This window comes from Pleurodeles waltl, chromosome 3_1 (assembly GCF_031143425.1).
Source record: "Pleurodeles waltl isolate 20211129_DDA chromosome 3_1, aPleWal1.hap1.20221129, whole genome shotgun sequence".
Classification (NCBI taxonomy): Eukaryota; Metazoa; Chordata; class Amphibia; order Caudata; family Salamandridae; genus Pleurodeles; species Pleurodeles waltl.
Window position 1 is genome coordinate 1,960,801,931 of NC_090440.1, and position 1,153,433 is coordinate 1,961,955,363.

At 46.3% G+C, this 1,153,433-nt stretch overlaps 2 protein-coding genes across 2 annotated transcripts; one reads left to right on the top strand and one right to left on the bottom strand.

The window, feature by feature from the left end:
* The first annotated feature begins 75,887 nt into the window (after positions 1-75,887).
* LOC138285853 (polyubiquitin-C-like) lies at positions 75,888-81,257 on the top strand. The gene is made up of 2 exons (XM_069226327.1): positions 75,888-76,245; positions 77,904-81,257. The coding sequence occupies exon 2, from the start codon at positions 77,911-77,913 to the stop codon at positions 81,106-81,108; it is 3,198 nt and encodes a 1,065-aa protein (XP_069082428.1). The 5' UTR covers positions 75,888-76,245; positions 77,904-77,910; the 3' UTR covers positions 81,109-81,257.
* Positions 81,258-188,650: 107,393 nt separating this feature from the next.
* LOC138285854 (uncharacterized) lies at positions 188,651-680,742 on the bottom strand. Its single transcript, XM_069226328.1, has 17 exons — positions 680,657-680,742; positions 602,561-602,699; positions 597,059-597,201; positions 501,133-501,250; positions 499,862-499,990; positions 492,549-492,775; positions 461,511-461,613; positions 406,181-406,255; positions 401,407-401,546; positions 301,176-301,329; positions 290,251-290,323; positions 280,219-280,308; positions 251,781-251,871; positions 226,576-226,668; positions 223,321-223,349; positions 196,875-196,975; positions 188,651-189,160 (listed from the first exon to the last, which is right to left on the bottom strand). The coding sequence occupies exons 1-17, from the start codon at positions 680,720-680,722 to the stop codon at positions 189,102-189,104; spliced, it is 1,830 nt and encodes a 609-aa protein (XP_069082429.1). The 5' UTR covers positions 680,723-680,742; the 3' UTR covers positions 188,651-189,101.
* Positions 680,743-1,153,433: the final 472,691 nt, after the last annotated feature.

The window sequence follows — 1,153,433 nt, forward strand, 5'->3', positions numbered from 1 at the left end:
TTTTGAGTTTGCCTGTGGTTCCTGCGTAGAGGGCATTGCCGTAGTCCAGTTTGCTGCTTACGAGGGCTTGGGTGACTGTTCTTCTGGTTTCGGTGGGTATCCATTTGTAGACCTTTCGGAGCATGCAGAGGGTGTTGAAGCACGAGGAGGAGATGGCGTTGACTTGCTGGGTCATGGATAGTGAGGGGTCCAAGATGAATCCTAGGTTGCGTGCATGGTCGGTGGGAGTCGGAGCGGTTCCGAGAGTGGCAGGCCACCAGGAGTCCTCCCATGTTGAGGGGGTGGAGCCAAAGATGATGACTTCCGTCTCTTCATCTATTCGGCGATGGCCTTCATTCCTTTGTGGAGGTTGGTCTTGGCGGAGTCCTTGGTGAGGGAGAGGATCAGCTGGGTGTCGTCGGTGTATGAGATGATGTTGAGGTTGTGGGATCGGGCGATGTTAGCGATAGGGGCCATGTAGATGTTGAAGAGGGTCGGGCTGAGGGACAATCCCTGGGTTACGCCACAGATGATTTTCATGGCCTCTGAGCGGAATAGGGGGAGGCGGAGTCTCTGGGTTCTGCCGGTGAGAAAGGAGGTGACCCAGTCCAGGGCTCTGTTGCGGATTCTAGCATTGCTGAGGCATGAGCATAGGGTGTGGTGGCAGAAAGGTGTTGAACGCAACCAAGAGGTCCAAGAGGATGAGGGCCACAGTTTTGCCGCTGTCCAGTATGGTTCTGATCTCGTCGGTGGCGGCGATGAGGGCGTTTTCGGTGCTGTGGTTGCTGCGGAATCCAGATTGGGAAGAGTCCAAGATGCTGTAGTGCATTATGAAGATGTAATCGTTTTCACACTCGGTTTCACATGTATATATTTTTATCATTGCTGTTTATTGAGTTACTGAGAAAAAAACATACAAATCTACCTCATTCCTCATTCTCATTCCAGAGGCAAAAGACTACTATGTCATATGAAATAAGAAAAAGGGAAATCAAACCAATATCAAGAGAACAACTCCCCCTCCCACCTTCTACCCACCCTCCTGCACTCATTGCTGTTAAACACCGTATATATCACTGTAATTTCCAGTTATAGCCAGAGACTATGCAGCCCCAGTAATCTCTCTTTCATGGACTTTACCCACGGCTGGACTGGCTGTATTGGGCATCAAATGTTTCCCCAGAGGCTTGACGGGTTGGGGCCAATTTTCGTATTGGAAAGCCAGTTTTTCAGAAGTGCAGCAGTTTTATAAGCACTGCAGAGTTCCTTGTACACCCACATTTTCAGGCAACAATAAAAAGTGCCTAGATAATTCTGGTGCTTACAGTACCTGCTGGAGGGAGATTTGGGTTTTGTCTAGTGGCAGTTTCGACTCATCTACTGTAGCGCAGAGGTTAATATGTAAAATGTAAATGTAGATTTATATAGCGCGTCTTATCACCTGTGAGGGTCTCAAGGCGCTGTCCATGGGCACAGGGAGATTAAGTGATTTGCCCAGAATCACAGGATGTAGCGCTGTCGCAGAGGATCAAACCCTAATCTCTAGCTCCTGAGGCAGTCGCTCTGACAGCTGTGCTACATCCTCTCCCTCATATGCCTGCTGCAAAGGACGAGTACTATTCAGATCACAGAGCAGTCTTTTATGTGCAATGCTCAGTAGGATACAGTGTTTGTCACAGAAATCCTTTTGTTATTGTGCAGTTCATAAGGTACAATCACAATCTAGCACAGTGAGGTATTAACTGCCATCAAAGAGCTGCATGCAGACTGCATTGTACAGGTTAGAAAGTTATGTTTTTTCCCAGTCTTTGTTTATCCTAATTTTGCTAAAAAGGGTTTGTTTGGGTACAAATAATTTGTTATTAGTAAAAACAACCCTAACCACTTTGTTATGTTCTGAATTCTGAATTTACACTTTCCCAGACCAAGCATTCTTAAAAAATGCCTACCAGTATGGATGACATGTGAATCCTACACCTTGTAGTCCCCTTTGTCTTATGTAACATTTTCTGTACACTGATTTATACACGTAAGATTCATTGTCTCTGTAGGTGTGTGTGTGTGTGGGATGATGACTCCAACACCCTACGCTGTTAAAAGAGGCTATATAAAACAAATGAAATACATGTGAGAGAGAAGCTATGGAGAGATGAAAGGCACTGTTAGCGGGTGATGGGGAGGGCATCATTGAAGAGCCCCAATTAAGACTGCTGTATCCCGGTGCACTGTAAGGTCATTATTAACTGTTTTCAAAACTGATACAATTGATTATATAATGAACACATAAAATGGGAAATGGAGGATTTGTGTACCAAAGCTTTTGTCTATGTCATCGAATACCCTCCCTGATTATCACATGTATATTTTAAAATCACAGTATTTATGATTTACATAAATATTGATTCAGTTTCATTCTACACTACATTTGTGGAGACAGATATTTGTTAATTTGTATCTTTAAACCTGAAGAGTGCAGGCTTTATTGTTGTTACAGAAGGCAGAGGTGCTTTTATATAAGGACAGCTCAGTTCTGTATTTTGCTTGTGATGTACAAACTAACAGTTACTTTCTTGATTCTGAAAATGCTCTAAAGGGAATCTAGTTCAGTTCACCAACAAGGAACTCCAACAAACTAGCTTTCTAATACTAGTAAAGATCCTCTCTTAGGGCAGTGGTTTTCAAACCATTTAATACCTTGCCCTCCATAATGTAAAATAATTTCACCATGGCCTCCCAAAATGAAAAATATATTTTCTCACAATTCTATAAAACTTACATAAGCAAGCTAAATAAATTTTAGTGTACCTTCAGGCACATTCTCTAACAAATATAGTCAAAATCCATTTGCCTTGAGGCTTTACTATTTATCAGTGGAAGGAAATGCCTCTTTTTGTATGGTCACCCCGAGTGAGACACAGGTAAAACAAGTCTCTCAGTCTGCAATTTGCAGACTGGAAAAGTAGTTTGGAACTGCTAGTCGGACTTTGCAATTAAAGCAATTGCAAAGCCAAGCCTCCCCATGCAATATGTGTAAATCACCCCTATGGTAGGCTTACCGAACCCCTAAGGGAGGGTGTACAATATTTCATAGGCAGAACATGACAATAGAAATACAAAAGTGTTATTTTATGTGGAAGAATTTGGGTGCTCCATTGGTGAATGCAGGGTTAAATGCTGACCACCCAACTGTGCTAACTTCCGAACAATGCAAACAATGTGGATACTCCAAGGTATCAAACAACTATTTACCTTAAGCCCGAATAGATTCTCTTTCAGTCAAAATCAATGTAACATGTTGTGGTGTCCAACTTTTATAAAGTTGCCATCTGTTGCCTTTAATGTCTTGTGCCGTTAACAGTTTCACAAGGAGCATGTCCTCAAGAGAGCTTTATACCCTTGTAGGGAGATGTGCTAAAGAGTCATAGGAACGAAGATAATAGAAGCCTTCCCTGGAGAGAGGTGTTTCCTTTCTCCTGCAAGAAGCCACATGGGTGCCGGCCAAATAGTCGAGCTTCAAAAGAGAAGCTACCTTTGAATGGCAAATGGGTAACACTTGGGAGAGGAGCTGCTCCATTTTCTAGGTAGACAGGCTGGCACTAGGGACAGGGAAGAGGAAACCAGTTGCCAAACCGATTTCTCAGGGGCAGGTATCCCCCTTGGTAGCCACACCTCTGGGTTGGGCTAGGGAGCTCCTGACACTGAGAGAGGGGTTCTGCGATGTTGGGAGTAGGCAAAATGGTGCATTCTGGGATAGTCAGATGCCAAACTTCCCAGGAAGTGGTCATCAGAAGGAGGGAACCTAGTAGCCTTTTCCTAATGACAGTGTATACCCTGAGGGCACACTGAGCATAAAAAGGGCACCCCTTGCACCTAGAATTCAGACCTCAGCTGGACTGGAAAAAGTACCGAAGAAGGACTGCCCTGCTGCACAGTTGAACCAGCAAAGTGAGGCTGCACCGGCATGGACTGCGGCGGTTGAACTGGGTGGCTAAAAAAGGAAGAGGGACTGTGTCTGCTTTGTTCTGCTTGTAAACGAGTTGTTTCCAGAGCACAGTCGAAGCAAGAGATTTCTAGGGTCAGTTGACTGACCTCCTATTTGCAGCACAGGGCCACAACAGCTGAAGAAGCTTGCTGGGGAAGGTTTGTAGCCCAGAATCTTCATACTGTTGCCAAACTGCAGCCGTGAAGCACCAGAGAACAGAAACTTACTCTTAAAGTTGCACCGAGTACTCTGAACCTAGGAGAGTCCTTGAAGTGTAGCTTGCTCGCCTGGAAGACAAGTTATTGCCCAGTCAGTACCTAATTTGTAAAATAAATATGTGCCAGGGCTCTTGTCAGGATACCACTGCAGCTTGCACCCCCACATTGCCCGATCCATGCTGCCAGTGATAGCAACAACACATCTACTAAGCATCACACTCCTACAAGTGTGACAATTAAGACTATTCCAGGCCCCGAAAGCTATAAGAATGACATGGCAGCAGGTAATAATCATTTTTAATGTATACTGAATTAATAATTAATTGTTGTTGTGGTCATCTCTAAAATAGCCAGATAGTGCCACCTTGTGACAGACTGTCCCAAGCGCTCGTGTTGAGAATTAAGTGCTGTGCAGAGCACTGGAAAACACTGGCTCAAATTAATCACTGCACCCAGAGAAGGATTTGGATGTGACCACGATATCAGGCAACTGGTAGTCAAGTGGCGACTAGACTTCTGCCAGGACTGAGAGAACTTCGCCAACCGTGTGGCCAACGTGTTGCGGCAGCTATTACTAGACTATGGGACATGGTCCTCATTGAAATGGACTGTAGTGTATTCCAGGTTTTTAGGGTCATTAAAAGGGGTACATATAATGTGGGACTGCAGAATTCAATCACAATATAACCACTTTTTTGGTGGTGTTATACTTATTGTAGGTATTTTGGTGTGTTCTCATGTGATTTCACCTGTCGAAAAATGCTCATCATCTGGTGGAATTTGATGAACTATATTTGAGAAAAAACTGTTTTCTCTCATGATTTTCCTATAGAGTTTGTGAAACCTGCTTCAGATGCTAAAATGAAGAAAAAAACTTTTGTATAATATCACATAATCTTCCTCAGCCATGTAAGAATAAAGAGTGATATTCTGAGTGAAACATACTTCTGACAGCAGCAGCAGTCTGTCATTTGTTTCCTTAGTGTTCCACTCCACTGTGACTTCACCACAGTATTGTAATGAAAACTAGAGAGGTAGCATTCTGTACTTATGTCATGCACACCAGAGTGCAGCTTGATAGAAGAAAAGCTGTAAAACTAAAAGCATTTCCTTCAGGAATAAACAAAATGATGAAATTTGTTTTTTTTAAAAACAAAATATGGTCAGTGCTCTAGAAAGCTAAAACGAGGATACATTTTCTATAAATTCTCAAATGTATTCCTTGTCAATGTGAGAAAAAAAGTCTGGTATACTGAGTGAAATATGTACTTCCAATACCAGCAGCAGTTGATTCCCCAGTGTTCTAGCACCTTCACCACAAAGTTCTAATGAGCAACTAGAGTGCTAACATTCTGTATTTATAATGAAAGTATGACACACCTGGAAGCCACCTTCATGGAATCAAAGCAGTAAACCCAAATGCATTTCTTACAGAGGATACTGCAGTAAAGCAATAAATGAGGAGTTATGTTTGTCATATAAATTATGGTTAGTGCTCTAGGAAGCTGCTTAAAGAAGACACATTTTCTAAGAGTTCTCAACTATCTTCCTCATCCATGTCAGTAAAACATTCTGAAATGCAGAGAGAAACCTATAATTCCAACATCAGCAACATTATGCAAGTTAAATCCCTAGTGGTCAACTGAAATTTAACCTCAGAACTTTAATGCACATTTTCAATTTATGTCAAAATTGAGGTAAACCTGAACGCAATCTTGAGGGAACCAAAGCTGAAAAACTGAAAGGAATTTCCTACAGAGGATACTGCAGTAAATGAACAAAATGAAGGATTTCTTTTTGCTATACAAAATATGGATGCTGCTCTAGAAAGCTAAAATTGGAACTTATTTTCTGTGAATTCTCAAATATCTTCCTCATCCATTTCAGTAACACATTCTGACATTCAGAGTGAAAGTACTTCCAGCAGCAGTCTGGGTTCCTTCCTAGTAATCAATGAGGTTGTTGGATGTAATTCCTTTCCTGAGGAGCAGGTGGAGGTAAATGAGCATTGAGATGTTCATGCAGGTAAAAAACAGTGCTTTAGAAATGTGAGGTGACATATGGGTTCTAGTAATTTGAGGCATATTTTAAAAGGGGCTAACAATAGATAAAGAGAAAGACATCTGTATAAGCACAGCTTCTCTTTTCCACATCTGTGCACCCAGCTTACACATTTTCTCAGTTGCTTAATTCCCTATTTTCATTGTAGTAGCATTTTGGTAGACAAGAATATATATATATATATATATATATATATATATAAATAATGGTGGCACAAGTTAGTTCACTAAACTATAACTAGCATATTTCTGTTTTTTGTTTTATTTTAACATTAGCTTGTGTTTCATTCAAACACCTAAAAATAACATTACATGTTGTATTTCGCAGTGAATATACATATATGTGTATGTGTATATATATATATATATATATATATATATATACATATATATATATATATATATATATATACTAGATTTTATTCTAGTTTTTTTTTTGATAAAGACTTTTTATTTTATTTTGCAAAGAGAAAAGAAAAGGGTAAATACAATGGTACATACATAGAACAAGATGCCAACGTGCATCTAACAACAGCCGAGCCCATACTCCCAGACAGTACAATATGATTGGTGGCTATACTTTGTTTAATCTAAGGACCTGCGGCAGCCTCCCACTTCCCCCATATCTTATCATATTTGTTTGGACAGCCTCTGGCCTCATATACAAGTTTTTCATTCTGCGCACACCAGTCTACCCCTCTTCTCCATTTAGTCAGTGTTGGGGCACCTATAGCCTTCCAGCCCGCCACAATATCCCTCTTGGCTACCAGGCACGCCACCCCAAGGAAAACTCGGTCCGGTCTCCTCAACCCAGTGTCGCCCATGATCCCCAGAAGAAGGGGCAGAGGTCTCCTCTCTATGTCTTCCTGTAGGACCTCGGAGATTTCCTGCAAAACAGCTTCCCAGTATGCCACTATAACTGGACAGGTCCATACCATGTGGAAAAAGTTGGCTGTGGGGTTTCTGCAGCGAGGGCATTCCGCTGTGGGGCGTAAGCCCGCTCTGTGTAGTTTGATGGGTGTGAGATAGGCTGTGTGAAGGTAATATGTTTGTATCAATCGAAGGCGTGTGGCCATCGCTAGGGCGCGTGGGGCCATCAATGCTTCGTCCCAGTCCATCCCTTCCATGGGGCCCGTCCATCCCTCCCACCTTCGGCGGAGCCCCCCCAGAGAACCTGGGGTGCCGGCGACCAGGGCACGGTATATCTGGGAAACACCTCCCTTACCCAGGTCCCCCATCAGCACCCTGGCCTCCATAGGACTGTGCTCGGGTATGTCTTCTCCCATTTGGACATGTGCTAGTAGGGCGTGTCGGAGCTGGAGATATCTGTGGAACTGTGTCTTATTCAGGGAGAAATTTTTTGGGAGATCCTCAAAGGATCGCATATACGACCCTCTCCAGACGTCCCCCAGAGTAGAGATACCTATATTGTCCCAGTTTCGAAAACCCTCCAAGCCCGCCACCTGCGCCAAGTGTCTCCCATGCCATAGCGGGGTCTGTTGGGTGAGACGCCCCTCCCACCCCGTCAACCTCTGAGCAGTCCGCCATCCCTGTAAAATCACCTTAGTTACGTCCGGGACGTCTTGAGAGATTGGACCTCCGTAGAGGGTGCCAAAGATCCGAGGGTAACCCATGGACTGAAGTTCCAACCGGTATGCCGGGTCTGACCACCCACCCCCCACCCAGTCGTTAATTACAAGCAGCTGCGTCGCAAGATAGTAAAAGTGGACATTGGACATGCCTAAGCCCCCCTCTTATACATCTCTTTGGCAAGTTTTGAGCGCCAGTCGTGAGCGAGCTCCGCTCCATATAAATTGGCGCGCCAGTGAATCCATTTCCCTGAACCATTTTATGGGTATAGGGAACGGAAAATTTTGCAATAAGTAGAGGAGCATAGGGAGGATCATCATCTTGTAGAGCGCTATTTTGCCGAGCAAATTAAGGGGGAGGGTCTTCCAGCGCAGAAGATCAATCTTGATTTTCCGAGTTAACGGCGTAATGTTGAGTTCCCATGACAATTCGGGGAGGAGTGAGATGTGTATTCCCAAGTATTTAAAACTGTTTCTTCGTACTGGGATGTTTCGCTGCCAGTCCACACAGTCCCTAGAGCTGTGCAGGGGGACCAATAGGGACTTGGTGGGATTTAGGATCAATCCCGAGGCCTCCGCAAAGAGGCCTAGGATTTCCAGCACGCGGGGGCCGCTTTTGGCCGGGTTGGAAATATATAGGAGGACATCATCTGCGTATAACGCCACGCGATCCTCTAAGCAGGTGGGCCAGGACCAGCCCTCGATCAATGGGTCTCCTCGGAGTATTATCGCTAAGGGTTCTATTATCAATGCGAAGAGCAGGGGAGATAGTGGGCATCCCTGTCGGGTTCCACGGCCAATGGGGAATGGATCGGAAACCACTCCGTTCACCTGGACTCAGGCTGTCGGCCTGGAATATAGGAGTGTCACTAGGCTTCGAAATTTGGGGCCGAGCCTGTTTCTTTGCAGAACCTGTTCGAGGGAAGACCAGTCCACCGTATCAAAGGCTTTCTCGAAATCGAGTAGGAGTAGTGCCAAGGGTTTGTGCGACAGGGTCTTGTGGTGGGCCATGGCCAGATGTAGCCGCCTGATGCAGTGTCTGGTGCTGCGGGTGGGCATAAAGCCACATTGGTCAGGATGCACCAGAGTGGGCATTACTGTTTTCAATCTAGAGGCAAGGATCGAAGAGAGCACCTTGACCTCAGTGTTTAAGAGTGAGATGGGCCGGTACGCCGAACAATGTCGTGATGGGGGTTGGGTTTTGGGGATCACTACAATCGTGGCTTGATCGATCCCAACGGGGAAGCGGCCCAGTCTCTCAGCCTCCTCGTACATGTCAAGAAGGTGTGGACCCAGAATGTCACTGCATTTCCTGTATAACTCTGCTGGGAACCCGTCAGGACCAGGGGTCTTACCCGATGCCAGGCTGGAGATCGCGTTGGTGATTTCTTCGAGGCTAATAGTTTCATCCAGCCTGTCTCTTGTCTCCGAGGGGACCCTAGGAAGGGTAATGTCGTTTAGAAGGGGAGCATCTCTCTCAACGATCGGGCGGGGGTGCCTCGCATATAGGCTGGCATAATATGAGGCAAAACTCTGCGCAATATCAATAGGTGTTTTGGTGAGGGTGCCCGAGGCATCTAAAATCTCTGGGATAACTCTGTTGGCCAGAGGACGGGTGGCCAACCAATGCAAGAGCTTCCCATTTTTGTCTCCCCAGCCATATATTCGGGCAGTGGAAGCTCTCCAGATATGTTTAGCCGATTCTAGCATTATGTGTTTGATTTCACCTCTGACTAAGGTCAGTTGTCTCATGGTAGAGGCAGACGGCGAGGTCGCTTGTTGGCACTCCAGCCTTAAGGCCTTGGCCTCCAGCTTGGAGACCTGAGAATTTCGATCCCTTTCGCGGGAACGGAGGAGGTATTTAGCTTGCCCTCTAAGGGTGGCCTTACATGCTGCCCATAGTGTTCCTGGAGACTGGACTGATCCCGTATTTAGGTCGAATTATTGGGTAAGGTGAGTCGTGACCTCGTGGGCATAGTCTTTGTCCTGCAAATACCAGGCATTCAGTCGCCACACCGGGCGCCTGGAGGGGTCTGTTCCGCCCAAACGAACACGTACTGGAGCATGATCTGAGACTCCACGAGGGAGTATCTCTGCCCCCGTAACGCTCGGAAGGTCCGTGGCGGGCATGAATATAAAATCTATTCTGGATTGCGTTTGGTGGGCAGCCGATGTATGCGTGTATTGCCGCTCCCTGGGGTGCCAGATTCTCCATACGTCACATAGGCCTAGGCTCTCGGTCCAGCTGTTGAGGGCCGAAGCCCTATTGGATCTACTGGCAGTGGCCCCGCCAGACACATCCAGGTTGGGGTCGAGAACGGCATTGAAGTCTCCTCCCAACAGGGTGGCCCTCTGGGGGAGCTCCGCCGTCACGCGTCGGAGCGAGAGTAGGAAGGGGGACAGTCCCGCCGGAGGGGCGTACACACAAACAAGGTTTATTGGCGACCCGTGGAGCGTCCCTGTGGCCACTACGAATCTGCCCTGTGGATCGGATTGTGTGCCTGTAATCACCATGGGTAGGGAGCGGTGGAGTAGGATGGCCACACCCCTGGAGCCTCTAGAGAAGCCTGCATGGTATATTCTATCATAACCTCCTCGCATAAGCATGGGGCACCTAGTCCCGAGGAGGTGAGTTTCTTGCAAAAAAAACACTGAGGGAGAATATCTGCGAAGAGTGCTAAATACTGCTGACCTTTTGATCTTGTCTAGCAGGCCATTTACGTTCCAGGAGAGGACCTGAGTCAGTGTATGCCAATCGTGGGTTGCATAAGTATTGTACCAAATTGAGTGTCTGGTTGTGGATCTAGGGACGGCTGTTTTGAACTTAACAGTGAGATATTAAAATAACAAACGAGGTTAAGCGACTTGTTACGCTTTAAACTGGTTTCAAACCCCCCCCCCCTAACTGCCCCCCTCCCCATACTCCCACCCCGGAAGCATCTGTCGCCCACATACCCAACCAGAACTAGATAGCCAGAATGACTATCGTTGGGGTGGAGTGGTGGACCCCTCCATTTAACCGGATCAACTGCAATTAGCGGCCGTGTGCCGAGGTAAGGTGCTGTGCGTCAGAGGGGCACAGCGTGACCAACGACGGCCCCCAAGGGGCCCGCGCCTTAAAGGTTGAACAACCCGGGTCCCCCCCCGGGGGTCCCCCAGCATGGGTCAAGTATGTTTCATTGTCAGTATTAATCAAGTGCCGGGGACTGGCTCAAGCGTTCGTCGTCCATCGCCTGGGCCGAGGCCCGAGGCTCGGGAGGGTCCGCACTTCCCTCGGTCTGTGAGTCTAAGTTCCGGGCCGTCTCATTGTCCACCAGAGTGTCAGGATCTTTTCCTTTTTTCCCCCCCCTCCGGGACCTGGTACGTCTCCGGCTCCTCCGGGGCCCATCCGGGAGGGGGGGTCCCATCCGGGAGATCTTTTCAGTAGGACCCGGGGGGCCCCTCCGGGCTCCGACGCCCTCCTCTGTCAGCCAGTCCCATGCCTCTTCAGGTGTTTCAAAAAAATGAGCTTTCCCGGCCAAGAGGACTTTGAGTCTTGCGGGGAAGAGGAGCATGTAAGAGAGCTGCATTGCTCTAAGTTTTTGTTTAACCTGCTCATATGAACGACGGCGAGTCTGGACCTCACAGGTGTAGTCCGGGAAGATTAGGATCCTGTGGTTTTCCCAGTGGAGATCTTCCAGACGCCTAGCCTCCTTGAGGATGCTATCTCTGTCTTTAAATTTGAGGAAGCGAGCAATCATCGGGCGTTTTGGGCCGCCCGGAGGGGGACGAGGGGCAAGTGCCCTGTGGGCTCGCTCAACCACAAACCAGGGCGAGAGGGACTGTTCCGGCATCCAGGTTTTGATCCAATTCTCTAGGAATTCGGAGGCTCCGCCGTCCTCTATGCCCTCTGGAAAACCAATGAAGCGCAGGTTGTTGCGTCTTGACCGGTTCTCCGCGTCCTCAGCGCGGCGGTGCAACTCTCCGGATCGAGTCATCAGCTGGGTTACCTTGGCTTTAAGGTCGGATAGGTCGCTTTCAGTCTGGGAGACTCTGGCCTCGACCTCAGTGATCCGGCTCACTGCGTTTCTGAGGTCCTGCCTAACAAGGCCCACATCCTCCCGTACTTCCCCGATTTTGGTCTCTACAGCGGATTGCGAAGTTTGGATGGCCTGGAGGATGGCGCTCACTCCGTCCGGCGCCGGGCCCCCACTAGCCGTGTCCCCCTCTCCCCGCTGTCCTGTCGGCGTCGTGAACTGGTCGATCTTTTGCTGAGAGGGTGGAGGTTGTTTGTTCACCTTGTCTCTCCCCATCGTGGCGCAGGGGGGGGGAGTCGGACAGGTTAAATCTTGCCGTGTTTTGATTTAAATCTTGGGCCTTGGTTCACTTGTTATGATTGGGAATCCACAGGGGTGGCTCGGATCCAGTCTCCCTGGATGTCGCAGTGTCCCAGGGTCGGTTCACGGCCTGTTTTTAGTCGCGTTGGCGGTCGGGCCATTCAGGTCAGCGGCCCCGTCGGGGAGGTTGAGACTGGCCCGCCGGCCCGCTTGACGATAGCTGCTTGAAGAATTGATGGGGTCACCTCTGATCCCCCGCACGACTCAGGCATGCCACACGCTCCTGGCCCCCACCCCAAGTCAATCAAGGTACCGGGGTGGGGGGAGGGAATGGGAGCCGCGGGTGGGCATCCTCCTTACCACTGTCACGCTGTTCCTCCTCGTGCCAACAACGTCTCGCCTCCCCTCAGCGGGGTTCCGTGGGTCTTCTCCACCGACAGTTCAGTTGGGCGCCCGGAGGTAGTCCCGTTGGCGCAGGGCCCCTCTTCTTGGGCCGGGGCGGCGTTGCCTCCTCCAATCCGTGGGACTTCGCGCCCAGGGCGCAGCCCCAGTGCTCTCCAGGGTTCCCGGTGCGTCCCCCGTCCGGCGGGTTACCGCGGAGCCTCCTCGTCGATCGTCTCTGTGTGGGCACCCCGGGGCCGCCCTCTCGGTGCAGGGCCTCTCCCCCGAGCTGACGCCGTCCCCTCAGCCCGCGGGGTTCCGCGTGTGGGGGGCGCGGTCCCAATGCTCTCCCGGACTCCCGGCGTACTTCCGGTCCGGCGGGGCCCCGCGGGTCCCTCACTCCGGTGCCTTCGCGTGGGCACCCAGGGGCGGCCCGCTAACGTAGGGCCTTTTTCTCGGGCCGGGACAGGGCCGTCTCTTCCGTCCACGGGGCTCCACACGCGGAGCACGACCCAGCGCCCTCCAGGGCCCGCGAGGCGCCCCCAGCCCGCCGCCGCGGCGTCAGGAAGGGCAGCAGCGTCGGAGCCGAATCAGCCACGGAGACCCCGTCCCAGCCGCCATTTTATTTTTCTTTCCCCTCGGAGCCGGTCGGGCCGCGGCGACAGATCGGAGCCTGCCTTTCGCCACCGCTCACCTCCACCGGCTCCTCGGGATCCAGGGATCACGGGGAGAGTCGAAGCGGCATCCCCCGCTCGGCAAAACCGCGTTAGCTATGGGCGGATGACGGAGGGGTCCAGAGCACTCTCAGAGTGCGACCGCCATCTTGACGCCCGAAGCCACGCCCCTTATTCTAGTTTTACTTCTGTGTACCCTTGATGCAATATTAAAGAATTCAGAGAGATGGCCATTTTGATGAAGTTTGCAACATAAAACACTGGCCACAGTGATATGATACATGGAAGTTGATAAGGGGCTTGTGTCTTTCTTGAAGGTCCTACACTACAACCTCTCCGCCTTGTTAGATATGGGGGAAATGGAGAGTGTACTGAATTGTTTGGGCTGGGCTGGGGGGGTCAGACAGTGGTGTCTTCTTGCTACTATCCTTTTCCTACAATATATTAAAGGATTACATGATGTATTTTTTGCTAAGAATTGTGAGTTGCCAGTTATTAAGAATAGATCTATTCCAGTGCAAACATATGTGGACAATGCAGATTTTCCACAGTTTTAATAGGAAGAAAATCACGATTAAAAGGCACAGAGGCTAATATTATGCATATATCTTTATTGCTTTACACACTGCAGAAACAAGATTTTAGAATTCGAACTTCAACAAACAGTCTAGAATCTGTAGAACGTGCATATGAACCCTGAACATGCGGCCATCTTCCTTCTTTTTCTCAGTGAAACATCAAATGTTCAACTTGAAAGTCTTTTGTGAAACCAACAGTAGTTTTATCCAAACAATCTTGATAACTTTCAAGTCTCTGACGAAACAACTTTCTTAACTTTGTTCTGAAATATAAAAAATAAAACACATCAGCAGGGACGGGCAGAACAAAGGGAGGAATAAAATTAGCCTCCATGCCTTTCATAAAATACTGATTTTCTTTCCAATAAAAATGTTGAAAATCTGCATTTTATGACAAGGCTCGGAGGCCAAAAGTATGCATGTCCAAAGCTCATCCACAACTTTCTGTACCACCCATTTACCACAGGTTTAAAAGAACATTTTTTAAATGTTGAATAATTAGACCAATCTGGCTGATACCTGACAAAAAGCCCTTACTAGCCATTGCTCTTCCGGCTGAAAGTGTCCCAGATTAACTTGGCCCCATTCTTACTGTGGCGTTCAATTTGAAGCAACCCGATGCCTCGTTTAACAGGGAGGTCATCAAGGACTCGCAGTCCCGTGAAATTGTTTATCGGATCCCCTGGGTGATTTACATCAAGCTGAAGTTTAGGAATTTGGCAGACTGAATATTTTCTCCAAATCATGTGAATTATCAAAAATGGATAGGTCCTGAAAAAATCCTTTTGGGGTTGGAAGCAGCAGGAAAGGGGGGTGATATAGTTAACTAAGACCCGGAACTGGGAATGTGTTTTAATTCAAACCACACTAGGCTTGGAGCCGTATCTGGACCTTGTGACAAACTGATGGGAATAGGGCTCTTTTAATTAGATTTAGGTTGAGGTTTATAAGATGTTATCTAGGGTTTTCCCCTTGTTCAGTATGATCATTCATTTATTCTCATCATTCTCATCTGTCTTTGTGACGAAAGATCCTTACAAATTCTGCTCCATTTTACCTTTTTCAGATTTTATTCTAGTTTTACCAGATTTTTACTTCCTGCTTTGAGGGGTAAGGGCCTGTCTAAGTGTAGATGTGCTTTGCTGTATTTGCAGCTTTTAAATAAACGTGCTTTTCTGATCCAGGAGGGGTTTCTTTTTAATGCAATATTTTTTACTGTGATATTTATTTATCTTTTATGCAGAACTATCCGTTTTATAACTTTGATGACAATTGTACTAACTTATTATCATGACTTGTGCTAATATGCATTGTATCTGCTTTTATGATAATTATGTAATGCTCGAATAAAACTAGTTGATTGCTTGATATGTGAAACCTTACATGTTTAAAAGGTACATAAAGACAACTTACTTCAAGTGAAATATTAATTCTGAGATTTACTATAGTATTTGTTTCGTTTTGCTTTTGATTGTTTTATTTGCTATCATTGTTATTTTGTTCGAGAACATTACTACCTCAAAACATGCCTTCTATTGCCAGTTCTATTCGCAAATGGACCTATTTAACATGCCATTGAGCTCAATAGTAAGTAGCATGGTGATGTAATGTGATTCATGAAGCTGTCCTTACTCTGGTATTCCTGCTCCTCTACCTTTGCTATTTCGAGCCCGAGCCTTCCCTGTTTGTCTTTCTGTGGATCTGAGAGCACGTTGATATGAATAGATCTTGGATTTGAGGACATGCTCTTTAATACCACCTTGGTCAAGGGCGACTACCAAGGCTCAACTTTTGAAAGTTTATCTTTGTGCGAATTCTGCACGCATTTCTAAAGAACAGTGCCCGGTTTTATGCCATGGTACAAATGGTATCTTTTGTGTATCCAAAATCCTGCATAGCCCGTTGAGCAGCCAATTATTGAGAATATCTCTGTATATAATCCAAAGCGTTTGCAGGTACATCGTTGATTCAATTTCTCACATTGCAATAGCACAGTATTGTGTATTTTATTTCACACAAGAACCAACGTTCTATGTGCAGACCAATTCTGACAGCAGTCTTATTTCTAACAATGCACAATTACACCGGGAATAAAGTTTTATTTTAAAAGATATAGTTTTATTGGTTAATACCCGCATAAAGAAACAAAAGCAATGTTTTATACACTATGGGCCTCATTACGATTTCCGCGGACAGTTTAAGCCGTCTCTCAAAACTCTGATGAGGAGGTTGCTCACAATGTAGCTACCTCTCTGCCGGGCCCATTACAAGTTTCCTCCTAAGTCAATGGGTGGAAACCTGAGTTTCTGCCCACTGGCCTAGTGGGAAACACCCTACAGCATTGTTTGTGGCTCGTAATCGAGCCGCACCCATGCTGTAGAACGCAGGGTGCACTAACACCCTCGCAATGTTCACTGTTTGCAAGCAGACAGTGAACATTGTGACGGTGCTGGCCAGGGGGTTCCCTACACTGCCCATGCCAAGTACATGCCCCCATTCTCTGCCAGCCTTTTAATGGCAGTGCTACCACCATAAAATTGCTGACGGAGAACGAAGTCGTAATCCCCAGGGCGGCGCTGCCATGACCACCGGGATGACTAATCCTGGCTGTGCTGGGGGTCAGACTGCAGCAGGACTGCCACGGTGGTAATATATACGCTAGGACCGCCATCCACGTACCTGACGGTCATGAGACCGCCATATTCATAATGAGGGCCTATGTCTCTTTCTGGCTACCTACATTTTGAGGTAGAATACCAATTTTTGGCCTTTCAAGTGAGATAAACAATTCAACAATCTACTGTCAGATCAGACTCCATAGAATGCTAAAAGGCAGCTTAAGCTGCTCTTAAGAATGTTATAGGATAGGTTAACAATCTACAGAGAGGAGGTGTGGCTACGCTGCTGATCATGATGGTCGCTCTGCAAGAGAGCTCTGCTGCCCTTGCAGGCCATCCTCGACAAACCGCCGCTCCTTGGGACCTTCAACCGGGTTGAGCAATGCAGGTGGCTGCAATCATCACCAGCATGCTCGGACTGTCCGGTTCGGCAGGCAGTCACCCTAGACCAGTGGTCTCCGAACTTTTTAATGCCGTGCCCCCCAGTTCAAAAATAAAAATCATTGGGCCCCCCCTCAGAATTTCTCACAAATATTTTATGAACATGGCAATGTTTAAATATGTCTAGACATATTTAAACATTGCAGTTAAGTACTGTTACCTTTTTAAAAATGCAATAACATGTTTCTGCTTAAAACAAAACACTATTATCTGTGTAATGCTTATTTTGGCCAGAGACCGGTGCCCCCCCCTGGGATCACTTAAGGTCTTGAGGTCCTGGGATCACTTAAGGTCTTGAGGTCCCCTAGGGGGCCCGCCCCCCAGTTTAAAGACCCCTGCCCTAGACGTTTAAGCCGCATTTGGTGCTGCCACTGGTGTGGACAAAGGCAAGGCCGCGGCCGGACCCGCAAGGAGAGGTGCTGTGGTGGGCCGACCTGAGCCAGAAAGAGGACTGGTGGAGGGCTTCAGCTGGCACTTAGGGGGCCCCACCGCAATGCTGAAACTTTCCATGGTGGCGAGGCTGAACCTGAGGCATCCATGCAGGAGGGCGGGGTCAGATCCCTGAGCCCGGGATCGCAAACGATGAAGCTGCGAGGCACCCACCTGCTGGATTCTGCTTGCTGCGGGGCCCTGTTGGCCAAGAACTGTGTTGGCTGACAAGGCAGCAGGGAGCGACCGGTAAAGACTGGCCTAGGAGTGGAGGACAGAGTGTTGTGCCCAGATAACTGGTGAGTGCCGGTGGGAACCCCCCTAAAGACTGCAACATAGGAGAGAATACTGAGGGTGGCATCCACCAGGTCTGAAACATCAGAGACTATGGCCCTCATTCTGACCTTGGCGGGCGGCGGAGGCCGACCGCCAAAGTCCCGCCGTCAGGTTACCGTTCCGCGGTCGAAAGACCGCGGCGGTAATTCTGACTTTCCCGCTGGGCTGGCGGGCGGTCGCCTTCAGACCGCCAGCCAGCCCAGCGGGAAAGAGGCTTCCACGATGAAGCCGGCTCGGAATCGAGCCGGCGGAGTGGAAGCTGTGCGACGGGTGCAGTTGCACCCGTCGCGTATTTCACTGTCTGCGCAGCAGACAGTGAAATACATTTAGGGGCCCTCTTACGGGGGCCCCTGCAGTGCCCATGCCAGTGGCATGGGCACTGCAGGGGCCCCCAGGGGCCCCGCGACCCCCCCTACCGCCATCCGGATCTCGGCGGTCCGACCGCCGGGATCTGGATGGCGGTAGGGGGGGTCGGAATCCCCGCGGCGGTGCAGCAAGCTGCGCCGCCGCGGAGGATTCAATGGGGCCGCGGTACACTGGCGGGACCCCGCCAGTGGTGCCGGTCCGACCGCGGCTTTACCGCCGCGGTCGGAATCCCCATTGGAGCACCGCCGGCCTGTCGGCGGTGCTCCCGCAGTCCTCCGCCCTGGCGGTCAAAGACCGCCAGGGTCAGAATGACCACCTATATTTTTAAAAATAAAAAGGTCTACCCCTGGGGAGAGGAGAGAGCCAAGGAGCGGAAGGAGCATCTAGTCTGGCAACGCAGGAGGGAGGAGGCGGAAGAGGGGCCGGACACTGATGGTTCTCCAGAGGTGAAGCAGCACACAGAAAGAGCTAAGGGGCTCTCAAGAAATGATGGTGAAGAGGTAAAGGATGCAGGGGCCACCTTGTTGTTCTGTCCCCTGCTGAGAGTGGCGGGGCTCCCTCCATGCAGTTCGGTTTGCAGCTGTGACCAGGCCTCACCGGATTCTCTTAAACGGAGTGGTCGGGGAGAGAAGCTCGGTCCTCAGTGTTCCTCTGCCTACGCTCCCCACGACCCACCATTGAGGGTGAAGGGATATCCCATGGTTCCTGGTGACGAGGGGCCCTGCTGCAAGCATTGCGGTCTGGGAAGAATCCTGATTTTGGGGTCTGCTTGGCCTCCAGGGCTCACTTGATGAGAGTGTGCGGATTTGGACTACATTCTGCTGTTGCTTGGAGTATATACTCGAAAAGGATACGAAAGGAGGTGACCGGCCCTAGCAGCTGCTGGATTGGGTCCCCTCAATTACGCAGGCGCAGTATGGCACGTGATAAACCGACACTCCCTGCTGCTCAACAGAAACTTGACAAATATGATAAACGTAATGCAGGAGAGGCAGGAGTGCCGGTGAGAGTCACAGCTGTAGATGACAACACTCAGAAGCCTCTCATAATACAAGCTATCCAGGATCTCAAGGTCACCTTGGAGGGCAAGATGGGGGAACTCAAGGTGGACCTTGAACTAATCTAGCAAGACCCCCGCAATACCACACATAGGGTCACTGAAGTGCAAAGCTGGCTCTCTGAGACGGAAGACATGGTTAAGTCCCACAAAGAACACTTGGTGCAACTGCAGCAACTGTTGCGCTAGCTCAAGGTCAGGGCTAAGGATACAAAGGGGAGGTCCAAAAGGAACAATTTGTGGGTCGTGGGCATCCCGGAAAGGGGGGAGGGCTCCTTCCCCACCAAATTTATGTGGAACTGGTTGGTGAGCTGGGTCCCGCAGGAGGGAATATTAGCCTGCTTTATTGTTAAGCGTGCTCACGCGGTGCTGACCGCTAAGCCACCAATGGGTGCCCCCAATCATTCATTGTGAGAGTGCTCAATTACGCTGACCGGGACAGCATCCTCAGAGCGGCATGTAAGATGGATCAATTGTCGTATCAATACACCCTAGTGAGGATTTTCCTGGACTATGCGTTAAAAAGTTTAATAGCAGTTATGCTCCTTTTACAAGGCCAAACAAAAACTAAGGGCCATGGGTCTCACGTATATGCTCTTGTTTCCGGTCCACCTGAAGGTTATTTTTCAGGGTTAGTTCTTCTTTTTTGACTCCTTGGAGGTGGTCTGGAACTGGATTGAGAAGAGCCCATCTTGATAACCCATCAAGCCCCTGGCGCAAGGGGACCAGAGAGGGAACGGGGGCCAGCGGGACTGGCACACAGCCCTTCAGACGTGATCGAGACACAGGGAGAGGAGGGCTCGATCACTAGAGCCTTTGCAAACTGGTGCAAAGAAAGATATGGCTTCCTCACCTGCTGGCCCGGTCCCTCAGAACTGGAGCAGGAGCCATGGTTAACCCAACATCCTGAAAGACTGAGTTCAAATGTGGGTGATTTATTCCAATACTGCAAGGGGGGTTTGTAGTATAACTGGACTAGTAGCTATGTTTCCTATTAAGCTGGGGTTGAGTTTATTTGGGGAGGAGGGTTTAGACAAAGGGGGTAATACACATCACGTTAGCCTGGTTGGCTAGGTCCCTAGTTGTATCACAACATATATGGGGAGGGAGTTGTGGGAGGAGGGCTAGTGGGGAGCCGAGGGGTTTTGGCTCTTTTTCAGGTGTTGGTGTTAAGTACAGATGCACTCTAAACACAGACATGCATAGGACACAGCATTTAGACACGTGTTACATATGGCTGACTTAACCTCACCAGGGGCCAGCAGTTGCAAAACCGTGTCTTGGATGGATGGGTTATTGGACAAGATCAAAAGAGTGGCTATGGCACAGAGGCAGACATTGTACCCACCTCCTGGCCCGTATGGGTTATAGCCAGGTCTGGTACCAAAGGAGGTACAGGGGCACTGCCATTTTGATTAGGAGACATACTCCATTGGTGGCTTCCAAGGAATGGCAGGACGGCTTGGACCTTTATGTGGTGGTCACAGGCACCCTACATGGCCTTCCCTTGTCCTTGATTTGTGTGTATGCCCCACCCGTGCTTACAGTAGGATTCTTGGCTATTTTGGAGCACTTGGTGAGAGAGCTGCTGGAGGCACCATACATCTTGGGTGGAGATCTCAATTGGGTAAGGGATGTGAAACTGGATCATTCCGCAACTGGGGTCAGGGTGGTGGTGGATCCACGCTCCTTGCGACCTTCACACACAATCTAAGCCTGGTTGACCTGTGGAGAGCGCACAATCCTGATGAAAGAAGATATACCTTTTATTCAGGGACTCACTGTTCCTTCTCTCGGCTGGACTGTTTCTTCATGGATAGCCAAGAGTGCCATAGGGTTTTGGATGTTGGGCACCTTGCTAGGGGTTTGTCCGACCCCTCCCCGGTAGTGATGGTTTTGGCCTGGGGCCCAAGAGGTATGGGGACTGGCTGAAGACTAGATCACTGGCAACAGGACGAATTCAGGGACTTGTGTCAGCTGTTTCTTGCTACAGTCGGGGTTCCGTGTCTTCTCTGGGTGTGATGTGGGAGGCCCAATAGGCCACACTTCGAGGCCACATTCTTAGATATGCTAAGTGCCAAAAGGAGAAGTGTAGGAAGAAGGTCAAGGATCTCGAGGAGTGTATATTAGACCTAGAAAGTCGTTATGTGCTGTCGGGACAGGAGTTCATAGTAATTAAACACAGACTCCACTTCGGCAGGACCTCACACAGGAGGTGAGGGAAGCTTGGATGGCCACTCACAGCAGAATCTACCAATGGGTAGACAGGACCAGCAGGACTCTGCATTGGCTCTGCACCCACAGGGAAGTGGTGGCCCCGGTAGCTTACCTGTTGTCATGCGTATTGGGTTACAGGTGCTGCAGTTCCTGGGGGAAGAAAATAAAGTACAGTTTTAGAGGTAAGTACACGACTTACAGTTCCAGTCTCCGGGTTATAGGTAGTCCACCGTTTGGGGTTCGAGTCAACCCCAAACACCCACCACCAGCAACACGGGGCCGGCCGGGTGCAGAGGTCAAAGTTGAGCAATTTTAACGTGGGCTCCTATGCAGACAGGGGGTACTCGGAATTCGATGTGCTTAGCATAGGTGAGCTCTCCCCTCAACACTTGATTAATATAATGGGGGACTTCAAGCATACATTGTTTTCCGAGATGGTGGATGAAAAATATGAGGATTTGTTATCTGCTTTTAATATCGAAAGGGCTTGCTTGTCAGCAAACGAACTACAGGAAGAGACATAGCTCTGTTGGATTTTCTTACATAAAATGAGCTTGTGAGTTAGCAGACATTCCAACAAGGAAAACGTTCCAGTATAACATCCAGAATTGCCCAATAGACTGTGTGTTTGTGCAAGGACAAGCTTTTGATCCAATTAGAAAATCTGAGGTATTACAAAGAGAAGGGGGTGATCATTAGCCCTTAAGCAAACAAAGGTTCTCCTTTTAAAGATCAGATATCCGAAACGCTTAAGAACAAGAATCTCTGAGAAGCAGCTAAGTTTATGGAAGGCCCTCCAATATAGATATGAGGATTTTATATCTGGAGAGGCACCCTCTGACTTTCTGCCATAGTACGAGGGAATATTAAAAGAGGTGTTTGCATGCTTAAAAAAAGAACTGACGGTCTTTAATAATACACAAGATAAAATGTGTTCCATTCTGCAATCCAGGAATAGATGGTTTGATAATGAATGTACATTGGTAAAACTAAAAATAAGAAAGCCTGAAAGATATACAAGACTTATTAGAAAGAATTGAAAAATCTGGTGGCCAGCAAGAAGCGGGAATTTAAAACAAAATTCAGGAATGTAATAATTGAGACTAAAAATATTAAGAAAATTTCAGAAGAGATTTTTGGAGGAGACTTGTAACAAAGATGTTACACTCACCCATTGCCCAAAAAGATTTCTCAGAGAGGAAGAAACAAAGGAGAGGTTTTCAGTGCCAACAATTAAGAAAACAATTGAAATGTTAAAACTTACAAGGTCCTGATAATTTACCAGCAGTGATAATAAAAAGTAACATAGCCTAGTGGACCAGTTTGTTTCATCTCCTTTTTCGGAAAATGCTTATGACAGGAAGATTTCCGAATAGTTGGAAGGGGGTGATAATCAAACCCATAAATAAGAAAGGTGAGTATTCCCTCCCAGGAAACTATCGAAAAATAAATCTGTTGGACGTAAGTGGGAAGGCCTTCTCCGAAATCCTTCTGGGGATGTTGAGGTAGTGCACAGAAACAAATACAATCATCTCTCAAGAGCAAGGAGGTTTCAAGGAGGTCATTTGACGGTCGATCACTGTTTTAGTTTATGGCCCATTGCCAAGAAATTAATGGAGCAGTGTAGAGTATTGTTCTGCTGCTTTGTTAATTTTATCTTTGTGTTCGATTCAGTGGCTCTGCCTTTATTATGGGAAGTATTAAAGAATCTTGGTATTCCCAGTGATTTGCTGTTAATTTTACAAGAATTCCATAGGGATAACTGGGCCCAAGTAGAACTAGATCTTGAGGGATCTCTCTTTCCAAGAAGATTGACATAAGAAATGGTTTGAGACAGGAGTGCATTCTGGCACCGACTCTATTTTTCCTATACCTGGCTGACCACCCTATAGCACTCAGCCAAACACATAGGGCCTGAGTATGAGTTTGGCGACAGGGAGGTTGCCGCCATACTGGCTACCTCCCCGCCGGGCCCATTAAGAGTTTCAAGCTAGGTCGGCAGACAGAAACCTCAGTTTCCACCCACTGGCCTAGCGGGAAACAGCCTACTGCATTGTCTTGGGTGCCAGTGATGTAGCCCGCAGGGTGCACCAGCACCCTTGCACTGTTCACTGTTTGCAAAGCAGGCAGTGAACATTGCGCTGCTGCTGGCCAGGGGAGCCCCTGCACTGCCACACCAAGTGCATGGGCAGTGTAGGGGCTCCCCTGGGACCCGCTGCACCCATTCTCCACCAGCCTTTTCATGGCGGTGCTACTGCCATGAAATGGCTGATGGAGAACAAGGTCATAATCCCTGCTGCCCTGGCAGATTAGGACCACCACCTACCACCAGACTGCTGGGAACCCTGATCCTGGCAGAGCTGGCAGTCCCCAGGGGCCCGACTCCAAGAGTTGAAATATGGTGCAATGCGGCAGTCCGACCGCCAGACTCATAATGAGGGGCATCGTTTTGGCCCTAAAATGGATGGTATGCATGTCAGTTGTCTTTTATATGAGGACTACTGTAAAAATAAAAAAATAACATGGAAAAGACCAAAGTGCTTCCAATAGGGAAGAAGATAAGGTTGGGGTGATCAATAAATGAAGGCAAAATTGAGGCAGTCAGGAAATATAAATATATAGGGATGTGGTTCTCCCATGACCTACATTGGAAGGATCACTTAGTTCTACACAAGCTAAGGCACTCTCTTACGTGGGGGTGGGTGGCTGAAGAAATTTGATGATCGCTATGGGGGGCCCTCCTTGCATCCAGTGCTGGCAGCCTACCAGGGTCTGACAAGACTTCAGTTCCAGCACGATGCTGAGGTGGCCTGCATCAGTGGTAAAAAAAAAAGCTGGGATGCTGAAGAAGGAAGGTGTTTAAAAACATTGCTTTCTCTCCCATTGTCTACAATGGTGCAGGTAGTTAGAGTAGAGACAGGCCTGACAGGTTGGATTCATTTAGCACTTGTAGACATAATAACATTCTGGATACAAATTTCTCTTTTATGTAAAAGGGGATATTACAAAGTGAATTAACCTGGGTTAGAGGAATTAAAGGGAGAATCCTCAATTGCTGTAGGAAATTAAAAATAAATCCTGTGAATGGAATCCATCAGATGGGGTAAGGCTGAATTTAGGAGAATAGTAAAACAGGTCTCTAGAGAGGAGGCCACTCTATATTTAAAGAATAAGAAATCTATTTCCCACCTGATGATATCATGGATGGGAAATTAAACCTTCCCTATCTGGAGAAACTTCCCACTGTACAGATGCATCGAAGTCTCTGGAGACTTAGATGTGGGGTGAACCAAGTTGTGATGTCTGAGGTGCATGAAACTCTGTTAGATGAAGAGAGAATTTGTAAATGTGGCCTCAACAGGAAGGGAGATCTAATACACACTCTTGTGGACTGCCTGTAGTTCTTAGATCAACAAAAGTGGTTATTAATACCTGTTTTTATAAAGTATGATATCAAGGATAGGGGGCAAGCGATCAAATTACTTGTACAAATAAGATTTCTGGATGTAACGTGTGCTGTGGGGCAATTTTTATTGTCTAGATACATTTTTACGTTGAAATGACATTTTTATGTAAACGTTCATTTTTTTGTAGTTTCAGGATAAGTAGAATTATATATGGCTGGATGAATTGTGGTTTTGATGGTGTTTTATTGGGGTCATTGTTCATTTGAACCTTTGATCTTAATTATCATGGTGTTTTAAGAGTTTGCTGTTTAAAGACCAAGGTCTTAATAAACATGTGTTTTGACTAACTGTTTTGACTAACACCTTGGCTGTAAAATCAATAAAATATATACATTTAAAACAATCTAAAGAGTGACATGCATATTCTCATCTCATATACCACAAGAAGTGGACTGATCAAGAATGACACTGCAAAAAATAATAAATAGTTGGTGCTTTTGAATGCCAGAAAGGCTGGTGCTGAGTCAGTCCCTTGCCATGCATGCTTCAAATTTGATTGGACCCGATCCCAACCCCTTCAAACTTTCAGGAACACCAGTTTGTCTGGAAATGTTTAGAATATATCCACCTAGCCATTATTTGCTTAGGTTACCTTTTTTTCCAATTTGAGTTATCCTTCCCATCACAATTGTGACCAAATCAACAATAATGTGTGTTAGGGGCCTGCAGAACCTTCTAAATGTGTTCGAATAGTTACAAGAACATAATAATTTGCCCCAAATCCTATATTGGCTCAAGAGGCCGACCCAATGTTTGCTTGGATCCTCTTTTTGGAAGCCAGTTGCTCACCATCCTCCTGTTGGTAAGACATTGTTCAGATTGTTATATACGAGTTCCTTCTGATCAACTAAAAGCTGAGATCCGTCATAAGGAAAAGTTACATACCTGTAGTTCTAGTTCTGCATCGTAGGTATCTTCATTGAAGTCATAAGCAATAAATAATTTCCTGCAGCCTGCGTGGACCAGAGTTTGTGCAGGCTGTGGGGAATTGTGCAATGTTTATGACTATCAATGAAGATCCTACGATGCAGAAGGTAGGTTATAACCAAGCCTACAATTCCACAGTGGCTCCATACAAAGGGCTGTACAGAAATAGCACTTTGCTTCTTTTCTGGTCTCTGTCCTCCGCTACACCTCTTTCACTAGCTAGGCCCTCAGAAACCAGTCTCCAAACAACACATGCCTTAGGGTTCAACACATTTAAGCACACCGTTATTATGATGTGTATTTTACAGACAACTAAAGGTTCTTTAATACCCTACACCAAGTAAAAACTATGCATTGTGCTAAATATACAAGCATATCCAGGGGCACCAATGATTGCAGCCGGTGCTCTGCATTGGGGCCCAGAAGAGTGAGAAGCCATTATACCCTGCACCAGCTGGAGCTACTTTTTATGGGTGAGCGCAAAGTGCTCTGTCCATAAAGTAATCTCTCTTTGGGCTTCAAACCACACCCAGGTCACGTCAGTCTCTTTCATTGGTTCCTGGGCTTGCTCTTTAAAATCTGCTTGCTTTCATTTGTGAAAGGCATGCATACATCATGCCTTTTCCGGTGTTTAGCCCGCCTACACAGCACCGGTAAACTACTAGAAACATACGAGGCTCGATGTTTTGAGCCTGGTTGCTAGACTACTTTGTCTGTTCATTTTCCCCGCAGCGTGATCGCGTTGGGGTTTACATATTTAAGTTCTTTTAACTTAAATGATAAGAGAAGTTAGGTTAGGAGTTTACAACGCAAATAGCTCCAACTCGAGCAAATGCGAGCCCGTTGCATTGAAAATGCTTGTTTAAACCAGCAAGCTATGACTTTGTTTTAAGTGTCAATGTCTGCCTGTGGCCTAACTCTGTTTATTTTTGGGAAGGGTGGGGAGGCACACAAAGAAAAGCAGCAGAGATAGTCCCCAGGCAGACAACAGAGGATACTCTGTATTCCATGCAGGGGTGATCTCCCTAATGTCATGGTCAAGCTGCTTTATAATAGGGTGACCCTAAAGTCAGTCATTCAATTAACCAAGCAATAGAAAAGCCAGTAGGTTTTACCTTTGGGGGCATATTAGCTTTACCAATAGTTTGTAGCCATACTGTACAGCAGCCTCAATGCTGTGCAGCATGTCTAAAGAATGATATACATATCAAAAACTAGGATGCGGTCGTCAATGTTATTGTGTAAATGTATAACCATGCATTCACACACCTACAAAATGACAAGGGTTTTTTTTTTTATCTTTCTATTCACTGATCCAACTTGTACTGGAAAATAAAAAATAAAAAAGTGCAAAACGGTCTTTTAGGTTGAAGCCTAAGCCCCTCCACTCTACACCACTCTACACCACTCTACAACACTCCACATCAGTCCACAATATTCCACAACACTCTATGACACTCCATGACACTCTACACCACTCTACAACACTTTACTGTACTTTACACTGCTCTGCTACGCTCTACTCCGCTCCACTGTACTCCATGACACTCTATGGCATTCTCTCCCATTCTATGACACTCTACGCCACTCTACACCCCTCTAATCTTCAACATTGTACCCCCTCCACTCTATGCCAATCTACGTCACTCCACTCAAAAACACTCAAAACCACTTCACCCTAACCCACTCTACTCCATGCCGCTCTACTGTACTCCACTCCAACGCGTTACTCCATTATATGTGATGTCACTCTACTTTATAGCACTCGACTCAACGCCACTCCACAACACTTTATGCCATTCCATACCATGCCACTTTTCTCTACCCCACTAACTTTTAGCCATGCTGAACATCAGCCATGCTGGTGTACAAGATGGCTAAAACACATTGGCAGAGTCAAAAGCTCTTCCATAGGTGAGACCTATTAGCTTTACCAGTGCTTAAAAAGTGTTTAAAATGGATTACAGGAGGGAGAAGCAGCACAGAGTGTAGGATGGAAACAACACAGGGTAAGAAACAACACCTAGGCCCTAGGGCATCCCAAGAGTGGGTGTGGAAGGCAACAATGATGGTGCAGGTGAGGGTCAAAGTAAAACAAATGGGAGAGAGAAAGCAGTCTGGAGCACGGGGAGGGAGAAAAGCAAACGTGGGAGAGTGAGATCGTCATGGAGATGGGGGCGCAAAGCACACAGGCAAGAAAGCAGCACGGGAGGAGAAGCACAGAATAATTAGCACATCACGGAGGAGCTGGAGGAGAAGCACTTAAGTGGCAGAGACTAGCTTGGTGTGTAGAGGAGGAAAAGGAAGCACACTAGGGAGACAGCTTGAAGACAGGAGTGCTTCAGACATAAAAAGGACTTCTATAAAATTGAGCAGTAGAAGGACCCAAGTAAATTGGCAATGAGCTAGGGGAGGGACAGACACACGATGGACAAGGAAAGCCATTGAACAAGAAGTAGGCAAATGAGAATGACATTAAAGCCAACCAATGGTATTCAGTGGGCGAGTACAAGCTCCTCTAAGTTCTTGGTAAGCCCACAATACGTATTCAATTTGTGATATAAAAACAGTGCAGCTTCAGTCAGCATGAAGGTTGTCTGGCTAGCATAGCCGCCTAGGTGCACAAGCCAGTGGCAGGGGTAGAGCTTTAAATAGCACAAATTTTTTCAGTGCTCACCGCCGGCAGATATTAATTAAATGCTGACTTTGAAATGGGTCCTTACTGAACCCATAATTCATGCCCTTAACTTTACAGGCAAACACACCAATCGATTTCCTGAACATTTTTGTAAAACCCTTCCAGAGGTAGTCCTTAACAGTGATGCAATCCCTATTACATTTCAAATGTTTCACTTCTCTTTGAATTCCCTAAGACTTTTTGCTACATAAAGTTAATTTAGGCACCTCAAGGTACCTGAGTGGATTTAGTTTGTGGATGGGTGTTAATGACTGGGGCACAACTGAAAGCTCTAAAGTTGATGCTTAAAGCAGTACAATTTTCACACAGTACCTTGTAGAAGATCATGAACCGGGAAACAGGAAAACCTACCTTGATGAGAGGCAAGTGCTCGCACAATGCTGGTCCTGCTCGTTATAGGCATCCTAAAAAGAGGAAAAAGACAAGTAAACAGAGAGTGGTAGGAGGAAGGGTGGAGACATGACCGAGGAAAGGAAAAACTGAAGAAGGACTTGTTATGGCAGGAAAGTGGCAGAGCATCAGGGAAAAAAGGCTGGAAGGAGAAAGAGTTGTGGTGGGCGGAAGATGAGGAAGGTTAAAAGTGGGATAAGGTGGAGTAGGAGGGGATTCGGAAAGGAGGAGCTGAAAGGAAGGAACAGAGTTGGCATTGCAGAGAGGAGGTGGTAGACGATGGAGGAACAAGAGGGAGACAGAGAAGTTGTGCAGCCAGTGGAGATCTTGAGGCCGAAACTGGCAAAGGAGGGAAGGGCAAATGGGAGGCATGTACGTAGGAGTGGTGGACGCCACCGACAGATGCTTTACCTTCCACCACATCCCACGAGGGTTGTGGCTACCTTGGTGAGTCTGGTTACTTAGAGTAAATATCTGTCTAGAGAAATCAGGCATGATTTAACCTTTCAATGAGTGTGGTATGACATATGTGTGGTTTTCCTCCCTGATTTTTTTTAACACTGCACGATGGAAGGGTTGTTTTCTCTTTCTATGAGGGATGTCGGTGACCACAGAAAAAAGAAGGAAGAGCAAACTATTGGCTACATACCCTGAGAAGAGAAGTGGAAGAAAAGATTTCTTAAACACATTTTCTTGTTTTGTGTACTCACAATAAAACTATAATTCGTAAAAGCCTACCAGACAAGCCTCCTAGGCATTATTTCCGCTCATCCCTCCACATACTTGTCAATGGGTCATAAGGTGTTCAGAATATACTCATCCAATACTTGGCTTCTCTGCAGAACACACAGAATAATAGTCATGTATGTGCAACTGTAATGAACGTTCTATAGGAAAGTGAGTAAAGGAGGAATGCACAGGTGTTAAAATATTAGGTGTCAAAAGAAATGAAAATAGGGTACATGTGTATCAGAGGTATAGCTACAGTGGAACTGGGGCCACGAGGTAGGAGGATGCCCTGCATGTTCTCCTCTAGCTTCAGTTTATTTAACGGCCAGCCTGAGCTTTGTGATTTTTTGTTAGTGCCTGCCTGGGTAGAGGTCAAAGTGGGCAGGGAATTGGGGAAGGATGTTCACAAGCTTTACTATTTTGATCAAAACAACAATTCCTGAAATGGTTGAGTTGCAGCAGGTTGGACGGAAGAAGAGTCTCTTCTACAGTGAAATGGGAGAAGAGAGAGGCAGCTGAACAAGAAAAAAAACAAGCCTTCTCTTCAGGATGCCTGCTACCTGAAAGAAATGTAAATGTGTGCAATTGGTCAATCAGCAATTGGTTAATCAGTTCATAGAATCTGGAATTTGTCCTTTTAAAGGAAACCTATAAAAATGGTTTGCAGTAGGTACAGTCAGCGTCTTACATATAACTTTTGAAAGCAGTGTAAACATGTAAACAATCTTTTTGTAAATTTTGTGACAGCTTATTTATACAGTGTGCAACCTTGTGTGTGATATATATTTTAAACTAGTGGCACATATCTACAGTGCTTTCTGTTACTGGGTTGGACTTTTTAGCAATTTAAATACATGTCACTATTTCCCCAGTGCACTAACCAGAATTCAAATCAGTGAGTGACAAGTGGAGTGATCACATTAACCAACCGAGCAATCCTGCCAGAAAAATGAATTTCCCATAGATACATTAATGTCTGATTCACTTTTCTTTTAAGGAGTGAACATTATATTTTCTATTCAGTTACCTGTAGATTAAAGGCCAACAAAACCTAATATTTTGATCATTTTAGATCTGTCTTTGACCCGATCCCCACACTCGCTGCCCAGCCATATAGTACTCAGGATCACAGTTCCTATAAATTCTTATATGCATTTCGACTGCTCGCATGGGGCCTGGACTTGTGTTAACTCTTACTGGAATTCGTGTTACGAGGAGGGAGGCACAGAGGTGCAGAGGCACTTTATGAGCTTGTCCATGCGGGGCTGGCTGTTGCTTACAGGGAGTTTAGCTGTTTTTTAAGTGTATGGCTGAGGCGTCAGTCATCAAATTAGAAAATAGGTCAGACACAGGCAAGCAGTGGTGTAATAAAGGACCCCGCAGCCCCTGCTCCAGGGGGCCCCCTGACCACACCAGCCCGAGAGCTCCTGATTGAGTCTAAAGGGGGCTCTCCATGTTCTTTGCAGGGGGAGGGGGCATCCAGTTTTTATGCCACTGCAGACAAGTATGTGCTTTCAAGCACCAACTTGCAAAACTGCTAGTTGGTGTGAGTGAGCTCTGGAGGAGTATGGCTGCTGCAGCAAAATCCAACTATTATTAACATAGGCAATGGTGTAAGGAAACAACTTCTACTATATTATGAAAAAAGATAAGCTAACAAAATATTGTGGGCAAGAGAAGCAGTCTGTCATTTGAGTCTCATTTAATTTCTTGAAGATTTTAACCTACCAAGTGACATTGCTAATAAGAGGGCCCATTTCTGACGTAGAGCTTAACAGGTGCGTATGGTGTAACAGGTACAGTGGCACCGTGGGCCAGGGACCCACTGAACCCGTATTATAACTGTATTTCACCACCAATACAATAGCGGGGGTCCAGTTCCCTTGCTTGCACGAAGGCACATGATGACCTTGCTACATCACCGAGCATATCTTTTTCATAAGTTAAGAAGGCGCTTGTGTCACTAAATGTAAGTTTCAAATGTATAACTGTCATCCTGTATCACTTAAAAGCAATGTTGATAGTAACACGTAAATAAAATACCGAAGTCACACAGAATATGCAACAGCGTAACAAATAGGATTACTTAGGCGAATGGACTGGCATTTTTGTTCACTGTACTTTTACTATGGATGTGTAGGCCTCTATTGAGAGAGAACATGCCCTTCTACCTCCTTAGCAAACAATCTTAATCAACATTGTGCAGATGAGAGTGCAGCTATGGTGTGAGCAGGACTTCGTCTCTACCAGGGAGATGTTTTTTTGGCTATTAAAGGTTGAATTTGCAAGCACATGACAATTCACTTTTTGTTATTTTTTTAGGTGTTATGTATTTCCAACACCCTCTGTTGGTGCCATGAGCGTAATTACTCAAGTCAGAGAAGATCACGATTTTTTTCAAGAGGTCCTTCTGGCAGACGTTAGGATATGGTTTTAAATGTAAATCAAGCAAACCAATGGCATAAATGGTGAAGGCGTGTTTAAGGATCATTGGCATTTCTGGTTTACTGAGAATGTGAGCAGGGAGGGAACACTTTCACATTTATGAAAACCGCCCAGTCAGACGTACATGTAAATAAATGTTTTAAACATGAGTAACAAGCGTTTGGTTAGGAACATACATGCAGGAGAGTTTTAATCAAGTGCCCTGAGGCCCTGATTACGAGTGGCCCGGTGTTAGGGCTAATATTTATCGAACCTAATAGAATCTGAATCCCACGGCTTGTAGTTTATTGAGTAGGATGAATAACTCCTCCTAATTTCGAATTTGGCCCTGATAATGGGGGCTAACATGGTTTTGATTTTCAATGCATCAAATTTTGCATGCCTCAGTAATTATAAAACATTTTACCCAGGTAAATTTCTGCAGGATTGACCTGCCCACATTTTGCTGGGGACAACTGGTGCAGTGTGTTGTTAGCTACCAAACTCTTAATTGCACTACCTCAACTTAAGGGACCACTCGTAATGAAGGCCTTAGGAATTGGACTGACGCTTTGCAGGTGCTGGTTACATACCTAAGAAACTAAAAATTAACACAATTTAACCATAAAACTTTTAATCTGGTCTTTCTTATTTCTAAAGCAATCCACCAATCTTTCTGCAAAGAGACTGAGGAATTGTAAATAGGATCCTGGCCCACACTTAACAACCTTTCTGAGAAAATTTACCGACTCAAGCAAGCAAAATTTTAACTGGCCGATCAAAAGGTATGCCCGTTCATGTCTCTGCACGAATAGCAAACGTTGTGAATATTCAAATGCCAAAATTTCTGCTAAAATTAGAAGGACTGTCAATTTATTTTGTCTTGCAATGAGCTTTATGCAATAAAAATCAAGTTGACTTGGTAAAATGGTACAGACTGCGGATGTTACAGTATTTTGCTGGCCACGTAGGACTGGGAGCTAGCAAGTGGGTTCATTTGTATCAATGGATCCATTCTCAGGAGACCCAAATGGGCTAGCATGGCAGTGTACTTAATTACCCAGCAATATATTAGTTGTTTCCTTTTGAAACATTCTTATTTCCCAATGCACCTTTATACGGTTGTATGTCAGAATATCGACTACAGAATTATTATGCTACAACATTGTAACAAAAATATCAACAACAAAAAGTCATGGAGGTAAGTATAAATTTATTATTCTTAATTCCATCTCTACCTATCTTGAATATATAAATAGATATATATACTTTATGAAAGCAGAGGTTCAACTGGGGTACCTGCTTTGTTTATATTTGTAAGTGCTTCCCGTTGTGATTTAATTTCTATAAAATGAGCATTGGTACCAGGATGCATCCTGAGCTCCTTATTTATTCAAGGAGAGTCAACAGTTTTGCACAAAATGTCTATCCAACTAGAGTACTTTCTACTACCAAAAATTTAAAGTAACTAAATCTCGTGCCCCAAACATTAGTAAGTGCTACCTCGTTGGTTACATTTATAGTACATATTCCACACTATGGCTGCATAAAGGACCCCAAGGTAATGTCTCCAGTAACCTTCTGTGTCTGCAATTTTGGCAATGTGATTGTCCCTCGAGCGTTTTCATACTCGTAAAAAGAATCCTGCTGTGGAGAAGATGACAAGACTACAAAGAGTTGAATCTCCACCAAACAAGGGTACTTCTTCTTAATAAATGTAGTAAGTGCGTTTTTGTTTGGTGGCAATGTGCTCTTATTTCTTTGCATTAGGGGCTGTGTGGGGGGGTGAAGCCTGAATGCCCCCGCAGTCTCTGCCGGCTCCCAGCCTCCTGCCAGAGCCAGCATGGCTTCCAACACGCAGGTACCTGTTAAATATGCAGCTCCCTGTGTGCAGGGGCAATCCTTTCATCTGTTTCCATGCCCCCTTGACAACGGGCAGGGAAACGGATGAAAACTACGCTCCCAGCAACCAGGAGCAGTTTTCCTGCTGTCAAAGCTCCCACCAAGCGAAAGCAAATTGCTATCTCCCGAGGGTGGGTATCTCGGACATACCAGGAGCCAGCCCTTGCGGGGGGCTGTCCCCAGGGCAATCAGTAGCTGAAGGAGGGAGGGCCCCCTCCGTTGTTTCTAAGGGCCAGCCCCAGGGAGGTGGTGGTCTCTGGGGCAAAAAATGGTCCAGGAGGGTGGGCACGTGGCCCTCCTCTCTCTTTGTAGATTTGGCCATGCCCCTATAAAAACTAGGTCCTAACAATAACTACCTACTGGCGACAGCCAATAGGATATATATATATATATATATATATATATATATATATATATATATATATATTCATATATATATATTCACTTAAAAAAAACAAAAGGTTACAGGAACGTTATATAGTTACACACACATTTTAAACATACAAAACCATAGAAATTCACCTGTTATAGTTATAGTTATCTCAAGTAACTATAACTTGTGCCCTAAGGTAACTATAACTCACGAGACCCACCATGCACAGTTTTTTTCGTCAACATTTTTACTGCAAATGATATTATCAATTGTGTCATCTAAGATGTCATGAGTGCTGTAATTTGTGGATAATTAGCAGTGCATGGCGAGGGCGCGAGTAATAGTTACCTTAGGGCACAAGCTATAGTTACTCGAGATAACTCTAACAGGTGAATTTCTATGGTTTTGTATGTGTAAAATGTGAGTCTCACTATAAAATCCCTGTAACCTTTGTTTTTTTTAAGTGAATTTCTATGGTTTTTTAAATTCTATTTCTTAACTATAACGTCCCTGAAACCATTTCTTACGTGTACAGTCATTTTCATTACTGTACGTTAATCCAACTACCGCGGCTAGGCCCTGCGGCCAACCCCCCTATAACAACCCAACCTTGCACCACGCATTAACTTTGGCCGTGCGGGATGGGTTGGCCGCGGCCACTCCCTGCCACCACCTGCCCTAACCACCCAACCCTGAGAAAGTGGGAGAGATTGAGAGAGAGATAAAGAGCAATTTAGGCGTTAATGAATGATATACTTAGAATGAAATATTTCCTGACAAATTGAAAAGAAAAATGTTTTTGTCAATTAAAAAGAATGAGATCACCTTTCAGTATTTAACTTAAATGTTTATAGTTGAAAAGAAAAGCAGGAAATGACCATAGACTCACCTAAACTAGAACGCTTAACTTTTAGTGTGCATGTCTGAGACCTTCACCACTAGGCCAGCGGTGACTCCTTAGTGTGGTGTTGAGACTTAGCTATGACATTCAACACACAGAGTATGAGGGGGAAAAGAATTCAATTTTTTATCACTAGGAATGTTTACCAGTGAAAACACTAGAAAATATACAGACAAGCGCTGCCAAGCGATTCTAGGATTTGAACCTTCAGTCTACTGAGTGACAGCACAAGACCTTCACCATTAGGCCAGAAGTCACTCATGTTCTGCATTCAAACATAACTATAACATTCATACCAAACATCTTGCTAGTCTGACTCTTTGGAGTAACTATATGGAGGAACCACTGCAATGATAATCTCCCTCTTTCTTTCTCTCGCCAAGAGAGGGAGAGAGTAACAGGACCGTGGGGGGAGCCTCAAGGCCCCTGCGGTCCTAGCTGGCTCCCTGTGTCCTGCGTGTGCTGACATTTCTCCCACAAGCAGGAAGGTGCTTTAAATAGCAGCTCCCTGCTTGCGGGAGCAATGTTTTCATCTGTTTCCCTGCACAGATATTTGTGTGCAGGGAAACAGATGAAAACTTAACTTTCTGCAAGCAAGAGCTGTTTGACAGCTCTCAATTGCAGAAAGTGAAGTGTTTGCTCTGACTTGGCAGGAGCTGTCAAACCTCCCGCCAAGTCAGACTGAACAGCTATGTCCTGGGGGTGGGCACCCCTGGACATACTAGAAGCCAGCCCTAGGGGGTGGTGGTTCCCAGGGCCATCTATGGCTCCTCGAGGAGCCCGTGTGGTCCCCCTTCAATGATTCAGTTAGCCCCAGGGAGGTGGTGGTCCCCAGGGCTGTGAGGGGGCCGCACAGCCTCCACATTCTAATTCATTGAACCCCTGGGGAGGTGATGTGTCCCTGGGGCTGCAGGGGGGGTGCGCAGCTCCCCCCTGCATTCAATTACTTTCCGACTTCAGGGAGGTGTTGGCACCCAGGGCTGCTGGGTGGGGCGGGCGGCCCACTCGCATTCAAAATGTCAATGCCCCCGGGACCTGGCCCACGGGTGGGCTTCATTTAAAAAAGCGTGGGAGCCTGCGATTGTTGTTTTTTAAAAAATTTGCCGCGGATCCACTGCAAATTTGTAGCAACATTTTAAAAACTATGCTTTTAGCTCTGGCTGGGTCCCGCTGAGACCCCTGCACCAGAGCTGAGGGAGCAGGGTGTCCCTACCCTGGCCCCTTTTTGTTTTATCTTTTTTTGTGTGACTCGGCTGAAGCTGAGTCTCAAGATGGATGCCAACACTTCCTGGCTGAAGTGGTGGCAGCCAATTAGAGCTCTGCATTTCCCTGCATGAGATCCTTATTATTTGCAAACCATTCGCACCTCTAAATATTTATATTTACCTTTCTTTTAATATTTCAAAAGGTAGTGAACGGATTTACGCCAAATAAAAAAACACTCTTTCTGGACCAAGAGCTACCTTTCTGTCAAATTTGGTGTAATTCCGTCCAGTGGTTCGGGATGTAGTTGTGTCTAAAATCCCTGTGGGAAGTCTAAAGGGAAACGCATCTTTTTGATCCCCCCCTCTTTTTCTCAGCCCCTGCTTGATGGGTCCCCTGAAACTTCACATGTACAACAAGATTCACTGGAACAATTTTTTGGGGAAACTTTCTTGAAGATTCGTCAAACAGCACAAAAGATATAGGCAAGTAAAAAAATGCTTTCTCAATGGAAATATGGCCCTACCTAGAACTACCTACTGGCAACTGCCAGTAGGTATTATATATATATCAAAAGAAATGCCACTCCTCACGGCCATTGAAAAGACCGCACTCCACAGTTTCAATTGAAAATCAGCGTTTCGATCAACAGATCTTCTTCATAGCCAATACTACCCATAGTGCTCCCACCTGTTTAAAGAAACATCAACCACCCTCACATTGACATAGAAGTAATACCATATGTGCCTAAAACTGGTTGTGTGTTCTCTATTAAAAATCTATTAAAAATCAAGAAATAACAGGCATCATAATCCCAACATCAAATCAAATCATTAACATTTATAAAGCGCGCTACTCACCCGTGCGGGTCTCAAGGCGCTAGGGGAAAAAGGGGGGTTATCGCTGCTCGAACAGCCAAGTCTTTAGGAGTCTCCGGAAAGCGGAGTGGTCCTGGGTGGTCCTGAGGCTGGTGGGGAGGGAGTTCCAGGTCTTGGCCGCAAGGAAGGAGAAAGATCTCCCACCCGCCGTGGAGCGGCGGATGCGAGGGACAGCAGCGAGTGCGAGGCCAGAGGAGCGGAGGAGGCGGGTGGGGACGTAGAAGCTGAGGCGTCTGTTGAGGTATTCCGGTCCCTTGTCGTGGAGGGCTTTGTGTGCGTGGGTGAGAAGTCGGAAGGTGATCCTTTTGCTGACTGGGAGCCAATGCAGGTGTCTCAGGTGTGCGGAGATGTGGCTGCTGCGGGGTATGTCGAGGATGAGGCGGGCCGAGGCGTTTTGAATGCGTTGCAGGCGATTTTGGAGTTTGGCTGTGGTCCCGGCGTAGAGGGTGTTGCCGTAGTCCAGGCAGCTCGTGACAAGGGCGTGGGTCACGGTTTTTCTGGTGTCGGCGGGGATCCAGCGGAAGATCTTGCGGAGCATGCGGAGGGTGAGGAAGCAGGTGGAGGACACGGCGTTGACTTGCTTGGTCATGGTGAGAAGAGGGTCCAAGATGAAGCCGAGGTTGCGGGCGTGGTCTGTGGGGGTCGGTGCGGTGCCGAGGGCCGTGGGCCACCAGGAGTCGTCCCAGGCGGACGGGGTGTTGCCGAGGATGAGGACTTCCGTTTTTTCAGAGTTCAGCTTTAGGCGGCTGAGCCTCATCCAATCTGCGACGTCCTTCATACCCTCTTGTAGGTTGGTCTTGGCGCTGGCTGGGTCCTTGGTGAGGGAGAGTATAAGTTGGGTGTCGTCGGCGTAGGAGGTGATGATGATGTCGTGCTTGCGTACGATGTTGGCGAGGGGGCTCATGTAGACATTGAAGAGTGTCGGGCTGAGTGATGAGCCTTGGGGTACGCCGCAGATGATCTTGGTGGGTTCTGAGCGAAACGGAGGGAGGTAAACTCTTTGGGAACGGTTTGAGAGGAAGGAGGCGATCCAGTCCAGGGCCTGGCCTTGGATTCCGGTGGAGCGGAGGCGGGTGATTAGGGTGCGGTGACAGACGGTGTCAAAGGCAGCCGAGAGGTCGAGCAGAATGAGGGCGACTGTTTCACCGTTGTCCATCAGGGTTCTGATGTCGTCAGTGACTGAGATGAGGGCGGTTTCAGTGCTGTGGTTGGTTCGGAATCCGGTTTGTGAGGGGTCGAGCAGGTTGTTGTCTTCCAGGAAGGTGGTCAGCTGTTTGTTGACGGTCTTCTCTATTACTTTGGCTGGGAAAGGCAGAAGAGAGATGGGGCGGAAAAAAAATAATGAGATTCAACCTTCATTAGCCTTAACTTAAAAAAGAAATGTGTAAAAAAATCACCAAAACTTTAAAAATAAATGAAAAATTAAAATCATTAAAATCTAAGAGAAAATCGTAAAAAGGAAAAAAAAGAAAAAACATAACATTACCACTCAAGATTAATTCCATGAAAATGTCAAATGCATTAATTCACTCCTTCATCAATTTCTTAAATTTTCTATTATATAGACGATTTTTAGCATAAATTCGAGAAAAATTACATTTTAAACATAATGAAATGGAAACCTTTACTCATACCCTCTTTTTTTAATTTTCATTGGCCAAGTTATTAGAATTACATTTTAAACATAATGAAATAGAAACCTTTACTTATACCCTCTTTTTGAATTTACATTGTCCAAGTGGCCAAAATAATTTACATAGAGAAAACCAAACCAAATTATTTGGGTGTTAACACATCTATTCTTTAGATTTTGTATGGAACATTAATGATCTCATGTAGTATTCTTGTCCTAACTCTTGGAAAAAACAAAAATAAAAATACATTTTTGAAAATTTCAGACTCAACCTACATGTACAAAAAGCTCTTCATCCACATTAAACCCACTCGGGGTCCTACTCTTTTCCCTGTCGCCACCTCTGGCAGTGAGGAGTACCCAATCAATGCCAAAAAAATTATAGCATATCTGGATTTTGAGAATGCTTTCTTTCCAATGTCTTGCTACAGGGTAATTCTGATCATAATTCTTTATTGCCCTCAAATGTTCTAGGACTCGCTCTTTTACAGGAAAAATGGTGCTGCCCACATACATTAAACCACATGGGCAAGTAAAAACATAAACACAAAAGTCACTGTTACATGTAATTAATTTATCAATTCTCTTACCCTGACCATTTAGCAATACGAACGTTTTCACATTTTTACTACCCCTACATGCTTTACACTTTCCACATTTGTGGAAAGCTTTCTGTTCTGAAAACCAACCTTCCTGTTTAGTTTTCATACTTAAATTGCTCTGCACCAGCATATCTCTCAAAGACTTAGATTTACGATAAGTAATCAGTGGATATTGTGAGATCTTGTTCCTAATAACACGATCAGACTTGACCAGGTACCAGTATTTTGTGAGCATTCTCTTAATCTTCTCTGACTCCGAGTTGTAGGTGGTAATTAATCTAACTGCCTGTTGATCCTCTTTGGTGTGAATTTTATGGGTGAGAAGTTCTGGCCTACTTCGAGTTTTTACTTGATCTTTTGCAGCCTTTAATACATGCCCTGGATATCCTCTAGCTTTACATTTGTCTAGCATAGTTTCCTTTTCTTTCACAAATGCCTCCACAGTACTACGTTACGTTTGGCTCTAAGGAGTTCTCCATAGGGGACACTCCATTTAGGATTGATGGGATGATGACTGTTCGCATGTAATTAACTGCTGTCTTCTTCCGAAAAAGAGAAGTGCATACTTTATCACCTTTTATCTCAACATGTACAACCAAAAAATCAATTTCCGTACTATGTATCTAATTTGTGAATGTCAGATTTAACTTATTTCAGGAATCCTAGCAGTTGACTCCTTGGACCATCCCATATTACAAACAGATAATCAATATACCTGGTCCAAAGTATTATATGCTTAGTCCATCTGATGTTATCTTCTGTCCACCCATGTTGCTCTTCCCACCACCCCATGAAGATACCTGCAAAACATGAGCAAAGCAACTGCCCATTGCAATGCCGGTGACCTGTCTATACCAATGATCATTAAATAGGAAAAAGTTGTTCTCCAAACAAAACTTTAGCATTTCCAAAAGCATAATTGTATGATCATACAAGAAAATTGCCTTGTCTCGAAAGAAAAACCGACAAGCCCAAATACCTAATGAATTGTCAATAAATGTGTATAGTGAAACCACATCTATGGTCACCATCAGGTATGTGGGTTGCCAGGGTATAATCTCAATCTTTGAAATGGAATCAGCACTATCTCTGCAGTAAGAAGATAAATTCAGAACATATGGTAACAGATTAAAATCTAAATACATAGAAGTGGATTCTAAGAGACTACCATTCGGTGAAATAATAGGTCTGCCTGGAGGATTAACCTTATTCTTATGAATCTTAGGAAGCATATAAAAGCAAGGCCATTTGGATGCCAAAAGCGACGACCACTCTTCCAATAATTTTGGATTAGGGTTCTGATAGGTAGGGGTAATTAATATGCGTAGACCACATGGTACCCTACCAACTTCAATATAATTATCCAAGGAGGTAGACTCCCACCAACGATTTATCTCCTTTTGCAAAAGTTTTTCATATTGAAAACGTTTTTGTTTTAAACTCTTCACTTTGCCATTATTGCCAGTTGCTAAACCCTCTAAATCAGACATCTCTTCATCCTTTTCATTAAAGAGGTTATGTGCAGTCTCCGCACTTTTTGATCTTAGTTCTTCCATGATGATATATTTATCAAATGGACGACCTGGTAGTCTGTTCCAACAAATATGTTGTCAAATTGATAAAAAGCTCTTGTAACACAGGGTAACAAAATGTCTCAAAAATACCCAAAATGAAATTATAATAATTCCTTATCCAAATTCTGGTGTCGGGTAATTCAAAAGCCCATCATGCACATTTGTAATGTTATTTATCTGTGTGCCCTAACCAGTGTGATTGCTTAGTAGTAAACACGCAATACAAAGTAGCATTCGGTCTTTCCACTTCAAGAGACACTCTCTAGAAATGCACAATCCGCGTTACGTGCAAAGTTTACGGCATTTGGTGGACTTCCAAGATGTCAAATGCTCCAACTCGGATTTCCTGGCTTCCGAAGCTGCATGCCGTATGAAATATTGACATAGTTTGGAAAACTGAAGAGCTCTGGTAAATGTTGAAAGTTACAGTCCTTAAACAAAAATTGTACACGGGGAGAAATACTCGGCGTTTTGGTGCTCCCTAGAGTTGAGACATTGTTATTCCAGTTCCATGTGTATTTCCAAATTTAACTGTTGCCACTCGTTTTCCTTAATCGTCGAGCGGAACTCTGATTTTCAATTGAAACTGTGGAGTGCAGTATTTTCAATGCCCGTGAGGAGTGGCATTTCTTTTGTTATTAAATAATGGCTGCTGGTGGCCGTGACCTGCAGCGACCCCGAGAGGTGGAAGAAGCAGAGTAAACATCGGGATAATTTCATGGTTTACATATATATATATATATATATATATATATATATATATATATATATATATAAACATATACCTTTTTTTTCACTGAAAGAAACAAAGGTTGAAGTAACGTTATTTTGTTAAAAAATAAACCTTAGAACTTCATAAAAAAAAAAGGCTAAAGTGACGTTATAGTTAGGTGAATATGTCAGTGATGTGAACTCTGCTACTCTTGAAGTGTATGGCATAAGGTAAATGTTGCACATAACACAAACTTATTATACCTACAGGATTTGCATGTGTGATGGCATCACTAATGCTTCATATTATTCTGAGCCATTTTGTACTCACTTTGAGACCTCTAATGCCATACTCTTTTATAAAATACTGTGTACAAACGATGTTGGATGATGTAATCAGTGATGTCATTTGAGATGCCGTCAGTGATGTCATGAATGTCATAGAACATGCCATGATTGAAGTAATATGTAAGGTCATAAGCAGTGCATGGCGGGGCGCAAGTTAGAGTTAGCTCTGCTAACTATAACTGGTGATTTTCTGTGTTTTTTTTAGTTCAAAATGTTAATGCTGTAACTGATATTTTCACCTAACTATAACGTCACTTTAACCTTTGTGTTTTTTCAGTGAATTTCTACTTTTTTTTAAAGTAAAGTAATATTTTATTAGAGAACGTAAATCCAACAACCGGCCGTGCACAGCCTATGACCAACCCATCCGGAGGGAACCAAATCTATGCTTCTCACAGCTTTTCGCTGTGCATGACGTGGGATTGGCTGCAGGACCTGGCTTGCAGCCTGGCCCTCCGTCCAACTCCCCGCAGCCATTAGCCCTATGCTGCGTCCAGCCTTTGGTCGTGTGTGGTGTGTGGTTGGCTATAGGGACACAGTAAGTGATCTGGTCCTGGGGCCTTTAAAGGCTCAGGGTGGGGGGCCATGTGGCTCCTCTCCTTTTTAATTAAAGTAACGGCCCTGCGGAAAGAGGTCCTCAGTGTCTTTTCATGGCTCAGGCCCGGCCCCCTCCCCTTCTATTTACATTTTAGCCCTGAGGATGAGGACCCTGGGGCCTAAGTAGGCTCTGGGAAGTGGAGTGCGTGGTCCCCTCCCTTTATTTTATTACTCGCCCCGGGGCTGGTGTCCCTGGAGCCACCACTAGCTCGCTGAGAGGGAGGCACATACACCCTCCCCTTCACTACTATACACAGCTCCAGGGGATGCAGTCCCTGGGGCCCAAACTGGGTTGGGAATGGAAGGGTTCGGCTTATACACACATATACACACACACACACAGGATCGCTGCAAAAACTGATGATTTATTTTTGTTGTGGTCCTAGGGGGCGGTCCCACTGAGGGTCCAGAAGGGTAGGGTGTCCCTACTCTGTCCCCTCGCATCCTTTATTTTTATTAACTTCAGGAAAGGAGGCTAAGCTCCCAAGTCCTGTAATGGCTGCCAGCAACATTTTTCTCATGTTGCTGGCAGCAAATAAGAGCGCTGTCTCAAGCAGGGGTTTGACTTCTACAGGACAAGTTGGCCAAAAGGAAAAAGCTCCCTGGGCCAATCAGAACCCTCTGTTTTTAAACTAGTGACCCAGCATGACTCTTGCGGGAGTCCCTCAGACCCACCTGTCCAAATATGTAAATATTTATGTACCTTAATATTTAAAAAACTACTGAACAAATTTACACCAAATCACAAAAAGCACAAAATTGTAGCTTTCTGACAAATTTGGTGCAATTTCGTTCAGCAGTTTTTGAAATAGTGCTTCTTGAAGAAGTCTATTGAAAATGCATGGGGAGTTTGCATTTGGGGACCCACTTTTTTCTCAGCCACCTCTTGACGGATCACTCCGAAACTTTCCATGCATAAACTAGACAAAAAAAGGAAACTTTATGGAACATTTCTTGGAGATTCGTCAAACGGCGCCAAAGTGGTTTGCAAAACAAAAAAAAAGGTGTTTCCTATGGAAATGCTGACCTAACTATAAGAACCCAGTGGAGACATAGACCAGAATCACCCAGTTAGTGATGATTCTAGATTAGATGTGGATTGTTTCTTTGCAGTTTCTAGGTGAGGCAAAGGAAAAACAAATACTGATATGTGTTCTTTGCTATCGTGCAAGCAACATAGGCTAAAAATAGGTGACACCTGTGGACTGTTTCATAACCCTGGCTTATATTGACTGTGTAATTGAAATGTCAACTTGCAAGTCAATTTCGCTCACTGAAAACTTGTTTTAGAAATCAAATATCGAAGGTACAAATAGTCCTGAATGTGGAGTTAGGAAATCTTTACTCTGCAAAGTCAGTTCTTTTTACAAACATTTGTCAACTTTTCATATTTTGGTAAAGTCATCCATTATCTTTGCCTTTTTTCAAAATACAATGATTTTAGGATGCTCCCGCACATAAGCTAAATTAATTTCCCCAGGGCAGTTATACTCAGAATGACCTCATGGGAGATCTCAGATATTTGAATTTGAATGCCTAGTATTATCTTTCCAACTGTTGATCCCCCTGAGGTTGGTGCAAGGGCCACGAACAGTAGACTTACAAAACGTGCATCATAGCAGCTGGGTTCTATACCTCTGGACTTGTGTCCTTCACTACAAGCTCCTTTTTTGTTGATGAGCGTTTTCCATTGTGTGCCAAGGTTTTTTTTCCACTGCATTTGTTCCGGGGAACCTTAACCAAGAAGATTTGCTATTGCCTATTATGGACTTTACTTTGCCAGGCTTTTTGTTGATCTGACCTGCAGAGTAAGGTCCTGATTTAGATGTTGGCGGTAACGGTGCTGCCGTCGAGTTTTCGACTGCAAACCCATACGCCGTTGTGACGGTCTGCCTGCCTTATATAGATGTTGGCTGCCCTATAGCTGAAAGCCTATATTCTAACCGCCATCTCTGCTGACAAACACCACCGCTTCGACGGTAGGATAGGGAAAAGTGGCTCCCAAAGGGATGCCAGCTACCCTTACTGCCGTGCAGATTTGGATGTGCTTTACCGCCAAGCAAAATGTGTCAGTCCGATCTCCACATTTGAGTTGGTGGATTGGGGGAGAAAGGGATAAAAACTCGCCTTTTTTCCTGATTCTACCTCCGTTTGTGACTGGGCACGATTGGACAACACCTGCCATCCATGCTGCCACCAAACCATGGAGAAAATATAACCCCGCCGTCGCTGGACTCGAAGGTAGGGACGTTGCATTGCTGGGGTATATTGGGTGGACACTGTATGGGAGGTCAGGACCACTGCAGGCATATACATATCACAGTAATTATTTTAAATCACTGTGACTTGCATATGTCAGGGGGACAATTGTGTCACACATGACTGGGGACACACTGGCACAACACTCATATCGCCCACATACACAGCTGTCATTGTGGTCATTATTCATTGCCAAGTGAATGTTGGCACCACAGTGAAAGTACAATTACACTTGTCAACGGTGCCCATGTGCTGTACTCGTAAAGTTGTGCTATCTGTTGTGTATGCAACACAACCTGTACATGTCGAAACACATACTGACATACATCCATGACACAACACACAATGACAAATTGACACTGCACTCACACTCGACACAGCCACAACAACCAACACAACTACACAAACTCACACACAAGCACAACTACACACATCACATCTCCCAAACAACACTCACCTGAATGTGTCAGACAGCAACAAAAAAATACACAACATCGATCTTACATGGAAGTGACAAACATACAAACACAACCACACAACCCACTCCAACTCCTTCCACCTCAATTAGCCAGCCCCCACACAAGCATACTTTACCACTGCTGACCAGTGCTAAAGTGCATATGCCCTCTCCCCTAAACATGGTAACTTTGATTCCTACCAAACTGGCATATTTAATTTACCTGTAAGTCCCTACTACAGTGCACTACATGTGCCCAGGCCCCGTTAATTAAATGCCACTAGTGGGCCTGCTGCACTGATTGTGCACCCACATAAGTAGCCCCTTAACCATGTCTCAGGCCTGCCATTGCAAGGCCTGTGTCTGTGCAGTTTCACTGCCACTTAAACTTGGCATTTAAAACTACTTGCCAAGCCTTAAACTCCCCTTTTTTCTACATTTTAGTCACCCCTCAGGTAGGCCCTAGGTAACCCACAGGGCAGAGTGCTATGTAGGTAAACGACAGGACATGTACTACGTGTTTTACATGACCTGGTAATGAAAAACTCATAAATGCGTTTTCCATTACTGTGATGCCTGCTCCTCTCATAGTCTAGCTAATATTAGAACTGCCCTCATATAATTTTGAGTGGTAGATTCTGCGCTAGAAGGAGCTGCCCTGTCATGTTTAGTATGACCAGAATGGTAGTAGAAAATCCTGCCTACTGGTGAAAATGGATTTAATATTGCTATTTTAGAAATGCCACTTTTAGAGAGTGGGCGTTTCTCTGCAATTACTGCTAACTGTGCCTAACAGCCTGTTGTCAAATCACGGCTGGTCTGTGCTGGTTGATAGCTCCCCTGGCGCATTCCACCAAGACAGCCATAACCACAGGACAGTCAGTCACATCTGCATTCATCTGCATACTGAATAGGTCTGGAAGGGTGTAAGGGCTCCCTCTTACATTTCAAAGGCCAGTGGCTTACCCTCACACAAAGGACTGATAACCCCCCACAGGGATCCCGGCAGACAGGACTGGGCTGAAAGGGGAACATGTGCAATTCAAAACCACTCTTTGAATTTTCCCCCACTTCAAAGGCATTTTGGGTATATATACTAGATCTCTGACCCCACCAAATCAGACCTTTCTGGATCTACACCTGACCTGTCAGAGGAACTGCCTGCCTGCCCAAAGGACTCATCTGGGATGCTTTGCTGAGAAGGACTGCTGCCCTGCTTGTTGCCCTGCTGCCTGTTGGCCTCTGACTTTGCTGGAAGGACTCTGCCTTCCCCTAAAGTGCTCTCCAAGGGCTTGGATTGAGCTTGTCTTCTGTTCTGAAGTCGCAGGGCCAACAAAGATTTCACCTACTAGCTTCTAGCTAGTTTTCCGACTTCAGCGACTCCAGGACCGACTTTATCGACTCCAGCATAGAAGTCGCTGCCCAACGCCACACCGCTGCCTGCTCCGTGGTCCTGGCTGCACGCAATGACCGCAGCCTGCAACACAAGTCTGATGTTGCTGCGACGCCGCTGATATCCCGCAGTGTGAATGCGACATTGCGAAGTTGACTCATCACGTCTTGGCAGACTGAATTTATCGACCTCACCCGGTCACAAGGAACCAATGCCTCGTCACCGACGCCACACTAGTTTCCCTTGCAACTGGACGGAACTGGCGCCTCGCCTCCCCTGCCTCGCAGTTCGGAACCAACGCCTCACCTCCCCGGACGCCGTAAGGGACTGCCGCCGCATCGGCTCCAGCGACGCTTAATCTCCACGACTCTGTGTGACGTCTTTGTTTCTTTGTTTTTAAAGGTGCTGTGTGTGGGGGTCCGTGCGACTCCGTGACTGGTGCCTGTGGCGTCGGATTATTGGAAACGACTCTGCCAATGACGCCGTGGTAGCCCCAGTTGGAGCTATTGAGTTTCTAAGCACTTTCACTGGATTTAATCTTTTAAAATCTTTAAAATCTTTGCTTGTGTACATTGGATTTTCATTGTTTTTACCTTATTTTACTCAGATAAATATTATCTAGTTTTCTAAACCTGTGTGGTGTATTTTTGTGGTGTTTTCACTGTGCTACTGTATGAGTTATTGCACAAATACTTTCCATATTATCTTCTAAGTTAAGCCTGCCTGCTCTGTGCCACACTTCCAGAGGGTGAGCCCAGGATAATTTGGGCTGTGTTGTGACTTACCCTGATTAGGATTATGGTCCCTACTTGGACAAGGGTGTATACCTCTGCCAACTAGAGAACCAATTTCTAACATTTGTGATCAGCTTTGAGGATAAGACTAGTGTTTGTGCAGTGCCATACAATATCTATGTGTACACTACCTACACACAGTTAAAGGTCAATTTGATTTATTTTCTTTTTGCTACAATTTCCATGATTGACATTTTTTAATCAGTCATATACAACATGTCTCCGGCTGGGTCCACAAGAGGAGCTGGGGAGTTTACCCTGGCTAAGCTGGAGGAGTACACAGTTAACCAGCTGAAGGGCTTTTGCAAAGGAATGGGGGTACCTACCTGTGGAGCCTCTAAGAAGGAGCAGGAGTGCCAAAAAGTGCTGAGGGCCTGGGCAGAGTCCTGCTCTCAAGAGCATGATGAGTTGGGGGGGCCTGAGAAGGGCTCTTCCGAGAAGCTCCACCAGCAGAAGGGGATGACACCCCTGGATTTGTTCCTCCTACAAGACCAGGAAGTTGTGTTTCCAGTCATGGCCTGACCACAGAGGAGAGGAGAGAGAACTCAGGCTGCAGTTGGCAAAATTATAGATGGAAGAAGAGGAGAGGGAAGCGGAAAGAGCTGAAAGAAAAGCAAAAAGGCAGGCTGAGGCTGAAAGAGCCTCAGCTGAGAAGAAACGTATCTTGGCTCATGAACTGAGTCTGAAAGAGTTGGAGCTTAAGGCTAGGCAGTCTGAATCCAGCAGTGATAGTGGCTGCATACATGCAGGGCCTGCTGGAGACAAGAAAGTTTGTATACCCAAGGATTTGGTGCCCAAATATGTGGTGGGAGATGACATTGACAAGTGGTTTTCTGGTTATGAAATTGCATTAAAGGCCCATGGGGTTCCTGAAGAGCACTGGGGGGTGGGTCTGTGGAAACACATGCCTGCACGTAGGAGGGACACACTTCTGACGTTAGAGGTTGGGGACCAAAACAAGTACACTCCTATGAAAGCCATTTTAATTGACAAATTTGGATTGTCCCCTGGGAAGTATCGCCAAAGATTCAGGGACAGTAAGAATCTCCCCAGCCAGTCCTGGGTAGACTTCATTGCTTTTCCAGTAAGGCATTGAATGGCTGGGTGGGGGCAGCAAAGTCAGTGATTATGTTGGGTTGTACAATTTAATCCTGAGCGAGCACATGCTCAGTATTTGTTTTGTAGAGTTGTGCCAGCTCCTAGTTGATAGTAAGCTGACTAAGCCCAGGAAGCTTGCTGAGGAAGCGGACTTCTGGGTTAGCACCAGAGTGTCCAAAAAGGATCTGGGGGGGGAGGGTAGGGGGGCACCCACAAAGGTGGTCAGGGCTCCCAACAGAAGAAAGAGGAGGGAGAAAAACTTAAAAATAAGGAGTTCTCTAAAGGTCCCTAAAACAATTCCCAAGGGAATAGAGGTAACCAGTCCCAGTCTGATCCTAAGAAGAAAGGGTTCTTTGATCACAAGACAGGGAGATTTGTACCCCAAAGTGCAGAGTGCTCCAAGTATTGTCACTCTAAGGGCAACTCCAAATGTCTAAAGAGGACACAGCCCCCCACTGGTGGGCAGACACCTGGGCTGGCTAGTGTATCACTCGGGAAGGAGGTAGTCCCAGATTGTTTGGGAGAACAGACAGAGGTAACCCTAGTGTCCCTGGGGGAAGCAGATATGGTGCCAAAAGCTCACATGCCTGCCAATACTTCTAAGTATAGGCAGTGGGTCATTATTACTGGACGTTTGGAGGCTCTGCATGACACAGGAGCCAGCATTGCTACTGTCAAGAGTCAGCTGGTGTCAGCAGACCAGGTCCTACTAAACATATTCCACCAAGTTATAGTTGCTGACAATCGTGAGAGCCATCTACTGGTGGCGCTGGTTCCCTTTGAGGGGATGGGAGGTCCTCTGGTACTCTGAAAGTACCTGCGAGTCCTGCCATGCCTGTAGATTGTCTGTTAGGCAATGACCTAGAGCACACTACCTGGAGGGAGGTAGAGCTCACGTCTCACTTGGAAATGATGGGATTGCCTGAGTGGGTCTGTATGACCACACAGTCCATGGCTGCCCGGGAAGGGAGTCAAGGGCGTTTGGAGCCTGGAAGAATGGCCCAAACAGCTGGCAAGGTGAGGGGCATGGGGCACGGGAAACAGGCCCCAGAAGTTCCCATGGTAGAGGTTGACGGAGTACCTGAGGAGGAGGCCCCTGAGCCAACCGGGGAGGACATTGCGGCCTGGGCGACCTACTTGAGCTTGATGGCTGGCAAGGTGTGGGTGGGCCCACTAGGGAGGAGTTCTGCAAAGTGCAGAAAGGGTGTCCCACTCTTGAGGGGTTGAGGCAACTGGCCTCAGCTCATGCAGCAGGTGAAGCTTCTGGGGAACACCTGATTTACTAGGAGAATTATCTCCTATATAGTGAGCCTAAGGCTCCGGGTACTGGGGCAGCACATGAGGTGGTGGTTCCTCAGTGTTACCGGGCCTTCCTACTAGGGTTGGCTCATAACATACCTTGGAAAGACATTTAGGGCAAAACAAGACCTTTGCCAGGCTTGTCACCCACTTTTATTTGCCCTGAATGAGGAAAGCCTAAGATACATTCTGCAGGTCCTGTCCCACCTGCCAGGCAAGTGGGAAGTCAGGGAAAAAGCTGATGGCCCCCCTGATCCTACTTCCTGTCATTGGCACTACCTTTGAAAGGGTGGACATCGACGTCATTGTTCCAGTGGACTCCAAAACAGCCCTAGGCAACAGGTTTATTCTGGTCTTAGTGGACCATGCCACACGCTATCCAGAGGCAATCCCTCTGAGGACGGTGACTGCACCTGTGGTGACCAGAACTTTGATGGGGATCTTTACCTGTGTGAGGTTCCCCAAAGAGATAGTGTCTGACAAAGGCCCTAACTTCATGTCTGCATACATGAAGTCCATGTGGGATGCGTGCAGTATAACCTTCAAGTTCACCACACCCTACCACCCCCAATCCAACAGCCTAGTTGAGAGATTCAACGAGACCTTGAAGGGCATGATTGCAGGCCTACCTGAGGCTGTGATGTGTAAGTGGGACATCCTCTTGCCATGCCTTCTCTTTGTTTACAGAGAGGTGCCCCAGAAACGGGTGGGATTTAGTCCCTTTGAGCTTCTCTATGGTTACCCCGTAAGGGAGCCTTCAACCATTGTGAGGGAGGGGTGGGAGAAAGCTCCCAGGAACATCCCCCCACAGGATGTGATCAGTTACATGTTGGCCCTCTGCAACCAGAAGAACCACTTATGGAAAGAGGCCAAAAGCAATTTTGAAGACAGTCAGGAGGTAATGAAACGTTGGTATGACCAGAAGGCCCCCTGTGGAGTTTCAACTAGGTGACAAAGTATGGGTCATAGAACCAGTAGAGCCCGAGCTCTCCAGGACCGCTGGACTGGTCCATACGAAGTAAAGGAGCAGAAGGGGAGGGCACTTATTTAGTGGACCTCCAGACCCCCAGGAACCCCCAAGGGTGCTCCATGTAAACAGACTAAAGCCTCACTTTGAGAGATCTGAAGTTTGCATGCTTCTTGTGACAGATGAGGATGTGAAGGAGGGGAGTGAACCTCTCCCTGACCTCCTCTCTACACAGGAAAGTGATAGGCCAGTGGAGAGTGTCGACCTCTCTGACTCCCTGACCCTAAACCAGCGATGTGACTGTTACCAGTTAACTGGAACAGTTTTCCTCCCTGTTTTCCCTCACTCCTGGACTTACACATTTGTGCGTCCATGATGTTGACATGGGAGACTTCCCCCTGTAAAGAACAAAATGTACAGATTTTCAGACAGGGTGAAGGCCAGCATTGAGGAGGAAGTTGTCAAGATGCTAGCTTTAGGGGTGATTGAAACCTCTAACAGTCCCTGGTCCAGCCCATTGGTGCTGGTAGCTAAGGCTGCCCACGGGTGCCAAACCAGAACTTCAGTTCTGTGTGGACTACTGAGGTCTCAATTCCGTCACCAAGACTGACACATACCCCATCCCCCGAGCTGATGAGCTCATTGACCGGTTAGGCACTGCCAGGTTCCTCAGTACCTTTGATGTGACATCAGGGCACTGGCAGATAGCCTTGTCTGAATGGGGAAAAAGAGAGGTCAGCATTTTCAACCCCTGAGGGACATTACCAGTTCCCGGTAGTGCCCTTGGCTTGAAGAGTGCCCCTGCTATCTTCTAATGGTTGGTCAATAGGGTCCGGCCTGGTAAAGAGGCATACTGTGATGCCTACATAGACGACATTGCTGTCTACAGTGCCAAATGGGAGGGACACCTGCTTCACCTTCAAAAGGTGCTCCAGGCCCTGCAACAGGCAATCAAGACTAGTAATTGGGCAGGATTCCATGATGTATTTGGGACACCTGGTAGGTGGGGGCAAGTTGCAGCCCCTCCAGGGCAAGATTGAAACAACCATGGATTGGCAACCACCTAAAACCCAAACTGAGGTGAAAGCCTTCCTAGGCCTCACTGGTTACTACAGGAGATTTGTTAAGGGATATGGCACTGAGCTGACTTCTAAAAAGCAGCCCAGATTGGTGAACTGGACAGAGGTTTGCCAGAAAGCCTTTGATTCCTTCAAGGAAGACATGCGCACAGCACCTGTACTCAGGGCCCCTGATTACTCCAAGGAATTCGTAGTGCAGATGGACGCTTCAGAGCGTGGCATAGGGGCCGTCTTAGCACAGCTAAATAAGGAGGGTCTAGACCAACCATAGCCTTCATTAGCAGGAGGTTACTTCTACGGGAATAGAAGTGGAGTGCCATTGAAAGAGAAGCATTTGCTGTCATCTGGGCACTGAAGAAGTTGAGACCATACCTGTTTCAGATGCACTTCCGGGTTCAGACAGACCACAGGCCCCTCAGATGGCTCATGCAGACTGTGAGAAAGTAGCCTCTTTCTAGCCTTGTTACCCCCACTTTTGGCCTGTTTGTGAGTGTATGCCAGGGTGTTTTCACTGTCTCTCTGGGATCCTGCTAGCCAGGGCCCAGTGCTCATAGTGAAAACCCTATGTTTTCAGTATGTTTGTTATGTGTCACTGGGACCCTGCTAGTCAGGACCCCAGTGCTCATAAGTTTGTGGCCTATATGTATGTGTTCCCTGTGTAGTGCCTAACTGTCTCACTGAGGCTCTGCTAACCAGAACCTCAGTGGTTATGCTCTCTCATTTCTTCCAAATTGTCACTAACAGGCTAGTGACCAATTTTACCAATTTACATTGGCTTACTGGAACACCCTTATAATTCCCTAGTATATGGTACTAAGGTACCCAGGGTATTGGGGTTCCAGGAGATCCCTATGGGCTGCAGCATTTCTTTTGCCACCCATAGGGAGCTCTGACAATTCTTACACAGGCCTGCCACTGCAGCCTGAGTGAAATAACGTCCACGTTATTTCACAGCCATTTTACACTGCACTTAAGTAACTTATAAGTCACCTATATGTCTAACCTTAGTTACTTAGTGTGAGGGCACCCTGGCACTAGCCAAGGTGCCCCCACATTGTTCAGAGCCAATTCCCTGAACTTTGTGAGTGCGGGGACACCATTAAACGCGTGCACTACATATAGGTCACTACCTATATGTAGCTTCACAATGGTAAATCCGAATATGGCCATGTAACATGTCTATGATCATGGAATTGCCCCCTCTATGCCATCCTGGCATAGTTGGCACAATCCCATGATCCCAGTGGTCTGTAGCACAGACCCTGGTACTGCCAAACTGCCCTTCCTGGGGTTTCACTGCAGCTGCTGCTGCTGCCAACCCCTCAGACAGGCATCTGCCCTCCTGGGGTCCAGCCAGGCCTGGCCCAGGATGGCAGAACAAAGAACTTCCTCTGAGAGAGGGTGTGACACCCTCTCCCTTTGGAAAATGGTGTGAAGGCAGGGGAGGAGTAGCCTCCCCCAGCCTCTGGAAATGCTTTGTTGGGCACAGATGTGCCCAATTCTGCATAAGCCAGTCTACACTGGTTCAGGGACCCCTTAGCCCCTGCTCTGGCGCGAAACTGGACAAAGGAAAGGGGAGTGACCACTCCCCTGACCTGCACCTCCCCTGGGAGGTGTCCAGAGCTCCTCCAGTGTGCTCCAGACCTCTGCCATCTTGGAAACAGAGGTGCTGCTGGCACACTGGACTGCTCTGAGTGGCCAGTGCCACCAGGTGACGTCAGAGACTCCTGCTGATAGGCTCCTTCAGGTGTTAGTAGCCTATCCTCTCTCCTAGGTAGCCAAACCCTCTTTTCTGGCTATTTAGGGTCTCTGTCTCTGGGGAAACTTCAGATAACGAATGCAAGAGCTCATCCGAGTTCCTCTGCATCTCTCTCTTCACCTTCTGCCAAGGAATCGACTGCTGACCGCGCTGGAAGCCTGCAAACCTGCAACATAGTAGCAAAGACGACTACTGCAACTCTGTAACGCTGATCCTGCCGCCTTCTCGACTGTTTTCCTGCTTGTGCATGCTGTGGGGGTAGTCTGCCTCCTCTCTGCACCAGAAGCTCCGAAGAAATCTCCCGTGGGTCGACGGAATCTTCCCCCTGCAACCGCAGGCACCAAAAAGCTGCATTACCGGTCCCTTGGGTCTCCTCTCAGCACGACGAGCGAGGTCCCTCGAATCCAGCGACTCTGTCCAAGTGACCCCCACAGTCCAGTGACTCTTCAGTCCAAGTTTGGTGGAGGTAAGTCCTTGCCTCACCTCACTGGGCTGCATTGCTGGGAACCGCGACTTTTGCAGCTACTCCGGCCCCTGTGCACTTCCGGCAGAAATCCTTTGTGCACAGCCAAGCCTGGGTCCACGGCACTCTAACCTGCATTGCACGACTTTCTAAGTTGGTCTCCGGCGACGTGGGACTCCTTTGTGCAACTTCGGCGAGCACCGTTTCACGCATCCTCGTAGTGCCTGTTTCTGGCACTTCTCCGGGTGCTACCGGCTTCAGAGAGGGCTCTTTGTCTTGCTCGACGTCCCCTCTCTCTGCTGGTCCAATTTGCGACCTCCTGGTCCCTCCTGGGCCTCAGCAGCGTCCAAAAATGCTAACCGCACGATTTGCAGCTTGCAAGGCTTGTTGGCGTTCTTTCGGCGGGAAAACACTTCTGCACGACTCTCCACGGCGAGAGGGATCCGTCCACCAAAGGGGAAGTCTCTAGCCCTTTTCGTTCCTGCAGAAACCTCAGCTTCTTCTGTCCAGTAGAAGCTTCTTTGCACCCGCAGCTGGCATTTCCTGGGCATTTGCCCATCTCCGACTTGCTTGTGACTTTTGGACTTGGTCCCCTTGTTCCACAGGTACCCTAGATTGGAAATCCACAGTTGTTGCATTGTTGGTTTGTGTCTTTCCTGCATTATTCCTCTAACACGACTTCTTTGTCCTTAGGGGAACTTTAGTGCACTTTGCACTCACTTTTCAGGGTCTTGGGGAGGGTTATTTTTCTAACTCTCACTATTTTCTAATAGTCCCAGCGACCCTCTACAAGGTCACATAGGTTTGGGGTCCATTCGTGGTTCGCATTCCACTTTTGGAGTATATGGTTTGTGTTGCCCCTATCCCTATGTTTCCCCATTGCATCCTATTGTAACTATACATTGTTTGCACTGTTTTCTAAGACTATACTGCATATTTTTGCTATTGTGTATATATATCTTGTGTATATTTCCTATCCTCTCACTGAGGGTACACTCTAAGATACTTTGGCATATTGTCATAAAAATAAAGTACCTTTATTTTTAGTATAACTGTGTATTGTGTTTTCTTATGATATTGTGCATATGACACTAAGTGGTACTGTAGTAGCTTCACACGTCTCCTAGTTCAGCCTAAGCTGCTCTGCTAAGCTACCATTATCTATCAGCCTAAGCTGCTAGACACCCTATACACTAATAAGGGATAACTGGGCCTGGTGCAAGGTGCAAGTACCCCTTGGTACTCACTACAAGCCAGTCCAGCCTCTTACATTGGTTGTGCAGCGGTGGGATAAGTGCTTTGAGACTACTTACCACTCTTGTCATTGTACTTTTCATAAGAGAAAAATATACAAAACAAGTTCAGTGTATATACACATAGCCAAAAAGTTTTGCATTTCCTCTTTTCACTCTTTTCTAAGTGCTGAAAAGTACTTCTAACTTTCTAAAAAGTTCTAAAAAGTTTAAAAAGTTTTTTTTCTCTGTCTTTCTAAAAGCTCTGACAAACTTTTTATCTTTTACTATCACTTTAACTCTCTCTAAAAATGTCTGGCACAGGCCAAAATGTTGATCTGTCCAAACTTGCATATGATCACCTTAGCTGGAAAGGAGCAAGGAATCTCTGCATAGAGAGAGGTTTGAGTGTAGGGAAGAATCCTTCCTTAGAACTGTTAATTAACATGCTTAGAGTACAGGATAAGGCCATAAGTGCCCAATCTGTTGAAAAAGTAGCTAATGGTTCTCAATCAGATCCAGGGACTCCCCCAGGAAAAGATTCAGGAAAGAAACTTCCTAGCCTGTCCATTACTAGACAGTCTAGCATACAGTAGTTGGTAATGATGATGAGCCACACCATATAAATAGTGTTGTCTCACATCATAGCAAAAGCATTTATTCTCACCATACTGGTAGTGATGTTTCTGTTAGCCAAGCTGTTAGGGTGGCTTCTGTAAGGGACATGCCTCCTTCTGTCCATTCTCACCATACTTCTGTTTCAAGGCATGTCCCTCCCACCCACCCTGATGACAGATTGTTAGAAAGGGAGCTCAATAGATTGAGAGTGGAACAAACCAGACTGAAGCTCAAGAAGCAACAGCTGGATTTGGATAGACAGACTTTAGAAGTAGAGAAGGAGAGACAGAAACTGGGTTTAGAAACCCATGGTGGCAGCAGCAGTATTCCCCATAGTCATCCTGCAAAAGAGCATGATTCCAGGAATCTGCATAAGATAGTTCCCCCTTATAAGGAGGGGGATGACATTAACAAGTGGTTTGCTGCACTTGAGAGGGCCTGTGTTGTACAGGATGTCCCTCAAAGGCAGTGGGCTGCTATCCTATGGCTATCATTTAGTGGAAAAGGTAGGGATAGGCTCCTTACTGTGAAAGAAAGTGATGCCAATCATTTTACAGTTCTTAAGAATGCACTCCTGGATGGTTATGGCTTAACCACTGAACAATACAGGATAAAGTTCAGAGAGACCAAAAAGGAGTCTTCACAAGACTGGGTTGATTTCATTGACCATTCAGTGAAGGCCTTGGAGGGGTGGTTACATGGCAGTAAAGTTACTGATTATGAAAGCCTGTATAACACAATCCTGAGAGAGCATATACTTAATAATTGTGTGTCTGATTTGTTGCACCAGTACCTGGTAGACTCTGATCTGACCTCTCCCCAAGAATTGGGAAAGAAGGCAGACAAATGGGTCAGAACAAGGGTGAACAGAAAAGTTCATACAGGGGGTGACAAAGATGGCAATAAGAAGAAAGATGGTGAAAAATCTCAAGATAAGCATGGGGATAAGGGTAAAACCAAAGATCCCACTTCAAATCTTAAACACTCTTCAGAGGGTGGGGATAAAACAAATTCTTCCTCTTCTTCCCAACCTGCACACATTAAAAAGCCTTGGTGCTTTGTGTGTAAAAACAGAGGCCAAAGGCCAGGGGATAAGTCCTGTCCAGGTAAACCCCCTGAGCCTACCACCACTAATACATCAAGCTCTAGTGCCCCTAGCAGTAGTGGTACTAGTGGTGGGACTGCTGGCAACAGTCAAGTTAAGGGTGTAGTTGGGTTCACTTATGGGTCCATAGTAGAAACTGGGGTAGTCAGTCCCAAGACAGTTTCTGTCACACCTAGTGGCATTGACCTTGCCACACTGGCTGCTTGTCCCCTTACAATGGATAAGTACAGGCAGACAGTTTCAATAAATGGTGTTGAGGCCTTGGCCTACAGGGACACAGGTGCCAGTATCACTTTGGTGACTGAAAACCTAGTGCACCCTGATCAACACATCATTGGACAACAGTATAAGATTATTGATGTCCATAACTCCACTAAGTTTCTTCCCTTAGCTATAATTCAGTTTAGTTGGGGTGGAGTTACTGGCCCTAAGCAGGTGGTGGTATCACCTAGCTTACCTGTAGACTGTCTCTTAGGTAATGACCTAGAGGCCTCAGGTTGGGCTGATGTAGAGTTTTATGCCCATGCAGCCATGCTGGGCATCCCTGAGGAATTGTTCCCTCTCATTTCTACTGAAATGAAAAAGCAAAGGAGAGAAGGCCTGAAAACTCAGGATCCCTCTCCATCAACAGGTAAAAAGGGTATCACAGTATCCCCTAACCACCCTACCATTCAGGATACCATTCCTGTGGTGGGAGAAACCTCTCCTGGGGTGGCACCTGTTCCAAGGGAATCATCAGTTGGCAAAACTGTACTCCCTGAGGTGGAAGTATCTCTCTGTGGGATAACTAACATTGGTGAGAAAAAGAGCACCATTTTAGTTAACATGGAGCATCCCTCCAACCCTCCCAGAGAAACTTTAGTGCAGAAACTCTGCACTGCCTCACAACACTTAGGACAGCATCCCTGCCCTAGTGTGGAGCTCATAGGACAGCATCCCTGCCCTGCTCCAACTCAAGAGAAACAGCATCCCTGTTCTCTCTTCCAGCCATATGGACAAAGTTTTTGCCCAGCTATGGCTTTTCTGAGACAGCATCCCTGTCTGGCATTTCCATCACTACAAATAGGTTCAGTGGACAATTCCCACTGCTCTAACCTAAAACTTACTGATAGAACCTCTGAAAATACATCTTCACATTGTTGCTTAGCTAAAAAACTTCAAACCGTGTGGTTTACATCCCCACAGGGAAGTAACCATATAGTGGATGATAAAGGGAGTAACCAGTCTATTGCAGAGCTACTCTCTACTTATCACCACTTAGACAATAAAGTCTCAACTGGCCAAGGTTAGCCTTATTGTCCTTCGTTTGGGGGGGGGGTTGTGTGAGAAAGTAGCCTCTTTCTAGCCTTGTTACCCCCACTTTTGGCCTGTTTGTGAGTGTATGCCAGGGTGTTTTCACTGTCTCACTGGGATCCTGCTAGCCAGGGCCCAGTGCTCATAGTGAAAACCCTATGTTTTCAGTATGTTTGTTATGTGTCACTGGGACCCTGCAAGTCAGGACCCCAGTGCTCATAAGTTTGTGGCCTATATGTATGTGTTCCCTGTGTAGTGCCTAACTGTCTCACTGAGGCTCTGCTAACCAGAACCTCAGTGGTTATGCTCTCTCATTTCTTCCAAATTGTCACTAACAGGCTAGTGACCAATTTTACCAATTTACATTGGCTTACTGGAACACCCTTATAATTCCCTAGTATATGGTACTAAGGTACCCAGGGTATTGGGGTTCCAGGAGATCCCTATGGGCTGCAGCATTTCTTTTGCCACCCATAGGGAGCTCTGACAATTCTTACACAGGCCTGCCACTGCAGCCTGAGTGAAATAACGTCCACGTTATTTCACAGCCATTTTACACTGCACTTAAGTAACTTATAAGTCACCTATATGTCTAACCTTTACCTGGTAAAGGTTAGGTGCAAAGTTACTTAGTGTGAGGGCACCCTGGCACTAGCCAAGGTGCCCCCACATTGTTCAGAGCCAATTCCCTGAACTTTGTGAGTGCGGGGACACCATTAAACGCGTGCACTACATATAGGTCACTACCTATATGTAGCTTCACAATGGTAAATCCGAATATGGCCATGTAACATGTCTATGATCATGGAATTGCCCCCTCTATGCCATCCTGGCATAGTTGGCACAATCCCATGATCCCAGTGGTCTGTAGCACAGACCCTGGTACTGCCAAACTGCCCTTCCTGGGGTTTCACTGCAGCTGCTGCTGCTGCCAACCCCTCAGACAGGCATCTGCCCTCCTGGGGTCCAGCCAGGCCTGGCCCAGGATGGCAGAACAAAGAACTTCCTCTGAGAGAGGGTGTGACACCCTCTCCCTTTGGAAAATGGTGTGAAGGCAGGGGAGGAGTAGCCTCCCCCAGCCTCTGGAAATGCTTTGTTGGGCACAGATGTGCCCAATTCTGCATAAGCCAGTCTACACTGGTTCAGGGACCCCTTAGCCCCTGCTCTGGCGCGAAACTGGACAAAGGAAAGGGGAGTGACCACTCCCCTGACCTGCACCTCCCCTGGGAGGTGTCCAGAGCTCCTCCAGTGTGCTCCAGACCTCTGCCATCTTGGAAACAGAGGTGCTGCTGGCACACTGGACTGCTCTGAGTGGCCAGTGCCACCAGGTGACGTCAGAGACTCCTGCTGATAGGCTCCTTCAGGTGTTAGTAGCCTATCCTCTCTCCTAGGTAGCCAAACCCTCTTTTCTGGCTATTTAGGGTCTCTGTCTCTGGGGAAACTTCAGATAACGAATGCAAGAGCTCATCCGAGTTCCTCTGCATCTCTCTCTTCACCTTCTGCCAAGGAATCGACTGCTGACCGCGCTGGAAGCCTGCAAACCTGCAACATAGTAGCAAAGACGACTACTGCAACTCTGTAACGCTGATCCTGCCGCCTTCTCGACTGTTTTCCTGCTTGTGCATGCTGTGGGGGTAGTCTGCCTCCTCTCTGCACCAGAAGCTCCGAAGAAATCTCCCGTGGGTCGACGGAATCTTCCCCCTGCAACCGCAGGCACCAAAAAGCTGCATTACCGGTCCCTTGGGTCTCCTCTCAGCACGACGAGCGAGGTCCCTCGAATCCAGCGACTCTGTCCAAGTGACCCCCACAGTCCAGTGACTCTTCAGTCCAAGTTTGGTGGAGGTAAGTCCTTGCCTCACCTCACTGGGCTGCATTGCTGGGAACCGCGACTTTTGCAGCTACTCCGGCCCCTGTGCACTTCCGGCAGAAATCCTTTGTGCACAGCCAAGCCTGGGTCCACGGCACTCTAACCTGCATTGCACGACTTTCTAAGTTGGTCTCCGGCGACGTGGGACTCCTTTGTGCAACTTCGGCGAGCACCGTTTCACGCATCCTCGTAGTGCCTGTTTCTGGCACTTCTCCGGGTGCTACCGGCTTCAGAGAGGGCTCTTTGTCTTGCTCGACGTCCCCTCTCTCTGCTGGTCCAATTTGCGACCTCCTGGTCCCTCCTGGGCCTCAGCAGCGTCCAAAAATGCTAACCGCACGATTTGCAGCTTGCAAGGCTTGTTGGCGTTCTTTCGGCGGGAAAACACTTCTGCACGACTCTCCACGGCGAGAGGGATCCGTCCACCAAAGGGGAAGTCTCTAGCCCTTTTCGTTCCTGCAGAAACCTCAGCTTCTTCTGTCCAGTAGAAGCTTCTTTGCACCCGCAGCTGGCATTTCCTGGGCATTTGCCCATCTCCGACTTGCTTGTGACTTTTGGACTTGGTCCCCTTGTTCCACAGGTACCCTAGATTGGAAATCCACAGTTGTTGCATTGTTGGTTTGTGTCTTTCCTGCATTATTCCTCTAACACGACTTCTTTGTCCTTAGGGGAACTTTAGTGCACTTTGCACTCACTTTTCAGGGTCTTGGGGAGGGTTATTTTTCTAACTCTCACTATTTTCTAATAGTCCCAGCGACCCTCTACAAGGTCACATAGGTTTGGGGTCCATTCGTGGTTCGCATTCCACTTTTGGAGTATATGGTTTGTGTTGCCCCTATCCCTATGTTTCCCCATTGCATCCTATTGTAACTATACATTGTTTGCACTGTTTTCTAAGACTATACTGCATATTTTTGCTATTGTGTATATATATCTTGTGTATATTTCCTATCCTCTCACTGAGGGTACACTCTAAGATACTTTGGCATATTGTCATAAAAATAAAGTACCTTTATTTTTAGTATAACTGTGTATTGTGTTTTCTTATGATATTGTGCATATGACACTAAGTGGTACTGTAGTAGCTTCACACGTCTCCTAGTTCAGCCTAAGCTGCTCTGCTAAGCTACCATTATCTATCAGCCTAAGCTGCTAGACACCCTATACACTAATAAGGGATAACTGGGCCTGGTGCAAGGTGCAAGTACCCCTTGGTACTCACTACAAGCCAGTCCAGCCTCTTACATTGGTTGTGCAGCGGTGGGATAAGTGCTTTGAGACTACTTACCACTCTTGTCATTGTACTTTTCATAAGAGAAAAATATACAAAACAAGTTCAGTGTATATACACATAGCCAAAAAGTTTTGCATTTCCTCTTTTCACTCTTTTCTAAGTGCTGAAAAGTACTTCTAACTTTCTAAAAAGTTCTAAAAAGTTTAAAAAGTTTTTTTTCTCTGTCTTTCTAAAAGCTCTGACAAACTTTTTATCTTTTACTATCACTTTAACTCTCTCTAAAAATGTCTGGCACAGGCCAAAATGTTGATCTGTCCAAACTTGCATATGATCACCTTAGCTGGAAAGGAGCAAGGAATCTCTGCATAGAGAGAGGTTTGAGTGTAGGGAAGAATCCTTCCTTAGAACTGTTAATTAACATGCTTAGAGTACAGGATAAGGCCATAAGTGCCCAATCTGTTGAAAAAGTAGCTAATGGTTCTCAATCAGATCCAGGGACTCCCCCAGGAAAAGATTCAGGAAAGAAACTTCCTAGCCTGTCCATTACTAGACAGTCTAGCATACAGTAGTTGGTAATGATGATGAGCCACACCATATAAATAGTGTTGTCTCACATCATAGCAAAAGCATTTATTCTCACCATACTGGTAGTGATGTTTCTGTTAGCCAAGCTGTTAGGGTGGCTTCTGTAAGGGACATGCCTCCTTCTGTCCATTCTCACCATACTTCTGTTTCAAGGCATGTCCCTCCCACCCACCCTGATGACAGATTGTTAGAAAGGGAGCTCAATAGATTGAGAGTGGAACAAACCAGACTGAAGCTCAAGAAGCAACAGCTGGATTTGGATAGACAGACTTTAGAAGTAGAGAAGGAGAGACAGAAACTGGGTTTAGAAACCCATGGTGGCAGCAGCAGTATTCCCCATAGTCATCCTGCAAAAGAGCATGATTCCAGGAATCTGCATAAGATAGTTCCCCCTTATAAGGAGGGGGATGACATTAACAAGTGGTTTGCTGCACTTGAGAGGGCCTGTGTTGTACAGGATGTCCCTCAAAGGCAGTGGGCTGCTATCCTATGGCTATCATTTAGTGGAAAAGGTAGGGATAGGCTCCTTACTGTGAAAGAAAGTGATGCCAATCATTTTACAGTTCTTAAGAATGCACTCCTGGATGGTTATGGCTTAACCACTGAACAATACAGGATAAAGTTCAGAGAGACCAAAAAGGAGTCTTCACAAGACTGGGTTGATTTCATTGACCATTCAGTGAAGGCCTTGGAGGGGTGGTTACATGGCAGTAAAGTTACTGATTATGAAAGCCTGTATAACACAATCCTGAGAGAGCATATACTTAATAATTGTGTGTCTGATTTGTTGCACCAGTACCTGGTAGACTCTGATCTGACCTCTCCCCAAGAATTGGGAAAGAAGGCAGACAAATGGGTCAGAACAAGGGTGAACAGAAAAGTTCATACAGGGGGTGACAAAGATGGCAATAAGAAGAAAGATGGTGAAAAATCTCAAGATAAGCATGGGGATAAGGGTAAAACCAAAGATCCCACTTCAAATCTTAAACACTCTTCAGAGGGTGGGGATAAAACAAATTCTTCCTCTTCTTCCCAACCTGCACACATTAAAAAGCCTTGGTGCTTTGTGTGTAAAAACAGAGGCCAAAGGCCAGGGGATAAGTCCTGTCCAGGTAAACCCCCTGAGCCTACCACCACTAATACATCAAGCTCTAGTGCCCCTAGCAGTAGTGGTACTAGTGGTGGGACTGCTGGCAACAGTCAAGTTAAGGGTGTAGTTGGGTTCACTTATGGGTCCATAGTAGAAACTGGGGTAGTCAGTCCCAAGACAGTTTCTGTCACACCTAGTGGCATTGACCTTGCCACACTGGCTGCTTGTCCCCTTACAATGGATAAGTACAGGCAGACAGTTTCAATAAATGGTGTTGAGGCCTTGGCCTACAGGGACACAGGTGCCAGTATCACTTTGGTGACTGAAAACCTAGTGCACCCTGATCAACACATCATTGGACAACAGTATAAGATTATTGATGTCCATAACTCCACTAAGTTTCTTCCCTTAGCTGTAATTCAGTTTAGTTGGGGTGGAGTTACTGGCCCTAAGCAGGTGGTGGTATCACCTAGCTTACCTGTAGACTGTCTCTTAGGTAATGACCTAGAGGCCTCAGGTTGGGCTGATGTAGAGTTTTATGCCCATGCAGCCATGCTGGGCATCCCTGAGGAATTGTTCCCTCTCATTTCTACTGAAATGAAAAAGCAAAGGAGAGAAGGCCTGAAAACTCAGGATCCCTCTCCATCAACAGGTAAAAAGGGTATCACAGTATCCCCTAACCACCCTACCATTCAGGATACCATTCCTGTGGTGGGAGAAACCTCTCCTGGGGTGGCACCTGTTCCAAGGGAATCATCAGTTGGCAAAACTGTACTCCCTGAGGTGGAAGTATCTCTCTGTGGGATAACTAACATTGGTGAGAAAAAGAGCACCATTTTAGTTAACATGGAGCATCCCTCCAACCCTCCCAGAGAAACTTTAGTGCAGAAACTCTGCACTGCCTCACAACACTTAGGACAGCATCCCTGCCCTAGTGTGGAGCTCATAGGACAGCATCCCTGCCCTGCTCCAACTCAAGAGAAACAGCATCCCTGTTCTCTCTTCCAGCCATATGGACAAAGTTTTTGCCCAGCTATGGCTTTTCTGAGACAGCATCCCTGTCTGGCATTTCCATCACTACAAATAGGTTCAGTGGACAATTCCCACTGCTCTAACCTAAAACTTACTGATAGAACCTCTGAAAATACATCTTCACATTGTTGCTTAGCTAAAAAACTTCAAACCGTGTGGTTTACATCCCCACAGGGAAGTAACCATATAGTGGATGATAAAGGGAGTAACCAGTCTATTGCAGAGCTACTCTCTACTTATCACCACTTAGACAATAAAGTCTCAACTGGCCAAGGTTAGCCTTATTGTCCTTCGTTTGGGGGGGGGGTTGTGTGAGAAAGTAGCCTCTTTCTAGCCTTGTTACCCCCACTTTTGGCCTGTTTGTGAGTGTATGCCAGGGTGTTTTCACTGTCTCACTGGGATCCTGCTAGCCAGGGCCCAGTGCTCATAGTGAAAACCCTATGTTTTCAGTATGTTTGTTATGTGTCACTGGGACCCTGCAAGTCAGGACCCCAGTGCTCATAAGTTTGTGGCCTATATGTATGTGTTCCCTGTGTAGTGCCTAACTGTCTCACTGAGGCTCTGCTAACCAGAACCTCAGTGGTTATGCTCTCTCATTTCTTCCAAATTGTCACTAACAGGCTAGTGACCAATTTTACCAATTTACATTGGCTTACTGGAACACCCTTATAATTCCCTAGTATATGGTACTAAGGTACCCAGGGTATTGGGGTTCCAGGAGATCCCTATGGGCTGCAGCATTTCTTTTGCCACCCATAGGGAGCTCTGACAATTCTTACACAGGCCTGCCACTGCAGCCTGAGTGAAATAACGTCCACGTTATTTCACAGCCATTTTACACTGCACTTAAGTAACTTATAAGTCACCTATATGTCTAACCTTTACCTGGTAAAGGTTAGGTGCAAAGTTACTTAGTGTGAGGGCACCCTGGCACTAGCCAAGGTGCCCCCACATTGTTCAGAGCCAATTCCCTGAACTTTGTGAGTGCGGGGACACCATTAAACGCGTGCACTACATATAGGTCACTACCTATATGTAGCTTCACAATGGTAAATCCGAATATGGCCATGTAACATGTCTATGATCATGGAATTGCCCCCTCTATGCCATCCTGGCATAGTTGGCACAATCCCATGATCCCAGTGGTCTGTAGCACAGACCCTGGTACTGCCAAACTGCCCTTCCTGGGGTTTCACTGCAGCTGCTGCTGCTGCCAACCCCTCAGACAGGCATCTGCCCTCCTGGGGTCCAGCCAGGCCTGGCCCAGGATGGCAGAACAAAGAACTTCCTCTGAGAGAGGGTGTGACACCCTCTCCCTTTGGAAAATGGTGTGAAGGCAGGGGAGGAGTAGCCTCCCCCAGCCTCTGGAAATGCTTTGTTGGGCACAGATGTGCCCAATTCTGCATAAGCCAGTCTACACTGGTTCAGGGACCCCTTAGCCCCTGCTCTGGCGCGAAACTGGACAAAGGAAAGGGGAGTGACCACTCCCCTGACCTGCACCTCCCCTGGGAGGTGTCCAGAGCTCCTCCAGTGTGCTCCAGACCTCTGCCATCTTGGAAACAGAGGTGCTGCTGGCACACTGGACTGCTCTGAGTGGCCAGTGCCACCAGGTGACGTCAGAGACTCCTGCTGATAGGCTCCTTCAGGTGTTAGTAGCCTATCCTCTCTCCTAGGTAGCCAAACCCTCTTTTCTGGCTATTTAGGGTCTCTGTCTCTGGGGAAACTTCAGATAACGAATGCAAGAGCTCATCCGAGTTCCTCTGCATCTCTCTCTTCACCTTCTGCCAAGGAATCGACTGCTGACCGCGCTGGAAGCCTGCAAACCTGCAACATAGTAGCAAAGACGACTACTGCAACTCTGTAACGCTGATCCTGCCGCCTTCTCGACTGTTTTCCTGCTTGTGCATGCTGTGGGGGTAGTCTGCCTCCTCTCTGCACCAGAAGCTCCGAAGAAATCTCCCGTGGGTCGACGGAATCTTCCCCCTGCAACCGCAGGCACCAAAAAGCTGCATTACCGGTCCCTTGGGTCTCCTCTCAGCACGACGAGCGAGGTCCCTCGAATCCAGCGACTCTGTCCAAGTGACCCCCACAGTCCAGTGACTCTTCAGTCCAAGTTTGGTGGAGGTAAGTCCTTGCCTCACCTCACTGGGCTGCATTGCTGGGAACCGCGACTTTTGCAGCTACTCCGGCCCCTGTGCACTTCCGGCAAAAATCCTTTGTGCACAGCCAAGCCTGGGTCCACGGCACTCTAACCTGCATTGCACGACTTTCTAAGTTGGTCTCCGGCGACGTGGGACTCCTTTGTGCAACTTCGGCGAGCACCGTTTCACGCATCCTCGTAGTGCCTGTTTCTGGCACTTCTCCGGGTGCTACCGGCTTCAGAGAGGGCTCTTTGTCTTGCTCGACGTCCCCTCTCTCTGCTGGTCCAATTTGCGACCTCCTGGTCCCTCCTGGGCCTCAGCAGCGTCCAAAAATGCTAACCGCACGATTTGCAGCTTGCAAGGCTTGTTGGCGTTCTTTCGGCGGGAAAACACTTCTGCACGACTCTCCACGGCGAGAGGGATCCGTCCACCAAAGGGGAAGTCTCTAGCCCTTTTCGTTCCTGCAGAAACCTCAGCTTCTTCTGTCCAGTAGAAGCTTCTTTGCACCCGCAGCTGGCATTTCCTGGGCATTTGCCCATCTCCGACTTGCTTGTGACTTTTGGACTTGGTCCCCTTGTTCCACAGGTACCCTAGATTGGAAATCCACAGTTGTTGCATTGTTGGTTTGTGTCTTTCCTGCATTATTCCTCTAACACGACTTCTTTGTCCTTAGGGGAACTTTAGTGCACTTTGCACTCACTTTTCAGGGTCTTGGGGAGGGTTATTTTTCTAACTCTCACTATTTTCTAATAGTCCCAGCGACCCTCTACAAGGTCACATAGGTTTGGGGTCCATTCGTGGTTCGCATTCCACTTTTGGAGTATATGGTTTGTGTTGCCCCTATCCCTATGTTTCCCCATTGCATCCTATTGTAACTATACATTGTTTGCACTGTTTTCTAAGACTATACTGCATATTTTTGCTATTGTGTATATATATCTTGTGTATATTTCCTATCCTCTCACTGAGGGTACACTCTAAGATACTTTGGCATATTGTCATAAAAATAAAGTACCTTTATTTTTAGTATAACTGTGTATTGTGTTTTCTTATGATATTGTGCATATGACACTAAGTGGTACTGTAGTAGCTTCACACGTCTCCTAGTTCAGCCTAAGCTGCTCTGCTAAGCTACCATTATCTATCAGCCTAAGCTGCTAGACACCCTATACACTAATAAGGGATAACTGGGCCTGGTGCAAGGTGCAAGTACCCCTTGGTACTCACTACAAGCCAGTCCAGCCTCCTACACAGACGAGGAGTGAAAATCCTAAACTCTTGAGGTGGTCCATCTCCCTATAGGGTATGGACTTTATGTTGGAGCATCACCAGGGGACTGACCACACCAGTGCTGATTGTCTCTCCAGATTCTTTCGCCCTAGTGATGAGAGCTCCCAAGGGGTTGGGTAGCTTTCCCCACTTTCAACTGGGAGGGACACATCTTAGACCTCAGCCGTAGGATGGTCATCCCCAAACTTTTTGCCTCCCTCCCTCCCTCCCTCCATTTTTCTGACCCTATTTTTGCTGGTTTTAGGACTCTGCACATTTTACCATTGCTGGCCAGTGCTAAACTGCATATGATCTCTCCCCCAAGCATGATAACACTGGTTCCTACCCAACTGGCCTATTTAATTTACCTGTAAGTCCCTAGTAAAGTGCACTGCATGCGCCCAGGGCCTTTAAAGCGACCTGCCAAGCCTTAAACTGTCCTTTTTTCTACATATGCCACCTCTAAGGTGGACCCTAGGTAATCCATAGGGCATGGTTCTATGTAGGTAAAAGGCAGGACAAGTACTTTTTTCTACATATGCCACCTCTAAGGTGGACCCTAGGTAATCCATAGGGCATGGTGCTATGTAGGTAAAAGGCAGGACATGTACTATGTGTTTTACATGTCCTGGTAGTGAAAAACTCATAAATTTGTTTTCCACTAGTGTGAGGCCTGCGCCTCTCATAGACTAGCATTAGAACTGCCCTCATATACTTTAGAGTGGTAGATTCTGCGCTGGAAGGAGTGGCCCTGTCATGTTTAGTATGGCCAGAATGGTAATAGAAAATCCTGCTTAGCGGTGACGTTGGATTTAATATTACTATTTGAGAAAAAACACTTTTAAAAAGTGGGAATTTCTCTGCACATACTGCCATCTGTGCCTTGCAGCCTGTCTCCAATCCACGTCTGGTCGGTGCTGGTTGACAGCTCCCTGGTGCATCCCACCAAGACAGCCATAAACACAGGAGACTCAGTCACATCTGCATTCATCTGCATACTGAATGGGTCTCCCTGGGTAGGAAGGGTGGAAGGGCTCCCTCTTACATTTCAAAGGCCAGTGGCCTACCCTTACACAAAGGCCTGATAACCCCCTATAAGGATCCTGGCAGACAGGACTGGGCTGAAAGGGGAACTTGTACACTTCAAAACCACTCTTTGAAGTTTCCCCCACTTCAAAGGCATTTTTGGGTATATATACTGGGTCTCGGACCCCATCAAATCAGGCACTTCTGGTTCTACACCGGAACTCTGTCAGAGAAACTGCCTGGCTGCCCAAATTACTCATCTGGACAGCTCTGCTGTGAAGTACTGCTGCCCTGCTTGTTGCCCTGCTGTCTACTGGCTTCTGACTTTGCTGGAAGGACTCCGAGGGCTTGGATTGAGCTTGGCTCCTGCTCTGAAGTTTAGGAACCAAAGACTTCACCTACTAGTTTCTAGCTAGTTTTCCAACTTCAGCAACTCCAGGACTGACTTCAGCAACTCCAGAATAGATGCTGCTGCCTGCTCTGGCTCCGTGGTCCTCGCTGCATGCAATGACCGCGACCTGCAATGCAAGTCTGATGTTGCTGCAACGCCGCACTGCAAAGTTGACTCATCATGTCTTGACTGTCTGGATTCATCAACCCCGCCAAGTCACAAGGAACCGACGCCTTGCCACCGACGCTGCACCAGCTTCCCCTGCAACCGGATGGAACCGATGCCTCGCATCCCCTGCATCGCACTACAGAACTGACACCTCACCTCCCCGGATGCCGTAAGGGACTGACGCCACACCAGCTCCAGCGACGCTTCATCTTCACGACTCTGTGCAAAGTCTGTTTTTTCGTTTTTAAAGGTACTGTGCCTGGGGCTCCGTGCGACTCCATGACACCTGTGGTGTCAGATTATTGGGAACAACTCCCTCAACTACGCCATGATAGTCCCAGTTGGAGCTATTGAGTTTCTAATCGCTTTTGTGGGATTTAGGCCCTCATTATGAACTTGGTGAGAAATCCCGCCGAGTTCTGTGCTGGCGTTTGGAACATTGACCGCCAGCACGTTGAGGATCCTGCAGGTCCAATAAAGAATATTCTGCGGGGCCGGCGGATGGAAACAGTGTTTCCGCCAGCCCCCACAACGGAATGCTGGGCCTGTACATTGCAGACAGCTCCACATGGAGCAGTCGTCAATGTAGCAGTGTGGTGGGTGCAGCAGCACCAGTCGCGCATATGACTGCCCGTAAATCAGGCAGTGAGATGCGCGACGGGGCTGTGCACAGAGGCCCCTGCAGCTGTGCACAGAGGCCCCTGCACTGCCCATGCCAAATGCATGGGCAGTGCAGGGGCCCCCAGGGCACCCATTCCGCCAGCATTTCCCTGGCGGGGGAAACCGCCAGGGAAAGGCTGGGGGAACACAGGTTCTTTATCCAGCGGGCAGCGCTGCTTACAGCACTGCCCTGTCAGATAAGGAACTCCGCCATCCTCAGGCTGGCTGGCGGCGGTTGCGTGGCAGTGGCGGAGTTCCACCTGTGGGGGTCTCCCTGTGTTCAGAATATGACGGTCCAGACCGCAGTGCCGGTGGCGGTAATTTCCACAACCCGCAGCATGGCGGTCCGGACAGCCATGTTCATATTGAGGGCCTTAATCTTTAAAAATTCATAACTTTGCTTGTGTACATTGCATTTTCATTCTTTTGACTGTATTGTATTCAGTTAATTATTATCTAGTTTTCTAAACCTTTGTGGTGTATTTTTGTGTTGTTTTCACTGTGTTACTCTATGAGTTACTGCACAAATACTCAACACTTTGCCTTCTAAGTTAATCCTGCCTGCTCTGTGCCAAGCTACCAGAGGGTGAGCACAGGATAATTTGCGTTGTGCTGTGACCTACCCTGACTAGGATTTGTCCGTACTTGAACAAGGATGTATACCTCTGCCAACTAGAGACCCAATTTCTAACAGAGGGGCTGTTGATGTCTCCACTATATTGGGTGGGGGGTAGTTTTGCCTGTCCAGGTTGTTGCTGCCCAGCCTGTACCCATTCTGTGTAACTGAGGAAACGTGTACAACTGCTGCCCATATGGTACTTGTTTGGCTTGTCTGGGTGAGAATGAGTGGACCTGCATCTGTAGAACCCAGGACCCTAGAGTGACCCCAAGGGCTAATTGGCTGGCCTCCTGACTACAGCCTGAGGGACAGAAGGCTCCAACAGCCTTGAACCCTGCACCTGGACTCTGCTATCTGTGAGTCCCCCACTGTCCAGTGGTGCCACCCAGTCGTGGACCTTTGGAAGTGGGACTTAAGTTGCTCTGCCAGCCTATCTTTGGTTTCGGCAGAAATGAGGCATCTCCTCTGCTGCGCGGCACAACCCCTAGTAGGCCGACGCACTCCATCCGCTGCCTGGACTCTCACGATGCAAAGACTTTGCATTGCCGCCCACAGCCTTCCAGGACCGCCACTGCGTGACGCATCCTCGACGCAGACCTTTGCATCGCAAGCCCCTCGTTGACAGCATCCTCAATGACGCAGGACTCTGCATCGCTAGCACCACATCTTCCTTGGAACCAGCTGATGTGCGACACATCTCGACACAGGACTTAGCATCGCAAGCTCCTCGTTAACAGCATTCTTGACGATGCAGGACTTCATATTGCAGCTTCATAGGTCCTAGGAATTGCTGCTGTGTGACACATCCTTGAAGTAGGACTCCGAAATGCTCTGCAACCGCCAAGGCTCCTCTATCGTCTACCTTAAAAATAAAAATAAAAATAAAAATCCCACTGGTCACAATTTAACATAATTGAAAGAGTTTCAACACTGCTGCTAATAGGACTACTAATCTCGACACTGGATGCCAAAATTGAACTGGCTTGACTTCTATTAGGAATCTTGAAGGCGCGCTGTGGGTTTATACTTACAGGCAATGTTCCCTGAAAGGTGCGCGCGCAAGCGCGCGTGCACCTTTCCTTCCCCCATCGCGCAGGCCCCTTTGGCAAGCGCGCACGTTGCGCTGTTATCAAATGTTCCACCATTCCTATACTTTGTGGTAGTTTATATGCGTTATCACTTTCCAAGCCTAAATAAGCCTTTTAGAGCGATATACGTGCTCCCCTAAGGCAGATAATGCTCATATTTGAATCTGGATTGAAGTCAATGAAAACAGCGTTTAAATGCCGCGGGGAGTGTTTTAAACATCATTTGGCGTACTTTAGCATACAAGCGAGCAAGTGATATTTGTCTTGGAAATTAATGGTTAATGAGCTAGGAAATGCTTCAGAACAGTAGAAAATGTGCTGTTATCAAATGTTCCACCATTCCTATACTTTGTGGTAGTTTATATGCGTTATCACTTTCTAAGCCTAAATAAGCCTTTTAGAGCAATATACGTGCTCCCCTAACAGGTCATGTCCTTGGGGTGTGCAACCAGGTCACAAAACTGCCTTGATGCCCTATTGCATGGAGCAATGATATCCCTTTTTTGCTTTAGTGGCATGGAGAGGCTAATGCCAAAGATCTTGGCTAGTTATGCGAGGCGCGCGCGTGAATGGTCAATTTCTTGGCGCACGTATCCTTGGCTGCAGCGCACAGAGACCGCACACTGCCGCACACAGTGGAAAAAAATTAGAGGGAACACTGCTTACAGGTGCCATCACTTTGTTGGTTATGTTTTTCTATTCACGTTTAAGCATTGTTTGATATGTTGAATGTCTTAGTTATTAGTCAAAGTGAAGGGAAGACTCATAAGATAATAAATTGTTTTTTTATGATACACTGTATCTCTAGCCTATTTCAATATCCAATAATTTAGTGATAGTTAAATCCCCCTAGAACCTTTTCAATTAACTTACATTGTATTCCAGTTTGCTACTTCAACTTTGGGACTTTTGTTTGCATTTTAACTTTATTATGTTTTGGTACCGCATAAGTGCTTTACATGTTGCCCTAAGATTGTCTTCTCTGTGCCATCGCTATCAGGGGGTTGAGCTTAATTTGGTTTAGCACCAAGGGTTGAGATCATTCCTTGAGGTGGGTAGTCACCCACCCCAAATAATAAAGCAGTTTCTTACAAGTTGCATTAAAAGATTTCAGTAGCGGTTTCTCTCATATAGAAAAATAGCCATTATACAACTCAGTCAATGAGTTGCCCTCTTTCTGGCTTTTTCTATACCCATTATCTATTGGTTTGAATGACTCCTCGTGGTTCTTATTTAACACTTTTCTGATGTTGCGGATGTTGTGGCTGCTGCTTTAGCATGAACTGCAGCCATAGTGCCATCGTAAGGACTTTTAGGGCCCTGGGAAATATGCAATTTTGGGCCCCCTATTTAGAACAGCTTTGAATACAATAGACATTTTCAGATAATTCAGGCACTTGAGATGCCAAACAATACTGAATTCTACATTAAACGTTTAAAAATGGGGGCACAGTAAAACATCTGAAAGCTTCTCAGCATGAATGGAGGGAGGTGAGGAAAACAGTTGAAATAGAGAGAGTAAACACATACACATGTGGGCACAGATAGAGTGGAGAGGAAGGGTGAGGTAAAAGAGGAGAGGTGAAGTAATAAGAGAGCAAAAGGAGATGTTTGCCCCAGGTAAAGTGGGGTCTTTGGCAATTGCCTGCTTTTTCAATGCATTAGATCTGCTCTACAGACACCTGCCTCTTGTATATAGAGGCCTCCATAAGGCAGTGTGGGGAAAAACTTGGGTAACAGCAGCAGAACTTCACAAAACTCATACTGGGACCAGGAAATGCCTCCCAATCAGAGCACACCAATATCTTCTCTTGATAAGCTGCACTCAAGAAAAATGTGATTAGTTGACTGCTTGAATTCATCTCCGACACTGGTATTTATTCTGGGCTGCTAGCCAATGCATAATTGTTTTGCCCACCATACCACTTCAGAAAGGAACCAGTCGTATTCCAGTCAGTCTTGGTCCTGCTCTAGTAGGACCAGCCCAGCCCGAACTGCCAGGCCAAGTACCCCCTGAATCGAAAAACACAAGCAAACCAAGATCAGTTTCAGCCTATTTGGGCATATTTAGTAGGATGGAGCTTGAGTCCTTTGGCACAGTGAGCATGGGACCCACATCTAGGTGCCTGTCACTCTTTGGGCTTGAATTAAACTCAGCCACTGATAATCACGCTAGGCCGTACAATGCCACCTCAGCTAGGAACCAGCCATATGCAAATCAATCCGGGTCCTGCTCCAATAGAACAGTTGAGTCTAAATTGTGAGGCCAGGTCACTTCTGAACACAATCAACCCCAGACTGGTTATCTCTGTTGGTCAGTGGGAATACCTAGCGTGATACCTTGTCTTCTTTCAAATTCAGTTCTCTTCTACAGGGTGCAGCTTTAGTTCTATGACCCAATATCTTCTCTGGCACCCCTCACCTCCTGCCATTGATCAACAGGCAGATATTGGATCCCCAAGGTTCAGGTGTACCAAGAGGCTGTCCACCTTTTTCCTTGGTGCTTTCCCAGAGCAGACTCTGGTATAACCACCCAGCCAGCCTAACTTCACCACCCTTGACCAAGATGGCAGGATAACTAGCTGTTGTTTACCTTGCTTATGGGCTCAAACTGTATGGACATGGGGGAGGTGAAGGAAACGGCTCGAGTGAGCTATGCCTGACATGAACACTACCTTTATAGACCACAGAACAGACACTCTTCGATTCATGGCTCTCCTTCAGACTAGCATGGTAACCATCCGCACAGCACTTCAGCACCTCATCAGGGGTATGCAGTTGTTGTATAGGACAATACATCACATCCTTAAAACAACTCTGCACAGAGTAACCAACCAACTTTACACATCCACCGGTTGCAACTTTCCTTAAAATAGGCTTGAGCAGCGATCATTCTTTGTACTGTTAGCAGCCACACTGGCATTCTATTCACGTCCCTCTCTACTGCATTTCCCTAGAGCAAAGCTCTCACATTTTTCAGATTAATGTGCGAGTCCTGGTCCAGTCCCATTTTTTTATTTTTAAACAATTTGCATTCTGGGATTTATAGTCCCGTTTGTCTATTATAAAATAAAGACTAAAAGTACCAGGATTCACTAAAAACTCTGCAATTAATTAACTACTGATACATACACCTGGAAAACTGCAGAGCTCTTTTTTTGTAGCCCTGTTAGTCTCTATTGCTGGGAAGTGAAGGTCCCTCACGAGGACTCATAAGAGGGCATAAGGGAAAGAAATTAAAGGTGTGGGTTAAGGACTGTGAAACACTGATTATCTTGCTTATAAGGTACAAAGTGCTCAGTTGTCTTTCTCTTCTTCCACAGCTGTCATGTTTTCCAGGTCCTTGCGAAATGTGCTGCTCCAAGTCCGTTTTTTTTCTTTGAATTCTATGAATTGTACTAATTGTACCGGGGCAGCATGTCATGAATGGTCACGGGAAACTTGGAGGGGTTATTCCCCTCAAAAAGCTATCAAGAGGCTGCTGGTCCCCGGCACATTGCTTTCTGGTTTTCCAATTTCGTATGAGTAACTCGTTTTCAGGGGTTTTTTTCTCCTGGCGTTTCGGGGTTTGTAGTTCGGTTTATTCAGCAAAAAATCGGACTACACGCCACACAGCAAATTTTGGACTGGGTGATCTACACACGCATTGACATTGGAAAACTTCAGAGATCTGTTTTAATAATTTAAATAAATAAAAAAATCACACATCAGTTGTTGGCGCCATTGCTTCGTGACGCAGCAGTTTTCCCCCTCAATAGCAGAAGAGCAAAAATATGAAACGAGGGAGAACAATGTATGGATTACAACGGAAGCCGCGCTACATTCGGTGTAGTAACTACGCGAATAGTTTCCCCTTAGAGCGCCTGGATCTCCGTTACCCTATTTCTAATAAAACGACGCCCTCTCGCCTCAAAGCAGACATGCGCTGTTCTGCCACCGAAACCCAGCATGACCGAGACAAAAACAGAATAAAAAAAATCGTCACTTGGAGCGCTGCTATTTTGCTGAAAGCGTCAATCTGAAAATGCACTTTTTTAAATTACTTAAAAATGTTTGGTAAAAAAAATCTTTAATATACGTTAGAATTTAAAATAAATTAAGAAACGATCGAAGTAGACAAAATATTTCCCTTAAAAAAATCTTACAGTCGATATAAATAAATATAAAAATGGTACATTTTGAACAACGAAGCGAAAACAATTGCTCTAGAACCTGTCAGAAACCCCCGGCAACAGCAGCGTCACGGCTTTCCACCAATCAGCCATGACAATACTCAACCCTCCCTTAGAAACTGAGCGAAGCTTCCAGAGCATTTTGGTCAGCTGTTTGAATGTATTTTGTTAGTGATGTCCCTCCGCGGCATGTTTTCTACATTGTTCCTAGCAAACTGGACCGTTGCCTAGGAGCATTCTTGCATGGTATAAAAATACTCATGACTCGAGATAGATGGCATATATTTTTTTTAATTAATCTCACCTTTTCCAGCGTTTTCTGAAGGGACTATTTTGCATGACTAGTGCAAGGATATCTTTGTTGCGTAGAGATGTCGTCATCGCTCAGACGCAGTCAATAAAAGAAAGCGCGCACAGACTAGCTCAGTTTCAGATCAATTTGCGCGAGAAGAGGTTGTGGTATATTTCAAGAGCTACGCTGCTGTAGAAGCGGTAAGCAGAATTTTATATTTTTAAGGGATGCCATTAATATGGGGGTGGTCTGCACGCTACAAAAAGTTTATTTCTAGGATAACGTTAGTCTTCCGTCAAGGGGGATAAACTTGCATGATAAGCTATCGATCGACTGAGATCGACGATTCCGTCTCTCCACCTGGTTTCCTAACGTTTATTTTTAATACACGTTTAGAACCATGTACGAGACATGGCCCGCCGCATTGATTGATACAAGGGGATCTTGGGCACTTTCTAACTAACCAGAATTACATTTTTTGTTAAGCGTTTGGTTACTCTAGTCTTTCTGCTTTACCACGTGAGGTTTTTTTTTTAACGTTTTGTGTCCGTTTAGTGATGTATGATATGTTTTTAATATCCAGTAATGTTTGAGTATTTTTTTTTTCTTTTTTTCTCGCAAGTCATACAGTTGACTTCCACTCACTTTTTAGGATGGTTTAAAAACTACAATATATTTAACTCGTTAGTCTGGGCAGAAAGGCGACCGTTTGATGGGTGACCTATCGCCGTGCACTCAGTTAACGTACCTTTCGCTTTTTAAAATAACTATAGTCCGCATATTCTTTTTACCTCGTGGTTATCGCGTGACCACATTGACTGTGCATGCCTTTTACGACGCATTTCTCTTGATTAGATTAGTGTTTTTTTTTTATTTAAACAAAAGTTTTATATATGTTTATAAGCTTTCGTTCGCGATAAAGTACAACTGTACAGTAGTATCCTAACGCAAATGCCAAAAGCTTATCAGTGTCGATAATTCAAACCCCCGAATTTTCAGCAGGGTGTTCGCTTTTTGTGTGCATGTAATATACAGGGACAAAAGTCTTTTTACATATTCAGGTATTCTAAGTCGACTTTTAGTCTTTACGGAAAGTTTGTATTAACCGTGCTATCGTTTTCAATCGGTTAAACACAAACATTTGCTCTTCGATACTTTCATACTTAATTCTGGGTATTTTTGCGTGCTGAATGGATTCCAGAAGCAGTTCAAAATGGTGTTCGAGTTGATCTATCTGGGTCGTTGGATAGATAGCGGGCTAGAACGCCCGTATTTTAGCACCAAATATGAATGGCATATTCGGAGTATATGAGCCCCTCTTGCCTATGATCTTAATATATTTCATGTAGCGTATATCTTAGTTAATCTAAAATGTTTGAGTTAAAAGAAATATACCATAATATGAAGACAGCTCCGACTGTTGTTAGGAGCGCATTCTTCTTGGGTTCCCACCGGCTGATGTATTTTTGGGTGTGAACTAGCATTTTATGTGCACCCTGGGTCTGAACGCCACGCTCTAAAAAAGTGTGTGCATATAAGGGAACGGCGAAGCGTAAGTCCCTCCTACAGTAACTAGTATTTGTTGCGTAACATCAGTTAACTGCAGTTTAGGTTTGAGCCTATATAGGGTCTCCAGTTTGTAATCTCCAAACGTAAAGTAATGCTAGTTAACGAAGGTAGTGAACATGAACGATTTATATTGCTATTTTGTTAATTTACTTTTTTTATTACTTGTACAAGCCACTTAGTGGTGCTATGTGTGGTATGGAGGTGAAAATGTTGTGGGTTGGGAGGAACTGCTAATGTTTTGCCTGCACTGACATGGGCCCTTTAATTAATGTTTAATTTTGCTTTTCAGTTGCAACATGCAAATCTTCGTCAAAACGTTGACTGGGAAGACCATCACCCTAGAGGTGGAACCAAGTGACACTATAGAGAATGTCAAAGCAAAGATCCAAGACAAAGAAGGCATTCCCCCAGACCAGCAGAGATTGATCTTTGCAGGCAAACAGTTGGAAGATGGTCGCACTCTGTCCGACTACAATATCCAGAAAGAATCCACCCTTCATCTTGTCCTGCGTTTGAGAGGAGGTATGCAAATATTTGTGAAAACCTTGACTGGCAAGACCATAACCCTTGAGGTTGAACCCAGTGACACTATAGAGAATGTCAAAGCAAAGATCCAAGACAAAGAAGGCATTCCTCCAGACCAGCAGAGGTTGATCTTTGCAGGCAAACAGTTGGAAGATGGTCGCACTCTGTCAGACTACAATATCCAGAAAGAATCCACCCTTCATCTTGTCCTGCGTTTGAGAGGAGGTATGCAAATCTTTGTGAAAACCTTGACTGGCAAGACCATAACCCTTGAGGTTGAACCCAGTGACACTATAGAGAATGTAAAAGCAAAGATCCAAGACAAAGAAGGCATTCCTCCAGACCAGCAGAGGTTGATCTTTGCAGGCAAACAGTTGGAAGATGGTCGCACTCTGTCCGACTACAATATCCAGAAAGAATCCACCCTTCATCTTGTCCTGCGTCTGAGGGGTGGAATGCAGATCTTTGTAAAAACCCTCACTGGTAAAACAATAACCCTTGAGGTGGAACCCAGTGACACTATAGAGAATGTCAAAGCAAAGATCCAAGACAAAGAAGGCATTCCTCCAGACCAGCAGAGGTTGATCTTTGCAGGCAAACAGTTGGAAGATGGTCGCACTCTGTCAGACTACAATATCCAGAAAGAATCCACCCTTCATCTTGTCCTGCGTTTGAGAGGAGGTATGCAAATCTTTGTGAAAACCTTGACTGGCAAGACCATCACACTGGAAGTGGAACCTAGTGACACTATAGAGAATGTCAAAGCAAAGATCCAAGACAAAGAAGGTATTCCTCCAGACCAGCAAAGATTGATCTTTGCAGGCAAACAGTTGGAAGATGGTCGCACTCTGTCCGACTACAATATCCAGAAAGAATCCACCCTTCATCTTGTCCTGCGTCTGAGGGGTGGAATGCAGATCTTTGTAAAAACCCTCACTGGTAAAACAATAACCCTTGAGGTGGAACCCAGTGACACTATAGAGAATGTCAAAGCAAAGATCCAAGACAAAGAAGGCATTCCTCCAGACCAGCAGAGGTTGATCTTTGCAGGCAAACAGTTGGAAGATGGTCGCACTCTGTCAGACTACAATATCCAGAAAGAATCCACCCTTCATCTTGTCCTGCGTTTGAGAGGAGGTATGCAAATCTTTGTGAAAACCTTGACTGGCAAGACCATCACACTGGAAGTGGAACCTAGTGACACTATTGAGAACGTAAAAGCAAAGATCCAAGACAAAGAAGGCATTCCTCCAGACCAGCAGAGGTTGATCTTTGCAGGCAAACAGTTGGAAGATGGTCGCACTCTGTCAGACTACAATATCCAGAAAGAATCCACCCTTCATCTTGTCCTGCGTTTGAGAGGAGGTATGCAAATCTTTGTGAAAACCTTGACTGGCAAGACCATCACACTGGAAGTGGAACCTAGTGACACTATTGAGAACGTAAAAGCAAAGATCCAAGACAAAGAAGGCATTCCTCCAGACCAGCAGAGGTTGATCTTTGCAGGCAAACAGTTGGAAGATGGTCGCACTCTGTCAGACTACAATATCCAGAAAGAATCCACCCTTCATCTTGTCCTGCGTTTGAGAGGAGGTATGCAAATCTTTGTGAAAACCTTGACTGGCAAGACCATCACACTGGAAGTGGAACCTAGTGACACTATTGAGAATGTCAAAGCAAAGATCCAAGACAAAGAAGGCATTCCTCCAGACCAGCAGAGGTTGATCTTTGCAGGCAAACAGTTGGAAGATGGTCGCACTCTGTCAGACTACAATATCCAGAAAGAATCCACCCTTCATCTTGTCCTGCGTTTGAGAGGAGGTATGCAAATCTTTGTGAAAACCTTGACTGGCAAGACCATCACACTGGAAGTGGAACCTAGTGACACTATTGAGAACGTAAAAGCAAAGATCCAAGACAAAGAAGGCATTCCCCCAGACCAGCAAAGATTGATCTTTGCAGGCAAACAGTTGGAAGATGGTCGCACTCTGTCAGACTACAATATCCAGAAAGAATCCACCCTTCATCTTGTCCTGCGTTTGAGAGGAGGTATGCAAATATTTGTGAAAACCTTGACTGGCAAGACCATAACCCTTGAGGTTGAACCCAGTGACACTATAGAGAATGTCAAAGCAAAGATCCAAGACAAAGAAGGCATTCCTCCAGACCAGCAAAGATTGATCTTTGCAGGCAAACAGTTGGAAGATGGTCGCACTCTGTCTGACTATAATATCCAGAAAGAATCCACCCTTCATCTTGTCCTGCGTTTGAGAGGAGGTATGCAAATATTTGTGAAAACCTTGACTGGCAAGACCATAACCCTTGAGGTTGAACCCAGTGACACTATAGAGAATGTCAAAGCAAAGATCCAAGACAAAGAAGGCATTCCTCCAGACCAGCAAAGATTGATCTTTGCAGGCAAACAGTTGGAAGATGGTCGCACTCTGTCCGACTATAATATCCAGAAAGAATCCACCCTTCATCTTGTCCTGCGTTTGAGAGGAGGTATGCAAATATTTGTGAAAACCTTGACTGGCAAGACCATAACCCTTGAGGTTGAACCCAGTGACACTATAGAGAATGTCAAAGCAAAGATCCAAGACAAAGAAGGCATCCCTCCAGACCAGCAGAGGTTGATCTTTGCAGGCAAACAGTTGGAAGATGGTCGCACTCTGTCCGACTACAATATCCAGAAAGAATCCACCCTTCATCTTGTCCTGCGTTTGAGAGGAGGTATGCAAATATTTGTGAAAACCTTGACTGGCAAGACCATAACCCTTGAGGTTGAACCCAGTGACACTATAGAGAATGTCAAAGCAAAGATCCAAGACAAAGAAGGTATTCCTCCAGACCAGCAAAGATTGATCTTTGCCGGCAAACAGTTGGAAGATGGTCGCACATTATCAGACTACAACATTCAGAAAGAATCTACCCTTCATCTTGTTCTCCGTCTCAGGGGTGGCTTTTAAGCACTTATGTTCAATACTTTTAATTTAAGTTCCTAATAAATCAGCATTTGTTTGTTTGCACTGTATTGACTTGGTCTGGAATTTCTTTGATTTGGTCAACTCTGTAGCCAAGCTAATTTGTGAAGTTCAATAAAAGTTTGTTGCACTCACTTACTGCCAGGCAGCATCTTATTTAAAAATTGTCAATGTTCATTTTATGCAACAGGAAGAAAATAAGAAAGTTTTAAGTTGAGCCATTGCGGTTGATACACTGTATGCTGTATGTAGGAACTACAAATAGAAGTTGAGTATAAGATTGGAACTAGCCCTATTATGTGAAATGGCTACCTACTAGCCAATTTGGCAATATCTGCTTGGCGTGGAGCCATGTCTACAAGCAAAATGCTTCACATCAAGTACAAATCTTGTTCAGGGCTGTTTGGTGTCTAAACACACTGGAGTGGGCTACTCGCTATTTAAAAAAAAAAAAAAAAAATGGTCCATGGGGTTAGGGTAACTGCAATATCGTTTAGTAGAGCATCAACAACTAGAACTATTCAATAAGTAGAGTACGTGTTGGCCCCTTGAAATTGATCTTTCCCGAAGTGTTGTGATGCTTAAGGGCAACTGGGTGAATTGTACTTTTTTTTTTTTTTCCTGGGAATTACTGCCTTAGCACTTCCTTCTACTGGTGCCACATGATCACAGTATGTCCCTCTTCCTGCCCAGCATCCTCTTGGTAAGTCCAGAGTTTGGAAAGTTACTCTTAAATCCAGTGGCAACTACCTGTTCCGGTTCAGGTGCAGCTAGTTTTATTTGCTGCCGGAGTCCTTTCTTCAGTGGGTAGTGAAGCTGCATTTTGACTGCTCCTATCCCATTCATGACTTTGTTCCCACTGTAGTTCTTGGCATTGGTGGGGTACAGCAGCCCTTCTGACTACTCTGGATGCATGTCAATATGGATGAGTGATCTGTGTTGGGATCACACAGGTTGCATGTTCCTTCTCTGTTGCTAGGTCATTAGTAAGCAACTGCTAGCTCCTGGAGAAAGATTAGAGGGGCATAATGCCTCACTTGTGACATCTGTTCCCCTGACAGTTGCCCTTTTTATTAGGGCTGATCGTCCAGTCTTTTGGACGACTGGGTAGTTTGCAGACCAACATTTCCAAAAGGAGTTGTCTGCTCAGGTGTTGCAATAAGAGAGCCCAGGTACAGTGCATATCTGAGGATATGCTCAGTCTGTCACATCTAGGCTGCCTCTAGTCTTTTAGAACCCTGTATGCTGAAAGATGGCGCTCACTGAGGAGAGGAGAGGGGCTTGATTTGAGACATGAGGGGAAATGTGTGTTCTATCTTGATCGGTTATGGTGGTGGTTGATGGGATCAGACCATTCTTTTCCCAGCTATGCTTTTCTGTCCTGTTTTTGATGTGGGTTGCTGTGTAATCGCTAGCTAAAAAAAACATGCAACCTTATATTGCCTACAATTTCAGAGCCCTAATGCATTATGGCCTACATTAGCTATATGCAGTCAGTGGAATTCAGCACATGTGGAGTTTTCAGCATAATCGATTTGCAGCAGTTGCCACCTAACCATATACTAAATAATTTGCAGATTGTTAAAAGTTGCTTTCTGGCTTTAAGCCGAAAGGCTAAAACAAAAAAAATGGAAAAGCCTTTACAGGTTGAGTGGTCTATTGGTTATTGCTGTATTTGGATATTGAGTACTAATGATGTTCACAATGTAAACATCCACATTCTCAATCCTAGTGACCATAGTTGTGTTGTCCCTATTTAGAATACTTATCTGGACGGAAGTGTGAAAAGCTGCCCCCTCTATAAAATGTATACAGTACTTGTACACATCCTCCTAGTTGATTCCCGATTGATCTGATCATTTATGGAACAAATTGTTTAGTGATGTGTGCTGCCAGATTTGTTGCAGCATGATGCTATGTCACATTCTTAACCACAAAACGCCAGACCTGATCAAAGGAGCATGCTTACCTGGTAAGTGACTTCAATTGCATGATCTTTCCTGGATATGTTGTATGCCTCCCCTTTTCAACACTACTTAAGTCATGCACCTGTCAGTCAGTGTTTGGTGATCTAAAGTTAACATGCCTGGGTAGCCAAGCCACTGCTTCATTGGTATATAGATTTTCTGTTTTCTTTGCTGACCTGTACTTCTTGCCTCTTGAACCTGAAGTTACTCTGAGGCCCGTTCTTGGCAGGTTTTGTTTTAGGAAGACTAAAACTGCCAATAAATAACTGTTTTGAACTTTTTAGGTTGCGCGCAGAGTACTCTAACCTGTTAGTATCGTGGGCTTTTAACCACGCCCATCACTTTCACTTGTTTGTGGGCTTGCATTTCCTTTCAAAATCACTTGATAGTGTCAATGGTAAAATGTTTTTAAGTTTATCCCGCCTTAAGGCTGTATTTTAAATGCTTTGCAAGACTGCCCCTGTTGCATGGATTATAGCTGATGTACTTAATCGTGGGTGAACTACTTTATTCTCTCTCCCCTTTGTGCTGCATTGTGGCCATGGTGCTCACAACATGAATAGGCACAACAGTGTGAACTTGATTGGCGGTATTGAATCGCTTGCCTTATTATTGTTACCCAGTCGGTCATTCCTGCTGGCGCTCACCTATTGGTGAATGCTTTACATATTACAGTAATCCAGAAAGTGACTTTACCAGGACAGCTGCTACTATTTATTGCACTCTGAGAAAAATCGACCCATAATGCTTTGCAAACATTACTTTAGTCCATAACGCACCCTGTGGTGGTCCTAGGACAATGGGACCGCAACCAAAAACGTTCATCTAGGTCATCTTTGGCTCCCCTCACTCAATTAGTGGGGACTTAAGACTAACCCCTCCCACCCATCATGGTCTTATTAGACAATCCCATGGCTGGAATTAGGTTTTCAGCTGGGGATAGCGTACATTTTAAAAGCTTCATTTGTAATATAATTGTTGAAGGCCTCTTACACCCTGAAAATATGTAATGCACTCTGTACTCTCAGGGCTACATATGAGTAGTCTGCACTAATTATTGCTACTTTATTTTTGTATTTCTTGCCATTTTCTTTTTGTATGGTTATTGCCTTTAGTAGGGGCGAACTATGCATGACCATGTTTCTTAAAAAGAAGCTATTTTCATTGTGGTGTACTCTAAGGGCTGTTCTAAGCATCAGCTATATCTAACAAATAAAATATTCATGGCATGGAAACTTGCCCCATGTTTTGCAGGGTGTTAGTTTTACAAAACATTTTTGCTCCCAACTCAGCCTGTTTCAACAGCAGCACTGGGAATCAGCACACGATGTTAAACAGGCAAGCATTTGATTAAAGATCAATTGGTGTTAAGTAAAGGAAGCAACTAGGGAGTCCAACACATGTGACATAAGTACCTCTAATTTTAAAAACCTTGTGCAGCAAAAGCTTAAAAATATGATAAACCTATTACCAATTAACCTTTTTTTTTTTTTACTTTAGTTTTCAATGCACTTTATAATTTTAATATACTATCACTTTTTAAAAACATTAATATAGAATCTTGTCTTCTTTCCCCCACCCAGACAACAATGCCAGTAGTCCGTTGTGTGCACTCTTTGGGTGACCTTGGTTCCTTTTATATATGAACAGTATTTATTAAATCAAACACAGGTGAAGGTTTTGTACAGGGCATATCCTGGACTTATGTTTGAGGTCCTCGTTTATGTGATAAAGAAAAAGGGGACATTAAAATGAAACAATTGCTTAGGATCATGCTGTTTGGTAAAGTGGGGAAGCCAAGATTAATATCAGGTTTATTAGGCCCATATTGTGCAGTTCAGACATCAGATGTATATACTTTGCAGTAAGATGGATGTAGGGAAAGCAGATGCCACCCCACGTGACCAACACCCTGCTAACATCAATGCAGCTCTTTGGTTACATCAGACCATAATTTTTTGCCCCTGGGAAAATGTTTGGTAGTACCCATAAGATTGAGGAAGAGGGTAAATGGAAGTGCTTTAGTTATGCATGCCACTGGAATTATATGGCTGGAAAAGACAATTCTGAAGCAGGGTTGACGGATATATGTGGCAAGAAAAGTCCAGTTATGAATTTATAATGCCAGTTGCTCTAACTCCAGCAAATGCAAAACCCCATTTTGTTTGAACACAGTAAAGCTAAATCACTTGAGACCTTTGTATCTTTCTATTTGTCAACTTGCTACGTCAGAATGAAAATTTGACTAGGGCAATCCGGGCATCTTGAATACAAATTTCTCACCTATTTTGGGGGATTTGTGGAGGGGTGAGTTGGATGTCCAATCCATTTGAGGGCATAACTTAGGTGGCTGGTCAACAATAGTAGATCCCACAGCAGACCTTTACAAGTCTATAAATTTGATGTGCCTATTGAGGGATAAGGAGATCTGAACCTATTAAACAGGTCAGGTTTAACCAACATGTTATCAGTGTCTAGGTTTTCCTATAAATGTGACATTTTTTCAGAAACTGAGGTGGGGGTTTAATGTTACTAGGAGGACCCCCCCCCCCCCCCCCCCCCCCCCCCCTTACTGATGTGCAGCATGAAACATCTCAAGCACCTATTCCTATATAAATGCATCTTTTGGACTTTGGCTACCACATTTGTCATGCTTGCACCTATGTTGAGTGCACCAGGCTGCTCTTAAGGGTGTCGAGAAAGGTGCCTTTGTGCAGACTTTAAGGCTGTTGACTTCTTGGTTGAATTGAAGAGAGAATCATTCAGGTTCTTTTTTTTTTTTTTTTAGATTTATGTCATGAATGGTGTACTAAAGGTCACAACAGTGGTGGCCAGTAACTGCTGCTATCATAGGGTGAGACCCACATTCTGACAGGGCATTTAATACCACTTGGTGAATCCTGAATCTGAGTGTACCATTGTGGTGTAATTATTAAAATAAAACCTGATTGGGAGACTTTTGGGAATCTAGTGAACCCAAAAATGACGTAGTGTCACCTTGCTGTGCTGCTTGATAAGAGAAATGCATGGTGCATGTTTGTCGTGTTCCCCCCCCCCCCCTAATCCCCCCATAAACCGCCCCCCACCCCGGTGTTGCAGCAAAATTGCTGCTTTAGTGCCAATGCAAGGGTACCTATGTTGTAAGCAGGATTGTCTTTGTGTGGGATGGAACACCCTGAAAAACAAGAATTTTTTTCTGTTCCTATGTATGCTGCAGAGAGAAAAAAGGAAATACCTAGGAGAAATCAAGGTATTGCTCCTTATTACGTGTCACTTTTGACACATTCACAGGTCTACCAGTAATTGTAAATCAGGGAATGTGCCAAAATCCACAGGTGGATGCAAGGGAACACCTTCCCATGGCAGAGTAATGCAATGCAGCGATTTGTGCTGTGCTACATAACGTTTATCAAAGCCAGGCAAGACCCACACACATTAATGCACACACACCGTCCAGTCAATGCTTTTTCTTTGGGAAAGTACACTTATTCCACACTAATAAAAATATAACTGGGTGACATCCTTGAATCACATTTCATCTCTAGGTAGTCTTGAACCCCCATAATCACTACCACCCACCTTGACTCAACATCACCCTATAAGGGAGGTCATCACTCTGAGGAAGGTCTACTGGCTTTGTCAAGGGGTCACATTAATAGTGATCACGTTTCACCATTCCAGTGTTCACCAATAATTACCTGTTGGCATACCAAGACCGATAAGGCATCAAAACAGCTGCAAGGGTATTAGAATATACATTTTTGGGCAAAATAATGCAGCCATAGGATCAAATTACAAGAGTCACATTTCCAGCATTAAGATGGAAAAGTTAGATTTTGGGAATGTTGAAACTTAATGACTGTAAACAGTCTAGGATTCGCTGCGTCACCTTCTGCAGTCTCCCCACAAAACGATGCTTACACGTTGGAGGTGCCCCAACCCAGATGAGGGCACCACAAGTAGAAACACATCAACCATCCCTTGCATGTAATTATGGGGCGCGTGCCTTGCCAGGAACCACAAATAATTGATGATCTGCTCCTTCCACTCTGTTCCGTAGACTTTGCTTCTTAGTCTTTGTGTAATGCTTGGGTGCCTCTGGACACCCGGATACTGTGAGTTTGGGGCAGCATGGGAAGTTCACTGGTCACTCCTTCAGCCAGTTCCCTGGCTGGCAGTACTGGTTTCCAGCGTGGGACCCTGCATCTTCGTCCTGCTTGCTCCATGTGGGCAGGGGTGTCTGCTGTGGTGTGTGCTTAGCTCCCCCCGGGCAATTCATTCTCATTGAGGACTTTAGACATACTTAAGGGAGAGAGGATAAGTGTCAGGACTTAATGACAAAAGAGAGGAAGTCCAGAGCAAATGGAGACGCTACACTAGATTTAGAATTGAGGAAGTCTAAACCAATACATTATTGGCTCAAGATAACAGGATGGATTAGAGGGTGCCTCTGAAGGCATTGGTACAGGAAATGTTACAAGGTGATCTAGCTGAAACCAAGCTAGCCTGGGCGGGGAGATAACATCCCACAGAACAGAATGTTAGCCTAGATATGTATACACGAAAGTAAAAACAAAACAAAGTCTTCATAGTTTTGTACCTGGATAGGCACTGGAAGGAGATGTTAAAAACAGACTAGGGAGATAGCTGTTGCACTGCGTGTATTCATAGCAACAGATACATGGACAACCACGTTCATATTTGTTGGTTAGGGTCGAGCCTGCATCGCATGCGTTTCACTAAGCAAGACGCTTTAGGAATTAAAAAGGGCTCGGAGCCCTGTTCACGTCAGTGTCTTTCACTGGCTCATGGGCTTGTCTGTTAGAATCTGCTTGATTTCATTAGTGGAAGGCATGCATACGTCGTGCCTTTTCTGGTGGATAGCCCTCCTAGAGCGCATCAACCAAGTACAGAAAACATGCAAGGCTTGCTGTTTTCCGTCCGGCTCGTGGACTACTTTTTCTCTATTTTCCCAGCGCGATCTCGCTTGGCAGAAGTCAAGTGCTTTACATAATATCGACCCTGTTACACAGTTAATTGCACTTTTTCTGGTTACGTACATAAATGCACTTTTGCCGATAGGTTTCATTAAGAGTGAAAATTCGGGTTAGGAGTAAACGCGAGAACCGTTGCATTGCAAATGATTGTTTGGTATTTGTGATACATTCCTGAAATGCAAAGTTGTGTTATTTAAATATATGGACCTAATCAGGACAGTGAAGACACGTTGGAGGAGATCAGGCTGCTTCCAGTATAAAGAAGAGTTAAGGGCCAGGAGGATCAAAGACTAAGTTTGTATTTAACTGGCTATTGAAATACTTCGCAATTTAGGACGGTGAAAAACGTAGAGTCCCTCTTCCTGAGGCAGGCTCCGCACTGGCAGGAGCTGAGGTGCAGTAGGTAGAGGTACATTCAATAAAAAGCAAGTGCGGGGTTAACCACTCACTGAAGTGTTAGTTTTAACAAATGAAGACATCTCTAGAGTGGGAGGAGGGAAGGGCAATAAGAGTGGCCTTCTGGGCAACGGTCAGCACTCCAATTAGACTAAATGAGATGTAAAAGAATTTGGTGTACTACCCAAAAAAGCAGCAGACAGGTGAGTGAGGAGGGTTTGAAGTTTGGTTCAGAATGCCTTGTTCAGTCCTAGGGAAGGGATATGAGCAAAAAGCCTATATCGGAAAAAGAATTTAGGAACGTGCACAAACCTGAACACAGCAGGAGGGCACGAATAAAGCACACACATTCGGGAATTGAAAGGACTTCTTGGAAAAGGTGATTTCTAGGAAGACGTGAGCTAAGATTGGTGCAACAAATTCATTGACGTTTGAATTTTGCATGCAAGGTGGTTGCATAAGGCAGGGTGTTTTGCAGACAGATGGTGTTGAACATGATTGTGCAAGAGCGCTGTACCATAGAACCAGGATGATATTGAAGAGAGACATGATGATATGCCAGATATTTCTGAAGGAGTATAGTGGTGTAACTGCATTATGACTCGGGAATTTTTCAACCAGAAAACCTTTTTGGAAACGGCAGGTAGAAAGGAGTGGTTTTGTAGCATAGTGGAAAGCACAGATGAATAGCTTCAGTTCTGGAAGCACAGAACCATAACATACATTCCTGGAATTCTTTGCAGTGCATTTTGCATTGAGACTGTGGGAGAAGGAGCTAGTTACACAGTGAAGTTTATGGTGGACTATGAGGCAATTGTCAGAATCACAAGCAATATCACAGATGCATATCAACCTGCGTAGATGTTGAGTTCAGAATAGTAGTACATCACAATATTGTGTGTCCATATTCCGGATACACTTATGGTAGGGTGATATTTAAAATCTGTATTGTGGTACAACACCTGGAGGGTGAAATCAAGTTGACTTCAGCTGTTTGCAGTTAATCCACAGGAATGTAAGTTTTTTTTGGGGGGAATGCAGTTAATACAATATTGTACTGACTATTGCAGTTGGGTGATGGTCACTTGAGATGTTTTATTGGAGTGACTGTTTTTCTTGGACAAGGAAAACGACTGGTAGTTTAAAATCTTCTCAGTTTCAGAAGAGCTGAGCGCGCAAAAAGTGTTATTTTTGTGATGCCCGTGGTGCTGTGGGCTACTGTTATGTCTACATGAACACTTGTTTCAATTTTGACACTGAGGCGACCACAGTGATAGTGAACTTGGCCAAGAAGATATATATCGGACAACAACTGGGCACACTGTAATCCCTAGAAGAAGGGTATTCAAACGAAATATGTTCTACCAGGATTTCTTTTTTTCTTCCTGTGTAACTGTTTTAATGTATGGGCGAAGGATTTCCCTCCTCTGCCACGTGCGTTGCGTTTTGTTGTTGAGGATTCCATTATCAGATGAGCAGCTGGATTCTTCCACGGCGGCAGCTATGCTTTTGGTCATTTGGTGGGGGTATCTCGCCCTCGTCATTATCAGATATGGTAAACATCACTTACAACGCAGTCAATGCAACACAATGCATTTACCACACTGCCATTAACATGCATAGGCGTTTACTACTCATGCGTGGCGAAGAGAATAGTTTAGCTGTCCGGGTGGAACAGGAAGGAGGCCTAGAGCAGAGGAGGGAGAGGTAAGTGGGGCCGGGTTTTGGGTCGTTTTTTGGACCTGGCAGGGCCAGGGTAATTTTTACAAAAAGGTGGAGTAGGTTTTAGGTTTCAGGGTGGGGGCTGGTTGGGGTAGTTTTTAGGAGAGGGCGGAGTAGGGTTTAGGACAGGGGGTCGGGGTAGTTTTTAGACAGGGTGGGGTAGGTTTTTAGGGTTCAGGGCGGCTGGGGTAGTTTTTAAGACAGTGGAGTAAGTTTTACAGCTCAGAGCGGGGTTGGGTCGGGGTAGTTTTTAAGACATGGTGGGATAGGTTTTAGGGTTCAGAGTGGGGGGGCAGGGTAGTGTTTAGGGCAGGGTAGGTTCTAGGGTTCAGTGCAGGGGTTGGTGGGGTCAGGTAGTTTTTAGGTCTGGGTGGGGGTAGGTTTTAGGGTTCAAATTGGGGCTCAGGGTAGTTTTTAGGACAGGATGGGGTAGTTTTTAGGACAGGAGGGTTGGGTAGTTTTTAGGACAGGATAGGGTAGTTTTTAGGGTTTGGGGGTGGGCAGTTTTCTTAGGGTTCAGGGTGGGGTCAGTTTTTAGGATCTGGTGCGGTAGGTTTTAGGGTTGGGGAAGGCGGTCAGGGTGGTTTTTGAGAGAGTGGGGTAGGTTTTAGGGTTCAAATTGGGGGTTCAGGGTAGTTAGGACAGGATGGGGTAGGGTTTGGGGTAGTTTTTAGGACAGGGTGGGGTAGGGGTTAGGGTAGGAGGGTTGGACAGTTTTTAGGACGGGTGTAGTTTTTAGGGTTTGGGGGAGTAGTTCTTAGGGTTCAGGGTGGAGTCTGGAAAGTATTTAGGACAGTGCAGGGTTTTAGGGTTCAGGGCAGGGGGGGGGGTCAGGTCGTTTTTCATACAGCATGGGGTAGGTTTTAGGGTTCTGGGCAGAGGGGCCGGGTAGTTTTTAGGGCAGGGTGGGTTTTAGGGTTCAGTGCAGGGTTTGTGGGGGTCGGGTAGTTTTTAGGACCGGGTGGAGTAGGTTTTAGGGTTCAAATTGGGGGTCAAGGATAGTTCGTAGGACAGGGCTTGGTAGGTTTTAGGGTTCAGGGTAGTTTTTAGGGCAGTGACCAGGATTTAGGTTTCAGGGCGGTGGTTGGGGTAGTTTTTTAAATGAGGGCGGGGTCGTTTTTAAGGCTTGGGAGTAGTTTTTAGGGTTCAGGGTGGAGTCGGGGTAGTATTTATGACAGTACAGGGCAGGTTATAGGGTTCAGGGTTGGAGGGGTCAGGTTGTTTTTCATTCAGCATGGGGTTTGTTTTAGGCTTCCGGGCGGATGGTAGGGGTCAGTTTTAGGGTTCAGTGCGGGGTTTATGGGGTCAGGTAGTTTTTAGGACTGGGTGGAGTAGGTTTTAGGGTTCAAATTGGGGGTTCAGGGTGATTTGTAGGGTGGGGTAGGTTTTAGCGTTCAGGGTAGTCTTCTAGGACAGGGCGGAGTAGGTTTTAGGGTTCAGGGCTGGGTCAGGGTCGTTTTTAGGGCAGTGACCAGGTTTTAAGTTTCGGGGGGTGGGGTAGTTTTTAGGACAGGGCAGAGTTAATTTTAGGGCTCAGGGTGGGGGGGGAGTTAGGGCTCATGGCAGGGGGTGTAAGGGGTAGTTTTAAGGGCTTGGCAGAGTGGAGTATGGCATCAGGTGTAATGGTGGGAGTGTGGGGAAGAATTTATCACACATGTTCCTTTACTAAACATGCTTTTACAACAAAATTCGTTGTAAAGGAATGTCTAGTAAAGACGCAGTCGTTGTTGATACTACGTTGTTATGGCATGCGTAATTCAATCATACAACCAAAATGTGTATGGGATTCCCTTCAGGAAATCTGATCTTGATTTCTTCTGGTTTTGGTGTCTACCTTCTGTTGGTTCTGATGATGGCCCTGGAGGATTCATCCTAACTAGGGGTTGAAACGTCAGCTTAATTTATCACCCATGCTTAACTTATATTGTTGGATACAGGACTGTTGTATTATATCATGCTGGGTTAGCTCCCAGAATCTAGTAATTGGAGGGGGATTGGGTGTCCGTGGCACTACAGACTTTGTACATCTTGTGCGTGTGTGTGTGTGTGTATATATATATATATATATATATATATATATATGTGTGTGTTATGATTTACTGATTATCACTAGTTCACTGCACCATCACTCCAAGAACGTTTTTCTTTGTATTGAAACCATTTTGACATTTGGTGTATGTTATGATTTTTTTCAAAGGTTACAAATGAGTGAGACAATAGGTCAATACATCTTCCATGCTTTGTGATTAGTGTTTTTTTTTTTTTTGTGGGGGGTTCCCAGTGACGGCAGAAAAAAGATGAGCACTAGAGTGAAGGGGTGGATGGTGAATGTGATGGACAAAAATCGCAGGCGGATGAAATGAGAGTAACAAAGCCAGTTTTGCTGAGGAGTCTTTCATCTACTTGTTTAAAGATCATTTCGGTTTATGTTTGTTAACTGGCACAGGGGTGAAAAACTTTGTGTTCAGATTATTTGAAATGCATTTAACTGTAAGATAATAAATACATGGGTGAATAGGAATTTCATTTTAACGTGCATTTTTATGTCGTTCACGCAGAATGTCCTGGAATTGTAGAATGACATCAGGTGGCATTTGCATAGTCGTCTTTGAAGCTCTGTTGAAATACTCTCCAGAAGGAGAATTTACTGAATGGAATGAAACTTAAAACATTTTTTTGTAGCCTGTGAACTTTAATGGACAGTACTATCCATGTTGGGTTATCAGTCGTGCCTGCAGCTTGTCAAATCTCTGAAATCTCGAGTAAAACAACCAAACAACATTAGACTTCTTTTATGTGCTACAGTACAATTGCTTACACTGTTAATCACAGAAATATGAAAGTAGCCATGGTTCACCAGGGCTGATGGAGATAATATTACAACGTTCTCCTTCGTTACCTCTAACCCGAATTGGGATATCCTGAATGTGACCTGCAAGGTTTGACTGTTGGAGAATCTGGCAGAGTATAGTTGGAGAGTATGTTGTTTTTACTGCGTTATTATGGATTTGCTGCATTTGCTACACAACATCCTCTGCATAAGCTACAGATTTGACCCCCAAAAAGATTTTTTTTGCTGAAACGGCTCAAATGTTACTAAATTCTGTAATAGGTGTTGCTGTGCAGTGAAAGGACCTATGCAAAAGTTGACTGGTCCCTTTTCTGTTGCATTTTACTGTATGGTAAACTGGTACAAATTAGGTCATCCCTTTGCCCAGGTAGTACCAACGTGTTAAAAAATGATAAAATTATTATGCCACATTATGTTGCATAATTTAGTCCTTTCATGCTGCATAATCCCAATGGCCCTAGTAACGAATTTAAATTGCTTCTAGATAGATTCACATTCAGTGCACGACATGCTGTTAACTTTTCACATGTCCCTTCAGAACTCCTCCCCTAGTTTTTTGTATATGAAGGGGACACCATGCCTATGTTAAACAGGGCTCTCAAGTTTTAAGACTGCTTATGTGTGACATTTCATTGTTAGCAGCAGCTAATGTATGTCTTCAGTAGGGGTGGACAGAATTGGCTTAAGTTCATTCCTTGGAATTCCATTAAAGTTCTGTGGAATTCTGTAGCTGTGTGGAGTGTGCATTTGGCTCTATTTTCTTAGCACAAAATGCACCTTTACACCCACAAAAGGATGCATTTTGCGCTGAGATAGTGCTGCCAAGTACCAAATGCACTAGTGGATACCCCTTGACACCCTGACATACTCTGCAGTGATTGCTGCACAGTATGTAGGGTCGCCGAGGGATATGTACTGCTATGCATATCCCTTGGTGCCCCCACATACTCTGCAGTAATCACAGCAGAATATGCAAGGACACTGAGGGGAATGCAGTGTAGTGTATACCAGAGTGCATACAGTGGTTACTAAACGGGGCGAGAATAGGGTGCTGCTCCCCTGTTTAAAGATCATTGCAGATTAAACTTTAATCTGCAGTGTTTTTTTAAACCGAAGGACTGCTCCCTATTCCAGCCCTGTTTAATAACAAACTCTGCAGATGAATTCTGCTGATGGAGCAGCAGAATGTATTAGTAATTCTGCGTTGCAAGAGTAACATCGAATTACAAAATTACTGGGATTCCGCCAGCAGAATTATTAATTCCGCCCAGGCCTAGTGTTCACATTTGATCCCATGAGTGACACCTTGGGGGAAAACTTTGCCTTTGACCCAAGCAAATAATTTTTATGCACATGCAGCAGACTTTTTCCCTGAGGAACGTTCAAGGACCCTTTGCTGGTAGCTTACCCTAACTGTGTCAGGAATTGTACCTAGCAATACAAATTGACTACATTCAGACCTCTCAAAATATCATGACTCCCCTTTCGGAAATATTTCCCCTACGGCCACCTGGCATTATAATTACCTTCCCAATAAAATCATGTGCTTGGTCCCCTTCTTTGCAGGCCCATTGGCACTGCTTTGGTATCCTGGACTGCCTTGTAATATGTGAGAGAAGTATTTTAGTTTGGAAACGTAAGAAAACTGCTGCTGAACATTTCTGATATTCCAGTATGAAAACACAAACATACTTTGTGGAAACAACAACAGAAAAATCTTCCGTGCTGCATATGTGTACAAGAAATCATCCATTTGGACCTAACACAGTGACCGCGCATTTCTCCATTGCAGGTGTGAATAGTTGATACATTGCATTCCGGTAGTCCTGTCTATAACAGGAAAAGCAAAATAACAGGAACCAGGTTGCAAAAAAAAAGTACATGAAAGAGGTTGCGAGCTCTGCTTTATATAACTGCAAATTAATATGGTTATTTAAGTATTAAATTCACGCAATCTTTATGTAGCACAAAGGCAATCTGCTTTGTTGACTACTTTGGTTTAAACAAAAATAAATAAATACACAAAGAGCTTGTAAATATTTAAGTAAAGCTCACCACTTTCATTTTGTCAGTGCTGTGCTTTCATTCCTATATATTTGTCAATTATTTTTAAACTATATGTATTGCATATTGCTTTTAACTTTTGCCTGACACCTTATTCAAGGCATGCTGGAGGAAAACAAGAACTCTGGGTCTCTCTCCTGATCCTTTAATAGGAACATTGTGAAATCACTTCAATGACTAGCATTTAATATCCTTCCTGGCATTTTTCCCCTTATCAATACGTTAACGCTTAATGTAAGAAGAAAACACTTTAAAATGTTTTTTTCAGCCGTCCTGATGGTTCCTGACTGATAATGTAAGTAAACAAAGACAGAAAGGTCATGTTAAAATGAATACATATTAATTCATATGAAGTTCTACTCCAGAATCTTGTGCATGCCCTTGTAGAATTTTAAAACGTGAAGAAAGAGCTGCTATTTATCTCTGGGGAAAGGTGCCAACCCTACCTCTGCTGCAGTTAATTTCTGTCCTGCCGTTTCCCATACAAAACAAGCAGTCTGTGTCAAGGATGCTCTCCTTCAAGGGAGCCCACCCACTTATGTAAGGTGCCTGGCAGCTCAAATTGAAGAGAAACCAGTTATTTTGTCAGTCCAGTGTGGTGTCAGCTCACAGTATGCTGCACGCTGCAGCTTCTTTAGAGGGACACGCTGCACAGACATGCTGAGGAGCCCCCTTCATGTAGAGAAGACTGGGTACCCTCCTGCACTGTGGGGGTGTCCGTTATTCCCCTGAAACTCGATCTCGCCCTTACAGTTGCAGGTCAAGTTCCCTGCTTTTGGTTGTTTAGTGACAGGGCAAAGCCCCATGGGATGGAGCATTTGACAGCTTGTCTGGACCAAAGAACTGTCAGTTGCGAGTGTAGAGTGCTGAGCGTATGAGGGGGTGGGGTTGTGCAATGCTTATGATCTCCATCATATATAAGCTCAGTGGCTGCTGGGCACATGGTTTAAAACTTTTAGAAAACAACTGGAGAAAATTAACATCAACCATATTTTAAGCCTTTGCCTGATCAACCAGTTTCTAAGTAAAAGAGAGGGCTGCTGGAATCTACACAAAAATAAGTATTTTGGACTCTTAGCCAACATAAAGGAGCGTATGGAACAGTGCCAACGGTAGGCTTGATGAGCTACTTGCTAGCATAACGGTCTAGCAACATTTTGAAGTCTCACCATGGCCTGTGCAGGGGACCATTTTATTTGGGTATGAACCACTACCTAGCTTGGGCTCGACGGGCTGGAGATTGGGAGCATGTTTGGGGGCACGGACCTCTGCATGAATATGGATGGTGTCTCCCTAGAAAGGAATTTTTGGGAAAATCTTTAACTATATAAGGTGGCATAGGATCTGCTCATGTCACCAAATGGACTAATATAGCATTTGTTATTCTGTTCTTGTAGTGTATCAGTAAAGACCTGTTATTCCTGTGCTTAGATTAGCTCAATATCAAACATTTAATAATACAAATAAAATAATAATGACATCTATTGCGCTTGAATGTTTGACTGTCAGTTACAGTGTGCCCTGGTATATGATAGCCTCTGGGAATGTTCTTCCTTTGGTTTCAAATTGGGCTTTGTCCTGTGCCACCTCTCCTCTTCTGACGGCAATAGACAATCTTTTCCTCAGTTCTGTCTGTTTGGGTTCTATGAGATATTCGGGTTTTTGTGGGCTGAGCTTGTGACAAAGGATTCCAACCTGCAAAGGCAAAAAGTATTTTCAACTGACTTTCACAAGAAAAAGGAATTTGGGGATCTGATTATCATTTAAGAAAAACTATCTCCAATTTCTAATATCATAGGTAAAACATCATGATGCACGTTAACATTTGAAATAATAGCCTACATATTTCTAACTTACTTAAAGATAACTCTTGCAACTTTTTTAGAATATAGTGATTTAGAAGTATATTTGAAGTTCATAAATTTACAAGGTCTTTGTGGAAGTTGACATATTTAAAACGTCTTTGTAAAACTAAACCTGGCGGTGCTCTCCAATACTAAGTTTTGCATGGTTTGCCATTTGCTTCAAACTAGGTCAATGTTAGGGACCAATTACTTGAAAGTAAACTATCACACTGCTTCTAGTAAATCAAAACCAGAACAAAATGGACACTTATTGTGAGAAATTGTCAAAAATATTCATAGACTTAGCAACCACAGGGTATGCTGTAAGTGTGACTTACTAATGTTAGCAACGTTTCCTGGATTGTGCGTTAGCGTGCACCATGCAAAGGTCTGCAAAAATGGATGTACGGTCAAGATACTTAGGTATAAGGTACCCACATATTATTATCTGATCTTAAAAGAAGTCTGTCTTGACTGTGAAGTTTTCAACAACTTTCTTCCAGCATCATAGATCTGAGGAGTTGGTTAAACTGTTAAGATCCAAACACTGGCTGTTAGAAATTGGGTTACTGGTTAAGAGGAATAGACACTCCACTCAGGCAACAACCACAATCCTTGCCAGGGTGAACCACAAAAAAAAATCACTAAATTAACCTGTGCTTAACTCACTGGTAGCTTGGTACAAAAGCAGGCAGAATTAATTGAGAGGCAATATGTAAAGTATTTATGCAGTGTACATTTTAATAAATAACCTACGAACAACAAAAAGCCAACAAGTAAAACCAGAAATATTCAGTTTTAAAGTTCTTAGTGAAAATCGTGCCTAAAAGCACAGGCTAACCATGATTCCGCATGGGTTGGATACAGGGACCCGGTTACTCAAGCTGAAAAGTGACTTTCTAAGTCTGGTGCGAAAAGCTCTGTGTATAGTGGAGGAGCCTGCAAGGAGGAAGCTGAGTGCTGTGAACAGCCATCGCTGTATCGCAAAGAGCCGGTCGTGGGTGGTCGCCGTGGGCTATCATTGCTGTAGTGTGAGATACAGGACTCATGTTGTCAGTCACAGCAGTCTACTGTTGTTGGCAAAAAGATCACGTTTTGCTGAACGTTTGTGTTGGCGGTTGTCATAGGCGGCATGGCCTTAGTGCAAGCTGGACCGTTCATGAGGTGCCCAAACTTCAGGATTTTCTTCTTTTGTACAGGAGAAGTACACTCTGATGCCAGCCAAGGGTCCAGGCACCTCTTGTTTATCATAGGCTCAGTCCAGAAGAGGGCATTAAGACTCCGGCAGCTCCAGTTGCAGCAAGTCAGCTGGGCAGTTGCAGTGCTGAATCTCTGAAGATTGTTGTGTCCCTGTAGCCCACACACGAGATCAGCCAATGGACACTTTGAGTCACACAAAGTGCAGTCTTTATCAGACAGCAAGGCGGTCCTTCAAGTAGCATGATAGTTATCTGGCAGCAGGGCAGTCCTGTAACTTCCACGGGCCCAGGAGTGTTCTGATGAATGATGCAAGAGGCCCACTGTTTCTACAAGGTGCCAGCCTTTGTGTGGGAGGGGATTCCATGTCCTACCCCCAAATCCGATTCTGGAAAATTCTTCCCCTGTCAAGACTCCAAATTGTCAGGGGATGACAAAAGGCAGATGGGCTTGGTGTCAGATTCCTTTATTTGGGTAGGAGGCAAGGCCCTTTGAAGTGTAAGTGAGGCTGGGCACAACTCTTCTCCCAACCATACTGTTCACAGTTTATGATACTATCTGGAAGCAATACACAAACCCCTATACCCGAGTCATTCACAGTCAAGTGACCTAATACACTGGGAGAAGGCACAAATGGTTGGAACAAGAAAATACTAGTTTTCTACAATTGAAATGTTCGTAATTGTGACTTAAAAGCCAACTTTACCATTAAAGATGCTTTATATTACAATTAACTTGTATCTAAAACACATGTCTGTATCTGCTCCTAATCCAAAGTTATCACTTATTTTATGTAACAAGGTAGCCCAGTGTTAGCTAATGGGGGAGACAGGCCTTAACAACAGTGAAAAATCACTTTTGGAGTTTTTCACTGCCTGACCATGTAGGAAGGTAGCCTCTTTCTAGCCTTGTTACCCCCACTTTGGCCTGTTTGTGAGTATATGTCAGGGTGTTTTTACTGTCTCACTGGGATCCTGCTAGCCAGGGCCCAGTGCTCATAGTGAAAACCCTATGTTGTCAGTGTGTTTGATATGTGTCACTGGGATCCTGCTAGCCAGGACCCCAGTGCTCATAAGTTTGTGGCCTGTATGTGTTTCCTGTGTGGTGCCTAACTGTATCACTGAGGCTCTGCTAACCAGAACCTCAGTGTTTATGCTCTCTCTGCTTTTAAAATTGTCACTGCAGGCTAGTGACTAATTTTACCAATTCTCATTGGCACACTAGACCACCCTTCTAATTCCCTTGTGTATGGTACCTAGGTACCCAGGGCATTGGGGTTCCAGGAGATCCCTATGGGCTGCAGCATTTCTTTTGCCACCCATAGGGAGCTCAGACAATTCTTACACAGGACTGCCACTGCAGCCTGAGTGAAATAACGCCCACGTTATTTCACAGCCATTTTCACTGCACATAAGTAACTTATAAGTCACCTATATGTCTAACCCTCACTTAGTGAAGGTTGGGTGCCAAGTTACTTAGTGTGTGGGCACCCTGGCACTAGCCAAGGTGCCCCCACATTGTTCAGGGAAAATTCCCTGGAGTTTGTGAGTGCGGGGACACCATTACACGCGTGCACTACACATAGGTCAATACCTATATGTAGCGTCACCATGGTAACTCCGAACATGGCCTTGTAACATGTCTAGGATCATGGAATTGTCACCTCAATACCATTCTGGTATTGGGGGGACAATTCCATGCATCCCTGGGTCTCTAGCACAGAACCCGCGTACTACCAAACTGCTTTTCCGGGGTCTCCACTGCAGCTGTTGCTGCTGCCAACCCCTCAGACACGATTCTGCCCCCCTGGGGTCTGGGCAGCCCAGTCCCAGGAAGGGAGAACAAAGGATTTCCTCTGAGAGAGGGTGTTACACCCTCTCCCTTTGGAAATAGGTGTGAAGGGCTGGGGAGGAGTAGCCTCCCCCGGCCTCTGGAAATGCTTTGATGGGCACAGATGGTGCCCATCTCTGCATAAGCCAGTCTACACCGGTTCAGGGATCCCCCAGCCCTGCTCTCCCGCGAAACTGGACAAAGGAAAGGGGGGTGACCACTCCCCTGACCTGCACCTCCAAGGGGAGGTACCCAGAGCTCCTCCAGTGTGTCCCAGACCTCTGCCATCTTGGATTCAGAGGTGTTGGGGCACAATGGACTGCTCTGAGTGGCCAGTGCCAGCAGGTGACGTCAGAGACCCCTCCTGATAGGTGCTTACCTCTTTCAGTAGCCAAGCCTCCTTTCTTAGTAGCCAAACCTCCTTTTCTGGCTATTTAGGGTCTCTCCTCTGGGCTATCCTCAGATAACAAATGCAAGAGCTCACCAGAGTTCCTCTGCACTTCTGCCAAGGATTGACCGCTGACTGCTCCAGGACGCCTGCAAAACCGCAACAAAGTAGCAAGACGACTACCAGCAACATTGTAGCGACTCATCCTGCAGGCTTTCTCAACTGTTTCCTGGTGGTGCATGCTCTGAGGGCTGTCTGCCTTCACCCTGCACTTGAAGCCAAGAAGAAATCTCCCATGGGTCGACGGAATCTTCCCCCTGCCAACGCAGGCACCAAACTTCTGCATCACCGGTCCTCTGGGCCCCCTCTCATCCTGACGAGCGTAGTCCCTGGAACACAGGAGCTGGGTCCAAGTGTCTCCCACAGTCCAGTGGCCCTTCTGTCCAAATTTGGCGGAGGTAAGTCCTTGCCTCCCCACGCCAGACAGCAAACCTGTGTACTGCTTGATTTGCAGCTGCTCCGGCTTCTGTGCACTTATCCAAGGATTCCTTTGTGCACAGCCTAGCATGGGCCCCCAGCACTCCGTCCTGCATTGCCCAACTCGCTGAGTTGGACTCCGACGTTGTGGGACCCTCCTTTTGTGACTCTGAGTTCACAGATTTTCTAAGTGCCTGCTCCGGGTACTTCTGCGGGTGCTGCCTGCTTCTGCGGGGGCTATCGGAGTTGCTGAGTGCCCGCCCTGTGTCCTTCTCCAAGGGGCGACATCCTGGTCCTTCCTGGTCCCCAGCAGCACCCAAAATCCTCAACCGCGACTCTTGCAGCTAGCAAGGCTTGTTTGTGGTATTTCTGCCTGGAAACACTTCTGCAACATCCAGCACGCCGTGAGACATCTTCCATCCACAGGAGAAGTTGCTAGCCCTTTTCGTTGTTGCAGAATCTTCGGCTTCTTTCACCCAGAGGCAGCCCTTTTGCACCTTCATCCGGGGTTTAGTGGACACCTGCCCCCCCCCCCCCCCCCTGGACACTGCCGTGACTCTTGGACTTGGTCCCCTTCCTTTACAGGTCCTGAGGTCCAGGAATCCGTCTTCAGTATTTTGCTGGTGCTTGTGGTTCTTGCAGAATCCTCTATCACGACTATTCTGTCTTTCTGGGGTAGTAGGGTAACTTTACTCCTACTTTTCAGGGTCTTGGGGTGGGGCATTTTGGACACCCTTACTGTTTTCTTACAGTCCCAGCGACCCTCTACAACCTACCATAGGCCTGAGGTCTATTCGTGATTCACATTCCACTTTTGGAGTATATGGTTTGTGTTGACCTAGGCCTATTTCTACCTATTGCATCCTATTGTGATTCTACATTGTTTGCACTACTTTTCTTACTGTTACTTACTTGTTTTGGGTTTGTGTACATATAATTTGTGTATATTACTTACCTCCTAAGTGAGATACGTTTGGCATATTGTCACTAAAATAAAGTACCTTTATTTTTAGTAACTCTGAGTATTGTGTTTTCTTATGATATTGTGCTATATGATATAAGTGGTATAGTAGGAGCTTTGCATGTCTCCTAGTTCAGCCTAAGCTGCTTTGCCATAGCTACCTTCTATCAGCCTAAGCTCTGTTCAACTAATAAGGGATACCTGGACCTGGCACAGAGTGTAAGTACCACAAGGTACCCAATATAAGCCAGGCCAGCCTCCTACAGACCATATAAAACTTAAGTACATGTCCTACTTTTTAAACACAATGCACCCTGCCCTATGAACCTTTAAGACCTGCCTTGGAGGTGACTTATAAGTATTAAAAAGGAAGGGTTGGGCCAGGCAAAATGTTTCTTTTGCTAGTTCAAAGTGGCAGTTTGAAACTGCACTTCAGGCAGCAATGGCAGGCCTAAGACCGGTTTTAAAAGGCTACTTTAGTGGGTGGGACAATGAGTGCTGTGGGAACACTAATAGCATTTAATTTACACCCCCTGGGTACATGTAGTACCATTTACTAGGGACTTACAGGTAAATTAAATGTGGCAATTATGTGTAGGCCAATCTCACCATGTTTAAGGAGAGAGCACAAGCACATTAGCACTGGTAGTTCTAAAATGCGCATAATCCTAAAGCCAACGTGGATGTCCGGTCTAACACCGCCTGTTTATATCCTCTGACTTAACTTGCTTGATTCTACATGGTCTTGCTGTTGGCAACTTGGATATTCTCGAGCTGGAGATATGGTATGTGTCTTGGTAGGGATTTGCTAATACCATGTCCTTCTTACCCAGCTAGGTGTATTAACAATGGTGAAACCCTTGATCTGTTTTCCAATGAGAAGCCAGTGTAGTGGGCTAACTTTGGCAGAGTGTGTTCTCTAGGTCTCATTTTGAAAACCACCTTTGCAGCTCTCTTTTGGACTGTGTATTATCTCCCACTTGAGCCACTCTTGTATGAACTGCTACCATAATTGTGGAGATTTGGTTTGGGTGACAAGGAATTACATAATTTCCAGGACATAGATGACCCATTAAAAAAAAAAAAGTCCATCTGTAATTATCCATATTAATGTGTTCCTACATTTAGCAGTATTTTGCCATCCTTTTGTACTGATAGAAAATTAAAATCCAGCTACTAATATTCCACATTTATTTCAATGAAAAGTGTACACTTTCGATTGGGAGCCTGTTGGGTCTTGGCAATATATATAATTAGCTGTGTCCTTTATGTTCCATATATTTTAGGGGCACATCAGATTTATCCCTCTGATTGGACAGATTTCACAGGTTGATAGCAGATCTATACAGTCTCAGAAAGAAGATCTATATCATAGATTACATAGGTCTTGCTTTTAGAAGTGGAAAGGAAGGTGGGAATTGGGGGGGGGGTGAATACATATCATATGATTCTCATTTCTCCCCACTTCGCCCCTCTGGCAGGGATCCATTAACAGCTCATGCCGGGGGCTACAGAAATGGTTTCTTTGACAGACCTAAATCAGCATTTTAGTTAGTGTTTTGTTTTTGTTGGGACAAGAGTATGGGGTTAAGGTGGTGGAGGCTCCAAAAACATCATATTCATCTTCTACCTCAACCTTTTTTTTTTGTAAAAGGAATCATTCAAGATGGTCACCTTGTCTTCGATCTCTTCAGCTAGGTTTCTGGCTACATGCCTTCGAGCGTGTATCCAAGGTGCATATTTTCAAATTCCTATCTAGGACTCTCACAAGAAGTACACAAAGTTTATTGCTGGATCAACACACTGCAAGTACAAACGTCTCCTCTTTGGCTTCAACTCTATACACAGGGGGGCATATTTATACTCAGTTTGCGCCGAATTTGCGTCGTTTTTTTCGACGCAAATTCGACGCAAAACTAACTCCATATTTATACTTTGGTGTTAGACGCGTCTAGCGCCAAAGTTCCTGGAATTAGCGTCATTTTTTTGCGTGAACACCTTCCTTACGTTAATGATATGCAAGGTAGGCGTTCCCGTCTTAAAAAATGACTCCGATGCTATTGCGTCGGATTTATACTCCCGGGCAAAAATGACGCCCGGGAGTGTGCGGGTCTAAAAACCCGCATTTGCACCGGATTTTAGCGCCTGGGTCAGGGCAGGCGTTAAGGGACCTGTGGGCTCAGAATGAGCCCAGAGGTGCCCGCCCCTGCCCCCAGGGACACCCCCTGCCACCCTTGCCCACCCCAGGAGGACACCCAAGGATGGAGGGACCCACACCAGGGACATTAAGGTAAGTCCAGGTAAGTATTTAAAAAAAAAAAAAAATTGTGGCATAGGGGGGCCTGATTTGTGCCCCCCTACATGCCACTATGCCCAATGACCATGCCCAGGGGACATAAGTCCCCTGGGCATGGCCATTGGGCAAGGGGGCATGACTCCTGTCTTTGCTAAGACAGGAGTCATTTCAATGGGGGATGGGCGTCGTAAAAAAATGGCGCAAATCGGGTTAAGACGATTTTTTTGCCTCAGCCTGACTTGCCCCATTTTTAGACGCCCAAACGCCATTTTTCCCTACGCCGGCGCTGCCTGGTGTACGTGGTTTTTTTTTCACGCACACCAGGCAGCGCCGGTCGGCTAACGCCGGCTAACGCCATTCAATAAATACGGCGCCCGCATGGCGCTTCAGAATGGCGTTAGCCGGCGCTAATATTTTTGGTGCAAAACTGCGTTAGCGCAGTTTTGCGTCAAAAAGTATAAATATGGGCCAGGGTATTTCCCAAAGTCATTATGGTGAAGATAAAGGCCTGTATTTATACTTTTTTTGCGCCGCATTTGCGCCGCTTTTTGGCGCAAAAGCTGCACAAACTTACAAAATCCAATTGTATTTTGTAAGTTTGCGCCGCTTTTGAGTCAAAAAGCGGCGCAAATGCGGCGCTAAAAAAGTATAAATACGGGCCGAAGTATTTATATTAAAAGAGCATGTATGTACATCTGCATTGGGATGAGTGACTGGTGTGGACTTTTGCACTTTAAATTGTGGAATACTTTCTACTCTGAATTCACTGCTATTCAGTTTGGGACTTTAGGCCGAAACAGATGGAGGTGTCATTTCAGACCTCCTTTCATCACTATGATTCCCAATGTTGCTATCCAGCTCAGTTTGAGCCCCTTAAGACAGTATTTGAACCACAGTGGTTGCATTTCAACCGTTCAGTTGGTGTATGAACAATGGCATGGCGATTTGAGAACGTGCAAAGTATAATCAGATCCTAGTTTTAGGTGGGTACCTGTGCTTAACTCATGATGTCATACTTGACTACTACTATCTCGTTACAGGAACTGGTGCTAATCTTCAGTGGTACTTATCACCACTAAGTTGAAACTAGCTCAAAAATGATGGCCATTTGAGTACAACCAATTAGTTGCTGCAGGTATATCCTCAATGAAACTGGAGGTTTTCATGGACCCAATGGAGGATAGCTGGGAACCAGTATGGGAGGATGGTTGCTAGTGATGAAAACATTATTTGCGTCAGTCCTTGTGGAGTCTGATCTTAAGGGAAATATCTCTGATATGTACTATGTAAGAAAAAACCAAAGCAAACATTCTTGGACGGGCTTTGCCTTCTGACAGTGAGATGGTGTAGATGGTTACTAGAAAAAATAATATGTCCCTATAAGTCAGCTATTTGTCAGGCATTTGCATTTAGCAAGAGTACTGGCTCCAATGACAACCCCCGCCCCCTTTTCAACTCCATTCCCTCCCTTGAGCAGGAATTCCACAAAGAAATGGTTTCCTAATTTTGAGGTCCTGGGGAATAGCTCATAGACATGTTTGCAAAGCAGACTTAATCACTAGTAGTTCCTGGTGCGACAATCATTGCAATCATTGTTGGCACCTCCAACCCCTCCCACCCCCCTAAAAATTACCTCGTTCTCCACGGATTCCTTACCTGTTACTCTTTAATGGTGCCCCTCTCTCACGTGTATTTCACTTGTTTTAGAGCATTACCTAGATCAGTGTAGGGTGTCAGAGTACTTTACATCATACACACATTGTAACAAGGCAATGAATCGTGTGTTTAAACCAGCATACAGGAAATATTATATAACACAATGAGAACTATAAGGTGTAGGAGTACTGGTAGGCAGTATATTTTAAGAGTGTTCCGGTCTGTAGTAGCACAAAAATAATACAGTGATTTGAGTTAGTTTCACTAACAAAAGGATCTATGACAAAAGTAGTAACCCGCTGACTTAGCTACATAAAATACAGTTCTGTGATCTGCGATACACATACTTTGCAGCAGGCATAATAGCTGCACTACTTTATTATGAGTCAAAACCAGTTATCTTGACATTATATTATTCCCAGAAAATTGTTGGACACACAAGAAACTCTGCAGCAGGTGCCTTTAATCCTATAACATTTCTAAGCACAGCTTCCTACCCAACCACGTACCCACCCCTGCTCAGAGTGCTCGGTGCTGTGGACCTGTCAAACCGCCCTAAAGCTAATCCTGCATCTTTGCTTCTGAGACCTTGGCCGCATAGATAAACAGGGCCCCTTGCTCAATTCTTTAAGGCGGCATTGCAGTTCAACTGGGAAAGCATGTTTCAATATGCATTTCCTCCAGCTCCTCTCATACTGAAGCGTTTGAGAAAGCTGCAAATACTACTCTGTCCAGTTCCCGATCCTCCTGACTCATGGGATGTCTTGACCACAGTGTGGGGTTAGGGACAAACCTTTCGAACAGTAAAGGTAAGATATTTGAATGATGGGCCAGAGTCGATACTCCTTTCACAGACCCTAAACCCATATACTCCATCCAGTACGCTTTTGCTCAGCATTCTTTACCGTCTTCACTTGCCAAAGATCACGGACTACGCAAATGTTTCATAAAACCAAAAAGCTAAAGATTTCGATCATGTCAGTCTCTTTTCTCAAGCTGACCTATACTCGTTTATTTGCAGTGGCTGGAGTTGCTCACTCACTTTCTTTCAGGTTATTGAATAACAGAATTTCTTCTGGATTCTCCATTCCTTGAATATTGTAGGAGTTTACTGCATGAAAGCAGATGATGTGTATTGAGCCTCAGGTAAGTGTAGTCTTATGTTTTTTTACATCTCCAACCAGGTGCTCTATTCTTCCTGGGCACATTATTTTATCAATTTCTCAGGGAGATGCGAGCAAGTTTTAGTTTTATCAGGACAACCACAAGCTGCATCTTTGAAACCTACTTTAAAAACAACCTGTTTTCTATAGTGCTTAATGCAGCAGTTCTGCCATTTCTAAGTGCTGTAAGTGACAGGCGTTTCTATTATCCAATGTAATGGTACTCAGCTTACTGGCCTTGGAGAGATGGAAAGATGATCCAGCTTTGCTTAGATTCAAACTTGTGATCTGCAGATCACAACGTTTTATTACTAAGCGCTAAATCCACTGGGCCATCCTGCTGGCCTCTATGGTGCTTTCTGTGCGTTGCATTACTGTGTGAACCACACTGTCCTTATTGCTTAAACCCACTATGGCTTGCTCAGAGGTATCTCGATGGCCTAACTTTACTGGGGCATGCCCTAAAGTGTTGCACTGATCTAACCACTAAGGATCCAGTGAATAAGTGATGAGAGGCCTCTTCTTGGGGTCCTGGAATAGTCAGAGATTACTGGGGACTAACTCTGGACCGATCATGTCATATGGGCACAACACTGGTGCATCCCATTTGAATGACTAAGTCCTCCATTTTGCACTTGACTCGCTTATATTAGTGCCTTCTGGATCAAAGATGTACCCCCAGATGTTTCCTTAGTTCTCTCAAGCTAAACGTTAGAAATTAGATTAACTTTAATTCTTATGGCCAATATTAACATATGGGTATATCTGAGGCATTTTTGGGTCTTTTTGAACATGTTTGAGTCTCTTAGTAAAACATGGTGGTGACTGACGTGATGCAAGCTCTGATATTGGTACCCAGAATCTGTTGTGATCTAGCCTCCAGTAATAGCCATTGATGCTCCGGAATAAAAGCTGTGACCCTTTAATGTAGTCCAAGTCAATGGGGGAGGGAGGAGGATTAAGAAAAGAAAACACTTAACCTGCAGCTGCCAGACACTGTCTCTGTGCGCCTCTGCTCCTTCTACCTTGGTGCTTTTCTGCTCCCCTTCCTACCCAATCCAGACGTTCCTCTTATGCTGTTGCACAGCATGAGAGAAGCGCCAGGATTGGCATGGCCGGACTGAGATGTTGCTCAGTGAGGGAGTGACAGCCTGCGCTTGGTCTCCCTCTGCTTTGAAATACAGCTCAGGTGGAGAGTTATAAGTGCGAATGTCAGTTTGGCTGGTCTCAGAAGGCACTCCTCCTCCCTGGTGACATGGAGGATGCTGGCCCCGTCTCACCCTACAGTCCGCAGAGAAATAAAATGATAATAAAATGCTTTTATTATCATTTTATTTTTCTGACTTTCTGCAATGGTGCAACGCTCCACCCCCATAGCGGAGGGGCCACCCCTGCCATTGACCTGGTCATGACTTCTGGGCCCATGCACGCCACAGTGAAAGTGCCTTTCCTAACAAACGAGGGGCCTAACAACAAGAAACAAGTAGGCAGGCAAAGAAAAAGGGGAAAATAAATGGTGAACTCACCAAAGGATACTGGTGTTATCTCTGCATGATTGACTATCGTTCTGGGAAATGTCCCAGACCACTACTCAGAATGTCCTTGATCACCCAGGCCCATATTTATATCTTTTTAGCGCCGCATTTGTGTCGTTTTTTGACGCAAAATCGGCGCAAACTTACAAAATACCATTGTATTTTGTAAGTTTGCGCCGATTTTGCGTCAAAAAACGACGCAAATGCGGCGCTAAAAAAGTATAAATATGGGCCCCCGTGTCTGGTTAGGGGCACAGTTTAATTACCTGAGCTCCAACGACACTATAATGTATCATCTGCACTCTATACTAGGAACAGTGGTAGAACAGTGAGCCGGTTCCCACTGAAGCACCTTTAAGTCCTGATTTTATGTTGGTACCCATTGGACTTGAGCCCCCACAACCAACAACTGGACCGTAAGCTACTCTACATGGTGAGGCTCATACCTAATGCCTGCTCACACTTCTCAGTTTGCGATGGCGATGATGCAGCTCCTCGCGTCACATGATTCTCTTGCTTTTTCTGTCCAGTTGGGCTCAGGGGACCACAAGGCTCCCAGGTAGTCTCAGATCCTTGATTTGTCCTCACAATGGTTTTTCCATTCATCTAGGTTTTGGACTTTTTCAACGTAAATTATGTCACTCCTCCTGGCAGCTGGAGTCCATGTCAAGAAGCAATGAAATTCCAGAAGTATCTCTAACTTACACACAGTCTGCCTGGGGAATGGCAATCATGTAGATGTTCAACTTCTAATGTTTGTAATCTTTGGGCCATATTTATACTTTTTGACGCAAAACTGCGCTAACGCAGTTTTGCGCCAAAAAAATTAGCGCTGGCTAACGCCATTCTGAAGCGCCATGCGGGCGCCGTATTTATTGAATGGCGTTAGCCGACCGGCGCTGCCAGGTGTGCGTGAAAAAAAACGACGTACACCAGGCAGCGCCGGCGTAGGGAAAAATGGCGTTTGGGCGTCCCAAAATGGGGCAAGTCAGGCTGAGGCAAAAAAATCGTCTTAACCCGATTTGCGCCATTTTGTTTGGGCGCCCAGACGCCATTAACATGACTCCTGTCTTAGCAAAGACAGGAGTCATGCCCCCTTGCCCAATGGCCATGCCCAGGTGACTTGTGTCCCCTGGGCATGGTCATTGGGCATAGTGGCATGTAGGGGGGCACAAATCAGGCCCCCCTATGCCACAAAAATAAAATAAAAAAATACTTACCACAACTTACCTTTTCTTCCCTGGGATGGGTCCCTCCATCCTTGGGTGTCCTCCTGGGGTGGGCAAGGGTGGCAGGGGGTGTCCCTGGGGGCAGGTGAGGGCACCTCTGGGCTCATTCTGAGCCCACAGGTCCCTTAACGCCTGCCCTGACCCAGGCGTTAAAAAGAGGCGCAAATGCGGGGTTTTTTGCCCCGCCCACTCCCGGGCGTGATTTTTGCCCGGGAGTATAAATACCACGCACATGCCTGGGAGTCATTTTTTAAGACGGGAACGCCTACCTTGCATCTCATTAACGCAAGGAAGGTGTTCACGCAAAAAAATGACGCTAACTCCATGAACTTTGGCGCTAGACGCGTCCAACGCCAAAGTATAAATATGGAGTTAGTTTTGCATCGAATTTGCGTCGAAAAAAAACGACGCAAATTCGGCGCAAACAGAGTATAAATATGCCCCTAAATGTCTTGCACTGGCGCAATCTTACCCATGTCTCAAGTTGATATTTTGAACAAAATACTGACTGAAGAGGGCAGTATTCATCCATGTCTTATGGCTAAGGTGACCTCCCAAAGCAAGTCGGAGGGTTTGCAGTTTTCATAAGTTCATGGTCTTCTTGAGACCTCGGGGTGCCATCTTCCCGTTTTTGTTGGCCAGATTTTCAAGTCTCCTTCCCCTGCTCTCCTTACCAAGACCAGTTTGAGATGGTTCAGGTCAGATGCATATTTACATGTCTGGAAGCACCAGTGGTCAAGGGAGATGTCCCAGTGCTTAATTTGTAAATAAAAATGTGCCGGTTCCCAAAGCTCTCCTCTTAAACATGTGGCTTCTGCATTTAAATGTGCAAGCATAGAATCCTGAGGAAGCGTAATCCTGAAGCCATCTCCGGCCTCTTTAATCCATTTATAGCCACTCCCCGCCCTTTCAGATCACTCTTACAGCTTTCTCCTTTCTCCCTTTGTGACGCTTTTTCGTTTTTCTCTTCCTCCGTCTTTCCCATATGTGTCTTGCTCGCTGTAAGTACTTGAGGCAGACAAATAAGCGCCGGCCCTCAAAAATAAGTGCTGGTGCTCCGCACAAGAAACAACAAGCACAAATTAAGCACTGAGATGTCCACAACAATGGAAAAGAGGAAGCAATGCGTTTCACTCCAGAAGGCAAAGCCTGGGGAAAAACAAAGGTAAAAGGACTAGTTACCTACTATACTCACCACACATACCTGTGCCGGGCAGGGCAGTAGAGTGTATAAGTGCAGGCTGGAATGTCTGAAATGGACATTGTCAGCCAAGCACAAACGAGACCATTATTCTTTGCAGCACAGACATGTGAATACAATTGGTTGATTTCGTGTAAGTGGTTGCATGAGCCACACCTCTCATTATATTTCCCCTATCTCATGTGCCACTGGGCTACTTGGGGATGCACAACATTGATATTCCTGTACCAAGAAAGCACAATTTACTGGGAATTGATACATTTTTAATCAATTACAGTCACTGCATTTTTTTCTTATTTTAATAGATCTTCATCTAAAAAATTAAGTATTCTGATTAATGGGATCAATGCTAATCCCTTCAAAAGGACCATACAGTTTAGTTAGTTAAAAAAAAAAAATGGCCACCTCATTCCCAAATCTCTTACTGAGGTTCGTGAATGCAGTGGGTAACGAAGAAAAAGATGCAGTGATAACATAGAATAATGTGATGGAGGGTAAAATAAAGAGTGATGAGCAAAGAGAATGAGTGGCCATGCCATGGAAGTACACGAGGGAGTTTAGAATACAACACTCAAGCAATGGAGAAAAAGACAGGGATGCTATGGAAGAGTGAGTTGAAGAAACAGTAAAACACTTAGGCCCTCATTACGACTTTGGTGTTATTCACAGAAGACTGCCAAAGCGCAGGCTCCAGAAGACCGCCAGTGCTTGCAGTCTTCCACCCACCATATCACAGGTACTGCCGGATTTCTACCACTCTTTGGGTGGAAATCCAGCAATAGTCGTGTTGGTGGGCGGAGGTGCTTGGGCAGTTCTACCATTGGCCCACCCCGCCAGAAGGACTCCACCAGCCGTATTATGCTGGCGGTGGAAGTACCCCTTCCCTGCTGGACGACCTTCTCCCCGGACCAGCTAAGGTGATCGTCCGACAGGGAAGCGTGGGTGTTGTATGTGTGTGGTGTCTGCGTGTGTACATGAATGTGTGTACGTGTGTCTGAATGTTGAAGTGAGTGCGTGTATGCATGTTAGTGTGTATGCGTGAGTGTTGTGGTGAATGCATGTTTGGATGGGTGTGAGTTTGCGTGTTTGGATGGGTGTGAGTTTGCATGTTTGGATGGGTGTGAGTATGCATGCTTGAATGCTCGTATGAATGTTGACGTGAATGCATGTATTGATGAGTGAGAGTGAATGCGTGCATGTAAGTGTAGGTGAATGTATGCCTGGTGCGTGTGGGTGTCTGTGTGCGTGTGCATGTATGCGGGGAGGGGAGTGCTGTGTCAGAAGGAGGAGGTGGGGGAGGGAGGTTGCTGTGTCAGAAGGGGGACTGGGGGATGCAGTGGCTGGAGTGGGGGAGTCTAGTGCTTGCTGGTGGGGGAGTTGTCTACCGGTGACAGGGAAGGTTACCGCAGTGGAAACCATGGCGGAAAGCCGGCTCCTAATACCGCCGGCGGTCTTCTGTGGACCACCGGGTCGGAGATGATCATCTCCGGGCCGGTAGTTACGACCGTCATGGCGGTATGTGTGGAGATGTGGCGGGTTGACAGTGGCCAACTTGCCACACTCATAATGTTGCGGTCTGCACCGCCAGCCTGTTGGTGGTGGGAACGCCACATTTACTCAGGGGGGTCAAAAGACCACCAGGGTCATAATGATGGCCTAAGAGCCAGATTTACTCAAAAGTGGCGCATCACGGTGCTGCGCCAAAATTGGCAGTGCTGCACTGCGTCACTTTAGAATCGCAGGGATGCACCATATTTACTAGAACTCCCTTTTTATTACATACAAGTCACCCCGAAGGTAGGCCCTACGTAGCCAGTGGGGGAGAATGCTGTATGAGTAAAAGCAGTACATCTACTTTTTTTTCTTTTCTTTTTTTAAGTTTTACATGTGTTGGTAGTGAAAAACTCTCAAATTCATTTTTCGTTACTGTGAGGCCTACCTCTCTCATAGGATAACTGTGGATTTCTTATTCCATTTAATGAGCTGCAATTCCTGATTGAGAAGGGATAGAACCACCACCACCACCACCACCACCACCACCGACTGCTTAGCTCCCTCTAGAGCCAAGGCAGGAAGGGAGGACCTCTGTGCACTTCAAAGACCTTCTTTGCAATCTCCCAAACTTCAAAGGCACCACTGGGTATAGGAACTGGACCTCTGACCCTAACAACTCAGTACACTGCTGGACCTGTGGATACTCTGCCAGGAAGAAAGGCTGCTCTACTGCTACAAGGACTGCTACCCTGTTGGACTTCTGTCCCAAAAGAACTGACTTCTTGCTCTGCTGGCCAGCTGCCCTTCTTGCCAGAGTGAAGAGGGACTGGACCCACATCACTGGAACCCAAAAACCAGAGTGACTCCAGGGCTTGCTGGCTTGCCTCCTGCTTTCAGAAGATTCAGGAAGACAAACAACTTCCAACTCATCGCTTACAGAACCTGGACTCTGCCAATTGTGGGTCTTGCACTGTCAAGTGGTGCCAGTCCAATCCTGGGCCCGTGGAAGTAGATATAAAGTGCTGCTCCACTCCAAAACTAGAACATTGATGCTTTCGCACCGCTCAAAACCTGCGCATCAACAAGGCATCGCCCCTGCTGCTAGGATCAGGAGCATTGAATTGTCCACTGTGCAGTGCATCACCTCCATTTCTGATGCATTTCCTACCTTGTGCAGCTCGGAGCCGATCCATCCCCTCCATCCCAAGGATCGACGACGATGCATCGCCTCCCTCTGCTCCTTGCATTCGCTAACACGTTAACGCACAAAATACTGTTTCAGAGGGCCAATACTGGTCCCTGTATCAGACCCACGTTCCATCGCGGTCAGTCTGACTTTTCAGATTTGACCTGGTCCAGCACAACCAGATATGCTTTTAAGCACTACAATTCAGTTTAGTCTGTAAAAGTGAATATCTACTTGTTGGATTTTTGTCCTTTTGGTCTTGTTTTGCTCATTAAATTAAGCTCTATGGGCCATATTTATACTTTTTGACGCTAAACTGCGCTAACGCAGTTTAGCGTAAAAAAAATTAGCGCCGTCTAACGCCATTCTGAAGCGCCATGCGGGCGCCGTATTTATAGAATGGCGTTAGCCAGCGTTAGCCGACCGGCGCTGCCTGGTGTGCGTGGAAAAAAACCACGTACACCAGGCAGCGCCGGCGTAGGGGAAAATGGCGTATGGGCGTCTCAAAATGGGGCAAGTCAGGTTGAGTCCAAAAAATCGCCTTAACCTGATTTGCGCCATTTTTTTACGACGCCCATCCCCCATTAACATGACTCCTGTCTTAGCAAAGACAGGAGTCATGCCCCCTTGCCCAATGGCCATGCCCAGGGGACTTCTGTCCCCTGGGCATGGTCATTGGGCATAGTGGCATGTAGGGGGGCACAAATCAGGCCCCCCTATGCCACAAAAAAAACAAAAAAAAATACTTACCTGAACTTACCTTAATGTCCCTGGGGTGGGTCCCTCCATCCTTGGGTGTCCTCCTGGGGTGGGCAAGGGTGGCAGGGGGTGTCCCTGGGGGCAGGGGAGGGCACCTCTGGGCTCATTCTGAGCCCACAGGTCCCTTAACGCCTGCCCTGACCCAGGCGTTAAAATCCGGCGCAAATGCGGGGTTTTTTGCCCCGCCCACTCCCGGGCGTGATTTTTGCCCGGGAGTATAAATACCACGCACATGCCTGGGAGTCATTTTTTTAGACGGGAACGCCTACCTTGCATCTCATTAACGCAAGGAAGGTGTTCACGCAAAAAAATGACGCTAACTCCATGGACTTTGGCGCTAGACGCGTCTAACGCCAAAGTATAAATATGGAGTTAGTTTTGCGTCGAAATTGCGTAAAAAAAAACTACGCAATTTCGGCGCAAACGGAGTATAAATATGCCCCTATGTTTCTAACCAGGCGTGGTACCTTTTTGTGTGGTGTTTTCACTGTTTTACTGTTTGAAGTGTTGCACAAATACTTAACACATTGGCTTTTAGGTCAAGCCTGACTGCTCTGAGCCAAGCTACCATGGGGTGAGCACAGGTTAATTTAGGGTGTGTTTGCGACTTACCCTGACTAAGACTGTGGTTCCTGCTTGGACAGGGTGTACACCTCTGCCAAACAGAAACCCAATTTCTAACAGTGAAGGTATGGAAGAGTAAGAAAGACCAAAGAATTGAGTGGAGGTGTCATGTTATCTGAGGGCACGTACAGAGACAGAATAATGAGCAATTTATAATTATATCATTCACAAATAATATCTAAAATGCACTTAATGCAAGATGTCTGGAACCATTTTGGGGTCACAAACTGTGATTTCCAAAATGAAAGGGTTTGCAACAGCAAAATGGTTTGTGGCCATGTAGTAAGCTGCTTTTTATGACCCAGAAAGCCATCCCTATTTGCAAAAGGGATTTTGTGAATCATCCTGAATCAGCACTCAGGAGCGATCATGAAAGGGGCATCCACTCCTAATTGTGATGTGGAATGGTTTGTTACCGCAGTTGTGATTGCAAACCGTTGAAAATATACTGGCTGCTTAAAAGGGGTGTTAGCTGATTCACAATGGGTAAGCTATCCCTTTGAGGCAGCAAGTGGATTGTGTAGCTTAGGTAAAGGAGGAAAGATTGGACAGAACGTCAAAGATCACTTAAGTGCAAGGAGAGAGGGTATGCTGAAGCAGATGAGCGAGCTAAGACTGGTGTCATACAACTCTAAGAAGGATGTGTCTGTCTTTATGTTTGATCAGTGCGTGCTAGAGTATTAATAACTGATAATATATTGCTGCTATCTAGAATTTGAAGGTTAGTTCTTTATTGATAAGTACGGAACATTTATTAATTATTTTAGCTTCTAGCGCTTCTTTTTACTCATGTTGTGGACTTGATTTACTATACATTTGCACACAACTATGAATTTCAGTCTCTGCTAATTTGACAGTGTAGGGATGCAATCATTTGATTCAGTTGCTGTTGTCCTTTAAGAGCAATTAGGCTTTGAGCTCCTTTTCAGGAATCTTTGTATTTCTGCAACAAGTGTCACCAAGACCAAGGTTCAAAATGTTGCCACTCTGAAGCTACAAATTTGACTGAATGCATAAAGCTACAAAACCCCAAAGGGTTTCTTTTAAGGTTTGTGCACAGTACCTAATATGAATTTTTAAACTGTTTCTTTTCATTTGTTATTTGCACCAGTGGAGGTGGCAGAAGATAAGGGCAGTTACATGCAATCACACAATTTTGAAGAAGGGACAAGCTAGGAATAGGAGGAACTCCATCATCTTCACTGCAGGCCACCACTGACGCTACCATTAGAAATTCCATGTCAGCAGTGCATTGATGGGCAGATGTTGCACTGGGTTATTTTCTCAATTTATGGTTGCCTGTCTACCACCTTTTGCAGGTGCATCTCCAGTGATTAATTTGTGCCAGTGGCCACCACCAGAACGTACGTGGCACCACTTTCACATTTCTGTTTTCCCCAGAGTTGACAGTACCAAATATTAATTAAATATCGTAGCCCACTGTAGCTGTCCCATCTCCTTTGCATTGACCAATGCAGTTCCTAAGGTGTTGTAGACTTCTCTCTGTGGTTGCCTTGGTCTGTGAGCAGCACAAGCAGAGACTTAATGCTGTTGTACAGCTAGTAAGAGGTCTGCAGGGTTTGCTGAACACCTGAGTCTGCGGAGGACAGACTGGTGAAGTTCTGCTCATATGTGGCACATTGGTCCCCAACCACAGTGTGGCCCTGCATGGTGCATCACAGTTTAGTGGCTTTTGTCAGTGATTTTGGTATGTCCACTTTTGCACCACATAAACACCCAACTAGAAAGTGTGCACATTTTGTGGGTGGATTCATCAAATATTCATGCAGTGCAACAAGCCACCTTGCTGCGCTGTGCCTCATAAAAGAGAGAGGGCAGGAATGCACAGTATTTAACATTATGAAGTCCATTCCTGCTCTTTGCCTGTGCTAGCAGCATGGATCATGGCGCAGTGGTGCCTGCGTTGTAGGCAGGATTGTTTTTGTACAGCAAGGGACACCTTTTTCCTCTTTTGATGTGTGCTGCAGAATGCAGTACAAATAGAAGGAAAAACAAGGAGAACTTAAGCATATTTCTCCTCATTATGCCTCCCTTGGGGAGGCGTACGATTTTGACACATTCCCAGGTCTACCACTAATGGTAAATGCACCAAAATCCATGGATGGATGGAGAACACCCACGCTCCATTCATGGAACACCTCCCTGGAGCAGAGTAATGCAATGCAGAGCCTTTTGCTACTCTACATTTACCAAGCCACACAGGGCCATGAAAGGTGGGCTAATGTGGCTTGGTAAATGTCATTCTAGGTTTTGTGACACACTTGTGTCCCTGTGTGGCACAAGGGGGGAAACGCGCTCAACACCGACTCCTAAACAACAAAGTCCTGGTTAACGAAAGCGTAACAATGCTTTCCTTAACCACAACTTCGTTGTTTTGTGCCTTAACCACGCATGTGCTGAACAATGCACATGCGTGGTTAAGGCACAAACAAGGGAGTCGGCTGAGGAGGACGACGCAACGAGGCGACGACTCAGGTAAGTGGGGCAGGGGGGTGGGGGTTGTAGTTTTTTGGGGTGGGGGTGGGGGGGTCGGGGTTAAGGTTTAGGGCTGGGAGTCGGGGTTTAAGGTTTAGGGCCGGGGGTGGGGGAGGTCAGGGTATTTTCTGGTTTGGGGGGGCGGGGGGTTGGGGTTTAAGGTTTGGAGTCAGAGTATTTTCTGGTTTGGGGTAGTTTTCTGGTTTGGGGTGCGGGGTGGGGGGGTCGGGGTTTAAGGTCGGGTGGGGGCTAGGGGTATTTTCTGGTTTTGGGGCGGGGTAGGGGGGTGGGGGTTTAAGGTTTGGGGTCGGGTTTAAGGTTTAGGGTCGGGGTGGGGGGTAGGGGTATTTTCTGGTTTGTGGGCGAGGGTGGGGGGTCGGGGTTTAAGGTTTGGGGTGGGGGGTCGGGTTGTAAGGTTTAGGATCAGGGTGGGGGGTAGGGGTATTTTCTGGTTTGGGAGTGGGGTGGGTGATCGGGGTTTAAGGTTTGGTGTCGGGGTGGGGGGTCGGGTTTAGGGCTGGGGGTCGGGGTATTTTCTTGTTTGGGGGGCGGGGCGGGGGGGTCGGGGTTTTAGGTTTAGGGCCGGGGCTTGGGGTATTTTCTGGTTTAGGGCCAGGGGGCGGGGGTGGGGGGTTGGGTTTTTAGGGGTGGGTTGGGGGGTCGGGTAATTTTAGGGGCGGGGTGGGGGGTTGGGGGGTTTAGGTTTAGGGGCAGAGTGGGGGGCTCGGAGTAGTTTTAGTGGTGGGGGTACTTTAGGTTTCAGGGATGGCATGGGGGTTGAGGTTGTTTTAGGTTTTGGGGGTAGGGTGGGGGTCAGTTTTAGGGGCGGGGTAGTTTTAGGGACAAGGGTGGGGGGTGGGTGTGGTTTTAGGAGGGGGATGGGGGGTCACGGTAAATTTTAGGGGTGGGGAAGGGGGCCAGGGGGGACGCATGCAGGAACAATGGATGCCTATCACTAATGGCTTTACCAGGAATGCCTTTACAACGAAAAATCGTTGTTAAGGCATTCGTGGTAAAGGCATTAGTGGTAACAACAAGGTCGTTGTTCCGACCTCGTTGTTCAGGCACTCGTCGTTCCGACACACATCCGCACAAGGGTGACACAAAACCATGATAAATATACCCCTATATTTATAAAATTCACATGCGAGAATCGGTACAACCAAATTCTTTGTGATTTAACAGCATCTGAAAACTCACTGTTATTCAAATTGTCCATACCAGCCTGCTGGCCCAATTACCCAAAACGAAATGTGGTGAAGGTTCCTACTATCACATGTCGGCATTTAAAGAGCCTAAAAACGCATTATGGAGAACCTTGTATCCTCTGCCCCTCCTTAGCAGTTGAAATCAGGGGCAGATGATTTGGGAGGCCATACATAAAATTGTAGATGGGTAACAGTGAATTACAGGGATGGCTTTTAATCTCTGTGTTTTCATTGACATCATAGACAATTCGACCTTCACTCTTGTTGTCTATTTCATGTCACTCAGAAGCCCTCAGTGAACGTATCCCTGTAATTCACTGTTACCCATCTATAATTCTATACATATTAAATTTGGGTAGTTTGGGAGCACTCCCCACTTACCAGACGGTTGGGAATGAGTGCATGAAAGACAAGGTGAGGCAATATGAGCTCTCCTGGATTGTGTAAGGACTCTTGCTACTTTAGATTAGTTATTTTTCAGTGAATCAGTTTATTTTGTGTGCCTTCTCCTAAAGAGTCAAGAGTTCTAAATATATCAGGTAGTGACTCAAATGATATCTATCACTTTGTGTAGTTTCCTTCCTATTTATAAGTATACAAGTATTATTAGGAAAAGTTATTAGAATATCAGACTTACTAGGTTCAACCAAACATTCTTTTGCATTGTTTGGCTGGAAAACACTATACCCAGGACTTGTCCCATCTTCTACAGGACACAACTGGAGAGGTTTCTGAGCAGAAAGTTAAAACCTTGCTGACAACCTAGTCAGGGCACAAGTCCTAAAAAAAAGTGGGGGGACTAACCAAGCTACGCAGTATGCAAGTGACATCACGGTTTGTGACATTGCGTCTGATATCACAGTAAGTGGCATCATGACCCATGACCTCACAGGAAGTGCCATTACAAGAAGAGACAAAAGATCTTAAGACCTCCAACCTAAGCAGGTCTATCATGAGTACATTTGAGTGCATTACGAGATTTAATAAATTAAAGCTTATCAGTGCTTACGTCTGTGACTTCGGTTTCCTGCCCAAAGGAATTAAAAGCTCAAAAGTGGATGACATTTGGTGAAAAACTAACTACAGTATACAAAACACTAAGGTGGTCATTACAGCCCTGGCGGACGGTGTTAAAGCCGGGGTAAAACTGCGAACAGGCCTGCGGTAAAAAAATTGCAATTACGACCGAGGCGGAAACTGCCAACAAAGACAGCCACTTTAACACTCCGACCGCCACGGTGGTACAAACAAACAGCGTGGCGGTCACCGCCAACAGACAGGCAGGAGACAATGTACCGCCCACAGTATCACAACCTACCAATCCACCACCTTTTCCGGGGCGTAGTCACCACAGATAAAAAACATGGCGGAAACAGGAATTTCGAAGGGAAAACGCTCACCTCTACACACCCCACGAGGAACGAGGACACCATGGACCCGGAACTCCAAATTCTCCCTGCAATAGTCTTCCTGCTCCTCTACCAGGAGCACGAATGCCAGCGGCGAAGACCACAGTGAGTACTGCACCTATGACACAGGGGAGGGGGGAGGGAAAAAACAGGGACACACACACACACGCAACACCCTCACCCACTACAACACACACAAATGCAAATCTGTACATCACAGTAACACCCCCCAAACCTCCTGGAAGAATGCAAAGACAATAGAAAATTAGTGTAACCATTGTAATATATATTAAAAACAAGTAGGCAGAAATATATATATATATATACACCATGTACAAAATATATACCAAGCATAGTAGTCCAGGTAGTGCACTAAGATAGTCCGTGGAACACTGGGACCACATGGTATGGGCGAGGCCTACACAAGATCTCCGACCATGACGGAGAGAACACTGCAGGGGCATCAGAGAGCAAGAAAACAGGCACTTCGGGGAGGGGGGGCACCTCAGCCGGTTGAGTGCACGATGCCAAATCCACGAGGGGGCCACATGCCCACTGTTCCATCCTGGGGAGTGCAAAGCCACAGTTTCTCAAGTCTCTACAGTGGGTGGTCTGCCCACTGTTCAATCCTGGGGAGTGCAAAGCCACAGTCTCTCAAGTCTCTACAGTGGGTGGGTTGCCAACTGCCATATCCTGGGGAGTGCAAAGCCACAGTCTCACAAGTCTCTACAGTGGGTGGGTTGCCCACTGCCATATCCTGGGGAGTGCAAAGCCACAGTCTCACAAGTCTTTACAGTTGGTGGGTTGTCCACTGTTCCATCCTGGGGAGTGCAAAGCCACAGTATCTCAAGACTCTACAGTGGGTGGGTTGCCCACTGTTCCATCCTGGGGAGTGCAAAGCCACAGTCTCTCAAGTCTCTACAGTGGGTGGGTTGCCCACTGCCATATCCTGGGGAGTGCAAAGCCACAGTCTCACAAGTCGATGACAGTCTCCACTGGTTCTGGAGGGGGCATGGTGCCCAGAGTGCTTCATCCTGTTAAGGACAGAGGTAGTGGATTGTCATTCTCCACTGGTTCTGGAGGGGGCCTTGTGCCCAGAGTACTTCATCCTGCCAAGGACTGAGGTAGTGGATGCCTTTCTCCACTGGTTCTGGAGGGGGCTTTGTGCCCAGAGTGCTTCATCCTGTTAAGGACAGAGGTAGTGCATCATTCACCCTGTGATGGACTCAGTTACGTCAGTGCCCCTGTCGCTCATTAGCTAGCGGTGCTTGAGATGGCGGTGCCCTGTTCAGCGGTGCTTGAGATGGCGGTGCCCTGTTCAGCGGTGCTTCAGATGGCGGTGCCCTGTTCAGCGGTGCTTCAGATGGTGGTGCCCTGTTCAGCGGTGCCTCAGATGGCAGTCTCCATTGCAGGGTCTCAGCTGCTGGCGGTCCTTCATGGCCCAGCGGGGCTGGCGCTGGCGGTCCTTCATGGCCCAATGGGCCTTTTGCTGGCGGTCCTTCATGGCCAGCTGGGCTTGTGCTGGCGGTGGCCTCCTGGGCAGCTGGGCTTGGGCTGGCGGTGGCCTCCTGGGCAGCTGGGCTGGTGCTGGCAGTGGCCTCCTGGGCAGCTGGACTGGTGCTGGCAGTGGCCTGCTGGTGCTGGCGGTGGCCTCCTGGGCAGCGGGGATGATGGCGGTCTTCTCCGCCGTGCAGCTCTTTCCAGACTTGCCGGGTTTCTTGTGGCCCTTCCCCACCTTGGAAGATGTCACAGCTGACTCCACACTACCAACGGGACCCCTGGGAGCGGCTTTGGTGGCTGGAGTCTTCACCCTCTCCCGCCGGGCACTGGCCAACTTCTGATACTTCACAGGTGGGGTACTGTCTGTGCTGTGGCTCCGTGCCACACTGGCTGCCCTGGTGGCCGGTGCACTCCAGATTCCGGTGACTACAGGCACCACTGGTCCGGAGATGTTGTGGCTGAGGTGCTAGTTCGGGACCTATGAGATGGACGGGATGGGGGAGGTGTGGGAAAGAGGTCAAGGGTGGACAGGAAAAGTTATTTGGACACACTGGGACGGGTAGCTGGAGGGGGTTTGGGAGTGGAGGAAGAGGTGGTGGTTGTAGGAGGTGTACGTTTGGTGACTTTGGGTGAAGGTGCATGCGCTGGAGGCTGTCGTGAGGTTGATGGCTGTTGGGTGGGTGTATGCCGGCGTTTGTGTATCTTGGGAGGGGGCGTCACAGACACACTGGGAGAGGACAGAGGGGACGTGTGAATGGTAGTGGGGGTGGTGACTGCACATGAGTGGGGTGTGGGGTTGGGTGTGCTGGAGAGGGATGTAGTGGCTGTAGAGGTACTGCATGCAGGTGTGAGTGTAGACGAGACTGGGAGGGAGGAGGGAGACGAGGAGGAGGGGGACACAGTGGAGGCAGTGGATGTTGGTGTGTCTGCATGTGTGTGATGCTTGCGTGAGTGCCTGTGGGATGTGTGGTGCTTTTGTTTGCCTGAGCTTCCCTTGTGTGTTGAGGTGTGTGCATGTTGGTCTGTAGGTGTGCTTGGGATAGGCTGAGGTACAGGGGATTGGGTTGGGGTTGAGGAAGTTGGAGGGGGGAAGCTAGAGACGGGGACAATGGCTGCCATCAGTGCTGAGGCCAGAGTCTGAAAAGCTCGGTGAAGGGCCGCCTGACCAGAATGAATGCCCTCCAGGAATGCATTGGTTTGTTGCAACTGCCTCTCTACACCCTGGATGGCATTCAAAATGGTAGACTGCCCAACAGTGAGGGACCTGAGGAGGTCAATGGCCTCCTCACTGAGGACAGCAGGGGTGACTGGGGCAGGGCCTGAGGTGCCTGGGGTGAAGGTGATGCCCACCCTCCTGGGTAAGCGGGCACGGGGCAAAGGCTGAGGGGCTGCTGGGAGGGCGGTGCTGGTAGGGGGGCGTGGCGGCTGTACCTGTAGATGCGGGGGGCACAGATGTTGCTGCCACCACAAGGGAGCTCCCATCAGAGGACGTGTCCATGTCGCTCGTGTCAGCTCCTGTCCCCGCCGTGGAGTTCCCCTCGCCCTCCGTCCCACTGGTGACGTATTGTCGCCCTTCAGGGCCATGTGAGATGCAGCTCCCTCGTGCTCCGTTGCCACTGATCCTCCGCCTGATGATGCTAATGCACACAAGAACAGGGAGACCACAAAAAGGGGGGGGCAGACAGAAGAAAGACATGTTGAGTGCATGCATTACCGCTACCGATGGCGGACACGACAGACACAGAAGCCCCCTGCACTACGCCGCGTTCTTGGGCTCCACTGTTCAATTTCTGGGAAATGGCCTACAAGGCTATGGACGACCTCTGCACACATAGATGACACAGGGGCATGACTACCTGTACTTGGCACACTACAGAGGTGGGCTGGGGTGCCACATGGCCTGACATACGGAGGGGTCTTGCCTACGGAACTCGCCCTGGCCTAGGGAAACCCACAGCCCTCCTCCCCCACCCAGACACCTCCGTGCAAAGTCAGCAGAATGAGAGTGTACTCACCCCCTTGTGTCTGCTGTGATGCCCTCAAGCGCCCATCCAACTCCGCATAGGCCACTGCCAGGATCCTGAACATCAGTGGGGTCATGGTGCGACGGGCACCCCTCCCACGTTGGGAGGCCATCCCCAGCTGAGCCTCCGCCGTCTTCTTGCTCCAGCGGCGAATGTCCTCCCATCTTTTCCGGCAGTGGGTGCTCCGTCTGTGGTAGACCCCCAGGGTCCGGACGTCCTTGGCGATGGCACGCCAAATATCTTTCTTCTGGTGGGCGCTGACCTACATGAAATGTACAGGGGAAAAAGAGAAGTTATTACCAACTGCACCGTCGAAGTGATTGGCCCCCATCCCTACCCTTGCCATGTGGCACATGCATTCACCATCTTTCATGCACGCAGCACTCTCCCCCCTTCCTTCTTACATCCAGCCCTCTCCACACAGGCATAGCCTATACAGCATGCTCCCAGTGTACTTACCTGTTTGTCTGGAGGACCGTAGAGTAGCGTGTACTGGGGGAGGACCCCATCCACGAGTTTCTCCAACTCCTCCGATGTGAAGGCAGGGGCTCTTTCCCCAGACACTCGAGACATTGTCTCTTCCAGACCGAGGTCACAGCAGCACTTGCAGTGTAGGCCTCTCCTGTCGAAGATCAGGTATCAAGTGATTGAAGTGATAGAAAATGGCGGTCACGTCGTGGTGGTGCGTACCGTCACCGCCGGCGTACATCACCATTGGCTCCTGGAACCCATAGGGTCCAATGTTAACCAATGCAGCATTGCGCCGCGGTCTTCGACCTCCTACTGCGACGGTGTACAACGCCAGTGTAGTTACCTCACATCCCATTGTCCCACTTTAGAGGTCAGGCAGCCGCCCTTTCAGGGGCCCACATGGCTTCATTTCCAACTGCGTCACTCTTACCTAGGCCTAGACTCAACACATATACAGGCCACCTTTTGTGTATGATAGGTGTTCTGTGTAAACTGTGGGTACGTACCTCTGAGTTGTTTGACTCTGTGATCGCTGTTGTCCTTCATAGGCACCGTCCGCTGGGACATGTGAGGAGATGGCGGCATCCTCCGGTGTACCGACCGTTGGTGGACCTGTCGACAATGGAGGGGCGACATTTGATTATCACCTACAGGCTTGACCGTGCCACAATCCAGGAACTGTGTACCCAGTTGGAGCCAGACCTGATGTCAGCAATCCGCCATCCCACAGGAATCCCCCCTCAAATGCAGGTGCTGTCAGTGCTCCATTTCCTTGCAAGTGGTTCCTTTCAGACAACAGTGGCCATGGCATCAGGGATGTCCCAGCCTATGTTTTCCAACGTATTGTCCAGAGTGTTGTCTGCCCTTCTGAAACACATGTGGAGCTACATTGTTTTCCCTTAGGTGGAGGATTTGCCTACAGTGAAAGGTGATTTTTATGCCCTGGGACACATCCCCAACATCATAGGTGCCATTGATGGGACACATGTGGCTTTGGTCCCCCCCCACAGGAGTAAACAGGTGTACAGAAACCGGAAGAGTTATCATTCTATGAATGTACAGATGGTATGTTTGGCAGACCAGTACATCTCCCATGTGAATGCCAAATTCCCTGGCTCAGTGCATGACGCCTACATCCTGCGGAATAGCAGCATCTTTTATGGGATGGGTCAACTCCAGAGGCACTGTGTGTGGCTATTAGGTGAGCACCTGGAAGCAAGTCAGTGGGAATGATTGTCTGGGTCTGGGGATATCCCTCCAGGTTAGTGCGTGTCTAACAGTTGTCCCTCACCATTTGCAGGTGACTCTGGTTAGCCCAACCTGTCATGGCTACTGACCCCAGTGAGGAATCCCAGGACAAGGGCAGAGGAACGCTACAATGAGGCCCATGGGCGAACTAGGAGGGTGATCGAGCGGACCTTCGGCCTCCTGAAGGCCAGGTTCAGGTGCCTCCATATGACAGGTGGATCCCTATTCTTCTCACCAAAGAAGGTGTGCCAGATCATCGTGGCCTGCTGTATGCTTCATAACTTGGCTTTGCGACGACAGGTGCCTTTTCTGCAGGAGGATGGTCCAGATGGCGGTGTTGTTGCAGCTGTGGAGCCTGTGGACAGTGAAGACGAGGAAGCAGAGGAAGAAGATATGCACAACAGGGACTGAGTGATCCAGCAATATTTCCAGTGAGACACAGGTAAGAATACAGAGCTGCCTACTACATGTACTTTAACACTACTACCTCTCTTCTGTGTGTCCTTTTCACCCAGTGTATGGTCACTGAGTTGTCACTTTCCCTTACGATTTCACAGATGTGGGTCCCACTGTGTGACATCTGCTTAGATTCCTCCTGGACTAGAGCTGTGTGACATAGGTATGTTGACATTAAACTTGAAAGAGCATTTTGTCACTGTAATTGCTAATACACTATTTCGAAATCACAGACAGACTCCAGATTGTTTTGTGCTTTAAGTGTGTTTATTTAAGTGCTCAATATTGGAGGGGGTAGTGAAATGGTGAGGGGGGAGGTGGAGGAATGTCCATGGCAGAGTCCAGTCTATTAGTCTCACAGGTGCATTGCCCATATGGGCATAGGAAGTGGAGCTGGGGCAGTTTCAGTACGGACAGGGTGACAAAGTGGGACAGTAGGATGACAATCAGGGTGGTCTAATTTCTTGGTGGGGGTCTTGGCATCGTGCTCTGTCTTTGTCCTGGATCTCAGGGACCGTTTGCGGGGTTGGTTCTCCCTCTGCAGGCGGTGGGGTGCTGATGTGGTGGTCCTGTGGCGGTGCCTCCTGTCCACTAGCGCCGGCAGAGGTGGTGGGCAGTTCATTGTCCATGCTAGTGTCAGGGGTCCCTTGTAGTGCCACAGTGTCCCTCCTGGTGTTCACAAGTTCCTTCAGCACCCCTACGATGGTGCCCAGGGTGGAGCTGATGGTTCTGAGTTCCTCCCTGAAGCCCATATACTGTTCCTCCTGCAGGCGCTGGGTCTCCTGAAACTTGGCCAGTACTGTTGCCATCGTCTCCTGGGAGTGGTGGTAGGCTCCCATGATGCAGGAGGTGGCCTCGTGGAGAGTGGGTTCCCTTGGCCTGTCCACCCCCTGTCGCACAGCAGCCCTCCCAGTTCCCCTGTGTTCCTGGGCCTCCGTCCCCTGGACTGTGTGCCCACTACCACTGCCCCCAGGTCCCTGTTGTTGTTGGGGTGGTGGGTTATCCTGGGTTCCCTGTAGTGGTGGACACACAGCTGATTGATGTGTCCTGGGGACGGAGGTATGGGCGACGGAGGTATGGGCCCACTGGGTGGGTGCTGTGCTGGTGTTTCCAGAGGGTGGAAGGTCTGTAGTGGCCTGTGACTGGGTGATGGGAACCGACTGTCCCGAGGTCCCCGATGGGCCGGGCTGGTCATCTAGATCCAGTTGGACAGAGGTGCTGTCATCACTGTGGGCCTCTTCTGTTGGTGGTGTGGACATGTGTGGACCCTCCTGTCCGTTGACGTTGGGTAGGGATCCTGCAGGGGTATAAAAGGATGGTTATTACATCTGTGTGTGTCATGGTGTGCAATGGGTGGGTGACCGTGTACCCCAGTGCTTGCATTCCTGTGTGAGACCTTCTGTGAGGATGGTTTAGGGGGTTGTATGGGTATGTGCAGTGGGCATGCATAAGTGATGTGTGTCCATGCTTTGTTGTTGCATGCAGGGCTTGATGTTGGGATGGGTGGTTTGTGATATTGGGACATATGTGAGGAGTTGAGGTGCTGGGGGTGAGGGTGGGGGTATGTGATAGCATGCAGGTAGGGTGTGGGTTGTAATAGTTCAGATTTGACTTACCAGAGTCCATTCCTCCACCTACTCCTGCGAGGCCCTCAGGATGCAGAATCTCCAAGGCCTGCTCCTCCCATGTTAGTTGTGGGGGAAGAGGTGGGGGTCCGCCACCAGTCCGCTGAACCGCCAGGTGGTGTCTTGAGACCACGGAACACACCTTCCCCCGTAGGTCATTCCACCTCTTCCTGATGTCCCCCCGATTTCTTGGGTGCTGTCCCACTGCGTTGACCCTGTCCACTATTCTTCACCATAGCTCCATCTTCCTTGCAATGGCGATGTGCTGCACCTGTGATCCGAATAGCTGTGGCTCTACCCGGACGATTTCCTCCACCATGACCCTGAGCTCCTCCTCCGAGAACCTGGGGTGTCTTTGCCGTGCCATGGGGTGGTGTAAGTGATGTGTGGGTTGGAGTGTGTGGTGATATGTGTGCTGATATGTAGTGGTGTGGTGTGTGGAAGTTCTGTGAGTGATGGTGTTGTGTGCCTGTGGATGCTGTTGTTCTTGCTGGTGCTCTCTCTCTGGCCTTCTCTCAGTAATTGTGGTCGTAGGGGTTTGTGGGTGATGTGGGTGTGTGTTTTATATTGTATTGGGTGTGTGGGAGTGGTGTGTGTATGTGTATCAGGTGTGTGTATTTCAAATTGTCCAATGTGGTAGTGTTTTGTAAATGTGTGTGTATTTTGAGCGCAGCGGTGTGTACCGCCAATGGAATACCGCGGTTTAAAGACCGCCGCGTGGATTCGTGTGTCGTGATAGTGTGGGCGTATTTCTGTTGCCGTGACAGTGGAGGTTTTGTTTTCGCCAGTTTGTCACTGACCTTTGGTGTGGCGGACTTGTGTGGGTGTCTGAATTTTGGCGGATTCCAAAATGTGGGTCATAATAGCTGTGGCGGAATTCCACGGCCGCTGCAGTGTGTTGACGGTCTTCTGCATGGTGGTATGCGGCTTTTACCGCCAATGTTGTAATGACCGCCTAAGTGCTACAGGTTAGGCATACTAAACGTGACACCAAGGACAAAACATGAGTCATACATTGCATTAAAAATGCTGTAAACTATAATTGTGCTTATCAAAACTATACAAATTATTAACCTACCTAGCAAACAACCATTGTATTCGCTGCCAACTTTGACCATTGTCACAATAATGCAAGTTGAACACTGTATTTGGTATTCCGGCCCACTCCACCAGGTATACTATTCCATCAATCTAAGCCATATATAGGGTGCACATGACAATTGACTTGCATGTGGCTTCTGCCTGACACCCATACTCCAACTTCATGCAGCAATGATTAAAGACAAAGCATTAACCTTTAATGTAAAGCAGGAGAAATAAAAAGATGCCCATTTTTGGACTTTGTCCCCTCTGCAGGGTGACTCCCAAAGTGGTTACATTCACACCTCCTGTTTTCTGAAAACAATTTTGATGATTTTTAGGACTCTGTGCACTTTACCAATGCTAACCAGTGCTAAAGTGATTGTGAATGCTCCTGTAAGCATGGTAAAATTTGCTTATATCCACTCAGTTAATTTAATTTACTTGTAAGTCCCTAGTTAAAGTGGTACTACATGTACTCAGGGCCTGTAAATTAAATGCTATTAGTAGGCCTCCAGCACTTACTGTGCCATTCACTGAAGTAATCTTTTTAAACATGTCTCAGACCTGCCATTGCAGCCTGTACACAGTTTTAAACTACAATTTCTACCTGGCACAAAAAAACAGTCCTAATTCTCCGTTTTAAATATATATGTCACCCCTAGGGTAATCCCTAAGCAGACCATAGGGAAGAGTGCAGAGTACTTAAAAAGTCGACATGTAGTTTTAGGAGTTACATGTCCTGGGAGTGAACAACTCATAAATTTGTTTTTCACTTCTGTAAAGCCTGCGTCTCCATTAGGATAACCGTATTACATTTAATAAGTGATAACTTTTGTTTGGGAACAGGTTGGAATGTCTTTTTTGATCTCAAAAGAATTGCAATTTAAAACTCTCTTTAATAGTAAAGCCGCATTTTAAGTCTTAATTCTGAAAATGCCACTTCTAGAAAGTTGGCATGGGTGCCTGCAGCTTGTATCCTGGGTCACAAGACTAGGAATAGTTGGCAGTTGGCATTTGTGTATTTCTCCCAGACAGTATCACAAAGGGGGACTGGATGTTGGTAGGATGGGCCACCATGACCAGATAGGAGGGCGGAGTTATAACCTACCACACTTGCACTTCAAAGGAGTAGCCACAAATAACTTCACACTCACCTATTGTGACTCCAAACAGCCTGGGACCAGGGCAGGGGAAGGAAGCACACAATGTGAAAGCAGAAAACCTGGGATAATTCCCCGCTTAACCAAATTGTGTGACTCTTGGCAAAAATATGTCTTTTTTTTTATTTAATGGACTGCAGCTTTGATCTGTATGCAATGGGAACATGAATACAGCTGACCCCTTTAGTCCAACAATCTCTGTCGTGCTTCTTTCTTCTTATTTCTGTCCATGTGCAGTGTGTGCTCCAGCTCCAATGGAAGGCAAGGCTCAGGACGGCAAAGGCAGGTGTAGGGGGTCAGGAACAGAAAGACCAACATTTTGCTTTCCCATTTTAAATGTTGTGCAACAAATGTTGGTCTTCTGGCTTCCTGGCGTGCTGCATTCTGGGAGAATCAAAGAGTGGACATGTTTTATGTTCTTCCTGCTCATTCCTTACAGGCTTCTGCTGCAGGGAATGCTGTGAAAAATCACAGGACGGACACAAGGTAGACTTGAAACATTCTTCCTACCTTGCGTTTGACCTGTGCTTGATCCTTACATCAGTGGAGGAATTGGGAAAGCTTCACTCCGGGGACACATACATTGGAGGGTCTAGGTCTGTCAATGGAAAGAGGAGGTGGAATCACGAGGGCAAAGTCATAAATAGCAGTCCGAAGGTCAATGTATATATTTTTATTTTTTCAAACTCTGCTATCAAGAAATTGCCACAAGGGAGAAACAGTAAATCTGTTCTGGCTGAATTGGTTGTAAAAGCTGCATTCAAAAAATATCTTATGCGTCTAAGGTGCCTGCAGCAGATATCTTTGCGTGACAAACAAATCTCAGAGAATGATAGTAATAATAATGGTAAGATACCTCTTACAGTTAATGCACTTGCTGGAGAGATCTGTTGTTTGTCTAGTCAGAACTCATAAAGTAACGTAGATGTTTGATGTGTATTTTGCAAAACACATCTTTTGACATGCAGATGAGAATTTTTTATTTTATGTAGCTAGGTAAGTGCTTTTAACACTGCAATCCTTTTGTTACTTGCAATTCATACATTGCGATCCTAGTATAGCACAGTGAGCTATAAACTGGCATCAAGGACCTGCATGCAAACTGCAAAGCATGGGTTTAACGAGGGCCACTGGATTTGTGTGATTCCACAGCTGCAGCGTTTTTAACATATCCATGGATTTGCCACACTTTCCACATAATCCATAATAAAACATGCCTCCAAATGTAATTTCTGTTAAGTCCTTGTGAAGGGAGAAGTTGTGTGCCTTTCTTTCCTCCCGACTGTATAAGCATTTAGGTGTTAGGGTCCAGATAGCCTTCAGCCAACTGACGTTTGGAACAAAAGGAGGGATGATGGCTTATTAAACTGGGCCTTTGTTATGGGCAGAGCTGAACTCTCAGATAAGAAAGCCCCTTGCCGCTTGCACTGTGCTGCTTAGAACGGAAAAGGAGACAACATACAGGCGCTGCTGAATGTGTCCTGGTGTCGGAAAATTACATTAGGACACATTCAGCATGTTTCACTGTGGCCCAACTTTGTGACGGGGAACGGCACCCACCCTGTGAAAATAGTGGGGGGGACGCTGTCCACCCGCGTGTACCCCCAACTTGTGCCCTGAACCTAGTGCATGTATAACCCCTTCCATGATGCCTTCCACCATGTCTGCTGGCTTCTTTTGTGGTAGTGTTTTTTTCTTACCGAGATCAGGTATATTTGTTGCATGCCAAGCACTGGCCTTCAACCATGTGTAGAGGTAAGGCTAGGACATATTCAGACATGCAATATTATTTCTGGATGTTCAAAGCCAAAATCTTACTGCAAGGTTGCAATATAATGGATGTCAAATCTATCTGTGGTCCTTCTAGATCACCACCCTAAGACATTGCCTGGCTTCCTCCAACATCCTGAGGTGGAAATAGTTTTCACCTTATCCTTTCTTTGCTGCCACAGTGTTTCCCCACCTCGACTTTGGCCTTTGTGATATTAGGCTTCAAAGTAGAGCAGCTGGTATGATCCTGTTGCATTAAAACTAGGACTTTCATGGCAGCAGCTGGTACACTCTCCTGTTAGAATCACTGGGGTTCTCTGCTGCTGTCTTGAACTGTCTATGGCTCCAGTACCATGGTGGTTCGGACTATGGATGGGACGTTGACCCTTATGATTTTTGTGTTTATCATGGCCCAGTCTTGTCACACACCCTACTTCACCATATACCCTCAGTCTCGTTCGGCCACCCATGCAAAGATGATGCCCAATGAGATAAAACAATCAGTATCAGAGTTGCTGAAACAAGCACCTACACAACAGTCTTTAGTTTTTGTTGAGGCAAGTGAAATACGGGACTCATGGCCCATGTCTAAAGGAGAAATAATTATCACATAAGTAGTTGCTAAGGAATTCAATAGGTCAATTTAAGGCAAAATACTTTTATTCCAAAATGAAACAGGATGAATCTTGGGAAACAAAAATATGGCTGAGATGAAGAACACGTTTTCCACCCCATCATTTCTATATGATAGGAAGGCTTCCATGCCCCACATGGCCTGAAGGATAAGTGAGTTTGTTTTCTTCAATTAATTGCAAGACTGGAACATAAAGGGCTAAAGGAACCATTAATATTCAAACATATAGTCACAATGGGCTTGTGTATGAACCTTGACCAATTGAATTGAGTAAATCTGCAAAAAGGGCATTCAAACCTGTAAGTCTATGAAAACCACGCAGCCATTCTTGGCTTGTGGTCTAGGGTGATCAATACAGCAGTTACTTTAAATCTGGGGTTGTATGCTACTCATACTGAGCCTAGACCTCAGACCTGTTATCTCTGCTGCAAAAGTTCACATTGGACCATACTGGTAGTAATGTCTGCTCAAAAAATGATCTTGTAAATTTTGGTGAGTAAATTTTAGTGTCACCCACATAGGCTCCCAAAAATGATCCGTAGTACCCAAAAGAGAAAATTGTGAAGTGAAAATGGCCTTATGGGATGAAAATACTTCTTCCATTGTGTTCTATTGCCCAGAGAGACTGTGGGCCTGATTATGACCTTTGCCTATGGAACTTGTAACATGGCAGACGGGATATCCGTCAAATTTGGAACGGAGTAATCCCCTCCGCCAAGGTCGTAATCAGGCCCTATGTCAATAACCACTGGTTCAATTGAAATTCGATCTATACTTGGCATAACCTAGCTGGTCAGTCTTATCATCAATAAGTGCCACAGAACATACATAGAAAACTATAATTCATTAAAGGAGTTTACTACAGTGCTACTACATCTTGTCACTACTTCAGATTGTATGGTTACATTGGTGTCGTCACCTCTTGATCACTTGTAGCATATTTGAGTCCGAAACAAAAGTTGTACAGTTTCTCACATCAATGCATTTTTATTGATACTGGTTGCATAAATGTTGCTATATTTGACTAGGGGTGCCAGACCAGTTCTCCAGAGCCTGTGGCACTTCACAGCACTTAGGAAATCCTTGTGATACAAATTACTTCAGCCCTTCAAAACACAGGAATCAGATAGTACTGCGAGATTAGTGCATTTCCAAGTACTGGTTGTATGAAGGATAATATCTTGGAATTTACATAATTGCAAATAAATGTTTTAAAGTCTATATTTTGATACTACACTGAAGTACCTTTTCTTTAGGCTTAGACATTCAGGGAGTTGTGAGGCTGAACTGTCATGACTTACTCTTAGAGGGCAGTGTGGAGTAGAAAGACTAGCTCGGGTTGTACATTTATCACATGGACTCAAAATAATTTAAGCAGAGTTTGGTAACTTTAAGATGTTTTGTGACATAGTACTCACAATCTACATAGTTCCACCTCCATGTGCCCAGTGGGAAGGGGCTGGAAAGCTGCATGTGAAGAAACCATGGTTACAATCATGCATGCACTTAACTTAAAATTAGCCAAGCAGGGTCTGTTCGGGAGCCATCGCTTCATGTGTATATTTTATGATACAGTAGTCTCTTGCAAATGTTCAGGGTCTCTGATGAGTGTCAGGAAACTCTTTAGGATGTTCGAGTTTCTCCGATAGTGACACTGGGGCTCTTAGACATGTGGAGCAGTCTTGCAACACTGCACATGAGCTAGTGGTTTTGGGCTGCCTTTGGGGGATGCCAGATCTTCAGTGCACAAGTGCCTTAGAGGATAGGTGATTACAGGCAGAGGCTATGTTGGAACCCCACACTTCTTGTAGACAAACATGGGAGTACCAGGGAGAATATGACCCTCATTTTGACCCTGGCGGTCTTTTGACTGTCAGGGTTAATGTGGCGGTATCACCGCCAAAAGGCTGGCGGTGTATACTGCCACATTATGAGTGTGACAGTTTGGCTGATGCCAGCCCACTACATCTCCCCACATACTGCCATGGTAGCATGAACCGCCGGGCCGGAGATGTGCATTTCCGATCCGGCAGCCTACAGAAGACCACCGGCGACATTATGAGCTGGCCTACCGCCATGGTTTCCGCGACGGTAGCACCACCACGAAAACCATGGCGGTAGAGCTACCGGTGACAGGGAATTCTATCACTGTCACTGGTAGATGGCTCTCCCACCCCCTCATCATTCAACTGACCCCCTGCCCCCCTACAGTCACAATCCTAATACGGCTGACGGGGTCCTTCTGACAGAGTGGTGCATGTGATAGCACCACCCAGGCGCCGCTGTTCTCCAGCATGGCTACTGCCGGATTTATGCAATAAGTGTGGCGGAAATCAGGCAGTACCCATAATATGGCGGACTGAAGACCGCCAGCACTGGCGGTCTTCTGGTGCCCGTGGCTTTGGCGGTCTCGGTCGGAGACCGCCAAAGTCATAATGAGGGCCATAATATCTTTTCTTCAGTTTTCATTCTTTGAAGATAATGCTTGCTCTGAATGAGCGGCTGTGACTTAAATCACTGATGAGCCACAACTTGTCATGCAGTCATGCACAATGGCCTTCATTCTTTTGATGAAGTGACACAAAACAGTGATATGCCATTAACTTGCACATGTAACGTTGCTTTTAAACCGGCTACTTGAGTCTGTCAGTTTCTTCAGGTGCTGTAGGTACTACAGAATATCACATACTGACTATTGAGTTACACGAATATTGTGACCAAAGTATTGAGGACCAAAATATTGTAAACGTAAGTATACGTAGATTTTCTGAACTTCACATAAATGTTTCTTGAAAAATATATGTATACTTCCAAGTTATGGAGATGTGGAATTAAGAACAGTACATCTATACTTACCTATATGCACTTACCTCCTTGAAATTTTGGTCCTCAATACTTTGGTCATGATATTCTTGCAATGTGATATTCACTGGATGATATTCCAGATTAAAACCCTTCCAGTCTTGCTGGGCAGTGTCACCTCTGGTCTCAGTCTCGCTTAGTTATAATAAGTAACTCAGAGCTGTGTGGACACACTGATTGTCAGTATCTAGCGGTGCAAGGTAGGTTCTAAACGCAAAAGGCAGCCTACATCTTTATCAGCAGGGTACAGCAGTGTAGATTTCCTCCTCAGTTCTTGGCTGATAGTCCTTACAGCAGAGAAGGAATATAGCTAATGTTTTTGTCTATGGTTTATTGTATTTGCTACACCGGTGGGCAGTGATTTTTCAAGCAACCAGGTGACACTAGATATGTGGGAGGCGCAAAAGTATACACAGTTCTGTGGGGATTTGGTCCAAAACAACATGCGTGTCAGATTTGAAAGTAGTCCCAAACTATTTGGGATAACTAATCGGTGGGCTATAGCTACATGGCAATGATCTTCAAGTGAAACTTCCAATCTCAGGTTACAATAACAATATTTGTAGGTATGAATCTTTTTACATCCCAATAGCCATGGATTTTGCTGGATAGCTGTAGCATTGGGAATCTGTGGGACTCTACAGCTTCCAGTTTATTCCTCCATCTGCTCATCTAGACTTACATCTGTCAATAGCCACTGCTTTTTTATTTGAATAGTTAGATCCTGCTCATTTAATATTCAGTACTCTAGCAGGCCCTGCTCTTTCCTTCAAACCCTAAATTAATCGTTTCGCAGTTGAGGATCCTGGGAAATCAAACACTGAATGAGTGGGACCAGGCTCCAGCGTTGCTCATTTAGTAATAGGTATCTCAGACGATCTTACTCTTACCTCTTGTTCTAAAATAAGTGTGATTGCAGAGAAAATAAAATCAAAGTCAGTAGAGAAGTAGTGATCTGAAGGCCACCATTGCTGGTAAGAGTACTTTACAAAGTCTAAAGAAAAGAAACATACGGGACAAACACCTACAGTGCATGTACACTGCATGGCACCCCTTTTCCCTTTCTGATACAAGAGACAAGCTGCTCATAAACTGCCTCAGGATCGAGATGGTTTATTTATTACTATACTCAACTTAGACATTAATTTAAAGAAAACCAAATCTGTTGCCTGAAAGAGAAAGGTAGGGTCTCATACTGCCTGTGTCCTAACCTAAGTAATCTGACTCCGGCCACTGCAACCTCACAGGGGAGTTTTGGACTGGACCAGTGGCGTAGCGTGGGTTGTCAGCACCCGGGGCAAGGCAAGTAATTTGCGCCCCCTAACCCGGGCAAGGCAATTAATTTGCGCCCCCTAACCCGTGGATTTAGTCTCTTCCAAGATGTTGCGCCCGGCCCCCCCTGCACCCCCCATGCTACGCCACTGGACTGGACCCTCACAGGGAGTTGTGGACTAGTCTCCAAAGAGGAAACCGGATTGCAGTCAGCTGAGCTCAAGTAACTGTGGGTAATGAGGGCACCAGAGGTGTTCACTTTTAAGAAACAAAATAGGTTAAAGTAACTATTGATTTTATTACAAGACAGGAGGCTTTATTATGCAGGCTTTCTTCTTGCTGTTTATTAATATAGCATGTTCAAAGTAAAATTACATATTCCATAAACCTGCTTCCCTGTTCAGGAAGTGAACAACATAGACAAAGGACAACATATAGCATAAATAATTGTAGTCTATAATTACCTTCCTCTTTTCTTGCTGCTCCATGAGTTAAGTGCTGGTTGGAATTCAAGCATGTTTTTATGTGTGTTGCATTTTTAACGGTGTTAATGGCGGCTTGCTGAATGTTTAAATTGTGGTTTATGAAGGCATTTATATATTTATTTGTTTGTTATGGACTTGTAAAAAGCAACACGACTAGCCTGGCAGTTTCATTATTTTTAAGTCATGTATTGTTTATGATCAAACACTATCAATGGCTCTGTGAGAACGGAGCATGGTGTTTAATTGATTTCTTTTTCTTTTCATTTAAGAGTGTAGCTGTAGGCATTGCTAATTCAGTGGCAAATGCAATATACAGGTCTGTAGCTTTGCCCGCTGGGAGAAATAGGACACATCCCCAACAATTAGGGGAGATATACAGCCAAGGTGATAAAAAAAAGTTTCATAAAAAATAAACATGTTAATTTTAAGAAATTCCCATGGTAATAAGAATGATGTAAACTGTGGCAGTTCAATATCACAAAGGGAAATGACCTGTGGTCTACATGGCAGGACCCAGTTATTGGGTGCAGTTGGAAGCTGAAGCAAGAGACCATTTGAAGAGTTGAATAATCAATAATTTGGCAATTTTTAGTGAAGGATATTATCATGCTGCTGACGATGATATATTGATGGTAATATTTCTAAAAATATTAAACAGTTGACAAACTAGAGACAGGAAGTTCTGATGAATGAGGCAGCTCCATGTTTGACCCATGTTTGTTGCAATACCCACACTTCTCTGAATGGTTCCCCCCACCTTTTGTGGACAAACATATTAAATCTAGCATTAGGAATCCTATTTACAGGGCCACAAGGTCTAATATGAAGGTGGAATGCTCTAGGCCAATTATTGCAGATGAGGTGGCTACCTGTTCTGGATCCACAAATGGTCATGTTTTTGTGTTGAGAGGGGAAAGATCTCAGAAGGGGTGTGGACTGAGCCTAGGCTTCAAGCCAGAACAAGACATTGACACCTTCGGTCTGATCACAAATATATTGTGTTTGGCAGAGCAGGCAAAGAATGAAGGTGAACCTCGTGGTGCAGAGATATGGTAATTTCTAACTGGAGCCAAAGGGTTGTGTGTTTTTTGGGGAATGCAGATGCATACCTTTCATATGAAAGACATAAACAACTTTTTTTCAGGATAGACGGAAAGTGGGGGAGCTTGCTGGTTCTGAGGTTAGACTGAACAACCAGGAATCTCTGGTGATCACATAGAGAAACTGTAAGTTATGGATATGGGGGTTACTTTTTAAGCTGTTCAGCTTACTTCAGATATTCCTGGACGATGTTTCTCCCGCAAAGGAGAAGGGGGCATGTTTTAATGTCAATAGAGGACAATCAAGGAGAGGGGGAAGAAAAGGTAAACAATATTTCTTCTCCTCTTGTAAAAGTGGGAGCAGGTTAGTCCTTTTTGCACCAGAACGGGGGGCAATTTCAAATGATCCATGGGTTCTCCAAACTATCTGGAGGTATTGAATACATCTCTAAGCCATACCAGTGCAAACCAGATTTCCTACCCCAATACATTTTCCTTAGGAGGGAACAGATTTAATTTCATTTGAAGTATAGTAATTACTCTTGAAAGGAGTAATAGAAGCTTGCCTGTTGTACCCCAGACGTTTTGTGAGCAATATATTTTTGGTTCAGAAAAAGAAAAAATATTTTGACCAGTAATAAATGTAACATATCTCAATCGGTCTGTCCTCTACCAGCACTTCAAAATGGAGACAATAGTTAGTCTCCAAGATATTCTCCTTCTAGGGGACTGGCATGATGCATCTAGATCTGAAGGATGCTTATCTAACAGTGGCAGTTTTTCAATATGAGAAGAAAGTTTTAGTTCCTCTGGCAGAAGCAGGCCTCCAGGTTCACGTCCCAACCATCTGGCATATCTTCTGCTCCTAGGTGCAATCCAAGATGTTAAAACCACTTGCTGCAGCTCTGAGAGCCCAGGTGCTAAGGGTGATGGTGTCGTGGTCCCAGCTGTGAGCAGGGTTAGTCATGCCTTATCCCCCTCCCTTATCAGTGATATAAAAAATGGTGTTATGTTCTTTTCATCACAGTACCAGTTTGAATCATGTTATGCCTTTGAAACCTTGTGTAACTTGGCAACTCAGTTATTAGCATAATGGCAATGTTTGAAGCATTTCTAGACCAATGCTTCTTGTCAAGATAACTTCTGAACACCTTGGCCTCACCCAGGTAATCCAGGAATCCCATCTCAACTGTCAACAGCTGCCAGTTCTTTAATTGATCCTTCTAACGGAAAAAGACAGTTGAGAAACATCTGCAATTACAATAATGACTAACAAGTCCCTCTGTTTTCCCCATGTGTTTCCTTGCACCTGGTTCGGACCGGCTATTAAAGTTGGCATTTCAGACTAAAGCCTGCTTAGGTTTGTTTAAATTAAAAGCGACGCTCACCTGTTTCCAGTCTTCAGCAGTCTTGCCTTTGCAGTGGCAGTCCTCTCTTTGCATCGGCATCCATACCTTTACAGCAACAGCTCCTCGTAGCGACGTGCTTCCTGAGTTTCCGACCTAGTATTGGCAATCTTCTCCACAGTATATGTAAAAGGCGGGCAGCTTGCAATTCACCTCTCTTGTTGCGCTTTCTTGCGCTGGCAAAAAGACATGAGTCATCCCAAAAAAGTTAACACAAGTTTTTCTGTTCAATTTGTTTAATCAAACCTATGTCAAGCTAGCAATAATACTCTGATCAATCTTGTGACTGAAAAGACATTAGAGAAATGTCATATTTCTTGTAATAGCTGCGCCTTCCTTGATCTTGTGCTCATAGTTGGTTTTCAATACGTGTTTCCTCGATCAGAATCTGATGTTGGTGTTCTAAAGACTTTTGGGACAATTGAGAACTATAATCCGATTGTCTTTGCATATTTGCATACGGACCTTGAACTCTTGAGACTCTGAAGAATTTGAAGTTGTTTTGTTGTGATTAACCCAGTTATTTTCTCTCAGTGGAAATCCTTGTACATGATAATTCCAGTTCATGATAATTCCTGGATAATTATTGAATCACACTGGGGAATATTTCTAGTGTGAATTATTGGTATGTTGATTTGATGTTAGTTAATGCCAAAGATCTGTTTAGTTTTTCCTGTTTTAAAGTGTGGTTTCATTACATGGAACCCTTGTATCTGAATAATCCTGATTGCCAGTTTCCTAAATCCGGAACCAGAATCCCCAAATCCTTGAGCCCAACAATGCCCTGAGTAGAGAAATCCGAATACGCAGAAGTCCTGGTATTTCTCTCTTTCTCTCTCATCCCAACCCCTCTTCTCCTTGGAAACTCCTAGGGTTGTAGTTTGTCCTTCATTGCTGCCCTGCCAGTTCTCACTGGGATTCGGGGAATATCATCGCCCCATCAGAACCACCTGGAGTTTAGGTGAGTGGCTCGCAACAGATGGTACACCAGGATAACATATATTTCTGAACCAGGAGAAACACTTTTTATTGAAACAGGTGCAATTAGCTATAGAACTGATTTAAACACTGGCTTTCAATGTAGATATAGAGAAGTCAGATCTGATTGATTCAAGAAGGATTAACTTTATATGTTTTCTGGTGAATTCAGGAAGAAAGATAGCACTCAAGAAAAAGATGAGGCTGATGTTAGCCAAACAGCAGATTTCTTTCCAGCCCTTAACAAGACTGGTGGCCTTTTTGTCTTGTTTCATTCAAGCATTCTTTCCAGGACCCCTTTACTTTGGTCTTCCCTGGCTTAAAGACAAGACACTGACAAAGAGGTTTGGAATATTCAGAATTTATCCAATTTAATCTACATGTGCAAGAAGAGATAAAGTGGTGGCCAAGTCACAAAGACACATTGAAAATGGTTTAGACATTTTTCATATGTTCCCAGATAAGGTATTAGAATCAGATGCAAGTCTGTGGGGTTGAGGTACCCGATGTGGTAACTACTCTACTGGTGGAAGACGGTCCAAGAGAGAATTTTCAGTTCACATAAATTGTTTAGAGCTTCTTGCAAGGTCCTTTGCAGTCAGACATTTTGTAAAAACAGGGTGAGGCATTCAGGTGTACAAACAGATTGGGGGAACAAGAATGAAACGTTTAGTGGACATGTAGCAGACTGGTACTCTGACAACCTTTATGACAGCAGCAATTGGTGCCTGGCCTTTCAAGTTTTGAAAGCTCTGAATAAAGTTTGGGGACACTAGACCTGCTGATGTCGTGGTTGATAACTCAGTTACAGAGGCACTTCATTTGGAGACCAGATCTGGAAGCATTAGCAATGGATGCCTTTCGTCTGGATCGGTCTTGTGGAAATCTTTACGCTTTTCCACCCTTTCATTAGATGATACCCAAGTGCGTGGCACAGATTTGCAGACAATCAGCAAAGCTGGTCTTCATAGCACCCATTTGGAAGGTGATGCTTTAGTATTCCTCCTTTCTGGAAAGATGAGTGAACTGTCTAGTTCTTCTGTCTATATTTCTACAGTTATTGCTAACCCTTATAGACAATATTACAGTGTTGTTCTGGAGGGCACACTGACCCTGGTGGCAGGGAACCTTTTGGGTCACTTACAGATATGCTAGAACTTTCAGAATCATATTTTGGCTATATCAAGGCTCCTGGGGCACAGGTACAATTAGAGCCTGTAAGTCAGCCATGAATGTCTGGAGTAGCTGGTGAATGTAACAGGGTATATTGATTCTGGTATCTCAGGTGTCACAAAGGTTTACAAAGATAATGTGTTTCTCACTGAAAAAAATAAACTGGAACTTCTTTGCTATGTGAAATAGCACCACTTTCACAGTATTGCCACTTTCTATGCTGATATAGGATAGGTTGTGTAGCCCTGCAAATCCACATACATACTTGTCTACCTGACAAACTATGTCATGGATTTCAGTGTAACTACTGTCCCTTTCTTATTCTGTACTATAGCAATAGCAGTAGAAGGAAATGCTGTTTAGTAAAATAGACAATTATAACAACAAATTACAAATTCACCTAGCCACTTTGTGAAGGAGATTCTTGATTTTATTAAATACAAAGGTTGTGAATATTATGTAGTTGTCTCCTTTTTGCTTATTTATATGGCACATCCAAAGTAAAACTACATATGCCGTAATTGTGCTCTGCGTTAGTTGCAAAATCCCTGCTAGAGTTTGCCTGGAACGAAGACGATCCTTTCCTTCAAATTTAGGGTTGCAATGAAAATATATTTTGACCACTAAGTGGCAGTGTTGTGCCACTGCTGCAAACCAAAGTGTAGCTCTGATTTTGAGGCTGGAAAGCAGTTGAAGCTATAAATGTTCCAGCAAATTAGCTCCTTAATTAGGTGTTTTAAACTTCACTATCTTTTTTAATTTATTTGGAAGTGGAAGGTACAAAATCAGTACAAATTAAATACGTATGGGGCTACTCATAAGGTAACTTACCCATGTACTTTACACTTACACTTTAGAGTACTTTTACTACTTTTGGCAAGTCACTTAATCTGAGTATAAAGTTACTCAAAACTGTAGACTTGTATATCTCCACCACCTTACAAAGGGGGTAAAGTCAGATTTATAAGTGTAAGTTACTGCTGCCAAAAAAGAAACATTAGTAAATCCAGCACCACATATGGCCAACCACGGATACTGTAACATCCTTCCATACAGAATATTAGAGGTAGGGACTCAAAATAAAACCTCATAGGAAATAATGTTAAATTAATCTAAATTGTTTAAAATAGAAATATAAAAATATATAATTTCGTGTTAACAAATCTAAAAATAAAATATACTTATTGTTCAATTATGAAATATTTAACAACATTTTTAACCTATAAATTAGTGCAAGGGTTTTCAAACTTGAGGGCGGACACCCCTGGTGGGCCTCAAATTATCTTGGCAAGTGGGGTGAGGGGTGCCCGGCTCTGGCCAAAGGAAGCATTATGCTAATAACGGGGCTTTGTATTAAGCTGAAAAAAAAGCAGCCGTGACCCGCTCTGTAATGGGCCATCACTAACATGTTTTTTTTTAGTAATATTCAAGATGGGAGTATGTGTCAAAAGGGAAGGGACTCCAAACACTCTTCAAAACCCTCACCCCCACTTCTAATAATCACACTGTGGATACTTTTACACATTAGTAAGGCCTGCCTGACCAGAATAGTATGTTTAGCGTCATGTATTTTATTGCAAGTTTAAAACAGTACCAGAACGTAACTGCAATGTTTAAATAAGTGTTGTCATATTTAAACATTGCCAATTTAATAGAATAATTGTGAAAAATTTAGAGGGGGGCGGATGATTTTTATTTTCACTGGGGCGGTGGGGGTCAGCATTAGAAGTTTGAAGACCACTGAATTAATGTAACATCATTTTGTATTAAAATGTGATAAATTACTTTAAAACAATTCTATAGATCACTTTTAATAACTTATCAATGCATAGTAAAAAATATGTGTTTTACTTTAATGGGAATTTATTTCATAATTTACATTTCAGAAAAATAATTTTAATTTAATGTATTTAAAATAATTAAAGATTTATTTTAAAATTAAATTAGTAGTGTTATACCTTTTTCATTTTGTTCCACATTAAGAAAACTATACACAGTTAATATACATTAATAATTCCAAAATTATGTTTACTCATTTATTATAAAGTTTAGTAAACTGTTTTAATTGTCTCTATACTTTGCTGTCAGCAGATCATAGGGAAAACAGGCAATGTGAAAGGCTGGGGAAAAACAATGGAGTCTTGATTAAAACATTTTCTTAGAAAGCCTACTGTAGTAAAAAAGAAAAATACAACCAAAAACGATTGCTTACTGCCTACAATGCATGTAACAGACGTAGAATGTAACATGAAAATTAAGTGTACTTTTGGGATGTAAGATACATCCAGCTCTCCATATGAGGCAGAATAATGAACGAAACAACCAATACCACGAGGTGAGAAGGAAATACTTCTATGAGTGAAGAAAAATAACCCCTCTCTTCTTAGTTTGAAAAATCGGTAACAGTACAGTCACAGACCTAACAAGGTCTGTTGAAATTAGTCCTTACAGTGCTCTCCTGCTCTGCCCTCCATGGTCCCCAGCTTAAAAATAAAAACACAACTAAAAAAGAAAGGAAACACAAACCTGAGCGACAGACTTAGAATGAGACCTGGCTTGAATAAGGGGAGGAGGACATAGGAGTACCACTAGGATCAGGGATATGATGGCTAAGAGAAATTTGATCAGGAGAACAAGCACGATAAAGAGGACTTGAAGGACATGGAACAAGATAAACAGGAGGATGGTCAGGGCCACGGAAGGATGAACAGGTTCAAGATCAGGAGAACCAAAAAAGCCAAAAGGACCAGAACCATGAAGATAAGGACCAGGGGACCAGGGCCAGGACAATGAAGGCCATGATTATGAAGGCTATGATTTTGGTCAGGTGAACCAGGGCAGGGAAAAACAGGACCAGGTTCACTGGGACCATGGGTACCTGCAACAGAAGAGCTTCAACAGGCAGAGTATGATTAAGAAGGCCACAGGGAACCAGAGGAGAAGGTCCATGAATAGGAGTATGACCAGGACCAGGACCATAACCAGGGGGATCGAGACAAAAAAAAAATAAGGGGTGTACTTTTTAATAAAACTTGTTACACTAAGGAGTATGGCTGAGGAGAAGGATTTACCGCAGAAGGAGCATTGTGAAGAGATGTTCAGAAAACATTTTGAGGAAGGGTTGAAAAGTTCTAATAAGGAAGCGGTTGAGACTGCAATAACCAAGAGGAAGTGGAGGGCCCCTTCAGAGGAGGAGTACTTCTCTAACTCTGATGATGAAAGACCTACTAACCCCAGAAAGGGTGGTAAAGCCCTATGCAAAACAAGGCCTCTCTACAGGTCCAAAGACACTGGGTCGAGGACAAAGTGTGATGACACCCTGTCTTCAATGCGTGGTAGCCTGAGCGTTACCAGAGACCAAGGTAGCCACAGCACTACAAAAGACATTGGTGCTTGTTGCAGCACAAGAGAGCATGGTGTCCTTCACACCAAAATAGACAGCCAGGACTCGTTTAGCCTGGGTATGTTTGATGCCAATGACAATGATAAGGGCTTTAATGAGCTTGTCTTTGACACTGAAGAGGGCCCAGTCAACCTGGGCAGTTTAGCTGTTGATTTGCAGGGTACCTCCTTTACTAAACCTATTAAAGCCCCTTTGGGCAAATAAATGTTTAGTCCAGATTTCATTAAACAAACTTGCAGGTCCGAGTGGTGGCTACTTACGCATGCGGCAAGATTTATTAAGCAATGGGTTAGGAGACCCCTTGAGAGGCAACAAAGAAATGTAATGAGGGCTGAACTCCCCAGGTCGCTCATTGATGACAAGGCATGTCAGACGCCAAACTTGGATCCAGAACTGATTATGTTCCTATTGAAATCTGCAAGGACCCAAGGAAAGGCCTGGAACAGTGCCTGAAACTATGTTAGGACCATCTCTTAGATGTTATAGGTCCCTTGGCTTAAATTTTGGCTATGGCCGAGGAGGCACATATGCATGACTCTGAGATAAACCTGGACCTTATCAGGGGCTGGAGCCAAAGGGCAGTTTGCAAGTTGGGGAATACCAATGAAGCCCTCATAACCAAAAGAAAGAAGGCCATCCTTATGAGGATGAGCCCCAAACTTGCAGAGTTGGCTAATGAAGAGGAGAAAAGACGAGGTTGCATGGATCAATGTCAGAAGGTGGGTGGAACAATTTGCACTGGTTCTTCCCTAGTAAAGGTTGCCGGAAAATTGAAAATGTTTGTTCACAGATGAGGAGATGTAATAAATGATCCATGGGTTTTAGAAATCGTATCAGGCTTCAGCATAGGTTGCTGGGAGATTCCTTTTCAGACATCTCATCTCTGAGAAATTGTCTCCGACAAAGAGGAAATGGACCTAGTAGATGTGGAGGTTTCCCAGATGTTGCAAAAGAGCGCAATATTTTTGGTAAAAAATAAAGACAAGGGAGGTGCCCAGTGATAAATTTAAGAGAGCTAAACAACTATCTGGTCTATCGTCACTTCAAGATGGAGGGGATCCATCTGTTACGGGATATTTCACAGGAAAAGGATTGGCTAGTGAAGCTAGACTTGAAGGACACATATTTCACAATCCCAAAGGCAGAGAGTTCACAGAGATAACTCCACTTCAGATGGAGGGAAGTGTTGTACCAGTTCTGTTGTCTTCCCTTTGGTCTTTCCTGTGCTCTCTGGTGTTTTGCCAAGGAGGTCTTAAGACCTGCTGTGGCTTTTCTGAGGGAGAGAGGAATTTGTTTGATCATTTATTTGGATGGCATTCTGTTGATGAGTCACTTACATATGATAAGGGAACTCTTGGAGAGCCTGGGATTCATTGTCAATGTAGAAAAATAAGTTCTGGTTCCAAGTCAGTCATTGGAATTTCTAGGTTTTCAGTTAGATATCCTACAAGCGCTACTTCTTTTACTTCAGAGAAAGATAAACAAAATAAGAAAGGAGGTCAGATATTTAAGAAAGAGAGGTTGTGACTATCATGAGTTTTGCAAGTGCCCTTGGTCTTCTATACTTCTCGATTCAGGATATTTCACCAGGTTCCCTACATTAGAGGGCTCTACAAATATTGAAGACAATTGGTTTACCCAAGGTCTTTAGTATGCAGACCTAATAGATTTATCCTAAGAGGCTCATTCAGATCTGGAATGGTAGTTGAACAGCCTAGGCTGTTGGAATGGAAAAGCAATTTTTGGAAATGTGCCTGAGTTTACCTTAGAGACAGATGCAAGTTTTTTGGGCTGGGGAGCCCATTTGAACAATCTAGAAACAGGGAGAGATTGGGCAAATTTAGAGAGTTCTTTACACATAGATTATTTAGAGTTGACAGCAGGACTGAATGTTCTAAGGAGCTTCAAGACTCACTTGGCACACCGTGTGGTCCTGATTCACATGGACAATGTCTCAGCAGTTTACTATATCAGTCGCCTGGGGAATTAGAGATCAAGGAAGTTAGCGTAATTAGTGATATAAATTTGGTATTTCTGTTGGGAACACAGGATTCTCTTTACAGCAATCAATATTCCAGGCAAATTGAATCTGATGGCAGATTGGAATTCTCGTCACCTGAGGGACTTCAGCAAATGACAGTTGAATCCAGAAATCTTCTGGGGAATTCAGGAACTTTAGGGTCCAACAGATTAAGATTGTTTTGCCAGCAGGCTCACACATCAGGTCTTGAGATTTTTCAGCTGTAGGAGGACCCAGAGGACCCGGAAGCTCTGGCAGTAGATGCGTTTGTCCAGGATTTGAATTCAAGGAAGGGTTAGCCTTTCCACCATTCGTCATGATCCAGAGGGTACTCTGGAAGGTTCGGAAAGAGGAATGCAAATTAGTACTAGTCACCCCCTTTGGAGTTCACAGGTTTGGTTTTCAGGGGTGATGGAGCTAGTGGTGCAGGAACCTCATCTTATCCCAGTACATCAGGGTTTGCTGATAGGCCCAGATGGAGAAGAACATCCCTTACTGGTAGAAAAAAAGCTGGACCTTCTTGTTTGGAGAATATCAGGGGCTCCTCAAGATTCTCAGGCCTTTCAGGAAAGGCTAAGGATTTACTGGCCGAGTCATGGGCACCAGGAACTAGGAAAAGATATAGGGGGTTTTGTGCAAATGGTGTAGTTGGTGCATAGAAAGGAGTCTGGATCCCATGGACAGTTTTAGAAAATTATTTAGCTGAACTGTTTGTCAGGGTTATCTTACAGGACAATTAATTGTCATAGGTCGGGTGTTTCAGCTGGCCACGATTTAATAGTTGACACTATGATTGAGAATGACCCACTAGTCTGCAGGATGATGAAGGGTATAAGAATTAAAAGACCCCTAGGCCTCGCAATACTTCCCTATGGGATGTTAATGTAGTTTTCAAACATTTTGACTTGTGGTCAGGTAATTGTTATCTTTCCTTAAGACAAATTTCACAGAAATTGGCAACTCTTCTCTGTTTAATATTGTTTAGAAGGGTTTCTGATGTTAAAGTTTTGGAAATTTGTATCAGGATTTATTCATCAGATAGTGTTCATTTCGATATTTGGAAGAAAAAAAACAAAGAATGTGTCTGGTCATGTCTTCTGTACTTTATTCCAGGATTACCCCTAACTATGTGTGGTAAGTTGCATGAAGGTATATGAGCAGAGAATGTTGGAGCTTAGACATCATGGTTAAGATCAGCTTTTGATATCTTATGCAAAGCCACACAAAGCAGTTTCTACCACCGCTATAGCCAGGTGAACTAGAGCAATAATGAGTGAAGCAGGCATAGACCTATCACATTTTGGTTTTCATTCAGCAAGAGTTGCTATGGCCAGTAAGGTTTTTGGGCTGGTGGTGCTCTCTCTGAGATCCTTAAGGCGGCAGACTGGTTGAATGCTAACATGTTTGTAGCTGCGCACATTTTGGCAATTCTTGACTTCAGAGTACCATTCATTTGTTCTACAAGTCCTGATGCTTCTGGACGATAGCTGCAGTGAAGCTTCTGCTCAATGTTTAGTGCTGCACATAAGAGCTTGATCACTTTGTTGTTGAAGTGTGTTCCCCTATCTGATTCTAAAGAGATTGGAAATCCGAACCTTGGAATCAGTTCTCTAAGGAGTAGCTTTGCAACTGTAAGACTGTCATTTCTGCGTGTGGGGTATGCTTCAATCCAATGACTAAACACACACACAATCACCACCACATACTTCAATCCACCACAAGCAGGCATCTCAATGAAATCCAACTGCATTCTGCTGAATGGTCCTCCTGCTCTTCCAATGTGGCTCAAATTTACCACTGTCCCTTTTCCCACATTTAGTTGCTGACAGATTACACACCGGTGACACACTGCTTCAGCTGCTTGTCTAAATTTCAGATTGAACCAATCAACTTTAAACAACCTAATCATCCCTTCCAATATGTGCCTGACCATGGTAATACCAAGCCATCTGAGACAACCGACAATTCGGCAATACCATCTGACCCTCCTCAGATACCCAGATCTCATCTGGTCTCTGTACACACTTCAGCTTTGTCCACAGCTTTTTCTCTTCCTTGTCTGTGTTTTCTTGCAATGTTTTCAACTCCTCTAGGGTGTTAATCACTTTTAATGCAAAGTTTGCACAACTGGTTTCTTCTTCTTGCATTAGTTCCCACTTATCCTTAAACGATATACAGTTCAGGGTGCAAAACCTTGCTACCTGATCCGCATATCCATTTCCCAAGGAAATGTAATCTGTTTTCTGGTGTGCACTGCATTTAACTATGGCAATCTCATCTGGCAATTGTACTGCATACAGTAAGTCTTTTATCCTGTCGCCATTTCTCACTGGAGTTCCACTTGAGGTCATAAACCCTCTTTGCGACCACAATTGACCAAAATCATGAACAATTCCAAATCCATATTGACTATCTGTGTATATTGTCACTCGCAGCCTGGTAGAAACATAGCATACTCTAGTAAGAGCTACCAATTCCGGCACTTGTGCTGAATATACACCGGGAAGCCAAGATGCTTCTAGGGTTCCTGTAATTGTACATACAGCATATCCTGCCCTCAATGTGCCTGTCCCATCTCTGAGGCATGAACCATCAACAAAAACAATTTGATCATTTTCTTCTAATCAAGTATCTGTGATATCAGGTCTAGGTTTTGTTCACAACTCTGTCACCTCAAGACAATCATGTACTATGTCCTCCTCTTTTTCGATTACAGCAGTATTGGCAACAACGTTGCTGGATTCAACACTGTACATCTTTTCAAAGTTACATTTGGAGCTCCCAATATGCTCATCTCATACCGTGTCAGTCTGGCCCCGTCAAATGTTGTATTTTCGTTCTCGTCAGTAAGATTGCAACAGAATGTGGTACCATTACCGTCACTGGGTATCCCATGACTACCCCTTCACATTGGGAAAGGCTTTGACCAACTGCGGCTACTGCGCGCAGACAACCTGGTAAAGCTGCTGCAACTGGGTCCAAGGTAGCTGAAAAAAAGCTACTGGGCAATAAGCACCTCCATGGACCTGTGTCAAAACAGACAAAGAACAAGTATCACGTTCATGACAAAACAATGTGAAAGGCTTTGTGTAATCAGGCATTCCCAACACTGGAGCTTTGCACAAACTCTCTCTCAATTCAGTAAAAGCCCTCATCTGATCCTCATCTAAACTAATGGGATCTGTAACTCCTTTGTGTGTCAACTGCTATAATGGTTTTGCTATTTCAGCAAAATTCAGAATACATTGTCTACAATATCCTACCATTCCCAAAAACATGCGCACATCCTTCTGGGAAGTCAGAGGATTTCTCTGCAGAATCATTGAAATCCTTTCCTGGGAGATTTTTCTCAGCCCTTTCTCGATTTGGTGACCCAAATATTTAACAGACTTCTGACAGTACTGCAACTTTGCTGGTAAAACCTTGTGTCCAAACTCTCCCAAATGATTCAACAGGGTAATCGAGTAATGCTTACACTCATCCCTTGTTCTGGATGCAATCAATAAGTCATGAATGTACTGCACTAGAGTGGATTTACAAGGCAATTCTAAATACTCCAAATTCTTTTTCAAAATCTGATTGAACAAGGATGGACAGATCGACTACAGTGAACCACTCTGCCTCGCATGGAATCTGAAACAGTATCACTGCTGGATTGAGCACAATCGGACAACACTTAACCACCATGTCATTCACTTTTTGCAAATCCTGCACAATTCGCACTTTCCCACAAGGCTTTTTCAAACCCATTATTGGTGAATTACATGGGCTGCTCAATATTTCTTTTAGAACACCCTGCTTCAGGAAATCTCCAATTATCTGAGCCACTTTCATCATCACATCCTGTGCCATGTTATACTGTGGAAGTTTCGGGAACTCAACATTCGGCTTCAAGGTGATTTTAATTGGTTCCACTCCTTTGATCAATCCCACTTCTTTCCCTGTCAAATCCCAGACTTTTTCCTTTACTGTTCCCTGCAAGTCTGCGTGCAACTCCTTCAGTGTGAACATTGGGAAAATCTCAATCAATGGGTACTCTTCGAATACATCATTAGGAACCATGGCCAACGCCTGCTCCTCCTCATCATCACTGTTTGTCTGGACTTCTATCCATGCATCTGTACAATTTATGGAACATTTGGTCTTGCACAATAAGTCTCTGCCTAACAAAGATACAGGACTTGAATGGCATACGACAAATCTGTGCAGTCCCAAATAATTTCCGATTTCAATTTGCACTGGTTCTGTAATGGGATTCGTTAACTGCCTATTCTCCACTCCCACAACTTTAACTGTCCTTCCGGAAAGAGGTAAATCTGATACTTCCACACTCCTCACTGTAGAGCGCGTAGCTCCAATATCAACCAAGAATGAGACCTTATGTCCCATCACCTTTCCCTTCACAAAAGGCCCTCTCTAATCTACTTCTATGGATGCGGCAAGAATACAAGCTCCTTCATCTGAACTATCACTCATCCATTCATCGTTTATTTCATCCTCACTGTGAAATGGGAACTGGTGTACTGTATTGTTACTATTATCTGGTCTCTGACCTGTGACCTGTTGAGTAAGCATAACCTGTTGCTGCTCCATCGGGGCTTGGGGTATGTGCATTTGCTGTCTAGGTACCATAGGAATCTGCTGCTGTACTGGTGTTAAAGAAGTAGTTTGTGCTCGAGGCACCTGCATCTGTTGTACAGACAAGAAATTCTGAATTCGATTTTGAGCATTCGGGACTGGATCCCTCATTCTGGGGACTTTTACAGTTTGAACTGTACTGACATCGCTTGGCTGAACCATTCCTTCCTGCACCATCAATGGCCATTCCTGCTTCCAGTGTCCCACATTTCCACACAAATGACAACGCCTGCATGTCATTCTGAACAACCACGGTACTTAGGTCTGGACCTCGCATCACATCCATACCACGTCCTCTACCCCTTACTTGAGGCTGAAACATGACAGCTTTCTGCTGCGGCAGCATCGGCGGCACCAAAGCTCCTTGCACTCCTGATTGTGCTGCCTTACTCTGCAAAACCATTGCCTTTTCCTTCAACTTCTTTTGCTTCAATTCAATCTCATCGCTGCAATATTTAGCATACTGCAACACCTCATCATTCAGCTTTGCCTGCCAGCAAATCAAATGATTCTTAGTCATCTGCCCTACTTCAGGCCTCAACCCTTCAACAAAGCTGAACACAAAATGCAGCATGCCCTTTGGTTCGACCGCTTCCTTGCCACTGTACTCTTTGAAAGCCTTTAGCAATCTCTCATAATAAGTGTATTGACTCTTTGGTTTCCTGGACTGTCCTGTCAATCCTCTGCCAATCAATGTTTTTTGGAGAAATTCTAGTTTTCAGAAACTCAATTACCTTATAATAGTTTTTCATTACCTCTGGTGACGATGCGCCTAGAACCTTGTTCCTTTCAGGTTCACTTGTTGGCCAGCCTACTGCCCTCTCACACTCGGCCCACAAATCAGATGGCACAACTATCTTGAATAAGGTATTCAAGTTTTCCCACAAACATTTAGAGAGTTTCACAAACCTCTCAGTCTGCTGATACCATTCAACTGGTTTCTCTCTCAATTTAGGATAATCATTTGTAAAAGACAAGATGTCACTTCGGTGCCATGGGACATGAACAAACTGCCCCCCTGGAATCTCTCTCATTGGTAGCATTTTAACCGCTTCCCCTTTTTCTGCTCCCTCCGTCTCATCTTGAGAATCTCTTTTTTGTTTCTCTTTTTTCCTTGCCCATCTGCCTTCCCGCTTCTCTAATGCTCTCCAAATCTGCGCACTCTGCAGCAAGTCCCTCAAATGTGCTTTCATTCCCGCTGATCTCACGTGTTCAAAATCCTTTGCTTCAAAATCTAATGTGTTATTTCGTCTCAAATGCTTCGTAGTCTTAAGGTCAATGTCATGCTTCTCTGTTACTTCCGCTAACTTCTGGTGTATTTTCCCCACTTCTTTTGTAATCTTTGGGCACAAGTACCTCAACTATTCTTCGGTGTAGGACTCAAACCTATGCAATCCCATTGTTCCCTCAACCAACTCATTTGCTTCGATGTTCAGCCCCACTCGATTCAACTGATCTTCCCCTTTGGATACTCCTTGTGATGAATTTAGACTATCCAGCCAACTAGTTAACTACTGAGCTGTTAACCCTTGCAATGAGATGTTACTCGCATTAGTCGCTGGCAACTGTTGTGCCCCTGTTCCCAAGGCTTGTGGTGTCAAGAGTCTCAAACTCTGATTTGCATTAGAGACATTCGATGCATCTGGCAATGACACAAGAGGACTAAATCCCGCAGGAGATTTTAGCTCACCTGAACAAGTTCCTGAGGATGATGTCGAATGCACTGAGTCTCCCACTCCCCTTCTCACCAAACTCTGTGACATCTCTATCTGTCCTCCTACTTCTGTGTTCTTCTGAGCACATAAAGGTACCGCTGGAACAACAGTGATCGGTAGCGATTTTGCATCTGGGGTTGCTCTAGCACCTGTACCCTGTGTGAGGGGTACTCCCATTGCCCGATTCATAACTGGTGCGAGATCTACTGAAGTCCCTGTCAACTGATTAACCTTCGGCATACTCTGCGTTTGTGCTGGTGGCAATAACATTGGAGTCAGCTCATTCTGGACCAACATTGGCTGCGGGAGCACCTGCTCCCTCGGCACTATGATATTTGAGACAGCCTCAAGAACAGGCACACCTGGGTAAATCCCTGTTACCGATGGTGTATGTACCTGTGCGTGAGCTACTGCACTCGTTCCTGCAACTCTTGTACTCTGTACTGCCCCTGGCAACTGCCCTCCTTCTGCTTGCACAGCGCCCGCGGTTCCCTGAGATGTCCCAGGAGTAGCAGGAGGAGCTGTAGCACTAGTTCCTGAACCCCCTGCATAAGTCGTCATAGGTGGAGGTCTATCTCTTAACAACTGTGTAATGAGATCCTCAACATTAGAATCTTCATCGTCCACATAGGACTTCTTTCTTTTCTTCTTTCCCTCACTTTCCTCTTCCTTGGTATCATCCCCCTTATCTGACCCGTCACTCTCTGTGATTGCGGGAAACAACTTAATCTCCTTCATAGTTGCCATCCTCCATCTCTTTTGCTCCCAATCCCACCTAGCTTCAGCTAGTGAATTTTCTATCTTCTTTTTTCTTCTGTTGAACTTCAGCTCTTTCTGCTGTCTGGCCACTAACTCCCAAACTGCTAAAGCCTCAAACTGTGCTGGTCTCGGTAGCGGTCTCATGTCATACAGTGATAATCGCAACTGATGCAAAACTCTCAAATTGAACGTTCCATGCTCTGGAAAAGCTGCCAATCCGGTCGCGGCTCTTCTCACTAACCAACCTATCCCAGCGTGGCACACACTGACGTCAAACTGACTCACAGCGGCTGACAAAGTTTTGCGGCTTGTCTTCCTCAGCTCAATTTCTCTCAACTAATGCAATTTTTGCGAGCGTCTTCACAAATAATAACCAAAACAAACCTGCTGGTTTACTACAGCAAGGGACACAATCACTTCAGGGACCTTACAGATTTTCACTGATGGCGCTTCTTAGCTCCTTAGCTATTCCTCTTTCTCGGTCCCCCACATGCGCAAGTAAAATTCGACCCGCAAACTTTCCTCTCAACTGGTCTCTTGATCTGTCCTGGTGCCCGTAGAACTCACCAAGTCTCAGTCGGAGCTTCTTTTATTCATCTAATATTCACTCTGACTTGTTGACCATGCCCAATTAACCTACTAAACCAGACAGATTACAACATATACCCAAGTGTCTCCTACACTTGTCAATATACTCCGGAGTCTTAGACCACGCAGGGTCCGTACATCACCAACAACCATGTGGACAATTTTTGAGCACAAAGCGCCACACACATGTGAAGTTCGACGACTTCCCTACTCTCACACCTACTAACCCTAAACTGGAGTACGCAAACCCCCTACTTTAACTCGCATAAAACACAAATCACCTGCGATCTGCTTAAGCCTATGCAAGCGCAATCTACTACTCTCATACCATTTCAAAACACGACGAGAACATACTCAATCCTACCCACGGGATCCAGGACCTGGGAAAGTCATTTCTGAGCTTAACGGAACATCATCTTTGCTACCATTGCCATTTTAGAAAAAACAAAATTCAAACCTCATAAAATTTTAACAATTGTACTCAACTTTAAACTACTACCATAACCACTACTCACCACTTAACCAGTTCCCTAAGGAAACTAACCTTCAAGCTGCTACCGAAAACTGCTAGCGCGCCTTGTCGTTAGTAAGTAAACTTACAAGGGGGCGCGTATAGGTCGATGAATCTTTTGGATCGCATAGAGCATGGATACTCAAAGTACGGCCCGCGGGCCTCATGCGGCCCCTATGACCTTTACATGCGGCCCTTCGAGCAACAGGAGCACTGGGCAGCTGTTTGCTCGACTCTGCACTAACAATAAAAAATATGAAATACACTCACAATCATTTACTTCAAGCTCAATTGGTCATAAAGAAAGGAAGTAACTAGGGACTCCTGCACTTAACTTTAGAAAAGCCTTCATTTTTAAAGACATCTTGCAACACAAGTGTAAAACTAAGACAGCCTCTTCAAAATTTAAAAAGTGTATTTAGTTAACATGCAGAACCTTTTCGCCTTAATACAATTTATTTTATCAGTGCATTGAGATGTATCCATTTAAAAGTGATAGTTTTTAAACATGAATTTGGAAACATTAATTATTTCCCTAACCCTGAGAACATCACCAATAGTAAATTAAAGAGACAAGTCACTTGGTATGTGCGCTTTATGGGTGGCCTGGGTTCCTATCATACATGAACAACATTACACTTTAATAAATCAAACATAGAAGCAGGTTTTGTGAAGCACACCATGAATCAGGTATTTCGAGGTCATCTTAAATGTGATAATGCAGAAAAAGGAGGGAAAGAGAGACTAAACAATTGTCTAGGATCACACAATTTGGAAAAGTGGGTAAGCCAGGATTAGTGCCAGGTTTTCTGGTTTCCCATTGTTTATTTCAGCCACTAGATGTATATAATTTGCTTTTCCTACACCTACCTTGCCACCAATACCACCAGCCACCCCACCCGACCGCCACAGCCCTGGCATCAATGCGGCCCCCAGGCACGTCACAGACCAAACTTTTTGGCCCCTGGGAAAATGTTTGCGAGTACCCATGGCATAGAGTATCCTAGCCAAGTGACGAATAGGGAAACATCAGCAATAATTCTAACCAACATATAACACCAAAACTTAGTCTAATAACAAAACACCATCACTCTCAACGGGGTTAGTTCGTTTTATTCCCTATTAGTTACAATTCTAATCAAAAACCTTTATTTAACGAATCCATGGTTAATCAAATTTTATTAGCATCATGAGCAATAATTAATCAAGAATTATTAACAAGCAAAAACAACATCAATTTAAACTGGCAATTTTATAATCAATAATTAATTCAGCAATGCAAGTCAGTCAGTCAAAATTCAAAGTCACCATTTAGTCGCCCTTGACAGCCTACCTATCTCAGATTAGCAACAGCATGTGGGTATTCATGCGAAAAATAATTTAGTCAAAAGTATCAATTTGGAAAAATATCTAACTAAGAGAAAAACAATTTAAGCAGCGCAGTTGGTACCTAGAAGGAAAAAGCACACATTAGTCGGTCAATCATTTATAGCTACCTATCCAAGATAGATCAGCAATGAGTCAGTCTTCGTCTCCAGGTTATCAGTCATCAGCAAGGATCGGGCTCACAGGGAGCAAGCCCAAATTTCAGCACTTCGGACAGCATCTCCTGACGTCATCAACTTTCGCCTCTCCACTCTGATCTCCCTTCTTGTGTCATGACTTTTTATTAGGGTCTCTCAGTCCGTCCCACAATTTGCTAATTGGTCAACCTTATCAGGGGTTATGACTCTAACCTATAGTTTTTGTTTACCACTTGTCTGCGTCTGTACAAGCATCAAGTTCCATTAATATGATTGTTCCCTCCATCGATGAGTACATAATCCGGATCTTCAGGTAACAAAATTGTTGCTTACTGTCTCTTAGTCAGTGGCTTTATTGTTCAGATCCTGGGAAAGTACATTTAGCTTACTCTACACATAATTGTATCAATTTGTTCTGATCATCTCCCATCCGCTGGTGAATTTGCAGAAAATTCTAGCAGAGCTCTTCTCTGAACTCTGTACAGTTCATGGTCTTTTTTTCCAGTTTGTCCTCTGTGGCTCATTGCATCTTCCATGTTTAAGCAAGCAAGGCCCAGCGCTGACCAGGCCTCTAGTCAGGCTAAGTTAAGGATACGAAGCATCATAAAACATAGGTTATATCATCAGTTATGGCATATTATTACATTTTGTATACAAATTTTGCATTATTTTAGTATTGTTAACACTGATGGTGACCACTGCCCGTGGGCACATTTTGCACATTACAAATTATTTTCATTTATTAGTTTTCAAATGTCATTTTTCTCATTAGTATGAATACGCAAACCATTAGAATATTCCCATATTAGCATATCTGCTACAACAACCACAAGGGATTGTCTGCATGTCTTCCATGTTATTTCAAGTTCAAGTTTTTTCTTTGTGTCACAGCCAAAAAGAGGAAGATGGTTGTTGCTATGGATATATACGGTGTGCCAGGATTCCCACAATGGAATATTTTACTTTATGATGTATGTTTGTTCTTTAAAGGGCTGCATGTTGGGGCAGCATTAAAGGATTAATGCATAGTGATACCCTCCACTGTCTTTAATGAAATTGAGATTCTATCTGCATGTTAATTGGAGAATCATCATTCCTCAATAGGAGAAGAAGAACCTGGAAAAGGATTATCAGGAGAATAATTATTAGGAGGAGAAGGAACCAAGAGGAGGAGGTACAGAATGATCACGAGGAGGACCATTATGAAGAGGAGTGTACTATATGGTGAGTCCAGTGTGATTCTCTGCCACAAGTTTAAGGACAGAGAATATAGCCCATTGTTACAGAATCCATGTAGTGGTTGGGCAAGCCAGCATATGAACAAGGCGAGCCAAATCAGAGTGGAGAATAACATAAGTCAATCTGTCAACATATTTGGAATGTACCATGTGCACAAAATATTATGTAAAATATGATAAACACTTTTAAAATTAGAATTTTATTTCTTTAACATTCAGATACATTTCCCTTTAGTACATTAGGTTGTAGCTCTGCATTAAGTGGCATTTATTAGAAGTGATATTTCCTAAACACGAACTTAGAAACATTCATGCTGCCCACCACTCTGATGAGAATGCCGTTTGTCAACAATGAGGGAAGTCAGTTGTCACTTGTCTCCTTTGTGACTGAGATTATTATTATAGATGTAACAAAATAATACTATATTAAAACATACAAGAGAGGCTTTAATACAGTCCGCATCCTGAACTGATGTATTTCAAGGTGCTCTCAAATCTGATGATAAAGTAAAAGCAGGCAGAATTAAGGGCCTCATTACGACCCTGGTGGCCGGCAGTACACTGGCGGTAACACCGCCAACAGGCTGGCAGTGTACCGCCAGTGTATTATGACCATGGCGCATTAGCCACGGCCATACCGCTGGCCCCTCCACTTGACCGCCTGGCGGAATCCCCAACCGCGAGCCTGTCCATGGTGGTAAACACCACTATGAAAAGGCTGGCAATAAGAGGGACTCGGGGTGCCCCTTTGGGCCCCTGCACTGCCCATGCAGTGCAGGGGCCCCCAGGCACAGCCCCATCGTGCATTTCACTGCCCGAATTTTGGGCAGTGAATTGCGCAACGGGTGCTGCTGCACATCAACATTGCCGCCGGCTCCATTATGGGCCGGCAGCAATGTTAATGTGACTTTTCCGCTGGGCCAGCTGACGGAAACTCTGTTTCTGTCCGCTGGCCCAGAGGAAATGTCATAATAGGGAGCCACAAATTCTGCCAGCACATGCAGTATTGTGGTGCCCACTACTTCGGCGGTCTTTTTGTAAGACCACCAAAGTCATAATGAGGGCCTAAATAAGTTAATTGCCCAGGATCCCACAGCTTGGTGAAGCAAGGAAGCCAGGATTGATCCCAGGTTTCCTGGATTCATCCTGTGTAATTTCAAACGATTTCAGAAGAGGCTCAACACCTTCAATGAAGGCAATTACATGTATTAGGAAAACAAAGGCACATGGAGTTCACATCACATAAGTGAACTCAGCTACTAGCATACTTTCACAGACCGCCCACATCCTGGCTTTTTTGCTACTAAATTTGCATAGGCATGCAGTTTCACTGGTAAAACTATATAGTGAAAAAACGATAAAGTGTGGAAACTGGGTTTCAGCAAATATTTATCATTTGAAATTTAGATCGCCTGATTAGCAGGAACGTGTAGAGTGCTGTAAAAGTGCAAGGAGAAAAAATACTAGCATGACATCCCTTTCTGAGAATATCCACACCACTCTTCAGGGTCTTCCTTGTCAGTCTATCTGTGAATCAAACAGGATGCTGCTGTGTGCAGCTCCTCTTCTTCTATAGGAATGGCAGTGGAGGAACCCTGGTGATTGGTGTAGGAGGCTGCACTGGCTTGTAGTGAGTACCAAGGGGTACTTGCACCTTGCACCAGGCCCAGTTATCCCTTATTAGTGTATAGGGTGTCTAGCAGCTTAGGCTGATAGATAATGGTAGCTTAGCAAAGCAGCTCAGGCTGAACTAGGAGACGTGTGAAGCTACTACAGTACCACTTAGTGTCATATGCACAATATCATAAGAAAACACAATACACAGTTATACTAAAAATAAAGGTACTTTATTTTTATGACAATATGCCAAAGTATCTTAGAGTGTACCCTCAGTGAGAGGATAGGAAATATACACAAGATATATATACACAATAGCAAAAATATGCAGTATAGTCTTAGAAAACAGTGCAAACAATGTATAGTTACAATAGGATGCAATGGGGAAACATAGGGATAGGGGCAACACAAACCATATACTCCAGAAGTGGAATGCGAACCACGAATGGACCCCAAACCTATGTGACCTTGTAGAGGGTCGCTGGGACTATTAGAAAATAGTGAGAGTTAGCAAAATAACCCACCCCAAGACCCTGAAAAGTGAGTGCAAAGTGCACCAAAGTTCCCCTAAGGACAAAATAGTCGTGTTAGAGGGAGAATGCAAGGAAAACACAAATCAGCAATGCAACAACGATGGATTCCTGTCTGAGGGTACCTGTGGAACAAGGGGACCAAGTCCAAAAGTCACAAGCAGCTCGGAGATGGGCAGATGCCCAAGAAATGCCAGCGGTTGGTGCAAAGAAGCTCTTACTAGGCTGAAGAACTGTGAATACTGCAGGAACGACAAGGGCTAGAGACTTCCCCTTTGGAGGATGGATCCCCCACGCCTTGGAGAGTCGTGCAGAAGTGTTTTCCCGCCGGATGGACGCCAACAAGCCTTGCTACACGCAAATTGTGCGTTTGGCGTTTTTGGACGCTGCTGGGGCCCAGGAGGGACCAGGAGGTCGCAAATTGGACCTGCAGAGAGAGGGGACGTCGAGCAAGACAAAGAGCCCTCACTGAAGCAGGTAGCACCCGGAGAAGTGCCAGAAACAGGCACTACGAGGATGCGTGAAACGGTGCTCGCCGAAGTTGCACAAAGGAGTCCCACGTCGCCGGAGACCAACTTAGAAAGTCGTGCAATGCAGGTTAGAGTGCCGTGGACCCAGGCTTGGCTGTGCACACAGGATTTCCGCCGGAAGTGCACAGGGGCCGGAGAAGCTTGCAAAGTCGCGGTTCCCAGCAATGCAGCCCAGCGAGGTGAGGCAAGGACTTACCTCCACCAAACTTGGGCTGAAGAGTCACTGGACTGTGGGGGTCACTTGGACGGTGTCGCTGGATTCGAGGGACCTCGCTCGTCGTGCTGAGAGGAGACCCAAGGGACCGGTAATGCAGCTTTTTGGTGCCTGCGGTTGCAGGGGGAAGATTCCGTCGACCCACGGGAGATTTCTTCGGAGCTTCTGGTGCAGAGAGGAGGCAGACTACCCCCACAGCATGCACAAGCAGGAAAACAGTCGAGAAGGCGGCAGGATCAGCGTTACAGAGTTGCAGTAGTCGTCTTTGCTACTATGTTGCAGGTTTGCAGGCTTCCAGCGCGGTCAGCGGTCGATTCCTTATCAGAAGGTGAAGAGGGAGATGCAGAGGAACTCGGCTGAGCTCATGCATTCGTTATCTAAAGTTTCCCCAGAGACAGAGACCCTAAATAGCCAGAAAAGAGGGTTTGGCTACCTAGGAGAGAGGAAAGGCTACTAACACCTGAAGGAGCCTATCACAAGGAGTCTCTGACGTCACCTGGTGGCACTGGCCACTCAGAGCAGTCCAGTGTGCCAGCAGCACCTCTGTTTCCAAGATGGCAGAGGTCTGGAGCACACTGGAGGAGCTCTGGACACCTCCCAGGGGAGGTGCAGGTCAGGGGAGTGGTCACTCCCCTTTCCTTTGTCCAGTTTCGCGCCAGAGCAGGGGCTAAGGGGTCCCTGAACCGGTGTAGACTGGCTTATGCAGAATTGGGCACATCTGTGCCCAACAAAGCATTTCCAGAGGCTGGGGGAGGCTACTCCTCCCCTGCCTTCACACCATTTTCCAAAGGGAGAGGGTGTCACACCCTCTCTCAGAGGAAGTTCTTTGTTCTGCCATCCTGGGCCAGGCCTGGCTGGACCCCAGGAGGGCAGCTGCCTGTCTGAGGGGTTGGCAGCAGCAGCAGCTGCAGAGAAACCCCAGGAAGGGCAGTCTGGCAGTACCAGGGTCTGTGCTACAGACCACTGGGATCATGGAATTGTACCAACAATGCCAGGATGGCATAGAGGGGGAAATTCCATGATCATAGACATGTTACATGGCCATATTCGGAGTTACCATGGTGAAGCTACATATAGGTAGTGACCTATATGTAGTGCACGCGTGTAATGGTGTCCCCGCACTCACAAAGTTCAGTGAATTGGCTCTGAACAATGTGGGGGCACCTTGGCTAGTGCCAGGGTGCCCTCACACTAAGTAACTTTGCACCTAACCTTTACCAGGTAAAGGTTAGACATATAGGTGACTTATAAGTTACTTAAGTGCAGTGTAAAATGGCTGTGAAATAACGTGGACGTTATTTCACTCAGGCTGCAGTGGCAGGCCTGTGTAAGAATTGTCAGAGCTCCCTATGGGTGGCAAAAGAAATGCTGCAGCCCATAGGGATCTCCTGGAACCCCAATACCCTGGGTACCTCAGTACCATATACTAGGGAATTATAAGGGTGTTCCAGTAAGCCAATGTAAATTGGTAAAATTGGTCACTAGCCTGTTAGTGACAATTTGAAAGTAATGAGAGAGCATAACCACTGAGGTTCTGGTTAGCAGAGCCTCAGTGAGACAGTTAGGCACCACACAGGGAACATATACATGCACACCTATGAGCACTGGGGCCCTGTGTGACAGGGTCCCAGTGACACATACATATAGGCCACAAACCTATGAGCACTGGGGTCCTGACCAGCAGGATCCCAGTGACACATAACAACCATACTGAAAACATAGTGTTTTCACTATGAGCACTGAGGCCTGGCTATCAGGATCCCAGTGAGACAGTGAAAACAGTGACAAACACCCTGACATACACTCACAAACAGGCCAAAAGTGGGGGTAACAAGGCTAGAAAGAGTCTACCTTCTCACAATTGGGATAAGAGGATGGATGGCAGAAACTGCATAAAGGCTCAACTCATTTTTGGCTCAAAGGTCCAATAGGACATCAAGCTGAGCCAGAGCAAGGCATCTGGCACAAGCCTTCAGTGGCTCGCTCACCTTTGAAACTACACATCTTATGAATGAGTCTTAGTAACTCTTTCAAGCCACAGCCCCTTTAGAGAATCCCCTCACCTTCTTAAATCCACTTAAAGCAGCGCTAACTTCTGAACTATCTGAAATTTCAGACTGTGACTTATTAAGAAAAAACCGCTTTACTATCGCATTTTTCCTTGTGCTATTTTCTTTGGAGGTTGAGTGTGTCAAATTTAATGCACAAGTTGTCATTGGCCCTGCCCCTCACGACTCTTCCCTTTTTCTGTTGCACCCGATTTATGGACCCCTATCGCAAACTTTTTTATTTGCAGCACTGTACCACCACTAGGGTTGCTCAAGACTTAGTCAAGTCCCTGCTTGAGGCGGCTCCGTTAGATGGGAGGCTTTCTCCGTTCTCTATAGAAAATACAATGAATTATCTGAGTCATGGGTGATTAGCCAATATATGTCTGGTGCGTAACGTCCTGGAGAATTCCTCTAGCAGTGAATTTGTATGTCCACATCTGCCGCGCACTGTACAGAATTATGATGGTAGCTCCAAAGTACGATTGTCAAACCAATGAGTCTTTCTGCAAAATATATGTTAAAAGTGCAAAAAGAGCACATATATTGCAGACGTGCCAACGGGCTAGTCGTTGGCATGTTTACATTCTTCCTTGCTCTTACTATCATACGTGGAGTACTATTGACATTTTTTAATTTGGTTTGTTTTTATTGGTCACGACTGTCTAGCTGTAGGCAATGCTCTTCAGCAACCACATGGTGTCAGGGCAGCACCATATATGCATTAGAATGATGCACAATCGCTACTTGGCTTTGAATGGCTTTGATGATACTACCTAAACCATTTATCATCGACCAGTAAGTTTTTGCGTGATGAAAGGCCTCCCGTAATTTTTTCCACGGATTATCAAATGGAATAACAATTTCTGAAATATTAAAAACATGCAATGAAAATGTTGCTGGTACGTAAACTACTTGACGTGAAGATGGAAGTAAGATTATTAAAAAGCATTTTTGTAGCACTTCTTTTCCTGCAGTTGAGTAGTGTGTATGTTTTGCTAAGTAGTATGTATGTGGTCGAGTTGTGTGTGTGGTTAAGTAGTATATGCAGAGTGTGCGGCAATTAAGTGGACTATGTATTGTTTGTCCGTTGTATTTAAGTAGTTTGTGATTGATTGGTCTGTATGCTTGTGATTATGGATGTGGTGTGTCTCGGTCTCTATTGTCTGTTGTGTGTGTTTTGTTAAGAAGTGTATGTGTAGGATTGTGGTTAAGGGTGTGTTGTATGTGGATAGCCAGTAATTGTGTGTGTGGTGTTTTGGCAGTGTCTGTGTTAGAGGGTGTATTGTGTGTGGCTGTTTTGTGTTTGTTACATTTAGGGGCATATTTATACTCTGTTTGCGCCGGAATTGCGTCGTTTTTTTTTACGCAAATCCGACGTAAAGCTAACTCCATATTTATACTTTGGCGTTAGACCCGTCTAGCGCCAAAGATCTTGGTGTTTGCGTCATTTTTTAGCGTGGACACCTACCTTGCGTTAATGATATGCAAGGTAGGCGTTCCCGTCTAAAAAATGACTCCAAGGCATGTGCGCCTTATTTAAACTCCCGTGCAAAAATGACGCACGGGAATGGGCGGGTCAAAAAAAATGGCCTCCAGCCGTTTTTGCGTCATTTTTTAACGCCTGGTCAGGGCAGGCGTTAAGGGACCTGTGGGCTCGGAAGGAGCCCAGAGGGGCCCTCCCATGCCCCCAGGGACACCCCCTGCCACCCTTGCCCACCCCAGGAGGACGCCCAAGGATGGAGGGACCCATCCCAGGGAACTTAAGGTAAGTTCAGGTAAGTATTTTTTTTTTTTTTTTGTGGCATAGGGGGGCCTGATTTGTGCCCCCCTACATGCCACTATGCCCAATGACCATGCCCAGGGGACATAAGTCCCCTGGGCATGGCCATTGGGCAAGGGGGCATGACTCCTGTCTGTGCTAAGGCAGGAGTCATTTCAATGGGGGTTGGGAGTAAAAAAAAATGGCGCAAATCGGGTTGAGGCCAATATTTTGCCTCAGACCTGACTTGCCCCATTTTTTGACGCCCAAGATCCATTTTCCCGTACGCCGGCGCAGCCTGGTGTGGGTCTTTTTTTTTTTACGCACACCAGTCAGCTGCGCCGGCTAACGTCATTCCATAAATAAGGCGCCCGCATAGCGCTTTGGAATGGCGTTAGCCGGCGTTAAAATTTTTGACGCACAACTTCGTTGGCGCAGTTGTGCATCAAAAAGTATAAATATGGCCCTTAGTGCTTAAGCAGTGTGTGTTAGGTGCTTGTTGTTAAGCGTTGTGTGTGTGTTTAATTTGTTTAAATATTGTATGCATGGAGATTCACCATGTAGGGTGAACGTAGCTACAATGTAAGAGTGGTGTGTTTGTGCGTGTGGCTTCGGGCTAAGTGGATTATATAGTGTATATACAGTTGTGCAGTGTTAAAATGCCACTACATGGTGTTTCACTCTGTTTCACTCCGTTTTCTTTTATTAAAATATAGCAGTGTTTTCAGCATGGTGTTTATCCCTGTGTCCCAGCAGTGTGTGAACTGCCTTTTTTGACCTGAGCCTGGCAACAACCCCCCTCACCCCGCCCTCCTCCGCGATCAATTAAGGCCCCCGTGCCTGCGCACTACACAGTCTGAAGAGAGAGCGTGTAGTGGTCACTTTAATTTATTTGGTTAGCAACCACAGCATTTGAAATAGAAACGCTGTACAAGAGGACACTTTTAGTACAGGGGGTTTTAGTTATATACTGTGGCGAAACAATTTTGCCCAATATTTTGAGTCTCCAAGAAGGGTGAGATCGAGTAGTGTTGAAATCAATGGAGATATTATTGTTTTTGAAGGATGAGGGTGTTTTTCAGGGTAGTTGTCCCCATTCAACACAATGGCAAGCATTTTTTTTCTTATTCGGAGGGTGACGATTAGTTCAAGTCGGGTGCCTCCATCTTAGCGTCCGTGAGTTGAAATGTATAGTTGAACTTAGAACCAGAGCGTAGGACTAAGGTGTGGATTGTCGGTACTGTTGAATGGGGCAACGAACAAGTAAAACATCAATTCACTGTTCTACTTTTCTTACACATAAAAATATAACTATGTGTACACAAGTGCACAAATTAAGGGACGTATGTGGGTATGAGGGCAAAAGACAGGAGTTCTGTGGGCATATGAATGGGATTCCTCGTTTACTCGGTGTAGGGTCGGTCACAAATTGTATCAATGAGCTGTAATCCGTAAATAATAGCAGTCTTGCTTTTTATTGCTGTTTTAATATTTATTTTAGGGGTGGGCAAAAAATTCCGCTCCGCCGGCGTAGTTCGCGCAGTTTTCTCCACTCCGCGCGGAGTCCTGAAAAACTCAGCGAAGTGAGGCAGAGCGGAGTTTTTTCTCTTGCTCGGGCTCGCCACATTAAGTTAGCAAGCGAGAGCGAGAGAAATTGCTAATTTGGCGAGTGCAAGTGAGTTTTCTGAACGCGAGTGGTAGCCAGCAACCGCTCACGATGAGAAAGCTGCTGCTCGCATTGAGGAAGAAGTTAGCACCCTCTGGCGCTCCACGTGATGCAGTTCGCACTGATTTTACAGCACTGGAGAAACTCCCAGACTGAAAATCAGTGCAAACAGTGCAACTTACCCAGGCTCTGCCACTCATGGAACGCCGCACAGCACAGCAGAGTTTTTTCAGCACTCCGTGAACTCCACCAGGCCTAATTTATTTACAGTAGTAAATGTAGCCTGTAAGGGACAAAGATGAGAAGTTTATACTAGATTTGGTTTTCTGTTCTTGGGGCTCTGCTTTCTTGTGGAAGGCAGGAACTCATGGAAGACATGAATCCAAATATGAGTAGATGCACGCTTGCTTGTGCAGAAGAACTGCCAATAGTGCCAACACTTTGGTAAATATATGAAGGACAAATTGCAGGTCGAACAAAAGGCACTGCAAATTGGTAATGTTGCTGCTGAGCTGTGAGTTTCAGGCACCTTTTCTGGCTTGTATTAGTGGGGATGCAAAGATATGCATACTCTAATTCCAGGTGCCTTACATACCTTTGAGAGACTAATAGAATTACCTGTTTGGTCTCTAACCTGAAATGGATGGGCTTCAAAAAACAGTCTACCTGCTAGACATCCAGTACGAGTTGTAAACCTCCTGTAACTTTCTGCTCCCCTGACAGAAAAAGTCCTCGTAACATCCCTTTTACATGAATGGCATTCTTTGATATAGTAAATTCCTTTTAGCTTCGAACGGGGCAGCAGGAGTTCCAGTGCCCCCCCCTAGATACAGGAGAACTCAGTTATAGTAGGAGGCTATGTTGTGATGGAGGCAAGGTAAGCCAATAAAGATGTCTATTTCTTATTGCGAGAAGGTAGCCTCTTTCTAGCATTGTTACCCCCACTTTTGGCCTGTTTGTAAGTATATGTCAGTGTGTTTTTACTTTCTCACTGGGATCCTGCTAGCCAGGACCCCAGTGCTCATAGTGAAAACCCTATTTGTCAGTGTGTTTTGCCTGTCTCACTGGGACCCTGCTAGCCAGGATCCCAGTGCTCATAGTTTGTGGCGTAAATGTGTATGCCCTTGTAGTGCCTAAATGTGTCACTGAGGCTCTACTAATCAGAACCTCAGTGCTCATGCTCTATCTGCCTTTAAATTTGTCACTATAGGCTAGTGACTACGTTTACCAATTTCAATTGGCATACTGGACCCCCCTTATAAGTCCCTAGTATATGGTACCTAGGTACGCAGGGCATTGGGGTTCCAGGAGATCCATATGGGCTGCAGCATTTCTTTTGCCACCCATAGGGAGCTCAGACAAACCCTTACACAGGACTGCCATTGCAGCTCTGCATGAAATAACGCACATGTTATTTCACAGCCATTTTCACTACACTTAAGTAACTTATAAGTCACCTATATGTCTAACCTTCACTTGCTGAAGGTTAGGTGCAAATTAATAAGTGCGAGGGCACCCTTGCACTAGCAAAGGTGCCCCCACATAGTTCAGGGCCATTTCCCCGGACTTTGTGAGTGCGGGGACACCATTACACGTGTGCACTACATATAGGTCAATACCTATATGTAGCTTCACAATGGTAACTCCGAATATGGCCATGTAACATGTCTAAGATCATGGAATTGTCCCCCCATTCCAAATCTGGTGTTGGGGAGCCAATTGCATGTATCCTGGGGGCCCCAGTACTGCCAAACCAGCTCTCCGGGGGTTTCTCTGCAGCTACAGTTGCTGCCACCCCACAGACAGGGTTCAGCCCTCCTGGGGTCTGGCCTTGCTTTGAAGGGCACAGATGGTGCCCTCCTTGCATAAGACAGTCTACACCGGTTTAGGGAACCCCCATTCCCTGCTCTGGCGCGAAACTGGACAAAGGAAAGGGAAGTGACCACTCCCCTGTCCATCACCACCCCAGGGGTGGTGCCCAGAGCTCCTCCAGTGTGTCTCAGACCTCTGCCATTTAGTTTCCAGAGGTGTGGGGCACTCTGGAGGCCTCTGAGTGGCCAGTGCCAGCAGGTGACATCAGAGACCCCTCCTGATAGGCGCATACCTGACTAGGTAGCCAATCCTCTTCTGAGGGCTATTTAGGGTCTCTCCAGTGGGCTTTTCCTCAGATTACGACTTGCATGAATCCAGCAGCACCCCTATGCACTTCTCTCTTCGACTTCTGCCAAGGATCGAACCCTGACTGCTCTAGGGCACCTGCAAAACTGCAACAAAGTAGCAAGAAGACTACCAGCGACATTGTAGCGCCTAATCCTGCCGGCTTTCTCGACTGTTTCCTGGTGGTGCATGCTCTGGGGGCTGCCTGCCTTCACCCTGCACTGGAAGCAATGAAGAAATCTCCTGTGGGTCGACGGAATCTTCCCCCTGCTTCAGCAGGCACCAAACTTCAGCTTCACCTGTACTCTGGGTCCTCTCTCATCCTGACGAGCGTGGCCCCTGGAACACAGGTGGTGGACCCAAGTGACCCAGACTGTCCAGAGGTTCAACTGTCTGAATTTGGAGGAGGTAAGCCCTTGCCTCCCCTACCCAGACAGTAATCATGTGCACCGTGTGATCTGCAGCTACAAAGGCTTCTGTTCACATTTCCAAGAAATCCTGCATGCACAGCTGAGCGTAGGTCCCCAGCACTCCGTCCTGCGATGCTCAGCTTCCTGAGTTGACTTCCGGTGTCGTGGGACCTCTCTTTGCAGTGTTGAGACGACCGCTGTGTTCAGTATTCTTGAACCCGTGTTCAAGGACTTCTGTGGCTGCTCCCTTCCTGTCCATGGGCTCTCTACATTGCTGAGGGCCCCCTCTGTCTCCTCTCCCATGTGGCGACATCCTGGTCCTTCCTGGGCCCAGGCATCACCCTTTTTCTCCTACTGTGACTCTTGCAGGTAGCAAGCCTTGTTTGTGGTATTTTGCCAAGGAAACAACTCTGCATCCTTCAGCATGCCGTGGGACATCTTCTGCATGAAGAAGAACCTCCTACCTCCTTTCGGTGGTGCAAAACCAGCATCTTCTTCCAACTGGAGGCAGCCATTTTGAACCTTCATCAGGGGTTTAGCGGGCTCCTGCCCCCCCGGACACTTTAGCGACTCTTGGACTTGGTCCCCTTCCTTTGCAGGTCTTCAGGTCCAGGAATCCGTCTTCAGTGCTTTGCAGTTTGTTGTGGTCCTTGCAAAATCCTTTATCACAACGTTAGTGTGTTTTGGGGGAAATAGTAGTACTTTACTCCTACTTTCCAGGATCCTGGGGTGGGGTCTCATTTACACCCTTAGTGTTTTCTCACACTCCCAGCGACCCTCTACACACTACACTTGCCTAGGGGTGCAAACGTGGTTCGCATTCCACTTTCTTAGTATATGGTTTGTGTTGCCCCTAGGCCTATTGCATCCTATGGTGTTTTACAGTGTTTGCACTACTTTTTGACTGTTTTACTTACCTGATTTTGTTAGTTGTGTATATTTTGTGTAGGTTACCTCCTAAGGGAGTATATCCTCTGAGATATTTTTGGCACATTGTCACTAAAATAAAGTACCTTTTTTTTTTAGTAACTATGAGTATTGTCTTTCTTATGATATACTACCTATATGATATAAGTGGTATTGCATGAGCTTAGCATGTCTCCTAGTTCAGCCTTGGCTGCCCTGCATTAGCTACCTCTATCAGCCTAAACTGCTAGAACACTACTACACTCTACTAATAAGGGATAACTGGACCTGACATGAGGTGTAAGGTAAGTACCACTGGTACCCACTACAAGCCAGGCCAGCCTCCTACACTTATACCATAGAAAATGTAAATCTGGCTTTGATCAGCCAGAAAAATGATATTTGCTCGATTCATAATGATTCTTTTAGGTAATGTTCCAGAGCTCTGGAAGGTCCCTCTATTGGTGCCATTTAAAAAGATCTGTAGAAAGTATGCTGGTTTACCGTCAGATATATTTGGGACCATTTTCCTTCTTTACTGTGGTAATTTTGCATATGTGCAGCACAGCAACAGAGAAGAAACAACTGACAATGTTCTCCGGGAGCTGGATAGGTGTGTTGTCTGGTTTTCAGTCTCAAAGTGCAGCGGAAAGGAGTTAGGGGTAAGGGTGTTTCCCTGTGGGTTAACTGCAGCATCATTAAAATCCAACAGGGTAGAGAACGGAAGCTGTGGAAGACGAGGCAATAGGGAATTAGAAAGCTAGACTGCAAAGCTCCACAGATGTGGGAGCTTTCAGTTTGCAGTACACTTCCATGTCACACGTGGGCAGAACATACTCAATCTCACTTTACTGAAAGCCCCTTGCCTGGTAACAATTTGTATTAATATTCTCTTAGAACACGACCATGAGCTGCTGGTCCTTGGTCTTCAATGCCTGGCATCCTGGGGAGCTACGCCAATATCCAGGTCGATGTGGTCTCTCATGTTTGCCCAGGATTCGGGTAAGGTTGTAGTTACTGTTGGGGTTCTAACTATATTTACTACATATTAATACTGATTGCTTACCTCTTCCTCTCTCATACTCATTTAGCCTTTGCTAGTTTGCCATCTAAGAGCGATTGAATAACCCTGAAAGATATAGACTTCAAATCATTCAGATCTTGAACCAATTTGGTAGGTTCATCTAACTGCAAGTAAGTTGGCATATGTTCTGCCTTTATCCAATGAGAAAGGGTGAGAGAAGTGAAAGATTGGATCTGTCAAGCATGAATCCCAGTGACAAATAAAGGGAATTATATAACTGGGCATGTTCATGCCTGAGACAAGGTGCCCAATGTGGCAGTAGAATATAGGCCCTCTGTGTAAAAAACCTAAAGCGGTTTCCCACTGGAACACTGTGCTGATATCTGCATGGACCGGGCCGCGCTGTTTAAAATGATCGTGCTCCCGAAAATACTCTATACCTTGCATAATATCTGGTATAGGATCCCACCCAGATGCCTTAAAAACTTACATCTATGGCAGGAGGGTTTCTATGGTGTAACGCAATCCTAGGAATCAGTATTGTTGAATGATGAAATCCCCCTATAGTGGTGGTGTATTATTTAATTATCGTCTGATTGTAGCAAATTATGTGGCGTAACAGCCAGAGCTGCCCACTTTGCACTGTGGAACCAGGCTCAAGTCTCTGTCTTGGCTCAACTTCCTGCGATTCGACCAAATCATTTAATTTACTTGTGCCAAAAAAAAAAAAAAGTGTCCTTGTGTAATGATGTCACTGGTGCTCATGTAAAGCGTTCCAATACCTTCAGGTAGAGTTCGTCAATAATAAAACCGCAAAAAAAAGTGGATTTTTGCAACAAGATCTGAAGCCGGTATATGTCAATGAAAGGAAAGCTTTGGGCTGAGAAAATGTGCTACAATTCTTATATGAGAGAAAGCTGTCATACTTTACGTTCCCTGCAATCAGAAATGTAATTGCTATTTGAAAGGATGCATTGCTATCAATGGGATGGGACAAGTGATTGACACATATACCCCTTTGTGGGTGGAGACATGACTTTCAAATGTCAGTGACCCAGAGGGAATTACGGGGAGGGGATACTCTGGGGATCAGGCTGCTGGGAGATGTCTCAGCCAATAATGGCAATAAAACCTTTGAAAAACCTGCTGGAAGAGTATTGGCTCCTGCAATCTCCATTTTATCGTAATCTACAGTTACGATGTGCCCTGTTCTGATACATGATAAATGTTGATGATATCCCAGAGTAAAGTCATTTTGTGTCCAGACTTACTCCTTGTTAAAAACATACCCCACATTTTAAAAACGTAGATAATTCACATCTGCACACTTTTCTAAAACCGAGGAGCCAATAATACTCTTAAATGTCTTAACTAAATTGACATCACAAAATAACAAAAAGCGTTGGTGAGTCTAGAGTTGCCAAGTGGAATATTGCACAGATTCGGAAGCCCCCGAATTTTAAGTGGAGAGTGGGGATGGACCACTGTAAGATTTTCGAAAAACAAATTTACGGAATTAATTGATGTCTCAAGAAACATGATTCTATCTGGGGAGGTGGATGGAAATATTCGACAGCTGATTTGGTTGACAATCTGGCGGTCTGTGATTGGAAGTAATGTTGTATTATTCTCGGTTGGAAATATTGGAGAATGCCTGATTTTCTGATATGGAGAATTGCCTGCATTCAGTCTCTTCTGTTTGGTCTGAATTACCAACGGCAATTAAAAGACTTAGGGAAATGTGCAGGCCACAGTGCTCCATAGTGCCAAGTTCAAGCCCTTCAGGAGATTTCCTCTCTCTTGATGAAGGGAACACTGGGAGTTAACTCATACGAGGTTAAAGAGAAGTGACACGCTAGACTCGAGAGAACGTAGGCAATGTGCAGTGCATTTGTAAGACAATCCTCACCTTCGAGCAGAGGAGAAACGCGGATAGGACTCTGGTAAGAGCAATCTTATCCACTGCCTTTAGTTCATGTAAAATAGCATCTCAGACGAGGAATAAGGACTTGCTACGTCTAGTGCCAAGAATCTCATGGTCACTCTGATGTGGGACAGCATGTAAGCAAGAGCTTCTTTTGCAGTATATTCACTCTAGGGTTTCCTCTCCAGCGTTTCTTCCTCCTCCCTAGCAAAGGAGGAGGAAGAAATGCTGGTGTAAACACAATACATCTGAACCAGGGCTGGCTTTAGCACTGGTGGTGCCCTGTTCAACAGTTTTTTTTTTTTTTTGCACCCCTGCCCTATGACCCCCTCCTCGGATTCCCTCACTAACACCTGGCAAATGTGCCCCCCATATCTCAATAGCCCCCTTTTCAGGCACATTCATTTGTTTGAAAAGCGCCTGTAAGCTCAACAATCCACATAAAATACAGTTCTGTTCTTTGCAGCTGGCATATTAACCCTCTATGCTACTTTACGGCGAGTCAAAGCTGCCGCTAGACAAACCTCCTATCTCTCTCCCTAGCAGGAACATTAATCACAAGAGGTATCTTGACATTTTAATTGTTTCCTGAAGGCTGGAAGTACAAGACACTTTTCAGGAGGTACTTTTAAATTGCAAGTTTCTAAGTTATTGCTAAACACAGCACCCCATAATCCAGGCCAGCATAGAGTGTGACTGTACCGCTCGCACCGCCCTAAAGCCAGCCCTGATCTGAACAAGCCTATAAACAACACATTTTGCCCTTTACTGTAAATATTGTACCTACTGAGAAATTGAGGAATATCTATAATGTGTTGCTCAGACATGAAGATCCATGCTTCCTTGTGTTTTGCAAGCCTCTTTTTATGCCCTTTTGAAAGGACAAAGGAACAGAGGTCAAACGAGGAAGAAGTTCCTCTTTATTGGCATGGTGTTTAACGACATACAGCTACACACTCTCTCTCCTTTTCTTTCTCTCGCTTTCTCTCTCTCTTTCTCTTTCCTTCTCGCTTCCCCTCATCTGCCTTTCTGTACCTTGTATAATATGAGTGTTAGAGGTTGTTTTCTGGTTGGCAGATGTATGCAGAGGTATGCACCCTGTCCAAGCAGGAACTACAATCCTAGTCAGGGTAAATCACAAACACACCCTGGGTTAACCTGTGCTCACCCTCTGGTAACTTGGCACAGAGCAGGCAGGCTTAGCTTAAGAGGGACTGTATAAAGTATTTGTGCAACACTTCAAACAGTAACACAGTGAAACACCACAAAAATACCCTATTCCAGGTTATAAAATAGAGAATAATTTTATAAATAAGACAAGACTAAAATTGCACAGAGTCCTATGGTCATCAAAAACGAATTCACCAAAAAATGGAGGATAAAAGCAAAATGTTTGGGGGTGACCCTGCAGAGAGGGCTATTTCCAACAATGGGGATTTTCACATTCACAGATATCCCCAGGCAAACACGTCTCCATATATACGTACAGCCCCAGTGAACTGTACATTAACAGCATTTGTCCTGGGCAGGGTCAGGAGTTACCTTCACCCAGCCTCGCTCAGACATGTACAGCATCTGAGTAACATAGAAGACACCCACACATTCAGTGCCAGGTTGACTCATTCCTCAGAGGCATACTGCTGTCAGGATTCAGGAGCTGGGACATCTAAGCTCAATACTGGTACTGGGGACCTTCAAACCTGACTCAACCTGGGATACTTAACGTAGGAGAGTTTTTGGAGGGGTTCCATTCAGGCTGCAGACCTTGCATCACTGCAACACCCCCACGAGGAGGGTCTTCAGATGGTGAACCATAGTCCTAGCCCAGCAGGAACACTGGGCTACAGGAGTGCTTGTCTACATATGGAAACAGGAAAGACTGGAAAAAAGAGGAGGATTCTTGCAATACAATCCCCTTTTAGTTTACGTCAGGGGACTAGCGGGATTAGCATTGCTGAATATAATGGTAAGAGTTAACAGCTGAGGTTCGAGTCCCACAGGTGGGATACACTGCATCTTGTAAGGACTAGCTTGAAGAAGTGAATCATGGAGGTAATGCAAGAAAGATCCCTTTTGGGGATATGCTGGTACTGTTTTGGACTACCTGCCCTGGTGGGACTCAGTGTCCCAGGGCCCATCTCTTCTTCCTAATAACCCACAGCTGCTGCAAGGGGTAGGCGCCTGCCATCGTGCTGCAAGGCGCTGCCTCTCCCTCCTCAGGGTGGAACTTGCAGGTTTAGATTTGTACTGCCTGCCCTGGTGGGACTCTGTGTCCCAGGGCCCATCTCTTCTTCCTAAACGCCCACAGCTGCTGCTAGGTGCGCTTCATATAGGTGCCTCTGCTGTGCAGGACTTGCTGGTGAGGTTTTGGGATGCCTGACCTTATGGAATTTGGTGTCCCAGGGCTCATGTCTTCTTCTTAATCACCCACAGCCTCTGCTAGGGGGAGGTGCCTGCTGTCGCACTTCAAAGCCTTGCTTCTCCCTCCGCAGCCTGGGATTTGCTGGTGCTGTTTTGGGCTGCCTGCCCTGGTGGGGCTCGGAGTCCCAGAGCCCATCTTTCCTTCCTAATCACTCATGGCTGCTGCTAGTGAAGGGCAACTGCCATTGCACTTGATAGCGCTGCCTCTCCCTCTGCGGCGCAGGACTTGCTCGTGCTGTTTCGGGCTACCTGCCCTGGTTGGACTTGCTGTCCCAGGGCCCATTACTTCTTCTTAATCGCCCACAGCTGCTGCTAGGGGGAGCAGTCTGCCATCGTTCTTCATAGCGCTGCCTCTCCCTCCACAGTGCGGGACAAGCCTGGGCCATTCAGTGCCAGAAAGAGGCAGGGCAGGGCCACCCCCCTAACATGACGATCCCTTCTATAGGTAAGAGAAAGTCAACTAGTAAACAGTACACGGACCAGGAGACATTGCAATTCGCACAAATGTGCCTCCATTATGTCCTACATTACATCGGTGGTGGGGGCCTTAACTGAGGAAAACAGTCTGGGAATCGGGGTGGGCGAACGTGTGTCATTCTCCAACACTCCTGGCACCAATGTGTGTGCAAGTCTTGCTGAGGATCACTCTGGGCTTCCTGGTAAGGCTAAGAGGGCCCGTGTCCCAACTAATATTCAAGAAGAGCCTGTTGCTTCTAGTGAAGACCTCCCAAGTGGTAGCAATCTAAAATCAGCATCTATGGTGGGACAAAAAAGGGGAAGAAAACCAGAAGCTAAATGGTTCACAGGAGTCCATATCTGTCCTGCAGACTCTCAATAACGCCTTACACCTTGAGCGGACAAATCCCCCCTCCAGTACCCCTCGGATTAATATCATGGAGTTCGATGTCCAGTTAAAATCTCTCCTGGATGAGGCATTTAAGATGTTTTTTGAGGACATTGTTAAAACATTTCACAGTTCATTGGGGGCCATATTGTCAAAAGTGGAGGTTCTGGAATCAGCGGAGGAGGGTTGAAGCCCATGATTGCTGGTTGTGGGATTTCTTGTCTAGGTCAGGTGGCATCCAAGTGTCTTTAAGGGTGAACAGTGCATGGTGGCCTGTGGTAGCTTCTGACAGTTTGAACAGTCTCCCCCGTGCATTGCCTCTGTCTCCGCTGATGTAAGCCATGAGGCCCATAGTGGCAAAAGTGGTGGTCCCAGTAATTTCCAAAAGCACTTCTAAATTTTGATTTGCAATGGCAATTGAGGGGAGTGTATTGGGAAATACACCCATTACTACCCAAAATACAGGTGTGGTAATTCCCCAGGTTGAGAATGATAGGCCCATGCACATAAGTTCATCTCAAGTTAAAAACCCCATCAAGGTTTCTCTACTAGGTTACAGCTCCCGCCGAAGTCTACACCATTTGTTGTGATTTTGGGAGACGTTACCCAGCTGAAGGATGAGGGGGAAGAATCTATTTCTGAGCTAATGCAGAAGGCGAAGATCTGGTGTGACAGCTATATGGGGGATAACGAACTAGCCTCTTCATATTTAATCATGGCTAGAAAGGTGGGTTGGGTAGGCGTCAGGGCTAAAGACCTAGAGGGAGACTATTATTTTGAACTTTAGGCATGCATCTTTCACTAGAAGATTATTACATCATAGAGATAGCGGCCTTAAACCTACTTCTAGAATTAGAGTCCTCCCTCTACGTTTTTTTTACTGGCCTCTAGGGAAACTTGAAATGTGAACAATTCTTTTTTGTTGGATGGATTCTCCTCTTACTTTTGTGTTGTCATTCCTTCGAATCATGACCGAGCAGGAGGGGGGCTTATTACCCTAGTCTCTTTGAATGTCCGTGTTCTTCCCGCCAGTTGGTGACTGGTTGGAACAATGTGCTGGCAGGAGAGCTACTTTTTATGAAAGCCCCTTCCCTGATCGTGGTAAATGTTTATAATTCCTTTGTGCGGGCCAATCCAATGAGCATTTGTTGTGTTTGAAAGGTTTCCTGGATGAGGAGAGTCAGAATTCTCCTAATTCATTTCTCGTTTGAGGTGATTTTAATGTGCACCTGTGTGCCTCTGGCTGTGTTGTAGCTGACGATGTATTTTCTGGGCACTTCGAGGCCACTCACTTCGAGCATACCTTACAGGGTGAGGTCTTGGAGAGGATCCTCACTGAGGGTAATTTGCTACAGATCTCAAGTGAGGTGGATTTGGAGCCTACCCTCTCCTTTAGTGGGAGGGGATGTCAGTCAGTAATTGATTATATCAGTCTCTGCCATTCTGATTCATCAAGTTAAGTACTTCGAGAGCCACTGGACCCACCTTAGCGATCACAATCCAGTTGTGTTGCATCTGGAGTGGGACATAGAGATCACTGGGCGGACTGTTGCAGGGGTTGGAGCTGGGGAGTTAATGCCCAAGGATCAGAATTGTCAGATTAAATGTGGCTACACCATCACCGAGGTTTTTGTGAACAAACTTTATTGTGTTTGCTTTCAGGACTTTGTGATCAGTCTGAATAAGGCAACTTAAGACGAGGAGGTCTTACAAGCTTTCCATAGAATTTGTGGGCAGGTTGTAATGGAACTTAGAAGGGCCGCAGTTAAAATTGAAAACAAGGGGCCCAGATGGTTTGATCGCAATTGTTCGAGAGCCCATCGGTGTTTGATGAGGGTGCCTGAGTGTATACCTAGAGACAGAATCATGATTTCTAGGAGGAGGAAAGCCTAGAAACAAGCTCTGGCAGAGCAGAAAAAAGATATCAAATTAAAAGCCTGGGAGGACCTCCTGCAGGAATGTGTTTTGGCGAACAGTGTGTTCTGGGCTGTGATCAACAGGCCCTTTTTTAAAGAACACTTCAATGATGTGATGGACTCCCTCACTGCCCTGGATATTTGGGTTGCTCATTTCCAGGTAATTTATTACATGGCAGCTGGGGCTTCTCACCCTGTAGATGAGGCCATTCAGTGTGGCGATTACTCTTTATGTTTAATAGAGAATGTGTTATATGCCATTGTATTCATGCCTAAGGATAAAGCACTGGACCCTGACGGGGTGCCCGGAAATTTATTTAAAACAGAGCCATCAGTTTGGGCACCAAACATTACCCAAGTTGGGAACACGGTGTGCTGGGAAGACATCCCAAGGACCTGATCTTCGACTATTATTGTCCCCTTGTTTAAAAAAGGTTCCAGATCAGACCGGCCAATCTCCCTTTTAGACACAACTGTTAAAGTCTTAGGGAGAGTTGTCCTTAGAAGATTAATGAAGAGGTTGGAGCAGAATAATGTGATCTCCGAGCTTCAATATGCGTTCAGGGTTGGTAAGAGAACCATAGATCAGTGTCTGAACCTGCAACTGATTACTGGACAATACACAATAGTGAAGAAAGGCACATTGTTTATGGCTTTTCTGGACTCTACTTCTGCGTTTGATCATGTAAATAGGTCTAAATTGTGGTTAATACTAAAGGATCTTGGTGTGGACCTCAATATTGTTCACTTTTTACAGGAGCTACATACTGACCTTGTAGCTGTAGTACTGTATAATCGAGCCGGGTGCCTGTCGGGGCATGTTCATCTGTTGAGAGGGGTCAGACAGGGCTGTATTTTGGCCTCTATCTTATTCACTTTGGGGCATATTTATAATTTGTGACGCACAACTGCACCAACGCGCCATGTGGGCGCCTTATTTAAGGAATGACATTAGCTGGTGCTGCGGACTGGTCTGAGTAAAAAAAATGACGTACACCAGGCAGCGCCGTCGTAGGGGACAATGGGGGTTGTGCGTCAAAAAATGGTGCACGTCAGGTCAGAGGCAAAAATCAGGCCTCAAACCGGACTTGCGCCATTTTTTTTGACGCGCAACCCCCATTGACATGACTCCTGTCTTAGCAAAGACAGGAGTCATGCCCCCTTGCCCAATGGCCATAGTGGCATGTAGGGGGGCCCAAATTAGGCCCCCCATGCCACTTAAAAAAAACTTAAAAAAAATACTTACCTAAACTTACCTTTACTTACCTGGGATGGTTCCCCCCCCATCCATGGGTGTCCTCCAGGGGTGGGCGAGGGTGGCAGGGGGTGTCCCTGGGGGCAGTGGAGGGCACACCTGGACTCCTTCCGAGCCCACAGATCCCTTAACGCCTGCCCTGACCCAGGTGTTAAAAAACAGTGCACATCAGGCTGTGCGCCGTTTTTTAAAGCCCACCCCCTCCTGTGCGTCAAAATGACGCTGGGGTATAAATAAGGCGCACAGGCCTTAAAGTCATTTTTTGGAAGGGAACGCCTACCTTGCATATCATTAACGCAAGGCAGTTTCCCACTTCCAAAAAATGACGCACACGGTGGAATTCTGATGTCCGCGGGGTGGGGGGTCAAAGTTTAAATCCGGGGCAAGGTTTGCACCGAATGCGCGGCAAAATTTTTGACGCACATTCGGCGCAAACAGAGTATAAATATGCCCCTTTGTATATAAACTAGCTGGGTCCTGTGCTGTGTGAAGCTTGTAAGGATATTCCAAGGGCAGGTGTTTATTTATTGCCCGCACTCATATGCGGATGATGCAGTCCTTACTTCTAAGACTGCCGTGGGTTTGCAACAGCTGGTGAATTGTTTTGTCACTTATGAGTACTTTAGAGCACACATTTTTTAAATTCACATACCATGATTGTTGGCCTAAGGAAGTCCCCCCAAAAATGCTATGGTGGTGGTACTGAATGATCTAGGGTTCCTACTTTTGCATATCTTGGGGCCCTTTTTGATGACTGTGGTTCATGGGTTCCTCAAAGGAGGATGAAAAGGAAAGCCTTTTCAAGAGCAACATACCCTACTTCGACTCTGCCAGAAGGTTGGGGGCTGAGCCTGTGCAAGCCTTATTAAAAGTTTATCAGGCCAAATACATCACAATTGCTAGTTACAGGAGTGATATCTGGGGATGTGAAGGATGTACAGATTGTTGAGAATATCTTCCTTAGAAAATTGCTGGGTGTTACACAATCCGTTCCCTCTTACATTTTCTGTGAAGAACTGGGACTTCGTTGTATAGGGGACATATTTGTCCTTTGCTTAGATAGATTAGGGTGTGGTCTAGCCCCGTTTTAGCCCTAAATCATACAATAATTGAGGATTGTCTTATGTTAGAAAGAGCACGTCACATTCCATGGCTTAGATTTATAAGGGACTCAATGTGTAATTTGGGATGTCCCGAACTATTTGACCACCTACAGGCTATTACTAAGAGGGACTTGACTTCGGTGAAGGACCGTTTCCTTTCTAACAGGAGTTTAGCTAGAGAGGTGCAGGAACTCTCTCCAAACCTACGGTCGGGTCTTAAATTATGTTAACAACCAGTCTGTCCTTGGAGCCTTATCTGTTCACAGTCACGTCAGCCCAACATCATTTTCTATTTACCAGATTTGGGTGGAATATGTTACATTAGATATTTGCGATTCCCCAAAGCAAACACAAGGTGGAGTCTTGAGAACCCTGCTCTTGTGACAACATTTCCTTGCAAGATACCATGCATTTTATTTTTCTCTGTGATCACTACATCACCCTGCGCACATGGTACATAACTCCATTGTCTAAAGAGTATCCATTTGAGCAGATCAAACCAGCCTTGGTTAATCTATAGTTGTTGCCAAGCTCTTTTTAGTATCTCTTCTGGCATCGCACGGTTTTTAACAGGGGCTCTGCGGGTCTGGATGAGACTTTTAACTTGATATGATAATTTTAGAATTTGTGTAGGTTTTATGAATTCTGTACCCTGTTTTATGCGTGTGTTTTTGATGTCATGGATTGTGTATTTGTTGTATTCATTCTTTTATGGTTGTAATTAACCGAATAACGTAATTCTTACTAGCTGCCTGACTGGGTGCCAAAGTGAGAAGAAGAACTTTGCTAACCTTCCATGAGTTAGGAGACATGGAAAATGTACCTTATCCACCCCCCTCCCGATCCAGGTTTTTATCACAGTATTTTTAGGGTGAATAATGGGGTGAGCAGTGTGGATAAGCAGACCTGGCAATAGACCCTGAAATTGTGGAGGTGAATAATCATTCAAATACTAGAAGGTTGCCTGGAGTTTTGTCCATCATGCAGTGAAAAGTTAGGCTGTTAAAGGGGTAACTTGTTTTGGTGAACCTTACAGCCACAATTGATGTTCCATTAAAGTGGACCATTTTGTTGTCAGATTCCTACACCATGCTCCAACCTTTCTCTAGTTTTATAATACTCTTCTTGAATAGGAGGTGTAGCAAACCCATTGATAATCCCCTGAAATCCGATCTAGGAGTTGCAATTAGAAAAGCAAAGAATTAAATAATCCATGAATTATAGTGATGATGGATGAAGTATAACTGGTTCATCTAAACAACCCTGTGCTACCCTACAAACACCACTGACTACTCAAGAGTGCTCTCCAGCCATTGTGCTCCCTTTTGTATCCAAGGTGACAAACCCTGCAGTTATTCTATATGCCTGCTGTCAGTGGAAGCCCAAATTAACTCAATTTTGAGCTTATCATTTTCTTATCTCCCTCATGCATACTTGTTTGATATGGCTTGATCATCATCAGTAGCAAACGTAACATTATTATAACACTCTAGTCAGGCGCTTCATACAGCACACACAGTGGAGAAGTGTGGCTCAATGGTTAGAGCGGCAGACCCTGAAGCAGAGATCTGGCTCAAGACCAGGGTTCAAGTCCCGCTTCGGCAGGTCTTGGGCTCAATTCCCCTTGACCAGATAATTCTCGCCTCGGTGCCTAATCTAATTCATGGGTCCCACTCTGCAACTCTGGGCAATAGCTTGCTTAATCTCCACAACGGCCCCAACAGCGCTTGGATGCCTGGCTTCACCCTGGGGGTGCTCAGGAGTGGGCGCCTCACAGGGAAAAGCCAGGAGGGGTTCCATAGCGGTATGAGTACAGCGCCTTGAGACCCTAACGGGTGAGTAGTGCGCTATACAAGTGCTAATTTACATTTACATTTACACACAAACCGACCCTGGTTCTGTGGAACCCACAATGCTTTCCAGTGAAGATACTTTTATTAACTGAGCTTTCTACAGGAAAGCTCACTTTTACCTGAGGGGCCACATACCAACCATCTAGACTCCTACGCTTTGTCAGAGCTGGAGGCAAGGGTGTTTTCAACCATGATGCCAACAGGTGGAATGGCTGAACGTTGAATAACCTCATTAGGAAAAGCTGAGACAGTTTTATTCTATGGTATCTTCCATGTGTTATAATCTATCCCTGTCTTTGTTCAGTGCTTGGGTGCCCTTCCAAGCCCTATATTTCTTTAGAGGTATAATAGAATAGACTGGAACATCCTGGAACATCCTGGAACTGGACCTTTGACCCTGTCACCAGGCAGGTCGCTCCCCCCATCTGCCATGCAGCCCCCTGTGGGTTGAACCTCCGTTGCCACTTTTGCCGCCTGACTACTCGCTCCCTTTTTTCTATTCCCCTGAGCTTGTGCTTCTGTGCCACTTGTTTTTTCCATTCTGTGCCCCTGTGTTTTGCTTCTGTACCCCTGTGCTCTGTTGTCCCTCTCCCGCCATCTTTTCCCGCCGTTTTTTCCCTGGGTTTTCCCCTGGGTTTTTCCCTTGCTGCTGAGCCCCTGCTGCCCCGCCCCCTTCACTCCCATTGGCCGCCCCGCTCCCACCTCCCAGCTGCTCCTCCCTCCCTCTGCCCTCATATGGAGGGCGCGAAGCGGGAGCGCTGCTGACGCGCCCAGCGGGCGCGCCGCTGGCGCGCCGCTGGCGCGCCGAAGGCGTGCCTAAGGCAAGCCCGTCTGCGCCCGTCCGCGCCTGGACCACACCCAGCACCAGCACCAGAACCCCTGGAACCCGCACCCCCCGCAACGCCAGACTGCACTACGACGCAAGCACCCTCCACGCACTCAACACCAGACGAGACCAGCCCTGCTACCGGGCCACCCCGAAACGCACCCAGGGGCCTTTCACCTGCCGGAACTGCAGATTCTCCAGCATCCAACCCTCCACACCACCAGCCAGAGAACCCAACCACCTCCGCTGCATCCTCCTCAACACCCGCTCTGCTCGCAAGCACGCCATAGAACTTTGGGACCTCCTAGACTCCACTGCCCCTGACGTTGCCTTCCTGACGGAGACCTGGCTGAACGCCACCTCAGCACCAGACATTGCCATAGCCATCCCACAGGGCTACAAGATCTCCCGCAGAGACCGCACCAACGGAGTGGGAGGAGGAATCGCCATCATCCACAAAGACTCCATCAAAATCTCAACGAACACCGATGACACCCTCACCACCGCCGAGCACCTGCACTTCCAGATCCACACCGACCCCAACACCACCCTCAGAGGAACTCTCATCTACAGACCTCCCGGACCCCGCCCACAGTTCAGTGACACCATCGCTGACCTCATCAGCACCCATGCCCTCGCTTCCACGGACTACATCCTCCTCGGGGACCTGAACTTCCACCTCGAGAACAACAACGACGCCAACTCCACCGCCCTGATCGACAACCTCGCCAACCTCGGACTCAAACAGCTAGTAACGACACCCACTCACGCCGCTGGACACACGCTTGACCCCATCTTCTCCGCAAGCCCCCACGTCTCCTTCAACCACACCACTGAACCACACTGGACCGACCACAGATGCGTCCACTTCACCTTCAGAAAACCCACCACACACCCCCGCACCCAACAGCTACCACGCCGCTGCTGGGGCAAGGTCACCAGGGACCAACTGACTACCGCCCTCGCCCTGAGACCACCCACCAACCCCACCGACCCAGACACTGCCGCGACCAACCTCACACAGTGGATCAACGACTGCGCCAACACCCTCGCCCCTCTCAAGACCTTTACAACCAACCACACCAACAAGAAAGCCGCCTGGTTCACCGAGGACCTCCGTATCTCCAAGCACACCTGTCGGAAGCTGGAGAAGAAATGGCTCCACGACCGAACACCAGACAACCACACAGCCCTCAAGAGTGCCACCCGCAGACATCACCAACTCATCAGGACCGCCAAGAAGACCGCCTAGACAACAACGCACACAACACCAAAGAGCTCTTCAGCATCGTGAAAGAACTCTCCAACCCCAGCTCCATCACCAACGACATCCCGCCATCTCAAGACCTGTGCGACTCCCTGGCCACCTTCTTCCACCGCAAGATCACCGACATCCACGACAGATTCAACCCCGACCCCCCCTCACCCACCACCGAGTCCACCACCCCTGCGACTACCACTCGCACCAGTCGCCTGACCGCCTGGTCCAGCGTCAGCGACGAAGACACCATCAAAACCATCCACTCTGGATCCCCATCGGACCCCTGCCCTCACCACGTCTTCAACAAAGCCAGCGCAGCCATCGCGCCCCACCTCCGGAAAACAATCAACTGTTCTTTCGAGACAGCAACCTTCCCAGAAAGCTGGAAGCACGCCGAGATCAACGCCCTTCTGAAGAAGCCCAAGGCGGACCCCAAGGACCTCAAGAACTTCCGTCCCATCTCCCTGCTCCCTTTCCCGGCAAAAGTGACCGAGAAGATTGTCAACAAACAGCTGACCCGCTACCTCGAAGTCAACAACATCCTGGACCTGTCCCAATCTGGTTTTCGCAGTAACCACAGCACCGAGACCGCCCTCATCGCCGCCACTGACGACATCCGGACCCTGATGGACAAAGGAGAAACAGCTGCCCTCATCCTCCTGGACCTATCAGCAGCCTTTGACACGGTCTGCCACCGCACCCTATCAGCACGCCTCCATGACGCCGGTATCCAAGAGAAGGCCCTGGCCTGGACCACATCCTTCCTCTCCGGCAGAACCCAGAGCGTCCGCCTCCCACCCTTCCGCTCCAAAACCACTGAGATCATCTGCGGCGTCCCACAGGGATCCTCCCTCAGCCCGACACTGTTCAATATCTACATGGCCCCCCTCGCCCACGTCGCACGACAACACAACCTCAACATCATCTCCTACGCCGACGACACCCAGCTGATCATATCCCTCACCGAAGATCCCGAAACCGCCAAAGCTAACCTCCACCGAGGAATGAAGGCCATAGCCGACTGGATGAAGGACAGCAGACTGAAGCTGAACTCAGACAAGACGGAGGTCCTCATTCTCGGACCCACCCCATCAGCCTGGGACGACTCTTGGTGGCCCACGTCACTAGGCACAGCCCCGGAACCCACGGACCACGCACGCAACCTGGGGGTCATCCTCGACTCCACTCTCTCCATGACCAGGCAAGTCAACGCCATCTCCGCGTCCTGCTTCAACACCCTCTGTATGCTCCGCAGGATCTTCAAATGGATCCCCCTTGACACGAGAAAAACCGTTACCCAGGCCCTCATCACCAACAGACTCGACTACGGGAACGCCCTCTACTCAGGAACTACAAACAAGCTCCTGAGACGACTCCAACGCATCCAGAACGCCTCGGCCCGACTCATCCTCGATGACCCCCGCCGCAGCCACATCACACTCCACCTAAGAGGCCTGCACTGGCTCCCCATCAACAAAAGGATCACCTTCAAGCTCCTGAACCACGCACACAAAGCACTGCACAACACCGGACCCACCTACCTCAACAACCGACTCAGCTTCCACACCCCCACCCGAAGCCTCCGCTCATCCAACCTCGCCCTCGCCACAGTCCCCCGCATCCGAAAAACCACAGCCTGCGGCAGATCCTTCTCCTACCTCGCCGCCAAGACCTGGAACACTCTCCCCACCATCCTACGACAGACCCAGGACCTGCTGGCCTTCAGAAGACTCCTCAAGACCTGGCTCTTCGACCAGTAGCACCCCCCCTCCCCAGCGCCTTGAGACCCTTGCGGGTATGTAGCGCGCTTTACAAATGCAGTGATTGATTGATTGATTAACATCCTGTCCCGCCTCCCCATTACAGTATCTAATCATCAAAGGGGCCTCGTAATGCACATATCCCATTCTGTGACTTGTAGATGATGCTCTGTAATCAAAAGATACTAGGTTTGTAGCACTGGTATATGACTGGAAAAAAGTCAGTGGTAGAAAATGGTCTAGCTAAGTATCTGCATTACAAGCATAAAAGTGGCTAGATTAATCCTAGTGGTCTATGCTGTACTATGTTGTATCCTTTACATAACGTAGTCTTTAATGACCTGGGCAACGTCTTAGACCAAACATTCACATACTTTGGTAGTGTTAGAGAACATATAGAATATATGCAGAGCACTATATATGAGGTTCTGTGTTATGGGCAAGGCAGTGCCGAGGGCACTACAACATACTCTAGCATTGAAGCTGCTAATAGTTTGGACTTCGCATATTATTTATAACCCAAACCCAAACGGGCTTTGTGCGCCAAGCAATCCAATTATGCCAGACAAAAACCTTGTAAAAATATTCAGAAACCTTAACTTTCTGCACAAAAACCTCTTGTACACAAGCAAAATCACAGATTAAGAAATGGTGCCTCAACAGTGCTGTTCCACACTCTAAAATATATACTTTCAAAAGTATCCTTTTGCCAACCCCCCTCCCCCCCCACCCTCAACAAACTCCCTGTTAGCATACACTTGCAAACCTCGACCAAATACATAAGCTCTTTCAGAGACGATATGCTCACCCAGACATAACCGGACAAGACCACAGCATCTAACCAATTTAGTCAATTGACGTTCACATCTCAAAGCTAGAGGACAGTGGATGAAATTAACCATAAAGTAAACAAGCTAGACATCACATCCTGGCTCGGTGGCTTATGCCATTCAAAGTTAGGAAAGAAATTCACCTAAACACTATTCAAGTACAGCATTCAATTTTAGGCAGTTCCTTTGCACCCAACAACCTACAGTCTTGGAGGATGTGGAAGCTGTCTTTGAGGGTACCAAAGCCATCTTTAAAGGAAACAATAATTTACATATCTTAAGCATACGACATGAGAGAGGACCCATAGTTTTGTGTTATAGATGCCAGAGAGGAAACATAAATATTGCAGTAAGAAAGAAAGGCAGCAGGTCCCCGAGGACCACCACATAGGATTTTTCTGAAGTCTAAAAGAAAGGGAGGAAGGGACAGCTTGAGTCTTGTCAGAGAGAAAGGAGGGAATCAATTTGGGGGCAGATCCCCTAAATCCTAAGGAGAAAAGGAGAAAGAGTAAGGTGGTATGAGGCACTGTGTCAAATGCTGCTCTTAGGTCCAACAGAATCAGAGCACCTCACTACTTTTGATCGAGGATTAGGCAGACAGCATCAATGAATTGGGGGGAAGCTGGTTTGAGTAGGAGCTGAAAGAGAGTTTGTCTCGGAAAATGCAGAGATTTTCTCATTAATTCCAGTTTTGATGATCTTAATAGAAGGGGTGGGGGTGAAATATAGTGATATTGCTGGAAAATGATAGAGCAGTGTTCCCGGTGTGTGAGGTGGGGGAACAATATACCTTTTTGATTGCAAGGACTGAAGAGAGAGGTAGGTATAAGGGCGATGAGTAAGCTGAAGTTTTAGACCATAAAGACCGTCCACATGTCAAGAAGGGATCCCAACTTAGTGGAATTCAGGAGAGCAAGTGTTTGTTTCTAACAAGAGAAGAGCAAAGTGAGGGAGACAGGACTCAGAACAGTGGAAGAAGTGGGATAGAGATAAGGGGTGCCAAATAATTAATCATAAAATTGGAAAAGGTATTAAAAGAGTTTGAGAGGGGATAATAAGAATTGAAAGTACAGTGGGGTTAATAAGCTCTGTGACTATCTTGAAGAGAGTGCTGCCTGAATTGGCGGCTGAATTAACTTAGTTATAAAAGCAGTAAGCTTATGTGGTTTGTTTTTCTAACCTTCCAAAGTATTTGAGTATTTACACTATTTGACCTCGCCATAGGAGGGTCTCCACAAGCATTCCGGTTTTTTTTTACATTCGATGTTTGTGCCACCAGGTCTGACGTAAGCCAAGGTACCAATGGCTTGATATGGGCATAGGCAATCTTTTTTGTAGAATGTAAGTGCATGGAGCTCAAATAATTGTAGTGTCAGAAGCAGAGTGTACTGAAGTGGGGTTGAGCCTACTTAACGGGCAAGCCGTTGTAAGGGGGTGGGGCCATAGTGACACTCCAACATTACACACTGTGTAGTCCGAAGGCTGGAAGTGATATAAACAAGAGCTGCTGTGATATTGGGACGCCACTGACGTCAGTGGGCTTATTGTGACATTAGGGATGCATACTGTGATGTCAAGGGACCCGCTGTGATTTCAGTAAGGCCCACTGTGATGTCAGCGTGGCTTGTTCTTATGTCAGTGAAATTCCCTTAAGTCAGGGAGACCAACTATAATATCTGTCACAAAGACCATTTTGATGCGATGGAATGCCTGATGTCACAAAATATTGTGTGATGTTACGAAAACGTATGTGGTGTTGGAGATACTTAGTGATGTAGCACTATTGTTACGTTACAAAAATACTATTGTGATAGCATATAATTCTACTGTGATGTGAGGGCTAGAAAATCTTATTATAAGAACCTTTTCTAATCTGTACCCACCTATTGCATCTGATCTTCTAAGACCTGTACTACAAAAATACCACTATCTTTCTGAAGTCTTAAAATCCTTGTGATGTTTTCAAGGCCTGGTCTTTTGCATGTCCACTGTTATTCTAAGCCATTCTCTGTCAAGCACTTTACCACCCTGAGCCCAATGCACTCTATTAAGAATCTAAACAAATAAATAAAATTCAGGAAATCCTATTGTGGTCTTTAGAAATTATTTGAGATATCAATGAATCTTACTTGGGTGCCAGAGATGTTTTTATTTTATCAAGGAACTCCAATGTTAAACAAGTGAGTTGTTTGGTTCTCTGAGGTTGCGTAACGCCAAATGGTGCCCCTCCCCTGCAGGATATCATGAGGGGCTCCTAAGTCTCCCATATCTCACAGATAATGATTGGCCATTGGCTGAATTGGGGGCCTCCTGAAGGGTGGGCGATGCTCCAGCGCTGCAAGGGCTTGAGGAGCTGTGTTACGCCCCTGGATCTCTGTTGTGAGTTGTTCAGAGCACACACAGTACGTGCCATCTGTATGAAAAATAGAGCTGTTTTAAACAAGTTCCTGGCATTTCTACTTATGTGTGCAGCTCCCGTTTGCTGGTTGTGAAGCAATCCCTTCTTCAGTGTTGTTCTGACATTCTGTGGCTCAAGGCTCGCCTTACTTGACTGAGCAGATTGCATGAGCTGCGACATCAGGTCCAGAGTCACACTGCGGCTGCAGTCTTCCCACGTTCGTCCTGGGTCTGATGTGTGTCATCACCTACTACAGTAAAGAAAACAAACATTCATAGCTTACATAATATACTCATAAAAATAAATACAACATTCATGCCTTCTGTTCATCTTTGACTCTCACACAATGACTTCCTTAAAATGGCGCCACCCCAGCAGCCTGCACAGACAAGCAAGCTGAAGCATGTTTAACAACCATCATTTTATTCTTAGCCATCCCTGCCTCACAGCACAAACAAGGATAGTGTCAAATCGCTGATCTTTGATTGGATGCTGACAGAGGTGACTGGCCTGTATAGATACTTCGCCACCTCTTCCAACGAAGGTGGATGGTGAGAAAATTATATCAATAATAATGGTGGCACAGTGGTGGAGGGGTTAAGCCATGATGGATGAGTGAAAAAGCCAGGGGCAAATGAGAGGCTTTGGTGCAGCAGTGGACTGGAAAATTGATATACTGAGATTGACAAGTTGTAGAGCACAGATCATAAATGGAATTCTCTTGGTGTTCACACAATAGGTGTTATTATCACCCCACCCAACAACGCTTGTTTTCTTGATTTCAGAGAAGGACAAATTGGTGAGTTGGTCCTACCAGGATTCTGTCCTGCAGGATAGACCCACACATCCCATGGAGTGTTCGGCCTATTGTGGCAGATGTACAGGGCAGGGGCATGGGTGCTATTGTCACTAATGCAGGCAAGGGAAATTGGCCCCAGTCTCCCGGATGGGTAATAGGAGACAGCCATGATTGTTATGGAGTGGGCCTCTTACATAGCCTGATCCCGGTGCACTGCACCTGTTGCAAAAACTGTAGGTACACCTCCGGTGGTAAGCAGTTGTTACATGCAGACATTTTCAAGATTAGACTAAGGGGCACTGGACGTCTCCCGAGCCTCCCTTGCTAGTTTGCCCCGTTTTCTTTAGCTGAAGTTAGCTCCCTCATGTTCCAGCTAAATCTCACTCACTAGGGTACTCGAAGGACATGCTAAAATAGAGGTAGGCAAAGCCAACAAATTAACAAGGAGAGCAGAGCCCTGGATATATTTGCTGTGTAAATCAAGCAACAAACAGCATGTTAGAATGTTAGAATACAGTAAGGTGTCTTCAAAATGTTCATGTTTCACCTCAGTACATCAGATTGTAGCTCTTCCACGCAAAGTATTTATAAAAAGGTTTTTAAACAGAAACTGGGACACATTCCTCCCCCTGCCATGACAATGCTTTCAGTGAACTAAGAGGCAAGTGAGTTGTCATGGGTACCCTGTATGTGGCCTAGATTCTTATTATACAAAGAGAAACATGATAGTTTTTTATAAACCAAACACTCTGGAGGTTTTTGCACTGCGCACATCCTGAACTGAGGTAATTGAAGGTATTTTGATATGTGATAACGAACAAAAAGGAGGCTCAATGAAATAACGTGTTGCCTACAATCACACAATTTGGCCAAACAGGGAAGACCAGAATAATCCCAGATTTTCCAGTTTCACAGTGTGCAATTCAGACACTAGATGGGTATTTATTTTTGACATCAAAAGTTAGTGGTTTGGGTCTGAGTGATCACTCCGCACTGGAGGGGACATACTCTGGCAGACATCCGACAGGCGTTAAAGAGTGCAGGATGGCAACATGGAGACTAGTCAATAAAAAGAGATACGCCGTTTGAACAAAGCATCCAAACTCTACTTTAAAGAAAATTAAGGGAATGTACAGAGCAAGGTCATAGAATGGGAGGCATACAAGGCTACAATTCGGGGTATCATCATATCGGGGAAGTCAGAGACAGAAGGGAACGTTTGAAAAATTTGCTAGAGCTAAAGTAAGGCTAATGCAACTTGATAGGGAATATGTGACAAGACCTACACCACAGCTGGCGAGGGACTTAGAACTAACTAGAGAAGACTATCACTTGACAGCCCGAAACGAGGTAAAAACAGCATACATCGCCAGAGAAAAATACATTTACAAGCAGGAGATAAGGCTGGTAAGCTGCTGGTCTGGATAGGGAGCAAAGAAAACGAGAGATTATATGTGAGGGAAATCACCTTGGACACTAGGGACAGAGAGACAGGTAGCGAGAGAGTGGCATAGGTATTTGCCAAATATAAGGAGTCATTCTATAACATGAGGCCCTTAGTCCTCACTGAAGAAGTGAGGGGGTTTATTAAAGACTGCCCTGTAAAATGTCTAACATTGGAACAGAGGAAGGAAGTAGAAACTGATTTTACAGTAGAAGAAACAACACTCCCAATGGGACAAATGCAAACAGGAAAGGCTCCAGGACGTAACAGGTTACCTATAGAAATCTTTCGTAGGCTGTCCTGGAGGGATGAAAAAAACACTTTGAGAGGCTTACATGGAGGCGTTTAAAATGGGTGAGCTCTCAGAGGATCAGAAAACAGCCACTATAATCCTAATACTCAAAGCAGGCAAACCCAGAGACAGACGGGAGTCATATAGACCCATATCGCTAATAAACGCTGACACTAACATCTAGCAAAAGTCCTTGCAAACAGACTGCAAGAGGTAATCACTGAAGTAGTGCATCAAGGTCAAAATTGATTTATACCTGGCTGGTCAACTAAACTGAACCTTCATAGATTACACAGTTACATCACACAAGTGGAACGACAAGGTGACCCAAGAGTGATCATGTCCCTAGATGCTAACAAGGCATTCAACTCGATTGAATGGCCATACCTGTTTGGGCTTCTCGGAAAAATGTGATTCAGACACTTGTATATTAGATAGGTTAGACTCCTACATGCAAAACCTAGGGCCAGAGTGAAACTGAATGGTAGAATGTCAAAGGGATTCCTGGTGAAGCGGGGGGACTCGGCAAGGATGCCCCCTGTCATCAATGGTATTTGCGCTGCCGATAGAGGCACTGGCAGCATGGGTGAGCGTGGATGCACAAATATGGGGATGGTCGAGCGCAAGGGGATGGGAGGATTGTATTTCATTATACACAGATGATACCCTGCTATATCTAACAAACACCGACCAGTCATTAGTTAGATTGAGAGACATCCTTGAGATATTCGGTAGATACTCCGGATTCCAGATCAACTAGGACAAATCTCTATTGTTCCCAATGGTAAGATGGGATGGAGGGTGGGCGTCAGTGCTACTACTCCGGATAGAGCCCCAAAAGTTCAAATATCTAGGGATATGGATCATGAAAACCGCAGACACTCACTATGTGACCAATATGCGGCCTCTAATGCAAAGGTTGGAGGGAGACATCAAACACTGGAGTAGAATACCGCTGTTCATGATAGGCCGGGTGGCCATGTTAAAAATGATAGCACTACCCCGATTCCTCCATGTGCTCCACAACTCACCTTATAAAATACCAGACGCCTTCTTTAATAAAGTAGAAGTGCTGATTAGGACGCTGTTGTGGGATGGAGGACAGCCCAGCGTAACCATGAAAACAATCCAGTGCAGTACATTTGAGGGAGGCATAGCTCTGCCGAGCATTCGGGAGTATTATGAAGCAGCACATGTTGGAGTAGTAAATGACTGGGCACACCAGGAAAAGGAAGACCTCGTGTTTTGTCTGGATAGAGAGAGTATGGGAAATAAGAGTTACCTGCATGCCTTATATGGAAGGAAATTCAGGACACAGACAGGCCCTGCAACACAGAACGGAGATCACAAAAAGCCAGAAAATGCTGATTAATATGGGATGTATGGTACCAAATGGGACATAGCACAAATATGGTGGGACAGATGTCCTCCCAGATATGGCACCTGGATAACAGGACTGAAGTGCTGTAAAGTGTTGGAAAAAGAGATATATAAAGTGAGAGGATGCATGAAGAAATTCAAGAGAATATGGGGTACATGGGAAATGCAGAGCCTGTAGGGAAAGGAAGATAAACACAAGTGAGGGGAAGTGAAATGTGGAGACTCAGTAGTCAACGAGTAAAAACACTAGGGAAAAGAACCACAACCCAGGAAGGACTTGGATACCTGATGATCCCTGATGGAAGGCAGAGGTTTACTGGGCAGAGTTAAATACCCTATGGTTGACTTAGAGTGGGATCATTGGGAGGATGTGTATATGCCTGTTAATTTTCCTCTTGATTGTTGAGAGCCCATGGTGAAAGGAAGATTAACTGCCAAATGCACCGCCTGATCACCTATTGTTACTCTGTATATGATGCAAAGTTGTTCAACGTATTAGAGAAATAACAAAATAAATACAAACAAAAGTAAAAAAAAAAAAAAAAAAAGTTAATGCTTTGTCCTTAACATGTGGAAGAGGAAACGAGTGCATGCTTGACAGGCAGAACCCTCATTTTATTGTTGGCAGTTTCATGTACCGTGAACTTTTCCCTGGGACGTAAGAGCTCTTCACAGAGACAGACTACTTTATGTGCTTTGTCCTTAATTCTGGAAGAGGAGATTAGCATGTGTGACAGACAGAATAAGCATTTTATTGTTGCCAGTTTCACATGCTGCAAACTTTGCCCAGGGAGATATGAGCGCTTCACAACAGACACAGACTACTTATCTGTTCTTTACATGACACAAGAGATTTGCCAGGATTCACAGGATGTGGAGTGAAGGCCAGGATTCAAACCTGGTTCTCCACGTTGTATGGTACACAGCAATAGCTACTTAGGGACAGATGTATCAAACATTTTTGCGTTTGGAATTTTGGTATGTATCAAGTCCAATTTGTCATTCGGTAACTTGTTACCGAATCGCAAATTGGATTTGGGTCTACATACTGATTCAGTATTAGGAAGGGGCGTGTCAAGGGCATCCCTTCCTAATACTGAATTGCAGAGGTATGTATGATTGTTTTGTGACCGTGATTGCGGTCACAAAACAATCGCAGTTACCACCAATTTCAAATTGGTGGTAACCCTTTCGCAAAGGGGAAGGGGTCCCCAAGGGAATGCATGCAAAAACATTTTTTACGAGCCTCCTCTTAAAAAATGAAAAGAAAATTTTTCATTTTCCTTTTTAAAACACATCCTGTGTTCCTTTATGGAAAATGGGCTGCATTTAAAATAAAAAAAAAAAAAAAAAAAGATTGCTTTATTTAAAGTCAATCACAGACATGGAGGTCTGCCTAGCCCGGCAGGTGACCATCCCTGTGATTTTGGCCATTTGCAATGGGCCACAAATTGCTACCTACCTCATGAATATTAATGAGGTAGGTCCATTTGCGAGCCCTTGCGAATCGCTATATGATACCCCTAGAGTTTCATACATTCCAATTGTGATTACTTAATTGCGATTCGCAAAAAATCACAATTTGGTAATAGCTACTGGAATTAATGATACATCTGGCACCTAGTCACATAGCCTCTTGTGAAAGCTTGCCTTGTTTTGGGCATGTGGTTCTGAAAGGACCTCAGGCTGAGCCAGGGCCAAGCATCTGGCTTGAGCTTTCAGAGGCTTGGCCATCTCTAAAACCAGATCACTCCATATTTTCACACAAAATCAGTGACATTTTATGAAAGGTGATTTTAAATAATTTTAGCAACAGATTATTTTCCAAATAACTTGTTTGGAAATGCTTATAAATTTAAATGCGTGACATAACATAACTGACAACATTAAATGAACCATAGCAAACAACACAATATAGACCACAGTACAACATATGAATTCCCTCTAGTCTGAAACTCCGGCTTCTCACAGAAAGCCGGTAAATGTATGAATTAGTGTCCTCAAGTAAAGCCTAGCTATTTTTCGTCACTGAACAAATTATGTTCTTCTAGGCACGCGCTTGCAGAGTGCTTCCGCCGCCAACTGATCTATACTTCCACGCATGCACTGGAACGACTGGGAGAGGTTCGGAGGTTGATACATACATCATCATCTAAAAATGCTGAAAACCTATGATTAACAGATGCATAGACTAAAAGGCAAAATCACTTGTCTATCAGTTTACGTTTTCAGTTAAAGGGACTCCTTCGATAGTATAAATCGAAAAGGGAGGACAAGACCGGCTTAAGCAGGCGTCGAGCTTCAAGCTCTTTTAAAGGTGCTGCGGGGTACAGAGCACTGTATAGTCATGATATACGGTATGCCAGGAATAAGATGTTCGAAACAAAAAATAAAACGCGGGCCTGGTGTAATTTTCCACAAACCCCGGTTTTCCATTTAAATACAACATGCCTATGCTTCCTGGGAGGGACAAACACAAGACTGACAAACATGAATATGTATAAGAAGCAGGCAACTGAGAATGACAAGGAAAGGCAACCAATGGTAAACAATAGGCAGGTTCCAAGCCCCTTTATGTTCACGGTAAGCCACAATATGCTTTGCAACAGACAGTGCACACGCGGTATAATAGGCTTGTCCTAAAAACTACGGCCCATATTTATACTTTTTTAGCGCTGCATTTGCGCCGCTTTTTGACGCAAAAGCGGCGCAAACTTACAAAATACAAGAGGGGCATATTTATACTCTGTTTGCGCCGAATGTGCGTCAAAAATTTTGACGCACAATCGGCGCAAACCCTGCCCCATATTTATACTTTGACGTCCGACCCCGCGGGCGTCAAAATTCCACCATGTGCGTCATTTTTTGGAAGGGGGAACCAGCCTTGCGTTAATTATATGCAAGGAAGGCGTTCCCTTCCAAAAAATGACTTTAAGGCCTGTGCTCCATATTTATACTCTCACGTCATTTTGACGCACAGGAGGGGGTGGGCCTTAAAAAACGACGCACATCCTGATGGGCGCCGTTTTTTAACGCCTGGGTCAGGGCTGGCGTTAAGGGACCTGTGGGCTCGGAAGGAGCCCAGAGGTGCCCTCCCCTGCCCCCAGGGACACCCCCTGCCACCCTTGCCCACCCCAGGAGGACACCCAAGGATGGAGGGACCCATCCCAGGGAAGTAAAGGTAAGTTCGGGTAAGTATTTTTTTCAGATTTTTTTTGTGGCATAGGGGGGCCTGATTTGGGCCCCCCTACATGCCACTATGCCCAATGACCATGCCCAGGGGACCATGCCCAGGCGACAGTAGTCCCCTGGGCATGGCCATTGGGCAAGGGCGCATGACTCCTGTCTTTGCTAAGACAGGAGTCATGTCAATGGAGGTTGGGCGTACAAAAAAATGGCGCAAATCCGGTTTGAGGCCTGAATTTTGCCTTAGACCTGACTTGCCCCATTTTTTGACGCACAACCCCCATTTTCCCATACGCCGGCGCTGCCTGGTGTGAGTCATTTTTTTTTACGCACACCAGTCCGCAGCGCCGGCTAACGTCATTCCATAAATAAGGCGCCCGCATGGTGCGTTGGAATGGCGTTAGCCGGCGGTAAAATTTTTGACACACAACTGCGTTGGCGCAGTTGTGCGTCAAAAAGTATAAATATGGGCCAATTGTATTTTGTAACTTTGCGCCGCTTTTGCGTCAAAAAGTGGCGCAAATGCGGCGCTACATGTCTATACTCCAACTCAGGCCTCACTGCCTGAAATGTAGCTCTGATTTAGGCACACTAGCATCACTACAGAATATCACAGACAATGGCTAATAAATACCCAGAAGTGGGAAATATATTGTTATATGTATGTGACAGCATGTCAAGCAGCCATGCGTCCATGAAAACACCTGTAGCGAGTAAACCAATATAGTTTGCGTGTGAAGACATAAAATGTTATCTCAAGTCATTGTTGCGGCATGAATTCAGACTTGTCCTCTGAAGAAGGAGCTGGAATAAACATAGGTAAAGGTGTGGTGAATTGATCAGCAGCTGTGTCTTTTTCTTACCTGCAGGTGATGCCCTCTGGCTAAGAGGAGACTGGGACAGGGGCCGGCTTCTTGGAGGAGTTGGTGTCCTAGAGTGCTCCGAAGGTGGTGGCGCTGTAAGACTATGAAGCAAAAAATGAAACAAGCATTGGCCAGTCAGAGGCGTAGCAAGAGTGCCAGGGGCCCTAATTGAGGTAAGAAGAATGGGCCTCCAACCCACAGTGATTGGCAATTAAAATACAGCGTAATTGAAAAGAAATGGGTCCAATCACCCTCCGAGTCTCTTGTCGCTGAACCTCCTGCACTAAGGATAGCTTTGTTTTTGTTCTCTGTAGCATTTCACTCCCCAGTCCATGAAAGTCTCCAGACCCTTTCTCTCTTCCACTTTCTCCGTATCACACAACCTTCCATCTTTTCCTCACTGTCCTCCACTTTTCCTCTTCATTGTCCAATGATGTTCCACAAAGTAGCTGTCTGTTCGCCTCTCTCCCTTTTCCACCTGCATATCTCTTGCCTCTTTCACTCTCTGCCCCATATATCTTCATTTTGCCATGCTCGTCACTATTCTTGCCATGAACGGTCTTCCTCTTTCCAACTTTTACCCTCCACACACCCACCTGCATCTCTCCACTTTCAGCCCCACTTCATTGTAACCTCGTATTTCCCTTCTGCTCTGCCTCCAGCTTTTCTTCTCTCCTCTTTTCTCCTGCATTACTTTAGTTCTTTTATACTGCTCCCCCTTTTTCACCCTTCTCTTCACTCTCTCTTACATCCCCCAAGTCTTTTCTGTATCTCTGCACTCATCTGTTTCTAATTAGTCTATACTTTTCAGCCCCCTCCTATGTATCTCACGGTTCATGTTTCCCATTGCCGCTCCCCCTACCTGTCTCCCTACATCCTTTATTGTGTATCAACATCCTCCCCTTCTCTCTCTACCACAATAATACTCTACTTTCCTTCTTTCACCCTCCCTCCACTCTCCACTTTCTCTCCTCTGTCAATCCTGTTGTTTCTTTCAGTTCTCTTTCCTCCATCATTTTCACTTATCTCTCCCCCTTCAATCTGCACTTTCTCTCCCTCCTCTTGTATCTTTCCATTCTCCCTTGCTTCTGTTACTCTCCTCTCTTGATCTTATGCCCTGTACCATGTGACGTTTTCATTTGCTCTCCGTTTCGGCTCTCTTCTTTCCCCTGGTTCTCTTTATGCTCTGTTGTACCTCTCTCTCGTGCACCTCTCTATCCTTCTCTATATGTTCCATCCATGTTTGTACCACTCCATGATTACCAGCATGTCTCTATTCTCTCATGCATCTAATAACACCAGCATAACTCCATTACCCGTTCTCTGTCTTCCTCTGTTCCTTATCATTTTCTGCTTTATCTCTTCATTATCTGTTCATTCCCCTGGGTGTCTCCATTCTGTCCTCTACCTTTCCTTTCCCACCGGTCTCTCTTCATTCATCCTTTCCTTGCCCATGGACCAGTGTACAGGTCTCCCCTCCCCAGAAGCTCGCACCCCATTGTGTAGACAATCCAGGGCTCTGGGAATGCACACAGGATTCTCTGCGAGGGCGGCCTGTGACGTACAATGCAGCTGGTGCAGGGCAGGCTGCAGCCCCACCGCTATAGGCCCTGGTGCCACTGCACATACCTCACCGCCACGGCCAATAGGGTACAACTCTCCGAAAAGGCTGTCCTCTAATGTATTCCTCTTCAGCCCCCTGGTTTGCAGCCTACCTCGGAAATGCCATGGAGCCAGTTTGGCCAGTCCGGCTATGCATGCTCTTCTCCATCTATGTTATGCAAACTTTCTGATTTTATCAGTTAATTTTTTGAGAATTGTTGCTACCAGGTAGTGGACTCACTGGACTTAAAATCAAAGAGAGAATATGGATATGAGTAAACTTTTCATATAGCACCCACCGTAAGATAAATCTTTTCTTTGACTTTAGGCTGTATAACCCATGAAAGAGCCAGGTTTCAGAGCCCTGGGGGCTGAAGACCCCTGTGGCAGTGCAAACTATACTATCAATTAATGTGCACTAAGCTCATTCACGCCGTCTGTCCATGTTCAAGTTCCTAACGCTGTCTACTCATATGCCCCTATCTTCTGTGTCTGTCTATGCTCCCAGGATTCTTGCTCTTTCTGGATATGAACCCCAAGCGCCATACACTGTATCCATGAGTCCTCAGCTCTTCCCATTCTTAGTCCATGTGCCCCTAGCTCCAGCTGCACCTCAAAAACACATATAGAGCAGTGATTCTTAACCTTTTGACTTGTGTGGACCACCACTGAATCACTACCAGAATCCGGGAACCAATTTCTGCGACCTGAACTTCAAGCAGTACACAAAAACACAGAAACAAGACCCCATCAAATTAGCCATAAGTAAGGAGGTATTTCATTTTGTTTACAAAACATGCAAACATTGACACTTTAATGGGAAGGTGGAGCTTTTTAAAATGTACTTTTATCTCTAAAAGATGAAGTGATGTGTTAGACTTTAGCAAATAACCTTGTCTTTTTTGTTCAAATGCATGTTTTCTTTGTCAGTACAAACAAGTTCTTAATTGAGGAAACCAGTCGTCCCCACTAAATCCCATTCTCTCTACTCCTACCACAAATACAGATAATGATACCAAACTTACTTTTTAGCCTCCAATTTCAAATCTCTTCACATTTACCCACACACATTTATGATCACATTTACTGAGTGTTCCAAAAGGTTGAATTTAGCTTTTTTATGTATATGTATGTATTGAATATGTACTTTAAAATCTGCAACTATTATGTCATTAATCCACAGATCGCAGAATAAGAACCACTGGTACACAGAAATATTATCTTTTGGGACTGAAAAGTCCTCTGCATGGTGAGAAACATGTACCCCTGCCCTAAGTGGGTACATGTCTGGATCCCTAATGCTGATTTTTTGCCATAGGAGAAAAAAGATCATGCGTGTGCACCGTGAAATAGCCCTGTGTCATAGATTACACACTTGTTGGACTCGGAGGGGCGTCGAAAGTGCTACCTTCATAGTGGTGGAAGGCTACTGCCTTCACCAGGAGTTAAACGGCACAAGCGCAGTGGTACCGTGTAGTACTAATAAGCTTTATTTCGGTTTAAAGCCATAAAAACACACATGCAAACTTCCCGTTATGCAATACAGACTTCATAATTCTTAATACATCACTCAATTTGGAACATCATCGTGTAGTAATCAGCAGTTGTGACCAGGTGGTCCTTTTTAGGCCGCAGCCTGATTTTCTAAAGACATCTTGGGGACATTTAGAAAGCCGACCTAGAAATCCATTCTCCCCGTTGCTTGCCATTGAATTAATTAATGAAATGCAACTTGTAAAGTGCACAGCTACTCCGAGGAGTGTCCCGGCATCGAGCTTATCAGCCACCTAAAGTGCAGTGTGACCACCTATTCTTGTTGAAAAAGCCAGGTTTTCAGCTTTTTTTGAACAGGGAAATATCATCCACTGAGCGCAGTTAAACAGGGAGTTTGGGAAACTACTATTGGCTTTGTAGTTTGTAACTCACATTTTCTTGCTTTCTGTGTGCTGGCTTTATTTGTCTCAGGCTGTGCAGCTTTACTTCGTACCTTCCATTGGCCAAACCTTATTTACAGTTTCTTTCAGAGGGCTCCCTTTCAATAAACAAGCCTGTAATGAAAATGTCACTTACCCAGTGTACATCGGTTCGTGGCATCAGTCGCTGTAGATTCGCATGTTTTGCAATAGCTCGCCATCTGGTGTTGGGCCGGAGTGTTACAAGTTGTTTTTCTTCGAAGAAGTCTTTCGAGTCACGGGACCGAGTGACTCCTCCTTTTGTCTCCATTGCGCATGGGCGTCGACTCCATCTTCGATTGTTTTTCCCCGCAGAGGGTGAGGTAGGAGTTGAATTGTAGTAATAGTGCCCATGCAATGGAGTGACTAAGTATGTACCTATTTAAGGTTGAGATGATACATATACAAATAGTTGAAGGTAACTTCCAAACTGCTACAGGCTCCCGGGGAGGCGGGTGGGCACATGCGAATCTACAGCGACTGATGCCACAAACAGATGTACACTGGGTAAGTGACATTTTCAGTTCGATGGCATCTGTCGCTGTAGATACGCATGTTTTGCATAGACTAGTAAGCAGTTATCTCCCCAAAAGCGGTGGCTCAGCCTGTAGGAGTGGAAGTAGTTTGAAATAATGTTCTTAATACGGCTTGACCTACTGTGGCTTGTTGTGCGGATAACACATCTACACAGTAGTGCTTGGTGAATGTGTGAGGCGTAGACCATGTGGCTGCCTTACATATTTCTTGCATTGGGATGTTTCCTAGAAAGGCCATGGTAGCACCCTTCTTTCTGGTTGAGTGTGCCCTTGGTGTAATGGGCAGCTGTCGTTTAGCTTTAAGGTAGCAGATTTGGATGCATTTAACTATCCATCTGGCTATACCTTGTTTTGATATTGGGTTTCCTGCATGAGGTTTTTGAAATGCAATAAATAGTTGTTTAGTCTTTCTGATGTTCTTTGTTCTGTCAATGTAATACATTAATGCTCTTTTGACATCTAATGTATGTAGTGCCCTTTCAGCTACGGTATCTGGCTGTGGAAAGAACACTGGAAGTTCCACTGTTTGATTTAGATGGAACGGTGAAATAACCTTTGGCAAAAATTTAGGATTAGTCCTTAGTTCTTATTCTTGTGTAGTTGTATAAAAGGTTCTTGTATTGTAAACGCCTGAATCTCGCTTACTCTTCTTAGGGAAGTAATGGCGATGAGAAATGCAACGTTCCAGGTTAGGAACTGTATTTCGCAGGAGTGCATGGGTTCAAAAGGTGGACCCATAAGTCTAGTTAGGACAACATTTAGGTTCCATGAAGGAACAGGTGGTGTTCTTGGTGGTATAATTCTCCTAAGGCCCTCCATGAATGCTTTAATGACTGGTATCTTATATAGGGAAGTTGAATAGGTAGTCTGCAGGTATGCAGATATTGCTGCAAGGTGTATTTTAATGGAAGAGAAAGCCAGGTTAGATTTTTGTAAGTGAAGCAAGTAGCCCACTACATGTTCTGGAGTTGTGTGTAAAGGTTGTATTTGATTAATATGGCAGTAGCAAACAAACCTCTTCCATTTACTTGCATAGCAGTGCCTGGTGGATGGCCTTCTGGCTTGCTTTATGACTTCCATACATTCTTGGGTAAGTTGTAAGTGCCCGAATTCTAGGATCTCAGGAGCCAGATTGCTAGATTCAGCGATGCTGGATCTGGGTGTCTGATCTTTTGGTTGTGTTGTGTCAACAGATCTGGCCTGTTGGGCAATTTGATGTAGGGTACTACTGATAGGTCTAGCAGCGTTGTGTACCAGGGTTGCCTTGCCCAAGTTGGTGCTATCAATATGAGTTTGAGTTTGTTTTGACTGAGTTTGTTTACCAGGTAAAGAAGGAGAGGGAGAGGAGGAAAAGCGTAAGCAAATATCCCTGACCAGTTCATCCATAGGGCATTGCCTAGGGACTGTTTGTGTGGGTATCTGGATGCGAAGTTTTGGCATTTTGCGTTCTCCTTCGTCGCAAACAAGTCTATTTGAGGTGTTCCCCAGAGTTTGAAATAGGTGTTCAGAATTTGGGGGTGAATTTCCCATTCGTGGACCTGTTGGTGATCTCGAGAGAGGTTGTCTGCGAGTTGATTTTGGATCCCTGGTATAAATTGTGCTATTAGGCGAATTTGGTTGTGAATTGCCCAACGCCAAATTTTTTGTGCTAGCAGGCTTAACTGCGTGGAGTGTGTCCCCCCTTGCTTGTTTAGATAATACATTGTTGTCATGTTGTCTGTCTTGACGAGAATGTATTTGTGAACTATTATTGGTTGGAAAGCTTTTAGTGCTTGAAAAACTGCTAGTAGTTCTAGGTGATTTATATGCAGTTTTGTTTGATGTACGTTCCATTGTCCTTGTATGCTGTGTTGATCGAGGTGTGCTCCCCACCCTGTCATGGAAGCATCTGTTGTTATTACGTATTGTGGCACTGGGTCTTGGAAAAGCCGCCCCTTGTTTAAATTTATGTTGTTCCACCACAGAAGCGAGAGGTAAGTTTGGCGGTCTATTAACACCAGATCTAGAAGATGACCCTGTGCTTTAGACCACTGTGATGCTAGGCACTGTTGTAAGGGCCTCATGTGCAGTCTTGCGTTTGGGACAATGGCTATGCATGAAGACATCATGCCTAGGAGTTGTAATATCATCTTTGCTTGTATCTTTTGTGTTGGATACATGCGTTGTATGATGGTGTTGAAATTTTGAATTCTTTGGGGACTTGGAGTGGCTACTCCTTTTGTTGTGTCTATTATGGCTCCTAGGTATTGTTGTACCTTGCACGGCAGAATGTTGGATTTCGTGAAGTTGACGGTGAACCCTAGTTTGAAGAGGGTTTGTATGATCTGATTTGTGTGATTTGAGCACTCTACTAACGAATGGGCCTTGATTAGCCAGTCGTCTAGATATGGGAACACATGTATTTGCTGCCTTCTGATGTGTGCAGCGACTACCGCTAGACATTTGGTAAAGACTCTTGGTGCGGTTGTTAATCCGAAAGGCAGTACCTTGAATTGGTAATGTATTCCTTTGAATACAAACCTTAGGTATTTCCTGTGCGATGGGTGTATTGGTATATGGAAATACGCGTCCTTGAGGTCTAAAGTTGACATGTAGTCGTGTAGTTTTAGCAATGGTAATACTTCTTGTAGTGTGACCATGTGAAAGTGGTCTGATTTGATGAATGTGTTCACTATTCTGAGGTCTAGGATTGGTCTCAGCGTTTTGTCCTTCTTTGGTATCAGAAAGTACAGTGAGTAAACTCCTGTGTTTATTTGTGTGTTTGGCACTAATTCGATTGCATTCTTTTGCAATAGTGCCTGCACTTCTATCTCCAGGAGATTGGAATGATGTTTTGTCAAATTTTGTGCTTTTGGTGGTATGTTTGGAGGGAATTGTAGAAATTCTATGCAATAACCATGTTGGATAATTGCTAGAACCCAAGTGTCTGTAGTGATTTCCTCCCATGCTTTGTAATAATGACTTATTCTTCCCCCCACTGGTGTTGTGTGGAGGGGGTGAGTGACATGTGAGTCACTGCTTAGTAGTAGGGGTTTTGGGGCTTTGAAATTTTCCTCTATTCCTAGGGAATTGCCCTCCTCTATATTGTCCCCGAAAACCTCCTCTGTACTGTCCCTGGTAACTGGACGGTGTTGCCTGTGAGGTGCTGGCTTGTGTGCTTTGACCCCGAAACCCCCCTCTAAAGGGTGTTTTACGGAATGTGCTGTAATTCCCTCTGCTCTGCGGGGAGTAGAGTGCGCCCATGGCTTTAGCAGTGTCCGTGTCTTTTTTGAGTTTCTCAATCGCTGTGTCCACTTCTGGACCGAACAGTTCTTTTTCGTTAAAAGGCATATTGAGAACTGCTTGCTGAATCTCTGGTTTAAATCCAGACGTTTGGAGCCATGCATGCCTTCTGATAGTTACAGATGTATTAATTGTCCCTGCAGCTGTATCTGCAGCGTCCATGGAGGAGCGGATTTGGTTGTTGGAAATGGTCTGTCCCTCCTCAACCACTTGTTTTGCCCTATTTTGTAGGTCCTTGGGCAGATGGTCAATGAGATGTTGCATCTCATCCCAATGGGCTCTGTCATAGCGCGCAAGTAGTGCCTGGGAGTTAGCGATGCGCCACTGGTTTGCAGCTTGTGCTGCGACTCTTTTACCAGCTGCATCGAACTTGCGGCTTTCTTTATCTGGGGGTGGTGCATCTCCAGATGTGTGGGAGTTGGCCCTTTTCCTAGCTGCTCCTACAACGACAGAGTCTGGTGGCAGCTGTGTAGTGATGAAAGCCGGGTCTGTAGGAGGCGCCTTATACTTTTTTTCCACTCTTGGTGTGATTGCCCTACTTTTGACCGGCTCCTTAAAGATTTATTTTGCGTGCCGGAGCATACCAGGGAGCATAGGCAGGCTTTGGTAGGAGCTGTGGGTGGAGGAGAGTATGTTGAATAAAAAGTCATCCTCGACCTGTTCTGAGTGGAGGCTTACATTGTGAAATTGTGCTGCTCTAGCCACCACTTGAGAATACGCAGTGCTGTCCTCTGGTGGAGATGGCTTCGTAGGGTATGCCTCCGGACTGTTATCTGACACTGGGGCGTCGTATAAGTCCCATGCGTCTTGATCTTGGTCACCCTGGCTCATGGTGGTGTGAGCTGGGGAATGTGATGGAGTTTGTGCTGGTGAGACGTTAATCACAGGTGGAGGAGAGGGTGGTGGGGTAACTTTTTTCACCACTTTTGTTTGTGGTGTTTGTTCAGTTTGGAACTCCAATCTTCTCTTTCTTCTAATAGGGGGAAGGGTGCTTATTTTTCCTGTCCCCTGCTTTATGAAAATACACTTTTGCGTATGGTCTACATCCGTTGAGTGTAGTTCTTCCTCAAACCTATGCTTTTGCATTTGGGAGGTTAGCGAGTGCTCTTCTGTATAAGAGCCTGAAACTGGGTCGGTTGCAGTTTGTTTCGGCACCGAAACCCTGTCTGCATCTTTTTTCGGCTCCGAGGTGACTTTTTTCTTTTTCGGGGCCGAAACCTCTCGGCGTCGATCTTCTTCGGTGCCGCTGTCTCGGCGTCGAGCCGTGTCTACACCGGTATCTCGGTGTCGATGCTTGTCTCCAGCACTTTCTCGGTCCCGAGAAGGCTGCGTGCCGGTGTCTCGACCGGAGTCGGACGATCTCGGCACTGTTTGGGCCTTTTTCGGTGCCGATGGTCGGTCACTGAATTTATGGGTCGAGCCATGGCCTGATGGCAGTGGCGTCCCCTGGGCCTTGTAAATCTTCTTTTGAGTGGTTTTCGACGTCCTACTCACGGTTTGTGTATCGTCGAATCCTTCGGAGTCCGATTCTTGGATCGAAAAGGATCCCTCCTCTTCTTGTTCCTCGAACTCCCGGTGGGCTGTCGGCGCGGACGCCATCTGAAGTCTTCTGGCTCGACGGTCTCGGAGAGTTTTTCGGGACAGGAACGCACGACAGGCCTCGCAGGTGTCTTCGCTGTGCTCAGGTGACAGGCACAGGTTGCAGACCAAGTGTTGGTCTGTATAGGGGTATTTATTGTGGCATTTGGGACAGAAACGGAACGGGGTCCGTTCCATCGGCGTTCTTCTGCACGCGGTCGGGCCGACCAGGCCCCGACGGGGGATCGAAAAAATTACCCCGAAGGGCACCGGAGCTCTTCGATCTTAGACGCGGTGTTGAATCTAACTACGCCGACCCCGAACGCAACAATACCGACGAAAATCTTCTGTAATTAGCTATTTTTCCGTTCCGAAACTCGGAGCGACAGGAACACGTCCGAACCCGATGGCGGAAAAAAAACAATCGAAGATGGAGTCGACGCCCATGCGCAATGGAGACAAAAGGAGGAGTCACTCGGTCCCGTGACTCGAAAGACTTCTTCGAAGAAAAACAACTTGTAACACTCCGGCCCAACACCAGATGGCGAGCTATTGCAAAACATGCGTATCTACAGCGACAGATGCCATCGAACATATACTTCTTATCTCGTCACATTTGCTGTGCATTCAAAGACTGAAATCAAATGTCAGGTGCTGTCTCCTGAGGGCACTAGTTCACTTTTATTTCTCTGACTTCAAAGTGAGAGGTTTTATGTGACAATCTTGCTGGATACTGGAGTAGAAAAGAGTTTTTTCCTAGCACACGATAACATTTAAATGAACTGTGTAAGCACACTAGAATGAGTCAAAATTAGGAACACAAATGAAGCACATTTTTGTTATTTCTGGTGTGTTGGACATAAATACTTTTATATGATCAAAACAAATCATTACACTAGGTAATGCAATTTCCACACATTTTCGTTTATGCACTGTATAATTTTATTAGTAAAAATGCATCTTAAATGTATCTTGGTGCAAATGTAATGGTCATTTCAATTGAAAATGTGGTGTCTGTAATGGCAGTGTGCTACCACACCATGAATACTCCACCTTACACCACTCTACTCTGCACTGCTTCACACCACTGCACTCTTATATGCAACACTCCACTTGACACCACTCCATGCCAATGCACTCTGCACCCCTCCACTCTGCGCCACTGCACTCTATGACACTCTACTTTATCCTGTACCATTCTACTCTATGGAAATGCACTTTTTGTCTCTCTACTCTACACCACTGTGCTCTTCGCCACTGCACTTTACACCACTGCAGACTAGGTCACATCAATCTACTCTACACAATTCCACTCTATGCCACTGTACTCTATGCCACTCTGCACTCTATGCCAATGCACTTTACTCTGTAACATTCAACTCTATGCTCCTGCACTCTACTCTATACCAATCAACTGTACACCACTCTACCCTGCACTCTACACCATTTTATACCATTACACTCTGTGCCACTCTACGCAACTGCACGCTACCCTGCATCACACCACTTTACATCACTTCACTCTACTCTGAAACAATCTACTCTGTCACTGCACTCTACGTCATTCTACTCCACTCTGCACCACTCCATGCCACTGCCCTCTACTCTTAACCACTGCACTCTATGCCAGTGCATGCTACACAACTGCACTCAATGTCGCTGCGCTCTACTCTACATCACTGTACTTTACACCACTTCTCTGTACGCCACTCTACTCCACTCACACCATTGCACTCTGACACTCGGCTCTGCAACACTGCACTCTCCACTACTGAACTCTACTTCCCTCTCCTCTGCATTACTCCATTCCACACCACTGCACTCCATGGCGCCATACTCTACTCTGCACCACTCTATGCTACTTTACTCTGCACCACTCTACAACACTGCATTCTATGCCACTCAATTCTACTCTGCACTCTATGCCACTCAACTCTATGCCACTGCCCTCTGCGTCACTCAGCTCTGCACCACTCCACCCCACTCAACTCCATGCGCCACTGTAGTCTACGCCACTGTACCACTACACCACTGCACTGTACTTTGCACCACTCTACTCTGTGCCACTCTACTCTGCCCCACACTAGTCTGTGCCACTCCACTCTGCATCACTGCACTCTACTATGCACCACTCTAATTAATCTATACCACTACATTCTACGACGCTGCATTGTACACTACTGAATTTAATACCACTGCACTCTATGCCACAATACTCTGCAACATTTTACACCAATGCACTCTACACCATTCCACTCTATTCCATGCACCTCCAGTGTATGCCCCTCTATGCTACTCCACACTATGCCACTCCAATACACGACACTCTCTGCCACTCCACTCTAGAACACTCTATTCCACTCTTCTTTATTCCACTGTATGACACTTCACACAATGCTGCTCTATGGCACTAACTTTTGGCCATGCTGAACAGCAGCCATGGTGGTGTACACCGTGGCTAAAACACATTGGCTTTGTCAATAGCTCTTGCATAGGCGAGACCTATTGGCTTTGCCAATGCGTGTTACCCTGTGTCACTAGAGTGAGGTCTACAGGTTCACTCATCATTTTAAGAGTTCTGCTGCTGTGTGTTTATCTCATTCATGGCCTACATCAGGTTGATGTGGAAGTGCATGCTGAGTGCATATGTGCTCACAACAGGATACACTACACCTAGGGAAAAGGGTTGTACAGTGTGCACATAGTAAAAGTGTATGCACTGGCATTATGTGTTATATGTGACACACTCTGGCACAGTACAGAGGGATTGTAGTGCTGAACAGTGCCGCACAGACTGAGTGCGTGTGTTGCATGTGGATATGCTTGTGGTAACATAATGCACGAGTACAGTAATGCTGTGCAGTAAGTGTGCTGTGAATGTACACTGAGTGTAGAAGTGCCTGCACTGGTACATTACACGGGGACCTTGGGTTCCATTTGTGGAAGCCCAGGCCTGCCTGGTGAAAACATGAGGAGTAGAGGAAACCCCCAGACAGGATTGTATATTGCTGCATTCCTGTAGGCTGGGTGGGACAAGCACTGGATGAGGCTCTCCCTGTGCATTTCAAAGAGCTTTTCGAATTAGTGACAGATCACAGAGACGGCGCCTGGATACATCTCAGGAAGAGGGAGATGGGCTCATAGGAGAATAACAAGGGTAGGGCTGAGGGCCCAGGATTAACCTTTGATGCACTTATCTATGTGGCTGACATCCAGGTGTGAACTCTGGTCACTCCCATGAATCTTGTTGGGGGTTAATCAGTTTCGGAGTCCTGCCTGCTGTGACAGACATCATTCAAGAGGGCAAATAAAGGGATAAAGGGAAGAGATGCCCATTTCAAAGTAGCAGAAACCAAGCATAAAACTTGAAAGGTCCAGACCCTAAGTCACATTTTGCATCTGGAAAAGAACTATAAGTAGAGAAATCTGAGACCCCATACTGTGTCATCTGCTGTGCAGCCAGCCAGGCCCCACGGGGAGTGAAAGCTCTGCATGACTTCTGCCTGTGACTAGGGGCACAGCGTGCTAGACTCTCTACTGGGTGAGGGGACATCACCCAGGAAAACCAAGAGCACCTGCCCTGGAGTCTGGAACACCAGTACCTGCCTGCTCACCAAGACCGGTGTGGCTGTGCAGAAGAGGAACGTGTTGGAGGAAACAAGATCTGGGGGAGCCCAGATGTGTGGGGCTTCTGAGCGAGGTGTGAGGTGTGAGGTGCAGCGCTGCATCAATCAAGCCGTTGCCCGGGTGCTGCATTGGAAGTTTGGCGACCCTGTATGCCAGGAGGGGCTGCTGTGCAATCAGAGCATGCTACAACCAAGACATGGGAGGCTTTGTATCTGAGGATGCCTGAGGACAGAGAAGACGCCATCAGAGCCTGGTCGGAGCAAGGAGACTGCCCCAATCCCCGAGCAAGGAAGAAAAAAGACTTACTGTGTGTGGCTGGAGCAGGAGCAACTCCGATCATCAAGACGCTGGTAAGTGCGGCTCAGGAGAGAAAACTGGCGCCTGCCAGGAACTGCTTTTGTGAACGCATGCATGGCAACTTTACAGATTAGGGCCAGGACCACACTGCACTGCTGACATGTTTTGTACTGTTGGAGTGGGTAAGCTGAGAACTGGCCCTACTGGGCCCCAGGGGATATACCACCTTTGGTTTTTGCAGCCCTACTTGACTGTAAGTGACTACCCCTTACTAACTGACTCCGAGAGGGGGATACCCTGTGAACAGGACCTAATAGCTTACATTCCCTGGAATTTCCCGCATGTGAATGGGGAAAAACTGAACACCTGTTAAATGGGAGCTGGGTAGACCGCAAGTGGCTTGACAACTTCTTGTGTGCCTACGTCAAGCGGGAACTATTTTATTGCTTTGTAACTTTTGTTTACCTTTTCATGTGTATAGTTAGACTTAAAATACTTATTTTATACAAAATAAGTATTTGATTAGACATTGATTTATTATGTGTGCTACTTGCAGGTTGAATTATGAGTTTTGTTCACTGACCTGTATCTACACTTCCCGCCGAAGGAGCCTTAACTGCTCATGGTATGCTAACTGAGAGTCAGGTGCAGAAGGGGGTGCTTGACCCAGGTGAGCGGGATCCATGGGAGGGTGGGCCCCAGGACAGCAAAGGGTAAAAGGCCTCAACCTCCTCGGTTGGACTCAGTAACTTCTGAGTGCTGCGTGGCCACCGGTACGGGGTTCTGAAATCATCTAACATAAATACTGTGTCCTAAATATTGCTTAAAAATACATTCCATTGGTGCAGATTTTGTATTAACTCCAAAGGAGTTTTCCTGTGTCCCAGCTCTTCACATTGTATTAAGCTCCTCACATCGTCTATGTATCTCAGTCTCTTCAGAATGTACATGCGCTCTGATTGAAAGGCAGTGTTTGCTCATGGGGCCATGTACTCCTGACACTCTCTGACCATGTTGCTTAAGAGCCTCTTAAGGTGTCTGCCCATTCTCCCCTCACTCTCTGCCCATGTTTCCTGAGCTTCTCACACTAACCCAGTTCTTTGAGTTCCTGATGCTGTTCGTCTTCCTGTCCACCCATATGGTCTTAGCCACCACGGTCTGCACATGTCCCCCTCTCTTCATAAGCCATAAGACCTTTCCATGCTAGTCCTTGTGCACCACAATCCTTTAACTGTGGCATATAAACCCCAAGTTCTTTTAGGATAGTGGGCAAATGGCCCCAAGCACCTCATATTTAAACCAGTTGAAGGTGATCTGCTCTCCTGCACCCAGGACAGAGTAGTGACAGCAATTCTACTCTCCTGCACCCAGGAGAAAGTAGTGGCAGTGATTCAACTCTCTTGCACTCAGTAGGGACAGTGATTTTATTCCCCTGTACACACCTAAACTGTTGTGCTTAGATCCTTAGTAGATCTCAGAAGTATTCTTGAAAAATGGTTCTACGATGCCTTCAACATGGTTGACCATAGCAACTTGGTTACCCACATGAAGGAGGCAGGTATCTCCAGAACTGTCTTGAATTTAAATCCTTCTCGGAAGGGTGGGTTCAATCATTCAAACTGGAAAAATTATTTTCAGCAGATACAGTATCTATGTAAGGTGTCTCCCATGGTTCTTCTTAGTCTAGCTTTGTTTAATTTGTATGCCTGCTTCTAAGATAAGCCAGTTTTTTTGATGTATTCTTTTTTCATACACCAATGATCCTTAGTTGATGATTCATTTTGACTAGTAAGCTCCTGTTTTTCTATATTGCATCCATGACTACCTGCTGACAGTCATTAACAGATGGCCTAAAATTTCCAAAGGTTAAATGCCAACAAGAATGCGCTCCTAATATTGGGTACACATTAATGGCATGACTAAGAGTTTGGAGGACAGGCTACTCTGTCACAAACATGACAGATATCTCATCTGCCATAGTACAAGTGCCATAGCAAATAATGCACTAATAACATGGGGGGTGGGGTATCTGTTACATTTGTGACGGAGTAACCCATCCACTGAATCAGGCCTTAAGACCGCTAAGATTAGTCACTCTGGTAAATCAGTATAAGCCTGCCTCCTTCTCAGGCCAAAGGTTACATCCTTAGGTACCTTTGGATAAATTATGGATGCAAACACAAAATAATGTAGTTTGTAACTCTATCTACCATATTCAGCATTTGTTAGGATGTGCTTTACATTATCCCTCTGTGGAGACTGAAGCATATGATCTTTTCAAAATTAGACTATTGTAATGGTCTCTGCTTGGGACTATTTCCAGCGAGCCAACTGAAGCTTCAAAATTGCAAGATTCAGCAGTTCGTCACATCTGCCATCTCAGGAAATCTGATCACCTATCGGACGCTGCTGGCAGACAGCTTCGTTGGTTAGCACTCGAACAAAGGGTACAGTCTAAATGTCTTAATGTACCTAATGCATATTATCATCTGGGTCAATGCTGCTCAGCACATTTAATGGATGACTACACTCCTACGCCAGTCCCATTCATTACCGTTGCTCGTATGGCTACTCTTTGCAACAGAGTCCCTCAATACAAGTACTCAAATAGGAGGGCGCTCCTTCAGGTAAGTCAGGGTCGAGGTAAATAATCACCTCCTCTTCATCTGAGGAAGCCTGAACATGTTTATATGTTCAGAAAGGCCCTCAAGACAGCTTTTCCAATAAGTAGCTTTTCACGACTTTCTATAAAATAGCACACATGCTGATTTGTAAAGTTGCGTTTAAAAAAGCAACGTCTTCTCATGCTGAGTGTATTTCAGAAAAAAACAGGAATTTGATCTATCTATCTATCTATCTATCTATCTATCTATCTATCTATCTATGTCTGTTCTTATGTATTATGTGTATATTTATGTATGTGTGCGTATATTTAGTTATTTATATCACACACTGATGGAAGGAAACTGTAGCTAGACATAACACAGGCATATCACCTATCTTCCCAATAGAATAGGCAACTCTTACCCAGTTTTGAAAGGTCAGCAAGGATTGTTCTATGCTAATTTACAGTGGCCCAAGACTGACAACCTTCTGTTGTCCTGGGATATGCACTTAGTCCAAGGTTTATGTAACAGAAATTGATTAGAGCACTAAGAAGCCCTGATAGGGCGATGCCAGTTGACCTAAGAGGCATGACAGACTAGTACGAGCCCATGTAAATTGGCTCCCAAATCGAGATTCTGCAGTGTAAGATAATTCCATTAGCGGTATTACTGCATCACCACTGGGGTCTTTATAGTGGGGTTGATGGGGCCCATTGCCCCGACGCTATTTGTCCTATCCCAGCTCCCCCCTCCCGTTCTGCCTCATCCCCACAGGTGCTGAATGTGCCAGTAGGTGACAAAGAAAACAGACACTCCACCTCGACAAACACATTCATTTGTCCAACTACCTTTTATTGCTTAGCAATGTTGTTTACTGAAAATATTTAAATCTGACTTTGTGTGTATGTTTGTAAATATTTATATCTAAATGTACACACACACATATTTATATATACACATACTGTCAGCTTTAAACATTTTCAGCAAACATGTAGAGATATATGTATGTGTCAACTTAAACGTTTCGTATGGATAATACAAAAGGACGCGCACTCCTGAATCTTAGATGCTAGTGTTTTTTTTGTGGAAAATAGCCAAAGCCTACAGGTTTCGGCCAATGGACTTGATCTCGTGCCACAATAAAACGCTAGCATCTGGGATTCTGGAGTACATGTGCTTTTGCATTTTAGGTACAAAGGTTTTGAGTTGCTGTTTTACAGGATTTCCTATGTCCTGTTTTAATGCGTACAAGCTTCGTTGGGCAGTTCCGGGAGTAACATAAGGAAAACATATATAAATATATCACCTACTGATGATAGCCAGTAGCTTTTTACAATTAGGATCTAGTTTCCATAGGAAAATCACTTATTGTTTTGCCTAAAACTTCGGTGCTGTTTGACGAATTTTCACAAAACTTTCAAAACTAGAACCCCAGTCACTTTAGTTGCTATGTGGAAAGTTTCAGGGTAATTCGCCAAGCGGGGGCCGTGAAAAACCTGTTTCCTCATTCAATTTGCCATAGGGATTTTAGCCACGACTACAGCCCGAACCACTTGACAGAATTATACCAAATTTGTCAGAAAGTGTTGGCCCAGAAAGAGACGTTTTGGTTATTTGTTATAAATCCGTTCAGTAATTTTGGAGTGCTAAAAGAAATTTGTATATCTAGGGACGCGGATCCACTCACTGGGGATTCGCAGGAAAAGCAAGGCCCAATTGACTAACCTGAGAGGAAAGTTGCAGCGGCCATTTGCTCTCTCGTATCGGCTAGGAGAAGGAAAAGAACACTAACAAACTGACATAAGAGGTCAAGATACAGGTATCTTGACCCCATAGGAGGGATGGAGGCGTCCCTGAGGTACCTGTCCTAGGCACAAAATAGGCAATTTCTTTTTGACCTATCCATGAGTTATAGTTCCTTAACATAAGTGTAACTACCAGTATAACTATAACTGCTGAATTTCTGAGGTTTTGTATGGGTAAAACGTCAACCTAACTATAACTTGCCTGCAACCTTTGAACCTTTGCTTTTTTCAGTGTTTTATATATATATATATATATATATATATATATATATATATGGAAAATGTCACTTCGAGGAAGTCTTTTCGAGTCACGAGAGCGAGTGACTCCTCCCTCTTGGCTCCATTGCGCATGGGCGTCGACTCCATCTTAGATTGTTTTCCCCGCAGAGGATGAGGTAGGGGTTGTGAGTATACTAGAGGTGCCCATGCAATGGAGTAGTTATGTATGTACTTAATGTGTATCAAGAGAATATTTATTTACATATTTACAATTTTCATTCAACTAAGAACGGCTACAGGCTACTGGGGAGGTGGGAGGGCGCATGTGAATCTGCAGCGTCTCATGCCACGAACAGATGTACACTGGGTAAGTGACATTTTCCGTTCAGTGGCATGTGTAGCTGCAGATACACATGCTGTGCATAGACTAACAAGCAGTAATCTCCCCAAAAAGCGGTGGCTAGCCTGTAGGAGTTGAAGTTGTCTGAAATAATGTTCTTAATACAGCCTGTCCTACTGTGGCTTGTTGCATTGCTAACACATCTACACGGTAATGCTGAGTAAATGTATGAGGCGTAGACCAGGTGGCTGCCTTACAAATTTCTGTCATAGGTATATTCCCAAGAAAAGCCATTGTGGCGCCTTTTTTCCTAGTGGAATGTGCTCTTGGTGTAATAGGTAATTCTCTTTTTGCTTTAATAAAGCAAGTTTGAATATATTTAACTATCCATCTGGCGATGCCTTGTTTGGATATAGGATTACCTGCATGAGGTTTTTGGAAGGCTACAAACAATTGTTTTGTTTTACGAAATTGTTTTGTTCTGTCAATGTAATACATTAGTGCTCTTTTGATGTCTAATGTATGTAAGGCTCTTTCGGCTACTGAGTCTGGTTAGGAAAGAAGACTGGGAGTTCCACAGTTTGGTTTAGGTGGAATGGTGATATGACCTTTGGTAAGAATTTTGGATTTGTACGGAGAACCACTTTATGTTTATGTATTTGCATAAAGGGTTCTTGAATAGTAAATGCTTGTATCTCACTTACTCTTCTAAGTGATGTGATAGCTATTAGAAAGGCTACTTTCCAAGTCAGATATTGCATTTCACAAGAATGCATGGGTTCGAATGGTGGGCCCATGAGTCGTGTTAATACAATATTAAGGTTCCACGAAGGTACGGGTGGTGTCCTTGGGGGTATGATTCTTTTTAGTCCCTCCATAAATGCTTTAATGACTGGGATTCTAAAAAGTGATGTTGTATGTGTAATCTGCAGATAGGCAGATATTGCAGTGAGATAGATTTTAATAGAAAAGAATGCTAGATTAGACTTCTGTAAGTGTAAAAAGTAGCTTACAATGTCCTTTGTGGAGGCATGTAGTGGTTGGATCTGATTATTGTGGCAGTAGCAAACAAATCTTTTCCATTTGTTTGCGTAACAATGTCTTGTTGTAGGTTTTCTTGCTTGTTTAATGACCTCCATACACTCTTGTGTAAGATTTAAATGTCCGAATTCTAAGACTTCAGGAGCCAGATTGCTAGATTGAGCGATGCTGGATTCGGGTGTCTGATCTGTTGTTTGTGTTGTGTTAACAGATATGGAATGTTTGGTAATTTTATGTGGGGTACTACTGATAAGTCCAACAGTGTTGTGTACCACGGTTGGCGAGCCCAGGTTGGTGCTATGAGTATTAGTTTGAGTTTGCTTTGACTTAGTTTGTTGACCAGATAAGGAATGAGTGGGAGAGGGGGAAAAGCGTAAGCAAATATCCCTGACCAACTGATCCATAGTGCATTGCCCTTGGATTGAGGGTGTGGGTACCTGGACGCGAAGTTTTGGCATTTTGCGCTTTCTTTTGTTGCAAAAAGGTCTATGTTTGGTGTTCCCCAACGAAGGAAGTGATCCTGTAGGATCTGGGGATGCATTTCCTATTCGTGAGTTTGTTGGTGATCTTGACTGAGATTGTCGGCTAACTGATTCTGAATGCCTGGTATGTATTGTGCTATCAGGCGAATGTGATTGTGAATTGCCCAATGCCAAATCTTTTGTGCTAAGAGACACAGTTGTGACGCGTGTGTCCCCCCTTGTTTGTTGAGATGATACATTGTTGTCATGTTGTCGGTTTTGACAAGGATGTGTTTGTGGGCTACCAGTGGTTGAAATGCTTTTAATGCTAGAAACACCGCTAGCAGTTCCAAATGATTTATGTGAAGTTGTTTTTTCTGATTGTCCCATTAACCCTGTATACTGTGCTTGTTGAGGTGTGCTCCCCACCCCATCATGGAAGCATCTGTTGTGATAACAGATTGAGGCACTGGGTCTTGTAATGGCCGCCCTTTGTTTAAATTTATAGGGTTCCACCATTGAAGCGAGAAGTGTGTTTGGCGGTCTATCAACACTAGATCTTGAAGTTGACCCTGTGCTTGTGTCCATTGTTTTGCTAGGCATTGTTGTAAGGGCCTCATGTGTAATCTTGCATTTGGGACAATGACTATGCATGAACACATCATGCCTAGAAGTTTCATTACAAACCTTACTGGGTAGTGTTGGTTTGACTGTATGCTTGATGTTATATTTTGGAACGCTTGGACTCTTTGTGGACTTGGAGTGGCAATTGCTCTTTGTGTGTTGAGTGTTGCTCCCAAGTATTGTTGTATTTGGGATGGTTGCAGATTTGATTTCTGGTAGTTTATAGAGAACCCTAGTTTGTGTAGAGTTTCTATGACGTATTGCGTGTGAAGAAGACACTGTTGTTGAGTGTTGGTTTTTATTAGCCAGTTGTCTAAGTATGGGAATACGTGCATGTGCTGTCTCCTTATGTGAGCGGCTACTACTGCTAGGCATTTTGTGAATACCCTTGGGGCCGTTGTCATACCGAACGGTAGCACTTTGAATTGATAGTGTACGCCGTGCATTACAAACCTTAAGTATTTTCTGTGAGAAGAATGGATGGGTATGTGCAAATACGCATCTTTGAGATCCAATGTTGACATGTATTCCTCCTTTTTTAGTAAGGGAACCACGTCTTGAAGTGTTACCATGTGGAAATGGTCTGATTTGATGAAGAGATTCAGTGTTCTGAGATCTAAGATAGGTCTTAACGTTTTGTCCTTTTTTGGAATTAGGAAATATAGTGAGTAGACGCCTGTTCCTTTCTGATGATTGGGTACTAGTTCTATTGCTTGTTTTTGTAATAGTGCTTGGACCTGTATTTGTAATAGGTCTAAGTGTTGTTTGGACAGATTGTGTGTTCTTGGTGGCACATCTGGCGGGAATTTGGTGAATTCTATACAATAACCATGTTGGATAATTGATAGGACCCATGCGTCTATGGTAATAAGTGTCCAGTTTTGATAATATGCGGTTAGCCTCCCCCCACTGGTGATAAGTGTTGGGGTTTTGTGACATTGAAGTCACTGTTTGGTCTGGCTTGGTTTGGTTGCCTGGAACTTTCCCCTTCCTCTTGGGAATTGTCCTCTATAGGAACCACGAAACCCTCCCCTTTGATATCGTGCCTGATAGGTGGGTCTGGTTTGAGAGGTGGAAGGCTCTGATGTTTGCTGTCGAAAACCTCCTCTGAATTGTGGTTTCCTAAAGGTGCCTCTGACTTGTGGGGAATAGAGCGCGCCCATGGCTTTGGCAGTGTCCGTGTCTTTTTTAAACTTATCAATTGCTGTGTCAACTTCCGGCCCAAACAACTGTTCCTGATTAAATGGCATGTTCAACACCGCTTGGTGGATCTCTGGCTTGAATCCAGAACTTCTTAACCACGCATGCCTGCAAATGGTTACCGCCGTGTTGACTGTTCGTGCTGCCGTGTCTGCCGAGTCTAGTGCGGACCTAATCTGGTTGTTTGATATGGCCTGTCCTTCTTCCACAACCTGTTGAGCACGTTTCTGATGTTCCTTGGGCAAGTGCTGTATGATATGTTGCATCTCATCCCAGTGTGCCCTGTCGTAGCGAGCAAGTAGGGCTTGCGAATTAGCAATCCGCCATTGACTGGATGCTTGTGCTGCCACTCGTTTGCCCGCAGCATCAAACTTTCTGATCTCTTTGTCAGGCAGTGGAGTGTCTCCTGACGATTGAGAGTTTGCTCTCTTTCTTGCTGAATACTACAACCACTGAGTCCGGTGTAAGTTGTTGTGTTATGAACACAGGATCTGTTGGGGGAGGTTTGTACTTCTCAACCCTAGGCGTGATAGCCCTTCCCTTAACTGGCTCCTGGAAGACTTGTTTCGCGTGTTTGAGCATACTCTGATAGGAAGCGTGGGTGGATGCTAAGGTGTTAAACAGGAAATCATCCGCTATTGGTTCTGAGTGCATTGCTACGTTGTGGAACGTAGCTGCCCTGGATAGTACCTGCGTATATGCAGTACTGTCTTCTGGAGGTGATGGCTTTGTTGGATAACAATCCCGACTGTTATCCGATACTGGTGCATCATATAAGTCCCATGCATCAGCATCATCCTGTGTCATCCCTGTATGTGTGGGCGACTGCATTGGAGGTGTTCCCACTGGTGACAGTTGTGGTGAGTGCGGTGGGGACGGTTGTGGTGATACCCTTGGTGGTGGGGATTTCTCTCTAACCACCTTTGCCTTAGGCTGCATTTCTGTCTCCTGAAATGCAAGTTTCCTTTTAGATTTGATTGGAGGTAAAGTTTGTATTTTTCCAGTCTCTTTCTGGATATGTAACCTCCTTTGTGTATGGTCCGGTTCTTCCATACTTAATTCCTGCTCAAATCTATGTCTTTCCTTCATTTGGCTGGAAAGTCCTTGCTCTTCGGTATAAGAGCTTCTTTTCGGCTCCTAAGCCGCTTTTTTTGGTACCGAGCTTTCAGATATAGTCTTTCGGTTCCGAAGATATTTTTCTCACTTTGGGTGAGTCGAACTCTCGGTGTCGAGATCGTTCGGTGACGGAATCTCGACCGGAGTCGGAAGTCTTTGGCAAATCCCTGGCCTTTTTCGGTGCCGATGTTTGGTCACCTTCTTTTCAATGGGTTAAGCCATGGCCTGTTGGTGGTGGCATCCCCATGGCCTTAAATATTTTTGTGTGAGTTTTGGACGGGCAGGTTTACTCACTGTTTGCTGCACCGTTGAGGTTCGGTCACTTTCGGATTCGTTCGAGTCCGATCCCTGGATGGAAATGCTTTCCTCCTCTCCGACGTCGAGTTGCTCTCTCAGTGTCGACGCCATTTGCAGTCTTCTTGCTCGTCGATCTCTTAGGGTCTTTTTCGATTGAAACGCTCGACAAGCCTCACAAGTATCCTCCCTGTGTGCAGGTGATAAACACAGATTACAGACCAGGTGCTGGTCTGTATAAGGATACTTCGAATGACACTTAGGACAGAAGTGGAAGGGGGTCTGGTCCATTGGTCTGGAACGACAGGTGTGGTCGGGCCGACCAGGCCTCGGTGAAGAACGGAAGCCCCAAAGGGCCGCCGGAGCGCTCTTGATGACGGTGCCGATACAGTAACACTAACCCGGTCCGAACGATAACAATACAGTCGAATTTTAGATAATTTAGCTAACTTTCCAGATTCGAAATACGGAGCGAAGAGGAACACGTCCGAACCCGATGGCGGAAAGAAAACAATCTAAGATGGAGTCGACGCCCATGCGCAATGGAGCCGAAAGGGAGGAGTCACTCGGTCTTGTGACTCGAAAAGACTTCTTCGAAGAAAAACAACTTGTAACACTCCGAGCCCAACACTAGATGCCAGGATAATGCACAGCATGTGTATCTGCAGCTACACATGCCACCGAATATATATATATATATATATATTCCAACAAATACTGTGTACCCATCAATACAAAGGATTTATTCTGCTGGCTGACGCGTTTTGACCAGATGGTCTTTGTCAAAGCCACACATGATAGTGGAAAAGTGCCCAAGTTCCTTTAAAAACAATCCATCACCATAGACATAATAAAAAGATTGCATGCATCTCCACAGTGTTGTATTCATAATAACTTTTTTTGTTTGTAACCACACTGATCTTAATGATATGAGGCATCAACAAAACAATCAAAATAAGGGATTAAATCACACAAGATAAGTAAACTGCGATGGAGTTACTTACAAGAAAATAAATATTAAGATAACCTCAAAACAGAAATGCATAATGTAAACATTCCAGAGCTAAACACAGTCGCGGCTTGCTGCAGTCTGAAGGGGAGAGGTGGTGCGGGGGTGGGAAACATTTAATTAAAAAATAAGAATTAAAAAGTACCTGCTCCGCCACCGCGCCGCTCCTCTTTACCTCGTTGCTGCAGGCACAGGCTCCCAACCTGCCTTGCGGTCAATCCTGATGCTGCTCAAGGCAGTGCTAGGATTGGCTGGGAGTGCCCAGCCAGGGCGCTCCAGGCAGACTGGGAGCCTGTGCCTGCTCTCTCCCGATTGGCAGCACAGTGCAGGGCTGGATAGAGCATAGTGCGCATGTTTGTTTGGCCGGCCCGAGACGGCTGGCCAAACACACATGTGCACTGAGGGGAGTGCACAGTGCACTTCCCTCATCCCCTTCATCCCACATGGCCCCGCCCCTTGCACAACAAAAGGCTAATAAATTATTAGCCTTTTGTTGTAAAACGTTTGCAGCGTCTGCTGCTGGCGGGGAGCCACTGCTGGCTAAACATAACAATAGTACTCAACAGGCTTTTGAGGTGGAACAAAAAAGGATGGCAGCAAGGTTCATGTCTAGAGGGAACCCAGGGAAGGTGATGAGGGCAACTTGTTAGAAAGTATCAACAGTTTGCTAGTATCCAAAAAGAGAGATAAGGGCACCAATAAAGTCAGACTGATAACCACATTTAATGGTGAGTCGAACTCAGTCGAATGGTGAGGAAACATTGGAACCTGGTTAGGTCTGACCAAGTCATTGGCAATCTAGTCAGCCCTCGCCCTTTAGTAACCTATAGGAAGAGTAGATCTTTGAGGGACATGCTGCTGCATAGTTATCCCAGTTATCAACATGAACAGTCAGGGTCCTGGCTCAAGGAATAGCAAGGATTTTACAAATGTGGGAAATGTAAAGTTTGTGCCCACAGCACCAGTAAGAAAACATACACATTACCAACAGGTAGAACGGCCAGAATAAATAAATTTATAAACTGTAATAGTACCTTTGTAGACTTTGTTCTGGTCTGTCCCTGTCCAATTGAGTATTTGGGGAGTACAATTTTTCCTATGAAAAATAGAATCTTAGAGCACTTACATGCTATAAAAAAAGATCTAAGTTAGACCGTTGCATGGCACTACCATCAGTCCCATATCCCTAACACTGATGAGATTTTCTTCTTTGGTATTGACAGGGACCCATTTGGAGAAGAATGGAGTTAGAATATATAATCAGGCTTAATAGTAAACATTTATGGGGTCTCAAACAAGATGAAGAACTTTAGGTGCATGCTGGCTGAGATACTGGACGTTGTATATCATTTTTCCTGGTCATCTTGGATTAGCAAAAGTCTGCATGTGTTTCAACATTCCAAAGAGTCTCTTGCTCAAGGACTGATGATGGATATGGGTTTTATTGAGATGTCACTGTAACTCACCCCCTGGTTTTATGTTACGCTCTATTAACATACCCATTGTTTCATGTGTTTCTGTGAGGTTACTACTGCCACATATATTGTGCTTATTGTTGATGATGCCCTTACCGACTGGATTGTCATTTTCCATAAAATGTTTTCATTGTAGCACTTAATCTTCATGTGGAAATACATATTGTATTATTTATCGTATATGTATATACAACTTGGTATTCTTTTGCGAAAGTCATTTTGTTTATAGATCTGAGCCAGCCACTTTGCTAGGACACATCTGAGTGCAACGGTACATTATTGACGCACCTTTATAAACCAATGGACTTAAAAGCGCGATGGCTAACAAATGAGTTTATTTTTTCATTTTTTCAGCGCTGGCTGCAATAGGGACTGATATACTGGAATTAGTGACTTGTAAATGCGATGGTTAACAGAATTAGTATTTTCTTATTCATTTTGCCACTTGACAGTAACGTGGAATGTCTACATTATGCATTTCTGTTTTGAGATTATCTTAATATTTATTTTCTTGTGCATAACTCCATCACAGTTTATTTATATTATGTGATTTAATTTCTTATTTTGACTGTTCTGTTGATGGCTAATATCATTAAGATCGGTGCGATAACAAACAAAAAAGGCTATTATGTAAGCAACACTGTGAAGATGCAAGCAGTCTTTTTATTATGTCTATGCGACTGATTGTTTTTAAAGGAATTTGTGAACTTTTCCACTATCATGTGTGGCTTTGACAAAGACCGCTTGGTCGAAACACGTCAAGCAGCAGAATAAATCTTTGCAATAACTCACATCCTGGAATCCTGTGTTGGTTTCGAAACAGTGTTTGCTGAGAAGCTGCAGGGCAGCAGTTTGTGAAATATATATATATATATATATATATATATATATATATATATATATACATATATATATATATATATATATATATATATATATACACATATATATATATATATATATATATATATAGCCTTTGTAGATGGCCCCACCAGTTTATCTGTAGCCCAGTGTATCCCCCCTTAAAATTCACTTCTAGAAACGCCACAGTGCATCAGTGAGTCGCAGGTATTGTCATGTGCAATATAATTGAATCGTGGGACTTGATTCCCAGACTGAATGGTGTAAAACACGTTACTTTAGAAACATTTTAATAGCTTAGAAAATAGCATGCCTTTTAATACACCACTGGATGCACTACGGCGTTTCAACAATATAAATACATAAATTAATGTAACTACAGAAAAACTACAACCAAGTCATGCGACTGGCCGACACGTGCTGACTGGTTTTGCCACGGCCCGATGAGGAGCTTTCACCTCCTCTTTCAAAAATAAAATGTTATGTTTTTGCAAGCTGACATTTAACAATATGTGACTTACCTTTCAAGTGAATACCTGTCAGGGGACCTCTGAAAGAGAAACAGAAGGTCACATATTTAGCATTTTCTAACACATTCCACAGAGGGGGGTTTTGTGATGTAGGATGGAGCCTCGCTGATCTGAATGTATTCTGTCTGGAAGCATTCCTTATGTATGAATGAGTGCTGAGGGTACGTCCTACAAGCCCCTACATGAAGAAGACATTTTCCATCTTAGGTGGGCTCGCTGACTGATTTTCCCCTTAGGATAACGACTTCTACCAATTCTTGCACAAAAGGCTTATATGTGGGTGTTCACAGAGGGAGATGGCATCGGTCCCTACCCTAAATGACAAGATGAATGTTGTGTATGAAATTGATAAAAAGCTTAGAAAAGTCGTAAATCTACACACCGCAGGTTTCTTCCTGCTTTTTGTGTAGATTTTCAACATCTCCAGGAATACGCATGGAAAGGTACACACATTGTAGGTTTCTACATACTTCTGCTGTTCTATACTTAAGCCTGTGTATTGTCCACTATGCAAATGAGTTAGTTATGCAGGTAACCTTTCCCACTCCTCTTGGAAAATATTTCCCAGGTAGGAAAGTCCCTTCACCCACACCCTCCTAAAAAAATCAATGGATGCTTGTAATATTTGTATAAGGCAAGCAAGCTGAAAGGACATATTCACGCCCAGGATCCACAATTACGTCAACATATTTTGGCACAAAGGCACATATTTATACTTTGCCAGACAAAATTGGTGGCCTTCCTTTTCCAGATCACTGACACTTGCCTCCCTGTCGTCAATTACAAGAAGAGACAGAAGCAGGTTAACACCAATTAGATGGCATTAGCATCACCAGCGCCCCATCATCTTCCGGTCATAAAACAATCACACAATGTACATTACCTGGCAGGGAAGAAGGATGGTGCTGGCCAGTGGTGTAACTAGCCTATAGAGCTGGTGGAAGCCCTCAACCCCTTCCACTAGGCTGGGATTCCCAGATCCTGGTAAAGGTGGAGACAGCTTGCATAACGCCAGCGCACCAAAGTATTCTGATAATTCTTAGTAGTACCTTCCCAGGGGTGCCGAAGCACACCTAACAAAAGGGGATTCCAGGGGATTTCCATCAAACCTAAGTTCTTGCGGGCTCAGGTCATCAAACTGAAGCGAGTTCCTTCATAAGAGGAGAACCTATTTCAAAAATGTAAAATATGTCCTGTAGGCAGTGCTTAATTTGTAAATAAAAACATGCCAGTGCCCAAAGCCCTCCTCTTAAACACGCGGCTGCTGCAATTAAATGTCGAAACACGGAATACTAAGGAGGCGTAATCCTGAAGTCACCCCGGGCCTCCTAAATCCATATAAAGCTACATCCTGCCCCTGCTGCTCACTCTTGCAGCTTTCTGCTTTTTCCCTTTGTGACGCTTTTTCGTTTTTCTCTTCCTCCGTTTTTCCCATATTTCTCTTTTGCTTGCAGCAAATGCTTGAGGCAGAAGAATAAACCCCGGCCCTCAAAAATAAATACTGGTGCTCAGCACCGGAAACAACAAGCACAAATTAAGCACTGCCTGTAGGGAAAGAAAAAACACGGCAGATTCGAATTTGTTGACATCTAGTGGAATTCGCTATTTAGCTTCCCTGTTCTTAAGAATTTTTTTTTTTTTAAATCAGTAAGTAAATATGCTGTGGAGTGTGTGGCCTTAGAAATAATGAGTCATCTGCCCCCTCCTCCCTTTTGATGGGCCTGGGTTTCTTGCCAGTACAACATTCAGAGACTCCCCCTTCGCTGGAGTGTGCTTGTACACCACAGGGAAGAATGTTTCTAAACAGTACAAGGTGTCTGCAGCCTCGTGGAATGTCTAAGATTCCACTGTCGTGTTTCATGGGAGAGAGGGGGTGAAGGAATCCCAGAGAAATCCCATGGCAATGGGAACTTTGCCTCTGCCACAACACTCTTCCTTTATGCCCTCTGTCATTTGCATTATGGTTGTTGTAATCCTCAGTCCTGTCAATGAAAACAGTTGGACTAAACAACGTGTTTACATTGTTTCCTTCTTGGCATGAAGTTATATGGTAAGCACAATTTCTCCTCTATCTTTTATCCCAGTGGATTCTCTAATATCTGACCTGTCCTCACATATCACATCCCATTTTATTCACTTTTCAGGGGCGTAGCTTGGAGGACGGTGTTACACCCCTAATAAATGTGTTTTCAGATAAATAGTTGGGTGCAAGCACTTTCAGTCGGGTATTGTGAGAGGTCAGTCGGATTTCACCAGGGATGTTTACATACACACAGAGAAAAACGCACACAAACTCGCTCCCTCTCTGCTTTGAAAGTCCTCAAAATATTGGTTATTTCACAAAATATTGTGTTTTCTCTGTTAGTATTCCTACCAAAGCGCATTCCTCTACCTTTCCACTGCACCTTAGGCCTCTCTCATGGAACCAGCTAGTCGTATAATGCATTTAAACATTATGGCCCTGATTCTAAGCTTGGCGGGCGGCGGTAGCCGCCCGCCAAGCGGGAACCGCCAGAAGACCGTACCGCGGTCAAAAGACCGCGGCGGTCATTCTGGGTTTCCCACTGGGCTGGCGGGCGACCGCCGAAAGTCCGCCCGCCAGCCCAGCGGGAAACACCCTTCCCACGAGGAAGCCGGCTCAGAATGGAGCCGGCGGAGTGGGAAGGTGCGACGGGTGCAGTTGCACCCGTCGCGAATTTCAGTGTCTGCAAAGCAGACACTGAAATTCTTTGTGGGGCCCTCTTACGGGGGCCCCTGCAGTGCCCATGCCATTGGCATGGGCACTGCAGGGGCCCCCAGGGGCCCCACGACACCCCATACCGCCATCCTGTTCCTGGCGGGCGAACCGCCAGGAACAGGATGGCGGTATGGGGTGTCAGAATCCCCATGGCGGCGCAGATTCCCATGGGCAGCGGAAAGTCGGCGGTACACCGCCGGCTTTCCGCTTCTGGCCGCGGCTGTACCGCCGCGGTCAGAATACCCGGCGGAGCACCGCCAGCCTGTTGGCGGTGCTACCGCCAACCTCCGCCATGGCGGTATTTACCGCCAGGGTCAGAATGACCCCCTATACGTCAGTGCAATTATCGGAAAATGGGAAGCTCACCCCCACCCCAATCTTACTGACCAAGCTACGCCTCTCTCACTGTTAATGGCAGAGAAATATTTCCTGACCCTGGCGTTCTATGTAGCCCTCGGGCCTTGATAAAATGGACCATCCTTTGATAAGGCAAGTAGAGCTATTATTACCCTGCTCAGCTCCCGCAGTCTTCTGATCTCAGCCTGCAGCCCAGCAATCTGCTCCTCTGCCTTCCTCTGCAGCTCATAGCGGGACTGCTTCTCCTGCAAGAATGACACACTGCGTGAAAAGGACAGAATGGCACCTGAGAACATTCCATACAGCACTATTTGGTTGGAGTACAGTACACCTTGTGGTCAGCCACACATCACACTGCCCCCTTCTGTTTGCTAGATTTGAGCAGCAGCGTCTTCCCTCAGACCACATATAAAAATGTCACCAGTTTGAGAATGCCACCCTTACCTAATTAAGCCTTTGGGGACAGTTAAGCTTTGGTTACGAGCTGTTATCGGTCACGTTCATGAATCTGGCCACATACCTCGATGACACTGTGACCATCGAGATTAGCAAACTGTTGTAATGACCCCAGATTTGATGAAATTATAACAGAAAAAGCAAGATACTAAATCTAACATACTTAGCAGATGAATTAAATGAAAACTCTAAGTCTGTAATTGTTATGAAATGCCAATGAAACATATGTTAAAAACATAAGAACTTGTGTTATACTATCTATAGTGTTAAATCAGCGGATTTGCTTGACGCCCTTACATATACTGAGTCACAGTTTCAATAACAAATAAACGTCTCGGGTTCCAGAGCTTTCAAGGCATGTCTTTCTCCAGTGTGCTGCCTGTGTTTACTTCACGGAAAGCCCCCTCCTGGCCCGCGTTCAACCATGTCCAACTGTGGTGACACTCCAGCCCCCTCTCCATCACATTTCATTTCCAATCCTAAAACAATACATCTTTTTCTATAGTCCTCGGTGACAGAAATGTGTGAAGCAGTGAGCGTCAAACACGGTTGCAACCACCGAGTCTCCTCTTTTAATGTCTGATATTATTCAGCCAGTTTACCTCTTTTCTAACCTCCGTGCATTATACTGCTCGACATTCCTGTTCCTTTCCTGGAAAAACACAGGTATCTGGCACTGTACTAAAGCCACATTTCTGCATGGAGACCCTGGATTTTTCACCTTTTAAGGACCGCATTTTTGCTGGTATTATGATTCTGTGCTACGTGACTCTGCCTATCAGTGCCACAGTGCTTATGCACTCCCATTAAAATGACACCATAAAATTAATTTCTACCAATTGGATTATTTAACTCTAGAGAAAGGCCATTGCAAAATAGTGCAGAAAAGGTGGTGGGGGAATTCAATGCTGTATGTGGGCTGCAGTGTGTATTTTTTCCACTAAAGAGATGTGATAGAAATGTATGCCTTCATGGAGCACTGCGTTTGTCTGGCAAGGCTGCAGTTTAAAAACACTGCAGTGACACACAGCAGGAAAAAGTGTCTGTTCCATTTTTACATATTAGATTCACTGAAAAAACTAAAGGTTAGAGGAACGTTATAGTTCAAGCGTACAAAACCATAGAAATTCAGCAATTATAGTTAGAGTTACCTCAAGTAACTATAACTCATGCGCTAAGGTAACTATAGCCCGCGCCCCCGCCATGCACAGTTTTTTCCTAAAAAATGTTACTGCAAATATTATATTGGATATTGATATTGGATATAGGATATTGACCCAAGGGTAGGTCGCTCCCCCTGCCGCTGCAGCTCCTCCAGCTCCCTGAGTTCCTGAGACCCACCTCACAGTAAGTACCCCCCCACCTCCCAGCCCCTCGCCCTGCCCCGCGCTACTCACCCTCTCTCCTACTCCTTTTCTTCTTTTCTTCTTCTCTGTTCTTCCTCCTCGCTCCTCGCCTGTAATCTTCTTCTGTACTCTTCTTCTCCACGTCTTCTCTCTTCTTCTGTGTGCTTCTCTGCCTCTCCTGTCGCCTCTCTTCTTCTTCATCTTCTTCTGTACTCTTCTTCTCCACGTCTTCTCTCTTCTTCTGTGTGCTTCTCTGCCTCTCCTGTCGCCTCTCTTCTTCTTCATCTTCTTCTGAGGTCTTCTGCCTGTCTTCTGCCTTCTGTTCTTCGTATCTTCATCTGTGATCTTCTGCTCTTCTGTGAACTTCTGCTCTTCTGAGTTCTTCTGGACTCCTGTTTCTTCTGTTCTTCTGTTCTTCCGGTCTTCTGTTCTTCTGTTCTTCTGTTCTTCCGGTCTTCTGTTCTTCTGTTCTTCCGGTCTTCTGTTCTTCCGGTCTTCTGTTCTTCCGGTCTTCTGTTCTTCCGGTCTTCTGTTCTTCTGTTCTTCTGTTCTTCTGTTCTTCTGTCTTCGGCTCCTCTGCCCCCTCCGTCTTCTTCTCCCCGCGCCTGCCCTCCTGCTCCTGCCTCATCCCCCTCCCTCAGTCGCCTCCCCCTCTCTATCACCCCTATCTAACCCATTCGCTATCTACCTCCCTCTCTCCTCCTATCCACCTATCTCTCTATCTCTCTATCTCACTATCTAACTCCCTCACTCTCCACCTCCTCCTATCTACCTATCTCTCTATCTATCTATTTCTCTATCTATCGATTTCTCTATCTATCTATCCATTTTCTCTATCTATTTCTCTATCTCTCCCCCCCTTCCCGCCACCCCCTCTATTACCTATTCTTCCTATCCTCTCACTCTACCTCTCACCCTCACCCACCTCTACAACCCCCCCTCCCCTATCTTCACAACCCTACTCCTATCTCTCTTCCTAACCTCCCAAACCTCCTAACACTCTCCCCCCTCCACCCTTAAACCCCCCTTCCCCAGCTCTTCTCACTCTACCTGTCCCCCCCCTCCCTCGCGCTTTCCCGCCGCGACCTCCTGCACGCCCCCGCCCCCCCAGCTCCCATTCACCCCCAGCTGGCCCCTCCCCCCCTCCTACCTCATATGGCGGCCGCTGCGCGACAGTGGTAGCAACCCTTGACCCAAGGGTAGGTCGCTCCCCCTGCCGCTGCAGCTCCTCCAGCTCCTCCAGGTTCCTGAGTTCCTGAGACCCACCTCACAGTAAGTACCCCCCACCTCCCAGCCCCTCGCCCTGCCCCGCGCTACTCACCCTCTCTCCTGCTTCTTTTCTTCTTCTCTGTTCTTCCTCCTCGCTCCTCGCCTGTAATCTTCTTCTGTACTCTTCTTCTCCCTGTCTTCTCTCTTCTTCTGTGTGCTTCTCTGCCTCTCCTGTCGCCTCTCTTCTTCTTCATCTTCTTCTGAAGTCTTCTGCCTGTCTTCTGCCTTCTGTTCTTCGTATCTTCATCTGTGATCTTCTGCTCTTCTGTGAACTTCTGCTCTTCTGAGTTCTTCTGGACTTCTGTTCTTCTGTTCTTCCGGTCTTCCGTTCTTCCGGTCTTCCGTTCTTCCGGTCTTCCGTTCTTCCGTTCTTCTGTTCTTCTGTTCTTCTGTTCTTCTGTTCTTCTGTTCTTCTGTTCTTCTGTTCTTCTGTTCTTCTGTTCTTCTGTTCTTCTGTCTTCTGTCTTCTATCTTCTGTCTTCGGCTCCTCTGCCCCCTCCGTCTTCTTCTCCCCGCGCCTGCCCTCCTGCTCCTGCCTCATCCCCCTCCCTCAGTCGCCTCCCCCTCTCTATCACCCCTATCTAACCCATTCGCTATCTACCTCCCTCTCTCCTCCTATCCACCTATCTCTCTATCTCTCTATCTCACTATCTCACTATCTAACTCCCTCACTCTCCACCTCCTCCTATCTACCTATCTCTCTATCTATCTATTTCTCTATCTATCGATTTCTCCATCTATCGATTTCTCTATCTATCCATTTTCTCTATCTATTTCTCTATCTCTCCCCCTTCCCGCCACCCCCTCTATTACCTATTCTTCCTATCCTCTCACTCTACCTCTCACCCTCACCCACCTCTACAACCCCCCCTCCCCTATCTTCACAACCCTACTCCTATCTCTCTTCCTAACCTCCCAAACCTCCTAACACTCTCCCCCCTCCACCCTTAAATCCCCCTCCCCCAGCTCTTCTCACTCTACCTGTCCCCCCTCCCTCGCGCTTTCCCGCCGCGACCTCCAGCACGCCCCCGCCCCCCCAGCTCCCATTCGCCCCCAGCTGACCCCTCCCCCCCCTCCTACCTCATATGGCGGCTGCTGCGCCCGTCCGCGCCTGGCCCGCGCCCAGCGCCACGACCCCTGGTCCCCAGCTCTCCCAAGCCCCGCTGATCCGATACGACCCCACCGCCCTCCTCGCCCTCAACCCAGGACGCTCCAACACCTGCTTCCAAGCTCACCTCAAACGCACCCATGGACCCTTCGCCTGCAACTCCTGCAAACGCATCTTCCACCACACAACTACCACGACCACAAGCCCACGCGCCATCAACCACCTCAAGTGCATCCTGGTCAACGCTCGATCCGTCCACAAGCACGCCATTGAACTCTGGGACCTCCTGGACTCCACAGCACCGGACGTCGCCTTCATCACGGAGACCTGGATGAACGCCTCCTCTGCTCCAGACATCGCCACCGCCATCCCCGAAGGCTACAAGATCTCCAGAAAAGACCGCACCAACCAAGTAGGAGGAGGTATCGCCATCGTCTTCAAAGACTCCATCAGCGTCACCACCTCCACCGAAGACACCCCTCTCGCCACTGAACACCTGCATTTTCAGATTCGCACCGACCCGAGGACCACCCTCAGAGGATCCCTCGTCTACCGTCCTCCTGGACCGCGCGCCCCCTTCAGCGACACCATCGCCGACTTCATCTCCCCGCACGCCCTCGCCTCACCGGACTACATCCTCCTAGGCGACGTCAACTTCCATCTGGAACAAAACAACGACCCCAACACCACCACCCTGCTCGACAACCTCGGCCTCAAACAACTGGTGAACACCGCCACCCACATCGCCGGACACACGCTTGACCCTATCTTCTCCGCCAGCAAACACGTCTTCTTCAGCCACACCTCCGCTCTACACTGGACCGACCACAGCTGTGTCCACTTCACATTCCGACGCGAGACCTGCCACCTCCGCACTCAACCCATCCCTCGTCGACAGTGGAACAAGATCCCCGAAGAGCAACTCTTCTCAGCACTCGCCTCCAACCAACCCACCCTCACCACCGACCCCAACGACGCAGCCCTCAGCCTCACAAACTGGATCTCCAACTGCGCAGACAACCTTGCTCCCCTCAAACGCACGCATCGACAGACCAACACCAAAAAACCTCTCTGGTTCTCTGACACCCTCAAAGAATCAAAGAAAACTTGTTGCGCCCTCGAGAAGGCCTGGCGCAAGGACCATACCGCTGACAAGATGACCGCCCTCAAGAACGCTACCCGCGAACACCACCGCCTGATCCGCGCTGCTAAAAAGAACTTTTTCACCGACAGACTGGACAAAAACAGCCACAACAGCAGAGAACTCTTCAGCATCGTCAAGGAGTTCTCCAACCCCAACGCCAACGCCGTCACGCCCTCACAGGATTTGTGCGAATCCCTCGCCACTTTCTTCCATCGCAAGATCAGCGACCTCCACGACAGCTTCGGACACCAGACCCAACATAACACCACCGAACCCGCACCCCCGGCCATTACCCTCAACAACTGGACCCACATCAACACTGAAGAAACCAAATCCATCATGAACTCTATCCACTCCGGCGCCCCTTCGGACCCCTGCCCTCACTTCATCTTTAACAAAGCCGACGACATCATCGCCCCGCACCTCCAGACCGTCATCAACTCTTTTTTTTCTTCTGCTACCTTCCCCGAATGCTGGAAACACGCCGAAGTCAACGCCCTACTAAAGAAACCTACGGCTGACCCGAGCGACCTGAAAAACTTCCGCCCCATCTCTCTTCTGCCTTTCCCAGCCAAGGTAATAGAGAAGACCGTCAACAAACAGCTGACCACCTTCCTGGAAAACAACAACCTGCTCGACCCTTCACAAACCGGATTCTGAACCAACCACAGCACGGAAACCGCCCTCATCTCAGTCACTGACGACATCAGAACCCTGATGAACAACGGTGAAACAGTCGCCCTCATTCTCCTCGACCTCTCGGCTGCCTTTTACACCGTCTGTCACCGCACCCTAATCACCCGCCTCCGCTCCACTGGGATCCAAGGCCAGGCCCTGGACTGGATCGCCTCCTTCCTCTCAAACCGTTCCCAAAGAGTTTACCTCCCTCCGTTTCGCTCAGAGGCTCTCCTCATTGCAAACACCAATCAACAAACAAAATAAAAGTAGCCCACTTCACTCTCTTCAGGAACAAAGTAGCATCAGCTACCCCTGCACACACTGCACATCATTAAGCTGAATAATACTCATCAAGCCAGCCTGCATCACCATCAAAATGGGAGGGATGGCGGGGCGTGGCCAAGATGGCGACCGGAGCGGCAGCATAAACTGCAGCTCCGATCCCTGGCCCGAAAAAACATCCTGTTAGAGGCGACTGGGCCCCCCCCTGGAGTGGGTCCGCCCGTCGATAAGTGTGTTGCCAGGGGGCTGCATCGATGCCCCCGGCCGGAAATGGGCTACCGACACACAGTTGGCACTCGGCTAGATCGCGGCCGGCACCTGATTTTCAAACAACACGCTCGCAGAGGGCGCTGCACAGTGCCACTTGCGATCCGAAGCTGGAGCGCGGGCTTGCGCTCTGTCGATGAGGAGCACCATCGTTGATTTTACCCGGAGGTGAGAAGCGGTGTGGCGTGCCGGCCGGTCGCGAACACTCTGGTGGGGTGGTGCCGACCAGGCCACCTCCGTTACAGCGTCATCTTCATCGGGTTAAGCCCTGCCGAAATAGGCTTACCCGTTCGTCACCCAGCGAATGGGGCTCTCCGTGCCGGAGCTCCCCTGCTAACTTGTGGCAACACGGCGTCCCGCGGCCGGCCCGGAGGTCGCGCAGGATACGCCTCCTCTCGTTGGGGCCCGGGTTCGCGCTGCATGGATGGAGGGTGCCACCGCAGATTCTACCCGGAACTGAGCGCTGGCATTGCACGCCAGCCCATGTGGGACATATCGTGGGGGCAGCGGCGGCTGGAACTTCTTTGCTACAACGTGGCCCCTCGCGGGTGGAGACCTGTCGGGGTGGTGGGCCTCCCCCCCGCTCCACATTCAACGAGGTAGGCAGCTGGCGAGGGTGTCCATGTCCTGGCTCCCCCCGCTTACCTATATCTACACCGCGCCCCGCGCTCTGCCCAGTGGCTGGACCACGCAAAACCTCGCATCAACAGGTCCAACAAGCTGCGGCCAATACTCTTAAGCACTGCATCCTCTGCAAACAACAGCACCTAACTCTGCCATAAAAGGCCCACTGGTGCGCAGGAAGCGCCGCGGCACATCGCATTAGGGCGCATACCCCGAAAACTTACTTTGTGGCGTTGTTGAGTGGTGGCATCGACCTGTGGCATTCCTGCTCCCTGCATGGAGTGGCCTGCGGGAACAGGTTCACAAATTAATCGGTCCCAGCGTTGCAGGCTGTGCCGAACTATTACTCGCGTCCAATCAAACGCACTGATTCGACGTGGATTGCTGCACTAGCACACGGTGCCACAACCGTAGTCCCTGCTGTACGGATCCTTGCCCTGTATTGGCCCGAGCTCCACCTCTGGGGGACCGAGGTGTCAAGAACTCAGCTATTTGTGTGGGGAAAAAGCGCACAACGGATCTGGCCGTTTACGCGAGAAGAGCCTATCGGTGACAGTCATCGAGTCGTAGTGCGTACACGCATGAATCACCCCCCTTGGGACACAAGATAACCAGTGCAGCTGCAACCTCCATTATACTGCACAGTGTACTGCCCCTATCCCACTAGACCTACAAATTCACACCAGCACCGTAATTATTAAGATCCACAAGTGAGAGTAAATGTGCCAGGCTACTATTCATCTACAGTTTCGTTTGGTCCTCGCCTTACTCCTCCTCAACACCCAGGCTGAACTGGCAGGACACTTGACTTGGCCGCACACACTGCTTCGCGCTTTCTCAGCACGCTAACGTCTAAAGCGCTCCCGCACTTGCCAAATGGTCAAACCAAAAACCCCACGAGCACCTATGGGCAAGATGGACCACGCCACCTCATCCTCCTCAGAGCCCTACGCCACCATGCAAGTGGCTTTGCAGAAGCTAGAACTCACCCTGCAATCACACACATCACAATTTGAAAAGATACTACAAGCCATTCTAGACACTAAAACTACTCTAGAGGCTAAAATAGGTTCGGTAACAGAAGATCTTAACATACTTCGCACTGACCAACACGCACTAGCTGATAGAGTAACCGAACTTGAAAAAGACACTGTAACCCTCCCCCGCTCCGTGAAAGATCTCCAATCGCAACTAGCTCATTTATCAACAGAGGTGGATTCTTTAAAACGCAGAGCTGAGGATGCAGAAGGCAGATCTCGCCGCAACAATATCCGTATGGTGGGATTCCCCGAGCGGGCCGAGGGCCTCAGTGCTGAACTATTTATAGAGAAATTGGTCACTGATACTATTCTCAAAGATAACATCCCGAAGTTCTTTTCTGTCGAAAGGGCACACAGGATTCCCGCCAGGCCTCCCCTACCTGGCTCACAATCACGTCCGCTTATAGTAAGACTCCTTAATTACCGTGACAGAGACCTTATCCTACAGTTATTCTGCAAATCTGGCCCGGTAAGCTTCGAAGACGTTGTGATTACAGCCTACCCAGATTTTACAGCAGAAGTACAGAAGAAACGCAACTCTTTTTACCATGTTAAGGCATGTCTCCGAAAACACAACATTAAGTATGCGTTGATGTTCCCTGCCAGACTCCGGGTACAAGATGACACTCGTACACTCTTCTTTACTTCTCCAGAGGACGCCTGGACCTGGCTACATGCCAAGGGTCTAGCTGACCCGTTAGACACAAATGCTTTGGGAGACAATAGACCCTCCTCCACGCCGGGTCGGAGACAGTGCAAAAAACAAGGCGCGAAGCCCTCGCCTGAACAAGCGCAAACTGAACGCTCCTGCGGGCCACATCCAGATTCGTTAACACGCCACCAACTGCTTTCTCTATACAAGCGGACGTCGAGCAGGAACAAGATGCAAACTCTGACTCAGCTGAATCCACACGTGGTCCTACCCTCACACCACGCACAGCGGACGATATCTGCTAAGTAGTTGGGTTCTACTTGTTCTTACGAATTGAGGATAGCATCACAATTCTACTACACCTCCTTCTGGGCGCCGTCGACGTCTCCCTACTACATCGCGTGCTTCGTTTGTGCCCCTGGGCGGCGCACTCTGCATCACAAGTGAATCGGGCAGGGTAAACCCATGACTCTGCACCAATGCTCCCCGACGCCCCCCTGTTCCATATGGACCATTCTCTCGAGCCAGCAATTGCTGGAATTGATTTCTATCTTTTAATTCAGTTGTCATTATATTTTGTTTTAGTGTGCACCTTTCTATTTAGTTGTTGGTTCTGTCACATGCTAGTTAATTGTAAATGCAGCAGCAAACGTACATGTCATAATTATTATAGTAACAGGATTACAGCTCACAATATTGTAGTCACCAGCGGCCCAATCTTAGCGAGCGAGCATCACAATGTTTTCATGCCGTGGTCAGCAGACACCCATTCCCTTGGATACACGAAAACTACAAATATATCATGGCCACTCAAACTCATCAAAGCATTGTAAAATACAAGGTGCTCACGTGGAATATTAGAGGTATGGCAACTCCACGGAAGCGACAAAGGGTTTATGCCTTTCTCAAGAGGCATCAGATACACATAGCTCTACTACAAGAGACACATCTCTCTAAAACTACGCTAGAAAACACGCGCTCGAAATGGAAGGGGCAATTGCATGGCACAACTTCTTCATCATTTGCCCGCGGGGTGGCGATCTCGATCGCCCCCGGGGTCCCATTTACTGTGTCTCGTACACAATGGGACTTAAATGGGCGGCACGTGATAGTTGAGGGCATACTGGATGGGTCCCCTTTAGCCCTAGTTGCACTGTACTCCCCAAATGCAAACCAGCGCGATTTCCTATCCACACTTTCTACTGGTAACCTTAATGACCCCGCGTTGGAATGCATTTGGGGAGGAGACTTCAACAGTGTCTTAGATACTCAAATAGACCGCTCGTTCCCCCCGCTTACCTCAGCTCCTTCCAATCGCGCCTCTAAAGCACTAGCAAGTTGGGCTTTAAATAACGGCTTGAGGGAGGTATGGAGGACGGCCCACCCCACCCAACGGGAATACTCTTATTATTCCCCTGTACACAAGTTATATACCAGAATAGATATGATTTTTGTATCCGCAGCTGTAATTCAGAAAGTGTGCAGGTCTGAATACTTAGCGCGCACTATATCAGATCATAATCCTTTATGTGTAACAATGGCCTGGGGTCACATGCACACTCGTATACCAACATGGCGATTGCAGCCGGAAGCTCTTTTAGACCCCCCCTTTCAAACAGATATAGCTAAAAAATTAGCTGATTACTTCCTGCTAAATAAAAACACGACATCATCCCGCTCTATAGAATGGGACGCCCATAAAGCGGTGATACGGGGACACTGCCTTGCAGCCATGGTGGGGGTGAGAAAAGCACTTACCAAAGAACTACAAACATTAGAGGTAAAAATCTGCAATGCAGAGAATGTGGTTGTCAGGGACGAGTCCATACTAACAACACTGAACTCGCTCAGGGCTGCTCATAACGAAGCAGACACCAGACTAGGCAAACATGACTACAGACATTATATGGCAAGACAGCACGCTGAAGGAGACAGATCCGGTAGACTATTAGCCTGGCTGACCCGACAGCCCCCACAGCCAACGCCTATCGGCGCGATACGCCTAAACCCCGACGTTATCGTCAACACTCAGTCAGGCATCAACTAAGCCTTTTCCATATATTACCGCACACTTTACACGTCTCCTCCCCCTCCGCCGGAATCACACCTAACTGATATACTACAACTTGTCTCTCAAAACCAACTTATCCTCGATAATACCCCTACTCTGGATGGCCCCATTACCATTGAAGAACTGCGCTTAGCTTTGGCGCAAATGGCGCGCAGCAAAACCCCCGGATCGGATGGACTTCCGTTGAATACTTTAACTCCCATGCGAATCATCTCCTACTCCCGCTCGTAGAGGTGTTCAATGAAGCGTACCATAACTTACAACTGCCAGATTCTATGCGCAAAGCTTTAATAGTTGTCCTTCCAAAAGCTGGTCGGGACCCCCTTGATGTTAAATCATACAGACCGCTCTCCCTCCTCAATACAGACTGCAAACTATTAGGGAAAATATTAGCGAATAGGCTCCTCCCGTACTTACTAAGTCTGATACATCAAGACCAATCCGGCTTTATTCCTGGTAGGAGCACCTTCCTAAATATTAGGAGGCTGCTCCATATAATGTACAGCAACACAAACACCGAAGCGGTCGCCCTCTCCCTAGATATTGAAAAAGCGTTTGATACACTAAGCTGGAATTATCTTCTTTGCACACTCAAGGCGTTCGGTTTTGGACCTGGCTTCATCAGCTGGATCAAAACGCTATACTCTAAGCCCACAGCACGAGTAAAAAATGGCCGCATTATTTCCGAAGCATTCCCCATAAGCAGAGGCACCAGATAAGGCTGCCCATTGTCCCCCTTGTTATTTGCCATTGCCATGGAGCCCCTGGCAATTAAACTACGCAGCTGCGCACATATGTGGGGCATCCTGGAATCTAACACCTATCATATTATATCCCTATATGCAGATGATGCCCTGATTTACTTGCGTAATCACTCTACCTCCTTGGCAAAAGTGCTGAAATTGTTGGACTCCTTCGCCCTTGCCTCTGGACTGCACGTCAACTGGTCCAAGTCCAGTATCTTCCCTCTTGTCTCCATCCCGGCTGACACACATACAACACTACTGCAGTATAAACTACCGTGTTCACATACAACCATTAAATACCTCGGGGTGCAGATTTATCATTCTATTATAGATCTAAAAGAGGGCAACATTGACAGAGTATTGAGCTCCATCCGCAGCTCGATACCATTCTGGAGCTCACTCCCCTTATCCCCGATGGGCCGGGTAGCAATAGCCAAGATGCTTATCCTCCCGAGGTTCCTATATTATTTCACTGCCCTTCCAGTGTGCCTGCCACGCTCCTTCTTTAGTAAGTTGCATTCAATACTAACCGACCTACTATGGGGCAAAGATAGACGCAGAGTAGCGCTGACCATAACACAACATCCGCAGGAAATGGGCGGGCTGGGCATGCCCAACCATGAAAGATACTACGCAGCCGCACAATTGTCGTGGCTGTCTGCATGGCTTCGTGATGTCCCTTCCACCGAGGGCGTAATGCTGCAGTCATGTATGGCCCCGCAAGGGCTGCTGCCTACATTGTTATCTACCCCTCACTCCCTATCCTCGAAACTCATACTGATGGAGGCAGCTCACTTTTGTTGGCGCAGATATGTCCAGGGCAAGGCCCCCACCCCCCCCTTACTCACCCTTGCTACCGCTGTTTCAATTGCCGGGCACCCAAATTATTTCAACACATCATAACACACGTGACATAAATACACTGAAGGTGGGCGATCTATACTCCAATTCCACCCTGTACTCCTTTACGGAACTGGTGTCTGCCGGGGTGATGCACAATGGGGCCTTTTTGACATACAGCGCCATTAAACGGCTGCTAAATAAGCTTTGGGGTCTCGGCAATGACGAACCTCCTGAGTCCCCATTGCTCACCACTATCCTTACAATAGGTAGCGCAAAAGGAACAATAACTAAAATATACAAAATACTATTAGCAGCAGTCTGTACCACCCTGCCGCACGCTAAGGCACGCTGGGACATGGTCCTTTCTTCACCATTACCACAAAAAACCTGGATCGCAGCTCTTGCAATGATCAAATCAATATCCCGGAATCCTCGCTTACGTTACACCCAATTCAATTATATCCACCACTCTTACTTATCCCCAGCCCGCATTCTAAGAATATACCCGAACACAACTCCGACATGTCCAAGATGCGCTACCCCAGCAGCCGACTTTTACCACATGGTTTTCAGCTGCCACTCAATAAACTCGGCCTGGCACCGCGTCACAGACGTCACAGCAGATATCTCATCCCTTGCATTATCCCCCACACCAGAGTCCTGCTTATTGGGCATACGTCACCGTACTAGAGGAGATAAACAGATACACAGATTCATAGACCTAGCGTTTGTTGTCTTCAAACGTCTGATTGCAACACATTGGAAGGCTCCACATGTCCCATCCCACCTGGTTTGGCTACGAGACTTACACAGTCGCTCACAGGCCGAGGCGCAGACACTCAATCTACTACAACGCAAAGGTCTCATCGGGGAGGGCCCCGAAATCTGGAACACCTTTGTGGTGGCAATAGAAGCGTGTGATGACTTGCACCCCCGTGAATAGTGCACCATACATAACTCTTACAGCCAGGTGGATACGGTCAGCATGATACTTGAACTGCCTCAATCTCATTTGTTGTCATTGCTGGCATTCTCATTCTTATCCTCAAAGTATTAACGTAACACACCAGGCTGTTTTCACTAAGTGCAAGACTTTACGCAGGTCAAACCCAGCTCATTCAATGCCAATTCTGCTTAGCATCCCGTTGCAATCCGCAAAACATAATCCTCGTCCCACTTCTGTCCTCCGCTCTACACACACTTACATATATCAGCTGTACTCCTTCCTCTAACCTCTCCTTACCTCTGTCAGAGGTAGCAAATATCATAAATGACATTAACCGCGCTTAGCTGCATTGTTACTCGGCAAGTAGTTGTCGTACAGTATTTAAGCTGAATGTCTCTTCTTTTTTTTTTTGCTCTGTTAGCAATATCTTATGTTTGTTTATAGCTTGATTTCTCTTTTCTCTCTTTCATACAAGTCACTATGTAATAAGGCCGTGCAAGTTTATATATGTAGGCAAACAATTCGATAAATCATTAACAGCCAATGTACTGGTATGTGAATGTTATGCTTAATAAACAGATTTAAAAAAAAAAAAATGGTAGGGATGGCAAGAAACGAGGAAGAATGGACTCAGCGTTATAGACTTCCTAGTAAGTTTTTTAAACATTACTTCATCCATTTTCTCATTTTATTCATGATGAAATGAGGAATACCCAAGGTCAACAGTCAAGGGGAACTGAAAGTGAAAAGACAACAAAAACAAACTGAATATCCTGACAGACACAGATATTTGATGAAAAAGAGTCTGTACTTATTATGTTATAGCAGAGATTACTTTGGTACCAAAACCCTCACGAGAATCACCATGTAATGATATGTAGTGCTTCATAAAAGTTGAGGAATAGGCCCAGATAGCTGCTTGGCAGGCCTGAATTAAAGAAGCATCTTGGGATTCTATTCAAGAAGCAAACATGCCTCTTATCCAGCTTACCTGATTAACTAACAGACAAGGAAATGTCTGAATTTCGTATGCACAAGCAATCAGAGACCTGACCAAACAATGTATGGTCAGAGTTGAGGGCTTGCCAAACTTCTTGGCTGGACCACAGTTAACAAAGAGAGAATCAAACTATAGAAAACAACACAGCTTTTATAGATAGACTAAAAGTGCCCTTCTGACATCCAAATAATGTAGCTCAACTTCCAAGGAGACCAACAAAATTTAGGAATAAATCTTCTAGTCCAAATGCAAAGAAGTAGACACTTTAGGAATAAAGAAGGCACCAAGGGTAAAGACTACTCGTTCTGGAAAAATCCTCAGAAAAAGGATGTCTACAAGAAAGGGAACCTCATTTCCTCAGCCTCCTAGTTGAAGTAATAGTCAAGTGAAAACAAATGTTTTTAGAGTATGACTCCAGAGATCATCTGCCTTTAATGGATCAAAATAGGTTCTTCAAGAATTCAAGAACCAAAAGTATATCCAAACTATGGACTATAGATCTACATGAATGACATGCATTAGAACATCTCTTAAGAAGGCAAAGGTCAAGAGATTCAGTTTTCAACTTTACCCCTAGATTCTCTAAAATCCTTTATAAAGGCTCGTGGAACCCTAGGAGTGTCCACCTTTAGACCTAACTGAAAACCACCCTGAGGAAAGGAAATTTGGTGCACCTTCTCCCTTCAATGGATCTACACACTGGGATGGACACCAAAATCTAAAGCAATCCCAATGATGAGAGTAAGCATTAATGGTAGACTGTCTCTTAGATAGTTAAACTACAATGGTTAGCCCTCTGGATAATTCCTTTCTTGTAACCTACCCACTCAACCTCTAAGCCGATAATCAAAGTTGAATCTTGATGTCTTGAGGCAACTCTGAATACACCAAGGGAGATGGAAACATTGAAAATACCCAGTCCGGGCATGTTCTAATCAGAAGAGAATACCAAGAGGAGTGGGGACAAGCTATAGCAATCAGAACTGCTGAAACTCCATCCCTCCTTGTCCTCATGAAAACCCACAAGATCGGAGGAATACAGGGAGTGCAGAATTATTAGGCAAGTTGTATTTTTGAGGATTAATTTTATTATTGAACAACAACCATGTTCTCAATGAACCCAAAAAACTCATTAATATCAAAGCTGAAAGTTTTGGAAGTAGTTTTTAGTTTGTTTTTAGTTTTAGCTATGTTAGGGGGATATCTGTGTGTGCAGGTGACTATTACTGTGCATAATTATTAGGCAACTTAACAAAAAAAAATATATACCCATTTCAATTATTTATTATTACCAGTGAAACCAATATAACATCTCAACATTCACAAATATACATTTCTGACATTCAAAAACAAAACAAAAACAAATCAGTGACCAATATAGCCACCTTTCTTTGCAAGGACACTCAAAAGCCTGCCATCCATGGATTCTGTCAGTGTTTTGATCTGTTCACCATCAACATTGCGTGCAGCAGCAACCACAGCCTCCCAGACACTGTTCAGAGAGGTGTACTGTTTTCCCTCCTTGTAAATCTCACATTTGATGATGGACCACAGGTTCTCAATGGGGTTCAGATCAGGTGAACAAGGAGGCCATGTCATTAGATTTCCTTCTTTTATACCCTTTCTTGCCAGCCACGCTGTGGAGTACTTGGACGCGTGTGATGGAGCATTGTCCTGCATGAAAATCATGTTTTTCTTGAAGGATGCAGACTTCTTCCTGTACCACTGCTTGAAGAAGGTGTCTTCCAGGAACTGGCAGTAGGACTGGGAGTTGAGCTTGACTCCATCCTCAACCCGAAAAGGCCCCACAAGCTCATCTTTGATGATACCAGCCCAAACCAGTACTCCACCTCCACCTTTCTGGCGTCTCAGTCGGACTGGAGCTCTCTGCCCTTTACCAATCCAGCCACGGGCCCATCCATCTGGCCCATCAAGACTCACTCTCATTTCATCAGTCCATAAAACCTTAGGAAAATCAGTCTTGAGATATTTCTTGGCCCAGTCTTGACGTTTCAGCTTGTGTGTCTTGTTCAGTGGTGGTCGTCTTTCAGCCTTTCTTACCTTGGCCATGTCTCTGAGTATTGCACACCTTGTGCTTTTGGGCACTCCAGTGATGTTGCAGCTCTGAAATATGGCCAAACTGGTGGCAAGTGGCATAGTGGCAGCTGCACGCTTGACTTTTCTCAGTTTATGGGCAGTTAATTTGCGCCTTGGTTTTTCCACACGCTTCTTGCGACCCTGTTGACTATTTTGAATGAAATGCTTGATTGTTCGATGATCACGCTTCAGAAGCTTTGCAATTTTAAGAGTGCTGCATCCCTCTGCAAGATATCTCACTATTTTTTACTTTTCTGAGCCTGTCAAGTCCTTCTTTTGACCCATTTTGCCAAAGGAAAGGAAGTTGCCTAATAATTATGCACACCTGATATAGGGTGTTGATGTCATTAGACCACACCCCTTCTCATTACAGAGATGCACATCACCTAATATGCTTAATTGGTAGTAGGCTTTCGAGCCTATACAGCTTGGAGTAAGACAACATGCATAAAGAGGATGATGTGGTCAAAATACTCATTTTCCTAATAATTCTGCACTCCCTGTAGGGGAAAAGGAAAGTCATAATGAATATCCTGAGACCATGGATAAGACTGAACATCTACTCCCCAAGATCCAGCTTCCTCAACTCTTGAACAAACTCTCTGAAGTAGAGGATTTTTTTTCTCTTGCAAACACATCTAATGCCTGCAAACTACACTTCTGACAAAGGACCATAATTATCTTTAGACAATAATCTTGACAAGAAGGAAACTATCTGCTGAGATTGTCGGCTAAAACGTTTTGTACCTCTGAATTTGAACTGCATATAAGGATACAAAACCTATTTCTGCCCACAGGAAAATGGCAATAGCATTGTTACACAGAGACTGGAATCAAGTTTCCCTCTGTCTGTTTACATAAGTCTTAGCTGCCATGTTCTCCATCCTGATCAGAAGTGTCTTTACTGCTAGAGTCAGAGCAAAGTGAAGGACAGCAAGACTAATCACCTCCAACTCCCTTCATTTAGTAGGAGTGCTTCATTTACTAACGTGACCATCTACCAAGAAGAGTTTAATCCTCAATAAATGCGCCCCAGCCACGCCCACTGACATGGCCAGCACCGTCAAAACTGGGAGACTTAGAATAACTTCCTTCCTCAGATGGCATGGTTTCAGCCACCAATTCAGTACCTCCCAGACAACTTGCAGCATCGTCACTCTCTGGTCGAAGTCTTGAGACACTGAGGCCCTCATTACGACTATACTGCCATATTACGACTTCAGCAGTTTGGCCAAAGTCAAACTGCCGAAATGTCGCCCGTACCACCAGCACGGTCGTACCGCTGGGCCAGAGGTGAGCAGCTCTGGCCCGTCGGTAGCCGTAATATCGCCATCTGTATTGCAACTCGGCATAACACCAGCATTTTAGTGGCGGTTGCACTGCTGAAGTCCTGGCTTGAATAGTTGAGGAGGAACTAGTATGATTTCTATCTTTGAAAGCCTTGGTGACCATACAATCCAATTGTTTAACAAAGACCTTGTTGGCCAGAAAGGCAATCTCTAACACAACAGATTTTAATTCTGCTTCTCTTCTGTAGTTTCTCATCCAAATGTAGTGTCTGCCAACACAGCAGGAACAGAAGCTAAACAAATAGCTCATATAGCATCACAGGTAATATCGGATAGGAAATATGCTTGTTGCTCCATCTGAATTAACTGGCATAGTTTTAGACAGGTGTTCAAATCCTTAACTAAGGATTGAGCAGTGATTGTTATCTTCATAAGACTAGATCGGATTTCTTTATGGCATTCTCTATTCTCTTGCCCATTGACTCAGAGCAAGAATTAAAGATGCAAGGCAACCAGGGTAGCCAGAATTGAATCAATCCTAATGGAAAGAGGTAATACTTCCTCTGCCTCTTCCAAATGATCCAAATCATGCCACTTTGCAGAACTGAGGCTCTTATGTTCCCATGAAGAGGAAGAAGCAAGTTTGAAGGTCTATGCATACTTCTGAAAAAGACCCTGAGAATCATTTTTTGTTGACAGGTCTGGAAAACCAAGGTTCTCTCTTATATGATTTAATGACTAGGTTCACTCCTACTTCTGATATACTTCCAACAGGAAGTGAATCTGGTCTCTGCTTGACCAGATGAAGAGGACCAAGAGTCATTCAAAGCCTATTCTCCTCCAGAACTGTGGTGTTTTGGTGTTTTTTGATGTTTCTGAATTCAAGGCTTTGTCTGTTTCCTATATTATCTCCTAGATATCACTGGTTGAAATAATCCCAGAATAGTCAGGATCATGCAAAGAAGAAGAGCAGCTAGAACCTCCCTTGCAGTCTCTGTCTTCTCCTTCATCAGAAAACTGGTCTATACTTTCCTTTGATTTACCTTTTTCCCTCCCAAAAAATCAAAGCTTGGACATGTCAATGCAAAACTAGCTTTAGCCATTTTTAAGATTAACATTCATTGTATTGCAATTCTCTGATATTTTACTGCCTTTGTTAACTTTCTTCCTGCCATAGTCAATGAAAAAACAGGACATGAAATCCTTGGAATCAATGCAAATATTGCCAAGAAACTGTCACTTCCCATTACAATTGCTCACTGTGATGACATGATGCAAGACTACAGATTTTTCACAATCAACCATTGCTCAGGGAAAAAGCTGCAACACACTGCAGGCCGAAGGGAGGGCTCTCTCCCTCACTATACACCAAGCATTCCATGCTGCAAAGATTCTGGAAGCAAACACCTCTCGCTGTCCCTGCCATCCTCCGGTCCCATACTACACCACAAGCTCACTCAACCTCCATCCAAGCCTAAACGCAGTGATGCAGATGGCACCCTGCCCTTCATTACACTTCATTGAAACTTCTTTGGGGACTAAAGTAATCCTGTCCCCAGAATTACAACTTGTTTGTCAGACAGAAAAAAAACAGGAGGTACATGGGGCAGCTGGTTATTAGCCCCATTTGGAAATCAGCACTGCTGAGTTGTCAACGTGTAACTCAATACTCGTCAGTGGGGCTACTAGCCTTTCCACTGTAAAAATGACAGTGCAAAGTTTTTACTGTCAGGACATGTAAAGTCAATGAAACACAAGTCCTTGTTTTTAATATAACACACCCTGCCATTAAGGCTCAATAGGTGTACCTTAGGGGTGATTTATGAATACTAAAAAGGAAGGTCAGAGCTTTGCAATTGTTTTAAATGGAAAAGTTGAGTTAGAAGTTTACAACTGCTCTGCCAGTCTGCAACGGTGGAATGGGAGTCATGCTTTGCTTTGTCACACTCGTGGTGGCACAATAAGTACTGCAGTCCATGAGGGACTTTAAACTTATAGGCTCTTAGTACTCCTCGTATAATATACTAGGTGTAGGAAAGTAGCATCTTTCTAGCATAGATACCCCCACTTTGTGCCTGGTGTCAGGTTGTTTAAACTGTAGTACACTGGGATCCTGTTACTCAGGACCCCAGTGTCAGTGCTCTCGCCTCTAAATTTGGTTGTATGGTAACTTTTACACCCCAAAATTGGCATACTGGTGCACCCATGTAAGTTGCTAGTATATGGTACTTAGGTACCCAGGGCAATGGCACACGCGGGGTCTCTCATGGGCTGCAGCATATCTTATGCCACCCATTGAAGCCCATGCAAACTGTGTATGCAGGCCTGACCTTGCAGCAAGCGTGAAATGGTGCATGCACCTTTAACTTTAGATATAAGGCTCCCCTAATATATCGCGGTCACTGCACTTGGGCATTGTAAGTGACACCTATGGTAGGCCCTTCAACCCAAGGGCAGGGTGCATGGTCCTGAGTGTGAGTGCACCCCTGCACAAGCAGAGTTGCCCATACAAAACCCAGACTCCATTCCCTGGTCTTTGTAAGTGCGGGGAAGCCATTTTGAGGAATGTAGTGGACACTGGTCAACACAAGGCATGTCTGGTATCCAACATGTTGGAATCATTCAACTACACTGATTCCAGTGTCAGTTGCATGATGCCATGTACTCTGGGGGTTCCTTAGAGGAGGATCTGCATGCCAGCCAATGCTGCTGCTGACCCAAGACACTGTTCTGCCCTCCTGCTGATTAACCTAACTCATGCAGGGGAAGGCAAAACGAAGGATTTCCTGTAGGGAAGAGGTGTGACCACCTCTCCCTTTGAAATGGGTGTCTCTGGGCTGGGGTGGGGTGGGGTGGCCTCTCAGCACGACCACACTGATTTGAAGGGCACATTTGATGTACTCCTTGCATAAACTGGTTTGCACCAGTGCAGGAAACCCCGTTTCCCGCTCTGGTGTGAAACCACACAAAGGACAGGGGAGTGACCACCTCCCTGTACAGCTCCTCCCCTAGGGATGTGCACAGAGCTCTACCAGGTGGCCGCTTCATTCTGCCATCTTGGAAACAAGATGGGCAGAGGCACCTGGGAGCACCTGACTGGTTAGGCCAGCTAGGTGGGTGATGTCCCCGACACGTTCCGATAGATGGGTCACCGCAGACAGTGTCCAACCCCCTTTCTGGGTTACTTAAGGGCTCCCCTAAGGGCGGGACCCTAGATTTGTTGAGCATGACCCTACAAGGAACTCTCTGCAAGACACTTTCTGCAACCTGGCCTCCAGAACAGCTGCTGGTCTGCCTAAGGAACTGAAACAAGACTGTATCCAGTTGGGAGGGCTCCCACTGCACCATTGTTTCTCCAGCTCCTGCAAGATTTCTGCAACATCCATGGCTGTGCATCCTCCAGGGTCACGAGGACTCTGCATCAGGAAGCAAGAAGGAATTTTCCTTGGAGTGAAGGAGTCACCCCTCTGCATCCGCAGGCACCTCGACGACAAAGACCGGCTGGTGGATCCTGCTGTCCCCCTAACATCGAAAGGCTCTACAACACAGGTGGTGGTTCTATGGCCCTCTACTGGTCCAACTTGTCTTCTGAGCTACTTGGGAGACGTTAGGCCCTTGCTGTGGCCACTGGGATGGAACCCCTGTGCACCGCGTCTATTGCTGTTGCCAAGCCCTGTTGACTCTTCCTTCCAAGGATCTTCAAGCTCCAAGAAACCGCGCCCTCCAGCACCTTGCAACTCCAAAAACAGGGGCCTTCCTGCAACTCCTGTGGCGTGGGACTCCTTCTTTGTTGTGCTGCTGAGGCCTCTCTGCGACTCCCTTTGCCTGCTGCCAGTGGGTCCTCATGGGGGCACCAATGATTTCTGGCTTTCCTGCTTGTTGAGGGCCGGTCTTGACTCCCCTCCAAGGGTCGAGTCATTTGGACCTTGCTGGTACCCAAAATCCTGCACCTTCCCTGCAGCTTCTTCCTGCTTTTGCCAATGCTTGTTGGTGGTTATGCTGACCAATGACCCCTCAACAATCCGGCGACTGAAGTGAGACAGCTTGTGGGTGACTCCAAGGATCTTCCTGCATCACCTGGGCTCCGCAGCTGTACTCCTTCCATCACCGACCTGTAGGAACTTCTCCCCAAAAAGGGTCGGCATTGCCTACCTGCACCACCTGGACATCTCCGAGTGGTCTGGACTCTGTCCCTTTCTTTTCTAGATTCTTTCTGTCTGGAATCCGTCTTTGGGTTTCACGGACTTGGTCCATGGGTTGCGACAGCAGCTGGGTAAACAAGGCTCCCACTGACTCCAATGAAGGTTTCTGACGTCACTTCACTCCTATGAACCTGGGTTCTCTGGTGTAGGTACTCTACTTTCCTGGGTATCCATCAGTGGGGGTACTATCGAACTTTCTTTGTGCCAACTGGTTTCCTCAGGGTCTTCTGCTAAAGGTCTTGAATCTTGAAAGTTCCAACTGCGACGGTCCACTGTTATCCTATGGGACACCCGGCCTGGGGAATTCCTATTACTTAACTTGGGTAATTCCGTACTTCCCCAGCCCCTGGGATGCTAATCCACTTACCTTCATTGGACACCTTCATTTTTATACCGCTTTCTTAGTATATGGTTTGCACCCCCATAGGTTCCCATGTATTTCTATGCTTTTCCTGTTTGTTAATAAGTATATTTTTCGTGTGTAGATATCGCCACATGGTGATATACCAATGTTAGGATAGAACTAATGTTATAATAAAGAATACTTTATTTTTTTAACATTTGGTGCAGTTATTTCTTGGATAAACATCACTGACTGACTACTATGGTATTGTAAGTACTTTACTCTCCTCCCTCATAAGCCTGAGCTGCTCTCCACAGCTACCCCTAGAGAGCTTTGGTTATCTAGGCACCACAACACTATCACTAAAGGTTGCCTGGACTCAGTATAGAGTGCCACACCATAGGTGTACACCATACATTTAGACAACCTCCTACACTAGGGAGTTATAACTAAGTTAATTTATGTCAATTGCGGGTAAAACCAACTAACTAGCCCCCTTTTAAGGGTCAGACCTCTGGTCCATAGGCCTGTTTGGCAGGCCTCAGTGCAATTACAGAGTCGAAAAACCAGTAGCATCAGTCCAAAGATTCGTGAGTGATTATGCGAAAAAAGAGGCATTCCTTAAGTCCCTGAAGAAAGTAAGGAAGCATAATGCTTTTGTTTCTGCTGTTGGGAGTGTCGGTCTTTAGAAGGCAGAAAACACCTTATTTAGTCAGGGCTAACATAAATAAGTGCACAGAGAGGCCATTTGATGTTGATGTGGTGTCTTTCAAATTGTTTTTCCTCACCATGAATAGTTCTCTGAGCACTATTTTATTTTTTCCTGTTTATTGGATGCTTTGGTCATATGAAAACTCCAAACCTTTTAAACATGATTCTATGTAAATAATATTATGTTGTACTATAATTTAAAACATGTACTTAACTATACTAGGAATGCACCAGATGTCTCCAACCTGTTGATCACAAGCTACAGACGCCTTCAGAGTAGCTCAAATCCTTGAGTTCATTATTCAATAAGTACAGGGTCATGTTTTCCTTTTGAACTAAAGGGTAGCTTGTGTTTATTTTGCATTAGTATCATCACACTGCAGATAGCGAGGCCTGATAATGAGAAGTGCTTGAGTCAGATTCATGTCTGAATACAATTTATGACCCATGTGGGGCATAGATGTGAAGAAAATTGCAGCACTGTGGTATTTAACTCCTAAGTAAAAGATATTGTTAACTCAACATTATAGCAAAAACATGAGGTTTCTGCATGGTTTTAAATGGGAGGAAATTAAAAAGAAAAGTTAACTTAATGATTAAGTTAACTATTCATTTTTATTTTCTCCCATTTCAAAATGTCACATTTACAACCAGCAGACATCTTTCTCCCAGTGGCCAGTAGACACTGTGCCATATTTATAACTGAAAAATACAATCATTTTTTAAATAGGAGAAATTTAAAGTGAAGAAAAATATTTCTATGAAACATTGAGTCTTAATGTTTTTCTTCACTTTCAATCAAGCCAATTACATCTTAATATTTTATGAAACATGTTTCTTTACTTTAAATTTCCCCTATTAAAACAAAGGCTTTATTGTTCTTTTATAATTTTGGTGTTGTACATACAGGCCACTGAGCAAGATGCCTGATGTTTGTAAATGCAACACTTTGAAATGGGAGAAAATGTAAAGGATTCATTTTATGGTATTCATATAAACATAAATTTATCTCTTCAGTTTAATTTTCTCCCATTTCAAAGTTATGTATTTACACACAGCAGACATCTTGTTCCAAGCAGCTGGTAGACACGAAGTCATATATATAACAGAAAAATACAGCCATTTTATTAAGTGGGAGAAAGTTAAAGTACAGAAAAGTCGCATATTGTGAATGTTTTTGCAGAATATGTTTCTGCACTAAACATTTCTCCCATTTTTTTTTTTTTCAATTTTGGCACAGTGTAGACAGGCCACTGAGTACAAGATGCTTACTGTTTGTAAAAGCAACACTTTGAAATGGGAGAAAATGTAAAGGATGAGTTTTATGGAATTCATATCAACATAAATTTATCTCTTCAGTTTAATTTTCTCCCATTTCAAAGATACGTATTTAGACACAGCAGGCATCTTGCGCCAAGCAGCATGTAGACATGGAGTCATATATATATAACTGAAAAATACAGCCATTTTTTCAAGTGGGAGAATTTTAAAGTGCAGAAAAGTTACATACTATGAACGTTTTTGCTGAATATTTTTCTGCACTTTAAATTTCTCCTATTTAAAAAAAATAGTTGTATATTTATGTTATACATGTAGCGGTGCCACACATGGCAAAAGGTATGTCCTGTGCCACAAGTACATACAACGCAGGCTCTTATACACCCATAGACATATATCCCATTTATATGCACGTGTTCATACATTCCCATAGGCCACACTCTCAGTGACACACATGGTAGCCCTATCCTAGTGCCCCTGGTCAAAGTATTTTGTTCAAACTATAGTATCTGGCTCTATGGATATTAGGCTTAAAGTCAATGAAGCTGACCATGGGAGTGTCTGGTAATAATGCGCAAGTTGCTTGGCCCACGATGATTTTCACTGATCAGAAGTAGCTCTCACTACATAAAACGTTGGAGAACCCTCAATACACTATACATACGGCATGTAAATAATGTTATACTGTACTGCAAATGAAAACACATTATTTATATTATGTTGATAATGTATCTTAATGGAAAATCCTGAACACATATACGTTAATTCAATATATGATCTTTACACTGTACTATAATGTGTAACTTGAGATGCAACATTTATGAGATGCACAACGCTCTGAAACCTGCAAGGGTTGTGCATGTGCTTTACAAAACAATTCTAAAGAAAAATAAAAAAAAATAAAAGCAGTAGGTTAAAGGGTGATGTAAACAATATTTGCAACTATTTATTGATCCACACCGAACCTGGGAAAGCTGTTCTTCCATTTGACTCTTCTGTACTAACAATGTCTCCCTGGTGTCTTCCAGAAGCTTCTGCAACCTCAGCTCCTCCTGCCTAAATTTCAACCAAATGAACTGAGTTAGGCAGACAACCATACATGCAAAAAGAAGACAAAATTAATATAATTCTGATTGTTGTGTACACAGATGTTCAATAATGTGGAAGATATCAGCCTTTTCATTGATTGGAATTATGGAAATGGCTCTCGAAAGGGCAAACAAATGAAACTTCCCATTTCTTTACACACCTGGCCCAAAGAAATTCTCAAATCAAATTGTTGTTTTTTGAAGAGCTAGTTTTTGATTGCCCCCACCCCACATATAGAGGTCCTGTAGGCAGCCCACTAAGGTCTAGGATCACACAAGTGGAAATCTGGATTAATGAGAAGTCCTGGTTTCATGTTCTGCAATTCAGGTCTCAGTTTAGATCCACGCTTTATACTTTGTGACTAATTCTTTGAGCCTCTAAATCATTCCCTTGTGTTGAATGTATCTGGACTATTGCATGTTTCATAAGGATTGGTGGTAGTAGTGTTTGGGGATGGTGACCTTTTAATGCAGAAGCTGAAATGAAAACCAGAGCACATACCCTTGCTCAGTGCATTGAGATAATTTGATCCACAGAGCTAAAAGTCTTTATACATTGTCATCCATTCTTAAATTAATGAATCCACCTATTCATCATATCCAACTATTTATTCATTGAGCCATGAAGCCATGTCTCCAATCTCCATACATCCATTTAATGACTGGACAAGCTTCTATAAGGAAAACAGTGTTGTAAAATGCACCATATGAAAAAAAAATTCCTAAAAATTATTGGGGATAAAGCCTCCCCTCAACCTCCGGTGCCCAGGCTCACTGTAGGAAAGTACCATCTTGCCTGGCATGTTACCCCCATATTTCACTTTATATATGTTGTTTTAGTCTATGTGTCACTGGGACCCTGCCAGGCAGGGCCCCAGTGCTCATAAGTATGTGCCCTGTATGTGTTCCCTGTGTGATGCCTAACTGTCTCACTGAGGCTCTGCTAACCAGAACCTCAGTGGTTATGCTCTCTCTGCTTTCCAAATTTGTCACTAACAGGCTAGTGACTAAATTTACCAATTCACATTGGCATACTGGTACACCCATATAATTCCCTAGTATATGGTACTGAGGTACCCAGGGTATTGGGGTTCCAGGAGATCCCTATGGGCTGCAGCATTTCTTTTGCCACCCATAGGGAGCTCTGACAATTCTTACACAGGCCTGCCAGTGCAGCCTGAGTGAAATAACGTCCACGTTATTTCACAGCCATTTACCACTGCACTTAAGTAACTTATAAGTCACCTATATGTCTAACCTTCACCTGGTGAAGGTTGGGTGCAAAGTTACTTAGTGTGAGGACACCCTGGCACTAGCCAAGGTGCCCCCACATCGTTCAGGGCTAATTCCCCGGACTTTGTGAGTGCGGGGACACCATTACATGCGTGCACTGTACATAGGTCACTACCTATGTACAGCGTCACAATGGTAACTCCGAACATGGCCATGTAACATGTCTAAGATCATAGAATTGTCACTCCAATGCCATTCTGGCATTGGGGGGACAATTCTATGATCCCCCGGGTCTCTAGCACAGAACCTGGGTACTGCCAAACTGCCTTTCCGGGGTCTCCACTGCAGCTGCAGCTGCTGCTGCTGCCAACCCCTCAGACAGGTTTCTGCCCTCCTGGGGTCCAGGCAGCCCTGGCCCAGGAAGGCAGAACAAAGGACTTCCTCTGAGAGAGGGCGTAACACCCTCTCCCTTTGGAAATAGGTGTGAAGGCTGGGGAGGAGTAGCCTCCCCCAGCCTCTGGAAATGCTTTGATGGACACAGATGGTGCCCATCTCTGAATAAGCCAGTCTACACCGCTTCAGGGATCCCCCAGCCCTGCTCTGGCGTTAAACTGGACAAAGGAAAGGGGAGTGACCACTCCCCTGACCTGCACCTCCCAGGGGAGGTGCCCAGAGCTCCTCCAGTGTGTCCCAGACCTCTGCCATCTTGGAAACAGAGGTGTCTGTGGCACACTGGACTGCTCTGAGTGGCCAGTGCCAGCAGGTGACGTCAGAGGCTCCTTCTGATAGGCTCTTACCTCTCTTGGTAGCCAATCCTCCTTCCTAGGTAGCCAAACCTCCTTTTCTGGCTATTTAGGGTCTCTGCTTTGGGGATCTCCCCAGATAACGAATGCAAGAGCTCACCAGAGTTCCTCTGCATCTCCCTCTTCACCTTCTGCCAAAGGATCGACTGCTGACTGCTCAGGACGCCTGCAAAACCGCAACAAAGTAGCAAGACGACTACTAGCAACCTTGTATCGCTTCATCCTGCCGGCTTTCTCGACTGTTTCCAGGTGGTGCATGCTCTGGGGGTAGCCTGCCTCCTCTCTGCACCAGGAGCTCTGAAGAAATCTCCCGTGGGTCGACGGAATCTTCCTCCTGCAACCGCAGGCACCAAAAGACTGCATCACTGGTCCTCTGGGTCCCCTCTCAGCACGATGAGCGTGGTCCCTGGAACTCAGCAACTCTGTCCAAGTGACTCCCACAGTCTAGTGACTTTTCAGTCCACGTTTGGTGGAGGTAAGTCCTTGCCTCCCCACGCTAGACTGCATTGCTGGGTACCATGTGATTTGCAGCTGCTCTGGCTCCTGTGCACTCTTCCAGGATTTCCTTCGTGCACAGCCAAGCCTGGGTCCCGACACTCTAACCTGCAGTGCACAACCTTCTGAGTTGTCCTCCGGCATCGTGGGACTCCCTTTTGTGACTTCGGGTGGACTCCGGTTCACTTTTCTTCTAAGTGCCTGTTCAGGTACTTCTGCGGGTGCTGCCTGCTTCTGTGAGGGCTCCCTGACTTGCTGGGTGTCCCCTCTGTCTCCTCATCCAAGTGGCGACATCCTGGTCCCTCATGGGCCACAGCAGCATCCAAAAACCCTAACTGCGACCCTTGCAACTAGCAAGGCTTGTTTGCGGTCTTTCTGCAAGCTTCTTCACAAGGTGGGACATCCATCCTCCAAAGGGGAAGTTCCTAGTCCTCTTCGTTCTTGCAGAACACCAAGCTTCTTCCAACAGGTGGCGGCTTCCTTGCACCCTCAGCTGGCATTTCTTGGGCTCCTGCCCACTCTCGACACTGTCGCGACTCTTGGACTTGGTCCCCTTGTCTTACAGGTACTCAGGTAAAATCCACTGTTGTTGCATGGCTGGTGTTTGTTCTTCCTGCAGAATCCCCCTATCACGACTTCTGTGCTCTCTGGGGGTAGTAGGTGCACTTTACACCTACCTTTCAGGGTCTTGGGGTGGGCTATTTTTCTAACCCTCACTGTTTTCTTACAGTCTCAGTGACCCTCTACAAGCTCACATAGGTTTGGGGTCCACTCGTGGTTCGCATTCCACTTTTGGAGTATATGGTTTGTGTTGCCCCTATACCTATGTGCTCCTATTGCAATCTACTGAAACTTTACACTGCTTGCATTACTTTTCTTGCTATTACTTACCTAATTTTGGTTTGTGTACATATATCTTGTGTATATACCTTATCCTCATACTGAGAGTACTCACTGAGATACTTTTGGCATATTTATTTTTAGTATATCTGTGTATTGTGTTTTCTTATGATATTGTGCATATGACACCAGTGGTATAGTAGGAGCTTTACATGTCTCCTAGTTCAGCCTAAGCTGCTTTGCCATAGCTACCTTCTATAAGCTGCTAGAAACACCTCTTCTACACTAATAAGGGATAACTGGACCTGGCACAAGGTGTAAGTACCTCTGGTACCCACTTCAAGCCAGGCCAGCCTCCTACACTCACTCACTGTACTGACTCGCTATAAGTAGTTTGGAGACTGGTCTGACAAAATTTGCCAGGGCTGCTTTTGCTTCCCAGTCTAGGTCTGAATCTAATATTTCTAATACAAAATAACACAACTTCTCCCTTTAGCTAAGCTCTCTAGTGGTAGACTGTGGCTGGGACTGTATAAAGAGCAGAGTAGCACAAATGGGTCTAGCTCAATATTGAGGAGGGACATGCTAATGATCCTCTGTCTAACAGTTGCTGCATCCTTTGAACCGAATTGAACCGATGGAGTAAATGGGCCGGGTGCCACAATCCTGTGTAGGGTCTATAATCATAATAGTGAGAGGGACTAAATTAAAGAGGCTTCATGAGATCTATAAAGATGATTCTCGTAGGTGTGGCAATAACAATCTTTGTCAGTGGTTCACAGCAATGTTCTTGTTTGGTACTAATGATTATAGGGTTTTTGGAAAATACATTTTGGAAAATTAACTCATGTTCACATTTTACAGTAAATAAAGTAACACTTAAAAGTTTCGCATTCATTGCAAATATTATTGACAATTTATATAGTGAACTCAATGTCATTGCTCTGACCCTCAACAGGGAGCCTAAGAAGCCCCATGGAGGTATTCTTAAGAAAGGGGGCATGCCCCCTTCAGGGAAAGAAGGAGGGAGCAAGGATAAAAATAAAGAGACCTCTAAAGAGCCCCAAAAGAATGACAAGGAGGGGGAAACCTGAGCCCCATCCCATTTCAAGGAGAGGGGGTACCTTGGAAAGAACAATGGCCCTTTCAAGGCTGGGATGTGGGATTACTGTCACCAGCAAGGGCACAAGAGGGGAGGTGCTGTGTGCACCAAGAGGTCACCCACTGGTGATCATCCCAAGGGCATTGCCACTGTAGGGATGGAGGTGGAAGTTGTCCCGGGGAGTTTTAAGTGGTACACTCCGATCACCTTAGTTTCACTGAATGGGATAGAAATTGAACCCTTGGCTCACTGGCCTCCAAGCATGAAAAAGTATAGGCAGTGGCCAAGAATCAATGGGGTTGAAGTGAAGGCATCGAGGCGAACAGATGCTAGCACAAGCATGGTCTGCCTAAGCTGCTTTTCCCAGACCAAATAATTCAAGAGGTACACCAGGTATTCAGCTATGGCAATGATACAACTACAACTTCACATCCCATGGCTATGGTGGAATCTGAGTGGGGAAGTGTTACTGACCCAAAATGGTAGTTGTGTCTCCTGCCATCCCAGGGGACTGTCTGCTTGGAAATGATCTTGAACTTTCTGCCTGAGTAGAGGTTGATAGAAAGACTCATGCAAAAATGATGGGTCTCCCTAAGTGGTTGTGTCCCCCCACAAGAGCACAATAGACCTTGAGGAAAAGTCAAGGGACCGTGGAGTTTGGGGTAATGACCTAGGTCCCTAGTATCATCAGAAAGGGCAGGAAGGGATCCTGACCCTGAAGGAAAGGGCCTGGTGCCTGAAGAGAAGGTTGTTCCTTTGGTAAACGTGGCAGAACTTTAAGAAGCTTTAAGGAGCTCCCTCCAGAGAGGACTTGAGTGAGGGATAGAAGACTTGTTCCAGTCTAGAAGCCCTGAGACAGCTGGCTGCCATGCAAGAACAAGGAGATGTCAGTGGTACCTATAAGGTATACTGGGTCAAGGGATTCCAGTATAGTGAGGCAAAAGATCCCAAACCAGAGGCAATCAGGAAAGTGGCGGTCCTCAAACAATACATTGAATTCTCCTTAACCTGGTCACATGGAGGAGACTAAAACCTGAGAAAGGTTGGTCAGACACTTTTATTGCACCCCCCTGTCTCAGGGAGAAAGTGAAGGGGTTCTGTCGCTCCTCTATCACCTGTCAAGTCAGTGGCAAGACAGGGGGGCAAGCCAAAGGTTGTCCTGATACCACTCCCTATGTATGAGACTCCCTTTGAGAGAGTGGGGATTGATATTGTTGGTCCACTAGACTCACAAGCTGTATCTGGAAACAGGGTCAACCTAGTGGTAGTGAACCATGCCACTAGGTATCAAGACTCAATTCCACTCAGGACAAATACTCCTCCTGCTGTTGCTAGTGCCCTGCTTGGCCTATTCACCATAATAGGTTTCCCTAAAGAAGTCATCTCAGAAAAAGGGGCTAACGTTATGTCTGCTGATCTGAAAGCAATGTGGGATGAATGTGATATTACATAGAAGCTCACCACTGCATACCATCGCCAAGGAAATGGTCTGATCAACAAGACCACAAAAGGCAAGATTATGGGTTTACATGAGAAACCCAGAATGAGATGAAATGTTCTCCTACCGTGTCTGCTGTTTGCCTACAGGGTGGTAACTCAGAAAGGAGTTGACTTCAGCTCATTTGGCTATTATTTGGTGACCCTGTAAGAGGTGCACTACATTTAGTGAGAAATGGATGTGAAAGGCCCACCAAAGAACCCAAACAAGAAAATGTAGATTATGTACTTGGTCTATGGTCAAGGATGGCACACTACATGAAGAAGGCAAACCAGAATTTGGAGGTCATACAAGAACTTGTGAAGCACTGGTATGTCCAGAAGTCCTCAATGGTAGAGAACAAACTAGGACAGCTGGTGTGGGTTTTAGAGCCTGTGCTCCTAGGGCTCTCCTGGACAAGTGGACTGGAATCTACCCTGTTTTGTAAAAAAGGGAAGGTCACCTGTTTGATTGTCTTAGGCACTCAAAGAAACCCTCACAGGGTTATCCATGTGAACAGACTGAAACTCGAGCTTGACAGAGCAGATATGACTATGCACATGATGACAACTGGAAAGGAAGAAGAAGTAAGTGATCCTCACTCCTACCTACTGCCTATCGAGGTCAAAGATGGTTCACTGGATGGAGTAGTCCTCACCTCCACTTTAACAGGTAAGCAGCAGAACGATTGTTACAGGCTTATGCAACAGCCTACTGGTCTGTTTATAATGACCTCATGTCTAACAACTTGGTGTACCTGTGATATGGACACTGGTAAGAGCTTGCCTGTCAAAAGTAAGAGTTATAAGTTGTCAGAACAGGTCAAAGCTAGCATCAAAGCTGAGGATGCTAAGATGCTAAAGTTGAGGGTGATTCAGTCCTCTAGTAGTCCATGGGCTAACCCAGTGGTACTGGAGCCCAAAGCCAAACCTTGAAAGGTCAACCTGAGATGAGGTTCTGTGTAGACTACAAAGGCCTAAATGCAGTCACTAAGACTGATACTCGCCTCATACCCACAGCCGATGAGTTCATAGACAGGTTGGGTTAAGTACATTTGACCAGACTTCAAATTACTGGCAGATAGCACTCACCCTTTGGGTTGAAAAAATAAACCACTGCTTTCCAAAAGTTGGTGAAGAGTTTGTTCAGGGTTGGAAAGTTATAGTGCAGCCTATCTGGATGATATTGCTGTATTCAGTTCTGCCTGGGAGGAGCACCTGGTTCACCTAATGGAAGTGCTTCAGGCCCTGCAGAAAGCAGGACTGACTATCAAGGCAAGTAAGTGCGAGATAGAGCAAGGCTCAGTTGAGTACTTGAGCCACCAGGTAGGTGGAGGCCCTGTACAACCCCTCCAACCCAAGATCCAGACAATTGTGGCCTGGGAGGCTCCTAAGACACATACCCAGGCCAGAACATTTTTAGGTCTGACTGGGTACTATATAAGATTTGTGAAAGGTTATGGTACCATTATGGCACCATTGACAAAACTCACTTCACTTTCAAGAAACAATCCAGAAAAGTTATCTTACTGAGCAGCATCAAAAGGCATTTGACACCTTCAAGGAGAGCTTTACGCTCAGCACTTGTCCTAAAGGCACCTGATTTCAATAAAGAGTTTATTGTCCAGACAAATGCTTCTGAACATGAGAATGGGGCAGTCCTGGCACAGGAAAATGATGAGGTCCAAGAGCAAACATTTGCCTTTATTAGTAGGCAACTCCTCCCCCAGAGAGCAGAGCTGGAGTGCCATTGATAGAGAAGACTTTGCTGTGGTCCAGTCTCTGAAGAAGCTGAGTCCCTACTTGTTGGGGGATCACATCAGAGTTCAAACTGACCAAAGACTTCTCAAGTGTCTTATGCACATGAGAGGAGAGAACCCCAAACTGATGAGGTGGTCCATTTGCCTACAGAGTATGGGCTTCACAGTGGAGCACAGTTCTGGGAAATACTATGCCAAAGCAGCCGGCCTTCCCAGGTCCTTCCATTTAGATGATGAGAACTACCAGGGCTTATGTTAGTTACTTATCACCTTTCGCCTGCGGGGAGAGAATGTAAGGGAATGCCCCTTTTTTGCATAATTCCATTCAAGGTTTTCGACTGATGTTGCTGGTTTTTTCAACTCTGAAAGTGACTGATGCCTGCAAACCAGACCTCAATGCCAGTGCTCTGACCCTCAAAAGTGTTTGTTTGATTAGCTTGTACCCAACTTTCATAAGTTAACTTACTTAGAAGTCCCTAGGGTATGATGTATGGGTCCCTGTACGTTAAAGTGTCTCTCATAGGCTCCAGAACCTATGGTGCCACCCTGAGTGAGACAAAGTAAAATATGTCTTCCAGCCTGCCACTGCAGACTGGTAAAACAGTTTTAAACTGCTAACTTGACTTTGGCATTTGAACTAATGATAAAGTCACCTCTTTTTCAATATATATGTCACCTCTAAAGTAGGTCTATTCAGCCCTAAGGGAGGGTGCTACATACTAACAGGTAGGACATGTACTTTTATGTGTCCTAACAGTAAAAACCTCAAATTGTAATTTTTGCTGTGGAAAGGCTAGTAGCTCCATTTGCAAATACAGGTTAACACACTGACATCTCAGCTGTGCTAACTGCTGAATGGGACTACTAAAGTTGATACTTCAAGGTATCAAAAGAATCTTTACATTAAACCTGACTTGATACTCAAGTCGAACTTAATCTAACTTTTCATAAAGGCAACTTTAGAAGGTTGACACTTTGTTGCTGAAGATTTTCATTGGCCATTTGCAGATGCTGGCTATAAGACAGCCTTCTACCCTTCTAGGGGGAGGTGTGAACGACTCTGAGGAAAGGACACACTACAAGTCTGCAGTTTGAAAAGGTGTAACCTCTCCCTGGCTGGAAGCTACAATGGGTGTGAGCCTAAAAGGCGAGCTTCAGAGGGGAAGCAGTCTTTGAAGGGCAAATGGTGGACACACACAAGAGGAGCTGTTCTTGTGTTCTGATAGACAGGGTGGTGTTAGGGCTAGAGAGGGAAAACAGTTGTCAAACTGTTTTTCCTGTGAGTGTGATTTTCTCAGGTAGCCATGCATCTACGGTGGGGTACAAATTCCACAGAAAGAGAGGGATTCTGTCATTTTGGGAGTAGGAAGAGTATTGCACGCTGGGATAGCAAGATGGAACACGTTGCAGGAAGTCATCAACATGAGGGAGAGGATCTGGTAGCCAAATGTCCATTAGTCACCACATCCCCTTAGGGCAAGTTGTGGGTATCCAGATCTTGAATCAGATCTTTATTGGAGAGAGGACTGAAAAAGAACTGCTCTGCTGTTTCCTGGACCTGGCAAAGAGAATTTGCGCTAAAGACTGGACTGCGCCTGCTGCTCCTGGGCCAGTCGAGAGAGGACTGCCTGTGGTGCCCTGCTCAAGCCTCAGACAGAAGCAGTGAACTTCAAGAGTCAAATGGCTGAGTTCCTGTCACATGTCCAGGGTCATAAAAGCTGAAGAAACCGCCTTGGCAAAGTTGGTAGCCACAACTGCTTTTTTGCCGCTGAAGCCCAGCCCACAAGACTGAAACCTGGCACTCAAAAGTTGCACCCTAGTCGGCTGTACCCAGAAGAGTCATCAAAGTGCAGTTTGATCCCAAGAAGGACACTAGCCAAGTTAAAGGGAAACACTGTTTGTGCTGTGACTGGTGACCAGTAGACCAGTGGCAACTACTTTCTGGCTGGGCTTCAAGTGCCCTCGACCGCTGTGGCCAAGTCTCACCACCATGTTCGTGGATCAATGGGTTGCTCCAGAAAGACAGCAATCGACTGTATCAGCACCATCAACATATTCAGCATCTTGGATCCCTTGCTTGTCACTCTCCTTTCAATGCTCCTTAGTCGTGTCCCAGTTCGTCAATCTCGTGTTGGTCCCACCCCCTATGGAGCATTGCCTCTAATGTGTGTTTGTCCGGTGTCTGTGCTCGATGTCAGAGAACTCTTTTTTTTCTTTTTGACCAAACACTCTGATACACTGCATGTGTTTTCGAGCGTTCTCTCTTGTGTACTTCTCCCCACTTTGTGCTGCTGCCTGTCCCCGTGTGATTCTTTGTGCCCTCTTCCTGCTGGTCTCACACATGTGCTTCTCCGTGCTGCATCCACATACACCTGCTCTCCCTCCACGTTGTTTCCATCTACCCTGTCCTCCTTCGTGTTGCTTCCATGTCTCCCGCCCTCCCCACGATGCTTCTTTGTCCCTCCGCCCTCCCCTTTGTTGCTTCCGACCCCTGTTGCTTTGCCCAATTTGCTTCACCACCCCCATTGCTTCCAGTCTCCCCTGCACACTTTAAAAAATATATTTAAAAAATTATTTTGCGCGTTTAGTATTATGTTACCCATAGACTCAGATTGTAAAAAAAATAAAAAAAAGCGTCCACGTCATTTTGTCACGCATGCACGGTGAACTTGGCTGCAAAATAACGTAGGCAGCAACGTAAAAGCTTTTTTTGTTTGTTTTACTTTACCCATGCTGCACAGCATAATGGGTGCTGTGCAGTGTGGCTAAACACAATTGACAAATCCAGTAGGTCACAAAGGCAAGACTTATCAGCTTTGCCAATGCTTGTTATACACTGTTGCCTGTCTATACCTCAATAACGTTATTTCCATCTCCGGACATCAGCACACAGGAAGAAAAGTTATTTTTCGTGAGGAAATGCACCAACTGTATTTAAGTTGTGCAAGTGAAAGGGCATAATAGCAGATTTTCAGTTGAAAGTATTCAATACTGCTGCAGATACAACTTGGTAAAATTTTAATAAGATCAACCCTATTTTTCTGTGCAAAGAAACCAAACATCGGGACTCATGAAACCGGTCACCGCCTAGTTTCATTGCATAACCACTTTATGGCACGCCTCACGGCAACACTGCCCCAAACTCAGTGCTTTAAATGGTCCGGTACGGTCCGGTACTGAGTACCAGCACTTTTTTTTATTTTGAGAGGGAGAGTACCTGCACTTCTTGGGAAAAAACGTAATCCTTTTAAGTAGAGAGTACCGGCACTTCTCAGAAACAAGCAGGTACCCTGATACAGAGTACCTGCACTTCTATTTTTCCATTTCAAGCACTGCTCAGACCCACCAACATCCGAAGACCTTAGCAGACCACACTGAGCTCAGATAAACAGAGACAACCCCATTAAGATGCAACATCTCAGCTTCTAGAGGTGCGTGAACCCCCACCTCAGAGCCATGGTCAATCTGAGGGGGTCGAGAATCGCCTAAAAATGACCCTCTTCAGGTTAGGCCTCTGCAAATGGCTCGCCATTAGCGGGGCTGTCATCCCTGCCACACCCATCCTTGTCGTGTGTCGCAGAAAGTGCCATCCCTGTCACAGGGATTTCCACCATAACGGTATTTGGCAAACTATGTCCCACAAATTTGTCATAAGGGAACAAACGTAATAAATAAACACACAAATAAAAAATAATAAGGGTTATTCTAGCTCATATACAGGTTACACGTTTTCACACACGCGCCCAAGCGCTATTTTACTCGTCTCAGGACAAGATTAGTCACTCTTCAGGCCTGGGAAGGAATGTGATTCTCCGATAAAAGTTCCATGTCAAGATTTCATTTTTCTAATAACCTGTTACTGTTTGCCACAATCTAGAAATCATATTTATTGTAGATACTGCATTGGTACTTTTTAATCAAAAGCTGGGGCCGCGGGCAGCTATCAGATCGTCTGAGGAGAATTCTCTGAGAAGGACATCTCTGCATCAGCCCTGACAGCCCGCGCGCCTTATTGAATCAAAGTGCACTCTCTGGCCCAGCGGCCTTGCCCTAACTACATTAGGCTTGTTCTGTGTAGTCAGGAGTTTAAAAGAAGGGGCAAAGAGGCCCACGTTTATCTGATCAAGAGCGCACCCTAATGAAAACGTCAAAGGAATGCAATCCTTCATTTGCGTGCACACCACACACACTAAATGACGCATGTGGCTGCTGTGAAAAGCATTTGTACTTATTCCTGCTTTAGGTAAACTATTGGTATCCAACTAGGAGGCACTGTGGTGGCCAATACAGAACTGCGAGGCAGTAACTGGCGTCACTGCCCACTGGATGGCCCTGTGGGGCCCGGGGTGCATATCAATTAGGCTGTCACTTAACCCTCTCCCACCTTGTAAAAGGGTGGGTCACAAACCTCATTGTTCCCACCTCGTGGCACGTAGAGGATGGGGAGGAAAGTGGGAGGTTTAAAGCTGCAGCAAGCACAATACTTCAGCATAGTGCAGGCACTGCACAGGCTTCAACTTTCAGTTTCCCGCTTCAATGATTGAGGTAGGTGGGAGCTCTATTATTACGGCAGCGAGGGTCAGTGAGTACCCACAGCTAAGCATCTGAAGCAGACAAATAGCTTTGAAGGCCTCCCTTCTTTCATACATTAAAGTTCTGTTTCTCTTACTCCCTAAATGCCTGTACACCTCTACTCCTACATATCCACAAATTGTGTTTCACCACCTACACCGCTGAATGCTCCTGTGCTACGGCTGAGCCTCATTATATTGCTGTGTGTATTTGTAAAGCGCATTATCCTCCACGAGGGTGTAGGGAGCCACTCGGCCTCTACTATACTTTGTTACCGCACCTACCCCACGGTCTGGGCTCGCCCCAAGGGTATAAATAAATACACACAAGGTTGCTTGAGGCCTTCGCCGAGACATAAGCTAGTGAGTGCCCTACATTATTGCGCTTTTGTAAATAAGGCCACAGGCGGAGGTTCCCGATGCACCTATGGGGCCACACAACATTTGGCGATGAGGTTGTTCAGAGTGCTATCCCACCTGCGGTTCAACCCAGCCTGTGCGCTTCACCATAGGCGCTGTGTGTCTGGACCGATGCTGGGCCCGTGTGAGACAGCATGGGGCAGTGAACATCAAAGTAGGTGGCACTTGAAAGGTCGATCCTGTGGGCCGATCGGTGCGTCTCACCTGAGGTGCTGTCGCTGCTGGCCGGAGGAGACCGTCCCTGTGTAGGAGAGAGGTGTTTCCTCCTCCGGCCTTCTGAGGCCCTGGCACTGCCAGCCCCCCAACAATAATATAATGGACCAGGTGAACCTCCCAGGGGACAGCCCAGGCAAATCTCTGATCGGCATCCACCCAGTGGACGCCAAGGGGTGAGCCAGCATCAAAGAAAACAAGCATTTGCAATGCAATGGGTCTCGCGTTTTCTCGAGTTAGAGCAATTAGCGTTGTAAATTCTTAACTGGACTTTTCTTGCCACATAAATTAGAAATGAAAAGTAAAACAGTTGACATAAGCAAACCAATTCAAAGCCCCACGGACGGCATGAGCACGAAGGAGAGACACAAAGGAAAAAGAAGTTAACTCGCAGTCAAACGTAACGGCAAACGTGCAATTATCCATGTAACAAGGTCGATGGCCAAGGCGGTAACAAAACTGCCCCAAGGAGGGACAAATGTAAAGCATTTACCAATGATAACAAAGGACTTTTGAAAGGCAAACCCATTAACGAGTGTTAGTGATGGGTGCATGGTGGGCGTGGTTAAACGCCCAAAGATAGATTACAACAGGCCAGAGCACTTGCCCGGTCGACCTAAAAAAGAAAGAACAGTGTGCCACGCGCCCTGACTTACAGAGTGATCACAGACGCCTGAGTGTTTCAACATGTGCTTGTCCCCACAATGGAACCAGGCTCCTCCTACGCACACTCCAGGAACTCATGCCTCAGTCATGCCCCTGCCCCCGTTCAGTCAATTGTCAGACCCCGCTATGGTGGCACCGCAATGCACAATTGGCTGGGAAGACAGTGACACTACTTTCACGCCACAAGGGAAACGGATGGCACAGTAATAAAGTCGCTGTTGATGCACTTTGGGGCTGATGAAATGTATCAACTATTCAAGACTCTACCTACCACAGGCGATGATAATAATTTTGATGCAGCCTTTGCGGCCCTCAACCAGTAGTTCGACCTACAACTTAATCCGGACTACAAATGTTTCAAACTGCACCAAGCCTGTCAGACAGACACTAAGTCAACTGACATGTTTTATGCGTGGCTACGAAAGTTAGCGAGCATGTGCATTGGTCTCAACCAACATGAAGAAATCAGGGCCCAAATCATTCTAGAGTGTCACTAGCACTTGCTTTGAAAACCTATCCTCAGGCAGCCAGGCATACCTCTGGACGATATCTTGATCCTTGCCAGGCCGCATGACCTGTCCAACAGCCATGCCCAAGGCATGGTCACCACCCTAGTAAGTTTCACACCAACAATGAGTTTGTCAAACTCAGTGGCAGTGAAAGAAGAACATGTAGATGTCATCCATGAGCGGTGCCTGCCCACCAACGTTCCATAAGTATCTCTTGTCCAGGGAACGACACCTGTGGAAATTGTGGCCTTGTACACAAAATGCAAGGAGTGCGCCCCGCAAAGGGGAAGACATGCTTGGGATATGGTAAAATCAACCACTTTGCAAAGGTCTGTCGGAGTGCAAAGCCCTGGACTGTGTCCAGATCACCCAAGAGAGCACCGGCAGCCATACACCAGCTATCTATCGACAACGGTGCAACAAACACTGCCCTGGCAGCCGGCCCGTGGGGTTCCAAGATGAAGAAGAGGAAAATGAGGACATCTTTTTCATTTCCTTTCCCAGGTGGCTGGAGCAAAAGAAAAGACCACCTCCCATGTGCACAGTAGAAATCAGTGGCAGCAGGGGACCGCGCTCATTGATACCGTTGCATCCATGAAAGTCATGGACTCAGAACAATTCAAGAAACTGGTTACTCCTCTGCTGTTATCTCCAAGCAGATTGAGGGTCTACACCTATGGCGGAACTGAGCCTTTACCCCTCTGTGGCCTGATTGAAGGGACTGTAGTCAGTGAAAGCAGATCGACCAAAGCAAAGTTCCAGTCATGGAGGGTGGTAAAGGGATGGTATTAGGGTGCCACACAGCGGAGGATCTGGAGCTCGTGTTCTTCGTGAGGCAAATGCACCACTCACATGTGAACATTGTGCTGAAGGAATTTCTGCAGTTTTTCACAGGGCTTGGCAAGCTAAAAGGGAAACTGTTCCAGCTGCACATAGATCCATCCATCAGTCCAGCTGACTGCCCTACGACACCAGTGGGGACCCTTTCACCTACAGCCACAGGTGGAACGTGAACTACAGGCCTTAGAAGAGCAGGACACGATAGAGAAGGCGACCGTCTCCACTCCATGGGTCTCATTCCTTGTCATTGCCCTGAAGCAACTTGGACATTCACTCTGTGTGGACCTGAGGCTTCCCAACATGGCCATAAAGTGAAAAAGGCACATTATTCCAAAATAGCCGACTTGAATGGAGCCAAGTGGTTCTCAAAGTGGGAGCTTAACTCAGGCTACCATCAGCTGGAATTGGCACCCGAAAGTGGGTACATCACAACCTTCTCTACACACATCGGCCTCTGACGATACCAGATACTCAGCTTTGGCATCTCATCGGCAGCAGAGGTGTTCCAAAACACCATCCGCAAGACACTTTCAAGCTTCGTTGGCATCATCAACCTGAGCAATGACAGCTTGATTTTCTCTGAATCCCTGGAAGACCATCATGTGAGGCTCAAGGTGACACTTCAGAGGCTGTCAGAGGCAGGGCTAACACTGCACAAGAAGAAGTGCACTTTGTATTGGAACTCAGTGGATTTCTTCGGCTACATCTCCTCCTGCGAAGGTCTGCAGTTCGACCCCAAGAAAGCTGGGGCAATACACAATACTCCTGTTCTCCAAAACCCTTTGGAGGTACAGAGCTTTATGGGGATGTCCACTTACTGCGGGAGGTTTATCACAAACCTGGCAACATTGGTAGAAGTGCTCAGGCATCTCACCCGGTCCGGAGAGCCATGGAACTGGGACCCGGAAGCAGAGAGGGTGTTTAAGTCCATCAAAGATGCACTGTTAGATAAGGCCACCATGGCCTACTTTCACCCCAAGAGGAAGACTGAACTGGTGGTGGATGTAAGCCCAGTCGGGCTCAGAGCGGTACTACTCCAGGGGAGTTGAAGCCATGAGTAGATGCCAGGGGCTTACACGAGCCGTGCCCTCTTGGAGACTGAGGCTCTGTATGATCAAATTGAGAAGAAGGCCCTCGCCATCAGATGGGCCTGTCAACACTTTCAACTGTACCAGTGCTGTCACGACTTTCAAGTAATCACCGACCATAAGCTCCTGATCTCTCTGTTTGCTGGCACCATCTGTCTTGCGCCCCCAAGAATTGAACAGTGGACTGCGCACCTACAGCCCTACGAATTCCAAGTCGTCTACCGCCCTGGTGTCAATAACCCAGCTGACTACTTGTCATGTCACCCCAACAAGATAGATCCCAAAAGATGGAGGAAGACCAAGAAAACATGGAGTGTTTTGTATAGCTGCAATGTGCAAATGGCATGCCCAACTGCACTTACCGTGGTGGAAGTCAAAGAGGCAACCCAGGAGGATGCCAGCATCCAGAAAGTAAAGGAATCACTGGCCAAAAGGCAATATCAACGATTCCTCGAGGAGTCCAAGACCCTCACTTCGGAAGAACGGACAAAGACAGATGCTGTGAAGAGTGAGGAATGAACTGTCAGAGAGCTAAACTGGCCTACTTCTGCGTGGGCAAAAGACAGTTGTGCCCAGTAGTCTCTCGAATCTAATTGTTGACCTCGCCCACGAAGGTCACCTAGGGGCGGCAAAAACTGAGGCTTGTTTGCACAGTAAGGTGTGGTTCCCAGGGATGGACCCCCTGGTTGACGACACAGTACGAAGGTGCCAATCGTGCACTATTACGGCTGGAGATCCCATCCAGCTCCATGGATAACAGAAGAACCGAGCACCAAACAATGGGCTAAACTGAGAGTGGACTTTAGTAGTTTCCCTGATGGCAGTAATTATCGACTCCTTTACTCCGTTCCCAGTTGTAGAACTTGTGACGTCGATGGCTTTTGCACATGTGAAACCTGTAATTGAGAAAACCTTCTCCCTGCTGGGCCTTTCTGATGAAATCCAAAGTGACAACGGCCCTCTGTTCCAAGGCCAAGAATTTCAGGACTATCTAGCATTATTAGTGATTCGGCACCAGTGAATTGCCCTGCACTGGCTGCAGGCCAATGGAGACGTTGAGAGGTTTATGCTGAAGTTAAACCGAGCTATGAAAATTGAGGTGGAGCAAGGAGAGGATGCTGAATGGTGTTTCCACAAGTTCCTGCAAGCTTACCGTCAGACACCCCATAGCACCACTGGCTGCGCTCCAACTGCCTTTTTGTTCTGTCAACCCCCTGGACTGCATTTCAGCCAACACTGGCTGGCTGGCAGACTGCTGGCTTAAATGTGGAGGAGGCTCGAGAGCGACAGAAGACTACTAATGACAAGGCGAGTCTAGGAAGACATGTGCGAAGTCCAGACTTGCAAGTGGGGGACCGGGTCATCATGAAGGACCGACACCTGGTGTGGAAGTTTAGAACTCCCTATGAACTAGAGGTGTGGATTGTCACCAAAATAGATGGCACATGGTCACTGTATAGCAAAGAGGTAAAAATATAGCATATAATGTGTTGTGGTTTAAACGGATCGCTCTGATGGCTGCTCCATGAGAGCAGCACCTGGTGGAGGAGTGGGAAGGAGGAGCTGAAGGCGCTTATACGGGCAATAAGGAGACAGAAGTGGGCTCAATGGACGACAATGACCGGAAGAGGAGCTATTGTCCCGGAGTGACCCCAGATCGCAACGACCGCTGGGCCCGACTTCACCCCGATGTAGTCCTGAAGAGGAAGGTCTGAGTGAACAGGCGCCCAGCAGCCTTAAGTACAGCCTTCGTCCCAACCCTGCTCCCTGCCAACGATTACAAGACTGTTTGCCAAATATGAAGTTTTTGTGTCTGTGGTTTCAGTCCAGTAAAAGAAGGGAGAGAAGTATAGAGGCAATCGGCCTCTACTATACTTTGTTTACCACACTCACCCCATGGGCTGGAATCGGCCCAACGGTATGAATAAATGGGAGTAAGGTCGCACGTGGCCTGCATCGAGACATACAGCTGGTGTGCGCTCTGTATTACTGAGCTTATGTAAATTAGGCTGCCACGCCGTGCAAAAGGCACATCCCCCTACCACGGATAGCATAGTAGCCAACTTGAATAGAGCCAAGTGGTTCTCAAAGTTGGACCTTATCTAGGTTCCGGGTTTCCCTACTGGGACACACTACAGAGGGTATCCTGAAAAGCCTCATAAGCATCCTTGTTTGCTTCTTTTTTATGAAATGCTCTATATTCCTACACACTAACCCCGATTATGAGATGGGCCAATAAACAGGCAGAAGGGGCTTAGTGATTACACCATTATAAGCAGCCCGTTCGGCCATGTTTAGTGGTAGTCTGGGGAATAACCACAGGAAACATTGCTTGGGCTAGTAATTCTGCTGCTTCCCTCTCAGCAAAAAGCTGCTGAAGACATATTTGAGAATTACCGGGTGTTGGGTCGTTTAACTGGGAGACCTCCTGGTATAACTGCTGCATCTCCAGTACTACTGGAGATGTTTTCATATTGAGGTGGAGTGGAAAAAATGTCCATTAAAGCAACTCTCAGCCATTTTTTCACTCCACACAGTTACCAGCAAATGCGTAATTGTGCCCTAAATATCTTAACGTCCCTTTTCATACCGCATGCTTCTGTGTTTTACCTTTTATACAAGGAGGAGTTCTGTATTCCTCCTAAACATCTAAAGCAGCCATCTTTTTTCTTAAATGCCAAAGTCGTTTGTGTTCCACAGTCAATGTCAATTGTTGTTACTCTATTGGAAGGTGTTACATAGAAGTTGTACAAAACGTTTCCTCAGTAATAAAAGAATGGGCAGTTTTCAGTTCGGTCCGAGGGAACGCTCCTTGACCCCATCGCAGCATAGCTGTCCTTTCCCGGGGCCTTTACCTACTTCATCATTCTGTCCGTGTATCCGGGGAGCAGGGAAAGAGGCCGAGTAACCAGCAGAACCCTCGGTGGGTGGAACCTCAGACTGGGCGCCCTGAGGTAACAGATCACTTTTTTTTTTTTAGCAAACTACAAAAATGCTCGTAGTTTAATGTAACATAAAAGTCACAACACATCGTTTGACATGACTTTATAAAGTCTCCATCCTGCACATTATGCTATATTGTTTTACATAGCAAAAGTGCAATTTTAACAGGGTCTCTTGTTCCAAAATGTCTCCCCACTGAGCTTTCTGGGCGTGTTGCTCTGATCTTTCACAAACTAAGTAGAGGGAAGGGCATAGGTCATTCACGATGAAACGGCGTTGTCAGAGGCCTGCTGCATGTGGCACGACGTGCAGCAAGCATGTGTCTACCATGTGTCTGTGGATAGCGCGTACAAGACAGACAGGTGCATGCAACAAATGTGCGCCAACAAATGAGTTCTGTTCAGTGCCCACCGCCTGTCCAGCAGCTGCTGGCGAATCTCAGTGTTCATTACTAAGTGACCTGCACACCTGCTCGTTGAGTCGCGTGCGAGGGACGGCCACGGACTAGAAAACTCACAAAAACACACGTACAAATCCAAAGCTTTTGAAACCCCCGAAATTCCTGTTCCACTTTTTCGCTTCGTTTTTCAGAAATATGCAAAAGTAGACGAAGAAACTAGATTCGTTTATATACCACGCAAAACGGTTTTAAATGTGACTCTCATTCAATATAACGTCACGGTTTATTGGGTTCGTCGTCGAGAGGGGGGTTTGTGCATAGCAGTTTTCATGGAGAGGGGATGCTGCGTATACAGTTTGTGATGTCATCGACAGACGAAGCAGCACCTACCGCTTCTGACGTCATTTAGAGAGGAAGATGCACATTCCTCTAGTGATGTCATTGAGCGGGGATGCTGAGCATACCGCTTATGACGTCTTCTAGAGGGGAAGCACCGCACACTACACGTGACATCAGTAGGAGGGAAGCTGCGCATGCCGCTTGTGATGTCACTGAGAGTGTAAGTTTTGAGTATAGCTCAGATAGCCACAGCACTCTAGGTACAGCACTGACTTCCCCTTGAGGCCCGCATCATCACCACAAACAACAGCTCTACTTCCATAGCCAAAAAGCTAAACACCTTTGGCACACAGCGCCAAACAAGGAGCAAGGACATTACCAGAGTGGAGACGAAGAGACGTAAGAACGAATATGCATTCTCAAAGCCAGTACTTCCAGGGACATCTTAAGGATTTTGGGGGCCCTGGGCCAGGTGTATTTTGGGGGCCACTGTTTGGAACAGCTTTGAATTTTTGTCCCACTGTTAGCTCTTTCATGCCTTCTTTGGTCATGTCACTGGCAATGCACAAGCACACTGGGCCAAATTCTAAATGTGTTTACATCTAATATTCAGGGACAGTGATGTAGGTTTTCAATATTGTAACAAAGAAGCAGCTTACTAATGTCACTGCAAATAATCTCTTTGACACCCTCACTTTTCTCATATGTGAGTTCCTGTTTTGATTTAAAAGAAACCATTTTATGGATGTTGTATGAAACATAAACACAACATTTCTCTACAGAATGTCTGTAACAGACTCTTAGGTATCACCCAAATTAAAACATAAATGAAAGGAAAATGGCATTTAAAACAATCTATTTACAAATTATTCAAGGTCATCAGGGCAAGATTCTCTGCAGAACAGAAGCGGCTCTATGGAGTGGTGGGGGGGTTCTGAAAGGCTGTGGCCCATGCCTTAAAACAATACGCCTCACATTTGTGACTTATTGCCATTGCTAAAACATTTTTTAGGTCGAGCTCAGCAGCGAGCAAACACTGCTCTTCTCCACATGTTCTTTAAAAAATCCCTTTATGTCGTTGATAAATGCTTTACTTTTGTCCCACCTTGAGGCTGTTTTGTTACCGCCTTGAAGACTGACCCTGTTACATGAATTATTGCATGATTGGGCATGTACCTTAGTGTGGCACACTATTTTTTTCTTTTGCCTTGCTGCTTCGTGCTCATGGCGGTATGTTATTTCGTCCTCTTCCTTGGTTTCAGGCATCTTGCTGTTTCTTTGCGATATCTCCGGGGTCTTTCAATTTTTTTTCTCACAGTTTTATGTAGCGCAACTCGAAAAAATAGTGTTGGAGTGCTTTATTTATTTCTTGTTTTGCAGTTTTATATAGCGCAAACCCGATACAAAGGTATTACAGCGCTTTACATGACCACTGGTTACATTACACAAAAACACATTCATTTTTGGTAGCAATGGGAGATTAAGGGCCTGATTACGACCGTGGCGGAGGGGATTACTCCATCCCAGACTTGGCGGATATCCCGTCTGCTTTACTACAAGTTCCATTATATTCTATGGAGCTTGTAAAACAGCGGACGGTATATGTGTCACTTTTAGGATGGAGTAATCCCCTCCACCAAGGTTGTAATCATGCCCTAAGTGATTTGCCCAGAATCACAGGCTGTTGAGCCGGCGCCGAGACTCAAACTGTGTTCCACAGCTCCAAAGTCAGAAGCTCTGGCCCTTACACCACATCCTCTCCCCTAGGGTTCTTTGTCTGGTGCGTGTTGGGGCAGCTGGGAATAACTTGTTTTTTTACATAGCACTTGGTAATACAGGTTCTGCCATTTCATGGCGCTGCAAAGCAGGTGCCATTCTTAACACAATTGCTATAATTCATTTGCATCAATCTTGTAGCGATGAAGAGGTGAAAAACCTATGTCAGGATTGTAATCTCTGACATTCTCTTTCTGTCAAGACTTCTGCATTGGCCAACTGACTTGTGTAGAGCTTAACACTAACGACTGGATGTGTTCTTGATAACCTCCAGAGAGTCACCAACCAAGCACATAGGTTAGATCTAGGCAAAAAGATGGCGAAAGTTGTTGTCTTCAAAATGGTGAAAGAGGAGTTGTGACTCCAGACACAAGCAATTCACGGCCTCAAGCTTGATAGCAAAAAAAACATCTAGACTTTGGATGTAAATTGGGCCTCTTCAAATAGAGTTCAGTTAGCAGAGGCAGCTGTTTTGCTAACCCTGTAGCGCAAAGAAGCTAACACAAGATTGCCACAGTGAGAGGAGCAGCATATCACAGGGCACAAAAGTGGAGAACACTTCATCACTTTCTCCTCTCAGAATTCACTGGTGTCATGGCTTTGACAGTCCCCTCACAGCTACCGCGACCTTGCAGATGCCACTTCTGGAATCCAGTGTAAAACAGTGCTCCACTAGCACTGCTTCCTGTTTGAAGAGGCCCCACCTCGAATACCCCTCCCAGTTGCTGTCATAGGCACAAAGCGCTTTCCCATTATCCTCTGGACTACTGCGTAGAATGATCCACACATCGTCTGTCACAGTCCAGTAATGTTTAACCTGCTCTCCTTTCTTCAAACCCCAGGCTTCATGTAACCACTCCACTGAGTTCCCCTGCATCATTTTTGTAAACTCTATGCATTATTTCTGATTGCAGTGGTTACCAAGTACATGGAAAATCAATGTCAAGAAAATATCTTTCTGACCCCATCAAGTGGCCCTTTTCTCACTCCTGCTTCTACTGGTGTTCCTCTCAGTGCTTCAGCAAGCCTCCCCATGTCTATAGGAATATACATGTGTTTGTTTATATGGGTACACAACCCAAAGACTACATCTCAAAGTCAATCCTGGACAGTAACAGTAAAAACTCCTTGGGCAGGAGATGTTTTAAACAGGAGAACTATTGTTTCACAAATTGTGACTACCAGGACCAGCCACTGCTTGTACTTATGTATTGTTGTGACTTAAGTCTTTTTTGTATAAGACAACAAAGACTACAAATAGACGCTATGATGAGTCCAGATGTGTTGCTGACACAACATTGATAGGTTATTATAATAAGGCTCACACATGGCCACGGTGGAAAGACCCTAGATAATTGAAAAATTGGTCATCAAGTTGGTTTTTTACATAATTGCATCACATATTTTGTTCACATTACAAATATTTGAAATTTGAGGTCCCGGCATTTAAGTAAAGGTAGCCTGAATATGGCCTAAGGTAGCCCACAGGCCTAATGTGTCCTCAGCAAAGATCTGTTGACAGCATGGGTTAAATGTTTGATTCCCAAATGGGCTAGCTTGGCCTTTCATCTTCCAGGGTGATACCACCTGAGCTTTTGAATGATATATGACACCATCATTGCATGGAAGAGACAGACCGTCACTGAACTAACACACTGAGCCCAGACCACCACGATCCCAGTTAGTGAGAACTTTCAGAACCCAGAGGAAGGGGTGCCACAGCCACAGATGACACCAAACAGAAGGCAAAAGTGTGCAAATCAAACAGTGGGAAGATAATATATATGTTTTATCTTGTGTCTGTCTCTTGGTCCTTTCCTTGTCCTGGAGTCATGTCTTGTCATGGTTTTGTGTGTGATGCCATGTGGTTCCTCAGGATTCTGTATGTCAGCTGGAAACAGGAGAAGCTAATCAGGAAATAAGGTGATAAAATCACGCTGGTGGTAGGATAATGCCACATACATGACTGATCACCTTCCTTCTGTACTGATTTACATGGTAATAAATGCTTCAACATATGTATTTGCCTGCCTCATCTGCTGTGCATCTGTGTCTTCTCCTCAGATCACCCATTATCAGGGCCACTGGAATCATACAGTAAATGGCAGGCAAAAGTATGTGGCAGAGGTGCCTGAATTATGCGGCTAGCAAGTACAAATTATGCTGCTTAATGGTGCACATTCAGTGGCAACATTATTTTGCTGTTTTGTCATTTAACACACATTAAATATGGTCTGAGCAAAGATTTCTCCTTATTAGTATCAGTTTAACACATGACCACAAGAGTCAGCAACTAAAAAGTGACCAGATGACCTCCGCAAAGGATCTGCCTCTGCAGAATATGCCAGTCACAGAACTGTGGGCTACATAAATGATCATTACAATTTTATTATTATTGTTATTGCATTAGTTGTGTGACAGGGTTATGAAGAGGAATTCAACCTTACAACTGCACTACGGATACATGATGCAGCCTAGGTTTCCAAAACAGGAGTTAATATTTTCTCTAAAGTAATACATGATTCCTACTAATGACTTGTGAGGCTCTGAGAACTTGTGGCTGGCACAACATCTATTTATGCTTCACAGACTTGGATTAATCTGGTCTCAGCATCACCACAACATTGATCTGTTTCAGAGGAGCGGTTCACAGCATCTTCAATACACGCAAATATTCCTGTCATGTGCTTTAAGAGAGGTCAGAGCTGATTCACTGCCTGAAATGGACATGACTGTCTTAGCTTATTCTCATTGTGTGTTCTAGTACTACACACCAGAAGTACACTAATGGTGTATGCTTTATATTTGTTGCATTTGGGGATGCACAAGTTCCCCTTTAGAGGGTATATGGTCTAACCAAGCCCTGTGGTGTAAGAAAGGTGCCTTATGGAGTCACCTAGTAGTTAGGTAAAATTATTGCCAAATTACCTGAAAAACCTGTGTGTTTTGTCCGAGGAGCTAAAAATTGCACCGTTCCCTGGCCCAGCTGTTCCAACAGAATGTCCATTGCATGGCTGGGCCAAATGAATTCTCACATGGTTTGTCCCAGCCTGTAATGGAACAGACAAGCTAAAAACGATGGAGCAGAATGTGTCTCACCATGTCTCAGAATATTGTATTCAATATTACAATTCACGCAGAGCTGCTTGCCAGCTGGAAAAGGTCAGTGTGATATCTCATTTACGGCTGTGCCACACAACCAAACTGTGTCAAAACCGGAAAAGGGACCAAGCATCAGATATAACACAAGGCACCACCACTGCGGTATCCAGTGCCACAACAGTGACGTGGACAGTGGCCACCCTTGCCTGGATCAATGTCCACATCCAGGTCTGCAGGCATATTTTGAATGCAAACCTTTTCACAGCACCTAATTGGGCAACATGAGATTTACTTGCCAAATAATTTCTAGGGAAGTTGGGCTTATGTGCCCCATAGCACTCATTGTCCGATTCACAGTCATTTGCATGTATAGGTTCAACTTACTTGTGTAAATGGCCTGATTTACAAAGGTGGAATATGAATTTGAGCATTTAACTCAATTTACACACACATAATGTAACACCTGTATTATGTAACATTAGGTTGGAGTAAATCTGCTCTCGTGGGTGTGGAGTGTGCATTCCACGTTGGGGAGGCCATAGAGAGTTTGTGAACACTGACAAATGTATAAATTGGTAACTACTCACAAACATTCTCAGCCTGGAAAAGGTTAGAGACGCACTGTTGTTACAGATAGGAGTAAATCATTTCTCAGTAATGTAATGAGGGGAAACATCCCCAAAATTTGTGGAGTCGTAGGAGATGTGGCTTCTCCACTGGGAAAAACATTTTCCCAGTGGAAAATGAGGAAAAAAGTTAGAAAAGGTAAATGTCTCAGTAATCATTTTTTCTCATATGAAATTGTTTTCCATGAGCAGTTGTGTATGTGTAGCTGCTTACGATTGCAAGTACTTCTGAAAAGTTGTGCCTGTTGCAGGCTCCCAGGATTACTTCTGGAATTCTTCGAGAATTCCGAAATAAGAGTCGGAAATCTCCCCCCTAATGTAAGAGTAAACTTAAGACTGTAGGTTTTCTTAGTGAATGTGGCCCCTTGTGTCTGGGAAAAAAACAAGTGTAGAACATAGCTGGAGGAGCCATGACTCCAAGCCCAATGGCCTCTCCTCCCTGTGAATATTTATGTTGCTGTTTCGCTTTTGCAATTCTAACTTGCCATTTAAAATGAAGCCAGTGTTTTGTGGTCAGACAGTCTTTGTTTGCTTCTGTACCACAGAAGTCTGGCCCAGTTTGCAGGTTGCGTTCTGAAACAGTAATCTGCGGCTCTGGCTGCAAAACCATGGCTGCTTCATAGCATTTTCAGGATGGGTAACTTTTCACTTCATAATTCTTATGGGCCGAAGAAAGTACTTCGTTTTTAAATATCTTGAACACTGGATTCTTCTACTTGCTGGAAATGCTTGCTTTGGACCGTTATCGTCATTCTCCTCATGAGCTGATAGAGTGAGTGGCCTATTTATAGAACACGAGGTGATACAGGAAGCAGTGCACTGCACAGAAGTTTTCACTTTAATTTTTGAGTAGCGGTTCTTATGTGCTATGTACATATTACAGGTATATGTTGATGTTATTAGAATACTTTAGTGCATGTCATTATAGAACACGCATGTCCACTGAAGGACTGGGATGGCAGGTTCCATGCCAGGCTTGCAGGGTAACCACTGTGTAAATAAGTTCCATATAAATTATTTTTATGTAATTTATCTTACGTGGGTTTCAAGAAACTCCGACATGGTTCTAGATCTACCTTGGATTCCCAAGAAAAACATTTACTGTTGTGTACAGGAGTATTTAGTGCCTTTAGAAGGGACCGCACACCCTTCCTGCCTTGTGGCTGGCCCTGACAGACTACCTGCCGCTGTGTGGCACTCTGAAGTGTGCGCGTTCCAAGGGTTTGTTGGCTTGCTCCCTGTTCTCTGGTGGAGGTCTCAGTGACATCAAAGACCTCCTGCGAGAGACCTACACCTTATATCTGTGTCATTTGGAAAGCGGTGCCCTCCTAAGTGCCTACAGGGTCTGCTGGATTCCACCTGGTAGCAGAGGTGTGAACGTGGACTAAGTATTGAGCCTGGAGACCAGATTGCTTGGTGCAGAGCCTTCAAAGTAGTGCCCGAATTCAAGGAGTATGGCTCTTCATCATGGGGCTATGACAAGCATAAGGTTCCAGAGGTCCTTCCTGCTTTCCAGCTGACCAGCACCATTTGGACCTGACCTGGTCCCAACTGCTGGCATTTGCATGAGTGAGTCCTGACCCCCCAACACCATCCTCAAGGTCCTGGACCCTTGGCTGGACCCTTCGTACCCTTCTCACAGCTTAACTAAGGGTTTTACTGGATTTGGCAAAAATTGAGGCAGGGCCCTGCAAAGCCATGACACGCAGATCCCATCTGAGAGCTACACCTGATCCAATCCAGAGTGATGCCGAGCCCCACAGATCCATGCAGCTCCTACTCAAGGTTTCATCAGATTGACACCAAGCAATGTGAAGACCCACAAAGCCTCGCAGAGCAGATAAAAGTTTCACTGAATCCGATGCCAAGCACAGCAGAGCTCCACAAAGCAATGTCTTGCTGACCACATATCAAGGACAGAAGGTGCAACTTCCAGTGTCCTGAAATTAGTCCTGTACCGGGCCACGCTCCATCGCAGTGAGCTTGAACTTGTAACTGTGTCCAAGTCCAGCATGGCCAGATACCTGCAGTTGGCACTTGGGTCCTTTTGGGTGGCATTCTTTTCTAAAACTTGAGCAACTCATACCCCTGGTTCTACTAATTAGAGTTCTACCATTTTTGTGTCGATTTATTAATTCAAATATTCTCTATATTTCAGAATTGGCTTGGGAGTTTTCTTGTATTGTGTTTTCACGTTATTACTGTTTGATTAGTGTATAAATACTTTGTACATTAGCTCTACGTTAAGCCTAACAGCTTTTGTGCCATCCTACCAGAGGGTTAAGCACACGTTTATTTAGTGACTTTTTGCGGTCCACCCTGACAAAGATAGCATTTATTTTTCTTGTTTTTTATCACTTAGTGGGGCTTCCACCTCTCTAATAACCCAATTTCTTACACTCTTATTCACACTGCTTACTAACTCCTCATTGATAAGGACTAGGATGAAGTAGGGTAGAACTCAGCATAACGAAGATTACCAGAAAATAAGACATTGGTGTCTTGAGGAACGGGCAAAGGCAGAGCCGAACAACCTGCAGAGATGTCAACTGTTCAAACCGATGTGTTACCTGAATTTACATGTTTGTCAAATAATGGTCAGTTTCTAATGGGATCACTAGTAGGACGCTGCAGGGTTCTAGATTCATAACCTTTCCCCTTTATAGCTATTGTGGCACCTAATGTCACAACCTTTATTTGAACCTTTTTGAGAGCAAGTGGAATGCTTAACATGTGACATGTTCACCAACGTAGTTTCAGTTTTGTCCATTCCTATTAATCTTTTATTTAGTCTACAAAGCAGCATTCGTGTTATTACACAATCTACCAAACATTTTACCCCATGGCAGCTCCTGGTTTTTAGGTTACAGGACGGATGTCCACGGACATGTGTACAGGGAAACTGCCAACTTTTGTTTCCTGTGGACTTTGTCATCCTTCTGCATGGTCAGCCACAAAGAAGGACTTTTATGACAGGATGGCCGCACACATTAAAACTGAATGGTAACTGTAAATAAGAGCTTATCATGCATTACAAAACCAGACCTTCTGCACTGTGTGGCAATAAAGGCTGTCAACAATAACCCCTTCACATCACCGCTCGCTCTATGTACCGTTTTTGCTCTTCCTCTCTGATAAGTCTTTGATTTTCTGCTTCTTTGATTTTTTCCATGTATTGCCGTCGAAGCATGTCTCGTTCTTCCCTAGAAAAATTACAGAAATATATATATATATTTTTAAAGTGAATGAAAACGTAAATTAGAAACAAGAGATCTTAAGTATTTTCACCATGAATCATAGCCGTGCAACAAGTTGGTCATGGAAGCTCATGTCCCAGGCAGTGGGTCATTATATCACCAATCTCTTTGTGTGAGTTTCAATACACGTTGATACTGTCTTTGGGAGAGACAGCCATTAGCTGTAGGACATTACAAAGCCAGCAGGACATAGGCAACCTTGAACAGATAGGTTGTTAGACTTTTGGGGAACTTCCAGAAGTTCCTTTCATGTCAGTGATAGGTGGGGAGAAGCTCCAGAAAGTGGATGCATCTACCTCTAACCATCTGAGTTCTGACTCACCTTGAATTAGGACTGATTCCCCAGTCAAGACATTGTTTTGGCAAGGCGAGTACATGGGTTTGCACACTAATGCCCAACAAAGTCATAAGCATTAAGTTGCACACCCATTCTTGCGATACCCTAAATAACTGCTCCATTGTAAGCCACTCTAAGCTTTTTGAAATTTTTATGAACTCTCACTACAGTTTGCACCCATTCACAATGCATTAGCCTAATAGAACGATTCGATATTGCTTTGCTGTCGGTATTCTTTTACCTTTATTTACTTGCTCTTGGCCCCATCACAAGCGAATCGGCTGATCACCTTTGAGACTTGAGACCACCTTGAATTCAGGCCCAGTGGCGTAGCGTGGGTTGTCAGCACCCGGGGCAAGGCAAGTAATTTGCGCCCCCTAACCCGGGGCAAGGCAAGTAATTTGCGCCCCCTAACCTGTGGATTTAGGGCCGTATTTATACTTTTTGACGCAAAACTGCGCTAACGCAGTTTTGCGTCAAAAAAATTAGCGCCGGCTAACGCCATTCTGAAGCGCCATGCGGGCGCCGTATTTATTGAATGGCGTTAGCCGGCGCAAGCAGACCGGCGCTGCCTGGTGTGCGCGAGAAAAACCACGTACACCAGGCAGCGCCGGCGTAGGGGGAAAATGGCGCATGGGCGTCTTAAAATGGGGCAAGTCAGGTTGCGTCGAAAAAATCATCGTAACCCGACTTGCGCCATTTATTTTCGACGCCCATCCCCCATCAACATGACTCCTATCATTGTAAAGATAGGAGTCATGCCCCCTTGCCCAATGGCCATGCCCAGGGGACTTATGTCCCCTGGGCATGGTCATTGGGCATAGTGGCATGTAGGGGGGCACAAATCAGGCCCCCCTATGCCACAAAAAAAATAAAAAAAATACTTACCTGAACTTACCTTAATGTCCATGGGATGGGTCCCTCCGTCCTTGGGTGTCCTCCTGGGGTGGGCAAGGGTGGCAGGGGGGGTCCCTGGGGGCAGGGGAGGGCACTCTGGGCTCATTTTGAGCCCACTTGTCCCTTAACGCCATCCCTGACCCAGGCGTTAAAAAGCGGCGCAAATGCGCCGTTTTTGGCCACGCCCACTCCCGGGCGTCATTTTTGCCCGGGAGTATAAATACCACGTAAAGGCCTGGGAGTCATTTTTTAAGACGGGAACGCCTCCCTTGCATATCATTAACGCAAGGAAGGGGTTCACGCTAAAAAATGACGCACATTCCGGGAACTTTGGCGCTAGACGCGTCTAGCGCCAAAGTATAAATATGGCGTTAGTTTTGCGTCGAATTTGCGTCGAAAAAAACGACACAAATTCGGCGCAACCAGAGTATAAATATGCCCCTTAGTCTCTTCCAAGATGTTGCGCCCGGTGCGGCCGGCCCCCCCTGCACCCCCCACGCTACGCCACTGTTCAGGCCTATTCCCGCATCATGAAATCAGTGTAAAGTAAATATGTCCCCTGGTAATTACTTTAGCGCTGCACCATTGCACAAATATCTTGTTGGAAAAAGTGCGTGAACAAGGTGAACATTTCTATATATTTTTTAAAGTTTTACTAAAGAATAAACTGTATTGTTTTACTACAATTATGTCCTGGTAATTAATTATTTGGGATAACTGTCTCGCCCATTAGTATGGTAATGGTCAAGCAATACTGGATGAGAGTTGGCTGTGTACAAGGCATTAAATGTTCTTACCATCACACAGTCATTCTGTTATGCTCACTGCATTAAATGCAGAGCATTTGGTGGCTGGCCACTAGATAAGAGAGACACTGGAATTTCGGGGTTCACCTTAGAAATAGATTTTCTATTGTTCTACGTTGACAGTTTATTTTTGTTTGCTGCGTTTAATTTAATCCAATGCTTAATTTGAGCCGGTGGTTTCCGGGGCAGGGCACAGCACTTATTTTTCTAGCTCAAGCATTTAATGAAGGCAAAATATACATATGGGAAAGATGGAGGAAGAGAAAACGAAAATGCGTTACAAAGGGAGAAAACAGGAATCTGCCAAGAGTGAGCTGAAGGGGCGGGAGTGGCTTTATATGGATTGAAGAGGCCCGAGATGGCTTCGGGATTACGCTGCCTCAGTATTCCGTGTTCGCACAATTAAGTGCAGCAGTCGCGTGTTTCAGAGGAGAGCTCTGGGCACCCGCACGTTTTTATTTACAAATTAAGCACTGACTGTAAGGTGATATTCTGCTGTCGATAGCCTTGTATTTTGACATATTCTTGTTCTGACTTGCACCAGCATGCTGGCCTACACAACGTCTGTGTTCATGCACCTGTACCAATCAATCACATTCAAGGTCCTTCACGTTGTACATATGAATGCGAGGGGGTTTCTCATTACTGGTGGCTCGCTTTCAATGTTACATGCCTCATGTGATCACTGGGCAAGGGCCCGGTGATACTCCAGATCCACAATGGGTGGCTGAGCATTTGCTGTAGAGGCTACATCATTGTGGACTTCTATCCCAGTTGGAAAGCACAAGCTCACAAACCTGGCGCCAAGCCTTGAAAGCGTTTCACTTTGCCATGTAATAACATGGACTATGTTTAGATGTGGATTTCTTGCCTGGTACCTATTAGAAGAAATCCATGGTAGGTGGCTACTTTGTCTATAAATTATATGAAATTGTTAATCGGGGAAGAACTCATGCGATAAAACCGCTTATACCCAAAGATGATCCAGGCGGCATGGGTCTCCGCCCTTTGAATTACCACGATGATTTCGGTCAGTAGGTCTGTGTAGACAGTGTTGCAATCATCTGTGGCTGAAAATATTGTTGCGATAGCTAGTGAGGTCCAGTGCATCTGTGACAGAAGTGTAATACTAGCAAAATGCACACAATAGCTGAGCCTCTTTAGAATTTTTCAGGGCATTATTGTTTAATCTAATAGTGACTGTAAGAAACAAAAGAAACCGAATTGAAATGTCATTGTATTTACCCTAAATCCTGTCTCCAGAACTGTAAGGCTGATATCTTCAGGATGTACAATACATTTGATTAATCCGATCGCAAGGCTGTGGATTTGGGGAGAAAAAAAGATCTTATAAAGTCTGTTGGAGGTCTTTGGTCCTGAGTATTCATGACAGTGACAGCAGGTCACTGAAACAATTGAGAAGGTCTTGCATGGATATGATGACACTTAAGCAGTCCCGAGCAACATGGACCAAAGATCACATTATGAAGTAAGTTTGCGGTTCAAATCTGTTTTATTGTTTTCCCAGAGTTGAGGACAAAATTGTCTACAGTCAAGGGTCTCGTTCCAAAGGTGGGACTGGCCATGCCAAGGCAAGCTTCTGAAAGAAACAATGATTTCCCGACTACTCTCCTTCCCCATCCACCCCCACCCTAATACTTACTCTCCATTAGTTTGTGGGTAGGTCTAACCCTTCGTAAGACTCCTGCCCGGGCCTAATGGCCACTAACCACTGTGTGAATGTGGTCTCCCCCGAAGTCAAGCTCAGCAGTCGTAAATACTTGGGGCATGTCAGTTTGTTAAAGTCCGTGGAGAGTAACGGGATGCATATGGCCAAACAATCCTAGTAGGCCACTAGGTTATGGTTCGCCACCAGGGTCAGATTTTCCGTAGCCAGGATAAGCCATTTTCTGTGCAGCCAAGTTGTGTGAGTGGGGATTTTTGCTGTGCCCCAGTGGAAGAGCATTCCGTGGAGCATTGCGCCCAGGGCTAAACTTATGTGCCGACTCTGTCTGAATTTCAGGGGAAAGGTCGGGGGATTGGGGAGCCCCAGGATAATGTAGCCTGTGAAGCGTGGGAGCTGCGTTTCAAAATAAGTGCAAAGGGGTACCTATCACTCCACAGCCTCGCCAACAGTTTGCACTATGGGTGCGGTTTCCCCTATGTAACTAGCAGGGGTACGGTACCTTTATGTTGCGTTCTTGGTGGCTTTTTTGGAAGTTTGATGCGTCGCATGCTGTGTGGTATACCCTAACGCATATCTCCCCATGCTCTTTATGTGCAAAGGGTCCCCTCAGTCCTGGTTTCCACTGCCTCTGGCCCAGTGTTTTCTCCTCCTTATGGAGTTGTGTCAGAACACCCCTGAAGTCAGGGATGTTACACTTATCTCCGTCCTTAGAAGCCATTTTTCACATGGGGTGATCTGCCTCTGTGCTCCTTGCCGGATGCCGAGATGGGTTACCCAATGCCAGATCTGTAGATAATAGAGGCGGTCTGTCCATAGTCAGTGTTCAGTTGCTCAAATGGGATGGGCCCATTGGCATCGAAGAAGTGCCCCATGGATCTGCAGCCTGAACGCTGTCATTCAGAAAAGACTGTAGATGGCGGCTCGGGGATAAGTCTGGGCCACCCAGTGGGGGCGCCAGCGCAAAGGGGTTGGACTTCAGCTCTTTTAATGCGGCCACTCTACCAGACCGTGAGAGTGGCCCTGGTGACCAGTGAAGAGAACAGGCCCCAAGCTCTTTCCGAGGCAACCTGGGTATTTTCCAGAGGTGTTCTCCCACTATTGCCCAGTCCATAAAGCACCATTGCTTTTCAGTTTCCTGGCGGTTCCACTCTCCCAGGAAGTGGAGCTGTGCTGCTGGATAGTAGTGAGTGAGGCTCGGAACCCCCAAAAACCCTCCGCTGTGGGTCTGATTGCAGTTCATGTGTGGGTGCTTCCCTTCTCAGACAAAGCAGTTGAGCTCAGCCTGAAGCAATGTGAGCATGCCTATGGGATGTCAGTGGAAGGAATGGGGCCGTGAGAAAAAATCATTTTTAGAGCCGCTATTCTCCCGTGCCAGGGCAGGTAGTAATGCCTCCACTGGGTAATGCCTATCTTGACGTGGCAGAGTAAGATGTGATAGCTGATTGTTGCAGTGTTGATGACTGTGGGAGCAATCTGTACTCTGAGGTACAAGATTGAAGAGTCAGCACACGTTAGAGGGTAACAGGTGTCCAACTGGGGAGAAAGGGGCTTTATGTGACAGAAGAATTAAGGGCCTGTGACTTTGCAGATTGATGCTAAAGCATGAACCCTTCTAAAATTGCTTCAGCTCTTCTAGCAAGCCCAATAGTGAATGCAGGTTGTCGTTGAGCACCACTAGAACATATAAGCTTATTTTGTGCCCATCCCTCCTTGCACTCTGGTGACACACGGGCTGTCCCGGATTCTTTCCTCCATGGGTTCCATATATAAGGCAAACAACATGGGAGAAAGCAGACACCTGTGTCACGTCCCTATGTGTATGGAGATGGGGGCCAAGAGCATTCCGGTAACCCATACCACCGCTCTAGGATCACAGTAACTGCTCAGAATCCAGCAGCAGAATCTACTTCTAAATCCAAAGTGGCCTGGGGTCAGGTCCAGCTATGGCCAGTGCACTCTGTTGGATGCTTTTTCGCATTGATTGACAAGAGCATTACCTTCAACTGTGATTGTCGGACTTTGTCAGGGAGGTATAGGATTCTCTCAGTGCTGTCTCCTCACTGTTGGTGGGGTATAAAACCGGACTGGTCAGGGTCTATCAACGTTGGCATGAGAGGGCTGAGGTGTGCTGCCAGGATGCCGGTGAAGAGCTTGACATCCACATTTATGAGTGAGACAGAGAGGTAAAAACCACAGTGGCATTTGTCTATCCCAGGTTTGGGTATCACCAAGATCGAGGCCTCCAGCACAGAGCAAGGGAGGATATGGGTGTCTGCAAATGAGTTAAAGGGTCTGGTGAGTATTAGGGTGAGTGCCTAGCAGAAGGTTTTATAAAATAGGGTGGAGAAGACGTCAGGAACGGGAAACTTAAGGAGCTTTAGTCATGCGACTGCTGAGATGACTTCCTCAATTCAGAGGGGTTTGTCGAGGGAGTTGGCCTGCTGTGAGATCAGGGAAGGCATGCGCCTTGGAGGCATGCATGGGATTCTGCATCTTGTTGGTCCTGTCCCTCATAAAGAGATGTGTACAAGTCCCTGAAGGCTGACGCTATACGAGTGTAATCTGTGACCTCAAAACCGTCAGGGGTCAGGAGAGCACCGACCATATCGGCCTGATGTTTGGCTTGAAGTTTGAGGGCAAGGAGCCTACCACATATACAAAAGTTGTCTTGAAGTTGCAGCAGCCCTATCCAGAGCGAGGCTGTGTAGCTGAGTCCGCACGCACTCTAACTGCCACCAAATCCATGGGGCCCCTGTTCATTTGTGGATGGCCTTCAATTTTCACCCCTCCCCCTCTAGTTCACCTCTCTTGCCTTTACACAGCTTGTTTTTGTCTGCAGAGGAGCTCTCCTCTCTCCACTGCCTTCAGCATCTCCCATGAGGTGGTTATGAAGGTGTCCTCGGTAACATTGGCCGCCAATAAATGGGGAATGGTATGTGCGAGTTTGCGGACAGTGTCAGGCCAGTGAAGCAAGCTATCTCATAATTTCCATGGGCCGTTCACCCCCTTCGGGAGCTTGACCCACAGGGTGAGGGCCAGAGGGGTGTGATCAGGGACAGAGCCCTGAGTTTATTATCAATCTCCTTGATCTTAGACTGTATAGTGGGTGTTCCCAGGAAGTAGTTAAAGCGAGCATAGCTTTCATGTGTAGGGGAGTAGTAAATGTAATCCCGGGTGGGCATCTCTTGTTTTGCTCAGAATAGTTTCTTTGAGTAGAAAGTCGTAGACACATGCATGGATGTCTGGTGGGTGCCCTTTTCTAGTACCCAAGCCACCCACCCTGGGGACCCTGTCCAACTGTATACTTGTTTCCGCTATCAGGTCTAGGATCTGGTGGAAGAGGGCTAGTATATAGTGCATTATGTCTGATCCCTTATCCCCAGTCAGTGCTCCACAGCTTGTTTCACAGTTTGTTTCTGTGGAAGCGGTTTGCTAGAACCTCCACATGGGCCTATAGGGTTGCTTAATTCAAGCCCTGTGATGCCAAACAATATAGAATTCTGCAATAAAGATTAAGATAGAGAAATAGGAGTGAGACTGAGAAAAAGTTTACTTTTACAGAGGCCTCTTAGAAGGTGGTGGTCCTGGGCAATTGCCCACTTTGCCCATGCCTTAAAACGTCTCTGCTCTGAATGATTATGGAGGTGCTATGTGTGGATACAATAAAAAGATATCTGCAAGCGTGTCAGAATACACTGTTCATGGACCATCAATAAGTAATACTCTAGATTGAGGAGTATGGCAGATGAGGCTGTGGATTCCCGTGTCTGCTTACAGCAGAAGAGAAGCTTTGTGATAGGCACTTCACGGGATGTGCTAAGGCAAGGATGCCAAATAGGGAAGTCCAGTGATAGTTGCTGCTCACTACCCCTGGCTTGTCCTTTGATAGCCCTGGCACTGCTATTGCTGCCTCTGGATTCGGAGCCTCATGAAGGAAGGAGCAAGAAGGGAACATATATGGGCCCTTTACCAGCAAATAGGAGGCTGTTGAGAACGGAAACGTGGTTCAAGAGATCATTCCCGTGAAGTTTATGGAGGACCTGTTGGGGCTATCACTCTGCAGTAAAGGATAATACCCAGCAACCACAGACAACTTATGAATCTGGTAAAATTGTTCTGTGCACAGGACCGTAACGTTCAACATTGCAAATTATTAAGAGAAAGATTTGTTTTCCTCCAGTTGATGTGTATACAGGCGTGATCATTTTTGAGGAGGAGAAATTGACACGTCCACAAAAAAATAAGGGACATCTCCCATAAACGAAAGTTAGCTGGTGTCTGTGCAAAGTGAGTGGTTTCGTACATAACACTCACAAACTGTAATTTGGTGGCCAGCACAAACAACAACACTAACTAAAATCAGAGTGCGACCCATCCGCCATCCTTTCCTGGCTCATGCCAATTGCAGAAGTTGACCTTCCGCATGGTGGAGCTGCCACCAGTTCTGCCATAAGAAAGATGGCTCTAGAGCAACACCGGATGTCCAATTTAGGTTGGTAGTGGACCATTACTCCCGGTGATGCTACCTCTGTGCAAAACTGTCACGTAAACTATAAATCCTTCAAAATGCGGGTACTGGAACTGTGCCCCTAATTTTGAGATATACATACAGAACCCACTTCTGTGGAGGCAAAGTGGGACTTACTGCCATAGAGATTTTAACCTGGAAGCAAGTCTCACCTTGACAAAAGAGGAAAAAAAACACAAACCTAGCAATGGGTCTCAAAATCAGACAGACCATCCATGCCAGTGGGTTTTTTTCTGCCACATCTGCGTACTAGTTGCCTACCTCTAGAATCCTGAAGCAGGGCCAACACAGTTAAGACCTTTCAAATATTTTATTGAGATTTTTTTCATAAAAGCTTTTTAGACGGAAGAAACCTAGCACCAGGGGAAATGTGGTGCTGTACATTTACAGCAAAAGCGGAGAAAGACTGGTGCAGCAACTCATCTTTCGACGTGAGCAGATCCTATGCAACCTTTAAAGATGAGGACGTTTCCTGCTGCCTATTGCAGTGAGGTACCAGGGTCAAGAAGGCGGAGGCGTCCCTTAACTCCACTAATTCTGTGCAAGGCTGTTGGAGGCTTTCAGAGACACATCTTCAGCCGAGCAATGCTCTATATGCAATGCCACAGGAATTATGCAGCAGGGTAGAGTCAAATTATGTGGCAAGAAAAGGCAAATTATCCAGTGTAATGCGGCACATTTTGTGAAAGAGATTCTTCATTATTTTGTCATTTTTACACTCGTTCACACTGTCTGGAAGTTGGTGGCACCTCAGCAGCACCAGTTTAACACCCAAATATAGAAATAAGCAACTGAAAGGCGGCTAATCTTTGCAAAGGGCCTTCTGCTGCACAGCAACACATGTTGCTGCGTTTTTAGTAACTTTTGAACTGTTTGAGTTAGAAACAATTATTTTCTTGTTAAAATCTGCTGATTGTACAGCAGGTGCTGGATTATGTGGCAAATGCGGCAAATCTATAATTATGCAACAAAAGCTGCGGTCGAACTATTGCATGATTCCAGTGGCCCTGCTAATACCCGAGCTCCAGTAGTGCCCTCAACATGCCAGTGATAATCTCGAAACCACTGCTGGCCCTTCGTTCTAACAACTCCACAAACCCTGTATTTTTTCTTAATGTTGTGCTCATCTTATTGATATTTCCTGCTTTCCTGATACTCTGCATACTTTATTACTTCTGCATGACTTTGAATAAATGTGCTTTATATAGACAAATAAATAAACAACTACATAAAAAATGTCCTTCACACGGGCCACTCTTCTCGCCCTTTATTTCCCTACAAATCAATAAATATTTATAGATCACAGAAAACTTCACTACTTTCTTTTGCGGCAGGGAAACAAAATGTGCACCCTGATCCCCCTCCACCACGTCCCTCCGACCTCCACTTCTCCCTGTTCGAAAGAGCTGAAAGAGAGATCAAGGCAGCTCTCTACCACCAGGGCAAGATCCCTTTGCTTGAAGCAAGTTACAAGAAGGAGTCGCACATTTTACTCGACAAAGCAAAGCCTAAGATTACAGATATAATCCTGCAGTGCAGCGGTTTTGCTGGATTCTTCTGTGCATTGAAGCCAGAGAGCTTCTCCACGCCTCTACAAGGCGCTATTATGAATGATGTGGAATAGGTACAGTACCTTGCCTGCCTTCTGTCTTGAGGCCTGGTTCTGGGTAGCACTGCTGTTCGGGTTGCATGGCTCCACTGGGTCACTACGTAAAGGAAAGAGACCTTGGTTTGTAAAAGCAACAGAATTCAACAACAGTTTACCACTATCACTTTTAAAATGTTCCCTCAAAAGGTAGCTCTAAAGCCTACCTGTATGGCAACTATAGTTTATGCACGTTGGGCACAACAAATAATTCAAGTCTGTCAATGTACTGGGAAATAACCATCCAAGAATCACGTTTAACATTCAAGTAGGAGAGACTGTGTGGATCAAAGGCTACGGGGTCTCTCACTTTGCTTTGCGAGAATCGCATGGTTTCCCTGCTCTAGATTTGGGGGTTGGTCCCCTGTGTGAGGTTGTACTGTAGGAAGGCCTCGCTGCTTCTGCTGTACAATCGGAGAATCCACCTTGTGTGGGGCCACGGTCTGCGAGGGTCGCACTCTATATCTCGGATAATCTGTGCTATAGTGTAGGGGTACATCTATCGGTGTGAGGCCTTCTCTCTGGTTCCTGCGACAGACAGTCAATGATTACCTGACAGTATACGGGGGACTAAAAGACGGTTAAGAGTTCTGATATTTACCCCTGGCATTTCAAGACTTCCGGTATTACTCAGCTTCACTTGGCGAGCCAAATTGTTTCAGATGTATATTTAAGCTTCCAAGGGCAGCTATGGCTGCTTTACCCAAGGAAATAGGAGTAGGGTTTGAAGTCACAATCATTATGGCACAGTAAATCCATCCACAATGAACTCTATGTCCAGAACGGTGTACATCTCTTAAAAAGAAAAGATCCTCATTTTATTTACAAGGAGGTAGAAGAGGGCGGTGACACTAAACAACAAAAAGCAGACAGCTCTAGCAATTTCTAGAGATTTAAATCCAACGACACTTACAGGTGCTATAACCAAAATAATATAAACTTAACATCAAGTTAGCATACGAGGTAAGCCTCGAAGGAGTACCAACTTTTGGGCGCTAGCATATATTAGATGGCTCCTCGCAGACTGAGGGCCTGATTCACAAAGGGACTTAAGGCTATAAGTTACGCGTGCGGAGTCTCCACTCATGGTGAATCTCTGCACTCTGGGCGCTGAGCACTGCACTGCCGAGATTCTGCACTCAAGTGCGGGGATTCCGCCACAAGTAAGGAAACTCGACACTTGTAACTTTACAAGTCGTAAGTCCCTTTTCCGAACTGGGCCCTATGTGTCTCTTTGGCAGGGGTACCCACAGAACTAGGGGCACACGATCGATCCACTGGTTCTCAAATGGAGAAACTGGTAGTTAACGGATAGAAGCCCATTTCATCTGTACCATAATATCTCTAATACCAGATGACTTAAATAGATGATCCAAATACTTACGAAACTAAGGCGACCAGCCTAAGCCAAAGGGACACACCACACTTTAATCAAGGTAAATACATACTCATTCTTCTCTGGCTGAATACAGGGCCGTTAAGGTTCAAGCAAATCAAGACTGTCAAGGGACAGAACATGCTCATCAATATTTCCAGGTCTCCAATGGTCCAAATGCATCTTCAATCTTCATGTGAAGCAGATGCCATCTGGGTCAGTCATGGACAGACAGCAGAAGACTATCATAGCTCAAAGACAGGCCTGTTTTTTTTAGTCATCTTCACTTACATCCAGAAGAGTTGGCCTTCACTCTCGCTCTCAAGGTCAAGCAGGTCCTCTCACTCGGGGGCAGACAGCTCCAGTCTTCCCTCCAAGACACACCAGCAGGGCTCCTGCGATGTGCTAGATTCCGAGTCAGCCATGTGGGTGTGGAATAAGATATGGCAACACGAGCTGTTAAAATTCTCTTTATACGGGTGCTACAACAAACTCAAGGACGTGGCTCTGGATGGTCTTTTGTTATTTAGTTCCTGGTAGTACTGATACAAAACAAGTGCATTCAAAATATGTCCATGGTTGAACATCTTTAAATGGGCCGTTTCAGTGTAGGGCACACCTTTGTAGGTCTTTCCATAATATAAGCAATTACGTTTGGACCAAATGGTTAAAGGAACGTGCACTGCTAAAGAGAACGTGTACACTTCCTGAGTGGGGATGTCTAATTTCCAGACATCACTCAGTCTAGAACAAATGGATAGGCCGCCAAATACTTCTGGAATATGCATTAGAAGGATACAGTGGAGATATATAGATTAGGGGGAAGCTCTCTGGATGGACCAGGAAGGACATTTGATCATTTCTTCTGCATACTAGTGAAGCACATGATCTTAATGTGGATTCCTCCGAGCCCTAAAGGAAGTGCTTCAGGATAGGATGCAGGGGGAAGACTGCATGCTGGCAACTATGTACACTAGGCAGCCCAATGGAAATCATTGTCTCTCTGGAGAGGACACAATTCACCTGGCTCATAGAGGCAAAGCGTGTAATAGACAGCACAGACACAGTTCACAAGCTGAAAGGCCCCAGGTACAGGGAACTGAATGGACATCATCATAAGGAATTGGTAGACTGTTTCTCTACTAGGAGTATATAGAAACAGTCATGTGCCCCTTACTGGAATTTCAGCTGCCACAATCTGTCAGTCTGTGACACAACTCTCGGGTCCCTGTCTCATATTTCTTCTGACTGTCTAGGCATCCCATCACCAAGGCATCCCACTCTCCAAGCATCCTCAGCTAACAGCAGCTGAAGACAAGTTTGTTACCTGTTTGGCCTAGTTCAGGTCGGGAATGGCCAAGGGAGGAACACTTGTCCTTCAGGTAGGCCATCATCACACATAGCTACACCTCATATTCTACAATTATCTCCACACCACAGACAGCAAACCTACAAACTAAACACAACGTCAGACACAACATTAACGAACACTGCTTTGCTACCTGTAGGAAAGTACCATCTTGCCTGGCATGTTACCCCCATATTTCACTGTATGTATGTTGTTTTAGTCCTTGTGTCACTGGGACCCTGCCAGGCAGGGCCCCATTGCTCATAGTATGTGCCCTGTATGTGTTCCCTGTGTGGTGCCTAACTGTATCACTGAGGCTCTGCTAACCAGAACCTCAGTGTTTATGCTCTCTCTGCTTTCCAAATTTGTCACTACAGGCTAGTGACTAAATTTACCAATTCACACTGGCATACTGGTACACCCATATAATTCCCTTGTATATGGTACTGAGGTACCCAGGGTTTTGGGGTTCCAGGAAATCCCTATGGGCTGCAGCATTTCTTTTGCCACCCATTGGGAGCTCTGACAATTCTTACACAGGCGTGCCATTGCAGCCTGCGTGAAATAACGTCCACGTTATTTCACAGCCATTTACCACTGCACATAAGTAACTTATAAGTAACCTATATGTCTAACCTTCACCTGGTGAAGGTTGGGTGCAAAGTTACTTAGTGTGTGGGCACCCTGGCACTAGCCAAGGTGCCCCCACATCGTTCAGGGCAAATTCCCCAGACTTCGTGAGTGCGAGGACACCATTACACGTGTGCACTATACATAGGTCACTACCTATGTATAGCGTCACAATGGTAAGTCCAAACATGGCCATGTAACATGTCTAAGATCATGGAATTGTCACCCCAATACCATTCTGGTGTTGGGGGGACACTTCTATGACCCCCCCCCGGTCTCTAGCACAGAACCTGGGTACTGCCAAACTGCCTTTCCGGGGTCTCCACTGCATTGCTGTTGCCAATCCCTCAGACAGGTTTCAGCCCTCCTGGGGTCCAGACAGCCCTGGCCCAGGAAGGCAGAACAAAGGATTTCCTCTGAGAGAGGGTGTTAACCCTCTCTCCCTTTGGAAATAGGTGTGAAGGGCTTGGGAGGAGTAGTCTCCCCCAGCCTCTGGAAATGCTTTGATGGGCACAGATGGTGCCCATCTCTGCATAAGCCAGTCTACACCGGTTCAGGGATCCCCCAGCCCTGCTCTGGCGTGAAACTGGACAAAGGAAAGGGGAGTGACCACTCCCCTGACCAGTACCTCCCAAGGGATGTGCCCAAAGCTCCTCCAGTGTGTCCCAGACCTCTGCCATCTTGGAAACAGAGTTGTTGGGGGCACACTGGACTGCTCTGAGTCACCAGGGCCAGCAGGTGACGTCAGAGGCTCCTTCTGATAGGCTCTTACCTCTCTTGATAGCCAATCCTCCTAACTTGGTAGCCAAACCTCCTTTTCTGGCTATTTAGGGTCTCTGCTTTGGGGAATTCTTCAGATAACGAATGCAAGAGCTCACCAGAGATCGTCAGCATCTCCCTCTTCGACTTCTACCAAGGATTGACCGCTGACTGCTCCAGGACGCCTGCAAAACCGCAACAAAGTAGCAAGATGACTACCAGCAACATTGTAGTGCCTAATCCTGCTGGCTTTCTAGACTGTTTCCTGGTGGTGCATGCTCTGGGGGTAGCCTGCCTTCACCCTGCACCAGAAGCTCCGAAGAAATCTCCTGTGGGTCGACGGAATCTTCCCCCTGGCAACGCAGGCACCAAAAGACTGCATCACTGGTCCTCTGAGTCCCCTCTCATCCTGACGAGCGTGGTCCCTGGAACACAGCAACTCTGTCCAAGTGACTCCCACAGTCCAGTGACTCTTCAGTTCAAGTTTGGTGGAGGTAAGTACTTGCCTCCCCCCTCTAGACTGCAAAGCTGTGTACCGCGTGATTTGCAGCTGCTCCGGCTCCTGTTCACTCTTCCAGGATTTCCTTCGTGCACAGCCTAGCCTGGGTCCCCAGCACTCCGTCCTGCAGTGCACAACCCTCTGAGTTGGCCTCCGACGTCGTGGGACCCTCTTTTGTATCTTCGTGTGGACTCCGGTTCACTATTCTTCTAAGTGCCTGTTGGGGTACTTCTGCGGGTGATGTCTGCTTCTGTGAGGGCTCTCTGAGTTGCTGAACGCCCTTTCTGTCTCCTCCTCCAAAAGGCGACATCCTGGTCCTTCGTGGTCCTCAGCAGCACCCAAAAACCTCTACCGCGACCCTTGCAGCTAGCAAGGCTTGTTTGCGGTATTTCTGCGTGGGAACACTTCTGCAACCTTTATTGCGACGTGGGACATCTTTCTTCCAAAGGAGAAGTTCCTATTCCTCTTCGTTCTTGCATAAATCCAAGCATCTTCCATCCAGAGGCAGCTTCCTTGCACCTTCATCCGGGGTTTCCTGGGCTCCTTGCTCCCCCCCCCCCGGACACTGTCGCGACTATTGGACTTGGTCCCCTTGCCTTGCAGGTCTTAAGGTCCGGAAATCCATTGTCAGTGCACTGCTGGTGTTTGTTGTTCTTGCAGAATCCCCCTATCATGACTATTGTGCTCTTTTGGGGTAGTAGGTGCACTTTGTGCCTACTTTTCAGGGTCTTGGGGTGGGGTATCTTGTACACCCTGACTGTTTTCTTACAGTCCCAGCGACCCTCTACAAGCTCCCATAGGTCTGGGGTCCAATCGTGATTCGCATTCCACTTTTGGAGTATATGGTTTGTGTTGCCCCTATACCTATGCTTGCCTATTGCAACCGATTGTAATTCTACACTGTTTGCATTACTATTCTGACTCTTACTTACCTAATTTTTGGTTTGTGTACATATAACTTGTGTATATTACTTACCTTCTTACTGAGGGTACTCACTGAGATACTTGTGGCATATTGTCATAAAAATAAAGTACCTTTATTTTTAGTAACTCTGTGTATTGTGTTTTCTTATGATATTGTGCATATGAGATAAGTGGTATAGTAGGAACTTTGCATGTCTCCTAGTTCAGCCTAAGCTGCTTTGCCATAGCTACCTTCTATCAGCCTAAGCTGCTAGAAACACCTCTATTCTACTAATAAGGGATAACTGGACCTGGCACAAGGTGTAAGTACCTTTGGTACCCACTACAAGCCAGGCCAGCCTCCTACACTACCTACTTCCAATGTATCAACACAGGCTTAGCAGTTAGTCACATATCTGTCTGCTAACATCCCACAGCACAACCTTGATTCGATCTTCATCACAGAAACATGGCTCACAAACATACTTCCTCTATGTCTAACACATAGATCGCACACATAAGACAGGAGTGGGACTTGCGGTCAACCAGAATTCCTATATGCCCTTCACCCTTATCAACTATGAAACACCCAGATCATTCAAGCTCATCACCTGCCACTTCTTTCTTTCAGCATATCAGACAACCCCCTTCAATTTGATCTACAGAACCTTGCATCCAAAGAGAACTATATTGATGAAATCTCAGATCTCATCAGCTCAGTCTTGATCCAGCCTAGATTACTCAAAGTTTCAATCTGCTCGATGATTCCAGCACAAAGGCAATAAAGAAACCCTCTATACACCCCTCTGCTCTATTAATCTACTCATTCATTGTACCACACATTGATGCCTTCCAAAGCATTAATCAACCTGTTTAACACCTTCAAACCAGCCTCAAATGTCAACATTCACTTTGATGTCCACAACACAAGTTTGAACAGCTATCTAGATCTCATTATTCCACTTAAAACATCTTCTAAACCTAACGTGCCAGAGGCATGGACTCTTGAAGTGCACCATACGTAGACTGGATACAAAAAAATTAGACTGAAGAATATACTAGAACGCCTTACCCAACTCAGAGCAGTGCGCGCTGCTTGAAGATTACTTACACCCACAACTGAAGCCACCTTCAGCAAGATCAACAAAGCAACTAATAGAAGCATAGTTCTCTTTAAGGCTGTCAAGTCCTGTGTCAGTCTCAGACCACAACACCAATGTGTTACCCTTTAAAAACATTGGAAATGAAGAGGCATGCCTCCTCAGTGGAAAGAATGAAACAAGTATGGACACTCAAAGCATACCTGGCCAAGGAACGAACCATCTCAGGTTGAAACTGAAACACCTGCAGCCATTGCCAACTAAAGTCAAAGGAATACAAGAGGTAAAGAGTAAAGGAAAGCTTTCTTCTTCTTTGCATTCATCTATACTAACATCCTGTCACCATCAGGACTGCTTCAACCATCCTGCAATTCACAAATAAATCGAAGACACATCTCCTAAAAGAGTACTGCCACTACTAAACAGAAATATTACATACACCTTGCTAAATGTACATGGTCTCTCACCTGCTGTTCAGCGCTCCTTTGCTACCCAGCTAGGTTACTGATATACAAGTACCATAAGATACACACATATAATGCCACTTGAGAAAACATCTGAGTGAGGTATCCACTCAGTGTGAGGACCTACAATCACCTTTTGTGTCATTGTCTTACCATCCTCTTTCTGAAGAGTTAGAGACTCTTAATTTATGTAATCATGCACTGGGAGGTTCTCACTCACCTTTCGCTTTGGATTAGTGTATGAAATTGGGTTATTTCCTGAAGAGGGTGAAAACCCACTACAAGAAATAATCAGTCCTTTTCAGGGTGAAACACACATGCCAATAAATAAGCCTGTGCTTAATCCTCTGGTAGCTTGGCACAAAGCAGACAGGCTCAACTTAGAGGCAATATGTAAAGTATTTATACATTACTCAACCAGTAATAAAGTGAAAATATAACATAAGAAAACTCCCAAGCCAATTCTGAAAAAAAGAATATTTTAATTAATAAACTGACACCAAAATGGCAGAAATCCAATCAGTAGAACCAGAGGTATGACTTATTCCAGTTTCAGGTAAAAATAGCACAAAAAGACTGAAGTGCAGGGTATCTGGTAACACCGAACCTGGACAAAGTCACAAGTTCAAGCTCAATGCGATAGAGCACAGGCCAGGTACAGGACTGAGTTAGGTTCACTTGGAGTTGTACCTTTTGTCCTTGATGTGTGGTCAGCAAAACGTTGCTTTGTGAAGCTCTGAGATGCTTGTAATTAAACCCAGTGAAGCTATCATCTGCTCTGCGAGGCTTGGTGGTGCTTCGCATTGCTTGGTGTTGATCCAAGCAAACTTTGAGTAGGAACTGCACGGCTATTTGGGGCTTGACATTACTCTGTATTGTGTCCAGAGTAGCTTTCAGACAGGATCTGTGCGGTGTGGCTTTGCAGGGCCCTGATCGCTTCATGCCAGATCCAGTGAAACCTTTGCTTAAGCAGAGAAGAGCACTCTGACTCCAGCCAAGGGTCCAGGACCTTAAGGACAGCACTGGGGGGGGGGTCCGGATTAAATCATACAGAGGCTAGCAGTTGGTACCAGGTCAGGTCCAGACAGTACTGCTCACCTGGAAAGCAGGAAGGACCTCTGGAACCTGGTTATGTCCCTGTTGCTCTAACAGGAGGTCAGCCAACTGACTCTTGGAGTCACTTATGAGGTCCTAGGTTCAGGGCAAGCAGGTCCAGACTTCCTTCAGGTGTCAGGCAACAGGGCAGTCCTTCTTCTTTGTCTTCACAAGTCCAGAAGTGTTCTGAGAAGAGGTTCTGAGGGTTGCACTTTTTTACCTAGTGCCAGCCTGTGGGTGGTTGTCACTCCCTTTGTTTAATCTTATCGGGTTCTGGTCAGTTTATTCCTTTTCCAGAGTCTGGCTCCAGCCCAGCTAGGGAAACAAACAGCAGACAGACCCAGGTGTCAGCTGCATTTGCCAGTGACAAGCCAGGCATCTTCAGAATTTAGAAAGGGGCAAAGAACAGCCTTCAAGCTACCCTTTCAAGCTCAGAAAGGGTCTGAGCACAACCTCCCAGGCAACTGTGTCCAGAAAAGGAAACCCTCCCCACACCCAAGGCCTTTTAGTCCCTGCCTGGGAGGAATACACATCATACAACAAGAGAGCCATTAACAATCACGCAACAGTGGATACTTGCAGAAATGCAGATTTGGTTTAGGCAGAAAAATGCCAACTTTCTGAAAGTGGAATTTTCATAATAATAATCTAAAATCTGATATTACTGTTAAAGAGGATTTTAAATTGTAATTCAAATGAGTGGAACAAGTATTTCTCTAGCTGTTCCCAAACTGAAGTTATCACTTATTAAATGTAATGAGGTAGCCCAGTGTTAGTCTATGGGAGAGTTTCCTTGCTGCCGTCAAAAATTACTTTGGGGGTCTTCACTGCCAGGACAACTTTAAATATACATTTCCTACTTTTTAAATCATACATTTTAAATATATAAATTTCCTACATTTTAAATACCATGCGCCCTGTCCTATGAGCTTAAGGTGCCTACCTTAAAGGTGCCTTGGGAGTATTAAAAAGGAAGATGTGGGCCTAGTAAAAGGTTTGATTAGCTAGGTCGAAAGGGCAGTTTAGAACAACACTGCAGGCTGCAGTGGCAGGACTGAGGCATGTTTTATAGTCCTACTTTAGTGGGTGGCTTCAAGGAGTGCTGCAACCCTTTTGTAGCATTTAATCTACAGACCCTGGGTACAGGTAGTACCTTTTACTAGGGACTTATAAGCAAATTAAATATGCCATTTAGCTGTATACCAATTCTACCATGTTTGTAAGGACGAGAATAAGCACTTTACCACTCGTTAGCAGGGGAAAAGTGTGCAGAGTGCTACTGCCAACAGAAGCAAGTTCAGCAAAAAAATAGGGTAGCGAAGGCAAAAGTCTGGGGGAATATCAAATGAAAGATTGTCATTTCCAACAATTAGTATTATATTGTGTGAGGCTATCACTCTCCTTGCTGTAGATGTAATGAATGCTATTTTATGATTGCTCATATTCTGCCAGTCTCACACTTGTCACCACGACAGACTGAGAATGTCTTCATGTATGGGGTCATACTAAGAGAGGGTCTACCTCTCCTTTCGCCTTGGAGTTGAAGAATGTCTCCTTTGGTGGGCATGGTACCAAAACGTTACGTTTTTAATACTGACGTGCACATAAATCAACTTGCACTGTATTGTCAAAGTAGGTAGATATGGAGGTAGAATAGTAAATCTGTTCTTCCCTGTGCAAGCTAAAGATGATAATATAGAACTAGCCGATAATTTGGAATCAATGTAAGAAAACCCTTTGGTGGAATCACAGCCTGTTAGGGCCTCATTTCCTTCATTCCAGAGCTACAGAGTGTTAATTTGCATGGTATCAAATTACGAAACCACCTCATGCTCCCGCTGTAGAGTGTCTCCCTCCCCCCGTGCAGCATCATTGGATACTGTTACTGTCTGAAGTAGGAGCACCTTTGATGACCTCCTTCTGCTGTAGGAGTTGAAAAGGCCATGACAGAGAGGGGTCCTCACCTCTCCTCTTGCCCTGGAGTTGAAGAATGTCACCTTTGGTGGGCATGGCACCAAAACTTTAAGTTTTGGAGCTTACTTGCTATGCTGCCTGAGCACCTATTTGCCTACAGAAATATTAGTTATGATGGACTGTATCCCACATTACGGCATAGCTAGCAGACCTGATATCCAATCACTTATTAATTATGAGTCGCGGTTTCTTCTATTAGTGACAAGACACAGCACCTCGTCTTTCAGGGGTTTGTGAACTTTATAAGGCTATGACTCTCCTCTTGCTGAGCGTAGAGACAGAAGGTATCTTCATGCATGGGTAACGTAAGGAGTCGCCTCATGCCTTTCTATAAATAGACGCTTCTCTTGCACATTATCATGTTTATGAAGAGATGTGCCACTCACTGATGTAAAAGACAGCTTACCTTGCAAAGCTTTATGTATTTTATGAGGGGCTGTGTCGCTTCTTGATGTACAGAAGCTCTAACTTTGCAAAGTATCCTGTGTTTTAAGAAGAGCTGTGTCACCTTCTGCAATGCAGATGAACTCTCCTTGCCAGGGATCATGGATTACAACTAGCTTCTCCTCGTGCTCATGAGACAGGATTACTTTTGTTCAGAATTATGTATTTTACAAAGGGCGGAAATACATCTTGCTGTACCCAGAAACTCACTTTTCATGGCATTGTTTTGCAAGGTGTGCCCATGCCTCATGTTCTCTATTAATTTATTGTGTTGCTTTGCCTTACAGCCAATTCAGAGCTTTATACCAACAGGAAATCTCACCTTGCGTGGGATCGTGGATAATGAGGGGGCTCATGTCCTCTTTATTTAGCAGGCTGTAAAGGTCTCTGAAGAAGTGCTTGTTGATCACAGCCTGGAACTCTTGAATGGACAACACTGGCCCGTGTGTCTTCAGTGCTGCTTCTGCCTCACGTGGCTGAACAAGAGAATGCAGTGATGTGTGAGGTATTGATATATAAGTTACATGCATCATCACAGAATTTCATACAACACTAAGGACATGATTCACAAAGGCAAATATACATGTGAATAAGGAGTAGCGTAACAAAACTTGAGGGGGCACTCCTGCAACAGTACATGGAGGCTCCCCTCCGAACTTGCTCAGGAGCTCTCAGGCCAGGGTACTGTGCTGTAGGTGCCACTCTGGAGCTGGGGTGCCATTGTTACGCCACTGTGTATAAGTGAAAGGCGTCCAAGTGTAAGTCTTCAGATTTGTTTTGCTATTCGCCATTTCTGAGTAGAGACTTATACCTAGGTGTGTCCTCTTTCTCGTCAAATGAGGGAATGGAACCTCTTCATTATTTAAAAAAATAAAAATATTTTAATGTGAATCAGAATGTAAAATAATTTAACATACTTAATGTTACCCTGCAACTAATAAAATAAAATGTATCAGCACACTGACTTATCAAATCAAATGTGTAGAAAATGACACAATTACTTAAATATATTCATGTAATTTATAAATATTACATTTTAAACAATTGTTTAAAAAATACTCACTCTTACATTATTTCTATTTATTTAGTAGCAGACTTGCTTAAAAGTTCTATATTTAATTAATTAAAATACTTGTAACAGAAACTGTAATTTATTTTTTCATTTTTTTTTAAATTAAATTGCTCAATAACATTATATATATATATATATATATATATATATATATATATATATATATACACATATATATATATATATATATATATATATATATATATATATGGAAAATGTCACTTACCCAGTGTACATCTGTTCGTGGCATGAGACGCTGCAGATTCACATGCTGTGCATTATCCTGCCATCTAGTGTTGAGCTCGGAGTGTTACAAGTTATTTTTCTTCAAAGAAGTCTTTTCGAGTCACGGGACCAAGTGACTCCTCCCTTTCGGCTCCATTGCGCATGGGCGTCAACTCCATCTTAGATTGTTTTCCCCGCAGAGGGTGAGGTAGGAGTTGTGAGTATACCAGAGGTGCACATGCAATGGAGTAGTAATGTATGTACCTAATGTTTATTAAAATAATATTTATTTACATATTTACAATTTTCATGCAACTAAAAACGGCTCCAGGCTACCGGGGAGGTGGGAGGGCACATGTGAATCTGCAGCGTCTCATGCCACGAACAGATGTACACTGGGTAAGTGACATTTTCCGTTCGGTGGCATGTGTAGCTGCAGATACACATGCTGTGCATAGACTATCAAGCTGTAATCTCCCCAAAAAGCGGTGGTTTAGCCTGTAGGAGTTGAAGTTGTCTGAAATAATGTTCTTAATACGGCCTGTCCTACTGTGGCTTGTTGTGTTGCTAACACATCTACACAGTAATGCTTAGTAAATGTGTGAGGCGTAGACCAGGTGGCTGCCTTACAAATATCTGTCATAGGTATATTTCCAAGAAAAGCCATTGTGGCGCCTTTCTTTCTAGTGGAATGTGCTCTTGGTGTAATAGGTCATTCTCATTTTGCTTTAATATAGCAAGTTTGAATACATTTAACTATCCATCTGGCAATGCATTGTTTGGATATAGGATTACCTGCATGAGGTTTTTGGAAAGCTACAAACAATTGTTTTGTTTTACAAAATTGTTTCATTCTGTCAATGTAATACATTAGTGCTCTTTTTATGTCTAATGTATGCAAGGCCCTTTCAGCTACTGAGTCTGGTTGCGGAAAGAAGACTGGGAGTTCCACAGTTTGGTTTAGGTGGAATGGTGCTATGACCTTTGGTAAGAATTTTGGATTGGTACGGAGAACCACTTTATGTTTATGTATTTGTATAAAGGGTTCTTGAATAGTAAATGCTTGTATTTCACTTACTCTTCTAAGTGATGTGATAGCTATTAGAAATGCTACTTTCCAAGTCAGATATTGCATTTGACAAGAATGCATGGGTTCGAATGGTGGGCCCATGAGTCGTGTTAATACAATATAAAGGTTCCACGAAGGTACTGGTGGTGTCCTTGGGGGTATGATTCTTTTTAGTCCCGCCATAAATGCTTTAATGACTGGGATTCTAAAAAGTGATGTTGTATGTGTCATCTGCAGATAGGCAAATATTGCAGTGAGATGGATTTTAATGGAAGAGAATTCTAGATTAGACTTTTGTAAGTGTAATAAATAGCTTACAATGTCCTTTGTGGAGGCATGTAGTGGTTGAATTTGATTAGTGTGGCAGTAGCAAACGAATCTTTTAAACTTGTTTGCGTAACAATGTCTTGTTGTAGGTTTTCTCACTTGTTTAATGACCTCCATACACTCTTGTGTAAGATTTAAATGTCCGAATTCTAAGACTTCAGGAGCCAGATTGGTAGATTGAGCGATGCTGGATTCGGGTGTCTGATGTGTTGTGTTAACAGATCTGGTCTGTTTGGTAGTTTTATGTGGGGTACTACTGATAAGTCCAACAGTGTTGTGTACCACAGTTGACGGTTGGCGAGCCCAGGTTGGTGCTATGAATATTAGTTTGAGTTTGTTTTGACTTAGTTTGTTGACCAGATAAGGAATGAGTGGGAGAGGGGGAAAAGCGTAAGCAAATATCCCTGACCAACTGATCCATAGAGCATTGCCCTTGGACTGAGGGTGTCGGTACCTGGACGCGAAGTTTTGGCATTTTGCGGTTTCTTTTGTTGCGAATAGGTCTAAGTTTGGTGTTCCCCAGTGGTGGAAGTGATCCTGTAGGATCTGGGGATGTATTTCCCATTCGTGAGTTTGCTGGTAATCCCAACTGAGATTGTCGGCTAACTGATTCTGAATGCCTGGTATGTATTGTGCTATTAGGCAAATGTGGTTGTGAATTGCCCAATGCCAAATCTTTTGTGCTAAGAGACACAGTTGTGTCGAGTGTGTCCCCCCTTGTTTGTTGAGATAGTACATTGTTGTCATGTTGTCTGTTTTGACAAGAATGTGCTTGTGGGCTACTAGTGGTTGAAACGCTTTTAATGCTAGAAATACTGCTAGCAGTTCCAAGTGATTTAAGTGAAGTAGTTTTTGTTGATTGTCCCATTGACCCTGTATGCTGTGATTGTTGAGGTGTGCTCTCCACCCAACCATGGAAGCATCTGATGTGATAATAGCTTGAGGCACTGGGGCCCATATTTATACTTTTTGACGCAAAACTGCGCTAAGGCAGTTTTGCGTCAAAAAAATTAGCGCTGGCTAACGCCATTCTGAAGCGCCATGCGGGCGCCGTATTTATTGAATGACGTTAGCCGCCGGCGCCGTCTGGTGTGCGTTAAAAAAAATGACGTACACCAGGCAGCGCCGGCGTAGGGGGATATGGGGCTTGGGCGTCAAGAAATGGGGCAAGTCAGGTTGAGGCAATTTTTTCGCCTCAACCCGATTTGTGCCATTTTTTTTCACTCCCAACCCCCATAGAAATGACTCCTGTCTTAGCAAAGACAGGAGTCATGCCCCCTTGCCCAATGGCCATGCCCAGGGGACTTCTGTCCCCTGGGCATGGTCATTGGGCATAGTGGCATGTAGGGGGGCACAAATCAGGCCCCCCTATGCCACAAAAAAAAAAAAAAAATGACATACCTGAACTTACCTTAATGTCCCTGGGATGGGTCCCTCCAGCCTTGGGTGTCCTCCTGGGGTGGGCAAGGGTGACAGGGGGTGTCCCTGGGAGCATGGGAGGGCACCTCTGGTCTCCTTCAGAGCCCACAGGTCCCTTAACGCCTGCCTTTTGCAGGCGCTAAGAAACGGCGCAAAAGCGGCCGTACGTCATTTTTTTTGACCCGCCCACTCCCGGGTGTGAATTTTGCCCGGGAGTATAAATCCGACACACATGCCTCGGAGTCGATTTTTTAGACGGGAACGCCTACCTTGCATATAATTAACGCAAAGTAGGTGTCCACACTAAAAAATGACGCTAACTCCATTGACTTTGGCGCTAGACGCGTCTAACGCCAAAGTATAAATATGGAGTTAGTTTTGCGTCGGAATTGCGTCCCAAAAAACGACGCAATTCCGGCGCAAACGGAGTATAAATATGCCCCTGGGTCTTGGAATGGCCGCCCTTTGTTTCAATTTATAGGGTTCCACCATTGAAGCGAGGAGTGTGTTTGGCGGTCTATCAACACTAGATCTTGAAGTTGACCCTGTGCTTGCGTCTATTGTCTTACTAGGCACTGTTGTAAGGGCCGCATGTGCAATCTTGCATTTGGAACAATGGCTATGCATGAGGACATCATGCCTGGTAGTTTCATTACAAACTTTACCGTGTAGTGTTTGTTTGGTTGTATGCTTGATCTTACATTTTGGAACGATTGAACTCTTTGTGGACTTGGAGTGGCAATTGCCCTTTGTGTGTTGAGTGTTGCTCCCAAGTATTGTTGCATTTGGGATGGTTGCAGATGTGATTTTTGGTTGTTTATAGAGAACTCTAGTTTGTGTAGAGTTTCTATGACGTATTGCGTGTGAAAATGACATTGTTGTTCAGTGTTGGTTTTTATTAGCCAGTCATCCAAATATGGGAATACGTGCATGTGCTGTCTCCTTATGTGAGCGGCTACTACTGCTAGGCATTTCGGGAATACTCTGGGGGCTGTTGTTATCCCGAACGGTAGCACTTTGAATTGATAGTGTATGCCTTGCATTACAAACCTTAGGTATTTTCTGTGAGAAGGATGGATGGGTATGTGGAAATACGCATCCTTGAGATCCAATGTTGTCATGTATTCCTCCTTTTTTAGTAAGGGAACTACGTCTTGAAGTGTTACCATGTGGAAATGATCTGATTTGATGAAGAGATTCAGTGTTCTGAGATCTAAGATAGGTCTTAACGTTTTGTCCTTTTTTGGAATCAGGAAATATAGTGAGTAGACGCCTGTTTCTTATGGTGATTGGGTACGAGCTCTATTGCTTGTTTTTGTAGCAGTGCTTGGACCTCTATTTGTAATAGGTTTAAGTGTTGCTGAGACAGTCTGTGCGGTTTTGGTGGCACGTCTGGAGGGAATGTTGTGAATTCTATGCAATAACCATGTTGGATAATTGATAGGACCCATGCGTCTGTGGTAATATGTGTCCAGTTTTGGTAGTATGTGGTTAGTCTCCCCCCCCTACTGGTGACAAGTGTTGGGGTGTTGTGACATTGAAGTCACTGCTTGGTCTGGCTTGGTTTGGTTGGTTGGAATTTTGCCCTTCCTCTTGGGAATTGTCCTCTATAGGAACCACGAAACCGACCCCTTTGGTATTGTGATTGATAGCTGGGTCTGGTTTGAGAGGTGGAAGGTTCTGATGTTTGTTTTTGAAACCCCCCTCTGAATTGTGGTTTCCTAAAGGTGCCTCTGACTCGTGGGGAATAGAGCGCGCCCATGGCTTTGGCCATGTCCGTGTCTTTTTTCATTTTTTCAATGGCTGTGTCGACTTCCGGCCCAAACAACTGCTGTTGATTAAACGGCATATTTAACACCGCTTGTTGAATCTCTGGCTTGAATCCAGAACTTTGCAGCCATGCATGTCTGCGAATGGTTACAGCCATGTTGACAGTTCGTGCTGCCGTGTCTGCCGAGTCTAGTGCGGACCTTATCTGGTTGTTAGATATGGCCTGTCCCTCTTCCACTACTTGCTGGGCACGTTTCTGGTGTTCCTTGGGCAAGTGCTGTATGATGTCTTGCATCTCGTCCCAGTGTGCCCTGTCGTAGCGTGAAAGTAGGGCTTGTGAATTCGCAATTCACCATTGATTGGCTGCTTGTGATGCCACTCGCTTGCCTGCAGCGTCGAATTTCCGACTTTCTTTGTCAGGTGGTGGAGCATCTCCGGACGATTGAGAGTTTGCTCTTTTCCTTGCTGCCCCTACAACCACTGAGTCCGGTGTAAGCTGTTGTGTTATGAACACAGGATCTGTTGGGGGTGGCTTGTACTTTTTTTCAACTCTAGGCGTGATAGCTCTTCCCTTTACAGGCTCCTGGAAGACCTGCTGCGGGTGCTTGAGCATGCCTGGGAGCATTGGCAGACTCTGATAGGATGCGTGGGTGGATGCCAGAGTGTTAAAAAGGAAGTCATCCTCCACTGGCTCTGTGTGCATTGCTACGTTGTGGAACGTAGCTGCCCTGGATAGTACCTGCGTATATGCAGTACTGTCTTCTGGTGGTGATGGCTTAGTTGGATAACATTCTGGGCTCTTATCCGATACTGTTGGATCATATAAATCCCATGCATCGGCATCATCCTGGGTCATCCCAGTATGTGTGGGTGACTGCATTATAGGTGTTCCCACTGGTGACAATTGTGGCGAGTGCAGTGGGGATGGTTGTGGTGAGACCATTGGTGGTGGTGATTTGTCTCTAACCACCTTTGCCTTTGGTTGCATTTCTGTTTCCTGAAATGCAAGCTTCCTTTTCGATTTGAGTAGAGGTAAGGTCTGAATCTTGCCAGTCTCTTTTTGGATATGTAACCTCCGTTGTGTATGGTCAGGTTCTTCCATACCTAACTCTTGCTCGAATCGATGTCTTTCTTTGAGTTGGCTGGAAAGTCCTTGCTCTTCTGTATAAGAGCTTCTTTTCGGCTCTGCGGCCGCTTTTTTCGGTTGTTATTGACTTTTTCGGTTTTGAGGAGATCTTTTTGGGTATTGTCGATTCGATCACTTGGTGTCGAAATCGTTCGGTTCCGGAATCTCGACTGGAGTCGAAAGTCTTCGGCAACTCCTTGCCCTTTTTCGGTGACGATGTTTGGTCACCTTCCTTTCGGTGGGTTAAGCCATGGCCTGCTGGCAGTGGCGTCCCCATAGCCTTAAGTGCTTTGGTGTGACCCTGAGTTTGGGATGGGGCAGGTTTACTGACGATTCGTTGCACCGTCGAGGGTCGTTCACCTTCGGATTCATCAGAGTCCTTCTCTTGGATAGAGATACTTTCCTCCTCTTCGACGCCGAGCTGTTCTTTCAGTTTCGACGCCATTTGCAGTCTTCTTGCGCGTCGATCCCTCAAGGTCTTTTTGGATCAAAACGCTCGGCAAGCTTCGCAAGTATCCTCTCTGTGTTCGGGTGACAAACACAGATTACATACCCGGTGCTGGTCTGTATAAGGATACTTTGCGTGACACTTAGGACAGAAACGGAAGGGGGTCCGGTCCATTAGTCTGGGGTGACAGGTGTGGTCGGGCCGACGAGGCCTCGGTGAAGATTGGAAGCCCCGAAGGGCCGCCAAAGCGGTTTTGATGTCGGTGCCGATACACTAACACTAACCCGGTAAAGAGCGATAACAATACCGTCGAATTTTTGATACTTTAGCTAACTTTCCTGATTCGAAATACGGAGCAAAGAGGAACACGTCCGAAACCAATGGCGGAAAGAAAACAATCTAAGATGGAGTCGATGCCCATGCGCAATGGAGCCGAAAGGGAGGAGTCACTTGGTCCCGTGACTAGAAAAGACTTCTTCGAAGAAAAACAACTTGTAACACTCTGAGCCCAACACTAGATGGCAGGATAATGCACAGCATGTGTATCTGCAGCTACACATGCCACCGAACACACATATATATATATATATATATATATATATATATATATATATATATACACACACACATATATATACACATATATATATATGTATATACATACATATATACACAAACATATCTAAATACTTATCTATATCTATCTATTACCTACTGGCAGTCGTCAGGAGGTAGTTATAGTTAGGACCATGTTTCCGTAGGAAACGTGTTTTTTGACTTGCCTACATCTTTGGCACTGTTTAACAAATCTTCGCAACATTCTCCCAAAAATGTGTGCTTTTTGTTGCGCACAGAAGTTTTCAGGGAGATTTGCCAAGCGGGAGCCAAGAAAAATGGGGGTCACAAAACATGCGTTTCCCATGGTAATTCCCATAGGAGCTTTGAACACAACTACAGCTCGAACTGCAGGACGGAATTACACCAAATCTGGAAGAAAGGTAGGGTTCGGTGTGCAGATTACACTTTTGGATATTTGATGTAAATTTGTTCAATAGTTTTTTAGATAATAAAGGGGAAATAATGTCTAGGACCACGGATCTGTCACAATGTTTTCAAAGCGATTTTCGACATATTTGCGAATGCATGCGTCAGCAGGAATGCTGTGATTGACATTGTGCAACATGACCAGAAAGTTGCGACCGCCATTTAGGGTAACGGGACACGGTCCCCGGTGCTGAAAAATAAAAGGAAAAGTTGTATGAGGGGTCTGGGTGGAGGTACCCTGACCCCAAGGGTGTGATATAGGGGTCTTTGAGGGTGAAATGATTACCTTATTGTTGGACTTTTTGCCTTACGCGGGGTCATCCCCAGTCTTTTTGCCTCCTTCCTCCTGGTTTTTCTGACCTCTCGCTGTTGGCTCTAGGACTCTGAGCACTTTATCACTGCTGACCAGTGCTAAAGTGCAGGTGCTCTCCCATCTAAAGTTGGTATGATTGGCTTATACTCAATTGGCATATTTAATTTACCTATAAGTCCCTTGTACAGTGGTATCTCTATACCCAGGGCCTGTAAATTAAATACTACTAGTGGGCATGCAGCGCTGCTTGCGCCACACACTGAAGTAGACTTATATAGTAGACAGTTTTCTGTCACAGGGACCTGGCATCTAAACTTACTTGCCAGGCCCAGAACTCCCCTTTTACTACATGTAAGTCACCCCTAAGGTACGCCCTAGCTAGCCCTATGGGCTGGGTGCCATGTATGTAGAAAGGCAGGACATGTGCCATATTGCATGGCCTGTCCTAGTAGTGACAAACAGCCTAACTTGGTGTCTCACTGCTGTGAGTGCTGCCTTCTCATAGGGTTGCATTAGAAATGCCCTGCCTTATGTGTAAGGGGTATTGTCTGATTTATGAGGGGTAGCGTAGGCGTGTTTGGTATGGTTGTGATGGTGATAATAAATACTACTTACTGGTGTGGGTGTATTTTTTATTACTATCACAGAAATGCCACTTCTAGAAAGTGCGCATTTGTCTGTGCTTATGACTCTGGTGTTTTGCAGCTTGACTCCAATCCACGTCTGGGCAGAGTGACAGTTGGGGCTTTGTGCATACTTTTCAGACAGCCTGTACACAGGGAGGGTGGAGGTGTCACAGAGGTGCATCTGCATACTGAATAGTCTTCCTGGGCTGAGAGAAGGGAGAGGCGGGGCACACCTACATTTGTAAAGGCTGTGCCCTGGCCTCACACAATAGGGTCGTTAACCCCCCACTGATGTTTGGAGCCTGTGCTGAAAGGAGAGAGGGGGCACTCCCAGAACCAGTTGTAACTGGCTGGAACGTCCTCTCCCTACCATCGTAAAACACTGTAAGAATGGACTATAAGTACAGGGGAATTTTCCCCACAATTTGAACTCTCTTGGAATTTGAAACTGGACACAGAACTCTGATGAATGGACTCACCAGGAAACCACCTTGGACTGCTGCTGCTGTGCTGACCTGTGACCTACCTGGTCACTAGGAGGAACTGCCACCATCTGCACCCATTGTGCTGGCCTGTAGCTGGGCCCACCAGCCCTGTACCTTTTTCTTGCTTTATTGTTCCCAGGGGCAAGGTGCTGTGGCCCCTGACCCCTGCCACGATCTCTACAGCTGGGTCTGCAGCGCTTGGGAACCACGCTCTTTCTTGACCTACTGCAGAAAGATCACCGCCGCAGCCCGGGCTTTAACTTTTCCCTAGCGCTCCCCTGCTGCCAAGTTCACCGCCGCAGCCGGGTTTTTTAATTATTTCGGAGCGCGAGGATCGCGCTCATCTCAGTGCCCCCGGGACACACCAACAAAGCTGAGGAATCTGGAGCAAGTGTGCTCCTAGCGGTGCCCCCGGGGTAGGGACCGCTCGTTAGAGCTCCCCCGGGGCACCGGAAGGCCCTGTCTTGGGCCAGAGTGAGATTGGAGCATGAGGGAGAGGACGCCGCCTCTCCCTCGCCTGCTCAACCCCCGGAGGACTCTCTTGGAGCGTGCGGGCGGGGCGGCAGCCTCATCGGAGGCTTTCCCGCGCCACGGGATCTCTTTTGGGCCCCCCTCGTGGGCCAGTGGCACTGTTTGGGGGTCTCCCCCCTAGTAAGGGTCGGTGGAGGCCCGGGGAGACCCCAGGAGTTTGCGGGTCCCTGGAGGGGCCCGCTTTCAATTCGGAGAGGGTGCATAGCGCCCCCCCCCTTAAAGATTTCCCTGACCTGGGTCCCCCCCTCGAGAGGGCCGGTGGAGGCCTAGGGGGGCCCCCAGTTATCACGGTCCCCAGAGGGGCCCGTCCATGGTACAGGGGAGGTGCGTGCCGCCCTCCTCTCCTCCAGGGACGCCAGAGGCCCCCGATTTGCGCAGAAGAGCGCCGGGGGCCCCATTGATCATTCTAGGCACTGAAAGTGCCTCTTTATCATCCACCAGGTATTTTAAAGGGACAATATATATCAGGAGTTCTTATTAGAGACTTTATTGCATTATATATTGCCTACCTGTTTTATGATGTTTTTGTGTGCATATGCAGATGTTCCTTTTATGGGCATGACATGCTGATATGTATTTTCTAACTTGCCATATGTTTTCTAATGTTCCTACTATGGGCATTTTATGATATTCTTATGACAAGTGTTCTGATGTGATAACGTGTTTCCTGACTACTGCTTATGTTGCAGAATACTGAGTAACCTGTGACACATGTGTGACTACTGCTAGTTTGCAGAGTAACTAATGTGTAACGTTCTGACAACTGCTAAGGTAGCAGGATAGTACTGTTATGTGATGTTTGGTCTGATAATTGCGTTGTGTACAATACAGTATATTTTCGTATAATCTGGTGTTGTGTTTCCTTTGTGGTGGGGATATTGCGTCACATGTGTTGTGTGTGTTGCGCAAACGCTTTACACATTGCCTCCGGGTTAAGCCTGACTGCTCGTGCCAAGCTACCAAGGGGGTGAGCAGGGGTTATCTTGGACGTGTAACTCCCTTGCCCTGACTAGAGTGGGTAAGTTCTGCCTGGTTGAGGTGCATACCATAGCGAACCAGAAACCCCATTTCTAACACATGAAGATTTTTTTTTCCATGAAGTGCGATATTCCTTAGTATGTCAGCGTGGCCCCCTCTTGTAATGTTGAATTCACGAATATCGGCAACAACAAAAAAACATTCACAGAGTCATTCATACAATAATTCATTCACTCATAGTAGCACTCAGACCCTCATGCTCCCACTCACAGACCCACTCAGACCCTTGTGTACTCACTCACAGACCAACTCAGACACTCAAACACCCACTTACAGACCCAGACACTTACGCACCCAGTCACAGATCCACTGAGACACTGACACACCTACTCACAGACCCACTCAGACCCTCACACACCCACTCACCAACCCACTCAGACCCTCGTGCACCCACTCACAGACCCACTCAGACACTGATGCACCCACTCACAGACCCACTCAGACACTCACGCACCAACTCTCAGACCCTCATGCATCCATTCACACATCCACTCATATGCTGATGCACCCACTCACATAGCCACTGAGACACTGACGCACCCCTCACAGACCCATGCACCCACATACACACCCACTGACAGACTCATGCACTCATTCACCTACCTACTTAGAGACTTATGCACCCATTCATAGACCTACAAAACATCTCACTCACTGACAGATCCATACACCTACTCATACATCCACTTACCAACCTATATAAGCACTCATACACCCATTTTGAAACCATACAAATTATAGTTACAAAATACAATTTAAATTCATTAAAAAAATCAAAAGTTACAGGGGCGTTATAGTTAAGAAATAAAATGTAAATAACCATAAAATGAATAAAACAAAGGTGACAGGAAAGCTATAGTTATGAAATGTAATTAAGGCTCTCTGTTTTCCGTTTTTAGTGATTTTTACAGATAAATACAGACCGAAAGCCATTTATATTCCTGTCTGCATTTATTTTTAAATATGGATAGAAATGGAAATCAGGATCTTTTCTGAGCAGTTCTAAATACAGTCAGTCATGACTATTAGACCCATACAGGTAAAAAGGTTAGATTAAAAAAAATAGACAGTTTCATAACAATGCTTAAAGAGCAGTATGTATACATAAGGTTGATACTAAAAATTCCATATTCTCCTAAATGTGTATTGATTTATCATTTACAGATCTTATATAATTGAAAACTGGCAGACATTCAAATAAGAATGTACATTTTTGGTTAAATAAATATGGAAATATACAAGTTTCGACTTAATTTTTCCACAATACCTAAAATAAATACGGATAAATACAGATAAAATTTGCAAAAAATAACATGGATAAATACAGACGGAAATGTAAAAAAAAAAAATACCATAAAACCGGCGCTCTAAATATAATTAAAAGAAACCCTTTATAATTCACTGAAAAAAAACAAAAGTTACAGGGACGTTATAGTTAGGAAATAGACTTTAAAAAAACTTAGAAATTCACTGAAAAAAACAAAAGCTACAGAGACGTTATAGTGAAGCTCACATTTCACTGTACAAAACCAGTAAAATTCTGCAGTTATAGTTACCTGAGCTAACTATAACTTGCACCCCCATAATGCACTGCCTATGACCTCACATATTACATCACTCATGACATGGTCAGTGAAATCACTGATGACACCTCAAATAACACTGATGACATCACTGACCATCAGCCACACAACCACTCACACCCCCATACAAGCTGACATACATACACTCACAAATACTCACATCCCATTCACATGCCCATAAAGGTACTGACACCCACCCACTCATTCACAGCCACTGACACAACCACTCACTCATCTATTCAGAGACCCATGCAGCTACTCACACACCTAGTTACAGACCCATACAGCCACTCACACACTCATACACCATACAACCACTCACATACCCACTTACAGACTCACACAGCCACTGATACATCCACCCACTCACCCATACAACCACTCACACAACCACACACTCAGCCATACAGTCACTGACAAAGCCACTCACCACTCACACATACAATTGACACACCCACTCATTCACCCAAACAGCCACTCTCTCAGCCACTCATACACTTATACAACCACTCACACACCCACTGACTCAGATACAGTCACTGACAGAGACACTATCTCACACATACAGCCACTCACTCACTGATACAGCTACTCACACATTCACTCACTCTACCATACAGTCACTGACACAGCCTCTCACTTATGCATACAGTTACTCATACACCCACTCATTCACCCATATTGCCATTGACTCACCCAGTCACTCACACAGGCACTCACTCACCCACCCACACAGCTACTCACATACCTACGTATACACCCATACAGGCACTCACACATCCATAAGGGCACTCAGACACCCACTCACACACGGATATACACCAGCACACAGCCACTCACATATTATATGTTAATAAATAGTATCACTCATTAGTAGTACAGAAAATATACTATTTTACCTTTTGTAGTACCTTGGTATATTTGCTTAATACTCAAACTGTTAGAAAACACTCACATTCACTGGATGATGTCATCAGTGTTGTCATTTGAGATGTCATCAGTGATGTCATGCATGATGTCTCTGACCATGTCATGAGTGATGTAATATGTGAGGTCATAAGCAGTGCATTACAGGGACCCAAGTTATAGTTAGCTTAGGTAACTATAACTGCTAAATTTCACAGTTTTTTCACGAGTGAAATGTGAGCCTAACTATAACGTCTATGTAACCTTTGTTTTTTTCAGTGAATATATATATATATTAATATATATATATATATATACATATATATATATATATATATATATATATATATATATTTATATATACACGCACACACACACACACACACAGAATAAAACAAAAAGGTTAAGGGAATGTTATAGTTGGGTCAAAATGTCACTTAAAACGTACCATTTTAAATGACCAAAACCACTGAAATTCGCAAGTTATAGTTATCTCAAGTAACTATAACTTGTGCCCTAGAGTAACTATAACTTGTGACACACCATGCACAGTGTTGTTATAAATGTCATTTTAGAAGTCATTAAGAATGTTATCAATGCAGTGATTGAACATGTCATGAGTAATGTAATATGAGGGGGTAGAAGCAGTACGTGGCAAGGGTGCAAGTTATAGTCTGTGAATCCAGGCCCAACAGTGCAGCATGATGTGTGCCATCACCAAACGCCAGCGGACGCCTCATCCACCCTATTCAGAGTGCATATGTGCGTTTGTACTCTGAACAGGGTGGATGGGTCCCTTCTGCTTTATGGTAGATGCACTGCATTCTCCATCTACTGCTTTTTGGCAGATGTAGAGCATCTGCCCAATTCTAAATCAGAGCATTGGGCCTACCTGCTGACCTGGGAAGGGAAAGACACTGAATCCTCAGAAAAATGATGACACTTAAGTCTGTGTTTTGATTCAGTCACAGAAAGATTCACTTGGATCTTGAGAGGAAGGAACATATTATACTTATATATACCGTAAGTGAGGGATTCTCACAAACATTTAGGTAATGATTAAATAACTAACCCTATTTAGTAGTGCTCTGCGCAAATATAAAACGTGACGCGTGTTCCACCTAAATGTGATATGATTTGGTTTACTCCCAAATAGTGTATTCCGAGATACTGGGAATGGAGGTGGCAAAGCAAAGTATAAGCTTGAACAAAGAATATCAGCATCAAAATCTTTCAGGACAAGAATCGGCTGCTTATGTCAATCAGGCTTCACAAAAATGAAAAATGTACACGCAAAAGTAGAAGAGCAGACCTGCCTATGTGTTCTTGGTTTAGCCACTCAGGGCCTCATTCCAAATGAGCCAGTAGTCTCAATTCTGGCGCAAACAGAGCTATGTATCCGAGTTACTATTACAATTATTGCACAGAGGTGGTGGAACTCATAATTGGGATGTTCTACCGCGTTCCTGAAAAATTGTATTTCTGCAATGATATCACCAAAATACCGCCGTTTTGTTTTACAAAGCCACTTATGGTTTTCATTGTGGTGACACACATTTTAATGCATATAATGTCATGTTGTTAGGACACTAGGACCCTGCAGGGCAAAGTCCTCCAAGATCCAGAGCTATGAAAATGAACACCACTTCCTGCCCCAAGCACTGGACAGGAAATGTGGGGCGAAGCATAGAGTGGGATAGCGATGAGGGCCTGAGTATGAGTTGCTCGTAAAATGTCAATCCATGAGTAAACTCCTGTTTATGCATGCATTGGAATTACAAGTTTGGTTTTATTAGAGGCGTTAAATAACTCAACCTTTGTTAAATTTGAACAGGTCAAACTTGCTGAAATTTAACAAAGGAAAACATTCATTTATTGTATCATGCAGATTTTGGTGCATTAAACAACAAAATGTGCATGTTATTCCCCATTGACTTGTAATAGGTGTTATTTATCGCACCTAATAAAATAACGCACCCTGTGGTATTGTTATGTATCAGGGGTGAGATAATTCCTTAACTTGTAATCAGGGTCTATGGGTGGAGGCAAGGTCCCCCAGAAGTAGAACAATAACATGATAGGAAAGGCATGGTATATTGTATATAATTGTTGGCATAAGGTGCACCTGTGGCATGTGTGCATCTATGTCAAAATGTTGGCCCTGGCACAATGCAGATAATTGCTGACATATAAGAATACCCAATATATATTTTGAAATCACACATGGTTATCTCCTGGCTGTCTTCATTGACTTGGTACACCATTGATGTACTTCATTATTTAGAGGATACAGTTTCTTGAATATTTTGTCAGGGATCCTGTTAGAAGAGAATGGGCTCATTGCTTCGATCATTCTCTGGGATTCAAGGCAAGCATTACGCCCCACCACTTTAGGAAATTGCCAGGGACCACTTCAATACAACAATTGCAGACAGGCCGTGTCAAAACCAAAGCAATCTGAATTGAAAGCAGGGCTTGCTTTGAGCCAGTGGTTTCCAGTGGGGCCCACTGCCACTCATTTTTGGGGACTGGACATTTCCAGAGAGAAAGACAGGAAAAACATACGAAGGGGAAAGAAGGACGATGGAGAAAATGCCTCAAAGGGAGAAAGCAAGAACCTACAAGAGTGAGATAATGGGGTAGGGAGTGTCTGGTAGTCGATTAAAGAGGCACATGATGGATTCCAGGCTATGAAGCCTTGGTATTAGGTGTGCGGGCAGTGGACTTCTGAACACATCTTTGGGCACCAACACTTACTCTTCTTCTTCAAACTATGCACTGAATTAAAAATGCTTTGGCTCTGCAAGAGTGTCCCAAACTAGCCACTATGCCTGAAGGCAAATGTCCTGAAATTTCACTCCATACTGCAAAGTACTACCCCCAGTCACAGAGACCAATATACAGAATGTCAGACCCAGATTGAAATGGTGGCTGGTGTCACTGGTAGCTTTCTTCAAGTTGCAGGAGAAATGTGAGAAAAACGAATATGTCAGCTTCTGATCAAATTAGGGGGGTATGCAGGCTCCTTGTGCTTAATTTGTGAATGACAGAGTGCCGGAAACTCTGGTCAAAAGCCAGCAGCCACTGCAATTAAATGCTGGCGCACCACATACCAAGGCTCTTTAGTCTTTAATCCACTCCCAGATACTCCCTGCTCCTTTTTCTCACTCTTGCAGGTTCCTGCTTTCTCCCTTAATGACAGCCTTGCTGTCTTTCTATTCCTTTGTCTTATTGGTCTGTATTTTTTCCCTCTCTTGCACTCGGGACATATATGATGCAACCAAATAAGTGCTGGTCCCCAAAAATATGAGCACCACAACAAATAACTCAAATATGGAGACATGAAAGATGGAGACATGCAAAGTAGCACATTTCCACCCTAAAAAGAATGTGGACCACGAATATCATGTTTTCAACTAAGCACACCAGAACAACAGAAGGCAGGCAAATCTTTAGTTGCTTTTATTGCAAGGCTAGAAACCCTGGTCCAAACAATGCTCTTTTAACATATTCACGAACTAAGAAGTCATTGGACTGCAAATCATTGAGGGTTGACTGAAATCAAATACACAACACAAGTTCCTTGAGAAAAACGCTCTCCTCAAGGGAAATCCTCAAGACGGCAAAAGCAGAAGAGCCGTCTAAGTCAAACAATCACACCTCAAAACATTGATAAAAACAAAAAAAGCCTCTCACCCCATCGACAAAGATACAGGAGACTGAGAGGGAAGGAAAGGGGATTGAAGACAAAGGGAACTCGGAACAAAGATCAGCCAGCTCTTAGACATTACAGCCAAAGACTTAACACCCAGTGGCATCGTCCAACACATACATCAGAAGAGAGCAATACAGAGAACTGGTCATACTGGAAAGAGGCCAGTTGAGCTGCGGGAACACTAAGGTATTTTGTGTCACAGGGGACGTTCACCCTTACAGACACCACTGAGGAGGTGTCTAATAGTAGCACCTTCTATAAAAGTGCAACGTACAATAGCAGATCAAGAAAGACACCAGAAACCATTGAGAATTTGTCATTATAGCCACACCCCGAAACCAAGACACGTATGCACCCAACAAAAACTAAGCAAATGGGAAAGCACACTGAGATCATAATCAATCACACAAGGGTGGTAAGGAGAACAGATACACATTACACAAATTGACAAAACAACAGATTCCCATTAATTACATAAACAGCACTCTTCAAACCAGGGTGAGAAACAATGTGGGACTTTCAGACTTGAGCAAGATTTCCTAATCCGAAAAAACACCACAGGGTGGAACAGCATCTGAGAACAGCTAATGGGAGATAGCTAAATAAGCGTTTGGACTCAAGAAGCATCTCATCACAGTTTGTTGAATCAACTGTATCAGCTTTTGTACCATAGTCAAGACAACTTTCCTCTAGGAAATCACTTGATGCATATCAGCACAATCGCCCAGACCAACAGAACCAATAGTCATACCAAGTTCAAGAAAACACACCTACCGAGATCCACGAAAATACAGATCAGAGTATCTCGTCCATTCTGAGAGCAGTAGACCATATTCCAATTATTCAGACATGAACATCACACTATCCTCAGCAGTGGGAGGAGCAACGCTGACTGATCAAAATCTGAGTTTGTAAGACAGATGTGTGGGTAGACACCAAGAGGTTTTCTCAGGTGAGGAGAGGGGGGCTAACATTATATTGTCCTTCTTTAAGGAGATGTCATCTCAGAGATGTCTTAGTTTTGGCTAAGGAACACGGATATGTCATTTCGTGAGAACTCCCAGCCACAACAAAGCCACTAGAAACTAATTTCCGTCCCAGGCACAGGGCAGGAAGTCTGGGAGGGACTAGACCATTCCAGACCAGGGGACTGAAGGACAACATGGATGTAGATAAGCTACCCAGGAAGTAAAGGAACAAATGTTTTGGACACCGCAGCCATAACTGAGTATTAGTTTAACCCACATAACTTCCTCCGAGTCATATAGTCAGCCCTGCACCAAAGTACTTAACATAACATAGCATAACAGAACATAGTGTATTTTTATTACAGTGCTTTCATTTAGTGGTTTTCACTACGTTTCTTGGGTCAGTAACAAGCTCCTGTCAATGTCAGAAAAGTAACCACTGAACAAAATATAAATGTACAGTCAATTAATATTGCAAAGAGATTTGGACCCAGATTAGACCACAGTTCCTAGTTTAAGGCTAGATTTACTAATTGCCAGACAGCGCAGTGCTGCACGACAACATGCAATGCTGCATTCCATGCATGATAAAAGATTGCGCAGTGCCATAATTTGAGAGTCATGCACAGTTTATGTCATTGGCAGTGCACCGGCATAAAATGCCGTTTTTGTGCATGTAGTGCATGCATCACAGCAGGGAAAAAAGTCCGGCAGCAGGGTCCTGTACATGAAGTACACCTTTCAATGCAAATAGCCACTACACAATGACAACGGTACGCGAAATGTGTAGATTTAAACAAACGACATGTAATCTAAGGGAATATTACATAGTATTATACCTGTTTATTGCCTGTGCGTGGTTTTATTTGGCTCTAGGTTATGATACTTAATCCTAAAATCCTAGGGATGTTTGCGCTGTTTCCGCTCCTTTACATTTCCTTTATATCCACCATCAGGGGTTTGGTGCCACGGGATGAAACCTATTTGGTATTGCGCTTGCATCAACTTTTCAGTGCAAAATATATTTTGCGTTGTAGAGGTAATTGGGGCGGATGTTTGCTCTGGTTTGAGTCTTGCAACTGCCTGCGAAAACGCAGAAAATCTGGGCGTTAGTCACTAGCTCGCATCTTCCAAAGAGAGGAATGTTAGCCTAGAAAGAATACAAGAAATATAATATCCCAATATTAAAGTACCTGTGAAAGGCTGATGGAGCAGGGTCGTGAGCAGTCCTATGTATATGCATGAGCATTCCAAGGCCTGATAGAGAGTTTGGCGGACGGGTTACTCTGTCACTAACGAGACCGATATTCTGTGCGCTGAATTACAAGTGCCGCTGAATATAATGTATTGTAATAAGGCAGTCAAGATATCTGTCATGTTTGTCATGGAGTAATTTGTCTGCCAAACTTTATATCAGGCCCTTAATCCCAACCCTACTTCCTTTTCCGTACCGCTTGCTCAGGCTCCACCTAAGTCAGTAAGGGACAGTTTTACTAATAGTTTGCGCTGGGTTTCTTTCACTTACTTTTCTGTGCCAAACGTGTTTTGCGCAGGACCGTAGTCTGACAGTAACACAAGCTTTGCATTACTTAGCATCAATGCGGTGCTCCATATGTAGTAAATGGATGTTTCCATGCAACCACCCATAGAGTTTGATGCAAAACCCTATCTACCAAAAATGTGAGACAAAGATTTGCATAAAAAATGAATGCCACTTGAAATCAGGCATTAAAAGGAGAAATGTTTTCATATATCCTTTCTTTTTTACTTTTCCTGTGAGCTGCATTGTACAGCACATATACAAAGTACAAAACCTATGCTAGACTCACGCACACACCCTTGCACTATGGCACACAGGTGTGTGCGTAATGCTCGGCAGCAAAATTCTGCACCGGTGCTAGGGAGAAGGGAGGAGAGTGACATATTTCCATAATTATGGCCCTCTCATGCTCTCTCCCTGTCACACATTTTTGGTTGCTGTGCTGCTTTGGGTGACACTCTAGAAAATCTGTCCCTCAGTGTACTTCTTTGCAGGTATGATACTTGAGTTATTTACATATGTTACTTAATTTTCAGATTGACAGCAGCCAGCAAGTGCTTAGGGTCGAAGTAGTCCATTGTTCAGGATATGAACATAACTTGCTCTGCAGCAGAGGGCTTTAAATGCTCCAAGAAGCACACCCGCTAATATTATTAGACAAATAGATATCGAAACAGCGAGCACATGAAGACATTCTGGCTCTTACACAGAGCAGCACTGGTTCTGTTATTTGTCATTAGTCTTTGTATTTATCTTTCTTATAAACGTGCATTTAGCCCATATCAGCACTTTCAGTTTTGGCAGATAAGGCAGAGGAGGTGCAGAAGGGTAAAGTGATTTATCCTGCTTTGCACTATGGCCCTCCATAAGAATGGTCCTGTATTTGCTGTGATTATTCATCACCCTTGATAAATAATAATACCCTGGACATAATAATGGGGAATAACGTGCGGATGTGGGTTCCTCCTGCACTAAAACCCCTATGTTTGGGTAATTACACGTTTTTCCCTTAGTGAAGTTCGACAGGTTCCACCTGCTGAAATTGACCTAGAGAAACCTAGCCACGCAGTTGTCTCTACATTATGCATAATTTTGATATGTGTGGTGAATTTTACCGGGCCGCTCTAAATGAGGGTCAAAGTGGTTAAGTGCGAGAGCCAGGATTAGAACCAAGGCCACCTGTGAGTGGGACCTGCAAACAGCGCCACTTCACAACATCACTTCCCGTGTAGTGGCCTGCTGGGATAAAGGCAAAAGAGGAGATTTTCCCATCTGCGCTGGCACATGCTGATATGCCAACAGAGCCAGCTGTATGCATGTGTTTTATATGGCTGAATGCACCACAGCCCCATCCGCCATTTCAAATCTGCTAGTGAGTCTCTGCCTGAAAAGTGAAAATCTTTTGAGCTATAACTTGGGTTTCTATATGTGACATTGGCTATGTGTAGGACAGTGAGTCACGCTCTTGCTACTTAGATCTGTATGTAGTCTGCGCACCATGAGCACCACATGTTGGATCTCGACAGACTTTCACCCTTTCAAGGTTTATAAAAGAAGTCTATTCAGTTTGCTAATAGAAAGATCTGTTACGTGCTGTTCTAAGAAACGTCAAATTTACAGTAGCTAGTGCTATATACAGACCAGTTAAAATATTAATGCACCAAATATTCACCTCTAAAATGTAAACTACCACTTCTAGTAGATGTCGATTGATTATGTGTTTGTTGTACTTATCCGGATGTTTTGTAACAGAAGCGTAGGGTTTAATTAGTTATTCATGTTTACATTTAGCTAACATTAGTGAATGAGCTTTACCAACGACTGACCATGTAAAAACCCTAGTGGTGGTGCTGGTGGATTACGCTCTCGTTCACTTCAAGGATGCAAAGAGCAGCAAAGGCGGCTACAGGAGGTAACATTAATTAAAATAAAAACACATTAATACAGGACTAACTGCCCAATGAAGGCATCCAAGCACATCTATAACAAATTAGAACAGAAAACCTGTCCAAGGAAGAATAGAAAAACGAGTACTGGCAAAGCCGGTCGGTCTAGCCTTGGAAAACTGCTGAAATTGTTATTTTATTTTTCATTGTAAGCATATGCCATCAACAAAACAAAAAGTAGAAAAAGTGTGCTGCAGACAACTATTTGCAAAAAACATTTTTCATTTAAAATCTTTGTAGAACAGCACTTGTGCTTCCTAGAAACCAGACATCTTCAAAACAGGTAGGGAGAGACTTTTTAGTATAATGCACATCACATGAAAATATGATTCTTAGCGCTGCGAAGAAAAATTACTATTGGATTTGAACTACAGTAACCTGAAGACATAACTTAAACACACAAGGAGGACTAAAAAAATAAACAAGCATTGGCACAATCAATAAGTTTCTGATTAATATGCTAATACTTGCATTTTAAGCACATAAAAGCCAGACAATAAAAGTAAACTGTGCACTGTTTTGAAGGGTCCATTGCTTGCAATATAATCATTTTATTGATATCTCAAATAAAAAGGGCTGTAGTTGTAAACAAAAATCATCATGCAGTTCACATCAAGCACTCAAATGTAGGCGGAAAGATGATTCCAAACAGCCTCAGCATTAGGTGAGAAATGAATGCTCCACTAGGCTGAGCCAAGATGTGATTGACAAAGTCTTAAGCCAATGTATAAAAAACGTAGGTTGAATAACGCCAATGGCTGAAATCGACAGACCCAAAACCCACTTTAGGTATATTTCAAACAATAGCTCTATTTGACAGTTGTGCTGTCAAAACACAGATCTAAAATGATAAATAATGGAAAGATGAAAAGCATTTGCAAAAATATTGGCACACCAGCTCTGACACAGAAATGCACTTTTTTGGTGGATGCGCAAATGAGATCTGGAAAAATGCTGTCATTGACAGAGTGGAAAAAGCAATGGCTGAAGTGAGCTGACTAATTGCTCCCTGGGTCTATGTGGTCCACTCAGAAGTCATGTAGAGGCAACACAAAAGGAGCAAGAATTGCCACCACAGTAATGGGTATACTAGGACCACCCCATGGTACTCGCTCTTCTTTGCATTCAGGCACACTTTGGGCAGGCATGGAAAGATGTTTGAATTTTTTGCACATCTCAGGAAAATGTGATTCGTTTTGGTGCAAAGAAAATGTACTGTTGGGTTTGAATTATTGTAATGTGAAGACATAGTTTAAACACACAAAATGGAAAGAAAAAGCATTGTCAAAGTGAAATATTGGTCCACCAGCCCAGACACTGAAGTGCACTATTTTAGGTGGATGTGCAAATGTGATCAGAGAAAATGCAGTCACTGACAGTGCAACAGAGCCAATGCCTGTAATCAGCTGATCCATTGCTCTATAGGTCTATGCAACCCAAGGAAAACCTCAGGTGCCACAGTATTTGGTCTGTGGGGGTGACAAGAAGCGGTGAAGTCACAACACAAGGAAAACCACAGACACATAAGGAAAGCCATAGACCTCACACTAATGGGTTTATGGGGTCCACACAGAAGTGTTGAAGGTGCAACCCAAGGAAAACTACACATACCTGTGGCCCACCACACCACGGAAATGTGTTTAGGAGTCCATCCAGATGCATTCAGACAATTTCCACCTCCTAACAACACTCAAACAATCAAGCTCAACAGCCTTCTCCTCTCGACCCCAATGCAACTCAGATTCACTCCATCTGGCTTTGAGTTCAAACAAAAATTCACGACAATACAAGTTTTAATAAAATTAGCATTAAGCCAGTTCTTAAACCAACGTCCATGCAATGCACATGTATAATTCATGCAAATCGAAATGGTAAACATCTTGATTGTACTCTTTGTCAGTGGGATAACAAAGGCCCCCGTAGCCCCTGCGGGCGAGGCCCTCCTCAGCCCAGAACCCGGGCCTGAGAGCACCTGAGTAAGAGTGAAGGGAAGCCCTCCATGTACTTTGCAGGAGGGACCGCTCAAGTTTCGTTACGCGGCTTCTCTCTGGGTCCATGCTGTGTTATTGAAATCATATGGCATCATCAATCTGTCTTCATGTAACCACGCCCGCTCCACTGTTCTTATACACAGCTTTGTACTAAGTACAGCATTTCTTCTAGAAAGGCTGCTTTCCCACATAAATAACTAAAACACACGTGGCATTCTCCTCCAGCTCGAACCTTCAACAAATATTAGGGCGGCGCGCACTTCCTGGTTAGTTCCGGGTTGTTCCTACTGAGTACAGAGAGCAAGCTGTCACCCTTCTGTCGGGAAAAGCTTTAATAACTGTTTGCAGTCTATTGTTGGACTTTGGCTTCAGGGCTCTTCTGCTCGTGGTGTTTACTTAATCCGCTGTCATGGAAGCAGTTCACTCTCTCACCCACACTGCTCGCATGAGATCACATCTTGTGACTGCTCGTTCTGCGAATGCTGCAGGTTCTCACTGGTGTGCTGCCCCCAAATAAAGTATGCTTCATTTAACAAATGTTGAGCTTTTTCTTATGCATATTTTTTAACAATGAGAAAATATAAAACTTGGTGGGGATATGTAATGGTGGTTTGAGGTAGGTGAGAAGCGATCCATGGGGGGAAAACATATTTGTTAGGGGGAGGGGCATGCATGCACCCCCTCCCTGAGCCACAAGGGGTTCCGGGGACACACTGTGTGGGGCCAATACATATTTATTTAGCAGAGGGGGCGCACGGCTCTCCTCCCCAAACCAATACTGGCCCCAGGGACCCCATCCCGGGCCTCACTCTGTGTGCATGGGTGTCCTGGTTCCCACCCAGGGAACAAAGCTACTAGTAAGTTGGGGGCCGCAGAGGGAGCTCAAGAGCCCTTGTGGTCTCGGCGGGTCCCTGCCTACGCCCACCCTGGGTGCTGCAGGAGGCAGCATTGCTCCTGCCTGGTAGGAGCTACTGCTTTATCCTGTGGTATTGTTATTTACCAGGGATGAGATAATGCCATAACTTGGTAATCAGGGCCTGTGGGTGGAGGCAAGGTTCCCCAGAAGTAGAACAAGAACGTGGTAGGAAAGGCATGGTATATTGTATGTAATTCTTGGCATGAGGTGCACCTGTGTCATGTGTGCATCTTTGACAAAATGTTGGCCCTGGCACAATGCAGATAATTGCTGACATATGAGGATATCCAATTCGCATTTTGAAAATACACATGGTCATCTCCTGGCTGGCTTCATTGACTTGGTACACCATTAACGTACTTCATTATTTAAAGGCTATCCTTTCAGAGCCTATGGATTGTGAGCAAATTTATGTGAAACTTGCGCAATAAGATACACAATTTGACTCACTTTTAAAATATTTTGTCAGGGATCCTGTTAGAAGAGGTTGAGCTCATTGCTGCGATAATTCTCTGGGATTCAAGGCAAGCATTACGCCCACCACTTTCAGAAAACACCAGGGACCACTGCAATATGACAATTGCACACAGGATGTGTCAAAACCAAAGCAATCTGAATTGAAAGCAGTGCTTAATTTGAGCCTGTGGTTTCCAGCGGGGCCCACCGGAACTCATTTTTGGAGAGATGGGGTTGCCAGGGCCTCCTGAGGCTGAAGGGGGGTGAGGGTGGATGTGTATGGCACACTTCACTTTTTAATAATGACGCCCTGGGGGACGGCGGCCTTTGCAGGGTCATGGAAGGGTGCTGTGTGCTCTCCTTTGTTTCGATGATAGTCCATGGGGATGAGGTCCCCGTGGCCCATGAAGGGTCAGGGTAGGGCAGGCCACGTGCCCCCCTGCCGTTTACAATGATATTCAGAGTCAGGGAACCCAGGGCCTATGGAAGCTATGGGAGAGGGGCTGTGCACCTCCCTTCCTTTGTTTTGATGACGACCCCAGAGAATGGAGCCCCTGGAGCCTTCCAGAGATTCGTGGATGAGGGCCATGCCCCCCCTAAAATATGTTACTGCTGCCCCCTGGCCCAACCTGGGTGTATTTATTGCAGTAGGTGCAGGAGCTCTGCTTTTTTGTCTAAATTCTGCTGCAGATTTGCAGACCCTCCATGAATTTGCAGCACAATTTAAAAAAGAAAACCTTTTTGGCCCCAGGCGGAATCCCTCTGGGACCACCCAACTAGGCCCAGGGTGTCAGGGTATCCCTACCCTGTCCCCTTATGTCTTTTGTTTTACCTTTTTTGTAGAACTCTGGACTGAGTCACGAGTTCTAAAATGGCTGCTGCCAGATCCTTGTTGATGGGGTGGCAGGCAATACAATCTCATTTTGCAATCTGTCTGTCCTAGATTTCTGCCAAATTTGGTATAATTGCATTCAGCAGTTTTTGAAGTATTGCTGTTTTCTATAGAAAAATGAATGGGGAAAACATGCTTTAAGACCCCTTTTTCTTTGCCACCCATTTGATGGATCACCTCGAAACTGTCCAGGAAGAAGCAGAGGTGGATGGGTCTTTTTTGTTTTTTTTGAGGAAGGTTTATTGAAGAATCGTCAAAAGGTTCCAAAGCTATTAGGAAATTTATAACTAACACACACGCACACACACAAACACACACTACTCAACAATTTGGTCCTCAAAAGTTTGGCTACGATATTCTGATAAGTTCATATTCCATATTTGATTTTGTACCTACACATATAGGGTTATTACCAACTAGTTGAGTCCCAGTTAAACAGTGCACGTCAGGTACGAAATATTAGAATTATAAACTTTTTTAATGTAGTGCGCGTTGTTTTGTGCGGGTTCCGTTCTAAAAGCCTATGCTTTATTTCTCATACAAGAGGAGAAATTGAAAGTGGTGCCTTGTTTAACTTTTCACGCTAAGCAGATGGTGCGTGATTTACATGTGGGTGTAACAAGTTATCCATCATAAAGTATGCCAATTACTTATCTTAAATCTTCATCACTCATTTGCACATTACTTTTTCAATCCTATCTTGTCCCAGTCCTTGCAACATGAGGATATACCAAAAGAGTAGGAACCTAATACTCAACAAGGGAGCACAAAATTCCAGAGTAATACAACAGATCTATTTAATAAGTAAAATAACATTGAAGGAGACGCTCAATTGGAAAGAGCAGGAACAAGTTCTAAAGTCTGAGGACTTCTGATCCATCAAAATCCAAGCAATAGCATCTTACAAAAGTGAAGGGAACTACCCAAATTGTGGCTCAACCATGTCTAGTATGAACGGCTCACCGGCCCGTGCCCAAGAAGCAGCCATGCTTTTTAAGTAAAAAATCAGTCGGGGGGGGCTTCATCTAGAAGTTCAGAAGGCGTTGTAGGGCCTTAAGAACAGAAGGCAAGTCTCAAGATGGTACAAGTTACCTAACAGGCAGATGATGCAGAGAAAAACCTCATACAAACCAATTACTTAACTCTTCCACTACTGAAAGGCCCCCCATCTTAAGGTGCTTACACAGCCATCCACTGAACTTTGCGAGTGAAAGCTGGCAATCCTAGATGAACACCATTCTGGAGAAATTGCAGTACCCACCTTGACTCTCAACTACTGGGATCAGATAATCATTCTGAACACTAATAAGAAAATGAATCATAGTAACATTCATGGGACTGCTGAGTGGACTGATTGTGAGATTCCTGAACCGTAGCTGCCAGAGAGGAATAAAGCCCTAGCTGCTGAATCTTCATCCTCTCAACTGCCAAGCCAAAAGATGTGGATGCTGACAGGACACCTGATAAAGAAGATGACTCTGGAACAGACACTGATTTTTGGGCAGTATCCCATCTGGAGCCAAGCCATTTGTCTTAGCAAAGGGAAAGACCCATTTGAAGCCAGAATAAGACTATCAGGATCTGCCTTTTTCATGCTGAGCTGTGGAGCTGAATCAGCAGGCCTTGCATGGTGTGGAAGGTAGCTTTGGGCACCCATTGGGGTTTGGAGCCCACAGGGGTTTGGGAGCAAAGCCTGACAGCAGGGCAGCCCTGCATCTAACTCTGTATTGTGCATTCAAAAAGTATACTTACTGAGGAAGATGGAAGAATATTATCAAACATCCACAGAAATTCACTGAAAAACCCAAAGGGTAAATTGACGTTATAGATAGGTATGCTAACAAGATCTTACTTTACATTAAAAAACCTCAGAAACTAATTGAAAAAAAAGGTTAAAGTGATGTTATAATTGGGTATGATAATAATATCTAATTTTAAGTTTTAAAAAACCCTAGAAATTCACTGAAAAAAACAAAGGTTAAAGTGATGTTACAATTATAATTTCAAACTAAAAAAACTGAAACTCACCAGTTATAGTTTTGTGAGCTAATGTTTCATCACTGATATTCAATGGCATCATTAGCGACATCACTGATGAAATCTCAAAGGACATCACTGATGACAACATCCAATGAGTGTGGCAGTTTGCTAAACGCTTCTACCCTGAATGATATATATTGAGCTACACCAAGAGCAAATTTTATATAGCTTCTGGTTGCTAATGACTATATATAGTAAATAATGAATACTTTATTAGTGAAAGTTAATCCAAAAAGGATTAATGATCAGATAAGAGGTAAAGGAGGGCCCTTTGATGAATCAATCTATCTATCTATCTATCTATCTATCTATCTATCTATCTATCTTTACAGTGCAAGCCTTCACCATGAATGAAGGTCTCTTAGTGCTAAATAATTTTATAATTTTGAGAAGGAAGAATCACCTTAGGAAATAGATCTAACCATCTTTACAAGAAGACGTCAGGCAAGCAGACTTTTTTAAAAAATATTTTTTATTGAGTTTTCAATGCACATCCATACAACATGAATATGTGGTTACATTGGTAAGATTTTGTGGATCTGTTATGTCTTTACTTCCTCACTTAATAACAAAAGAGAGGAAGATACAACAAGGCAAGGAAAGAGAAAAAAGAATATATACACAATAAGAAAAACAAAAGAAAACCCCATCACACATATAACATAACTTAGGTCTTATTATTGCTTACAGTATATATATTTATCTGCCGTGCATAGTTGAAGGAGCATTCTTTGTGGCACCTGATTGTCCCATCTCAGGGCTCCTGGTTGATTTATACCCTGATAACACTTATTGGTTGTGTTGGGAGGAGGGAAGCTGAGCTTATGTCTGATTATTAAGTGTGGCGTGTTAGTGTACGTTGTGCGCGTGCTGTTTGTGCGTTCCTCACGGATTGCTCGCTATGAGTGACACCGACCTCTGATGAGTGGATGTGGGCACCCACCTCTTCCGCATGGTGTTCTGCGGGTATTATTTAGGTAAGCTGCCGCTGAGTGAGTGCTGGCCCGGTCAACACCCACACAAGGTCTCTATCTGGCTCAAGGTGGCCTCTCATTGTTTTTTGCCTCTAGTCGGGCTGCCAGTGTTTCCCAGGCTTCCTTCCCCGTGTGTTGTTGTCCCCCGCGTGTTGTTGTCCCCGCGTGCTAAGTTGCTCAGTACCTGGGATTCTGTCCGAGTCGAGCACAGAGTGAGGGAGTGTCAAGATTTCAGGTCGGGTGCCCTGGGCGCTTTCCAGTTCATCGCAATCAGCCTTTTGTACTTCACATATGCTAGGTCTACAAACTTATGTAAATACCTATGTTTCTTTTCTCTGGTTCTCAGCCCTAGCAAGCAGGATTTAGGGTCTGCTACAAGTGTAAGACCTGTCAGTTTCGAGACATCTTCTACCACTCCTCTCCATTCCCTGTATATGTGTGCACACTCCCATACCATATGGTAGAAGTGTGCCTCTGAGGCATCACACCGCGGACAGGCAGACGTCGAGCCAGGGAACATGTGGTGATTCCTAGCTGGAGATAGGTATGTTTGGTGCATGTAATTGAATTGCGTGTAGCGAAACCTGGGGTTTCTGGATACCCCCCGGGTGTGATAGAGGGCTTTCAGCCAATCTGCTTGCGATATCGGATCAGTGAGGACTGCGTTCCATCTATCCCTTGTTCTCTCCAAATTAAGCTCAGGGGGTTTATTCAGGGTTTTGTACAAATTTGTCACTACTTTTGTTTGGTCATCAAATTGCAGCATGTGGTGCAATGTGGGAGAAATCAAGGGTTCCTTATCTCCAGCCGCCCATGTCTTTTTAATTAGATGACATATGGCGTAGTAGGACAGGAAGAGCCTGGGGTTCACTGCCCTGAGGGCTTGGATGGATTCAAATGGCATCAGTTTCCCCTCTTCGAAGCAGTCCCCAACCATTGTTATTCCCGCCTCGGTCCAAGTCTTGAGTGAGTGTGCTCTCATTGCGTTAGCCCAACCCGGGATCAATCCCAATGGCAGGAGCGGCGAGTATGGAAGTGCTTTATAGCCCTTTTGTATACACCTTTGCCAGCACGAGTGCGCCGCCGCCATTAACGGGTTGCCAGGTTCCTCCCTCGGTATTTTATTCGTTAGCCATGTAATCAAGGGTGCCCCATTTAGCCGTGCCTGAAGCCATATGGACTCCGTTCAGTATCCACTGTAGCTGTGCGGCAGCATAATAGAGTTCAAAGTTGGGAGCTCCCAGCCCTCCCGCAACAAGCGGGTGCTGCAGTGTGGTGAGTGCGACCCTTATCCTGCCACCGCCCCATATAAGTTGCAGTAGAACTGTGTTCAGATCTCTAAAAAAGCTCCTGGGGACCCAGAGTGGCAGCGCCGCAAAGTAATATAATAACCTAGGCAGCAGCAACATATTTGCCACCGCTACTCTGCCCAGGGGCGACAGTGGAAGTTTGGTCCAGAACCGTAGCAATCCCTTCATAGAGGCTAGTGCTTTCCCTAGGTTCCCATCTCTAAGGTCTTCATTTCTGTGGTATATGTGCACCCCCAAGTATTTGAACGTATCAAAACACCATTTCAAGCGTCCAACCGGGGCATTCTCTTTTCTCGCCGGAGACCATCTAGTTAGCGGAAATATACACGATTTATCCCAGTTCACCACCAGCCCCGATAAGTCCCCATACTTGGTTAGGAGTGACATTACTAAGGGTATTGTCTCGTTTCCATTCCGCACATATATTAGGGCATCATCTGCGTACAGTGATATACTGTGGTGTAGCCCGCTCCTGCCCACTCCCCATCTCTCTTTCATAGCACGTATTTGGGTAGCCAGTGGCTCCATTGCTATGGCAAATAGCAAGGGGGACAAGGGACAGCCCTGTCTAGTGCCTCTTGTGATCAGAAAACTCTCAGATATGACCCCACCCGTTTTTACCCTGGCTTGTGGCTTGGCGTACAATGTCTGTACCCATTGTATATAGTTAGGCCCTATTCCCATGCTCTGCATAGTGGCAAACAGGAAATCCCACTCCAGGGTATCAATTGCCTTCTCAATATCTAACTACAGTACCATCTCGTCATGAGCCTCCGGGGGAGTGCCCCCCATGACCCTCAACAGCCTACGGATATTTAAGAAAGTGTTACGTTTTGGGATGAAGCCATTTTGGTCTTCATGTATCACAGTATGTATAAGGGGGGCCAACCTGTTGGCCAAGATTTTGCCTAGTATTTTGCAGTCTAGGTTCAGGAGGGATAATGGCCTGTAGGATTTAACTTTGGTGGGGTCGTGCCTTTGTTTAGGGAGGACTCCTACCATTGCCTCTCTTAATGTTGGAGGCAGACTTTTGCTAGACCATGCCTCCTCAAAAACTTTCAGCAAGTGCAGCTTCAAGTCTATGGAGTAAGTGGAGTAGTATTCTATTGGGAGTCCATCTGTTCCTGGGACTTTATTCCTGGGTATCTGCAACACTGCTCTATCTATTTCTTCCAGTGTTAGTGGAGCCTCTAGTGTCTGCCTGTCTGTCCGCGATAATTGCGCCATTGGGGAGCCCTCTAAAAAAGACCCCAGCTGTAGGGATGTGCATGTTGTGCGTTTGGTGTATAGGTTTGTGTAGTATTCCCTAAACGCCCCATTAATCTCTTCCTGTGTGGTGGACATTTTGCCTGCGTCTCCCCTTATGATCCCAATGGGGGAGTGCTGGCGATTTTCGCGGAGGAGCCACGCCAGCAGCCTGCCCGACCTGCCACCCTCTATATGTAAGCGCATTAAGTGGTATTTATGGTCGTGTCGCCGAAGGCGAAAGTCTGCTTCGTTGTATTTTGTTCGTACCTCTTTTAGCGCTGTATATGGAGTCTCGTTGCTTGCCACCGCTTTTTCCATTTCTCTCAGTTCCTTTTCTAATTTACCTCCACGTGTAGCGTGCGCCTGACTCCCCAGCTGGTTGAAATACAATGCCCTCTCACTACAACCTTGTGTGCTTCCCATTCTAATGCTCTGGAACTAGTAGATTCCTTATTAATTTCCCAATACTGCTTCACTACTGCGTTTAATCCTTCACTGAACGCCTGATCCTGGAGAGCCTCCCCCTGCATTTGCCAGGTGGGGATCTGCGAACATCTCCTGCCCCAGTTCAATGTTATTCTAAGTGGAGAGTGATCGGATAGTGTTTTGGCCAGGTATTCTGACTTATTTGTCAGATCGCAGATATCCCGGGTCCCCCACATTATATCTATTCTTGTGTATACTTTGTGGGGTATTGAGTAAAATGAGTATTCCCTCTGCTGCGGGTGTTTTGTACGCCATAAGTCAAATATTCTCATATCTGCCACCCAGGCAAGCAAGGGGCTTCTGGCGGTTCTATTCAGTGTTGCTTTTGGGGTAATGTTTGACCTGTCTGATTCTTAGGTATGCTATTAAAATCGCCACCCCAAATAGCTGGGGCTTCGGGGTTTACTAATAGTGCTGGGGTGAGTGTGCCCAGAAATTCAACTATCGCAATGTTGGGGGCATAGATGCCGATTGACAGTTGTTTCCGGTCTAGGTGCCCCTCTATTACCACATATCTACCCGCCTGATCTATTCTCTGTGAGGTTTGGACAAAGGGAACCCCGCCTGCTATCAATATCAACACTCCCCTGGTGAATGCAGAGTACGTTTGGCCCACCACCTGTCCGCCCCATCTTTCCCTTAGTTCCCGTAAGTCAGGTTCCAGGCAGTGTGTCTCTTGTAGAATGGCGATGTGTGCGCCCTGGCGTCTGAGGCGGTCATATACCCGAATTCTTTTCCTTGGTGCACCCAGGCCTCTCACATTCCACGTGATTATATCATATTGATGCACTGAGGGGTTTGCGTTTAACGCCATTTAGCATTGTGTGGAGCACCTGCCCGCAACGCCGTTCTGTTGTCTGTGTCCTCGCAAGTCCCATCCAACCCAATTCGGTGTGCACTTAAGTGTATCAGCACTAGCAGTGTTACCTGTATTTTGGACTGACCTTTTGAATTCAACTTAACTATAAATCCCCCTACACACCCTCTACCGAAACCCAGCACCAAACTGTTAACTAATGTCAAACTACCAAACACTCTATTACTTAATGAACTTTGTATCCATGTGAATACCTGTGGGGCAGCCATGTTGGCAACCAGATGCAGCTCACGTGCGGGGCACACATCTTTCCGCAGCCATGGACTGCGTGTACAACTGGGCGCTCCCGGACTGTCTTCCCCCACCCTGAGCGCATGATCAATGACATTAAACAATACTTTCATTAGGAGAAGTTGAATAGTCAAAAGATACTCGTGGTCAGTGACAGCGTCCTTCATCTACAGTTTGTACGCAGTTCTAGGCGTGAGTTTCGGCCCCGTAAGTGTTTCTGTGAGCGTGGAGACCGAGCTGACCGAGTCAGAATCTGGGCTGTCCACTGGGGCTTCCCGCAGAGCCTCAAAGGTGTTTTGCGTGTACAGAGGAGTTTCTTTCAAGGCTTTTGCCCTTTCCTCAGCTGCCTGCTGTTCAGTGGGCTGACCCTTGGTTCTTTTCTTGGGACACTTCCGCAATGGAGTGGTCAGCCATTCCTCTCCTTCGTCCGTCCGGCTTGGGGTCGCACCAGGCCTTTAGCATGCAGCCACGTTCAGGCATCCTCAGGAGAAGTGAATACATGGGTGCGTTCGTCTGATATTGTTCTCAGTTTAGCAGGGAACAGCAGGGCATATTTAATGTTATGCTCACGGAGGCGTTGTTTGATTTTCACATAGGAGTTGCGCTGTCTCTTTACTTCCTGAGTGAAGTCTGGGTAAGCATTAACTTCTGAGTCCTTGTGTCGAAATGGGCCTTGGCTGCGGAATTGCTGTAGAATTAGGTCACGGTCTCTGTAGTTTAAGAATCTCGCTATCAGCGGTCTAGGTGGCTGACCCGGGGCCGGGGGCCTCCCCGGTACCCTGTGTGCCCTTTCCACAGAGAAGAACTTCGACGGGGTCCCATTTAGCACCTCCTTGATCAGCCATTACTCTAAGAATATTTCTGTATTCTGCTCTGTTAGCTTTTCGAGGAATCCTAAGAAGCGTACATTATTCCGCCGGGATCTACCTTCCGCTTCTTCGGCGCGTCGCCATAGTATTTCTACCTCTGCATCCAGCCGTTGTATTTGTTTTTGGTTAGCCAAGACCGATGGATTCAAATCTTTTAGCTCCGCTTCCGTTAACTTCACTCTCTCCGCCAAGTTACGATGATCCACTCTAAGCAAATTCAGGTAGTGTCCATAATCGCTTGTAATACTTTTTCAAATTGGGTGGAGTGGGCCTGCAGTGTACTTTCCAGTGCTTGTAGAGTCGGTGCTAGCTGCTGGTCGCTTGTTGGCTGTCACTGCGTGAGTCGGTCTTGATTTTTCACGGATTTAGTTCTTCCGGCCATAATGTGCTATGGATGGGCAACTCGCAGTAAGCAGGGCGATGTAGCGGTGCGCTGGTTGGACGGTAAGTTCCACAATTAATACACTCGTGTGCCGCCAGACGGGATTCCCCCCGCGCCACAGCCAGCTCAGTTCGTGGTCCTCACCGTGCGGAGAAAGGGGGGGCGGCGGTTCAGCGCGGCCTGCAGGCTCTCCCTGTCTGCAATACTTCTAGGCCTCACTTTGGCCCACTCGGGACCCTTGGCCTGTCCACTCTGCTCCCCGCTGCTGTGCTTTACCCCGCCCCTCAGTAGGTGTGGGGGGGGGGGGGGAGCCAGAGCAACTCACAATGCAGCCAAAACCGGGGGGATGGTGGGGGAGGACCCAACTCCACCAAGGCCTGCCCCCCTCCCACGGCCAACCGCAGCAGCTACCTTCACCCACGCCGGGGGTAGAGGGATGCACCCCCCGATGGCAGTCCCCGGCCGCCTCCACGTCCTCACCTCGGTGTTGCCAGGTGGGTTTTTTACATGTGCCTTTAGTGTCGACCCGCACCTCCTCCGCTTCACTTTTGGTGTCCAGAGGGGCGCCGCGGTTTGGCGGGCACCCCTGGACGCCGCAGCCGCTCCCGCGCCCACCCGTGCCGAATCGGGGACGCCAGGACACTCCGCCGCACAGCCAGCAGTGCAACGGCAGCCGCTGGAGCACAAAGCAGGCAGTGGGGACAGGGGGAGGGGCGGCAAGCGCGCAGGCCTCCCCTCCGCATCAAGCTCCGCAAACAAGGGGGCACCCTCAAAGCCTCGCCCCTCACCTCAGATCGGGTCCCTCCGTGTGCGTGCCGCGGTGTCACCCGCGCGTCCCCATCTTCACCGTGCCGCCCAGAGAGGGCTACGATAATGCGGTCACCAGCTTCTCCGCGGCCCGCACAGCATCTCTCCTCACGCGTCGCCTCACACGAGCACACCCGGCTCCTGGGAACCGCCGAGTGCTCGTACCGACTTCCCCTGCATGTGAGCGCCTTACAGGATATTTTATGTGGGCTCGAGTCAGAGCTCTGATTTAGGCTTCCGTCCCGGCCGCCATTTTGGCTCCTCCCTCAAGCAGACTTTATTCTCCCATCATCATCTGTCTCCACAGGTTGCAACATCACTAGATTTCCCAGCATCCATCTGTACAGGAATCGACATCACTGGTTTCCAGTCAAAATTATCTTTCAAAGAAGAAGTCAAGAAAGCTGAATTCTTTCTCTTTCAATCATACCCACAGAAAGTAACATCACATGTTTCCAGCCAAAATCAACCATCTTTAAAAGCAAAGGCCAGGTAAGTGGACTCCATTCCCCAGCATCCATCTCCACAGGATGTGACTTCACTGCATTTTCCAGCATCTCTCCATATATAAAATTACATCATTTTCTGCCTTCTCCATTATTCAGTCAACTCCGCAGGAGTATCCAGCAGCAAATGGGAACTTACAGACAAGACCGCTGACATTTTGGGCCAGGAAGGGTCCTGGGCCAAACTCCAGTTCCACTGAAACGCACAACATAAGAAATAATCATGTGCCTAATGCAACACCCCATACTGCCAAACCCCAGAGTCACAACAAGATTAGATGACACAATCACATAGTATCCTCATAACACAAACTCAACTTCGTACACATCCTTCTAACTACCCCACACCCTCAAACTACAGAATACACATTCCAACACACGTGCATTAACACTTGCCTTGTGGTACACCACGCATCAGAGATCACAGACCTCAACACCTATCAGAAGTTTAATACACACTTCATCACAAAAATATGGTTCACAACCACATCCTCACAATCATACATTCCTCCCATAGGCTACAGCATCCATTGTGTGGATTGTGCACATAATAAGGCAGGAGGCCTCGCTGCCATCCATATATTCTCCTGGTTCTGCACCTTAGGTAAGCAAGTGATATTCAACTCCGTGGAGCTCCTGACGTGCTACACAAACTGCCATGTTCCATCTCATCTACAGGCCTCCATGGCAAAACAAGAAATTCATTAATGAATTCTCTGATCTCCTCGCCACCTCATTTAACATTCCACATCCACCCTCTCAGGTGACTTCACCTCTATGACTCTCCGTCGACGTTATCAACACATCAATGTGGTACAGCACATCACCAAAAAACACGATCTAAAGGCTACATCTTTGACCTTATCTTCTCAACAATCCATTGCAAACCACCCATGCACCCGGACTCGACTGACCACTTGCTTTTCCAGTCTCCATGCTTAGCACCCTACCAACAAACTAATGATAACCTCAAAGAGGAGACCAAACCTTCAGATTCTTCAAAGACTTCTCCACTGACAACCTAATGTTTGAACTCACCTCTCACTCTGCCAACTCCACATCCTACACTAATGCCCTTCTAAATTATTTCAACATTTATTTGGAATACTATATGAGCATCCACGCTCCCAATATAACATGCAAGTGCAAGCCAAAATATTTAGCACCCTTTTACTCTGATAATAAATGCTGTGTCTGCAGACGGAAAAGGCAATCAAAACCAGAACTCAAATGGCCTCATGATAATGAAGATAAGTGCAATGCAATGCTATCAAAATCTTCAGTGAAAAAATACAGAAGACCCGACATCATTTTCAATATCCCCAAGCCTGCTTCTTCTCTTACATCCACCTGTTCTTGTAGAATTCCTCAATGGCCACCCTTCAAAGCCCTCTTTCTCACAGATATCACCGACATACTCAACTCTGTGTAACCCACTTCCACCCCTTCTTGTACAACTCTGCACTGGTCATCCTTCAAAGCCCTATCTCTTGCAGATCTCGCTGATATATATTCAGCTTCCTGAAACCCACTTCCTATGAAGATGATATCAGCTTCACCCTTTATCAAAGTTCTCTGTGGGGAGGCTCTGTCACCCCTACTCAGCATTGTCAATGCCACCCTCACTCAAGGCACCTCTCCAGAAGCTCTCAAGGCAGGCCACTCCCACTTATGAAGAAACCTACACTAGACCCTGATTATGTCGGCAACTACTGCCCCATTACTTACTTGCCCTTCTTCAGCATGATGACTGAAAAAGCAGTTGATGCTTAAATTCAAGATCCCATCAATGTTAACTATCTCCTCCTCTGCTGCCTTTATGTTAGGTTTGACTCCCACCTGATAACTTAGGGTCCCAGGCAATTTTCCCTGTAACGTGCACCCTTCTTTCCTCCACCACGCAGGCCCCTTTGTCAAGCGCAATGTTTTTTCAATGTCACGTCGCTGCCTGCATCATGCGGGAGAGAGGATGTCAGCGCTCGTTTAAAAAATAGAAGCAGTGCGAAAACGGGGTCACTCTTCGCGGCCGAGCAGGACGAAAAACAACAGTGCAGCCATCTGAGGACAGTTCACTGCACAAAGGGAGCACCTGATTAAAGCAGGTAAGTGTATTTGCATGCGTGGTTGCCCTGGCAGTAAAGGTGGCCAGCAGAAACTTGATATAGCACACTTTCCTACCCTCGGTCATTCACACAAGCCCTCCTCCCCAGCCGCCGATTTAGGCCGCGCTTGAACCGCTGCCAATATAACAGGGGGAGGTGAAATGTCAGCAGGTTAACTCTCCTGACTTGAAGAGGGCCGGATTTGTAAAAGTATTTGTAAGACTTGTAATAATTCCACTAGCAAACATTCCAAACACGGCTCTCAACGGTGGGAAGAAGCGGTCTGTGCACCATCTTGCGTTTGCTAAGGGGATTACTGTCGGTGGCTAATAAATTGCCAACTTGCCTGAATTCCAAGAGTGTGTTTTCACCATTTTATATCAGATACGGTTGATCTTTATAATTTGCATATATTTGTGGATACAAAGCAATTGACATATGGGTAACAAGGATAAACCTAACCTAGAGAAGAAGCAAACACAGGTCCAGCAATTAGTCTCGTATACAACAGAGGAAGTAGATATGAAATAAGTACATTGGTGGCAACTGAAAAATCTGATTCATTACCACTGCTGAGTGCGAGAAGCCATTACGCAGTAGGTCCCATTTCTCTCAGTCACCTGTAAGCATATGTGTGAAATTAGACTTCCCACCAGAGCACACATAACTAATGGATGTGAAGACTGCTCCATAAGTCTTATGAATGAAACACTTCATTGATTCTCACCAAAGCAGATCTCTACATTGGTAACATTTTTCACGTTGCTGCATTTAGATTTTAAGTGTTATGGGCCCCTATTGAGAGAATAAACCAATGAATTACAGGGCACATATTTTCATCTAATTTTATTAAATAGATTGATTGCAATGTATGGACTATTGTTTTCTATCTAAAGTAAAATGATGTGTTTTAACAAAAACGATGCACTGAAGTTGATTTTGCCGTGGCCTCATCGACTTGTACAGGGTGGCAATGTAAACACTTGGGAATTGGGGTAGATACAATTAACCGAAAAATTAGGTGTTTCCACGGGTTCCTTCCTCTCCAGACAGATTTCTTTTTATACAAATGTGTTTTTATTTGCAAGCATTGGAAAAAAGAAGTATATTCTCAGTTGTAAACGAATTGATTCGCATTGATTTTCTTCGTCTTAAAACTGGCTATACCCTTATATTCACACTTTTTTAAAGGAGCCCCTTGAGCCTTAAAGACAACACCTAAATATTATTCAAATACGTATTCATGAAGATGGTTCAGTGCCTTGTGCTTAAAATAAAGTTGATCTCTGTAGCAGCCCGGACTTGGTAAAATCATTAATTATATAATTCATATTTTGTATTAGAAAAGGCAAGCATTTAAAATAATCTTTACTTTATGCTCCAGTGCAAGAGGTGCTAAGGTGTGCATTTTCTGCCATCTTCAGCCCAGCCTCTATTCTTGACTCATCAGATTTACCCATAGAATGGTCCCCAGATTCTATGAACTTTTTCATTCAGGCCTGCCTCCTTACAGCAAAAAAATGTTTAAATTAATTTGCTTTCATGTACGTCGGGTTTCATGTACCATCTGTATTTTACAACACTATTACAACATCACCATGAAGTATTATTACAAATTCAATGTTCCCTGTAAGGTGCGCGCGCATGCACCCTTCCTTCCACCACCGCGCAGGCCCCTTTGTCAAGCGTGCACGTTTTTGCAGCGTCACGTCGCTGCCTGCATCATGCGGGAGAGAGGACGTCAGCGCTGCGTTTAAAAAATCGAAACATCGCGTTGATGCAAAATGCACTGTCATTAGGTAACAAAGGCCATTACAACATAACACCCACACAGAAAGCTGTAAAGTACCCATAATTATGTTTATCAAATGTTCAAACAGCGTGTTCAATAAAAGGGAGCAATAGCTGACATCACAATTAGAAAATAAATCCTTGGTGCAGTGGATGATAACATTTAGCCTGGCTTTGGGGATGGATTCAATAAGTAAATATTAGCAATATTTAAATGTAATGATTTTAAAAAAAGATTATTTACATATTTGTTGGTCAGTCTAAAAACAAGTGGGTTTTTATATTTGAACTTGACAAACAGCCCTAAATGTAATAATATTAACATTTGCAGGAACACAACATTAAACACTCAGGTCAAGGCTTGCTAATGTTTCATGCAATGCAGTGCAGCATCCACATGCTGTGTTGTGCAAAGGGAAAAACACAATGAAGCTGCATATCTACAAAGAATGTTCATCTGCTCATATTTATGCACAGATTTCCCCTTGTTTGCTCCTCCTTCAAAAAAACCCTTAGCTTTTTTGTTTGGAAAATCTTGCTATCTTAGTAGATCATGATTTGCATCAAACCTATTGGTGTTAATGGTAATCTGCCTCTGTATCATCTCAGTAATCACTCCCTTGACACACCGCAAAAAAAAGTTTTTTTTCTGTAATGAAAAGTTCACTGTGAATTAATCTATAAGCAGATCATCACTGACTTTCATCTATGACAACCTGTCAGGCAAATAGGTCCATCCGTGCTCATTCACCATGCTTTCACGTGACACATTTTAAAACTGGTTCTCCAAACATGGCTCATTCACCTAAGCAACAATTTATCCTAGCTCCATAATGTCAAAAATCAGGCGACAAAAAGTCCAGATCTAACATCCTCTTAGTGCATCTAGCAACCCTAATCGTGGTTATAGATCTAATTTTCTATGCACCTAACATAGACGAATGGCTAACAACTGTACAACATACATAACTCTCACCCCCATGTTTATAATTTCTGGTGGGAGTACAATTGCTTCTCCCCCACTAAATGCCTCTCTCTTACCATAACACTTAAACAATGGAAAAGTAATTATCAAATTAACCAACCTAATCGACCAGATTCTTCCGCCTTAGTGATGAGAGCTCCCAGGGGGCTGGGTAGCTCTCCTCACTTTCAGCTGGGGGAGGGGGGAAGACACATGTTAGACCTGACAGTCTTAGGGTGGTCATCCCACAACTTTCTGCCTGCCTCCTTCCACTTTTTTGACACTGTTTTTACTGGTTTTAGTACTCTGTGCACAGTACCAGTGCTAACGTTCATATGCTCTTTCCCTTAATCAGGGTATCTTTGGTTCATTCCCAATTGGCATATTTTATTTACCTATAAGTCCCTAGTGAAGTGCACTACACGTGCGCAGGGCCTGTAAATTAAAAAAGTAAAAGGCAGGACTCTGTTTGCGCCAAATTAGCGTGATTCTTTTTACGCTAATTCGTCACAAACTGAACTCCACAGCACACTTTATTAAATCCGCTAACTTTGCAGTCAGAGCAGAAAAGTAACTATTAATCTCCAGGATAACATAAGCAGCAAATTGTAAGAAGACATAAGCTGGCACTGGACTTCTGTCGTTGAACCCACAGCAAATATGACAAGACAACAACAAGACTTGAAGGCACCTTCGTTGCTCATTCACTATCTGAATGAACAGAACACTTTTTTGTCAGCTTGCCAGAACGAGCCAGTAGGCCTAAAAATGGCTCACCCTTATAAATCCGATTAGTCTTCGCGAGTGACCGAGCAGATAACTTGAGGCCTGTAAAGGCTGCATCATCGAATGTCTAATGATGTAGGTTTCCAAATGGATGACAATATGGAACCAGAGTTCATCTAAACTGAAAGCCCAGGTAACTACTCAATTGCTCTGGAACTGTCATGCATAATGTTTTTGTAACTCCTATACCCTATGCTAAATATCTTCTTTCCAATTACAGCTGGTCAACATTTGGATTTGAACAGGCAGGCTTGAGTACAAAGGAAGACCAGGTAATTCTGTAGTCGTTCCAGGTGGGATTAAGGGTCTCTATATAAATCACATTCATGATCCACACCTTTGCTTCTATTACAAGTTTGTCAGACCAAGCGAGTTATTGATTTGAATGGACTGACATGTGTAGAAGCATAAGGACCAGGTAATTATTTGGTAGGTACCCCATCTGGGTCACCTGGCACATTATAATATGACAACATGCTGTAACCAACTATTAACCATCTTTTCTTTTGCTGCAGGCATCTCAGACAGTACTGGTCATAGATGAGGACGGGCAGACCGGAGTAGCAGCAGAAAGAGCAGATTATTATTTGCTAGTTTTTCCTTATGGTGCAACTGAGGCATTGAAACGTTCAGATGCTTTAAGCATTTTTTCCTCTTGTACAGGCATCTTAGACCCTGCTACACAAACTTGAACAGGCACACGTGAGTAGAAGCAGAAAGACAAGGTAATAATGTAGCAGATTTTCATGGTGGTGCACCTAGTACAGTGGAATATGACAACCTGCTTTAACCACCTTACCCACCCTTTCTTCTGTTGCAGGCATCGCCGACAGCGCTACTCATATAATACAAAAAGGTGCATGTGAGTGGAAGCAGAAAAACAATGCAATTATTTGGTAGATTTCACTTGTGATGCACCTAGTACATTATAAAATTAAAACATTCTTCAACTTTTTTTCTTTTCTTTTGTAGGCTTCTTAGACAGTGCTAACATTGGTTAGAAAAGGCAGACGTGACTACAAGCAGAAAGACCAGGCAATTATTTAGTAGTTTTTCCTTGTAGTACATCTGAAATACTGGAACACAAGCATGTTCTGTAACCATTTTTTGTCTTCTATTGCAGAGATGTTAGACAGTGTTACATATACAGGCAGGTGTGAGATCAAACAGAAAGGCCCAGGTAATTACTCGCTAGTCGCTACATTTTCCAAGAGATAGCTCAGTCTTGTCTGGAAGATTGCATTCAATAGCATAAAAAACAACTTTAAATAATGTTCCTCATTTTAAATAATGTCCCTCTTTTTTTTGCAGGCTTTGCGGCACTGTAGGCTCAGACTGATTGCCACCAAAATGTTCAGGCGCAAAGCCGTGACTTCTGCAGAGAGCAGTGCTTCACCACAAAAGGAAGAAATGCTGTCTTGAGTTCAAAGAAGAATAGCTGAAAGAAATTGTGGAGACAGACACAGAAGTCCCGGAGCAAGGTTCGCTTACAACTGGGAGAGCTATTTCTATACAATCCAGAAGTAGGCCTGAGTTGCAAAGTATGTGCAGAAGCAAAGATTGCAGGGGACTTTTCTACTGGGAAGAAATGGAGTGATGGCTGGAAGCTGGACTACTTGAAACGCCATCTATGTAGCAAAGTTCATGAATCTGCTTTGGTGACACTGAGAAATAAAAGTGCTGCTGCCAGGCTGGGTTGTGGAGTGCACACCATGCTAACGGAAACCGCCAGTGACAAAGCAAACAGACTAGAAGTGGTTGAACGGCAAAGATCCCTGCCTGAGGAGATAAAGATTCTCATCAACAATGTGTTGCTAGCAGTCAAAATTAATACGTCAAGGTTATCTGTTCAGGACATCCATGACCACGTCATATTGTATGGGAAGATACCAGACAGCTGGAGGAGCAAGAACTATGCCTTTGAGTTTTTGGAGGCCATCAACAGCGTGATACGCTCTGACTTCATGGCAAAACTTCGCAGTGCTGGGTATCACACATTGATAATTGATGAGAGCACAGATATTTCAGGTACAAAAATACTCATCCTCTACTTCAAGTTCCGATCTGTAACATCAACAGAGCACAAAACAGTGTTTGGGGGAATTGTAACTCTGAGTGCATGCAATGCGGAGGCTATCACTATAGCTGTAAAAGACTTCTACACTGCCAATAAGCTGGACCTTATGAAAATGGTCATGTTCACATCAGATGGTGCATCAGTGATGCTGGGAAAGAACAATGGTGTTGTTATCCGCCTCAAACAATCCATTCCCCATCTAGTTGAGCAGCACTGTGTTGCGCACAGAGAAGATTTGAGAGTTGATGATGCCTGGAAAAAAGTGCAGATGATCAGGGAAATGGAAACATTACTGTGGACTGGCTACACTGTGTTCTCCCGCTCTCCGTTAGGGAAGTCCAAGCTGGATGAAATTGCTTTGGTCACTGAATGTGAAGTGGTCTCCTTTCGGCCACTCAATGAGGTGCAGTGGCTTTCAAGGCATTTTGCTGTTGGTGCACTCTTGCGTAACTACAAGGTTGCTTTAAAATATTTTGATCATGAAAGAGTTGAGGAGAATGATCCAATTGCTAAATATTGCTACAAAAAACTATCTGACTCAAACTTCCACATTTCCTTTGCAGCACTAAATGACATTCTGGGTGAACTTGCATCTTTGTGCAAGTTGTTTCAGAAAAGCTCTTTGACCACCGTTGAAGCTGTACAGTATGCAAGAGCAAAAATTACCAAAATAAAGGAACAGTACTTGGGCGACACTGTCTTTTGGAGCAACACAGTAAGAGATCCGATGGCTTTGTGCAGAGAGGACCAAAAGTATGATAGTGAGCCGATGTTATCTTTCATTAAACTTCTTTGTGAGCCCATGAAAGAAGGTTCCCAGAAGATTAATTGAAGGAACGGACAAGCTTTGATTTCCATACAGTAACAACACAATCACAGTTTGATTTTGGGACTGAGAATGTACAAAGACTTGTTGAAAAGTATAAGAAGGTCTTGGTCCTGGGTGATTGTGACACCCGTGATGATGTTGTTCAGCAGTACAGAGATTATAAATATGTAGTGTCAGCGCATATAAAAAATGGATTGTTTAGGACCTTTCAAGATATGGTAATTTCACTCTACTGAATGCTGCACAATATAGTGTTGTATCTCAGTTTGTTGATGTCTGTGAAACTTTCCAGGCTTGAAGTGCAGACTGCGTACGAGGATTCAGCCTCATTAACTCAATCAAGTCCAAATTAAGAAACAGACTAGCGGAGCATCACTTAGATATGCTGGTGAGGACAAAGGCTTACCTCTCAAATGGGAAAGTTGACTTAGGCCGAGTTTGTCAGCACTGGAAGAATGGCAAGGACTGGCGAGAAAAACAAACATGTTACACATCTAATGTTGGCACCTGACTTGTCTAAACTATGATATGGCTCCTCCTACAGTCCAAGTGTGGGTGGGGTAGGAACATTTCTCAGATTGTATCTTGGCAGGGGCATCATGGCATTTATCAGCAGTGTGTTCATCAAATTGTAAATGTTAACTAATTATACAACTGACTGTATTTGATGTGCAGGGCCCTCTCCAGCACTCGGAGAGTATTCATTAAAGTTTCATAATGGTTCAACCTCCTGATTTCTGTTTTCTCTAACTGGGGTGTAGGTGGCACTTAACAGGTCATGTCTTTGGGGTGTGCAACCAGGTCACAAAACTGCCTTAATGCCCTATTGCATGGAGTAATGTTTATACAAATATCCCTTTTTTGCTTTAGTGGTATGGAGAGGCTAATGCCAAAGATCTTGATAGTTATGCCCTGCATTCGCGTGAATGATCAATTTTTTGGCGCACGTATACTTGGCTGCAGCGCACAGAGACCTCACACTGCCGCACACAGTGGAAAAAAATTAGAGGGAACATTGGTCCCAGGTAACCTGCTGTGGTACTCTTAGAAGCTAGAGTATTTAGCAGGAACGAGCACAATATTGTCTGGTTGAGCAACAAACCACCATGTGAAATCCTCTACCACAAAAAATATTTGCCCAGAATGACTTTTTTATATCCTAATCACAAGACACCACTTGATAGATTCACCAAACTAATAACTTTCTGCTCACCAATGATGTATGACAGAAATTGCTTGTGTTATCATTCTCCTTTCCATTTCAGCATCAGTATTCCATACTTCTGTATTGTGCACAGTGGTGTAGATCAATGGAAAGGGAAATGAGTAGCTACCAAATATAGTCCTGAAAAAATGTCAAAGCACGGGTAGAGCGCTTGAACCTTTGGCAATCACTTACAAAACAGAAAGGTGTACATTTATGGAATTTCTAAATAATACATCTCTGTGCAAATTTATATCAAGAGCCGTATGAATGATGTTGCATATCTTAAAGCCAGAGTAGGGCAGGGTGACCAGTGGATGTGTGTTGTGTATTGAAGCATAACAGCCATCAAAAAGCTCAGTGGAGGCCTAAAATAATATATATCAGTGAGTACCGACGATGGCGTGCGGAGTAATTTCTTTACTCATAGCCTGACACTAGGTGCTGAAGGTAGAACATGTACAGATATTTTGCAGTCACGACTTGCAAGGTCTGTAACCGCGAAATAGTTTTGTACAATGTACAATAACTCTTCTATGAATCAGAAAAGTTTTTCCTATTCATAAAAGGGCTTCTACAACACTTTACAAGTCGCAAACGGGAGAGGACATGAAAAAGGACTTTGTGAGTGGATAAGGAAAGAGTGAATGGTTTGTGACCGCAATTGCAAACCAATGACCAGTAACTGTCACTCGAGTGCCAGAAAGGTCTTGAGGAGGGACAGACGGAGGGACAGACGGAGATCCAGGGGACCACTAAATTCTTCCCCCGCCCTATCTTCCAAGCATATAACCATTTTCTTTTCAAAGCAGTACCATGCCCCTTGAGGGACACTGGCTGCCTTAAAAAAATATTCACTTGCTGGGAATCCGAATGAGGAGCGCTGTCTCTCACAGTCCTTCCTCCCTACATTTACAGATATTCACAGAGGGTCGCAAACTGCGACCTCCCTCATTGCCAATCATGAGGCAAGACGTTTTGGGATCCTCTACAAATTTATATTTTGTGATGCAACTAATTAGCACTGCGGTCGCACCGTAAAATGATAGTCTGGTCATGAAAAAAGACAGTGGCCAGTTAGCACCCACTATTTACGAACTGTCCAATGACACAGCAGCCCCTAAATGTGATCTGAAATGTAACCGTAGTTTCCTCAGCAGATTTCCTAAATGAGTAGATTATCCTGACTGAGTGTTGATGACGCAGAAAAAGAAGGTCCGACATATATTCATACATATCGAGTAATCAAAATATAATGAAGTGTGATTTTAGTAAAGAAAATAATGTACGAGGGAAATTGTGCCCTCGGGGTAGTTCGCCATCATTGTAAATGAGCTTTATTATTCATGAAGTATTGAAAATGTAGTAATCCGTCATAATTGCAAATGTATGCCATGATTTCTTGTTTGAAAACTGTTTTGCTTAGCTTAAATTTAGTACAGGCTTTGGCCTAGTTGCCTGGTTTCAAATTCTAACTGCGTGGTTTTTCCTTGAACTAATGAAACATATATTCTTGCTTGAAGTTGTATTTTTCCAGTAGAGCTGACTGATACACTTATCTCCAAGGTTTCGTACTGGGCCAGTTTCATCCCCTTTGATACAAGGTCAGTCTGCAGGTGCGGACAATGAAGGTACAGATAGTAAAATAATTGGCAACCCATGTTACAACTTGTGTTCCAAGGCTCCAAGGACAGTGTATGCATAAATGAGCGCTAGTAAAAGAGAATTTTCATTGGACAATTTGAAGCCAACCTATGTACCCTCCAATGGAAGACCCTGCAGAATTTGGAATGTTTCTTACTTAAACCCACTGGACAAAGAGAAGTCAGCCATTTTCCTCGATGCCAGTTTGAAGCCAGATGCCAGACTCCATTTTGGACGACATCCTGATGCCCTTTTCTCTTTTTGAGAGAAAGAGACTTTAAGAATTCTCACCCTAGAGACTTTAACTTTGATTTGCCCCATCTTGCCCATGCAGTAACTTTGCCCCATTCTCCTTGCCGCTGCAAGGAAGCTTGCCCTTAACTTTGCCCCTTTGAAATTTGCCCCATGCTGACCAACCGGTACTGAAGGACGAAGACCTTTCTTGAGTGCTGATTGTATTTGGTAAATATGAAAGGATAAATGTATTATGCATTGTGTTTTTCCTTTTAGGTACCAACTGCTATTTTGATAGGGTCCTAGTTAGAAGTTTTCCAAATTTGTGTTGACTAAATTCGTTTTGCATGAAGCCCCGCATGCCGATGCTAATTAGAGGTTAGTCGAGGTATTCATTCAATGTATCATGCTAAATTGAAATCTTGTTATGCTGACCAATGCATGAAATTAGTCAAATACAGTTAGTCATATTAGTGATTTGCATTGCGATAACTGAGTGTATCATCATCATCCAGATTTTGCGTAGATTGCGTTTCTTCCGCCGTTATGGACAGCTAGTAATTTTCATATACATATATCATTTGGTTTTGAGACTTATATACATCGTGTTAGCTTTGTTAATATAGGGAAATAAATTCACTAACTTTTAATAAACTGGTGTGGTTATTCATGACTGAAAGGTCATGGTGCGCCGAAATACCAACTGTTATTGATTTCTGATGTGCTATATTGATCTATTAATTGTGTATTGATTACCGATTGCAATAGTTATTGATTATTGATCTGAGTGACTCGACTATTTTAGGATGAGGAGAGCCCGACTCGGTTAAAAGATTCACCGACCTCCAACGTGTCCAGGTACAGGTAATTTATAAGGGCTGGACGCGTTATCAGTAGATGGTAGCAGAGATTGATGGTTTAGCCCTTTGGGACCGCATCCGAACAATAGACAGAGTCAAGTTAGAATTTTCTTTGATAAAACAAGTTGGAGAGATGATGATGCCCTAAGTCCCCAATGACTTTCCCGGAATCTCGGAGCTTGCGAATGAGGAACATGGAGGTATGAGAATGGTCTCAGCGTTTCTAGTGACGGTATGAGTGAAGTTAGGGTTTCGCGCTTGCACAGCTTATCGCCGCAGATTAATTGAGAAGTTTGTGAGGATTTTAAGGGGGGGTTAAAAGATATTAGAGGAGTGTTACTCCAAAGGTGTGAGAGTAGGGAAGTCGTCGAACTTCACGTGTTTGTTGCGCTTAGAGCAGAAAAAAAAAATTGTCCACGTGGTTGTTGATGTTGAGACGGGCCCTGCGAGGTCAAGAGACTACGGAGTATGTTGAAAAGTGTATGTGACACTTGTTTGATGTTGTGATCTGGTCAGGTTTAATAGGTTGATCGGGCGTGGTCAACAAGTCGGTATGAATGTTGCGGAGTGAAAGAAAACTTCGACTTTGAGATTTGACGAATTCTAAAGTGCACTAGAATAGTTCATTGATCAGTTGAGAGTAAAGTTTGCGGGTCAAATTTTGCTTGCGAAAGTGGGAATCCGAGAAAGATGGAATAACTGCTGAGGCTAGTGAAAAATCCCTAAGGTTTCTGAAGCGATTGTATTACCTTTCCTGTAGTAAACCGACAGATCTGTTTTATTCTTTTGGTTAAGTGCTCGCGTTATATTGCAGAAATTAGTTTATGAGTGAAGCCGAATGAAAAGAGGACAAGCTGCGGGACTTTGTCAGCTGCAGTGTGTGAGTGTGACGTCACTAGGAGCCGCGCTGGGATAGGTCAGTTGGTGAGAAGGGTCGCGCACGGATTGGACGCAGTCCGTGAAGCGCAATTGGAAGGGGAAAGGCAAGCGAAGAGTATTCCGGGAATTAAAGTCGCTTATTGATTACATATTTTAGAAAAACAAAAGACGGAAAGATGACATTTTTCAAAGCATTTAAGAGTGCCATGAGGGGAGATGTTTATATTAAAGCAAATGTAGGAGAAGAAACACCGCCTGAGGGTACACCAGCTTACATTGTCATTGAAGAAAAGGGTGTAGCGCCAGGTCTATGGTTAAAACAATGGTGCAAATTAACAGAAAAACATGGAAGTGTAGCGTTCCCTATCCACGGGTCGTTTAATCTAAGAGTTTTAGAAAATCTGAGATTTGCGCTATACGACATGAAAGTACCTCCAAGACCAGCACAGTTTGAGGCACTAGCAATTTGGGAGCTAATAGCTAGAAACCAACAACAAAAGAAATTTGAGACAAGAATAAGAAAAGTAGAAAAGACACTAGCGGATGCTAGATGGGACAGCACACAAAAGGTTTGGAGATCAGACGTATTGCAGGGGATTAAATTGTTTCCAGCGATTACTGATGAAGCGGAGACAGACGGAAGGAAAGCCACCTATAAGACAAACAGGAGTCAGTCCAGAGAGAGAGAGAGAACAATAGAAACTCGAAAAGGGGAGACGTGTCAGATGATGAAGAGTTCATTATACAATTGCTGAATGATCGCCCACCACCATATGTGGAAAGCGAAAAAGGCTCAAGCATTAGTACTGCCCCTCCAGAACCAATACAGGGTAATGTAACACCAAATTTGAGAATATCTCAGAGGCCGAGCAGCTCCGACATGCCTTTCTCACCACAAATACCACAGATTCAGAGAATATACCCCGACGTGCCTACATTGAAACCTGCTGATAACTATCAGCCACAGGTTCAAAGGCACTGCTGTGATGAGCATAACATGGGAATGACTTCTGATTCAATGGCGCAGGGAGGACAAAACTATCAGAGACCGACATTGATTCAAGCTGAATCAACACAGTTCTCGATGCCCCAAAAGCAAACACAAGAAGTGCGAGCAGTAGAAAGCCAGTTAGGTATGCCAGCAATGATGAACCACAATGTGGGGATTAACATGCCACAGAATTCGGGGAACAGACAGAATCCAGACGCAATATCTCTACCTATCACTGTAGGTCCACCAGTACCTCTGTACATACAGGCAAATTCAAGCACAAGCGACCAAGGGTTAATGATACAGAATGGGACAGGGAGAAGATGCATAGAAACCACTCCAGAGACAACTCCGATAGCGGCACTGCCAAATGGATCTGGGTCCTTGTCGGAATGTAGTCCAATTCCAATTTGTGCTCCGTCAACCGTGGTAAGGTCACATCCACCACTATTAGTACCGTTAAACTCACAGACTGAAACATTACAGAAACCGTCAGTGGCAGTTGATGTAACTGCTACACTGATGGGACTGAACGCGCAACAGTTAACACAATGGTTCAACAGCCTGAAATCCGCACAGAGTGCATCTAGCGGGAAGGGAGAAGAATACCTGAATAAAATAAGGTTGGGTATGGAGGCAGATGAACTGGTTGAGGGAACAATGGGTTTGAACAGATTAGAATCATACACAGAGGAAGAACTAAGATACATGTGCCCTAGGATTACAAGAGAAGTAAGCAGCATACATAAGAAGTTACAAGAAATTGCAGACAGAAACGAAATCGATATAAGTAAGACTAAACACCTGAGCAGAAGTTACAGGTTAGACTTTGAGACAAAAGATTTTGAACACATGAGATCCGCAGGGATGAAAACACACCTTAAAGAGATACTGCAGAGTGCACAGGTCTGGAGATGTTTAGACAAGTGGGAAAGCAGGTGGGTTAAGAAAAAGGACAAAAAGAAAGAAAATACTCCAGAGCGGAATGAGAAAAAACATGAGAATGACGACCTGATAACCATGTTACCAATGAGAGAGACAGCAGGGGGAAAACTTGTACATGTACCATGGCACAGGTGCGATATTCAATCCTTTACGGATGACTTTCCCAAATTGAGAGAGAAGCCGATTGAATGGTATCAACAAACAGATAGATTTGTGAAACTCGCGAAGTGTCTCTGGGAAGACCTGAATACTTTGTTTGAAATTGTGGTTCCGGCGGATTTGTGGGAAGATTGTAAAAGGGCTGTAGGTTGGCCGACGAGTGAACCAGAGAGAGATAGGGACACAGGTGCGCCATCACCTAAGGTAATGAGTTTGTACCACAAGGTGATCGAGCACTTGAAAACCAAGGTTGCGTCGAAAAATGTGGATTGGCAGAGGATTGACAGGACCGCCCAAGAGGTTAAAGAGTCTATACATGTGTATTATGAGAGGTTGTTGAAAGCGTTTAAAAATTATAGTGGCACAGAAACGATTGAGGCAAAGGACACGCTCCATTTTGTGTTCAGGTTTGTGGAAGGGTTGAGACCCGAAATCAGCCAGATGATTAAAACGCATTTGATTTGTTGGCAGTCGAAGACGATCGATGAAGTGTTGAATTATGCGAAATACTGCAGTGATGAAATTGAGACCAAACAGAAAAAGATTGAAAGAAAAGGTGATGGTGATGCAGCTCAGAGCAGCTCAGACAGGTTTACAAGGTTTGCAAGGTTTTCAACAACAGATGCCGCAGCAGCAGCAGCAGGGAAATGCTATGTTTCAGCCGCAGATGAGAGGCCGAGGAGGTTTTGTGAATAATGGTCCTGATTTGAATACCGTTATGATTCCAAATGGTATACAGGCAATGAAGAAGGTGATGCCATGTCACACGTGCGGAATTGTCGGGCATTGGAAACGGGAGTGCCCAATGATGGTGCAGGAAGGTGTAGGTCAGCAAAACAATGATGTCAATGCATTCCAGACTATGAGAGGACCGAAACTGAGAGGTCCAAACCCAAATTTCCAAAACAATATAAACCAGCTGCAGGGTTTACAACCCATGCAACCGCAACAGGTGCAAATGCCCCGTGTGCAAATGACACAATTGCAGCCAATGCAACAGCAGTTTCCTATGGTACCTAATCAGCAAATGCAAATACCCTTAGCACCAATGAATCAGCAGCAAGCAATGCTTCCTCAACAGGTCATGGGTTAGGGAATGAGTCAAAATGACACAGTACACCAATTCCCACTACACAGCGAGAATGGAATAAACGATGTATGGGAGAGTGGAAATTCAGATGAGGAGGGAAATTGTGTGCTTGCAGCATCTTTGGAAGTTGATCAAAAGGGTCCGTATATGGAGGGAAGAGTTATGGGTCATCGCGTTTCATTCTTGGTTGACACAGGAGCTACATGTTCCACTGTTGGGAGCATTGAAGTACCAAATTTGCCACTTTCAGGGAGAACAGTACAGGTAGTGGGAGTAGCAAACAGGTACCTGACAAACCCAATCACAGATCCAGTACAAGTCAGAATTGGTAACTATCAAGGGACACATAATTTTGTGGTATGTGACTCAAGCCCGATATCACTGGGAGAGACCTATTGTGCAAATTGGGATGTTCGATTATGTGTTCGAACGATGGAATTAGAATTCAGACGAGCAGTGATGGGGAAGAAGAGGACAGGGTAGAAGGGGATGAGATGGAGACTGTCGATGAAGAGTATCCCCTGATTACCCTTTATCCGATGATCACTGAAGCAGATATTCCTGCTGAGTTACAGGAAACAGTTGGAAAAGAAGTGTGGGATATGACAGGAAAAGAGGTGGGATTGGTGAAAGGAGTGGAACCAGTGAAAGTGACTGTAAAACCCAATGTAACCTTTCCCCAGACCCCACAGTACCATATGGCACAAGACACCCTCATGAAAGTTGCCCAACTCATTGACGAATTTGTAAAACAGGGAGTACTGAAAGAAGTGTTAAGCAGTCCATGTAATTCACCAATTATGGGACTAATAAAGCCAAGTGGAAAGGTCCGAATTGTGCAGGACTTGAGGAAAATAAATGACATAATAATAAAATGTTGCCCTGTAGTACCAAATCCAGCTGTGATAATGTTTCAAGTCCCTTGTGATGCTGAGTGGTTCTCAGTCATCGACTTGTCACAAGCATTCTTTTCGGTGCCTCTTCATGAGGACAGCCAATTTCTCTTTTGTTTCAAATTCTTAGACAGAGTTTACAGTTGGTGTCGAATTCCTCAAGGGTTTTTGGAGTCACCGTCAATTTTCAATCAGATTCTAAAGAAAGATTTGGAAGCGTTAGAATTGCCATTCGAGTCAACCCTAGTACAGTACATTGACGGCTTACTGATTGCATCCAAGACAGAAAGTGACTGCACAGCCGACACCATTGCCCTATTGAACCATTTGGGAAGGAATGGACTCAAGGTGTCTCCTTCAAAATTACAGTTCTGTCAGAAGAAAGTGAAATATTTGTGTCACCAAATAGAGAAAGGGTCACGGAGAATAATGAAGGAAAGAATAACAAGTGTACTTCAAATGAGTCCCCCAAAGACGAGGAGGGAGGTGAGGATGTTTTTGGGAACGGTGAGCTACTGTCGCCAATGGATCCCCAACTTCTCAACTCTAGCAAAACCTTTACTGAAATTGACCCAGAAGGATGCATTGGATGAAATTGAGCTGAAAGGAGATGAGATGGATGCTTTTATTGAATTGAAAGAATGCATGTGCAGGGCTCCAGCTTTAGGTATGCCTGACTAGACAAAGCCTTTCATATTGTTTTGTCATGAACGTGATGCATGTTCCTTGTCTGTCTTGACCCAAGCCCATGGTGGCGTAAACAGACCAGTAGCATATTTTTCAGCTACTTTGGATCCGGTCGCAGCAGCACTGCCAGGGTGTTTGCGCGCCGTAGCCGCAGTTGGTATCAGCCTCACTCAGAGTGAAGGAATAGTGATGGGACACCCTTTAACAGTCATGGTCCCTCACTCAGTCGAGATACTTTTGACACGTTCCCGAACACAGCACATGACTGGTGCTAGACTCACAAGGTATGAAACAATAATTCTGGGATCACCTAACGTGCAGCTGAAACAGTGCACTACGTTGAATCCAGCAACCTTGTTTCCCAGTGAAAATGCTGAAATTGAGAACGCTGAAGACATCGAGCACGACTGTTTTCAAGTGACTGAATTTTGCACCAAACCAAGACCTTATATCAAAGATACCCGACTGGAAGAAAATGATCAAATTATTTTTGTTGATGGTTCATGTTTAAGAGATGCACTGGGTATATTGAAAGCAGGGTACGCTGTATGTACAGTAACAGGTGTTTTGGAAGCATCTTGGCTTCAAGGAGTTTACTCTGCACAGGTAGCAGAATTGGTAGCCCTTACTAGAGCTTGCCAACTCTCTGCATTAATGAAAGTTACCATTTACACTGACAGCCAGTACGGGTTTGGAATAGTGCATGATTTCGGACAATTGTGGTCACAGAGAGGCTTCATGACCTCTTCAGGATCACCAGTGAAAAATGGTGAAAGATTAAGAGAATTGTTACATGCCATCCAACTACCAGGAGAAGTAGCAGTGGTAAAATGCAGTGCACACTCGAAGGGACAAGATTATGTTTCTCTGGGAAATGGATATGCGGATCAAGTCGCAAGGTTTTGCGCATTGAACTGTATATTGCTTAGGGATGAATGGAATTTGATAAGTGAACCAGAACTCGAACCAAGCGAAATATTTGCTCTAAAGGTGGTAGATACAATGGACGAATTGAAATCCTTACAGAATGATGTCAGTGAGGATGAGAAACTCTCGTGGACCAAATCACAATGTGTAAAGAGACTAGATGAATTATGGGTTTCAAGTGAAGGAAAATTCGTTCTTCCAAACAGCCTTTTGACACAGATAGCCAGATTTTACCATGGACAAGCTCATCTTGGGAGGGATGCCATGATTAGGTTGTTTAAAACTGATTGGTTTAACCCCAAATTCCGTCAAGTTGCTGAAGCAGTTTGCCACCGTTGCGTCATTTGCTAACAGATGAACGCAGGGAAGGGAACCGTAGTAAATTTGAGCCACATTGGAAGAGCAGGGGGTCCATTCAGCAGGATGCAAATGGACTTCATTGAGATGCCTGTGCATGGAGGCTTGAAGTATGTGTTGGTGGTTGTGTGCATTTTTAGTCACTGGATTGAAGCATACCCTACATGCAGAAATGACAGTCTCACAGTTGCAAAACTACTCTTGGGACAGTTAATACCACGTTTTGGATTCCCGATCTCTTTAGAATCAGATAGGGGCAGTCACTTCAATAATGAAGTAATAAAATTGCTTTGTGCAGCACTGAAAATTGAGCAAAAGCTGCATTGTAGCTACCGCCCTGAAGCATCAGGTCTAGGGGAGCAAATGAATGGCACATTGAAATCAAGAATGGCGAAAATATGCGCATCAACAAACTTGAAATGGCCTGACGCATTGCCTTTGGTACTAATGTCAATGAGAAACACCCCTGACAGAAAGACTGGACTGTCCCCACACGAGATTCTCATGGGCAGAGCTATGAGACTTCCAGCAGTTCCTGCAAATGTGCTTTTGAATATTACAGATGATATGGTGTTAGACTACTGCAAAGGTCTAGCTGATGTGGTTCGCTCTTTCTCTCACCAGGTGGAGGCAACCACCTTGCCACCGATCCAAGGTCCAGGACACGCCCTGAAAGCAGGTGACTGGGTCGTGATAAAGAAGCACGTGAGGAAGTCGTGTTTGGAACCCCGTTGGAAAGGACCTTTTCAAGTGATTTTGACGACTACCACCGCTGTGAAGTGTGCGGGAGTTCCCAACTGGATTCACACCAGTCACACAAAGAGGGTATTGTGTCCCACAGACGAGGAAGTTGAAGCGCTGAAGTTGCCAGTACCTGATAACAAAGTACCAAGCGCTGAGACAGAGCGAAAAAGAACTAGAAGCGAACAGGCAGAAATAGAGGGGGGAGAAATATTCTCTGAGGACGAAGCAACTGATTCACTTGGGGAAGACCAAGGAGGAGCCTCAGAAAGCGACGAAGCAGCTGAAGGTAACAAAGAGCCTGAAGCAGCTGAAAGTGAAAAAGAGCCTGAAGAAAGTAACGGTGACAAAGGGCTCGAAACAGGTGAAGAAGCAGGAGAGCCTGATCAGAGGAGGGCTTTCCCAGAAGCAGACGATACAGAAAAAGAAAAGGAAAACCTGATTGACTCCCCAGAAGGAGGGTACAAGGCAGAACAGAACGAAACTGCTCAAACTCCTTCAGAAGAGATTGCAGGTCCATCAAGTGGACACAGTGCAAAAAGAAGACCAAGCATATCGCCAGTAAAATTAAGAACTAGAGAAACGTTGAACGACAGTGAAGGGCCAAGAGTGAAAGAGAAAAGAAAGGAAGTGTCTGTCGTAGTACCAACACCAAGTGAAGAAAAGGACTTGGCCAAAGAGGAAAGTACCAGTGAGAAAGAATCAAAGAGAGATGCAAAATAGAAAAGAAAAAGGATACCGAGCAGGAGGTATTCCGGTCCGGAGTGGGCATACGTAGCCAATAACGATTGGTCAGACAAATTCGTATCCCTCAGTCTTGAGAACGAAGAGGCAGAACTTCATTTTGGAAATAAAAACTTTATGGACTCTGTTGATTGAAGACATTGATCACCTGATTGACTTTTCAACCGGCTAAGACATTGCTAACTTGATTGACTTTGAAACCGATTTTGAGACAACGCTGCTAACCGATAAGAGACTAAGCTGCTAAAGAAAACTGTGTGAACATTGAACTCGTTCAGCTTTGTAAATACCTGCAAATACGCTTTGATAATGTTTCTTCAACTTTCTGATTCTATACAGATCATGACTAGCTTCACTACACAGGGGCGTAAGATGAAGTGTTGTAAATACATGTGTATCGGTCTAATAACCGCATGCGTACTAATCATTGTAGCAATAGTTCTTGGAATGCATGGTAAAAATGAGAGTGAGACGAATGATGCTTCTACTTCTAAACCTATTATCGTTACTGAACTAACAGCTCTGAAGAGACTCGAGCAAGACGAGAGACACTTGCATTATAAGAAGGAACTTTCATCTAACGTTTTCTATCGCTTACTGAGTGAGTATGTTGAGACCATGGATGCGAAAGATTGTTATGTGTGTACACAAATACCTACCTCAGTAGTGGAAGGGGTAACGTATCACAGCATGCCTCTTACGTATGGAATTACATGTAGTATAATAGCTTCCAGATTTTATGGTCAAAAGGACATTCATTATTTCTACACTAATTATGACGTTACTTTTGCATATGTCCCCATAATAGGGCACCTAAGTAAAATAGCTAGAGATTATTATGCCAAATTAATGAGGGAATTCTTCGAACCGATGTCACCTTTTCACACAGCTCACGCACATAGAGAGAACCTTACATGCTTGCTTTCACCAGTAGAAATACATTTTTTAGACCGCACTGATGATAGGAAGAATGAAATGAAGGAGAAATTAGAGAGGGAATTACACGAAAGAACATCTGTAGATAATTATGCTTTTGCTGCAATAAAGACACAAGGGAAAATAGCTTTAGATACATTGCACATAGGGAGATTTTGTATATATAGAGCTGAATCATATTATGACACAGTTTTTGTGGGAACGAGTGAATGCAAACATACGTATGCATTTAAACCTAAGTGGACGTTCATGCTGAATGGACAAGACCCAGTTATTCCTGGAATATATTATATTTGTGGACTCAACGCCTATTATCGTCTTCCTAAAGGATGGTATGGGAGGTGTTATTTGGGAATAGTGTTCCCAAAGGTTTACCAACTAGACGACTTAAAGAAATTTCCAAGGCTGTCTGAATCACATCATGTTCAGAAAAGAGAGACAGCTTCTGGTGTGGTAGGAGATATATTTGGAGCATTGATTCCTTCAGTAGGAGTCATATTGAATTCAATCAAAATACGAAAGTTGTCTACTATTGTGGATAACATGCTGACAAAGTTTTCAGGAGCTATAATCCTGATGGATGCTGAACTTGCTGCAGAAAGAGCTATGACTCTTCAAAATCGGCTTGCCTTAGACATTCTTTTAGCAAAGGATGGCGGCGTTTGCAAAATGCTTGGTACACGTCACTGTTGTACATATATACCAGACAGCAGTGGAAAAATTAAAACGATGCTTACAAATTTAACTAAAGAAAGTGTTGATTTAAAGGAATTGAAAGAACCCGGAGTTTGGGAGAAAGTTGGAAAAGGATTTGCTTCTGTGGGAAATTGGCTCAGCAACGTTTGGAACGGATTGTTACTAAAAATAGTAAAGGGAATATTAATAATATTAATTTGTCTATTAGGTTCTTGGGGAACATGGAAAGCTTTCAAAATGTTAAAAGCAAGGAACAAAAGAAAAAGAGAAGAGAAAATAGAGAACAAAATGGTAGAAATATATAGAGAAAAATCAAAAGGGACTAAAAGAAAAAGGGAATTGACTGAAGTGCCAAATTACTATACAGAATTTTAATGGAATAAAATTTGTGGGTAGATTTGATGTGATGACATAATTAGTCATCAGAGGAGGGATTGATGACGCAGAAAAAGAAGGTCCGACATATATTCATACATATCGAGTAATCAAAATATAATGAAGTGTGATTTTAGTAAAGAAAATAATGTACGAGGGAAATTGTGCCCTCGGGGTAGTTCGCCATCATTGTAAATGAGCTTTATTAATCATGAAGTATTGAAAATGTAGTAATCCGTCATAATTGCAAATGTATGCCATGATTTCTTGTTTGAAAACTGTTTTGCTTAGCTTAAATTTAGTACAGGCTTTGGCCTAGTTGCCTGGTTTCAAATTCTAACTGCGTGGTTTATCCTTGAACTAATGAAACATATATTCTTGCTTGAAGTTGTATTTTTCCAGTAGAGCTGACTGATACACTTATCTCCAAGGTTTCGTACTAGGCCGGTTTCATCCCCTTTGATACAAGGTCAGTCTGCAGGTGCGGACAATGAAGGTACAGATAGTAAAATAATTGGCAACCCATGTTACAACTTGTGTTCCAAGGCTCCAAGGACAGTGTATGCATAAATGAGCGCTAGTAAAAGAGAATTTTCATTGGACAATTTGAAGCCAACCTATGTACCCTCCAATGGAAGACCCTGCAGAATTTGGAATGTGTCTTACTTAAACCCACTGGACAAAGAGAAGTCAGCCATTTTCCTCGATGCCAGTTTGAAGCCAGATGCCAGACTCCATTTTGGACGACATCCTGATGCCCTTTTCTCTATTTGAGAGAAAGAGACTTTAACCCCTTCTGTGCCGCGGACGTAGTGGTTACGTCCCGCGGCACAGTGCTGCTGTGCCGAGGACGTAACCACTACGTCCTCGGCACACAGCCCAGAGGGAGCTCTCTCGCTCCCTCTGTGTGCTTCCCTCCCACACCCCAAAGTCGGGGATGGAAGGGGAAGCCCTTCCCCTTCCACCCCCGACCCCCACACCCCCCCATAATGACGTCAGCGCGCGATCGCGCGCTGACTTCATTATGGGTTCCTCGCCGCACAGGAAGCCATTTGCTTCCTGTGCGGCGACGAGAGAAGAGGTGAGTTCCTCTTCCCGGTGGGTGGGGGGTTGGGGCTAAAGAGGCACCGGGGAAAAGGAAAGGCTTTTCCTTTTCCCCGGTGTCTCTGAGCATTCCTGCTGCCCGATCGCATTGCGATCGGGCAGCAGGAATGCCCACTAGACACCAGGGATTTGTTTTTTTTGTTTTACTTCTGTGTTTCTGGCATGCGGGGAGCGGCCCCTTGGGCAAGGGTCGCTCCCCTTTTGGGGGCAATTACTTACGGCCATTTCTGCCCCCCTTGGGGGCAGATTGGCCTACTTTTTAGGCAGATCTGCCCCCAAGGGGGGCAGAAAACACTAGATCACCAGGGTTTTATATTTTTATGTGCATTTATGTGGAGGGGGGTGCCCCTTTGGGCAAGGGGCGCCCCCCCCAAGGGGGCAGAGAACTGTTGGCCTTTTCTGCCCCCATCGGCCTATTTTTTTTAGGTCCATCTGCCCCCAAGGGGGGCAGAAGCCACTAAGGCACCAGGGATTGTGTGTGTAGTGGATGGGGGGGCGCCCCCTTGGGCAAGGGTCGCTCCCCTTTGGGGGGCATGTCTTTTCGGGCCATTTCTGCCCCCCTTGAGGGCAGATTGGCTACTTTTTAGCCAGATCTGCCCCCAAGGGGGGCAGAAAACACTAGATCACCAGGGTTTTTTATTTTTATGTGTATTTATGTGGGGGGGGGTGCCCCCTTGGGCAACGGGCGCCCCCCCCAAGGGGGCAGAGAACTGTTGGCCTTTCCTGCCCCCCTTGGGGGCAAATCGGCCTATTTTTTTTAGGTCCATCTGCCCCCAAGGGGGGCAGAAGCCACTTAGGCACCAGGGATTGTGTGTGTAGTGGATGGGGGGGCGCCCCCTTTGGCAAGGGTCGCTCCCCTTTGGGGGGCATGTCTTTTAGGGCCATTTCTGCCCCCCTTGAGGGCAGATCAGCCTATTATTTTTAGGCTGATCTGCCCCAAGGGGGGCAGAAACCACTAGAACGCCAGGGATTTTTTTTTATGTGTTTATTTTTGTGGGGGGGCGTCCCCTTGGTCACGGGGCGTCCCCCCAAGGGGGGCATTGACCTGTTGCCCATTTCTACACCCCCTGGGGGCAGATGGGCCTATTTTCTTAGGCCCACCTGCCCCCAAGGGGGGCAGAAGCCACTTAGACACCAGGGATAGTGTGTGTGTGTGTGTGTGTTAGTGGATGGGGGGGCCTTGGGCAAGGGTCGCCCCCCACTTTGGGGGCACATGTACCCAGGCCATTTCTGCTCCCCTTAGAGACAGATCAGCCTATTATTTTTAGGCTGGTCTGCCCCCAAGGGGGGCAGAAACTACTAGAACGCCAGGGATTTTTTTGTATTTGTTTATTTTTGTGGGGGGGCGTCCCCTTGGTCACGGGGCGCCCCCCAAGGGGGGCATTGACCTGTTGCCCATTTCTACACCCCCTGGGGGCAGATGGGCCTATTTTCTTAGGCCCACCTGTCCCCAAGGGGGGCAGAAGCCACTTAGACACCAGGGATAGTGTGTGTGTGTGTGTGTGTGTGTGTGTTAGTGGATGGGGGGGCCTTGGGCAAGGGTCACCCCCCACTTTGGGGGCACATGTACCCAGGCCATTTCTGCACCCCTTGGAGACAGATCAGCCTATTATTTTTAGGCTGGTCTGCCCCCAAGGGGGGCAGAAACTACTAGAACGCCAGGGATTTTTTTGTATTTGTTTATTTTTGTGGGGGGGCGTCCCCTTGGTCACGGGGCGCCCTCCCAAGGGGGGCATTGACCTGTTGCCCATTTCTACACCCCCTGGGGGCAGATGGGCCTATTTTCTTAGGCCCACCTGTCCCCAAGGGGGGCAGAAGCCACTTAGGCACCAGGGATAGTGTTGTGTGTGTTTTTTTTATTTTTTTTTTATTTTCTTTTTGAGGGCTGTCCCCTTTGGCAAGGGTTGCTCTCCATGGGGACACACTACTAAAGGTATTTTCTGGCTTCCTTGGGATAGACAGGTCTCTTTTATTAGTAGGCCCATCTGCCCCTATGGCAGAATCCACTTAGGCACCAATTTCTAAATGTTTGATGGTGGGGTGTTTGTCAACTGAAGAAGTCTTTGCATTTGTGATAAAAAATGTTTTCCTCCTTTTTGTTCTAGTTCAAAGCTTTTGCTTTATTTGCTGTGGCTCCTTGCGGTTTTGGCGGTGGTTGACCTGCAGTTTGCACAGTTGCATGTTTTAGGTAAGTAAAAACAATTTACTCCAAAGGAGTACTGTTGCCATGCATGAATGACATGTTTGTAGGGGGTGTACTAAATGCAGGATTGTGTGTGAAATTGTCCTTAGGTTTGTGCACAATAATATTTGTTTTGTCTTATTTCTAATTTGCCTTTCTTTCTTTATTTTTAGTGGGATATCATTGGTGATTGCTGTGTAGTTGCTGGTGAATCAAGCTTTTTCAGGCAAGTGAGCGGTATAGTTTTTGAGTTTATAACTCTTACTAACAAAGCTACACTTTGTCACTTGTCTTACACAGTGCTGGTTGTTGGTGGTGAATTTGTCCAGTTAATTTTAGCAGGAGAGATCATGGCTAGCCGCAGGATGACCGCTCAGCAGGTGGTTGGTATGCTTTTTGAGTCACAGTCTGATCATGACTATGAGACAGACTCTGCATCTGAGGCAGAGGAGGAAGTCAGAGATTCTGGCAGTGATGTTTCTCTTGGAGGGGAATCTTCTGATGATGAAGCCACACTCAGTGCAGATGAAGGGCCTGTTTTAGAGGAGGACATTGATGTGCCAATAGTGCAGCAACCTGGGGCTGAAAGGTTTCCCGTTATAAGACCTGATGTCTGGGTTGCCCCAAACATGGAGCAGCCAGAGTTGCCTGCCTTTACTGGTCTCCCGGGGCGTAACGCCAATACAGAGAACTTTATGCCTATCAATTTCTTTGAGTTATTCATGGATGATGTGTTTTTGGAAGAGATTGTTGAGCAGACTAATTTGTATGCGGAGCAGCATTTGAGGGACAACGCTGCTAGACTTAGGCCACACTCTAGAGCTGCCCAGTGGATTCCCACAAATTTGGAGGAGTTAAAAAAGTTTTGGGGTTTGACTTTTTTGATGGGGTTGATAAGGAAGCCGTCACTGGCTTCTTATTGGTCTACTAGTCCCTTGATGGCAACAGCTATATTTCCAGCGACCATGAGTCGTAATCGGTATTTGCTTCTTCTTAGGATGCTGCATTTTGTTGACAATGCATTAGCCTTGCCACGAGATCACCCAGATTCTGACCGTCTTTTTAAGATTAGGCCTGTCCTTGATCATTTTGTAGATCGGTGTTCGGAGGTCTATGTTCCAGGCAAAGAGTTAAGTGTGGACGAGTCTTTGGTCCTCTTCAACGGTCGTTTGGTTTTTAGGCAGTACATTCCTAGCAAAAGGGCACGATATGGAATTAAATTGTATATGCTGTCTGAAAGTAGGACAGGATATGTGTATAGTTTCCGTGTGTACACTGGTAGGGATTCCAATATTGACCCCCCTGGTTGTCCTCCCACTTTTGGAGTTACTGAGAAAATTGTGTGGGATCTTGGTAGACGACTGTTCAACAAAGGTCACCATTTGTATGTAGATAACTTCTACACTGGTGTGCAATTGTTCAAGGAATTGTTTAGAGTGGACACAGTTGCTTGTGGCACACAATCCGTTCTAACCGGAAAGGCTATCCAAGGGAGCTTGTCTGTAAAAAACTTGAGAGAGGACAGTGCTGTGCCTTGCGGAACGAGGAGCTGCTAGCTTTGAAATTTTCAGATAAGAGGGACGTCTACATGCTAAGTACCATCCATGATGAGAGTACTTCCCCTGTGACTGTTTGGGGCCAGGTTGCTGAAGTGCGCAAACCTGTGTGCATTTTAGATTATAATAAGCACATGGGAGGTGTAGATAGAGTTGACCAGAGGTTGGAACCTTATACTGCTATTCGTAAGTCTTACGTTTGGTATAAGAAGTTAGCACTTCACCTCTTCCACTTAGCAACCTTCAATGCTTTTATTGTATTTAGGGATAGGTCTCCAGAGTCAAAGATGACATTTGTGAAATTTCAGGAGTCAGTGATAGAGAGCCTTATTGTGGTGGAACAGGCCAGAGTTCCTAGAGAAGCAGTGGTGGAGGATGTGGCAAGATTGAAAGATTGCCACTTTGCTGAGCACATTCCTCCCACACCCAAAAAAGACTTTCCAGCTAAGAAATGTAGAGTGTGTTTTCGAAGAGGTATCCGGAGGGAGTCTCGAATGTACTGCCCAGATTGTCCTTCAAAGCCTGGGCTGTGTGTGGGTGCTTGTTTTAAGAATTACCACACCCAGAAGAATTTCTGGGAACAACCATGAGTGTAAACTCATGTCTGTTTTGTATTTTCATGTGTTTAGTTTCATGGTTAGCATTTCTGTCATGTTCTTAGTTAGAGCTTTTGTGTTTGTAGTTTTGTAATTCTTTCTACTTAGTTAGGGGTTCCTCTGTTAAAAAAAAAAAAAAAAAATGATGCAATTGTGGGTGGAGTGGGGCTTGGCTGAGAGTGTACATATTGACTTGCTGTTGGCTACTGCAACACACTGCCAGCCAAACACCAGTCCACACACTCCCATCAGCTGGTGTGATTGTTGTATCAGGCATGTGGGCGTATGTAAGTGATGGGCCCTTGAGTGGCGCTGTCTGTCGATGTGAGTGTTGTAATGTGCTGGGCCCGTGGCTGGCGGTGTGAATGGCCTTGTGTGTGTCATGTATGAAAGTTGTGTGAATGGACTGTAAAGCGGTTGGTGCCTTGTCGCGGCTTTACAGCTCACGAGCTGTGAGTCATTGGTTCAGTTTTTTGCCTTTCAGTTACTAACAGTGCATTTCATTTTTGTGAAAGCTCTTGTTAGTAAAATTTGATCCACTGAACCATCACTCACCCTCGTGCCAAATCCAACCAGTATGTGTGGTAAAAATGACAAAACCTGCTCCGCTGTAATCAGGCGTCGCAGCACACCTGTGACACGCTAGGTGCCTCAGGTGGGACCCCGATGATGAAGCATGCCACCAACTTGGTTGGTGGGTGAGGGGTCTTTTTCACATAACCTAACTGTTTCTTTTCAAAATTTTTGTGTTTGGCACATCACGGACGTATGTGGGCACATCAAAACGATATATTACAAAACTACCTGTGTTTGGGGGGGAGAGGGCACCTATGTTTTTGGTCTTGTGTGCGGCCTTCATCTAGGGAAACCTACCAAACCCAGGCATTTTATAAAACTAGACACCCCAAGGAGTCCAGGGAGGTGTGGCTTGCGTGGATCCCCCAACATTTTCTTACCCAGACTCCTCTGTAAACCTCAATGTGCTTAAAAAAAGCATATTTTCCTGACTTTTCTTCGTAGGATCACCACTTCAGCACAAAATTCCTACTCCCCAGTGTTCCCCTCAGCCTCCCAAGTAAAATGACACCTCACTTATGTGGGTCCCCAAAGCAGAGTCAGTCTAAAGATGTATAAAAGAATATGTCCTTATAAACTTGCTGTGCTATCCCCTCTATCTCTACAAGTTTTGGGCCTTATTCTGTTGCAGGCACCTGGCCCACCCACACAAGTGAGGTATCATTTTTATCAGGAGACTTGGGGGAACGCTGGGTGGAAGGAAATTTGTGGCTCCACTCAGATTCCAGAACTTTCTGTCACCGAAATGTGTGGAGAATGGTTTTTTTTAGACAGAATTTGAGGTTTGCAAAGGATTCTGGGTAACAGAACCTGGTCCGAGCCACACAAGTCACCCCATCTTGGATTCCCCTAGGTCTCTAGTTTTCAGAAATGCACAGGTTTGGTAGGTTTCCCTAGGTGCCGGCTGAGCTAGAGGCCAAAATCTACAGGTAGGCACTGTTTTCAATGAAAAAATGTGATGTGTCCACGTTGCGCTTTGGGGCATTTCCTGTCGCGGGCGCTAGGCCTACCCACACAAGTGAGGTATCATTTTTATCGGGAGACGTGGGGGAACGCTGGGTGGAAGGAAATTCGTGGCTCCTCTCAGATTCCAGAACTTTCTGCCACAGAAATGTGAGGAACATGTGTTTTTTTAGCCAAATTTTGAGGTTTGCAAAGGATTCTGGGTAACAGAACCTGGTCCGAGCCACACAAGTCACCCCATCTTGGATTCCCCTAGGTCTCTACTTTTCAGAAATGCACAGGTTTGGTAGGTTTCCCTAGGTGGCGGCTGAGCTACAGGCCAAAATCTACAGGTAGGCACTTTGCAAAAAACACCTCTGTTTTCCTTCACCAATTTGGCTGTGTCCACGTTGCGCTTTGGGGCATTTCCTGTCGCGGGCGCTAGTCCTACCCACACAAGTGAGGTATCATTTTTATCGGGAGACGTGGGGGAACGCTGGGTGGAAGGAAATTCGTGGCTCCTCTCAGATTCCAGAACTTTCTGCCACAGAAATGTGAGAAACATGTGTTTTTTTAGCCAAATTTTGAGGTTTGCAAAGGATTCTGGGTAACAGAACCTGGTCCGAGCCACACAAGTCACCCCATCTTGGATTCCCCTAGGTCTCTAGTTTTCAGAAATGCACAGGTTTGGTAGGTTTCCCTAGGTGGCGGCTGAGCTACAGGCCAAAATCTACAGGTAGGCACTTTGCAAAAAACACCTCTGTTTTCCTTCACCAATGTGGCTGTGTCCACGTTGCGCTTTGGGGCGTTTCCTGTCGCGGGCGCTAGGCCTACCCACACAAGTGAGGTATAATTTTTATCGGGAGACGTGGGGGAACGCTGGGTGGAAGGAAATTCGTGGCTCCTCTCAGATTCCAGAACTTTCTGCCACAGAAATGTGAGGAACATGTGTTTTTTTAGCCAAATCTTGAGGTTTGCAAAGGATTCTGGGTAACAGAACCTGGTCCGAGCCACACAAGTCACCCCATCTTGGATTCCCCTAGGTCTCTAGTTTTCAGAAATGCACAGGTTTGGTAGGTTTCCTTAGGTGGCGGCTGAGCTACAGGCCAAAATCTACAGGTAGGCACTTTGCAAAAAACACCTCCGTTTTCCTTCACCAATTTGGCTGTGTCCACGTTGCGCTTTGGGGCATTTCCTGTCGCAGGCGCTAGGCCTACCCACACAAGTGAGGTATCATTGTTATCGGGAGACGTGGGGGAACGCTGGGTGGAAGGAATTTCATGGCTCCTCTCAGATTCCAGAACTTTCTGCCACAGAAATGTGAGGAACGTGTTTTTGTAGCCAAATTTTGAGGTTTGCAAAGGATTCTGGGTAACAGAACCTGGTCCGAGCCACACAAGTCACCCCATCTTGGATTCCCCTAGGTCTCTAGTTTTCAGAAATGCACCGGTTTGGTAGGTTTCCCTAGGTGGCGGCTGAGCTACAGCCCAAAATCTACAGGTAGGCACTTTGCAAAAAACACCTCTGTTTTCCTTCACCAATTTGGCTGTGTCCACGTTGCGCTTTGGGGCGTTTCCTGTCGCGAGCGCTAGGCCTACCCACACAAGTGAGGTATCATTTTTATCGGGAGACGTGGGGGAACGCTGGGTGGAAGGAAATTTGTGGCTCCTCTCAGATTCCAGAACTTTCTGCCACAGAAATGTGAGGAACATGTGTTTTTTTAGCCAAATTTTGAGGTTTGCAAAGGATTCTGGGTAACAGAACCTGGTCCGAGCCACACAAGTCACCCCATCTTGGATTCCCCTAGGTCTCTAGTTTTCAGAAATGCACAGGTTTGGTAGGTTTCCCTAGGTGGCGGCTGAGCTACAGTCCAAAATCTACAGGTAGGCACTTTGCAAAAAACACCTCTGTTTTCCTTCACCAATTTGGCTGTGTCCACGTTGCGCTTTGGGGCATTTCCTGTCGCGGGCGCTAGGCCTACCCACACAAGTGAGGTATCATTTTTATCGGGAGACGTGGGGGAACGCTGGGTGGAAGGAAATTCGTGGCTCCTCTCAGATTCCAGAACTTTCTGCCACAGAAATGTGAGGAACATGTGTTTTTTTAGCCACATTTTGAGGTTTACAAAGGATTCTGGGTAACAGAACCTGGTCCGAGCCACACAAGTCACCCCATCTTGGATTCCCCTAGGTCTCTAGTTTTCAGAAATGCACAGGTTTGGTAGGTTTCCCTAGGTGGCGGCTGAGCTACAGGCCAAAATCTACAGGTAGGCACTTTGCAAAAAACACCTCTGTTTTCTGTGATGTGTCCACGTTGTGTTTTGGGGCATATCCTGTCGCGGGCGCTAGGCCTACCCACACAAGTGAGGTATCATTTTTATCGGGAGACTTGGGGGAACATAGAATAGCAAAACAAGTGTTATTGCCCCTTGTCTTTCTCTACATTTTTTCCTTCCAAATGTAAGACAGTGTGTAAAAAAGACGTCTATTTGAGAAATGCCCTGTAATTCACATGCTAGTATGGGCACCCGGGAATTCAGAGATGTGCAAATAACCACTGATTCTCAACACCTTATCTTGTGCCCATTTTGGAAATACAAAGGTTTTCTTGATAGCTATTTCTTACTCTTTATATTTCAGCAAATGAATTGCTGTATACCCGGCATAGATTGAAAACCCACTGCAGGGTGCAGGTCATTTATTGGCTCTGGGTACCTAGAGTTCTTGATGAACCTATAAGCCCTATATATCCCCGCAACCAGAAGAGTCCAGCAGACGTAACGGTATATTGCTTTCGAAAATCTGACATTGCTGGAAAAAGTTACAGAGTAAAACGTAGAGAAAAATTGATGTTTTTTTCACCTCAATTTCAATATTTTTCTTTTTCAGTTGTTATTTTCTGTAGGAAACCCTTGTAGGATCTACACAAATGACCCCTTGCTGAATTCAGATTTTTGTCTACTTTTCAAAAATGTTGCGGTTTCTGGGATCCAGCGTTGGTTTCATGCCCATTTCTGTCACTGACTGGAAGGAGGCTGAAAGCACAAAAAATCGTAAAAATGGGGTATGTCCCAGTAAAATGCCAAAATTGTGTTGAAAAATTGGGTTTTCTGATTCAAGTCTGCCTGTTCCTGAAAGCTGGGAAGCTGGTGATTTCAGCACCGCAAACCCTTTGTTGATGCCCTTTTCAGGGGAAAAACCACAAGCCTTCTTCTGCAGCCCATTTTTCCAATTTTTTTTAAAAAAACGAAATTTTCACTGTTTTTTGGCTAATTTCTTGGCCTCCTTCTGGGGAACCCACAAAGTCTGGGTACCTCTAGAATCCCTAGGATGTTGGAAAAAAAGGACGCAAATTTGGCGTGGGTAGCTTATGTGAACAAAAAGTTATGAGGGCCTAAGCGCGAACTGCTCCAAATAGCCAAAAAAAGGCTCGGCACAGGAGGGGGGAAAAGGCCTGGCAGCGAAGGGGTTAAGAATTCTCACCCTAGAGACTTTAACTTTGATTTGCCCCGTCTTGCCCATGCAGTAACTTTGCCCCATTCTCCTTGCCGCTGCAAGGAAGCTTGCCCTTAACTTTGCCCCTTTGAAATTTGCCCCATGCTGACCAACCGGTACCTGAAGGACGAAGACCTTTCTTGAATGCTGATTGTATTTGGTAAATATGAAAGGATAAATGTATTATGCATTGTGTTTTTCCTTTTAGGTACCAACTGCTATTTTGATAGGGTCCTAGTTAGAAGTTTTCCAAATTTGTGTTGACTAAATTCGTTTTGCATGAAGCCCCACATGCCGATGCTAATTAGAGGTTAGTCGAGGTATTCATTCAATGTATCATGCTAAATTGAAATCTTGTTATGCTGACCAATGTATGAAATTAGTCAAATACAGTTAGTCATATTAGTGATTTGCATTGCGATAACTGAGTGTATCATCATCCAGATTTTGCGTAGATTGCGTTTCTTCCGCCGTTATGGACAGCTAGTAATGTTCATATACATATATCATTTGGTTTTGAGACTTATATACATCGTGTTAGCTTTGTTAATATAGGGAAATAAATTCACTAACGTTTAATAAACTGGTGTGGTTATTCATGACTGAAAGGTCATGGTACGCCGAAATACCAACTGTTATTGATTTCAGATGTGCTATATTGATCTATTAATTGAGTATTGATTACCGATTGCAATAGTTATTGATTATTGATCTGAGTGACTCGACTATTTTAGGATGAGGAGAGCCCGACTCGGTTAAAAGATTCACCGACCTCCAACGTGTCCAGGTACAGGTAATTTATAAGGGCTGGACGCGTTATCAGTGTTCAGGCAAGGCCAGTGACAGCTCAGGCCAGATCACTGACTGGAACCATCGAGAAATGAGACACAGAGTCACGAGGGACGAGTCCGGCCCATGGACCTGGCTCACATTTACTCTCTTTGTCCATACACCTGCCAATGCTCGGTAGCCCAGACTAGATAGGAAGGGCTTCACGGTACTGGTCCTTAAGATTTCCTTTAATGCAGATTATTTATTTTAAACTATATTCAAGGGAAATATTAACATTGTGGCACCATGTGAACGCGGAATACGGTGGTGGCGCTTCAGAAAATAAGAATCGGAACTGAGCCATCGGTTCAATTGTTGGCCCGTTTTGGTGCTAAAACATAACCCGTGTGGCATGGTACTTGAGGTGCCCATTTCCTGACATCAAGCTACTGAAGGCTCGATCGTTGGTGCAGCATTTACCGCTGAATGTCAGCGCCAGCAACAATGAGCTGTTGTGAGTAGGCAAACGTTTAGTGAATTGGCCACATACCGTGGTCGACCATAAGCAGGGTCAGCCCTTTCCTTTCTAGAGACAAAAGTGGCTGGAGGTATCTACCCTCTATCAACAATGTTCTTTGGCTTTCTTCAGACAGGAAATGTGCCGTGTTTTTCACAATTCAGCACTGCTTGTGCGTGAGGCCTATACCACCTCTCATGTTTATTTTCATTTGGAAAATGACTGTCACAACTTTTAGATTAATATATTCCTGTTCTATTATCTGCAGTGGTGTAATTATGCCTAATGAACTCTGGGGCACATTTATCAATATTCTGCATAGCACAGCAAGTCACCTTGATGCGCTGTGCTGCGTAAAAGGGCAGGAATACGCCCTATTTATCATAATACAGCGCATTCCTGTCCTTGTGCTGGTGCCCTTTTGGCTGCCTAGCATCATGTGGTGCAAGGGTGCTTGTGTTACAGGCAGGATTGTTCCTATGTAGGAAGGGGCACCTTTCTGCACAAAACCAATCCTCTGAGGCATTTTCACCTCTGTTTGCTGCAGACACACATAGAAAGAGTTAAAAACAGAGAAATAAAGATATTTCTCCTTGCTACGCCTCACCTGGGGAGGCGTAGCATTTTGACACATTCACAGGTTTACCAGTAATTGTAAACCTGGGAATGCACAAAAATCCATGGGTGGATGCATGAAGAACACCACCACGCTCCATTCATGTAATGCCTCCCTGGGGTAGAGTAATTCAATGCAGCAGTTTGTGCTGCATTGCGTTAGTCCTGATTTATCAAGCGACTCAGGGCCACGCAAGGTGGTCTTGAGTGGTTTGATGAATCTAACTTAGTAGTTGAGTCACCTTTGCACCCCCTAGCATGGTGCAAAGGAGATAAATATGCCCCTCAATCTTTAGTCCAACATTAGACACACTTTGCAAAGTCCCTGTCTACATCCACCAAGTCTTGGGCCTGGCACGCAGTAAACGGGGAATGTGTCATTTTCATATTATTTTTTGAAGATACAGTATGTTCACTGTGAGAAGTATTGAGGGTGACATTCAACTTTTTTGTTAAACATATAGTACCCCTCACAGAAGAGTTCTTCTCTCCAAAATATCACATATCAGAGAAAAAACTTTGAGAAGCAGGTGTCCGTTTTTCTGCCGGTGTACAGAACAAACAACAAATGGGGACTTAGCTCCTGCAAATGTGCAGCACCACCACATTCTCAAGTACACCCACATTTGAGAGTATCCTCAATCATACATACAAATATGCCAACAGAAACTAGAATGGCCAGGTGCATTCAGACAGGAACGGCTTCGAGGTGGCCGAGTCGTTCTCACAAGGCAGTGGTGGCATTACTGGGCACCAAGGACGGGGGTCTTTTAAGAGCCCCATGGGACGAATGATCTCCCACTTCTTTCCTTGGCCACGCACCCGCAAACTCCTAAATGACCAACGAGATCCCACCAACACACAGCTATTTAATAACACGAAATTACCAGCGAGGAATGAAATGGCTGTTAGAAGTCAGATTTGAGAAAAAAGTAAGCAGTTTAAGGCAAAACAGCCCACAGATCGTACAGCAAGTGTTTCTTGAAATATATATGCAACAAGGTTCTCCATCAATTCACATTCCACCGCAATGTTACCTGGGCAAATATTGTCATCAAAATCCATTTACTGCGAGCTTCACCTGTAACTCACAGACTGATGGAAAATACACACAGTTTTATAACAAGTATACAACACCAGAAAACCTCATAACACTCTGTTTCTGTTGGGGTATCTTCCACAACACAAAGTCCCCATCCATAATCAACTCCAGGCAACTCAGCGTAGGGCTTAAGGTTTCAGGACCATCAGCACCTCAGTCCCCCCACCCCAGCCAGTCTGCCAAAATCACTATTAAAGGGACCAAACCAGCAATTTAGTGCAATCTTTCAGGAAGTCCTGTTATTTCCAGCTCAAAATTCTGCCATTTCTCCAGGTGAAGTTGGGTGCCTGTCCTTTCCAAATGCGGCTCCTGCTGCAGGTCTGTTGGCTTTCTATGCCATTTCCCTGTAACAAAAGGTATCATTTCCTCTGGTTGAAGCTGACCCACGATCTCCTCAACTGATGTCAATTGGTATTACAAGTATAAGTGCTGAGAGACGGAGTTACGTGGGCTAGAGTACCGAGAACTCTTATGGCAACCCCCATGACTTACAACATAATCAGCTGGAAAGTTAGGGGCTAAAATAGTATGGCTAAAAGGTATAAGGTACATATATACTTGAGGTGGAGGGGCGCACATATAGCCCTGTTACAAGAGACCCCCTTTACTGTAAGTGAGAGGGATGCCCTGCAGAAGAGATCATGGGGCCAAGTACATGCTACTATCTACTCTGCATTTTCCAGAGGGGTTTTGATCTGCGTCAGATCTGGGGTCCCATTCTAAAAAACAGAGGAACTGATAGATCCTAATGGGAGATATGTATAAATCTCTTGTCGACTTGCGGGCTGCGACATAACAGTGGTAGGGATATATGCTCCCAACTCGGATCAAGACAGTTTTTACGAGACCCTGACCAAGGTTATGGCCCCATACCTGATGCAACCTATACTTTTAGGAGGGGATTACAATAGAGTCATCAACCCTACTCTGGACAGATCCCATCCACCTCTAAGGGACTCTCTGGTGAGGCGAATGGCAAGCACATTTAGGATGTGGCAAACTCACTGGGGTTTGATTGGCTATTGGAGACGCCTTAATCCTATTACCAGGGACTACTCATTTTTCTCTGGGATTTTAATTTTTTTTAAATCTGTTTATTAGACGAGGTGCAAAAACAGCAGTACATTACATTTATTTAAGGAAGTGTATAAATGTACCTTTCTTGTACACATTCACTCACGTTTATAGACTTTGTACTGTACGATTATAATTTAACTTACTGACATGCAACTGAAAACTGTGCAAGTTGTAACTATAGTCACTCTGATTGTTACATTGGTGTGTATATATGTGTTGGCGTTATAAATAATAAGGGTAGCATTTAGACGTGAGAAACAAAAGAGGCGCATCTGGTGTTTATTTGTGCGGTAAGGGCGAGAACAGGGCCGGAACAGGACTAACTTGCTTGTGTGATCCAAACACATTACCTGGGGTCGCCCTGGGAGGGGGCTCTAGTAGTTGCTTAACTTTGTGTGACAATTGGGTGTGATGATGTCATACTGTTTTGACAGGAAGGGTGTGAGGGATCAGGGGGGGTACATATCGTCTCTAGTTTCTATTTTTACTACGAAGTTGTCCCAGATTTCAGCTCCCTCTTGTATCTGGCCCTTTTGTTGGAGTTGTCTTAATGTGTGAGCTTCTGCTTGTGTGCGGTTATATAGGTCATGGAGCCAGGCGGAATAAGGAGGAGCGTGAGGGGCCTTCCAGTGTGTAGCGATCAATCGCTTGTATACAACAAATGCAAGGTCTATAAACCTGTGAAGGTGCTTATCAACCCTAGCGAGACGTCGTATACCCAGCAAGCACGATTCCGGAGAGGGAGGGAGTGAGTGTGTGGGCAACGATCTCTGCTATGGTTTCCGTGATACGCTGCTAACTTGTGTTTACTGGGTGACAATCCCAGACCATGTGGTAAAAATTAGCTGTAGGTGTGGCACATCTAGGGCACTGTGGTTTAGAATTCGGGTACATTTTGTTAATGTGGGCCGGGGATAGATAGGACTGATGGATGTAGTTAAACTGAGTGTATCTTAGTCTGGTGTTCTGGGACACAGATTTAATCGTGGTGAGGGCTGCTTCCCAGGTTTTCTGGGAGATTGGTGCATCGAGGACGGTGTCCCAGCGGGATTTAGCCTGAGTTAAGTCTGTGCGGGCGCTTGTTAAAAGTGTTTTGTATAATTTTGTAATAGTGCCTTTTACGCTGCCCATAGTGAGGAGTGTGGTAAGTAGGGGAGATTCGCTGGGTTCGGAATAACTGCACCCCCAGAAATTGTGTAGAAGTTTTGTAATGGCGCTATATGTCAAGAATGCCCCGGGTTGCATGGTCCCAGCAGATACCAGTTCTGTGAAAGTGCTCAAGTACGAATATAGGTCTCCCATGTTTAATGATTTAGTTACACGTATGTCGTGATGAGAGGATAGGTCCTGTACTCTCGGTATTTGAGACAGAGGTAGTGAAGGGGAGTAAGGGGGGGATGGGACTCTGCCCTGGACGTATCTCCGCCAACAGAATCTGGCTGCATCTAATAAAGGGGATCTATTCGGTGGATAGGGGGGTCCAGCCAGTAATGTCGTTAGTATTGTTTGTGGTGCCGTGTATGCGTTTATTGCTGCATACTCTGAGGAAGCCGGATCACTTAGCCACAAAGCTACCCATTGCAGCTGAGCTGCTGCGTAGTATAATTCTAGGTTTGGCATACCCAGTCCGCCCTCCTCTTGTGGATGTTGTGTAACAGATAGTGCCACCCGCCGTCTATCCCTGCCCCACAGTAAATCAGTCAGTAGGGAGTGTAATTTATGAAAGAAGGAGCGTGGCAAAGATATTGGGAGCGCAGTGAAATAATATAGAAAACGCGGTAGGATTAGCATTTTAGCTATGGCTGTCCGGCTCACAGGGGATAGTGGGAGCGCGCTCCAGAATAACAGCGAACCGCGGGCAGATCGGAGCCGTCTGTCCAAGTTGCCTTCTCTTAAGTCTGCCAAGGAGTGATATATATGGATGCCTAGGTATTTAAAGGTTGAATGGGACCAAGGTAGTTGATATTGGGGTAGTGTCATGAGCTGTCCATTTGGTATAGGGGTGAGGGGGAAAATACTTGATTTAGTCCAGTTGACGCACAGACCTGAGGCAAGTGCAAAATTGTCCAGAATCAGTATTACCCCTGCAATGGATGAAGTATGATTGCGTAGGTATATCAGGGCATCGTCAGCGTATAGGGATACAATGTGATGTGTGTTGAATTCATGTGTAAGCGTAGCTGCTGAGTTTGACTGCTAGTGGTTCCATTGCTATAGCAAATAATAAGGGAGAGAGCGGACAGCCTTGCCTGGTGCCCCTGCCAATGGGGAATACTTCGGAAATAACTTGTCCCGTTTTTGACTCGGGCTGTGGGTTTGGAGTATAATGTCCTGATCCAGCTTATAAAGCCGTGCTGAAAACCAAATGCCTTTAGCGTGCGGAACAGATAGTCCCAACTAAGCGTATCAAAAGCTTTTTCTATATCCAGGGATATAGCTACTGTTTCTGCCTCTGTGACGCTGTGCATTATACAGATTAATCTCCTAATATTTAAAAAACTATTTCACCCTGGTATGAATCCAGATTGATCAGGATGAATTAAGTTTGGTAGATGAGGGAGTAGTCGGTTTGCTAGGATCTTCCCTAGGAGTTTACAGTCAGAATTTAGAAGGGAGTGGGGTCTATATTATTTGACATCCAAGGGGTCTCGGCATGGTTTTGGGAGCACAACTATTAATGCTTTGCGCATAGAGTCCGGTAGCTGCTTTATATTGCCAGCTTCATTGTACACCTCCAAAAGGGGTTGCAGGAGATGAGTGGATTGTGAGTTATTCCGCTGGCAGTCCGTCTGGCCCTGGGGTTTTGTTGCGTGCCATTTGAGAGAGAGCTAAGCATAACTCTTCCATAGTGATAGGGCCGTCTAGTGCATCTGCATTGCTCGTAATATGCGGGTTTTGGGGAATCAGCGTCAGAAGTTCAGTTAGTTGTTGTTCAGTGGGGGGGGGTGGAGGGTTGATATAAGGAGCGATAGTATGTGTGAAAGGCTGCATTAATTTCAACCTGGGTATTAACAACAAGGCCTGTGTGCAGTCTAATCGCACCTATGGGTGAGGACTGTGACGGCTGGCGAACCAGCCATGCTAACAGTTTACTCTATCTATCCCCTTCTGCATGCTGTCGCGCCTGAAAGTGTCTGTAGTCGTGTTTGCACAGCCTGGTGTCAGCCTCCCTGTGACTGGCTCTAAGCGAATTTAATGTTTCTGGTGGGGCTGCATTAATAGAGACCTCAACTTCTATCTTACGTAGTTTGGTTTACAATTCTTGCAGCTCTCTAGTAAGTACTCTCTTGACCCCCACGGTGGCTGCCAGCCAGTGGCCACGTATCACAACTTTATGGGCGTCCCATTCAATAGCGCGTGATGAGGTTGTGTTCTTATTTAAAGTAAAGTAGTCCGATAAACACTTGGACAGCTCTGCGTGAAAGGGAGGGTCTGTAAGGGCTTCTGGCTGTAAACGCCAAGTTGGGATACGAGTGTACGTACGGCCCCATAATAATGTAACATATAACGGATTATGGTCTGAAATGGTGCGGGCAAAGTACCCAGATGTATTTATTTTTTGTATTATGTCAGTTGGTTTAAATAACATATCTATTCTGGTGTGTAGTTTATGTACTGACGAATAATAAGAGTATTCACGTTGCGTGGGGTGTTCATTTCTCCAGATTTCCCTCAGACCGTTATTAGAGGCTGTTAGAAATGGGGTTTTTGGTTGGCAGTCAGGTTACCCCCTGTCCAAGCAAAGCCCTCACTCTAGTCAGGGTAAGTCATACACAATCCAAGATTATCCTGTGCCCACCCTCTGGTAGCTTGGCATGAGCAGTCAGGCTTAACTTAGAAGGCAATGTGTAAAGTATTTGTGCAATAAATCATACAATACCACCATATAGCACCTCAAAAATACACCACACAGTGTTTAGAAAAATATATAATATTTATCAGGATAATTGTAGGTCAAAAGAATAAAGTTGCAATGGGAAATTGTAGAGATATCACTGAAAAGTGATATAAAGGGTCTTAAGTCTTTAGAATAGAAACAAAGTCTCTTTCAAGCACAAGTACCTGGTTTGGAGTGGAAAAATCTTCTCAGAGGGCCACAAAGGAAGAGGTGCGTGGAAAAAGGGTGTGTGCGTCGATTTCTCCCCAGCACACACGGACTTGCGTCGTTATTTTCCACGTGGGGAAGTCGTGCGTCGTTTTCCGGCGCGCGGACAGTCTCTTTCTGTGGGTCGCGGGGATTACCAGATGTCCCGGGTCTGTGCGTGGCTTTTCCTGCTTGTTTTCCGGCTGCGCGTCGTTCTGCGGGGCTGCGTGTCGAAATTACGATCTCACGGCAGGCGTTGCGTCGATTTCTCCTCTAGAGGTCGGGCGGCGGTGTCCTTGCGAAGCCGTGCGTTGGATTTCCGGTCGTCCCAAGAGCGTCGCGTCGATCAGCGTCGGTGTGCGGCGTTTTTCTCGCCGCGGAGCAAGCTGTGCATCGAAATTTTCAGCGCACAGAGCGTCCAAGTGAAAAAGAGAAGTCTTTTTGGTCCTGAGACTTCAGGGAACAGGAGGCAAGCTCTATCCAAGCCCTTGGAGAGCACTTTCACAGCCAGACAAGAGTTCAGCAAGGCAGCAGGCCAACAGCAAGGCAGCAGTCCTTTGTAGAAAGCAGACAGGTGAGTCCTTTGAGCAGCCAGGCAGTTCTTCTTGGCAGGATGTAGTTTCTGGTTCAGGTTTCTTCTCCAGCAAGTGTCTGATGAGGTAGGGCAGAGGCCCTGTTTTATACCCAAATGTGCCTTTGAAGTGGGGGAGACTTCAAAGAGTGGCTAAGAAGTGCACCAGGTCCCCTTTCAGTTCAATCCTGTCTGCCAGGGTTCCCGTAGGGGGTGTGGCAGTCCTTTGTGTGAGAGCAGGCCATCCACCCTCCCAGCCCAGGAAGACCCATTCAAAATGCAGATGTATGCAAGTGAGGCTGAGTACCCTGTGTTTGGGGTGTGTCTGAGTGAATGCACGAGGAGCTGTCAACCAAGCCCAGCCAGACGTGGATTGTAAGGCACAGAAAGATTTAAGTGCAAAGAAATGCTCACTTTCTAAAAGTGGCATTTCTAGAATAGTAATATTAAATCCGACTTCACCAGTCAGCAGGATTTTGTATTACCATTCTGGCCATACTAAATATGACCTTCCTGCTCCTTTCAGATCAGCAGCTGCCACTTCAACAATGTATGAGGGCAGCCCCAATGTTAGCCTATGAAGGGAGCAGGCCTCACAGTAGTTTAAAAACGAATTTAGGAGTTTTGCACTACCAGGACATATAACTACACAGGTACATGTCCTGCCTTTTACCTACACAGCACCCTGCTCTAGGGGTTACCTAGGGCACACCTTAGGGGTGACTTATATGTAGAAAAAGGGAAGTTCTAGGCTTGGCAAGTACTTTTAAATGCCAAGTCGAAGTGGCAGTGAAACTGCACACACAGGCCTTGCATTGGCAAGCCTGAGACAAGGTTAAGGGGGCTACTTAAGTGGGTGGCACAACCAGTGCTGCAGGTCCACTAGTAGCCTTTAATCTACAGGCCCTAGGCACATATAGTGCACATTACTAGGGACTTATAAGTAAATTAAATAGTCCAATCAGGTATGATCCAAAGTTACCATGTTTAACAAGGGAGAGAGCATATGCACTTTAGCACTGGTTAGCAGTGGTAAAGTGCGCAGAGTCTAAAAGCCAGCAAAAACAGTGTCCAAAAAGTGGAGGGAGGCAGGCAAAAAGTTAGGGGTGACTACCCTAAGGCTGTCAGGTCTAACAGAGGCCCACTCTGCCAGGTCAAGGGATGCTCGTTTAGCTGGGGCAATGGCGAGTGGGGGAAATGAGCAATCCATATGGATGTCTAGCACACAATTTAAATCGCCACCCCGTATACTAGCCATCGCTGGATCGTTAAGTTTACTGTTATTAAGTGTCCATAAGAATTCACGTTGACTTGTATAATGCAACTAATGCTAGGGGGGAGCCATCTAGAACACCCTCCAGGATCACGTAACACCCATTTGGGTCACATTGTGTGTGGGACGTTACAAATGGGACCCCTGGTGCTATCCAAATCGCCACCCCGCGAGCAAATGTCGAGAAAGTAGTACCGTACAGTTGTCCCTGCCATTTTGCACATGAGCTCTCCAGAGAGGACCTAGCTAAGTGAGTCTTTTGTAGCATGGCAATATGTATCTGGTGTCTCCTAAGGTACGTGTAAATCCATTGGCGTTTGCGTGAGGATGCCATGCCTCTAATATTCCATGTGAGTATTTTGTTTTGTGGGGTGTAATGTTGATTTTGGGAGGTCATGATGTATATGTAGATTTATTTGACCACAGTGAGTATGTGGCCCTTGCTCTGTGCGTGCCTATGATGTTCTCAATGTCTTCTACAATCAAACATTCTGTAACGTTGGTGCTACCTAGTGTGTATTTATTGATGACACGGTTATGACGCCTATTACTGTAATCATGGACTACGTTTGGTAACATGAGTAAAACCCATTTAGTGACAGAAAAAACAATAACTATATAAAACAATAACTGTGGTTGCGGCACGACTAGAGGTATGCCAGTGTCTGCCAACTTAGGGTAACAGTCAGTATGGAGCGGGGGGTGCTTCAGGCTCATGTTTTCAAGTCGATGGGATTCCTGGCCAGTGTTGCTCTTATTGCTGGTGCTTCTGCTCGGGGCCTCCGGCGACTAAGGTGTTGTGGCTGAGAGTGACGACGAAACATGATTGCATACAGCCCAGGCCCAGATAATTGAACGAGGTGGACTGATTCTGTACAGGAGGGGCACGGCCGAGAATATGGTGATGTTTAGGACCTGGGTGACTAACAAATGTAATCTGCTGAGCGTGGCATGAGAGTAGGGCCTCGGTAGGAGTCTGCGGAATCATAATTTACATCTGGTTCATGGTCTGATTCAGTTTGAGTAGACAAGGATGTTGGGGATGTATTAACAAAACGGGTTGTGGCCTGTAATAGTAAGGAGCGCTCCACTTGGGACTGTTCAGGTGAAGGTTTAGTGTCTTGCTTTCTGCGAGGCCTGCATTTATCCTTTGGAGAAGACCATTTTTCCATAGGATTTCTTGGGTTTATCAGATCGGCGAGGTCTTTAGCGTGCAGCCAAGTCCATGCGTCCTCTCGACAAGTGAAGAAGAGAGTGCGGGTATCGTCTTGTACTCGGAGTTTGGTACGGAACAAAAGAGCGTACCTGATGTCGTGTTCTCGCAGTCGTTCTTTAACCCTGAAAAAGGAGTTACATTTCTTCTGTACCTCCGCAGTAAAGTCTGGGTAGGTCGTGATTTCTGAGTTTTCGAACCGTACAGGACCTGACTTACGAAACAATTGCAAGATGAGGTCTCTGTTGCGGTAATTAAGGACTCTTGCTATTAAAGGGCGGGGCTGAGCGCCAGGGGGCGGGGTCTTCCAGGAACCCTGTGGGCGCGCTCTACAGAGAAAAGTTTTGGGATGTTATTTTGTAATATTGTTCCCGTGAGCCATTGCTTAATAAATAATTCTGTGCTAGGCCCTTCAGCCCGTTTGGGAAACACCACGAAGCGAATGTTGTTCCGGTGTGATCTGCCTTCAGCGTCTTCGGCTCTGCGTTTCAGAGCTTCAACTTCGGTCGACACTGTCAACAGCTGCGATTGTATGTCCTTTATCGATAGGTTAAATTGTGCCGCATCTTTTTCAAGTGCTGTTACCCTTTCCGCCAGGGCTTGTTGATCTGTACGCAGTAGATTGACATCTTCGACAACTGATCCTATTTTTGCTTCCAGGGTAGTTTTGGTGTCTAGGATGGCTTGTAATATCTTCTCAAACTGTGTTATGTGGGTTTGTAGTGTTGCTTCCATCTTCTGTAGTTCCTGGTACGTAACTGAGGGCTCCACAGGCGGAGGCGATGCGCCTGAGTCCATGTTTCCTGGGAGCACGTGCGGGATCTTTGGTTTGCCCATTGATTGTCTGGTATGACTTAGTGTCCCAGTCGGAGTGTATACGGATCAATACCGAGTAGGGTTGACCCTATTATTAGTAACTTACGGTAGTGTTAGGATTAGTTGCAACCTGTGTGGTGCCGGCCGGCGGGCATAGGGTGGGCTTGTCGTAGTTATGCAGGCCGCCTTTTTTGTGCTATTGGGGGTAGTTTCCCAGTGCCTGAGAGCTTGAGCGCAGGGTCAGTGGGATTGTTTTCAGCAGGTAAGTCACGTAGTTTTAGTAATTCACTGAACGGTCGCTCTAATCCTTATCTGTGAGTTTAAGCCATAGTCGGAACTGGCAAAGCTGAGCGGGTGCAATTGAGGGAGAATCACTTCAGCTGAATGATTTATGCAACGAGAGAAAGAACGTTTTTTTTTTTTTTTTTGGGACTTTTGAGTAGCCGGCTGTTGTAAGATGAAGTAAATCACAGGCTGCTACAATGCGCAGATCAGCTCATAACGGGCGATGCCCTGTTAAATTTATGTTATTGTGGAACAATATGTTCATGTACACCCATAAGGAACCTTGCATTCCATGGAAGCGCCGCGACTCGGTTTATGTCACCGATGGGGGCGCGAGGCTGACCTCTTTGCAATGTCCTTAAAACGTTTTAGGGCTAAGCAAATGTTTTGGCTATCATTATTGCCGCCGCCTCTCCTGGTCCTGCGCGACCACGGCCGCTTGTAGTATGTGGTGCCTAGCTCATCTAATGTTCGCCGTGGTCGCAGCTAACTGCTGGGACAGTAGCGGCATCAGCATGCATCCGAGCGGTGTACATTCTGTGTGAGACCACGCGTGCCAGTGAGGGGCAGATAAGGACTCGTGGTCCTAAGGGCCCAGCACCAGGGAATCCGCAGGCGCGGCCCCTCAGTCCCTGCGACCGGGACTACCTCAGTGGGCGGGCGCAGCCTCCCAGTCGTGGGACTCCCTGGGCCGGCGCGCACTAACAGGCCCTCACCTGTACCGAGGGCATCGAGCCCGTCACTCCAGCTGTGGCGTTCCGAGCCCGTTCGGGTCCCACAGGTCCGCTCCGAGCCCCCATCCGACTGGTGAAGGGCAACTCCGCGGCCCGGAGTCACGCCTGATCGGGCCGCGCCCACTAGCATCCGGCTCAGTCGCCCATCTGGCCGTCCGCGGTGCACAGGTTCCGGCACCACCCGAGCCGGATAGTAGGTCGCCTGAGAAGCACTGAGTGCAGCACGGGCGACGCCTTCCGCTTAAAAGGATGGAGGCGTCAGATAAGGATATATGACGAAGGCCGGGAGCGGAGCTGCAGTTTATGCGGCCGCTCTGGTCACCATGTTGGCCACGCCCCCTTTTTCTCTGGGATATACCACCTTCACGTGCTGCTAGATGCATTCTTCTGTTCACCAGAAGTGCACAGATCAGTGTATCACGTGGAATACTCATGCCACATGGTGTCTACCCACAATCCAGTCTTACTCATGCTAAATTGGCATAGAGAGCACCCCCGAATTCCGGATTTGGCAATTGCGCATTGAGACACTGGAAGACCCGGGGTTTAAACATGCCACTGCGGAAGCTATTCGCGAATACTTTGTAAATAATGCTGGTTCTTCCTCTTCTATCCTCAATGACTGGGAAACCTTCAAGGCACTGATTCGGGGTAAATGCCCGAAGTCGTGAGGGTGCTTTGTTCCCTCCTGAATGATGTAGAGGAGTGCGGAAGAGTCCTTAAGGGGATTGAGAAAGCCCACCCCTGCGGTAAGAACTTACATCTACAATTGCTGGAAGCAAAAGAGCACCTCGTGGCCGCCATGGAGAAGCTGCGGTGTTTTGATCATCATGAATATCTCACAAGAGCCCATGCCGAGAGGGATAAGGCGGGCGCGCTCCTGGCATGGCTGGCTAATCCCAAACCTAGGACTACCCCGATATTACAAACTGAAACATCTGAGGGCGACATTGTCTAAGGGCAAGCGACAATTACCCAGAGACTCGAAGACTACTATACTGCCCTGCATGTCCCCCGCTTAAGCTTCAACAGGAAGCATTAGATGTTTTCATGGGCTCTGTGGTGTTGCCCAGGCTGGAAGTGGAAGATGCGGACATGTTGGGGGGGACCCATTACGGCGCAGGAGATCAGAGCAGCCATCAGGGCTATGGCTCGAGGGAAAGTGCCAGGGACTGATGGTTTCCTGATAGAATTTTATGCAACGTATATTGAGAGTTTGTTCCCTAGATTAGAGGAATTATATGTGGCAGCAAGGGAGGTGGGACATCTCCCGGCTATTCCTCTGATTAAACCGGGTCAACCTCCTTGGGATGTGCAAGCCTACTGACTGCTTTTCATGTTAAACATGGATTACAAACTCCTGAGTAGGATTCTTGCCTTGCTTCTCCTCCCCCATATGACTGCCCTAATACACGAGGACCAGAATGGATTTATCCTCACAAGGAATACAGCTCTAAATGTATGTAGGCTACTCTCCTTGATGGATACTGTGAGCCCTACAGATGACCAGGCTGTTGTGATTTCTATAGATATTGAGAAAGCATTTGACAGTCTTCAATGGGACTATCTTTATCAAGTACTTGCTACAATGGGGCTTGGGAGGTGCTTTATCCAATGGACCAGGCTTCTTTATACAGACCCTAGAGTGAGGGTTCGGACTGGCAAGGTGGTGGGGCGAGGCACTAGGCAGGGGTGCCCCCCTTTCTCCCTTCTGTTTGCCATAGCCGTCAAGCCCCTGGCTTGTAGAGCAAGGTTGGGAATGGCGTATAAAGGCCTGACCCGAGGTATTGCTACACACACTATAGCCTTATACATGGATGACATGCTATTTCTTGCCAAGGCTAGGGAAGATTCACATAGAACGGTTACACTCATGGACCAGTTTGGCGCTATTTCAGGCCTGCGGAACAACTGGCAGAAGTCCTTCGTGTACCCACAAACGCCTTGTATGCGACAGCCACCTGACCTGCACGGACTGAGTTGGGAGGGCTCTTGCATGAAATACCTTGGTGTAAACATATATCATAATGTTAAGGACACTATTGATGGGAACATCGGAGCGGCAGTCAGATCATTCCGCACCGGGGTGGCCTTTTGGAGTACCCTTCCACTTTAGGTGGCTGTCAGGGACGCAGTTGCTAAAATGATAGTACTCCCACGGCTGTTGTATTTCTTCACAACATTGCCCATATTGACCCCGCACAGCACCTTCAGGGAGGTGGACTTGCCTCCCTCTGTCTCCCCCTGATATGGGGCAGGGGGAGACAGAGGGTGGCCCTGAATAAACTGCGCAGGCCCACCTCAGATGGTGGTCTTGCGGCTCTTGACTTTGAGCTTTACTATTTGGTAGCCCAACTTCAGTGGCTCAATAAGTTGTTACATGCTTGATTGCAGGCAGGAGGGGGACCTCGAGGAAACACACCTACGTTACACGTGCTACTCCAGTTGCTTATGTTCTGAAGGCGCCCAATAATAGATGGGAGTCTAGAATCCAGACTATCCACCGCTGGTGGTAGCGCTGTTTACAGCGCACAAATGTCCCCAGACCCTACACGCCAAAGCTACTGCTGCAGTGCCTGGAGGTGTTGGGCAGGAGTGGGGCACTGGCGGGATTGGCGGATTGGCATGAGAGGGGACTCTCACAACAGGGATATTTACAGGGATGGAGAAATCCTGCCATTCGAGGAACTCTCACAATTATTACACATACCCCAGGGTCACTTTTTCACATATTACCCAGCTGCACGCACCCTGTGGAACCATTGGGGAGGAGTAGGCCGGTGGAACCCTTGACTCATAACAGCAGTCATATCCTTTGCACGAGATCGGGGACAACTAGAGCTTTCACTGACTTATATCAAGGCATGTGAACAAATATTAATGGACCACTAGATACCCTGAAACACAAATGGGAGGAGGGTATGGCCAACCAGATTGCTATCATCAGTGGTTTTCTATCCTTACCAATACATATACAGTCTCACGCAATGCCCGATTTAAGCTTATCAACTAATATTTTCTGCATAGAGCCTATCTTGCACCTGGCAAAATCAAGAAAATATTTGATGCAAGAGATACATATTGCCCCCGATGAGAGGGGCTAAGATGTTCCACATGGTGTGGGACTGCTCTGCGCTGCACACTTATTAGAGATGTGCTTGACTGTTTGAATGAAGTTACTGAGAGATTAATGCCCTGTACCCCTCAGGTGTGTTTACTGGGTGGCTTTCTCCGTCCACAAAAGCATAAATGATCTACTAGATTAGTCGATGTGGCTCTGGTGTTAGCACTGGAAGGCAACCTCTGTTCCTCAACTGCATAACTGGAGAGCTGCGTTGGTTCAATGGGCCGAATGTGAGTGCAGAGTACTGTTTCAAGAAGTGAGGAGAGGGCGATGTATGACTGATAAGGCCAGGGCTTGGGAAGCCCAGCTGGATAGCCTGAAGGCGCCAGCTACTGACTCCCCTGACAGTTCCATTTCACTTGATGTAGGGGATGAGGAGGTTTGAGAGCTGTAACTGGAGTTAAGAGGGGTAATGCGATGAGTAAATCTAATAGATCTCTGCAGGACGATGTATTGTTGTCTTAAGAAATTGGCTGGTCAAGTAAGAAACTCGGGAAAGGCAGGGAGGCGGGGTAAAGGGGTGGGAGGAAGGTGGGGGTAAGGATATGATTGGGGAAGCTATGTTGCAAGCAATGCCACTGTTGGCCTTCCTTGTATCGAAACTAGCCTACATGTCGGTTAACCCAATGACTAGTATTTGTACTGTGTTATTGCGGAAAACTAAATGCAATAAAATTATGTTTAAAAAAATATGTAAGTGTTGAGGGGCACATACCTGCAGCTCACTAACAGTTAATGATGTGATCTGTGCTGCGGTGGCAGTGGTAATTGCAGCCTAAGCTTCAGAAGTGATAATTGATGTCTTGGCTCAAAGAGGGGTGCTTTTCTGGCTCTCTGGTAGTTGCAGTATTGACTGCAGTGCTAGGTGGTTTCTTTGCTGCAGTGGTGGGTAAAATCTTGGCAAACGTAGTGAGTTCCTACTTGGCAGCAGTAATAAATGCTTTTCAGCAACAGTGGAGGATGTAGTCTTAGCTGCAGTGCTGGGGTTTGTGGATGCATCTGAAGGGGCAGTACAGCAGGATGGGCCTTCATATCCATCAGGCTCTATATAGGGTGAGTAGCTTCTAAGTGGAAATGTCCATAAATGGCTCACACTTGTGCATATGCAACATTATGGACAGTTCTGCAGCTGATCTCCAAGTTATGTGTGTGGGTTAGGAGCCCCTGGGCACAGTTGTACCATTGTTGAGTGTGTTTTCAAGATGCCATCAATATCAGCCCAACAGAAGACCATTGCTAAGTGTTTACACCCATCTGATACACAATATTGCACCTGTACCTACATGTCTGTTTTTGGAGTCTCTACACTCCATTTCTCCATTGGTGCCCTTAATGCATGACATGTCAACAGTCAGAAGGACCTTCACCCTCTGAACCTTGAAGTAATGTGTAGTGGGGACCCACCACATGTGGCCAGAGGTTCCGCTTGTGATTTGGGGAGATGCTTCCCACCATTTTTGTGTGCTTGTTGTAATGCTTCTTTATATTGTCCACATCCAATGGTTAGTAAGCAATACCATACACTCTCTCACTAATCTAAACAAAGAGCCTCGTGTAGGTGTTGGGTGAGGTCTTGAGAATGAGGTAGCCAAATAAATGTCCATGGTTTATGACACCCTGTACCAATATTTCTAGCTCAGGATCTGAAGACTTGTGCATCTTCTGCATGCAGAGTTCCATAGTGTGGCAGGTTCTGTAGTTTTCCACTACTGATTTAGGATGTTAGAAGAGGATGGCTATGAATAAGGCCTGGTGGCTTGCGACCTCTGTTCTGTGCATACATTAGTTGCCACCTTGGGGGGTAGACTTCTCCTGGTGTAGCAAAATGTATTGACTTAAAAGAATCAGGTAATTTTGGATCCTCCACAACAGTGGCCTTTTTGGGGCAATGAACACACATTTATCCATGTCCTCAGCATGCACGTTTTACACCACACAAGTGGTATATACTGCATGTGTCAGATTTTGCATGCAGTAAATATTATACAAGTGGTTTTTACCACAGGAGAAATTAAATGCAAACAATGTTTAATGCACCGTAAAAATAAAAATACAGATTCTGCAGGATTCAGAAAAACTCACAATCAAGAGTATGCTTGCACTTATTAGGTTTGTTAATTTGCCCCCTTTTTTGCAAACCATTTATCAGGACCCAGGTGTATATAAAAAGGGCAAGGAGTTTAGGGTACACAAACAGAGTCTAAAGAGTTTGAATTGCATGGAAATATAGGACAAGGAAAATGCAAAAGAGGACATCACAGACAGTGTGATGAAACTGTGGGACATGAATGGTGTGATGAGCCTGGGGCACATGGACAGACATTGAAATGAGCCAAGGGTACACGGAGGGACGGTGTGATGAGTTTGGTGTACATGGACAGAATGAAGAGGTGGGGGGCAGAGTGTGTCGCCATTCTCTGCACTTAAGCCAAGGAGCCTCTTTGCTCAGTGAGTATACCATCTGAAGAGTACCCAGCTACTTATAGTATCTGTATTCTTCATGTAGGACATTATGGTGACACCGTAAAATGTCATAGCCTAAAGGAATAAAATAAATATGATGACACCCACACAATGCATATTTCACCAGTCACAGCTGACTGTGTTCCACAATCCTTTGCGGGTGCACGCATTTTCCATCAACATACTTTATGAGCTCTCCGTACTCCATGGAGTTTTACGTACTCCTTTCAGGTCCAAAACTTCTTGGAGCGACCCAAACTCCACGCACCTTCTGATACTTCTTGAGGTTTCCCATAATGCTTGGGGATAAATGATGCTTCCTTTACTTGGTAAAGACGTCAGTATGTTTGCAACGTTGCTCTACAAATGGAGAAAGCAGCAGCCCCATACACCTCTGGGCTAAGTCACTCAGGCGTACAGTCTTCTGAGCACCCTTTACAAGGGTCAGTGATACAGTTACATCAGCCCTCGGGCCCAGCGTATCGGAACAGTAATAAAAAGTAGCAACAAGCATTGGCAATGACAATAGGTCTCGAATTTGCGAGAGTTAGAGCTATTGCAGTTGTAAATGACAATGAGCCTGATTTAAATCTCTTGCGAGGAGTTACTCCACCACAACAGTGAAGGATATCCTGTCCACCGAAATCTAAATACCATTGCTTTCTATGGTTTTTAGATTTTGGCGGACTGGATACCCATCACCATTTGTGATGAAGTAACCCCTCTGCCAAGATCTAAACCAGGGTGTCTGCCGTGCGCCACCGGGAAAGGGCAGAAATGCGCTGTATCTACATGATATGGTGCATTTTTGTCCTCTCTCCTTGTGCTGGTGCACAAACTGCTGCCTAGTGCCAACGCAGGCACCCTTGCTGCATGGTGCAAGGGTGCCTGCGTTGTGGGGATGATTGTTGTTGTGCAGGAAGGGAGCCCCAAAGAACATTGATTTATTATCAATTAATTTAACCAACCTGATATATTTAAATTATTCCATATTTACCCATATTCTGGTGCTCTTGAGTGATCAGGATAACATGCAGCACTATATACATTCCAAACAACCTCCGCCCTACCCTTTTTTACTTCGGATAAAAGACTACATGCTTATCCAGGCTTATTAGCGACCGGACTAAATCACCAGATTAGCACTGGCTTTTAAATCATAGTAGAAAGCTCACCTCGTTTTTAGGGAATTCTGCAGCCTTACAACCTGGTTGGAAACACAACCCACCTCTCATATAATGCGATTTACTTAGCGCTCGGCTCTACACCAGGGCCAGCCCCGAAGAAGTGCAAGAACTAACCATATCAGCCACAGATTAAAGGTCTTCTTAAACAAGGATATGAACCTTTGACCTAGGTATAGGTTGCACATCATGCACAATCACTATTCACTTTGAGAACGGCTTTTAAGAACATTGAGTTACATTGAAGCGTTTGGGCTATTCTGATTCTACATAGCAAATAATAAACTTAATTAAAATATTTGAACTGTTTTAAAAAATAATGAAATTATTAAATGTCATTTATTTGTTCAGAACCTAAAGCAGAGACCCCCAGGGGCCAATCGTCAGTACTCCAAGGCTAGCACTATGTGTGTTTCCCCATGGCTTAGGCCAAGTTTAAACAGCTTTAACCATGGACCAGCTGTGTTGCCTGTGTGCGCAAGGCCCTTTCCAGCAACCATGATCTGCCTGATTGTGCCTATCTCACTCGAGATAGAGGAGCACTGCCCAGCAAAAAACAAAGAACAAGTAGGCATACCCCCAGTGTAGTGACTATGCATGCACCAACCATAACTTCCTTTTGGGGATACCTGCCTAGTCCACTAGACCCTGCACTACAGGCTGCTGAGCATGCACAGCGCCACCGTACTTTGGCCCAAGTGTAGGAAGAATGTCCTGAGCAGCTACGCCTTAAATCTTCTTGACTATGCCAGGCTGTGCAGAGTTCTAGTAAGCAAGAGGTCACTGTTAAGATGAGGCTTCTGGGTTTCAGCTTTCATATTGGCAGATGACTACTACTACCCACTGGGCATAGGTTATGTAGGAAATACATATACACAAATATATTGTTCACTTGTTTCATTCTGAATCCGATTTTATGTTCACTGTGGCCAATATATTTGTGATTTTCATTACCATATGACTACATATATCCTGTAATAGGTTGGCGTATGACAAAAAGTCTTTGTATATGCTTCCATATCTCTATGTGTGTACCCTGATGAGGGGCGTAGGCTTAGGAGAACTCACCAACAACCTGCTGAGTCTTTGGCAGTGTTAGACCTGGCAGGGAAGACCTCCTTGGCAGGCAGCAGTGTTTGTTCCAAAGGTCTGACCCAGGAGGAACTGGAGTATAGGCAGGAAAACAGGAGGTATCAACTGGAAATGGAGACGCTCAAGCTACAGCATGAAAGGGAGCTTCAGGTGGAGCAGGCTAGGAAGAGAAGGGATGAAGAGAAAGACAAAATTGCTCTGAAAAAAGAGAGAATTTCTATGGAGAAGGAGAAAATGTGTTTAGCTCAGGAGCTGAGCTGGATTGCAGGAGCAGGTCAAGCACAGATGGTGGCAGCATTTCTTCAGGGCAGTCTGAGAGAAGAGTGCACCTTCCCAAGAGTGTAGGAAAAGGGCACGTTAAGGAGGATGACATCCACAGGTGGTTTCAGGGCATATGCAGTAGCTCTCCACATGCACGTGATCCCTGAGAGAGATTGGGAGGCAGGCCTGTGGAACTACTTCACAGCAGAGGGGAGGGATATCTTGTTACCCCAAGGGGCAGCTAGCAAGCTCAACTACTGTAACATATAAGAGGCCCTCATCACTAGGTATGGCCTGACACCAGAAATGTACAGGAAGAAGTTCAGGGAGAGTAGGAAACTTGATTCCCAGACCTGGCTTAAATGTGTGGATTCATTTTGCAGAGCACTGGAAGGTTGGGTGAAAAGCAGTGAGGTAACAGATTACCAGGGGCTGTACAATTTGTTTGTATAGGAGCACTTGTCTAGTCTGTGTTTTCCAGAGCTGATCCAGCCCTTGATTGACAGCAGGCTTACTGAACCCAGGAAGCTTGCTCAGGAGGCTAACTGTTGGGTGAGTATCAAGGTTCACAAGAAGTTGTGTGGGGAAAACTCTGCCAAGGGTGGGCAGGGTCCCGAACAAAAGAAGGGGGAAGGGGACAAGGATAAAAGTAAGGAGTTCTCTAAAGGGCCCCAAACTAGCTTCCAGGGTAACGATTTCCAGCCCAGTGTTGAGAATAAGAGTTGGCTCCCTTCAGATAAACCTTCAAGGAAGGGACCTATCAAGTGCTTTTCCTGTGGTCAGAAAGGGCACATCAGAGGGAGTCCCAAGTGTCCTAAGCGGGCACAGCCCCCCACCGGTGGGCAGTCAATTGGGGTGGCCAGTGTAGCGCTTGGGGAGGAGTTGGCCCCAGTTAGTGGTGAGGAGCCAGCTGAGTTAACCCTGGTCTCCCTGGGTGAGCGTGAGGTAGTCCTGAGAACCCCCATGCCTGATAATTCAAAGAAGTACAGGCAGTGAGTGACCATCAATGAAAGGCAGGTGGAGGCTCTTAGAGACACAGGAGCCAGTATGACAACAGTTTGCTGTCATCGAGTGTCTCAAGAGCAGGTAGTCCCTAATATGGTCCACCAAGACGTAGCAGTAGACAACAGTGAGCACCAATGATTAGTAGCTCAGGTTCCCATTGCATAGGGGGGGGGTCTCAGGTTCCTTGAGTATAGCTTCCATCAGTGCTTATTGACTGTCTGCTAGGAAATGACCTAGAGCTGCCTGGAAGGAAGTGGAGCTCAGGTTCCATTCAGAAATTTTGGAATTGCCAGAGTGGGCGTGCATGACCACACGGCCCATGGCTGCCAGAAAGGGTGATCAAAAGGACCTGTAGCCTGAAACAGTGGCCCAGGTGCCCGCCAGGAAAGGAAGGGGCAAGGGGTGTGGGAAACCCGCCCCTGAAATTCCCAGAGTCCGAGAGGAAGCTGAACCGAAGGGGGGAGCCCCGGAACCTACAAGGGAAGAAGTGGCTGAACTAGGGGACCTGCCTGAGCTGACCCATTGGCAGCAGGAAGGAGGCCCCACCAGGAAAGAGTTCTGTGCAGCGCTGAAAGCATGCCCCACCCTTGAGGGTCTTCAGAAACCGGCCGGGCCCAGACACCTCTGGAACTCACTTGAGTTAGGGCATTGATGGGGATCTTTACCCATGTGGGTTTCCCCAAGGAGGTGGTATCTGACCGGGGTACCATTTTCATGTTCCTGTACATGAAGGCCATGTGGAAGGTGTGTGGTGTAACATACATGTTCACCACGCCTTACCACCCCCAAAGCAATAGGTTCGTTGACAGATTCAACCATACGCTGAAGAGCATGATTATGGGGCTCTCTGAACCCATGAGGCGTAAGTGGGATGTCTTGTTACCATGCCTGGTGTTTGCTTACAGAGAGGTACCACAGAAGGGGGTTGACTTCACCCCTTTTGAACTTCTTTATGGGCACCCTGTGAGAGGGCCTCTCAGTTTGGTGAAGGAGGGCTGGGAACAAGCTCCCAAGAAGCCCCCCAGGATGTATTCAGTTACATGCTGGCCTTCAGGAACCAGACAGCCCACTTTCGGAAACTTGCCCAAGAGAATCTGGGGGCTAGCCAGGAAGATATGAAATGCTGGTATAACCAGAATACCACTCTGGCTGAGTTTCAGCCTGGCTAGAAGGTGTGGGTGTGTAGAGCCCCGTGCTCTCCAAGACCCTTGGTCTGGGCCATTTGAGGTGAAGGCGTGCAAAAGTGATGTCACCTACTTGGTGGACATGCAGTCTCCTAGAAACCCTTTAAGGGTGTTACACGTGAACCGCCTCAAACCACACTTTGATAGGTCTGAGTTGACCATGCTCTTGGTTACAGATGATGGGGTGGAAGAGGAGAATGAACCTCTCCCCGATCTCCTGTCTGCCAAAGAGCAGGATGGTTCAGTGGAGGGTGTAAACCTCTCCCCTAATTCTGACCCTAGATTAGCAGAGGGACTGTCTACAGTTGCTGAAATAGTTTGCCTTCATTTTCTCACTTACCCATGAGGTCACCCACTGGTGCCATTGATACTGGGGGACAGTCTGCCTGTTAAGCACAAGACTTACAGAGTGAGAAACAGCATCAAGGAGGAAGTCTCCAAGATGCTGGAGTTAAGGGTGATTGAGCAGTCCAACAGCCCTTGGTCCAGCCCTGTGGTTCTGGTCCCAAACGTTGCTCCACCTGGTGTCACACCTGAACTTAGGTTCTGTGTTGACTACCGGGGGCTCAATGCCATACCAGGACTGACGCACACCCAGTCCCCGGAGCTGATTAGCACATTGACTGGTTGGGAGCTGCCAATTTTCACAGCATGTTTAATTTTGATATTGCCTTAACCAAGGGGGCAAAAGATAGGTCGGTATTCTCAAAACCAGAGAGGCACTGCCAGTTTTGTGTCATGCCCTTTGGGTTGAAGAACGCCCCTGCCACATTCCAGAGGCTGGTCAACCAGTTCCTGGCTGGATTGGAGAACTTCAGTGGCACCTACCTAGACGACATTGTTGTCTTCAGCTGGGAGGACCACTTGCACCATCTCCAAGAAGTGTTGAAGGCCCTGCAGAGTGGAGGCCCCACTATTAAGGCCAGTAAGTGACAAATAGGGCAGAGGTTTGTGATGTACTTAGGACACCAGGTAGGGAGCGGCCAGGTGGCACCCCTAGAGGCAAACATTTACATCATTCTGGCTTTGGCACCACCCAAGACCCAGACTGAGGTGAGTACCTTCTTAGGACTCACTGGATATTACTGGAGATTTGTCAAGGGGTATTGGCACCATTGCTGCTCCCTTGACAGAGCTGACTTCCAAGAAGCAGCCACGTCAGGTGATCTGGACAGAGGTGTGCCAGACTGCTTTTGACACCCTGAAGAAGGCCATGTGTGCAGCACCCATGCTCATGGCTCCTGGTGTTTTCAAAGAGTTTGTGGTGCAAACAGATGCTCCAGATCATGGTGTGGTAATTGAGCTGTGCTCTCACAGCTGAATGAAGAGGGCCTAGATCAAGCTGTAGCCTTCATCAGTAGGAGATTACTTCCCAGGGAACAGAAGTGGAGCGCAATAGAAATGGAAGCTTTTGCTGTGGTCTGGGTGCTGAAGAAACTAGGACCCTACTTGTTTGGGACTCACTTCCGGGTTCAGACAGACCACAGGTCCATCCAATGGCTAATGCAGATGAGGGGTGAGAAGCCTAAACTGTTGAGGTGGTCCATCTCCCTCCAGGGAATGGAATTTACAGTGGAACACTGCCCTGGAACAGAGCAAGCCAATGGTGATGGTCTTTCCAGGTTTCTCCACCTTAGTAATGAGAACTCCCAAGGGATTGGATAGTTCTCCCCACTTTCAGCTGGAGGGGACATGTATTAAGCCTGGCAGCTCTTGGTATAGTTTCCCTGTACTTTTTGCTGCGGACCAAGAACCTGGCAGCTCTTGGCGTGGTTTCTCTGCACTTTTTGCTCCTGACCTCCTGGTTTTTGGATCCTGCGCTGTAATTTTTTTTTTGCTGGTTTTCAGATTCCATAATTGGCACATTTGGTTTACTGGTAAGCCCTCAGTAATGTGCACTATGTGTGCTCAGAGCCTGTAAATCAAATGCTACTAGTTGGTCTGCAGCACTGTTTGTGCCAGCCACATGAGTAGCCCTATAAACATGTCTCAGACCTGCCACTGCAGTGTCTGTGTGTGCAGTATTGCACTGCCAATTTGACCTGGCAAGTGTACCCACTTGCCAGGCCTAAATCTTCCCTTTTTACCACATGCAAGTCACCCCTAAGGTATACCCTAGGTAGCCCCAGGGGTAGGGTGCAGTGTATTTAAAAGGTAGGACGTGCACTGGTGTGTTTTACATGTCCTGATAGTGAAATACTGCTAAATTTATTTTTCACTACTGGAAGGCCTATCTCTGCCATAGGTTAAATATCTTTTAAGTGCAGTTTCCCATTGGGAGCAGATAGGGATATGGAGTTTTAATCTCACAATTTAAAAATACATCTTCAGGTACAGTTGTTATTTAGATTGTCTGTTGGAAAATGCCACTTTTAAAAAGTGGGCATTTTCTTGTTTACCATTCTGTGACTCTGCCTGCCTGTGGAATCCACCTCTGGGTCAGCCTGACAGTTGGGCTGTTTGTGAATTCCCTCTAGACAGTGACACAAAGGGAAATGAGGAGTGTACTGCACATCCTGATGAGTCTCCTGGGCTAGAGTGGGGAAGGAGGAGCTGGCACTTACAACTGAAAGGGCTGTGCCTGTCCTCACACAATGCCGTCTACAACCCCCAGGTGTGTGTCTGGGGCTAAGCCTGGGGAAGGAAGGATGTTGTGAACAACAGAGACTTTCCTTTGAAGTTTGCCTAATTCAAAGGTAGAAATGAGTATAAGTAGTGGAACCAAACCCCCATATTTTTAGATTACTTTTGGATCAAGAGGAACCTCTGCTTGAGGAGGAACTGCCACTCTGCCTGTTGCTTTGTTGTGCTGGCCTTCTGCTGCTACCTCTGCCTGAAGAGGGAAAGAACTGGACTTTGCAATCTGAAAACCTGCTTGTGAAGTGTCTCCGAGGGCTTGGAATGAGCTTTCCCCCTGTTTTGAAGCCTCAGGGCCATCAAAGACTTCATCTGCCAGCACCTGGGCTCTCTTGCTGAAACCCCTCCCCTGTCAAGTGGTGTCACATCCAGTCCCTGAGCCTTTGAAAGGAGAAGCTGGTGAATACAAGGTGAAAATCCATGCACTGGAGCCGAGCGGCAGAAAAATTGAGGCAGCACCTGCACCGTGGCTGAGAAATCGATACATCGCCGGTAAAATCGGCAGTGTGGATTCATCACTGCTGTGTGTTCGGATTTTCCACTCATCGTCCCTGGGTGTCAAACCCTGCAACATCACTGCACTGACCTGAGGTTGCTTGCCTGGAAATCGACGCATCTCTTCCCTGCGAAGAAAGAATCAATGCATCGCTTGCCTGGCAGAGAAAGAATCGATGCATGGCCTCACTTGCGAGTAAAGAATAGACGCATTACTTGCTTTTTTGACGGACGTTCGCCTGTGCAGCTTTATTTTTGACGCAGACCAGGTACTTTTCACGTCTATGGAATAAGACTCTTGTTACTTTAAAAATTCATATCTTTGCTTCTATATGTTGGATTTTTGTTGTTTTGGTCTTGTTTGATTTAGATAAATATTGGCTATTGTTCTAAACTGGTTCTTTTGTGGTGTTTTCATTGTCTTACTGTGTGTGCATATATATATATGTGTATATATATATATACACATATATATATATATATATATAAAAATCATAAAATAAACATTTGTTATACCATTTTGTGAAATTTTAAATATTGCTCACAACAGCCATCTATCTGAAAAAGAAAAAGAAAAACTAACAAAGATTTTGTGTCAGGTTTATGTTACTTTTTTAACGGGGATTCATGTTACTTTGCATCAAGGGGCTATTCAATTGGTGATGTATTGTTGTTCCAGTGCATCCACCCACAGATTTTGATGCTAATTTATATTTACAAAGAATTATATACATGGATTCGTGCAAGACTCCTGTGCCTCCCCAAGGCTGGTGTAATGAGGAGATATATTTTTATTTCTCCTCATTTTTCACTCTTTGCATGCGAGATGCATTCTGCAGCACACATAGAAAAGAAAATTCCCTTCCTGCAAAAACAATATGCTGCCCATAATGCAAACACCATTGCACTACGGAACTAGGGTGCCTGTGTTGGTGCATGGCTGCTGAAAGTGAGCCACTGCAAGGAGAGAGCAGAACTGTGCCACTTCTTTGTAGCTATGGTGCAGTTCTGCTCTCTCTCTGGTATATGCAACACAATGTCAGCTCTTTGCAAATCTGGGCCTATAGATGTTGATGTTGGTTCACATAATCTCATTTTTTTTTGTTTACTTTCACTAGGTCATGTTATTTTCAACAGTCCTCATTGCAAACAAAGCCAGCCTAAGTCAAGAGTTTAGGCAGTCCTCATTCTGGATGATTCCATGCACTCATGTAGACTCATTTTATCGAGGACTGTAGGAAAGTGGAGTATTATGTGGGGGTTAGTCGTCACCATGTAATATTCTCAAAATGCCCCAGAGATGATCCTTGGATTCACACTAATAAATAATTTGCTCAGTCCTGGTAGTGTGGTAAAGAACAGTCAGGCTTTACTTAGAGAAACATGGGGTAAGCATTTCACAGCAAAAACATGGACAATAATTAATTGGCATGACTCTAAAAAAAAAACTGACACTAGAGCTTATTTTTATTTTAGACACCAAAACAAACAGTGTAGGTGCAGGGGAACCGGAGATATCGATTTTAGAATCAATAGAAAACCACTGCAGGAATGTCATTAAAACACTGGATTGAAGTCAATGGGAAAATGCCATGTTGTAAAATATGAATTTATGGGACGAGTTGTATTGAACCCTTGGGAGGGTGGGGGGGTTCAGCTACGGCAGTCCCTGGGAACAGATCACAAAAGTTAAAGCAGTTTTACCTGACCCTGGAGTCCAGGTGCACAGTTGTCCTGGCTGTCTGTGGTGCTGAACGGAGCTTGCGCCGGTGCTGATTTTAACATACACATGGTGCTGCAGCAAAGGGGATGCAAAAACTTTGCTGTGGGGTCGTTGCTGATATAGGTCACAAGTGCTGGGCAGTGTTCTCTTCTTGCAACAGCAAGTTAAGGGGTCAATCCCCTGGCTGGTGACCAACAAGCCTTGGTAACTGTAAGCACAGCAAGATGCTTTTGAGACATCTGGCGGTCCGGGGAGTATTTTAGGGGCCTGTAACTTTGTGGAAGTCGGGCCTACAACTCCCAGAATACACTTCACCAACTGGATCTGGTTGATTCCTTGGTGGGCCGATTTTTTGATTCCAGCGCATCTTTTTACCGGCAGTTTGCAGGAAATTGGTGCCACCAATCCAGGGGAAATTGAGGGTACTTCTGGCTTCCACAGAGGTCCCGAGTTTCAGCCAAGAACGAAGGAAGATCACACGGTTCCCAGTCTTTTGCCTTGGGGACAGAGTTTCTCTCTTTTGCTTTGAAGCAGTAGCCAGTGTCCGGTTGTCGGTCATGCAGAGCTTCTCTTTGTCTTTCTTCAAAGTTAGTCCATCAAATCTGAGGTTCTAGTGTCAGGAGTTCCCCTTAAATCCTGGATTCAGGGGATTAAGGGGTGTGAAGGCTATTGGCCAATGGGCAGCTAGCTCTTATGGCTAGATCACCCCTGAGGTGACCACATCCGGTGGCACAGGTGACCTTTAAGTACCCAGAACCCTCTATTATGCCACTCCTAAGATGGCAGAAATCAAAATTTAGTACACAAACCAGGATGCTCACCCTTGAGGTGTGGTCAGCCTGCTGGGTTGTACACAGTACTGCTTACCTAATTTACCACCTGACCATGAGCAAATGTGCCTGGGGGAAGGGGGAGGGCTGCTTCCTCGCTGGAGAACTGGGCAGTGAAGCCTTTGAAGCTCACCGCACTGATGGCTCTATTCACTAGCCCAGCTGAGGGGAGGGAGGTGTGACCTCCTGCCTGCCTCAGCACTTTGTTCTGATTTCTGGGAGCACCCAGACTTCCTGGCAGGAGGTCAGAAATCTGCCTTGGTTGCAGGAGTTGTGGGAAGAAGCATGAGCTGCTTGGGCAGAGCACAAAGGAGGCTGGCAAACAAGTGGGCAACCTCTAATGCGCTGCCTGGGTGCATGCCAGCTGTTCCTTGATGCATGATTTGTGTTGAAGGAGAGAAGAAACTCGACATATCCAGGCGGTACCATAATAGAGCTAGCAGCCCAGGTCAACCAGGCTTAAGTCCCATGTTATCACATGGCCCGGCCTGCACTTATAGTGTACCTTAATGGAAAGGATGCTACAGAGACATATACGCTTGTGTTCACATACCTGCACCTCATTTATAATGCACTCTGCCTTTTGGGCTGCAGAGACCTTCCTTAGGGGTGTCTGACATATATGTAAGGAAGTGCATGGGACTGTGCCACTCATGGTGGGGGTACAGTCGAATTGAGCAGTTTGCTCCGCTCTTGTAGTCTGCAATGGCAGGCCTGCCATCAGTAGTTTGCCTGGGCTCTCCAGGGTGGCACAACTTCGTGCTGCAGCCCTGGGGACCTCTTTACCACTTATGTCCTGAGTACCATTTACTAGGGGTTTACAGATGGGTAAAGTTTTGCCAATCAGAAATTCACCATGTCAACATAACATTTTAGGGAGAGAAACACATACAGTGGGGCCTGGTTAGCAGGTCTCAGTGCACTATCATAATCAAAAAGCCAGCATTTAGTCTTTCAAATGGGGGCAAAAAGTGGGAGACCCCTGCAAAGAGCCCAGTTTTCTTACAGAAGACTAACTCTTTCCTCCGGTTTTCCATCTTCATCTTACATTTAATGGTTCTTACTACTGACTAATTTGTAATAAAGAACATAGAGCTGTTTTTGCTGTTCTGCAATCCAAAACAGTCCACTCATTATCACTAAGGCCTAAGCATAACAGAAGCTGCATTCTTTTACAGTTTGACTAATCAGCCTTAATAACTATTTAGTATATTCAGTGTAATGGTGAATTGGTCTAGGAACGTGCAATACCCTTTTAGCTTTGTCTTGATTACCATGCTGGCCTTCATACTCAAGTAATTCCCCCAAGTGCTTATGCCACTCAATCTGATTGCAAATGTATGGGATCCAGTTGATAAATTTTGCGACTGACCCAGCTCCTTGCCTATGTACAAAACAAGGAATAATGATTTATGATTGCTTTCTGTGCACACTATTAAGCATAAATTGCTACATACACTTAGTGCATAACAATTCAACAGAACATAGTTAGTCACTGATGAAATGTCTTTTAAATGTGTTAACTGTTGGACAATTCGTTCGCAACTGGCCATATAAAGCTGCTAGCATATAATGATCAAAAGAAGATCAAAAGAAGTGCAGTTATCCATTTGTCAGGGATTTGGGCTGGTAGCTAGCTTTGAAGCATACCAACGAGGGTGATTCGATATGTATACATAATTCTGGGCAATCATCTTTAAGCTTCCTTTCAAGTTGGCTACAACAATGAAAGTTATTCCCAGAAAATCTTTTCATATTACTTTTACTGCTTGCTTCAGTTGATTAGCAATACTTGTCTCACACCAGAAGGGAGCTGCTTTTATCCCACCATAAGGATGAAATTTACACTACAAGTGGTTCACAATAAAGTATAGTAGATCACTTTTGCAGCTTAATAACCCATAATCTCATGCACTGCAGAAGAATTTACACCACCTTGAGAGACTGCCTGCATTTACATTTACTTGGTGTGCATCTTATATCAATCATCACACACCTACCGAGTGACAGCCCTTGAGATGATCTCGAAGGAGCATGATGAAAGTGAGACCGAAAGCTGGAAGGCAGTTGTAGGCAGGTTGGTCCAGCCCTATGATATACTGATCCCAGATATACAACAGAGTCTTCATCTGAAGGTAACCTTTAGAGAGAAGAAGAAGAGAGGCTATGTGTTGCAACAGGAGCAATACAAATCTATGCATGGATTACACATGCACCACCCTGTGTATGCATTGGGTTACAATATGATTACCCAACATGAATTGACCTGAGCACTTGTTGTTATGGCTGAGGACAAATCCTGGTGAGCCATGGTTTATACATAGTCGACCATGGATGAGCAGATTTAGGGCCATATGTACGAATACATTTTTCCATAGACACACAATGGGTAAAACTCTTTGATACATCTGGCCCTTAATCTTGTATTGACCATCCATCTGACTGAATGTCCCACCAAAAGCATAATAACAATGTGTTCTTGTACAGCACTTGGTAACATAGTCTTTGTGACTCTGGAGAACATGTTTAGTTTTATCTAGTGCTGCATTGTAATTAGTCATATACATGACACTTCATCATTCGTTCACTCACTTGTCTGCTCTGCAGAGTACCTCCAGTCATAACTGTTTTTAATTCTGTCTGTTCCCCACTCCCTGTGCCTCCTGCAAGAATAACACTGCTACCTCTAATGGGCTCGTAAACAGCAATGTGTATCTTTCCAATAGTTTCGAGAGATGGTGTTCTTCATTATTCTATTTCGTTTAGGTTACTTCTTCTTTGGCAGTGATGCGCCATGCCTCTCGCGTGTCAGTGTGCTGTTCCTAGGTTGGGTGAGTCTCTCTGTTCTTGCTTGTACCTGGTGATGTAATAGAGTTCTAATCCGTCCTAGATTCTAGTAATATCAGTAAGGAATGTCAAGCATAGGGCTGAGCAAAATATGACATCTATGCTCCTGGTGGCACATGTTTAGCTGCTTTGAGTAAACTACACAGGAATTATTACGAACTATATCAGGTCATATTTAAGGTGTACAATCCGGTCACTTCATTTGGCAACAAGGAGTCCCTGGAATTAAGACTTTCAAACTTATAATGGAAAAAAAGAGTCAACATTCCCCAACTGTGTTTTGATGAATCTCGCTCATAAATCTGCCCATAAAGAAGGACTACAGCCTTATTCAGTGAGATAACAAAGGCCACCGCCGCCCCTGCAGTTTGGGGGGCTGGCCGAGCTCCAAGGGCAGCATTCTCAGCACAGTACACTGTTGCCAGGCGGCAGGCCCCTGTCTGCGTCCAGTGGGAGGGGCCCCAACCAGGTACTTTGCAGAGGGGGCTCTCAAGTTTTGTCACACCACTGAGCCTTTTCTATTGGCCTCTATGGGTCCCAGGCTTTGGTCAGGACTGCCCTAAAATCAGTGCTCTTTCTGTATTGTTTTATTATCTATTGCCAATTGTCCTTTTCCTATTAAGTCCGGACTATCGACAAACAATATGCTGATGGTGTACTCGCCCAATTGTTATCGCATATGTAATATTATCCTTTTGTGTCACCAAGGGCACCATGTCACCTTTAGCACTTACACTTGCTCCAAGCTCTTCTTGTTTGACCAATAAGGAAAGGTCCATGTAACAATCTTTCCCTGCCAGTACCATGATAATTTCGGGTTTATTACCACCAGTGTTACATCGCACTTCCTGTCTATCAACCTTTAGAAGGAACTTAAAATCTCCTTGTTTCAAGGGCACGTTGGTCGGGTCTGGAAATAATAATTATTCCTCTAACAGTTAGGCCATAACTGTTGCTTAACCGCAGATTGCCCCCCTCGCATCCCCACACTACTGTGTCCTCTTCTCATTGCTCTTTGATTACTCCAGCATTTCCCAGGCACATTCTTGAGCACTGTACTTTAGTTCTACGTTTTGACTCTTCCTAGTTACTTCCAATGCCACAGAATGTCCCTGACTTTCTGTGCCTCAATACTCCAGATTCCACCATAGTGTTACCGAGGCAGGAAATTCCATCCATTTCTTTTGTTTGACGTTCATTATCCTAATTTCCCTTCAATGTTGTTATGGTGTACCTTTTTGCTGATTTACTTACTTTCCCTGTCTCTGTTGCCTTGCCCCTACTAACTGTGGTTTTATTTATCCATATGCTTTTTACAGTCATGCCTCTCTCTCCTACTGGCATCTCTAGTTTGTTCGTCACCTATTCTGCTTCTGTTTACTAGCTGTGGTTAGTTTTTATGAAGTTTCAGATATATAAAATTATCATGTTTATTTTATCTTATTTCTTTAGCTTTGTAAAGTCCTGTAATGCGCTCGAGCCATGTTTGCACCATAGAAAGTTGCACAGATAAATAATATAAATTAAATTCAGCACATATAAGGCAAAATTATTTTCCCCCACAAATAAGGTCATCACTAAGGTGTGTAACCAGATTGCTCTCTCCCATTTTCTTTCCCTAGATTGCCATCTTAGAATGCAGGTTAGCGTTCCTTTTTTATGTCTACTTTGTGGTTGGGGAGCCATCCTGGTAGACTGGCCTTGTAGATAGGAGTGAGTGGATGTGATGAAACTACCAAGACACATAAAAATTGTGAGAATTCTCTAATGGTCAGCCTCCTCATCCAGTGCCAGATGAGAGATCACAATTAAGCCAATACTCGTTTAGTCAATTTCTCCTTTTGAGCAATGAAACACAGTTCTTGTATCTCTTTTATTCATGTGCAGGGGGACCAGAAGTACTTACAGGCAGACCGTGCAGACAGTGTGCCGGTGATGGTAAAGTGTTCAGGCTATACTTGCCTGTTCTCATTTACTGCATGGTCGCAAGCTCACAGAGGGAATCAATAAGGATAGGTACATTTTCGGCATAAGATCATGGGGGGGATACACTTTAGGACACAATGATATCTATTTTCGTTCAGAACTGTGGGATCTGGGCTGGCCCAGCAGACATATTCTGTTGCATTAGAAGTGTGCCCACACAAGACCATGCAAAGTCCCTTTCCTTTTTGTGTTAAGTGTGACATCTGCATAATAAACTCTCTATGTCATACTCAGTACATATGAACAGTACTTTTCTGCTGCAAGAACACGGAGTCCTTAAACAACCTGATGAACTCCGAGCAATGAGGGGTGTTCTACGGTATGGAAGTTAACAAACTAATCACTGATGCCTACATTCTGAGCACAGTACACTCTTATGCCAACTTAAGAACTCACTTGAAGAGAATTTAACTGACTGCTTAAACCCCTTTCCACTAGTTCACAGTTTCATTTTCTGGAAAGCCTTGCTCACGCAGGTTACCTGCAATGTTTAATATAACCACATCTGTTCTAGGTGACAAGTCAGCTTTTGTGAGCGCATAGAAGTGTCTGCACACATTAGCCTGATTTAGAGTAGCGTGGTAATGGAAAATCCTCACAATTCTGGAAGAAGTACTCATTCTGGGGGAAATCCATCAGTGCTATTACTCTACCATACTGTGGTAGGATCCGGATTTAGCATTTCCTCCAGAAGTCGGGGGATTTTTTCAATGCCACACAACCTTACATCAGGCCTATGTTTCTCTTATTTTCTCTCCTCCGCGTGTTTATCTTAATCCCTCACCAGTGCCACCGTGGAGCACATCCACCCTGTGCTCTGTCCTCCCTTCTGTCTCTTTCGTCAAGAAATGCTGCTCTACAGTGTCTCACTTTTTCTCCCTGTTATCTTCTCTGTACTCCATGTCTCTCTGGAACATTTTTCATAAGATATCTGTGTTTTTCCATTCTTACTCTATCTCTTCTTTCACTTTCACCTTTCTTTCCCTTCCTCATTTCCTTCTCTAACCATGACAAGCACATCACCTGCCCTGACTTGCTCTCTCGCTCTTTCTCTTTCTATACAAATATTGATAGATTAGAGTCTGTCCTCTGGTTTTTCCACCACTCAGCATTCTTTTCTTTCTAAACCCTTTCTGCTCACAGGAGGACTGGCCTTCAGGGAACTCTCCAGAAATCCTGACAGACCAGATCTGAGAAATGCTGCAAGAGCTGAGGAAGAGTCAGCCATATGACAGGCTCTGTGTCTGACTTTTCACTAATTCAGCAGGCACAGAGCCTTTCTGCATTTCAGAGATACGTCTGCCAGAAAATCTCCCAAGCTCCATGTGTGCCAGTCTGCACCCGCAACTCTTGAAAAGTTCATTAGAAGAATTCACATCTCACAATACGTCATAAATGTTCACATAGGTGACACCTTTGCACTTTAAAATAGAGAGAAGGACATGATGGCCGTATTAACAAATGGGCTCACAGACAAGAAGCAAAATCCATTGTGTTTACATTGTTAATCATGGCTTCCTGCTGCCTATTGTGAGATACAGACCGTATAAAAACACACCACTAAAAGCCGGCCCATGGGCAGAGTGGAGAGACTAAGGGGACAAAGGCCAGCATGTTTAGTCAGCCAGCCCCCCTAGAAATTGACAGAGCCTTCCTGATTAGCTAATACTCCACTTGATACCGGAAGTCTCCCTCAAATGTGTAAGACTGAACAACTTCCCCCAATACAGGAGACAGTTTCCTCATTTGACACTATGCAAAACAGCTGCCATAAATTCACTAGTAAACCTTGTGTGGCATAGTCTATCTGGAGACATGCTTCTAAAATTGAGGTGGCTGGCCAATCAAGAGTGCTTGTTCATAGCTTTTGTGCCTAAAACATTTGCCATGTTAATCGATGTCTCACTGTGCTGGAGGTACTGGGATGTGTTTGCTTCTTACCTGTGAAAAGGCGCTGCATGACCGGCTGTAGCAAGCTCTGGACGCCCCTCTGCAAGGACTCCTCTGGCTGATCAGCTACAGGGTGACAAGAGATGAGAGAATCAGTGTGTCTGGCTCATTCTGTGATCAAAGCATTCTTCTAAACAAGCATTTGCAATGCAATGGGTCACGCATTTTCTCGCGTTAGAGCTATTAGCGCTGTAAACTCCTAACCAGACTTTTCTTGCCACATTAACTAAAAATGAAAAGTAAAACAGTTTCACATAAGCGAGCCCGTCTCAAAGCGCCACGGCCACCATGAGCATGAGCGTGAAGGAGACACAAAAGGAATAAGAAGTTCGCTGGCAGTCAAACGTATCTGCAATCGTGCAATTATCCATGTAAAAGGGTCGATGGCCAAGGTGGTAACACCACTGCCCCAAAGAGGAACAAACATAAAGCATTTACCAACAAAAACAAAGGAGTTTTGAAGGGCAAGCCCATGAACTAGTGATAATGATGGGCGTGAGGTGGGCGTGGTTAACAGCCCAAATAGATAACAGCACGTCAGAAAAGCAGCACTTGCGCGCTGCTATGCTCGACCTAAAAATGACCAAAGCAAACTCAAAATGCTGACATTATATGAGCCAGTACACATCAGACAACAGACAAGCCAAGAGAGACAATTTTAAAGTTGGGATTTAGATGATGGCCGAGATGCTTTCTCGCACTTCATTGTGTGGAAATCTCATAGTAGATCTCTGTATGGTTAATCTGTCACACAATACGACAGATTTCTAAAAGGATTGATGTGCATATAACCCTTAGAGACAGTAACCCTTCATTTCATCTCAGAATTCTGCATCTTCCTTTGCTGTTTAGCGGTAACTTCAATACTAAAAGGGGAAGAGCATGTCCAATTGGCTTAAAGTTATCTAAGTCAAGTTATGTATACGATACTGAAAAGTCATACTTAAAAACAGTTTTAATGTACATCACTTGGAAGCCATATACAGTGATGGAATTGCAGAAGAGTGCAAAAAGCACATGTGAAGCATGGCAACGGCTGTCTTAGTTACAACAATACAACAAATTGTAAATATTGCCCTATTAACCACACACACACACACACACACACACACATCACGCCTGGCACCATAACCAACTCCTGGGGTCTATATGGTGCACCATTTTGCATTTTATGACTTGTATTTTTATGCATCCTATTAGGAGTCTCATCTTGAAAATATCAGGATATAAAGGAATGCTGGCTTTAAAAACAGCCATTTGTGCTATGTATAGTCTCCTGCTCGTTTGTTTGCAGCCTGGTACCTGAAGTTATGCTTTTCACAGTATGAAAAAGGAACTATGCATGGTCCAGTGTTAAATCTTTATTTCAGCGCAGGGGGACAACACTCCTTGTATGTTGAATATCTTTCTAAACTAGCTCTAAGTCAATACAGAAGCAAACAAGGCCAGAATTCCCATGGTACCTCAGAGTGCATGGCTGGATAGGCGTCACGAAATACTGGGCCTGTCGAACACTGCGAATTCTGAAGACATGGCCGCCGGCACTGCTGTGCCCCATGCCTCTCATTTTGGCTGACAGCCAGGTGTGCTGACTGGGATGTTTGCCAGTGCATAGTGTCTCATGGTAGGTTCGAATTGCCCTACACGTTGGCTTAAAATTAGGACACAAACGAATGGGGCGCTGTAGAATGAATCAGGGTAGTGACGTCACGATGTTTGCAGTATCAACACCTGCAGCAGCCTGGGAAAGGGTGTGCGTGGGAGCTAGGCTTTTAAATATTTAGATTTGGCTATTTGCAAAGTACGCAGAGAGAATCATCAAACAAGGGCAGTGTTGTCGGTTCTGCGCCATCGCCCACGGGCCTCCATCCGTAGCATTGTACGCTTATCGCGCAATGGTTTTAAAGCTGATGAGAAAAATAACAAGTGTGGGAAATTACATGAACATTTGAGCTCAAGCTGTACTGTAAACATAGCCCTGTACAAGAAGAAAAACATTCAATAGACCTATCGGTTTTATTGTAATTAATAAAGTGGGCTAAACTGTGCCTTGGCTTGGATACTTTATAAGGAGAAAGACTAGATTACTGAAGCATTTTACAAAAGTCACTCAATAAACATGCTACAAGCACAGCCACTACTGGGATACAACTCCCACACGTAGCTCTCTTCAGTTCCAAAATCTCTGATAATTCAGCCATTTAGCCAGGACCACTCGACCAGAAATTGTTTAATAGCATTTTGAAGAAAATTAATGGTAGCCCAGAGGTAGGAAGATGAGCCACATGCCCCTTCTTTGGAACCCACGCCCTGCCGCCCAGGGGCCCCAGGTTACCTCAATTCACAGGCCAGGCTGTCTATATGGGCATTCTGGTATTTGTAGGAAGGGCTGCAACTGCAAGCAAGGCGACTAAGCAAGCTAGGCTACTGGTCGGGCTGACATAATGCAGCCTTAAAAGCACTTAGCCAATATATTTAAGAAGCTAAGTTAAAGCTCGCACTGTTTCGGCCCATTTTTTCTAAAACTGTCTTTGCGGGGAGAGCACTCAAACAAACAAAAATTAAGCAAGTCGGGTTCAGTCAATACCCCTATTGGCCTAATGCAATATGGGAGTGATTTCAGTATTTTTGCCAGGGCTGGTTTTAGTGCACCGTCGTGCCCTGACTAGGTAGGAATGGGGTATGTGCACGTGTTCTTTTTTAAGATTGATCAATCACTGAGTCTTTCTCTCTCATTTGTGTGTAATAAGTCTTTTCCTGGTGGCTCAGCCCGTCTCCCAAATACTGGGCAGTGCAGGAGAGACAGTTGGTAACGAGATAACTAGGACACCCTTAGTTTAGTTGAGAATTCAGTGAACCGTACAAATAAAAGGTACTTGGTATTAGGGGCTTTTCCAGCCTGGCTGTGGTTGTACAAAGTACCTGTACATCAGATTCTCTGTAGCCCATTATTTAGACACTCAAAGAGTCCTGAGGCCATCGGTACTAGGAGGAGTTCTGGTCTCAAGTAAGCTGGGTGCAAGAGCTCGGTGTTGAGGCGCTATCATATCCTATGATTAGGATGGGATTTCAGATTTCTTGAGACTGTTAGGTTTTATGGGCATTTTAATGGACTGATTTGGCTATAGAGAGGTGGAGTTTGTCTAGCAGGCATGAAGAAGGGTGGACGTTTCTTGGAGGTGGTGGAAAACGGGTCCAGGTTGGGTTGAACCAAGCTGTGGGAAAAAGTCAACATGTATAAAAAATGCCCTGATTATTTGGTGTTATTTAAAGGTACTTGTTGGGTATCCGCTTCCAGTTTTAGTTCCTTAATAGTCATGATTCAGGGGGAATTCATTCCTAGACCATGAACAGTCTTCTGGGAAGGAATGAAAAAAGAGGCCCTCGTTTCAATTGTTAGAGATGAGAGGGCAGATGTACTTTTCTTACACAACACAGCACTCCCCTTTGTCCAGTGAATCTTGAAACCTGATTGATTGAGGACCTGGTTGAATGTTAAGAAACATCTGCTACCTAGGGGGCAGCGTATTTCGCGTGACCGTCTGAACAAAGATGATAACCCCCCCCAAATAATTACATCTGAATCTGGAAACTGCAGATTGAGGAAAGAGGAACACAGTACACTAGTAGGTAAATTAGGTGAGGCCAACAACATGTAATGTCAGCTACACTTACAATTGAATGATAGAGAATTCCCATATAAAGATTGCCAAAAGGTGCAAAGTGCTTCAGAAGAAGTAAGTTCCCTATAAATGGCAATGTAAAACAGGGAGGGAGCCTTGCTCTAAAGTACCTGAACACACTTAGGAAGATATCAGAGATAATAAGATTAGTAGCAATTTTCTAATCCAGATGCACTTTTCTTCATATTTTCTATAGTAATGAAAATGTCACTTACCCAGTGTACATCTGTTCGTGGCATCAGTCGCAGTAGATTCGCATGTTCTGCAATAGCTCGCCATCTGGTGTTGGGCCGGAGTGTTACAAGTTGTTTTTCTTCGAAGAAGTCTTTCGAGTCACGGGACCGAGTGACTCCTCCTTTTGTCTCCATTGCGCATGGGCGTCGACTCCATCTTCGATTGTTTTTCCCCGCAGAGGGTGAGGTAGGAGTTGAATTGTAGTAATAGTGCCCATGCAATGGAGTGACTAAGTATGCACCTATTTAAGGTTGAGATGACACATATATAAATAATTGAAGGTAACTTCCAAACTGCTACAGGCTCCCGGGGAGGCGGGTGGGCACATGCGAATCTACTGCGACTGATGCCACGAACAGATGTACACTGGGTAAGTGACATTTTCAGTTCGATGGCATCTGTCGCTGTAGATACGCATGTTCTGCATAGACTAGTAAGCAGTTATTTCCCCAAAAGCGGTGGATCAGCCTGTAGGAGTGGAAGTAGTCTGAAATAATGTTCTTAATACAGCTTGACCTACTGTGGCTTGTTGTGCGGATAACACGTCTACACAGTAGTGCTTGGTGAATGTGTGAGGCGTAGACCATGTGGCTGCCTTACATATTTCTTGCATTGGGATGTTTCCTAGAAAGGCCATGGTAGCACCTTTCTTTCTGGTTGAGTGTGCCCTTGGTGTAATGGGCAGCTGTCGTTTAGCTTTAAGGTAGCAGATTTGGATGCATTTAACTATCCATCTGGCTATACCTTGTTTTGAAATTGGGTTTCCTGCATGAGGTTTTTGAAATGCAATAAAGAGTTGTTTAGTCTTTCTGATGTTTTTTGTTCTGTCAATGTAATACATCAATGCTCTTTTGACATCTAATGTATGTAGTGCCCTTTCAGCTACGGTATCTGGCTGTGGAAAGAACACTGGAAGTTCCACTGTTTGATTTAGATGGAACGGTGAAATAACCTTTGGCAAAAATTTAGGATTGGTCCTTAGGACGACTTTATTTTTGTGTAGTTGTATAAAAGGTTCCTGTATTGTAAACGCCTGAATCTCGCTTACTCTTCTTAGGGAAGTAATGGCGATGAGAAATGCCACCTTCCAGGTTAGGAACTGTATGTCGCAGGAGTGCATGGGTTCAAAAGGTGGACCCATAAGTCTAGTTAGGACAACATTTAGGTTCCATGAAGGAACAGGTAGTGTTCTTGGTGGTATAATTCTCCTAAGGCCCTCCATGAATGCTTTAATGACTGGTATCTTATATAGGGAAGTTGAATAGGTAGTCTGCAGGTATGCAGATATTGCTGCAAGGTGTATTTTAATGGAAGAGAAAGCTAGGTTAGATTTTTGTAAGTGAAGCAAGTAACCCACTACATGTTCTGGAGTTGTGTGTAATGGTTGTATTTGATTAATATGGCAGTAGCAAACAAACCTCTTCCATTTACTTGCATAGCAGTGCCTGGTGGATGGCCTTCTGGCTTGTTTTATGACTTCCATACATTCTTGGGTAAGTTGTAAGTGCCCGAATTCTAGGATTTCAGGAGCCAGATTGCTAGATTCAGCGATGCTGGATCTGGGTGTCTGATCTTTTGGTTGTGCTGTGTCAACAGATCTGGCCTGTTGGGCAATTTGATGCAGGGTACCACTGATAGGTCTAGCAGCGTTGTGTACCAGGGTTGCCTTGCCCAAGTTGGTGCTATCAATATGAGTTTGAGTTTGCTTTGACTGAGTTTGTTTACCAGGTAAGGAAGGAGAGGGAGAGGAGGAAAAGCGTAAGCAAATATCCCTGACCAGTTCATCCATAGGGCATTGCCTTGGGATTGTTTGTGTGGGTATCTGGATGCGAAGTTTTGGCATTTTGCGTTCTCCCTTGTCGCAAACAAGTCTATCTGAGGTGTTCCCCAGAGTTTGAAATAAGTGTTCAGAATTTGGGGGTGAATTTCCCATTCGTGGACCTGTTGATGATCTCGAGAGAGATTGTCTGCGAGTTGATTTTGGATCCCTGGTATAAACTGTGCTATTAGGCGAATTTGGTTGTGAATTGCCCAATGCCAAATTTTTTGTGCTAGCAGGCTTAACTGCGTGGAGTGCGTCCCCCCCCTGCTTGTTTAGATAATACATTGTTGTCATGTTGTCTGTTTTGACGAGAATGTATTTGTGAACTATTATTGGTTGGAAAGCTTTTAGTGCTTGAAAAACTGCTAGAAGTTCTAGGTGATTGATATGCAGTTTTGTTTGATGTACGTTCCATTGTCCTTGTATGCTGTGTTGATCGAGGTGTGCTCCCCACCCTGTCATGGAAGCATCTGTTGTTATTACGTATTGTGGCACTGGGTCTTGGAAGGGCCGCCCCTTGTTTAAATTTATGTTGTTCCACCACAGAAGCGAGAGGTAAATTTGGCGGTCTATTAACACCAGATCTAGAAGGTGACCCTGTGCTTGAGACCACTGTGATGCTAGGCATTGTTGTAAGGGCCTCATGTGCAGTCTTGCGTTTGGGACAATGGCTATGCATGAAGACATCATGCCTAGGAGTTGTAATACCATCTTTGCCTGTATCTTTTGTGTTGGATACATACGTTGTATGATGGTGTTGAAATTTAGAATTCTTTGTGGACTTGGAGTGGCTACTCCCTTTGATGTGTCTATTATGGCTCCTAGGTATTGTTGTACCTTGCGCGGCAGAATGTTGGATTTTGTAAAGTTGACGGTGAACCCGAGTTTGAAGAGGGTTTGTATGATCTGATTTGTGTGATTTGAGCACTGTATGAACGAATGGGCCTTGATTAGCCAGTCGTCCAAATATGGGAACACATGTATTTGCTGCCTTCTTATGTGTGCAGCGACTACCGCTAGACATTTGGTAAAGACTCTTGGTGCGGTTGTTAATCCGAAAGGCAGTACCTTGAATTGGTAATGTATTCCTTTGAATACAAACCTTAGGTATTTCCTGTGCGATGGGTGTATTGGTATATGGAAATAAGCATCCTTGAGGTCTAAAGTTGCCATGTAGTCGTGTAGTTTTAGCAATGGCAATACTTCTTGTAGTGTGACCATGTGGAAGTGGTCTGATTTGATGAAAGTGTTCACTACTCTGAGGTCTAGGATTGGTCTCAGTGTTTTGTCCTTCTTTGGTATCAGAAAGTACAGTGAGTAAACTCCTGTGTTTATTTGTGTGTTTGGCACTAATTCGATTGCATTCTTTTGCAATAGTGCCTGCACTTCTATCTCCAGGAGATTGGAATGGTGTGTTGTTAAATTTTGTGCTTTTGGTGGTATGTTTGGAGGGAATTGTAGAAATTCTATGCAATAACCATGTTGGATAATTGCTAGAACCCAAGTGTCTGTAGTGATTTTCTCCCATGCTTTGTAATAATGACCTATTCTTCCCCCCACTGGTGTTGTGTGGAGGGGGTGAGTGACATGTGAGCCACTGTTTAGTAGTAGGGGTTTTGGGGCTTTGAAATCTTCCTCTATTTCTAGGGAATTGCCCTCCTCTATATTGTCCCCGAAAACCTCCTCTATATTGTCCCTGGTAACTGGACGGTGTGTCTTGTGAGGTGCTGGCTTGTGTGCTTTGACCCCGAAACCCTCCTCGAAAGGGCGTTTTACGGAATGTGCTGTAATTCCCTCTGCTCTGCAGGGAGTAGAGTGCGCCCATGGCTTTGGCAGTGTCCGTATCTTTTTTGAGTTTCTCAATCGCTGTGTCCACTTCTGGACCGAACAGTTCTTTTTCATTAAAAGGCATATTGAGAACTGCTTGTTGAATCTCTGGTTTAAATCCAGACGTTCGGAGCCATGCATGCCTTCTGATAGTTACAGATGTATTAATTGTCCGTGCAGCTGTATCTGCAGCGTCCATGGAGGAGCGTATCTGGTTGTTGGAGATGGTCTGTCCCTCCTCAACCACTTGTTTTGCCCTATTTTGTAAGTCCTTGGGCAGATGTTCAATGAGATGTTGCATCTCGTCCCAGTGGGCTCTGTCATAGCGCGCAAGTAGTGCCTGGGAGTTCGCGATGCGCCACTGGTTTGCAGCTTGTGCTGCGACTCTTTTACCAGCTGCATCGAACTTGCGGCTTTCTTTATCTGGGGGTGGTGCATCTCCAGATGTGTGAGAGTTGGCCCTTTTCCTAGCTGCTCCTACAACGACAGAGTCTGGTGGCAGCTGTGTAGTGATGAAAACCGGGTCCGTAGGAGGCGCCTTATACTTTTTTTCCACCCTTGGTGTGATTGCTCTACTTTTGACCGGCTCCTTAAAGATGTCTTTTGCGTGCCGGAGCATACCAGGGAGCATAGGCAGGCTTTGGTATGAGCTGTGGGTGGAGGAGAGTGTGTTGAATAAGAAATCATCCTCGACCTGTTCTGAGTGGAGGCTTACGTTGTGAAATTGTGCTGCTCTAGCCACCACTTGAGAGTACGCGGTGCTGTCTTCTGGTGGAGATGGCTTTGTAGGGTATGCCTCCGGACTGTTATCTGACACTAGGGCGTCGTATAGGTCCCATGCGTCCTGATCTTGGTCACCCTGGCTCATGGTGGTGTGAGCTGGGGAGTGTGATGGAGTTTGTGCTGGTGAAACGTTAATCACGGGCGGAGGAGAGGGTGGTGGGGTAACTCTTTTCACCACTTTTGGTTGTGGTGTCTGTTCCGTCTGGAACTCCAACCTTCTCTTTCTCCTAATGGGGGGAAGGGTGCTTATTTTTCCTGTCCCCTGCTGAATGAAGATACGCTTTTGCGTATGGTCCACATCAGTTGCTTGTAGCTCTTCCTCAAACCTATGCTTCTGCATTTGGGAGGTTAGCGAGTGCTCTTCTGTATAAGAGCCTGAAGCTGGGTCGCTTGCAGTTTGTTTCGGCACCAAAACTTTGTCTGCGTGTTTTTTCGGCTCCGAGGTGACTTTTTTCCTTTTCGGGGCCGAAACCTCTCGGCGTCGATCTGTTTCGGTGCCGCTGTCTCGGCGTCGAGCCGTGTCCACACCGGCATCTCAGTGTCGAGGCTTGTCTCCAGCACTTTCTCGGTCCCGAGAAGGCTGCGTGCCGGTGTCTCGACCGGAGTCGGACGATCTCGGCACTGTTTGGGCCTTTTTCGGTGCCGACGGTCGGTCACCGAATTTATGGGTCGAGCCATGGCCTGGTGGCAGTGGCGTCCCCTGGGCCTTGTAAATGTTCCTATGAGTGGATTTCGACGTCTTACTCACGGTTTGTGTATCGTCGAATCCTTCGGAGTCTGAGTCTTGGATCGAGAAGGTACCTTCCTCTTCCTGTTCCTCGAACTCCCGTTGGGCTGTCGGTGCGGACACCATCTGAAGTCTTCTGGCTCGACGGTCTCGGAGTGTTTTTCGGGACCGGAACGCACGACAGGCCTCGCAGGTGTCTTCGCTGTGCTCAGGTGACAGGCACAGGTTGCAGACCAAGTGTTGGTCTGTGTAGGGGTATTTATTGTGGCATTTGGGGCAGAAACGGAACGGGGTCCGTTCCATCGGCGTTCTTCAGCACGCGGTCGGGCCGACCAGGCCCCGACGGAGGATCGAAAAACTACCCCGAAGGGCACCGGAGCTCTTCGATCTTCGATGCGGTGTGGAATCTAAGTACGCCGATCCCGAACGCAACAATACCGACGAAAATCTTCTGAAATTAGCTAATTTTCCGTTCCGAAACTCGGAGCGACAGGAACACGTCCGAACCCGATGGCGGAAAAAAAACAATCGAAGATGGAGTCGACGCCCATGCGCAATGGAGACAAAAGGAGGAGTCACTCGGTCCCGTGACTCGAAAGACTTCTTCGAAGAAAAACAACTTGTAACACTCCGGCCCAACACCAGATGGCGAGCTATTGCAAAACATGCGTATCTACAGCGACAGATGCCATCGAACATTATGTTCTTAAGCGGACAAGGTGAAAATTCCTAACAACAAAGGAGTTACAAAAATAAACATATTACAACTTTAGCAGGTGGAAAAATGGACTAGGTGGTCAATTCTCTTACCCGTCTATCGGTTTCAAACTGGTGCTGTCACAAGAAACCTGTTGATGCTTTCTGTACAAACATCACGCAAAAGTAGATTAGGTAAATGCTAGTCTACGTTCGGACAGTTATTGGCCCCTCATCACCGTCTTTGTAATATCTATTTTGTTTGGAGGCTAGAGACAGAAGGGGCAGATACACTGCTCTATCCAAACAAGCTGTTTGTAATGAGTGGTATAACGATTCAGTCATTCAGGTGGCTAAGAGAGAATGTTTTGCAGAGCAAATCATGAAGCATCAGATTCGCTGAAAAACATCTTTCAGCTATTGAAAGATGTCGTATGTCCTTAAACGTTGACAATGCCTCAGGAACTGCCTTCTAATTGGTATGATGCAGAACAGCAGTATTTTGGTGATACAGTTGCGATCTTTAAGGGGTCAATCCCAGTTTCAGCCACTATACAGGAGAAAGTGTGTAACCGGATAAGGGATGGATACAGCCTTCCCGTTTACTCCTTTAGATACATTTCCTTAGCCGATACTGTCTCAATAATGAAGGCTCTCAAACCTACTTTTGTATGGGGGATCCATATTCATCATCAGATGTTGGTAACTTTTGTAAGAGATATCGTGAACGGCTTTTTCAGGGAGGGATTCTGAGGCACTGCCCCAAGTGAGTGCTTCACTTTACTTCTAGTAATCTTTTTAATGTTCTTAGTGTCTAAAAAAGTAGGAAGAGGTCACCAAGTTTCTTTTGTGCACCAAAAATATAGAGCTCTGTCCTTTCAGGTACGTTTGGAGGCATCACTACTCTGGTGTAGGTGCTGTCTCGGAACTTGGCAGTTTTGTTTAAACAAATCTGCCTAATTTACCTGGCACTTGACAGCAGGCCACATCAATCAGGATGCGTAGACACCCACGGTGACAGCACACATTATGAATACATTATATCATAACATAACATTCCAGTTAATTTAAAGGAGAGGTGGGTGATGATGCCCTATCTCCAATATTACCTGGCTCTTCAAAACCTTAAAAAGTTGCAACCTCCCGACTACCCAGTGATAGAAATGGGGTCTTTGGTTGGCAGTCAGTTTACCCCCTGTCCAAGCAAGGACTCTCACTCTAGTCAGGGTAAAAGAGAATAACCCTCAGCTAACCACTGCTTACCCCTTGGTAGCTTGGCACGAGCAGTAGGCTTAACTCCAGAGTGCTAGGTTTAAAGTACTTGTACCAACACACACATTAACTTAATGAAAACACTACAAAATTACAAAACATAGGTTTATAAACATAGAGAATGCTTATTTAAACAAAACAAGACCAAAACAACAAAAATCCACAATACACAAGTTAAGTTATCAATTAAAAAGCAAAAAGAGTCTTCATGTAGTTTTAAACACACACTCACACTGTTAGCGCGAAAATGTACCTTGGGTGCGTCAAAAATAACCCTGCACGGGCGAGTGTGCGACAAAAAGGGCCCGCGATGTGCCGATTTCACTCACATACGAGACCTTGTGTCGTTTCTCCTTTCTTTGGGTTGGGGCGCGTCATTTCTTCTCACCGCAGGAGAGCGATGTGTCGATCCGGTTAGCACTCTCGGGTCCGGGCAGGCCTTGCGTTGTTTTTACATGCCTAGCGGGGTTTGCGTCGGAAATCCAGCCGCACGATGATCCGAAAACCACGCAGCGCAGGTTGAGATCTCACCAGCCGCCATCAGCGATGCTGCGCGTAGTTTCTCCAGCTCAGTGCGTCGATACTTCAGTCGCATTTCAGGCGAGCATCGATTTTCAGCTGCGAAGCCGGCAGCGGAGTCACGGCGATCTTTTCACTGCACGGTGTTCTATACGTGGATTTCTTTCTCTTAGGCTGCCAGCTTCTCCTTTCAGGGTCCCAGGAACTTGATGGGCACCACTTGACAGAGTAGGAGTCTCTCCAAAGACTCCAGGTGCTGGCAGAGAGAAGTCTTTGCTGTCCCTGAGACTTCAAACAACAGGAGGCAAGATCTAAATCAAGCCTTTGGAGATCTTCAGAAGATGGAAGGCACCCAAAGTCTTGTCTTTGCCCTCGTACTCTGGCAGAAGCAGCAACTGCAGGATAGCTCCACAAAGCACAGTCACAGGCAGGGTAGCCCTTCTTCCTCAGCTCTTCAACTCGTTTCCAGGCAGAGGTTCCTCTTGGTTTCCAGAAGTGTTCTAAAATCTGTGGTTCTGGGTACCCTTCTTATACCCAATTTCTCCTTTGAAGTAGGCCTACTTCAAAGCAAAGTCTCTCTTAAATGTGAAATCCTGCCTTACCTAGGCCAGGCCCTCAGACACTCACCAGGAGGTTGGAGACTGCGTTGTGTGAGGGCAGGCACAGCCCTTTCAGGTGTGAGTGACCACTCATTCCCTCCCTCCTAGCACAGATGGCTCATCAAGAAATGCAGGCTACACCCCAGCTCCCTTTATATCACTGTCTAGTGTGAGGTGCAATCAGCCCAACTGTCAAACTGACATAGACAGGGAATCCACAAACAAGCAGAGTCATAGAAATGGTATAAGCAAAAAATGCTCACTTTCTAAAAGTGGCATTTTCAAACACAATCTTAAAATCAACTTTACTAAAAGATGCATTTTGAAATTGAGAGCTCAGAGACCCCAAACTCCAAATGTCCATCCGCTCCCAAAGGGGATCTACACTTTAATCACATTTAAAGGTAGCCCCCATGTTAACCTATTAGAAGGACAGGCCTTTCAACCGTGAAAAACGAATTTAGCAATATTTCACTGTTAGGACATATATAACACATTACTATGGCCCTCATTACGACCCTGCCAAGATCGGACCGCCGGGCGGCCGCCAATGCGGCCGCACCCGCCACGGCCATTTGGAGATCCCCGCTGGGCCGGCGGGGATCTTGGCCGCAACACAGGAGCCGGCTCCAAATGGACCGCCGCGGTCGTAATGACCAGGGAAGCACCGCCAGCCTGTTGGCGGTGCTTCCGTCATTGTACCGCCAGGGTTGTAATGACCCCCTATATGTCCTACCTTAACCATACACTGCACCCTTCCCTTGGGGCTACCTAGGGCCTACCTTAGGGGTGTCTGACATGTAAGAAAAGGGAAGGGTTAGGCCTGGCAAGTGGGTACACTTGTCAAGTCGAACTTACAGTTAAAAATTGCAAACACAGACACTGCAGTGGCAGGTCTGAGACATGATTACAGAGCTACTTACGTGGGTGGCACAACCAGTACTGCAGGCCCACTAGTAGCATTTGATTTACAGGCCCTGGGCACTTCTAGTGCACTGTCCTAGGGACTTACTAATAAATCAAATATGCCAATCATAGATAAGCCAAATACATACACATTTTGTAAAGGAGCACTTGCACATTAGCACTGGTTAGCAGTGGTAAAGTGCCCAGAGTAACAAAAACAACAAAATTAGAGTCCAGCACACATTAACAACCTGGGAAACAGAGGTCAAAAGTTAAGGGAGACCACGCCAAGGATGAAAAGTCTAACACCCAGCTTGTCTCCCTAACACTTACTCCAATCCCAGCCCCACTACCACAGTCGCAAGGCAGTGCAGCTTTGAGAAGGGACCATGGCATTCCTACTCTGCGTCTGGCTCTTTCCTGTCTCCTGATGCTGTTCTGATGGCGTATTGTCCATCTGGGCTCCACTGTACTGCACTTGTATTTGTTCCTATGGCATAATGTTGCCAAATGCAGATGCATTTCTCACGGAAAATACCAATAAAGAGTTACCATAAAAAAGAAAAGCTGCAACAGTTAAATTCCAGGAATATGTTGAATTTTATGGAATTTTGAGGGGTAATAAGTCCAGTTGTCCCTTAGACATTAGAAGAGAGACAGCTTTGTTGGAAACTGAGTTGTCCATCCTCAACATAATTTACTCTAGGTATGCAGCACTTCTGATGTTTTTGGATCTCTCAGCAGTGTCGGACACCTTCAAAAACCCCAAATATTAAAAACATTGGCCCTGGGAAGTGGGAAGAAGGGAAGGGCTCTATTTTAGTATAAATTCTTCCTCTCTGAATGCATATCAATGCTGACAATAGGACAGGCATTGGCCAAGATAAAGGACGTTACTTGCAGAATATCACAAGGATCATGCCCGTAGCCTATTCTGTTTAATATATGCATCCAGCTGCTTCATGAGCTACTGAAGAAACCAGGACTCGATTTCTGATCTTTGCTGATAATACTCAGGTAGCGATGCAGCTCACAACAGTGCTGCAGAAAGGGCAAGATTGACTAAAGTATTTTCTTTAATTTAGGGATGGATGAATTGAAGTCAATTGGGGTTTGAATGGTTCAAATACAGATATTGTGTAGATGACATCCGAATGGATACAATTCTAGTTACTTCTCTTTCATGATGAGTGAGGTTAAAGTAAAAGTTAAGACGAAGATTTAAACCTTGGGAATCCTGTTTGATGACTACTCCTTGAAGGATACGCAGGTAAATTATGTAATAGAGTAATCAAATTTCCCTTCTACAGCGTTCATAAAGACACACTAACGTCTGTCACAGGAAGACACGGGCTATCATAGCTAGGGCCATTATTGGCTCAAAGATTGACTATGGTAATGTGTTACAATTTACGCTGCTTGCGATGAGTTGTAATGGCTGCCTGAAAGTGCTTAAATTACCTATAAGATGCTTTGACTCACACATAAAACTCATTAAGACATCGGCTCAGAATATCTGAAACAGTTCTTGGTTCTAATGTAGGGATTTATAAATAAATGTACATTAGTATTCATGTGATAAAGGAAGACATTTATTTGAAATGAATAATTTATGTTGAGGAATATGTGCTTATGCTAACATTAGTCAATGTAGGTCTCAAATTCAAAACTGCAACTTTGTTCACAGTCATCTTTCAGCACTCAGTACTTTTTTCATTTGTCTTAACGCACAAAGACAATGAATATAGAAGAAACTTTGTAAACACTGCTGTGAGATGTAATGTTTCTTTCCCAGGTACAGAATAATGATTATTTCTTTAAAGATCTGTAGCACAATGTAGCACAAAGTGCCCTTGAGAGTGAAGTGTTCTAAGGCCTCACCTATTGGGACCACGGTGGCTTTTCATGCGAACTTGTCCTTGCATATTATGTTGCAACATTTGCGCTAAAAATGTTGGTGCCAGAAAAGCAACTGAAATGGGAACTGCATTATGTGAGTCTGTGGGAAAATGCTGAACAAGTGATTTCAGAAACGGTCTTGTTCCTTTTTTAACACACCTGATCCAAATTAATGGACCCCTTTGGTTCAAATCATGGGAACCCTATACAACTGTATTCATATGTGGTGTTCATTGTATTTTTGCATTATAAAAGAAGACAATTCTTGAGGCTATTGGGGTCACTCTCCCTTAAGGTTTAGGAGGGGTAGCGACACCACATTGGTCTGACATCTGATTTATAACTTTGAATGATTTCTCAGAGCGAACTGTATTTGGTTCTGCTTGTTCATCTCCTGCATTTTCTGTAAGCATCCTACAATTACATGATTTAAATTACTAACTGACTGATTGTAACCATTTTATTCTTGCTTTCTGTAAGGCCTTCGAATCCTTTAATAAACCTTCAGGGTTTCACTTTAAGTTTCTCGTCAGTCTTCCTTGTAAAGCCAAACATGCTTCCCATGAATTTCTGAATTATTTTTAAAAATCAAAATAAATTGTTGGACAGATCCAGACAAGGAGCAACAAAATGCTTATGGGATTAACATTGCTCCCGGTCTGTCAGAAGTGTTTTAAATTTGACGTTTCTAGAAGAAAAAGCTCTATCAGTCCTATGCAGCTCCCTGGGGGCTTTAAAATCAGCAACCAAATATCTCCTACGTTTCTCAGGAAAAAGGAAGGGGGAAAATAATTCCCAGTGATTTCTAGCAGAATGCAGAATAATATGCCACTAGATCTGAGAGGCACTCTAAAAATGTTTTTTTTTTTTTACAAAAATGTTATAGATGCAGCATTTTTAAATTATTATCTTTTTCAGATTGCTCTGTGCATAGTCACAAAACTCGGTCTTTTGTGCGTTGTAAATGTGATCAGTGTGTGTCAATAGCTGAACTTTAGACACCTATTTATTTAAACAGGCTATTATTTTTTGTAAACTCAATGTTTTGAATTCCATGTATCGACCCAACTTCCATCAGGTGGTATGAAGAGCTAGGACACATAGACAACTATTTTTGTGACCTATGAGGCACATGTCTAGGTGTGTGTGGGGGGCAGTGGAGTCTCATGTCCAGTAAAGGTGAGGAGCCTGGAGCGTATGGACAGACACTGAGAAATTGGGGCACCTGAACAGACAGTTTCATTGACTTGGTGCACGTGGACAGAGCAAGGAGAGCTGAGCTCATGAACATAAATTGTGTGGAGCTCATTAGACTACGAAAGTTCATGAGAGACCTGGAAAAGACTGAGGAGTGTCAGGTACATCGAGAGGTGATGTATTTCTAAAGACACACCACCTTCTGTCATAGGAAGAGATGAACAGAGTGTGAGGACCTAGGATTACATGAACAGGCAGTGTGAGGTGCCTGTGGCATACGGGCAGATAGAGGAGCTCTGGGAACATTTACAAACAGTTTTGAAGTCCTAAGGGCACAAGGGGTAACTGAGAAGCTTTGGCCCAACATCCACAGTGTGAGGTAGGTTGAAGCACATAAATTATGTGATGACATTCACACATTTGAACACACTGTGGGAGGGTATTGAGGTTCCCGGGAAGATTGAATAGCGTGGAGATCATGGATGGACATTGTGAGTTTGTTCCAGCGCCTCACAGAAGAACAAAGCCAAGCACTGATGGATTTACAACATAATAATTCAATCACGGTCAAACCTTGTGATGAAGGTGGAGGCATAGTGTGTCTTGACTTTGATACATACAAAAAAAAGATACGATTGACGTTATCTAACATGGAATACTATAGGAGCATCAAGAATTACTCTACTAAGAACATTTGCTCTAGGATCCAAAACATTTGTGAGAAGGCTTTGAGGAATAATAATATATCTAAATCCGAATTTGAGTATCTTCAGGTTGCTAGACCTAGACTTCCTATACTACATGGCATGCCCATGACCCATAAAGAAGTACAAGATCCCCCCTTTAGTCCCATTGTATCTACAATAGGATCTGCCACTTAAGCTTTGTTGAAGTATGTTGATACATTTCTTAAACCATTGGTTAGCAAGTTTTCGACTTTTGTTAAAAATACATCTCACATGATCTCGAAGATAGAGGGTTTGGATTTCAATTGCAATAGGGAATTTTTGGTAACTATAGATATCAAAGCCCTCAACACAAACATTCCCTAGGAGGGTGCTTACAAGGCAGCTGAAACAGTGTCATTATAAGAAGCTTCTGAACCTTCCACGAGGTTTATCCTTCAATGTCTGGAGAATGTTTTACAGGAATTTCTTTTGAGTTTGATGGTATCATCTACAAACAGATCAAAGACATCAGTAGGGGGGGCTGCCTGCGTTCCCAGTGTTGGAAATCTATACATTGGCCAGTTTGAAAGGAGATGTATTTACAATGAGGTTGCCCCATTTTTTGAAAATATCAAGAACTGGGCACAATATATACACAATATTGTCTTCATTTAGGAAGGGGATACAGACAGCTTCATGATCTTCATGAGTTTATGGAATGGATCAATGTAAGGAAATGCCTCCTTGGCATGGTTACCCCCTGACGTTTTGCCTTTGCTGATGCCAAGTTATGATTTGAAAGTGTACTGAGGCCTGCTAACCAGGCCCCAGCACCAGTGTTCTTTCCCTAACCTGTACTTTTGTTTCCACAGTTGGCACACCCTGGCATCCAGGTAAGTCCCTTGTAACTGGTACCCCTAGTACCAAGGGCTCTGATGCCAGGGAAGGTCTCTAAGGGCTGCAGCATGTCTTATGCCACCCTGGGGACCCCTCACTCAGCACAGACACACTGCTTGCCAGATTGTGTGTGCTGGTGGGGATAAAATGACTAAGTCGCCATGGCACTCCCCTCAGGGTGCCATGCCAACCTCACACTGCCTATGGCATAGATAAGTCACCCCTCTAGTAGGCCTTACAGCCCTAAGGCAGGGTGCACTATACCATAGGTGAGGGCATAAGTGCATGAGCACTATGCCCATACAGTGTCTAAACAAAACCTTAGACATTGTAAGTGCAGGGTAGCCATAAGAGTATATGGTCTGGGAGTTTGTCATGCACGAACTCCACAGCACCATAATGGCTACACTGAAAACTGTGAAGTTTGGTATCAAACTTCTCAGCACAATAAATGCACACTGATGCCAGTGTACATTTTATTGTGAAATACACCCCAGAGGGCATCTTAGAGATTCCCCCTGAAACCATACCCGACTTCCAGTGTGGGCTGACTAGTTTTAGCAGCCTGCCACAACCCAGACATGTTACTGGCCACATGGGGAGAGTGCCTTTGCCACTCTGTGGCTAGTAACAAAGCCTGTACTGGGTGGAGGTGCCTCTCACCTCCCCCTGCAGGCACTGTAACACCTGGCAGTGAGCCTCAAAGGCTCACCCCCTGTTACAGCACCCCAGGGCACTCCAGCTAGTGGAGTTGCCCGCCCCCTCTGGCCACGGCCCCACTTTTGGTGGCAAGGCCGGAGGAGATAATGAGAAAAACAAGGAGGAGTCATTGGCCAGTCAGGACAGCCCCTAAGGTGTCCTGAGCTGAGGTGACTCTGACTTTTAGAAATCCTCCATCTTGCAGATGGAGGATTCCCCCAATAGGATTAGGGATGTGCCCCCCTCCCCTCAGGGAGGAGGCACAAAGAGGGTGTAGCCACCCTCAGGGCTAGTAGCCATTGGCTACTAACCCCCCAGACCTAAACACACCCCTAAATTGAGTATTTAGGGGCTCCCAGAACCTAGGTAACTAGATTCCTGCAACCTAAGACGAAGAAGGACTGCTGAGCTGAAAAACCTGCAGAGAAGACGGAGACACCAACTGCTTTGGCCCCAGCTCTACCGGCCTGTCTCCCCACTTCAAAAGAACTGCTCCAGAGACGCGTCCCACAGGGTCCAGCGACCTCTGAAGCCTCAGAGGACTACCCTGCATCTAAAAGGACCAAGAACTCCCGAGGGACAGCGGCTCTGCTCCAAGAAAGAAGCATCTTTGCAACAAAGAAGCAACTTTGAAAGAACACACGTTTCCTGCCGGAAGCGTGAGACTTTGCACTCTGCACCAGACGCCCCGGCTCGACTTGTGGAGAACAAACACTACAGGGAGGACTCCCCGGCGACTGCGAGCCTGTGAGTAGCCAGAGTTGACCCCCCTGAGCCCCAACAGCGACGCCTGCAGAGGGAATCCAGAGGCTCCCCCTGACCGCGACTGCCTGCTTCAAAGATCCGATGCCTGGTAAGGACACTGCACCCGCAGCCCCCAGGACCTGAAGGATTCGACCTCCAGTGCAGGAGCGACCCCCAGGTGGTGCTCTCCCTTGCCCAGGTGGTGGCTACCCCGAGGAGCCCCCCCCCCCTTGCCTACATCGCTGAAGAGACCCCTAGGTCTCCCATTGGACTCCATTGCAAACCCGACGCCTGTTTGCACACTGCACCCGGCCGCCCCCGTGCCGCTGAGGGTGTACTTTTTGTGCTGACTTGTGTCCCCCCCCGGTGCCCTACAAAACCCCCCTGGTCTGCCCTCCAAAGACGTGGGTACTTACCTGCTGGCAGACTGGAACCGGGGCACTCACTTCTCCATTGAAGCCTATGTGTTTTGGGCACCACTTTGACCTCTGCACCTGACCGGCCCTGAGCTGCTGGTGTGGTAACTTTGGGGTTGCCCTGAACCCCCAACGGTGGGCTACCTTGGACCCAACTTTGAACCCTGTAGGTGGTTTACTTACCTGCAAAACTAACAAACACTTACCTCCCCCAGGAACTGTTGAAAAGTGCACTAAGCGTCCAGTTTTAAAATAGCTTATTGCCATTTGCGTGAAAATTGTATATGCTATTTTGCTAATTCAAAGTTCCTAAAGTTCCTAAGTGAAATACCTTTCATTTAAAGTATTGTTTGTAAATCTTGAACCTGTGGTTCTTAAAATAAACTAAGAAAAGATATTTTTCTATATAAAAACCTATTGGCCTGAAATTGTCTTTGAGTGTGTGTTCCTCATTTATTGCCTGTGTGTGTACAACAAATGCTTAACACTACCCTCTGATAAGCCTACTGCTCGACCACACTACCACAAAATAGAGCATTAGAATTATCTCTTTTTGCCACTATCTTACCTCTAAGGGGAACCCTTGGACTCTGTGCATGCTATTTCTTACTTTGAAATAGTACATACAGAGCCAACTTCCTACAATCAATGTATGTGATGACAATCTTAGATTTACCCCAAAAGTAAGTAATAAGAAAGTGGAGTTTTTGGACATTTGGATTTATGAAGAAGATAGACAACTCCAGGTATCCCAGTATACCAAACCTACGACATGTAACACCCTCTTGCATTCTGAGAACTACAACCCACGCTGCCAAAGTCAATGGATACCTTTCCGTCAGTTCCTCCATACTCGGAGTAGCTGCAGTAATCTGGAGTATGACAAGAATGCTATCTTACTCAAGGAGAAGTTCCTCAAAAGGGGATACCCGAAAAGACTTATACGTGATGCATAGATTCCATGATCACCAAAGTATCCACAAAGGGATGATCAACAGAAATTGGTTGGTGCCATAAGGCATTCTAACATTAACAACTAAGTTAGGCAAATTGTAAATGCCCAGTGGAATATTCTGAACAGTAATGAGGATGGCCTCTCTACCTCAGCCTGTGTTTGCATTCTAAAGGAATAGTAATCTACAAGACAAATTTGCTAGGGCCAGGTTAACCAATCAGTCTAAATGTGTACAGATATTGATTGTGGGATCCAATTCCATTGTGGGAAAGCATCGTTGTGGATAACGTCATGCTTGTGCACAAGCCATTGTATCGGATCTGCTCACATAAAACAATAAAAAGGTGCAGCTCAAAGAGATGACTAATTGCAAGAGTAGCAATGCTATTTATTTCATTATCTGTTCCTGCAATTTAAGGTATTTTGGAGAAACGGAAAGGCAATTCAGGGTCAGATTTAGTGAACATAAATCAGCTATTCATAATCATAGAGTCCAGGCTCCTTTGGTGGCACATTGAATTGGGCAGGAACATACAGAAAGCTTTCTTAAATGGACTGTCCTTGAAAAAGTTGAATCAACATACTTTGGAGATACAGGTGCATATCAGAAAAAGCAAGTGGTATTTTGGATGTTTCATTTTAATTCAGTCCTCAAAGGGCTTAATGATAAAATATCTTGGGCGAATGCACTTTAGGGGCTGGCTATGGTTCCCGATGATGATCAGATATTCCTCTGTACCTCCCTTAGATTTTTTGGGGTATCCTTTGACGATTAGGGCCCGGTGTCCAGGTGGTTGCTGTTGGACTGCCAGATATTGGTTTTGAATGAGGTATGGGACTGAGGCTATGACCATTATGGTTTAAGTTTTTTTTTTTTTTTTGCTTTTGTATTTATTTTGGTTTCTATTTTGGTTTTGTTATTTGGGTCCTCATTTTGACTTCTGCGGTCTTTTTGCCACACTGCCAAATCCAAACCTGGCAGCAGACTGCCATATTACGAGTGCTGGCAGCCGTCCACCATGCTACTGGTGGAAAGTTGCCAGCAGTCGTGCTGGTGGTCAGGGGTGCAGAAGCAGAAGCAGGTGCATCGCCAGCACCGCCACGCCGGCAGGACTCCATCTGCCGTATTACAAGCCGTAATACGGCTTGGCGGAGTCATGCTGGCGTGGTGGTGCTGGCAGTGCAAGACTGCCAGGACCCATCCCCTCCCAGACGTACTCCTCAACGGAGAAGGTAAGTGGGCGTCCGAAAGGGGGGGGGGCTGCCTGTGTGTGTGGTGCATGTGTGCAGAGTGTGCAATGTATGCATGGGTGGAGGGGTAGGAGTGTGAATGACTGCCGATTAGTGGGGTGTCTGTATGTGAGTGCAAGTATGAGGAGGGGAGGTACTTTGAGTGTGTGAATGCAGTGAGGGAAGGGGGTACTGTGAGTGCATGAATGCGGAGGGGGTACTGTAAGTGCGTGAAAGCAGAGGGGGAGGGGTGGTGAATGCGTGCATTTATGTATTTGAATGTGAATGTTAGTGTGTGTATGTGCGCATGAATGGGGGTGTCTGCATGTCTGCGAATGAGTGGGGTGTCTGTGTGGATGAATGTGAGTGAGTGGGGGTGTCTGAGTGCATGTATGCGCATCTGCTGAATGGGTGTGTATGTGAATGCATGCGTGCGTGAAGGGGTGTGTGTGTGTGTGTGTGTGTGTGTGGATGAGTGGAGGGGATGTGTGGAGACGTGTGTATGTGCATGCCGGTGACATAAATGAAGATTCCTGTCGCCGGGTGCGTGACCGCCATGGTTTTCGTGGCGGGATTACCACCACCGAAAGCTGTCGGTTTGCGGCCTCGTAATCCGGACGGCAGGCTGAGGCCTGTCGCCGGGTTGGAGGTGCTCACTGCCGGCCACGGAGGTGTGACCGCAATGGCAGGCCAGGCGGAGTTGTGGAGGCTTGGCGCCTGCTAAGCCTCACAACTCATAATGTGGCGGTCCTTACAGCTGACTCTGCGGCAGTAGGACCGCCAGCCTCGTAATGAGTGCCTCGTAATGAGTGCCTTGCTGTTTTTTTATTGTTTTTGCATAAAAAGCGGTGTGAAGTATATAGTTAATATGGTGATGAAGGCAAATTGACCTTGTGGCAAATTTTATCAAGGGAAATAGTTACTATTCCAATATGTCCACCGCTTTTATCATACGTACATCTGATGTGCATCTGGTATGTTATTCTCAATGGACCCGTCTCCGAGGTTGGGCTGTATAGTCTCTACGTTAGCTGATCCTTCTTGGGTGCCTCAGCGCACATCGATACATCGCTGGTAAGGGGAAAAACTATGAGCGTAGGCCATTTACGACTAATAGTGAAGACCTCAGTAACTCCGTGACCCACTTTACAATAGGAGTATCATGGTAGGTATTCATTAAGTGAAACTGGTTATGTTAATGAGTAAATTATATGGAGACAATCAATATTGAAGAACATACTGGCTGGTGGCCTTTACAATTTGGACTTAATAGAACTTCATCCTCCTGTGCCAATATAGCAGCCATGCTCTTTCTCCTATTCTTCATGGTTGGTCTCCACATATAGTGGGTGCGTTTGATGACGTCTTCTAGACTGGCACACACTGGGATTGGCCCTAGGGTATTCAAGACTTCCTTTAAAATGCCAGGTCTTGGCAGAACAGCATTTGCAAGTAAGACTGCCAGTTCTTCATTCAGACAGGAGAACCTGAGGGATATCATCAATCATAACATAGGTAAGAGATAGAGGGGTTTTGGTATCTTTAGCACCCAGACTTTATAGTGCAGGGATGTCATATTTTCGGCTATACTGGGGTTTTCTTATTTACATAGTCCAATAGGGCAGCCGTATAGAAGAATGGTATAAAGGAATGGCATTGGACCGATTATCTCAGCACTAACGCCTTTGGATTTTTGAAAACTAATGAAAGAGGATCTTTACAATCATTATTTCTTACATCTAGGTATTTTGCGCATACTTTTTTTCATACAGTTTCGCAAATAATTGAAGATTTTGTTTTTTGACTATTTCAGTGTAAACAGGTTTGCATTGTTCATTTCTCTATAGGCGACTGTTGGGATTCCAACTTTTCTCTACTATGGCCGGGGGAAATTATATTTTATTTGAAATTTGGGACTTTAAGGACAAGCAACATATGAGCAGAGGTATTTATATTCTTCGATATTATATTTATCTCTTATAGTGTGTCAAATATTGGGGGATGCAACAAGGGTGAGAACCATGACGATACAGGAGCCACTGATATCTTTGGCCATAGAGACTTGGAAAAGTACTTGAACACCTTTTCATAGCTATAAGAACTTTGACCAATAACCAATACAGGAAATGGCTGCATGTACACGGTACCGGCGATGGTCATGGCAGCGGATGGTGGTAAGGTGGCGCTGCTGCCAGCAGCAGCGCCATGCCAGCAAAACAATGTCTACAGTATCATGTTCCATGATACAGCCTGGCAGTGTTTTGCTGGTGGACTCTGCTCAGGGCAGCAGCACTGTGTCCCGTCTCCTGCCGGAGGACCCACTTCAAGTAGGTAAGTCGGTTCTCCAACAGAAGAGGGGGGTGTTGTGTGGGTGGGTGTGTCTGACTGTGTGAATGCGTGCATGCTTGTGTAATGCATGTGTGCATGAGAGGGTGTGTGTGTACGTGCATGTTGTGTTGTGTGATTGCGTGTGTGCCTGGATGTATGTTTGTGAGTGTTTCTGTGAGTCTGTATGAATGTATGTATGCATGCGTGGGTGAATGTGTGTATGCATGTGTGTATGGGTGTGTATGTATGATGTGCATGTATGTATGTATATGGGGGGGTGGCGAGAAGAGGGAGGGTGGGGGAAGACTCTGGGTTGGGGGAACCCCTATCAGTGCCAGGGAAGGAATTCCCTGGCACTGGGTGGTACAGAAACTACGGAAACCATGGCGGTGGGCGGGGTCAAATTGCCATGGGGGGGACTAGTGATGGCCGCCGGTCTGGAAACTGTGGCAGTCGGTATGTTAACTTGGAGGTTTGGCTTTGGCCAAATTGCCAATGTCATATTAGTAGAGGTATGTACCGCCAGCCTGTTGGCAGTAATACCTCCACTATTGCACCGACCGCCGGGGTCGTAATGACCCCCATATTCTCTAAAGCTCATTTTCCCCAAATTATCGTTTGTGTGCTATACAGATTTATCAGTAAAAATGTATACGAGTGTGAATTTTGTGGCCTTTTCAAAATGTGCTGGCTGTAAATGACAATGCTCTAACACACCATGCTTTAGTAATATATTTGTAAAAGTGTGATCTAAAATGCACTGCCTGACACATAGAACACCCTTCTCACTCTGCTGCTGAATGGATGTGGCTCATTTGCTATACTTGTTCTTTGTGTGATGCTTGGATTTTTCACAACCTATATGACTTCTGTGATCCCTTGCTTATTAGCAACTATCCTAAGAGCAATTCAGAGAGTCACCATGACTGACAGATCTAGGTTTCTAGGGCATTATAAAAAAGAGTTCACAAAACAAATGGTGTGTTTAAGAAAAACATAAAAAATGGAGTAAAAGTTTTTTTAGGGATTTGGGGGTTCCAGTAAGCATATTATCGATTCTATCAACTTCCACTGAAAGTCAAGTGAGGCCTGGTGAATCCCGTGCCGTCATTTGATTAGCACTGTGCAGCACAGAAGTTTTGGATATGTACCACATGACAACCACATCTGTGGAAGAACTCGGAGGCCCTGTTTATTAGCAGGGCAAATGGTGATGGGGCATTTATTGTGTTTGGAAACTATCAACTATATGGGGTAAGATACTTACAGAGTGAGGCTAATACCTCCTATTTAGAGAGAGCGGGCGGGAGTCATGACATTGAGAACCTGGTGCTTACCACACTGAATTCTGCTTATATTGGTATTTACCAAGCATTTTTCCCCAGTAAATTTCAGCAGGTTTGATCTGCTGAAATTTACCTCTGAGGACGGAAAAAGTAATCACCTCATAACACAGAATTCCTATGTGAGCAGTAACAGAGGTTCCCTCACATATGGGAATGTAATAACCTATTTATAATCTGGACTTGGGAGTACCTGCTGAATATTGCACTTATTTATTTAGAGCTTTGTAAAGACCTAAATGTCACTATCTAGTCCCAGCAGAATACTAAGGAGAAGGTAAAAAGATGAGGAGGAGAGGATAATGATCAGTGTGACAACCAAGGAGTAAAATTAATGCTTGGTTACTTTCCAAGGAGAGTGCTGGTAAAAGCTTGGAGAGGAAGGAAGTTATAACTCAGCTGTGATTCTGATTGAGTTGTCAATAGAGCTGGTTAATTCTATGCAACAAATGAGTCCTCGGTGCTGGAACAGTGTAATTCAGTGCCCCACCCCTTCATATGCAACCCACCCCTTTATAAGTCATTTATATACTTAATGTGGATGTAACTATATTAATCTGTGTGCATCTTATTGTGCATCTTATTAATCAATTGTAGTCAGCCGCTATTTATCCATGCAGATAAAAGCCACCCGTATTTTTAGTGGAATTATAATAAATGTATTTGTCATAAGAAGGGAATGTATATCCTTCCTAAATGTACTCAGTATATTTAATTATGCTAACTGTGCTCCGTTAGAAATTATTTTGAACCTAATGTTGGTGTAACTAATACCCGGGTCTGAGTTGCACATGTTGCATTTCCATAGAATGTCTTGCAAGCACCTTGTTTTTTCCCTCGTCTCTGCAGGTGTCTCATGCTGTGCCTTGGTTAGTTAGAAAAGGCCCATTGTGTATTGTATTAGAGACGCGGATTACATAACTTTAAATTAGAAGTTGGGTTTGGAGACCGAGATGGTGGGAGAGACCCTCCTGTACTTGACAGAACAGATTGTTGTTAAACCCAAGGTCGCACGGATGGTTACTCATTTGACTGAGAGCGGGGAAACTAGAAAGTCTACCTGATCCCAGGGAACACTGTTTTCGGATTGGTTTGTTTGGTGGAAACTGACAGGAAGGAGCATCATAGAATCTTCTTTCATGTTTTAATTGTGTAATCTTTAGAAGAGTAGAGCAGAAAATGTCCTGACTTCTCTGAGAGAGGACTTCTTCTCATGTTTGTTGATTTCCCTTGTCCAGAGTGGTGAGCGTCATGCATGAGCACTTATACCTTCCTCTTAAACTTAGTTCAACTGATGCTGGCACCTTCCCCATAGAATTTCCTCTTGCTACTTTCAATACTTTATTTAGAGGAGGGACTTCTTCACTAGAACCTGCTCAGTAGATATCTTGCTTGCTTTATGTGATTCTATTTTACATATTTTTTCTTATCATTTAGAAATTTAGATTGCATGATCATATAAATATGTATGCTCTGACCATATTTTCCTTTCATTTTTGCTGACTGATTTAACTTGTAACCTGGACTAAATTGTTAATAAACCCTTAAGGTTTGGACACCATCTTCTCTGTCATTCATGGGGAGCCATATTGGTTTCACTGCACCTGAAATGCCTTGCCGATGTTAGCTCCTTTCTTATACTTCAAGTCAAGAATTAATGGTCCATATGACCAATGGAGGATTCTCTTTGATGATTTTATGAAGAGACTGAGAATCAGGAAACCTCGCTCAATCTTTGCATGGGAGGTTAGTCATGGGGAGGGGTAACAGAACAGAAAAGGTGTATCTTCAAGCCTTTGCACCAAATGAGAATATTTTCCACAAGTTATTTGTAGTTCTATGTCCTGAGAATTCTACTGCGTATCTTTGGGACTGTATTTGAATTGAAGAAGATACTTTGCATAGTTAAGATCAGTTCAAGGCTAAATGGACTGAGAGGTGTTAGCCAACCGAAACATTACACTAAGGCACTATAAGATAACTGCAACTTCCTAACTTAAAATTATCCATTCCTTTTAAGGCCATAGCACATAATTTGTGCTGCACATTTGTTCCTAAAACCAAATTAGCAATGGCACATTCTGTATCTTGCAGGTGGTGCCATCAAATGGATCTGGGTCCTAACAACTCAGCAATATTGGACAGCTAGTGTATGACTAATGGCAGGTCAAGGTTTTCTAGTCAGGTTTATCACCCCCAACACAGTGACCAAGAAATTGACAATAGAAAGCAACTGATGCCAACATGTAAAGTTGTATGAATCATATTTTTTTCAAGTCAAATTCTGCCAGTTTCAGAATTGGAAAACTTACTGGTCTCCAAAAGTATGTAATGAAACAAAGAATATGATGAAGCAAACCCTACCAAACCGGCCAAATTCAATACCCTTGTATGTGTCACATATTGGTTTTTATCAATCATGGTTTACATAGCAACTGCATTGGTTTAAATATGAATCATATTGGATGTGTCTTTGTATTCCGCTACCTCAACCAAGTTTTATTGGTTTGCATGCACTACATCTGGCTTCTCCAATACGTAGATGATCGGTCTACATGTAGCTGGGTCTCCAGCTACAAGTAGTTCCCCTATATCCAGACCAGCTTATTAAATCAGAAGCTGCTGCTTTTCCTTGAATTAAGTGTATATTTAAGAGTAAGATGTGTGCATGTCCAGAATGAATTGTTTAACTGATATTTGGAGAAATATGATTGAATTTTCAAAATATGCATAAGGTGGGTAATTCAAACATAACCTAGTAGAACACCAAAAAATACATTGGGTGACTTGAGAAAGCATACAGTTTAAGATATGTGTTTTTAGACAGAACATATCTGTTGGAGGGGGCACAATCTGGTTGGCTAAGGTGAGGCCCCAGCCTGGCAGAACCTACCACTCCAATCAGGGGTGGGTGACCACACTGACTGTATAACCTGCGTGCATCCTTGGGTAGTTTGGCACAGACTAGTCAGGCTTATCACAGAGGCAAAGTGTAAAGCATAGGTACAGCACAAACACACAATACGTACACTGAGGGTCACAAACAAGACTTCACACAATGTATGTAAATAAAGTTTGTAAACAACACATACATGAGTTAACACCACATGAATGTCATGTAAATCTGGGCATAGATCACATTAAGAAATATCACTAATATTACAGTGTTATAACAAATCAGCTGTGTGAACAGGTGATCAAAATAATACTTTCCCTCACTGCACCCACATGTGGTGCTAACATGTTGGTAGCACGAGACCCACCTCAACGATCACCCCAATTCAATATACAACAGTTGTAGGATTCATCCCGGCTCCCAACGAAAGCAGCAATTTATAAATACAGAGAACTATAGCACTTTTAAAATAGCTCCGCGTCCTAGGCTGTACCAGTAAACTTCAATGTCAATAAGAATAGTAAACAACATGCACAGCAATGCAGCTGCACGGTGAACTCAAACCCAGACACTCACTCTCACACACTCACTCCACGTCGCTACGCAGTGCCATGGATGTCAAACTTTCTTGCCTACATGCACTCGCACACACTTGCTTCCATTAACCTAATGGGGTGCCCTAACAACCAGCAGGTGAGGTGTAAATGATTTTGCAGACCTCTCTTGGACCCAAACCTTTCTCCATCCTCCAACCTATTCCCGCCCCCCTCAGAGTTCGAAGTGAAGTAACTGTTCCCCGGATACTAGGCTTCTCGTGGCCGGTGGTTACACTTAATCAAGATCCTGGGGCACACGTACAGGGGAAGAAGGAGAGAATGGCTGACCAGGCAACAGACAGCAAATGGAGGTTTGGTCCTCACTTGGAAAGTTCACTCAGAAGTCTCCACACCAGCCTTCCAACACGGGCCCTGGTCTGCAAAGCAGAGAGAGAGGGTATCCTTGGGACACGCTGTTCACAGTGGTGCCCAGCCAAGCAAGACACCACTTCACAGATACGTTACCAATTCAGCACCTCCCAGGACAGGAGGCACCACGGCTTGAGAGATCGAGGACATGACCACCCAAGGTGTCCCGGCTGCACACAAAGAGTTTACCAGGTTCCATCATGCCATCCAAGGTCTGGTGTGCGATGACCTGAGTCACACTAAACACTTCCGAACGCAGATGCAAAGTGCTCAATGCAGGGCCTCCCTTGGATGACGCGCAACGTTTGGTGCACGAGGTCGCACCAGACAAGTCCGGTCACACACACAGAGACCCAAATTCAGTGGCACCATGAGGTAGAATGCGACATTCCTCTGGATAAGCCCATACCTCTGAGGGTTGCATCCAGTGACACGGACACCACATGCAATAAGCATGCAGTCGGTGGTCGCATGAGAGAAATGCGGCACATTCGACAACAATGGGCCATGTTGGGTCTCACAAACAGTAATCCGTTCACTACTAACCGAATGCTTATGCGTGACGTGGCTCTACAATAAAGGACCACACTCCTTGAATGCGGGCAGTACTTTGCAGGCTCTGCACCCCGAAAATCCGGTCTCCAAGTCCATTACTTACTTCAACCCTCATACTGCTGCTACCAGGAAGAATCCAGCAGATGACACAGATGCGTAGGAGCACACCACTCTACAGATGACACAGTAGATGGTGTAGGCTCCTCTCAGGAGGTCTTTAATGTCTCTGATACCTCCACGCAGAACAAGTGACAAGCCAACAAGTGCTTGGAGAGCACACTTCAGAGTCATACTGCAGCAATCAGTGTGCCCAGGCCAACCACGATGCAGGAAAGCTGCACGATTCCTTCCCAGGATAGTTAATACTTCTGTGCACAACAGATTTCTCTGGCAGTGTGCACCATGCAGTATGGGGACTACGTCCTGCGTTCCTTCAAGCGTATCTCTAAATTGCTGAAGTGTGGTCCCTCTAGTTATGCTCAAGAGGCCCTTTGAAGTTGGGGATGATTCAAAGAGTTTCCCTTTGAACCACAGATGTCTCCCCTAAATTTCAGTCCTGTCAGCCATAGGCCCTAGAATGTAGATCCTTATCTTTAGCGGGCCCTGATCTGGCTCCGAGAGGCCAAGTGTCAAAACCTCTACTTCCAATCTATCCAGCCAGGCCCTCAGACGTCCGAGGTCTGTCGTTTCCGTTGTCCACATTTTATAGTTGTTGCTGGGGAATACACAGATGTGGTTTCCCACAGCCACCAGTGAAATGAAACTTGAATTGAAAAGGCACACAAAAGGGATTTTACAACATGGTTCAGGCTCAGTCCATATATAAAAACCCTAATGTGCAAGACTGCACATACTGGTAAATTGTGCCAAGCTCAGGATACATATAAAAACACCAATGTGCAAACGTGCACATACTGGCAAGCCATGCTAGACTTCGTATATACATGTAAGTACCACTGTGAAAGTGTGCACATTCTTGCAGGCCATACTAGGCTCAGTATACATGAAAACATCAATGTGCAAGTGTGTACATACTAGTAGGTCATGCTAGGCCCAGTATATATATGAAAACACCAACGTGCACGTATGCACATACTGGAAGGCACCCCTCACTAACTTATGTAGGGAGGGCGCATGGGCACTTTCACTCTTTCACTCTGTATTTGCAGTGGGAAAGTGCCCAGGGCACTAAGGCCACTCAGAGAGGATCAACAGAACCTCAAGGAAGAGCCAATCTCCTTGATAGGGAACCTCAAGTGGGGTTCTTCCCTACCAGAGCATGGGACACCCATGCATTCCTGCCCTGCCTTCTGCCTATCAGCTGCCTCGCCTTCCAGGGTGCTCTAGGGGTAGTTGAAGGACAACTCAGGGCTGGCACAGTGAGGAAGATGCCACCCTGGGCATAGGCACACCTGCGCTTCCACAAGCCTACAATACCAGGCATAAAACATGTTGGTCAGGCTACTTTAGTGGGTGGGACACTCATTTCAATGTCCCACTAGTGGCCAGGGCCGTACCCGCCTGGGTATGTGGTGTACCTTTTACAGGGTACTCCTGGGTCCAGCACGGCAACCGATCACATAAGCGCCTCTTCCTAGCATGAGTTGTAAGGGTGCGCACACCTTCCACCTGCAGTACAGTGGGAAAATGTCCAGAGTCCTAAGGCAACTCACAGAAAGTCAGCAAAAAACTGGGAGAAAAAAGCTAAATGTTTCAGGGAAATCCTCTAAGAAGGCCATGTCCAACAATTTCTATTTATGTTCATATCAACATAACACTGCCCTGTCTGTTAGGTGCAGCGGTGTAAGCACAGTAAATACTGCTGTGTGTCTAACACAACTTTGTGCTTGCACAATGTACTGGTCTGTAGCTGGGATGGAATTAGCAGAGTTTTGCCCCATCCACATGGAGCGTGGAGTTTCGGCAAAACTCTGCTAACCGCAACGTGGCAGAATATTTCCTCATGCGCTGAATCTCGCTGAGTTTTTAAGTAACTCTGCGGAATTCCGTGGAGAGAGACTCTGTGAGATTCACCTAAACCTAGTTTGTATGCATACTCTATTAGTTTGTCCTCATATGGAATTGGTTCATATGCATGACGTTGTGTTCATGTGCATATGCTACTGTTGGGCATGCATAACACACTAGTGTGTTATTTATTGGTTGCAATGCATAATTTATTGGTTGCCATCATAATGTACATGTTGTATGCAAAGCACACTGATTCATTTGCATATCATGCTACTTTACATGAACAACACACGGGTGCAAATCCTTAATATAGTGGTTCGTTTACATACTATACTTACTTATTCTTGTAATCTACTGATGTGTGTGCATAATATGTTGGCTGAAATGTGCTTATTGGTTTGAAAGCATTATATGTTGGTTAATCATTATATAGTAGTAGACACGCTTAAATGCTTGGTTTAGATACATAATGTATTGATTCACCCTTGTACTGTCCTGATTTGAGTGTGTACTATATTAGTTGTAATGTGCAACCTATTGATTCAAAAGCATTACCTACTGGTTTGCACACAAAATGCACTGGTTCACATGCGTAGTCTACCGGTTTGCTTGAATACCACACTGATTTGCATACATACTGTACTGGCTAATATACATAATTGCATGATAAATGCACATAATATATTTCTTCATTCCTCTAATGTACTGGTTTGTAAGTGTAATATATTGGTTTGAATGTGCAATCCATTGGGTTGAAAGCATTATGTGCTGATTTCAATTAACAATGTACTGGTTTGTATGCATAAATGCCTGTTTGCATGTTTATCATAAGGATTTGCATGAATAAATGCCGGTAAACATGCACAATTGTGTGATTACCATGAATAACACATTGGTTTCGCAAGCACAATGATGTATTTGTATACAAGTATTCTGTTTTCTAAATATCACTTACTGATTGTTGTGCACAACATATAGAGACATACCTTTGGTTTGTACATAGCATACTGTTTGTTATTTCCTCATCACACTGGTTAATGAACAGCACACAGCTTGGTTGAATGGGTTCTACACTGAAACCAGTGCTTCATACAATGCTTTGCTCGCACTACACTATGGCAAATTTGAGTAGGCAGAGACAATGAAAGGGGTCACAAGATCTCTATAAGCGAGAGGCTCAATATTAGGTCTCATCTACCAGACAGCGTAAGCTGTCGGTTTTCTAAAAGACCTATTGTCAGATTACAGAGCTCGCTCATTGCTTCCCAATGGTTGGCTTTAAGGTCACTCATTTGATTGCTCCTTATTTGCTAGCTTATTTTCCTCTTCTTGTATTTTATCCCTCTCTTGGAACATGTCCTCATTAGTTGTGTCCTTCCACTGCTTACTTTTCAGATACTACGTTTTCCTTTTTGGGTAAGCACTCCATAAGGGCGCATATATTTTCTGCTGTCTTCATTGGGTACTTCTCTTCCCCTCTGCACTGCACTCCGTGTTACTCTCTCTCAAATTTGTGTTTCTCCCCAGCCCCCTCTGTTATGCATCCATCCTCATATGCTTCTCTCTCTAAGATGCTTTCTTACCTGTGCGCTTCTCCCACCTGCGCCATGTGGCTCTGTGTCTCTTCCCCGTTTGCTTTTATACCCCCAGGCTTCCATGTTTCTCTCTCCCTCCACCCTTCTTAAAGCTTCCCTCCACCTGCTTTAAAAAGAAAAAAAGCTTTAGTTCTTTTTTCTTTTTATTTACAAATCCTACTTGGTTTGGTGTAACAAGCAAAAAACGTGCTTGCGTGGTGTCTGCGCCTACAAAATGACATTGCCAGCTGCATCACAAGCATTTTTTAAGTCCTATTTAGTCATGTTGAAAAGCACTGAAGATGCTGCATAACATCACTAAAAACTGCTGGCAAAGCCAATAGGTCCCAAAGGCGAGACCTATCGGCTTTCCCGGTGGTTCTTCTTGAATGCCTGGAGAAGCCACTTACTGTAAACCTAAGAAGCACTTGCTGTTTTCCCCTCGACGGAAAGGCCTTGTATCTTTTAGTTGTGTTATCTGTTCACACCTGCAAGATTATAATTTGTTTGGGGGGGTTTGCCCATTAGAAGTGTGATTTAGCTGTATGTACAATAGTTAGCATTTAAACATTATTATAAAGAATGCTCTGTATGTTACCAAAAAGCTTAGATAAAAAACAAATAGCATGGTCTATAAATGTTCCTTCTCAGTTTTGCAGAGGTTATATCGCTGTTTGTAGTTAACATGCTCTATAACACATGAATTGTTGACACTAGGGGACATCAGGGCCTCATGTTTTTGTTAAAAAAAAAAAGAAACTTAAGGTTTACATAATCAGTGAACTTTCTAAAAAAAAAAAAAGGGAGTGAGGTACACATCATTTTAAACAAAGGATTGATAATTTTAGTTTAGAAAAAAGTCACTAATTTAAGTTCAGGGGTGCAAGAGGAGCGTACACCTGCTTTTTCACCCCACTAATATTACGGAAGGAGTTGCTGCCCCTTTTGTTATATAGATCATGCTGGTATTCAGGGCCTCATTATGAGTTTGGCAAGTGGGGGGCACCTGCCAAACTCTTTGGGTCGGATGACTGCCCCTCAGGTTTGCTGCCAGCTGGCCCTATTAAAAGTTTCCCACTGGGCCAGCAGGCGGAAACAGTGTTTCCATTTTCTGGCCCAGCGGAAAACTCACCACAACATTGATGCCGGCTCCTAATCGAGCTGGCGGCAATGTTGCGGTGCATCGGGTGCGACAGTACCTGTCGCGCTTTTCACTGCCTGTAATTCAGACAGTTAAAAGCGTGACAGGGCTGTCCATGGAGGCCCCTGCACTGCCGATGCTAAGTGCAAAAGCAAAAGCTGGTGGACACGGGGGTCGTTATCCCCAGGGCAACGCTGCTAGGAGTGCTAACCAGATGGATTAATACTGCCAGAACCGCCAGCCGTCAGCCAGCCTAACAGTGGCAGTGCCGGCAGTCCAACTGTGATTCGCTACGGTCGTAATGTGGAGGTCAGACCGCCGGTTTGGCAGCAGTCAGACTGCCACTATGAGTGTGGTGGTCTTAAGACTGCCACACTTGTAATGAGGGCCTAAATGTGCATCAATATGTTCCCTCATTTGTATGGGGTGTGGTTGTATGAAATTGAAGAAATCTTTGGGCATTGTGCCTGCACCCAATTATAGGCATAAAAGCAAAAAGAATGTCAGGAGGTGCACTGACTATGCGCTATATAGATGAGATGAACACTCAGTGCACCCATCTGTGGTGGTGGCAGGGTCACCAGAGTCACAGGGGTCACTCAGGCGTTCCTCTTCGAAATGCAGGCCAAGTTGGTGCCTGGAGTGAAAGCTGGACTGGTGGCTTCAAAAAGCTGGTCAGAATTTCACTGATGCACTGTTCCCAGTGCTTGTGCACATTTGCTGTGGCAGGGAGCAGTGGCTGTAACACAAACTTAAGGGTGCACCCCAGCACAGAGTGGGACAGTTTAGATCATATGCTAGCAATATCGCCTCAGCCATCATTTGAAAAACTAGAAGCAGAAGATGTTAAGGAGTTTTTCATTTTTTGCCTTTTCCAAACAATTCTTCTGAATGCTTGTCAACTGGGGAATACAGTCATGCATCCCCTTCTCACCCAAAATGTCCCCTTTTCAACATTGTAATGTTCAGATTAAGAAATATAAAATACATAACATCCTTGTCTGTATTCGGAAGTCATTTATCACTTTACAAATCAATTTCTTCTTACTTTTCTGCTTTCAAAGTCCCATAAGCTCAGATTTACTTTTCCACTGTGGTACAAACAATTACGGCAATCGACTTTTATGCTTAAAAAGGAATTTGACAGTACTGCAGCTCCATAATCAATTTGCACCTCTTATAACCAATGCCCATTTTAATATATGAAAAGGACGCGCTAGGCAGGTGGACCTGCACAAAAACCCATAGGATTTGGCACAAAGGAAGATGATCTAAAATTGTCTGATATTGCTCTGTGCCAAATCCTTATGCCAAGCGAAAACAAGCACAATCAAAATGGCGGAAAGTATATTAAGAAATATATCTATACAACCTGGTTAACGTGAAATCACACATCTTACATTGCCTAACCTTTTGTGGTTATCCTCAATTAGAAGTCTGTACCTAGCAAATACGAATCTCCTGCTAGACTCTACAGACTTGTTTTCGTGCTGTAGCACAACGCTTTGGTTCATGACCTGAATCCGAATATGTGCCACATCCTATGGGTGATTATGTATTTCTGCCATCCAAGCACCTTCTTTTGATATATTAAAAATGTGACTTTGGTCGTTTGAGGAGCCGTGATTTTAGAGCTGCATGACTATCAACTTTCAGCGCAAAATAGCTTCTGAGCACGTTGGTTGAGTGACAATGCCGTTTCAAGCTCAGCCGATGGGCCTTTGAAATCGGAGAAGTGCGACAAAGTTGATTTGTAAATTTATTGATGCCGGCAGAATACCGACAAAGGGGTTATGTAACTTTATAATACCAGTATCAGAACATTAAAATGTTTAAAAAGGGATATTTGGGGTAAAAAAGGGATGCATCGTTTTATTCCTTAATTGAAAGGAATTCAGAAGATTTGTTTAGAAGAGTAAAAAAACGAAAAATGGATTAACATTTTCTGCTTCTAGGTTTTCATTGGTGACTAAGGTGATATTGTCACAATACATACTAGGGAAACCAGGGTACGACAGTGCATCATATCACAGCAAATGTGCCGTTTCCAGTGCAGATGTGAACTTGTGTATATCTATATCTATCTATATATATGTATATCTTTCCTTCTCTCTCTCTCTGTATATATATATATATATATATATATACATATACATACACACACCCACACACACAGATCCATTCAGTTGTCTTCCCCAGCCACATCGAGGCAGTCCATGACGAGGTTGCAATCCCCTTCCATCACGCAAATTGTTCACTCCACCAACGACCCTTCTTTTCCCTCAGGACCTGTGTGAAAAAACGGTCAGAGCCACTCTATGTCTTTGGGAAGTCAAGTTTATTGATATAGACAGGGAAAAACCCAATGTGTTTGGAAAATCCCTGTTTCCTTGATCACAGGTCAAAACAGATACAATAAGCTTCACTTCACAAAGACAGAGTGGGCGTTCTTTCACACAGGAGTAGAGGAAAAAGAAGAGTCGTTGGTGGAGTGCACAATTTGGAGAGAGGGAGAGGGAGGGAGAAAGAGAGAGAGAGGGAGGGAGAGGGAGAGAGAGGGAGAGAGAGTGTGTATGTCTCTCTCTCTCTCTCTCTCTCTCTATATATATATATATATATATAGAGATATAGAGATATAGAGATATAGATATAGATTACCTACTGCCGGTCACCAGTAGGTAGTTATAGTTAGGGCCATGTTTCCATAAAAAAAGCATTTTTTTGCATTGCCTGTATCTTTGGCACCCTTTGACGACTGTTCACAATGTTTTCCCAAGAAAAGTATGCCTATGATCATTGTTGCAGATGCCAAATTTCGGGGTGATCAGTCAAGTGGGGGCCAAGAAAAAGGGGGGGGAGGGAGTAAGAAAAAACATGCATTTCCCTTGTTAATTCTCAAAGGAGTTTTGAACACCACTACATCCCGAACCGCTGGACAGAATTACATCAAATTTGGCAGAACGGTAGCTGTCTGTACCCAGATTATGCTTTCAGTTATTTGGTGTAAATCTGATCAGTAGTTGTTGAGATAGTAAAGGGAAAATACATTTGTATATCTAGGGCTGTGGATCCACTGCAACGTTTTCGCGACAATCGTAACATATTCATGAATGCACCCAACAACAGGAATGCTGTGATTTGCTGGCCGCAACCTGATCAGAAAGTTGCGGCCGCCATTTTATGTTACAGGACACGGTCCCTGGGGCTCAAACTAAATTTGATAAATGGTATAAGGGGTCAGGGTGGAGGTACCCTGACCCCAGAGCTGTGATGTAGGGGCTTGCAAGGGTGAAAATATGTCCTTAAAAATATTTGTTCATGCCCATAATATTCATCAATATGTTGTGATGCTCAGCGCACCCCCCTGTAACATCGCGATGAATTCACAAATATCGGTGACAATAGAAAAATAGCACTCATGACATCTTTGATAACATCATTGATAATGTCACTGTAACATCTGCAGTAAAATTATTGATCCGATAAATGTGCATGGCGGGGGGGGGGGCGATTTACAGTGAGCTTAGGGTGGGAGTCAATAACCTTATCCCTCCAGAGAGATTTTTACCTTGTACTTTAGTACCTTTACTCAACTAAAATTAAAGTCTCCTTCACTTACCATTGTTGAAAAGAAAACACATGCAAGTGTTCTATCAAATCATATACTCCAGGAAAAGTGTGGATTAGTTTTCACATTCAACACAGCATCTGTTAGTCATTCAATGAACAGTGAGCATACCGTGGACCTATGCAGGCATGATTAATCATACTCCGAGATTCCTTCACACTCTCATATGTTACAAATCATTACCATATAGATATCACTGTAAGAGCGAATTCTATATTCTTCACACACTGTTCAGATTTACTTGTTTGTTCTATTAAAATTCTAGGAAGTCATCTCCTGGGTATAAAAACACTGAGTGAAATTTTTCAGCCTTTGTTTCGTTTTCCCCATTTTAAACCATTACTTTTTTCAATCCCTAAAAAAGGACTTTTGAGTATTTGTTAGTTTACATATATAGACCATTGACCAATTGTTAAGATTCAAGTTCAGTGGTGTGTAAGCAGGGGTAATATCTTCCAAACAGCCAATATCTGTGTCCCAAAATGTGAGCGGCTCACAAGGGTATTTTCTATTTCTGAAAAGAGTTTTTAAATTGAATCCAAATTAAATATGTTAAACTATCCTCTTGAAACAACTTACTAAAACATCTCTAAAAACTTGATGTATCTGCTGCTTTAAGTAATAATCCTCGTATAATTAACTAATAATTCAACTCCATTTATTCTCAATCTCTAAATGTTCTAAAAACAGCCATTACATGTGCTACATCATCAACTTTCCTAGCCATTCGGTAAGACACTCCTTGCCTCTCCGAGATTTATAAGCATAAATGGGTTCCACAGGTAGTCTACGTAATATGTCCACGTATATACAGAGTAAAATACTATTGCTATTTCAGGGACCCAACCCATTATTATATCCTACAGGAAATACAACCACAGTCATACTGTAGCTACTTATTTGGCAAATCCGCTTCTCTGAACTCCAAAATCTCTCCTCGCTGATCAAGCTATAGACCATGGAATACGCAACACACAGTCTTCCTTAAATACCACTACGTATCTAGAGCTATTCAAGATTAATGAAAATTTGCTAGCATTCGTGCCAAGGATTTTCAATTCCTTTAAGGACACGGAGGTGAGGATTATGCTTCTCTTTCTTTATTACTCAAAAAACAGCAGCCAATCACAAAACAGAAAACTTCAACTACATTTCCCAGAATGCTTAGCTCAACATGTCCACCAATCGCATCCCATTAAAACCTATTAGAGTCCTTAACTCCATGGAACTGTATCATGCGTGATGAACTGCCAGCAACAACTTGACAAATCTTTTGAATTTTCGATTCTATCCAAGTACTGAATTCAGACACTTCAACCTCCTGTCGATAAAATCCTTTTTTCACTCCCCTTTCTGCTCAGATCCTAAGAAACAAGACAGAACATTACGGTAGCGGCCAGTTAATCACTGGTAAATAATCTGGGTGGGATACAAATGACAACAAACTTTCATTAAATATAAAACAATGTCTTAGTGATACATTATCAAAGCATCAACTGGGAGGGATAATCCTCACCTCGGTGTCCTTAATAGAATTGAAAATTCTTGGTGCGAATGCTAGCAAATTTTTTATTCCTTGTCAGGACCGGAGGATCAGATTATGCTAGTTCAAAGCTGATTGAAAAACTCTTGTTGCAATATCTCCCACAGGTTTATAATAAAACTGTTTAAAAGTAGAATCAGAAGACCAATCAGCTGATTTCATAATATCCTCCCATCTCTACAGATTTGGAAGCCATCGCCCCCCTGACCGAATAAACTCCAAACTGCTTCACGTCAATCCCCGCCTCGACCATTACCCCTCTTAGCCATCTGGCAATGGTCATGGCAGACAGAGGTCTGAAAGGTTTCTGTAATTAAATCAGTAACTGACCTGCCACATCTGACCTCAATGCTCTAGTACAGTCCTCATATTGTTTTAAGCAACTTACAACACACAACTTTGTATTGAGAGGGTATGCAAATTACTCTGTACATGTAGACAGCGTTTTCGTCCTTCTAGTAATGTTGAAAGATACACCTTCTGGTGTAAACACTCTACCTGCAAGGTCCAGAGTCTTGACATCTGATGACCGCCGATATGCTGCCAGGCATAAAAGCACTGCTAATTTGGCAGATAACTGTTTTCTAGTCAAGTCAATGTTCTCGGGCCAGCTGTCAAACAACCTGAGGACTAGGTTCACATCCCACAGAAACATATATTTTGGCTTTAGAGGATTTGATACTCTGATGCCCTTAAGAGGCTTGGAAATGAAAGGGTGCATTCCTACTGGATGATTATTGACCTTCACATGCCCAGCTGAAATGGCGGAACGCAAATTATTGACTGACCTGTAAGATAGGCCCTCAGCCACCGTCTGCGACAAAAAATTTACTATCTCAACTATCTCCACTGCCACAGGATCCACATGCCTTTTCATGCACTAACCCCACCAAGCTTTCCATGCTGAAGAGTATCTCTTCTTAGTAGACGTTGCCCATGCTTTAATGATAAAGTCTGCAGCTGTGTCTGAAATGCCTGCCAAACTCCACTGTTGCCTGAAGCCTCCAGGCCATCAGCTGCAACTGTCTCTGTACTACTAGAGGGTGCATCTCCCCTAGGGGGCCCAAAAGCATCTCCTGCGACCAAGGAAGAAGGAGAGTCGCATACTAGTTCTAGAAGCAATGGAACCCACGGTTGCGCTTTCCAAACCGGGGTGATCAAAACCACCTCTGCTGCTTGCCTCTTGATCTGGGTTGCTACTCTCGGTATCATTGCAAAGGGGGGAAAGGCACAATTGAGATCCCCTGACCAGTCCTGGGAAAAGGCATCTGTGGCACTTGCTAGAGGGTCCGGCCTCCAGCTGAAGAACTCTTCCAGTTGTCAATTCAAATGGGAAACAAAAAGATCTATCTTGCACTGATCCCATATCTCCTGGGTTAACTAGAAAAGCTGGGAATGAAGCTTCCAGTTGCTGTGATCTCTGAGGTACCTGGAGTTCCAGTCCGCTATTACTTTGGTCTGCCCAGGATGTATTCTGCTACAACTACCGGCTTGTGGGTCAGGCAATAATGCCAGAAGTCTTTGGCAATCTTGGCCAGAAGAGGAGATCTGCCTCTCCCCTAACTTGTTGATGTAGCAGACGGCTGAAATATTGTCTATCCTTAACAGAATGGAGCCTGAAACTTTCTAGGGGGACAAAGTCTTGATTGCAAATGATCCTGCCAGCAACTCCACAGACAGTTGATATTAAGTTGGAATTTTAGCTGAGACCCATTTCCCCCCCACCCCTCCCCGTCAAGAGGTCTCTGCATTGAGCGCCCCAGCCCCGCCGGCTGGCATCTGACTCTATTATCGATCCGGTTAGGAGCTGAAAATGGCTCTGCCATTTCAGGCATCCACCTGCGTCAACTACCATTGTAGTTCTCCTCTTACCTCCTCTGTCAGGGGAATTTACTTCAAGTATGCCAAACCTTTCTCGAGATGCTCAATCTTGAGCCTCTGCAAGGCTCGGTAATGAAGAGGGCCCGGAAATATTGCCTGAATTGAGGAAGCTAAGAAGCCCACAATGCATGCTATTCTCCTCAGGGACAGAGAGGGTTGTGCCAAGGGTACTGTCAACTCTCTTGATGTCTCGAAGCTTGGACCAAGGAAGGATCAATTGAGATGCCTCTGAGTTGATTACAAACCCTAGGAATTTCACCATTCTGGTGGGGGCGAGGCTCGATTTGCCCTTGTTTATGACAAACCTGAGGTCCTGCAAAGGAGATATGGTCATGAGACCGTGCTGCGTCACCAATTGTTGGGATTGAGCCATGATCAAAATATCATCCAGATATATTATCATCCTGATCCCTTTCTCTCACAAGTGTGCTATCACCGGTTTGTGCAGTTTGGTGTAGCACCAGGGTGCTGACCAAAGCCCGAAAGGCAGGATCAAATATTCCAGCCATTTGTCCCTCCATCTGAATTAAAGGAATATCCTGTGTGGATGCCAAATGGGGACAGTGAGATAGGCATCCTTCAGATCCAAACGCATCAACCAGTCCCCTGTCTGAAGTAAATCCGGCAGTAGATGAAGACCCTACATCTTGAAGTGCTGGTAAACAATGAAATAAGTGAAGTCTCTGAGATTGAGGACTAAACGGTGCCCTCCCCCTCGTTTTTGGACCCAAAAAATGTTGCTCCAAAAGCCGGATGGATGGGGTTCGAAGAAGGCCACCGCTTGTTTCTGCAACAATGTCTGAATTTCTAAATCTATGAAACTGGTCTCTTGTAGGGAAAAATACAGAGGAGGCGGAGGAGCCCGTTGCCAATGGGTCTGATAAAATTCCAAGTGAAAACCCTGCTCTGTCTATAATACCCAGGTGTTTTGCGTCGCAATGCCAATTGCATAGAAAGGAGTGAACCCGACCCCCCAACTGAATAAGGGATGAATCTAAGACTCTTAACTGCGGTAAAACTTGAGTGGGGGTTGTACTTTGCGCCTCCTTTCTGATCTCTGGGTCTTGAGAAACGGGAGTGGGAAGGAAAGAACGTGCCACCTCTGCTGTAATCTTGCCCCCGACTAAAGTTTCCTCTTTGGGAGCCTTGAAAGTATGCACGGCCTGATGAGCAGCCCCTGCCTCGTCTGGCCCGGACAAAAAGGCCAGAGTGAAACACCTTTTTTAGATTTGCTTGCGCCTTATTCAGTTGAGTGAATGTAGTGACAATATTTTGAAATGTCTTTTACAAATATGTTGCCAAAGAGGCGACCCTCGGCCAGGGGGCCTGCACCCGCCAGTGGCAGCTCTGTCAAATTCAAATCGATCTTCATGAGGAGCAATTTGCGCCTTTCGGACGATATAGCGCATTTGGCGTTTCCTAGCAGGTAAATCACCCTCTGTGTCCATTCGGCTAGGGTGTGGGGGTCGATATGAGTGCCAGTTTCTTTGGCCCTCAAAGCCATTTTGAGGATCTACACCAGAGGTCCCGATAAATCCAGAAGTTTGTCCTGGCAGGACTGCCAGGCTCGATCAATCCCTTTCTTCGGATACTTGGTGAATATTTTGAGGAATGTGAGCATACTAGCATTGATCTCGGGCGTGTCCGCCACCTTGTTGGGGATCTCAGGCCTAGGACATTCTTCCCGCAGCCTATTGCGGACCTCCTTGTCGAAGCATTTGCATAATTTGTCATGCAAGTAATCTGTTACAGCAGGTGCAGGGACCCAGTCGGCTGATCGGGGACGCACGATATCCTCCGGGTTAAACTGGAACAGGTTGGAAAGGGAGCCCGTCCATTCTTGGCCTTTGGTGGAAGCAGTCTGCCTTGCCCTTTTGCGCTTGCCCAGGGATTTGCTGCAGCGGGATTAGTCAGAGTCGCTTGGGTCTGAGTCAGAAGAAGGATTAGCTCCTATGAGAGAAGCCTTTGAGGTGAAAGGGATAGAATAATAGAGATGGTCATTCTCGGAGGACTGCTTTATCGCTGACATGGCCCAGTCATGAGGCCAAGAGAGGGAAGATTCCTTAACCTTGCTGGACACGGATGAACCCCGACCTGCCTTCCGACAAAGGGACCAGCCCCTGCTTTTTTGCGAACTGCTCTAGCTGATGGGTTATGGGTTTCATAGCAGCCACCAAGGCCTGATTGAACTTCTGTGGCACAGAAGCCGCAAGTGCATCAATCGCCTCAGAAAGAACATCACCCAGGAAATGACCGTATGGATCTTCACTGTATTGCCCATACTTCTCCTACTCGAAGGGCATCCAGTCAGTCATATTTCAATCGTATATGGCTGCAAAAGCAAACAATCAAGGTCCAAGAGGTCGCTAGAGAATAAATCGGGGGTGGGGGGAGTCACCCCTAGAGCAGAATTTCAAAACTAAGGCTCCTCAGCATAAGCTGTGTAATAATTTATTGCAGCCCCGTTTATGTAGAGGGCATCAAGGAGAGTAACTATTAAATGTTGATTTTCTGAGCGTGCACTCCACTCAACTTGCAGGGCCTGCTCTGTTGTTTCAGCCAGAGCGCTTTGTCTGTCGCAGTGACAGGAATGCCAGGAATGAAAGCAATGTGCTCGATTCCTGGCGTCCTGTCATCGCGTAGAAGGAGAAGAGACAAATGGAGGACCACGCATAGCCCAGTCTTACTAGGAACAAGCCCAATTGAGCTATGCGTCGCTCCTCGGCTCTCCGCCTGGGCCTGATGAGGGGAGGCTTCGGGCAGGCGCTGGGACAGCAGCACTCGAGGGGTGGGTCAGCGCAACCCACGCTGTGACAAACAAATCTACCTACCTGTAACGGGGAGAAATCCCCGCGGATTAGGTGCCCTGCTGAGGAGAGGATGGGCGCGAGGAGCACGGAAAGGCAGTCGCTCCGCAGCAAGGAGCTGCGCGCGTGCACGTGAACAGCCCAGTCACCACCCAAGGACCGAGGCAAAGAATATGAGGTAAGAAAGCCGAAGAGGCTTGAAGCATACAATACAAGTCAAATTGGAATCGCCAGTGAAACGTGAAAGGCACTTATCTTGTCTGCTCGAGCAGCAAAGAAAGAGGAGTTCACGATGGTGTTAAGGACTCTAATAGGGTTTAATGGAATGTGATTGGTGGACATGTTGAGCTAAGCATTCTGGGAAATGTAGTTGAAGTTTTCTGTTTTGTGATTGGCCGCTGTTTTTTAAGTAGTAAAGAAAGAGAAGCATAATCTGAGCCTCCTGGCCTGAAACGGAATTAATAACTGCCAGTTGTTTAAACAGGAACAATGGAATCACAGGAATAATTATTGACAAGGCCAGGGAAACACAACTCTCCTCTATTTCTGCGTCTCAGAAGCACTCAAGCTTGCATGTCCTGTGATGAATGCATACACAAAGGGTGCCATCTTAGACTGCCTATGCTGGGCACAAGATCTAATAAAGAGGCGAAAACATGGAGAAACACTTTGTAAGAACTGAAAGTCTGTATTTATTATAGATATAAATAGTTTTGCTGCAACTAGTTTACAAAAAGGATAACAGTGTCATCTGATCCAAACATTAAACAAAGCGCGCTATCTTAAGCTCCCTGTACAGAGCATATGATGTAAAAATTAAATAAAAATGAAAGGCAAACCTCGAGAACCAGCTGTTTGAAGTGCTGGTCTTCCTTTCAGTGTAGGCGGCAATCCGACCTGCTTTTCAAAGGGGGGGAGCTGAGTGACCTCAAACTCTAAAACTCTAGTAGCTTCTAACTGTGTAGTAGCTTCTAAAGGTGCCTTGCAACGTCCTCTTTGCCTCTGTAGCCCCAGAGGAACTGTAAATAGTTTATTTTTTCAAAACTAAAATTACGAATCATTTGTTCAAAATAATGTGTGTTGCACAAAGCCTTTTCAGATAGTTTACTGGACTTGCTGAACGTAAGTTTATTTAGTTCAAGGAAAACGTGACCTTAATGTTCCCCAATAGCAAAAGGCTAATGATTTGTAGAATATGCTAAAAACTTCTGCCCTCAAAGGAGGCCCTGGGGGGGGACTGCCGAGTTGGCAAGGTCTCCCCGCCCGGGATTATTTGGGGAAGGTGGTATGGCCCAGGGCAGTGAGGGCTACTTTTGGGCTCCTTTTAGGCGGGCGGCAGGAGTTATTTATAAGCGGACATGTTGTACCGGCCACCATTTTGGCAGTAGGTGACACGGTGACTGGTAGTGAGATGTGAGGAAAGTTTCCCCTCAGTATTTAGTTGGTTCCAGTTTGTTAGCGTTTTGGTGGGTTAGCATATAAAAAATAAAAAAACAATTACTAAATAAGAAGAGACAACAACTATATACATAATAGCAGAGCTATAATCAAATCCCCACTGCACGTAAATAGGCGGGGAGTGTTGGTGGCTTCTCTCGCGCTTATCTTTCGTCCTGTTCTTCGCCGGTGCGGTTGCTAGTGGCCATGACAGAGGCGAAAGTCCAGCAGGTGCTTCAGCTGATGGAGGAAGCATGGACCTGATTCGCTTGGAGGTTCGGCCTTCGTTGCGCAAGTTGGCTGGCGGTGTTGCGGCGGCAGTATGGGCATGTTTGCCTCCGCGCGGAGAGAAGGTCCGGGTCCTCCAGGTAAGCCAAAGGGGGCGGGGCGGTGGGAGGAGTAAGACGGTTGGTGCGGGGAGGGCAAGCAGGTGCTACGCATTTCACCGGCTCGCCCACAAAGGCGAGGCGGCAGAAGAATGGAGCGGGGACAGCTGCGAACGGTGGAACCCGCCGGAAAGGGCTGCACATGCCTCCTGGTGCGTGAATTTTGAGGGCAGTGGGAGGCGCCTCCTTTGACGGGGAGACCACCACCCACAGGGCGTTGGAGGCGCGGTGGGGCCCGAAGGGCTCGCAAAGAGTGTAACCTTGAGAGGTCAGGCCCCAGGGGTGTCACAGCGTAACAGGGCAACAAAACCTCATGGGGCAGCGGCGAGCACTGCCTCACAAGTTGTAATTCAACGAAGGCAGGGTGAGACAGAGGACCTGCATGCAAAGGGGCCCACGAGGGGTAAAAAGGGGTTACAGGTGCATGAGGACAGCTATGCTTGGCGCGGAGGTGAGTTGGGGAGCTGGAGAGGTGGGTATGGAGCTGGGACCAGTTGCTGAGGAGGGTGCCGGCGGTCGGGTGCCAGTTTGTGCCAAATGGACTACGATGCTGGTATGGAGCGAGTCTGAGAGTGAGGGGGGGGTTGGGGACAGAGTTGAAGAAGCGTCCCCGCCCATGCAGGTAAAGCCGCCGGGACGGGTGTATGGTCAACATGAGCAGTCTTTGGGGGGGTGCAGGGGCGGTTCTTAAGGGAGTGGATGGCCAGCGAGACAGTGAAGGGGTGCGTTCCGGGTAGGAGGGGGTGCTCTAAGTATGGTTGTCTCACATAGTTTAGGGGTTAGCTCTCAACCCGGCACATCGGACCTTTTCTGGCAGGAGGAGGCAGGAACGAGTGCCGGTTACCCAGGCGGGCAGTTTGCGGCTCTGCGGCGCTGGGCAGAAGAGAAGGTGGGCCCCAGTGCAGGTAGCTGGATGGCGTCACCAGAAGTCTGGAGTTCTGACAGCATGGTCAAAGACGCTCTTCGGGAAAGGTGGGATGATTGGGGCAGTGTGCCCATTGGCGTCACCTCCTGAGCGAGCATCGTCTTGGCGCAGCAGCAGGAGGTGTTGCGAAGCGGGTACGGAAAAAAAGGTATAATGCCGGTGATTGTATGGTAAGCGAAGGAGACTGGGGACAGGAAGGATTCAATAATGACTTGGACTTTACTGAAGAGAGTTTAAAGGAGGGGGAGATTTCAGATGATGGGGACGATGAGCAGGTATGGTGGAGGGGTCGGGGTTCTTCTAATCCTGTTGATAAGTCTTTACAGGTAGCATATCCCATTACCAGAGGTTTACCAGAAGGAGCCCAGCTGGTTAGGCAGAAGGCACAGGAGCAGCCACTGACCTGGGCGCCGGGTAAGGGCTCCTGCGATGCTAAATTGCAAATTGTCTCGGTGGAGATTGAAGCATAAGACGATGTTACTGAGCACGAGAGACGTTTGGTGAAAGGAGTGTATGTGGTGGATGCCGGGGTCACAACAGATAGTTAGGCGTCAGTGCCGTCGACCAAGGTAGAGGATAAGTCAGAGCAGCAGGGTCCCAAAAGGACAAAACTGCCCTACATGGGCACGGCTAAGCATTTGGGAGCTCCTTTGATGCAGTCAACAGAAGAATTTTTTTTAAAAGGTGAGTATGTCGAGATTTTGAAATTGTTACACCAGGAGGTCCATTCTAAGTAGGGATCAAAAGAACAAGAATATGAGTTGGCTAAGAGGCCTAAGGTGCCGGTGAATATAGAGAACTGGACGGCTGCCTTTTTAATTATTGCGAGTGGGTATTGAGAGCGTCACCCCAATAGGTCGTTGGCGCTCTTTAAGTACATAGACGTTATCTGGAAGGTGCAGATCAATTATGGAGGTTATGCGTGGCTTCAATATGATGAAGAGTTCAGGGCACGGATGGGGGTGGACCCAGACGTACAGTGGGGTGAGATCGACGTGGACCTTTGGCAACATACTATGGATCCAGCGAAATTCAGGAAAACCATATTTACGGCTAGCGGACTTCCCATTACTTATTGGCCCTTTCGGGAGCACCCCACACAAGGGGTGGTGGCAGAGGTGGGAAAAGGACAGTCAGGGCAAACCACCACCACTCGAGGTGGAGCGTGTTGGGACTTCAATAAGGAGCTTGCTCTCAGGAATATTGCAAGTTCCGACATGAGTGTTCAAAATGTGGGGGCCGCCATGCCTTGCTGCACTGTTATGGCCAGACCTCACAAGGGGGAGCGCCACAGGGACCTTCACAGGGACAGGGTAACGCGGGGGACAGCCTAACGGCTCTGGGGGACAACAGTTTAGGCAGGGATATACAGGAAAAGGCACATACTCCGGTTAAGGTTCATCCGTTGAGATATTGGTTGCAGGGATACGACAGACCTCATGGCGCTGACATGTTGCTTCAAGGTTTTACCCATGGTTTCCGTTTGGGGTACATGGGACCAAGAGAGCGCAGGTGGACAGACAACCTTTGTTCGGTGCGCGGCAGGGAAGCAGTGGTACAAGAGAAATTGGACAAAGAAGTGTCAGAAGGTCGCATGGCTGGCCCTTTTACAGTTTGGCCTATGTGGAATTTGATGGTCTCGCCCATTGGTGTTGTTCCCAAAAAGGAAGCAGGCCAGTTTCAGTTGATTCAACACCTTTCCTGGCCTGAAGGTGGCTCGGTGAATGATTTTATACCAGAGGAATTGACAAGAGTCTCTTATGTGCCTGTGGACATGGCAGTTGAACTGGTGGAAGCCATGGGGACTGGTGCATTGATGGCTAAGACGGACATCAAATCGGCTTTCCGCTTGTTGCCAGTTCACCCCTTGATTTTGAGCTGCTGGGAATCCAGTTTCAAGGCAAGTGGTATGTAGACAAGGCGCTGCCGCTGGGTTGCTCTAGCTCTTGCTCTCTTTTCGAGTGTTTCAGTACTTGCCTGCAGTGGATTTTTACGAGGATCACAGGGCACAGACATGTGACGCATTATCTTGATGATTTTTTCTTGGTTGCACCGTGGGATTCTCAGAGGTGCGCAGAGGTTTTACAACAATTCCAAGCAGTGATGGGGGACCTAGGTGTGTCCTTGGCCCCCGAGAAGACCATGGGGCCCTGCATGGCTTTGTCCTTTTAGGGGATTGAGCTTGATACGGTGAGCAGGACGGCCCAACTCCCTGACGACAAAAAGGCTCAGATGCTTCTGACTATTCAGGCTGTGTTGGGAAAGAGGAAGGTGACTGTGAGAGAAGTGAAGGTGTTGCTGGGCCATCTCAACTTTGCCTGCAGGGTGGTGAGGGCTGGACAGACGTTTTGCAGACGACTGGGACTGTCTTTGACTGGGCTTTCCGTTCCTCATCATCACGTGCGGCTCAAAGCTGGTGTACGGGAGGATTTGCGCATGTGGTGTCTGTTTCTGGAATCATTCATTGGTATTCCGCTGCAGGTGTGGAGTGCGTATGAGTGGGATGTGCAGATTTTTTGGGATGCGGCAGGGGCTCATGGTTTTGGGCTATATTGGCAAGGACTTTGCGCTGAAGATTGGCCAGTAGACTGGTTGAATGATGGGCGCAGCATTGCATTTCTCGAGTTGTTTCCGCTGGTGGTGGAAGTATGTTTGTGGGGGCACCAGCTTCAGCACAGGTGGTTTCTGTTTCGGGTGAATAATCTGGCAGTGGTGCAGATGGTTAACAGGCAGTCGGCCAGGGAAGCTCAGGTTTTGCAGCTGCTTCGAGTGTTTGTTTTACAATGTTTGCGACAGGATATTCTGTTTAGGGCGCAACATGTTCCCGGTGTGGACAATGACATTGCGGACGCTCTGTCTCGTTCGCAGTGGGAGAGATTCCATGGGTTAGTATAGGGCGTGCCCCTGACCAGAACAAGAATGTCAGACGGGATGTGGAGCATAGGAATGGCAGGATGCTTCGATTGGTGATGAATTACTTAGCACCCTCCACGCAACGTACCTACATGGGCGCATGGCGGGAGTTTTTGAGATCGGGAGCTCGGAGGAGAGTTGTGCATGCGGACAGAGTGGAAGATGTGGTTCGGTTCATAATGGTCTTAATTGCTCGGGAACAGTCCAGAGTGACTAAAGCTGGTAAGCTGGTGGCCCTGGGGTTCATGGGTAAGCTATTTTGGGGATATCACCCGTCGGCGGGGGAATTGGGGCAGAGACTTCTTGAGGGTTGGGCAAGAGTCGGAGGCAAGAGAGGGAGAGTGAGACAGCCTTTGTCGGTGAGTTTGTTGAAGGGTTTATTGGAAAGCATGGCTGTGGTGTGCTTGAGCGAGCGGGAGACTGTGCTGTTTCGGACGCTCATGTCGTGGATGTTTTTCGGGGCCTTTCGGGTTTCAGAATTATTGGGTTCGAGGCACAAAGCTGGGATAGCATAGGAGAATATTTCCTTAGATAGGAAGGGGGTTACGATGCGGTTGCAGTCTTCTAAGACGGATCAGGTAGGGAGAGGGTTGGATGTCCGATTGCGTCGGTACCCAGTGGCCGCTATTTGCCCTTTGGCACTGGTTAAGCAGTGGTGGCAGTACACAGCGTTCCGGGCAGGAGCGGTCTTTCAACATGAGGATGACAAGGTAGTCACAGCTTATCAACTTTTAGCAGTTATAAGGAAGGGTTTGGCTATGTTGGGACAGGACGGGGAGCAATTTGGTACTCATTCTTTCAGGATTGGGATGGCTACGGAGGTGGGGAGAAAGGGATAGGGTTGGGCAGAGCTCCTGGGTTGAGGAGATGGAAGTGAGATAGCTTTAAAAGATATTTGCAGTCAGGGATCGTGACCCCTGAAGACTTATACCCTTGTCTTTTTTTCTCCCTTACAGGTGTGGTGCCCGGATTAAAAGTTTATTTCCTTTCAATTTGAGTGGTGGGACATTCGTTTATTAAATGGGCACACAGACAAGCGTGCAGAACTGCCATTGGAGAGAATCTGGGTTTGGACAGGATCCGATACCATGTGTGTTGGGATGCGAGAGGCGGATTACGGTGGTGCGAATTACTACCTCGTCTGAGTAATCTGATGGTGCAGGGGTTTTGTCCTGATATCTTGATTATACATGCTGGAGAGAATGATTTAGTTAAAGCGACTGGACTTGATTTAATGAAAAGCATGGAGAAGGACTTTGAGGAGATTCGAGGGAGGTGGCGAGGTTGCCATGTGGTTTTTACAGGCTTTGTACCGCGTCAAGTTTGGCGGGGGCTAAGCAGCCCAGTGCCATTGAGATGGCCAGGAGAAAATTAAATAAGGAGATGAGGAGGTTCTGCATGGGCCGGGGCATCACTTTTATGGAGCACAAGGATTTACGGTTTGAGGACAAAGAATTCTTCCAGGGTGACGGGGTCCATTTGTCTTTCATGGGGATGGAACTTTATTTACTGCATATGAAGGAGATGTTGAAAACTATGCTTAACGAACCTTGAGAGGCAGTTGGGGGGGGGGGGGGCGGGAGGAAAAGCCGGGCTAGCTGGCTTTTCTGGTGGCGACTGTGAGTCCTACATGACAAAAAGAATTACGCACACATAGCGAATATGACAGGACCCTAGCAGTTATTGAGGTAGTGGAAAGGGGGACAACAGACGGACTAGACGGACAGGAAGGTAGGCTGACATTAACAGTTATGACGCTGGGCAAGGACGATTGTCAGGTTGCATTAAAGAATGGATAAGGTCAACAAATGAGTTTGACAAAAGAAACAGGAACGGACAACTACATCTGGGCAAAGGAAAAGGAAAGGGGAGGGAGGGTATAGTAGGGGAGGGGGGAGGATTTTGGATTGGTGACGTTGCTGTTTAGTGAGGTTTTAGTTTTGTAAGGCGCAGGCCAAGGCTTGTTATTTGTAAGTGTACCTGTTTCCAATAAAGCTGCCTTTTCCACACTCAGCAACTGTGTCATGTTTTCGTGCCCTCTTCCCCAAATGCTTGACAACTTCTGTTATAAGCCACACATATAAACATTTTGATGGAGTAAGCCTTCTGTAGCCGCTTCAGCAATGTCAGTCTACCTCAATTCAACACTGTTATAAGCATTGGAAACACCTAGTACACTCTTGAAAAAAATGTAAATGATTGCTGTTTTACAATCACGCTTTGAATGGGGGAGCCCAAAACAGTTTAAGAGGTAAAACGTTACTTTTGGAAACATAACCTTGCAGTTGTGAACAGATAACATGAGTAAAAGATCCAAGGTATTTCTCTCTGGAGGCTAACAGCAAGTTCTTGTGAGCTTCACAGAAAGTGGTTTCTCCCAGGGCTTTAGAACACTGAGCCTTTAACTTCCAGAGAATGCTTCCATTGTCGCCATTCTCTGCGGAGTCAAACCATAGTGTATCGAGACCAAACCAATGCATATAGAACAGGCTTCAGTGTAAACCCCATTCAAACCAAGGTGTTTGCTGTTTAACCAGTGTGATTGGGAAAATAACAAATAGTATGTGAAGGCCATACCAAAATTATGTCTATGTATGATGTGCACACAAATCGGTGCATGATGTTTAGAAAACATAATATTTTGTATACAAACACATATAACATGCTTGCAAGACAATGTGGTAAATTATGGGAACCATGTGATTGAGCATGTCTACCAGTACGTTATCACCACGGTAAACATACAAACCGGCAGGTTGTGCATTAGAATCAGCACATCATGCATTCTAATCAGCAAGTGATGCTGTTAAACCAATGTGGTATACATTTAAACCAATATATTACACATACAATCCAATACATTACAAGAATGCGGCAATACATTATGTAGATGAACCGTACAATTATGTACGCCAAAAAGCATGGTTTACATGCAAATACTTGTGATATTCAATAAACCAGTAGGATATGCATGTTAAGTAGAGCATCAAGCATGTGAATAATCATGTAATGGTTTCAAACCAATAGGGTGTATTTTGCAACCAATATATACACAGTTTACCAGCATCAGTAAAAATATTGGAGAAATTTGTAAGTAGAAATTCGACTGATTTTCTTGACTCAGTCTGTGCTAGATCCAGTAACAATCGGGTTTGAGACCAAGACACAGGACAGAGTCAGGGTTAGTACACATTGTAGATGAACTGAGAAGTGTTTTGGATGAAGATTGTGCTACATCTACCAGCAGCCTTCGACACCATCTCCCATACTTTATTTAGTCTGAAGGAGATTTGTGTCAGAGGTCGGGGTTGGCAGGGAATATCCTCCTATTTTTCTGACCACAGCCAAGTAATAAAAACGGCTCAGGCATTTTCAGAGGACTCTCCTGTGAACCTTGGAGTACTGCAGGGCTCCTCTTAGAGCTCTATTTGTTAATATATATCTAACTCCATTGATTCCACCTAATGATGTATGCTGTTGATCAGTCTTAGAGATCAAAAACAAAACTGTATAACCTTCAACACGTGCTTGAAGGAAACACCTAAATGGAAGGGAAGGCACACCCTCAAAGTGAACTCCGATAAAACTAAGGTGACAGATTTAAGAACTAATAAACACATGTATGGTCCGATATATGGTGGGTGCCACCCGAACTACAACGATAATGATTATAGACCGTGGTGCATACCTCGATGACAAACATTTGTTCCAAAGTCATACAGATAAAATCTCAATGTGCCTGTTGCGTTTAGGTTAAGCTATTGTAATAGTATTTTCCTGGTGATAAGTAAGACACAGATCAAACAACTGCAAGTGATTCAGAATTTAGCAGCGCACCTCTTATTCAGGCTTCCTACTTAGGCCAGGATCTCTCCCCACATGAAAGCTCTTTCCTGGCTACTGGTGGAGAACAGAATTCTGTCTATGACAGTACGCCTGATTTTTCGGGCTTTGGAGAAAATAGGCCAAACATACCTCGAGAAAATAGTATGGAAATACTGCATTCACTCAGCTTCGGAAACTAATCTGATGATCCCCCATTACAAATTGGTCCATAAGGGTTGTTTATCATTTAGCTCTTTGGAAAGCAGACCCTTCACAGGTCATTGAAGAGATTTAAGGCTTATCCCATCTTTATAAAGGCTTTAAAAACCACCTTGCACAAAATGTAACAAAATGTTTTTTGCCCCAGGAAGCGGTTTCTGATCAACAGATTAGCATTCTTTAAGACATTCTAGCACAACATACATTATAAGAGGGAATCCATACATTCTGTATCCAAAGCAGCATATTATTAGACATACAAACCAGTGTTTTATAGAAGTGAACCAGTACATTATGCAGCTGAACCAAGCAATTAAGGATGTTGATCAGTACATTATGACTGAAGACCAGCATATACTCAAACCAATAGGTTACACATTTCAACCAATATAGTACAAAACCAGTACAAGTGAGCCAATATATTATGAATATAAACCCATACATGAAACATCTACACCAATGTGTTACTCTTGCAAAGTATAATATACATGTGCATCAGTGTGCTTTGCATACAAACAGTACATTATGATGGCAAGTCAATGTACTATACATCTCAGCCAAAATATCATGTCCGTACCAGTGTGTTATGCCTGCGCAACTGTATGGTATTTATGGGAACAACAACTTTATGCATATGAACAAATTCATTATTCAGGCAAACCAACTGGGTATGTCTACAAACCAATAAATTGTGCAAGTATGGCATTGTGTCACACACACCAGTATTTACTGTGCATACACCAGTCCACTAAACTAAATAGACACATCAGTGTTCTCTTGATATAAATTGCAATCTATTGAAACACAAACCAGTATGTTGTGTTTAAAAAACATACACCTTGAACTGTATGCTTTCTCACATAACCAATGAGCTTTATTGATATTTCAATAGTTTAATTTTGCATTAACCAATATTTTGATTCCTCAAACCAATTCGCCTGTATGTCAAGCAATATAGTGCATGCAAACCAATTAAACATGTGTGAATCGTATAAAGACACATTCAATATCTTACATTAACCAATGTAGTTTGTATGTGAACAACTATGATTCATATGACTAATATGTGTCAAATGCAAGTTGAATTAATTTAGGGCTGTTTGGCACCTCATAAGTCCCTGTTGATTGTCAGAACCAACATATCACTTAAAACCGAAACATGATATACATATCTGTATATAAAAATGTAATGTGAATATCTACTGTAAGACCTTGTTCACTGTAAATTCTTTGAATTGTAGTAGACAGTTTCTGGTCCATTTGGTTAACAAGCAGGGCAATATCTTTGTAGACACTGGAGACATCATTTGAACTCTGGAATGAGAAAGAGAAATCTGTGTTAAGGAACTCAGTAACTAGGGTTCATTTATGGAGAAGGTGTGTGTATGTTTCTGTGAATCTGCCTCTATATGATTGTGTTTGTCATTGTGTCTAATACAGTATGCCAACATGTGTCTTTGTGGTTGTGTGTGAATGTCTTTCTGTTTCTACATGTTGAGACACCTGCTAGTTTCCCTTTTCTCCAAAAAAGGTTGTATTTATGTTTTGGATATTTGAAGAAGTAGCTAGGCAACCCCAATTAAAGTAGGCTAACACAACATGGTGCCAAACACTGGGTTACACCACTGAGGGCCCCTGAGCGCCTGGAACCCCGAAAAAATGTTATGTAGACAAAATTAGCCAGAAACGGCCTGATGGTTTCTATGATCCTCCTTAGTACCAGGAAAGCCCCCCCCCCCTTTCCAAATTAAGTACATTGAGCATCAAACACTTACAAAGGATCTCCCCAAATCAAATTTGAGTTGTTGTACACAATGGCAGGAAAAGCGGAGGAGGTGAAACTAGAAACCAGAGAATGTATGCCCGCCCGTACTGCCCATCTGACAGCTATGGGATTTCCTCTAGCTGGGGGTGTTGGTGGTTGGAGTAGACATAGGGGGTCATTCCGACCCTGGTGGTCCATGACCGCCATGGCGGAGGGCGGCGGAAGCACCGCCAACAGGCTGGCGGTGCTTCCTGGGCTATTCTGACCGCGGCGGTAAAGCCGCAATCAGAAAAAGGGAACCAGCGGTTTCCCGCCGGTTTTCCCCTGGCCCAGGGAATCCTCCATGGCGGCGCTGCTTGCAGCACCGCCATGGGGATTCTGACCCCCTTCCCGCCAGCCTGTTTCTGGCGGTGTCCACCGCCAGAACCAGGATGGCGGGAACGGGTGTCGTGGGGCCCCTGGGGGCCCCTGCACTGCCCATGCCACTGGCATGGGCAGTGCAGGGGCCCCCTAACATCCACACGGATGCCACTGCACCCGTCGCACCCCTGCAACTCCGCCGGCTCCATTCGGAGCCGGCTTCCTCGTTGCAGGGGCTTTCCCGCTGGGCCGGCGGATGGCCTTTTGGCGGTCGCCCGCCGGCCCAGCGGGAAAGTTGGAATGACCGGCGCGGTCTTTTGACTGCGGTGCGGTCATTCGGCGGTAACCGCATGGCGGGCGGCAACCGCCGCCCGCCGCGGTCAGAATAACCGCCATAGTATCTAACACTGAGTTATTTTACTCTTGGATCTAAATGGAAGTTTCAAATGCAGCAGGGGTATTCACGCATTATGCGATAATAGATCTTCCAGCACATTATGACCCACACAGCTTAACTGGGATGCTGCTAATCCACATTCAAATGAAGTTGTTTCAAGAAGGCTACTGTAGTAACAGACGCAGTGCATGCAGGACAACTAACACTGCCTGGCCAGACATGGTCTGCACAAACAAAATACACATCTCACCGAGAAGGGAGGTGCATGCCCACAGGGCATACCAGGCAGCTGTAGGCAAATACAATCATGCTATGCAGACAATTTGCATGATAATTGTGGGGCACTGAGATCAGAGGCACTGCTGAAACACGCACTCAAGCACAGCTACTAAAGCAAGCCCACCAATTTCTAGAGGCTCATATGTGGGCTGGGTGCAATGGGCTGTCAGCCAAAGCGGACTTTCAATGATCTATTATGATTGATATGCCACTAAAAGACATGAATTCCTTCAATATCAGCAAGCAATTCCATACATCCTGTCAGTAAAGGTATTGAGCAACTGTTACACTGTCTTTTATATTTGATGTAACAGAGCAAACTGTGTAAGGCACAAAACAGCAGTATCCTACTGCCTGCACAGCAGTACTGGGGACGTTGAAAGATTTTGAATTTGAAATAAAGCTTATATACGTGAAGTCAAAAGGCGATCCAACAGCAAAAATAGCTTCATTAAATGCACTCATTTTGGTACTACAGAAAGCTAATGCTTTAGTCGTAACATTGTATCTCTACACAGAATGAGGAGTCTGAAACAAAGAAGATTTAAAATATTGGGAAGCCAATGAGGACAATAAAGCAAAGCAACAGGCGCAGATAACTAACTTAAGAAGGCAGCTTTCATTGACTTTGAGTATGCTGGCCTGCAAGAGTGACAAAATCTACTCGAAAGGCATTTCTGCCTAAAATCCTCTTACCACCCAGAAACCCACACCCAACCTAAACCCGAAAAACCCCATACTACCCAAAAACCCATACACACCCTAAACCCTAAAACCTCCTTCCCACCCAAAAACACATACCCACCTTAAAACCTAAAAATACTCTTGCCACCCAAAAACCCATACTCACCCATAACCCTATAATAACCCTTGCCACCCAAAAACCCATACCCACTCAACCCTAAAATAACCCTTGCCACCTAAAAACCCATACCCACCCTAAGCCCTATAATTTCCTTTGCTGCCCAAAAACCCATACTCACCCTAACCCTAAAATTCCCCTTACAACCCAAAAACCCATACCCACCATAAACGTTTCCTCACCACTAAAAACCCCTATCCATCCAAAGCCCTATAATTTCCCTTGCTGCCCAAAAACCCATATCCAACCTAAACCTAAAATTACCCTTACAACCCAAAAACCCATACCCACCCTAAACCCTAAAAAAGCCACTTATCATGCAAAAACCCATACCGACCCTAAACCCTATAAAAGAAATTTTACTCATATATATATATATATATATATATATATATATATATATATATATATATATATATTTTTTTTATAAAACCTGTATATATAGGCACGTAAGGGCTCCGTGAACCCTCCGGATCGCGTTCTGAGATCTGATTGGCTACCAACACTTCAAGAAGGAAACCATGGTAGGATTCGGCTTCAGCTGAGTCCCAGAAAAAAAAACGTACAAAAAAAGAAAGGGGTCCAGGGTAGGGACACCCAGACCCCTCAGCTCTGGGGCCCTCTGAGCAAAAAAGCTTTTTTTAAAAAAATTTCATCCGGAGACGCGACGGATCCGGGGATCTGCCGAAAATTAACAAGCTTTTAAATATAGCCCCCGGGTGGGTCTGTCCCAGGGGCATTTACATTTTGAATGGTACCCCTCTGGCCTCTGGTCCTCCTGCAGCCCTAGGGACCGCCACATCCCTGGGGCTAGTGTTTAATTAAATGCGGGGGGGGGCGCTTGGACCCCCACAGGCCCACGGGCACAGGGACGGCAACCTCCCCAGGGCTTTCAATAAAAAGAATACAGGGGGCACCCATCCCCCCCGCAGCCCCACGGACCACCATCTCCCCAGGGCTTTCAATAAAAAGCATGCAAGGGGGCCGCCAAGCCCAACCCCAACAGCCACCTCCCCAGGGTCTTAAATAAAACTGATGCAGGAGGCGGCGCTGCCCTCCCGCAGCACCGGGGACTGCCACCTCCCCAGAGTGGTAAATAAATGTAATGTAGGGGGGTGCGTGCCCCCGGCAGCCCAAGGGACCACCACTTCCCCAGGGCTTTAAATAAATGTAATGCGGGGACAGCGCAGTCCCTTGCAGGCCCAGGGACCGCCACTTCAAATTTACTAAATGTGGGGGGCCACCAGGCGCATGCGCAGCCCCAGGGACCTCTACCTTCCTGGGGATTTAAATATGTGTAATGCAGAGGGGGTGCATAGATATCCCTGAGGACTGCCGCCTCCATGGGGCTTTAAACATAATTAATGTGGTAGGGGGCACTCAGCACCCCCACAGCCCTGGGGAACGGCACCTCCGAGGGACTGAATGAAAATATAATAGGGGGTCCATTGCGGAACCACTGCCCCGGGAACCACCATCTCCCTGGGACTACTTGAAATGTTGAAGGGGGGCCGTACCCCCCTCGTGGAGCCACTGATGGCCTTGGGACAGCCACCTCCTGAGAGCCGGCTCCTGCTATGTCCCAGGGTGTTCACCCCCGTGACATAGCTGTTTGCTGTGACTTACCAGGAGCTTTGACAGCTCTCACCAAGTCACAGCAAACGCTTTGCTTGGATGAAGTGAGAGCTGTCAAACGCATGCTAGTGGAGGTTTCTCTGTTTCCCCGCCAGTGGAGATGCAGGCAGGGAAACAGCAGAAACTGCTTTCACAGAGATGGAGAGGTCCAGGTCCTGGGTGATGCAGTACCTGGGGCCGAGATCGGCCTGGGGAGAGGCCAACCCCCATCCCCAAAGAAATAAATTTTAGGAGGCCCGGGCCCCAGGGGATGGGGTCCCTGGGACCAAAATTGGCCAGGGGAGGGGGGCACGTGGAACTGTGGGCAACCCCCACTGCGCATGGCCGAACTCCATGTGCAGCACAGGGTTGGGTTGCTATAGGGGTGCAGGCCTGGCCGCATTCACATGAATGCAGCTTTGCATAATCCGCATCTCCGGCGGGTTTGCAGGGTGTCGGCCCCTAGTGTTTAGTAGGAGCCGAAGCATTCTATTATCAGGTGCCCCCGTTAGTTGCCCCTCTCCTTGATATGGTGTCTCCACATGCATCCATTGTGCAAGCCATTGTAGCTGGCTCGCCAAGTAATAAAGTTCCACATCAGGTGCTGCTAACCCTCCATATTGGTGGGGCACTGGAATTGGTGGGGCATTGGAGTTTAGCAAGAGCCACTCTGCGTATGCCTGGGCCCCAAATTAGCCCGATCAGTATTGAGTTAATCTCCCATCATCGGAAGCCAGGAAGATATACTGACAGGGTGGTAAAGAAGTAGGTTAATCTAGGCAGGGCCACCATTTAGATCAGGGCAACCCGCCCGCCACCGATAAGGGAAGCGACCTCCAAAACAGTGCGTCCAATGTTAGTTTCTGAATCGCATGTCCCCCATGGCCCTCTAGTAGATCATCAGGCTCGTGGTATAGTTGAACTTCGAGATATCGAAAAGTGGATGCCATCCTTGAGAGTCCTCGCATGTCCTCTACTGGAGGAGTGTCCTTCCGCAACGGAAAGATGTAGGATTTCTACCAACTAATGCGCAATCCAGAAAGGTCCCCAAATTTCCCAAGCAACTCTATCGCACCCTTCAACTCTGGATTAGCATTGTGGAGGAAGGGCACCATATCATCCTCATATAATGCGATCTTGTGCGTTCATCACTCGATGCTCAGCCCCCTGTAGTCCATCCCCTCCCTCTTTTTCATTTTGCCCATACTGACCAAGGCTAGTGTATCGCAATAAATTATGTATGTGCAGTTCAGTTAGGGAGGACTCTTGGCAATTTGATTTCGGTGTTCTCTGGCAGTGGGTTCTCCCAGCAGAGCCCAGCATGCAGCACAGCAGGGGAGTGGTGTCAGTTTCAGGGGGGTTAGGGTCCCCCCCACTCTGCCCCATGCGTGCCTCATCGCTGCTCCTGCTCACACTGCACACAGTCTCAGCTCTCATCCCCAGTCCCTCTGTGTTAGCGGGCTTACAATGTGTCACAGGGGGTATCCAGTGATCTGTGTCCCTCTTCAGGTCCCAGCCCAGAGTCTACCCCCTCTGCGTCGATCATGTCCCAGTAACCCCAGGGGCCCGCTTTCGGTGTTCTCTCTCGCAGGGTCTCTACTTCGCTACTAATGCCCTTGCTCTGGCCTCTCTCAGCACTGTTCCACATTCCTATAATGCTTAGGCAGCATCCCTCCATGGACTGTCCGCTTTCTAATTATAAGCCCCTGCTGACTGCCATATCCTTAATCTAATTCTCATATCAACTCTGCAGACAGATCCATTTTTATTATAGCCCAGCATACCTTTGCCAACTGCCCCCCATTAAAGATACAATCATTGTCACCCATGAGGTGACTTGCTCCAATTTTGTAAACACTCCAAGCATCTCTCAGCTGATTGTTCCATTGTCTTGTAGATACTGATATTCGCCTTCTTAGCAAACAAAGCTCTAATTTAAAAGATAGTATCACCAATATGAGAGCAGACTACTGATTTTCCTGATGTGGGGTAGTAGTAAAACCACACACACTTAGAGAAAAAACTAAGATAAGACATCTGCCTTTTTAGCTGTTGAATCCTTCTCAGGTGACTGTTTAGCGTGCAACACATCTAAGAGCAGTGGCTCCGCACTATCCACCAGTCATGCACTCACACATGGTGTAGAGATGTCAGCCAATCCACTTTGGCCAAGAGCTGGTTCACCTCCCCTGGAGCAAGCATCCAGAAATATGGCACCATCCTCAAAATGTACCCAGGGCTGCTGCTCCATTGTTCAAACATCGGATTCTGACGCTGCCCCGATCAGGGTTTTGGAATTGGGAATAACTCCATCTGGAGACCCTTTAAAGTTTTCTTCTCATGAACTGTGAACCTTCGTTGTAAACAGTACTTCAAATTGTATCAAGTTCCTACTAATGTTACGGGTATGATGTTTAAAATACACATACTCCATTACCGTAACAGGCTGGACCTGTTTTAGATTTTTTCTGTTTGCGCCTATTTTACATGTGTCCCTCACAATTACAGCTGTGTGAATCATGGGTGAGCATAACGTCAAATATTATATGACTTTATCTCTAGCAGATGTGAGGATGTAGACATCAAGTGTGTTCCCTTCATGAACTGTCTTCAGGGAATGAAATCAGAGAAAGAACAGTAAACAGCCCTCTTCAAACAGCATCTGACATTTTAACTCTGTGTCTGAATGCCCAGAGAAACAGTGGTAGGACGACCGCACGCACCCATTGAAGACAGCCAAACAATAACACAAGCAGGAAACAAAGAAAAAAACAGTCCCACAAAACTAACACTTGACCCTGATTTCCAGGATTACCTACACAAATCCCACATGACAGAAGATCTTCATTGCAGATCGCAACAATAGATGTCACCCGCAAATTAAGTTAATTGCCTAGGTCACAGAGCTGCAGAAACGGTTCTTCATCAGTGGCAAGACTGCATTGTCACAGACAGAGCCTGCACCTTTGTAGTGTCCTTACTTGGCCCCTTTCTGTCCCAGAATAGCCCTGAGGACGTTCCTGCTCATCCCAGGAATTTTACTTATATACCACTGACGATGGCATCCATCCCTTTTTCCAAACTGTTTGAGCCTCCTGCTAGCCCATAAGGTCTAAGGACATGTAAAAAAGTGGTTGACCCAAACCCTAGCTTCCATTTCAGGCTGGTGAAGCTTTTCGGATCAGTGGATACTTTCAGCCTCATGGGTACACCTGCCACCTAAACAATCTTGACAGAGCTTGGCTGTTTTCGCTATACAAGTCTTTAAGGTTTGGTATCCCTAGATGACTTCACAGTGGGTGTGGACTCACTGCCACGTCAATTCCCACTGAGAAAGTTACAATGGAAACCAGTTCAGCCCTTTTCCAAGCCTGGTTCACCCAATGGGTGTTTGGAGTGCCTGCATGCCCAGAAGGAGAATTCTGGTAAACTGATTTGATGCTCTCTCTCTACTCATTGGACAAAAATGTGGGTGCATTTACTGACACCACAATCTTTCATGCACAGTGTGTGTCTGTGAGGCAGCAGTGAAAGCAAACAGTCACTGCCAAAAGTGGAGGTTTTGACTGGGTTAGGGGAAGAAAGCCTATGACCCTACGCCTTTATGGCAGCTGAACCCAGCCCAGAGGTAACCACCTTCTTGCATAGAAAAATTCACCAAAAGATCATTCAAAGAGAGGTAGATCCTGGGAGGCATAGAGTCTGAAGCACCCTTATCTGCCTGCGAGTGTTCCTGACTGTATACTCCGGTCTCCAGAAAACATGGGCCCTCATTATGATATTGGTGGTAAATGTCGCCTACTGCCACGCTGACGCCCCCCAACATACCGCCGTGGTGGGGAATATCCGTTCACCATATCATGACACACACACACCAATCCGACAGAATACAGCACATACACAAATCCTCCAGACCAAAGGTCAGTGCTAAACTGGCAGTCCCAAAACCCATACCATTACTCCAACAAAACAACACCCCTCACATTATGACCCACAAATCACCACGGCGGACATTCAACGGCGGTACATATTGCTGTGCTCAGAATGGACAACCATATACAAAACAACCCTACATTGGCCAATACGAAAAACACACACCTGACACTCATACACACACCACACCCACACCACTATAAAACACACATCCACATTACCCAAAACCCTTTACCAACAACAATTACTGCCAGGAGATTGACACGAACAGCACAGAGACAACTAGACACACACACCACTCACACCCATACATCCCTCACGCACTCCACATCGCACACCCCACCACATTACTCAACACACTCTCACCAACACACACCACACAACACCCATGGCACCACAAAGGCACCCCCGTTTCACTGAGGAGGAGATAAGGGTCATGGTGGAGGAAATTGTCAGGGTAGAGCCACAGCTGCTTGGAGCACAGGTACAGCAGATATCCATTGCAAGGAAGATGGAGCTATGGCGGAGAATCGTGGACACTGTCAACGTCGTGAGACAGCACCCAAGAACAAGGGACGACATCAGGAAGAGGTGGAACGACCTACGGGGGAAGGTATGTTCCATAGCAGCAAGGCACCAGCTCGCCATACAGAGGACTGGCGATCGACCCCCACCTCCTCCCCCACAGCTCACAGCATGGGAGGAGCAGGTACTGGCAATACTGTATCCTGAGGGACTCACTGGAGTAGCCGGAGGACTGGACACTGGTAAGTCAACATTTAACACTTATCACCCCATACCTGCATGCCACCACACCCCCTCAACCTCACTCCCATCACTCCACTCCATCTCACACACTGCACCTACACATTTGACTAACCACAATGCCAGGCCCTGCATGCTATACAAATGCATGGACACCCCTCCCAGCCCTGCATGGACACCCATCACTAAAGCATGCACAGCATAGGGAAACTAACATTCCCACAATACATCACCATATACAAGCAAAAGGTGGCAGGGCAACACCAACGATAGAGGGCAAGGCAGGGATGTACAATATGTCTCATACATGAAGCATAATACATCACTTACATCCCCACAGGTGCCCCAGCCAATGTCAGTGGAGAGGAGGTGCCACGACTATCCAGTCCTCCAACAGAAGATGCCCCAAGTGATGACCGTAAACTCTGGACTTCAGGATCTGGATGACCTACCTGGCCCTTCAGGGACCACTGGACAGCCGTTTACCCAAGCCCACTCACAGGCCACCACAGAGCCTCCCCATCAGGATCCAACACCACAGCACCCACCCAGCGTACCAACACCTCTGTCCCCAGGACAATCAGCAGTGTGCCGTGTGCACTGTCACTTGGAAAGAGCAGGGACCCCACGCCACACCTTATACCCAAGACAATCAGGGACCTGGGGTCAGTGACAGTGGGCACACCATTCAGGGGACAGAGGCACAGGCAACAGGGACACTGGGAGGACTGCTGTGCACCGGGGGAGGACAGGACCAGGGAACCGACTCTCCAGGAGGTACTCTCTGAGATCCTAGGAGCCTACCAACATTCCCAAGATACCATGGGCCAGGTCCTTGAGAACGTGCAGGAGAACAGGCGGCTGCAGGAGGGACAGTATCAGGGGATCAGGGAGGACTTGCAGGCCATCAACACCACCATGATCTACATAGCAGGGGTGCTGGTAAATATGTTCAACATCATGAGGCAGGCAACAGCACACCAGCGGGACCCTGCCACTAGCCAGTCAACTGAACAGCCCCCCACTTCTGCTGCCGCTAGTGGCCAGGAGGCCCCGCCACAGGACCCACAGGCCACCAGCACCCCTCCCCTGCAGAAGGTGAACGACCACGCAAACATTCCCTGCGACCCTGACAGAAGCAAGAGACAATTGCCAAGACCACCGCCAGGAAATGAGACTCTCCTGATTGTCCCTCTTGTGTCCCACGCAGTCACCTTGTCCACCTTAAACTGCCTTTGCTCCCCTTCCTATGACCACTTGGACACTGCACCTGTGCTACAAACAGACTGGAACAATACCCTGGACTTTCCTCCATCATCACCCCATTCCATTGCACTTTCCCCTTAATTTCCTAGCACTACAATCAACACCCGTGAACACAACTCAAATACTTGCATGTCATGTGTTGAAGCAGTGTATTAATAGAAACAGTTACATTACTTGCACATGAACTGTACAGTGCGAGGGCATAGAAATAATAAACTGTAGCTGGCTGTAGTCAGCACATCAGTACGCAGTTGTCATTGCACCAACATCTGTAAGATGATAATCCATAGGTGACAGTAAGTAGGGGTAAAAAGTGAATAATGCCATCATGCCACAGCCACACAGAATAAACCAATAGTCATAGAAATGTGAAGTTGAACTGACTCACCTATGTGTCATTGGAAGTAATGACGGATAACTGTGGTTCTGTTGTCCTCATCCTCATCTTCATCTTCAGCCTCTTCATCCTCACTGTCATGAGGGTCTACTGCAGCCACAGGGGCATTTCCAGTCTCCTCCTCCTGCAGAAAAGGTACATGGCGTCTGAGGGCCAGATTGTGCAACATGCAGCATGCCACTACTATCTGGTAGACCCTCTCGGGTGAGTAGCACAGGGATTCACCTGTCAGATGGTGGCACCTGAACATGGCCTTCAGGAGGCCGAAGGTTCTCTCGATGATCCTTCTGGTTCACCCATGTGCTTCATTATAACGTTCTTCAGCCCTTGTCCTGGCATTCCTCACAGGGGTCAGCAGCCGCAATAGTTTTGGGTAGCGAGAGTCACCTGCAGGTATTGAGGGACACCATTTAGCCACACACTATCCTATGAGGTTAACACCAGAGGCATACACTAACATACACTGGAGGGGACCAAGGCTCACCTATTAGCCACACCCTGTGCCTCTGTAGTTGGGCCATTACATTTGGGATGATGCTATTCCTCAGAACAAAGGCATCATGCACAACCCAGGATACTTAGCATTGACGTGGGAAATGTACTGGTCCGCCAGGCACACCATCTGCATATTCATGGAGTGGAAACTCTTACGATTCCTGTACACCTGTTCATTCTGGCAGGGGTGAGGTATGTGGACGGGGGACAAATGCAATATGTGTCCCGTAGGTCACCCCAATAATATTGGGGATATGTCCCTTTGCATAGAATCCAGCCTTCACAGTGGCCAAATCTTCCACCTGGGGGAAAGCTATGTAGCTGCACATCTGTTTTACCAGGCCAGACAACACTCTTGCCAGCACGATTGAGAACACTGGCTGTAACATTCCTGCTGACAAGCCCACTGTCACTAGGAAAGAACCTGTGGCCAGGAAATAGAACATTGGTAGCACTTGAACAAGTGGGGGGATCCCAGCCGGATGACGGATAGATAAGATCAGGTCAGGCTCTAAATGGGCACACAGCTCTGTGATTGTGGCCCGGTCCTGTCTATGGGTGAGTATAATGTGCCTGCCCTCCAGTATAGCCACCAGGGGTCTATACACGGGGGTATGTCTCCACCTCCTATTCATCCGCAGCGGTAGGTATCTAAAGGACACAAGAGTGAGTAGGCTGTTACAATTTGAACAACCAAACCACAACATCAGTCCACATGGTGCACTTATGTATTGGGACAGTGTAAATGTCAAAGTATGTTCCTATTTAACCTGTGACGCAGTAATTGTTGATAGGCCAGTTTCCCCCCCCTGAAATGGCAACCGCCTGTCCTGTATGGAGGGACAGGTGGAAGTGAGGTAATTCCGCTGATGTTGGGCGTCATGGCGGTAGGCGGTCTTGCACCGCCATGCAATTCCTCATTGGATAATATTGGGCTCTATGGAGTACAGTAGCCAATGGGGATGTACGCCGGCAGTGACGGTGTACACCGCCACGGACGTGACCACCATTTTATATCGGATTCCTCACTTGATTCCTGACCATCAACAGGAGAAGACCTACACTGTGTGTGCTGCTGTGACCTGTGTCTGGAACCTACCATGGCCCGTGTGACTGGGGAAAGAGCCCCAGCCTTCACTTCGGAAGAGTTGAAGCGACTGGTGGATGGGGTCCTACCCCAATACGGACAGCTGTAGGGGCCTCCAGACCAACAGGTGAGTACACTTTGGTCACGATGCATGTGGCATGGATGCATGGAGATGTGTGTGAAGGCACTGTGTAAGGGTGGGTGGGGGGATTGTCTGTTGGCGGTGTAGATGTTGTGAGTTGGCCTATGTGTGTGCCAATGGTGATGGAATTGGGTAAGGTGGGCCATGTGTGTGAACGGCTGGACTGTTTGTTTGATGGAGTTCTCCTGTCTGTATTACCTCTTCAGGTCACCGTCCATCAAAAGAAGGGATTAAGGTGTGCCATTGCCAAGGACGTGCGGACCCTGGGGCTCTATGGCAGGCGGAGCACCCACTGACGGAAACGGTGGGAGGACCTGAGATGCTGGGCTCGGAAGACAGCGGAGGCCCAGCGTGGGATGGCCTCCTAATGACAAAGGGGTGCCCATCGGACCCTGACCCCCCTGATGGCCCGCATACTGGCGGTGGCATACCCTGAGCTGGATGGGCACTTGAGGGAATCACAGCAGCCACAAGGGGGTGAGTACAATGGGTTTCATTACATATTTTGGCTGCTTGGGTGGTATCCGGGTGGTGGATGCATGTTAGTGGGTGCCCCAAAGGCCAGGACAGACACTGCAGCGTGGGTCAACTGAAGGGTAATGGTTGCATGGCAAATACAGGTAACCCAGCTTGTTAGTAGTCCATTTCAGGCAGGGCATCGTGGGTCCCAGGTGTGCTGCAGTTGGCGGTGTGTGGTTCTCATCTTGCCTTAGTGACTAGCCATATCCCTGGTAGTGCAATACATAGTGCTTAAGCCTGTTCCCTGTGTGTGACTGTAATGTGCATGCCAATGGTGTTGTTGGTGCAGTCATTGACCAAGTGTATCCTTTGTCTACCCCCCCTTTCTTGTTTTGTCATCCTGTCCTTGTGTGCATTAGCATCGTCTGGCGGAGGAGCAAGGGCAGCGATGACAGAGGGAGCTGAATCCCACAGGACCCTGGAGGCAGAGTCCACCAATGCTGAGGGAACCAGTGGGTTGGAGGGCGAGGGAAGCACCACGGCAGAGACTGGAGGAGACAACACAGACTCTGATATCTCTTCCGATGGGAGCTCCCTGGTTGTGGCGGATACCTCTGTGACCACCCCAGTTGCAAGTACAGCCGCCACCCCCGTAACAGCACTGCCCACCCAGTAGCACCTCAGCGAGTTGCCTGTGCCCGCTCACCCAGGAGGGTGGGCATCACCTTCACTCCAGGCACCTCAGGCCCTGCCCCAGTGAGCCCTGCTGCCCTGAGTGAGGAGGCTATTGACCTCCTGAGATCCATCTCTGTAGTGCAGTCAACCATTTTGAATGCCATCCAGGGGCTGGCATCCCAGATGCAGCAAGGTAGTGCATTCCTGAAGGGCATTCACAGTGGATTGGCGGCCCAACAGAGATCGATTCAGGCTCTGGTCTCCTCTCTGATGGCAGCCATTGTCCCTGTTTCTACCATCCCCCTCCAACTACCACTTCCCAGTCCCATTCTCCTCATCCCCAACCCATTCCAGGTACACATACAGACAAGCATGCACACAAGACAACACCCAAGAGTGGCACAGGCAAACACAAACACCACACTTCAGCCCACAAGCACTCACGCAAACACCATACAGTTGCAGACACTACAACATCCACTGCCTCCACTATCTCCTCCTCCTCCATCACCTCCCTCCCAGTCATGTCCACACTCACACCTGCATGCAATGCATCAACATCCACTACCAGCATCACCACACCAAGCAGAACACACACCTCACTGCAGACACATCCACAACAGCCATACATGTGTCCCCTCTGTCCTCTCCCACCCTGTCTGCCCCCCCCCCCCTAAAGGACACAAACGCAAGCATTCACACACCCAACAGCCATCCACCACACATCAGCATACTGCCCCTCCCCCTGTCCTGCCTGTGTGGGCAGGGTACCAAGGACACAGCCCAGCACCTCAGCCAAACAGTCCAGGGGGACAGTGGTAGCACCACCTACTCATGGTGGTAAGGATACCACACCTCCATCGAAGAAGGGGAAGAAGCCAGCACCACTAGGAAAGAAGGGGAAGGGGCCTGCACCACCTGGAAACAAGGGGAAGGAGCCAGCACCACCAGGAAAGAAGGTGAAGGAGCCTGCACCACCTGGAAATAAGGTGAAGGAGCCTGCACCACCTGGAAAGAAGGGGAAGGAGCCAGCAGCACCAGGAAAAATGGGGAAGGAGCCTGCACCATCAGGCAGAAAGGGGAAGAGCCCATCCACCCCTGCCAGGAAGGGTAAGGGATTCACGTCTCATGTACTGGAGGAGATGAAGCACTCTACGCCAGCGGAGGCTGTCAGGCTGACACCTCCACCACAACCAGCTGTCACGGGGCCACCACCACCAGCTGAGGAAGTGCAGCCATCAGAAAGTGCAGGGGCTGCCCAGGAGGCTCCTCCATCCACCACCACACTGCAGCCATCAGACAGTGCAGAGGCTGTCCAGGAGGCTCCTCCATCCACCACCACAGTGCAGCAATCATACAGTGCAGAGGCTGCCCAAGAGGCTCCTGCATTCATCACCACAGCGCAGCCATCAGACAGTGCTCCACACTGCAGCTGTCCCCACAGCGAACACCATGTAGGCCACACTCCAGGGCCTGATGTGTGCGTTGCCCCCTCCAGAACCAGTGAGAAAGTCACCCACTCCAGAGGCTGTGTCCTTGAACTCCCCAGGACAGAGCAATGGGCATGTTGCCCCCTCCAGAACCAGTGGTAAGTCACCCACTCCAGAGACTGTGGCCTTGCGCTCCCCAGGACAGCGCAATGGGCATGTTTCCCACTCCAGAACCAGAGGGAAAGTAACCCACTTGAGAGACTGTGGCCTTGCACGCCCAGGACAGAGCAATGGGCATGGGCCCCCCTCCAGAAAGAGTGAGGAAGATCCCATATTCGGCTAAGGTGGCCCTCCACCCCACCTGAAGTCACCCACCTGAGAGACTGTGACCTTGCATTCCCCAGAACAGAGCAATGTGCATGTTGCCCCCTCCAGAACCAGTGGTAAGTCACCCACTCCAGAGACTGTGGCCTTGCGCTCCCCAGGACAGCGCAATGGGCATGTTTCCCATTCCAGAACCAGAGGGAAAGTAACCCACTTGAGAGACTGTGGCCTTGCACGCCCAGGACAGAGCAATGGGCATGGGCCTCCCTCCAGAACCAGTGAGGAAGATCCCATATTCGGCTAAGGTGGCCCTCCACCCCACCTGAGGTCACCCACCTGAGAGACTGTGACCTTGCATTCCCCAGAACAGAGCAATGTGCATGTTACCCCCTCCAGGACCAGTGGGAAAGTCACCTACCTGAAAGACTGTGGCCTTGCACTCCCCAGGACAGAGCAATGGGCATGTTGCCCCCTCCAGAACCAGTGGGGAAGTCACGCACCAGAGAGACTGTGGCTTTGCACTCCCCAGGACAGATCAATTGGCATGTTGCCCCCTCCAGAACCAGAGGGAAAGTAACCCACTTGAGAGACTGTGGCCTTGCACGCCCAGGACAGAGCAATGGGCATGGGCCCCCCTCCAGAACCAGTGGGGAAGATCCCATATTCGGCTAAGGTGGCCCTCCACCCCATCCCCCTGAGGTGCCTACCGACTTGCAAAATGATGACCCTGCAGTGTTCTCTCCGGATGTGTCAGTATACAGGTTGGACCTTGGACTTTGCCCTGTGGCCATGTGTGCCCTTATGACTTTGGACTGGCATTGGCCCTTTATGAACATCTGTAAATATATTTGGTTTGTGTGGTGTGTTTTGCTATACTAATACATTGTCAGTACTTCAGCAATCTGGTCCGTGTTTTATTATGCCGTGTGTCCTGTGCCATTGGTTTACGTGTGCAGCTGGTTATGTGAATGGTGTGTGTGTCTGGTGTGTGTCACTGTCATTTTCCTCCCTTGTGTGCTAGGTGGCTGTACTCACCATCGTCGTCTTCATCAGCGTTGGTGTTCCAGGTGGAGCATTACGTAGACGATCATTGGGAAGACTTGCAGTTCGGGTTCCATGGCGGCATAGTTCTTCCCTGTGTTTCCAATGGTGATTCCTTTCACTTCTGGGCTCTGTTCCTGCCAGGCTTTTGTTGGTGTTGGTACCGTCCCAGAAAAGGTGGAGGTTTGCAGTGTCTTAATATGGTGGGCGGTACCTTATCTGCTGCCTAGTTGTTGGCGGCTACTGCAGTGGTGAGTGTTGTTTCCGCCCTGGTGGTTGGTGTGGTACATTGGCTGTCTATGGGCATTATCACTGGCATGGTCATAATTTGGCAGTACTTACCACCAGCCTGTTTGCGGTATTACTGCCACTTTATCACTCACCACCAGGGTTGTAATGAGGACCATAGTCTGTTAACTCCAGATTCTAGTCTGCAGCAAGCGGATGGCAGGCCAAGTAAGGGTTTGGGATGTAGGGAGCTTCTGGCTACAGCTTACTGTCTCCTGAGCCATGTGACGGTCTAGCATCATGTAGAATAGTACCTTGGGTGACAGCTCCCTCCTTATGCCACTAACTGCATGCTGTGGGTACTTCGTGGTGACACAGATTTGACTCTGGAGGGAAGGGTTGTAGAGTTGCTGAGGCAGGACCCAAGATCACCACCGCCAGGTAGGTAAATGAGTCATCTCTGCTCATAATTAACTTCAGAGTGCCAGTGGTTTTGTGACAGCAATCCAATAGTACACAGATGTCCACAAAATTGTTGCATTCCTTTTTCACAGGAATCCATGGTGCCCTTGGATCTGGCGTACCCTTATCACCATGTCTCAACTTGTGAATCTGATCACCGTTCTGTGGTTAATCTTTATGGGGTATTACTAACACTTACAAGAAGGACTGATATTTGCTCACAGAGGGCCTGATTTAGATCCTGGTGGATGGAATACTCCGTCACAAGCATGACAGATATCCCATTTGCCATATTACGATCCCCATACACGATAATGGGATAGTAATATGGAGGATGGGATATCCGTCATGTTTGTGACAGAGTATTCCCCTCTGACAGTATCTAAATCAGGCTCAGAGTCTTCAAGAAGGTCCCTACACTAGGAGGGCAGGTTGATACACTCTTCATCCAGGACACAAACCTTGGAGGACAGGATAGGAGTCAGATTGGTTCCGACATAGCATGGGTTCCTGATCAAGCTGAAAAAACGTACTTTGAATCAACCCAGGATTTCAGTTCACAGAGGCCTGCATTCAAACCACTCTTCAGTCTTCTTCAGGAGGGGAGGGCTGCTGCTCCCTTGAGGGATCACCATCAAGTGAACTTAATGGGATATCTGTCTCAGACAGGACCTGGCTTTGAATTCAGGGAGATGTAGTGAGTGTTGCAACCAAAGGTGAGTTGGGGACTAGGAGCCTGTGTCCAGAGTCCTTCATGCATCCCCCCTACTTGCGTTCTGTTGATTTTTTAGGAGGCTGTAATTTCCATTGAGGCATGGACCAGCTTTATCTAGGTCAGCTATCTCTGTACTTATTATTTCAGTGATAGATACAAAATGGACAGACTTTCTGTGTGGCTGCTGTGAGCACACCATTTTGCACAATCTCCTCTTCTGAACCTAATCACAGTGGTTCAGGAGAGAATATTCTGGCTATGTTAGTTCAAATATTTGGGAGCTAGGAGCACGGATGCATTAACATGCCATTTCCTGGATCATATACTATTACCTTTCAATGTTTATGCCCATCCCATGGTTTGGCTCAGAATTGGAGAGATGTTTCCAGGTAATCATAATGGAAACATCACAAAATAAAATGACGGACGGAGTGTTTAAAGTTTTCAAACACTCATTCCCAGTCACAGCTCTGAGTTTAATCCATCGTTATTTTGCTTGCCACATCACCCCAGTTTGGACCCAGCCATATGCAAATAAGTCTTGACCCTGGTCCCCATGGGAACAGACCAGCCCGAACTGCCAACCCCAGTGAAACTTTGCCATCTTCACTTTCCAGTCCCAATCTGAGCATCTATCAGGATTGAGAGTGAGCAGAAAGAATTTCAAAAACAAAGCTTATCTAGTTGGTTGGCTTCTTATTGTTCTACCCTTTCGAAAAACCTACGACTGCCAATGATTGTCATTAAAGTCATGGTATGGGTTTTATAACGTGCAACACTAAGAATATGTATTGGTCTCTATGTTTTACCTTCTGCAGAACAGGTTTGTGATGGAACAAGCAAATCAACCATGAGCGTCCAGTGGCTCTCCAACAAAATCTTTCAGAAACATTGAGTAGATCTGGGAACTGAAGGTGTTTATTGGATGTTTTTAAGAGGCTCACATGTAGATGGCCAGTGGAAAATTCTCCAACTTCATCAAGGGATCTTCTCTTACTGGTATCTGTATCACAAAGGCTCTTGTTTGAAAATCTGGAGGATGGTTCCTGAAAGGACCCATCTCTTAAATCTTTGTTCCTGATGATAACTGTGTAATGTGGTTCAATATGGTCCTCAAAGGGCTCTGTGGATATCATAAACCATGAATCCAAATGCCAAGTCGTTTGTAAATGTCACCAGAACCCTGAGACAGCAGTATAAGACCATAATACACATGGAACTCCTCATGCAATGTATTGGTTTGTTTATTATTTTATAGTTTTACTTTTGGAGTAGATAACAGTAACTGGCTGTTATCATCAAAGTCCAGCTAGCAGTGGACACTGACTGGAATTCGAGTATCAAGGGTTTGTTTATATTTCTTGAATCATTGGTTAATACAAAACATGTGCAATGATGAAGGTCAGTGGATAAGGCAATTTAGTAACTATGGTGGTTACCTAATACTTACAGGTTACCAAAATTATTTTTTACTGCACAATTTAGATACGCTTGGCAAGTATTTTGCGCCTCCATGCCACATAGCTCTTGTACCTTTGACAATGTTGAAGCTTTGCAGAGTGGTTAGGGGGCTGCCATTAGGATGATGAATCCATATTTTTGCAGACAGTCATGAAATATTTCCCATATTTCACGGTTCGCTACGAAATATGGTTTGATACAACTTAATTTTGTGCAATAAAAGCACACCCTACACACACAGAAAGCTATAGTGGGGGTGTAGAATTAAAGAATATACACAAACAGAGATATATAGGGGTGTATGGATACAGGATCTATATAAACCTTTAAAAAAAACGACAGAGAGAATTCATTTTCGATGTCACTGGAATTCTCATCTTAAAAATGAAACACACAAAAGGTAATTTCGAAAAAGGCATTCTATGAATTTGTTTTCAATCCCTGCAGGTCCACTAAGACTTTTGTACTTCTGAGGTCAGTAAAATGAGTCCCACAGACTTGTTTAACAATAAACATCGGTTATTTTAGTGCCAAGATATCCTTCAACGTGAAAGTGCAATTCACACATGCACTTTAGTTTATTTTGTATCAAATGGCAAATGCGATTGATCGTGAACATTTCTATTAAACAGTTTAGGTGAAATGGTTTTGCAGTAATTGTATTCTACTAAATTGCTATTCTGTGAAATCACATGCAAGTGTTAGGAACTGACAGATCATGAGATGTCAGGCTTTGATGATGGCACAGAAACCAAGGTTATATCCACTTCTTGAACAGAATTTCAGACTGCTTCACTGTTGAAGATTTCAAAAGTGGCTTCCTGTGCCTTGCCATTAACGTTTATTGCTGTCAGTTATTGGTAGGAGAGATGATAGCTTGTTCATGTGCCTGTCAGGGCTCCGCCCTCCCTAGCTTGCCAGTGCATAATGAGTAACTATCACCCTGACCCTCGTGGTGAGAGAAGGCCATCACCACTTTAAAAATTCACAACCTACCACTAAGCTGGAGTGGGGAACTGAATAGGTATGGATTGGACTCAAGGAGGCTGTCTTCCCCGATGAACACAAGAATCATTTATCAATATAGCGTCACGCAGGTTCACATCTTTACACCTCTTTAATATCTAATGTGGCACTGGGAGGTGAAGTAAAGTAGGCTTTCATAATCATTGCATTTCAAGGAACAGGATGGAGATGTAATGCGTTGATTACTTACCAGTGATTACATTATTCCCATACAGCCTTTCTCCTCCATGTTTATGGTATCAGCTGGTTTATGGCTCTCTGTGTTGTTGAAGGTAGAACACTGAGTTGATAGGGCTCAAAAAAGGCAGAATTGGGTACAGAGACTGAGTTGTCCCTTTTTTCATTTTGTGGCGGGGTTCAGACAGATGCCTGTCTCGGGAGGCATATACATACAAAATATACTGACTGGGATGAAGAAGGTGTGACACCTCCAGCTATGACTAGCTAACTGACCAGTAGCACTTTGTATAATGAGGCTTGTAAGTTGGCTATTAGGGCTGATTTATGAAGATACAGGTCATAAAAAGTGGTTGCAAATTGTGCACCGGCTTTTGTGATCAGTCTCTGATTTTGCAATGCAACATATTTACAAACCGGCCATGTTGCAAAATCGCTAGCTGCACAGAACAACCTACCTAATGAATATTAATTAGGAAGGTCACTTTTTGTTATCCCCTGTGAGTCGCTACAAAACACAAAGATATTGGCTGCAAGGAACAGCAGATGCCCATCCCTTTGTTTACATTTCCAAACTAGAAATTTCTCTAAAGCAGTCTGTGCCCTTTAGAGGACGGGCATTGCTTTAAAAAAAAGTTTCCAGTTTGGGAGCTCTCCTGAAAATTGTCAAAAGAGAAACTGTCCAACAATTGCATTTTCCACTTTGCAACTCCATTACCACCTCCTTTCGAGGATTTTGTAACTTATCAATGCTTTGCGACTATAATAATTGATGCATAACATTCTCAATAAGAGTTAGGGAGGAATAACCTCTTTCACACCCACCTCAAATTGAAATCAGGAATAAATCAGTATAACCCCATTTTCAGAGTTGAAATTAAAATTTCTAACTCCACCAACTTGTGAAAGGGCAGCGCAAGTTCCCTTTCTGTCAGCCTTTGCATGGTGGTCTGACCGCCATGCAAAGGCTGGCAAAAAAGGGGGCGCCGGGAGCCCCAAGGGGGCCCACGAAATGCCCATGCACTTGGCATGGGCAGTGCAGGGACCCCAATGGACAGCCAGTCGTGCTTTTCACTGCCCCCGGGTGCTGCTGCACCTGAAGCACTGCAACATTGCCACCGGCTCGATTACGAGCTGGTGTCAATGTTGTGGTAAGTTTCCCCCTAGGCCGTCAGAAACGCTGTTTCCGCATGCCGGCCCAGCGGGAAACTCGAAATAGGGCCCACGGAGGGACGGCTGAATAGGCGGTCATCCTGACGCGGGACTTTGGCAGGTGGCCTCTGCCACCCGCCAAAGTCGCAATGAGCCCCTAAATCTCCCAGAATGCGCCAGGTTCTATTAACTTGAAACTTTGTGTCTTCAGTGTTAGCCTATTAAATCTAAGAAGAAATGCTGATTTGAAGCTTTTTGGATTCAGGATTTACACAGATCACTGCAGCAAGTTCTTAAGCCACTAAAATGTGTTACTGACAATATATGTGGTTGGTTTGTACGTGGGTTGTTGTATTTCCACCCACAGCTTCCCTTGCCAGGAAGCTTTGTCCAATGGCATGGTTTCAAAATGATAACAGTCTTAAATAGAGACTGATGGGAAAGACACTGTTCACTGCTAAGCAAAGACTACAGCACTACTGAGTAAGAGGCATGAAGAGGTCGGATTTGTGTTTCGCTTTCCACTTCCACTTCCAGGGCTGGCTTTAGAGTTGGTGGCGTCCGGTACAGCAATTTTTGTTGGCACCCCCAATAACGCTCTTCTTCACGTATTCCCTCGTATTTCTTCAATACCACCTTCCAATGGTGCCTTGCACCAATACACATGTGATGTGAAGTAAGGTTTTATACTGGAAGAATATCCCTTCCAGCGCAAAATTCTATGCCTTGACAAAGTTTCACACTTTACCACTTTGTATGTGTGCTGTGTGGTGCAGCACACATGCAAAGTTGGAAAAATGGGAGAAAACAAATCTTTTCTCTATCTTTATGCCTGTCTTGAGGAGGTGTAATTTTTGTGTGCTAATTCCTTTCTACTAAAGTTAGTAGATAGTGAATAGTGTCAGAATGTATGCGTGGGTGCATGGGAACCTCCAAGTGCCACCCATAGTATGCCACTGTATGCCTCCTTGACATACGATAGAGCACAGTGCTATATTGTGGTACTTTAGGTCTGCTGTCCAGCGCAATACAGGATTTGCTCCCAAGACTACACTTTTTGCCAGGTTTGCAAATCTGGAGCTAAGTGCTAGTACATCCACCCCATAAACAACCTGATTGGGGAATCATACTAATAAAACTGTTTCTACCCAAAGTAACCCTTTATGCCAACCTTAAAGATTAAGGGGAAAAGCAATAAGGTTCTAAAACTATGTGTTTCAATTTGCGTGCAGCACTTCAATGCCAGTTCAGAAGGACTGTTACTTGTAAACTCCAAGTAACAAATGGATCTCTGTAACAAAAGTGATTATCCACTGAACAATCAACATAAAATACTAATTTGTGATCTGCATATCACATGTTGCGCTTTGCAACAGGAATATTTACTATCAATGCCACTATATCACAATGTCACAAGTGTGACCTGACATAGGTGTGCATTAACCATCAGAGTTATAATGTCATTGTAATTATCCCCTGAAAAATGCTGCACACAATGATCTCTGCAGGCTGACCTTGTCTCAGTTCAGGCTGTCACGAAGAGGGTGCCCGCTTGACCATAGCCCCCAGTGCTACGGCACCAGTCATATCCTCCCAAAGTCAGCACAGACCTCCCCTCTGCTGCAATATCTATGATTTTCCCACAATGTCTCTTCTTTCCGGCTCCATCTGCTGCTGTCACTTGCAGTTATCAGGCAACTGGGGTGGCCTGATGGCTTTAAGTCTCTTTGACACTATTTCATTCCTGAACTTTGTTTTTGACATATCAGAGTATCTTGGGTTTTATTTGAGGTGTATGACCCATCAGATCTGATAACAATAATATGTAAAAGCAAAGTCCAGGAATGGAAAAGTGGTATTCTGGAGACATGGAGCTATCTGGTCACGCCATTGCCAACGATAAGCAAGGTCTGCAACAATGAAGCGGGTGCAAAAAGAGTTTATTGGTTCAAGCAGGCGTAGAATCAGTATCAAAGGCACCAATCCAGTGCTCTCAATTTACCGACGCGAGCAGGCACGGTTTTACTTTACATACAGGCTTATCAGGGCCATCTGCGCACTTCACCATCTCTGGTTATTCTGGCCTAACGGGCCGGATTCATATCTGCCTTGGGCAGCGAAATTATTTTCATAAGACTGCGTTACTTCATTTCTCAATACCCCATCAGCCTTGACAAAGTCTAGGAGACAAAACATGTGTCGGCTGTTTTGCTGTATATAAGATGATTTGGAATTTTTCTGCACTCATGATGACTCATTGGTTACTGGATTGGTGCCTTTGATACTGATTCTACGCCTGCTTGAACCAATAAACTCTTTTTGCACCCGCTTCATTGTTTCAGACCTTGCTTATCATTGACCACTTGGAATTTGGACACAGGACTTCTTTTGGTGTGCCCTGGTATTTGTCCTCACTGATTGCCTCCGCAGTCAGTAACTCTGAACACTTGTGGTGGACAGGTGTTTCCACCGGTCGGCACCCACCCCATACCAGATAGCTGTTATCTTCAAGGACTTTTCTCAAGAGCTTTGTCATTACATATGGTTTGATGTGCGGGCAATCCGGGCATTTTTCCACCATTCTGTCTTTCTTCTACGTATTGTCTTATATGTGATGGTTCTGTTGCATACATGCTGTGCACTAATATGAAACATCATCAACCAGTGCACATCCCCCATGTAGATGTCACAAGGTCTCTTGCCCTGATACCTTCAGTCTACAGAATAGTGCATTCTTGGAATCGTAGTATTGAGTTTAAGGTTGGGAAGACAGGCAAGAAAATCCTATAAGAGCTGTTGGCGGGTCGGGAGGAGCCAAGATGGCGACCGGGATGGACGGCTAGTGAGCGCGCTCCAGCCCGGACAGCGCTCCAGCCCGGACTCGCTGCGAACATCCTGTAGGGCGCCCCCGGGGCGAAACCAGCGTACGGGGCGCGGGAACGGCCTCCAGGACACCGGCGCGTCTCGCTGCAGTCCTGTGCCACCGCGAAAGGAGCTTCGGATCCGGAGATCGGACGCCGGCGCAAGGGGCGCCGGCCATTACAGGGCTTAAGAAGACACGCAAGGTGCCGGGAGCACCCGGGCGTGAGGGCTCGCCACTCCCGGCGGGCCGACATCTCGGGGCTACCTGCGCCGAAGTTAAACCGCAGGGCACGACGCTAAGGGATCAGGCGGTGCAAAGAAAACGTAACTCTTATGTAAAGGTCAAACAACGACTGCGTGAACATAGTATTAAATACGCTTTACTGTTCCCAGCCAAATTGAGAGTGATATCAGAAGATCGCACGCACATATTCACCTCTTCGGAAGATGTCTGGACATGGTTACATGCTAAAGGACTTGTGCACATGTGTGACGAAGAGGACAGGGGAGATGAGTGGTCGCTCTCGACGTCAAGGAAGCGCTCCAAGAGGCACACCAAGGTTCAACCATCTGCTCAACAAGCAGCTGAGGAAAGAGCAAAAGTTCTGAAGGAAACCCCCCTGCTGACGCAAAATAACTTTGAGATGATAAGGGAGACCCCTGAGATCAACATAGACTCGGACACGGCCAGCTCTGACTCTACGATAACGGGGGAACCGAGAGGACCGAGGGACACCCCCAGAACAGCGGATGATCTCTGACTTTGATTTACAGCATATAATCCGCTTCAGAATCCGGAGGAATCATGGCTGGTCGACACGGGGACCCCGGAACGACACGGGACCCCGAAGCAAGAACATTCTCTTAAATAAAGTGTATCTTTTGCATAAACCTATGGATGACCTGGGGGGGCCCTATTGGGGGGGGATTGGCCCGGGGGGGGGGGAGGACGAAGGGACCACACGCTTCGGGGGCGCACACAAACAATTGCAGACACAGTCTGCGGTCTGTTGCGAGCCCTACAAATGAGCCGCATCAGACCGTCATGATAATACCACCACGGATATCCAGAAGGATACAGGTTTTTCTACATATACACGAGTTAAGCAGTTTTATATTAGTTGTTAGGAGAGTGGGGGATTTAATTGGGGGGGGGGGGTAGAAGTATGTTAGCCAAATTGCACACCTTAGTCACATTACGAACAAGCGAAACTACTGCGAAATGCGAATACAGCAGGCTGCGCTATCAGAGGAGCAGCAAGGGGAAAGCCCGCAGACCAAGGTGGAGGCACAAGGACAAGTTCACCCCATAACCCCTCATGGCACCACAAATTAAACGCAACAGTAACCAATATGACATAATGACATGGAACGTGAGGGGTATGGGCACACTGAGTAAAAGATCTCGAATTTATGCACGCCTTAAGCGACTGGGAATACACATCGCTATCCTCCAAGAGACACACTTAACGGAACCAGATCTGCGGGAGCTACGCGCGAAGTGGGGAGGACAACTGGTAGGCACAACATATTCGCAAGGGGAGTATTGATATGGATCGTAGGAGGTGTCCCATTTCACCAAATGGCACATAAAATAGACTCAGGGGGCAGATTCGTAGCGGTGGAAGGCCAGCTAGATGGCAGACAACTTTCAGTGGTTGGCATATACGCCCCAAACGGCGGCACAGCGGGATTTCTGGGCACACTCACGCCGTCATTGTTAGCAAACCCATCAGCCCCGGCTATATGGGGGGGGGGGGGCTTTAATAGCATGCCGGACCCCGCTCTGGATAGATCTAGCCCGCAAGGGGGCCAGAGGACGAAGAGGAGCAATACAAGCCCACTGCAACACTGGGCAGGTGATATGAGACTATACGATATTTGGTGCATAAGACATCCCCACCAGAGGGAATATTCATTTTATTCTCCCCCGCATAAAACATACAACAGAATAGATATAATATGGGGCACGCAGGACATATCTGACCTGATAAATGGGACAGAATACCTAGCGAAGACGCTGTCAGACCACTCACCGCTGAGAGCAACATTAAACTGGGGCAGGAGCCAACAGGGGATCTCCACTTGGCGCTTACAAGTAGAAGCGCTTCAAGACCCGGCATTTGTAGACACATTGAGCACCACACTACGCCACTATTGGGAAACAAATGACCTTACTGCAAATTCACGGGCGGTGGAGTGGGATGCCCACAAAGCGGTGGTTAGAGGCCAGTGTCTCTCCGTAAGTTGGGGAGTGAGGCGCACTCTGAGTGTCAAAATCGCTAAACTAGAAAAGGAACTAAGAATAGCGGAAATAGCAGTTGCAAGGGGGGAAATTCCATACACAGTACTAAAAACAGCCCGCACAAAATACAACGAAGCAGATAGTAGACTTCGGTGCCATGATTACAACTATCACTTAATGCGCCTGCAATCGGAAGGTGACAGATCAGGGAAAATGCTGGCATGGCTATTGCGGGAAGATAGACAACACTCTCCCATCGGTGCGATCAGGATCGACAAGAGCACTACGGTCACTACACAAGTAGAGATAAATGGAACGTTCAAAGAGTACTACGGAAATTTATATTCCAAACGCACCTCGTGCACAGCTACACAACTTGAGTCTTTCTTGGGAGGCTCCCTCTTACCGCAACTATCCCAAACAGACAGGGACACACTTGAAGCCCCTCTCACAACAGGGGAAATAGATTTAGCGCAGATGCCCAGGAATAAATCGCCGGGAATAGATGGCCTCCCAATAGAATACTATTCCGAATACTCGTCCCGCTTGAAGCCCCAACTACTGAGAGTATTCAAGGAGGCGTGGGCTACTGAACTACTGCCCCCATCCCAGAGAGAGGCCATGATAGTGGTACTCCCCAAACCGGGGCGGGACCCTACGGATGTCAAATCTTATAGACCACTCTCGCTGCTAAATTTAGATTGCAAAATACTGGGAAAAATACTGGCCAATAGACTCGCCCCCATCATACACACCTTAATCCACGATGACCAAAACGGCTTCATCCCGAAGCGCAACACCTTCTTAAATATCCGTAGGCTCCTGAGCGTAATAGGAGACGCTCCCCCTGATGCATATGAAGAAATGGTGCTTTCACTGGATATTGAAAAGGCGTTCGATACAATGGAATGGGACTTCCTTCGGTCCACAATGAGACAGATGGGAATTGGCCCTAACTATGTGCGTTGGGTCCGCACACTATACTCAAACCCAAGTGCTAGAGTGAAAACGGGGGGAGTGATCTCTGACAGCTTTCCAATCTCTAGGGGCAAGAGGCAGGGCTGCCCCCTCTCCCCACTATTATTCGCTATAGCCATGGAGCCGTTAGCGGCTAAAGTACGATCCATGGCAAATGATTGGGGGATACATAGGAACGGAACATACCACGTAATATCGTTATTTTCTGATGATGCTCTAATATACACCCAGAAGGGCACTGAGACACTGCCTTCCATAATGTCACTCCTAGCCGAGTTTGGATCGATATCTGGCTTAGCAGTAAACTGGGAAAAATCGTGTGTGTTCCCACTGATTAGATGGCCACCAGGGAAACAGGAAGAGGCCCAGAGCGGACGCCTGAAATGGTGCTTCGAAACGTTTAAATATCTAGTGGTTCACATATATCACAGCGCAGAGGACCTCCGAGACGGCAATTTGGGGAGAGCATTAGCCTCTATGAAGGTCTCTCTACGCTTTTGGAACAAACTACCGCTCTCTCCACCAGGCAGAGTGGCGGTTGCGAACATGCTGATTCTGCCCAGGTTGTTATATTATTTCGCGGCTCTGCCACTCATACTTCCACGGAGCTTTTTCAGTAATCTGAACACAATACTGTTGCAACTCATATGGGGTGGCGGGAGAGCGCGTGTGGCATTAACCACACTGCAGCGACCGGTGGAATCGGGAGGAATGGGAGCCCCCAACTTTGAACTCTATTATGCAGCAGCACAGCTACAGTGGATACAGCTTTGGTTCCACAGATCGGCGACAGACGAATCTGTATGGCTGCAGAATCGGCTAAAAGGAACCCAACTGTTGACATGGCTGTCCAATAAGCATCCCAAAAGTGAATCCACCAACCCATTGCTAGCCGTGGCGCATGCTTGCTGGGGGAAATATGTCCAGAAGGGACACGGAGCACTCCCATACACCCCGCTAGTCCCGCTGGATTGTCTCCCGGGACGACATATGACTGAGCCGCACTCATTGTCGCTATGGTCAGAGGCGGGGATACAGATAGTGGGAGACTGTTTTGAGGACGGTAAACTAATGTCGTTTGAAGCTATCCAGGCCCTCACTGCAGTGAACTCTGGTCAATTCTTAGCATATTATGCAATATGAAACGCAATTAAAAATATATGGGGAGCAGGCGCCCTAGAACCAGAGACTTCTCCCATAATACACCATATTTTGCAAGGCGACGCACAAACTAAAGCAATATCAAGCCTATACAAGACACTCAGTAAACTCCTGGAACCATCGGCTCACTTTTATCACATGGTGTGGGACTGTCCCAAGGTGCAAACAGAATGGAAAAAGGTGGTGAAGGAGACTTCAGAATGGACGGGGCTTGCGCTGACAGCGGATCCCCGATCTTGTTTACTGGGAGTGAGGTCCGGAGCAAAAAAACACAGACACTTGTAGAAGTTTGTAGACTTGGCCTACGTGATGTATAAAAGATTGATAGCAATGCACTGGAAAGCGCCAAATGCCCCTGACCAGAAGTCCTGGCATACCCTTACACTCCGTTGGGCCAGCACAGAGCTTCAGGTGCTTAAAAAACTGGCACGGGATGGCCAGCCACACACGGGGTGCGACATCTGGGAAACACTAGTAACCAAGCTCGAGACAAAAAACGATAATAAACCTCCATGAAGGGGGCTGCAGAACACATAAGATGAATACACCAGGACCCCTACTAGAAATAAAATAATAGGAGCCCATCGGGACAAGTAAGTAGTCAATGGGTGCAATCCCCCACACTTCTCAAACCTGCGGCTAATTAGACCGAGGGCTATATTGCCTGAGCATAGGGGAAGGCAATGGGCAAGAACTAGATATATCTTCCGCCTACCTAATCCGAACACACGTGAGAACGCACTCAGTCACCCCCGAGGCCCGATTAAATAGAAACCGGAGTACCACAATAGCCACAAATGGGGCCTCCCTGAGGTGCAGCAAAAATATAATACTCTGAGCAAAGCAGTAGGAAATAATTACTGAATGTAATGAATGTAATAAATGTTTCGATAGGTGTGTAATTGGGGGGGTTTGGTTGTTTCTAAGTAACATTAACCCGATAAATATGATCCTGTAATAGTGGGCGACAATCGCTTGTATTGTATATCTGCTATATAAAATCAATAAAAGATATATAAAAAAAAAAAAAGAGAGCTGTTGGCTAAAGTGCCAGGACATGCTGAAGGTGTAACAAATGACATCAGTTGCCATAGAATCACCACATTAGAGCTGTAATTCTCTTTTTCATACCTGCAAGTCTCTCTTTGGCTCCACTTCATTTTGTGCCTAGATATATCTGTTTGCACAAACCCCTTGTCTCAGGCTCAAGATATCAGCTGAGCTTTACTCATAAACTCTCACAGAGTAACAAACCTTCCAAATTTCAAACAATAAAACCTGGCCTGGAACAGCACATCATGCATGGACCTGAGAAACTTAGCAACTCCGAGTAACTACTGGGAAATCAACTCAGACAACTTGCAAATACAATAATGCCTCTGCACATTGTGAAATTTCTCCACAAGCTAGCAACACCACATTTGCTTATTCATAGACTGACAGATAACTTATAGCATGAAGACGACCAGATAGCTCTGTGCCACCATGGACACAATGCTCTTTGTTTTCTGATTGGTTAGTTAAACAACATCAACTGATAAGAATAAGACTACAACTCACATAATGCACTGGTCTCTTAAAAGAAAACCAGAACAGGAACAATGTGTTCTTTGTGATATGGCATCATCTAAGATTGTCCAAATTGTTTACAGGAATGTTCCACCTCTATCCGGGTTCTTTCCTAGGATGCTATATAATACAAAATCGGGTGATGACAGTGGGCCGAGCCTGATTACAGCAGTCTAGCTTTTCGAATAATTGACATCGGAACCCATTTCTAATTTCAAAGTCACTTGTATAGTGTCTAAATCCAAAGGTATCAAGAGGAATGGTCGTTCCTAGAGTTGGTCATCACAGTTAACCATCTGGGAATTTACTGGTTTTGAAACCCTTCCGGACAGTCAGGTTTCCCAGATCTCATACCCATGTAGATGGTCCAGTCCTCAATCACCGACTGGAAAGGAAAACAATCTGAACTGACCGAGATACCGGTGCATGAAACTGGGAAAAGTTGAGAGTTCTTCATTTCAGTAACTGCATTGCGCCTTAATTGAACAAACAGTTCAAGGTGCATCCGGATAGCTTGAAATCAATGACTGAGTCCTTCTTTCCATTATACACAGGCTGAAGGAAATTAGCTCACTGCGTTGACCCATAGGATGTTTTATTGTTTGATGACGTGGTGCTCTCGTATTTAGCGTGGCAGGCTAGAGAAGACACACCATTTTGCTAAGTGATTCTTGCCATATGTGACATCTTTAGCCAGGCGTAGTTTTTCGTCAACAGCTTTTCATATAATAGGGTGTAGTAGTCCATATTGGCAGTGTTAAAACTAAAACTACAGGTCCCAGAATGCAATGTGATGTTGACTAAAAGCGTGTCACCCAAGACAAGGATCAACTTGGCAGTTCTGAAACGCTTGAAATTAATAATATGAAGGTTAAAAAAGCCCCAAAAAAGAGAAACTTCTAAGGTGTACTGCAACACTTACCTGGTCGGGAGATCCTCTCAGTAACATTGGCCTCAGGTCTATGAAGGTGAGATATTCTTCTACCAGCAAGGCAGACACGGTATCCACAGAGGAAGTAGGAAGTGAAGTATCAATCACGGCTTGAACCAGGGGAACAATCAAGAGGCATTCAGAGTCCGACGGGCTGGCGGAGAGCTTCTGGAACTTATGGGAATAGGAGAGGGCATTCCTCATGGCTTTTACAGAAACTATAAAACAAGAGTAAGAAAAACATCTAGAACCCTTATTCCCAAAAATGATATTACTTGAAAAGGTATTCAGAAGTGAACACTTCTTACGCTGCTAGAGAATCAAGTTGCAACATAACAGCTGTGTGTAGTTCAACGTGTACTGTTTTTCCTCTTCCCAGTCTGGGAACTGAAGTGTTGATCTTGCTAGGGGGTGAATTGAGGACTACAGGTATCATAATACAGAGAAAAACTAGAACTGGATAAACTATTGAAATGTGCCATGGTGAAGGGGGTTAATAGGAAGTGATACTCTCCATCTATGCTCCCACTATCTTGAACACCAGTCTCATCAACATCATGACTGTCCCAATCCTCTTGCAAAAGGAGCTGAAGACCCACGTCTTCATACAAGGCTACATCTTCACACAATACGATCCACCACCCACGAATATCCTGCTTCATTGTATATTATCCTTAAATAAATGTAGCTCACTGCTCCAGTCCCTGTACAGAACTTAGGAGCCTTCTAGCTAGGTGTGAGCTTTATAGATCTTTATTTGTGCATTTGTACGGTATGATTGTGCACAAGACCCTAGCTTCAAGAGCAGGTCTTCATTTGCCCAATCACTTATCAGTTACAAGGTTCTCTCACAGCCCTGAGTATTGAACATGCATTGCTTTGCTTCCTGGAGCTTGTGTTCCAACATTTCTGAAGGAAAAATAAACCTGTAAATATAAGCGCACAGTTATTGGCTAAAAAAGTCACAACTGGTTTTGAACCTCTCACGGGATGGTGGCCAATTGAAAGGGACACCAATTGTACATTTATTACAAAATGTAAAACTTCTGGAATCTCTAAAACGAAGGTTGATTCCCCTCATCCACCAGATAAACAGGAGGTTCACAGCTGCAGCCTTAAATGTTAACTTAGACCAAGCTGAAACCATTGTCTAGGAATAAGCTTGTAGTTGAAATATATATACGAATACAGATATAGCTAAAAAATATCTGCATGCTTATAGCTAGAAATTGCTTGACTTTACAATGGAATTTAGCATATTTACCCAGGGTCAGGCCTGGGCTCTGGGTGAAGACAATGAAGTCGGAATAAAAGATACATGGATGCTTAAACAGTCTGGTTACTTTCCCTTCAGGAAAAGACTATTTGTCTTCAGTGGATTGAGCTCTTACAAAAGTAGGCTACGTTGAAATAACAGATGGCCTATATCATGGAAACTCTTGTGTACATTTAGCCATGAGGGATGATCAGTGTAGATCCAGGAAGGATGGATGCAAAACAGAGTTTTAATATATCCACTTAAGATAAATGTACATATGATGGATCCGCTCTGAATGGAGTTTATTTGAATAGCATTACTCTGAAAATCTGGATGGATCATGCACTTCTGGGGTAGCAATAGTCCCATGATGGAACGGCTTAAAACGACAACCTACTGAATAATCAAGATCCTCAGAAGCTCTAGAAAGACAAAAATCCCCAACAACCTGAGCAGCTGGCATCCTGCATTTTTGTCCATTCTCAAAGTTTCCTTTTCATGGACCTGAGAGGCACTGAGGAACTCATGGTGTTAGCAAACTCCTGGCATTCAGGGATTCTTTGAAGATCCTGTTATATTAGGAGCTTTATTCTCCCTTAATGCAATTATGGTCTTTAGAACAGAGATCCAAAACTACTAATTGGTTCTCCCCACTGTCTCCTCCTGGGTGAGCCTTGTCAGGGGAGACCCACATTGGTTTCCTCACCTTTAGTCCTAAGGCAGTACCTGTCCTTCACCCCATTTCATCAAGGCTTTGCTGGTGGCAGCTGATTGAGTTTTTGAAGTGTGTAGTGCCACTCAGGAGAGTGGCCAGCCAGCCTCACATTTAAATTGAAGTCCAGAGGCTTCATGCAAATCATGGGGGGCAAGCGCTACAGGGGAAAACCCATCCAGTTTATTTTGTTTAATTAAAGTAATATTTACCAACATTACATGCACTCATCACTACTGTACCCTTTTCATAAACATACATCGAATGAGGGAAAATAAAGGGCTTTGAGAACAGTGCTGATGCACTGCATTAGGATTCTCTTTAAATGATTGCAAACATTTATTCTGCTGGAAGAATGGTGCTACAAGTTGAGGGATGAGTGCAGCCCACAGAGAACAACCCCACCCATTCCTTCTGTCTGCTCTCCTTTCTTAAATTCTGTCGGGGAACACTCTAGGTTTCCTGACAGAGGCATTCTCAGTGGGTTTCTTGGAACTCCTACTCCTGCAAGTAGGCAAAGGCTCCTGCTATCCTAGACGCCTCTCTGAGGAGTGAAAACTTGGCCAAGCATGATTAGCTGAACTTTTCAAGTGACAAGGATGTAACGGACTGCGAACGGCAGTGGGCATAAGCTGAATCTACCAAGCAGCACACTGGTCATTTGCACTGAGGACCTAGTTGATCCCTTTGCTAAAGGTTCCTTCATGTGTATGGAGCTGGTTCAATGTTAATTTCCTTCTAGATGGGGTAGATTTATTAGCATAGTTACTTTATAACAATGGCATTAAAACCATATTCACAGTTTTACATGCTGTTTTAAAAAGTCTCATCAGATTCCAAACTATCATATAATACATTATCTTTTGCTGCTAGATTAATCTAGGACCATATACCGGCTTATATACCTGTTTGACGTAACGACAAGCAACTGGTAACGTAAGAGCTCTAAGTGAGTTTTTTTTAAAGACTTGAAGAACATTCCTAGGGCAGACTGCCTTGCGATGTTGTCATGTTGGCACCTGCTGCTTTTTTGTTAACAGGGTTAAAAATTTAACTAGACGACAGTTCAACTGTAGGTCCCGTTGAGCAAAACATGCAGCACAGCTTGCCTCCTTGTTCGTAAGCCCCTTTCATTAAATATACGTTTTATGCAGTTTTCCTTTCAAGTGCAAGTTTTTCACAGGCGCAAAGCAGATGCTAATGCCACATAAACGACAGGTAATATTTGCTGAATCTCTTAGCCAGGGTGCTGTGTTTAAAACTCATGGTAAAAGCCCCAGTCAGTACCTTAAAAACTGCTCATTGGTGTCTCTTGAAAAGAAGCGGCTAAGGTACACTTGTGGGCCCAGAGTCATACAGGTATTCAGTGTCATCCAGGCATGGGACCTCCTTGAGAAGGCTGCTTTGTCCTCTATCGAGGACTGGAGTCTAATTGTCTTCCAGACTGCTTTTTTGAAGACGCTGTGTGAAGTTGAGACTCCCCATAGATCAGTGAATGCTGCCTTCCTCAATGAATCTTCTAGGTAGACTCTGGCAGATGAGGCGTTCTTGCGCTGAAGCTCCTGCCATAGGTGTAGTTAAGGGAGTCTGAAGTGGCTCCCCTGACCTTGCTCCAAAAGTTTATGTATGGACCCCTCATCTTGCTAAAGTCTGATTCAGTAGACCGAACTCCAGTCTAATTTGGGTGGGAGAGGTGTATTTCGGGAGGTTGAAGATAATTTGCTAAACTTTGCATACTGTATGGTTTAGAATTTTTGAGTCTCTTCCTCTATGTATTTCGCTCCCATAAGGTATTGTAGGCAGGAGCTTAGCTTTCATTACCTGTAAGAGGGGGGTGAATGATGGGCCATTCAATTCTGTTTTCAGTCTTTTTAAAGATACTGCTAGGGCCAGGCCTTTCCCCATAATGGTACCTCTTTGGTGTGCAAATTTGCCAGACTTATCAATGATGACCTCAAGGTATTTGTATTTATGTGCTTGTAGGAGCTGTGTCTTGCCCCAGTACCACACCTGAGGGGACTTCCCCTTGCTACTAATTGACATTGTACAGGTTTTTTCAAAGTTTGCGGATAAGATGTTGGCATCCGAATATAACTGGTTGGCATTTATCAAATGCTGGAGCCCTACCTTGGTGTGGCTTATCAACACAAGGTCGTCCGCATACATGAGGCACGGCAGCATCTGATCACCGATTTTCAGAACATGCGAGTTTGTGAGGGCAAGAACACCTGCCAGATCTGCTAAGCACAGATTAAAAATTGTGGGGGCAAGGAAGCAGCCCTGCTTAAGACCTTTGGTGGTGGGTATCCTCCTCAAGATATGCGTGCCTGTACCCAGTTTGAACTGTACCCAGGTGGCCGTGTGGAGGGCAATTATCAGATCTAAAAGCGGTTGGGGAATGCCACAGCTTGTTAATTTCCTCCAAAGCAGATTCCTCTCCACGTGGTCAAAGGCAGCCCTAAATCGACTAAGCATAGCTTGAGCTGCTGTTTCTGTGACGTTGCTTTGTCAATAAGAAGTGCGGTAGCCATGATGTTTTAATAGTGCCGGTTTCTTTTGAGAACCCCATTTGAGTGTTCGGGATTATTCCCTTATCGTCAATCCATGCGGACAGGTACTCCAGCAGGAGTCCTGCAAAGTACTTCGCTTCATTATTTATTAGGGCGATTTATCAATAGTTTTTTGGGAGCGATGTGTCCCCGTTTTTGAAAATGGGTGAGATTATGGATCCCTTCCAGGACAGTGGGATAGTGCCAGTAAGGCCAATCTCTCAGTAGAGAGGTTCTAAAGTTGTTCCCCAAAAAATACTGTTGTGCTGAAAGACTGTGGGGGGGGGGGGGCATTGGGTCCCGGGGCTCCTTCCCTACTGCCCTTTGCTATCTGATCAAAGTATCTACCCCCATCTCCTTTTAGGTAGAACTACATTTGTGGCCCTGCGAAGCTCTGGTGGCTTGCCCTGCTCCTGAACTTGCCCTGTGCATAACTCACCCTGCCAGCCTAATAAGTCCAACATCCCTCAAGACAGCACCTGCCCATGCTACCCCTCATTGAGAAAGAAAGGTGGGTTGCTGATAATCCAGACTCAATGGCATTAGATGTTTGTGAACACCCACTGAATAGCTTTATACCCAGACCAACGATGACAATTGACTGCTGCACGTGCAGGTGAGATTGCGGTGACTTGGCCTGGGGCACACACTCCTCTCTGCACAGATTTAGCAAACATTTTTATATCTGGTGCAAGAGTTTCCAGAGCCACAGGCAAAATTGTATTTTGGTTGTGGGCACTCCCTACACCCTAAGAAGAAGGTCAATTGTGTGCGATCTGGCACCCTCTTGTGGCTATTTACTGCGGTTCTGTAGGGCATTTGCTTACAATTGCTTAATTGTAGGTATAGTCCTGCATCTTCCCTGCCTGCCAGGCTGTATAAACCTACTCATTCAACGAGTAACGACACGTGAGTGAGACGGATTTACTGTAAAGAGCACAGAGAAAACAAAATTCCATCTTGGCACTTGGAAGAACATGGGATCTCTTGGCTTCCTGCAACAATGCCTGGACGGAATTTTTGTTATGACTAATTTGAAATGTATTCGACAGAAAACGGCTCCCCCTACTTTAATCAAGGTAGCACGAATTGATATCTACCGCTGCAGCCCAAAAAGGTTGTCTCCGTTACAGAGGGATACCGTATTCCCAGTTATAGGGGCTCCCTATGAGAGTTGCGGTCTTGGCTTACTGCTGTCGAAGTCGCTGAACTGAACGATTCCATCAATTGTTAAATTAAAGCTCGGACTGGAAGCTTGGGCCCCGGGTGAGCTCTGACAGATAGATGTTCTGAGGCCTAGTTCCTCTGCTGACATATTTAATATCCTGTTTTTTCAATGGTTCGGAAGGATGAATCATGGATCACCCTGTAGGGTCACAGGCATGATCCAGGTGGATGTTACAGATGTCAGAGTTACAGCATCCACGGGGGAAGTTCCGTATTTTATCTCGAACTGAAGAAACGACTCAGAACAATAACTGAAGTCAAAACCCATATATACATTACTAAATTGCATCATGCTGTAGGGCGGTGAAATCGTGATTCTGACAAGACATATTGAGGGATTTGTAATACTGAGCACCTCTCCTATCCATCGTCATGGATCGATTACATTTCTCTGTCCTGCCCAGAGTCTGGATTTACTGGCAAAATCTATTAATATCCAGGGGCTACTGAAACTCCCTACACAGAGTCTCAGGTACTGCCCTTCAGTCCTATCCTAAATCTGAGACTACTGGTACCCTGGCCTACACAGAGCTGAGGCTACCGGCACTCTGCCCTACCCACAGTCTGAGGCTACTGACACTGTCCTACCCACAGTCCGAGGCTACTGACACTGTCCTACCCACAGTCCGAGGCTACTGGCACTCTGCCCTACCCACAGTCCGAGGCTACCAGCACTGTGTCCTACCCAGAGTCTGAGGCTACCGGCACTGTGTCCTACCCAGAGTCTGAGGCTACCGGCACTCTGCCCTACCCAGAGTCTGAGGCTACCGGCACTCTGCCCTACCCAGAGTCTGAGGCTACCGGCACTCTGCCCTACCCAGAGTCTGAGGCTACCGGCACTCTGCCCTACCCAGAGTCTGAGGCTACCGGCACTCTGCCCTACCCAGAGTCTGAGGCTACCGGCACTCTGTACTGCCCAGAGTCTGAGGCTACTGACACACTGTCCTACAGAGACGCAGAGGCTACTGGCACTCTGTCCTACTTAGAGACTGAGACTACTTGACACTCTGTCCTAACCAGATTTTGAGGCTACTGACACTGTCCTACCCTGATTCTGAGACTACTGACATTGTCAGTCTCAGTGTCTGACACTTCTGATACTCTGCCCTATCTAGTGTCAGAGGCTACTGTAACTCTGTCCTAGCCTGAGTCTGAGACTACTGATACTCTGTCCTACCCAGAGTCTGAGGCTACTGGCACCCTCTCCGACCCAGAGTCTGGGGCTACTGGCACTCTGTCCAACCCAGATTACATGCCCTATCCATAACGTGGAGTACTCAAAAATCCTGTCCCTAATCTCAGGTTAATAATATTCTAGTGGTCTACCCTTACTCTCGATATCTAGATTAAGGGTAGAATTTAATACAGTGGGAGCACTGACAACTACTTTTCAGACTCTTTTGCTACTGACCCAAGAAGACACACACACTCAGTCCTGATTTTGAGACACACTCAGAGTTGAGGTTACTGATACTATAAACTCTCACACACACAGCTGGGTGGCGTTTAGGCAGAGCTTACTGACACTTTCACCCACACGAGGTCCAGGGTTCCTTACCTGTGTTGTCTTTCAGATGCTGGATGGTCTCCTCTGCAGATAGGAGAGACACACACTGCAATGAAATCTCTCTGTCCAGGCTCGATTTAGCTTTATTCACAGCTACCTGGGACAAATACTCCATCCGGGCTGTTAAAAGAGAATAAATAGGTACATGAGTAAAAGGCATAGCGGTCGTGTAGGGCACAATCAATCAGTCGATTGAAAGAGAAATGCAGAGAGGAGCAGGACCACGTAGAAGGCCCAGTCCGGAGAAGTATAAAGGCGGACGCCTAGGGTGGGGTTATTCTGTAAAACATATACATAATACTAGGGATGGAATAACTTCACGAAGAATCGATCGAGGGATGAGTGACAGAAGGAAATCAGGTCGCACCGTGAATAAAGAGAGAGGAACACTTTATTAGATTCAGTGTTTGAGTGAGCAGTGTGCAAATGCAACGTGAATGCAACTCAGCACTAGACTACGTAGAAAGAGTGCACTGGGGCTTCTACATGATGTGTGCATGAGGCTAGGGGACCACGTCACATGGAGTGTGTGCACTCGGGCTTCTACATGCAGTGAGCAAGCGGGTTGGCAACCAGGTCACACAGAATCAGTGTGCACTAGGGCTTTTACACGCAGTGTACATCACACATCTATATTTTTAGTGTGCGTGTCTAGGAGAAGAGGTTACACTGAATGAGCGTGCATTGGGGATTCTATGTGCAATGTGCATGAGCCCTGGCAACCTGGCCATATGTAATGAGTGTGCATTAAGGGTAGTGGCGTAACGCAAAAATGATGGGACACATCGGCAAAACGTAAGGAAGGGTCCCCGACTCTCCCATATCTCACAGTTATTCATTGGCTTTGGGCTGAATGGGAACCCCTGAAGGATTGTGGGAACTTTGCCCTGCAGGGACGGGGCCTGCATTGAACCCTCGACAATGTGCTTGATTCCTGAAAGGTTTTTTTTACTCACTCTCTGCTTATGGAAAAAAGTGTTGATTCTTAAAGGACCAGGCCACAGTGAATGTGTGTACATTCGGGTTTCTATATGCAGTGTGCACGAAGCCAGGAGGCCACGTGAGTTGGAATGTGTATAAAGGCGCAGACGGTGAGTCCAGTCGGTGCCAGAGTGAACTGGGCCGTGCCCATCCTCGCAAGTACCTCCTGGGCGGGACGCCGAGTCCCTGAGTGGGCCTTTGGTCTAAACCTCGCTGTAATAGGCCACTGGTGTTTGTCCACGGCTCGTACAGGGCATTCCCAGTAACCCAAGCCTCCTCACCCTTTGTGTTGGACAGGTAGAGCCTCCAGGCTCGGCCCCTCAGAGGCGTCGGCAGGGGCTGGTTAAACAAAGCGTGCAGTTTCCCTTTCAGGTCTGGTCTTTTCTCCAGTAAATGTACCTGAAACATAAACCATAGAAAAGGTCACCGCGTTTTCTTTGACCGCTAGCGCGTGATATTGTACACTAAATCGTAGCTTGCCGCACCCTGGGAAGGAAGGCTGTGTGACCTCGTTACCACATACACACTGATGCGCGTGTTAAAAAGAGCTTCCTCTGAATTCGTCACTTCCTTCACGGGGCAGAGTCCTTCCTTTCTAGAGAAAGACACTCTCAGCATAGAAAGTAGTGCCTCTGATAAACCACAAGTTCTATCTGGTAAATTCCCAGAGCCGTAGCCATCAGCATTTATTTTGGGGAGCCTGGTATCGACTAATAACATTATACAGGCACGTCTCAGAGGAACGAGTTCTGAACGTTTAAGAAACGCTATTGACTAGTCTACGAGGCAGATCATTACGACTGTGTACAGCCGATGGCCAGGCTATAGCCACACGCCTGCTCCCCTTCCTTCTCTTACGTTATGCATTGACGTAAATTCACCGAAATTCCAGGGGTAGCGGAAGTGACATCACAGGCCCTTTGACCGCCACTTTCACTCATACACACATACATACTTATACATACAAACAAATCCACACTTACATGCACCTTTACATAAACACACTCTCACCCGCAAGCACGCACACAAAATACAATTAAAAGCATTTTTTACTTACTGCAGCTACCATGTGAGGGCATATTCCAGCTAAATGTACTCCACTTTTATTACACTAATATTAATCACTATTAGTGCAATACAAATTGACAGAAAACAGATTGGAACCCCAACTGATGTCCATAAAAAAGAGCTGCCCCTGTGTTCCTGGCACTAAATTTGACAGCTCTGAGGCCGGGGTCCGCAAAGGTAGAGCCTGGGGAAGCAAAGGGAAAGCCAGGGGTGGCATCTGCGACCCCTGGTGACCTCTAAATGACGTCAATGCCACATCTAATGGTCATCCAATGCCCCATGCAACCCCTTTACCATCAAGATCCTCTTGCGCTACTCTGTCTGTCGGTTGATCTGATCCTGGTATTGTTCAAGCACTGCCTCTTTTCATGGTTGCCTTCGTGGTCTGCTACACAGCATTTGACAGCTACTTGGCTTCCCCACTTGTTACAGGTAGGTGGTACCTCTGACCTCCCAGGCTGCAAGTGCCGTGGTCACCAGCTGTAGACCCCTTGTGGTCCATTTGCCTGCTCTCTCCTGTCCCTGCTGTGAGGCATCCCAAGGACCTCTCAAGGACCTTGCCTGCACCCCCTTGCCCCTGCCGTAAGGCATCCCAAGGACCAGGTTGGGGCAGGCATGATTTAGACTTTTGTACTTCAGACCAAACTGAGTTTATCGCTGCCACGTTGCCTGAGGCAGCTAAAACCATAAAGATGAAGAGTAGCGTATATTAAGTGAAGGTTTCAGTTACAACTTTATCATACCCTACGAAGATCCCCGGGAATTCTGCCCATGCAAAATTTGAAGTCTGTGAACGACAACCCAACTGTTGCCAGGCAAAAGATAGCAAAGGGGCTCACACTGGGCAGAGTAGCAGGCCCCTATTCTCAACCCCCAATGGTAACATTCATAGTGTCACTGTTAGGAGTGGTCCCCAAAAAGGAGGATGACAAATTCAGGATAATAAATAGCTTATCATACCCACCAGGGGGGTCAGTGAACGACAGCCTGGGCCAGGACAGCTGCTCAGTGTTTTACACCACAATGGATGACACACTTAATCGCATCAGGGCAGCAGGAAAAGAGGCCTTGTTAGCTAAAACGGACATAAAATCTGCCTTCTGCTCATTACTGGTACACCCAGACAGCTACCACCTACTAGGGTTTCAGGTAGACAGGACATTCTATTACAACAAATGTATGCCAATGGGATGACTAACTCCTGTGCTTACTTTGAGACATTCAGTACATTCTTGGAATGGGCAGTGAGCAAGAACTGCAGGAAGAGTTGGGTTACCCATTACCTAGATTACTTCTTGTTCATCTGAGCTCAAGGCTGAGCAGATTTCGAGGAGCTTCTCACATGTTTTCAGGACCTAACGAGAAAACATAGGGTGCCACTGGCTAGGGAAAAAAGGCAATGCCCCAAAACACTCTTGTCCTTCCTAGGGATAGAGTTAGACACTGTGTATGGGGTTTGCAGATTGCTACAAACCAAGGTACACACGCTGATGCAAGCAATAGAAGTGCTGTCCCTGAAGAAAAAAGTGATGCTGGGTGAGGTACAACAACTCGTCGGGCGGCTCAACTTTGCAGGCAGGGTCATACCAGTAGGCAGACCTTTTGCTAGGAGGTTAGTGTGGTTGTGCAGGGGTCTCATGGAGAAGCATCACAGAGTGAGGATTATGTAAGGAGTTAAGCAGGACCTTAAGCAGTGACCCACCTTCCTCGACGACTTCAACAGAACTGTCATTTGGGACAACCCATGGGTAACAGCTGAGCAATTAGAGCTATTTACCAATGTGGCCGGGGGGTGAAGGCTTTGGGCAGTCTTGGGCACAGCATGGGCCTCAGCCCGCTGGCCAGCGACATGGTTACAGAACAGCCACACAACCAATATGGCCCTCCTAGAGCTCTTTCCCATTATAGTGGCCTTCTCCATATGGGGAGACAGACTAAACAAACAACAGATTACACTCTAGTCGAACAACTACGGGGTGGTGCAGGAGGTGAACAAGGGCACTGGGCGTTGCCCAGCGGTGGTACGCCTGCTAGGCTACCTGGTGGGGTATCAACTCAAGAGAAACATAGCAGTGAGGGCAAGGCACATTCCAGGATGCAAGAACGCTGGGGCTGACGCTCTATCTCATTTTCAGTGGTGGCATTTCAAGGAACTGACACCACATGCAGACACCATTGGGACCCCAATACCCAAATCACTCTGGGAGCTGGCAATCTTTGGCACCTAGTGCATAAGCAAAGTTGTTACCCCTCCAAAACTGAGCCTGGGACCAAGTGCCTACAGAGGATCTGTACCTGGACAGCACGTACATGATAATCCGTTTGCGACGGTCCAAGACGGACCAAATTGGTAAGGCGGGCATTCTTCAAATTGGATTGCATAGCAGAGATAATGTACTGAATACAGGCATATGCGGTGGCAGGGTTGCCCAAGGCCTCCCCCCGTTCTGCCACAAGAATGGGTCCTTTCTCAGCCGGTTCCAGTTTACAGCTGTCTGAAAGATGGCCTTGGCCAAGGAGGGTCTTCCTCCAGACAAGTTTGGATCTCACTAATTTCGTATCGGCACCACCACTATGGCAGCAGTGGGAGGGCTGGGGCCAGTGACATAAAACGGATAGGGAGATGGTCTTCAGCCAACTACAAAAGCTACATAAGGCCCACAAGCCCTTAAAAAAGATGTGTCATTTCTCTAAACAGGCACTGCGAATGGTAAGCACAGGGACTGGCTTGTTGGACACTCGTACGTCATGCGGGCACACCAGTGGGCGGCGGCACGGAAGGACTTTAGTGGAATCTGATTCAAGAACATGGATGTGACCTGGCTAGGCAGGCTGGGCATGAAATATTCCCAGCTTATCCTGGATGTGGAACGGGCCCTACCACAAGGGGGTAGGCCAGACGTGGTGGTGTTCAACCTAGGAGGCAATGACCTTGATAACAGGATTGACGGCAATTTCATGCCTGCTATGTCTCGCAGATATATTGTGGTCAGAAATAATAGCAAGGCCACACTGGAGGGGGGCTCACGACCAGTGAGCCTTGGAGATGTTCAATTTGCGCCTTTCCGTGTCAAAAGTTTGCAGGGCAAATTCATGGGGTATGGTGAGGCATGGTGTCATTAATCTCAAAACACCGGGCTACTGCGGGCCAGCCGGGATGCATTTGTCTGCTGTGGGCATGAATATGTTTCTGTGAAACATAGTAGGTGCTCTGGAACCATATGCCTTTAACTAGCCCAGGGAGAGCTGCCTCCGGTGGGGAAACCACAGGCAGCGAGGCGGAGATAAACTCAGTTTGGTCTGAAGCACAAAAACCTAAATGATGCCTGGCCCAACTTGGTCCTTGGGATGCCTTAAGGCAGTGACAAGTAGGTGCAGGCAAGGTCTTAGGGATGCCTCATGGCAGGAACAGGAGAGAGCAGGCAAAGAGTCCACAAGGACAACAATGGCACTTGCAGCCTAGGAGCTCAGAGGTATCACCCACCAGTAGCAAAGGGGAGAGCCAGGTAACTGCCAAACTATGTGTAGCAGACCACGAAGGCCACCATTAAAGGAGGCAGTGCTTGAACAATACCAGGATCAGATCAATGGACAGACCGTGTACCACAAGAGGTTCTTGATGGTAAAGGAGATGCATGGGGCATTCCATGACCATTAGATGTGATGTTGATGTACCATGTATTGCCTCTATTTGGGTAATAAGCTGCAGCCAATTTAATCCCAGCAATGGCTCACTGGTGATTTGTGGACAAAGGTACGGGGAATTTGCTGGGCAAACATGTTGGCTGGGCAGGAGTCCTTGCACAAATGGGAGGGGTTCACTCATACACACATACAAACAAATCCACACTTACATACACTCTTACATAAACATACTCTCACCCGCAAGCATGCACACAACTTACATTTAAAAGTATGTTTAATTTACCCAATCTGCCATGCAAGGGCATATTCCAGATAAATGTAGTCCATTTTTATTACATTAATAGTGAATAATAATCTATTATTCACTATTAGTGTAATAATAAATTGACAGAAAACAAAGAGAGTGGAGTCCCAACTGACGTCCATAAAGAAGAGCTGCCCCTGTGTTCTTGGCACTGAATTTGACACTTATGAGGCTAGGGGTCGCAAAGGGCAAACAGGGGGTCCCAGGTGCGACCCCGAGCGACCCCTAAATTAAGACAATATAGTGATGCTAAGCTACTCTTAGAGAACGGATCAAGTAATGGTTACTTCTTATATCCTAAAGAGGACAGTCACATTTTAATTTTATTTGTAGACACATTAAATCTAGACCTCATTAGATATTGGTTCAGCTGTGCACGTCCAGCACTTCTGAGGTGACCGTTAGGTAATTTTTAAGCACTTTATAACACCTTAATTAAAAATACCGTAACGATCTGAAAAGTGCTGAAAATGTGTTGATTCTTAAAAAACTTATTATTAATAATAGTCGTTTATTTTATTTATTTTCTCGTTTTCTGTAACACTACTACACAAAAAGGTATATGATTGTTTTACTAAAAAACTGAGAACACAACACATACGTAACAATAACAAAACTGAAGCACAAGAACGGGAACTATGGTTCATTTTAGATGCACAGCCAATGGAAGTAAAAACGTGTTCAAAAATGAGTTTTATTCTTTCAAAATTTGAAGCACATTGTGCATCACAAAACACACTGGATCGGTATCATTACTGAAAACTGAATAAACCTAAATTTATATTATTAGAAAATATATGGATTACCTCAAAATTGTTTTTGGAAAAATTAATGGAAACAATATTTTCAAAGAGCAATGCAATACTACTTGTGCAAACTTTATAGGAATCAGTGCTTAATTTTAGCTGGTGGTTGCAGGTGTTGCCTAATGGCACTCAGTTTTGAAGACCGGAGCTTATTTTCCTTCCACAGACTGTGACCCACAGCAAAAGGAAGAAAAAACTCACAAAGTGGGAAAACGTAGTAAGAGAAAGATGGAAAAACAGTGACAAATGAAGAAAACAGATGAAAAAGAAAGAGTGAGGTAAAGAGGCAGGGAGATAATGATGGTGGATTATAGAGGCATGAGCTGGATTTAAGACTACACATCTGTTAGACTTTTCATCCTTGGCGTAGTCTCCCTTAACTTTTTGCCTCGGTTTCCCAGGTTGTTGATGTGTGCTGGACTCGTTTTTTACTGTTTTTGTTACTCTGAGCACTTTACCACTGCTAACCAGTGCTAAAGCGCAAGTGCTCCTTTACAAAAAGTGTATGTAATTGGCTTATCCATGATTGGCAAATTTGATTTACTAGTAAGTCCCTAGTAAAGTGCACTAGAGGTGCCTAGGGCCAGTAAATCAAATGCTACTAGTGGGCCTGCAGCACTGGTTGTGCCACCACATAGGTAAGTCTGTAATCATGTCTCAGACCTGCCACTGCAGTGTCTGTGTGTGCAGTTTTAACTGTAAATTCAACTTGGCAAGTGTACCCACTTGCCAGGCCTAAACCTTCCATTTTCCTTACATGTAAGGCACCCCTAAGGTAGGCCCCAGGGGCAGGGTGCAGTGTATGGTTAAGGTAGGACATAAAGTAATGTGTTTTATATGTCCTAACAGTGGAATATTGCTACATTCGTTTTTCACTGTTGTAAGGCCTGTCCCTCTCATAGGCTAACATGGGGGCTACCTTTAAATATGATTAAAGTGTAGATTCCCTTTGGGAGCGGATAGATATGTGGAGTTTGGGGTCTCCCAGCTCACAATTTAAAAATACATCTTTTAGTAAAGTTGATTTTAAGATTGTGTGTTTGAAAATGCCACTTTTAGGAAGTGAGCATTTTCTTGCTTAAACCATTTCTGTGACTCTGGCTGTTTGTGGATTCCCTGTCTAGGTCAGTTTGACAGTTGGGCTGGTTGCACCTCTCACTAGACAGTGACACAAAGGGTGCTGGGATGTAGTCTGCATTTCCTGATGAGCCATCTGTGCTAGGAGGGAGGGGAAGAGTGGTCACTTACACCTGAAAGAGCTGTGCCTGCCCTCACATAATGCAATCTCCAACCCCCTGGTGAGTGTCTGGGGCCTGGCCAGGGCAAGGCAGGATTTCACAATCAAGACAGACTTTGCTTTGAAGTAGGGCTACTTCAAAGGAAAAAATGGGTATAAGAAGGACCCCCAAAACCACAGACTTTAGAACACTTCTGGAAACCAAGAGGAACCTCTGCCTGGGAAAGAGCTGAAGAGCGGAGAAAGAAGAGCTGCCATGCCTGTGACTGTGCTTTGTGGAGCTATCCTGTAGTTGCAGCTTCTGCCAGAGTAAGAGGGCAAAGAATGGACTTTGTGTGCCTTCCATCTTGTGAAGATCTCCAAGGGCTTGATTTAGAGCTTGCCTCCTGTTGTTTGAAGTCTCATGGACAGCAAAGACTTCTCTCTGCCAGCAACTGGAGTCTCTGGAGAGACTCCTACTCTGCCCTGTGGTGCCCATCGAGTTCCTGAGACCCTGAAAGCAGAAGCTGGCTGCCTAAGAGGAAGAAATCCACGCACAGAACCCCATGCGGGGAAAAGATCGACGCAACACCGATCTGCGGCTGAAAAATCGGCGCGCCGCCGGCCTCGAGGCTGAAAATCGACACTCCCCTGCAACGCGACCCCGACGCCTGGGCTGGAGAAATGACGCATAGCATCGCTGACGGAGGTTGGTGAGATTGCAACCCGCGCACATGGTTTTTGGATCATCGTCCGGCTGGATTTCCGACACAAGTACTGGACCTGAGAGTGCTGACCGGATTGACGCATCGCTCTCCTGCGGAGAGAAGAAGCGACACGCCCCAACCCGACGAAAAGAGAAATGACGCAAGGTCTCACTCATGAGTAAAATCGACGCATCGCAAGCCCTTTTTGACGCACACTCACCCGTGCAGGGTTATTTTTGATGCACCCAAGGTACATTTTCACGCTAACAGTGTTAGTGTGAATATTTTCTATTTTCCGAAACCTGTATGGTGTCATTTTGTAGTATTTTCATTAAGTTACTGTGTGTGTTGTTACAAATACCTTACACCTAGCACTCTGAAGTTAAGCCTACTGCTTGTGCCAAGTTACCAACGGGGTAAGCAGCGGTTAGCTGAGGGTGATTCTCTTTTACCCTGACTAGAGTGAGGGTCCTTGCTTGGACAGGGGGTAACCTGACTGCCAACCAAATACCCCATTTCTAACACCATCCTTGATATTCTTCATCCCAACTTTCGCTATTGCCGGCAGCAGGCTTCTGGGCAGAAGTTTAGGCCCTGACACTTATTTTTTTTATTTTCATAACTTAAGCACTGGGAAGGAGTAAAATATGACATGAATAGGTTCTCCCTTAAAAGATTGTGCAGGAAACTATGGTGGTCATTATGACCTTGGCGATCTTGCCCCGCCAATCCTGCGGTAGTGGTCAGGCTGCCGACAGCGTGGTGGTGCATGACTGCCAAATAACGACCACTTCAGTGAACTGGCTGCATGGCAGCCAGTTCACCGCCTGTACCACCAATGGGGTGGGACCGCCCGCAGTATTTTGAGTATCCTTCGTGCCGGTAATTCCGTGGCAGCAGCCTGCCACGAAATCCCTGGCGGTAAGGATACTGGTGACAGGGGCGGTAAGGATACTGGTGACAGGAATACTCATTCCTGTCGCCACAACAAGACTCTCCAACCTCTCCCCCTCCATGTAGGAGCGCCCCCACCCACAACCCCATCAGCAGTGACAAACCCCCCTTCCCCTGATCCCCATTCTGACCCCCCGCTCCCCTTGGTCCCCGTTCTGACCCCCGCACCCCACAGTCCCCGTTCTGACCCCGCACCCCACAGTCCCTGTTCTGACCCCCCGCACCCCATCATCCACACATGCACACATCCACACTTACATACATACACACATCCACACCTACATACATACACACACACACACACACATCCATACATACATACATATATCAACACACAAATCCACACTCACTCATTCACACACACAGGCACACATGGCCATAACACTCCCCCACCCCCCGCATACAGGCATTCACACAAGAACACAGACACTTGCACAAAAGCACAAAAACACACACAACACCCCCCTCCATTTACACACATGCACACACACATCCATTCATTCATGCACACAACACTCAACACCGCCCCTCCCCTGTCGGAAGATCACCTTACCTGGTGGTCGCATTGGTTATCCAGGAGGTCCATGGAGCTTGCTCCGCTGCAAGCACCCCACCAACACAACACCGACACGCCGTTTACAATGTTGTAATATGGCGGGTGGTGTTGGGGTGACATGACAGTGGGGATGGAGTAAGCTCCAGTAGACTACCAACCACCAGTATGGCTGCTGACTGCTTCCCCACCAAATAGTGGTAGAGAGTAGCCAGCAGCCATAATATGGCGGTCATATGGCGGGCGTGACTTCAGCGCTCTATGAAATAGACCACCTAAGTCATAACGAGGGCCTATGTGTCAAATGATGCACTTTGAAGTATATTTGACCACTAGCATCAGTTCAAACTGGGTGAGTTTTAAAAACAGTTCTATAGCGGGTTTGAGCTTGATAGGAAAAAGCTTTCTAATTGATATAAATCACTTCGAGCTATCCACATTGGACCCCAAAAAATACACTGGTACCCATTTAGTTGCAGCTCTACATGTTATTGGATGACACGTGGTGCACCTTTTATTTCACCCTGTGGTATCACAATGGTATCCATTGTCCAGAGTTGGGTTCACAATTAATATCTCTTGCACAAATTCAGACCCCGTTTTTGGAAGGAAGTAAGGAAGTTGGGAATTCAGGACCCAAGCACCAACAAAACTCCCCAAGTCAGGCTGAATCAAGCTTCCATGGATAATGTTCACCAGAGCCCAGTGCTAAAGAACTCTAATAATATTTGAGGTCACATCTTGGCCCTAAAAACTGCTAGCATCTCAACGTTTTCTATGTGGACCTACTTTTTAGTGTACTACTTATTCGTCTGCTAAGGATAGTTTTTTTTAAATAAAGTAGTGTCAGGACATTGATTTTATCTGTGTATTATTGTGTTGTACTGAATCTGAGTTTTACATTCACTCCATCTGCTGAAGTAAGCCATCACTGCTCATCTTCACTGCCTCAATTGAATCAACTGTCTAAAATGGGTAGCCTGGATATTCCATTTGGAGTACACCAGTAGTGTGGCCCTGGACACGAAGGTGAACAACAGAGCCCAGAAATATACTGACCAGTATCCATGACCTGGCGCACTAAACTTCAGAAAGGGTTTGTCGCACACGTAGTGCAAAAATAACAAAATATCTTCACAGTAGTTTAACAGTAGGAAATCAATTACTGAATATGTTAGAATTGGACTATTGCCTCATGGTAGGTTTATTTCCATGAGTGTGATCGTTTCCGAGTGGTTATGTAAGATGAAAAATTAGACACTTGGTCTTGTATCCTAGCAGGATACAGGATACGTGAGTGCATCTGCTGGAAATACAGAGGTTAATCTAGAACTCCTATGTCCTCACTTTGTCATTTCCTCACTATGTCACTATGTCATTGCCCCTCCCTTTACAATAACAATCCTGCATGCAACGGAGGCACCGGGATGCTTCGGTTGTTGCTAGGCTACCAAAAGTGCCCCAGGGCAGGGGAAAAGGCAGAGATGAGCTGTATTGACTTAAATATGGCACGTTCCTGCACTTTACAGATCACGCAGTCGTCATGCAGTGCAGCGCAGCAAGGTGACTTTCGGCACTGCGCTGCACGGCAATCTCATACATATGCCCTCATGTCTATAATAATTGATATTATGACCTAGTCACATGATGCAGCACCCACCACCAGATATATATGTCCAGCATAAAACTATATGTACAACGCAGCAAACGGTATCTAGAGATGCAAAAGTGCATCTCTATGCATAGCCCAGTCGTTATGTGCATTCTGCAGCACAATGCATACACGGAGTGCTATGAGCAATAACTTATTTCTAACTAGACCTTCGTACCAAACTTCTGAGTAACTGAAGCTGATTTAGTGGGAATCAATTTACTGACATTGAAAGGATGGGAGGCTGGGATGAGCTTGTTACGATTTGAACTTGTGACTTACAAATCACAGAAGTTATCAGCAGCAAGCGTTTAATTTGCTGATGAATTTAGGTGTGGCAATGTGGTAAATGCTTGTTCACCTGTTGTAAACTGCAGGTCAGGAGTTGAGCCTGCTACACTCAAGTTTCCATCCATCTGAGGTTAGTAAACCTCTGACATTACTTATGATATTAATAAAACCTATTATGTACATCGATTATAGATGGTAGCAGTACACTATTAAGTGCTATATGAAAATAAACTTAATAACTAAAATATTTACGTACTGTTAAGCCCATTATGAGCTAAAAAAAAATACCAGCATTTCATCAAAGATTCCAAGTGTTAGAAAAGTACTCGGGTGACCTCAAACTGTGAGCAGGTCATCTAACTGGAAGAGTTAGTATGCAATAAACAGATACTGAGAGAGAAGAAGGTAAGTTTAGTGAGGGTGGGAAGAAAGTAGTACTGCGACTGAGCAAGACCATATGGAGAACGGGAAATTGGGGGATAGAAGCTGAGGGAACAGGCTGGAAAATACAGTAAAGCAGGACAGATGGGATGAGGAGAAGAGATTATTAGGAGGAGGCATACAAATTAGGCAACCTTAAAAGTACCAGGGAGGCAGTATGTTTATTAGATAACTTTTACCTTCTGATCTTACTTTTCTGTGCAAGGTAGTGAAGTGAGGTCTTCTACCTTGAAAGGCCACAAACCTATTTGGCTTTGAGGTTATCCAAGATGAATATTGATAGGATAAACATACATACATATGTAAACGTATGCAAATCCACTTCAAGAATGTTTTCAATTTACATATCCTGACACCTCACATGCATGCAATCCTTGATGAGCAGGCTTTGAAACCCAGGATCTGGAGGATACCCCTGTGTTCACTTGAGGAGCAAATGGAAGTTGTGAGGGAACATGTAGCATCAATCAAACTCAACAGGGTCGAAAACCAGGTTGCTGGCAGATGTCTTGTTCCCCCTGACCGTGCTGTTTCCAGATCATACTCTGCCCCTGGTCCATGCCCCATGTGGATCAATGATGGCCAGTGTTCTACAACTCTTCGAGAATATGTTCTTGATCTGCAATGCTTACATTACTTTGAAGGTTACACACCCACATTGACTACACCATTTCACAGACCTCTATTAGCTATATAAAGCATACCGTTTGAGAGAGTCCACACAACATCCCGACTATATCATTTTGTGGGAACTCTGCAACCCTCCCAGACAATGCGTTTGTGGGATAAAACACATGTTAACCACATAGATGTCATTTGGGGGTCAATGCAATCCCTGGCACTGCCCATGCAACCCGTGGCACGGCCTTTGCGGTCCCTGGCCTCAGAGAAAGACAACACCGAAAACAGAGCAACAGGAAGAGTTTGCTGTGGAAAATGCTACAGAGTTGCAAAAACAGCTACTGCTTGTGTCAGCAATGTTTGAGTTTGTAACAGTTACATCTTGCAGCTGTTACAAGGGGATGTAACATGGGTGATACAAGGGGGTTCGCATAAAACCATCCATTCTGTTTTTTTTTAACGCAAAACCCAATCTGCTAAAAAAAGTAGACAGAAGTTTCCATAAAAATATAATGCTGTTTTAGCATTTGCATTATCGAGGAGAAACATTTTTAATTCAAGAATCCTCTCCTTCTTTGCAAAGGTCTTGAACTGTGCAGCACACATCCAAAGTGAGAAAAAGTTTGTCCAGGCATGGGATTTTATACCGGAAGAGCACCTTTCCAGTACAAAAGGGATGCTAGACATGACACAGACAAGTGTGTCTCGCTAGGCAGGCCCTTCCAAGCTTGTCCATCTGGCATTGTCAGACATCCTAAAAGGCGTTTCGAACCCTGGAGTGGGGTGTATTGCCAAGAGCATTGTAAAGATGCTAACGGTCCGGTTTGCTTAATATGCATTTGTGGGTCCAAGAAAACATGCGATATGATGGAAGGCTACAGGCTACGATTGAGATGCACTGTCCACCTGCTAGTGCCCCAAAGTACCGATGGAACAGTGGGTGGGTGTTGCATGTCAATAATCAGGAGTACAATAGAGTTATTTTTGTGTCCTAGTACTGAAAGACCACTGGGTAGGTACTGCCATGGACGTTAACTGGGGGTCACCAGGGGTAGCAGCTGCCACCCCTCTCTTTCCCATCGGGGCACGAGTCACTGTCCTTATAACCCCTGGCCTGAAAGGGAGCAGGAGAAGGACGGAACACAAACAAGGATTAGGAATTTGTATTTTTTTTTGTTATTAGTGTCCCTGACTACATCTCAACAACATCGTGTCCCTGTATAATGCATGTCTGTGAGCCAAAGGCCAGGATGACCAAAATAACCAAGAGCATGCATAACTTCAGTGTCCGTATGTGCACCAACTATCCGGGTGGTGAGAAAAATACTTAAACCAGTAACTGGATTCTCATTAGCAACATATTCTTGTAAATGACCATTATAATATTATATTTACCTATGACTACATAGGAAAGTGAAATGATTACTGGCAGTTACATAGTAAATGTGAGCTAATTTTAAAATGAAAACAAATTCAGAGTTTCATTTCAGAATTGATCTTTTTTTCAAAATTTCAGAATCTCACATACTTGGCTACTGTACATAACAATTTAACCATTCATTAAAATAGTGCTTTACAAGCACAATTCTTTGAAAAGGAAAACATTACTTCTCCACTCCTGAAGTAAACAAATCATGAAAAGCCTTTAGTCATGTAAACAATTGGATATAAACCCTCGATTAAATCACAAATTTATCATAAGACACAAATATATTAAAGGTTAAACATTAAAATATGAGGCAAATGAGCAAGCATTAATATATTCTATTTTCTTACTATGAAGACATTCATCCATTGAGGTCTGGTTATTAACCTCTGTATAAAGAAAGGTTGAATATTGAGGAAGCAGAACTGATGTTGTTTGGCAGTGCTACCCCACCCCCCTACATTTTACAGCACATACAATTTGTGTTACCTGGTGGAACCCTCTGCAATTTGAGATCTGACCGTTCAAGATCCATTTTATCTCAGAGGTATATCTACTATCTTAACTGAGATTTTAAAATTAGGTAACTAGAGGTCCATGTCTGCTGCCCAAAGTTCAGCCCGTAACATATGTTTAACATTAGGAATAGGTGTGTTGTCTGTAGTCTCCAAAATCTGCTTAATGTTATAGATGCATCTGCTGTCCAAAGTGTGTGAGATATAGTAGCATAAGGGGGCTATGTTCTCTTGCTGGAACTCTGTGGTAGGCCTGGATCGGAGCACTTAAAACTGTGTTTGGACATTTGAATCAATGCATGAGTATATAATTCCTGTGTCTACGCATTTGTTAGAAATGGGGTCTCTAGATGGAAGTGGTTTGCGCCTTGTCCAATTAGGGTCCCTCACTATAGTCAGAGTATGGGAGCCACACAGCTAAGAGAACCCCTGCTCATCCCCTTGGTAGCTTGACACAAGTACACACAGACACAGTAACCCACAAAAGTATTCTACAAAAGTTTAGAAAAATAGCCAATATTTATCTGAATAAAACACGACAAAAACAACAAAAATCCAACATATATAAGCAAAGATAGACATTATTAAAGATTAAACTTCAGTATAGCACTTAAAAATACAATAGCTCCAACTGGGGCTATTAAAACGTTAACACAGTAGTTCCAAATAGTCTGATGCCACTCACAAGGGAGTGCCAGCCGGTCACGGATTCGCACAGACACACAGGTATGGTACCTTTGAAAATGATGACACAAAGGCATTGCACAGAGTCGAGGAGGTGAGGCGTTGCTGAAGCCGGTGCAGCGTCGGATCCTTACTGTGAGGCAGGGGAGGTGAGGTGTTGGTTCCTTACATTTGCAAGGGAGGTGATGCTGTGTCGGTGGCGAGGCATCAGTTCCTTACGATCTGGCGGGGTCAATGAATCCAGCAGGTCAAGATGTGCGACATCGACTTCGAGGTGTTGCGATCACACCACGGGCCACAGATGCTGCGGCGGAGTCGGAGTCGGTTGTTCTGGATGTCGGGGACACACCACTTAGAAGTCACGCTATGGTGGGACTTCAGAGGTGCTGCAGTGGCATCGGGCCTGAGGCATTAGTCACGGTTGTTGCACTGGTGCAGGCAGCGGTGTGGAATCAGACAGTGGCGCCAGTTCCGAAGTCGCTCTGGAGTCAATGTACTTGGTTTCCTCTTGGTTTCTCCCTAACTCACTTCCAAGGGTCCAGGGACTGGATTTTGCACCACTTGGGAAGTCAGGACTCTCAGCAGGGAAGTCCAGGTGCTGAACAGACCATCAGCATTGGTGTCGTCTGTGCTAGGGCTGTGTTCCACCATAAAGTCTATTTCCTGTAGGGAGATGGACCACCAGAACAGTTTAGGATTCTCACCCCTCATCTGCATTACCATCCAATGGGCCTGTGGCCTGTCTGAACCTAGAAGTGAGTCCCAAACAAGTAGGGTCATAGCTTCTTCAGTGCCCAGACCACAGCAAAAGCTTCCCTTTCAACTCCACCTCTGTATTCTGGGAAGTAACCTCCTACTGGTGAAGGCTACAGGCTAATCTAGGCCCTCTTCATTTAGCTGTGAGAGCACGGCTCCCACAGCACGCTCTGAAGCATTTGCCTGCACCACAAATTCCTTAGAGAAGTCAGGAGCCTTGAGCATGGGTGCAGTGCACATGGCCTCCTTCAGGGTGTCAAAAGCAGACTGGCACGCCTTTGTCCAGATCGACTGATGGGGCTGCTTCTTGGAAGTCAGCTCTGTCAAGGGGGCAACAATGGTGCCATATCCCTTGATGAATCTCCTGTAGTACCTCGGAAGACCTAATAAGGCTCTCACCTCTGTCTCGGTCTTGGGGGGAGCCCAAGCCAGAATAGTATAAATCTTGGCTTGTAGGGGTGCCACCTGGCCGCTCCCTACCTGGTGTCCCAAGTACACCACCGACCCCTGTCCTATCTGGGACTTACTGACATTGATAGTGAGACCTGCACTCTGCAGAGCCTTCAACACTTCCTGGAGGTGGTACAAGTGGTCCTCCCAGCTAGGGATGAAGACAGCAGCATCGCCAAGTAGGTGGCACTGAAGTTCTCTTCAACCCAGCCAGTACCTGGGTGACCCGCCTCTGGAAGGCTGGTAGGGGTGTTCTTTTAACTAAAAGGCAAAACACAGATCTGGTAATGCCCCTCTGGTGTTGAGAACGTCACCCTTTCTTTGGCCCTCTCAGTTACGTCACTCTGCTAGTACCCAGACATCAGATCAAACATGCTGAGGAACTTAGCAGCTCCCAACTGGTCAATGAGCTCATCAGCTCGGGAGACGGGATGCGTGACAGCCTTAGTGATGGCATTGAGCCCCTTGTAGTCAATACAGAACCTCAGTTCAGATGTGACACCAGGTGGAGCAGGTTCGGGGGTCAGAACCACTGGGCTGGATCAAGGACTGTTAGAGTGCTCAAGCACCCCTAACTCCAGTATCAAAGACTTCTTCCTTGATGCTGTTTCTCACTCTGTCAGTCAGCCCCTAATACTTGTGCATAACAGGGAGGCTGTCCTCAATGTCAATATCATGCGTACACAATTGGGTGACTCCAGGGGTGAGTGGGAACATAGAGGCAAACTGTCCCAGCAACTGGCGACAGTCCCTGTGCTGTTCTAGGGTCAGAGTAGGAGGGAGGTTCATGCCCTTCACTGACCCATACTGCTCTTTGGCAGACAGGAGGTTGGGAAGAGGCTCATTCTCCTCTTCCACCCCATCATCCGTGACCAAGAGCATGGTCAACTCAGACCTCTCAAAATGTGGTTTGAGGTGGTTCACATGCAGGACCCTCAAAGGGTTCCTTGAGAGTATGCATGTCCACCAGGTGACATTACTCTTGCGCTCCTTTTCCTCAAATGGCCCACACCAACGGTCTTTTAGAGTACGGGGCTCTACTGGGGCCATCACCCATACCTTCTGACCAGGCTGAAACTCAACCAGAGTGGTATTCTGGTTGTACCATCATTTCATGTCCTCCTAGCTAGCTTTCAGATTCTCCTGAGCGAGTTTCCAGAAGCGGGCTGTCTTGTTCCTACAGGCCAGCAAGTAATTGAATACATTCTGAGACAGCTTCTTGGGAGCTTGCTCCCAGCCATCCTTCACCAAACTGAGAGGCCCTCTCCCAGGGGGGCCATACAGAATTTCAAAAGGGCTGAAGTCAACCCCCTTCTGCTGTACCTCCCTGCAAGCAAACAACAGACATGGTAAAAAGATATCACACTTATGCCTCCTGGGTTTTGAGAGACCCATAATCATGCCCTTCAGGGTACGGTTGAATCTCTCAACCAACCCATTGCTTTGGGGGTGGTAAGGTGTGGTGAAATTGTAGGTAACACCACATGCCTTCCTCATGGCCTTCATGTACAGCGACATGAAACTGGTACCCCTCTCAAATACCATCTCCTTGGGGAACCCCACATGGGTAAAGATCCCCATCAGTGTCCTGGCCACTGTGGGCACAGTCACTGTCCTCAGAGGTATATTTTTGGGGTACCGGGTGGCATGGTCCACCAAGACCAGGATAAACCTGTTGCCCATGGCTGTCTTGGGATCCAGAGGCACCACACTACCAATGCCCACCTGCTCAAAAGGGGGGCTCACGACAGGGAACAGTTGAAGAGGAGCCTTGCACCTCTTCCCAGATTTGCCACTCGCCTTGCAAGTTGGACAGGTCCTGCAGAACAGATCTGAGGCCTTCCTCATTTGGGGCCAATAAAAGTGGGTGACAAGCCTGTCAAAGGTCTTGTCCTGCCCCAAATGACATTCAGGTGGCACATCATGAGCCAGAACCAGTAGGAAGGCTCTGAAACACTGGGGTACCACCAGCACACACGCTTCCCAAGGTTCAGCAACCTTAGGCTCACTGTACAGGAGATATTTCTCCCAGAAAATAAGGTGAGATCCAGAGGTGTCACCAGCTGCCTGGGCCTCGGCCAGTTTCCGAAGGCCCTCAAGGGTGGAGAACAGTTTCTGTGCTGAGCAGAATCCCTCCCTGGTGGGGCCTCCTTTCCGCTGCCAATGAGTCATCTCAGGAAGGTCCCCCAATTCAGCTATTTCTTCCCCTGTAGGTTCTGGGGCCTCCCCCTCAGGTTCAGCCTCCCCCCCGGACTTTGGGAATCTAAGGAGCAGGTTTCCTGTGCCGCTTGCCCCTCGTTTTCTTGGCAGGCGCCTGGGCCACTGTTTCAGGCTCCAGGTCCTTCTGATCACACTCTTTGGTGGTCATGTACCATGTAGGCATGCACGCCCACTCTGGCAATCCCAGCATCTCCAAGTGGGGCTTGAGCTCTGCCTCCTTCCAGACGGTATGCTCCAGGTCATTTCCTAGCAGTCAACAGGCATGGAAGGATTCATAGCTACCCTCAAGGAACCTGAGACCCCCCCCCCATTTCAAACAGAACCTGAGATACCAAGCATTGTCACTCACTGTTGCCTACTGCTACAAATTGGTGGACCACATTGTGTCTTTGAGCCTCCATGTGCCTCCCATTGATTATTGTTTTCAGGCATGAGGGTTCTCTGGATCACCTCACACTCACCCAGGGAGACTAGGGTTAACACAGCTGGCTCCCCACCACTAACTGGGCCCAACTCTTACCCAAGCGATACACTCGCCATCTCTAGTATCTGCTCACCGGTGGGGCTGTGTCCTCTTAGGACACTTGGGAATTCCTATGAAAGTCCTTCTCGGTTACAGACAAAGCACTTGAGAGGTCCCATCCTTGCAGGCTTTCCTCAAGGGAACCAACTCTTCTTCTCAACAGGGGGTTGGGAATCCTTACCCTGGGCACTATTTTGGGGCCCTTCAGAGAACTCCTTACTTTTATCCTTGACCCCCTCCTTCTTCTTTTGGGGACCCTGCCCACCCTTAGCTGAGTCTCCCCCATACAACTTCTTTTGGACCCTGGTACTGAGCCAGCAGTCCTTCCTGGGGTCAATAAGCTTCCTGTCTATCAAGTAGTGGATCAGCTCTGGAAAACAATGACTAGACAAAGGCTCCCATGTGATCAAATTGTACAGCCCCCTATAGCCTGTTACCTCACTGCCCTTCACCCAAACATTCAGTGCTCTGCAGAAAGAATCAACATACTCTACCCAAGTTTGTGACTCAAGTTTAGCACTCTCCTTAAACTTGACCCTGCAACTCTCTGGTGTGAGACTATACTTCCTGGTCAGGGCTTCATTCATGGCGGGTTACCTCATCTGATCCTCTGGATCTAACACCAACAAGGTGTCCCTCCCCTCCACTGAGAAATACTTCCAGAAGCCTGCCCCTATCTCTCTCAGGGACCCTGTTCTTCCTCAGTGCTACCTCATAACCCCTGAACCACTGCTCTCTGTCATCCCCACAATAAATTATTTCACCACATCTTTGGGCATATGCACCTTTCTGTCAGACTGCACTGTAGTACTGCTGCCACCAGCTGTGCTGGACCTGCATTTTAGATCCAGCTCCTTCAAGCTCAGCTCTTGAGCTAAACACATTTTCTTCTCCTACCATGGCAAGTGTTTTTCTTCTCTGCCTCTATTTTTAGCCTAGCCAGTTCCAACTGGAGCTTCCCTTCATGCTCTTGAGCTTCTCCAGCTCCATCCGAAGCCTCCGGGCCTCCCACGGTCCATCAGCTCCTCTGGGGTCAGACCTCTTTAGGAAATATTGCTGCTTGCCCTGGGAGATGCCTTCCTCCTAGGCAGATCCTGGTTATCCACGAGCTCATCCTGCAGGTTGTCCTCCTCTCCCTCCACCACAACATTATTTTCCTCTGCAAGCCCACCAGCCTCCATTGCTGCCAACCAGGACATCAGTGCCCTTTGCAGCTCCTCCATTCTAGTGAGGCCTTTAATAGGACACTTGAGTTCCTCACAGAACGTTTAGAGCTGAAGCTCCAAATAGTTTTCCAACCTCTCCAGCTCACATACAAAGTCTGTAGCAACTGCTGATGGCTCCCCAGATTGAGACGTGCTTGTAGATAAGGCTCAAAAGTTGCAAAGTTCAAGAAGCCAAGAGAAATCCACAAAGGAAAAAAAACAGTATGTGGTTGCGTAATGGTCTCCAATAAGACAGTAGCATACACTAACAGCCGTGCCCGGTGGGGGCGGAGGAGCGCAGCGCACAGGAAGGTGCACTCGGAGGAACAACCCTCCCTGGGGGAACCATGGAACCTGAACTCCCCGAACCTGGGGCCCGATGGATTGGGGCTTCGCCTGATGGAACCGCCCCGCATAGGAAGTGCGAGACGCCGGGCGGCGGCACAGGGCCGGGCGACCAATGTGGTAGGCCCTTGTGCCACACACCCCAAGTGATTGAGGAGCACGAGGGTACCTGAGGGGAGTGCCAGCAGGCTGGCCTGGCCTGCACTGGTGCTGTGGAGTGAGTTGGGGACACAGTTGGTGGCCGTAGGCGCGGGCGGACATCTACTGACCCGAGGCCGAGTCCTGTCTGGATTCCAGGGCCGTGAGCCTGGACTTCCCCCCCAGACCAAGTTCTCTGGAGGTGCCTGGGACTGCTGCTGGAGCCGGGCGCGGGGCCCTCACACCCCCGACAGTACCTTGGAGGGGCAGGGGTTTACTGGTCTCTCTGGCAGCTGCAGATCGATAGTCTGAATCGCTGGGGGAGTGGAGGACCCTGCACAGCGCATTTCCGCCCCAGGTGAGTGAACTTAAAACACCCTGGGCTGGATTGGACCCCTGGTACCCTCTGGTGCCGGAAACTAAAGACACCAATTCCTAGGCCGTGTGGGGCGGTGCCGCCGGCGCCTTGTGGGACCATGGGAAAGGACAAAGCTGCAAGGCACTCAACTGCCTTGCAACCGAAGATTGACCAATTCACTGCGCCGTCGGCTTCCCGTGGTGGTGGAGACACCCCTGTTGAGGGCCACGCCTCACCGGACGGGGTAAGCACCATTCTGCAGACGATCCAGGCCTCACAACTTGCTGTGGAGACTAAAATCGGAGAAGTAAAGGAAGACATAGGCCTCATCAGACAGGATCTCAGAAACGCCGTAGGGCGCATTACCACCATAGAGGCCCGCGTCTCACAAATGGACGATGACTTGGCTGATCTCAGGACCAAAGTAACCCAACTACTGTCTTGCACTGGAGAGCTGCACCGACAAGCAGAGGACGCCGAAAACCGCACCCGACGCAACAACCTCCGTTTCATTGGATTTCCGGAGGGTGCAGAGGAAAACAAAACACCTGATTTTCTAGAACAATCGATCAAGTCCTGGATGCCGGATCACACACTCTCGCCATGATTTGCGATCAAATGACCACACAGGGCCTTGGGCCCGCGACCCCCCCCGGTCGTCCCAGGAGGCCCCTTATCGCACACTTCCTTAATTTTGAAGACCGAGTCCTGAGGGAAGCCAGACGTGTCACTAACCTCTGCTGGAACTACGACAAGATCTTAATATTCCAGACTACACCAGAGAGGTTCAGACCCGGCGTCGATCATTTGAGCAGGTCAAACAAAAGCTCCAGGCGATGCAACTCCTGTACATGCTCCTCTTTCCAGCACGCCTAAAAGTCATCATGGCAGGCAAAACATTCTTCTTCGACGCACCGGAGGAGGCATAGAACTGGCTGACAGAGGAAGGGGTCAGGGGTCGGAGGGGTCCCCCGGTTGAAGGTGTTCCCATAGGGGCTGGCCCCGGCCCCCCGACGGGCCGCGGGCCCACCAGGTCCAGGCAGGGAAAGAAAAGAGGATCTGCTGTCCAACAGGGACATGAACCTGACGTGGGGGCTGACCCCCGGCTCGGGGGATTGCCGCAGAGACTCCTGGTCCCTATTCTCCAGAACGAATGTCGACTACTGATAACCTGAGCCAGTCTCCTATACTTGGATAGGATTTACCTCTGATCCATGGTTCTCGGTGGGCGCCACTCGGCCCTGCCGAATGCCACCTGACCCACGATAAAAAACACTCACACTGTTGCTAACCAATGCTCTGCCGCTGGCTGGTTCACCACGCTGGACTTTCACTGTCTAATGGTCTAAAGATCCATTTTGAATGGAGGGGTCCATCACTTCACTATAGTGACGGCCGATCTGACTGCGTTACCTAGTTTGGGTAGTTGGGCGACATATGCTTCTGGGGACGAAGTATGGGGTGAGGGGGAGTTGGGGGGCGTGCAGTTAATAGAGGGATTTAGAGAGGTTATTTGGTTAAGTTTCCTTTTCCTTATTGTTGCTCTTGTTTTCACCATTATTCTTTGTTTGGGACTACTGAACTCAGACCCCTGTACTGCCATTTGTTAAATTTTGTTTTGACCAATGACTTTGTGTTTCACCATTGCGCATATTAGTTGCTCAATGTTCACCAGTAGCACATGGTATGTTTTGTTCAGTTTAGCCGCCTATGGGCTTTGACATTGCATTAGTCATTACATTCTGTATTCTGCCTATGGGCTTTGACATGGCATTAGCCATTACTTTCTGTATTCAGTTGAGCCGCCTATGGGCTTTGACATTGCATTAGCCATTACATTCTGTATTCTGCCTATTGGCTTTGACATGCTGTATCCAGTCTAGCCGCCTATTGGCTTTGACATTGCATTCCTATTGGCTTTGCTGCCTATTGACTTTGACATGCTATTAGATATTCTGCCTATGGGCTTTGACATGATATTATATATTGCATTTTGTATTCAGCTTAACTGCCTATTGGCTTTGACATGATATTATACATTGCATTTTATATTCAGCTCCGCTGCCTATTGGCTTTGACATGATATTATACATTGCATTTTGTATTCAGCTCAGCTGCCTATGGACTTTGATATGATATAAGACATTGCATTTTGTATTCAGCTCAGCTGCCTGTTGGCTTTGATATGACACTAGACATTGCATTTGATATTTAGGTTAGCTGCCCATTGCCTTTAACGTGGAGTTAGACATTGCAGTTGAGAATCCAAGCTGTATTTTTCCAAGCTGTGTTTTTGCACAAGATGAACCAAGATGTTTTGTTCTCACAGTAGACTAGACATGATAAGAGAGAGTACATGGGTGTTGTTCTCTCTGCTTGAGCTTGGGAACAGGAGTAGTCTTGGAGACCTGGCCAGTCTCCAAAAGGCTTGCTCAGTTTCCCAGGTCTGAGAGGAGGGGGCACACCTTTGTAACAAATGTAACAGGCTGCAGAGGGTCAGATTCGAATCTGCCGGACCTCGTGCTGGAGCTTGGCGCAGGCTGCCAGCAATCCCGTGTGGGTAGATGAATCTCTCTTTCTCGCGGGTGACAGGGGTCATCAGCTTGCAGACCTTAGAAAGATGAAGCTGTAGATAGTTCCCACACGGTGAAGTATTTGTTTTGCTTTGCATTCAATATCTTATAAATATAACCTGCTGTGTATATTGCAAACTGATATATTTTGTTTGATTAACGCAGACTTGAAAGCTACTAATTCGTCATTCATAAATATTGTGGTTGGGGAAGAATTAACAACAATAAAAGTCTTCTTTGACCTCAGAAGTGCATTTCTGTTGTGTTATGTTAGTGCTTAGAAACTAGATAAGAGGAAAGCACTACAATTGGTACCAGAAGTGGGGTCGGTCATTAAGAGGTGATTAAGAGGGTGTTGACGAGTTGGTAGATTTCTAAGTGCACACTTTAAAAGTGTAATTGTTTTTTTGTTGTTTGGAGAATTACAGAAATTGTTTTCTGTTTGGGGAATCACAGTAGCACCGCAGACCATGTCTGAGAATGCATGTGTTGATAAACTGCCTGATGGTGCTAAGAAAAACTGTGAATTGTTTTCTGTTTGGGGAATTACAGAAGAAAATGCATGTGTAGCTAAAAGGCCTGATAATGCTTTGAGAAATAATTCCTGTTGTACATATGTAGAAAACGTGTCTTTTGGAAGTAATGATGACAGAAAGGTCTGGATACCTTTATCTGCTTACAGAGAAATGCAGGAGAAATGTAGGAAGTTGGAACATGAAAATAGGAATTTACGTGAGCAAATTAGCCCGACTGAAAGTTATAAAAAGGCTGTTTTTGAAGAATCTTTCTTGTCCCATTCCAGTAATGAGGGGGTTAAGACAGCTCCGAGCTGCTTTGAGTTTTCGTGTGAGCCAGGGTTTTTGGCAGACAAAATGCATTCCTTAACTGATAACACGGACGAGAGAGACCAGAATGTGATTTACGAGTTACCGTTGCAAAATGCACAAGTAAAACGAAGGATTTTAGAGCAAGACACCCCGAGTTTCATTAGCTTGTTTGATTTTTGGAAAAAGAATAACCCTCATTTGAGAGAAATCCTAACACTTTTGTATATGGTCACTGTGAAAAATTATATGCAGTTGCGCGCTTGTGATTTGGCAAATGAAATAATGCAGACTTTAGGTTTCTGCGCAGTGCAAGAAGGAAATACTTATGTACATGTAATTCAAGAACAAGGGAAGAAAATAGTGCCCCTAGCTAGAATCATACAATGGATCTGGTACTTGCAAGACAGGGCTAGAGTACCACAGATAAAAGAGTTACCAATGAAATTGTGTGCACCATTTGAATTCGTGTCCACTGAAGATAAAAAGCATGTTTGTTTTACTAATGATTCATTGACTGAAATGTTGTTTTCTGGCACAGTAGAAGGAACAGCGTTGTATAATGTGTGTCAGATTTTAAAGCAAGAGCTACGTGAGAGGTGTCATTTTTACGCTGATTTTTGGTTCATTGCTAATGTTTTAGCACCTAACTGGTTCAATTACCTTGCAGATGTTAATGAGAAAAATTCAGAGAGAGAAGTGTTCACCCAGAATTCTGCCTTAGTGGGGATGGCTAAGTGGGTGCCCCAGAAATGTGAACAGCTGAGAGAAAAAGCCACTTACAGGTGGGCAGAGATGAGAGGGATGCACATTCCCCTAGATTTGATAAAAACTGTGCAGCACGCACAAAAGCAATCTGTCATGCAAGCAGTCACAGAGCAGTTGGGGAGAGGAAAGTTACCAGAACAGAAATGGCAAATTGATCAGGTTTTAGGGAGAGTGATTGCTGCAGATTACCAAGGAAAAATCGAAATTATGCTGATACCTAGAAAAGAATCTGATTCATTCATACAAATTGGAGACAGAATGGCCCAAATTGGCAAAAGTGCAGTGAATGGAGGTTTGTTAAAGAATGAGTCTGCCCCAGCCCTTCTGACAGTGCAAGAAAAGGGAAGCTGTGGCGCAGCAGATAAAAACCTCAGTGCTGATGTGTGGGCTGAAGCCCCAAGTGATCCTCAAGAACCTGCAGAAAATATAACAAAGGGCCTCAAAAACGTCCTGCTGATTATAAAACAGGGAAAGAAAGAAGGGTGCAGTTTAAATGAAAAATGTTATTTGCAAGAAAAGTCATACTTGTTTCTTTTGCAGATCCTACCACGTTTCGCCACTGTCCCCGAGTGTGCTGTGTGGTCCCCTTTCCAGTGTGTGCGTGTGGGGTCGGGGAAGGGACCGAATCCCCAACCTGAACCTGGCTGAGTAAAGTGCCAGCACCATGGATCCATTTTGCGCAAAAGCTGTGTTTTTTTTTTTTTTCCCTCTCGTATGGAACTCTGACTTTTGCTTATCTTCCAGAAAACCTTTCAAGTGGACCGTGCCCCTTTACATGAGTAGAACTCATGCCACATCAAATTGCTAACACTGTTGAATTAGAGACTCACTCAGAGTATAAAAATTGCCCAGTCTTTTCTGTATAGATGTATCTGATGTGAAAGGTTATGAAATCAATGTGTTAATCCACTTCTATTGCTTTACAGGGATTGTTTTGATCATTCAAATCTGATGTTTTTTGTTTTTTGTTTTTGTTTGAAACAGGAGATATGTGAAACAAAAATTCATTGGTCAAAGGGCGGAATGTACTGCCATTTGTTAAATTTTGTTTTGATCAATGACTTTGTGTTTCACCACTGCGCATATTAGTTGCTCAATGTTCACCAGTAGCACATGGTATGTTTTGTTCAGTTTAGCCGCCTATGGGCTTTGACATTGCATTAGTCATTACATTCTGTATTCTGCCTATGGGCTTTGACATGGCATTAGCCATTACTTTCTGTATTCAGTTGAGCCGCCTATGGGCTTTGACATTGCATTAGCCATTACATTCTGTATTCTGCCTATTGGCTTTGACATGCTGTATCCAGTCTAGCCGCCTATTGGCTTTGACATTGCATTCCTATTGGCTTTGCTGCCTATTGACTTTGACATGCTATTAGATATTCTGCCTATGGGCTTTGACATGATATTATATATTGCATTTTGTATTCAGCTTAACTGCCTATTGGCTTTGACATGATATTATACATTGCATTTTATATTCAGCTCCGCTGCCTATTGGCTTTGACATGATATTATACATTGCATTTTGTATTCAGCTCAGCTGCCTATGGGCTTTGATATGATATAAGACATTGCATTTTGTATTCAGCTCAGCTGCCTATTGGCTTTGACATGACACTAGACATTGCATTTGATATTTAGGTTAGCTGCCTATTGCCTTTAACATGACAGTGCATTTGATACTTAGGTTAGCTGCCTATTGCCTTTAACGTGGAGTTAGACATTGCAGTTGAGAATCCAAGCTGTATTTTTCCAAGCTGTGTTTTTGAACCAAGATGTTTTTCTCACAGTAGACTAGACATGATAAGAGAGAGTACATGGGTGTTGTTTTTTCTTCGCTTGAGCTTGGGAACAGGAGTAGTCTTGGAGACCTGGCCAGTCTCCAAAAGGCTTGCTCAGTTTCCCAGGTCTGAGAGGAGGGGGCACACCTTTGTAACGAATGTAACAGGCTGCAGAGAGTCAGATTCGAATCTGCCGGACCTCGTGCTGGAGCTTGGCGCAGGCTGCCAGCAATCCCGTGTGGGTAGATGAATCTCTCTTTCTCGCGGCTGACAGGGGTCATCAGCTTGCAGACCTTAGAAAGATGAAGCTGTAGATAATTTCCCACACGGTGAAGTATTTGTTTTGCTTTGCATTATAAATATAACCTGCTGTGTATATTGCAAACTGATATATTTTGTTTGATTAACGCGGACTTGAAAGCTACTAATTCGTCATACATAAAAATTGTGGTTGGGGAAGAATTAACAACAATAAAAGTCTTCTTTGACCTCAGAAGTGCATTTCTGTTGTGTTATGTTAGTGCTTAGAAACTAGATAAGAGGAAAGCACTACAACCCCTCAGCGCGTCCTATAATACAATGACACACTGACACAATGGACAAGTGGCCCACATTAACCCAAATACTGTCGTGGACTGTAAACGGTTTGCTAGACAAAAAAAAGAGGTCCGCAGTACTTAGCACGCTCCGTAGATACACCCCATCTGTGGTCCTGTTGCAAGAAACTCACCTCCTGGGTACCCACTGCCCCATGTTAGCACGAGGGGGTTATGACAAAGTTCACCATGCAGGTTTTGCAAGAGGATCAAGGGGAGTGGCCATTCTTCTCCACCGCTCGCTGCCAATGGTGGTTGCCTCTACGAAGTCCGATCCACAGAGTAGGTTTGTGACGGTGTCTGGGACACTCCACGAATCACCATGTAATTTTGTCTGCGCATACGCCCCCCCCCCCCCCAATGGGTTTTGATAATTTCTTGGTCGTTCTCCGTCGTGCCTTGGTGGACCTCCCTCAGGGTGCCACTCTAGTGGGTGGGGACTTTAACTCAGTTTTAGACCCCTCATTGGATGTTTCGGGGACAGTGTTGGTCACCCGCACTGTAAGGGCAACAAGCTTGCGTAGATGGGCGGACGGTCTTGGTATGTGCAAAGTGTGGAGAACTTGGCACCCAAGAACGAAACAATACAAGCACACCTCGGCGACACACCAATCACATGCTAGAATCGACCTCGTATTTATGCCGGGCCAAGATGTACCCAACGTCACAGGCACAGAGATCTTGCCCCGGTGGGTTTCTGACCACTCACCATTGTGAATCAGACTAGGTGGCCTGGATCCGACCTGGCGCCCGCTGTGCTGCGTAAATGCTTGGCACTTACAGGAAGACGATTACACCCAAGATATCGGAAATCACCTTACCCAATATTTTGAACATAACTTAGGCACGGTTCGATCCCCAGGCACAATTTGGGCGTCCTGTAAGGCCACCCTTCGGGGTTATGCCAAACACCTTGTTCGTATCCAGGAACGCGCCAGGGACGAACAACTGTCAACCCTAGAAGCTAAGGCATTACGACTTGAGCGCCAGGGCGCGGGGGACATGTCTGCCCCCATAACGCGACAACTCACTAGGACTAGAGAAGAGATTAAACAACTAACACTCGAATCCGCAAAACATATCTGAAAAGCGAAAGCTGCCCGGATATACGGCTGGGGGACAAGAACGGAAAGCTCCTGCATTGGCTGACCACGCGACCTCTAGCCGACAGATTCATTCCTGAAATACTTAACACGTCGGGAACACTTGTTAATTCCCTATGTGATATTGCACAAAGCTTTGCTTCCTACTACTAAGCGCAACTATATGCGAAACGCCCTAGGCCGCCAGCCGAGAGAGAACTCCCCTTCTTGGAGGACGTGGTGCTCCCCCGCATCCCACAGCAGGTGAGAGAGGCTCTAGATGCGGAAATAACCGTGGCTGAATCACTGGGGCAATAGCCAGCCTTTCATCAGGTAAAACCCCCGGCCGAGACGGCTTCCCATCAGAACTCTACCATCGATGTAGTGAGATATTAAGCCCTTACTTCCTCACCATGTACGAAGAGGCTGAAAAAGAGGGCCACTTCCCCCCCCCCCCCGAGATCGACCAGGCTACCATAGTAGTAATTCCCAAGACCCAGCCCCGTCGCGTAATTGCTCAGCATACCGACCTATTTCCCTTCTCAACACTGAAATCAAAACGCTTTCAACAATACTAGCCACTATGGCTGAAGCCTGCTCTCTCTACACTGATACACCCTGACCAATGTGGATTTATGCCCTCACGCAGCACCAGACACTGCATTAGGCGTTTGCACTCGGCCTTAGCATATCGGGGGACCCTATCTCGTTCACCACTAGCTCTTCTCCTCCTATACTTTGAAAAAGCCTTTGATACTGTGGACTGGTCCTACCTGGGACAAGTCCTCCGACAAAACGGAATAGGACCAAAGTTCCGGGGCCTCGTCAAACTACTCTACTCTAACCCGATGGCCCGTGTCCAGGTAAATGGGGTGGTTTTGGACCCATTTCACAAATGCGCTTGTGATAGAACCCCTAGCAAAAATACTGCGGGTAGACCCCCTAGTGGAAGGATGGGCATGGCCGGAGGGCCCCGAAGACGGAGTGGCTCTTTACGCGGACGACGTCCTCATCTACATCTCAAACCCGGCCACCAGCGGCCCGTGGATCCTAGAGCCATTAGATCTATTTTTCCAAGCCTCTGGCCTGGCCTTAAATCCCGGCAAATCTCTCCTGGTTCCCTTACACCCCTCTAGAGAGTGTATCGACTGGCAAAGTAATATCCCAATCCATAGAAACAATTTTAAATATCTTGGCATACATGTAGCCTTGTTGCCTGAGCAGGCATGGGAATTAAACGCTACGCCACTCACCCAAAAAATTTAAATGGACCTCCAAAAATGGAAGACCCTGCCCCTTAACTTGCAGGGCAGAATAGCCCCTTATAAAATGATGATACTTCCCAGATTCCTATATCTCCTACAAAATTTCCCACATTCAATCCCTCGAAAGTGGTTTGCCGAAATGGACACAGTGGCACGCCAGTTCGTGTGGTACAGTTCCCGCCCCAGGCTGGCCCTAGCCATGTGCCAGAGAGACACCTACGATGGAGAGCTAGTTATGTCCAATATCTACCTTTACTACCTAGCCACTCACCTAGCTGGGAGGAGGGTGGTCCGACCCTGCCTATTGGCGTTAGCTCCAGACACTTGGGTTCTCTGGAGTCTTTGACGCTCTATACGGGGGCCATGTCCCCTGTGACACCCCAGACGTCACGAGAGTGGTGTTACTGGGCTGGCGTGCGGCCCAAAGAGTAACGGGGTGGGCGGGACGCCTCACCCGACAGACCCGCCCTGTGGTGAGGAACTCACCTGCGAGAGGTCTCATCACTAAAGGGATTCCAAAAATGGGACAATATAGGGATATCCACCCTGGGAGATGTCTGGGGCAAGTCTCATATGCGATCCTTTGCAGACCTCCAAGAAACTCACTCCCTGCATGCCACTCAGTTCCACAAATACCTACAACTCAGACATGCTCTTCTGGTACATGTTAAACCAGGAGACAACATCCCCGACAGCAGACCCATGGAAGCGAGGGGCCTGATGGGTGGTCTGGGCAAAGGAGGTATTTCCCAACTATACCGCTCCTTGCTCTCCCATACTGTCCCCCCCTTGTGGAGCTTCGTCGGAAGTGGGAGGGCTGGGTGGGCCAAATTGAGGAGGCAAATTGGACAGATGCACTTATAGCCCCCAGAACCTTATCAATGTCGTCCCGATTCCAAGTGCTACAGACATTCTTCCTACACACAGCCTACCTCACACCGGGAAGACTCTTTAGGTCTGGTTTGCGACAGACTTCTGCCTGTCCCCGATGTTCCAGCCCTGACACTGATTTATTTCACATGATCTGGGCATCCCCCGTTATATCGACGTACTGGAGGGCAATAGTGGGAGAAATCTCAAAGGTCCTCCACTCAGAGGTGGAGGTTGCCCCCCTTCCCCTTGTCCTAGGGGCAATGGGATAGATGGATTTAAGGAGAGCAGAGCGTACCTTTGTTGGTGTGGCATGTTTGGTGGCAAAGAGGGACATCATGGCAGAATGGAAGGCAGAAACGGCCTCCACACTGATTAAATGGAAGCGAGGTGTTGATTGGTGCGCACTATGTGAGAAACCTGTCTACGAGGCCAGGGGATGCCCAGGCAAATATAACAAGATATGGGGGAAATGGGAGTGCACGGATCCCCAGAGCTAAAGTGCATATGCTCTCTGTGCAAATTGTATTGTTGATTGGTTTATCCATGATTGGCATAATTGATTTACTAGTAAGTCCCTAGTAAAGTACACTAGAGGTGCCCAGGGCCTGTAAATCAAATGCTACTAGTGGGCCTGCAGCACTGGTTGTGCCAACCACATAAGTAGCTCTGTAACCATGTCTCAGACCTGCCACTGCAGTGTCTGTGTGTGCAGTTTTTAACTGTAAATTCGACTTGACAAGTGTACCTACTTGCCAGGCCTAAACCTTCTCTTTTCGTATATGTCGGACACCCCTAAGGTAGGCCCTGGGTAGCCCCATGATGCAGTGTATGGTTAAGGTAGGACATATAGGGGGTCATTATGACCCTGGCGGAAGGCGGAGAAGCCGCGGTAAGACCCCCAACAGGCTGGCGGTCTTTTTTTTTGTATTATGACCATGGCGGTTACCGCCATGGTCATCCGCCGGTTCTCCGTTCCGCCCGCCGGGCTGGAGACCTGGGTCTCCAGCCCAGCGGCCGTCACTATACCGCCGGCGGTATTTTGACCCGGCTTACCGCTATGGATTTCCTGCGGTTGGAACCGCCATGAAACCCATGGCGGTAAGCACTATCAGTGCCAGGGAATTCCTTCCCTGGCACTGATAGGGGTCTCCCCCACCCCGACTCCCTCCCCTACAAACCCCGCCACCCCTGCCACCCCCCAAAGGTGGCAGGGCCCCACCCCGACCCCCAACATCACAGAACTCACACACACACACAACACGCACACAGGCACCACCAACACACACAGGCACACACACCGACATACATGCCTACATCCACACACACAGTCAGACACGCACACCCACATACAAACATACACGCACACATCCATACAGATATACCCACACACATACACGCACTCATTCCCAAAACACGCAACACCCCCGCAAGCACACACGCACTCACACACCCCCTCTACATACACAGACGCACACCCCCATGCACCCACACAACACACAACCCCCCCCACCCACATCCCCTAACGGACGATCGACTTACCTGTTCCGTTGATCCTCCGGGAGGGGACGGGAGCCATGGGGGCTGCACCGCCGACACCACACCGCCAACAGAACACCGCCACGCTGAATCACAGGACGTGATTCGGTGGGCGGTGTTCTGTTGGCGTGGCGGTGAAGGTGGAGCAACCTCCACTTCCCCGCCGCCCGCCAGTATGGCTGTTGGCGGCTCTCTGTCAGAAAAAGGACAGAGAGCAGCCAACAGTCATAATACGCGAGTGGCAAACCGCCACTACTGGTGGTCTTCCGCACGGCGGTCCCTCGGCGGTCTTGTAAAAGACCGCCGAGGTTGTAATAACCACCATAGTGATGTGGTATATATGGCCTGACAGTGAAATATTGCTAGATTCGTTTTCCACTGTTGCAAGGCCTGTCCCTCTCATAGGTTAATATGGGAGCTACCTTTAAATCTGATTAAAGTGTAGATTCCCTTTGGGAGCGGATGGACATGTGGAGCTTGGGGTCTCTGAGCTCACAATTTAAGAATACATCTTTTAGTAAAGTTGATTTTAAGATTGTGTGTTTGAAAATGGCACTTTTAGAAGTGAGCATTTTCTTGCTTATACCATTTCTGTGACTCTGCCTGGTTGTGGATTTCCTGTCTGGGTCAGTTTGACAGTTGGGCTGGTTGCACCTCACACTAGACAGTGACAAAAGGGAGCTGGGGTGTAGTCTGCATTTCCTGATGAGCCATCTGTGCTAGGAGGGGGGGGGGGGGGGAAGTGGTCACTCACACCTGAAAGGGCTGTGCCTGTCCTCACACAATGCAGTTTCAAACCCCCTGATGAATGTCTGGGGCCTGGCCTAGGCAAGGCAGGATTTCACATTCAAAAGAGACATTACTTTGAAGTAGGCCTACTTCAAAGGAGAAATTGAGTTTAAGAAGGGCACCCACAACCACAGACTTTAGATCACTTCTGGACATCAAGGGGAACCTCTGCCTGGAGAAGAGCTGAAGAGCTGACCTGCCTGTGACTGTGCTTTGTGGAGCTATCCTGCAGTTGCTGCTTCTGCCAGAGTAAGAGGGCAAAGACTGGACTTTGTGTGCCTTCTATCTAGTGAAGAAATCTCCAAGGGCTTGATTTAGAGCTTCCCTCCTGTTGTTTGAAGTCTCAGGGACAGCAAAGACTTCTTTCTGCCAGCACCTGGAGTCTCTGGAGAGACTCCTGCTCTGACAAGTGGTGCCCTATCCAGTCCCTGGGTCCTTGAAAGGAAAGCTAGTGGAAATCCAAGGAAATCGACTTCGGACCGAGGCCGCTGCTGAATCCGGTGACGCCGCCTGCAACCGACTCCGTGATCTTCGCTGGAACGCGACGACCTTCACAGGCCCGACGCCGCTACAGCTCCGCTGAAGTCCGTGACTCTGTGGAAGTCTCCGCACCACGTCGTGACCGACGCCACTCGAAGTGCGCGGATTCAACGTTTCGCAGACGCCGCAATCCCCGACTTCGCGCATCGACTTGTTTTCACTCTTCACCAAAGGTACTGTACTTGGTGGTCTACGCGACTCCGTGTCTAGTGTCGCTGGTGTCGGCTTGTTGGGAACGACTCCGTCACGACGCTGTGTTAGCACCTCATCAAAGCATTTTTTGTTTCCAAGTGCTATTTTTGAGTTCAATCTTTAAAAAATCATAACTTGACTTGTGTATGTCGGATGTTTGTCGTTTTGGTCTTGTTTTGTTTAGATAAATATTTCCTGTTTTTCGAAACTGGTGTTGTGTCATTATTTTGTAGTGTTTTCATTAAGTTACTGTGTGTGTTGGTACAAATTATTTACACCTAGCACTCTGAAGTTAAGCCTACTGCTCTGCCAAGCTACCAAGGGGGTAAGCAGGGGTTAGCTGAGGGTGATTCTCTTTTACCCTGACTAGAGTGAGGGTCCTTGCTTGGACAGGGCGTAACCTGACTGTCAACCAAAGACACCATTTCTAACAGTTACAGGTATGTTATAATTCGGAAACAGAATAACAGAAATTCTCTAAAAAAACAAAGGTTACAGGGACGCTATAATTAGGTTCAGATTTTCACACACAAAACCATAGAAAATCAGCTGTTATAGTTTGAGTTATTTCAAGTAACTATAACTCATGTCCTAAGGTAACTATAACTTGTGCCTTCACCATGCACAGTTTTTTCATCAATAATCTTACTGCAAATGGTACAGTGATATTGTTACAGATGTCATAGTAGATGTTATGAGTGATGTAATACCTGGGGTAATTAGCAGTTCATGGCGAAGGCACGAGGTATACTTACCTTAGGGTACAAGGAGGTAGTTATAGTTAGGACCTAAGCTACAATGACCATATATTTAGGCTCACATTTTAAATGCACCAAACCATAGAAATTCAGCTGTTATAGTTAAAATTATTTAAAGTAACTATCACTTGTGCCCTAAGGTAACACTATAAGTTATGCCCCCGCCATGCAGTTTTCTGCTAAATAATTTTATTGCAAATGTTACATTGATAATATCAATTATGTTATTAAAGATCAAAGATATCATGAGTGACGTATTAGGTGGGGTAGTTAGCAGTGCATGGTGTAGGTGCAAGTTATAGTTAGCTTGGGGCATGAGTTATAGTTACTTGACATAACTCTAACTATAACTGATAACTTTCGATGGTTTGGTACGCTTAACATGTGAGCCAAACTTTAACCCTGTAACCTTTGATTTTTTAAGTGAATTTCTATGTTTTTTAAATTCTATTTCCTAACTATAATGTCCCTGTAACCTTTGGTGTTTTCAGGGAATTTCTACTGGGTTTTTTAACGTAAAGTAATTTTCATTACTATACGTCCGTGTGTGGCAGCGGTTGACGCAGAACCTGGAATGTAGCCAGGCCCTGCGGCCAACCCCTATAACAACCCAACCCCTCATGCCCCCTCTCCCCATGCTGATCTCAGCCCCGGGGACCGTATCCCCTGGGGCCCAGCCTAAATATGTTATTTTTTTGGGGGGGGAAGGGGAGCCAGCCCCCCCCACGGATGATCTTGGCCTGGGGATCCCATCCTCCAGGGCCCAGCTTCAATGTTTATTTAGTTTTTTGGGGGGAGAGGGATGTGTGGCCCCAACCCTTTCTAGGCTGATCTTGGCCCCGGGGATTCCATTCCCCGGAGCCTGGCCTAAATATTTAATTTTTGGGGAGATGGGAAGGGAGCCACACGGCCCGCTCCTCAGGCTGATCTCGGCCCTGGTGACCCCATCCCCTGGGGCCTGGCCATGAGACCTGGGTACCACTCAGGTTATCCAGTCACAATGTTGGGGGATCGTGAGGGGAGTCTGAAGGCCCCCATGGTCCCTGCTGGCTCCTCACCTTCAGTGGGAGCCAGCATTGCTGTCACACAGAGGGAGCTGCTAAACATGCAGCTCCCTCTCTGTGAGAGCAATTGTTTCCTCCGTCACCCTGCCAGCATCTTTGCAGGCAGGGAGACAGAGGAAACCTCTGCTTGCAGAGAGGGAGAGCTGTCTGAGACCAGAGTGCTTGCTGTGGCTTGGCAGCAGCTGTCAAAGCTGCAGCCAAGCCACAGCAAACAGCTATTTCTCCTGGGTAGGTACCCCAGGACATATCAGGCGCCGGCCGTGGTGGTGTGGCAGTCTCCAGGGCCAAAAATGGCTCCCCAAGGGGGAAAATAGCCCCAGGGACTACCACCTCCTCCAAAGCAGACCCCCTTTGTTGTTTTTTTATAGCCCTGGTAATGTGATGGTCCCCGGGCAGCAGGGGTGCCGGGGTGTCCACCTGCTTCAAATTACTTTAATGCCCCGGGGAGGTGGCAGTTCCCAGAGCAGCAGGGGGGCACACCGCCCCTCTGCAACAAAATACTTTTATGCCCCAGAGAGATGGTGGTCCCCGGGGCAGCGGGGGGCACGTGGCCCCACACTGAATTTCATGACAGCCCGGGAGGGAGTGGTCTCACGGGCTGTGGGGGGCAGCCTGGACCCCCTTCATTGAAAGACATTTAAGCCCTGGGGAGGTGGTGGTCCCTGGGGCTGCAAGGGGGGGGGCGCTGCCCCCCTCACATAAAATGATATTGAAGCCCCAGGGAGGTGGAAGTCACCAGGTGGCAACCCCGCATTACACATATCAATGCCCCCGGGACTTGACCACCTGGGGCTTAGGTATTAAGAAGAAGTGTGTTAGCCCACGTGTGTTAGCCCACGGTTTGTTTTTAAAATATTTTTGCCTCAAATTCACTACCCCACCACAAATTTGCTGAAAATATATTTTTTTTAAGTGCTTTTAGCCCGGGGGGGGGGGGGGTCCCTCTAGGACCCCACTGCCAGTGCTAAGGGGTAAAAGGGACTCTACCCTGGCCCCTTTTGTTCTTTTTCATCTTGTTTTCTGGGACTCGGCTGAAGCTGAGTCCCAACATGGCTGCCAACACTTCCTTGTTGAAGTGTTGGCAGCCAATCAGATCTCAGCACAAGATCAGAAGGAGTCGCGAATCCTTCACATCCCTATATATACAAATTTGGATTTTCTTTAATTTCTCTCAAACTACTGAACGGATTTACACCAATTAACAAAAAGGGCTCTTTCTGGACCAAGAGCTACCTTACTGCCAAATTTGATGTAATACCGTCCAGTGGTTTGGGTGCTAACACTGTTCAAAATGTCTATGGAAAAATGTATGGGGAAAATGTGTTTTGGGACTCCCCCTTTTTCTCACACAAAACCACAGAAATTCTGCAGTTATAGTAAGAGTTATTTCGAGTAACTACAACTCACGCCTTAGGGTAACTATAACTCGCTCCCTTGCCATGCACAGTTTTATTGTCAATGATGTTATTGCAAACCTTGTGGTGATATCTAATGTGCCATACAAGATCTCATCAATGACAAATTATGTGGAGTAATTAGCTGTGAATGGGGCAGGCACGAGTTTTTGTTACTTTAAGGCGTGAGTTATAGTTACTTGAAAGAACTCCAACTTTAACTGCTGACCTTCTATGGTTTTGTACGAGTAAATTCAGAACCTAACTATAACGTCCCTGTAACCTTTGTATTTTTCAGGGAATTCCAGTTTTTTTAACATAAGGTAATTTTACTATACATTATTCCAACCCCCGCCTTGCAGTCAGGCCTTGCAGCCAAGCACTTATAACCACCCAATCCCACACCATGCGTGGCCTTTGGCCGTGCGCAGTGCAGGTTGGCCACAGGGCCTGTCTCTGCCAGTGGATGTGTGAGTGGGTGCGTGAGTTTCTGAGTGGGTCTGAAAGTGGGTGTGTGAGTCTATGAGTGGGTCTGAGTGGGTGCACGAGTGTCTGAGTAGATGTGTGAGTGGGTGCCTGAGCCTCTCAGTACACGTATGATTGAATGAATTAGTATATGAATGAGTGGTTTTCCTTTCAAATTTTTCCTTACTCGCAGCTGTTTTACGAACAATTCACAGAAATTTGTGAATCTTCGAGAATAAAGCACCCCGCAATGGAAAATTATATTAAACCTATAATTTGCCCCAAAGACACACCTATATCACACCCCTGGGGTCCGGGTACCTTAACCCTGATCCCTTATGCCACTTTCAATTTGTATTTTCACCCCCAGGGACAGTGTCCCGTGAAATAAAATGGCGGTCACATCTTTCTAGTCAGGTTGCAGTCAGCCAATTGCAAAGCTTCCTTTTGAATGTGTATTTGTGAAAATTTGCACATTTTGCGAAGTATTCACAGCTAGAGATATACAAATGTATTTGCCCTTAAGCATCTCCTAAACTACTGAACAGATTTAGACCAAATACCAAAACGCACAGTCTGTGGACCGGCAGCTAGTTTTCTGCCAAATTTGGTGTAATTCTGTCCAGTGGTTCCGGTTGTAGACATGTTGACAGGTCCTATGGGAATAAACATGGAAAACACAACTTTTTTTAGCTCCCTTTTCCTTGGCCCCCACTTGATGGATCACCTCAAAAGTTCCCGTGCGCAACAGGAATCACTAAGCCACTTTGTTTGGAAAATTTAGTGAAGATTCGTCAAACGGTGCCAAAAGCTATAGGTAAGTCAAAAAACCATTTTCCTAAGGAAACATGGTCCTAACTATAACTACCTAGTGATGACCAACACTAGGTCATATATATATATATATATATATATATATATATATATATATATATATATATATATATATATATATATATACACACACACACACACACACACCTTAACACTTTCCCCCTACTATTATGTTGAAGACACCAACTGATCATATTAATCAACATGACACTATGTTTGTAAAATCTTATAGGTCTAACTCTCAAAAAGTGTTCTACTGATCTTACTCCATCTTCAAAAAGTTGAGAATACTAGAGTCGAGATACATAATAACATTTGACACCAAGGAATCAAATGGATTGAAGAGGAGTGAGGAACTACACATACATCTGAAAAGTTAAAAATGATTTATAACAGTACTTCAAAGAATATAAGAAATGATGTAATTTTACAATCTAATAGCATATGCGATAATTTATGTCAATGAAAAGACTAATCTAGATGTAGTCAATATTAATTAGAATAGAAATATTGTTAGATTATGAACTTTTGGTTGATGTGGCCATGTGATGATACAAAGTAGTATAATGATGTCATTTATCAAATCAAACTTAAATTGGTTCAGTATGTGCAATAAGTTATTGTATTTAGGTGAAGCATAGGCGTTTATTAGATTATGAGTATATTCATATTTACTTCACAAATTATGCATTTAGATTTTTGATGAATGAATAATGAACTGATTTGTATAAATCAGATGTTGGGTATATTGGGCAGCTTAGCGTGTTTAATTAAGTGAAGAGTAGGATCTCTTCAGATTATGAGTATATTCATATGTTTTAAAAAAAATGAATGAATAACGAGTATACTGGTATAAAATAACTGTTAGTTGTATTGTGAAGGTATCAGTGTTACTATGATCTTCACAGAAGCGGTTGTGAGGGAGGATCTTTTTATATATTGATAAATATTGACCAATGAATAACTAGTATATTTGCACATATGAGCGGTTGTTTGTTTCGTTTGTATTGTGTAGCAGTCAGTGTCATTTTGATCTTTTCAGACATAGTTATGAACGATGATTTCTTAACTTCGATAAAATTTAAAAGAATACACATCACATTAACAATGAGAAATGTAATCAAATGTCGCCAATTTCAATTGAAACTGAAATAGAAATGTTGTTTGACTTTAGATGCTTAACGATACGACCATGTGATAGGTATAAAATGTAAACAAACATGGCGTCCAACAGGCCGATGAAGGCAGAGATGCCAAAACGCTTTCCTGTGAAAATTGCTGAATAAACTACATTCAATATTCACCTTGGAGTGCTGATCGTCTCTGTAGAAGAAGGGGGAAGTGCTCTTTTATAAACGTGGTGGCGCACGTTAGTCATCAAGCACCATCGGCGTTGAGGCGCAGAGCGCCCATGCCGGACGAGTGTTTATGTGTGTATATATATATATATATATATATATATATATATATATATATATATACCTACATACATGCATACATACACACACACAGTACTTAATTTGTAAATAAAAAGGTGCCGGAGCCCAAAGCCCTCCTCTTAAACACGATGCTGCTGCAATTAAATGTGTGAACGCAAAATACTGAGGCGGTGTAACCCTGAAGCCATCTCGAGCCTCTTCAATCCACATATAGCCACTCCCTGCACCTTCTGCTCACTCTTGCAGCTTCTACTTTCTCCCTTTGTGACGTTTTTTCGTTTTTTCCCTTCATCCGTCTTTCCCATGTGTATTTTGTTCGCAGAAAATGTTTGAGGCCAAAGAATAAGCCCCGGCCCTCAAAAATAAGTGCTGGTGCTCAGCACCGGAAACAACAAGTACAAATTAAGCACTATATATATATATACACACTCGCTGACAAAAACAAAAGGGTAAAGTGATGTTATAGTTAGGTTTGGTAATTAGATCTGATTTTGTTTTTTTAAAAACCTTAGAAATTCACTGAAGAAACCAAATGTTAAAGTGATGTAATAGTTAAGGGGAAAATTCCAGGGCCAACATAACATTCTGAATTTAAAAAAACACAGACATTCACCTGTTATATTTAGCAGAGCTAACTATAACGTGTGCACCCCACCATGCACTGCTTATGACCTCACATATTACATCACTCATGACATGTTCTATGACATTACTGACAACATCATTGATGACATCACTGGTGACATCATCTAATGAGAATATCAGTTTTATAGCTTATATAGTGGTTGGTAACTACCATATTACTTTTCTACCTAATTTTTTAAATCTTGTGTTCAGCTAATGGGTGTAAGTGTTTACAAAACAAATGTGCTTCTAATGCATCATAGGTGTGGAGAGCTATTCAGCATATTGTAAATCTTTGTATTCAGGAGTAACTCTGTATGCAGGTGATTTTTGACGACTTGTGTCCACTATGTTTCACACAAGTTTTTTAGTTCTGTAGTAAGAGTTTCCAACAGGGTAAAAATTCTACACACAAAAAAGTCACACAATGCAGCAGAGTAACCAAAGTTGCTGCACTGCATTGCATGACATGGAGAGAGCAGCTGAGCACCATATCTACAGAGATATGGCACTCTCCTCCCCTCTCCCTACCGCCAGTGTGGAATTTTGATGCCAAGCACCATGCACACACCTTTGCTCCATAGTGCAAGGATATGTACATGAGTCTACCATATTTATATACTAGAAGGATACCCTTCCAGTACAAAATACTATGTCTAGATCCGTTCCTGTCATGGGAGGGAGTCATGTGACCATCCCGTTCCCAAACCACTATCGGCTCCGGGACCCTATTCCTGGGGCCAGAATCATTGATATTAGGGGAGGAGGTGCACTGTCCCCCAGCCAGAGCCTAAATGGGCACCAGTTAACCCATCCCAGGAACATACACTAATTATAGGGGAGAGGGGAAAATGGCCCCTCCACAAGCCTTAAGGGGACCCATGGACCCCATGCTTCAGGTCTAAATATATCTATATTAGAAGAGGGGAGCTTATTGCCCCCCCCCCCCTTGCAAGCTTAAATGGTCACCGGTGAACACATCCCATGAGACCATAAATTAACTATAGGAGAGGGGGTGTGTGCCCCCCTACCTGAGCATTAAAAGGCCCTGGTAACCCCATCCCTGGAACCCAAAAAATATTTTGAGGGAGTGTGTGTTGTCCCTCTCCCTGAGCCCAAATGGGTCCTGTGGATCCCATTCTCGAGGCCAAAGAACAATAATAGGGGAGAGATGCATGTGGCCCCCGATTCTTAAGAGGCCTCAGGGACCCCATTCCTCGGCCAGACCTCCTACTAATATGTGAGCGGGACATCTTCCCCCCTTGCATGAGCCTTAAAAGGTCCAAGGGACCACATCCCCTGGGGGCCAAACTCTAATAATAGTGAAGGAGTACACAGACCCCTCCCCTAGCCTTATGGGGTCCTGGCCCCATCCAATGGGGCAAATTATAAAAATGTTGAGGGGGCTATACAGCCCCTCTAACCAAGCCTTATTAAATCCTGGGGACTCCAACCCCCAGGGCCAATTCTATTATTAACAGGGGAACAGGGGTCAAGCTGCCCTCTTCCTGAGCCTTATTTAACAGCAGGGACCCAATTCCCTGGGGCTGAACGCCATATTTAAGGGGAGGGGGCATGTGGGCCCCTTGCTGAAGTCTTCTGGGGCCTGAGGACTCCACCTGGGGTACCTACAAGACACAAGATAAGGGCCGCAGGGGGAGCCCAAGGGCCCCCAGCGGCTCACCGTATAGTGCAGGAGCTGGCATTGCTCCTACCAGCAGGAAGCAGCTGTTTATGCATGCTCACTGTGGGCGGGATCAATATCTCTTTTCCTGTCCACAGGAGTATGGGCAGTGGATCCGAGGCCTGCTCCAATTCAGTGGGTGCATGTTTAAATATCCTGCTGACCAGAAGGCATGCCTTTCCTGCCCAAGCTGCTGCAGGCCGAGAAGGCATGATTGCTCCCACCTGGCAAGAAATTAAAAAATGCTCCTGCCAGGCAGAAGCAAACATATGTTTTCCTGCCCTCGCTAGTGCATGCAGGGAAACTACTCTGTCCCGGGGTGGGCTCCTCCAATCAGAGTAATAGAGCCAGCCCCAGGGGATGGGGTCCTAGAGGCCTTTTAATGCTCAGGGAAGGGGGCCACATGGTCCCGCTCCCCTTTTATATAATTTTGGCCCTGGGGATGGGGTTTGCGGGGGCTATCAAGGCTAAGAGAGACAGGCTGTGTGCCTCCCTCTCATTAATTTTTGCATTGGGCCCAGGGAATGGGGTCCCCGGGGCTACCATTGGCTTGGGGAGGGTAACACCTCCTCTTAATTAGATACCCAGCCCTGGAGGATGGGGCCCTCGGGGCCCAAATGGACTCGGGGAGGAGGGCCCTACTCACACCCCCTCTTCAAATATTTATAAAAAATGGCAGCCCATCATTTTCTTTGTTTTTTTGCCATGATCCCACAGGATTGTGGCAAAAACACCCAACTTATTTTTTTCGGGGCCTCGGGTGAGGTATCTCTGGGTGCCCCCCCATAGGGCTTAGGGCGGCATGGTATCCCTACTCTGCCCCCTTATTTTTTTTAAAATAATGGACAGAAGATGAAGGGCCTAATTTAGAGTCTGGGGGTTACTCCATCACAAATGTGACGGATATCATGTCCACTGTATTACCAGTTCCATAAGCTATAATGGAATTGTAATACGATAGACGGGATATCTGTCATATTTGTGATGGAGTGACCCCCTCCGCCAAACTCTAAATCAGGCCCTAAGTCTCTGAGTCCTGTAATGGCTGCCAGCAGCACTTATCTCATGCTGCTGGCAGCCAATCAGAGAGCTCGCTCCTACAGGAGCCTGACTCCCACAGAAGCGAATAGGCCAAGGGGAAAAAAGACCCCTGCGCAGATCAAAAGGCTCTTGCATCCTCACTCGCTACACTATGTTAACTATAACTCGCCACTCTACCATGCACTGTGTTCTTAGAAATGTTCTCATTTCAGATGCCACAAGTGTTATAACGCATGCTATGATTTTACATGCTATAAATCATGTAATATGCTAGGGTGTAATCAGCATATGGAGAAGGCACAAGTTATAGCTAACGTAGTATGGCGAGTGTGGTGACAAGTCTGTGTACAGAGGTGCAAGACACAGTAAATAAAAGGTGTTACGTAAATTACAAACCTAAGTTATATATATAATTTTAGAATTTCAAATATTTGTATTGTTCAATTTGGGTTTATATAGAAAGAATGGATAAACTTTCCTAACTATAACTTATCCTTAATTTTTGGGTTTTTCATTAGATTTAGATGTTTTTGGTTTATTGAAAAGTGTGTTTCAAAGTGTAGTGTTGGGTGTCTTATAGTTGACTGTCGTAGGGTATAGTGGAGGACAGTGTTGTGCATTCATTTGTCCCTGCCTCTAGTGTTGTAGAGTGGAAAAGAGTGGAGTGGAGTAGCATACAGTGGAGTGGCATGTTGTATAGTAGAGTGCCAGAGAGTACAGTTGAGTGTCGTCGACTACAGTGTCATGAAGTCGTATGTCATGGAATGTCGCCAAGTAGAGTTTCATACAATGGTATAGAGTAGAGTAGAGTGTTGTTCAATGTAGTGGCATAGAGTGGAGTAGAGTGGAGTAACATTTCATACAGTTGAGTGTTTTCGAGTAGAGTGTCATACAGTGGAGTGGCCGAGACTCTTGTACAGTGAAGGGTTGTATACTGGAGTATTATAGAGTGCAGTGTTATGCACTGGACAATGGTACGGTGTTGTACAGTGGAAAAAAGTGTTGTAGAGTGGAGTGGCATGTCGAGAAAAGTGAAGTGGCATGTTTTAGAGAGTCACATAGTTTAGTACAGTGGCGTACAGTGGCTGAGCAAAGAGTGGAATAGAGTCTTATAGAGTGGACTTGTATAGAGTAGAATTCAATTTTGTAGAATGGATCGGCATACAGTGGAGTTCTGTACAGTGGCGTAGAGGGGTAAAGTGTTGTACAGTGGTGTCGAGTGGAATGCTGTAGCATTGAGTAAAGTAAAGTGTCAGAGTGGTGTGGCATGTCGTACAGTATAGTGCTATGGAGTAAAGTGTAGTGATGTAGCACAGACTGGAATAAAGTGTCAGAGTGGGGTGGTGTGTAATATAGTGGAGTGGTATGCTATGACAGAGTGTGGGAAACTGTTGTAGAGTGGAGTAGAATGCAGTGACAGAGGGAAGTACAGTGTTGTGGAGAGGAGTGAGGTAGAACAGAGTGTGGTAAAGTGGAGTGGCATAGAGTGTTGTAGAGTTGAGTGACATACAGTGCTGCTGGGTGGAGTGATGTAGAGTGGAGTAGAGTAGTATATGACAGAGTAGAGTGAAGTAAACCGTGGTGTAGTGGAGTAGAGGGAGTTGAGTAAACTGGAGTAGAGCCTTCTACAGTGGCATAGACTATACTAGAGTGCTGTACAGTGAAATAGACTGCAATCCAGGGTTTACAGTGGAGTGGAATAGTGTGTAGTAGACAATGTTAGACTGGAGAGGCCTAAATGGAGTACACTGTTCTAGAGCAGAATAGACTGCAATGACAGACTGGAGTGGCGTACAGCGGAGTACAGTGGAGTAGTTTGTTATAGAGTAGAGTGGAATAAATTGTGGTAGAGTGGCATAGACAGAGTTGCGTAGAGTGGAGTAGAGTTTGGGGGAGTGGCATAAAATATACTCTAGTGTTGTACATTGACACAGAGCACAATTCAGAAAGGAAAACTTAGGGCCTCATTACAAGTGTGGCGGTCCGAGGACCTCACTCTGCGCATCACTCTGGGTTGTCCAACTGCCCAATTACTGCCGGGGGCGGACCCACCAAGGGACCACTGTACCCGCTAGGAACATGGTTCTCGATGTGGTGATGGTGGTCTGAGTTGTACTCAGCCAGGGCGGCGCTGAACTCAGTGCCACCTGGCTGATTACAACTGCCCTCACCGCTACGTTTAGACCTGAAGACTAAGATTAACCTGAAGTCTAAGGATAGACTTTAGGTCTAAACTTACACTTCAAGTCTAAACTTAGACATCAGGTCTAAACTTACACTTCAGGTCTAAAGTAAGACTTCAGGTTTAAACTCAGGGCCTGATTCACAAAGTTTTTTCCTATTCACAAAGAGATTTATGAGTAATATCTTTATGAGTGTGAAGTCTCCGCACAGTTAAAAAAACTATCTTTACTGTTTTAATCATTTTAAAGTGTTTTAGTTAATATATTAGTTTGTGTGCTACTATTGTTTCTCCAATGGTTAATGATTTTTTAAAATATAGTTTTTATAGGTTTTAAGTTATTTCATTGTTATTAGTAATAAACAATGTTGTAGAAGGTAGTTGGCTTTGTAGGGCAAACAGTTGGGGAGTTAATTAAGTACTAATAATTAACAATTAGTTATCAATTGTTAATTATAGAATTTATTATTTTGTACATTGTTTTATACTGATTTATTTTAGCTATATTCTAGGTGTGGGCTGCTGGGTTTGTAGAGGTACAGGGTGGGAAGTTAATTAAGCAATAATCAATTAATGATTAATTGTTAATTAGTTACTTGATTACAAATTAGGTTAATTGATTGATACTGACTTATTAGTTATATTTCAGGTGTGGACTGCTGGTCTAGTAGGGGTATACGGAGGGAAGTTACATAAAATAAAATTAAATGTACTTTAATTTTTTATATTATTTGGTATTTGATTACAATCAATTTAAAATAATTAAATAATTAATTGTGTAATTGTTTTACTGTTTAATTTCTATTTCAATGGATTTTAGTGTTTTTATATGTGTGTTACACTTGAATTTTTTAATGTTATGTTTTTTGTTGGTATGATTTTGTTGGGGAGAAAATAAATATATCATTTTTATAATAAATGATTTTAAGATATTTATACATTGACAATTCATTATGTATATTTTTAACAATGTATAATTCATTTACCATGTTTAATTTCTTTTATGGTGTTTTTGTGTCATCATATTAGTTATTTGAAATGTTTTATGTAGTAATTGAAATTAAATCTATAACTAATGATTTTACTTTCTTTTGGCTAGTTAGGGAAGTTGAATGTATTATATTTAATTTGAATTTTTTTCTTTTCTTTCCTTTTTATCTATATATGTAATTGTTTTTTAAAATACATATAAATATGCACATATTTCTTAATAGTAATTTCGATGATATAGGGATTATATTTGTTCTATATTAATAAGGTTATTTATATATACAAGGTGTTTGAAGTCAAGTACTTTCCCTACTGTTGCTTCAACTGGAATAGGAATAGTAAATCTAACTCCTCCGAAGTCCAGCGCCTTCCCTGCTGTTGCCCCGACTGGAGTGGGAATAATAACTCTAACCCCTCCAAAACATTTAATAAATAGTCCTATATATATATATATATATATATATATATATATATATATATATACATATACACACACACACAAATATGTATATATATATATATACACAAATATATATAATATAAATATATGTACACACACACACGTATAAACACACGTGTGCATTTATACACGTATACATTTATACAGAGTATTGCATATTAGTGGAATTTATTTAATTTACATTTTATTAATGTTACATATTACAATACTTACCACTTACTACTTTAAACTGTATATATATTTAGAAAATTATTTGTGGATGATATTAGTGTTAATGATATTTTTTTCTGATATTTTTGTACTTGCCATTATAACTATGGATACACAAAATTAAGGTAACTAATATTTTTGACACAATATTTTTATCAACGATATTTCTTGCCACAATTTTGTGCCAGTGATCTGTAGAGTGGAGAAGCATAGAGTGGAGTAGCATACTGTGGAGTGGCATACAATGAAGTGCCGTAGACTGGAGTAGCATAGAGTGGAGTTGTGTAGAGCGGAATGGCATAGAGTGGATTGGCAGGGAGTGGAGTAGTGTAGAGTGGAGCTGCTTTCAAGGTAGTGGTGCACAGTGGAATAGCTTAGATTAAGTAGTGTCGAGAAGAGTAGCATATAGTTGAGTGGCGTATGTGGAGTAGCTCACTATGGAGTGGCATTAAGTGGAATGGTGTACAGTAGAGTCATGTACAGTGGAGTGGCGTACAGAGAAAAGCATAGGGTGGAGTGGTATAGAGTGGAGCTGTGTTCAGTTGAATAGCATAAGGCGAAGCGGCGTACAGTAGAGTGTTGAAGAGTGGCGCGGTATAGAGTAGAATAGCTTAGAGTGGAGTGGTGTAGAGTGGAATAGCTTACAGTGCAATAGCACAGAGTGAAGTGGCGCACAGTGGAGTGGCATAGAGTGGAGTAGTGCGGAGTGGCATAGAGTGGAATAGCTTAGAGTGGAGTGACATTGAGTGCAGTGGTGTAGAGTGGATTTGCATACAGAGGAGTGTCATAGAGTGGATGTGCATGTAATGGAATAGCGTAGAGTGGAGTGGAGTGATGCGGTAGTAGGTGTGGAGTGGAACCGCATACAGTGGAGTGGTGCAGAGTAGAGTAGCGTACAGTGCACTAGCGTAGAATGTAGTGGCATAGAGTTGTTGTGTGGATGTGTGTGTTACACTGGAGTGGCTTATTGAAGATTAGAGTGGCAGGTCATAGAGTAGACTGGTATGGAGTGTTATACATTGGAGTGTATTGTCATAGAGGCAAGTGGTGCGTTGTACAGTGTAGAGCAATTTAGTGGAGAGTTGCAGACTAGAGTGGACTGGCGTAGAGTGGAGTGGCGTAGAATGGAAAAGAGTAGAGTGGAGCACATAGAGTGGAAAAGTGTACAGTGGAGTGGCATAGAGTGAAGTGGCATGTCATAGAATGTAATGGTGTGGAATGTGATACAGTTGAGTGAACTGTCGTAGAGCAGACTGGCTTGTCGTAGAGTGGAGTGACATGATGTGTCAGAGTATTGCTTAAACAGAGGTAGGATGAAAATGGATAGATTAGTTCAAACAAACTGCCTCAAAAATATAGATTATGGGATATTAAAGGTCCTTTTTAGTAGTAGCTTTAAATTGTTTCAATAGTTTTAAAGTTATTGGGCCTGATTCACAAAGGTGAACTTACACTTTTCTAAAATTTTACAGTTGTTTCCTATTTACAAAGGTATTTTTTACAAGTACTATATTTATGACTGGGTAGTCTGCACAAATGAAGATACGAGAGCCCTATCTTTTAATGTGCCGGAACACCACCGTCGTAAAGATACTAGCAGTAAAATGCTTTTGTGAATAACAAACAATATTAAACTTACAGAAAAATGCCCATAAGGCAAACATAGTTAGTGATATATTGCACCGCTGTATGCTGCTTTAATTTTGAGGTATACCACTATCACTTGCGGATGACAAAACAGTATATTATTGGCTAATGACTGCCCATACAGACCTCCATCACTCTTTTATTGTAGCTCCCGGGACATGGCAATCCCCGGGGCTGTGGGCAGCATGTGGCCCCCCTGCACTGTATTTAATTAAAGCCCTTGGGAGGTGACGGTCCTTGGGTCTGCGCGGCCCCCCAGCACTGTATTTAATGAAAACCATGGGGAGGTGGTGGGGTGAGGATTCTGAAAAGGACCCCCCTCATTAATTCATTTTAGTCCCGGGGAGGTGGTGGTCCCCCAGGGCTGTGGGGGCTGAGTGCCTCTGCACACATTATAACATTGCCCCAAGGAGGTGGTGGTCCCCGGGGTGGGTGTTCCGCAACAGATCCTCCCTCATTAATTCATTTTAGTCCTGGGTAGGTGGTGGTCCCCGGGCTTGCATGGGCTGCGTGGACCCCTACATACAATTAGCATTTTAACCCTGGGGAGGTAGCTGTCCCCAGGGCAAATATAAGCCTTGGAGGGGGGCCTGTGCGCACCTCACCTTATATTTTCCATGCCTCGGGACCTGGCCCACCCGTGTGTCTTAAAAGAAAAACTAACACTGGAGACTGTATGTCCCTCATTGGGGCGGTTTTGTTACCGTCTTGGACACCGACCCTGTTACATGGATAATTGCATGTTTGCCAATACTTTTGACTGCGAGTGAACTTCGTTTTCCTTTTGCTTCTCTCCTTCGCGCTCATGGCGGCCATGGTGCTTTAAATCGGCTCACCTATGTCAACTGTTTTACTTTTCATTATCAATTTATGTGGCAAGAAACGTCCAGTTAGGGATTTACATAGCCAATAGCTGTAACTTGAGCAAACATGAGACCTATTGCATTGCAAATGCTCGTGAAAGTGTTTTTAGTGTGGATCCATGGAGCCTCCACAAATTTACTACAAAATAAAAATAAATAAATAAAGGTTTTGGTCCTTATGGAGGTTGGGGGAGTGGCATTGTTCCCTCTGCCAGGCCAAGGGAGGAGGACAACACATCTCTACCCTACCCCCTATATGTTTTTTTCACATTTTTGGAGTACAGGGAACTGAGTTCCTCTGTCCTAAGATCCTAAAATGGCTGACACCACATCTTTGTTGATGTGGTGACAGCCAATCAGACCATATCTTTTCATCTGCTGGATCTGCGGATCCTCCTTGATGTGTTATATACATACATAATTTCTCAAAAACTACTTAACGGATTTACACCAAATCACAAAAGCTTTCTGGACCAAGATTTAACTCTTAACCAACTTTTTTGGGAAAGTTTTGAGAAGATCCGTCTGATAGGTTTAGTTTTGTTTGCTGAGTCTTCATGAAGCTTTTCAAAATAATGTTCGTCCACCTCAGCACTTTCCTGAAAAAGTTGGGGTGATCTGTGAATCAGAGACTGGGGAACAGGAGGGGGTGTCCCAAAATGCTAATTTCCCAATGCAATTAAATAGGGATTTTTTGAACAGCGATTTACAGAAAATGGCTGAACAGAATTATGCCAAATTTGGCAGAAAGCAAAATCTTTACCTTTTTGTGATTTGGTGTAAATCTCTTCAGCCATTTTGGAGATATTAAGACTCAGAAAAATAGAGCTATCTGAATGGTTGGTCCTGTGAGGCTCCTGTGGGTGAATCCTGCACCACAAATTAAAAAAAAAACTAAGAGTTTTGATTGGTTCTGAGGGTTCTTTTTCCCTGTAGAGCAGTTTGTCCCATGTGACCTAGCTGTCCCACAGGACCGAGCAATTCCATTTGCTGGCTGAAACATGAATCCAAATGTTGTGGCCGCCATTAAAGGACAGGGACACTTAGGGTGTAATTTATATCTTGGCAGAAAGAGTCCTCCGTGGTAACGGAGAAGGAGAACCCTTTCCACCAAGACTATGCTCCACCAGTCTAATTTAAATGGGGACAGACCATAGTTTGATGATGGCGATGTCTACTTCATCTTTGCCATAGTCAAATTTCCCCACAGCTCAATGGAGTAAGGGACGTCGGAGAATGGGCTAGATTTCCATTTGACCAATTTAGATGGGTGAACATAGAGCTGTTTTTGTCTGCCCGTTACTGCCACGCAAACCCTGGCGGTAAGGGGGCAGTAAAAATATCAAATGCCCCCTTTGCCAGTGGGAACAACTCTCAGGCTGGTGGGAGGGGCATTGTTTTTTTTTATTTTGAGAAACAAAATCCCACGTTAGTGTTTTGTTTTTGAAAATTGTACGGGTCTGTTGTTGGACGGAGCTATACCGCAAAGCTACAAAGCATTGGCAGGAACTACCTTGACGGCACTTCCAGACAATGCTAGTTGTGGCCAGGGCTTGGCCACATAGCAGGCCCTGTGGCCAACCCCCTGCCGTGCACAGCAGCCTAAGGCCATGCGTGGCAGGCATTTGGTCGCACACGTATCATACTAAGATCTATATATACAGGCACACTTATATATACATAGTTACATATAGATAATGTCTATATACACACACACTACTCGCAGTGAATGTAGCTGTACCTATATACAAGTACATTTACATCCTTGACGTTACAGAGCAGTTGAAGTCTATAGCTTAGCTTCAATATTTTTGTAGATCGTCATTTTGGCATAAAACACCTCAGGCCACAGCGTCGAATGCTGCAGGAACGGTTAAACATCAGTTTCTCAATGTAGTCCTATCTTTCCACAATACAAAATAAAAACTACACAGCAAGTTGCTATATAACAATTTACTCCTAATGTACATTGCACAATGAGGTTACACTGACTTAGAAAACATTATGGTTCGGCATAAAAAGGTGTGCTTCTATTTGACATCACTTAGGGCACCATAAAATATTGCGTTATTGCTTTTTATACTTTCTAATAATAAACCCATAGTGGCCACGTGCGCTTATAACCATACACAGCATTTAGCAACATGTCTCTACATCACTCAAACAGGTACCACGTTCCAAAGGTCCTTATAAGGCTTTGCAACCTATGTCTAAAATCCAAGGTTGCCTAATGTAACTGGAACACATAATAAAACCGGTATCACAACAGGCGGGAACATGTAGGACTTCGGGGCAAGAAATCCCCTGAGAGGCCCTGTTTAACATTTCTACCAGTAGCAGAAACATATGCATGTAAGCTTCAGTATTTTGTTTTTTAAATATTGGCCATGTTAGATGCTACAGACCGGTAACACAAGCATTCGACCTTCCTACATGTAGAATGTCCTATATAACGGTTTGTATAAATAGAGGCAAGAATTTTCATATCATTCTAAAGGCTGTGAAATGTAGGATAGGGCATTATTATTATTAAAACAGCTCCGCATCTCCAGTACGAAGTTATGTATTGATAGAACCATTGTTAAAACATGCATATATTAATTAAGCGCCTTGAACATTTTGAGGTGCCTGCCCAACACACAGGAGCAACAACACAATACAACCGTTCTCTCAGTCCTTTCCCTGTTTAAGGCCCATGCTTTTAACGGGAATCTGTAATTAAAATCAAGGATCCTGGCCGTGCCCCTGTAACTTACACATGCATGTGCGTAGAGTGCAATAGTTCTACGTGGAACAGCAATTCAGCCATAGTGTACAATTTCTCCCCATGCCTCACTCGAAATGTAGACCTGTTAATCTTTTAGGTCGACCCTCTCATCCTTAATCAACATCAGCCCTCTTTAGAAAAGCAGGTCTTAACAGTGACTGTATATTTTAAGAGTGTTTGGTATGGAAAAAACTGATTACAAAGTTGTGTTTGGCTTTACTGCTAAGAAGTTATTTCTCCCCAAACTACCCCTTTTTAGCAACATTAGGATGAAGAAAGACTGGGAGAAAAACATAACGTTCTAACCTATACATTGCAGTTTAAATGCAGCTCTTTGATGCCAGTTCATAACTCACTGTACAGCAGTGCTTAATTTGTAAATAAAAAGGTGCCGGTGCCCAAAGCCCTCTTAAACACGCGGCTGCTGCAATTAAATGTGCCAACACTGAATACTGAGGCAGCGTAATCCTGAAGCCATCTCGGGCCTCTTCAATCCATTTACAGCCTCTCACTGCACCTTCAGCTCACTCTTGCAGCTTTCTACTTTCTCCCTCTGTGACGCTTTTTCGTTTTTCTCTTCCTCCACCTTTCCCATATGTGTCTTTTGCTCACAGTAAATGCCTGAGGCAAAAGAATAAGCGCTAGCCCTCAAAAATAAGTGCCGGTGCTCAGCCCCGGAAACAGCAAGCACAAATTAAGCACTGCTGTATTACATTAGAGTTGTCACTTATGAACTGTAACAAAAGGATGTTTCTGACAAAAACAGTAACTCATTGCACTATTCACATAAAATACAATTCTGTGATCTGCATGGTACACATGGTTTGCAGCAGGCATATTAACCATCTTTGGTAGTTTATGAGTCGAAACTACCACTAGACAAAACTCAATCTTTCTTCCGCAAGTATATTAATCACCAGAGTCTTGATTTTTGTTGTTGCATGAAAGTTGCCAGGCACACAAGGAACTCTGCAGCAGGTGCTTTTAAACCCATATAATATTTCAAAACACAGCGCTCCCAGAGCTCGGCGCCAGGTGCGATGGAACCGATCGCACCACCTTAAAGCCGCCCTATGCTAACCAATAGTCCCATGGCATGAGTAACAAACATTGGTAATGTAATAATAGGAGAGTATGTTCTGTGGAAATGAGTTAAGGTTAACTGTCCATGGACGTGTCTTGGAGAACTGGTTCTGACTTTAGGAACTTGCACATCTTAACTTCTACCATATTTACAAGCAGGGTCGGACTGGGGCAGAAAATAGGCCTGAGCACCAACATAAAAGTGTCTCTCATTAGTGAATTAGACAGCAAAAAAAGTGGCCCATGTTTGCAAAATGGGACTGCTTAGAACTAGTAGGGACACGCTGTATTTGCATATTATGGAAGACTGCATTGGTTTGAGCTTGCTGCAGGCAATGCCTGTTTTAATATCAGGGAAGTCAACAGTAAAAACCGTCCCACAAACAGTTTAAAACAGGTCCACAAACAGCCTAAAATGTGGCCCACACACTTTACCTGTTACAACAGCCCATTCTGCACTACACGATTGCTCTCTAGGCCGGTCTGACCCTGTTTACAAGAGAGAATGCAAGCATAGTTGGTTCTTCCAATGGAAGCATCAACTGGATCCGTCCCATAGATCTCAGTTAGTTCGTTGCCTCTATTTTCTTCAGCAGCAGTTAATATGAAATCACCCGCGGATGTTGAAATGAATCAGCCCCACTGTACATTTTTAACATATATATCCAGCCTTTAGGTAAATGGATTTGTTCGCCGTCTTAACATTCGTGAACTACACCCTACGCCAAAAAAACACAGATTGCAACTGTTCAGAGTTTGGCTGCAGATAGCCTTAACAGTAAAAAACAGATGTATTTTCACCTTCCTTTTGTGAAGAAACTGTTTGCCTGGATTGGCCCCCGAAGATTCGGCAATCATATCATGCTTTGTAAGTTAGATATGGGATGTGCTTATGTCTTCTAGGATACCTTACAAGGTGTCTGCAGAGACAGAAAAAGGCTAAAGCCCATTTGTTAGCTAGATCTCCTCTGAGGTCTCACATTGTCCCTATTTTGAAGCCACTTCATTCGCTGCCCGTCAAAAAGGCATCCAATTGAAAGAGCCATGTAGGGTGCCTAAAGCAATAAGTGTCAAGGGAGCCCATTTCTGCCACAAAACCAGACCTTGCTCCAACCTAAGCGAGTGCTCCATTCTTTAGATGTTAACCAGATTGTCATACACTGTCTTTGACACATGGACAGCTACTGTTCTACATTCCTGGCATCCAATCAATGCAGCAATTTACCAGCTGACCATTGACACTTTTCAATCTTATGCAGTTTTATAAACGATTGGAAACAGGTCTCTTTAGTTATAGTTCCCTTCGTAGTCACATATTCTGATATATTTATCAGTGCCATGAGACCACATCATGGTAAGTGTAGTCCATGGGATGAGGGCCGGACAGGATCCAGGGTAACATAGTTGTAAGGTATTAAAAGTAGCACACTCTAAGTGTCATGAGCGTGTGCGAAGAACCTCTGAAATTCTGAACTGGTCTGTTCATGGGTAGAGTTGAATATTTAAAAAAAACACACACACAAGGGGTGCAAAGGTAGATACTTTGCACATTGTCTGCTGCTTTTTTGTAGAGAAATGCAGCTTAATTATCATGATGCTGATTTAGACAAGCATTGGCAAAGCCAAAAGATCTCTCCTATGTGAAAGCTTTTGGCGCAGCCGATGTGTTTTACCGATGCTGTACACCAGCGTACCTTCTATTCAGCATGACTAAATGTTAGTGGCACAGAAGAGAGTGGAGTGGAGTAAAGTGCTGTAGAGCGAGGTGTTATAGAGTGGAGTAGGGTGTGGTGGAGTGTTGTAGAGTGGAGTGAGCTAGAGTGGAGTAAAGTGCTGTAGAGTGTCATAAAGTGGCAAACAGTGTCGTAGAGGGGAGTTGAGTGGTGTAGAGTGCTGTAAAGTGGTGTACAGTATAGTGGCATGGAGTGTAGCAGAGTGGAGTGAAGTAGAGTGTCGTAGGGCAGAATGGTGTAGAGTGTCATGAGGGACTGTCGTAGAGTGGAGTAGAATGGAGCACAGTAGGGTGTCATTGAGTGGCATAGAGTGGAGTAGAGTGTGGTAGAAAGGATATAATGGCACAGAGTTCCATATAATGTAGCAGAGTGGAGGAGAGTGTCAGAGTAGAGTGGAGTAGAGAGTATTGGAGTAGACTGGATTAGAGAAGAGTGTCAGAGTGGAGTACATTTTCGTAGAGTAAAGAGTGGAATGGCTTAGAGTGGAGTGTCATAGACTAGAGTGTCAGAGTGGTGCAGGTTGGAGTGGTATACAGTGAATAGAATGACAGAGTGGTGTGAAGTAGAGTTATGTACAGTGGAGAAGAGTGGAATAAAGTGGCACAGCATGGAGTGTCATAGAAAGTGTCATATAGTGGAGTAGAGTGTCGTGGAGTGGAGTGTCGTACAGTGGAGTATTGTAGAGTGGACTATCAGAGTGGAGTGTTTTAGAATGGAGTAGAGTGTTGTAGAGTGTCAGAGTGTCACATAGTGTCAGTGGGGAGTGGAGTAGAGTGTTGCAGAGTGGAGTGTCAGAGTGGAGTACAGTGTCCGAGTAGAGTGGCAAAAAATGAAATAGAGCAGTGTGGAGTAGAGTGCTGTAGAGTGTAATGGAGTGGAAAGGTGTAGAGTAAAGTAAAGCAGTTTGGAGTGGAGTAGAGTGTTATAGAGTTGAGTGTCGTAGACTAGGGTAGAGTTTTGTAGAGTGTCGTAGAGTGAAGTGGCATGGAGCAGAGTGGACTGGGTAGAGTGCAGTGGTCTAGAGTGAATTAAAGAGGCATGACATGTCGTAGAGTGGCATAAACTGGAGTGGCATAGAGTGGAGAGTCATAGAGTGCTGTAGAGTGTCGTAGAGGGGAGTTTGAGATTGGAGTGACAGAGTGAAGTAAAGTGGCATTGAGTGTCGTAGTGTGAAGTGGTATAGAGTGCAGTAAAGTGAAGTGCCATAGATTGGAGTGTCCAAGAGTAGAGTAACATGGTGTGGCATAGAGTGGCATGATGTAAAGTGGAGTAGCATAGAGTGGAGTGGCGTAGAGTGGAGTAGAGTGTTGTGGAGTGGAGTAGAGTGGAGTAGTGTGTCATAGTGAGGAGAGGGGTAGAATGGAGTGGCATAAAGTGGAGTGGCGTAGGGCCGAGTAAGGTGGGATAGAGTGGGGTAGCGTGGAGTGGCATGGAATAAAGTGTTGTAGATTGGAGTACAGTGTTTTAGAGTGGAGTGGCTTAGAGTGGAGTAAAGTATTGTGGAGTGGCGTAGAGAGGAGTAAAGTGGTGTAGCACAGTGGGTGGATTGTCAGTGTGGAGTAGAGTGGTGTGGCGTGCAGTGGAGTAGTGTGTCGTAGCATGGAGCGGGGTAGAGTGCAGTTGCGTAGAGTGGAGTGGCGTAGAATGGTGTAAAGTGACAGAGTGGAGTGGTTTTGAGTAGAGTGGCAAAGAGTGGGGTGGAGTAAAGTGTTTTAGATTGGAGTAGTGTGTTGTAGAGTGGAGTGGCATAGAATGTAGTAGATTGTCAGAGTGGAGCATGGTAGAGTGAAGTGACGTAGAGTGGAGTGTTGCCGTATAAAGTAGAGTGCAGCAGTGTACAGTTGATTGGAGTGTCACAGAGTAAAGTGGTGTAGAGTGTAGTGATGTAGAGTGGAGTAGAGTGTCACAGGGTGTCACAGGGAGGAGGTACACACAGTGGCACAGAATGCAGTAGTGTGTTGTAGAGCAGAGTGGCACAAACTGTCAGAGTGGAGCAGAGTGCCATAGAGTGAAGTACAGTGGCGTAGAGTGGAATGGCATAGAATGGAGTAATGTAGAGTGGAGTAGAGTGTTGTAGAGTGGACTAGACATCGTAGAGTGAAGTGGAGTTTCGTAGAGAGGAGTAGAGTGTTGTAAAGTGCAGAGACATACAGTGGAGTAGTATAGTGTGAAGTAGCATGGAGTGTCATATGGTGACACTCTACACCATTCTACACCAGTCCACTGTCATAGTGTGAAGTGTCGTAGAGTGCAGTGTCGCAGTGTGGAGTTGTAGGAGGCTGGCCTGGCTTGTAGTGGGTACCAGAGGTACTTACACCTTGTGCCAGGTCCAGTTATCCCTTCTTAGTGTAGAAGAGGTGTTTCTAGCAGCTTAGACTGATAGAAGGTAGCTATGGCAAAGAAGTTTAGGCTGAACTAGGAGACATGTAAAGCTCCTACTATACCACTGGGGTCATATGCACAATATCATAAGAAAACACAATACACAGAAGTACTAAAAATAAAGGTACTTTATTTTTATGACAATATGCCAAAAGTATCTCAGTGAGTACCCTCAGTATGAGGATAAGATATATACACAAGATATATGTACACAAACCAAAATGACGCAGATAATAGCAAAAGGAAGTAATGCAAGCAATGTAAAATTACAGTAGATTGCAATAGGAGCACATAGGTATAGGGGCAACACACACCATATACTCCAAAAGTGGAATGCGAACCACGAATGGACCCCAAACCTATGTGAGCTTGTAGAGGGTCACTAGGGCTGTAAGAAAACAGTGAGGGTTAGAAAAATAGCCCACCCCAAGACCCTGAAAGGTAGGTGTAAAGTGCACCTACTACCCCCAGAGAGCACAGAAGTCGTGATAGGGGGATCCTGCAGGAAGAACACACACCAGCAATGCAACAACAGTGGATTTCCGTACCTGAGTACCTGTAAGACAAGGGGACCAAGTCCAATAGTCGCAACAGTGTCGAGAGTGGGCAGGAGCCCAGGAAATGCCAGCTGAGGGTGCAAGGAAGCTGCCACCTGTTGGAAGAAGCTTAGAGTTCTGCAAGAACGAAGAGGACTAGGAACTTCATCTTTGGAGGATGGATGTCCCACGTCGTGAAGAAGCTTGCAGAAGGACCGCAAACAAGCCTTGCTAGCTGCAAGGGTCTCGGTTAGGGTTTTTGTGTGCCGCTGTGGCCCAGAAGAGACCAGAATGTCACCACTTGGATGAGGAGACTGAGGGGGTGCCCAGCAAGTCAGGGAGCCCTCACAGAAGCAGGCAGCACCCGCAGAAGTACCTGAACAGGCACTTAGAAGAAAAGTGAACCAGGGTCCACCCGAAGACACAAAAGGGAGTCCCACGTCGCCAGAGGACAACTCAGAAGGTTGTGCACTGTAGGTTAGAGTGTCGGGGACCCAGGCTTGACTGCGCATGAAGGAAATCCTGAAAGAGTGCACAGGAGCCGGAGCAGCTGCAAATCATGCGGTACCCAGCAATGCAGTCTAGTGTGGGGAGGCAAGGACTTACCTCCACCAAACTTGGACTGAAGAGTCACTGGACTGTGGGAGTCACTTGAACAGAGTTGCTGAGTTCCAGGGACCACGCTCGTCATGCTGAGAGGGGACCCAGAGGACCAGTGATGCAGTCTTTTGTTGCCTGCGGTTGCAGGGGGAAGATTCCGTCGACCCACGGGAGATTTCTTCAGAGCTCCTGGTGCAGAGAGGAGGCAGGCTACCCCCAGAGCATGCACCACCTGGAAACAGTCGAGAAAGCCGGCAGGATGAAGCGATACAAGGTTGTTAGTAGTGTTCTGGCTACTTTGTTGCGGTTTTGCAGGCATCCTGAGCAGTCAGCGGTCGATCCTTTGGTAGAAGGTGAAGAGGGAAATGCAGAGGAACTCTGATGAGCTCTTGCATTCGTTATCTGGTGAGATCCCCAAAGCAGAGACCCTAAATAGACAGAAAAGGAGGTTTGGCTACCTAGGAAGGAGGATTGGCTACCAAGAGAGATAAGAGCCTATCAGAAGGAGCCTCTGACGTCACCTGCTGGCACTGGCCACTCAGAGCAGTCCAGTGTGCCACAAACACCTCTGTTTCCAAGATGGCAGAGGTCTGGGACACAATGGAGGATCTCTGGGCACCTCCCCTAGGAGGTGCAGGTCAGGGGAGTGGTCATTCCCCTTTCCTTTGTCCAGTTTCGCCCCAGAGCAGGGCTGGGGGATCCCTGAACTGGTGTAGACTGGCTTATGCAGAGATGGGCACCATCTGTGCCCATCAAAGCATTTCCAGAGGCTGGGGGAGGCTACTCCTCCCCAGCCTTCACACCTATTTCCAAAGGGAGAGGGTGTTACACCCTCTCTCAGAGGAAGTCAATTGTTCTGCCTTCCTGGGCCTGGGCTTCCTGGACCCCAGGAGGGCAGAAATCTGTCTGAGGGGTTGGCAGCAGGAGCAGCTGCAGTGGAGACCCCGGAAAGACAGTTTGGCAGAACCCGGGTTCTGTTCTAGAGACTTGGGGGATCATGGAATTGTCTCCCCAATGCTGAGACAATTCCATGATCTTAGACAGGTTACATGGCCATGTTCGGAGTTACCATTGTGATGCTGTACATAGGTAGTGACCTATGTACAGTGCACACGTGTAATGGTGTCCCCGCACTCACAAAGTCCGGGGAATTTGCCCTGAACAATGTGGGGGCACCTTAGCTAGTGCCAGGGTGCCCTCACACTAAGTAACTTTGCACCCAACCTTCACCAGGTGAAGGTTAGACATATAGGTGACTTATAACTTACTTAAGTGCTGTGGTAAATGGCTGTGAAATAACGTGGACGTTATTTCACTCAGGCTACACTGGCAGGCCTGTGTAAGAATTGTCAGAGCTCCCTATGGGTGGCAAAAGAAATGCTGTTGCCCATAGGGATCTCCTGGAACCCCAATACCCTGGGTACCTCAGTACCAAATACTAGGGAATTTTATGGGTGTACCAGTATGCCAATGTGAATTGGTAAATTTAGTCACTAGCCTGATAGTGACAAATTTGGAAAGCAGAGAGAGCATAACCACTGAGGTTCCGGTTAGCAGAGCCTCAGTGAGACAGTTAGGCATCACACAGGGAACACATACAGGGCACATACTTATGAGCACTGGGGCCCTGCCTGGCAGGGTCCCAGTGACACAGACTAAAACAACATATATACAGTGAAATATGGGGGTAACATGCCAGGCAAGATGGTACTTTCCTACATGAGTGGCACATAGTGGAGCAGAGTGCAGTGTCATACAGTGTTAATGTTAATAGATTTGTAAGGCGCGTGAATACCAGTCAGCAGCTTGGTGCTAGTGTCATTTAAGATACAGCAACAATACAAAGCAGCAGAGGGGGGATTTAAGTAGAAGAGCCAAGTTTGTAATTGTTTCTTAAAAGTAAGGAGATTAGGCTAAGCTCTAAGATGATCAGACAGGGTGTTCCACCATTTGGAGATGGACTGGGTCAAACTCCTTCTTCCCCAGTGTGTTTTGTTGAATCTGGGAACAATCACTTGCCTGGCAATGGTGGGCCACAGGGTACGATTTGGAGGGTACCATAAAAAATCTCTTGGAAAATGGGACCTACCTGATGCAAGGCTTTGTGGGCCTAGCGTAGCACCTTGAACTTAATTCAAGCCCTAATGGGAGGCGAGTGCAGCTCCCTAGTGGCTTGGGAGAGTGAGCAGAATTTTGGGAGGTTCAGTAGCACTCGGGCTGTGACATTTTAAAGTGTCTGTAATTTATTCAGAATGCGGTTCTGAAAGCCAACATATAAGGCATTACAATAGTCCAGTTTAGATATTACTAGGGCTAGGAATGCATTTTTCTCAAATCAGTTGGGAGGAAAGGGAGGATTTTCTTTTGTATTCTCAGGGTAATAAAACAAGAGGAGGTTTGGTATCAAACTTAACCCCAAAATGTCTTGCTTTCTGAACTGGTGATAGTAGAGGCCCAAGATCAGATTGCCACCAGGCTGTATTCCAGTAGAGGGATTATTGACAAATAGCAGCACCTCAGTTTTTTCAGAGTTTAACTTAAGGCAGTTCAATGGCATCCAATTAGCTATGCTGCTAATGACGATGTTAAATTATTTAGTCACTTTTTCTGTTTCAACTGAGACAGATACCAGTATTTGGGTGTTGTTAGCATATGAAAAGACTGTGAACCCATGAGATTGAATCAGTTATATCAAAGGAGTAATGTACTCATTAAATAGGGTTGGACTTAACGAAGATCCCTGAGGGACCCTGCAGGTAGGAGTGAAATGGGCTGAAATGAAATCCTCCAGGATTATCACTTGAGTGGAGTGGCATAGAGTTGCCTTAAGTGGATTAGAGTGGAGTGAAGTGGCTTAGAGTGGACTAGAGAGGAGTGGAGTAGACTGGAGTAGAGTAAGATGGAGTGAAGTAGAGTGGAGGAGTGGCGTAGAGTGAAATAAACTGAAGTGGTATAGAGTAGAATGCATGGAGTGTCAGAGTGGAGGGTGTAAAATGGCATAGAGGCGAGTGTTGTAGGGTGGAGTGGAGTAGAGTGCAGTAAAGTGGAGTGTTGTAAGCTGGAGTGGCATAGAGTTGAGCATGCATAGTGTTGTAACAAAGTACCACTACACACAACACATTTTCAGTTGAAATGACCATTACATTTGGAGATATACAGTTTTACTGATAAAACTATACAACAAATAATAAAGTGATAATGTAATGTGATAATGTGTAGAAATCGGCATCACCCAGTGTATTGATTTCTTTTGATTGTATTCAAAATAATACACTTCAGAGTTACAAAAAAGTGCTTTATTTGTGCTTTCCTGATTCTGATATAGTCTGAAATATTTGTACAGTTCCTTTACTTGCATTTAAATTTTGTTGAGTCCTAGAAAAAAGATAACTAGTACTTAAGCCTTTCCTTTCACATCCCCGAGGATCCAGCAAGATTGTCACATAACTCCTCTAACCTTGCAGACAGAAAGAAAAATATACACCAAGGTCAACCGTTTAACCTTTGTCTTTGCACAGCAAATGTGACAAGATGAAAAAAGGCCTGTTTATTGCTCATTCACTTCTGAACTTCAGCATGATCATTTTGGGAGTGCTGCAGCACTCTCCGTGTTCCCTACTTCCAGCTCCTGTAACATGGGTGTGAAATGGGGGAAGAAGATTGTTTAATTTGTGCTATTAGTAGAGATCACTGACCAAAATAAAGAAGCTGGTAGACAGAACATTGTTCCTCAGAGGCATGTGACATTGATGTACTGGCAGTGATAAGTAGAATCAGTCAAGCAGGAAGACTGGGGGCAAGAAATCCAAATAAATATAGGTTTACTGCAGTGAACTACCATACAGGAGACAGCTGAAAACACAAGTACTCTTCTGGATTGCCCCATGAAAAGGAAGAGTCCCAGAAAGAAAGGACTTGTGAAAGAACACAATGAGTCAGTCAGGGAAGTGGGGAACAGGCTATGCTCCATAGGAGGGACAAAGGCATGCTGGACAGCCTAAAACAAATAAATGTAGCATATGAAAGCAAACAAATGTGAGTAAGAAAACACCAAGCCAATGGTAAGCAACAGGTGTACTGCATTCCTAGGGAATTTTTCAGCATGTCCCCTATATGTCTTTGCAACCAGACAGCTGCGATGTCAGTTAGGCTTCAACCTAAAAAAAACTGAAAGGAACTTTATCCCTGTATATATTTATCAGAAAATGTAGAGTTAATATTTCCATTTATTTGACTCTGTACACCTTGCTTAGGCCTGTTGATTACAGAACAAAACCTGTGTCAAAACTGGGCATTCCTAATTACCACCAGTGAAACACATAGTTTGACTTATTATTTTGTGTTATACACAACCACTAGGATCCAATTAATGCTTTGAAAACATTATTATGGCAGTTCCAACAGTGATGAGAAGTGGCGTAGAGTAGAATGGCACGGAGTGTCAGGAGGGTGTAAAGTGGCATAGAGGGGAGTGTTTAGTTTTATAAAACTATGGAGTTGCCAGACCACTATGTTTCCGTCCGACCGAATGCTATGTAAAAGCACCCTTTTCTAATGAGCTTTGGCAAAGCCAATAGATCTTGCCTATGTAAGGTACTGACTTTGTCAATGTGTGTAGCCATGTTGTACAGGAGCCGGGCTGCTGTTCATCGTGGGTGAAAGATTTTTTAAAAAGTGCTGTGCCATACTGCTTTTGCTTGATGGTGCGGTGTCTTCATCACAGTGTTTTATTTTGTTATGGTCGGTGGGTGCAGACAACAATGACAAGAAGATGTTGGGGGCAAGTAACGACAAGGCGTTAGTGGGAGAAAACAAAGGCAACAGAAGGGCTGGCAGGGGCACATTGCCTCCTATGAGTAAATCAGACCAGTGACAGCTACACGAAGAGTAGCAAGTGTTGGTGTGTGCTGCCGTCCAACGCTGGTTATTGTTACACAACCTTGCACACATAGCCTCAAAACGATTAGGTTACAGGCACTGCTGTCAACTAGCCCCATGTCATCATGAGTACCTTAATTCGTTCCCATAATTTTAGCAAGTAGACCATTGCCTGGTGGGGCTTCCAGGCTCCTTGTTAAAATGGAAAGAAAAAGCTATAAGTCCCAGCATGCAATGAGGCCTATTGCTAAAAAAAAAGTCATTACTAGCTAAAGATATTTTGTATGTCGTTGAGCCATTTGACACCTTACGTTCCGTTAGTTGTCTACCATCTTTTTAAATAACTACCAAACGACCTCGGTGAATGAGGTACCATGCTAAAAGAGGCTTTCCCACGGCCAGGAGACTGGCACAAGAGCACCCGCCATGTCCATGACCACTGGGTGTGTTCTCAGCAGGGCCTCTGACAGGGGCTGAAAGGACACACTGCACACCAGTGAGGTCATGCTAACGGCTGATGGTATGCCTCCGGAATCACATCACGACTCCACGAGCTGCATCCAGCACTGTGGCTCATTGTTTACAACATGGCGGGCCTGATTCTATCGCTCACACTGCACTGTAGACAATAGATATGACAGGGAACTCCGAGTGCAGGGAGTGGGCCGTCCGAGGCCTAGCTTATCAACATCTTGAAGGGGTGGGAATCTGTAAGTGTTTGGGGGGAAAGGGGCAATTTCATTTCCGAGCTTTTTAGCCTTCTGACTCCGATAAGGCCAAGCTTCAAAGAACCAAAAGAAGATGGTATCTGGACCTGCACGTTTCCAATTTAGTTGTGGGTAATGTTAAGGATGAGGTCGTTGTTAGCGCTTGGAGCAAAAGTGATGTAATCCTGGAGGAATTGAGTGGAAGGCGGAAGTTCTTCAAAGAAGAATCTTAAATGTTAAACTTTTCTGATGCTGTGCATATGCAATTATACACTACATAGGAACACGCAGGGATCACTAATACAATTGCAGGGTCGCAGGGAGCAGGACTTGTGAGACCTAGATGAGGAGGACTGGCAAACAGCATGCGGTTTCCCTTCAGGAGTGGCGATAAGCCAGGCTGTCCACTGGTCCATTTAAAATTCTTTACAGAACATACTACAAAAGGACCCTACCAGGGGCTGCTCCTCCGTGAGGGTGGAGGAGCGTTGCCCCCCACCAGCAGCAACAGCTGCAAATCCTTTCCTAAGGAAGGATAATAAACTGTGTTTTATAGGGTCGAGCCTGTGTTGCATGCGCTCGCGCATGCGTATCGCAGCGAGACGCTTTAGGGTTTAGAAAAGGGCTCGGAGCCCTGTCCACGTCACGTCAGTGTTTTTCATTGGCTCGTGGGCTTGCCTAATAAAATCTGCTTGCTTTCATTAGTCGAAGGCATGCATACGTCATGCCTTTTCTGGTGGCTAGCCCTCCTCGAGCGCATCAACCAAGTACAGAAAACATGCGAGGCTCGCTGTTTTCTGTCCAGCTCGTGGACTACTTTTTCTCTAATTTACTAGCGCGATTTTGCTTGGCAGAAGTCGAGCGCTTTACATAGTTAATTGCACTTTTTCGGGTTACGTACATAAATGCACTTTTGCCGATAGGTGAAAAGTCAGGTTAGGAGTTTACAACGCTATCAGCTCTAACATGAACAAACGCGAGACCCATTGCATTGTAAATGCTTGTTATTCCTTCCGCCACAGGCACTCAGGCTGTGATGAGCAGAGGGGAGTGCTGGGGAGTGCACAGAGCACTCCCCTCAGAGCGCATGTGTGTTTGGCTGGCTCGAGACGCTCAGGATTGGTGCAGGGCATGCTGGGAGCCTGTGCCTGCAAGAAGAGGTGAGTAGCGTCACGGTTCTCCAGGCTGCGGTGGCAGAGGTCCAGGTAAGTTTATTTTTATTTTGTTAATATTTATTAATATTTCAAGCACCGCCGTGCGCATGCCACCCCGCCCCCTCTAAAACCGCGAGCCGCAACTGGACCCTAGTACATTCAATTGGGAGGGCAGGTGATGCGTTGTGCTTGCGGCGATTTGGGATAGAGGATACATTACTTCACACATTGTGGCCTGTCTGAAGCTGTGCCATTTTTGGGAACAGGTAGCTAAATCGCTGTAGGAAGCCATCGGGTAAAGTATAGAACTGCAGCCCAAACTGGTGCTACTTGTGATATGGTGCCCTCAGTACTCTCACGCTGTCAGAAAATACAAGCATATATGGGGTACATGGTGGCAAAGTGAGATATAGCCCACAAATGGGGATGCGGGACTCCTCAGTTTCGGGACTGGGAAATAGGTAAGGGACGAAGCAATCTTGTGGGGAGCAAAGTTTACACAGGAAGAGGCTTCCAGAGACAGATCGATAAAATGTGGGGCTCCGCAAAAGTGTACACTAGGGTGGACAGGACCTGCGGAGGGGAGGGGTGGTGGGGGTGTTTGGTTGGTGGGGGGAATCACAACTGGCTGGAAAGGGAGTGAGACACTGGGACGACCCTGGCTATAATGCGTTCGGTGGAGTGACACACTTGCCTTGAAGGGGCGATGGTGGCCACATAAGGCATACCTTGTCACAGGAACTGTATGATTCAACCGGACTAGTGCGGTTCCATACTCTGCGGAGGGGATGGGAGGGGGCCAGTTTGGCCTGAATGGTATGTTGTCATTGCATAGCAAATGCAGGGTCTCTGGGAGCAGGACTTGGGGGACCTGGGTGAGAAGGACAGGCAAACGGCACTTGGTTTCCTGTCAGAAGTGGAGATTAAGGCATGCTATTGACTGGTCAAATTTAAAATACTTTACAGAACATATTCCACATATAAAATTGGGAGGGCAGGGGAATCGCTGTTCTTTGGGCAATATGGGTTGGTACGATCAGAGCAATACAGGTGGTGGAAGCTGGTCACAGAAACATGGACGGCCAGAAGGGGTGGATGGGGGTCAGAGCAACATGGACAGTGGGAGGGGTAGATAGAGGTAAGAGCAACACTGATGGTGGTAGGGAAGGGTGGGGTAGAGCAGCATGAACAGTGGGAGGGGTAGGCTGGTGGTAGAGGAACACGGACGGCGGGGCTAGGAGAAGTACTGGAGGGAGCCATCTAAAACTGCCACACTCTGGTAGAGTGCTTAAACAAAAAGAAAAAGTAGCACCTAGAAAAGGGAGCAGTGAAAGGATACAAGTAATGTGTCCACGCTCCAGGAGAAGGATAAACAAGTGGCGACAAAGGGCTTTTAACAGGACCTGACTAATAAAAAGAAAGAAAATAATAGTGTCAAAGAAGCCAACCAATGGTAAGTAATGGGCAGGCTCCAAACCCACTTTATAGAAAGCTAGGGATGGGCGGTAAACTGCTCTGCCGGTGGAGTTCGCACTGAGTTTGGCCAAAAACTCTGCCAACCACCAAGTGGTGGTGTTTACCCCCCACCCCTAGTTCTAGTGCACACAGATAGGATAAAGGTCGTTGTCCATAACACGCACTTCCGATTTGGAATGTTATTTGCTTCACCATAGAGAACTAGAGCCAAGCTCTGCACCCCCAATTGTGTGTAATTCTCCTTATAACTACCATGTGTGGCATTAACTACCAAGTATACAAAGCTTACTGTGGATCTGGAAGCCGACACAGACCTGAGACAGACAGGGGGTGTCAGCCGCAAGTAACTTGTGATGCAAATCGGGCCGTGTGGCTCTCAGCTGCAGATGGCACAACACTATAAAACTCTTTAATAATAATTTATAGTGGTAAAGTGCTCAGCTGTCCACTTGGGGTTTGCCAGCACTAGCACTGACAGGTTGGGTCTGTCCAGGTCTCCCTCACTTGCAAACAGCCAGACATTCAGCTGTCTTTGAAATGTCATCAGCGAAGGGCAGCTTCTAAATGGTTCTGGGAGGGTGTTCCATTTTTCTCTGCCCAGGAAAGCAAAAGCACAACCACCCATACAAGTGTGTTTAATTCTAGGAACTCGGAACAAGGATAGTTCACTGGAACGAAGAGAACAGGATGGTTGAGATCTAGCAAATTTATGCAGCTCTTGTGGGACATCCCTTGGCCTAACTCTGTACACATAACACAAGGTTTTAAAATAAATTCACTTCTTTACTGCAAGCCAGTGAAGCTTCCGAAGGAGATGAGATGCTGAGGCACTTTCGGAAGTCTATCGAGCATTCTAGGTGCTGAATTCTGGACCACTTGCAGCTATCTAATGGAGGCTTTATCCGCCTCCAGGTAAAATACGTTGCCATAATCCAATTTTGACATGAGTGCATGGATGTCATTTGAGCTGGGAATGGCAAAAGCCAGATGATTTTCCGCAGTTATTTCATGGCCTGGAACATGTGGCCGCCACCTGGGCCTTCATGGTCCAGCAGCACAGGCCCCAAGATTTCAGGTCAGTGTTGAGGACCCTAAAGTGATGGTTGCTTGCCCAGCACTAGCACTTCGGTCTTGACACCCTTGAGATTAAGCGAGTGGTGGTTTACCCATTCGGCGACCAAACCCAAATATGAGTTTAAGGCCTCAGAGATATATTTTAAAGCAGATGACAACAAAAAGATGATTTGCATGTCATCTGCATATGAGAATAAGGTAAGGCTGCAATTTCCATCAGGTCAACTAGTGGATGCACATAGGTATTACATAGTGTTGGACTAAGGGCTGAACCTTTGGGGACCCCCGGGGGACTTCTGAAGTAACGGCATGGCGTTGGAGGTGGCACTGGCTGAGAACACCTGAAAGGAGTGATACTTTAGGAAAGATGTCATCCAGGCTGGGGCTGTTCCCTGGAGACCTTGATTGGCCAGCTTCTCTAAGAGAATGACGTGGGACACAGTATCAAATGCCGCACTGAGATCGAGGAAAATCAGTGCGGCAATCTCGCCCTCATCCAAGAGCCATCAAAGATATGTTGTGACTCCTAGAAGGGCGCATTTGGTACTGTGTCCCCCCCAAACCCAGATTGAGAGGGGTGTAGGATATCCTGAGCCTCAATGAAGTTGGAGGGTTGTCTATTCACAGGTTTCACCACCATTTTGGCAATGATGGGAATTACAGAAATCAATCTATAGCCAGACCAATTATCAGGGTCCAAATTAGTTTTTTTTCAGTAAGTGCAAGACTATAGCATGCTTTCAAGTCTGTGGGATATGCCCCTCCCTTATGGACGAATTGAGGAGTTCCACCATAAGCTGCAGGATGACTGGGTCTAGGGCACTCATCTAGGCTAGAGGAAGAGGTTCTCGCGGAATACCAGACTTCTTTAGTTTCAACAAAGATAGAAATCCAGCAAACCCAACAAATTTAATTTCTGGCGATGTTGTATTCAGGCAGCCCTTGTCCTGTCCTTTGAGCCTGAAACCCTAGGATTTTATTTGACGGAGGGGCGGCCTTCCAGTCTGTCTTTAGAGAGGGAGCTTTATATTCAACATCTTGTTAACAAAGAAACGCATGAGTTCCTCACACTACAGCAGAGACAATAGCGGCAGTGGTGAAATCCGTTTAGGGTCAGATAATTCCTTGGCCACTCTGAAAAGTGTGTTTGAGCAATTTTGGGCGCCAGCAATTGTAGCCGAATAAATGGTTGCTCGGGCCACTCTGCATTGACTGTGATAGTTTCTCAGTGCTGTTTTATATAAAAGCTTACTATTCTCATTGTAGGTGACTCTCCAGAACCTCTCCAGGGCCTGACATCTTGATTTCTCCATACATAGTGCCTCAGTAAACCAAGGCGCAGCAGGGTGGGATCTGACTGGACGACTGATCTTAGCAGGCAGCACCAACTCTAATGTATTTTTCAGCCAGTCGTGAATCGTAGGCTGGTCTACCTCAGCCACCTGAGCTAAGCTGGGCAACATGTTCTTCAAGTGCGATTGAGGCCAGAAATAACACCCCCAGCCAATGGGAAGCACCTGAAGGGCAGAAGGGGCTGTATGTACTCTGCCCTTCCAGTATAAGAATGGGATGCCCCCAGAGAGGACTGTTCTGCACGCAGACGGGAAGAGGAGAATTGGGATTACAGTGCTCTGGAGGAGGCAGGGGTCCCCTAGATGTGAGTGGGTGAGCCCGAGGTGGTCCCTGGGTCCACACAGGAGGTGCCCAAGGAGTTTGGAGCCGCAGAGGGAGGATGTGGATGTGACTGGGTGGTAATGCTGACCTCCATGTGGTGCAACAGATTGGTCTTCGCCATCCAGAATGCCTGAGGGGGGCTGTTCATCACCCTGCTGGAGGAGTTCGGCTCCAAGGATGACACTAGCTGAGGTTCAAAACAGGTGAGGGGTTGGGGGGGGGATGGGGCAGAAAAGGAAATCTGTTGATGGGTGAGCGGACTTAGCCAGCACATGCTGAAAGAAGTCAGCATACCACGGAATGCTTTTATTACTTACCCTAGAAGGATCCTCCCTCTATGGGTTTAGGACCTAACTAGCTCTTTACATTCCCGTGTGCAGCTAGGTGAGCCTTTTGGTTTTCGCCCTTAGGTCCTCGGTCGTAAAACAATCTACCTGAATATTTAAGGGTGGAGGAACATTTTCCATCGTTTTGAAAAAAAATAAAAAATACCTGGCTTTTAACTCATTTCTGATATGTTGCCAGAATACCCATTGAACAGCTGTTTGCGCTTAGGAATCATTTTTTTTTTTACCCAACCTCTGAAAGCAGCTGGAAACTAGAGGATGGGGAAAAAGGGGCCGGCAGTTGTCATGGTGATATGTGACAATGTAGACCCAATAACTGAGAAATCTATAATGTGCAAAAAAAATGTACTGGTGACTTGTACTGAGAGACCTGGGAGCAAACAGTGAACAGGGTTGGGGGGAGGGTCAAAGAGATACTGGACCTTCTGCCCGGTGAAAAATGGGCCTTTCAGTAGAGTAGAAAGGAAACCCTGGGTCCTAAAGCCAGCGGCTGCTGCTGCAAATGTCTAATAAGCATACTTTTCCAGCCATTCCTGATGCCTCCTGCCTCTTTGCTCCTCTGCTCCTGATGGTTGGTGTCCCAGCATTCACTGGGACCCTTGCACAGGCTTACCAGCAATCCAGGTGCTGCTTTTCTGCTAAACCTAGCATGAAAGGTGTGTCAGGATTGGTCTGAGCGGCTTGGCCAGCCGCTCAGACACAGCCCTGTTCAACACAGCCGGGCTGGAGAAACCTAAGTGTGCATGTGTGTTTGGCTGGCCTAAGATGGCCGGCCACACACACATATGCACTTAGGGTGCACCCTCTCCCAGTCCTCTCGCGCCCATTCCATGGCCCAGCCCCGCCTCTCCCTGCACTGCTGGCTGAGCCTGCAGATGAAAAATAAAACAATAGTTTAAGTTTCGTTTTATTTTTCATCCCCTAGCTTTTGGCCAGTGGGGCGATGCTCCTCCGCCATTGCGGAGGAGCCAACTCTCCCTAAAGCAAATAGGTTGAATGGGCCCACCCTCTCCGAGGTTTTGTAGTGGAAGACAGCTGTAACTGGGATGTAGCGGCTCTTCACATCCCTAGAATCAGTGCCACTTCACCTGCAGCACCATCGATAGCTACACCCCGGGGATTTTACGTTCACGAAGCAGGGAATCTTCATTCCGAACTTCTAGGTCCTTTACAAACAGGTCTTACTCTTCTGTCGACATCCATCTTCATTCAAACTTGTGACCTGTAGTTTACCTCATGATCCCTGGAGTAAGTGCATGAACTCACTGAGCTATCTCATCAGCACGGTCAATGATGAAATATGCTTTGCATTTTTAATTCTGGAGCTTTGTATAATTCATATTTGACTGTCAGACGTTGCACAATAAAAAGGTATTAAAACAGCTGCACAGTTTGACGTTTATTAGACTTGCAGTCGAGTCTCTGCCACCGCAGTGCTCCCGAGCCATATCGGTGTTAAATGTAAAATTAATGCAGACTCTGTGGAGCACCAGCTCTATTGTGTCTTGCAGCCAGTCGTCAATCGTAGGGTGGTCTACCTCAGCCACCTTGGCTAAGCTGGGCAACATGTTCTTCGAGTGTCGACCGAGGCCAGAAATATCACCCGGCGCCCCTGGCCACTGGGAAGCACCTGAGAGCAAGCCAGGGCGGCACTCTGCCCTTCCAGTGTAAGAGGTGACTCGGGGAGTGACAGAGGACTATGTGGAGCACACAGGTTTACATTGTGGAGAAAATGCACCAGTTGTACTTACTTTATATGTATACAAGTCAGAGGCCAACAAAAAAAAAATTTGAAAGAGGAAACACCTGTGCTAAACAAAGTCTCAGTGCGATTAAGCACTTCTATGTTTTTCTGCTAGCAGGGCTCAGTGCCAGTGACTAGGCAAGCACATGCGGCATACAGCAAGTTTTACACCCCTTTGGCGGGAGTCAAATCCCTTTTCACCTTACCTTTCTCCCATCATGGTTTGGGGAGCCTCAGGAGAAACTGTTGGATATGCAGTCTTGTCACGTGAAAGTTTCAAACACGTTGCCTTGGTGGAATTCCATCCCTCGCAGAACTCCCTGGAACCCCGTGGAGTTTTAGGTAACTTTGTGGAATTCTGCAATGTAAAACTCCACAGGTTCCGCCCACCCCAATAAACATCTCACAAGAGACAGTGCATGCGCTGTCTTAGACGAGACCTAAAAAGGGTGCAGTTAACTAGCGAACAAAGCATCAACATTTAATTATTTATAATATATGCATAACCTTTATGAACGCAAACACTGTGCAAATATCTCCAACACAGAATTGGTAACGAAGAGCATGCTCCAATGAAGTACTTCCAAAGGTTGGTTGTAAATTAAAACTGTACATGATGGGTCCAATTAGAAACTGGGATTCTTGACAGACCATGTATAGTGCTTAATTTGTGCCTGTTGTTTCAGGTGTGGAGCACCAGCACTTATTTTTGAGGGCCGGCACTTATTTTTCTGCCTCAAGCATTTGTTGCAAACAAATGACACGCATGGGAAAGATGGAGGAAGAGAAAAACGAAAAAGCGTCACAAAGGAGGAAACAGAAAGCTGCAAGAGTGAGCTGAAGGGGCAGGGAGTGGCTTTAAATGGATTGAAGAGGCCCGAGATGGCTTCAGGATTAGGGTGCCTCAGTATTCCGTCTTCACACATTTAATTGCAGCAGCCGCAGCATGTTTTTATTTACGAATTAAGCACTGTGTATAGATACACAAATATAAATGAACCAGGCAGGATCTCTTGCTACCTGCTGTTGACCCATTGAACAGAAAGAAATTCATCTGGCCCTTTCGGGTGCCAGGACTTAGGGACCTGACACAAATTATTACCTTATTACAGACATGTGTGGTAAGATATTCCACTTCGCAAAACCTTAAGAGGAATGAACCCCTAAAGATCCCTGCTGCTGTGGAATTTATTACGAATTTACAGCAGTCATGTGGTATAGTATGAATGAATTTTGGTTACAGAGCTACTGATGGCTTGAAAATAAATCTACTAGAGATTGATTTTAAGTCCCACCTGTAGTTCTTAGATAGGTTCTTAATCCATGAACATGCCAGCGTATGGAATATGAGGACTCTTAAGTGCCAGAATTAAGAAAAGTGGTCCTGCACCCAGTGCAGCGCCACTTTTCTTGCACCCCTTAGCACCCCCCTAACACCACAATGTTTGCGCCATATCAAAGATAAGGCGTACCATGGCGGTAGATAAAAAACTGGGGTAAAAAGTTTTGATGCTAATTCAGAGCTTTGTAGGATTAGCCTCAAAATGTAATGCTAATCCTGCAAAACCCATTGAGACCCATTGTAACCAACGGTGTGCCTCTTTTTAACGCCTGCTCGGAGCAGGTGTTAAAAGTGCCCAAAAAAATGACACAAAGAAATCTCTTAGATTTCTTCGCACCATTTTTTTGCCCCCCCCTAATGGGGGAACGCCCTCTTTGCATACATTATGCCTGGTGCAGCAAGATGTAGCGCAAAGGGTTACAAAGTGGCTCAATGCTTACATTACGCCACTTTGTAAATTTGGAGCGGCAATTTTAGCCTTGTTGGGTCACATTAGCGTATAAAAAATGATGCTAATATGGCGCAAGAAGGCGCTAGGGGCTCTTAAATCTGCCCCTAACTGTTGCCACTCATAACATCCTCTTCGATGTACAGTTCGCCTTTTCTCAGGGCTGAACACACTACTGCAGGAAGCAAATACTGGAACACCCCAGCATGGGTGGACCCATTATGAGAAACTGCAGTTGCTCCCCCTTACCTGCTCCTCTGCTGATGATGTAGGCCTCCTATTACCCTTTGGTTTGCTTACATTATGTTATTTGTACCCCGCAGAGGCACTATAGGACAAACCTCTACTTACCTCCATCAGGTACTCCTAGTGACCTCTGACTGCTCTGTCAGACCCTATTTGCTAAAGACCAGTGGTTCATTGCAAGGCAACCACACTTTTCTGTGAAGCAATACAGAAGCACCTTCATAGTCCACACCACCTCACAGGTCTCCAGCATTGCTCAGTTCTCATAGATCTGAGGTTTACCTGCCACATGCTGAACTCCTTAATATAGGTTTGTTGGTCACACCACTGACCAAAACAACATATTCTAAACATTAAGAACGGTTTATGGTTCAATATATTAAAACATTAATTAATCAATCAAGACACTTGTAAAGCACAACAGCTACTCCACCGAGTGTCCCAGCACTAAGAAGACTCCAGCCACTCTAGCCCCCACTGCATAAAAATTACCATGCCCAAAAATCAGCGTCAAATAGCCATGTTTCTTCAGAGATTTTCTGAATAGAACTTCAGACCTAATCTAGCAGCAATGTGATGGAAGATGAATACAAGCCTTGGTCGCAAGATAGGAGAATGACGCCCTTCCCCATTTCTTTATCCTGACCATCAGGACATGGAGCAAACAAGCATTAATGAATGGAGTGTGCTGGTAGACGGATACTTCTTAAGTCTGTCGGAGAGTTTGCTGGGACAAGTACCATACAAAGCTCTATGTTTGAGTACAAGGGTTTTAGAAATAATTCTCTCTTTGACTGAGAGCCAATGGAGCTCTCTCAGATGAGGAGAAATAGGTAACTACCTGGGGATCTTCAAGAGTAGCCTAGCTGCTGCATTTGCAAGACTTAGTCGTTTTGGCAGGTATGATGGCAGACCCAGGTACAGATTATTGGCATAGTCATTGCAAGAAGTCATTAATGCATGGATCATTATTTTCTGCACCCAAAAAGGGAGCAGGCCAAAAAACGTTTCAAAAAGTCTTAATAGAGCAAAGCAATAGTCAGGCAGAGCTCTACCTTGACACATACATTATGGGCCAAAGAGGTTGGAGGAGGGTGGAGAGCCAGCAATCAGGTCCCCAGCGAGGGGAGGGAGATACAAACAGCAAGATTTCAGCTTTACCAGTGTTACACTGAAGGTTGCTAGCCCACATCTATTTAAAGAATGCTTCCAAACAGTTCTTAAATGTGGTATATGCTTTCATTGTGTCCTTCTCCAAAGAAAGAAAGAGCTGTATATCATCTGCTTAAGAAACAATTCAGATCCCAAAAGATTCAACTAATCAGGTCAGGTGAGCCATATAAAAAATTAAATAAGGCCAGGCTGAGTGCTGAGCCCTGCAGTACGCCAAACTTGAGCTTTTTTTTTAAATCAGAAGAGTATGGGGCCATCTAGGCTGCTTGGCTTCTTTTCTCCAAGAAGGAGTGAATCCATGTCAAAGCAAGGCCACCCACACCAATATCTTCCAGATGCTGGAGAATAATAGTGTGTGACAGCACTGAGGGCAGCTGATAGATCTAATAAGAGCAGGGCAGCCTGTTTTCCCTGGTCAAGTGATAGTTTGATGGAATCCATCACCAATGCTGCCTTATTACTGTGACATGGGCTTAAGCTGGATTGTGAGGCATTAGATAGATGCCCTGCTCTAGATAGGTGGCAGGCTAGGCATTAATACATTTTTCAAGCATCTTCGAAGCAGCTAGAAGTGGAGAGAGAGAGGCCTGAAACTGGCCAATTGGATTCTGTCCGACTATTTTTTTAGGCTATGCAGTGGGACCAGTGTGGTCTATTTCCAACAGGCTGGCACCGTGGCTGATTGAATAAACAACATAAATAAGTTGGTTGAAAATGGGATTGATTGTCTTGACAATAGAGGCCAGAATTCAGGGATACAGGGATCATCTGTGGAGCCAGACTTGCAGGAAAGGATGGCCCGTTCTGACTCAGCCTTTTCAGTACTTGCCCTCTTCAGATATGTAGGAACTTTGCCTCGAAGAGATTGGCTTCCAGATTGGAGACGATTTTAACGATCTTATCTTCGAAATATTTAGAGGGGTAATGGCACAAGTCAGCAGAACGTGTAATTGGCTGTTAGAGAGACATCGGATGGAGAACATACTTTTTTTTTTTTAAATCTCTTTATTGAATTTTTCAGTGAACAATTCTTGCAGTGATTTAATAAACAGTGTTAATTATAATGCAGTTATGGAGTTCCTTTACCACATTTTTGCTTCTAATCATCTTATGATGCTAATTTTTTATATATTTTACAGCTAGTATCTTTGTTACATTTGGTTAAAGGAGCGCTGTAAGAACGATGAAAAAGTTAAAAAGAGGAGAACAAAATGAAAGAAAAAAGAAAAAACAGAATGAGAAAGAGAAAACGAAACAATATATAATAGGTTGAGGGGGTGGGGGAGGAGCTGACGGGGGGAGATGATCTATTGGGGGACTTGACGACTTCTTTTTGGGTATTTGTTAGAGCGGCAGGGCCCGCGGAGGAGTTGGGGGTTCAATATAACAGTCACATGTATTTACTTTAGGGAAAGGCTGTGGGTACTGGAGGGAGGTTCTCAGTAGGAATGTCTTGTTACTTTAATTTGTTGTCTGCTTTGTGCCGGTGATCTAGGGCGGGCGGGTGTCGTCTTTTCCAAGTAGCTGTTCTAGAAAGGTGTCCCATATCTCTGCATTTTTAACCACTATCCCTATGTCCCTTAATGTGTTTAATACATGTTTTTCTGCATTGGCCCAGTGAATTAGGTCTTTAGTCCATCTGTGTATATCTGGGGTGCCAGGGGACTTCCATTGTGTTGCAATGAGTCGTTTAAAGATGATGAACGCTAGGTCTGCGCATCTATGTTTTTGTTTGTCCTTGTTGCGCACATGGCGTATGCCCAAGATGCAGGATTCGGGTGTGGGATTTAGCATGAGGCCCGACCACTTGGTTGTCTGTTGTGTGACGGTGTGCCATGTGCGAAGTAGTGGTGGGCAGTTCCAGGTCATGTGGTAAAAATCTGCCTCCGTGGTTCCGCATTGTAGACATTCAGAAGTTGCTTGTGGAAACATACGTTTTATGCGAAGTGGGGTTAAATATGTCTGGTGTAAATAATTAAGTTGAGTGTATCTGAAGCAGGCATTGCGGGAAATTTCCCGCGTGGTTGTGAGGGCCATGGTCCATTGTTGCTCTGTGAGGGGTGTATGCAGGGCCTTTGAGGAAATTTGATTTTTAATACGATCGTATCGACCCGCCATTTTGTGGCCCGCCGCCATTTTATGTTGCCTTCACTCAGGCAGCACAGCGAACGAAGTCCATTCTGCCTTTTCTGCTTATTCTGCAACATGGTGTTCAAAACAGCCTTCTGCCTCTATCTTTACAAGGCTGGTATTAAGGTCTGACCGAGTACACTAATCCCTGTCTGGTTTTCTAATCCTTGTTTCAACTATCTGTAGGCTCACACTATTCTCCGCCGATCTTATCTTATCGTCTGGCCTTCGCTGTCCTTTGCTAGTATTCTCTCATTTCACAACTGTCCTCCAAACGCACACAAACTTATCACACCACATGCAACTTCGTTGTGGATCGGTTAATGAATTAGTTCAAGGGAGGGGTGACAAACACAGCTGGAGGGAAGGCAACCTTAAGTCACTTGATACTTTGTTTTCCAATTCCTTCTATTGGTGCTGTCTTGTTTTCCGACATTTCTATTGGCTCTGTTCTATCTTTACATTATTCTTACTGGCTCCTTTCCATGTGTTCTGGGAGTGTATGTAGTTAATAAATGGTTTTTATACGGTATATAAGATTGTGCGCCACAAAGTAAAGTGGCAGTCTCCTGAGAACATACCTTGTGTACTTCTTGGACAACTGTACTAGCTGCAGCTAATAAAATCTGATCTTTTACGCCTGACAGAGTGTCCCGTGTCTCTGTTAGTTGAGGCAGGTGAATCCAAGGAGATTTCAGGCGTACCCTGCGCCGCCAGGCCCATAAGGTTCTGGTTCTTCAACTGGCGCCCAACGTGGGGCGGCTTCAGCGGTACCGGTTCTGCCTGAAGGTCGTGAGGAACCCCGCAAGAAAATTCTGGAGGAATCGCGAGCCACGTCAAGCGACCCCTGTATGTCGAAGTGGTCCGAAGGTCTTTTTCAGCGCGGTTACTCCTTCCTGACGGCTACTGACGACTGCTGCCCTGACTGCCGCCCTGCCTTGGCCCTTTCTTTGATGATGTATGGTAAAGCGAGACGATAGACGGGCCTCTGTTGGTGTAAGAAGACATCCTTAGTTAAGTATTTGGTGGGTCGCGCCCACAAATTTTGGTCTTTGTTTTGTCCTTAGGTCCTTAGATTTGGCCATTGCAGTGGCCAAAGCCGAGGGGTAAGTGCATTTGTGCTGTGTAAACTGAAAGTTTTACCCCCTTGATGTTTGTGAACAGCCAGTAAAAATCGTGAGATGTCTGGTCTGACTAAGTTTGGAAAACTTTGTTGCTTTGGTTGTAATAGGGACTCCCAGCTTGAGGACTCCTGTCCGATTCCTTCGGTTGGAACTCCCACATATGAGCTCTATTCTAAACATGGTGTTGGTCCTATTGCCTTTAATAAGACATGGACCCGATATACAAAGAAAGATGGTGTTTTAAAATGGCCAGAAAATGGTAGTTTCGAAACTGATGTGCTAGATAATTTAGAAGCAACGTTATTTAAAAGAAAAGCCCGGCCGGCAATGTTTGACTCTTTTCGCCTTTGGCGTAAGGAAGCCAAACAGAGAGAAATTAAACAAGCGAAACGAGATAGGAAAACACAGGGAATGACGATTATACAGGCTGCTCAGCAATTCAAAGATGATGAAATAGATAATGCAATGGAAATTTCAGACAGACAGCATCGAATGGCAATAGATAAATGCTATCCGACGTTGCCTATCTCTTCCCTTGATAAGAGAAAAGATTTTGAGGAAGATTCCTTAATGTCCCACTTATTGAAATTGCCTCCGCCCTATGTACAAGGTGCTAATGCACCCCCGATGTTACAGCCTGTTCAGCCGCCAGTTGTGCTTCCGCCTGCTCCAGCTTTTCCACATTTGCCTCCTCAAGTATTGCCTATGCCAGCTTTGCCTTTAACTCCTTTGCCTTCTGCTCCTTTGGCAATTCCTAATGCTCCTTTAGTTAATTCACCTAATACCTTGTCCCCTATCCTTATGTCAAATTCTCCATCTATGCGTAAGCGATTTGCAGATACTGTCTCTGGTCTCTTATCACCTTTCTTTGAAGCTTTAAACGTGTCTCCAGCTTTTTCTCGAAGACAGTCTCGTAGTCAATTCCCAGACTCCGAAGAGCGAGAAAAATTGGACTCACTTGCTTGTAGATGGATCAAGAAGGGTCCCCAATATAGTACGTCTGATATTATGTCCACCTTTCTGCAATGGAATGCACCTACGCAGAGATATGTTTTTAAAGTTATGTGCGATACTCTCGCTAAAGAATGGGAGGATATGAATTTGGGTTCGGTCCCACAGGATCTGTTAGATGTTCAGGCTGACTTTGACAAAGGACTTATTGTGGGTCCTAAGGTTGAAAACGCTGTCAGAACACTTATTTCTTTCAGATCCCTATTGTTCTCACAGACTTTTCCTGATTCTGATCCTTCAGTTAGGACAGCACTGAAAAACTATCCCATGAGAGAGGTTTCTCCAATATGGAAGGAAGAAGTTGCAGCAGCAGGTGCTAATCCAGCTATTCCTGCGCATTTTCAGCGCATATGGATACATGTCCCCTGGAAAAGGTCTGAAGTTTTAGCACTTAAACAGTCACTACCAGATCCACGCAAAAATCCTGCTGGTTACTATAAAGAGTTGTCGCAAACAGTTGATGCATGTACTATGAATCTAGCAGATATTGACATGTTGATGGGAAATGTAGTTCCACAGACAATATGGGCTAAAATTCGTAGAGAGGATCACGCTCAAGAATTAGGCGGCGATTGGAACGCTATTATTGCCGCAGATAGAGGTCAAGTAGGTGGTGCAAAGCCCGACGCTTTGATCTCAGAACTCCCTGGTAGGATTATTACATTAATGAAAACAATGATGCCTGCTTTGAGAGTTAATTGGGATAAGCTAGCAGTATGTAAACAAAAGAAAGATGAAAGTGTTTCCGATTTCTTTACCCGATTCGAGGAGACATTCATTGATCACAGTGGTCAAGATATGGCTACAGAAGGGGGACAGCGATTATTTGTGGATAAGTTCGTATATAACTTGCTTCCTGAACTATCACACAAGCTAAAAGACTCCGAGAGTTCATGGGCAGTTTCTTCTTCCGCCCAGATATTGGCTACTGCACAATATTATGAAAATAGAGACAAAGAAGAAAGGGAAAAACAAGAGAAAAAGACGAAAGAATTAAAAACTAAAGTTCTCTTGCAACAGGCTTATCCTCCTCGTTATGTTCAGCCTCAGTTTCAACAGCCTCCGCAGTTTCAGAGGTTGTATCAAAAGCCTGAACCATTCATTCCAAGACCTTTGCTAGGTCCCAATCAATGTGCTTATTGTAGGGAGGAAGGTCATTTTAAGAACAATTGTCCGGCATTGTTGCAGCGTAATGGAGCAACATCTGCTTCACGAGGTCGTGGTGGTCTTCAGTCAGCAAATAGAGGTAGAGGTCGAGGTGTGTTAACCCAAGAGCAGCGTTCTTTTGTTCCTCCAAATTCCGGAAATTACTTTGACCAGCAAAATGTTAGGTCTACACAGTATTACAGTGAGGATCAGTATATTGAAGGAGGGAATGAAAGTCTTCATTTTGAATAGGACAGCCATGGACAAAGTAAGGGGGTTACGTCAATTCCAGTGGATCAGAATGGACCTTATGTTAATGTCACTACAATGGGTGTTTCAGAGCCATTTCTTTTAGATACTGGTGCCATGAGAAGCTCTATCATTCATTCTAAACTCCCTGGCGCACCTTTGTCTGGCTTAACGAATGTATCTGTAGGATTTTCTGGCGCCCCTGTTCGCAATCCAGTTTCTTGCCCTTTGCCTGTTTCAATAGGCCCTTATGATTTAGAAGCTCCGCTTCTTCTGACGAATGGTTGTGGTGAAAATCTGTTGGGTTTAGATCTATTAAAAAGAATGCATGCTACGATATATTGTTCACCTTCTGGTGTATACCTCACTCTAGGACAGAAAATGACTAGTCCAATGTACTTATCAAAAGATCAATTCCCACCTGAATTGCTTTCTCTTCCCGAAACGCTTTGGGCTACGGGTCCGAATGACGTTGGTTGTCTTGAGATCCCACCTTATGTTGTTACTCTTAAGCCCAATGCTGAAATGCCACGTATTCCGCAATACAGAATCTCTACTGAAGGTGAGAAAGCACTTCTGGAAATTGTCCATGATTTGATTCAGAAGGGTGTGGTTGAGGAAACGAGAGGAAATACATGTAACAGTCCTGTTCTTCCGGTTCTTAAACGCACTGATCCTTCTCAGCCTCCTGTTTATCGTTTTGTAATTGATCTTCGGGAGGTAAACAAGATTGTCGTACCGCAGTTTCCTGTAGTCCCAGATATCACTGCTCTGTTGACGATGATACCTTCTACAGCGACTTGGTTTTCAGTTATTGATCTAAAGAATGCTTTCTTTAGTATTCCCATCGCCGAAGAGAGTAGAGATATTTTTGGTTTTTCCCTCGGAGGCCGAAGCTTCCGGTTTAAACGCGCACCTCAAGGTTATTGTGAAAGTCCCTCTATTTACAGTCAAGCTCTAAAATGTCATCTTGATGCCTTTTCCTTACCGTCCGGTGCCGCTCTCATTCAGTACATGGATGACTTATTAGTTGCAGCTGATTCAGAGGAGATTTGCAAAAACGTGACCGTTGCACTGTTGCGTCATTTGTTTGATCTGAATCACAAGGTTTCTCCTTCTAAATTACAATATGTCTGTCGCGAGGTGACTTATTTGGGTCATCTCTTGTCAAAGGAGGGACGACGATTGACCCCCGAACGAATTCAGGCAATTGCACAAATGTCAGTGCCATCCACACAAAGAGAGGTACGTGCTTTTTTGGGCATTACTTCTTATTGTAGACAGTGGATTCCGAGTTTCTCTTTATTGGCTAAACCGCTGTTGGCGCTAACTTTAAAAGATACGCCTCAGCCTCTTCCGTGGACTGACGAGTGTCAGAAGAGTTTTACTGATTTGCGTATTGCTTTGTGTTCTGCTCCTGTATTGGGTACTCCTGATTACAGTAAGCCCTTTACGCTCTATGTCCACCAAAGAGAGGGTTGTGCATTGTCAGTCTTAACGCAGCGTTTTGGAGATCAACAGCGACCATGCGCATATTTCTCAGCTACGTTAGATCCAGTAGCTAAAGCATTGCCTAGTTGTCTTAAGGCGACAGCGGCAGCAGCAATTTCTATTCGACAGTCTGCTGGAGTAGTGCTAGATAATACTCTCATTGTTATGGTGCCACATGCAGTGGATACTTTACTAAATAGGACAAAAACGCAGCATCTTACGAGTGCTCGGTTGTCCGGATATGAGCTGACGCTTTTGGCTAGTCACATACACATCAAACGATGTAATACCCTGAATCCAGCTACTTTGTTGCCTCTTCCAGAAGAGAGAGATGTCTCTGAACAGCATGATTGTTTTCTCCGTACTGAAGAAGAGACTAAGGGTAGAATTGACCTAAAAGACACGCCATTAGTGAATCCAGATGGAACACTATGGGTAGATGGTTCTTGTTTCAAGCTCCCGAATGGAGATACAGTTTCAGCCTACGCTATTACTACTTTGCATACGATTGTGGAGACAGCACGCATTAGACATAATTCAGCTCAGGCAGCTGAATTGATAGCCTTAACTAGAGCGTGTGTGTTATCCAAAGGAAAAAGAGTAAACGTGTACACTGATAGCCAATACGCTTTTGGTGTAGCGTTTAACTTTGGGCGTTTATGGAAGGAAAGAGGATTCTTTACTTCCCATGGTACTAAGATACAACATGGTCCATTAGTGACTGAACTTCTTGAGTCACTTACAATGCCTACTCAGATAGCGATCGTGAAGTGTAGTGCACACAAAAAGATTGTGGACGATGTTGGTCGAGGAAATGCATTTGCAGATGAGGTAGCGAAAAAGACAGCCAGAGACAACACAAGTCGAATGTATGTTGCAAGTCCCGCAAACTGCGTAAGAGAAAAGGGAATGTGTGAAGATACAGTAGAGAGTGTGAAATCAATTCAAGGAGAGGCTACGGAGAATGAGTTGAGAAAGTGGAAGGAAAGTACAGGAATGTTAGATGAGATGGGATGTTGGGTTGAATTATCAGAACATCAACGTTGGCTGTTACCAGATGCTTATGTACTACCTGTAGTTACTATGGCACATGGTCCAGCTCACCTAAGTGCAAAAGGAATATGTAAACTTCTGGCTCCAGTGTGGCAAAATGAGGGGATCCCAAAGTGTGCAAATAATGTGGTAAAACATTGTATTGTTTGCTTGATGTACAATCCGGGAAAGGGAACCCCAACTCCAGCAGGTCATTTTGCTCCTCCAACATATCCATTTGAGGTGTTGCAGATCGATTATATTCACATGGAACGATGCAACAACCTCAAATATGTTCTGGTGGTAGTATGTGCTTTTTCTAGATGGGTAGAAGCCTACCCTCTGAAGGACAATACTGCTTTATCAACTGCCAAAATACTTTTGAAAGAATTCTTCCCTAGGTTTGGTTTGCCGCGCATTGTCTGGAGTGACAATGGGAGCGAATTTGTGGGTCAAGTCATGCAAAAAGTTTGTGCAGGTCTTGGCATAAAACAGAAGTTCCACGCGGCGAATCACCCACAGTCGGCTGGTTTAGTAGAATGCTACAATGGAACCTTGAAGCTTAAAATTGCTAAGGTGCAAGCTAGCACAGGACTTAATTGGCCTGATGCTTTACCATTGGCTCTTCTGTCCACCAGAACAGCAGTACACTCTCGTTTGGGGCTTAGCCCTTACGAAGTGATATTTGGTCGCCCAGCTAATGTATGGGGAGTTCCTCGCCCTAAGAAATACTCAGACTTGCCATACCCGATGTTGATTGACTACTTGCATGACCTTACAACTAAATTGCGTGTTCTTCATCAACAGGTTCAGAGTGCTCTACCAGAGGCTTCCACAGACCCAGGTCATTCCATCCGACCAGGTGACTGGGTCTGCACGAAAAATTTCCAACGACAGAGAAATTTGGAGCCCAGATGGAGAGAGCCACGCCTGGTTCTTTTGACCACAAGAACAGCAGTTAAAGTCGAAGGAAAGAAAAACTGGGTGCATGCCGTGCACTGCAAGAAAGTGCCTTTGCCCTTGCCTTTCGATCAGTGGGTCCGTAGAGGCATCAGTGACTCTGAAAGTGAGAAAGTTCCGCAATTTGTACCATTCAGTGATGCGCGTCTAATTGGAACACTTTCTGAGAAAGAGGACGACGACATCCTTCAAGAAGCAATACCATCGCATCGTCGCTTGAACACGACAAATCCAGGAACATTGTTTCAAAACCAGACTGCCTCTGGACAGGAACGCTATAATTTGAGACCAAAGAACTTGTAAATTTCTCTCCTATGTAGTACTCTATCCCGGTTGCAGGGTCACGGTAGGAGTCTTAGTTACGACCTGAGTAAGTGGCAATAGGCCTGCAGGACCTCACAGTGTCATAGGACGGTAGATAATCGTGACTACAGTGATTGAGGAAGATTGCCGTGAGCATCCACTTAGAAAGATGGAGGCTACATTAGATAAAAGAGAAAGTAAAAATGTAAAGAATAATTGTAAAGAAATATATAGTCGTTGTAGTATTGCTCTATGCGTCATTATATTGTCGTGTATTCTTTTGGCATCTGTAAACTGGATCATTATTACTCTGCAGCAAAAAGTTGTCTCTTCTCCTACCTCTACATCTTCTTCTACTATCTCTCCGCACCTATTTCACACTCTTCCCCAGCATGAACTCATCAGAAGAACTGAATACTTTAACAATTCCTTCGTCCAGTTGTTACATCAACATCAGTTAGTGATCAATACAACTGACTGTTGGGTGTGTGGACTCATACCACATACGGTAGAAAAAGGAATGCCATATTTAGTTCTTCCATTCTCCTATGAAGGTTCCGCTTGGGCTTATTTTGTCATTTTCAATAATGCATATCAAAGTAAAATTAAACAACCTGTCAGTTCACATAGTGTTGGTTCAAATTTCAGTCATAGTTTATTGATAAAGGGAATGGTAGCTATGGCTAAAATCATGGAAAAAAGTGAAGCTTCCATAGATGAAAGAAAAGCATATACCAATTGGAACATAACTAATTACATTTCCAGCCTCAATGATAAGGTTGAGCAAGGAAAATCTCCTCCGATACGGGTCATACCCCAACAAGGAAATTTCTGTCTGCAAATAAATGGTAGAACTCCAAACACCGGACAAAGAGAAAGTTTATGTTCCCATACATATGTTTATTCAGCCCTGAATTCACTGCCGTTAGTACCATCTCAAGGTACATACTTCGTTTGCCACGATAGGGCTTATACATGGTTGCCAGCTGATTTCTCTGGTACTTGTTATATAGCCTTTCTTCTTCCCCCTACATACACCGCTCCTGCGAACCATCATAAAAATAGATATGGCAGAGGGATTGTGGATTCGAAAGACACAGCAGGACAAGAGGGAGGAGATTTCCTCAAAGGATTTCTTCCCTTCTGGGGTCCAATGGCCAACAGCAGAAATATAAGGCAATTGGTTCGTGTCGTAGAAACCACCATAGACATCACTGTAGGAGCTTTAAGTAACATTACAGCTGAACTACAGGCTGATCGTCTTATGACCTTGCAGAACCGTGTTGCCTTAGACTTTGTTCTTGCGGACCGTGGTGGAGTATGCAAATTGATCGGATCAAGTTGCTGTATTTTCATACCTAATGACGCTCCGACAGTATACCAAGCTATCTCTAAGTTACACATAATCTCCGAGTCGATTCATCAGGACGAAGGAGATTGGTCCTTTTCAGAGTGGTTTTGGGGAATACTGTCCAAATGGGGTTGGAAGGTATTGACATTCTTTGGAGTAATTTTAGCTTTTATATTCTCTTGTTGTCTTTGTATGCACTGCGGTCCTGCCATCTGTAACCTATGTGCTACTGCATGTATTCCCAAACCCAAGTCACAAAGAGCAGAGAATATCAAAATGATGGTACAGCAACAGCTTGATGACCTCATGGCCATAGACATCGACTCAGATTAACATGAGTTTGTGTATCTTGCCTGAGTTCTGGCAAAAGGAGGGTCTGAGGAAATTCGATTTTTAATACGATCGTATCGACCCGCCATTTTGTGGCCCGCCGCCATTTTAGGTTGCCTTCACTCAGGCAGCACAGCGAACGAAGTCCATTCTGCCTTTTCTGCTTATTCTGCAACATGGTGTTCAAAACAGCCTTCTGCCTCTATCTTTACAAGGCTGGTATTAAGGTCTGACCGAGTACACTAATCCCTGTCTGGTTTTCTAATCCTTGTTTCAACTATCTGTAGGCTCACACTATTCTCCGCCGATCTTATCTTATCGTCTGGCCTTCGCTGTCCTTTGCTAGTATTCTCTCATTTCACAACTGTCCTCCAAACGCACACAAACTTATCACACCACATGCAACTTCGTTGTGGATCGGTTAATGAATTAGTTCAAGGGAGGGGTGACAAACACAGCTGGAGGGAAGGCAACCTTAAGTCACTTGATACTTTGTTTTCCAATTCCTTCTATTGGTGCTGTCTTGTTTTCCGACATTTCTATTGGCTCTGTTCTATCTTTACATTATTCTTACTGGCTCCTTTCCATGTGTTCTGGGAGTGTATGTAGTTAATAAATGGTTTTTATACGGTATATAAGATTGTGCGCCACAAAGTAAAGTGGCAGTCTCCTGAGAACATACCTTGTGTACTTCTTGGACAACTGTACTAGCTGCAGCTAATAAAATCTGATCTTTTACGCCTGACAGAGTGTCCCGTGTCTCTGTTAGTTGAGGCAGGTGAATCCAAGGAGATTTCAGGCGTACCCTGCGCCGCCAGGCCCATAAGGTTCTGGTTCTTCACCTTGTCCCAGTGTGATTTAGCTTGTGTTTGTGTTTTTACGGGATAAGCTTGTCGTATTTGGTATATTCGGGAGATGCTTGATGGCGTGCCAATAGCTGTAAGTAGTTCATGATGGTTCTGTGTTACCTTGGCCCCATGTTTTACGTATCAGTCCTTTGAGTGCCCCATTTGTGATGAATTCACCTGGTCCTAGGTTGTATGTCTCTGCCAGTCTTGTGTATATTATATATATTGCTCGTCTTCATATAGGTCGCCGATCTGTTGTAAGCCTTTTGCAGTCCATGTCGCTAGGCTCAGTGTGTCATGTAGTTTATTTATCCCTGGTATGGCTAGTAGGGGAATCTTTGGCGAGTATAGTGGTACACGGGTTCCCTGTGATACATATCGGTTCCAGGTACGTTCGGCAACTGTCATTAGTGCATTTTTATGATGCGAAGTGAGTGTGCCCTCCATGAGCCAATCTAGTATCTTTGTGCGTCCTAGTTGCGTTCTCACTTTGTGCCCTCTGGATTTGGGGGGTCATGTAGCCAAGTCGTAATCCAATGCAATTGTACTGCTGCATAATAAAGCTCGAGGTGAGGTACCCTCATACCCCCCTTTCTACTGGGAGGTAAAGCTTAGCTACAGCCACCCTTCTGCGACCGTTCGCCCATATCAATTCAATCAACAGTTTGGTTAGTTGTACGAAGAGTGTTTTTGGTAGTATTAGTGGTAGTGCTGTAAAGTAATAAAGTAATCGAGGAAGCACTATCATTTTGGCCACAGCCACTCTTCCCATAGGCGAGAGGGGCAGTGAGCACCAAAATTGTATAGAGCTTTTAATTGATCTAATGGCTCTATCTAGGTTACCTTCCCTTAGATCTGTGGCGCTATGATAAATATTGACTCCTAAGTATTTAAACGTTGTGTGTTCCCACTCTAAGACATTATCAATTGATGCTTCGACATGTGGTTCTGGGGATGGACACATAGGGAATATGCATGATTTGGCCCAGTTGACACGCAGGCCAGATAGGTCTCCAAAAGTATTAAGTAATTGCAATATGTGTGGAAAGGACACAGTGTGGTTGCATAGGTATATTAGTGCATCTTCTGCGTATAATGAAATTATGCGGAATTCTTCGCCGTCTGGGATACCCCATTCTGCTGCTTCCTTGCGTAGTCTTGCCGCAAGTGGCTCTATTGCAAGTGCAAACAATAGTGGTGATACTGGACAACCTTGTCGTGTTCCTCTTCCTATGTCGAATTTCTCTGAAATGATTGCGCCGGTTTTAATCCGTGCTTTGGGATTAGTATATATTATGGATATCCAGCATATAAAGCCTGCGCCAAATCCCATTTTTTGTAGTGTTGTCATCAAAAAAGGCCAGCCCAGAGTGTCAAAGGTTTTTTCCACATCCAGGGACACCGCCACCCTAGAGTGAACTAGTCTTGAAGTCATGGACATGATGCGTATTAAGTTTCTGATATTAATAGAGGTATTACACCCTGGTATAAAGCCAGATTGGTCTGGGTGTATCGTGGAGAACATACTTGAGAGTGAAACTTCCTTGTGGATTGTTTGCAGCAGAAAATATACGATCCAAAAATATGGCTAGACTGAGCCTTTTTTATTGACCCATTATATTGCTTAGGAGCCATCTTGTACTTCTGCTTATCCTCCAGTAGTGACTCCTCCAGAGCCTTTCTAGTATCTTGCACTGCTTCTTTCTCGCAGCTCAGCAGTAAACCAGGGAGCAGAGGAGAGGCGCCTATGATTACCTCACTTTTCGTGGGGGCTACCCTGTCTGCCATCTCTAATAACGAAGAATTTGTGACTAGAGCTCTTATTTCCACATCTCCACCAAGTGAAGGGGTAGACCTAGCTGGCACATATTCCATCTCTGTTATCTTGGCCTTCAACCATCTGCGATATTGACTAACATTGATCTGTGCATTCCTTCCTATAGGGGTGAAATCTCTGTGCCAAGTGAAGTGAACTGAAGAATGTTCTAACCAAGGGATTGTCTGAACTTTCGCAACTTCCACAACCCTGTTGAGAAGAACGAGATCCAACATGTAACCGCCTGGTGAGTCAGAAGCATAACATATTGATTGAGATTAAGAGAGCTTAATTTCTCGAAAAAGGAGGTGGCTTAAACCTCCTTGATAGTGTCAGTGAGCATAAAGAAATCACCAAGAAGGATACCATTTGAAACCTGCAGTAGATGATGAGCAATATCATTATCCAACGTATTAACTAAGTCCCCTGGGTATCCAGGGGGCCGATGGACCAAAGCCCCGTGTGGAGTCTGCCGATAATGAAATACAAAACCCTATTGTCTCTGCCCATTTCAGATCATGTAAGGGAAATGTGGAACATTTAAAAAAAAATTAAAAATATTAGCCACACCACCTCCTCTACTACCCTATCTGTCTGTGTGGATGAGAGAATCATTTTATGGTCTGGCAGAATCAATATTCGGGGCAGAAGTTTCATTCATTCAGGTCTCAGTTAAGAAGAATAAGTCAATTTGTTTCTTACTAAGCAGGTCACAGATAAGCAAAGCATTCTTATGTAGTGCTCACACATTGGGCAGGATCGCACACCTCACTGGTCAATCCTTCCTCAGATTTGTTGTCAGGCTAGGTGTCAATGGTCTCACCATGGTACCATCAGACCTATGCAATTAAGTCCCACAATCATCACATCACTCATTACTAGCTTTCCCTGATTTAATATGTTCATCACCTTACGGTCTACACTTCTTCAATAACACATCCATGCATATACCCTTCTGCCTACCAGTAACAGGCTACTCATTATTACATCCTGCACAAACAGTATCAATCTTTACACAAGTCTTTCTACATAGTGATCCAACATAAACACGAGAGCTCTACATGCCTAAAACCTACTCTTTAGAGCAGCGTGTACAGTGCCAAATCATAGTTTAGTACTCTGGCCCAAGTACATTCACAGTGTGAGCTCTTTTGAAAACTCCTTACTGTGTTGGTAAGTATACAAAAAGTATTACACACTATACACACTGCATGGCTACCTCTTCAATAGTAACTCCTAAACAACATAGTTGAAATTGGTACGACAAATCCTGCTCTTCACTGCATTAAAACCTTCCTATTAATAGCAAAGTGCTGCTTTTCAATAACATTGGGCCTACCTTGTCCCAGCATCTTGTCTATTGGCTGTCCATTTTAATACTTATTTCTGTCCTTTGATGGAACCTGCCACACTACATGGAGTATCTTTTTTAACTATACTGGTGATAGTAACAAGGTCATTTTAACTTTGGTGGACAGACCAAGAGAGGTCCTGGCTCTGCCAGCTTTACGATGGTTCATCATCCAAATTTAGAGTTCCCTTCTGCTGTGATAAGGAATTTTCACCAAACTGCTCCCAGCAACACAGAAGGAGCGCTTTCTTCGACAAAAAACGTAAATAATAATCAGGCACCCTTGTCATGGCACATCAAGGCATCTGGAAATCATTCATGACAAACTGAGTAATTGGACCAGGTAACCTATGGTAGGAAATCTTCTGCAACATGGGAGGCAAGAGATGTGCGGAGTGGTAGTTGTGCTTCATAATGCTGGAGCTGGAAATTCAGCTCTTTGTTGTTGTCTGGTGGTCAACAAGTCATGGGATGGGCCAGGAAGTGATAACCTTTGGTATCAGAGATTGTCAGGAGCTGAACTCAAAAGTTGCTATGTAGCCTCCTTTCAAGACGTGCTTGAACATGTGAGCTGATGGATGTCTCGAGTGAAAAGCAACAGGATAAACTCGAAAAAGCCAATAAGTCATACAAAATTATAATAATTGTGTACCAGGAGAACTCACAAGGACAGAAGAGGTTAACTCTAATGTGAAAAGAGCAAACCAGCAGACACCATAGTGATTCACAACAATCTCTGCTGGACTTCAGTTTTCAACCATACCATAAAGAGACCATAATTACGTGCAAACAAGTTAAATACCACTCCTATGCTTTTTGAACAACTGTCCCTATCCCACGATCTCACTAAGGAGAGAGACTGTTTTAACACTTCAATGGAGATGATTATTAACACATTTCATGTGTCCCAAAACACGCCTTGTAAAAGAGCCCCTTCAGCAGCTTAGCATGCACCAGTAGCACGGTGTTGGTGAGAGAGTTACTGTCATGTTAACAAAACACTGTCTTTGAGGCACCACAAAGTTAACTTTAGTAAAACGGACCTTTTAGTTTCTCTCAAACCTCAAGGGGGGATGCTCATTATAGGATAATCCTGAGTAGTGCCCGACATTTGTAGTAGGTAGTTGTGTGGGGGAGGATAGACCAAAGTCACGTGATTAAATGAGCCTCTCTTTCCCTCCTTCGGTGGATGCCTCCCATGCATCACAGTGGAGAAGGGAACAATAAGAGCCAGGCAGAGATGTGCTAGGCGTGTCTCCCACATGCCCTTGGCATGTGCACTCGCTTGTGTGCTTGAGACCTGGGCGACGCAGGGGTTGGCATTAACGCACCCATGCAACATGCCAGAGTGGAGAAAGTCTTAATTGTGAAGCTAATAAGCAAGAGTACACTGGACTCTTGAGTTGGAAACCTTTATTGTACAATGAGTATGTGATGCTTAGTCTTACAGTTGTTGAAAAAGTTAGTGAAAATTTCCAAGCTTTGTTGATAAGTAGAATTTTGTCGACGTGTTTTACACTTTTATCTCTCAGAGCAGGTGAGGTTTCAGGCTTTTAATACTTTCATCTAACACACAAGGTATCAGAAATACCAATATTATTCGCCTTAATTTCTAGGCACACTGGCTTTGTCATTTAGACGTGTACTTCTATCCTATACCTGTCCAGAGCATGCTAATTACTTCTGGATAGAGAGACCAATCCCAGAGGGAGTTGCTTGAAGGAGCACCACCCATCCAAAGTCAAACCAAAGGTATTGTTGACTGCATTCTAATAGATTGCCACCAAAAAATAGGTTGTCCCTCATTGTGTGTAGTAACTGGTACTATATATACATATACAAGGACACATGAAAATTATCTGGGGTACAGATGGGTGAGAAATTAATCAAAGTAGTGATTTTAGTATATCCACGAGCCTCAGCATTTAGAGCCTGTTGTCTAAACTGATTAGGTGGTTGCAAAGCCTGCGATGTGCAAAATAACATGCTTCCTGACAGTAATAGAAGGAGCTGCGATATACCAAAGATACTGTGAGAGTTGGAAAAGTCTCTTTGGCTTTCAAAGTGCCTTTTGCAACACATTTTAAATCATAAATCGGAGTTAGGAGGAAAGGGAAAGATTCGGAACGCCATGTGTAAATGATTTGCCACTGTAATTGTGCTGACACACAAAGCACATTTATAAACAAAGCATAAAACATATACATTTAAAAATTAAATTATAAATTAAAGTACAGACACGGAGAATAACAGGTTTAACCCTTGATCTTTCATCACTAGCTCAAACGTAGTCATACGTTTGGATCACAGGCAGACATGACCAATTTTAGAAACTCGACTGATCGAATGCTTCATTGAAAAGACAAGCATTACTGTAGACCTGTGATAGAGTTTTGAGCAGTTTATATGTTTGTGCATTATTAACAACGTGCATAATGTGGATTTGCTATTTGAATTTGCTATGACATGTTAAAGTGCCTTTTCTAGGCTTCTGTTAACTAAGCCTAAGTTCGGCTTCAACGACATCTTATTCAAAATGGATGTCTCCTCCTGCATGTTCAACATAGACACAGTAAGGAGGCTGTTTCGCAAGGTCTTTCTGCTTGCTCGCTGTGCTGCATTCATTTACAACAGTTTGCTATTGTTTTTGTAACTATTTTCGCCGGCCATCTCTGGATGACGTTAGCATTGAGTGGGATAGTGGGACAGTGCATGTATGATGAGGTATTATGACGTTTATTAGAACTGTGCTAGAAATGTGAATATTTTGGTCACAGCACGGTGATTTTTAGGAAATTAATTTTCTCCTCTGCAAGAAAACTGTGTATAAACCCCAGGTTTTCACGGTAAGCCAAAAGACTTTCTGATGCTACTAGGGATGTTACCTGATTTCTTAGCGATTTTGCTGCCCACTGAAAAGGTGGTTATTTCCTGAATTGTCCTATTAGTAGGCCTTCATGGCATTAATTGTTTATGCATCAGACCTTAACATCTCTGTATTGTACCTTTTGAATATGTGTAATAAATAATTTCAAATTTCTATGTTTGCCCAAGCACCCACATATTGAGCCTGTCTTTATTTAATTTATTGAAATTTAGAGATGGTGAGTTGTGCCTTATCTTGGGACACATTGCCACATGAAACAGAGTATCAACTCTGCCATCCACCCATCCAGCCATGGGTGTGTTAAATGTAGGGGTTCCCTGCCCCCACACCTATGTCAAACAGAAGATGCACATCTGTAATAAGCCAGCATTTTCCCACAGAATGTGCCCTAGAGATTCAACTATGGAGTCAACATAATTTAATTTATTCTGAAGTGGCGGTGGAGTGTTCAGTGTTCCGTACCCCAGGGGTCACTCTTGTTGCCACTCTTATTTAACATCTTCATCAGGCCTTCTTGTTCCATTGCTATATGCAAAGGAGTTGGGTATATTGTATTGCTATTTATATAGTACAAACCTAACTATGAAACAATGGAGCACTGTACATTACATGGGGATTGGGGGGCGACGGGTTAGGAAGACAATCTGCAAGATCGTGTCAAATCAGATCAAATGAAGATTACATAAATACATTTCACATTTTCAGGCACAAGGAGATTAAGTAAATTTCACCAAAGTGTTAGGCCAAGCACCAAGGTCAAAATTTAAACCTGGATCCCCAGGTTCCAAAGTCAGCAGCTCCAGCAACTAAAAAACCATCTTTTGCTGAAGTTGCACAGATTTGTTTAGGGCTCAATGTTCGTCATGGTGTGTTTTTCAATGTAAAAAAAGAGGGCTGAAATTAACATGTGGCACAGTGGATTGGATGATCCAAAATGAACAAAGGCTAATGTGGCCATAAGGTAGGGGCCCCTACTGATGTAAAGATACAAACTTTGAACCTCAAGCAAACTTCCAAACCCATCTGATCTCGTTGATCTTCCATGTAGCTTTGTAAACACAATACTCAGTTTAGATATTATGTGGGACGTCAGTACTGCAGCCCAGATGAGTTCAGTGGTTTTGTCTGTTTTTAGTCTAATGGCTTGATTACAAATCAGGCTATAATTTTGGATCTCCATGCAAACAGGAGTCAACCTACAAACTGGCAGTTGGCTAAAATGGGTGCTTAAAATCAACCTAATGACCTGGGACCAATGGACAGCCATCGTATGTAAAACTTAAAGTTCACAGAACACACCCAGTGTTCCAGACCATGGAAGATGACAAAACGTTTATGGCATTCACATCCATAGACCTACCATAGATGTTAGCGCTCACCTTTGATTTGTACTACTATTCTGGCCCATGAGATGTTCAAAGAGATTTGCTACTTAGGCTTTGGAAAGCGAGAGTGGAAGTGGAGGGCGTGGTCCTAGGTTTACTAAGACATTTAGTAGACCTGGAGGGACCTCCTACCATGTACTCCAGAGCCTGGTCCATTTAATTTTATCAAATTCCGTGCTCAAGTCTTCATAAGGACTGTATAAAGAGTTAGCCATCAGCAAAGAAGGACCACACAAATGAACTGTGACATGTTGAACATCCCTTTTGGAGTCCAGTCTGTTCAGTAGGGCAGATTGTATTCTGGCCTATGTAATTATAAAGGCATATGAGGAATGATTCACTAAATATTCAAACGCAGAATTCACAAGGGAAATAAGCCTCAAGATACAGGTATTGCTAGCCAGGCAAAGGGGTGTATTTATCAACAGCAGCAGGTGCAGTGGTACCAGGGTACAAACGTCTGAGGGGGCACGCCATTTAAGGCTCTGTTTCAATTTCAATCTGTGTAGAAGCCCATTTTCTTTGCATTGGAGCCCATGGATCAGTTGCTACATCATAGCCAACCATTTTTGTGTACTTTGAAAATGACCCCATTATCCCTGGCAGCACTTTGCTGTGAATTTGGTCAGACCAGTAGCACAAAATATGGGACTGAAAGCTCTAGTCTAACACAAAGACTTCTGCTTTTACATAGCATGCACAGCATTTCACAGGACATCAGGCCAGGGGCTTGAAAACTGTTTTACTTCAACAATACCCCTTTATGTAAATATTGGTATTTAAATAGATCAAACCTAAATGCGAAGCAACAGAGTGGGTTGGGACATTTAGACATGGGTGGATTAAGTGATTTGTCCAGAGTCACATGATTTTGAGTCTAACTGCTAAGGCCAGAATTTGAAACTGGGTCTCCAGGTTCCAAAGGTGGCAACTCGAACCTCTAGACCATATCTCCTAGTCACCCTGACGGGGATAGGCCAAGTTGTAACGATGGTAAGTTCTTCCATGGGGGTTTGTTCGAGTTGCTGCATCCTGATGTTGGATGCCATGAGCTGCTGCAGAGCAGTACATCAGAATGAGGATCTGACAGGATACATAAAACAAGGAGAACTGGAGTATTCATAGATGTTCACAATACGACAAGCAGTTATTTGCAGAAATAAAACATTAAATATGAACAAACACTTTTATTCGCTACACTCAGGAAAAATGCAATGGTTAAGCAGAAAGTTAGCAATTACTCAACACTCAATCACTGTGGGCCCTAAGGATCTCTGTCCTATCCAGAAAGTGCACTTCTAATCACAACTTTGAGGCACAAGTAGGTGTCCAGTTCAGGCCCTGGGTTCAGGAGATATCAGTACGGTAAGCAATGTAGGGTCTCAGGCCAGTGCAGTAGCCAAAATTCCCTTCACTGAAAGGATGCACAATGAACCTTGGTGATGTAATAATAACTAACAGTGCCTGGCCAAGTGAGATGTGGATGCCAGATGGCTAGAGGGTGAGTGGAAGGAAGGAGTAGGATGGAGAGGTCAATCGTGGAACATTAACAAAGTAACAGGTCAAGGCTGCAAGCACATTTCCTGCAACAGGATGGAATACAAAGTCAGGGCAAAGGCAACACAGCAGTCTGAAATGCAGCAACGTTTATATTAATTATCTAGGCAAAAAAACAACATTTAAGTAGTTTCAGAGGTCTAGAGATCCCACTGAAGGTGAACCGCCTAAGAAACTCAGACACACCTGAAAAGTCCCTCAATGACCTGCACTTGATATAGGCTATGTATGTGATCGAGGCTTTCCTTCTTTCCAGACCCACGGTATCCAATCAATCAGGCTGCAAGGTAACAGCCACTCTTTGATTATTCTACTGTGCCTTCTTTCTACCTAAGCACGCAACCAATTTCACGGCTGTTATTATCAGCCAATGGTAACCTTTGGCCTGAGAGTTTCTGTCCGAACCTAGGAATCCTTCAATGACAATAAAGATTCATTACTGCATTATACAGGTAACTGGTATGAATGTGCTTTAGCCACCTAGCAAAGCTCAAGATGTCAGTATCTTCACTTACCACCCCTTCCCGCAAGTGTCCTAGCACCAGGTCAGATTTGGTTTTTGGAAGTTGACTGTCTTGCATTTCACGGGAGACATGACTGTAGATCTGCTCCTCAAGACAGTGGTTGATTTGAGCCATGAGGGCATTGTGCAGCTCCCCTGGAACAAGAAAAAGGACATGATCTGATTGGCTGTTGAAAGGCATCATCCAGTAAATGATTTCCCAGTGGATGCTACTGTCAAACAAAAGGACACTGAAATTCTCATTATTGTTGATGCAGGAAATAATTAACAGACCTCCATTTTTAGCTTTTGACTAAAAAGCAACCATATTCTTCTACATGCTCTAATAAAGTGTAGGTTCTTCTCTTCAAAATCTATGGATGTATGAGGAACAGAAACACAGAAACCAGTGTACCATAAAACGCTGCACTAGATTATCCAATTTTCACACAGCCTGTGCCACTGACATAGCTTGCAAGTAAGCTGTATCAACACTTTCAGAGCTTTAACCTCTTTGCAGGTAGAATTGCAGAGATATTGAATATTCAGTGCAGGAAAGTGGTCTGCATAGCCTTACTCGCATGTTTTATTTTCTACATATCCTGGCGCAAGAGCTGAATAAAAAGTGTAAATCTAACCAGGAGCCATTCTAAAAGCATCCAATGGGCAATCTTTAATTTGTAAAAATAAATAAATAATAATAATAATACTATTACCTGCAGGGGCCCAAAACTTTTCTTAGGATGGTGCAACTCCCTTACCGCGAGTGGAACTGAAACAAGTAAGCCCATCGTCCTCAAGATGGCTTTCTTGGATGTTCTACTCCAAGAAACTTTTAAAAAAATAGGGCCATATTGTGTATATAACAGTCCATATTTACTTAAAGTAGGTAAAAAGACACTGGGTCTGAAAGTGCACTCTAGAAGAACACTTGTGATATATTCCAGAACTTTCACAGTCTGGCTTGAGGAAAGTGTAAGGGTTGGAGTATATTAAAAGCTGCTTTTTCCTTTCTTCCAACATTTAAAGTAAGAGATTACACATACTAAAGGGAAGGTTTAGTAACGGAAAAGAGGAGTCGGTGGAACCACTGGAATACAGAAGAAGCCAAAGTCATGCACAAAGAGGATAAGAAAAGGCACACATGAGAAGACAATGAAATATACAAAGGAGATTGGATTATTCAGTTTCTACAGAGGGCAGAGAAACAACGAAGGTTAAAAGGAGAGAGTGAAACCATGCGTGAAACCATAAGCAGTGAGAACAGTTTGACCAAAAACAGGGAAAAAGGGCAGGATAGTAACATGGTAACACAACATGAAAATATCTGGGGAATCCCGAGTAAGATCTATAAATTCTTGCCTACCTTTCACTTGACACTTGCTATAATTCAAACCCACCTTTATATTACATTATTCCACGCCCAAAACATTTTTTATTGCCTATAAAATCATTTTTTATCAAAAGACATCAGACCATGGTACAGATAGTCAGATCCTCCAAAAAGGCAACACATTAATTAAATTAATCAAAAGCGCAGACACCCTCTATATGCTCCCTCAAACATATTCACACTCCATCTTTAAAATGAACCATGATCTGTCATGGCAGCCTAATCATTAGGTAATCCACCAGTGACCACACACAATGGTATATCAGGGCCAGTGGTAAAAGCGGGTAAAGAGGAATGGGATTAGAGGGAAAACAGAGACATAGGACACCACCACCCTGGCTCGCTACTTCCTTTTAGTTAAGAAGGTCTGCAGGATGTAGAGGATCTCTACAGGGCAAAGAGATATTTTAAGTAGCTTGTCACTAAGGCCTTCATTACGCGTTAAGGGCTAACTTCGGATTCCTGTGCAAAGACATGTTTGCACAGGAATCGGAAGTACAAGTTGTGTGACACTTATCACACCTTCACAAGTTTCCACTGATAAATTCCAGCAAGTCAAACGTGCTGAAATGTATCATGGGAAATGTCCCGAAAAAAGACAAAACATACGGGGGGGGGCTCCTCTGCTTGGGCGGAGGAGCGTTGCCCCCACTCCAGTAGCAGCCACTGCAAACCTTTTACATCTAAATGATAATAAACCATATTTCTTATTGTTGCGTTGTGAAAGGGGGGCAATTGGGGATGAGGGGAGTGCACAGTGCACTCCCCTCAGTGCGCATAATGTGTTTGGCCGGGACGTCTCGGGCCGGTCAAACACACATGTGCAGTAGGCTCTCTCCAGCCGGGCACTGTTGCTGGGCTGAAGAGAGCAGGCACAGGCTTCTAGTCTGCCTGCGAGCGCCCTGGCTGGGCGCTCCCAGCCAGTCCTAACACTGCTCTGAGCAGCGTCAGGATTGGCTGCAGGGCAGGCTGGGAGCCTGTGCTTTCTGTGGGGAAGGAGGAGCAGCACGGCGCTGATGCGAGGAAGGTAGGTTTTTAAAAAAAATATATAATTTAATATTTATCCTAAGGCCCCCACTGTGCGTGCCACCCCACCCCTTTACAGCGCAACTGAAAACATATAGAATTCGGTGGGCTAGAAACTGATTGTGTGGTGTCCTTTATTTTCCTGGTACATACTCTAACCTATTCTAACTAAATATACATAAAATAAGTATCCCAAATATACACATGTACTAGTATGTTTTGAATACATACAGAAAAGCTATGCTACAACATGCTCCCTTGTGGAAGACGATCTATAGTTTCCACTTGACTTATAAAGAACTATAGAATAACCAATACTGTTAACATCCTGTTGTGAGCTGCACTTAGCAATTGTAGAAGCATACTAGGACTCGAATATTTTGTACGTCATTCATTGATATACACATGCAATATTGTCCACTCTAAGAATTCTTCCTGTCTCTTCACAAGGTAACATTGATATAATACAAAACCCTTGTCCTAGGAGTTCAGGTAAGTGTTCAAGAAAACAGTTTGCAGTTAATTTTCTTAAACAACATGAGTTCTAGATATCTCTGTGTATTCTCAGTGTCCATACAAATAACACTTTAGGAAGCAATAGTCTTTAGCAAGGAAAATGCAAGATTAAGGTAGCGAGGCGCTGGCTGCAGCAACACTATAAAGAGATGGAGGTCTCAGTCTGGACAGCACTGGCACTCTATGATGACTGCCAGCATTTCCTTCGCTGAAAGGAGCACAAGTGGATTTGGAATACTGCTTATCCACAAATGAGCCACACTAAGAAGTAGGCCCAAGCTCCAATCCTGCTACCTCACCCCCATGTGCTCTGTGCACTTTCTTGCAACCTGTAGTGGCACTGCGAGGCATTACAGTATCTGTTCGAACAACATCATTGGATTTTGGTGTGAAGCACTTAATAACAGAGGGGAAGTGGCAGAAGACAACCTGCTGAGGGCAATTCGTGTCTGTTGCACATCACATCGAGTGCTTTTCAGACCTCCAATCTGAAGTCCATAGTTCACTGGCTAGGTTACAGCCTAAGAGGTGGAGGAGAAGGTTTCAGCTGGATCAGGTGAAACTGAAGATAGGGGCGCTTAATCTTTGACTTCCAGGAACCCCCACTGACCTATTAATGGAAACTGGGAACCCCAGTGTAAGCAATTTCTACAATTTGAACCTCAAAACAACAAACAAAACTACAGACACAGCTATACATCAAACAAAAGTACAAATTATGAAGTACTGAATTTAACTATCAATCACAAAATATACTAAAATCAAGACTTTTATTCTAATGGGACAGTTGAAGCTTTTAAAAATGTGTTTTTATTTCTAAAAGACAATGCACTGAGCTAGGCTCTTGCATATCATTTTGTCTTTTTGCTCCTAATATGTGCTCTGCTTTTTGTTGGCACATACCAGTCCTTCAATTGAGGCCACCAATCATCCATGCTACTATTTGCTTTACTTGTTCTACTCCCACGAATCAAGCTAAGGATAGCAACTTAATGTTTATCCTCCATTTTAAATTCTTTTACATTTAAAGTATATACATTTTTCAATTTTTCATTTTCTTTTTTATGTATATATACTTTTTTAATGTTGCTAAGAAAAATATATTCCTTAAAAAGAAGACTCTTAAAATGAAAAACCAAAAGAGATTTCCAAGATCATTCCAGTTAAGCCAACCCTTGAAAATAATACAGAAAATGAACACCAGAAAAAAATGGCAACTGGCGGAACAAGAAAGGACTCCATAAGAAGTCTCTGAACTACCAACTTCTCCTTGATGGATGAAGTAAAAAGAGAGTCGACAGACCAAAGACAAGTCAATGGAGTGAGTGCCCTTGGGCAACCAAAGACCCTAAATGCTGTATCTGAGAGAAGGTTTTGAAGAATGAAGTAGAACAACAGTATGGTGTGTCACTGGCGATTTTCAAAGGTTTTGCTTTCACATTTGCAACAATGAACAAAGGATTTAGTCCATATTAGAAAAAAGCCAGAAGGAGGTAGAGGTGGTAACTGTCTCCAAGAGTGGGTTCCAATTCCACTTGTGCTTTGCCTATTGCTAGCTACACCTATCCAACTTTTATAAGTCAAAACCCTGAGAAGGCCTCCTGCCAACAGCAATGGAGTGATGAGCACAGGTTTGTTATTGATAAAAGTATGAAGCTAACCGTCAGGTTAGTGAAGGCAACAATTTGGCACCAACCTGTTAAATATAAATTGCAATTTCAATATGTCTGAGCCAATATGGTTGTGTTATATTATGTGTATTTGTAAAGCGCACCCCTGCGTGGGTACCCTGACGCTGCGCAGGTGTGTGTGCGTAGTCCTGTCTATGGTTGGTTGGTAAATGGAAAAGCCAAGTTTTCAGCTTCTTGCGGAATTCATGAAGAGAGAAGGAGGCAGTATTGCAGAGTCGGAGGCCATTCTATGCTTTAGGTGCGATGTAAGAGAACGCCGGTCCACTGCATTAGGATCTGCATATGCGTGAGGTGTGTGTGAGTAGGTGTCCTGTAGAACAGCAGTGTCTCGTTTGTTGGTGGAAGGAGATGCAGCTTTTCAGGTAGGTGGGGAGTAAGTTGTGTAGTTCCCTGAATATGTGTGTGAGGAGTCTGAAAGGAGTGCATATGTGTATCAGCTCAATCTTACCTGAATCACTGTATCAGTCTGCCTATGCCTATTGCCTGCTGCTTATGCTCCCCTTCCCATGACTCCTGTACCACTTTGTGCATGCCTGCTATACTACTGCCTGCGCCGCAGTAGACATCCTCAAGCACCTCCCAGGAATTTGCGAAGCCCGTCCACCACGTATCTTCCTAGTCCTCTTGTGCATCCGTGCACCTGCAAACCTTCCTGCTCATGCTCCACAAGCTCAATAAATAAAATAACACAACTTGCGACATAAGGACGTCTGTGATATAGGCGCTTTAGTAACTGATGATGTAGCCGGATGCAGTGACTCCGGATATTGTGACTGCCAGTGTTGTGGCATGCACCCCTCATCCGTTTTTTACTATGCAGAGTCAAAGCTACTGACTGCTTTTTTTCCAATGTATCTTTTTGGCGCTTTCCTGAATTAGAAATCCTTACCTCCGCGGATGGCCTTGGCAGCCCGTTGCAAGACGAAGGCCTTCTCGGTTTCTGACAGGTCTGTGAAGAAGTTGACGTGGTTTTCGTCCATCTGCTGCTGCACAGCGTCGAAGAGATTCACAGTAAATTCCTTCCATTCCTTCCAAGGGCAGAAAACAGAAATGTGATTAGCAAACTCGTGTTATTGCTGAGGGCGCTGGCTTAGAGCAATTGTCCTCATGGCCAAAGACTGAGCTCCTCACTCAGGTCAAGAGGCGCTTATTAGGTCACTTTAACCGGTTATCCGACCTCATGAAGATCCATTTTCTGGACCGTTTCATCACACGCAGTCAGAGAAGCAGGGGAAGACTCAATATTAGCTTGAAAGTGACTCAATTTTAACGTGACGCTCAGCTTATAAAATTCGTTTCTACCAAGATGGAGAAATACATATTTTGCAGGCTATGTCCATCTAGAACATTCATTCTGTGCCTCACCCCTCAAACATGCTTTAGCACAACTCCTGAATCCTGCTGTGCATTTTTCATGTGTTACTTTCTTATTTTTATTGAAGACAACGCTATGCTACAAATGCTTATTATGCTTATATGGAACACTCTACCATTTGCCTGGTAAGTAGCCGCTTATAACATATAATAATTACTACCCAGCTCACCGGTACTAATTTAATCAACCTCAGGAGAAGTAAAGGATGAGAAGCCTTAAGTGACTCAAATCTGCGACATTCAGGTGACTCAAACATTTCTGCAATGACTGAGCCGCCTTGCCGACAAATATAACAAGCACTAACCTCAAAGCTAATCGGTCTCACTTTTTAAAAGAGAGGGCAGCTATTGCCAGGGCTTTAGGTGGGATGAAAAAAATAGGGGGGGTGGGGGTGGGTCTCTTAAAGGGGAGTGTCCTTTATATTTAAAGGAGTAGCTTAAAAACATGTAAGCTAAAAATCTGTGCTTGGCATAGTGTGCAGCCCAAACGGTATTTCTGTGATTGTACCCAGATATATAATACAAATGACATTACAGCTAAAACAAGCTAGGACTATTGGCTTTTTTCAATGGTTGTTAGCTGAATAAGATAACAATGGCTTTTTTGTATATAATATTACAAATTATTCAGCTCTGAAATGATGAGACTGAAGTAACTACCAGGAGTCCTTTTGAAGTTGCATTAAAGGCAGTGAAGGGTGGTACTGCTGAAGAGTTAAGATTTTTTTTTCATCCTGAGGGTGAGGACAAAAATGGAGAGCCCGATAGGGCCCCGTCTCAGCACCTGCTTTTTAGAACTGCTGGTGCTGAGCACTGGCAGGACGCGGCCCACTTAAAGCCCTGGCTATTGCCTTTACAAATGCTTGTTACTTTTGACAGCATAAACAAAACAATAGAAAAAAAAATGGCCACTGTGAAGTGCCCCATGATGTCATGATGCATTCACACACTTCCGCAGCTACCTTTAAGTGGTGTTTCCTTCAGGCAAAACACTATTCCAATATGTGAGTGATGTGCACCCAAAGAAAATGCATTCCTAAAAGACTGCTGGTGCATGCTTATGTGTTGTGAAGCACTGGCTGCCATTTTGAAATGAACTGTAATTTTAATTTACCATTCAGAGACAGCCGAAGGCCATTTTTGTACAGTAAATTAAAAAAAAAGAAACAATCGGCCCAAAATCAGTGCACAACTACAGGCCCTTGACAACATTTTTTATATTTTTAAATCTCAGGAAAGGGGAGGTGGGGGAGCAATGGGCAAGAGGAGCAGGGAAAGAGCAAGGAAGGAGCGGCGTGGGAAGCAGAGTGCATCCACTGAGCCCTCAGCAAAAAATAGTGTTTATCTTAGATCAATAAATAATTAAATACATGAATAAACAAACAAGAAGGACAGGACCAGACGAGAATTGGGGAAGAGATCAATGAAAGAAAAACCATCCAATCGAGTGCTAAAAATCAAATAATAAAATTGTTCCCTGGTGTCAGCAGTGGAAGTACTAAAGTCATGCAATCAGAACACTGTAAAGAAGAAATGCTCCAGAGAAAGGACAAACAAAGACTAGGGAGTAAAACCATTGAATATGAAGCAGGAGAATGAGAAAGGCAAGAACGTCATCCCATCAACGGCAAGGGGACACCCCCTCAAAACTCTCTATACGTATACAGTTTAATGTACTGGAAACAATAGGTGTTCAGTAAGACCCAAAAATACAGTGTCATCATGTTTGTACTTGAGATCTCCTCCCAAGACCTAAACGTACTCTTTCTCAGTATTCCATATTGCTAACACTCACCAGGGCATGCCTGGATTTGGTGCCCCCGCCATTTTGAGGAGCACTTGAGGTCCTTTAAAGCCCTTGGCTATGTCAAACAACTGAAAATTGCACTCTTTAACGAATATCTTAGGGATGGTCCTAATTTGATCACAATTGTGGCAGGTTGTAGGAGTGTATTTTATTTAGTGTTTTGTAAACATAACAGTTCACCTAACCACCACCTTAGGGTGCTATGTTATGCAAAAAAACATAAGAACAGAGGTTAACCCCTTAGCTGCTGGGCCTTCCCTCCCCAACCCCCAACCGTGCTGAGCCCTTTTTTGGCTATTTGGGGTAGTTCACACTTAGGCCCTTCATAAACTTTTGGTCCACATAAGCTATACATGCCAAATATGCATCCTTTTTTTCCAACATCCTAGGGATTCCAAAGCTACCCAGAGGTTGTGGGTTCCCCTGGAGGAGACCGAGAAATTAGTCAAAATAAAGATAAAATTTCATTTTTTTTTAAATGGGATAAAGGGGCTGCTGAAAAAGGCTTGTGCTTTTTTTCCTGAAAACGGCATCAACAAAGGGTTTGCGGTGCTAAAATCACCATCTTCCCAGCTTTCAGGAACAAGCAGACTTGAGTCCGAAAACCACATTTTTCAACACAAGTTTGGCATTTTACTGGGCCATACCCATTTTTATTATTTTTTATGCTTTCACCCTCCTTCCAGTTAGTGACAGGAATGGGTGTAAAACCAATGCTGGATCCCGGACAGCTAAACATTTATAAAAAGTAGACAAAATTCTCAATTCAGCAAGGGGTCATTTGTGTAGATCCTACAAGGTTTTCCTACAGAAAATAACAGCTGAAATAAAAAAAAAATTATAATTGAGCTGAAAAAAACCAGCCATTATTCTTAATGTTTTACTCTATAACTTTTTCCTGCAATGTCAGATTTTTTTAAAGCAATATACTGTTACGTCTGCTGGACTCTTCTGGTTATGGGGATATATAGGGCTTGTGGGTCAATCAAGATCCCTAGGTACCCAGAGCCAATAAATGAGCTGCACCTTGCAATGGGGTTACATTCTATACCGAGTATACAGCAATTCATTTGCTTAAATATAAAGAGTGAAAAATAGATATCAAGAAAACCTTTGTATTTCCAAAATGGGCACAAGATAAGATGTTGAGAAGCAGTGGTTATTTGTACATCTCTGAACTCCAGGGTGCCCATACTAGCATGTGAATTACAGGGCATTTCTCAAATAGATGTCTTTTTTATTACACTGGCTTACATTTGGAAGGAAAAAATATAGAGAAAGACAAGGGGCAATAACACTTGTTCTGCTATTCTGTGTTCCCCCAAGTCTCCCGATAAAAATGGTACCACACTTGCGTGGGTAGGCCTAATGCCCACGAAATGAAACGCAAAATGGACACATCACAATTTTTAATTGAAAACTGATGAGTTTTTTGGAAAGTGCCTAGCTGTGGATTTTGGCCTCTAGCTCAGCTGGCACCTAAGGAAACCTACCAAACATGTGCATTTCTGAAAACTAGACACCTAGGGGAATCCAAGATGGGGTGACTTGTGGGGCTCTCACCAGGTTCTGTTACCCAGAATCCTTTGCAAACCTCAGTATTTGGGCAAAAAAACCACTTTTTCCTCACTTTTCGGTGACAGAAAGTTCTGGAATCTGAGAGGAGCCACAAATTTCCTTCCACCCAGCATTCCCCCAAGTCTCCTGGTAAAAATGGTACCTCACTTGTGTGAGTAGGCCTAGTGCCCGCAACAGGAAATGCCCCAAAACACAACATGGACACATCACATTTTCCCCAAAGAGAACAGAACTGTTTTTTTGCAAAGTGCCTAGCTGTGGATTTTGGCCTCTAGCTCAGCCGGAACCTAAGGAAACCTACGAAACCTGTGCCTTTTTGAGAACTAGACACCTAGGGGAATCCAAGATGGGGTGACTTGTGGGGCTCTCACCATGTTCTTTTACGGAGAATCCTCTGGAAACCTCAATATTTGGCAAAAAAAACACTTTTCCCTCACATTTCAGTGATAGAAAGTTCTGGAATCTGAGAGGAGCCACCAATTTCCTTCCACTCAACATTCCCCGAAGTCTCCCTATACCATTGGTACCTCACCTGTGTGGGTAGGCCTAGTGCCCATGACAGGAATAGATCACACAACGGTCAATGTTGTTTCTTACATGAGGGCAACTGTTGACCCTAGGGTGATACATTCCTGATGCAGGTACTAGGTCCAGGCAATCATGTGGCGTAGTGTTTTTATCAGGACAGGTGAGGAAACACTGGGTGGTAGGAAGTTTATGGATCCCACCATATTCCTGTTGTTTGTGTGACAGAAATGCAAGAAAAAAATAGATTTTTTATTCAACATTTCAGCTTTGCAGGGTATTCTGGGTAAGAAAACTTTGGGGAATCCACACAAGTCACACCTCTGTGGACTCCCCCGGATGTCTAGTTTCCAGAAATGTCTGGGTTTGGTATGTTTCCCTATATGGAAGCTGAGCCCAGGACCAAAAACACAGCTGCCTGCCTTACAAAAAACAGTTTTGTGATACATAATTTTGATGTCTCCACAATACAATTTGGGCGGTGGAATTTGGGGCTGAATTAAATTGGGGAGCTCCCAAGAGAGCACTCTTTCTGTGCTTGCTGTCGCATGCACCTGCTCTCTGGGTTGGGCTAACTCGCTATTGTCCCATAGCACAGACTGTGCTTGTGAAGGGACAGCAGGACTGCCCTCATCACCTCCCTCATAATTACCGGAAGAGGAGTTATCGAATGGGAATCCTCCAACTGAAAAATCACTCCCTGAGTCTGCGCCATTGTCCTATCCCTCAGATGTTTTCTCAGTATCTGCTGTCTCGGTCTCTGATCCTATGTCCAAGCTGTCCTCTATAACCCGAGTGAGGTCTTGAGCAGCAGTCATCCAACGAGATGCCATCTCTGCTATAGGCTAAACTGTTGCTATAAAACACTAGCCTACGTAGACAGTCACAAAATTGCTGGTGTGAGTGAAACGTGCAACATTAGAGGTCATCTTACCTGAGTTTCTTCCCTCAATCAGCACGTTCTTTCAAGACACTCAAAAAAAGACACAGTATTACTTCACCTTGTCACATACCAATCGTCACAGTTCTTAGCACCTCTAGCGCCCAGTCCAACAATCATTGTTGGTGCTCCCACTCCCATGACCTCCTTCTTGGATTCCCTCACTACCACCCAGCAAAAGTGCCCTTCATCTCTCCATAGCCCCCCACACATATATTTCATTTGTATTATAGCACAGGTAATGGCTGACTTTACTAATGTACTCAGCTATTTACACAAAATACATATTTGATCTTTGCAGTAGGCATATATAGCTTCTGCGCTACTTTATGGCATAAAAACTGCCACTAGACAAAAGTCTGATCCTTTTGTAGCAGAAACATAATCACATGACTTACTTGATTTTTTTAATTGCTGCCTAAAAGCTACAGTTGAAACGGGTCAGTTTAAGTATGTGCATTGCTTTAAAAACTGCAAGACAACTGGGTGGCGAATATATATTTATATATATATATATATATATATATATATATATATATATATATATATATATATATATATACACACACACATATACACACACACACACTATATATACTGTATATATATCACTTTTATATGCGGGTCCGGTTTTCCTTGGGGGTGATCGCCGCCCCAAGTGAAACCAAACCTGCATTGACAAAAGTGATATATAGATAGATATAGATAGATAGATAGATATTTTTCAGTAGCTGTATGGTTTCCTTGGGGGCTATAGGGCGACCCCCTGTCAATGTCTTTCTTTTTGTTTTTAAAAAATAATTTAGCCCCGGGAGGGGGTGGGGGGAGCGCGATTGGGCACCCCCCCCAGAGGACACCTGATAGAATTCGAAAGCTACGACAAATGGAGAGTAAATACATCATCCAGCTCAGTACCAAAATGCCATATGGGCTTTACATGGATGAGGAATTACATGTACATTTATAATTTTGAACATGACAAGATATATGGTAACGATAGTAAGGATAGCATGTAGGGTGGTCATTTATCATCACTATTACATTATATGGTACTCTTGTCAAATAATGATAGTCATTGAGTTGGAGAGAAAAGGCTTTTATTGACATTTGTGGTGGAATTGATAGAATAAAATAAGATAAAAGAGAAACATTAAAATGAATTAATGCAATATACTTTTCAAAAATCCAAAAATTAATGCATATATAAAGAAACAATCATCAGACTAGAATAACTTCACAAAATAGAAGCGATACCGTACACAAAAGAGACAAATGAAACTAATGTCAAAGGAGAAATAGTGTTATATGTGCAGTAGAAGTAGTGATAAGGAAAAAGAAAATAGCAAATACAAATAGTGTGAAATTATAAGTTAGAAAGGATTGGAAGAATGTTGAAAAACAAAAGTGAGTAAGATTATGTGTTTAAAATGGGATTTTTAATTTTTAATTTAGAAAATCACTAATTTTAAGTGTAATGTATGTAAACTACGATATCCAGAATGCATTGTGCATGATGAAGTGATATTGAGTATAAAAAGCAAAAGGGAAAAGGGACTCATTCACTGTGAACAAGACTCCATGGGGAGTTGAAACGCGTTGGTGGTTGTTACTTAAATAAAATACACATCATTGATACTTCGTGGAGTGAGTGAAAATTCTTGGTTATTTATATTATATATATATCACTTTTATATGTGGGTCCGGTTTTCCTGGGGGCCGATCGCAGCCCCAAGGGAAACCAAACATGCATTGACAAAAGTGATCTATAGATAGATATATATAGATAGATATTTTTTAGTAGCTGTATGGTTTCCTTGGGGGCCATAGGGTGACCCCCTGTCAATGTCTTTTTTTAATTTTTTTATAATTTAGCCCTGGGAGGGGGTGGGGGAAGCGCGATCGGGCACCCCCCCCCAGAGGACACCTACCTTTAAAAAAAACAAAATATGCCACCCCCCCGGGGGGGGGGTGTTTGCCGAGGGGGCAGACCCCCCCCAAGTGAAATTCCTGGTGTCTAGTGGGTTTTTCTGGCCCTCGATCACAGCTGTGCTGCAATCAAGCACCAGGAATCCGGTTCAGGAAGGCCTTGTTTGAAAGGGGAGAGCCTCCCCTCTCAAACAAGGCGGTGTTCCCGAACGCCGGGAAAGCCGTTTGTGGCAGTTTCCCCCATTGGAGCAGGAAGCAGCCAAGGAGGTTTCCTGCTCCGATGGAGAAATCAAAACAGTGACGGACATCACAAAGGGCCGGTGGGGGGGCGCAGGTGAGACACAGAAGATCTTCCGTGTCTCCTGGGGTATTTTCAAATAAAAAATAATCCTTGGGTGCGACGCAACTGAGTACTTTTTAACACCCACCCTGTTGTCGGCCACTGGTCGTGACCCACACCAGGGAGATGGTGTGGGCTTCAGCCAGTGGCCAACGCCCTCACTAAAGAGGTTAATCATTGTTCATTGGTAGTAGGGGAAGTTAGAGTTGTCTGATGCAAAGATGCCCCAATCCAATATTCATCGACTTCTGTCTCACTGTAACTCTTTTAATTGAATGTTTGTCTCAACTGTTCTATTTTAAGATTTTTTCCGACTTGTAGGTGGTATGGTTTTACCATCAATACTGGGTCACGTTGGTTGCCAAGTTTGGGGCCTTTTACTCCCAATGAAACACAACTGTGCTTCTGACTTTTTAGGGATTATCGGTGAATCCAGTGAGATGCTGCCACACAAAAACTTCTGTTAGAAATGTAGTGAAGCACAAAGTTTTATATGGGCTTTGTACCAGTAAGCCATGTGAGTAAAAATATGTTTAAGAGATTTAACCTTGATGCCGGACTTCCCCAAGCACTAATGGAGGGGCTCTAGGGCTGAAAGAAACACCTTCGGGGGCTAGGATATTCATGTATGCACACAAACTCCATCAGTTCAATTTGTGAAAGTACTAATGCTTCTTATTAACCATTGCTCCAAGTGGGAATGAGTGGCCACCATACAGTCCACTATCAGAATATTCCACAAATGCATAAAGACCCTCACGCGCCTTTAAATGAAAGTCTAGTCCAATGTTACTCCATGGCTCCATTTTATTCTTAAATTCACACCTTAGCAAACACATTTGTCATCTGAATAAACTTCCTCGGGGCTAAAAATAGTATTATTTACAAACACAAATTAATTATTCAATTCTAAAAACAAAGTGCATATTGTCCACCTTCTGAGAACATCAGCAATTAGAGAGTGATCCAATGACAATAAAAATCAGAAGCTAGATTGCAGAATTGGATTTAAAACAAGCACAGCTATAACAAGTACACTTGTGTAATATTGCTATTGCAACCCCAAAACCTCAATGTTCCTTAAAGCAAATTCATTGTTACAGCAGTATGGCAAGAGTCTGATCAGTTTGGCTCAAAGACCTGTGAAGATTGCTTCACCCACTGCCCACAAATCTTCACATGCTGCCGAGGATAGCCTCAGTCCATATACATTAATTTCTTTGCTTGGGAACACAAATCTATTTCTCTAGTCCACTCAGCTAATGGTGATGCCTTCTTGGCTTTCCAGTACCTTGCTATGCCCCCTGTTGCCACAAGCATACCCACTGACACAAGCACTGGGTGCCACAGATTCCCCCACTTTCCATCAACCCCATCTTTGTGTCAGGTTCAGTGTGTCTGTGGATCGCTTTGGATTGCGTTGTGTGTACAGAATTGAATGCAGAGGCATGACTATATATTATGTGAAAGAACGTACTCACTTCAGATGCACATTAGCAGCTGGGGGTGAGGCTGCTCTTCGTTTGCGACAGTCTGTGGGTAGTATATTACACTCTATGAAAATATTTCAATTCAAATAAAGGGAATCACATAGGCACTGCTAGGCAGCGAGGAGCCATGTTTGCCTCCCTCCAGTCTCATTCTTGCAACTCCAGATCTTGTTCTCATTCAGTCCTTATGTGAGCCAGTGAATCTGGAGAGTTCTTAACCAGGGTTCTGTAATACAAGGAAATAAATGTCTGATCTGCCCTCTCCCTTGTCACCCTGGCATCTATTTGCCTGAGCCGGGGAGGCAATCTGGTCTTTATGTGTATTAAGGGCATGTCACAACTGGAAGTATCAATACAATTGCAATTTATGCAGATTCAATTCTTCTACTAGTTCTGCAAATGATTCAATCTGGGCACCTACCCATACACCTCCGAACTTAAAAATGCCAACCATGTCCCACACCCCAAAACCTAGCAGCCCAGTAGTTTGGCTAAACCTGGTCCTGTGCCTCAAGGGTGTTTCACAGGTTGGGACTCCTTTCTATTGAATCCATTTCAACACAAAGTCATCTGACTGACTGGCGTGAAGATTCACCTGTCGGAGCTGGCCACAGAGCAGGTTAAGACTTTATTGGTCCAGGTGCTCCAGATCAAGTCTGATACTCGGATCATTGTACTCCAGAAATATCCAGTCATTAATGTGGGCTATCTGGAATGCTCAATAATATAATCTGATGTCGGCAAAACCCAAACCCCCTTCGTAATTAGACAAGGTGTGTGTGAAATTAGCATAATTTCCTTTTGGCAACGTTATGTGAAATTTAGTTAAATATGTGAAATGCATATCTGTCTTTTTGCATGGGAACCACAGCTGCTCGCGTTCTGTTCCGTGTGTTCGTAGTAATTTTTTTCTGCAATTGCACGAGTCGCAGTAAATGTTTACTGTGAATGATGTGTAATTACGCAAAACTGCTTAATGGCATAATTTCAGAAATTGTGCATACCAAGCGTAAAGTAAAATACCTGACATTAAGCAAATTACGCTGGTGTAATTTAAATTTCACCCAAGTCTAAAGAAGACCCAATGCTTTTCACAAAGGATACTCATGGAGGTACCCCAGCCCAAAGGAAGGACTTCCCTATCAATCAATCAATCAATCAAATTTATTAAGCGGGCTACTCACCTGGTAGGGTCGTAAGGCGCGGGGGTGTTTGGGGGCGCAATGAATTATTGCTCAAAAAGCCAAGTTTTGAGGTGCTTTCAGAAAGTTAGGAGGTCCTGGGTCTAGCGTTGGTTGGTGGGGAGGGAGTTCCAGGTCTTGGCGGCGAGGTGGGAGAAGGATCTGCCACCGGAGGTGGTGCGTTGGATGCGGGGGACTGTCGCAAGGGCGAGATCGGCGGAGCGGAGCTGTCGAGTTGGGTTGTGGAAGTTGATTCTTTTGTTGAGGTAGGCCGGTCCGGTGTTGTGGAGAGCTTTGTGAGCGTGGATTAGGATTTTAAAGATGTTCCTTTTGTTGATGGGCAGCCAGTGTATGGATCTGAAATGGGCGGAGATGTGTTTGTGGCGAGAGAGGTTGAGGATGAGACGGGCGGCTGCGTTCTGGATGCGCTGGAGTTTTCTCTGAAGTTTGGCAGTGCTCCCTGCGTAGAGGGTTTTGCCGTAGTCCAGTCTGCTGCTTATGAGGGCGTTGGTGACCGCTCTTCTTGTTTCTAGGGGAATCCATTTGAAAGTCTTGCGTAGCATGCGGAGGGTGTTGAAGCAGGAGGATGATATGGCGTTGATTTGCTGAGTCATGGAGAGAGAGGAGTCCAGTATGATGCCGATGTTGCGTGCGTGGGTGGTGGGTGGTCCTAGGATGGTGGGCCACCATGAGTCGTTCCATGCTGTCTTGTTGGGACCGAAGACTGTGATCTCTGTTTTTTCTGAGTTTAATTTGAAGTGGCTTGCTGTCATCCAGTTGGCGATGGCGAGGAGTCCGGCGTGTAGGTTATTCGTGGCGGTAGATGGGTTCCTCGTGAGGGAGATGATGAGCTGGGTGTCGTCAGCATATGTAGATATTGAAAAGGGTGGGGCTGAGGGAGGATCCTTAGGGGACCCCACAGATGGTCTTGGTGGCAGTAGACCGGAAAGGAGAGAGGCGAACCCTTTGGGTTCTTTTGGAGAGGAAGGAGGTGAGCCAGTCCGGGGCTTTGGGGCGAATTCTGGTGTCGAAGAGGCGTGTGCGAAGGGTTTGGTGGCATACGGTGTCAAACGCTGCGGAGAGGTCTAGGAGGATGAGGGTTTCGCCCTTGTTCAATCTGGTCCTGATGTCGTCTGTGCAGGCGATGAGGGTGGTCTCAGTGCTGTGGTTTTTGCGGAATCCAGACTGGGAGACGTTGAGTATGTTGTTTTCCTCCAGGAAGTGAGACAGTTGTTTGTTGACTATCTTCTCTCTGACCTTCGCGGGGAAGGGGAGTAGAGAGATAGGACGGTAGTTTGTGAGGTCTTCAGGGGCTGCTTTTTTTTTGTAGAGCGTTGACTTCGGCGTGTTTACAAATATCCAGGAAGGTTGAGGTCGCAAAGGAGCTGTTGATGATGGCCTGGAGCTGGGGAGCGATGGTTTTGTTGGCTTTGTTGAGGATGTGGTGGGGGCAGGGGTCTGTGGGGGAGCCTGAGTGGATGGAGCTCATGGTTTTGCTGGTTTCTTCATCGTTGGTGGGGGTCCAGGAGTTAAGTACGTTGGTGTGGCAGGGTGCTGTGGTGTTGGCTGTGTTGATGGTGGTGATGGTGGGAGACACCGATGTGAAGCTTTTGTGTATGTCTACGATCTTGCAGTGGAAGTAGTTAGAAAGGGAGTTGCAGAGGTATTGGGAGTGTGGAGGGTCAGTGGCGTAGGATTTGTGTTTGGTGAGATCTTTAATGATGGCAAAAAGTTCCTTGCTGTTGTGCGCGTTGTCATCTATCCGTTCTTTGTAGAAGAATCGTTTGGTGGTCCGGATGAGGTGGTGATGTTTGCGCATGGCTGATTTGAGGGCAGAGAAGTTGCTCACTGAAGGTTCTTGGCGCCAGGCTTTCTCAATTTTCCGGCATCCTCGTTTGGAGGATTGAAGTTCTGCGATGAACCAGGGGGCTGTCTTGTTGGTGCGGGTGTTGTTGGGTTTTTTGAGTGGGGCGAGGGAGTCTGCGCATGCTTCTAGCCATCGAGTGAGGTTTAGGGCGGTGGTGTTGGGTTCGTTGGTATTGGGAGGTGGAGCTTGTGCGAGGTTGGAGATCAGTTGTTCCTTGGAGATCTTGTTCTACTTGCGGTAGGGGATCAGATGTTGTTGGTGATGGGTGGTGGGCTTCAGGACGGAAAAGTGGACGCAGTGGTGGTCAGTCCAGTGGAGTTCGGTGGTGTAAGTGAAGGTGATGTGATTGCTGGAGGAAGCATGTGACCGGCTGAGTGGGTGGGTGAGGTGACTATTTGCTTGAGGCCGAGGTTTGCGAGGCTCTCCAGCAGGGCAGTGGAGTTGCAGTCGTTGGTGCTCTCCAGGTGAAAGTTTAGGTCACCGAGGAGTAGGTAGTTTGTGGAGGCGAGGGCGTGGGAGCTGAAACGTTGCAATAGTGTCACAGAATGGGGGTCGGGGTCCTGGTGGTCTGTAAATGAGGGTAACTCTTAGGGTGGTGTTGGCGTTGATGTGTACCTGAAAGTGCAGGTGCTCTGCAGTGTCTAGGGTGTGGTTGGTGTTGGTGGAGATTTTGTGTATTATCGCAACTCCACCTCCAGGTTTGTTGATACGGTCTCTACGGGTGATTTTGTATCCTTCTGGGGTGGCTATGGCAATGTCGGGTTCCGATGAGGAGGTCATCCATGTTTCAGTGAGGAAGGCAATGTCGGGAGTGTTTGTCGTGAGTAGGTCCCAGAGCTCGATAGCGTGCTTGTGGATGGAGGGGGTGTATGCAGGTGAGGTGATTGTGGTGTTTGGTGTTGCTGTGGTGCTTGTTGGAGTGAGTGCAGGAGAAGTGGCAGAGCGGCATGTGAAAGGTCCGTGGGTGTGTCTGGGGTAGGCCAGGGCACAGGTGGTGTGCCGGCTGTGGTTGAGAGCAATGAGCTCTGTGGAGGAGTAGTGGCGCTTGGGGGCGTCTGAGGAGCGTGGACCAGGGGGATGGGAGCTAGGTGCAGTCCAGGCAAGGACGAGCACAGACGGGCTTGCCTCTGGGCCGCCGCTGGCGTGCAAGCAGCACGGCCGCGCAGCGGGTGCCATTAAGAAGGGGAGGTGGGAGGCAGGAGGGGTCGCCAATGGGGGCACAACGGAGTGGGGGCCGCAGGGGACGCAGCGGCAGGGACGAGGAAACAGGCAAGAGCCGGATTAGAAAATAGCCAAAAACACAGCAGCAAAAATGAAGCAGGGCAGAAAAAGGGCACAAATACAGTCTACAACAGTGCAAAAAATGAAATACAAAGTAGAAAAACTGAAATACAAAATACAGAGCACGCTAGATACACCTACCACTAGGCACCGGGGATGAGGCGCAGGCGAGTGCCTTCGGGTGGAGGAGGGCCTCGAACTTCCTTCAAGCAGTAAGGCAGCAGTACAGGTGGGGTCAGGGGCACGAAGGCAGGCTGGTGGAGCTGTCCGCCATCTCTAGTGTATTCCTGGCCCTCAGCCAGGTCAGGGTTCTCCTATACCCAGTCCCAGGACTCTTAAAGAGTTTCAAGGAAGAAGTGTACTTGGTGTGGTTCTTTCAAATTTGCCTGGAAGTGAAGCATGCATCATAGTTGCAATGCCACTAGCTTTTGTTTGACGTACAATCAGGAAAAATGAAGATTTTTGAGGAGTCATTGTTGAGGCCTGATCTATCTTTCACATCTCGGAGCACTACATCCTGGTCATAGAGATCAAGGATGTGGGCAGCCGTGGTCCATGGAAAAGCATGCAGTGGGGGGTCAAGGTGCCAGGGCCTGTGTACTCTCTCAACTGTGAAGCGGGCTGATAAACAATTTGAAGTAAGCCAGTCTTTCTGGAACTTCTCCGATTGGTTGCCCTCCAGGTCTTCTGGTAATCTAGCTAGTCAGATTCTGTTCTGCCTTGAGCTGCACTACGTCTTCTGCTCTTTTATCCAGCTTGGATTTCTTGAGCGCCAGATGGGACAACTCTGCTTTTAACCTGTGGAAGAAGTCTCCTGTGCTGGAGATCTAGTGTTCCGCCCCAGTTATTCATTCAGCCACTTAATTGAGGTCTTGTAAAAGGAGGGAGAGCTCAATCCCTATGCTGGCGATTTTTTCCTCTAGGGCCAAATTTGTAATACAGATAGCTTGGAGGATATGTTTCCCCACCCTCAGTCTAGCAAACATGTCAATCATACTTTGCTGTGGTGCCGTCTGGGTCTGTGAATTCCCCCAGGTGTCAATAGTTAAGCAGCAAGGAGGAGTGGAGGGGAGCCAGTATGCATTCACAATGTCCATCAGCACCAGGATTTCAATGTGAAGCCATCCAGATAGTCCTGGTAATAAAGCTTGGGGCCGTCTAGCACTAGTGGCAGCATTGGCCTGTTCAGGGCACTGGCTAGTCTGTGTGTTTGCGGGAATGGTCACTGTGACTGATTACAGACCAGTCACTATTTCAGGAACCTAGGCCTACCCATCCTCTATATGTCAGGCACCCCCTGCCACTTTTTAGTCCCTCCATTGATCATCAGTGGCTGGTTCCACTGCGCCCCCTTCTCCTCCTCCCCCCTGGTGCAGGGAAGGGGAAGAAGAAAACAGAACATAAAGGAAGGAGGCCTCATCGACTACCTTAGGCCAATTCAGGCAGGTCTCCCTAGTCCCTAAAAGTGCTCAAGTCCAGACCTCGTAATCCAGCGCACAGAATCCGGAACAGCTGGGGGGGGTGAGGCTGGTGCTCACCCACAAGCTATAAAAGCAAACCCTCATTTAAATTCATACTGGTGTTATGGTCACTTCAGGCATCCCTGCCTTGGTCAGCTCATCATGTTGCCTAAATAGGCCTGCAGCAACTCCCCTGGAGCTCTGTTCGACCTAAGGTCTGACTCACTGCTCGGATTCCAAGTTCCTATAGTACAACAGCTTCTACACCTCAGGAGTACGCTGTGTTGGTCCGCTCCTTAATGGCTCCTCAAGCTGCGGGCTGGTGCCTGTCTGCCATGCGGCACAGTCCAGGGGTGCAAGCCTCCAATAGAGGCTCAGCAGCACCTCCTCACTAGTGATCCTGTGGCCACCTGATGTCCAGGGCCTTCCCTGAGCCCTGCCAGTCTCCAGGCTGTCTAGGTATATGATTAGTCGAGACACGTGCTGCCTAAAATTTTATATGTACACAATATGATATCAATAATTATTATAATTTAAACAATAACAATATGTATAATTACGAATTTCATAAAACATTAAAGAAATCTATATAATTATTAAACCATAACAAATCACTTCTAAAAACATAAATGTAATAAAGCATGTCAAATGCTAAAACATATTAAACACATTAAAAAACAACTTTAAAAATAAAACTCAGTTAAAAAAATACACTTTTCCCATAAACCAAAAATATTTATAAAAAATAAAATCCAACATCCAATCCAGAAATAGTAATAAAATAATTTTCCGATACACTGCTTTTAGAGCAATCATACACAAGCTATATTTACGTTAGAGCAAGAGTTACTTGAGATAACTCTAACTGGTGAATTTCAGATGTTTTGTTAGTTTAAAACGGTATGTTTTAACAGGCATTCTCACCTACGTATATCGTCCCTTTAACTTTTTTAAATTATTTTTTATTTCATTTCTAAGTATTTTTTACATTTTAAAGTAAGATACATATAATGACAAGTCGTAACTGTAATGCCACTTTAACAGTTATTTTTTTTTTAGCAAATTGCACCCAGCCCCCGACTGGCGCTCAACTTACCATTGCCTTTGGCTGTGCGTGGCATGGGTTTGGGTGCAGGGCCTGGCCCAGGGCCCTGCCCCCAACCCTCACAGGTGTGCAAGAATGATTATGTGATGTAACAATCTAAACAATATAAAGGGTGTAATTGTATGTAAGGCAGACCTACTGACATCAAAATGTCAGAACACTACTTTTATCTCTACTCCCACCTGGGAGAGAGCAAAGTTGTGATCCCATGCCTGGGAAAGAATGGGCAGGGTGTACCCACTCTAACCGAAGCAGAGAACTGCAGTGTCCCAGGAGATGGGATCTCCAGGGAGAGTCGCTGATCAAGCTCAAGGGAGATGGGGACCCTGGAACTGGTCTACACCTCAGGGAGGACCTTACTGTGGCTCAGGGAGATGGGGCATATGCGCCCTCCCCTTTACATTCAAATACAGCCCCGGGGGATGGAGCCCCTGGAGCCTTTCATAGACTCGGGGAAGTGGGTTGCATGACCTGTGGTAGATAGGGTCCCTGGGCCTATTAGAGGCTTGAGGAGGCCGGGTGAATGCCCCACACTCCTTTTTAGATACTGCTATGAGGGAAGGAGTTTCCATGGCCTTTCAGAGGCTCGGAGATTAGGGCCAGATGCCCTCTTCTCCAAAAATATGTGTTACACCCCCAGGTCCTGGCCCACCCTGTTTTTTTTTTTTTTTTTAAGAAAAGACCATAAAACATTTTTTTTTTTTTATCAGAGCTGTAAATCTCTCGATCCTCCATGGACCTGCGGTGCTGAAAAAAATAATTACAGTTTTCCTCTGGTACCCAGCACCACCACTAGGCCGAGGGGGAGCAGGGAATCTCTACCCTGCCGCTCTACGTCTTTAAAAAAAAAAAAAATTCAACTTTTATCTAGGTCCTGGGACTGAGTCCCAGAGTCCTAAGATGGTTGCTGACACATCTTTCTTGATGCGGTGGCAGCCAATCAGATCTTATCTAGAGAACTGTTAGCTCAGCATATCCTCTGCATGATATATACATAACTTTTAAACCTTCATTTCTCAAATGTTATTGAATGGATTAACACAAAATCACAAAAAGCTCACAAGATCTAGCTTTCTGCCATATTTGGGGTAATTCCATTCTGTAACTATATTTAATTTTCCTATTGAAAAAACTAATGGGAAAAACTCATTATGGGACCTTCCCTTTTTCTAGGCCCCTGCAAGACGGATCACTGCAAACATTTATAGAAAGTGGACGACACTGGTTTTTTTTGGAACGGTTTGTGAAGATTTGCCAAACGGTGCCAAAGTTATTAGGAAAAGAAATAATGCTTTTCCTATGGAAATGTGATTCTAACTGCAGTGGGGTGTGTGTATGTGGGTATGTATATAGACACATATGTCTATAGCCATCCAATCACTAATAAACTCTTGCAGTAGACAGTAAATACAACTCCGCCAGCAGAGTTGGAAGAAATTTGGCCACTCCACAGTTCTGGCCATATTCCGCCAACTACTGTGTAGCGGTATTTTTTAATGCACATGGATCTCCGATGGTAAGTTGGCACGCACAAGTGAGATTTGGCATCCGCTAGCATGGCTTTGGTTGCTAGGAGGGCACCCAGTGAGATTTCCCTATCACAGGAGGTTGCAACTGTTTTCAGTCTGAAAGTTGCTGTTTGAGTAGAAAATCTACTTCAGCAACAGCAAAGTCAACTCAAGAAGCAGCACCCTCTAGTGAGGTGTGATGCTGTTCGTGCTGATTTTTCAGCTCCTGGTGCTAAAAATCAGAACAAGAAGTGCAATGTGCCTATTTCTGCCCATTCGCTGACCTCCACGGAATTTAGTTGAATTTTCATGTAACTCTGTGGAATTCTGGAAGTTCTACCCACCTCTAATAAACTCCAATAAGCTAAACTTAAGACGTAATTCATATATATTCAAAAGTTAAATTTAAAGAAAGAAATTACAAATAATATGTATGAAATAATTAACAAGTTAAATAAATATCATTAAATAATATTTCATTAAAAAAAACTTTATTTACCCAGTACCCTAAAGAACCCAACAACCACCCAAGTTAATACGTAACTAAGATTGTTTTAAACATTTGCAAATATAATTAACACTTATAAGATCTAATCAACAAACATTAATATGTATCTTAGTAACACAATCCACCAAATTTTCCAATATATAAAAAAAAATATACAAGAGAATATTTCTTGTTGTTTAAAAAACGAATAATTTTACAATGTACTAAACTAAAACCAAAATAATGCAGTAAAACACCCTATTACACAACAACTTTAGAGTTAACAATACTTATAATTTTGATATAATAAGAAAACAGTTAAAATGATATACTTACATGATATTTTAAACAGAACATTATAATCAGATGAAATGTTTGAGTTGAGATTTCTGAAGAAACATGTGGTTTACAGAATACTCTGGCATAAATGCAAGTATTTCTGCAATGTGAAAAAGTGCCCATTGAAAATTACAGCATTGCTCCAGAGGCTGTTTTTAGATAAGTTGCATGAAAAGGCCCCAGGAACAAGAGTACCAGCGTACGTTCAATGACTGTGTACATACTGGTGTATGAATCAAGCACATCTTTCTGCAAGATTTTCAATACAAATGTTTCACCAGTCGCTTGCTGCTCTGAATAAGAGTCAGAGAAGAACTACTTCTTTAGGGCACTAGCCCTCCACATCTTATTTTTTTCAGTGCATTGAATATCCCATAGCAGGAAGAGCTAGTCGGACAAATGCCTTTAAACAAAGAGCCAAAATAGAAGTGTGGTCACAGAAAAATGCAATTGGATTCAATGTCTTACCTCTGTCTGCTCTGATCCCCATACTGCACAGATGTATTGCATGCAGCACAATTAGACTGATTTCATCATTTGCAAAATATCCTATAGTCAGGCCTTGTCTTCTCGAATGCCCATCATTGATAGGGATCGTATAGTCAACTTATATATACACTCTGGGGCGCATTTTATAAGAAAATCTTGCATTTATCAAATCTCTGCTTGCGCCCCATCTTGTGCAAGAAGTCCTGCCATCACACCCTATGACCTCCGAACCGCTTCTTTTTAAATAAAAAACCTATCACCACCCCCTGTGTCACATGGCACTCACCTTCTAAGGAAGATCCAGCAGCAATACTTTGTGTGGTTCTATCTGCCATTTTCATAGAGGTTCTAAAGCTAGTTCCTATTTGACACCTCTACCCCTCTTTTGATTCCAAGAAGCAATGGTCGGGTAGTCCCTTAGGAAGCCTTAATAGCAGCACACACCTCTTTTCTCCAAAGAGAATAAATGCACCCATCTCACTCAAGAATATACATCTCTACCTTGCCCACATCATCTTCATGAGGATGCCTACTTTTGGCCACAGAATATGGTATTACATAGCGAATTTTACTTGGAATCATTGACAAACAGGGTGCTCCTATTTAGGCTTTGTATAACCACATCTTATGCATTCGTCATAGATTAGACTTTGTAGTGCATAGTGCATAGATACTCAAACTCCGAAACTGATACCTACACTGCCTTGCTTGTTTTGAGAATTTCTGAATGAGTATAATTTACGAAGTCATGCAGACGTTTAACTTACAATTTTCACAAGTTACACTTTTCTAAATAGGCCCCTGTATGTTTAGACACGATTTCATCTAAAAGCCATCCTTCACAGTCATATGCTGACTTCTAATCAATATTATGAGTCCTACACTCAGTACATCTTTGTTTCAGGTCATTTCCTGTATCCCATACCTGGCCCTTTTCAGGACTGCCTCTATTAACTTAATCCAATTAAATGCATTTCTGTCAATTGCTCTTAATTATTTACAGTGCTCTTTTAGGGCCGTTTCCAGCTGCATTGTTGTGCAATGACTGCTGTTAATGGTATTACTTGTGCCCGCGTTTGCTGCCTCATCATTCCCTATCAATTCATTTTGCAATGCAAGGGGTTTGTTTTGTTTGCTCTTGCAGAATGTGCTCCGAGCTGGCTTCCTCCTGTTCTCGATTTCAAAGAGGGATGGCCGCAGGGCAAATCAGGAGAATTTGGGACAGCATGTGCCTCTGGAAGCCTGTATGACTTGGACAGTCAGTAATATTGCAGGCTAAACTTTGAAAGGGTGCAAATCCTGTGCAGAAGCCACCAGGCATAAATTCTCACCATTTCCCTGCAGGTCAACCTTCCTTTGCTGTGTTCTTAGGTCTCCTGTACAGACTTATTGTGGGCTTTGGATTAACGCACTGCTTATGGGTTGGCTTTCTGGGCAGCCTAATTTGTTTGATGTTTATTCAATGGCTATCTTTTCTCTTTTTGTGTTTGTCCCTCCCCTGGAGCACAGCTTCTTTACCATCCTTTTAATTGAATGATTTTTATGTGTAGGTCGGGCGCGCAAGCACTTTGACATGTTATAAGTATTGTGGGCTTTTAACTACACCCATTACTTTCACTCCTTCCTGGGCTTGCCTTTCAAAAATCACTTGATGTCATTGATAATTGCTTTACTTTTGTCCACCCTTGAGGATGTTTTTGTCACATCTTGCAGACTGCCCCTCTTACACTGATTATTGCACGATTGCCAATATACGTGAGTGTGGGAGAACTAATTTTTTCTTTTGTCTTTTGAAAGCATGCTTTTCCAAACATTTTTGCTCATAACTCAGCCTGTGGTGGTCCTAGGACAATTGAACCACCACTAAAATGTTCACAACAATGTGCTCTTTCTGTCTATTTCGTATTTGGGTCCCCACGGTAGGTTAGTGGGGACCCCAAAATAATAACCGCTCCCACCATTCAGTGTCTTTTAAGCCCTCTTATAGCTGGAACTTTTGTTTTATAGCTGAGAGTAGGTTGTGTTTTAAGGGCTTTCTTTGTAATATCATTACTATAGGCCAGTTAGCCCTGAATATGTGTAATGTACTATGCCCTGTAGAGGCTAAAAATATGGTTGCACTGCATTACTTTTTGCCATTTGTTGAGTGGCTATGCCCTCTAGGGTCTAACTATACAGCTACTTTACTATGTTTCTTAGAAATGCTCTTTTCATTGTGGGGTCCTTTAGAGACTGTTCTAAGCATTACAGTCATATCAACATATTCAAATATGTTTGGCACAGAAACTTGACCCATGATTCTTTGCAGAGCATTACTTTTACAATACATTTTTGCTCATAACTCAGCCTGTAGTGGTCCTAGGACAATGAGACCACCTTCAAAACATTGACCACAATGTTCTCCTTCTGTCTACATCACCTCTGGGTCTCCACACTATGTTAGTGGGGACTACAAAATAATAACCCCTACCACCATTCATTATATTTTCAAACATTCTTATGGCTGGAACATTTGCTTAATAGCTGAGAGGAGTTATGTTTTATGGGCCTTGTTTGTAATAGATCTGCCAGCCTTGAAAATGTGTAATGCACTATGTTTTTTAGGGGCTAAGTATATATTTATATTGCAATACTTTCTCCCATACTTTGTTCATGTGGTTAAGCTCTCTAAGGGCTGACTATGTGGTTACATGACCATTTTTCTTCCTAATGCTATTTTTATTGTGGTGTCCTGTATGGGTTGTTAAGAGCATTGCAGTCAACATGCTCTAGTATTTGCGGCATGAAAACTCACCCCATAATGCTTTGCAGGGCATTACTTTTACAAAACATTTTTTATCATAACTCAGCCTGTTGTGGTCCTAAGACAATAGCCCACCTTCAAAATGCTTTTTGTGTTTACATCAGTCTAATGCCAAAAGTTTATTTCTGATAAAGATTTATATGCATATGTTTTAATAATCTCTCTTTAGTACAATTATGACCATAGTTCAGGACATCTTAACATCTTTATTACACTATGAATATTTGAACACTCTTGATATGTTTGGGTGACCCTTCTAGTTTATTTTTCTCGTTACTCCTCCGTGGCTATCTTGTGTCTTTTTTTAGGGGGTTTTGTTAGCCAGCCAGCAACTCTGAAGGGGGTGGTGAACGTGGTATTCTATTGGAATTAGCATGTCAGATTTAAATAGCAACATTTTCATTTTTTGCTGCAGATAGAGGAAGAAGGTAAATGGAAGTGTTTTAGTTAAATGCAGGGCCACTGGGATTATATGGCAGGAAAAAACAAAATTATAAGGGATGGTTGAACAGTTTATGTGGCAAGAAAAGTCCAGTTATGAATTTACCATGTCAATATCTCTCACTCAAGCAAATGTAAGATCTATTGCATTGCAAATGCTTGTTCCTTTTTGTTTCAGCACTCCACAGACGTGCATGTGCTTCTTGCTCTTTCCCAGTGTGCTGCTTCCCCCCACACATCTCTACCCCTCACTCTCTCTGTGTTGCTTTTCCAGCTGGTCTATTAGTTTAACCACCTCACTCTACCATGCTCAGCATTTTTTTCTGCGTCATCAATCACCTAATCTGTTGCTTCCTGCCACATGGTGGTGGGGACTCTTTCCTCACCCAGCTGCCCACCAGCCCCTCCTCATCCCATTTTATTTAAGATTTTGCTTCCTTTTTCCGACTGCCGTCAGCTGAAAATTGCTGTCAAGCCCTTCCTTTCAAAATTGTGCCCCTTTGCACATTTAAAAAATAAAAAGAGCTTCACAAGATTGGCATCTGCCATCCTGGAATATTGAATTTAAAGTAAACACAATGTCTACCGCAGCATCATGAAGCATTTGTGCACATGTGGTGATGCATGCATGTGCATATGTTATGATTTTGGTGCTGGCATTTTGCCTTTCAGCTGTGGCCAATATTGTTCTGCATTGGCAAAACCAATTTATTTGGGAATACCTTTCAAATGAAAGACCTATTGGCTTTGCCAGTACTTGTTTTCCTATGCTTTTCCATCCTGTCTGTGTGCTGACAGCCTTCCTCTCACGCATGTGTACCATCCCGGTGAATGTATTCCTAAGTGTGGACCTCATCTAATGAACTTAGAGATCTGACTTCCTACCTTGGTAGAGGGCTGTAATATTATCACCACTTCAGGCAGGATGCAATTGCTACCCAGGTTTGAAAATTATTCTATACCTTCCTCCACACACCACACAGTGAATGCTACTGTATCAAGATGGTCTGACACACAAGATAAATGCATTTAATCCCATTGCTATGACAACCCGGTGACAGATCGTCATAGCAATGGGATTAAATGCATTTATTTTCTGTGTCAGACTACACAAAAGACCAAAGTCGTTGTTTCTGCCGTCATAGGCCAGTTTATCTTGCATATTTTAAATTAATTCATGCTTTATACCACTTGTGCAACACCACACTTTGGCACCATGTGCAGTCTATGGGCATAAACTTCCCCGTGCACCAGTAGCTCTGAGCTAACGTTAACCCTTCCCTGAACAAGAGCTGTCTGAGTTTGAGAGCGTGCTGCTGTTTGGGGTATTGCCACAGGGTTATATACAAATTTAGAATTTTTCCCAAAGATGCTGTGATTATAAATCTATTAAAAAGAAAACCATAACCATATTTTTGGGGAGGGTGAGTTTGATGTAGAACCTGCAGAGGGAATTGTCGGGTGCCTATGGAGTTTGGAGGGGTTTTCTTTCAAAAAGAAAGAAGTAAAGGTGACCGAAATAAAACGTAACCTAATGTAATGCTTTCTTGGTAAAGGGGAAATGGTAATGCACATATTGTTACAGAATTTGCTATCATGACATGGCTCTATCATCCACAACTCAAATTTAGCAACACTTTGATCATTAATGATGCTAATCAAACATGATGTTGGGCCTGGAATGTCCCATGTATGGTAAACTGACATGCAGCCCTGCCATTGGTAACCCAACAGCATGTGAAACTGGTATACTGATTTACTTTTGGCCCCAGCACACATGAAATACTGCATGTGCGCTATTGCCTAGTCCTGAAAATGACCATTGAACCCAGGGTCTGGCTTAGAGGTCAGAAGGGGTGCCAAATGCATACTCTAAGGCTGCAAGGAGACTGCCATCTGTGTCACTGAAATATGTACTATGAGCAGTGGTGGCAGCATAGTTTTGAATCTATAGTACTGGATAAACCTTTTTTCCTTTTCAAAGTTAGAGTGCGATGTAAAAGTCTACTTACCTCCTAAACCCTCCTCAGACATATCTATGTGTATGTCGAATGTGTGTGTAAATATAGTGAATGTGAGCAGGGCTCTATGTGGTCAGTGCATGAATGCTGAAGCCAGTGGGATCCATTCTGGATTGCCACTGGTTTGATATGGTAGAAGCTGGAGGTTGTGATACAGGCTCTCCAGTCACTAAAGTGTGCAGCAATGTAGAGAGAGCTGCCTGTTGAAATTCTAGGATTACATTTTTTGCAGGGGATTGCTGATTAGTCCTTCCTGAGCACTGCCATTTATATGATGGTAGATGAATGAGGGTTAGTCAGCAAATTCAGATGTTAGAGAGAGAGACATTTTTGGGCAGGGCCTGGTCCTTGTGTCTTCCCCTTGAGTGGCCCATCCACAAAGGCGGATGACAACCAGGTACAGAGCTTCACACTTATTGTGCTCATGTCATGGGCATTCCTACTTATTATTTAATGTTATGTGCATTGGTAAAACGCACTATCACCAGCAAGAGTATCCTTGTGCTGAGCAGATGTGTATGCCTCATTCTGTTTAGGTTAGGTTGGTTAATTGAAAAGCCAGATCTTTAGCTCCTTGTGGAAGTCAGGAAGAGAAAAGGAGGCTCTGATGTGGAGTGGGAAATTGTTCCATGCTTTAGGGGTGATATATGGGAACGCCCATCCTGATCTAGTTCTGTGTATGCCTGGGATGTGTGTGAGTAAGCATCCTTTGGAGTGGAGGTGTCTGGGTGGTTGGAGAAAGGAGATGCAACTCTTCAGGCAGGTTGGGGTTAAGTTGTGTAGTGCCTTGAATGTGTGTGTGTATGTGTGAGGAGTTTGAAATGAGCTCATTTGTTTATGCAGAGCCATTGGAGCTATTTGAAGTGTGGTGTGATGTGTGTTCTATGTGGGAGATTGAGGATGAGTCTTACTGCTGAGTTATGGATAGTTTGTTGTCTTTTGGTGAGGTACTTGGTGATCCAGCGTAGAGGGTGTTCCCATAGTCCAACTTGCTTGTGACTAGCACATGAATGACTGCTTTTCTGGAGTTGCTTTGGAGCCATCTGAATATCTGCCTCAGCATCTTCAAGGTGGGGAAGCTTGATGCAGTCTGACTTGTGCGATCATGTTCAGTTTGCTGTTGATGACGAATCTGAGGTTCCTGGTGTGAGTGCTGGGTGTGACTGTGGATTCGAGTTTGTTCAGCCACCATCTGGAGTTCCATTGTGAAGATTTTTTGTGGAAGATCACTACTCTTGTCAGTACTGAGCTTGAGACAGTTGTCTTTCATCCAATGAGTTACTTTGGTCACGCAGGCAGTAAATGTGTTTCTTTTGTTGGGTGCCTTTGCCCATAAGGATGATAATGAGTTGTGTGTTGCAGGTTCAGGAGAGGATGTTGATGTCATGTGCCTGGATAACTTTGGCTAGAGGGTTCCTGTATGAGTTGAAGAGGGTGGGGCCGAGCGATGAGCCATGAGACACTCTACAAATGAGTTTGAGGGCTTCCAAGGAGTAAGGGACCAGGCTGACAGCTTGTGTTCTTTTCATTAACAAGGAGCAGATCCAGTGAAGAGCTGGCCAGTCTGATGAAGATAGAGAGTGAGACTGTCTTGAATGCTGCAGAGAGGTTCATGAGAATGAGGGCTGCCGCTTCTCCGCTGTTAAGCATCATCTGGACGTTGACTCTTGTGGCAATGAGTGCTGTTTCTGTACTGTTATTGGGCCTGAATTTGGTATGGATGGGGTCAAGAAGCTGGTGGCTGCTGAGGTGGTCGGGGAGACATCGGTTAATTCATTTCTTTAAGAGCTTAGCTAGGTGTAGTAGGAGGGAGATTGGTCTTTAGCTGGAAAACATGTCTGGGTCAGCAGGTGGTTACTTAAGCAGGAGTGTGACCATGGTATGTTTCCCGGTGTCTGGGAATGTGAGTCAGTGGAGGCGTTTAGGATGGGTGATTTGCTTATTGAAGGCCTGGTGGGGGCCTAGGTTTGGGTGGGGCACCCAAGTGGATGGGCTTCATGGCAGCGGCAGTTTCAATAGTGGTGATGGTAGACGAAGAGGTCAGGGCTTGTTCTTGGACTGTGATGGGAAGTTGAGTTGTGATGGGGTACAGTTGAGGGTTGATGGTGCCGTATATGGAGGTGAATTTAATACAGAAGAATTCTGAGAGGTTTTTGGTGGGGGGGATGTTACTGGAGGTGGCAGGAGAAGCGCTGAAATTTTGAATGATGCAAAGATTTCATTGCTATTGTTTGTGCTGGTGCTGATGCAGTCTGCAAGAGCAGTGTCCCTCGTGTTCACTATCTGCGGGTGTTAATGTCTTTGGGTGCATTTGTATATGTCTTTATCTGTGGCACCTTGACCTGCTCATTTGCGCTCCAGCTGCCTGCAGTAGCATTTGTCAACCTGAGTTCCCATGTTTTCCAGTAGGCCTGTGATTTGACTCTTGCCATTGGATTGCGCTTGAGGGGAGCCAGGGTGTTGGTGCATGCAATGATCCAGCTGTTGAGGTTCTTGATGGCTTTCAGCAAGTTGCTGGTGTGCTCGGGCTAGTGCGTGGAGAGGACTGAAGGCCAATCTTCTTCTATGAGGCTTTTCCAGTGGCAGCGGGTGGGTCTGGTGGTGGTAGGCTGCAGTGGTGCTGGATGAGTATGCTGAAACTGATGAGGGCAGGGTTTGTCCAGGCCACAGTTGCTGACTTGTCGACTGTGATTTTGCTGATTGAGGAGCAAATTGGGTCCAATGGGTATTAAGCAGTCAGTGTGGGTTCAGTACCATAGTGGACAAGGCTGAGGTTTCCAATGTTTTCTAGATGAGCCATAGAGTTTGGGCTAGTGCAGTCTTCTAAGTGAAAGTTAAAGTCTGAGGATGAAGGTGCTGGTATTGATGATGAAGGGTGTGATGAAATCTGTGATGTTGCTGGCGAAATTGGTGCAGGGTCCGAATGGTATGAATATGAGGGTTCTGACCAGAGAGAAGTTGGCTGCGGGGAGTATTTTGAGATGTTCCATGTAGCTGGTGCAGATAATGGTGTCTTTGAATATGATGGCGACTTCGCCTCGAGGCTTGTGCTGATGGTCTTGCCAGGTGATCTTGTAGCCAGCAGAGACTGTTGTAGTGATGACCGGTTCAGAGGTTATGTTCAGCCATGTTTCCCTGAAGAAAAGCAGGTTCGGAGAGTGGTGGTGAAGTAGGTCCCATATCTCTATGGCATGTTTGGTGACGTGTGGCTGTGAGAAGTATGAATGTGAGTGTGGCATGTTGAGTGGGGGGTGGTTGGTTTGTGTGAGCATAAACCGGTGGCTGGTTTGTGTGAATGTGAGTGAGTGGACTGCTTTTGGTGTGGAAATGATGGGTGCAGAGTATGGGAGCATGCATGAGAACTTGCAGGAAGCACAGGTAAATCCTCCCTCCATGTTGTGTTGTGTGGTGAGGCAGTAATGTGGCAAGCAGTGGCCAAGTTTGATAGTGTGGAGGAGCATAGCAGTGTAGTGGTGGGTAAGGGCAGGACTAAGGTTCTGGCACTGGCTGAGATTCAGGCTCAGAAGGGCTCATGTGAGTTTAACTTTTGCACACCAGTGGTGCGTCTGTTGCACGCATCCATTATGCATCCATACTGCACCCACCATTAAGTAGGTCCTGAGAGGGGCGAAGGGGGCAGGGAGTGGTGTGCTACTTGGAGATCGCCTTATCACTCCCTGTTAGGATAGCCATCACCTTATACAAAGACTGCATCTGTGCTGCAGTCAGAAAATGAAATAGGAAAAGGAACCACATCAAACCTTTCCCCTGTCTGGAAATCATGCATAAAAGCAAGACCCAAACTTTCCCTATTCAGTTCAGTTCCAAGCTTTTCCATTGACCAAGAGTCAGATAGCTTCTGTAATCCAGGGGTAGCATCACTTATAACCAGTCTTCTAGAGGTGGGAAAACATTATCCCAAATTTGTGCTTTGTATTTGAGATCATTAGGTGTGCATGAGACCTGTGAGCATGCCTGTCTGCGGAGAGGGGAGCAGGAGAGACTTATCTAGCAGAAGCTGTCTGCCTGAGGAGGAGACACCAACATTCCGAGCCTGAGGAGAGGAGGGTTCAGGAGAAGCAGACTGCTGTAGAAGTGTACCTGGAGTTGGTTCAAGTGTGCTCAGCCTCACTGCCTGCCCAAGATAAACCAACAAGAACCTATGACCCCTCTAGTGTGCCTGCTCCAGGGATCACCACTGAGGAAGACTGGAGGACGTGTGCTGACTCTGCCTTTGGTACACCCAAGGACCATTACCCTGTACTGTGAACCAGAGGAAGGAATTCCTCCCTCAAGTATGGGAACTGCCCGTCTGAAGTGCCTTGACTCCAGCTGCTGCCGTTCCCATCAGTATGCCATGTAGAGACAGCGGTGGGGCGCCCAGATGTCCCTTTGTGAATGGGAGCATTGCACAATAGAGTTATAGACTCCACACCTGTGCCTCTACCTCACCGCTAATGTCTGAATAGAATGTTGAATGAGTACTCGAATAACAGGTTTTGTTGGGACTTTGTTAAGATTACTGCACCCTGCTTAAGACTGCTGTACTGGTCACAAAACTCAGGAAAGCTGCCCTATTTTACTCAATCACTTGTAAAGCGCGACTTAACACCTGTGGGGTTTCAAAACGCTGTGCGGGCGTGCTGCTCACTGAAAACGCACCTGCAGAAGACTGAAACAAAGCCAGGTCTTGAGATCCTTCCTGAACTGCTTCAGCAAGATGGCCTGTCTGAGGCTGAGTGGGAGCATGTTCCAATTTCTCCAATTGCTGAGAGATAAGGGAAGTATTTGCCTCCAGCTGTGCTCTTCCTGATTCTGGGGATGGTGGTGAGGGCGAGTTAGGAGGATCGAAGCTGTCTGGTGGGGGTGGGGGTGTGGAAGGGCAGGCGGTGGTTGAGGTAGGCTGGTCCTGTGTTGTGCAGTGCCTTTTAGGTGTGTGTCAGTAGCTTGAAGGTGATGCTGCGAGGAGTGGGTGTTTCGGTGCTGTGGTTGCTCCTGAATCCGGACTGGGAGGGATCTAAGACCTGGTTTGCTTCGAGAAACTCTGTGAGTTGCATGTTGATGACCTTTTCAGTTACCTTGGCTGGGAAGGGGCATAGAGAGATGGGTCTGTAATTCTTCAAATCCATTGCATCAGCAGAGGGTTTATTTCAGAGTGGGTTGATCTCTGCATGCTTCCAAATGGATGGGAAGGTGGCCGTTTCGATGGAATGGCGATAGTCCGGCAGAGCTCTGGTATGATGGTGGTGCTCGCCAGGTTGAAATGTGATGTGGGCACAAGTCTGAGGGTGCCCCTGGATGGTGGACTGCATGAGTTTCCGGGTGTCTTCTGTGGAGATAAGTGCCCAATGGTTTAGGGTCTGGTGCGGCATGGTGGTGCTGGTGGGCAGTGGAGGTGGGTTTTGGGCCTTGAATTATTTGTATATGTCCTGGATATTCAAGTGAAAAAAGATGGCGAGGTTGTCGCAGAGGTCGTGAAAGGGGGGTGGGGGGAAAATGTCTGAAGTGTCAGTTCCGGGGTTCATGAATTCCTTGACTATGGTGAAGAGCTCCTTGCTCTTGTGTGAGTTGGTGCTGATGCGTTCTTGAATAGCAGATTTCTTGGAGGCTCTGATGAGCTGATGGTGTGTGGTGATTGCTATTTTGTATTCTGTGTGGTCTTCAGTTGTTTTACCTTTCACCCACTTTCGTTCCACTCTTCTGCAGGTGTGTTTAGACTCTTGGAGTTCTGTCGTGAACCAGCTTGATTTCTTGCAGTGCTGGTTCCAGGCTGGTTCCAGGCGTTTTTTTTATATTGAATAGCTTTTACTGAGACTCTTCATTGTACTACTCGTATCCAATGTATCAATCCATCACCAACAATACCTGGATGGATTATGATTGTTTCACATCAATTCTGTTTTACTTGGCTTGAATTTATTTACCTTATTTTTTGCTATTGTAATGATTTATACCCGATATAGATGTGACACGTCTTCTCTACTTATTCTATATCGTCTTTTTCTGTAGTATAACAGAATGACATGGATCTCACTTTCTGTGGTGGCTCTAGTCATTTCACTTCTTCGTCGCACCTAGGGGTTACTCGTTTTATATTCATTATAGTGGCATATTGGTATAATTTTGTTGCAATACTCGTACTAGGCGGATTGATGGAGTTGAGAGGCTGTGGGTTTATTCCTGGAGATCAACACCTTATTCTCTGTTGAGATCTCTGTTAGTTTGGACTTTTTCTCCATTGGTGTCTTGAATTGGCCTTTAAACTTTTATAGATGAGGATACTGCAACTTCATTTCTATTGTGGGGGTTTTACCCCAGTTACAATCTATTTCTTCGTTAACGTGGTTTCGTGGCTGCCCCAAAATGGCGCCCGCTAATTTGATGCTTAGTCCGTTCTCTATTTTTGTACTTTGGTCGGGAGGACGCTTTAAAAGTACATCCGCCCATGACGATTCGCATACGTTGGATCTCTCAGATACTGGGAACTGCCGTGATAATATTCGCACCACGGAGTTTCTCCTTAGGATACCCTTTGCACCGGAGAATAGGTGAGCGGTTAGGTTGGGTTCTCTTTGTACTTTGATATACTCGGGTAGCTAATAGCGCCTGCTCGTATTATTGGCTTCATAATGATAATTAGTAATGTTGAATATTCGTTTCCACTTATTTTTTGCTTTTAGGAAATACAAGAATATTCCGTCATCTGATGACTTATTTTGGGATTATATATATTTAATCGAGGTCAGTCCTGGCATTTTGGCTACATTGATACTACTATTATTCAGGTTTATAATAATTTTTGGTTCGTTTTCTGACGTTTGCTTGAATCTTGGATTAGCACTAAGATTCTTTTATGGTTATTTTCACAGACTCTGCTAGATATGACTCGTGAATGACTGGTTATTTATTTATGAGATACTTGAACTTAAGGTATGCTTCATGTTTAGATGGGTGTTTTAATATTGGTCTTCGTTCTTTTCTCACTGGCAATAGGACACGGTGCTATTTGTTCCCTTTCCAGCTCACCACTACTTTGATTTCTATGAGACTCTTTCATTACTTTTTAATCTGGGAGGTTTTCTATTTGCTTCTATTTTGTGTGGTGTGCAAATTATATTAGAATTTGATGTACACGTGGAGACAGCACTTTGTGTTTCAGAATCACAATATATTACTGTTCGGAATAAATGTTTTTCCCTGTGATTTAGATAACTTTCTATTTGGTGAATTTTCAATAATAACATTGTGTTTTTGATTACTGGGTTCACTTTTTTCTCGTATACGGCATGTTTTGACTCTCACAATTTTTCTCGGTATTGTTGGTCTGCTCTGAACGTCTGTGTAATATGTACTACAATTATGGTTTTTCTTATTGTACATTTTTTTGCAGCCCTGAGGAAGTCTATGAGAACATACTCTTAGGACGAAACACGTGTTGGCTTTTGGTTGCTATACTCATTTAAGAATTTCAAGGATGTTATTCTAGTATTTTGGTGTATCTTGCACGTCAAGAAATAAATGGACTTTGATGCTAGACAATGAAATTTCAAGAATGATCTACTTTATTATGGTGAATCTTGTACGTCAAGTAATAAATGATTGATGAACTCTCTATGATGTTATGCTACACTGGAGGTTATATTTATTACTATCTTTGAAGTATATTTACATGAGTGCCCTGACAACTGTTTCAGTTCATTGTTAGTTTCCCTTGAAACTTCAGAGGATTAAGGAAGATCCTCTTGCCAGGAGCACCGTGCCACGTTGGGATCGATATTGCTACTTAATGGACTCACTATGAGCGCCCTAATCCTATGGCTGTCTTCCTATGTGCTTTGGTTGTATTGATTGTTGGTAACATAGGGGTGCTGCTCCAGCCCATCTGTATTGATTGATATATTGTATGCCTGTACGTTTATAATACAAATATGGATCGTGAGAAATTGGCAGCAGATATCTTTAAGAGTTTAGAGCAGACAGGGACTTTACCCAAGTCACACTCTAACGGTGCCCAACACATGAAAATGGGGCTTCGAGATAAGTTTTTCAAATTAGAGAAATTGAAGAAACAGGAGGTATCTAAATGGTGGGACGGGGCCACACTAAAACAATATATAAAGCTCAACAGGATACCTAGAGGGTTAAGGTCACACATTTTTCCCACTTTTGATGATCTCGATCCAGACCTGTTAGACAGTTGGGAACAAGAATTGGTGTCAAGTTCTCTTAGACTCATGAATATTCTAATAGAGAATGCAGAGAGGAAAGTGACCAGATTACAAGCAGAAATTGCTAAATTAGAGATAGAGATCAAAAATATGAATTTGGAAGATTCAACTACCAAAAAATATTAAATTTTGAATGAAATCATGGAGCAACATCAAAGTGAGATCACACAAAGAAAAGCTCGTAAACTGAGACGAGATGAGTTGGACTATATTAATGGTAGGATTTTCACATTTTCCCGGAAATATGATCATCTAGTCACAAGCTATGTACCCCCGCATAACTATGATGCAGGTTCTTCGTCTTCACTGAATAGTGTCTCTACCAATAATAGTGATACAAGTATTTGTTCTAATTTGTCCAGACAGGATCAGATGGCACAGCAGGGTACTCCTTCTTTTTTAGCAGAAATGCAGAGGATAAGACAGGGACAATGGGAAGGAAGTCGGCGCAGAACGGACCCAGAAAAACCAGGCGGGGTGGCAGAGGAAGAACACACAGACACAAGAAAAGGAATGAAGACAAGATCATGGAACAGGGGGAAATAGATATTTCTGTTGATGGCTCTATCAACGTCGTTAATCTCTCCAGCTTGGAACTTACTACCCATGACTTTTCTTTGCTTAGTAAGGGACTAAGTTTTTGTCCAGGGGATTTTGGGGACTTTCAGAATACGAAAATTGATTTTTTCAAATATATTAGACGTCTTAAATTGAAAAGATACTTTGCTAATCACGTTGATAACAGGGACACCAGTACTTCTTTTGACGGTCACAATGAGGATCATCATTTGTCCATTATGGATGTGCATAATACAGCCACTCTTTTGTCAATCACGGACTGTGAACAGGATCCTACCACTGTAACACGCATCTTATCTGATCTTGACATTCCAACAGATTCACTCCTAAGCGGTTTGAGGAGGAAATCAACCTGGACACCCACCTTGACGAAAGATAACTGTATAGAAACTTTTTTTAAGTGTGTCTGGCGAGACTTAAACAAATTTGAGTTAAAAAATGGGAATCGACAACACGTTTGGCATCAAAACCTTACCCAAGCAGAAAAGACCAATTTGAGACGTTTAAAGACTAATACTGAGATTACCATTAGGGAGGCAGACAAGGGGGGTGACATCGTGATCATGAACACTTCAGACTATGATCAGGAGATTTACAGACAACTAGTAGATGTTACCTGCTATGAAAAGGTTTTGACAGATCCCATCCCTGCACTTGCGAATAAAATCAATAGATTCCTACACGGTTGTTTGGACCGCTTACTCCTGAAGGAGGAGGAATACATATATCTACGTGTGCACAGACCTAGAAATCCATGTATATATGCACTTCCTAAAATACATAAAAATCCTACTTCCCCTCCTGGCAGGCCTATTGTTTCTGGCATTGGTGGTCCCACTGAAAAACTTTCTGAATATGTTGACGTCTTTCTACAACCCATTGTGGGTAATTTACCATCTTATATTAAGGATACCAAACATATTCTCAGCATATTAACAGACATTGTTTGGGAGCCAGGGATGATCCTAGTCACACTAGATGTTACCTCTCTCTATACTAGTATCAATCATGAACAAGGGAAGGAAGCATTACGTCACTTTCTTTACAAGAGACCGGCAAGCCTTTATGGCCACACTCAAATGTTAATAGACATGGTGGATTTGATACTGAACAATAATGTCTTTCTGTTTAAAAATGATTGGTATCGCCAAAAACAAGGCGTAGCTATGGGATCTAAATTTTCACCAGCTTATGCGAATCTCTTTATGGGATTGTTCGAACAAAATAAGATTTGGAGCATAGAGGGCAGTAAGTGGATCTCAGATATACTCTTTTGGGGCAGATACATCGATGATTGCTTGATGATCTGGACAGGTGATTTACAAGAACTCGATAACTTTATTAACTATTTAAACAGAAATGAGTGCAATATCCATTTCACTTCAGAATATAGTACTACTAGCATTCCCTTTCTGGACGTGGAACTTCTCATTCACAATAATAAGATAGAGAGTCGGTTATATAGAAAAAGCACCTCCTGCAACTCTATTTTACATGCAAAGAGTGCACATCCGGTCCATCAAATTAATTCAATACCATATGGTGAGATGGTAAGGGCAAGACGTAATTGTAGTCTTGATGAAGAGTTTGAACTCTGTGTAGATGACATGAGCAAGAGATTCAAAGCTCGGGGATATCCCACTCGGGTGATAGATAGAGCCCGAACAAGGGCTAGTCTTTTGAACAGGTCAGACACACTGGCTCAGAAATCCCGACCTAGTGACACGATGATTCGTTGCAGTGTGAATTTCACGAAAACCGCCACTGTACTACAGAAATGCATGAACAGACATTGGTATATTTTAAAATCAGATCCTATTCTTAAGAAAGTAATTCCTGACACCCCGGTTTTTACCTACAGAAGAGGTAAAACTCTTAAGAACTTTCTATGTCCAAATTTTCGCAGCAGACTGAACAAAGATAACTGGCTTACAAGCCGTGGAAAAGGTTTTTTCAAGTGCGGACATTGTGGAATGTGCAGATGGGCCAGGTCAGGCATCTCCTCATTCAAGAGCTTGTCTGGGGTACAGTACAACATCAATTCAAACATTACATGTGATAGTAATTTTGTCATCTATATGATTACTTGCAGATGTGGCCTGTATTATATAGGCAGTACTATCAGACCACTTAGGGTTAGGGCGAGTGAACATTTCAGGGCCCTTAGACAGGAGGATGAGAGATACCCCATAGTCAACCATATGCGACATTGCCCTAAACTTAATAACATTTGTGGCTTTGAATTCTTTGGTTTCGACCACATCAGCAGGGATCCTAGAGGGGGTAACAGAGAATTAGCCCTCAGAAAAAGGGAATGTTACTGGATCCTTAAACTCAGAGCGGTAGAGGACGGTCTGAACACTAATTTTGAAATGGAATACTATTTGGGAGATTAACTTTGATTTTCAAAACAGTTATACACATGTTTCTTGTGTAATATAGATTCTTTCGAGTTGTAATATTGTATCATGTTCTGACATTATTGCAATGTCCATTAGCCTATTTCATATCGGTTTTCAAATCTTTTTGTGACTAGATTGTAATATAATGGTTAATGATTATGGGATTTGTACTGTCCTCAAAACGGATGCTCAACTTCATTGTGTACTTTTTTTTATATTGTATAGCTTTTACTGAGACTCTTCATTGTACTACTCGTATCCAATGTATCAATCCATCACCAACAATACCTGGATGGATTATGATTGTTTCACATCAATTCTGTTTTACTTGGCTTCAATTTATTTACCTTATTTTTGCTATTGTAATGATTTATACCCGATATAGATGTGACACGTCTTCTCTACTTATTCTATATCGTCTTTTTCTGTACTATAACAGAATGACATGGATCTCACTTTCTGTGGTGGCTCTAGTCATTTCACTTCTTCGTCGCACCTAGGGGTTACTCATTTTATATTCATTATAGTGGCATATTGGTATAATTTTGTTGCAATACTCGTACTAGGCGGATTGATGGAGTTGAGAGGCTGTGGGTTTATTCCTGGAGATCAACACCTTATTCTCTGTTGAGATCTCTGTTAGTTTGGACTTTTTCTCCATTGGTGTCTTGAATTGGCCTTTAAACTTTTATAGATGAGGATACTGTAACTTCATTTCTATTGTGGGGGTTTTACCCCAGTTACAATCTATTTCTTCGTTAACGTGGTTTCGTGGCTACCCCAAAATGGCGGCCGCTAATTTGATGCTTAGTCCGTTCTCTATTTCTGTACTTTGGTCGGGAGGACGCTTTAAAAGTACATCCGCCCATGACGATTCGCATACGTTGGATCTCTCAGATACTGGGAACTGCCGTGATAATATTCGCACCACGGAGTTTCTCCTTAGGATACCCTTTGCACCGGAGAATAGGTGAGCGGTTAGGTTGGGTTCTCTTTGTACTTTGATATACTCGGGTAGCTAATAGCGCCTGCTCGTATTATTGGCTTCATAATGATAATTAGTAATGTTGAATATTCGTTTCCACTTATTTTTTGCTTTTAGGAAATACAAGAATATTCCGTCATCTGATGACTTATTTTGGGATTATATATATTTAATCGAGGTCAGTCCTGGTATTTTGGCTACATTGATACTACTATTATTCAGGTTTATAATAATTTTTGGTTCGTTTTCTGACGTTTGCTTGAATCTTGGATTAGCACTAAGATTCTTTTATGGTTATTTTCACAGACTCTACTAGATATGACTCGTGAATGACCGGTTATTTATTTATGAGATACTTGAACTTAAGGTATGCTTCATGTTTAGATGGGTGCTTTAATATTGGTCTTCGTTCTTTTCTCACTGGCAATAGGACACGGTGCTATTTGTTCCCTTTCCAGCTCACCACTACTTTGATTTCTATGAGACTCTTTCATTACTTTTTAATCTGGGAGGTTTTCTATTTGCTTCTATTTTGTGTGGTGTGCAAATTATATTAGAATTTGATGTACACGTGGAGACAGCACTTTGTGTTTCAGAATCACAATATATTACTGTTCGGAATAAATGTTTTTCCCTGTGTTTTAGATAACTTTCTATTTGGTGAATTTTCAATAATAACATTGTGTTTTTGATTACTGGGTTCACTTTTTTCTCGTATACGGCATGTTTTGACTCTCACAATTTTTCTCGGTATTGTTGGTTGTTGGTCTGCTCTGAACGTCTGTGTAATATGTACTACAATTATGGTTTTTCTTATTGTACATTTTTTTGCAGCCCTGAGGAAGTCTATGAGAACATACTCTCTTAGGACGAAACACGTGTTGGCTTTTGGTTGCTATACTCATTTAAGAATTTCAAGGATGTTATTCTAGTATTTTGGTGTATCTTGCACGTCAAGAAATAAATGGACTTTGATGCTAGACAATGAAATTTCAAGAATGATCTACTTTATTATGGTGAATCTTGTACGTCAAGTAATAAATGATTGATGAACTCTCTATGATGTTATGCTACACTGGAGGTTATATTTATTACTATCTTTGAAGTATATTTACATGAGTGCCCTGACAACTGTTTCAGTTCATTGTTAGTTTCCCTTGAAACTTCAGAGGATTAAGGAAGATCCTCTTGCCAGGAGCACCGTGCCACGTTGGGATCGATATTGCTACTTAATGGACTCACTGTGAGCGCCCTAATCCTATGGCTGTCTTCCTATGTGCTTTGGTTGTATGGGTTTTCGGAGGGAGGCTATGCTGTTAGTGCATTCTGTGATCCACTGTTGCAGGTTGCGTGCTGAGTCGTTCGCGGTGTCCGGTGGTGGGGAGTGGCTGAGTGCATCAGTGAGCTGCACTTCAATGACTTTGCCCCAGCTTCTCCTAGGGGGGAAAGGGGACGTGGTGGTGTGTGATGGTCTTCGTGAAGGCGAAATGGATGCATCGGTGGGCAGTGCACTGGTGTTCGGAGGTGTGAGAGATGGTGATGTTGTTTCCTGCCGAGAAAACGGGGTCAAGGGTGTGACCTGCTGCGTGAATGGGAAGGTTGACTGGTTGCTTGAGACCGAGGGTTGAGAGGTTGTCCAGGAGGGTTGTGGTGTTTGAGTCATTGTGGTTGTCGAGGTGGAAGCTGAGGTCCCCAAGTAGGATGTAGTCGGTGGAAGAGAGTGCGTGGAGGGTGACAAGATCGTCGATGGTTTCGCTGAATTGGGGTCAGTGCCCGGGCAGTCTGCATTTGAGCGTGCCATAGAGGGAGGTGTTCGGGTCGGTCTGGATCTGGAAGGGTAGGTGTTCTAAGGTGGTTGGTAGGTTCTGTGTCTTGATGGTGGTTGACAAGCAGAGAGTGTTCAGTTATACTATGGTGATGCCTCCTCCTGGTCGATTGGCTCAGTCTTTGTGGACAATTTTGTAGCGTTGGGAATAGTGGTGCGATGTCCGGGGCTGAGGTGGGTGTGATCCAGGTCTCTGTGAGGAAGGTGACATCAGGGGCAATCGAGTCGAGGTGGTCTCAAACGTCTGCTGCATGTTTGATGAGGGAGCAGGTGTTGAGGAGTATGCACCTGAGATGTTCGTCGGGGCTTGGTGCGGGTCATGTGGTGGGTGGAGGCAGGTGCGGGAGCAGAAGCAGCAGGAGAATTGTCCATGAATGTTCTTCGGGTCAACTAAGTGGCAGGCTGAGGATCTTCCGGGGTTGAGGGTGTGCGGAGCTTCAGCATTGTAACGATGAGTGGCGCAGAAACGAGAGTCTGTGGCGCTGGGCGCGGACGGGCGCAGACGAGCTTGCAACCATTAAGAAGGGGAGGGAAGAGGGAAAGGCTGGTCAGCTGGGAGGTGGGAGGGTGGGAAAGCACTTCGCAAGGAGGAGATGGGTCGCAGAGGCAGCAGCGGCAGGGAGGGAGCACGGGGAACGGCGCAGTATGAGAGTGCAAAAGAGAGGAGAAATCCAGACAAGCAGACAAAAAGAGGAAAAAGAAGAAAAGACACAGACAGACAGAAGGAGATGGCCACTAGGCCACCAGGGATGAGGTGCATGCGGGTGCCTCTGGGTGGAGGCGGGCCTCGATCTCAGAACCAGTGGGATCTTGAGGAGATCAGACACAGAGGCAGCACCAGGTGGAGTCTGGCAGGAAGGAGTGAACAGACACTGACCAGAAGGTCACATTTCACCATAGTGAACCTGCACCTTTACATAAATTTAAAGCTTTGGTTGTCTGTGTATTAATTTATGCAGCATCAATAGGATACCATGTATTACTGCAACTGCTTATGTTTAGAATTGTAGTGTGACTGAAGTACTTCTCTTTTTTTCAAAGAAAAGCAATGGTCTGGACATTCATTTATTGTGTCAATTGCTGCATGAGTTCTGAGTTTCTACACCCCACACTGCTGAGATGACTTGGACTACTCTTGCACACTATCCTGAGAGTCAAGTGCAGGAAGAGTGTACGTGGCACATTTTGAAGAGACATATTTGGATAGGCCCCAGGTCACCAATGGCAGATGACACCAACCACCACGGCAGAGGTCCGGTAGCCCGTCTGTCCTGCTGCCCCTCAAAAGGGGTTTCACACATGACTAACCTAATTTACATAGTTCTAGCCACTTTTCTAAGACATCATGACTCCTCCTCAGCCACAAACCATGTGTTACTTTTCAGTACTGTGCTCATGACATTGAAGTCCACTTCCTCAGAAGCATGCTTCATTGTTTCATATTGTTGCCAGTGAACTAATCAATTGACTAGTACTTGGTAAAATAGATTAATGAAACAGCCTGCTAGTGAGCTTCGCTAAATAGTCTCCCAATGTGAGACCATATCTTAATCCTTCCAAGGAGCTCAGTGAAGCACTGAGTTCCAGGCTTCTGGTTTCTGTTTAAGCTGCAATGCAGCTTGATTAAGCTTCAATTCAGGTGTGTTTAAATATAAATCCAAACTCAATTAAAGTTAACCCAAATCTCAGTGAGGATTAAATACTGGGTCGGTTAAACTAAAACCCAACATAAAAAATGACAAATTCAGGCTTAATTAAGCACAAATTGAGGTTTGCTCAAAACTAGGTTTAGGATTGCATCCTTCCTCACAGGATGAATACAGAGAATCCACCAACCACCCTTCACATCGGAATCAAAGAGCACCATCTGCAGAGTCCCTCAAGGTTCATCCCCCTACCCCACCCTGTTCAATACCTACATGATGCCCCTGGCCGACATTGTCAGAACCCATTGGCTCAACATCATATCCTATGCAAACCACACCCAGCTCATCCTCTCATTCTCTGAAGACACCTCCACCAGAGGACAAACTTCCACAACTACAAGACGAGTGTACGAATCAATAAATACCAACTGCGTGAGCTCAACATTGACAAAAGATGGAAACAACACCCCACCGTAAATCAACACTTTGTGGCCCTTCAGACTTACACTCACACGAACATACCCTGCCCACAAAATTGGCATCATCCTGGACAGCAAGCTCACAATGAAATGCCAAATCAACGCAGTCTCCTCTGCCTGCTTCCACACTCTCCTCATGCTCCAAAAGATCTTCAGATGGCTATTTGTCAACACCAGGGAAACCGGCACTCCAGCCTTATTCACCAGCTGGCTGGACTATGGCAACACACTCTACAAAGGAATCACCACCCAACTCCTGAAGAGACTGCGGACGATGAAAAATTTAGCCTTTAGACTCATCCTCAACCTCCCCAAATGGACCCACACCACTCCCCATCTCAGCAACCTCCACTGGCTCCCCATCCAGATAAGCTGCCAATTGGCACATGCCTACAGGGCCATCAATGACCAAGGACCAGCATACATCAGGCATCGACTGAACTTCCACCAAACCCCAGACACCTCTGCTCTGTCTCCCTAGCCCTCGCACACACTCCCTGCATCCGCAAAAGTACAGTAAAGGACAATCCTTCTTCTACCTCGCTGCCAAGTCCTGGAACGACCTTCCACTTCACGGCCGTACATCATCCTCCCTACCGGGATTCAGAAAGTGGCTCAAGACTGACTCATACTAGCAAGAATCTAGCACCTGGATACCCTCGTGGGTGATTAGCCGCACTCTACAAATCTCGGTTCACAGATTGATAGTCAAGTTTACATTCAAGCTTGAACAACAAAAATTCAGATTCAAGTTCAAATCTATGCTCAGTCTAAATGAAGAAGAGGTTTGATAATCTATACGAGATAATGCTTAAATCTTTGCACAGTTGAGTCTATCTTAAATCCTGTCACAATGAAAAGTAGTCTCAATTAAGCTCAAATCCAAGCTCAAACAAGTATAAACTCCGCATCCTTCAAAAGTACATGCATCCTCAATCTGTTCTAATCCAGGGGGTTTTAAACTCTATGGCCCTCATTTTAACATCGGCGGTACATACCGCCTACCACTGAGGTGACGACCCCCAACATACCACCACCGCAGCTACCATCCGTCCGCCATATTATGAGCATTGCCTGACTTCGGCCGCAATAAGGGCTTAAATCCGGCAGTGCTCATGGTGGTGGACGGGGGTAATCTGGCGCTGTTACCACCAGCACCGCCACGCCAGTAGAACGCTGCCAACCGTATTATGGCCAGTAATACAGCCTGGCGGTGTTCTGCTGGTGATGCGATGCTGGCAGTAGCAGTGCCCCTTACCCTGCTGGAAGACCTCCTCGCCCAAGGTAAGTCGGGCTTCCGACAGGGGAGGGGGATGGGATGATGAGGGGTGTTTTGTGTGTATGTGTGTGTGCATGAATGTCTGAGTGTGTGTGTGTGAATGCATCTGTGTGTGTTGTTTGCGTGGGTGTATGCGTGAATGTGTGTAAGAATGGTGAAGTGAGTGCGTGTCTGCATGTCAATGTGATTGTGTTTAAGTGTTGGAGGCTGGTCCCTCTATGTAGTGTACAAAAACCAAGTGGTCCGATCAACCACATGTTAGTTTTCAGAGGTAAAAAACAGACCACCTAATGCTCTAATTTTTAAGGTAGCTGGTCGAGCAGTTAGGCTAATCCAGGAGATGTGTTAAGTATTTGCTGTACTCACAGATCCAATCATGCACCACACACACTCAATGAATAACTCAAGACTAGAATTTATAAAAATACTTCAGACTTCTATATACTTTTTAAGACCAAAATCTTTAGAATAGGTTAAGTACTTTTCTTGTTGACTTTTTAAAGTTTTAGCAAAGTTAGTCTTTCTGTGCATAACTACGCACCATTGGAATCAATAGGCAGTCACTTTTAAAAATGCAATACAAATTGTACAGTTGAGTTACCAGTCTCTTCTTTTGCAGGGTGGTCACAGTGGTCAGTGGGCACCTTGTGCCAGCTGGAGAGCTTTGGGCAGCTCCTGGTTCTGGCTGGAGAAGCATTGGAAAAGTTCTTGGCACAGGGCCACCTGGATGGGCCACTTGGAAAAGGAGCTGGTTTGCAAATTCAAAGTGGTGCCTGGGGATTTCCCTTTGGCTGTCGAGGTCACAAGGGGGTGGGGACCGGGAGCACACAACAGAACACGCGATGCAAGGCCCAGGGCAGCCAAGTGCAGGGCGTTTGAGGTCTTGGATGCTAGGCGCAATGAAGTCCACTGGAGCTGGAGGTAAGTCTCTTTGAGGGTCGCCTGCAGGACAACGGGGGCACTCTGGTCAGAGGTACAGGGTGTTCCTGAAACCCCTCGACTGGGGATTCCTCCTGATCCTTTGTCAGCTCCGGGAGAGCTGTTTTTCTCCTGGTCTGTTGTCAGCTGACCAGGACCTAGGGTACTGCTCTATCTCAGCCACTGGGGGTTGCAGCGCCACCAAACTTGGTACAGTTGGGGGGCACTTCCAGGCTGCCATCTGTGTATCATTGGGTCCAGCTGTGACTTCCGGTCGAAGAGATATCGGCGATTCAGTGAAGTGTCCTTCACTGGTTGTTTGGTCTTTTGCAATTTACTTGCTTTTCTTGAATGGTGCCTCCACTCAGGAGGGAGATCTGGGGTGATCCTTGAAGCCTGGAGGTCCCCTGCGTTTCTTGGGGTCAGTCCAGTGTTCAGCTCCTCCGTTGACGCGATTGTCGGGACTCTAGTGCAGCAAGCATGGGTCTTGGCGCCACTTCTGGTGCAGCATGTCCTCAGTTCCCGTCCTGCCGGCTTCTTTAGAGCTGGTCTTCTGGTCTTCTTGAAATCCTTTTCGAATCTTTTTCAAATCTAAAATCCTGGTCTAGGGGAGCCCACTAAATACTGAATTTAGTGGGCGTTTTAGGAGAAACCTGGTAGTGTTCAATGGGGCACTTACCCTTGGGTGGCTACACCCACTATGGTGACCTCTTCCTGTGGGAAGGGTCATTTTCCTAAACCTCATTGGCTGTTTCTCTCCATTCCAAGATGGAGAAAACTGAATCAGAGGGTCCACTTCGCATGCAAGCCCTTAAGGGTGGTGCATGCTCAGTGAGGCCACTCCTCCTGCCCTTTGTCTGGTTCCCGCCTTTGCTCCCGCCAAAAGTGGGGGGTTGCAAAGGGGGAAGCCCTCTGCTGCTAGCAGGAGGCCTGGAGGCTCGAGTTTCAGGGGCTGTAGCCCTTTGAAGCTCACTGCCAGGGTGTTGCACATTCCTGAGGGAGGGGGAGTTAGCTCCTCCACCCAGGAAGGGCATTGTCTTAAAAAAACAGAGAACCAGGGCTCTCCCCCAGGTTTGTATATTAGCTGCCTGGAGTGGCAGCTGGATGGAACCAGCCAGCAACTCTGCCAGTCAGGGTTAGCTTTTGCAGGGGGCACCTCTAAGGTGGCCCCTGGGTACATTTAGGGTTAAATCCAATACTGGTATCAGTTTGGATTTAATATTCTGAGTTGTTTGATACCAAACATCCCAGGGTACAGAGTGACCATTATGTAGCTGGGGAACTCGTGTTTGACCAGTGCCCAGTACATACATTAAAATGGCTGCCCTATTCACTCACTATGTCCTAGGTTTAGCAAGGACACAGTGGGGGTATATTGCTCATGCAGCTATGCCCTCGCATATAGTATGGTGCACCCTGCCTTAGGGCTGAAAGGCCTGCTAGAGGGCTAACTTACCCATAACATATGCAGTGTATGGTGGACCGGGGCACACAGAGTGTGTGCCAGGTCAAGTTTATCCTTTTAGGGTTGCCCCAGTACACTCAGCCTGCAAAGGCAATGCTGGGTGCATCTGGGTGCAGGGCCTTTGCGGGTTGCACAATCAGTGCTGCTGCCCACATGGGCCTAGTCTTAATATCTCTTGCCTTGGGTACTAGGGTACCCATTTACTAGGGACTTACAGGGGTACTTAAGAGTATAACCAATTGTGCCAAGCATCACAACAGTTTTAGGGAAAGAGCTCTGGTCCAGGGAACCTGTTTAGCAGGGGCCCTGGGCACTACCAACTTCCAGAACTCATCAACATCAGGCAAAAAGTGGGGGCTAACCATGCAAAAAGAGGCCTCCTCTCACACTAAGAATGTGTGTGAGCATGTCTAGAAGTATGCGTGAATGAATGCGTGTATGTTAGTGTGTGAATGAATGTGTGTATGTCATTATGTGAATGAATGTGTGTATGTCAGTGTAAGTGAATGGGTGTATGCCTAGTGCGAGTGGGTGTCTGTGGGCGTGTATGCGGGGAGGGGTGTGTGGGGTGAGTGGTGCTGTGACTGTAGTGGGGGTCGGGTGATGTGTGCGTGTGTGGCTGTGGGGTCAGTTGTGTGGTGTGTGCATGTATGGGGTGAGTGAGTGCATCGAAGGGGTGGTGGGGTTAGTTAGTGTATCAGGTAGGTGGGGGGGTGAGTTTGGATGGAGGGGCTGTGGGGGGGGAAATCGGGTGAGTGTTGGGGGATGGGGGGGAGCCGCCTACCGGTGACAGGGAAGGACAGGGAAGGAATTCCCAGTCACCGGTAGTGCCTACTGCCATGGTTTCCGTGGCGGTGCTAATGCCACGTAAACCATGGTGGTAGGCCGGCTCATAATGCCATGGGCAGTACTATGCCAGCCGCTGGACTGGAGATAGACATCTCATATGGCGGTATGAGTGGATAAGTGGTGGCTTGGCTGCAGCCAACCCACCAATCTCATAATGTGGTGGTATGTACCACCTGCCTGTTGGCGGTCATACCACCACAGACTGCCGGGGACATAATGAGGGCCTATGTCTGAAGTTCAATCAAAACCAAAACGCTGTGTTCAGTAAGGCTTTAAGCACAAAGGAGCAAGAACAAACCAAGCTCAATATCAAAACGTTCAGATTGATAAAGCTCAAATGTGTTGGTGCAATCACGTTTGACATCTCAGATCTTTCACATTCCTAAGATATCAAACATAGATGGTTTACTTCTTCTGCCAGACCATGAATTGTTTAGTGCTCACTTGAACACACTGGTTGCCACAACAGCAAGGAGCAAAGAGATCCTTCACTTTATGCAATCTTTTGCGGAACTTGTATAAAAGACCATATGTGATGAAAAATGATAATAGATATCAGGGTGGGAGCATATCTGGGTAATGGTGATGAACATACGATGTAGGTTGATCTAAAAATAATGAGCAACAGTGGAAAAGATTTTTCTACTTTGAGAGAAAAGCTGGCTTTTTATGGAAAACATTTAAATATCAACTTTTCCCGAAACTACTATCTCCACACTAATACGAGCCAAAAAATCAGATGAATTACATATACGATGTTAACTGCTGTCCTTAGCCAAGGAGGCCACTATTCACTCCCTCTAATACCCAGATTTACTAGTTAAAAGGAGGGTGACCCTACAAAGCTGCCTTTGTTTCTGGAAGTATGAGGGTATTTGGACTTTTAGAGTGAAAGCAAACTTTTAATGTATACAGAGCATGTGAAAGTGGTGTATGAAAAGGTTACCTTATTAACCATATATCTTAGTGAAGCAATTCTGAATGGAAATACTGCTGTGTGTAGGAAGCCCATGTTTTGCATTTGCTTGTTGTTTCCCCGACCAGTCACCGTCTGCTGTCTTAGTAACTCTTTATCAAAGGAGGTTTAGCACTGATCAAAGGACAGCTTCAACAAAGGCTTGCCTGGCCTGCTTGACACACTCTTGCTGTTTTGCCAAAAATCTGTCAAAATTGATAATATTGTGCTCCTTTGAAGGGCAGAGTTTTTACGTAATGGAAGGCGTCTTCTCTGTAAAGGCGAGGCAAGTATGCAGAGAAAGGGTATTTATGATTTAATTCCTAGAGTGGCTGAAGGTTATTGGCTTTAGGAAGTGCTTGGAGAAGGAGAGAGACAAACTTAGACATAGCTCAGTTCGATAATCTTGCAAGACTGGGGATAGAGATTTGTGGCTGACTGTCACAGTAAGCCAACCCTTGGAAGTAGCAACTGGATCATAGTTCTAAGAATTAGAGGAGGTGAATGTGTGCTGCTTGTAACTGGGAAGTTATCAGAAGACTGTCTGCTTGAAGAATTCCAATCTCACTGGACAAAGACTGAGGCATATGACTCCTGTCTCCTATTGATCCTCTAATCTGAAAATGACTCTCAGGCTCAGAAAAGCTTGGCTGTCTGTTCACTTACAAGACTAAGCGGTCCGGGATCTTTGTAGGAGTTACCTTGCCTGCTGTGGGAATTCTTTAATGGAAGAAAAGTAGAAATTCTAAGGAAGAGAGAATGCAACATCTTCCCGGAGGAAATCCAGAAATACCATAAGTGACTATTCTGTTAGTTTTTTCTAACTGGTAGAGGGGAAAGGTCAAGGCTTTTTCTCAAATAAACTCACAGTCTTGTGTCGTGCCCTGGAAGTTTGAAATCTGAAGGAGCACAAATAGTGAAGATATAGGACTTCTGAAAAAGTGAGACATTAAAAATATTTTGATACCGAGGGGGTGGGGCAAGGTGCGGAGAGTACATGGAGAAATAGTGACTTTGGTAGGCAAGATTTCATTCTTTTTTCCCACTCTGAGATTTTAGCCATATCAATGAAAGCTTCAGCGTGAAAGGGAAAACAAGGGCTTGCTGGAGTCCAGACCAGCCAGGGCTTACAGCCTTGCCCTGCTGTCAGATCTTGACCTCCAAAAATGTTTTTAAGTTACAAGGAGAAAGATGCTATGTGTATCTGATGACAACACAACATCAGTGACTGCTATTTCGAGAGACTTCATTTTGGAAGTTTTTGTAGCATGGCTTGAGACATCACTGGGCACGCAAAATCAACTTGGCACTTCTTTACACATTGCCCATTCTAGCAGATCATGACTTCTTTTAAAGTTACTACGTAAGTAGGTTCTATTGCAGGTAGACCAAAGAGATGGCAATGGCTTGGTTAATCATACCCCATCACGTTGCAGAACAATCTTCATTTCTATGTATCTATGGTTTTTCATGGACACGTCAAAAAAATAATTTATAACTATTTATTCATAGATCCTAAACTATTTGTTTTTGGTGTTTTTTAATCATAACATTTTACTGTTTTAACTAAATTGTTTTGGGAATTTTATCCTGTCCCTAGCTCCTAATACACTTTGGTGTTTCTGTACTTGGATCACATATATGTGGGAGGGGGAAGTATGTGTGATTGCTGGGCGGTAGAGGAGTAGGTTGGAATTTGTATGGGGAGGTCAAGAACACAATTCATGCGTTGGGCTTGTAGCAATTCAGGTCTAGCCAGAGTCCGAGGTTGGTGCCTAATCTACCTTCCTTTTATCTCTGCACTTGCATTAACAGGCTATTTCCCAGAAGGTTCATGACTTTTGACCTCTACCAGGAAGAGAAACTCTGAACTTCTTCTATGGTTGCATTTTTCAAAGCTAGACTGCATGATGGGTCATAGCCAGGGAAGGATGTAGTGTTTTAACTGCTTAATCCTTTGTGGCTTGAGTGGAGCTAGCCTGTAGTGTAGCATAGGATGGCCAGAGATCTGTCAGAATGCAGGAAGAGGGTTCCCTAAATTCATCCATCCTAAAGTCATCCATCTCTGCCTCCACCGGTGACCATGCTCAGCTGAAAGTTCATTTGAACAGATGGTTTTCAAAAGTCTTTGGTGAATTCCAGAGCATTGAATTATGTATTTCAATAGACCTACCCCAGTGCCTTTGATGCTTGAATTTTAGTGGGCAGCCAATAGCAAGTGGCCTTCATTTCAAAAGACATACACATGTCACAGAACTTTTAGTTACATTGATGGATGTGTTAGGAACGTCTACAATGTAAGGCCCTGCCTGATTACTGTTGTATTCCATATATCCAACCAATGAAAGGACGATCAAGGTCCTGTTTATTTATTTATGGCGTTTTATATAACACTAAACATGTTGTTTTACAACCACTTCAGAGCACTCAGTGGTAGATTACATCCCAGAGTCTGTTCAGCCCGACTCTGTTGGGTGGTGTTGCCCAGTCCATGGGATGGAGTGGAGGTTGGCACTGTCAGTCATAAGTATGTTAAACGTAGATTTAAAAAGGCAGGGTTTTTGGTTATTGCCTGAACTTCAGGCAATTAGGTTGATTTTGTAATTAGCTGTGGTGATGGATTCACAGGTCGAAGATTTTAAGGGATGTTTCTCCCTACTTTATTCACCATGGACTGCTTTTGCAAAGTAGGAAGGGTTTTTAAGTTTCAAATTCCTCATAGGTAGTCCTCAAAGACATTTTTTTGAGCGACTCCATATTTGATTGCATAGTCAGTTGAAATCGGTGCCTTTTACTATTTCATTTATTTTGGTGGTGAAGGTTAGGCCTGAGTCAGAGTCTTCCAAGCAGGGACAGGGACTCCCTCCAGTGATTTGGGCTTCCCGAACTGGATAATTTCAGCCTTTGGTGGAATTTCATAAAGCACTGGGTTTCAGGACCTACATTAACATGTAACAAGTAGATGGTCATGTAACACAAAGCGGATTGATTTTTTTAATGTATGAAATGGAACTTTTATCAAAGAAGGGCAATAAATATGGCCTACATAGATATAAGCAATGTTTTTCCTACACTGTCACATATTGGTATGTGTCACAGAGAGATGAAATGGGTTAAAAAGCGGGTAGGTTAAAGTTGACAAAGAGTGGTGGCAAAGAAGATGCACTGTAGAAAGAGGAGGGTGAATAGTGAATTGCCCCAAGAATTATCAGTGCAGTAACTAATTTCTAAAGTCTTTATTATAGCGATACCAATAATTCTCTACTGAAACCTTTACTTTGAGATCTTCCAACATAACATCCTTCCTTGCCCTGCTTGGATGTTTCAAAAATGCCACCAAGACTACAACTTCTGTTTCGCTGGCCTCTTTGACAAAATCTCACATCTGGCAAATTTAACTTCAAGATTGATTATCATTCCCCTCTTGATTTTACATAATTAATCTGAACTATGGAGCTACGAAGACCTCAGCATTTGGAGATATAGCCCACTCATAACCTGAGCCATAGGTTTGATCACATTACATCTTTCTCTGACCACATTCTCTTTAACATGATTGGACTATCAGACTTTAAAAAAAAAAAAAGAAAAATCCATCCTGCCGGCTTTAATCATAAAACATCCATTTGTTATGTATGGGTCTCATAGTGAGCGTCTATCTTTTTTTTAGTTTCTAAACCTGTTAACTGTCTGCTATGACTAGCAATAGTTGATAACAAAACTTGTTACCCACTGTTGATATGTCATAAAAGTCTTCCAGGCTGGGCTGACAGGGCGCTCTGAGAGGCTATCGGTGCAGATCTGCTTGTCTGCTTTGAATGAAATCAGAAAGCACAGCTTCTGGAGGGGGAAGGAAGGCAGGGAAGGTACAGGGGTTGGTCAAGGATTGCAGGTAAGGTATTATTTTTTTTTCTTACCTTTGGAACAAGAATACATAACAGAGCCCATGTTATGCGTGGCTCCCCCATTACTCCTCTGCCACTGCATTGCAGCTGAAAGTACAGGCAGATGATTTTGGGGGCCATCCATAACATAAAATTATAGTTGGGTAAAAAGTGAATTACAGCAATGTATGTTTTTTACCTTGTGGTGTTGAGTGACATGATAGATAACTCAAGCGTAGATCTCTTTGTCAATTTGATGTCCCTCAGAACTCCTTGGAGAAAAACATCCCCTTAATTCCCTGTAACCTATTTATAATTCTATATATAATACATAGGATAAATACTACAATCTACTGGAATACCTGCTTTGCTGGGAAAAACAAAAGACTCACCAGAAGGCCGCAGACCATTCAGAACTCGGTGGTGGACAGAATCACTCTCAACCTCTCATGCTGCACTCACATCACACCAGACCTGAAGGAGCTTTGCTGGCTCCCCGTTTACAAACTAGCACAATTCAAACTCCACACTCATACTTTCAAGGCACTACATAACACTGGTCCGGTATACCTAAACAATTCCATCTTCTTCCACAAACATTCTAGACACTTCTACTCGTTCGGACTCCTACTAGCACAAATACCACGCATACAGAAAACTAAATCCCCTGGTCAAGCTTTCTCCTACATCACTCCTAAGGCGTGAAATGCCCTCCTGCTACCCATAAGAGCCTCCTCCCCAATTCTTGATGTTCACATGAAGCTGAAAACCTGGCTTTTGAGCAGTCCCATTAGGCCTTAGTTGTAGCTAGGCTCACACCTGCTCAGCACAACGATACCCTCCAGAGTGATAATGTGCTCTAGGATTCTACATAACATAAATATAACAATTCCTGTTGAAAAAACTAGATATAAATTCTTTACAATAGTGGACTTGTAATGCACCCTGTTGCCTACTATAAAGAAATGATGCATCAGCTCAACTGTAATAACTTATTACAGTTGAGCTCTGACGTCACAATGCCTGCTGCCAGCAGCCAAGAAGAAAGGTAGGTACGAGTGATGGGGCATAATTGAAGCAGCTGTTTAAAGAACCAAAATGAAGCATTGTTTTTCTTTCTTTTGCCCTGTGTTTCTATCTGTGCAGTGACAAGCAGAAAGTAGATATTTATGACATCCTTATTTTTTGCATTCCTAGGGTGATTTTAGAAAAGTTAGCATCTTTCTGCATGTTTCTATACATTCTGAGCTACTGTGCCTATTTTTTTTTTTAAATGATTTGTATTAAACGGTTTCTAATATCTATTTTGCAACACATTTTAAGAGCTTTTTGATGTGTTAAATTTGCACTAAAGAGTCTATTTTTATTCTTCATGTTTGCAAACCTGCTCATGGAAAGAGCCATGCACCAAGGATTTAAGTGGTTTGTGTGAAAGGTGATCACCTGCCCATGTATTATAAGGGATGAAATACCCCTACCGTACATGTTCAGGATATTACAAGTCCCCTCGGAGGTCCATAACCATTAAAGAAACTCATCGATGACTTGCAACATTCACATAATGTACAGCAGAGAATAACTTATCAAATATATATTAAAAAGCATGTTTACTTGAAACAAGGTACATACTACAACTTGTAATCAACCTTTACACATGTTCTATTAGTAATGATTAGTTATAACTTAGATAACTTGCTCAACTCATTCAGTGTTTAAATGAACACAACCTGTGGTATTCCAATCCCTTAATACTTGTTCAACTCTCACAAAAGTGGTTTAGTTGTCATCCGAATTAACTAAACACAATTCTCTAACAAAATAATTTTCAACAAAGTGGATTATTCCATTGAGGATGAATAGGCATGTTGTGCTCATCTCAAATACTGTAAACATGCCCATAAAGGAACCACATTTCTTAACTATTGTTTTCAGAATCTCATCTGCACAAACTTAAAAAAAACACCCATAAAGATTTTGGAGTGTGGCATTAACCTGCCTATCTCAAGAGTGTTGATACAAGTTTGTAACCTTCATCATTAAAGTTAAACACAGTAATTAAATCACAGTGTTATCTCGCAAGCAGCAGAAATTATAAAACAACTCTCTTGAACACATCTGCATTTTACATCCGCAAATGTAGCCCTCATTTCTGGTGAGCACACTGTTGCAACAGCAGCCGAGTTAATCGCAGTTTTGGCTCTATCCAGCTAGTGCCTGCTGACCACTGGCATTGTGCCTAGTGACCACTTGCATCGTGCCTAGTGACCACTTTCATCATCACTATCGTTCTCCTAGTCCAGTCAGTAGCGTTAGGCACTGTTGATCATTTCATCTTGCTGGAAAATGTCAATATCCAAGTTAGATTTAGGATTTCTTTTGTTCATTTCTGATGAATCAGTTTTGCTACAATTCAGTTTTTCCATTTTGTTGCAAATTTTCTACCCTGGCATGCACTGTTCCACACTGCTCCTTGGTGCCTCAGTTCTTCTCAGTGTTTATGCTTTGATTCTAGCACATCTCGTCCAGCACATTGTGTACCTGTGCTTCTTTTTTGCTGAGGATAATTAGCCCCTTGTAATCTGTATCAAAATTGAGATTGCTGTTTTTTTCAACTGGTTATTAGCCATTGGGAGCTACATGAGGATCCACTGACCAAGACGTAGTACTATCACCACTGTTCTCTCAGAAATCAGGATAGCAACTGACTCTGCTACACATCAGTCAACCTCTTCTGTTAACATTTGCAGACCATCAACTTTTTCTGTTCTCTATTTTGTGTCATTTTGCCCTTAAGAACACCGCCTGTCCTCTTGTGTCAAAATATGAGTTCTTGGTCACTGTGCTCTAGATAGTGTTCGCTTTGGAAGGTTCCGTTCAAAGAGCCTAAAGGACAGGGTATTTAACGTTTCTACACCACTCTAAGCTCTAAGGAACGACCCTGCAGCCCATACATCCTTTCAACCCAAACTGTTTACCAAATAATCTCCACAGATGCTTTGTCTTTTCTGCCAGATTGCGTCAGAAGGCCAAAGACAAATGTAGTTTATAAATCACCATAAATTAAAATTTCCATTGATATTGCAGACCAGCTAAAAAAGGACGATATGCTGCAGATGAGACTAAGATCCAAAGCAGAATGTATATCTTGGAGGCGGTGGGAAAATGACATTTTAAATAAGTTTGAAAATTGGTTGTGGAGCTTCGGCCATGTCTATGCTCATTATCTGAGTAACAGCAGAAGATGTGGCAGATTGTATGCCAATAAAGGACCCTCAGTATTGTGGGATTAGGCTACCGATTAACTGTCTTTCGAAGAGTGTGACAAAGCCGAAAAATATTTTTTTTGCATTGTAAATTTCAGCATTGAAGGTTTGTCTAGAGATTTGGGTTTAATGCTGGAGTCCACATATCCTTAAGAGTAAAGTTGACATGCGACGCAGGAGGGCAACCAAGATGGCACAGGATAGGCATCATATATTGAAATATAAAAGATACAGAACATAAATGTGCAGAGACTGTAGAAACACAGATATAGTGTAGACAAGAAAGAGACATTTAAATGTACCAACGACGATATGAATAATTTAGAGGAAGAAAACAAGTTGTTGAACAATGAGCTCTAAAACAAAATGTGCTGGGAAACGATTTGCAGAAAAGAACATCTCTTCTGGAACGGAGTAATAGATGCACAAAACCTACTTCCAGCATGAGTGATGGTTCCAAAACAGCAACAAATCATTAAAAAGCTTGGGGCACACATAAAGTGATATTCAAAAGTCATTAATTTTAAAATGCCTACTTCATAAACAAGAAACACATAATTTTGAAAATAAAAACAAGAAACCATCATTACAAACGATGATGGGGTGAGGAGGTAGAATCGAATAGTTGTGAATTGGATTTACTGGGCGAGTTTAGAATTCTAGGGGATGTTGCCCCCCCCCCCCCCGGAAGTAAAAGACACAATAGTGGGAGGCCTAGTAAATATCAACTTGTGGTAATGGAATGTTAGTAAGGGAGTCGAGGTAAGACGTTTCGTTATTTCCACATTGCTCTGTAATAACATGAGAAGTTGGGCCTGAATACTTGTGACCGACACTGAGGTGTTTAGAATTCATCAGATGCACTAATATTATTACCTATTTTGACTTTCCACTGAATAACACCCCCATGTCCTGGTAAATACCAAGCCTTTTGTCGCTGTTAAATTCCAAGCTGTCCTGCCGAACTCTTTTGCACCGAATAATTATCACTCATGGTTGCGAGCCCTGTGCAAACAGATGTCAGCGCACCAAGCATCACACTTTAATGGTCCACTTGTAATCAGCCCTTAAATGGAGTCTGCTCTGCTTCAACCACACCAAAGAGCTGAATGCGCACTTTTTGCTACGTTTAGGTATATACTTTTACATAAATTCCATGCTCGCTTAGGGCCAGTCCCGTGGTCTGCACCACTAGATGTGATTGTATGTGTGGATGGGATCCTACTGCGAGCATTGACAGCTCCAGTTTGGAAAAGAAGGTTACATACGGCCAGCCAGCAGAATGGCCAAAACTGAGGTAACTAGCCTGGAGCCGGTGGGAAGCCGTGGTATGGAAGGCCCCACCTCTCCCGCTCCACCCAGGGCCACGGGGAAGGGCATGTCACCAGCAAGTCACCCAAAACCAGCTGCAGCCAATTAGTCTGCGTCTGTTTTGGGGATATACTGACCAGGGAAGCACGTCAGAGTCCAACAGCTGGCTCCAGTTCGACTTCCCACTCACTGAGGTTCCCACTCGAAGCGCAGATTATGTACCTCAAACCTCTGCGCCATGTTTGGACTAACCGCCCTTCCGTAGTCGAGAAACGACCACAGTTGCTGATACAGTGGGTCGAGCAACATGACATGGCAACATGTGTCTTCTATAAATACAAAACAATTGCCATTTGTTGCAAATAGGTCTGTATTTTTCTCCAAACACACGTTCCTTTTTACAGTGCGAAAACTTGTTTCGGCGAAAAAATACACGGTAGGAATTGCAATTGTCGGTGGTTATTAGAACAGTGATCTGATATATTTTCACATTATAACATTGTATTTGAACTCAAATCGCCAAAATCACGTATTTACAGCTCCAATAATTTCTGCTTTGCACGGGGCAGACTGCGTCACGCTTTAAAATCAGGAGTGACCAATCTTTTTAAGCAGTGGTCCAGGATACTTCCAATGTTTTTTGAAGCTGTGGGCCATGCTAGCAAGTCCGTCACTCAAGGATGTCTCACGGGTAGTTGGGGAAGGGAGAACATTTGGTTCTCCGCCGAGGAAAATGTGAAAATTACAGGACCAAATGGTGATTTTTAGCTCAATTTGTCAGTAATCGATCACAAAATCAGAGCTTTTATTTAGAGGCATTTTTGAAGGGGTCACTAGTTTGAATTACGAAAATGCATATCCAGCTTCCATCCTTCCGAGTTGGACAAATTCAGTAGAATAACATGGATTGTTGTAACATTTAATATTTACAGTGCCCATGAACAACAGAAATGAGGCAATTAGCACTGTATATGCCAAAACCGTCGTATTTTGATATAAAATTCATATTTCATGTCTCATTGTGTATCAATAGTTATGGAAACGTTTTTATGGTTTGGCACAAACACTATAATTCACATTTCATTGAAACTGAATCTTTTCATTGTTAAGTCCAACCATTTATGTCTGAGGTTGGTAACATCAGTATAAATGAGTTTGGTAGTAAATGACACCTACTATTTATTACACGCCTAAAGTAATTCATAGTATATTGTGCACTGTATCAATGGCCATTATTTGTACATTTGTACACAAATAGCTGTATACATAGAACGCTCTACATTACATATATTAGGCCTGAGAAACAAAGTTATTTTTAGCCATAAATGTATGTATACGGCAGTAAATTGATCATTTATGCCTGCTTTGCAGTGACAAAAGGATCTCTAGCCAGCAGAAATGCTTTTACTCCTAGTTATTGTACAGTAAGACTTTAACACAAACTTTATTGTACTCGGTACAGATACAGATGTACACAAGTCGATAAAAGCGAATTATAGCATTGAGGTACAGCTCCAGCATATCTGTGGCCCTTAGAATACAGTCATCTTAGAGTCTAAACCAATATGAACCATCCTATCCCTCCCTTTCCCTAAACGTGGCATTGTCACTATAGTGTATTGTAGCCGTATGTAATACAAGTGGGTTTTAAAATCTATATAGTAGTATAAGCAAAGGGGGCATTAAGCTAGCTGTGTTCCAGTAACTAGAATGTAATGTATCAGGAATACTAGGCTACTTTGTACAAGGGCTTTGGGTAAGGAGTAGGTCAAGGCAGTACAGTGTACTTGCGCTTTAAAGGATTTCAGCAGGGGGCATCCCATTCCAGCACAATGGGTCGCTTTCGCAAACCTCAATATTCCTCTCTGTGTGGGCCTCCTCGCACTCAGCCAGACCTCATTGTGCTACCTCCTCATGCTACTGTGAGACAAGGGGCATGGTCGAGGATTTCCAGTGCCCAGTCAGGAGTCTTTTCGCTAGCACAATCGACAAGTCAGCGAAACCCACCACTACTCTAGCACCTTTTGGGCCTGGGAAGTAATCCTAGAATACATTGTTCCATCATCTGCCAGTGATCCAGTCCGGTCAGGCCCACCATGGTGGCCCATATATCTGACCAGTAAGAAGATGACAAGGGACAAGCCCATAGCATATGCAATAGAGCTGTGTCTGGGGCACGGCAGCGGGGGGAGGTGATGGACACCATAGGGAACATCGAGTGGGGTCTACGTGGCATAAGGTGTGCTCTATGTAAAATGGAAAACTAATTAAACTTAAAGTGGGAGTTACAAGATATTATTTTGGGGTATTCGAGGAAGAAGGCCCATTTCTTATCCCTGATTTCCTGTGTTAGGTCCCCTCCCATTTGGCCCTCACAGCAGCTAGGGAAATCAACAGGTGTGCGCAGAGTTCTCTGTGGTGCCAGCAAATTAAGTGGCTACCATGACCCAGGGTTTATATCGTCTGTATCAGCTTGTGGGAATTTGGTTCTGCACCGTCTGGCACCCAGTGCTGGCAAGTCTACCGGGTAACACCGGCATGTGTCCGAAACAAGGTTTTCAATAGGTTATGAGTGTGTGTAAAATCAGAGTGTAATAGAATAATGCTGTCTGTGAATAATGCTCCGATGGTAGTCATTCCCTCCTGTACCCAAGGGTGCAGTCTCCACGTCGAGAGAGTGCCTGAAGGTATAGGGAGATTGTGCAAAGGGATATTCGGGGCACAGGGTGCCCAAGGGGCAGTATAACGCAGAGCCACCTTCCAGTAGGCAAGGGCAGTATGCAATAGGAAAGGACCAGAAGGAGGTAGAACTGTTCATGGACAGATCAGTTTGTGTGGTTGCTTCTGGTTGCACATGGTGTTTGTGTATCCTATCTCGGTGATTGTACATTAAGACTGAGTAGAATTACTCAACAAGAAGCCTCATGCAGGAGATGGGGTAATGGTCAGATACAGTAGTTTATTTTGTGAGTTTAGTAATGCACACAAAGGTGTGAGTCTATGAGCATTAACAAACTCCTCTTGAGCATTGCCCTACCGTGGAAATAGTCAGAGACTTGCTCCTCTTAGGGATTGGGGTACGACCTCGCCCAGACCGGGAAGAGGAACAAAACACCTTCAGACTTGGAGGGGCTGTAGGGGAAGGGTTTTCTCCACAGCCAAAATGTTTTCCCTATTAAGAAAAAAAAAAAAAGTGTGATTGCCCATCGGGTGGGCCTGTCCCATTGCAGAGTGGTACTATGCACACAATTCCCCACTAGGAAATTCTTAACTTGGAAAATCACAGGACTTTTCCAGGATTCTGGTTGGACTGGACACCTGTGACAGGCAGAACATCCCAGACTACTGAAAATCTTTTTTATTGCAAAAAGTAGTAAATATGAACCCAGGCACAGGATTACTTCTACAGGTGCAGATTTATGAATCATCCCAAACTACAAGTTATTTTCTTTGCCTGTATAGTAGAAAAAACACAATCTAAGTTGCAGAAAGTAGTTGCTGCTGTCTGACCTTTTCCTGTTATAAGCCTATAGATTTTATTTACAATCCTTTACATATTTTTTTTTTAGAAATCAAACAAAATCAGTACCCTTTTGACCAACTTGAGTGCACAGCGTACCTGTGCTTTGTTCCTTTGCTGGCCACTATCCCATCCACTCATGCAAGCCGTGGTGAACTTTCTGCCCCTTGACATAAGGCTTTGCTGATGGGCCATCGAGTAAAGCAAATATCAAGTGGGCTGCGGCCCTGCTCTCTCTCGTTTTACTAATGATGTGACTGAACGGCAAGGAAAACCTTGGTGAAGTCAGCAAAGCAGTATGCATAAAAGGCACTGAGGGGTACACTGTGGCAGGCTGTTGTGGCGCCGCATATTTAAAACGAACCCTGAGATTCCAACATGCCTTTCCTTCAAAGTCAGATCCCATGCCACCTCAGCACAAGAACCATGGTCTCTAACTGAACAAGGGCTTCTATAGTGTCCTGTGCAGTTCAGAACTATCCAAGCTTATGAGCCAGCTAGGAACTTTAGGCCCAATTCAGAAAGCTTTTTTATGAGTAGAAGTGGATTACGCCTGTCTTAGATGTGAGTTACACCTGAATGTCCAGGCCTGATTCACAAAGCATTTTCTCTGGGTCGTCAAGTCAAGTAACTTTATTTGGAATAAAACAAGGTAAAACCATAAATGTCAATAAATACATTTAATCATTCTAAAAATGTAGTATTCCCTAATCTGACTGTACCATTTAATAAGAAGGCAACATAAAAAAAAAATGACATCATAGTAGCTCCAAGTACAATAGTGCTGGTATGGCTTGTTTAAAATTCACCAAGGCAGGCTTAAAAAAAATAGCCAACATAAGTATTGATAAAAGGGGCAGATCAGAACAAAATGCAATGCGCCCCGAGTAGAGATAAAATCACACTGACAAGGCTGATAAAACCTCAAAAACCTCGTTTCTTAAACAACCCTTTGACACATGCAACAGGCGATGAAACATATTCATTGTGAAGCGGGTCATGAGAAAGTGATGAATGTTAGACATGTTGAGTGTAAAATAAGGTACAGTTAACATAGCAGTGTGCAACAAAACGTAGGACTTAAAAGATGGTTCCAACAAGGCAATTGTTTCTCTCCCGTCCCGCTTCTGTGACATAAAAGCATTTCTAACCTAAGCTTTGTCTGCTTCCACCTTGCCTTCGGGGTTATAAAAAAAAAATCAGGACAACCGAACTTTTGGAAACTTGAAAAAACATCCCTGAAAATCTAAAAAGGGTTTAATGATCATCCTATTACATTCTAACTCAGGTTTTAACCAATCCAACAACCACCAAAATGAGGGCCTCATCTCGATGATGTTTAAGACATAGCTTTGCCCAATGCTTCATGAATAATAAACGTTGCAGAGATTTTAGGAAGCAAAATAAATAATTTAAAGAACATTTTCTCTACAATTTGTAGATTGGTGGGGTTAACATACTCCCAAACATCACTTGGCTAGGGCAACACACTTGGCCTTAAATATCACCAACATTCCTGCCACACTTTTACCCCCCCCCCCACTCTTGTAGCAAAGTCAAAGGCTGATGCAGTACTCATAGCGAAAGCATGTCTCTCAGTTGTAACAAGGGGTATCCGATTAGGAGATGACTCAAATAGGATTCCTAAATATGGGAAACTGTTCACCGTGACGCTTCCCTTAACCAACGAGTTTGACTTATAGTGGATCTAGGCACTATCATCATTGTATGAGACTTATTTATGTTACTTCTCAAATCCAAAGTGTCCATATAATTAATACAATTATCTATTAATAGCTGCAAGCTTGGAGCGGTTCTGGACACCAGAACAGCGTTGCCAGCGTAAAGAAGAACTGGCACATGTCATCCACCTTTCATGGGCATATCACGTCCTCACCTACCAAAACTTGCTCCAATTTATTTGTATATAACGTAATAAAAAAGGAGCCATGATGCAGCCTTGTTTAACCCTCCACTTGAGTAAGAAGTGTTCAGTACATTTGCCTCTCTCCACATACTTAACCGAGGCTTACAGGTTCAAGTGCAAATCCCTCAAAAACAAAAACAATACTTTTATCTATCCCCAACTGCTGTTGAATGACAGAACCCAGCATACATTTACCCAGCATGCCTTTACAACGCAGTCACTACCATGACTGTGATGTTACAACGCATTACTTTACCATGCAAGTCATTAAAACGACTTGCTTTGGGGGCGCTAGACTTTGGAATAGAATAAATTACTATTCCAACTCCAGCCTATGCAACAGTAGGGAAGGTATTGGATTTTTAAGTCCAACACCAGTGCCACAACGCGCCCCCTAAGGCAAGTAGTTGTAATGAGTTGCGTGGTAAAGTAATGCGTGCTAATGTCGCAATCATAGTAGTGACTGCATTGTAAAGGCAGGTCGTTGTTCTGACTGCGGGGCAAAGAATGTTTCCACCAACTGCAGCATGAGGGGCTAAAAAAATTCTCTGTTAACTGGATCAGATACGAGGTTAAGTTCATAAAGGCCAGATGTATTTCTCTTGCTTTGGCCACTGTATATTTGTTAATTAAAAATTACAGATTTAAGCATTGGTCTTTTGTCCCCCTACCACAACGAAAACCATACTGCACCTCTGACAAAACTCTGATCACTGACCCAGGACCTTCCTCTTCCAGGAATCACACTCTCTATCAACTCAACAATAGAATTTATGAAGAAAATTGGGCGATAGCACCATGGATCATCTCAAGAGCCATTTTTGTAAACTGGTACTATAAATGAATTGCTCACTCTGCTGGAAAACTATGTCTGATTGCTTCTGATTGCAGTCGGTAGACCCCAAGAATTACCGACCGATCTCCCTCCTCCCCTTCCCAGCCAAGGTCATTGAAAAAATCGTGAACAATCAACTATCCCGGTTCCTGAAAGACAACAAGGCACTCGACACCTCCCAATCCGGTTTCCTGCAAAAAACACAGTACCGAGACCGCAATCATTGCTGCAACAGACGACATCAGGACCATGCTAGACAAAGGAGAAACAGCAGCACTCATCCACCTGGACCTATCCGCATCTTTTGCACGGTATGCCATCACACTCTCCGCACACGCCTTCACAACGCTAGAATGCGCGATAAAGCCCTGGACTGGATCCCGTAATTTCTCACGGACAAGACCCAAAGAGTTTGCCTCCCGCCTTTCCTATCAGAAGCCTCAAATATCACCTGTGGCGTCCCTCAAGGATCTTCACTCAGCCCCACACTTTTCAACGTATACATGGCCCCCCTCTGCAACATCGCACGAACACACATCAACATAATCTCCTACGCCGACGACACTCAGCTCATCATCTCCCTCACGAAAGATCCCACCACTGCAAAGGACAACGGACTCCACGCCATAGCCAGCTGGATGGAATCAAGCCACCTCAGGCTAAACACAGACAAGACAGAACTACTCATCTTCGGCACCAACCCCTCAGCCTGGAATGACTCCTGGTGGCCCATATCCCTAGGACCTGCACCCTCACCCACCTCCCACGCACGCAACGTGGGCTTCATCTTGAATTCCACACTCAGCATGACTCAGCAGGTAAATGCCACCTCCCCTTCCTGCTACAACACCCTCCGCCTGCTCCGCAGAATCTTCAAATGGATTCCCATCGAAACAAGGAAAACCGTCACCCACGCCTTGGTCAGTGGCCGATTGGATTACGGAAACGCCATATATGCAGGAATAACAAACAAACTCCAAACAAAACTGCAAAGAATCCAGAACGCATCCGCCCGCCTCATTCTGGACATCCCACGTTGCGATCATATCTCACCCCACCTTAGAGACCTACACTGGCTACCAGTATCAAAAAGGATCACCTTCAAAATCCTCATCCACGCACACAAGGCCCTCCACAACACAGGTCCCACATACCTCAATGACAGACTCACCTTTCACACCCCAACCCGCCACCTTCGCTCCGCCAACCATGCCCTCGCCTACGTTCCTCGCATCCGCCGCATGACCGTTGGAGGAAGATCATTCTCCCACCTTGCCGCAAAGACCTGGAACTCCCTACCACTCCACCTCCACCTGACCAATGACCTTCCATCTTTCAGGAAACACCTCAAGACTTGGCTTTTCGACCAGTAGCTCCCCACCCCCAGCGCCTTGAGACCCACCGGGTGAGTAGTGGGCTCTACAAATCCATGATTGATTGATTGAATAGTTTTCCAGGAATAAGACAGGCTTGTTCCTAGAAATCGTAATTTTGTATTACTCATTTATGATTAAGTTACACCTAAACCTGGAGTAAGATACATCTATACATGGAAAATAGTCTGGTGTAAATCAAAGTCACTCATAAGGCTGGAGAAAGACACACCATGGCAGCGCGAGAGCTACCAACCAACTGGAACATATATCTCAGCTAATAGTGGGGAACAACACTTTTGTGAACTGCATAACAACATCCCAACATCTACTGATATGGCATCTCAGCCTAATGTGTGTTCAAAGGTACCATGTACCAGGACGATCAGTAAAGGTCTGACACTGAACTTTACTTTAGAAGGGACTAGAAGAGCTGTTAACCAACTTAAGCCTGGGAAAGCTCCTGGGCCTGATAAAATCCCAGGTGACCTTTTCCGATCAGAAAGGGATGTTTGGGTCCCATATATTAACAAGATGTCTAATTATTTCCTGGAAGGGGGAAACATCCCTGAAACTTTGAGAGGTGTGGATGTTATCCCAGTATACAAAAAGGGTGATAGGAATAACCTTAGGAACTGTCGTCCCATAAGTCTTATTAAAAACCTCCCAAAATCTTTTTGTCACTAGGTCTTGGGTAAGGTTAAGGTGTGAATATTGACGTTAACATCTTATCCCATTTGCAAGCAGGATTTAGACAGAAAACCAGTACCGAAGATCAAATCTTTCAATTCACAATAATGCAATGAAAGTACTTCCTGCTATCTAGTGACCATCTTTATGTGTCTTTTGTAGATCTTAAAACAGCTTTTGATTTAGTACCCAGGAGCAAGCTATGGAAAGTGTTGACCTATCTTTATTAGGCATACTAATGAGACTGCACGAATCACATTACGCTAAGGTGAGTTAGGGTTCCAAGGGGGATTTAATTAAATGTGTTCAGATTGTGTGTGGAGTTCGCCATGGCTGCATCTTAGTCCAGACTCTGTTCTGATTATGCATCAATAAGGTGCTCAAATATCTTCTTGAATTCACCTATGTTTCCGCATGACTATGTGGAAGGCCTATAGCAGTGCGTTTATCCTCTGGCAATGCTATTTTTCCATTGATGGAGTCCAGACCATATGTGCACCGGTAGAAAAGTGTGAAACTTACTTACCTGGATTTTGTATGCCACATGGTCATTTTTTTCAGGGCCACATTGCTGCTGTGAAGGTGGGCCCTGGACGAAGGGGTCCACGTTGGAGACTAAGGGAAAAGAAGGAAATGAGTGAGGTTGCACCCAATTTCCTTTGATTCTGCCATCTCAAAGCAGGTGGTCTTCCTGCCACAGCCGGCTCAACAGAAAGGCACATTGTAATCTGGACGGAGGGAACCTTGTCTGTACTGCCGTCTGACAGCTGCCTTTCCTCATGTTGCCATCAATGCAGTCGGTGAATGGATGGCGGAGTCAGCAAGGCTCCGGGGGGCTCTCAATCACCAACCTGCCAACATCGTAATTCAGTTGGCGGAACGCCAAGTTGGCAGCTGGGAAATCTGATGCTGTTTCAATGGCAGTACCCTTTCTGCCAAACTTGTAATCAGGCCCTCTGCTATTTTTGATGCACCTATGGAGCAATCCAGAACTGGAACCATTACGAAATGAACTAAAGTCATGAGCATCCCCAATTCGCTAGATATTAAATGGCTTTCTCATTTAACATTGACCTTTCACTCAATAGGCATGAGCTCACTATGGACCGCCCCATCCGCTTTTACTAACAATGTAAAATCAGCTCTTAAAGCACCATATTGGTCACCCACAGCAGAAAAGTATATTTCTAACAGTAGATCCAGAGCCTTGACATCAGCCTGTTTTCAGTTTAAACATAATTTATCCTTTGAACCGTACCTTGAGACCAGGTTATGCCAAGGCTTTACTCATCAAATTCAGGTTGGGTATCCTCCAGAATGGGCACTACACTAAAAGCTGGAACAGACAATTGACAGATTCATCATCTTAAGGTCTGTGAGGGGCACCTAGTGAAGATGTAATACACTTACTGTTTTTTTGCCCCTAGTACAAATATCCTCGCAGGAAATGGCTTAAACCCCTTTGCAACCATCTAGGGCTGAGAAGCTATACAATAGCTTTGAGGATATTAAGAACAAATGCAGATGAGCATATCACATTTGCCATGAGTAGGGACCTCTATGCAGTTTGGTTAATAAGGAAACAATCTGCTAGGCAACTATAATTTCTTATTATTTGGTAATACTCCAGTATTCTGCCTCTTTGCATGGGATATGGTTGTAGGGAGTTGGGTATTTTGTATATGTTTAAATTGCTATGTGATTCTAGCAGTCACCAACTCCCTACTTATGTATCCTGTTTTTATGTAATTGGGGTTCAAGATGATCGTAATTGTTATGAAAATTCTTTTAACAACAAACTGATGACACTTCTTGAGCACTTGCACTTCGTGTAATTAGATTAATATATCATGGTAGCTTTGTTTTATATCAAAGAAATTCCTTTCACTGTTTCTATTGTGTTTTTATGTGTTAAGTAAGTTTATTGTTTATGGCTACACTCGTGTTATGGGTTCATTGCAACCCGAAATAAACAAAATGATTGATTGAAGACACTCCTACTGTTGGAAAAAGGTTTGTGAATTGGAAAGGTTTAGTAACAGGGTTGAATCCTAGCTGGGCCTGTGGGGGCTTTCCTTCTTTAGGAAGTAACAAAATAATCAATAATTACTACCAGTGGAGAAAAGTGAGATACTAAATCTGATAATTTGTTATCAATTAGAATCCCCCCCAAACATTGGTAGCATGCATCAACGTGGGAGGTTCAAATATGCTATTCTACCTCTATACCCACAGATAATAGAGAAAGTGTAAAATTAATTTTGCCTAATTACTATTTTAACTGCAATGCAACCAAAGAGGATGAAAATACATATATAAAAGGGTGAGATTTACTATTCCAAAAAATATATTTGTTACAACTAATTAAAATATATATATTTTTAAAAATCAGTATATACCTACTCCAACATGTGTTACCATTTTTAAAATAACTAAAAAGAAAACGCCAAACCAAGAACAAAACAAATTATTATAATTAACAAATAAAATAAATCACAATAACCCATAATATAAACATAAAAGTGAACTTATACACGCAAAAATACCTAAGCACTCACATTTGTTTTAATGTAATAAATAATTAATTTTATTCATTTTAAATGAAGAAATAATTAACATGTATCACTTTTAAGTTGTTTAATTAGCGTAATAACATTTGTACTAAATAACATGTAAACACTCCCCACCCAATCCCTGACTAAAACCCAATACACCTCCCACTTCTGCTCTCAAATAACTCACAATCATTAGAAAAAAATCAAATATACATAAGAACCAGAGGAATTAAAATAAAACATATCATAATTTCTTACATTAACAACTAACTATATAAAACACCATTAGATTTAGTAAACAATATTCTAATACTAATGTATAAAAGAAATACTTACCATCCATATTATGCCCTATGATATTTCGTAGTCACAATATGTTCGCCATGATGTTATGGTGAAACAATAATAAACAATTGATATTCAGCTATCATAAATACAGTGTACGTAAGTATGTATAGGTACTTGCACAGCATAAAACTTGCTGCGGAGCAGTAAACCGCTCAGCACAATATGATTTGGGATCACTTACAAGGGGCAGAGTATTTTTTGTTTGACTTATTTGCATAGGCATAGGGTGAGCGGCAGTTTAACCCATTTTTCAGGTGGTACTGAAACAGGGTTATATCAAATCGTCTTATGATGCAGCTTGACATAATATTATGCAAAAGATAAAGCTCAACTCTTTCGATGAGTACTGAGAAACACAGGTTAAGAAATCACTTACTGATATTTTTCATTATGATGAAATTATACTGATTCAATTGAAACACCATATGCACCACATTTCAGTGGGTTTGGATTAGGGCACTACCTGTGAAATTTTTCAGTGCTGTCATCTGAGAGCACAATTAACCACTTTTCAAACTGAATTATTTAGGTTATGTATAGGTGATGTGGTAAGATCTAACTATTAAATAGTTATTCAGTGTTGAAAGATTGTTAATGGGTGCTCTATTCTGTTGGTGTGGCATCACCTTGGCATCACCTTTCCAAATAAATGTATATGATGCTGTGTTTTGCTCATCGGGAGGTCGCTCAAATATATTCTGATGGGACTATGACATGTATAAAGTAGGATCTCTGGAGGAGGAGGGAATGTGTGCTGAGATTTCTTTTTTGCAGTTCTTGTTCTGCTTTGAAGTTTACTATTTGATTGAAGTAAGCTATCTGAGCCTGATAGTGACAAGTGGCAGGTGTGGAATTTGAATGTTCTGGCTGTTGTATGGTTGCTGATGGTACACTACTACTAATGCAAGAAATCTGGAAATGTCAACCTCAGCATTACTTTGGAAATGAAAAAGGAGCAAGCACTCTGAAAATATTCATACCATGGCAAACTAGTTGCAACATGTTTAGTAAAACGACCTTATAACATGACACAGAAGAGAGATGTTGAAAATAAAGGGTTGTGAAGAAAGCAACATTTTTATGGCATTTGTTACAAAACAGACTTGTTCTTGATTTAGAGTTGTTATTATGTAGTATGTATTGAGGTACTGTTGAATAATGTGCTAACATCATCTCTCAATGTAATACCTTGCCAGTACTGTCACATGAGGAGAGGCAGATGGATGATGACATCTGCAGGTTTAGATGTGGAACCTGCTTTGAGCACTGTAGTATGTACGGCTTCTGGTGATCACATTGGAGAAGATGTTCCTTCTCAACCCTGTCACACCTGAACACGGCAGATTGGTTCACTATATGGTGGTCAAAATTTTGATCTGCAAGAACATTGACTCCAGAATATTAACTACCACAGTACTGTAAAGTTAAGTACATGGGGAATTAAGCATACGTCCCCATATATACTTACTTTCATAGTATGATGGTATTTGTTACATGGAGTAAATATTGTTAAAAGTTGATATTCTTCACCTTGATATTGTGACACAAAAACAACATGGCTGAACAGAGTAGGGGCAACAATGATTCTCCCTTTACCTCTGATGCCTCTAATCAGATGATTCCTGGACAAGAATGCCAAAAAGGAGGTGAAGAACTAGAGGGCTTGTGTCACCTTACAAGCCATGTGATCAGTTACCACAAATCAGGGGAGGCGGATTGGCAAAATTCTGGATTATGTAACTTTTGTGGTTACAACTTATGCAGCATTAGAATGAGTGGGTGCACAGTTATGGTGGTGAGGAACCGAAGGATCAGAAAAGTTACAGGTAAGCAAACCTGCTAGATCCCAAAACGAAGGCGCCAAAAGAGAGATGCAGTTGCAGAATGAGAGGCCTACAAGAGGCATGCAAATTCCGGCCAAAAAGCGGGCACCAAATCAAGTTTAAATTCGAAGGGACTGGAATGGGGGCTTAGAATACGCAGACCTGCTAGGGCAGAAACTTGGTCTCCAGGACAAGGGCACAGGGGACTGGATGAAAAAGCGGATGACAGGGGAATGCCAATTAATGTCAGGACGTGGGCACCAAAACGTTGGTCACTGGGATAGTGACAGAAAGACAAGTCTTTAGGTGGCAGGTCAAACGGTATCGGGATGCTGTCCAAGAAGAAGAGTTCATAGGGTAAGGGTGAGAAAAGCCATTCTGGTGGCTGGCCAGAGGTCATGGCAACGTCACCTTTGTAGCCAGTCTTCTCACAGCTTCATGATGAGTGGGCGTGCAGCCAGAGACTATGATGAACCAAAGCAAAATCAAAGGGGTAGAAAAGTGCTCTCTTACAGTGTTGATTTAAGATGTTATTTATTTATTACAATCCTATATTTATAAAACCGCTAAGAAGTAATATTTACTGTTTCCCTGCTCAATAGATTGTCATGAATTCATGTGCACTGTCCTAAAATAACAGATTAAAATGTGCAGTTGTCACTGAGGAAATTGTCTAGAAGGTCAGCATACCTTCTCTAAAACTATGCGTTTTATGGAGTGCCAAGAAGAAAGAGTAAGGCAATTTATATCAACTTTCAAGTTAAACACTGTTTATCTTGTTAGGAATTCACCAGAACTACCGCACGTACAATATCCACAGCCTGAGTTATTTTAGAAATGTTTGTCTGCTGCTTTGAACTTAGTTTACAACATGAGGCTAAATTGAACTTATCCATTTAACTGCAAATCAGCCTTTGATATCTGGGAGGAGGAAGAGGGTTTGGAAAAAAACCTTCCTGGGAGCTTCAGGGAGCGTCCCACTGAACGTTTTTGAAAGCATAGTCAAAAATAATATCTCCCCATTAAAAGTAAAATGTAAAAACATTAATCTGTTCACAATTAATAAATGCAGTGTAATGCAGATTACGAATTGCACATAACCTCCTTTAAAATAAAAGTAGAATTCAATGTACATCTTTTCTGAGGAAGGATTGACAAAGGCTGCAATTGTGAAATTTTTCCAACATTAGGGCAGGACTAAACAATTGCCCGAGACTTCGGCTGAAAGTTTACACTGGATGTTACTATGACAGACTTGAATCTAGGTATCTATGATAACTGTGTAACTTTATTATCTATGCAACTATGTATCCATGTGTGTATGCTATTGATACAAGAATGTTGAATGTCCAGTAATATTAGCTGAACAACTTTAGTTTCTGCTGGCCCAATTCACAAGGGGGTTTTCCAAAAATAAGTGTAATTTAAGGGCGAAAATGCCATTTGAAAAATCATATCCGCATTTAAGGAATCAAACGTAGTGGAATTTTTGCAGCACAAAGGGCTCGTATTGCAATCAAAAATTTGTCAATGTGGTAGATTTTCCACTGTCATAAATTTTGGATAGATGATGGGGAGTTTGGGCAGGCAAAATACGGTGAATACACCTTGAAAAGACCTGTTTCTTTACAGGCACGAGAGAGGGTAGGGAAAGGAAGAGAACAAGCCTATATCTAATTGCGGTGTAGGGAAAGTATTAAGTGAATTGTGCAAATGTACACAATTTATTAATGTGGATTTTCCACTTGGGCGAATAGTAGTTGTAAGAAATTGCTTTGTTGGATAACTGGGGTGTAACCCCTGGTCAAATAGCACCCACAGTCTTGGTCAGGATGAGGCACAAGCCAACCCTAAATTAACCTGTGCTCAACTCTCTGGTAACTTGGCACAGAGAAGTCAGGCTTACCTTAGACGCAATATGTAAAGTATGTTTGCTACACTTCAAACAGTAATAAAGTGAAAACACCACATAAAAAGGATCTCACACCAAGTTAGAAAAATAGAACGTAATGTAATAAATAAAACAGGACCAAAATAACAAAAATCCAATAGAACCGGAGATTTGCAATTTTAAGGATTTTAGTGAAGATAGCACCAAAAAGCACAGCACGAAAAAGCACAAAGCACCAACTGTGAATATCTGATCACACCAGACCAGGACAAAGTCACAAGTTCTGGCCGACTGCGATGGAGCACGGGTTGGCTACAGGGACCCAGTTAGGCCTGCTGAACAAAGTACCTTGAATCCTGGTTGTGCGTCGAAGGTGTGTCATGCAGCCGAAGCAATGGGTCAGTTCCGAAATAGGACGAGGCTGTGATGCAAGTGCCTGCATCGTTGAGGATCCTGTCGGTGGGGCTTGTGATGAGAAGTCTTGTGTGAAGGATGCGGTGTGCAGGTGAGGCGATGTGTAAGTTCTGAAGAGCTGCAATGTTGGGATGCAGAATCCAGCGTCATCGAGGCTGCAGTCGATGAGGGATGCAACGGCCTGCGACTATGGACATCATTTAGGGGTCACCAGAGGGTGCAGCTGCAACCCCTGGCTTGCCCTTTGCGACCCCTAGCACTGCCTTTGTGACCCCTCACTTCACAGGTGGCAAATTCAGTGTCAGGAACACAGTGGCAGCTGGTCCTTATGGACGCCATTTAGCACTCTGCCCTCTTTGTTTTCTGTCAATTTTTTATTACACTAATAATGAATAATAATATATTATTCACTACTAGTGTAATAAAAATGTGAATATTCCCTTCCATGGCAGCTGAAGTAAATAAAAATGATTTTAAATGTTTGTTCTTTTCATGCTTGCGCGTGAAAGTATGTTTATGTGAGAGAGTGTGTGTGTAAGTGTGAATTTGTGTGTATGTGTAAGTATGTGTCTGTGAGTGAAAGTGGAGGTCAAAGGGCACGTAATGTCACTTCTGCTATCCCTGGCATTTTGGTGAATTGATGTCCATGCCTGCGATGAAGCTGTGTCATGCAGTGGCAATTCCGGTGGGTTTGTGGTGACGATGCGGGTCTTTGCAACAGTTCACTCCATGCAGCAATGGAGATGCGTCTGTTCTGATCACGGTTGCATAGCACAGTATAGGAGATGTGTCAGTCCAGTTGGATCCACAGAGGCACGCACCACACCTTAAACCCATTTCCAAGGGACCAGGACTGGGAGGGCACCACTTGGCAAGGTAGACTCACATATGGTATACACCAGGTGAAGCTGCAATGATGTTGGAATGCTGTTGTGTCCCTCGGGATTCAGATCAGGGGGCCAGCCAGCTAGCCCCTGGAGTAACTCTGGGTCAAAGAGAAGCAGGTACAGTCATTCTCAGCCAGGAAAGAGGGCAGAAGGTCAGCAGAGCAGGACAGCAGTTCCTTCAGAGCAGTACTCCAGCAGAGTGGCAGTCCTTGTAGCAGCACAGCAGTCCTTCTTCCTGACAGAGTATCCTCAGGTCCTAAAGTGTACTGAAGTGGTGGTATCTGAGGTCCAGTATTTATACCCAGTGTGCCTTTTAAGTAGGGAGAAGCTTCTAGCAGCATGGCTTTGAAATGCACAGGTGCCCTGCCTTCCTGGTCCTGGCTCCATACTAACTACAGGGGGTATGCAGCCCTTTGTGAGGCAACAGGAGACACAGTATTCAAGTGCAAGTGGGGCTGGGTCCAGCTCCTCCCTCCCATCTTACAAGTGATGGCCCATCCAGTGACTATAAGGCTTGCCATAGCATGGCTGTCTAGGAGAAATACACAAAGCCCAACTGTCACCCACACCCAGTAATGTGACCCAGAGATAGGCTGCAGACACCAAGCCCTCATTACGAGTCTGGCGGTGGTCCTAGGACTGCCAGACTCACAATTGACTCCCCTTGCATGCAACTACTAACATTACATGCTTTTTGTGTGACATGGGGTGATTGGACATTGACACTGGGGCACCAGATTTCATAAAGTCCTGATGAAAGCCCTGGGCCATGTAGGCTATAGGATAAGGTCTTACACATGTTGATGGCATAGTTGAGGGTCATAGGACCATTATATCCCAGAAATTCACCCTGTCCAAGTATGGACCCTCACTCTAGTCAGGAAAAGGGAGATGCCCAGCTCAGATAACCCCTGCTCACCCCTTGGTAGCTTGGCACGAGCAGTCAGGCTTATCTCAGAAGCAATGTGCAAAGCATTTGCACATAACACACAGTAATACAGTAGAAACACTACAAAAGGACACCACACCAGTTTTAGAAAAATAGCAAATATTTATCTATGTAAAACCAGACCAAAACAAGAGAAATGCAACATACAGTAATAAAGATATGAATTTTGCAAGAATTAACTAAAAGAATACAGTTCCTTGAAGTCGCTAGCTCTGTCTACGGCTATCATGGCATCGTGAACAACAAATCCAACAGTTCAGGCCGACCGGAGCGTCGCTGGCCAGTTACAGTGTCGGTGTGGGGGTAGTTTGGGCCCTTGAAGTCACGCGGGTTGCAGATCGAACTCCAGGCTGATTAAGAAGTCAGGAGCGCTGTCGTGGATGGTGTGGGGGCTACAGTGCAAAGCGGGACGATGTGACATGTGGTGCCCACATGTCATGATGCAGGCAGCGGCTTGGTGACAGCGTTGGTGAGACCAGGGCTGTGGTGTGAAGCAGGCAGTGCTACGTGCAATGTCTTCAGGTCACAGTGGGGCGTCATCATTGGTGAAGCGCTGTAGTTGGTGGGCCCAAGGTGGACGTGTGGTGTGGGGCGTGCTCTGTCCAGCGCCCACAGGGGCGTCTGTTGACGACACTGGAGTCGATGGCCCTGGTGTAGGTAGACCGAGGCTGCGTGTGGAATGGTGCTTTGTGTACCTCACGAGTGGTGCCCACAGGCCACGATGCAGGCAGCGGCATCAGTGTCAGCGTGGAGCGGCGGCGTCAGGGATGCCAAGGCTGTGGTATGAGCAAGGCGATGTGGAGTGCGGGGCCCACAGGCCACGGTGCAAGCAGCAGCTCAGTGACTGCGTCGGTGAGACCAGGGTTGTGGTGCGACGTGGGGCACGGCTCCGTGTGGTGTCATCAGGTCACGGTGCAGTCACCGGCATCACTGACAGTGTCTCTGTGGTTTTTCATCTGTTGCAGCACAAAACACACAGTTCCCAGTGCTGTAGGCAGATGAAGCTGAAGTCATTAATATCCCTGAGACTTTTAACAGGAGGCAAATTCTACTCCGAGTCCTTGGAGAAACCTCACATGCAGGATACACAGCAAAGTTCAGTCTTTGCCCTTTTTAAGGCAGAAGCAGCAACTGAAGGCTAACCCAGCAAAGCACACACCTCAAAGGGGCAGTACTTCTCATCCAGCACTTCAGCTCTTCTCCTTGACAGAGGTTCCTCTTGATCCAGAAGTGTTCTACAAGTCTGGGGTTTAGGGTACACTACTAATACCCAGTTCAGCCTTTGAAGTAGGCAAACTGCAAAGGAAAGTCTCTGTTGTTTACAAGATCCTGCCTTGCCCAGGCCTGGCCCCAGACACACACCAGGGGGTTGGAGACTGCATTGTGTGAGGGCAGGCACAGCCCTTTCAGGTGAAAGTGACCACTCCTCCCTCAACTCTAATCAGGATATGCAGGCTATACCCAGCTCCCTTTGTGTCACTGTCTAGAGGGAGCCCAACTGTCAGTCTGGAATATACAAGCAGGCGGAGGCACAGAATGGTTTAAGCTAGAAAGTGCCCACTTTCTAAAAGGGGCATTTTCAAACAGACAATTTAAAAAACAACTTTACAAAAAAGATATGTTTTTAAATTGTGAGTTTGGAGACCTCAACATTTCAATCTGCTCCCAAAGGGAAACTGCACTTAAAAGTTATTTAAAGGCAGCCCCCATATTAGCCTATGAGAGAGATAGACCTTGCAAGAGTGGAAACCGAATTTAGCAGTATTTCACTGTTAGGTTTTATAAAACACACCAATATATATCCTACCTTCTAAATACACTGCACCCTGTCCATGGGGCAGCCTAGGGCCTACCTTAGGGGTGCCTTACATGTAGTAAAAGAGAAGGTCTGAGCCTGGCAAGTGGGCACACTTTTCAGGTCGAATTGGCAGTTTAAAACTGCACACACAGACACTGCAGTGGCAGTCTACGGCATGCTCATGGGGCTACTCATGTGGGTGGCACGATCAGAGCTGCAGGCCCACTTGTAGCATTTGATTTACAGGCCCTGGACACCTGTGGGGCACTTTACTAGGGACGTGCCAGTAAATTAAATATACCAATCATGGATAAACCAATCACCAATACAATTTACATAGGGAACACTTGCACTTTAGCATTGATCAGCAGTGGTAAAGTGTACAGAGACAATAAACCAGCAAAAACAGAGTGCAGCATACCATAGAAACAGGGAGTCAGAAGGCAAAAAGACAGGGAAAACACGGCAAAATATGCCAGGTCTAACACTCCCACTAATGGGATTTTAACCCATACCCACGCTGACCTCTAATAGAGGGATTCCTTGGCCATCATGAGGTATTTTTACTCTGTTAGTCTCCCCAGTAGTAATAATATCAAAAGTGCTACAAGGAATATGGTTGAGCTCATCCTGGCTTTTAGGTCTATGTAAGAACTATTGGCTTTGCCAATGTATTCTGGCCATGTTGCTCACCAGCGTGTCTGCTGTTCAGCATGACTAAACGTTAGTGGCATAGAGGAGAGTGGTGGAGAGTATTATAGAGTGGAATGGTGAAGAGTGGAGTAGAGTGAAATAGCAAAGAGTGGAGGGCGAAGAATGGAGTAGAGTGTTGTTGAGTTGAATGGCGAAGAGTGGAGTAGAGTGTTTATAGTCAAACAGCAAATAGTGGACTAGAGTGTCAAAGTGGAATGGCAAAGAGTGGAGTAGAGTGTCATAAGGTGGGATGGCGAGGAGTGGAATAGAGTGTCAGAGTGAATTGGCAGACAGTGTCATGTACTGGAGTGACATTGTGAGGAGTCGCGTAGAGTGGCATACACTGTAGTGACAGAGTGGACTGGTGTAGAGTGCACTGGTGTGGAGTGTTGCAGAGTATAGTGGTGTAGAGTGTAGTGGCACTGAAATCAGCAGTATACAATACAAAATAGATTAGTACTGAGTAGAGTGCCGTAGAGTGGAGTGGAGCAGAGTAGAATGGTGTAGAGTGGTGCAAAGTAGAATGGCATAGAGCCGAGTAACGCAGAGTGCAGTGGTGCAGAGTAATGATGATTGGCATTGAGTCCTGTGGCATAGAGTACAGAGTAAAGTTGACTGGCATAAAGTGCAGTTGTGTAGAGTGGTATAGAGTAGCATCGAGTGGTGCAGAGTAGAGTATAGTGTTGTAGAGTGGAGTAGTGCCGAGTAGACTGACGTAGAGTTCAGAGGTGGAGGGTGCAGTGTTGCAGAGTAGTGTCATAGTACAGTGGTGTGGATTAGAGTGGCACAGAGTACAGTGATGCAGAGTAGAGTGCAGTCTCATACAGTGCAGTGACATATATTGCAGTTGTGTAGAATTTATTGATGCAAAGTGCAGTGGTTAAGAGTAAAATGGCATAGAGTGCAGTGGCGTAGAGTAGAGTGGCTCAGAGTGAAGTAGAGTGAAGTGGCTCAGAGTGGAGTAGATTGGCATGGAGAGCAGTGCTGTAGAGTAGATTGTTTCAGAGTAGAGAGAAGTGGCATAGAGTGAAGTGGTTCAGGGCACACTGGCATAGAGTGTAATGTGTAGAGTAAATTGGTGTAGAGTGCAGTGGCATAGACAGCAGTGGTCCAAAGTAGATTAGAGTGGCATGCAGTGGATTAGAATAGAGTGCAGGGACACAGAGTTGAGTGTTACAGTGTAAAATGCATTGGTGCTGAGTGTATTGGCATACCATATATCGGCATAGAGTGCAGTGGCGTAAAGTGCAGTGTTGCAGAGTGGCATAGAGGGGAACTGTGCAGTGTAGATTGTTGTAGCCGAGACTGGAGTGGTGTAGAGTGCAGTGACGCAGAGTGCAGTGATGCAGAGTTCAGTGGCATGGAGTGGTGTAAACTAGAGTGGTGCTGAGTAGAGTGTAGTGGGGTGGTATGGTGCAGAGTAGAATGGAGTGGTGTAGACTGGAGTATTCATGGTATGGTAGCACACTGCAATCACAGACAACATATTTTCAATTGAAATGACCATTACATCTGCACAGACATACAGTTTTAATAATAAAAGTATACAGTGCACAGATGAAAATTTGTGGAAATTGCATCATCTAGTTTAATGGTTTGTTTTGATCATAAAGTATTTGTTTCTAACACACTTCCAAAATAACAAAAAATGTGCTTTAGTTGTGCATTCATAGTTCTGAAATACTTACTCAGTTCATTTAAACATTATCATATGCTAGAAAAAAATATTTCCTACCCACAGTATCCCACAAGATTGTTACATAAATCCTCTCACTCGGATGTCAGAGAAAGAAAAGTAAGCAAGCACCCATGGAAGACAGCCCCTGGCATTTTACCTTGGTCTTTGAATGCACAGCAAATGTGATGAGATAAGAACAAGACTTAAAGGCCTGCTAGCAGAAAACACAGTTTAGGCAATGGGAGGGACGAACTGAACCTGGAGAGCCTAAGGGAAATAAACCAGCAAATCGAAAGCCAGAAATTGTGAATTAAAAATCACAAATCCAATGGTAATCAATGAGCGGAATGGATTCCTAGGTCAACTTTCTGAAAGTCCCCACAATGTCTTTAGCAAACCAGACTGTTGTGCTGAAGCAATAGGGGTGTTTAGAGAACACGTATGCTCATAGTGAACCATAACAGAACCTTGTATGCTACTATGGACTTACTACAGAACCAGTAAAAGTAGAAACAGAACAGAACCATTACACAAAAGGTGACATAGAATAGCATTAATATACATACACTAATAGCTACCCAGTTTAAAACTAGTAGATCTGCATAGCAATACACAGTATAAAACAGTAACACCTGCAGTGCACCAATATGTAACATGCACACCTATTGTAACCTTGGAAAGAACCAGCACACCAAATTAATTCCAGATTGACTACATTGTGTAATTCATTAGAAGCACACATGCAATGGCCAGTAATGAACCAGTACATCAAGCACGCAAAGAAATAACAAATAAACCACAATTACCCAGTGCTTAATTTGTAAATAAAAAGGTTCTGGTGCCCATAGCCCTCCTTTTAAACATGCGGCTGCTGCATTTAAATGTGTGAACACGGAATACTGAGGCGGTGTAATCCTGAAGCCTTCTCCGGCCTCTTTAATCCATATAAAGCCACTACCTGCCCCTTCAGGTCACTCTTGCAGCTTTCTACTTTCTCCCTTTGTGACGCTTTTTCGTTTTTTTCTACCTCCGTCTTTCCCATATGTGTCTTTTGCTAGCACCAAATGCTTGAGGCAGGAGAACAAGCCCCAGCCCTAAAAAATAAGTGCCAGGGCTCAGCACCGGAAACAACAAGCACAAATTAAGCACTGCAATTACCCCATAACGAAGCAGCACACTCCTGGTGACCAAATGTATACTAGTGCACACAGTGATACATGTATACAACCAGTAGCCCTCTAATGACCCAAGTTCAGAACTAGTAAAAATAAAGGGATGTAGTTCTGCTTCACTACCACAGTACGGATTCCAGTATAGGAACTGTACACTCATAGTGACCCAGTTAAGAAGTTCTCCCATCGTGAATAAGCGTAGTGCTAGTACACTCAGGCCCTGTTCACGAGTGTAAGAACTATTTATCGTATCTAATAAATAATGCTACCATGGGGTATGCAAGGGCGTAGCTGCAGGGCAGGTGGGGTGTTACACCCCAACCCCCAATAAATGTATTTTGTGATAAATAGTTGCGTGCGGGTGAATTCAGTCTGGCATGGTAAGGTGTCTGTCGAATTTCACCAGGAACTTTTACACAGACAAAAACGCACACTCTCTCCCTCTCTCTGTTTGGAAAGTCTTCCAAAATGTTTTTTTTCTTCACTATATGATGTGCTTTCTCTCAATTAGTCCACCTACTAACACACAATGCTCTCCCTCTCCATTGTCCCTTATGCAGCTCTTGTGCGCTCTGCTTGTGGTATAATGGATTTTAACATCATGTGCCAGCGTAATTTTTGTGAAATTTGAAGCTAACACCCCAAATCATAATGATCAAGCTACGCCCCTGGGGGTATGTTATTTATGGGATGCGACAAATACCAATTTGTGTGAGTTGGTGTTTGATGCACTAAAATGTTCACATATGATAAATACTTTATGCTTTCCCCCTATTAAATTTCGGCAGGTTTGACCTCCTGAAATTTAACAAAGGTTGATTATTTAACACATCCGATAATTATCTGATGCATTACATACCTACCAAATCATATTTCCAACCAGTGTGTAATGAGGGACTTACGCACAGGTCGGAATACAGTGACCAACTCCTAATGCTGATTATGAGTTTAGGCGCTATTTATCGCATATGACAAATAACTGTACAGATTCAGTTAGGGCGACCACCCAGCTCCATGTCTTTAGGACACCGCCTCCAGACCCGAGCTTGTCACCTAGAAAGCATTATTTTTTTGGTGTGTTTGTCTAATTAATTCAATGGAAGCCAAATAAGACCACAAAACCCAGAATGCATTACACTCGCGCCAAAATCAAGGACTAGAAACTGTCCGTAATAACATAAAGGTAGGTGGTCTCTGCTAAACGATTCACTGCATCTTCACTGAACGGGTACGCGCCAGTCAGCACCTAACGTGACATTCCAGGTCTGTGGTACACCTGACGCGGCACCGGTCTGACGTGGGTATGGCGCAGCCATGATGGCCTGCGAGATATTCTGCAGTTGTCCACGTTTTCGGCTGCATCTGCACTGGCCCTAGCAAGGAACAAAAGCAGGAGCCATACCTGGAGGTTCTCAATCTGGAATTTGGCATTTTCCAGCCACAACAGCGAGTCTGAGGGCCCCGCCATGCTTGCGCTGGGCCTGCAGCTGCCTGGGTCAGGTAAACTGTTACCAGGCGCGGTTGCTACAGCAAACCTGGTGAAACCGTTTATTGCTCCGGGCCGCGGCGTGCACACGGCGAGTTTCTGTTCTGTATGCGTTTGTTTTTAATCTTTTTCAAGAGCTCATTGGCAGCAGGATGAAGAAGCCCTCTAAAGACGGGATGTGCAGCAACCTTACTCACAACGTAAACATTACAATTATAAATCGCCGAACGTGCGTGTACCTATTAAAATAAAAAGTCGAGCAACGTGAAATGCTCCTGCTGTCCCCGCACAAGTACAAGAAAATCACCTTTTAGAGCACACGCCGTGGAATATCAGTGTTTTCGTATCTTTAAAAGACCCTGGTTTATTCGGAGAAGTAATGATATTACAGCTCCATAGGCACCGAGTTGTGTAACACAACGTCAGTTCTCCAAAATCCCTGAGTAGAAGTGACATCGCGTGCCTTTTGAAAGCACCGTGACGAAAGAGGCGCCACGTGACCTTCGATCAACAATGATGATGCCAAAAGCTACGTCATCATATTATCGTTGATCTTGATGGATTTGTATAATTTCGCAAGCCAGTGAAACGCACATTCTACCATGTTTTATAGTACATTCGGTTGATTTTCTCTGTTCTAAGTAAAGAGTTGAAATCTTCTCACTAGAAGAGAGTGAGCATTCCCAGAAGCATCTCACCATGCTGTGTCCAACCAAGGACTTCCCAACTGTCTCAGACTATCGTTTATACAATGTGTCAAATACTGCGCCTGAATAAACTGTGAGAGTGACTGTATTCAATGTAGTAGTATTATGAGAGAATCCTCAAATGTATCCCTGCAGTAAAATGTTTCTTGTTGTTTGTCTACCATTGGTGCATTTCCTAAGAACCATGTACAGGCTTAGTAATGTATAACATCCTTTGCCTGAAGTCCTATAAAAGGAGGTACGTTTCCTCTGTAAACAAGCCCCCCACTTCCTATTTGTAAGGTGAATCTACACTGGATTTTGCAATGAACTTTACAGACTTTTCTGAACTTAAGATCTGTATTCTTTGTATTCTTTCTTGCTACCTATGCCTCTGAGATACTTCATGTATTATGTTTAACAATTCATTATATAAAACTCCTTGAATTTTGACTGTTATTGGTCATTCTTGCTGGGAATGCTACAGTTCTTGATTTGGACTCATTCAAAATAGAGATGGGTCCAGTGAGGGAGCACCAAAGTCCGCATAGGGACTACACCCCTCCCCGGCCCGAGCTTTTGGTGTGCATTTGGTAAGGTTATGAGGAGACCGGTTTGCAGTCAACGTAGACATCTTGAAAGCACACCAGACTTTTTTTTTTAATGATAACAATCAGTAGACCAGATAGTTTAGCTGTCGAGGCAGACCTAAAAATTATAAAAGTTAATCAGTGCTGTCTGGAGGCATCTTGAGTAGTCAATTATAATCCTATTGTTTTCCGCGTGAGAAGCCCTGATGATGGCTCCCACAATGTTGAGTCCAAGGAGATGAGTGTAAATGTGCTGAACATCAAAGACTTATCTTGATATTAAAACACTCTTTAAAGATAGATGCACCCCAGTAGCAGCCATTCAGTTCAACAGAAGTCTAATTGGGTCAATTCAAATTCATAATGCTGATATTTAGAGTATGTGTAGACCTTCAGCTGGCACAAGAACCTAACAAACCTTATCACCAGGATTGGAATCTAATTTCTATACATAAAATCAATTTGTGGGACAAGTACATTAACCTACCAGGCTTTATTTCACAACAGGCCAACCTATTTTTATGCACTCCACTGTGTTTGTGCTTACATATGAAAATGGCTTGATTTATGTCTGCAAGGTATTCACAAGCTGTGTGACCTTACATTCCATTTACCGCAGGGGAACATCACACTAGTAAATCGTCTGACCTGACTGCGACAAAGAATGGACATCTGAGTACAAGGATGCCCCAGAATGTTTTTAAAACACAAGTTCAGAGTTGGACTGGGACAAAAAATTTCCCCAGTCACCAAAATGGCCCTCTGTTAGTCAATTAGGTACCTAAAAAACAAAAGTGTATCATGTTCACAAATTGGTTCACTTTTGAACTTGTAAGAACACTCTGTATAAGTGTTTTGCAAGATTTGGCAGACTGCATGAGTTTGAGCTTGCTACAGACAATGTGGGGAGCACAATTCCTCTTATGACAGCACAGTTCTCCCCATTACATTTTGGTAAATGCAATCTGCTTACTTCAAAGTTGCTGTAGTTTTTCACCAACATTTGTGCAGATAGTGCTGTTCATCTACAGACACAGAGTTTAGCCCTTCATCAATAGAGAGCAAAGAAAAGCCACCTGGGGTTGCTGAAATGCTGCCCAAGTCTCCACAGGTCATAGTACCTCTGCCGACAATGTTTGTTTTAAAATCTGGGAAATCAACAGTAACAACTGACCCATAAAGACCCTGTAGAAAAGTATCCTCTTTCTTGGCATGGTTACCCCCATTTTCTGCCTGTTGTCAGTATGTTTGACTGTGTCTACTGGGATCCTGCTTACCAGGCCCCCAGTAGTTTTGCTCTCTCCTCTAAATTGCAACTTTTTCTTCCCACAATCAGTTTACTGGTCCCCCCATGTAAGTCCCTAGTATATGGTAACTAGGTACCCAGGGCATTGGGGCTCCAGGGGATCCCTATGGGCTGCAGCAGTTATTCTGCCACTCATAGGGAGCCCATGCAAAGGGTTCTGGGTTCTGCAGGCCTGCCAGTGCACCCATTTTCACTACAGGTCACTGCAGGTCACTCCACCAGGTCACTATGAGTCACCCCTATGGTAGGCTCTCCCAACCCAGAGGGCAGGTTACAGGTACCAGAGTGTGAGGGCACCCCTGCACTAGCAGAGGTGCCCCCACAAACTCCAGATCCATTTCCCTGGACTTGGTGAGTGCAGGGACGCCATTTTATGCATGTACTGGACACGGGTCACTACTTATCTCCAGCTACATAATGGTAACTCCGAACCTGGGCATGTTTGGTATCAAACATGTCAGAACTATACCCCAATAGTGTATCAAGCATTGGACGTATGATTCTATGCACTCTGGTGGCTCTTAGAGGACCCCCAGCATTGATACCACCAGTCTTACAGGGTTTTCCAGGCAGCCCAGCTGCTGCCACCCCTCAGACAGGTTTCTGCACTCCTGCTGCTTGATCTGATCAAACCCAGGAAGGCAGAACAAAGGATGTCCTTTGTGAGAGGGAGGTAACGCCCTCTCGCTTTCGAAATAGGTGTGACTGTCTTGGGAGGGGTAGCCTCCCAAAGCCACTGGTTTGCTTTGAAGGGCACATTTGGTGCCCTCTGTGCATAAACCAGTCCACACCGGTTCAGGGACCTTCTCTGGCGAGAAACTGGACAATGGAAAGGTGAGTGACCACTCCCCCATCCATCAGCACCCCAGTGGTGGTGCCCATAGCTTCTCCAGAGGGTCTATGGGTTCTGCAATCTTATTTTCAAGGTTGGCAGGGAACTCTAGGAGCATCTGAGTGGCCAGGCTAGGCAGGTGATATTAGAGCCCCTCCTGATAGGAGCTTACCTGGTTAGGTGACCAATCCCTCGTTCAGGGCTATTTAGGGTCTCTCTCTTGGGTGGGTCCTCCGATTTGGCTTGCAAGATTCCAGCAGCATTCCTCTGCAACCTCCACTTTGACTTCTGGCCACCGGAACCACAACTGGAGCCTCCAGGAACCGACAGATGTTGCTACAGCAAACAAGACTCTTCTGTAACTTTATTTCCCCATCTCCTGCCAGCTTTGCAACATTTACCTGGCCATGTATCCTCCGAAGACTGCAGCTCTTCAGCCTGCACAAGAAGAAGGAATCTTCCTTGGAGTGAAGGAGTCCATTCCCTGCAACCGCAAGCACCTACAACAAGCGACGACCGGCTGCGTGGATCTTCCCTCATCTTGAGCTGCATGAATCCTGCATCTCGGGTGGTGGTCCAGAGTAGTCCTCTTGGTCCTCTCTACTAGCTGTCCAACTTTGGTGAAGGTAAGCTCTTGCCTTCCCCTGCAGGACAGTTCCCCCGTGCACTGCGTCTCTTGCAGCTGCCAAGGCTTGTTTGCATCTCCCTCAAAGGATCTTCAGGCAATGTGTAGCTTTAACCCCTAGTACTCAATCCGGCAAAGCACAGCTTCTGTATGGTTCTCCTGCAGCGTGGGATCCTCTTTTGTAGTGCTGCATGGGCTTCTTCTGCGACTCCTGTGTCCCCGCCCTGTGGGACTCCTATGGGTGCTATATCTGCTCCTGTGGACTCTCTACAATACTGAGGGTCCCTGGTGACTCCCCCTCCTGGGTTGAGTACTCCTGAGCCTTGCTGGTTCCTGGCAGCACCACTTTTCTACTAACCGCAAACTTGCCTGTGCCAAGGCTTGTTGGTGGAATTCCTGCGCCAACACCCATCTGCAATCTTCTTTCCAGCAGGGGATATGATCTGCATCCATCAGGAACTCTTCTCCGTCTCCCGGGCTGCAGTGCTGACCTGTTCTTCATCACCGTCAACCAACTCCTGCAACCACAGCTGGGTGGGTAGTAGCTCCTACTCCTCCTGGACTCCACTGTGACGTTTGGACTTGGTCCCCTCTCTCGACAGGTGTTCTTTCTTCAGGAACCCACTGCTGGTTTTCCTGCAGTCTTGTCTGGGTGTCTTCTTTTTCTTCTTTTGCTCCTCTTGGTTGGTTTGGGGAAAATCCAGTGATTTACTCCTGCATTCCTGGACGCGGGGGTACTGTGTTATGTACCTCTGTGGTTTTCTAGTACTCCCAGCTTCCCTCTACACATCTTAGTTACCTAGGTGGGGTGCCTTGTTCGCATTCCATTTTTTTAGTATATGATTTTTGCTCCCCCTAGGGACACTATTGGTTATTGGTATTTGTACTGTATATCAACCTTTTCTATGCCTATTTCTGATTACTAATGTATATATTTAGTGTATTACTTACCTCCTAATGGTGGGTTACCCTTCTAGTATTTTGTGATGATTTGTTTAAAAAATAAACTACCTTTATTTTTGTACAAGTGAGTGTTTTCTTTCATCTGTGCAAGTGCTGTGTGACTACAGTGGTATTGCATGAGCTTTGCATGTCTCCTAGATAAGCCTTGGCTGCTCATCCACAGCTACCTCTAGAGAGCCTGGCTTCTAGACACTGCCTACACTTCACTAAGAGGGGCTACATGGACCTTATATAAGGTGTAAGTACCCACCACACACCAGGCCAGCTTCCTACAGACCCACAAATCTCCAAACAATTGCCCACACATTGAACTGTCAGACTAGCCTATCAGGCATTTCCTGATTGACCCAGAGGCTAGTCCGATCCTGCACCAGTTTGTGAATATTTACAGATGTTTTTCAAACCCAATGCCATTTGGGAAGTGGCCAGTGATTTACTCCGATACAGAGCAAGACAAAACCCTTTCAGGAGTTGTTAATGGGAGTGGTGGCAATAGAAGGAAGGTTTTCTCCACTGGAAAAATATTTTCCTGTTGGTGAAAAAAACAGCCAATAAAAAGGTGATTTAATCTACAAGCTAAGCATTACAAAAAGGCAAAATACTTTTTGTGTCAATTTATTTTAACTAGAACCTAGAACTATATTTTCCTTCACTCTTTTCTTTCCCTCTTATGGAGTAGAATTTGGATCAGACATTATGTAGCTCTTAAAATTATCTCAGCTTCTTGGACAAAAAGATAACCCATGTACAAACATTATGAAGAGCAGAATGTGTGCTTCTTTTGTTGTACATGTACGCATCATTTGGAGGGGGGGCTAACATTAATATGGGCTGACTGGCCCTCAAATGCACCCCCTGTAGCTATGGCACTGCATGAGCTGCACTTGTGTAATCGTTCTGTATCGCTGGTGGCTTACCATCTCCTTTCAGTTGATGGTAAATTAATAATGTTTTGGAACCAGATTCAGTTGCACATCCTTAATACTTACTTTTAGGGATCAGTATTTGGAAAGTATGCCCTAACCATGCCCCTTCCAAATACCACTTTCTTATTTTTTCCTAAACTCATGTAACAATTCTGAAATACCTTTCTGATTTGTTAAGTGGGTTTTGGACATTTCAAAAAGTGTTTTAGTGGTCGCAAACCTTCAGATTTACTGAATCTGAGGGTTTGTGACATTTAAAACACTTTGTACATGAGACCCTAAACTATGTTTCTATTTATGTTTTGGGATTGTGCATGGTAGTTGTGGGAGAGAGTTATCCATTATCTCACCAAAATCTATGGCTATGATGTTCTTGGTTATAGTTTTGTGAGCATGTGTTTCTTGGCTATGGGGTAGAGCCTTTCACGTTATGTTGTGCTCCAGGCCAGACTACCCTCTGCAAGTCTTGCGCATCTTACAAGAGCACCGTTTGGTCCACTTTCCATCCCCAGTACCACGTGGTAGGACCAGTAATGCGCATCACTCAGTTTGGACTCTGCTTACAGGTAGAACACAGTGGAGAACATTCTAACATCTTTTGCCTAACAAAGTGGTGAGGTGCTTCTTGGAAAGTTGAATACTTTGTGTGCAGAGTAGGTTGAGAGTTATGCCGCTTTGCTTGCTCTCCAGGCTGGGAGGCTTAGTGGCTGTGGTGCAGAGTCGGACCGGGACAGAAAATAGGCCCAGGAATAAAAATAAAAGGGACACCCCATTTGCAAAAGTGGCCCACTTTTGAGGAACCTCCGTTATGACCCCATGTGTGAGATCCCCCCCACACCAAAGGCATGAACTCCCTATCCAGCCAATTAGCCACTGCTAATGTTTCAAGTGGAATTTGGCAATTTGCATTAAATGGTAGAGCATTTAGCACTTGTACCCTAGAGGATGGATAGAGTTGGAGAGTGGGTAACTTCAGGAAGATCTGGATACTGCAGCTATAGTGGATCCCAAAACAGCTAATTTAATTTCAAATTAGAACTGCATCCCCTGCCACAGTACACCAGAAAGAACTTGATACAGCACATTTTATCCTATAGGAAACACCCACCCCATGATGCACTGTGTGTCCAGTACAACCTACCAAGGGCTGCTCAGTGCGATCTTCTACCACTTCCTACTCAGTATATAAAGGTGCTCACAATAGAAGCACATGTACATTTACGCATTTGTCCCACCAACACAAAACCAGCCTACACAGTCATAAAACCAACTCATGCACTGAACTATCAGACTGACCTATCTGGCACTGCCAGACTGCCTTATCGACAAGTCTGATCCTGGTGGTGCTGTTGAGTATAGCAGGTAGGAGTTTTAATTGGGGAGGACTTCTCTGCAGTTTGACTGTCCCAGACCTCCAGGGGATTTGCCTCAAAGAGGATTAGGCTTAGATAAAGGCAGCAGGATGCTTGCAGCATTTAGGCGCAGGAGTGATTGAATAAAACTGTGGCCTCCTGGGCCAATAGGGATGCCGTTGCCAGTTAAGGCAACTAGAGGGCGGATAAACCGAGAGGGGACATAGGTTGCACATCAATATAATTACTCCTTTGTGATGAAGGATGCTGATATAGCTCTTGCATATTTTTGAGGTTTGTATGAGCAGATAGAGCAAATTGGTAAGCAGTTAGGGCCAGTGTGAATTAAGATTGTGCAGCTAGGGTCTTTTAAGGCGTATTAATAGATTGGAGGTGAAAGATGGACCACTCATGGTAAGTGTGCAAGGTGTTTAAGGCCTGGTGTAGATCCCAATCTATCTCACCGTCTCATGAAGGTATTGCTTGCACCACAACATATTCTCTGATTTGTCCAACTGACGTTCAGAGTTGCCCTAACATACTATTCATTTTCACCTATTAATTATACAAGTTAATCCCTTCATTTATTTTGATGCAGTTGCATTGGGAACTTGTTAGCAAATATTGCAAAGGTACAGGTGTAATCAGGTAAGGTGCTGCCTGGGGACTAATTGATTTATCTCAGTTACCCACACTTTTCAAGCAAGGGGTGTTGCGTATTAGTAAGGCAACAGGTATTACTGTTGTACTACTGTTGGAGTCAGTGGATCTCCCAGTTGACCCTTCATTTAATAAGGACTGTACATGTCATGACCGTGAGGGAATTTGTATAAAAAAAGCAGTATCCATTATTGTAAAAAATCATTAACAGAATACAGGTGAGGGTGGGTAATAGTCACAGTGTGAACAGTGGGTGTCTTGACCAAGCCCACTTGGACAAGTGTTGATCAAACTGACACTTGTAGAGTTAACGTTTGCTTTCAGGGGGGTCCCTGTGCCATGCAGGTCATTAAAGCAAATCGGCTACCATCCGTTAAGCAGCACTTAAACCACTTCAAAAGACTACTAGCATGCACTAGTAGCATGAATCAGAAACTCTATAACTGAAACTCCTGCTGTTTGTAAAAAAGTCCAAGTCTTAATTATCTCTGATAATTTCACTAGATCACATAATGAAAAACCATTCCTTATGTATGACAGCACTAACAATGACATAAAAAGAAATATTTATGCCACAGGAAAAAAAACTGTTAGGATTAGCACACAGCCAGGGAAGGATGATGAATGGCACAGTTAAAATTGTGCCCTCCACCATTCACACAAATTTATACCATACACTTGGCAAACCACAGTAATAACATAACTTTAATGTACACACTGCTTCCTAACAAAGTGCTGCATACTACAAACTACTCAGTCAAATACCATCCCAAACTAACTACTATACCCCAAAAATGTCATTGACTTTGAAAAAATGATGATTTCTATACTGAACATTTACTTACACACAGCCATTCTGGTCTGTTACTATAATTTCAACTAGAGCATTTGGAGACGCCTCCAAAGATTTGCACTAAGTATGAAGTACTCAACAAATACACAGTTTGCCTGTGAGATAAAAAAATAATCACCCTAGCATTTGTGCCTGTTACAGAAGTAGCAAACCACTATAATATCCTTATAGGATCACCATACTACCAAACACATGAAGACAAACTAAGGGCCTTATTACAAGTATGACAGTCCGAAGACAGCCGTACCTTTGGTGGTGATCCGACCGCCGCAACCTTGGCTGTCTGACCGCCACATTACAATGCTGGTAGTCAGACTGCCAGAAGACTGCCGCTGGTGCGAGGATCATAGATCCCAACCGATTGGTGGTGGTGCAAGTCGTGGTCAAGCATGACAGTGCCAGTGTCAGCACAGCCACTTGCTTTCTGCTGACCACGCCATGAAAAGGTTGGTATAAATGCAAAGACAGGGCCACAGAGGGTCCGCCCTGTCAGCAGAGTTGGAATGCACACTGTCTGCCATGGCCCAATAATATGGCCTGGTGGTGTCCTGCTGGTGGGGCACTGCCGGCGGTAGCAGCGCCCCTTCCCGTTCACTGCCGGACATCCACCTTGCTTGACATGGTAAGTCAGGCGTCCAACAGGGGAGGGAGGGTGTTGTGTGTGGTATCTGCCTGTGTGTTTGAATGTGTGTGTGTGTGAATGTGTCTGTGAGTGTTGTGGAGTAGGCATGCTTGTATGCATGTGATTGAATGCGTAAATTTACGTTGCAGTGAATGCGTGCCTGCATGTCAGTGTGTATGCGTGTGAGCATGTTAGTGTGGATGCGTGCGTGAATGCGCGTGAGTATATATGAGTGAATGCGTGTATAGAAGAGTATGAGTGAATGCGTGTATGGAAGTGGTGCTGCATGGGTGTATGCGTGCTGCGTGTGGGTGTGTGTGTGCATGATTGCGGGGAGTGGGGTTGGGAAGTTGGGGGGTGCTGTGATTCTAGGGGGAGTGGCGGTTGGGGTGGGCGCTCTGATTCTAGGGGGATGGGGTTGGGAAGTTGGGGGGGTGCTGTGATTCTAGGGGTGGTGGAGGGTGGGGGCGGTCGTTGGGTGGAGGGGTTAGGTGATTGCTGGCGGGCTGGGAGCCTTCTACCGGAGACAGGGAAGGAATTCCCTGTCACCGGTAGCCCTACCACCTCCGGGTCGGAAGGACAGTCAATAGAGTGTCTACAACCAATAGAAATGAGGAGAAGTATAGTGACAAGCGCAAGGCTCAATAAGAAGTGAAGGTGGCATGCAAGTCCCTTTTAGGATATATTTATTACAATAGATTTCACAAGCGCAAGCGCTGTGCAGGTTAAACTTAATAAACATTTACTATTCCCACTTCAATCTAATCTACACTGGGGAAAGCGTTGGGCACTGAAAAGTTTATATTTAATATTCCCACTTCAATTTTAAGCTACGTTAGTTAAAGCGCTGGACACTGAAGGGATTACATTTACTATTCCCACTCCAACCTAACAACGATGAGGAAAGTGTGGAACACTAAAGGAGTTATCTTTACTATTACCACTCCAATTTAAGCAATATTGTGGAAAATGCTGGTCCCTGAAGGGGTTGGGTTTACTCTTCCCACTCGAATATAAGCTTCACTGGGGAAAGAGTTGGACACTGAAGGGAGTAGATTCACTATTTCCACTCCAATATAACATACATTGAGGAATGGGCACTGAAGGGGTTAGATTTACATTTCCCACACCACCCTAATTTATATAGGGGAAAGTGTTGAATACAGAAGGGATTCAGTTTACTATTCCCACTTCAATATAAGCTGGGTTGGAGAAAATGCTAGGCACCAAAGGGGTTATATTTATTATTCCCACTCCAATGTACAGTGCATTAAGAAAGCTCTTGGATATTAACAGGGGCATGTTATCTGCTCCCGCTACAACATAAAATATGTTTGGGTGAAAATTGGATTTTAATAATTAATATTAAATGTACCCCACTATATTCAACACATAAATTAATTTGATTACTTTTCAGTAAAATATAATACATATGTTTATAACATAAATTCAATATGCAATAATTTATTAAATATGTAATAATTATGTCTGCATCGCCAGCACAGTCTGACTGCGCACTGTTGCCATTGCATACAGTCCGCATTTCGATTGTGCTGTCGGGGGGGACTTCTACGCTGCTCGTGACATGGGTATGGGTGGTGCAGGGGTCCCACTGTGGTCCCATCTCTCCCCTTCCCCCAGGCTTTTCATGCCAGCATCCCTGCCATGAAAAGGCCGGCAGAAAGGCAAGTTGTGATCATCACAGTGGTGGCGACATCAGCACCGCCATGCTTGACCAAGACTTTCAAAGCCGCCAATGCATCAGGATGAACGATCCTGGCAGTGGCGACAGTCTTGTGGCGGCCCAACCACTACAATTGTAATCTGGCAGTCGGACTGCCAAGGATGTGGTCTTAGGATCTCCGTGCGCATAATCAGGCCCTAAATAATGGCCTAGTTATTTAATAATAGAACAAAAGCATAAACAATATTTAAAGATACAAATAATTTTCATTTTTACAAATTAATTTTTTTTTAATCTTCTAAAAAGAAAATAATAATAATAATCAGCATCAAAAATATAAAATGATTTATGAAAAATATTTATCTGTACTAACATATTGAATATGAGATAGTTTCAATATATAGGTTTACAACATTTTTAAAAAATCTAATAATTTGTATTAAGAAATTATCAGCACAAATATTTAAAACTACAAATAAAATGTAATCTATCAAAAAAAATATTCTCTAAAATGTATATTTGCATTTTTTAAATAAAATGACTAATTCCTTTCCAGTTTACTTTATATATTCCACCATAAACAATATCAAACATAACCATTTACATCAAAATACTAAAATTATATATAAAAAAACATTCTATAAATAAATAAACTTTTTTCTAAAATAATCATTAGTATAGAAAAATATAACTACCCACCCAATACCCGTACATATCAAAATTCTGCTCCTAAAGTATTTACACATTTACCTAAATCATTTAAAACCTAGTACATTTCTATAACTAAAGTAATATCAAAATATTAAGATGACATACAAGTATAGAATATACAGTTATATTTTAACAGTGATACTAAAAGCAACACTGAAAAAAACAATATTCTTACCTTATGAGGGGTGTGTGGCCAAGACCGTGATGGAGCTGGACTCATCTGCCAGAGTTCCTTCAGCTTGAACCAAACTGCAGAGTTATCCTGAGCCATCTGGTCCCAGGGCGGCAGTCCTGGTGCTCCATGATGGTGTACACCAGATCTGGGGGGGGGGGGGGGGTTGGCTGTGTGGTGCCTGTAGCCTCTCCCCCGGAGGAGGAGCATACCCAGTCGCGGCCTGAGCCTGCTGGTGCCGGGAAATAACTTGCTGGCTGTGCGGCAAGAGGGCTGTGCATCAGGAACGTGAAGCTGGTGTTTGGGGGGCTTGATGCCTTATTCCCCCATCATTGCAGAGCTGCGGACCCTCCCTAATGTTCCCTTATAGTGGCTGGGAGGATTGAGAGGGCTACTGCTTGGTCTTCTGGTGTCTGAGGCCTACATGGAGAGCTGCGCCTGATCCTGTGGACCTTGGAGCTAGAACTGGCACCCTGCATGTCCGTAAGGCTGTGTGGTGGAGTGATTGGGCCATGGAAACTCGACGTTCTGCTTTCCCACTTACCCCCAGAGAACCGATTACAGCTGGAGAGGTACTGAACAGACTGCCGACTGGCTCCTTGGTGTTGTGGCATTCCTGGCTGCCCTAATCTGCCCTGGGACCGCCCTGCAGCCATTATTGATTACTGACCTGGCAGAGGAGTACTTTTTGGACCCTGTGGGCCCTCTTCAGGATTTGGCTTGAGTGTCAGTGGCCCCCCTCCCTCTCTCCTTGGGCTACCGAAGGGTGCTGAGGGGCCGTAAATGGTCTGAGCCCAGAGGAAGCTACATGGACTCTTGGAGGGCCCTGGATGTTCCCTGATGTCCTTGGAATATAGGAGTTCCATCCCATGGTGACCTCTTTTCCCGTGCCCCAGAAGGCTGGATGGACTGCTAATATGCCCTGGATTTTCAGTTATTTTACCTCTAGATTGCTGGGAGTTTGCAGGTGGGCTGTGCACCGCCCCCATTCTGGATTTCCTCCCTGTGGCCAATGCTTCTGGTAGGTGGACCCCCCGTGGCTCTGAATTTCCCCTCATTTTGCAACCTTGCCCCGGCAGTGGTGGGGAGTGTTCGAATGGCCTTGACTGGGCCCTATGGTGTCCATGGCCTGTTCTCCTGGAGTGGACTCTTTCAATTGGGAGCACCCCTTTGCTGGGATATTGAGGGCTGGCAGGCTTGGGTCGCCCCCTGGGCTCTGTCGGCCACTGTAGGATGAGGAGTCACCTGTGGACCCTACTCTTAGGGTGCTAGATACGGCCCTTTGGGGTCAGGTTAACCAGTCTGGCAACATTTTAGGTACGATCTTTAAGATGAAGGGGAGAGTGGGTTAGAGGGTTGTGGAGAAGGTGGGTCTCCTCTGTCTGGATCACAGGAAACTGATGGACAGAGGAACCACTGCAGAAGGGGGCACTGTCGCACCTGGATCAAACTGTTGGATCCATGCAAGTTCAGATCAGGGAGCTGACTGAGGCAGTATGCCACTTGTACAACTGGGCGGAGGATGTGGAGAGACATTCCCGGTGAAACAATATCCACGTCTACCGGAAGAGACAGAGGGCCCTAGTGTGGAGCTCTATCTGGAGCATTGGCTTATTGAACACATCTATGATGAGGAACCCATGGCTTCTTCACAGTGGAGAGGGACCACTGATTCCTGCAGTGGCCACCAGCCCACGAAACAGCAGGTAGAGTTGGTGAGGGCACAGCTGGTGGTATAAATGGGAAACTACGTAGCCTCGCAGGGGGCTGACTACAGGAATAGTGCTGAACATGATGAAGATAAACTGGATTCAGAGGACATAGAGGCGGAGCAGCTCCTGAAAGGGGGACCTGTGGTTACACCAGTGTCTGCAGATATGCTGGCTATGGGGAACCTGACTAACGGAGCAGGGGTGTCGGACTTGGATACACCTGGGTCCCGGATGTGATGCATTGATGCCAGCGCTGTGCTGGTAAGGACCATATGATATGGCAGTTGGGTTCTTGACTCCCCGATGGATCAATCTATCTAGGCTGGGCTGGGCAGGCCTGCATCTTTCATAGTTATTGTTTGTATGTTTATTGCGTTGTTGTTTGCTATTAGGCACTAAGGGGACTTTGAGGGGTGGGCGACAGGTTTTTTCTGTGTTATGGGGTTGACATTGTTATTTATGTCTAAGAAATGTGTGGTGGGGATTATTCACAGTGTGTGTTGTTTTTTTATGTGTGAGCATGTGCAGTCTGTGTTGGGTACACAAGTGGGGATGGGGGCGGGTGTTTGGGAGCGCCATGAGGGGATGCCCTGTGACACAAACAGAGACCATAGATAATGGTGGGGAACATGGTCTAAAACTCATTACGTGGAACATGAACAGGTTGGGGAGCAAGATCAACTGGAGGGTGTTTGTACAGTACATCAAACGCATAGCCCCTAACATCATCTTCCTGCAGGAGACACACTTATTGGGGGCGGAGTGTCAGTTTCTTGGGTGGGGGCAGTATGCGTCTTTGAGTCACTCGGGATTCACATGAGGGTTCTGTGGCTGGCTTGCATTGAAGACCCCCCTCCCATTTAGGATCACCAGGACGTATGCAGATATGGCTGGGATGGTTCTTAGTGTTCTGGGTACCTGTAGCATGAAGGGATACACTCTTATCAATGTTTATGCACCTTCACGTTTACAGAGAGATACAATAGCCAAATTATTTTGGAGGCAAGTGGTACGCTTTTGATCCTAAGCGGGGGCTTTAACAACACCATGGTGGCGCACTTAGGCAGGTGCCGGGTAGCAGCAGACTAAAACTCCCACCACATGTTATCACAATTTGCCCGGGTGATGGGCCTTACTGATCTGTGGAGGCTCTGGCACTCTGTGCTGCGGAGATTCTCCTTTTACTCTTGAGCAAGAGAGATGTTCTCCAGGCAGGACTACATATTTGTGCCAACAAGCAACCATCCGACCACAAGGGGAGTTGAGTATCTTGCTAGGGGTATTTTAGACCACTAGCCCCTTTTGCCTACTCTGGGTGAGAAGGGCGACCGTGGGTCACAGCTCTAGAGATTTAGGCCCTCATTCTGACCCTGGCGGTCGGTGATAAAGCGGCGGCCAAGCCGCCAACAGGCCGGCGGTCTAAAATATGCAATTCTGACCCTGGCGGGAACCGCCAACACAGCCCGCCAACTTAACACTCCGACCGCCACAGCGGTACAAACAAACAGCGCGGCGGTTCCCGCCAACAGCCCGGCGGCAGACAAAGTACCGCCCACCCTATTACGACCCACCAATCTGCCACCTTTTCCGGGGCGGGAGCACCGCCGATAAGAACACGGCGGAAACAGACTACGAACGGGAAAACGCTCACCTCTACGCACTCCACGCGAGATTCCGGCAGTATGGAGCCAGAGTTGCAGGTCATCCCCGCACTCCTATTCCTCCTCATATACCAGGAGCACGCCCGGCGGCGCGGAAGACATCGGTGAGTACGGCACCTACGACACAGGGGAGGGAAAAGATTACCGGCACACACCCACCCACCCACACCCACTACAACACACACATCAATGCATTCCCACAGATCACTGTCACAACCCACAAACCACCCCCCTCCGAAATAATGCAAAGACCAAAAGAAGAGATCATAAACGGGCAGATATATTGAAATATGTACACCATTAATCCCAATAAATAAATAAACTATGTACAAAATATATACAGCTACTAAATGTAGTCCAACCACTGTCCGTGGATCACAGGGGTCCTGTGCAAAGGGGCAAGGCCCAGTCCCACGACAAGAACTCCACGGAGAGAACACTGCAGGGGCATCAGAAAGAAAATAGGACAGGCACCTCAGGGGGAAGGGAAGGGGGAGCACCTCAGCCACTTGAGTACACGACGCCAGATCCACGAGGGGACTCCATGACCACTGGCCCATCCTGGGGAGAGCAAAGCCACAGTCCAAACAGTCCATACAGTGGGTGGCCTGCCCACTGGGCCATCCTGGGGAGAGCAAAGCCACAGTCCATACAGTCCATACAGTGGGTGGCCTGCCCACTGGGCCATCCTGGGGAGAGCAAAGCCACAGTCCAAACAGTCCATACAGTGGGTGGCCTGCCCACTGGGCCATCCTGGGGAGAGCAAAGCCACAGTCCATACAGTCCATACAGTGGGTGGCCTGCCCACTGGGCCATCCTGGGGAGAGCAAAGCCACAGTCCATACAGTCCATACAGTGGGTGGCCTGCCCACTGGGCCATCCTGGGGAGAGCAAAGCCACAGTCCAAACAGTCCATACAGTGGGTGGCCTGCCCACTGGGCCATCCTGGGGAGAGCAAAGCCACAGTCCATACAGTCCATACAGTGGGTGGCCTGCCCACTGGGCCATCCTGGGGAGAGCAAAGCCACAGTCCAAACAGTCCATACAGTGGGTGGCCTGCCCACTGGGCCATCCTGGGGAGAGCAAAGCCACAGTCCATACAGTCCATACAGTGGGTGGCCTGCCCACTGGGCCATCCTGGGGAGAGCAAAGCCACAGTCCATACAGTCCATACAGTGGGTGGCCTGCCCACTGGGCCATCCTGGGGAGAGCAAAGCCACAGTCCATACAGTCCATTACAGACCCCACTGCCACTGGAGGAGGCAAGTTGGCCAGAGGACATCCTGCAGCCCTGCCCGAGATAGATCCTGCCCTGCCACGTCTGCCAAAGGGCCAGCGGTTCTTGCCCTGAAGGGCCCAGTTCAGCGGTTCTTGAGACGGCGGGGCCCAGTTCAGCGGTTCTTGAGACGGCGGGGCCCAGTTCAGCGCTCCTTGCCTTGAAGGGCCCAGTTCAGCGGTTCTTGAGACGGCGGGGCCCAGTTCAGCGGTTCTTGAGACGGCGGGGCCCAGTTCAGCGGTTCTTGAGACGGCGGGGCCCAGTTCAGCGCTCCTTGCCTTGAAGGGCCCAGTTCAGCGGTTCTTGAGACGGCGGGGCCCAGTTCAGCGCTTCTTGCCTTGAAGGGCCCAGTTCAGCGGTTCTTGAGACGGCGGGGCCCAGTTCAGCGGTTCTTGAGACGGCGGGGCCCAGTTCAGCGCTTCTTGCCTTGAAGGGCCCAGTTCAGCGGTTCTTGAGACGGCGGGGCCCAGTTCAGCGGTTCTTGAGACGGCGGGGCCCAGTTCAGCGGTTCTTGAGACGGCGGGGCCCAGTTCAGCGCTCCTTGCCTTGAAGGGCCCAGTTCAGCGGTTCTTGAGACGGCGGGGCCCAGTTCAGCGCTTCTTGCCTTGAAGGGCCCAGTTCAGCGGTTCTTGAGACGGCGGGGCCCAGTTCAGCGGTTCTTGAGACGGCGGGGCCCAGTTCAGCGCTCCTTGCCTTGAAGGGCCCAGTTCAGCGGTTCTTGAGACGGCGGGGCCCAGTTCAGCGCTTCTTGCCTTGAAGGGCCCAGTTCAGCGGTTCTTGAGACGGCGGGGCCCAGTTCAGCGGTTCTTGAGACGGCGGGGCCCAGTTCAGCGCTCCTTGCCTTGAAGGGCCCAGTTCAGCGGTTCTTGAGACGGCGGGGCCCAGTTCAGCGGTTCTTGAGACGGCGGGGCCCAGTTCAGCGGTTCTTGAGACGGCGGGGCCCAGTTCAGCGCTCCTTGCCTTGAAGGGCCCAGTTCAGCGGTTCTTGAGACGGCGGGGCCCAGTTCAGCGCTTCTTGCCTTGAAGGGCCCAGTTCAGCGGTTCTTGAGACGGCGGGCCCCAGTTCAGCGGTTCTTGAGACGGCGGGGCCCAGTTCAGCGCTTCTTGCCTTGAAGGGCCCAGTTCAGCGGTTCTTGAGACGGCGGGGCCCAGTTCAGCGGTTCTTGAGACGGCGGGGCCCAGTTCAGCGGTTCTTGCCTTGAAGGGCCCAGTTCAGCGGTTCTTGAGACGGCGGGGCCCAGTTCAGCGGTTCTTGAGACGGCGGGGCCCAGTTCAGCGGTTCTTGCCTTGAAGGGCCCAGTTCAGCGGTTCTTGAGACGGCGGGGCCCAGTTCAGTGGTTCTTGAGACGGCGGGGCCCAGTTCAGCGCTTCTTGCCTTGAAGGGCCCAGTTCAGCGGTTCTTGAGACGGCGGGGCCCAGTTCAGCGGTTCTTGAGACGGCGGGGCCCAGTTCAGCGGTTCTTGCCTTGAAGGGCCCAGTTCAGCGGTTCTTGAGACGGCGGGGCCCAGTTCAGCGGTTCTTGAGACGGCGGGGCCCAGTTCAGCGGTCCTTGCCTTGAAGGGCCCAGTTCAGCGGTTCTTGAGACGGCGGGGCCCAGTTCAGCGGTCCTTGCCTTGAAGGGCCCAGTTCAGCGGTTCTTGAGACGGCGGACGGTCTATGGCCAACTGCTAATTGCCTGGTGGTGCCCTCCTGGGCAGCGGGGATGGTGCTCCTTCACTGCCCACCTGGGCTGTGGGTGGTGGGGCCCTCCTGGCCAGCTGGGCTGGGTCCTCCCTGGGCAGCGGCTATGGGGGTGGTGGGCTCTCCCGGGGCAGCTGTGCCGGTTCCTCCCGGGGCAGCGGCTATGGGGGTTGTGGGCTCCTCCTGGGCAGCAGGCCTGCTGCCTGACCTCTCCAACTTGCTGCCCTTGCCCTCCTTAGTCGTCGGCCTGTGGCCCTTTCCTCCCTTTGGAGCTGTGGCTGGTGACTGTCTCTGGGTGGTGTCCGGGGGGATGTAGAAGGCGGGCTCCTGCGGCGCCCCTTCCGCCTTCTGCTCCTCTTCCCAGGGGGTGGGCTGGCTGTCCCCTTGCTGCTGGGCGAAGATCCAGACATGCGGGCTGGCGGGCTCCAATACCCCTGCACCCTTGTCAAGGGGGCTGCAGGGCTGGTGGTGGCTGAGGTGCTCTTCTTACCCCGACGAGAAGGAGGGGGGGGCTCAGGGTCAGGAAAGAAGTTAGTAGTGGCGAGGAAGAGCTTCTTGGGACAATGGAGAGTGGTAGGTACAGTGGGAATGGGAGTGGAGGGAGAGGATGTGGTTGTAGGTGAGTCACGTTTGCTGTCTTTGGGTGCAGGTGCAGGAGGGATAGGCTGTCGTGAGGTGGATGGCTGTTGGGTGGGTGGGTGGCTGCGTTTGTGTGGTGTGGAAGAGGGGGTGACAGACACAGTGGGAGAGGACACAGGGGACGTGTAAATGGCAGTGGGGGTGGTGACTGCACGTGTGCGGACTGGAGTGGAGGGTGTGCTGGTGATGGAAACACTGGCTGATGGTGAGGTGAATGGAGGTGTGAGTGTAGACGTCACAGGGAGGGAGGAGGGAGACGAGGAGGTGGGGGTCACAGAGGTGGTAGTGACTGTTGGCATGTCTGCATCGGAATGTTGCGTGTGTGAATGTCTGCGTGATCTGTGGTGCTTATGTTTGGATGAGCTTCTCTTGGGTGTTGAGGTGTGTGCAGGCTGGTCTGATGGTGTGGGTGGGACAGGGAGAGGAACAGGAGACTGGGAGGAGGGAGTTAGTAGAGGCAGGCAGGAGACAGGGACAATGGCTGCCGTCAGTGCTGAGGCCAGAGCCTGGAACGATCGCTGATGGGCAGCCTGACCCGAATGAATGCCCTCCAGGTACGCATTGCTGCGATGAACCTCCCTCTCCACCCCCTGGATGGCATTCAAAAGGGTAGTCTGCCCAACAATGAGCGTTCGGAGGAGGTCAATGACCTCCTCACTGAGGGCAGCGGGGGTAACAGGGGCAGGGCCTGAGGTGCCTGGGGCGAAGGAGATGCCCGGCTTCCTGGCAGAGCGGGCACGGGGCGAACGCGGAGGGGCTGCTGGGAGGGCGGAGATGGTGCGCTGGGTGGCGGCTGTACCTGTAATGGCGGGGGGCACGGATGGTGCCACCCCCGCAAGGGAGCCCCCTTCCGAGGACGTGTCCGTGTCGCTGCAGGCTCCAGTCGTCCCCGTCGTGGAGCTCCCCTCGCCCTCCGTCTCACTGGTCCAGTCTGACTCTGTGGCATGGCCCTCCTGGGCCATGTGAGATGCAGCTCCCTCCTGCCCCGATGCCACTTCTCCTCCGCCTGATGATGCTGATGCACACAAGCACAGAAAGACAAACAAAAAGGGGGGGGGAGAGAGAAATAAAGGGATATTGAGTACATGGATCTCCGGTACAGTTAGCGGACATGACAGACACAGATGCCCCCTGCACTAAGTTGCGCACTTGGGGTACGCTACGCATTCCGTGGAACATGGCCTACACGCCTAGAGTTGACAACTGCACCCATGGATGACACGGCCCAGGGATGGCTGTACTGACAAACTACTGAGGGTGGTGGCTGGGGACACAGGGGCTTACGGGGGTGCCCAGCCTACAGATATCGCCCTGGCCTAGGGGGACCCCCAGCCCTCCTCCCCCACCCAGACACCTCCACTGCGCGACAACAGAGTAGATAATGCTTGTACTCACCCCCTTGTGTCTGCTGTGCTGCCCTCACGCGCCCATCCAATTCAGGGTAGGCCACCGCCAGGATCCGGAACATCAGGGGGCTCAGTTGACGGCAGGCACCCCGCCTACGTTGGGAGGCCATCCCCAGCAGAGACTCGGCGGTCTTCTTGGTCCCGCGGCGGATGTCCTCCCACCTCTTGCGGCAGTGGGTGCCCCATCGATGGTGGACCCCCAGGGCCCGGACTTCCTTGGCGATGGCACGCCAAATCCCGATCTTCTCATGGGCGCTGACCTATGTGACACGTACAGGGAGGGAGAAATACCACGTTCAAGTTTCTCAGCATTTTCCATTCCAGTGGCCCAACGCCCCCCATCCCCGCCAGGCCCCCCGCCATGCCCAACATGCCCCCCATCCCCGCCAGGCCCCCCGCCATGCCCCCCGCCATGCCCAACATGCCCCCCATCCCCGCCAGGCCCCCCGCCAGGCCCCCCGCCATGCCCAACATGCCCCCCATCCCCGCCAGGCCCCCCGCCATGCCCAACATGCCCCCCATCCCCGCCAGGCCCCCCGCCATGCCCAACATGCCCCCCATCCCCGCCAGGCCCCCCGCCATGCCCCCCGCCATGCCCAACATGCCCCCCATCCCCGCCAGGCCCCCCGCCATGCCCAACATGCCACCCATCCCCGCCAGGCCCCCCGCCATGCCCAACATGCCCCCCATCCCCGCCAGGCCCCCCGCCATGCCCAACATGCCCCCCATCCCCGCCAGGCCCCCCGCCATGCCCCCCGCCATGCCCAACATGCCCCCCATCCCCGCCAGGCCCCCTGCCATGCCCAACATGCCCCCCATCCCCGCCAGGCCCCCCGCCATGCCCAACATGCCCCCCATCCCCGCCAGGCCCCCCGCCATGCCCCCCGCCATGCCCAACATGCCCCCCATCCCCGCCAGGCCCCCCGCCAGGCCCCCCGCCAGCCCCAACATGCCCCCCATCCCCGCCAGGCCCCCAAGCCAGCCAGTGGCCCCAAATCCATATTGAATTAAACTCACTTGTTGGTCTGGAGGACCGTAGAGTAGCGCATACTGGGGGAGGACCCCATCCACAAGTTTCTCCAACTCCTCTCCAGTGAAGGCAGGGGCCCTTTCCCCAGTCGCAGCAGCCATTGTCCCTTCCAGACCGAGGTCACAGCAACACTTGCAGTATAGGTCCTCTCCTGTGAAAGTTCAAGTCGCAAGTGGATAAGTAGATAGAAAATGGCAGTCACGTCCGCGGCGGTGCGTACCGCGGCGGTGCGTCCCGCCACCGCCGGCGCCCTTCGCCATTGGCTCCTGAAACCCATAGGCTTCAATGTTAACCAATGCGGCTTCGCGCCGCGGTCTTCGCCCGCCGCCCGCCGCGGTGTGCCACGCCAGCGCATTGACCTCACATCCCATTGTCACACTTCACAGGTCAGGCAGCCGCCATTTCCAGGGCCCACATGGCTCAATTTCAACTGCGTCACACAGGCCTAGGCCTTGCATAGCCACTCAGACACGCCATTCACTGCATAGAGAATCGTATACTGTGCTAGCTGTGAGTACGTACCTGTGGGTTGCTTGACTGTGTGCTCCATGTTGTCCTTCCTAGGCACCGTCCGCTGGGTTGGGCGAGGAGACGGATGAATCCTCCCGTGTACCGACCGCTGGTGGACCTGTCGACAATGGAAGAACGCCACATTATCCTGACCTACCGTCTTAACCGTGCCACTATCCATGAACTGTGTGCCCAGCTGGAGCCCGACCTGATGTCCCCCATCCGCCAACCCACAGGGATTCCCCCTCTGGTGCAGGTCATGTCAGTACTACATTTCTTGGCAAGTGGGTCATTTCAGACAACCGTGGGAATTGCTTCCGGGATGTCTCAGCCCATGTTTTCGAAGGTGTTATCCAGAGTGTTGTCTGCCCTGATGAAATCCGTGAGGAACTACATCATTTTCCCTGAGGTGGGCGAATTGGCTACAGTGAAGGGTGATTTCTACGCCCTTGGACATATTCCCAACGTAATTGGTGCTATTGATGGGACCCATGTGGCTTTGGTTCCCCCAAGAGACAGGGAGCAGGTGTACAGGAACAGAAAAAATTACCATTCAATGAACATCCAGGTGGTGTGTTTGGCTGACCAGTACATCTCGCATGTAAATGCCAAATTCCCAGGGTCAGTGCATGACGCCTACATCCTCAGGAATAGCAGCATCCCTTACGTGATGGAACAGCTACAGAGACACCGTGTATGGCTAGTGGGGGACTCTGGGTACCCCAACCTGTCGTGGCTACTGACCCCAGTAAGGAATCCCCGGACCAGGGCAGAGGAATGGTACAATGAGGCCCATGGGCGTACTAGGAGGGTGATCGAACGCACCTTTGGCCTCCTAAAGGCCAGGTTTAGGTGCCTGCATATGACCGGTGGATCCCTAATGTACTCACCTAAGAAGGTGTGTCACATCATCGTGGCCTGCTGCATGCTTCACAACCTGGCTTTGCACCGCCAGGTGCCTTTCCTGCAGGAGGATGGTCGAGACAGTGGTGTTGTGGCAGCGGTGGAACCTGAGGAGAGTGACGAGGAGGAAGACGACGGGGCTGAAACAGACAACAGGGACAGAATCATTGAACAGTACTTCCAATAGGACACAGGTAACATTTCAAAGATAATTTAGTAAATGTTAACTACTCTGCAGCATCTCTGCTGCCTGTCTATTTGCCCCAGTGTATGATGACTGAGTTTTGGCTTTTCCCTCCCTATTTCAGATCTGGGGTCCCCACTACGAGTCCTGTGCTTCGTTTCCCCATGGACTACAGCTTTGTGGCAGCTGTTTGTTGACTTCACCATGTACAAGGACATATTTGCACTGTCATGTCAATTACAATCTATTGAAATCACAGCCAGACTCCTGATATTTTGGTGCAAAATAGGTGTTTATTGAAGTGCTCAAAATGGGATGGGTGGTTTCAAGTGGGTGGGGGCTATGGTGAAGGAATGTCCATGGCAGAGTCCAGAGTAACAGTCACACAGGTGCATTGTCCAGAGGCCTGTGGAGAGATGGAGCATGGGCAGTTCAAGGATGGACAGGGTGACAATGTGGGACAGTGGGATGACATCAGGTGGTATCCATTGCTGGCGGGGGTCTTGACATCCTACTCTGTCTTCTTGCGAGATCTCAGGGCCCTCTTGCGGGGTGGTTCTTCTCCTGCAGGAGGTGGGGGTCTGGTGGGCTGCTGCTGTGCGGGGGCCTCCTGTCCACTAGCGCCGGCGGAGGTGGATGGCTGTTCTTGGTCCAGGCTAGTGGCAGGGGCCCTTGGGTGTTGTTCAGTGTCCGCCCTGCTGTTTACGAGGTCCTGCAGCAGCCCTACCATGGTAACCAGGGTGGTGTTGATGGCTCTGATGTCCTCCCTGTACCCCCGATAGTGTTCCTCCTGCAGCACCTGGATCTCCTGGAACCGGGCCAGTACCGTCGCCATCGTCTCCTGGGAGCGGTTGTATGCTCCCATGATGGTGGTGAGGACCTCGTGGAGAGTGGGTTCCCTGGGCCTCTCCTCCCCCCCCTGTCGCACAGCTGCCCGCCGAGTTGCCCTGTTTCCCTGGGCCTCTGCCCCCTGGCCGGTGTGCCCACTACCACTGCCCCCAGGTCCCTGTTGTTGTTGGGGTGGTGGGTTATCCTGGGTGCCCTGTAGTGGTAGACACACCGCAGATTGACGCGCCCTGGAGACAGAGGCATGGGCCCGCTGGGTGGAAGCTGTGCTGGTGTTCCCAGAGGGGTTAGGGTCTGTAGTGGCCTGTGCCTGTGTGAGGGGAACCGACTGTCCAGAGGTCCCCGATGGTCCGGGCTGGTCATCGGTGTCCAGATCGACAGAGCTGCTGTCATCGCTGACGGCCTCTTGGGTGGGGGGTGTGGATAATTCTGGCCCCTCCGCCGCGGTGTGTTGACGGTCGGGTCCTGCAGGGGTATAGAGGTATGGTTATAGTTTCAATGTGTGGCATATGGGTGTATCTGTGGGTTCTCGTGTCCCCAAGTGCTGGCATTCGTGTGTGGGGGCTTTGGTGAGGGTGGCTTGTGGGGGGGATGTGTATATGCATTGGGCATGCTTTGGTGATGGGTGTCCATGCTTAGTGGACGCATGCAGGCCTAGGTTTTGGGATGTGTGGGTTGTGATGGTGAGACATTGGCGGGGAATAGGTGTGCTGGGGGTGGGGGTGAGGATGGTGGTGGGGGTGAGGATGGTGGTGGAGGTGAGGATGGTGGTGGGGGTGAGGGTGGGGGTGAGGATGGGGGTGGGGGTGAGGGTGGGGTTCGAGGATGGGGGTGAGGGTTGGGGTCTGATTTGGCATGCAGGTGGGGGGGAAGCAGTATTGAAGCTTCAACTTACCAGTATCCATTCCTCCGCCGACTCCTGCGAGGCCGTCAGGATGCAGGATGTTCAAGACTTCCTCCTCCCATGATGTGAATTGTGGGGGTTGAGATGGGGGTCCTCCGCCAGTCTTCTGCACGGCGATGTTGTGCCTGGATACCATGGAACGCACCTTCCCCCGTAGGTCGTTCCATCGCTTCCTGATGTCTTCCCGATTTCTGGGGTGCTGTCCCACTGCGTTCACCCTGTCGACAATCCTCTGCCATAGCTCCGTCCTCCGGGCAATACTGGTGTATTGTATCTGTGTGCCGAACAGCTGGGGCTCTACCCGAACGATTTCCTCCACCATGACCCTGAGTTCTTCGTCTGTGAAGCGGGGTTGTCTTTGGGGTGCCATGGGGTGGTGTGTATGATGTGTGGGGTGGAGTATGTGTATTTAAGTGAGTTGAGTGTGGTGGTGTGTGTTGTTTTGTGTGTGGATAGTGTGTGGGTGATGGTGTTGAGTGGCTGTGGCTGTTATGTTTTGGATGCTGGTGTCTCGCTCTTGTCTTCTTTCCGAATTTTTAAGCGTAGGGGTTTGTGGGTGATGTGGGTGTGTGTTTTATATTGTATTGTGTGTGTGGGAGTGGTGTGTGTATGTGTATCAGGTGTGTGGGATTCAAATCGTCCAATGTGGCTGAGTTTTGTTCGTTTGTGTGTATTCTGACCGCGCCGGTGTGTCCCGCCAATGGAATACCGCGTTTGAATGACCGCCGCGTGGATTCGTGGGTCGTAATGGCATGGGCGTATTTCTGTTGGCGTGGCGGTGGAGGTTTGGTCACCTCCACCTTTCCGCCGACCGCTGGTCTGGCGGTCTGTTGTGGCGGTCGGATTTTCGGAGGTTTGCCTTCTGCGGGTCAGAATGACCGTGGCGGGTTTCCGCGACCGCGGCGGGATTATGGAGGATTTCTGACCGGCGGTAGGCGCCTTTTACCGCCGAGGTCAGAATGACCCCCTTAGTGCTTGGGAGCTGCAGGACCCAGAGACTGTTAGACAACTCAGACTTGTTTCTGACATCTGTTTTGTTTTAACTCTGTTTTATTGAAATTTTTAGTGAAATACACATACGCCCACCTACAAACATTGGCCGGTGGGGTGTGATGAATGGAGCAGTTGTAGATTCAAAGAAAGAAACAGTATCCTCCCTAACTTCAAAGCCCACTCCTGTTCCCTCCTGCCATCCCTCCCAGGGTGCTCATAAAGCATGAAGTTCCAGGGAAAAAACACTAGTTATTGTGTGTATTTTATGCAATCTTACAGGTCCGTCTAGATTCTGCGAGGGTGTATCTGTAAGACGGAGTAATCTCAAATATTTGGTGCAGGTCAATCCCCTGAATCCTTTGGATAACAAAGTAATATACGGCTCCATAGTTCTCTGTAAGAGTCACCCTGAGACGCCAGCACCAGGATCAGCTTCTCCATCCACAGGACATGCTATAGGCGGTGGAACCAACCCAGATGCATTGGAATTTTATCCATCCCCCAATCTGTGAGAATTGTCAGCTATGCTGCCCCCAACGCAATGTCGATTTGGTGGCCCTTGCAAGATTTGAGTGGATAAGTGAGTACACTTGGGAGGCCTAGAATCGTATAAGCTGGGAATCAAGGTATCAAGGTAGTTTTGTTTTCAAACATTCATGATGGTCACAACAGTGTCCCAGAAATGGGCCAGTTTAGGGCAGTCCCAAAGTATGTAAAGAAAGGTTCCCACCAATCCACAATGTGGCCAGCAGTTCGGGCTGCGGGTGGGGTTGCCTTTTTGTAGTTGTGGGGGTGTGAGATACCAGTATGTTATGATATTAATGGCTGTTTCTATGCGGGAAATGTTGCGTGTCATGTGGAGGGCACCGAGATATACCTTGCTCCATTCCATCGGGGAAAGCTGTCTGCCAAGTTCGAGTTTCCAGCGTGTTTGACTGGAGGCTTTGCCTCTATTGGGAAAGCATGCAAGAGCAACATGCACAATTCTGTGATCAATCATTTGTCGTTAATGTTCATAATAAGCTATTTCTCAAATGTTGTCAAAGGTCAACATGCTCTGGCTCGGATAGAGCGGTGAGTTAGCCAGTGTCTGACCTGCAAATAGTGGAGTCATTCTGTGTCTGGGAGAGTGTATGTTCATTTCAACTGATCAGAGGGGATAGGGCCATCCTCATCTAAAAGGTGACCAATAAATCGTCAAGCTGCTTCTTGCCAAAGGTGGAACACAGCTTTGTCAAGTCCTGGGTTGAAGTCTGAGTTGCCTAGAATGGGTGTTAAGGGTGTTACAGGAGAAGGGAACATTGTCAGACCTTTGTGTGTGGCCATGGAGTCCCACACCTTCAGCATTGATTGCATGACTGGGTAAGAGTATAGACCCCATTCTCGCTGTGGTTGTCTTAGAAATGGGGCCTTCCACAGATGAGTGCCCACAATGGCGCTATCCATGAAGAGTCAGTGTTCCTCTGACTCTGCAGGTGGCCACTCTGCCATATAGCGGAGCTGTGACGCCTTATAATAGCTTTGAATGTGCAGGCCTCCCAGTCCCCTTCAGCTAGAGGACGGTAGCTCCGGTCCTTGCTCATTCGAGTGCAAATATCAGCCCATACATAAAGAAGTAAGGCTTTCTGCTAAGAGTGGAGCATCCCAGCGGGTGGATCTACCGGGAAGTTCTGTAAAAGAAAGAGTATTTGTGGGAGGATTGTCATTTTTATAGCCGCCACTCTGCCCAGCCAAGCCAAGTGATGCGATATAGTCACCTTCGTAACCTGCTGGAAAAGTGTCCCGTAATTGTCTCTACAAAAATCCTCTATTGCATCATTAATTACGAGAGTCGGTCAGACCCTGACAAAATGTTGCTCTCTGGCATATGAGTACCCCCCTGATTAATCACCCAACATAACAACAACAAACTCAGGGCCTGATTATGAGTTTGGCGGTCTGTGGACCATCATGGTGGTGGCGGCGGTCTGACTTCTGTTGAGTTGGCTATCAGAAAAATATATTATGATGAATGTAGTTCCATAGACGAAAGACTCCTGGGGTCCTGCCAGCACCGACGGGCAACACACACCACCACGGCCGTGAGATAGGCCAATGAGGCTGTCGGAAGATGTAACGCTAGTTTTTCCACCGGACATATTATGATGTTGCATTCCGCTAAAGTCAGTGTGGCGGTCCAAGCACCACATCTCAGCTTGCGGAAACGGAGGCATATAGGGCAGGAAGCCACCTGTAGGCAGCTTCATACATCCTGTACTGCCATTGAGCCCATCCTTCGTGTCCTGCTGCTGCTGCTTCTGATAGAAGGAGTCAAAAATCAATGCTGCCGTTGACTCAACCGATGGTAAGACAAAACACCTACCTGTGTCCCCAAACTCAACAGCAAATTAACACGCCGCCATCGACCTGGTATGGGGGCTGTGCACCGTGGACCAAGTATAAATTTGTGTGTCCCAGGTCAGAGTAGTACACAACGTATGACCCGATCACAGCCCCATGACTCCCCCCATGGGCAGACCACTGACACTGCACCGCTACACTTGACAAAACCACACATGTCTGCACATCCCAGTTTCAGGAACAGTGAAGTGTACATAACATTGTGTCACACAACAGCAACACCACATCAATATCACACCTACTAAGTGGACTGACACACTCTCATTGTTCACATGCCATCGCCTGTCATGATATTGAAGACACATATGTGTGGATGTTTAACCCAAACACCCCTCCATGCAACATCCCTGTAATGGACCCACACATATCACCCAAATTGCAAAAAAAAGGAAGGTAAATGGGATGCACAATATTTTGTGAGACAAATATCCAAAGCTCACAATGTAAATAATACCTGCAGAATAGGGATGGCGGCATCAGGGGACCCTGGAAGGATGCTGCCTTGGAACACATTTCACTTTGCACATGCCCCTAAAACACTATTTGCGCAGGAAACGGAGTTCCATGTATCTTAGGGACAACCAATAGAATAACCAAGTGCCCACTACTGTTGTGGCTAGCTAAATGCCTAAGTATGCAACACATTCCTTCATCCATTGTTTGGGAAATCTACAAGAGAGTTGTACCTCAATAGCGGATGGGACCGTAAGGTTGAGGGTTTGAGATTTATGTACATTTATACGGAAACCAGCCTCTGCTCTAAATGTTTCTACTTCTGTCAAAAATGACAGAAGGGTGTAAGGGGTTGTAGGAAAGTACCATCTTGCCTGGCATGTTACCCTCATATTTCACTGTATATATTTTGTTTTAGTTGTATGTGTCACTGGGACCCTGCCAGACAGGGCCCCAGTGCTCATAAGTGTGCCCTGTACGTGTTACCTGTGTTATGACTAACTGTCTCACTGAGGCTCTGCTAATCAGAACCTCAGTGGTTATGCTCTCTCATTTCTTTCCAAATTGTCACTAACAGGCTAGTGACCAATTTTACCAATTTACATTGGCATACTGGAACACCCTTATAATTCCCTAGTATATGGTACTGAGGTACCCAGGGTATTGGGGTTCCAGGAGATCCCTATGGGCTGCAGCATTTCTTTTGCCACCCATAGGGAGCTCTGACAATTCTTACACAGGCCTGCCACTGCAGCCTGAGTGAAATAACGTCCACATTATTTCACAGCCATTTTTCACTGCACTTAAGTAACTTATAAGTCACCTATATGTCTAACCTTTACCTGGTAAAGGTTGGGTGCTAAGTTACTTAGTGTGTGGGCACCCTGGCACTAGCCAAGGTGCCCCCACATTGTTCAGGGCCAATTCCCCGGACTTTGTGAGTGCGGGGACACCATTACACGCGTGCACTACATATAGGTCACTACCTATGTGTAGCTTCACAATGGTAACTCCGAATATGGCCATGTAACATGTCTATGATCATGGAATTGCCCCCTCAATGCCATCCTGGTATTGTTGACACAATGCCATGATCCTACGGGTCTCTAGCGCAGACCCGGGTACAGCCAAACTGCCTTTCCCGGGGTTTCACTGCAGCTGCTGCTGCTGCCAACCCCTCAGACAGGTTTCTGCCCTCCTGGGGTCCAGCCAGGCTTGGCCCAGGAAGGCAGAACAAAGGACTTCCTCAGAGAGACGGTGTTACACCCTCTCCCTTTGGAAAAAGGTGTCAGGGCTGGGGAGGAGTAGCCTCCCCCAGCCTCTGGAAATGCTTGATTGGGCACAGATGGTGCCCATCTCTGCATAAGCCAGTCTACACCGGTTCAGGGATCACCCAGCCCTGCTCTGGCGTGAAACTGGACAAAGGAAAGGGGAGTGACCACTCCCCTGACCTGCACCTCCCCTGGGAGGTGCCCAGAGCTCCTCCAGTGTGCTCCAGACCTCTGCCATCTTTGAAACAGAGGTGCTGCTGGCACACTGGACTGCTCTGAGTGGCCAGGGCCAGCAGGTGACGTCAGTGACTCTGTCTGATAAGCTCCTTCAGGTGTTGCTAGCCTATCCTCTCTCCTAGGTAGCCAAACCCTCTTTTATGGCTATTTAGGGTCTCTGCTTTGGGGAATTCTTTAGATAACGAATGCAAGAGCTCATCAGAGTTCCTCTGCATCTCTCTCTTCACCTTCTGCCAAGGAATCGACTGCTGACCGCGCTGGAAGCCTGCAAAACTGCAACAAAGTAGCAACGACGACTACTGCGACACTGTAACGCTGATCCAGCCACCTTCTCGACTGTTTTCCTGGTGGTGCATGCTGTGGGGGTAGTCTGCCTCCTCTCTGCACTAGAAGCTCTGAAGAAATCTCCCGTGGGTCGACGGAATCTTCCCCCTGCAACCGCAGGCACCAAAGAACTGCATCACCGGTCCTCTGGGTCTCCTCTCAGCATGACGAGCGAGGTCCCTTGAACTCAGCAACTCTGTCCAAGTGACTCCCACAGTCCAGTGACTCTTCAGTCCAAGTTTGGTGGAGGTAAGTCCTTGCCTCCCCACGCCAGACTGCATTGCTGGGAACCGCGTGTTTTGCAGCTACTCCGGCTCCTGTGCACTCCACGAAGATTTCCTTTGTGCACAGCCAAGCCTGGGTCCACGGCACTCTAACCTGCATTGCACGACCTCCTGAGTTGTCCTCCGGCGGCTTGGGACTCTCTTCTGCAACTTCGGGTGAGCACCGTTTCACTCCACTTCGTAGTGCCTGTTCCGGCACTTCTGCGGATGCTGCCTGCTTCTTAGAGGGCTCTTTGTCTTGCTGGATGCCCCCTCTGTCCCCTCACGCAATTGGCGACATCCTGGTCCCTCCTGGGCCACAGCAGCATCCGAAAACCCTAACTGCAAGCTTTGCAGCTAGCAAGGCTTGTTTGTGGTCTTTCTGCGGAAAAACACTTCTGCACGACTCTTCACGACGTGGGACATCCATCCTCCAAAGGAGAAGTTTCTAGCCCTTGTCGTTCTTGCAGAATCCTCAGCTTCTACTGTCGAGTAGCAGCTTCTTTGCACCCACAGCTGGCATTTCCTGGGCATCTGCCCACTCACGACTTGATCGTGACTTTTGGACTTGGTCCCCTTGTTCCACAGGTACCCTCGTCTGGAAATCCATCGTTGTTGCATTGCTGGTTTTGGTCTTTCCTGCAGAATTCCCCTATCACGACTTCTGTGCTCTTTGGGGAACTTTAGTGCACTTTGCACTCACTTTTCAGGGTCTTGGGGTGGGCTATTTTTCTAACCCTCACTGTTTTCTTACAGTCCCAGCGACCTTCTACAAGGTCACATAGGTTTGGGGTCCATTCGTGGTTCGCATTCCACTTTTGGAGTATATGGTTTGTGTTGCCCCTATCCCTATGTGTCCCCATTGCATCCTATTGTAACTATACATTGTTTGCACTGTTTTCTATTACTATACTGCATATTTTTGGTATTGTGTACATATATCTTGTGTATATTTGCTATCCTCATACTGAGGGTACTCACTGAGATACTTTTGGCATATTGTCATAAAAATAAAGTACCTTTATTTTTAGTAAATCTGTGTATTGTGTTTTCTTATGATATTGTGCATATGACACTAGTGGTACTGTAGGAGCTTCACTCGTCTCCTAGTTCAGCCTAAGCTGCTCTGCTAAGCTAATTTTTCTATCAGCCTAAGCTGCTAGACACCCCTCTACACTAATAAGGGATACCTGGGCCTGGTGCAAGGTGTAAGTACCCCTTGGTACTCACTACAAGCCTGTCCAGCCTCTTACAGGGATGATCAAGGGACAATATAACATCATCTGCATACAAACTAGTAGTATGTTCCTCCCCCTAACGCAGACCCCTGTGATAGAAGGGTTGTCACATAGTCTTTGAGCAAAGGGCTCCATATACAAAGCTAATAGTAAGGGCGACAGGAAGCATCCTTGTCTCATCCCTCTGCTGATGAAAAATGGGATAGACGTTAGGCCATTAATTCCGACTGTCACCTGGGGATGGCCAGAGTTGCTCAGGATCCAGGAGCAGAAGCACTCCCCGAAGCCAAAATGGGCCAGTACTGCCACAAGGTATAGCCAGTGTATGTGGTCAAACGTCTTTTCGTGTCTATAGATAGGAGCAAGATGTGTCTCTTGAAGCGGTGTGCTTTTTCAGTAGGCTAGGGAAGCCTCCTAGTGTTGTCACTGCATTGCCGATGTGGGACGAAACCTGCCTGGTCAGGGGCTACCAAGCCTGGCATAGGCAGATTCAGGTGTGCTTGGCATCAACATTAAGAAAGGAAATGGGTCTATAGGACCTGCATTGCTTATTGTTTCCACGACGTTTTGGAATAACAATGTTAGATGCTTCCATCATTGAGGGTGGCATGAAGGCAGGGCCTGTAAATGTGTTGAAGAGGCTGGTTAAAATTGGGGCCAATATTGTGCAAAAGGTCTTGTAAAACGAGGCAGGGAACCCGTCCAGACCTGGGGGATTTGTGGCTTCTGCTGTGCTATGGCAGCTATTACCTCTTCTATTCAGATAGGTTTATCTAGCTCGCTTCCTTGTTCCCTGGTGAGCTGAGTCATATATGCACCCCGATGGTACTGTTCGGAGTTGTTTGGGGGAAGGGATTGTGCCGTGTATAAGTCTGCATAGAATCTTCGGAATTGGTTCACTATGCTGCAGTCATTTACATTCTTTTCCCCGCCCTCCCCCTCCAGAGACACCACTCTTGCTACCTATCATAGGGCTTGTAGTATGTTGACCAGAAGCCGGCTGCATTTGTCACCCCTGCATAGAACAAGTGTTTAAGCCACAACAAGAAGTTTTCGGCTCTATCAATGTCCAGTCCTGCTAGCTGTTTCCCAGCGGCTTCCAGCTGTCTCCACAAATGTGGGACACCAGTGCGATGGTGAATAGGTTCCAATTCTCTTGCCTGGCACTGTAATTTTTCATGTTGGTCCCTGCACACTTTGTCTGCCATCGATATGGCAATGATTTCTCCCCTGATCACTGCTTTCATGTTGCCCCATAATAGTGAAATGGGAGTATCAGTCATGTCATTGGTGTCTATAAAATTATGTAAGGCCGTCGTGATCTGCTGGATCACTTTGGGTTGTGTAGGAGGATTGTGTGCAAGCTCCAGGGCTGGTACGTATGTCTCATTGGGGAGAGTGCTATGTCCACTACTAACACAGCCGCATGGTCTGAGAATGATCTTGACTGATTGTTGATATGATTAGATCTTATACCTCCATGGTCCGTTAAAAGGGATCAAGACGTGTGTAGGTTTTGTGGGCGTGTGAGTAAAAATGTGTAGCTGCAAGTGTTTGGGTGATGGTCCCTCCATAAATCCTCCAGTCCCTTCTCTTGGAGCCATTGCCTAATTGCAGTGGTTAGTGCTCTCGATCCTCCCTGTTTAAAGTCTCCCCCCAGTAATACTAGTCTGTCCAGTGCAGTCATGATCTTCACTACTGATTTACAGAGGAAGAGCTCCTGGCTCTTATTGGGGGCACATATAGATCCTAGTACAAAAGTATGATCTTGTACTTGTACTTGATACTCCAATAGACTGTCAATGATTTCAGCTATTTTAGCTCCAATTCTGTTTTTTAACGAGTGCGATATTATGATGGCTACCTCTGCTGTTTCTAAGGCTACGTAAGAGAAAATTTATTGTGGAAAGGATCTACAACAAGTCACTTTGCTGAAGCTTGTGGCTGGGGTCTACTGTACATTATGGCAATGTTTGGTGATCGATCAAAGCCGTTGTTCAAATGTGATCAGCCACATGTAGTGACCCTATTTGTTTTTGTAATTTCAGCATCAACACAGGCAAGTAGAGGAGACAGGGCTGAAATCAGTGGGGAAGCAGCTGGCCACAGTACCTCCAGTCAATAGACATCAGACACGGAGTGACCCAGTGGCCTGTAGGGTGAGGGGAGTGCCACATAGGACACAGGATCAACATCTTCATCTTTAGATTTTCCCTCCAATGGCCACTCCCTACAGGTGGCAGACCCATCAGGACCTGCACCTGTTCCATCCTTGTCTGCTACCCCCAGTTCCATCTCCACCCTACCTGTTGCTCCCCACCAGATTGGCTGTGCCCACTCACCCAAGGGGGTGGGTGTCTCCTTCGCACCAGGCACCTCACCCCTTGCCCCCGTTACCCCTGCTGCCCTGAGAGAGAAGGCTATTGACTTCCTGAGTATCTCCGTGAGGCAGACTGTCATTCTGAATGCCATCCTGGTGCAGGGCAGCCAGCTTCAGCATGTGATTGCATACCTGGAGGGCATTCATAGTGCCATGTCTAGCCTAGAGAGATCTCTTCAGGCTCTGGCCTCCTCACTGACGGAAGCCTTTCACCTCCCACAATCCTACCCCACCACCTACTCTTCCCCATCCAATTTCCCTCTTCTCATACCTGTCCCAAGTACACACACATCCACTCGCACCCTCCTCAACACACACAAGCAGCACACATAAGCACAAGCACCACAAGACACACCAGCACACAAGCACTCAACAGTGACTCACATATACCACCACACCCACCATTCCTATAGAAACCACCCCAACACACACAAACCCCCAGATCATACCCACCATACCCCCAGACACTAACCCAACACCCATAGACCCACACACCACACACACCATACTCTCAGACACCACACCAAAACCCACAACACACACACCATACACACACCATACTTCCAGATGGCACCCAACACCCACAGACACAGTCACCACACCCACCTTAGCTATTACCTATACCTCACAGCCCCCCAAGAGATGCAAACTCTCACACTCACACATGCAACAGACACCACCCAAGCATAAGCATACCTCAGACGCACACACCAGCACCAACAACACCCACAGCCAACAAAAGCACTTCCTTAACCTCCCCGCCCCTAATCTGTTCTGCAGACCCTATCCTTTTTCCAAAAGAAAGTTTTCTGTTTGACCTTCCCCTTACCTCTGTGAAACCCCCACTGCCAAAACCAAAAGGATCCCACCAACATTCCAAACCATCCCGTCCACATCCAAGACCTCCCATGTCACACCTGCCCACGTGTAGCGATATGTGTGTTTTGACCACTGACTTTGTGTTGCACCACTTTGCACCTGGCTTAGCTGTCCACCTTCACATTAATGGTTACAGACTCCATTTTATATGCACCTTAGCCTTAGCTTCACTGCCATGTTAAAAGTTACATGTGATTTTCCACGTTATACAATGTGCATTCTGTCTTGTTTTCATACTTTTTCCCACCAAGGGCTTTGGTTGATAAGAATGTACTCAGACGGCAGAGAACGACCTTGTTTTGGGTTGACACCTTGGGATTGTGGCCTCATCCAGACGTGTTATTTTCAAAGCTAGCCAAAATTAATCAGCAATTTTTTAACAACTAAACTTCTGCAGGAAGAGGGAAGTCTGGAATTTTCGTCTCTTGTTTGTTTAAAGTATAAGAGGGACAGAGCAGATCTCAGGCACATCCAGGATGCTGGAGTGTGTCCTCCTTCCTGTGAGGATATTTGATCTCTCTCTCCTTGATCAACTCAAGGATCTGGCGATTTGATGCTGATAGGAGAGAGATGAAGGAGTTTTGCCCTTGCCTCATGTTGATGCATATTTTTAATTCATTATTTGCTTTGTATTTTAATATAGATATATATATTTGCTGTGTATATTGCAGTGGAGAATCATTTGTACATTATTGCTGTGACCATTTTTAAACGTGTGCTTTTAACATGCTAATCTCCTTTTAAGAACCTTGAGTAGTGAAGATTCAAGCTAGCCTGCCTGATTAAGAGTGATACCCTGATACTGGTCCCAGGACTCTTGCTTTTGGTCCAGGGAGGACCTGGCCTGGGAGGTCGGGCTGGACTGTTCCATGGGGAACAGGGTCAAGACTGATTTGCATATGGTTGGGTCCAAACTGGGGTGGCATGGTGAGCAAAAGAACAATGGACTTAACCAGATTTGTGACTAGGGAGAGTGTTTGAAAAGTTTCAGTACACCTTCCATTATCATTTTGTGTTGCTGATCTGTGGGAATATACACATTGCTAAGAAGATCCTAAATGGCTCAAACTGTATACATAGACATCTCATGCTGTAATGCACATACATGTTGTTTTACATTTACAAACATCATATCCAAAGATATGCCACTTTATGGCTGTAAAGTCTCCTTGCCTAGATATATGAATACAACAGAAGGAGGATCTAGGGCTCATCACACAACCCAATGGTAATGTCTCCACTACCAGCACCATGTACATCCCATGTATGGAACACGAAATGTGACAACAGGCACCCGAAAAGCCTCACGGGCACTCAGAGGCACATTGTAACCTATGAGGAAGGAAAGGATGGTGTCACACAGAGACAAATATGCCTATGAGGTTCTTACCTGCTTTTCTGGTGAGCTATAGAGCTGACTATACTAGAGAAGGACCTCCTCAATGAGCCTTCTCAACTCCTCAAGAGATAAGGCAGGGGCCTTTGGACCTGCTTGGCCTGGCATGATTGCACCCGGAGGTGGCACAAAGCAGCTGAAATGGTGGAGGTGTTGAGAGAAGAAGTGTCAGGAGTCAAGTGAGTGATTTAGCAAAACACTGTGACATTTACATGCCACAGCCATTGGCCGCGACTGTCACAGTCACCAGCATTAACCTATGGCTTTGTCCTCCATGGTTGAAACTGCCCACTGTGCAGTCAATGCCCACTGGCTGACGCAGACAATACCTAATGTCCACTGAACTAGATCAGGCATCTGCCATTTTAGCAGTTATGACTACAGTAATGGGCCCTATTAAATGCAGTACAACATCAAGATATGCGTCTGATCATCTCAAACAATGTAAAGCAGCCTTGTTGTGTAGGTTCTCCTACACAATCACCAGTATAGTGTGTTGCTGGTCACAGATGGGATATTATGGCGGTGCACTGTCCACCGCTGATGACATTTTTTTTATGGTTGGAACAGACTGTTAAATTTCGAGGGGCACATGAGGAGGAGATAATTGGGTAATGCCCAAATCCATGTAGTAGACGTGTAGACAACCATGGGGCTCACGTTTGGCCCTTGAGTAGTAGACAGCTTTGATGTGTAATGGGTGCAATGTTTTTCCAGTCAGTAATGCTTTATCACATGACTCTGGTCCTATTCATCATTAATGTTGGTGTGGACACAGTGACTAAAGCTCCAACTCATTTAGGTCCATATTTTTGGGAAAATGACGGAGCGCAACTATGTGCCAAAACTGGCACCGCCTTGCTCTGTCATTTTCAGAATGCAGGGTTGCGCCATATTTAATTGAATGCAGTGCACCCCTGGGTTGTCCTCTGCGCTAAATTTAGCTGACAGCGCCAACTCAGGGATCCTTGCACCATCGTGCAAGGATGTCTTTGTTGAGGGGTGTGATTGTTTATGTGCGGGAAGGTGTCCCTTCCTGCACACAATCACTAATGGTGATCTGGCACTTCTGTGTGTGCTGCAGAATGCAACACACACAGAAGTGCCAAAGCGTCATTTTGAAATGATTGTTTATGTGCAGAAAGGGACACCCACAGCAACACCCATTGCACACTCCTCTGATGCACAAAACTGCGTTGGAGGGGCCCATATTTACAAGAAGGCATAATGCCATAAAAAGTGATGTTAAATATTGAGCAGAGGTTAGCACCACTGGAGCGTCACTTTCCGTGACGCCCCAGTGGCGCTAGGGGCCACTCCAGTGGTGGTAGGTGCTCTTAAATATGCCCCTTAATTTCACAAATAGGTAACCTGGGAGAGGGAGGAGGCAACAAGCTCCAGCGTACCGTCCATTGCCAGACCTTCAAACGGTGGAAGAGTGTCACATCATCAAACAGTTCTGTCTGAATAGGCAAACTATTGTGAATTTATGCTGTCAGTTGGAGATAGATCTGATGTCTGAAAACACAAATCCAACATACATACCACCCATTGTTAAACTCTTGGCAGTATCACACTTCCTGGCCACACGTCCTTCCAATATACAGTGGGCATATCTGGTGGTTCAGTGGTGTGTTAAGAGACATGCTATCAGCAATGATGAAATGCATTGACAGCTATATCATGTTCCCCAGACTTGAGGATTTAGCCAGTGTGAAGACTGACATCTATAGTTTTGGTCGCCTCCCACATGTTGTGGGAGCCATTGTCAGCACACATATTGCCTTGGTAGCAATGCAGGCAAGTGAACAAGTCTATCTCAACAGGAAGCACTTCCATTCTATCAACGTGCAAGTTGTCTGTCAGATCTCTACTTCTCAAACGTCTGTGCCTAATTTTCAGGTTCAGCCTATGATTCCTTTGTAATGTGGAACAGCACCATACCCCAGCTGATGTCACAATTACAACCAAAGAGGGCCTAGCTGGTTGGTAAGTCCCATCTGTCCGGATGTTGTGTTTGCAGTGTCAGGTGCTAAAATCATAAAGTGAGTGACTCATTGTGGTACTCATGTCTCATTCTAAAACAGGAGACTCAGCATATCCAAACTGGCCTTGGTTGCTGACACTGCTGAGGAATCCAACTACGCCAGGGGAAGCCTGCTTCAATGAGGCCAATGGAAGAGCATGGTGGGCAGTGGAGTGGGCTTTGGGCTCCTAAAGGTCAGATTTCATTGTCTAGACAAGACTGGGGGAGCCTACCTCTACTCACCCGGTAAGATGTGTCAGGTCACCGTGGCATGCTGCGTGCTCCATAACCTCGCCCTGGGGAGGAAAATGTATTCAATGAGATGTCATGACTTTGACTGTAAAATGAATTGTAGTTGTAATGATGTGTGGAATATATTTTTTAAAATAGTTAGGGAGGTGATGCTTAGATAAAATCTGCCAAAGGGTGTTTGAGGAGGAAGCTTTTGACATATTCACATTTTTATGATGCTGCTTTGTTTATGTCAGATTTCTCTAATGGACTTTTTTCTCCAGACGTTTGCTATGTGACTTTTGTCATATGTATTGCTTCATAATTATAGTACTTGATTTTGTCTTTGTTCAGGTACCTTCACCATGAGATCTTCATTTGGTCATTCCTGAGTTGTAACATTAGCAGGTATATTGTACTGTTGTGACATACAAAGTGGACATGGATTGTTCCTGGGAATGTATTTGACAGACTTTGGGTGTAGAATAGCTACGTTAAGACAGCTTGCACATTGATAGGATGGAAGTGCAGAAGATACCGTTGGACTTGTTCGTTGTTGCGTGGTGGCCATGATGCATCATATGTGTCATCGTGTGGTCAGTAAAAATATTGTTATAGGCGAAATTCATGTCAGTTCCCCTTCACATTGGCCAAACACTCTTTTTGTCTGAACTGTTTGTAGCTGTTAATATGTTTCATCATTGTAGGCCATAGTGCCTGTGGCACATCACTGACATTTGTTTGTGATGCCCACAGGGACTATGGCCTACAATGCAGTGACAGTAGATTGTAATGACCCTGGGATCACAGACTGCTGTACTACCATCTGTCTGGGTGTTGCAATATATGAGGTGGACTTCCTTTTGAGAGCTAGGAGATAAGGCTGTAGCTGATGACATCAACCATATCCATTGTTGCCTATTTAACAGGACAATGTCCGTTATTCCCATTCCTACAGAGTTCTGTATGTACTTGGTGGCCTCCACAGTCTGAAATGGTCATGTCTGAATTTCTATGTTTCTGACATCAATCAATCAATCAGTCAGCATTTATAAAACACAGCTTATCACTCGGCGGACCTCAAAGCGCTAGCTTCGGGGCATGGGTCAGTTGAAGAGCTTTGGTCTTGAGGTCTTTCCTGAACAGAGCCAGCGAAGGGGACTGCCTGAGGTCTAGCGGCATCGTCTTCCAGGCATGCACGGCGAGGTAGGAGAAATATCTTCCTCCAGATGTGTTCTTCCTGATCCTGGGAATGGTGGTGAGGGCCAGTTGACAGAGCGGAGTTGCCTGGAAGGTATGTAGAAGGAGAGGCAGTGGTTGAGGTAGGCTGGTCCTATGTTGTGAAGGGCCTTGTATGCGTGTGCCAGGATCTTGAAAGTGATGCGTTTGTTGACGGGGAGCCAGAGTAGGGGGGCGGAGATGTGGCTGTGGCGGGGCATGTCCAGAATCAATCAGGACACTGCGTTCTGTATTCTCTGAAGTTTAGTTTGGAGTTTCCTGTTGATTCCTACATAGAGTGCGTTGGTGTAGTTGAGTTTCCGGTTGATGAGTGCATGGATGACTGTCCTTCTTGTGTCAATGGGTATCTACTTGAAGATCTTCCGGAGTAGGCGGAGAGTGTGAAAGCATGCAGATGAGACAGTGTTGACTTAGTGGGTCATGGAAAGTGATGAGTCTAGGATGATGCTGAGGTTGCGTGCGTGGTTGGTAGGAGAGGGGGCAGTTCTGAGGGTGCTAGGCCACCAGGAGTCAATCTATGCAGTGGGGCCCAGGATGAGGATCTTCTATGTGTCCGAGTTGAGGTTAAGGCAGCTGTCTCTCATCCAGTCAGTGACTGCCTTCATTCCATTGTGAACGTTTTCTTTGGCTGTTGATGGTTCATCAGTGAGGGAAAGAATGAGCTGTGTGTCATCAACGTATGAGACGATGTTGAGCCTGTGGTGTCTGTTGATTTTGGCATGTGGGGTCATGTAGAGGTTGAAGAGTGTGGGGCTCGGGGAGGATCCCTGGGGCACTTTTCATCTGGTTTCTATCAGCATTGAGGTGAAAGGTGGGAGTCTGGCTCTCTGGGTTCGGCCGATAAGGAAGGATCAGATCCACTCTAGAGCTTTGCTGTGGATGCCGGCATCATGTAGTCTGGTGCACAAGGTGGTGTGGAAGATGGTGCCGAAGGATGCAGAGAGGTCGGGGAGGATGAGGGCTGCTGTCTCGCTATGGCCCAGCAGAGAGCGGATGCCATCCATGGCTGATAGGAGTGCAGTTTTGATGCTGTGGTTGCTCCTGAATCCGTACTGGGAGGGGTCGAGGATATGGTAGGTCTCGATTAAGTCCAGGAGCTGTGCGTTGATCGCTTTCTCAATTACCTTCGCTGGAAAAGGGAGCAGTGAAATCGGCCTATAGTTTTTCAGATCTTTTGGGTCTGTGGAGGGCTTCTTCAGTAGGGAATTTATTTCCGTGTGTTTCCAGGTGTGAGGGAAGGTGGCTGTCTCAATGGAGTAGTTGATGATGATGCATATTTCAGGTGTGATGGTGGTGCCAGCTCCATTAAAGATGTGGTGGGGGCATGGGTCCGAGGGTGCCCCAGAGTGGATGCTGTTCATAAACTTTAGGGTGTCTTCCGGGGTGAGGAGGGTCCAGTGGTTTATGATAGGTTGGTGGCTGGGGTCCATGGTGGTGCTGGTGGGTGGGGGAGGTGGGCCTTTGCTTGCTAATCCCTTGTAGATGTCTTGTATCTTCCAGTGGGAAAAGGTGGCAAGGCTATTGCAGAGGTCCTGGGAGGGCAGGACATCGGTGGAGTCCGTGTCAGGTTTTGTGAATTCCTTGACTATGGTGAAGAGTTCTTTGCTGTTGCTGTTGATTCTTTCCAGAATGGACGATTTTCTAGCTGCTCTGATGAGTCTGTGGTGTGTTGTGACGGAGTCCCTGAAGACTTTGTGGTCTGTTGGGCTTTTACTGCTTCTCCACTTTATCTTGAGTCATCTGCATGTGCTGTTGGATTCTTGGAGGTCGTTGGAGAACCAGTTGGGTCTCTTGTGGTATTGATTGCCGGCAGGCTTCCTGAGGGGGCTAGGGTGTTGGCACAGTCGGTGATCCATTGTGGAGGTTGTGGGCCAAGACATTGGTGTCAGCGGTGTCAGGTGGTGGGGAGTGGCTGAGAGCAGTGGTGAGCTGGGCGTAGGTGTCTTTGGTCCAGTTCCTACAAGGGGGGTGGTGTGCGTGGTGCCATTCGACTGTCTTGGTGAAGGTGAAGTGGATACAGTGGTAATACGGTTTCTGGCAGAGAAGACCGGATTGAGGATTTATCCTGCTGACTGCATAGGGAGCTTGACCAACTGCTTGAGTCTGAGGATGGTAAGGTTGTCAGTAAGGGTTGAGGTGTTTGGGTCACTGTGGTTGTTGAGGTGGAAGTTGAGGTCGCCTAGGAGTATGTAGTCCGATGAGGTGAGGGCATGAAATAAAGCCAGGGCTTCGCAGAAGGGTGAGTGGGGTCCTTGGGGTGTATAGATGAGGGTGGTGTTTGGATTTATCTGGATCTGAAAGTGCAGGTGTTCGGCAACAGAGGTCTGGACATCATTGCTGGTCGTGAGACCGAGTGAGTTTTAGTGTAAGATGGCGACACCTCCTCCTGGTGGGTTGACACAATCTTGATGTGTGATTTTGTAGTCATTGGGGATGGCAGTGGCGATGTCTGGTGCTGAGGAGGTGACGATCCAGGTCTCAGCGAAGAAGGCAATGTCGGTGGAGTTGAGGAGGTCCCAAACTTCAATTGCATGCGTGATGAGGGAGCGGGTGTTGAGTAGTATGCATATGAGGTGTCAGGGTGATCCAGCGGAGAGGGGGTTTAGTGTGCATGGACAGGTGAAGCTGTAGTTGTGGCAGGAAAATGGGCCAAGAGTGTCCTTGGGTGAGGCGCAATGGCAGGTTGTAGGGCCTCCGGAGTTAAGGGCTTGCAGGGTGCTTGCATTGTACCAATGAATGGTGCGGGTACCAGGGTCTGTGGCACTGGGCGCGATCCGGGCGCAGACAGGCTTGCCTTTGACACACATTTGGCATGGCTGTGCAGCGGGTGCCATTAAGAAGGGAAGAAAGGTGAGAGGGGTCGCTCATCTGGGAGGTGGGAGGGTGGGAAACACGGCACTGGTAGGGTGGTGGGGCCGCAGGGGCAGCAGCGGCAGGGGAGCACGAGGATCACCAAGGGCAGCGAGAAAGGGGAGAAACAATAGAGAGTGAATGGAAAGAGGCACAAAAAAGAAAGTAAACAAAAAGCAAAAGTGAAAATAGAGAGAGGCAAGAGGCTGAAGGAAGCAGACAAAAAGAAGGCCACCACTGGCCGCCAGGGATGAGGCGCAGGCGGGTGCCTGTAGGTGGAGGAGGGCCTTGAACACCTCAGAGCGTCGCAGGCTCAGGACAAAGGCAGCAGCAGCCACAGGTGGTGCTGAGCAGGGAAGCGGGTCTCACGCTGAACAGGGGTGACATCTTGATGGCCTATGTGCTGAACACTGGAATAAAATCTCTTCTGAAACAAGACCCTTGTATGTATGTATGTATTGGTGTGTAATGGTTGTAATTCTTAGCTAGACCTGTGTACATGCAACACATCCCTGCTTACACAAGTAGCTTGTATCTTTATTGTATGCTTCACATGGTCTTACATATCTTCATAGCTAAATGTGAATTTTAAGACAGCAGTGAGTTTGTGATGGGTGAATTTATTACAATGCTAATACAGAAAATAAATTTGGGACAGAAAGAAACAAAAAATGTAAAGTGAAGTGGTCAGGCATGGTGAATTAAATTATTGGAGTAGATGCCACACCATTGGAAGCTTAAATTACAGAGTACTCCTCTTTGGAACTGGAATGTGGTTCAGGATCAGTCCACAGAGTGTATGTGTCGCACACAAAGGTGGACATTAAGGAAGAGGTTTCTTGTTGGCAGTGGTGGGTGTCTTACCATCCGCACTTCCTGGATTCTTGCATGGACACCCCCACTTGCGAGGGGGGATCAGCTGCTGCAGAGATGGGGTGTCTGAGGGTGGTTGTGCCTCTGGCAGGACATCCCTTCCTGTGGCTGCGGCAGATGTACTTGGGCTTGAGTTAGTTGGCCCACAAGAAAGGGTGGCTAGTGGTGGAAAAACACTGCTCAGGGTTTGGTGGATTTCCCTCAACACCCCTGTTAGGGTACCCATATTGGAATAGTGGTCATCACATTTTTGGATCATGTCCCTCTGCAGCTGCTTCGTTTCCCAGAGTTCAGTTAACTCCTGGCTCATCACACCTTGGGACTCCTGATAGACTCCCTCCCCCACCCCCCCCAAGACATGGCTGATGGTATCCTGGTCGACAGCAGCCACAGTGGCCTCACTCCTGTGGCCAATTGCATCCCTCCCACGTACCCTACTGCTACTAGCCTGTGCCCTTGTCATAGGGTGCCCTCTCTAACTGGGCCCTAGACCCTCAGTGTCAGAAGTGTTGGGTTGCACCTCAGGATCCAGGACTGGATGGACCAATATTGCTGAAACTGTGCTAGGTACACAGGTTAGGGGGTGCGTTGTTGCCAGTGATGTTGAGGCAACGGGGTTGGGAGGTGTCGTTGTGGGCACAGTGAGAGTCACTGTTGCCATCAGAACAGGCTGCCTGGATGTGCCAGGACTGTTCTCTATGTCTAGGAGTGTCGTCATCACTGAGGGCTTCATCCGGGGTTGAGTGTGAGTCTGATCGGTGGACGAGGTATGCCCACTGGCTGGGCCAGCTCAACCTATTGCGAAAGAAAGCACATTGTTATTGGTTGAAGGGTGACATCTACCTCCAAAGGTTTGCGCTACAGTAAATAGAGACATTGGATATTCTTAAGTGGTAGGTTAGCCTATTGTGCCATGTTACCATGGTATTGGAGTATTTGACATGACGTGTGAAGCTTGCCTAAACCTTTAGACTCAAGCAACTCATTAGATGTGCTGATCAAGTGGTCAGCTGCAATTTGGATGAGGGAATAAAAATTACATCTTACGAACAGTAGAGGGGCAACATGTGCATTTGACCAATCAGAGGCATAGTTGAGTGTGATCCAGGCAAATACACAACTATGTTGTATCTGAATCTGCAGTCATCATGTGTGCAGTGCTGTGTCAATGTGTTTGCTGCTGCTACCAATCTGCTGATGCAGCCTAAGGCCTTAGGAATACTTGGTGCATACACTTGGTAAGGTGTCATTCCTGTCATAAATGGTTTAATCTTAGCAAACCAGGTCAAGATGGAGCTAGGTAGACAGACATGTCTCTTAATTGAGCATGATCGGTACATTGCTCACTCCCAGGTGAGTAAACTTTATTTGAGAGATAACAGACAGGTGTATTTGGGGAAGTGAACACTGGGTTGGTGGTTGGAGTTGCAGAAGTAAGGTCTCCTAGGCGTTGGAGTCAGGTCACTAAATAAATGGTATACTACCAGGTGAGTAAACTTCATTTGAGAATTAACAAGCAGGAGTTACAGAAGGGGGACTATTGGGCTTTGCAGTCAGGTCACTCCCTCTACTTCCCAACAATTTATGGATGGTAAACTCTTAGGTAAGTGAAGAACATTTTAGAGGACACAAACAGATGTATCTGGGCAAGTGCACACTGGACTTACAGAAACCGGGTCTCCTGAGAGTTGCAGTCAGGTCACTCCCTCCACTTCCCAACACTTGACAAATAGTATACTCCAAGGTGAGTAAACTTCATTTGATAGTTAGCAAACAGGTGTATTTGGGCAAGTGAACACTGGGCTGGTGGTTGGAGTTACAGAAACAGGGTCTCCTGGAAGTTGCAGTCAGGTCACTCCTTCTACTTCACACACTAGACAAATTATGGGTATTACATATCTGTTTCCAGACTGCATTTGGGTTGGAGCAAACATTTACATGTTGAGATATACCATGAGTTCTGGGATGAATTTCGATGTTGAAACACTTACAGGCACCATTCCAACTTTTGGCATGTGTTGGGCCTCAGTAGCTGTGATGTTAGGTCCAAAAATACATATTGACAGTCTTACATCCCAGATACTGCGTATTGAATTTTGGTAAAGTCAGCGAACAACACAGTAGCAAAAGCTGAGCTGTGAACACGCATGACATTGCAGTTCTGCAACAGTTTTTGTGTTGTCATTTACCAGACTCTGCTCCCCCAGGCATTCCTGTCAAGCCCTAGGGTTGCAGGATGGCCAAGGCCTTCTCCTCCCAGGAAGAGAGTTGTATTGGGGCAGTGGGAGGGCCGCCATCTGTCTTGTTGACCTCCATCTGTTGCCTGGAGGCCAGGGAATGCACCTTGCTTCTCAGGTCTTTCCACCTCTTCCTAATGTTCTCCTTTGTGTGCAGGGTGGTGCCTATAGCATTCACTCTTTCGACGATCCTTTGCCACAGTTCCATTTTCCTACTGAAATTAGTGTGCTGGACTTGGGCTCCAAACAATTGTGGCTTTACTCTTATGATTTCATTCACCAAGACTCTCAACTCATCCTGTGAGAAACGGGTATTTTTGAGATGCAATATGTTGGGGAATTAAAGTGGGTGACAAGGAGTTACTTACAAAAGAAAAGTGATGTGGGCAGTAAATGGGGAAAAGTGTGTGAAAGGGGTTTTAGGGGATGCAAAGGATCATGATCTATGAAGGAGTGTCTTTTATAATGTGATTTGCAGGTGAGTCCACTGGGCCCATGATTGTCAGCTGTGTTGTTTTTTAATTCATCCAATGGGCACTTGTGTGTTACTTTGCTGAACGCGTATGGGGAGGTCAACCGCCGTTGGCTATCCACCACAAGGGCAGCGCCACATCGACTGTGTGTTTACCATCAGCTTGGCAGTTGGCCATGATGCTCATAGTGCCAGTGTACAGACCGCCAGAATAACAGACAACTGCACTGCTGGCTGTCAGCACTTTGGCTTGGCGGGCAGCGGTTCTACCTGTATACATCGTAATACAGCAGTCTGGGGGCTGCCGCCACAGCTGTCTTTTTGGGACCACTACCTTGGCAGGCTGTCGCTCTGACAGAAAAATTTGCAATCGGCCCTTAGTGTCACTGGTAGGTCTGGAGCTCTGGGTGGAGCTGTAGGTGTTCCAGTGGTGTCTTGTGGGTCAAGATCTTTGGCCAAGATCATTCCTGTCAATATTGGCTCCCTCTGTTCCAGTCCCCCACCCCAGATCCCCTCCTCCCCCAGGATGCCATTTCAAGCAATTCCTAGGTTGCAGTAGGGACTAGCTATAGATCAGTTGCCAGGGTCCCCCGGACATTGTCTCTAGGACTGCTCTTCTCTCTTGGGCTATAGTATTGTAGGTCTCTGGAGGAATTCAGGCTTCTCTGCCATCTGGATCTTTTCTTGGCTCTCCGATTCTTGAGGCTGGATGGCACTGCTCCCTTAGTCTTTCCCACTCCCCAGCAGCTCACAGGCGACGGTGAGGGAGCGAAATTAGTGAAGTGTCCCATCTCATCGAAAGATGATCTGGAATGGTTGTCCCCACGAGTAGGAGATGCCTCACTCCCAGAGGAAGTAGGTCACAGAGCAAAAGTCTTAATGCCTCTGTAATGTTAGTGTAGAAAGATCTTGGTATACCATCAGAGTGTGGCCTCTAAACTTTAGGGGATTTGCTCCTTCAAGCGGAAAATGTGGAAGTCTGCTGTGCACAGTCCAGCTGAATTTTCATGCTAGAAGGAAATTCCATGTTCTGGACAAAGAGAGCTTGCACGTAGACCTGTACTTCTCCCTCTTCTGTTGCGGTTGGGGCCCTTCTGATGCGGATGTTGTTTCGGCTGGATCTGTGTTTTAAGTCTTCCGCATGGGCTTGGAAGTCAATTTGTTGATCTTTGAGGTGGATGACTAATTGTTGGAGTTGCTCAATTTCCTCATCTCAGGTTGTCTCCTGGTCCTCCAGTGTCAACACTATCGCCAAGATCAGCTACATCCTTGCACACAGCTTTTAAGTCTTGGGAGAGATCTTTCGACTGTATGGAGGTCATCCCTGAGGGATGAAAATAGCACTGGATTTGGAGAAGCCTTGCACTGAACTTCAGAGTGATGTCTCTCTGTGGCGCAAGCTGCAGTTGTTGCTTCTTGGCAGAGTGGCCATTTTAAAAAAATGATCTCCCCGTGAAAGCTGCTGTATGCTCTGCAGATCAACCCCCATGTGGTCCCAAGTCTTATTTCCTCTGGGTGGACAAGAAGGTGAGACTGTTTCTGTGGGACAGTTCAGCCCCCCAGATTGCACTAAAGACCCTGTACCATTCTGTTTATAATGGGGGGGATAGCGTTACCTCATATGTCTACCCTGTATTGTGCTGCCAAGATGCAAGTCATCAACGACTGGGACTCTGGCCGGGTCGGTGGTCCCATGGTCCGCTTAGATCTCTGTGCTATGGTGACCCCTACTTGGGAGCACTACTTCTATGGTGGTTGGGACATAAAGGCTCTGCCCTCCCCACTCAGGCTGTTTTGCCAGTCTTAGACAAGATGCAGGCTCATAGTGGGTGGAGCGGTAGGGTCATGAGGTCCGCACCATTGTGGTAGCGGCAGTGCTGAGAGAGGTTCCTTGGCTTGAGGTTCAGTGGTTAAATCCTTCAACAGACTTCGGGCCGAGTACAGGCTTTCCTCTACGCAGTTCTTCAAACACACTCAACTTGCAGAGGGGATTGACTGGGTGAACCTGCCCAATTTACTGGAGGGCCTTTTGCCCAGGGATCTGCTGGGTAAGGAGGGTGATTTGCTTGCAGTACACGGCCATTATGAATCATATCCTGGACAACCTAGGGCTGCTACGACTTCGCTTGGACCAAGATCTAGGGGAGGTGGAGGGCAATGTTTGGGAGGCGGCTCTGATGCAGCCCGAGAAGTGGCCATAAGGGCACGATTCCGCCTTACCTAGTTGAACATTCTGCATAGAGTGTATCTTGACTGTTACATAAAATGGGACAGGTACCCATGCCTGATTATCTCAGATGCGGTGCCTCTGAGGGGTCATTTTATCACACTATCTGGGTGTATAGGGAGATTCAACTGTATTGGAACCTGATCCTTTGAGAATTTGGAGCAGTAGTTGGGGAGCCCGTACCACATAACCCCAAGTTTGTGCTCCTAGGCATCCCCAAGAATGTGGGCCTGCCCATACAAAAGTTGGTACTTTGCATGCTGGGGCTGATTGTGGCAAAAAAAAGACATTGCCTAGGACTAGGGATCTTCTACACTACACACAACGGCCCAGTGAATTACTGGGATGGATGTCTGTATGGGGTCAGAGAAAGTTGTTTATGAAGCTAGGGGTTGTCCGCAAAAGTTTGATCAAGTGTGGGGCATGTGGAAAAATGATCATGGCTTCATAGTGAAAACCCCTCAGGGCGCTGTTCAGGGGGATGCCATGGGGGAGTCCTAATCGCGGCTAAGCGGCTACCCGTTTGAGGGTTTACTAGAATACTGTGGGGAGGGTGGTCTTTACTCTGGCTGTGTTGGGCTTGTTGGCCCTGTCCCCCTTGTTTGGGGTTGCCTGGTAGTCCTGAGGTGCTGGGACAAGCTCACTGGACTTCTTGACCTGATGTTGCTCTTGTGCTCTATTGTATCCTGTCATGACTGTACGTGTTTATGTTTAGTTATATATCCTAAAATACTACAAAACCAATATATGTATTTAAAAATATATATTCTTAACTGGTAATATTGCTGATCACTATATTTTTGATGTCCAATATGAGGGCAACAATATACTTGTTATCCAATATGAGGGCAACAATATACTTGTGAAATGATATTTCCAACTCAATAGTTTGATATGACAACCTGGGGTCAGATCATGCAGTGAAAGACAGAGGCGTGTGTTTAACAGTGCATGCAGCACCCACCTGCAATTTAAAGAGGAGAAAGAGCTCCCCCTTCAGACGGGTGCAATAAGTGACTGCACCCTCCTGCAAGGGAATGTCTGAAGTGGGGTCAATGGACCCTTTGCTTCTTGATAGTGCTCAAGTGATCATACATCGAGTGTAAATTAAAAAGAAACAAATACAATGTGCATATTACAAAGTAGGCAATGGAATTAAAGAGTTTTGTTGTTGCTTGCAGTGCTTAAATCACAAATATTTAAAGAACACAAGAGTCCAATCTCTTCAACCAATCGTTTCAACTGCCATAATCTTCAATGGCATTTCAAACCATTATCATTTGAGGGTCATCATCAGGACTTTAAGAATTGTGTGAAGCAAGAGCCATATACTGTAAATGAGATGGGACATCAGTCAATCTTTGAAATGTGTAAGAATTGTAAATATAAAAATCAAAATTGGGCCACATCCAAGATGTGGCTTTCTCACTTAAATTCATTATTGTGATTAATATGTGGAGTTGAAAAATTTCAAGGAATAAGGATTCATTTAGCGGGTGTCAAATGGAATTTGTTCAATAATTGAGCCATCATCTAAATTGGGAACCTCAGTGTACTTGTAGGAGATTAAGGTATATTAATCTATGGCATCGTAATAGTCACCTGTAAAGAGACAACCCCCCTTTTACGGACATTCCGATGCAATTACAAAAATAGTTATTCGAAAAGATGTCTGATTTGTTTACCTGATTTAGGACAAAAGTTGGCTAGGTGCAGTTCATCAGCTTAAAGGTGAGTGTGGTCTTCAATGAGGGGAAAGAAGGGGCAGCTTGAGGATGCATCACTTCTCACTTCTCACCAGGGCTTTCAGAGCTTGAGTCTTCTACAATTCCGAAGCTGAGCCACAGTGGTGGGTGTGCCAGTTTCTGAGTTAGTAGATAGTATGTGCTGCAGTTGTGTGGAATGATAAGTTACTTACTCAGGGGAACCCCTGTCAGAACCAGCAAAACAGAAATGATAACTCTTCCACTTTGAGGGGGATTCTAATTAGAAGGTCCGCTGATGAAAACTCAACATGCTCAATCACACTACGAAAGCTTCCTTCCACACAACCATTTAGGTGGTCATTGCGACGTAGGCGGTCTTTTTGTAAGTCCGCCGAAGCCGCGGTTGCCCAAAGATCACCAGTCATGAAGACCGCCATTTTACGATGTTGTGCCGATTTCTGCCCGATTTCAGGTGAAAATCCAACATCGTCTGCCTGGCCAATGTCATAACAGAGGCGGTTTCCACGCCTGCACTGCCACACCAACAGGACTCCGCTCACCGTATTATGATCCATAATGCGGCAGTTTCCTGCACGGTGATACAGTGCCGGCGGTGGAAAGCACAGGGGCCCATCCCCTCCTGGACGGCCACATCAGCGAAGCAGTTAAGTTGATCGTCCGAAGGGGAAGAGGTGTTGTGTGAATGTGAGGGGTGTCTGTGTGTGTGTGTGTGTGTGTGTGTATGAATGTGGGGGAGTGGGTGTCTGTGTTTGTGTGTAAGTGCGTGTATGCCGAGGGGGGGGACTTATGTGTGTGTGTGAGTGCATGTAGGTTTGTGTGAATGCAGGGGGAGGGGGTGTCTGTGTGTTAGTCCGTGTATGCTGAGGGGTGGGCGGGGGGTGTTTTGTGTGTGTGTGTGTGAGTGCGCGTATGTTTTTGTGAATGTGGGGTGGGGAAGGGGGTGTCTGAGTGTGGGCATGCGAGTGAATGTGTATGTCTTAGTGGGCGCATGCAAGTGAATGTGTATGGGTGCGTGCATGCGAGTGAATGGGTGTATCTGAGTGAGTGTTTGGGTGTGAGTGTGTCGGGGTGTATGTAAGTGAATGCGTGGATGAGTGGGGGGGTGTCTGTATGTGTGTTTGTGTGGGGATTTGCCTGCCTGTGACAGCAAATGAGATTCCTGTCACTAGGTGCATGACCGCCATGAAAATGCTGGCAGCCTACAGAGTCCTAATACCAATGGCAGTATTGAGGCTACTGCCTGGCTGGAGGTGCTCACCTCCGTCCCGGCGGTCTGGCTACCATGGCGCTACAGGCTGCATTTTGATGATTTGGCTTCAGCCAAACCGCAGAATTCATAATATGATGGTCTTCATCGCCGGCCCGGCAGGGGTTAAGACAGCCACTGCGAGTTTGGCGGTCCAATGACCACCAGACTTGTAACAGGGCCAAGGGCCTTAGTGTCCCACTCTGGGTGATTTTTTGCCATACCAGTATGGTTTATTCTTTACAGCTATATAATTGTGCTGTCTTAGGAGGATGTCCTGCTATTGCCTTGTCCTAGAAAACCCTATATCTAATCACAAGTGTCTAAGCTTTATTGACATATAGGCCCTCATTACGACTTTGATGGTCTTTTTCCAAGACCACCAAAGCCGCTGCCGCCAACAGACTGCCAAATTTTGGGTTAGGTAGGATTTCCACCCTGTTTACGGGCAGAAATCTGACCCAGTCGGCCTGGCTGACAGAGGAAGAGAGGCAGTGCCACTACCAGCACTGACACTGCAACAAAACTCAGCTGATACATAATATGGCGTGGCGGAGTCCTGACAGCGGTGAGGTGGTGATGGTGGAAATCACCAGGACGCATCCCCTCCCGGATGACCACCTCGGCGGAAAAGGTAAGTTGATCGTCCGAAAGGGGGTGGGGGGCTGTGTCCATGTGTGTGGTGTGTGCATGTATGTGTGCGAATGGTGGTGTCTGGGTGCATGATTGAATGCGGTGTCTGCGTGGGTGCATGAATGTGGAGGGGGAGTGCATGTGCATGAATGCAGACAGGAGGAGTACATGTGCATGAATGCGGAGAGGGGGAGTGCATGCGGATGAATGCAGAGAGGGGGGAGTGCGTGAATGGATGTGGAGGGGGTGGGGGTGTGCATGATTGCCAAGGGGGGAGGGGGTTGTTGTGTGTGTGTGTGTGTGTTTGTGTGAATGCGTATTTATGAGTGCGAGTGGGGGTGTGTGTATGGTTGTATGCAGGTGGGTAGGGAGGGTGCGTGCATGTGCGTGGAAGTGGGGGAGGGTGTTTGCATGTGTGTGGAAGTGGGCCGGAGGGTGCGTGCATGTGTGTGGATGTGGGGTAGAGAGTGCCACCGACAGGAATAGAGATTCCTGTCACCGGGTGCATTACCACCAGGGTTTTCCTGGCGGTGCGACCACCACGAAAAGCCTGGCGGCCTGCCGGGTCATAATACAGCTGGCGGTCTCACAGCTGCCACCGGCCAGAGGTGCTTAACTCCAGCCCGGCGGCCTGACCGTCCTGGCGGTACTGGTGGCATTGTGGCGGTTTGACTTCTGCCAAACTGCCACTCTCATAATACAGTGGTCTTTACCACTGGCCCTGCAGCGGTAGGACCACCACCGCGAGTGTGGTGATCTTAAGACTGCCACACTCGTAATGAGTGCCTCTATGTACAAATAAACCGGATACATCTAACTATGGAACAGGCTCCAGGACATCAAACCTAAGGACTAAATATTCATGGTTATTTGGTTTTTCAGGACCTGTCGTCTTGTTTGCTATCATCTGGGTTCAATTCCATTGCTGTTTTGGGGTGGTACTGTTTAACTTGGGACACACTGCACTGTATGGGTGGATTTTGTATATGACACCTGCAGCGTCATACCATTACAACATTTGTGATTTCAAGTGATGGTTTCCTTTTTCATAAATTGCTTACATTAGTTGCTCGCAATAATTCTTGCTGGTTATTTATAATTTATGATTAATGATGCCAATGAGAATGATTGTTACTTAAATGTACCCATGGGAGTGAGGGTTGTCCTTGTAAGATAGGCTATGGAAATAATTTGGTGTGGACACCAGATGGCATACATTATACATTGCTAGAGTTGCAACTGGAATATATTGCCTAAGTGTATACCTAATCTTACCATGCCTGAATAATGTTGGGGTTTCTGTAGAATTGCACATAATACTATTTTCTCAGCGATAATGGCGTGTAATTTTATTCTATCTCCATAGGGTTTTCCAAATCAGTGGGTTTATTTTCTTTTGAAGACCAGCATGAATCAAGTGATCTTTCAGGTTCTTTTCTAAATGAGACCATAGGTGGTGTCCATGGATGTCATTTAGGCGTTACCAGGGGTCACAGCTGCTCGGTCTTGGTCTGAAATGGTGGTGCATGTCAGTGTGGGTTGCTTGTACTTCACTGTCGCAGGCAGGCCCAGCGCGATGGCAGCACATGGTGATGTGATGCACTTGTGCTCCAGTATTGTGAGCAATGGCAGGTGGTCCCAATCAGTGACTCCTGCCTGATCAGTGACTCCACCAAGCACTAGTCACAACTACTTTCCATAGGCTAATCGACTACTACACTGCAGGTCATGGACAGCCTCACATGCTTTGCGGCCTCCTAGGAATGAGCACAGAGATCAGCTCATGAGTCACCTTCAGATATGTGCTTGGATCCTTACCGATTGGAGTCACACGTGGGGCACAGCTCATCAAGACAGCACAGCAATGAGGTCACTACAAATCATAAGAATATTTCAAATCGCTTGAAACTGGAATGTCTTTTCTGTAAGCATCAGCCATCATGTAGTGCGATTTGTGGTTATTACACACAGCAGTGCTTACCTCATGCCTTAGGTAAACTGAGTGCCACAAATTTTTCACTGAAACAATAAGGTCTTGATTTGTAGAGATGGGAATTCTCCTTTTGTAGCTCAGTATGAGCTTGGGTTGAGTTCACCTGGACTAAGTCTCTGGATCACTACCGCATCAGCTGGACGGGCTACTCGTTGCCAATGAAATGTTGTAACCACTGTACTCCAGTTGAAGAAATACGTTTATTTAAACAAACGACCTGACAGTGCCCTTCCCTACGACAGTCAGCGGATAACTGACTCCATGTAGAATTCCACTGCTCGAGCAATAACACAAATAGAATCAGAACATAACACACTTATCACTCCATAGACTTAGCTCCATAGTCTGAATAAAGATCACAACATTGTCCAAAGCTAATATTAAGCTGGCCCCGTCCAAGACAGTTGCTTCTCAGTCCCAATGACAGCAAGTAACCTCAGGTCCAGGTGAGGATTGCATATTGGTGATTGAGACTTGCCAGCATCTCCTCAAACTGCCAATGTGGTAGAGAAGGATTCATGAGTCGTGCTAAGAGCATTCAATCTATAGATCAGTTTGTCTCAGGGCTGAGGCAATATTTGACGAAGGGCGGGTTTGGTGACATGACAGATTTGCTGATTAAGGGTCAGTCTATAGTGTAGTGTTCCGGGCAGAAGACACAAAAGAGTGGGCAGCAAAGGCTCCAACATTTCTGTGTGCCGTTTTCTTAGCAAAGGCAGCTTAAAAATCAGATAGGTGCATGAAGGCGATGAACACTATAGAAGCTAAACACAGTGTAGTAACTTCCATAGGCCAAACTCTAAGAATTTCTTTTCGGTCAACTTGATAAAATGAATCTGGATGGCTTTGCACAACAACTTGTCCAGAAAACCTATTCCAATAGATCAATGACACCTTGATCTATTGACCCTGACATCAGAGTGAAGACGACTTTACAAAAGCCATTCAGTTGCTGCTCCTACTTCACCTTGATGGTAGCACTGTCGTAGGGTCTGGTGTCCCTGAGACCTGTCTGACACCCATGAAGAGCATTCTTTGTTCAGAGGTCAACCTCATTAAAGGCGTTTTGGAAATCAAAGAGGATAACTTGAGTCTCCTGCTGGCATCACAAGTGACTTTTTTCTAGATGTGTGCTCTCGTATGAAATTTTCATGCAAGTAATGAGCACATCACATTTTGCACAAGACATCTATTTTCACATAGTTTTCAGATGATTTAATGAAAAAAGACGCTACTTTACGCAACCCTCATAAAAAGGCCTACATTGCACAGTTTTTTATCAGTTTCCACCTATCGGTAGTCCATGGTAAAAGGAGGATCACTGTGGGTGAATCCACATCTCCTGCATAATTGAGTGCTTCGCTGGACAAAACTCTTAGTTATTCTGCTTCATATGGAACTCATGACACGTGTCTCCCGAGTAAAGAAACCTCCAGGGGCTGGCAGAACTGGTGACATCAAGAACTTCAAGGTCGCATATTGTTGCTGCATAATTGCTTCTCCATCACCATCTGTTTCACTCGCAAGAGTACTTTAGCAAGAGATTTCACCTCACAATAATGGAAGATAGGAGCATGGGTGTGCCATGGGTGTGCAAGTTCTCATTTAGGAATGCAACTTTATAGTTTAGTTGACTCCAAGCACAGTTCGGAATCATGTCACAACGAAAAGACAGTCACTTTAAATATAATTTTGCCAACCAAAGACATGTGTGTCTCAAAGATATTCAGCAATCACAGATGTAGCTGGAATCTCTCATCATTATAGTATTGATTGTCATTGGGGAAATCATTCACTGAGATGTGTAATAGTAAAGAAACAGTCACTCAGACAATCTGAACACCTCCCTCTCCCCTCCAGAAGCTTTTTTTTCCAAAGCTTTTATAAATCTTCCTTTTCCGTCCACTTCAGACATATTCCATTTGTTCTCAGCGGCCTCACACGAATCAGGCTATTTATTCTGTTAGAAAACCCATTACGAAAACAACCGAGGCTGGTTCTTTCCATGCCTAGCAGCGTGTTCCCGTCTGCAGGCCTCGTCTGCGATAATGGCGCGACGTGCCTCGTTCACGCTTGCCTGGAGGCATCTCGCGCATTCTGGGAGCTGTGAAAATGTTTATCAAGCTCTTGCCTTTCCCTCGCTGTTTCTGTCTCATTTTGTTCAGAGCCATCCGCACCCTGCTCCCCCTGAGCCGGTACCCCTTGTGCCTGTGTTCTATTCCACGCCAAAAAGAGCAAGCACAGCGTGAAACTTGTGATAGGCTGTCGATTCTGAAGATTGGTGCAAATGTAGAAAGAGCCCATCTATTTTGAACGGTGATTAAATCAAATTCTATATTTATAAATCCGATCAGTGTTTCATTACTTTTTTGGGTTAAGCAATTAGGGGCATATTTATACTTTTTGATGCAAAACTGCACTAGCGCAGTTTTGCATCAAAAAGTTTAGCACTGGCTTGTGCCATTCATGAGCGCCAGCCAGGCACCATATTTATGGAATGGTGCAAGCCAGCGCAAAGGGTGGGCTAGCATAAAAAAAAGAAATGAGGTTAGCCGGGTGTGGCGATATGGGAGAAGTGTGTTTTGTACCCAAAAATGTCATTAGGCTGGTTAGAGGCAAGAAACTGCCTCTAACCAGCCTAGCATCATTTTCTGATGCAAAACCATCCATACCACATGACTTCTGTCTTAAAATAGATAGGAGCCATGCCCACCACCCCAATGGCCTGCACAGAGAACCAGTGTCCCCTGGGCATGGCCATTGCACCCTGTGCCATGCAGAGCCCCCAATAACACTTTAATAAAAGAAAATACTTAGCTATACTTACCCTACTTACCTGAGATGGGGTCCCCATCCTCTGGTGTCCCTCTGCTGTGGGTGGGGTATTCCTGGGGCTTGAGGAGGGCACCTGTGGAGCCCATTCCATGGTGTTTAACCATGGAAGTGGGTCCACAGGTCCCCTGAAACCTGGCCTGACCCAGGCTTTAAATAATGGTGCAAAGTAAGCTTTCCACCATCATTTAGCCTCTCTTCCCACCCGTGCGTCAATTGAGCATGGGAGTATAAATATGGGGCTATGGGGTTAGCACAATTTTTTAGATGGAAACGCCTACCTTGCATTTCATTGATGCAAGGTATATTCACACATCTAAAAAATGGTGCAAACTTCAGTATTTTGACTTTAGATGTGTCTAACGTCAAAATATGAATAAGCAGTTTAGTGCTGAATTTGCATTAAAAAAAAAAAACGCAAATTTGGCACAAGTGAAGTGTAAGTATGGCCCTTAATACTTTTGTTGAATTCCACATGAATCACCTTATTGGTTCAATTTAATCAAAAAGCCTCGGATTGTTTTAAGTTCATAGCATAGTCAAATCTTTTTGCAGCCGAGCTATAGCAAATATTGCTCGACAGTGTATTAGCTAATTGGTCATCTGGTGTAGAGGGTTAGAGAGCAAGGTAGGGCAGGCTGATCAGTACTGTGTATGCAGGGGCGTAACTTCCATTGGTGCAGCAGGTACAGTGGCACTACGGCCCAGAGGGACAAATGGCCCACTGAACCGTGAATATCCTGTATTTTGTAATGTAAACATCAGCCACATGGATCATTTCCTTCCTTGCTCTAGAGCTCATGACACACTGGCTACGCTGCTCAGTGTACAGTGTATGCTCAAGATGTAACAGACACTAAGAACCAAAGCCACATAACTATAAACTCACCAGCATTTGTCGTTTGTCACCCACTTTTTAACTTTTACTCACTGGCTGACAAACTCAGGGGGTGATTCCAACCCTGGCGGTCGGTGTTAAAGCGGCGGCCAACCCGCCAACAGGCTGGCGGTCCAAAAAATGGAATTCTGACCCTGGCGGGAACCGCCAACACAGCCTGCCACTTTAACACTCCGACCGCCACGGCGGGACACACAAACAGCGCGGCGGTCACCGCCAACAGGCAGGCGGCAGACAATGTAACGCCCACCCTATCACAACTCACCAATCCGCCACCTTTTCCGGGGTGGGAGCACCGCCGATAAAAACACGGCGGAAACAGACTACGAACGGGAAAACGCTCACCTCTACGCATTCCACGAGGACGGAGGACAGCATGGAGCCCGAATTAAACATCCTACCAGCTATTGTCTACCTGCTCATCTACCACGAGTACGAACTCCGGCACAGAAGACAACGGTGAGTACCGCACCTACGACACAGGGGGGGGGGAGGAGAAAAGGTTACGGGCACACACACATACGCCCCCCCCCAACCATCAACACACCAATGCAGAGCAACAACTGAGTGACACCCCCAAACCCCCCTGAAAAATGCAAAGACATAATAAAAATGTTACGTTAAATTTATGTAAAAATTAGGTTCATTGAAGTCATGGAAAATTTACAAAATAAAATATCAAACCATAAATAATGAACAGTGCGAAAGCTATTTACAAAGTCAATAAGTCCAGCTCAGTTTTTCGAATATCCACAGTCCGTGGGCCAATGTCCACCAAACAAATGGGCAAAGCCCACACAGGAGACCTGAGTCCGTTGGAGAGAACACTGCTGGGGCATCAGATGACAAAACGACAGGCACCTCAGGGGGAAGGGAAGGGGGGGCACCTCAGCCACATGAGTCCACAACGCCAGAACCACGAAGGGGCCACCATGCCCACTGTCCCATCCTGGGGAGTGCAAAGCCACAGTCTCTCAAGTCTCTACAGTGGGTGGGTTGCCCACTGTTACATCCTGGGGAGTGCAAAGCCACAGTCTCACAAGTCTCTACAGTGGGTGGATTGCCCACTGTTTCATCCTGGGGAGTGCAAAGCCACAGTCTCTCAAGTGGATAACAGTCTCCACTGGTTCTGGAGGAGGCAGGGTGCCCAGAGTGCAGCGTAAACACTAGCTCGAGACAGAACCGGCACTGTCAATGGGCCAGCGGTGCTTGACAGGAAGGGCCTAGCGGAGCGGTGCTTGAGATGAAGGGCCCAGCGGAGCGGTGCTTGACAGGAAGGGCCCAGCGGAGCGGTGCTTGACAGGAAGGGCCCAGCGGAGCGGTGCTTGACATGAAGGGCCCAGCGGAGCGGTGCTTGACAGGAAGGGCCCAGCGGAGCAGTGCTTGACAGGAAGGGCCCAGAGGAGCGGTGCTTGACAGGAAGGGCCCAGCGGAGCGGTGCTTGAGACGGCGGGGCCCAGCGGAGCGGTGCTTGACAGGAAGGGCCCAGCGGAGCGGTGCTTGAGACGGCGGGGCCCAGCGGAGCGGTGCTTGACAGGAAGGGCCCAGCGGAGCGGTGCCTTTCTTCACGGCGGGGCCCTGTTCAGCGGTGCCTTTCTTCACGGCGGGGCCCTGTTCAGCGGTGCCTTTCTTCATGGCGGGGCCCTGTTCAGCGGTGCCTTCCAGCACGGCGGGGACCTCTTCAGCGGTGCCTTTCTTCACGGCGGGGCCCTGTTCAGCGGTGCCTTTCTTCACGGCGGGCCCTGTTCAGCGGTGCCTTTCTTCACGGCGGGGCCCTGTTCAGCGGTGCCTTCCAGCACGGCGGGGCCCTGTTCAGCGGTGCCTTTCTTCACGCCGGGGCCCTGTTCAGCGGTGCCTTTCTTCACGGCGGGCCCTGTTCAGCGGTGCCTTTCTTCACGGCGGGGCCCTGTTCACCGGTGCCTTCCAGCACGGCGGGGACCTCTTCAGCGGTGCCTTTCTTCACGGCGGGGCCCTGTTCAGCGGTGCCTTCCAGCACGGCGGGGCCCTGTTCAGCGGTGCCTTTCTTCACGGCGGGGCCCTGTTCAGCGGTGCCTTTCTTCACGGCGGGGCCCTGTTCAGCGGTGCCTTCCAGCACGGCGGGGCCCTGTTCAGCGGTGCCGTCCAGCACGGTGGGGCCCTGTTCAGGGGTGCCTTCCAGCACGGCGGGGACCTCTTCAGCGGTGCCTTCCAGCACGGCGGGCCCTGTTCAGCGGTGCCTTCCAGCACGGCGGGGCCCTATTCAGCGGTGCCTTCCAGCACGGCGGGGACCTCTTCAGCAGTGCTTGTCCAGTCATTCAAGGGAGCCAGACCTGGCCAGGACTCCCTGCTTAGTCGCCCTCCGACCGTGCAGTTGCTGGACCCTTCTGTGACGGAGTCCTGGGCCCGTGGGTGTCCTCCGTCACACCCGGGATGGGGCTTGTGGGGCCCTCCTGGTCCGCGCCCCTGCTGGCTGACTTCTCCGCCCTGCTGCCCTTGCCCTCCTTCGATGAGGCTCTCTGGCCCTTGCCTCCCCTGGATGTTGTGGCAGGTGACGGCCCAGGACTTTGCTCCTTGGGGGCAGCCGTGTCAGTCTTCTCGCGGCGGCCAATGATTTTACGGGTCCTCTTTCCAGGGGGGGGCTGGCTGTCCCCTTGCTGCTGGCCGATGTATCAGTGCTGGGAAAGGGGGGTCTCCAAAACCTGTGCACAATGCTGACACTTGAAGCAGGGCTGGTGGTGGCTGAGGTGCTCAAAGGACTCTTACCAGATGGAGGGGGTGGGTCAGGTGGGGCAAAGTGGTTAAGTTTAGAGAGGTAAAGTTTTTTAGGACCAATGTAAAGGGTAGGTGCAGTGGGAATGGGAGTGGAGGAAGAGGATGTGGTTGTAGGAGAGTCAGGTGTGCTGTCTTTGGGTGCAGGTGCTTGTGACGTAGGCTGTCGTGAGGTGGTTGGCTGTTGGGTGGGTGGCTGCCTGCGTTTGTGTGTCTTGGAAGAGGGGGTGACAGACACAGTGGGAGAGGACACAGGGGACGTGTAAATGGCAGTGGGGGTGGTGACTGCACGTGTGCGGACTGTACTGGAGGGTGTGGTGGTGATGGAAGCACTGGCTGATGGTGGTGTGCATGCAGGTGTGAGTGGAGACATCACAGGGAGGGAGACGAGGAGGAGGGGGACACAGAGGTGGTAGTGACTGTTGGCATGTCTGCATCTGGGTGTTGCTTGGGTGAATGCTTGTGGGATCTGTGGTGCTTATGTCTGGATGAGCTGCCCTTGGGTGTTGAGGTGTGTGCAGGCTGGTCTGATGGTGTGGATGGGATAGGCTGAGGAACAGGAGACAGAGACAGGGTGGAGGCAGTCAGAAGAGGGAGGCTGGAAACAGGGACAATGGCTGCCGTCAGTGCTGAGGCCAGAGTATTGAACGATCGTTGATGGGCAGCCTGACCCGAATAAATGCCCTCCAGGTATGCATTGCTCCAATGCACCTCCCTCTCTACACCCTGGATGGCATTCAAAAGGGTAGACTGCCCAACAATGATGGTCTGTAGGAGGTCAATGACCTCCTCACTGAGGGCAGCAGGGGTAACTGGGGCAGGGCCTGAGGTGCCTGGGGCGAAGGAGATGCCCGCCTTCTTGGGCGAGCGGGCACGGAGCGAAGGCTGAGGGGCTGCTGGGAGGGCGGAGCTGGTGCGCTGGGTGGCGGCTGTACCTGTAGAGGCTGGGGGCCCGGATGTTGCCGCCACCGCTAGGGAGCTCCCATCCGAGGACGTGTCGGTGTCGCTGGTGTCACCACGGGTCCCCGTTGTGGTGCTCCCCTCGCCCTCCGTATCACTGGTGGCCTCGGTGTCTGTACCATGGCCCACCGGGGCCTTGTGAGTCGCAGCTCCCTCGTGCTCCGATGCCAATTCTCCTCCGCCTGATGATGCTAATGCACACATGCACAAGAAGATAAAGAAAAAGGGTGGGGGGAGAAATAAAAACAGGTTGAGTGCATGCATTGTCAACACCGTTGGCGGAGAGGACAGACACAGGAGCCTCATGCACTAAGCCGCGCAATCGGGGTACACTACTCAGTACTTGTGACTAGGCCAACAGGTCTCTGGACAACAAATGCGCAAATGGGTGATGCTGGACCATCGATTGCTGTACTTGTCACCCTACAGAGGTGGGGGGCGGGGGCACAGGGCCATGCCTAAAGGAGGGGACTACACTACAGAAAGCGCCCTGGCCTAATGTCACCCACAGCCCTCCTCCCACACCCAGACGCCTCCACTGCGTGCAAAGATAGCAGAATGTGCTGGTACTCACCCCCTTGTGTCTGCTGTGATGTCCTCACGCGCCCATCCAAATCGGGGTAGGCCACCGCCAGGATCCGGGACATCAGGGGGGGTCAGGTACGACTGGCACCCCTCCTACGTTGGGAGGCCATCCCCAGCAGAGACTCGGCGGTCTTCCTGGTCCAGCGGCGGATGTCATCCCACCTCTTGCGGCAGTGGGTGCCCGTCCGTTGTGGACCCCCAGGGCCCGGACTTCCTTGGCGATGGCACGCCAAATGTCGACTTTCTGATGGGCGCTGACCTATTTGACATGTACAGGGTGGAATAGGAAATATCATCATTTTTCTGTATGTTAGATGTGATTGCCCCCCCCTCCCCAACCTTGCCATGTGGCACATGCTCTCATCTGTCGTGCCTTGCAATCCTCATTCTCTCCCCACCCCACCATCTTACATCCACCATACACAACCCAGGCATAGCCCATTCAACGTGCACCCAGTGTACTTACCTGTTGGTCTGGAGGACCGTAGAGTAGCGCATACTGGGGGAGGACCCCATCCACAAGTTTCTCCAACTCTTCAGAAGTGAAGGCAGGGGCCCTTTCCCCAGTCGCAGCAGCCATTGTCTCTTCCAGACTGAGGTCACAGCAGCACTTGCAGTATAGGTCCTCTCCTGTGGATGATCAGGTCTTGAGTGATTATTCAGATAGAAAATGGCGGTCACGCCCGCCGCGGTGCGTGCCGCCGCGGTGCGTACCGCGACCGCCGGCTCACCTCGTCATTGGCTCCTGAAACCCATAGGGTTCAATGTTAACCAATGCGGCTTCGCACAGCGGTCTTCGACCGCCTACCGCCACGGTGTGCCACGCCAGCGCATTGACCTCACATCCCACTGTCACACTTCTCAGGTCAGGCAGCCGCCATTTCAAGGGCCCACATGGCTTAATTTGTACTGCGTCACACAGGCCTAGGCCTTGCATTGCCACTCATACAAGCCATTCAATGCATAGCGATTCGTGTACTGTGCAAGCTGTGGTTACATACCTGTGGGTTTCTTGACTCTGTACTCCATGTTGTCCTTCCTAGGCACCGTCCGCTGGGACTTGCGAGGAGAAGGAGGAATCCTCCCGTGTACAGACCGCTGGTGGACCTGTCGACAATGGAAGAACTCCATATTATACTTCGATACCGACTTGACCGAGCCACTATACATGAACTGTGTGCCCAGCTGGAGCCAGCCCTGATGTCCCCCATCCGCCAACCCACAGGAATTCCCCCTCTGGTGCAGGTTCTGTCAGTCCTCCTTTTTTTGGCAAGTGGGTCTTTTCAGACAACAGTGGCCATGTCATCAGGGATGTCTCAGCCTATGTTTTCTAAGATTTTGTCCAGAGTGTTGTCTGCCCTGATGAAATACATGCGGAGCTACATTGTTTTCCCAGAGGAGGGTGATTTGGCCACTGTGAAGGGTGATTTCTATGCCCTTGGACATATCCCCAACATCATTGGTGCCATTGATGGGACCCATGTGGCTTTAGTACCCCCAAAAGACAATGAGCAGGTGTACAGAAACAGAAAAAATTACCATTCGATGAATGTCCAGGTGGTCTGTTTGGCTGACCAGTACATCTCCCATGTAAATGCCAAGTTCCCTGGGTCAGTGCATGACGCGTATGTTATGCGAAATAGCAGCATCCCTTATGTGATGAAACAGCTACAGAGACAACGTGTGTGGCTAATAGGTGACTCTGGTTACCCCATCTGCCTTGGCTATTGACCCCAGTGAGGAATCCCCGGACCAGGGCAGAGGAACGGTACAATGAGGCCCATGGGCGAACTAGGAGGATCATAGAAAGGACCTTCGGGCTCCTGAAGGCCAGGTTCAGGTGCCTGCATATGACAGGTGGATCCCTAATGTACTCACCAAAGAAGGTGTGCCATATCATCGTGGCCTGCTGTATGCTTCACAATCTGGCTTTGCGACGCCAGGTGCCTTTCCTGCAGGAGGATGGTCCAGATGGTGGTGTTGTAGCAGCTGTGGAGCCTGTGGAGAGTGAAGAGGAGGAAGACGACGGGGACGACACGGACAATAGGGACACAGTTATACAACAGTATTTTCAGTAGCACACAGGTAAGAATCACCCACGCCATTTTACATTTACTTCTGGCCTCCTGCATTTCTACTTTCTGTGTTCCCCACCATTTCCTTTTCACTGAATTATGACTTTCCCTTCCCTTTTCAGAGCTGTTTGACCAACTGCGTGACTTCTGCTTTGTTTGCCCATGGACTAAAGCTCATTGACATTGGTATGTTGTCATCACAATGTAACTGAACATTATTGAACCGTTATGTGTAATACATTTGTTAAGAATACAAGCAGACTCCTGATTTTTGAAGTGCAATTAGTGATTTATTTTTAGTGCTACGTATAGGTCCATGATAGTAAAACGGTGATGGGTGGGGGTGGAGTAATGTCCATGGCAGAGTCCAGTTCTCAGTGTCAAAGGTGCATTGTCCATATGCCTGTGGAAGGATGGAGCAGGGGTTGTTTAAGGTTGGACAGGGTGACAATGTGGGACAGTGGGATGACATCAGGGGGTATCTTATGCTGGCGGGGGTCTTGGCATCCTACTCTGTCTTCTTTTGTGATCTCAGGTTCCTCTTGCGGGGTGGTTGTTCTTCAGCAGGAGGTGGGGTTCTGGTGGCCTGTCGTTGTGTGGGGGCCTCCTGTCCACTAGCGCCGGCGGAGGTGGTAGGCTGTTCGTGGTCCAGGCTAGTGACAGGGGCCCTTTGTGGTGCCACATGGTCCCGCAATGTGGTCACTATCTGGTTGAGGGCCAGGACTATGTTCCCCATAGCGGAACCGATGATCCTGAGTTCGTTGCTGAACCCCATGTACCGTTCCTCCTGCTGTGCCTGGATCTCCTGGAACCTGGCCAGTACCGTCGCCATCGTCTCCTGGGAGTGGTGGTATGCTCCCATGATGGTGGTGAGGGCCTCTTGGAGAGTGGGTTCCCTGGGCCTGTCCTCCCCCCCCCCTGTCGCACTGCAGCCCTCCCAGTTGCCCTGTTTCCCCGGGCCTCTGTCCCCTGGACGGTGTGCCCACTACCACTGCCCCCAGGTCCCTGTTGTTGTTGGGGTGGTGGGTCAGCCTGGGTGCCCTGTAGTGGCGGACACACCGCTGATTGACGCGTCCTGGAGACAGAGGCATGGGCCCGCTGGGTGGGAGCTGTGCTGATATTTCCAGAGGGGGTTAGGTCTGCTGTGGCCTGTGTTTGTGTGTGGGGAACCGACTGTCCAGAGGTCCCCGATGGTCCGGGCTGGTCATCAGGTTCTAGGTCGACAGAGCTGCTGTCCTCACTGGGGGCCTGTTCTGTGGGTGGGATGGACAAATCTGGACCCTCCGTGGCGGTGTGTTGGCGTTCGGGCCCTGCAGGGGTAAAAGAGTATGGTTATTGCTATTGTGTGTGCCATGTCGTGCGATTTGTGGGTGCCCTTGTCCCCCAGTGCTGGCATTCCCTTGTGGGAGGAGTTGTGAGGGTGGTTTGTGGGGGGGGATGGGTATGTGCAGTGGTCATGCATAGGTGATGGGTGTCCATGGTTTGTGTTGGCATTCAGGGTTTGGTGTTGGGTTGGGTGGGTTGTGCTGGTGAGACATTGGCAGGGAGGATGTGTGCTGGGGGGTTGGGGGTGAGGGTGGGGGTGTGGGTTGGCATGCTGGTGGTTGGGGGGGGGTGAAGTAGTTGAGATTCGACTTACCAGAGTCCATTCCTCCGGCTACTCCAGCGAGGCCGTCAGGATGCAGGATGTTGAAGACCTCTTGCTCCCATGCTGTGAATTCGGGTGGAGTGGGTGGGGGTCCGCCGCCAGTCTTCTGCACAGCGATGTTGTGTCTTGAGACCATCGAGCGCACCTTCCCCCGTAGGTCGTTCCAGCGCTTTCGGATGTCTTCCCGATTTCTGGGATGCTGTCCCACAGCGTTGACCCTGTCGACGATCCTTTGCCATAGCTCCGCCTTCCTGGCTATTGTGGTGTGCTGCACCTGTGTGCCGAAGAGCTGGGGCTCTACCCTTATTATTTCCTCCACCATGACCCTGAGTTCTTAGTCCGAGAACCTGGGGTGTCTTTGGGGTGCCATGGGGTGGTGTGGATGAGGTGTGGGGTGGTGTTAGTGGTGCTGTGAGTGGTGGTGTGTGGTGATGTGTGCGTAGATGTGGTGTGGGTGATGATGTTGGGTTCCTGTGTGTGTTGTGGTTTGTGTTCCCTGAGCTCTCTCTCTGTGTATTGCGCCTTGTCTCTGAATTTCTGGTTGTAGGGGTTTGTGGGTGATGTGAGTGTGTGTTTTATATGGTGATGGGTGTGTGGGAGTGGTGTTTGTATGTGTCTCAGGTGTGTGTATTTCAAATTGTCCAATGTGGCTGTGTTTTGTATGTGTGTGTGTATTTTGACCGCGGCGGTGTGTACCGCCAATGGAATACCGCAGTTGAAAGACCGCCGCGTGGATTCGTGGGTCGTAATGGCATGGGCGTGTTTGTGTTGGCGTGACGGTGGAGGTTTGGTCATCTCCAGTTTATCGCTGCCCGCTGATGAGGCGGCCTTCCGTGGATGTCGGGTTTTTGGCGGTTTGCCAGTTGGAGGTCAGAATGACCGTGGCGGTTTACCGCGGCCGCGGCGGTATAATGGCGGACTTCTGACCGGCGGAAAGGGCCTTTTACCGCCGAGGTCAGAATGACCCCCTAAATGCCTCCATAGACTTTAGTGGAGCCACTCACTTTTCAAACCTATACAACCCTCCAAAAAGTGTTCATTCCTCATTGATCTTAATGAGAGCACCCTTTTAAATGCCAGACTTCACTGGATGATGAGGCGAATGACGTGTATGAAGCAAAGTCAGCCTATGTTAGGAGGTCTCAGTAGGCTGCACTTTGGCTTTGTTTCTGTACATCTTTTGAGCTTAGTTCGGTGATGGCTTACTACTCTCGACTCGATACAAAGAAGTGCTGGTTATAAGTTAGTAGAGACTCACTGAGCTATTCATCTTTTCGAGTTTGGTGTGGTAGAGTGCTTCACTTACCTGGGTACCTTACTCCCTAAATGCAACCCAATCTATGCCTGTGTACCATTTCAGTAGCATAGACTTTGAGACAAAGAGGACCGTCACTTCTTTACATAACCAGCAAAGTAGTTTGAAAACAAACATTTAAGAAGGTATAGTGCATTACTTGAATAATATCATTTGAAACTTCTTCTTAGCTTATCGCCATAGTCATGAAACGCTGAGGGACCATTCCATGAAGGGCAGGCTTGGTGACATGACAGTTCTGCTGATCAAGGGTCAGTCTATAGTTTAGTGTTCCCGGAGGAAGACACGAATGAGTGGACAGCAAAGGCTCCAACATTGCAGTGTGCAGTTTTCTTAGCAAGCCAGTCAAAGAACCAGATGGGTGCATGAAGGAAATGGACACTATAGCAGCTAAACACAATACAGTAACTTTCATAGGTCAAACTCTAAGAATTGCTTTTCCGTCAACAAGGAAGGTAAATGCAGGAAGTGGGAACGTTTTGTTAGGATGTGCAAAGAGTTAAACAAATGAAGGTGGCCAATGTAAGCGAGGTTGTTTATGGGAGCTGACACACGGGTAGATGCATATAGGATATTGTATGTGGAAAGTATTGTGGGTGGTTTTGGAAAGAAACAAATACCTAAAGTGAGCCAAACTGTAAGTGGGAAGGAAGGTATGTTACTGGTAGACTGAGGATACATGTACAGTATGGTTACTAGAGAGGTATTTAAGGATATGGATCTAGAGACATTACTTCTTCCCATAACATTTATCCAGGTGACCATGGAGAATGGCAGATTGACATTTTGGGGTATTTGTGGGATTCAGTATTGTTCAAAGGCCGTCTCTCCCACACCGTTCTCGAATGCCTCGGTGCGCATACAGAATTCCCAGCGCGAGGCATTCAAGAACGGTGAGCTCCTGACACTACAGTCCCCCTCAGTCTGTATGTTTAAATCATAAACACCTATTGGGAAATTTTACGTTTGTTTGGAGTTTCAACTCATATATATTCATCAGTTGGATTCACATTTAGAAATTACTGAAGTGCCTGATGCACTATTGTGACTTGTCACTCTGTCTAGAAGTGCTTTTGTCCAAGTCCTGAACTGTAGGAGGACTTGTAGCTGTATAAGCAAGTTTTTTTTAAGAAAGCCATGCTACTTTCTTCTTTTTTATTCCAGTTTCGGAGCCAATCCTTTTTCCTCCCTTTTTATGCTGATGCCACTCTCACATCCATCTTCACCTTTCCTGATATACTCCTCCTTTCTTCGATACACAAATAAGCTTTCTCTCTGTTTGTTTACTGTCAGTGTCCTGAAAAGAACATGAAGAGCAGCTATCAGAATTCTGATACTGTTCAGGCTTTTTAATTTCTCCTGTTCCCTCAAGTTGTAACAACCCCTACTGGAATTCAGAGATGCGGATGATCAAGTTCATCTTTTCTCTTTCCCCCTGTTTCTTCTTTCCTTCTGTTGCTGATCTCTCTATAACTGAACCCACCATGGCGCTCTTAGGTTTTCAATGTGGTTTAATATTTAACAGGTCATGTGCCTAAGGTATCACGACCCACAGAGGTGTAGACAACTGAAATTATTTTAAATCGTTCCTGTTTGCGGTCTTGAACTGCAACAGCTTACAGTTTCTGACATCACCAGAACTGAAGCTTCTCCCTTAATATTAGTTAGGCTGATAGAAGAAACCATGGAAAAGTTTCCCATTAATGTCATACCTAAGTCTAGAGCTGGTGCTGCACCTTGCTCATTCTGTACATGTTTCAGCACATCGGGGGGTACTGCAAATGAAGGCATGCAATGTGTACTAGTGTAAATGAATCAAATATGTGTACCCAGGAGTTATATTTCTCTACTGGTGGCACCATTCCAAGAGGATGACATAGTCCTGGGGGGTGGTGTATGGATGCCCCGCTTCCAAATGGTTGGTCTTCAAGCAATCCAAAAGGCCATCTCCTCTCGTTAAGCGTGTGCCTTACCCATGATAGCATTCATAGTCTAAGGGCCAATGGTTTGTACTTGTGTTGGAGTTACTGGCTCTGCTGAGAGAGTAAGGCATGAACTCATAGTGCACTGTACAAATTGCATCAGTCTCCTGTGTAAGGCGACTGTGTAGTTTAACACTCCAACGACCTCAGCAGGTGCTAAGGTATCAGGAAAAGGAAAGGGTGTGTTGCCAGCCAAGACTGTCCATGTAGCCCCTTCTATACTCAGAGGTCCCAGGTGGACATTCCTTTGCATGTAGTTGACTAGCAAACCAGTTCTGATATTCCTGCTAAGTCAAAAGGATTTCCAAATTTAGGCAAGCCCTATAATGTGCAGGTGGATCTAGCACTGTATATTCTCAGAACTGCCCTGAAGCAGCATCGATAGGCTCAGACTCCACCCATGAGTAAACTGTCTCAAAGGCATATGCCACATCGCATGTGCAGCAACCTCAAAAGTAACTGCTCCCCCCTCTCCCCATCGGGACATCTGGGGATTAGAGATAGTGAGTGACTGCTTCCCTGTAATTGGCTCCTATCACTATAGGCACTGCCATGGTGAATGGATTCAATTGAAAATGAAATCAGAGAATTAGAAAACCCAGAGAATGGGGATTAACCTTTTAAAAGTCAAGCTTGACAAACCTACAGAAATAGGTGCTCGCTCACCCCCAATAGGAAGTAACCATGATTACTACAGACGTCTCTGTAAGCATGAAATAATGGTTCATGTGTGTGTGAATAGTGAAAGAACTACTCAAGGCATAACTGTAAGAGATCCAAGTTGGGTGCGAACTGTTTCGTAAAGTACAGCTCTGCCATAGTTCTACAAGGTTTGCTTTTCCACCCACGGGTGACGCAGGTGAACTTAATTTAATGCACCAGAGTTGAATGTGAAAGACAGGTTATTATAATCCTGCAGAACCCCATTCAGTACATAGATGAAGTGAAGCCATTTCTTTTGGGTTACTAACGATCTTTGGAAAGGGATCAAGGGCACCGTGGTAACAGTAAACCTATTTCCCTCTTCACAGTATCACACACAGAGCACTAAGAAAAACAGACACTTTTAACTTAAAGTATTTATTACAACAAGGCAAACCTGTTTCTCAGTACATCTAAAATAATCACACAGGATATCATAAAAACAGCAAGAAGGCACGTTGTAAATAGCGAGAATAAAATGAACATTTCTAACATGGCTGAAATGTCACCTAAAAGCCTAACACCCTAAAACCTACTCTATGCACTAGCCTAGGAGAGCATGTAATAGAGTAACTTGCAGTCTAGAGTTTCTTAGAGAGAAGTGGCGCACTGCATACCTTGTTGACAGCTCAGGCTGTTGTTATCAGAAGAGCTGTAGAGGTAGTGTTCCCGCAAAAGACAAACAAGCGCTGTAGTAGCAGCCTCCCTTGATTACTCTGCTTTTATCTGTGTCAGGCAAGGTACATCATCTTTTCCGAGTGCCAGCAAAAAACAAAATCATCTTTGGATAGGATCTTGCAGGATAATCTGGGGCAAAGGACCTCTGTACCTAACGGGGCAAGTGCTGGTCCTTAAATACCAAACTTTATCAGGAGTGGAAACCTTTGACATAATTTCAGGAATGTGGTACACCCATTATAGACCCATGGAAAGGGTCCTAGACATACCTTTAAGAAGATATGAGATGAGGGAACGTAATTTCGAACTACACCTCTTTAATGAATTATCTAGGGATGTCTCTTGGTGGCCTTTACATGTTGATAAACACTTGTTCCACACTGAGTGTTGCATCAGGTGTTATATCTGAGTGATTATCAGAATGGCTTGACACTCAGTTCTACGAATAAAAAGGGTATACAACATTTATGTTATCATTGTTTATAACAGATAAGTCAGTGAGTTGACAGAATTTGGGAAGAGTGTTGCCTGAAATGCCCTCACTAGAATGGTGTCAGACATTAGAAATTTTACGTCAAATTGTGTTGAAAGAGCAACACACCAAGGACTTTGAGAGCATGAAGAAAGCTGTACTGCAGTGGTTATTTTATTACCTTTTGATATCTACACGTAAATTGCACTCTTTATGATTAGCAGTGCCTGCCTTTCACCCGCTTAATTTTGTTGAATGATGCATGATCTGTTTTTGAGTTGAGGCTTTTATAGCGACTTAGGGAACTGAATATTTATGCACTTATCTGGGAGGCCTTGATAAAGGTTCTGAAACCTGACTGTCTGTTTCAGGCTTCCCCCAGAGTCTGAAGATGTGTTTGGTCAATGAATGAGCAAAGTTTTGTGAATTAGAATGTGCTGTGGCCAGTGTAAGAGATGTTCTAGGAGCAAGTATGAGGGTTATTATACTGGAGGGATGGAAAGTGGCAACACAAAGAATGCAAAATTAAAGGAGGTGCAGGATTTTTTAGATTGGTCTGGCAAACAGAAGGTTATTTGAGACCTTCACAACAGCTGTATTTTAAAGTGCCCGTAGAGTTGTCATTGACAGAGGATGAAGTGGTGATACAAAGTGGGAGGTCTGTACAATCAGGAGGGCCTGGGACCAGACTGACCCAGGTGGCCAACAGAGGTCATCTAGGGCAAACTCTCCGGAGTCTGCCACCTGATAGATCAGTTCTAGTGGCAATTAATGGGGAGTGATGTGTGCCAGTGGGCTGACATGTGTCCTGATTGCAAAGATAATGAGAAAGGACTGTAGGTGGAAGGAAGACGTTGTGAAATTTCTGATAATTTGAGATCATCATTTAAGAAGGCGTGTTTAAATTCCGTAGGCCTGATGAGTGATTTAGCTAAAGGGGAGAGACATAGGGGGTCATTCCGACCTCGGCGGTCTTTCATCAAGACCGCCGAGGGACCGCCGTATGGAAGACCGCCAGTGCTGGCGGTCTTCCGCACGGGCCATTCTGACTTTTGGCAGCACTCTGCCCATTTCCAGACGAAGCGCCGCCAACAGCCATACTGGCGGCAGGCGGGGAAGTGGAGGTAGCTCCACCTCCACCGCCACGCCAACAGAACACCGCCCAGCGAATCACGATCTGTGATTCGCTGTGCGGTGTTCTGTTGGCGTGGCGGCGTTGGCTGAGCTTCCCCCATGGGTCCCGTTCCCTCCCGGAGGATCACCAGGAACAGGTAAGGTGATCGTCCGTTAGGGAAGGGGGGTTGGGGGTGTTGTGTGTTGTGTGCGTGCATGGGGGTGTGCGTGTGTGTATGTTGAGGGGGTGAATGAATGCGTGTATGAATGCGGGGGGGGTGTGTGTATGTGCATGAATGCGTGTATGAATGCGGTGGGTGTGTGTATGTGCATGAATGCGTGTATGAATGCAGGGGGTGTGTCTATGTGCATGAATGCATGCGTGTATATGTGTGTATATATGTTGGGGATCGGGGTGGGGGACGGGGGTCCTGCACCCTTTTGGAGGTGGCAGGGGTGGTGGGGGGGGTAGGGGATGGAGTCGGGGTGGGGGTTGGGGGTGTGGGAGACCCCTATCAGTGCCAGGGAAAGGATTCCTTGGCACTGATAGTGCCTACCGCCATGGATTTCATGGCGGTCCCAAACAGCATGAAATCCATGGTGGTAGGCCGGGATCAGGCGGGTTGGAATACCACAGGCGGTATGTGACGACCGCGGGGCTGGAGACCCAGGTCTCCAGCCCGGCGGTCGTTACCGCCGTGGCGGTCAGAACGGTAAAGCGGCGGCTTCAAGAAAAAAGACCACCAGCCTGTTGGCGGTCTTCCCGCAGCTTCACCGCCGACCACCACGGTCGGAATGACCCCCATAGTGTAGAGCTGGTTAATATGTATACAAACTGGTTGTTAGCAATCTTTTTGGGGGAGATCACAACAGTGTGAAAATAAGGGTGATATAGAACACATTTATAGGGAGAAATTTCCCTCATACTTGGTGACAAATAACTTCAATCAGTTAATCCCAAAGGATATGGAAACGTTTTTTCGAAAGTGGGAAAACATCATGTCACATTGTCATTCTATAAACTGCAGGTCAGTGGGATTGTTCAGAGAGACAACAGATTTGGCAGTTGTACCATTCAGATGGCAGAAGCAAGGAGGGTGGTATCCCAAGAAGTAGTGTTGGAAATGGGGTGAGTCCATCACACCACAAGCAGTGAAGTTACAAGTGGGTTTGTGGAAGATGCTGGTATATCAGAGGGAGAGGTGAAGGTTAAAAAGAAGGCTAGGAATGGAAGGGTGATTTGTTAAAGGTGAAGATGAGCTGGGAGTGAGCAGGTCTGTAGAAACTTTCTCATACGTACAGAGTCAGTGATTGTAAAGAAAGTTATGTGATTTTGAGTAATAGCCTAGGAGGGGGCCAGGATAATTGCACTGTATCAAAGGGTGAGTGAGAATGATTGCGTATTGGAGATACTGAAGAACACACTGTGGGTGGTTGCAGTGGTGTGATGTTAAGTGATGTGGATTTAGTGAGTTATGGGGTTGGAACACATCTGAGATATGTAGGTGAAGATAATGATGTCTGATACTGTGATAGAGTGCAGTGGTATAATAAGAAAACTCAGCCAAGCATGGGAATGGGAGAAAACTCCTCTTCTCAATGTGCCTTCTCAGTTTGGTGATCATTTACGAGAGTGACTGTGGAGTGCCTGTGTTTAGGTTTCCACTTGGATCAAAAGCATTCAGGTATCGCAGTGTCCCCTGCCTATTTAAAGTGTGCCAAACCGACCCCCTACCATACATGTAATATGCCAGAGCACAACAAAGGGGCGATCAAAGCCTATTAAAAGCCTACTGATGGCTATTTACTGCAAGAAACATTTTAGAACTGTGCTTCTACCCCTTTCTGTCTCCAGAGATTTCAGTGGCTTACATTTTTAAAAAATGTATTTTTATAAGCAATTTGGCAAGAACATATCTCAGGGATTCCAATACACTTTAGACGGAGCAATGCAACAAATACAGTCTGAGACACCACTGTCATAACTAGTTTGGCCTAATAGGAAATCAATGGTCCCTCACAAGCCCCTCTTGGCCCTCTGGGGGCACTTGGTATGACATGTCCAGAACTGATGTTGTCCCACCTAGTGGATTGGCACAAATATTTCCCCTGTAAGCGTTCCAGTGCCTCCATACTTTTACCCATTTTTGCAGGCAGCTCCGGCCCTCATAAGTCGTCTTCTCAGCGACCATGCACCAGTCCATGTTTCTCTTCCAGTCTCCCACTTTTGGAGAATGGGGCGCCCCATATAACCACACAATATTTCTTTCAATCCAAGCGTCATTCATGTCACTGCTGCACTCCCGTGCCGTCCCAAATGTTTAACAAACATCATTTCGGTGAACCTTCCATCATGCCGCCCCACCCTTCGTTCAAGCAGGCAACCAGAGACCCAGTAAACTAGTATGGCTGGGAATTCCCATACAATGTGCATAATTGAGCCCACCTGACCACAACCCCTCAAACATGGAACGTGGTTTGCTGTGTGCATTCTGGCTTTGACCATACCTATCAGGTAGAACCTATGCTGGATCCGCAGCTGCACCAGGTGAAACCAGGCTCTAATGCCCACCTCTTGTGAGGAGGCCAGTGCCGCACACCATTCATCTTCGTCTAGACTTCCCACATCCTGCTCCCATCGTCCCCTGAGGTGTGTAAGTGGGTCCGGTGTTTTGTTGACTAACTTCTGGTAAGTGAAGGATATGGCTTCCCTGGGGGGAAGACTTGGGCTGGTCTGTCCCCCCTGGAAGCACCGACAGCAGCACATGGCACACCTGGAGATAACGAGTACTCGGATGGGGCCAATGTGTACTCTACTTGTACTTATAGGTCGGAAAAAGGGACTACTTGACCCCATGACCATAAGTCCCCACTTTAGGTATGCCAATCAAGTCCCACCTGTCAAACCTGGGCAAATCTCTCAGGGTGCCAAGTGCCCGAAAGTCCCATAGGGGGTGGCCTGCATGATTTTCCCCTTCCAGCCCAGTGGACGGAGTGCGGTGTGCCAATGGGTGAGTGTTGTCGCCGTCAGCCGTTGAATACGTCCCGTCCTGGGGGTTGCATATAAGGCTCTCAAGTGTCCCCCCCCAGCTGCCTAAGACACCTATCCATGCAGTAAGCAGGGTCCCCAGGGGATGCCTGCATCCAATAGTTTATGGGTGTACGTTGCTCTGCCAAATGGTACTTCCTAATATTAGGTAGAAAAATCCCCCGTCATACCAGCTCCTTGTCAGCTTGACCAGGGCTATGCCCATCCCATAGTAGGGTTCTGAGTTTGTTGTCTATAGCTCTATAGTATGCTGAGTGTAGTGGGTAGGGAGTATTGTGCAATATGTATAGGAAGTGTGGGAGGGACATTATCTTAAAAAGGGCGTTCCTGCCCAGCAATGACAAGGGGAGAGTCCTCCAGTGTTGAACGTCCAGCCGAAGGCAAGCCAAGAGGGGGAAAAGGTTGCAGGAGTAGAAGTGTGTCAGGTCCTTGGTGACATAAATGCCCAGGTACCTAAAGCCTTTGGTCGCTGGGAGGGGGATGTCACTCAGAAGCTCTTCTTCGTCACTTTTCGTGGATTGGCTCCTTGTAGAGTTTGGCATAGTATTGGGCAAACGTCCCAACTATGTCTTCCCGTCTACTAACTAACACACCCGGGTCCTTCTGGATCCCTGCCACCCATCTAGCCGATGCCTTCTTCCTATCTAGCCAGGCCAACAACTTCCCAGTCTTATCCCCCGATTTGTAAATGCAGTATTGTGTTACCCTGTGATGAGCTTTGGCAGCTTCCTGTGTCTTTTTGTTTTAGAGCCATGGAGTGGCCACCCTTCGATCCATCTTGGGTTGGCAGACTGGCCTCGAGGGTCAGTGTCTCTTATTCGAGAGCCACCAATTTGGCCCTCTTTTCTTTTTTCTGTCCGGACATCAGGGAGAAGCCAACCCCCTTGATCACTGATTTGTAGGGCTCCCACAAAATGAGTGCGGAATCAACTGAAGTGTTGTTTTCTTTAATGTAATGGTCAGTCGCCTCTATCATTGCCGCTCTAATTTGTGGCATTTTAAGATACCAGGGACTCAATTGGATGCAACCAGTTGTCGGTCTCCCCTCCGAACCATAATCCAGCCACAGGGGAGAATGGTTGGAGATGCCCTAGCTAGATTGGCAACCTCCCAGACATTTAACAGTTGGAGGGTTGGCATGAGAAAGTAATCGATTCAGGAGAAACTATTGTGCACCCCGGAGTAAAAGGTGAATTGTTTTGCCGTTGTGTTTAGGGAACGCCACACATCAGTGAGGCCTTGAGCTGTGAGGAAATAGGTGAACGGTCACATAGCCAAGTTAGGAGACCTGGGGGGGTGGCGGTCCCCACTGTCACAAATCATTGCATTAAAGTCCCCACTGATGATGAGGTCCCCTTCTGGAAGATTGAGGAGTACAGCAGTCAAAGCCGATAGTGCTAAGTGGTGGGATTCACACTGAAAGTATGTCCCGGAAAGTGCCACATAGCGGCCCTGCTGGTCCTGCCATACATGTCGGAGATCAAGGGGCAGTTACTTTTTTGCTAAATTTCCCACTCCTCAAGAGGAGATGGTATGCCCCGCATGGGCGACCATCTTATACCCATTGATCAAGAGTGTGACACTTATTGCTCAATAGGTGAGTCTCTTGTAAAAGAACTATGTTGGGGGGAGTGTCATTTGAAGTATTGGAGCACCACTTCCCATTTTACTTTGTCATCGCTATGCGTGGTACCCGACCGCGCCCAGAAGGCGTGCATCAGTGTTGGTTGGGGCCGGACTGAGTGATTAGGAAATCTGAGTGTCTCTGCATCAATGAATGGTGATGTGTGTTTTGCCTGAGTGTAAACAACAACTAAGTTGAAACAACCCCACTTCTGATCAAATTCCCCCCGCTACACTGTGCTGCGGATTCCAAACTACCTGCCTCCCCAACTGTGCAGAGTTCTTGTCACCCCAACCAAACATACAACTACTTCAGAAGTGCAACTACTGCCATTGGTCCCCACCCTGCCCCTTACAGGGATGTTATTACAGAGAAGTAACTTATCTTTTGCAGTCCCTGTCATGTCTCCGACCACCGGATAAGGGACCACTATGGCTGCCCTGGGCTGACCCGCCAAGCAGTACAGAGGAATTGCTGCTGCTACTTTATCAGTCCTTGGGGCCACTCCCTTCCCCATGTGAGCCCCAGGCATCTTCCCTGGGTTCATGGTGGTACTCCTGACTAGGCAATGCAGTTTTGACCTGCTTCCCCTCTTCGGGGTTTACACAGTGCTCCGTCTGGGGGCTGCTTCCCCGGCATCTCCCAGGGCGGCTGCGGCATTGTGTCGCTCCATCCACCTACCATCCATCCAGCCATTCCCAAGCTGCTTCAGGGGTTGAAAATAAATGGGTTTTGCCTGCCGCAACCATTCAACGCTGTGCCGGAAAGCTCATTGACTACTTGAGGTCACGTTCCCTCAGGGCTTTCTTCACTTTGAGGAAACTGCGGTGCTGCCTTGGACACGAAGAGTGAAATCAGGGAAGAAGAAAAGCCAAGCACTTCCCATGTGCAATGGTGGGTGGCTGTGGGCTGCTTGAAGAATTACGTCTTGGAAATTTAAGTCTTGCTATGATAGGATGGGGTGATGCACCTGGTTTCGGGGATATGCTCACTTTTCTGAAAAGTATTTGGAGAGGCCACATGGTTGCAGCTGTTTTAATATGAGTTATTCAAACTAACAGGTCTACAACAGGTCCCTCAGTCTTTTCGGGCACCCCAGTTATGCGTATATTGTTCCTCTGGCACGGCCTTCTAAGTCATCCAACTTCTCTCGTAACTGGTCAATGGTGACTTGCAATGTTTTGACCTGCGTAGAAAGGGCTATGGTGTCATCTTTGAGCTGTAGTAAGGAACTCTCTGCCTCTTTTACTCTATCCCCCAAGCTGCGCATGCCCGCCCATATAAGGATAATCTCCACTGAAACTGCATCAATTTTCATTTCCAGCGAGCCGCGTACCCCCTGGATAGCCACCATTACATCCTTCAGGGTCAGACTGCCCCCCATTGGTGACATTACCTGAACCCCATGGGTCCCCCATCCCCACCAGCCATCTCAGCAGTGTCTCTGGGTTGTGTAAATCTGTCCAAATTTGCTATTTGCAATTCTTGCTTTCTTTCCTTCTGTCATCTTGTTGGCATATTGTAGAAGGGGCCACCAGCTGGTGGCCTATGGGGAGATGGAGCCCCAGTGGTGGCTCATGATGTAGTGTACTCACAGGGGCCTGCCGGGACCATGGGGGAATTACCACCCCTACATGATCAGCTGCGATTCCTGTGACCCCAGGAGCACCCAGGCTTCTGCGTTTCACCTCTCCCTAGGTCAAAGTGGTGCTCGACTGAGGTCTCCAGGCTGTCACTCCAACGATGTCTCCCTAGCCCTGCAGTGCCAGACTCCTCATCAGGATCTCTGGTGTCAGTCTGTGGTTTGTACTGTGCCTGTGACTTCTGTTGTGTGCTTAATGTTGCCCCGGAGTGTGCCTAGGCAAGTCCGCCCCCAGGAGAGTGAATGAGGGGCTCCTGGGTGAGGACAAGCAAGCCAGGCGGTGGACCATGGGCCCCCACCACACTGCTGGCGAGGCCCCAGCAGCCGCCGCCCCCAAGTCCCATCCCAGCCCTGGTCCAATACACTACAAGGGGGGGAGAGGGAGGACACATCTGTCCCCCTTCAGGGCCCCCACCCCAAGCACCTTGGGCAACTCCTTTCTCCAGAGCCAGCCCAAACTGTTCCGGCGTGGCATCTCTGGCTGATCTCAGAATGGAGGTCTGAGGCCAGGCCCCAATCTGGAGCACGGGCCTGCGCGCCCCCTGCCCTGGCATCCGCAGATGTTACGGCCCTCCAAACAAGTCTCCTGCTGGTCTTGTCCACACGCTCTCTCGATCGGCTGCTCCTGCGACTGGTCTGCAATCCCATGCGAGACCTGGCCGCAAGCACAGCAAAAGGCCATGCTACGCCATCTGAACGATCCAGGCCTCTTCATCCTCTGGCTCTGTTTCTTGGTATTCCCTTGGCGGGCAGGAATGAGTATTCATTAATTCGCCCATGGGACAAATGGATATAGCGGATATTTTAGAGGCTGTGGCCGAGTGGTTGCCAAAGCTCCTTGACTATGCGGCCATCACATCAGCAGTTGACCACGCCCCCTCAGCTGCTGATATTTTTATCAGCTTCTTTTGTTAAATGTTGGAAGGAACATATTTCTTTATGATGTCAGAGTGGAGCAGAGAAACAAGTAGCATGCGCCCCTTCTTCCGTTTAAAAAAAGCTTTGGGGGGGCGGGTGCTAGAAGAGTCATATATGAATTAAAAATGGTGAATCTTTACGCTGAGCCCAGGAGACCTCCATAGGGTAGAGGATGGAAATCAGAGCAAAAGGAAGATGGGGACCTCCGTGTTTCCTGTCCAAAACAAAGTTGGTTAGCTATCTTAAGGTACTGCCAATCACGCCCAACTCCCAAAGACGTCAAAGAAGAATGAGGCTAGAGATACTGTTCAATCGGACAGATCTTGTCTGGCCCTGTGAGAGTTGAGCAAAAAAAAAATCATTAAGAGCCAGAGTCTAAATGAACTCAGTGCCCGGAGATGGATGAAAGCCTCTTGGGCTGAGCATAGAAAAAAGTAATCTTACAAGAAATTAAAAAGCTAAGGATCTTGACTAACTCGGTGATCTTTGACATAAAAAAGGGAAAAGAAATAGGGTGGTAATTTGAAAGGTGGTCCTGCTAATGAATAATAGCTAAAAGCTGTGTGATATGGTTTTTTGATAGTAATACAATGTACCAATTGCTCTATGTAAGAAATTGGGTTGACGGCTGAGGGAGGTGAAATGCTTCTCAAGCAACAATCACAATTCTTCTCAAGGTGAAGTCAGAAGCAAACCCTAAATCATTCTGTGTTCAACCCTCAGGTAGCTTGGCATGGAGCAGTCAGACTTAACTCAGGGACAATGTGTACAGCATTGTGGTACATCTCAAACAGTAACGCAGTGAAAACACACCCCAAAAATAATCCACAACAGCATTACAAAATTGGAGTGATTTAAAAAAAAAGAAGATCAAAATGACAAAAATCCAATTAGTAGAACTAGAGGTATTGAATTTTAAAGTGTTTAGAGAAAGTAGCGTCAAAAGACAGAAAGCGTCAAATGTGGATATCTGGTCGCGAAGGACCAGGACAAAGTCACAAGTTCAGGCTACCTCGATGGAGCACAGGCCAGCTACAGGGACCCAGTTAGGCCCACTGAACAGAGGACGTCAAATTCTGGTTTGTGGAGCCTTGTATGGATCTGCATCAGAGATACGTTGCGCAGCTGAAGTGATGCGTTGGCTTCGAGATGCAGCAAGGCTGCAAGGCTGCCATCAATGAGAGATATGAGGGCCTGCATCAAGGATACGTTGCGCAGCAGCAGTTATGAAGGTAATTCGAGCTGCGTTGGCAATGCGAGTCTTTGCGACAAGTCCAATCCATGCAGCAGTAGAGATGCGTGGGTTGTGCTCAAGGTTGCTTTGCACAGCAGAGGAAATGCATCAGTTCTGCTAGATTAACAGAGGCCAGTAAAGCTTCTTTAGACCACTTTCAGGGGTCCAGCACTGGAGTGATATCACTTGGCAGGGTAGACTCAAAGGTGACAGAGTAAAGGTGCATATGCAAAGCAGTTGGAAGCTTGTTATGTCCTTAAGGCTTCAGATTAGGAGGCTAGCCAACTAGCCCTTGCAGTCACTCTGGTTTCTGGGTTCAAGAGATGGAAATCCAGTCCTTCTCACACAGGTAAAAGAGCAGCAGGCTGCAGGTCAGCACAGCAAAGCAGGAGTCCAGAAGAGCACAGTCCAGCAGAGTGGCAGTTTTTCAGCAACACAGCATTCTTTCTTCCTTCCCTGTTAGTGGGGTTGTGCCCAGCTCCTCTCACCCTTCCTGACAGTAATCCCCCAGCCAGGCACACCTAAGCTCCCTATTGTGTGTGGCTGTCTAGGAGTAATACACAAAGCCCAACTGTCAGCAACACCCCACCCAGTCATGTGACCAGAGAAAGGCTACAGGCACTAAATGGCTTAGGCAAGAAAATGCTAACTTTCTAATAGTTCCCCTGACTTCACCACAAGTTAGCAGTTTTCATTATAATTCCAAAGACACCGAACACGAATAAGTACCTGTTCTTATTTGAAAGTTACAGCTTAATAAGTGTAATAAGATATGCTCCAATGTCATCCGGTCAGAGAGGTGGCCTTGCAGTAGTGAAAAATGAATTTAAGGGTTTTTCACAACCAGGACATATAAAACTTAAAAGTACGTCATATTTTTAAATTCATTGCACTCTGGGCTCCTCAAGGCCTAACCTAAGGATGACTTATATGTATTAAAAGGAAAATTTTGGCCTGGCAAAAGGTTTATTTTGCCAGGTCTAAATGGCAGTTTACAACTGTGTGACTCATCATCTGTGCAAGCCCTCGCATCCTTTGTTGATGGCAGCCTCGATGATGATGCCTGACTGCATTGCAGCCCCTATCAACAGGATCCGCTATGACAATGCAGACCCTCACACCTTATCGTCACCACATTTCGGATCGCTTTGGATGCATGATGCATCTTCGACGTGGACCCTCAAAACTCTCCACAAGCCAGGATTTATGGTACTTTGTTCAGCGGGCCTAGCTGGGTCCCTGTAACCAGCCTGTGTTCCATTGCAATCGGCCTAAAATTTTCACTTTGTCCTGGCCTGTTGCTACCAAATATCCATAGTTGGCGCTTTGTGCATTTTGCCACTATTTTCACTGAAATCTTTAAACTTGTATATCTCCGTTCCCACTGATTTGATTTTTGTCATTTGGTGTTGTTTTATTTATTTAAAATAACTCTATATTTTTCTAATCTGTTGTGGGATTCCTTTTTGTTGGTATTTTTCACTTTATTACTGTTTGAAATGTTGCACAAACACTTTACACACTGCCTCTAAGTTAAGCCTGACTGCTCTGTGCCAAGCTACCTAGGAGTTGAGAACACGTTAACTTAGGCTTGGCGGGTGCCTCACCCTGCAAGGATTGTGGTTGCTGCTTGACCAGGACTCACACCCAGAGTCAACCAACCCATTTTTTTTTACAGTTGTGTGATGCTGAAGTATATGTACGATTGTCTTTGTGCTACGTGATGTTCAAGTGTGTGTTTGAGGGTGGAGTCTCAGAAACTGGTGGGATAGGAAAAAATTATATCTTACCTTCATGTGACTGAGTTATTTGAGCAGTCTATCATGGTGCAAGTGGGGTAGATCAGTCAACTGCAGGTGCCCATTCTCTTTGGTTATACAGTAGTGGTCACTCATATGTAAGAAATAAGACATAAAATGATGGCTGACTGCTTGAATTAATCTCAGCCACTGGCAATTACTTGGAGCTGCATCCTAGTCCATCTTTTTTAGCCCAACTTGCCACTTCAGACAGGAGTTAGTCATATGCACTCAGCCTTTGTCGTGCTCCAATAGGATCAGTCCCTCCGAACCGCCGGGCCAGGTCCCCTCTGAACTGGAACATAAGCACTTACAGACCAGTTGGGCCTATTTGGGCATCTGCATAGGGTAAAGCTTGGTTATGTTGGCAAGTGAGCACAGGACCCACTTCTGGGTATTGCCTTTTCAATTAGAGCATTACACTGAGGAATACAAAAAAGTGACTGGTGGATTGGTGGTTGAATTAATTTCAGCCACTGCTGATTACTAGGGGCATCCTAGTCCATTGTGTTTTTTGCCCTCCTTGCCACCTTGGACAGGAAGCAGTCATATGCAAATCAGCCTTGGCTCTGCTCCAATAGAAACAGCCCAGCCTAAACTGCCGTACCAGGTCGCCTCTAAACCTAAGCCCCTTTTAAACCATAAAACAAGCAACCCCAGAAGATTTATGGCCTATTTGGAACTATTCATTATGGTATAGGGTGAGGCATAAGTCCTAGTGGCACAGTGAATGATAGACATGAATGCAGGCCAGTGTGATTATGTTTGGCTGAGATTATTTGAAGCATTCGTCCATAACTTTTTTTTGCTTTTATTGGTGGAGAATTAGAATTAGTCAGACATAACAATCCAAACACAATGCAGGCCTAGAAAAATCAAATATTAACTGATAGGTCTAATTTGAAAGTTTTACAGCTGATAAAATGTTTTTCAATTATAATGATTAGGAAGAGGTGGAATGACCTGAGGGAGAACAGTAGTGGTGGTTCTCCCAGCACCCCATCACAACTTTTGCTTTGGGAGGAGGTCTTGGCCATCCTGCACCCTCAGGGCTTGAGAGGAATAGCTGGTGGAGCAGAGTCTGGTAAGTTACACCACAATAACTGTCACAAAACGTCAATGGGGGTCATTACAACATTGGCGGTAAAAGGCGCTTACCGCCGTGCAGAAGACCACAGCCACAGCTATTATGACACACATCTTGGAATCCGCCAAAATTCTGACACCCACACAAGACCGCCACACCAAAGGTCAGTGATAAACTGGCGGAAACAAATCCTCCACCTCCACGCCAACAGAAACACGCCCATGCTATTACGACCCACGAATCCACGTGGCGGTCTTTCAACCGCGGTATTCCATTGGCGGTACACACCGCCGTGCTCAAAATACACACACATATACAAAACACCACCACATTGGACAATTACAAATACACACACTTGACACACATACAAACAACACACCAACACACCCAATACAATATAAAACACACACCCACATCACCCACAAACCCCTACAACCAAAAATACGAGACGAAGGCGACAGAGAGAGAGCACAGAATAGACAACCCCACTACACAGAGGCACACAACACCATCACCCACACAAAATCCAGGCACAAAACACCACACACCACTACACTCACCACAACCATCACCACATACACCACCCCACACATCACCCACACCACCCCATGTCACGCCAAAGACACCCCCGCTTCTCCGAGGAGGAGCTCAGGGTCATGGTGGAGGAAATCGTCCAGGTAGAGCCACAGCTATTTGGCTCACAGGTACAGCACACATCAATAGCCAGGAAGATGGAGTTATGGCACAGAATAGTTGACAGGGTCAACGCAGTGGGACAGCACCCAAGAAATAGGGAGGACATCAGGAAGAGGTGGAACGACCTACGGGGAAGGTGCATTCAACGGTCTCCAGGCACAACATCGCAGTACAGCGGAGTGGCGGCGGACCCCCACCTCCTCCCCCACAACTAACAACATGGGAGGAGCAAGTCTTGACCATCTTGCATCCTGAGGGCCTCGCAGGAGTCGGTGGAGGATGGGACACTGGTAAGTCAATTCTTAACTATCATATCCCCCGCCCTACCTGCATGCTATCACACCCCCCCACCCTCAACCCCTCCCCTATCACTACAACTCCTCACTAATGTACCCATGACACAAACCACCCATCCCAACACCAAGCCCTGCATGACACAACTAAGCATGAACACCCCTCACTAAAGCATGCCCACTGCACATACCCAGTACACCCCCCCAACCATCCCCACACAACCCCACACACAGGAATGCTTGCACTGGGGTACACAAACACCCACCCATTGCACACCATTACACACACACATGCAATAATCTAGCTCTTATGCCCCTGCAGGAACCCGAAGGACCGTCACCACACCAGAGGGTCCAGACAACACCACTCCACCCCAGAAGAGGCCTACAGTGACAAGAGCAGCTCTGCCCTACTGGATCCTGATGACCAGCCCGGACCATCGTGGGCCTAGGGACAGTCGGTTCCCCTTGCACAGGCACAGCCCAACACCGACGTTCCACCCTCTGGTAACACCAGCACAGCACAGCACCCACCCAGCGGGCCCAAACCTCCCTACCCAGGACAGGTCAATCAGCGGTGTGTCCACCACTACAGGGCACCCAGGGTAACCCACCACCCCAACAACAACAGGGACCTGGGGGCAGTGGTAGTGGGCACACGTCCAGGGGACGGAGGCACAGGAACACAGGGGAACTGGGAGGGCTGCTGTGCGACAGGGGGCGGACAGGCCAAGGGAACCCACTCTCCACAAGGCCCTATCCTCCATCATGGGAGCATTCCACCACTCCCAGGAGACGATGGCGACGGTCCTGGACAAGTTGCAGGAGACCCTGCGCCTGCACGACGAACTGTATTTGGGGTTCAGGGAGGAGCTCAGGACCATCAGCTCCGCCTTGGGCACCATCGTAGGGGTGCTGAAGGACATACAGCAGACCTTGAGGGACACCATGGCACTCCAAGGGGCCCCTGACACTAGCCAGGACGATGAACTGCCCACCACCTCCGCCGGCGCTAGTGAACAGGACGCCTCACCACAAGACCACCACACCAGCACCCCACGCCCTGCAGACGGACAACACCACGCAAGCAGGCCCTGAGATCCAGGAACAGGACAGAGCAAGATGGCAAGACCCCCGCCAGGAAATGAGACCACCCTGATTGTCCTCCCACTGTCCCACTTTGTTACCCTGTCCATACTTAAACTGCCCCAGCTCCACTTCCTATGCCCAGATGGGCAGTGCACCTGTGAGACTAATAAACTGGACTCTGCCATGGACATTCCTCCGCCATCACCCATCCTCATTTTACAACCCTCTCCCATTTCTGAGCACTTCAATAAACACCCTTGAAACACAAAACAATCTGGAGTCAGTCTGTGATTTACTAAAAATGTATTATCAATCACAGTGTCATAATGGGTTTACCATAGTAAAGCTAACATACCTATGTCACACATCACAATCCCTTGAAGGATGCAAGCAGTTGACACGTAGGTAACCACACCTGTGAAACCGTAATGAAAGGGTACAACTCAGTTACCAAATAGTGATTCAAATCAAGAAACAGGATAGAGGTAGACGTGTGAAAGTTAATGTAATGCTAAAAATGAAAATGTTCTCACCTGTGTCTCACTGGAAATATTGCTGTATGACTGACTCCCTGTTGTCGTTGTCTTCTTCCTCAGCTTCATCCTCATCACTGTCCACAGGCTCCACAGACTCCACATCTGCTACAACACCGTCATCGGGATCATCCTCCTGCAGAAAAGGCACCTGGCGTCGCAAAGCCAAATTATGGAGCATGGAACAGGCGATGATGATGTCGCACACCTTCTTCGAGGAGTAGAATAGGGATTCACCTGTCATATGGAGGCACCTGAACCTGGCCTTCAGGAGGCTGAAGGTGCGTTCGATCACCCTCCTAGTCCGTCCATGGGCCTCATTGTACCGTTCCTCTGCCCTGGTCCTGGGATTCCTCACTGGGGTCAATAGCCAGGACAGGTTGGGGTAACCAGAGTCCCCCAATAGCCATACACGGTGCCTCTGGAGTTGACCCATCATATCAGGGATGCTGCTATTCTGCAGGATGTAGGCGTCATACACTGAGCCAGGGAACATAGTATTTACGTGGGAGATGTACTGGTCTGCCAAACAGACCATCTGTACATTCATCGAATGATAACTCTTCTGGTTCCTGTACACCTGTTCACTCCTGTGGGGGGGGACCAGAGCTATATGGGTGCCATCAATATCACCTATGACGTTGGGGATATGTCCAAGGGCATAGGAGTCACCTTTCACTGTAGGCAAATCCTCCACCTGAGGGAAAATTATGTATCTCCTTACGTGTTTCAGCAGGGCAGACAACACTCTGGACAACACGTTGGAAAACATAGGCTGGGACATCCCTGATGCCATGGCCACAGTTGTCTGAAAAGAGCCACTTGCAAGGAAATGGAGCACTGACAGCACCTGCACGTCAGGGGGGATTCCAGTCGGATGGCGGATTGGTGACATCGGGTCTGGCTCCAACTGGGTACATAGTTCCTGGATTGTGGCACGGCCAAACCGGTAGGTTACGATGACATGTCTCTCTTCCATTGTCAACAGGTCCACCAGTGGTCGGTACACCGGAGGATTCCGCCACCTTCTCATATGTCCCAGCTGACGGTGCCTACAAAGGACAACAGTGAAGAACCAGTCATTATTCCTCCAGGTATGTACCCACAGTTACACACAAGACTACACCACTCACAAAACCCTTCCTGTATGTGTGTTGAGTGTAGGCCTAGCTATGTGTGAAGCAGTAGTAAATGAAGCCATGTGGGCCCCTGAAATGGCGGCTGCCTGACCTCTAAACTGGGACAATGGGATTGTGGGGTAACTGCGCTGGCGTTGCACACCGTCGCGGTAGGCGGTCTTAGACCGCGGCACAATGCTGCATTGGTTAACATTGGACCCTATGGGTCCCAGGAGCCAATGAACAGGTGCGCTGGCGGTGATGATGCGCACCGCCGCGGACGTCACCGCCATTTTCTATCTGTTCAATCACTAGATACCTGACCTTCGACAGGAGAGGACCTACACTGCAAGTGCTGCTGTGACCTCGGTCTGAAAGCGACAATGAATGCTGCGTCTGGGGAATGGGCCCCTGCCTTCACTGCACAGGAGTTGGAGAAACTGGTAGACGGGGTCCTCCCCCAGTGCACGCTACTCTACGGTCCTCCAGACCAACAGGTTAGTACATAGGGAGCACGTTGTATGGGCTAGGCCTGGGTGGAGAGGGCTGGTTGGAAGAGGGAAGGGGGCAGAGTTCATACAACATTAATGCATGTGAATGAATGGGCCAAATGGCTAGAGTAGGGAGGGGGCCACTCACAATGACGGTGCAGTTGCTAATGACTGTTCCTCTTCCCTTGTGCATGTCATGTAGGTCAGAGCCCACCAGAAGAGGGACATCTGGCGTGCCATCGCCAAGGAGGTCCAGACCTTGGGGGCCCACCAGAGATGGGGCACCCACTGCCGTAAGAGATGGGAGGACATTCGCCGCTGCAGCAAGAAGACGGCGGAGGCTCAGCTGGGGATGGCCTCCCAAGGTGGGAGGGGTGCCCGTCGCACCATGACCCCCCGGATGTTCCGGATCCTGGCGGTGGCCTACCCAGAGTTGGATGGGCGCTTGAGGGCATCACAGCAGACACAAGGGGGTGAGTACACTCTCATTCTGCTGACTTTGCGTGCAGTGGAGGTGTCTGGGTGGGGGAGGTGGGCTGTGAGTGTCCCTAGGCCAGGGCGAGTTAAGTAGGCAAGGCCCCTCCGTAATGTAGGCCATGTGGCACTCTACCCCACCTCAGCAGAGTGCCAAGTCGAGGTATAGTTGCCCCTGTGGCATCCATGTGCGCAGATGTCCACCATTGCCACATCGGCCATATCCCAGAAATTGCATGTGCAGAGGGCAGGAGCACGGTGTAATGTAGGGGGCTGCTGCGTTTGTCTCGTCCGCCAACGTTAGCGGTATGCCATGCACTAAAACTCTCTTTTCTCTGTCTCCCCCCTTTATCTGCTCTCCCTGTCCTTTTGTACATCAGCATCAACAGGCGGAGGTACAGTGGCACCGGAGCACGAGGGAGCTGCATCCCACATGGCCATGGAGGGCCACACCACGGACTCTGAACGCACCAGTGGGACGGAGGGCGAGGGGAGCTTCACGTCGGGCACCGGATCACCAAGCAGCGACATGGACTCGTTCGACGATGAGGGCTCCCTTGTGGTGGCGGCACCATCTGCCCCCCACCTGTACAGGTACAGCCGCCACCTCCCCTACCAGCCCCGCCCTCCCAGCAGCCCCTCAGCGTTCGCCCCGTGCCCGCTCACCCAGGAGGGTGGGCATCACCTTCGCCCCAGGCATCTCAGGCCCTGCCCCAGTCACCCCTGCTGCCCTCAGTGAGGAGGCCATTGACCTCCTCAGGTCACTCTCTGTTGGGCAGTCTACCATTGTGAATGCCATCCAGGGTGTAGAACGAGAGTTGCAACACGGTAATGCATTCCTGGAGGGCATTCATTCTGGTCAGGCTGTCCTTCAGCGAACCCTGCAATCTCTGGCCTCAGCACTGATGGCAGCCATTGTCCCTGTGTCTAGCCTCCCCCCTCCAACTTCCTCCACCCAGACCATCCCAAGCACACCTACAGACCAGCATGCACACAAGTCAACACACACAAGTAGCTCAAGCAAACATAGGCACCACACACACCACAGGCACTCACCAAAGCCTCACCCACATACAGACACAGCAACATCTACTGCCTCCACTGTGTCCCCCTCCTCCTCTTCTCCCTCCTCCCTCCCAGTCTCGTCTACACACACACCTGCGTGCACCACATCTACAGGCACCATGAATCGCACCAGGACACCCAGCACCACAAGCCGCTCACCTGCACTCACCACCTCCACTGCCATTTACACGTCCCCTGTGTCCTCTCCCAGTGTGTCTGTTACGCCCCCTCCCAAAGTACACAAATGCCGGCAATCACTCACCCAACATCCATCCACCTCACGACAGCCTCCAGTAACTGCACCTGCACCCAAAACAGTTAAAGTGACACCTCCGACAACCACCTCCTCTTCCTCCACTCCCAGACCCCCTCCAGCTACCCATCCCAGTGTTCGTCAGAAACTGACCCTCTGTAAAGTTGACCTTTTTGCTCCCACCCTCCCCCTCCAATTCATCAGTCCCGTTGTAGCGCCTCAGCCAAAAAGCCTCCAATACCATTGGTGCCTGTTCAAGGTTTGTGGAGTGCACCGGCCACCAGGGCAGGCAGTAGGACCCGGAGCCAAGGCACTGGCAGCCCACCCCCTGTAAAGGTTCTAAAATTGGAGAGTGGACGACAGGACCGTGTTAAGACCCCTGGTGGGAAAACAACTGACATGGGTTCCAAGGGGATTGGAGAGTCAGCTGTGACTCCACCAAAGGTGGGGAAGGGCCAGAGGAAGTCTGCCCAGCCTCTTGTGAGTGTCACGGCGGAGAAATGTGCCATCATTTCTGGCGGTCGAGACACAACTGCCAGCACCGTCGTCACTGGTCCAGAGACCACCACCAGAGTCACAGCCCAGGAGGGCCCAGGTATCGTCACTGGTCAGGAGACCACCGCCGGAGTCAGTGCCCAGGAGGGCCAAAGTATCGCCACTGGTCAGGAGACCACCGCCACTGCCGGAGTCAGTGCCCTGGAGGGCCCCGGCTGCCACAGCCCAGCTGGGCAATGATGAATCGTCATGCTACACACCAATGTCCAGTGTAGAGAACGTCATGCCACACACCAACAGAACCGCCATGTCAAAGGACCGCTGAACAGTCCTGAACTGCCATGGCAAAGCACCGCTGAACAGGGCAAAGACCGCCATATCAAAGCACAGCTGAACAGTCCTGAACCGCCATGGCAAAGCACCGCTGAACAGGGCAAAGACCGCCATGGCAAAGCACCACTGAACAGGGCAAAGACCGCCATGGCAAAGCACCGCTGAACAGGGCAAGCACCGGGTAGGACTGAATGGACCGCCACATCAGGCATCCTTATCCCATGTGCCGCTGGGACAGTGACAGGACACGACCTTTCACAGGAGACTCATCCAGTCTGGGCACCAGTCCCCCCCAGTACCAGTAGAGACCTGCATCAACTTGAGACACTGTGGCTTTGCACTCCCCAGGATGGCACAGTGGGCAAACCAACCACTGTATAGACTTGAGAGACTGTGGCTTTGCACTCCCCAGGATGGCACAGTGGGCAAACCACCCACTGTAGAGACTTGAGACTGTGGCTTTGCACTCCCCAGGATGGTACAGTGGGCAACCCACCCACTGTAGAGACTTGAGAGACTGTGGCTTTGCACTCCCCAGGATGGTACAGTGGGCAACCCACCCACTGTAGAGACTTGAGAGACTGTGGGGGTTATTCTAACTTTGGAGGAGTGTTAATCCGTCCCAAAAGTGACGGTAAAGTGACGGATATACCACCAGCCGTATTACGAGTTCCATAGGATATAATGGACTCGTAATACGGCTGGTGGTAAATCCGTCACTTTTCCGTCACTTTTGGGACGGATTAACACCTCCTCCAAAGTTAGAATAACCCCCTGTGTCTTTGCACTCCCCAGGATGGCACAGTGGGCAACCCACCCACTGTAGAGACTTGAGAGACTGTGGCTTTGCACTCCCCAGGATGGCACAGTGGGCAACCCACCCACTGTAGAGACTTGAGAGACTGTGGCTTTGCACTCCCCAGGATGGCATAAATGGGCTTGGAGCCCCGTCGTGGATCTGGCTTTGCAGTCATCCGGCTGAAGTGCCCCCCCTTCCCTTCCCCCAGAGGTGCCTGTAGTATATCTATCTGATGCCCTGGCAGTGTTCTCTCCGATTGTGGTCAGGTATAGTTTGTGGGCCTCGCACATGCATTTTTGGACTGATGGTGCACGGACATTGTTATGTACATATCTGCACTACTCGTATTGTATATAATTATGACTGATTTTCAAATATATATCTGTATATTTTTGTATGACATTTGACCGATTTTCGTTTTGTGTTTTCATTCTTCCGGGGGGATTGTGGGTTGTTACTGTGATTTTTTGTGAATGCATTGGTGTGTATGTTGTAATACGCGAGGGTGGGGGTCGGGGTGTTTGGTAGGTGTCCCCCTAACTTTTGCCTCCCCCATGTCGTAGGTGCAGTACTCACTGTTGTCTTCGGCGCCTACGTAGCTGTTGGTCATAGAGGAGCAGAAACACAAGGGCAGAGAATATTTGGAGTTCCGGCTCCATGGAGTCCTCGTTCCTCCTGGGATGTGTTGAGGTGAGCGTTTTCCCATTGCAGTAACTGTTTCCGCCGTGTTTTTATCCACGGTGAATCCGCCCCGGAAAAGGTGGCGGATTGGCGGGTTGTAATACTGTGGGCGGTACATTGCCTGCCACCTGTATGTTGGCGGTGACCGCCGAGCTGCTTGTCTGTACCGCCGTGGCGGGCGGTGTATTAAAGTGGCTGTCTTTGTTGGCGGTTTCCGCCAGGGTCATAATTCCCTTTGTTTGTCCGCCGGCCTGTTTGCGGTATTTCCGCAGCTTTAACACCATCCTCCGCCAGGGTTGTAATGACCACCAATGTCCTGTATACTCACATATCAGCTTTTGCTATTGAGTTGTACATCTACTTTCCTAACATGCAGTACCTAAAGTATCAGAGATGTTAGATTGTCAGTGTGTATTGTAATGCATAACATTACCTTCATCAATCTCCATTACATGCCATATGTTGGAATGTGGTCTGTAAGTGTTTTAATATCAGAATAACATCCTAGGACCCATGGTATGTGTTGAAATATAAATGTATGGTCCAACCTAACTGAATTGTGGCAACAGGTATGTAAGAGTAACCTTTTGCCAAGTGTTGGGAGTTAGAAAGAATGGTTGCAAGTACCACGAGGCCCTGTTTCTGTAACTCAAAACAAGAGGCCATTGCACTCTTGCCCATATTCACTTGTTTGCCATGTCACAATTGATGTTCACTCATCATTGAGTTTGCCATTTGTCAAGTGTTGGGAAGTAAAGAGGGTGACATGACTACAACTATCATGAGGTCCTGTTTCTGTAACTCAAAACAAGAGGCCATTGTGCTCTTGCCCATATTCACTTGTTTGCCATGTCACAACTGATGTTCACTCATCATGGACTGAGCAATCTACATATCATGCTTAACTCAGAGACGTATTTGCCTACCTAGCTTAATGTTGTCCTTGTATTCCCAAATGAAACTATTGATGGCATGAATGACAGCTTACCAAGTACGCACATCAATTATTTGTAAGACATTAAGCTGTTTCAGCCAATTGGAAGTGGCAGGAAACCCACTGACTCTGCACTGATCACATGATGACTACTGCTACCTATACAACCAAGTTTTGTGCTCATCTGTATCGTACACAACCAGGCCTTGGAATGGTCAAACACACATGTTACTTCCTCACTGTGTTGGCTTAACTGTTTGTTAGATGGCATAGTCATTCCTTCATCTAAAATTCATCTTATCTGCACATCTAATGAACTGCTCAATTCTAATGCAGAGTTTGCAACCTCTACAAATGTCTTGTCAACAGTACCATGAAAATATATCACAGTAGTAAACCCTACCTATTAACATTTTCCTAGGTCTCTATTACTGTGACACAAAACATTTGGATGTAGATTCCACACTTCCACCAATAACAATGTTCTCTTTTTCACCAGTACCTGGGCAGAGATTGTCCACTCCAACAGATTCCTAACCCTCCTCCAGATTATGCCCTTAAAGATGACAACACTCCTGGGCATGTGGACATGGATAACGGACCTGGCACATCTGGTCAGTCTGGGCAGAAGGCAACAGTGAGTATCACTGTGCCCATACCAACACCTCCCACCCCAGGTGCAACATCTCAGCCAACAACGTTCCCCCCAACCTGTGTACCTAGCACAGTTAGTACAATCATATGCCCCCTAACCCCAGTCCTGGATCCTGAAGTTCAAATCACCAGCCTCACACAGAGGTACCAGGACCCAGTTGGAGAGGGCACCCTGGACCACGTGCACATGCTCCTGTGGGTACAGTCCATGGGAGGGATGCTGTGGGTCAGTAGAGTAAGGCCACTGGGGTCGCTCATGACAGGCCACCATCAGCCAAGTCTTAGGGGTCTATCAGGATTTCCCAGGTGGGATGGTACTGAACTCCAGGAAACTAACCAGCTGCAGAGGGACATGTACCAACAGAAGGATGCCCATAGCTCCTACATAGGCTCCCTAACAGGGGTACTGATGGACATCCATACAACCCTGAGCAGGGTGTTTACACCACCATCTACCCCGTCCTGTAATGCTACTACATCAAGCCCATCTACATCTGTGGCAGCCACAGGAAGAGAGACCCTGCCAGAGGAAGAAACACCTTCAGACACCCCTGCCTCTGCAGCAGCTGAACCACCGCGCCTTCGCAAGCGGGGGACATCCATATAAATATCCAGGAGGTGTGGATGGCAAGACACCCACCACTTCCAGAAAGAAACCTCAACCATAATTTCCTCCATTGTGTGTCGCACATTCACTCTTTGGACTAATTCTGGACACTCTTCCATTTTTGATGGGAGGAGTAATCTGGACTTTGGTTTTCACATGAATTGGCATCTACACCTGTGGGTTCATTTCCCATGACTGACTACTTCACTTTTCTTTTATGTTTGTTTTTGCACCAAATATGTCTTCACCTTAACCACTTTAATAAATTCACAAGTCAGAAACTCATTGTCTGTTGTAAGTTTCACATTTAGCAATGTAGATATGTAATACCATGTGAACTATACAATGATAAAACACGCTGCTTGTGTAAGCATGTATATGTTGCATGTATACAATGTTTAGCTCCGGATCACAAACAAGCCACCCCAAAAACATACATACAAGTGTCTTGTCCAATAACAATTTTTATTACATTGTTCTAACCATAGGCTGGCAAGTTGTCAGAAATATAGCAAATCATATATATGACCCAATTCACATCGAAAACTTCTGGAGAATATAGTCCATGACAAAAATCTGACCTAAGCAAAGCAACATCAACAAAATGAGAATATCTCAAAGCCGTCCTCACCAAACACTCTTTGCCAGATTTTGCCAGAGCTTCAGCTTCCTAATATTGTCAGCAAACATATTTCTTACATCATCACAACAAGAGTCAAAGTCATGACATCTCATGACATACTTACACTCATGAGAAGTAGCTGTCGATGAGATCTTGTGGAGCTCCTTCCTCTTCACCACTATTATCATCATTTGGCATTTCAGGATTCTCACTTGGTGGCACCTCAGGCTCTCCCTCCTCTGCGATGTAAGAGATGTTCCATCACAGGGCAATGTCCTGGAGCATGCAGCAGGAGTTGGTGATTTGACACACTTTTCCGGGTGAGTAGAGAAGGACTACCCCAGTTTTGTCCAGACAGCAAGCTCTGGACTTCTGGAGCCCAAAAGCCCGCTCCACTGGCCGACGTGTTCTTCAATGGGCCTCATTAAAGCGGACTTCCACTGGCGTAGTTGGATTACTCAGCGATGTTAACAACCAAGGATGGTTGAAATATGCTGAGTCTCCTGTTTTTTAATAAGACATAAGTGCTACATTGAGTCACACACTTCCTGATTATAGCACCTGACATTGCACACACAAAGTTAGGACAGATGTTACTTACCAACAAGCCAGGCCCTATCCGGTTGTAGTTGTGACACCAGCTGGGGTATGGTGCTGTTCTTCATTACAAAGGAATCATGGGCTGAACCTAGGAACCAGGCACAAGCGTTTGAAATATACAAATCTAGCAAGCAGACATCTTGCACGTTGATAGAATGGAAGTGCTTCCTGTTTCAATAGACTTGTTTACTGGCTTGCGGTGATAGTAGTGCAATATGGGTGCCATCAATGGCTCACACCACATGCGACCAATCAATAGAAGTCAAACTTCATATTGGTTAAATCCTCACATTTAGGGAACCTGATATAGCTGTCAATGTGTTTCATCATTATTGATAGCATGTCTTTTAATATACCACTGAATATAGGTTGTGACATACCACCAGATATATCTACTGTATATTGAAAGGATCCTGTTGCCAGAAAGTTTAATTCTGCCACGAGTCTCACAATAGGTGGTAAACATGTTGGATTTGTGTTTTGAGGCATGAGATCAGGCTCCAACTGATGACATAAATCTTGTATTTTTTGCCTATTCAGACAAAACTTCTTTATAACATCCCTTTCTTTCATGGTTTGAAGGTCTGGAAATGGATGGTACACTGGAGTTTATTGGAGCATTAGTCAGTGTTCAGAGTAACATATATGATGTGTAAGCCAAAAAGTCATGTCGAAAATGTTCTCAAAAAAAGTCAATTACATTTGCAGGTAAGTTTGCAATTAAGGGCACCCCCTTCAAGACGCAGTCTTTGTGGTACATTACATTAACATATTTTCACACGACACAACCATTCACCCATTAACACAAACTCAACAAGTGAGACCACAAACTTTTAGGGCCTGTGCTTTGATGTGCAAGCAACATTCTAAAACATTCACACATATGTAACAAATATTGACAAATGCAAAGTTACTTTAATAGCCAGCAAGGCTCCACGGTGTCTAGGACTTCCATCCTACTCCACTCCAATCTACCCCACCCCAATCTATCCAGCTCTACCCCAGGGCAATCTACCTCATTCCACTCCACTCTACCTCACACCAATCTATCCCACTCCACTCTACCCCACTCTACTCGACACACTCCACTCCCTCCAACACACCCCACTCCAATACACTTTTATCCACTACACTGAGTTTAAGCCAGTCTACCACATTGTACCACATCAAATCTGACCGTCTACACCATCCCATCCCACCCCAAACCACCATACCAACTTGTATGCATACTGAACAGCAGCCACATTGTTAAACAACATATCTAAAACACAATGCCAAAGCCAATAGCTCTCCAAAGGGAGAGCTATTGGCTTTGCCAATGCTTGTTTCTCAAGCTGCAGTTCACGAATGCGGCCAAAGAGGGCTGAAACCAGTTTGCGGTTTTTGTTCTGCTAGTCATGGGATGTGGCTTAGAATGCCAGTTTGGACCATTCACTTTGGGGTAGGACCAGAACTGATTTGCACATGGTGGAGCCCTGTCTGCAATGGGGAAATGATCTAAAAACAATAGACTGAAATATTGGAGTATTTAATTACTTTCCCCTTAGAAATGTCTGTAAATTATATGACACTTTAGACAAAATATTGTTGGCTTACATTTCTTCATTAAGTTTTAACAATAACCTTCATACAACTATTGCTTCTCTCGTTACATGTCTTGTTCAGAGCAATGATCTTCGGTCCCGCCCTCCCGTCACACAAAGCTGACAAACAAGTCAACCGGGCCAAGTCATACCCAGCTCCTCGGATGTTTTTTCCCCCGGATATGATGTAACTGGGATAGCAGAATAATTTCCCCAATAGTCTAGCGCACCTTAGTTCAAGCGAGTTAGTCCCGGTCATTGCTGCTGACATTCAGGCTGGTGTGTGTCCTATATGGATGTTTAGCCTGTATTCATCTATCAAGAAGTTGTGCAGTTAGGCGGGGTGTCTGATGTCGTTACTTTAGACACAATATTTGATATATGTGTCCGTAAAATGCACCATTTGAGGCATTTTAAAAAGTAAAATATATTTTAGCAGCGAACATCTCTCCCTCACCAGTCACCCCAGAGAGCCATGGCTTCGCTGCCTTCCCTTGCTTACTTAGTGCCATAGGGGTGCTCTGAACATTTTTCTAGTGTGATTTTTCTTCTTAGTAAAGCTCAGTGTTCAAGAGTTGCCTTTCCCTCCTGTGACAGCTTTTCTTCTATTCAGCTTCAGTTTTACTGCATCCAGTTGCTTAACTCTGCTACCTTTCTGAGGTCTACAAGACAGACACAAAGTCTGCTGGGCAGCAGGTTAGTCATGAGTGCCTAGACACCCTGGAGGCAGCATTGCCTGGTATCTAAGCGCAAGCATTAGTTGCCAGTGTTCCATTGCACATTTCTGTACGGGTGGGTGGCAGCTACTGTGCCGATGATGGATAGCTTCTGGAGACAGACACAAGAGGTTAATCCCTCCTGCAAACAGAGGCCTGTACTGTCTTTCCTAATTACCAACAATTATGTGCAGTTGAGAACCACCCTCTTCTGTTTTGATATCGAGTGTACAAAGCAAACGATTACAAAAACTGGAAAACTATCTTTGCTGCGTGGCACCAAAGCTCGTTTAGGTTTTTTTTCCCACAGTTACTGAAGCCTGGGACAGCCTCTGCCTGCTAATAAGGCCATCACATGGGAGAAACACAGAGCAAAGAGGGGAATGTGGCTTACTTCAAGCACAGAGGAAGGATTTATAACTCTCATCTTTGGCACTGTCGGTCAAGGGCTGGTCAACAATAAGGGCTTTGTTTGGCTGGGTTGCTGGAGCAGAGTGGGTAGCCTGGGAGCGCCCTGATGGGATTTTACATGGAATGTTTTTCTGTGCAGAATTAACATTATGGGACTTTTGCATTGCATGTAACTTTAATTTCAGAATTGCAAAATTAAGCCACCTCTACAATACAACGAATAAAATAATAGGGAAAGTGTGTCCACAGGAATGTGCAACATAAAAGAAAAGATGCTGTGAAAATCCCCAAAGAGCTAACTGTATTTGTCCATGAGGATCCACCCGAGAATTAGGCTTCTGTACTGAGGAAAGGTTCGCCTAGAATGCACAGATGGTGGTCCAAAGAAGGCTTGTGCGGATGTGTTGATGTGTGGTCAACATATCTGCATAAGGGTCGCAGACGTAGTCAAACAGCAGGCCCGCGTGGGGTGCGTAGATGTGCTGTCAACAGAAGGCCCTCGCAGGATGAGTGCGTATCAAGTTAACAGAAGGTTTGTTTATGGTGCTTGGACTCATGGTCAACAGAAGCATGGAAGCGAGGTCAACGGAAGACTTTGAGGGGTGCCGGGAGTGTGGTCAACAGAAGGCTCATGTGCGGGTGTGTGTCCAACAGAAATCTTGCTCAGGATGCATTTGGTGGGTATGGCCTCATCAGAAAGCGTTCTCAGGTGCCTGGGTGAGTGGTCAAGGCACTGTATAGATCTCATTTGTAGCCTGCCCAAGCAAATATCTTTCTCCACATGTGACCTGGTGTGAGCATAAAACTTGTTTTAATATAGCACTTTCTATTGCTATGTGGCACGTAATTTGCACTGTCTGTAACAATACCTTTATACAGACGTTCTCTCGGTCTATGAGTCTACAGATACTGAAATCATTCTGTTCAGGTATGGCTGCATCAATAGGATGCAATCCCAATGTAGGAGCTATCAATGTAAGTTGGTCAGTTTGGGGATGTGCTGCCCAGAATATTGTCCTAAATTCATTTTCCAAATCTGACATTTCACGTATTCAGCAATTAATCAAGTGGTTACTTTGTGTGTGATATATCATACAATTAGGACTTTCTGCCTTTGTATGAATCATACATTCATGTACTAATTCACAGTGTTCGGCAGTTTATGCAGCTTTGAGGCACTTTTGACCATGTTCCTGAGCAGTTAATTCTACTTTTACAAGCGTTTCTCAGGACACACCTCATAAACAACCTGAACGACCTGATGGAAATCGTGTGGTAGTCGGCTAACCTCACAGTTGAAAATTCAAATGGCCCTGGTAAGGCTGTCGTCATTGTGAAACAAGGTGTAGAGGTGTTTCAAGACAAATACATTATGTACCTATGTCGTGAATAAATGCTTGGAAAAGCTGACACAAAATGCTAAAAGTCAAATAAGAATACATGTGTCTGCATAAGGTTAAATAATTTCAAATTTACAGGTGAAAAATGTAATCATATTGCCAAAGACTTGTCAAAACGTGCTTGTTCCTCTAGGGGACAAGAAAGCATTATTATGATGTGAGACAAGACTACAAGGGTCTAATATTCAGACGTAATCTAATCAGACTGGAAAGGTATACTTTATTATACCTCATCCTAAGGTCTGAAGATTGTGTTTGCATTTTACAAGCACTTGACAGGTAACTGCAACTGTCAGTTGTGGGGTACATGTCTGATGCAGGGAAGAGAGATTCAGTATCAATTGTTGATTAGAATGATGACACATTAATAGTTCTTAGTTTGATTACAAATTAAGTTCTAGGGCCCACCTCAGGAGGCCACCCATTGCCCCTGTCAGCGCTGCCAATGACAGTACAAACAAAACTCCTAAAAGTGTGACAATATAGACTATCCCAGGCCCCGAACCTATAAGAATGGGTTGGTCAGCGGGTGCTAGACAATTTTTATTGCATATTGAACTTATAAACAACTGCTATTGTGATCATCTCTAAATGAGATAAACAGAAGTAGGTGCCAGTGTTGACAAATAAGGGCCTCATTATAAGTTTGGCGGTCTGTGGACAGCCATGGCAGCGGTGGCCATCCGACTGCCGATGGGTTAGTGATCGGACCTCCATATTACGAATCATGCGGGCCTATGGAGCAAAGACCACGGCATTTCTGCTGGCACATCCAGGCAGCGCAAACCACCACAGTCACAAGGAAGCACAAACAGGCCGGCGGAGCCTGTGTTTCCGCCAGACTCATTTGAGGTTGCACAACTCAAATGTGACTGTGGTGGTCCAACCACCATGTCTCAGCAGGCGGAAATGAGAAGAATAAAGGGAGACGCTCACCTGCAGGGAGCGTTACATGTCCTGTGCTGCCATGGAACCCATCACACATGTCCTGCCACTTCTGCTGATCATCAAAGGTGCACAAAATCCATGCCACTGTGGATATAACTGGCCATAAGTATACCTGTGTCATTAAGCTCAACAACAGATCATTGTGCCGTCATCCACATTATCTGAGGGTCACAGTACGGGCACCAAGTACACGTTTTATTGTGTTCTGGGTCTGAATCATTCACAAAAAAGGACACATTCACTGTCACAAAACACCCCCTTTGTGCAGGTCACTCACACTGCACCACACTACACAAAAACACACGTCTGCTCCTCTCAGGCACAGGGACGGTGAAGTGTACACAACATTGTGTCACACAACACAACATCACATCTACAAATACAACTGACACCCTCACATTGCACACATGCCATGGACTGCCATCACATTCAACACACATATGAATGGATGTGTCATGGAATACAAACACTACTTCCATGAAACAGCCTTGCACTGGACACACTCATCACCAGCATTGCAACACAATGGAAGGACACTAAGCAAACAATACCTGCACAATAGGGATGTGGACATCAGGAGCACTCAGGGAAGTATGCTGCCCTGGGACTCATTTCACTTTGCACATGCCCCTAAACAACATTTGCACAGGAATAGGCTCTACTTGTACCTCAGGGACAAATAATAGTGGAGCCAAGTGACATGCCTATCTGCATAATGTGGAAGTGCAAGTCAAGAAAGCACATAGAAATGGAACTGCATGGGACATATATCCAGATGAAGTAGCTGCAAGGCACACACAGCTAAATGGACACATGCACAGTCAAATGCAAACAAAGGTAGTGCTATTGAACACCCTCCATGTATGCAAAAACAAAACTCAAGCTGCCACACAGATGAATCTACGATCCATATCAGGGGGACGAGTGGGACACCATACATGCTCACATTGGACAACACAAGATGAAATACTAACCACACCAAACAGGAAACAATGAATGCAATGACACCCCATTTGGATTAAGAAATACATATCCATACAGTCAACATCTACCTTTTTTTGGGTGACACCAGCACTGCCCGCCAAGTCAGATACTGCAAACAACAGCAAATGGATCAGCAAGCAGGTTGAAACACACAGAACTGTAGGCAGACAACACAAGTTACTCAGGAACAACATAAAGGTAGAAAAGGAATTGCAGGACAAATGTGTACCCAACAAACAACGACTTGGGTTTATTTTAACCAATATGATGATATTAAAAAGGGCCATTGGCCAGTCCATATTCCATTGTCCATGCACACCACTGTGTTCACACTTGACTCCTTTACTGCCAGGGAACCTCCACAGGAAGGGGCATCAAGTGGGCAGGCAGGCACCTAACGATCATTATGGTGAGGGGGGGGCTGTTGGATTTGGGATGACTGGGTTTGGGAGGGGTGGACTGGTTCTTTGGAGGATTGGGATTCATCTTGGCGGTAGCGGTGTTGTTGCTTGCAGGGGAGGGCAGGTGTGACAGGGGAGGAGTTGGAGGTGGAAAGGATGGGTTGGGAGGGGGTTTGGCGGTGACAGGGGAAAGGGCAAGGTCAGACAAAAAACTTTCCTTAGCAACTTGGGGACGGTCTGCAGGAGGGGGTGGGGATTTGGAGGTTGAGGGAGTGGTTGTCTGCTGCGTCGGTGTAGTTGTCTTGTGTGTGTGTTGTGTGAGGTATACGTATGTTTGGATGCTATTTGTTGCATGTAAGTGTGGATGTTTGTGTGTCTTGGGGGCTGGGAGGTGGATATGCTGGTTGATTGAGTTGTGGATATTTGTGTGCCTGTTGGGGTGGTGTCTGCGGGTATGTTTGTAGTGGTGGATGTGTGTGTGACTGTTGGGGTGGTGTCTACAGGTATGGTGGATGTAGTGGATGCCTGTGTGACTGTTGGGGTGGTGTCTGCGGGTATGGTGGGTGTGGTGGATGTCTGTGTGTCTGTTGAGGTGGTGTCTGGGGTTATAATGGGTGTGTCACTGCCTGTTGTGGTGGTGCCTGTGGGTATGCTTGATGCAATGTGTGGGACAATGGTGTGGGTGTATGGGGAAATGGTGGCTGATGGGTGTGTGGGAGTATGTTGTGTGCTTGTGGTGCTTGGGATAGGTAGGCCAATGGGGGATTTGGACTGGGAAGATGGAGGTGGAGGAGGGGTGGAAGGTGAGGGGTAACTGGCTGCCATCATTGAGGTAGCCAGAGCCTGAAAAGATCTCTGTAGGCCAGACATGGCACTATGAATGCCTTCCAGGCATGCACTTGTCTGTTGCAGTTGGCTGGACAACCCCTGGATGGCATTCACAATGGCAGTCTGACCCACAGAAAAACTCCTAAGGAGGTCAATAGCCTTCTCCCTCAGGGCAGCAGGGGTAACAGGGGCTGGGCAGAGGTGCCTGCAGCAAAGGAGACAGCCACCCTCTTGGGTGAGTGGCACGGCCAACTGGGTGGGGAGCAACAGGGAGGGTGGTGATAGAACTGGGGGTAGCAGACAAAGGTGGTACAGGAGTACGTCCTGATGGGTCCCGCCACCTGTAGGGAGTGGCCACTGGAAGAAGAATCAGATGATGACAAGGATGTAGATCTGAGCTTCCCCATGGCACTCCCCTCACCTTCCGGCCACTGGGTCCCTCTGTGTCGGTGGTGTCTTGACCTGAGGTACCGTGGCCAGATGCATCCCCATTTGGCTGTGCCTTGTCTCCTTCAATTCCCTGGACTGATGCTGCAAATACAAAGAGAAATAGGGTCATCAGATGTCCGTGATCACACTTGAACAACAGCTGTGATTAGCAAACATTACCATGATGTCATGTAGGCCTGTGATGGGCTGGAACCTGTTCGCCCGCACTCGGACTTCACTTGTGCTGACACTGCCACTGGTGGACCCCGGCAGCCCAGTTTTCCTACACGTGATTGGCTGGACGCTTTAGAGCGGTGGGATGTCAGGAAGTTAAAATCGCCGCTACCGAAGGTTTCGGCGTCCGGGGCTTGTAAGGAAGGAGTTGGATGCGATCGAGGAACCGTGACCTTTGATCCAAAAGAGGAGTCGGAAGGAAACAGTGCGGACGCCGAGAGCAGAGGACGGAGCCAAAGGACTGCACGGAGGCAGTTGAAGCACTCGTATCCTGGAGGAGACGGCTGGAGACAAGCATCGGATGCCCCGAAGTCCAGGGACCGGGAGGACGAGCTGCTGCATCCCGCCACGCTTCCGGAGAAGCGTGGCAGTACAGGTGCGTGGGACCACGACCCTGAATCTGAGTGAAAGAGGAGAGAGAGAGAGCGAGAGAATCAAATAAGGGCACAAGCACAGAACGAACAAGGGAAAAGGGAGGGAAAGGAAGGGAGGGGGAGGGCTGGAAACACTTACCACTGAATACTGTAGAAGACAACAATAGCCTAGATCACTGGAACCATCGCACATAGGATAACGAGCACTGTAAAAGTGGGGGAAGCATAGAAAGCATAGATGTTAAGCATACAAAGCACTGATAGGACTAGTATCTTGACAAGAATAGTGAGGATAGGACGAAACAAAAGAAATACTTACCGTACGGCATAAGAGCATAGTCCACTTACCGCTACTGTTCTCTTCTTTCTACATGTACCTCCCGGGGAACCCTATGGAAGAGGAACAGAAAAGAGGTGGGTGAATACCAGACCACGGACAACACCCTACCACCTTATACCCAGCAGTTAAAGACAATAAACACGTACCTGCACTTGTTCATCTATCATATTCCAATAAAACTTCTTTGTTGTCACACTTGGAACTCTGTCGGAGTAGTTCATCCCTACCACCCGGTCACAAGTGGTGTCAGAAGTGGGATTTGAAGGAAACCACCACCATGGAAGAGAAGGCGACAATAGCCGATGTTATCGCCCAGCTGGCTGAAGGGTAACAGCACCTCCAATTGATATGGGAGCAACAAATGAAAGAAGCCAAAGAAGAAAGAGGCGTTGCAGACTGCACTTAAAAGCCAGGCAACAATCATGGCTAATAATCAGCTGGCACATGAAACAGCATTAGGTAAGCTCACTGATACTATTGCCCATACCAAAGTACATCCTACGGTACCAAGCAGTGTGTTACAAAAGTATCAGGAGCAGGAAGATCCGGACTCTTTTTTCACAAACTTTGAAAGAGTAGCCAGCACCCCTAACTGGCCCGAGGACAAATGGGGTCAGTATATCGCCCCCCTGGTCACTGGACACTTACAAACCACATACCAAGCCATTAATCCAAGTGGTACATTGCCGTACAAGGTCATTAAAAATACTATTTTAGAACGAGTGGGCTTAGATACTGAAAGTTATCGCGTTAGGTTTAGACAGACAAAATGGCAGCATCAGGAGAACCCCCGCACCTTATATTACAGAGTTCAACATGCTGCCGGGAGGTGGTTACAACCCACAGAAAACACAAGAGAAGATATATTCAATGTCATAGTACTAGAACAGTACTTGGATGCTTTACCTCCCACCACCCGGAACTGGGTAAGACAACATCCTGGGCTAACTAACGAAACAGCTGTAGATCTTGCCTGTGCCTATCATAGAGGTTCAGATTTCCGTGCTACCACCAGTCGGGCTCTCCCCCCTCCTAGCCGACCGACCATATCTCATTGGTCCACTTACTCCCTCTACTCGGGGTAGACAATATGTCCTTGTGTTAGTGGACTATGCTACACGGTATCCGGAGGCCATAGCCCTTCCCAGTATACACATCAAAACTATTTCCCAAGCAATGATCAAGTTTTTTTCGAGGGTGGGTTTCCCAAAAGAAATATTGACTGACCAAGGGACCCCGTTTATGTCTCGACTAATGCCTGAAGTATGCCGCTTATTAGGGGTCAAACAAATTTGTACCTCAGTATACCATCCGCAAACCGATGGGCTGGTCAAAAGATATAATAAAACCATTAAATCCCTCCTAAGAAAAAGCATATCAGACGCTGGCAAGGATTGGGAGAAGAAGTTACTGTTAGTCTTATATGCCATCCGTACACATGTACAGGCGTCCTTAGGTCACAGCCCATTCGAATTACTGTTCGGCCGGCAACCTCGTACATTGTTGGATATGTTAGCCGAACAATGGGAGGATACAGAGGAAGAGGTAAAAGATTTATTAACCTATACCCAGGAGTTAAGAGAGAATTTACATACAGTATGGGAAGAGGCCCATACTGCTTTACGTGAAGCTCAGCATAAACAGAAACGGTTATATGATACCCGAAGCACAGTGCGGACTTTGACAGTAGGAGATAAAGCACTGGTGTTACTCCCTAGCACAGATAATAAGTTGTTGGCCCGATGGCAAGGACCATTTGAAGTGACAGCACAGATTAACCCCACCACCTACAGATTGGCCATACCCCAAGGAAGTGGCAGGGAACAGATTTATCACACCAACCTGCTTAAAAAATGGTTAGACCCTACAGAGGACCATAATATTCATTATATCAATACTGATGTTAATGAAGACATCCCATATCCTACGCTAACCAAGCCTGAACAGTCTAACTGGGCATTAGCATGGATCAATCCTGAACTTACTGGTTCCTATCATAACCAACTAACTTACCTGGCATATCACAATCATGATGTCTTCTCCAAATATCCAGAGAGAACCCCCCTAGTCCAACATCCCATTCGCCTTAAAACAAATACTGTTCACCGCCAGAGACCATACCGCATCCCTGAAGCCAAACAGACGATTATCGAAAAAGAAGTCCAAGCCATGTTAACCGCAGGAATTATAGAACCTTCCACCAGTCCTTTGTGCTCGCCTGTCGTATTGGTACCTAAGCCAGACGGCAGTACCAGGTTTTGCGTAGACTATATGGGGGTCAATAATGTAACCTATTTTGATGCCTATCCTATGCCGAGAATTGATGAGCTCATTGAGAGATTGGGCCAGGCCAAATATTTATCCACCCTAGATCTCACGAAGGGGTATTGCCAGATACCCTTAAGTAAAGAAGATAAAGAAAAAAACGTGTTTGCTACCCCTTCAGGGTTGTATCACTTTACTGTCCTTCCTTTTGGGCTCCACGGGGCTCCTGCCACCTTCCAAAGACTCATGGACGAAATCTTACGACCCTTCAGACAATATGCCGCTGCCTATCTGGATGACATTGTTATCTATAGCAATACCTGGGAAGACCACATGACCCATCTAAATACCGTTTTACAAGCTTTACGAAACGCCCAGTTAACTACCAATCCTGAGAAGTGTCGACTAGGTCAGACTAGCATCAGGTACCTAGGTTACGTTGTAGGGGGTGGTAAGATTTATCCCCAAGTCAAAGAGGTAGAAGCTATCTCCAATATGACGTTCCCTAAAAGGAAGAAGGACGTAAGGGCTTTTCTAGGATTAGTGGGTTATTATAGACGCTTCATTCCCCACTTCTCCACAGTGGCAGAACCCCTTACTGAATTGCTAAAAAAATCCTATCCCAACACCCTAGGTTCCCCTTCAGTGACTGCGTTACGTAGCTTTAACCGTCTCAAAACCGCTCTCATTTCTGAGCCTGTGTTATGTTGTCCAGATTTCAAAAAGCCCTTTGTGTTATTAACTGATGCCTCCGACCTGGGTATTGGGGCTGTGTTGTCCCAACCTCAGGATGATGGGACACCCCATCCCATTCTTTACATCAGCAGGAAGTTACTGCCACGTGAAACACATTATCCGATTATTGAGAAAGAGTGTCTGGCGATTAAGTGGGCTATTGAATCTCTTCGATACTATCTATCCGGCAGAACCTTTACCCTCATCACTGATCACGCACCTCTTACCTGGCTCGCCCATAATAAGGACACTAACTCCCGCGTTCTCCAGTGGTTTCTTTCCCTACAGCCTTTCTCGTTCCAAATTCAACATCTTCCTGGAAAACAAATGGTGACTGCGGATTTTCTTTCCCGCTATCCGGTCTCCGAGCGTCTCGACAAGTCGCTCTCTAGGGGGAGTGTATGTGACGGGCTGGAACCTGTTCGCCCGCACTCGGACTTCACTTGTGCTGACACTGCCACTGGTGGACCCCGGCAGCCCAGTTTTCCTACACGTGATTGGCTGGACGCTTTAGAGCGGCGGGATGTCAGGAAGTTAAAATCGCCGCTACCGAAGGTATCGGCGTCCGGGGCTTGTAAAGAAGGAGTTGGAGGCGATCGAGGAACCATGACCTTTGATCCAAAAGAGGAGTCGGAAGGAAACAGTGCGGACGCCGAGAACAGAGGACGGAGCCAAAGGACTGCACGGAGGCAGTTGAAGCACTCGTATCCTGGAGGAGACGGCTGGAGACAAGCATCGGATGCCCCGAAGTCCAGGGACCGGGAGGACGAGCTGCTGCATCCCGTCACGCTTCCGGAGAAGCGTGGCAGTACAGGTGCGTGGGACCATGACCCTGAATCTGAGTGAAAGAGGAGAGAGAGAGAGCGAGAGAATCAAATAAGGGCACAAGCACAGCACGAACAAGGGAAAAGGGAGGGAAAGGAAGAGAGGGGGAGGGCTGGAAACACTTACCACTGAATACTGTAGAAGACAACAATAGCCTAGATCACTGGAACCATCGCACACAGGATAACGAGCACTGTAAAAGGGGGGGGAAGCATAGAAAGCATAGATGTTAAGCATACAAAGCACTGATAGGACTAGTATCTTGACAAGAATAGTGAGGATAGGACGAAACAAAAGAAATACTTACCGTACGGCATAAGAGCCTAGTCCACTTACTGCTACTGTTCTCTTCTTTCTACATGTACCTCCCGGGGAACCCTATGAAAGAGGAACAGAAAAGAGGCGGGTTAAGACCAGACCATGGACAACACCCTACCACCTTATACCCAGCAGTTAAAGACAATAAACACGTACCTGCACTTGTTCATCTATCGTATTCCAATAAAACTTCTTTGTTGTCACACTTTGAACTCTGTTGGAGTAGTTCATCCCTACCACCCGGTCACAAGGCCCCAGCAACAAACTCCACCTAAATGGCCACTACATGTACCATCTCATATGCATGCATGCCATGTGATCTGTCAAAAGTTGCCCACAGAAGAATCAAGATTTCATACAACTACAATTGCATGGTTGAAGTTGTGCAATTACAGTAACCAAGTAGGAGACCACATCACTGTCAATGCTTTGCCTCATAGAGCATACATAACTTACATGTTGTTATACAATAGTAGGCCAATGTCTTCATTCCCACAGATCCCACACAACGTCATGCAGACATACATTTGTCACATACACAATAACATAACAATAAGAAATTATGCTCCCTGAACCTGCTATGTTGCTGACAACAGTACAATAGCCCGAGGAAGAGGACATGGAAATACCCATGTCACACTGGAAACATATCCACAATGCACACTTCACCGAGGAAATTTGTCCCAATGTAGTCATGGAGGTAGTACTAATGATGCTGCTCTGATATGCCACACATTTGGCATGGAAGTGTACACTGTAGACAAAATGTGCAAAATGTCAGGGAGCCATGTCTCTAAAAAGCACAACTCAAGGAATTAGCAAGTCCTAGCGAAATCATCACTAATGTCTAGCACCTCTTACAATGACATACTTTGAGGGCATCAGAAGACACCATTAGTCCTTTGGATGTTGGAGAGGCCCATACATTTGCAAGTACTTGTAGAAGGACCTCACCATGTTGCCCAATGGGAAGCTACATCGTTGTCTCTATTTTGGTCATGAAAACCCAGATGTCTGTGGATGGATAGTTGTACCCAAACACATGTGATTCCAACATAGCTGCAAGTCACTTCATGACACATGACAACAGTCAGGTTACAAACCGTCCCCATTTCACATGTGCAAATGACTTTGCTACATGATTTTACATCAATAGCATGGAAGTGCACATTGTGGGTAGAAACTCCAAGCCTACCCTCCATGTCCCTCCTTGCTACTGCAGTTGTGTATGCCAAATTACATGCTATGACGGTGAGGGTATATATCAGCCAATAACCAATGGTGACACACTCCTGTCTGTGGCACCACATGAAATAAACCCCCACTGTAAATGTCCTATTCCACACACAGGTTGACATGCCCAGATATGTGAGGGAATACAGAAACGATCCCATCAACACAGATAGACCATGAATGATATAGCAGCTTACCAATGTTTTTCAAAAGAGAAAGGGACACATGCTGACATGTAGGCACGAGGATTGTTGGCAACAGCGATGACACACAAATCATGTCACTGGACATTCCCCACTTACAAAGGGAAAGTACTGATCTATAGCTGCACCCCCAAAAAAGTATGCACTGTCACATGTATGGTGGCCATCTTCACATTACAGAGAGTAGTGAGGTACCAGCACCCGTCATACGCTAAAGACAATTAGCCTCTGGGTAGCAGATGCCAATATACTAATTTCACCAGATATTTAGCTGAGGGCAGTGATCCATCACTACTGTTGTTTTGGCCTGTAACCCTGAGGAGTAGCGGTCTGTTGCTTTGAATTTACACCCACTAGAACAACAAACAGTACTTGATTCATCAATGTATACAGTCATATATTGTCCCTGGAGCGCAAATTATTTGTGGATTGTACTCAGTTGTATCCTAGGTCCCTGGGCCAATAGGCAAGGCATATCAGTATGCACTACATGACATGTCAACACAAACAATCACTCATCTACTGTGTCAGACATGGCTCACACCTGTTTGTCTGGGGTAGCTGTCAGAACCTAACACATTCACTTGGCAATGTGACAGGCAGGAATATGCCCTGTACTCACCCTCTTGTGGCTGCTGTGCTGTCCTCAAACGCCCATCAAGATCTGGGTAGGCCACTGCCAGAATGCAGGCCATTGAGGGGTCATGGTCTGACGTACGCCCTATCCACGTTGGGAGGACAGCCCCAGCTGGACTTCAGCGATCTTCTGGACCCAGCGTCTCAGGTCCTTCCACCTTTTGGACCCCCTGGGTCTGCTCCTTCTAGGCAATAGCTCTTCATAGCTCCTTCTTCTGTTGGGCGTTTACCTGCATGGATGCAAAAGACAAATCAATAGATTACAATCACAAGTTTTGACACAAAGTGTTCAGTCACATACTTGTCAGAAACACCAAGCTAGAATATTTCAATTTGTTAACACTCCACAAGTGTGAAACACACACACCAATAAGTACAGGGACATGACTACCATGCTCCAGCAACATGTACTGTGATGTAAGCCACAATGAAACACAACACACCTGTGTGGCTTCTGAAGGGTAAACTCCTTAGGCCTGAATGGACCAACACATTCACACTCTGTGAGATTGACTCACTGCATACAGTCCCTACAGGCAACTGCCATAATACAAATGTCCCCATTATACTTGAGTAACAATCAAGAGTCTGGGATGGTGAGTACAGAAAGTGTCTTCCTTGTCTATGTTTGGGCATGTGGCCTAATAAAATGCAGATTCATACCACATCAGGGGGTGGGTTCTGTGGTATGCACCTATACCACAAACAGTCCTTTTGGCATCTGTGTCTATCCTACAGTGAGGGCCTCCAACATACAAAAACATGCATTGTACAATTTCTGCTATGTGACCAAGCTATTGATGCTTATCATGGCCTCACAGGAATCAACACACTATCTGCACTGTGGGACTGGCATTTGTGCAATAAGCCTGTACAGGACAAATATGACTTGTGTGAAGGTGACAACAGAGCTTTGGGAGTAAGTAGCCTGTGAGGAGGAAAAGGACGGTGAAGTACAGATAAAATTATGCACATGAGGTACTTACCTGCTCCTCTGTTGAACCATAGACCTGTCTGTACAGGGGTAGGTCCTCATTGACAAGCTTCTTCAGCTCCTCTGGAGATAAGGCAAGGGCCCTATCACCTGCTGGACGTTGCATGATTGCTCCCAGAGGAGGCACACAGCAGCTCAGGTAGTGGAGGTGTTGCTGGCAGCAGTGTCAGGAGCCAAGTGAGTGAATGTGCACAACATGGTTGTCGCGTCTGCCACGTACGCGGTCGTCACCAACAGACGGACACAGGCAGTTGGGCTGTTAACGCCACTGGCAACAACGTTAGCCTATTGCTGTGTCTGTCGCACTTTCAACCACCTGTAACCATGATGACTTCTGCAGGCGGTTGTGGACAGTTCCTAATGTCCAGTGGAGTAGGTCAGGCATCCACCTTTTTTGGCAGCCTGAAATGCTGTATTGGGCTTCATAAACTGCGTCACACCGAGAAAACATGTTTTGTTACCTCACAAACATCCTTATCCTGTCTTGTCATATAGGTCCTTCTACTCAACCACCATTGTAGAATGTCGCAGGGCACAGATGGCATTTTACAGCAGTGCACAGTCCACCTCTGCCAATGTTCATTTTGGCGGTTGAAATATACAGTCACATTTAGGGGGGCAATTGTGTTGTACATCTTTGATTTTGGTCCATATCCATGTTGTGAACATGTGTTGAAAACTATGTGGGTCACATGTGCTCTTTGTGTAGTTGCCAGCAATGATGTGTACTGGGTGCCATGTCTATACCGTCAGAAATGCACTGTCACGTGATAGCATTGGCTGTTGCTGTGGGCACACTGACTAATGTTACAGATCACGTCTTTTCACACATAGGTACCCAGGGAGAGGGAGGATGTGGCACCCTCCTGTCCACCGTCCACTGCCAGACCTTCAGACCATGGAGCAACTCCACATTATCATGTACTACTGCCTGGATAGGCAAGCAATAGTGGTTTTATGTCGCCAGTTGGAGCCAGATCTGATGCCAGCTAGTTATCATCTAACCAGCATACCACCCATTGCACAAATCATGTCAGTATTGCACTTCCTAGTAACAGGGTCATTCCAACATACTGTGGCCCTACCTGCTGGTGTGTCCCAACAAATGCTCAGTCTGGTGTAGAAGGATATCCTCTCAGCAATGTTGAAACACCTTGACACCTACATCATGTTTCCCCGACATGAGGATTTAGCCAATGTGAAGGCTGACTTTTATGGTTTTGGCTGCCTCTTACATGTGGTGCGGACCATTGATTGCACACATGTTGGCTTGGTGCCACCGTAAGCCAATCAACAAGTTTATCGTAACCGAAAGAACTTTCAATCCTTCAATGTGCAAGTTGTCTGCTTGGCGGATCTCTAAATTTCACATGTCTGTGCCTGTTATCCTGGTTTAGCCCATGAATCCTTCATAATGCAGAACAGCACCATACCCCTACTGATGTCACAACTGTACCCAGAGAAGGCATGGCTGGTTGGTGAGTCACATCTGTTCTAACTGTGTGTGTGCAATGCCGGTGCTGCAGTCATGAAGTGAGTGACTCATTGTTGCACATATGTCCTATTCCTTAACAGGAGACTCCTTATATCCAAACCAACCTTGGTTGTTGACGTCACTGAGGAATCAAACTACGTCAGAGGATGTCTGCATCAATGAGGCCCATGGAAGAATACAGCAGCCAGTGGTGCGGGCTTTTGAGCTCCTGAATGTCAGATTTAAGTGTCTGGACAGGACTGGTGGAGCCCTCTACTCACCCAGTGAATGCGTCAGATCACTTTGGCATGCTACATGCTCCACAATATCGCACTGCAGAGAAATATCCCATACATCTCAGCGGAGGGGGAGCCTGCAGTGCCACCAGGTGAGACACATGAAATGCCAAGTAAGGATGACAGTGTTGAAGAGGAAGGAGCTGACTTGCAGGAAGATCTCATCAACAGCTACTTTTCATGAGTGTAAGTATGTCATGTGATGTGAAGACTGTGACTGTACAATTAATTATAGTTGTGAGAATGTGTGGAGTTTATTGTTTTAGAAACAGTTGGGAGCTGATACTCTGTAATATTCAGCCAAAGGCTGCTTGATGAGAAAGCTTTTGACACATCCCCACCTTGATGTTGCCTTGTTTGTGTCATTTTCTTTGCAATGTACTTTGTTTTCCAGATGTTTGCTATGTGATTTGTGTCAATGGTAGCCTGTACCCCTTGTTTTGCCTTTGTATAGGTACCTTCACCATGACATCCTCATGTGGGCATTTCAGAGTTGTGACATTGGCAGGTGTCTGATGCTGTTCTGACATTCAAAGTGGACATGGATTGTTCTGGGTAATGTAGGTCATATAGTTTGGGTGAATGATACTGTGTCAAAACAGCTTGCATAGTGTTTGGGTAGAAGGTGAGACGTGCCCATTGGACTTGTTTTGTGGGCTGTGGTGGGCTGATTGCATCATGTGTGTCATCATGTGGGCATGAAATATGTAGTCATAGATTGCACCCAATTCATTTTACCTTCACATTGGCTAAACACTTTTTGCATGACCTGGATGTAGCTGTAGATGTGTTTCATCATTGCAGGCCACAGTGCCTGTGCCACAAACCTGACATATGTTTATGTGATACCACCAGGTGCATGGGAATTGGATTATGATGGGCCTGTGATCAGTGACTGTTATACTGCCACCTGCCTGTATCTTGGATAATGTAATGTTGGATTACTTTGGTGTGGTATGTGATAGGGTTCAAGCTGGTGACATCATCCACTTTAATGTTTGCCTATTCTAAAGGACAGTGGATGACAAATCCCTTCCTTCTTTGGTATGGGGGCTGTACCTTGGAATATGTACTTTGACTCAGTATGAGTCACACATTCTTGTTTCTAAATGTCCAGACATTTAGACAGCCTCTGTGTTGTACACTGGAATACAATTGTTGGTTTGAACAGAGACTTGTACTAATGTGTTGGTGTGTAATGGTTGTAATCCTGAGCAGGGCAATGAGTACCTGTAACATATCCTTCTATGCACAAGTAGCTTGTGTTTTCATCCTATGATTCACATGGTCTTATATCTCTACATAGCAAAATGTAGAAACTAAGCAAGCAGACAATGAGTTTGTGGTGGGTGGATTTATTACAATGCTAATGCAGAAAATACATTTTTAACAAAAAGGAACAAAAATGTAAAGTGAAGGGATCAGTCACAGTGGATGAAATAATTGGAGTAGATGCCACACCACTGGGAGTCCAAAATCCAGGGTACTCCTCCCATTGCAACTGGTAGGTGGTTCAAGATCAATCAACAGAGTGAATGTGTGGCACTCAATGGAGGTTCTTTAGGAAGAGGTCATTTGCTGGCAGTGGTGGGTGTTTTGCCATCTGCACCTCTTGGATTTTGTGGTATCAAGGCTACTTGTATCATAGCAACTATTGGGTTCGAGAATGTCGGGGATATGGTAACAGTTTTGAGGGAATGGCAGTGGAGAACAGATGTTGCATCGCTTGTTCTTCAATAAAGAGACTAGACCAAAGAAGTTATGAGAGTGTGTCTTTCTACAAATTGGCGACTGGACGGGATCATAGGAAGGCACTTACCTTGGAGAGCAGGCGGAGAGCGGGGGTGCTGTTGAGGTGTACGAGTTTAGGTGCCGACGTTGGAAAAGAAAAAAATCAGTTTGTGGTACAAGGATTCCTGACAGACAGAGGAGGCGGAGCCACCGCAGTGAGTCTGTTGCTACCACTGTGAATTTGTTATTTAGGTGAAAACAGCACGGATCTCAATGCTTGCACGTGAGCTGTTGCTGGGCTACGCTGTGCGCGTGTTAATTGAGGAGCTTGCAGCCATTTTGGAAACACATTACTAAGCAACCATAACATGCGTTGAACTTGTGGCCTGATACCATTGTATACGGAAGTGGAAAAACATAGTGAAGGCCACTTAGGGGGTCATTCTGACCTCGGCGGTAAAAGGCCCTTACCGCCGGTCAGAAGACCGCCATACTACCGCCGCGGTAAACCGCCACGGTCATTCTGACCTCCAACTGTCAACCCGCCAAAAACTCGACATCCACGGAAGGCCGCGACAGCAGCGGGCAGCGATAAACTGGAGAAGACCAAACCTCCACCGCCACGCCAACACAAACACGCCCATGCCATTCTGACCCACAAATCCACGCGGCGGTTCTTCAACCGCGGTATTCCATTGGCGGTACACACCGCCGCGGTCAAAATACACACACCCTTACAAAACACAGCCACATTGGACAATTTGAATTACACACACCTGATACACATACAAACAACACTCCCACACACCCATTACAATATAAAACACATACCCACATCACCCACAAACCCTTACGACCACAATTACTGAGAGAAGGCCAGAGAGACTGAGAGAGAGCACAGGGAACGCTAAGCACAACACACACAGGAACCCAACATCATCACCCACACCACAACTACGCACACACCACCACGCACATCACCACAAACACCACCCCACACCTCATCCACACCACCCCATGGCACCCCAGAGACACCCCAGGTTCTCGGACCAAGAACTCAGGGTCATGGTGGAGGAAATAATTAGGGTAGAGCCCCAGCTCTTCGGCACACAGGTGCAGCACACCACTATAACAAGGAAGGCTGAGCTATGGCAAAGGATTGTAGACAGGGTCAACGCTGTGGGACAGCATCCCAGAAATCGGGACGACATCAGAAAACGACCTACGGGGGAAGGTGCGCTCCATGGTATCAAGGCACAACATCGCTGTGCAGAAGACTGGCGGCGGACCCCCACCCACTCCACCCCAATTTACAGAATGGGAGCAAGAGGTAGTAAACATCCTGCATCCTCACGGCCTCGCTGGAGTACACGGAGGAATGGACTCTGGTAAGTACAATCTCAACTACTTAACCCCCCCCCAATCACCAGCATGCCAACCCACAACCCCACCCTCACCCCCAATCACAAACCCCCCAGCACACATCCTCCCTGCCATTGTCCCACCAGCACAACCCACCCTAAACAACACCAACCCCTGAATGACAACACAAACCATAGACAGCCATCACCAATGCATGACCACTGCACATACCCATCCCCCCCCCCCCAACCACCCTCACAACCCCTCCCACAAGAGAATGCCAGCACTGGGGGACAAGGGCACACACAAAATGCACGCCATGGCACACACAAAAACTATAACAATACTCTGTTACCCCTGCAGGGCCCGAACGCCAACACACCGCCACGGAGGGTCCAGATCTGTCCATCCCACCCCCAGAACAGGCCCCCAGTGAGGACAGCAGCTCTGTCGACCTCGACCCTGACGACCAGCCCGGACCATCGGGGACCTCTGGACAGTCGGTTCCCCACACACAGACACAGGCCACACCAGACCCAACCCCCTCTGGGAATACCAGCACAGCTCCCACCCAGCGGGCCCATGCCTCTGTCTCCAGGACGCGTCAATCAGCGGTGTGTCCGCCACTACAGGGCACCCAGGCTGACCCAACACCCCAACAACAACAGGGACCTGGGGGCAGTGGTAGTGGGCACACCGTCCAGGGGACACAGGCCCAGGGAAATAGGGAAACTGGGAGGGCTGCTGTGCGACAGGGGGGGAAGGAGAGGCCCAGGGAACCCACTCTCCAAGAGGCCCTCACCACCATCATGGGAGCATACCACCACTCCCAAGAGACGATGGCGACGGTACTGGCCAGGTTCAGCGAGATCCAGGCACAGCAGGAGGAACGCTACATGGGGTTCAGCAATGAACTCACGACCATCGGTACCGCTATGGGGAGCATAGTCCAGGTCTTAAACCGGATTGAAACCACATTGCGGGACCATGTGGCACCCCAAAGGGCCCCTGTCACTAGCCAGGACCAGGAAGAGCCCACCACCTCCGCCGGCGCTAGTGGACAGGAGGCCCCACCACAACGTCAGGCCACCAGAACCCCACCTCCTGCTGAAGAACAACCACCCCGCAAGCGGAACCTGAGATCTCACAGGAAGACAGAGTAGGATGCCAAGACCCCCGCCAGCAAAGGATACCCCCTGATGTCATCCCACTGTCCCACATTGTCACCCTGTCCAACCTTGAACTGCCCCTGCTCCATCCTTCCACAGGCCTATGGACAAGGCACCTGTGAAACTGAGAACTGGACTCTGCCATGGACATTACCCCACCCCCTCCCATCACCGTACTAATATCATGCATCAAAATCTAGCAACACAAATAAACACTCATTGCACTTAAAATATTCAGGAGTCAGCCTGTATTATTTACAAAAGTTTTACACAATACTGTACAATGATGGTCAGACAATTTGTGATGACAACATACCAATGTCAATACGTTTTTGTCCATGGGCTAAACAATCAGAAGTCACGCAGCGGGTCAAACAGCACTGAAAAGGGAAGTGAAAAGCAAAAATAAGTTAAAAAACAACTGGGGGTAAATGCAGAAAGTAGAGATGCAGGAGGCTTTAAGGAAATGTTAAATTGCGTGGGTGATTCTTACCTGTCTGCTACTGAAAATACTGTTGGATGACTGTGTCCCTGTTGTCTGTGTCGTCCCCGTCGTCTTCCTCCTCTTCACTCTCCACAGGCTCCACAGCTGCTACAACACCACCATCTGGACCATCCTCCTGCAGGAAAGGCACCTGACGTCGCAAAGACAGATTGTGAAGCATGCAGCAGGCCACGATGATCTGGCACACCTTCTTTGGTGAGTACATTATGGATCCACCTGTCATATGCAGACACCTAAACCTGGCCTTCAGGACCCCGAAAGTCCTTTCTATTATCCTCCTCGTTCGCCCATGAGCCTCATTGTACCTTTCCTCAGCCCTGGTCCGGGGATTCCTCACTGGGGTCAATAGCCAAGGCAGGTTGGGGTAACCAGAGTCACCTATTAGCCACACACGGTGTCTCTGTAGCTGTTCCATCACATAGGGGATGCTGCTATTACGCATCACATACGCGTCATGCACTGACCCTGGGAATTTGGCATTTACATGGGAGATGTACTGGTCAGCCAAACAGACCACTTGCACATTCATAGAATGGTAATTTTTCCTGTTTCTGTACACCTGCTCATCGTCTTTTGGGGGTACTAAAGCCACATGGGTCCCATCAATGGCACCAATGATGTTGGGAATATGTCCAAGGGCATAGAAATCACCCTTCACAGTGGGCAAATCATCCTCCTCAGGGAAAACAATGTAGCTCCGCATGTGTTTCATCAGGGCAGACAAAACTCTGGCCAAAATCTTAGAAAACATAGGCTGAGACATTCCAGATGACATGGCCACTGTTGTCTGGAATGACCCACTTGCCAAAAAATGTAGGACTGACAGAACCTGCACTAGAGGGGGGATCCCTGTGGGTTGGCGGATGGGGGACATCAGGGCTGGCTCCAGCTGGGCACACAGTTCATGTATAGTGGCTCGGTCAAGTCTGTAGCGTAGTATTATATGGCGTTCTTCCATTGTCGACAGGTCCACCAGCGGTCGGTACACGCGAGGATTCATCCTTCTCCTTGCAAGTCCCAGTGGACGGTGCCTAGGAAGGACAACATGGAGCACAGAGTCAAGCAACCCACAGGTACGTAACCACAGCTTGCACAGTAATTGAATCGAAATGCAGTGAAAGGCTAGTATGAGTGGCAATGCAAGGCCTAGGCCTCTGTGACGCAGTTGAAATTATGCCATGTGGGCCCTTGGAATGGCGGCTGCCTGACATGTGAAGTGGGACAATGGGATGTGAGGTCACTGCGCTAGCGTGGCACACCGTGGCGGTAGGAAGGCGCATTGGTTAACATTGAACCCTATGGGTTTCATGAGCCAATGACGATGTGCGCCGGCGGTCTCGGTACGCACCGCCGCAGTACGCACCACCGCGGGCGTGACCGCCATTTTCTATCTGCTTAATCACTCGAGACCTGATCATCCACAGGAGAGGACCTATACTGCAAGTGCTGCTGTGACCTCGGTCTGGAAGATACAATGGCTGCTGCGACTGGGGAAAGGGCCCCTGCCTTCACTTCTGAAGAGTTGGAGAAACTTGTGGATGGGGTCCTCCCCCAGAATGCGCTACTCTACGGTCCTCCAGACCAACAGGTAAGTACACTGAGTGCACATTGAATGGGTTATGCCTGTGTGGAGTGGGGTGGATGTAAGTTGGTGGGGTGGGGAGAAAATGAGGAGTGCAAGGCACGGCAGATGAGAGAATGTGCCACATGGCAAGGTTGGGGAGGGGAGGGCATTCACATCTAACATGCAGAAAAATAATGTTTTTTCTTTCCCACCCTGTACATGTCAAACAGGTCAGCGCCCATCAGAAAATCGACATTTGGCGTGCCATCGCCAAGGAAGTCCGGGCCCTGGGGGTCTACACCAGACGGGGCACCCACTGCCGCAAGAGGTGGGAGGACATCCGCCGCGGAACCAGAAAGACAGCCGAGTCACTGCTGGGGATGGCCTCCTGACCTAGGAGGGGTGCCAGTCGTACCCTGACCCCCCTGATGTCCCGGATCCTGGCGGTGGCCTACCCTGATTTGGATGGGCGCTTGAGGACATCACAGCAGACACAAGGGGGTGAGTATCTGCACATTCTGCTATCTTTACGCGCAGTTGAGGTGTCTGGGTGGGGGAGGAGGGCTGTGGGTGACAGTAGGCCAGGGCGCTTTCTGTAGTGTAGTCCCCTCCCTTAGACATGGCCCTGTGCCCCCGCCCCCCACCTCTGTAGGGTGCCAAGTACAGCTAACCATGGTCCTGCATCACACATGTGCGCGTTTGTTGTCCCTAGACCTGTTGGCCTAGTCAGAAGTACTGAGTAGTGTACCCCGATTTGCGCGGCTTAGTGCATGAGGCACCTGTGTCTGTCCTCTCCACCAACGGTGTTGACAAGGCATGCACTCAACCTATTTTTATTTCTCCCCCCACCCTTTTTCTTTATCTTCTTGTGCATGTGTGCATTAGCATCCTCAGGCGGAGGAGATTTGGCATCGGAGCACGAGGGAGCTGCAAGTCACAAGGCCCCGGTGGGCACTGGAACAGACACCGAGGGCACCAGTGATCCGGAGGGCGAGGGGAGCACCACCACGGGGACCGGTGAAGACACCAGCGACACGGACACGTCCTCGGTTGGGAGCACCCTAGCGGTGGCGGCAACATCCGGGCCCCCCGCCTCTACAGGTACAGCCGCCACCCAGCGCCCCAGCACCGCCCTCCCAGCAGCCCCTCAGCCTTCGCTCCGTGCCCGCTCGCCCAGGAAGGCGGGCGTCTCCTTCGCCCCAGGCACCTCAGCCCCTGCCCCTGTTGCCCCTGCTGCCCTCAGTGAGGAGGTCATTGACCTCCTTCAGACCATCATTGTTGGGCAGACTACCCTTTTGAATGCCATCCAGGGGGTGGAAAGGGAGGTGCATCGGAGCAATGCCTACCTGGAGGGCATTCATTCGGGTCAGGCTGCCCATCAACGATCGTTCAATTCTCTGGCCTCAGCACTGACGGCAGCCATTGTCCCTGTTTCCAGCCTCCCTCTTCTAACTGCCTCCACCCTTTCTCTGTCTCCTGTTCCTCAGCCTATCCCATCCACACCATCAGACCAGCCTGCACACACCTCAACACCCAAGAGCAGCTCATCCAGACACAAGCACCACAGATCCCACAAACACTCACCCAAGCAACACCCAGATGCAGACATTCCAACAGTCACTACCACCTCTGTGTCCCCCTCCTCCTCATCTCCCTCCTCCCTCCCTGTGACGTCTACACTCACACATGCATGCACACCACCATCACCCAGTGCTTCCATCACCAGCACACCCTCCACTACAGTCCGCACACGTGCAGTCACCACCCCCACTGCCATTTACACGTCCCCTGTGTCCTCTCCCACTGTGTCTGTCACCCCCACTTCCAAGACACATAAACGCAGGCAGACACCCAAACAACAGCCAACCACCTCACGACAGCCTACGTCTCAGTCACCTGCACCCAAAGACACCACACCTGACTCTCCTACAACCACATCCTCTTCCTCCACTTCCATCACCACTACTCCTACCCTTTACCTTGGTCCTAAGAAATATTACCTCTCTAATCTTAACCTCTTTCCCTCCCCTGACCCACCCCCTCCATCTGCTAAGAGTCCCAAGAGCACCTCAGCCACCACCAGCCCTGCTTCGAGTGTCACAGTGGTGCATGGGTTCTGGAGTCCACCCTTTGGCGGCAGTGACACTTCACTCAGCAGCAAGGACACATCCAGCCCCCCCAAGGCAAGAGGACCCGGAAACTAAAGGGCCGCCGTGAGAGGACCGACACGGCTGCCCCCAAGGAGCTCACTTCGGCCACTTCACCTGCCACAACAGCCAGGGGAGGCAAGGGCCCGAGAGCCCCATCTAAGGAGCGAAAGGGCAGCAGGGCGGAGAGGTGAGCCAGCAGGAGCGCGGAGCAGGAGGGCCTCACAAGCCCCATCCCGGCTGCAAGGGACGAGAACAAAGGGCCCAGGACTCCGTCCCCGAAGGGGCCTGCCACTGCACGGTCGGAGGGCGAGTGAGCAGGGAGTCCAGGCCAGGTCTGGCTCCCTAGACTTACTGGAAGAGCACCGCTGAACAGGGCCCCGCCGTGCAGAAGAGCACCGCTGAACAGGGCCCCGCCGTGAAGACAGGCACCGCTGAACAGGGCCCCGCCGTGAAGACAGGCACCGCTGAACAGGGCCCCGCCGTGAAGATAGGCACCGCTGAACAGGGCCCCGCCGTGAAGACAGGCACCGCTGAACAGGGCCCCGCCGTGCAGAAGAGCACCACTGAACAGGGCCCCGCCGTGCAGAAGAGCACCGCTGAACAGGGCCCCGCCGTGAAGACAGGTACCGCTAAACAGGGCCCCGCCGTGCAGAAGAGCACCGCTGAACAGGGCCCCGCCGTGCAGAAGAGCACCGCTGAACAGGGCCCCGCCGTGAAGACAGGCACCGCTGAACAGGGCCCCGCCGTGCAGAAGAGCACCGCTGAACAGGGCCCCGCCATGCAGAAGAGCACCGCTGAACAGGGCCCCGCCGTGAAGACAGGCACCGCTGAACAGGGCCCCGCCGTGCAGAAGAGCACCGCTGAACAGGGCCCCGCCGTGAAGACAGGCACCACTGAACAGGGCCCCGCCGTGCAGAAGAGCACCGCTCCGCTGGGCCCTTCCTCTCAAGCACTACTCCGCTGGGCCCTTCCTGTCAAGCACCGCTCCGCTGGGCCCCGCCGTCTCAAGCACCGCTCCGCTGGGCCCTTCCTGTCAAGCACCGCTCCGCTGGGCCCTTCCTCTCAAGCACCGCTCCGCTGGGCCCTTCCTCTCAAGTACCGCTCCGCTGGGCCCAGCCGTCTCAAGCACCGCTCCGCTGGGCCCTTCCTCTCAAGCACCGCTCCGCTGGGCCCTTCCTGTCAAGCACCGCTCCGCTGGGCCCCGCCGTCTCAAGCACCGCTCCGCTGGGCCCTTCCTCTCAAGCACCGCTCCGCTGGGCCCCGCCGTCTCAAGCACCGCTCCGCTGGGCCCTTCCTGTCAAGCACCGCTCCGCTGGGCCCCGCCGTCTCAAGCACCGCTCCGCTGGGCCCTTCCTGTCAAGCACCGCTCCGCTGGGCCCTTCCGCTCAAGCACCGCTCCTCTGGGCCCCGCCGTCTCAAGCACCGCTCCGCTGGGCCCTTCCTGCAAGCACTGTTCACGGTTCACTGTGCACACCAAGCATCCTCCTTGACCAGTGGAGTAATTTATCCACCTGATGGACTGTGGCTTTGCACTCCCCAGGATGGTACAGTGGGCACCCCACCCACTGTAGAGACATTGAGAGACTGTGGCTTTGCACTCCCCAGGATGGTCCAGTGGGCAACCCACCCACTGTAGAGACATTGAGAGACTGTGGCTTTGCACTCCCCAGGATGGTCCAGTGGGCAACCCACCCACTGTAGAGACATTGAGAGACTGTGGCTTTGCACTCCCCAGGATGGTCCAGTGGGGAACCCACCCACTGTAGAGACATTGAGAGACTGTGGCTTTGCACTCCCCAGGATAGTACAGTGGGCAACCCACCCACTGTAGAGACTTGAGAGACTGTGGCTTTGCACTCCCCAGGATGGCACAGTGGGCATGGTGGCCCCTTCGTGGATCTGGCGTCGTGGACTCATGTGGCTGTGGTGCCCCCCCCTTCCCTTCCCCCTGAGGTGCCTGTAGTTTTGTCATCAGATGCCCCTGCAGTGTTCTCTCCAAAGGACTCAGGTCTCCTGTGTGGGCTTTGCCCTTGTGTCGCAAAACTTTGGCTCACGGACAATTCGAAATTCGTAACATTTGCACAACTAATTGCTTCGGTTATCCACTGCTGTGTATATGGACTTTTTAAAATGTAAATATTTTTGATAGTTGACCAATACTTCTCAGAGGCTATTTTGTACATAAATTTTTATTCCCAATTTGATTATGTAATTGCATTTTTTATGGGGGTTTGGGTGGTGTCACTGTGACTTGTTGCTCTGCATTGGTGTGTACATATTGGGGGGGGGGGCGTTGAATATGTGTGTGCCCGTAATCCTTCCTCCTCCCCCCTCCCCTGTGTCGTAGGTGCGGTACTCACCGTTGTCGTCTGCGCCGGAGTTCGTACTCGTGGTAGATGAGAAGGTAGACGAGAGCAGGTAGGATGTTTAATTCGGGTTCCATGCTGTCCTCCTTCCTCGTGGAGTGCGTAGAGGTGAGCGTTTTCCCGTTCGTAGTCTGTTTCCGCCGTGTTTTTATCGGCGGTGCTCCCGCCCCGGAAAAGGTGGCGCATTGGTGAGTTGTGATAGGGTGGGCGGTACATTGTCTGCCGCCTGCCTGTTGGCGGTGACCGCCGCGCTGTTTGTTTGTACCGCCGTGGCGGTCGGAGTGTTAAAGTGGCGGGCTGTGTTGGCGGTTCCCGCCAGGGTCAGAATTCCACTTTTTGGACCGCCAGCCTGTTGGCGGGTTGGCCGCCGCTTTATCACCGACCGCCAGGGTTAGAATCACCCCCTTAGGTGGTCATTCTGACCCTGGCGGTCTTTGACCGCCAGGGCGGAGGACCGCGGGAGCACCGCCGACAGGCCGGCGGTGCTCCAATGGGGATTCCGACCGCGGCGGTAAAGCCGCGGTCGGACCGGCACCACTGGCGGGGTCCCGCCAGTGTACCGCCGCCCCATTGAATCCTCCGCGGCGGCGCAGCTTGCTGCACCGCCGCGGGGATTCCGACCCCCCCTACCGCCATCCAGATCCCGGCGGTCGGACCGCCGAGATCCGGATGGCGGTAGGGGGGGTCGCGGGGCCCCTGGGGGCCCCTGCAGTGCCCATCCCACTGGCATGGGCATTGCAGGGGCCCCCGTAAGAGGGCCCCTACATGTATTTCACTGTCTGCTGCGCAGACAGTGAAATACGCGACGGGTGCAACTGCACCCGTCGCACAGCTTCCACTCCGCCGGCTCGATTCCGAGCCGGCTTCATCGTGGAAGCCTCTTTCCCGCTGGGCTGGCTGGCGGTCTGAAGGCGACCGCCCGCCAGCCCAGCGGGAAAGTCAGAATTACCGCCGCGGTCTTTCGACCGCGGAACGGTAACCTGACGGCGGGACTTTGGCGGGCGGCCTCCGCCGCCCGCCAAGGTCAGAATGAGGGCCTAAGTGTTTAAAGGAACATTGTGTACAGGTATTATACTGTGTTGTGCACACATACGATTGTACAAATAGAAGAAGTGTGGAAATTGATTATTAAAGAAGCAGAAGGATTGTTGATGTTGATTTATTGAAGTCAATTTGTTTAAATAAAAAGAAGCCAGAAAATTACGCTGTTAAAAGGGGAAACAGAGAGAACTAAGGCGTGTGATAATAAATAGGAAGGAGGAATGCAGAACTTGGGATTAACGTCACCTATACCTTTTTTACCACATCCTAGAGAACTGCAAATAAACTGGACAGACTGGAAAGAGTATTTTGGGAACTATTTATCGGCAGTTGAAGATGAATATGGTGAGGAATTTACATAGCAAAGGAAAACAAATCTTATTACATATTTTGGGGCCTGAAGGTATACGTTTATATACCCAAATGGAGAAGAAACCTAGAACGGAAGAGAGTAGGGATGTATTCAAAGATGCTTTGGAAGATTTGGATACTTATTACCAACCTACAGTATGTATGGCTATTGATTTTTTTTTTTTTAAAGGAAAAAGTCTAATACAGAATCAATAGAGGATTACGTGTCTGCTTTAAAGAAATTAGCAATAAACTGTAAATTTGGGGCGTTACAAGAGGACTTAATTAGAAATCAAAATGTCATGCATTCAAACAATGACAATATACAAGAAAAATTGTGGGTATGTGGGGAAGCGCCACATAATGAGATAATATCCATAGTAAAGAAAGCAGAAAAGTCAAAAAGATGTGCAAAGGCAGCAAAGAAAACAGAAACTGGAACGGAGTCCATCTGTAAAGTGACTAATAGTAGTGCTTATAAAAATAAAACAAATGACAAATCTGTTGAAAGGTAATTTAAGTGGAAGACTAATGACAAAAATAGACTGCTTGGGAGTAACAAGGACCAGGAACGCTTCAGATGTGGAAATAAAAGACATTATGCAAGAGATAAGAACTGCCCTGCCTGAGAAGCAAGTGTTTGTATTGTGGAATAATGGTCCATTTTGTGAAAGTTTGCAGAAGAAGAAAAAAAAGAGATAATAAGGAAACTGTATGTTGCATCTTAGAAGATGAGAAAAAAGTATTGGAAGGGGGAAATGATTTGGATGAGGAAGAAGGTATTTTGAGTACTGAAGATAATGCAATTTTAGAAATAGATGGAAAAATAAAAAGAGGCCAGTGTGCATCATGACTATTGCAGGTGTTGATATTAAAATAATGGTGATTCTGGGTCTCCATATACAATAGTACAACGATCTGTATGGAATGATAATTTCCCAAAACTTTTAGGGGGCGAGTTACATGCTACTGAGGTGCACCCTGTTACCTTTACTGGTGAAAAAAATCCTATGGTAGCTTTTAGATTAGTCACATTTGAATTTCAAGGAAGAAAATCTCAAGGAAAATTATATGTATCTGAAAAAGGACCTTCGGTATTAGGATGGATTGACCAGGGAAATTTAGGTATAACTCTGGATTCTAACAGCAATGAACAAGTTCTGGTGTTGAATGAACCAGTGAACTCTGTACAAGCGGAAGTGGTGGAAAAGTTTCAAGAAGTGTTTTCAGGCAAAGTAGGAAAATTGTGAGGATATATGCACAAGGCTGTACTAAGGGAAGGAGCAGTACCAATATGTCACAAAGCAAGAAATATTCCTTTGGGATTACAAAGGAATGTAAAGGAGGAATTGGATTAATTAGAGAAGGGATTATTGAACCTGTTGAGAGCGCTGAAGGGTTGGCACCTTTAGTAGTGGCAAGGAAGCCTAATGGGCAGTTGAGGTTATGCATTGACCTGAGAGATATGAATAATAAGAACATTCTAGTGGACAAACACCCTCTTCCAAAAATGTATGAACTTTTGGCACAAACTAAGGGTGTAAATGGTTTTCTACCATGGATTTAACTTCAGCCTATCATTGGGTAGAATTGCATCCGGATAGCAGAAGTTTAACTTCGTTTATCACACCTTGTGGTTGTTACACGTGTGTGTGCATGCCCTTTGGTCATGTGTCAGCAGCAGCAGTGTTTCAACGCTGATGGACAAATTGTTCAAGAGAGTAGAAGGGGTGACATACTTCCAGGATGGCATTTTAATTATGAGAAGAGACAAACCGGAACATGACTATGTAGGTATTGAAGATACTGTATGTCAATGGGCTAACAGCTGAGGAAAAAAATATAAATTTGGATTAAAACCTATAATTTACTTAGTACATGAGGTGGGGAAGGATGGTATTTCCCCATAAGTGATGCTGTGAGAAATCCTCCGGCCCCAACATCTAAAGACGAAATTAGATCGTTCTTGAGTCTGGCAGATTTTTATTCCAAATTTGTAAAAAACTTTGCAATGAAAACATATGGTTTAAGACAGTTATTAAAGATAAGAGAAGAATTTGTTTGTAACATGGTTTTGATACAAATGCATACAGCATTGTGACTACAGATGCTAGTGGCAAAGACTTAGATGCTATTTTGACCCATACAAATGGATTAGGTGAGGATTATACCATAGCATATGCTTCTCGTTCGTTAACCCCAAGTGAAGAGAACATTTCTGTGATTGAAAAAAAAATGTTGGCAGCTGTTTGGGGTATGGAGAAATTCAGGCAATCTGTATGGGGTTCTAGATTTAAATTACGTACTGACCAAAAACCATTAGTGAACGTTTTAACAACTAGTAATATAGTTAAAGCAACACCACGTATTGCAGAATGACACTACAGTTGTTAGACTTTGTATATGATGTGGAATACTTACCTGGTAACAAAAATAAGGTTGCAGACTATTTGAGTAGGTCACCTTTGCCTCTAGATGAACATACAAAACATATTGAGAATGGATGGAATGAATATAGTGTGGCTATGATTAATAAGAACTGTATAGCAATTTTAGATGACAAATGGAAAATGGAATATGACAAAGATGATACATTATCTAAAGTGAAAGAGTTTATTATAAATGAATGGAAGGAGAAAAGTAATTTACGGGGCGAATACAAACATCTGTGGGAAATTAAAGATGAATGATATTTTAGTGAAACAGGTCACATATTAAGAGGAGATAGATTAGTTCTGCTCAAAGGGTTAAGAGTCAAAATATTAGAAATTAACCATGAGGGTCACCTTGGTATTGTTAAGTAAAAAAAAAAAAAGAATAAAATCGGTTTACTGGTGGCCGCGCATAGATGTTGAGACAGAGACGTTTGTCAGGAATAGTCTAGTGTGTGCAAGTGCAGATAAAACACAGTATACATTTAGACCACCGATGAAAGGACACATATATCCAGGGAATCCTTGGAAAGAGTTGAGTGTAGGTATTTGCAGGCTCATTTTGGATGGATGGGGAGTTGCTAAATATATAATTGTTCTGGAGGATAATTATTCAAAATGGCCTGAGATTTAAATAAATGAGGTAATAGATGTCAATACAGTAACATTGTTTTTGGAAAGAACATTTTTGAGTGAAGGAATTCATAAAATTATAATTACTGATAATGGGCCACAATTCACAGTGGAAAAATACAACAAATTATTGGATAGAAATGGCATTAAAGAAAAATGTACCCCGGTTTATCACCCTACAGGGAAAGGTACAGCGGAATGGTTTAACAGAGTCATAATAGGAAGTGTTCAGGTAACCATAAGTGCAGGACTGGATTGGGAGAAAGAATTAGCCAAGACTGTTTGGGCATACAGAATTACTCCAGCGTTAACGTGGTATAGTCCTTTCAAAATTTTAAGAGGAAATGAGCCGTTCACTAAGGACAATAAGACTTGGATGGATATGAAATTATGCAGTAAATGGTCCCCATGTATAGTAAAAAATGTTACTGAATATGCAAATGTTGTATAAGGAATATTATGACAAGAAACATGGAGTGAAGGAAGTTGGGTTGGATCCTGGAGATTCGAAAAGAGTTAAAGTGGGACACAAAACTAAGAAAGGTTGCAGTACATTTTCCAAGCCATTGCAAGCTAAGGAGGTGCATGTGAAATCTGCACTGCTAAGTGATGATAAAGTGTGGCATTTTAGTAGGCTGTCTAGATGCAACAAGATTATAGATTGGGAAGATGAAAAGAGGAAGGACTTAAAAAATGATTGCACTAATGATTGGCTGTGGAATGATGCAATTGAGGTGAATCCTGATACCAGAGGTGAGTCACCTGTAACCAGAGGGATTCACACATAACTAGAGGTGATTCACACATAAGAGAGAGTTCTGACACCAATGCTACATCTGTTTCTGCTAAAAACTGTGTACATACGGGTATAGGCAGAAATGTAAGAATTCCAACGAAATATAAAGAGTTTGTGTTGAGTTAAGAATATTTGAAGACATTTGAAGGTATTTCTGTTCAACATATGTTCTTTGTTTATTATTGGAGCTATTGTATTTTTTTATGTATGATGGGCAATTTGTATTGTTATTTTTATGTACTTTGAAAAAGGAGAAATGTGGTATCCAGGCTACTTGTATCGTAGCAACAATGGGGTTCAAGAATGTCAGGGATTGAGGTGACAGCTGTGAGGGAATGGCAATGGAGGACAGATGTTGTAACGCTTGCTCTTCAATAAAGAGACTAGACCAAAGAAGTTATGAGAGCGTGTCTTTTTACAGATTTTTTGCTGCACATCCCCGCTTGCGTGGGGGTGGGGTCTGCTGCTACAGAGGCAGGGGTGTCCGGATCTGGTTCTTCCTCTGGCAGGGCCTCCCTTCCAGTGGCTGGCACTGATGTTGATGGGCCTGCTGTTGATGAGCCAACGGAAGGGGAAGATTGGTTTTGAAAATCCCTGCTCAGGGCTGTGTGAATGTCCCTCAGCACCTCTGTTAGGAAGGCCTTGTTGGTATTGTGGGCATCCATCTGTTCTTGCATGTCCCTCTGTATCTGCTTGATTTCCCGGAGTTCGGTCAAGACCTGGCAGATCACGCCTTGGGACTCCAGATAGACCCCCACGAACTGGCTGATGGTGTCCAAGCTAAGTTCAGCTCCAGTGGCTATGCAAGATATGGCTTTGGCCATTTGGAGGCCTAGTTGATTGTGATGCAGGCAGACTCAGGACTTTTTTGTATATGTGACTGGAGTCATCATATGGTCAGTGCAGTGTGAATGTGTCTGCTGCCAATACCATTCTGGTTATGCATCTTGAGGGCTTTGGGATCATTGTTTTGCTCACCGGGTAAGTTGTCCTTTCTGCCCTTAATAGCTTCATCGTGGGCTAGCAGGTCAAGATGGAGCTAGGTAGACAGACACGCCTCTGAGTAGAGCATGATCCGTATCATGGTCACTCCCAGGTGAGTAAACTTCAATTGAGAGTTAGCAAGCAAGGGTATTTGAACAAGTGAACTAGCGTTTGGAGTTCGAGAAACAGTGCCTCCTGGGAGTTGCAGTCATGTCACTCTCCCTACTACACACACTTGCCAAATGTTACCCACTGTATGTATTTGGGCACTTCAACACTGAGCTTGTGGATGGAGTTAGAGAAACGGCTTATTGGGCTTTGCATTCAGGTCACTTCCTGTACTTCCCACCACCATACAAATGGCATCCGCCCAGGTGAGTAAACTTCAATTGAGAGTTACCAAACAGGGGTATTTGGAGAAGAGGACACTGGGCTAGTGAGTGGAGTAATAGTAACAGACCCTCCTGGCCTTAGCAGTCATGTCACTCCCTGCACTACACACACTATACAAATGGTATCCCCCAAGGTGAGTAAACTTCATTTGGGAGTTGACAACAGGGGTATATGGGCAAATGACCACTGGGCTGGTGTTTGGGGTTACAGATACAGGGCCTGCTGGAAGTTGCAGTCAGGTCACTCCCTCTACTTTCCAACACTTGACAAATGGTATACTCGTAGGCGATTGAAGAGCTTTGGAGAGATTACAAACAGGTGTATTTAAGCAAGTGAGCCCTGTGCTAGTGTTTGGAGCTACAGATACAAGGCCTGTTGGGAGCTACAGTCAGGTCACTCTGTCTAATACACACATTATACAAATGTTATCCTACCAGGTGAGTACACTTGAATTGAGGGTTAACAAACAATGGTATTTGGACAAGGGAACATTGGGCTGCTGGTTGGATATACAGGCACAGGGCCTTCCTGGCCTTAGTAGTCATGTCACTCCCACATTTGACAAATGGTATCCTCCCAGCTGAGTACACTTACATTGAGATTTACCAAACAGGGTCTTTAGACAAGTGAACACTATTCTGGTGTTTGGAGTCAGAGAAACAGTGCCTCCTGTGAGTTGCAGTCAGGTTATTCCCTCTACTTCCCACACTTGACAAATATTATCCTCCCAGGTGGGTACACTTCATTCGTGGATTACCAAATAATGGTATTTGGACAAGTGACCACTGTGCTAATATTTGGAGTTACAGAAATAGTGCCTCCTGGGAGTTGCAGTCAGGTCACTCTTGCTACTACACACACTATACAATTGTTATCCCCCAAGGTGAGTCCACTTCAATTGATAATTGTGAAACAGATGTATTTAGGCACGTGACTACTGTGCTGGTGGTAGGGGTTAGAGTAACAGGGCTTCATGTGAGTTGCAGTCAGGTCACTCTCTCTACTACACACACCTGACCAATGTTTTCCCCCCAGGTGAGTACACTTCAATTGAGAGTTCACTGACAGATGGACTGCAGCATGTGACCACTGTACTATCATTTGTACTTACAGGAACAGTGCCTCCTGTGAGTTGTAGTCAGGTCAGTCCCTGTACTACTACACACTTGACAAATGTTATGTCCCCAGGTGTGTACCGGTAAATTGATAGATACGAAACAGGGGTATTTGGACAAGTGAACACTGGTCTGGTGTTTGGAGTTATAGAAACTGTGCCTACTGGCATTCTTGTGAAGCCCTCAGGATACAGGATGGCCAAGCCCTTCTCCTCCCAGGGAAAGAGTATTAATGGGGCACTAGGTGGGCCACAGCCTGTCTTCTTGGCCTGCAGTTGGTGCCTTACCCCTGAGGTTGTTCCGCCTCTTCCTGATGTCCTCCCTTGTGCTCAGGGTGGTGCCTACAGCATTCACTCTGTCAGCGATCCTGTCCCACATTTGCATTTTCCTACTGTGAGGAGTATACTGGACTTGTGCTCCAAACAATTGTGGCTTTACTCTTATGATTTCATCCACCATGACTCTTAACTCATCTTTAGAAAAATGGGGATCTTTGGAACGTGTCATGGTGGAACAAACAAAATGGGTGACTGTGACTTACTAAACAGAGGAAGTGCAAAACAGTGTGAATGGACAAAAGTGTGTGTAGGGTGTTCGGTGGGATGGTGAAAAAAGGTATGTCTAATATACAGCCTCTGTGGACAAAAAGGTTTTCTGGCTCTGGCGTTGTAAATGCAAAAGATTGTGGCCTGTGAAGGGGTGTGTTTTATTGTGTTCTTTGCAGGTGTGTCCACTGTGGCAATGTGTAAGAGAGTGCCCTTTTTGGCATGGCTAGCCCCTCACTTTTTGCCTGATATTGATGCCGACTTGACTGAGAGTGTGCTAGGTTCCTGCTAACCAGGCCCCAGCACCAGTGTTCTTTCCCTAAAACTGTACCATTGTTCCCACAATTGACACACCCCTGGCACACAGCTAAGTCCCTTGTAAAAGGTACCAGTGGTACAAACAGCTCTGTGACCATGGAGGGTCCCTAAGGGCTGCAGCATGTATTATGCCACCCTAAGGGATCCCTCACCAAGCACATGCAGACTGCCATTGCAGCTTGTGTGTACTGGTGGGGAGAAAAAGGTAAAGTCGACGTGGCATCCCTTTCAGGATGCCATGCCCACCAACCACAACCAGTGACATAAGTAAGTCACCCCTCTAGCAGGCCTTACAACCCTAAGGCAATGTGCTCTATACCACAGTTGAGGGCATAGTTGCTTGAGCAATATCCCCCTACAATGTCTAAGTTCATTCTTGGACATTGTTAGTGCAGGGTGGCCATATAAGGTACATGAGCAGGGAGTTTGTCATTACGAACTCCACAGCTCCATGATGGCTCCACTGAAGACTGGAAAGTTTGGTATCAAACGTCTCAGCACAATAAACCTACACTGATGCCAGTGGTGAATTTATTGCACAACGCACCCGCTGTGGTTCAGTCCACCATTAGCTGACTGCCATGGGGACCGCCACGGTGACTGTGTGCTTGTAATAAGGTCGTAGTTGGTGGAGGTGCTGATGGCGCTGGAGGTCGGACTGCCTATTTCAGGGCCGCTGAGTAGCTGGTGTTCTGCCTTTTTTGGTTGGCGGTCAGCGGTTCTGCCGGTAAAACTCATAATAGGGCAGTCTGAAAGACCACCAACATGGCAGTCTTTTTAGGATCACCAACATGGCAGTCTTTTCAGGACCGCCAACATGGCGGTGTGGCAGTCCGAGCGCCAAACTCGTAATGAGGCCCTGAGTTACGGTACCAAGCACTGGAAACCACTGGCTCAAATTAAGCACTGCACATTAAAGCTTTTCAAATGATACATGACTGCCTGGTGGTAGAAATCTAAGCATTTCTCATAGTGAATCATAAATCTCACAACAATAATAACCCTCTGGTCTCAGAAAAGATGTACTAAAATTATTTTAATCCATGTGAATTGATGAATTGTAATGGACTGTATTTTTAAAGTTTATTAAATTAGATTTCTGTGATACAATTTAATGCCCTTCATATCCTTGTTAATATAATTGTTGGTAAAGATCAGAGTTGTACAATTTAAGTCCTAGATTTGTCCTTGTCCGTTAGCCATGATAACCACAGTGCACATGATTCCATTTAGATTTACTTATCAGTTATCCCAAAATTCTGCCATTAATTCATCCCTACTGGACCAATGACAGAGATTAATAGGTGTAGAATAATCCAGGTATTCAATATTGTCTGTGTCCATTTTACACATTTTCCTCTTCGGCATCACTAATAATTGGAAAACGCTCAATATGGATTGGCAGCAAAAGTTTTACATCCTGGATAGACAATATTCATAACATAAAAGGCTTTTGCTGAGGACTGACTGGTACAGTATGAACGCTTTGAAATCCAAATTGTCTGCGGAACGTTCAATACTCTGACTTTACCCTCTGACAAAGTTCAAAAAGAAAACTGTGATTGTTAGAATTGTATATTATAATAAATGATGACTATGAAAAAAAGTTATAAAAGGTTAGCAAAGTTAGAAAAGAAACAAACGAAACGTAAAAAGACAAATACATTTAGAATATAGTAATTTTTGGCATAAGAAGTGTTCCATGTTCTCCGATTTAACGCTCTTAACAGTAAGCATTCTATAATACGAACCAGCAGTGGAACTTTTACTAGGTAACTTAAGATGGCCCATTCATGTGCATGTTGCCAACCTTTGCATTTGAAATGTTCCAATAATACTTGCTTCCAACACAACCTGACAAAGAAGGATCACTTGGTGTTTGCCTGGAGCAGGAATATGAGATAACAAGTCCATTAAGTGACACTGATACCTTTGAGAAAGTTAGACAGTAATGATTTGATTTATATATAATGGAGTCATTAGCATATATATTATTGAAAAAAATATATAGAAACGAATAAACAATGTGAATGTTTCAAATTTCAACATTGCAACCTTTTCTGTTTCCCCAAACTTAAGAATGTTTCCTAGGAACGACCCAGGGAATCTTAATGTAATTATATTAGAAAAGTTAATTAATGGAAAAAACATCTATGCTTAATTTTCAAAAACTGCTGAAATCTGACCTTCTTTGAGAGAACAGAAACCCAAGGAAAGGAGTCATATTTGCCAGCTGTGTGAAATCATATTGTACAAAATCTAATGCAATCTTGAGAACCAGATGTATCATTATTTGACATAGCACAGTGCAGCAAGACAAATTCCTGCTCTCTGAGCACTGACATACTTGTGCCTGGCAGCGCCAATGTAGCACACTTAGAAAGAGGAACAAATGAAGAGAAAAAAGGGGGCGTGTCCAAGATGGCCACCGGAGCGGCAGCATGATCTGCGGCTCCGCTGCCGGTCACCTAATCATCCATCATCCAGGCCTCTCCTGACCAATTGGGGGATTGCCGTGTGCCCTGCCACCCCTGCAGAGCCCCAGGGAATGACTCAGCGCTACAACTGAGCGGTGAGGTCACGCTGCTAGAGAGGCGCCCTCACTGCGAGGGGAGTGGTGCCCCGACCAGCGCGGCCTGCTTGAAGGCCTACACCCTCCTGGACGTTGAAGGAGAGCGCGTTGTGAGGATCCAGAAGCCCCCATCCACCTAACGGTATCCGGACACGAGTGCCGCAACCCACAAGGCAGGAGAGGCCGGAGGCGAGACGAGAACTTAACGGCTGGGAGCACGTGGGTTCCAATACGGTGAGGCAGTGGCTCGGCGGCACTTCTCCAGCCGCGGCTTGGACCGCGCTGGGCCCGTGTGGCTACTGCCCAGCCTATAGCTTCACACGTGCTCTGGCACGCGTCCGTGTGGACGCCATCTGCTGTCCTGCTGCTCCCGCATCCCATTACAGCAGATATGGGACCGGATTGACGGCTTTTGTCCTACACCCGCCACCGCGGGGCTTTGATTTGGCAGCCACATTGCGATATTTGTTACAGACTGCCTTCTTGGACCCACTAACAGCAGCTAGACTCGAGGGATCACTGGGACTGCGCCCCCGAGATTGTTGCAGTCACTGTAGGAGCTACTTGGCAATATTAATGTAGCAATGCCTCTGTGACTTGATTTCTCCTTCCAGCACTACCTTGAGTTGCCTTCATACCGCGTTAAGGCGGGCGGCCCCCAAATTCAAATTGGGCTACTTCACAGGGACAATATATTGTACAAATCAGCGATCTGGCGCCGTGCATGGGGGTTCAACTACTGGAGGCCTCTTGGCTGCTTGATATGGCGTCTGCCTCCTCCCCCTTGGGTGCTGACCAGTAGGGTGAGTACCTGACTAGGTGCTACTGTCGGGGCTCCACTCATGGGCAGGCTGAATCGGCAAACCGAGACCCCCCAAGTTCCCTGCGTCAACCATGGAGACGACGGGGATGCCGGCTGTGACCCCGGACTCGACCTCCCAAGCGTTGCGCAAGATGGAAGTCACACTACAAAATCACACATCACAATTTGAGCTGGTGCTACAGGCCATACTGGATATCAAAACCACTCTTGAGACGAAGATTGATACCGCAACACTGGACGTCAACCTCTTACGGTCCGACCACCAGGCACTAGCATAGAGAGAGTGGCGGAAACGGAGAGCGACGTGGCGATGCTGTCCCCCAGCGTGAAGGTCCTTCAGCAGAAGATGACTCAACAAACCACGGAGGTGGACGTACTCAGACTCAGGGCTGAAGATGCGGAGGGAAGATCGAGGTGAAATAATATACGCCTGGTAGGGTTTCCGGAGAGAGCAGAGGGCCCCAGTGCGGGATTGTGTTTACCATTCTACGGAACAAGGTCCCAAAATTCTTTTCAGTAGAATGTGCTCACAGAGTGCCGGGCAAGCCTCCACTGCTGGGTTCTCATCCTCGACCATTGATTGCCTGCTTCCTCAACTACCGTGATAGAGATTTGGTGATGCAGCTTTTCCATAAGAAGGGCCCGCAAAAGTTTGAGAACGCATCAGTATCTGCCTACCCTGACTTGACTGCAGAGATCCAAAAAAGGCGTGGTTCTTTCTACACAGCGAAACAACATCTCTGCGAGCATAATATCAAATATGCCCTTCTCTTCCCTGCGAAACTGCGAGTACAGGATAGTTCGGCAGTGCACGTTTTCTCCTCCTCGGATGATGTTTGGACCTGGCTGCACGCTAAGGGGATTGCCCAGCCCGCGCAACAGAGGGACGCAGAGGAGTCATGGTCCCTCCCTAAAGGAAGACACGGACGTCGGGCTCGCTCTGGGATTAAACCTACCAGGCGCAGTCGGTGGCGGAGCGCTCCCGACTACTGCGCGTTGCCATGCAGTTTGTATTCAACTCTTATTCAACCTTGAGTGAACTAGCCGATGCCGAGGATGATCATGCAGACTCCTCTGATGCTTGAGATTCGCATCAGGGACCGTTGCTCAACCCTCGCTCCGCAGACGACATTTGACTTATATACTTTATACTCCCACTTGTTTAGCGTCCCAGCACTTTTCCTGCTCTTGCCTGCTCAGGAAGTGTCTTGATGAATCATGGAATGGAAGTGACCGGGTTCGGGTCACATCACCGGTATGCTCCGACTGGGCTTTGGAGCGGAGTGGCCTGCGCTGTTGTCTGGGTGGCCGGGAGTGAGACTTTAGCAGTCTAATACCTACCACCGCGCCCCACTCCATATGGACCGGTACTCTTTCATGCTTGTTTGCAGGCCTTGTGCTAGTTTTTCGTGTTGTTTGTTTATGATTTATGTTGTTGTTTCTATGCCTATTTCATTGGGGACTTCCTCTCTTCTTATATCCCCATTGGTTCTTCTTGTTATTGCTACGATTTGTAGCCAGGGAGGAGGGTTGAGGGCATGCTGGTGTCTAGGTGCCGAGAAATTTGACCGGAGGCGTGGGTTTGCTGCGATTGCCTGAAGTGTTGGGGGGAAGAACTCTGGGGATCCCCCACTGCCTTATATCACCGTAGAGTAATGGTTGTCCAATCTCAGGCACATATCCCCCGCTATAACGTGATTACATGGAACGTTAGGGGCATGTCCAATCCGCGCAGGGGACAAGGCATTTATGCTTTCTTGAGGAGTCACCTGGTCCACATTGCAATGCTGCAGGAATCGCACTTATCCTCAACAACGTTAGAGAATATGCTTGCCAGATGGAGGGGTCAATTGGTGGGTACTACCTCCTCATCCTTTGCTCGGGCGTGGCAGTTTGTATTGCACCGGGAGTGCCATTCATGATTTCCCATACACGGATAGACCCAGATGGTCGCCATGTGGTGATAGAGGGCTCCCTAGACGGTGCTCCCTTGGCTCTTGTGGCGCTTTACACACCCAATCCACCCAGAAATGTTTTCTTCATGCAATGTCGGCTGGATTATTTAATGTACCTTCTGTGGAGAGTATCTGGGGTGGAGATTTTAATTGTGTTTTGGATGTCCATTTGGATCGTTCCTTTCCTCCCCTGCCTTCTGCCTTGAGCAGGCAGATCGCGCATGAGTTTGAAGCATGGAGAGTGAAGAATGGCTTGTGTGATGCTTGGTACTTGCGGCACCCGGCGGACCTTGAATACTCATTCCATTCCCCGGTGCACGACTTACACACCAGGATAGACCAGATTTTCACCCCGCCCTCCATGATTCATAGGATTCGCGCCTCTGATTATCTGGCTTGTGCCGAGTCTGACCACTGCCCCCTGCTGGTAGTGCTGGACTGGGGGCACCTGAGAGCTTGTATACCTACGTGGCGCTTACAGCCAGAGGCCTTGGTGGATCCCCCTTTCCACACGGAACTCGCTCAATGCCTATCCACTTACTTTGCACAAAATCAGAACTCAACACTGCATAGGGAAACAGAGTGGGATGCTCACAAACTAGTGATACAGGGCCATTGCATGGCTGCTTCCATCAGGGTCCGTCGTGTACTGGTCAGAGAGCTGTCGGAGCTGGAGTCTAAACTGCGCAGGGTGGAGGTTGCGGTGGCTAGAGGTAAGGAATCAGCGGACATGCTTGCACCTTTGCGTGCAGGCCACAGGGAAGCTGACGATCGGCTGAGTAAACAGGATTATCTCATTATATTACACGACAATACACAGAGGGGGACAGAGCTGGACGTTTATTGGCCTGGTTAATACACGATAATCCTTAATCCTCCCCCATCGGGGCGATCCGATTGGGTAATGGAGAGATAGTAAACACCCAAGAGTCGATTAACAAAGCTTTCTTTGCCTATTACCGTGAATTATATGCACCACCCCTCCCCCCCTTTGTGGGACGAGTGGATGGCTTCTTGAGCTCTCTACAGCTGAGGCACCTGCTCCTGGAACAGGCAGACACACTGGAAGGCCCTATCGGCCTGGAAGAAATACGCCTTGCGGTATCCCAAATGTCCCGAAACAAGGCCCGTGGCTTGGATGGTCTTCCAGTCGAGTACTTTGCATCTCTGGCACCCCATCTCCTACAACCCATGGTCCAGGTGTTTAATGAAGCGTAGATCCATGGGCAGTTGCTGACCTCTATGCGCAAGGCCCTTATAGTGGTACTCCCAAAGCCTGGCTGCGACCCCCTAGATGTACGCTCATATAGCCCTCTCTCACTGTTAAACACAGATTGCAAATTGCTTGGGAAATTATTAGCCAATAGGCTCCTCCCGTATATTCAACATTTGATACACGAGGGTCAATCAGGATTCATACCTGCCAGGAACACTTTTCTGAACATTAGGCGGTTGATCCACATACTGCATAACACCGCATCCGTACCAAACCATAATGGGGTCGCCTTGTCATTAGACATAGAAAAGGCGTTCGACACGCTGAGCTGGGACTTCCTTTTTCAAACGCTTTCTGCAATGGGCTTTGGGGACGGATTCATAACATGGATTAGAACATTATACTCTAGACCGGCGGCCCACGTCAAGACAGGGCAGATTGTCTCTAACCCATTCCCCATCTCCAGGGGCACTAGACAGGGATGCCCGCTACCTCTCCTGTTGTTTGCCATAGCTATGAAGCCCTTGGTCGCCCACCTCAGAACACATGCAGAGCAATGGGCTATACCAGAATTGCACACTCATAACATAATATTCTTGTACGCAGATGATGCTCTGATCTTTTTGTGCGACCACATGACGTCCGTGAGTCGAGTCTTGGAGTCCCTGGACTCTTATGCTGACATCTTCGGCTTGCCTGTAAACAGGTCTAAATCTTGCATTTCCCCTGTCTCCTGTCCCCCCGGAGCTCCAGTCGGCACTACCGGAGTATCACTTGCCATGGTGCCATACCACCTTTAAATACTTGGGCATACAGATATATCACACTTTGGAGGACCTTAGTGAGGGCAATTTGGGCAGAGTTCTTCACTCCATACTGGGCTCTTTGCCCTTCTGGGGGTACTCCCCCTGTCTCCCATGGGTAGAGTTTCCATTACTTAGATGCTCATCCTGCCTCGTCTACTTTTTACTTTGCAGCGCTTCCGATAGTCTTACCGCGCACATTCTTTAAGACACTAGAGGGCATGGTGACAGATTTCGTGTGGGGTAAAGATAGACGCCGTGCGGCCTCGTCCACGACGCAGTATCCGTTGACCGAGGGTGGCTTGGGTGTTCCCAATTTTGAAATGTATTATGCAGCTGCCCAATTACAATGGCCAGCCGATTGGTTGGGCGAATGTCGCACGACAGAAAGAGCAATCCTGGCTGACGCGTTGGCACCGTTGCCATTGTTGACTTGGGTGTCAGATAAATCGCTCCCTTTTTCATGCGGCAATGTCATACTAGCTGCCGCAAAGTCATGCTGGTTACGGTATCTTCATGGTAGGTGTCCCCGCATACCATATTCTCCTTTCTATCCTCTGACACTTCTACCTGCAGCGCGGACATTGCTAACACATCATAATATGTCTCCATGGAGTGAAGCGGGCCTTGTTACTGTTGGGGACTTTTATTCAGATAATATATTACTGACTTTTGATGAACGTGGGGATACTGGCTGGTAACTTTTTAGCATATTGCGCTATACGACACCTACTTCATTCCACATGGGGCATGGACGATGTTGAGCCTTCGACGTCACAGATCCTTACACTGGTCCTTTCGATGGGTGGCACAAGAAGAGCGATATCAGGGTTGTATTCTGCATTGTTGCGGGGTGCGCTCCGGGACTTGGACCATGTTAAATCCCACTGGGACGGGACGTTACCCATGCCTCTGTCCTCGGAGGCGTGGTCATCTGCTCTCTCCTCTGTTAGGAATGTCTCTCGGAATGCTAGACTCCGATACACACAATTTAATTATCTACACCGCTCTTACCTGTCTCCTGCCCGTATAAAACGTATGTTTCTGGCATCGGACCCTGTATGCCCCCGGTGTGTGGACCCTCTGGCAGACTTCTATCATATGGTGTAGAATTGCCCTCCATTATCTATGGCTTGGCAGCGCATTACTGATGTGGTATCTGATATCATTGCTCATGCCCTACAGGCGTCACCTGAGTCCTGTCTGCTAGGTCTGCGACATCGAGCCAGTAAGGACAAGCAACTGCATAGGTTCATTGATTTAGCATTCATTGTATTCAAACACCAAATAGCCACCCACTGGAAGGCACCACACACCCCCAATCACGACAGTTGGTTGCAAGTCTTGTTTCAGCAGTCCCATGCGGAGGCTCAGACACTGTGCAATTTACAGCAAAGAGGCCTGGTTCAGGGTGGGTCGGACATTTGGGACGCCTTCTTCAACACACGTCCGCCTTAGAATTATCGCAGACATTGATGCATACAATAGAATTGTGCTTCTTCAGGATGGTATGCTTTTTGTGGCTGGTTGATGCGGTTGTTGTGATCTTCATGCTTGATGTGGCACTAGTGGAGGGGTAGCTTGTGGGAGTCCTCAACACACTCAGCATCCCTTTCCATGAAGTCTCGGCCCATCCAGCTCTTTAGGTCATATTTCTGTTGCGTGATGCCGCTCCACAAAACACTGCACCCGTTTTAGCGAGTTTGGGCACCCTGCGCCCGTCCTAGCCCTGAAGCTCTCCATTCTGTAGAGTGGCAGTGTAATTCTCGACAAGTGGCATAGTTTACTGTTGCTGTTTTAAATTGTATCTGTTTATACGATGTATGGAATGTACCAGCTCTCGGGTACCTAAACAGTCAATGGAGGAGTTTTTCATCTTGTGTGCTACTGTCAAAATAATAGCAAGATAAAAAAAAAAAAATGAAGAGAAATGAAGATATTTTTCCTTGTTGCACCTTAATGGGAAGGCATACAATCTTGATGTATTTCTAGGTTTACCTGTCTTGGTGAATCTGGGAATGTGACAAAATGCATAGGTGGATGCATGGAAACACCCATGCTCCACTCACGTAATGCCTATCTGGCACGCAGTAATGCAAAGCAGCGACTTGCGCTGCTTTGCGGTACTCCTGATTTACCAAGTCACACAGGATCACGCAAGGTGGCTTTGCATAGCTTGCTAAATCTGACTTAAGGATTGCATTGTCCTTATGTCACCTGGTATAGCACAAAAGCAATGCAATCCTTTCACAAATCTAAGCCTGAATCTATTATATCAAGCCTTCTATCCAAAAGTAATATCAGCCATCGGACTCTAAGCACCAATACAAATTTTATTAAATGAGTGTAGGTTAACGGTCTATATCCAAACAAATTCCTCAGCTCTAAGCTCACCTAATACATAGCTAACCAATTACACCTTTTAACATTGTACTGGATTGTATACACATCACTTATCACTTGTAAGTAGGTAAATGGCAGCATTGTAGTGTGATAAAATAGTGAAATAATAAAGAACTCAATAAATAGACTATATAATATAATTTTAGGATTATGTTTTACTCATACGAGGCAATAAGTTCATGATCAGACACAGAATATATTGTTCAGGATACTACAGAAATGCCGTCGGTATGATAAATGCTTCAATCTGTACTTCAATGATGTTCTCATCCTTCAAGAAGGCGTGAAATGATTCAAGGAGAACGTACTATTAGTAAGCTGGTAATGAGACAAAATATTTGAAGCTTTGCTCACGAAAATGTTTGTATTTACTCCTGCTTGTGGAGAGGGTTTTTGCTTGGTGACATGACCTGTCAAGTCTTAGACTATGACCTTTGTCTCCGATCAGTAGCATTTGTGGGAAGCATGGACAGATCACTGGGAAGGATTTCGCTTCAAAGGCCCTTAATGTCCATTTGCAAAAACTTCTCTGGTCCTGTCTTATGACTACATATTTTAAAATATCTCGATTAAATAGCTCTATGTTATTTGGCCTGTAGTGTTTATACTGTGTATGTGCAAATAGCACATTTTCAGCTTTCCATCCCAAATAGCCAGGCTAGCGTTTTTTTTTTCTCATTTGAAGGACGCTGCGGGTTTTGCTATTGACTAACAACACTACTTTTTATACCATATCTGCGGTTTGTATGAGTATTGTGGTAAACTGTGAAATTTATACAACTATCTTCTCATTAAGTGCCAACAAAAAATCAAATTCAGCATTGCGACTGTTTAAAATTCTGAAAGCATATTGTGAGAAAATGTGCTATTTGTTGAAACCCTACTCAGGCAACAACCACAACCTTTGACAGGGTCAACCACAAAAAGTCACTAAACTAATCTGTGCTTAACCCTCTGGTAGCTTGGAACAAATGCAAACAGGCTTAACTTAGAGGCACTGTGCTAAGTATTTATGCAGCACACAAACATTAATAAAGTTAAAATGCAAAATAATAAAAATCTCAAACCATTTTAGAAAAATCATATCAATATTAATAAATAGAATGAGACCAAAATGATAAAAATCCAGTCAGTAGAACTGAGATATGCATTTTCAAATGCATTTATAAATATTTGAGTAAAAATAGTGGCTGAAGCATAAAACGCTAACTATGAATATCTGTTCACTCTAGACCTGGAAAAAGTCACAAGTTCAGGCTGACCATGATGGAGTGAGGGCTGTATACTGGGGCAAGATTAGTTGTGCTGAAAAAGATAACTTGTCAAAGTCTGGCATGCAGAGTTCAAAACTTGAGGGTTTTACAGGAAGAGCTCAACCAACTCCAGACAAGGGTGCAGAAACCACTCCAGCAGAGGCTAGCAGGGCTCAGGTAGGTCCAGTTGCAGGCCCAGGAAGGTTCAACTGCAGGTCCAAGCAGGGCCAGTTGTGGTAGGGTAGGTGGGAAGTTGCAGGGAGTCCTCTCGAGTTTGTTGTGTCCCTGCAGCTCAGAACTGGAGGCTAGTCAACTGACCTTTGGAGTCACTCTGGTAGCCCTGAGTTCAAGGAGATGGTCTGCTCTGCTTCAAGCATCAATGCAGGCCTCAAGCAGCAGGGCAGGCGTCTGAGGGACAAGGCAGGCTTCACGTGGCAGGGCAGTTCTCTAAGGAATAAGGCAGGCCTAAAGAAGCAGGGCAGTCCTCCAGTGGCTGGTGATATCTGTTGAAAGTGATGGGGCACATTAAAAAATAACTGAATATGCGTCTAAAAAGAAACACAATCTTACCTTGCTTCATGATCTTCTTCTACAGCACACTTTAAGCAGTAAACTCACCCGAGGTTCCTTCTGCCTTGCGCTTGCTGCCTGTAGAGATTTGCAGGCTGTACATTAGCATCAGAGCCAATCTAAGCACTGCGCTCATGCTGCTTACAATACTAAACCTCATGGTAAGAGTTGTGCCAGGATTAGCTGCAGTAGGCAAACACAGAGCTCCTTTGGACACCTAAGGGCTGTGCCTCTGCTTCTCAGCTGCCTCTCAGCAACTGATTGCAGAAGCTTGAACTGTGCATGTCAGACTGGCGACAGTGAAAACACTGGCCAATCTAACATGCGTAGTTCAATTAACACAGCCTCATTTTATCCCTGATTTGCCAGGAGAGAGAGCTCCATCATGGCCCGCCCCTAAACAGGGGACGCTATAAGTGATAGCTTTTTAGGAGAAAATGTGCAATTTAAGGGAATCTGTGATGTAGTGGATTTCAGTGGGTGAGGGCTCAATGCCCCCACACCCTTATGGATGAACCATCCCTTCAGCACTCTGGTAGCAGCTGGGCAGTCCTCTGAGAAAGAAGGCAGGCCTCAAGCAGGCAGGACTCAAGCAGCATAGCAGTCCTATGGAGTACAAGAAAGTCCTTCTGTAGTCTTCTGCAGATCCAGGAGTGTATTGAAGAGTTGGTCTCGGGTCCATTATTTATACCTTGTGCAAACTTTGAAGTGGATGAAACATCTGGAGTTGCTTCTGGAATTCCCTTCCTCCCTGCCCAGGCTCCAAGAGGTCTGAGGTGACAAAGGCTAGTGTGAAGTTCTTTATTGTTTTGCTGATGCAGCTCCTTTGAAATGTAGGTCGACAGGTAACAATCCTATCAACATCTAGTCTCCCTTTGTGTCACTGTCTGGGAGGAATACACAAAGGCCATACACAAAGGCCAACAGCCTTGCTAATCACAGTCATGTGACCCAGGACACAGGCTGCATGCACCAAACTGTAAGGATACAAAAATGCCAACTTTCTAAAAGTGGCATTTTCAGAATTGTGAATTAAAATCCATTTTTACTATTCAAGAGGATTTTAACACTGCACCCTGCCCAAAGGTTGTGTAGGGCCTACCTTATGGGTGACTTATATGCATTAAAAAGGAAGGTTCAGGCTTGGCAAAGCGGGTACTCTGCCAGGTCGAATTTGCATAAGATGCAATGGGAGGCCTAAGACATGTTTGAAGGGCTATGTAAGAGTGTGGCTCAATATGTGCTGCAGGCCTACTAGTAGCGTTTAATATGCAGGCCCTGGACACATGTTGTACTAATTTACTAGGAACTTATAGGTAAATTAAATGTGCCAATTGGGTGTAAGACAAGTTTACCATGTTTCAAGGAGTGAGCACAGGCACTTTAGCACTGGTTAGCAGAGGTAGAGTACACTGAGTCCTAAGGCCAAGAAAAACAAAATAGGAGGAGAGAAGGCAAAATGTTTGGCTGAAGACCACCCTAAGGCTGACAGGTCTAACACTTATGTTAAGTGATTTGATGGGTATGGTGCCAGAATGTTTTGGAATTAATATTATATTGACTTGCAAGAATATTGTAGCCAAAATATTGACTTTCAAATAATTTTCAAGTTATGTATATATAGGTAAGTATACGTTTATTGTATTTAACTCCATGTCTGTGTAGCTTGATGATATATATATCTATGTTTGATTTTTTCAGTGAATATAAATATATTTTTTACATATAAAACACATGGTAAAGGGACATTATAGTTAGGGACAAATGGCAGTTAAAATATTCCGTTTTAAATTAACAAATCCACTGAAACTCATCAGTTATTGTTTACTCAAGTAACTGCACTCCTGCCTTAAAGAAGCTATAACTCGCTCCCCACCATGCACAGTTACTCATCAGTGATGTCATTTCAGATGCTGCATTCATGTTATCAATGATGTTAGAGAACATATCATGAGTGATGTAATATATGAGGTAATTAACAGTACATGGTAAAGGTGCGGTGCATAGCGAAAGTACAAATTATAGTTTCTTTAGGGCACAACTGACAGTTTTTAAAATTATTTTATTTACAGGTTTTCCACATTTAGAAAGCAAAATGATATCAACAGCTCAGCATAGGTCATGCTGCAGGGCCTGGCCTTTGGCCAGGATGTGCATCCCACTCCACAACCCTACGCCACGCACGGCCTTCAAGCCCTCGCTTAAAAAACAAAATGAGAGTGCAAGACATTTAATAGATTGTAATCAATATTCCATTTAATAGATTGTAATCAATATTCCTCTCTGAAGACCCAACCAGCATTAGGTCATTATTTCAGGTTGTAATCAGCTCACATACCTATTGAAAAGGTAAAAGAGATTAGATGCTGAGGTACCTCTGTTATGCATTTATGAAGTATATTTAGTAGAGGGGCGTGGTCAAAGTGGCAACCGGAGCGGCTGCATAAACTGCAGCTCTGCTCCCGGCCTTTGGCAAATATCCTAAATAAGACGCCTTCAACCTTTTCCGTGGAAGACGTCGCCCTTTCTGCTCCCAGGACCTTCACTGGCGACTATTGCTCCGGATTGGGCGCTGAACATGCCTGTGGAACTACGAACCTCCTGACGGACTGCTGGGCTGCATGTCCGTGGGCGCGGCTTGTTCGGGTACGGCCCTGGGCCGTTGGGCTGCCCTTCATTGATTGCGCTGGGGCTCGGTGCATACCCGTGGGCCCCGGGCGGGTGCGGAGCAGATCGACGGGCACAACCGGCTCAGAGCCCTCGAGGCAGGTGCGAGCCGGCTTGCGCGATCCAGCCCCAGGCTTCCCGCGCACAGAAGACCGCGCCCGTCCGAGGGTGCCGTCTCGCTCCCCGCAAAGGGCATCCAGCCGCAACAATATCGCAAGACTCTAATAACAGTGTTAACCCTATTTTGTACTTAACCGGAAACTCACCAACAATGATCCCAAGACACCTCAGATAATCAATGGGCAAACCAAAGACTCCGCGTGTGCCCCCAGGGAACATGGACTCAGGCGATTCTCCTCCCCCTGCGGAGCACTCCGTTATGCACCAGGCACTACAGAAGATGGAGTCAACATTACAAACGCACACAGCACAATTTGAAAAGATATTGCAAGCTATCCTAGACACCAAAACTACCTTGGAAGCAAAAATAGGATCAGTTGTCGAGGATGTTAACTGGCTGAAAGGGTAACAGAGCATAAAAAAGATACGACACTCCTCTCACCATCGATAAAGGACCTCCAATCGCAGATGACGTTTATAACGGCCGAAGTGGAAGTCTTAAAACGTAGATCTGAAGATGCTGAAGGCAGATCACGCCGCAATAATATACGTTTTGCAGGGTTCCCCGAACATGCCGAGGGACCTAGCACAGAACTATTTATTGAACAATTGCTCACGGGAACAATCCTAAAAAACAACATCCCGAAGTTTTTTTCTGTAGAGCGTGCCCACAGGTCCCCGCCACCCGGCACTCAGCCTCGCCCTCTAATAGCAAGACTCCTTAATTATCGCGACAGAGACCTTATCCTACAATTGTTCCGTAAATCAGGTCCTACACGGTTTGAGAACTCAGAAATCACAGCCTACCCAGACTTTACAGCGGAAGTACAGAAGAAACGCAACTCCTTTTATAGGGTTAAAGAACGATTACGCAAGCATGACATCAGGTACGCTTTGCTGTTCCCTGCCAAACTCTGTGTACAAGACGACACCACACTCTTTTTTTCACAACTCCAGAGGATGCATGGACCTGGCTGCACGCTAAAGGCCTGGCTGACCCGCTAAACCTAAGAAACCCTACAGAAAAGTGGTCTTCCCCGAAGGCGAAACACAAGCCCCGCAAAAAACAAGACACCAAACCTTCACCTGAACAATCTCAAATGGAGTGCTCCTTACTATTACAGGCTACATCCCGCTTTGTCAATGCATCCCCAACCTCTCTGTCTGCCCAAACTGATGCAGATCCAGAACTAGATGCAAACTCTGATTCCGCAGACTCCACCCGAGGTCCCACTCTCACACCATGTACGGCAGATTACATTTGCTAGTTATCCAAGATGTAAACATCGTAGGGCACTGGGCCGTGCCTCTTCTGTAAGGACACAATCCACCTCGAATATCTGTCTGAGCCCTGGCTGAGTGTACCCACTTTTTCACGCTATTTTAAGCCACTACATCTTAGTCACCAGTGACCCTGGGTAGAAGAACCAACACCAAGAGCAACTTGGGCCGGGTATCCCAATGACTTGGAAGCATCAGCCTAAAGCACCCCCGCTCCATGAGGACTGTTTCTCCAAGTTGGCAAATACTGGAACACCACCAGCCCTGCCACAACCACAGTTAATGTTATATATAGTTATTGGTTTCATTTTTACTAAATGGGTTTCTCCCATGTTACACAATGTAGTCTACGTTAACAGTAATATGCGTCACAACTGTGTTGTTAATAAGAACATGCTAGATAATACCAACGGTACAGAATGGCTGGTCGTAGAGGACACTGAGAACATTATTGGCACGAATAGGGCGAGGGCCACAAATCCACTGCGTCCAAATAAACCCACAAATATTTCATGACCTCCCAAAATCAGCAATACACCCCACAATATAATATACACACATGGAATACTAGAGGTATGGCATCCTTACGTAAGTGGCAACGGATTTATGCATACCTTAGGAGGCACCAGATACATTTTGCTATGTTACAAGAGACTCATTTGGCTAAGTCCTCTCTAGAAAGTTCACGTGCAAAATGGAAGGGACAATCGTATGACACTACCTTCTCGACATTTGCCCGTGGGGTGGCGATCTGGATAGCCCCAGGGGTCCCATTTGCTATGTCCCATACACAATGATACCCTAATGGGCGGGGCAAACACGATTACAGACACTTCAAAGCGCAACAACATGCAGAGGGCAAATTGTTAGCATGGCTGGTTCGCCAGCCATCACAATCCTCACGTATAGGTGCGATTAGACTGCATTCAGGTATCGTCATTAATACTCAGATTGAAATTAACGCGGACTTTCACACATATTAACCCTCCCCTCCAACTGAACAACAGTTGACTGAACTACTGGCGTTGGTTCCCCAAAACCCGCACATTGTGGACAATGCAGATATACTAGACGGCCCCATTACTATGGAAGAGCTACGCTTAGCTCTTTCCCAAATGGCACATAGCAAAACCCCCGGCTCAGACGGACTTCCAGTGGAATATATCAAATCACAAGCCGCCCATCTCCTGTAACCCCTCTTGGAGGTTTTTAATGAAGCACGAAATAGGAGGCAGCTGCCAGACTCCATGCGTGAAGCACTGATAGTTGTGCTCCCAAAACCAGGCTGTGACCCCTTGGACGTTAAATCTTATAGACCGCTTTCCCTCCTAAATTCTGACTGCAAACTTCTAAGGAAGATCCTAGCAAACAGGCTACTCCCTTACTTACCAAACTTAATACACCCTAATCAATCTGGATTAATCCCCGGGAGAAATACCTTCTTAAATATTAGGCGATTAATCCGTATAATGCACAACGTCACAGAGGCAGAAACGGTGGCTATATCCCTGGATATAGAAAAAACGTTTGATACGCTTAGTTGGGATTATCTTTTCTGCACTCTTAGGGCGCTCGGTTTTCGACATGGCTTCATTAGATGGATCAAAACATTATACTCCAAACCCACAGCCCGAGTCAAAACGGGACAAGTTATCTCCGAAGCATTCCCCGTTGGCAGAGGCACTAGGCAAGGCTGCCCGCTCTCCCCCTTATTATTTGCAATAGCTATGTAACCACTAGCATTTAAGCTCCGCAGCTACCCCTCCTCTTGGGGCATCCCAGAATTCAATACATATCACATTGTATCCCTATATGCAGATGATGCCTTGATATACCTGCGCAACCATACTACTTTCATAGCAGGGGTAATGCTAATACTGGACAATTTCGCACTTGCCTCGGGCTTGCGCATCAACTGGTCGAAATCAAGTATTTTTCCTCTCACCCCTATACCAAATGGGCAGCACATGACACTACCCCAATATCAACTGCCATGGTCACACTCGACCTTTAAGTATTTAGGTATTCAAATTTACCATTCCATAGTTGATCTAAGAGAAGGCAATCTGGACAGACTGCTTAGGTCTACCCGTGTCTTGCTGTCATTCTGGAGTTCGCTCCCTCTATGCCCTATGGGCCGGACAGCCATAGTCAAAATGCTAATCCTACCAAGGTTTTTATATTACTTTACTGCGTTTCCGATACCTCTGCCACGCTCGTTTTTTCATAAGCTACACTCCCTACTGACTGACTTACTATGGGGTAAGGATAGACGTAGAGTAGCACTAACTATAACACAATACCCACAAGAGGAAGGTGGATTGGGCATGCCAAATCTCGAACTATATTATGCAGCTGCTCAGTTACAATGGGTAGCCATGTGCCTTAGTGAACCGCCCCCCCGTGGAGAGTGCACCAATAAACGCATACACGGCACCACAAACGATATTAACATCATTATTGGCTGGACTCCCCTACCCGCCGAATAAGTCTCCACTGTTGGATGCAGCCAGATTCTGCAGGCGTAGATATGTCCAGGGCAGAGCCCCATCCCCTACTTACTCCCCTTCATTACCGCTGTCTCAAGTACCGGGGGTTCAAGCACTCTCATAATATCACGATATGTGCGTCACTAGATCATTAAACACGGGGGACCTCTACTCGGGCTCCAATGTAAGTACCTTCGAAGAATTAGTGGCCGCTTGGACCATGCAATCTGGGGCCTTCCTGACATACATTGCCATCAAAAAACTTTTATATAGTTCTTGGGGACACAGCCACACCGAACCACTCAAATCTCCTCTACTCACTACAATTCTCACTATAGGCAACGCAAAAGGCACTATAACTAAGTTATACAAAATACTTTTAGCAGGCCCTTGTACAGACTTAGCTCAGGTTAAATCCTGCTGGGGTGCCGTCCTCACTGCACCAATTCCCTAGAAAACTTGGGGGGCGGTCCTCACCACGATTAAGTCAGTTTCTCGCAATACTAGTCTACGGTACACCTAATTCAACTACATTCATCAGTCTTATTTGTCCCCGGCCCGCATTAATAAAATATACCCGAATTCTAATCCAGAGTGTCCTAGATGTGCCACTCCTGCAGCTAATTTTTACCACATAGTCTGGGATTGCCACCCAGTAAACACAAGCTGGCAGTGTATCATGGAGACCACAGCAGACATCGCCGCCCATACGCTTGCACCCACCCCGGAATCATGTTTGCTTGGTATACGTCACCGTGCTAAGGGAGATAAACACCTTCACAGGTTTATAGACCTTGCATTTGTGGTTTACAAGCGCCTGATTGCCACACATTGGAAGGCCCCTCATGCCCCTCCTTACTCCGCCTGGCTCCACGACCTGCACAGCCGCACACAAGCAGAGGCTCACACATTAAGACAGCTTCAATATAAGGGTCAGGTACAAGAAGGCGTTGAAATCCCTTTGTAGTAAACATAGAAACCAGAGACGAGATGTACCCCCCCTGAATTATCGGACACCTGATAGTGGATTCCCTGCTCAACATCCACATCATACGATCCCTCACGTCCTTCCTATTACTCCAGCATGATACTATCACACCCAATTGAAGCATAAAAGTAAGCGACTAATAGAGCTCCCTCTAAGTGTGACCCCAGGGAATAAGATTTGGAGTCACGTGCCCATCAGCCCTGTTCTTGCCCACATTGCACACATACAAAGCAGATGTGCCTCTCTCGTCTCTTCAGTCTAGTCTTGCCCCCATTATTTGTGAAGCCAACACATATAAATGTAATAATCAAACGTGACTATAATTACAAGTTGTTCAGTTTTAAGTTGCATGCCAGTACGCTAAATTATAACCGTATTGTATAAAGTCAACAAATACGTGTAAATGGATACAAGAAGGGATAATTCTTATTCTATTTCTTAATTAAGTGAAATGTACTGCTGTTTCTACACCCCGTTTAATGAACAGATAAAAAAAAATTAAGTATATTTAGTACAATAATACCCCTGCCCTGTAGGTCCTACATGTACCTACCACCTGAGTCTTCCTGTGATCCTACTGTGTGATTTTGGCCTATCTGTTCCTAAATCAGGAAATGTGTGTGACAATCACTTGTAAATATGTAGAATGGAAATGTGTAAATCACCAACTAATGGTCAGAGCTCTGTTGTTGGCCAGGTATAACTACTCTGTATGCATACTGATACATACATTCATGATAGAAGCCCTATTAGGCTGAAAACAACAGACATGAGCCTACTAAATAAAACTAAGCCAGTCAGGTGCACCTTATTTGTGTCCCCATGAAATCCTCAATCATTCCTGCGTAGCACATACAGTGGAATTAAAGATAACTATTCTGTTGAGTCCTCTGACAATGGAAGGAGACACATCAGAATGACTAATAAATATATACATACACGCCCTGCATGGGAAGGAGACATGAAGCATGCAGATGTGCCTCGATTAGCGTAGCAGATGCTTTACATGCTGATGCAATGGCACAAGGGAGGATGGTGATCACTTGGCAATGAATGTCCAAGAGAGCCAGCAAACTAACTGAGGACAAATCAACTACAGGGATAATCATACATCTCCCCCAGGTAGGACTGGTCCAAAAAACATATGGTTGAGGGAGGAGTTGGGCAGGACATGACACCAGTGAGGATAGAGAGAGTGATGGTGATAGGCAGCTGAGACTTACAAAAGTTGTGGGAAGGATATATATGAAAACACAGTCATGGAGTATGTGGATAGGATGCTCAGTACTATGAGGTACTATGAGCCATTGACAACATGGATTCTAAAGTTGCTATGAGGACAAAGGATACAGCACTCGGGCAATGGGCAAAATAACATTCAGAGAGACAGCTCCAGAATACGAATCAATCATTTTGAGCTGACACAGATGTCTGCTGTTATAAGTAAGAAAAAAAAAATAGTGACAGGAAACTGAGGAATGCCTAGCATCGCACCCTCTAATAAGTCAGTCCAGAAGCTGCTCATAGTAGTGTGGTCACATCTTCTATTTAAAGTGACAGTGCATTGTCACAGCTGCCTGCTGCCCCTCTCTGAGCAGTACTTTCAAGTGCATTTATCACCCTGACCACCAGTACCAATGTATATAGTGGACCAGTTCCTCTGCTACTAAAGATGACCTACAAGCTACCAGCACCGCCCACAACAACCTACCAGAACCCTTTTCAATCCCTACAATTTCTACCTACATTTAACTGCACATTCCTCTTGGTTCCTGTATCTCTTCTAGCCTTCTGCATGCGGTAACGGATGACCGGTGCTTCAGTGATGTGTCAGATGGACCTATGCTCCCAATGAACTTCAACTACTTAGGTCATCAGCACAAGATGATGGTGATGGTATTGCCTCATCACCCTTTGTCTCAGTAGGCATAGCAGTGGTAGTGACTGAGGGTACCTAATGTTGTGTAGTATTTCCTTTTGATGGCTATGTTTTGCAGCATAAGGTAGGCCTGCAGAAGGTCTTGTACATTTAGCATTGTGTCACTGCGCCCTGCATATTACTTGATGAAGACACACTAAGCATTAGTTTGTATTACTGTGGCTGTCTTGATGGTCCATTATGTCTCAATGTGCATCAATTTATGTCCTCTCTCTCCTCAAGACGGTGTTGTAGTAGGATGATATCAACCATGTCTGGTGAAAGGGCAGGGTCACAGGTGCCTTAACATATGTGGTGGCTTGCACAGATTTGTTCCCCCAAATGTTTTGCTTTCTACCTCCATTTTGTGCTGGCCATAAGAGTCTCCACACTTTACCTCTGCTAACCATTGCTAAGGTGCATGTGCTCATTCCTTAAAATATGGTAATAGTGGCTCATTCCCAAAGGGCATATTGAATTTACCTATAAGTCCCTAGTAAAGTGGTCCTACGTGTACCCACATCCTGTGTATTAAATACTATTAGTGAGCCTGCAGCACTGATTGTGCCTCCCACTTAAGTAGCCCTTTAGGCATGTCTCAGACCTGCCATTGCAGCCTGTGTGTGCATTTCGGCCTATCAAAATAAATCTTTTGCCAAGTCCCAAATCTTACTTTTTAATACACACAAGTCACCCTTGGGTAGGCCTTAAACAACCTAGAGGGTCCAGTGCAGTGTATTTTAAAAGTAGGACATATTCCTTTGAATTTGATATATCCTGGTAGTGAACAACTTTTAAATTTGTTATTCACCATTGCAAGGCCTGCCTCTTCCTTAGACTAACATTTTAGTTAAGTTGTTATGTTTTATAAGTATAATTTTGAAATGGGAGCAGATAAGCAGTTCATGTTTGGTGTCTCCGGAATTGGAATTTACAATCCTAAATTATGGTGAAATCAGATTTTAAATTACAGTAATGAAAATGGCTCTTTTTTCTAAGGTTGGCATTTTCTCGCCTTATCCTGGTCACAATTGGGTGTAGCTGACAGTTGAGCTTTGTGTATTCCAGCTAGCAACCACACACAATAGGTAGCTTAGGTGTACCTGGATGGGCCATCAGTAGCACAATAGGACAAAGGAGCTGGGTACAACCCCACTTACACTTGAATAGGCTGTATGCTTCCTCCACACATAGGGCTGTATATCCCCTGTAGTTAGTCTGGAAGCGGGACAGGGATGCCTGGGGACTTCAAAGGGAAACTTCTAGTGGAACCTCCCCCTCCCCACTTCAAAGGCACAACTGGGTATAGAAACTGGACCTCAGACACCAACTCTTCAGTACACTTCTGGACCTGTGAATAGTCTGCCAGGAAGAAGGACTGCTGTGCTCCTGAAGTGATGCCTGTCTGCTGGACTGCACTCTGCTGAACTACTGCCTTGTTGTGCTGGCATGCTGCCTGCTGCCCTCTTACCTTGGGAGAAAGAACTGGACCTGCAACTTCATCTTGAAACTAGGGCTCCCAGAGTGACTCCAAGGGTTAGTCTGCTGGCTTCCAGATCTGAGCCACAGGGACATAACAGGCTCTCCAACATCCCACACCAGCCCCTGGACCCAACTGAAGTGAATTTCTGACCCTCGGGTGGTGCCCCTCCGGTCCTGGACTGTTCGTGTGGCTCAGTGAGCTGAAATCAAACTTCTGGGCACTTTAGAACCACAAATGGGCTAATATGTACTAAGACCTTGCCACTTTCACCACAATCCAGTATGAAGCTCTGTCAGGCCGACCCTTTGCTCTTAAGCATCGACCGCTCACGGGAACTGCCAACGCGAAGCTCACCAATGCCTGCCAGCAAAACCAGTTTGCTCTTTGTGCTATACCAACAACCTCCTAAAACACTGTCCCTACTCCTCACGGCTCTCTCCAATGTGAACAGGACTCTTGACACGAACTTAAGAAGGTCAATTTTAGCATGCCTTACCTGGTGACTGTTTCTGACCTGCGCTCCGTTGCAGTCAACCTAAACCTGTGAATTTGACCCAGCCTAAGGCGATCAGATGGCTTGAGTTGGTGCTTTGTACTTTTTGGCCCTATTTTCACTAAATTTGTTAAAACATCTTATCTCTGGTTCTACTGATTGGATTTTTGTTGTTTTCTGGTCTTGTTTTATTAATTACATTTTTCCCTAATCTAAACTGGCATGGGACTCTTTTGTGGTGTGTTTTCACGGTTTTTACTGTTTGAAGTTTTGCACAAATACTTTACACATTGCCTCTAAGTTTAGCCTGACCACTCTGTGCTAAGCTACCAGGTGGCTCAGCACACGTTATTAAGGGTTTGCTTGTGACCTCACCCTGACAAGGTTTGTGGTTGCTGCTTGACCAGGGCTCACAACCCAGTCAACCAACAACACAATTTCTTACAGTGGTGTCTGCATGTTGTTTTACTTTCACAACATAACAAAGATTCTGTATGTAATGAACTGACCTGCTGGTGCCATTATCCTCTCCTCTGGTTTCATATAAAGTGTTCTTTGCTTGCTTTTGATAACATAACTTGACCAGCAAGGCTGTACTCTAGGGTAGGTGCATGTGAGGTGCATGTGCCTTAACTGTCAATAGGTGTACAGTCAAAAGATATAAAGAATGTTGCGGCTCCTGCTGTGTTTGGATAAACATCAAATGTTTAATGGCTGTAGGAAAATCTACTTTTTTTTACAGTTGCACTAATTTTTCTCTGCCAATTCTGCTGGTATTTTGACTCTGCACATGAGAATTCCCAAACTGAATTCTCATTGTATGTGTTTCTCTTAAGTGAAAACAAGAAGAACGACTGAGGGACTCATCATACCAGTGTTTATAGTTACATTAACACATGGTATTTAGTTTCTCAGCTCTAAGTGTGCCAGCTGCCTATCTTTTCTACAAAGGTGGTGCCGTAGTTTGACTCTTGCTCTAGGCAAGACTGCTGGTTTAGGAAGGACAGCACTTTTATTTGTAGTTGACTAGGCCGCTCCTACAACAAGTCACAACTGTCATCTCAACCCTCCCGGCTCACAAGCAGTACCTCAGCAAAACCCACACAGTAAAAGGTGTATTGTGGAAGCCTTTACACATGGACTCAAGAGTGCGACATCTCAGGGAGGTCGTGGTTAAACGGAGATTACCCCTTTCTCACATGAACAGCATGTCTCAATCAAACACAGGCAATAAAGGAGATGCAGTAAAGCTTTCAATAGGTTTTATTAACAAGACTGCAGTCTATGATAAATTGCATGGGCTGCAATGATTAGGATAATGAACAATGCAAGAAACAGAATGGTAAAAATGAAAGTCATGAATACAAAGACCCCCACCATCTTGCAATAACATAAGATGTAAAGCAGGTGTGAAATAGGCCCTAATTCCCTAGCATGATGACCCTAACCTCTAACCTAAAGCGAGCTAGGTGTATTAAACCCAATCTGCCAGTACCATGTCCATGAGAAGAGCCCCCCAACCCTCGTTACCTTGAAAAAAGAGGTCTCTAGATCAGATTTTTTAAGGACACGAAGACTGGATTAGTATCAAGGCAACGTGTAGCATAGATAGCATCAATGGCATCTGGTAGGAATCCCTTTGATTATCTTGTCTGTGTGAGATGTATTTATGCAGATCTGGTAGGACCCCTGATGCAGGTTTGTTCCCAAACAATAGATAAGAAGGCATTCTTGAGGCAGCAAACATATAAACAATTCCCTGAAAAGGTACATTATGTTACTGGCACACAAAAGTGGGAAAGTACATAATGTGAATACCTACGTGTCTCATTTATCTCTGACGCTGACAGTGACACCTTTACAGAATGGCACTGATAACGTGAAACTAAAACATCTTCCTAACTATAAACATAGCAGCCATCTTGGAAGAAATAATTAAATAAATGTGCTGACATAGAGCAAGCTAAGTAGGTGAAAAGTCACTGGGTGACGGGGCACAGGCCTGCAAGCCAGAAGGCTAAGCTAACTCCTGATTCCCATTAAAACTAAATGGGATCCACTTCAGTGGCACAGCTGAAGAGAGAGGATCAAGCCTGTCCCATTTTCAAGAATCATGATCATGACTGTTGCACTCCCACAGAGTTGGTGATGTGTCTGCTGGACTAAGGCAGAGAGCAAAGGAATTACGTGTAGTTATGTGTAGAGAGGGGACTTAGACCATATCAGGAAGAAGCCTCAAGGGATGCATCAAATTGTATAGCAAAATGTCCAGAGTTATGGTTGAGTCCTTGATACTAAAAGGTCTAGGCTCGCCAGTTAGTTTGGGGTGAATAAGTATGGGAGAGAGACAGCTCCAGAATACGAATCAATCATTTTGAGCTGACACAGATGTCTGCTGTTATAAGTAAGAAAAAAAAAATAGTGACAGGAAACTGAGGAATGCCTAGCATCGCACCCTCTAATAAGTCAGTCCACAAGCTGCTCATAGTAGTGTGGTCACATCTTCTATTTAAAGTGACAGTGCATTGTCACAGCTGCCTGCTGCCCCTCTCTGAGCAGTACTTTCAAGTGCATTTATCATCCTGACCACCAGTACCAATGTATATAGTGGACCAGTTCCTCTGCTACTAAATATGACCTACAAGCTACCAGCACCGCCCACAACAACCTACCAGAACCCTTTTCAATCCCTACAATTTCTACCTACATTTAACTGCACATTTCTCTCGGTTCCTGTATCTCTTCTAGCCTTCTGCATGCGGTAACGGATGACCGGTGCTTCAGTGATGTGTCAGATGGACCTATGCTCCCAATGAACTTCAACTACTTAGGTCATCAGCACAAGATGATGGTGATGGTATTGCCTCATCACCCTTTGTCTCAGTAGGCATAGCAGTGGTAGTGACTGAGGGTACCTAATGTTGTGTAGTATTTCCTTTTGATGGCTATGTTTTGCAGCATAAGGTAGGCCTGCAGAAGGTCTTGTACATTTAGCATTGTGTCACTGCGCCCTGCATATTACTTGATGAAGACACACTAAGCATTAGTTTGTATTACTGTGGCTGTCTTGATGGTCCATTATGTCTCAATGTGCATCAATTTATGTCCTCTATCTCCTCAAGACGGTGTTGTAGTAGGATGATATCAACCATGTCTGGTGAAAGGGCAGGGTCACAGGTGCCTTAACATATGTGGTGGCTTGCACAGATTTGTTCCCCCAAATGTTTTGCTTTCTACCTCCATTTTGTGCTGGCCATAAGAGTCTCCACACTTTACCTCTGCTAACCATTGCTAAGGTGCATGTGCTCATTCCTTAAAATATGGTAATAGTGGCTCATTCCCAAAGGGCATATTGAATTTACCTATAAGTCCCTAGTAAAGTGGTCCTACGTGTACCCACGTCCTGTGTATTAAATACTATTAGTGAGCCTGCAGCACTGATTGTGCCTCCCACTTAAGTAGCCCTTTAGGCATGTCTCAGACCTGCCATTGCAGCCTGTGTGTGCATTTCGGCCTATCAAAATAAATCTTTTGCCAAGTCCCAAATCTTACTTTTTAATACACACAAGTCACCCTTGGGTAGGCCTTAAACAACCTAGAGGGTCCAGTGCAGTGTATTTTAAAAGTAGGACATATTCCTTTGAATTTGATATATCCTGGTAGTGAACAACTTTTAAATGTGTTATTCACCATTGCAAGGCCTGCCTCTTCCTTAGACTAACATTTTAGTTAAGTTGTTATGTTTTATAAGTATAATTTTTAAACAGGAGCAGATAAGCAGTTCATGTTTGGTGTCTCCGGAATTGGAATTTACAATCCTAAATTATGGTGAAATCAGATTTTAAATTACAGTAATGAAAATGGCCCTTTTTTCTAAGGTTGGCATTTTCTCGCCTTATCCTGGTCACAATTGGGTGTAGCTGACAGTTGAGCTTTGTGTATTCCAGCTAGCCACCACACACAATAGGTAGCTTAGGTGTACCTGGATGGGCCATCAGTAGCACAATAGGACAAAGGAGCTGGGTACAACCCCACTTACACTTGAATAGGCTGTATGCTTCCTCCACACATAGGGCTGTATATCCCCTGTAGTTAGTCTGGAACCGGGACAGGGATACCTGGGGACTTCAAAGGGAAACTTCTAGTGGAACCTCCCCCTCCCCACTTCAAAGGCACAACTGGGTATAGAAACTGGACCTCAGACACCAACTCTTCAGTACACTTCTGGACCTGTGAATAGTCTGCCAGGAAGAAGGACTGCTGTGCTCCTGAAGTGCTGCCAGTCTGCTGGACTGCACTCTGCTGAACTACTGCCTTGTTGTGCTGGCATGCTGCCTGCTGTCCTCTTACCTTGGGAGAAAGAACTGGACCTGCAACTTCATTTTGAAACTAGGGCTCCCAGAGTGACTCCAGGGGTTAGTCTGCTGGCTTCCAGATCTGAGCCACAGGGACATAACAGGCTCTCCAACATCCCACACCAGCCCCTGGACCCAACTGAAGTGAATTTCTGACCCTCGGGTGGTGCCCCTCCGGTCCTGGACTGTTCGTGTGGCTCAGTGAGCTGAAATCAAACTTCTGGGCACTTTAGAACCACAAATGGGCTAATATGTACTGAGACCTTGCCGCTTTCACCGCAATCCAGTATGAAGCTCTGTCAGGCCGACCCTTTGCTCTTAAGCATCGACCGCTCACGGGAACTGCCAACGCGAAGCTCACCAATGCCCGCCAGCAAAACCAGTTTGCTCTTTGTGCTATACCAACAACCTCCTAAAACACTGTCCCTACTCCTCACGGCTCTCTCCAATGTGAACAGGACTCTTGACACGAACTTAAGAAGGTCAATTTTAGCATGCCTTACCTGGTGACTGTTTCTGACCTGCGCTCCGTTGCAGTCAACCTAAAATTGTGATTTTGACCCAGCCTAAGGCGATCAGATGGCTTGAGTTGGTGCTTTGTACTTTTTGGCCCTATTTTCACTAAATTTGTTAAAAAATCTTATCTCTGGTTCTACTGATTGGATTTTTGTTGTTTTCTGGTCTTGTTTTATTAATTACATTTTTCCCTAATCTAAACTGCCATGGGACTCTTTTGTGGTGTGTTTTCACGGTTGTTACTGTTTGAAGTTTTGCACAAATACTTTACACATTGCCTCTAAGTTTAGCCTGACCACTCTGTGCTAAGCTACCAGGTGGCTCAGCACACGTTATTAAGGGTTTGCTTGTGACCTCACCCTGACAAGGTTTGTGGTTGCTGCTTGACCAGGGCTCACAACCCAGTCAACCAGCAACACAATTTCTTACAGTGGTGTCTGCATGTTGTTTTACTTTCTCAACATAACAAAGATTCTGTATGTAATGAACTGACCTGCTGGTGCCATTATCCTCTCCTCTGGTTTCATATAAAGTGTTCTTTGCTTGCTTTTGATAACATAACTTGACCAGCAAGGCTGTACTCTAGGGTAGGTGCATGTGAGGTGCATGTGCCTTAACTGTCAATAGGTGTACAGTCAAAAGATATAAAGAATGTTGCGGCTCCTGCTGTGTTTGGATAAACATCAAATGTTTAATGGCTGTAGGAAAATCTACTTTTTTTTACAGTTGCACTAATTTTTCTCTGCCAATTCTGCTGGTATTTTGACTCTGCACATGAGAATTCCCAAACTGAATTCTCATTGTATGTGTTTCTCTTAAGTGAAAACAAGAAGAACGACTGAGGGACTCATCTTACCAGTGTTTATAGTTACATTAACACATGGTATTTAGTTTCGCAGCTCTAAGTGTGCCAGCTGCCTATCTTTTCTACAAAGGTGGTGCCGTAGTTTGACTCTTGCTCTAGGCAAGACTGCTGGTTTAAGAAGGACAGCACTTTTATTTGTAGTTGACTAGGCCGCTCCTACAACAAGTCACAACTGTCATCTCAACCCTCCCGGCTCACAAGCAGTACCTCAGCAAAACCCACACAGTAAAAGGTGTATTGTGGAAGCCTTTACACATGGACTCAAGAGTGCGACATCTCAGGGAGGTCGTGGTTAAACGGAGATTACCCCTTTCTCACATGAACAGCATGTCTCAATCAAACACAGGCAATAAAGGAGATGCAGTAAAGCTTTCAATAGGTTATATTAACAAGACTGCAGTCTATGATAAATTGCATGGGCTGCAATGATTAGGATAATGAACAATGCAAGAAACAGAATGGTAAAAATGAGAGTCATGAATACAAAGACCCCCACCATCTTGCAATAACATAAGATGTAAAGCAGGTGTGAAATAGGCCCTAATTCCCTAGCATGATGACCCTAATCTCTAACCTAAAGCGAGCTCGGTGTATTAAACCCAATCTGCCAGTACCATGTCCATGAGAAGAGCCCCCCAACCCTCGTTACCTTGAAAAAAGAGGTCTTTAGATCAGATTTTTTAAGGACACGAAGACTTGATTAGTATCAAGGCAAAGTGTAGCATAGATAGCATCAATGGCATCTGGTAGGAATCCCTTTGATTATCTTGTCTGTGTGAGATGTATTTATGCAGATCTGGTAGGACCCCTGATGCAGGTTTGTTCCCAAACAATAGATAAGAAGGCAGTCTTGAGGCAGCAATTATATAAACAATTCCCTGAAAAGGTACATTATGTTACTGGCACACAAACGTGGGAAAGTACATAATGTGAATACCTACGTGTCTCATTTATCTCTGACGCTGACAGGGACACCTTTACAGAATGGCACTGATAACGTGAAACTAAAACATCTTCCTAACTATAAACATAGCAGCCATCTTGGAAGAAATAATTAAATAAATGTGCTGACTTAGAGCAAGCTAAGTAGGTGAAAAGTCACTGGGTGACGGGGCACAGGCCTGCAAGCCAGAAGGCTAAGCTAACTCCTGATTCCCATTAAAACTAAATGGGATCCACTTCAGTGGCACAGCTGAAGAGAGAGGATCAAGCCTGTCCCATTTTCAAGAATCATGATCATGACTGTTGCACTCCCACAGAGTTGGTGATGTGTCTGCTGGACTAAGGCAGAGAGCAAAGGAATTACGTGTAGTTATGTGTAGAGAGGGGACTTAGACCATATCAGGAAGAAGCCTCAAGGGATGCATCAAATTGTATAGCAAAATGTCCAGAGTTATGGTTGAGTCCTTGATACTAAAAGGTCTAGGCTCGCCAGTTAGTTTGGGGTGAATAAGTATGGGAGAGAGACAGCTCCAGAATACGAATCAATCATTTTGAGCTGACACAGATGTCTGCTGTTATAAGTAAGAAAAAAAAATAGTGACAGGAAACTGAGGAATGCCTAGCATCGCACCCTCTAATAAGTCAGTCCACAAGCTGCTCATAGTAGTGTGGTCACATCTTCTATTTAAAGTGACAGTGCATTGTCACAGCTGCCTGCTGCCCCTCTCTGAGCAGTACTTTCAAGTGCATTTATCACCCTGACCACCAGTACCAATGTATATAGTGGACCAGTTCCTCTGCTACTAAAGATGACCTACAAGCTACCAGCACCGCCCACAACAACCTACCAGAACCCTTTTCAATCCCTACAATTTCTACCTACATTTAACTGCACATTCCTCTCGGTTCCTGTATCTCTTCTAGCCTTCTGCATGCGGTAACGGATGACCGGTGCTTCAGTGATGTGTCAGATGGACCTATGCTCCCAATGAACTTCAACTACTTAGGTCATCAGCACAAGATGATGGTGATGGTATTGCCTCATCACCCTTTGTCTCAGTAGGCATAGCAGTGGTAGTGACTGAGGGTACCTAATGTTGTGTAGTATTTCCTTTTGATGGCTATGTTTTGCAGCATAAGGTAGGCCTGCAGAAGATCTTGTACATTTAGCATTGTGTCACTGCGCCCTGCATATTACTTGATGAAGACACACTAAGCATTAGTTTGTATTACTGTGGCTGTCTTGATGGTCCATTATGTCTCAATGTGCATCAATTTATTTCCTCTCTCTCCTCAAGACGGTGTTGTAGTAGGATGATATCAACCATGTCTGGTGAAAGGGCAGGGTCACAGGTGCCTTAACATATGTGGTGGCTTGCACAGATTTGTTCCCCCAAATGTTTTGCTTTCTACCTCCATTTTGTGCTGGCCATAAGAGTCTCCACACTTTACCTCTGCTAACCATTGCTAAGGTGCATGTGCTCATTCCTTAAAATATGGTAATAGTGGCTCATTCCCAAAGGGCATATTGAATTTACCTATAAGTCCCTAGTAAAGTGGTCCTACGTGTACCCACGTCCTGTGTATTAAATACTATTAGTGAGCCTGCAGCACTGATTGTGCCTCCCACTTAAGTAGCCCTTTAGGCATGTCTCAGACCTGCCATTGCAGCCTGTGTGTGCATTTCGGCCTATCAAAATAAATCTTTTGCCAAGTCCCAAATCTTACTTTTTAATACACACAAGTCACCCTTGGGTAGGCCTTAAACAACCTAGAGGGTCCAGTGCAGTGTATTTTAAAAGTAGGACATATTCCTTTGAATTTGATATATCCTGGTAGTGAACAACTTTTAAATTTGTTATTCACCATTGCAAGGCCTGCCTCTTCCTTAGACTAACATTTTAGTTAAGTTGTTATGTTTTATAAGTATAATTTTGAAATGGGAGCAGATAAGCAGTTCATGTTTGGTGTCTCCGGAATTGGAATTTACAATCCTAAATTATGGTGAAATCAGATTTTAAATTACAGTAATGAAAATGGCTCTTTTTTCTAAGGTTGGCATTTTCTCGCCTTATCCTGGTCACAATTGGGTGTAGCTGACAGTTGAGCTTTGTGTATTCCAGCTAGCAACCACACACAATAGGTAGCTTAGGTGTACCTGGATGGGCCATCAGTAGCACAATAGGACAAAGGAGCTGGGTACAACCCCACTTACACTTGAATAGGCTGTATGCTTCCTCTACACATAGGGCTGTATATCCCCTGTAGTTAGTCTGGAACTGGGACAGGGATGCCTGGGGACTTCAAAGGGAAACTTCTAGTGGAACCTCCCCCTCCCCACTTCAAAGGCACAACTGGGTATAGAAACTGGACCTCAGACACCAACTCTTCAGTACACTTCTGGACCTGTGAATAGTCTGCCAGGAAGAAGGACTGCTGTGCTCCTGAAGTGCTGCCAGTCTGCTGGACTGCACTCTGCTGAACTACTGCCTTGTTGTGCTGGCATGCTGCCTGCTGCCCTCTTACCTTGGGAGAAAGAACTGGACCTGCAACTTCATCTTGAAACTAGGGCTCCCAGAGTGACTCCAAGGGTTAGTCTGCTGGCTTACAGATCTGAGCCACAGGGACATAACAGGCTCTCCAACATCCCACGCCAGCCCCTGGACCCAACTGAAGTGAATTTCTGACCCTCGGGTGGTGCCCCTCCGGTCCTGGACTGTTCGTGTGCCTCAGTGAGCTGAAATCAAACTTCTGGGCACTTTAGAACCACAAATGGGCTAATATGTACTGAGACCTTGCCGCTTTCACTGCAATCCAGTATGAAGCTCTGTCAGGCCGACCCTTTGCTCTTAAGCATCGACCGCTCACGGGAACTGCCAACGCGAAGCTCACCAATGCCCGCCAGCAAAACCAGTTTGCTCTTTGTGCTATACCAACAACCTCCTAAAACACTGTCCCTACTCCTCACGGCTCTCTCCAATGTGAACAGGACTCTTGACACGAACTTAAGAAGGTCAATTTTAGCATGCCTTACCTGGTGACTGTTTCTGACCTGCGCTCCGTTGCAGTCAACCTAAAATTGTGAATTTGACCCAGCCTAAGGCGATCAGATGGCTTGAGTTGGTGCTTTGTACTTTTTGGCCCTATTTTCACTAAATTTGTTAAAACATCTTATCTCTGGTTCTACTGATTGGATTTTTGTTGTTTTCTGGTCTTGTTTTATTAATTACATTTTTCCCTAATCTAAACTGGCATGGGACTCTTTTGTGGTGTGTTTTCACGGTTGTTGCTGTTTGAAGTTTTGCACAAATACTTTACACATTGCCTCTAAGTTTAGCCTGACCACTCTGTGCTAAGCTACCAGATGGCTCAGCACACGTTATTAAGGGTTAGCTTGTGACCTCACCCTGACAAGGTTTGTGGTTGCTGCTTGACCAGGGCTCACAACCCAGTCAACCAACAACACAATTTCTTACAGTGGTGTCTGCATGTTGTTTTACTTTCACAACATAACAAAGATTCTGTATGTAATGAACTGACCTGCTTGTGCCATTATCCTCTCCTCTGGTTTCATATAAAGTGTTCTTTGCTTGCTTTTGATAACATAACTTGACCAGCAAGGCTGTACTCTAGGGTAGGTGCATGTGAGGTGCATGTGCCTTAACTGTCAATAGGTGTACAGTCAAAAGATATAAAGAATGTTGCGGCTCCTGCTGTGTTTGGATAAACATCAAATGTTTAATGGCTGTAGGAAAATCTACTTTTTTTTACAGTTGCACTAATTTTTCTCTGCCAATTCTGCTGGTATTTTGACTCTGCACATGAGAATTCCCAAACTGAATTCTCATTGTATGTGTTTCTCTTAAGTGAAAACAAGAAGAACGACTGAGGGACTCATCATACCAGTGTTTATAGTTACATTAACACATGGTATTTAGTTTCGCAGCTCTAAGTGTGCCAGCTGCCCATCTTTTCTACAAAGGTGGTGTCGTAGTTTGACTCTTGCTCTAGGCAAGACTGCTGGTTTAAGAAGGACAGCACTTTTATTTGTAGTTGACTAGGCCGCTCCTACAACAAGTCACAACTGTCATCTCAACCCTCCCGGCTCACAAGCAGTACCTCAGCAAAACCCACACAGTAAAAGGTGTATTGTGGAAGCCTTTACACATGGACTCAAGAGTGCGACATCTCAGGGAGGTCGTGGTTAAACGGAGATTACCCCTTTCTCACATGAACAGCATGTCTCAATCAAACACAGGCAATAAAGGAGATGCAGTAAAGCTTTCAATAGGTTTTATTAACAAGACTGCAGTCTATGATAAATTGCATGGGCTGCAATGATTAGGATAATGAACAATGCAAGAAACAGAATGGTAAAAATGAGAGTCATGAATACAAAGACCCCCACCATCTTGCAATAACATAAGATGTAAAGCAGGTGTGAAATAGGCCCTAATTCCCTAACACGATGACCCTAATCTCTAATCTATAGCGAGCTAGGTGTATTAAACCCAATCTGCCAGTACCATGTCCATGAGAAGAGCCCCCCAACCCTCGTTACCTTGAAAAAAGAGGTCTCTAGATCAGATTTTTTAAGGACACGAAGACTGGATTAGTATCAAGGCAATGTGTAGCATAGATAGCATCAATGGCATCTGGTAGGAATCCCTTTGATTATCTTGTCTGTGTGAGATGTATTTATGCAGATCTGGTAGGACCCCTAATGCAGGTTTGTTCCCAAACAATAGATAAGAAGGCATTCTTGAGGCAGCAATTATATAAACAATTCCCTGAAAAGGTACATTATGTTACTGGCACACAAAAGTGTTAAAGTACATAATGTGAATACCTACGTGTCTCATTTATCTCTGACGCTGACAGTGACACCTTTACAGAATGGCACTGATAACGTGAAACTAAAACATCTTCCTAACTATAAACATAGCAGCCATCTTGGAAGAAATAATTAAATAAATGTGCTGACATAGAGCAAGCTAAGTAGGTGAAAAGTCACTGGGTGACGGGGCACAGGCCTGCAAGCCAGAAGGCTAAGCTAACTCCTGATTCCCATTAAAACTAAATGGGATCCACTTCAGTGGCACAGCTGAAGAGAGAGGATCAAGCCTGTCCCATTTTCAAGAATCATGATCATGACTGTTGCACTCCCACAGAGTTGGTGATGTGTCTGCTGGACTAAGGCAGAGAGCAAAGGAATTACGTGTAGTTATGTGTAGAGAGGGGACTTAGACCATATCAGGAAGAAGCCTCAAGGGATGCATCAAATTGTATAGCAAAATGTCCAGAGTTATGGTTGAGTCCTTGATACTAAAAGGTCTAGGCTCGCCAGTTAGTTTGGGGTGAATAAGTATGGGAGAGAGACAGCTCCAGAATACGAATCAATCATTTTGAGCTGACACAGATGTCTGCTGTTATAAGTAAGAAAAAAAAATAGTGACAGGAAACTGAGGAATGCCTAGCATCGCACCCTCTAATAAGTCAGTCCACAAGCTGCTCATAGTAGTGTGGTCACATCTTCTATTTAAAGTGACAGTGCATTGTCACAGCTGCCTGCTGCCCCTCTCTGAGCAGTACTTTCAAGTGCATTTATAACCCTGACCACCAGTACCAATGTATATAGTGGACCAGTTCCTCTGCTACTAAAGATGACCTACAAGCTACCAGCACCGCCCACAACAACCTACCAGAACCCTTTTCAATCCCTACAATTTCTACCTACATTTAACTGCACATTCCTCTCGGTTCCTGTATCTCTTCTAGCCTTCTGCATGCGGTAACGGATGACCGGTGCTTCAGTGATGTGTCAGATGGACCTATGCTCCCAATGAACTTCAACTACTTAGGTCATCAGCACAAGATGATGGTGATGGTATTGCCTCATCACCCTTTGTCTCAGTAGGCATAGCAGTGGTAGTGACTGAGGGTACCTAATGTTGTGTAGTATTTCCTTTTGATGGCTATGTTTTGCAGCATAAGGTAGGCCTGCAGAAGGTCTTGTACATTTAGCATTGTGTCACTGCGCCCTGCATATTACTTGATGAAGACACACTAAGCATTAGTTTGTATTACTGTGGCTGTCTTGATGGTCCATTATGTCTCAATGTGCATCAATTTATGTCCTCTCTCTCCTCAAGACGGTGTTGTAGTAGGATATCAACCATGTCTGGTGAAAGGGCAGGGTCACAGGTGCCTTAACATATGTGGTGGCTTGCACAGATTTGTTCCCCCAAATGTTTTGCTTTCTACCTCCATTTTGTGCTGGCCATAAGAGTCTCCACACTTTACCTCTGCTAACCATTGCTAAGGTGCATGTGCTCATTCCTTAAAATATGGTAATAGTGGCTCATTCCCAAAGGGCATATTGAATTTACCTATAAGTCCCTAGTAAAGTGGTCCTACGTGTACCCACGTCCTCTGTATTAAATACTATTAGTGAGCCTGCAGCACTGATTGTGCCTCCCACTTAAGTAGCCCTTTAGGCATGTCTCAGACCTGCCATTGCAGCCTGTGTGTGCATTTCGGCCTATCAAAATAAATCTTTTGCCAAGTCCCAAATCTTACTTTTTAATACACACAAGTCACCCTTGGGTAGGCCTTAAAATACCTAGAGGGTCCAGTGCAGTGTATTTTAAAAGTAGGACATATTCCTTTGATATTTGATATATCCTGGTAGTGAACAACTTTTAAATGTGTTATTCACCATTGCAAGGCCTGCCTCTTCCTTAGACTAACATTTTAGTTAAGTTGTTATGTTTTATAAGTATAATTTTTAAATGGGAGCAGATAAGCAGTTCATGTTTGGTGTCTCCGGAATTGGAATTTACAATCCTAAATTATGGTGAAATCAGATTTTAAATTACAGTAATGAAAATGGCTCTTTTTTTCTAAGGTTGGCATTTTCTCGCCTTATCCTGGTCACAATTGGGTGTAGCTGACAGTTGAGCTTTGTGTATTCCAGCTAGCAACCACACACAATAGGTAGCTTAGGTGTACCTGGATGGGCCATCAGTAGCACAATAGGACAAAGGAGCTGGGTACAACCCCACTTACACTTGAATAGGCTGTATGCTTCCTCCACACATAGGGCTGTATATCCCCTGTAGTTAGTCTGGAACCGGGACAGGGATGCCTGGGGACTTCAAAGGGAAACTTCTAGTGGAACCTCCCCCTCCCCACTTCAAAGGCACAACTGGGTATAGAAACTGGACCTCAGACACCAACTCTTCAGTACACTTCTGGACCTGTGAATAGTCTGCCAGGAAGAAGGACTGCTGTGCTCCTGAAGTGCTGCCAGTCTGCTGGACTGCACTCTGCTGAACTACTGCCTTGTTGTGCTGGCATGCTGCCTGCTGCCCTCTTACCTTGGGAGAAAGAACTGGACCTGCAACTTCATCTTGAAACTAGGGCTCCCAGAATGACTCCAAGGGTTAGTCTGCTGGCTTACAGATCTGAGCCACAGGGACATAACAGGCTCTCCAACATCCCACGCCAGCCCCTGGACCCAACTGAAGTGAATTTCTGACCCTCGGGTGGTGCCCCTCCGGTCCTGGACTGTTTGTGTGGCTCAGTGAGCTGAAATCAAACTTCTGGGCACTTTAGAACCACAAATGGGCTAATATGTACTGAGACCTTGCTGCTTTCACCGCAATCCAGTATGAAGCTCTGTCAGGCCGACCCTTTGCTCTTAAGCATCGACCGCTCACGGGAACTGCCAACGCGAAGCTCACCAATGCCCGCCAGCAAAACCAGTTTGCTCTTTGTGCTATACCAACAACCTCCTAAAACACTGTCCCTACTCCTCACGGCTCTCTCCAATGTGAAGAGGACTCTTGACACGAACTTAAGAAGGTCAATTTTAGCATGCCTTACCTGGTGACTGTTTCTGACCTGCGCTCCGTTGCAGTCAACCTAAAATTGTGATTTTGACCCAGCCTAAGGCGATCAGATGGCTTGAGTTGGTGCTTTGTACTTTTTGGCCCTATTTTCACTAAATTTGTTAAAAAATCTTATCTCTGGTTCTACTGATTGGATTTTTGTTGTTTTCTGGTCTTGTTTTATTAATTACATTTTTCCCTAATCTAAACTGCCATGGGACTCTTTTGTGGTGTGTTTTCACGGTTGTTACTGTTTGAAGTTTTGCACAAATACTTTACACATTGCCTCTAAGTTTAGCCTGACCACTCTGTGCTAAGCTACCAGGTGGCTCAGCACACGTTATTAAGGGTTTGCTTGTGACCTCACCCTGACAAGGTTTGTGGTTGCTGCTTGACCAGGGCTCACAACCCAGTCAACCAGCAACACAATTTCTTACAGTGGTGTCTGCATGTTGTTTTACTTTCACAACATAACAAAGATTCTGTATGTAATGAACTGACCTGCTGGTGCCATTATCCTCTCCTCTGGTTTCATATAAAGTGTTCTTTGCTTGCTTTTGATAACATAACTTGACCAGCAAGGCTGTACTCTAGGGTAGGTGCATGTGAGGTGCATGTGCCTTAACTGTCAATAGGTGTACAGTCAAAAGATATAAAGAATGTTGCGGCTCCTGCTGTGTTTGGATAAACATCAAATGTTTAATGGCTGTAGGAAAATCTACTTTTTTTTACAGTTGCACTAATTTTTCTCTGCCAATTCTGCTGGTATTTTGACTCTGCACATGAGAATTCCCAAACTGAATTCTCATTGTATGTGTTTCTCTTAAGTGAAAACAAGAAGAACGACTGAGGGACTCATCTTACCAGTGTTTATAGTTACATTAACACATGGTATTTAGTTTCGCAGCTCTAAGTGTGCCAGCTGCCTATCTTTTCTACAAAGGTGGTGCCGTAGTTTGACTCTTGCTCTAGGCAAGACTGCTGGTTTAAGAAGGACAGCACTTTTATTTGTAGTTGACTAGGCCGCTCCTACAACAAGTCACAACTGTCATCTCAACCCTCCCGGCTCACAAGCAGTACCTCAGCAAAACCCACACAGTAAAAGGTGTATTGTGGAAGCCTTTACACATGGACTCAAGAGTGCGACATCTCAGGGAGGTCGTGGTTAAACGGAGATTACCCCTTTCTCACATGAACAGCATGTCTCAATCAAACACAGGCAATAAAGGAGATGCAGTAAAGCTTTCAATAGGTTATATTAACAAGACTGCAGTCTATGATAAATTGCATGGGCTGCAATGATTAGGATAATGAACAATGCAAGAAACAGAATGGTAAAAATGAGAGTCATGAATACAAAGACCCCCACCATCTTGCAATAACATAAGATGTAAAGCAGGTGTGAAATAGGCCCTAATTCCCTAGCATGATGACCCTAATCTCTAACCTAAAGCGAGCTCGGTGTATTAAACCCAATCTGCCAGTACCATGTCCATGAGAAGAGCCCCCCAACCCTCGTTACCTTGAAAAAAGAGGTCTTTAGATCAGATTTTTTAAGGACACGAAGACTTGATTAGTATCAAGGCAAAGTGTAGCATAGATAGCATCAATGGCATCTGGTAGGAATCCCTTTGATTATCTTGTCTGTGTGAGATGTATTTATGCAGATCTGGTAGGACCCCTGATGCAGGTTTGTTCCCAAACAATAGATAAGAAGGCAGTCTTGAGGCAGCAATTATATAAACAATTCCCTGAAAAGGTACATTATGTTACTGGCACACAAACGTGGGAAAGTACATAATGTGAATACCTACGTGTCTCATTTATCTCTGACGCTGACAGTGACACCTTTACAGAATGGCACTGATAACGTGAAACTAAAACATCTTCCTAACTATAAACATAGCAGCCATCTTGGAAGAAATAATTAAATAAATGTGCTGACATAGAGCAAGCTAAGTAGGTGAAAAGTCACTGGGTGACGGGGCACAGGCCTGCAAGCCAGAAGGCTAAGCTAACTCCTGATTCCCATTAGAACTAAATGGGATCCACTTCAGTGGCACAGCTGAAGAGAGAGGATCAAGCCTGTCCCATTTTCAAGAATCATGATCATGACTGTTGCACTCCCACAGAGTTGGTGAGGTGTCTGCTGGACTAAGGCAGAGAGCAAAGGAATTACGTGTAGTTATGTGTAGAGAGGGGACTTAGACCATATCAGGAAGAAGCCTCAAGGGATGCATCAAATTGTATAGCAAAATGTCCAGAGTTATGGTTGAGTCCTTGATACTGAAAGGTCTAGGCTCGCCAGTTAGTTTGGGGTGAATAAGTATGGGAGAGAATAAATGTAAAAGGCCCTCTTCTCAGGCATTCCAGTTGTGCTATTTTGTAAACCTTCAAACTGACTACTCATTTTGCAGAGTTTTAGCCACGAGTAACCTATAGTTAATTGGTCGGTGTCTGGGGTGGAGACTGAGAGTTAGAGCATCCCACACGATCGAAGCTTCTGTGGACCCAGCAAGCCTCACATGCCACGGACATGCAAGCCTGTCTGAGTGCAGGATAAGAAGTGTACAAAGACACTGGCCAGAAGAAAGCGGTTGGAGTTTGTGTGCAGCCTGTCCCTACTGGAGTCAAGTCATGTGCGTGCTCTCTCCAAAGACAGAGCACAGTTGGAAATCTCAACACGTCCAGAAGGCTGCCAGTCACAATCCTAAGTCACGTAGATCTTGGAAGCAGAAGAGAGGTTGTTGAAACTGTGGAAAAGGCTTGTGGCTGCCCAGACCAAGGATCCTGTGTATTTCTGAAGGAGGATCAGAGTGAGCTGATCTCTTAGTGATCCAAGGACATAAAAGGGCAGCAGAAGGATTCTTCTTCTGAAGCAGACGAGTTTATCAGCTATAACTGGTTTTTCATTGGTTCTTGGGAATATTCTTTGGGGAAACTGGGAAGTGACTGATGAATGCAGCCTACTCTCTCGCCGTGGGCTGCAGTCTAGTGCTAACTCACTCGCGATTATCTCAGATGCGGTTATCTCAGGGAGCCGGCACTTGCCTGACTAGGAACTACATTTCTGCTGTAGTGAGAATGTTGTCCCTTGCTGCAGTAACCCGGCTTCCTACAATATGCAGCAAAGCTAATTTATTTTAAGTATAAAGTGTTATTATCAAAACCTGTTTAAAAAAGAAAGGGAACAGCTAGGAAACGCTTATGTTAAACAGGAAATGATGTAGCAACAGAGCAACATTAAAGAGCGTCACCATTTATAATTGTTTAGGTTGTTAATTTGGGTGATAAAGAGTCAATTCTTTAGTGATGGAAAATGCAGGATGCTTACTCAGAGTCAGGTTGAATCATTTGCAGAAGCCAGTGAGCTGCACTGAACTGGATTGACTGGTATAGAAGGTGGTGAAGTAATGAGTCACAAGACACGAAGAACGTCACATTGCAAAACAATGTGATTAAAAAAGAAATATGTAATGTTTATTGATCAGCAAAATTGATGAACATTCAATCAGAGAATACCAAGGAAGCCAAATAAGGGCAGATAAGCATAATCTATGTGTTTCATAAAACTGTATTGAAAGTCAACTGCATCTCGTTTGAGTTCCTGTTAGAGTTTAGATCTTCAAGACAATGTATTTCAATTAAAATCAGCAATAATAGCCAGAACACAGATTGATAAATTGAGCTGAGCCGTATTCTGGAGTTCGAGCTGGCAGTTCGATTGGGAAGCTTTTTTACACTGAGATGTGTCAGGACAGGTTAAAGGATCATAATCCATTTAATTCCTGTTACAGTCAATGGCCTGGTGTCACCAAACCCTGGTACAGGGTTAAAAGTTAAAGAAAAGTTTCAGTAGTGATGTTAACTTCTTACGGGTTTATAGATGGCTTTCCAGGAACACGGACCACTCAATAAAGAATTACAGAGAGCTGCCCTGAGCAGCAAGGTTTTTAATTTCTATTCAACAACCTCCGGTCAGGAGAAAAGGAGCTGCACAGACAAGGCAGTATGGTAGGGTCGGTGAACTGCAGATACATCACAGGCTTTCGTATATGCAGTAGGCACTTCATTCTGCGGGGCTCCTTTGTCCTTGGGAAACTCAAACTAAGACGTTGTCAGTTCTTGAGGGATAGCTTCTTTCTCGCATCACCAAGTTCTAGGATGCTTATGAGAGACAGTAGCTGTAGCTGGGATATTTGTTCACTTTTGGAATACATTCTGGAACCACACATTACTGTTATTTAATGCCACTTTCTAATATACTGCATATTTTCCTCCCCTGGGAGTATACCCAGATTCCTCTCCAACATGGCAGTGATAAGACTTTAGAAAAGAGCTCCTTCTGGGCTCTCATGTCCTCCCCTATTTGGTTAAGCTTCCTGAAGAACAAAGGCATTCTGACCCTCTCCGCTTACGACTGCTACTAAACATGTATTACATGTGAACACACAAGGTCTGCTTCCAGCCTCTCGCATAAGTAGAAAAGGCAGAAATGGTAGCACCTAATAAAGTCCTTTAAAAAACTGTGTTCTCTTCGGACGTTTATCTTTGTGAATCAGGCCCAAAGCCACTGCACAGACTGCCTCTTTCCCTAATGGTCTTTATTTGTTTGTTTACATATGTTCAACCTGAGGCACAGCGGTGGCTGTCGCAAATATCAAGGGAAGGTGTGACAGGGGTATGTGAACAAATAATATATATTTTTAAATAAAGACTTACCGTTCCCGCCGCTGTCGTCTCCTGCTGCCTCGCTAGTCGCTCGTCGCTCCTGTACTGTTCTGGTGTCCCAGCATTCACTGGGACACCAGAACAGGCTCTCCAGCAATCCTGGCTCTGCTTTCATGCTAAACCCAGCATGAAAGCGGCATCAGGAATGGTCTGAGAGGCTCGGGCTGCTGCTTAGGCACAACCCTGGGGCCTGTGCAGTTTCTCCAGCCTGGCTGTGTGCACAGCCGGGCTGGAGAAATCTAAGTGCGCATGTGTGTTTCGCCTGCTGTCTTAGGCCAGCCAAACACACATGCGCACTTAGTGCACTCGATTCCTCGTCCACCCTCCCACTTCCCATGTCGCAGCACCACCCCTCTTTTGGAAAATAAAACAATATTGAAGTATTTTTCTGAATCCCAGCACTTTAAGAATAAGTGAAACATAATAGAGTGTTGCTGCTTGTTGTACCAGATCTTTCTCAAAAGAAGATGTGCAACATTTCTTTTTTAAAAAAAGGATTTTTTTTAACAGTGTAATTCATTGTGTTTTTTATTTCAGTTGCCTCCACCATTGTCAAGTGAATGGCTTACGCTTCTGGACAGCCATTTCACAGAGGTTGCTAGTTTAGGTAACCTGGAACAATACCTCTTTCTGGGTTTCAGTAGGGGTGGACTTGCTTTCCCTCAGCCATTCTACTGGTATTTAGTAGGGCTCGGAGGAACTCATGGAGTTTCACTCCTCAAAATTCTCTGGAGTCATCGAAAAACTCTGTGTAATGCTGCGGAGTTCTGCGTTCAGGTGGAGCACTCAGCCACCCCTATTAAATATCAACCATATCATTCTGAAGCATGAATAAGGCTTAGTCAGGTCTGCATTTGTCCATGTTTCTCTTTTGGGTCCATTTTTGTGCCGCAATGCCTTCACGGACCAAATTGTTCTACCCATTGACAAAGTGAGATTTCACCCTCTAATTCACATTTTCAAGTCTCATATATTTGACCACAAAATCTTCATTGATACTATCACATGATTCACAATATTGTCACCATCACCACATGAGTTGGTTTTTAAGAGTGACAGAGGTTTTAGTCTGTTTGCTTTAATGTTTACGTGGCTTGTGACAGCCACTATTGTCAGAAGTTTGTGGGGTGCTGCGGGATGATCTGGGTAATCACCTCTCCACAGCTGGCGGTGAGAAGTCACCACACCTATGCTGCCACTGCCCTTTCACACCATAATAAATGACGGTAATGTAGTAATTATGCAGGATTGATGAAGTTTAGAAGTCCTTTATTTCAGTTATGTTCCATCTTGTACAACATCCATTGGAGGACCCGAAATATCATAGAGGGGACCTTTGGACTGCTGAATGCAAGATTCCGATGCCTTCACAGAAGTGGAGGTGCCCTCCAGTATAACCCAGAAACAGCTTTCAAGATAGGTGGCGCATGCGCTATACTGCACAACATTGCCACCAGACGTGGGCTACATCTCACCCCAGAAGACCCAGATTCGGAGGATGACGAGCAAGAGCTACCACATCGCCATCATGGGGATAGAAGCATTGCAAATCAAGGCAGACTGAGACGGGACCACATTGCAAACCAATACTTTGGAAGGTACGTGCTAACTGTCACCACACTCACTAATGTCACACACAAAGAGTCCAGGTGTGAAGTGGAACAAACAAGGAATTTAATAATGTGCACCAAAAAAACTATATACATAAGCTACAGTTCAGGGGCTGTAAAAGTCCACCTGGCATGAGGACACATTAACCTCATGTGCCTCTACTTCAGGACAGTGTGTAGCTCAAACTCTACGCCGGCCGCGCCCAGCATGGCTGGTTCCTGGTGTGTCAGCACTGCCCTGGCTTGCGCTACCACTGCACAACACCCTGGTGTCACTGGCTGAGACACTGCTAACGTGGAGCCCTCCTCGCTGTCCTGCGGTGTGTCTGCCGGGCCCCTTGCCACCTGCCGTGCCTCCATGAGATCTACGGCGTGGCTGAGACGTCCCAGTCCACGTGCCACATCACTGGCAAAGTGGCCATTGTCCACCTGGAGGCTGACCGTGCGCCGTGACAGGCCAGTGGTGTTCACTGCGAGCCTGACGATGGAGGCAGACATGCGATCTAGCCGGTGGATGAGCTGCCTGTCACGGCGCCTTGCACCCTCTCTCTCTCAGTGATGAGTTCTGCCACCAGTTGTCTCATGGAGAGTGCAAGGTCGCCAACATGGGTATTGAGTTGTTGCAGCTCTGTCTGTACCAGTTCCAGCCCTGTGTTCTGGTTCTGCTCCATGCGCCGCATGGCCCCTGATATATTCCTTATCTCCCGTGTCTGCAGGCGCTGACCACGTAGGAGTGCAGCCTCGGCGGCCGACATGGAGGCGTCCCCTGACTCAGACTGCGGCACTGAAGGGACATTTAGACGTCGCCTGCGACGCAGTGGAGGCTCCGTGTCCAGTGCACCGGCACTGTGGCTGGGACCGGGTGCTGGCTCACTCACCAGTATGGCAACTGGTGCATCAGGAGGGGACTGTGTTGGGGTGGTGCAGGTCCCTGTGGTGGCTTTTCCTGAGTCCTGTGCAGGCTGGTGGCTGACCTGTGGCCCCTGGATGCTGTGGCTGGAGGTGGTGTCGTGTGGGAGACCTGTAGGACATAGGGAACACACTGTCAGCATCTATCATCTGTTACCTACTTCCTAATAAACTGTTGCTTATCAACTGCCTACTTGACTACATTGCCCATAATGCGCCATGCAGGTGGTTGCTACTCTGAAATGGAGCTATTTTGGTTGTGCATGCTGCTGTGTACAAGGTGGGTGGGGGTATGGCATATATGGGTGTACATGCATGTTTGATGGTCCTGGCGCTGACGTGTCCAGCTCTCCCATCCCGCACACTGCCTCTGGCTCCAAGGTCTCCTCCACTCTTTCCTCCAGGGGTGTGGGTGGTGGTATAGTGGATGGCCCCCCTCCAGTGCCCCTCATCTCCCGGAGCCGCTCTGCCACCCTCTCCTTGGTCCGGGAGCGCAGGTCATACCACCGTTTCTTCAATTCTTCTATACTCCGGTGGCTCACACCCAGGGAGTTTACCTTGTCCTGTATTTCAGCCCAAACCCTTTTCTTTTCCACCTCTGGCACACTGAGGGCTGCCCTCCCAAAAAGTTGTTCATGGTGCTGACAGCATTCCTCAGTCCGCACCTCCAGTTCTTTTTCTGCAAATTTCAATTTGCGCTTCCTAAGAGTGTCTGCCATAGTAGCTGCTGTTCCTCCTGTTTGCAGTTCAGCAGTTTAAAATGGGTGTGGTCCTCCCTCCTCCCAGGTGCATTAGTAAACTTCCTGGCTGTGATGTCATCATCAGGAGCCAGGAAGTGTTTTCCAGAGTGTTCTGCGGCACCTGCATTCAATTTGCAGCACAGTCGCAATTTGCGACACCCACTCGCAATTTGCGTGTTCGTTTTTAGCGCGGTCGCAAAAAGCGAACTCACAAACAGCGGACTCACAATCTGCGGTGCGACTTCATTTGCGAGTCGCAAATTGAAGTCGCTTTTTCTTCTTGGATACCATTTTGCGAGTCGGAAATTGCGAGTCGCAACGACTCGCAATTTCCGACTCGCTAATTTTTTCCTACCTACATCTGGCCCTATGACCTTAGGAATTCCCTCCTCCAAGAATGTCTCTCTAAGAAATTCTATGACATTATTAGTAGTACTCTGCTCCACACTCTCAATCACAAACCACTTACTATGATAATCCACAAGGACTATGAGAAAACGATTCCTTCTACCAAGTTTATCCACCGGACCCAGAAAGTCTAAAGCTAGTTTTATTCCCACGGCCCTTCAGGAAATTGCACACATTCTAAAGGCGGTTTGCTGACAATTTTCACCTTATCACTGTTTCCACAAGCTTGACATTCATTCACAATTTTCCCAACTTCCTTATCCATCCCAGGCCACCAATAAAACTGCCACAATCTCCACTTAGTCAAGCTCCTTCCTAAGTGTCCCTCATGCTCAATTTTTATCAGTCTTACCCTTAATTTCATAGGAGGAACAATCCTATCACGTCTTAACACCTTCTCACCTTGCACACTCAATTCATCCTTCACTTCTAAATACTGCTTCAAACTTTCTTGCAATACACCTGGATTTTGTTCTGAATTGCTTATACATTTTTTCAATTTGTCATATTCCAATTATCCGTCATGGCATCTTCCCATTCATCCTGTCCGAAAACCAGCTCTCCATCCACTGAGCAGGTCTCCAATTCTGTTTCACACATCTTGTCCAGATTCTCATCAATGGGAAAGCGCGACAAGCAATCAGCTACTACATTCTTTTTACCGCTTACACATTCTACCACACAATTGAAATCTATGATGGTTATCAACCATCTAGAAATACTAGGTGTCATTCTTCCTTCTAGACCCCGTCCACATTTGAAAACCTACAACAATGGTTTATGGTCTGTGAGAAGCACAAAAGGTAATCCCCACAAATAAAACCTATAGTGATTTATACCCCAACAACAAGCTAATGCCTCTTTCTCAATGGCAGAATATAATCGTTCAGCTCCCTGCAATCGTCGGGATGCAAATCTGATGAATCTCTCCTCATCATCCACCATCTGAATTAATACCACACCCAGTCCCACACTACTGGCATCAGTCATCACAATCGTTTTCCTTCTAACATCAAAATGCCCCAATGTGGGAGCACTGGCAATTGACTGCTTAATTTTAGCAAACGCCATTTTACATTTAACCTTCCACTCAAACACTGCTCCTTTCTTCAACATTACCCTCATAGGTTCCACCAACTCTGCAAAATTGTGTACAAATTTTGAGCAGTACTCTGCTAACCCTAGAAACGATCTTAGTTTGTCCTTGTTGCATGGTTTTAGAGCTTCACTAATTGCTCTCACAATACTTTTTTTAGGTTTGATCCACTCAGCAGATATCTCATGCCCCAAATAATTCACACAATCCTTCCTTAATTGACATTTCTCCTCCTTCACAGTCAATCCATAGCTTTCAATCCTTTCTAATACTTTATCCAATAATTCATCATGCTCATCAAATGATTTCCCCAATACTATTATGTCATCTTGGAAACATAACACATTGTCCAGTCCTTGAAAATGTTCTGCATTATCTGCTGAAACACAGCTAATGCTGACACCAATCCAAAAGGCATCCTACAATATCAGTATGCTCCCAAGGGTGTTACAAAAGAAGTCAAAGGACATGATTCAGGATGCAAATTAACCTGATGATACGCTACAGACATGTCCAATACACTAAGGCCCATATTTATACTTTTTTAGCGCCACATTTGCGCCGCTTTTTGATGCAAAAACGGTGCAAATTTGCAAAATACAATTGTATTTTGCAAGTTTGTGCAGTTTTTGCGTCAGAAAATGACGCAAATGCAGCGCTAAAAAAGTATAAATATGGGCCTAAATATTTTGCCACCCCCCATCATGCTCAGCATTTCAGTAATATTTGGTAAAGGTTGCCTATCCACCCAGATATTCCTATTAAGGTCTCTCAAGTCAATACATAAACACATTTTGTTTCCTTCTTTAGGTGCCACAACAATGGGTGTCAACCACTCAGATGACTCAATTGGTTCAATTATCTTTTCTTCCAGCCACCTATTCAGTTCCTGTTGAAGTGGATCTCTCATAAAAAATGGTACAGGTCTCACCTTATGTACTACCGGATTGCATTGCTTTTAAAAATTATTCGGTGTGTAAATCCCTTTAGTTTACCCAATTTATCAGTAAAGACCTTTGGAAATGTATCCACAATTTTTCACACCATTGTATGTCTGTTCCCTGACTCTCCATACAATTAATTTGCTCCACAGCCATAACTGGTTCAGCCGCATTAGGATCAAGTACAATGTTCAAATCGTTTTGATGCAACCATCCTAAAAGGTTTGATCCCTCATTAGTGATATATATTTTTCCATGTACACCACTATTTTTAAATGAAATATCCATCCATCGCATTCCTAATATTCCAATTTTTTTCCTCCAAATCCAACTGCTTTCACATCAGCTTTTTGCAAATCTTCAATTTTTTCCTTCAAAACATTTTCTTGTACTTCTTTGAATATCAGAGTAAACAAACTACCAAAATCCACTAATACTTTTACAATTGTAGACCCAGTGTTACATTGCAATGGGGTTTCTCCAATTTACCTGAACTTTCTCTTTTCAAGTTTTTCCTACTTATAGACTCCACATTTTGCTCATCAGATTCCTCAATCTCACAAACTTTTAGTACAATTTCTTCATGATCTTCTTTTATATCATCCACAGATTTGACACTAATATTTAGCATCTTCCCCTTTGATCTGCACACCTTAGCCAAATGGCCCCTTCTACCACACAACCTACATGTCAAGGTCCGTGCCGTACACATTGAGCTTGAAGCTATGTGCCCTGGACATCCACATCTAAATCATATGATATTTATACTTTTCTTCTCCACAGTTTTTACTCTAGCATTTTCAACCACTTTCTCTTGCTTCTTGGATCTAAATTCTTTCACCTCAACAGTGGTTTCCTTGTTAGAGTCTCTCATATGTAGCCTTTAGTTATTTCAATCTCTTTCATCCATGCATCCGTATGTTCCATACTTCTTGCTATTTGTATAGATTCTTCTAATGAAGGATCTATAGATAATAACTTTTCCTTCACTTTCTTGTTATTTGTGCAACATACAATTTGATCATGTATTAAGGAGTCGCTTAGGTCACGGAAATCACATGTCACTGCTAATCCCATAAAAAGCAGCGACATAGGACACTACATCCTCATCCTCACCCTGTATGCAGGAGAAAAATGTCGTTTGAATACTGTACTTATTTTCGGAGTAAAATGTTTCTCTAACATTTGCAGAGACATCTCATAAACATTCATAGGCTGACCTTCTCCCATACCCAAAGATATTTCAGGCAAGTCCTCATATATTCTCCTACCCTCTGTTCCTAAATGGTGCAACAAAATCGCTTGTTTTCTGACCGGACTATATTTGTCTCCAGCTATAGCTAATAAGTATGTTGTAAATATGTTCTTGCACCTCTTCCATGTTATTGTTGGTTCCCCTGGTAAAGGTAAAAAACATGGTTGTGCAGACATTTTCTGTTCAGCCATACCTGCAACAAAACTTAAAATAACAAACTACCATAAAATACTAATACAGCAATTTAAATTAACAATCTAAAATAACTATCTAAAATAATAATCTAAAATAACTTGTTGTTGTTTTCCATGGAATTCCTATTCTGTCCAGCAGTCTCTTTTCCTTTTCCATTCTGATCTCTTTCCAATGTTAGTCCTTCCTTTTTTTTTTATAACAATTCAAGACGTGGAGATCTGGGTTAAAGGTTACTAAACATAGGCATCACTGGAGGAGTTCACTCGTCGAAAAGATTTCAGGTAAGAAATGATGCCATTGTACACATTGTAAAGTCTGAAACTGAAACTATCTTACAAGTGCTTACTATGTCATGTCACCAGTAACAGGGCCTATATTACCTACTCACATCTGTGATGTAGCATCACACTTGTCCCAGTCCTCAAATGAGGCATGTTTGGACAGATGTCCCTCATAACATGACGAAAATGCAGGTACCCCTTTTTCCACATACTGCCACGTGTCTGCTCTAAACAGTACTTGGCTTGTGATGAGGAATCTAGTGACAAACTTTAGCACAAAAATACATTCCAAACACAGCAGAAGACGCCATCTGAAAAACGTATGTCTCCCGAAATCCTCGTTTGCGTTGGATGTTGGTCAACCGTCATGCTGAAGCCAAACAACACTGCTGTAAATAAAAAAAGGTTAAACAAGATTAACTACATATAATAACTCATCACCTTGATGCTGCTGTTGGGCCCACAACTTCCCATCAGGCTCCAGGTAGTTCAACCAAGGATGTGAGCCATTGGGGGTGTCAGGCTGCGGATCATACACTTGCCTTTTTGGGAGGTCTGGCCAAGCTGGCCTTCTGCTGACTTCCTGATCCAACGTTAGAGGTCTTTCCACCTCTTTCTGCAACGCAGGCTGCACCATTTAAAGACCCCCAGGATCTACACCTTCTTCATGATGGCCTTCTACAAACCATGCTTCTGATGGGCATTGACCTGCATGAATGAGAATAAATAACAAAAAAAGAGGTTTTGAGTGATTCTGGCTGTCTGTAGTGCAGTCACACAATTTACTAGCAGCTCTCACAAGCATCCCCAGAACAGATTATCCACAAACATTTCGAAGTTCCTAAGAAACATTAATTTGCTGTGATCTGTGGAGTAGCCTCAACATTTCTTTTCCTCATGTTACCAATAAAGGACACAAGCACTATCTACACCAGAGATAGGAAGCTTGTCATGTGGTGAGATCCACTTCAGATTACTCACTGTGAGCTACTAAGGATAATCAACCTGTACATTATTTGCACATACCCACATGCACAGATACATTTTCTTCATGCTTAACCTTCTAAGAGTCAGATACTATGGTTTGTACCACATACAGTGAGAGACTAAGAGCAGTATGGGAGGGCTGCTATGTGTCAATGAGAGCATGGTTTTGAGCGATATATGAACATGTGTGTAGTAATGGGACATACTTGTATGGATGATTGAGAGCCTGACTCATTTATACTGGCAGCTGAGGAAATACCTTTTCCTGTATATAGCACCATGACATGTTTAAAACAGAAAGATACTCCAATTCACAAATATGGCCTATATATTCACTTGATAGAACATCATCAGACAACTCCATAACTTTCTACTTGGGATTTAGATTTCTATCATTTTACCTGGTCTTTTTGTTTCCACATAAACTAATGGTACATTGCCTAATAGCTACTAGAAGTAAGGGGCCTTCATTTTGTCTAATTAAACCTGGAATCGTGAGCAACATGCACTGAAAACTTAGCTGACTCTTACAGTTGACTTTTCATTTCAATGCATAGACATTTCTTACATCCTCAAGCAACACCCTGTACCCAGCTAAACCATTCAGTTTCGTATCCTCCAATCGCATTTCAGTCATAAACAAAAATGGACAAAATAGCCGGTGGACAAAGAGGGAACAAATTGCTTTGGCAAACATTTCCCACTCAAACATGTACCTGTTCCTCTGGGGCCCCATATATCTGGCTGTTCAGGGACAGGACCTCCCGGGTGAGGAGCTCCAGCTTTTCGGGGAGAAAGCAGGTTCCCTGTCACCTTGCTGGATATGGCCCTTTCTGCAGGGTTATCCCCAAACATTTTGCCTTTCTCCTCCTATTTTTTCTGACCCTGTTTTTGTTGGTTTTAGGATTCTGGGCACTTTACCACTGCTAAACAGTGCTAATGTGCATGTGCTCCCTCCTCTAAACAGGTCAACATTGGATTAACCACAATTGGCATATTTAATTTATTTGTAAGTACCTATTAAAGTGCACTACATGTGCACGGGCCTGTAAATGAAATGCTACTAGTGGACTTGCAGCACTGATTGTGGCACCCACTACTGTAGCACTTTAAAGATGACTCAGGCCTGCCACTGCAGGGCCTGTGTGTTCACTTTTAAACTGCCATTTTGACCTGGCAAGTGTGCCCACTTGCCTGGACCAAACTTTCCTTTTTATTACATATAAGTCACCCCTAAGATAGGCACTAGTTAGCCCCAAGGGCAGGGTACAGTGTATTTTAAAAGGTTGGACATGTGTACTTTTAAGTTTAACATGTCCAGGTAGTGAAAAACTGCAAAATTTGTTTTTCACTATTGCAAGGCCTATCTCTCCCATTGTATAACATTGGAATTACCTCAAAACGTCTTTTAATTGTTTGGGAAAAGATTGAAAAAAGATAGAAAATGTGGAGTTTGGTGTCTCTGGACTCACAATTTAAAATTACAATTCATGGTAAAGTTGGATTTTAAATTTTAAGTCTGGAAATGCCACTTTTAGAAAGTTGGCATTTTCTTACTTTAACTATTCTGTGCCTCTGCCTACCTCTGAATACATGTCTGGTTTAGTTGACAGCGGGTTTTGTGCATTCCCTTTAGACAGCCACACACAATTGGTGTGACTTGATGGGCCTTAATAGTCCATTAACTGGCTTGATTGGAAGGCGGAGCTTAGCACTGCCACACTTACACCTGAATAGACTTGTCCTGTCCACACACAATAGAACTTAACGACCCTGTATTGTCACTCCAGTCAGCTTGGAGCCAGGACAGGGGAGCAGGGCATCTGTACATTTCAAAGGAAGGCCTGGAAATGTCTCCCATCTTCCAGAACCAGGTCACCAAAGTATAAATACTGGCTCCAAAGCCCACCAAATCAGATCTCTGTTGGAACCAAGGACATTCTGCCAGGAAGAAGGACTGCTGTGCTGCCAGGAGGGACTATCATTTTGCAACTGCACTGCTGTGTTGGCTCACTGCTGCTCTGTGCTGTAGGAAGGACTGGCACTTTGCTGTTTGCTCTGCTGTGTTGTCATGCAGCCTGCTGCTTCTATCCTGCAGTGAGAGGGACTGGACTTGCTCTCTACATCCTTGAACCCAAGAGTCTCAAAGGGCTTGCTGACTTGCCCTCTGTCCTTCTGGAGTCTCTGGGACATTAAAGACTGCTCGCAACTCTCCAAGTGCTGCTGGCCTCTGCCATCTGTGAGTCCTACCTTTACTGAAGTACCCTTCTCCAGTCCTGGGCCTCAGAAGTGGGTTCTGCAACTACAAACTTCAAAAAGCAATGCATCGCCCTGAATGTGGTGTGAATATTGTCACATTGTGTCCTTCCCATCGACGCGTTGCTCCAACAAAGGTACTGTTCAGCAGACCCTGCATGAGTTCTGTAGCCGGCCTACCCTCCATCAATGTTGGCCTGGATTTTGGATTTGCACTGGTCCCTCACGAGCTCAAGTAACCCTTTGACCGCTGTAGATTGCTAAGCATTTTTTTTCATATTTAATCTTTCAAAATTCATATCTAGACTTCTGATAATTAGATTTTTATTGTTTTGGTCTTGTTTTACTCAGATAAATATACTCTATGTTTCTAACCTGTAATTGAGTCTTTTTGTGCAGTCTTTCACTGTGTTACTGTAATTGAGTGTTGCACAACCACTTTATACATTGATCTCTACTGATGAAGGGCTAGCTCCAGAAACACCTGTCTAGAGATAATAGCACTATCTGCACCAACTTTGGAGAAAAACTATGCAATTTTGAAGTAAGTGAACTGTTTTTACCAGGATGCAATGGGGTAAACTGTGGTGGGATGAGAGGCAGTGTGCTTCTTCTGCCCTTGTGTTTAAAAGGCTCCTCTGGCCAATGAGCTGACAAGCTTACCTGGGATGCACATGTGTGCCAGTTGAGTGGTACTATGACCTGTGAAGATGTGGGCAGCAGCATTTCAGCAACCCCAGTTTACTTTTCTCTGCTCTCTACTGATGAAGGGCCAAACACAGAAACACTTTTAGAGATAACAGCACTATCTGCATCAACTTTGATGAAAAAATACTGCAACTTTGAAGTAACCAAACTGCATTTACCAGGATACAATGGGATGGACTGTGGTGGGATGAGAGGCAGTGTGCTCCTTCTCCCCTTGTATTTAAAAGGCTCCCTTGAACCAATGAGCTGGCAAGGTCACCTGGGATGCACCTGTGTGCCTATGGAGTGGTACTGACACCTGTGAAGATATGGGCAGCATTTCAGTAATCTGACATGATTATTCTCTTCTCTCTACTACTTCTGCTCTCTACTGATGAAGGGCTAAACCCAGAAACATGTGTCTAGAGATAATAGCACTATCTGCACCAACTTTGGTGAACAATTACTGCAACCTTGAAGTAAGCAAACTGCATTTACCAGGATGCAATGGGGTGAACTGTGCTGGGATGAGAGGCATTACCCTCCATAGTGGTTGGCCTGGATTTTTTAATTTTAAGCACTGTTTTCACATTTAGGGCCTCATTATGAACATTGCGGGTGGCAGCGGAAACTACCGCCATATTATAAACATGTGAAGACCGCCACAGGTGGTCCTCTGCAACCTCCAGGCATCCGCCGACAGGCAGCCTAACGATGGTGGATTTCTCTATCCGACAGGGCAGCTTCGCTGGCAGTTTCCCCTGCCAGGTAAAGGCTGGAGGAAGGGGTGCTCTGGGGCCCCCCTGTGGGCCCCTACCCCCAGCATGGGCAATGCAGGGGCCTCGTGCACAGCCCCGTTGTGCAGGTCACTGCCCAATTTACAGGCAGTGATATGCACGACGGGTGCTGCTGCACCCGCCGCACTGCGGCATTGACGACGGCTCCATGTGAAGCCGTCGGTAATGACCTGGCCCAGCAGGTCATTCCGCTGGGCCAGTGGAATGTCTATTATAGGGCCGGCAGGGTCTTCTAGGGGCTGGCGGTCTATGTTTAGACAGCCAGCATGTTCATAATGAGCCCCTTAATCTTTAAGAGTTTATTTCTTGAATTCTGCTGATTGAATATTTGTCAATTTGATCTTGTTATACTCAGATAACTATTTCCTATGTTTCTAACCTGGTTTGGAGTCTTTTTGTGGTTCCTTTCACTGTGTTAATATAAGTAAGTGTTGCACAAATACTTTAAACATTGCCTCTTAAGTTAAGCCTGACTGCTCTGGGCCAAGCTACTAGGGGATGAGCACAGGTTAATGTATCATACCCTGACTAGGATTGTGGTCCCCATTTGGAGAGGGTTGAAAACCTCTGCCAACTAGAGACCCAGCGCCATACTTACAAGGCCACGTGGTGCAGGGTGCCACTGCAAGTCCCTTGCTGCGCCACCCTGTGCCACAGGGAAAGGGCAGAAATGCACCATATCTAAAAGATATAGCACATTTCTGTCCTTTCCCCTCATGCAGAATTTCCCTGTTTCCCCCTGATGCTGATGCAGAAATTGCTGCAATGTACCAGCTCAGGCACCGTTGCACCATGGTACAAGGGTGCCTGCATTGTGGGGATGATCGTTTTAACAACTATAGTTGTTGAAATAGATATGTGTAAATCGCTTGTTTGTCAATGGTGTTAACAGATGACTACAATTACCAAGATGCCCTGTTTTTGTATATGTAAAACAATAGTGCAATGTAATGTTGCTCTACCTTCCTTTATTTCCATATGTGCACACATCTAAAAAAAATCTGCATTTGACAATCACCATGTCATGCTATGTATGACAATGTCAGTTATTGTGTTCATCAAGCATGTTCACACTTTCTCACAACTACATTGAATTGATATAAATGCTCACATAAGTCATAGTCTGTTGAATCCAAGATTTCCTACCATGTTATTTGCCACACTGAATAGAAGTAGTACCCAACCACAATTTACTCTGCACTGTCCATGAGATGACCAATGCCAGTTTTTCTATTAAGTTGAACTACCGTTTGTCTAATAGTTTTTAGCTTTCTAGGCCTTGGTATAGTCTAGTACTCTAATCTAGTCACCACTGTATTGGGTTGAAAGTCATGTAATGCACTCTTCAGAAATAACATTTTGCATTTCAGGATATCTCCATAACATCATCATTGGAGCTTACAGCAATGTATTTCAGCCTGCATGTGTAAAACAAGGAAAATAACATAAAGGCCTTATCATTCTATCAGTCTTATTTTACTTTTTAAGTTGCTCCATTTGTAGCTAAAGATACATATGAGGCACAAACCAGATTTTAAATTCATATTGTCTGCATTCTTCTCAGGTCTAACAACCAGGGCCAGTGGATTACAGTTTACTACTCAAGACACGTCCACTCCAGACCAGAATCAAGACTTCAGTGAAGACTCCACTCCTGCAAGTATGTATGATCGGGAGAGGGCTGATCCATCTGGTCTGTCTAGGTAAGACAGCTCCGGTGAGTCACACTCAACCCACACCTATACCTTCCACCCCAGCGCAAATACATCTCAGCCTATGGATACCTCCACTTCCTGTGTACAGAGGAACTTTACACCAATCTTGTGTCCCGAGTCCTGGCTCTTGTTGAGACAACACCAACACCGTCTCCAGTTGTGCCAGGACCCAGTGGGATGGGCACTGCCTCCAGTACACACGGTAGTGGGAGTAGGGGTCATGGAAGGTAAGCTATGAGCCAGCAGAGTGAGCCCACTGGCGACATTGTCAGCCAGACCACCATTGACCGAGTCTTGGGAGCAGTACAAGAGTCCTAAGACTTGATGGGCCAGGTCATAACTGAGCTCCGGGAAATCAAGGAGGTGCAGAGGGAGCTCATGTTGGAAATCCACAAACATGATGACAAAATGAGCTTCCTGACTGGGGTGCTTTTTGATATCTATCACCACATGTGCAGAGCTTTTCCCAAACCATCTGCCCCATCTGTGGTCCTTCTACATCTAAGCTAAGTACACCAATGCCAGACATAGACAGGGAGGCCCTGCCACACGAGGAGCCTGCTTCTCACACCCCCAGTCCCTCCACCTGTGCCTCCCCTTATTCCCCAGAGGGGATGGTCATCCGGACCACAAGGAGAGGATGGCAAGACCTCCACCACCACCTCCAAGAGACGCAGAACCTAATTTCCTCCAATTCTTGTCTAGCATTCACTCTGTGGACTATTTCAGGGACACAATTACCTTTTTTGAGGACAGTTGTATTTTGTACATTGGACTCCAAACTCTTTTGCTTCTATTGCTTACTTTCATTCACCATGATAGACTATGGTTGTCATTATGACCCTGGCGGTCTTCCAACGCCGGCTTTAATTTCTGAGCTGGTCGCGCTCCTGATTGTCTGTTCAGGAGCACAGCTTGGGTAGGTCCCGTGCAGGGGAGCAGCGACTCAAATGTGAGTAATCAGATTGATGATGTTTTTGTCTTAGCAACTGACGAACCTCTAGGGCACCGCTTCAATGGGTCGCGCTAATGGGGGCTCCCTGTAACTTGCTCAGATTTTTTCTTCCATGTACCACTATGCTTAAGAAAGGATTTACGATACATGAATTTGCTTGGTCCTTTTGTCACCTATTTGTTTTAAGTTGCCTCCACACATTCAGGTTGCAATGTGAGGGACTCCATTGGTGTGTTCTAGACCTAGACGTTTGGTGCTTTCTAGTTTCTAGCTTCTACTGAGCTCAGAGGTGGTCATTACAACCCTGGCGGTCGGTGTTAAAGCGGCGGTAAAACCGCCAACAGGCCGGCGGAAAAGAAATTGGAATCACAACCGTGGCGGAAACCGCCAACATAGACAGCCACTTTAACACTCCGACCGCCAAGGCGGTAGAAACAAACACCGCAGCGGTAACCGCCAACAGACAGGCGGAGGACAATGTACCGCCCACAGAATTACAACAGTCCAATCCGCCACATTTTCAGGGGCGGATTCACCGCGAACAAAAACACGGCGGAAACAGGACTTGGAAGTGAAAACGCTCACCTCTACACACCCCACGAGGAACCAGGACGCCATGGAACCCGAGCTCCAGATTCTTCCAGCCTTTATCTTCCTGCTCCTCTACCAGGAGCACGAACGCCGGCGACGAAGACCACAGTGAGTACTGCACCTACGACACGGGGGGAGGGAAAAGAGAGTGACACTCACACGCAACACGCAACAACCCCACCCCCACCCTCACCCACTACAACACAGACACTATTACATCATGATACATTACAGTTACACCCCCCCAACCCCCCTGGAAGAATGCAAGGACAAAAGGAAATGAATCGAATGATTGTAATATATTCAAAGACATGAATCAATAATATATACATTTTTAAAGATATTCACACTATAAACAAATAAATACACCAAGAATACAAGTCCAAGGGATTCCACCATCATAGTCCGTGGACCACTGGGCCCAAAATGCATGGGCGAGGCCCACACAAGATACCCGAACAAGACGGAGAGAACACTGTGGGGCATCAGATATAAATAAAACAGGCACCTCAGGGGGAAGGGAAGGGGGGGCACCACAGCCGGATGGGTGCACAACGCCAGATCCACGAGGGGGCTCCATGCCCATTGATGTATCCTGGGGAGTGCAAAGCCACAGACTCTCAAGTCTCTCCAGTGAGTGGTTTGCCCACTGCTTTATCCTGGGGAGTGCAAAGCCACAGTCTCTCAAGTCTCTCCAGTGGGTGGTTTGCCCACTGCTGCATCCTGGGGAGTGCAAAGCCACAGTCTCTCAAGTCTCTCCAGTGGGTGGTTTGCCCACTGCTTTATCCTGGGGAGTGCAAAGCCACAGTCTCTCAAGTCTCTCCAGTGGGTGGTTTGCCCACTGCTGCATCCTGGGGAGTGCAAAGCCACAGTCTCTCAAGTCTCTCTAGTGGGTGGGTTGCCCACTGCTGCATCCTGGGGAGTGCAAAGCCACAGTCTCTCAAGTGGATAACAGTCTCCACTGGTTCTGGAGGGTGCTTTGTGCCCAGAGTGCTTCATCCTGCCAAGGACAGAGGTAGTGGATGTATCTCTCCACTGGTTCTGGAGGGGGCTTTGTGTCCAGAGTGCTTCATCCTGCCAAGGACAGAGGTAGTGGATGTCATTTTCCACTGGTTCTGGAGGGGGCTTTGTGCCCAGAGTGCTTCATCCTGCCAAGGACTGAGGTAGTGGATGGGATACTCCACTGGTTCTGGAGGGGGCTTTGTGCCCAGAGTGCTTCATCCTGCCAAGGACTGAGGTAGTGGATGAATCTCTCCACTGGTTCTGGAGGGGGCTTTGTGCCCAGAATGCTTCATCCTGCCAAGGACAGAGGTAGTGGATGGGATACTTCACTGGTTCTGGAGGGGGCTTTGTGCCCAGAATGCTTCATCCTGCCAAGGACAGAGGTAGTGGATGGGATACTCAACTGGTTCTGGAGGGGGCATTGTGCCCAGAGTGCTTCATCCTGCCAAGGACAGAGGAAGTGGATGGGATACTCCACTGGTTCTGGAGAGGGCTTTGTGCCCAGAGTGCTTCATCCTGCCAAGGACAGAGGTAGTGGATGGGATACGCCACTGGTTCTGGAGGGGGCTTTGTGCCCAGAGTGCTTCATCCTGCCAAGGACAGAGGTAGTGGATGGGATACTCAACTGGTTCTGGAGGGGGCATTGTGCCCAGAGTGCTTCATCCTGCCAAGGACAGAGGTAGTGGATGGGATACTCCACTGGTTCTGGAGGGGGCTTTGTGCCCAGAGTGCTTCACCTTCCAAGGACAGAGGTAGTGGATGGGATACTCCACTGATTCTGGAGGGGGCATTGTGCCCAGAGTGCTTCATCCTGCTCGTGGCGGCCTCAGTAGCGTCGGAAGCTTTGGCGCTCAGTGGCCTGCTGTGCTGGTGGCGGCGGTGTCCTGTTCAGCGGTGCTGGTGGTGGCGGTGTCCTGTTCAGCGGTGCTGGTGGTGGCGGTGTCCTGTTCAGCGGTGCTGGTGGCAGAGGTGTCCTTGGCAGCGGTGCTGGTGGCGGCGGTGTCCTTGGCAGCGGTGCTGGTGGCGGCGGTGTCCTGTTCAGTGGTGCTTGTGGCGGCGGTGTACTTGGCAGCGGTGCTGGTGGCGGTCTTTTTCGCCGTGCAGGTTCTCCCAGACTTTCCAGTTTTAGTGTGCCCTTTCCCCACTGTGGATGGTGGCGCAGCTGGATCCACACTCCCACCTGTACCCCTTGGAGCAGCTTTGTTTGAAGATTTTTTTCCTCTCTCTTGCCGGGCACTGGACAACTTTTTGTGTTTTTGAGGTGGGGGACTGTCCGTGATCTGGCTCCTTGGCACACTGGCTGCCCTGCTGCATGGCGCGCTCCAGAAGCCGGTCACTACTGGCACCACTGCTCCTACTGATGTTGTGGCTGAGGCGCTGGGTTGGGACTTAGAGAGGCGGGCCCTAGGAGACTGAAGGGGTGGGGGAGGTGAGGGGAAGAGGTCAAGGTTGGACAGGAAAAGTTTTTTGGACACACTGGAACGGGTAGATGGAGGGGGTTTGGGAGTGGAGGAAGAGGTAGTTGTTGTAGGAGGTGTACGTTTGCTGACTTTGGGTGAAGGTGCATGGGCTGGAGGCTGTCGTGAGGTGGATAGCTGTTGAGTGGGTGTGTGGCTGCGTTTGTGTACCTTGGGAGGTGGGCTCACAGACACACTGGGAGAGGACACAGGGGATGTGTGAATGGTAGTGGGGGTGGTGACTGCACGTGAGCAGGGTGTGGTGGTGGGTGTGCTGGTGATGGAGGTAGTGGCTGAGGATGAAGTGCATGCAGGTGAGAGAGGAGACGAGACAGGGAGGGAGGAGGGAGATGAGGAGGAGGGGGACACAGTGGAGGCAGTGGCTGTTGGTATGTCTGCATGGGTATGATGCTTGCGTGAGTGCCTGTGGGATGTGTGGTGCTCATGTTTGCCTGAGCTTCCCTTGTGTGTTGAGGTGTGTGCATGCTGGTCTGAGGGTGTGCTTGGGATAGGCTGAGGTACAGGGGTTTGGGCCTGGGTGGAGGAAGTTGGAGGCGCAGACTAGAGACAGGGACAATGGCTGCCATCAGTGCAGAGGCCAGAGTCTGAAAAGCTCACTGATGGGCTGCCTGACCACAATGAATGCCCTCCAGATATGCATTCGTTTGTTGCAACTGCCTCTCTACACCCTGGATGGCATTCAAAATGGTAGACTGCCCAACAGTGAGGGACCTGAGGAGGTCAATGGCCTCCTCACTGAGGGCAGCAGAGGTGATGGGCTGGGGCTGAGGTGCCTGGGGCGAAGGAGATACCCACCCTCCTGGGTGAGAGGCCACGGGGCAAACGCTGAGGGGCTGCTGGGAGGGTGGTTCTGGTAGGGGGGGTGGCGGTTTTTCCCTTTAGATGCGGGGGGCACAGAGGGGTCCGCCACCGCAAGGGAGCTCCCATCAGAGGAGGAGTCTGTGTTGCTGGTCTCAGCTCCTGTCCCTGCCGTGGAGCTCCCCTCGCCCTCCGTCCTACTGGTGAATTCTGACTCCGTTGTCTCGCTCTCCAGGGCCATGTGGGATGCAGCTCCCTCCTGCTCCGGTGGCACAGCTCCTTCGCCTGATGATGCTAATGCACACAAGCACTTGGATATCACAAAAAGGGGGGGAAGACAGTAGAAAGACATGTTGAGTGCATTCAATACCGCTACCGTTGGCGGACACTACAGACACAGAAGCCCCCTGCACTACGCCGTGCACTTGGAGTTCCCTAATCAATCCGAGGGACATGGTTTACAAGGCTATGCCCGATTGCTGCACACATGGATGTCACAGGAGCCTGACTAGGTGTAGTTGGCTCTGTACACAGGTGGGGTGGGGTGCCCCAGGACCTGCCTTAAGAAGGGACCCTGCCTACTAAACTCGCCCTGGCCTAGGGGAACCCACAGCCCACCTCCCCCACCCAGACATCTCCACTGCGAGCTGAATCAGCTGAATGAAAGTGTACTCACCCCCTTGTGGCTGCTGTGATGCCCTCAAGCGCCCATCGAACTCCGGGTACGCCACCGCCAGGATCCGGTACATCAGGGGGGGTCATGGTGCGACAGGCACCCCTCCCACGTTGGGAGGCCATCCCCAGCTGGGCCTCTGCCGTCTTCTTGCTTCAGCGGCGAATGTCCTCCCATCTTTTCCGGCAGTGGGTGCTCCGTCTGTGGTAGACCCCCAGGGTCCGGACTTCCTTGGCGATGGCACACCAAATATCCTTCTTCTGGTGGGCGCTGACCTACACAAATAGTACAGGGGAAAAGGAGAAGATATAAGCTTCTGCACCGTCACAGTCATTGACCCGCATTCCTACCCTTGCCATGTTGCACATGCACTCACCGTTGTTTCAAGCACGCCTCATTCTCCCCCCCCCCATTTTTCATCCACACCACTCCAAACAGCCATTGCCCATACAGCATGCTCAGAGTGTACTCACCTGTTTGTCTGGAGGACCGTAGAGTACCGTGTACTGGGGGAGGACCCAATGCACTAGTTTCTCCAACTCCTCCGTGCTGAAGGCACGGGCCCTTTCCCTGGACACACGAGCCATTGTCTCTTCCAGACTGAGGTCACAGCAGCACTTGCAGTGTAGGTCCTCTCCTGTCGAAGATCAGGTATCAAGTGATTGAACAGAGAGAAAATGGCAGTCAAGTCCGCAGCGGTGCGTACCGTCACCGCCGGCGTACATCGTCATTGGCTCCTGGGACCCACAGGGTCCAATGTTAACCAATGAAGGTTTGTGCCGCGGTCTTCGACCGCCTACCGCAACGGTGTACAACGCCAGCGCAATTACCTCAAATCCCCTTGTCCCACCTTACAGGTCAGGAAGCCTCCATTTCAGGGGGCCACATGGCATTCATTTTAAATGCGTCACACATATCTAGGCCTTGATTATACACTAAGTCAGCCAGATGTCGATTTAAAAAAAAATTCCTATAAAGTTGTGTTTACGTACCTCAGTGTTGGTTGACTCTCTGCTCGCTGTTCTCCTCCATAGATCATGTCCGCTGGGCAGGTGAGGAGATGGCGGCATCCTCCAGTGTACAGACCGCTGGTGGACCTGTCGATAATGGAGGAGTGACATGTGATCATCACCTACAGACTTGATCGTGCCACAATCCAGGAACTGTGTGCCCAGTTGGAGCCAGACCTGATGTCAGCTATCCACCATCCCACAGGAATCCCCCCTCTAGTGCAGGTGCTGTCAGTACTCCATTTCCTAGCAAGTGGGTCTTTTCAAACAACAGTGGCCATAGCATCAGGGATGTCCCAGCCTATGTTTTCCAACGTGTTGTCCAGAGTGTTCTCTGCCCTGCTGAAGCACATGGGGAGCTACATCGTTTTTCCTCAGGTGGAGGATTTGCCTACAGTGAAAGGTGACTTCTATGCCCTGGGACATATCCCCAACATCATAGGTGCCATTGATGGGACACATGTGGCCTTGGTCCCCCCACGCAGGAGTGAACAGGTGTACAGAAACCGGAAGAGTTACCATTCTATGAATGTGCGGATGTTGTGTTTGGCATACCAGTACATCTCCCATGTGAATGCCAAATTTCCTGGCTCAGTGCATGACGCTTACATTCTGAGGACTAGCAGCATCCCTTATGTGATGGGGCAACTCCAGAGGCACCGTGTGTGGCTATTAGGTGATGACATGCACCCAATACAGTGTGACTAGGTGTCGGGGTCTGGGGATGTCCCTAAGAGTTAGAGTGTGTCTAACAGTTGTCCCTCGATATTTGCAGGCGACTCTGGTAACCCCAACCTGTCATGGCTACTGACCCCAGTGAGGAATCCCAGGACAAAGGCAGAGGAATGCTACAATGAGGCACATGGTCGAACTAGGAGGATTATAGAGAGGACCTTTGGCCTCCTGAAGGCCAGGTTCAGGTGCCTTCATATGACGGGTGGTTCCCTATTCTATTCACCAAAGAAGGTGTGCCAGATCATCGTGGCCTGCTGTATGCTTCACAACTTGGCTTTACGACGACAGGTGCATTTTCTGCAAGAGGATGGTCCAGATGGAGGTGTTGTGGCAGCTGTGGAGCCTGTGGACAGTGAAGACGAGGAAGCAGAAGAAGAGGACATAGACAACAGAAACAGGGTGATCCAACAATACTTCCAGTGAGACACATGTAAGAAGACAACACTGCCTGCTACAACTTTTTAATTCTTCTACCTCGCATCTGTCTGTCATTTTCGCACAGTGTATGGACCCTGAGTTGTTACTTTCCCTTTCGATTTCACAGATGTGGGTTCCACTGTGTGACATCTGCTTTGTTTCCTCATGGACTAGAGCTGTGTGACATAGGTATGTTGACAATACAATGGATATAGCATTTTTCCACAGTTATAGCAAATACACATTTTCGAAAGCACAGACTGACTCCAGATAGTTTTGTGATTTAAGGGTGTTTATTAAACTGCTAAATAGTGGAGGGGGTTGTAAAATGGTTAGGGGTGATGGTGGAGGAATGTCCTTGGCAGAGTCCAGTCTTTTAGTCTCACAGGTGCATTGTCCAAAGGGGCATAGGAAGTGGAGCCGGGGCAGTTTAAGGATGGACAGGGAGACAAAGTGGGACAGAAGGATGACAATCAGGGTGGTCTAATTTCTTGGCGGGGGTCTTGGCATTGTTCTCTGTCTTTGTCCTGGATCTCAGGGACCGCTTGCGGGGTGGTTCTCCATCTGCAGGGGGTGGGGTGCTGGTATGGTGGTCCTGTGGCGGTGCCTCCTGTCCACTAGCGCCGGCATAGGTGGTGGGCAGTTCATCATCCAGGCTAGTGTCAGGGTCCCCTTGTTGTGCCACAATGCCCTCCTGGTGTTGACGAGTTCCTTCAGCACCCCTACAATGGTGCCTAGGGTGGAATTGATGGCTTTGAGTTCCCCCCTGAACCCCAAATACTGTTCCTCCTGCAGCCGCTGGGTCTCCTGAAACTTGGCCAGTACCGTTGCCATCGTCTCCTGGGAATGGTGGTAGGCTCCCATGATGTTGGAGAGGGCCTCGTGGAGAGTGGGTTCCCTGGGCCTGTCCTCCCTCTGTCGCACAGCAGCCCTCCCAGTTCCCTGGGCCTCTGTCCCCTGAACCGTGTGCCCACTGCCACTGCCCCCAGGTCCCTGGTGTTGTTGGGGTGGTGGATTAGCCTGGGTTCCCTGTAGTGGTGGACACACTGCTGCTTGACGTGTCCTGGGGACAGAGGTATGGGCCCGCTGGGTGGGTGCTGTGCTGGTGTTTCCAGAGGGGGGAGGCTCTGTGGTGGCCTGTGCCAGTTTGAGGGGAACCGACTGTCCCAAGGTCCCAGATGGGCTGGGCTGGCCATCTAGATCCAGTTGGACAGAGCTGCTGTCCTCACTGTGGCCCTCTTCTGTGGGTGGAGTGGACATGTCTGGACCCTCCTGTCCGGTGACGTTGGGTAGGGGTCCTGCAAGGGTGTAAAGACATGATTATTGCATCTGTGTGTGTCATGGTGTGCAATGGGTGGGTGACTGTGTACCCCAGTGCTTGAATTCTTGTGTAGGACCTTGTGCGATAATGGTTTAGGGGGGTGTATGGGTATGTGCAGTGGCCATGCTTTGGTGATGGGTGTCCATGCGTTGGTGTTACATGCAGGGCTTGGGTTTGGGATGTGTGGTTTGTGATATTGGGACATATGTGAGGAGTTGGAGTGATGGGGGTGAGGGTGGGGGTATTTGATAGCATGCAGGTGGGTGGGGGATGAAGTAATGAAAGATTTGACTTACCAGAGTCCATTCCTCCAGCTACTCCTGCGAGGCCTTCAGGATGCAGTATAGCCAAGACCTGCTCCTCCCATGTTGTTAGTTCTGGGGGAGGAGGTGGAGGTCCACCGCCAGTCCTCTGTACCGTGATGTGGTGTCTTGAGACCACGGGACGCACCTTCCCCTGTAGGTCGTTCCACCTCATCCCGTGTTCTTGGGTGCTGTCCCACTGCGTTGAACCTGTCGATGATTCTTCGCCATAGCTCCATCTTCCTAGCTATGGTGGTGTGCTGCACCTGTGATCCGAATAACTGTGGCTCTACCCGGATTATTTCCTCCACTATGACCCTGAGCTCCTCCTCAGAGAACCTGGGGTGTCTTTGTGGGGCCATTGGGTGGTGTGGGTGTTGTGTGTGGTGGTGTGTGTTGTGATGTGTGGGGTGATATTTAGAAGTGTGTTGTGTGAGGTGCGTGGATGTTGTGTGAGTGATGGTGTAGGGTGCCTGTGGATGCTATTGTTCTTTCAGGTGGTGTCTCTCTCTGGCCTTCTGTCGCAATTGTGGTCGTAAGGGTTTGTGGGTGATGTGGGTGTGTGTTTTATATTGTATTGGGTGTGTGGGAGTGGTGTGTGTATGTGTATCAGGTGTGTGTATTTGGAATTGTCCAATGTGGTAGTGTTTTGTAAGAGTGTGTGTATTTTGTGCGTGGCGGTGTGTACCGCCAATGGAATACTGCGGTTGAAAGACCGCTGCATGGATTTGTGGGTCGTGATAGTGTGGGCGTATTCCTGTTGGCGTGACGGTGTCAGTTTTGTTATCGCCAGTTTATCACTGACCTTTGGTGTGGCAGACTTGTGTGGGTGTCTGGATATTGGCGGATTCTGAGCTGTGGGTCATAATGACCGTGGCGGAATTCCGCAGCCGCAGCGGTGTTTGTTGGCGGTCTTCTGCACGGCGGTAAGCGGTTTTTACCGCCAATGTTGTAATGAGGGCCATAGTGCCTTACACGGAGGTTATCTTAATAGTTGATCTCTTGTGCAGATGCCAGCATCGTTATACACCCTTAATTATGTAGTGACTGTGCTTTCCCTCTGTCTTGTGATTACCTGGACGTTTTTGTGCCCCTACATTTGATTTTCTAGTTTCTAGCCTCTATTAAGCACAAAGGGCCTCATTCTAAGTTTGGCTGGCGGCGGACGCCGCCAGCCAAACGGGAACCGCCAAATGGCCGCTCTGCGGTCAGAAGACCGCGGATGCCATTCTGGCTTTCCCGCTGGGCCGGCGGGCGACCGCCAAAAGGGCGCCCGCCGGCCCAGCGGGAAAGACCCTGCAACAAGGAAGGCGGCTCCGAATGGAGCCGGCGGAGTTGCAGGGGTGGGACGGGTGCAGTGGCAGACAGTGAAAATCTTTATGGGGCCCTGTTAGGGGGCCCCTGCACTGCCAGTGGCATGGGCAGTGCAGGGGCCCCCAGGGGCCCCACAACACCCGTTCCCGCCATCCTGTTTCTGGCGGTGAAAACCGCCAGAATCAGGCTGGCGGGAAGGGGGTCGGAATCCCCATGGCGGCGCTGCAAGCAACGCCGCCATGGAGGATTCCCTGGGCCAGGGGAATACCGGCGGGAAACCGCCGGTTCCCCTTTTCTGACCGCGGCTTTACCGCCGCGGTCAGAATGGCCCAGGAAGCACCGCCAGCCTGTTGGCGGTGCTTCCGTGGTCCCCGGCGTCGGAATGACCCCCAAAGTGTCCTGCACGGAGGTAATCTTAATAATTGAATTCTTGTACGAATGCCAGCATCGTTATACACCTTTAATTATGTGTTAAATCAATGTAGTGACTGCGCTTTCCCTCTGGCTTGTGATTACCTATGGAGCTGGATCCTAGTTGTGGGACGGTAAGCTAATGTACTTCTGTTCTGGACACTACCACTAAGCATGACAACACCATTTGTTCACTGTGTGCCACCTTCATTACGTGTGTGCACCTATTGATATGACATACAGATTTGAGTTGTATGCCTTTTGTTTTCTTTCACAGGTCGACCCTTGAATTAGACTAGCCTGACGTGCAGTTTATTTTTAGTAAGTGACTGGAGTTCAATTAGATTTACAGTTTATGACACATTGAGGTCTTGGAATTGAGTCAATAGGAGAAGTGTATAGTATTTTTTGGGTCCTGATGAAGTGTCGCTGGATCCATATGGACCTTTGAGACACGAAACATGTTGACCCTATCTACAAGGGTTTAAGATAGTTACCTACCCCCTGTCTCCACTTGTACTGTGAGAGTGTCTGAGCATTATCTCGTTCCCCACTCTCCTTTCTGTGTTTTTATTGCTTTGGCCACTACCCCTCCTTGATCATTAAATTTGTGGTGCCCTGCTCTGGTTTTGAGCCAATTTTATCCTTTGTTCGCTCTCCTACTTTCTGTAGTGCCTGTAGGTGGGCATTGACTTCTCTATTTCTTTCCCCACAGCACAGAGCTACTGAGAAAAGATCTCTGGCAAAGAGCCCCCTTACAGGGGTGCCCATCAGACACTGCAGCACCGGTCTGACAAGGAGCTTGCCTGATGATGAAGCATGACATCCAATTGGGTGTGTGAGGGCACTTGCTTCTAGCATAAGGGTTGCCCTGTGCCCTTCTTTTTCTTTGGGGAACAGCATATTTGTATTTGTAGTAAGTAAACTTGGGAGGCCATACACTGGACCATTAATCTCCCTGTCCCTCATTTTTTGATTATACTTTGGCGGTGAAGACCACCACATTATGAGTGTGGCTGGTTGGCTGCTGCCAACACGCCACATCTCCACTCATACCGCCATGGCGGTATGAACCAATGGGCTGAAGATGTTAATCTCCGACCCAGAAGTCCACAGAAGACTGCTGGCGGTATTAGGAACCGCCCTACCGCAATGGTTTCTGCAGCAGTATCACCGCCACAAAAACCATGGCGGTTGGACTACCAGTAATAGGGAATTCCTTCCCTGTCACCGGTAGATGGCTCCCCCACTCCCCCCAGCATGCACCTAACCACCCACCCCTCCTACTGTCACAGCACCCCCACCCCCTCTACTTACATGATGCCCCCATCTACATGACACCCCCCACTTACCCGCATCCATACCCGCATTCACTCACACATACTCACACACATTCAGGCACGCATTCACTCACACATACTCACACGCATTCAGACACGCATACACACAAACAAGCATCCTCACACACATACACACTGACTTGCAGACACGTACTCACTTCAACATTCTTAGCCGCATTCACTCGCATGCATACAACCACGCATACAACACTCAGTCGCATTCACACACGCACATTCATACACACACGCAGACACACACACTTACACACAACAATACCCACCCTCCCACCCACCTCCCCTGTTGGATGCCCAACTTACCTTATCCAGCGAGGGGGTCATCTGGCAGGGAACGGCAAGGGGCACTGCCACTGCCGGCAGCATCCGCCAGCAGGACACCGCCAGGCTGTAATAATGGTCTTAATACGGCTGGCGACATCCTACTGGCGGGGCGTGCAGGTGGTAGTAACGCCAGGGCACCATCCACCTGCCAGCAGGGCTACTGCTGAATATCTGCCCACCACAGTGTGGCGGAAATCTGGCAGTACCCATTATTTGGTGGGAGGAAGACTGCCAGCATTGCTGGTCTTCTGGTGCCCGTGGCTTTGGCGGTCTCCCTCAGAACTCCAAAACTGTTGTTCCATTTACTGTGGCATTTCATCTTTCATGTCTGTCTTCCACCTCACTATTGAGCAATTAGTTGCAAAGGAAAATGAGATATGTCAAAGAGGTAATGTGTTAACCATTCCATTCAAATAAAACAAATCCAAATCCCAATATAATGGTGTCATGCATATATAGGTGACAAGTCTTTGATGAAATCATAGCTGAGTTTCACAAACCATGCATTACTCCAATAGTCTGTGCCATTTAGAGGTGGGCACCCCATGACCTTTACACCATGAAAGAAAGGGAATATTAAAATGGATCAAATGAAATAGGCAAACTATTATTGATTCATGACCTCTGCTGGAGCTGGACATCCTGCCCTCACAATAGCAATCCTACATGAATAACACCAATAGTCTACATCATGGTAGTAACATAATTTGAGGCCACATGGCCATTAGAGGACACTGTGGCAGTATCTGGTGCAATATCACAACCACCATTCAGTGGTGTGCTAAAAATGTTCTGTCAACTATGAGGAGCCACATCAACAGCTTCCTACACTGAACACAAATTGAATATTTAGCCACTGTGAAGGGAGACCAGTATGCTGTGGCTCGACATACACATGTGGTTTGAGAAAGTGAAGTAGCACATATTGCTTTGATGGCAACATCCCATAGAAAACAGGTTTGATACAATCTCAATAACTTCCATTCAATCACAGTGCAAGATGTCCCTATACAAGATATGTCCATCCCAACTGGGTGTCTGTCCCAGGATCAACACATGTTCACTTTGTACTTTCCAACAGCAGCATATCACTGGAAATTTCACAACTTTGAAAAGTCCAAATGCTGCTGATATGGTGAGGGACCCTGACAAAGAATAATAAGGGAAAATTAACCATTTCACATATACAATTTGACTCAAATGATAAGTGAGGAGGGCACATACACTTAGCACAAGTAAAGTTAATCTATTTCAATAACCACAGTAGTCAATGTAGGAAAAATCTGATCCACAAATATCTTTTCCTTGGACTTTCCTGAACTCACCATTCCTATCAAATTACCATTGCAGACTGATATGTTTACTATGACACAAATGTCTGACATTGGAGGTTACAATATGTAAAGGTACGCTTACACCCAGGTGAAGAAGTGGTCAATAACATAAATACCATTTTGATGTAGGTCAATTCCTTCTTCTTCACCACTGTGATCTTCATTGGGCATTTCAACATCCTCACCCGTTGGCTCTTCACAGTCTCCATCCTCTGTGATGATTGGGATGTTCCACCCCAGGGCAATGTTGTGCAACATGCAGCAGGCAACTGTGATTTAGCACACCTTATCCAGTAACTAGAGGAAGGTTCGATTGTCTTGTCCATGCACCTAAACCTGGCGTCAAGAAGACCAAAAGCCCACTCCACTGGCCTCCGTGTTCTTCCAAGGGCCTCACTGAAGCAGACTTTCCCTGGTGTTGTAGGATTCCTCAGCAGTTCTAACAACCATGGTCAGTTTTGATAAGATGAGTCTCCGACATGGAAGCAATATATGAATAGATTATTATCATATCAAGCCATTGTACCTTCCTAAACTAGGATTCAAGCAAATGATCCTCAAGTCATATTGTACTTGCCAATAAGTCAGGCATTCTCAGGTCCAAGTTGTGACATTTGCTGGGGTATGGTGCTGTTCCGTAGTACAAAGGAATCATGTGTTGACCCAGAAAAGCATGCACACACACTTGAGATGTACAAATCCGCTAAGCAGACAACTTGCACATTGATAGAATGTAAGTTCTTCAGATTGTGGTAGACCTGTTCCCTTGTGTGTGGTGGCACCAAGGCAATATGTGTGCCATCTATTGCTCCAACCACATGTGATAGGCCACATAAAGCATAAAATTCTCCCTTCGCAGTGGCCGAATCCTGTTGTCATGGGAACTGGATGCAGCTGTTGATGTGTCTCAGCAATGAAGAAAGGACTTCTTGTAGCACACCACTGAACGTTAATTGGGTTATGCCTCCAGATGCTGCCACAGTGTATTCAAAAGAGCCAGTGGCCACAAAATAAAGTGCTGCTATGAGTTTCGCTATTGGTGTTGTTGCCGTTGTATTCCTATTTTGAGTCAAGAGATCAGGCTCCAGCTGCTGCCACAAATCCAGGAGAGTCTCTCTATTTAACCAAAACTTCTTAATAACATCCCTTTCCTCCATGGTGGCAAGGTCTGGATATAACCTGAAGACCTGAGACCATTGTCTCCTACACATGCCTGGATTCAAATGTCTGCATGTATAGAAAAAAAAGATCAGATTAAATGATCACACCATACTTTGATAATCAACACAGATCTTGGTGAATCCCATTGTGTCATATATGTACACACAATGTTAGCAAATTATTTTTGACTGAAAAAAAAAATCACTTTTTTATATATCATGTTTTTATCATGTGCAAATCCTACATTTGAAATGTATTATTTGCACATTTCTTTTCCAAAATACCGTTAATGGAGGTATCACTTCTACTGCTGCACTATCAATGTCAAACACAATCACTGTTCACTTTTTAATGTGTCATATCTTGCCAAAAAGTGTCACTTGTATCTGACATTTGTATAGACACTAGCCTCCATTTTGAGTGCTGGTGACGCACTAACAATTTAAAAATACACAGCTTCACATCTAAAAATGGCAGCTGCCTGACTTTGCCATCAGGACATTGGCTAGCGATGGGTGTTGGGGGAAATTGACAGCATAGTAGGTGGAACACTCCGAGACGGACCATGCAATAGGCTAACGTGTGACGGCTACAAACAAAAGCCAATGGCTGTGTCCTTCTCCATCATCGATCGCACTCGCTGTGTACTTGTACGCAGCATATTGAAAAAAGCTCACTTACCTCCTAACACTGCAGCCAACTGGACCTCCTAGTATTATTGCTGCAGTTACTGACCTCTGGGAGCCTGGATGTTGGGCAAAGCAGGTGTGTTAGAAACTGTGGACCATATTTACTAGGAGCTTGCACCGTCACTGCATCATTTTTTTTGATGCACCGATTGCGCATGCTGCTGAGCCATATCTACAAGGCCACGCAAAGCCACTTTGTGTGGCTTTGCGTGGCCTTGTAGGAATGGAGTAAGGCAATGTAGTGCAAGTCACAGCGTGTCCTTATTTTGCACCAGTGAGGCATTTCCATGGGTGTTGCCTTGGTGCTTCCATGCAACATCCATGGATTTTGATGCATTCCCAGGTTTTGTAAACCTGGGAATGCGTCAAAAGCCTATGCCACCCCAAGGTTGGCATAAGACTGACGCATTTCAACAACTATAGTGGAGCTAAACACACATTTACAACATGTACAACTATTTGGATATGATAGGATAAGGTGAAAATACCACTTACAAGCACTATACCTTCATGTGCAAATGGATGGCGTTTTGGACCTATTGTTTGGAGAACAACAACATACATTGATAGAAAGCAAAGGACTAAGCAAATGCAAAGGATGATCCATGAATAACAGCACACAACCTGACTAAACATATTGCACATTGTTAAAAAAAAGATACAACCATGATACTAGTAATTGGGATGAAACAAGGAATTTTGTGAAGTCAAGTTTAGGTATATCTGTTTTGACAAGGGTGTTGAACCATTCTAAATGGCTAACTTAAGGGTAGAATTCCATTTGTGTTTGTTGACACATTGTTAAATACAAATAACCACTTTCCACTCCACCATGGATTCCAGTCAAGCATTTAGGATGTAGCATCTGCAAGACCTCATCCCGGGGAAGAAGTTGTAAGTGGGGCTGGGTGAACCACCACCAGTCTTCTGGGTTTTTAATTGACACTTGGAGGCTATAGAGTGCACTCTCAGGTCATTCCACCTCTTCCTAATTTCCTCCTGTGTGTGCAGATTGTTAGCTGCAACATTCACTCTGTCCACTATTCTGGACCAAATTTGCCTTTTCAGAGATATGGTTGTATTTTGTACTTGTGCTCCAAACAATTGTGGCTCTACTCTAATGATTTCGTCCATCGTGACGGACAACCTCCCTTCTGTGAAACATGGATTTCTCCTCCCTGCCATGGTGATTAATTGTAGCAAAAACAACGTAAGAGTAACAGTAAACACAGAGGGAGAGAGACACAGAATACAAACCTGGCTCATATGTGACAATATCTGCTGGAAAATAGTCTGATGCAGTGTGATGGCAAAGGATCATGGTCTGAAATTGAGTGTGTTTTATAGTGTATTTTGCAGGTGTTCAGGTGTTCACAATTGTCCAATATACAACATGTGTGGGCTGCTAGCATCCAACCAATGGCCACAGTCATAATACTATACCGAACGGGTTCGCGACGGACTCAAGCTGTCATGGGCCCGCCGCCAGCACAACTGTATATTCTAAATAGGCTTGGCGGGGCAGTGATGGTGTGCTAATCATCAGCATTGGAGTCTGCCGTGTCGGCTGTGGGATGCAGCTGGCATGACGAAGTAGGCTTCGTCATTGCAGTCTTTGGCTCAGCCACAATATATATCTACATACTGCGGGCGGGACACCGGCGACTGGACTGTCTTTTCTGGTCCACCGCTGCCATGGGTTGGCATTAAGACTGCCAAGATCTAAATCAAGCCCTAAATATTCCCCACTTTTACCTGTCTTTGGCATTGCTTCAGGAAGGTCTCTAACCAAGATTAGACCTATCACGCAGGCTAAACAGTGATTCTAGTCATCCCACAAGCCAATCACTGCTGACGGTGTTGATCTCTCACTAAAAACAGCTTGTCACCTATGTTGAATATGGCAGTTTTCAGTTTTACGTCTTAGAAATCAGTGAGAGAAGCTTGCTCACTATAAACTTTCACCACGTTTTCTTTATTGCTGTCCCTATAAAGAGACAAGTGCACTATCAAACAAACCTTTAGAAAGTAATGTCTTTGTGTAACACTGCATACATTTGTGATCACCATCTGTATTAACACATATAAACACTACCAACCAGAATTGAACCTGGAATCAGTTGGATTCCATCATGGAAAATAGTCTAAAAGGTACGTTTAGATTTCTCACGAGAGTAAGATTCACAACCTCGAAATAAAACAGGATTTATTTCATTTTTTCATAATGTACGTTTTCTTATTTTTTAAAGAAACATCTAGAAAAACAAAACAAGAAATACATAGTAGATCTCCTTTACACTAACTAAAATAAACAATGCAAATTATTTCCTAAAATGATATACGCATTTTGATTTATTGCACCACAAACAAATATGTTTTGATAACTTGAGAACCTGGAAAAAATGACATTTTGACATGAAACTAGATAAAGAACATATCAAAGAATATTCATTATTATTATTGCTATTTCTTGCATCCAACACCATTAAAATATATGACAAATATTATTAACATGACCACTAATAATATATTAATCACTTGATTGCATATTTAACATTAAAATGATATTTCATAAAATGTAATTTTATCTAATTATTTTACAGCACCTGACATTTTACAGTAACTAGGCACTCAACATTTTTATTTTAGCAACAGCTAAAGTATTAATGTAAATTATGGACTTAAATAAATGTGTATAATAAATTATCCAGCACGGCACATTATTTCAGTCAGTACAGTCAAGAACCAAAAAATAAAAAGAAATCTTTCAGTAAAACATACATATAAAATACATATAGTCAATGCACATAATTAAAATTCAGGTGATAAGTTTCATCAATCACAGCATGCTCACAAAATGCAGACAAATGTATATCTAACAATACACCAACACTGGGGGCGTGGCCTGACGTTCTGCCGCCAACCCTGTAATCACTCCCCATCCATTTGCAATCCATTCATGAATTGAACAGCACCTAGAATTCTTGAACTCCAGAGGGCTGGAGACTGCCTGTGACACCCGGGAGGGACCAAGCATGGGAGAAGAAAGGGCAAAGACTCGCCGGGTCTGAGGTGAGTGTGACGCAGGTGGCTTGCACAGGAGTAAGCACAGCCGAAGAGGGTGCCCATTCAGCCCGAGGAAGCAACAGCACATTTTGGAGGACTGCCCTGGCCTGGATTAGGGAGGCTCCTCTGAGTGCTGTGAAGCAGCACTGGTCGTCTGGTGGGCGCCGGCCACCCTGCACCGGGCCCACCTCCTCTTGACAGCATGGAATGGTGCCTAGCCGCGGTGGCGAGTAAACTGCTGGCACAGACCTTGGAGGCCTAAGAATCTGTAACATGGCCCAGGCAGCGAGCCAATGAATAACAAGGAATGCGGAGGTCTGGAAATCCAGAACTGGGCCCTAGTGCTGAGTGTAGTGGCAACGTGGAACATAGAGGCCTGAGAATCCGGCACCCGGCCATGGCGTTGAGCTCATTGACAACTTGGAACGAGTAGGCCAAAGAATCCAGCACGGGCCCCCGGTGGGGAGTTACCTGATATTGTGAAACACAGAGGCCTAAGAATTACCCCCAAACAGGAATAACGATACACCATTGTGGAGGGGTGGTCACGAGGCAGAATAGCTGGGAGGCATGCAGTGGCGTAGCGTGGGTTGTCAGCACCCGGGGCAAGGCAAGTAATTTGCGCCCCCTAACCCCTGGGCACCCGGGGCAAGGCAAGTAATTTGCGCCCCCTAACCCATGGATTTTAGCACTCGAGTCTCTTCCAAGATGTTGCGCCCGGTGCGGCCGGCCCACCCTGTGCCACCTACGCTACGCCACTGGAGGCATGAACTCCCAGGGAACTGGAAAGTAGCGACACCCAGAGAGCTGCCAGCCCAAGTGGGGGGTCTGTGGACACAGCTGCATTGTGACCCCAATTCTGGGGGGATTTAGAAAGTAGGACTGTGTGATAGAAAGAACTTGTGCAGCAAGAGGGTGAGGGGGCTGAGAATGACTACATTCTAAGAGAGAGGACCCTATTCCACTAACACCTCGACTTCTTTAGACCTCATCCAGTGGAGTGGTTCAGATGCACCTAACCAAAACCAGGTAGAATACCTGGTGTATATCCGCCCTGAAATTGTGGGAGGCCACAGAGGGTGCCCTACTAACTGCAAGAAGATGGATAAATACATAGTGGCAGCCAACGATGAACCCACCTTTAAATAGATAATGGCAGCTGTTAGAATTGGGGTGTTTCTAAGCACAGCAATGGGTTGGTTCCTGAGTCCACGAGGAGGCAATGTTTCAGTTCTGCTGCATGCAGGAGAAGTGTTGCGTAAAATCTGAACTGTAAGGGGAAACAAGGCGTCAAGTTCTGAGGTGGTTCCTTTCAAGGGCGCTGCATTGAATACTTGGGTGCGCAGGTGTGATGCGTGGAAACCTGGACGCACTGAAGGCCAATGCGACAGCAGCAAACAGGTGCTGCATCTATTTTGTTAGCTGCAGTCCAATAATGTGTTGATTCTTTCAGGCGTGCAGCAGATCCTGACTTGAAGTCAGTGGGGGATTTCATGGGGTCAGAGACACGGGGCGCTGAATTCCGGCAGCAGCGGTTCTTTGTGCCATGCACAGTCGCTGCGTTGATTTCTTCGGCCGCACATCAGTGATGCGTGGAAATTTCTCCTGCACTGTGATGTTGCAGCAGAAACACAGGTGCTGGAGGAGTGTAGGAAAGTACCATCTTTCTTGGCATGTTACCCCCAATTTCTACCCGTTTGTCTGTGTGTTTTGCCTGTCTCACTGGGATCCTGCTAGCGAAGACCCCAGTGCTTATGGTTTGTGGCCTATATGTGTTGTCAGTATGCTTAACTGTGTCACTGAAGTTCGGCTAACCAGAGCTCCAGTGCTTATGCTTTCTCTACTTACCAAATTTGTCACTAAAGTTTAGTGACTCAATATTCCAATTCTTATTGGCACACTGGACCCCCCTCATATGTCCCTAGTATTTGGTACCTAGGTGCCCCGGGAATTTGGGTTCCATTAGATCTTTATGGGCTACAGCATTTCTTTTGCCACCTATAAGAAGCTTATACAAATCCGTCTTCAGGACTGCCATTGCAGCCTGAGTGAAATAGTGCACACACTATTTCACAGCCATTTTACACTGCACTAATTAACTTATAGTCACCTATATGTCTAACCTTCATTTACTGAAGGATGGGTGCAAAGTTACTGTGTGTGAGGGCACCTTTGCACTAGCAAAGGAGCCCCCACGTTGTCAAGGGCCAATTCCCCGGACTTCATGAGTGCGGGGATACCATTATAAGTGTGCACCACATATATGTCAATACATGTATGTAGCTTCACAATGGTAACTCCGAATATGGCCATGTGAGGTGTTTAAGATCATGGAATTGCCCCCCAATCCAAATCTGGTATTTGGGGGTGGGGGGGCAATCCCATGCACCATGGGGGCTCCACCATGGACCCCCAGTACTGCCAAACCAGCTCTCTGAGGCTTCCACTACAGCCTCTGCTGCTGCCACCTCACAGGCAGGTTTCTGCCCTCCTGGGGATTGAGCAGCTCAACCCCAGGAAGGCAAAACAGTGCATTTCCTTTAGGAGAGGGGTGTTACACCCTCTCCCATTGTAAATAGGAGTTACAGGCATGGGAGGGGTAGCCTCCAAGAGCCTCTGGAAATGCTTTGAAGGGCACAAACGGTGCCCTCCTTGCATAATCCAGTATACACCGGGTCAGGGACCCCCAGTCCCTGCCCTGGCGTGAAACTGGACAAAGGAAAGGGGAGTGACAACTCCTCTGTCCATCGCCACCCCAGGGGTGGTGGCCAGAGCTCCTCCAGAGTGTCCCTGGTGTTAGCCAGCTTGGATTCAAAGGTGTGGGGACCCTCTGGAGACCTCTGAGTGGCCAGTGCCAGCAGATGATATCAGAGACCTCTCCTGATAGGTGCATACCTCGGTAGGTAGCTAAACCCCCTCTCAGGGTTATTTAGGGTCTCTCCTCTGGGTGTTTCTTCAGATTCAGTTTGCAAGATTCCTCCAGGTCTCCTCTGCATTATCTGCTTCAGCTTCTGACTGTGGGATCAACCGCAGACTGCTCCAGGAACTGCTGTAACTGCAACAAAGTATCCAGGACGACTCCTGTGACCTGTAACTTCAGCTCCAGCCAGCATTTGCAACAGTTTCCAAGGTGTGCACGCTCATAGGACTGCCTGCCTTCACCTTACACCAGAAGAACCGAAGGAATCTCCCGTGGAGTGACGGAGCCACTTCCCTGCTTCTGCAGGCACTCTCCTGCGACAACAACCTGTACTCTGGGGCTCCTCTCCTGACCATGAGCATGCTCTCTGCAACACAGGTGGTAGACCAAAGTGACCCAGACTGTCCAAAGGTTCAGTTGACCAAATTTGGTGGAGGTAATAGCTTGCCTCCCCGTGCTGCGACAATACCTCAGTGCACCACATCTTCTGCAGCTCCTTGGGCTTCTGTGCACTTATTTCAAAAGTTCTTTGTGTCCAGCATAGCCCAGGTCCCCAGCACTCCATCCTGTGATGCACAGCTCCCTGAGTTGTTCTCCGGCGGTGTGGGACCTTCCAGTATAGTGCTGCAACAACCACACTTGGGTGGGGTACTTTACTTACCTTTGGTGTTTTCCTACATTCCCAGCGCCCCTCCACACACGACACTTGCCTAGGGGGGAATTCGACATTCGCATTCAACTATTTTAGTATATGGTTTGTGTTGTCCCTAGGCCCACTGCAATCTATTGCATTTTCTACTGTTTGCACTATTCTGTGACTGTTTACTTGCCTGATTTTGGTTGCTAGTGTATATTTTGTGTATATAGTTACCTCCAGAAGGAGTATTTCCTCTAAGATATTTTTGGCCTTGTGTCACTAAAATAATGCACCTTAATTTTTGGTAACACTGAGTATTGTCTTTTATTGTGTATAAGTACTGTGTAACTATAGTGGTATTGCAGGAGCTTTACATGTCTCCTAGTTCAGCCTAAGCTGCTCTGCTACAGCTACCTTTAGATAGCCTAAGCTGCTAGAACACTGTCTCCATTTCACTAATAAGGGATAACTGGACCTGCTTTAAGGTGTATGTAACTTAGGTACCCACTACAAACCAGGCCAGCCTCTACATTGGTGGTGCAGCTGTGGGATAAGTACTTGCCATTGCTTTACCACTTTGTTACTGGTGCTTTCAACAAGAAAAGTGTAGTCCAATACTTAGAGCTATATACAACTATACCTAGCAGTCATTTTGTCACTTTCTAAACGTTTTACAAAGTTCTGAAAAGTTTTTCTTTTCCTCTAAAACGTTAGGTGAAATAGTTTTGCCAACTTCTTACTCTTCTCCCTAACTTTTCTTTAACTATGTCTGTTGTAGAGGCGACCCCCAGGGTTGTTAAGACCACTTGTGAAAGTATGAATTTCTAAGGTCTGGGGTTCTCTGCTTGGAAAGAAGCTGAGGGATTGGGAAGAACCGTAAAAAGGAATTTCTCTTGAATTTCCTCTTGCAAGATGACCAGGGGGGTCCTAATGGTCAGGTACAATCAGAAGGGAAGGTAGAGGGAGATTCCACCTAGGTAGATTCAGGAGAGGGTCCTGAAGATCCAGGGGAGGGTCCTTCCACAGATCCTTCCCTTAACCTAGGTACCCAGGGCATTGGGGTTTCAGGAGATCCCTATGGGCTGGAGCATTTCTTTTGCCAACCATAAGGAGCTCATACAAACCCTTCTTCAGGACTGCCATTGTAGCCTGAGTGAAATAGTGCACACACTATTTCACAGCCATTTTACACTGCACTAAGGGGGTCATTCCGACCCTGGCGGTCCATGACCGCCAGGGCGGAGGGCAGCGGAAGCACCGCCAACAGGCTGGCGGTGCTTCCTGGGCGATTCTTACCGCCGCAGTCAGAAAAGGGGAACCAGCGGTTTCCCGCCGGTTTTCCGCTGGCCCAGGGAATCCGCCATGGCGGCGCTGCTTGCAGCGCCGCCATGGGGATTCCGACCCCCTTCCCGCCAGAACGGGTGTCGTGGGGCCCCTGGGGGCCCCTGCACTGCCCATGCCACTGGCATGGGCAGTGCAGGCCCCCCCTAACAGGGCCCCATAAAGATTTTCAGTGTCTGCTTTGCAGACACTGAAAATCGCGACGGGTGCCACTGCACCCGTCGCACCCCTTCAACTCCGCCGGCTCCATTCGGAGCCGGCTTCATTGTTGAAGGGGCTTTCCCGCTGGGCCGGCCAGCGGTCTTCTGGCGGTCGCCCGCCGGCCCAGCGGGAAAGCCGGAATGGCCGCCGCTGTCTTTTGACCGCGGAGCGGTCTTTCGGCGGGAACCGCTTGGCGGGCGCCGACCGCCGCGGTCAGAATGACCGCCTAAGTAACTTATCAGTCACCTATATGTCTATCCTTCATTTACTGAAGGCTGGGTGCAATGTTGCTGTGTGTGAGGGCACCTTTGCACTAGCAAAGGTGCCCCCACATTGTCCAGGGCCAATTCCCCAGACTTCGTGAGTGCGGGGATACCATTATAAGCCTGCACTACTTATATGTCAATACATATACGTAGCTTCACAATGGTAACTCCGAATATGACCATGTGAGGTGTCTAAGATCATGGAATTGTCCTCCCAATCCAAATTTAGTATTGGGGTGCCAATCCCATGAACCATGGGGGCTCCACTATGGACCCCCAGTACTGCCAAACCAGCTCTCTGAGGTTTCAACTGCAGCCCCAGCTGCTGTCACCTCACAGACAGGTTTCTGCCCTCCTGGGGATTGAGCCGTTCAATCCCAGGAAGGCAGAACAATGCATTTCCTTTAGGAGAGGGGTGTTACACCCTCTCGCATTGGAAATAGGTGTTACAGGCATGGGAGGGGTAGCCTTCCAGAGCCTCTGAAATGCTTTGAAGGGCACAAACGGTGCCCTCCTTGCATAATCCAGTCTACACCAGTTCAGGGACCCCCAGTCCCTGCTCTGGCATGAAACTGGACAAAGGAAAGGGGATTGATGACTCCCCTGTCCATCACCACTCCTGGGGTGGTGCCCAGAGCTCCTCCAGAGTGTCCCTGGTGTTAGCCAGCTTGGATTCAAAGGTGTGGGGACCCTCTGAAGATCTCTGAGTGGCCAGTGCCAGCAGGTGACATCAGCGACCCCTCCTGATAGGTACATACCTGGGTAGGTAGCCAAACCCCCTCTCAGGGCTACTTAGGCTCTCTCCTCTGGGTGTTTTCTCAGATTCAGTTTGCAAGATTCCTCCAGGACTCCTCCGCATCCTAAGTGTTAGAAATGGGGTTTTTGGTTGGCAGTCAGGTTGCCCTCTGTCCAAGCAAGAACCCTCAATCTAGTCAGGGTAAGTCACACACAATCCAAAATCAGCCTGTGCCCACCCTCTGGTAGCTTGGCACGAGCAGTCAGGCTTAACTTAGAAGGCAATGTGTAAAGCATTTGTGCAATAAATCATACAACACCATAGTATAACACCACAAAAATACACCACACAGTGTTTAGAAAAATATATAATATTTATCTGGGTATTTTCAGGTCAAAACGATCAAAGTTGCAATATGAATTTGTAAAGATATCACTGAAAAGTGATATAAATTGTCTTAAGTCTTTAGAAAGCAAACAAAGTCTCTTTCAAACACAAAGTACCTGGTTTCTGGTGAAAAATCTCCTCAGAGGGCCACAGGAGAAGAGATACGTGGAAAACTGGTGTGTGCGTCGATTTCTCCTCAGCACACACGGACTTGCGTCGTTATTTTCCACGCGGGGAGTCGTGCGTCGTTTTCCGGCGCGCGGACAGTCTCTTTCTGTGGATCGCGGGGAGTACCAGATGTCCCGGGTCTGTGCGTGGATTTTCCTGCTTGTTTTCCGGCTGCGCGTCGTTCTGCGGGGCTGCGCGTCGAAGTTTCGATCTCACGGCAGGCGTCGCGTCGATTTCTCCTGGGGAGTCGGGCGGCGTTGTCCTTGCGAGTCCGTGCGTCAAAGTTTTGATCTCACGGCAGGCGTCGCGTCGATTTCTCCTTGGAAGTCGGGCGGCGTTGTCCTTGCGAGGCCGTGCGTCAAACTTTTGATCTCACAGCAGGCGTCGTGTCGATTTCTCCGGGGAAGTCGGGCGGCGTTGTCCTTGTGAGGCCGTGCGTCAAAGTTTCGGTCGTCCCGAAGGCGTCGCGTCGATCAGCGTCGGTGTGCAGCGTTTTTCTTGCCGCGGAACAAGCTGTGCGTCGAAAATTTCGGCGCACGGAGCGTCCAAGTGGAAGAGAGAAGTCTTTTTGGTCCTGAGACTTCAGGGAACAGGAGGCAAGCTCTATCCAAGCCCTTGGAAAGCACTTTTACAGCCAGACAAGATTTCAGCAAGGCAGCAGGCCAGCAGCAAGGCAGCAGTCCTTTGTAGAAAAGCAGACAGGTGAGTCCTTTGAGCAGCCAGGCAGTTCTTCTTGGCAGGATGTAGTTTCTGGTTCAGGTTTCTTCTCCAGCAAGTGTCTGATGAGGTAGGGCAGAGGCCCTGTTTTATACTAAGTTGTGCTTTTGAAGTGGGGGTGACTTCAAAGAGTGTCTAAGAAATGCACCAAGCCCCCTTTCAGTTCAATCCTGTCTGCCAGAGTCCCAGTCGGGGGTGTGGCAGTCCTTTGTGTGAGGGCAGGCCCTCCACCCTCCCAGCCCAGGAAGACCCATTCAAAATGCAGATGTATGCAAGTGAGGCTGAGTACCCTGTGTTTGGGGTGTGTCTGAGTGAATACACAAGGAGCTGTCAACTAAACCTAGCCAGACGTGGATTGAAGGGCACAACAAGATTTTAGTGCAAAGAAATGCTCACTTTCTAAAAGTGGCATTTCTAGAATAGTAATATTAAATCCGACTTCACCAGTCAGCAGGACTTTATATTACCATTCTGGCCATACTAAATATGACCTTCCTGCTCCTTTCAGATCAGCAGCTGCCACTTCAACAGTGTATGAGGGCAGCCCCAATGTTAGCCTATGAAGGGAGCAGGCCTCACAGTAGTGTAAAAACGAATTTAGGAGTTTTACACTACCAGGACATATAACTACACAGGTACATGTCCTGCCTTTTACCTACACAGCACCCTGCTCTAGGGGTTACCTAGGGCATACATTAGGGATGACTTATATGTAGAAAAAGGGGAGTTCTAGGCTTGGCAAGTACTTTTAAATGCCAAGTCGAAGTGGCAGTGAAACTGCACACACAGGCCTTGCAATAACAGGCCTGAGACAGGGTTAAGGGGCTACTGAAGTGGGTGGCACAACCAGTGCTGCAGGCCCACTAGCAGCATTTAATCTACAGGCCCTAGGCACATATAGTGCACTCTACTAGGGACTTATAAGTAACTTAAATAGCCAATCATGGATAAACCAATCAATAGTACCATTTACACAGAGAGCATATGCACTTTAGCACTGGTTAGCCGTGGTAAAGTGCCCAGAGGTCAAAAGCCAACAACAACAGGTCAGAAAAAATAGGAGGAAGGAGGCAAAAAGTTTGGGGATGACCCTGTCAAAAAGCCAGGTCCAACACTAAGCTTCAGCTTCTGACCGTCGGATCAACCGCAGACTGCTCCAGGAACCACTGTAACTGCAACAAAGTATCCAGGACGGCTCCTGGGACCTACAACTTCAGTTCCAGCCAGCATTTGCAACAGTTTCCAAGATGTGCACACTCTGAGGACTGCCTGTCTTCACCCAGCACCAGAAGAACTGAAGGAATCTCCCGTGGAGTGACAGGGTCACTTCCCTGCTTCTGCAGGCACCCTTCTGCGATGACAACAGGTGCTCTGGGACTCCTCTCCTGATGATGAGCATGCTCCCTAGAACACAGGTGGTGGACTAAAGTGACCCAGACTGTCCAAAGGTCCAGCTGTCCAAATTTGGTGGAGGTAAGAGCTTGCCTTCCTGTGCTGCGACAGTACCCCTGTGCACCGCGTCTTCTGCAGCTCCTTGGTCTTCTGTGCACTTCTTCCAAATGTTCTTCATGCACAGCGTAGCCCAGGTCATCAGCACTCCAGTCTGCAATGTACAGCTCCCTGAGTTGTTCTTCGGCGGTGTGGGACCTTCAGTGTAGTGCTGCAATGACCGCACTTTGCATCTTCTTTGTCCCCATGTTCTCGGACTCCCGTGGGTGCTGCCTGGTCTTCTGAGGGCTTGCTGAAGTGCTGAGAGCCCCCTCTGTCTCCTCAGTGTGAGTTGAGACCCCCAGGTCCCTCCTGGGTCCAGGTAGCTCCTTTTTGATGCAAACTATGTACTTGCTTGAACCAAGGTTTGTTGGTGGAATGCAGTGACACAAACAGTCTGCAACCAACAACGTGACATGGGACATCTCCTGCACTCCACAAAGCGGGCTTGAAATACACGATACTGTTCCCTGGAAAGCTCTGAGTTATTGCCAAGGTTAAGCCCTGGCATTTTAGATCACCTGAGGAGGCCTGGGACTGGCTGGAAGGCTGGCGAGTTAGGAGGAAAAGACACAGGAATGCTAAGAAAGATGACCAATGCCCCTCGAAAGATAGTACTGGAGCCTAGAATGAATACAGACTCACAGACCTAGCATAATAATTACAACTGAGGGCTACTAGATGATACTATACTGCAGCCAGTCATCCTCTGGGGGCAGGGGGCACATTTTGACCAGGTATTATTTGTATTGGGATGTAGAGTTCAATGATTGACATCTGATCAGCGTAGAGGCAACACTCTGATCTTTTGATGTTTTTATGGGGGCGACAGGTACTCTGCATGTTGGGGTGGTGGGCAGTTCTGCTCTCTCCTTGCAGGGGGCTTGGAGGAGGAGTTGGTTAATGGTTTGCTTCATTTTATGTTTGGACTAACGTTCTTTTGTTACAAGTTACAGAGTCGGGACAATGTGTTGTATAACACTAATGATGACTGGGACACGGCCAAGAGATATGGATAATAGAACTCCATACGGATGAAGTTAATATGTCACATAGGGCTGCGGGGGCATCCTGGGGTCGAGAGTATGACTCCACTTTGGGGAACAAACTACAAATTATGACATGGAATGTTAACAGGCTTGGGAGCAAGATAAAGAGAAGAATGGTAGTGCAAGAATTGAAACGTCACTCCCCAACATTGTACTTTTACAGGAAAATTCATCTGATGGGAAACAAATGCAGAGCCATTGACAAGATGGGATACCACCTGACAGCACATGCAGGTTTTACGTCGGACTCCCTGGGGGTTGGCATTCTGATAAAAAAAAGTCACCCCAAAAAGATATAACCCACACTCCACATGGCATGACGGCTCTGGAAGATTTGTGGCACAGTCCGTTGTCTGGTTGGGGTGTACTTTAAGCTTATGCTTGCTATAAATTCCACTAAAAATGCATGCACAAACACTGCCCGACCTCAGCTCCTTTATAGTGGGAATGCCCCAGGGGTCTTGGCTATGGGAGGGGATTGGAATGCAGTAATGGATCCCACAACTGACAGTTCCAGACTGAGGAAGGGTACGGCTAGATTTCTACTGCCGACATTTGTTTTGGTTGACCTATGGAGGGCACACAACCCCCTTGATCTCAAATACACCTTTTATTCAATGGACCAGTCCAGTGGTTCCACTGACGCAGGTGACTTTTGAGATATAGGTGGTATTAGACTCAATGTGTGTCGTGGTGCAGTCCTCTATGTTGCGGTGTCTTCATCTGACTCAAGTCTTCCTGTGCCATTGTGAGGCCACTGAGGCAGGTGATTCTTGTGCACTGCTGGGGATAGGGCTACTTTGCCTGAGGATGTCACCCTTTTCTTCCTCACCTTCCACCATGATTTGACCAGTTGTAGCTGGTGTTTCCTGGCTCTCCTCACCTTCACCACCACAACCATGTTTAGCAATTTTTTTAAGGTGCTCCTACCACTGGATTGCATGTTTTTTTCATATGGGTCGTCTGGCCTTCAGTACCACAATGTGAACCAGGCTTACCTCGATGAACACTTGTATGGAAAATAGAGCATATCGCAATGATCTCCTCCTGTTTGCTAATCTTTAAAAAAGTCCCAAACTGGGGAGAAGTACTTTCTTATTGGGCCATTGCCAGTGCCTGAAGAAGAACTGGAGGTAGGTGGGTGTTTTGATGGCCTCTCTGCAGTGCATAGTTCTACTGAGGTACTGCTTGGTTTAGGTCTCTGCTGGGGCCTTACAAATATGGGAACTGGCGGTGCTTCCTGTGCCACATCCCTCAGAGCAGGCTGGCTAGTAAGGTCGGACTCCTCTGTGCCAGCTTCAACAATGACTGGCTCATCATCATCATCCTCCTCATTGTCATCCCCTTCCATGAGTCTACGGCTTTCTGGAACTTTTCTTTTCCCCTGCCTCTCCTAGCATCTCCCGCACTCTGCTGGGGTCTACTCCATGTCACTATCATCGTCATCAGAAGGGGTGCTTGAAAAAGATGGTGGTGCCGAACCCTTCCTTTTTCTTGTTGAAGATCTGGGAGCCACTGATTCTAAAACAGGAGGTTCTTGCTGGGCAGGAAACTCGACCTCCTGTCCTACTCCAACTTTGGGAAGATCTATTATTCCTGGCTGCAGCCACTTTGCTCTATTTCCTAAACCGATTGGGTACTACACTGCAAAAGGGACAAATCCAATTCAATTATACTGCTTATTGGTGTCACTGTGATTGCAGTGGCGGCCTCACTGACAGACATGGTCTTGGGCTTAGGTTGGGGAGGTGCTGTTGTTGTGGGAGTGCTGCTCCCAGAGGCCAGTGTGGCAGGTAAACGTCTCCCAAAACATTTTGTGGTTGGCATGCCACTGGTGGAAAGCTGCTTTCTCTCACTGACCATTTTCTTGGGAGCAACTTTCTTTGGGCTATCTTAAGCTCTAAGTTGGCAGTGGCACTAAGATGCATAAGAGGAAGAGTTTGGAGGACCGAAGTAACTGAAAGGACTTCTCTTTGGCAGTACTGCAGGTGATGTGAGGTCTCTTCCCTTGGGCACCTAAAAGTGACCAAGCAAGAAAAACATGTAGTTAATGAAACGTGGCATTGTTGCAGGTTGAAATAGTACAAGCAAATGCACTCTTAGTGTGGTTTGTTACTTGTGTAATAAATACCAATTTAATCAAACATTGTAAAGACAAACAACACCACCACATCATAAAATTTATTTTCAAATCAGGCAGCACAACCTGCAGATACAGCTCTTTGCTTTATCACCATCTGTTTTAATTTAAAGGGGAAATTTGGGGTAGTCAGAGAAAGTTGAATGGGTAAATGGAATAATCCTTTAAAAAACCTATGGTGGCAAGGAGGGCTAGGGGAAATAGAATAATTATTTTAAAAATGAATTATACTGCTAATTTGTCTGCAGTGCTCCACAGCCACGGTGTCCAGCAGGAAATAGAATTATTATACACCTAAAGAAACTGAATACTGTGGTGTGGCTGTGGGTCTTTGGTGCATGGATAGAGAAATGGATGTGGATGGATGGATAAAGGTAAACTTCAGAATTAAATAAAATTAAAATAGAAAATTAAAAAATATAAAAACATTTTAAAAAACTAAAATTAAAATTACATTCAATAATAGGAAATTAAAAAAATAAAATTAAGAATTAAAATAAAAATAAAACAATAAAATAAACTAACATAAAAAAATAAGAAAAAACTAAAATAAAAAATGAAATAGAAACTTAAAATAAACAAATGATCAATAATTAACGATGTTTGTATGTAAGGCTATGGAAAAGGCACACTGGCTGGATGCACAAAACGGCTGCCAGCCACATGGTCAAACAACAACAAGGAGCAAGGAGGCATGGCAAACAGAGAACACATGCAAGCCTATGGCAAAAGGACACTGGCTGGATGGACAAAATGGCCACCAGCCACATGGTCAAACAACAACAACAAGGAGGAATGGAGAACAAAGAAAGAACACATGCAAGCCTATAGCAAAGGGACACTGGCTGAATGCACAAAATGGCTGCCATCCACATGGTCAAACAACAACAAGCAAGGAGGCATGGGAAACAAAGAAATAACACAAGCAAGCCTATGGCAAAGGAACACTAGCTGCATGCACAAAATGGCTGCCAGCCACATGGTTAAACAACAACAAGGAGCAAGGAGTCATGGCAAACAAAGAACAGATGCAAGCCTTTGGCAAAGGGACACTGGCTGGATGGACAAAATGGCTGCCATCCACATGGTCAAACAACAATAACAAGGAGCAAGGAGTCATGGTGAACAAAGAAAGAACACATGCAAGCCTATAGCAAAGCAACACTGGCTGCATGCACAAAATGGCTGCCAAGCCTATGGCAAAGGGACACTGGCTGAATGGACGAAATGGCCGCCAGCCACATGGTCAAACAACAACAATAAGGAGAAAGAAGGAATGGGGAACAAAGAAAGAACACATGCAAGCCTATAGCAAAGGAACACTGGCTGCATGTACAAAATGGCTGTCAGCCACATGGTCAAACAACAACAGCAAGCAGCAAAGAAGCATTGGGGACAAAGAAAGAACACATGCAAGCCTATGGCAAAGGAACACTGGCTGCATGCACAAAATGGCTGCCAGCCACATGATCAAACAGCAACAACAAGGAACAAGGAGAACAAAGAAGAACACATGGAAGCCTATGACAAAGACACACTGGCTGGTGAACAAGGAGGCATGGAGAACAAAGAACACATACAAGCCTATGGACATACGCTACACAAAATGGCCCCTGGCCACACAGCATGGAGAACAAAGACAAAAGGTGGATGATGACAAACACACACACTGGCCATAAGGAGGCATAATGGTAACACTGAGGAAAACACTAACATGAATTCAGCAATGCAAAGTATAAAAATTAACTAAGCTATACAAATTCCACAACAGTACACTCATCCACCTATGCCATCAGATTTTTTTTGCCACACATCATATACAGTTTTTACAAAACAATTTAAATACAAAAAAAAGCCCAAATTTTCCATTTAATCCAATGCCATCCCTGCCCTAAATGAAGTTTTAAAAGCATATACCACTGAAATATTTATTTCATGCACTGATGACTACTAGTACTGGGCCCGAATTCTGCAAACTCCACCGGCGGAACAGATTTTTACACTGAGACTACTTATTATGCGAGACATCACTAAAAGTGGACCAAATAACTTATTTGGGCATTTATATCACCTAAGATCCAATGGAGCTCTTGAATACGAACCTGTACGTCATATTGGCTGCATTGAGATGTGACTCACTGGTGAACAATGCCACTCTCCCTGATAAGGAGAGCAGTCTTATACAAAATGATGGCCTTGTCCGTTTGCTATACATTTTGCAGAACACACCATTATCTATAGCGAGATCCTTTTTCACAGGATAGACCAAGACGTCCGACTTCTCCCTTGGGACGGGAAACTTCTAGAAAAGCACTGACCAAGCTCCAAAAAGAGGTCTATGATGGAGGTCTGGTAATCCTAGTCATTTTGTAATACTATTGGGCCTCCCAGTTGGTGGTTATCAATGACCGGGTCTATGGTGATCGACAGAACCCAGCGCCCTGGGTGGACAGGGAAGCGGTGTTGGCCAGAGACCATCCTGATTGTGTTATATAGGTCTAGTTGATAAGGGACACTGCCTACGCATACTCAAACATTGGTCGACACATGAGGGGTGACCCTGAGATTTCTAGTGTGGGCAGGAATAATCACAGAACAAACTTCTGTTGGGTCAGTAATCTCCTGTCGGAGATGGGAGTCCTTGAGGGGCTAGCAAAATGGGACCGCTCAGATATAGAGCAGTTGGGAGATATCTGGTTAAATGGGGGACCCCAACCCTTCAGGGACCTATGGGCTGAATTTCAATTGGCTGATAGGTGACACATGACCTCACCTCTCTTCAGAGGTGGAGGACTCTTCCACGCTTGAGGGGCTGCTCTTAATGGACTCTATGCCAGAGAAAGCCATCTCCCTAACATATAAAAAGATTATGTTCAATGCCCTAGATGTTTTGGGCCCTCTGTGGGCCAAGTGGGAGGCAAACCTGTGTGAGTTTGATGATAAATAATGAGGCATATCCAGCCGAAGGCTGGTCAACTGGGTAACTCCAGCTATGTAAGAAGTGAGTAATGAGGAATATAATATATTGGTTTAATTATAAATGGAGCGCACTGATGGAGGAGGACTCACCAATGTTTTTCAATGTCCTGTTACTAAGCATTAAAGGCTCAAACCTGACATTGTCTATATGTGTTATGAAACTAAAACTAAAAAAAGTTTAAAAAATACATTAACACTAAAAAAGGCTGACACTAAAAGCTGGAAACACAAAAGGAAAACCACAAACTTACCGCAGCAAATGAAAGTAAGCCTGTCACCTACAACCCATAAAGAACAAAGGAAGGCACACAAGCACAGCAAACTCATTACACAGACACACACGCAAGTACACACACACACACAATAAATATGGAAAATACCACCCATAAGGCACATAGTAAAAGAAAGAAAGTCCTACAACAAAAAAACAAAAATCCCAATTCAGACATACAGAATAGTGATGGCAATACATAAGACAATAAGGCAACTACTAACTCGCTGAACATTGCCACGATTTCATGCAAAGTACTGCACAAACACAAATAAATACTATATAAACAAATAGACACTGTATAAATAAAAGTGAATGACAGCTTTCAGAAAACAAGGTCGGTAGACCATTGCGCTGCACCATTCATCAGTGATATGTAGATGTCAAATACAGTGCTTATCTGTGGAGCAATTAGCCCCCACAAATACTGCTTGAATCCAAGAGGCAAGACATTACATTTGACCGTCACCATACAGATGTGTCTCATCATTCTGTTAGACTTACTGGAGAGAATCTGAAACAACAGAACACGAAGGAGCAGTTACTATATTGGAGAGAAGCTGGAACAATGTAACGATTTGAAATAGCAATGACTATATGGAAAAAATAACATTTTCAGTTTATCTGTGGATAACACTGTGCTTCCATGCATTCCTGCAAAAGACCTAGGAAAACGCTTCTGTAACTTGACATCAGATGTATTACCTAGAATAATTCATTCATCATCCTTTTAGTGAATACAACAATAATGTGTGTTATTTTATGCTGCAGTATGGCTGTATCACAATGTGACCTTTATTACTCCAAAGGAACATCAATAAATCATAATGTTTGGGAAATGTGAATAGATTGTAGTGCTATGAGGGGGCAAATGAAATCAATCACGGTGGAAAGTCTAAGGCACTTCATATTGTAGTGTATGCTGATTGTCACGTGCTGCTGCCTTACAAAGCCACATATAACCACGAATTGTCTCTTTTGTACCCAGTGCTATTTTTGTGTAATACCCAGATATACAATGTTCGAGTTAGGTAACAAAAATAACACTTTAAATCATGTTTCAGGTAAAAGGAAACTCATTTCCTTTCCTCCAAATTGATACAAAACGTCATCACGTGGAGAAAGATAGGGATAATTGTCTAAACATCAAAATAACATATTTCCATATCGTTCCTTTCTTGTTAATCATCTTGCCCCAAGATAACAGAGGTAAGTTTTTGACACAATAATGCCTTTCAGAGAGGCCTGTAGACAAAAACTCGGTGCTTTTAAGAGTGGAACACAACACCACAGCTCCTTGTGCCTTCCTATCCACCACAGGTTTCCATGGTGATACAAATATGACATGTCTATCAAGTACTGAATGAGTGCCATTTGTGTTGTGTAAGTAGTTCTGATTTCTTTTATTTAGCAGCTACTACAAATGTTACCAGCATAGGGAGGTGCCACAATAAACTTCAATTCTTCCCCATTACATATTTTAGAGAACATTTTCTTACCCTCAGTAGTGTAGAATACGGGTCAGTGGGGAATGTCTAACTCATTATGTATAAAATGGCACTAAGGGCCTCATTTATACTTTTTAGCACCGCATTTGGGTCATTTTTTGACGCAAAAGGGGCACAAAGTTACAAAATATAATTGAATTTTGTAAGTTTGCCCCAGCGCAAAAAAAGTATAAATCAGGCCCCAAGTTTCTCTTTCGAAAATACTGACACTTTTGGGCAGCACCACCGTATCTGTTAAAACATCTCCTTTCTCAAAGTAATCTCCAGCGTTCTACTAATGAAGACAGGTGGGGTACTTCCATTTTGCCTGAGTGTAAACCAATCATGTATTTCTTCATAGTACCTCTTTACGGGCGCTTCGTGCCAGGACATACAGTGATTCCCAAGCTATCGTCCCTAATTGGTTGTCCCAGGTTGCCGTCATCTTCCCTTGAAGCTGCCTGGAAGTTGCTTTATTTAAGATGTAGTACTTGAACAATTTTCAGTGTGGGGTGCTGCCATCAGTGTCATATCCCTCAAGTCACAGGAACTGTGAAAAATCGAAGCATCAGACAAAGAACAAGAATAGCAAATGAGCCACGTCCATTCTGGATGAGTGGTCACGTTGTGCTGTGTAGCCAGCTGGTGTGCATTGTGCAGCACATTGTTTAAAAAATAGTACTAAAGCATGGTGTGGTATCTCACTATCATTTACAAACATCACGCTTCATTGAAATGGCAATCACATTTTCACAGATATTCAGTTTTCCTGATAAAACTATAAATAGCACAAACAACGTGTGGAGGTCAGGTTTCAATGAATAATGACCATGTGCACATCACTAATTAAAGTGCTTTGATTTGTTTTGATCCTATTAAAAATGTTCCCATCACACTTCAGAATTACAAAAAAAGTGCTTAATGTATTCTTTGTAAACTGCTCATATATGTTGAAATATTTGAGCAGTCTATTTACAGATATTAACATTTTGTGGTATTTGAAATAACATTGACATCTTACATGCAGCATTTCCTTTCATGTTTCATGTACACCAGCAAGATTGTCACACAGTTCACTATAAAAACCCTCTCACTTTTTAGCCAAAGATTGAAAAGTAAACACTATGGCTCTCATTATAACATTGGGGGTAAAAACCGCCTAACGCTGCGGCGACGTCCGCCAAAAGACCGTCGCCGCGGCTACCAGCCGTCTGCCAAATTATGACCACAGAAGGATGGCGGAAATCCGGCTGTGGCCATGCCGGCAGATGGCGGTAAGGTGGCGCTGCTGCCAGCAGCAGCGCCACGCCAGGAGACCGCTGTCAGCCGTATTATGAGAATTAATACAGCCTGGCGATGTTCTGCTAGCAGACGCTGCTGCTAGCAGCAGCGCCCTGTCCCGTCTCCTGCCGGAGGACCTCCTGCACACAGGTAAGTGTGTGCTCCGACATGGGATGGGGTAGGGTGTGTTGTGTGGGTGTGGGTGTGTATGTCTGTGTGTGCTTGTATGCGGGTGTGTGTTGCATGCAGTATGTGAATGCATGTTTGGGGGTGTGAGTGCATGTATGTTGAGTAGTGTGAATACATGTCTGCGTGTATGTTTGTGTGTGTGGATGTGTCTGTGTGAATCGATGTATGCATACGTGGATGAATGTGGGAATGGGAGTGTGTATGCGTGTGTGCATGTGTGAAGGGAGGGGTGTATATGGAGGGGGGTCTAGAGAGGAAGGGGGGTGGGGAAGGAACCTGTGGAGGAGGAGAGGGGTGGGGGAGACCCCTATCAGTGACAGGGAAAGGATTCCCTGTCACTGATAGTGCCTACCGCCATGGTTTTCGCGGCGGTAAGGAAGCCACGAAATTCATGGCGGTAGGCGGGGTCATAATCCTGCAGGCGGGCAAGTGACACCCGCCGGCCTGGAGATTGATGTCTCCAGCCCGACAGCTGTTACCGCCGTGCCAGTCGGTGTGGTACATTGGCGGTTTGGCTTCAGCCAGACCACCAATGTCATAATATGGAGGAAAGTACCGCCAGCCTGTTGGCAGTACTTTCCTCCAAATTACCTCGACCGCCGGGGTCATGATGACCCCCTATATGTGTTATATTGATAAACATCTATTTTTCAGAAGACATATCCTGACATTTGACCTCTGAACTTGAAAACACAGCAAGTTTGACAAGATAAAGACACCATTTAAAGGCATCTTAAATGCTCATTCATCTTCTGAACTCCAGCATAGATATTTCTGGGGTTGCTGCAGCATCCCTGGCACTCCTACCTCCAATACGTATGCTGTATAGGTTGGCTACAGCAGATACTGTCTGAATTGCATATAGTATAGTCTCTTGTCAATCACTTGTATTTTCTTGTATGTAACATTTATAGAGTGCACTGCAATCCTACAGATTCCTTGCACTAAACAGAGTAACTCAGCACTGCAAAGTCAATACAAAATACACCTGCTTAGTCCTGATTACATCTCACCAACTGACCATCATTTCCTGTTTGTGGCAAATCATCTAGGGTTTGGGCCAAGGAGATCCCCCAACTCCCCGGGGTCAGCCCTCTATCCGCTACCCTTTTTAGTAGAGTACTCTCACCACTAGCCCATTTTCACAGTTCTGTGAGGCAGTTCTAAATCCTGGGTCCATTCTGGGACTTCCGCCCATTGTCAACTGGCATTTAGCTAAGAGTAGTCCTACATCTGTGAATTGAGTTGTGATTGCTACTGTATGAGTGCTAGGGAACCAGCCCAAGAAGCAGGTTGCAGTTATCATGGCTAGTGAACGCTCTGTAGCCATTGACAGTGGTCCAATCAATGTGATTCAATAAGGGGAAAAAACTGAGCATTCTCAGACCACATGGACGAATGCTGTATCAAGCTCCCTGCATCTAGGGCAAACTGCAGTGTTAGCTAGCAGTATTAGATTTATCCTCCTAGGGAATCATAGGGAGATTTATCCTCCTAAGCGGAAGTAATATTGAATGAGTTTAAATTGTGCGTTGCGAGAAAAACCTTTGCAATGTGCTTAAGAATTTTGCCCAATCTTCACTGCTAATTCTATCCCGTAATGGCCGGAGCTTTGTTTTCACTTGCCCAAACAGTACTTTATTCAGGAGTGAGGTTGCTCATCGCCATCCTGAGATCTCGTAGATGTAGTGCAAACCCAAATGAACTGCTGGGTCCGCCAAACCTGCATGCTACCACTGCTGGATCTCTGCTGCCAGTGCTCCATGTAGTAGAAACTGACAGGCACGTATCCCATATTGACCCTGCAGCTCTTCAAATCATGTGATCTTGTCATTTATGTATAAGTCGCCCTTCCTGATGAGGTCAAATGTTGCCCAGTCCTTCAGGTCTCTCCTGTGGTCACCATGGGGAAGAGCAAGGAGTATGAGTAGTGGGCACTCTCTGGCCTAGGCGCCTGGGTTCTAGTGTGCTGTAGTACACATTGCCACATATTTTGAAGGGTGGCTAAGGAGGTCCCGGGGGCGACCGCCGAGGAACGAGGTCTCCCACTCGGGAGGTTTGGGGAAGTGGTATAGCCCACAGGCGCCGTTTGGGCACTTTTGGGCTATGGGGGAAATATAAATTGCCACCATTTTAGGTTACGCCACCATTTTGTCATTGCGACACGGTGGCCGGTTGAATAGGACAATTTTTGTACGAGGTAGTAGTGTAGGACGGTTGACAGAGGTTAGCGTGGGAGGAGGTTAAGGTTGACTAGTGCAGGAGTGTTTATTGTGCTGCAAGGTAGCTGAGGTGGGCTTACCAGTGAATTTGTAGCAGTTTAGCAGCCTGCGATGTCTGACGAGTCGAAGGTGCAGGCGGCGCTCCGGCTATTGATGGATGTCGGCCGCATCCAGCAGGGTGGCGGCGGCCGTCCTTGCCTGCTCTCCCCCGTACATGGTGTTGATGAAAGCCTCGGTGAGTTGGAGGGACGTGGAGGGGGCTTGGCTGCATGCCCAGATGGGTTCCCTTCAGCGTCGAAGGTGCGCAGGGCCGGGCCTCGAGCCCGGGGGAGTGGCCCGGAGCCTCTGATTGCTCAGGGGTGGGCAGTAGGTTTGGATTGGGGCCTGATGCGCGACGATTGGTGAGTGCGCCAGGCCACTCACGGAAAAAGCAGGATTTCACACAGGCCAGAAAGAGGGCCTTGCAGCAGTGTCGGCAAGGTGCCATGTCCTCGGTGACTGTAGCTAGTGAGCTCCGGGCAGGATTAGCGGTTGGCACTACAGCGGGGGGCCAGGGCCCCTGGCAGCCCGGGGCCCTCGGGAGGCAGCAAAGTAGCGAGGGGCTATTTAGGGAGAGTAGCGGGAAGGAAGACCTAGCTGCACAGGTAATGGGGGAGAGTGATGTAGAGTCCCCAACCACGGCGGGGGAGTCAGGTGAGTTTCTTGGCCGGGAAGGGGATTTTGGGTGGGACTGGAGTGAAGATGAGGAGGGGGGGTGGGTGGAGGGTGGAGGAGGATGGCATAACTTTAAGAGTGCGCCCTCCCAGACGGACTTACTCCCGGGTTGGGTCTATGGAGGTACAAGGAGGGGGAGGGGTCCTTTTGGGTTTTGTGGAGGGGGGGATCAAGGTTTGGCAGAGGCAGGAGGCAGGGGGTTAAGGGATTGGGAGTGGGACAGTATTGACATAGGTTTCACCTGCACTCTGGGCTTCTCCTGGCAGGGTGGTAAACGGTTGTGGCGGGACCTAGGCGGGTCAGGAGCGGCCCGAGGACCCCAGGAAGAAGTGACGGCAGGGCCCGTGCTGCCAGTCGGACTGCGAGGAGAGAGGTAGCGGCCGGTGTTTCCAGGTCTATGGTGGTTCCCGCGGGGACGCGCTGCGGAGTGGGTGTTGCGCCCCCCGTCGAGGCAGACCTGTGGGAGCGACAACCTAGTCCGACACTTCAGGATTATGCAACTGGAACGACGGGTGAGATGAGGGAGCAGGAAAGGGATTCGGGGGGCGCCCTGCCTGGTGAGTTGGTTGAGATGCTGGATGACCTAGACTATGACGAGGACAGTGTGGAGGAGGGGGAGCTGAGAGAGGATACAGAGGATGACTGGTGGTGCGCCGGGGGGGGGGTCTAATCATGTCATTACGTTGTTTCAGACCCCTGCTCCGGACAACAGACAGCATGGACAGTCACGGAGGGTGAATCAGGACTGGCCACCGGCTTTGACAACAGGTAAGAAGTGCAGTGCTGTGCACACTGGGGTAATTTCAGTGGCGGTTGAGGCGAAGGTAGGCACAACGCAAGAGCGGCTCTATAAAGGGGTTTATGTCACGGATGTAGGGGTTGGTCCAGAAGAAGGGGGGGAGGTCTGGGAGGCGTCATGACGAATCAAGGCAAGGATTCATCGCAGGAGGGAGGAGAGAAAAAATGGGACGTCTGGGCGGCCTCAGAGAAAGAAAAGTTGGCCTTGGGGTCGGACAAGGCCAGAAAATTGCCGTATATGGGTATGGCTAAACCTCTGGGGGCTCACTTAATGCTGGCCACAAAGGAAAACATTTGGAAGGGTGAATATGTGGAAATGCTCAAGTTATTGCATTGGGAAATCAGGTCTAAGGAGGGGTCAAAAGAGGAGGAGTACGAGCTGTCTAAACGACCGAAGGTGGCGGTTAATATCGAGAATTGGACGGCTGCATTCTTAATATATGCCAGCGTATACTGCGAGCGCTTTCCCGAAAGGGCGGTAGCGCTCTTGAAATATATAGATGTAATCAGAAAAGCATATTTGAATTACGGGGGTTACGCTCGGGTGCAATAGGATGAGGAGTTTCGAGCAAGGTTGGCAGCCGACGAGGAGGTAAAATGGGGCGAGATTTACGCGGATCTCTGGCAACACACCACGGGGCCCGCTAAATTTGGTAAGACAGTCTTCACGGCGAGTGGGCTGCCCATTACATATCGGCCCTTTTGAGAGCGCCCCACTAAGGCCGGGGCGGGCAGTAACGCAAAAGGAGTGTCAGGATCAGGGAGTGGCTCTGCGAAGACGGGGGTGTGCTGGGACTATAACAAGGACTTGTGCACCCAGGAATATTATACGTTTCGCCACGAGTGCTCCCAGTGTGCGGGACGACATGCGCTTCTTCACTGTTATGCCCCTACGGCACAAGGGGGCTCGGGAACAGGGCAAGGGCAGCAGTCAGAAGGAGGCAGCTCAGGGAATCAGAATACCGGACGCTATAAAAGCGGGCAGGGGCCTCTGGGAAAAAGCTTGTACTGCGGCTAAGTTGGACAAGTTGGGCCCTTGGTTAAAACTGTATGAAGAGAAGCAGGCAACACAAGTTTTGTTTCTTGGTTTTTCTGAGGGGTTTCCATTGGCTTATGAGGGCCCACGAGTACGGCATTGGGCGGACAATTTGAAATCTATTAGAGGGAAGGAAGACATTGTACAGCAAAAGTTAGACAAGGAGGTGGTCGACGGACGCATGGAAGATCCTTTCATGGATTGACCTTTGGAGCATCTCACAGTCTCTCCTATTGGCGTGGTCCGCAAAAAAGAACCGGACAGTTTAGACTCATTCATCATTTGTCTTGGCCAGAAGGGTCCTCTGTTAATGATTTCATACTGGAGGAACTGACAAAGGTGTCTCATGCGTCAGTGAACGTAGCTATTGATATGGTACAGGCTTTTGGAAAAGGGGCGTTGATGGCCAAGATGGATATTAAGTCTGCCTTTCGACTCCTGCCAGTACATCCTAGGGACTTTGAGTTATTGGGCATTCAATTTCGAGGCCATTGGTATGTGGATAAAGCTCTCCCTATGGGTTGTTCCATTTCATGCTCCCTGTTTGAGTGTTTCAGTACTTGTCTACAGGGGATCTTTTCAGCAGCAACAGGGTATACGGCTGTAACGCATTACTTGGATGATTTTTTGTTTGTGGCATGCCAGGGTCGGACCATTGTGCAGTCGTCCTGCGGCAATTTCAGGACATTATGGGGGACCTGGGTGGGCCCCTGGCCCCCGAAAAACAGTTGGGCCCTGCATGGCCTTGACTTTTTTAGGCATTGAATTGGATACTGGCCTGATGGTGGCGCGTTTGTCTATGGAGAAGAAAGATGCTGGGTCATCCTAATTTTGCTTGTAGAGTGGTGAGAGCAGGGCGGACCTTCTGCAGGGGACTAGGGATGGCATTGGGGGGCCGACAGTTACCGCACCATCATGTTCGGCTTCGCCTTGGTGTGAAAGCCGATTTGAGGATGTGGGGTCTCTTTTTGGACCATTTCAATGGGATTCCTCTTAAGACATGGCAGGTATTGGATTGGGATGTGCAAATTTTCACAGAGGCAGCCGACGGGTCTGGTTTTGGGGTGTACTGGGACGGTAAGTATTGTGCAGAGACGTGGACGTGGACAAAGGGCGGGCGGAGCAATGCTTTTCTAGAGCTATTTCCACTGGTAGTTGCGGTATGCGTATGGGGGCATTTATTGGAGCACCACAAGGTATTGTTTAGGGTGGACAACCTAGCAGTAGTACAGGTTGTCAATAGGCAGTCGGCGCGGGAAGCTCAGGTGCTGCAGTTGCTGTGAGTTTTTGTGCTTCATTGCTTGCGCCGCGATATTCACTTTACAGCCAGACACATGCCGGGAGTGGACAATGACATTGCGGATGCGCTGTCTCGTTCACAGTGGGAGAGATTCCATGGGCTGGTTGCGGGCGCAACCTTGTGCAGGACTCGGATGCCGGCGGCGTTGTGGTCCGTAGGAGAGAGCGAATGCTTTGATTGCTGTTGAACTCATTGGCGCCATCTACACAGCAGGCGTATGTGTAGGCCCTGCGGGAATTTACGCGGTCTGGGGCTCTTCAAAGGAAGGATGAGCGGGGTAGGTTGGAGGATGTGGTACAGTTTATTGTGGAGCTGGTAGAGAGATGACAGTTAAGGATCACCATCTCTGGCAAGCTAGCAGGCATCGCATTTATGGGCAAGTTGTTATGGGGATACTCTCCATTGGGGGGAGTTGGGGCAATGCATTCTGGACGGTTGGGTGAAAGAAGAAGGCAGAAGGGGGATGGGGAGGCAGCCACGACATTAGACCTGTTGAAGAAGGTGACACACTCTTTGGAGAGCATTTGTTATAATGCATTTGAATGCCTGCTTTTCCGTACCTTGATGGCATGGATGTTTTTTGGAGCTTTTAGAGTGTCGGAGCTCCTTGGGGCGCGGAATCGGACTAAGGTGACGTGGGATGATGTAGAGTTTCGACAGGATCAGTTGATCGTGAGTATAGGGAGTTCTAAAAGAGATCAACAAGGACTAGGATCTCAAGCCATATTGGCAGCCTACCCGGAGTATGCGATGTGCCCAATTCGGTTGGGAGCTAAAACAGAGAGTTTGTGCTAGGGGTAAGGGTGTTTTCTGGCACCAGACAGGGACAAAGATGTCAGCACATCAGTTGTTAGCGGTGCTGCGTGCAGGGTTGAGGTGCGTTGGTCAGGATGCGGCACAATTTGGCACGCATTCTTTTAGGATCGGTATGGCGACGGAGGCGGGGTGCAGGGGATGGACTGACAGACAGATAATGACCTTGGGAAGGTGGAAGTCAAAAGTTTATAGATGGTATGTCAGGAAAGGGGGTTCTGGGTTGATGGACTAGTGGAGTGACATGTCTTTTTTCTTTTTGCTACAGGTTCGGTACCGGGGCCGGAGGTGCAGTTCCTGTATATATGTGTCGTCGGACACTCATTTATTATGTGGGCCCATCAGCAAGTTCAGCGCACGGCAATTGGGGATAATTTGGGGTTGGAGAGGGACAGATATAGAGTGCGATGGACAGGCAAGGGGGGGATGAAGTGGTGATAACTTTTGGCGACTTTGAGGGAGATGAAGGGCCAGGGATTTTGTCCAGATGTATTACTCATACACCTAGGTGAGAATGACTTAGTGCAACGGACTGGGTTGGACATGCTTAAAGATATGAAAAGGGATTTACTTGAACTTAAACATCAGTGGCATGGTTGCCACGTGGTTTGGATGGCGTTTGTACCTCGCAGAATTTGGAGAGGGGCATGGAAACCAGGAGCTATAGAGAAGGCTCGTAGGAAAATCAATAAGGAGATGAAATTGTTTTGCGAAACGCAGGGTATAACGTGTTTAGAGCACATGGACCTGCGATTTGAGGACCAGGAGTTTTTTTAGGGATGATGGTGTACAACTGTCCTTTATGGACATGGAGTTATACCTGCTGCAATTGAAGGAAGCTTTAAAAGCTTTGTTTTGAGAGTCCTAATATAAGGTAGGTGATGAGAGCAAGAATGGGCGGGGTCAGGAAAAGGGGGTTTCCTTTTTCTGGTGGCAGGGACTGGGACAGTTCGCAGTAATATGACAACAGGGAGGGACAGCAAAGCCGACAACATATCTTCAGGTGGGAAAGGGAGTGGACGACAGCAGGACAATTAGGACAGATAGTTGGACATTAGGAGATTATTAGCGTGACTTTCGGATTATGAAAGAAATCAGTACAATAGAATGGGTGTTAAAAGGGCATGGCGTTAAAAGAAAGGGAGGGGGGAGGGCAGGGGAGTGGAGGGGAGGGGGAAGAGAGAAGGTAGGAAAATTGATGTATAGTGAGGCATTAGTTTTGTGAGGCGAGAGGCCAAGGTTTTATACTGATTTTTGAGTGCACCTGTTTCCAATAAAGCGGCCTTTTACACACAATAAGGTCCTGTGAGGTGTCCTTCTTCCCCAGTAGGATGTTCTCATTCGCTGATGAGAAGGGCCTGTTGGCGCCAGTAAAAGTTGCATTAGTGTAGTCTCAGAGATGCAGTGGTGATCCTTTTCATAGCAGTCACCCCAACAATTCTCACGTCAAAGGGCTGCCCACTGCACTTGTTACACCAGGTGATACAGTTCGAAGTCTGGGACCACCAGGTCCCCTCCAACATAGGGAGTTTTAACTTTGACAGTGCTGTTCTGTTCCTGTCTGGTCCTCATATAAACTGTAGAACTAAAGCATCTATACTATGGAATACCTCCATAGGGATCTGCACGGGAAGGGCAGTAAATTAGTAGAGTAGAATAGGGAGAACAATCATCATTGTCAGGGCTTTTCTTCCCATATCCAAAACTGTGAGCGTTAATCAAAACGTAACTGCTGATACCGCCGCTCGAATGTTGCCCTCAATTAGTAGGTCAGCAGTATGATAAATGCGAACCCCAAGATATTTGATTGTGGTGGGCGTCCACCATAGCCTGTCTCCCAGTGCTACCGGAGGGGTCACACCCTCAATGAATGTCACCAAATTGTTCCAATGTGTCAAAAGCTATGCAGATAACAACCATAGTGCCCCGAATATACAGTAGCATATCATCTGCATACATTAAAAGATAGACCGGTCTTCCATGCACGTGGAGGCCTTAAAAATGCGTGCCTTGATAAATAATTCTTGCAAGCAGTTCTAGGGCCGGGGGAACCTGCCCGGGTGCCTCTCCACACCTCGTACCTGTCTGAAATAAATGCACCAGTTTTTACACCGGCTGTCAGGTCTGTGCGAAGCAGTTAATCCATCTGATAAATCTGTTGGCCAATCCCATACCTGCCATTAACATGTACAGAATATCCCAGGGCAGGGAATTAAAGGCTTTTTTTATGTCAATGGCAAGATCCATGGCAGCTGGAGGGAGTTCTGCAGAGCAGTTCAATACGTAAATGAGACACTGGGTATTTTGAAATGTGTTGCACGTCGGAATGAACCCAGCCTAGTCTGGGCGAACAAGGGACTGGATTTGAGGCAATAGTCGATTGGCCAGTAACAAGTTTGTTATGACCCCCCTTTTCTCTGCATCACGTCCCGGTTTTGGAAGTGGTATGATCAGCGCTTCGCACATACTGCTTGACAGTTCCCAAGCCCCGTTCCTCCATTAAACAGTGTTGTAAGTTGAGGGATCAGGCGATCTGAATAAGTCGCATAAAACTCAATTGGGTTCTCATCCGCCTCAGCACTTTCCGTGCGCCTTGACCTTAATTGCCCCTCTGACCTTCTGCTCTGTGATGTCCCCACACTGATAGTCCAACTCTTGCACCTGGAGATGGCCCATTTGGGCCTGGAGGATGTAATTGTGGAGCTATTGCTTGTAACACTTATCACCCACTTCATACAATTGCTTGTAGTATTCGAAGAACACATGGATAATCCTGGTATGTGAGTGAACCACTTCATTTTGTTCTTTTCTAATGATCAGTATTGGTGACCTCCACCTTTCGCAGTCAATGAGCCAAGCTAGTAAATGGCCGGGCTTATCTCGCTCATCATGAGCCTTAAAAAGATAGGATCCATAATCGTACCCTCGCAGTCATTCAATCAGTGTCAGTAGGAATTCTAATTCTTCATGTAACCCAGTCTCAGCAGTGGGGTTCCCTCTCAACGCTGCTTCCATACGGTGGAGGAGACCTTTCTGTAACTGAATGTCAGCATGTAATTGTGTTTAAACCCCACTCGTTGTTGCCAGGCAGTGTCCCTGCAACAGGTCACCAAAAACTGGGTCCTCCAGCAACAGGGAGTTAAGTTTCCATGTTGGGATCGCAGACCTAGTCACGTTCCAATCAAATGTCACCAGCGGGGTGTTGTGGTCAGAATGTGTCCTAGCTAGGTATTCCCCAGCTATGACTATATGCTGCAATGGTGTGGTGCAAAGTACCTTATCCAAATGCACATATAACAAATGTATCCCCTATGCAATATGAATATGCCCTCTGTGATGGGTATTTGAATTCCCCACGTGTCCCTTAAGTCCCAATGCAGCATCTAGTTCCTAACCCCCTTGGCAATTTTGAGTGGGGCTCTAGGTATTGGAGGGTGCTATCTATCCAGGAGCATGTCGGCTACACCGCAAGGGGCTAATTGTTAACTTTAGCTAACAAAGGGGCAGAGCATCTGAAAGAAAGCACATTGATCCATGTTAGGGGTGCATATGTTGAGAAATGCCACATCCTGCCCATCCAGCTGACCTGCCTGTAAGACACATCAACCTTCCCGATCAATAGCCTCCATATGAGGGCTGAACAGGACCCCGGGCTGTATTCAGATCATCATACCTCTTACATATGCTGACTATATCATACAATGCACCCTACTTCTCCATCGTTTGTGTTATTCCTGTCCCTCTGATTTAGAAATATGAATTTCTTGCAGGAATGTCACTTGTACTTTCTGTTGTTTAAGGAATGCCTGTACATTGTATTGTTTGCTGGGAGAGTTAAGGGCCCATCCTTTCCTTGTTGCGGCTTTCATAGATAATATGTTGTGAAGGCCAAATGGCCCCGAAAGGTAACCTCCCCAATAGGGACTTCAGTTCAGTTCAGTTTTATTAATAGTACTTAAAACCCTTTAAAAGATTAAAATGATAAGAAAGAATAATATAATGTTAAAAAGTACTAGACGCCCATTAGATCTTGATCATAAGAGCGATATAATAAAAAGATGCATTTGTAATACATAAAGTGTTGTTGCTTCTTGGCTGGAAGCTTCCATGTGAAATGAAGTAAGTGCATTACAGGATCACTTAAATGGCACAAGTAGTCCATTTGGCTCTCGGAAGGTTTGAACAATAGTATTACTAGCCAGCCTAGCCGCTGACAAGGCATTACCAGTTGCCTGGGAATTAGCAGGTGCCTAAGTAGGAAGCATATAGTCTGTAATGCGTTTTTGGGTGAAGTTCAGTGGCTTGTTTACTATGAGTCGTGGGCAAAGGGGGGCTCTGAGATTACTGACCTAGTTGACACAACTTGCTAGGGTTCTTATGTCTGTTTGTGCAAAGCATGTTGCAGAAGCCTCCTTGCATGTGTGGGTGTCTTTGGATAAAAATGGCAGCTTTAATAATGACCTCCTAGCGGCTCTAAGGCGTAGATACATGATGATTTTGCATGTGCAGGATTTAATAGCCTCAAGGAGGTAAGGCTGAGGTTTTTTCATCAAATATGTGTCCAGGGGACGTAAGATATCTGATTCGTGCAGTAATACAGTGTCTTCCTGAAATGATACAATGTGCACCTGTTTGTTGATGGCCCTGTTCAATGATGGCAGATCCACCAAATCGAGTGCCAAGGCAGAGTGCCAAGGCTGCTGTATCTCTTTGAAGTGATTGAATTGTCTTCTGCAGTTGGCCCTGCCATGGGGTCCCTGGTATTTCAAATGCGTTTTTTCAGGTTGACTAGAATACTTTTATGTAATTTCAGAAGTAAATATTCTGAAACAAAATCTAGATTAACTGGTATTGTCCTCACAGGTGAGTCTATACGTTTTTTGGACAAATGCATGGTATAAAATCCTATATTTCACTGTGAACAGTGAAATATGAAAAATGTCATAGTACCTTGACAGTATGGATATCAGCATCATAATGACAGCCTCCAAGCTACTCTATGCTTTAACATTGCCAATTCTTCTAGAATTATGCAGTATAAAGGACCAAATGTGCAGCAAGGTCATCTATATCACGCACCAAAATTGCAAATTATGCAGCACATCCTCTGACAGTATTATTTTCTTTCCTTTAAAACAAATCATTTTATTAGAAGACAGCAAGAGAAAAACTAAACAAGTGCATATTGCAGCCTCTGCAGTCATATTAGTCAGAATACCATTAATCATCACCATTTCCCATCATCCCAATCCCATAGATTCCCCCTCTATTTCTCTCCTCTCCCTGACCCACGTCTTCTCACATTCAGTTTCTCATGTTGCACCTTACTCCTCTGGTTCCGCCTCTGTCACCAATGCACACAATCCTCCCCTGTAGGAGTTCCACTTCCCCAAACCTTGGGCCATTTTGTGGGGCATCCCCTACCCTCATAAAAGACTTTCTCTGCCAGCATGCACCAGTCTACGTCACGGTTCCGTTCCTCCAACCCGGGTGGACTAGTGGCTTTCCAAGCCTGTGCTACATTGCACTTTGCCACTATCAATCCCAATGTCATCCATATCTGATCCATACAGGTAAGATCAGTTATTCCCTATATATTTAGTACACACCACTTGAGTGGAGGCTCTACAGTGTTTCCACAAACTGTATTCAAACAGGATACCACTGCAGTCCAGTATCGCTGTATCTTTGGACATTTCCATAGCATATGACAGAATGACCCGAGCTGGCCACAATTTCGGGGACACAAGGGTGAAGCTCCCCTGCCCATCTTGGCCAGGGTAGTGCAGGCATAATAGCTCCTGTGGAGAATTATTAGTTGCACTAATTGGAACCTTGCTCGCATTCCTACTTCCCTAGGGGATGCTAAGGCCTCCCGCCACTCGTCATCATCTAAGCGCGCTTTCAGGTCCTTACATACATTCGGTAGATTGTTGGTTATTTTGCGATATGTGAGATATGTTACCTTTTTAGGTATGTGTTCGGCTAGTACTCGGTCTTCAAGTGGAGAAGACTCAGGAGGGTCCTTCCCTCTGGATAATACTTTATAGAGTACATGTCTGATTTGGAGGTAGCGGTACGTCTCTGTCAGGGCTAGCTGGAACTCTACCTGGAGATCTGCGAAGGCAAGAACGGCCCCTCGCGCCCACAGGTCTCCCACTTTTGTGAGACTGTTGAGGTCCCTTTTTAAATCCAGGATGAGTTGCCAGTGTGTCCAGTGATGCCGTTTCCCACAGAGGGGTGCTCTGCGGGATGACATTTTCAACCCTAGCACACCCGGTGTTTCATGCCAGAGAGTTAGGGTAATTGCTGTAGGATCATGGAAGGTCTGAGGCTTTTGCCCACCATACAAGGCCCAGAGTACTCCTCTCGGCTGCATGGCATCTCTGTCCATTCGATAGGCTGGCTCTTTCACCGTTAGAAAGGTTCACTGGTTAATAGTTGTTAGCTGGGCTGCACGATAATAGTTACGCACATCTGGAAGTGAAATGCCTCCATCATACCAACTTCTTGTTAGCTTGGCTACAGCTATCCGTGCATAACCCCCATCCCACAAGAGTGTACGTATCTCCTGATCATTGTCTCTGAAACACTAGGTAGGAATTGGATACGGGGTATTATGAAGTATGTAAAGGAAACGGTGCAATGTCATCATTTTAAACAGTGCAGCCCTACCCAGGAGTGACAGTGGAAGGGCTCTCCAGTGCTCAATGTCTCCCCTAAGGCATCGCAAAGGAGGCTCTAAATTCCGGGCATAGAAGCTAGGGGGTGCTCCTGATATATAGATATCCAAATATCGGCACACTTCCGTAGCGATGTGGGCGCATCAGCCAGTCGGGAGACGTGGGGCTGGGCCATATAGTATATAAATCACTGACTTGTCCCAGGTAATAGTATAGCCAGAGTAGTGACGGAAGAGTGTAAGAATATGCATTACCCTATCAAGGGAGGAATTTGGCTCCGAGATGTAGAGCATGATATCGTTGGCACAAAGCAATATTCTGTGTTCCCATCCCTCCGACCATCGCAAACCTCTGATCAGGAATATGTGACAGAACAACTAGGTCCTAAACAACTATAGCCTAAACCACTACTGCTAAACAACTAAAAAGTCTCTACAACTAAGTACTGAACAACTACTGTTGAAACAACAATTGTGCCTGAATAACAATCGCCTGAACAACTAATTTTAATATATATTCTAAACAACTAATAAACCATAAAAACCAAAAAGAAAACCTTAACTTAAAATTAGTTGTTCAGGCAATTGTTATACAGGCACAATTGTTGTTTAGACAGTAGTTGTTCAGTACTTAGTTGTAGAGACTTTTTAGTTGTTTAGCAGTAATGGTTCAGGCAAGTAGTGGTTTAGACCTAGTTGTTCAGGATGTTTCCCTCTGATCAGTGGATCACCATGTATCCGTTCAGCCAGTGGCTCTAGTGCCATAGCAAAAATTAAGGGGGATAATGGGCACCCCTGAGGTGTACCATGCTGGAGTCGGAAAACTGAGGATGTACATTGGTTGACGATCACCTGAGTAAGAGGCTCAGCATACAGGAGACGCACCCAGGCTATAAATCTTGGTCTGAACCCAAACTTCTTGAGGACTTCAAAGAGATAGATCCAGTCTATGGTATCTAAGGGCATACGGGCGTCCAGTGAAAACACGAGTGTGGCCTCCCTTATTCTGGGTATCCGACCCATGACCCGATGTAGGCGTCTCAGGTTCATCGACCCGGCATAAAACCGGATTGGTCTGGATGTATCAAGGATTGGATCACCTTTACCAGTCTAGAAGCCAAACGTTTAGCTCGAATTTTTACTTCCGCGTTATGAAGCAAGATGGGCCTATATGAGGCACATTTCTCATGGTGGCCTGCCTTCCTTGGTTATGACCACTATGCTAGCAAGCCTCTGGTCCTTAGGCAAAAGGCGTTTCTCCCTACTCTCCAGATACATAGCCAGCAAGTGGGGAGCCATGTTAGATGCAGTAAGTTTATATAATTCCATGGGTAGCCCGTTAGGCCCCTTGGCTTTACTCGAGGCCAAGTCTTGTATTGCTTGCAGTATTTTGTTCTGCGTTATTCTGTGTTCTAATAGATCTTTATCTTGGCAGCTGAGACTCGGTAGGTTGATATGTAATAGCAATTCAAGGGTGTCAATATCGGAGGCTGCTGGGGTCTTGGAGAACAAGGCGGCATAGTAGTCAGCAAAAGCCCCAGCTATCAACTGTTCATCATGCACCAGGACCCCACTATTAGTTTCTATCTCGGGCACCCATCTATTGGTTCTCTCTTTTCTCTCCAGCCAGGCTGGCAACTTACCTGCCCTGTCACCCACTTCGTATAACTGACGCTGTTTAGCCATATAGTGTATGCGAGCTGCTTTCATCTCTGTGTCTCTATATTCTTTTTGTTTTAGTACTAGCTCATGTGATCTGTTTACCTGGTCTGAACTCACTAGTCCAACCTCCAGGTGTCTAATTTCTCCCTCTCGAACCTCCACATGCGCTCTTGCATTCTTCTAATGCCCCACTATCGCCGAGATACCCTGTCCCTTTATTGCCACTTTATAGGCCTCCCATAATGTCTGTGGAGACTCAACGGATCATAAATTTTCAGCAAAGTAGCATTGGGTTGCCTTGCTCAAACTAATGCAGATCTGAGGTATCTTTAGATACCAGGGACTGATCACTAACCTTCGCTGTTCAGGTGGGCCTGATTACCATACACCGCCCAGATCGATGAGTGGTCTGATATTCCTCGTGCCAAGTGCTTGATTTCTTTAAAGTAGCCTAGCTGGTGAGGGAGAGTAAGGATGTAATCAATTCTTGAGAGGCTACCATGGGCCCCTGATAGAAATGTGTATTGTCGCTCATGTGGGTTGCAGGCGCGCCACACATCAATAAGCCCTATGGCCATCAAAAAATCTGCAAGTGAGTAGTAGGATTGGACCACTTGCAGATGCGGCTATCTGTCTTGCAGCTCGCAATGTGTCCCATTAAATTCTCCCCCCATCAGGAGTTCTCCGTCTGGTAGTTTTAGGAGCAAAGCACTAAGTTCCGTGTATGCGTCCGCGTGCAGGCGCGGCAGAATATACACAGAGACAATATTTAGCGAGGCTCCATTCCATGTCACGGTGAGCGTTGCATATCTGCCATGCCTATCCTCCCATGTGCCTTTGATCGTAAAGGGCCAGGACGTGCGCAAAAGGATACCAACTCCCTGAGAGCTCGATATGTTTTTTCTGCATAGATGCGTGTCCTGTAGGAGAGCAATATTCGGGGCATGCCGTTTTAGATATTGCAGCCGTACTCCCCTCTTTATTTTAACCCCAGCCCGTTTACATTCCAGGATTGCAATTCAATGTCCATGAACATAGATGTAATTATCCCAGGGAGAAGGGATCACGGACCAGATTGTCTGTGTGTTGTATTTTATAATGGGTCAACAGTGGCGGTCTGGGTCTTGCTGGTATCCAATTGCTGCACGTCATATAGAACAGTTGTTCAAATAACCAATTAACAATGTAACCAAAGCATACCCCCCTCCTTGCCTTCCTGCATGGTGAGTCCCCAACTCTGCAGAGCACCTGTTGTTCCTACCCAACATGTTAAAGTTTGGGGTGGCTGTCGCCCGAAAACGTACCTCCCCTAGGTTTTATCCTTATTCTAAAAAAATTGCTAGGTTTCTATTGGGTCCTGGTGCATGGCAACACCATCTTATTTCCGTCGCACTCCACATCATTTATAAGGCTGAGGGGCCCAGTGGTCTGGAGACTCCCCTACCCAACCTCCCTGTGTAGGCAGAGAACAGAGTGGTTCAAAGATCACCCCATTTGTCAAAGTAATCTGTTCAGTTTTGGGTCTCTAGGACGGACTGTAACTTGCTTCTAAGTCTGATGTAGCGCTCTGGTCTTCCTGTGGGCCATCCCTGCGTCTCCGCAGCTTTTCGTCACTTCGCTGGCTTTGCCGTCCTACTCTTCCCCTCCTCTGCAGTTTCCCTGCCGTGCGCCAGCCCTCAAGCCATGACCAAGCATCTGTCGGAGTCTCAAAGAGCCATATTTTCCCCTCTGTGACTATTCACAATTTGTCTGGAAAGATCGTTGAATATTTAATTTCTCGTTCTCGCAGTGCCTTTTTAATCTCCAAACAACTATGCCTCTGTCGCTGCACCTGCATCGTAAAGTCTGGGGAAAAGGTTATCTTTGCATTTTCATAGAGGGCCGGGGGGCAGCTTTCGCTGTCTGCAAGATCAAATCCCTATCTCAAAAATTAAAGATTCTAGTAATGATGGGGTGAGGCGGTGCTCCCGGTCAGAGTGCTCTTCCAGGCACCCTGTGTGCATGTTCTACAGAGAAGAACTTGGAGAGCCCTTTAGGTTGTAGTTCCTTAAGGGTAAGATCTTCAACAAACATATCAACTGCAGGTCCTTCGGATTTTTCCAGCACCCCCACTATCTGAATATTGCTCCTTCTGGATCTACCTTCATAATCCTCCAGTGTGGCCTGCATGTTGGTAGTTAGTACCTGCAGTTTGCTAACTTGTGTCTTCAGACCGTTAGTGTCTTCTCTGAGGGTGGTGGTGGAATCCTCTATTTCTTTCACTCTTGTGCCCATATTGTGGAGGTCAGCTCGCAGGATGTCCACCTCTGTTGTCACTAAGTTGATTCTGGACTCTAGGGAGGTACGAACTCCTTTCATGGCCTACATTACATCATGGAGTTTGGGAGTCCCTGCCTCCATCACTGCCTGGGCCGGCTGCGCAATACTCCGGTCTGAAGGTTCCTCCGCATCTGCAGTCCACTTTGGTATGGCATATTTGTCCCCTTTGGTATGGCATATTTGTTGGGCTTAGTTTGTTGCACTGCCTTTCCTCCACGCCCCCCAGTCATGATGTTGCTTCAGGCAAGTCACATTTTGTCCCAGAAAGTGACAGGGGCATATAGGGGGGCTGCCGCTCGGTTCATGTTGGGCACTTGTCTGTGATGAGCTGGGTTCCATTCCATCCAGGGGGAGTGTTCTAAAGAGTGACGGGCTCCTGGGTGGTTGATTCAGAGGGGGAAGTACTGGGTAAGACTTTGGCTTGGCGATTTGAGCGGTAAGAGCTGCTTGTGTAAGCAGGGTGGCCTTTAAATGCCCCTGGGATTTGGTAGCCCTTAAGGGGTGGTGTATTGGTGCTCATGTCGGCTGTTTATGCCCTTTGTCCGCTTGTGCCTGATGGAATCACCATATGCGATTGGGTGGATGAAACCAGTGACTGGGCCTTGTTAATCCCCTCTGCTGTAGCTGTGGGTGGGGCTGGTTGGGCACATGTGTGGTGGGGATCATCTTGTTCTTGTGATCTAGCTTGCATCTTTTCAGGGGAAACTTCATGAATATGGAATGAGGTAGTGCCTCCCTGGTAAGCGGATGTGATCATGCCACATGTTGTAGCTGTCCTAGTCAGTCCTTCTGAGAAGCTGTTGGTCCCTGCGTCCAATATGGGGGGTGGTCCTAACGCTGTTATTTTATTTGGAGTCCCTTGTGTATTGTTGGTGGCCACCAGGCTGGCATATTCTCTGAATCCCATTGCCTCATAATCTGTGGGTTCTCTCCTGCTTCCAGGGGCGTGATCTGATGGTGTCGTCCTTGTGCATTTCAATGGATCCCTTAGTAGGTTTAATTGGTATAGTGGCAGCACTAAATATGGGGAAGAGATTGGAGGGGCCTTCACCTCGGTTTGGGAGTGCAGTAGTCCTGGTACCTGTGATTTTAGACCTGTGTGAGGTGAGGCACTGCTTTTTTTGAGTGTTTTCTCAGTCTCTTTTTTGCTCTTTTTGGGTGGGTTTGGTATATTGGGTGGTTCTTTGATGCTCGATATGTTGGTAGCCATGCCCCCATTTCTCTTTCTGGGAGGGGAAACTGCCTTGTTTGTCAGGGGCGTGCACAAGGAATCTGTTGTTACTGTCCTGGACTCCTGCTATCCCCCCAGTGTGGACCCTGTTTGGACTAAGGGGCTTGTTGCGGAGGGAACTCTAATAGGAGTATTCATTGTGTTTATTGTCTGAGCTCTGTCGGCGATCGCCCTGTTCAGGTCAGCTCTGGGGTCCCTAGGTAAATTTGTAACACTTTCGATGAGGGTCCATAGTATCTCAGGCAAAGTGCTTAATTTATCAATCAGTGGCGAGCATGCACAGGGCTGGTCAACCTTGGCCCACCTGGATGCTCTTGTTAGATGGCTCAGTTTGTGGCCAATGTCAGCCAAGGTTGAAGCAATGGATAAAATAAGATCTATCTGAAGCTCCATTTTTTGCGCTTGTCATATAAGTGCACTTGCTATTGTGTCTTGCTTTGTACTGGAGACAAGAGAAGCTTGAGAGGCCTGGAAGGGACTCGATTGTCTGGTTGAAGGGTATTCATATTCGTCCATGTGTATCAAGCTGGTAAATCTGTGGTTCTGGTCATGCTCAGGGACAGGGGTGCATGCCTTGTAGGCCTCGAGTTGGGCTTTGATCTGAGTTATAATGATGCAAGGAAATGGTCTGAGTTGTTTCCTAGCTCTTAGTTTGATATACCTTCCTTCCTGGGCTTTGTTATTGGCTCTGGTGTGTGTGCGAAAGCTTCAATGAGACCCACCCCATCTCTTTGTCTATTTGCTCAGACTGTAATATCCCTTGGGGAGGACCGGGAGCTATCATTGTGTCATGAATTGGTGCCTTCACCTTCAGAGTTCGTGCCTGCGAGATACTTGGGAGAGTTGCTACTTCTTGGCTCTGGTTGTCAGATGCCTGCTGCTCCATGGGGTGGGGGTTCCACCTTCGGTGCTTTCGTTGCATGGAATGTAACCTATGAATCTGGTGATGAGTCGGCTGGAGAGTTGGCTGGAGGGGCATCCCCTCGGTACTGGTTCTCCTCTAGGGAACTCAATGGGGAGTTTGGACCATGATGTTCTGGTACGCTGGCCTGATGTTTGCTCACTGGACTCACGGTGATTGTGGCTTGCACCTTCACCAGCCGGGCACCCTTCAGGTTTGTCAGGTGAGGCCTTTTGATGGGGGTTTTAAGAAAGCACTTAGGGATCAGCCCTTGTGTTTGACTTAGAGCCATGTGCTGTTTAGGCTTGGAGCTCATTGGGCCTATATGCTGCATTGTTAGAGTCAATGGTAGCACTGATAGATCGAACGTGCCTTGAGAGTTGTGAGTGCCCCCGATGTCAAGATCCTTTGGGGCTTGCCTTTTTGATTTAAAGGGGGGGGGCTGTTGTTGAAGCATGAGCCTCCCGCTGTGGTTGGCCCACTGCATGGGGTGGAGTTGCAGATTTCTGAGTCAAACTCCTCACAGACTCCATATCTAGAGTTTCCATTAATGCAGGTGATTCCACAGGTAAATCCGCTGCAATGTTGTTGGCTTTGTTCTTAGTGCAAGCCTTTCTTTTCAGCAATATCCTGGTTGTCTTGGTTTCCTACAAGGTGGCGAATTGTCCACTGGTGCTGGTACTGTGGTGAAGTTGCAGGGATTGTATGATTGGTCAAAAATTGTAGGATTGTAGGGTTTTACTGTTGTTCTCCTGAAGCTTCGCCTCTAACCCCTTAACACCCTGCTTGGGGCCCGCTTGCTAGAAGCTAACAGGGCGTCTGGTGGGTGTTGAGACGGGGCCACCCACCTGAAAAGCAGGATGTCTGCAGGGGCGATGGTATGCTCCTGACCTCCTGGAACACCTCTCAGCACTTCCTGGTGGACACAGAAACCCTGTCAGGTGTCCCAAAAGGAAAGGGGTAGTGGAAGAGAAAGAGACAAAACACTGTCATGTCTTGCCGGTCCAGCCAGGCACCCTGTATCTTCGGGACAGGTCGTTGTTGACAGATTGATAGTAGAGTTAGTGCACTCAACTTCCTTGAAACTGAATCTCTCTTTCTGATATGGGCAAAGGAGCGGCAGAAGAACACCGGGATGCTCCAGCACCTTTCTTGGATAATAATAACTGTTGGCACAATTACTAACACTGCATTATCAAAAACCCAAACTGAGTACCATAACAATAAGTACCTTGACACTAGGGCTGGCTTCACAGAGATTCACTGTTGCACACTACAATTAGAACTGTGGTTGCACTTATGCACAAGAAAGACAAACAGGGGGATTAATTATATCACGTATAACTTTCCTGCATGCATAGGGTTAAACTAAAAGGAACAAAAACAATCCAAGAAATACAAATGTCCACTCTGGGTTTAAACAGTTAGGGTGGCACAGTTTGGTTTGGTTTCACTGTGTGTATGAAAAACCCTTCAAAAGCAAATTCCTCAAACCTGAAACACAGGCATGAATGACACAATTTAAATCCAAGAGTTATGCTATTAGAGAAAGAAAAGTCACAAAAATGTTCTTTTAAATTGCACTGTCACTTTTTGTAGTACTTAAGCTCAAGCAGATTTCCTGAAGCACATTTAGGCAAGTAACTACAGTAATAATGTAGAATGTTCAGAAATGCATTTGTCTCTTGAAGATAAGCACTCTGCGAAAATACACGGTCTGAAATACACCAGCTGTTCTAGGAAAGTGCGGCGCTCAAAGAACAAACTCCCTGGAGAATACTAGTCACTTAGCTGCAGTCTTTTCCGGAGTGCTGGAGGAATGCCTGGCATCAGCTGGTACAGGAACGAAGAAAAGAATTACCTCAAAAGTCCTGAATACGAGGATGACAGCAGGAGCTGGACTGCCAAATCAGATGCTGAGATCAGGAAGCAAAACAAAGCCAAGCAGGGAGGCATGCTTCACTCTGCTATTTATCAGGAAAGCAGTTGAGTTTCCACATGTGGATGAGTCACCACACCTAATTAGAAGCATATGTTTACATCACACCCAATTAGAAACACATGTCTACACCTGCTCACATTAGCAAAAAAGCATTGGTAAAACAAGCCTTGATAAAAACAATTGTGTAACACAGCACATTATGTTTACTTAGAAACATGTAGGTTTAACCAAGAACAGAGATATGATTTAACCCTAATCCCTGGGGATGCTGACAGATAACGCAGGAGGCACCTTGGGGATTCCTGACAGTGGGAAGGTCTGGGAGAGGCATGGGCATGCTAATATACATCTAGTGGCCAGCTTTACTGAGGTGGTGCTGGAAAGGGACTAAACTGTGTGAGGTTAGAAAATGGTTAGAAAATGGCTAATTGCAGTGTCATGTGGCAATGACTCTGTAGGAGCACAGACCACTATTTTAGTTGAGAGTTTGCTTTTCCTAGTTGAGAGTTGCCTTTTATTTTTGTCGCCTTTTTTGTTCTCTGGTAAGCTTGCTAATTGATTAATTGACTCTCTTCTTTGCCTAGTTGGTGCTGTTACTACTGGATGTTGATGCTGCTGGGTATTAATGGTGATGTTGATGTTGTTCTTGCAGGGGAGGTGCAGGGCATGGGGGAAAAGTGGTGGGTGCCGTGGCAGGCACAAGCCGCACCAGCCTAATGACAGCCACCTCGTGCACTGCCAGGCAGCTGTCACAGCTGTCTGCTTCCCTGTGGTCTCCCCACAGTCTCTCTTGTCTCCACCAGAGGACGGGATGGAAGAGCGTGAGGGGGGGTGCTGGCAATACCGGCACTGGAGAGCGAGGTGAGCGAGGTGAGCAACGTGGGCAGGAGCAGAGCAAACAAAAGGGGTCAAGAGCCTTGCACGTGCTCAGACTCCAAATGTAGTGGTGTTTAGCGGGCAGTGGTAGCTCAATGATTCTGCGATTCAGCTGACCTACTCAGGAGTAATATCATGGGCTCTACCCACTCTAACTCAGGACAACAAGAAAACAGGACTGAGAAGTCAGGCACACTCTGTCCAAACAAAGTACAAATGTTTATATGTTGCAACTAGGGACAGGTACTACTGTGGGCCAATGCAATGGAGGCCCGTCTCCTTGTGCTATGAAGGTCAGGTTCAATATCATCCAGAACCAAGTCTGCTGCTCTGCAATATCCGCTCTGGAGTGCCAGTCTATTTTGTCCCATTCCCTCCCTGTGACCCCCAGTACTGTCCTTGTAGGGATGAGGAGTGCCCGGACTGTTCGTCTCAGAGGTTGTCTGCTAGGCAAGGTATCGGAGTCCTGCACTGTTGTAGTCCATTTGAGATCACCCCCATCCTGGTGCTTCCTTCAGAATCGGAATCTTGTTCCGATGCCAGCAGGCCAAAGTGGTTTTCATGGTAGTGCGACACCTCAGTCACCACCTGTACTCTGGCCCAGGCCACCTGTTCCTCTGAGGGGTGGTTTTGGGCCAGCCACATCTGCCGTTTTCTTCTTTTTTTATGATCCAAGCTGCCATCCAATGGGTTGGCCTCCTGAGATATGTTGATTCATTTAGAGGAAAGCCTATATCAGGTTTCCTCGGGGGGGGGCAGAAAAAGTTGGTGGAATCACTCTCCTCCACCCAGCGTTTAGCCTGAAACAATAAAGCATATTTCAGGCCCATATTTTGTAGCTGGCATTTCAACTTTGCATAAGAACAGCACTGTTCCTGGGTCATTATTGTGTAGTCCAGGTAGGCTGTGACAGTAGAACTGTCCACCATTCAAGGGACCAAGAAGGGAAATAACCACAGGATCATGTCCCTATCCCTATAGTTCAACAGACATGCGATGATCGGGCATGGGGCTGCACTCGGTTGTGGCAGGGGCTCAGGGACATGCAAGCATGTTCAATGGAGAAGAATCGAGTGGTTTTGCCAGCCAGTACTGTTTCCATTGCCAATTCTCCAAGAAAAGTTCCACACTCTGGCCCTCTGCATGCTCTGGGATCCCTAGTAGTCAGATGTTATTACACCTGGAGTGTCCCTCTGCATCTTCAACACGTTCTGGCAGGAAGCACATGTCCCTCTGGAGCTGGCACACCTGATCCTGTGCTTCAAATACTATTGGTCAGAGTGCCCTGAGGGTTGACTCAGCATCCTCTAACCTCTCAGATAACTTTTTATGATACACGCATAGGAGGGGTATTTCCAGAGTGACAGTATTCACCTTTGCTTCCAGTGCAGTTATTTGTGTTCTTGATGGCTACAGGATCAGTTCAAATCAGCTGGAATGTTTTTCCAGAGTCATTTCCAGTTGACTTAGAGTGTCCCTACTCGACACTTGGTGCACGTGGAGTCCCTACAGGACATGGGGGATGGTGAGTGTCAGCCTGGCTGTCATGGGATTTACCATCCTGGCCTGGGTATGTATGGTCATAGGGCCATCTGTATATCCATTCACAAGGTAGACATCCTGAAAAGGCGATGGTAGGTATCCCACAGTAACTTTCAGAGCCCAGACACAACTCCAGCACGGTGTGCACCAGGGGCAGCAAGATGCGTAGACTCAGCAATGGTTCCCCCCAGAATCTAAGCAGTGAGAGGGCCGCGTTCTCCTCAGAAGGGTGATAGAAGCAGGGTAATGTCAAGAGTCACCACAGAGGGTGCAAGTGAGGTATCCCCTCACCATCCCACGCTGGGCCTGCTGTTAAATAAGGAGTGGTGGTGCCGAGAACAGTTGTCGCATTTCCTGGGCCGATGCCTGCAGTGGCCCGGATGTCTGCTGAGGGAGGGGCAGCCTCGTAGCATGCTGGTGCCAGCAGTGCTTGCAAAAAATAGGAGGGGGAGGGTGCTGCGGGCCTCCCACAAGCAACTACCAGTGTAGTCCCAGGTGCACAGTTCAGTTTAACTGGAGGGCCTGGGGCTGCATGTCATCTGCGCAGCCAGCCCCTAACAGCAAATGCCAAGTTTGGTACTTGTACGCTGGCTTAGGTGTCAAATAATCCACACTGAGCAGACGTAGCCCTCACAAAGGCTGCTGATTGCCACTCTACACACCCGGCCTAATCAGGGTCACAGGTCCCACTTGCACTACATGTGGTGCCGGCAATTCCCCCCAACTTTGGAATCAGACACTTCTCCAGGGACCAGACCGAGCCCAGTCAGGCAGCCCCACTTTGCCGATAACTGATGAGGAGGAGCTTGAGGAGTGAGGGACAAGGATGATGAAGGATTTCTCCGGGCCTATCTCCAGAGCGCCAAGGCGCACGTCGGCTACGCTGCCATCTTGGTCACGCCTCCCCAATAAAGGCTTCTTACTTAATGTGTCTTCTGATGACAAGCATATGATTGTAAGCACCTTAACTGTGTAAGAAAATGTTTCATTCAAGTCAAATCTTCACACACACATAACAAGGATTGAGAAGATATCTGCTGAGTGGAGAATGAAAAAACCTTATCTTCAGAGGCCTCTGACATTCCTGAGAAGTGTTAGACTCATTGGAAAGGATGGAATTGCATTGTGAGCAGTGTCATGACTGAAGGCGTGGTCTCGGTATGTATGTATGTATGCCATTTTGACCCTGGCGGTCGGTGGTAATGTGGCGGTGGTACAGCCAACACGCTGGCAGTACATACCGCCACATTATGACATTGGCGGGTTGGCCGAAGCCAACCCGCTAATGTACCACTCTGACTGCCGTGGCGGTAGCAGCTGCCGGGCTGGAGACAAGAATCTCCAGCCCGGAGGCCGCTATTGTACCGCCTCAGGCATTTTGACCCTGCCTACCGCCAAACCATGGCGATAGACCCTATCAGTGGCAGGGAATTCCTTCCCTGTCACTGATAGGAGGCCACCTCCCCCAACAACTCCCCAGACACCCCCCCTCCATCCACGCTCCCCCTTCCCATTCCCCGTACACACACACACGCAGACACGCACCACGCATACACACACCTACTCACACAGGCTTACACGCATTCATACATACATGCATGCATCCATTCATTCATGCACACATCCGCACCCCATTCACACTGACACGCAGACACGCCTTCACATATCCATACTTACACGCATTCTCACACATGCATACATGCACGCAAACAACACTACACATACATTCGCATTCACACACACATTCACAAATTCATGCACACACCCCCCCACACACACACACAACACCCCCCACCCCCCTCCTCTCTCAGAAACCCAACTTACCTAGATCCAGGGGGTCTTCCGGCAGGGGACGGGATGGGGCGCTGCTACCGCCAGCAGCGCCCGCCAGCAGAAGACCGCCTGGCCGTATTATTTTTCTTAATACGGCTGGTGGTGGTCTACTGGCGTGGCGCTGCTGGTGGTAGCAGCCCCACCTTAACGCCATCCTCCAGCATGACCACAGCTGGATTTCGGCCCCTCTTGTGGCGGAAGTCCGGCTGTGGTCATAATTGGCAGATGGATGTTAGCCGCGGCGATGGTCTTTTGGTGGCCGTCGCCGCTGCGGTAGGCGGTACTTACTGCCAAAGTCATTATGTAGGCCATATTGACTTCAGAGGAACCTTGAACCACACTGCATTCTGCTGCGAGTCACACAATACTAGAGAGGTAGAGAGGTGAGCACTGTAGAACACTGATTGAAGAGATAATGCGGTGCATGCAGATAACACATGAGCATTTTACTTGAATCCTGGTTCAAACAGTGTAAAATGCTTTATTGTGAAGACTCATTGCACTAGCACACCTGCTATATTCATCTAGGGGTAACACTGACAGAAAGAAGCGAATGATCACCAAATCTCGGTAATTTCATATAGTGATGTGGCACTTGGTGAAAACAGTACACTGATTAGAAAGCTGGTTAGGTCAACTACTTAAAACCTGTATGTTTTACATGAATGAATAAATGAAGGAAGGAATTAGCTGATTTTCTTAAGCACACGCAACTGCCCCAAAGCCCGCAACAGTGCTAACTAAATAGTTCACATCACTGTAGGAGCACAGAATGACTCTGTAGTGTACAACCAAGCCTTCAGGAGCTTCCTAACATGATTCTCCAACTTGATGAAACGAATATTAGAGGGAGTTCATTACAAGCTTTAGCTGCTAGGTAAGAGAAAGACCTTCCTCCCCTTCTTTGACATTTAAACCTTGGAATTTTAAATAAGAAGGCCTTACTTGACATCAAACGTCTACTTGGAGATTAAGGAAGAAACCTCTTCTGGGAGTAAGTTGGGCCAGTGCGCTCGGTGAGCCAACACCATAGGTTTGAACTGTAAACCTGACATGAAAAAATACATTTTTAAAAGCATTACACAAAATGACATTAACATTCATGTAAATATATTATCTGGACTATTTTGGCTTCTTGAATTTTACTATTATGATTTATTAGCCTGATGTGTTGTTATATTAACTGAGAACAATAGAGGTGTGCAACTCAAGTGGTTATGTTATGCAAAGCCCTGAAGAAGAAGTGGTGTTACCACAAAACACGTGTTGGCTGTTCATGTGCTGTTTGCCTTAATTTACTCTATTTTCTGTGAATAATGGACTTAACTAGCAATGCTGCCCGAAGAGACAGATGGAATTTTGCACTTTGATAACTAATTGACGCCATTATTCAATGTTAATTTTAATGAATATCAATCTGATTTTTTTGTGTATAAGACTTTGACTTGTCAATCATTGATGAGTAAAGGCCTCTTCATACTAGAAATGTATTGTTGGTTGTGTAGAAATCAGCACTACTTCCCAAACTCTAGTATTAGATGAAAACCTCATTGTTGGTGCACTGCCCTGGTACTGAGGGTCAAAAAAGTTTCGAAAATGTACCTGAGTTGATTGCTGAAGATGCGAGGTCTGACATGAAGAAACACTAGAGGAGTTTGTTACCGAAGTTATAAATATGTAGCCTCCTCTTGCAAGTTTGTAGGTAGATACATCGTTTGTTATTTATTGTTCTCACCTTGTGAACTGCTGCCAAATTTTATTCAAGCAGCACACTAGATTTATATTTGCGCTAAATGTTTCTTTTCAAGAGCTTGGTTACACACAACACAATCGGTAACTATCGACACACGGAGGCTGAACTGCCTACTAGACTCTGGGACTTACTTCCAAGCGAGCCATTCCAGGAAAGATAGAAACTCTCTGTATGGGAAACGAGCATCAGGTCTTTACACTCAGGTCTCAGTGGCAATTGGGAGGGAAAGTTGGCCCATGTGAAGGAGAGCTCCTACTGTATATACGCATATGTCACGCTTCAGTCATGACTTGCTGGGGTTTCAGGGGTGGGGCTGCGCAGAGGGGTGGGGGCAGGGGGAATATTAATAAACTTTTTTAAAAAAAAAACCTTACCTCCGTTCTGTGCAGTCGCTCCTCTGTCTCATCAACAGGCAGGCACAGGCTCCCAGCCTGCCCTGGGGCCAATCCTGATGCTGCTCAGAGCAGCCAGGGTGCTCCCAGGCAGACTGGGAGCCTGTGCATGCACTCTCTAGCCCGGCAACACAGTGCCAGGCTGGAGAGAGCACAGTGCACATGTGTGTTTGGCCGGCCGGCTACAGTGCTCTGTGCAACCCCTCTCCATGGCTGTCATCTCCAAAGCCCCACCCTTTTTACTACAAAGCGATAATAAATGTAGTTTAATATTGTTTTGTAGTAAAAGGTTTGCATCTGCTGCTGCTGGTGGGGCGCCGCTCCTCCGCCATAGCAGAGGAGCCGCCACTGTCACGCTTCCTGTATCCATCACGGTCCATAATGTAGGGAGGAGCAGCCTGTGCTGCCCCCCACGGCCACTAAGGATGTTGAAAGGCAACACCTATCTATGTCTACACTGTCCGTTAGATATGACTTCCAGAGAAGATTGATGGGACAAATCACAAGGGGACAAGAAAGAGGAGAAATCCGGCTGCTTTGATGTTTCAGAATAATACATTTGATCAATGACGGATGAATAGGGAGTTTGCTGAATTTAAGGATGGCCTGTAAGGAGGCCCGACACACTACAGTCCTGCACTCTGCCGCACATTCTGCATGGCAGCGCAGCAAAAGATGTCTTCCCTGTCCTCAACACAATTGAAACAAGCATTGGAAAAGCCAATATGTCTCTCCTTTATAATGTTAGTGACAAGATGTTGTCTTTTCCAATGTTTGATTGTAAAGTACTGTAAGTGCACGGTGTGGTGGGTGTGAGTTTTTGTGCACTGTGTGTTTTGTATGCAAGGTTTAGGTATTTTCTATTCACGTTCAAGCTGTACATGTATAAATGGCGGCGTCTGACATATTTGTATTTTGTGAGTGTGGCTGGGGGCTGTATGTCCAGGACAATGTGTGTGTTGTAGTATGAGTGACTACCTCTACTACATGTGCTTTCGTTGCTGTGGTGTGTGCGTTGTTGAGCTGTGTTTTCATTATGATGCAAGTGTTAATGGATCATGTATTTGTGTGTTCTGTGATGCATTTTCCTGAGTGTGATCTGTGTTTGTGTAATGCATTTTGTGTGAGAAAGGTGTATACAAAAGTGAGATGTGGAGTATATATCTCTGATATATTAGTTCATAGACACAGTGGTTTTGTGTTTGAATGAGTTGGGGATGAAGCAGAGGAAGGGAGGGTGGGACAAAAGGATGCAGGAGAGAGAGTTAATGAAAAATACCACCATTACAACTGCTTGGTCAGATAGTTTCTCCTACAATTAGTTGTTTGGCAAGAGTGTTGCTGAAGGTCTTATGAAGGAGCTGTGGTGAAATTGGCAGGCACTACATAGTCAACCAATGTATTCCAGGTACCACAGGCAGTAGGACGGGGCTGTGACACAATTTGCCTATATTTTCTTGAAAATGAAAATATCGGGATGTGAACAGTTTAATGTCTGTGTGACAGAGTGAAAAAGGGTATGTCACACTTTCACATCTTCTGTCACAATAAATGCAGACATCTGTTGTCACAATAAACATGCATTTCAAAGGAGAAAATGGCTTATTTGAAGTGTGCATGGCATAGTAAAACATCGCAACAAATGGAAAGAGGTTAAAAAAGGACGACAGGGAAGAAGAAAAAATAAAAGTAGACCTCAATCACATCGCGATCATTGGAAGGTCAGCAATCAAGCTGTAGCAATCAGTAGTTGGTCCATGCTCTAGCTGAAAGAAGAGGAAGTGAAGCCATCAGGTGCTGGCCAATTAGAAGACAGCAAATAAGAGTGACAAGAAAGCCAACAAATGTTCAGCAATGGGTGGGCTGGAAGCCCCTTATTCTATTCAATATCTCTGGCAAGCAAGGGGGATACGGCGCAGGTGATCCTGAACTCCTTATAATATGCCTTTTCATTCAGTCTAAACTACATGGGTTTCCACCACAGAGAATTGTCCAGAAAACAGAGCACAATGACCCTGACATGACACACAAGACTGGGAAACAGAAAACAGATCAGTCAGCAGACCAGTAAACCAGTCAGTATGTTAGAGGAGACATGGAAAGCGACAGGGACATAGGAAAACATGAAAATTCAAGTAAGCTAAATCTAAAAACATGACCAAAGCCAAAAATAAGTGCTTGGAACAGGAAGGTCCCAACCAGATGCCCTTGCTACCATTTGCCTCCCCCCTACCACTGCTGACAGGCTGCTCCTGACAGCCAGCCTCACCATAGTCTGCCTGCTCCTCACCTAGGTTCTTGTGCCCTAGGCTCAGCCCAAGGATCCTGTGCCCAACTCCAGGACCTAGCGCAACCTAGTGCAAATAGAAGTTCTATGGTTCCTGAGCAGTTTTCCTGCTGTTTCCTCATTTTTCCCACTTCCTGCCTCCCTGCTCCACATCACCCCTCCACTTCCCCTCTCCCGAACCTACTTAATTGAGGCCGCAGCAAAGCTGTGCACCGGCTATGCGCACTGGGTGCGCTGCCGGCATGATGAAGGCATGCCAAAGGCAAGCCCATTGGTGTACATCTGTGCCCGGACCGCACCCAGCTCCAGGGACTCTGGCCCTTCGGACACCCACAGGTACTCCACCGCAGATCTCCGAGCCCTAGACCACGGACTCCGCAGCAACTGCTGCCTTGCATCGCCTCGCTTCACAGCAGGACCGTTCACCTGCCGCCAATGCCTGTTCACCTGCAACTTAGGATCACCCGCCCTCGCTGAAACCTGCTCCACTCCCACCCCACCAGCTTATAACACCCCTGAAACACTTCAATGACTCCTGATCAATGCCAAATCACTCTGCAAACCCACCATTAATGTCTGGGTCACCATCTCCACCCTCGCCCCCAATATGACTTTCATCACAGAGACGTGGCTCACACTTGGGTCAGCCCCTGACATCGCCATTGCAGCACCCACCAGGCTACAAGATGAAACCCCAGGACCGCACCAACAAACAGGGAGGTGGCATCACCATCATACACAAGGAATCAATCCACTGCACCATCAGAGAAAACCAAACCACACTGGTCATGGAACACCTGAACTTTCAACTCCACGCAGATGACAAAACAACCATCAAAGACACCCTTGCCTACCCACCCCCTAGACCACGAACCGGCCTCTGTGACACCATCACAGATTTTATCACCTCATTCACCATCAAATCCAAACACTACATCTTCCTCAGAGACCTCAACTTCCACTTGGAAGACCCCACAGATACGAACTCTGCTGACCTCCTGGGACAAATGGACAACATCGGCCTCGCCCAGCTGGTCACAGACCCTAAACACAGAGCGGAACATGTCCAGCAACAATGTCAAATACAGCAATACCACGGAACTCACCTGGACAGATCATGCTATTGTCCATGTCACCATCGCAGCACTACCACGCACCCCCAAACCCTTATTGCATCCCACTTCCATGGCAGATGCGAAGTGACACAGAACCAGTGGACTGATGCCCCCAACCTGAATCAGGCAGTCGAGAACTTCAACACCTGGATCACCAACACCACCAACGTAGTTGCCCCCATCAAACCATCCAAAACCCAGAGATCCAACAAACAAGCCAACTGGTACACCCCGAAGCTCAGCACAATGAAATGCAGCTGCAAACAACTAGAAAGAAGATGGCGTACTAGCATAGACTGCTCAGCATGAGCCACCTTCAAGTCAGCCCTCAACAACTACCTCCATCAACTCAAAGACGTAAAAAAGAAGGCCCTCGCAGACCACATCAAGGCTAGCATCAAACACACCAAGGAACTTTTCACCATTGTCAGAGAGTTCACCTGCCCAGCGGCCACAGAAAACTTGATCCCTCCCTCACAGGAACCCTGTGACGCTCTTCCATGATGAGCTATCCACCCACTACAGGAACGTCCACCCCCCCACCCACCAACCTCCTCAGCCTCCCAATTCCTACCGAAACCACCCTCGACCACCAACTCACTGCATGGGAACAGCTCAGCACCCAGGACACCACAGCCATAATGAACTTTATCCACTCAATCCACTCAGGAACAACCACTGATCCTTGCCCCACCTCCGCTTCAACCTCGGAAAAGACGAGACCAGCCACCACCTCACCACCATCCTCAATACATCCATCGCCACAGCCACATTTCCCGACACTTGAAAACATGACGAGGTCCGACAGCACCTCCAGAAACCCTCTGCAGACCCCAGCAACCAACAGAATCACCACCCGATCACTATGCTCCCGTTTCCCACCAAATTCATGGAGAATGCCATCAACCATCAGCTCTTCAAACACCTGGAAAGAAACAACCTGCTAGACAACTCCTAATCTAGGTTCAGAGCCAACTACAGAACCAATACCACCTTGATCACTGCCACAAATAACATCTGCATCCTACTCGACAGAGGTGAAATGACTGCCCTGATCCTTCTCGACCTCTCTGCTGCATTCAACACCGACTCCCACTACACTCTCATCAAGGGACTGCACCAGATCAGAATTTAAAAAAGACAAACTCAGATGGATGGCATCATTCCTCACAGGTCACACACAAAGAATCTGTCCACCCCCTTCACCTCGCAACCTAAGAGCACCATCTGCAGCATCCCTCAAGGTTCATCCCTCAACCCCACCCTCTTCAACATCTACATGACTCCACTAGCCAACATGGTCAGAACCAACGACATCAGCATCATATCCTACTCCAGCACCCAAGTTGTCCTCTCGCTCTCAGCAGACCCCACCACAACTTCCACAACTGCAGAAGAACGTTGCCTCCTCGATGAAGGATAACTGCCTGAAGCTCAACATGGACAAGACTGAAGTGCTGATCTTTGGCAACCATACCTCCCTCTGGAATGACACATGTTGCCCGTGGAACTTGGACCCACCCCTACTCCCAATGATCATGCCGGCGACCTCAGCATCCTCCTGGACAGCAAACTCACCATGAAATGGCAGATCAACACAGTCTCCTTGGCATGCTTCCACACTCTCTGCATGCTCTGAAGAATCTTCAAGTGGGTCCCCACAAGGACAAGGAAAACAGTCACGCAAGCCCTTTTCACCACCCATCTGGACTATGGAATAGCACTGTAAGCAGGAACCAACAGTGAACTCATGAGAAGTCTCTAGACGATACAGAGCACAGTGATAAGACTGATTCTAAACCTTCCCAAAAGGACCCACATCACCCAGCACCTGAGAGATCTCCACTGGTTCTCTATCCAGAAAAGATGCCAATTCAAACTACTGACACATGCCTACAAAGCCCTCCATGACCAAGGACCAGCATACTTGAACCACCCCCTAAATTTCCACCAACCGTCCAGAAACGTTTGCTCCACCTCGCTCACCCTAGCACAGATTCTTTGCATCTGACCCAGCTACAGTGGAGGGCACTCCTTTTCCCACCTCACCACTAAGGCCTAGAACGCCCTTCCCATTCCAACATCTCCCTTCCTGGCAGATTTTAGGAAGAAACTCAAGACTTGGCTATTTGACTAACCCAGCATCACAGGGCCTGGATCATATACCATCATGGGTGATAAGCCGTGCTCTATAAGAACTGACACATTGATTGATTGACTGATTAAATGAATGCCCAGACAGCCCAAGTAACCACTCAGGCTGCTGTACCCATGCCTGTCCTTACTGATAAAACAAAGTGTGAGCAACAGCAAAAAGAAGAGTTTGTGCAGATCCCCACAGGACGAGTACTTGCATGCCTATCCTCTCCTGTGGAGTGAAGTCTCAGATGCTATCTCACTGCCTACCTTCTCGCCATTTTTTGATGGAAGCAGAGGTGCACAGAGCTCCAGTGAAGAACAACCTGCTATTGGCAATGCGAGGTGCACCTTGCTAAGAGTTGCTGAAGCAGTAGTAATAACAAATCTGTGAGAGATAGCAGTGAGATTGTATTGCAAGTTATGGAGGATATGAAAGAAAATCCGTCCAATAATATAAAACTAATCGATGTTAAAATAAACCTTATTATTGTTTCCTTGACAGAAATAACCAAACTTGTAAAATCTCGTTTTGATAGGGTTGAACTATCAAAACGAGAGGTTACTTCATGTAATTTATTGAATTTAGATGGAGATATACAGTGAAAAACATGTATCAGTCAATGAAGACACCATCAAGAAGAACTGGGTTTAAATATAAATCCTAATTCCTCTCCACACGTTTTAGTGAACAACAGAAGAAAACAGTGTAGAACTTGTAGAAAATAATTGGTTTGTTTGAAGAACTATGGGCCAGATATAGGTAGGTATTCAATTGCTACTTGCAATTTGCGAGTCATAGCGACTCGCAAATTGCAACTCGCAATCCGAGATGCAGAAAGGTGTCTCAGACACCTTCTGCGACTCGCTATGGGGTCGCAAAGACCCACCTCATGAATATTAATGAGGTGGGTCGCAGTTTGCGACCCTATAGCGAGTCTAGGCACTCACAGGGATGGTGGCCTGCTGGAGACAGCAGACCACCATGTCCGTGACTGCTTTTTTAATAAAGCAGTTTTTTTTTTCTTTTTGCAGCACGTTTTCCATAAAGGAAAACGAGCTGCAAAAAGAAAAAATTTCGAAACCATTTGGTTTCGTTTTTTTCAGAGTAGGCAGTGGTCCATAGGACCACTGCCTACTCTGAAAAAATATTTTTGTGGGCATTCACAAAGGGGAAGGGGTCCCCTTTTGCAAATGAGTTACCATCCACTCTAAGTGGATGGTAACTGCAAGTTGGTTTGCGACCGCTTTCGCGGTCACAAAGCAACTCAGCATTGCGATGCGGTCGCAAATAGGAAGGGAACACCCCTTCCTATTTGCGAGTCGTAACCACATTTTGCGAGTCGGTACCGACTCGCAAAATGTGACTCTGCATCGCGTTTAGCCTTTTGCGCCTCGCAAACTGCGTTTTTCGCCGTTTGCGAGGCGCAAAAGGCTTCCTACATCTGGCCCAAAGCGCATAGGTTCAAACTGAAGTCACTTTTGATACAGGAAATGCGACAGAAGCTGTAGAGAAAGAATTGAAGAAACTTTGTGAAAAATATAAAATATAGCAAGGAGAATCAAATGAGTGATTGGACCAATTTGTAACAGCTAAAAGACTAGGGTTTAAAATTCCTTTTTGCATCGATCTGCACACGCCTAATAAGTGTGTTGTGGTTGACAAATTCTCCCTATCCAAAATTAGTGGGATTATGGCGTTATTATGTCTTTACGCTGTAGATCTGGTTTTGGCCCAATGACTTCAGGGACTTAACAGTTTTATAACGCCAATGACACCCTCTAGATTCTCGAGGATGCTATGTCCACTGTTGCCAGTGACCTCTGTTTTTCATAGAATGATGTCAGGTAATTTAGGGGGTTTCGAAGGGAAACGATCTTTTTACGACGATGTGTTTGTTTATAGTTAGAATCGTATAGAACATAAGTAAAGAGTACGTAAAGCTTTGTGCAATTCAGGCCCCTAACACTAAAAGAAACATTTTACTATTAGAATCCGAATAATGTATGTAGCATTTATACAACTGGGAGATCGATATCAGTCATTTGACTACAAAATCCCTCCAAAGCATAATACCTATTTTGCATAATAACTACTTTTCTTCAAAGTCACTCTTTGCACCCACCATAAGAGACCACCATATCTCCTCCATAAGTCAATGTCAGTGCAGACATGAGACAACTTGACCCAGGCAGAATATAATTCCGCTCATGGAATTTGCGGAATTTTGGTAACATAATGCAGAGTTCCTGCCAAATTCCACCAATCAGCACCTGGTGGAATTATTCTGCCATTCGTGCCTCAAAGGAACAATGCAAGGCTCCACAACATGTGCTTGCGAGTGTGAATGAGATTTGCGGGTCCCTGGCATGGCTTCCAGTCACCGCTGAGCCTCCTGACGCTATTTTATAACACCAGCGAATGTCAGTGGTCAACGGTCAGAGAGGGCTGCCGGTCGAGTATATTTGCTCCCGCTCAAGTTGAATTTCTACTGGAGCTGGAGCAAAATCAACTCGAATGGTTGTGCTCTCTTGCTCAATGCAAAAGCCATTTGCCCTGATTTTCAGTTGTGCTCAGGCTACTGGCACTAAATTGCAGCACAAGAAGCAAATCTGCCAATTGGTAGAATTTCATGGAATCTCATAGAGTTTTCCTGTACCTCCATGGAATTTTCTGGAGTGAAACACCACAAGTTCCAACCACCCGTAGAGACATATTTAGTTATCTGAGCTCTTCAGACCATTACATCCGCTATTGGTGCCTCCAGGGTGCTTCGAGCTTATACTCACTTGTCCTTTTGTGGCCAACAAACGTCCTGCCACCTTATTGCCTTTCTGCCTCCATCTAGTTCAGCTTTGATGTAAGATCGCATCTCTGATGTAGAAATCAAAGGATACTGTTGTGAAGCGAGGTCATCGCTCGATGCCCTGAAATTAACTGTTCTGAAAGTACACTGATAGCATTGTTTTTAGTACTTATACCTGATGAGATGCACTAACTTTCTGTTTCTTTTGCTGATTTCTTTTCCAGGTCAATGATCGTCTGTCCTGTTTTTGCTTGTCACTGTTACTTCATTTTTGGTCAACCGCAGGCCCTGTGTTTGTTCTACTCCCATTTTCAAGATGACCAAAGCCTGTGCCTTCATCATAGTATGACAAAGTTTATTGTTGTATGGGGATGGTATCCCAAAGGGACAAGTCCAATGTCTCAGCTTCAATTTCCCAGTAAATGATTCACTTTTTTGGAGTGGGAATGAGGATGTGCCTTGAAAAAAAGAGCAATTATTTTTGTTTTCTTCCCACAGCAAGTATTTTTTGCTTAATCCTACGATTATGGAATTTTGCAAGGACGGTGATGGGGTTAACAATTGTGTCTTCAGCTACAGGGTCTGTTAATCCTGGCATCCTTGGCATGGTTTACCCTGCCTTTTTGTCTCTGCCTCTTGTATTTTTGACTGTATGCTGGATTTCATTTGTGCTTGTTTTGGTACTCTGGGCACTTTACCACTGCTGATCAGTGCTAAAGTGCAAGTGCACCCTGTGTAAATTGTGATTATGATTGTTTATCCATGACTGGCATATTTGATTTACTAGTAAGTCCCTAGTGTTGTGCACCATGTGGACCCAGGGCTTGTAAATCAAATGCTTTTAGTGGGCCTGCAGCATTGATTGCGTCACCCAAATGAGTAGCCCTGTAAACATGTCTCAGACCTGCTATTGCAGTGTCTTTGTGTGCAGTTTTAAACTGCCATGTCGGCCTGGCAAGTGCACCCACTTGCCAGGCCCAAACCGTCCTTTGAAGTACATCTAAGGCACCTCTAAGGTAGACCCCTGTTAGCCCCATTGGCAGGGTGCAGTGTATTTAAAAGGTAGGACATGTACTGGTGTGTTTTACATGCTCTGATATTGAAATACTGCCCCATTTGGTTTTCACATTGCAAGGCCTATCTCTCCCATAGGTTAACATGGGAATTGACTTGAAATATCTATTATGCCTAATTTCCCATTGGGAGCAGGGAGAGATATGGAATTTGGGGTCTCTGATTTCACAATTTAAAAATGCATCCTTTAGTAAAGGTGTTTTAACTTCTGTGTTTGAAAATGCCACTTTTAGAAAGTGGGCATTCTCTTGCTTAACCATTCTGTGCCTCTACCTGGCTGTGGAATAGATGTCTGGGTCAGGATGACAGTTTGGCTGGTTGTGAATTCAAGTTAGACAGTCACACAAAGAGAGCTGAGGTGTGCCCTCCATATCCTGATGGGTCTTCCTGGGCTAGAGTGGTGGGAGGAGCTGACACTCGCATAGGGCTGTGCCTATCCTTACACAATGCTGTCTCCAACCCCCTAGTGTGTGTCTGGGACCACGACAGAAAAAGCAGGGTCTTGTGCAATACAAACACTTTCATTTAAAGTTTGCCTACTTCAAAGGCAGAGATGGGTATAAGTATTGGGCCCAAAACTCCAGAAAATTCTGGATCAAGAGGAGACTCTGCCAAGGAGAACAGCTGAAGAGCTGTGAAGAGTAGTACTGCCACTTTGTTGTGTGTGCTTTGCTGGGTTGGCTGCAGCTGTTGCTTTTGCTTTGGAAAGGACAAAGACCGGACTTTGCTGTGTATCCTGCTTGTGAAGTTTCTCCATGGGCTTGGACTGAGCCTGCCTCCTGTTACGACGTCTCAGGGACATCAAAGACTTCACCTGCCAGCCCCTGGGTTCTCTTGCTGAGGACTTTGGATTGCCAAGAGGTGCCGACTCCAGTTCCTGGCCTTTGGGAGTGGAATAAGGCATAAAACAAGAAGAGACAGGCACATCGAATCCAGACGCCTCCAGAACTGGCACCGCTGCCTGACCCTGCACCTCTGCCTGCACCTGAAGCCGTGGTACCCACTGAAGTGTGATGACCACGACTGACACCGCAGGCCCAATGCTGCCACAGCGCCTCTGAATCCTGCAACATAGTGAGTCCCGAGAGCCATGCCACTGGCGTACATGACACATGACTCCACCGCTGCAACTCTGGTCCCATGTTGTGACCGAGAGGTCACCCCATTGAGTCTTGACCCACTGGACTCATCGACCCTGGCAGATCGTAAATAACTGATGCCTCACCTCCGCTGCCTTCATAAGGAAACAACGCATCACCTCCTCTTTGTAACAGTAAGGAACCAATGTCTTCTAGAATAGCAGTACGGAACCGACGCTGCACCGGCTCAAGCGTCCCCTCACCTCCTGACTCTGTGGCACATCTTTGACTCTACATCGTTTCTAAGGTACTGTACCTGGGGTCTGTGCGATTCCGTGAGCGGCTCCGCACTCCCTCACGAGTGGAGTCAGACTATTGGGAATGACTCCGTCATAACGCCATGATAGCACCAGTTGGAACTAGTGGGTTTCTAAGCGCTTTATTGGGATTTCAATTTTTTAAAATTCATATCTTTACTTGTGTATGTTGGATTTGTGTTGTTTTGATCTTCTTTTACTCAGATAAATATTAGCTAGTTTTCTAAACAGGTGTAGCGTCCATTTGTAGTGCTTTCACTGTGTTACAGTGTGTGGGTACAAATAATTAACGCATTGCCTCTGAGATAAGCCTGACTGCTTGTGCCAAGCTACCAAGGGAGTGAGCAGGCATTATCTTAGAAGTGTAACTCCCTTCCCCTGACTAGATTGAGGGTCCCTACTTTGCCAGGGTGTAAACTGACTGCCAACTAGAGACCCCATTTCTAACAGGGTCTGTGTTATAAACTCTGTCTGGTATAATGGAAACTCCATTGTATCCTCGATTTGGCTCCCATGGCATAAAGGGAGGGAACAATTATACAAGAGACCTGACTAAAAGCACAACCTCCTGCCTTTTTCTTATCTATCTGTAGTACAAGGAGGTACAGTGTACTATGTGGATCCAAGACACTTCTAAAACACAAAGAAATTCGAGGCAGGATCCTGCGTTAACTTGTGCCATGCCATTTAGGTATCTGCACCCACAATCCACAATTTCAAGGTCTGTTGTACCTTCCTAACTCACTTTCCTCTTCATGAAACTTCAGGGTTATCCACACCAACACAACCATATTTGTATGCAGGCTGCCCGCTTGGTTATAAAACACATTTATTTGTTTCCGCTCTCCATGACAGGTCCTACAGTCCATTGATAGGGAAGTCTTCACTGAAGTGCTAAACTACCCAGCTCTGCTCACTGTGCCTACCACAGTTCCTCTAAATGCTACTATGACAACCTACTTCAGTGAGTTGGCACTCCTCCACACGGCTAGTCTTATTCAATGTTATCAATTCATGTCGCTGGGCTTTCCCTCATTATGCCATCTCACACATTGGAGTTCTGGGGCTTAGCATTTTGTGAAGGGAAGGATTGCCTTTCATGTGAATATTAATACAATTCCACTCAATAGAGATACCATCTTGGCCAGGCTAGATCATTACCTCCTCTACCCCTTCCTTTTTTGACACAAACTGTATTGCATTTTCAAATAGCAAACATTACAGGAGAGTGACTTTCAAGTAGAGGATAAGTACAAATGGTTGGAGTCAATGGTATGTAGCAAGTGCCTTGAGTGTGGGATCCGAGTCCATTCTTGGTTAAGCCAGAGTATGAAGGAAAACAATGATTCAGCACTATAGTCAATTCCCCACACTCCCGGATCCCCAACCATAGCAAAAACTTCCTTGATGTGTCACCCAGGAGCTGCCACTCAGAACAGGAAGGGGGAGGTGTACATGTAAGTGTGGTGCAGACCAGATATGGACCCAGTTAAACCGGTGGTAGCAAAGCTTCTATAGAACATTGATCCCCCCAGGTGAAATCTGTGCTGAACCAATGTGGACAATCTCGCTATGAGTCAGTGTCTTCTCAGGGAGTGGGAGCTTGTGCCTTACAGCCGTCTAACAGCATATCCCATTCCATGGAGATGGGTGATTTGTGGAGCCCCCTATATTCCTCTTGTCTGAGGGCCAAACGTTCTGCAAGACCCCAACGTTGAACCTCCTCCAGCCAGTCTTCTAGCTTTGGGGCCAATGGCGAGTTCCAGCATTTGGTGAGAAGGTGTTTTGCTAGCAGTATAGCCAATGTCATGAATCACACTCCCTCTTTGGATCCTCTAGTTCTCATGGGTAGTCCTAGTAAACAGTGTTCAATGTGATCCCAGTGGGCCTGTCCATGATTTCACCTAGTGCTCTTGCTATTCCCGCCCAATAGTCTGGAAGTTGTGGATAGGTCCACAGCTTGTGAAGCAAGTTTGCCCCCTCCACTCAGCACCGGGAGCAAATCGAGGACGCAGTGGGGTATATCTGATTGATTTTGTGAGGTGTTAAGTATGCCATGTGTAGGGTGGTAAATGGGATAAATTTGAATCTCGAGTTGCGAGACACTTTGCTGGGGTATTCCAGTATAAAAGCCCATTCTTTGTCCAAAAGTGCTCTGGCCAAGTCTGTCTCCCATCTCTCTCTTAAGGACCTTAGTGGCATTATAAGGTGGTCCCGAAGGCCACTATATAGCCAATGCACTAAGTGCTGACCATGCCCCATTGTGCGCAACACCTAGAGTTGCTCATGTGCTGGATGTTCACGACTGTCCACTGCCCAATGTTAATGCACATATTGAAGGATATTGGCATGAGGGAGGAATAGGGAGTCCGGGAGGTTATGTGTGTGTATGAAGCCCTTGTGTGTCATGAGAGAGCAAATAGATCCCCCACTGTAGTAAGCCCTTCTCGTTCCCATGGTTCAAGTCTACTCCTCGTTAAGGTGCCCAAGGTCGTAGGGTGGCCTGATAAGGGTATATTGGGTGCGTGAGGCACCCAGACGATGTGCATTTCATTGCTAGTTTCCAATACGTCTGTGCAGTGTGCAGTAGCAACATTTGTGTAGGCAGTGTCGGGCAGCAGGGCACAGCAGGCGGTGTAGCTGGCTACGCTCTAGTTGAGGTGCAATATAGTCTCTTTCAGAGAAGTTGTGACCCGCAAACCAGTACGCCAACTATTGCAGTTGCCCGGCTTTACAGTACGCCTTGAAGTCGGAGCCCCCATTCCACCTTTATCAGTTTCACTAATCACACTCTGTGGCACCCCTATCCCCATACCAGATCAATCAGTATGGTCTTCAGTTGTCAGAAAATCCCTGCAGGTACTACGAGCGGTAAATTCACAAAGTGTTATAAGAGACGTGGTGACATCACCATTTTGGCTGGGACTATCCATCCAGCCACGGACAGGGAGAAAGTAACCCAAAAGGCTAACTGTGATTGAGTGCCATAATCATGGATCAAGATTGTCTTCCAGTAGATCAGGGCCATTTCTGTAGATTTGGACCCCGACGTACGGGAGGTGGAAAGGGCGACCGCAATTTTATAATCCCCGAAGTGCAGGGTGGACTTTGCATATGTGCCAGCAAAGGAGTATGTATAGGATTTGTCTGCATTTATGTAGATGCTCAAAAGATTTAAGAAGGTGGATAACAATTGGAACTCCTCTGTTCTATACTTCATATAACACAACTCGAAAGGAAAGATTGGCTTTACAAAATCTGTGTGATAATCAGACGTTGGTCTTCAAAGAGGCAGACAAGGGAGGCAACATAGTCATTCTCAATAGATCGAACTATGTGAATGAAATCAATCGACAATTGGTTGATGAAACATCATGCATTAAATTGAGGGATAATCCATAAAATTCAGATTGTTTGAAAATTGGATGCACTATGACATATGTGGCAAGAACAATGTCTAATTTCAGATTTGGAATGTAGATATATACTTAATATGCACCCAAAGGCACCCTGTATGTATGTATTACCCAAGATAGATAAGCACAAGACTTCACCTCCTGGAAGTCCTATTATATCAGGCATAGGTTCACCTACTGAGGGACTTTCAGAATATATTGACAGCTATTTGCAACCCATTGTAAAAAAATGTACTGTTGTATCTGCAGGACACAAGAGATGTTCTAATGAAATTGGAGGGCATTACATGGTCTCCATAGATGATTTGGGTAACCATGGATGTTAGCTCTTTATATACATGCATACCTAAAATTAAGGGCTTAGAAGCAGTACAACATTTTCTCTCAAACCGATCAGCCTCATATTTGGAACACATAGACATGCTGTTGGAAATGATTGATTTTATATTGGAGAATAATGTGTTCATTCATGAGGGAGAATGGTTCAGACAGGCCCAAGAAGTGGCACGATTTTCACCATCTTATGCCAATTTATATATGGGTTTATTTGAAAAGACACATATTTGGCAAAATAGACCCCCACATCTAACTGAATACATCTTCTTTTGGGGGCGATACATTGACGATATACTAATGATTTGGACAGAAATAGAGTCATTGCTGTTAGAATTTGTTAACTACATCAATACAAATGATATTAATATAAAAATGACACGTGAATATAGTAAGGATCATATACAATTTTTTGATCTGGAAATATTTACTGAGAACAGCATAGTCCATTCTAAAATATATCGTAAACCTACAGCCTGTAATGCACTACTTCATGCTGACAGTACACACCCTAGTACTCAAATAAATGCCATACCAATTGGAGAAATGACTTGGCTAAAAAGGAATTGCAGTAAATCAGACCTATGTGAATTGGAATTGGATTTTCTAGAAAATAGATTCTTAAAAGGAGTTACCTGAAGCAGATTAAAAAGACAGCTAGAAATAAGATCAATAGCTTGCCGAGATCATCTCTTTTGAGAAACTGAAGTAAGACCAAATCCAATATCTCAGAAGTCTGTATGGTTTTGTGCACCGTTTAGCCAGAATAGTCAGGACATTTATAAAATCTTATCTAAACATTGGAATGCCCTACATACTGATTGTACTTTAAAACACATTTTACCATCTAAGCTTAAAATGATTCATAAGAGAGGTACAACCATTAGAAATTTAGTCTTTAAGAACTTCTTACCACCAATTAAGGAACATTTGGAAACATTGTTACCTGTGAAGCTGACTGGGTTCTACAAATGCAGTAAATGCAATATGTGTAATATAGCTCTGCACAAAACTCTTACTTTTAACTTTAATGGTAGTAACACATATAAGATTCAGACTTTAATTAATTGCAATACTAAAAATGTTGTTTACATACTGTTATGTGATTGTGGCTGAATTTATGTAGGGAGTACCATCAGGTCCCTAAAAGAGAGGATTCAAGAACACATGCGTTCCTTGAGGAATAATGATCCCTCATCACCCATTGCCTGACATATAAACAAGGAACATTCAACATCAGAGGTTCCCCAGATTAAATACATGAGTATCAGCCAGACCCCTATTCCCCTAGAGGTGGCAATCGAGAGACTGAACTCAGAAGAAATGAGGCCAGGTGGATAATTAGACTTAGGAGTGTAGAACTGGGTATGAATTGGATCATGAGATGCACCACTTTCTGTAATCATACGAAGTCAATACTATATGGATACCTTATTGATTTAGATGACTATTCAATGTCATTTAATACTTATTTTTGATAAGATCACTGGGAACAATTTTTTTCATAAATTGTGAATGATGATGACATTTTTTTAAGTTTCACGTGTATATTGGTACATTTCAATCTTCATACGGTTTCTATACTTTTCTCTTTTTTTTATTCTTACTTTTTCTTAATTTCTCACACTCTAAAGATTGTGACACTAAAAAGCAGGCCATAATTATGTTATATATTTTCATCTAACCATTTGATCAGCACGTCAAAATTATGGCATGTGTTTCATATGGAGAAATAAACATTGACCATATAGAGGTGCCTTGCATACTATATATGTATTTGCCTCAAAGTAGTTAACATTAATATTGCCCCACATTTGTTTTCATTGTTCTATTTTATTTTTACAATATGGGACTGATCAATGTAACAATGGGCTGTTACATTGGAGTCAATGTCATTTTGTTTTTGTAAATGGACATTAGCCCATTCCAAAATGGCCACTGTATCTGAGTTGACCATTTTTGGTGAATTTAGAGTTCGAGGGTAGATTCAGGTATCCGATTAAAATGTTAACTTCAACAATTGGCGAATGCAGATTTGAATTTTCCCCTGACGTGTTTTTGAACAACATATTAATGACGCTACATTTGCGGTATACGCCATTTAAATATGGCTACTGCTATTGTTAGTATGTTCTTAGAAATGTTTTGATGACGCCTGAGGATGCGTCTGATTTGAGTCTCCCGTACTATATGAGGAGATGGTTTGTTGCACTTCGGGTTGATCAGTGCTAAAATGGATACGGCTCGTCTTTGTGGTCGAATGGAAACTACGAAGGTAAATAGTGATATAGAGAAAAATTTCCATTTTTCTTCTATAATTAAAAGTTTAGATTATAATGTTTTTGGACCCTAAAAACCCTCAAGAAAATTCTCCATCTACTAGAGGAAGACCTTAGACACGCGGTGGCATTGGCTTTGGTCTCCTCTAGGCTTGACTACTGCAATTCTCTACTGCTTAACGCAAATAAGTCCTCGCTGGATAAATTACAGTCTATTCAGAATGCGGCGGCCCGCTTAATTTTAAATATGCCCAATTCTGCCTCTGCTTCTAGGTGCGTGGCATCCCTCCACTGGCTCCCAATCCAGAAGAGAATAATGTTTAAGACACTTTGCCTCACGCATAAAGCACTTCAGTCATCAGGTTGTGATGATTTAAAATCTATTTTCTCGTTTTATCAATCCTCGAGACTTCTGAGATCAGCTTCCAGATTTTTTATTAAAGTCCCACACTGCAAAAAAGCGAGATGGGGAGAACGTGCTTTTTCGGTGCAAGCATCCAGACTCTGGAATGACTTGCCGCTTCCACTACGACAAATACGGAATCATTTGACCTTCAGGAAGGGCCTGAAAACCTGGCTCTTCGCAAACTAATTAGTAGTTTCCTCTGTTTTCACTTTTTTTTGCATTTAGGTCCGCATAGTGCTTCGATGCTCCAGCTGGAATGCGCTCTACAAATAATTCAATTCAATTCAATTCAATTCAATTCAATTCAAACGATAGCACTAGTATCGATATGGACTATAAAGGAACTCAACAATACAGAATATTGTTGATATGACTTACTCATTTGGGCGATGAATTATAGTGCTTTAAATGGGTTATAGTCTTAAGACAGAGACAACAATATATGGCTATTTGAGTCATCGCATAGTATAAGCTTGGGTGATGACCCTTTTAGTGCATTCTGAATTATAAACAAATATGTTTAGGACAACTAAGTAGTGGAACTATGCAGTTGTTCCATATATCTGGTGCTTATTGTTTCTGGAAGGTTATTTTATTATATATATAATTAGATATGTTTAAGGATTTTGTAATTCTGTTGTAGGATATTAATTTGTTTTGTTTGGGGTTTTTTTCTGTTTACTTTAGATACATATATGTGAGGTATCTGAGAAACAAAATGGCTTTGTCAAATATACGAATCTCATTTTGAAATTATGAAACTGATGTACCACGTAGGAAACATACCTGCTCACTAAATAATAAGTACAAGGTTGGTTGACAAACTGAGTTGGACATATTTGAGTGACATAACTCAGTACAATTTGTGGCTATATGTCAACAGATTCTTTTCTATATCCTTAGTGGTCTCTTGGACTAAAATGTATCTCTTCATTTGCAAGGAGGTATAATTAGTGGCACAATCTTTATTTTATGGGATATTATCTATTTATAAATCATCAATTCTATTCTATCTTTGAGTTATGGGATCACAAGGTCTTTTCTCTATTTTCCATTCTTTTTCATTTCTCTTGGTACTTGGACACTTGGATAGTGGTGTGTGTTTTAAAACAGATTTGGGTTATCACTTGGTGTTTTTAGGGTATGTGGTCTATCTTTCTGACTATGTTTTAATGATTATTAAATTGCTATTTGTTTTAAATATATGGTGGTATGCTATGTGGAATTTTTCAATTCTTGTAATATCTTGAATTTTGACAGACTATTGTAAATATAGTATATGTAATATTGTGCTTATATGCTGTTATTCAATCAGCCTTGAAAAAGTCCTACAACAGGACAAAACACGTGTCGGCTGAATCCTGTCAACATTTGCGAGATTATCTGCAGATAGACTTTTCTTGAATTGTTTAGAAATCAGGCTGGATTATACATTAATACTTAATATCTTTTTAATGTATTTGATTATGATTATGATTATCAGGAATTGTATTTTGTAATGGATATATTTGTGTTGAATAAATAGAGTTATTTATAGTAACTTGCCACTTTGTTTTTTAAAAATATTTTTTATTGGTTTTATATGGCAGATACACAGTACAGGCGTAAATCAGAAATACTACAGGATCACGTTTATCTGATTAATATTACGTTGAAACAACCAAACCCCCCCTTTTTACACACTTAACTAGCCATTTATTACATTCAGTATTATTTATTTATTTATTTATTTTTTGCTTCCACTACCTTACACAAAAATGTTGCTTTTACGCTGCATATCAGGGAGGCCGCACTTATAGTAGCTAAAGGACTTCTGCCTATTGTGATCTCGCCCCTGTGGGGGCTTAAGGTGTTCTCTCTCGCATTCGGAAAAGGTAAGTAATGGGTGCGCCTGATTTGCCCAGTGCCCTTACTAATACTCCTATGGTAGTGTGTTTACACGAGTTGGGCCCTCTTTGAGGGGTATGGAGGTGTGTGCCCCTTCAGCAGTTTTCTTATCCTGATGATACCCTGCGGTGTTGTGTCTGGGTGGGTTACTGGTTAATGCAATTTACTTAATATATAGCCCCCTTCATGGGGGTTTGTCGTCATTTTTTGTTTCTAGCTTGGATACCAGTGTTTCCGGGTGTCGCATCCCGTGTGCGTTTGGCCGTCTCGTGCCAATTTTACGAGCACCTGATGTTCTGTGCGGGCCCACCTAAATGTGAGGGTATGCCAGGATTTCAGGTCCGGGGCGTTTGGTGCTTTCCAGTGCATTGCTATCAACCTTTTGTACATCACGTAGGCTAGGTCTACAAATTTGTGTAAGTGTCTCTGTTTTTTTGCCCTTGTCCTCATTCCCAATAAGCAGGATCTGGTGTCTGCTGTCAACTCTAGCCCCGTCCAGTCTGATAGCTCCTTCAGCACCTTGTTCCATTCTATTTGCACCTGGGGGCATTCCCAAACCATATGGTAAAAGTGGGCCGCTGGTTCCGCGCATCTGGGGCATGTCGGTGTTGTGTCGGAGAACATACGTTTTAACCTGGCCGGTGATAGGTATGTTTGGTGTATAAAGTTGAACTGAGTATAGCAGAATCTGGGGTTCCTTGATACCCCTCGGGCGTAGGACAGTGCTCTCATCCAGTCTCCCTGGGGAATCGGGGCGGGGAGGACAGTGTTCCACCTCTTCCTAGCTTTCTCTAGATAAGATTCTGGAGTTTTGCTAAGTATTTTGTATAGGCTAGAGATAGCTTTAGTTTGCGCGTCGTTCTGTAGTATGTGATGTATTATGGGGGAGGTCTCTGGTTCTAGGGTCCCTGCTCCCCATGCTTTTTTATTTGCGTGGCACATAGTATGATACAATAAGAATTGTCCTGGGTTCACAGCAGTGAGGGCCTGGATGGCTTCAAATGGCATTAGTTTGCCATCTTCAAAACAGTCGCCCACCAGTCGTATTCCCGCTTCTGACCACACTAAGGATGAGTGTGGCGCAATCGTCTGCTGCCCCAGGAGATACTCCAGCGGAACATACGGGGTGTATGGGACAGCTCTGTGTCCCTTCTGGACATACTTCCCCCAACATGCATGCGCCACAGCTAGTAATGGGTTCATAAATTCACTTTTGGAGTGTTTGTTTGTCAGCCATGTTAACAGTTGGATTCCTCTTATCTGAGTCTGCATCCATACAGCTTCAGCTGACGTCGGTGTGTGAAACCAGAGCTGCAGCCACTGTAGTTGTGCTGCTGCATAGTAAAGCTCAAAGTTGGGGGCTCCCAGTCCACCCGAGTCTACTGGTCGCTGCAGTGTGGATAATGCCACCCGCGCTCTGCCACCCCCCCATATAAGCTGTAGCAGTGTTGTGTTTAGGTTGCTGAAAAAGCTGCGTGGGAGGATAATTGGCAAAGCCGCAAAGTAATATAATAGCCTGGGCAGAATCAGCATATTTGCAATCGCTACCCTGCCCAGTGGGGAAAGTGGCAGTTTGTTCCAGAAGCGTAAAGAACCCTTCATGGAGGCTAGTGCTCTCCCCAGATAACTGTCTCTGAGGTCTTCTGCGCTGTGATATATGTGAACCCCCAAGTATTTAAATATTTCAAAGCACCATTTCAGGCGCCCACGTGGTGCCTCTTCCTGCCTTCCTGGTGGCCATTTAGTTAGTGGGAACACACACGATTTATCCCAGTTTACAGCTAGGCCAGATATCCTTCCGAACTCAGTTAAGAGTGCCATTATGGAGGGTAGCGACTCCGTGCCTTTCCGAGTGTATATAAGAGCGTCATCTGCGTACAGCGAGATCGCGTGGTATGCTCCGTTCCTGGATATTCCCCAATTATCTGCCATGGAGCGCACTTTAGCTGCTAGTGGCTCCATTGCCATAGCAAACAATAATGGGGAGAGGGGACAGCCCTGTCTCGTACCCCTCAATACCGGGAGGCTGTCAGATATCACTCTGCCCGTTTTCACTCTGGCTCATGGATTTGAAAATAGTGTGCGGACCCAACGCACATAGTTAGGACCTATTCCCATCTGCTGAATTGTAATCAAGAGAAAATCCCACTCCAGCGTATCGAACGCCTTTTCAATGTCTAGTGACAGCACCATTTCGTCATATGCGTCGGGGGCTGTCCCCTATCATGCTCAGTAGCCTGCGGATATTTAAAAAAGTGTTACGCTTCGGAATGAAGCCGTTTTGATCTTCGTGGATTATGGTATGGATGATGGGAGCAAGTCTGTTGGCCAGTATTTTGCCCAGTATTTTACAGTCTAAATTTAAAAGTGAGAGTGGTCTATAAGATTTGACATCCGTGGGGTCGCGTCCCGGTTTGAGGAGTACCACTATCATGGCCTCTGTTTGAGATGGGGGCAGCAGTTCAGCGGTCCAGGCCTCCTCAAATACCTTCAGTAGTTGGGGCTTCAACCGGGGCAAGAATGCGGAATAATACTCTATTGGGAGGCCATCTATGCCCGGCGATTTATTCCTGGGCATCTGTGTTAAAGCTAGCTCTATTTCCTCTGCCGTGAGAGGGGCTTCAAGTGTGTCCCTGTCTGCCTGGGATAGTTTCGGTAGGGAGGAGCCCCCTAGGAAAGACTCAAATTGTGTGGGCGTGCACGAGGTGCACTTGGTGTATAAACTCTTATAATAGTCTCTGAACGTTTCATTTATCTCTACCTTTGTGGTGACCGTGGTATGAGTATCAACCCGGATGGCACCTATGGGAGAGTGCTGTCTGTCCTCACGCAATAATCAAGCCAGCATTTTACCCGACCTGTCGCCTTCCATTTGCAACCGTGTTAAGTGATAGTTATGATTGTGGCACCGAAGTCTACTGTCTGCTTCGTTATATTTTACACGGGCTGCTTTTAGTGTTGTGTAAGGGGTTTCCCCCGTGCGACTGCTATTTCAGCTGTTCTTAGTTCCTTTTCCATTTTAACAATTTCAGCATGTAGGGTGCGCCTTACTCCCCAGCTTGTAGTGATACACTGCCCTCTGACTACCGCTTTGTGGGTATCCCATTCCGCGGCACGTGAATTTGCATTTAAATCATTTGTTTCCCAGTATTGACGTAGTGTGGTGTTCAAAGTGTCCACAAATGCCAGGTCCTGAAGCGCGACTACTTGTAGGCGTCAGGTTGGGATCTCCTGTCGGGTCCTGCCCCAACCTAGTGTTACTCTCAACGGCGAGTGATCTGATATTGTCTTCGCTAGGTATTCCGTTCTATTTACCAAAGCGGCTATATCCTGGGTACCCCATATCATATCTATTCTAGTGTGTATTCTATTTGGGGCTGAGTAAAATGAGTATTCCCTTTGAAGGGGGTGTCTGATGCGCCATATGTCGTAGAGCCTCAAGTCGCCCGCTCAGTTTTGCAGTGGAGATGTGGTGTTCCTTCTCGCTATTGAGCTCACTTGAGCTCTGGATCTATCTAAGGTGACGTCTGGTATGCTATTAAAATCCCCACCCCAAACAGCCAGAGCTGCTGGGTTTGCTAGCAATGCCGGTGTGAGAGTGCCCAGGAATCCTGCTGTGCCGCTATTTGGAGCGTATATACCTACTACAGACAGTTGTCTACCATCCAGCTGGCCTTCCATCACAACGAATCTACCCCCTGGGTCAATTCTTTGTGCTGTTTGGAGAAATGGGACTCCTCCTGCAATCCAAATCAATACTCCCCTTGCGAACGCTGAGTATGTTGTGCCTAATAATTGTCCTCCCCATTTTGCGCGTAGCTCCCGCAAATCTGGTTCCAGTAGGTGCGTCTCTTGGAGGATAGCAATGTGTGTTCCCAGTCGCTTGAGGCGTGCATAGATACGAGCTCTTTTACTTATTGTGCCCATGCCCCTCACGTTCCATGTCACTATGTCGTACTGATTACTGTTACGTATAGTTTGTGGCGCCATGGGAAAGTATGGGGTGGGCCTGTTTGTATGCCTCAGTTTTGCTCACTGGTCTTCTAGTGTGCAGCCCCCCTAATGATCCTTTTGAGTGTGGTTGCTTAACATAGTAGTGGTTGCATATTTGTAATGGAACTATAGTGTGTATTTTTACTAATTTACTACAACCCTCCCCCCCAACTAATCCCCTTTCACTCATATCTACTAATGTAAAAATACTTAACACGTATATATGTAAAAAAACCTTTATCCTTCTGGATATCTATGGTGATATTATCATGACAGTCTAATGTGGCTCGTTTGTGGGGCTCACATCAGACCGCAGACTACGTCTGCAAATGCTGGTGGGCGCCCCCGGGGCGTATACACCCCACGAGCCCCCCCCTGCGCCCCACCATTCCCCACCTCGTGTCCCCACAAGTCAAAAATGAGTTTATGTAAAAGATACATGTTTTTTGCAGGATGTTCTTTCTCCAGGGACCCACATCGTTCCGGCGCTCCCTGGGTCGTCCAGCCAACTCTCCTCTGAGTGACGAAGCAAGGATGGTGTTGTGCCTCATAGTCAGAGATCGTCCGCTGCTCTAGGGGTGACCCTTGGGCCTTTTGATTCATCCGTTATAGTAGAGACAGAGCTGGTCGTGTCCGAGTCCGAGTTAATCTCGGGTAGTTCCCTAATTACTTCAAAGTTGTTTTGTGTTAGCAGGGGGGTTTCTTTCAGCACTTTTGCTCTTTCTTCAGCTACCTGTTGAGCAGACGGTTGGACCCTAGTGCACCTCCTGGAGCGTTTCCTTGACGCCGTGGTCGTTCACTCCTCTTCTCCTTCCGCGTCGTCGGACATTCGCGCAAGGCCTTTAGCATGCCCAGGCATCTTCCGGGGAGTTAAATATATGAGTGCAGTCTTCTGACATTACTCTCAGTTTGGCGGGGAACAGTAATGCATATTTAATGTTGAGTTCACGTAGGCGTTGTTTGACCTTAACATATGAATTACGTTTTCTTTGCACCTCTTGAGTGAAGTCTGGTTATGCGTTGATGATTGATTCCTCGTAGTTGAAAGGACCTTTGTTGCGAAACTGTTGTAGAATTGCATCTCGATCCCGGAAATTTAAGAATCTGCCAATCAATGGTCGAGGTGGTTGTCCAGGAAGCGGAGGCCTACCCGGAATTCTATGCACTCTTTCCACTGTGAAAAGCTTGGAGGGGGCCCCGCCTAGCACCTCTTTGATTAGCCATTGTTCTAGAGATATTTCCATGCTTTGTTGTTGCGTATTTTCGGGGAACTCCAGGAAACGTATATGTTTACGGCGCGATCTGCTCTCGGCCTCTTCCGCACGTTTCCATAACCCCTTCAATTCCACGTTGATACGTTGGATCTGTTTTTGGTTGTCCTGGGTCATGGGAGACAGCTCGGCTAGCCCATCCTCTGCCGTTTTGACTCTTTCTGATAACTTGCGGTGATCCACACGGAGTAGGTTCAAGTCTTGCGATACCGCATCTATTCTATTTTCCAGGGAGGTTTTAGTGTCCATTATTGCCTGTAGTACTTTCTCCAGTTGCGCGGATTGTGACGCGAGTGTACTCTCCAGTGTTTGTAGGGTCGGGTTTGTCTGTTGATCGGTGAGCGCCGGGCCAATGCGTAGATCGGTCTTGATTCTTGGCTGATTTAAGCCTGCCCGCCATTATGTTCTTTCGGGGGGGGGGGGCCTTATGAGCTGCCCCTCTATACTGATCCAGTGTGTGGGCCCCTGTTGATGGGTTTACGTACTTGGTATCTTTAGCCTTATCCCAGCTTGTTCACGGGGTGTTGTGGGGAGCCCGCAAATCAGACAAGCGATCCCAGTTGATTTTTCCCCGGAATTACCACATGCGCTTCACCAATTCCCCTAATTAATTATCACCTAGCGGCGCCGCCGCCCTTCCAGGATGATAGCGATCCCGGCTGCGTATCCGGTGAGGGTGGGAGCGCCCGTGGGTCCGAGTTGGAATATCTGTGGGCTTCAGTGGGGAGGGGCATGCAAAGTCCAGAGGCCCTCAATTCAGGAGAAGAATGTCTAGTCTAGTTTGGCTGAGGGTGGTCGATGTAGGCGCTTGTTCCCCCTGTGAGCAAGTCCATTCCCTGTGGGGCCCCGATTCCAGCACCGGGCCGAGGCCGGCGCTGGGGCAGATGATCCGCAGGTGAGGGCCAAAAGCGGGGGGGAGGGGGGAGGAGGAAGCGCGGGCTCGGCGTCACTGTTTCTTCCGTGACTAGCGGGCCGTGGTAGTCACATCAGGCCCCAACTTACCGCCATGTGCTGCGTTGCGGTGCGGTCCAGCAGTCGGGGAGAGAGCAGGTCCCGGGGCATCCGCCTCCATGCCGTGCTGCAGGTAGACAATTCTGTGTGTCTCCACTCCGGTGCTGTGGGGGGCCGAGAGGCGCCCGGATCTGCCTGCCTTGACTTTACTCCTCCCGAGGCACTCTGGGACCCTCGCCGGCCGCCTACACTCTAGCGACCGCCCAGCGGGGGTCCGGGCGGGGATCGCCACCCGATCCCGGCCCATCGCGCTTTACAGTGGTTCGTGGTCATTAACAGCACCGAGGAGGCTCCCCGGCCCTGCGAGCCAAGCACTCGCGTCCCGGGGTTCCAGACACCTTCCGTATCTTCTCCCGGCCCCAAAACGGTGGATGCCCCGTGCGCCGGCTCCCGGACAGAGGGGGAGGACACGGGTTGGCGGTTCCAGGCTCGGTGGCGCCGGGCTCCGTCGATTCTCGCCGGTTCGCCGAGGGCCGACTCCACACCTCCGTCACCACGGGGGCGCCCTACAGGATATTTACGGTGGGTCCGGGATGGAGCGCTCGCACTAGCCGTCCATCCCGGTCGCCATCTTGGCTCCTCCCCCCAGTAACTTGCCACATACCTGTTTACATTTTTAGTAACTACAACTTTTGACTACATTTCGTTTTCTATTCTATCTTTACATATCATTACTGACTTATACTGATTATTGAATTCATCACTTTGGACAGAAAGGATTCATATATATGTGTGCTCCACTAACTGTTTGACTGGACTTTGCATATGTGCCAGCAAAGGAGTATGCATAGGATTTGTCTGAATTTATGTAGATGCTCAAAAGATTCAAGAAGGTGGATAACTATTGGGCTACCTCTGTTTGTGGCTCCCGAATATCTTTAAATACATAATCATGTCATCTGCATAGAGAGATATAGTATGGACTGCATTGCCCACGGGAATCTCCCCGTGACCCGCCTCCTGCTGAATTCTTTGTGCTATGGGTTCTACCCAGAAGGGGAGAGGGGGCAACCCCGCCTCGTACTTTACCTTACCGGGTGGGATTGTGACATGTATGGACCTGTTCGGGCCTGAGCCGTGGGAGCGGTATAGAGCAGTTTGACCCATTTAATGTAGGCCTGAGGTATGCAGAAGCGAGTCAGGGCTGCGACCAAAAAGTCCCAATTTAAAGAATTGAAAGCCTGTCAAACGTCAACTGAGATGCAACTAGCATGGTGGCAAAGGCATCCATTATTTTGAACAAGCGCTGAATACTCGGTGAAGTATTTCGGCGAGGCACCAACCCACATTAGTCTCTATGTATCAGCTTTGGGAGCAATGGGGGCACTCTGTGTTTAGTATCGATAGTGGGCAATACGAGGACTACTCCTGTTTCAGTAGGGATGTCACTAATGCTTCTCTGGTGGAAGCGGACCTGGGCATTTTATTACGTACCAGTTCCTTCAGGGCCCCTCTGATTTCCTTCACCATAATAGGAGCAGAGAGGTTCTCCCTATTAGCAGCCTGCACCTTAGGAAGTGGTGTATCTTGAAGAACGTCACTACCGCCCCTGGGTCAGGAGGGGGTTGAAGGGAGTATAACTCCGTGCAATAATCCTGGAATGCAGTTTCAATCCGAACTGAGTTACCACTGTGCCTAGGGCCAGGGTGTCAACTGCTAGGATTGCTGTGGGGGAGAGGTCTGGACATATTGAGCACACCAGGAGTGTGTCCAATCTTTCCATGTGTACTCTCTGTATGAAGAGATGATAGTCCACCACACAGAAGCATAGCACGAATTCCACGTACTGCACCCTAGCTTCCTGCAACTGCAGCATCATATCTGCGTTATCAGACACTGCCCGTTCAAGGGGCTAAGGAAGTCATCTACTTTCTTTAAATCTCAGAGAGTCACCTTCCTAGCCCCCACCAATGTATTGATGGCAGTGTCCTGGCTCACCACCTTGAACACATCCCATTCTACAATGTGTGTGTGTGTGCGATCGGCCCTCCCACGGCCCCAGGCCACCAGGAGTTTACGACGGCCCTCCTGCATGGCAGGTTACTTCCCGCGGTAGTGGCGCTGATATGGGGTTTCACTGATGTCACCTGGGGATTCTGCCAGTTCACTCGCTCAGGGCCAGCTGCTGCCCACCATTTTGTTTGTGTGGCGCAGTCGCCGATCCACTAGCTGGTGAAGCCGCAGCTACTCTCCTCACCTCCCTGCAGGTATGCTGATGCAGGGAGTGAAATTACCTGGTGCTGTCCTCCTGGCTAGGCTACCAATGGCACAGTCAGAGTGAGATTTTGGCCAGATTACGGGACCCAAGTATGAGAGCTATCCGACAAGAGTCTGCCTTTTCTGGGTGTTGGCCACGACTCACTCATCCCCTTCCTTGAATTCCTTGAGAATATTATTTCCCAATTACCACCACGGAGAATCACAGAACCACTGGAAGGAAATTCCAATGATTCCCTACCCCACAAGAAATGCTTCTAGTGTCATGCTTGGCACCTCCTGCCAATGTCTCTCTGTCTGACACAGCACAGGCACAAGCAGACCACAACCCACAGTACTGCAATACTGGTACCACTTGTATGTTGTGTGGTAAGAGAATGAGTTGAACTTAGACTTTGAGCTTTTGCTGTGATGTTGTAGTGGCGGAACATGACTGGAATCATCATCCGTTATTGCTTTTGTGGTTTTACATTTTTTTTACCAAGGGTTTTTCTTGCTATGGTTAGAGCCTATGCCAACTATTCATACATCTTACATCCAGTGATATGTCCTTCGGATATGCACACCAAAGGTGGTCAGTGAGCATGTGTCCAAAAACCCTTGCATCAAATCCACTCAGCACTCAAACGCCGTAAGCTAAATATATGCAAGATTTTTGTCAATCAGCACTTTTTCTTAAACATTCAAATTTGATTTATGGAATTTGCATGCTTGCAAAGTCAAATCATAAGATATACAAAATTCTGATGTATCAAATATCCATCAAAAGTGAGACCCATTAAATCCGGTCCACCTTTTTTTTGTAACCCTAATTATTCAAAAACTGCTGAAAAGTTTTACAACAAAAAAAACACTTTTTGAGTAATGTTCTACTTTGCTGCCATGTCAGGTGTAATTCCAAACAGTAGTTATTGCTGCAGTGGAAAGTAAAGATTCCTCTGGAAGCTAAAATGGAAAATGACCCAGCCTCCACCCAATATTCACATATTTAAAATTTACACCTTGGACAGATCTGTATGAAACTTGAGATGCCAAACCTTAGCTGGATCTTTGGTGCAATTTGACAAATCTGCACAACTCTCTCCAAAAAAAAATGTTCATGCACCTCGGCCCTTCATGAAACGTTTTGTGCTGATTCATCAAGCGGGTGTAAAAAAAAGGGGGGATCTCAAAAGTGTGATTTCTCATGTTAATTCCTATAGGAAACTTAGCTCACCTCTGTAGAAAAAAATGGCTGAACAAAAATACATCAAATTTGTCAGAATGCTCGAACTTTACTCAGAAAGTGTGTTTTTGTGATTGGTGTAAATCTGTTTATACAGTTTTGAGAAATTAGCATTTAAAGAGGGGCTCGGTTTGGGCATAAAGGGGTTAAAAAGTTCATCATATCCGGACTGGTGATGACTGGCTAATTTAAAGGGAAATAGTCAATTGTGATTAGCTCGCCACAACATGAACAATATGTGTATCAGTCATTACATGGTCCTTGTGTCCAAACAATGAATTAAAACTAAAAATATGGGGACAGGATTAACACACCCTGAATCCCAGATGCATGTGTTGGGTCTCAGAGGACCATCCTAGTCTTCTAATGAACATGGCGCTACACAACTAGAGCTTTAACTTTATGTATTTATGATAAAATTGGGTCCATCTTGATGGAATCATACTTCGAACATGGAAAACATTTCTTTTAGAAATTAACACAACGAGAAGGTTATTTTGTCACATAAACTATGGTTAGTCCTCTAGATTCCCTACGGCATTCTTCACAAAAGAGTTCTAATACGCAACGAGAGTGCTAACATTCTGAATTGATGGCAAAAGTATGGTACTACAGAATGTCACCTTGAGGGAATCAAAGCTGTAAAACTGAATATATGTCTAACACAGGACACTGTGGGAAAGGAACAAAATGAGGGGGTTCTTTTTGTCATAGAAATTATAGTTAGTGCCCTAAGACATCCAAAATCTAAAATGAGGACACATTTTCTTTGAGTTTTCAAATAGCTTCCTAATCCATGTCAGTAGAACATTCTGAACTGTGTGCACTTTCAATATCAGCAGCACTCTCCTAGTAATCAACTGCAGCACCACCACAGAGTTCTAATGAACAATTAGAATACTAATATTTTGTATTTAAGAGAAAAGTGATGCCCCCTGAACACCCTTTTGCTGGAGTGTGAGCTGTTGAATTTCAAGCCTTTCCTAAGCACCAGGCTGAATTAAACCAGCATTGAGATGTTAATGTAGGAGTGCAGCCACTGGGTTAACAATGTGAAGGGAGGTATGGGTCTTTAGTCATTTGAGGCATAATATTTTAAAAATAGTTAAAGAAAGAGACATCTGCATAAGCACACTATCCCTTTCACACATCTATTTACTCACAGACCATGCCTCCAACATACATTAAGAGTTGAGCTGTAGATTTGCCCCATGTCCGAACCCCGCTCCCAATCCTCTGTATATGTCACTTCAGGCCAATTAGCAATTACACCTAACCTTATACGTAACAGATGGGATTACCAATTACTTGATTGGCTACTCACCATAGGTATCAAAACTATTCTTTTGGGATGTCAATAACGTCTTGCATTATACATGGTGGGTGTGGGTCTGCTGTAGCAGAAGTGCAATAATATCATACAATTAAACAATTTCAGTGCTACCGCCTCTAGATTACTGTGGAGTAAACTCGAGCTTGATAAATCTGGTAAATAATGTTCTACTTAGACAATATATTTTGGCAAATTATTTAGTATAGACCTCCATACGCAGTCTATATACCTAAGTGGGCATCTCTCTTACACTATTTTCTCTACTTATCTTTTTCTCTTCCCCTTCTATCTTTATTTTTGCTGTCTCTCTCTCTCTAATCTTTTCTTCATGCTTCATTAAACACAACACGTTCCTCAATAGCTACAGTAGTAATATGCATTGTTATGCTAATTTATCTTATCCTATGTAGGTATGTGTATCAGACTCTATATTGTTATATGTTTTTTCTTCAAAACCTCAGTAGAAATGTCCTGAAATTTAAGGAAAAATAAGAAGTAGGCTTGCCCTATGTCCACACCATGCCCCCAACCTTCCGCATGTAGGGGGTTGACCCCCCTCCATGATTCGCCAACACTCTACTTGCTCAGCCTTCAGCCCTTCACAGCAAAGGCTGACCAAAGGGTCTATTGTATAAAGATGTTCAGCAACTAGCTCTCTTTAAGATAATTACCCCCACTGCACCCACACTTTGGGTGATTACAAGTATAAAGACAATGACATCCATCTGAAATATCAAATTTCTTTGACATATTTCCAAAGCTTACAGTCATGCCTATAAGAGTTCAACCACTGATTTAGATTGCATTACTCTCCGTCCACAAAACCTACAGCACACTGACAGAATCACTGGTTGATCTTATTAGTAATTTCAACAATGCTGTTATTTAAATATATTCAGTGATGCCACCAATTACATCATATATCATGTCAATAATGATGTGATAAATGAGATTATAAGCAGTATATGATGGGGGTGCAAGTTATAGTATCAGACTGACTAATAACAATAATCAGGAGTGGCTCGATGCTCAAAGGGTCCCATCTCCAGGCAGCACAAATTCCCTGACTGACTCACTTTTGTGCAATATGGCATTGAGAAGAGGTAAGGGGGCAGATTTCTGGGGAAGGGGAACCGTGGAGAGGGGGTCCAGGAAAGACAGAGCAGAGAGCAGATGTTTGGTTCACACTGTTACTTAAAATCATTATTTTACATTTGATATGTTTTCTATATATTTATATAAGCAACACACCCACTTACACACCTACTTACACACACACACAATCTCACTCACCCATACGGCCACTCACACACCCACTCAGAGACCCACAAAATCACTCACACATCCACTCATAGACCAACACAGTCACTCATAGAGCCATCCACATGCCCACACACCACACAACCACTCACACACCCACTCATACAGCTACTCACACACCCACAAAACCACTCACACACCCACTCAAAGATGCACTCAGCCACTCACACACCCACTCAGACCCTTACGCACACACTCACAGGCCCACTCAGACCCTTACGCACCCACTCAGACCCTTGTGCACCCACACACAGCCCCACTTAGACCCTCACAGACCCACACAGACTCTCACACACCCACCAGAGACCCACTAAAACCCTCATGCAGCCACTCACAGACCCACACAGACACTGATGCACCTGCTCACAGACCACAAAGACACTGACACAACCACTCTCATACCAGGATAGACACTTTCACCACCACTCTCACACCCAGATACACCCTCTCACATCTATTCTCACACCCTGAGAAACACGCCATGTCCAACTCCCACTGCAGCCAACCCCTGCTTTGCATGGCCATTGTAACCTTTGTTTTTTGTCTATGTTTTTTTAATTCTATTTCCTAACAATAATGTCCCTGTAACATTTGTTTTTTCAGTGAATTTCTAGGGTTTCTTTAATGTAAATTAGTTTCCATTACTATATATTAATCCAGCCATGCGCGACGGCAGCCAGGCCCTGCAGCCACCCCCTATAACCACCCAACCCTGTGCCATGCACAGCCTTTGGCTGTGTGCAGTGGGGGTTGGCTGCAGGGCCTGCCTGTAGCCAGGCCCTGCGTCCAATGCCCCTAACCACCTAACCCCAAGCTGCACAGGGCTTTGGCCATGCACAGCATGAGTTGGCTGCAGGTCCATGTGGCCCCTCTTCCCTGGCTGATTTCTGCCCCAGGACCACGCCTTCTAAATTTATTTTTTGGGGGGAGGAGGGCCACCTGACCCCACTCTCCCAGCCAATTTCGACCCTGGAGACCCCATCCCTTGATGCCCAGTGTTAAAATATGTATTTTTTGGGGGAAAGGGAGCCACATTGCCCACTCCCAGGGACGATCTGGGCTCCAGGGACCACATTCCAAATCCTTCTAACATTTTTTGGGGGGAGGGGAGAGGTGGGGCATGTGGCCCCTTCCCCTGGTGATTTCAGCCCAGTACCCCATCCCCTGGGGCCCAGCATTAAGTAATACATTTTTTTCTGGGCAGCCCCCCTCCCTGGGCCGATCCCAGCCCCGGGGATACCATCCCCCAGGGCCCGGCCTAAACATTTGATTTTGTTTTTTGTGGAGGGTGGTTGTGCAGGCTCCCTCCCCAGGCCAATCTCTGCCCCGGAGACCCCATCCTCTGGGGCCCGACCATGTCACCTGAATGCCTCCCCAAGACACCCAGTCACAATGTTGGGGAGCTGCAGTCCCAGCCGGATCACCACTTCCTGTTGGATCCAGCATTGCTGTCACAGACAGGAAGCTGCTAAACATGCAGCTCCCTGTCTGTGAGAGCAATTGTTTCCTGTTTCCCTGCCTGCATTTTTGCAGGCAGGGAAACAGAGGACACCTCCACTTGCATCAAGTGAGAGCTATTTGACAGCTCCCACTTAGTGTGAGAGGAATGTTTACCCTGACTTTGTGGGAGCTATGTCCCAGAGTTGGGCACCCTGGCACACAGCAGGAGCCAGCCCTGGGGGGGTGGTGGTCCCCAGGGCCATTACTGGCTTCACAAGGGGGGCTGCACAACCCACCCTCGAATATAATGTTTCGAATAGCCCTGGCAGGTGGTGGTCCATGGGGCCAGAGGTCCAAAATGGGCCCTGTGTCTAATTTAAATGTAGCCCCAAGGTGGCGGTCCCTGGGGCTGCGAGAGGGGCCAGGGAGGAGGCGGTCTCTAGGGCTGCGTGGGGGAACTCGGCCCCCTGCATTTCTTTAAACATTTTCTGCCCTGGTGAAGGTGGGGGTCCCCAGGGCTGTCGGGGGCTGGGCGGTCCCCCGCATTCCAAATTTAAATGTCCCTAACGCTGGCCCACCTGGAGGCCTGCATTTAAAGAAGCACAGGAGCCTGCGCTTGTTCTTTTTTTAATTTTCAGTGGATCTGCTGATCTGCTTTGTCTCCTGACAATTTATTTTTAATCCTTTATTCCTCGGGGGTGGTCCTTCTGGGACCCCAGCACCAGAGCTAAGGGATCAGGCCCTGCTGCAAACCTGCTATCACCACCCACCCCCTTGCCATTTAGAATGAGAAATGTTTTGACAATTTGAAAAATGTGTATTTGACAAGTACAAAGAGTGAGGTAACCTTTCTATATGTACCTTAAATATTTGAAGTTGAAAATAATTTAAAGCTCAGAAATGACAGCTGATACACCTAGACTGGAACCCTTAACCCTCTATGTAAGGGTCTAAGAACTTAACCACTAGGCCACAGGTGACTCCTTGTTACAAACTGTCCAGATATCTCTATGACATCTATTCCAAAGATGATGATGGGAAAAAAAGACATGAATGTTCCATCACTAGGAATGTTTAGCATTCAAAACATGTTTAAATAAAAAAGACACGCTGCCATGCGATAGCAGGATTTGAATCATCAACCTACTGAGTGACAGTCCAAGAGCTTTACCAGTAAGCCACAGCTGACTGTGGCCCTCATTACAACCCTGGTGGTCAGTGTTAAAGTGGCGGTAATACAGCAAACAGGCTGGCGGAAAAAAAAATGGGATTGCGACCGTGGCTGAAACCGCCAACATGGACAGCTACTTTAACACTCCGACCTCCATGGCGGTACAAACAAGCAGCGCTGCGGTAACCGCCAACAGACAGGCGGAAGACAGTGTACCGCCCACCCTATCACAAGATGCCTATCCGCCACCTTTTCTGGGGCGGAACCAATGCGAACAAAAACACGCCGGAAACAGTACACAGAATGGAAAACACTCACCTCTCCACACCCCACGAGGAACCAGGACACCATGGAGCCCGAATTGCAAATACTGCCGATGCTGGTCTTCCTTCTCTTCTATCAGGAGCACCAACGGCGGAGGCGACGACCACAGTGAGTACTGCACCTACAACACAGGGGAGGGGGGAGGGAGAAAAGAGTAACACACACATGCAACACGCAACACCCCCACACCCACCCACAACACCATACACACAAATACATGCAGCAACAGTACACATACGCCCCCCCACCCCCTGGAAGAACGCAAGGACAAAAGGAATTGATTTGAACGAATGTAATCATGTGAAATCTCATTATCAAAGTTCAAAATCCAGTAAATGCAATTATGTACACCAACTACACAAGTCCGGATAGTGCACCAATCATTGTCCGTGGACCACTGGGCCCAAAAGGCCTGGGCAAATCCCACACTAGATACCTGACTGGAAATGGAGAGAACACTGGAGGGTCATCAGATCGAAATGAAACAGGCACCTCAGGGGGAGGGGGAGAGGCGGCACCTCAGCCAGATGAACGCACGACGCCACTGCTGCACGAGGGGGCTCCATGCCCATTCATGTATCCTGGGGAGTGCAAAGCCACAGTCTCTCAAGTCTCTCCAGTGGGTGGGTTGCCCACTGCTTTATCATGGGGAGTGCAAAGCCACAGTCTCTCAAGTCTCTCCAGTGGGTGGTTTGCCCACTGCTTTATCCTGGGGAGTGCAAAGCCACAGTCTCTCAAGTCTCTCCAGTGGGTGGGTTGCCCACTGCTTTATCCTGGGGAGTGAAAAGCCACAGTCTCTCAAGTGGATGCCTTTCTCCACTGGTTCTGGAGGGGGCTTTGTGCCCAGAGTGCTTCATCCTGCCAAGGTCTGAGGTAGTGGATGCCTTTCTCCACTGGTTCTGGAGGGGGCTTGGTGCCCAGAGTGCTTCATGCTGCCAAGGACTGAGGTAGTGGATGCCTTTCTCAACTGGTTCTGGAGGGGACTTTGTGCCCAGAGTGCTTCATCCTGCCAAGGACTGAGGCAGTAGATACCTTTCTCCACTGGTTCTGGAGGGGGCTGGTGCCCAGAGTGCTCCACGTGCAGTGTGGCAGGTACAATTCCCTCACCTGCGTGTGTGTGTCACGAGATTGCTGAGGTACAGGTAGCATGATACGCCATGGAGGCAGCGACATACCCCACACTGCTGCGGCTTCGCATTCCACCTGCAGGTGACAACAGTGATGACAGTAATGCTTCATGGAAGCTGCCCAGGCTCCTGGAACTCACCACCAGCCTCGGACGACTGACTACTGGGGATGGTAGGCATGTCTGCAGTGGTGCCACTGTCGGAGGACGTCGCGGGGCCGCTGGCAGTGCTTGCTGCAGTGTCTGTCGTGGCAGTGCTGGCTGCGGGGTCTGTGGAGGTGGTGCTGGCAGCGCGGTCTGTGGTGGCAGTGCTGGCGGCAGGGTCTGTGGCGGCGGTGCTGGTGGCGGGGTCTGTGGCGGCAGGGCATGTGTCAGCACCTGCTGAGGGAGAAAGCAGGGTGTCTCCTGCATCCTCGGACGGCTGCCCACTGGGAAAAGAGGCTGGGGACAGTCGCAGCGGCTGTAGACAAGCCGGAGGTGGTGCAGGTGGCGGTGCAGGTGGCGGTGTTCGCCGCTGTACAGTTGGCATGGGTATGGTGCTTGTGTGAGTGCCTGTGAGATGTGTGGTGCTTATGTTTGCCTGAGCCACTCTTGTGTGTTGATGTGTGTGCATGCTGGTCTGATGATGTGCTTGGGATAGGCTGAGGTACAGGGGATTGGGTCTGGGTGGAGGAGGTTGGAGGGGGGAGGCTGGACACAGGGACAATGGCTGCCATTAGTGCTGAGGCCAGAGCCTGAAATGCTCTCTGTTGGGCTGCCTGGCCAGAATGAATGCCCTCCAGGTATGCATTTGTTTGTTGCAAATGCCTCTCAACACCCTGGATGGCATTCAGAATGGTAGACTGCCCAGCAGTGAGGGATCTCACGAGGTCCATAGCCTCCTCACTGAGGGCATCAGGGCTGACTGGGGCAGGGCTTGAGGTGCCTGGGGCGAAGGACATGCCCACCCTCCTGGGTGAGCGGGCACGGGACACACGCTGAGGGGCTGCTGGGAGGGCGGTGCTGGTAGGGGGGATGGCGGCTGTACCTGTTGATGCGGTGGGCACAGAGGGGCCGCCACCGCAAGGGAGCTCCCATCAGAGGAGGAGTCGCTGTTGCTGGTCCCTGCTGGTGTCCCCACCTTGGAGCTTCCCTCGCCCTCTGTCCCACTGGTGGCTTCAGACTCCGTAGCTTCACCCTCCAGGGCCAAGTGGGATGCAGCTCCCTCGTGCTCTGGTGCCAATGCTCCTCTGCCCGATGATGCTATTGCACACAAGAACAGGGAGACCACAAAAAGGGGGGTGGGGGGAAGACAGAAGAAAGACATGTTCAGTGCATGCAACACCACTACCGTTGGCGGACACAACAGACAGTGAGCAGCCCTCTGCGCTACGCTATGCACTTATAGTTCCTAGATTAATCACATGCCCATGGGATACGAGGCCTAAGCCCAATTGCTGCACACCTGGAAGTCACAGGAGCCTGACTAGGTGTAGATGGCTCTAACCACTAGTGGGGATGGGGTGCCACATAACCTGCCTCACAAGGGACCTTGCCTACCAAGATCGCCCTGGCCTAGGAGAACCCACTGGACACCTCCCCCACCCAGACACCTCGTAATGCGCGCACAAACAGCTAAATGAGAGTGTACTCACCGCCTTGTGGCTGCTGTGATGCTCTCAAGCGCCCATCCAACTCCGGATACGCCACCGCCAGGATACGGAAAATCAGGGGGGTCATGATGCAAAGGGCACCCCTCCCACGTTGGGAGGCCATCCCCAGCTGGGCCACCGCCGTCTTCTTGCTCCAGCGGCGCAGTGGGTGCTCCGTCTGTGTTGGACCCCCAGGGTCCGGACGTCCTTGGCGATGGCACGCCAAATACCCTTCTTCTGGTGGGCGCTGACCTAGAGGAATGGTACAGGGGGAAAGGAAATTACTTACTCGTCCGGACCGTCGTACTCATTGCTCCCCGTTCCCACCCTTGCCCTGACGCACATACACTCACCATCCACACATGCAGGCCTCAGCCCCCCACATGTATCTTCCATCCATACCACTCAAAACAGGTATTGCCCATGCAGCATGCTCAGTGTACTCACCTGTTTGTCTGGAGGACCGTACAGTTGTGTGTACTGGGGGAGGACCCCATCCACTAGTTTCTCCAACTCCTCCGAAGTGAAGGCAGGGGACCTTTCCCCAGACACATGAGCCATCGTCGCTTCCAGACTGAGGTCACAGCAGCACTTGCAGTGTAGGTCCTCTCCTGTTGAAGGTCAGGTATCAAGTGAGTGAACAGACAGAAAATGGCGGTCACGTCCGCGGCGGCGCGTACCGTCACCGCCGGCGTACACCGTCATTGGTTCCTCAGACCCATAGGGCCCAATGTTAACCAATGCAGAATTGCGCTGTGGTCTTCGACCGTCCACCGCAACGGTCTACAACGCCAGCACAGTTACCACATATCCCCTTGTCCCACCTTACAGGTCAGGCAGCCGCCATTTCAGGGGGTCACATGGCATTAATAATAACTGCGTCACACCTATGTAGGCCTGGAATACACACAGTTACAGGCACATTGCGGATTAATAAATGTGTGCAAATGACATTTTGGGATACCTCAGTGTTGGCTGACTCTCTGCCCGCTGTTCTTCTCCATAGGGCACGTCTGCTGGGGCAGGTGATGAGATGTCGGCATCCTCCGGTGTACAGACCGCTGGTGGACCTGTCTACAATGGAAGAGAGACACATAATAGTCACATACAGACTTGATCGTGCAACAATCCAGGAACTGTGTGCCCAGTTGGAGCCAGACCTAATGTCAGCTATCCGCCATCCCACAGGGATACCCCCTCTAGTGCAGGTCCTGTCAGTACTCCATTTCCTGGCAAGTGGTTCCTTTCAAACAACAGTGGCCATTGTATCAGGGATGTTCCAGACAATGTTCTCTAACGTGTTGTCCAGAGTGTTGTCTGCCCTGCTGAAACACATGTGCAGCTGCATCGTGTTCTCTCAGGTGGAGGATTTGCCCACAGGGAAAGTTGACTTCTATGCCCTGGGACATATACCCAACATCATTGGTGCCATTGATGGGACACATGTGGCATTAGTACCCCCCCACAGGAGTGAACAGGTGTACAGAAACCGGAAGAGTCACCATTCGATAAATGTGCAGATGGTGTGTTTGGCAGACCAGTACATCTCCTATGTGAATGCCATGTGAAAGCTCAGTGCATGACGCTTACATTTTGAGGAAAAGCAGCATCCCTTATGTGATGGGGCAACTCCAGAGGCACCGTGTGTGGCTAATAGGTGAGGCCAAATACCCAATACAGTGTGAATAGGTGTCTGGGTATGGGGTTGTCCCTGAGGGTTAGTGTGTGTGTAACAGTTGTCCCTCGATATTTGCAGGTGACTCTGGTTACCCCAACCTGTCATGGCTACTGCCCCCAGTGAGGAATCCCAGCACAAGGGCAGAGGAACGCTACAATGTGGCACATGGACGAACTAGGAGGGTGATCGAACGAACCTTTGGCCTCCTGAAGGCCAGATTCCGGTGCCTCCATATGACAGGTGGTTCCCTCTACTACTCACCAAAGAAGGTGTGTCAGATAATCGTGGCCTGCTGTATGCTGCACAACCTGCCTTTGCGACTGCAGGTGCCTTTTCTGCAGGAGGATGGGCCAGCTGGTGGTCTAGTGGCAGCTGTGGAGCTGGACAGTGAAGAAGAGGAGGCAGAAGAAGAGGATATCGACAACCGAAACAACATAATCATGCAATACTTCCAGTGAGACACAGGTAAGAAGATGTCACTGCCTCCCACATCTCCTACACTTTCTGGAGCTAGCATAAGTCTGTATTTTTCACTCAGTGTATGGACCCTGACTTGTCACTTTGCCTTTCCATTTCACAGATGTGGGTCCCACTTTGTGCCCTCTGCTATATTTCCTCCAAGCCTACAGCTGTGTTACATCGGTAAGTGCACAAGTAAATTGACATTGCTATATTCCATGGTTATTGCAATTACACGTTTGTGAAAGCACAGACTGACTCCAGATTGTTTTGTGATTGAAGTGTGTTTATTTCTGTGGAAATAAGTGGAGGGTGTTGTAAAATGGGCTAGGGGATGGTGGAGGAATGTCCATGGCAGAGTCCAGTCTATTTGTTTCACAGGTGCATTGTCCAAAGGAGCATAGGAAGTGGAGCAATGGCAGTTGAAGGATGGTCAGGGTGACAAAGTGGGACAGAAGGGTGACATTCAGGGGGGTCTCATTTCCTGGCGGGGGTCTTGGCAATGTTCTCTGTCTTGTTCCTGGATCTCAGGGACCGTTTGCGGGGTGGTTCTCCATCTGCAGGGGGTGGGGTGCTGGTGTCGTGTTCCTGTGGCGGTGCCTCCTGTCCACTAGCGCCGGCTGTTCATCGTCCAGGCTAGTGTCAGGGGCCCCTTGTTGTGCCACTGTGTCCCTCCTGGTGTTGACAAGGTCTTGCAGCATCCCTGCAATGGTGACCAGGGTGTTGTTAATGAACTTCAAGACCTCCCTGATCCCAATGTAGTGTTCCTCCTGCAGCCGGTGGGTCTCCTGAAACTTGGCCAGTACCGTTGCCATCGTCTCCTGGGAATGATGGTAAGTTCCCATGATGTTGGAGAGTGCCTCGTGGAGAGTGGGTTCCATGGGCCTGTCCTCCCCCTGTCACACAGCAGTCCTCCCAGTGTCCCTGTTTTCCTGTGCCTCTGTCCCCTGAACTGTGTGCCCGCTGCCCCCAGGTCTCTGATTGTCCTGTGTTAGTGGGGTTGCCTGGGTTCCCTGTAGTGGTGGACACACTGCTGATTGACGTGTCCTGGGCACAGAGGGATGGGCCTGCTGGGTGGGTGCTGTGCTGGTGTTTCCTGAGTAGGGAGGCCCCTTCGTGGCTTGTGCCAGTGTCAGGGGAACCGACTGTCCCGAGGTCCCTGATGGGCCGGGCTGGTCATCTTGATCCAGTTATGCTGAGCTGCTGTCATCACTGCGGGTCTCTTCTGTGGGGGGACTGGATATGTCTGGCACTTCCTGTCGGGTGACGTTGGGTAGGGGTCCTGTAGGGATGTGAAGGCATGATTATTGCATCTGTGTGTGCCATTGTGTGCAATGGGTCAGTGACCCTGTACTCCAGTGCTTGCATTCTTGGCTTGGTCCTTGTGTGATAGTTGGTTTGGGGTCTGTGTAAGTATCTGTAGTGTACATGCTTTGGTGATGGGTGTCCATGCTTTGGTGTTGCATGCAGGGCTTGGTATTGGGATGGCTGGGTTGTGATAGTGGGGCATATGTGAGGTGTTGGAGTGATGGGGTGAGGGGGAGGGTGTGGGTATGTGATGGCATGCAGGAGGGGTGGGGGGATATGGTAATAAAGATTTGACTTACCAGAGTCCAGTCCTCCTGCTACTCCTGTGAGGCCCTCAGGATGCAGTATTGCCAAGACTCGCTCCTCCCATGTTGTTAGTTGTGGGGGAGGAGGTGGGGGTCCACCGCCAGTCCTCTGTACAGCAATCTAGTGTCTAGAGACCACGGAATGCACCTTCCCCCGTAGGTCGTTCCACCTCTTCCTGATGTCATCCCGTGTTCTTGGATGCTGTCCCACTGCGTTGACCCTGTCGCCAATTGTGCGCCATAGCTCCATCTTCCTTGCAATGGAAGTCTGCTGCACCTGTGATCCGAATAGCTATGGCTCTACCCGGACGATTTCCTCCACCATGACCCTAAGCTCCTCCTCAGAGAAGCTGAGGTGTTGTTGAGGTGCCATGATGTGGTGTGGGTGATGTGTGAGGTGGTGTGTTCTGATGTGTGAGGGGATGAGTTGGTGTGTGTTGTTTGAGGTGCGTGGATGTTGTGTAAGTGATGGTGTTGTGTGTCTGTGGATGCTGGTATTGTTTTAGGTAGTGTCTCTCTGTGGCCTGCTTTCAAATTTCTGGTAGTAAGAGTTTGTGGGTGATGTGGGTGTGTGCTTTAGATTGGATTCGGTGTGTGGGTGTGGTGTGTGTATGTGTATCAGGTGTGTGTATTTTGAATTGTCCAATGTGGTGTGGTTTTGTAATTGTGTGTGTATTTTAAGTGCGGCGGTGTGTACCGCCAATGGATTACTATGGTTGAAAGACCGCTGCGTTGATTCGTGGGTCGTGATAGTGTGGGAGTATTCCTGTTGGCGTGACAGTGGAGGTTTTGTTATCGCCAGTTTATCACTGACCTTTGGTGTGGCGGACTTGTGTGGGTATCTGTATTATGGCGGATTCCGAGCTGTGGGTCGTAATACCTGTAGTGGAATTCCGCGGCTGCAGCGGTATGTTTGCGGTCTATTGCACGGTGTTAAGCGGCATTTACCGCCAGGGTTGTAATGAGGGCCTACGTTTTGTTGTGCCTCAAAAGGTGACTATAACATTCCAACCAAACATCTTGCTAGTGTGAAGCTTTGAAGTGATTACATGGAGAGACCATTGCAATAATGGGATGGAAGAGAGATAGAGGGAGAGAAAGTGACAGGACTGCGGGGGGGGAGACGCAAGGCCCAGGCAGTCGTAGCCAGCTCCCTGCATCCAGCAGAATGCCAAAATTGCTCCTGCATGCAGGAAGCCGCTGCAAATCACAACTCCCTACGTGAGTGAGCAATGTTGGTGGACAGGGAAAGAAATGAAAATTCTGCTTTCAGCAAGCAGGAGTATTTTTACAGCTTAGAGTTTTTGCTTTTGCTTGGCGTGAGCTGTCAGTTCCCATCAAGCAAAAGCAAAGAGCTACCTCCAGAGGGTGAGCACTTGAAGAGGTAGCAGGAGTCGGCACTAGGGGGTGGAGGTCCCCAGTGCCACGCATGGCTCCACGAGGGAGGCCACAGGTTCTCCCTGCATCTTTCCAATTTCGCCCCAGGGAAGTGGTGGTCCCCAAACAAGGATTACTTATCTAATGGAACTTGACGACAAAGTTTGGTGAAGTCAACCATTGTTCTTTACGTTCTGATTTATCTAAAAGGAAAAGCTAAGGACAAGTTATTGATTTTCATACAAACAACATTGAGTTATTATGTATGTTCGTTAAAGACTCATGCTGGAGAATTCTTAAGAATCATATGTTTACATGTTTTGTTATTAAGTGACATAGTCCTGAATGCTACCAAAAAAATATATAATTCTAATTCCAGGGGAAAAAGCAATTGAAACTCTAGAGAGATTGGCCCATGATTATATTCACACTAAGGTAGGTGTAGCATGAAACATTAGAACTTACATATATTGATGTAGTATATTGATGAATGTTACCTTATGAGCTTGTTTTTCTAGATGAATCACACACTACAGAAAGTAATTAAGAACCAGACCCTGAAAAGAAAGGGAGAAGGGATATAAGGTACTTAAACAGGAAATACATTAAAATGAGAAAAGACAGAGGCCCTCATTATGACTTTGGCTGTCAATTCCGTAAACCGCCGAAGTCACGCCCATATGAACACCAGTGTTGGTGGTCTGAAGACCGCCATATTATGACTGTTGGCTGCTCTACACCACAATTTGGGTGGAAAGCCGTCAGCAGCCATACTAGCAGTCGGCAGTCTAGTGGAGGTTGCTCAACTACCACATCACTACAACACCACCCGCTGTATTACAACACTGTAAATGGTGTGGAGGTGTTGTGTTGGCGGGGTGCTGGTGTGGGAGCAAGCGCCATGGACCCAGTTCCCTCCCAGACGGCCACCACGACCACAAGGTAAGGTGATCGCTCGACAGGGGAGGGGGGTGTTGAATGTTGTGTGCGTGTGAATGGAGGGGGTGGGAGGTGTTGTGTATGTTTGTGTGCGTGTGTTTGCAAGTGTGCTTGTGTGAATGCATGTATGTGAGGGGTGGGGGGAGTATGAGTGCGTGTATGGAGGTGTGGGGGGCGTTGTGGCCATGTGTGTATGAATGAGTGAGCATGGATTTGTGCATGTATGTATGTAAGTATGGTGTGTACGTGCATGGATTGGGGGGTGAGTACAGGGACCGGGGGAGGGAGGGCTTTGCAGCTTGGGGGAGCGGGGGGCTTGTGAAGGGGTCGGGTGGGAGGACCTCCTTCATGGGGGGGGGTCGGGGAGTCCTATTGTGACGACAGGAATTTGAATTCCTGTCACCAGTCTCCTTTCCGCCAGGGATATCATGGCTGGGCTGCCACCACTGAATCCCTGGCGGAAAGGATTCTCATAATACTGTGGGTGGTGTTAGGTGGACCGTCAGGTTGAAGGTGGGCAATCTTCGACCAGGCAGTCCCATCGCCCTGGTGGTCCAGAGGGTGAACTGGCTGTAAAGAAGCTAGTTGACCACTGCATTCATAATTTGGCGCTCCTGCCTCGCTGGTCAGTCGGCGGTCTGACCGCCACTGCTGGCGTGGCATGGCTGGGCAGGACTGCCAAACTCATATTGACCACCACAGTATTGTACACTGTGAGATATTTAAAGACTGTTCTCTGTTTTCATTAGAAGAAAAACTCAATCTTGCCAAGTGGAGGATTAGTCTGGCCTTGTCAAGTTTTTGTCCCTTTGTCCCGGTGGAACAGGCACCTATTTTTGGGGACCACTTGTCTCACAGGGAAGTTGGGAACTATGTCATGTCCATTCCACCCCTGCAAAAAAAGGTATGAGCCTAGCACTGGGGTAGGTGGGTCTGCAGGGCCCCACAATTAGTTTTTTTAATGTGTTGCCCCAGGAAGGTGGTGGTCCTCAGGGCTTTAGTAAGCCCGAGGAGGGGGCCCTTCTGCGCCCCCTTCTAATATTAGGCTGCAATGCCCCAGGGCCTGTCCCACCCTGGGGCAAAAGCATTTTTAAATGCAGGAGACTGCTTTTTTTTTAAAATCACAAAGAATTCTGCAGATCCAGCTGTGGATTTCTCTGTGATTTAAACAAAAATGCTTTTAGCCTGGCTAGGTCCCTGGGGCCCCTAGGTCCAAGGTTTGGGCCTTAGGGTATTTATACCCTGCCCCCTTTTCTTTTTTTCATGTCAGCCGAGTCCCAAATTGGCTGCCAACTCTTGTTTGAAGTTTTGGTAGTCGATCAGATCACAGCAGGTGTAAGTCCGTTCAGTGGTTCGGTATGCAGACATGTCTAAAGAGTCTCAGGGAATTAACTTGGGAAACACACTTTTTTTATCCCCCTTTTTCTCGCTCTCCCCTTGACGGATTGTTCTGAAACCTTCCATGTACAAGACTCTTGGGCACACTTTTTCTGGAAAATTTTGTGAAGATTTGTCAAGCAGTGCCGAAGATATAGCTAAGTCAAAAAACGCTTTTTTATGGAAACTAGGTCTTAACTATAACTACCTACTGGCAACCGCCAGTAGGTACTATATACATATATATATTGATCTTAGGCAGCACTGTTAACCAACCTTCTGCTCTGTCATCTGCACTGTCACTGGCTCTGTCCCAGAGATAGAAATTCCTTTGATTTTTGCTTGCTAATAACTTTGTCACCAATTGACGAATCTCCACGCAACTTTGCAGACCTATTAGTTTGTCTATATTGGCTGATAATGCAAAGTTTCATGGTGATTAGTTTAAAAGGGGTGAAAAGAAAGAAGAGAGGGTTCCAAAACATGTTTTTCCACCAATACATTTTCCTTAAATTTTTAGGCAAACATAGTAATAAAATGGCTGAGCAGATTTATATGAAATTTGGCAGGAATATACATATTGTGGAAATTGTCCTTTTTGTTATTTGATCTGAATTTGTCTAGTTGTTTTTAAGTAATAAAGGACAAACTCTTAGTGATGATTTGGGCTGTGCTGTACCTTTCGTGTTATACCGTGATACATGATGATGAAACGTAATGTTTTTGGTTAATCAAATCCCTTGCAAAATAAAAAAAACAGCCACATTGTTTAGTCCACACTTTGTCCTTGTTCTATGTTTTAACCCCTATGGTACCTGGGACGAGGTGGTCTCGTACTCGCACACAGTTCCCGTGTGTCTGGGACAAGACTACCTCGTCCTGCGCCAGGACCACAGGGGAAGCGGCCCCTCCCACCCACAACCCCCATCAGGGATGCAAGGGGAATCGCTTCCTTTTCCACCCCCGAACCCCCAATCCTCCACCAGTGATATCATTCTCAGCATTTCTGCTGCCCAATCGCGATGGGATCGGGCAGCAGAAATGCCCACTAGACACCGGGGAGCTCTTTTATTTTTATTTACATATAAAGGGGAGCGACGCCTTAGGGGGCAATAATTTTATCAGGACTGTTCATCAGCCTATTTTGATTAGGCCAGTCTTCCCCCGGGGGGGGAGGGGGCAGAAGCCACTAGACACCAGGGATTTTTTTTTATGAAACTGGCATATGCAGAGCGACCACTTTGGCAAGGGTCGCTACCCAGGGGGAAATCTTTAGAAGCCACTAGACACCAGGATTTTTTTAATGAAATTGGCATAAGGGTCGCTCCCCAGGGGGCAATAATATTATTAGGCCTATTCTGCCCCACGGGGGCAGATCGGCCTATTTTGATTGGACCGATCTGCCCCCGGGGGGGGGGCAGAAGCCACTAGACACCAGGGATTTTTTTAATGAAACTGGCATAAGGGGAGCTACCCCTTTGGCAAGGGTTGCTCCTAGGGGGACATTTTTTTATTAGGCCTTTTCTGCTCCCCCTGGTGGTAGATCGGCCTATATTGATTAGGCCAATCTGTCCCCGGGGGGGCAGAAGCCACTAGACACCAGGATTTTTTTTTTTTATGAAATTGGCATAAGAGGAGCGACCCCTAGGCAAGAGTCGCTCCCCAGGGGGCAATAATTTTATTAGGCCTGTTCTTCCCTCCATAGGGGCAGATCTGCCTATTTTGATTAGGCCGATCTGCCCCTGGAGGGGCAGAAGCCACTAGACACCAGGGATTTAAAAAAAAATAAAACTGGCATTAGAGGAGCGACCCCTTTGGTAAGGGTCGCTCCCCAGGGGGCAATTTTCTATTAGGCCTTTTCAGCCCCCCTGGGGGCAGATCGGCCTATATTGATTAGGCCGATTTGCCCCCGGGGGGGCAGAAGCCGCTAGACACCTGGGATTTCTTTTTTATTTGTTTACATTGATAAGGGTAGTGACCCCTTAGGCAAGGGTCACTCCCCTGGGGGGGGGGGAGATTGTATCTAGTCCATTTCTGCCCCCCTTGGGCGGCAGATGTGCCTATTTTTGTACAGCTCATCTGTCCCCCCAGTGGGGCAGAAACCCCACCAGACACCAGGGAAGAGTTGTTATGTACCCCTACCCCAAATAAATGGGGACTAAGTTGTTCTGCTTACCGGTGGGCAGATGGGGCAATTACCCTCAATCCACTCCCTGGGGGGGGGGGGGGGGGGCAGAAAGCCTACTAGATGCCAGGGAATTCAAAAACAAAATAGTGGGCCGGTGGCTGCCAACCAGTATGGGCATAGTTATGCCCCCACCCCAACTGAAGGGGTAAAAGTCTTTCAGCTCTCCCCTGCACATTAAAACATGTTATCCCACGGCAAGCAAGAGGACATTTGATTGTTTTGGGTTTTGATTTTACATTTGGGCCTTGTGAGCTTGGCTAACTCTCAAAATCGTCCCACTTGGAATGGTGAGGGCTGCACTTTTTGGACTTTGGACGCTGTCATGTAGAAAAATCCAAATGACCTAGACACATCTGAAATCTAAACATCTGGGTGAGTCCAGGGTGGTGTGCTTCACACGCACCCTGCACCATTTTCTTACCCACAATGCCCTGTAAACATCCAATTTTGCGGGAAATCACACCTTTTTCCCACATTTTTGTCATGGAACCTTCTGGAATCTGCAGGAATCCACAAAATGCCTACCACCCAGCATTGTCGCATCTATACCAATAAAAATTCTGCCCCACTTGTCAGCCTAAACATTTTTTTTTCAAACTGCCCTTTTATATCTCCTTTGGTTCCCCCTCAATTTCGACATGTTTTTGGCTCTTCCCTGTCACAGGCACTTGGCCCACATACATAAGTGAGGTTTCATTTTTATTGGGAGACAGAGGGGAATGTTGGGTGGTAGGAAATTTGTCCTGGTGCGGTGATCCCACACAGAAATTTGGAAAATATGTTTTTATTTTGTGCTAAATTTGATATTTGCTGAGGATTCTGGGTAAAAAAAAATAACTATGGGGGGTCCACGCAAGTCACACCTCCCTGGACTCCCTTGGGTGTCTAGTTTTCAGAAATGTTTGGGTTTCGTAGGTTTCCCTATATGGCTGCTGAGCCCAGGAACAAAAACGCAGGTGCCTACCCCCCCCCCCCCCACCGCCCTGCAAAAACAGGTAGTTTTGTATTTGATAATTTTGATGATTCCAGATAGTGTTTTGGGGCATTTCCTTTCGCAGGCACTAGGCCTATCCACACAAGTTAGGTACCATTTTTATCGGGAGTCTTGGGGAAATGCTGGGTGAAAGCAAATTTGTGGTTCTTCTCAGATTCCGGAACTTTCTGTCACCAGAATGTGAGGAAAAAGCATTTTGGGGCCAAATTTTGAGGTTTGCAAAGGATTCTGGGTAACAGAACCTTGTGAGAGCCCCACAAGTCACCCCATCTTTGATTCCCCTAGGTGTCTAGATTTCAAAAATGTATAAGTTGGGTAGGTAACCCTAAGTGCCGGCTGAGCTAGACGCCAAAATCCACAGATAGGCACTTTGTAAAAAACAGCTCTGTTTTCTTTGGGAAAATGTGATGTGTCCATGTTGTGTTTTGGGGCATTTCCTGTCGCAGGCACTAGGTCTACCCACACAGGTGAGGTACCATTTTTATCGGGAGACTTGGTGGAACACTGGGTGGAAGGAAATTTGTGGCTCCTCTCAGATTCCAGAACTTTCTGTCACAGAAATGTGAGGAAAAGACGTTTTTCTGCCCATATTTTGAGGTTTGCAAAGGATTCTGGGTGACAGAACCTTGTGAGAGCCCCACAAATAACCCCATCTTGAATTCATCTAAGTGTCTAGTTTTCAAAAATGTATAGATTTGGTAGATTTCCCTAGGTGCCGGCTGAGCTAGAAGCCCAAATCCACAGCTAGGCACTTTGTAAAAAACAGCTCTGTTTTCTTTGGGAAAATGTAATGTGTACATGTTGTGTTTTGGGGAATTTCCCATTGCGGGCACTAGGCCTACCCACACAAGTGAGGTACCATTTTTATTGGGAGACTTGGTGGAATGCTGGGTGGAAGCAAATTTGTGGCTCCTCTCAGATTCCAGAACTTTGTCACCAAAATGTGAGGAAAAAGCATTTTTTTAGCTAAATTGTGGGGTTTGCAAAGGATTCTGGGTAACAGAATCTTGTGAGAGCCCCACAGGTCACCCCATCTTGGATTCCCCTAGGTGTCTATTTTTAAAAAATGTATAGATTTGGTATGTTATCCTAGGTGCCAGTTGAGCTAGAGGCCAAAATCCACAGCTAGGCACTTTGCAATAAACAGCTGTTTTCTTTGGGAAAATGTGATATGTCCATGTCGTGTTCTGGGGCATTTGCTGTTGCGGGCACTAGGCCTACCCACACAAGTGAGGTACCATTTTTATCGGGAGACTTGGTAAAATGCTGGGTGGAAGCAAATGTGTGGCTCCTCTCAGATTCTAGAACTTTCTGTCACTGAAATGCGAGGAAAAAGCATTTTGGGCCAAATTTCGAGGTTTGCAAAGGATTCTGTGTAACAGAACCTTGTGAGAGCCCCACAAGTCACCCCATCCTGGATTCCCGTAGGTGTTTAGTTTTAACAAATGTATAGATTTGGTAGGTTTCCCTCAGTGCCGGCTTAGCTAAAGGCCCAAATCCACAGCTAGGCACTTTGCAAAAAACAGCTCTGTTTTCTTTGGGAAAATGTAATGTGTACATGTTGTGTTTTGGGGTATTGCCTGTCGCAGGCACTAGGACGACCCACACAAGTGAGGTACCATTTTTATCGGGAGACTTCGTGGAATGCTGGGTGAAAGGAAATTTGTGGCTTCTCTCAGATTCCAGAACTTGCTGTCACCAAAATGTGAGGAAAAAGTGTTTTTTTGGCCAAATTTTGAGTATTGCACAGGATCCTGGGTAACAGAACCTGGTGCGAGCCCCACAAATCACCCCATCTTGGATTCCCCAGGTGTCTAGTTTTAAAAAATGAGCAGGTTTGGTAGGTTTTAGCCAGATTTGGGGGTTTGCAAAGGATTCTAGGTGACAGAACCTGGTGAGAGCCCCACAAGTCACCCCATCCTGGATTCCCCTGGTTTTTAAAAATGCACAGGTTTGGTAGGTTTTCCTAGGTGCCGGCTCAGCTTGAGATAAAAATCCACAGTTAATCACTTTCCAAAAAACAGTTCAGTTTTAAATGTGAAAATGTGATGTGTCCATGTTACGTTTCCTGTCACGGGCATTAGGCCTACCCACGCAAGTGAGGTACCATTGTTATCGGGAGACTTGGGGAAACACAGGATAGCAAAACAAGTGTTACTGCACCTTGTCTTTCTCTTCATTTTTTCCTTCCAAATGTAAGACAGTGTGTAAAAAAGACGTATTTGGGAAATGGCCTGTAATTCACATGCTAGTATGGGCACCCCGAAATTCAGAGGTGTGCAAATAACCACTGCTTCTGAAGACCTTATCTTGTGCCCATTTTGGAAATACAAAGGTTTCCTTGATACCTATTTCTCACTCTTTATATTTCAGCAACTTAATTGCCGTATCCCCGGTATAAAATGAAAACCCATTGAAAGGTGCAGCTCATTTATTGCCTCTGGGGACCTAGGGTTCTTGATGAACCTACATGCCCTATATATCGCCCCAACCAGAAGCATCCAGCAGACGTAACAGTATATTGCATTCAAAAATCTGACATCACAGGAAAACTTTACAGAGTAAAACGTTGAGAAAAATGGCTGTTTTTTTCATCTCAATTTCAATATTATTTTAATTTAGCTGTTATTTTCTGTAGGAAAACCTTGTAGGATCTACACAAATTACCCCTTGCTAAATTCAGAGTTTTGTCTACTTTTCAGAAATGTTTTGCTTCCTAGGATCCAGCATTGGTTTTACACCCATTTCTGTTACTAACTGGAAGTAGGCTAAAAGCACAAAATATAGTAAAAATGGGGTATGGCCCAGTAAAATGCCAAAATTGTGTTGAAAAATGTGGTTTTCTGATTCAAGTCTGTCTGTTCCTGGAAGCTGGGGCAATCGGTGATTTTAGCACCACAAACGCTTTGTTGATGCCATTTTCAGGGTAAAAACCACAAGCCTTCTTCTGCAGCCTTTTTTCAATTTTTTTTAAAAAAATGGTATATTTTGGCTAATTTCTTGGTCTCCTCCAGGGGAACCCACAAAATCTATGTACCTCTGGAATCTCTAGGATGTTGGAAAAAAGGACACAAAGTTGGTGTGGGTAGCTTATGTGGACAAAAAGTTATGAGGGCCTAAGCGCAAACTGCTCCAAATAGCCAAAAAAAGACCTGACACCTGAGGGGGAAAAGGCCTGGCAGCGAAGGGGTTAATTTGAAATCTAGATTATTACTCTTCATGTAATGAGTTATGATGCACTTTAGCAAACTCTGTAGAGGTAGAGAAATTATTTTAGTTGATTTTAATATTTTTTCAAACTTTAATGATATACCACAGTACTTTCTCAAACATATCGACATAGCACAGAGGTTCTATTGAAGTTTATTTTTAAATTAGCCCTTTCATCTTACATCACTTATAGCATGTGAAATCAAAGCATTCATAACAACACTCATGACATCTGAAATTATATAATTTCTGAGAAGAGTGCATTGCAGAGGAGCGAGTTATAGTTAACTTAGGCTAGCTATTGAGGTCACAACACAGTACACCTCTCTACTCTATGCCACTCTACTCTATTCTGTGCCACTGCAATCTGTGCCACTGCAATCTGTGCCACTCTACTCTGCGCCACTCTCCTCTATGCCACTGCACTGTACGCCATTGCACTGTACTTTGTATCACTCTACACTGCTGCATGCCACGCCACTGTACTCTGTTCTGCACCACCTACTGTATGCGACTGCACTGTACACTACTAAACTGTGCACCAGTCTACTCTATGTTGCTGTGCTCTACGCCCCTGCACTCTATTCCACTCTACTTTACTTTGCAGCACTCTACTCTATGCCACTGCACTCTCTGCCACTCTACTCTGCACCACTCCACTCTACTGCACTCTACACTGCTCTACTCTGTACCAGTTTACTTTATGCCACTGCACTCTACGCCACTCTACTGTGTGCCACTCTACTCTACACTCTACACCACTGCACTGTACGCCATTGCACTTTTTTCTACACCACAGCACCCTACACCACTTTACTCTACTTTGTACCACTCTACTCTATCCCACACCACTCTAAGCCACTGTAGGCTATGCCACTGCGCTATACATCACTGTACTTTATGCCACTGCCCTCAGCATCACTCTACCCTACTCTGCATCATTCTGCTGTACTGCATTTTACACCATTGCAGTCTCCACTCTACTCCACTGCAGTTCACACCAGTGCATTACACACCACTCTACTCTGCACCACTCTATGCCACTGCAGTTTGCACCACTGCACTCTACGCCCATTTACACCTCTCTGCCCCACTCTGCCGTACACCACTGCACTCTATGCCACTGTACTCTATGTCAGTCTACTCAACTCTACTCTATGGCACTCCAATCTATGACGTTCCACAAAATTTCATGTTACTCTATGCCACTCCACTCTAAGCCATTCCACTCCAAAGCCACTATACTCTATGCCACATGACTGCCACTCTATGCCAGTCTACCCTACTTCACTCCACACAATGCCACTTTACACTATGCCACTCTACTCTATCCCACTTTGCTCTACCTCACCTCACTCTGTCACGCTACGCCACTTTACTCTATGCCACTCTTCTCCACGCCATTCCAAGACACTCTACTCCACTCAATGTTACTCTACTCTGCTGCCCTCAACTCTCTACTCACTGCACTCAATGCCACTGCACTCTCTTACCACTGCTCTCTACTGCACTCTACACTCTACTCCACTCTGCGCTACTCTACTCTATGCCACTGCTCTCTTCTCCACTCTATTCTACTCTGCACCACTCTACTTTATGGCATTGCACTCTATGCCACTCTACTCTACACCACTCCACTCTATGCTACTGCACTTTATGCTGTTGCTGTTAAGCCAATCTACTCTGCACCACTCTATTTTATGCCACTACTCACCCTGATGATGTACTCTGCACCTCTCTACTTTATGCCACTGCACTCTATGCCAATGTGCACCACTCTACTCTATGATACTGCTATGATACTAGGTTGTCTTATGCGTCCCTCGTCCATGTCAACACCTAATCCCTAAGATCTTATGATCCATACAGTCATGTAATATCACAGTTCTTACCTCAGCTCCCTCCCACCTTAGTTTTACAGTCCCATTGACACTTCTCAAATACCTATGACCCTCCTGTGTGGTGAGGAGTCTCTCGGGTGGGGGTAGTTACGTTTAATACATGTTTCTTTTTGATCTACCCATAAAAAGGAAATCTCGTAAACTGATGTGGAACCAGATTCTGCCGCACTGAGCCACATGATAGCTCTGCTCGCATCTTCTTCACATACATAAATACTATACAAACTTATGCTTGGCTTCCTTTGTGAGAAACCCCTTATTCTTGTAATGGAATTATAAGATATTGTCAATAAAAACATATTTATAAAAAAGAAGGAATCAATTATTAGATCTAATGTGTGTATATATATATATATATATATATATATATATAAATATATATATACATATATATATATATATATTCTCTAAAAAAAAACTAAAGTTTAAAGTAAGGTTATAGTTAGGTGAATTTGAATAAAACATTTAAAAACAAACAAAAAAAAAGATCATTTTATCACATCTAAATATAATGTTACTATAACCTTTGTTTTTTTCAGTGAATTTCTAGTTTTTTTTTCATTACAGTTATACTTAATTACCACACATAATTGCAACCCCTCTGCTGTGCACGCCCTCTGGCTGTCCGCAGTAGGGGTTTGGCCATAGGGCCTGGCCCCGGGGACCCCCTTTTTTAAAGGAGAGTGGGGCCACTCAGCCCCCCTCCCCAAGCTAATATCAGACTCTGTGGCCCATTCCCCAGGGCCACTTATTTAAATAAATGAGAGGGTGGCCATTTGCCCTTCCCAAACTTTGTTAGGCCCTTCGGGCCCCATCTCCCATGCCACTCTTTTATCCCCATGCCTGGCATGCTTGTTTAGGGGAGGGGAGCACTCTTTGCAAGCCGATTCCGACCCTGGTCACCCCATCTCCCAGGGCCCACCTCAATTGTTATGGAGGGGGGCACGTCATGCCACTTCCCAGATTGATTTTGGCTCCAGGGACCCCATCCTCTGACACTATTTTGAAGGGAAAGGGGGACATGTTGACCCCTCTCCCCAGGAATGTTATCAGCCCCAAGGACCCCATTCCCAGAGGCCACTTATTTAAGTAAAGGAGGAGTCATGTGACCTCTCTCTAAGACTTTCCTAAGGCCCTGGGGACCCCATCCCCAGGGCCATTCTTTTATCACCATCGCCGGGACAGACGTGCTTGTTTGGGGTGGGGTCCATCCAGTCCCCCACCCTGGACTGATTTTGGCCCCTGGGACCCAATCCCCCGGGACCTGGCAACATCTTTATGGGGAAGGGGGCATGCTGCCCTCTCCCCATGCCATTGTTCACCCTGGGAACCCCTTTCCCAGGGCCCACTGCAAATTTAATGGGGAGGGACAGTGACATAACATAAGCCCCCCCAAGCTCCAGGGGGCCCATCAGCAAACGTGGTAGGTGGTGGACCTCCTCCATATACTTTGAAGGCGGCCACCTCAAGCTTTGCTATGCCATTGGGAATGAGGCGCATGGCCCCCCTCCCTGGGCCAATTTTGGTCCTGGGGACCCATCCCCCAGTGCCTAGAAACATATTGAAGGGGAAGAGGAGCCCGATTTCGGACCTTGGGACCCCATCCTCTGGGGCCTGGCAACATAATCAAGGTGGAAGGGGTCATGTGCCCCAAAGCCTTGCTATGCTCTGGGGACCCCATCCCCCAGGGCCACTCTTTTATCCCCATCCCCAGGGCCCAGCGCATTTGTTTGGGAGAGGGAACCACATGGCTCCCTCCCCAGCTGATTCCTGCCTCAGGGACCCTACCCCATGGGGCTTGGTGTGCTTGTTTTCAGAGGGAGATACTCAGTCCTTCTCCCCTTCCCCTCATCGCAATGTTTATGGGGAGGTGGGTACATGGTCCCCCTCCCCTGGCCAATTTCTTCCTTGGGGACCCCATACCCAGGGTTTTGAAGGGGGCACATGGCCCTGCCTTCCTGGGCCCACTGTAATATATATGGGGAGTGGCATGCGTGCCCTTCCCCCGGGCCAATTTCAGCCCGGGTCCCCATCCCCTGTGGGCTGGCACCATTTGAAGGGGGAGGGGGCCACAGCCCCCACCCCCTCCCTGGGCCAATATCAGCCCCGGGGACCCCACTCCCCTGGATCAGGCAACATATTGATGGGAGCGCGAGGCACACCGTGCCCTCTCCTGACTGGTTTCAGCCCGGAGACCCCATCTCCCAAGGAGTGAAAAGATAATCAGGTGGGAGGAGGGCACATGGCCCCCTTCCCAGGCACATTTCGGCCCCATGGAACCTATCCACTTGGGTCCAGCCACAGATTCAAAGGGGGGAGGGCACTCAGTCCCCTCACTGGGCCGATTTCAGTCCTGGGACCCCATCCCCAGGGGCCCAACAACATCTACAACGGAGAGGGGGCACCAACCACACTGTTGTTGGGGGCTGCAGGGGAAGTCCCAATGGCCTCGGGCCCCAGCCAGCTCCCCACATCTAGAAGGAGCAGGTATTGCTTCTGCCCACAGGAAGCAGCTAATATGGGCGGGAGCCATATTTAGATCTGTTTTCCAGCCCGCATCACTGCGGGCAGGGAAACAGATCTTAAGTCCGCTTCCAGCAGATGGGAATATTTTTTCAGAAACGTAGCTCATGCCGCAGTAGGCAGGGAAATCACTATGTCCTGGGGGTGATCACCCTGGACATAGCTACTGAGCTGGCCCGAGGGGTAGGCTCACCAGGCTATTAATGGCTCAGGGAAGGGGAGGCATACAGCCCACTTTCCATTAAAGGAATCGGCCCGGGTGGGCTTTTAACTGCTTTTTCAGGCTCAATGAGGGAGGCCGCGTGGCCCCCCTCCCCATTTTGTGAACTTTTCGGCCCTAGGGGTGGGCTCCCCTGGGGCTTTAGAGACTTGGGGAGTGGGGCTGCATGACCCCGCAATCAAAAAAAATGTAAGCCCCAAGGGTGGGCTCTATTTATGTCATACATTATGAGTAGTGTTGGACACAGGGATGGGCTCCCTAGGGCCTCGCGAGTCATGGGGAGCCACGTGGCCCCCCTTCCCTATTTTCATTTATTAAGGCTGTGCATCCCTCCTCCCATAAAAACAGCTTTTGGCCATGGGGGCACCTGGGGGCCTTTGTAGGATTGGGGAGTGGTGGGATACCCTATCTGATATCAGCCCCAGGGGTAGGCCCCCTGGGACATTAGCCAATTAAATGCAGCCATCATTATTTTTTTTCCGATCCAGCAAGATCGCTGCATTTTTTTCTTTTTTTTTTCTCTAATGGCAATGGGGTGGCCTGGGGTCCCCCCAATGGGTGCCAATGGATCAGGGTATCCCTACCCTTCCCCAAATATCTTTATTTTTATACAAACTGGGACAGGAGACTAAGCCTCCGAGTCCAGTAATGGCTGTCAGAAACATGCTTCTCATGTTGCTGACAGCCAATCAGAGCGCTTGCTATCGCGGGTGTCTGACTTCCGTGGGAGTGAGATGGCCCAAAGGAATTTGAGCTCCCTGGGCCAATCAGAACGCTCTATTTTTAAATTGGTGCTCCAGTGAGTCTTGGAGACTCTTGTGAGCCCAACTGCCTAAATACACAATGTATTTTTACCCTTCATCTCACAAAAACTACTGAAAAGATTTGCACCAAATTACAATCCTGCTAAATTTGGTGTAATTACGTTCAGCAGTTTTTGCTGTAACCCTGCCTAAAGAAGTCTATAGAAAAAGCATGGGGATTTTACTGTTTGGGACCCCGTTTTTCTCTGACCCCACTTCACAGATCACTCCATAACTTTCCATGCACAAACTAGTCAAAAAGTAACACCTTTTTTCATAGAGATTCGTCAAACAGTGCCAAAGTTTCTAGCAACAGAAAAAAACACTTTTCCTATGGAAAAGCAGACCTAATTATAACTACCTAGTGGTGACCGCCTGTAGGAAATATATATATATATATTTTATATATATATATATATATATATATATATATATATATATATATATAAAATAATATGCATAAACACACACATATATATATATATACATACATATATATATACACATATATATCGATATATGTGTATATATATATATATATGTGTGTGTTTATGCATATTATATATATATATATATATATATATATATATATATATATATATATATACAAGTCTGACTCCAGCAGGAGCTAGATGGTTCAAGGGGAAAAAAGCTCCTTGATCCAATCAAAATGCTCTATTTTTTAATTCGCTCGAGACTCTCACGAGCCTAACCATCCAGATATATAATTATTTTTGATCCTTAATTTCTCAGACTACTGAGCTGATTTACACCAAATCACAAAAGGTACAACCTGTGTACAAAAATCTAGCCGCCATGTTTTGGCAAGAATCGTCAAACCGGGTCAAAGTTATTAGCAAACAAAATACACTTTTTCTGTGGAAAAGCAGCCCTAATAGATAGATAGATTGTTTTTTGATCTTTTTTATTCGAGGAAACCATTTTATTTCGATTTCGAAATTACAAAGAAAGGGAGCACACTGCCTACACTCCAGCAACAAAGTCCAACCCCAATGCATCATGGTAAATGCAGTCGAATTCGTAGTCCATTCCGAAAGTAATAAAGTCTTTCACCTCTGTAGGTGCAGCAAGTGCTGTTTATCCCTGTACACGTGTTTCTGGGTTTAGCCCATCATCAGCAGGGAGCAGCATGGTATAGGGGCTTGCTTCAAATGCCGCCAAATGTTTTCTCAGGTTTATGTACCTCTCATGGCGCACAGGTGCCTTCCAAGGCTCGTCAGCCGTGGCTCAAGGGAGCCGTCCAAAGACAAAATTACAAAGAAAGGGAGCACACTGCCTACACTCCAGCAACAAAGTCCAACCCCAATGCATCATGGTAAATGCAGTCGAATTCGTAGTCCATTCCGAAAGTAATAAAGTCTTTCACCTCTGTAGGTGCAGCAAGTGCTGTTATTTCGGGTGGTTGTCCCTTATTGATTCCCTACATTTAAATGAGGTCCTGTGCTTCCAAACGAAATCCTATTTTGGGGCTTGTTGTAGAAAATAAATACGTTTCTGAGGGTTTATTTGGCATCATGTGGGCTTGAGTTATCAGAAAATGGGTAATAAAACTCAAAGTTCTTCGGAATGGGGTAGGGGCTGGAGACTCATAATATGTCTTTCTTGGGGCCCCAAAAATACTTCCTAAGACACTGATTGCACCGTTTCCGCCTGCCTGGTGAGGTGACCATGGGAAATGCTCTTCATTTTGACAAACGAAGGAATATTTTAGGCACTTGTTGCCAAGTGTTTCCAGCTCTGGCAAGGACAAAGGGAGAACTGTCTAACTAGAATTACAAGTGCAGAAGGAGTTGAAGGTGAAACGCCGCTGTGCATACAAAGTGCTGCAGTCCTCGTTCCTAATAGGCACTGCAGCGTCCATAAAAGGCTTCATAGATGATATCACACATTGGGTAATTCGTACGCGTCTGAAATGTCGAACAAACCATAACTTGAAATAAGCATAAATCTGTAATGCAGTGAAGCACCTTGAATGTGACATTGGAAAATGAGTGAAATATTCTGTGCCGTTAAATGGGGTAGAAAAACTGTTATCCGTTCATGGATCGTTGGGCCTTTTACAGTGGTAAAATCGTACAAAACACACAAAATACGCAAACCAGTTTCTTATGTTTTGTGTGGACCACGACCTTGAAGCTAGTCCGATGAGGTATCTTCGTTCCTCTTCATGGAGCACAATGGAACGTTCGTCCTCTTCCTCCTACATGGACGTCAGTTCATCAAAATGCCAGGGGTAGCGGAATTGATGTCACAGCTATTTCATCCGTACCTTTGCTCACACACATGCTTACACAAACACACATTCTCTCAGAGCACATTCTCTTCTACCTAAGGAAACGCAACCGCAAGCATGCACACAACATACACTTACACATGTTTTTTACTTATCCCAGCTATCAAGGAGGGTCATATTCCAGCTAACTGTACTCGATTTTATTACACAATATTGAATAATATATTATTGACTATAGTGTAACAAAAAGGCTAATTGAAAACAAGGAAGTGGAGCTCCAAGCAACGTCCATAAGGACAAGCTTCCCCTCTCCCTCTCCTGGCTCTGATTTTGCCACCTCTCAGGCCAGGGATCATAGAGGCAGCGCCAGGGGTCGCAAGGAGCAAGCCCCTGACAACCCCTAAATGACGTCCATGACCTCCTAGTGACATTCCATTCAGAGATTCTAGCATTGACCACAAATATCGCATCTCATTCCTTCGACGAGGAGGTCAGGCTTACGTCTGAGTCAACTCGGCAGAAACATCCCCACAAATATTTGCCTGAAACACTCTTGCACAGTAAATGTTGTAGTAGAAGGTTGGAAAGGCATGAAGTACGTATACTGCGAGTTCTACAAGCCATGCAGCTATCACTGCTGTAGGTACGAACTGACCCACCACCAATCAAACTAAAACTATTTCCAGATTCGCATATCAGAGGCAGACAACCCATACAAACTACTCTTAAGGGTCAATCGTGACCTGGCTGCTGACTTCAGTCGTCATCAGAGGCGGTTTCATCTCAATGTGGTGTCTCGCCAACTGAAGGATTCTGTCCTGCAATTTTTCATGTTAGCCGGGTACACAAGTGGCATTAGAAAAGGTCATTTGTTTGCCAAAACTCAATGCCTCAACAAAGTCATCAAACTGGTGCCAGCACGCACCAATCATAGCCTCGGCCACTGGAATTATGCGTCAACGGAGGACCGATTTATGTGAGTGATTTGACTAAATTATGTGGCAAGAAAAGGCAAATTATGTGGCTTAATGCAGCACATTTTGAGTTACAATCGCTCGTTATTTTTGCATTTTTATACCTTAACAATATCTGGGCAAACGTTTTTCCTCATTAGTACCACTTTGTCACTGAAATAAGCTATAGAAAGGTGATGAGTCAACCCTTACAAAGGTTTTTTAGTAACCTTTGTTCTGTTTGAGATAGATCTAACATGTTTTGCCGAAATCTGTTCATGCCTAACTACTACCTAATCCCAGAATCTCTTGCACAGCAAACTTCTTCATATTAATTGTCAAAATGCAAATTCCATGCTCCCTGGAAAAGAATAACCTTTTTAAGTTGCTTTGAGTCAGTTTGTCACTTTCAGTGGAACACCAAGATCACACTATTCAATAGCAGATTGAAACTGTTCACATCTTTGGCCCACGGCTAGGCATCTGTGCTGATGCTTTTTGACTTCTTCATGGTTCAACAACTTTTCCCACAAGTCACTACTCAACTAGCTTTCATCATCCTAAATAATCAGGAGCTCACCATTCATTGCTTTACCTGTTTCCCATGCACAGACGCACAAGGAGAACTGGCATCCTTTCTCTCGATCTCCACCTTCATCTCTTACTGAATTTTTCAAAGCTTTCTTTAATGTCTGAAAATATTGGGTGTAGACAGCATTGCAGATACAACCTGGGCTTCCATGTGTATGTCAGAGACATCAAGATCCATCTTAGTGACTGAGAGCCTGATTACGACCTTGGCGGAGTGGATTACTCATTCCCAAATGAGACAGATATTACGCCCGCTGTATTACAAGTTCCATTATATCCTATGGAACTTGTAATATGACGGGCGGGATATCCGTCACATTTGGGACGAAGTAATCCCCTCTGCCAAGGTCGTAATGAAGCCCTAAGTGACTGGATAGCCATTGACTGCTTCTCTTAAATTCAAACATCGAGGCAATATAACTTGTTCCATCTTAATAGCTCACAGGTTGGCACCTGCCTAGGTTGAGAATACCACACTTCAAAAGTTGCAGGAATGTGTCTATCTTGATTCACTCAGCAGGGTAGCGTTGGTCTCGTTGACTTATGGGGAGAATCAATCCTCAAGTGCGCCACTATAAATACTATTCAGCTGCACATGGGAGTTTCTCTCTCATAGATGATATCTTTACCCAGTGCACCCAAGATTCGTGGTTTGGGCTGGCGGACCATCATGCTAGGGGAATCGCTAACCACTCCCCGGTTGAAGTCCTGCTACAGGGTCCTTCCCAAGACTTCAGCTACCACCTCGATTTAATGCTTGGAGTTTGAGAGATAGGGATGTCCAGGACAAACTTAGGGAAGGAGTGGAACTCTATTTTAAAGAAAACCTGGGTTCGGTTCCCTCTCCGGGCATTGTATGGGAGGCCTTCAAGGCAGTTATAAGGGGACAGGTACAGGCCCTAATAGGCACACGAAAAAGAAACTCATTTGAAATGCGTTGCCATAGAGGAGGATGTATCTCGACTGGAGGTGGTGGCCCGGGAGTCAGGGAAGCCAGCAGACCACCATAGACTACAGTTGCACCAGCAGGATCTTAGAGCACTGGCAGAGAATCAGGCTCGCAAACAGGCCCTCGCATCATAGCGCAGATTGTATGATGTGGGCCAGAAGGCTAGTAAATTACTGGCCGCACCGGAACGGAGGGACAGGGAACGCTCTTGGGTCTTCAGTGTTAACTCAGGGGCTGGAGCATTGCAGACAAAGGGTGCCACATTGAATCATTCAGTGGATTCACTGAAATGGTCTGTAATTGAAAAAATCAATGTCAATCAACGAGGGGGCACTATATCGGATAGTCTCAACTTACGAGAATGTAAATGGATCCATCCTTTGGATTTTGTCCTTCATGGGTTGAATGAATATGAAGAGATAGCAAGACAAACAGCTAGCTTATCAAATGGTTGAGGTATAACATCTAAGTTAATAAACTTTATCTTGATAAATAGACCTATTCAGGTTGTATATATTGGTTAGTTTTTCAATGAATAAGTTATGCTACTATATATATATTGGTTCTCCTGTTTTCTCTTTATAAGGGAGATGGAGTATCCGATATAGGTGATGAGTCTCGGAATTTTATAAATCAAGGTTTGGACTTAGCTATTGGTTTGTAATGGATTAGTAGATGCAGATGATGCAAATGTGACATGTTCAACCTGTAGAGTACTGAAGTTTTAGATCTGGAGAGTTGCTGGAGATGGATCTGCACACTAAATGTCACAGATGTACAGGGTATTTATGGATATTGACTTCTCTAGTGTGTCCCCATATACTTTTGATAGTGGGACTTGGGGTTGCAATAGAGGTTTGGATGTTACCAAATATGGACCATTACGAGTTTTTTTGAGGAATAATAATTTTTCCTATTTACAGAAGGAAAGTCGATACTGGAGTTATATGCTATAGTGTGGATAAGGCTTTTGAATGTATGTGGCACGAGCGCAGTTGAAGTGACTGTTTCTATATGTTTGATTGTCTCTTGGGATGGTGCAGATGTGCGCATTGATTATTTGGACGGAGATGTTTGTTTAGCTGTGGGATCCCTGGAGGGACGTGGCGTATTTGAGTGTGTTTCCGCATTTTTTACATTGTATGTGATGACGTATGCTCGTGCGTCTATCGGTAAAAAAAGGCTATTGATAGGCTGTGGCATGAGCTCAGTCAAATACGAGTATTTCTGTTTTTTTTTTTTTTTATCTATATATTTATTTTTATTTTTATTTTTATTTCAATTCTTTATTAAATTTTTATAAGAAAACAAAGGAAATACACATTTTTTCAGCAGAAGCATAATATCAACTTTAAAGAAATTCCAGTGTACCAAAGGATAGTGATATACTTTCCATAAGGAGACAGTATAAATTATAGTGTAACTGAGACTAATATCAATTATGCAATAAACATAAAACATAATGAGACAAAGTGCTCAAATAAATGCACTACAAAGTTATACCAATCTAAAATGTATTTTCGGAGAAGAGAAAAAAAAAAAAAAGAAGGAAAACATTACAAAGATAACAATTAGTAAAACCGGCAAAAAAAGAAAAAATATCAATGATGATGAAATGACAATGAGAACAAAAAAATCTTATTCAGGGAACTATATAAAATACTTGGAGGAAAATTAAGAAAAACAAGAATTCGTCAATTATTCAGGAATATATTCCATATTTGATCAAATTGTTAAAAATTATCATTTAGTTTATATAACATTCTTTCAAACTGAGCAATATCAAACATATCCTTCAGCCAAGTTTGGACAGATGGTAGAACATTAGATTTCCAAAAACGCAGTATATTAACTTTAGCCACACTAATCGCAGTTGAGAGCCATCTAAATAAATGTGAAGAAAGCGTGCCTAGGCCATGGGTGTCATGTAGTAGAAATAAGCGGAGTGATTGATATGGAATATTGGGAATCACTTTCCCTAAATAATGTGATATTTGGAACCAAAATTGTCGGAGTGTAGTACAGTCCCACAAGATATGAACTATATCACAATTGGTCTGGCCGCATCTCCAGCAATTGGAGTCGGTACTAAGTTTGGCAGAAAAAAGCTTTAAAGGTGACCAATGGCATCTATGTAAAATTTTGAAATAATTAAACTTCAACTGTACGTCTCGAAGTCCTTGGTTATAATTCTCTAAAACTTTAGCCCAGGCTTTATCTGAGTTTGAAATATTAAGGGGGTCATTACAACATTGGCAGTAAAAGGCGCTTACGACCTTACGCTTATGACCCACATCTCGGAATCTGCCGAAATTCAGACACCCACACAAGTCCGCCACAACAAAGGTCAGTGATAAACTGGCGAAAACAAAACCTCCACCGTCACGCCAACAGAAACACGCCCATGCTATCACGACCCACGAATCCACGCAGCGGTCTTTCAACCGCGGTATTCCATTGGCAGTACACACCGCCACGCTCAAAATACACACACATCTCCAAAACACCGCCACATTGGACAATTCAAAATACACACACCTGATACACATACAAACACCACTCCCACACACCCATTACAATATAAAACACACACCCACATCACACACAAACCCCTACGACAAAAAACTGAAGACGAAGGTGACAGACAGAGACTACAGCAATAGACAACCCCACCACACAGAGGCACACAACACCATCACCCATACAACATCCACGCTCAAAACACCCCACACCACCACATATCACCACACTCATCAACACATACACCACCTCACACATCACCTACACCACCCCATGTCACGCGAAAGACACCCCAGGTTTTCCGAGGAGGAGCTCAGGGTCATGGTGGAGGAAATCTTACGGGTAGAGCCACAGCTATTTGGAGCACAGGTGCAGCACACCTCCATAGCCAGGAAGATGGAGCTATGGCGAAAAATCGTCGACATGGTCAATGCTGTGGGACAGCATCCAAGAAATCGGGAGGACATCAGGAAGAGGTGGATGACCTACGGGGGAAGGTGCGTTCCGTGGTCTCCAGGCACAACATTGCGGTTCAGCGGACTGGCGGCGGACCGCCACCTCCTCCCCCACAACTAACAACATGGGAGGAGCAGGTCTTGACCATCATGCATCCAAGAGGGACTCGGAGGAGTCGGTGGAGGAATGGACACTGGTAAGTCAAATCTTAACTATCATATTCCCCACCCTACCTGCATGCTATCACACCCCCCCACCCTCACCCCCTCCCCTATCACTACAACTCCTCACTAATGTACTAATAACACAAACCACACATCCTAACACCAAGCCCTGCATGACACAACTAAGCATGGACACCCATCACTAAAGCATGGCCACTGCACATACCCATAACAACCCCCCAACCATCATCACACAAGCCCCCACACAGGAATGCTTGCACTGGGGTACACGCACACCCACCCATTGCACACCAAGACACACACACATACAATAATCATGCTCTTATACCCCTGCAGGACCACTATGGAACGTCACCACACAAGAGGGTCCAGACATCTCCACTCCACCCACAGAAGAGGCCCACAGTGACGACAGCAGCTCTGGCCAACTGGATCCAGATGACCAGCCCGGACCATCGTGGGCCTCGGGACAGTCGGTTCCCCTTGCACAGGCACAGCCCAACACTGACCTTCCACCCTCTGGTAACACCAGCACAGCACCCACCCAGCAGGCCCATACCTCCGTACCCAGGACACGTCAATCAGCTGTGTGTCCACCACTACAGGGAACCCAGGATAACCCACCACCCCAACAACAACAGGGACCTGGGGGCAGTGGTAGTGGGCACACGGTCCAGGGGACGGAGGCACGGGAACACAGGGGAACTGGGAGGGCTGCTGTGCGACAGGGGGTGGACAGGCCAAGGGAACCCACTCTCCACGAGGCCCTCTCCTCCATCATGGGAGCATACCACCACTCCCAGGAGACGATGGCTATGGTCCTGGCCAAGTTTCAGGAGACCCAGCGCCTGCAGGAGGAACAGTATTTGGGGTTCAGGGAGGAGCTCAGAAGCATCAGCTCCGCCCTGGGCACCATCGTAGGGGTGCTGAAGGACATACAAAAGAACATGAGGGACACCGTGGCACTCCAAGGGGCCCCTGACACTAGCCTGGATGATGAACTGCCCACCACCTCCGCCGGCGCTAGTGGACAGGACGCCCCGCCACAGGACCACAACACCAGCACCCCACCCCCTGCAGACGGAGAACCACCACGCAAGCGGTCCCTGAGATCCAGGAACAGGACAGGGCAAGATGGCAAGACCCCGCCAGGAAATGAGACCACCCTGATTGTCATCCCACTGTCTCACTTTGTTGCCCTGTCCAGATTGGAACTGCCCCAGCTCCACTTCCTATGCCCATATGGGCAGTGCACCTGTGAGACTAATAGACTGGACTCTGCCATGGACATTCCTCCTCCATCACCCATCACCATTTTGCCACCCCCTCCAATAATTAGCACTTCAATAAACACCCTTGAACCACAAAACAATCTGGAGTCAGTCTGTGATTTTGAAAATGTGTATGAGCAATGACAGTGACAAAAAGCGTTTTCAAATGTAATGCCAACAGACCTATGTCACACATCACAAGTCCATGAAGGATTCAAGCAGATGACACACGTTGGTAACCACACCTGTGAAACCGTAATGGAAATGTACAACTCAGTTACCAAATACTGCTTCTAATTGACAGACAGGATAGAGTTAGAAGTGTGAAAGTAAATGTATTAGTAAAAAAAAAATTCTCACCTGTGTGTCACTGGAAATATTACTGTATGACTGACTCCCTGTTGTCTATGTCTTCTTCCTCAGCTTCCTCCTCATCACTGTCCACAGGCTCCACAGCTGCCACAACACCGTCATCTGGACCATCCTCCTGCAGAAAAGGCACCTGGCGTCGCAAAGCAAGATTGCGAAGCATCGAGCAGGCGATGATGATCTGGCACACCTTCCTTGGTGAGTAGAATAGGGAACCACCTGTCATATGGAGGCACCTGAACCTGGCCTTCAGGAGGCCGAAGGTGCGTTCGATCACCCTCCTAGTCCGCCCATGGGCCTCATTGTAGCGTTCCTCTGCCCTGGTCCTGGGAGTCCTCACTGGGGTCAATAGCCATGACAGGTTGGGGTAACCAGAGTCCCCTAATAGCCACACACGGTGCCTCTGGAGTTGACCCATCACATAAGGGATGCTGCTATTCCGCAGGATGTAGGCGTCATGCACAGAGCCAGGAAACATAGCATTTACCTGGGAGATGTACTGGTCTGCCAAACATACCATCTGTACATTCATGCAATGATAACTCTTCCGGTTCCTGTACACCTGTTCACTCCTGCGTGGGGGGACCAGAGCTACATGGGTGCCATCAATAGCACCTATGATGTTGGGGCTATGTCCCAGGGCATAGAAGTCACCTTTAACTGTAGCCAAATCCTCTACCTGAGGGAAAACGATGTAGCTCCTCACGTGTTTCAGCAGGGCAGACAACACTCTGGACAACACGTTGGAAAACATAGGCTGGGACATCCCTGATGCCATGGCCACTGTTGTTTGAAATGATCCACTTGCAAGGAAATGGAGCACTGATAGCACCTGCACTTCAGGGGGTATTCCTGTGGGATGGTGGATTGGTGAGATCAGGTCTGGCTCCAACTAGGTACACAGTTCCTGGATTGTGGCACGGTCAAACCTGTAGGTGATGATCAAATGTCACTCCTCCGTTGTTAACAGGTCCACCAGCGGTTGGTACACCGGAGGATTCCGCCATCTCCTCAAATGTCCCAGCTGACGGTGCCTAAGAAGGACAACAGCGACCACAGAGTCAACAAATTCTTAGGTATGTACCCACAGCTACACAGAACAAGACACCAAATACAAAACTCTTCCTGTATGTTTGTTGAGTGTGGGCCTAGGTATGTGTGACGCAGTAGTAAATGAAGCCATGTGGGCCCCTGAAATGGCGGCTGCCTGACCTCTAAAGTGGGACAATGGGATGTGAGGTATCTGCGCTTGCGTTGTACACCGTCGCGGTAGGCGGTCGTAGACCGCGGCGCAATGCTGCATTGGTTAACATTGGACCCTATGGGTCCCAGGAGCCAATGATGAAGTGCGCCGGCGGTGATGATACGCACCGCCGCGGACGTCACCGCCGCGGACGTGACCGCCCTTTTCTATCTGTTCAATCATTCGATACCTGATCTTCGACAGGAGAGGACCTACACTGCAAGTGCTGCTGTGACCTCGGTCTGGAAGAGACAATGGCTGCTGCGTCTGGGGAAAGGGCCCCTGCCTTCACTGCTCAGGAGTTGGAGAAGCTCGTGGACGGGGTCCTCCCCAGTACACGCTACTCTACGGTCCTCCAGACCAACAGGTCCAACAGGTAAGTACACAGGGAGCACGTTGTATGGGCTATGCTGGGTGGAGAGGGCTGGATGTCAGTAGGAAGGGGGCAGAGTTCTGCGACCATGAAGGACTGTGAATGCATGTGCCACATGGCAAGGGTAGGGATGGGGGCCACTCACTTCGACGGTGCAGTTGGTAATGACTTCTCTTCTTCCCCTGTACATGTCATGTAGGTCAGCGCCCACGAGAAGAAGGACATTTGGTGTGCCATCGCCAAGGACGTACGGACCCTGGGAGTCCACCAGAGACGGGGCACCCACTGCCGTAAAAGATGGGAGGACGTTCACCGCTGGAGCAAGAAGATGGCGGAGGCTCATCTGGGGATGGCCTCCAAACGTGGGAGAGGTGCCTGTCGCACCATGACCCCCCTGATGTTCCGGATCCTGGCGGTGGCCTACCCTGAGTTGGATGGGCAATTGAGGGCATCACTGCAGACACAAGGGGGTGAGTACACTCTCATTCTGCGGACTTTGCGCGCAGTGGAGGGGTCTGGGTGGGGGAGTAGGGCTGTGGCTTTCCCTAGGCCAGGGCGAGTTACGTAGGCTAGGCCCCTTCGTAAGGCATGGCCCTGTGGCCTTCCACCCCACCTCTGTAGAGTGCCAAGTACAGGTATACACAACCCTGTGTCATCTATGTGGACAGATGACACTCATAGCCATGTAGGCCATATCCCAGGAATTGCATCTGTAGAGGCCAAGAGCACTGCGTAATGCAGGGGGCTGCTGTGTCTGTATTGTCCGCCAACGGTAGCGGTAAGCCATGCACTCAACCTGTCTTTCTTCTGTCGTCCCCCCCCCTTTTTGTGCTCTCCCTGTTCATTTGTGCATCAGCATCATCAGGCGGAGGTATAGTGGCACCGGAGCACGAGGGAGCTGCATCCCACATGGCCATGGAGGGCCACACCACAGACTCTGAATACACCAGTGGGACGGAGGGCGAGGGGAGCTTCACGTCGGTCACCGGATCAGCAAACAGCAACACGGACTCGTCCGCCAATGGTAGCTCCCTTGTGGTGGCGGCACCATCTGTGCCCCCCACTTCTACAGGTACAGCCGCCACCCCCCCCTACCAGCACCGCCCTCCCAGCAGCCCCTCAGCCTTCGCTCCGTGCCCGCTCACCCAGCAGGGTGGGCATCACCCTCGCCCCAGGCACCTCAGCCCCTGCCCCTGTCACCTCTGCTGCCCTCAGTGTGGAGGCAATTGACCTCCTCAGGTCACTCACTGTTGGGCAGTCTACCATTGTGAATGCCATCCAGGGTGTAGAAAGGGAGTTGCAACACACTAATGCATTCCTGGAGGGCATTCATTCTGGTCAGACTGCCCATCATCGAACTCTGTAATCTCTGGCCTCAGCACTGATGGCAGCCATTGTCCCTGTGTCTAGCCGCCCACCTCCAACTTCCTCCACCCAGACCCAATCCCCTGTACCCCAGTCTATCCCAACCACACCATCAGACAAGCATGCACACCTCAACACACAAAAGTAGCTCAGGCAAACATAGGCACCACACATCAATCAATCAATCAACAATTTATATAGCGCGCTACTCACCCGCAAGGGTCTCAAGGCGCTGGGGAGGGGGGGGGTTCCATTATTGCTCGAAAAGCCAGGTCTTGAGTTGCTTCCTGAAGGAGAGATGGTGCTGGGTCTGCCGTAGGTGGATGGGGAGGGAGTTCCATGTCTTGGCCGCCAGGTAGGAGAAGGATCTTCCTCCGGCGGTGGTTCTGCGAATGTGTGGTACGGCGGCGAGGGCGAGGCTGGTCGATCGCAGCTGGCGGGTGGGCGTGTAGAAGGTGAGGCGGTTGTTGAGGTACTTGGGGCCCAGGTCGTGGAGAGCCTTGTGTGCGTGGGTGAGGAGTCTGAACGTGATTCTCTTGTTGACAGGAGCCAGTGCAGGTCTCTCAGGTGGGCGGGGATGTGGGCGTGGTGGGGGATGTCCAAGACGAGTCGTGCGGAGGCGTTCTGTGTGCGCTGGAGTCCTTTCTGAAGCTTGGCTGTGGTTCCTGCGTAGAGGGCGTTCCCGTAGTCCAGTCGGCTGGTGACGAGCGCCTGGGTGACCGTTTTCCTGGTTTCGGTGGGGATCCAACGAAAGATCTTTCGGAGCATGCGCAGGGTGTTGAAACAGGATGACGAGACGGCGTTGACTTGTTTGGTCATCGAGAGGGAGGAGTCCAGGATGAAGCCCAGGTTTTGTGCATGGTCCGTTGGCTTGGGGGTGGTGCCCAGGGCAGGGGGCCACCAGGAGTCGTCCCAGGCAGAGGGGATGATCCCAGGATGAGGACTTCCGTCTTGTCTGAGTTCAGTTTCAGACGGCTGTTCTTCATCCACTCGGCGACGTCTTTCATTCCTTCGTGTAGGCTGGCTCTGGCGGTGGCGGGGTCGTTGGTGAGGGAAAGGATCAGCTGGGTGTCGTCGGCGTAGGAAATGATGTTGAGGTTGTGTTGGCGTGCAATGGCTGCGAGGGGGCTCATGTAGACGTTGAAGAGGGTGGGGCTGAGCGAGGATCCTTGAGGTACGCCGCAGATGACTTCGGTGGCTGCGGACCGGAACGGGGGAGGCGGACTCTCTGGGTTCTTCCATCGAGGAACAAGATGATCCATTCCAATGCCTTTTCTTGGATTCCGGTGTTGCTGAGGCGCTGTATCAGTGTGCGGTGGCAGACTGTGTCGAACGCTGCAGAGAGGTCCGGGAGGATGAGGGCAGCTGTTTCCCCGTTGTCGAGCAGGGATCTGATGTCGTCGGTGGCTAAGATGAGGGCGGTCTCGGTGCTGTGGTTGGCTCGGAAACCGGACTGTGAGGGGTCGAGGGATCCGTTGATCTCGAGGCAGGGGGCGAGCTGTTTGTTGACGGTCTTCTCAATGACTTTGGCAGGAAAAGGGAGGAGCGAGATGGGGCGGAAGTTCTTGAGGTCGGTGGGGTCCTCTGTCGGTTTCTTCAGGAGGGCGTTGAGCTCGGCGTGCTTCCAGCTCTCCGGGATGGTGGCAGTGGTGAAGGAGATGTTGATGATGTCTCGGAGTTGGGGTGCGATGATGGAGTCAGCCTTGTTGAAAACGTGGTGGGGGCAGGGGTCGGCAGGGGATCCGGAGTGGATGGTGTTCATCGTGCGGGTGGTGTCTTCGGTGCTGACCGGGGTCCAGTTGCAGAGGGTGGTGGTGGGGGGCGTTGGTTCGGTGGTTGGGTGCGTGGTCTGTGCGCTGAAGCTGTTGTGTATGTCAGCGATCTTGCGGTGGAAGAATGAAGCGAGTGAGTCGCAGAGGTCTTGCGAGGGTGTGATGTCGTTGTTTCCGGCGCTGGGGTTGGAGAGCTCTTTGACGATGCTGAAGAGTTCCTTGCTGTTGTGGGTGTTGTTGTCCAGTAGTTCTTTGAATGTTGTTCTTTTGGTGGTGCGGATCAGCTGGTGGTGTATGCGGGTGGCGTTCTTGAGGGCTGTCATGTTTTCTGTAGTCTGGTCATGGCGCCAGGCTTTCACGAGGGTGCGGCAGTTTTTCTTGGATGTTTTGAGTTCGTTGGTGAACCACAAGGCTTTCTTGCTGCCGGGTCTGCTGGGTGGGTTCTTCAGAGGTGCGAGATCGTCGGCGCAGTTGGTGAGCCACTTTGTGAAGTTGCTGGCTGCTTCGTTGGGGTCCGTGGCGGGAGGGTTTTGGCTGAGGGAGGTGGTGAGCTGGTCGGCAGTGATCTTGCTCCAGCTCCTGCGGGGAGCCTGTTGCGGGTGGTGGTGGGTCATGGTTCTCCCGAAGTTGAAGTGGACGCAGCTGTGATCAGTCCAATGAAGTCCGGTGGAGTGGCTGAAGGAGATGTGCTTGCTGGAGGAGAAGACGGGGGTCAAGCGTATGGCCGGCGTAGTGGGTGGGGGTGTTCACAAGTTGCTTGAGTCCGAGGTTGGTGAGGTTGTCCAGCAGGGTGGTGGTGTTGCTGTCAGTGTTGTTCTCCAGGTGGAAGTTGAGGTCCCCTAGGAGGATGTAGTCAGAGGAGGTGAGGGCGTGCGGGCTGATGAAGTTTGCAATGGTTTCGCTGAATTGTGTGCGTGGTCCCGGGGGTCTGTAGATGAGAGTGCCTCTGAGGGTGGTCTTGGGGTCGGTGTGTATCTGGAAGTGAAGGTGCTCGGCGGCAGTGAGGGTGTCGTCGGAGTTGGTTGTGATGCGGATGGTGTTCCTGTGGACGATGGCGATGCCTCCTCCGGTCTTGTTGACGCGGTCCCTCCGAGTGATCTTGTATCCGTCCGGGATGGCTATGGCGATGTCGGGGGCTGAGGAGGCGTTCATCCAGGTTTCCGTGAGGAAGGCGACGTCTGGTGATGTTGTGTCGAGCAAATTCCAGAGTTCGACGGCGTGTCTGTGGACGGAGCGGGTGTTGAGCAGGATGCACTTGAGGTGGTTGTTGCTGGTGCTTGGCCTTTCAGGTGCGGTGCAGGTCCGGAGGCAGGTGAAATTACAGGCTTGGCAGGTGAAGGGTCCGTGGGTGCGCCTCAGGGTGGATCGGTAGCAGGCGGAGTTCACGTCGGGTTTGAGTGCGTTGAGGGTGGCGGCGTCGGAAGTCCGTTGTGTGGGCTGGCAACGTCGGGGGCCAGGGGTCCTGGCGCTGGGCGCGGTCCAGGCGCGGACGGGCGCAGACGGGCTTGCCTCTGGCGCGCCGGCGGCGCGACCGCGCAGTACCCTGCATTAAGAAGGGTGGAGGGAGGGAGGAGCAGCAGCTGGGAGGCGGGTGGCGAATGGGAGAGGATGGGGGCGGGGCTGCAGGGGGGGGCAGCGGCGGGAAAGGAGAGCAGGGGGCAGGCGGGGGAGAAGGGCACTGAAAGAAACCAACAGCAAGAGCAAAACGGGCAAGCTAAAGGCAGAAAGCTAAAGGCAGAAAGAGATTAAAACGAGCAGAGGCTAAAGGCAAGAAACAATGAATACAATAAGAGCAAAACAGGCAGGCTAAGGGCAGAAAAAGAAACTAGCAGAGGCTAAAGGCAGAGTACAATTAAGGGCAGCAGACAAGCAGGAGGAGGGAAATCGGGAGGGAGAAAGACAGAGAGAGGAAGAGGTCAGATTTGATACTTACCGCCCACCACTGGGCCACCAGGGATGAGGCGGGAGCCTGCGGGTGGAGGAGGGCCTCGAACTTAGATCAGCAACAGCGGCGAGCAGGCAGCAGGCAGAGCACTAGCAGGGAACGCTAGCGCGGTGGGGGAGCGGACCCGGCCTGAGAACAGGTCAAGGTTCGTCTGTCCTACAGGCACTCACACAAGCATCACCCACATACTTGCACAACAACATCCACTGCCTTCACTGTGTCCCCCTCCTCGTTGTCTCCCCCCTCCCTCCCAGTGTCGTCTACACTCTCACCTGCATGCACTACATCTACAGGCACTAGGACTTGCACCAGAACACCCCGCACCACACCCCGCTCACCTGCACTCACCAACCCCACTACCATTTACATTTCCCCTGTGTCCACTCCCAGTGTGTCTGTGACGCCCCCTCCCAAAGTACACGAACGCGGGCACCCACACACCCAACATCGATCCACCTCACAACAGCCTCCAGTACCTGCACCTGCACCCAAATCACCTGAAGTTACACCTCCTACAACCACCTCCTCTTCCTCCACTCCCAGACCCCCTCCAGCTACCCATCCCAGTGTTCGTCAGAAACTGTTCCTCAGCAATGTTGACCTCTTTCCCAACACCCCCACCCCTCCAATTCATAGGTTCCGTAGTAGCACCTCAGCCAAAAAAAGTCCGGTACCAGTGGTGCGTGTTAAAGGTGTGTGGAGTTCACCGGCCACCAGGGCAGCCAGTGTGACACGGAGCCAAAGCACTGCCAGTCCACCTCCTGTAAAGCACCTTAAGCTGGAAAGTGGCCGATGGGAGAGGGTGAAGACTCCTGCTGGCAAAACAGCTCACAAGGGTCCCGGGGGGGGGGGTGCCGAGTCAGCTGTGACTCCTCCCAAGGTGGTGAAGGGGCAGAAGAAGTCTCCAAAGTCTGGTAAGAGCAGCACGGCGGAGAAGGCCGCCATCCTCCCCGCCGGCCGGGACGCCACCGCCAGCACTGTCGTCACTGGTCCGGAGACCACCGCCAGAGTCAGTGCCCTGGAGAGCAGCAGTATCGTCACTGGTCCGGAGACCACCGCCAGAGTCAGTGCCCTGAAGGGCTCCAATATCGTCACTGGTCCGGAGACCACCGCCAGAGTCAGTGCCCTGGAGGGCAGCAGTATCGTCACTGGTCCGGAGACCCCCGCCAGAGTCAGTGCCCTGGAGGGCACCACTATCGTCACTGGTCCGGAGACCACCGCCAGAGTCAGTGCCCTGGAGGGCACCACTATCATCACTGGTCCGGAGACCACCGCCAGAGTCAGTGCCCTGGAGGGCAGCAGTATCGTCACTGGTCCGGAGACCACCGCCAGAGTCAGTGACCTGGAGGGTCCCGGCAGCCACAGCCCCGCTGGGCACTGAGGGACCATCATGCCACACACCATCATGCCACACACCGCTGCACACACCGCTGAACAGGGCAAAGACCGCCATGGTGAAGACCGCTGAACAGGGCAAAGACCGCCATGGCAAAGCACCGCTGAACAGGTCAGAGACAGCAAAGGCAAGCACCGCTGAACAGGGCAAAGACCGCCATGGCAAAGCACTGCTGAACAGGTCAGAGACAGCAAAGGCAAGCACCGGTGAACAGGGCAAAGACCGCCATGGTAAAGACCGCTGAACAGGGCAAAGACCGCCCTGGTGAAGACCGCTGAACAGGGCAAAGCAACACTGAACAGGGCAAAGACCGCCATGGAAAGCACCGCTGAACAGGTCAGAGACAGCAAAGGCAAGCACCGCTGAACAGGGCAAAGACCGCCATGGCAAAGCACCGCTGAACAGGTCAATGACAGCAAAGGCAAGCACAGCTGAACAGGGCAAAGACTGCCATGGTGAAGACCGCTGAACAGGGCAAAGACAGCCAAATCAAGCATTGTTAGCCCATGTGCAGCTGGGACAGTGACGGAACTGGGACCGTCACGGGGAGCATGATGCACTCTGGGCACCATTCCCCTTCCAGAACGAGTGGAGACCTGCATCCACTCCGTCTGTCCTTCACAGGATGAAGCACTCTGGGCACCAGTCCCCCTCCAGAACCAATGGAGACTGTTAGCCACTTGCGAGACTGTGGCTTTGCACTTCCCAGGATGGTACAGTGGGCAAACCAGCCACTGTAGAGACTTGAGAGACTGTGGCTTTGCACTCCCCAGGATGGTGCAGTGGGCAAACCAACCACTGGAGAGACTTGAGAGACTGGCTTTGCACTCCCCAGGATGGTACAGTGGGCAACCCAACCACTGGAGAGACTTGAGAGACTGGCTTTGCACTCCCCAGGATGGTACAGTGGGCAAACCAACCACTGTGGAGACTTGAGAGACTGTGGCTTTGCACTCCCCAGTATACATCAATGGGCATGGAGCCCGTCGTGGATCTGGCGTGGTGCTGTAATCCGGCTGAAGTGCGCCCCCTCCCCTTCCCCCTGAGGTGCCTGTTGTATTTCTATCTGATGCCCCTGCAGTGTTCTCTCCGTTTGTGGACAGGTATCTAGTGTGGGCCTCGCCCATGCATTGTGGGCCCAGTGGTCCACGGACATTGATATGTGCATACCTGCAGTACTAATCGTGATGTATGATTTTCGAATGTTTATATATATCTGTATATATTTGGTTACTGTATTTTGATACATTACAATGTTTGAACTGATTTCCTTTTGTCTTTGCATTCTTCCGGGGGGGTTGTCGGTTGTTACTGTGCTGTTTGGAAATGTATTGGTGTGTGTGTTGTAGTGGGTGAGGGTCGGGTTGGGAATGGGGGTGTTGCGTGTGTGTGTCCCTGACTTTTGCCTCCCCTATGTCGTAGGTGCAGTACTCACCGTTGTCTTCGGCGCCTACGTTGCTGGTGTTCGTAGAGGAGCAGGAACACAAGCGCAGGGAGTATTTGTAGTTTGTGCTCCACGGTGGCCTCCTTCCTTGTGGAGTGTGTTGAGGTGAGCGTTTTCTCATTGCAATGTCTGTTTCCGCCGTGTTTTTATCCACGGTGAATCCGCCCCGGAAAAGGTGGCGGATTGGCGGGTTGTGATACTGTGGGCGGTACATTGTCTTCTGCCTGTTTGTTGGCGGTGACCGCCGCGCTGCTTGTCTGTACCACCGTGGCGGTCGGAGTGTTAAAGTGGCTGTCTATGTTGGCGGTTTCCACCATGGTCATAATTCCCTTTTTTTGTCCGCCGGCCTGTTTGCGGTATTACCGCAGCTTTAACACCGTCCGCCAAGGTTGTAATGACCACCTAAGTCTTGTAGACCACCATGATTTCAGGTCTCTAGAGGTGTTATTGGAGAAAGATTTATCAATCATTTAAGAATATAAGCCAGATACCATGCCTTTAAAGTTTCTCCACATATAAATATGGCGTGCAATAGATGAATGTATCAGAGAGACCGTATCCAGGTTTGTTACAGAATTCAAAATTGATGTCAATACTACATAATTAGTAAATTGCGAGGTCGGGAGGCGAAATGTTTCTTGTAAGTGTGTAAACGACTTCAGAGCGCTATCTCTCTTATATAAGTCTGATATGGTATTGATTTTACAATGTTTCCAAGCAAACCAATTAAGGGCCATATGTACAAACACATTTTCCCATAGACATAGAATGGGTAAAACCCTTTGATACATCTGACCCTAAGTTCTTTACCTTTGTGTAGAATTGCTGAATTATTCCAAAGTGGAGCATTAAAAGGTACATGAACATTACAGTTTATAATTCTATGCGCTTTTTGCCATGCTAATTGGGATGAATATAGGATTGGATTGGAGAATTGGGAGAATTTAGGACATTTAGGGGCATATTTATACTCTGTTTGCGCCGGAATTGCGTCGTTTTTTTTGACGCAATTCCGACGCAAAACTAACTCCATATTTATACTTTGGCGTTAGACGCATCTTGCGCCAAAGTCCATGGAGTTTGCGTCATTTTTTAGCGTGGACACCTACTTTGCGTTAATGATATGCAAGGTAGGCGTTCCCGTCTAAAAAATTGACTCTGAGGCATGTGCGCCGTATTTACACTCCCGGGCAAAATTCACGCCCGGGAGTGGGCGGGTCAAAAAAAATGACGTCCAGCCGCTTTTGCGCTGTTTTTTAGTGCCTGGACAAGGCAGGCGTTAAGGGACCTGTGGGCTCGGAAGGAGCCCAGAGGTGCCCTCCCATGCCCCCAGGGACACCCTCTGCCACCCTTGCCCACCCCAGGAGGACACCCAAGGATGGAGGGACCCATCCCAGGGACATTAAGGTAAGTATTTTTTTTAATTGTTTTGTGGCATAGGGGGGCCTGATTTGTGTCCCCCTACATGCCACTATGCCCAATGACCATGCCCAGGGGACAGAAGTCCCCTGGGCATGGCCATTTGGCAAGGGGGCATGACTCCTGTCTTTGCTAAGACAGGAGTCATTTCAATGGGGGTTGGGAGTCGAAAAAAATGGTGCAAATCGGGTTGAGGTGAAAAATTTGCCTCAGCCTGACTTGCCCCATTTTTTGGCGCCCAAGCTCCATATTCCCCTATGCCAGAGCTGCCTGGTGTACGTCATTTTTTTTCACGCACACCAGGCAGCGCCGGCGGCTAACGCCGGCTAACGTCATTGAATAAATACGGCGCCCGCATGGCGCTTCAGAATGGCGTTAGCCGGCGCTAATTTTTTTGACGCAAAACTGCGTTAGGGCAGTTTTGCATCAAAAAGTATAAATATGGCCCCAAGTATAATAAATCGCCATGGGGGTGGTAGTTTTCAGAAGAGATTGTTCCAGTTTAACCCATATGGGAGTAGTTTCATTCATGGATATCATACAAATCGAATGGGATAGTTGTTGTGCTATCCAATAGGTTTCCAGATGTGGAAGTCGAAGACCTCCTTTTAAGGAGGATGAATGTAGTTTTGAACCATTTATACAGGAGTTTTTCCTCCCCATATAAAGCGATTTATTAAAGACGTTGTGTTCCTAAAGAAAGTTGAAGTGAGAGGGAGTGATAACATGCCAAAAACATAGTTAAATTTCGGGATTGTGTTCATTTTAATAATCTGTACTCTTCCCCATAATGAAAGATTCAATAGAGACCATTTAACAAAATCTCTTTTAAGTTTGTCTACGATGGGAGTTAGATTAACCATCACAATGTTCTTCAGCCCCATATTAATTAAAATCCCGAGATATTTTAAATGAGACGTTTTCCAAGTGAAGGGGAAATCTTTTAAAACTGTGGAAGTGGTATTAGTATTCATTGGCAATGCTTCACATTTAGACCAATTATTAATATCCAGAGAATGTCGAAAAATGGGTTAAGAGATTAATCAGGGTTTTAACTGAGGAGTCCGGATTAGATAATGTAAGTAGAATATCATCAACGTAGTAAAAAGCTTTAATCTCACCTGAGGAGGTTGCAATACCCTGTATATCAATATTTTGCCGAATAGCAACAGCCAATGGTTCTAATGCTATAAGAAATAACAAAGGAGATAGAGGGCATCCTTGTCGGGTCCCGCGTAGAATTTTAAAATAAGGGGAAATCAAACCATTGCAAGCAATCGCAGCTGTAGGAGAGTTATACATTCCTTTAGTTAAAGTAATAAAATCTGGAGCGATACCCATTCTATCCATGGTGCGGAATAAATATCCCCATTACACTCTATCAAAAGCCTTTTCAGCATCTAGGGATAAGAGGATATTTTTAATTTGTTACGTTGTTGCCATAACAAATGTAGAATAGTTCGGAGATGATTAGAGGAAGAGCGAGATGGGACAAAACCCACTTGTGAGGAATGGATGAGAGATGTAATAACGGAATTTAACCTCAACGCAAGTATTTTGGCTAGAATTTTAATATCTGAATTTATCAAAGATATAGGTCTGTAACTGGAGCATTCTAAAGGGTCTTTGTCAGGTTTAAGAAGCACAGTAATGCGCGCTCTTAAAAATTCAGGTGGAAAATAACCCTTTTTAAAAGATTCATTAAAAAAGAATGTAAGATTGGAATAATTAGAATTTTCGTAATTTTGTAGAATTCAATGGGGAATCCGTCCTCCTGAGGGGCTTTATTTGTAGCTAGACAGTCAATGGCCTTAGCAATTTCTTCTGTTGATATATGCCCTTCTAATCGTAATTTCTGTTCATGAGTCAATCTTGGGATCTCCAATTTATCGAAAAAATCGTCTTCCGATAATGTATCCTCACAATTCAATGAAGTATAAAGTGTTTCATAATATGTTTGAAATTGGGTAAGGATATCCGTTGGTAGAGTAAATAAGTCATTTGAAGAGTTCCTAATAGCAGATATCGTTCTAGATGATTCCTGTTGACGTAGTTGATAAGCTAAAAGGCGTCCCGCTTTCTCCCCCCTTTCATAATGACGTTGTCTTATTAGAAATAAACATTTTTCAGCTTGAGAGGTATATAGATTGTTAAGTCTCAATTTTACTGACAATACTTTTTGGAGAACGATAGGTGATTCAGATTTATTATAGTCTTTCGTAAGAGAAACAACCTCTTTTTCCAATAAATTCTTCTCAATAGTTTCTTTTTAATGAGATAAGAATCTCTCATAATCAGTCCTCTAATGACTGCCTTACCTGCCCCCCATAAGATACTAACATCCGCAACGGAATCTTGATTCTCCATTAAAAACTGCTCAACATGTTGGCATAGATTTAATTTAGCCTGTGATGTCTTATACATTGAGGCATTGAATCGCCAACTATTTCTAGGGGGTTGGGTAAGTCCGACATTAATATGTATATCTGTTAAGTCATGATCGGATAGACTACAAGGAATGATCCCAGCGTGAGATATTGACTGTAGCAGTGTTGGTGAGGTTAAAAAGTAATCTAGTCTAGAACGAATTGAATGTGCACAAGATGTAAAAGTATAGTCCCTGTCATTTGGGTGTAAGAGACGCCAGGGTTCTTGTAGAGTAAAATCATCTATAAGGTCTTTTAAAATATATCTATCGGTGGAATGATGAGTATCTGGTTTGCCAGACCTGTCAATAAGTGGATCCATGGTGACATTCCAATCACCCCCAATTTTTACTTTCGTGGGTCCAAAAGAGGAAAGTAGCCTGCTAATCTTTGAAATGAATACCGTTTTGGAATCAGTAGGTGCATATATTGTGCCTATGATCATATAAGAATTTCTGATACGGAGTTTAACAAATGCATATCTGCCTTCATCATCCACCCAGGTCTGTATAATGTTGTACGGTAAGTTTTTATGAAAAAGAATAGCTACTCCACATTTCCGTGGGGTTGTATCAACTGTATTAGAGTTGTTGTGTATAATGCCAGCGTGTATCACATGACCTATCCAGTCTCTCTGTAACTTTTCACTCTCTGAATCAGTGAGATGCGTTTCTTGTAATAAAGCAATATCTGGTTTATGTTGACCAAGAAAACTATTTATCTTCTTTCTCTTAATAAAATGTGTCAAACCATTAACATTTAAAGATATAACATTCAAAGTTTTAACCTGGTAGAAGACACATAAAAAAAATATATATATATATATATTTTCTCTTTCTTTTTTTCCCCTCTCCTTTTGGAATGTTTCAATATTGCAACTTTGTATTTATAAGAAAGCTGAATCCTTAAGTCAGTATAAGTTTGATAATAGTAAAGTAATAGGAAAGTATTACGTATCAACAATACCAAATATTACTATAGCTGTCCAACACTAGTGATAAGACAGTACACTTAGCAACAAAACTTTTATCTGAGGATAGAAGTCGAAGAGCTATGAAGAGGAAGACAGAGAAGAGGAAAAGAAAGGAAAGCCATTGCATAGACAAAGTATGAAGTTTCCTACATCAGAAAGAAAGTAAACAACCTTTACATAAGTAATACAACAATCCTTTTCATGGTTTTATGGGAGATCTAGATTTATCTCTCGGGTAATTCTTTTTCCATGCTTTAAATTTACCACCATGTGTCCATTGTCGTTGCACAGGTACCCATTCACCTTGATCTGCGCCCTCCGGAGAGACAGAGGATGTGGGGTCTATAGTAGTTGGGGGTGAAGTAGATTTATGTTCCATCTCTGTGCCATTATCATCCAAGTCATTCAAAAAGGACTCTAAATCGTGAGGATCGAAATATTCTTTGATTTTCCCTTGGAAAGTCACAATCATGGTGGCAGGCTCCAAAAGACCATATCTAATCTCTCTTTTCTTTAATCTGTGTCGTACGTTTAAGAATTGTTTTCTTTTGAGATTTGTAGAAGTGGAGAAGTCTGCTGTGATAACTATCTGGGAGGAGTCATAATCATAAGGACCATGGGCCATATGTACGAACCCATTTTCCCATAGACACAGAATGGGCAAAACTGCTTGCTACATCTGGCCCCATGATTTTTGGCAGCCATAATGATTTGACGGGCTTGTTGATGACGTAAACAGCAAGCTAAGACATGTCTAGGTCTCATAGACGAGGGTAGTCCACACAAACGTACACGATGAGCTCTCTGAAGTTCTAGTGGTTGTGCGAAAGTGATATTCGTTAAGGTTGGGAGAAAAGTGGTCAAAAAGCCTAGAATATTGTCTTTCTCCACATGTTCCCGGAAGCCCTATAATACGAAGATTATTCCTTCTACTGCGATCCTCCAAATCGACCATTTTTTGTTGGAGATATTCAAGGTCTTGACTATTATCAGGTATCTTATCAAGGAGAGTTTCAACAGCCGAAAGACGAGCATCTGTTGATTGCATGCTAGTTTGAAATTTGGCAACTTCATTCCTCAATCCCTGAACCTCTGTAGTATTTGTGGACACTGTGTGCTCCAAAGAGGAAATAGAAGATTTTATGGCTAATAGTTCTTTCAAGATAGTATCCATAGTTGCTGAATGAGATGCAATAGATTCTGCCATCGTGTTTTGGGAGTCAACGATTACTGGTACGGATTTCAAGGCTGCACTATATGATAATTGACGTACAACTTTTGGATCTGACATGTAAGATATGTATTATATACCAGGAGCCTATTTATGATGGGTATCAGAATTGCCGTAATGATATGGAGCCCCCTTTACAACGTCCAGTATTTGAAAAGAGAATGAGATAGTTCAAAAGCTAGGTCAAAGTATCAATACAATGTGTACTGTAGATTGATAAACCCAAGTTCTTGTTAGAGTAATGCTGCTGCGATGAAAAATAAAAGGGCATTCGATCAACCATGTACGTCACAATTGGATATTTAGTGTGTGCAATACAATAGAAAGGAAAGATCGGTCAGAGCAGCAATTGGAAAAGGATGTCGGGAAAAGATTATATTCAAGCAAAGTCTGAGTAAGCATGCAAGCGTAATGGGTACTACAATACTGTAATACGATATGACTAGTAGTGACAAAACGTGCCGTATGATTAGGTATGTGCTAAATCTCAAAGCACTTTACATTATGAAAAAGAACCAACACAATAAGAATAGTTTATGCGAATAAGATTATAGGTATCCTCTGAGAATTAGAACTGTAGGAAGAGCGCTTGTATTTTGTGGGCGAGTATTGCAACAACCTTCCAGAATAAGGGACTGAGTCCACAATGCCATGTGAACCTCGGAGTCCAAGTTACTGATAACGTGTTAATGAGCTCTAAATTATTTCTGTTGTCTTGTTGTCCCTCGTGGCAGAGAATCGGGTTACGAAACAAAAAGAGCACAGATTGCGGTCGCCTTAATGTTTATGAGACTTCCGATGCAACGTGACCGCAGTTCTTGAAGCGGCACGAATCAGGAAAGTACATTGCATATGTGATCCTCCTTCCCACAGCTCCTAGAGCTAAGGGAGCGTCGTCAAAGTTTATATTTCCCGTTCCCATGAATTTGGAAGAGCGTGTGGAGAATAATGTGCAATATCGGGAAACACGGATTATGAGATTGATGACAACCGTTAGATGTCTAAGTGGGAAATAATATTTGTCGTTGAAGAATTCGACAACATAAGTACCTCCTTGTCTCGTCGTCCCGTCTTTGTTGCGTTCCACTTCAAGGGAGGGTCAACAAATTCCTCGGCGGTGAAGACTGCCACCCAGATGTCGTCTGAGGAATCCGCGATAGAGCGGGAAATGCGCAGATTTTCCAGGTCCAATAGCATCCAGTAGCGTTCCGACAGAATAGTTTCAACTTTCCATGATGTTTGATGCGGGAAAAAGCATGTTCGGCTTCGTTCCCAATCCTCGTTCTTTCCGGCTTTAGAAAGAAGCAGCCACCTTCCGTGGTGCTTGGCTCCGCCCCCCCATATATATATTTTTTGAATGGCACAGATGTGCGCATTGATTGTTTAGAGGGAGATGGCTTTTTTGGCGATTGGATCCCCGAGGGGACGCGGCTTTCTCGAATGTGAGTACTTCCGCATTCCGGACAATCCTACGTGAAGACGTGTACGTATGCATCTGCTAAGAGGATTTAAACACAGAGGCTTACCGTACGGTTTTTCGAAAAGGTGTCTGTGAGATTGAAGACGATTAAGAGGGAATGGTGACAACTAAAGGGTAAGGCGGCATCTGGGAAAACCTGGCACCCTATAAAAGAAAGGCTTTCCTGAGCTGGTTAATCTCGACTTGAGTGATTTGGTTCCATTTTCCCTTAAAAAACCCTCATGTATATCATTTATGGTGACAACGCAAATGTGTGTTTTTTTAATATAATACTGATAAGTGGGTTGTTTCCCTATCAGGGTTTTACGAAGCGGAGGTAGAATTGGTTGGGAGTCAGACTTAATACCGACGTTTGAGATATGTAGCACCTATTGGGATTACTAATTTGATTAAAAAACCTTGGGGCTGTGATTGAAGCCATTAAGGATTTATATGAGGCAGGTGGATTTTGGATTTTAATGATATATGAATGGGATTTATTTGTCTTTATTCAAGACTATCAGATAGAATTAGAAGAGATGACATATGGAAGTCCTTTGAAAGGAACTCAGTTTAAGTGAAAACCGTGCGGATTGATTCTATGATAGTTAAGGTAAGAGTGTGTTTATGAAGGTTTGTTTTGTGTATGATTGGGAGTGTAGGTGTGAGGGGTTTTATTTTAGTAGTTTTTCTTTTGTGTTTTAGAGTGTTGGACTATTTAAGTGGTACTGACGAAGATGGAGATTTAATGCTACGTGGAGTTTTGTAGGTGAGTATGAATAGGATGATGACACAGCAGATTACCAAGGAGATTAAGTTGGTGTTATGTATGTTGATTTATTCATTTGGTTGATTGTAGGTGTCCCCTGTTGATCAGTCCTGAGGAAGACCCATGTGGAGCCCGGTAATTGGCCAAAGAGTGAGAGGGGGTTGAAACGTATTTTTTTAAAAAGACTCAATTGGGGATATAATTCTGTTTGTGTAATAATATTATAATGCAATGTGGCCAAAGGAATAACCAACAGGCAGTTTTATAATATATATTTTTAATGTATTGTCTTGAATTGTGTAATGGGAAATCTATTATTTTCTCATTCTTTCTGAATCACAAGCACTTAATCCTATTTGCACTTGGTTCTGTCCTTGTTCTTTTCTATTTTTGTGATACGATGGGGGACTTTATAAATTGTATTTATGAAGTAAATATATATTGTATTTGTAATAAATAATGTCCTTTGGAATAATTGAATGGTAATGCTGCATGTGAGGGTATGACGGGTGGGGTGACTGTGGTCACAATTAGTTCCCAGGGGTTTCATGTTGTTTTTGTGACACAGGGTGCGGCGGTTGTGGAAACATTTGCAACGAATTATGAGGATCTATATGCCTCCAACATCAGAATGACGAGGGAGGACTGTGCAGACTTTCTGAAGGACATTCCTTTAGGGCAGCTCACTGATGAAGAAAGGGAAACTCTTGAGGCAGACCTAATAGACGAGGAATTGATGGTGGCCCTACAAGGCCTACAATCGGGTAATGGTCCGGACCCTAACAGACTCCAAATTTAAATGTACAAGGAGTTGGCCAGATTTATAGGAAAACCGATGTTGGACATGTTGAGAGAATCGTATGAACTAGGCAGCCTGCCAGAAGATCAGAGGACTGCAACAATGGTAGTGCTGCATAAGGGGAAAGCCAATGACAGAGTGCAGCTCCTACAGACCGATCTCTACATTGAATATTGAGGTCAACGTATTGACCAGGGCTCTTGCGTCCAGACTCCCAGGGGCGGTTACCTCACTTATCTATCCCGATCAGTTGGGCTTTATGACCAATAGGTGTGCGAGGCTTAACATTTGCTGACTGTATCGTGTGCTCCATATGATGGTGGACTCACCGGCAGAGCAGGCGGTCCTAATGGCATTAGATGCTAGAATAGCCTTCAATTCCCTTGAGAGAAACTAGTTGTGTGCCACTCTGGAGTGGCTGAGGTTTGGGCCCCACTTCTGCTCCTGGGTGAGGCTCTGTACAATTCTCCCATGGCCAGGGTAAGGGTGAAATGCATGGTATCTCAAAGCTTTGGGCTGCGGAGGGGCAACAGACAGGGTTCCCCCTGCCCCCTATGCTCTTTGCCCTAGCACTGGAGCCGCTCGCAGCTTGTGTTTGTTGTTACCCCCTGGTGGGGGTGCTTCAGGGCCCCAGATGGTTGGGAGGAATGTATATCCCTATATGCTGATGATGTTCTTTTGTATGTGACACAGCCCTCTCTATCGGCAGGCTCACGCAGATCTATGGAATTTTCAGAGATCACTCTGAATACACCAGAAACTCGTCCACATCTGTTGTTTATCCTCTTACAGGTGAGAGGCCCAGATTGCCATGGGATTGTGCAGCGCCTGTGTCCATTGATGGCTTTAAGTATTTGAGAATATACATCATGCAGGATCCTGGGGAATTCCAGTGCAAAAATAAACTTCCCCAGGTGGAGAGACTTTGGGGCGATGTCACTCACTAACTGGGGCTACCTTTGACCTTAATGGGGAGAATGGCCCTGCACAAAAGGATTAACCTGTCCCGACTCAGCTATATTCTGCAGATTACGCCCTCCAGGATCCCTAGGGAGGTCTTTCAGAGCATTGAAAAAGAGGTCAGCTACTTGCTTTGGAAGTGAGGGTGGAATCCCAGGATTGCCCTGGCCAAGTTACAAAACAGTGTCTATGATGGGGGCTTGGATATCCCAGGCATAGGAAAGTACTACTGGGCTGCACACCTTTTGAGAATTAATGACTGAATCTTCATGGATCAGCCTACCGGTTGGACAGGAGTACAATGGGCAGGGGTGGCTCAGAGGCCTTACTGTGCGATGCCCGATGGGAGAGAATCCTCCTGCAGCACACATTGGCAGTGGTCCGGGCATGGAAGAAGGCAAATGCATTTCTTGGCTGGTAGGGGAGATGCACCCGACCTACTGGGGGGATCTAAGGGAGGTATGGTCCACAGACCTTGGTGCTCTAGAAGATGAGGAGTGGGATGAGGCATTACAGGAGCCCCGGGAGATTGCAATAAGAGTGCACGTTCAACTGGTGCATCTTTGAATACTCCACAGATCATACTATACTCGGACCCTTCAACATAAAATAGGGTGATTGGAATCGCCACTCTACCTAAGAGGCTGTTCTGAAGAGGGCACATTCTTTCATATAGTATGGGGATGCCCCCTAATGCAGGAATATTGGTCCAAACTGATTAAGGTGATGTCCCAGGTCGTGGCATTAGAGATCACCATGGAGGATAGGGTATTACTTTTGGGGGTTAGGGGTATGTCCCCTGGTTGAAACTGGCCACGGGAATTGTAATACATCGAAAGTCTGGGGCAAGCAGGAGGTTCCTGGAGTGATGGACTGGGAAATGGATTAAGATTGGTGCCAGAGACTGGAGTGTGTGATTTACAAAGGAGCAGCCTCGGATCCATGCCCTCATCACATCCTCAACCTGGCCAGCACCTCTATAGCTCCGGAGCTCTGCCCAACTATCAAACTATCCTTCAGGACTACCACATTCCCCTCAGACTGGAAACATGCTGAAATCAGCCAGTTACTCAAGAAACCCACCACCGACCCTAGGGAGCTGAAGAACTACAGACCCATCTCTCTGCTCCCTTTCCCAGCCAAGGTAATGGAGAAAGCCATCAACCAGCAACTCTCCGAGTTCCTGGACACACACCATATCGTAGACCCATCCCAGTCCAGATTCAGAAGCAACCACAGCACAGAAATTGCACTCCTAGCAGCCACCGACGACATATGCATTATACTGTATTGCGGAGGCACTGCCGCGTTCATCCTCCTCGACCTCTCCACTAAATTTGACACTGTCTCCCACTCCACCCTCTGCGACAGACTGCACGACGCTGGCATCCAAGACAAAGTCCTGAACTGGATCAGGTCCTTCCTCATCGGAAGAACACAGAGGGTCAGACTACCACCGTTCACATCAGAACCTAAAGACACTTGCTGCAGGGTGCCTCAAGGATCCTCACTCAGCCCGACGCTTTTCAACGTCTACATGGCCCTGCTCACTAAGATCACCAAACAACATACGCTAAACGTAGTCTCTTATGCTGACAACACCCAACTGAGCCTCTCCCTGTCCAAGGACTCTGTGCAAGCCAAGAGGAATTTCCACAACGGGATGAAAGCAGTCATTTCCTGAATGGAGGCCAGCTGCCTCAAGCTCAACTCGAAAAGGCAGAGATCCTAGTGATCGGCACCACCGCTTCTGCCTGGAATGAATCCTGGTGGCCAACCGCTCTGGATAACACCCCCACCCCCACTGACCATGCGCGCAACCTGGGCATCATACTGGACTCCTATCTATTGATGACCCGCCACGTTAACGCTGTCTCCTCATTAAGCTTCCACACCCTCCGTCTCCTGCAGAAGATTTTCAAATGGATTCCCCCCGACACAAGGAAGTCAGTAAGACAGTCACCCACGCACTCATCACCAGCAAACTGGACTACGGCAAAGTACTCTATGTCGGCATTACCAAGAAACTTCAATCAAGACTACAAAGAGTCCAGAATGCAGCAGCCAGACTCATCCTGGACATCCCCGACACAGCTAAATCTCCTCCAGCCTCAAAAACGTACACAGGCTCCCAGTCAACAAGCGCATCACAGACAAACTCCTGATCCACACCTTCAAGGCACTGCACAACATAGGACTGGCATACCTCAACCACTGCCTCACCTTCTACGTACCCAACAGACGTCTCCGTTCCCTCCAGCTCGCCGCTGCAGCCTTCCCCAAGATCCGGAAAAGTACAGCAGGAGGAAGATCCTTCTCCTACCTAGAAGCCCAGACATGGAACACACTTCCCCTCAAGCTCAGGCAGACTGCATCACTGAAGCAGTTCAGGAAGGACTTCAAGACCTGGTTCTTCAATTGAAGATGCAGCATGCCTACATCCATCACCTTGAGACTTTATGGGTGACTAGCCCCGCTTTACAAATCCATGATTGATTGAATGATTGACAAGGGCAGGGGCTGCCCTAGGAAGTTAGAGAAGGATTGGGGCGTGGATGGCCTACAGAAGCTCGGATCTGTAGGACACATAAGGATGGGAAAAGGACAGGCCTTCCCAGGTTTCCATGTATAGTGTCTTGGCCATACAAGCGCCACTGTGACCGGTTGGCAGGTGGATATATCGCCTATCGATGTTACTGAGTGGTGAAAATGTAATGTATGCAACAAATTGTACCTCCACGATTTTGTAGCCTCTTTGTTCAGTAAAAATAATTTACAAAAAACAAAAAAGTCACTCCGGTTTGACTCACCCCCAGGCCACCATCTCCATGTGTCCTTATTTGACTTGTTCTTAAAAGGTTTGCCATCTAGCAGTCTCCTTTCCTATAGACTGCTACTTTATTTGAAAGTTCAATGGTGTCACAAAAATATTGTTATTTTAGCTGACCGTTGCTTCCCTGTGAACTTTGCAGTTGTCAACTCATTTGTCGACTACTGCAACAATATACATGAGGTCCTCTCTACAATGATGCTAGCAAAAGTCCAGCATGTGCAGAACTATGCAGCTAAACTATTCTTTGACTTCAGAAGCAAAGAAGGTATCTCCCAAAACCTCCTGTCACCTCACTGGGTCCCTGTCAAGCATAATTTTAAATTCAAAACCCTCTGTATAGTCCACCTGGCCCTGCACGCTTCGGCTCATCATTCCCCATCCGAGCTAAGGGTCCTTTACTAGCCGACCCAGTGCTCAAGGTGGGCTGCCCAGTACTCAAGGTGGGCTGCCCAGTACAGACACACTATCCTCCTATGACAATAAAAACGTTTTGGAGGCGGAACTCCATATGAACACACTTGCTCTTGGCCATACCTCTACAGCTGTGCTTCGAAACAGCTGTCCTGACATCACGTACTTCACCTGCTTCAGAGATTTGGCCAGCTACGTGCGTCTCGAGCTTACATTGTCTCACCTGACCAACCTGCTGGGTGGCCCCCCTTCCCGCTCTGGACCCCCTTTCATTTAGAGCTGTAACACAGCTCTGCATGAGTGCTGTACAATATTTTGGTTTATCCTTTTCTCTCCCTTTCATTGCCTTTTACTCTGTTTCTCTCTCTTTCATACAGATACACACTTACATCACGCATACTTTATCTCTATACCTCCCTATGCACAATTATACATGCTGCCCAAGGCCATCATACCCCACTGCTAGCTTGAACTAGTTGTTGCTGACCAGTCACCTTCAATATTTTTTGTTTGTGAACGATTTTCAGTTACTCTGTGTATAGTAGGTTATGTACTTTATTCAGATTTGTTTTACAGGGGCCACACCTCCTAAGGGGCGTATCAGAGTGCTCTTTTATGGTGGTGGAAGGGTAGGGGTGACAGATACAAATACAAGTAGAGAGCAGCTATTTATGAACAAAAACGAAAGGACATTAATTTCCACAGGCAGATTGCAACAGGTGAGTTTTCAACAGAAAACACTGAAATAGATTTCCAGATTGTGGTTATTGGATTTCAAGGATCGTTTCCACAGGGACTGCACCTTGTTATGCAGATAAACAGCAGGAGCAGGGATGATGTTCCATTACAAGTGGTTGGTTGGTGGGTTATGCACACTCTGGAAAAGCAGAGTTGGGCAGGTCTCAGTAGTCCTTTATGGATATGATATACTGCTTTGTAGTCTGTTGCTTCCTTGATCACAGCCAGTACATTTAATTCTAGAGATCTGTACTTTGTTTTAGCTGACAGTGTCACATAAATTCAGTTTTAGTAGCCAGGGAAGGATAATGTGACCGTGTTAATCAGAGGTAAGGCTTGCTGCTGGGGAACACACCCCGGAGAATGCACAAGAAAGAGAAGATCGTCTTACCTACGGCACTGGCTGGGGGTGCTAATGCTAGACTGGTGCTGACGATGGATACCAGGCAATGAACCTTCGGTACTGGTGAAGGAGAAGTATCCAGGATGATTAAAGGTTTGAATGAGAATGGGGCGGACTGTCTACGTGTTTGATGTATTGATATACAACCAGTTCTATTGCATCCACTTTTGAATCTGCAGACCATGAGTTGTGGGCGACCACCAACATCTTTCTGTAGTTTCAGGTAATAGGAATGCAATATTTTTTTCTTACTTTGTGCAGGCGGCAAAAGTGATTTAACCTGGCGATCGCTCATCCTTTATTTTGCATGTATATTTTTTATTTATTATTGACATGTTGTGCTTTACCGTGACAAGCTGTCTTCTCAAAGTTATACAAAATCACAAAAATAATGAATAAATTAAATAACAAAAACGTAAACAATCTGAGTGCTCCCCGCTCCAGGGCTGTTAAGTTTTAACACCAGCTGACGAGGATGTCTTCATTCCGTCTATCAAATGGCGAGGGGTAGCTGAACAGGATCAGGGTGAAGATGGCTTTCACTTAGCGTTGGTAACTTTTTCCTGGGTTTGATTGTAATGGCAGTATTGTGCCACAGAACAGACAAAATCCAGAAAGATAATTAGTGAAGGAGAGCTCCGCGGTGACTATAGATTTGAGTACTTTGGCTGTGAATGGAAAGAAGGAGATGAGTCCGTACTTGGCAAGGGTCAGAATCTGATTTCAACAGTCTCACACCAGACAGCTCACACAGCATTGTAAGCAATACATTACCATGTACTTAGAGTGGGCTTTGGGTCTGTTTCTTGCATAGCATTGTCTGACTATCTTGTCTATTTCATTTTCCCTGCTCCTGATAGATTGGCTTTACTAACTGTTCTTATCTTTGCATCGCCCCTGGAACGTTTTATTTTGACCATTTTTAATCTAATTGAGTCCATCCTTCCACTGCTGACACCGGTGAACTATTTTTTATTTTGCATATTTTGCATCAGAGGCGTTCGATTTTGAAGGCTGGATGGAAGCACATGGCCCTTCCTCCTTTTCTTGCTTCCCACTCGTGCCCTATCTCCTTCCCCCTGCACTTTGCTTCACCTCCTTCTGCTGTGCTCTGGTAGCAGAGGGAGCTCTGCCCTTCTTTTCTTGCTCCACATTTATTGCTTCACATTCTTGTTTACTTTCTCTCCCCGCCTAGCTCTTGGTTGGTAGTATCTCAGAATATCAAGTACAAAACTATCACCATTCAAACTTCCAGTACCATAGCCAGAATATCATCTACTATAATATTGCAAAGGTAAGTATATAGGTAGGAATAGATTTATAATAGATTTATTATTTTTAACTCTATATCTATATAAGATATAAGATATGTACGGGGTATTTATATGTAGAGTTAAGAATAGTATTGTGTATGTATATATATATATATATATATATATATATATATATATATATATATATTCACTGAAAAAAACAAAGGTTTCAGTGATGCTATAGTTAGGTTCTGAATTTACTTGTACAAAATCATAGAAATTCAGCAGTTATAATTAGAGTTCTTTTAAGTAACTAAAACGCATAACCTAAGGTAAGTATAACTCGTGCCCTTGCCATGCATAGTTGTCTCATAAATAAGTTTATTGCAAATGTTTCAGTGAGAGTATGAAAGATGGCATAGAATATGTAATCAATAATATAATATGTAGAGTAATAAGCTGTGCTTTGCGAAGGTGCAAGTTATAGTTACCTTAGGGCATGAGTTTTAGTTACTTGAAAGCACCATAACTATAACTGCTGAATTTTTGTGATTTTGTATGAGTAAATTCAGACCCTAACTATAACGTACTTGTCACTGTTGTTTATTTTTCAGTGAATTTCTATGTATTTTTAATGTATAGTAATTTTAGTTACTATGGCCATCATTATGACGCTGGCGGTAAATCCCGCTTACCGCCACATTGACGGACGCCAACTTACTGCCGCGGTGGCGAATATCCGTTCACCATATTATGACACACATACACACCAATCCGACAGAATACAGCCACATACACAAATCTGCCAGACCAAAGGTCAGTGGTAAACTGGCGGTCCCAAAACCCACACCGTTACGCCAACAGAACAACGTCCATCACATAATGACCCACGAATCACCACAGTGGACATTCAATGGCGGTAAACCATTGGCGGTATATTCCGCTGCGCTTACAATGGACACCCACAGACAAAACAACACCACATTGGCTAATTCAAACAACACGCACCTGACACTCATACACACACCACACCCACACACCAGCACCATTATAAAACATACACCTACATTACCCACAACCCCTTACGAATACAAATCATAGCCACCAGACTGACACCAAGACCACTGCGACAACTAGAGCCACACACCACTCACACCCATACACCCCTCATGCACCCCACATCACACACCCCATTCACATTACCCAACACACCAACACACATCACACAACACCATGGCACCACAAAGGCACCTCAGTTTCACTGGGGAGGAGTTAAGGGTCATGGTAGAGGAAATTGTCAGGGTAGAGCCACAGCTCTTTGGAGCACAGGTGCAGCAGATATCAGTAGCCAGGAAGATAGAGCTATGGGGGAGAATCGTGGACAGGGTCAACGCAGTGGGACAGTGCCCAAGAACAAGGGATGACAATAGGAAGAGGTGGAACGACCTACAGGGGATGGTACGTTCCATAGCAGCAAGGCACCAGCTCGCTATAAAGAGGACTGGCGGTGGACCCCCACCTCCTCCCCCATAACTCACAGCATGGGAGGAGCAAGTCTTGGCATTACTGCTTCCTGAGGGCCTGGCCAGAGTCGGAGGAGGACTGGACTCAGGTAAGTCAACTTTCAACAATTATCACCCCCCATAACTCTCTGCCATCACATACCCTCAGCCTCACTCCCATCACATCACTCCACTCCATCCCACACACTCCACCATCACATCACACTAATCCCAATGTCAAGCCCTGCAAGCTGTACCACACTGCCCTGCATGGACACTCATCACTAAAGCATGCACAGCATATGGAAACTAACAATCTCACCACACACCAACATACACAAGTAAAAGCTGGCAGGGCAACACCAACCATAGAGGGGAAGCCAGGGATATACAATATGTCATACACATCTTCGGACCCAACAAGACAGCATGGAACGACTCAAGGTGGCCTGCCACCCTAGGACCACCCCTGGCACCCACCACCCACGCACGCAATGTCGGCTTCATACTTGACTCGTCTCTTTCCATGACTCAGCAAGTCAACGCCATATCATCCTCTTGCTAGTGCAACACCCTCCGCATGCTACGCCAGACCTTCAAGTGGATTCCGACAGAAACCAGAAGAAAGGTCACCCACTCACTCGTCAGCAGCAGACTGGACTACGGTAATGCCCTCTATGTGGGGGACCAGAGCCAAGCTTCAGAGAAAACTCCTGAGCATCCAGAATGCCACCGCACATCTCATCCTCAACCTCTCTTGCCACAAGCACATCTCTACCCACCTCAGATCCCTAAACTGGCTGCCCATCAACAAAAGGATCATCTTCAAAATCCTAATCCACGCTAACAAAGCCCTCCACAACACCGGACCGGCCTGCCTCAATGAACGACTTAACTTCCAAATCCTGACCCGCCGACCTTGCCCTCGCAACAGTCCCCCGCATCCAACGCACCACCTCCGACGGAAGATGGCTCTTCGATCAGTAGCACCCCCCCTCCCAACCTCCACCCCTAGCACATTGAGACCCTATCGGGTGAGTAGTGGGCTTAACAAATTATTGATTGATTGAGTGACATGAAGCACAATACATCATTTACATCCCCATAGGTACCCCCACCAATGTCACTGGAGAGGAGGCGCCATCACTATCCAGTCCCCCAACAGAAGAGGCCCACAGTGATGACAGTAACTCTGGTCTTCAGGATCTGGATTATCTACCTGGCCCATCAGGGACCACTGGACAGCCGGTCACCCAAGCCCAGTCACAGACCACCACAGAGCCTCCCTCATCATGTGACCTGGGAAAGGGCCCCAGCCTTCACTTCGGAGGAGATGGAGCGACTGGTTGATGGGGTCCTACCCTAGTACGGACTGCTATATGGGCCTCCAAACCAACAGGTGGGTACACCTTGAGCACGATGCATGTGGCATGAATGCATGGAGTTGTGTGTGAAGGCCTCGTGTAAGGGGGGGTGGGCGGATGTCTCTTGGCGGTCTACATGTTGTGGGCTGGGCTATGTGTGTGCCAATGGTGATGGAAACGGGTATGGTGGGCCATTTGTGTTCCTAGCTGGACTGTTTGTCTGTATTGCCTCCGCAGGTCAGCATCCATCAAAAGAAGGATATATGGCGTGCCATCGCCAAGGAGGTGCAGACCCTGGGGGTCCATGGCAGGCCGAGCACCCACTGTTGCAGTGGTGGGAGGACCTGAGACGCTGGACATGGAAGTCCATGGAGGCCCAGCTGGGGATGGCCTCCCAACAAGGAAGGGGTGCCCGTCGGACCCTGACCCCCCTGATGGCCCGCATACTGGTGGTGGCCTATCCTAAGCTGGATGGGCGCTTGAGGGCATCACAGCAGCCACAAGGAGGTGAGTACAGTGGCCATCATTACAGCTTATGGCTGGTAGGGTGGTATCCGGGTGGTGGTTGTGCGTTAGTGGGTGCCCCTAAGGCCAGGTCAGACATAGCAGCATAGCAGCGTAGGTCCTCTGAAGGGTAAGGTTTGCATGGCAAATACATGTATCCTAGCTTGTTAGTATTCACGTCTAGGCAGGGCTGCGTGGGTCTGAGGTGTGCTGCAGTTGGTGGTGTGTGCCTCTCCTCATTCCTTAGTGACTAGCCATTTCACTGGAGGTGCACTGCATAATGCGTAGGCCTGTTCCCTGTGTGTGAGGGTGCTGTGTATGCCAACGGTGGTGTTGGTGCAGTCATTGACCCAGTGGATCCTTTGTCTCTCTCTTCCCCCTTTCTTGTTTTGTCATCCTGTCCTTATGTGCATTAGCATCATCTGGTGGAGGAGCAAAGGCACCGACGACAGAGGGAGCTCCATCCCACAGGACCCTGGAGGCACAGTCCACCGACGTTGATGGCACCAGTGGGACGGAGGGCGAGGGGAGCACCATGGAGGAGACTGGAGGGGATAATACTGACTCTGATACCTTCTCCGATGGGACGTCCCTGGTGGTGGCGGACACCTCTGTGACCACCCCAGCTGCAGGTACAGCCGCCACCCCGTACCAGCACCGCCCTCCCAGTAGCCCCTCAGCGAGTTGCCCGGGCACGCTCAACCAGGAGAGTGGCCACCTCCTTCGTCCCAGGCACCTCAGGCCCTGCCCCAATGAGCCCTGCTGCCCTGATTGAGGAGGCTATGGCCCTCCTGAGATCCATCTCTGTAGGGCAGTCAACCATTGTGAATGCCATCCAGGGTCTGGCAGCCCAGATGCAGAAAACTAATGCATTCCTGGAGGGCATTCACAGTGGATTGGCGGCCCAACAGAGATCGATTCAGGCTCTGGCCTCTTCTCTGATGGCAGCCATTGTCCCTGTTCCAAATGTCCTCCCTCCTACTTCCCTTCCCAGTCCCATTCTCCTCAACCCCAACCCATTCCAAGCACACAGCCAGACGAGCATGCACCCAAGACAACACCCAAGAGTGTCACAGGCAAACACAGGCACCACACTTCTTCCCATAGGCACTCACACAAACACCATCCAGTTGCAGACACAACAACATCCACTATTTCCACTGTCTTCCTCTCCTCCTCCACCTCCCACCCAGTTACATCCACACTCACACCTACATGCACTACATCAATATCCACTACCAGCATCATCACCACGGCAAGCAGAACACACACCTTACTGGCAGACACCTCCACAACATCCATGCACACGTCCCCTGTGTCATCTCCCACTGTGTCTGTCCTCCCTCCTAAAGTGCACAAATGCAAGCACTCAGACACCCAACAGCCATCCAACTCACAACAGCATACAGCCCGTACACCTGCACCTGCACCCAAATCCAGCAGACAAACACCTCCAACAACCCCTCCCTCTTCCTGCCCCAAAGTCCCTAAAAAGCTTTTCCTTTCCCAGATTGACCTCTTCCCTCCCTCGCAGTCCTGCACGTATGGACAGGGTAGCAAGGACCCAGCTAAGCACCTCAGTTGAACAGTCCACATGCCCAGTGCTAACAGCACATACTTATGGTGGAAAGGATTCCAGGCCACAAATACTGAAGGGGAAGGAGCCTGCACCAGCCACAAAGAAGGGGAAGGAGCCTGCGCCAGCCACAGAGGAGGGGAAGGAGCTGGCACCAGCCACAAAGAAGGGGAAGGAGCCTGCACCAGCCACAAAGAAAGAGAAGGAGCCAGTACCAGCAGCTGTCATGGAGCCCCCACTGCCAGCCATGGTTGTTCAACCATTAGAGAGTGCAGGGGCTGAGCAGGAGCCTCCCACAACCACCACCACAGTGCAGCAATCGGAGGGTGCAGGCGCTGACCAGAAGCCTCCCACAACCACCACCACAGTGCAGCCATCGATGGGTGCAGGGGCTGACCAGAAGCCTACCACAACCACCACCATAGTGCAGCCATCGGAGGGTGCAGGGACTGAGCAGGAGCCTCCCACAACCACCATCACAGTGCAGCCGTCACTGCCGGTGGACGCCATATAGTCCAGCCTCCATGGGATGCTGTGCGGCCTGTCCCCACCAGAACCAGTGGGGTATTCACCCACTTGAGAGACTGTGGCCTTGCACTCCTCAAGACCAAGCACAGGGCATGTTGCCCCCTTCAGAACCAGTGGGAAAGACACCCACTCGAGAGACTGTGGCCTTGCACTCCCCAGGACCAAGCACAGGGCGTGTTGCCCCCTCCAGAACCAGTGGGAAAGACACCCACTTGAGAGACTGTGGCCTTGCACTCCCCAGGATGTTTTTCTTGTGCAGCTGGTTGTGTGTATGGTGTGTGTGTGTTGGGTGTGTGTGGTGCGTGTGTGTGTCACTCTTATTTTCCTCCCCACCCTTGTGTGCTAGGCATCTGTACTCACCGTCGTCGTCTTCGCTGGCATTGGTGTTCCAGGTGGAGCATGACGTAGAAGATCATCGGGAAAACTTGCAGTTCGGGTTCCATGGCGGTGTGGTTCTTCCCCGTGTCTCCAATGGTGAGTCCTTAGGTCCTCATTATGACATTGGCGGCAAATGCCGCCTACCGCCATGGCAACGGCCACCAACATACCGTCGCCGTGGCTACCCACCGTCCATGGAATTATGACTGTAGCCGGAATTCCACCAGAAGGCTGGCGGAATTCTGGCTACGGTTATGGTGGCGGACGGCGGTAAGGTGGCGCTGCTGCCAGCAGCAGCGCCACCCCAGCAAAACACCGCCTACCGTATCATGTTCCATGATACGGCCTGGCAGTGTTTTGCTGGCGGACGCTGCTGCTGGCAGCAGAGCCGCGTCCCGTCTCCTGCTGGAGGGACCCCCCCAAGCAGGTAAGTCGGGTTCTCCGACAGGAGAGGGGGGTGTGGGGTGTTGTGTGCATGTGTGGGGGTGTGAGTGACTGTGTTTGAATGCGTGCATGCGTGTGTGCATGAGTGTGTGTGTGTGTACGTGCATGTTGTGTCGTGTGATTGCGTGTGTGCCTGGATGTATGTTTGTGAGTGTTGCTGTGAGTGTGCATGAATGTATGCATGCGTGGGTGAATGTGTGTATGCGTATGGGTCTGTATGTATGTGTGTGTATGTGTGTATTTGTGGTGGGGTCGGGAGAAGGATGGGGAGAGTGGGGTAGGACTCAGGTGAGGGGGAGGCAGGTGGGGGAGACCCCTATCAGTGCCAGGGAAGGAATTCCCTGGCACTGATAGTGCCTACCGCCATGGTTTCTGTGGCAGTACAGAAACCACGGAAACCATGGTGGCGGGCGGGGTCTGAATTCCATGGACGGCCTAGTGACGGCCGCTGGACTGGAGACTGTAGTCTCCAGCCCGGCAGTCATTACCGCCTTGGCGGTCGGTGTATTAACTTGGCGGTTTGGCTTTGGCCAAATCGCTAATGTCATAATGGTGGAGGTATGTACGGCTAGCCTGTTGGCGGGAATAACTCCACTATTGCACAGACCGCCAGGGTCATAATGACCCCCTTTGACTTTTGTGCTCTGTTTCTGCCAGCCTTTTCATGGCGTTGGTAGCGCCCCAGAAAAGGTGGCGGATTGAAGGGTCTTAATATGGTGGCCAGTACTTTGTTTTCCTCCTGGCTGTAGGCGGCTACCGCTGTGGTGACTGTTGTTTCTGCCCTGGCGGTCGGTGTGGTACAATGGCTGTCTTTCGGAGATATCACCCCCATGGTCATGACCATGGCGGTAGTTACCTACAGCCTGTTACCGGTATTACCTCCACTTTATCACCGACCGCCAGGGTCGTAATGTGGGCCTATATGTTAATCCAACCATCACCATGCACTCCTCTGGCCGTGAGTGACAGCGGTTGGCCACAGGTCCTGGCATCTGGCCAGGCCCTGATACCAACCTCCTATAAGCACACAACAGTGCATGTCCTTCACCCATGCGCAAGGGAGGGTGCCTGCAAGACCTGGCCTGGGTGTGAGAATAGGTGTGAGAAGGTGTATCTGGGCACCTCGGTTCTGGCAGTCAGTACACTCTGCTTCTCCAGTACTGGGACCTCGGTCACAGCTCCATCAGTGCACCGCAGTTCACACACTCCAAGCCCCCAGCCTTGCCAGTGCCAGGAAACCCACACATGCTGTCTGCCAGAGCACCTCAGTTCTCTAAGTCAGTACACTCTGCTGCTCCAATACTGAGACCTCGGGCGCAGCCTCATCAGTGCACCGCAGTTCACACACTCCAAGCCCTCAGCTGTGTCAGTGCCAGGAACCCCACACACACTGTGCGCCAGAACACCTCAGTTCTCACAGTCAGTACACTCTACTGCTCCAATACTGGGACATCGGGCGCAGCTCCATCAGTCCACCGCAGTTCACACATTTCAAGCCGTCAGCTGTACCCGTGACAGATCCCCAAGTACGCTGTCTGCCAGCGCACCTCAATTTCTGAGTTTAGCTATAAACAAGGCTAGAAATCAGGCCTTTATCTTGGTCACATTTGGTCTATCTTCCTGTGGTCCCTGGTGCTGAGAGCAAGGGAGGATGGCTTGTAATTGCTTAAAGCCTAGCCACCCAGGGCTTCTTACAATAGGGTGCACAACAAAATTAGCAGTGTTATCTGCACACCACAGAATTCTTTTCATGAACTGTGGAATAAACTGTGACTGCTTGACATTTCCTGCTTTCTTACTGAGATGTGCTTTACCTTTCCTAAATAAGTAATTTAGTGGCATTGTAAATTAACCTGCTATCTCCACTTTTGTCCCAGAAAGCATACAGGAAGGTTGCCCCATCCAGAGGCCCGCCCCCAGATGTAACCTGATGTCACCTAGGAAAGCTTTGTATGACGTACCTGCTCTTTCAGCTCTGCTACCCACATGCAGCTCAGCTAAAGCACCTCTGTGACAGGATAAGTAATAATGGAGACTTGAAGGTGTAATATAGGTTTGATAATGTCTCTTTATTTCTTCCTTCCACACTTTTTCTCTCTTTTTTAAAATTTCTACTGTTTGTACTGTTGTCTGGAGATCTTCCTTTTTTCCTTTTTCTGGGTTCTTGACTTTATTCTTCTTTACTGTTGTCTGGAGATCTTCCTTTTTCCTTTTTTTCTGGGTTCCTGACTTTATTCTTCTTTTTCTTTCTTTTTAGGTTGGCGTCTCGGAGATCAGAAGATGAGGATTTTCCGGGAGAGGAAGAAAATAAGAATCCATTTAGAAGGTATGTTCGTTTATAATTGATAACTTCTTTTCCCTGTCTTCTTTATTTCTTTTCCCTCTCTGTCTCTCTTCTTTTCCCCGTTTCTCCTGTGTCCCTGCTCAATGTCTCTTAGTAGGTCTAGGATTCCTTTTATCTTTCTAGTCTGAGATCTCCCTTTCCTTTCCCTGTTGTCAAAATACCTTTTCTACTTTCTTTTCCTGTGCCCTGTTAATTAGTAAAGTGCTCCCCCTCTTTCACTTACCTCCCCGTGCCTTCCTTAATTTCTTTGACTAATAATGTGACTTCCTTATTGGTTTTCTCCCGGTGCTTTAGCAATGTGCTATAATCAATGGTGCCTTTTTATCTCTACCCCTCCTCCCCGTTCCCAGTATATGCTCTGTACCTGATCTGGTCACATTCTTCCTAGAATGTGGCCGGCTCCTGCGTGATTTCTCCCTCCTCAATCTATTGGGTCCTCCGTGACTCTGTCTTGTTCCGGTTTTCCGTCTCTTCGAGTCTCCATGGGTTCGTCTTTGTCCCGCGATCCTCCTCCACACTCCGCCGTCCCTTGACCATTCCTTCTTCTCGCTTTCCGTCCACTCCGTCCCTCCGTCTTCTCCTTCCTTTGCAAGCCTCCCATTGCCTTTTCTATGAGTCTTATGACCCCCGTCGCTTCCGCATTGTCCCGGCGGTTTCCACTCCAAATTGGTCCTGCCTCCTCTTTCCAATTCTCAGTACGCTGAGAAGTGCCCTCGGGGTACTTCCTATCCGGCCCATAACTCAGAGCACTATCACAACCTCCTTCCAAGCACTCAGGCCCATATTTATACTTCTTTTGCACCGCTTTTGCATCACTTTGTGACGCAAAAGCTGCGCAAACTTACAAAAGACAATTGTATTTTTTAAGTTTGAGCAAAAAAATGACACAAATGCGGTGCTAAAAAAGTATAAATACGGGCCTCAGTGCCTACTGTTGTTCCAGTGCCTGGACCCCTCACCCAGCTCTACCAGGGCTCCAAAACCCTTAGAGAAAGAGTCCACTTCTGCTCCATACTGCAATCCCAATCGCAGCTCCATCAGTGCACCTCAGTTCACACACACCAAGCACTCATCTATGCCAGTGCCAGAACCCCACAGGCTGTCTGGCAGAGCACCTCAATTCTTAAATCAATTCACTCTGCTGTTCCAGTACTAGGACCTCAGGCGCAGCTCCATCAGTGCACCTCGGTTCTACCCCGGTGAGGTCACTTCCTTTCTCTATAGTGGGACCACGCTCACATACAGTTCCATTACAGCAGGTCAATTCTAATATTCAGTCCCACTGCCAAGGCAATACTGGACTCATAAGAGCTCAGCTAGTGCACCTCAAGTCTAACATCCAATGCCACTGTTGATGGGAAGCACCACAGCTCCGCCAGAATCCATCAATTCTAATATTAAGTGCACATTTCTTCTTAGTACTAAGGCTCACACACACACCCTTCAGGAATCCTTGCTTCTGTGGTTCAGAGGCAATGCCACTTCCATACTGGGCCTCACTCGCAGCTTCACCAGGGCACCTCCAAGCTCACACTCAGCAACACTGGCACACCAATACTAGGTTCCAGACATAGCTCCATTAACATACCTCACTTCTGATGATCTTGTGTGCATGTTACTGTTCCAGTACTGCAGCCTACATAAAACTTGGTCAGTGCACCTCAACCCTAACCTGCAGCACCCCATTATTCCAATACCAGGAATTACATGGGGCTCCGTTTCTCTTTCCTCACCTGCTGCCTTTCTGTTATTCCAGCACTAGGCCGGGACACAGCTCTGTCTATACCCCCATCCTGATCTGAAGCACCCCAATATTGGTGTATTGGGGTTCACATTCAACTCTGCCAATGCACTTCCTGCTGTTCTGCAATGCTCCCTGCTGTTCCACACTCTGACTTCTGTTTGAGGACGTGGGGGAGCCAATTAAATCTATTGTTAGCTGCAATCTTTTTTTGGGAGGGTCTGTTTCACCTATCTCACTCTGTTCTTTCCTTTACTCTGTTTACTCTCAATGTTTTCTTTCTCCCCCACTTTTCTCTTTCCAACTATTAAAATCCAAACATTAACAGTTATGCTCTTTCTTTCAACAGTTTATTTCTTCTCCTCTCCCTTTTTAGGTTGAGGGCGCGAGCGCTCTGACGTGCAATTATCTATCTCTAAGCTTTTAACCACGCCCACCGCACGCCCATCACTATCATTTGTTCATGTGCTTGCCTTTCAAAAATCCTTTGTTATCCTTGGTAAATGCTTTACGTTTGGCACTGCAATTCAAGTTTACGAGCATTTAACAATGTACACACTGCTGTCATCCATACCTCTGAAATACCTAACTACTTACATAACAAGCACAGATGTACTCTTTAGCACAGAAACATGCCTCGCATGTATCTCCACACACATCTTTCACATCTTCATCCTTGGTGGCTTTAACATCCAGCACATAGACCATGCTCACAAGAAAGGAAGAGGACTCATTGTCACCCAGAAGCCCACCTGATCATGCACTCTACTAACCACCAACTCACCTGCTACTTCTCACTCTCGCCTGAAGCTATTAACTTCTTCTCTTTCGTATAGAGACCCCTTGAGATCTAATAAAAACTTCACTGATGAAATCTCAGACCTAATCACCACTGCCTTCATTCAGCCCTCCAACCCTTGATGACTTCTTTCTGCCCATCCATTCAAGCACCATAACAGTGAAAGAGTCTCTCGACACATTGGTCACAACTATTGGCATCATGATCCCATTGAATCCAAAGGCAACATCCTTGACATCATGACAGCTGCACCCTCAGTCACTGGAAGGCCTCAATACTGCGTGACTGGATGGTCCAGATCGCCTTCTCCATTTTCACTTCATACTTATGCACCGCAACCCATTGAAAAGGGAAAAATAACCCTCAAAGACTTTGCCATTTGTACACTACAAAAGAAACTCATCAACCTCTCAAACAATCTCTACTCATTGTTCACAATACAGCCATCAGAACCATGTACAATTCAAGATACCTCTGAAGACACAATTTTTCAAACCTAAACCTTCAGTGTAAATGCTTTTGCAAATTGAACTAACCAAAATCTTCAATTACTCAAGGCCACCTCATAAGAAGACAACTTTCTACCATCATTCATCATGAAATCTTTTCATTCAGGCACAGTAACTCTTCTTCATCAACTTCATCCATGTCTCTCTTAAGCAAGAACTTTTCCAGACCACCTCAGAACATGACAGATCTTTCCCTACACTGATTTTGCCTTACCCATCACCCACCTCAATTTAATTACAAAGATCATTCAGAAATCAGTCAGAATCCAAATACAGGATCAAACCAAGAAGAAAATCCTCCTATAGGTCTACAAATAGGGGTTCAGACCATACAGTATAGCTGCAGCACAGAGACACCTAACCTTCAAGTAGTTGACAGCACCCTACTCCTCAAATAGCAAGAATGATTGCTACCTCTTAAGCCTGCTTCACCTCTGTCAAATTTGAGATAGTTGAGCAGTAGGCCACTGATCATCACCTTGGAAACATGCATGCATTTTACTGACATGGTTCTGCAATGGTTTGCCTCTTACCTCAACTATCCTCCACAGTTCATCCAGATGGGAATAGCAAGATCTAAAAAACGACCATCTCCTGTGAAGTGCCACAGGGATACATTCTATCCCTCACTATCTTCCAATTTTCCATTGACATTCTTACAGATGACAATATCAAGACCCATCAGTATAACAGTAGCACACAACTGTACCACAATATCTCAGTGGATGACACTCAGGACTTAAATCCTGCACCAAGCTAATTCACAACTGGATGTCAAACCCCAACCTCTAGCTCAACCCTACAAATACCAAATACCCCCTGTTGTTAAATAATGCCAAGCAAGATCTGATTCAAGCATTGCTAGCTGTCATGAACCTTAGTGACTTCACCCCCTGCTAACAGCAAATCTGAAAACACTTAAATTCACTCTTGAAGCAAACCTCTCCTTCAAGAAACACATTACTAAGAAAACCAAGGATCACAGAGACAACTATCCTGAAAGAATGTAAACCCTTCCACCACAAACAACTTTCAGAACAACAGTACAAGCTCTGCTACTCTCCCACCTGAGGGGAGGTAACTTTCTCCTCAATGACCTGACCACACATTGGCATGCTTAAAAGACATTCAGCACTCTGTAGCTCGAAGCATCCAGGGCCTGAACTAACTCACTCATATTACTCCAACACTGACAAAACTCTACTGGTTGATTTTCCTTGCAGACATCATCTTTAAGACCGGTGCATCACCAGTAATGGCTGTCAGCGGTGCAGTAGGTGCAGCTGGACTCAGACCTAGGTCTGTGAGAAGCCTTGAACACACAAATCATGGATGTTTTCACTCCTCAACATGGGAGGGGGGAGTATTTTTTATGCTGGCTTATTATCCCTGGCATCCTTGGTATACAACTGCTACAGGAGCCTCACCCACTACACTATAGCTTATGTGGTTGAGAAGCTTTCCACCTTAAGCAGAGAATGCCACACAAGTAGCCAAGATGTCACGAGACAGGTAACAAGGAAACAAACGAAAGAAAGGATCAGAAAGCAAACCTTGTCAGTCTACACAACCTGGATCTTGAGCAATACCCCCTTTGAAATTAGAGAGGCTCCTACTCTGCCAAAATCCAGTGAGAAACTTACAACTCATCTCTTCTCTGAACATTATCATCTTACCCAATAGCTATTCTCCCTCTCTGTGTCTCACTGTAAATACCTAAAATGTTTCCTGGGTGCTTAAAAAAATCCCCTTTGGGAATGTAAACACAGGAATGGTGGTCTGCTGTCCTTGCAGGCCACCACCCCTCTGTTTGTAGACAATCACTTGAGATCAGAAATTGCGACCTACCTAAATAACATCCATTAGGCAATTCATTCTGTGACCCCCTAAGAATCGGAATCTTCCAAACTGATCTAATGGTACACGTTGGTTCACAAAATCAGAGTCCATTTGCAACAAATATATGTGCAATTTGTGACCATTTTTTAGAATGCACTCTTATTACATTGGATACCTGAATCCCTAACCAAGGTAGTCAAGATAGTTATCTATAACATATTTTCTAAAGAAAAATCAGGCCGCTTGGCCATACTCTAGGCCCAGTTGAAAGGCACCCAGAGAAGGACTGATAGCAGCTCGCTTCATGCCTCAGCAGCCTCCACCACAATCACCCGCCAAGAAGAAGGAAAGATATTAACCAGGCCCTGCAGTATGGGATCCAACAAGGCCCCAAGCGGTAGCCTACAACTACACAGCATACTTGGGTTTGATGGAGAGCCAGAAAGACCTGCACCCCACCGTGATACCTCTGCAGAGACAATCTAAACTCAGACCAGTTCCACACAGGTATGGGTTGTAGGTCGCAAAGCCCCCTGTACACCACAGGTCCCCCCATCTACAGGGAATAAACAAAGTACTTGGTGGCCGTGTACTATACAAAAAAAAAACACGAGCAACGAGTCTACGATGGTTTCTCTGAGGGGAGTTTTCCAAGCAAGGGCTTTCCTAAGAGGTATGTTGATGAAACTAAGATTTTTGTGTGTTAGGGATGTTTACTTCTGTGTGACGTGAGTATTCACATATCTGTCTGAGTGAATGTCTGTGTATGTATGGTATGTTGTAAGTCTGTGTACATTACGTGTGTTGTCTGCGTGTGTGTAGGTGCGCGCGTCTATCTGTGTGCGCGCGCAAGCTTATCAATGCAGGACTGTGGGAGAGAGCTGTACTTCCTGTTTCTCATAAGTTCCTTTTTCGGTCAGTTCCCTTGTTAATGTGAGCTTGAACATTCCGCACCAAAGCTGCCTGTGAGATCAGCAGGCAGTATCAGCTGACACAAGCAGAGTGTTCCACTGTGAGGCACATCTTTTGTCCTTGCTCCTCACAGTGCTCAGAGGGTTTTCTCTTTCCATGCAGTTTTTCTGGCCTCCGGTCCCGTTAACCCTTTCGTTTTCTTCTGGGCGAACCCAACGACTGCTTTGCCATCACGACAAACTCAGTGTGAAATCCCAGCTCGCAGGTGTGACTCATCGCACAATAGTTTGAAGGGCTAAGATGGCAGCTGCAGGGCATTGCGCGGAATCTGCATGTCACAGCCTGTATTCTCTGTCAGGCAGCTGGGATAATAAACACTTATTAAGTGCTAGAAGCCATTCACTTGGTATTGTATTAGCGTAGCTGCACATATGGACCGACACACCTTACATACAGATCACACCTTGACCCATACATCTTATCTGACATGCAGAGCGTGAGAAAGTAAAATCCTTTCATTTCTCAGTTTATCTGTTGTCAACTTGTAACTTGTAAAGGGATCCACACAGGGCCTTGATGTTTCTCCTGATGGTCTGATGGTGTAATCACGGGTGGGTGTAATAGTGTATTGGGACGGAGGCTCAAAATAGAGTCATCAACAACCCAACCCTCACTGGCGGTAAAGTGTCTCAAACTTTAGAGAGGTGCAGCCCAGCCAACCAATGCACATTTTTTATGTAAGTATTTCAGGGTATGTTGTACACCGAGGACACAGCTGGATGTCCACAAAGCGGTCGCCAGCTGTGATACCACTGAAAAGTCTGAGATTAGTGTGCATGATTGAATGGGGTTTTGGTGTATTGTGATGGTGTTCAGACTGGGGTGCGTCGTGCGTAGGATAGGTTTGTGGGTTTTGCGGTGATTTTTGAGTGAAACGAAACAGGAGGTCAATGGATGGCCATAGTGTTGTATGGTGCTTGGTTTCAAGAGGGCCAGGTGTAAGACATGGATATCCGTGGCTAGAAAATGGCCGGAGTCTTGGCAAGGAAGCGGTGGAGGTGACAGGGAGAACACCGTGGATAGTATGCAATTAAATTGACATTTGTCTGTCGTGTTCTGCCAGTGTTTTGCTTTCAGTCCAGGGTTGGAGACAAGGGGAAGTGATTCCAGAGACAAAGTTAAAGCCAGTGAAAGAGCAGATGCCAAGAGGAGTAGGGGTGATGTGGGTTAGAAAGGAGTGGTAGCGAGACCTGGGGCCATATCATGATGGGCTTTGCTGATGACCTGTTCTGCTGGGCGCCTGTTTTATGCGCTGTAAGTACATAAACTCAATTCATTTAACCAGATATTTCTTGTGTGCTTTATTTTTTTTCAGACAGCACAACTCAGAAATAAAAAGAAGATAACCTTGTTCAATGTTTCCAAGTTGTACTATCTGAAAATGAAGCACTAACTCAGAGAAATATCAGGTTATGAAAAAAATCACTTTATGCATTGCAGGCGCATAAAGTTGGCCCTTAACTCTTCACTGCATGAACAAAGCACATCACAAGACCACTCGAGGGCAAGGATAGGCAGCCTACTGGTGGTTAGATACAGGTGTTAAAGAGAAAGGATTAGTCAAGATGCTGGGGATATGGCTGGAGATCAGAGGTAGAGAGGGTTCGAGTGAGCTGGGGTTTCAGGAAGGAAGGATGAACAGAGAGAAGGGGTACTGGTCTGAAGGAGGAGTGAGGAGTGAACGGGTGCTGTATTGTGATAGCAAGAGAAATTTGTAGAAGAGGTAGCAGGGGCTGGCAGAAAGGGAGTGCACGCAAAGAGGAGAGTGGTTGATCTTGGAGATGAAGGTTTGGCATGGTTTGGTGGAAGAATTTAGAACAAAATGGGTGAGAAGGGCAGTGATGTGGTAGGGAGAGGGAAGTGGTAGGGGGAAATAGTGGATGTTGAAGAGGCATGTTACTAGTGATGTGGTCAGAGACTTCGAAGAGTTGAAGGATGGTGAGGGTAGGAGGTCATTGTTGGGTATGCAAAGAAGAGTGGGTAGGGACTGTCTGATGATGAGGGATTAGTGATGTGGAAGAGCATGGTTTGTTTTTCCATTGTTTTTGTTTGAGGGTTTTGTGAGTGAGGGGATATGCTGCATTTACTTGTGGTATTGTTGTGGCCATTAATGATGTGTGATGTCAAAATACAATCTTGGTGAGCTGCCTTGTGGAATCGTTGATTAATTTCACAGACCTCAGCAAGCAGTCATGTCCCTTCCTCTACAGTCTATATTTTTTCTTTTGTCTTGTGCTGTACCTGTTACCACATTTTCTTTCACAAGCCTGCACTTTAGATGGCTAATATATTAAGACCAGCCTGATCTTTCTTGCCTTAAACACACTATAGGACCTCACTTAGAGTTTGGTGGTACAGGAACACTGCCATATATCCGTGAGGTTTGATTCCCTCACGTCATTTAGAGGTGTGGAACTAACTGGGTTTGCAATGCAGAGCGTTTCTGTTCACCTGAAGCAGCTATATTAAAGTTTTCGGATGTCTGGGGCAAGCAGCCGTTCGATCCAGGTATTGTCTTATATTACTGTATTTATAAAGCTCATAGTACCCCTATATGGGAGTTGAAGTGCTTATCTGTACTGTCAGACGGTACATAATAGTGCTACATAGGTGTGTGCTCAGATGTGTGTTGTCTTTGGTTAGAGCCTATGTAGAAAGTGCTTTTCTGTCCTTCAAGGCTGACCAGAGAGGTGGTCTTCCCTTATCTTGAGATGCTGCTAGTTTCGTGATAGTTAAGCTACAGATGATGAGCGGCCTGTGCCAGACTCCTGGTGGGACACAGTAGCTCCACAAAAAGGGGCGTAAGAGTTGACCCCACCAGAGTGTTCAAAGGATGCCCCATCAGAGTGACTGTGAGATGAATAGCTCTATCAGTATGAAACTATACATGTCACTGATCTTAAAATGCTCTTTCTTCCATCCTGTGCCTGCTTAGTAAGGAACCATGACACTGAAGTCGTCTGAACTCGTTCCTAGATCCTGTTGCTCGTCTTGTCGTCTTCTGTAAGCACAATTTATGAATTTGCTTCTTTTACTTCCGAAACTATGGAAGGCCGTATCCGGCTGTGTCACTCACCGGAACATGTCCTATCTGTCAGATACCAGACCTCTGGGAGTGGGGCCCCGGGGAGGGTGGATGGGGGCGATTTCCTGCCTGGCAGTACTCCAATTAGGATTAAGGGAGTAATTCAGAACAGATGTTACTCTGGGCCAGGCCCGGTCCATAAACTCATGTCAGATATTTTAAGGACAGGAAGTTAGTTTTTCGTTGATAATATCCAAAGCCCGTGAAAATAACAAAGGGCCAGATCTGAAACGCCGTTAGCAATTTTTGGGGTTAGGAAGTTTGTGTTTGGTTTTCATGACACAGCATGGGAAAATACCATAAGAGCAGAAATCAGTGCAGGGGGCGTGGAAGGGTCCCCCTCTCGAGGCCAGGGCTTGTAGCCTGACATCACTCCAGATGTAGCCTCTCCCCACGCAGCTTGCTCCTGCCATGTCCTGTCTTTCCTCGGGTGGCTGACTGCCCTTCGGACTTCCTTTATCTCCTTGTCGCTTGGGTTTGTCTGTCCTTCCCACACTACCCGCCTCTCTTCTCTCCATTCACTCCTCTCTGCAGATCCTGCGTTTTCCCTTCTATCTGCCCCTTCATGTTAATCATATTCTAGCACCGCTTTTAGGGCCAGAAAGCTTTTTCCCATAGACACAGAATGGGTAAAATGCTTTGGTACATCTGGCCCTTAATCTCTTACCCATCCATTTTATCTACACCCTCTTCCCTATTCGTCCCTTTTGTATGCTTTTCCCTCCCCTCTCCTGTTCACAATAAGATTTTTCTCCACTTCTCTCAACTCTGCTCAGCCCCTCACCCCATCTCACTCCACCTCACCGCTCCTCCTTTTCCCAGGCCTGTCCCTTTACTTCTCCCAAATCTCTGGTGTGTAGCATTTAAATGCAGTGTTGTGCATTACCAAGTAATCTTCTCCAGTGACACTCCCCGGATAATTCTTCCAGCCTCTCACGAACTCCCCGTCCACTATTGCTGCTCTCCTGTCCCCACCACTCACCCTCTCCTTTCATATCATTGCTTCCTCATCTGTCACCGCCGTGGACGTCAATGCACCCAACTGACATCACACGCCATTTCACCTTCACTTTTACTCACACACACATGCTTACCCACATATCTACATATACACACACTCTCACTTAAACACACTCTCACCTGCAAACACGCACACAACATACATTTTAAATAATTTTTTACTCACCTCAGCTGCCAGGGAGGGCCATATTCCAGCAAATTGTAATTCTTTTTTATTACACTAACATTGAATAATAAAATATAATTTACTATTAGTGTCATTTAGAATTGACAGAAAACAAAGACGTTTAGCAGCCCTTTTATTCCTGAGGCCAGAGGTCGCAAAGTCAGTGCCAGGGATCTCAAGAGACAACACAGGGGTCACAGCTGCGACCCCTAAATCACGTCCATGCAGTCACCGCCCTCCCATCTTGCCTACCTCGAAGATTTGTTTTTTCCTATCTATCTATCTATCTATCTATCTATCTATCTATCTATCTATCTATCTATCTATCTATCTATCTATCTATCTCGCTCTCTGCCAGCAGAACAAGGAAGCTCTTTCAAGGTCACATTCCTCAGGGTGAGAGGCGGCCTCATCCCTCACCAGAGCCCTCTTTGATGTTTGTTACCTTGGCCTTCGTTTCGCACACTATAATCATGGGCCTGTCTTGTTTTCACATAACACAACTCCCAACCTTGCCAAACACTCCTCGCTACTGGTTTTGTTGTTCAGAGAACAAATTATAAATAGACCAGACAAGGAGTTTAACTTGACTGCAGTAGTAAGAGACGCTCTTACGTTCTTGTTCAGTCTTTCTATTCTTAATAACAACATACATTTTAAATATTTTTTTACTCACCTCAGCTGCCAGGGAGGGCCATATTCCAGCAAATTGTAATTCATTTTTATTACACTAACATTGAATAATAAAATATAATTTACTATTAGTGTCATTTAGAATTGACAGAAAACAAAGACGTTTAGCAGCCCTTTTATTCCTGAGGCCAGAGGTCGCAAAGTCAGTGCCAGGGATCTCAAGAGACAACACAGGGGTCGCAGCTGCGACCCCTGGTGACCCCTAAATGACGTCCACGCGGTCACCGCCCTCCTATCTTGCCTACCTCGAAGATTTGTTTTTTTCCTATAGCAGGAAATGATCTATCTATCTATCTATCTATCTATCTATCTATCTATCTATCTATCTATCTATCTATCTATCTATCTATCTATCTATCTATCTATCTATCTCGCTCTCTATCTGCTAGCAGAACAAGGAAGCTCTTTCAAGGTCACATTCCTCAGGGTGAGAGGCGGCCTCATCCCTCACCAGAGCCCTCTTTGATGTTTGTTACCTTGGCCTTCGTTTCGCACACTATAATCATGGGCCTGTCTTGTTTTCACATAACACAACTCCCAACCTTGCAAAACACTCCTCGCTACTGGTTTTATTTTTCAGAGAACAAATTATAAACAAACCAGACAAGGAGTTTAACTTGACTGCAGTAGTAAGAGACGCTCTTAAGTTCTTGTTCAGTCTTTTTTTTCTTAATAACGGAGGATAACATGCCCATTTTGGTGCTCACTGTACCAAAATTTACATATCCTGTTAGCTACTGGGCCCTTGTCAACTATTAGGATCCCGCAGGCATGAACTGCCAAAATTTGTAGGGGTTGGATGACCACCTGGCATGGAGGCAAATTCAGGACAACACTGTAAGAAATTCAGGACAAAGCGTTAAAATTCATGACAAAAATTCAAGAACAAAGGTCTGTGTTACAGACACATCCAAGGTGGGACATACCCCACTACTTTATCAGTGCATTTATTTACTATTCTTTTATGCCCTGTGCTATATGAGATTGCATTTAGGTATGCTACATTCAGATGGTGCAATATGTCCTTGTTGAACAGTGAATCAATTTGCTTGAGCATGGTGTAAATGGCATCACCCCTACCCAAATATAATCAGTCTTTCTTGGAGAGAAAGCAACAGCAAAATCTTGATTGTGTTTCTAGACATTTCAATACTCACGGAAAACAGCTTGGGAAACATTAAGGTGAGTGACATTTTCTCTTTCTGCTCACCTCACACTGAACTAGTCATCAAACCTAAAAAAAATGAATGAGGCAGAGCAGATGGTGTGGGTGATAGTCTCACACCTAACATCACAATGCTAGGTACCCACAATGTGCTGTAGTCTTACGAAGCCAAAAATACCTGACTGACAGATTAGAATGTGCGTAGGGGGCTCTATATTTATCACACAACTGGGAGCCTGATCATCAGCCAGAGAATTAAAGAGTAGGATGAACTCAAGATCACATGGACGATCCATAGCCACTGATCATTGTAAGAACTGGACAAATAAGAGAGAGAAGAACAAGGTAGGACAATTCCTAAAATCAGATGAGCCCTCCATGAGTATCGGAAAGTTTTGCATACATGGAGAGTAGTCTCAGCATACTGGTCAGAAACAGAAGAAGCATTGTCAAGTGGTAGAATAGGCAATCCCCACCAACCTAAGCAAACTCTGCAGGTGCAATGGTCCATTGGTAGTGCTTGTGGAGGGCAGACAGGGTCAGGGGCTGGGCCCCTTGGAATGTTGGGCTCCAAGCAATTGTCCACTGTATCTATGTCATGAAATGCCTCTGAAGTCAAACCAACACTGAACCAATGGTCTGGCTCATCCCTAAGTGCCAAAGAACATGTAGAATCTTCAGAATATTTGGGATGCAAATTGCAGAAAAAACTTAAGAACATGATAAGACTTTAAAATGTAGAAAGTGTTTCTTTAACACATGGACATTTTTCAGTTTATTAGTATATTAGATCACAACATTGCACTGATATTTATTTGAAGTGGAAGTTTCTAAACATGGACTTTAACCCCTTCACTGCCAGGCCTTTTCCCCCTCAGGTGGCAGGATTTTTTTTGGCTATTTGGGGCAGTTCGCGCTTAGGCCCTCATAACTCTTAGTCCACATAAGCTGCCCACGCCAAATTTGCGTCCTTTTTTTCCAACATCCTAGGGATTCTAGATTTACCCAGAGTTTGTGGGTTTCCCTGGAGGAGACCAAGAAATTAGCCAAAATACAGCAAAAATTGAGTTTAAAAAAAGAAAGGGAAAAAAGGGCTGCAGAAGAAGGCTTGTGTTTTTTTCCCTGAAGATGGCACCAACAAGGAGTTTGCAGTGCTAAGTCACCATCTCCCCAGCTTTCAGGAACAGGCAGACTTAAATCTGAAAAACACATTTTTTAACACAATTTGGGCATTTTACTGGGACCTACCTCATTTTTACTATTTTCTGTGCTTTTAGCCTCCTTCCAGTTAGGGACAGACATTGGTGTAAAACCAATGCTGGATCCTGGACAGATAAACATTTTAAAAAAGTAGACAAAATTCTGAATTCAGCAAGGGTTCATTTGTGTAGGTCCTACAAAGTTTTCCTACAGAAAATAACAGCTGAAATAAAAAAATATTAAAATTGAGGTGAAAAAAACAGCCATTTTTCTCCACGTTTTACTCTGTAACTTTTTTCTGCAATGTCGGATTTTCTAAAGCAATATATTGTTACGTTTGCAGGACTCTTCTGGTTGCAGGGATATATAGGGCTTGTAGGTTCAACAAGAACGAAAAATAGGTATCAAGGAAACCTTTGTATTTCCAAAATGAGCACAAGATAAGGTGTTGAAAAGCAGTGGTTACTTGCACATCTTCGAATTCCTGAGTGCACATACTAGCATGTGAATTACAGGGCGTTTCTCAAATAGACGTCTTTTTTACACACTGTCTTACATTTGGAAGGACAAAATGTAGAGAAACACAAGGGGCAATAGCACTTGTTCAGCTATTCTGTGTTTACCCAAGTCCCCTGATAAAAATGGTATCTCACTTGCGTGGGTAAGCCTAATCCCCGCGACAGGAAGCGCAACATGGACACATCACATTTTTACATTGAAATCAACGTGTTTTTTGGAAATGCCTAGCTGTGGATTTTGGCCTCTAGCTAAGCAAGCACCTAGGGAAACCTACCAAACCTGTGCATTTTTCAAAACTAGACACCTAGCGGAATCCAGGACGGGGTGACTTGTTGGGCTCTCGCCAGGTTCTGTTACCCAGAATACTTTGCAAACCTTAAAATTTGGCAAAAAAACACTTTTTCCTCCCATTTCGGTGATAGAAAGTTCTGTAATATGAGAGGAGCCACAAATTTCCATCCATCCAGCGTTCCCCCAAGTCTCCCGATAAAAATGGTACCTCACTTGTGTGGGTAGGCCTAATGCCCGTGACATTAAATGCCCCAAAACACAACATGGACATATCACATTTTTCCAAAGAAAACAGACCTGTTTTTTGCAAAGTGCCTGCTGTGGATTTTGGCCTCTAGCTCAGCCGGCACCTAGGGAAACCTACAAAACCTGTGCATTTTTTAAAACTAGACACTTAGGGAAATCCAAGATGGGGTGACTTGTTGGGCTCCCACCAGGTTCTGTTACCCAGAATCCTGTGCAAACCTCAAAATTTGGCAAAAGATCCACTTTTTCCTCACATTTCGGTGTTAGAAAGTTCTGGAATCTGAGAGGAGCTACAAATTTCCTTCCACTCAGCATTCCCCCAAGTCTCCTGATAAAAATGTTACCTCACTTGTGTGATGTAGGCCTAGTGCCTGTGACAGGAAATGCCCCAAAACACAACGTGGACACATCACATTTTCCCAAAGAAAACTGACCTGTTTTTTGCAAAGTGCCTATCTGTGGATTTTGGCCTCTAGCTCAGCCGGCACCTAGTAAAACCTACCAAACTTGTGCATTTTTTAAAACTAGACACCTGTGGGAATTTAATATGGGGTGACTTGTGGGGCTCTCACCAGGTTCTGTTACCCAGAATCCGGCGCAAACTCAAAATTTGGCAAAAAAAACCCACCTTTCCCTCACATTTCGGTGATAGAAAGTTCTGGAATATGAGAGGAGCTACAAATTTTCTTCCACCCAACATTGACCCAAATCTCCCGATAAAAATGGTACCTCACTTGTGTGGGTAGGCCTAGTGCCCGTGAGAGGAAATGCCCCAAAACACAACGTGAACACATCACATTTCCCCAAAGAAAACGGACCTGTTTTTTGCAAAGTGCCTAGCTGTGAATATTGGCCTCTAGCTCAGCCGGCACCTAGCAAATCTGGACATTTCTGAAAACTAGACACCTGAGGCAACCCAGGATGGGGTAACTTGTGGTGCTTTCCCCAGGTTCTGTTACCCAGAATCCTTTGCAAACCTCAAAATGTGGTAAAAAACACTTTTTCCTCACATCTCGGTGCTGCACAGTTCTGAAATTTAAGGGGAGCCACAAACTTCCATCTACCAAGCGTTCCCCCAGGTCTCCGGATAAAAATGGTACCTCACTTGTGTGGGTAGACCTAGTGCCCCCGAAAGGAAACGCCCCAAAACACTATGTGGACCGATCAAAATGATCAAATACAAAGCTACCTGTTTTTGCGGTTGGGGGGGACCTGCGTTTTTGGTCCTGGGCTCAGCAGCATATAGGGAAACCTACCAAACCCAAACTTTTCTGAAAACTAGACACCCAAGGGAGTCCAGGGAGGTGTGACTTGCATGGATACCCCCATGTTTTCTTACCCAGATAACTCAGCAAACCTCAAATTTAGCAAAAAAATCAAAATCTTCCCACATTTCTGTGTGGGATCACTGCACTGGCACAAAGTTTCTACCACCCAGCGTTCCCCTCAGTTTCCGGTAAAAAAGATACCTCACTTGTGTTGGTGGGCCAAGTGCCTGTGACAGGGAAAAGCCAAAAACATGTCGAAAATGAGGGGGAACCAAACCGAGTCGAAAAGGGCAGTTTGAAAAAAAGAATTTTTAGGCTGACAAGTGGGGCAGAATTTTTATCGATATAGATGCTACAATGCTGGGTGGTAGGAATGTTGTGGATTCCTGCAGATTCCGGAAGGTTCCATCACAAAAATGTTGGAAAAATGTGTGATTTCCAGCAATGTTGGGGGTTTGCAGGGCATTGTGGGTAAGAAAATGATGCGGGGTGCATGTGAAGCACACCACCCTGGACTCACCCAGAGGTTTAGTTTTTAGATGTGTCTAGTTCTCTGAGATTTTTCTACATGGCAGCGTCCCAAAGTCCAAAAAGTGCAGCCCTCACCATTCCATATGGGAGGATTTTGAGAGTCAGACAAGTTCTCATGGCCCAAATGTAAAACCAAAACCCAAAATAATCAAATGCCCTCTTGCTTGCTGCTGGGATAAGACATTTTAGTGTGCAGGGGGAGAGCTGAAAGACTGTTACCCCCTTCAGTTGGGATGGGGGCATAACCTTGCCCACACTGGTTGGTAGCCAACACCCCACTATTTTTTTTGTTTTAATTCCCTGGCATCTAGTAAGCTTTCTCCCCCCCCCCCCGGGGACTGGATCGGGGGTAATTGCCCCATCTGCCCACTGGTGGACAGAACAATTTTCTCCCCATTTATTTGGGGTGGGGGTATGGCCATACCCCACCCTCTTTTTTGGGAGAAAAAAAAAAATCCCTGGTGGGCTTTCTGCCCCCATTTGGGGCCAATGGGCCTTACAAAAATAGGCTGATCTGCCTCCAAAGGGGGCAAAAATGGCCTAATATAAATCTCCCCCCCCCCCGGGGAGCGACCCTTGCCTAAGGGGACGCTCCACTTGCATGAAATTGGTGCAAACAAAAGAAATCCCTGGTGTTCAGTGGTTTCTGCCACTGGTCTAAGAAAAATAGGCTTGTCTGCCCCGCAGGTGGGCAGAACTGGCCTAAAATAATATTGCCCCCCAGGGGAGCGACCCTTGTCTAAGAAGTCGCTCCCCTGCTGTAAAAAAAAAATAATCCCTGGTGCCTGGTGCCTTGTGGTTTCCCTTGGGGGCAGATCAGACTAATTAAAATTTGGGCAATTCCTGCCCCCATGGGGGGGAGCAGAAATTACCCAAAATACATTTGCACCCCAGGGGAGCGACCCTTGCCTAAGGGGTAAAACCCTGGTGTGGAATGGTTTCTGCCCCCCTTGGGGGCAGATTGGCCTAATAAAAATAGGATGATCCGCAAACAAAGGGGGCAGAAATGGTCTAAAAACAATTTGTCCCCCCCCCCATGGAGCAACCCTTGCCTAAGGGGTCGCTCCCCTTATAAATGTAAACAAAAATAAAATGCCTGGTGTCTAGTGGCTTCGAATTAATATAGGCCAATCTGCCCGGGGGGGGGGGGGCAGAAAATGCCTAATAAAATAATTGCCCCCCAGGGAGCGACCCTTGCCTAAGGGGTCGCTCACCTTATGAGTGTAAACAAAAAAAAACATCCCTGGTGTCTAGCGGCTTCTGCCCCCCCCCAGGGGCAGATCGTCCCAATTAATTGAGGCCGATCTGCCCTGTTGCTTAAGTGGTCGCTCCCCTTAAAATGGTACACAAAAAAAAATCCTAGGTGTCTAGTGGTAATTCCTGCAGCACGATCGCTGTGCGATCGTGCTCCAGGAATGCTCAGAGAGACATGAAAAGGGAAGGAAAGGCCTTTCCTTCCCTCTTCATGACTCTCTGCCTCCCCTGCCCCCGTACGGAGGAGAAAGTAATCTGTTTCTCCTTGGATTTCCAGCACGATGGGAGGCAACCTCTGATGAGGTCAGCGCGCGATGATGTCATCAGACTTCACTGGTGGGGAGTCGGGGATGGAAGGGGAAGCTTTTCCCCTTCCAGTCCTGCCCATGGGAGGGGAGTGGGAGGCCCTCAGGGTGTGCGCTAGCGCTTCCCTCAAGGGCCTGGTGCAGGACGTAATGGTTAAGTCCTGGGCACCGGAGCGGTGCTGCCCAGGACATAACCGTTATGTCCCAGGCACCTAACAGGTTAAAACATTTGGCAACCCTTGCTCCTGACAAAGCCATAAGTGAACTAATTGTTCAGTGTTCAACATAACCAACAAGATAATACCTCTTAACTTGAATTAACATGTATTCTTGTGGGTAAAAGATCATCTTTTTACATAAATTCCATTAGATCATGTTGCAAAAAATATATAATGTACAATTTGAAGGTCAATTGTGTCATTCTGATGATGTCTGCACTTCACTGACTATGGTTCACCCCACGCAAGATGCATTTTCATTTCTGTGGAATGTTTATGCTTTATTTTTTAAGACATGGCATACCTATAATCCTGAATGGGGTCTTTAGAGTTTGGAGTAATTGGGATCACATTCGTAGCAATATGGTGTTGAATGACTAGATGTGGATAGACCGAATGTTTGTATGTTGTGAACTCTTAAATGTCACTGTCAAGTAAACTAGACACATGAAGTAGGTTGATTTCATTTAAATCACACAATTTAGTCACGTGGGTGAGCCGCTATTTGAACCTAGTTTCCCTGGTCACACATAGTATATTTAGGCAACTGACTAAATTATTTTCTTTTTCTCAATCTTCTTTAGCACCAGGGGACATTAGCTTTGTACACTTCTTTCAGATGTGTAGTAGACTGTGTTGAGTAAATACAGATCACAGGTTAATTTGACGTAATCTCTAAAAAAAATGTACATAGTGAAGGTGAGGGACTATGGGAAACCATATGCTAACATCACTGGCTTTCTTACACTTTACATAGTTAGTCAACGCAGCAGTTGAAGTGCATTAAAAAACATATAGATACTGTGATCCTGAGTGTGATTGTGACAGGGTCATTCAGTGGGAGGCAGAATCATAGGTGTGGCTGAAAAGAACGAAATCTTCCCTGACAATTTTGTTGATCTTTCACCATCAGGTAACTGCATATAAAATAATTCATACCTTAAATGAAAAAAAATGCAAGTTAAACCAATCAGTGAGAAATATACTATTTTATATTTTGAAACCTCTGTTCATGAACGTGATCACTGTAGATGTATGTGTGGGAAAATAAAGGCACATGGAATTGAATCCTGTTTGATAAGGAGGGAATAGTGACGTGCACTTTTAGTGCTAAGAGGTCCTTGCCCGTCACAGAAAGCACTGTCAATATGCAAGTCACTATTTTAAATTTCCATTACACACAGTATGAGATAGGCTGCCACAAAAAGCAGAAATTAATTTAGGTGGTTAAAGAAATAAAGGCCCATATTTAAACTTTTTTAGCGCCGCATTTGTGCCGCTTTTGACGCAAAAACGGCGCAAACTTTCAAAATACAATTGTATTTTGCAAGTTTGTGCCACCTTTGCGTCAAAAAATGACACAAATGCGGCGCTCAAAAAGTATTAATATGGGCCAAAGTGTCTTCAAAGTGAAGATTTTAGTAATATGCAGATTGCACCTAATGCAAACAGTTTTACAACTGTCCATTAAAACCACACCCTTCACAGCTCAGCTTGGAACAGCCTAAAAATCTCTCTTGAAAAGGAGAAATCTTTCACCTCAGGCAATTTAAAGTGAACTCTATCAATTAACACCTACATGGCATTCAAGCAGCCTTTACATTTGCAGATTAACCAGTTGCACACATTTACATTTCTTTGAGTCAGCCAGCACCCTGGCAAGAAGGCTGGTTTCTAGTTTAGCTGTCTGTCCCTCTCTCTGGGTAACTGTTTGGGAGACCCCCGCCCTTGCCTGGACTACGGCAACACCCTCTACGCCGGGACCACAGCCAAACTCCAAAACCGCCTGCAACGCATCCAAAACGCCTCGGCCCGCCTCATCCTCGACGTACCCCGCAACAGCCACATCTCCGCACACCTGAGACACCTGCATTGGCTCCCAGTCAGCAAAAGGATCACCTTCCGTCTTCTCACCCACGCACACAAAGCCCTCCACAACAAGGGACCGGAATACCTCAACAGACGCCTCAGCTTCTACGTCCCCACCCGCCCCCTCCGCTCCGCTGGCCTCGCACTTGCTGCCGTCCCTCGCACCCGCCGCTCCACGGCGGGTGGGAGATCTTTCTCCTTCCTGGCGGCCAAGACCTGGAACTCCCTCCCCACCAGCCTCAGGACCACCCAGGACCACTCCGCTTTCCGGAGACTCCTAAAGACTTGGCTGTTCGAGCAGCGATAACCCCCCCTTTCCCCCCTAGCGCCTTGAGACCCGCACGGGTGAGTAGCGCGCTTTATAAATGTTAATGATTTGATTTGATTTGATTTGATTTGTGATTTAGCTGAGCCATCTCAACTATTGTCCTCTAGCGCAAAGACTAAAATTACGGACAAGTGCGTCTGTGGAAACTTCCATCATGGACGACAGACATTGGAGCAAATTCATGGACTGTTCATGTTAATTACGGACAGGTGGTCAACCTGTATGGGGGATGCAAACTATATTACCACAGTATATACTGGGTGCAATAAACATTGTCACTCCAATCCGTGCGCAATCAGGGGTTTGCCCAGGGACTGAAATATTCCCTGGCTCTTTTAATCAGGCCCCTAGAAACAACTGCCTCAACAACAAGGACTCCACAATGCCCCTTTATGTGACTTGTCTATTAGGAGTTTAAGGACATTTATACAACAGTCACTGGTGATCCCTCTAAAGATTTGCTTTTGCTTATGGTGTCTTTATATGTTGCTTGGTAGATTCATGGGAGACCTGCAATGTGTTGCCTGTTTTATTTTTGTTTATTGCAGACCTCTAGCACAGTAGGTCTTATGCTAAGTTTACAGGGCATGAAGGCACGCCCTTTGGTAGTAATTGTAGTGACTTCCTGCTGGTGTGGCCCTGTTCCCTGAGGTTTAGCCACATCTGCCAGCTGTTTCTGCCCTCTATGTAATTTGTAAACAGATGTTTTTTGGTTAGTCCCAGCACAGTGAATTGAAGGATTCCAGGGCAAGCAGCTCTGCCAGGCCAAATAGTGGCCTGAGATGCAGCAGAGGTAATAACATTCAAACATGTTATATTTGTATCTTTTCACTTCTGAGTGTACTTGAGCTGTTCAGGAAGAGCCGGATCTGAATATTATTTTCCAGATTTTTACTTCTAATGTGGCCAGAGTTGTTCCATGCTTCTGTGCCCATCTGAATGAAAGACACCCTTAGGTGCGGGACCCTTATAAAGTATTAAGCCTGTACAGGGTTAGGTTCCTGGTACTTCAGACATTGTCACATCCTTGTGTAGATCTAAACACCTGGTCTGGGAATTATATCAGTAGTTGGAAAAAAACTAAAGTGCACGAGCAACACCACTGCTATTCTTGAATAAAGTATTTCTTTATGGGTTTTTTCAAGCCCAGTAAACTGACAATGGTGGCCTCAGAGCACTATTGATTCTTGGGTTGTTGGCATATGGCACATGTCCATGTAGTAAATATAAAACCTGGACTACAGTGATCGGTGGAACACTAATAATGGGCAAGTAGGGATACCTGCCATGGTAAGAATAAGGAGTTTCTGTGTTAAGAATCTGACTGACATGGTTATGAACTTTAGGAAGAGGGGGTCATTAACTTAATGCTGTGGAAAACAAGTGAGTCTTCAGATGTTTCCTGAACTTGATGTAGTCATTCTCCAGCCATAGATTCAATTGCAGGGAGTTTTACAGGGAAGATCGCTACATCTGTAAGTGACAACTATCACATTTGTTGTATCTGGGACTACTTATTGATTGGAGTCTTTTCTTAGAAGATCCTATGTTCTTGGGCAGAATGTATGTGGTGAACAGTTTTGTGATGTAGCTCCATGTAAGTATTTACGAGGGAAGGTAACAGAGCAGAGCCTTGTGGAACTTCACACCAGATATTTGTGGTCTTAAAGAGGAATGGGCCAAATTTCACTTGGTAGGAGCAGTTTGTCAGGAAGGACTGAAACCAGGACAGTGCAGTGTCTGTTAAATGGACTGTGGTAGGCAATCCTTCAAGTTAAATATAATGGTCTGTGGTATCAAACGCAGCTGAAACGTGCAAGAGGATCAGCATGGAAGGGATGCCTTTGTCACATGCCTCAAGAAGTTCTTCTCTAATATTTAATGCTGAGAAGGGATGGTCTTAGTCTCCCTGCAGCATCTAAAACTTGATTGATAATCACTTATGAGGTGCTAGCCTTTAGATGTGATAACAGGTATCTGTTGACAGCTGCTTTGAGTCCCTTAGCAACGCATGTTGGGACAGATATCTGGATCAGCTATGGACTTTGTTTGTATTGAGGTAATAATGGCATGTTTAAGTGATTGGTGATGACAGAGGAGTTGCCTAGTCTAGTGATTATATACTTTTGGGCAGCAAGAACTAGGCTGATGAATTTATAGTGGCATAACAAAGCCCCCCACAGCTTCTGTGGTGCAGGGGTTGGATGGGTGGGCTGAGCTCCAGGGGACAACCTCAACACAGCACCTGGCCTGAGTGAGTTCAGAGGGGGGACCTCACCATGTTCTTTGCAAGGAGGGGGGGGGGGCTCCAGTTTTGTTATGCCACTGCAACTTTGATGTTACAAATGTCCCAGAAAGGTGCAGACTACTTGAAGGTGGATAGTACAGTACTCATGGTAGAAAGAAAGACAGGTAATAAGTCATTGAAGGGGATATTTGACAGTGGAAGATCTGGGTAGTGGTTTCAAGACCTAGGCCATGATAATAGGCACATGGGCCCTCTGGGTGTCAACTGGATGCGGTTTGAGCTGGCAAGCTGGAAAGTGAGCTGTGCGACAGCACTTCTTTGTAGTAACAGGGCATTTATTTGGTCGACCTGGCACAGTCAGCATGTCAGATCGAAAGTGTTCCTTCTTTACTTTGAGAGGCAGTTTCTAGCCTCTGGGCTGAGCTCGGAATGCTAGCAGGTCCGAAGGTGAGAGTTTTGTACCAGCATCACTTAAGGGTTCCGCTTTGTCATTCATTTGGCGAAGGTTGGCAGTGCACTGCTTCTTGGTTTTCAGGGAGCTTGGTCTGCGGGAGAGGCGTGAAAAAAGGTTCTCCAGAAGCATTGCTAGTTTGTTTTCAAGATTATCTAAAATGCTAAAATGTGAGCAGGGGACTTCGGGAGGGAGGCTGCTGGGGGAGGAGGGTCAGGAATTGCCAGTAGGAGGTCAGTTAAAACATCAGGCTGAAGTTTACCAAGGTGTTTTGATAGAGTGGATTGTTCACGAATTCTTAGCTTGATGTCATGTATATGTAAAGAACAGGCATACTCATAGTTCTAGTATCCAAAAAGCTTTATTTAAATATTTTGAAATATTTTAGTCTTTGTACTGTCAAGTTCATCGACACGTTTCACAACAATGCAGGTTATGCTAGGACTTTTTCAAAGTGTAGGACTGTCCATAAACCAGGGATTCAGAAAGTCAGGTGTTAGTTGTGAAGAGTTTTAATGTTTCTAGAATTCCACTGCCGCCTGTATGCCAAGCAGGTTACCGCAGATGTGGCTGTAATGCTGGAGCGCAGTCTGCCTCTCACTACCATGGACCCTGCTGCCACTGAACCTGCTATGATAGGTCCACCCACGCCTGAGACCTTTTCTGTCAGCCCTGAGGCAGTCATTGATTATTTGGCAGTGTAAGTAGGCATTACTTTCCCTAAGCACTGAAGGCCCAGAGCTTCAGGTTACAGTCCAACTGGATTGTGCACTTGATGCTCCCAGGATTGCTAGGTCTAATAGTCGAGGCTTACTCCAGGAGCTGATGGTAGGCTTGAATCCTAGATAAAGATTAAAACAGTAATAAACTAAAACGCCCAATGTCCAGTCAGTGCTGCTACTCTTAAAACAAACAGGTCTCCATTTTAAGGGTAAGTAATGTGAATGATATAATGAATGCCCCTACATCTTCTGTAGTTTACAAAATACCTCAAACAATTTTATAGCTTTGACACACAATAGTCTTTCTTAACCATTTATTGACACCCCCACTACATATTTAGGGGCAGATTTTGTATGCTAATGTGGCCCAATGAGATAAAATCACTGCGCCAAATTTACGAAGTGGCGCAATGCATGCCTTGCAGCACTTTGTAACCCTTTGCGCTACATTATGCCTGTGCCAGGCATAATGTATGCAAAAGGGGCGTTCCCCCGTTAAAGGGGCTGGAAAAATGGCGCAAAGAAATCAAAGATATTTCTTTGCGTCTGCTGATAGCAGGCATTAAAAGGAGGCACATCATTGTTTACAATTAGCCTCAATGAGCTTTGCAGGATTAGCGTCAACATTTTTGATGCTTTCTCTGTTTAGAACCTTTTCTTGAATGCATTTGCTCAAATAAGCTTATTTCTGAGTTCACTCACAATTCTCATGAAATCAAATTGTCAGTTTATGCTGATGACATTCTACTATATATGTCTAACCCTCAATCTTCCATAGCACCTTTTTACAATGAAATTACTCTATATTCTGGCATATCTGGCTATAAACTAAACTTTTCTAAAACAGAAATCTTAAGGTTGAATTTCCTGTGCTATCAATACATGTTCACTACTATTGGTTTTACCTTGTGTCCCTTTAAAATTAAATATTTAGGTTTTTGGTTTTCTTCCACTATTTCCAGCATAATTAGTTATAATTTTAATATTTTAAAAAGTGAAATTCAAAAATTGCTCTCCTCCTGGTCTCCTCTCCATTTACCATGGTGGGGACGCCTGGATACCCTCAAAATGATGATTGTACCTCATGTCCTTTATACACTTTCAATGATATCTTTTAAAATACCAAATAATTACTATTCTCAGGTCAACTCCATTTGTACCAAATTCCTATGGAATAACAAACAAACTCGCATAGCTTTGTCTAAACTTAAACGTCCTAAGAATGAAGGGGGCACACATTTTCCTGATTTTAAACTATACCATTCGGCATCTTTAATCTGACAATTGTATGCCTTAGTTCAGTGGTTCCCAGCCTGTGGTCCGGGGACCCCTGGGGGTCCATGAAGTCTCAGGGGATCCACGACTGCTTAGTAAACTAAGATTAACAGATTAGGGTCCCAGCTTTCAGTACTGACTCAGTGGGGGGGACCCCTGATTCCAATAATGATTTGGTGGGGGTCTCCGGGATCCAGTAATGATAATGTGGGGGTCCACAGAAGTCAAAAGGTTGGGAACCATTGCCTTAGTTAATACATTTCATGATTCCTGATTTTTGAACTCTGAGCACTTTACCACTGTTGACCAGTGCTAAAGTGCATATGCTCCCTGTGTAAATTGTATGTAATTGGTTTCTCCATGATAGGCATATTTGATTTACTAGTAAGTCCCTAGTAAAGTGCACTAGAGGTGCCATGGCCTGTAAATCAAATGCTACTAGTGGGCCTGCAGCACTGGTTGTGCCACCCACATAAGTAGCTCTGTAATCATGTCTCAGACCTGCCACTGCAGTGTCTGTGTGTGCAGTTTTAACTGTAAATTCGACTTGGCAAGTGTACCCACTTGCCAGGCTTAAACCTTCCCTTTTCTTACATGTAAGGCACCCCTACGGTAGGTCCTAGGTAGCCCCAAGGGCAGGGTGCAGTGTAGGGTTAAGGTAGGACGTATAATAATGTGTTTTTATATGTCCTACAGTGAAATATTGATAAATTCGTTTTTCACTGTTGCAAGGCCTGTCCCTCTCATAGGTTAACATGGGGGTTACCTTTAAAACTGATCAACGTATAGATTCCCTTTGGGTGCGGATGGACATGTGGAGTTTGGGGTCTCTGGGCTCACAATTTAAAAATACATCTTTTAGTAAAGTTGATTTTAAGATTGTGTTTGAAAATGCCACTTTTAGAAAGTGAGCATTTTCCTGCTTATACCATTTCTGTGACTCTGCCTATTTGTGGATTCCCTGTCTGAGTCAGTTTGACAGTTGGGCTGGTTGCACCTCACACTAGACAGTGACACAAAAGGAGCTGGAGTGTAGTAGTGCATTTCCAATGAGCCATCTGTGCTAGGAGGGAGGTGAGGAGTGGTCACTTACACCTGAAAGGGCTGTGTCTGTCCTCACACAATGCAGTCTCCGACCCCCTGGTGAGTGTCTGGGGCCTGGCCTGGGCAAGGCAGGATTTCACATTCAAAAGAGACTTTACTTTGAAGTAGGCCTACTTCAAAGGAGAAATTGGGTATCCCAAAACCACAGACTTTAGAAACCCTTCTGGAAACAAGAGGAACCTCTACCTGGAGAAGAGCTGAAGAGCTGAGAAAGAAGATCTGCCCTGCCTGTGACTGTGCTTTGTGGAGTTATCCTGCAGTTGCTGCTTCTGCCAGAGTAAGAGGGCAAAGACTGGACTTCGTGTGCCTTCCATCTTGAGAAGAAATCTCCAAGGCCTTGATTTAGAGCTTGCCTCCTGTTGTTTGAAGTCTCGGGGACAGCAAAGACTTCTCTCTGCCAACACCTGGAGTCTCAGGAGAGTCTCCTACTCTGCCCTGTGGTGCCCATCCAGTTCCTGGGACCCTGAAAGGAGAAGCTGGCAGCCTAAGAGGAAGAAATCCACGCACAGGGCGCTGTGCGGAGAAAAGATCGAAGCAACTCTGATGTGCGGCTGAAGAAACGACGCACCGCCGGCTCCGCAGATGAGAAACTACGCTTGCAGGAAACACGACCGAAGAATCAACGCACTGAGCAGGAGAAACGACGTGCAGCATCGCTGATGGAGGCTGGGAGATCACAACTCGCACTGTGGAATTTTCGGATCCTTGTGCGGCTGGATTTCCAAATCAAGTACCTCTGTGCGTGGAAAAACAACGCAAAGACTGCCCATACCAGAGAGTGCTGACCGGATCGACGCATCGCTCTCCTGCGGAGAGAAGAAACGATGAGCTCCGACCCGGCGAATGGAGAAATGACGCACGGTCCCGCTCGTGAGTGCAATCAACGCATCGCAAGCCCTTTTTGACAGGCATTCACTCGTGAGGGGTTATTTTGACGCACCCAAGGTACTTTTTCACGCTGACAGTGTTAGTGTGTGTTTAAAACTACTTAAAGACTCTTTTTGGATTTTTAATTGATAACTTGACTTGTGTCTTGTGGATTTTTGTCGTTTTGGTCTTGTTTTGTTTAAATATTTCCTATTTTTCTAAACTGGTATTGTGTCATTTTGTAGTGTTTTCATTGAGTTACTGTGTGTGTTGGTACAAATACTTTACACCTAGCACTCTGAAGTTAAGCCTACTGCTCTGCCAAGCTACCAAGGGGGTAAGCGGGGGTTAGCTGAGGGTAATTCTCTTTTACCCTGACTAGAGTGAGGGTCCTTGCTTGAACAGGGGGTCACCTGAATGTCAACCAAAGACCCCATTTCTAACTGCTACGCAAAGATTTATCTTTTAAAGACGTAATTTTCTTGTCTAATTGTGCTTACATTTCTAAATATCCAATTTTAAAGTACTCCCGACATTTACTACATACAATATTTTTATTTTAAACATTAGAAAGCAAAAGGTATTTTGTTTGTTCTTCAACTGATAAGACATAATACCATTATACATTTTACTCAACTTCAAACACAATCCAATTTATCAAATTCTTTTCTTTATGAATATAAGCTTATATCTACTGTTCTTCAATCTCTATTAAGCACTAATTTTCCTATCTCCCTTGCATTAATTACACCTTCATCACCACTATATAACATTAGCCATGATTATATTCCTAAAGCTGCACTCATTTGCAAACTTTTATTATCTCCTACCGCTTCTCGCTCAAAAAACCCTATTGAATTATTATGAGAGAAGGACCTTTCTATAACATTTACTGCTCAGCTATGGGATAAAATATGGCTACAACTGTTTAATACCTCCAGAGCTGCTCGTATTCACAATCTTTATTTTTTATTTATAATAGAACTGTTATTACTCTTGAATATATCTATAAATTTGATAAAAATTAATCCTCATTATGTTGGTCTTTCTCTGTCTCTAATGGCACTTTAACACATGTACTATACTATTGCCCCCATATCTTTGATTTTTGGAAGGTTATTTGGTCTAAATGTACATGCATATCCAGACATAGGTGGCCATTATGACTTTACCGCCAAAGCCATCGGTGCCAGAAGACCACTAGTGCTGGCAGTCTTCCAGCCACCATATTACAGGTACTGCTGGATTTCCACCACACTTTGGTTGGAAATCCAGCAGTAGTCGTGCTGAGGCACTGGAGTGGTTCCACCACTGGCCCGCCCCACCAGAAGGACACCGCCTGTGTATTATATGTAATAATGCAGCCTGGCGGTGTCCTGCTGGCGAGGCGCTGCCTGAGGTGGACGCACCACTTCCCGTTCCCTGCCGGACGACCTCCTCCCCGGACCAGGTAAGCTGATCGTCTGACAGGGGAGGGGGGTTGGAGGGAGGATGGCGTTGTGTGCATGCATGAATGTGTGTATGCATGGTTGTATGTCTGTCTAAATGTAGACGTGAGTGAGTGTGTGCATGTAAGTGCGTATGCGTGTGTGATTATGAGTTTTGCGTGGTGAATGCATGTTTGCGCGTTAGTATGCATGGCTGAATGGGCGTGAGTATGCAGAGATGAATGTGAGGTGAATGTGAGTATGGATGCATGTGAGTGAATGCGTGTATTTAAGTGTAGAGGAATGAGTGTATGTGTGGAGTGTGTGGGTGTCTGTTTGAGTGTGCATGTATGTAGGGAGAGGGTGCTGGGTCTGGAGGAGGGTGGAGGGTGGGCGCTGTGTCTGGAGGGGGTGAGGGGTGGGGGCAATGTGTCTGGAGGAGGGTGGAGGTGCTGTGTCTGGAGGGGGCTGGGGTGCGCTGTGTCTGGAGAGGGGGTGGGGGGTTTAGTGCTTGCTAGGGGGCGTGAGGTAGTCGTCTACCGGTGAAACCACCACCTTTGCCGTGGTGGTCAGGAGACCAACAGGGTCATAATGATCCCCATCATGTTCAATTATCTATTCAAAATGTTTTCTAAACCTAGGTTGTTAGACCTCTTCATTGCTCTTGCTTTTAAGGTTATACTTGCATGCTGGAAAGACACTTCTAAAATATCTGTATCAACATGGTGGAATTTTATTTGTGACGAACATAGAATATCCAATGTATCTTCATTAACTACTTACCAAAAGATTAAAGCTGATCTATATTGGCTTTCTTTCACTACTTATCTATCTTCCCATTTATCTACAATGTAATACCTCATATAGCTTGTTTAATTCGTTCCTCCCTTTTTTATCTCTATTCACTTTTCTGCTTCTTTCTTCTTCCTTGCTATTCCCTACGTTTCTTTTTTCTCCATTTTATATACAAAATGATATGATTTTGGTTATCTTTAATATGTTTCTTTAAAATTCCTAGTTAACTGTATAATTACATGTATTTGTAACTGATAATACATTACTCCAAGTAAGCATTTCATCATTCATTGTTGAATTGTCCAATAAAAAATATTTAACAAAAAAAAAACATTTTTGACGCTAATCCTGCAAATCTCCAAAATAGCGTAAAAAATGTTAACGCTAGTTCCCCTAACTACCACCATGATGCGCCGTAACTTAGATGCAGCGCACACATGGTGGTGTTAGGGGGGCGCTAAGGGGCGCAAGAAAAGTGGCGCTGCACTGGGTGCAGCACCACTTTTCTTAAATCAGGCCCTTCGATTTTGAACCTACCATGTGCTGGTTTGGATGTTCATAAATCCCATACTGTTTGGCTTGGTGCACTCCTCTTGATTGCGGTTCCACCGGCCTTTCATAACCTTTCACAGCTAGGCTTCTCTTTTTGGTAACTAACTTTGTTTTCTTTTGATTCCTGTTTGGTATTCTTTCAGTTTGTTTGTCATTTGAAATGCCATTGGTTGTGAGATGCATTTTATTTGTCTATGAAAAGCCTTTGGAGACTTTAGAAATGCTACTGAGAAAGTAAATAAGCAAGTAAATAAATAAACACATAAATGAATAAGATTTGCTATTGGAGGATGGTGTGGAGTGAAGCCTTCATTTTCGTGGCACGTGTATCTCTCACAATAAATATATTGGCCAGTGTAAACGTTTTAAAAAAAAGTTGTAAGGATTGATTTGCAGTAACTGTGAAGCAACTGAGGGCAACAGCCGGAACTACTCAGGGTAACAACTGTGCACAATAGTCACAGAGGCACGAAGGCCTGGTGCTTCTTCCATAGCACCACTCAGGGTTACAGAAAGAATTGACTTCTGTTGGCGGGGGCCTTTTGTCATGCAAGCAGAAACTTCATCTAACAAAAGCTTGCAATATACCAGCAGGAATTTGGTTCGGATAGAAAATGTCGCTTTGCGAGTCATTTTTATGAACAGCTGATCAGCCCACATTCAAAGAAATTACACAAAATTACATAATACGAAATCGTGTAACATGCAGTTCAGAAAATGAAGGCATTTTACCAGGATAATTAAAACTTTGCTCAGGCCTAATCGAGAGACATTCACTTGGTTTATTAATGGAAGGTTAAAGACAAGCGCGGTGCAGGGAAACAGACAGGAAAGACCGCAGAAAGGAGCACTACCAATAAAGCCTACAGAGCACCTTACAAAACGTCTGTCTACATATAACCTTGAACCCCAGCGAAGGGTGTCCAACCTAGCCATGGCCACATGGTACAACTGGGGAGTGAGGATGCCTGTTCGTTTTACACAGATTTATACACTGAGAGCCAGTAGGCAGTCTCTCCACTAGGGTGCCAGGAAAAAGGCTTGCAGCGCACTACTGTGATCAGTGCCATCTGTTAGTAGTATCAAAGTCTAGCAATAGACACTGTAGTCCCAGTTTAGGCAGACCCCATCACCCAGCAAATTCTAACTCTCTATTAATGAGCAAAGAGCAAAATCATGTAGAGCACATGTCCTGGTACTTACATTGCAAAACATACAAGTCATAGTGAACGAGAAACAAGAAAAAACGTTGTAAAACATAACAGTCAGAAAGAAGAAAAACATTGCAAAAAATACCATTCAGAAAGAAAAGGAAAAAACATTGCAAAACCTACCAGTCAGAAAGAACAAGAAAAACATTGCAAAACATACCAGTCAGAAAGAACAAGAAAAACATTGCAAAACATATCAGTCAGAAAGAAAAAGAAAAAACATTGAAAACACACCAGTTAGAAAGAACAAGAAACAAGTATTTGCAATGCAATGAGACTCGCGTTTGCTCGAGTTAGAGCTACTAGCGCTATAAATTCCTAACTAGACTTTTCTTGCCGCATAAATTGAAAATGAAAAGTAAAGCAGTTGACATGAGCGAGCCGATTCAAAACGCCACGGCCGCCTGAGCGCGAAGGAGAGACAAGAAAGGCAAAGAAGTTCACTGGCAGTCAAACATATCAGCAAAAGTGCAATTATCCATGTACCAGGGTCGATGGCCAAGGCGGTAAGAAAACCGTCCCAAGGAGGCACAGAAGCAAAGCATTTACCAATGATAACAAATGATTTTTGAAAGGCAAGTCCATGAACGAGTGATAGTGATGGGCGTGCCATGGGCATGGTTAAAAACCCACATAGATACCAGCACGTCTGAAAAAGCAGCGCTTACGCGCTGCTATACTCGTCCTAAAAAGGATGAGCAGGCTGTCATCATATTGTAGGGTGAATCCTGCAGCAGTGAGTAAATAATAGGATAGCCTGAGCAACTGAAACATTGTGCTTAAAAGAGAAGAAACATATTAGAAAGTATTTTCCTGGATACTGCAACAGTATGAAGCTCAGGAGGGACTTAAACTGAAAGGAAACTAGCCTAGATTAGGAAAGAATGGAGTCCCAATACTGCAAGCTGGGGTTTATCCCGAAATACATTTCAGGCAGTGCGTCTGCTGGAAAAAACAAGTATATTCAGGGAGAATGATGAAGTTTCCTTAACTAACCAAACCTTTCCTACTTGGGGAACACTTCCAGCGCCATCAGCCAGTACAAAGCAGAGTTTCAGCCCAGTTTTACGTTCTCTGCAATAATCCTTTCTGCATTTTAAACATCTGGAAGGCATCAAAATATGTTGGTCACAAATCCCACTCAAAAAAATATCTATATATGTATATTCATTTTGGGAAACTAGTTACACCCTTGATGTCACATTCCTGGAACTTTGACAGTACTTCGAAAAACGCCAATATGTAGCCTACACCAAGCAGACTGTACCTAACATTTCCTCCTTTTGCTAAAACCCGGTGCTTACATTTTTCGCGTGCCCTTTTTCTGACCGCCACTTTGGAAATGATAGTTTTCTCAGAATAAATTTATTTGCAATACATTGTACACTGAAGATAGGACAGAATCAGAAAACGTTTCTTGTTGGCGCTATTTTGTGTCTCTTGTGGTAAATAGCGCAGTGATTGATGCAAGGCCCTTTTATAACTGTATGATGAAAGTTGATTTATGGCGGTTCTAATCTATGACCAGAATATTGTGCTTAGTTTAGCAGGTGGACTGCTGTTCAAGTACAACGACACAAAACGCCAAAATTAAAAAAAACATCAAATTACCGTAACACACCATCATGTAAACACAACAGTAATACAACGGAACATCACAATAAAGTGGAAACAATACAATAGCACAAGATGGACGGAAGACTACAGTTCAAAGCCCTTTTTTTGCCATCAAAAGACTTTCTGTTACAGATTTCTATGGAATCTGTCCACCTATTATGGCAGCAACAGAAACCTGCGAGCAGCAGCAGGAAACCATATCTTTTCATAAACCTTCTAAATGAACAAATATGGGGGCAAATCTCTAGAAATACAGGGCCTCAGGAAAGGCTTCAAAACTGAATTACTCCAGCGCGCATTGAACTTTGAACATTGAGCATACCACTGGTAAATATTAGATTAGGACCATACCTCACTGGTTGGGCTCTCCTCATCCTGAGACTCACCTAGAATTTTGAAGTAACCAAAAAAAGATACACAGAGCTCTTGCAAAAATAAAAAAAAATATGTGTATTGTAATAGAAACACAGAGCTCTTGCAAAAATAAATAAATTATGTGTATTGTGTTGTAATGTTGCTTTTTGTGCTTATATGCTATGTAAAATTCAAAATAAACACATAAATTAATGCATTATTCTATTGTGTTTTGTATTGATGTTGTGGCATTATGCCTTTATGTATTAGGCCGCTGTATTGTTTTGTGATGCATTGCTGTGCATGTTATTGCAATACTGTTGTGTGTGTTGTTTATGTGCTTCCTTGCTTTGTTTTGTATTGCATGAGTGTTCTGTGGTGCTACTGTGTTGTGTTGCTGTTTTGTTACAATGTGGTTCTATTGCATTGTGGCATTGTGGAGTTGTGTTACATTCTGTTGTGTTTGTTTTGTTCTGCTGTAATGTGTCTTGTTTTATTTTAGTTTATTGTTGTCCTATTTTGGTGTTACTGTTTTCGATTGTGCTGTGTAGTTTTTGCACTTCTGTACATGATACAATAACCATAATTGCTACCCTCTGAGGCACAAAATGATTTTTAGATTTAATAGTACATTTTTTTAAATATGTATTCAAAGGAGACAGGGATTTTACTGATCTTCTGTATCTGAGTGACTTTTGTTAACTGTGATAATCTAAATCAAGAATTCAGGGATCTCCTCAGGTACTAAAGGTTGTTGGTAGGGTTGTGGAAACTTGTGAAGACACACGTTTAGCAACTGGGCAGTATTTTCTTGAACTCGCCAAGTTGCACAGCAAGTTGCATAAAGAGGCTAGATATTGCATGTTTACCAGAGAGTTTACCATGTTTAGTGGAGAAGTGTGGCTCAATGGTTAGAGCGGCAGACCCTGAAGCAGAGATCTGGCTCAAGACCAGGGTTCAAGTCCCGCTTCGGCAGGTCTTGGGCTCAATTCCCCTTGACCAGATAATTCTCGCCTCGGTGCCTAATCTAATTCATGGGTCCCACTCTGCAACTCTGGGCAATAGCTTGCTTAATCTCCACAACGGCCCCAACAGCGCTTGGATGCCTGGCTTCACCCTGGGGGTGCTCAGGAGTGGGCGCCTCCCAGGGAAAAGCCAGGAGGGGTTCCATAGTGGTATGAGTACAGCGCCTTGAGACCCTAATGGGTGAGTAGTGCGCTATACAAGTGCTAATTTACATTTACATCTTCTAGGGCTCTTCAAGGAACCTCTTTAATGTCCATTGCTAGAAATGGGGTCTTTGGTTGACAGTCAGGTTACCCCCTGTTCAAGCAAATACCCTCACTTAGTCAGGGTAAAAGATAATCACCCTCAGCTAACCCCTGCTTACCCCCTTGGTAGCTTGGCAGAGCAGTAGGCTTAACTTCAGAGTGCTAGGTGTAAAGTATTTGTACCAACACACACAGTAACTTAATGAAAACACTACAAAATGACACAACACAGGTTTAGAAAAATAGGAAATATTTATCTAAACAAAAAAAGACCAAAACGACAAAAGTCCACAATACACAAGTCAAGTTATCAATTAAAAAGCAAAAAAAGACTTTATGTAGTTTAAAACACACACTAACATTGTTAGTGTGAAAATGTACCTTGGGTCAAAAATAACCCCGCAAGGGTGAGTGTGCGTCAAAAAGGGCTTGCGATGCTTCGATTTCACTCACGAGCGAGACCTTGCATCGTTTCTCCTTTTGTCTGGTAGGGACACATTATTTCTTCGCTCCGCAGGAGAGTGATGCGTCGATCCGGTCAGCACTCTCAGGTCCAGCATTGTTTTTACACGCCCAGCGGTGCTTGTGTCGGAACTCCAGCCACATGATGATCCAAAAACGACGCGATCTCCCAGCCTCCGTCAGCGAAGCTGCACGTAATTTCTCCAGCTCCGTGCATTGATTCTTTGGTCGCGTTTCAGGCGAGCGTCAAGTCTCAGCCGCCAAAGCCGACGGCGCGTCTTTTCTTCAGCCGCAGATCGGAATTGCGTCAATCTTTTCCCCTCACGGCGCTCTGTGCGTGGATTTCTTCCACTTAGGCTGCAAGCTTCTCATTTCAGGGTCCCAGGAACTGGATGGGCACCACAGGGCAGAGTAGGAGTCTCTCCAGAGACTCCAGGTGCTGGCAGAGAGAAGTCCTTGCTGTCCCTGAGACTTCAAACAACGGGAGGCAAGCTCTAAATCAAGCCCTTGGAGAGTTCTTCTCAAGATGGAAGGCACACAAAGTCCAGTCTTTGCCCTCTTACTCTGGCAGAAGCAGCAACTGCAGGATACCTCCACAAAGCATAGTCACAGGCATGGCAGCTCTTCTTTCTCAGCTCTTCTCCAGGCAGAGGTTCCCCTTGGTTTCCAGAAGTGTTCTAAAGTCTGTGGTTTTGGGTGCCCTTCTTATACCCAATTTCTCCTTTGAAGTAGGCCTACTTCAAAGTAAAGTCTCTTTTAAATGTGAAATCCTGCCTTGCCCAGACCAGGCCCCAGACACTCACCAGGGGGTTGGAGACTGCATTGTGTGAGGGCAGGCACCGCCCTTTCAGGTGTGAGTGACCACTCCTCCCATCCCTCCTAGCGTAGATTGCTCATTAGGATATGCAGGCTACACACCAGCTCCTTTTGTGTCACTGTCTAGTGTGAGGTGCAACCAGCCTAACTGTCAAACGGACCCAGACAGGGAATCCTCAAACAGGCAGAGTCACAATAATGGTATAAGCAAGAAAATGCTCACTTTCTAAAAGTGGCATTTGCAAACACACAATCTCAAAATCAACTTTACTAAAGATGGATTTTTAAATTGTGAGCTCAGGGACCCCAAACTCCACATGTCCATCCCCTCCCAAAGGGAATCTACACTTTAATCAGATTTAGAGGTAACCCCCATGTTAACCTATGAGAGGGACAGGCCTTGCAACAGTGAAAAACAAATTTATCAATATTTCACTGTAGGACATATAAAAACACATTATTATACGTCCTACCTTAACCGTACGCTGCACCCTGCCATTGGGGCTATTTAGGGCCTATCCTAGGGGTGTCTGACATGTAAGAAAAGTGAAGGTTTAAGCCTGGCAAGTGGGTACACTTGCCAAGTCGAATTTACAGTTAAAACTGCACACTCCAGACACTGCAGTGGCAGGTCTGAGACATGATTACAGAGCTACTTATGTGGGTGGCACAACCAGTGCTGCAGGCCCACTAGTAGCATTTGATTTACAGGCCCTGGCACTTCTAGTGCACTTTACTAGGGACTTACTAGCAAATCAAATATGCCAATCATGGATAAACCAATTACATACAATTTACACAGAGAGCATATGCGCTTTAGCACTGGTTAGCAGTGGTAAAGTGCTCAGAGTTCAAAAGCCAAAAGCCACAGGTCAGAACAATTAGGAGGCAGGAGGCAAAAAGATTGGGGATGACCCTGCATAAGCAAAAAAGTCCAACATCCATCAATAAAGATTCTGCCCCCTTTCTGCTCTAAACAGAGTTAATTAGACCTGCATGGTGTGTGATCGCTTCTTTAATTAGTACACCTTAATTAGCTTAATTAGATACTTGCCAAATTTAATGTGAGCAGTCGTTTTCAAAGCAGACTGGTGGGTAACTTGTGCTTGTTTAAGCTCATGTGGACCAAATTTATTGTCCTGAAACATTGATAACCCTCAAAAAAGCATGAGTGAATGTGGTCTTGAGCTCTTTCAGTAAGCTTGCTGAGTATGGGATGGTCAAGTGTAAGAAATTGGGTTACTGGTTAAGGGAGATGTGGAACATAATTGAGCAACAACCACAATCCTTGTCAGGGTGAACCACAAAGGTCATTACATTAACCTCTGCTTATAAAATTTAATAAACAAAACAATATCAAAACAAATTAAATCCAATCAGTAGAACTGGAGTTATGAATCACAGTTTTTAGTCAAACCTTGCACCTAAAACATCAAAAGCGTCAACTGTGAGTATTTAGTTGCACAAGACTGGTTCAAAGTAAAAAGTTAAGGCTGACTGCAATGGAGAGGTGATCAGATAGATGCAGTAGGTTGTACCCGGTCTTGGCTTACCTTCAGACTTAAATGAAATTTTGAAGAAAAGTCCTGAGAAAGGTACAGTTTAGCAGAGGAAAGCAGCATGCTGTGTTTGAGGAGGATTCGTCGTCTGAGAATGATGGACTTAGGGCTGCATTATGAGGCTGGCGGGCCACTTAGTGAGAAGACCACCGCGGACATGGAGGTCTTCTCACCGGGCCTATTATGACTTTCCCATTGGGCTGATGGACAGGAACCAAGGTTCCCACCCATCAGCCCAGTGGGAAAGGTGTGGTAGCATTGTTCATTGCTCATAACAAAGCCGAAAGCAATGCTGCCGGACGCAGAGTGTGCAGCACCCTTGACATGCGCATTTGATGGACAGGGGACTCCTGCACTGCCCATGCCATTGGCATGGGCAGTGCAGGGCCCCCCCTGTGGCCCGCTGAACTTGTTCTCCAATGGATTTTTCATAGTGGGAAAACCGCCATGAAAAGGCTGGTGGCGAACAAGGTTGTAGGCGCTGAGTACAATGCCGCCATGGCTGATTACAATCAGGAATGCCGTCACCCCATTGGGATCATGGATCCTGGTTGAGACGGCGGTCAGTTGACGGGTCTGCCCACAAAACTCATAATGTGGAGGTCAGACCGACATAGCCACCACAGGTTGACCACCACCACGGGGCTGACGGTCCAAGAACCCCAGTCTCTTAATGAGGCCATAAGTCTTGGTGAATCAATAGACGATGGCGGGAAAAAGCTCTGAGTGGGAGAAGCCAGATTGCCAGGCCGAAGAGGTTGTCATTGTCAATGGGGCGTGGAACCGTTCCATTCCCCTAGCTCCATTGACAGCTTTGATGCAATTTCTGCCAGAGATTTTTTTCCTCACTATCACTTCTACCATGCAGCCTGGGGAAGATGTTTACCTTTACCGGGCTCAAGCAGTTTGAAACTGGTTCACAGTAGTAAGGTGCACAAAGTCCTCATGCCAACTAAAACAAATTCATAAAACAGGAGCGGTGAAGGCAATAAGTTTGGCGGGATCCTGCAGCAGGGCCATGTCGAAAACCATGGCTAAGGATCCTTTCATGCTGGTGTAAGTTTAGTTAAGTTTTAGCCATTGGCAGTATTTGCAGTATTCAAGTGGTTTCATGGAGTCTAATACCTGGGTTAATTGTGCAGTAAGTAGATAGCCAGTATATTAGGCATAATCATATCAATTTTATGGCAAGCCATGGTGCATGTTCCTAATCTGATCTCTGATTTTGCTCCATTTAGAATAGCAGTCATGTTACACAAAAACTAGGATTTCCAGAAGGGTCTGGAAGTGGAAAAATACCAACAAGCACGCAAGCTCACCAAGCTGAATGAAATCACAGAAAAACGTCCATGTTTCTCTTTATATCCAAAAACGTAAATTATTATGCTGATTCAAATGGCAGACAAGCTTCCAGGGAAGACCTCATCAGCTTTTATGGAAGATCACCTGCTTGATGTAGGGTGTCTGGTCTGCCGCGATATCCAAGAGAGTTAGCTCTGTTAAAGTCCACCATGGCAATGATATCAGATATTTTGAGAAGTATGATCTCCTAAGTATAATGGAATTCCTACCATTCCACACCCCTAGCCTCATTGACAGCGTTGATGCAATTTCTGTCAGAGATTATTTTCCTCACTGCCACTTCTTTTATGCAGTGTACAGCCTCCTGGTTGGAAAACATTTTCCATAGCCACATTGGTGGTTATTAGGATTGAAACACATACAGGCACTTTCTAGTTCATTGTCTTTGCCTCTCTTCTCTTTAAACTGTTTATGTTTCATTTCGGTTTTTTTTTTAGGTAGTTTGAGTATACCTCTGTGGTGTTTATTCTCTAGTCGGGTGGTGGTGGTTCCTATTCAGTGCCCGATGACTTCAGGCAAACATGCCTGCAGCAGTCTGGTGTTGCATTGGTCTGTGGAACACCCAGCTGTGTATGCTTGGGTTGCGTCTGTCACAGTGGTCCACGTGTGCACTGCACCCACCTGGGGTATCAAGATGCACATGCTCAGAATACATTTAAGTCTCCGGGATTTTGCATTTCTTTACAGTGGCCATCATTTTCAAGTGTCATTTAGAGCTCACCAAGATTGCACGCAATCACTGATTCTGTTTTCCACTGTGATGACATTTTAGTTTATTCATTTCATTTATTTAATGTCCTTATTTTTTAACCCTTGATTGTTTTCTCAGTGTTTGTCCCCTTACTTTTCACAAAAAGTGCAGTTCAGAGGATTGGTCATATGCAGACCTCTATGTTTTAGAATCTGATAATAATAAAGACATACTTGAGGTCTAACTTACTTTTCTTTACAGATGCCTCCATGTTCATTTCACTTCAGAAGGTGGCATCTTCATTCTTTCATATATTGGGAACATGGTATAGAGGAGTTGTAGTGATGGAATATTACATACTTCTCTGTTTATGTTCATTACAAATCATAGGGCCTTATTATGAGTGTGGAGGTCTATAGACCCAATGTAGTGGTCTGACCGCCACATTACAACCCTGGCAGTCAGGTCACCAGGAAACCGCCAGCTCTGCAGTCTGCCGGTGGTTGAGATCCTATTTCAGATTACAACCTCGTTCTCCGCCAGTGGTTTCATTAAGTAGCAGCGCCAGGAAAAGGTTGGCAGAGAACAGGTGCAGGGGGTCCCCCTGGCCAGCACCACTGCAATGTTCACTGTCTGTTTTGCAGACAGTGAGCACTGCAAGTGTGCTGGCACATCCTGCACACAATGCTGTAGCCTGTTTCCCGCTAGGCCAGAAGGGCGGAAACATAGGTGTCCGCCCGCCAACCTAGCAGGAAACCCATAATAGCTCCAGCGGGAAAGTCGCCACGTAAGCAGCTGCCACCCTGTCAGGAGTTTTCCATACGCCATACTCATAATGGGACTCATAGTGATGTAATATTAGGTATTCCTCTGTGTTGTTTCACAACCGTTAGAATTGTTATGCTGTGTTCCTATCTTCTTACTTGATGATTATTGTTTGAACCCATGCTTGCGCATGCATTCCTGTACTGTGGATTCCAAAAGTTTTTGTTATACAGAAGCTGCTGGAAGTCGCAGAACGAGATTCTTCCAGACGTGCGCTCCTTGCAATAAACTTATGTAAAAACTGAATATGATTCTGCAGTTGATCCTTATCTTACATTTGACGATGAGCGAGAACACTCAAGGAGCCCACCACCGTTGCATAGAAATATTCAAAGAAGAACACGGATTCTTTATTTTGCGGATCCAGACTCACTTGGCAGTGCAGAGAAAGGCACGCATATCTACTTGGCCTAATGCTGATGAGTTACAAATCTCGCTACAACCGACGCTGCCCTATCCTTGTGACAGCGTGTACCAGAGACAATTTTGCTAAAGTTTGAAGATTGGTCTTGTGCTGGCAGTGATGCTGTGAAGAGAGACGTGTGGACAGCCCCGCGCTCACTGAAACCTTTTACATGCATGTCACACACACCGCGTACCGTCATCACGCAAAGTATGAAGGCCATCTTGGACTGGGCCCTGAAACAATAATATTCAAAAGAACACAGTTAAATTCATAATAGCAGAAAGAAACAGTGGTCTATAAAAATAAGAATAAAAGGTTGCACCTCGCAACCTGGGAACGTTCTTTATATAAATTACTAAATACAAATATTTCAGAAGGAAAGGCAAGTTTCTCTCAATTAGTACAAATATCCCCATTTCTAGCACAGCCTGACAAACTACCAGTCATATGGAAAGTGTGGTTTCGGTCTTTTGAGAAATATCTAATTGTAGTAGACGCAGAAAAATTCACTGCCAAAAGAAAACTTGCATTATTATTTAGTCACCTTTGGCACAAAGGGCAACAGGTATTTGACAACTTACAGATGTTGAGCCCACCACATGGAGAACAGGGTAACTGGGATGAGTACACTGAAGCTGTGAGGAGGTTAAGTAATACATTTCTGGAACCAGCCAGTGTTTTGTTAGAGAAACACAACTGTTTTAGATGAAAACAACAAGAGGAAACAGTGGATGAATACATTTCTGCTTTGCTCAGTTTAGCATTCACACTGCAATTTTGGCTCCTCGTTGGATACCTATAGAAGAGACCAGTTTGAGTATAGTTGATCATCAAAGAAAATAAAGGAATGTCTTTTAAGCTGCAGAAACCCACCACTTACTGAAGTGATGGACATAGCTAAAGGAATCGAACATGCCATTATTTCCGGTGAATGCATATCAAATGAGAATAACACATAGGCCCTCATTACGACTTTGGCGGTAAGTGCTGCTTACCGCCATGCTGACTGCCACCAACATACTGCGACCCTGGCGGTATACCGCTACCCGTATTATGAGCCACACATAGAAATCCGCCACTATACAGATACACACACAAGTCTGCCAGCCCAAAGGTCAGTGATAAACTGGCGGTATCAAAACCCACACAGTTACGCCAACAGAACTACACCTTCAGCATTTTGACCCACGAAGCACCGTGGTGGACAGTCAACCACGGTAAATGATTGGCGGTACATACCACCACGCTCAAAATACACACACTCAAACAAAACATCACCACATTGGACAATTCAAACTACATACACCTGACACACGTACACACACCACACCCACACCACTATAAAACACACACCCACTTTACCCAGAACCCTTTACCATTCCAACAAATTTACAACAGAGAGAAAGCCACACCAAGAGCACCCACAGAACCAGAGCCACAGAACACCATCACCCATACACCATCCATGCACCTCACAGCACACACCCCAACACATCACCCCACACACCCTCACACACACCACACCCATGGCACCACAAAGACACCCCAGATTCACTGAGGAGGAGCTAAGGGTCATGGTGGAGGAAACCATCTGGGTAGAGACACAGCAATTCTGATCACAGGTGTAGCAGACATCCATTGCAAGGAAGATGGAGCTGTGGCGGAGAATCGTAGATAGGGTCAACGCTGAGGGACAGCACCCAAGAACAAGAGATGACATCAGGAAGAGGTGGAATGACCTACGGGGAAAGGTGCATTCCATGGTTGCAAGACACCAGATAGCTGTACAGAGGACTGGTAGTGGACCCCCACCTCCTCCCCCACAACTAACAACATGGGTGGTGCAAGTCTTGGCAATCATGCATCCTGAGGGCCTAGCAGGAGTAGCAGGAGGACTGGACTCTGGTAAGTCAACTCTTTACTACTTTCACCCCCCCCCTACCTGCATGTCATCACAAACACCCACCCCTACCCTCACCCCCATTACTCCACTACATCCCACATACCCCACCATCAAACCCACCCCTCCCTCAACCAAGCCCTGCATACAACACTAATGCATGGACACCCATCACAGACCTGCATGGACAACCATCAACACTGCATGCACACTAGAGGCAATCACTTACCTAACCAAATAACAACTCAGACTAAGGCCAATCTGCCATGGCAATAACAACCATAGAGGGCAACATACTCATGCACAAGATGTCACACGCAGAAACAATAACACTGCATCTACATCCCCACAATTTCACCGGAGAGGAGGTGTCAGCAACATCCAGTTCCCCCACAGAAGAGGCCCACAGTGATGACAGCAGCTCTGCTCGCCTGGATCTGGATGACCAACCTGGCCCATCAGTGATCTCTGGACAGTCGGTTACCCAGGCACAGTCCCATACCACCACAGAGCCTCCCCCTCAGGAAACACCAGCACAGCATCCACCCAGCGGGCCCATACCACTGTCCCCAGGACACGTCAATCAGCAGTGTGTCCACCACTACAGGGACCCCAGGCAACCCCACAAACACAGGACGATCAGGGACCTGGGGTCAGTGGCAGTGGGCACACGGTTCAGGGGACAGAGGCACAGGACATCAGGGAAGCTGGGAGGACTGCTGTGAGACAGGGGGAGGACAGGCCCAGGGAAACGACTCTCCAAGAGGCACTCACCAACATCCTGGGAGCATATCACCATTCCAAGAAGACCATGGGCCAGATACTGGCCAAGTTCCAGCAGCTGCAGGAGGGACAGTACCTGGGGATTAGGGAGGACCTGAGGGCCATCAACTCCACCCTGGTCACCATTGCAGGGGCGCTGGCAGACATGGCCAACACCATGAGGGAGGCAGTGGCACACGACCGGGCCCCTTACACTAGCCCCACTGATGAACAGCCTTCCATCTCCACTGATGCTAGTGGACAGGAGGCCCTGCCACAGGAACAACAGGCCACCAGCACCCCACCCCCTGCAGAAGCAGAACCACCCCGCAAACGGTCCCTGCGATCCAGGCAGAAGCTAAAGATCATTGCTAAGAACCCCGCCAGGAAATAGAACTCTCCTGATTGTCACCCTTGTGTCCCACTCTGTCACCCTGTCCAACTTGAACTGCCATTGCTCCACTTCCCATGCCCCATTGGACAATGCACCTATGATACCAAGTATGGAGTATGTCAATTGATTTAAGGATGTAGTCATACAGTTATGTATACATAAGTATGACCTGTAATGTGCTGCAGTCAATACACCAGGAGCCACAGTAGGGCGCAGATACCTGCAAATAGACAGTTAAAGGGTACAATAAGTGGCCATAGTAGTGGGAATAGCAGCCAGCCAGAGAACATTCACTACACAAAACAGCAATGGAAAGTGAGATTACAGTGTCTTACCTGTGTGTCACTGAAAGTACTGTTGTATGATAGTTGTTCTGTTATTCACATCCTCTTCCTCTGCCTCCTCTTCATCACTGTCCACAGGCTCCACCGCTGCCACACACCCATCTCCTGCCTCATCCTCCTGCAGAAAAGGCTCCTGGTGTCTCAAGGCTAGGTTGTGCAACATACAACATGCAACAATGATCTGGCAGACCTTCTTGGGTGAGTAGCATAGGGATCCACCTGTCAGATGGAGGCACCTGAACCTGGCCTTCAGGAGGCCAAAGGTGCGCTGAATAATCCTCCTTGTTCGCCCACTGGTCTCATTGTAACGTTTCTCTGCCCTTGTCCTGGCATGCATCACTGGGGTAAGTAGCCATGAGAGGTAAGGCTAGGTTGTGCAACATACAACATGCAACGATGATCTGGCAGACCTTCTTGGGTGAGTAGTATAGGGATCCACCTGTCAGATGGAGGCACCTGAACCTGGCCTTCAGGAGGCCAAAGGTGCGCTCAATAATCCTCCTTGTTCGCCCACTGGTCTCATTGTAACGTTTCTCTGCCCTTGTCCTGGCATGCATCACTGGGGTCAGTAGCCATGAGAGGTTGGGGTATCCAGAGTCACCTGCAAATATCAAGGGATACCTGTTAGCCAGACACTCACCCTTAGGTCCAACCCCACACCCATCTACCAACATACACTGGGTGGGGACCATGGGCACACCTACTAGTCACACCCGGTGCCTCTGGAGTTGAGTCATCACGTATGGGATGCTGCTATTCCTCAGGATATAGGCATCATGCACAGACCCAGGATACTTTGCATTCACATGGGAGATGTACTGGTCCGCCAGGCACACTATCTGCACATTCATCGAGTGAAAGCTCTTTTGATTTCTGTACACCTGTTAATTTCTCCAGGGGAGGGACAAAGGCAATATGTGTACCATCAATAGAAACAATGATGTTGGGGATATTTCCCATTGTATAGAAGTCAGCCTTCACTGTGGCCAAATCCTCCACCTGGGTGAAAACGATGTAGCTGCGCATGTGATTCATCAGGACAGACAGCACTCTAGTCAGCACGCTCAAGAACATAGACTGTGACATCCCTGCTGTCATGGCCACTGTCACTTGGAAGGAGCCACTTGCCAAGAAATGGAGCACTGATAGGACTTGCACAAGAGGGAGGATCCCAGTGGGATGATGGATAGCTGAGATCAGGTCTGGCTGCAATTGGGCACACAGCTCTTGGATTGTGGCCCTATCAAGTCTGTAGGTGAGGCTAATGTGCCTGTTCTCCATTGTTGCCAGGTCCACCAGGGGTCTGTACACGGGGGTATGTCTCCATCTCCTATTCATCCTCAGCGGTTGTACTCTAGGGTGAAAAACAGTGAGCAGCTGGTCATATTCAAACATATCCTCAGAGTAAAATGCCTTGCATGTGGTGACAGAAACAGTATGTTAACGTGTAGTCCCGTAAATGTGCTGATGTCTGCTGTGACGCAGTTAGGTGCCATGGCCTGCTTCCCCCTGAAATGGCGGCCGCCTGACCTGTGTGGAGGGACAAGTGGAAATGAGGTAATTCCACTGATGTCGTGCGCCGTTGCGGGAGGCGGTCGAGGACCGCCGTGCAACTTCTCATTGGTTATCATTGGGCCCTATGAGTTACAGTAACCAATGGTGATGTACGCCGGATTTTCTATCTGTTCACTCACTTGCTACCTGACCTTCAACAGGAGAGGACCTACACTGCAAGTGCGGCTGTGACCTGTGTCTGGAAGTGACCATGGCTTGAATCTCTGGGCAAAGGGTCCCAGCCTTCACTTCGGAGGAGTTGGAGAGACTAGTGGATGGGGTCCTACCCCAGTACTGTTTACTTTATGGTCCTCCAGACCAACAGGTGAGTACACTGTGAGCACAATGCATGGGGTATGAATGCAGAGAGTGCTGTGTGTGTAAGCCTCGTGGAAGTTGGGGGTGGCTGAGGGGTCCTGGGCAGAGTTCTGCATGTATGGTGGTCAATGTATGTGCGTAAGTGGATGGGAGGGATATACTGGGCCATGAGTGTAACAGGCCGGACAGTGTTGCTGATACCTTTTTCTATGTATCTTTCTCTTCAGGTCAGCACCCATCAGAAAAAGGGTATTTGGCGTGCCATCGCCAAGGACGTGTGGACCCTGGGGGTCTACAGCAGACAGAGCACCCACTGTTGCAAACGATGGGAAGACCTGCGCCGCTGGGCAAGGAAGACGACGGAGGCCCAGCTGGGGGTGCCTGTCGAACCCTGACCCCCCTGATGTTCCGCATACTGGCGGTGGCCTAACCGGAGTAGGATGGGCACTTGAAGGCATCACAGCAGCCACAAGGGGGTGAGTACAGTTTCCAATTCAGTAAATTGCACGTGGTGGGGTGTTATCTGGGTGGGGGATGTGGGCCCGTGGGTGCCCCTAGGCCAGGACAAGCATGGCAGGGTAGGTTCCATGTTGGGCAGGGTCTGATGCACTCCAGCCCCAAGCATGCTAGTTGGCATCTACTACTGGGCAGGGTCCTGTGGGTTTCAGGTGTGCTGCTATTAACGTTAGGCATTATACTCCATGGCCTGGTGACTAACTTTGTAACTGGTAGTGCATGGCCTAGTACATAGGTCTGTTCCCTGTGTGTTGTGTACGCCAACGGTGTTGTTGTTGCTGGCATTGACCAAGTGTATCCTCTGTCTCTTCCCCCCCTTTTTGTTTTGTCACCCTGTCCTTGTGTGCATTAGCATCATCTGGCGGAGGAGCAGAGCTCCGGCGAAGGAGGGAGCTGCATCCCACATGGCCCATGAGGGCGAATCCACCAATGGTGAGGGCACCAGTGGGATGGAGGGTGAGGGGGGCACCACGGCGGAGACTGGAGGGGACAGTTCAGACAGTGACACCTCCTCCGATGGAAGCTCCCTGGTGGTGGTGGACACCTCTGTGGCCACCCCAACTACAAGTATAGCTGCCACCCCCGTACCAGCACCACCCTCTGCCCACCCCCTCAGTGAGTTTCCCGTGCCCACTCACCCAGGAGGGTGGGCATCTCCTTCGCCCCAGGCACCTCAGGCCCTGCCCCAGTCAGCCCTGCTGCCCTCAGTGAGTAGTCTGTTGACCTCCTGAGATCCATCTCTGTTGGGCAGTCAACCATTGTGAATGCCATCCAGGGGCTGGCAGGGTATTTGCAACAAACAAATGCATTTCTGTAGGGAAATCACTCTGGCGTGGCGACCCAACAGAGATCATTCCAGACTCTGGTCTCCTCCCTGATGGCAGCCATTGTTCCTGTCTCTAGCCTCTCCCCTCCAACTTCCTCTACCCAGTCCCATTCCTCTCAACCCCAGCCTATCCCAAGCACACCATCAGACCACCATGCACCCAAAACAACACACAGGAGTTGCTCAGGCAAACACAAGCACCATACTTCATTCAACAGGCACTCACACAAGCACCATCCAGATGCATACACACCAACATCCACTGCCTCCACTGTGTCCCCTTCCTCCTCCTCATCCACCTCCCTCCCAGTAGCATCTCCACACACACCTGCATGCACTACATCCTCATCCACTACACCCATCACCATCACGCCTATCAGTACACACCCCTCACTGGCACTCACCACCCCCACATCCATGCACACGTCCCCTGTGTCCTCTCCCACTGTGTCTGTGCCCCCTCCTCCCAAAGTACACAGACGCAAGCGCTCAGACACCCAACAGCCATCCACCTCACAATAGCATCCAGCTCATGCACCTGCAACGAAACACAGCAGAAAGACACATCCTACCACCACTCCCTCTTCCTCCACTCCCAAACCTTCACCCTCTTCCTGCTCCAGTGTCCCTAAAAAGCTTTTCCTCTCCACCCTTGACCTAGTCCCTGCCGCTCCCCCGTCCTTCACTTCGGGCCAGGGTGGTCAGGACCCAGGCTAGCACCTCAGCCATCCAGTCCACGGCCACTGTAGTTTCTGCAGCTACTGCAGTTGTGAGAAGCTCCAAGGAGACACCTGTCAGCATAGCCAGTGTGCCTGCACCAGCTGCCAAGGGCAAAAAGGGACCACCAGCTGGCAAAGCCAAAACGGGAGCACCAGCTGGCAAAAGCAAGGAGGCACCACCAGCTGACAAAGGCAAAGGAGGCACCACGAGCTGGCAAAGGCAAGAAGGGGCCACCAGCTGGCAAAGGCAAGGAGGCACCACCAGCTGGCAAAGGCATGGAGGCACCACCAGCTGCAAAGGCAAGGAGGCACCACCTGCTGGTAAAGGCAAGAAGGGACCACCAGCTGCCAAGGGCAAGAAGGGACCACCAGCTGCCAAGGGCAATGACAAAGGCACGGACACCGCAGGCAGGATGGATATGGGGCCTGGTGCTGGAGCAGAATCTGAGCACACAACACCAGCCATGGCACTTCAGCCGTCCAAGGCTGCAGGGGAAGGGCTGGATCCTCCCCCCCACCACTGGCAGCACCTCCGCGAGCACCGCCACCTGCACCGCCACCAGCACAACTGCCAGCAGCAGAAGCTCCAGTGGGCAGCTGTCCGAGGCTGCAGGGGAAGGGCTGGAGCCTCCCCCCACCACTGGCAGCACCGCCGCCAGCACCGCCACCTGCACCGCCACCTGCACCGCCACCTGCACCGCCACGAGCACTGCCGCCTGCACCACCACCAGCACCTCTACCAGCAGCAGCAGCCCCAGTGGGCAGCCGTCCAAGGCTGCAGGGGAAGGGCTGGAGCCTCCCCCCACCACTGGCAGCCCCTCCACCAGCACCGCCACTGCCACCACTGAGCGGCCGTCACCGCCGGTGGGCAGTGTGTAGTCGTGCCTTCATGGGCTGTGGTGCGTCCTGGCCCCTGCAAATCCTGTAGGTGTGACACCCAGGTGAGAGACTGTGGCTTTGCACTCCCCAAGATCTGCATCAGAGGGCACAAGACCCCCTCCAGAACCAGTGGAAGAAGCCATCCACTCATCCCATCCTTGCCAGTATGAAGCACACTGGGCACAAGGCCCCCTCCGGAACCAGTGGAAGAAGCCATCCACTCACCCCCTCATTGCCAGGATGAAGCACACTGTGCACAAGGCCCCCTCGAGAACCAGTGGAAGAAGCCATCCACTCGCCCCATCCTTCCGAGGATGAAGCACACTGGGTACAAGGCCCCCTCCAGAACCAGTAGAGAAGCTATCCACTTGAGAGACTGTGGATTTGCACTCCCCAGGACCAAGCAGTGGGCAAACCACCCACTAGAGAGACTGTGGCTTTGCACTCCTCCAGGGCAGAGTGATGGGCATGTGGCCCCCTCCAGGAGCAGTGGCATTGTACCATCGTCTGGCTGAGGTACCCCCCCCCCATTCACCTTCCCCCGAGGTGCCTGTGTTTTTTTGACCTGATGCCCTGGCAGTGTTATTTCCGTATTGAAGCAGGAGTCAAGTGGGGCCTTGGCCTATGTGATATGGCACTGTGGCCCATGGACATTATGGACTGGGCAGTGTCCCTTCATTTGTATATATATATATGTAGATACTGTTTTGTGATTTGAGGACGTATTTCTAGAACATTATGGGGGTCATTATAACATTGGCGGTAAAAGGCGCTTACCGCCGTGCAGAAGACCGCCAATACACCTCCGCGGTGGCGGAGCCACAGCTATTATGACACACATCTCGGAATCCGACGAAATACAGACACCCACACAACTCCGCCACACCAAAGGTCAGAGTAAAAGTGCCGAAAACAAAACCTCCACCTCCACGCCAACAGAAACACGCCCATGCTATTACGACCCACGAATCCACGCGGCGGTCTTTTAACCGCGGTATTCCATTGGCGGTACACACCGCCGAGCTCAAAATGCACACACATCTCCAAAACACCGCCACATTGGACAATTCAAAATACACACACCTGATACACATACAAACACATCTCCCACACACCCAACTCAATATAAAACACACACCCACATCACCCACAAACCCCTACGACAAAAATTCACGAACGAAGGCCAGAGAGACAGCACAGCCAAGACAACACCACCATACAGAGGTACACAACACCATCACCCACACCACATCCACGCACAAAACACCACACACCACTACACATCACCACACACATCAACACTCACACCGCCCCACACATCACACACACTACCCCATGGCACGCCAAAGACACCCCTGCTTCTCCGAGGAGGAGCTCAGGGTCATGGTGGAGGAAATCATCCGGGTAGAGCCACAGCTATTTGGCTCACAGGTACAGCACACCTCCACAGCCAGGAAGATGGAGCTATGGCGAAGAATCGTGGACAGGGTCAACGCTGTGGGACAGCACCCAAGAAATAGGGAGGACATCAGGAAGAGGTGGAACGACCTACGGGGGAAGGTGCGTTCAACGGTCTCCAGGCACAACATAGCGGTTCAGCGGACTGGCGTCGGACCCCCACCTCCTCCTCCACAACTAACAACATGGGAGGAGCAAGTCTTGACCATCATGCATCCAGAGGGCCTCGGAGGAGTCGGTGGAGGATGGGACACTGGTAAGTCAAATCTTAACTTTCATATCCCCCACCCTACCTGCATGCCATCACACACCCCCACCCTCATCCCCTCCCCTATCACCCAAAATCCACAATAATGTACTAATAACACAAACCACCCATCCCAACACCAAGCCCTGCATGACACAACTTAGCATGGTCACCCAGCACTAAAGCATGCCCACTGCACATAGCCAGAACAACCCCTAACCATCATCACACAAGCCCCCACACAGGAATGCCTGCACTGGGGTACACAGAAACCCACCCATTGCACACATCACACACACAAATGCATTAATCATGCTCTTATGCCCCTGCAGGAACCCAAAGGACCGTCACCACACCAGAGGGTCCAGACAACACTACTCCACCCCCAGAAGAGGCCCACAGTGACGATAGCAGCTCTGCCCTACTGGATCCTGATGACCAGCCCGGAATATCGTGGGCCTCGGGACAGTCGGTTCCCCTTGCACAGGCACAGCCCAACACTGACCTTCAACCGTCTGGTAACACCAGCACAGCACCCAGCCAGCGGGCCCAAACCTCCGTACCCAGGACAGGTCAATCAGCGGTGTGTCCACCACTACAGGGAAGCCAGGATAACCCACCACCCCAACAACAACAGGGACCTGGGGGCAGTGGTAGTGGGCACACAGTCCAGGGGAAGGAGGCCCAGGAACACAGGGGAACTGGGAGGGCTGCTGTGCGACAGGGGGCGGACAGGCCAAGGGAACCCACTCTCCACGAGGCCCTATCCTCCATCATGGGAGCATACCACCACTCCCTGGAGACGATGGCGACGGTCCTGGCCAAGTTTTAGGAGACCCAGCGCCTGCAGGAGGACCAGTATTTGGGGTTCAGGGAGGAGCTCAGGACCATCAGCTCCGCCCTGGGCACCATCGTAGGGGTGCTGAAGGACATACAGCAGACCCTGAGGGACACCGTGGCACTCCAAGGGGCCCCTGACACTAGCCAGGATGATGAACTGCCCACCACCTCCGCCGGCGCTAGTGGACAGGACGCCACGCCACAGGACCACCACACCAGAACCCCACCCCCTGCAGACGGACAACCACCACGCAAGCGGTCCCTGAGAGCCAGGAACAGGACAGAGCAAGATGGCAAGACCCCCGCCAGGAAATGAGACCACCCTGATTGTCCCCCCACTGTCCCAATTTGTTACCCTGTCCATACTTGAACTGCCCCAGCTCCACTTCCTATGCCCATATGGGCAGTGCACCTGTGAGACTAATAGACTGGGCTCTGCCATGGACATTCCTCCACCATCACCCATCCTCAGTTTACAACCCCCTCCCATTTCTGAGCACTTCAATAAACACCCTTGAAACACAAAACAATCTGGAGTCAGTCTGTGATATTGTAAATACGTATTATCAATGACAGAGTCAAAACGCGTTTCCCATTGTAAAGCCAACATACCTATGTCACACATCACAAGTCCTTGAAGGATGCAAGCAGATGACACACGTTGGTAACCACACCTATAAAACCGTAATGGAAAGGTACAACTCAGGAACCAAATACTGGTTGAAATCGACAGACAGGATAGAGGTAGACGTGTGAAAGTTAATGTAATGGTAAAAATTAAAATGTTCTCACCTGTGTCTCACTGGAAATATTGCTGTATGACTGACTCCCTGTTGTCATTGTCTTCTTCCTCAGCTTCCTCCTCATCACTGTCCACAGGCTATACAGCTGCCACAACACCGTCATTTGGACCATCCTCCTGCAGAAAAGGCACCTGGCGTCGCAAAGCCAAATTATGAAGCATTGAGCAGGCGATGATGATCTCGCACACCTTCTTCGGTGAGTAGAATAGGGAACCACCTGTCATATGGAGGCACCTGAGCCTGGCCTTCAGGAAGACGAAGGTGCGTTCGATCACCCTCCTAGTCCACCCCTGGGCCTCATTGTACCGTTCCTCTGCCCTGGTCCTGGGATTCCTCACTGGGGTCAATAGCCATGACAGGTTGGGGTAACCAGAGTCCCTCAATAGCCATACACGGTGCCTCTGGAGTTGAACCATCATATCAGGGATGCTGCTATTCCTCAGGATGTAGGCGTCATGCACTGAGCCAGGGAACATAGCATTTACCTGGGAGATGTACTGGTCTGCCAAACAGACCATCTGAACATTCATGGAATGATACACCTGTTCACTCCTGTGGGGGGGGACCAGAGCTACATGGGTCCCATCAATGGCACCTATGACATTGGGGATATGTCCCAGGGCATAGAAATCTCCTTTCACTGTCAGCAAATCCTCCACCTGAGGGAAAACGATGTAGCTCCGCATGTGTTTCAGCAGGGGAGACAACACTCTGGACAACACTTTGGAAAAAATAGGCTGGGACATCCCTGATGCTATGGCCACTGTTGTTTGAAATGACCCACTTGCAAGGAAATGGAGCACTGACAGCACCTGCACTTGAGGGGGGATTCCTGTGGGATGGCGGATAGCTGACATCAGGTCTGGCTTCAACTGGGTACACAGTTCATGGATTGTGGCACGGTCAAGCCTGTAGGTGATGATCACATGTCTTTCCTTCATTGTCGACAGGTCCACCAGCGGTCTGTACACCGGAGGATGCCGCCATTTTCTCACATGTCCCAGCTGACGGTGCCTACGAAGGTCAACAGCGACGAATCAGTCATTTTTCCTCCAGGTATGTACCCACAGTTACACACAAGACTACACCAATCACAAAACCCTTCCTGTATGTGTGTTGAGTGTAGGCCTAGCTATGTGTGACGCAGAGGTAAATGAAGCCATGTGGGCCCTTGAAATGGTGGCTGCCTGACCTCTAAACTGGGACAATGGGATTGTGGGGTAATAGCGCTGGCGTTGCACACCGTGGCGGTAGGCAGTCGTAGACCGCGGTGCAATGCTGCATTGGTTAACATTGGACCCTGTGGGTCCCAGGAGCCAATGAACAGGTGCGCCGGTGGTGATGATGCGCACCGCCCCGGACGTCACCGCCGTGGACGTCACCGCCATTTTCTATCTGTTCAGTCACTAGATACCTGACCTTCGACAGGAGAGGACCTACACTGCAAGTGCTGCTGTGACCTCGGTCTGGAAGCGACGATGGCTGCTGCGTCAGGGGAAAGGGCCCCTGCCTTCACTGCTCAGGAGTTGGAGAAACTGGTAGACGGGGTCCTCCCCCAGTACACGCTACTCTACGGTCCTCCAGACCAACAGGTTAGTACACAGGGAGCACGTTGTATGGGCTAGGCCTGGGTGGAGAGGGCTGGTTGTAAGAGGGAAGGGGGCAGAGTTCAGGGAACATTAATGCATGTGAATGAATGGGTCACATGGCCAGAGTAGGGAGGGGGCCACTCACATCGACGGTGCAGTTGGTAATGACTGTTCCTCTTCCCTTGTGCATGTCATGTAGGTCAGCGGCCACCAGAAGAGGGACATTTGGCGTGCCATCGCCAAGGAGGTCTGGACCCTGGGGGCCCACCAGAGACGGGGCACCCACTGCCGGAAAAGATGGGAGGACATTTGCCGCTGCAGCAAGAAGACGGCGGAGGCTCAGCTGGGGATGGCCTCCCACCGTGGGAGGGGTGCCCGTCGCACCATGACCCCCCTGATGTTCCGGATCCTGGCGGTGGCCTACCCGGAGTTGGATGGGGGCTGGTGTGTCTGTCTTGTCCGCCAACTGTAGCGGTATGCCATGCACTCAACCGGTCTTTCTTCTGTCCCCCTCCCCTTTTTCTGCTCTCCCTGTTCTTTTGTACATCAGCATCATCAGGCGGAGGTACAGTGGCACCGGAGCATGAGGGAACTGCATCCCACATGGCCATGGAGGGGGAAACCACGGACTCTGAATGCACCAGTGGGACGGAGGGCGAGGGGAGCTTCACGTCGGCCACCAGATCACCAAGCAGCGACACGGACTCGTCCGCCGATGGGGGCTCCCTTGTGGTGGCGGCACCATCTGTGCGCCCCACTTCTACAGGTACAGCCGCCACCTCCCCTACCAGCACCGCCCTCCCAGAAGCCCCTCAGCGTTCGCCCCGTGCCCGCTCACCCAGGATGGTGGGCATCACCTTCGCCCCAGGCACCTCAGGCCCTGCCCCAGCCAACCCTGCTGCCCTCAGTGAGGAGGCCATTGACCTCCTCAGGTCACTCACTGTTGGGCAGTCTACCATTGTGAATGCCATCCAGGGTGTAGAACGAGAGTTGCAACACGATAATGCATTCCTGGAGGGCATTCATTCTGGTCAGGCTGTCCTTCAGCGAACCCTGCAATCTCTGGCCTCAGCACTGATGGCAGCCATTGTCCCTGTGTCTAGCCTCCCCCCTCCAACCTCCTCCACCCAGACCCAATCCCCTGTACCCCAGCCCATCCCAAGCACACCTACAGACCAGCATGCACACAAGTCAGCACACACAAGTAGCTCAAGCAAACATAGGCACCACACATCCCACAGGCACTCACGCAAGCAACACACACATGCAGACACACCAACATACACTGCCTCCACTGTGTCCCCCTCCTCGTCGTCTCCCTCCTCCCTCCTAGTCTCGTCTACACTCTCACCTGCATGCAGTACATCTACAGGCACTAGGACTCGCACCAGAACACCCAGCACCACACCCCGCTCACCTGTACTCACCACCCCCACTACCATTTACACGTCCCCTGTGTCCTCTCCCAGTGTGTCTGTGACGCCCCCACCCAAAGTACACAAACGCGGGCACCCACACACCCATCATCCATCCACCTCACGACAGCCTCCAGTACCTGCACCCAAAACACCTAAAGTGACACCTCCTACAACCACCTCCTCTTCCTCCACTCCCAGACCCCCTCCAGCTACCCATCCCAGTGTTCGTCAGAAACTGTCCCTCTGTAAAGTTGACCTTTTTGACCCCACCCCCCCTCCAATGCATCAGTCACTCGTAGCGCCTCAGCCAAAAAGCCTCCAATACCAGTGGTGCCTGTACAAGGTATGTAGAGTGCACCGGCCACCAGGGCAGGCAGTGTGACTCGGAGCCAAGGCACTGGCAGCCCACCCCTTGTAAAGGCTCTGAAATTGGAGAGTGGACGACGGGACCGTGTGAAGACTCCTGGTGGGAAAACAACTCACATGGGTTCCAAGGGGATTGGAGAGTCAGCTGTGACTCCACCAAAGGTGGGGAAGGGCCAGAGGAAGTCTGCCCAGCCTGTTGTGAGTATCACGGCGGAGAAGGGCGCCATCATTCCCGGCGGTCGGGACGCCACCGCCAGCACCGTTGTCACTGGTCAGGAGACCACCGCCAGAGTCATAGCCCAGGAGGGCCCAAGTATCGTCACTGGTCAGGAGACCACCGCCGGAGTCATAGCCCAGGAGGGCCCAAGTATTGTCACTGGTCAGGAGACCACCGCCAGAGTCAGTGCCCAGGAGGGCCCAAGTATCGTCACTGGTCAGGAGACCACCGCCACCGCCGGAGTCATAGACCAGGAGGGCCAAAGTATCGTCACTGGTCAGGAGACCACCGCCAGAGTCAGTGCCCAGGAGGGACCAAGTATCGTCACTGGTCAGAAGACCACCGCCAGAGTCAGTGCCCAGGAGGGCCCAAGTATCGTCACTTGTAAGGAGACCACCGCCACCACCGGAGTCATAGCCCAGGAGGGCCCAAGTATCGTCACTGGTCAGGAGACCACCACCAGAGTCAGTGCCCAGGAGGGCCCAAGTATCATCACTGGTCATGAGACCACCGCCAGAGTCAGTGCCCAGGAGGGCCCAAGTATCGTCACTGGTCAGGAGACCACCGCCGGAGTCATAGCCCAGAAGGGCCCAAGTATCGTCACTGGTCAGGAGACCACCGCCACCGCCGGAGTCATAGCCCAGGAGGGCCCAAGTATCGTCACTGGTCAGGAGACCACCGCCACCACCGGAGTCAGTGCCCAGGAGGGCCCCAGCTGCCACAGCCCAGGTGGGCTATGAGGGAACGTCATGCCACACACCAATGCCCAGTCTAGGGAACGTCATGCCACACACCAATGTCCGTACCAGAACCGCCATGGCAAAGCACCGCTGAACAGTCCAGAACCGCCATGGCAAAGCACCGCTGAACAGGGCAAGCACCGCCATGGCAAAGCACTGCTGAACAGTCCAGAACCACCATGGTAAAGCACCGCTGAACAGGGCAAGCACCGCCATGGCAGAGCACCGCTGAACGGTCCAGAACCGCCATGGCAAAGCACCGCTGAACAGTCCAGAACCGCCATGGCAAAGCACCGCTGAACAGGGCAAGCACCGCCATGGCAAAGCACCGCTGAACAGACCAGAACCACCATGGCAAAGCACCGCTGAACAGGGCAAGCACCGCCATGGCAAAGCACCGCTGAACAGTCCAGAACCGCCATGGTAAAGCACAGCTGAACAGGGCAAGCACCGCCATGGCAAAGCACCGCTGAACAGTCCAGAACCGCCATGTCAAAGCACCGCTGAACAGGGCAAGCACCGCCATGGCAAAGCACCGCTGAACAGTCCAGAACCGCATGGCAAAGCACAGCTGAACAGGGCAAGCACCGCCATAGCAATGCACCGCTGAACAGGCCAAAGACCGCCATGGCAAAGCACAGCTGAACAGGGCAAGCACCGCCATGGCAAAGCACTGCTGAACAGGCCAAAGACCACCATGGCAACCCACCCACTGGAGACACTTGAGAGACTGTGGCTTTGCACTCTCCAGGATTGATCAGTGGGCAAGCCACCCACTTGTTAGACTTGAGAGACTGTGGCTTTGCACTCCCCAGGATGGTCCAGTGGGCAAGCCACCCACTGTAGAGACTTGAGAGACTGTGGCTTTGCACTACCCAGGATGGTCCAGTGGGCAAGCCACCCAGTGTAGAGACTTGAGAGACTGTGGCTTTGCACTCCCCAGGATGGTCCAGTGGGCAAGCCACCCACTTGTGAGACTTGAGAGACTGTGGCTTTGCACTCCCCAGGATGGCACAGTGGGCATAGAGCCCCGTCGTGGATCTGGCTTTGCAGTCATCCGGCTGAGGTGCCCCCCCCCTTCCCTTCCCCCTGAGGTGCCTGTAGTATTTCTATCTGATGCCCCAGCAGTGTTCTCTCCGATTGTGGTCAGGTATCTTTTGTGGGCCTCGCCCATGCATTTTTGGACTAGTGGTGCACGGACATTGATATGTACATATCTGCACTACTTCTCGTAATGTATATATTTCTGCCTGATTTTCATATATATCTGTATATTTTTGCAAGACATGTATATTGATACATTACAATGTTTGAACGGATTTCGCTTTGTCTTTGCATTCTTCCGGGGGGATTGTGGGTTGTTACTGTGATTTTTGTGGATGCATTGGTGTGTATGTTGTAATATGCGAGGGTGGGGGTGGGGATGTTTCGTGGGTGTCCCCCTAACTTTTGCCTCCCCCCTCCCACATGTCGTAGGTGCAGTATTCACCGTTGTCTTCTGCGCCTATGTTGATGGTGGTCGTAGAGGAGCAGAAAGACAAGCGCAGGGAGTATTTGGAGTTCCGGCTCCATGGAGTCCTCGTTCCTCGTGGGATGTGTTCAGGTGAGCGTTTTCCCATTGCAAAAGCTGTTTCTGCCGTGTTTTTATCCACGGTGAAGATTGGCGGGTTGTGATACTATGGGCGGTACATTGTCTTCCGCCTGTCTGTTGGCGGTGACTGCCGCGCTGCTTGTCTGTACCGCCGTGGCGGGCGGTGTGTTAAAGTGGCTGTCTTTGTTGGCGGTTTCCTCCAGGGTCATAATTCCCTTTTTTTCATCCGCCGGCCTGTTTGCGGTATTACCGCAGCTTTAACACCGTCCGCCAGGGTTGTAATGACCCCCTATATTATAACACTCACTTTAATCCCATCATTTTGTCCTTGCATTATTCCTGATGGGTATGGGGTGGATATGTAATGTTGTTGCATATGTTTGTGTGTATGTTGTTGGGGGTGGTGGTGTTGCGTGCTGCGTGAGTGTGTCACTATCTTTTTCCTCCCCCCCTTGTGTGCTAGGGGCAGTACTCACCGTGGTCGTCTTCACAGCTGTTCCTGGTGTAGGAGGAGGTAAAGCAGCATGGGTAACACCTGTAGTTCGGACTCCATGGCGTCATGGTTCTTCCTTGAGTGTCCAGAGGTGAGTCGTTTCCCTTCTGTGTACTGTTTCTGCTGTGCTTTTGATGACGTTGGTACTGCCCTGGAAAAGGTGGCGGATTGGTGTCTAGTAATACAGTGTGTGGAACCTTGTCTTCCGTTTGGCTGTTGGCGGTTACCGCCGCAGTGCTTGTTGCTACCGCAGTGACAGTCGGTGTGTTAAAGTGGCTGTCTGCCGGCCTGTTGGCGGTATTGCCGCCGCTTTATCACCGACCGCCAGGGTTGTAATGAGGGCCATAATCTGTTAGTGCAGTCTCATTGAACGATAAGTCTGTGAAAATGTATCAAATGGAAAATGGTGCAGTGTGCTTTAGATGTGGTTTGTGAGCGCATGTAGGAAACTGCCCTAATTCCCCAGCACATGGTAAATGATGTGTTAAATGTCGCAAAATAGGGCATTTTCAGAGTGTGTGTAAAGGAGGAAGAATCTGATTCATGTAAGCAATGTAGAGGTTGAGGTGCAAACTGATCAAGATTGTGTCTGTGAGCTTGAAAAGATGGTTCTTACAGTTGATGTTGTGAAATGGTCAACCAATAAGTTTAAAGGCCCATTTTTTTTTAAATGAGTAAATTAACATTGAACATGATGAAAAATTCTGGTGTGCCAGTGACAATAATTTCTGACACACTATACACTCAAAATTGGTCAGAAAGTTAACTCTTCAACCCACTGATATTTTACCAAAAGCCTATGGGGATCAAGACATTATCGTGCTTGGATACTTCTTGGAACAACTCATGTGTCTGGGTAAACAAACCTATACTAAAGTTTACATAGTGTGAAAAGGTAAAATATAATTGGTTGGTGGGATGTGGCCAAGATGGGCCTAAAACCTGTCCTAGGTTCTGAAAATCCTGTACAAGTCAAGGCAGAATGTGTTGCTTTAGTGAATGATGAACAAAATGATATTGATATGATTATAGAAAAACATCCTGAAGTATTCATTACAAACATTTAAAACACCCCAAAAATTATCATTTGATCAAATTAAAGCAAAATGCCATTCCTGTAGCACCCAAGGTACAGTCTATCCCATGGCATGGATTTGTCAGAATGGGTTAGGCCGATTGTCATAGAGTGGGAAACAAAAACAGAGAAATGTACTTATGCCTTGACGTACACACTTTAAATAAAAACATAATCATTGACTGTCATCCTCTACCAAAGATCCAGGATGTGTTGTCTAATATTGGCTCAGCTAAGATTTTCAAACTCTTTGATTGCACGTCAGCCTCCCCTCAGATCCCCAAGAGTCACAAGATCTTACCACTTTTATTACACCTTTTGGGGCATACAAGTTCTTGACGCTACCCTTTGGGTTAGTCTCAGCAGCAAGTGTCTTTCAGAAATTCATAGAAGGGGTTGATTCCATTCATGCATACCAAGATGACATCTTGATTATTTCTAAAACAATTTCAAAACATAAAAAAAATTGTAAAAGTTTTTGAGCATATTTAAAGAAGCAGGAATTACCCTTAACCTGACAAATGTCCGTTTTTTACCAAAGAATTTAACTATTTAGGACATAACATCATATTTTTGGGTATCATGCCAAAATGTTCTCCAGTTCAAGCATTTTCTGATGTCATTCCTCCCAAGGATAAAGATGCTTTAAGGTCTTTTCTTCGGATGTGTGAATAGTACTCCAGATTAATTTGTGGATATACACAAATTGTACAGCCACTTCGGAATCTATTAAAAAATAAATAACATTCACCTGGGACATTAATGCTAATGAAGCCTTTGAAAAAATGAGACAGTTAATTATTAGTGCCCCAGCTCTCTTACCATCATGTTTTGTTACAGTGGATGTAAGCTAATTTGGATTAAGAACAATACTTTCTCAATGGGTGTCAAGTACAGAAAGCACAGTTGCTTTTGCCTGTCGCACTTTAAAGCAGGCAGAGTACCACTATAGCACAATAGAAAAGGAAGCACTTTCCTGTTCTTCTGCTGTAGAAAAATTTAGGACATATATGTGAGTAACATGTTTCGAAATAGTTATAGATCATTAACCACTATTGCACTTACTAATTGGTAACAGAATTGGCAAAGCATCCTTTAGACTAGTTAGACTGCTGTCACGATTACAAGAATACAACTTTTCTATTAAGCATATAGCTGGTGGGTGTAATAGTAGAGCAGATTGTCTTTCTAGGATGCCCATACAGATAGTTTCAGAGGAGGATGATACAGATAATGTAGAATGTGTTGTAGCCACAGTAGAGGATGTTCTGTAGTGGTTGTAAAGTACAAAGATTGGATGGATGCAATGAGTAAGGATGAGATCTTGTGTAAAGTTATGGAATATATACAAAGGGTTGGCTCAAAGAAAGATCCTCACCATCACTACTCAGCCTTTTGCTCAAGTTGCAAATGAGTTGACTATTGTAAAAGGCATTCTCATGCTAACTGATGTGTGTGTCCCTCCCATGATGGTTCGTGAGAATTGTATTTTTGGTGGCATTCAATGGACACACAAGTTCCAAATGGATAGACAACTGTAATATGTGTCTTGTATTTGATAAACACTGGAGATCCACTAACACCCCTCTCCATAATGCACGAGTACCATTAGAAGCCTGGCATAAACTAGCTTTGGACTTTGTAGGACCATTTGATCTTTTGCCCCGAGACAACAGATATCTCTGTGTTCTAGTTGAGTACTATTCCAAATAGGTATTTTTTGACATTGTACCAGCTCCAAAAACCATGGCTGTCATTAAATTTTTAACAAAAGTTTTTGACATAGAAAGTCCACCAAAAGAATTAGTTACAGACAATGGAACACATTTTGCTTCTTCACAATAGAAAAAATGTATTTTGTCATACCACATAGAATACTTACAAGCCTCACTGTATTCTCCTTCATATAATGGTTTTGCAGAAAGAATGAACAGGTGCTTGAAGGAAGGAATACAGACAGCACAAACAACAAATACCTCGGTAGAAGAAGAATTTTTTAAACAAAAATTATGGTCATATTTTGTCACATAACACAATACTACTGGCATTTCTCCTTTTCACATATTATGAAAAAGAGAACCCAGATCCAAGGTATGTCTTATTGGATCAAAACTTTAAAATAGAATTTGGTTTGTTGTGTATGTGCAGATAAAAAAAGTGAAAAGCACTACTTTACATCAACAAAAAAATAAAAAAAAAGTATTTTGATAACAAACACAACATAAAAGAAAAATATTTTGAAGTTGGTAATTGGGCCATGATTAAAAACTCAGTCAGGGTCATAAATGATGCTTCAATTTTTTCTCCTTTAGTTCAAGTTGTGAAAGTATCTATAGGTTCTCTGCTTTTAAATAAGAACAGATGGTGGGGAAAAATACGTTTGGTCAAACTTACAAAAGAGCAGGCTGATAAAATCACGCAATGTAAGAAGGGACATGTTGATTCATGTGACATTCAATTTTTGGTCCTGTACCAGCTAAACTTCCATGAATGAGAATGCCCCTAGATCATCATTAGATAACTATAAACCTGAGGTCAGTAATAATTCTAAATGTTTCAATGTTCTCATTATATGTCATCATCTTGTTGTACAAATGATTTTGATACTGATTTACAGAATATGCATTCTGATGTATCAAAGGAGATCAGACTTGATTCAGTTTCTAGCGAGGATACTACCACACAAAATAAGATGAATGAGGACGCAAGGTGTTCTCGTAATGCTTCTATGCCTCTCAAGTTTAAAGACTATTTTCTTCAGTAACAACATTTTAATTTATTAGGGGGCAGAAGATGTAGTGATGTAATATTACATAGTCCTACGTTTATGTTCATTACAAGACATAGGGCCTGATTACAAGTGTGGCCGTCCCAGGACCGCAATGTTGGCAGTGGCAACGCCAACAGGCTGGCAGAGAAGACCCCCATATTATGACCATGGTGGTTTTCCCAAGAGAACACAGCCAAAGCACCACCAGCTCGACCAGTGCGGGGCCACGGACGACGATAGACACCTGCAGGCTGGCAGAGCCATGTTTCAGCAGGAACCAAGTTGCACACTGCCAAGATTTCCGCCGCGGTCGCATCACCATGGAAATCCAGGAGGAAACCAATCTTATTAAAGGAGACACTCACCTTCAGGGAGCCAGCTTCGTCCTGAGCTGCCATGGAACCAGAACTACAAGTCTTCCTGCTGCTCCTGCTCACATACAAAAAACACAAAAGTGGTCAGCAGGTAGGGACAAATTCAAAAACTGCTCACATAGAGACACCGGAATCGACTCCAAAGATGACAACAGCAGCTTGGAGTATACACACTTTACTGTTGTAAATTGTCAAAGTACGTACGCACACACCACATACCAATCGGTAATAGGTGGTGAGGGCGACAAACACACATAATCTGACACTGACACGCACACTCACAGACAGCCACATACATACCCACACATACACACTACACACACTACAGCCATCACACACACACATCAAAAACACAAACCTACTCCCAGAAACACAACACTGGCATAGTCACACACAATATATAACACCACCAAACAACACAAGAACACCACAACCGCAAAACCATCAAAGTATTCGCAAGCACCCACAATAGACACTACCCATTGACAAATCACACACACAACACAACGTACACAAAGGCACATCACACTGCAACAAACACATGTCAACACAAACACCACTCAATACCATAACAACAACAGGTCCCCAACATACACGTGGCCGTAACACAACACACACCCATCACTGGGGGACAAATGCATTGCACACAACCTCACATGCTGCCCAGACAAAATAGGTAGCACAACCACCACTTACACACAGTCACACACAAACAATGTCAACCATTTTCAAATATGCCCTAAAAAAATAAATCTGGGACAAATATGTAACGTCGAAATCAACATCCGGTTGGTCCAATGATATATCACAAATGAGAATAAATATTAAAAAGTTCAAGGCCGTAGGCCAGACCAAATAGAAATTGTGCAACATGCACTTGATGCAGATCTTGGTGCCCCGAACTTGACTCCTGACTGCCATGAAACCTCCAAAGGTAGGGGCATCAAGGGGGCAGGCAGTCATCTCAGGGATTATGAGGGGGAAGGGGAGTTTGGGCTTAGGCTTGGGAGGGGGCCCTTTGGGACTGGGCTTGGGGGGGTAGGTCTAGGCTTAGGTGAGAGTTTGGTTCTCCTGGGAAGGGTAGACTTCTTGGTGGGGGGAGGGTACTTGCAGGGCGGGGTAAGGGAGGCCTTGGAGGTGGAACAGACGGCCTGGGAGGGAAACGGAGCATATATGGGTCTCATGGGGGAAGAGGAGTAGGGAAAAGGTCAAAACCTGAAAGGAACACTTTTTTAGACACACAGTAACCCTCATCAGAAGGGGGGTTGGGAATGGAGGGTGAGGGAGTAGTTGTTTGATGTGTCGGTGTGGTCATCGTTGGTGCGTGTGTGGGGGAGGTATGCTTGTGGGTGGTGGCTGTTGGGTGGGTGAGTGACAACGTTTAGGTGTATGGGACTGAGGAGGTTGAAGGTGCTGTGGGATGCTGTGGTGGGTGGGTGACTGTTGGGGTGGTAACTGAGGTATGGTGGATGTGCTGCATGTAGTACTGTCAGTGGTTGTGATTGGGGTGGATGTCTGAGGGTCTGCTGTGGTGCTGTCTGTTGGTGAGATCGGTGTAGTGACTGGACCTGTGAATGTTGGTGTGGTGTCTGCAGGTGTGTCAGGTGTTGTGTCAGTGATGTAGGGGGTGGATGGGTTGTCAGGGCAGGTAGTGACTGTTTCTGTGTGTGCAGGTGTATGTTGCTTGTGTGCATGAGGGTGGTCTGACTTGTGGTGGTTGTGTTTGTCTGAGCTACCCTTGGATGTTGAGGTGGATGCATGCTTGTCTGTCTGTGTGCGTTGGCTTGGTCGCGTAAGAGGGGTTTGGGATTGGGAAGAGGAAGGTGGAGAGGGGACGGAAGACAAAGGGTGACTGGCTGCCATCAGTGTGGAGGCCAGAACTTGAAAGGATCTTTGTAGGCCAGCCAGTGCACTGCGAATGCTCTACAGGAATGCATTTCTCTGTTAGACTTGAGTTTCCAGTCCCTGGATGGCATTCACGATGGTCAACTGGCCCACAGGAGGTCAATAGCTTCCTCACTGAGGGCAGCAGGGCTGATAGGAGCAGATGTGCCTGCACCAAAGGAGATGCCCACCCTCTTGGGTGAGCAGGCACGGCCAACTGGGTGGGGAGCTATTGGGAGGGACGTAGTAATAAGGGGGGTGGAGGACAAAGATGGTTTCTGGGTGTTCCCAGATGGGTGCGTCATAGCCAGGAAATGTCCACTGGAGGAGGAAACTGATGAAGAATACATGGATCCTGTCTCCCCGTGGCACTCCCCTTGCCCTCCGGGTGCCTGGTCCCTCAGTGGCGGTAGTCTCAGCACTCTGGGTCCTGTGGCCGGCAGCATCCTCACTCAGCTGTGACCCGTCTCCTTCACCAGCCAATGCTGATGCACAGAAAGAGAGAGAGAGAGAGATAGGTTCATCACATTCTTCACACACACATACATTACAACATACACAACAGTAAACATCTCTTGGTAATTACGCCGCAGTTAGAAACCATTCAGAACCTACCTCATGTCACAACAAGATACTTCCAACTTTCCCAGATGACAACAGTCTCACCCACAACATAAGCCAACCATCTTAGCACTACTTCACCACCCCATCAGTTCAGCTGTAACTCAAAAGCATCATGCACAAGATGGATTGGCTACATCAAAAAAACTATCCCCATACACATCATCACTGTACATCATTAAATCAGTGTAAGGAAATGACTGATAGCACAATATCATGCCTACTCTGACTCCACACCTTCCCAGTCAATCACCAAAACTCATGTTCCATGAAATTAAACTCATCTCACTTCACATACGACACAGCATGTTGCCTTCCAATCACATACCTAACTGATCATTCTGTACACAATTTACACAATGGAAAAAACCTCAGATGAATACACTACATGCAGCATTCCCATACAGTGTGCATCACACAATGACATAGCATGTCAGTGAAACATCTATCTAAATACGAGGAAAAGAATCATTAGATGTTTCTGCACCCACTAATCGGATGCGTTGTCACATAGAGAACCATTCTATGTACTGCAATAGGGGCTTACCTAGCACACATGATACATCCACAGACAACCACAGGGAGCATAGTTACACCAACAAAACAATGGACACCAAACAATGTGCATGAAGGGCTCATAGCATTCCACCATACATGCTGAATAGAAACCTCTACATGATAACATCTGAATACCTGCATCACGAACAACTGTCCAGACATGTGATTACCACTTCCTAAGTCCAGAACAAACACTCACACAACTGATTACTAATGTACCCATGAATGACACATACACCTAGAGTCAAGCTAATTTATTGACAACATATCCCACAACACCTGTAGGTGTATGTGAAATGGAACAGCTGCTACCCCATTAAGTCAGGCAGAAATGAGCAGCACCACAACCATAACTGTCCAAACAGCCTCAGTTTTGCTACGTTAAGTCTGGGAAGAAAGAGGCTACAATATCAAATCAGCCACAAAGTATGTCAATTGACACATGACGTAGGCAGCAAATAGCATATGTTGCACTCATATTGATATGGTATAGGCCTATGTAGCATGGACAATACACATGGGCTAATGGTTAAGCAGCTTAGCCACTTATCTTTTCTACAACAAATACATTAGGATAAAAGTATTTGTACACATGTCAATGTAATACCAAGAAATGTCAATGTCACATTGTAACCATGAGTTCCACATAGTAGGATGTCCACTGTTATCAAACTTCACATTTCCCAATGTATGAATCTGACATTACAATGGGGACACCTCCTCAAACCTAATAGTGAGTGTACTAAGTTGACCAAACCAAAAGTAGATTTGGGTGACAGCCTCACATGAAGTGTCCAACTATTTCAGGACTCAGGATTACTTGGCCCTGTTACTCATCTTTCAGACCCAATGTTGCACATAGAGCAGATCCAGTGGAATAGGAATGCTCAGAGACCAAAGAGCTATACAAGTCACCATTTGAGTGAATGTACTTGGGGACATTAGGTGGGAAGGATGGCACAGCGGTTTACGAATATGTATGGCTGAATAGGGTCACACGTATGACTCAGTCACATGTGCATCTCCACATGCAGTCACACTATTTGGTAGACAAAGGTGATTAACATGTTCCCATGCACAATACAATGACCCATCTGTGTTTGTGTGTTGGCAACTGTAGTACCATGTCTTCCAAGTAGTCATCATACCTGTAGCACGTACCAAATTATTACAGCTGCAATACTTAGACATCATACACTAAACTATCAGAGGCAAGTACATGGATTCTACCCCCTTGTGGCTGATGTGCTGCCCTCAAACGCCCATCCACCTCAGGGTAGGCCACCACCAAAATGCAGGCTATTAGGGGGGTCAAGGTCCGACGGGCAACCCTCCCTCATTGGGAAGACATCCTTAGCTGGGCCTCAGCAGTCTTCAGGGCCCACCATCTCAGGTCCTCCCACCGCTTCCTACAGTGGGTGCTCTGCCAGCTGTGGACCCCCAGGGTCCACACTTGTTTGGCGATGGCGCTCTAAATTTCCTTCCTCTGATGGGCGTTGACCTGCATGGATGACACAAACAAAAGGAAAAAGTCATGTCCACATGCACCATACAAATAGTAGTGGACAATACACATCAGTGACAGCAAGTAGGCAAACATTCCCATCCTCTCAATTCACACTCATTTACAGATTATCATCTGCATGCATCAACACCTTCACTACTTTACATTTCAGATACACCATCATTCACCGCACCTATCACACATTGGTATTGCATTGGACTCACCTGCTCCTCTGGTACACCATATAGCTGGTCATACGGGGGTAGGACCTCCTCCATGAGCTTCTCTAGCTCCTCAGGGGTGAAGGCTGAACCCTATTGCCTGCAGGACGTGGCATGATAGTTCCCAGAGGCAGTACACAGCAGCTCATGTAGTGGTGGTCTTGCTGACAGCAGTGTCAGGAGTCAAGTGAGCAATACTGCAGAAGATGGTGGTCATGGCTGCCATGCACAGGACCATCATCACTGGCGGACATCGCCATTGGCCTAAGCCCGCCAAAGGCAGCAATGTCTTCCAATAGAAATTTCCACCATGGTTGTGACCGCCTACGGCCATGACGACTTCCGCTGCCGGCTTAGGTCACTTCCATGTGTCCAGTACAGTAGGTTAGGAGGCTTACATGAATGGAAGAGTTTTATCCTTTGCGTCATTAACTATAGCCAGTATTGTGCTGTACAACAGTAAGTACTGCATTCATGTTTAGTTGTCAATTTGTGCATCTGTGCAGTAAATGTTGTATTACAGGAGGATGTGTGGTGTTACCAATGTACAACTACTCAGATGTTCCCTTGGTTTCTAGAAAACGTAGATAATGTGCAACAATATGTGTAAGACATATCAAATCAGTTGAAGTGACAACCATGTACAGTACCTGATTAATCTGGATGTGTTGTTCAATAGTTAAGTGGGGGAATGTGCCCCAAGGAGGGTGTTATCACCCTTCTGTAATGTAGATATCTGAGTTTGTAACCAGACCTCAACAGCAGATATATATTAGTTGTGTATCTGACTTTTCAAGATGTCTGCATGCTGCATGTCACATACTATTTTAAAATGTCTTCACATAGTTTTCCTGCCATGTGGAAAGGATGACAACCACCAGTGTACTGTCTATTAGTAGACTTACACACCATGGAAGAGCAACCTTGTATCCAGACCTATCCCCTGAATCGTCATACTGTCATAGATTTTTGTGATCAATTGGAGCCCGATCTGATGCCTGCCATTCACATTACCTGTAGCAAACCTGTAATTGTTCAAGTCTTGTCAGTGCTACACTTCCTGCCCACTGGGTCCTTTCAGAATACAGTGGCCCTAACTGCAGGAATGTCTCAGCCCATGTTCAGTATGGTTTTGAGGGATGTACTTTGTGCATTGTTGAAACACCTGGACAGCTACATCAGGTTTCCCCAACAGGTGTACGGGAACAGGAAAAACTATCACTCAATCAATGTTCAGGTGGTGTGTCTGGCAGACCAGTAGATTTCACAAGTCAGTGCCAGGTATCCTGGATGAGTCCATGATTTCTTCATCATGTCGAACAGCAATGTCCCACTGCTGATGACACGATTCAACGCAGAGAGGGCCTGGCTGGTTGAAAAGTTACAATTGAAATGTGTGTTTGCAATGTATGTCTCCTGCCATCACAATGTAGCATGTCCCACACATATAAACTGTCCTTAGTTGTTGGCACCAGTGAGGTACCCAACCACGCAAGGTGAAGTCTGCTACAATGAGGCCCACAGGAGGACAAGGAGTGTAGTTGAACGGACTTTTGGGCTCCTGAAGACAGATCAGGAGAAGCCCTCCCCTACTCACCCAACAAAGTATGTCAAATAAAAGTTGCCTGTTGCATGCTCCACAATCTTGTCCTGAGAGAGCACATACCATTTATACCAGATGAGGGGGAGCCAGCAGTACCTGTGGGTGGTAATGCTGATTTGCCAAGTGAAGAAGAGCCAGAGGAAGATGAAGCAGGAGACTCTAGGGCAGATCTCATCAATCAGTACTTTAACTGACTAAAAGGTATGTGAAGTAGACGTAATGTTGTGGTTAACATGTGCAACCTAAAATAGATGAGTAGCATGTCACCTCTTTCATTGCATCATCTGTGGGGTTGTAGATAGCTCCAATGCCTATGGGTGAGCTGTGTGTGCAAACTGTAAATAGTATTGTGTATAGAACAGAGTGGTCTTCATTATCATGTGCTGTTATAGCAGATGCCAAGTTACACTTCTGGACATGACTTCCCTGAACTGAGGAGTGTATACTGATATGTCCCGTCCCTCTTCTCTTACAAACACATATTTCCCTACATCCTGTTTGGCTTACCATCCTTGGAAAATGACCGTATCAGAAGCAGATGGGAACTGCAGACAGGCATGAGACGTGGACATGGCTTATACCAGGTACTATGAGTCTTGATTATGTGGAGTGTGACTGACATTGGTAGACTATCAGGATACAAAGGTGAAAAAGTGTTTTCCCGTCAAGGTCACCTGTAGGGTGCATAAGGTTGTCTAATGCTGTTATTTGAGTCTGAATATGGCCCTCATTACAACCCTGGCGGTCGGTGTTAAAGCGGCGGTAATACCGCCAACAGGCTGGCGGTGAAAAAATTGGGATCACGACCACGGCGGAAACCGCCAACACAGACAGCCACTTTAACACTCCTACCACCATGGCGGTAGCAACAAAAACCGTGGCAGTAACTGCCATCAGACAGGCGGAAAACAATGTACCGCCCACCCCATCACAACCCACCAATCCGACAGCTTTTCTGGGGCAGTACCAGCGCCATCAAAAGCACGGCAGAAACAGGACTTGGAAGGGAAACCACTCACCACTCGAGACAAATGAAGAACCAGGACACCATGGAGCCCGAGCTGCAGGTCCTGCCCATGCTGGTCTACCTCCTCATCTACCAGGAATACGAAAGGCGGTGGCGACGACCACGGTGAGTACCGCACCTGGTACACAGGGGAGGGGGAGGAAAAAGAGAGTGACACACACAGCAACACGCAACATCCCCACCCTCACCCTCACCCACAACACCATACACACAAACACATGTATCAACATTACATTTACACCCTGGAAGAACGCAAGGACAAAAAGAATAGAGTTAAATCAGTGATAATTTAGAAATAGGCAGATATACATAATAAATATCAAAACAGTACTTACAAAAATATACAATATGTACATAAGACGGTACATTGTCCATTCAAAATGTCCGTGGGCCACTTGGCCAAAAATCATGGGCCAAGCCCACACTTGACTCCTGCCTCAATACAGAGAGAACACTGCAGGGGCATCAGGTCAAAAACACACAGGCACCTCAGCGGGATTGGGAGGGGGGCACCTCAACCGGAAGATGGAATAACGCCACTGCTCCTCGAGGGGGCTCCATGCCAGAGTGAATGCCCTCCAGGTATGCATTTGTTTGTTGCAAATGCCTCTCGACACCCTGGATGACATTCAGAATGGTTAACTGCCCAACAGTGAGGGATCTCAGGAGGTCAGTAGCCTCCTCACTGAGGGCAGCAGGGCTGACTGGGGCAGGGCCTGTGGTGCCTGCGGCAAGGGAGATGCCCACCCTCCTGGGTGAGCAAGCATGGGAAACACGCTGAGGGGCTGCTGGGAGGACAGTGCTGGTGGGGGGGTGGCGGCTGTACCTGTTGTTGGGGTGGGCACAGAGGAGTCTGTCACCGCCAGGGAGCATCCATCGGAGGAGGAGTCGCTGTCTGTGGTGTCCCCTCCTGTCCCCGTCGTGGTGCTCATCTTGCCCTCCGTCCCACTGGTGCCCTCACCGTCAGTGGATTCGGCCTCCAGGCCCATGTGGGGTGCAGCTCCCTCCATCGCCGGTGCCTCTGCTCCTCCGCCAGATGATGCTAATGCACACAAAGACAGGGTGACAAAACAAAAAGGGGGGGAGAGACAGAGGATACACTTGGTCAATGCCAGCAACACCACCACCAGACAGGGAGCAGCCCTATGCACTAGGCCATGCACTACCAGTTACTAAGATAGTCACCTGCCCATGGGGTACAGTGCCTACCGCCAATCAGCTGCACACCTGAAAACCACAGGACCCTGCCCAGTAGTAGATGCCCACTAACACCATTGGGATAGGAGTGCTTCAGAGCCTGTCCAACAAGGAACCTACCCTGCCTTATTCGCCCGGGCCTAGGGGCATCCACAACCCTTAACGCACACAAAGTCAGGATTCAGAATCTGTACTCACCCCCTTGTGGCTGCGGTGATGCCTTCAAGCGCCCATCCAACTCCGGATAGGCCACCACCAGGATGCTGAACATCAGGGGGGTCATTGAGTGACGGGCACCCCTTCCTCATTGGGAGGCCAGCCCCAGCTGGGCCTCTGCCATCTTCTTTGCCCAGCGGTGCAGGTTCTCCCACCATTTGCGGCAGTGGGTGCTCTGCCTGTCAAAGACCCTCAGGGTCCACACCTCCTTGGCAATGGCACGCCAAATACCCTTTTTCTGATGGGCGCTAACCTGCATGGAAAAGACAGCAGAAAAAGGGAATTAGTTAACCGTCCGGACCGCCACACTCATGGCCCACCAGATGCCTCCGTCCCCTGATGCACATACATTGACCAACATACATGCAGCACTCTGGCCAGGATGCCTCTGCCCCCCCACTTGTGGCTTACACACACAGCAGTCCCTACATTCATGTCCCACTCATCATGCTCACAGTGTACTCACCTGTTTGTCTTGAGGACCGTAGAGTAACGTGTACTGGGGTAGGACCCCATCCACCAGTTTCTCCAACTCCTCTGCAGTGAAGACAGGGGCCCTTTCCCCAGACAATTGAGCCATTGTCGCTTCCAGACACAGGTCACAGCAGCACTTGCCGTGTAGGTCCTCTCCTGTTGAAGGTCAGGTAGCAAGTGAGAGAACAGATAGAAAATGGCGCTCACGTCCACGGCGGTGCGTACCTTCACCACCGGCATACATCGACATTGGCTCCTGGAACCCATAGGGTCCAATGATAACCAATGCGAAGTTGCGCTGAGGTCTTTGACCGCCTACCACAACGGCACACAATGCGAGTGGAATTACCTCATTTCCACTTGTCCCTCCTCACAGGTCAGGCAGCTGCCATTTCAGGGGGCACAAGGCATGGCACCTAACTGCGTCACAGCAGACATTGGCACAGCGACTGATTTTCGGATTAACATACTGGTTCTGTAAAGGAAAAAATGCAGCATTAGTGCAATAGATGTGTGAATATGACCCAATGATCACCGTTTTCTTCCATAAGCTTCAACCGCTGAGGCTGAATATGAGATGGCGACATCCTCCAGTGTACAGACCCCTGGTGGACCTTGCGACTATGGAGGACAGACACATTATCATAACATACAGACTTGATCAGGCCACAATTCAAGAACTGTGTGCCCAATTGGAGCCAGACCTGATGTCAGCTATCTGCCAGCCCACAGGTATCCCCCCTCTAGTGCAGATCCTGTCAGTGCTCCATGTGTTGACCAGCATGTCATGTGTTGACCAGCATGTTGTCAGCCCTGCTGAAACACATGCGCAGCTTCATCGTATTCCCCCAGGTGGAGGATTTGGCTACAGTGAAAGCTGACTTTTATACCCTGGGACATATCCCCAACATCATTGGTGCCACTGATGCTACACATGTGGCATTTGTGCCCCCCCCCCTGGAGAAATGAACAAGTTTTCAGGAATAGAAAAATCTATCACTCTATGAATGTGCAGATGGTGTGTTTGGCTGACCAGTACATCTCCCATGTGAATGACAAGTACCCTGGCTCTGTGCATGACGCCTTTATCTTGAGAATAGAAGCATCCCATATGTGATGGGCCAACTCCAGAGGCACCGGGTGTGGCTAATAGGTGAGCCCAAGGTCCCCACGCAGTATAAGTAGGTGTCTGGGATTGTCCCTAAGGGTTAGTGTGTGTCTAACAGTTGTCCCTTGATATTTGCAGATGGCTCTGGTTACCCCAACCTCTCATGGCTAGTGAGGAATGCCAGGACAAGGGCAGAGGAACGTTACAATGAGGCACATGGGCAAACAAGGTGGATAATTGAAAGATAATATAATATAATACACTGTTCCAAAACTGGTGAGAAGGAAAAGGGAAGAAGTCCTGATAATCAGGAGCACAAGTCCTCACACACCACATTTGGTGTCATGCTTCATCATAGGACAGCTCCTCGTCAGGCCGGCACTGCAATGCCTGACGGGCACCCCCCGAAGGGGGGCTCTTTGCCGGAGATCTTTTAGTTAATGATGAAGCCGCGGAACCACATGTGGGTCCGAGAAAGAGGAAAGAAAAAAGACAAGAAGAGGATAAAATTGGCTCAAAACCCTCACTAAATAATTTATTTATTGTTCGCTGTTGGGAATTGGTCAAGATTAAAAAAGTAGCAAGGGAGTGAAACAAGAGGTAATGCTCAGACACTCGTACAAAAATCAAGATAAAGGAAGACGGTAATTATCCGAAGTCCCTCAGTATAAGGTCAATATACGGTCGACATGTTTCGCGTCTCTCATGGTCCAAAAGGATCCCTTGACGCTTCTTCAGGACCTAATTATTCATTGGACTTCTCCAATTGAAAACAAAGGAAAATTCATCAGCTCCTGCAACCTAACGCTCACAGTCAAGACGTCATTGGTCACTTACTAGAGATAAACCGGGCTGGCTTCCCTTTCCTATTAGTCACCCATCTCCGCGTTCTCACATTCGGGAACGCAGCCGCGGGGGTAGGTGTCTCATTGCACGCCGGTAACCTCACAAATTCATTGTGAACCGGGCAACAGGCCTGCGTGATCCCATGAAACACTTCCTCTAAATAGAGATGGGTGACTAATAGGAAAGGGAAGCCAGCCCGGTTTATCTCTAGTAAGTGACCAATGACGTCTTGACTGTGAGCATTAGGTTGCACAGGCGCATTGTCCAAGGGGGCATAGGAAGTGGAGCAATGTCAGTTCAAGGTGGACAGAGGGTCGGAGTGGGACTGGCTTCTGCCTGGATCGTAGGGACCGTTTGCGGGGTGGTTCTCCTTCTGCAGGGGGTGGGGTGCCGGTGGCCTGTTGGTCCTGTGGCAAGGCCTCCTGTACACTAGCGTTGGCGGAGGTGGAGGGCTGTTCTTCGGTGTGGCTAGTGTCAGGGGCCTGTTGTTGTGCCACTGCCTCCCTCCTGGTGTTTCCCATGTCAGCCATCACCCCTGCAATGGTGACCAGGATGGTGTAGATGTTTTTTAGGTTATCCCTGATCCCCAGGTACTGTCCCTTCTGCAGCCGCTGGCTCTCCTGCAACTTGTACAGTATCTGGCCCATGGTCTCCTGGGAATGGTGGTATGTTTCCAAGATGTTGGTGAGTGCCTCCTGGAGAGTGCGTTCCCTGAGCCTGTCCTCCCCCTGTCACACAGCAGTCCTCTCAGCTTCCCTGTTGTCCTGTGCCTCTGTCCCCTGAACCATGTGCCCACTGCCACTGACCCCAGGTTCCTGATTGTCCTGGGTTTGTAGGGTTGCCTAGGGTCCCTGTAGTGGTGGAAACACTGCTGATTGACGTGTCCTGGGGACAGTGGCATGGGCCCGCTGGGTGGGTGCTGTGCTGGTGTTTCCTGAGGGGGAGGCTCTCTGGTGGGTTGGGACTGTGGCAGGGTAACCGACTGTCCGGTGGTCCCTGATGGGCCAGGTTGGTCATCCTGATCCAGGCATGCAGAGATGCTGTCATAACTGGGGGGCACTTCTGGGGGGGGGGGAACTTGATGTTGCTGGCAACTCCTATCCGGTGATGTGGAGTAGGGGGTCCTGTGGGGATGCAAATGCAGTCTTATTTCTTCTGCGTGTGCCAACTTGTGCATAGGTATGTTCCTCACTATGGTAGTTATTCCCAAGGCAGCTTTGGCTTGTGTGAGTTGTGCTTGGTTTGGCTAAGTGATTGTCACTAGTGTGGATGCTGTGGTGATGGGTGTCCATGCATTGGTGTTTTTTGCAGGGCTTGGTATTGGGATGGGTGGGTTGTGATAGTGGAGTATATGTGAGGTGATAGAGTGATGGGTGTGAGGGTAGGGGTTGTTGTTTGTGATGGCATGCAGGTAGGGTAGGGGATATAGTAGTAAAGATTTGACTTACCAGAGTCCAGTCCTCCAACTACTCCTGGAAGGCCCTCAGGATGCATGACCACCAAAACTTGCTCCTCCCTTGTTGTTAGTTGTGGGGGAGGAGGTAGGGGTCCACCGCCAATCCTCTGTACTGCTACCTGGTGTCTTGCAACCACCGAACACACCTTCCCCCGTAGGTCGTTCCACCTCTTCCTGATGTCATCCCTTGTTCTGGGGTGCTGTACCACGGCGTTGATCCTGTCCACGATCCTCCGCCATAGCTCCATCTTCCTAGCAATGGACGTCTGCTGCACCTGTGATCCGAATAGCTGTGGCTCTACCCAGATGATTTCCTCCACCATGACCCTTAGCTCCTCCTCTGAAAACCTGGGGTGTCTTTGGGGTGCCATGGATGTGGTGTGAGTGATATGTGTGCGGGTGTGTGGGTTGCTGTGTTGAGGTGTGTGGTGTGAGGCGCGTTGATGGTGTATCGGTGAGGGTGTTTTGTGGCTCTGATTGAGTGGGTGCTTCTGGCTTGTGTCTCTCTCTGTTGCCAATCTTTTTTTTCTGTTGAAAGGTTTGTGGGTAATGTGGGTGTGTGTTTTATAGTGGTCTGAGTGTGTGGGTGAGGTGTGTGTATGTGTGTCAGGTTTGTGTAGTTTGAATTGTCCCATGTGGTGGAGTTTTGTTAGGGTGTGCATATTTTGAGCACGGCGGTGTGTACCGCCAATGGTTTACTGCGGTTGAAAGACCACCGCAGTGATTCGTGGGTCCTGATACTGTGGGCTTATTCCTGTTGGCCTAACGGTGTGGGTTTTGGTACCGCCAGTTTAGCACTGACCTTTTGTCTGTCTGACTTATGTGGGTTTCTGTATAGTGGCAGATTTCTCAGTGTGGGTCATAATACCCGAAGCAGAATACTGCCACGGTCACGGTATGTTGGTGGCCGTCAGCACAGCGGTAGGCGGCATTTACCACCAGGGTTGTAATGAGGGCCTATGTCTCTGGCTAATGTGTAACTGTGGGACCATAGCCTCTCCCTGCATAATGGTAACAGTTTTATGTATCCTACCATGAATGTAGCTGTCAGTTTGTTCCTACTTTGCAGACCAATGTGCATGTCACTGTGGACTGACATAGGTGAGTGAAAAGCCTACAGGTATGTGGCCAATGTAAGAGAAAGTTTCCAGCTATGGGTAGATCAGTACTGATCTCTGTCTGTATCATGGGATATGTATATTTGGAAGCTATTGAATGGGTATGTGATAAGACTTTGCCAGGTGATGCAAATTACCAATCTATGGGGGTCATTCTGACCTCGGCGGTAAAAGGCCCTTACCGCCGGTCAGAAGACCGCCATAACACCGCCGCGGCCGCGGTTAACCGCCACGGTCATTCTGACCCACAACGGCCAAACCTCCAAAATTCCGTCCTACACTGCAGGCCGCCACATCAGCGGGCAGCGATAAACTGGAGATGACCAAACCTCCACCGTCACACCAACAGAAATACGCCCATGCCATTACGACCCACGAATCCATGCGGCGGTCATTCAACCCCGGTATTCCATTGGCGGTACACACCGCCGCGGTCGGAATACACACACATCACCAAAACCCAGCCACATTGGACAATTTGAAATACACACACCTGATACACATACACACACCACTCCCACACAATCAACCAACTATAAAACACACCCACATCACCCACAAACCCCTGCGACCAGAATTACTGAGAGAAGGAGAGAGAGACACAGCAGACAATTCAAAGCAAGACACACTGAGGCACACTACACCATCACACACACCACATAGTAGCACAAAGCACCACTCACCAACATACTTATCATCACATACACCACCCCACACCACACCCACACCACCCCATGGCACCCCAAAGGCACCCACGCTTTTCTGACCAAGAACTCCGGGTCATGGTGGAGGAAATCCTAAGAGTGGAACCCCAGCTCTTCGGCTCGCAGGTGCAGCACACCAGTATAGCTAGGAAGGCGGAGCTATGGCAGCGGATCGTGGACAGGGTCAACGCGGTGGGACAGCATCCCAGGAATAGGGAGGACATACGCAAAAGATGGAACGACCTACGGGGGAAGGTCCGATCGATGGTCTCCCGGCACAACATCGCGGTCCAGAAGACTGGCGGCGGACCCCCACCCACCCCTCCCGAATTCACATCGTGGGAGCAAGACGTCTTGAACATCCTGCATCCTCAGGGCCTCGCAGGAGTATCCGGAGGAATGGACTCTGGTAAGTCCAATCTCAACTACTATATCCCCCCCCACCCCACCAGCATGCCAACCCACACCCCCACCCTCACCCCCAACCCCCCAGCACACATCCTCCCTGACAATGTCTCACCAGCACAACCCACCCATCCCAACACCAACTCCTGCATGCCAACACAAATCATGGGCACCCATCACCTAAGCATGACCACTGCACTAACCCCCCCCCCTAACTACCCTCACAACACCTCCCTCAATGGAATGCCTGCACTGGGGGACAAGGGCACCCATAACACGCACGCTATTGCACACACAGAAACAATAACCAAACTCTCTTACCCCATGCAGGACCCGAACGACAACACACCAGCCAGGAGGGTCCAGAAGTGTCCATCCCACCCCCGGAACAGGCCCACACTGAGGATAGCAGCTCTGTCGACAGTGAACCTGATGACCAGCCCGGACCATCGGGGACCTCTGGGCAGTCGGTTCCCCTCAGGCAGCCACAGGCCACACCAGACCCGACCCCCTCTGCCAACACCAGCACAGCTCCCACCCAGCGGGCCCATGCCTCTGTCTCTAGGACAGCTCAATCAGCGGTGTGTCCGCCACTACAGGGCACCCAGATTAACCCAACACCCCAACAACAACAGGGACCTGGGGGCAGTGGTAGCGGGCACACCGGCCAGGGGACAGAGGCCGGGGGAAACCGGGCAGCTCGGAGGGCTGCTGTGCGACAGGGGGGGGAGGAGAGGCCCAGGGAACCCACTCTCCAAGAGGCCCTCACCACCATCATGGGGGCATACCACCACTCCCAAGAAACGATGGCGACGGTACTGGCCAGGTTCACTGAGATCCAGGCACAGCAGGAAGAACGCTACATGGGGTTCAGGGAGGAGCTGAGAATCATCGGGACCGCAATGGGGACCATCGTCCTGGCCCTCCACAGGATAGAGGACGCGTTGCGGGACCATGGTGCACCACACAGGGCCCCTGTCACTAGGCCGGACCAGGAACAGCCTACCACCTCCGCCGGCGCTAGTGGACAGGAGGTCCCAACACCTCGACAGCCCCCCAGAACCCCACCTCCTGCTGAAGAACAACCACCCCGTAAGAGGAGCCTGAGACCAAAAAAAAAGACAGAGTAGGATGTCAAGACCCCCGCCAGCAGGACATACCCCCTCAAGTCTTCCCACTGTCCCACATTGCCACCCTGTCCAACCATGAACTGCCTATGCTCCATCCTTCCACAGGCAAAAGAACAATGCACCTGTGAGACTGAGAACTGGACTCTGCCATGGATATTCCTCCACCCCCACCCATCACCCTTAGAATCACATGTACCGATATCTAGCACTGTAAATAAATCACATTTTGCACACAAATCTGTTTTGAGTCATGCTGTATTATTAACAAATGTATTACATATTACTGTTCAATTTCTGTTCTGTCAATTAGTCATGACAACATACCAATGTCAATACGCTGTATTTCATGGGCGAACCAAGCAGAAGTCAGGTACTGAGTCAGACAGCACTGAGAAGGGAAGGGAAAGGCAAAAATTAATGAAAAACATCTGTGGGGAACTACAGAATGTACAGATGCAGGAGGCTATAAGCAATTGTGAAATGGCGTGGGTGATTCTTACCTGGGTGTTACTGGAAATACTGTTGTATCACTCTGTCCCTATTGTCTGTGTCGTCCTCAGAGTCTTCCTCCTCTTCACTCTCCACAGGCTCCACGGCTTCTACAACACCACCATCTGGACCATCCTCCTGCAGGAAAGGCACCTGGCGTCGCAAAGCCAGGTTGTGGAGCATACAGCACGCCACGATGATATGGCACACCTTCTTTGGTGAGTACATTAGGGATCCACCTGTCATATGCAGGCACCTAAATCTGGCCTTCAGGAGCCCAAAGGTTCGCTCAATCACCCTCCTAGTACGCCCATGGGCCTCATTGTACCGGTCCTCTGCCCTGGTCCTGGGATTCCTCACTGGGGTCAATAGCCACGGCAGGTTGGGGTAACCAGAGTCACCTATTAGCCACACACGCTGTCTCTGTAGCTGTTCCATCACATAGGGAATGCTGCTATTTCGCATCACATACGCGTCATGCACTGACCCAGGGAACTTGGCATTCACATGGGAGATGTACTGGTCAGCCAAACAGACCACCTGGATATTCATTGAATGGTAATTCTTCCTGTTCCTGTACACCTGTTCATCGTCATTTGGGGGGACTAAAGCCACACGGGTTCCATCAATTGCACCAATGATGTTGGGGATGTGTCCAAGGGCATAGAAATCAGCTTTCACTGTAGGCAAATCACCCTCCTCTGGGAAAATGATGTAGCTCCGCATGAGTTTCATCAGGGCAGACAACACTCTGGATAAGATCTTGGAAAACATAGGCTGAGACATCCCAGATGACATGGCCACTGTTGTCTGGAATGAGCCAGTTGCAAAGAAATGGAGGACTGACAGAACCTGCACTAGAGGGGGAATTCCTGTGGGTTGGCGGATGGGGGACATCAGGGCTGGCTCCAGCTGGGCACACAGTTCATGGATAGTGGCACGGTCAAGTCGGTATCGTAGTATTATATGGCGTTCTTCCATTGTCGACAGGTCCACCAGCGGCCGGTACACGCGAGGATTCCTCCTTCTCATCGCTAGTCCCAGCGGACGGTGCCTAGGAAGGAGAATATGGAGTACAGAGTCAATCCACTCACAGGTACGTACAACACAGCTTGCACAGTACAGGTAAATGTATGGTTTGATATGTTTGTATGTGTGCCATTGCAAGGCCTAGGCCTGTGTGACGCATTAGAAATTAAGCCATGTGGGCCCTTGAAATGGCCGATGCCTGACCTGTGAAGTGGGACAATGGGATGTGAGGTCACTGCGCTGGCGGGGCGCACCGTGGCGGTAGGCGGTCGAAGACCGCTGTGCGAAGACGCATTGGTTAACATTGAAGCCTATGGGTTTCAGGAGCCAATGACGATGTGCGCCGGCAGTCGCGGGACGCACCGCCGCGGTACGCACCGCTGCGGGCGTAACCGCCATTTTCTATCAGCTCAATCATTCGAGACCTGATCATCCACAGGAGAGGACCTATACTGCAAGTGCTGCTGTGAACTCGGTCTGGAAGTGACAATGGCTGCTGCGACTGGGGAAAGGGCCCCCGCCTTCAGTTCAGAAGAGTTGGAGAAGCTCGTGGACGGGGTCCTCCCCCAGTATGCGCAACTGTACGGTCCTCCAGACCAACAGGTGAGTACACTCAGTGCACATTGAATGGGTTATGCCTGTGTGGAGGGGGGGGGATGTAAGTTGGTGGGGTGTGGAGGGAATGGGGAGTGCAACGCACAACAGATGAGAGAATGGGAACCATGACAAGGTTGGGGAGGGGGGGGCATGTACTCCAAACATGCAGATATGTGATGGTTTCTCTTTCCCACCCTGTACGTGTCAAACAGGTGAGCGCCCACCAGAAGATCGATATTTGGCGTGCCATCGCCGAGGAAGTCCGGAACTTGGGGGTCCACAACAGACGGGGCACCCACTGCCGCAAGAGGTGGGAGGACATCCGCCGCGGAACGAGGAAGACCGCAGAAACACTGCTGGGGATGGCCTCCCGACCTAGGAGGGGTGCCAGTCGCACCATGACCCCCCTGATGTCCCGGATCCTGGCGGTGGCCTACCCTAATTTGGATTGGCGCTTGAGGACAGCACAGCAGACACAAGGGGGTGAGTATCCGCACATTCTCCCATCTGTATGCGCATTGGAGGCGTCTGGGGGGGGGAGGAGGGCTGTGGGTGACATTAGGCCCGGGCGCTCTCTGTAGTGTAGTCCGCTCCCTTAGGCATGGCCCTGTGCCCCCGCCCCCCACCTCTGTAGGGTGCCAAGTGCAGCTACCCATGCTCCAGCATCACCCATGTGCGCGTGTGTTGTCCCTAGACCTGTTTGCCTAGTCAGAGGTACTGAGTAGTGTACCCCAAGTTCGCGACTTAGTGCACGAGGCACCTGTGTCTGTCCTCTCCGCAAAGGGTATTGCTAAGGCATGCACTCAACTTTGTTTAATTTCTCCCCCCACCCTAAATCTTTGTCTTCTTGTGTTTTAGCATCATCCGGCGGAGGAGATTTGGCGTCGGAGCAGGAGGGAGCTGCAGGTCACCAGGCCCCGGTGGGCACTGACACAGACACCGAGGGCACCAGTGATCCGGAGGGCGAGGGGAGCACCACAACGGGGGCCGGTGGAGACACCAGCGACACGGACACGTCCTCGTTTGGGAGCTCCCTGGCGGGGGCGGCACCATCTGTGCCCCCCGCAACAACAGGTACAGCCGCCACCCAGCGCACCAGCACCGCCCTCCCAGCAGCCCCTCAGTCTTCGCTCCGTGGCCGCTCGGCCAGGAAGGCGCGCGTCTCCTTCGCCCCAGGCACCTCAGCCCCTGCCTCTGTTACCCCTGCTGCCCTCAGTGCGGAGCTCATTGACCTGGTGAGGACGCTCATTGTTGGGCAGACTACCCTTCTGAATGCCATCCAGGGGGTGGAAAGGGAGGTGCATCGGAGCAATGCCTACCTGGAGGGCATTCATTCGGGTCAGGCTGCCCATCAACGAGCGTTCACTGCTCTGGCCTCAGCACTGACGGCAGCCATTGTCCCTGTCTCCAGTCTCCCTCTTCTATCTGCCTCCACCCTTTCTCTGTCTCCTGTACCTCAACCTATCCCATCCACACCATCAGACCAGCCTGCACACACCTCAACACCCAAGGCCAGCTCATCCAAACATAAGCACCACAGAAAACACAAGCATTCACCCAAGCAACACACATATGCAGACATATCAACAGTCACTACCACCTCTGTGTCCCCGTCCTCCTCGTCTCCCTCCTCCCTCCCTGTGACGTCTACACTCACACCTGCATGCACCCCAACACCAGCCAGTTCTTCCACCACCAGCAAACCCTCCACTACAGTCCGCACACCTGCAGTCACCACCCCCACTGGCATTTACACGTCCCCTGTGTCCTCTCCCACTGTGTCTGTCACCCCCTCTTCCAAGACACATAAACGCAGGCAGACACCCAAACAACAGCCAACCACCTCACCACAGCCTACGTCCCAGTCACCTGCACCCAAGGACAGCACACCTGGCTCTCATACAACCACATCCTCTTCCTCCACTTCTCTCACCACTACTCCTACCCCTTACCTTGGTCCCAAGAAAAATTACCTCTCCAGTTTTGACCTCTTTCCCTCCCCCGACCCACCCCCTCCAACTGGGAAAAGTCCCAAGGGCACCTCAGCCACCACCAGCCCAACTACTACAGTGCAAGTGGTGCATGGCATGTGGAGTCCACCCTTTGGCGGCAGTAACACTTCGGTGAGCAGCAAGGGGACAGCCAGCCCCCCCAGGCAAGAGGACCCGGAAATTGAAGGGCCGCCGTGAGCGGACAGAGACGGCTGCCCCCAAGGAGGTGGCTCCGGCCACTTCACCGGCCACAGCAGCCAGGGAAGGCAAGGGCCCGAGAGCCCCATCTAAGGAGCGGAAGGACAGCAGGGCGGAGAGGACAACCACCAGGTGCGCGGAGCAGGAGGGCCCCACAAGCCCCATCCCGGCTGCAATGGACAACACCAAAGGGCCCAGGACTCACTCCCCGAAGGGGCCTGACACAGCACGGTCGGAGGGCGACTGAGCAGGGTGTCCAGGCCAGGTATGACTCCCTTGACATACTGCAAGAGCACCGCTGAAGAGGGCCCCGCCGTGCAGAAGAGCACCACTGAAGAGGGCCCCGCCGTGAAGACAGGTACCGCTGAAGAGGGCCCCGCCGTGAAGACAGGTACCGCTGAAGAGGGCCCCGCCGTGAAGACAGGTACAGCTGAAGAGGGGCCCGCCGTGCAGAAGAGCACCGCTGAAGAGGGCCCCGCCGTGAAGACAGGTACCGCTGAAGAGGGCCCCGCCGTGAAGACAGGTACCGCTGAAGAGGGCCCTGCCATGAAGACAGGTACCGCTGAAGAGGGCCCCGCCGTGCAGAAGAGCACCGCTGAAGAGGGCCCCGCCGTGCAGAAGAGCACCGCTGAAGAGGGCCCTGCCGTGAAGACAGGTACCGCTGAAGAGGGCCCCGCCGTCTCAAGCACCGCTCCGCTGGGCCCTTCCTGTCAAGCACCGCTCCGCTGGGCCCCGCCGTCTCAAGCACCGCTCCGCTGGGCCCTTCCTGTCAAGCACCTCTCCGCTGGGCCCCGCCGTCTCAAGCACCGCTCCGCTGGACATCGCCATGTCATGCACCGCTGCGCTGGGTCCCGCCGTCTCAGGCACTGTTTATGGTTCACTGTGCCCACCATGCCTCCTCCTTGACCAGTGGACTCTGTAATCCACCTGAGAGACTGTGGCTTTGCACTCCCCAGGATGGTACAGTGGGCAACCCACCCACTGTAGAGACATTGAGAGACTGTGGCTTTGCACTCCCCAGGATGGTCCAGTGGGCAACCCACCCACTGCAGAGACTTGAGAGACTGTGGCTTTGCACTCCCCAGGATGGTACAGTGGGCAACCCACCCACTGCAGAGACTTGAGAGACTGTGGCTTTGCACTCCCCAGGATGGTACAGTGGGCATGGTGGCTCCTCGTGGATCTGGCGTCGTGGACTCATGTGGCTGTGGTGGCCACCCCTTCCCTTCCCCCTGAGGTGCCTGTAGTTTTGACATCGGATGCCCCTGCAGTGTTCTCTCCAAAGGACTCAGGTCTCGTGTGTGGGCTTTGCCCTTGTTTCGCAGAACCTTGGCCCAAGGACATGTTAGATTCGTAGGATGTGCAGGACTTGTTACTTCAGTGATACACTGATGTGTATATATTTTTGGTTTTTGTAAATATTTTTCACGGTTGCTCAATTATTTCCAGGTGCTTTTTTTGAACATGAAAATTTATTCCAAATTTGGTTGTGTCATTGTATTTTTTAAGGGTGTTTGTGTGGTGTCACTGTGACTTCCTGCTCTGCATTGGTGTGTACATATTGGGGGGGTCGCATATGTATGTGCCCGTAACCTTTCTTCCTCCCCCCTCCCGTGTGTCGTAGGTGCAGTACTCACCGTTGACGTCTGCGCCGGAGTTCGTACTCGTGGTAGATGAGCAGGTAGACGAGAGCAGGTATGATGTTCAATTCGGGTTCCATGCTGTCCGGATTCCGCGTGGAGTGTCTCGAGGTGAGCGTTTTCCATTGGAAATGTCTGTTTCCGCCGTGTTTTTATCGGCGGTGCTCCCGCCCCGGAAAAGGTGGCGGATTGGTGGGTCGTGATAGGGTGGGCGGTACATTGTCTGCCGCCTGGCTGTTGGCGGTGACCGCCGCGCTGTTTGTTTGTTCCGCCGTGGCGGTCGGAGTGTTAATGCGGCGGGCTGTGTTGGCGGTTCCCGCCAGGGTCAGAATTGCCTTTTTTTGACCGCCGGCCTGTTGGCGGGTTGGCCGCCGCTTTATCACCGACCGCCAGGGTTAGAATCACCCCCAATATGCCTCGTGCCCTGTTGGTAGAGTGAGATGACCCTAACTTCTGTATCATCTAATTTAGCATTGTGTTACACCTCAACAGACATCCTGATGCTACTCTCAGTCATGCTCTTTGTGCTGTTAGCATATCTTTCACTGATTATGTGTGGTTGTATTTTACTACCTAATTGGTATCTGTCAAGTTACAATCCTATGTAATGTGTCGCCTGTTGATGGGGTCCACCTATGGAGTCCATAACAATGGGTGTGCAATACAAAGGGACATGATCAGACTAGAGTTGGCATGCATAATTATTGTACATGGTTGATAAATGAGACATGCACAGGACTTGTGTTTAAGTATGATTTATTGTGGAGAAACAAAACATATATGTGACTATGAACGTTAAATGCACACAAAAAAATGTGATAGGTTTAGTCATGGTGGATGACATCATCAAGGTAGCTGGTACTGCATTTGGGAACACAGGTCCAGTGTCTTTGCACCATAGAAAAATGGAGATTGGTTACAGAACAGTCAACAGGGTGTATCTGTGGCATACAAGGGGAACAGCAGAGGAAACGTTTACTTCCCGGCAATGGGTTTGGTCTGGGCATCTGCTCCTACTGGATAGCTGGGTGGGCGTCCACGTTTGCAAGGGGGTTCTTTAGCTGCAGAGGGTGGGGTGTCTGAGGCATGTCCTTTCCCTGGCAGGACCTTCATTCTACTAGCAGCTGCAGATGTAGAAGGGCCTGATGTATCATTGCTAGTGGAAGCGATCAGATATTGGGTACAAGACCTACTCAGTGTGATATTCAAGTCTCTCAACAGCCCTGCTATGAAAGCCAAGTGGACATTTTGTGCCTGCCACTGCTGCATAATGTCCTGGTGTTTGTCCCTCTGTAGCTTTTGGATTTCCCCCAACATGGTGGTAACTTGGGCCCTCATGGCTTGGGAACTTTGGTAGGCTCCCAAGACTTGGGAGATGGTATCTTGGTCAGTAGTGTCCCTTTGAGACCCCATCCTCTGGCCTACAGCATCCCTCCCACACACCCTGCCCCCACGTGCCTGTGCCCCTGGCACAGTGTGCCCACTCTAAGTGATTATACAGCAGATGGCAACTGATATTGTCAGATAATTGACAGGGCTGTTCATCTCTATTACCTAGTGAACTGTCTGGCATGATAGCTGGCACAAATAAAAGCTGTTGAATGCACCTTGGTGTCCTTGTTGGAACACAGTATATGAGTTTACAATGGACACTGATCTGTATCCGAATGTACTACATGTGCATCCACTCAGCCATCTTACTTTCCTAACCAGGTTTGAGCTTTTATCTGTGGCCATTATATATGGGCACTCAGCTATAGCTGTGTTTTGCTTGGGATGTTAGTGTGAGTGACCCTTTGCATTGCTATCATTGCTGTGTACTGTTCCACGCTAGTACACTCAAGATGGGTTGGATCGGATCTTGCTTTAACATGCATGACAAGTAATATTTAGTGCAGTGTACTGGTGTTGGCTATGTTGTGATTTAGCATTCTGGGAGTTGTAGTGCTATGATTAGCCTGTGCTTCGCGTGCCATTTTCATGGGCTGTGAGGTTACATGTGTTTAGTGGACAAGTGGCATGCTAGGGTGGGGTATTAGGTGATTAGGAGAGAGTTGTAGTAGGTGGAATGTAATTTGGGGTGGGCATAGATGGTGAGGGAGCATGCAGGACAAGACAATTGTGTAACATGAATGTTGTTGGTACTTACTAGACTCCACTCCCCCAGGTATTCCTGTCAGGCCCTCAGGATGAAGGATGTCTAAGACCGCCTCCCCCCAAGGTGTGAAAGTAGGGGGAGGAAGTGGGGCTCACTGTCAGGCGTCAGTACCGTGAGCTGGTGCCTGGATGCCATGAAATGGACCTTCCCTCTGAGGTCATACCACCTCTTCCTCATGTCCTCCCTTGTGCGTGGATACTAACCCTGTGGACTATCCTTTGCCACAACTCCATTTTCCTGCCTTTCAATGTTTGCTGGACCTGTGCTCCAAACAGGTGTGGCTCTACCCTGACAATTTCATCCACCATGACCCTCAACTCCTCATCAGTGAAACGTGGGTGTTTTTGTGGGACATGGTAGTGGTTGTGAAGACGGTGTGGTTGTGTTCAAAGTGAAAGGGTGAGGTGTTAGGTAAATGGTGAGGTGTAGGTGCTGTGATGTGAGTGGGTGTTGTGGATTGTGTGTGGTACTGTTAGAAATGGAGTTTCTGGTTGGCTATGGTATGCACATAAGCCAGGCAGAACCCACCCACTCTAGTCATGGCGAGGGAGTTACACACCCAAGATAACCCCTGCTCACCCTCTTAATAGCTTGGCACGAGCAGTCAGGCCTATCCACGAGGCAATGCGTAAAGTGATTGCACAACACACTCAACACACATGATGCATTATCCCCACCACAAAGGAAACACAACATCAAGTGATAGAAAAATAAAGTGTATTGTACACAAAATCATTAGACCAAACACAACATGTCAGGAATACCCTGCTACCCAAGCGTTACACAGCACAGTCAATCTGCGAAAACCAGCAGTAGTCACATATAACACACAGGTTACTCATTATGCTGCAACATAAGCAGTAGTCAGGAAAACATTACTACAAGAATGCACTTGTCATAACATCCTCATAAATGTCCATACCAGGAACATTAGGAAACACATGGCAAGTCATAAAAACAGGTTAACATAAAATTCCCAGAATGCCCAGAAAAGGAACATCAGAAAAATATATGGCAAGTCATGAGCAGAAAACATATCAGCCTAAATGCCCCTAATGGAAATGTTGCCATCCAATGTACCTGCCTTTATAATGAAGGCACCACAAGTGCCATGAAGCAAAAGGGGGGCTCCCAGTGCTCCTTGGTGCCAAAACGAGGGCTGCTTGATGATTGGGGGAGGGGGGTGGCACGCACCCCCTCCATTCTTATGTAGGGACTCCTCCTGCGGCCCAGACTAGGGCGCCCACAGTCCCTGTGGGCTCCTCGGGCCACGACCGGCCCTCCCAGGGGGAGCAGAGGAACAAACAGGAAGCGTCCCAGCAGTGCAGGGAGCCTCCGATGAGGCTTCCGTCCTGCCCGCGACTCCTGCACACTGATGGGGGCCCGGTGGAGCGGAGGACCTCCATCAAGACTCCCGCCCGACCGTTCCCTTCTACTGGGGGTCCGTTGGAGCGAGGGAGACCTCCGATGAGGCTTCCACCCCGCCCATACTGCCAAAACCACTCGCTGGCTTGCCTGCTTCCGATCTGGTGCGCGAGCCTTCCTGCTGCTCTCCTGGGCCACAGTGGACACTCTTAGACCAAAGGAAGGCTCGGCTGGTGCCCTGGGGGGTTCTTGCAGCGCGCTTCACCCCGGGAGCCCCGTTAGGAGCACGCTCCATCCATTTTTCACTTTTGGGTGCCCCGGGGGCACAGGACTCAGTGCGCATTCAACACACTCGGGCCTTTAACGCGGGAGTGGGCCTTTTAATAGCCGGAAGTAAGGTAGTGCATAGATCCCTAAACTATCCTTACACAAGTATCCCTTCACCCCAGTACTGGTCACAATACTGACCACTTTTCAGGACCAGCTATAGTTGTTCCTTAAATACAAGAAAATACATTTTTTCTTGTTTAATGACCCTTACCCACTCTAATAGTGGCATGCTTCATCATCAGGTCCACCCTGACACCTAAAGGTCAGGGTAGACTCAACCAACTTGCAGGAGCACTTATGAAGATCCTTCTGGGGGGTCTAAAGTTAAAAATACCTTACTGTTCACCAAAGTATCCCTTCATTCCCAGGGAATATTCTAGGTTTTTATGGTCCTATCACCCTATTGTTTATGTGTCGACAAGTTTCAGCCATTTTGAAAGCTGTAAAGGTCCCGGGCTTTCATCAGGACACAACTATTCTAACAGCCCCAGTTGGAAGTCAAAACACTGAAATAGTGACACTAACGTCAGTACAGTACATTGAAAGACTGCATGCAAAAACGGTACACATACTTTTACCTCTCAGGGAGAATGAAGTGCTCATGTGGTCCTGGAAAGAGAACGACATACAGAGAAACATACAACAGTTCATAAAGTTTGGTATCTTCTTGGCTAACCATAGAGCCTTACACTGCACTCTGTGTAGTTAAAATGATATAAAAATGTTTTCACACATAAGACAAAACACACACAGTACAGTGACAACCAGCCCATCGCCCATGGTGGTCTGCATGCATACAACTCACACATGTGTATGGATTGTTAATCCCTTATTTTTGTGAGTCACACAATTGTCACATGTTCCACATCAATATCCAGCCGTAAGTTAAATGCCCACATGATTCACCATAGTGACCAGCCAGAATTTCCATGCACTAAGCTCACCCGATTTAGGTTGCCACCTCACTTTTCTGGGGTGGAAAGGGCGTGCCCCTGTGGTCACACACTAAGGATAAATGTCCATTCAAAATCTGTCATTAGTATAAGACCGCAGCATTACCTCAAAGTGTAGTGAGGGTAGGAGGGCAACTGCCACCTCCATATTCTATACTACAAAATTGGCATCACTTACTTCGTCAAGGTTATTACCTACGTCTCTTTATCCCCTCAGGCTCACGCTGCCATTAGCAGCAATTAACATCGTCCCAAGGTGGGTATTTCAAGTGTTCTCCAGGTAGCACGCATCGGAGTCGTACCACGCTCACCACGCGTTGTCCTGTTAGCCGTTGTTAAAAGGAACCAATAGAATCCCTAACGTATGTACTCCCAATATGTCTGCCTCGTTCAGGTTAATCTGCAGGCACACTTATTACGGCAGTGTGAAAGGAAAACATTTTTTTGCCATCCATATCAGCTACCATCTCACCAGACCCCAAAAGAAAATTATTGATCTGGTTGTGTAGCAGTGTTTGTGTCAATAACATCAGGTGCACTCCTAGTATAGATCCCTTCAGATTTATTATTGTGCTGGTCTGCGACTGTAGGTGATTCCACCTTCAGTGGAGTTGACTGCTCTGGAAAAAACAGTGAGGAGCTGATTTATTTTCCATCAGAAGAAGTATTCTCCCTTGGCCTGCTGGAGGACTTTACGTCCACCAGGCTGAGATTACTCCCCCCACCAGATTTATTAATGACTGCCAACCTGGTGGTCTTCAGAGGTTCCTGACAATTTATTTTACTGTGTACTACAGGGCTGTGTCTGAAGGATGCCACCCTGCAGCAAACAGTATTCTTTTCTTTTTTTTTCAAAAAGAAAATCCTGAAGCAGGGTTTACTTCTTGAAGATTAAAAAAAAAAATGTCTCTGATGGTGGGGTGGGCATTATAATGTTTTTACTGCCAGGTTTTAATTGGTGGTGAGGGACAGTAAAAAATGACTACATGTCTGTCCATCTAAATTGGGTGGGTGAACATGTAGCCATTTATCCAATGGCCTTGACTTCCCAGGGCCTTTGGAAGAGAAAGTAGACTCTGACTTGAATAACCCTAAGGTCTTCCCGCATGTAAATGCGGTGGGTGGACCCCTATATTGGTGGGGAGGGAACTCTGTCACCAATGCAACGGAGTACCCCCTCCGGCAATATATAAATCAGGTCATTAGTTACAGATGGACAAAGCTTTTAGTGTCAAATAGGGGAGCGATGAACGATCCTTGAAACAAAGTCTGGGACCAGAGTCAGGGAGAGTCAAAAATATGCTAAAGGGGCAGAAAATGGCCATGACTGCTGAGTAGAGGTTCCTAGTAGCCATTTTACTGCTAATTAATTTAGCACCATTGAAAGTCTGAGACTCACCCACACTAGAGGCACAGATTCGGCTCTGTCACAGATACACATTGTTAGGATTCCAGATCACACTCTGATAACTTTGGCTGGATTACAAGAGCACACTATTTTCTCTGGTGACGTCATTCCGACTAATATATTCTTAAAAAGGGATTTGTACATTTCCCAAGAGATTTAAATATTGCACCCTTCTTATTATCTCAAATTGCGTCTCATTTAAACCTGCTAGATGCATAAAATGTTACAATAGAGAACACTGCATGGCAGTGATTGGTGTACATTTAGTGGAGACTTCAGACAGTAACTATTGTGTTCCAACCTGCATTTGAGAAGTGATGTCTATGGAAAATTGTGATCTCCATGTCCATAAAGTAAAGATTTAGGTCTGAATAATGAATTTTCTTGACCTTCAAGACCACTGTGGAGGTGATAGGCACAATGTGCAGGTGGGTAGTGCTGCCAGGAAAATGAGTCAATAACATGATAGTCCCTTGGTATGGTTGGGCCATGGAGGGCTATGCAAGCCAGCTGCTGCTTTGCTGACACTGTATGGGTATAACAAGGTGTTTCTAGGGGAGTTTGAACCATGATGTAAATGATGACGCAGAAAAAGAGGGTCTAACATATATTCATATATCATGTAACCAAAATCGTATAATGTAGTGTGATTTTAGTAAAGAAAATTATGTACAAGGGAAATTGTGCCCTCGGGGTAGTTTGCCATAATTGTAAACGAGATTTATAAATTATGAAGGATTGAAAATGTAGTAATCCATCATAATTGCAAATGTATGCCATGATTTCTTATTGAAAACTGTTTTGCTTAGCTTAAATTTAGTAGAGGCTTTGGCCTAGTTGCTTGGTCTCAAAATTCTAACTGCGTGGTTTTTCCTTGAACTAATGAAACATATATTCTTGCTTAAAGTTGTATTTTTCCAGTAGAGATGACTAATACACTTATCTCCAAGGTTTCGTACTAGGCCGGTTTCATCCCCTTTGATACAAGGTCAGTCTCTGCAGGTGCGGACAATGAAGGTACAGATACCGAAAATAATTGGCAACCCATGTTGCAACTTGTGTTCCAAGGCTCCAAGGACAATGTATGCATAAATGAGCGCTAGTAGAAAGACAATTTTCATTGGACAATTTGAAGCCAACCTAAGAACCGTCCAATGGAAGACCCTGCAGAATTCGGAATGTTTCTTACTTAAACCCACTGGACAAAGAGAAGTCAGCCATTTTCCTTGATGCCAATTTGAAGCCAGATGCCAGCCTCCATTTTGGGCGACACCCTGATGCCCTTTTCTCTATTCCAGAGAAAGAGACTTTAAGAATTCTCACCCTAGAGACTTTAACTTTGATTTGCCCTGTCTTGCCCATGCAGTAACTTTGCCCCATTCTCCTTGCCGTTGCAAGGAAGCTTGCCCTTAACTTTGCCCCTTTTTAACCTGCCCATGCTGATCGAACCGGTACCTGAGGGACGAAAACTTTTCTTGAATGCTGATTGTATTTGGTAAATATGAAAGGATAATTGTATTATGCATTGTGTTTTTCCTTTTAGGTACCAACTGCTATTTGATAATGCCCAAGCTACAAGTTTTTACAAATTTGTGTTGACTAAATTCATTTTGCATGAAGACCCACATGCCAATGCTAATTAGAGGTTAGTTGAGGTATTCATTCGATGCACCATGCTAATTTGAAATCTTGTTATGCTGACCAATGTATGAAATTAGTCAAATACAGTTACTCATATTAGTGATTTGCATTGCCATAACTGAATGTATCATAATTCAGATTTTGCGTAGATTGCGTTTCTTCCGCCGCTATGAACAGCTAGTAATGTTCGTATACATATATCATTTGGTTTTGAGACTTATATACATCGTGCTAGCTTTGTTAATATAGGGAAATAAATTCACTAACTTTTAATAAACTGGTGTGGTTATTCATGACTGAAAGGTCATGGTGCCCCCGAAATATCAACTGTTATTGATTTCTGATGTGCTATTTTGACAGATTAATTCAGTATTGAGTACCGACTACAATAGTTATTGATTATTGATTTAAGTAACCCGACTATTCTAGGATGAGGAGAGCCCGACTCGGCTAAAAGGTTCACCGACCTCCAACGTGTCCAGGTACAGGTAATTTATAAGGGCTGGACGTGTTATCAGTAGATGGTAGCAGAGATTGATGGTTTTGCCCTTTGGGACCCCATCAGAACAATAGACGGAGTCAAGTTAGAATTTTCATTGATAAAACAAGTTGGAGGGATGATGATGCCCTAAGTCCCCAATGACTTTCCCGGAATCTCGGAGCTTGCGAATGGAGGACAGGGAGGTGTGAGAATGTTTTCGGCGTTTCTAGTGACGGTATGAGAGAGGTTAGGGTTTTGCGCTGGCATAGCTTATTGACGCAGATTAATCGTGAAGTTTGTGAGGATTTTAGGGGGTTACGAAACCCAATTAAAAGATTTTAAAGGAGTGTTACTCCAAAGTGTGAGAGTAGGGAAGTCGTCGAATTTCACGTGTGTGTAGCGCTTCGTGCAGAAATATTGTCCACGTGGTTGTTGATGTTGAGACGGGCCCTGCGAGGTCAAGAGACTCCGGAGTATGTTGAAAAGTGTATGAGACACTTGTTTGATGTTGTAATCTGGTCGGTTTAATAGGTTGATCGGGCGTGGTCAACAAGTCGGTATGAATGTTTGGGAATGAAAGAAAATTTCGACTTTGAGATTTGACGAATTCTAAAGTGCACTAGAATAGTTCATTGATCAGTTCAGAGTAAAATTTGCGGGTCAAATTTTGCTTGCGAAAGCGGGAAACCGAGAAAGATGGAATAACTGCCGAGGCTAGTGAAAAATCCCTAAGGTTTCTGAAGTGATTGTATTACCCTTCCTGTAGTAAACCAACAGATTTGTTTTCTTCTTTTGGTTAGTGCTTGCGTTATATTGCAGAAATTAGTTTGTCAGTGAAGCTGAATGAAAGAGGACAAGCCGCGGGACTTTGTCAGCCGCAGTGTGTGAGTGTGACGTCACTAGGAGCAGCGCTGGGATAGGTTGGTTGGTGAGAAGGGTCGCGCACGGATTGGACACAGTCCGTGAAGCGCAATCGGTAGGTGAAAAGGCAAGCGAAGAGTATTCCGGGAATTAAAGTCACTTATTGATTACATATTTTAGAAGAATAAAAGACGAAAAGATTAAATTTTTCAAAGCGTTTAAGAGTGCCATGAGGGGAGACGTTTACATTAAAGCAAATGTAGGAGAAGAAACACCACCTGAGGGTACGCCAGCTTACATCGTTATTGAAGAAAAGGGTGTAGCACTATGTCTTTGGTTAAAGCAATGGTGCAAATTAACAGAGAAGCATGGAAGTGTAGAGTTCCCTATCCATGGGTCGTTTAGTCTAAGGGTTTTGGAAAATCTAAGATTTGCGCTATACAACATGAAAGTACTCCCTAGACCCGCACAGTTTGAGGCACTAGCAATTTGGGAGCTAATAGCCAGAAACCAACAACAAAAGAAATTTGAGACAAGAATAAGAAAAGTAGAAAAGACACTAGCGGCTGCTAGATGGGACAGCACACAAAAGGTTTGGAGATCAGATGTACTGCAGGGGATTAAATTGTTTCCAGCAATTACTGATGAAGCGGAGACGGAAGGAAGGAAAGCTACCTATAAGACAAACAGGAGTCAGTCCAGAGATAGAGAGAACAACAGAAACTCGAAAAGGTCAGACGAGTCAGACGATGAGGAGTTCATTATACAATTGCTGAATGATCGCCCGCCACCATATGTGGAAAGCGAAAAAGGGTCAAGCATTAGTACTGCCCCTCCAGAACCAATACAGGGTAATGTAACACGAATTTGAGAATATCTCAGAGGCAGAGCAGCTCTGATATGCCTTTCTCACCACAAATACCACAGGTCCAGAGAATATATCCTGACGTGCCTAAATTGAAACCTGCTGATAATTATCAGCCACAGGTTCAAAGGCACTGCTGTAATGAGCATAACATGGGAATGACTTCTGATTTAAAGGCACAGGGAGGACAAAATTATCAAAGACCGACATTGATTCAAGCTGAATCAACACAATTTCTGATGCCTCAAAAGCAGGCACAGGAAGTGCCGAGGTATACTCGAGTAATAGAGAGCCAGTTAGGTATGCCAGCAATGATGAATCATAATGTGGGGATTAACATGCCACAGAATTCGGGGAACAGACAGAATCCAGACGCAATATCTCTGCCTATCACTGTAGGTCCACCAGTACCACTGTACATACAGGCAAACCCAAATGCATGCGACCAAGGGGTAGTGATACAAAGTGGGACAGGAAGAAGATGCATAGAAAACACTCCAGAAACAACTCCGATAGCGACACTGCCAAATGGATCTGGGTCCTTGTCGGAATTTAGTCCAATTCCAATTTGTGCTCCGTCAACTGTGGTAAGGTCAAGTCCACCACTAATAGTAAAGTTAACTTCAAAGACTGAAACATTACAGCAACCATCAGTAGCAGTTGATGTAAGTGCTACATTGATGGGACTGAACGCACAACAGCTAACACAATGGTTTAACAGCCTGAACTCCCCACAGAGTACATCCAGCGGGAAGGGAGAAGAGTACCTGAATAAAATAAGATTGGGCATGGAAGCAGATGAACTAGTAGAGGGAACAATGGGTCTGAACAGATTAGAATCATACACAGAAGAAGAGCTGAGATACATGTGCCCTAGAATTACGAGAGAAGTAAGCAGCATACATGAAAAGTTACAAGAAATTGCAGACCGAAACGAGATCGATATAGGTAAGACCAAACACTTGAGCAGGAGTTACAGGCTAGACTTCGAGACAAAAGACTTTGAACACATGAGATCTGCAGGGATGAAAACACACATTAAGGAGATACTGCAGAGCGCACAGGTCTGGAGATGTTTAGACAAGTGGGAAAGCAGGTGGGTTAAGAAAAAGGACAAAAAGAAAGAAAATACCCCAGAGCGGAATGAGAAAGCACAACAGAATGACAACCTGATAACCATGTTACCAATGAGAGAGACAGCAGGGGGAAAACTTGTACATGTACCATGGCACAGGTGCAATATTCAATCCTTTACGGATGATTTCCCTAAATTAAGAGAGAAACCGATCGAGTGGTATCAACAGATAGATTTGTGAAACTCGCAAAATGTCTCTGGGAAGACATAAATACCTTATTTGAAATCGTGGTTCCGGCAGATTTGTGGGAAGATTGTAAAAGGGCTGTAGGTTGGCCGACGAGTGAATCAGAGAGAGATAGGGACACAGGTGCACCATCACCCACGGTAATGAGTTTGTACCACAAGGTGATCAAACACTTGAAAACCAAGGTTGCGTCGAAAAATGTGGATTGGCAGAGGATTGACAGAACAGCGCAAGAGGTCAAAGTGTCGATACATACATACTATGAGAGGTTGTTAAAGGCGTTTAAAAATTACAGTGGTACGGAAACGATTGAGGCAAAGGACATGCTTCATTTTGTGTTCAGGTTTGTGGAAGGGTTGAGACCCGAAATCAGCCAGATGATTAAAACACATTTGATTTGTTGGCAGTCAAAATCGATCGATGAAGTGTTGAATTATACAAAATACTGCAGTGATGAGATTGAGACCAAACAGAAAAGGTTGAAAGAAAAGGTGATGGTGATGCAGCTTAGAGCAGCTCAGACAGGTTTGCAAGGTTTTCAACAACAAATGTCGCAGCAACAGGGAAATGCTATGTTTCAGCCGCAGATGAGAGGCAGAGGCCGAGGAGGTTTTGTGAATAATGGTCCTGATTTAAATACTGTTATGATTCCAAATGGTATACAGGCAATGAAGAAGGTGATGCCATGTCACACGCGCGGAATCGTCAGACATTGGAAACGGGAGTGCCCAATGATGGTGCAGGAAGGTGTAGGTCAGCAAAACAATGATGGCAATGCATTTCAGAATATGAGAGGACCAAAATTGAGAGGTCCAAATCCAAATTATCAAAATAATGTAAATCAGATGCAGGGTTTACAACCCATGCACTCGCAACTGGTGCAAATGCTCCGTGTGCAAATGGCACAGTTGCAGCCGATGCAACAGCAGTTTCCTATGGGACCTAATCAGCAAATCCAAATACCCTTAGCACCAATGAATCAGCAACAAGCAATGCTTCCTCAACAGGTCACGGGTCAAGGAATGAATCAAAATGACACAGTGCACGAATTCCCATTACACAGTGGGAATGGAATAAACGATGCATGGGAGAGTGAAAGTTCAGATGAGGAGGGAAATTGTATGCTTGCAGCATCTTTGGAAGTTGATCAAAAGGGTCCGTATGTGGAGGGAAGAGTTATGGGTCACCGCGTTTCATTCTTGGTTGACACAGGAGCTACACGTTCCACTGTTAGGAGCATTGAAGTACCAAATTTGCCACTTTCAGGGAGAACAGTTCAAGCAGTGGGAGTAGCAAATAGGTACCTGACGAACCCAATCACAGATCCAGTTCAAGTTAGAATTGGTAACTATCAAGGGTCACATAAATTTGTGGTGTGTGACTCAAGCCCGATATCACTATTGGGGAGAGACTTACTGTGCAAATTGGGGTGTTCGATTATGTGTTCAAATGATGGAATTAAAATTCAGACAAACAGTGATGGGGAAGAAGAGGACAGTGTAGGAGTGGATGAAGTGGAAACTGTCGATGAAGAGTATCCCCTGATTACTCTTTATCCAATGCTCACTGAAGCAGATATTCCTGCTGAGTTGCAGGAAACGGTCGGAAAAGAAGTGTGGGATATGACAGGGAAAGAGGTAGGATTGGTCAAAGGAGTAGAACCAGTGAAAGTGACTGTAAAACCTAATGTAATCTTTCCCCAGACCCCACAGTACCATATGGCACAAGACACCCTCATGAAAGTCGCCCAACTCATTGATGAGTTTGTAAAGCAGGGAGTACTGAAAGAAGTGTTAAGCAGTCCATGTAATTCACCAATCATGGGACTAATAAAACCAAGTGGAAAGGTCCGGATTGTTCAGGATCTAAGGAAAATAAATGACATAATAGTCAAATGTTGTCCCGTGGTACCAAATCCAGCTGTGATAATGTTTCAAGTTCCCTGTGATGCTGAGTGGTTCTCAGTCATCGACTTGTCACAAGCATTCTTTTCTGTGCCTCTTCATGAGGACAGACAATTTCTCTTTTGCTTCAAATTCCTAGACAGAGTCTACAGTTGGTGTCGAATTCCTCAAGGGTTTTCGGAGTCACCTTCAATTTTCAATCAGATTCTAAAGAAAGATTTGGAATCGTTGGAGTTACCATTCGAGTCAACCCTAGTACAGTATATTGACGATTTGCTGATCGCATCTAAGACAGAAAGCGACTGTACAGCTGACACCATTGCCCTATTGAACCATTTGGGAGGGAACGGACACAAGGTGTCCCCTTCAAAATTACAGTTCTGCCACAAGAAAGTGAAATATTTGGGTCACCAAATAGAGAAAGGGTCACGAAGAATTATGAAAGAAAGAATAACAAGTGTACTTCAAATGAGTCCCCCAAAGACGAGAAGAGAGGTGATAAAGTTTTTGGGAATGGTAAGCTACTGTCGCCAATGGATTCCCAATTTCTCAACTCTGGCAAAACCTTTTCTGAAACTGACCCAGAAAGATGCGCTGGATGAAATTGAGCTGAAAGGAGATGAGATGGATGCTTTTATTGAATTGAAGGAATGCATGTGCAGGGCTCCAGCTTTAGGTATGCCTGATTACACAACGCCTTTCACATTGTTTTGTCATGAACGTGATGCATGTTCCTTGTCTGTCTTGACTCAAGCCCATGGTGGCGTAAACAGACCAGTAGCATATTTTTCAGCTACTTTGGATCCGGTCGCAGCAGCACTGCCAGGGTGCTTGCGTGCCGTAGCTGCAGTTGGTATCAGCCTAACTCAAAGTGAAGGAATAGTGATGGGACACCCTTTAACAGTCATGGTCCCTCACTCAGTCGAGATACTTTTGACACTCTCCCGAACACAGCACATGACTGGTGCTAGGCTCACAAGGTATGAAACAATAATTCTGGGATCACCTAATGTGCAGCTGAAACGGTGCACTACGTTGAATCCAGCAACCTTGTTTCCCAGTGAAAATGCCGAAATTGAGAACGCTGAAGACATCGAGCACGACTGTCTTCAGGTGACTGAATTTTTGATACCCGATTGGAAGAAAATGATCAAGTTATTTTTGTTGATAGTTCATGTTTAAGAGATGCACTGGGAATATTGAAAGCAGGATATGCTGTATGTACAGTAACAGGTTTTCTGGAAGCATCTTGGCTTCAAGGAGTTTACTCTGCACAAGTAGCGGAACTGGTAGCCCTTACTAGAGCTTGCCAACTTTCCGCATTAATGAAAGTCACTATTTACACTGACAGCCAGTACGATTTTGGAATAGTGCATGACTTTGGACAGTTGTGGTCACAGAGAGGCTTCATGACCTCTTCAGGATCACCAGTGAAAAATGGTGAAAGAATAAGAGAATTGTTACACGCCATCCAGTTACCAGGAGAAGTAGCAGTGGTAAAATGCAGTGCACACTCGAAGGCACAAGGCTATGTTTCTCTGGGAAATGGATATGCGGATCAAGTCGCAAGGTTTTGCGCATTGAACTGTATATTGCTCAGAGATGAATGGAACTTGATAAATGAGCCAGAACTTGAACCAAGCAAAATGTTTGCTCTAAAGGTTGTAGATACAATGGACAAATTGAAGTCCTTACAGAATGATGTCAGTGAAGATGAGAAACTCTCATGGACCAAATCGCAATGTGTGAAGAGACTAGATGAATTATGGGTTTCAAGCGAAGGGAAATTTGTTCTGCCAAACAGTCTTTTGACACAGTTAGCCAGATTCTACCATGGACAAGCCCATCTTGGAAGGGACGCCATGATTAGACTATTTAAAACTGATTGGTTTAACCCCAAATTCCGTCAAGTTGCTGAAGCAGTTTGCCATCGTTGCGTCATTTGCCAACAGATGAATGCAGGGAAGGGAACTGTAGTAAATTTGAGCCACATTGGAAGAGCAGGGGGTCCCTTCAGCAGGATGCAAATGGACTTTATTAAGATGCCTGTGCATGGAGGTTTGAAGTATGTGTTGGTGGTTGTATGCATTATTAGTCACTGGATTGAAGCATACCCTACACGCAGAAATGACAGTCTCACAGTTGCAAAACTACTCTTGAGAGAGCTAATACCACGTTTCGGATTCCCGATCTCCTTAGAATCAGATTGGGGAAGTCACTTCAATAATGAAGTAATAAAATTACTTTGTGCAGCGCTGAACATTGAGCAAAAGTTGCATTGTAGCTACCGCCCTGAAGCATCAGGACTAGTGGAGCAAATGAATGGCACATTGAAATCGAGGATGGCGAAAATATGTGCATCAACAAACTTAAAATGGCCTGACGCATTGCCCTTGGTGTTAATGTCTATGAGAAACACCCCTGATAGAAAGACTGGACTGTCCCCGAACAAGATCCTCATGGGCAGAGCCATGAGACTTCCAGCAGTTCCTGCAAATGCTCTCTTGAATATTACAGATGATATGGTGTTAGACTACTGCAAAGGTCTAGCTGATGTGGTCTGCTCTTTCTCTCACCAGGTGGAGACAACCACCTTGCCACCGATCCAAGATCCAGGACACGCCCTGAAAGCAGGTGACTGGGTCGTGATAAAGAAGCACGTGAGGAAGTCGTATTTGGAACCCCGTTGGAAAGGACCTTTTCAGGTGATTCTGACAACTACCACCGCTGTGAAGTGTGCGGGAGTTCCCAACTGGATTCACGCCAGTCACACGAAGAGGGTGACGTGCCCCACGGATGAGGAAGTTGAAGCGCTGAAATCACCAGTCTCTGATAACAAAGTACCAAGCGCCGAGACAGAGGGAAGAGGACCTAGAAACAAACAAGTAGAAATAGAGGAAGGAGAAATATTTTCTGAGGATGAAGCAACTGATTAATTTGGGGAGGACCAAGGAGGAGCCCCAGAAAGTGACGAAGGTCCTGAAGGTGACAAAGAACCTGAAATAGCTGAAGGCGACAGAGAGCCTGAAGCAGGTAATAGTGACAAAGAGCTCGAGACAGGTGAAGGAGCAGGAGAGCCTGATCAGAGGAGGGCTTTCCCAGAAGCAGACAATACAGGAAAAGAAAAAGAAAACCTGATCGACTTCCCAGAGGGAGAAGACAAGGCAGGACAGAGCGAAATTGTTCAAACTCCTTCAGAAGAGGTTGCAGGTCCGTCAAGTGGACACAGTGCAAAAAGAAGACAAAGCATATCGCCAGTAAAATTAAGGATCAGAGAAACATTAAACGAAAGTGAAGGGCCAATGGTGAAAGAGAAAAGAAAAGAAGTGTCTGTCGCAATAGCAGCACCAAGTGAAGAGAAAGACTTCGCCAAGGAAGAGAATACCAACGAGAAAGAGTCATAGAGAGATGCAAAATTGAAAAGGAAAAGAACACCAAGCAAAAGATATTCTGGTCCGGAGTGGGCATACATAGCCACTAACGATTGGTCAGACGAATTCGTATCCCTCAGTCTCGAGAACGAAGAGGCAGAACTTCACTTTGGCACTTGAGGAGTAAAAACTCCATGAACTTTACCGAATAAAGACGTTGATAACCTGATTGACTTTTGAACCGGCTAAGACACTGCTAACTTGATTGACTTTGAAACCAATTCTGTGACAAAGCTGCTAACCGATTAGAGACTAGGGGCCAGATGTAGCAAAATAACATTTTGCGACTTGCAAATAGCGAGTCATTGCGACTCGCTGTTTGCAAGTCGCAAAATGTTATGCAGAACGGTGTCTCAGACACCGTCTGCAAGTCGGTATGGGGTCGCAATGACCCACCTCATGAATATTCATGAGGTGGGTCGCAAATTGTGGCCCCATACCGACTATGGGCACTCGCAAACATGGAGGCCTGCTGTAGTCAGCAGACCTCCGTGTTCGTGACTGCTTTAAATAAAGCAGTTTTTTTTTTTTTAAGTGTAGCCCGTTTTCCTTAAAGGAAAACGAGCTGCACTTAAAAAAAAAAACCGAAACCTTTAGTTTCGGTATTTTTTCAGGGCAGGGAGTGGTCCCTTGGACCACTCCCTGCCCTGAAAAAATGTTTCTGGGTCCAGTCACAAACTGGAAGGGGTCCCATGGGGACCCCTTCCAATTTGCGAGTGGGTTACCATCCACTTGAAGTGGATGGTAACTGCAACACCATTTGCGACCGCATATGCGGTCGCAAATGGTGTTGCATACCACTAGGAATCGCAAATAGGAAGGGAACACCCCTTCCTATTTGCGATTCTGAAATGCATTTTGCGAGTCGGTCCGACTCGCAGAATGCATTTCTGCATAGGAAAATGTGATTTGCAACTCGCAAACGGCAGTTTTTGCCGTTTGCGAGTTGCAATTCCTTTCCTACATCTGGCCCTAAGCTCCTAAAGAAAACTGTGTGAACATTGAACTCGTTCAGCTTTATACATATTTGCAAATCTGATTTGATAAAGTGTCTTCAACTTTCTGATTCTATATAGATCATGACAGGCTACACCACACAGGGGCATAAAATGAAGTGTTGTAAATACATGTGTATAGGTCTATTAACTGCATGCATACTAATCATTGTAGCAATAGTCCTTGGAATGCATGGAAAGAACGAGAGTGAGATGAATGATGCTTCTACTTCTAAACCTACTATTATTACTGAACTAACAGCTTTGAAGAAACTCGAACAAGACGAAAGACATTTGCATGATAAAAAGGAACTTTCATCTAACGTTTTCTATCGCTTGTTGAGTGAGTATGTTGAGACAATGGATGCGAAAGATTGTTATGTGTGCACACAAATACCTACCTCAGTAGTGGAAGGGGTGACATATCATAGCATGCCTTTTACGTACGGAATTACATGTAGTATAATAACATCTAGATTTTATGCTCAGGAGTATATTCCCTACTTTTATTCTAATTACGATGTTACCTTTGCTTATGTTCCCATAATCGAGTATCTGAGTAAAGTGGCCAGGGATTATTATATAAAATTGATGAGGGGCTTCTTTGAGCCGTTGTCACCTTTTCACACAGCTCACGCACATAGAGAGAACCTTACATGCTTGCTTTCACCGGTAGAGATAAGTTTTTTACATAACACTGACGATAGGAGGAAAGAAATGAAGGAGACATTAGAGAGGGAACTACACAAAAGGACATCTGTAGATAACTGTGCTTTTGCCGCAATAAAGACACAAGGGAAAATAGCTTTAGATACATTGCACGTAGGGAGATTCTGTATACATAGACATAAATCTTATTATGACACAGTCTTTGTGGGAACGAGTGAATGTAAACACACGTTTTTGTTTCAACCTAAGTGGACGTTCATGCTGAATTGACAAGACCCAGTTATTCCAGGGGTATATTATATTTGTGGACTTAATGCCTATTATCGTCTTCCCAAAGGATGGTATGGGAGATGTTATTTGGGAATAGTATTCCCAAAGGTTTATCAACTGGACGACTTAAAGACATTTCCAAAGCTGTCTGAATCACATCATGTTCAGAAATGGGAGACAGCTTCTGGTGTGGTAGAAGATATATTTGGAGCATTGATTCCTTCAGTAGGAGTCATATTGAATTCAATTAAAATACGAAAGTTGTCTGATATTGTGGATAACATGTTGACAAAATTTTCAGGAGCTATAATCCTGATGGATGCTGAACTCACTGCAGAAAGAGCTATGACTCTTCAAAATCGGCTTGCCTTAGACATTCTTTTAGCAAAGGATGGCGGCGTTTGCAAAATGCTTGGTACACGTCACTGTTGTACATATATACCAGACAGCAGTGGAAAAATTTGAAAGATGCTTACAAATTTAACTAATGAAAGTACAGATTTGAAGGAATTGAAAGAGCCAGGAGTCTGGGAGAAGGTTGGAAAGGGATTTGCTTCTGTGGTAAATTGGCTCAGCAACATTTGGTACGGATTGTTACTGAAAATAGTAAAGGGAATATTAATAATATTAATTTGTTTCTTAGGCTTTTGGGGAATATGGAAAACTATCAAAATATTGAAGACAAGACGCAAAAGGAGAAGGGAAGAGAAAGAACAAACCAAAATGGTAGAAATATACAGAGAAAAATCTAAAGGGATTAAAAGGAAAAGGGAATTGACTGAAGTGCCAAATTACTAAACAGAATTTTAATGGAACAAAATTTGTGGGTAGATTTGATGTGATGACATAATTAGTCATCAGAGGAGGGATTGATGACGCAGAAAAAGAGGGTCTAACATATATTCATATATCATGTAACCAAAATCGTATAATGTAGTGTGATTTTAGTAAAGAAAATAATGTACGAGGGAAACTGTGCCCTCAGGGTAGTTCGCCATAATTGTAAACGAGCTTTATTAATCATGAAGGATTGAAAATGTAGTAATCCGTCATAATTGCAAATGTATGCCATGATTTCTTATTGAAAACTGTTTTGCTTAGCTTGAATTTAGTAGAGGCTTTGGCCTAGTTGCTTGGTCTCAAAATTCTAACTGCATGGCTTTTCCCTGAACTAATGAAACATATATTCTTGCTTAAAGTTGTATTTTTCCAGTAGAGATGACTAATACACTTATCTCCTAGGTTTCGTACTAGCCCGGTTTCATCCCCTTTGATACAAGGTCAGTCTCTGCAGGTGCGGACAATGAAGGTACAGATACCGAAAATAATTGGCAACCCATGTTGCAACTTGAGTTCCAAGGATCCAAGGACAATGTATGCATAAATGAGCGCTAGTAGAAATACAATTTTCATGGGACAATTTGAAGCCAACCTATGAACCCTCCAATGGAAGACCCTGCAGAATTCGGAATGTTTCTTACTTAAACCCACTGGACAAAGAGAAGTCATCCATTTTCCTTGATGCCAATTTGAAGCCAGAGGCCAGACTCCATTTTGGACGACACCCTTATGCCCTTTTCTCTATTTCAGAGAAAGAGACTTTAAGAATTCTCACCCTAGAGTCTTTAACTTTGATTTGCCCTGTCTTGCCCATGCAGTAACTTTGCCCCATTCTCCTTGCCGTTGCAAGGACGCTTGTCCTTAACTTTGCCCCTTTTTAACCTGCCCCATGCTGATCGAACCGGTACCTGAGGGACGAAGACTTTTCTTGAATGCTGATTGTATTTGGTAAATATGAAAGGATAATTGTATTATGCATTGTGTTTTTCCTTTTAGGTACCAACTGCTATTTGATAGGGCCCAAGCTAGAAGTTTTTACAAATTTGTGTTGACTAAATTCGTTTTGCATGAAGACCCACATGCCAATGCTAATTAGAGGTTAGTTGAGGTATTCATTCGATGCACCATGCTAATTTGAAATCTTGTTATGCTGACCAATGTATGAAATTAGTCAAATACAGTTACTCATATTAGTGATTTGCATTGCCATAACTGAATGTATGATAATTCAGATTTTGCTTAGATTGCATTTCTTCCACCGCTATGGACAGCTAGTAATGTTCGTATACATATATCATGTGGTTTTGAGACTTATATACATCGTGCTAGCTTTGTTAATATAGGGAAATAAATTCACTAACTTTTAATAAACTGGTGTGGTTATTCATGACTGAAAGGTCATGGTGCCCCCGAAATATCAACTGTTATTGATTTCTGATGTGCTATTTTGACAGATTAATTAAGTATTGAGTACCGACTACAATAGTTATTGATTATTGATTTAAGTAACCCGACTATTCTAGGATGAGGAGAGCCCGACTCGGCTAAAAGGTTCACCGACCTCCAACGTGTCCTTGTACAGGTAATTTATAAAGGCTGGACGCGTTATCATAAATACAAGCTGGTCTGAAAGTGAGAGAGTATTGTGTGTGAGAGGGCAGCAGCTAGTAGCAGGGGATACAAGAGGAATTTTCACAACTAGCACTAGCTCAATATATACCTAGAGTGATAGAAGTGAAGAAAATACTGCAATCAATGCCACCTCTAACCTATACCACTCACTGCATTAAATATCAAGACCAACCATTTGAGAACAAGGAAAGCGCATATATATATATATATATATATATATATATATATATATATATATATATATATATATATATATATATATATATATATATATAGGATAAGCTGCACATTTAACCTATTTACGAGCTGTATGTATTATATACTATACACAAGTCACACATCAGTGAAATAGAGCTAGTCAACAACAAAATTAAGTTAATTGGAATTGTTCCAGAGTGCACCATGGAAATGTACCATGAAAAATGTCGCCCATTGGTACGTTTTGCTGACTGGTGGTGAAGGCTAATGCAGACACCCCGAGATTATTGCAGAGCGGGACAGATCCAAAGCTGACAGAAACAGGTACCTTTTCAATTCTGACACATGCCGATACTTTGTACTCAGTGAACCGATGAGAATGCAGAGGCCATTTTACAGTTGGAGAATGGTTCCCTCTTACCTTCTGTGTCTAAGTGACTTTTATTAACTGTAATAATGTAGAACATGGTTTTGGACTTTTTACCAGGTACCAGAGGTTGTTGATAGGGTGTGTAAAGTGGCAAAAATACATGTCTAGCAACTGGGCACTGCATTTGCCAGCTACACAAGGTGCATCATAAAGAGGTTTGATATTGCATGTTTACCATCTTCTAGCACCTTTAAAAGGACCTTTCTGTAGTAATAGTAAAACATGATTTGAGAGCACTACCCTATCTCCTTGGATAATGGTAATTGGGGGAGTTGAAGCTCTAGTTGATAAAAAGGATGGGCTGTGCACTATTGGAGATGAAACACATTGTTTGGACCAAACCAACCAGTTAGCTCACCTGAATCCTCAAGAGGTTTGCAGCTTATCTATCTGCCATGAATAGTATTTCCTGAGATGATGTCTCAAACAGTTCACAGAAAAGTGTCTAACTATGAGAACACAGAAAATAGGGCTTATTGATGAGACCTGATCCTCAGCTTCCTCTGCTGGATGTCTGGCTAAGGTCTTCCAGGATCCCCCTGAAGTTTACCCACAAGGTATCCTAGCTGGCATGTTAGCTGAGGGCACTCAAGGCATCCTAGCTAAGGGGCCTCTTACATTTCTTAGCAGTCAGATCAACAGTTGCAAGATGATTGGATTCAAAACAGTAAGAACTGGAAATGCTGCCTGTGTGTGATAAGCAGATGATGTTCTACCTTAATATTGACCCAATAACATTGTTGGTCAATACTATTGCAGAAACAAATATTGTGATGTCAAGAATATCGTTGGATTCAAGACTGAAATTAAAAATATTGGCCCTCATTACAACCCTGGCAGTCGGCGGTAATATGGTGGAAAGTACTGCCAACAGGCTGGCGGTACTTTCCACCATATTATGACATTGGCAGTTTGGCTAAAGCCAAATCGCCAATGTACCACACCGACCGACACGGCGGTAACGGCAGCTAGGCTGGGGATATCAGTCTCCAGCCCGGCGGCCATCACTGTGCCACCTGCGGGATTATGACCCTGCCTATTGCCATGGTTTTCGTGGCTCCCTTACCGCCACGAAAACCATGGCGGTAGGCACTATCAGTGACAGGGAAGCCCTTCCCTGTCACTGATAGAGGTCTTCCCACCCTCACCCACCTCCCTAGGGTCCCTCCGTCCCATCTTCCTCTCCAAACCCCCCTACATTCACGCCCCCTTAAAACATGCACACACCCATACACACACTCAATCCCACATTTATCCACGCATGCATACATCCATTCACACACACACACACATCTGCACACACTTTCATACATACAAGCAGACACGCATTCACAGAACACAACACACATTAACTCACACCTCCATACATGCACACACAGCCAACACGCAACATGCACGCACTACACCCCCCACCCCCCCTCCCCTGTCGGAGCACCCACTTACCTGTGTTTATAGGGTCCTCCGGCAGCAGCACCACCTTACCTCCATCTGCTGGCATGGCCGCAGCCGGATTTCCACCATCCTTCTGGTGGAAACTCGACTGTGGTCATAATACAGCAGACAGCTGGTAGCCGTAGCAACGGTCTTTTGGCAGCCTTCGCCACAGCAGTAGGCGGTTTTTACCTCCAATGTCATAATGAGGGCCATAGTTTTTTGTACAATTTCTGCCCGTTCAGGCCAGTCTATTATTTTGCTCCTGGCAGGCATTTCACCCCTCTTTCACCTATTCCCATCATTGAGCACAGGCTGAGAGTTGGCAGAGGCTTATTTATGCTAATTAGCTGACTGACAGTTCAGGCAGGTAAAGGGTAACTTTCTAAAATATACTTTTCCTTAATATTTATTAAAATTCGACTTCACCACTGGATTTTAATAGCTATGAAAAATTGTGATTTAATTTTTTTCTCCACTTTGTCCTCTTCCTGAAATAGCAGTATTAGTATTTTAAGGATTAGCGCCTCATTACAAGGCTGGCGGTCTTGAAACCATCAGCCTCGCAGGGGCGATCAGGACCACCGCTGCTGTGGTCAGAATGCCAGGATACCTCCATCTCTGCGGGATCTATGATCCCGACGGGCTGGCGGTGGCTGAGTTCGGAATCAGCCACGGTGGTGCTGCATGCAGCACCACCTTGCTGATTATGACCTGGTTCTCAGGCAGCCTTTTCATGGCGGTACCACCACCATGAAAAGGCTGGCAGAGAACAGGTGCAGGGGTCTAAAGGTGGGCCCCTGCACTGCCTATGCACCTGGCATGGGCAGTGCAGGGGTCCTCCAGTCCATCACCCTCACAATGCACACTGTCTTCTGTGCAGGCTGTGAGCATTGCAAGGGTGCTGGTGCCCCATTTGGCGGTAGCATTGCCGCCGGTTCGATTATAAGCCGGCGACAATGCTGCATCCACTTTCCCGCTGAGTTGACAGGAGGAAACCTTGGTTACCGCCTGTCAGCCCAGCGGGAAAGCAGTAATGGGTCCGGCGGGGAGGTAGCCAGCATGGCACAAACCTCCTCATTGGAAGTTTGACAGATGGGTCGTCCCTTCCGCCGAACTCCTAATCAGGCCCTTAGTCTGGATGGTTGCATTTAATATTACCACTAAAAGTGTCAGCATATTGTGGAATGATTTGAGTTTAGATTTTATTGGTCCTATTCCAAACTTAGCCACATTGGGGAAGATGGACTTTTGGAACGAGGTGGCAGATTTACTATTCCCACACCACACCTCCACATTTCACCACACTGGGAATGGTTGGTTTCTCAGTGGGTCAGACTTACTATTTCTCTGCAAATAGAGCCTCGTAGAAAGTGTTGCAGTCAAAAGAGGTCATATAAGCTTTTACCTTCTACCCAGAATAGTGAAAGTTAAAACAAAAACAATACACAGAGAAATAATGTTATAAAAATAACATTGATAATAACCAATGTCATTTCATAAATATCAGTGATAAACTGTTTTATTTTTTTAATTCATTAAATACAGATTTAAAATGTACTTTAAAAAGTTATACAACAATTACCAAAATAAAAAATTAACAATCAATAAAAGCAAATAAAAAATACACCACACTCAACTTTATTAAAGTTAATCATTTAAAAATGTAATGGAAAAATAGAATAATGAAAATATAATCATCAATTAACCAATTAGATAGAATAATGAATGATTTAATAATAACTAAAATATAGCAAAACATATTTAATAAAAATACATCTTATCCACGCCCTTCAAATTCACAAAAACACATTAAAATCATTAAAAAAATCAACATTTAGAAAGTACAAAATAAAAATTATATTGAACACATACATTAGAAGTTTACAAATTAACTAGTAAGTTAATTGAGTGAAAAAACTGATCAATTAACCAATTAGGATTTTTTATAAAATGTACTACAAATATTTATATGTAACCAAAACGTCTTCTCGCCCTACTCCCCTACGAACTCAACAACCCACCAATAAAACGAAAAATAAAAACTCAACTAATACAGTACAATAAATATAATTGCAAGTTAAAAAAATATACATAAAAAATAAATAAAAAAATAGTAAATCATTAATGAAATAAATGGGTAATTAATTAGCACAATAAACCCATTAATCATTTTTTCATTTATCTAAATAAAGCTAAAGGTATATAAATAAAAGCGTTTCTCACCCTACTCCTCTATGCACCCTATAACCCACCCATGTAATCATAATAAAACACCAATACACTCTGGATTAAATATTGCAATTAATTATAAAATGTAAAAACTTCAACGCACAATTAATAAACCAAATAAAACAAAATTTAAATGTTCATTAATATCAGAAAAATAAAACGATAATTGGACAATCAATATTACTAACTCAATTTTTTCTAAGTACAAAAAAACAATATTTTTAATTCAATCTTGAATCTAACAATATTTTTGACATCACAATACTCACACTGTTATCAACACATTGCCATATCTTGTTGAATAGGTCTTTTGAGCCTTATGTACCCCTTAGGGTACACTTGAAAAGGAGAGATCAGGATATCAGGAGAATTCTTTTATACACCTTATCTGTCTGCTGCAGCACCTTGCTTTTGTCATACAATATCTCTGTCTCTGAGTTTGTTACGGGTACAGTGACTGCTTCAAACTGGATTTTAGTGTTAGATGTGGGAGGACACGAGGATTACCATAGTTCATGCCCCACTCACACCCTGAGACTCAGAGTTTAGTGTAGCTGAAGACTTTTGCCATCTTGGATTTGCCCTGAACTACTGAAAATGTAGGTAGATCAGGGCTTGGGAACCTTTACCCCATTTGTCAGAGAAAAAGTAGTAGTGTCTTAAGGTATCCCACAACCATTGGATAGTGAATCCTACAAAGCTGGATCCTCCCCCTGCAGGACATTGCTGTGAAAGGACAGCAGGCAGACTAAACCCAATGCATCTGTGGCCTGTGATAATGACCTGAGGAGGTTGGACTACTTTCTGCTTGAAATTCAAGGACAAAACATCTTCAAAGATCAAAAGGCTGATCCCCTGGGTGGCTCCAGGAGAGGTAAAAAGTTGAACAGGACATTCTTGTGAAACATAACAGCTGACCAGTGGCAACTGAACCAGGACTGGACTCTGCTATAGCCCTCTGCCTGAGGCACTGAGAGTCTGTAAGTGCTCCCCTAATGTCCTGGGGCACTGGGAGTATACTCATGTAGTTATTTAGGCACCAAAACAAATTTGGGAACATTTTCAAAACTTGTTCTCCAGTGCTTCAGATCTTCAGAGCTTCAAGGGACCAACCACTAAAATTATTTGATCTATACATTTCATGGCATAGGACTGAATTTCAGGTTTGTCCTGTGTGGAGAATAGTTTTCCCTCAGTAAAATGACATAGGGCCCGATTATGAGTTGGCACATGGTAACACCCGTCTGCCAAGCTCCTGATGGTATGGTTGTCACTGCGCCGCCTACCTCCCCACCGGCCCCATTAAGACTTTCCCACTTGGCTGACTGGTGGAAACCAAGATTTCCACCGGTCAGCCTAGCGGGAAAGTGGCAGCAGCATTGTCACTGGCTCGTAATCGAGCTGGCGGCAATGCTACCGCATGCAGGGGGCACCAATACCCTCGTAATGCGCACTGTCTGCGCAGCAGACAGTGTGCATTAAGAGGGTGCGTGGCAGGGGGACCCATGCACCTGTTCACCACTAGCCATTTCATGGCAGTGAAAATACCATGAAAAGGCTGGTGGTGAACCAGGTTGTAATCAGCAGGGCGGTGCTGAGTTCAGCACGACCCTGGTTGATTTCAACCTGCACCGGTATTAGCCCGTCAGGATTTCTGATCCCACCGGAGATGGCGGTAAGTTGGCGGGGCTGTGTGTCAACCTCGTAATGTGGAGGTTGGACTGCCACAATCATGGCGGCCTGACAGCCATCACGAGTGTGACTTCTAATTAGACCCAAAGGGGGTCATTACAACCCTGGTGGACGGTGTTAAAGCGGCGGTAAGACCGCCAACAGGCCGGCGGTAAATATTTTGGAATTACGACCATGGCGGAAACCGCCAACATAGACAGCCACTTTAACACTCCGACCGCCACGGCGGTACAAACACCGCGGCGGTCACCGCCAACAGACAGGCAGAGGACAATGTACCACCCACACTACTATGACAGGCCAATCCGCCACCTTTTCCGGGGCGGATTCACCGCTGATAAAAACACGGCGCAAACAGGAATTTCGAGGAAAAACGCTCACCTCTACACACTCCACGAGGAACGAGGACCCCATGGAGCCGGAACTCCATATTCTTCCTGCAATAAACTTCCGGCATCAGATAGAAATACGACAGGCACCTCAGGGGGAAGGGAAGGGTGGGCACCTCAGCCGGATGAGTGCACGACGCCAGATCCACGAGGGGGCTCCATGCCCATTGATGTATCCTGGGGAGTGCAAAGCCACAGTCTCTCAAGTCTCTACAGTGGGTGGTTTGCCCACTGCATTATCCTGGCGAGTGCAAAGCCACAGTCTCTCAAGTGGATGCCTTTCTCCACTTGTTCTGGAGGGGGCTTTGTGCCCAGAGTGCTTCATCCTGCCAAGGACTGAGGTAGTGGATGCATGTCTCCACTGGTTCTGGAGGGGGACTGGTGCCCAGAGTGCTTCATCCTGCCAAGGACTGAGGTAGTAGATGCATGTCTCCACTGGTTCTGGAGGGGGCTTTGTGCCCAGAGTGCTTCATCCTGCCAAGGACAGACGGAGTGGATGTGATACTCCCTTGGTTCTGGAGGGGGCTTTGTGCCCAGAGTGCTTCATCCTGCCAAGGCCTGAGGTAGTGGATGTGATACTCCACTGGTTCTGGAGGGGTACTGGTGCCCAGAGTGTTTCATCCTGCCAAGGACTGAGGTAGTGGATGCATGTCTCCACTGGTTCTGGAGGGGGACTGGTGCCCAGAGTGCTTCATCCTGCCAAGGACTGAGGTAGTGGATGTGATACTCAACTAGTTCTGGAGGGGGACTGGTGCCCAGAGTGCTTAATCCTGCCAAGGACCAAGGTAGTGGATGTGATACTCCACAGGTTCTGGAGGGGGACTGGTGCCCAGAGTGCATCACTCACCCCGTGACGGTCCCTGTTGCATCAGTGCCCCTGCCGCTCATGGGCAAGCGGTGCTTGAGTAGGCGGTGCTTGCCCTGTTCAGCGGTGCTTGCCCTGTTCAGCGGTGCTTGACTTGGCGGTCCTTGCCCTGTTCAGCGGTGCTTGCCCTGTTCAGCTGTGCTTGACTTGGCAGTCCTTGCCCAGTTCAGCGGTGCTGGTCCTGTTCAAAGGTACTTGCCCTGTTCAGCGGTGCTTGACTTGGTGGTCCTTGCCCTGTTCAGCGGTGCTTGCCCTGTTCAGCGGTGCTTGACTTGGCGGTGCTTGCCCTGTTCAGCGGTGCTTGACTTGGTGGTGCTTGCCCTGTTCAGCGGTGCTTGACTTGGCGGTCCTTGCCCTGTTCAGCGGTGCTTGCCCTGTTCAGCGGTGCTTGACTTGGCGGTCCTTACCCTGCGCAGCGGTGCTTGCCCTGTTCAGCGGTGCTTGCCCTGTTCAGCGGTGCTTGACTTGGCGGTGCTTGCTCTGTTCAGCGGTGCTTGACTTTGCAGTGCTTGCCCTGTTCAGCGGTGCTTGCCCTGTTCAGCGGTGCTTGACTTGGTGGTCCTTGCCCTGTTCAGTGGTGCTTGCCCTGTACAGCGGTGCTTGACTTGGCGGTGCTTGCCCTGTTCAGCGGTGCTTGCCCTGTTCAGCGGTGCTTGACTTGGCGGTCCTTGCCCTGTTCAGCGGTTCTTGAGTTGGTGGTCCTTGCCCTGTTCAGCGGTGCTTGCCCTGTTCAGCAGTGCTTGACTTGGCGGTGCTTGCCCTGTTCAGCGGTGCTTGACTTGGCGGTCCTTCATTGCTCTGGGCTGGGGCTGGCGGTCCTTCATTGGGCAGCTTGGCTGACGATCCTTCATTGGGCAGCTGGGCTGTGGCTGGTGGGGCCCTCCTGGGCAGCTGGGCTGTGGCTGGCGGGGCCATCCTCGGCAGCTGGGCTGTGGCTGGCGGGGCCCTCCTGGGCAGCGACGATGGGGCTGGCGGTGGCCTCCTGGGCAGCAACGATGGGGCTGGCGGTGGCCTCCTGGGCAGCGACGATGGGGCTGGCGGTGGCCTCCTGGGCAGCGGGGATGATGGCGGTCTTCTCTGCTGTGCTGCTCCTCCCAGACTTGACGGCTTTCTTCTGGCCCTTCCCCACCTTGGGAGGAGTCACAGCTGAGTCCACACTCCCCCCGGGACCCCTGGGTGAGGCTAGGGTGGCTGGAGTCCTCCCCCTCTCCCGCCGGGCACTAGCCAACTTCTGGGGCTTCACAGGGGGGGGACTGGCTGTGCTGTTGCTCCGTGCCACACTGGCTGTCCTGGTGGCCGGTGCACTCCACATACCTGTAAAAACAGGCACCACAGGTCCCGTAGATTTTGTGGCTGAGGTGCTAGTTCGGGACCTATGAGTTGGACGGGGGCTGGTGGGAAATAGGTTAAGGGTGGACAGGAAAATTTGTTTGGAGACACTGGGACGGGTAGCTGGAGGGGGTTTGGGAGTGGAGGAAGAGGTGGTGGTTGTAGGAGGTGTAAGTTTTGTGGTTTTGGGTGCAGGTGCATGCGCTGGAGGCTGTTGTGAGGTGGATGTATGTTGGGTGGGTGTGTGCCTGCGTTTGTGTATCTTCGGAGGGGGCGTCACAGACACACTGGGAGAGGATACAGGGGACGTGTGAATGGTAGTGGGGGTGGTGACTGCACATGAGCGGGGTGTGCTGGTGGGTGTGCTGGTGCGGGACGTAGTGGCTGTAGAGGTAGTGCATGCAGGTGTGAGTGTAGACGATACTGGGAGGGAGGAGGGAGATGACGAGGAGGGGGACACAGTGGAGGCAGTGGATGTTGGTGTGTCTGTATGTGTGTAATGCTTGCGTGAGTGCCTGTGGGATGTGTGGTGCTTATGTTTGCCTGAGCTTCCCTTGTGTGTTAAGGTGTGTGCAGGCTGGTCTGATGGTGTGCTGAGGTACAGGGGATTGGGTCTGGGTGGAGCAAGATTGAGGGGAGAGGCTAGACACAGGGACAATGGCTGCCTCAATGCTGAGGCCAGAATTTGAAAGGTTCGGTGAAGGGCAGCCTGACCAGAATGAATGCCCTCCAGGAATGCATTGGTTTGCAACTCCCTTTCCACACCCTGGATGGCATTCAAAATGGTAGACTGCCCAACAGTGAAGGACCTGAGGAGGTCAATGGCCTCCTCACTGAGGGCAGCAGAGGTGACAGGGGCAGGGGCTGAGGTGCCTGGGGCGAAGGTGATGCCAACCCTCCTGGGTGAGCGGGCACAGGGCGAAGGCTGAGGGGCTGCTGGGAGGGCGGCGCTGGTAGGGGGGGTGGAGGCTGTACTTGTAGAAGTGGAGGGCACAGATGTTGCCGCCACTACAAGGGAGCTCCCATCGGAGGACGAGTCCGTGTCGCTGGTTTCAGCTCCTGTCACCGCCATGGTGCTCCCCTCGCCCTACGTCCCACTGGTGTATTCAGAGTCCGTAGTGTGGCCCTCCATGGCCATGTGGGATACAGCTCTCTCGTGCTCCGGTGCCACTGCTCCTCCGCCTGATGATGCTAATGCACAGAAGAACAGTGAGACCGCAAAAAAACGGGGGGGAAACAGAAGAAAGACATGTTGAGTGCATGGCTTACTGCTACTGTTGGCGGACAAGACAGACACAGAAGCCCCCTGCACTACGTCGTGCTGTTGGGCTCTACAGTGCAATTCCTGGGAAATGGCCTACAAGGCTATGGACGACATATGCACACATAGATGACACAGGTGCATGAATAGCTGTAGTTGGCACTCTACAGAGGTGGGGTTGGGTGCCACAGGGCCATGCCTTATGAACGGGCCTAGCCTACGGAACTCGCCCTGGCCTAGGGAATCCCACAGCCCTCCTCCCCCACCCAGACAACTCCACTGCGCGCAAAGTCAGCTGAATGAGAGTGTACTCACCCCCTTGTGTCTGCTGTGATGCCCTCAAGCGCCCATCCAACTCCGGGTAGGCCACCGCCAGGATCCGGAACATCAGGGGGGTCATGGTTCGACGGGCACCCCTCCCACGTTGGGAGGCCATCCCCAGCTGAGCCTCCACCGTCTTCTTGCTCCAGCGGCGAATGTCCTCCCATCTTTTCCGGCAGTGGGTGCTCCGTCTGTGGTGGACCCCCAGGGTCCGGGCATCCTTGGCGATGGCATGCCAAATATCCTTCTTCTGGTGGGCGCTGACCGACATGAAATGTACAGGGGAAGAAGAGAAGTCATTACCAACTGCACCGTCAAAGTTAGTGGCCCCCCATCCCTACCCTTGCCATGTGGCACATGCACCCACTGTCTTTCATTCACTCAGAACTCGGCCCCCTTCCTTCTTACAACCAGCCCTCTCCACACAGGCATAGCCCATACAACATGCTCCCTGTGTACTTACCTGTTGGTCTGGAGGACCATAGAGTAGCGTGTACTGGGGGAGGACCCCATCCATGAGCTTCTCCAACTCCTCCGATGTGAAGGCAGGGGCCCTTTCCCCAGACGCACGAGCCATTGTCTCTTCCAGACCGAGGTCACAGCAGCACTTGCAGTGTAGGTCCTCTCCTGTCGATCAGGTATCGAGTGATTCAACAGATAGAAAATGGAGGTCACGTCCACGGCGGTGCGTACCATCACCGCCAGCGTACATCGTCATTGGCTCCTGGGACTCATAGGGTCCAATGTTAACCAATGCAGCATTGCGCCGCGGTCTTCGACCGCCTACCGCGACGGTGTACAACGCCAGCGCAGTTACCTCACTTCCCATTGTCCCACTTTAGAGGTCAGGCAGCCGCCATTTCAGGGGCCCACATGGCCTAATTACCAACTGCGTCACACATACCTAGGTCTACTCTCAACACACATACAGGCCACTTTTTGTGTACGATTGGTGTTCTGGGTAAACTGTGGGTAAGTACCTCTGAGTTGTTTGACTCTGTGCTCGCTGTTGTCCTTCATAGGCACCGTCCGCTGGGACATGTGAGGAGATGGCGGAATCCTCCGGTGTACCAACCGCTGGTGGACCTGTCGACAATGGAGGAAAGAAATTTGATGTTCACCTACAGGTTTGACTGTGCCACAATCCAGGAACTGTGTACACAGTTGGAGCCTGACCTGATGTCAGCAATCCGCCATCCCACAGGAATCCCCCCTCAAGTGCAGGTGCTATCAGTGCTCCATTTCCTTGCTAGTGGGTCTTTTCAAAAAACTGTGGCCATGGCATCAGGAATGTCCCAGCCTATGTTTTCAAACATAATGTCCAGAGTGTTGTCTGCCCTGCTGAAACACATGCGGAGCTACATCGTTTTCCCTCAGGTGGAGGATTTGCCTACAGTGAAAGGTGACTTCTATGCCTTTGGACATATCCCCAACATCATAGGTGCCATTGATGGGACCCATGTGGCTTTGGTTCCCCCCCCACAGGCGTGAACAGGTGTACAGGAACCGGAAGAGTTTGGCAGACCAGTACATCTCCCATGTGAATGCCAAGTTCCCTGGCTCAGTGCATGACGCCTACATCATGCGGAATAGCAGCATCCCTTATGTGATGGGTCAACTCCAGAGGCACCGTGTGTGGCTATTAGGTGACTCTGGTTACCCCAACCTGTCATGGCTACTGACCCGGTGAGGAATCCCAGGACAAGGGCAGAGGAACGCTACAATGATGCCCATGGGCGAACTAGGAGGGTGATCGAGCGGACCTTCGGCCTCCTGCAGGCCAGGTTCAGGTGCCTCCATATGAAAGGTGGATCCCTATTCTACTCACCAAAGAAGGTGTGCCAGATCATCGTGGCCTGCTGTATGCTTCATAACTTGGCTTTGCGATGACAGGTGCCTTTTCTGCAGGAGGATGGTCCAGATGGCAGTGTTGTTGCAGCTGTGGAGCCTGTGGACAGTGATGAGGAGGAAGCAGAGGAAGAAGACATGCAGAACAGGGACTCAGTCATCCAGCAATATTTACAGTGAAACACAGGTGAGAATACTTCCTGCCTACTACATGTACTTTTACACTTCTACCTCAATCCAATCTGTCGATTTCACCCACTGTATGGTCACTGAGTTGTCACTTTCCCTTACGGTTTCACAGGTGTGGGTCCCAACGTGTGTCATCTGCTTAGATTCCTCAGGGACTAGAGCTGTGTGACATAGGTATGTTAACATTACTATTTCCTGAACATTTTGTCATTGTAATTGCAAATACACTATTTCGAAATCACAGACAGACTCCTGATCTTTTGGTGCTTTAGGTGTGTTTATTTAAATACAAAATATTGGAGGGGGAAGTTAAATGGTGAGGGGTGATGGCGGAGGAATGTCCATGGCAGAGTCCAGTCTATTAGTCTCACAGGTGCATTGCCCATATGTGCATAGGAAGTGGAGCTGGGGCAGTTTCAATATGGACAGGGTGACAAAGTGGGACAGTGGGATGACAATCAGGGTGGTCTCATTTCTTGGCGGAGGTCTTGGCATCGTTCTCTGTCTTGTTCCTGGATCTCAGGGACCATTTACAGGGTGGTTCTCCCTCTGCAGGGGGTGGGTTGCTGGTGCGGTGGTCCTGTGGCGGGGCGTCCTGTCCACTAGCGCCGGCGGAGGTGGTGGGCAGTTCATCGTCCATGCTAGTGTCAGGGGCCCCTTGTAGTGCCACAGTTTCCCTCCTGGTGTTGAGTACTTCCTTCAGCACCCCTACGATGGTGCCCAGGGCGGAGCTGATGGTTCTGAGTTCCTCCCTGAACCCCAAATACTGTTCCTCCTGCATGTGCTGGGTCTCCTGAAACTTGGCCAGTACCGTTGCCATCGTCTCCTGGGAGTGGTGGTATGCTCCCATGATGGAGGAGAGGGCCTCGTGGAGAGTGGGTTCCCTTGGCCTGTCCGCCCCCTGTCACACAGCAGCCCTCCCAGTTCCCCTGTGTTCCTGTGCCTCGGTCCCCTGGACCGTGTGCCCACTGCCCCCAGGTCCCTGTTGTTGTTAAGGTGGTGGGTTATCCTGGGTTCCCTGTAGTGGTGGACACACTGCTGATTGGTGTGTCCTGGGGACGGAGGTATGGGCCCGCTGGGTGGGTGCTGTGCTGGTGTTTCCAGAGAGGGGAATGTCTGTGGCGAGACCCACCACCTCCGCACTCAACCCATCCCTCGTCGACAGTGGAACAAGATCCCTGAAGAGCAACTCCTCTCCGCACTCGCCGCCAACCAACCCACCCTCACCACCGACCCCAACGACGCAGCCCTCAACCTCACAAACTGGATCTCCAACTGCGCAGACAACCTTGTTCCCCTCAAACGCACGCATCGACAGACCAACACCAAAAAACCTCTC

Coding starts and splice junctions, on each gene's coding strand:
- LOC138285853 (XM_069226327.1), top strand. CDS start 77,911: ATGCAAATCTTCGTCAAAACGTTGACTGGGAAGACCATCACCCTAGAG.
- LOC138285854 (XM_069226328.1), bottom strand. CDS start 680,722: ATGGCGGGGCCCTCAGACTCGCTGTTGTGGCTGGAAAATGCCAAATTC. Junction 499,991..501,132: donor CTACCTGTCCAACACAAAGG/GTGAGGAGGCTT, acceptor CTCTTTTAACAG/CCCGGATGGAGTATTTGTCC. Junction 251,872..280,218: donor AGAGAGGAAGAGCAAAAACG/GTACATAGAGCG, acceptor GTTGAAATTTAG/GCAGGAGGAGCTGAGGTTGC.